Source organism: Pseudorca crassidens, chromosome 1 (assembly GCF_039906515.1).
Source record: "Pseudorca crassidens isolate mPseCra1 chromosome 1, mPseCra1.hap1, whole genome shotgun sequence".
In the NCBI taxonomy this organism is placed as follows: domain Eukaryota; kingdom Metazoa; phylum Chordata; class Mammalia; order Artiodactyla; family Delphinidae; genus Pseudorca; species Pseudorca crassidens.
The window spans coordinates 79,530,497-80,683,929 of NC_090296.1; the positions used below are offsets into that span (position 1 = coordinate 79,530,497).

Here is a 1,153,433-nt window from a genome sequence, read left to right on the forward strand (position 1 = left end):
ACATATACATATATACATAAAACTCTGATGAAAGAAATCAAAGAAGAATGTAATAAATAGATATTCCATGATCTTGGATAGTAGGATTCAATATTGTTAAGATGTCAGTTCTTTCCAACTTGATCTATAGATTCAATGTGGTCCCATTCAAAATCTTAGCAAGTTATTTTGTGGATATCAAAAAACTGACTCTAATGTTTATATGGAAAGGTAAAAGACCTAGAATAGTCACCACAGTATTGAAGGAGAAGAACAAAGTCAGAATCTGACATTATCTGACTTGAAGACATACTATAAAGCTACAGTAATTAAGACTTTGCGGTATTGGCAAGAGAATAGGCAAACAAATCAATGGAACAGAATAGAGAGCTCAAAAATAGGTCCACACAAATACAGACAAAGGAGCAAGGCAATATAATGGAGAAAGTATAGTCTTTTCAACAAATGGTGCTAGAACCATTAAACACGCACACATTAAAAAAATGAATGCAGACTCAAACCTAATACCCCTTCACAAAAATTAAGTCAAAATGGATAACAGACCCAATTGTAAAATGCAAAGCCATAAAAATCCTAGAAGATAAAATAGGAGAAAACCTAGATGACCTTGGGTTTGGTGATGACTTTTAGATACAACACCAAAGGCATGATCCAGGAAAAAAATAATTAATAAGCTGGGCTTCATTAAAATTAAAAACTTCTGCTCTGTGAAAGACACTGGAAAAAGAATGAGTAGACAAGTCATAGACTCGGAGAAAATATTTGCAAAAGACATAGCTGATAAAGAACTATTTCCAAAATATATAGAGAACTGTTAAAAACTCAATAATAAAAAACAGAGAGTTCAAATAAAAAATTGGCAAAAGATCTAAATAGACATCTCACCAAATATGATACAGAGATAGCAAATAAATACATGAAAAGATGTTCCATGTCATACGTCATGAGGAAAATGCAAATTAAAACAGCAATGAGGGGATTTCCCTGGTGGTCCAGTGGTTAAGACTCCACACTCCCAACACAGGGGGCTGGGTCTGATCCCTGGTCAGGGAACTAGATCCCACATGTCACAACTAAGAGCTCACATGCTACAACTCAAGATCCTGAGCACTGCAACTAAAAGATCCCGCAGGCGGCAACAAAGATCCTGAGTGCCAAATAAATAAATAAATATTTAAAAAATAAAATAAAACAGCAATGAGATACCATTACACACCTATTAGAATGATGAAAGTCCAAAACACTGACAGCACCAAAAGCTGGCAAGGATGTGGAGCAAGAGGAACTCTCATTCACTGCTGGTGGGAATGCAAAATAGTACAGCCACTTTGGAAGACAGTTTGGTGGTTTCTTGTAAAATTAAATATACTCTTACCATATAATCCAGCAATCATGCTCCCTGGTATTTACCCAATAGAGTTGAAAACTTATGTCCACACAAAAACTTGCACATGGATGTTTTACAAAAGCTTTATTCACAATTGCCAGAACTTCAAGCAACCAAGATGTCCTTCAGTAGGTGAAAGGATAAATACATTATGGTATGTCCAGACAATGGAATATTATTAAGCATTTAAAAACTTACGAAAAGACATGCAGGAACCTTAAATGCATATTACTAAGTCAAAGAAGCCAATCTAAAAATGGCACATACCATATTATTCTAACTATATGATGTTCTGGAAAAGGCAAAACTATGGAGATAATAAAAAGATCAGTGGTTGCAGGGGTTGGAGGTAGTTAAGTGATGAAAGGTGGAGCACGAAGGATTTTTAGGGCAGTGAAAATATTCTGTATGATACCATAATGATGGATACATGTAATCTATAGAATGTACAAAGCCAAGAGTGAACTGTAATGTAAACTATGAACTTTGAGTGATTACGATGTGCAATGTAGGTTCATTAATCGTAACAAATATACCCCTCTGGGGAGGGATGTTGATAATGAGGAAGACTATGCATATGTGGGTGCAGGGGGTAAATGGGAAATTTCTGTACTTGCCCTCCAATTTTTCTGTGAACCGAAAACTGCTCTAAAAAAATGTCTTAAGAAAAAAAGAAAAAGAAATGAGCTGTTAAACCATGAAAAGACACAATGGAATCCAAATGCATATTAGTAAGTGAAAGAAGCCAATATGAGATGGCAACATACTAAATGATTCCAACTACATGATGTTGTGGAAAAGGCAAAACTATGGCAAGAGTAAACACATCAGAGGTTACCAGGGGTTAGAGGAAAAGTAAGGATGAATAGGCAGAGCTATTCTGTATTATACTATAATGGTAGATACAAGTCATTATGCATTTGTCCAAACCCACAGAACGTACAACAACAAGAGTGACTCATCATGTAACTATGGTCTTTGGGTAATAACTGATGTGTCCATGTAAATTCCTTGATTGTAACAAATGTACTGTTGCGGTGCGGGATGTTGACAGCTGGGGGGCTGTGCATGTGTGGGAACTCTCTGTACATTCCACTCAATTTGGCTGCAAACTCTAAAAGTAGTCTGAAGTCAGCATAGGTAATACCGAAAAACTACATTGTTTAATCAGTTATAAACAACCAGTAAGAGTTAATGGTATTCTTCTTGATTGTCCAATAATGTTGAAACAATGAATATATTCAAAACAAAAATGGTGATGCCCGGTAGAATAAACTTGATTAGCTAAATACAGTGACTACCTTTTCATCCTCATTTTCAATTGCCTTTGCATTAGGATACTATAGGCAGAAATGAAAGCAGGAACAAGAAAGAGGAAAATAAACCAGTGTGATGAAAGCAAAGAAATGTTACAGAAATGAGGATTTCAGATGAAGTAAAAGGGGAAAAAATAAGGTACCAATCACAGAGATCATGGATTGGATGTGTTAACCAATTAATCAATGGTTCTATCAACTTCTGATAAAGATAAATATTTCTAAGAATAAAAAAATGTAATGAAAAAAGTGGGACATAATAATTGAGAAAATGCTATGTGATTTTTAAAATATAAAAATACCAGCTTAGTAACAAAAATGCTTTTCAAGAGTTACGTATATAATTAGATGTTCTGCAGTTGTCAGGTACTGGGGACACCTAAGGAAAAAAAAAAAAGGAAATGCACCATATTTATTCAGTGTCAGTGAGTACTGTACCTTAAAGAAGTAATATTCTTTTCTGCAAGAGGGCAAATGGATAGAGAAGACCAAAGCAATACCAAAACAGTGTGAATACTGAGCTATTTAGGTAGAGGTGAACATACAATGGCTAATGTATTTAAACCAGAATTTGGTGGTTTTGATTTTTTTGTGTGTGCCCATGGCAGCAAAAGTAGCAGAGACCTAGAAGAGGCTCCTTTCAGTGGGTCTGAAAGATGTCTGGATAGTTTAGCTTCATTCTCTTGAGGTTTACCAGTTTTTTGGTAAAAGGTCACCAATAGTCATCTTTCAGCCCAATTCAATCACCTCTTTTCAACCTTGTCTTTTCTAGTTTTTCTAGAGAAATGGCACCAAATATTATTCTCTACTTTTGGAAATTCTTGCTGATTGAGAGATTACTGGGGTTCCCATTTTTCTCCTTCCTTTGCCAATCATTGATTCTCTTGGTTCTTCAGATTCTCTATCATATATATGACTGTGGGTGTGCCTCAAGACACTTGATGACAGAACACGAAAGATGCAGACTTCTTCCAATCATTTATGCCTCAAGGAGCAGAGCTTTTAATCACAGGGTCTAATCTAGACCTTAACTATTCCACAAAACATTTTAAAATTGACTTCTGCTGTGTTTTGACAATCAATGTATTTAAAATAAAACTATCACACTTTTTGCTTCATTTTCCATCTTTCATTTGTACGACTGTCCCCCTGTATATTTTTGGAAAAGGTTTAATTTGTCCTTTTCTTCTCCTCTTAAACTTTGTATAATGAAGATCCAATTTATCCTCAAACCTTTCCCCTAAGGCTGATGCTCAATAACCTAATTCTTAATTTTCTAGATGATTTAATATTTGGTTATACACCGTCCTGTCTTCTCCTTGATTAATGTATATATGATTCCCTTTGCAAATGAACTGCAAACTCTTCAGCAATGTAATATCTTTTACATAATATACAGCTCTTAAAACTATAAACGTCTGCAGAATTCTCAGTTACTGATTGAGGATTTGAAAAAAATCACTTTTTTTACCCTTTCATTTGTTGTTATAGAATTACATCTATAGAGACAATGCACATATCTCAATTTTCTCTTTAAATCACTGTGAATTAGATTTACTTGCCTTGTCCTCCAAGTGCAATTCTAAAAAGCGAAGGTAAGCCACAGGTGCAAATGCATCAGCTGAATGTGTGACTACTTCTGATGAATCCCTGAAATAAAAAAATGTTATAATACATTTATCTAGTATGCAAAATCTGTTTTGTGGCAAGTTGCTCCTACTAGTGACTAGAAAAGACCAAAAATCCTCATTTATTTCCACTAGTATACTATTGTATACATATTTACTACATAATTAATGATTAACATCTACTTTTAATAATCCAATATTTAATTGGGGAAAAGATTGAGAATATTAAACTTTCAAAAATAAGTAAAGACCTTTTCATCTTTATGAGGACACACAGTTCAACTTTCAGGTTCACTCAAAGCTCTCTGAACAGTTTTACAACTTGAAACTTCAATTTCATTTTCACAAATTTGGTTGGTATGGGCTACCATTAAACAGTAGTGCTTTATCTTCATTATTCTTTTCATTTTCAAGAGGTAATTCATCCAGTGTTTCACACAAAATCTCAATTATCCTTCACAAAGGCAGTACTGGTGATGGTTTTAAGCTCTAGATGAACTCTTCACACTGCAATATCATTGTTATTAAAATTGATTGTCTGACATAGCAATTACCACATTCAGGTAAAATAGTATGAACTGCTTGCTGGCACCATATGGATACATGTAAATTAACTCAACTTTTATCAAAGATACCCTGTAAAGCACATATGAATAACTAAGATTATGTGTGAAGTTCTAATAACTAATTATTTTTTATTGTTGTTTATTAAGAAAGCAATAGTGTTTTTGTATTTTAACTCAAATCCTAAAAGCAGAAATTTCTCATATCTCTTTAATGCCTTAGGAACTAGTTCCAATGTTTATATTAGTACATTGTTAGCACTTTAACCATTGTTGTTCAGCAAAATAAATTCTTATTTTGATTCTTTTCCACTAATGTAAAATATTTTTGAATTAACTTCTGTAATGCAAAGTTATTTAGCGACAATAGAAGAAATCTCAAAAGACTAGGATCCAATATATTAAATTTTCATGAGCAAAATATGCTTACTTTTCACTTGAAAGATCAGAGATAGAGAAAAAAGTTGGATGGTAAAAAAAAAAAATCAACTACTATTCATGAACCGTTAGTATCAAATACGTATCTTGTTAGTGCTTTAAAAAATTACATTAAAACAGGCTTCTATGACTTTAAAAGAAAAACATTATAATCGGGATCATGAAAGAAAGTAATAACCTGCCTTCACAGACTACCTAACCGAAAAATGCCTCAATGTATAATGAGCAAGAGGAGAAAGAGAAAGAAAAGAGGAGACCCTCTTGCTTTCTACCACCTGTCTCTCTGCCTTGTTAACTCTAGTCTAGTCGTCTTGTCTATTTACTCCTGAGTTGTGTGTTCTGGTCCTATCTTGGTTCCTCAATAGATTCAAATTCTAGTTCCTGTGTATGACCTCATTCTTACATTAAATTTCAATCCCTATGTTCCCAATCCCAGCTTTGGAAACTGATCCTGAGCCTCAATAATGCCTGATGTAGGCAGCTTGGTCTTGATATCCTTGACAATGGGTACACCAAAACCATGATTAACCTGAACCAGTGATGTGTCAGTGGAAAGGGTTTCGGGCCCTCCTTTCTCTTGACAGTTATTCCCACTAGAAACAGAAGATTGACAGCAAATAGCTCACTTAATTGATACAATTACTGCATTCTGAACCAAGATTGTTATCCAGAGAAAATATATAACATTCTGAACACTAAGTGAAGAGGAATATGGTTTTTATGGATTCTATTAAATCCATAATCTCTAATTGACTAACGTCATTTCTTTCAGTTATACAAAGCCAGAATCAACTGGGAGACAGATAATAGATTCAAATAAATGGCTTTTAGCTTCAAACAGAATAATGCCACTACTGCTCTGCTTTTCTTTCATAAACTCACCTGAAACTCAACTTTTAAGAGTCTCTGGTTTCTGTCTGCTTCATGGATTTCTCTGAAACCTAGAGCAGAATCTGCTGGAATACCCTCAGAGAGACCCAGAAAATTAAGAAAAACTCTACAACAGCAAAAATGGTTTCCAGTTGGCTACCCTCCTCCTCTTTCCCTATTAATACCAGTAATCAGTGCAGCCCCTTCCTCTTACACAACTGAGGTTTCTCAGTAGCCAAGAGCTGGATCCCATGCTCCCTTTCACTGCTGCGTTAGGCTTATCCCTAGTTACGACTTCAAAAGGGCAAGCTAGCTGAGTCAGGTCTGAGTCTCTCTTCCCTGACTATAGGCTCTCTCTCAAGTTGAGAGATCAGGCCCTAACCCTCTCACTTCAAAATACTGAATTTTCTCTTGAGGCTCAGCCACGGTCTTGGTTCCTACTTCCCCTCTGCAAAGACAACTGCACGCAGATATTCCCCGTGGGCTCACACTTATCCTCACAAGACATTTCCAACATCATTTCCGTGAAGTCTTGCCTGACATCTTCAGACAGTGCTAGTTTTCTGTTTTATGTGCTTTGGTAATGCATTTACAGACCTTTCATAACACATCCACTATAATTATGTGTCTGTGTGCTTGTCTTCCTTCTTAGAGAGGGACCAGGTTTTGTTCATCTTTGTCTGCCTGTCTCCCCACACTCCACCTCTGGCTCAGTGCAGAATACACTGCCTTATTTTCAATTATTTGTTGAATAAACAAATAACTGTATAGTTTAACTTTGTTAAGTATCTTTACATTTACACAGTAACTATTGACACTATCAAAAACCCACACTGATTTTTCAATTACCAATCTTCACACGAATACGTACATTTTCATACATGCATACTGTATATATATGGATACATGAACATAAGCATACATGTATACCAATAACAATATATGGTTATCTCTAGCATAATAAAAATAATTATATAAATTTAAATACAAGGAAAATGGTTCATAAATTCTAATAAATTCCCAAGTGATACAGAATAGATATGAGAAGGCAGACAAGGAAAGTACTTGATTCATCCTCACGGCTAAATGCCATATTATGATGCTCTGGGCTGAGTTCTGTCTTGAATAGGTAGAAACGAGGAGTAAGTGGGGAAAATGAGAGCATAGTGTTTTAATCATAGAATTTAGTTCTTCTTTTCATCCCTCCTTCCTTCCCATTGTTTCTTCTATCCATCCATCCATCCCATACACAGCAACTCTGTAGCAGTAGTACATTAATATTGAAAATTCAAATGGAAATATGGGGTTGTATCAAAGATTGACATTAAAATTGTGTTCATTAACAGTGAGAAGAAAATTATCACCTTCATTAATACATTGGGATTTTAGTTCTTACTTTATTTTCAAAATACTGGCTATATTCCCCATGTTTTAGTTCTTACTTTTGATATGAATACACATATATTTCAAAGTAAGAAATAAAAAGAAAGTAGGTTTTTTTAAAAAAAAATATTTCTTTTAGGCTGCGTTGGGTCTTCATTGCTGCGCGCGGGCTTCTCTCTAGTTGCGGCGAGCAGGGGGTGGCACTCTGTTGTGGTGCGCGAGCTTCTCACTGTGGTGACTTGTTGCACAGCATAGGTCCTAGGTGCGCAGGCTCAGTAGTCGTGGCTCGCGGGCTCTAGAGCGCAGGCTCAGCAGTTGTGGCTCACGGGCTTAGTTGCTCCGCGGCATGTGGGATCTTCCTAGACCGGGGCTCGAACCCGTGTACCCTGCATTGGCAGGTGGATTCTTAACCACTGCGCCACCAGGGACACTGAGAAAGTAAGTTTTTTATTTGAGGACCTACAGTTGTCCTCTATTCTTAAAGACTAGGCTGCAATTCTTTTTGTCAAGGCTCCTCAGGAAAAACCCCTCATTTTCTGATCTAAAAATTTGCATCTAGAGGTGAGTAGTCACATCCTAATTGATGTGAAAAGTAAACTGTAAAATGTTCTAGTCAAAAATTTAAAAGATTACTTCCACACAAAGACTGTTATACCAGTGTTTCCTACAAGATTCTAAAAATGTTAGTTGGAATTCGGGGCAAAATGTATCTCATAATAAACTTCTAGAACCACCCAATTTGTCTAAATTATTTCATTATACAAGAAATTCTATCTGTGTCTTTGAAAAAAAAAACCACACCTAATTATAATCAAATCATTTTGCATGCAAAAGTTTATTTTTTCTCCTCATAGTCTCCTTTTCTAACATAAAATTTGAATTAGGCATTGAAAAGGGGATTCCTAATAATCAACTAGTTGTATGCTAACTGTGGAAGATCACTACTATGTCAAATATAACAGGAGAAATTATTAACTTTGTCCCCCCAAACACATTCTAACTGACAGGATCCAGTAAGATTAACTGTCAATTGTTAACAAGTAGTTACCAGGTCTAAACTTATCTTTTAATTGTGTCACATGGAAAACTACCTCTAAATAAAATAACTTTAATTTATATACAGTTTTAGAATGTGCAATGCATATTCATTCACATCATCACATTTAGTGCTTATCAGACAGGTATGATAAGGACATTTTCTATTTTAAAGAGAAGGAAAGATTTTGTATATAATAGGTGACATTCTTTTTCCATTCAACTACTACAAGCTCTAGTTATAACCTAAGAAAGGAATACATAAAAGTGAAATAGGATATTTAAAACTAAACAATAAATGAAAAATTAATTCCATGATATTTAACATTTATCAGTGCCTACTACTGTGTGTTCTGAGAGTTCAGATATGAGGACAAGCACTGGAAGTAGTAACAACCAAAGCCTTTAAAATTGGAAGGATTTAGCAAAGTGGGGATAAATGGGAAGGCAATCTAGCAAAAAGAAATCGAATAAGAAAGTTATGAAGCTGAGGTGAGGCAGAACCTATGAAGAAAAAAATCAAAGAACACGCTTAAGCATCAGAATCAGATTAGTGAGTAGCTGATAACTGAGTAAGAAAGAAATGTCAGTTCTTCCCCTTCTGTTCTCAAGGTACACACGCGTATGTTAGCACTTCCAGTATTGCTGATGTGCCTCTCCATTCTTACAGAAGAACTTTTACAGAGCAGGGTGGCAGCTTGCAGAGTTCCACCCACATAATTATCCTCAACAAATGATTATCCAGTTCAATTGAACAGCTCATTTTGGCACTAGAGGGTTCTAATACACCTTCCCTGACAACCTTCTCTTCAACAGCATGATTAACTCCCATCATGTCATTGCCTCAGTCAGGTTGAGGTTTCTCTATCTACACAATGATGAGGTGAAAGATTCATTTTTCAGGTCTAAAGTACTATGATAAATAAACCTTATGGTTATGTAGTGTAAAGCAGCACACTTCTTATAATTCTATGTTGTCCATAAAGAGTTCTGGGTGCTCCAGGACCTCAAGTTGTGCAATGAACAGGAAGAGTATTATTCTTTGGCCTTCTTTCTCTTATTGTGCTTTTTATTTTTTTCTAATTTGGTTAGCTTAGTAAGTATATTGCAAGTTTCCTATTATACTATAATTTCACCCTAGCATGGAAATGTTTTTCTTAAGTAACCAAACAGTATTATTTCATAGAAGTAATACCTAAGGCACAGTTCATTCAATGAATTGTTCTGTGATCACTGAAGCCACAAGAAATACCTCTCGTTTATGAACTTATTCTTCTGACTCTTATCCTCTACCATTTTGTGTCACAATTTTATGCAGGTGTGTCTTCCTTCCACCCTTCTGGAGACAGGAACTATGTTTCAACATCAGTGGTGCCCAGTAGAATGCTTTAGACATAATAGGTACTTGATATATATTTGCCAAATATATTATTATTATGTTCGATGATTATTAATGGAAAACAAATTAGAAGAAATGAGAGAAGCAAGAGTGGGTGAATATTGCACAGAGTAATGGAAAGGTCTTGGCTATGTTACCCAAGATAAATATAACTTTTAGAAAATTCACCTGGAGTTGTCTTAACTTCTCAGAACATTCTTTCCCTCATTATTAATATGTACAAAGAAGTCACCTTTCAGTGTTGAAAATATTAAAGCTGTCCATTCGATACAAAATTCTAGTCTTTCATCAGATGAGGTTTCTGAAATCAAGCATAATTCTGACAACCTTTTCAAGAAGCTGAAGAGCTTAGGAAAAGCAAATGAAGTGCTCTCTTAGCATATGAGAGGAGTGATAGAAATCAGAGTATGGATAATAATGTTAACAAACTGAAGAAAGTTCCTACTTTTTGCTACACGAATTTTAACAATTTATGGCAAAGAAATCACACTATTCACCAAAAAACAGAATTCATTTAAAAACAAAGTTTATATGTAAAAATAACCCCAAATAATTGAAGAGAAATGTTTAGTATTACCATTCTAAGTTATTAAAGCCAAGAAAAAGGAAAAAGAGAACGGAGTTAATGGAACCCAGAGGCTACTGATGTGGCAGTTTATCAAATGTAGCTGTAATGAAAGATAAATAACACAGGCAATTCACACTTCATGAAAGGATAAAAGTGTCAGTGTGTAGGTACCAGTTTTACTGTAGGCCATAATCAGCAAGTAAATGAAAGTGCAATGTCTAAAAAGTTTATAGGCTTCTATGAAGGCCTCGTCTTGTCATGTATTGATTTAGGTATTCAGACAACTTCACTGGTATTAAACAAATTGAGTGTTTGTGAACTTGGAGGACATGTTCTATTTCTCTTAACAAAAGTTGCCTCCAGCTTAATGTTACGTTGCTTCCATCACTTAAATTTGAGGAAGGGGAAGAAAATGCTGAAATGATATCTTACACAATTATTTTCTTCTTAAATAGAGGGCAGTCCAAAGTGAACGTTTCATACTCTCCACCTTCTCCACAAACATGGACTCCGTACTTCTTAGAAAGCTGAAAATAGGGGAAGAAAAGAAAAAGAAAAAGAAGGAAAGAAACAGGAATCTTAAAATTAGTTAGCAAAAATGTTCACTTAACTTATTTTGTCCTAAAAAATATCCATGCCAGAAACTTTAATTCCAAAATAGATGGTGAGCTACAGGAAAATAACTGTATATTTCTGCTTAATATGTGTTTAAAACCATATGAAAAATGTTATCATAAAGCATAGCATTTTTAATAATCACCAAACCCTTATAAAAAGATGTAAGCAACCAACATTTTTGTGTATAATGAGAAAGCGTAAAGATTACTATAAAGTTTAGGAATGCCACTAGCTTTAGCTTCAAAGGGAGGCTAAGGGGGAAAGATACTAAGTAATTACGCAGTAAATGAGAATATATGCAGCCAAACTGTGCTTTCCCCTGCCCTTTGACGTACATGTAGAAGGGGAAAAAATGTTGTGTTTAGAGCATTTCTCAGAGACACAGAGAATGTAATCTAAGGCCTTTCCTTGGGCCTGTGCACACAAAGAAGCCATAAACATGGTTATTATGCTTAAGGTTATTATTAATAGTAAAGTTCCAAGGGAATCAAGAACTAATGAAGTTCCAATGCTGCAGACAAGCCCTAGGAAAGTATAACTCCCAGAAAGGCTGGGATAGCTTATAATGTTGTCTGATTAAACCTGAAATTAAAACACACAAGTAAATAAGCAAAGAAACAAAAAAATTCCCTGTGCTTTGCACTGAATATAAGCTGTGTTATTTAAATGATACTGAGAGTAAAATCATCTCTTATCTGGTTGGTACATGGCTGGAATCAGTGCTGGGGAGCATTCTCACTGGCTTGCCATAGAATCTTCCTGCTCTCGTGTGGAGGTTTTAGCACTATGATTCCATCTCCTTCATTCTGAATTTCATAGCTTTCCCTGCTTACAGTCTCTTCCAGCCCAAAGGAAGAGCGACTCCATTGATGTTCTCTGTTACTGCCAGTGCTGGGACTGTGGCCTAAGTCTTTGGTTTTACCTGCACAGTTACACATTTATTTATTTGTTTTTTTTTTGTGGTTGTGCTACCATTCCAAATCCATTACATTTCAACTATTGACTACGTGCCCTTCGGGATTTAAAGCACACATCTATGAAAATTCTACTACTCCCTCTAAGGATCAATAGTAATGTGGATGACCTGTAAAGGCAAACAGCAAGAAAAGTGAAGGAAAGAAAATGGGGTGGCATTTTCTATAAGAACTCACATGAGCAAAGTGGATAAATGAAGTAGGGAATCAGCAAGGCAGAATTACGGCAGCTGGTCCTTATGAGAGCAGATAACAGGAATACATTACTGTGGTAAACCAAATTAAATTAATGTCTGCTTTGCAATAAAAAATGTAGGAATAATAATGGAATGTGGATTTCAGGGGTGTTTCCTTGTCCTGTCAGCTAGTGCCTGACCCCTTCTGTGCTGATCTGCCTTCACTGGTCTTCCCATTCTAGCAACTGTCTACCAAGTGAACCTTCTACTCTCACCTTTATGGACAGTCTTCTTATGTGGGAGTATACCTTAACAATCACTGGCTTCCTTTTATTAGAAAATCTTTCACTGAAGCTTTGCAAAACTTCTATAATCTACCACCAAAGAATAACTGGATTTTTTAAAATTAAAGTTGGCATGGCTGTTATCCTACTGATATCCTTTTATTAGTCCCTAGTAAAAGTAATGCGAGCTGCTATGTTAATCCAACATAGTACTAGGAAATCTAAAATATGGATGCATCCAGTGATATTTCCAGTTCATGTAAAATATTTCCATAATATTCATCCAATCAGTTCTTCAACAAATATTTATTTAACAGTGATTATTTGGCAGGCCTTGCTAGATGAAAAAGATCCAAAAGTAAACAAGACAATGTCCCTGGTCTCCGGAAGCTTCCTAAATATACTGCACCTTATATTTTAATACCACAATATGATGAAACAGTGATGTTGCTTCTATAAATGATATGTGCAATCTCTTCTCCCCACTACTACTGGTTCAGCAGCATGGACACAGATCCCAAGTAAAGAAATTTGGGTAAAGAGCCCAGTGGTTTTTATGGCTGAGGAACCAAGAAGTAGTCTGTGAATCCTTAGGATGTCTTTTGCAGCCCCTCTTAACTCTACTAGCTTCAAGCTCTAGTAGATGAAAGTATCTAGAAAATTCGATCTTTATTGGCTGACTTTTAGCCAGTTCCAAGTCCCTTTGATGTCCTGAGAGACCTCAAGAAGCAAAGTTATGCTAGCCACTTTCTTTAAGCCATTTTCTTTATCTAAGACATAGCACCCTGTTAGAAATCAACACCCTGGTAGCACAAAAACATGATGTATGCATGTGATAAAAAAAGGGTCAGTTTAGGTAGTAGAGAATTCAGATGTGTACATTCCAGAGACATATTTGTGGTACACAACATTCAATTTACTTTTCTAAAACATGTAGGATAGTGTTACTCATATCTACACTATTCACAGAAAGTAGCAATTTTATTCTAACATGTTTCAGGTCTGTGTTTGGGTTTCAACTCAAAATTAGCATTACTGTATGCCAGCACTTAATCACTCCAAATACAGTTTTTGCAGTTCACTTTGATAAGTTTCTCTATCAATTTCATTGTAACTGAAAATACTAAATAGGTAACAGTTTTTCTAAGGTTTAGTTTCTCACTGAATTATCATGATTCTTTCCATAATTTAAGTACAAACGATAGCAATCTATATTGAAAAATAAAAAATATTTTTCATATTGCTATTTGACAATTAAGGTCTAATGTCCATTAATTATTAAAACATTGTTAAATAGTTTCAGTTAGTATGTAAAAAGTGGAAGTAGACAGTTGTTATCACCGTAACACCAAAAACATGCCAGATAGGCTACAAAGCAACCATGCCTTTGTGTTTTACCTACAGAGATCCGAGAATGCAAAGAAGTCTGGATGAACTAACTGCAGAAAAGGGTAAGCCTTTCCTAGATGAGTGAAGATCCATGGTCACTTTCCTAATGGGGGAACAGACAGAGTAGAAGCAAATCTACGCTGACGTCTATCAGCGTATACAAAAAGCCAAACTCTTATGGCCATCTGTGGACCTCTGTGACGGACTCTTAAGAGTCCTGAGGAGACCCAGGGAGTGTGTATAGGCTGCCAGTTCTTTTTCACAGTCTTAACTAAGTGTACACAGTAGCTACATGCAGAGAGCTAGGGCCAGGGCAGAAAAGGGGAGAGAGATCCCTTTGAGAACACCTGCCCATCAAGTCTTTTCTACTGAACTTTCACTGTACCAAGGACTGGTGACAGGGCAGGAAGACAGAGAGATTTCAGCCAAGACTTGGAAAGCCAGAGAGGAGGCAGGGAAAGGCCAACAGCAGTAAGCCCTTGAAAAGGCAAAAAAAAAGACCAAAAAAAAAACTGGTAGCAGGACTTTAAAGCAGGGAGACGGGGTAGGGGGGAGAAGGAGAGAGAGATCTCTAGACTCACTGGAGCACAGATCACATGCCCTGATAAAGGGAGAGACCTTATCTTGCTTTCAAAACATTTCAAACACGTAGCAAACTGAAACAACTCAAACCAGACCCAGCTCAACTGGAGATCAGACTAAAGAGAATAAACACCACAAACTAGCTGTCAGACAGAGGAAGGGGTGTGACTTTTCTGGAGTGAATATTTACTTCAGTCTCTACTGTTCTTTTTTATTCAATATCTACCATAATATATATAAAACAAATTAGATGAACAGTGAAAAAGTTAAAAATGTGAACTGTAATCAAGAGAAAAACAAACAAAACAAAAACAGACCCACACAGTAACCAAATATTGAACCCAGTAGATAATGACTTTAAACATAACTACTATAAATACATTAAAGATTTACTGGAAAAGATAGACAAAATTTATGAACAGAGAGTAATTTTAGCACAGTTGGAAAACTAGGGATAGACAGCTGTAGGTTCATATTCTAGCTCCAGCACTTACTGAGTACTGGACCCGGGATGAATTGATTAAGTTCTCTGAATTTCCATTTCCCTAGGTAATACCTGCCCTTCGGAGGATGTTGTATTAGAAGATATAATACATACAAAGCTTTTAACCCAGTGCCTAGTGCACAGGAAGCAGTCGACATATGTTATCTTTTCTCTATTAATTTGCTATTCTCTTGGACCTTCTGCTCTTTATCTATATACTCCCATCTTTGAGGACCATGACCCCTACTATATCTATTACCTCTACTGCAAATGGCTCTCGAAGTGAAAACCCTAGCCATCAACCTCTCTCCCATGTATTCGCTCCCCCCATAACAAACGTTTATTGAGTGTTTTACTTGGGAGCATTGTTGTCTTACTTCAACGTGAATAAAACACAGTTCTTAATTTTTTCCTCAAAACCTTCTCTGCCTGCTCAATTTCTGTTCAATCAAACTTAAAATACTGGAGTAGAACTTAATTCCTTCCTTTCCTTCTGCCACACAGCCTACATTTTAAAATTTTCATGAATTCATTTACTGAATCTACAAATATTCACTCAGTACTTATTACGTGCCAGATGCTCTTCTATACACTAGGCATATGGCAGTGAATGAGAAAATGTATGCACTCCCTTCCATTCTAACATCCTTACTGATCACTTTGCACTTGAACTATTACAATAATCTCTTGTCTTCCTGCTTTATATTCACCCCTCCCAATCTACCCTACATGTTATCAACACACTAACTTTCCTTAACAATATGAGATGGCATTCATTCACTTAAAAACTTTTGGTGTTTGACCATTGCCTATTCAATGGAAATCAAGCTCTGTAAACTGAGAGTCAGACTTCAGTCATTTGGTCCCATCATTCACAAGAATACCAAGACATAAAGCTAATACACTGAATGGGAAAATAAAGTAAAATAAAGATTCAAAAGAATCTTGACTGGCTGGAAAAAAACCCCAAAAGATTAAATCTTAAAAAGTGAAATATAATGTGATAAACATAAACCCCAACAGGCAATTTCCTTCTCTTCAACTTATAGAAATCACTCTTATTATTGCCTGTGGGATTGTCCTATGCTGCCTTGTGACATATTTCTGTATTGCATTACTATGTACCCCTTGAATTTAAATGTTTCTCATGAGACTATAAGTTTCTAAATTTCTTAAACCCTCTCATAATTTTTTCCTAGCAGTGTGTAGCACATAGTACACAATGACCAAATGGCTGTCTTCTCCATGGTTCAGATACCCTGTATACTCCCAGAAAAGGGTCCAATTGGCATGTACTGACAGGTATAGTTTCAGACACAAAGTAAGCCATTCCCAAACAGAATTATGAAGTAAAAGGGAGGAGTGATACCGAGCAGGGCCCTGTGGGCCTTCTGGGCACAAAGCCTTTCTGTGTCTCCCATTTCTGTGATTACAGGAAATAGCCTTCATTCAGCCTCCATGACCTTCCCTGAGTTCCAACATGCAGATTCAAGCAGTTGTTAATTAGGGAAGGGAGGGGATATGAGACAAGGGAGAAACAAAACAGTTAAGAGAAACAATAGTGCAGCCTTGGCACAAGGTCCTGGTTCCCCATCAAAGGATACACACAATAATATCTTTGAGCTGTTTTGCAGATACTGAAATCCCCTCCAGGTGGGAGAAGTTAACGGTTAACGATTGTATGCTGCCCACAAGCATGTAGACCCCAGACCAGTTGGAACCTGAAGGTTGATGAGGCTGATTCCTACTTACCTTACCACCAACCCATCAGAAGAATGTCCACGAGCTGATCACACCCTCTTTGAACCATTACTATAAAACTTCTCACTGTCCTCTCCAAGTTGGGACACATAGCTTTTCGAGGCAGGAGCCCACTGTGTCTCCCTTTGTCTGGCAAAGTAATAAAGCTATTCTTTTCTACTTCACCCAAATCTCTGTCTCCGAGATTTGATTCGGCACCAGTGTATGGAGAAGCTGAGCTTTCGGCATCAGGAGAAAGTTACTAATTTCTTTTTCTATATCGTTAGAAATAGGATAAAATTTTTCTACTTTTGGAACTCTAAAACTGAATAAAATTTACACATGGTTGTCAATGTTTTTCTTATCTGATTACCCACTGAATCAGGGATGTCACTATTTTTCCCCATTTTTAACCATTTGGGGAATGTTATATAGAAAAAGATTCAGATCAGATGGCCACTGGATATGATTAATACAGCTGTTATTCTGTCTGACATCAGTCAAACTGGTCCCATCCTTTGTATAAATACAAAGGTATAAAGCTAACACATCAATAAAATAAAATTTCAAAAGGATCTTGACCAGCTGAAAAGAAATATGTTGCTGTTTTCTAGCCAGTTAAATTATTTTTGATAAAATAATAAGATCATTTTTTACTTATTTCACATTATAATTTCCATTGTATACAAGTATATTCCTTGCTTCACATATATCTAAATTGTGCTATGTTCTCTTTTGGATAAAATTTTTATGGAAGGTGAACATTAATTTTCCAACTAACTATTGATAAGATAAGCTTTCTAAAACACATTTTGAACAGATGTGGCCGACTTGGGTCATTTCATGGCTTATAAGAATGCCTTGGAGTCTGAGCATTTAAAAAGTGAATTCCTAGTAAATGAAAAGGAAATTACTTATATGATTCTATTTTTTCTGGCACATTTATTCATACAGATAAATATTCATATTCATAATAACTCCATTTGAGCTCTACTAATTATTGAACTGAAAAGGTTATGGGCATCATGATTTCCCTGTTTAATTTTTTTATCCTTTTAAAAGACTGTAGGGCTTCCCTGGTGGCGCAGTGGTTGAGAGTCCGCCTGACGATGCAGGGGACACGGGTTTGTGCCCCGGTCTGGGAAGATCCCACATGCCGCGGAGCAGCTGGGCCCATGAGCCGTGGCTGCTGAGCCTGCGGCGTCCGGAGCCTCTGCTCCGCAATGGGAGAGGCCACAACAGTGAGAGACCCGCGTAACGCAAAAAAAAAAAAAAAAAAAAAAAAAAGACTGTAATACCATAATTGTGAGAATTTCTTATTAAATCAAGATATTTTTTCTTTTAAACCTACCTCATTTGCTGTTACTAATCTTAAAACTGACAAAAAAAAGAAAAGGCCAAATGAAATTGCACTTCCCTCATCCCTCCTACCACCTAGAGAAAACCATGAGGTTTAAAAAACTCACCACAATTTCATTTTATAAATGATGTATTTAACATACAAAATAATTTCATGCTGCATATATTCATTCATAGCACTTATTAAAGAAGTATTTATTGAATGTCTACAGTAGGTCTGGCATTGTTTTAAGTGCTGGGGATAACAATAGGAGCAGACATAAATTCTGCATAAAACAGCTTACTGTCTGGAGGTACAGACATAAAGTTAAATAAGCAATTACAATAAAGGGTAGGGATTGCTTTGGTGGATGCATGAGATGCGGTGGGAGTATAAAGCAGGGGACCTAACTGGAAGGAACTCAAAAGGCTTCTCAAAGAATCTGAAGGATGAGTTAACCAGGAAAGTCTGGAGAGAGAGAGAGGGAAAGAGAAAGAGAAAGAGGGAGAGGGAGAGGGGAGAGAGAGAGAAGGCAGGAGAGAAGAAAACTGTTCCAGAAGGAACAGCATGTGTTAAGTCCCAGAGCACACGATGGGTACTAGAAATTGAAGTAAGTTTGGCATAGCTGAAACATAACTAGACGAGTAATAGTGGAGAGGTGAGGCTGAAAAACTAGAAAGAGGACAGATGTTATGGGGCTTCATATGCCATACTAAGTTATTATCCTCAGATCACTGAGAACCCATGAGGATGTTTTAAACAGAAAACTGACCTGATCTCATTTGTCTTTTAGAAACATCATTCTGGCTGCACAGTGGAGAATGGGCTGGAGGGCAATAAGTCAAGAAGCAGAAAGAACTGAGAAGTTGCTGGAGGAATCTAGGCAGGAGGTAAAGCTTTCCTGAACTGGAGAAGTAGCAGTGAGGATGGAGAGGAGAGGGCAGATATTTTGAGAGAGGTTTTCTAGGCTGAAATAAGTGACTGGAGAAGTGAAGAAAGTTTAAAAAAAAGTAAGAAAAATTCCCAGCTTTCTGCATTGGGAAACTGGATGGATGGTGGTCCTGTTGACTGGTTTTTAGTATAAGTAGCAATGTGCTGGGACACTGTCTAATGACCTTATCTTTTTCAAATTTTATGCAGCATGTGGTACAACTGATGTCTCAAATCTTTGTGATTGTTTTCCTTAGGCTTCCATGTTACTGTATTTTCTAAGTTATTGCTAGGCTTCTCCAACTCCTTTCCCTCCTGCTGCTCCTAAATTATAAATAGCCCTCATGATTCTCTCTATAGTCTTCTTTAACAATTTATTCCCTCAGATAGCTTATGCAGTCCACGGGTTCAACCATCACCTTTATGTTATTCTGCTGCTGCAAATACGAACACTGTCACTACTAATTAAAGACAATTTGCTTTATGCCTTAAAGTTAAGAAAATGATGAAATTATCTTATTTAATCTTCAAAATAACTTTTAAGAGTAAAAAAGAGCATCCGCTCTGAAATCAGATAGACTTAAAGCATAAATTCCGGTTCTGCAACTTCCCAGCTCTGTGACTCCGGAAAAGTAACTCACCCTCTAAGTGATTCCTCATCTGTAAAATGTAAACATTAGTAGTAGCAACGTCATAGGCTTGTTAGATGGTTAAATAAAATAATGCATAAAAAGCACTTAGCACAGAGTATGGCACTTAGTAAGCACTTAGTAAATACACAGCTTAACTATAAAAGTAGGCAAAGCACATACTGTAGTGAGGCACAGTGAAAGCAGCATTGCATAACTCATTAAAAGCAGTAGCTTTAGAGACACACTGCCCTTGGTTCAAATCCTAGCTCTGTCACTTTGTAGCTACGTGATCTTAGGTCATGCAAACTCTCGGAGCCTTAGATTACTGATCTGTACAATGGAGATGACAACAGCGTCTACCTCATAGGAGTGCTGTTTTCAGTAATAAAACCATGTGAAAAAATAAGTCTAATACACTACACAGCATATAATATATACTCAATGAAATAGCTACTAATTTTATTTTTTCCCTTTTCCAGAGGTGAAAACTAGGTTGATTTGCAAAGGTTATGTAGCTTAGAACTAAACAAACACAGAATTTAAAGTTGTGTCCTGACTCTGATAAACAACAAACCTTAGTCTTTAGCCTGAACATCTCAATTGTGTGCCAACCTCATAGTTTAAAAACATATGCCTTTGGTTTATATGTTATAATTTAAAACTCAGTATGTTTAAGACCAAGCTTATCATGTTCTTTCTCAACCCTGTTCTCCTCTACAAAAATGTGTGCTTCTAATTTCCCCAATCATTACGTGTGGATTAATCTTTGATTCTTCCTTTCCCAGCTTCTGGCCATTTGGTGCTAGTTTCTTTTTCATTCTTCTGTCAAAATCTTTCTTTTAGTTGTGTTCTCTCTCTCCATCCCTACTGTCAGCGGTTTCATGCTCTAAGCCCTCGCACCTGTTTCCTATAAGAGCACCTTAGACTCTTTTTCATTTCCAATTTCTTCTACTCCCAATCCAAGAATACTACTGCCAGACTAAATTTCCTGAGATATATTTTAATAATATAAATCCCTGTTGATGAGCCTTCTATATCTTGCTATTTCTTATCCCAAATTGCTTGGTCCATCTCTCAGGGCCCTTTATGATTGGGTCCTAAATTCCCACCTCACCTTTTTCTTATTAATCTACCAATACCAGCTCTTAGTTTCATTTAAAACAAGTTCATCATTGTCCCTGCATGTCTTCTTGCCAAGGAATCTTCTTCATATTGATTCACTGTGTTGCCACCACCCATGTAAATTTCATCCATCCTTCAGACCAGTTTAAGTGCTGAGGCTTCCATGACATCACCTTCAGCTACTCTAGGTCATGTGGTCATCTTCCATCTCTTAGGTCCCAATTACATTTATAGCAAATACCAATTTGGCTTTATATGATCCAAGTTATTAGAGTCCTCCCCTCATTTACAAAACTCTAAGTTCCATGAAAAATAACTCTTTGACTTACTTTGTACCCCTTATAGAAGCCAGCATAGAACTGAGCACATAAGAAGTCCTTACAAATACTTACCACTCAGTTCTATTAGTACCACATGACACTGGCAGTTAAGAGTTCTTCTATAAAACACAATCAGAGAAATGTGAGGGACGGGTTCAAGGTCATATATTAGAACAGCCACTAAGTATGGAGGACCTTCACCTCTTCTCTTCAACTACAGCTATTAATGGGCACTATTTACTGCCAGGTCAAATTCCTTAAACTACACCTTTCAGAACTTTAGTCCCTTTCTCTAAATCCTGCAGTTAGTTCTCATTGTTTAGATAATTAAATCCACACTTCAGTATTCAAAATCTCTCACGATATGGCTTTGACTTCTTTTTTCAGCTTCCTCTCCCAGTACCCAAAATATACTCCAAACAGTTCAGCCAGTCAAAAATCCTATCCATTCTTGAAGTCCAGTATGGCTGTCAATTTATCTCTGAATTTACTCAGAATTCTCTCAACAACATATAATTTTCTTTGAAATTCTACGGTACATATTTTTTACTTTTTTTAAGAATACATTTTAATACACCTAGTAATTTATATTTATAATACTCACTGGACTCAACCATAAAATTCCACATATCCTTCCAACTCACTTATGTTCAAAATTCAAAATCTCCCCTCAAGGAAATTCTACCTCCTCTTGACTTTCAAGGTCAGTTAAAGGTGTTCTTTCCCATAAAGTTAGCAGTACAGGGAACAAGGCTTAAAATTCTGTCTCTCTCACCCACACTATCAAATCAACTTTAGTGAAATTCTCTTTATCTTTTGCTTTTAAGTGATAGGTAGCTTGGATTGTAAATTGCTCTTTTGTCAAACCCATAAGGAAGACAAGCTAACTCATATAAAACAGAACTTGAAATACAGCTTTAAGCTTGAAATCAGCATTGCACATATCTGGCTTTAGCTCTTATAGCACCTAGCTGAGTGGTATACTCCTTAGTACATATCTACTTACCTTTGACTCAAGGCTAGAAGTCCAATTTCCCAATTCTATGTGAATAGTTCTGGAAAAAGCAACCAATTCTATATATTCACAATTTTTATATGATATGGTTTCATTCTTCCATTTAGCAGACAACTTTTACTTGGATGATCTTAAGAAATCTCTTGATTTAAGAGTAACTGCTTCTGGTAAAGACAGTGGATTGAATCCATGCATCTACTCCCACCCCCTTCTAAAATCTTCATGGGAGGTATTTCATAAAATGGCATAAACTCAAAAAGATGCAGAAAAGCAGAGAGCAAGTGACAGGATCAACAAATTTAATAGACCCAAGAACACCGGATCCTAGGCCGACCGACAGTGGAGAATGCAGAGGACCAAACCAATTTACTCAGTAAAATAACTCCTTCCTCTAAAACAATAAGGTAATGAGTTGGTGGCACTGGGTACCTCTGGAAGTAAAGGGAAAATGTGAGAAGGACACCAAAATAAGAAAGGTTGATTGGCAGTGTGTTTAACAAGCAGTCAGATCCCCAGATCCTTTCACTCTAGGCTGGCAACTGCCTCTCCTCCACCATGGCAGAACATTGAAGGTTTATTCTCTGCAGAGGGTGAGACAGAGGAACTAGCCTGGGAGAAAAGAAACACAGCTGAGGGCAGAGGTACTATAATAAAAACAGAGGGATTCAGTTAATGTATGCACACAAGATTCGGAGACCTCTAGCATTTTCCTTGTTCAACTCCCAGAAAACAAAACAAACAAAAAAACCTGCAGCATGCGTTCACTTCAAGAGCAGACTGGAGAATCCTTTTCTTTGAAATCTAACTAGCTCAGATTAAATGACCTAGATATACTTCCCTGTAGTGAAACTCAAGGTCACAAAGCTCCATCCACACACTTAGTGCTTACCACAAAAATTTTAGGTCCCTACTCTTAAATATGAGTAGAACACCTAAGATTAGCAGAAACATCTCTAAAATGAAAGTTAGAGACACCAAAGTAAACAATGGAGAAAAAGGACTATGCAGGAGAGAAGAAAAATTATAATAAGGATAAAGTATTATAGATTAAAAAAAGAACATTCAGAGAACAAAAATAAGTTTTTAGAAATTAAAAATAAGATATGGAAAAACTCAATTAAAATTTTTGAAGGTAAAATTGAGAAAGTCTCCCAGAAAGGGGAAAAATGATGTAGGTAAAAATTAAAAGACATCTAAATAATAGGAATTCAAAGAAGCAAAATCAAAGGGGAGGAAAACACCAGTGAAGTAATTCAAGGAAATTTCCCAGAACTGAAATTTTCAAGCTGAAAATTCTACCTGTCTCAGCACAATGGATAAAAATATGCACACCCAAGACACAGCACATAAGACTTTACAATTCTTGGGGCAACAGAAATATCTTACATACTCTTACAGAGAGATGGAGAGAGAAATAAATAAGGTTGCATACAAATAGTCAGGAATTAGAATGACTTTAGGCTTCTCAACAGCATATACAAACTGCAAGGGAATGAAGCAATACTATCAAGATCCAGAGGGAAAATATTCCAAAAATAGAATTTATGACCTGCTGAAGAACCAATCAAATGCAAGGAAATAATGAAGACATTTACAGATATGCAGTGTCTCAAAACACTTACCTCCTGTGGACCATTTATTAAAATCTTATAGAGAATGTGCTTCACAAAAATGAGAATAAAACAAAGAAAAAGGAAGGTGCTGGATCCAGGAAATGAGGGCTTCAACAAAGAAGAAAGGTAAAGGGTTCTCCAGGATTATGAGATGATAGCATGACAGCCTCGTAACATAGAAGGAAACTGGCCCAGATTACATACAGGTCAGAGGGCCCTGGAAACGACTTCAGGAGGAGGAAACTGAGAAACTACTTAACATGTCTGAACATCTGGCTAAGAGACTAGAAAATTGGCAGTGAGTACAGCACTGAATTAGTGATTGGTACATGGAATACTAAATAAGTGAATAAAACAAGACAATTATTAATTCAAATGAAAAAGTAAAAAGTTGTACAGGAAAGGTTTATTACCAGAGTTTATTATCTAACTCAGCTGTGTTTTGAATTTTCATAGTGATCGTAATTTAAACACTTGACTATTCATCCAACTGGAATTGCAATATAACTGTAAGAGAAGATGGAATGAGGGAAACAGTACACATATGTGATGGAGGCAAAGGGAGTAAAGATAGCTAAATCTGTATAATCTAGAGTGAGCAGTCAACAAATAGTTCTAGAATTGGGGGAAATCATGAAGTAATACATAGACATGGAGGTAAAAATCAACTATAAGAGATGAAAGTAAGATGGTGATATGAGTGAGAGGCAGGAAAGACTCAGAGGGTTGCTTCCCATAGCAAAGTTTGAAGGACCATTTGAGAGTATTAACTTTGACAAACATTGTAAAATATCACAAAATAGGAATACTCTTAACAAACATTTAAATAACGGCCCAAAACCTTTAAAATTTGATGTAATTTTCATATTAAAATTCATCTTCTTTTTTTGAACAGTGAGAAAATAATCTTGGGGGAAAAAAGCACAAAAGATAAAATGATTTTTGACTCCATTGTTCAGATGATAATTTTAGGAACCTATAGAAATTTAAGAATCAATGACTAAAATGATTCCACAGTTAATTTAGAGTAATAAATGTATAAGCCTTGAAGTTGTTGTATTTTTTGACCCAGAAATTACATTCCTAGGGATTTATCTAAAGAAAGTAATAATCAGAAATGTACATGAAGATTTATTAGGAAAGATAATAATCACAAAATTATTTATAATAATTTAAAAATAAATAACATTATTTATAATAATTTAGAAAGAAATATTCCCAAGAGATAACTTGTTAAATTCACTATGCTATATTCATATGTAGAATATAAATATAATGGAATCTGCACAGCCATTAATTAATGTATTTTCCAATAGATTTAGTTATGTGGGAAAATAAACACAGCATATTAGGAGAAAAAAAGGAAACAAACTGTATGTATAGTTGTACCAAATTATGTAAATACAATATGTACAAGTATTTAATGACATGAGCTTGTGTGTACAATGAACACTGTGTGTACAATAAAACAACATGGAATCCACCGACATGTTAGCAGTGTGCATCATGGGGCAGAACTATGCTTTTTATTTGCTACCCTATATTTTATCATATCTCAAATTTTCAGCAATAGTCAGGTATTCTTTTATTGTTTTTTTTTAAAATTCCCATTTATTTACCAGTGGGAAGAGGGACAGGGGGAGGGGTAACATAGGGGTGGGGAATTAAGAGCTACAAACTATTACGTATAACTAAGCTATGGGGATATATTGTACAGCATAGGAAATATAGCCAATATTTCATAATAACTATAAATGGAGTATAACCTTTAAAAATTGTGAATAACTATACTGCACACCTGTAACTTACATAATATTGTACATCAACTATACTTCAATAAGAAATAAAGAATAAAAATTCCTGTTTATCTCTATTCTTTATCCCCATTTTTTTCCTTATCACAGGCAAATATTTTAAAGTATTCCATGTGTATCTCTTGTCTATGTCCTTGCAAATGTATTATTTAAATGTATTTAAATGTATACTATATTTTTAATTTATCTCAATGTTGCTTTTATTCATTCAGCACTTTGCTGCCATTCGCACATTGAATATATCTGTTTAACTGTAAATCTGTAGTTTGTAAGGTGTGCCTACCGCGTTTTAACTAAAAGCTCTCCCAGGAATGGACATCCATGTTGCCTCCAACAACCCCAACCCAACACCATCAAAACTAACCCTGCAAAGGACTAGTCTCACTCATGTCCCCTTAGGGACTGATAGGAGAATTGCTTCATCAAGGAGTATAGGGACATTTAATCTAGGTATTACAATATTGCTCTCTAGAATGGAAGTACCTGTCCACATTCTTAGAGGGGTTCTACAAATCCCCACCTGTCAATAACTGGCATTATCCAGCTTTCGCATTTTTGCCAAACTGGTACAAGTAACATCCCACTGTTGCTTTAATTTGTATTTCTCTGATACTAAATCAGTCTGAGCATCTCTTCGGTCTGTATTAGGTTTTAAGACATTTTCTGTATAGTGGTTCTCCATAGCTTCTGCCATTTTTCTGTTAGGACTGCTGCCTCACATGTTGATATATGCCAGTTAAAAATCCCTTGAGAGTTTTAAATATGACCCCAATTATAGTGTCTACCCAGTTCTCTGTGTATTTTGTAAGGCAGAAAAGTTTCCAAATTATTCTTTAGTAATGGCAAATTTTACTCATAATAGTAAACACTGCTAACATTTAATAATAAACATTGTTAACATTCTTTAGTAATGGCAAATTTTACTCATAATAGTAAACCTGCTAACATTTAACATTATAAATTTTACTCATAATAGTAAACATTGTTAACATTTAACATTGCCAGATGCTGAGCTAAGCACTTTATATATCATTTCATTGTTATTACTTCCATTTTATATATGGGAAACTAACTAGATCAACATTTCAGGTAAGCAGAAGAGTCAGGGGTAGGATTCACACCTGGGCTCCTAGGTACAGAGGTAACTTGCTGATTGCTATCCCACACTGCCTCTTACCCTATGGGATCTGAAGGAACTATGAAAGGACTCTTGCCCAAAGGTATCATCTTCTCTCCACAACTCCCGCCACCAACTTCTCTGTAATTCTCACAATATTAATTCCTGCATGGGAAATCATTATAATATGCAAAAATTCCCTAACTTAAAAATATGAACCCTTGAATATAGCAATATATTCAAAGATTAATATATTAGCAAAATTGACATTACAGTTAATAAGTCATGTCACAGTACATGTGACACATTACACAGTACATAAAAAGTGGCTCAGGGGATCTGAGGCAGGTAAACACACTGGGTTCCTCTACCTAACCTCTTTCTCTCCCACCCCTGCAAGTTCAAAGGTTGTCTGCTTTCTCCCCTTCTTTTGGACTCCTTGACTATTCAAGAGAGTTGTGCCAACAAGTCGAAAAATGAACATGTGGTTGATCTTTAAAATCACTTAATGAGGTTAATCACATTATTCATAAAGATAAGGAGATACAGGCATTCCTTAAAATCTGATTTGTCTTAGACAATGATGCAGAAGACCAGAGTCCTAGATAATAGCTTAAAAAAATACTTTCTAAATTCAGAAAGAAGATAGAGTTTGACAAATGACTCATTCACTTTTATATTAGAACCACTGTACTATGTGTACATCAGGCAACTGATTGAGTCTCCTTTATGAGCATATGCAAAAATGAAAGGAAACAAAAAGAGAGCAAAAAACCTGGGCAGTCTGAATTAAAATGTGGATTGTGTCAGATAACTGTTGTGAATAAGCTGAGAAACAAATTTCTAACTGTATAAATATTAAGTACTCACTTTACAGAAAATCCACATACACAGATTAGACTACACAGAAGCCAGAGAAAAAGACACTCAGATTGCTTTGCATAATTATCTATAACTATCAGGGAAAAGAATTCCTGTTCAAAATGTACAACTATCCATTTATATTCACCCCTCCCTTTTAGAGCAATTTTAAACCATCCTGAGAAGCTACTTGTCAAAATCAGCAAAAATAATCACAGCAAAGTCCTAAAATCTCTTCAAACGCTGCTTCTGTTCTTTCCTTTCTCTCTTCCACTCCTGCAACTCGAATTACATGTATGATAAACTTCTCTTCCTTACATCTCATATTCTTGTCTCTATTTCCATTCTATTCTCTCTGTGCTTCAGGTTGGATATTTTACATTGCCCTATCTTCCAGTTCTTTAATTGTCTATACAACTGTATCTAATCTACGGGTAAACTCATGTATTGTGTTCTTAGTTTTAGGTATTGTATTTTTAAGTTCCAGAATTCTATTTGATTATTTGATATAGCTTTCAAATATCCCCTAAAATAGTTCATCTATTCACCCAATGCCATAGTCTTTTTTTTTTTTTTTGCGGTATGCGGGTCTCTCACTGTTGTGGCCTCTCCCGTTGCGGAGCACAGGCTCCGGACGCGCAGGCTCAGCAGCCACGGTTCACGGGCCCAGCCACTACGCGGCATGTGGGATCTTCCCAGACCGGGGCACGAACCCGTGATCGGCAGGTGGACTCTCAACCACTGCGCCATCAGGGAAGCCCTACCATAGTCATTTTAAAGTCTACATCTGATAATCTGATTAAATAGATATCCTCTGGGACTGTTTCTATTTTGTGTTTTTTTCTTAGTTTCAGTTATCTTCTCAGGTCTTCTGATATGCTTGGTAATTTTTGATTGCCTGCTGAAAACTGTATGTGAGATATTTAAAATCTAAGGCTCTGAATCACATTATTTTTCTCCAGAGAGAAATAGGCAATAAGAGTAGGATCAGATCACTTTAATTCACTCTAGGATTGATACGATTCAAAGTTGGATATAAGCATTTGCAAGGGCTGCACTATTTCTGGTTTGCCTTTATTCCTAAGTTAGAGTCCATGTATAAATCCAACTGAAAACTTGGAGGGCTAAGCAGGTCCATTCCACTTTGGTTTGCCCTAAATTCTAATTTTTGTCTCCCTAGCCCTGTGAAGCTGCTGAAAGTCCAAGTCAGCTTCTCAGCTGGAGTTTTCTCCTCAGCTTCTTGACACTTCTGTAGCATTTTTGAATTAGAAGAAGAGGCAACGTTCAGGGCTTCCATCCTCTCTAGAATTCTGGCCCCTCAAATTATTTCAGTTTTTGTAGTCTCTAATGCCTGCCAACATTAATTTGTTTTAATTACATACCACTTTTCTAGTTGTTTGAATTGGGAGAGTTGATCTCATGCAAGTTATTCCACCATAACTGGAAATGGATTTCTTAAGTATCTATTAAAATTAAAAACATATATACTTTTGACCCAGCATGTCCATTCTAGAATTTTATCCTATAGATAAACTCATACATGCCCAAAATTATATGTAGAGTAATGTTCATTCTAGCATTATTTGTAATAGCAAAAGACATGAAAGGGATCAATAAAGAATAAAATCTATCAATAAAGAACAGGTTTTGTGTGTATGTAATAGAACACAATGATGTGGAAACAAATGATCTGAATTTTCATGTGTTAAAATGGAAGATGGACACTAATGTGCATAGTATACTCCAATTTAGGTTAAAGTGGATAAACACATGCATACATTTTTTACATATGCAAAAATGTTTTTGATAAGATACCCTAGAGCAGAAAAGAGTTGTTGCTCTGGGAAAGGACAGAAAAACTGGAGCTTGGAGTCAGTGGAATATTTTTCACGATATTTTATACTATTTGAATTTATGTTTTTACATATTACATGCCTTAACTTTATAATAAACATTAAGAGAAAAATATTATATAGCATGAAAAGTGCTACATACCAGGAGGCAAAGAGGAAAATGGCAGGCTCAAAAAAGGCTTATTTAAGCAAGACAACCTCACAGTACTAAACTCTGAATTTAGACTTTAAGGACAAATTGGATTTAGTACAGTGAAGGAGAGAGAAAACATGCAGAGAAGGCGAGCAGAAGGCGAGTAGAACATGGAGGTATGAGGGGATGCTCACTCTAGGGAAATCATCAACTATTCAGAGTTGATGAAGGATAGGGTAGATGCTGGAGATTGTATACCTTACAAGCTTCACTCTTCCCCACGGACAGACTGTGCTGTGTTAGAAGTTTAAATTTTATTTTAAGACAATGGGGAGCAACTCAAAAGTTTGCTTTTTGAAATGAAAGTGTGATATGATCAGATTTGAATTCATATATATCATGATGGCAATATATGGACAATGGAGGGACAAGGGGCAAGACAGGGAGGAGACAGACTTGAAAAAGAAGATAGGGAAGCACTTTGCTATACAGTAGAAACTAACACAACATTGTAAAGCAACTATACTCCAATGAAAATTAATTTAAAAAAAAAGAAGATAGGGAAGACTCTAATGTGGTGACATGAGGACAAAAAGGAACAGATAATACGATATTAGGAAGGTAGAATGAAAAGGACTTGAGGCCTTATTTATGAATAATGGATTATATGAAATGATTTATTACAATTCATTTTTAATTTTTATTTTTTTGGGGGGCTTGGATACCCGAGGAAACAATGGGGCCTTTCACTGTCAGGAAACATAAATATGGCATAGATGTCAGGAAAGAAATGTTCGGTTCTCCACAGTTGAGGCTGAGGTGCTTGAAGATACCTAAGAGAGAAAGGTGCCCAGTTGGCAGCTGAATACGTCTTTTTTTTTACCTTTTTATTTTGTATTGGAGTATAGTTGATTAACAATGTTGTATTAGTTGCAGGTATACATCATAGTGATTCAGTTATGCATATACATGTATCTATTCCCTGGTGGTCCAGAGGTTAAGACTCCACACTCCCACTGCAGGGGGCACGGGTTTGATCTCTGGTCAGAGAACAAGATCCCCATGCCACATGGCATGGCAAAAAAAAACAAAAGAAAAAACACATGTCTTAGGCATAGAAAGATGATGGAGAAATAGCCTTAACTGTCATAAGAATAAAATTGGTAGTTGAAGGGCTTCCCTGGTGGTGCAGTGGTTGAGAGTCCGCCTGCCGATGCAGGAGACACGGGTTTGTGCCCTGGTCCGGGAAGATCCCACATGCCATGGAGCTACTGGGCCCGTGAGCCATGGCCGCTGAGCCTGCGCGTCTGGAGCCTGTGCTCCACAACGGGAGAGGCCACAACAGTGAGAGGCCCGCGTACCGCAAAAAAAAAAAAAAAAAAAAAAATTGGTACTTGAAGTCACGTAGGTATTTAATATCACCATAAATATGGCTATGGATGGAACCACAATATATAAGGGGTGGAATATAATCGGAAGCCCCAAGAGGAAGCTAAGAAGTATTCAGAAATTCAGGAGTGAGTGGAAGGCATACACTCCAAGAGATTAAGTCCTTCGGGTAAAATGGAGAAAACCTTATGGGAAGACTGGTGAGCATCTGAGACTAATAGTCAAAGGACAGAGAAAGTGGAAAGGAGTAAGGTCCCAGTGGAGTACGAAATATCAGGAGGTCCAAGGGAACAGGAGTAGAAATCAGTCCAAGAGACCAGAGCATAAGATTCCTGGACGTGGGAGGAGTGGGTGGTAAATATCAGCCTAGGGAAGTAGGTTAAAACCAGATAAAAGAGGGCCTTAAAGTATATACTAAGCAGTTTGGACTTTGTTCTATAGCGAATAGGAGTCATCAAAAGCTGTAGAGCAAGGAGTGACAGGTTCATAAGTAAGGCATATGCTAATCTTTCATTTCCATAAATGAATGTTTGATTTGCATAAAATAAATAAAATTCTGCTTTATATCTCTCCCTCCCAACACATAAACAAGGCATATACTGTTTTTTTTTTTTACATCTTTATTGGAGTATAATTACTTTACAATGGTGTGTTAGTTTCTGCTTTATAACAAAGTGAATCACTTATACATATACATATGTTCCCATATCTCTTCCCTCTTGGGTCTCCCTCCCTCCCACCCTCCCTATCCCACCCCTCTAAGTGGTCACAAAGCACGGAGCTGATCTCCCTGTGCTATGCGGCTGCTTCCCACTAGCTATGTATTTTACGTTTGGTAGTGTATATATGTCCATGCCACTCTCTCACTTTGTCACAGCTTCCCCTTCCCCTTCCCCATATCCTCAAATCCATTCTCTAATAGGTCTGTCTTTATTCCTGTCTTACCCCTAGGTTCTTCAAGACATTATTTTTATCTTAAATTCCATATATATGTGTTAGCATATGTTATTTGTCTTTCTCTTTCTGACTTACTTCACTCTGTATGACAGACTCTAGGTCTATCCACCTCATTACAAATAGCTCAATTTCGTTTCTTTTTAAGGCTGAGTAATATTCCATTGTATATATGTGCCACATCTTCTTTATCCATTCATCCGATGATGGACACTTAGGTTGTTTCCATCTCCTGGCTATTGTAAACAGAGCTGCAATGAACATTTGGGTACATGACTCTTTTTGAATTATGGTTTTCTCAGGGTATATGCCCAGTAGTGGGATTGCTGGGTCATATGGTAGTTCTATTTGTAGTTTTTTAAGGAACCTCCATACTGTTCTCCATAGTGGCTGTACCAATTCACATTCCCACCAGCAGTGCAAGAGTGTTCCCTTTTCTCCACACCCTCTCCAGCATTTATTGTTTCTAGATTTTTTGATGATGGCCATTCTGACTGGTGTGAGATGATATTTCATTGTAGTTTTGATTTGCATTTCTCTAATGATTAATGATGTTGAGCATTCTTTCATGTGTTTGTTGGCAGTCTGTATATCTTCTTTGGAGAAATGTCTGTTTAGGTCTTCTGCCCATTTTTGGATTGGGTTGTTTGTGTTTTTGTTATTGAGCTGCATGAGCTGCTTATAAATTTTGGAGATTAATCCTTTGTCAGTTGCTTCATTTGCAAATATTTTCTCCCATTCTGAGGGTTTTCTTTTGGTCTTGTTTATGGTTTCCTTTGCTGTACAAAAGCTTTGAAGTTTCATTAGGTCCCATTTGTTTATTTTTATTTCCATTTCTCTAGGAGGTGGGTCAAAAAGGATCTTGCTGTGATTTATGTCATAGAGTGTTCTGCCTATGTTTTCCTCTAAGATTTTGATAGTTTCTGGCCTTACAGTTAGGTCTTTAATCCATTTTAAGCTTATTTTTGTGTATGGTGTTAGGGAGTGATCTAATCTTATACGTTTACATGTACCTGTCCAGTTTTCCCAGCACCACTTATTGATGAGGCTGTCCTTTCTCCACTGTACATTCCTGCCTCCTTTATCAAAGATAAGGTGACCATATGTGTGTGGGTTTATCTCTGGGCTTTCTATCCTGTTCCATTTATCTATATTTCTGTTTTTGTGCCAGTATCATACTGTCTTGATTACTGCAGCTTTGTAGTATAGTCTAAAGTCAGGTAGCCTGATTCCTCCAGCTCCATTTTTCATTCTCAAGATTGCTTTGGCTATTCGGGGTCTTTTGTGTTTCCATACAAATCGTGAAATTTTTTGTGCTAGTTCTGTGAAAAATACCAGTGGTAGTTTGAGAGGGATTGCATTGAATCTGTAGATTGCTTTGGGTAGTAGAGTCATTTTCACAATGTTGATTCTTCCAATCCAAGAACATGGTATATCTCTCCATCTATTTGTATCACCTTTAATTTCTTTCATCAGTGTCTTATAATTTTCTGCATACAGGTCTTTTGTCTCCTTAGGTAGGTTTACTCCTAGATATTTTATTCTTTTTGTTGCAATGGTAAATGGGAGTGTTTTCTTGATTTCACTTTCAGATTTTTCATCATTAGTGTATAGGAATGCCAGAGATTTCTGTGCATTGATTTTGTATCCTGCTACTTTACCAAATTCATTGATTAGCTCTAGTAGCTTTCTGGTAGCATCTTTGGGATTCTCTAAGTATAGTGTTATGTCATCTGCACACAGTGACAGCTTTACTTCTTCTTTTCCAATTTGGATTCCTTTTATTTCCTTTTCTTCTCTGATGGCTGTGGCTAAAACTTCCAAAACTATGTTGAATAAGAGTGGTGAGAGTGGGCAACCTTGTCTTGTTCCTGATCTTAGTGGAAACAGTTTCAGTTTTTCACCATTGAGGACGATGTTGGCTGTGGGTTTGTCATATACGGCCTTTATTATGTTGAGGAAATTTCCCTCTATGCCTACTTTCTGCAGGGTTTTTATCATAAATTGGTGTTGAATTTTGTCAAAAGCTTTCTCTGCATCTATTGAGATGATCATATGGTTTCTCTCCTTCAATTTGTTAATATGGTGTATCACGATTGATTTGCGTATATTGAAGAATCCTTGCATTCCTGGAATAAACCCCACTTGATCGTGGTGTATGATCCTTTTAATGTGCTGTTGGATTCTGTTTGCTAGCATACACTCTTTCAGAGAAATCTAGAAAGATAGAACTTGAAGTATGTTGTTGGTATTGAGGAACTAGAAGATTATACATTTGATCATTATGTCAAAATTACCTTGTGCTTATTTAAAGGTCAAATTCCTGGTCCTTCAGAACTGAAATTTCTTGGAATGGGAAAAGAGTATAGGCATTTTTAACAAGGTCCCCAGTTTTCCTCTCAGGTCTGAAAACAGCAGTAGCAGATTGTAAACTCCTCAAGAACAAGGATCTTGTTTACTTAATTCATCATGTATATTTAGTGCTCACCACAGCATCTGTCACATAACAGGTCCTCAATAAGTGTTAAATAATTTAAAGATGAGAGCGATGAATGGACAGACAGAACAAACAAATGAATGAAAGAACTAAAGAACTCATGTTTTTGCCAAAATCTTGATAATATTATTGGAGCTTACATTCTAGTGGAGTAAGAGGAGAGGCAACAGAAAATATACATGTAGACAGAGAAACAAATAAAATAATTTGAGGAGACCTACTTTAGCTAGGGTAGTCAGGGAGAGCTTTTGAACTGAGAAAGTAGCATTTGAGCTGTCATATTATGAGAAAGCATTAACCATGCGATGGTCTGAGGAAAAAAAACCCTCAAGCAGAGGAAAGTCTTAAGGAAAAAAAGGGTAAATAAAGTGTGCTTAAGTAATAAAAGAGGCATATGTGGCTATGGGTCAGTGAGTGAGTTAGACTGGGAGAAAACGAGACAAAAGATTGATAAAATGCTCATCATACAGGGTCTCAGTGGTTGTGATCTCACAGGAGTTTGGATGTTATTCTAATTGAAATGAAAAACCACTGAAACTTTAAACAAAATAGTGATATATCTGATTTACACTTTAAAAAAAATCACTCTGGCATCTGTATGAATAATGGATCATAACAGGGCAATGACAGAAGTAAGCAGACCAGTTGGGGGTTGATGGAGTATTCCAGATAAGAGATGATTATGGTCTGGTGGTAGGAGCAGAGGCAGTGAGAAGTGCTTGGATTTGGAATATATTCTGGAGATAGAATAGACAAGATCATGTTAATGGGTTGGATAGAGTAGGTGAGGGAGAGGAGTGTAAAGAATTTGGATTTTAGCCTGTAGGCAATGGGGACTCATGTAAAGTTTTGAAGTGAGTGACACAATTACAGTAGAATATATTCGAACAATGATCTTGAGGCAGTAGCAAAATAAATTCTTTGAGAAATAAAATGGAAAATAGAAGCAAATTTGGAGGTATCAGTAATACTCTAGGCTTGAAGTGACAGGCATCTGAATTAAGGCGATGACAAAGGGAATGGCAAAAAATGATAGATATAAAGCCCACAATCAAGTTTGGAGAGATTTAATTTGCAGTGCCTTTGGGCACTAGAATTAGGCAGAGAAATCTAGGCTAGAAATATTTGGGAGTTATCAGAATAGAGCTAGTAATTAAAGTCATGTGAGTGACTGAGATCACCCAGGAAGTCTGTAGACTGAAAATGGAGATGAGAATAGGAACTAGCAAAAGAGACTAAGAGTGTCCAGAAGCAAAGGAGAAAACCTAGGAAAGTGTGGCATCACGAATGCCGGTATAAGCATTTCAAGAAGAAATGTTTATAACTGTCAAATAAGGAATGAGAAGTGTCTGTTGGGTTTGGTAAAACTGGAGATCATGGGTGATCTTGATTAGAGCTGTACGCATTTAGAGGTGGAAAAATAAGTAAGACGCTAGGTATATGAGATGTCTGAGACGCGAAGAAGTACTATGAATACAGATAACACTTCTGAAATTTTTGGTTTTGAAGCAAAGAATAAAGAGAGGTCGCTAGAGAAATACCTAGAGTAGAGAGAGGGAATCTTTAGGATGGGAGAGATGGTGGAATGTTTCAACAGTGATGTGAAGAAGACCATAAAGAGAGAGAGGAGGAAGATACTGGAGGGGGAGGGTTGATTGCAAGGTCTCTAAGAAGGCAGATGCTAATGGCATCTAGAGCACAGAGAGTGGATTAGCCATAGACTGGATGAAGGACACTTCTCCCCATCACAGCAAGCAAGGATAGGTGTAAGTGCGCATCAGTTAGAAGGAGTGGTGCTAAGAGGTGGAGGGATTCCCAGGATGATGATTTCTATTTTTTCTGTGAAGGAAGAAACAAGTCATCCTCTCGTTGTGAGGAGAAAATATGAAGGGATCTGAAATTTGAGGAGCGGAGAAGGAATAAAATTACCATTATAGAGAATGGGTAGATTATTTTTCTAATGAAATGTAAGATTTCCAGGTCATGTGAGGAACTTGCTGAAGTTGAATAAAATAATTTCTGCATTTTTGTGTTTAAACATATATGATAACATACAGGTTAATTCACAATCAACATCATGGCAATCCTAAAACTTTAACCTTTTCTACAAAGAATCCCTACATTCTTGAAACCAGAACTCACTTCAAATTTTAGAAGCAGCTTACAAAAGCTCTTTTGCCAAAGCTCCAGTCTCCCATTTCCGAAGTTCTCTTTCTTTCACCCTCATAAATTTAATTTCATTATTTATCTACACATTGTTTTTGCAGAAACAAAATTTAGTCTGATGGTAGTGAATAGATGTGAACATAGATATGTTGGCCACAGAACAAACTGCTTTGAGAAGAGTCCTATCAGAAGGGCATGGAAAGCAATCATGTCCATCAGATAGACTTAAATAAATGACACCAAATTATCTAGAAATCAAATATAATTTGTCACAATTATATAAGCATTGCATTTTAATTTTAATCATTACTATTTCCCTGGCACATATTAGATGCTTAATAATGCTTAATAAAAGAAGGAATTAGCATTTTAGGGATTTCTAAGCATTTGGTACATATTGATAAGCCATAAAATAATCAAATACAAATAAGTCTGAAAGAAGATGTGAAATCTATACAGTTAGTGAAGAGTACACCTGCTAACAGTTCATATCACAGCAATGGTATTAACAATGTCCAGAGACAATTTTGATGAAGAACATGGGAGGGAAAAATGATAATAGAGGAGTTCACTTCTGTCACAGAAGTAGGGTGATTTTCTACCATGATTGTAAAATTTAAAAAAATTCTAATAATTACACTATTCTAGCTAATTTAGCATTGTCATACTAATCATAACATTTGACCCCAATTCTAATAAAATATAATACAATTAATAGAAAAGAGTAAAAATAACAAAACCTTTCTTTAATATTTAGAACACATTCAAGATTTAACAATGATAAGGGTTAAATAATTGTAATTTGAAGCCTTGGGATAATTTATTTACTACTCTGCAAATTAATTTCCTAATTGGTAAAAAAGAAGAGGTTAGATTAGATAATCTCTAAAGGAAGTTTCCACTCACATTTCTGATGGAAATGCACCTGATTAGGTACTGATGGAGACTATCAGGTACTGTATAGTACTTAACAATGTCAATTTTAATAAAAGTAAACTTATTTATTTATTTTGGCGGTATGCGGGCCTCTCACTGTTGTGGCCTCTCCCCTTGCGGAGCACAGGCTCTGGATGCGCAGGCTCAGCGGCCACGGCTCACGGGCCCAGCCGCTCCGCGGCATGTGGGATTTTCCCGGACCGGGGCACGAACCCGTGTCCCCTGCATCAGCAGGTGGACTCTCAACCACTGCGCCACCAGGGAAGCCCAAAAGTAAACTTCTTGACAGAACAATTTCCTTTTAGGTATAGTTTACTTACTCTTTCAGTGAGCTCAACGAGCTGACATAACTTTTGTAATTAATTTTAAACATACTTTCATATCCACTAGAGGTTTAATTTTTTCATAAAACTGTATCATCAATGTATCTGAGTTTTTCTAAAAATTGATTGTATAATCATTATATCATGGCATTATTTATTTTCCTGCTTTAGATGCCTATATTTTGAGAAATAGTATAAATTCTTACCTCTAAGAGATAAGGCTCCATTTGGTCCAGGGTTTTTCCAAGATGTTTATCTGGATCTAAACCTGCCAAGAAAGGTTAAATTTTTTTTTAGATAACGATTAAAATGGAGGTTTAAAGACACGTTTCCCTTCCCTTGGCTCCTCCTTGCCTAGGAAACTAGTGTATGTGTATTTTAAGGCAAAATGTACCTTACTAGTATTTACTTTTCTATTGCCCTTGGGTAACTGGTTTTCTTGCTCCTGAAAAATAAGTTTCATTCCAATTCATTTCAATTGCACTTCATCAACTACCAGACACATTGTTTCAATCCCTTTTTCATTTATGAGGAATTGTAATTAGGATGGAAAAAAAAGTATCATTTCAAAGATATGAAATTTAAATCCTTGGTATTTTAATTATTATTATTATTTTTTACTCATGGACAACAGCGAGAATTTTCTGACATTTCTATTTTATCTGTTTCAAACTTATTTGGAGAATAAAAGTAGAAAATAAAAGAGTCATAAACTGTATGCCTATATAATTAATTCACTTAGTAGCATATGGACACAAATAACTATTACCAAATTAAATGACAGCTCATTTCAATGACCACTTGTGTGACAGTGTTTTCCAAGAAAAAACAGAAACACTCTGAAAAATCATCATAGTACCAACAGCATTTGCATAATCTCTGATAAAGATGTTCAAATGATATAATAGCAGAGTTTATGTGGGTGATGGGGTATAGGTAGACTACTGTGGACAACAGGAACTCTTCCCACATTCCAAAACTAACCTGCCAGGAAAAAAATCACATGCCACAAGTCAGCTATGAAAGGAATGAATTCATTTTAGCTATTTACATCCATAATACATGTATTAGGCTTAGGTTCATTTAAATAGGCTATTTTTATTGATTATTGGTTTAAACCAATCAGCTTATTAATTATACAAACTGATTAATAATTTTCTTTTTCTAGTCAAATGCCTTCTTTGTAACATGATATTTCTTATAATCACATGCAGAATAATAAAAGGGAAGTCAGATAAAGATTAAGGATTCTTCTCCTACTGATATTAAATTAAATTTTAATTTTAATCCCAAAGGAAACAACTCAGAGCACTAGCACTAGATGGATTATTTGACTCCTTTCACAGCAATCTTATTCTCAAGATGCATTCATTAAAATCAAAATTTCAATTGGCTGGGTAAACACTTGATGAACTAATTGTTGACTTTGTCCAGTTCCTTTATTCCTGTCAACCCTTGCAACCTTTGCAATTCAATGTTTAAAATGAGTAGGTAAATAAAATATTTGAGACAAGCATCTATGTAATCACCACCCAGATTTAATAAGCATTAACATCTTTCCCTATTTCCTCCATAACTTTTCTTTAAACACCACCAACATAATAGAATCTCACAGTGTATCTACCCTTAATCAATCTATTTTCCCTAGCCTTCAGTCTTTTGAAGTTGGTATGTTATTTCCCAACTATGCTTTTATAATTTTACTACAAATGTACATATCCAAAACAATATTTATTATTGTTCATGTATATCAAATTTTAACACGAATGATAACTTTTTACTTATTTTTTTCAGTTCACATTGTTAATGAGATTTACTTATAGTAATTACTATGGCTCTGGTCCATCCATTTTTGACACTCTTGTAAGTGTCAAAACATGTTTGTTTACTTTCACTACTTTTTGTTGTCTTCTAACTTAATTGCATATGGTCAAGACTGTAGTCTTTATATGATAATTCTTCAAAATTTGGTGAAGCTCGTTTGTGACTTATAAATGATTAAATTTTATAAATGCCCCATTTGTACTTGGAAAGTGGATTTGCTGAAAGCAAAGTAAGATTTTATACCTAAACATAAAAAATTATGATCTTGTTAATTCTGCTGTTCATATTTCTATGACCTTACTAATATTTGGTTTCCATGAACCATCAGTTTCAAATAAAGAGGTGGTTAAAACCTCCCATTATGATTTTGGTTTTAATAATTTCTTATAATTGAAAGTTTTGTTTTATACATTTGAGAGGTGTGTTGTTATGGACACAAATTCATAATTTCTAAAACTCCTTGAGAGGATTATTCCTTTATCAAGAAGTAGTGAGCTTTTGATCTCCACATATGACTTTTATCATATATTCTATTTATCAACATTACAACACCAGCTTTCTTTTGTTAACGTCTTTCTGATATACATATAACTGGGTTTTGAAATTTTTTATCCTATCTTATAAATACAAATTCAAAGAACTGATTTTAAATTTTTTATATTTTACAATTTTTTTTTTGTCTGGACCTGTTTCCATCACCTTATTGTGTACTTTTTGTTACATTAAACTTTATATATATTTTTTTTCCTTTGCCACTTTCTGCCTCATACTGGATCAAAAAGGATATTTTGTCTGTTTTCTCTGCTGATTAGAAAGCTGTAGACTATATACGTCAATCCCAATCTCCCAGTATACATACACTATTGATATTATGTATAAAATAGATAATGAGAACCTACTGTACAGCACAGGGAACTCTACTCAGTGCTCTGTGGTGACCTAAAGGAGAAGGAAATCCAAAAAAGAGGGGATATATGTATACGTATAGCTGATTCACTTTGCTGTACAGCAGAAACTAATACAACATTGTAAAGCAACTATACTCCAATAAAAACTTTTTTAAAAATGTGATCCTCTTCATTGGTCTCATCTTAGTACAGTGCCTGGAACACTTTCAAGTGTAAGCTTTCAAGAAATATTTAGTGAATAAATGCATGTTAATCTGAAAAATAAAAAAAAGAAAGCTGTAGACTGAATTTCTACTCTTCCAGTAATCACTTGTAATTTTTAACATTCATTCAAAACCACAGTATTTAAGTCTAAAGTATTAAATATCTAAGAATTTATGAACCTTAAAATATAAATCTAAGAATTTATTTTTTAATTTTTTTAATCTAAGAATTTATGTTTAGCATCTTTCTTTTTTTTTTAGCCATGCCGTGAGGCTTACAAGATCTTCGTTCCCCACCAGGGATTGAACCCACACCCTCAGCAGTGAAAGCCCAGCAGCCTGACCACTGGACCGCCAGGGAATTCCATTTAGCAACTTTTTGACCAAAACAAGTTAGCATGTTTTTAACTAGACACTAAATAAGTTTTACCATTTAAGTTGTTATCACTGTGTTAAATTTTAGTTCCATCATTTTGGGCAAGAAAATGTAAGCTTATGAACACATTTTACAGTGTCTGTGCTCACCATTGTTTGTCATTCATTTCTCCTGGAATTCAATTTATTTCTGACTTAAGTCTATTCTTTATTTTTTCACTGAAGATCTGTGAGTGGTAAACTCTCCTAGTTTTTACCTGTCTGATAATGTCCTATTTTTCTATCTCCACCACATAACAGTTTAGTTGTAATATATTATTACTTCTTCAGGCTTTAGTTGTTCTTAATGAGATTTACGCTGTCAAACAGTGGTTCCCATATAAGGAATCTTCATTTTCTCTGTGCTAGACAGTACAATTTTCAGTTTACCTATGACATTCTATAATTTTAACACAAGGTATCTATTTTTATTTACACTGCACTGAACCTACTATGCACTTTCAATTCCAAAACTCATCTTTCTTCGAACCTAAGTTTTCAGCCATTATATCTGTAAATACTGTTTTTCTGCCTTCTATTTTTTTTCTGAAACATCTATTACACAAATATTGCTATTTTCCTACCTATCTATCCTATGTATTTTTTTTTTTTTTTGCAGTACGCGGGCCTCTCACTGTTGTGGCCTCTCCCCTTGCGGAGCACAGGCCCCGGACGCGCAGGCTCAGCGGCCATGGCTCACGGGCCCAGCCGCCCCGCGGCATGTGGGATCTTCCCGGACCGGGGCACGAACCCGTGTTCCCTGCATCGGCAGGCGGACTTTCAACCACTGCGCCACCAGGGAAGCCCTATCCTCCATATTTTTAAGTTGAGCTTTCAATGTTGTCTTCTGGGTGAATTATTTTTTTCTGCTTCACTCATTCTGTCTTTGACTTGGTTCATCTAGAGTTTATTCTGCCCACTATTTTGTTTTTTAAATGACTCTGTGTTTCACCCCAAATTTCTAATTGTTTACTTTTCACATCATACTGCTGCTATTTCATTTTGAGTAATTTATTTTTCTAATTGACTGCTTTTTCTTTAATGGATGTTTTATTTTTATCTCTTTGAGGTTCTCCCTCAGAGGGGGCACTTTCAGTCTGTTTCCCCACAGGACTGTGATCTCCCAGTTGCTTTTGCTTATTTCCTGACCCTCTGTATTAGAGCCCCACAGCTTCATTTCTGGATTATTTTGTATGTCTATTCATTCTTAATTCACAGAGATGTTTATAATGCTTTCCAGCACAGCTCTTTCATACTTTTCCTTCATATATTCATCTATTACTGCCATGGTTTGGGATGGAAATTTGGAAAACTCAGAGCAAGAATGTACAAGGCCAGCATGGCAGGAAGTCATTTTTTAGCCACCCTTCCAATTCCTTGATTCTCATATATACTGGTCACATAGCACATAAATATCACCTTAGCACTTAGCATCAGGCTACACATCATTAAAATCATTTAAAAAGTCTCTCATGATTGAACCTAAGAATTTATGTTTTGTGTTCTCTATAAGGGTTTGGGAGTAAATAAATGCCTATCTAAAAGGCATGAAAAGGAATTTAAGAGCATGTGATTTTATACAGGTGGGCAATGAAAGATCAAGCCAACAATCTTCCCATTTTCCTTACAGCCTTTTAATTCATTGCAAAATCATCATGCCCCAGTTCTGAACTGTTAAAGTAGAGAAATAGCTGTAATATCTCATTTCAAAGATGGCTGCATTCCATGATGTAGCAGTAAAGTAATTTGGCTTGCCTTTAGATAAGACAGTCAGTAAAATATGTAAACATAAGTCACATTGGGCACATTTTTTCCACATGAATCTGTATTCATCACAGAAGTACACCCTGGTAAAATTATTTCAAGATTTTTGTGTATTCATAGAAATATTTTCAATTTATTTATTCCTAGGATAAGCACTGAAAATTCTATGGAGCTAAAACAATTAGAATAAATAGAAATTTAAAACTTTAAGGAAGATTTTCAAATATTTTTCTGAAACACATTATAGATCATTTCACTAGGAGATTATTGTAAAACTATAAAATAGTTAAAATAAAAGTCACATTTTTTCTCAGAGTTAATAATGAAATAAGCTGCATGTATGAGTCATTATAGTTTGGTAATACGGTCTGCACCATGTTTGGTGAGGATGAGATGCTGTTACGAGTCATGGTCTGACGATTTAGATCTTTCACACAGGGCAGGCCAATCAGTAAGGATATTTCACATACACACATCAATAGATGATTCCAGTGGACGTGTAAAACCAAGGAAATGTGGGAACTGAGAAATAAACAATTTTGACACATTGTAAATTTATCAGAGGTTATGTCTGGTGATTTTGGTAGGCATCTTCACATAAACAATGATTTAGGAGTTCTTATCTCATGAGATGATACTATTTAAATAGACTATAATTCTTTTCCAAAAAATGTATAAGTTTTAATAATGAAACTGCTTGTCTAGATTCCATACAATAATGTACATATTGTTCTGAATGAATCTTTCTACTTTAAATCAACACTGTAAATAATACCTATTTGGGTCAGGCTAACATGTTCTACTGTAGTTGGTAATGACTTTCTCCTGATGCTGGTTACCCTGTGCAAGTGCAATCTGTCTTTGCTTCCATTTTTCTGTTCATTAAAAAGTGACAAGTCATTGGGGACCTCACGATCACTGCCCATAAGATGTGCATTTCAAATTGTTTTTATAAAATATTTCCTTGGATAAGATCCAGAGACTCCTAGCAATTCAAGCTCCTGTCCTTGAGAAATCAATGGCCTGAAGCCACCCTGATCTCCGAGATCTCTTCGAAATTGGTATACTATTACACGTGGGATGATATTAGTCAGCGATGCGGTAGGAAGATTATTCATCCTACCCTAGAATACACTCAGATATGGAACTTTTCTCAAGAAATTTTTTACTGCCTAAAACACTGATGTTTCCATAAATACTAGACTATATGCAAATGAAAAGTCTTTGTAACTTATTTTTATAAATATAATGGATGATTGAATATTTAATTTTATTAATTACACTTACACATTTTTTCACGTTTCTTCATTTAGAAACATCTTAGCATTGTATGTACAATCTGTATGATATTTAATTTCTCTAAATGGAATAAGACAATTATTAAGATAATTAAAACAAGCATCTGGAGAAACAGATCAGTTTAACATAAAAAAAAAAACCCCAACCTGTTAGCTTATCTATAATTATGAAGCCCAAAGATGTTAATCTTTACCTCATGTATTTTGGTTTTGGTATTTTCTAACTAGATGATATGCACAGAGAATTCTGACACTGCAGATCCTTCATAATTGAGAATGGAAAGTCAGGGTCAGATTACTATCAATAAAATATATTTATCATTGGATTTACGCTTTAAGTGCTTTAGAGAGAAATATTTTACATAATAAAGTCAATGTCTGAGTTAAAATTTAACACAAAGCTTAGACAAAATAAATAACTTCTCAGTTTAATTTACTTGTTTTATCAACAAGTATCCAATTATATATATATATATATATATATATATTTTTTTTTTTTTTTTTTTTTTTTTTCAGTATGCGGGCCTCTCTCACTGTTGTGGCCTCTCCCGTTGCAGAGCACAGGCTCCGGACGTGCAGGCCCTGCGGCCATGGCTCACGGGCCCAGCCGCTCCGCGGCATGTGGGATCTTCCCGGACCGGGGCACGAACCCGTTGTCCCCTGCATCGGCAGGCGGACTCTCCACCACTGTGCCACCAGGGAAGCCCCAATTATATTTTTAAACTCAACTAAAGAAAGATGCTAATATACCAATATATTTGCTCTCAAATGATTCTACTATATGGAACCACTTTAGAGTACATGAATATATAACACACCTCAGTAATTTTAAAAGCCATCTTACATATTCATTTTATTTTCAATTTTTAAACAGTAGCTATTTAACTGGTAAATGCAGCCAGTCCAAAGGCATAATCTTCTCTTTCTTTGAATAAATGCTAGTATCTAGACCCAATACAATTTCAATACAATTTGAAAATCTCTATCCTAATCTCTGTAATGTCTTCATTCCCATTTTATTTTATATAAAACTATATTATGTAAAAACCTTTTGAGGGGCTGTGAAAAGCCTATGAAAAAGCCACAATGGTTCATGGGCTTTTTCCATGCAATTCAACTTTATCTAAAAGCTTCAAATTATCCTAGTCCTTGAAAAAGATGTTTCTTTTTTATATTCATTCAATTTAGGTGTCTCTCCTCTAGTGAAGCCTGGGTCATGAATGGACATAAACTGTGCTTCACCAAAACCCTAACAGTCTGTTCAGTTTACCTCCTGAATCAGTCAGGTGTGGAATATGAGTCTCAATGTGTCTAGCTCCCTTATGAAAACCTTTATAATCATTGAGATGATAACATTTAATAATGTTTATATAAATATAAAGTATATTTAAAGTATATTTAATTCAAATACCTAGATAAGCTACTTTAAGTTACTAACAAAATTTTCTTCAAAGTGCAGAAAAATTTACTATAAATCCTGACACCTAATCATTTAATCATGACTTACAGACATTCCTTGATGGAAGCTGGGTGGATGAATAAACCCACAACAAGACCTAGGCACTGGATAACTCCATGCAGAATTAAGAAATTAATTAGGAGGAAGAACCATAATTTGCAGAGCTGACATCTATTTTACTTTACTTGCATGTATCAATGGGAAGCAATTACAATTCAATTAAAATATTCAATTTTATTACTTTACTGACTGACCTTGAAGTTAATGCCTGTTCTATTTAATTGTATCATCTATGAATAAATGTTAACCCTACAATGTTATGCCCCATTATTTTCAATGCATTTTTCAACTTCTCAACTGAATTATATCAGTCAATTTATTGTCTACTATCATGAAAGCAAGTGGAGGTTTATTTCTTCACGACAGCCCAAAATATGATATGAGAGAAACATCACGAAATGCTTGATAATGCTACTTTTAACAGAGTCAAGTAAAATGAATTGGGTTCTCAACTTTTGTAGCCTAGACTTTTACTGTAAAATCAGTAGGTGATATTCAAAAAGGTATAATCACTCTGAGAAGCAATTTCTAGTCTGCCTATAAATCTTGATAAATTTCAGTGCAGACAGGAATGGAGCATTCTGTGTATCTTTAAAAGTTAAACACAACCCCTCCCCGCCCCCAATAATCTCTTCCTATTTTTACCAGGCTCACTCCCCATCAAAACAAGTGAATTTCATTTAAAAAGCTCTAATGTTTTTGTTGGTAAATATAACCTTTTTGTTTCCAGACTTCAACTGAGCACACCATCATTCTACAATTGAGCACTTTATAAATATAACCACTATATTTGTGTCAAAGAACAAAAAATACTGATTATGTGATCTCTAAGGTAAAAATTAGCTCACATGTTTTGAAAGTTGACTATTGGGGGAAGGATCTTATTTGAATTTCCAGATTTTCCATTTCTACAATTAGATCACTAAAAGCTTAGCTATCTTAGAGGTTGTGTTAGGACTCATCTCAACATGTAACTTCTTTCTGAAATCTATGAACTGGTATTGTACTTCAGTGTATGTAACATGAAGGAGACTCAGACACTTCATGGATTCACTTTTGAGATCCATGGCACCCATGAAGTGAATGACCAATAAATCATATTAAATATAATTATGCAGTTAATCAATACTTGCTGATGATAGCTCAAATGGTCCTTCTTCTACCTTTGAAATACTACACAGTTTTAATATGAAAAAAATGAATAAAAAGTGGAAGATATGAGAGTCAAAGAAATTTTTAAAAGGGGGATTTGAAATATTTATTATAGAAATATCTTCCTAATTTTTCATATTAGTTTTCAACATAATGAGGACTGGAAAGTGAAAGAAGCTTGATATGAGTAGGGAGCGTTTAGAGGGGTGAAAGTTGAGGTTAAAAAAAGTAGACAAGGGGGCTTCCCTGGTGGTGCAGTGGTTAAGAATCCGCCTACCAAGGCAGGGGACACGGGTTCGAGCCCTGGTCCGGGAAGATCCCACATGCCACGAGGCAGCTAAGCTCGTGCGCCACAACTACTGAGCCTGAGCTCTAGAGCCTGCAAGCCACAACTACTGAAGCCCGCGTGCCTACAGCCCGTGCTCCGCAACAAGAGAAGCCACCGCAATGAGAAGACTGCGCACCACAACGAAGGGTAGCCCCCGCTCGCCACAACTAGAGAGAAGCCCATGCACAGCAACAAAGACCCAACACAGCCAAAAATAAGTAGATAAATTAAAAACAAAAAAATTAAAAACAAAAAATTAAAAACAAATGCCAAATCCTATAGGGCCTTGTGTTTCATTTTAAAGAGTTTGTACTTGAATGCAAGGTCACAGAGAAATTCTAAGCAGAGGATGACATGATCCAATTAGGTCTTTAGTGATCCAATTAGATCCAATTAGTGATCTTTCTTTAGAAAGATCACTCAGGCTTCAGTTGAATTCCTTGGCAGGAAACAAGACTGATGGTAAGAAGGCAAATAAAGGGATTGCTGCAATAATTAGTGAGACAGGATATAACAGACAAAAGCAATAGGTATGGAAGCAAGAGAATAGACTTGAGAGCAACATACAGTAGGCAGGATATATAGTACTTGCTGATAAATTGGGTATCGTGAATACAAGAAAAAGAAAAGGCAAGATGATTCGGTCAAATTAAAAGATGGTGGCACCAAACACCATTTACTTCAGATATAGAACAGAACACAAGAAAGTTTGGGAAGGAAATAAAGGGCAAATTCAATTTTAGACATGTGTTTGAGGTTTCAGGGAATCACCCAAGAAGAGATATTTAATTGGCAATTAGGTATATAGGGTTAGAGCCCAGCATGGAAGTCTGAGCTGGGGATACTGATATAGAAATAGAAGCCACAAGATGAACACTCAAGGAGAACCTGTAAAGTGAGAAGATAAAATACAGGCAAGAGCTTTGAGGAATATCAAATTTTAATGGGCACTACAGTCAGAGAGCTGTCCAAAATGGAAATCTGATCTCGTCATCTTCATTTTTAAATCCTTCATATAATCCTTATATATATATATATATAAACCTTTTATACTTCTGGGCAAGATGGTTACATAAGCACTGACATCCAATTCTTTCCTTTTCTTCCTGTGATGGTTAATTTTATGTGTTAACCTGAGTGGGCCATGGAATGCCCAGATGAAACACTGTTTCTGAGTGTGTCTGTAAGAATGTTTGTGGATGACACTGGTATTTCAATCAGTGGTCTCAGTAAAGTAAATTGCCCTCTCCAATGTAGGTGAGCATTACTCAGTCTGTTAAGGGCCTGAACAGAACAAAGGGCAGAGGAAAGAGGAACTCACCCCTTTTTTCTTGCCTCATTGCTTGAACTGTGACATCTCACCTCATCTTCTCCTGCTTTTGGACTGGGATGTACGTCATTGGATCCCCTGGTTCTGAAGCCTTTGAACTTGGACTGAAATACACTACTGGCTTTCCTGGGTCTCCAAGTTACAGACAGCAGATTGTGGGACTTCTTAGCCTCCATAGTCATCTGAGCCAGCTCCTCATAATACACTTCTTTTGTATCATGTTGGTTCTGTTTTTCTGGAGAACCCTGCTTATTAACACATGCATCCTCTCCATTCCAAACTCCACTGAAAAGACCAGTGAATAAAGGAAGAGGAAAATATCAGGACTGAAACTGCCCAAAACTTGAACTAAATTTTGCTTGCTTGAGTGAAGTTGGAATCAAATTCATAAGAAAGTCTATCCTAAGACTTTTCCAGTGAAAGAATAACTTTCTAGAAAAAGAAGTACAGGCGACTTCAGAGAACCCTGATTATTGTCCATACCTTAGGTCTTGCACTGTGAGATGCCTACCTCACCTGGTTTTTATGTAACTTTAAACTGTGACCTATGAATATTTCTACATATTCACCTACATATGTTTGAGACATCAACCAATACAATATTATCTTTCTGAAAGAGATTTTGTCAGAAGACAAGCCCTACAAACTTTATAACATATTCTTGTTCCAAGCAGTTTTAATACATAAATGTTGGGACTTCAGCTAAGACAGGAAAATCCCACTTTCCAACCATGGCAAATATAGAATGATACTGGTATTTTCTACACACAAATATCTGCTTGGGCAATATAGTTATTAAATAGTCTTACTACTAAATGGATAAACAGAAAAAGACTCAGACTTACCTTTCCAGAAGGAATTTTCAGTGAATTGTTACATATTATCATGAAAGTTGTTTTAGTGTAAACTGCCTGACACAGCCATAAAGGTTACTTACTACAGAGGGATAACTTTTGTAACAGCAGGCACTAAAAATAAGATCTTATTTATTTTTGAATATTACATTTTGTATATGTTAAAGAATTGGTAGGGATGAAGGTAGAAAGACAGGTTTTAGAATTATAACATGGTAGATATTTCTTGGAAGGCCATATATATATATATATATATATTTACACACACACACACACACACACACATACATATACATATACATACAAAGTAGCTTGGGATGGACAGAATCTTAATGTATTCAAAAATTCAAGGAACATATCCATACTAGCACCAAATAGTTATATGCCTAACTTATTTTTAGAACAGCCTGCCTTACCTGGCAAAGGAAAAGATGTGTTAGCCATAAAATGAACAAAATCAGCATTTATTTCCTCTGCTGTTATAATCTGTTACTTCACTTTACAGACTGAGCAAAAGGCACTCTATTCAGAGATGGGTAGCTGTGGGACTGGTAGTATTTGTATTTGAACCTTAAGGAAAGATTATATTGCATATACTCAGAATGTGATATTTAAGACTTGATTTTTTTTCCTTCAATTTAAAATGGTAAATATTTACAACACACTTGGGAGATGTTAAAAGTTTCAACTTTTGATGTTTCAACACCTGAGTTTAAAAATTCTGTGCTACAGTACTTTGTATAAAGGTAAATATATATTTCTAGTAGCAATTTACACTTGAATGCACATTAAGTAACCTTTTATAAACAAAATAATTATTTGAACAAAGTTCAGGTGTAAAAAAAAAGTTATGTTAACCATAGACTATGAAAGAATAATGCAAATTGCTGTTAACCTTTACTGTTCAGCAATCTTTTCTAGGAAGGCTATTGCAATGAATGATTTTAATTATGTCCATTATTATCCAAATGAATGACAGAAGAGTGCAAGGTGGGGAAGCAATAATTAATATGCTGTACCTTGGCTTATTTGGGCAGTTATAAAAGAAGAAACAGATTAATATAACATATAGGAATTCCCGCAGGTGAGTATGCGTAGGAGTGGAACTCAGCAATTGGGATGTCGGCACAATTAAAGCTGTTTTCTAATTAGTATGGGCATCTCTTAATGTTAACCCAAAGGGTGAAACTTTAAAAAGTATATGTTAAAAATTTGAAGAAAAAAAATGGTTGGCATCCCTCCGAGAGGCAAGTAAGGGAGTTTAAAAACTATCCAGGCTGCTTAGAAGACAGAAAAGGACAGTGGCAATGAGAGACATATACAGAGGCTCATTATTCGACAAGTCAAAAGAGAAATCTGTGGATAGTTTGGGAAAAAAAAAAAAAAAAACGGAAACAATTCCAGAGTCACTTATGAATACACTGAAAGTATCTAGAATATCTTTTTTAATACGTGCCTTTTTTTTCTGAATTAAATACCAAAAATACACTGTCAGGGAAAAAAAAGAATTTGAAAAGTAACAGGACAAAAGGTACCATGAGGACTAAGCAGACAACAGAGTGGCTGGACTAACTGCTGAGTTTCTCCCCATCAGTGAGGACTTGAAATGAGGACAAATAAAAGGATGAGAAGCAGCAGAGAAGTTTAATTCAGTTTCATTTGGCATTGACCTTTGCTGTACAGGATAGTGGGGAAACGACTATTCCAAGGGCACTTTCTGAGAAAATCAGTGGGGCAGTAGCAGAGAGCAATCTCTTAGGAGGAAATAATAGAGCAACTTGAGAAATTCCACAGTAATAAATTACCATGACCAGATGGTATTCAACTGAGAGTTTCTGAAGGAAATAAAAGTGTGAAATGGCTCAGCTACAGATGAGGATATGCAATGTATTCAGAAAACCAGCAACTGTTTCCAAATATTGCAATTTTTCTAATATGGTAGCTCTTCTGTAAGAAAGAAAAACAATCAAATTAAGATTTATAGAATTACAGACCAGTGGCTCTCTTGGTGATAATGGAGAAACTGATAGAGTCTAATTAAGAATAGCTTCCTTCAACATCAGGATAAGGTTAACCTGCTAAGGTCAAATCACCCACTGAGTCTATAAAGAGAACACTGTTTCTCTCCATCCTATTAAACTTATCTGGAAATGTCAATAAAATACTAGATAGAAGTAAACCAGTAAATGTAATTTATTTGGGAATTACATGAAGCTTGTAACAAGGTCACATGAAACTACCGGAGAAAAATAAGCACAGTCTTTGGGAGGAGAGGCCACAAGAGAAACTTCTGTCATTAACTGTAAAACCTGCTAAGTAATGAAAACAAAGTTTCAGGGACAATTTTCTTCCCTAACACCATGTTACCTTTTCCAGACACACATAGATCACCTTCAATTAAAAAAAAAAAAGAAGAATTTCACTATACACAAGATGCAGAGTAACAGTAGGGAAGGAAGATGTGCTTCCAAATCAAGAAAAAAACGGTAAGAGACCAACATGCAATGGCAAAATAAGCATGTAACAAAATTTTTACCTAGCAAATGGAATCTGAATGCCATAACTGAGTTTAAATTTCTCATCACTGTGCTCTGTGTAAGCATCAGATTTTAATGAAAACTAAGAATAAAGTAATGAGACTGATTTTTACGTAGTCAAATGAGGGCTGTACCTTCAAAGCGGTCACCTTTGCACAAGACGTATGCTTATTCCGGTAGTATATATTTGCCCTTAATCAATCCATTTCCAAAATTCTCTCTATAGAACTGCCCACAGAGCCAGTGGCATATTGTTCTGAAGTTATCCAATGGTGGCAAACCTCCACCCTTCAAGAGTGGAGCCAGAAGCCATTAGAGTAGGATGGAATTTCCTCCCCAAAGCAACCTTAGCTAGCCCCATTCTACCACCTCAGATGACTTCTGTTTCAGCATGAAGGAGCAGTATTATATGGGAAAGGGCAAGGGCATGCAGTAGGAGCTTGAAGAAATCCACACAAGGGCCTGTGGTAACCTCCTATGAAACTATTTGAGAGCTCCAAATGTAGGAAAGTTCTGATACCAAATCAAGACTTGTTTCACTACATAACTTCCACTTCCTCTTAGAATTGTTCTCTGAAGTCACAAAAGTACCAGCAGCCTTTCAAATACTGTGGATTGCTGTAAAAATCCCCATTTTCCTTGACCCAGTAACCTGCTGCCTTCACTTCAGGCTAAATATATAGCTCCATTATATAGTCCTCCTATGGCACCATTCCTCGTCCTTTCAATGTTCTGGTCACTCGCCACTCACTGAATTATAGCTGTTTCTGTGTCCCATCTTCATCCAATCTTGCCCCCTCATTAAAGAAGCAATTTCTGCGACTTCCCTGGTGGTGCAGTGGTTAAGAATCCACCTGCCAATGCAGGGGACACAGGTTCAAGCCCTGGTCCAGGAAGATCCCACATGCTGTGGAGCAACTAAGCCCGTGCACCACAACTACTGAGCCTGCACTCTAGAGCCCGCGAGCCTCGGTGTCATCTCTAGACATTCTGATTTAATTCCTCTGGGGTGAAGCTTGGGCAAAGGGATTTCTAAAACCCCAACAGGTGACTCTGATGTGCAGCCAAGGCTGAAAACAATTGTTCTAGAAATTTGACCTGGGTCCCTGATATATGTGTCTATGGAGAGGAAAAAAGAAGAGGGGTAAAGATGTCTTTATTTGGCTATAACATTCCCAAATGTACTGCACCCGGCTGTCCTGTATAATATATAAATTAACTGTCAGGATACCAGAGTATCTTGCACTGAAAATGCTTCTATTTGTCTTTATTATCAGCTTACAAACTAGCACATATGAGGCCCAATATGTTAAGCACACTTCTGAAAAAATACAGCAAGTCATTTTGAATCAAAGGTCAATCCTTTGTATCACTGGGATATAAGGATCCCAAATAGGACTATGTTTCTTTTCCTTTTTTTTTTTTTTTAACATCTTTATTGGAGTATAATTGCTTTACAATGGTGTGTTAGTTTCTGCTTTATAACAAAGTGAATCAGCTATACATATACATATATCCCCATATCTCCTCCCTCTTGCGTCTCCCTCCCACCCTCCCTATCCCACCCCTCTATGTGGTCACAAAGCACCAAGCTGATCTCCCTGTGCTATGCGGCAGGACTATATTTCTGTCCTGCCTATGGGCTAGCCCCTTAAATTCCTTATATTGATTAGGAAGTATTATAAAGATGATATTGCATTTTTGATATTAATATTTTAAAATTTTTAAGTTGAAAAATATAACTTTGAAAAGATTAAAGCTAACTACTAGTGGAATGAATCCCTCCCAGAGCAACAGAGAACATTAAAATATCACACACAGCAAAAGGCAGGAAATAAAGGAAAACACAATAAATCATGAAAAACAGATAACATCAAATGGATGAAATAAGAAGAAAAATTAAGAAATAACTTATTGATTACACTATATGCTAGGTTATAAAGTATCCCCTTAAATTTTTAAAAAATTGATATAATCCTGAGTATGTTATCTCTGACCAAAATGTGATTGAGTCAGAAATCAATAATATAAAGACAAATAGGAAGCCATCATGTTTGGAAACTAAGCAATACTTGAAACTAAATAACACATTTCTAAATAACCAATGGATTAGCGAAGGAATTTCAGTGAAAACTGGAAAGCAGTTTGAACTAACTGATAATGAAAATACAACTAGAGCTACAATTACAGGAAAAATTATAGCATAAATATATATATATATATTAGAAAACAAGGGTGAAATTTAGTGTATATGTATTTATCAAGAAATTAGAAAACACTTCACAATATATACAAATATATAATCATTATGTCATATACCTGAAACTAATATAATTTTATATGTCAATTATATTAAACAGCAAATTAAACCCAAAGAAAGTATAAGGGAAGGAATAATAAAGACAGCAGCAGAAATTAAGGAACTAAAGAAACCAACATGTAATTTAGAAAATCAAAGCTTGTCAATAATATAATCAATAAACCCCTACAAGACTGATAAAGTAAGGAAAAGAACAAATTACCAATTGGAATGAAAAATATGACATCACTACTAATCTCACAGATGATAAGAAGACAATAAGAAGCATTAAAGGCTTTATATTTATAATTTTCAAAACTTTGGACAAATTCAGAGAAAAACACAACATACCAAACTGAAATAAGAAATAGAAAATCTGAATAGTCTTAACCTAACAAAGCAATGGAATCACTAATTGAAAACTGTCCCCAAAAGAAATCTCCATGTCCAGGTGGCTTAAGCAATAATGCTTCAAAACGCTGAAGAAAGAATTAATACCAATCTTACAGAAAATCGTTCAGAAGATAGAAAAAGAGGAAACACTTCTAAGCTTTATGAGGCCAGGGTAACCTTATCACCCACATCTGTCATTACTAGGAAAGAAAATGATGGGTCAATCCTTCTTATGAACATACATGCAAAATTCCTAAACAGAGTATGAGCAAACTGAATCAAGCAATTAAAAAAAGGGACAATTCACTATTCAATGTTACACAGCAATATATATAAATAAATACTGATCCAGGCTATAATATAGATAAACCTTGAAAACACTATTCCAAATGAAAGAAGCCAGTCATGAATGACCACGTATTATAGTATTCCATTCACAGGAAATATCCAGAACAGCAAATATATAAAGACATAAAGATGCAAAGCAGCTTTGTGGGGCTTAGGACTTGGAGTAGGAGAAGGCTGGGAGGAAATGGGGAATGACTGACTGCTAATGGGTACGGGTTTCTTATGGAGGATCGGGTACAAAAATGTTCTAAAATTTGATTATGATGATTGCTGCACAACTCTGTGAATATACTAATAAACATTGAATTGTATATGTTAAATGGGTGAATTGTATGGCATGTTACTTGTATCTCCATAAAACTGTTAAAAAACAGTGTACAGTATATAATAGTTATATGCTCAGACAAAACAGATGTAGAACTCATAAGAAATGGGAAGTGAAATGCAGGAAACGATGTGTAAAAAATTATTTTTAACTGTTCTCAACAATCACATTAATGGTGGTGGTATTAGCATGGTTATTCTGAGACTGTACCATACATTGTTAAAATTTTAATACCTATATTTATTACTAATGCCGAGTGCCAACATGAGTCTCTTGGAGCAGAACAGATTATTATTACTACTTACATACGGTAAGTAGGTAATACCATTCTGGCTCTTCTGGGTCCCAGGTCTTATCCCAGGAGCAAGGTGATGAGAATGAGATGGAATTTTTCAAGTAATTCCATCTTCTGTAGGTAAGGTATAAATCTGTATATTTACTTAGGAAAAAAGAGACAATTGTTTTCCTTCTCCTTCTGAGAGCTTCTTTGGAAAAGTAAAGGGAAAGACTTGTGTCTTCATTTTGGAACATAAAAAAAATCTCTCTGGGGAGGAATAAACTAGTGTCTGCAGCTTTACAACCCAGGAGATGTCTCTTAAGGTCCTGGTCTCAACCCCCACCCCTGAAATGTAAACACAGACCTCCAGAGAAGTAAATCTCTCTGCAGTCCGCTCTGTCTGCTCCAACATACATTAAATTCTAATGCTTGTCTTTTAGCCGAGGTCCCAAGTTTCTGCAAAATTTGCTCAGAAAGCCCTAATTATGTAGAAACATAAGCCTATTTTCTCTACAACCCTACATATACAATGTGGTACAAAATAAATGAGAAATTGAGTTAGACCAAAAGACTGGACTGTCAAGTCAGACTCAAACAAATCCAAGACCTTATTCAGCATCAATCTTTACTGATAACCTAAAGAACAGTAATAAACAACACAGCAAATCAGGGAGAGGTCCAGGACTATCAGAACATCTTTCCAAGTCCTTCACTGTCACACTGGTTATGCTCTGGCCCAGGTTGGCGTAAAGGGTCAATTAGAATTATAGCACCATTCTCCATTTCTTGCCCAACAAAACCAACTTCTTCTCATGCACATTCACATTCAGTGACCACGGTAGTGATCAGAGATTACTGTTCAATTAAGTTGTGGATTCCATCTGGTTTGAGAATTTAACTATATCCCAGATATCACAGTGTAGGTTTTAACAGTCATTGGCTTCCAGATATCATTGTTCAAAATGCTCTCTTCAGGTCAACACAGTGTTACTCCTTTATCTGGCCAATCTCAATCAATGCACCATGGAAAGATAATCCCCTTTATATCTATCTGTGGTACCTGGGCCATTAGAAAACAAATATAGGGGTCACACTGTCTAGTAATGTCCTACCACAATCTAGGCTAATGGTAGTATTCCTGTATACTGGCATCCTTAGCTTGGCTTCTGATACTCCTTTGATCTTTAAAATTAGCAACTTCCGGGGCTTCCCTAGTGGTGCCGTGGCTAAGAATCCGCCTGCCAATGTAGGGGACACGGGTTTGAGCCCTGGTCCAGGAAGATCCCACATGCCACGGCGGAAGCAAGCCCGTGGGCCACAACTACTGAGGCTGCGCTCTAGAGCCCGCGAGCCACAACTACTGAGCCCACACTACACAACTACTGAAGCCCACGCGCCTAGAGCCCGTGCTCTGCAATAAGAGAAGTCACCCAATGAGAAGCCCACACACCGCAACAAAGAGTAGCCCCCGCTCGCTGCAACTAGAGAAAGCCTGCGCGCAGCAACGAATACCCAACGCAGCCAAAAATAAAATAAAATTAAGTAAATTTAAAAAAAAATAGCAACTTCCATATTGAGTAGAATATTCAATAGTCTTTTCTGGGTAAGTATTCAGGCCCTCTTCCTATACTGTTGACTGACACAATGTTCCATGAAAGTAAATATTCCATTAGTCCAGTCATTTAGAGCTTTGCTCTCCCTTCAGGGCCGTTTCTAGATGTAGTCAGTCTCCTGGAAAAGAGCTCCCTCTAGTGTCTATATTTGGACTAGCAGGTTCTTTTCAACATGAAGAACTTCCAGGAACATTCCATATTTTGGTCTGATGTAGTACCGCAAGACCAGGATCAAAAATCCCTACAGAACATCTTTCACAGCAGAGGCAATAGTAATCAACCCACAACATGTGTTATGACCATGGTACATTAGTGGCATTTGTACAATTTAGGAAAATGGCTTGTACACAAAAATAATGTTAAGCCCCATAAGATTATCAATTGGTGTATTATACCAAATACACCTCTGCCTGGGTGTCACAGGTTTTCCATAAATGTACTTTGCATAACTCCAGAGAGGAGTTATAAGTAATATCAATTCATTATATCTCTACCAAATCCATCTCCTTCAAGGGTCGTGTTCCAATTTCCTTAAATGAAGTCCATTACATTCACATACTCTGTATTTGAAGGACTAGATCAAGCTACGGCAGGCAGTAAAAATCCGCTCTCCATTATATCTAGGTAGATGTCTTAGCAACATATTGTTTTGCTTTATGCCCACAAAGAGTGCAAAAGCTCTACGGTTCAGAATCCTCCACCTACATAATTCATTAGCAATAATCATCAGAAAAATGATCAGAATGGTAGCTACAGACAATAAACCAATAACTGAATGGTAACTGTAGTAAACTACCCCTACTCTGAACCATCAATTGGAACACTGTCATTTTGTTGCTTCAAATTATCTAGGTAAAATCTTCACGTAGAGCTCATATATCAGCAACTTCCCTTCTCTACAGAAAAGAGGTCCAGAGTTTTCTCTCAACATAAGTTAAGTAGTCAGCATCAGATCTGAGAGGGATGCCTAAGAGTGTTATTTTCTAGCTCAGAGGCTCTGGCACGGAGGTCACATGACTGTACTCTGCCACAGAACTGTAATCTACTTGTAAGTGCTTTTCCATCTCCTCTGATTCCCTCCATTTCCATTTACTACCTGTTTTGACCCATACCCTTTCCCCTATGATTGGCCTTTCTGGCTCAGTAGACATATTATAAACCCACAGGGGCAGTAAAAACAGCAGCCTTGTTAGCACTTCTCCTTGGACTGACTCACAGGCTGATATTACAGGATTTGACAGATAAAGAATCACAGGACACATGGCCCTGTGTTTAGAGATAGGCCTTAATTTATCTCTACGGGTGAAGCTATGACATATCCCTAACAGTCTTTAAGAATATGCACTGTCAAATTTAGTAGTATTAATATTGTGTTTTGTGAATTTATAACACTTTATTTTGGTACATGTAACTTTAAACCCAGGCCTGGGACCAGTATAGATCAGGCAAAACAAAAGAAAAAATTTGTGAAATAGGAAAAATATATAGTTCTGTACTTGGCGTCATCTCCCATCACCTCATTCCTACGTCCCAATCCTAGAACCTTTGCCAGTAGAGTCTTCGCATTACTTCCTATCATAGTCAATATTAGCACAAAATAATTTAACTAATTAAGCTAACCATAAATCTTTTCTTTTCCTTACCAGCCATTTTAATTAACTAGTGTGTCAATTCCCCATTCCAATTTTCAATTACATCGCTGCTCTAAGGATGCTAACAAATGTAGTAGGTCCATGAGATATTTCTTGTCCATTTCTGTGTTATTTATAGCAGTGAAATGTATACAGTGGTCAGAATATATTGAAGTGGACCAAAAGATGGGGAACTGGCTGCTCCAAACTTTAACTGTACTTCCCAATATTGCTTGAGTACGGTTTAGTGTTGAATAGGCATCATCTTAGTTAACACTCATTTGCAGTCTCTTGGGGCTTCTGGTAAAGGTCCAATATAATCTACTTGACAGCTAACATGGCAGTCCTTGTCTTTGGGAAATTTTATTCACTGCCCTGTTTATTTTCATTTTTAAAATTTGCTTTAAAATAAAATTCACCAATTTTAAGTTTCAGGAAATATATACAGGCATGTAGCCACCATCATAATGATATGGAATATTTCCACCCCTCTAAAAAGTTCATGAGAGAAGTTGTAGGCTGTTCTTTTCCTGCTTTACAGTTAGTCTTTCCCCCAACTCCCAGCATCTGGCAACCAGTTATTTACCATGTGTCTGTATAAGTTTCTATTTTCAAAATGTCATATAAATGGAATAATTATAATACGAAGCTTTACTTGTATCCCACTATTGTGATGCGTTGCAGTTTTATTTTCATTCAATTCAAATACTTTCTTCTTTGACTAGTGGGTTATTTAGAAGTATACTGGTTAATTTCAAAGTGTGGGGGATTTTCCAGATATATCTGTTAATTTTTGTATATTCAGAGAACATACTTTGTCTGATTTCAGTATGATGACATATACTGAGACTTCTTTTATGATTCACAATATGGTTTATCTTGATGAATGGTCCACGTGTGCTTAAATGTGTATTTTGCTGCTAATGCATGAAGTGTTTTATGAGGGGCAAGTAGGGTGAGTTGGTTGGTAGTGCTGTTCAAACTTTCTATATCCTAATAATTTTCTGTCTACTGTACCTGGTTTAGCTATTACTGAAAAAAAAATGTTGAAAGCTCTGTGTATAACCGTGGATTTGTCCAATTCTCCCTATATCAGTTTCGTGTTGTGTATCTTAAGGCACTGTTATGGGTGCACAGATCTTTTAGACTGCTATGCTCTCTTGATAAATTGACCCCTTTATCACTATGAAATGTCCTTCTTTACCCCTAATAATACTCCTTGTTCTAAAGACTACTTTGTCTGACATTAATGTAACCACCTCAGCTTTCTTTGAATTAGTGTTACCATGGAGTATCTTTTTCCATCAATTCACTTTTAGCCTATTTATGTCTTTACAATTAAGGCAAGTTTCTTATAGAAAGCATATAGTTGAGCCTTCTTTTTCATTTTTTAATTGAATCTGCAAATCCCTCCCTTTTAATTGGAGGTGTCTGAATAATTTACATTTAATGTAATTATTGAAATGATTAAGTTTAAATCTACCATCTTACCTTTTGTTTTCTATTTTTCTCATCTGTTCTGTTTGTTTGTTTTTTCCCTTTCTTGACTGCTTTTGGATTATTTTACAATACTCAATTTACTCTCCTACACACCTATTTTATTTTTTAGTGGTTCTTTATGGTTTACATTTTACATCTGTAAGTTATCAGTCCACAATCAAACAGTATTATATAATTATGTATAATTTAAGAATCTTACACATTGTACCTTCATTTCACTGTCCTTTCCCCCTTATACTATTTGTGCTACTATAATTATATATCTACTTCCCACATAAACCCCACAACTCACTACCATTATTTTTTCTTTAAATAATCTAGCTAATCTTCTTAAAAGTTAGGAGAATAGATTTAAAATTTATCTACTCCATTATTTCATTGCTCTTTATCACCTTGCAAGATTCAAATTTCATCAGTTATTATTTCCTTCTGTCCAAAAAACTTCCCTTAATATTACTTGAAATGCAGATCTAAAGGTGATGAATCCCCCAATTTTTTTTTTTTTTTGTGGTACACGGGCCTCTCACTGTTGTGGCCTCTCCCGTTGCGGAGCACAGGCTCCGGACGTGCAGGCTCAGCGGCCATGGCTCACGGGCCCAGCCGCTCCGCAGCATGTGGGATCTTCCCGGACCGGGGCACGAACCCGTGTCCCCTGCAACAGCAGGCGGACTCTCAACCACTGCGCCACCAGGGAAGCGCAATCCCCCAATTTTTGTACATCTGAGGATGTCTTTATATGGTCTTCGTTTCGAAATTTATTTTTACTGGGTATAAAATTCTTGGTGACTTTTATTGATTTTCAGTACCTTAAGATATAAATTCATTGTATTCCATTTTGGACAGCTTTTGAGACAAAGCCTGTTGATTTTTTTATCTTTGCTTTCTGTATAGAATTAATTTTTTCACATTGACTGCTTTTAAGATTTTCTCTTGACCACTGGTTTTCAGCAATTTGATGATAATGTGCCTTGTGATTCTCCTCATGTTTCTTCTGCTTGGGTTCATTGAAATTTTGGATCTGTAGATGTAGAGTTTTCATCAAACTGGAAAAATCTTTTGCCCATTATTTCTTCAAATATTCTCCCCATCCTATTTCCTAGGACACTACACCTAAGTTAGTCTGCTTGTTATGGTACCACAGCTCACTGATACTGTGTTAATTATTTTCAGTCCTTTTTTTCCTCTATGATTCATTTTTGACAGATACTATTTGTCTTCAGATTCACTCATCTTTTCTGCAATGTCTAATTGCTGTGTATTGTTCATTTCAGATAAGGTATTTTTGAAGTAGTATTTGGGCCTTTTTATATTTTTTATTTCTTATCATAATCATGTTTTCCTCTAGTTTTTCGAGCATTATGATCATATTTATAGGAGCTGTTATAACTTCCCTGCCTGCCAGTTCCAAACCTGGGTGTATTTTGATTGATTTTCTCAGTATTAATCACATGTTCTTCCTTCTTTCCATGCCTGGTAACTAAGACACAAGGCATTATGAATTTTATACTGTGTGTTGGATTTTATTATTTTCCTTTAAATAGTTTTAGATTTTGTTCTGGCATAAGTTAAGTTATTTGAAATCAGTTTGATCCTTTTGAGGCTTGCTTTTAAATTTTGCTACATCAGGTTCATAGCAGCCTTTAGTCTAAGGCTCATGACTACTAAGGTGATACCTGTTTGAGGACTCTACCTGATATCTGATGTATGATGAGGTCTTTCCACTGGTGGAAACATGGATGTTTCCAGTTTTCTGTGAACTCTGGAAATTGTTCAGCCTATTGTTTTTTTGGGGTTTTTTTGTTTTGTTTTGCGGTATGCGGGCCTCTCACTGTCGTGGCTTCTCCCGTTGCGGAGCACAGCCTCCGGACGCGCAGGCTCAGCGGCCATGGCTCACAGGCCCAGCCGCTCTGCGGCATGTGGGATCTTCTCAGACCGGGGCACGAACCCGTGTCCCCTGCATCAGCAGGCGGACTCTCAACCACTGTGCCACCAGGGAAGCCCCAGCCTACTGTTTTTTGATGATTCTTTCTTCAGCTGGAGGTAGCTCCCTTTCACACATATGCAGATCCATACTCTGCCAAAGACTGAGAGAAGCTTTCTATAGGTCTACAGAGGTTTCTCTCCATGAAGATCCCTCTGTCTGGTATTCTGTCCCACAAAATCTCAGCACTTGGTCTCTCTGAATTGTGATCTCTGTCTCCTCAGTTCAGTGAAAACTGCCTGAGCTCTCTTTGGGTTCTTTTCCCTTATGCTGCAGTGTAGAAATTACCTCCAGGCAGTTAGCTAAGACAATTGTAGCACTCACCTCACTCATTTTCTTTCTCTTAGGGACTACAATTTGCTTGTTTTAGCTCAGGTCTCCACTCAAATTCAGATTTCTTTATGGTGGTTCTGTGAATAGTGATGAACAGCATTCCTAAATGATGAATATGTTTTTGCCTAAATCCACAAAGCCCTTCTAGTCTTAGATTCTTGTTTATTACTGAATCCTGTGGGAGATATCAACTTAATTCTCAAATTTTGAGGAACGTACCATGGTTGCTCCAGCCCATATAATTCTCAGGAAACTCAAAGACTGAGCTAGCCCTTGAATTTCAGCTGGATTTGTCAGCCCGCCTCTATTTTTCATATATATAATATAGTTCTTAACTCCTCCTGAGTTTCTTCCTCTGAAGAGGCAATTCTCACGATTTTATCAATGCAATGCACTAACTTGGTTGGTATTAATGTTTTTCAAGTCCAGGTCTTACCTCACTGGATTGTGATGATGAATTTAAACATTACAGTGGCAGCACAGTAAATGTATATTGAGTTCCAGTCCATGAGAATGGAACATATTGTACATGGATGGACTCTGAAACTGGTGTTGTAAAGTAGGTGTTGGTCAGGGCTATAATGGCATACTAGTCCCCCTGGTCCTTTTGCACTTCCTGTTTATAGTCTTTTTATATCAGGTACAGCTATAGCAATAAGAAGCACTACCTTGTATAATCCTTGATTGCATATTGTTAACCTCCAGGAACTAGCCAGACTAGATGATTAAAAATGAGCAGTGATCTCCTACTGACCTCCTGGAATCCTTATTGCTTAATGTTTACTACTAAGAAGGGCCTGGGCAATTCCAAAGGTTTCCATTTAGCATAGCCAGTTAAAACAAAATGAAGCGACAGACTTAGTACACATCCCTGTAAAAAGGGTAAGGGCAACATATACACATAATATCCATACCAATTATGCATTCAGGTAAAGATGAAATGACCACAGGAGAAGCTCAAGAGTTATATTTTCCAATTTTTATAATTTCCAATTTTTAACCTTAGCCCTACTTTGGTTTTCTCCACTACAGCATTCCTATATACCACAAATTTCACCCTCAGCCTTTCAGTGCACAATTCCTATCTTTCACAGGGGCTACATAGGATACTGAGCCCAGTATCTAAAAAGTTTTGCATTCCACCCCAACAGTGTATGTAGCCTAAGATTCCCTACTAGGGACTGGGCAAACAGATCTGACTTCTCAGTGTTTTTCAGATTCTACGGCTTTCTGAGAGAATAAATTCAGTCCCCTTTTTATTTTCCATTGTAAATCATGATCCTCATAATTGGGCTAAATTTCTCCAGAACAGATAGAATGAATTTGCTGAAGCATTTTAAAAGGTGGTGCCAGGGGCTTCCCTGGTGGCGCAGTGGTTGAGAATCTGCCTGCTAATGCAGGGGACATGGGTTCGAGCACTGGTCTGGGAAGATCCCACATGCCGCGGAGCAACTAGGCCCGTGAGCCATGGCCGCTGAGCCTGCTCATCCGGAGCCTGTGCTCCGCAACGGGAGAGGCCGTGACAGTGAAAGGCCCGCACACCGCGATGAAGAGTGGCCCCCGCTCGCCACAACTAGAGAAAGCCCGCGCACAGAAACGAAGACCCAACACAGCCAAAATAAATTAATTAATTAATAAACTCCTACCCCCAACATCAAAAAAAAAAAAAAAAAAGGTGGTGCCAGAATGCCTTTCCCATTTCCTAAAACTAATAGTGCTTTATTAGATCCTTAGTAAAAACTTCATCAATTTCCTACTTTGTCAACCCATTTTTCATAAGTCATCTGAAACAGTAACTGGTTGAGCCAGTTACTGTTCTCCTATCTTTTCATTTCTCTCCTTTTTTTCTTTTTTTTTTTTTTTTTTGTGGTACGTGGGCCTCTCACTGTTGTGGCCTCTCCTGTTGTGGAGCACAGGCTCCGGATGCGCAGGCTCAGCAGCCATGGCTCACGGGCCTAGCCACTCTGCGGCATGTGGGATCCTTCTGGACTGGGGCACGAACCCGTGTCCCCTGAATCAGCAGGCGGACTCTCAACCACTGTGCCACCAGGGAAGCCCATTCACTTCTCTCCTTTTTGCCTCCTTTCTTTTGGATAGCTTGGCAGTTTTTTCACAATGCAGCCCTATGCATGGTAACTAAGCCAGCAGATCAGTTACTGCCCTGAATAGTCTCTTGGCTTCCCAAGAGCAATGTTTTCATGATGACCTACTCGCATGACTTCATCATTTGTGCCAATGGCATCAAATTATGTGTCTCCCTCTGGTCTTAATAAAGCCAGTCTAGGGTTAATTGTAACTTATACCATTTCTATTATTGCTTTGGAAGGAGTATTCCATTTGTAGTTCAAGGAAGGGGTGAGGCACCTACTCTTCTCAGGGTAAGATTGCCAAATCCTAACCATAATGCACTATAGCAAGTTAGTTGTCATACCGTTCAGAAGTATACAGAATGGACAGTCATATCATCCATCTGCTCAACCTAGATACTCCTTTCCATTCAACAATGTCTAGAATAGTGATATGGCTTCCTGATTGTTAATTCCAAAAATCCATGTCAATAATCTTTCCCCAGGCTTCTGCTGCTATTTTCTATAAAGAGCACTAACTCTTAAACAGAATACTCTTAGCATTGAGTAGTCACCTGACCTTGGTCTCCAACTACCTGTACGGTATTTCTACTGATCAACTGAGTTACTTTGTTAGCAAATATATATGGAAGCAGAAGGTTTTCCAGTGATGGGTAAAGATAGTCTCAAGCTTTTTCTCCAACTACTATCTCTTTTTTTTTGTTTGTTTTTAAATTGTCCTGCTTTTACCGGGGCTGCTAACAATAGTTAAGTCCTCATCACCATTTTCTACCCTTTTTTTTCTTGCCAAAAGGTGTCTTATACATCTGTGCGTCTGAAAAACAAAATCCCACTGACTAGGCCAATTTGCAATAACAAAAGACTGTTCTGTGAAATCAGACTCATACAAACCAGAGACCTTACCTAGTAAGGTCAAGCTTTACTAATAATTCCAAGGATACAAGCAATCAAAGGGCCAGGTGAAGCAGGGAGAGGGCCAGAACTATGAGTGAAGCCCTCCAGGTGTTTTCTGGTCACACTGAACCTGACGTGAACCAGGTCAACAGGTAAGGTCTCTAAGCAATGCATGTAGCTTACATCACTTACACAGAAAATAGATACCTCAGGCATAAAACATCTTGATTGATTTCCTATTCAGGTAGTTACATACCTTACATGACATGTTCCAGGAAGCCATGCCCCCAAACCCAAAGATTCCAGGTTTGTTTACCAAAACCAACCACAGCAACCAGATACGTCCTGTTAAAGGCAGTTTAAAGATAAGGACTCCTCCCCACTAGTAAATATCATTAGTGATTTTGTTTTGTTTATTTTTGTCATGACATCTGTAATTAATGTTTATAAGGAGATTTATATGAGTTCTTCCTTTTTTTCCAGGGGACTTACCCCAGTTACTGGAAAGAATGGGTTACAGATCTACTACTTGATCTTTTGTTCCCAGTAATTGTGGGATCTTCTAATCAATAACATCTCCTATGTCCTTGAGAATCAAGAACATTTTTCACTGTGGAAGAAAGCACAGATGGAAGACAGAATAATTCCAGTCCTTATATAGCCCTAAATTTGATTTCAAAATATCATGAACTCCTGAGGTTATACATATACACATACATATATATCATTTCCCATTAAAAAAAAACCCAAGGCCTTCTTAAAGAAATGGATGTTCTAGGTCTGGGGCAGAAAATGTACAAAATGACACTATATGTTCATAGCAGTACTATTTATAATGGTACCAAACTAGAAACTACCCACAGGCTATGCAAGATAGAATGGACAATTCAACTGTGGTTTACTCCTACAATGGAACACTACACTATAAGGAGAAATGAGCAAACTATTACATCATTCAATAATGTGGATGAATCTCATAAGCATAATGTTGAGCCAAAGAAGCCCGACACAATGGAGCCTATACTCTATGATTCGGCCATATAAAATTCAAGAACAGGAAAAACGAATCTACAGTATTAAGTATCAGAAGAGCTATTACCTCTGGGAGGGCAAGGCAAGTATTGACTAGGGAGATATTAGCAATATTCTATATCTAGATTTGGGTGTTGATTATATAGATACGTTCACTTTTTGAAAATTCACCAAGTTGGACACAAGAATTTGTGCAATTTTTTGTATTTATGTTATACTTCAATAAAAGGTTAATTAAAAACAAAACAAAACATGAAGTAAATCTACATTGACATGGAAAAAAAAAACTCCAAAACATATTGTTGAGTGAAAAATAGGCAAGTTGCCCATCAATATACAGAGTAAGATACTCTTCATATAACATTTCTATGTAGAAGTACTGTGATTGTTTTATGGCTTTTTAAATATTACATATACACATACCAAAAAAGTGATTAAAAAGATGATCAGCATCACTCTGGTGGGTATCTCTGGGAAAGGGAATCATTGGCAGCAGAGGAGCAGATAGAAAACACATCAAATCTTTTCTGTAACCATGAAAATTTAACATTACATGGCAAGAATGTTTTCATGTAATACTCATACAATTAAAAATAAATATTTCTAAAAGGCAGGATTGTTCTTAAATCCAATGTGGAAACACTTCTTTAAATAAGTCTAAAAACCAGAAACCTCTTTAAGCACTAAGCCATTAATGTGAAAATTTCACGAGTTCACTCACGCCTGCAAGACACCAAGGTTGTCTAACACAATTATTCGAAATTTGTTTTTTATACGTCCATATAGAATCAACCCTTTTATAAGACCATTCCATAATCTCACGGGCCACAAAACTTTGCTGACCCGCTCTGTGAATGGAAAGGTCCTATTGTCCCATTTTTTGTTTAAAACTTTTTCTGAAAATTTTAAAGTGTGTGTGTGTAAGCTTGGAAACCTATATTGCATCATTTATGTTTGTGTCTTTAGAAGGAATGTGCCACTCAACAAATCTTTCTTTAATAGTGTTCTTGAGAATAACTTTCATCTTTGCACACCGATAGGCAATCAATAGAAACTATGTGCTGTAAATGTTCAAATCGGATCTATACTTTTGTCATTGGGATGTCAAGGACAAATTATCTCAGTTTTATATTTTACCCAAAAGTTTAATACAGTTAATCACCATCTCCAACCTTTACAGAGAGGCGCACACACATCCACACACACAAATGAAAAGACAAGCAATATCAGCCACGTACTATAATAAAGGTGGCAGTAAGGTCATATTCTATTGCTCTGTCTTTCTAACGGGGCAAGATCTCTCAGGGTTCTAATACATTCCATTTTCTAGTAGTAAAAGGGACAGAATATGTACTGTCCAGTGAGGTGTCACATGAACTTCATTACAGAACTATGCAATCTGAGAAAATCCAAAAGAGAGTGAGCGACAAAGAAAGTGAGAGAGCATATTCTGTATACATTCATATAGAAACTCATATGACAAATATATCCGTAGTGAGAACTTCAATCATAAAAGTTATTGAGGAACATTTTCTCAGAAATGAGAACACAACACCACCTCAATGTTTTTCTTTTTAACAGCTAAGGAGATCAACTGCATGCTCTCTAAATAAGGCTTTCCACTAAAGATAACACCTCAACTTCCACAAGAAGAGAGTAGCTTTGTGTTTACCAGGAAGAAATATTATGGAATCTTCCTTTTAATGCTGTTTAAAATGTGAAATTATCTGTGAAACCTTCCACAGCTTTGGACCTTGTTATTTTAGAGATCAGCAAGGTGAACACTCTCAAATGAGGTACATGTTTTAGGCTTTGAGAACCCTGAGGCTCCAGGGCATTTACTGTAATAGGTTCATGAAATAAATGAATTGGGCTCAAATCCCACGGTTTCTTGAAAATGAATGTAATTATAAAAATTCAAAGCAACAAATTAAATGTGTTCGTATGTAATATCCATTTTTGAATCAGATTACCACCTTGCCTGTTGTGTCTATGCTAACTGATCAAACGACATTTTCTCAAACGTGAATTTCTCATCATCCTCAACAAAAACCCACTACGCGGCTTATTTCTGATACCACAAACAAAGACAATCCTTCTATTTCAGCATTATTCAAAGTACGTTAAAAAAAAATACAAGGAAAATATCATGTGTTGTACCAAATACAGATTTTAAAAAGCTTCAAAAAAAAAAATCAAACTACATTTTCTGTTTCCTATGAATATGAATTCCATATCTTATAAAAAGAACTTAAATTGAAGGACCACAATATAATACCAGTTTTAGAGGTAGTTATATATACTAAAAAAAGAAAAGAGTCTCACTATTAATCACTTTGGTTAATAATCAAAAGCCCATTTTAAAACTTCCCCTTACTCAATTTCTTCAGCTTGTGACTCCACATTTTTACATTCTAAGTCATTCTTCCTTTTTACTTGTAATTGCTTATTAGTGAACTCAGATTATCTGTGTGGTAACAGACAGCTCCCTTGGAATTCTGGCTACATACCTAGAGCTGCTACTTTGATGATGATTGCTTGAACGTTAGATGATATCATCTCTCGGAGCAAATCTTCCTGGTTTCTTTGCCAAAGGTAAGCTAAAGGCTGGAGATTAAGCCTTTTACACCTATAACATAATTTTTAAAAAATCAGATGATATCTTAATGTTCTATACTTGGATCCATAGCAATTACTTTGATTTTAAACATACTGTTTCTCTCAAGGATTTTAGCATATAAAATACTTTTAAAAACACGTTTTGCATAATGAAGTTTATATATACAACATAAATATATTTAATTTCCATGGGCTATGCATAAACAGATAAAAATGAAATCTCCAGGCAGAGAAGAAATATTAATTTTAGTAAGACTCTAAGTTTAGAAATCTATGCAAAAAAGCTTCCAAATGCTAATGGATGTTTATTCTTGTTTTAGAACTTTCTTGGGTATCAAAATTGTGAAGCACAGGAAAATACTTTTATCCTAATAAAATAATTATATATTGATTACATTTATAATACCTATGGTTATATGAATTATTCTTATCTAATAACTCTGAAATTTTTTTTAAGAATTTGACTCTGAGAGGGGGAGGGATAAATTAGAAGTATGGGAGTTAACAGATAAAAATTACTATACATAAAATAGATAAACAAGGGTTTACTGTATAGTACAGGGAACTATATTCAATATCTTGTAATAACCTATAATGGAAAAGGATCTGAAAAAAATATATACCTGAATCACTTTGCTGTACACCTGAAACTAACATACTATTGTAAATCAACTATACTTCAATAAAAAAAGAGAAGGTAAAATAAAGATATGTTAATACAAACAAAAAGAATTAAGAAAAAGCATAATCATAATGACAGCAAAAAAAAAAAGAATTCGACTGAGTGAAAAGAAAATAGTAAGAACAAAAAGTACATTCATTGAATACCTACTATGCTGCAGGTATTGTACTACATATTTTACATTATGTTGCTGTAGAAAGAATGCAGATTTTGGATTCCAGACAAATCTGAGTTTGAAACCTCCTTCTACACTCACTAGCTGCATGACTTTGACAAGTCAGAGCTAAGCTCCAGGCTTTTAGTTTCCCAGTTCATACATACGGACAAAAATATTTCCTTCCAAAGTTCTTGAGAAGATTAAAATATTAGAAAGTGAAGTCATTCATTATTCCTCTTTTCTTCACATTCCACATCCAATCTACCACAATGCAGAATATGACCACTCCTCACCAATACCACTGCTAACATGCTGGTCTGAGCCACCAGTATCTCTCCTAACTTCTTCCCATTTCCATTCTTGCTCTTTTAAAATCAGTTTTCAATATAGTAGCCAGTGTGACCCTTTTAAAACATAAACAGATCATGGGATTTCTCTGCTCAGAACTCTCCCCATTACTCCTAGTAAATTAGACCTACATGGATCTCACCCTGGTTGGCTCTCATACCTCATCTCCCACTTCTCTCCTCTCACTCCAACCTGCCACCCCTGGCCTGCTCACGCTTGCCTAACACACTTGCCATGTTCCCTACCTTCCTCACTTGCTTTATGCCTTTGCTTAAATGTCACTTTCTCAGGGAGGACCCATTGATTAAAATTAATGTAGATAAATTGATTAATCGATTAAAAGTAATGTAGATAAAAAATGTAGTACAATACCTGGATAAAATAGGTCTTCAGTAAATGGTAGTCAGAGCCAAGTGCCTTGCTCAAGTCACAGAGTAAGTGGCTGAGATCAGATTTCAAATTAAAAAAACATATCTCTAAACCCCATCATCCCTAGTGTCAGTAAGGTTTCCTGGCTGACTACTCCAGCACACACTGAACTCTTTCTCAGATAATCCCACTACCTATTAAATGTACCACACGTTTAGTCATTTACTCATATATGGTCTTAGAAATATCACTCTTTTTTTCATGCACATATACCCTGACCTTCAAAGAAATCAAAATCTTCCTGAATGTAGAGACTTTTATCAGTATATAATTTACCTTTGTAAAATGTCCTGAGCACCTAAAGCAATGTGGAGGCAGTTAATAAATACAAAAATAATAAAACTGTAACTCTCCATGTAACACAAGCATTAGTTTTTGCTGTCCTATCACCAATCTTTAATGCCTACTAATCAAACTTCTCTCCACCTTTTTCAGCTAAAAGGTTTTTTTTTGTTTGTTTTGAAAAAAAATTTTATTCCTTCCAGGCCTTATTGCAAAATTCTTGATTGTTTCTTCGGTATCCCTGATCTTTTGGTTGTTTTTAGACTTAAGTCATACTTCTTTACCTATTTAAATTCTTTTAACAGTTTAAAATATCATGGCTGGGGCTTCCCTGGTGGCGCAGTGGTTGAGAGTCCACCTGCCGATGCAGGGGACACAGGTTTGTGCCCCGGTCCGGGAAGATCCCACATGCCGTGGAGCGGCTAGGCCCGTGAGCCATGGCCGCTGAGCCTGCGCGTCCGGAGCCTGTGCTCTGCAATGGGAGAGGCCACAACAGTGAGAGGCCTGCGTACCGCAAAAAAAAAAAAAAAAATCATGGCTGAAATAAGCTTCCTCTGTAAATCACTATTGTATTTGAGCTTGTGACATCTATTAAGTGCTTCATACCTTGAAAATATAATGATGCAACACTAACTACAAATTGAAGATCAGCTAATTCAAAACTGAGTTTGTAGACCAACAGACTCCCAATAACACTGCTTTACAATTTTCAAGGATTATTACAGATGTGCTTTATGGTATATAATCTGGGCATCTTAAACCATGTGTTGAAGTGCACCTGAGACTGCATTTTGAGAAATAGCTTGAGTAATCAATGGGCCCTTCTCCCATTTAGATATTGCTATAAGGCAGCTTCACCTCAGGAGCACATTTTCATTCAGCTCCTTAAAGCTTTCATAAATAGATGTCAGCCCTATCTGCAGCTTGGCTACCCAGTGAACCATGTAGGTTTGAACTTATTCAAAAATAAAGATTTTTAAACAAAATAATTCTCAGAGAACATGACTTAAAACTTGATGAGAATAATATTATTTTTAACATATGGCTAAGGGATATGCAATCCATTTCCATCTATAAATCAGCTGTTCTCAAATGTAGGCAGACAGAATGTAAGGAAAACTTTTTCCAAATACACGTTTGACCTCCTCCCCCACTTCCACCTCCACTCTCCATTCTCCAGAGATCCTGATAGTCCCCCAAATATGAGATCATCATACTTCTTTTTGTTTATTTATTCTTTGCCCTGCTTTCCCTTCACTTACTTTTAAAATTCTATATATTTAACTGCCTTAAATTCATTGTGGAATTAGAGAGAAAATAAATAAAATAAAAAATAAAACAAGTTTTCAAGTCTATTAATATGCAAGTTTTTAATGAGATAGTCAATATGAATGTTTGTCAAGAACATGAAACTATTACATAAATACAGCCCTTATCTTATTCTCATTTACCCTTTTAAATGGCAAAATCATTTATTTCTACGTCGAACTGTGCTCAAGATTAATAGTGAAGTCCTTATTTTCTGTTTTGCTAATATAATGACATGTAAAGTCTCTACACAATACTTTATTTATCCTAATAAATTAAAAATGAAAATTAAATTCATTTGTGGGTGTTTTGCCAAGCCAACGTTTAATAATCATTATTATTATTTTTAAAGATGTTGGGGGTAGGAGTTTATTAATTAATTTATTTTTGCTGTGTTGGGTCTTCGTTTCTGTGCGAGGGCTTTCTCTAGCTGTGGCAAGCGGAGGCCACTCTTCATCACGGTGCGCGGGCCTCTCACTATCGCGGCCTCTCTTGTTGCGGAGCACAGGCTCCAGACGCGCAGGCTCAGTAGTTGTGGCTCACGGGCCTAGCTGCTCCGGGGCATGTGGGATCCTCCCAGACGGGGGCTCGAACCCGTGTCCCCTGCATTAGCAGGCAGATTCTCAAACACTGTGCCACCAGGGGAGCCCTTATAATCATTATTTTCATCTGACCTTATGTTTTTTGAGTAGATCAAAGGAGCTGACTATTTCGGTACCTGTACAGACAATGTTTTACTAGTACTACATTGCTTGGGAGATGGGGGAGATGGGAGGAGCAACAATCTAAAAATTCCTTTAAAGTTGAATGGCTTTTTATAGAAGTATTTCAATCTCATGAATATTTTTAGTCAAGAACTGAATTCTAAGGACCAAAGAAGAGATTTCTTAATACGTTTTTTAAAAAATATTACTGCACTTTTATTACAAATGATGATAAGATATTAAAAGGGTGTACTAATTCAAATAAGGAAAAATTGAAAATAATACTTTGACTTCAAAAAAATCTGTTTCAATTTTTTATTATAAATAATTTATTTTTCCTTATGGTAAGTAAGTAAGTTTTCTCATGTGTTGATACAAGGATAGAAAAAAAGTGAAAGTGCAACTTTTGTTACTTAGGGCAATACATTTAGTTTCATGGGGCATGTAGAATACTGTATCTATTTATTATTTGGATACAATTATCTATTTATTTATTATTGGGGTATAGTTGTTTTACAATGTTGTATTAGTTTCTACTGTACAGCAAAATGGAGTTCCCTGGGCTATAAAGCAGGTTCTCATTATTTATCTATTTTATACATATTAGTGTATATATGTCAATCCCATATTGATTTTTTATTTATTCACATTCTTAAAATACATAAACTTTAAAAATATAGGACAAATTAACATTTTCTTACACATTTTCTACTCGAACATGCTGATAGTCAGAGAGTATAGCACCTACTGATATTCCCTCTACTTCTTCTTTTTCCTGAAAATAAAGAAAAAAATATGATTAAAAAATAAATAACATGTGGCTCTGTATCATTTTTTAAAAATTATAAATGAAACGTGTTTCATTTAGAAGACCACCTTGAAACAGAATAACTTACTGGAAATGCAATCCACATTCAGAGATAAAGAAAGTATATTAAAAATATATATATTTAAGTCACCCTCTCAGCTCTGGGGGGAAATAATTATTCTTTTTACCTAAAATCCAAATAACTGGAGACCATTTTCCATGGAGAAGATAAAGGAAGCACTTCCAAAATGTTTTCTCACTTGATATATTTTTAAAGATTCACTGATGTTTGATAGAAATTTCCAAGAAATTTCTATTTAAGGACAATGTATTCCCAGGTTGAGTAACTTTTTATAAAAAAATTAAGCAACGGTATAAGTAGACAAAGGAATACAATGATTTTAATCCATATCTTAAAATGATTGACATAGGAGCATCCAGGAAGCAGAGATGATAGAGGCATTGCCTGTATAACAGTACAGAATAGTGGATAAAGAAATCTAGGATGAGAAGGAAGCAATGAATTATTATCAGTAGAGCTGAGAACATCTAGCAGTATATCCAGCAGAGTCCCCCAGGGATGAGGACTAGTCTATCCAACATAGCCATTAATGACATGGAGGAGAATGAAAATTCAAATATGATCAAGTCTACAGATGATACAAAGCTAGGATGGATTAAAAAGAAAAGAAAATCAATCAAGTACCTGGATGGATATGGACAACCTGGGGATTTGAAAGGACAGGTCTAAGATGAGATTTAATGTAAAGAAGAATAAAACAATACCCTTAAGGAAGAATCACACACAACACAGGTATAAACTAGGGAAATGTTATCTAGAAAACAGATATGAAGAAAGTGACTGGGGGGTGATTACTAATAACAAACTGAATAGAAATTCTCTGAATAGGCATAAAAGAAAAGTCATCCTAGCCTATGGAGTACAGAAGAAAACTACTTCAGAGAGATGACTTCATTATTAACACTGGTCTTTCCAAACTTGGAAACCTACAAAAAAGAACAATAGTGTTTCACATAAAAATAAATGTAATACTTGGAGACATTCTAAAATAACCCCGAAATGTCCTAAAATGATGCCATAATAAATAAACAAAAATGCACAACAGGAATCTCTCATGTCTTTGAAGATAAAGTCAATTTAAAATTTCCCCTCTAAAATGAAGAGAAACATCTTCCCAAACCTCCCCAAAATAAAATGATTCTTTCTATTAGATAAGGATTCCAGGAAAAGAGCTATTTCCTTTGCCTTCCTATTTCAGCAACTTTGTGAGAACATTTGCTTGTAACCTTTCTCTAACCTTCCTAGCCATTTTCTTTTCATAAAAGTCATTGTATTACTAGAAAAAAGCATGGCATAGTGATCCTCATTAAATGCAAATATGGCATAGGATCATAGAGTAGTGAATAATGTTATCAAAAATCAAAATTTTAGTTATATTCTTTTACCATATATTGTTTAACTGCCAAAAGAAAATATAAGGTACTGAATAGTGTGTGTGTGTGTGTGTGTGTGTGTGTGTGTGTGTGTGTGTGTTTCTCTATAGATCATGAAAACAAACACAAGTCATTGGTGTTTTTCTTTCTAAACTAAGTCAAGCCACTGTTAAAATAATAATTGGCATTTACTCTCCACTTAAAATGTGTTAATGTTCTATAATTCTCATTTAATGTCCACTACAACCCTAAAATAATTATTTAATTCTTCTTAGTCTACATGCATTGTGAACATTGAGTAATATAATACAGATAAGTAAGTGACTAGCATCTAGTGAGCACTCAGTAAATATTTTCTTCTGTCATTATCATAATCTTTGTTATCAATAATACTACTTTTATAACTACTTCTGTTACTACTTCTACTATTACTACTACTGACCACCACCACCACTACAACTAGATAAAGGCCTAACTTGACCAACAAAGCCCTTCATTCCTGGGCTTTATCTCTTGCTCATTATCACTTTTTAACTAGCTTACTAACCCATGATAGTTAATTTTATGTATCAACTTGACTAGGCTAAGGGGTACCCATTGCTGGTAAAACATTATTTCTCTGAGGAAGTTTCTGGAAGAGATTACGATTTGAATTCGTAGACTGGGTAAAAAAGATTGCCCTAACCAACGCAGGTGAGCATCATCCAACCTGTTGAGGACCTGAATAGAACAAAAAGATAGAGGAGGGGCACATTTACTCTCTGCTTGAGCTGGGACATCCATTTTCTTCTGTCCTCAGACAACAGTGTTCCTGGTTCTTGGGCCTTTGGACTCAGAGTGGAATTTACAACACTGGCCCCCTTATTCTCAGGCTTTTGGGTTTAGACTGGAACTATATACTACCAGCTTTTTAGGTGTCCAGCCTGCAAATGGAGAGCATGGGACTTCTTAGCTTCCATAATCAGATAAGTTAATCCCTCAAAATAAATCTCTTTCTATATATCTTTATATATCCTATTGGTCCTGTTTCTCTGGAGAACTCTGACTAATACATAACCCTTGACAACCAACTCTACAGTCCAGTCACAAATGTTTCCAACCTAGTGAGCCCTGAATAATCCAAGGATAAGTAAGACTTCTGTTGAATCCTTAATCATTCAGAACATACTACTAATTTTGAAGTGAGACCTATAAAAGATAAAAATCTATCACACAGTCAATCTACTCTGCAGAAAATACAAAGCTAAGCTCAGGTCCCACCTGAGCTACCAGACTACCAGAATAAAAGGTGTTATACCGAGGCAGCATAAAGACATAGCCAAATAAATCACCCTGTGACATAACTGAAATAAAAATAAATGTGCTGCAGGGACTTCCTTGGTGGTCCAGTGGGTAAGACTCCACGCTCCCAAGCAGGGGGCCCAGGTTCAATCCTTAGTTAGGGAACTAGATCCCACAGGCATGCCACAGTGAAGATCCCGTGTGCCACAACTAAGACCCTGTGCAGCCAAAACAAATAAATATTTTAAAACAAACAAACAAATAAATAAATGTGCTGCAGAAAACAGTTAATATAGAATCTGAGACCCAGAAATTTGACCAGATTCGAACCAACTTCCCATGATCAATCCCATGCTCACTAAGCAACCTTAGGTTGCCTTGTTACTGTCAAACCCAGAAAGATTATGCTAATCCATAAAAACAAGCATTCTCATCCACTCAACAAAAATGGTCTACATTATAAATCAACAAACTGGCATTCAAGCCTATACATTAGTCTTAAATGAATTTGGTCTGTATTTGTCTATACTAAAGAGACTGATAACTTCTTGGTACATCGTCAAAATCAAGTCTCTAGTCTGGAGAGCTATACCACAGTACTCACCAAAGTAATATTTCCAAGCTTAACCAGCCATGTAACCTCTTCTAACAATAATGCTAATTGTCATGTCATCATTCTTTAATGGTTCACCTAATATTAAAACATGTAACCAAAAATGTTTTATATGTCCATACTATGTACCAGTTTAATAAGTAAGATTAGCTCTACTGTTGGGAGATTAAGGCACCAAAACTAAGTAATAAAGAAAGTGATATGAAAGCAAAAAGTTGGGGAAGGTTTCACAGAAGTAGACTTCAGGGCCTACTCATCAAGGATATATTTGATTTTGTTGAGAAAGGAAAGAAAGGTAGTAGGGAACAATTCAGACAGAGTGAAGAATATGAACCAAGGCAACAAAATAAAGTGTTTGGCATATTAGGAGGCGGTCAGCAGTGTGGGGTAGCTGGAGCTGAAAGCACACATCAAGAAGTGGAAGGAAAAAGGATGGAAAAGCAAATTGGGATCAGATTGGTCAGAAATGTGGCTTGCATCCTGAAGGTAACAGAGAACCCTTCCCTGTAGAAAATTTTTTCTGACCAACTCCTGCGGTACAATTCACATACAATAAACTGCATCTATTTAAAGTGCACAATTCAGTGAGTTTTGACAAACCCACACCCCAGTGAAACTGCCACCACAATCAAGATTACTGATTACTCCCAAAAGATACCTTGTGCCTCTTTGCAGCCCAGCCCTTCCCCTTTACTCCTGGCTTTATACAATTACTGATCTGTTTTATGTCAGTATACATTAGTTTACATTTTCTGTAATGTTATATAAATAGCGTCCTACAATACGTATTCTTTGTTTCTAGCTTCTTTCACTCAGTGTGATTTTGAGGTTCATCCATGTTGTATGTGTACCCATAGTTCATTCCTTCGATTCCATTTTAATCCATTGTATGGATATGCCATGTTTGTTTATCCATTCACTTTTTGACAGATATTTGAGTTTAAGGTTCTTATGAATAAAGCTATGAATGTTACTTTATGGCTTTGTGTTAATATATGTTTTCACTTTTCTTGAGTCACTAAAGAATTTAACAAGTGAGATATGATATTTATAAATAAAAAGATAAACGTGGCGACAGTGTGAAGGATTGACTAGAGAGTAGAGAAACAGAAGAAGGAGCCTAATCTGAAAGAACTGAAGAATGGAGATAAGAGGACAAACTCCAAAAATGATTTAGAGACAAAATTAGTAGGACTTGTGAACAGTGACAAGAAGCACACATGAAGCATGGGGCCAATGACTGTAATTTAAGTGACTATTAACTGAGAAAGGAAATATAGGTCTTAAAAGAAAATACTGAGTTTATTTAGCAACGTACGTGCTGTGTTCAATTTGTTCGCTAGGTATCCAAAGTAGATAAGACCATTAGGTATATTGAGTACAGTCATCCCTCCATATCCATGGGTTCTGCATACATGGATTCAACCAACAGTGGATCAAAAATATTTTTTAAAAAATTTTCTAGAAAGTTTCAAAAAGCAAAACTTGAATTTGTCACACACTGGCAACTATTTATAGAGCATTTACATTGTATTAGGTATTATAAGTAATCTAGAAAGGATTTAAAGTATGGTAGAATGTGCATAGGTTATACGCAAGTACTGTGCCATTTTATATAAGACACTTGGGCATCCTCAGATTTTGGTATCCACAATGGGGTCCTGGAACCAATCCCCTGTGGATACCGAGGGATGACTATACTCTGGTGCTCAAGAGAGTATAGAGAAAGATGGGGGTGCTGTCAGCATGTAAGAGAACTGGAAGCCACAGGAGCAAACAAGAACCTCAAGAAGCAGGACATAGAGTGAGAAGAGGGTGAAAAGAGGGCTCAATGTATGACCCTGAGGGTGCAGTGACCTGTAAGAAAAGAAGGAGAAGGAAAATTCAGTGAAGACACTGAGAAAGAGTGGCCAGGATAATAAGAGACACCACCGGGATAGAGTAATGGTGTGTGCACAGAATTTTGTTAAAATTTCTTAGCAAGCCTTATAATGTTTATCTACCTTGGAGCAGGGTTGAGGTTAGTAACGAATATAAATGATTAATGACATTATGTGCTGCTGTTTCTGGTACTCAGTGATGCTACTGTTGATTTTAATATTTCCTGAGTTGAACTTACACATCCATCATCAATAGTGATAATGGCCTCAGCTAAACAGTTTCCACTTGTGTCTGGGAGTCCCTGTGGCTTAGTAATGTGCCAGACTATTTAGGGCCCAGGCCCTTGTCTCTAACTTCTCTATTACTGACATTACTAATTTTTATTTTTGCCTTCTTTGTTCTTAACTACTTTATGACAGGAATATAATTTAATACGTGTTCAACTCTCCAAATTCTCTGAATTGTGTTGAATTTAGCAATAGATACTCATTAATTGATTAACCATATTTATTTTACTGAGGGTCTGAAATTTATTCGTTGAAGAATTTGGCAATAATATGTGTCAAGTGTTGTGTTCTTGCTTTCATTAAACATCGACAACTTTCCCCTCAGTGGTCATAACCAATTTCCTAATTGTAAAATATTGTAAAATACAGTGGTTCTGTTGAACTTTCTACAGAATTTGGTACTATGTATACAAGAAAGAACACAAGTATGGTTGGCAGACAGGTCTTAAAGGCTGGTTATTCTACTTACCAGCTATGACAACCTGAATAGGTTAATGTCTGTGTTCTCACATATTAAATAAGGTTAATAATATTTTGGATTGTTATAAGGAATAACTGAGATAATATATACAAAGCCCCTAGCACAAATCTTGGTATATAATAGGAACTTGGTAATATTGTTACTTTATCTTACTTTTTCATCAAAATTCTGTTTCTATGCACACACCATTGTTGTGTCTCATTATCACGGCCACTCTTTCTCAACATCTTTACTGAATTTTCCTTCTCTTCCCCTCTCTTCTTACAAGTCACTGAACCCTCAGGGTCATATACTGAGCCCTCTTCTCACTCTATGTCCTGCTTCTTGAGGTTCTTGTTTGCTCCTGTGGCTTCAAGTTCTCCTACATGCTGACAGCACCCCCATCTTTCTCTATTCTCTCTTGAGCATCGGAGTACAGTTGTCCCTTCGTATCCACTGGGATTGGTTCCAGGATCCCACTGTGGATGCCAGAATCCAAGGATGCTCAAGCCTTTTACATAAAATGGTGTAGTATTTGCACATAACATATGCACATTCTCTCACATACTTTAAATCTTCTCTAGATTACTGAAAATACCTAATACAATGTAAATGCTATGTAATAGTTGTAAATACAATGATCAGATTAGCTAAGCAGACATCACAAGTTTATTTGTTGCTTAGATCACTCTTTTTTCCCAATTCTGTCAATGTGAAACACACCTGCAAGACTGCTGGGGAGCTAGTCCAGGCAGCTACTGACCTACCTCACCAATCATAACAATAGAGAGTTCACTTGCAAAAACAGACACATACTCAGAAACTGGTACAAAACACAACTTCATTATTACTATTTCTACACCTACTTGTGTGCAAAAGGGCAGTTATACCAAGGATTTATTCAGAAAGAGCAAATATATCAATATATCAACACTCTATTTAAGAATCCAAGGTCAACCATGCTTCTCAGAATACATTTTAACTTCTGGAGACCAGAAATAGACCAAATTGTATAATGCTTACTTCTGAATAGTAATTCATTTTTCCTATTTCATTTCCAACTTTATACTTCCTCAAATATTTTTACAACACGTGTACTACTTTTCAATTAGCGTGAAAGTTATTAAAATCCACATATGCATTGCACATACTCATCTCTTATCCTATGTGCTGGTAAGCTAGCAGACAAAATTATTCATGTATTTATTATACAGTAATTTATAAAGGCCTATTGTGACAGGTCCTATACTAGGAAGGATGAAACACATTTGAAAACAGCACAGTTGCTAACCTTAAGAAGTTAAAATCTAGTGGTGAGGGATGTGGCAGAATGGACACATTAAGAAATTAAGTAAAATAAGTGACATTAGTCCATATAGAGCATAATGGACTACAAAGGAAAGAATTCTTGCTGGGGGAATGATATTAGAAAATACTTCTTAAAAAAAAAATTATACTGCAAATACTCAACAGTCAAAAATGTTGATTCTTTGTCCTTGACCATAAGAAAATAGATAACAGCTCCTTCTACTGTCTTCCTCTACCCTCCTTCATATTGCATTTACGTACAAAATCCACCAAGTATTTTTTCTTCAAAGAAATAAATCTGGATCTAAAAAGAAATACATACAATTTATTAGCTAACCAATCTACATAATACTAATCGTTTATCTCCATTTGGTATCCGATTGTGTGGTTCCATCTTCCATAGAAAACAGCAATCAATAATCATCAAAAATATATGACCATGTCTATCTGTCAAGGCCATGGGGAGGGTCCTGTGCCAGCCTGGCACCTTTCTTCTGTGGCTCCTGGGATGCTCACTGCTTTTGGCCTGGGCCTAGATCCTCAGAAAGCCAGAGTCCTCTGCTGGGTGGACAGCTGCCCTGAGGGCTCCACGAAGCTCCTGTGAGCCCAGCCCAGGCCTGGCCCTAGAAGTCCAAGCCTTTGCACCAGGCAGGGAGCTGCATCAGATTATGAGGGCCTGCCCATATAAGTTTATAACCTAGTCCTAAAGCCTTATTAACTACTAAATCTTATTGACTTCTCTTAAAATCAATACCCTAAGGTATCAGGAACACAAGGATAGAAACAGGCTTCCACTCTGAAATGTACTTGATGTGTCCTCACGCAAAACTCTACCATATAACAGTTAAAGGGCACCCAATATAGAGATTGGGATGATGAAGGCATTCAGTCATATGGTAATAGCGATAATTACAAGAAATTTAGACCCAAATTAGATTTATTCACTCAATATTCACTTATTTTCATAATGAAGAGTTGATTCACAAAGCCAACAACATAAACTTTTTAAACAACTTTTAAATTACAGCTTATATAAATGAGGATTATTATTTTTTATGTTTTTTAAACAATTCCAGCTCTATTGAGTATAATTGACAAATAAAATTGTAAGATATTTAAAATGTGCAACGTGATGAAAACAAGCTGTCCCTTTTTACAGATGAAAACTAGGCCTACTTATTCCAAAGATGAGAAGATATGCAGCTTGCATTTATTGGGGATATTATTTTCTTTGAAAAATGCCTCAGTTACCAGTATTATTCTGTTAATGAGTTCCTGCCTGTTGAGAAAAAAATGAACTGCTGAATTCAAAATGTTTTTCATCTGAAAGGCATTCTAACATTTTTAATATGAACCATTCATTAAAGAAGCACACTTGCATTATAGCTCTGAGTGGCGATACTTGGACTTATGGCAGCATGACATTATTAAATAAGAAACATTTGTGAATGTCAATGATATTCTGGGGACTGGATAACTAAACAAGAAATTCATGTGGCCAGTAAAGCACTAGATGATTTTTCCTTAAACTTCTAATTCTTCACTTTAGTAGAATTAGACCAGTCCAGGTTAGTAAAAATAACCACAGAAATGAATATTCTTTTATATGAAATAATTCTGAAAGTAACACTGAGAATTTCCAAGTGATATATTCAGGCGTCTGACTAAAATTTTTGTTTGACTTGTTATTGTTTTTCTTAGCATCATCAATATAAAATATTTCCAAAATGGGAAACGATCACCATCTGGAGTTCTTCCATTAAACAGTGAGCTCATGACAGGTCACTAATTTGTAGCATTACTGTTTCCCTTTGTGAACTTTCTCAGTTAAATAGGGAAAAATTTGTTAAGGCTGGAAATTAAATGACAAAGAAACTGCAGAAAATCATAATCATTCGTCATTTATTTCCATTTTAAAACGAATGTGTATTCTTTTACTTTTGAGTCTCCATCTGAGTTGCAACAGTATGACACTCCTAGTTTGTAATAAATCAGTCGTTTGCTACAGAGAGTGTGGTGTGTTCCAACCTCAATGGACTTAGAGATTGCTGGTCATCCTAGACCAAATTCAACCTGAAATGAAACTGAACAGAAGTCTAGAACTACAATTATTTATTATTTTTCCTTTAGTTTCCCAAGAATATTCATCTTGCTAACAAGAAAAGTAACATTTTGAGGACTTCTGTGAAACTCTAACAACAACATACATAAATAAATAAAGGATTAAATTGTTCATCTTTGTTGGAAGAATAAAGAATCAAGAAGTATTCATTTCTAAACAAACAAGTTTGGTAGAAGGTGTTTAATCTGTTTAAAAGCTGCTTTCTGAACTCATTTTCTATGCTCTTAAGAAAACTTCCTTTGATTAGAGATAACTTTTAAAATGCAACTTATATAAATGGGGATTATTATATTTTACATGTTTTTTAATTATTCCAGCTTTATTGAGGAATAACTGACAGGTAAAATTGTAAGATACTTAAAATGTTCAACATGATGATCCATATTATTGTGAAAGGATTCTGACTTAACACATCTATCACTTCACATATTTAACTTTTTTCTTTCTTTCTTTTCATTTTGGTGAGAATATTTAAATCCTACTCTCAAAGCAAACTTCAACTTTACAATACAGTATTATCAACTATAGCCACCATGTTATATATTAAATTCTCTGACCTTATTCATATTATAACTGAAAGTTTGCACCCTTTTGCCAACCTGTCCCTGTTTCCCACATCACCCACCCTTTGGCAGCCACCTTTCCACTCTCTGTTTCTATGAGTTCATCTTAAAAAAACCTTTGTTTTTTAGATTCCACATATAAGTGATACCATGCAGTACTTGTTGTCTTTATCTGGCTTATTTCATTTAGCATTTAGCACGCCTTCCAAGTTCATCCATGTTGTTGCAAAATGTCAGGATTTCCTTCTTTTTCTAAGGCTGAATAATATTCCATTATGTACATATATCATACTTTCTTTATCCATTCATCTATCAACAATACTTAGGTTGTTTCCATACCTTGGTTATTCTGAATAAAGCTGCAATGAACATGAGAGTACAGATATCTTTCAGAGATAATGATTTCACTTCCTTTGTATATATGCCCAGAAGCGGGATGGCTGGATCATATGGTAGTTATATATTTAATTTCTTGAGATACCTCCATACTGTTTTTCCTAGTGGCTGTCCAACTTACATTCCCATCAACACTGTAAAAGGTTTCCCTATTCTCCACATCCTTGCCAGCATTTGTTATCTTTTGTCTTTTTGATAACAGACATCCTAACAGGTGTGAAGTAATATTTCATAGTGGTTTTGGTTTGTATTTCTCTGATAATTAGTTATTTTGGGTACCTTTTCACATACCTACTCACCATTCGTGTGTCTTCTTTGCAAAAATGTCTATTCAGGTCCTTTGCCCATTTTTTAAATTGAGTTACTTGGGTTTTTTTCTTTTCTTTTTTTTTTTTTTTTTTTGGTTATTGAGTTGTCTGAGTTCCTTGTATATTTTGGATGTTAACCCCTTATCATACATGCAGTTTGCATATATTTTTTCCCATTTCATAGAATGCCTTTTTATTTTCTTGATGGTTTCTGAGGCTGTACAGAGCTTTTTAGTTTTATGTAGTCCCACTTGTTTATTTTTGCTTTTGTTGCCTTTGCTTTTAGTGTCAAGTCCAAAAAATCATTGCCAAGACCAATGTCTAGGAGTTTATCCCCTATGTTTTCATAGTAATTTAGAAGTTTCAGATCTTACATTCAGGCCTTTAACCCATTTTGAGTTGATTTTTATCTATGGTGTGAGACAGGGATCCGGTTTCACTCTTTTGTATGTGGCTAACTGGTTTTCATCACCATTTATTGAAGAGACTATTCTTTGCCCACTGTATATTCTTGGCTCCTTTGTCAAAAATTAATTGACCATATATGCATGGGTTTATTTCTGGGCTCTGTATTCTGTTCCACTGATCCATGTGTCTATTTTTATGTCAATACCATACTGTTTTGATTACTATAGCTTTGTAATATAGTTTGCCTCCATCTTTGTTCTTTCTCAAGATTGCTTTGGATATTGGGGATTTTTTGTGGTTCCATAAAAATTTTAGGAGTTTTTTTTATTACTTCTATAAAAAATTCACTGGAATTTTGATAGGATTGCACTGAATCTATAAATTGCTTTGAGTAGTATGGTCATTTTAACAATATTACCTTTCCAATTGAGCACTGAATGTTAAGTACATTAACACTGTTGTGCAACTGGCTTTGCATTTTTAAATTATTACATAGGAATATTGATCAGAAAAGTGTACAGAAGCAGAATGACTACTTAGGGAACCCAAAAGATATCTAAGTAAGAAACGATGAAGGTCTAAAGTAAGACAGTGGTTATGATGATGACAAGGAAAAGGCAGATTTGTGATACAAGAAAAGATCAACAGATTTTGGTGGCATGTGGCTGAGAAAGAAATCCAGAATGCTCTCAAGTTTTTGGCTTGGTCACTTGATGGAGAGCAATGACGTTAATTTTATAAGAAATACACAAATTTGGGGAGGAATATGATGAGTACTATTTTGGACATTAAGCCTTACGTGTCTTTGGTCATTCAATGAGAGTTGTCCAGTAGACAGTTGAGTATGGAGCTCAAAAAAAAAAGATATAATTGGGTGGTAACTGAAGCCATAAGAAGAGATGGGGTCAAACGGCAAGGAAGTGTAGACTAAAAGAGGGTGAAAAATGAACCACGAGGAACTATAACATTATAAATTGGGTAGAGAAAGAAGGGTCTTGAAAGAAAGCTAAGGACAGAAAAACAGAAGGAAAACTAGGAGGGGAGGATATCACAGAAGACAAGGTCAAAGAAGAAAAGTTTACAAGTTCCCAAAGATTGGGAGTGAAAAAGAATAAAATGTGTCCACTGGATTTAGTTGTTACTGACCTTAAGAAGAGAAGTTGTAATGCATTGCTGTTGATGGGAACTAAGTTGAAGCAGCATAATAGAATGGGCAAGGAGAAAGAAAATAAATATATATAAATATTCCAAAAAGATCTGTTGTAGAGAGATGGTGCAATTACTAGAAGAGAATGTAGGATTAAGGAGGGATACATAATGTTTAGTATTACAAGTTCACAAAACATAGTGGTGGCACCACCATGAAAATCAGAATTTGAAATAACATTTCCGAGTTCAGTCTTACTTCTACTAACATACAGAAATGCTATCCAGGTCAAGAATGACACGACCATAAGAAAATGTATGTAGCTTCATAATCTCTAAAAGTACGAGTATCCTCCAAAAAGTAAAACAAAATGAGAAAACTTACTTTTACCTCAATAATTGTACTCTCAGAAGAAAAACTTTTTTAAAAGTTTCTAATTTTCCTTTAAAAACATGTCCAAAATTAACCTTATTATAATTACTATAGAAGCTGTGATTTATGGTCAAAAGAATATATGATTTTAAATGTGATCAAGGAAGCTAATAAAGTCCATTATTAAAAAAAGAAAACAGGAAAAGAGAAGACCTGAGTTAAAATACTCAGCTTTACAACATACCAAATAACAAAATCTTGTACAAATCTCAACTCTTATACGCATAGTTTCTTCATAAAATAAAGATGGTAATCTAGTTCATAGGGTTGTGTGAGGCAACTAGTATAACATATGGAAAAGTGCTCAAATAATCATAGAGCAATACAAATATTTCCTCATTAACCTCCTTTATGTTCTCATTTCTCTGTATTTGTCACTAACATCACCCAGCTTCAAAATGTACAAGTGACCTTAGACTCTCCACCCTCTGTGGGTGCTCACCTGGAGCCAGACAGACATTGAGACTAGAAAGACTCCCCATATCTAGTCACTAGGTATGGCAAATTAGGCATTTCACTGTGTTAGTACTAGTTCAGATCCTCTCAGCTCTCCCTAGAATAACAGCAATGGAGCCATCACTGCTCTCTCTACCTCTAATTTCTTCTCCCTCCAGTTGATCCAACTAACAGATTTATCTTCCTAAAAGCAATCCCTTCACACTTCCCTATCAGCCAAATACATTTCTCTCTCTAATCTACACTTATTTACATAAATCCTTTATGTATCTTCTATTTAGACTGAATGTACTAATTTCCTATCCTACTCTTCTTTCCATTTGCAATTTTCTACCAATCCTCTAGCCCCAATCTCCACTAAATGAAATCCTACTCATTCTTCACAAACCATGAAGCCTTGCCTGATCCCTCTGATCAGAGGTGATCTCTTCTGCCTTTCACCCCTTTATACCTCTTACTCTGTACACTTCTTGAGGCATTTTACATGTCATTTATATATATATATAAAATAACAACAAACTCTGTTTGATTCTGTTGGCATCCACAGGCACCCAGTATAGTGTCTTACATTCAATCATCAAAAAAGTACATGAGAATTCAGTCATTTCTATAGATCCTACAATGACAAAAGTAAAAGGATGACTAATTTATTTAGCAATATTAAAGTTATACTTTATAAAATTAGCCTTTGATGACTGTATCAGTCAAAGTACAAGTAGAAAAAAAAAAAGCACTCTGAGAATTTAAAGAAAGGTACAGGGAATTAATTACACAGGTTACAGAACTGAGAAGCCAAACAGAGCATTGCGAGAGAACCCAGGAACCAGCAATAGCAGAAAACAGTTACTATCCCTAGGCTGAAGGGACAAGGGAGGACTTTTCCAGAGCCCAGGAACCAAGTACCTGGTGGAAGCTGGAACCTCAGTGGGCCTGTCCAATAAGAGCTAAGCAAGAGGCAAGCCAGCCATAGCACAAAATCCACCTAGGCAGAGAAAAAGGGAAGAACCAGGGTTTCTCACTTCCTTCTGACCTTAATCTCCCCAGTGGCTCCTATCTAAGGGAATGCCAGCTACTGGGAGCTCTGGAATCTAAGCCCACTAAGTCCCCTTGGAATACCAAGCAGGGTCTGGAAGGAGCAAAAAAAACAGATATGAAGGCAGAGGCCCAGGACCTGTACAATGACCTTAACAGTATGTAATCATTTAAGAAAATGTTTTTAAAAAGAAAAAAACTACTTATGAAAGTAAAATGTCTAAAAATCAGCAAGAGACAAATCCCAACACACTATTTTTTTTCACTCAGTAGATTATTCAACAAATAATCGAGTTCCTACATGCTCTGCACTACAGATAAAACATTATACAGACATCATCTTTACCTTAATGACCTTACTGTCTAGCAAAGGCTTGCTAGAATAATCAACCTTAATAAATAAGACATAGTAATATAACATAAACTTTGGTGGTTTCCAGCATCACCATATAAATGGTTAAGAACGGTGGGCTACCAGCTCTATTTGAAATGTTCTTTTCTTTTGATTCTCTTAGATACTAATCCCGAAATTGAGAGAAGCAACTTTAACTGACTATACCCAAAATAGAAATTTAGGAGGAATGGTCTTTAAGATGATCAATTTCAACTACAGAATACTTTGCCAGAAGTCAGGAATAGAAAGAGAATCCATGTTTATATATGCTAATTAATAAACACCATGTAGGTCACTCAGCAAACAGGAGTTGTCTCATTTTTACATAAAGTTTGGTAACAATCCTGGGAAAGAAAACTCACGGTGCCAGCTTTAAAAATGAAGCAAGTGCTTTGATTTACATAAGGTTCACCAAATAAATCATTATCAGGAAAAGGACTCAGGTCTCCCAACATTCCGTTATGTTTTCTTTTCATTAAGGAAATGAAAATAAAGCTTTGATCAGTAATAACATAATCATTATGTTACAAAAAACCCAGTTCCTCCTGTGTTTCTCCTTTACTCTCACACTACTACCACACTCACAACACTTCTGACACCAATGTCAGGGGAGGGTTGTCCCACATCAAGCAATTCTGCAACACCTGCGGAGTGTCCTACAATTTAACTCAACTCTGACACTATCTGCCTGGAAATAGCATTAGATCCCACAGGTTAAGGGCTCAGTCCTACAAGACTGCCCCCACACCTCCTTCAGATGCCAATCGCAAGTAGTAGGTCCCCAGGTTACTCACAATTTCTGTCCCATTTGGCTACAAATCGGAGGTCCCCATGAACATTTTGAACATTCTGAATTTTGAACCAGGTGAATGCATTGCCTATTCAATAAATAAACAAGATTAAGAGCAACTTCAACAGCAAAATCCTCTGAATCTTTTTGCCCTTAGCAAATTTGGCAGGAAACTGATTTCCAAACCAAGTTAATTTTTTCCCCTCTTTAAGAGAGAGAAAAATTCAAGGGAAAAATTCCAATTAGCCTTGGTCTACATATTATTGCCTGAAGTGCTGTTACAACTATAGAGTCACTAGGTTTAAAACTCTAACAGAATGTTGTCACATAAACATATGGAATTACACAAAAGAGAAGCAAATACTGAAGACCAGTTACATTCTTAACTCTTCTTTGCCCTTGATAAACTCAAAAAAAAAAAAAAAAAGCCACCAACAGACATACCATTATAGTTTCAAGGCAGAGACTGTAGTTTTCAGAATTCTTTTAAGGTTAACCCGCCAATGGTCTGCACATGGTTAGGCTAATTAAGTCAAAGCACAGATCTATTTGCCAATTTTTCTTGGTAGATCATCTTTTAGTTATTCATTTTAGCAACCCTGAGGAAAAAGAATGCTGACCACCAGCCAAACAGGGTTTCTCTCAAACCATACTGGAATACTATATAAATGTAGAGTTAAATAATTAAAGATTTTTTTCAATGTTATTAGTCATCAATACACCAGAATTCTCTAATTAATGAATATTAGCTCCATAACTGCATCAGAAAAGAATGCATAAATAAAAAATAAATGCAAAAATAAAATAATAAAGGTCTTCATTCAGAAGATCTTTGATATCAAGAGTTGGGACATCAAGGCCCAGTCCTATGAGGGGAGTAGTTAGAATACTGCCCCTCATGCTACCTGCTCACACTTGGGAGAAAAAACTTAAACAGCTACCACCATTCTTGATTTTCTCTCTCCTTCCAGCTTCATCCCTGCATCTAGATAATGAAGTACTGCAACAACAGACTTAGTAAAGTATATTATCCTGGTTCTAGCTGCCAAACATTAAATATTGCATAGAATAGGGATAGGATGAGAATGAGAGTTAAACAAAACATGGAAACAGTCTTTTATAAGTCTTCTTTCCATACATACATCCAAGAAATTGGTGGTGTGATTTTCTAGTTTCAGGGTCAGTATCAGCTGTAGGGCAGATATGGAAATAAACCTTAAGATCAGCAATGGTTTCAGAATCTATAAACATCAATGTTTATTTAGTTTCCCTGAACTCTCTGCAATCGAAGGCCCTTGGAAATCATAAAACTGGAGAACCTAATCAGAACCAGTATCCCAAACCTGTCAAGGTCTTTCTAGACCGAGTATTGACTAAGATGACACGCAGTTACAATTAAAGAGACTGCAATGCTATTGGGGACATGTTGATTAAGCTGAATTATATATTTCTTAGTTCAAGTCTTTGATATTCTGAGGTCAATTATAGAAAACCAAAATTTTTTGATGCATTTGATGAAAAACGGAATTTTAATGTTGCTTTGAAGCATTTTGTATTTTGCCAGAATTGCAGATGTTAACATTTTAATAGTGTTAATTTCTGCACATAATTCATCAGAGTAACTTGAAATTAACACAGAAAATACTGGATAAAAAAGACAGTCAAGAAGAGGGGTAAGAGTGGCAGAGCAAAAATAGTAATAAATTATAACATGAACCAAAAGAAACCTGGAAAGAATATTAAAAAGCAATGTAAGCCACCATCTCTGCCCTCAACAAGCTTACACGTAGCTGGAGAAAAAGATATATGAATAATACAAAACAGTAAATGAAAAGAACAAAACAAAAAATCTTATAAAAACAAAACAGCAAAACATCGTTGCAAATACCAACCAAGGGTGCATAAGACGTGAAAAGAAAAGATTTGGGACAAGAGAAGGCTTACTAATTTTTAATAAAAAGTATTTTTTAATTTTAAAAATTATTAGATGATTTATAAAAGTAAGAAATATTCCTAACTGTTGAGTTCCTAAGATAGAAATAGTATCTTACCAGGTATATATTTTTGATAATCACTAACTATGGGTCATTAGCCAAGATTCCTAATTTCTCTAGATCTCAGGTCCATCATTGGTAAATAAGAAGTTTAGACTTGGTGTGTCTATTATCCCGATACTGAGCAGCTGAACTAATAAATATGGTTGTGCATAAAGTTAGGATGATGGAATAACAGATGATCTGAGAATATAGAATGTAACTTGGTCCTGCTGTGTTGAATCAAATAAATAAACCAAATAAATCAAATAAATAAATAAATGAAACACGGCTTCATTTTTCCAAAGCACGTTATCAAAGAAATCAGTACAAATAAATGCTAGGAAAGATATTTAATTCTCAAATACCAGAAAGCTACAACACTATCAATGTACACACAATCTAAAAATCTTAGTTTTTTAAAAGTCTACACAGAAGCACAAAGATTGGGCTATTTCTACTTGATGATTTTAGTTTATTGCTACTATTGGGTTGGCCAAAAAGTTCCTTCAGTTTTAAAGTAAAACTAAAAGACACATTTTTCATTTTTGCCAAGAACTTTATTGAACAATGTATTCACCCTTTTGTTTTACTACCTTCTACCTTTTTTTTTTTTTTTTTTTTTGCAGTACACAGGCCTCTCACCATTGTGGCCTCTTCCGTTGCGGAGCACAGGCTCTGGACGCGCAGGCTCAGCGGCCATGGCTCACAGGCCCAGCCGCTCCGTGGCATTTGGGATCTTCTCGGACCGGGGCACGAACCTGTGTCCCCTGCATCGGCAGGCGGACTCTCAACCATTGTGCCACCAGGGAAGCCCCTTCTGCCATTTTTCAGGCAACTTCATAATTCCATCTTCCCAAAACTTTTTATCTTTTTGAGCGAAGAACTGTTCCAGGTGCCTTTTACAGTCTTCCAGGGAACTGAAATTTTTTCCATTAAGAGAATTTTGTAAAGACAGAAATAAACGGAAATCCAAAGTGCAATGTCTGGTAAATACAGCAGATGACTCAGAACTTCCCAGCCAAGCTGTAACAGTTTTTGCCTGGTCATCAAAGAAACATGCAGTCTTGCGTTATCTTGATGGAAGATTATGTGTTTTCTCTTGACTAGTTCTGGACACTTTTCATCGAGTGCTGCTTTCAGCTGGTCTAACTGGGAGCAGTGCTTGTTGGAATTAATCGTTTGGTTTGCCAGAAGGAGCTCATAATAGAGGACTCCCTTCCAATTCCACCATATACACAACATCACCTTCTTTGGATGAAGACCAGCCTTTGGGTGTGGTTGGTGGTGGTTCATTTCGCTTGCCCCACGATCTCTTCTGTTCCACATTATACAGTACCCACTTTTCATCAACCATGTACAATTTGTTTTTAAAATGGAATATTTTCATTACATTTCAGTAGAGAATCACGCATGGAAATATGGTCAACAAGGTTTTTTTCGCTTAACTTACATGGAACCCAAACATCAAAGCGATTAACATGACCAAGCTGGTGCAAATGATTTTCATCACTTGCTTTGGATATTTTGAGTATGTCAGCTATCTCCCACGTGGTATAACGTTGATTGTTCTCAATTAATGTCTCGATTTGATAGCTATCAACTTCAACTTGTCTACTCGACCGTGGAGCATCGTCCAGTGAGAAATCTCCAGCATGAAACTTCACAAAACACTTTTGACATGTTCGATGAGTCACAGCACCTTCTCCGTACACTGCACAAATCTTTGTGTTTCAGTTGCATTTTTACCTCTCTTGAAATAATACAGCATGATATGCTGAAAATGTTGTTTTTCTTCTATCTTCAATATTAAAATGGTTACACAAAGATTCGCCAATTTTGATAAGTTTTTTTTTAAATGCACACTGATATGACAGCTGTCATAATACAATCTAACAAAATTGTTTTGAATGATGTTAAAGACAGCTAAGTAAGCACTACTAGAACCATCTTATGTAAAAAACTTAATGAACCTTTTGGCCAACCCAATATATTATATTCAACGTACAGAAGAAAAACTGAATTAAAGGAAACAATCCCATTTATCATCACTTCAAAAAGAATAAAATACCTAGGAATAAACCTACCTAAGAAGGCAAAAGACCTGTACTCTGAAAACTGTAAGATGCTGATGAAAGAAATCGAAGATTATACAGATGGAAAGATATACCATGTCCTTGGTTTGGAAGAATCAATACTGTCAAAATGACTATACTACCCAAGGCAATCTACAGATTCTATCTACAGGCAATCCCTGTCAAATTATCAATGTCATTTTTCACAGAACTAGAACAAAAAATTGCACAATTTGTATGGAAATACAAAAGACCCCAAATAGCCAAAGCAATCCTGAGAAAGAAAAACAGAGCTGGAGGAATCAGCCTCCTGACTTCAAACTATATTACAAATCTACAGTCATCAAAACAGTATGGCACTGGCACAAAAACAGAAATATAGATAAATGGGACAGGATAGAAAGCTCAGAGATAAACCCATGCACCTATGGTCATCTAATCTATGACAAAGGAGGAAAGAATATACAATGCAGAAAATACAGTCTCTTTAAGAAGTGGTGCTGGGAAAACTGGACAGCTACATGTAAAAGAATGAAATTAGAACATTCTCTAACATCATACACAAAAATAAACTCAAAATGAATTAAAGACCTAAATGTAAGACTGGATACTATAAAACTCTTAGAGGAAAACATAGGCAGAACACTCTTTGACATAAATCACAGCAATATCTTTTTGGATCCACCTCCACGAGAAATGAAAACAAAAATAAACAAATGGGACCTAATGAAAGTTAAAAGCTTTTGCACTGCAAAGGAAATCACAAACAAAATGAAAAGACAACCCTCAGAATGGGAAAAAAAATATTTGCAAATGAAGCAACAGACAAGGGATTAATCTCCAAAATATACAAACAGCTCATGCAGCTCAATATCAAAAAAAAACAAACAATGCAATCAAAAATGCACAGAAGATCTAAACAGACTTTTCTCCAGAGACATACAGATGGCCAACAAACACATGTAAAGATGCTCAACATCGTTAATTATTAGAGAAATGCAAATCAAAACTACAATGAGGTATCACCTCATACCAGTCAGAATGGCCATCATCAAAAAGTCTACAAACATGATAAAGGTGGCAGGAATGTACAGTGGAGAAAGGACAGCCTCTTCAATAAGTGGTGCTGGGAAAACTGGACAGGTACATGTAGAAGTATGAGATTAGATCACTCCCTAACATCATACACAAAAATAAGCTCAAAATGGATTAAAGACCTAAATGTAAGGCCAGAAACTATCAAACTCTTAGAGGAAAACATAGGCAGAACACTCTATGACATAAATCACAGCAAGATCCTTTCTGACCCACCTCCTAGAGTAATGGAAATAAAAACAAAAATAAACAAATGGGACCTAATGAAACTTCAAAGCTTTTGCACAGCAAAGGAAACCATAAACAAGACCAAAAGACAATGCTCAGAATGGGAGAAAATATTTGCAAATGAAGCAACTGACAAAGGATTAATCTCCAAAATTTACAAGCAGCTCATGCATCTCAATAACAAAAAAACAGACAACCCAATCCAAAAATGGGCAGAAGACCTAAATAGACATTTCTCCAAAGAAGATATACAGACTGCCAACAAACACATGAAAGAATGCTCAACATCATTAATCATTAGAGAAATGCAAATCAAAACTACAATGAAATATCATCTCACACCAGTCAGAATGGCCATCATCAAAAAATCTAGAAACAATAAATGCTGGAGAGGGTGTGGAGAAAAGGGAACACTCTTGCACTGCTGGTGGGAACGTGAATTGGTTCAGCCACTATGGAGAACAGTATGGAGGTTCCTTAAAAAACTACAAATAGAACTACCATATGACCCAGCAATCCCACTACTGGGCATATACCCTGAGAAAACCAAAATTCAAAAAGAGTCATGTACCAAAATGTTCATTGCAGCTCTATTTACAATAGCCCAGAGATGGAAACAACCTAAGTGCCCATCAGCGGATGAATGGATAAAGAAGATGTGGCACATATATACAATGGAATATTACTCAGCCTTAAAAAGAAACGAAATTGATCTATTTGTAATGAGGTGGATAGACCTAGAGTCTGTCATACAGAGTGAATTAAGTCAGAAAGAAAAAGACAAATACCGTATGCTAACACATATATATATGGAATTTAAGAAAAAAAAATGTCATGAAGAACCTAGGGGTAAGACAGGAATAAAGACGCAGACGTACTGGAGAACAGACTTGAGGATATGGGGAGGGGGAAGGGTGAGCTGTGACAGGGCGAGAGAGAGTCATGGACATATACTCACTAACAAACGTAGTAAGGTAGATAGCTAGTGGGAAGCAGCCGCATGGCACAGGGATATTGGCTGGGTGCTTTGTGACAGCCTGGAGGGGTGGCATAGGGAGGGTGGGAGGGAGGGAGATGCAAGAGGGAAGACATATGGGAACATATGTATATGTATAACTGATTCACTTTGTTATAAAGCAGAAACTAACACATCATTGTAAAGCAATTATACCCCAATAAAGATGTTAAAAAAATTTAAAAAAAAAAGTCTACAAACAATAAATGCTGCAGAGGGTATAAAGAAAAGGGAACCCTCCTACACTGTTGTTGGGAATATAAATTGGTACAACCACTATGGAGAACAGTATGGAGGTTCCTTAAAATACTAAAACTAGAACTACCATATGATCCAGCAATCCCAATCCTGGGCATATATCTGGAGAAAACCATAATTTGAAAAGATACATGCACCCCCAATGTTCACTGCAGCATTATTTACAATATAGCCAAGACATGGATGCAGCCTAAATGTCCATTGGCAAATGAATGGATAAAGAAGATGTGGTACATATATACAGTGGAATATTAGTCAGCCATTAACAAGAATGAAATAATGCCATTTGCAGCAAGATGGATGGACCTAGAAATTATCATACTAAGTGAAGTCAATCAGAGAAAGACAAATATCATACGATATCACTTACATGTGGAATCTGAAAAGATGAAACAAATGAAGTTATTCACAAATCAGAAATAGACTCACAAACTTTGAAAACAAATTTATGGTTACCAAAGGGGAAAGGTGGGGGAGAGGGATAAATTAGAAGTTTGGGATTAACATATACACACTACTATATATAAAAGAGATAATCAACAAGAACCTACTGTATAGCACAGGGAACTCTATTCAGTATTCTGTAATAACCTATATGGGAAAAGAAACTGAAAAAAATTGATATATGTATATGTATAACTGAATCACTTTGCTGTAACAGAAACCGACACAATATTGTAAATCAACTATACCCCAATATAAAATATAAACTAAATTAAAAATAAAAACTTTGTGATTACAAAGTTTTCAAGATCTATCCTATGGTATCACTTAAAGGTGAACTTTCTTTAAAACACAGTCTGTGATTAATCAGGTACAAGAGAGACTGACTTTAGATTGAGTTCCACTTACTAGTTATATTGTGTATTATAGAGAAATCCCAATGCATTACTTAGCCTTCAGAGCATTCATTATAGAACAGTTATAGAACACTAAGTGTTAAGAAAAATAATCTAGGAAATATAGGTAGCAAAAGACTGCAGATTTCCACTTAACAAAGCTTTTCAGTTTTTATAACATTTTCTTTCCTCAGAAACTACTAAACTTTTCTGTTCTATAAATGAACACAATGTGAGACTTTCAAAAACCAAACCAAACCAAACAAAATAAAAACAAATACATTTGTGAATTGTGAAAAAAGACATTTAGAGGTAGCATAATACTTTATTATAGCTACAAAGATAAGACTTCTTAATTATAGGTTTTATTTTTCATACAAGCTGAAATGATTATGTCATTTTCATTTTTAATATACCCTATGCATAACATTAATGAAAATGGGGAAAAACCCTGGAGGCTTATTGCTAGATTAAAATGTACAATTATACCATAACTATATATCAAAATTTTAAATAAATCTTTTTTTAGCTTTTTTTGTTGTTTTTGTTAAGGGATCTTACATGGGGGGTAGATTTTCTCTTAAATATTAATGTGGAGCTACTGTACTTTGTTATATAGCATGAAATGTTTTTCTAAGTAAAAAATGACTCATATTATTAAGTGTTAAGAGCTATATAACAAACAAAGGCACTGCAAAGGCCCCATAGCATCAGTGTATTCCATCAGTGCAGCATATTCATTCATTAGAGTAGTGCCATCATACACATGGATAGTAGTGATGCACTTGTTCCTGGTAATGTATTACTCTTACAGGTTAGACCAGTGCAATATTTTATAGACTTACAGTACATAGTGATTTCACTCATTTAGAAATTTCATTTCCTTGTCACAGCCTAAAATGAGTTTTCTGAACATTCATGATAATTTCATTGTCTATCTCTAAAATGTTTTAACTGGCCAACTAACCAATTGTTTAAATTGGTGTGACTATATGGGTTTTCTTCAATTTCACATTCTCACTTCTTATCTAGCCATCTTAGGGCTCAGCAAAAAGAAAATTAGTGATAATGCTTTCAATTTAATTAGTATATTACATACACTGTAATTATTAGCAGGAAATGTTATATTAATGAATGTAAAAGTTAGCAGTAAATTACCTTGTAGCTATTATCAATTTCCCAAGCTACTGCTCCTTAAGATAACCCTCTCCCTATGGTCCTTCCGGTAATTTTTCTTTGCCTGATAAACATGATGATTAAATAGCACACAGAGCAAACCTTTGATACTTTTTAAATTAAATCCATGCCCAGCCTAAGGGCTGTGTCTGATTTCAACTAAATGTGTCAGTTAATCAGATAAAAAATTATCAGTAACTCAAAGAAACAGCAGCCTTAGGCTTCATCAGTGCCAGGGAAAGCTGAACAAAATAAGACATTCAGACAATATCACATTATGTGTAAAGGTTACTGATAAGCCTATAAGTAAACAGAACTGCTTACCACTGTAACAATGTCTGTCTGGAAAGAAATGTTATAGTCAACATTCAAATTACTCTAAATGTTTTTAAGGAAAAAAAAAGTAATTTAAAGACTAGGGATATTTTACCCACACATAAAAACAAACGTATGCACACTTATATATAAATGAACCCACAAAAAGATACTAAAAACATGCAGTGGAGTAGGGAAATGGTATTCTTAAAACTAGATTCTCTGAGAGATTTTATTGAAAAAGTGCTTATTATCACCAAGACTACTTCTAGGACACTTGAAAAATTATACTAAGTAAACCAAATATTTAATGGCTAAGGGAAAGTGTACGTAAATTCAAGATCATTCATCCACAGAGTTCTTCCTAGTGCCTGAAATGATACAAATTTCACCAATTTTTAAAAAAATCTGGGGTAGATTAAACTATAGCAAGATCCTAAATTAATTAAGAAAGCAGACAATTTTTACCTGTAACAATGAGCACCAACAGTCATTTGCAGTATTACCAATTAAAATAATATATATCATCAGGGGCCTGGTTATTAATAAGAGGATTTAAAAGATCCTACAATTATTATTATATACAGAGGCTGGCAAACCTTTACATTTACAGAGCATATTATGACTTGCAAAGCATTCTCAGATTCCTAATTAAGATTGCTTTAACTATAGAAAAGGGCTATCTTATAAACTGATATATCAGTAACAAATGCCAGAAAGAAACTAAATCTGAAAAGAATGGAAAATTATCTTTGAAAGACATAATAGGCAGTAGTTATGAAAAATCCATTTGTAACTCAGAGCAGGAGTCCCTAACCCTCTGACAAAGAAAATTTCAAATTAATACTCCATCATCTTTATTCTTCTCTTCTACTGCGATCAGATAATATGTTCAACCTCAACAAGGTTCTCATACTCTTTATCAAATGCAACTTCTTAGTAAGTAGGCCACTGACAGGAGAAGAATTGGGCCAATTCTACACAAATACAAACCACAAAACATCAGAGGCCCATAGTACAAATTAAAGTTATTCAACAGAATTTCAAACTTGTTACCCACATATGGATAGAGGATCACTGTATCTTAAAGTTTTACTTCTCAATACATTCAAAAGCTTAATACAGACTCTCTGAAATCACTGTTTCTGTCAAGAATTACCTGAAGTGCAGAGGAAGTGGTTTTGCTTTCCTAACTGCTACAAGCAGCAATATACACCTTTCAGGAAACACTTGGGACGATGGGAGTCCATCAAGGACTAACACTGCTTAAACCAGGTTAAAGCTTCTCCAAGACGTCCACACATTTCAGAGTTCACCAAAGAGCAGCTGAAAAATTATCTTAGGGTTATAGAATGAAATTCGAACCGGTCACCAAGAGGTGACTCAATTTAGCTGCTTCAAGTAATCCCCAGGGCTTTTTGGTCTCCTCTCATACCACAGGATTTAATTAATTCACACTCCCTCTGACCTCTGCAAGTCTCATATTAATGATCACAACACTGTCCCTCTGAACGCTCCACAACTTCGAATCCATGCAAGAGTATTACTTAACATCTTATTTAAATAAAAAGAGTAATGATTTACAAGAATTAAAAATTCTAACTGTAAAGGAAATTATCCACAGTTTTATTTGAGACTACAATTACAATACTAGGTCCATACTCTAAAAGTAATTGCAAGGAAAATAAGAATAACATCATTTATTAAGATAGTGTATTTATTATGGTTCTAAACACAATTTGCTATATTTTCAAATGTATTTTCCAGAATAGTGAAAATGTTACTCTTTAAAAAATTACTCTAGCACCAGCACCAGTGTCCACATGGTAGAAAGAGCTCCCAAGAATGGCTGCTGCCAGTGATTATATCCCCAGGGTGACCACAGCTGTCCCTGCTGCCTCTCGAGGAGAGTCTCCAAGACCAGCAGATGCACATGTTGCAATTATGCTTCACAGAGGGAACTGCAGTGTAGGACATGTTAAGAGAAATCATTCTAGCAGAGGTAAATTATATAACATGGAAACCTGGATTGACACAAAGAAGAAGAAAACAGCAGAAACAGCATCTACATAGGTTATTACAAGATATTGAGTATACTTCCCTGTGCTACACACCAAGTGGCTGACAAAGTCTTGGTACTCCAGCCGGGTGTCAGGCCTGAGCCTCTGAGGTGGGAGAGCCAAGTTCAGACATTGATCCACCAGAGACCCCCCGGCCCCATGTAATATCAAATGGTGAAAGTTCTCTCAGAGATCTCCATCTCAATGCTAAGACCCAGCTCCACTCAACAGCCAGCAAGGTACAATGATGGACACACTATGCCAAACAACTAGCAAGATAGGAACACAATGCTGCCCATTAGCAGAAAGCTGCCTAAGATCATAAGGTCACAGACACCCCAAAACACACCACCAGATGTGGTCCTGTCAACCAGAAAGACAAGATCCAGCCTCATCCACCAGAAAACAGGCACCAGTCCCCTCCACCAGGAAGCCTACACAACACTCTGAACCAACCTTACCCACTGGGGACACACACCAAAAACAACGGGAACTACGAACCTGCATCCTGCGAAAAAGAGACCCCATCCACAGTAAGTTACACAAAATGAGAAGACAGAGAAACACACACCAGATGAAGAAGCAAGCTAAAAACCCACCAGACCAAACAAATGAAGAGGAAATAGGCAGTCTACCTGAAAAAGAATTCAGAGTAATGAGTGTAAACATGATCCAAAATCATGGAAATAGAATGAGGAAAATACAAGAAATGCTTAACAAGGACCTATAAGAACTAAAGAGCAAACAAACAATGATGAACAACACAATCAATGAAATTAAAATTTCTTTAGAAGGAATCAATAGCAGGATAACTGAGGCAGAAGAACGGATAAGTGACCTGGAAGATAAAACAGTGGAAGTAACTACTGCAGAGCAGAATAAAGAAAAAAGAATGAAAAGATTTGAGGACACTCTCAGAGACCTCTGGGACAACATTAAATGCACCAACATTCGAAATATAGGGGTCCCAGAAGAAGAAGAAAAAAAGGAAGGGACTGAAATGAAGGCAACAACAACTAACATCAATAAGTCTAAAAGCTGTTTGAGAAGATAAACAAAATTGATAAACCACGAGCCAGACTCATCAAGAAAAAAAGGGAGAAGACTCAAGTTAAGAGAATTAGAAATGAAAAAGGAGACGTAACAACTGACACTGCAGATATACAAAGGATAATGAGAGATTACTACAAGCAATTATATGCAATAAAATGGACAACGTGGAAGAAATGGACAAATTCTTAGAAAAGCACAACCTCCCGAGACTGAACCAGGAAGAAACAGAAAATATAAGCAGACCAATCACAAGCACTGAAATTGAAACTATGATTAAAAATCTTCCAACAAACAAAAGACCAGGATGAGATGGATTTACAGGTGAAGTCTATCAAACATTTAGAGAAGAGCTAACAGCTTTCCTTCTCAAACTCTTCCAAAATGCAGCAGAGGGAGGAACACTCCCAAACTCATTCTACGAGGCGACCATCACCCTGATAACAAAACCAGACAAAGACGTCACAGAAAAAGAAAACTACAGACCAGTATTACTGATGAACATAGATGCAAAAATCCTCAACAAAATACTAGCAAACAGGATCCAACAGCACATTAAAAGGATCATACACCATGATCAAGTGGGATTTATCCCAAGAATTCTTCAATATACGCAAATCAATCAATGTGATAAACCATATTAAAAATTGAAGGAGAAAAACCATATGATCATCTCAATAGATGCAGCAAAAGCTTTTGACAAAATTCAACACCAATTTTTGATAAAAACTCTCCAGAAAGTAGGCATAGAGGGAAATGACCTCAACATTATAAAGGCCATATATGACAAACCCACAGCCAACATCATCCTCAATGGTGAAAAACTGAAACCATTTCCACTAAGACCAGGAAGAAGACAAGGTTGCCCACTCTCACCACTATTATTAAACATAATTTTGGAAGTTTTAGCCACAGGAATCAGAGAAGAAAAAGAAATAAAAGGAATCCAAATCAGAAAAGAAGAAGTAAAACTGTCACTGTTTGCAGATGACATGATACTATACATAGAGAATCCTAAAGATGCTACCAGAAAACTACTAGAGCTAATCAATGAATTTGGTAAAGTAGCACGATATAAAAATAATGCACAGAAATCTCTTGTATTGTTATACAATAATGATGAAAATTCTGAAAGAGAAATTAAGGAAACACTCCCATTTACCACTGCAACAAAAAGAATAAAATACCTAGGAATAACCCTACCTAAGGAGAAAAAAGACCTGTATGCAGAAAACTATAGGACATTGCTGAAAGAAATTAAAAATGATACAAACAGATGGAAAGATATACCATGCTCTTGGATTGGAAGAATCAACATTGTGAAAATGACTATATTACCGAAAGCAATCTACAGATTCAATGCAATCCCTATCAAACTACCAATGGCATTTTTCACACAACTAGAAAAACAATTTTCACAATTTGTATGGAAACACAAAAAACCTTGAAACACCAAAGCAATCTTGAGAAAGAAAAACGGAGCTGGAGGAATCAAGTTCCCTGACTTCAGACTATACTACAAAGCTACAGTAATTAAGACAGTATGGTACTGGCACAAAAACAGAAATACAGATCAATGGAACAGGATAGAAACCCCAGTGATAAACCCATGCACACACACACACATATGGTCACCTTATCTTTGATAAAGGAGGCAAGAATATACAATGGAGAAAAGACACCCTCTTCAATAAGTGGTGCTGGGAAAGCTGGACAGCTACATGTAAAAGAATGAAATATAACACTCCCTAACACCATACACAAAATAAACTCAAAATGGATTAAAGACTTAAATGTAAGGCCAGACACTATAAAACTCTTGGAGGAAAACATAGGCAGAACACTCCATGACATAAATCACAGCAAGACCTTTTTTGACCCACCTCCTAGAGAAACGGAAATAAAAAGAAAAATAAACAAATGGGACCTAATGAAACGTAGAAGCCTTGGCACAGCAAAGTAAACCATAAACAAGATGAAAAGACAACCCTCAGAATGGGAGAAAATATTTTCAAACAAAGCAACTGACAAAGGATTATCTCCAAAATATAGAGGCAGGTCCTGCAGCTCAATATCAGAAAAACAAACAACCCAATCCAAAAAATGGGCTGAAGATCTAAATAGACATTTCTCCAAAGAAGATATACAGATTGCCAACCAACACATGAAAGAATGCTCAATATCCCTAATCATTAGAGAAATGCAAATCAAAACTACAATGAGGTATCACCTCACACCAGTCAGAATGGCCATCATCAAAAAATCTACAAACAATAAATGCTGGAAAGGGTGTGGAGAAAAGGGAACACTTTTGCACTGTTGGTGGGAATGTAAATTGATACAGCCACTATGAAGAATAGTATGGAGGTTCCTTAAAAAACTAAAAATAAAACTACCATACGACCCAGCAATCCCACTACTGGGTTCAAAAAGAGTCATGTACCAAAATGTTCATTGCCGCTCTATTTACAATAGCCAGGACATGGAAGCAACCTAAGTGTCCATCGACAGATGAATGGATAAAGAAGATGTGGCACATATATACAATGCAATATTACTCAGCCATAAAAAGAAACGAAATTGAGTTATTTGTAGTGAGGTGGTGGACCTAGAGACTGTCCTACAGAGTGAAGAAAGAAAGAAAAAAACAAATACCATATGCTAACACATATACACGGAATCTAAAAAATAACAAAAAAAAACATGGTTCTGAAGAACCTAGTAGCAGGACAGGAATAAGACACAGACATAGAGAATGGACTTGAGGAGATGGGGAGGGGAAGGGTAAGCTGGGACTAAGTGAGGGAGTGGCATGGACATATACACACTACCAAATGTAAAAGAGATAGCTAGTGGGAAGCAGCCACATAGCACAGGGAGATCAGCTCAGTGCTTTGTGTCCACCTAGAGGGGTGGGATAGGGAGGGTGAGAGGGAGATGTAAGAGGGGGGAGGTATATGGGTATATGTTTATGTATAGCTGATTCACTTTGTTATACAGCAGAAACTAGCACACCATTATAAAGCAATTATACTCCAATGAAGGTATTAAGAAAAAATTATTCTAATGATAAAATTTATTTGGATATGTGATTACTGTATAGACCTGATATAAATATAAATATGTAAGATATAAATATGATGACCTATTAAACTTTGAAGAAAACAAAATAAAAATTAATCTTGAATTAAAAAAGAAATTTATAGTAACAATCCAATTTTGCTCCTGGGATGAGTTCAAGTCAACCAGAAGACTTTATAACAATATTAGCTAAAAAAAAGCTAATATTAGGTAGATACTTATTTGCAGTGAAATATGTATGAATTTTGTGGTTTCTCCCTTTAAAAGCTGAAAAGCTGAAATATTTACACAGCATTTTCCTACAGACAATTCCTTCAGGAAATCCTCCATATAAGAATGACCACCATTAGAAGCCTGATGATGAGTTGTATTTAAAACTGAATTTGACATAAACAAGCTTCCCAAACTTTAATACACTAAAGTTATTCTGCAGTGATGAAGTGCCAGTGAACAACCACAACAATTAAGTCTAAAGGCTACGTAGTTTTCTATCCAATACCAACCACATATATATCAAACACATTTGTGGGATTTTACATAGGATGGCTGTAAAACTTATAGCAGTTTTACGTTTTTATCCTTAAATGAAATGTTTAACATTTAAAGCAAGCACTATAATATTTCACATATGGCATGCTGATATTTAACCTAAAAATTCCATTAAAATAATTTAACAAGAGAAATTAAACTACTTTAATATTTAAGGTTGGGTATTATCTTTAAGAAAATATTATTTTCAAGTAAGTTAAGAATTAAGAATTTGTCCTGTCTTTCTTATATGAACTCTATTACTGGGTAGCTGCTGAGTAACCAAATAATAGGTGAAGGGAAGTCTTTTTTTATAGAATATTCCAACTAATAAATGAAGCAAGAATGGTAGAATCATTAATATCAACATTTTGCAACCTCCTTTTAAATAATAAATCTAAGCAACAATCATCAACAGCTGATGATGTTATTAGCATCATAAAAAAAGAGAGAGAATTAAATGTTATGTTTCCTAATGGAAGAACATAAAACCATTTGTGAGTTATAATTTAAAAAAATTCAAACCTGAATTTAATGAAACTTCTAGATTAGTGCTTTTCAACTGAGCTTTCAGCAATGATGGAAATGTTCTTTCTGTACCATCCAATATGGTAACCACATGTGGCTACTGAGCATTTGAAATGTGGCTAGTGAGACTGAGGAAGTAATTTTTAAATTTTACTTAGATTCAATTAATTAAAAATTTGATGTACTTAATGACACGCAGCTCATAGCTACCATATTGGACAGCAAAGCTTTAGACTGAACTATGAATTTACAGGAAATCAGAGAACAAAGAAACATACTGCACTACACTGTGGGGATTTTGTCAGTCTGTGGGAACCCTAATGGAAAACTATCCTGGTTTTTTCAACAGAGAAGTTAAAAGAGAGAGAAAATATAGATTACAAGAGACTTAAAAGATATACCAACCAATTACAATGCATAAAACTGATTTGGATCCTGATTTAAACAAGACAAAACAATGTAAGGCATTTATGAAACAACTGAAAACTTGAACACTGACTGGATATATAATGAATTAAGAAATTACTATGCATTATTTTAATCTGTGATAATGGTATTACCATTATACTTAAAAGGAAAATCTTATCTCTTAGTGATAGATGCTGAAATATTTGCAAATGATACATGATATCTGTCTGGTGTTTGCTTCAAAATAATAATTGACAGAGGTAAGTAAGCAGGTATATAGATGAAAGAAGATGGGTTGTTGTTGAAGCTCTCTAACAGGTGCCATCATATTTATTACTTTATATTTGTCTTCTTTTTTTTTTTTTTTTTTTTTTTTTTTGCGGTACGCGGGCCTCTCACTGTTGTGGCCTCTCCCGCTGCGGGGTACAGGCTCCGGACGCGCAGGCTCAGTGGCCATGGCTCACGGGCCCAGCCGCTCTGCGGCACGTGGGATCTTCACGGACCAGGGCACGAACCCGTGTCCCCTGCATCGGCAGGCGGACTCCCAACCACTGCGCCACCAGGGAAGCCCTGTCTTTTTTTTTTTTGCTGTTATCTGAAATTTTTTTTTCGTTTCTTTTTTTTCCTTTGATAGGTCTTTATTGTGAAGCATAATTGCTTCACGATACTGTGTTAGTTTCTGTTGTACACCCAAGTGAATCAGCCATATGCCTACATATCTCCCCATATCCCCTCCCTCTTGAGCCTCCTCCCATCCGCCCTATCCCATCCCTCTAGGTCATTGCAAAGCACCAAACTGATCTCCCTGTGCTATGCTGCTGCTTCCCACTAGCTAACTAAACTGCATTCGGGACTGTATATATGTCAATGCTACTCTCACTTCACCAAGCTTCCCCCTCCCACCCCGTGTCCTCAAGTCCATTCTCTATGTTGACATCTTTACTCCTGCCCTGAAACTAGGTTCATCAGTATCACTTTTTTTTTTTTAAGATTACATAGATAGGCATTAGCATACGTTATTTGTTCTTCTCTTTCTGACTTACTTCACTCTGTATGAAGTAAGGTGGATGGACCTACTTCCCTAGGTCCATCCACCTCAGTACAAATAACTCAGTTTCATTTCTTTTCATGGCTGAGTAATATTCAATTGTATATATGTGCCACATCTTCTTTATCCATTCAACTGTTGATGGACATCTAGGTTGGTTCCATGTCCTGGCTATTGTAAATAGTGCTGCAATGAACATTGTGGTACATGTCTCTTTTTGAATTACGCTTTTCTCAGGGTATATGCCCATTAGTGGGATTGCTGGATCATATGGTAGTTGTATTTTTAGTTTTTTAAGGAACCTCCATACTGTTTTCCATAGTGGTTGTATCAATTTACATTCCCACCAACAGTGCAGGAGCATTTCCTTTTCACCACACCTTTTCCAGCATTTGCTGTTTCTAGATTTTTTGATAATGGCCATTCTGACCGGCATGAGGTGATACCTCACTGCAGTTTTGATTTGCATTTCTCTAATAATTAGTGATGTTGAGCATCTTTTCATGTGCCTCTTGGCCATCTGTATGTCTTCCTTGGTGAAATGTCTATTTAGGTCTTCCACCCATTTTTTTAATTGGATTGTTTGTTTCTTTGATATTGAGCTACATGAGCTGTCTGTGTATTTTGGAGATTAATCCTTTGTCGTTTCATTTGCAAATTTTTTCTCCCATTCTGAGGGTTGTCTTTTTGTCTTGTTTATGGTTTCCTTTGCTGTGCAAAAGCTTTTAAGTTTAATTAAGTCCCATTTTTTAATTTTTGTTTTTATTTCCGTTACTCTCAGAGGAGGGTCAAAAAAGATTTTGCTGTGGTTTATGCCAAAGAGTGTTTTTCCTATGTTTTCCTCTAAGAGTTTTATAGTATATGGTCTTACATTTAGGTCTTTAATCCATTTGGAGTTTATTTTTGTGTATGGTGTTAGGCAGTATTCTAATTTCATTCTTTTACATGTAGCTGTCCAGTTTTCCCAGGGCCACGTATTAAAGAGGCTGTCTTTTCTCCATTGCATGTTCTTGTCTCCTTTGTCGTAAAATTAGATGACCATATGTGCGTGGGTTTATCTCTGAGCCTTCTATCCTGTACCACTGATCTACATTTCTGTTTTTTGTGCCAGTACCATACTGTCTTGATTACTGTACTTTGTGGTATAGTTTGAAGTCAGGGAGCCTGATTCCTGCAACTGTTTATCTTTCTCAAGATTGCTTTGGCTATTTGGGATCTTTTGTGTTTCTATACGAATTATAAAATTTTTTGTTCTAATTCTGTGAAGAATGTCATTGGTAGTTTCATAGGGATTGCACTGACTCTGTAGATTGCTTTGGGTAGTATAGTCATTTTCACAATATTGATTCTTCCAACCCAAGAACATGGTATACTTCTCAATCTGTTTATGTCATCTTTGATTTCTTTCATCAGTTTTAGTTTTCTGAGTACAAGTCTTGCCCCTCTTAGGCAGGTTTATTCCTAAGTGTTTTATTCTTCTTGTTGCGATGGTAAATGGGAGTGTTTCCTTAATTTCTCTTTCTGATTTTTTGTTGTTGGGGTATAAGAATGCCAGAGATTTCTGTGCATTAATTTTGTATCCTGCAACCTTACCAAATTCATTGATTAGTTCTCTGGTGGCATCTTTAGGATTTTCTATGTATAGTATCAAGTCATCTGCAAACAGTGACAGTTTTACTTCTTCTTTTCCAATCTGTATTCCTTTTATTTCTTCTTCTTCTCTGACTGCTGTGGCTAGAACTTCCAAAACTATGCTGAATAAGAGTGGTGAGAGTGGACATCCTTGTCTTGTTCCTGATCTTAGTGTAAATGTTCTCAGTTTTTCACCATTGGGTAAGAAGCTTGCTGTGGGTTTGTCATATATGGTCTTTATTATGTTGCGGTAGGTTCCCCTCTATGCCCATTTTCTGGAGAGTTTTTATCATAAATGGGTGTTGAATTTTGTCAAAAACTTTTTCTGCATCTATTGAGATGATCATATGGTTTTTAGTCCTTAATTTGTTAATGTGGTGTATCACACTGTTTGATTTGTGTATATTGAAGAATCTTTGCATCCCTGGGATAAATCCCACTTGATCATGGTGTATGATCCTTTTAATGTGTTGTTGGACTCTGTTTGCTAGTATTTTGTTCAGGATTTTTGCATCTATGTTCATCAGTGACATTGGTCTATAATTTTCTTTTTTTGTGATATCTTTGTCTGGTTTTGGTATCAGGGTGATGGTGGCTTCGTAGAATGAATTTGGGAGTGTTTCTCCCTCTGCAATTTTTTGGAAGAGTTTAAGAAGCATTGGTGTTAGCCCTTCTCTAAATGTTTGACAGAATTCGCCTGTGAAGCCATCTGGTCCTGGACTTTTGTTTGTTGGAAGATTTTTAAATACAGTTTCAATTTCATTACTTGTGATTGGTCTGCTTATATTTTCTAATTCTTCCTGGTTCAGTCATGGAAAACTGTACCTTTCCAAGAATTTGTCCATCTCTTCGTGGTTGTCTATTTTATTGGCATATAGTTGTTTGTAGTAGTCTCTTACAATCCTTTGTATTTCTGCCATGTCAGCTGTGCCTTCCCCTTTTTCATTTCTAATTTTATTGATTTGCATCCTCTCCCTTTTTTCCTTGATGAGTCTAGCTAAGGTTTCTCAATTTTGTTTATCTTCTCAAAGAACTAGATCTTAGTTTTACTGATCTTTGCTATTGTTTTCTTTGTTTCTATTTCATTTATCTCTGCTCTGATTTTTATGATTTCTTTCCTTCTACTGACTTTGGGGTTTTTTGTTCTTCTTTCTCTAGTCGTTTTAAGCATACAGTTAGATTGTTTGAGATGTTTCTTGTTTCTTGAGGTAGGATTGTACTGCTATAAACTTCCCTCTTAGAACTGCTTTTGCTGCATCTCATAGGTTTTGGGTCATCGTATTTTCATTGTCATTTGTTTCTATGTATTATTTAATTTCTTCTTTGATTTCTTCAGTGATCTCTTGGTTATTTAGTAGTGCACTGTTTAGCCTCCATATATTTGTGTGTTTTACAGTTTTTTTCCTGTAATTGATTTCCAATCTCATAGCACTGTGGTCAGAAAAGATGCTTGATACAACTTTCATTTTCTTGAATTTTCTGAGGCTTGATTTGTTACCCACCATGTGATCTATCCTGGAGAACGTTCTGTGTGCACTTGAGAACTGTATTCTGCCACTTTTGGGTGGAATGTCCTATAAATATCAATTAAATCTACCTGGTCTGTTGTGTCATTTAAAGCTTGTGTTTCCTTTTTATTTTCTCTTTGTATGATCTGTCCATTGGTGTAAGTGGGGTGTTAAAGTCTCCATCTATTATTGTGTCACTGTCGATTTCTCCTTTCATGGTTGTTAGCATTTGCCTTATGTATTGAGGGGCTCCTATGCTGGGTGCATAAACATTTATAATTGTTGTATCTTCTTCTTGGATTGATCCTTTGATCATTATGTAGTGTCCCTCCTCATCTCTTGTAACTGTCTTTATTTTAAAGTCTATTTTATCTGATATGAGTATTGCTACTGCAGCTTTCTTCTGATTTCCATTTGCACGGAATATCTTTTCCCATTCCTTCACTTTCAGTTTGTATGTGTCCCTAGGTCTGAAGTGGGTCTCTTGTAGACAGCATATATATGGGTCTTGTTTTTGTACCCATTCAGCCAGTCTGTGTCTTTTGGTTGGGGCATTTAATCCATTTACGTTCAAGGTTATTATGGATATGTATGTTCCTATTACCATTTTCTTAATTGTTTTGGGTTTGTTTTTGTGGGTCTTTTTCTTCTCTCGTGTTTTCCGCCGAGAGAACTTTCTTTAGCATTTGTTGTAAAGCTGGTTTGTTGGTGCTGAATTCTCTTAGCTTTTGCTTGTCTGAATACTTTTGATTTCTCTGTCGAATCTGAATGAGATCCTTGCAGGGTAGAGTAATCTTGATTGTAGGTTTTTCTCTTTCATCACTTTAAGTATATCCTGCCACTCCCTTCTGGCCTGCAGAGTTTCTGCTGAAAAATCAGCTGACAACCTTATGGGGATTCCTTTGTATGTTTTTGTTTGTTTTTCCCTTGCTGCTTTTAATCTTTTTTCTTTGAATTTAATTTTTGTTAGTTTGATTAATATGTGTCTTGGTGGGTTTTTCCTAGGTTTTATCCTGTATGGGGCTCCCTGTGCTTCCTGGATTTAGCTAACTATTTCCTTTCCCATGTTAGGGAAGTTTTGAACTATAATCTCTTCAAATATTTTTGCAGACCCTTTCTTTTTCTCTTCTTCTTCTTCTGGGACCCCTGTAATTCAAATGCTGGTGTGTTTAGTGTTGTCACAGAGGTCTCTGAGATTGTCTTCAATTCTTTTCATTCATTTTTCTTTATTCTGCTCCTCGGAAGTTATTTCCACCATTTTGTCTTCCAGTTCACTTATTCATTCTTCTGCCTCAGTTGTTCTGTTATTGATTCCCCTAGTGTATTTTTCATTTCAGTTATTGTGTTGTTCATCTCTGTTTGCTTGGTCTTTATCTTTGTTAAACATTTCTTGCATTTTCTCAATCTATGCCTCCATTCTATTTCTGAGATTCTGCATCATCTTTATTAACATTACTCTGAATTCTTTTTCAGGAAGATTGCCTCTTTCCTCTTCATTTATTTGGTCTTGTAGGTTTTTACCTTGCTCCTTCATCTGTGACATATTGTTTTGCCGTCTCTTTTTTTTTTATGAGTGGGATTGTGTTCCTGTCTTACTGGTTGTTTGGCCTGAGGCTTCCAACACTGGAGTTTGTAGGCTGTTGGGTTGAGCTGGGTCTTGATGCTGAGATGAGGACTTCCATGAGACCTCACCTCAATGAATATTCCCTGGGGTCTGAGGTTCTCTGTTAGTCTAGTGGTTCCGACACACAGCTCCCACTGCAGGAACTTCAGCCCAACCCCGGCTCATGAGCCAAGATCCCACAAGCCACATGGGGTGGCAAAAAAAAAAGAGAACAATAACAAAGTAAAACATAAAATTAGACTAGGAAACTAACAGATATGTTAGAAAGAATATAAAAATAAAAATATTTATGAATCAACAACCAGAAGGTACAATAGTACCACAACAGTAAAAAAGAGGAGGGAAAAGAGAAAAAAAAGGGGGGCGGGGTAGGCCTTGGCTGTGGAGGGCGGGGCCTAAGCAAGGTTGAGGTTTGGGCAGTGGGTGTGGCCTATGCTTAGGACCCACAGGGCTGGAAAAGGCCCTGGGGGCTGTCGGCAGAAGGGTTTAGGCTCAACAGAACAGAAAGGGGCCCAGGCATGCCCTCCACCCCTGGTCTCAGAGGGTGGGGGACTGCACCTGGCAATGCAGCAGGCTTCCTGGGCTTGAGTGTGCAGAGCAAATGCCGTCCTCTCCTCTCCTGCTCCTCTGGTCCCGCAGGGCCCCTCCCACCTGCCTCTCCTGATTTCCCCTTGGTCTCCTTCCTATACCTCCAAGGACCTACATGGACATATATGGCCTGGAAGGGGCTTTTCAGGGCAGGGGATCTGCCTGGGAGCTCAGCCTGCTCCCTGGGGCCCAAGGGGGTGGGGCAATCACCCTCTTCTCCTCTCCTGCTCCTCCTAGAGGGTCCCTCCCACCTGTCTCTCCTGATCTTCCTCGCCTCAGTGGCACCAATCCTGTCTGGCCTCCAGTTCTCCTCCCCCTTCAGTCCTCCCACATCCTACCGGTTCACTTGGGGGTTCCTTCCATCTCCTTGGGAGTCAGCCAGCAGGCACCCTAGTTGTGGGGAGATGCTAACTCAGTGTCTTCCCCCATCACCATCTTGATTCCGTCCCCCCTTTACCTTCTTTTTAAATGTTTAAATTTTTTTGAAAAAAAAAATAACAAAAAGGTTAAAGAAAATAAGACCTGGTGGATTTACTCTCAGCAAGTCCTATCCCCACAAAAGCAATGATAAACCTGGAGAAACTGTCAGAAACAACTATCTCCGGGATCTGGAAATTGATCAAAGGTATGTACCAAATTAAGAAGTGGTTACACTGAATACGTGAAAAACTACTGAACTTTGGGAGTCTGTGGCATTCTTGCCTGGAGCTGCTCCCATATCAAGGCTGGGGAAGCTGAAAAAATCACCAGTTTTATTGATAGAGGAGGCTGACTAGATTTGGAATGAGCCATGGAAAAATCTCCACATCCAGTGGCATCGTCAGTACCAACTGTGATTTCCCCAGCAAATGAAGTGAGAAGACCAGGGACTCAGGCTGAGGCTGCAATCCCGGTTGGGTGAAGCAATGGACTGTCAGACTAGCCAGACATATAACAGGAGACCCAGAAAATGAAACAGCATAGAACCAATTGATAAATTCTACACATATATATGCAGGAGACACAAGAGAGGGCCCAAGCTAGCTACACATTCCTGACAATGGTAAGCCTATGCACATAGGACACAAAAGGGAATAGTACCTGATTATTAAACATGTTATATTTACTATAAAATCAAATAATCAAGATAATGGTACTGGAGTAAGAATAGGCAAATAGGTCATTTAAACTTAGAATTAAGAGTCTAGAAATAAACCTTCACATTTATTGAATTTTGACAAAGTTTTCAAGGCAATTAAATGGAGGAAAGAATAGTTTTCAACAAATGGTACTGAAATAATTATCTATGTGCAAATGATTAATTCAAATCCTTTCCTCACACCACATACCAAAAAATAACTAAAAATATATTACACCACAGACTTAAAGTAAGAGCCGAAATTATAAAACACTTAAGAGAAAATAAAAAAGAATACCCAAATGGCCTTAGCTTAAAAGCACCACCAAAAGCACAGTTCATAAAAGAAAAAATTGACAAATTGGACTTCTTAAAACTTAAAAAATTCACATTTCAAAAAATACCGTTAAGAAGATTAAAAGATAAGCCATGGACTAAGAGAAAGTATTTGCAAATAATATATCTGCTAAAAGACTGGTATACAGAATATATGAAGAATTCTTGCAACTGAATAATAAGAATTCAAACAACATAACTGAAAAGTGAGTATTACCAAAGAGAACATGAATGGCTAATAAGTACATAAAAGATGCTTAGCATCTTTAGTCATTAGCAAAATGCAAATTAAAACAATGCAATTCCAATACACACTCACTAGGATATCTAAAATCAAAATGTCTACAAGTGAGGTGAGAATGTAGAGAAAGGGAAACCCTCACTCGCTGCAGATGGGGATTTTAAATTGTGTAGTCATATTGAAAACAGTTTGGTAACTTCTTTAAAAGTTAAGGATAAATTTATCATATGACCCAGCAATTTCATTCCTGGTACCTATGCATGAGAAATGAAAACACATGTCCACACAATTTACATGTGAATATTCATAGCAGCATTACATATACTAGCCAAAAACTGAAAACAATTTAATTTTCCATTAATTGGTGAATGGATAAACAAAATGTGAGATACCTATATAATGGAATACTATTCAGCAACGAAAAGGAATAAAACACTGATACATGTACAACGTAGATAAACCTAGAAAACACATTATGCTAAGAGAAAGAAATCACATACAGAAGACTACATATTAGATGATTTCATTTACATTAAATGTTTAGAAGAAGCAAATCCATAGAGACAGAAAGCAGGTTAATGGTTGCCTTGGGTTGGGGTATGGGAACAAGGACAAATAGCACAGGAAAACTGGTGGAGGTAAAAATGTTCTAAAGCTAGATGGTGGTTGATTGTCCAACTCTATAAATTTACTGAAGTCATTGAATTGTACACTTACAATGAGTATTTTATAGCACACTGCCATTTATACCTCAATAAAACTATAAAATACAAATAATTAACAAGGAATTCCTTAGTTGTGGAACCATACTGCATGCCGTGCAGTGCAGCCAAGATACAAAAATAAATAAATATCAATAAACAAATTTTAAAAATTAAAAAAAAAGTCATTAGGTCCAGCCCACATGCAAAGGGAGAAGATTACAAAAGGGCAGGAACACTAGAAAGCAGAGATATTGGGGACCATGTTAGAGGCTGTCAAACGCAATATGTAATGGGTAATTGGGTTAGTTACACTATTCCTTCTACTTTTGTGTATGTTTGAAATTTTTCCTAATAAAAATTTCACGAGAGAGAAAGTATTATTTTCAGAAACTAAATGCAAGTAAACATTTATTTTTAACAAAATTTCAGAAGTTTCTACAAAGTAGCAAAATAATGAAAATGTTGTTAAATGAAAAAATAATAAAATGATTATTTTAACATTTTTTGACCACTTACCACATACCAGATACTGTTCTAAACATTTAACATGTATTAGTGTAATTTAATTTTCACAACAATACTCTGCAGTAGGTATTACTAACATCCTTCAGATGAAAAAACTAAGGTACAAAGAGTTAAATAACTGGGCTTCCCTGGTGGCACAGTGTTTGAGAGTCTGCCTGCCGATGCAGGGGACGCGGGTTCCTGCCCCAGTCCGGGAAGATCCCACATGCCGCGGAGCAGCTAGGCCCGTGAGCCATGGCCGCTGAGCCTGCGCGTCCGGATCCTGTGCTCCGCAACAGGAGAGGCCACTACAGTGAGAGGCCCGCGTACCGCAAAAAAAAAAAAAAAGTTAATAACTTGCCCAAGGTCACATAGCTAGTAAGTAGTAGAGCCAAAAGTTCCATGGGTGGCAGGGAGGGGGATGGGGACTGAATGGCACATGGGGAACACATCAAAAGTTCAGAATTAGGAATTCTTGGAGAAGGGGATTAAGATTTTTTGTGTTGCCATGTGTTGTCTTATTAATGTTTACATCATTACTACATAGTTCGGGTGTCAAGATATGTTATTATGTCAAAATAACTAAATGGTCTTATTCTCTCTTGTCAACCCCATTACAGGATCAGGTCATTACAAAGACAAGTTTATTCTATGGTTCACACTCTGCTCAAAAGATCAGCATGGATTATTTTTAGATGTAAGCAATATTTAATAGCTAATGTAATTTCTTATTTATACATATCATAAATGTGGCCAGCTGTTCTTTTCAACTCTCTTTTGTTCTTCTAACAAATCACATGCCTTCATCAGTCTCTGATCAGTTGGCAGGGCAAGGCTTCCTTTTCTCATGCTTCACTCTCCCTCTGTCCAAGTCAAATGTCTAAAAACTGTTTGGATAGAATATTTCTGAATTTATGAAGTAATTTCACATATATTATCTTATTTGATCCTTCTCACACTAGCCTGTAATTAAATTGACAGTTTATAGTATTGCTCTATTTGGATTATAGAAGTATGGTAAGTAAGTGGGGAATTCAAAACTCACACTGGAACTCCTGCTTCTGAGTCCAGGGCCCTTCCTAGCACCCACTATTCTTCCCTAAATGGTTCTGGAGTTTAGGAGACCAAAAATCACTAGTTAGTTTAAGTAATTAAATATTAGTTTGAAAAGAACAAAAAAAGAATTGTACATTATGTAAAATAAAGTTCTACAGAGCTATGAAAGAGATAGAAATGATGAGGAAAGGAAATTACAATCAGGCAAAGGGAATTTAAAAATCTGGTTGAGGGCCACAGACATTTTAATTCAGGAAAAAATGAGACTCTGAATTTTATTAATATTAAATTCCCTAAAAATACAAGGTTGATACTGCAACTTTGTGCATAGCAAGCTATAAAATCACCTAGCATCTTGTAATTTCAGCCAATGAATACAGTAAATACATACTTAGTTGTCTGTCCAGCATCTCTCTTGTGCAAAACACCCACCTACCATCCATGTGGTAACCACAACTATTTTTTACAAGATGATTTGGTCCCTGTGGAGATAACTAATTGGTTCAAAACTGGGCACTCCAAGCTGGCCAACAGTTGTTTCTCAGAAATTTGAAATTGAAACTAATAGATTTCAATCTCAGGCTAAGACGGACTCTTGAAAAGGGAGTTATAACCTTGAAAACTAGGAGCAGCCATGTTTTCTACCATGTAATCTGGGGATCTGAGAAAACCAGCCTTTTCAGAGAAAATAGAGTGGATTTTTAAAGAGAAGCAGAAATAAGAGAGAAGAGTTTTGAAAGTACTCCAGTCCCTTGCTCTAGAGTTTTATGACATTGGCTTCCCTTCTGTCCTTAAAACACTTTTTTCTAGATTAAAAAAGACCCAACTAATACATCATAAGTAGAATAAGATGCATACTAATAAATATTAACTAGAATTACAACCAAAACTTATTCACCAAACTTTTGCAGGAAAGGGTCCATATCTTTCTCATGTTCATATTACAGTGTACACAGAATAAGATGCTTTTCATTTACATAATGAAATATTAAATATAAAAACCATTTTTTCTGGTGCAATATATAAAAACTATTAAATGTTTTACTTTGGGGGGATGGAAAACAAATTCTATACCTTCATGTGCAGTTCTATTTGTCTAATAATGCACTATTTTTTAGAATGTCAGCAAAGGTTATCTGGGTATGGGATTACAAGATTTTTTAAACATTTTTCTTAATTAACAACCTAATAACGATTACTTTTAAAAAGTAGCAAAAAGCAATAAACTATTTTTGGCAAGCAAACAATTAGACAAAATTACTGAAAATGCATAAGCCCTGAAGCAATGCTCTTCATGCAGGAGGTGCACCTAAACTTAAAACACCCAAGGCTAAAAGAAGACTGAGCATTTATCTTTGTACTTGGACTAAATCTACTCTAGGATCCCTGGCCCTTTTTCAACTGCACCTCAATTCTTGGGTGAATCTGCACTTCACTAAGTAAAGTCTGAGATTTCTGTGGCTCCCATTTAGTCCCTCTTAAAGGAAAATATATCCCCCGAAACCAGAAAAGAAAGCAGTCTGAATTGTCAGTTATAAAGAGAGATTTGTAGTGGATCAAGTGAATGTGGAATATAGTTAATAAATGAACTATGTTCCATCATTGTAAAACAAAATACCTTCAGTCTATTTGACTAGAAAAGGAAAACTATTATAAATTATTATGTGTACGTGACCACATAGAGCCATATAATGAGAGCAATCTGTTGTGCCAACCTTTCACTTTCTTTAGGTCCAGGAATGTACAAAAAGAATATTTTCTTATAATAAATTCTTGTGTGCCTCTTCATTCATGCTATTTTATTTAGAATTTTTCTTTTCTGAGATAGCCTCCTGGGACACGCATCTCATTTTCATGAGGGTTCCTGAGAGACTTGAGCATACAGTATTTACTTCAGTACAATGTCAACAACATATTGCAGAACATTTCATCTAAAATAATAATAGAAAATGTTGAGCCATCTTTCCATTTGGAAAAATATATCTGGAAGAATGTGATGTCTGACGAAATCCACAATGCTTAAACACACTGTGCCATCTCAGCTTGCTTTGGGAATTTAAAGATACATATATATGTATATATATTCTTTTTTAAAGAATAGAAAAATGAAGACAGATAAAAGGCCGCACAACATTAGGGAAGAGAAAATTAATGGATATCGATATACAGTGCCTGGCACAGAGTCAACAAGAATGCCATAAGGTTAGCTGACTACCTTGCTTGGTCAAAAGTGAAATGACTGGATTTGTAGATAAAATTTTTCTACAAAGTAGACTGTTACTGAAATTAATGTCCTAAACCAAGTTCTTTCAAGTTCTTCCTATAATCACTTTCTCAGTGGCATTTTCAATTAATCATCTGAACTTCCATGGTCAAACATCAAACATGCGGCCAATGAAGGAAGACAATTAAATTCACCTATTACGTTATTCAAGTTTTTCACTCAGAAATAAGAATATTTGCCAACTAACAAATGAAAATTGTTTATCATGTGGGTGCTAGAAGGTAATCCACAAATTTCCTCCTTGTCAGTAATAGTAATCTATAGGAATAAGATTTCCTAAGATTCAGAAACATTTTCTCACTAAAGATTATTTCCCATGGCCTTCACTGACTGAGATTTTCAAGTCTGAGAGTATTGCTAACAATCACTGAGGTGTTAAATAAGTGCATGCTCTTTGCTAAGGGTTTCACATGTATTATCTTATTCCATCTTCATTATAACTTCATAAGGTATGTTCCTTTACTTTTGATTTTACTAATAAGAAAACTGAAGCACAGAGGGATTAAGTAACTTATTCAAGAACATACAACTACTAGGGCAGGTTGGCTCCAGAGTCTGGACTTGTAACCACTACACTGAAACATCAGGGCAAAGGTATAGAAAAAAACGAATAATGAAGTCCACTATTTTGGTTTACTAGACACTAGACAGAACTTGACAAACATAGTTCCAAATGTGTGAACTACTTTTATCTGATTTTTAGTGTCATCTTTAACATGGTTCTATCTTCTACCTTAGGAAGGTCACTAACTTTTAAGTTCTTTATTCAAAAGTAGTAGATTCATGCTGATCTACCAACGTTCTCTCATCCATAGTCACAAATAAAACATGTGAAGTGGCTTGAGGTAAGAAGGGGAGTAATTGGGCAGAGAGTTAGACAAACGGCTTAAGAATAACAGAAGGGAGAGGAACCATGTACCTAGTAAATGCACAGGGACAAATAATGAAGTCATAATGTGGAGAACTCTTGTATTTCAGATGAGGGTATTTTAATAACATTTTTATTGCTCCTGCTGTATTTTCTGAATCTGAGATTAAAATGTACTACTACCTATTTTAAGATTCTATTTTAAAATTGAAGATTTCTATCCCAGCCTAATATAGCCTTCTAGAGAAAGCTCTGGAGCCAACTGCCTAGGTTCAAATTATGATTCAATCATTTATTAGCTGTGCGGCCTGGCAAAAGTTACTTATCTTTCTGTGACTCAGTCTCCTTATCTGTAAAAAGGAAAGATAAAACAGTAGTATAGAGTTAATGTAAGGAGTATATTAATACATGTAAATCACTTAGAACAGTGCCTGCTCAAAAGTAGGCAATTTTTATTTGCTCAAAAAATATTACCTTTAGTTATTATTACTATTACTGCCTTTAGTTATTATTACTAACAATTATTATTATTACTATTACCATCATTACTACTACTTGTCATCCATCTATTTCTGAATGACATACTTTTTAATGATTTTCAGATTTCTCTAAAATGATAGCTATTTGTGCAATGCACAGTTTAACTTTTGCACATACTCACTATTTTGGAGCACCAAACTCCAAAATACCAAAGCAAAGAAACCAGAGCAGTTATTTCCATTATTAACTGAAAATAAACTGGATAACAACATTAGTTGGCAAGAACTAAAAAAATAAAAATCATGTTAAAATACTCAACTGTTGATGATTATAAATACCTGTATCTTTAGAAATATTAGATGGCTGAATTCTTAACTTTTGCTGAATTCTTAACTTTTTCAACAAAACTTCATACTTCAAACAAGAAACTTCTTTTCCACCATTCTCCATATCAAAATTATCCATCAATAAATTCTACCAACTTGTCTCCATTACAGCAACAATTAACATTCATACAGTCTAAGAGCTTCAAAGTCAGTTCATGGTTAAAAAACAAACAAACAAACAAGAAACATGAGCAATAGAAAGAAAGCTACCGTAATCTGATAAGTGTCTACAAAAAGCCCATGGCAGGTATCTTCTTAACAGTGAAATAACTAAAGGCTTTCATTCTGAGATCAGAAATAAAACTGCCATTATTCACAGGTGATGTAATTATGCACAAAAATCCAAAACAGTTAACAGAAACACTATTAGATTAATAAGTGAGTTTAGCAAGATCACTATATAATACAAGGTCAATATGCAAAATTAAAATTGTATGTCTATATGTCAGCAACAAATAATTTGATATCACTGTATTATGGGCTGAACTATGTCTCCACAAAATTCGAATGCTGAAGTCTTAAACCTCCAGTACCTCAGAATGTCACTGTATTTGGAGATGAGTCCTTGAAAGAAGTAAATACAGTAAAATGAGGTCATATGCGTGGGCCCTACTCCACTATGACTATGTCTTTATAAGAAGAGTAGGTCTTCTATACCTTATATTAGGTCACAGATATACTCACAGACACAGGAAGACCATATGAAGACATAGGGAGAAGGTCATCTGTAAGCCAATGAAAGAGGCCTCAGAATGACACCAATCCTACTGACACCTTGATCTTGGACTTCTAGCCTCTAAACTGTGAGGAAATAAATTTCTATTGTTTAAGCCACTCACTCTGCGGTACTTTGTTATGGCTGCCCTAACAAACTAATACACATTGGCATTAGCATCAAAAACACTCAGACATAAATCTAAAAAAATATGTGAATGACTTCTACACAAAAAACTTCAAAACATTAAGAGGAATTAAAGAAGACTCAAATAAATGGAGGGATATACTACATTCATGGATTAAAGATTCAATATTGTAATGATGCCGGATCTCTTCTAATTAATTTATAGATTCAGTATAATCCCAATCAAAATGCCAGTGGATTATTTTTGTAGAAACTGGCAACTTGATCTAAAATAGCTGGGAAAAAAGCACAGCACTCTTAAAAAAGAAAAAAGTTGGAGAAATTACACTACCAGATAGTAAACTTATTATAAAGCTGCAGTAATTTAAAAAGTGTTCTAATGGCACAAGAAGGAACAAATGAACCAACAGAAGAAAATAGGGAATTCAGAAACAGATCCACATGTATAAGATCACTTAATTTACGTCAAAGATGACAATGTGGTATAGTGAGGTCTTTTCAATATATAATACTGGGACAAATGGATATCCATTTGGGACAAAAAAAAAAATGAATCTTTACCCCTAGTTCACACTATACTCAAATCAATTTCAAGTGCACATCTAAATGTGTAAGTGAATAATAGCTTCTAAAAGACTGTATAGGAGAATACTTTTCTGACTTTTGGATAGGTAAAGATTCCAAAACCAAGGTATAGAGATGCCTTATCTAATAATAAAGGAAAAAATTGATAATTTAAAATTTTTAAGCAGAGTAGAAGATATTTTTCTACCACAGAATAAAAAATATTTGCAACTCATTTATCTAACAAAGGACTTAACAATATCAGAAATATAAAGAACTCCTAAGTCAATATGAGAGAAAGAGAGGATCAAACAGAAAAACTGTCAATAGATTTGACAGGGCACTACCAAAAAAGAATATCGAAATGGTGCCTTCCCTGGTGGAGCAGTGGTTAAGAATCCACCTGCCAATGCAGGGGACATGGGTTTGAGCCCTGGTCTGGGAAGATCCCACATGCTATGGAGCAACTAAGCCACAACTACTGAGCCTGGGCTCTAGAGCCCATAAGCCACAACTACTGAAGCCCGTGCGCCTAGAGCCCGTGCTCTGCAACAAGAGAAGCCACTGCAATGAGAAGCCCGTGCACCGCAATGAAGAGCGGCCCCCGCTCACAACTAGAGAAAGCCCACGCGCAGCAACGAAGGCCCAATGTAGCCAAAAAGAAAATAAATTTTAAAAAAATCGAAATGGACAAAAGACATATAAAAACTTTTCAATCTCAGCAGAGAAATGCAAATTAAAATCATAATGCATAACATTATATACCACCAGAATGACTAACTTTTTTTTTTTTTTTTAAAGTGGCAATGCCATTTGCTGACAAGGACGCGGAACAACTGGACCTCTCATATATTACTGGTGGGAGTATAAATTGGAACAACCATTTTGGAAAACTATATGGTAATATCTACTAAAGCTGAACATAGGCATACCCTATAACCCAGCAATCTGACTCCTATACACATTTCTAATGGAAATGAGCCTACAAGTACACCAAAAGATATGTACAAAATATTCTGTAACAGCCCCAAACTAGAAAGAGCCCAAATGACCATCCATAGTAGAATGAATAAACAAAATATGGTATATTTATACATTGGGATACTATGCTACAATAAAAGTGCACCAAGTTACTGCTCTGTGCAAACACAGAAGTATCTCATAGACATAAAACGGATCAACAGAAGCCAGATATAAACTCATAAATATTATGATTCCAATTATTTTATGTTTAACAATAGACAAAAATAACCCATGGTGATTGAAGCCAGGATAGTGGCTGCCTTTAGTGAAGGGAGAGTGGTAACCAGGAGTGGATAAAAGAGAATTACTAAGGTGCTCTTTTGTATAAAACTTTGGACCCTTCTAAAATATTCTCTGAAGTGAACCCAAACAAATTTTAAGCAAACTTTTTAATTGAGGTAGAATGCACATATAGAAAAGTGTATCAAAGTGGACACCTTGATGAGTACTTACAAATAAAACCACCTAAGTAAATTCTACCCAAATCTACCTACTTCAGCCTCTTCACATATCACTCTCAACTTTCACTCTCAGCACTGCAGTCACACTAGCTTTCTCTCAGCCTCATACTATGCACCAGGCTGCTCTCCTGCCTGCTAGAGGCCTTTGCTCACAGCCATCGGTGGGATGGAAACACTCTTCCTTCCCAGCACTTAGTCAGATACTGTTCAATTGGACAAATTTCTTACACTCAAACCTCACTTCAAGAAAGCCTTTCATAATCCTTGACCAGTTTAAATTCCTCCTCATGGCCTCATGTACTTCTCCTTTGTAGTACTTGTCGTAGCTGCAATTTTATGTTTTAGATGGTTTATTTGATTAATATCTGTAGACACTAACAACTAATTATGTAATTAATTAGTAATTAACATAGACATTAATTACTAGACTCTAAGCAGATGCTCACCATTATACTCCTAGCAGTAAGCATAGGGCCTGTCACACAGTAAGTACTCAATGAATATTTGTTAAATAAATGAATGAAATTTAATGAAATCTAAAAATAAAATATTATGGAATCAAGAAAGAGGTATTAGTGAGTTCTTCCTTATACAGCAGTTGTTATTTTTGCTGTTGTTCAGGAGTGAATTTACAAATATTTACACATTTTGGAAACCATCAATGACACCAAGATACAAAGTTGTCTAGTAGAGTTGGAATCAACTCTATTCTCTAAACTGTGTTCCTTTTTCACATAGCAAGTTTTCTTGTCCTGGGAAGGGTACTCCTAAATTTTTTGTAACCATATCCATAGTCAGAAGTTGAGAAAGTAGAGCTCAATAATATGGTTAACTACTGACAGTAAAACCAAAACCAAAACCAAAAAACCCTCAAAAAACCTCTTTTTTAATCAATCTCTATATTTTGGGGGTGGGGGTCAGGGGGAGGAGAGAAAAGAAAAAGAATACTAACCCTGCCAATCTATAAAAAATTTAATCAACTCTCAATACAATGGAGGGAAAAAGATAACTCAAAATCATAGTTAAAAGTAACAAAACCAAGACACAAAACTGATCTTCAAACTTATTTAGTTAATATTATCCACTGTCATTCCAAAGCCATTACTCCAAGTATGAGGTATTTAAAAAAACAATTATTATTCTACTAACATTACCCAATGGTGTAAAAATCATATAACAGTTTAGAAACACCAAATACCACACGAATGGAAGACCACAGAACAAAAGATTGCCATCTGTTAAAATGGCCTATTATTGTTGACTGCACAGAGTTGTATTCTTTTTTCAATACTAGAAGGAAGCCTATGCAACATGAGTTCATCACTCTGCAAACCATCCTCTTCACTTGCTATAGGTTGAGCAGATACAAGACTCTTAAGTCCAGCACCACGCAAGGTCATAGTTTAATAGTTAGTACTTTCTCTCTGGATAGTTCAGAAGTTTAAAAGCCCCTGCCCCTAATAACTATCTCAAATGTCTTCCTAACCATGCTCTTGGACGTTTGTAAGTTCACAGGCTTGTCCCAAATAGATCTAGAATGATAAAATGTTTAAAATACAAAACAAGAACAACAACAAAAATCCCCTTTCAGTCTCAGGTCCCTCATTTTTTTTTTTTTTGCGGTACGCGGGCCTCTCACTGTTGTGGCCTCTCCCATTGCGAAGCACAGGCGCCAGACGCGCAGGCTCAGCGGCCATGGCTCACGGGCCCAGCCCCTCCGTGGCATGTGGGATCTTCCCGGACCGGGGCACGAACCCATGTCCCCTGCATTAGCAGGCAGACTCTCAACCACTGCGCCACCAGGGAAGCCCAGGTCCCTCATTTTTAACAGAAAAGTCATGAGCTTATATGAGCACTAGAGTCTCTCTTCCCCATCCCGCATTCACTCCTTTCTCCCAACTCTCACTTTTAAAAATAAAATCACCTCTTGGGAGAAAATTAGAGAATCCTCTTATTCCTTGTCTACCATAAGACACAGATATTTTGCACAGGTTGTCACATGGTTATCAAAGCATAAGGTTAGTTATTTAGAAATTTTCTACTCATTCCCCTCACCTCATCCCACATTTCCCCACTTCCCAGGAAGTACAGTTAAGAAATGGCCACCAGTGGTAAGTACAGGCTTCGCTGTTGCTAGGAATGGGCCTGCCTACTGTGGGAGTCAATACAATTTGATCTTTTGATCTTCCCTTTTAGTCTCAATTCATACAGTTGTTTTTACATAGATGTTGTCAAAGTATACGTGTAATTTTCTATCTCGTTAAATCATATGCATTTTTATGTGTTAATATATAGGCTTTAGCACTGAACTATCCCATTGGGATATTTAATGGGATATCCCATGGGAATAACTTATTTAACCATTCCCACAATGTTGTAGCTCTCAGAGTAGCAAGTTCCAGTAGTTTGCTCTTCCCTGAGAAAGCCACTCTATACTTTTCTATTTTCCTAAATTTGTCTCTTGCCAGTTCTAGAACACTAAATATAGAATGACCTTGTTCTTCCTTCTCATACTCCTTTCCAATTCCCTTTGCTCTTGACAAAATTTCTCTTGAGATACTACAACCAGAACCAAATGAAACAGTCTAAGTGCAGGACTTATAGAACTTACACCAAGGCAGAATCCTCTCTCCCCTCCTCCCTTCCTCCGTCTCTTTCTTTCTCTCCCCATCTCTCCTTCCCTCCCTCCCTTCCCTTCCTTTCCCCCCACAAGTTATTTTTCTGATGATTGTAAGACTTAACTTACCTTTTGATTACAAATGCATTTTAGGCTGATATGTGTACCTCCTCTGTTCCAACCTATCAAATTTTACTAATGACACAGAATACAAGAATATCTCTGGCCCCGAACCTACGTCCATGGAAATCTGGGAAAAGGTTTAGATGTGAAATAGTAATTATTCCACTGTGTGTTTGAGGAGGAAAGGGAAGATAACGAGGGAAGAGTTAAGAGAGATGGTCTGCCGGCTACTGCTATAGGGATAGAGGCCCCAGGGTCCTAATGTGAATAGCATGTTTGTCATAGCCAAAATCATTTTATCAATAACTGAACTTGTTTAAGTATTAAAGAGAATAACTAGTCACAGCAGCAAAGGAAAATCACAAGTTTGTGGGTCTAGCAGATGCTTGTTCCATTACTTTCTGACCACTGTGTATTTGACAGGTGTGCCTGGTGGGCATAGGTGCAGAGGTGTCATGATGGCGAGCTTCCCATTTAACTCAGAAAGTACTTTGCCAACAGCTGCAGCAGTGTCAATAGAAAGAAGCAGGAATAGGTTCCTGCAATAACATACCCATAACAACCAGCTTGCTAAAGCAACCATTCAGTCTTCTGAATGTCAACAAGGTCACAGACTGTAATGTGGCTTGTTTTCCACTGGGCAAAGAGGTTAAGAAGTTGATGAGATAAGAGGTAAAGTTAATAATTTTAAGGAAGTTGTCATATTTTTCTAGGTTCACCCCTATCATGAATATGAGGACAGTTTTTGGTCCTATCCTTTAAGTAAGTCCTCTATTTTCCAGGCTAATGAATGTATCAGTGTATGCCACAACATAATCAGTATCATAACCACTCCATATAATGCTGATGGTTAGGAAGTCAGTGATGGGCTCTCTCTTGATTAGAAGCTTCCTATTCTCAGTCCTGAATCTTATACCTTCTATGAGTCAAATCATATTGCTACAGTCAATGAATAGATCACTGATGGCTATACTCTCCACCTTGCAAATGTTTTCAGCATACTAACAAGAAGCTCAATATGATCCAAGTCAATTTAATTTGATATTCACTACCTTTTCTCAGAACTGCATCTGCTGGCAATGTAATCTAGTGATCAAGGAGAATGAGAGTGCTAGGGCTATTTTTATTAACAAGCATATATTGATTTGGGGGTCCTTGTGATTTAAATAATAACTCAACCTATCATTCTACAAGCAGTGTAGGTTATTTTACTACATACTTGTTCACATGAAGGCTAAACTTCCACTGCTTTGTTCACTGGCATTTACTTATTCATTTAACAAATAACTGGGGTACCCAAATATGAACAAGGCACCATGCCTACTCAAATCTGGTATTGTCCAGCATTTTGTTTCTACTAGGAATAAACTGCAAGCCAGCAGATTTTAACATGTACTCTCTTTTCATGATAATTTTTAACGTTAAATAAAATGGGGCTTAGTTTGATTTACGCATTATACGAATTTCTCCATTCAAACGACTGTCCGTGTATTTCTTCCCTTTTTTCCCTCTCTCATTGCCCGTCCTCTTTCCAAAAGATATTTCCCCTAATTTCATAATGACAATCAACGACAATAATAATAACAACCTAAGATATGGAAAAACATTAGAAGCTTCCTTTCATGGTTATATCACTTTCTGTTGAAAACCATGGCCTCTTAGCTTGTTTTTTCACTTTTCAGCAAAGTGACTCTCATGGATGCCAGAGCAGCCTTCCTGTTAGCATGAGTATTCAGCTTAGTCAAAAACTCAATTAGTCCTCTAAACTGCTAAATGGGTCAATTTCTAACAAGTGTAATTCTTCCTCGAAATATTCATAATGTTTCACATAAAAGATAAAAAACATAGAAAAGTTAGTTGCACATTACAACTTTTCTTCAACTTCCTAGTGAAAAACAAAGGCTCGGTCTCTGTTTTACACAGAGAAAACATTTTAGGAACCATTGAGTTGATTTGTGTACTGGAGAGTCAGTCTAGTTGTTTGTTTCTTTGTTTTTTTAATAAACAGAGTAAATATGTTCCTGAAAAGTTAACCCTAAAATAAAACTCTGATCATACTTTTTTTTTTTTGCAGTATGCGGGCCTCTCACTGTTGTGGCCTCTCCCGCTGTGGAGCACAGGCTCCGGACGCGCAGGCTCAGCAGCCATGGCTCACGGACCTAGGCGCTCCGCGGCATGTGGGATCTTCGACCGGGGCACGAACCCGTGTCCCCTGCATCGGCAGGCGGACTCTCAACCACTGCGGCACCAGGGAAGCCCCCCTGATCGTACTTTTGTTCCTTCATTAAGAAACTTCCGAAACTCAAGTTTTTACATTTATCTTCTAGAGAAAAAGTAGGAAGTCATTCTGATTTTAATTTTGTTCATATTCTTTTAAGGGTGGCTATATTTTAAAATAGTTCTCAGAGAATTCCTAATCAAGGTAAAAAGGACTACACAATGGGTCAAAGACATTCTTAAGCCAGACCTTAACCCATCCAATTTAGGTTTAGCATGGAATATTCTCAAGTTCAGTTCAATCCTTACACCTAGGTAGCAAATATTCTTTTTTTTTTTTTTTTTTTTTTAGAAACTGTTTATTTTCCATCAACCTATTTCCATTTTAAAGTCTGTGGAAGAACAGTTTAAGACCACTCAGTGGTTGTTCCTACCCACTCAGTGGCCTGAGCAGTGGGAGCTGCAGACCAGTCTTCAGTAGCAGGCTGAGCACTCCAGTCTTCAGTGGTGAACTGCTGAATAGACACACAGGGCACCTGCACACCCTCAGACCAGTCCGCCACCTCAGGCTGAGTAGCAGTGAACTCAGGAGCTGGAGCAGTCCATTCACCTTGAAATTCCTCCTTGGCCACAGCCTTCTCAGCTGCCGCCTGCTCTTCCTTTTCAATCTCTTCAGGATCTCTGTAGAAGTAGAGATCAGGCATGACCTCCCATGGGTGTTCACGGGAGACGGTGCCACGCATGCGCAGAACTTCCCAGGCAAGCATCCACCACATCAGACCCACTGAGTGAGCTCCCTTGTTGTTACATGGGATGGCAATGTCCACATACCGCAGAGGAGAGTCTCTGTTACACAGAGCAATGGTAGGCAGGTTAACGTAAGAGGCCTCTGTGAGAGGCTGGTGGTCAGCCCTGGGATCAGTAACCACCAGAAGTCTTGGCTCCCGGAAGGCTGCCTGGATCTGGTTCGTGAAGGTTCCAGGAGTGAAGCGGCCAACAGTAGGAGTGGCTCCAGTGGCAGCAGCAAACTTCAGCACAGCTCGCTAGCCAGTATTCCTGGAGGATATGACACTGACATCAGCTGGGCTTTCAATGGCAACAATGGCACGAGCTGCCAACAGAAGCTTCTCCCAGGTTCTCTTCAGATTTATGATGTAGATGCCATCACTTTTCCTTTTGTAGATGTACTGTTCCATTTGGAAGTCAAGGTTGGTGCCACCTAAGTGGGTTCCTACTACAAGGAATTTGAGGACATCCTCCTCCATTTGCAGGACATCAAGGGCTCCAGACATTGTTAAAGTTTCCCTTTAAGTTGTGATGGGAATCCAGAACAAAGCCGTATTGACCCTTATCTGGTGCGGAAAGCCGTGGCAAATATTCTTGACTTCAATCTCTCATTTGATAAATAATCTAGAACTATGATGCTTTAATTTTCCTAACTGGAAAACAATAAAAACAATGGCTTTAAAATGCTCATTCAGAGGAAAAACTTACTCCTTCAAAGTCTTTTTATGCAAATTGACAATTTTAAATGCTGCTCTGCAGTTTTCTATATTTATAATTAAGATACAGCTAATTATACTGGCACCAAGACATCATATGAATCTGTATACTTTATATGAAGCATTCCATGAGTGGGAAATTATTGAATTTGGGAGACAGCTATATGGGGATTCATAATGCTATTCTCTCTACTTTTATACATGCTTAAAATTTTCCTCATTCTAAAGTTAAAAAAGAAAAAGAAAAATTAAGCATTAAATAGCCACCAGAGTGATAGGAAACAAAATACCACCAGAATCTCTACATTACTATTTCCAACCACTGTTCTCCTATTGACAAATAATTGCCCATTCAGTTTGTTTGTTTTCTATTGGTGAATCCAAACTATAAGCTGTCCATTTCTCAGCAGTTAAAGAACAGTAAGTAGTTGACATTGGGATATTTATTCATCCTTTGTAGTATAAATTAATGTAAACTAAGTGACAATATTTTAAAGGTTATTCTCAATTATTAAAAATGAGACTACTGTTTTATAAATTAAATATAGGATAAACATTTAAAGAGGAATATTTGAAAAATAAAAAAGCTACTTGGAATAACTCTTGAAGCAATTTATACATAATATAGAAAAATTGCAACACTAGACTGTTATGCAGACATTTATTTAACTTATTTGTAGATATCTCTCTTTCATTTTGTTTTGTTTTTTTTTTTGCGGTACGTGGGCCTCTCACTGTTGTGGCCTCTCCCATTGCGGAGCACAGGCTCTGGACGCGCAGGCTCAGCGGCTATGGCTCACGGGCCCAGCCGCTCCACGGCATGTGGGATCTTCCCAGACCGGGGCATGAACCCGTGTCCCCTGCATCAGCAGGCAGACTCTCAACCACTGTGCCACCAGGGAAGCCCCTCATTTTGTTTTTAATTCACTTAAGAAGGCAGTTTAGGCACCTATTTCTATTTAGGATCATTATTAATACTAGAAAGGGAGGACTATATTTGTTTGAATCTATGAACTGTTTTCTGGTATGTGATTCTTTCATCACTGACATAGTTAAGTGACCATCATAAAGTGACTGTATCATCTGTTGTTTGTTACCCAGAAAACAGAATCTTTCAGCAGCTGTATTCATTTAAGTTCATACTAATGCTGTATTCTCCCTTCTGAAGTATGGAAGATTATTCTCATAGAAATTTTACTTAGCAATTGCTATCTGCTATGGTTTCTGGAATGCTTTAGTTATATATTCCATAATAAATTATATTTATTACTTACCTTTGATATAAGTACATAAGTAATCTGCTTCCTTAAAAGTGATCTTACTTACCAAACATCCCTAATTCTTTTCAACTTAAGTGAAAGTTAAATTTTAAAAACTATCTCCTTTTCAAATTTCTGATTTCTAACCACACATGGACTCTGGGCAGTTTGGCAATCAGTCCTCTTCTTTTCTCCAAAGGGATCATTCCAAATGTTTAAAATTCTCCTCAAATCCCTTAATTACTTCCATCATCTCCACCCACTTGAGGTAAATGGTCTTGCCTCCAAGACCACAGAAAAAAAAATAGCAAAGGACACATAGTCCTTTATCATTCCATTTCTCCTTTCTAAACATATCAATATTCTTCTGTCCAGAGCTAACCCACAATCCTGTGCTCTTCACACCATCACCTCCGTATCTTCCTGGATCTCATTCAGTCACTTGTCTTCAATAACTTCCTCTCTATTGACTACTTTTTCTTAACTTATAAACACATCCCAATCTCTCTTATCTTATAAAATGCGTTCCTTCTACTGATTAGCCATTTTTTCCTCCTTATCAAATCACTTCATGGGAAAAAAAAAAAACCCCGACTCTCAATTCTAAATAATAGCATAACATTAATAATAATAATTAACACAACATTAACTTATTCAGTCCTCATCACAACTCTATAAGGTAGGCAGTATTTATTTCCATTTTATGGAAAAGTAAACTGAGGCACAAAGAGGCTAAGTGACTTGCCCAAAGTCACATAGCTAGTAAGCAGTAACTGAGAAACCAGGTACCAGAGCCCAGTTCTTTCCCACTATGCAACACTTCATCCCCTGGGTAAGGATATTTACTCACATGACTTTGATTATTAATTATACACTAATAATCACTACCATCAATCTATCCAGTCTTGATTTTTCCCTATTTAGTTTCATTACTTCCTATTTTGAGATACCTTGATTTCAATATATTCAAAAGACCTAGACTCCATCTCTTTTCTCCCTATGCTTCCTCTACACTGCTACAAAAACAAATCTATCCATTATGGTTTTTAACTTACAAACCTTCAATGACTCTCCATCACCTACAAAACAGGGTCTCCAAACTCTTCAGCAAGGCACACAAGACTCTTCATAACCTGCTCCAAAATTACCTTCTCACTTCTACTCCTGCAATTACTTACACATATCCTCTAATCATCAAACTCTGAGAAGTATGTACCATGCTTTGTCACATCTTCTGCTGCACATAGAATGTTCTCTCAGTTTGGGAAGTCACTTTTCATTCTCTCTTGATGAATCATTACTCATCTGTATTTTCCAAACCACCCATCCTGCACCTTCCCCAGGTAAAGCTAATCTCTCTCTCCTACTTCTACATTCCCAAAATACTTGTAAAAAAAAAACCCAACTCTATCATCACAATATAATATTGTTCCGTCATTAGTAATACAGACTATGAGCTCTTAGAGAACTGGGACATTCTCTTACTGATATTTGTATCCAGTACCCAGAACACAGCAGTCACTCAGAATACATTTGATAAATGAATAGATGTAGCTCGCCTTTACTATTCAAAATCAATGTGCTCTGGACATGGGAAGATAAATGAATATATCATAAGAGACATCATAATCTTAATTAGTAATTATTTGCCTATAAAATGGCTAAAAACCTAGCAATATGCAGAGAATATTTTTGTTTAAATAGTAATACAAGTATAGACTCTTCCTTGAAGTTCCAGTGAACAAAGAACTCTACCATCTACACAAGCAATCTTTAAGTAAACAGTAAAATACATAAAGGCAAGAAGAAGTCAGAAATGTTAGGCCTGTCTCCAAGCCACAAAACTTGATCATGAATAGCCATCACATTATAAATATTACAAGATATCCACATGAACCAAACAAACACTGAAGTTTTAGTCTCAATAGTTTTTCCCGCTACTCTAATTCCTACATGTATAAAATATTTTGGCACTGGTATGACACACCATGGCATTTACTAAATGGTTTACTAAATTACACTTATAAATCACAAAGGCATCAGCTTACATGCCCAACTGCATATAAGTGTGAGGTATATTGAAGCTGTCTCACTCAGCCTTAAGTGGGGGAAATTCATGGTACAGTTTTTGATTTTAAGAGTAGAGGTAAACTGCCTTAAGTAGATCTTTAAAGAAAAATGCAACCGGAAAGCAATGTGGTTTCCACCATGTTTTAAACGGTGGTTTCCTCTGCAGGCGGTTCCTCTTAATTCTATTGAGAAAAAGAAAAATAAAAATGCAAAGGTTACAAAATAAGGTGATGAGAGAAATGCAAAGTAGCACAAACAGAGCAATGATGAAATACTCAGAGCAGTTTAGTTACTTAAGCTACAATGAAGTCAATTAAATGTGTCTTATTTCTTTAAAAACTATTGAGTATCTCACTGAGAGTTTTTTCCTAATTTATATTAAATTCTAACGTCAACATTCTTGGATTGCATTTAATAATATGAGTGGTCTTGAGTGATTCTGATCCTGAAGTTACTGCCTTGTTTATACACTAAGGTTCACACATGGGCTGGTCTAAAGTTCAAAGTTCAAAATAATTCAACTTTTAATACATATAATGAAAAATTACACCTAAGTCACTCACCAGAACACAAAAGCAACATTAATATTGCTGTTGTAGACTAAACAAAAGCAGGAGTCGGCAGTCTTTAAAACTTTTACTGTTTTTCTAGCCTCCAACAGGAAGAGCATTTTGGAAATATAGGGCTCATTAAAGAAGCCCTTTAAACTACTGTTGGAACTTACGATTTTTGCCTTATAGGTGGAACTCTAAGCAGAGATTTAATGATCATTCTTATTTATACTTGTCAGTATTTTAAAATTTGATACTCCGCAAAGAACAGCTGATGTTTGACATTGCAAGTTCATTATTAAAACCACAGTATGTCAAGCCCAAGACACAAAAAGAGAAATAAAACTAATTTGTTAAGGAAAAACCTTATCATGTACAGTTTACTTTCCTTCCTGCATCACCAAGTCTGTATTTTTATCTTACCTGCAATTTATGGCCTAAAAATTAAATGAATTAAAATTAATTAATTAAAAATAATCTAACGCAAATATTAAATCACCAAAATACTAGAACAAAAACATCTCTAGGAATGCTTCAACAAAAATTCTGGAGCTTAAAAAAGAGCTATTTGCAAGCTTTCCTGCGTTAACAAAAGGGCAGGTAATAATGATGGCTTGTATGACAATATTGTCTTTGTTAGTTTAGCCCCAACAGAACTAAAGATTTCCTGATTACGACTTGGTAATCTAAGTCAACTGAAAAGATTTCTGGGGAAGGGAAACAAAGAGGAGTCTGAATGCTAGCATTTAAGTGGAATATATTACCTAAGTTTACTCTTCAGTGTGGGACACTGTAAATAAGAGGGGCTCCTACTTTGACAGCCCATGCTAGGTCACGACCTAAACTCACTGTACCGGTGTAAAAGAGAAAGTTCTGCTGGAGTCTCAGATATGCATGCTTCTCTGCTTCACCTTCAGGATCTTGTAATCATACAGGGCCTTACAATGAAGTGTTCACTCTGTACTGTATCTCATTGTCAAGATTTTTAAACAGTGGCTTTTTTATTGTAATGAGCCAATTATGAGCCAGTCACTCAAGCAGTCATTAACAATAGATTTTTCTAATTGCATTTTTAATGAATTTTATTTTGGATAAAAGCCCTTAAAAGTACCTATGGCAAAGGGTAATCATACATTGAATTAACAGAAAAATCTGTTTAATAATGACTTGTCTTTTATTTACTACAACAAAATAAATTCCAGTGAGAACGCTAAAAAATTGACAGTGTAAGGGAAAAAAGGTTGCAGGGCGGGAGAGGGAGTCGTATTCTTCACAGCTAAAAAATAAAAATGAAAACATGCCTTATTCTTTCCTAACTTTAAGGTACAAATGAAACATTATCTTATCAACACAGACCTTGCTCTATATTTAGAAAATAATTAGTTATTAATATTTTACCCATAAGCTATTAATAATGCCTAATATAATTATAAAACAAGCTAAATGGACAAGGGAAATAAAGGCTCATTTCAAATTTAATGTACTCATTTCTATAGATGAATATACAGATAAGATGTTAAGTTATTTTTAAAACAGTTATTTTAAAAGTTATTTTTAAAACTGTGTTGTGTAAACAAAACACTACAGTGTAAAAATCTTCATTCACCTCAAAATACTTTCTATGCATGTATGAATGGAAATGTCCTTGCTGAAGATAAAAAATGGTCTTAATGAAAATGTGAATGTATCGTTTGTGATCACTCAGATATATGAATGTATTTTTTTTAGGTTGACTCTATTGAAACTTCATAAGTCTTAATAATAATTAAGAGCTCACTACTCACTGTGATTTAATAAGTCATTAATTAGGAAGTTTTAAAGATGCACAGTGACACTAGAAAAATCCTCTCTTTGGAGGCTATACACATCATCCTCTGCATGGATTAAAAAAATTTTAATCCATTTAAATCACTCATTGGTGCAAAGAGACAAAAATTATAAATATGTATATATACATATATATACACACATATATATTTATATATGTATAATAAAACTATTCCCAGAAAAACTGTCACTATACACTCTGATTTTGTTAAGGAAATAAAAACTTTTTTGAATGTTCAAGGTTTTAAAAACCTTGTATTTTCTGCCTCAAGAATGGGCTGACTGAAAGCATGAGGTTCTGCAGCCTCTGGTTAATTAATCTGCGGCTGAATGACAGCGTGCCTAGGGGCATGGCACTGGCATCCCACACAGGGTCCCAACATGCTTTAAGCCTTGGATAGCTACATTCTGCACGCCAAGACTTTACCCAACAAATAGCAGAGAGGCCTTCAGAGCCTTTCTTCTTCTGAGACATTCCATTTAATTAATGTAATCCCTCTTTATCTTAAAGGTTTAATAAATTTAGGTGAGGCAAAACCAACATATCTATGGCACTGAATGTTGTAACTAGTTGCTCTAACACTTTTCTTATGTACCCCAAAGGCTTCTTCACAAGGCATAAAGAAAATGAAAGCAAAAAAATGTTCTAACAGGTTTAGAAATTTTCAAACATGCTTCTTAATCTATTGAAAATATGTATATTTGTACAACCCAACGTTTAAGAATTCAATTAAATGAAGCTGGCGATTTCCATTTCACTAGACTTACTTTATGTTATAAAAATATAAATCATACACCCACCCCAAAACACTTTGAAAATCACTAATACCTAATCTTGAGCAAGGTAAGGCTATTTTTTTAGCAACAGGATACAAAGGACATTCTTCTAATCCCTTTCACTGCCAGAACAAAACATCTTTCAAATCAAGATAAAATCGCTACATCATGAATGTTAATATCATTCTGAGAAAAATAATACCTTACGACTAGAAAAGACCATCCCTTTAGGGAGAAATGTTGTGTTAAAGTGGATTATTCTTTTAGTAGTGTAATAGAATGGCTTCTACCTACTCCCAGATGGAAAATCAAAATCTGCATTTAAATGGAAATATTTTAAAACAGATAGGACAAAAGGCTAAAACCATAAGGAATATCTCCATCCTTACATTTTAAAAATCCAAAATGCTTAATAAGAACTTTTCTGTACGGTATGGCTTTAAGATTTTGTTTGTATGTTTGCTTCATTTTTATGAAGAGCTTGCACTGCAACATAATTTCACAGTTTTGTGATTAACACATACTATTTGTGGCTATTATATCAAATTCACAAATTGGATGAAGAAGTAGGGTTGCAAAATTTTTACTATTACAAGAAACACATTTACTGTTTAGGCTTGTGCAGAGTTAAGAATGAGTCCTGTATTTTCTTCCTATTTTTAACTATGCTATTTTATAGGTAATTCTTAGAAGGCAAGAGCAGTTTGCTGAAATCAAATAAAATCTGAGTTTCTTCAGCATTGACTCAAATCACCACCATGGTTAGAGTAAAAAGAAAGCAAAATGCTAGGCAATATTATAACAACTGCTCTTTGCAACCTGAAAGATTATTTTCAGTTCTTCAATAGTTGGGGCAATTTTCTTAAATTCTGAAGGAGCCTGACAGCACTGCACATTTCTTAATGCTTGCATTTATTTTTACATTATAAAACAATAAAACAGCAGGATAATGTTCACGCAGTTTAGAGACTTGTAACATTACCACAAATAATTCTACTGTATTATGGCAAAACATAAGCTTTTTAAATGTAGGCTGACTAAAGAAAAGGCAATCTATATTCACTGAAAGTACACAGACACGTAAGGTTGAAAATATAACTTAAATGTTGTACCTAGTTCTAAAATAATGTTTGAAAAGGGCTGAAAAAGCAAAATCCATGCTGGATGAAATCTTTTTTGTTATATATTAAAATACAATTAATTTCAAGTGCAGTGCTTATTGGCAAGGGAAAGGCTTCCCACCTTCCTTCCTTGGAGTTTATAATAGAGTACATGGCTTCTGCCACCTCAGAAACCAACCGCATTATGTAATTTGATCATTTTCCTCAACAATGTTGTAAACCAAGATACTCGACAATTACCAGCTTCAAAGATGCAGGTGTTTCGATGGTAGCCACATTTGACTACTGGACTGCAAATAATGGGCCAATCTGAAAAACTTGGCCATATCATCTCCTTTATAAGATCAGCCCATCAGTTCTGAAACATCTTTATTGCTAGAAGCTGCTGGCTTTTGTACAGGAAGCTGTGTGGATCTCTTTAGTTAAAAGACATCTTATTCAAAAGTGTAACGGGAAAAAAACTCTTGCATATGTACTGGGTGGTTTTCTCACTTTTAACAGGTAATTCATTTCAATCCAGTTGTCCGTGATTCTCCTAGTGATAACCATAGGGATGAAAAAGAATAAAAGCATTTCCCTACAGTAACCTAATTCTCATCTACACTAGAGCCTCCATGCCTGATCCCAATTCCCCACCCCTAACCTTCACTCCCAAACCTCCCAGCAGAAAAAATTTCAGATATCAGTGGGAGATGATATACCGTAAATCTAATCATCAAAAATAAACCTTGATACATATCTTCATTAGTCTACACTAGGTAGCAAACTAAACTAGGGAAGCTGTATATGAAACATCACAGAAGATCCAAGATTCATGGATATTTTAAATCACCTGCTTTACAATTGCCTAAATTACAGAACAACTGTAGAAACACGGCAAATTATGATTTAAAAGAAAGTACCTCCCTATCCTTGGAGATATTAGACTTTTATAGCTAATGTGTGAAGAAAGTGACTTTTAAACTCAAATATTCCTGTTCTAAATGAATGGTACTCTCAGCAGAGAACCCATCTAAAACCTCACATTTCTAAGTGTGGCCTCAGACCAGTAGCAATGGCATCACCTGGGCACTTGTTAGAAAAATCTCAGGCTCTACCCAGGCCAACTGAATCAGAACATGAATTTTTAATAAGACTCCCAGATGACTCATCTGCACTGAGAAGCTCTGGTCTAAGTTTTTCTAGTTCCACCATTTATTCTGCATTGAGAGACATAAAACAGTGAAGAACAGAACAGCCTGTACTCATAAAAACACATAATATTACAGATGACCACAATTTAAATAATGAAAAACAGGGAGGAAATGTTAGCAAAACTTAAGTAATTAAATTAGATCTAGATCCTGCAATCTTTGTTTTTAATACTTGAAAATTCACTTATATGTGTGTATGTGCATGCACAGACATGTGAGAGAGGTGAAAGAGGAAGACAGAAAGGAAAGGTAGATTAAGAGTGAGAGAAAAAAATAAAAGGGAGAGAATGGAACCGTAAGAGTGTACATAGGGTATATATGTAGATGTATTTAGGGCCAAAAAGTAGAAGAAACAAAGTGAGAACCCAGCAACTTGGAGAAGAGCAGCAATGCCCCTTCTCAACCACAATACCGCACACTCCCTCTTTTACATGCCCAAGACAGTGTGATGGGAATACTTTTCATCTCAGTAACAAGAAACTACCAAGAAATAAGCATTAAAAGCAAAATTTGTGACAGAAACCAGTATTCCCTAATTGTATTAAACAATACAAGTAAACATGGAAAGATTACTTCTGAGTAAGTAAAGAGACCAACAGCACAAGGTAATTAAAACACTAAAAAGGTGATTTAATATTCTTTTTCCAAAGTCTAAATAATCATTTAGAAATAGTTACCATAAAATAAACATTATTTGTTTTATTCTTACAAATGAACGTACTATTCTTACTGTTGTTATTACTATACTAAGAAACTAAATTCAAAATAGTAGCACTATAGTTTTGATTGTTCTTAATGACATCATAAAATAGCTAACATTAATAACACAAGCTCAAAAAAAAAGAGAAACAGATATTTTCTATTGGACATAAAGTAATGGCTTAAACCTGCAGTAATAATTTGCAGAGTGTGAAGTTTACCTAAAATGTTACATTTGACTTTTAAATATATATATATACACACCTAAAACGATTAATCTACCATGATTAATCCAATATTTTATCATTTATTTAACGAGAGAAAATTAGAAATCATTTATAAATACTGCCAAACTTAATGATACCAATAGAAAATATACCAGTTGATATCCAGGAGAACATAATGGTTAATCAGAAAACAGAACTTACTGGAGAAAAATGAATTATAATTAATGTTATATTATACCTGTTTAAAAAATAATATATATGTGTGTGTATATATATATCTGTATACATATCTGTATCTGTATTCATCCACATGGCACATTAATAGTATACAGTGTAGTAAGATTCAGCTCACTTTGCAGCTGACCATCTATGGAATGTAGCTCCATTAAATCACTGGAGACTCACTTCTCACAATAATAGGGGAAAAAAAAATCACCCTATATCTTGCATTTCATGACTGAGCTTCCCTAATACATATCTCTGGTTTTGCTCGAAGAAAAAAATGCAGTCAAAGATGGGCAGAATGCTACTCCCAGCTTGTATTCACCAAATGCCAGGAACTGTAAAAACAGGATTCCAAGTTGAGGTTTCAGATACTTATTAAATAAAGACTTAAAATTTCCAAATATAAATAATATTTGCATAAACAGGTTTATTATTTATGGAAGTCAACTAGGCAATATATATCAATGGCTTCAGAAATCATCATACACTTTGATCCATTAATTCCTTAGGATAGATTTGTCTGAAAATCTATCCTAAGGAATTAATTTTTTTTAATGTAGACAATAATTGATGTACCCACATCAAAGTGCTATTATTTATAGTAAAAATTAGATTCAACCTAATTTACAAAATTAGGGAATCATTAAGGAAATTATTATACAGCCACATGATGGAATATTAAGTAGCCATTAAATTATATTCATAAAGACGTTTTAGTGACATGAAAAACTGATATTTTAAGCTAAAAAAAATCAGTGTATAAAGTTATACACACAAAGTGTGTGTGTATATCTACGTATGTGTGTTAAATATATGGGTGTGGAAAATATGTCAAAATGCTAACTCTGAATGACTGAATTTTGAGCAAGATCTTTTCTTATACTTTTATATATTTTCTTTAAGAATCAATTGTTTTAAGTATCAAAGAAAATTAAGTAATAATTTAGATAAAGGACAAGGTATGAAGAACAAGGGTGAGGATACTGCAAGGTTACACTGAAGCTATTCCACTGAATAAAGAAATTGTGTGTGTGTCTGCAAGAGGAGTACCAAAAACCTAGTGTCAGAAAAAAAGAAGCTCTTTCTTCTGACTACATGAGAGGTAAAAGACAGATGAAACAGTTAAGCAAAAAAACAAAAAAAATAGAAAAAAAGAATGTAGAAAAGTCAGATCTATTAGAATCTAATAATTGGACAAAGAAAGCAAAGGGGATATATATCATCAATGCCAATGTGATTTTTTACTCTACAAAAGTACCAAATAGTTTAAGTAAATAAGTTAAGAAAATAAATTATAATAACACTTAGTTTTAGAATGTTTATTCCAAGTCTTGGACTGAATACAAGGAAAGAAACTAGTTACTATTAAATAATAACAAAACAAATTTCTAGAACCTCATTTTGTTTTCTATGAAGTTGACAGATACAAAGACTGCTGTTTTCATTTCTTTTACAAAACACAGTTAAAACACAACTTTAAACTGTCCAGGTGATAATAATTATATACTGAAATGTGTACAATCCACAAGCTATGTCTTTTATAAAACAATATTTTAGCTACTATGTTAATTAGTAACAGTAAGCTGTAACTTACTGTGTTTTCCCTTAAACTTTTCTTGACTGTAAATGCTTCATAATCATTTTCATTTCAGATTGCTTGATTGATCTGTTGATTCCAAATCAATAAAAACATGGAGTAAAGAGTAGTCACACTAAATCCATTATATAAAACAGGGAATTCAGTGAACGCACTGATTTTATACACAGTAGGGAATCAGTAATTATCAAATAACCATAAAGTATACAGAAAGCATCAACATAAGTTTGGCATCTTATAACTCTGTGAAATCTTCACAAACTAGATTAGTTTTACCTATTATACATCACTGTTTTGTCTAAAATATACACAAGTGACAGTCTGAGAAGAAACTATATATGCTCAATAGCATGAAGGAGAAATCAAGCTACTCAAAGCTGAAGACAAAATTTCTACCTGAGCATAAAGGTTCGAGAACTCCACCTGAAAACAAGGCCCCTTGATATTAACCTAAAATTAATGTATAAATTACCTAGTCTTTGATAGAAACTAGTCTATGACAACCCTAAAGAATATCTGAAATTAATATGATGATGCTTCCATAAATAAAGCGGAGAGGTGGTTTCTGGCTTTCCAAAGCAACTAATTTAAAACAGTAAGAAGTGTCTAATTAATGACCTCAGGATACACTGAATTGGAAGTCTGACCTAATTTAGAACAAAATCACACTTCACTTTGGCAAAACTAGTACTGTGGTGGAAGCACTGAAAAACTGTTAACATGTAATTATCCACTCTCCATTGTGGAGGACCAGGACAAGGAAGAAGCTTAGAGACTCTAAGACTAAATTGGTTAAAAATAAACTACTAAGTTATTTGAAGGTATTAATCAAAATTATAAGCTAAATCAAGATTCGTAAGTATAATCCACAAACAGGCTTAGATGGAGCAATACTGAGCCTTAAAGACCACAGGACTCTTAGGAGAAACTCAGTGACAATGGCCAGACAAGGAAGGATGAATGCAAACTCATGCAACGAAGGTACACTACAAGAAACATGGAATATTTTTAAAAGAGCAAAGATTTCATCACAAATAATAATTCTGATGAATACATAGCAGTAACTTTTTCCCTTAAAACTCAAAGTGCTAAGTCCTTGAGACAGGCACTATGCCTTAAATCATCTACATCTCTAGCAACTAGAAAAAAAAAAACCTAGAAAAAAAAACAAGAGAAAAAATAAACGTATGTTAATGTTCTACAACTCACAGAGCATGTGTAAACATTATGAATAATGGTTATATAGTATGTGACTTCCTATCTTTGCACCTCTTGCATTTATCACCTTACTGAAGCTCAAAGAAAAAAGCATACAGAATGAAATCATGTGAAGAATTCCTCCTCACATTGTTTTCTCATATAAACTTTTCAAATTCTACTGATGTGACCATTTTCTGTCTACAAAGCTTTTCCAGTTAATAAGATTTTAGTAGGTGGCAACTGCAAGACCCTTTAGAAAAACTGAACCCTGGAAAATATTCAATTCATTCCAGCAATATCAAGCTAAAGCAAAGTCAAAAACACACATAGTGAAATGCATAAGCTTTGACATCATATTCACCAACGTCAAAGAAACTGATATCTGAAGCACAAAGAGGAAAGACAATTAAAGACAAAATAAGGAGTAGCAGAATTTCTACTACACTATGCCTGAAGACACAGAAGAGCATGGTTAACTGCTCTAAGGACCAGATCAACAGATAAACCAGGACAGATAACAATGATCTTAAGTTAGTTAACTATGAGCAATGCTCTACCACTCTAATGCAAAAGAAGCATAATACTTAGTGACTAAAAATAATAATAATGATGATAATAATGTAATAGTTAACATTTATTGAGGCTTCCTTTATGATCTATTTTACTGTCCCATTAATGCTCATGACAATCCTATGATGTAGGTACTATCACTAGCCCTACTTTACAAATGTGAAGGCCCCACTTTATAAATGTGAAAGCTAGAGAAATTAACTAAACCAAGGTCATACAGCTAGCATGTGGTAGAGCCTGGAACACAGACAAGTCTGACTCCAGAGTCCCCACTCAGCCCTTGGAAACAAAGAAATCCCCAACATTTCTTGTTACATAAAACCTTGGTTTTCTGAACTATATGTAATTATGAAGATATCATTGGTCATAATTAAAGTAAAAGGTGAAAATATACAGTGTAACAAGGGCTATCAACCTCTTTTTGGTCTCCAAACACTGACAACATATTATTCCCCATCACAACCCAGTGATGGAGCTGAGGAGGAAATACCACCCAGCTAATCCTGATATACCCACCTTGAGAATTCCACAGTATACATACACACTTCTTTTTTTGTAAGCAGTACTACTTATGGCTCCACCCAAACCTTGCTTGTAGCTCCAAAAGATTTTTAAATAAAATGTATATTCAAAGATTTTTGCCACATTTCTCTCATGCAAGACTCACAATAAAAAAATTTCAGCACATATTTCAATATCAACTTATAATAAAGAAAACTGAATTAGTAAAATAATAATAAAATGCTATTTTTTTCTCAGGTTTCATTCAGCAGTGGTAATGATCTTGTCTCACATTCTACCACCTTGAAGAAATTTAAAGAAGGATTTTCTTTTTAGAGGACTGCTATAAAATTATCACTGACATTTTAATTAAAAAAAGACATGTATGTAGAATAAACAGGACATTTCCTCTAACAGTCTGCAGTGGCTGCTCCATTGCTTCTTTGTACAGTCTGGGTAAATCATGCAGGCTCTAACTAGACAGAGCAGCTGTATTTCACTGTCTTCAGTAATGTAATCTACATTTATCACTATTTTAATTAAGCGAATTCCTAATTTGGTACTTCCATTGCAAAGAAAAAATACCTTATTAGTTTTTTTTGGTAGACAGCATCTTGTCAGTCTTGTAAACCAGAATTTAATTTTAAACACGTTTCCTACTGCAACTGGCCATTATTTTAAAAAGAACTACCATATTTGGTTTATTAAGAGCTTGTTCATTTTCAATGTAAAGGCTTAAACATTGGTTGCTTCTTTAAAATGATTTAAAAAGATGCTTTTGCAGTTCTCAATGTTAACCCAAGTGATATACTAAAAACAATATGTGCTTTATTATAATATTAAATTCAAGGTTATTCCAAATCAATATGAAGCACAGTAAGAACCTTACAAGAAAAACAATGCTTTACAGAATGTTGAGAAAATTCAATTCAGTAGTTCTTAGAGAAAGATTATGTTTATCATCGGGTTATGTGAAATGCCTGAATATTTAGCTAAATCCATCACTGTGGAATAAAGAAGCTTTTACGTTTTGAAGACAAGTTCTGAATTTTTAAAACTTCATTTCCCATTATTATTTGTAGTTAGAACAATTTGACTTTAAAGAATAAGTATATGAATTACTCTGAAGGTGTGCTTGTTTTAAATGGTTCACAGAGAAACAGTTACTGTAATATTACGTCACTGCATTAAATTGTGAATTTTAATACATATGATATCTCGAATCTTACATATCAATAAAAAAGCCCTGATGTTAAAAAAATTTTGTAGTCAGCACACATTAATTGAGCATCTTTTATGTGCCAGGTAAAGAATTAAGTGCTTTGTATTCAAACCAAAGTAGAACAAAGCCTTTGCACAAAAGAGGGTGTGTGTGTGTGTGTGTGTGTGTGTACACACATATACATTTACAGTACAGTACCAAGTGATTTTTAAACTTTGTTCCTTTGAAGGGGAGGGTCTTTAGTGACCCAAGTCCACTTCGACCAGAAAAGTTCCACCTTCATCTATTTTTACACATGTCTTTTTTGCAGCCAGGTGAAGAAAGCAAAAGCCGCTTACCTAGAAAGTAGAATAAGGGCTCTAGACTACCTCTAAGAACACAGGTAAATGAAAAGTATCCTAACTGTTCCCAGATATACTGAGGGAAAAAAATAAAAGACTCCCTTTTTTTTTGAGTTTCATTTATTATCAGTTTCACATGTTGCCAAATATTGGTTTGTGGGTAAATGTCTACCAAAGTAAAGTTAATAAACATGGCCTTTTTAAGAAGTTTGGGGATGAGGTCTGCAGGGAATTGAAAGTTAATGCACCATCTCACTTTGTCAGTCCACATTACCAAGGAATGCCATGCCAGCTTTCATATTCACATAAATCATCAGAAGTTATGAGATCAGAATTTTTAAAGAAATCTATAGTGCATTAAATGTGTTCTAGATTTATATTAAAACTTCCCCATGTAAAACAATACCACTTACCTTCACACTGATTTTTGGACTGAAGTTACCATGTGAGCATCTATAATGACTTGGCCAATTAATACACATTATCTCTCATCCCTTACAAAATCTCAAAAGATAAGCTATTTTCACTCCCGTTTGACAGATGAGAAAGCAGGCTCAGAGGTTAAGAAATGTGTTCAATATTACATAGTGAATACAAGGAGAAGCTAGGATTTGGGCCCATGCTTTTTTTATTAAAATACTTTCAGAAGCAAAATAAACTTAGCACTTGAAATTTTTCTCTTCTAATCACAGCTAAATATGATGCCTTCTATTACTATCATGTAACAGCTGTACATAAAGTTGTTTTACAATGAAAAATTTAGCTATCGACATATATGATCAAATAGGTTACCAAAAATAAGAAAGGAAAATCTAAAATTTAAATCAATGCTAATTAATGACAAATACTTTAGTCATTGTGTAACTCCCTTAGTTTGAATTTAAATAATGTCATGTATAAAGCCTGGGTTACCCAATTCAGGAACAAGTAAAAGTTAAGTTCTAGGCAGCCCACTCAGGCTCTAATTAAATAGAAGAAATGAGTACAAAGGAACTAAATTATTTTTTGAAATACTCCTATTGGAACTCAACTTCAAAAAGATATTTCATGAAGAGACAGTAAAGCTTGTAAGATTCCTTCTATCTCAAATTACTCTGATGAATGTCTGATAAAATTGAGATTTACCACTGGATAACAAGAGGTAGCCAATAATTCTAAATGAAAACTCAGAGTGGTCTTTTGTTCCCTTTGTTTAAAGTAAAGCCGCTAGTGAAAAACAAGAATGTCTGCTTAGGAAAAAGGAGTCTCTTGTCTGAGCAAAACTTAAATTTAAATATCCTGCTTCTTACCTGAATATTCCAAATCATCTACATTTATCTACTGTTCACTAAAAGACTATAGAGGGCACTGTTGCATTAGCTTTGAAGCTTTACAATAGAAGCTGAGAAAAACGTCTAGAATGTGTAATTTCTTTAAAGAGTCAAATGCATGGTAATCTACTAAGCCTAATAAAGGGAAAAAAACCAAAATGTATGTTTTTCTAAAATAGGCTGAACTTCAATGGGGCAAAAAACTTAACAAAAACAACTGTCAAATTGAGAACACCGCATTGCACACATTTTGCATTTCCCTTTGTAGTGCTTTCACGAGAAAGGTAACTAATCATAGCACCTCCTTATCCAATGGAAACAGCACCCCACTGCAAAATCCTCTTCACAATCAATAGGAAAACGAATGTGGCACCTCATGCAATCCTTCCATAATTCTATCAACAGAAAGAATGCAGTCTGTTTGCATACTTTTGTCTAAAAGGCCAATTCCATTTGTCCCCTCTTTGGGAAAAATGACAGCTACAGATCCATCACCCTCACATGAAAGTAAACAAACTGCAAAAAAACAAAACAAAAAAGGATCAAAATTGAAATCCTCACCATTTTTAAACGAAATTCTATTACATGTAAAAACTCAAACTCAAAGCAAAATAGAAAAAACAAGTTTTTCTTCAGAGATGTGAACTTTATGCTATTGTGCAACAGTTAGGGGATATAAAAGAAATAAGTTATATACAACAATATTCACTAATCGTATAATTACATACAGATAGCATTCAAGCTTTCCATGTATTTTCTGTCCTCTCACATCATTCCCTGTTACAATTCTTTGCAACTAAATTCGATTAAGTACAGTGCCAAAGATCTTTTTTAATATATATGTTTGCAATGTATTAAAATGAGGCTAGTATATAAAATACAAAGCTTCTTACTACCCTACCACTTAAGTTTTTTCCACTTGTTTATTCACCAAAAATTAAAATTTTTGACATAAATAATATAAATGGGAAAGGAAAATTAAATTATTTATTTTGGTAATTTAAAAATAATGTCCTGAATTGCTGAAACACTATATAGCTATAAGAATTAAAACATCATGACCAGGGCTTCCCTGGTGGCGCAGTGGTTGAGAGTCCGCCTGCCGATGCAGGGGACACGGGTTCGTGCCCCGGTCCGGGAAGATCCCACATGCCGCGGAGCGGCTGGGCCCGTGAGCCGTGGCCGCTGCGCCTGCGCGTCCGGAGCCTGTTGCCCCGCAACGGGAGGGGCCGCAGCAGTGGGAGGCCCGCGTACCGCAAAAAAAAAAAAAAAAAAAAATCATGACCAGACTACTAGAGATAATATGTAAAATGAGAAATGCATTAATATATATCAAATCATAACACCACATTAGACGTTAGACGAATCAACATTAATAAAGGTACCATCATAAAACTAAGGCCTTGGGAATTCCCTGGCAGTACAGTGGTTAGGACTCTGCGCTTTCTACTGCCGAAGACAAGGGCCTGGGTTCAATCCCTTGTCAGGGAACTAAGATCCCACAAGCTGCACAGAGCGGCTCAAAAAATAAATAAATAAATAAAATAAAACTAAGGCCTCTAATAAAGACTCCCAAATTCCCTAGAAAAACAGTATACAATTCATTTTGTCACTCTCAAACTTCCAGAGAGATTAGCACGTTCTCTGAAATCAAAGTGCAGAACTGTGAAAGTGTTAAAAATTCTTCAATAATATGCCAACCTACTCATAAATCAAAAAGAGGGGAAGGGGTTTCAGCTGGTATGTAGATTTCATTTTATTACAAAAGCCCCAGTTTAACAAGTTATTTTCAGCCAATAAAAGTCAAAAGTAAAGCATTGTTGAAGTGGCCAGCACTGACTCTAAGGCTTTAACTTATTAACTTAACCAAAATGCTACTTGAGTATTGCTCCCTTAAATTATTAATTTATGAGTTTTGCTTAGTCTCCTCCTGAGGCAAGGCAGTTTGTAGGTATATTGAGTGCATGTAAATAAACAGAAAGCTTTTATAATAGTCTAATAATACACTAAACATAATAAAACAACCTTTTTTAATGAACATTGAATGCGCAATCCTATAAACCAAGTTTATATAAATGGGCCATGTAATTTAAAGAAACTGTAAGATCCTCTAGGAAGTAAATGCATAAAACCAGAAAAATTAAACATAAGCCTATTGCTTTTCACTGATCTGATAAAATGCATACAGCAGAAACAAAGTGCTGCTGTAACTATGAAGAGTATGTCACACGCAAGTTCAAAGAAATCTAAGAGAAATGTCGTGAACTATGAGAAAATTTATTTGCAGTATTGTTCTTCATCTACCATAAGGATAATTGAAGAAAGAAAGAAAGAAAGAAAGAAAGAAAGAAAGAAAGAAAGAAAGAAAGAAAGAAAGAAAGAAAAACAGGTTATGTCTTTAATATTCAGGATATTTAAGTAGATATTTTAGTTTCCTATTATAAAAAGAAATGTAGCATACTAAAATCAACTTCGGTTAACTCTAATTTATGCAACGCTTGACTGTGAGCAATAGCTGCTAAAAGGATGCAGCATTGTTGATTCATATACAAGCATTTTACTTAACTACACTGGATAATAGCAGTGCTCCTAAAGGAGTATAAAAAGCAAAGTGATTAGCAGTCATTACTGTTAATTAGGGCTCACATTACATTCCTTGGGATGAATCTCCTTTAAGTTGAATACATGGAAAGTTTATTTTTGAAGGACTGCCAAACCTTGCCTAGGTAAGTAGTGGAATAAGCCGTCAACTACCAGTAAGCAAAATAAAGAACAGGGACAGATCAGCATCCAATTAGTATGTCTAAGTTTTTAAACAGGAAAAGGGTTGAGGAGAATGAGTAAAACTGGAAACTCATACTTCACATTCTGCAATCTCACTGATAAAAGGAGGAAATGGTGTGTTTATCAAACTTGCTGTGAGCGCACAGTTCATTCAGAGTCCTGTAAACAATCGCCTGGCTGCCCACTTCCAAATGCATGTGAAAATCTTTGGGATTCAGAGCGTCATATTCAGCAAGCAAGGTCACTCTACTGATGCCCTGGAAATGGGAAATTAGGAAAACGTGGCAATCAGAGGTTTAGGGCTGACCAGAAAAAGCCCTGAGGCTGGCTCACCATCTTTCACCACCAGTCAGGCTGTCTCTGCCTATTCAATATTAACACAACAGGGCTGCAAGTGAATGAAAAGAACCCCACACACCTAAGTGGGACATTGGCTTTCTTGTTTAGAAAATGATAGGCATTTGTCACAGAAGGAAAAAACAAACAAAAAAACAAACAAACAAACAAACCCCTCAAACACAGCTTTCAAGAACCAGCTCTAAAAAGAAAAGAAAAACAGGCTCCTGATGAAGCTTCAATAAAGGACCTGGGGAATGGCAACATCCTGTTGATTATCAGGTTTCCTTGACTCCTATACCATTCTGTGCATTTTAAGATGGAAGCCAAATCTTCAACAAAGAAGCTTCAAAAGCAATGCATGCTCATTAGAGGAAAGAATCAAAAATTCCAATGTGCAAAAATTACACCAATGCTCTTAATACTTTCCATATACAGACTTAAAAATTTATCCTTCAGATCTTTTTCTATGCATATATTTGTACAAATACTTTTACAAAAATGTAATTATACCATACAGAGTATTTGGTACTCCATTTCCTTCTCCTAATAATATATATATAGATATATTTCTGCAACTTCAGTATCCACTGTATGGATACACCATAATTTAGTTTGCCAGTCATTTCTAAATCTTTCAGTACAACTTTATTTCCTTAGAATATATCCCCCAAAGTGGAAGGGCTGGATAAAGAGACAGTGTATTTTTTGTTGTCTAATGAGTTCTGCCAAATTACCCTCAGAAAGGCTGAACCAATTTCTAGGGCTGTTGGCAGCACATAAAAGTACTCACTTCTCCAAAACCAGTATCATTTCTTAATCCTGCCCAAGTGATAGCTGCATTTTTGAGTTAGTGAGGTTGAACATTTTTTGGCTATTTGAATTTCTTTCTCTGTGAAATGCCTGTTCATATCCTTAGCCCATTTCTCTATTTGCAGACCAGCTTTTAAACATCCCAAGAAAAAGTGATGAAAAGAACTCATCAAATGCTACTTTACGGGATCACCAAAAAGAGATTATTTTAAAGACAAGATGGCAATTGTATGGACACTAAAACACCCTATTAGGATTGGTAACTGAACACGTAGTTATTTTACAACATATTATATTATAGAAGAAGACTTCCCAACCCACCTAAAAAGAAAAAGAAAAATTAAAAACTGAACTGGTTTAACAGATAACTAATAAGAACCTGCTGTATAAAAATAGAATAAAATTCAAAAAAATAAAAACTGAACTGGTTTTGCAAATATTATTTCAATGAAGCTATCTTTGCTTTCCATAAATGCAGAAGCTATCACACCAAGGTGGCAACATCAGCAATGTTCTGTTGCTGTTGTTATCTTTTTGCTTTTCCGTTATTCCAGGAAAAAATTTGAATACAAAAAACTTTGAAGTACCTTATTAGCTACTTTGATAAGTCAAGGAAGGAGGCTGTAACTATAAATGATAGACAAGTTCCTCATGCTATTATCCTGGATCAAGTAATCAATAAAATGTGTCTTTCTTGAGAAAAGTACTAAATATAAGGAAAAAAATGAAAACTGCCCTCCTTCCCTAAAAAGTCCATTCAATTTAGGGCCTTTTCTCATAGAATCAAGAAACTGACAATGCAGCCAAATATACCAATTCCTAATTCATCTTCAGAACCAGGTTTAGATTAGAATGTAATTTCAAGCTACAGATCATGTCTTTTCTTTTTCAAACAATAGCCTAAAAACTTGAAAAGCTGTTACCTAAACCAGCGCTTCTCAAAAAAAGTTAAGGACCACTTTTTTAAAAAAGATTTCCAAACCTACAAAGACCAACACTTTTGTAAAATACAATTAAAATGAATTACAAAAGAAAAAATTAAAAAGATAAAAAACACAAGGCCAAATTTTTATTATTAGATTCAACAAATAGAAAATTACTCTCAAATTACTATAAAAGTTTCTAAATACTTATCTTCAATTTCTATAAATAGCTGACCTTGCGCCAACAGCAAACACTTCTTGGACTAGCACCAGCCCCTAGACCATACTCTGAGTAGCAATAATCTAAAACTATTCTGAGAGCTTTGAAATGAGATGAGATCGCAGATGATAGATCATTTTAATCCAAGACATAGTAACTCCACCTCCCCTTATCAAACCACATACCTGCCCCTCTGTCTCACTGCTAATTCACACATGCCTTATTGGTCTATATATGTATTATATATGTATTGTTATATGGTAATATCTGCATGAATTAACACATATGTAATGCTGGGAGACAGCAGAACACAGTGATTAAAAGTACATGTTCTACTTTCTAGCAAGTTACTTAACAAGTTACTTAACCTCTGTACCTCAATGACATATCTGTAACACAGGGATAATAAACCAGGGTTACTTAACCTCTGTACCTCAATGACATATCTGTAACACAGGGATAATAAACCAGGGTTGAGGTAAGGATAAATTAGAATATAATGTGTAGAGATTAGAACAGTGCCTGGCAGGTAGTGCTACATGAACAATAGCAACTATAATTACAATAAGACAAAAATAATTGAAGAAAAATCACATGGCTCTGGGCTTTCTAACAATCAATATAAAGAGGAAACTAAAATGAGTTGTGTGATTTAGTGTTCATACAATAAAAACCGTCTTAATAGTTATAGTAAGGCAAACCATTATAAAGACTAAGTCCTGAGAGAAATTTCACCCTTGGATCGTTATAAAGTTGAACATGTAATATGGTGAAAATCTTCAACAGCATCCCTAGGGCAAATACACAATGACAAATTCTGCACACCTCTTATGGACAAGGCACCATGATGAACACTGCAGAGTATCCAAAGTTGAAAAACACAAAGTTGTGCCTTCAAGAGGCTATAAACTGACAAGGAAGATATAATACATATGCAAATAATGATGTAAAACAAGGCATAATGTAATAACAACCCAAAAGAGTAACTAAACACAAAAGAAATTCAAAAAGAGAAAGCTACATTTGAGAAAATCAGGAGCACTGCTTTTTTGTATCCCTATCCTTTTCTCTTTGAACATAAAATCCAAAGGCTTATTAAGGACCATCCAGAACACACACAAGGTCCAAGCCTGTTGGCCCTTCTCTGGTCATCATTTCCTACCTGAAATTATAAGATGCTACTTTTCACTCTATTATTTTTGAGATCTTAATATTTTTCTTGAGAAATGCCTGACATCCCCATCTGCTCTCAGATGCTACCTCCATAGTACTTTCCCCTTCACTCTTTGGAAGCCACAGAAGCTCCCTCTGATCTCATAGCAAATAGTTCAGTGGACAATAGATTCCTAACCTGAGTAGTCATGTGTACCCCTAGGCTACAAGGCTTTCTGAAATTGATGGTTAAAATAGTAGTTCTTAAACTTTTGAAAAGAACAGATCACTGTGAGTCTATGATAAAAATTTGGACCTCTCCCCAGAAAAATTTACATTCACAAAAAATTTGCACAAAATTTCAGGGTTCAAAAACACCTCTCCCCTCTAAATTAAGAAATCGTGTCTTAAAGTATCAAGTTATCTTGCACTGAAGTCCACTAGCCTGATTCTTACTAGCTTTCTGTGATCAAGCCCAGGTTATATGACCACTCAAAATCAGTACAACTTGGGTGAGGGTTAAGAAGTCACAAAAATGACTGTGAAACCAATAAAAATCATTAGAGGAGGGAAACTGTGAAAGGCTCAAAAGGGAAGACCATGGGTTATGTACAAAGTGATGATGATTCTTCCTCGTCTCCTCACCACCTTGCAAAATTAGTATGTAGGAAAGAATTCACAAGGGAACTGGTTTTAAAAGAGACCACAGACCATTTCAATGGCTCTAGAACTAATCTTATAGTAGGCAGCAAAGTATTTTGCACAAGGAAGGGAAAATAAATGTCTGATAAATAGTTCTCCCTCTTCTGATTTGTCTCTATTTTTATAGAAATCCATAGGGATCAATATTAGCTAAATTTTGTGAAGGTTAGATAGACTCAGATTAGTAAGTCTAATTTAACAACTGCTCATTCAGCACCTACTCTGTGCACAAAGTACACAAAGTGACCACATGCCTCAGCACCATAGATTCTATGAATAAGGGTAGGAAAATTCTGCTGGCATTGAAAGGTAAATTGCTCTTACATACAGGAGTGCACATAATTGTCCCATTTTACTGCCTCTGGACATTCTAAGAGCCATTTTTTAAATCTGTTAATTCTTTACATACTATTTCAAAAGTCAAAATTCTCTATATTTAGTTCATTAACCCTCAATGAAAGTCCTTGCTTAAGGCTTTTTACAAATGAGTTAATAGCAAATATACTGCTTTGATTTTAAAAATAAGCATAGTTTAATCCTAAAAGAACACGCCAAAATAATTTTTAATGGAAAAAAAAGCATCTATTAATAAGAATCTTTGTCATCTTTGGGTTCACTTCTTTATCTTCTTTTGAAACAATCCATGCCTCAGTTTACTCATATAGGAAACTAGACAGAAAACATTATTTCCACACATCTCTTGGAAGGTTGAACTATCTGGCTGAAAGAGTCTAAAAAAGACTCAGAGGGCCAAAAATTAAGGCAACAAATGTAGTAGAATAAATTCAATCCAATATATAATATAAATTTGCCCCCATTAAAACCTCTTTCACAATTTGAACGATTACCATTCTTTTTCTTCTCTGCATTAATGTACTAATAAAGTCAAGAGGAATTACACTCATCTCCATGCCAACTTGCAGCTACTACTTAATATTAATATACTAATGGAAATTTGTATGCGATGAAAAAATTGACTTTATTTAGCTGTACTGGATTATTTTGGAAGCTAGGGAATAAAGGAGAAAGAAAATCTGAGACTGACATGAAGTTGACAGGCTTTAAAAAAAACTAACTTATACAGCATCTTTTTTTCTAGAAACTTAAAGAGGCTCTCATATATTTTCTCATTTATTCTCAAAACAGATAAAAAGGATAAAAGGAAGATATATCCAAATTTTACAGATGGAAAAACTGAATTCCAGAGGAGAAGAGTTGAACACAATGCCTGTATAGTCCGTAAGAAATAAAAAAGAATGAAATACAATCCTTGCCCCTTGAAGTAATTATAACCTTTAAACAAAAACCCACAACAAAAACAAATTACACAACAAAACAGAGCCAGTAGCTCTGGATATCAAGATAAATTAAGTACCATAAGAGAAATACAATGTTACATGAAAGGTCCAGAGAGGAAGATATTACATTCAGTGGGGGCATATCAAGGATGACATCAAGAAGGAGATGCCATGTTAAAGAAGGAATTGGAGAGGAAATTCCTGAATTTATTCAGGAAACTGAATAAAACATAGCACTCGGCAGGAAAGACAAGGACTATATGGGGAAGAATGAGTTCTGACAATAGTCTAGTGCAGGTGGAACACAGGTTCTATGTGGGGGAATACTGGGAAAATATGAAAGATAAGATGAAGTCATATTGCAGAGCACCTAGGGGGTCAATGGTAAACAGCAAAGGTTTTTGATGAGGAGACAAATGTGACTGGATCTACACTCTAGAAAGACTAACCTGGCAGGAGTTTGCATTATAGATACATTATAGAGTGTGAGAGAGTGGAGAAAGACCATGGTAATTTGAATCCCACCTACATGTATGACTATTATGTTAAAAGCATCAATATCATACATTGTACTTCCCTGTAGGTGCTTTTATTTAGAGTCAAGAAATATGATGGACTATTTTAGCTGATGTGTACTACATACAACCCTATGAAGAAAATGTAAAAGGACCATCAAGACAAACATTTATTAAGAGTTAATCTTGATTAAATGAACCCAGATTGATATGAAGCACCTTCTATACCATCCTATACCAGATTAAAGAGATGACAAAGATAGGGTGCTGCAAAATTGAGGATCACAATATTTGTAATAGATAGCTATTGTAATTCATTTCATTATCAACAGTGCCCAGTGAAAGCTGAGTAGATTAGCCATGGAACTGTCAGTTTACAAGGTACCTTACATAGACTCCTTGTCACTTTTTATTTAAATATTACCATCAAGTCCTATTAACCCACCTCTTCAATGTCCTCTTCAACTTTCCCACTGGTACTCCCCCAGTTCAGGTCCTCAGAACCTTTCAGCTAGCCGAGTATCTCAATTTTCAATTTGAACTCCTCATCTCCAGAATTCCACTTCCCTAATCCATTTCTTACATTATTAGTGGTTCAAGCTAATGGCCTTCAACCATATAATTCTATGTCATTTCTTTTGCAAAATCCTTCAAGGTAGTGGCTTTCAAACTTGTTTGACCGTGACAATTTATTTAACAGTAAGAAACACATATATACATGTAATGTTAACAGCCTAGCATGCACACACATGTGTGTGCATGTTTCCCAAAATAATAATTAACCTTACTACATACACTTCATTTTGATATTTTCTATTTTATTCTAGCCTCTTTCATTTAAAGGAAGAAAATGTGACCACTAAACTGAGTTTGGAAAATACCGCCTTAGGGACTCTTCACTGCCTGAACTTGGTCTAAAATTTAAGACAGTCTTTTTTGTGGCTTCAACCTACCTTTTCAGACTTATTTCCCACTACTCCTTGAACTCTTGAGCTCTAGCCAAGAGCTAGGCTCTAGCCTAATATATCTCATGATTTCCTGCTTCCATGACTGTGGCTAAACTATGCCCTTAATTTGCAACATTCTCTTGGTCATTTTCCATGCCTGCCTTTGTCAAAATTGAAACAACCTTTAAGGATATCAAATGTAACTTCCCCTGTAAAGCCTCTCCTGATTCCCCAACACGGGACTTTTTTCTCCTCTGAATCCCCAAGCCTATTAAATGCACACTCTAATGGCAGCTCTACATTATAGTAGTTTCTTTGTGTATGTGTCTTACCTCATTAGGGTCTGTGAAGGCAGAGACTATATCTTGTACATTTCTTTACTCTACAGTAGTGGTACATTATAAGCATCCAATTAATGTTTGCAAAATGAAAGACATAAAAGTCTCTAAATGGTAGTAGTATAGATTAAAGTTAACAGGAAAAGTCAAGGTCAACTAACACATCCCTTTAATTCACTCAATTTTTTCACATGTCACAGAACAAGCCCCTATTAAATCATTTCTTACCAATAAAAAAGATAAGCTCTAAATATTTATTGATATTATCATTGATTTTATGGCTACTTTATGATTAAGGCACTACAAACTTGCTGAATGAAGACATTCCTTACTTAAAAGGGAAAGTTGACATAAAAAGTTCAGTTCAAGACCTATCATATTATTGTGTGACCACCAATAAAGTCCTATGTAACAAAAAATGTAAAGATAACAATAAAGGAATAAAGTAATTTATACTTATAAATCTTTGTAATGTGTTCTCAGTCATTTAATAGAGAACATAACAAAGACATGGTAAACAACAGGTCTAGAAATGAAATAATAGACTGTAGGACAGAACCATACATGTAGCATCTTAGACAACACAACTCCAGAAGTAGACATCAACAAAAGGTTTCTTAAAAAATAAATAGTAGCATAGTCCAAAAAGTTAATAGGACACAAACATCAGAGGTTGAAAAGCATAAAAGAAAGAAATTTGAAAGACAAGACAAACATACCCAACATACTTTAAAATATATAGAGTAGATGATAAGATAGAAAGAAATCTATAATTTGTAGAAGAAAGGAATACAAGGACATAAAAATTAGTTGGTAAATTTATAGAGAGGCAATGAATCAGGCAAAAGATAAAAAGAAAGAGTATATAAGTGCATGTGTAATATACACACACATTCATTGATACTAAGTGGAGAAAGTTCAAAGTTGAGGAGACAGAACGATAGTTTTGCTAGAATGAAGGAGTCACGTTTTCCAGGCTTTAGGGGAAATCTATAGATGAAGACTCTAGACCTGTGATAAGTTTACAAACTGTAATAATTGATGAGTATGATCCAACATTTTATTTCCAGACAGATCATCCATCATGTACTTTCTCATGCATAGTTGACTTTACCATTAAAAGGGCCAGAGATGGCACAGCCTCAATAAAGCCACACCTGGGAGTCAAAATGACACTGGCCTGTGCTAATTCAGAGTTTTCCTATTTGGAGTCCAGAATCAATACTAGCAAAGCATTTCTTGTGCCAAGGGACTAGGCTTAATGTCCAAAATCTTGGGAACCAACAGGACTTGAGGCAAGCTGTGCAATGTTGAAGAGCCAGAAGCAATCTGTACAGGACTATGGGCCTGTTTAATTAGCTCTATGGGTTCTTCCTGAAAATCTTAAGGCCATCTTATATGTGCCTCCCGCTCTAAACCCTTTGGATTTGCCTCAAGCTACCCATTATCTAGGGTTTTTCCCTGAGATTCAAAGTGAAAAGAGATCCACAAAGTAATTTTCCACCATAATAAGCAGGTTTTCTAAGGTATATATATGAAAAATAACTTGAAAAAGTGTCTGCTTAGCATTTTTATAAAACATTCTGCAGCTGGAAATTATTCTTGGTAGACTTAGTGGTGACACTGCCAAATCTGATAGGACACCCTATTTTGAAAAGTTTCACTATGATGAAAAAAAGTTTCACTTCTATTTAAGCTTCTAAATGAAAAAAGTAAAATGAATTTGCCAATGGTTTTACATCATATTTTTAAACAATGTTGTGGCTCCCCTGCATTAGATAAATTATTATATAAAAATAATTTGTTAAATTTTGGACTAATTTGTTCAACTATCCTTTAAAAGCCATCCATATGCCAGGAAAATAGCTGGACACTAGAGATATAAAAATGAAGAGTACTGAGGTTGTCTTTGAGGGCCTCACAGTCTAGCAAGAGACAATCATAAAAACAATCCTAGTATTGATAAAATCCTAAGCAGCACAGTAGAGGTATGGACAAGCTGCCAAGGAAGAGACAGGAAGGTGAATTAGAGCCTATTCCATAGAAGGGTATGAAGCAACAAGAGATTCTTCAGGAGAACAAACAGATAAAGGCGTAGAAAAGCATAGGCAAAGACTCAGATATGAAAAAGCAATCTCCTGGAAACCTAATTAGTTCATTATAACTCAAACCCAGAAGCTTGTGTGGGAATGGCAGGATCAGGATCAGACAGGTAGGCTTGCAAGGGCCTCTTCCTAAAGAGTCTTTTTTTGCCAGGCTAATGTGTTTGGACTTTATCTTAAGGGTGGGTTATTTAAGTATGTATGCAGATCAGCTGATGACAATGTGGTAGCAAGGCTGGAGGGTGCACAAGGCAATATTGAAGGCAAGTGGGCCAGTTAGAAGACCTGCACAGTATAGATAAAGAAACCATTTATGATGGGAATGAAGTCAAAGGGTCAACTTCCGAAGTCATAGAAGTAATATCAAAAGGTCTTGTAGATCAAATGGTTATGGTTGGGGTGGGAGGCAACTGAGAGAAAGTGGAAGTCTGGTAGTGAGGCCCCAGGTTAGACTTAGGTGATGGGGTAAATGACGATGTTTTCAACTAAGAGGGAAATACAGAAAAGGGAGCAAGTTTGTGCAGAAAGATAATGAATAAGTTTTGAACTTGTTGAGTTTACCATGCCTACAGGATATTGAGGGGAGAAATCATGAGCAACTGAATATATAGGTCCTAGAGTATAAGCTTACTGTTGTAGCTCCAGTGGTCAACTATTTTTGAAAGAAGCCAAGAAGGAAGGAAGACAGGGAGGGAGGAAAGAAAAGAAGGGGGGAGGGGTGGGGAGAAAAGGAGGAAGATCTCGAAAGAACCATTTAGAATGGTTCTCAAGTTTGTAAGCAGTTGGAACCTATTTATTCTCAGGAAACTTGTTACTCTTTACCCTCTACCACAGTTCAGCCTTCTACCGGCCACAGCCTGCTTTATATTTGGAGACCTACCCTTCCAACAGTGGGTTCTGTTCTTCCCACAGATCCACAGTAGATGTGGTTATAGCAATCAAGACTCAGTCTCTTGCTCCACGAATGGCACAGGATCTATGCCTGTCCAATCAAATGAAATCATTTTCTCCCAACAACAACGCGTTCATGGATGATACATGTCAGGCCACTGAGTGACAATGAAACATAAGTGGATTTTCCCTCTAGCTATTTAAGATTAGAGCTTTTCCTACTAGGTAGGCACTAGAAAGAATGTAACTGTGAACCATCTTGTAACTACAAGGGTCCAGACTGAGAATAGAATCAAAAGAAAAGAAAGGCAAGAGATAAAAACAGCCCAGCAGGCGGGTTGGTCACATAGTTTGTATCCTGTTTCTAATCTACTTGAAGCTAAACTTATCTTTAGGTCATCGTCAGTAAATTCTCTTTTTATTTAAACTAGCTTGAACATTACTTTCTGCTCCTTATAATCAAAAGAGTTCTGACCAATACAAAGAGTAAAGTAGCAATTGATGTTTTCTAAAAATTTTAAATTAATATCCAGTTTTAAAAAATAAGTTTTTCACAAGCCTGTCTATCAATAGTAAATATTCTATCTAAAAAAGAAAAAAGATCATTATTCACTTATTGTTGTATTCAAATTACAAGTGTCCACTAGGTAACCTAACATCATCAATACCAAGATAAAATGCCTAATGCAAAAAGGAACATGAAAGAAGAAAAGTACCAAAGATTAGAAGAGGAAGACTGAAATTGAATACTCAACTTAGGGAAGAATATTAAATGAATTCCATTGTAATGAAATTAAGACATATTTCTGGATCAAGAGATTCCATTAAAATGAAAACAAAGTTATAATCTCCAAAAAAACAAAGAAAACAGGGGGGAGACACCAATGGAAAAGGAATTTCATTTAGTTTTCTTGAGTCAGAAAGCAGAAGAATAAGGAACAACTGATAAATCAACAGAGGAAGCTGTAACCTACTGTTTGTATGGAAGAGAAGAAAGCCAAGAAAGGAACCAAACGAGGCCACATTATTCTGAACTCTAGGTATAACAAGGATGAAATGTGAGGCTGGAAAAACTCTAATGTCAAAAGCATTCACAGTCAGCTTTCCTCTTGCCTTATGCTTAGATATGAACAAGTAACCGAGACATTTGAGAAAAGCCTACAACATGAAAGAGAAAGAAACATGAGAAAAAAAACCCAAAGAAAACATGAATATTTTAGGGAATGAAAGATAATGTTTAAATCTCTAATCTGTATTTTAAAATGGATGTAGGGACGTTATATCTATAGAAGAAAAAACAGATTGTTATTAAAAAAGGAACAACCAATAAACAAGTTCTTGGCTACTGAAAATATGATTGCTAAAATAAAAAGAAAATTTCAACAAGAAAGCAGGTCATTTAAAGTGGAAACCTCACAGAATGTACAACAAAAAGATACAGAGATGGAAAGTATGTGAAAAAAGACAAGAGACATGAAAATTCAATCTGGGAGATTTAAAGTCTGACCAGTGAGGGTACCAGCAAAAGGGAATAAAGAAAGTCAAGGGGGGTAAATCATCAAACAAATAATGGAAGAGCATTTTGCAGAGCCATCCTCACACTGCAATTCTACTGACTCTGCCATGTTTTGTGTGTCATATTTGACAGCATATTCTCTTCCCTGCCACCCCCCCAAAAAAGCCACAACAGTTCTAGGTCTCATATCCACACATCCCTCTGCACAGGAGAAATACCTTATCTTCTGCCAACAATCCATCATCTTAGGCTTCATTCTATTTGGTACAATGCAGGTTAACAAAACCATCCCTGACCTAATGGCTACAGCCAGAATGCCATGTTGTGACTGGCTTTCACCTGCATTAATGCCACCCTAAACCATCATTAAGAGAAAGACGACAGAGATATGCTGCTATTCAATAGGAAGTTGCAGAAGGGATACAGGGGAAACAACCTTCAATTTCCAGTGCACCGTTATGACATTTCAGCATGTCAAACATAAAGACACAATCATAAAAGATAACAGAGAAGAAAAACAAGTCAGCTGGGGCTTCCCTGGTGGTGCAGTGTTTAAGAATCCACCTACCAATGCAGGGGACACAGGTTCGAGTTCTGGTCCGGGAAGAACTCACGTGCCGCAGAGCAACTGAGCCCATGTGCCACAACTACTGAGCCCCCGTGCCACAACTACGGAAGCCCGCATCCTAGAGCCTGTGCTCTGCAACAGGAGAAGCCACCACAATGAGAAGCCCGCGTACCACAATGAAGAGTAGCCCTTGCTCGACGCAACTAAAGAAAACCTGTGTGCAGCAACGAAGACACAACGCAGACAAAAATAAATTAATTAATTAATTTTAAAAAACAGTCAGCTAAAAAGGAACAAATATCATATTAGCATCAAACTTCTCACTGGCAAAATGCTAGGGGACAATGGAGCAATGCCTTCAATGATTTGAGGAAAAATAACCTTCATTCTAAAATATTAAATTCAACCAATTTATCAATCAAATATGAGGGCAGAATAAGAACATTTTCAAAACCCAAGGATTTGAAAGTAATTTCTCTAAGGAAGTCTCTTAATGATGGATTCCACTGAAATTAGGGAATAAACCAAGAAAGAGGCCGATATGAGATCCAGTAAGAAGTGGCTCCCAACAGGTGGAGAAAGAAAGAATACATGATCCCTAAACATATCCTCCATAGAGATATGATGTTTAGATGTATCCTTCAGTAACTCTTTCATTGCTTTATGTGAATTAAAAGGAAAACACCCACACAATTTGAAAATTACTATATTTTCAGGAAATAATACAAGTTATCTATATATCAAACTAATCCAGATGAGAACCAAAATGACATTTTAATATTAAAGAAATTCTAAAGAATAAAAGACTAGCTATATGATAACCAGATATTTTGAAAACAGCTTGATATAAATATATACATATATATATACCTGTCATAATCACCTGACAATCTATGAGACATAAAGGCTTATTGTATTTCTATTAGTTTTCATGACTTCTAGAAAATAGTGAGGAAACTTTTAATTCTGTAAATTCTTCTAAGTCTTTCTACTTATTTTCAGCAATTAGTCAATTAAACTCTTTGCAAAAACAAGTACCTCCTACTCAAAAATTAGCTCTAATATTTGGGGGGGAAAAGAGTTTTACAAAAACAAAAGACTGACATACATATGAAAGTCACAAAACTGCAACCTGTTATAAATGAATGCTTAAAATGAAAATGAATCTAAATGCTTTCAATTCTTCATTAATATTCAAAGGATTAAAAAAATGCAATTCCATCTTTTCCTTAGAACAAGTGAAGTCTAACTTGAAGAATTATAGCTCCTCTCAATTCGTTTTTTCCATAATTACTCAATTATTCATTAGAATATGTAAGACCTCTATTGGAATCTTTGCACCGTGTTTTATAAATGGATTTAACTATAAAAGCCTGGTTATACAATCTCTTCCATAAAAGCAATATATTTCCAATATTTATGTCCTTAAAATATCCTATAGTAAAATTAATATTTTTGCACAGGAAAAGAAGGAACTATTTAGTCCCTGACAACCTGATAACATCTCTTTCAGCTATAGTTATAATTATCATGTAGGAAATTCCAAAGCAGAAGTTGTCAAGATTTAACATTAGCATTAATTTATGTCGTAACTGACGGTTACTATAAAGATAATGGCAAAGCATCCATTTCTCCAAAGACAGCATGGATTGAAAGGGAAATTTCTTCTTAATTACTACTAATCAGCCCATTTTTAATTAAATTGATTAGTAATTTATTATCTTTCCCTTTCTCGGAAGCCTGTTATTATCATGTAGTTTCTCCAAAGTTATCAGTTACCAGGGATTTTTAAGCAATCCAATTACCTCTAGTGTTGAGTCCCACCATTCTATAATATTGGTTTATGCTAAAAACTTAATACACAGTTTCTCTGTACCCTGAGAAAGAAATTTTGAAAATGCAGAATTTGCGCTCAGTATTTCACACCTCAAAGTGAATGCTGTCAAGGTTTTAGTTGTGCACATGGGAAGAAGTGAAAACTTCTTTTATGCCTTCCCCTTTGTTTGATAATCAAAATAGTTGTTATTAGCATGTACATCCCCAGAGGGAAGAAATCAGGTCCCTGTGATTTCCTTTGAAAAGTATCTACTTCTTATGCCATCCATAACTAGACAGTAAATTATGTAACAATTCTAAGTGTTTTCCCTACCAGTTTCTTTTTTAAGTAACTGACTATCAATGAGAATGAAAAGATAAAAGATAACTGCTTAATATAAAAGGATCTCTATTAATTAACATTTACTAAGTATAGTACTTACTAGATATATGAGTCCCATACTTTCTCTCCTAAATTTTCTGTCTAGAGAAATTAATAATGAATGCACATTGACTGCCAAACTCTTATATATAAGGACTTAAGTATTTAATTCATACCTCTTACTAACTTAAAGTAAGGCTCAGTCTCTCCCTTTCTTTAGGTCTATTTAAATTTTACCATATCAGAAAGGTCTTGCTTAACCACACCCTGCCATCACTCGTGATCACCTTGACTCTGCTTCATACTTCTTCATAGAACTCTTCACCACCAAGCATATAATTTGTTTGCTTATTGTCTGACTCCTTCTACTGGAAAGTAAGCTCCAACAAAACAGGACTTAGTTTGATCTGTTCATTGCCGTATTCTCAGTGCCTAGAACTATATATAACAAGCACATAGTAGGCATTCAAAAAGTACTTGCTAAAAACATGACTGAAAGGTCATCAGCTCCAAAATCCTAAGGAGAACTTAATTAAATATCATTTGATAGTTATGGGTGCCAGACTACACCAAAAGTTCTATTTTTAAATACTATGTAATATAAAGGCATAGTAATAGTTTTCTAACCAAAAAGACAAAATATCCTTTCAAAGGACAGTTGGGCTACTAGCAGTTGTAAATTATTTATTACTAAATAATTCAGTAAATGTAATTTACTAAATTACACACTAAATTCAGTAAAGGTAATTAGTCACTGCATACCTTAACAAGTTTCAAAAGCTCATAAAGATCTTCAACCTCATCACCTTCACATTTGGTGTACACTCGTCCTGTATCCATGCTCTTTCCTCTTATGGTGCGGCGATAGAGGGGAAGAGCCATTGCTTCTGCATACAAATCAATGGCATGATGACCCACTGTCTGATACATGTAGCTATCCAGTTCATCTGACCCCACTGCAACAATTAAAGTGGAAATAATCAGTCAAACAGAGTGAAAGAGAGTGGATTTGAAAGTCCACTGAAGTTTTACTGCTTGGAGAGCAGTCAACACAGTAAAAGCTTACTATACTATATCTCTCTTCAGTTACTAAATGAAATAAAATATATAAGAGTTGCACATTTGTTCAAGCTGCATCCAGTTCACATCAGCTCTGGTCATTTCTACCGCAATTAGAAATACAAGTATACATAAATTTTTGAAACTATATATACAACGTTTAAAGAGAAGAGTAATGTATGAAGCAAATTTTGAATAGTTTATTCGATTAAAGATTTTATTACATAAATATACTTTCAAATCATTCAAAGCTATTCATGAAGTCACCTAGAGTTGTAGAAGAAACTCTTAATTAAATACGTACTTAGGAGAGGGGGAAGATAGTGGAAGAGTAAGACGCGGAGATCACCTTCCTCCCCACAGATACACCAGAAATACATCTACCCGTGGAACAACTCCTACAGAACACCTACTGAACGCTGGCAGAAGATCTCAGACCTCCCAAAAGGCAAGAAACTGCCCACGTACATGGGTAGGGAAAAAGAAAAAAGGAAAAACAGAGACAAAAGAATAGAGACGGGACCTGCACCAGTGGGAGGGAGCTGTGAAGGAGGAAAGGTTTCCACACACTAGGAAGCCCCTTCGCGGGCGGAGACTGTGGGGGGCGGAGGGGGTTAAGCTTCGGAGCCATGGAGGAGAGCACAGCAACAGGGGTGCGGAGGGCAAAGAGGTGAGCAAAGCGGAGAGATTCCCACACAGCGGATCGGTGCCAACCGGCACAAACCAGCCCGAGAGGCTTGTCTGCTCACCCGCCGGGGCAGGTGGGGCTGGGAGCTGAGGCTCTGGCTTCAGTTGGAGAGCAGGGAGAGCACTGGGGTTCACAGCATGAACACAGCCTGCAGGGGGTTAGTGCACCACGGCTAGCCGGGAGGGAGTCCGGGGAAAAGTCTGGACCTGCCGAAGAGGCAAGAGACTTTTTCTTCCCTCTTTGTTTCCCGGTGCGCGAGGAGAGGGGATTAAGAGCGCTGCTTAAAGGAGCTCCAGAGACGGGCGCGAGCCGCGGCTAACAGCGCGGACCCCAAAGACGGGCATGAGACACTAAGGCTGCTGCTGCCCCCACCAACAAGCCTGTGTGCGAGCACAGGTCACTATCCACACCTCCCTTCCCGGGAGCCTGTGCAGACCGCCACCGCCAGGGTCCCCTGATCAAGGGACAACTTCCCCGGGAGAACGCACAGCGCGCCTCAGGCTGGTGCAACGTCCTGCTGGCCTCTGCCGCCGCAGGCTCGCGCCGCATCTGCACCCCTCCCTCCCCCCCGGCCTGAGTGAACCAGAGCCCCCGAAGCAGCTGCTCCTTTAATCCCGTCATGTCTGAGCGAAGAACAGATGCCCTGCGCCAACCTACACGCAGAGGCAGGGCCAAATCCAAAGCTGAGCCCCGGGAACTGTGCAAACAAAGAAGAGAAAGGGAAATCTCTCCCAGCAGCCTCAGAAGCAGCGGATTAAAGCTCCACAATCAACTTGATGTACCCTGCATCTGTGGAATACCTGAATAGACAACGAATTATCCCAAATTGAGGAGGTGGACTTTGAGAGCAAGATTTATTATTTTTTCCCCTTTTCCTCTTTTTCTGGGTGTGTATGTATATGCTTCTCTGTGAGATTTTGCCTGTATAGCTTTGCTTCCACCATTTGTCCTAGGGTTCTATCCATCCGTTTTTTTTTTTTCTTTAAAAAAATTTTTTTTCTTAATAATTACTTTTTATTTTAATAACTTTATTTTATCTTATTTTATTTTATAAGATCCTCTTTCTTTCTTTCTTATTTTCTTTCTACTTTTTCCCCCTTTTATTCTGAGCCGTGTGGATGAAAGGCTCTTGGTGCTGCAGCCAGGAGTCAGTGTTGTGCCTCTGAGGTGGGAGACACAACTTCAGGACACTGGTCCACAAGAGACCTCCCAGCTCCACATAATATCAAAAGGCGAAAATCTCCCAGAGATCTCAATCTCAACACTAGCACCCAGCTCCACTCAACAACCAGCAAGCTACAGTGCTGGACACCCTACGCCAAACAACTAGCAAGACAGGAACACAACCCCATGCATTAGCAGAGAGGCTGCCTAAAATCATAATAAGTCCACAGACACCCCAAAACACACCACCAGACGTGGACTTCCCCACCAAAAAGACAAGATCCAGCCTCATCCACCAGAACACAGGCACTAGTCCCCTCCACCAGGAAGCGTACATAACCCACTGAACCAACTTCAACCACTGGGGACAGACACCAAAAACAACAGGAACTACGAACCTGCAGCCTGCAAAAAAGAGACCCCAAACACAGTAAGATAAGCAAAATGAGAAGACAGAAAAACACACAGCAGATGAAGGAGCAAGACGAAAACCCACCGGACCTAACAAATGAAGAGGAAATAGGCAGTCTACCTGAAAAAGAATTCAAAATAATGATAGTAAAGATGATCCAAAATCTTGGAAATAGAATAGAGAAAATGCAAGAAACATTTAACAAGGACCTAGAAGAACTAAAGATGAAACAAGCAATGATGAACAACACAATAAATGAAATTAAAAATACTCTAGATGGGATCAATAGCAGAATAACTGAGGCAGAAGAACGGATAAGTGACCTGGAAGATAAAATAGTGGAAATAACTACTGCAGAGCAGAATAAAACAAAAAAGAATGAAAAGAACTGAGGACAGTCTCAGAGACCTCTGGGACAACATTAAATGCACCAACATTCGAATTATAGGGGTTCCAGAAGAAGAAGAGAAAAAGAAAGGGACTGAGAAAATATCTGAAGAGATTATAGTTGAAAACTTCCTTAATATGGGAAAGGAAATAGTTAATCAAGTCCAGGAAGCACAGAGAGTCCCATACAGGATAAATCCAAGGAGAAACACAACAAGACACATATTAATCAAACTGTCAAAAATTAAATACAAAGAAAACATATTAAAAGCAGCAAGGGAAAAACAACAAATAACACACAAGGGAATCCCCATAAGGTTAACAGCTGATCTTTCAGCAGAAACTCTGCAAGCCAGAAGGGACTGGCAGGACATATTTAAAGTGATGAAGGAGAAAAATCTGCAACCAAGATTACTCTACCCAGCAAGGATCTCATTCAGATTTGATGGAGAAATTAAAACCTTTACAGACAAGCAAAAGCTGAGACAGTTCAGCACCACCAAACCAGCTTTACAACAAATGCTAAAGGAACTTCTCTAGGCAAGAAACACAAGAGAAGGAAAAGACCTACAATAACGAACCCCAAACAATTAAGAAAATGGGAAAAGGAACATACATATCGATAATTACCTTAAATGTAAATGGACTAAATGCTCCCACCAAAAGACAGAGACTGGCTGAATGGATACAAAAACAAGACCCATATATTTGCTGTCTACAAGAGACCCACTTCAGACCTAGAGACACATACAGACTGAAAGTACTGGGATGGAACAAGATATTCCATGCAAATGGAAACCAAAAGAAAGCTGGAGTAGCACTTCTCATATCAGACAAAATAGACTTTAAAATAAAGACTATTACAAGAGACAAAGAAGGACACTACATAATGATCAAGGGATCAATCCAAGAAGAAGATATAACAATTGTAAATATTTATGCACCCAACATAGGAGCACCTCAATACATAAGGCAAATACTAACAGCCATAAAAGGGGAAATCCAGTCACACATTCATAGTAGGGGACTTTAACACCCCACTTTCATCAATGCACAGATCACCCAAAATGAAAATAAATAAGGAAACACAAGCTTTAAATGATACATTAAACAAGATTGACTTAATTGATATTTATAGGACATTCCACCCCAAAACAACAGAATACACATTTTTCTCAAGTGCTCATGGAACATTCTCCAGGATAGATCATATCTTGGGTCACACATCAACCCTTGGTAAATTTAAGAAAATTGAAATTGTATCAAGTATCTTTTCCAACCACAACGCTATGAGACTAGATATTACAGGAAAAGATCTGTAAAAAATACAAACACACGGAGGCTAAACAATAAACTACTTAATAACGAAGTGATCATTGAAGAAATGAAAGAGGAAATCAAAAAATACCTAGAAAAAAATGACAATGGAGACACGATGACCCAAAACCTATGGGATGCAGCAAAAGCAGTTCTAAGAGGGAAGTTTATAGCAATACAGTCCTACCTTAAGAAACAGGAAACACCTCGAATAAACAACCTAACCTTGCACCTAAAGCAATTAGAGAAAGTAGAACAAAAAAACCCCAAAGTTAGCAGAAGGAAAGAAATCATAAAGATCAGATGAGAAATAAATGAAAAAGAAATGAAGGAAACAATAGCAAAGATCAATAAAACTAAAAGCTGGTTCTTTGAGAAGATAACCAAAATTGATAAACCATTAGCCAGACTCATCAAGAAAAAAAGGGAGGGGCTTCCCTGGTGGCGCAGTGGTTGAGAGTCCACCTGCTGATGCAGGGGACGCGGGTTTGTGCCCCGGGCCAGGAAGATCCCACATGCCGCGGAGCGGCTGGGCCTGTGAGTCATGCCGCTGAGCCTGTGCGTCCAGAGCCTGTGCTCCGCAATGGGAGAGGCCACAACAGTGAGAGGCCGGCGTACCGCAAAAGAAAAAAAAAAAAAAGGGAGAAGACTCAAATCAATAGAATTAGAAATGAAAAAGGAGAAGTAACAACTGACACTGCACAAATACGAAAGATCATGAGAGATTACTACAAGCAATCTATGCCAATATAATAGACAACCTGAAAGAAATGGACAAATTCTTAGAAATGCACAACCTGCCAAGAGTGAATCAGGAAAAAATAGAAAAAATGAACAGACCAATCACAAGCACTGAAATTGAAACTGCGATTAAAAATCTTCCAAAAAACAAAAGCCCAAGGCCAGATGGCTTCACAGGCGAATTCTATCAAACATTTAGAGAAGAACTAACATCCTTCTCAAACTCTTCGAAAATACAGCAGAGGGAGGAACACTCCCAAACTCATTCTACGAGGCCACCATCATCCTGATACCAAAACCAGACAGGGATGTCACAAAGAAAGAAAACTACAGGCCAATATCACTGATGAACATAGATGCAAAAATCCTCAACAAAATACTAGCAAACAGAATCCAACAGCAAACTAAACGGATCATACACCATGATCAAGTGGGGTTTATTCCAGGAATGCAAGGATTCTTCAATATACACAAACCAATCAACGTGATACACCATATTAACAAATTGAAGGAGAAAAACCATATGGTCATCTCAATAGATGCAGAGACAAAATTCGACAAAATTCAACACCCATTTATGATAAAAACCCTGCAGAAAGTAGGCATAGAGGGAACTTTCCTCAACATAATAAAGGCCATATATGACAAACCCACAGCCAACATCATCCTCAATGCTGAAAAATTGAAAGCATTTCCACTAAGATCAGGAACAAAACAAGGTTGCCCACTCTCACCACTCTTATTCAACATAGTTTTGGAAGTTTTAGCCACAGCAATCAGAGCAGAAAAGGAAATAAAAGGAATCCAAATTGGAAAAGAAGAAGTAAAGCTTTCACTGTTTGCAGGTGACATGATACTATACATAGAGAATCCTAAAGATGCTACCAGAAAACTACTAGAGCTAATCAGTGAATTTGGTAAAGTAGCAGGATACAAAATTAATGCACAGAAATCTCTGGCATTCCTATACACTAATGATGAAAACTCTGAAAGTGAAATCAAGAAAACACTCCCATTTACCATTGCAACAAAAAGAATAAAATATCTAGGAATAAACCTACCTAAGGAGGCAAAAGACCTGTATGCAGAAAATTATAAGACACTGATGAAAGAAATTAAAGATGATACAAATAAATGGAGAGATATATCATGTCCTTGGATTGGAAGAATCAACATTGTGAAAATGACTCTACTACCCAAAGCAATCTACAGATTCAGTGCAATCCCTATCAAACTACCACTGGTATTTTTCACAGAACTGGAACAAAAAATTTCACAATTTGTATGGAAACACAAAAGACCCCGAATAGCCAAAGCAATCTTGAGAACGAAAACGGAGCTGGAGGAATCAGGCTCCCTGACTTCCGACTATACTACAAAGCTGCAGTAATCAAGACAGTATGGTACTGGCACAAAAACAGAAAGATAGATCAATGGAACAAGACAGAAAGCCCAGAGATAAACCCAGGCACATATGGTCACCTTATCTTAGATAAAGGAGGCAGGAATGTACAGTGGAGAAAGGACAGCCTCTTCAATAAGTGGTGCTGGGAAAACTGGACAGGTACATGTAAAAGAATGAGATTAGAACACTCCCTAACACCATACACAAACATAAGCTCAAAATGGATTAAAGAACTAAATGTACGGCCAGAAACTATCAAACTCTTAGAGGAAAACATAGGCAGAACACTCTATGACATAAATCACAGCAAGATTCTTTTTGACTCACCTCCTAGAGAAATGGAAATAAAAACAAAAATAAACAAATGGCACCTAATGAAACTTCAAAGATTTTGCACAGCAAAGAAACCATAAACAAGACCAAAAGACAACCCTCAGAATGGGAGAAAATATTTGCAAATGAAGCAACTGACAGAGGATTAATCTCCAAAATTTATATGCAGCTCAATAACAAAAGAACCAACAACCCAATCCGAAAATGGGCAGAAGACCGAAACAGACATTTCTCCAAAGAAGATATACAGCTTGCCAACAAACACATGAATGAGTGCTCAACATCATTAATCATTAGAGAAATGCAAATTAAAACTACAATGAGATATCATCTCACACCAGTCAGAATGGCCATCATCAAAAAATCTAGAAACAATAAATGCTGGAGAGGGTGTGGATAAAAGGGAACACTCTTGCACTGCTGGTGGGAATGTGAATTGGTACAGCCACTGTGGAGAACAGTATGGAGGTTCCTTGAAAAACTACAAATAGAACTACCATATGACCCAGCAATCCCACTACTGGGTATATACCCTGAGAAAACCGTAATTCAAAAAGAGTCATGTACCAAAATGTTCACTGCAGCTCTATTTACAACAGCCAAGAGATGGAAACAACCTACGTGTCCATCATCGGATGAATGGATAAATAAGATATGGCACATATATACAACGGAATATTACTGAGCCTTAAAAAGAAACAAAATCGAGTTATTTGTAGTGCGGTGGATGGACTTATAGTCTGTCATACAGAGCAAAGTAAGTCAGAAAGAGAAAGACAAGTACCGTATGCTAACACATATATATGGAATCTAAGAAAAAAAATGTCATGAAGAACCTAGGGGTAAGACGGGAATAAAAACATAGACCTACTAGAGAATGGACTTGAGGATATGGGGAGGATATGGGAAGGGTGAGCTGTGACAAAGCGAGAGAGAGGCATGGACATATATCCACTACCAAACGTAAGGTAGATAGCTAGTGGGAAGCAGCCGCATAGCACAGGGAGATCAGCTCGGTGCTTTGTGACCACCTAGAGGAGTAGGATAAGGAGGGTCGGAGGGAGGGAGATGCAAGAGGGAAGAGATATGGGAACATATGTATATGTATAACTGATTCACTTTGTTATAAAGCAGAAACTAACACACCATTGTAAAGCAATTATACTCCAATAAAGATGTAAAAAAAAAAAATACTTAGTTAATAATTGACAAATATTTGTAAGAAAAGATTTAGATGCTCTTGATATATTCTATATTCTTAATTCAATAAAACATATAAACATATATAAATTCAGTATTGTTAGAGCAGTTACAAATGTGTATAGAAACATAACTTAAGCTAATAAGTAACACAATCACTGGTTGTCACAAGATTCCAAAAATATCAATATGAGTAAAATATTCAAAACAGATGAGTCACATCAGACTTTTTGGTGATATAAATAAGCTTAGAAATATATTGGAATATGCTTTCTGATTTCTTAACACTCTTTTTTTTAGAAAAAAGAATCATGAATATACACAAAGATTATTTGCAAAGATGTTCATCACAGCATTGTTTATAACTGATTAAAATGATAGTATATTCACATAATAAAATACTATGCAGCCATTAATATAATTTTGAAGAGGACTATTTTCTAAAGTATGTTCTGCAGAATAGAAATTCCGTGAGATATTAATAGGTATTGGATGAAAAAAAAGGACTCTGTGGTCAAATCAATTTATAAAAAATGAGGATAAACCGTATTAAACAGGTTTTTTAACTGCAGTTCTTCCTAGGCTAATCTGCTTTAAGGTGCTCTAACAAGGGGAGAGTGTATGAATTATCTCTCAAAGTTATCTATCCACAGAACACTTATATTTTCATAGGGTATTTGTGTTCCAAAGACAATATATAGAAAATGCTATGGTAGCATACTACTTAATGACAGGGAAAATGTTCACAATACATTATTACGTTTTCAAAAAGTTACAAAACAATGTTTGACATATGTTTCTACATGCATATATGCCAAGCAGGTCTAGGATTTCCACTGAATGTGAAAGAATTCTATCAAAAGGCATGAAAAATGATATTGTAAGGGCCCTTCAATAATCAAAACTGCCATCATATGCTATCAGATTTTGGCTCACTAGATTTCTGAACCCACAGAACAGACTGGCTTTCATGTACTCACATTATTATTATAAATCTGTCTAGTCCTGGTCCCAGTAGGAAGGAGAGATATAGCCAAAGTTACCTAAAAACCTTTCAGATTACCTTCATCTCAAGTTTAAAGTAGATCTTTAAATGTATTAGTTTTAAAGGCAATTAATACAGTCGAATTAATATATTTAAATAACTTCGAGCTACTTAGCAAGAAACTTCCTGATGTTGGCCTAATAATTAAAAACACTTTACTGACTTCAAAAACCTAGAAGACAATTTTCCTTTAAGGCTCCATTTAGTCCCAACCACAATGTAACTTTTATTAATGGAAGCTACATAGCAACAATGGTATGAGAGCAAATAAAACCAAAAGGCTCCACTGTTGCCTGAAGCACCTCAATTAATACGCCACAAAAGTTCCTACTACAAATTTAAAGAGATGGCTTTGTGAATTTTATGACAAGTTCACATTTATCCCCATTGATGGGGATAAAGTCTTTTCCAGACTACCCACTGAAAACTCAGGGCTGTGAATTTACTTTAACCAACTTTGTACTGGAGTCATCTCTACCAGTTATTCCTCATTAAGATTCCTTTTACATGGTTGGGGGAAAAAGTCAATGATTCATTCAATAATCACCAACTTCCTGCTGACTTTAAATCATGATTAGTTAAACCCTCTCCATCTACCAGCCCACAGCCATCTATTCTCTTCCATTACAATGAGAGTTGCAGCTGATTTTTTCCAGCTTTTACTTTGTAATATTCCAATTCCATTTACTACTAAATTTTTTCTCACTAACAATATTCTAAATAAATAGCTCCATTCCACATGAGGCATAATTTAAAGATATACTTTGCGTGTCATCTTACCACTCTGCTAGTGAACCCCGAGCACATGGAAGGTTATAAAGACAGTCCTTAACTTGGTTAAGGTTAGGATTTTTGGTTAAATGTAGGATTTTTCAACTTTACGATGGTACAAAAGCTATACACATTCAGTAAAAACTGTACTTCGACTTTTGAATTCTCATCTTTTCCCAGGCTAGTGATATGTGGTCGATACCCTGTGTGATGCCCAGCAGACAGCTACAGCCCCCAGTCAGTCACACGATCACAAGGGTTAACAACCAATACACTTAGAACCATTCTGTACCCATACAACCATTCTGTTTTTCACTTCCACACACTACAGAATTCAATAAACTACATAAGATATTCAACACTTTATTATAAAATACGCTTTGTGTTAGATGATTTTGCCCAGTGGTAGTTCTAAGCACAGTTAAGGTAGGCTAGACTAAGCTATGATGATCAGTAGGTTAGGTGTATTAAATGAATTTTTGACAGGATATTTTCAACTTATGTATTTCAACATAACCATACAGTAAGTCAAGGAAGCTCTGTACGTTAATGATTCAGTACAAGGTAACTGTAATAATTCATATAGAAAAGCTGAAGATAGAAACTCCAGGGAATGAAATTATATCATGTACGTATTATATATTATATAATACAATCTGCTTTTTAAATACCAACACCTCTAAAGATAGAAAGCTTAAAAAACTCACTTGCCTGACTGGCCACAAAGGATAAGAAAATTCTTTCCTTTGGTAACAGAACACAACCTGCAAGGAAATTCTGCTTCTTCTTTTATAATATAGAAGTTATAGTGTAGTTCCCACTCACCCTTAGTCAAAGAATTTTCTCTTTATTATTTAAAGTCAGAAATAGGAGGTTATTTTCTAAACATATCACTTTGAAAAAGCTATTATCATTAATCGTCAGAAGCCCAGCACAAAATCCTAAAGTGTATGTTTATCCCTGACCCGCTACAGGACCTCCACAGGACCTGTTCTATTTCTTCCTATAAAATATTTCTAATCTCTATCTTCCTCACTTTACTTCCAGCATTACTTGGGTCTTAATCAGAGAAGGAAAGAAAATGCAAATATCTGACTGAAATAACTGCTCGCTCTTGCAGAGCTAATTCTAGTTAGTTCATTATTCATTTGTCCATCAATAAACCTTGAGTGAATGCTTATCAGAGGCACAGAGCTGTCCCAAGAGCTGAGGAACAATTAAAGGAACACAAAAGATACGACCTCTCCTCTCAAGAAGCTTACAAACAACCTATTTGGGCATAAAGAAAAAAAAAAGACAAAATAAATAGAAAACAACTGTAAAATGATATAAGAACAAAAATTCAATATACTGGCAGCACTGAGGAAGGAAGGAAGGAAGGAAGAAAGGAAGGAAGGAAGAAGGAAGGAAGGGAGGGAGGGAGGGAGGGAGGGAGGAAGGCAGGAAGGAAGGGAGGAAGGAAGGAAATATTTAGTGCTAAATCCAGATTCAACTAAATTTAGTGGATGCCTACTTCATGCCAGGAATTATAATTAGGGTTTTCACTAATAATTCATCCTAAAATAATAGTAGAGCAAAAGCATGGAATCTTGAAAGAAGTTGAGTAAAGGGGAAGATAAAAAGATCTTACTATAAAAGTAGTAATAGAGTTAGACAAGTGTTAATCTCGCCCTATTACATTTTAGCAGTTAATATCTATGGTTGTATGAGTATAATAAAAGAGTATAAAAAGCAAATCAGTGAACATTTTTCTCTTTTTAAAAGTCTGATTGGGAAAAAAATTATAATTACGTGTGGTGATGGATGTTAAGTAAACTTATTGTGGTAATCATTTCTATATATATATATATATATATATATATATATATATATATATATATATATACACACACACCAAATCATTATGTTATACACCTAAAACGAATACAGTGTTATACATCAATTATATCTCAATTTAAAAAAGATATTGTTGCTGTTTGAACTGTGTCACTCCCAAATTCTTGTGTTAAAGTCCTAACATCTAATACCTCAAAATGTGACCTTACTTGGGAATAGGGTCATTGCAGATGTAATTAGTTAAGATGAGGTCATTAGGGTAAGGCCTTTACCCAGTATGATTGGTGTCCTTATTAAAAGAGGAAATCTGGACACTGACATGGACACAGAGAAAAAAACAGTTCTAAATGGGGAAATTTCATTGGAGAAAAAACAAAAAAAGTAGCTAAAATAAGGTCTATGGATTATTTGTAGATGTCCTTATTACCACAGACAAATAAAAAGTAGAAATACATTGCTCTACGGCTCTCTCAAGTCTCACACATTTAGCTTACATCTAAGGTGGCTAAACTAGATGCTTTTAATTACAAAATTCATATATTATCATTTATTAATATATGTCTTACTTCCCAAGCTCCAAGAAGCTGTATCTTATTTAACTGTGCATTGCCAACAACACTTGGAAAAGTGTTGTAGTGGAACAGCAGTGCACTCTGAAGTAAGAGGATTCAAGTCTCAGCTCTGCAAGTTTATCCTAGCTATTTCACCTTGGACAAATTTATAAAACTCTAAGCTTCAGTATCTTTGTCTAATAAAACTTTCTAGGAGTTCTTACGAGGAGTAAAGGATATGTAATTGAAAACACTTAGCATAGAACATAGCAGATAACCAGTGCTAAAGATATATGAGTTCCTTTTATTGTTTGCATACTGCATACAATAGAATGCGATTACGAGGTTGGAGTTTCAGTCATTTAGAGAATTTTCTGATAGTTATACACTTACCTTGGTTTTCAGGTGGTCTTAGATTTGCTAAAGCAACAATCTGATGCCCAGCAGCAATGCACTGCATCATATTATAACAGCTGTCCTTCCCACCACTAAAAAACAAAGAAAGAAATAGATGAGACAAATATCAGGTTACTGACCATTATCTGACATAGACTCATTATAGAAATAGAACACATTTTTTCAGCTTTTCAGAATATTTGAGGGACTATTTTACATTAGAATGCAAAAAACACATGTAATTTCCATAGCATACACAACTGATCAAACGAATTTGATTATCTTAGGCTGCTACTCACAAGGGCTTATGAAATTATATGCCATTATAACAAAGACTATGCTAAACAAAAAATGGCAACTCTTTGGTTTGTGATAGTGGCTTTGCTTAATATAAAGTGTTTTGCAAATGAAATATGATTTAATTTTACATTTCAGTTAAACTATTATATATACTTCTCAGATGAAATTTTCTATGAGAAAGCAGAAAAAAACATGTTCTGTTCCACTTTAAGAACTCTAACAATGGTCACCATCACCAATTAAAGGATCAAATTAAAGATCTGAGATCCAATCAAATGACAAAGTTTGATGTACTTGGTGGGTTCAAATTCTGTAGAGGTTGAAAGCAAAATGCTGAATTACACTGATAAAGTTAAACAGCAGTACTATCAGTACTTCATCTTTCAGCCATCACTACATATGATGGCAGGACAAGGCCTGAGTCATAAATCTAATAAACAGATTGACAGGAAATTCTAAATTCTGGTACCAAATCTACCTACCTAGCAAATAACTTATTCAAGACCAATAGTCATTCATCTATAACAAGGTTGAATGGCAACCTTTATACTATTTCAGTTTAGTACTCTCTTGCATGTTTCTTCCTTTCTTTTATCTTTGTCTCTCTTCGTTTTATTCCTGTTTCCCTTCATTCTAATCGCTGCTAAAATCTGCAAATGTACCCCCAGATAATGTTTAGACCTATTTATAAGCAAAGAAACCAAGAGACTGATTATCCTAGAAGTTGGACCTTTTGCCTTTTATTTTAGTTCCCAGCATTTGTCAGCCTCTACCATATTCTGATCAGTAACAACTGTCATTCCAGAACTTCTCAAGGGGAGAGAGATTGCAAGGGGCAAAGTGAAGTTACACATCATGCTCTCTCCCCTCAGCTTCTGATGTTTCCCCCAAGTACCTTTTTCACAACTTCTCCTATTGAACCTGTTTTATTTCCCCAGGACAAGATGATCGAATTCTTGAGAATATTTAGAATATTAAAGATTAAAGGGTATACATCCACAATCAGAACTTGTCCTTTTATTTTAAAATATGCTAAGATTTCAAATATGATTTTAAAATAGTATTTCCCAAATTGTGTTCTGTGGAACACTAGTGTCCGACAAATACTCTAAGAAAAAAAGTTTTTAAAGGTCAAATTAAGTTTGGAAAATGCTGAGTACCTTACTCACTTCTTAGAACATCACAAAGTACATCAGCATATGTTAGGGAAGACATCCTTCACAAGATCAGAATTTCAGTTCCCAATTCTGGAACTAAGTTACTCAATGTGCTTGGGTTCACATGCTTCATTATAAAATTAGAGAATGGTCTAACTAATCCTCAAGGTGTCATTCAACTGTAAAATTCAATGATGCAATCTTTTGTGTATTAGGAAAATATGCTCTTCATGGTCTAAAGATAATGTAAGAATCTTGGTTTCACTTATTCCCTAGAACACACATACATATTCCATCTCTTAGTGCACACACTAAATATATTTATTGCAAGCAGATTCACTGTATTAAGTTTAAAACCAAATACATTCAAGTGTATATGCATACAAATGTATATATGTATTATGTATGCATTCATATTTGTATGTACATATTATGTTCTGTACTCCTACTTATGTCTTCCAACATTTATACAGATCTTACATTTTAGCAACGATTTTCCAACATTGCCTTTTTTAAAAGTAATTTGCTTTTTTATTATAAAAGTAACATATGCACATTACAGAATATCTAGTGTAATGGATTATACCAATCTTCTTCTCTCCTTCCCTTCAACATTTCTGAGACTTTAGTTAAGTGTCTCACTTTAATGGTTAAACTTTGGTAAACTGCATGTGGATATGAATTACTCATTTCCTGGGCTGCTTTTTGTTCTTACTTATCTAGATCAAATGAAGTCCATAATGTTGGAAGCTTAATCACATTGTTTACAGAAGAAATTCGTTGGAAAAAAAAATTATTTTGGCATTATAGTCCAGTATCCTAACAATGGCATTGAAGTAAAAGATGTTATATCGAGTCCTTAATAGGTCATACTATTGTCAGCCAGTATTAATTTCGTAGGTCACTGAACAAAAACTTTCATGAAATCATCAATGGGCTTCGCATGGTTGCCCTCTATTCATCTCACTCTATACAGATCCAAAACTCATCAAACAAATGTTCAAGTAGTCTGAACTCCCTTTTGCATTTTGTTGTTTTTTCCCTTTTGCTTCAGTTTACAGATTGAGTATGGAGACATTTAAGCTGACCAATCTTTGGTCGTCATAGGACTTAATTTAGACACCTAAATACATGATGGGTTATTAGATTTCAAACTCCTTTTGGACTATGGAGTATGTTACCGTAAGGTCACTTTTCTAAAAGCAATCATGAGTGTTCAAAGCAATGGCAACTGGATCTAAGATAAAACAGGATAATTCCATCTCTATCCTTGAGCACCAAAGTAAAACACATCTGTGCCATAAACAGTCCAGTCACTAATGGGACGGCAGGCGAGGGAGAGGTGGTCTTTGCGGGAGGGGGCGGGGCTGGTAACAACGTAGGGAACCAGGCAGGGCCGGAGGACCGGCAGAAAGACTGAAGGGAACTACAAAAGAGGATGAAAAATGAGAGAAAAGGGTGGGAGAGACTCAGTAAGTGGCGTCAAGCAGTGCCCCTCAAACTTCACAGCCCATTACAGTTTTTGAGAATCCGACCCCGAGTCGGGTCTGAGTAATTTAAACAGCCCTCGGGCGGTGAGACCCAGACATCAGTAGTTTTAAAGTGAAACCAATCTGAACCCAAGTTTGGGGCCCAGAAGACCAGGGAGGAGGCGACGGAGAGAAAGGAGGAGCGCCAGCCCGGGACCGGGGACCAGCCAGGCCGGGTAGTAGCCCGAAGGCTCCGCCTCTTCCTGCTACCGGGAGGAGCCGCCGAGCCCCCGATACACGGCTTCTGCGGGGACACCGTCAGTTCGGCGGCGGCGGCAGCTCCTGCTACTCAGCAGAAAGGGACTGGAGGCAGGAAGGGAGGAGGAAGGCGGCACCGGGGCGGTTACCTGATCAGAGCCGCGACCCTCATGCTGGGCGCAGTGCGCATGCGTGCGGCGGGCGCGGGCCGACGCCTCCGTGACGTGCGCAGGTCCTCGCCCGGGTGTTCGTTCCGCCGCCTGTCAGGCGACCGGTGCTGCGGCCCCTGCGGCCGCCCACGGGGCACCTGGACGCGGAGTACGCGCCACCTTGGCGCCTAGTCCCTGAGGCACGGAGGTCCCGGCTCGGAAAAGAACGCTGTTTAGGCGCGGCCTAACCACCTAAGTGAGGGCACTGAAGCTGCCTGGGGAAGGGCAAGGCCCGCGTCGCCGCGCTCGGGCTCGGAGCCCTGGATTTGTTTGGGTAGGAGAATGTTCAAACTCCTTTATGCCGCCCATTGAAACACTTGTGGACATGCAAAGGGAAAACAAGTTGGTCTTTATTTCCTCAGCCAGCCACCCACCCCTTCCCCAGAAAGAGCTGCACCCTTTAGTTTTTTAGCTTTTGTCTCCTCAGTGCTTCCAACTTACCTCTGGGGCCACTCCTAGGACTGCTAAGCTCCCTGTGGTTTGGGCCCTTTGTGTAATAAAGAAGCTTAGAAGCTGATTAAGGCTCATCACCAAAGAGCAGTGTCCTTGCAGAAAGAAAATCTAATTTCTAAATTTATTCACCAAGTATTTATTGAGTGCCTTTTATTTACCTGGCGCTGTTTTAGGCTCTTGGGATACGTCCGTGAATAAAACAATCACCTCCTGTGGGAGATTGCCGGGTGTGCTTTGCAAGGATAGAGCCGCAAAATCAAACAAAAAAACCCACCAATCACCTCCCTCCTGGAGTTTACATGGGGGTGGGGAAAGCAGACAGTATACTGCCAAAAGTTTCCATAGCATGTTGAAACATGTTAAGTGCTATGAAAAAGAATAGAGCTTGAGAGGAATCAGGAAGGAGGTTGTTGGCCTGTTGGGAACAGGCCCAACTGGTCCGCGGCCTGTTGGGAACTGGGCTGTACAGCGGGAGGTGAGCAGTGGGTGGGAGAGCCAGCCAGCAGAGCAAAGCTCCATCTGCCACTCCCCTGTTGCTCCCATTACCGCCTGAGCCATCCCCCCACCCCCAATCCGTGGAAAAATTGTCTTCCACAAAAACCAGTCCCTGGTGCCAAAAAGGTTGGGGACCGCTGCTCTAGGCAGAAGAAAAAAACCAGAGCCGAGACCCTAGATGCGTTATGTGTTTGTGGAAAAACAAGTTTGGCCAGTGTGGCTGACACCTCAGAGTAGTGGGAGATGAGGTTCCAGTGATGGAGGGAGGGAGATCATATAGGTGTTATTGATACCAACCGTGGTTCTTGACCTTGCCCAATCAATAGAAGGTGACAAGAGGCCAGACAAGAAATTCAGGCAAGCAGGGAGGAGCAAAAACAGGTAATAGTTTCCCTTGATAACAAGTAACAGTTTCCCTTGCTCGCTCCTCGAGGGGGTGGGGGGCAACTGGTTCCTTATATGGGGTGAGGGTAGGGGGGTGTCCAGGGGTTTGGTCGGAGTGGTGGCTTAGGTGGTTTGCCCACCCCTTTGGTGGTGTTGCGTGCAGGAGGCATGCACAGCACCCTGCTTTTGCTCCTGACACCCTGTTTTTGCTCCCAGCTCTTTTTTTGGTCTTTTTGTATCTAGTTTTGTATAATCTGCCCCAACTGAGCATGCACACAGTTATTTTTAGTCCCTTATAGTTTCTTTGTATTTTGTTGCTCAAGGAGCTGTTTGTCCATGTGAAAGTACTGCAGCAAAGTGTACCACATCCCAGGTCCCAGCCTGTCTTATTATTACCAACCCTTTCAAGTTGGGCTCCAGCAAGGGTCCTCCTGCCTGGTTCGTTCAGAAGCAAAGCAAAGCTTTATTCTTTGGTCAAAGAACGGAGAGGTGTGAGTTCTCGCTCTAGAAGACAAGCTCTCCCCAACAGGCCATGGGCAGGGCAGCTTTATGAGGTTCTTGTCAATAGGGTGGGGCACAGTTGTGTTCCTGGGGGCACTTTAGACTTAAGTGTTGGGTGCAGCATTTCTGCACAGGGTATGTTGTCCCCATCTTGAATTGAGGTGTTGTGTGCTAGGGCTTTTGCCCACAGCCCAGGCAATTTGGGCCTGATGAGAGTCTAGTTGGGGAGATAAGACAAGTGCATGAAACAAATATTCACAATACAAGAGGGCATATTTTGAAAGTAACAAGTTATGTAATGCATATGGCAAGAGTTCCATGAGTTGAATCCACAGGAAAAATTCTAGAAAAAAAAACAGGACTTGAATGATGGGCCGAAATGAACAGGAGGAATAGGTAGACCTTACAAACAAAGACAGATAAAGGAATTCAGAGCATGTCACTCCAAAAATGCCACTTTGGCATATTGATTGAGTTAAGGGCACTTGAGAAATAGCAGGTGCAATAAGGGCATTCTGAACTCCTTTTTATTTCTGAAAGCAGGAGATAAAAGCCCATTGTAAAAGGTGCCTTCTCTGTACTTAAGAGAAAAAAAGATATTCTCGTTGCCAGAGATGGGAAATGGGGAATCAAGGCCAAAAGAAATCTGTGCAAACAGAACTTGTCAAAAATATGGATTCTTATCTTCCTTTCGCTTCTCCATATAGTTTAGTTACTTTTCTACAATTACCTCTCTTTGTTCAACCTACTATAAAAGCATGTAGGTTCTGCCATCTTTTGGGGGCTGGTGGGGAGGATCTTCACTCTGTTGTGAAGGCTCCCATGTCCGTGTAAGAAATTTTAGTAAAACTTGTATGTATTTTTTGCCAGTTAATCTGCCATAGGCGAGTTTAATTCTTAGCCAGAGAACCTAAGAGGGTAGAAGAGAATTTTTCCTCCCCTACAGGAATGAGTATGGTGTGTTCAGCAGTAGTGGGCAAACCTGCCTGATAAGTTGTAAGAGTATACAAGAGAGAAGGGAAAATAAGTTGGATGGATAAAATAATGCCAGATTATCCAGTGCCATGGAAAGCCAAAATGAGGAATTTCAACAACAGTATTTTTAAAGAAATGCTTTAATTTACTTTGAAACTAATATACTAATCCTGAACGTAGTAACATACTAATATTGAAACTTCACAAAGGACTTTTAAAAAGACTCACAAGTTAATAAGGAGAACTCATTTTTAAGTAGTCAATCCATTTGTTGATAAGTAATTTGCCCAAACTTCAAGAAAAGTAGGCTTAGCAGGACCCCTATATGCATAGCATTCTACATGGATAGTGTAAAGGTAGCTGCAGCCCAATCAATGTCAACAAGATAACAGATTTTATACCAGCATAGGCTAAAGTAATTCTTTTTATAATATATTGAAATGACTTGCCCAAGATTCGCCTTTCAAAGGCATTGTGAGCTCACTTCCTACAATCTCAAACTGTTATAAATGACTATGTATTCGTTTATAAAGCCAACAAAATAGGTGAATGGAAAATCAGCCTCAAAAAAATCTCAGTTCCTTGCCAGTTTACTTAGGGGAGACTCTTCATAGCCAAATAGTGTTGCTGGTAATAAAAAGTTGCAAGCTGTCACTGAATTCTGCTTCCTTGGCAGCACATCCTAAGGATGTACTGATTGATAAAGATTTAGATAATCAAATCAAAAACCCTATAGGTAGATAGTCCTCAGAGTTCTTGAGAGGATTTATCAATACAACTCAAGCCAGTGCATCTCTCTGAAGTCATGCCATACAGGGAATCATTGGAAGGTTTCCTGGTGAGGATTTAGGAAAAAAGGAATTAAGTGATTATTTGGAAGATTTAAGGGCATCGTTACATGAGTGTCTGATGCATTTATATTAATAATGACAACTCATATGGGCCAGGCACTCTCCTAAGTGTTTTAGGTGCAGTGATGTAACTATCGCAGCAAATATATGAAGTAGGATACATTGTTATTCCCATTTGCAGATGAGAAAACTGAGCACAAAGAAGTTAAATAAGCTGCCTGTTTTAGTCAGTTTGGACTGCTTTAACAAAATACCGTAGTGTAGGTGGCTTAAATAACAGACTTTCTTACAGTTCTGGAGGCTGGGAAGTCTGAGACAGAATGTCAGCATGGTCTGGTTCTGATGAGAGCTCTCTTCCTGGTCTGTGGATGGATGTACCTTCACGTGGTGGAGAGAGCATTTTCTTATAAGAGCACCAATCCCATTCACGAGGGTCCAATGTCATGACTTAATTACCTCCAAAAGACCCCACCTCCAAACAACGTCATATTGGGGATTAGAGCTTTAACATACGAATTTGGGAGTAACTCAAACATTCAGTCTGCAGCACTGCCTTGAATCCTAGACCTAATAAGTGGCAAAATCAAGATTCAAACCCAGGCAGCCTAGCTCTAAAGTCTATGCTCTTAACCACTGTACTATATCTGCAACTGAAAAGGCCAGCTTGTTATTTTGGCAAATATATACTATTTCCAAAATATATTTGGAAGGACATTGCCATCATTCACTTCCTGAATTTCCTTTTTCTATGCTTCCAAGCTGACCAATACTTTTTCTGAAAGACACAATTTTTTTTTTTAATTGGCGTATAGTTGCTTTACAATGTTGTGTTAGTTTCTGCCGTACAGGAAAGTGAATCAGCTTTATGCATACATATATCCCCTCTTTTTTGGATTTCCTTCCCATTTCGGTTACCACAGAGCATTGAGTAGAGTTCCCTGTGCTATACAGTCAGTTCTCATTAGTTATCTATTTTATACATAATGTATATATGTCAATCCCAATCTCCCAATCCATCCCACCTCCTCCCTTCCCTCCTTGGTATTCATACATTTGTTCTCTATGTCTGTGTCTCTATTTCTGCTTTGCAAATAAGTTCATCTATACCACTTTTATAGATTCCATATATATGCATTAATATATGATATTTGTTTTTCTCTTTCTGACTTACTTCACTCTGTATGACAGTCTCTAGGTCCATCCACGTCTCTGCAAATGGCACAATTTTGTTCCTTTCCATTGCATATATGTACTACATCTTCTTCATCCATTCCTCTGTTGATGGACACTTAGGTTGTTTCCATCTCTGGGCTGTTGTAAATAGAGCTGCAATGAATATTTTGGTACATGACTCTTTTTGAATGATAGTTTTCTCAGGGTATATGCCCAATAGTGGGATTGCTGGGTCGTATGGTAGTTCTATTTGTAGTTTTTTAAGGAACCTCCATACTGTTCTCCACAGTGGCTGTGGAGAACACACAATTTACATTCCCACCAACAGTGCAAGAGGGTACCCTTTTTTCCACACCCTCTCCAGCATTTATTGTTTCTAGATTTTTTGATGATGGCCATTCTGACTGGTGTGAGATGATATCTCATTGTAGTTTTGATTTGCATTTCTCTAATGATTAATGATGTTGAGGATTCTTTCATGTGTTTGTTGGCAGTCTGTATATCTTCTTTGGAGAAATGTCTGTTTCGGTCTTCTGCCCATTTTTGGATTGGGTTGTTTGTTCTTTTGTTATCGAGCTGCATGAGCTGCTTGTAAATCTTGGAGATTAATCCTTTGTCAGTTGCTTCATTTGCAAATATTTTCTCCCATTCTGAGCATTGTCTTTTGGTCTTGTTTATGGTTTCCTTTGCTATGCAAAAGCTTTGAAGTTTCATTAGGTCCCATTTGTTTATTTTTGTTTTTATTTCCATTTCTCTAGTAGGTGAGTCAAAAAGAATCTTGCTGTGATTTATGTCATAGAGTGTTCTGCCTATGTTTTCCTCTAAGAGTTTGATAGTTTCTGGCCTTACATTTAGATCTTTAATCCATTTTGAGCTTATTTTTGTCTATGGTGTTAGGGAGTGCTCTAATCTCATTCTTTTACATGTACCTGTCCAGTTTTCCCAGCACCACTTATTGAAGAGGCTGTCCTTTCTCCACTGTACATTCCTGCCTCCTTTATCAAAGATAAGGTGACCATATGTGTGTGGGTTTATCTCTGGGCTTTCTATCCTGTTCCATTGATCTATAGTTCTTTTTTTGTGCCAGTACCATACTTCTTGATTACTGCAGCTTTGTAATATAGTCTGAAGTCAGGGAGCCTGATTCCTCCAGCTCCGTTTTTCGTTCTCAAGATTGCTTTGGCTATTCGGGGACTTTTGTGTTTCCATAAAAATTGTGAAACTTTTTGTTCTAGTTCTGTGAAAAATACCACTGGTAGTTTGATAGGGATTGCATTGAATCTGTAGATTGCTTTGGGTAGTAGAGTCATTTTCACAATGTTGATTCTTCCAATCCAAGGACATGGTATATCTCTCCATCTATTTGTATCATCTTTAATTTTTTCATCAGTGTCTTATAATTTTCTGCGTACAGGTCTTTTGTCTCCTTAGGTAGGTTTATTCCTAGATATTTTATTCTTTTTGTTGCAATGGTAAATGGGAGTGTTTTCTTGATTTCACTTTCAGATTTTTCATCATTAGTGTATAGGAATGCCAGAGATTTCTGTGCATTAATTTTGTATCCTGTTACTTTACCATATTCATTGATTAGCTCTAGTGGTTTTCTGGTAGCATCTTTAGGATTCTCTATGTATAGTATCATGTCATCTGCAAACAGTGAAAGCTTTACTTCTTCTTTTCCAATTTGGATTCCTTTTATTTCCTTTTCTGCTCTGATTGCTGTGGCTAAAACTTCCAAAACTATGTTGAATAAGAGTGGTGAGAGTGGGCAACCTTGTCTTGTTCCTGATCTTAGTGGAAATGCTTTCAGTTTTTCACCATTGAGGACGATGTTGGCTGTGGGTTTGTCATACATGGACTTTATTATGTTGAGGAAATTTCCCTCCATGCCTACTTTCTGCAGCGTTTTTATCATAAATGGGTGTTGAATTTTGTCAAAAGTTTTCTCTGCATGTATTGAGATGATCATATGGTTTTTCTCCTTCAATTTGTTAATATGGTTTATCACATTGATTGATTTGTGTATATTGAAGAATCCTTGCACTCCTGGAATAAACCCCACTTGATCATGGTGTATGATCCTTTTAATGTGCTGTTGGATTCTGTTTGCTAGTATTTTGTTGAGGATTTTTGCATCTATGTTCATCAGTGATATTGGCCTGTAGTTTTTTTTCTTTGGGACATCCTTGTCTGGTTTTGGTATCAAGGTGATGGTGGCCTCGTAGAATGAGTTTGGGAGTGTTCCTCCCTCTGCTATATTTTGGAAGTGTTTGAGAAGAATAGGTGTTAGCTCTTCTCTAAATGTTTGACAGAATTCGCCTGTGAAGCCATCTGGTCCTGGGCTTTTGTTTGTTGGAAGATTTTTAATCACAGTTTCATTTTCAGTGCTTGTGATTGGTCTGTTCATATATTCTATGTGTTCTGATTCTTGACAGGTTGTGCATTTCTAAGAATTTGTCTATTTCTTCCAGGTTGTCCAATTTATTGGTGTAGAGTTGCTTGTAGTAATCTCTCATGATCTTTTGTATTTGTGCAGTGTCAGTTGTTACTTCTCCTTTTTCATTTCTAATTCTATTGATTTGAGTCTTCTCCCTTTTTTTCTTGATGAGTCTGGCTAATGGTTTATCTATTTTGGTTATCTTCTCAAAGAACCAGCTTTTAGTTTTATTGATCTTTGCTATCCTTTCCTTCCGTTCTTTTTCATTTATTTCTGATCTGATTTTTATTATTTCTTTCCTTCTGCTAACTTTGGGGTTTTTTTGTTCTACTTTCTCTAATTGCTTTAGGTGCAAGGTTAGGTTGTTTATTCGAGATGTTTCCTGTTTCTAATGGTAGGATTGTATTGCTATAAACTTCCCTCTTAGAACTGCTTTTGCTGCATCCCATAGATTTTGGGTCATTGTGTCTCGGTTGTCATTTGTTTCTTGGTATTTTTTAATTTCATCTTTGATTTCTTCAGTCATCACTTCGTTATTATGTAGTGTATTGTTTAGCCTCCATGTGTTTGTATTTTTTACAGATCTTTTCCTGTAATTGATATCTAGTCTCATAGCATTGTGGTTGGAAAAGATACTTGATACAATTTCAATTTTCTTAAATTTACCAAGGCTTGATTTGTGACCCAAGATATCTATCCTGGAGAATATTCTATGAGCACTTGAGAAAAATGTGTATTCTGTTGTTTTTGGATGGAATGTCCTATAAATATCAATTAAGTCCATCTTCTTTAAGGTATCACTTAAAGCTTGTGTTTCTTTATTCATTTTCATTTTGGATGATCTGTCCATTGGTGAAAGTGGGGTGTTAAAGTCCCCTACTATGAATGTCTTACTGTCAATTTCCCCTTTTATGGCTGTTAGTATTTGCCTTATGTATTGAGGTGCTCCTATGTTGGGTGCATAAATATTTACAATTATTATATGTTCTTCTTGAGTCAATCCCTTGATCATTATGTAGTGTCCTTCTTTGTCTCTTGTAATAATCTTTATTTTAAAGTCTATTTTGTCTGATATGAGAATTGCTACTCCAGCTTTCTTTTGGTTTCCATTTGCGTGGAATATCTTGTTGCATCCCCTCACGGTGTGTGTATGTGTCTCTAGGTCTGTATGTGTCTCTAGGTCTGAAGTGGGTCTCTTGTAGACAGCAAATATATGGGGCTTGTTTTTTGTATCCATTCAGCCAATCTGTGTCTTTTGGTGGGAGCATTTAGTTCATTTACATTTAAAGTAATTATCGATATGTATGTTCCTTTCCCCATTTTCTTAATTGTTTGGGGTTCGTTATTGTAGGTCTTTTCCTTCTTTTGTGTTTCTTGCCTAGAGAAGTTCCTTTAGCATTTGTTGTAAAGCTGGTTTGGTGGTGCTGAACTGTCTCAGCTTTTGCTTGTCTGTAAAGGTTTTAATTTCTCCATCAAATCTGAATGAGATCCTTGCTGGGTAGAGTAATCTTGGTTGCAGGTTTTTCTCCTTCATCACTTTAAATATGTCCTGCCAGTCCCTTCTGGCTTGCAGAGTTTCTGCTGAAAGATCAGCTGTTAACTTTATGGGGATTCCCTTGTGTGTTATTTGTTGTTTTTCCATTGTTACTTTTAATATGCTTTCTTCGTATTTAATTTTTGACAGTTTGATTAATATGTGTCTTGTTGTGTTTCACCTTGGATTTATCCTGTATGGGACTCTCTGTGCTTCCTGGACTTGATTAACTATTTCCTTTCCCATATTAGGGAAGTTTTCAACTATAATCTCTTCAAATATTTTCTCAGTCCTTTTCTTTTTCTCTTCTTCTTCTGGAACCCCTATAATTCGAATGTTGGTGCATTTAATGTTGTCCCAGAGGTCTCTGAGACTGTCCTCAGTTCTTTTCATTCTTTTTTCTTTATTCTGCTCTGCAGTAATTATTTCCACTATGTTATCTTCCAGGTCACTTATCCGTTCTTCTGCCTCAGTTATTCTGCTATTGATCCCATCTAGAGTATTTTTAATATCATTTATTGTGTTGTTCATCATTGCTGGTTTTGTCTTTAGTTCTTCCAGGTCCTTGTTAAATGTTTCTTGCATTTTCTCTATTCTATTTCCAAGATTTTGGATCATCTTTACTATCATTATTTTGAATTCTTTTTCAGGTAGACTGCCTATTTCCTCTTCATTTGTTAGGTCTGGTGGGTTTTTATCTTGCTCTTTCATCTGCTGTGTGTTTTTCTGTCTTCTCATTTTGCTTATCTTACTGTGTTTGGGGTCTCCTTTTTGCAGGCTGCAGGTTCGTAGTTCCCGTTGTTTTTGGTGTCTGTTCCCAGTGGCTAAGGTTGGTTCAGTGGGTTGTGTAGGCTTTTGGTGGAGGGGACTAGTGCCTGTGTTCTGGTGGATGAGGCTGGATCTTGTCTTTCTAGTGGGCAGGTTCATGTCTGGTGGTGTGTTTTGGGGTGTCTGTGGACTTATTATGATTTTAGGCAGCCTCTCTGCTAATGGGTGGGGTTGTGTTCCTGTCTTGCTAGTTGTTTGGCCTAGAATGTCCAGTACTGTAGCTTGCTGGTTGTTGAGTGAAGCTGGGAGCTGGTGTTGGGATGGAGATCTCTGGGAGAATTTTGCCGTTTGATATTATTTGGATCTGGAGCTCTTGTGGACCAGTGTCCTGAAGTTGTGTCTCCCACCTCAGAGGCACAACACTGACTCCTGGCTGCAGCACCAAGAGCCTGTCATCCACACGGCTCAGAATAAAAGAGAGAAAAAGTAGAAAGAAAAAAATAGAAAGAAAGAGTTAGTAGAAGTAGAAAGCAAGAAAGAAAGAAAGAAAGGAAGGGAGGGAGGGAGGAAGGAGGGAAGGAAGGAAAAAAGAAAGAAAGAAAGAAGATAAAGTAAAATAAAATAACATAAGATAAATATAATAAAGTTATTAAAATAAAAAAATAATTACTAAGGAAAAATGAAAAAAAATGAAAAAAAACCCCAAAAAACGGATGGATAGAACCCTAGGACAAATGGTGGAAGCAAAGCTATACAGACAAAATCTCACACAGAAGCATACACATACACACTCAGAAAAAGAGGAAAGGGGGAAAAATCATAAATCTTGCTCTCAAAGTCCACCTCCTCAATTTGGGATGATTCATTGTCTATTCATGTATTCCACAGATGCAGGGTACATCAAGTTGTTTGCGGATCTTTAATCCGCTGCTTCTGAGGCTGCTGGGAGAGATTTCCCTTTCTCTTCTTTGTTCTCACAGCTCCCAGGAGCTCAGCTTTGGATTTGGCCCCGCCTCTGCATGTAGGTTGCCAAAGGGCGTCTGTTCTTCGCTCAGACAGCACGGGGTTAAATAAAGGAGCTGCTGATTCGGGGGCTCTGGCTCACTCAGGCCGAGGGGAGGGAGGGGCACAGAGTGCGGGGCGAGTGTGCAGCGGCAGAGGCCGGTGTGACAGCGTGACGTTGCACCAGCCTGAGGCGTGCCTTGCGTTCTTCCGGGGGAGTTGTTCCTGTATCCCGGGACCCTGGCAGTGGCGGGCTGCACAGGCTCCCCGGAAGGGGGGTGTGGGTAGTGACCTGTACTCACACACAGGCTTCTTGGTGGTGGCAGCAGCAGCCTTAGCATCTCATGCCCGTCTCTGGGGTCCGCGCTTTTAGCCATGGCTCGCGCCCGTCTCTGGAGCTCCTTTAAGCAGCGCTCTTAATCCCCTCTCCTCGTGCACCAGGAAACAAAGAGGGAAGAAAAAGTCTCTTGCCTCTTTGTAAGGTCCAGACTTTTCCCCGGACTCCCTCCCGGCTAGCCATGGTGCACTAACCCCCTGCAGGCTGTGTTCATGCCGCCAACCCCAGTCCTCTCCCGGCGCGCCTATCGAAGCCCGAGCCTCAACTCCCAGACCTGCCCGCCCCGGCGGGTGAGCAGAGAAGCCTCTCATGCTGATGAGTGCCGGTCAGCCCTGATCCTCTGTGCTGGAATCTCTCTGCTTTGCCCTCTGCACCCCTATTGCTGTGCTCTTCTCCACGGCTCTGAAGCTTTCCCCCTCCACCACCCGCAGTCTCCGTCTGCGAAGGGGCTTCCTAGTGTGTGGAAACCTTTCCTCCTTCACAGCTCCCTCCCACTAGTGCAGGTCCGTCCCTATCCTTTTGTCTCTGTTTATTCTTTTTTCTTTTGCCCTACCCAGGTTCGTGGGGGAGTTTCTTGCCTTTTGGGAGGTCTGAGGTCTTCTGCCAGTGTTCAGTAGTTGTTCCGTACGAGTTGTTCCACATGTAGATGTATTTCTGGTGTATCTGTGGGGAGGAAGGTGATTTCCACATCTTACTCTTCAGCCATTTTCCCGGAAGCCCGGCACGCCGTCCCCATGACTGTCGTGGCTTCGGCTGCGGGGGCCCCTCCAGACCCGGAAGCCTCAGTGAGGCCGACCTCCCCTCGGGCTACGGGGCAGTTCCGTGACGGCGGAGGGAAGAGACCCCAAGCCGGGAGTTCCAGCTCTGCAGAAACCTGTTTGTAGATTGTTTTGATGATGGCCATTCTGACCAGTGTGAGGTGATACCTCATTGTAGTTTTGATTTGCCTTTCTCAAATTAGTGATGTTGAGCATCTTTTCATGTGTTCGTTGGCCATCTGTATGTCTTCTTTGGAGAAATGTCTATTTAGGCCTTCTGCCCATCTTTTGATTGGGTTGTTTGTTTTTTTGATATTGAGCTGCATGAGCTGTTTGTATATTTTGGAGACTAATCCCTTTTCAGTTGCTTCATTTGCAAATATTTTTTTCCCATTCTGAGGGTTGTCTTTTCATCTTGTTTATGGTTTCCTTTGCTGTGCAAAAGTTTTTAAGTTTAATTAGGTCCCATTTGTTTGTTTTTGTTTTTATTTCATTACTCTAGGAGGTGGGTCAGAAAAGATCTTGCTGTGATTTATGTCAAAGAGTGTTCTTCCTATCTTTTCCTCTAAGAGTTTTATAGTGTCTGGTCTTACATTTAGGTCTCTAATCCATTTTGAGTTTACTTTTGTGTATGGTGTTAGGGAGTGTTCTAATTTCATTCTTTCACACATAGCTGTCCAGTTTTTCCACTTATTGAAGAGACTGTCTTTTCTCTGTTGTATATTCTTGCCTCCTTTGTCATAGATTAGGTGACTATAGATGCATGAGTTTTTCTCTGGGCTTCCTATCCTGTTCCATTGATCTATATTTCTGTGTTTGTGCCAGTACCATACTGTTTTGATTACTGTAGCTTTGTAGTATAGTCTGAAGTCAGGGAGCCTGGTTCCCCCATCTCCGTTTTTCTTTCTCAAGATTGCTTTGGCTATTCGGGGTCTTTTGTGTTTCCATACAAATTGTAAAATTTTTTGTTCTGATTCTGTGAAAAATGCCATTGTAATTTGATAAGGATTGTATTGAATCTGTAGATTGCTTTGGGTAGTAGAGTCATTTTCACAATGTTGATTCTTCCAATCGAAGAACGTGGTATATCTCTCCATCTGTTTGTGTCATCTTTGATTACTTTAATCAGTATCTTATAGTTTTCTGAGTACAGGTCTTTTGCTTCTTTAGGTAGGGTAATTCCTAGGTATTTTATTCTTTTTGTTGCAGTGGTAAATGGGATTGTTTCCTTAATTTCTCTTTCTGATCTTTCATTGTTAGTGTATAGGTATGCAAGAAATTTCTGTGATCAATTTTGTATCCTGCAAATTTACCAAATTCATTGATGAGCTCTAGTAGTTTTCTGGTGGCATGTTTAGGATTTTCTATGTATAGTATCATGTCATCTGCAAACAGTGACAGTTTTACTTCTTCTTTTCCAATTTGGATTCCTTTTATTTATTTTTCTTCTCTGATTGCTGTGGTTAGTGCTTCCAAAACTATGTTGAATAATAGTGGCAAGAGTGGACATCATTGTCTCGTTCCTGTTCTTAGAGGAAATGCTTTCAGTTTTTCACCATTGAGAATGATGCTGGCTGTGGGTTTCTCATATATGGCCTTTGTTATGTTGAGGTAGGTTTCCTCTATGTCCACTTTCCGGAGAGTTTTTATATAAATGGGTGTTGAGTTTTGTCAGAAGCTTTTTCTGCATTTATTGAGAAGATCAGATGGTTTTTATTCTTCAGTTTGTTAACATGGTGTATCACATTGATTGATTTGCAGATATGGAAAAATCCTTGCATTCCTGAGATAAACCCCACTTGGTCGTGGTGTATGATCCTGTTAATGTGTTGTTGGATTCTGTTTGCTAGTATTTTGTTGAGGATTTTAGTGTCTATGTTCATCAGTGATATCAGTCTGTAATTTTCTTTTTCTGTGATATCTTTGTCTGGTTTTTTATCAGGGTGATGGTGGCCTCGTAAAATGAGCTTGAGAGTGTTCCTCCCTCTGCAATTTTTTGGAAGAGTTTGAGAAGGATAGGTGTTAGGTTTTCTCTAAATGTTTGATAGAATTCGCCTGTGAGGCCGTCTGGTCCTGGACTTTTCTTTGTTTGAAATTTTTTTTTTTTTTTGCGGTATGCGGTCCTCTCACTGTTGTGGCCTCTCCTGTTTGGGAGCACAGGCTCCGGACACGCAGGCTCAGCGGCCATGTCCCACGGGCCCAGCCGCTCTGCGGCATGTGGGATCCTCCCCGGCTGGGGCACGAACCCGTGTACCCCACACCAGCAGGCGGACTCTCAACCACTGTACCACCAGGGAAGCCCTGTTGGAAAATCTTTAATCACAGTTTCAGTTTCATTACTTGTTATTGATCTGTTCATATGTTTTATTTCTTCCTGGTTCAGTCTTAGAAGGTTGTACCTTTCTAAGAATTTGTCCATTTCTTCCAGGTTGTGCATTTTATTGGCATATAGTTGCTTGTAGTAGTCTCTTATGATCCTTTGTATTTATGTGGTGTCAGTTGTAACTTCTCCTTTTTCATTGCTAATTTTATCGATTTGAGTCCTCTCCCTTTTTTTCTTGATGTGTCTGGCTAAAGATATATCAATTTTGTTTATCTTCTCAAAGAACCAGCTTTCAGTTTCATTGATGTTTGCTATTGTTTGAAAGACACAAATTGTATTACAGGAATTAATATATTGCATGAGGTCATGGGTAAGCATTAAAGGCCTGAGACTCATTCTGTCTCGTTTAGATATCTTTTTTCTTTATTCCATAATGGAGAATGGCAAATTCAGAAGCTATGGAGAATGGCAAATTCAGAAGCTATGGGAGCCAGTCAGATAACATAGATGAGTGCAGTAGGTTGGTATAAGAAAATTTGGAATGGTGAAGACTGTGGCAAACCACTACTCACTCATCACTTTGCTGTAGCTGCCCTGTGCAAATGTGAACCAGTGTTACCAGGTCTTCCAGTTTTCCAAGAGATGATAGAAATCTCCATTTTAGTTAACTCCTTTTTTCAGTGTTGGAAACTAATTTTAAAAGTTTTAATCACTATGCACAGCAAATAAAACTTATCTGCTTATCATTAATTTTTTAATTTAACTTTAGAGAATAATCTTTATTCCTTTACTGAACTAGTATTTATTGATGGCCTATTATATGTTTATTTATCAAAATTTTAAATGTTTACATGGCTACAGAAATATTTTGCCCTTGTATATGTGCAAAAATGTATAAGAATGTCCACTGCGGCAAAATGGAAATCTCATCAGGACAGGGACTTTTAAATTATTATATATTTATATATAATATTATTTATTATATTTATTAATTGATATTATTATTTATTATTCATTTATTGAACAGTCCTTGTATATAGTAGGTACTTACTATATATTTATTCACATACATATATATGTAATTAACCTAAATTTCATCAACAGAACTAGTTAAATAAATTATGGTACCTCCACACAGTGAAATAATATGTAACAGTTAAAGAAAAATGAAAAATTATTTAGGACATATTTTCAAGAGTAAAAAGCAAGTTGCATAAGATATTTTCATTTATATCAAAGGAAAATTAAGCATATATATGCATAAATATATAAGTAAATATTAAAGGCTCTACAAAGTTATATACTAAACTCTTACAATGATACTTCTATGAGAAAAATGGGAGGTGGGACTTCTACTTTCACTTCATATAAGTCTGTATTGTTTGACTATTTTTGATGAATATATATGTATTACTTGTATATTTTAAAAGACTAACAATTTAGCTCCAATAACAAGTAAATGAAATAAAATAACATGTGATTTAATTTCTTAACTTTCAGGTTAATGGAGATTATAAAAAAGCCAAAACTGGTGAGGATAGAGATCAATGCCAGCAGGAATACAGGGAAAGGGAAAATCTCATGCTCAGTTGCCGGAGAAGTAAGTACAACTTTTCTGGAGGGCAATTTGGGACTACATATTAAATCTTTAATGTGCATACACTCTAAGCATTCCCATCAGTAGGAATTATCTTAAGGAGATAATTGGACAATAGTACAGAGAATGTTCTTTGCAATGTTGTTTATAATATTGAAAAACAGAAAACAACTAGATATCGATAATTAGGGTTTGGTTAAATAAATGTACCATGTAAATATAACCATGAGATATAATATGATTGCATTAACAGACAAAGAATATACACACACGTATACATAGGCACATATATGAGAGACAGTACAGAAGCATGGTTAAGTACTTGCAGTCTGCCTTAATTTGAATGTCAGTACTGCCACTTACTAAGCTTTGTAATTTGAGACAAAGTACTGAAACCTTTTTTTCGTTAGTTTTATTATCTGTATGGTGGGGTTAAAATATGATCTACTACACATAGTTGTAAGAATTAAATTAAATAGTTCATTATAACAAAATCTTTTTATTTTACATAAAGAGAGATCTGGAAAAAAATCATTAACATGTTGATAGTGGTAGTCTTTAGGTGGTAAAACTGAATGGATTTTTTTTCTTTCTTATATATACCTTTCTATATAATTTTAATTTTCCAAAACTAACACCTATCTTTGTAAATAGAGGAGATATTCGGAAGAATGATTGGGAGAGTGGAAGGAAGGAAGGAAGAGAGGCAGGATACCCGACTGCTTCAGGCTAGGTCTCACAGGTTAGGCAATACTCTGATGAAATTACAGAAAAGTATAGGAACTAGTTTTCAGCTCCATAGATTTAAAAAGTCTTTACCATTCATCCAGTGTAGATAAGACTGTAGGGAACTGATAGAAGCTACATAGCTTCATGGATGACTCAATAATAAACCAGAATGTACGTAAGTCGGTTGTTTTTTTGCCAATAGGAAAGCACAAATTGGAAATATAGCTCTTTCATTGAAACATTGCCTAACAAATTAAAACCACAATGAGATACTAACACATACCCACTAAAATAGCTAATGTAATAAAGACTGACAGTAATAAGTGTTGACATGGTTATGGAGCAACTAAAATCTAGTGCATTGTTAGTAGGAATGCCAAACTGGTACAGCCTCTTTATAAAACAGTTTGGCAGTGTCTTATAAAATTGAACACATTTTACCTTATGATTCAGCAATTCTACTCCTTGTATTTGCTTCAGAGAAATAAACACATATATCCATGTAAAAATGTGTAGTTGAATATTCATAGCAGCATTATTTATAACAGCTAAAAACATAAAGTAACACCAATTTTCAAATGAATAAATAAATTATGGTATATTCATACCATAGAATACTTCTCAGCAACACACACAGCAACATGGATGAATTTTAAAAGCATGCTAAGATGAAAGAAGTCAAACACAAAAGACTATATTTCATGCAACTCCATTTTTTTTTTTTTTTTTTTGGGTGCAGTACGGGGGCCTCTCACTATTGTGGCCTCTCCCGTTGTGGAGCACAGGCTCCGGACGCACAGGTTCAGCGGCCATGGCTCACGGGCCCAGCTGCTCCGCGGCATGTGGGATCTTCCCGGACCGGGGCACGAACCCATGTCCCCTGCATCGGCAGGCGGACTCTCAACCACTGCGCCACCAGGGAAGCCCCATGCAACTCCATTTTTATGAAATGCTAGAAAAGGCAAAGCTACCAGTAATAGAAAGAGTATCAGCATTGCCTAGAGTCAGGAATGAGGAGAGGTCATCAAGGGCAACAGGCCTGAAAGAGACTTTTTTAGGGTGAAGGAATTGTTCTAATACATCTTGATAGGAGATGTGGTTACACAATTATATGCAATTATCATAATTCATCAAATTGTACACTTAAAATTGGTAATATTTATTGTATGCAATTAATATCTTAATTAACAAAACAGTTATTGGAAAGGATAGAGTCAGTTTTTATTATCTGATAAATGGTATCATTCCATTAAGTCTCTTTCTCTCTCTCTCTCTCTATATATATATATTATATGTATATATGTACCATAAGAATTAAAATTTGCAGGAGACCGGAATATCTACATTCATTGGTGGGGCATCCTTTTCCCTTTTCCTTTCATTCTTTTTCCCAAACAATAGGAGTTCTAGAATCTCTGTATAAAAATTGTTTTAGGAGTGGCTATCCAGTTAAAAATGGAGGCAAGAGATTATAAGGGGGCTAAAGCCTCCAAAACCATCTTTAGTGGCAGTTGCATTTTCAAATACTATAGTGATTTCAATCAGGCACTAGTCAGTTATAAATATATGAAAGGAAATTTGCACTACACATTAATATTATCAGTGACATATTTTAAAACTTTGCCTTAAGGGTAAGGTTTACTTCTGCAGGTAGCTAATTTCTTCATTGTTCTGTTTTACTATAGTTAGCTTCAAAGAGAGAGAGATAACAGTACCATATTCTTGAATTTATTTCCAAATTCTGGCAATCCATTATGTTTAGACCCTATATCTCTTTGCAATCTTCACGTATATATTCAATAATTAAAAATGTAATAACAATTCAGTTTTTAGCCTATGTCTTTTTTATAGACTTCTGATTATATCAAGGTTGAAAGTTATTAAAAAATTTTCCTGATATTACAATGTATGTTTTGGAGTCAGGAAAACCTGGGTTTGAATTCTGGTTCTGAAGCATTCATTTGTAATTTCAGTGATATGTTTTCCCTTCATCTGTGAAATAGAGATATTCACATTTACCTTATGAGGTTAGGATTTTATACATATACATACACACACACAGTGGTCACAGTATCTGTCACATGTAAACCCTGAAGCAAACACTAAAAGATTATGAAGCAAAGATTTATAGCTAAAAAGCCAAGAAGGAATCAAGATGGAATCATATAAAAATACTGTATTAGTCCAAAAGACGGCAAAAAAAGAGAGGAAAGGGGGGAAAAATGAGACAGAAAACAAATATCAAGATGGTAGGTTTAAATCCAGTAATATCAATAATCACATTAAATATCAATGTTTAAATACCTAAAATGCAGGTTGAAAGATTAGACAAGGAAGCAAGACCCAAATATATCATGTTTGCAAGAAACTCACTTTAAATACGAAGACACAGACAGGGTAAAAGTAAAAGGGTGAGAAATAGAAATATGTACTATGCAAACGCTATTCAAAAAAAAGCTGGGGTGACTATATACATATCAGACGATGTAGATTTCAGAGCAAGGAATAAAATTAGTCTGTCTCCTTCTCCAGACCCTCAGTCCTCCAGATCATTCCTGTGAGGCAACACATTACCCACTCTTCTGTATCTTTCCAGAATGAGTTTATGAATATATAAGCATATATCACTTTTATTTTTCACCCAAGGGAGCATACTATATTCACTATTGTGTACTTTGTTTTTCCAAATATATCTAGGGCATTATCTTGTACTGTTATATATAGATCTATCCCATTCTTTTTATCAACTGCATAGTAAAGAATAAAGTTTATTTTTAAACTTTATTGGGGTATAATTGCTTTACAATGTTGTGTTAGTTTCTGCTGAATCACAAAGTGAATCAGTTATGCATATACATATATCCCAATATCCCCTCCCTCTTGCGTCTCCCTCCCACCAAGAATAAAGTATTCTTTTTTTAAGGTCTCCATCAAAAAAAACCAGGGTGTCCAAATTCTAGCTAATGTGGCTAGGTGAAGCCCCCCTAAAATAAGATTGGAATGTAACTAATTTAAAGAATGCTGGACACCTGCATCTCCAGCACGTTCAAAAGTAAGGTCAATATCTTAACATGTCACACTCCTACACCATTACACCAACTCACACTTCTACCGATTTATTGTTTTTTGAAGACATAAGCTTCCACCAACTTAGTCTCCAAGGTAATTCTTAACTTCTCCTTCTCCCTTATCCTTCTCCAAACTGTAATCAAGTCTTATAGATTGCACTCTCAAGATGTCCCAGTAAGTTGAAGATAGATAATGAAATTCTTTTTGAAGTTCATTGCTACTGATTCAATGTACTGCCAATAAGACTAATATGTGCATCCAATTTCAGTCTCCATTGCCAGACGTTTTGTCTGTAAACTTGCATCGTAGAAGAAACTTAGAGTTATTTAGTGACAAATTGATATTTCTAATATTCCATATTCAAAAACTTTCTTTCCAGATTCCTTCTTTATAATTTTATACATTGTTCTTATTTATGAAAATGTTTCTGGTCTGGTGGAATATATAGTGTTGTATAACTATAATGGGGATTTGTGGATCATCTTTCTTTTGACAAGTGCCAAGTACTTTAATAAGTTCTGTTTCATATGTCCTAATAATATCCCCTTGAAATAGGAAGAAAATATTGTCTTTTCACTTTATTAACGAAAGAACAGAAACATAGATATATCAGGTAATTAGTGTTTGCCTACCAAGTGTGCTAGTGACAGAGCTGGGACTAGAACCCAGGTTTCCTCACGTTCAAGCGTTCAGATCATAAGTTTCAGAATCATAAAACTGTCACCTCTGCAGTTTTGCAAAAGTAATAGCATATACTCTCACACATTCTGAATTTCTAGAGCTTAATAATAATCCATTAAAAAAATATCTTCCTTCTAATCTCATTGGAAAAGAACATTTCTCAAGAAATGTAGAGAATACGTATTCAACCACTGATTCTCTTCATCAAGAACTTTGTTGTAAAATGAGCTTAAAATGTGATGACATCAGGCTCAATGTTACACCTATTTTCATTCTTCTAAATTATTGTCCAAACATATAAATGCCCTAGACTCTAAATCAATCATTTGAAACTGGTCGACTACAGCTTTGAAAATATTGGGCGCATCATAAACATCGTGCCCATCTCTCACTTCTCTTTCATCATGGAACATATATAGTCTGTACTCATTCATAGAAATATCTCATGGCTCTGGTAAAAGCTTATGAATAAACTTCTCTGTCCAGCTGTGTATTTCTGAGTAATTAGATGAATTAAATAATCCAGCAAACAAAATTCTAAACAGTGACTCAGTGGCAACAGGAATAGTTGAATAAACGTGTTTGTTTAAATGGGAAACCTATATTTCTCTGAAGTAGAGCAATTTGCAAGAAAAACTGAAAAAAACAGTCTATAAAAAGAGAATTTAAACTTGGAAAATTTTCATTGCAATTATAGTAGTATGTTAGAATTTGATTGAACAACATTTTAATTATGGTCATTTTCTCTTTGAGCTTTCATTTCATAGATTTCTGTACATTGGCTTTGCTTTTTGTAGAACTCAATAGATTGAATTTTTATTGTGTTTAGCAATGTGTATTTTGGATTATGTGTGTACATAATTCTAATATTGTTTTTCATTTCTCATCTCTGTATCTGAGCATGTGCACATCCTTGGAGAATAAGTGATATCTGAGAACTATTTGGCTGTGAGGAAGGAGAGCATATAGTTGACATGATTTAATTTATCTACAGTAAAAAACATGACAGAAATGAAATAGGTAGGATTTTTAAGCAAGCAAAATATACTATGTAAGCATTAATGTAATGAAAATAATGGGAGATTTTGATGATAAATAATAAGCAATGAATACTTTAAATTATTCATCACACAATTGGTATTATAATTCTAGAAATTAAAAAAATTCTGTATCTCCTTACCAATTTTAATTTTCCACATTTAATTTTTGTTTGTACGTATATACAAACATAATTTTAAAATAATTGTTATTTTGAGGGGATGTAATTTTGTGTTCTGACTTGGGAAAATGAATACTTTTTATAGATAAGAAATTCTTTGAAAAAGTGCAGTGGATATTAATTTCATTTGATATTTTAAAATATTGAAAATAAAAATAATGAGGAAGAATCGTTCTCTAAAATATCCTCCAATTTTTTTAAAATAAAAGGTAGGGCTTCCCTGGTGGCGCAGTGGTTGAGAGTCCGCCTGTCGATGCAGGGGCCACGGGTTCATGCCCTGGCCCGGGAAGATCCCACATGCCGCAGAGCGGCTGGGCCCGTGAGCCATGGCCGCTGAGCCTGCGCGTCAGGAGACTGTGCTCCGCAACGGGAGAGGCCACAACAGTGAGAGGCCCGTGTATGGCAAAAAAATATATAAATAAATAAATAAAAGGTAGAGATATAAATCAATAAAGAACAAATAATTAACCTACCTGATTTGTTTACAGGATTTTCTTTGTTTTTCTTCATCACTGACTCCTTTTTCTCTCTCAGGCAAAAGGAAATTTATACACCCTTAATTCTGCTTTCTTTCGAAATGTACAATAATTGTTGTCCAATCAGTTGAAATATTCTAATGCTATTAGTGCAGAACACTGATGTGTGGATGGCTGGGAACATTTTGCCCATATCAGTCCTAGTTAAAAACTCAACATTAACTTTGTATCTTATGGAAAACACTTTTGCTTCCTAAGACTTATGAAGACTTTTCAATCATCAATGGATGATTTCCCATCCATTGGCAAGATCCCATCTGGTAAATGTAGTAGCTTTTATTACTGTTCACCAAATATTCTGTTTTTCTTCCCTTGCTGAGAGACCATTAATCTCTGCCCAAAGATCATGTGGTTTGTTTTGACCAATTAAATGAGCAGAGGTGACAGAAGTCGCTTCTGGCAAGAACTTTTAAGAACCAGTACATGGTTCACTGGTTCTCTTTTTCTTCTGCCAAGGGATTGGTAATCAGACTGCTCATTGCTCTACTAGCTTAAGTCCTAAAACAAAGCCCCTGGCAGTCTTGGGATGGATACTTAGAATGATTAAGAAGTAAACATTTGTTGTTGCAAACCACTGAGATTTTAGAGGTCACTGAAATTCGAAGTCCACCAAGTTATCTCAGGGAGGAGATAATCCTGCCAATTTGCATGAGCAGCAAACTCTAAAGAGGCAAAGGAAGAAAATGGTGTCATTGGATCTTTTTAGATACTGGAGTGATGGAAGAGGGGTCAGTCACTCAATAGGAGCCATAGTGATAGAGGAATCCGGTCATTACCATAATAGTGCACCAAGAAAGAGAAATCACTGATCTCTTTTTGCATCTGCTTTGCCATCTCCTACCAGTGCCTTCCACTGGCTGAATTTCACAGGAAGAGGATAAGGAAGCATGTGGATACAGTTCACAGAGATCAGCCCTTTGGGGTTGGCAGAGAAGGCAGAGTAGGATGAAGGGTTGGTCTTGGAAGGGCAAACAGAAGAACCTATGCACCTCCTTATTGCTATATTCCCAATTCCTGTTTGTTTGCCTAGTGCATAGGGAATACTTAAAGATATTTAATGGATGAAAGAATGAAGAACATAGACATTAAAAGCAAAGTAATTAATATGGATGCTAATATCAGGCTGCATTTCCTGGCTTTTTTAGGAAATTAGTTTACTTCAATAAGTTGTCTTGTCACTGAATATTGTCATGAGAGGGTTTTAGCTATTGATATAAAATACTTTTAAACCAAATTTTGAACTCCTATGAAGAATACTAAAAAGTAAAGTAACTGGGGAAGGAATTGTGAAAGAGATCGTATTGGTATGCAAAATTGAGGTGACTCAATTTGAACAAGTTTATTGAGTAGATAATTAAGTGAAGAAGGTGAGTCAGAAAATGTAATTCATGACATGCAGTTACACACAATTACTCAAATTATCACTGGTATTGATATTTGGTGGAGTGTCAGCTGGGGCAAGGCATTAGGAGATCATGTGGTTGTGGCATTTGATCACTATGGCAACAATGATCATTAAGAGACTGTGGGATGGGCTGATTATCTCTGTGTTGTAAAGTTTATAAAAAAGAAAACAATAAGCTTAGTGCTTGAACTCAAACCAAAGACATGAAGAGAATATCAGAAAGCTTCTATGGAAGCTTTAAGCAAGATTTCCTAACCTAGAATCCACATTAAGAATTCATGTTTCTTATCTAAGGTAGGGACACTTGTTGGGAAGAAGTGAAAACTGTTATTTGAAATAGGGACATTTGGGCAGGCATAGATGAGGCTGAGAACTTAGAAACTCAAATTCCTTTGAAGCTGCCTTGACAATGGAAGATGCTTTCTCCCACTGTCTAATGAAACCAGTCTTTCCTTCCAGAAGAACTTTTCAATAACTTCGCTTGGGGCAGTTGCCTCTCAAGGGGGTACCTGTTCTCCTCAAGACACTCCTGCCCCATTCACCATGCCTTATTGCCTCCAGGACCATAATGAGAACAAAATCCCAACATAACCATGAGACCCAGCATAATCCTGAGAGAAAATTGCAAGGTCTGCTCTGGGAGATCATCTTGCCAATTTATATAAACAAGAATCTGGCAAGCAAGAATTAGATTGAATGCTAAAGAGATTAGGTCAAGGTGAATGAATTGTAAGATTTAATTGGCCAGTGATTCTCAAAATGTGGTCATTGGACCAGCCAGCATCAGCATCACCTGAGAACTTGTAGGAATGCAGATTTCCTAGACTCCATCCTAGACCTAATGAATCAGAAATTCTAGGGCATGGGGCCTGGAAATCTGTTTTAACAAATCATCTAGGTGATCTGGTACATGTTAAAATTTGAGAACCATTGGAATATGCTAAATGTATGTATGTGGCCTCTACTAGAATATGAGATTTTAGGTAGAAAAATTGGGAGTGAGTCAAACAGTTGGCTGGTAAATGAAAGCGTGGACTCAACAGTTTCCTGTAGTTAATGGGTTTAAGATTACAGAATTACCTTGACATAATGTAGAAAAGGAAGCTTGTTGGCTTAGAGAAATAAGAATGTTAGAACAGATTTAAAATGTGCCACACCCTCTTACCTTCCTTACTCCAGAACATCCTGGAGGACACCTCCTTCATTCAAAACGTACTAAAATGCAATGGAAGGAAGAGAGCACCCTTGAAAACCTCTGTGCTGGCATCCCTAACAGCTGAGGATGGACATGAGAATGTTGCCATGAAAATGAACTCCCTGAGTAGCAAGGCCAAGTGGCTGCTCTTAACTGTCAGAATCAAGGTGGGCACAATTATCCCAATATCCTGATTAATAATAATACCTTATTATTAATAATAATATATTTTATTATTATTAATAATATCTTATTAGACACAGTTTACAGAGTGGTAATCAGAGTGTTTTGACCAACATGGACATGTGCCAGTGACTAATTGATCACAAGGTCACTGGCAATTAAATATATGGGCAATCTTATAAGGTGTTTCTTGACTTATATAAAATAAAAACCAATTTAAGCTGTCAGTGAGAATTAGCCTCATACCCAGTTCCCAATTCACAGATCTGAAGTCCTTTAATTAAAGAGCAGGCCAGGTCCCTTTGAGGAAGAATGTAGCCTGAAATATGGCCACAAATGGCATCCATGGCTTTTCCAGATTAACCTATGGTCATTTACCAGGATGATTTTTACTGGGGAAAGGAAATCCCCAGTCCTTCTGGGGGTTTTTAGATAGTGAATTTGAGATAATGCTAGTCCTTAGGAGACAAAACACTATTATGGCCCAGTGGTCAGAGTATGGACTTAACGGAGGTCAAGTGATAAATGAAGTCTTGACTTCATTTAATCTGACAATGGATTCAGTAAGTCCCCAGATCCATCCTGTAGTTATTTCCACAGTTTCTGAATATATTAAAAAATAGACTTTTTTTTATCAGCTGAGGCATCAACTTAGAAACAACAACTGGTGAGTTTAGGTTGCTATGCTATAGAATGTAGTATATGCCTTAAACTAAGATTAGATATATAGTGCCCTTTTAGCCAGAATGCAGAGATGCCAGAATCAAAGAATGGAGGTGGGAGTTACCTGTCTTAGTATCTCATATTTCAATTAAGTATTCAGAAGATTTAGAAATCCTAATTTCCAAGGTAGAACAATTTCTGCCAGGAAACATAGTCATTGTTCCATTAAATTAAGAGCTGAGTCAATCTTTTGGCTATTTTGGGGCTTCTCATGCTGAAGAACCAACAGGAAGATCTTACTCTATTGGCTAAGGTAATTGCTATGTGGAAATTGGGTTACTGTGATACAGTAGAGGCAAGAAAAATACGTGTGGAACTCGGAGGTTTCACTGAGGAACTTCTTACTGTTCCATAAGAATGGTCCGTGGGAAACTGTGAAATCTCAATAAAGTCAGCACCACTAAGAATTTTGAATTGTGGAAATAAAGGTTTAGGCTATCCTTCCAGGTAAATAACCCCAATCAGAAAAATACATGGAAGAAGTGATGGATATAATTTTAGGTCTCATGACCAGCTACAATAGCAGATATTATAGTGGCTGTATCTTATGTTAATTTCATTTCCCCCCCCCCCCGCTTTTTCTGCTACTGAATATAAAAAGTTCCAATGGGAGGTTAATTATAATTTAAGTTTCAGGAAGGGGCATGAATGAACTGAAATCACTCCATATTTATGGAATAGCTGATGTCACTTTTGTGTGAGGGGTAAGAGTTTTTTCATGGGATGGAGAGGCAAAAATTAATGCTATGAGGCAAAAATTGTAAACTAAGCTGTTTATGCGCTGTCCCGCCCCCCTTCCCATCTATTATGGCATAACAAATTACTTTCCAAACCTAGCATCTTTTTGTTGTTGTTGTTGTTGGTTTTTTTGCGGTACGTGGGCCTCTCGCTGTTGTGGCCTCTCCCGTTGCGGAGCACAGGCTCCGGACGCGCAGGCTCAGCAGCCATGGCTCACGGGCCTAGCCGCTCCGCGACATGTGGGATCTTCCCGGACCGGGGCATGAACCTGTGTCTCCTGCATCGGCAGGCGGACTCTCAACCACTGCGCCACCAGAGAAGCCCTCAAACCTAGCATCTTAAAAGAACAATATTTTATTATCCCATAATTTCTGTGGGTCAGAAATCCAGACATAGCTTAGCTAGATACTCTGACTCAGGTTCTCTCGGAGGGCTGAAGCCCATCTAAAGACTTGTCTTGTAAAGAATCTACTTCCGAGCTCACTCACGTGGCTATTGGCAGGATTCTGTTCCTCAGGGTTGTTGGACTGAGGGCCTCAGTTCCTTGTTGGGCTGGAGACTTTTCTCATTTTTTTGCCATGTGGGACTCTCTATAGGGCAGCTCATAAGATGGCAGCTGGCTTCCCATAGAGTAAGGAAGTGAGAAAGCAAGGAATGGTGTCTAATATGGAAGCCCATGATGGAAGCCAGGATGGAGTCATATCATGGAAGTGACTTTTCAACACTTTTATCATATTCTATTCATCAGAAGTATACGACTTTTCCAGCCTCACTTCAGGGGGAGGATACGCAAGGGAATGAATACCAGGAGGCAATGATCATTGGGAGCCACTTGGAGGCTGCTTCTCATACCCTCAATTCATTCTCTGCCCGATTCTGCCCTGATATGGATCTCAGTTGGACTGCATCACTCAGGCTCATACCCTCTGGCTTTCTGTTGGGTTTTACCAATGGCAAGTCCAGGCAGAAGAATAAAAGATGAAAGAGAAATAGAAATATAGTAGAAATATTTCTTTTGCTGCTTTTTTTCTGCTTTCATGCTGTGTTTCTGGCAGTAGCTGTGCTCTTCTGCCTCATAATTCTGCTCGCCTAGCTCCAGACTTCACTAGGTGCTGGTAACACCATTTCCTCCTCTTCCCTCTTCAGGCTTAGGAATGATTTAGGCTTTCCACAATTGCCAGTCCCTGAATACCTCAACATCTCCTGCTGATTCTTTAATTCTTCACACACATCTACAAATGTTTCTTGCATTAAATTCTTTGGTTTCCCTAATAGCACCTTGAATAGTACACATTTCTTAAGGGAAGAGATTATGTATTATTATTTCTTTAGTCCTAATGCCTAACATGGTAAGCATTTAATCAGTGTTGGATGATTAAGTGGATGGGTGGGTGGGTAGATGGGTGAACCTAGTTTGAGTAATACGAAAGAAAGGAAAGATAAAATATTATAAATTATACGAAAATTCTTCACTGACACAGAGACATTAGGCCTCTATGTTTTGTCTGAGACGAAACAGAGAAAAGAATTAAATCTCTAGTGAAAAATGGCAATTTTAAAGAAGTAATTTTCTTTTGATGGAGAAGGGAAAAAAGAAACTTATTTAAATCAAGCCAACAAGTCCACAGTAGTGTAAGAGGAGATTTTTCAGAGGGTTACCCAGTTTATGGAAGCAAAATGCATACTGAATTGGCTTAATATTAAATAGCCATAACCAACGGGTGTGGTTATTTTTATACCATTTCTAAACAATTAACTTTGTTCCAGCTATGTGTGTCATGAAAAAACTTTTGTTAATGATGTTTAAATTTATGTTAATGATCAAGGGAAATTAAGCTGATGTTTGAAAGTATTTGAGTTTTAGGCATAAAATGCTCCACATAAAATAAACCATACTGTGTTCTAAATATTAATGTACAATTAGTAAAGAACTCTGACCCTTTGAAGAAAGACAACTAAAAGTATTTACTGTTAGATAATTTCATTCTGCAAGATGTAATATCGTAGAAATATGACATTTTCACAATTTACTTTGTCAGGGCAAGGTACCATATTCTCTGAGATTTTGGCTTCTATCATTTTGCCACTATAGTAAGAAATGGCCTTAGTGTTCTGGGTTAGAATTGCCCTGTCAGTATAAGGCAAATTCTAAGGACCATCTGTTTTCTCTCTGTAAAGTGTGTTATAGCAGCCTTGCAAATAATTTTCAAAAATTGACTTGTTCATTGTTTTCCCTACCTGCCCTCACCTCAGGAGAAATATATTTGAACAGTAAATTCATAGTCTTTATTACTTCTGAAGCCCCCATGGTTACTTGCAATGGACAAGTGAATAAGGGAATATTTGCAAGACTGGTATAGAGACTGTGAGGAAGAGTAGAGTTTATAGGTAGAATCCATTCGACTCAAAAGCATTTTATTAGTGAGAAATTTATTTTTTAATGTATTTTTATACAGCCCAACTACCTAGCTAATTTATGTTTGAAAAAAATCTCTAGGCGTACCTTTTCTTGTCTTAATTGGCAGTTTTATTGGCATAGCGTTGACAACAGTCCTCATTAATACAACATTCATCGCACTTAAAGAAACCTAAGATGGTGTGCTGCAGGGGGTAAAAATATCTCAAACAACTCTGCACCTTCTTCCCAACATTTGCAATCAGTATAATCAAAGAGTTGAGAGAAATTAATAAAGTGACAGAAACCAATCATGTTCAAAAAGGAACTCTAACACTAAAAGCCTCAACTTCTTAATTATATACTCTCTTCCATTTCAAGCACACACATGCACAGACCTACATATATCTTAATATCAGCATATTCAAAAATATACTCACTTTTTCAGGCTTGAACTACCTTACAGATCCCCAGAGAGGTGCAAGGTCTAGGAAATTGTTCAGTTAATAGAGAACCAAGAATTCTTTTAACTAAAAATATTTGTAATCAGCCTCCCAAGTGGTTAATAAAACATGTGACTGAATGTGAAGCAGGCCAAAGAAAAAAGTGACAAATCCATTTATTTCTTAAAAATCAAAACATTATATTGAGAAATCTGTTACTCACTCACCTGCCAAGTTCTAAGATTAGAAATCTTTGTTTTCACTGCAACAGTTGATGCTACTGCAAACTGCTAAGTCACTTGAGGAACCTGCTCCCTGTTCTATTTCAGATGTTTCTTCTTCAATAACTTTTTAATTAAAAAGCTTTACAGAGAACCCTAAACTTAGAGTCATAAGAGCAATGCTTTTAGATTCCCCCCTCTCTTATGTGTGTATATATGTCTATAATTCTCCAGATTTATTAAAATAAGTGCTGTCCTACAGGCCGAAATAAAGCTACAAATACAACATCTGTCTCATTTCTCTAATTATCTCATGGATATCTACCAATGTATTAATTAACTTCTAAATTTCATGACTCTGTCGACCATACAGTTCCTTCTCTCAGTATCATCTGCTCTCAGTATTGTTCCTAGTTTTAAAAATTAAATCAACCTTTTTCTATAGGTTTCATTTGAGTATGACTTGACCAATCACTATAGAGCTATTTAGTCCACCATTTTATTAAGACACTACGTCTTCATGCATAATAGTATCATGGTATATTTATTCCTTTGTTTGTAATAGAGAGAAATGTAATAAACCACTAATAGTATCATGGGTTAAGAGATACTAAAAGGCCAGAGTCTACTGTAAACCATTCTTCTTACTACATGGTGTGTTGTATGAAACTCTCACCATTAGTGTCACTGTTTTTAGTTAAGTTGAATAGGTCACGACAATTATATAATCTAGTAATGTTACAAGGAAGTACTCTAATATCATAACAATAACAGGCTCGATGTAACTTGAAACCTATCTAAACAAAATAAAACCCATAATCCTTGCCAGTGGGTTTGGGACCAAACTTAACTTTTCACTGAGTCTTCAGATTCTACAACTTTTCCACGATTTAAGATGGATTCTTCAAAACTCCAGAAAAAAATAAAAAAAAAGAATCTTCTTTTTCCCCACACACTATTACATAGCTAAGGTTTAGAGAAAGCTCCAAAAGTTGAGGAATGTGTGTAAAAGATCTTGAACGACAGAGCTGTTTTTGTTCACTCTCCCTCCTTTGCTACAAAGAAAAACAAGAACATGGGTGACCTATAAGGATAAGGGAAACAGATTTCCATCTGTAAGCCTATAAGGGGCCATTGAAAACAAGGGTATGAAAAGAAGTTTTAAAAGTTATAAGGAACACATTCAGAGAAGAGTTTCAAATGAAAACAAGCAATTAATGAGGTGGGTAACAACAGGAATTGAGCATATGCCAAGGCCTGCCCCCTATCTCATGCCTCTTTGGCGAGAGAAATTGCTTTTTTTCCCTTTACTATGTAACCCTATCCTGAACTTTATGACCTTTAGAAGAAAGAAAGATACTCAGGAAATAAAATTAGGATTATCATTGCTGGTAGCAAAATGAGAGACTAGTGGGTTTATTGTTTAGAAACCATTCTAAGAAAGAATACCAAAGCAAGGAAATTAACGTTTGTCTGAAAATGATACAAAGAGCACATTGTGGCTGCAAGTCTATAAACTGCATAGTGTTCTAGAATAACTACATGGGCGATATGAAATTATAGTTTAAGGAGTTTGCTTATATATGCAGATACTTAATCTGGATAATTTAAAGAAGTAGTTGTGACCTTGGGCAAATTTGATAATCTCTTTGTGTGCCTCAGTTTCCCCATCCTTAAAATAGAAATAACAAAGAACCCATCTCATAATTTGTTACTACTAACCTATATAATATATTTAAAACATTTAGAGCTGTGCCTGACACAAAGTAAGCACTCAGTAAATATTACTACTCTGCCATTAAAAGCATAGACTTTTGTTAAAATATCTGAAAAAATACTTCAGTTCTCCAGTATACCTTAAAAAGAGGTTTTGTATGAATGCCTGTAATAGGCTGAATAATATCCCCCAAAGAGATCCAGGTAAATCCTAATCTCTGGAACCTGTGAATGTTACTTTATATGGCAAAAGCATCTTTGCTGATATGATTACATTAAGGATCTTGAGGTAGTGAGACTTTTCTGAATTATCTGGGTGGGCTTTAAATGTAACCACAAGTGTCCTTATAAAAGAGAGGCAGAGGGAGACCTGCATACAGAAGAAGGCCATGTGATGCCTATAGCAAAATGGTTACTTTGCTGGCTTCGAAGATAGAAGAAGGAGCCACAAGCCAAGGAATGTAAGGAATGCATCTTTGAAGCAGGAAAAGGCAAGGAAACAGATTCCCCCCTAGAGTCTCCAGAGGGAGCAAGTCCCTCCTGACATCCTGATTTTAGCCCAGTGAAACTGATTTTAGACATCTGTACTCTAGAACTGTAAAAGAATAAATTTCCATTAAGTCAGTAAGTTTGGAGTAATTTGTTACATCAGCAACAGGAAACTAATGTAATGTCACACATGTTAATTAATTAAATTAGCCATGCGCTATGGCGTGAAATGGTTATGGGAAAGTATTATTATCTGGTTTACATAGTCAAAATAGGGATCTGTTTGCTTAAATTTTACAAACTGATAAGGTTTCTCCACCATCCCAGTGCCCAAAACTGATTTACTGCTCCACTCTCAGGCAGTGAGTGGAGACTTGAATTTAGACAGAGCTATGGGCATTTAGTGGGAGACCCTTTTAGCTTTCTTTCTATGCTTAATTTACCACTTCAGACATGCACACTTTAATTTGCTAATCTGAGGTAAGATGATACTACTTTTTAGGTAGCTGTCTTAAATACAAGCATAGAGACCTGCCACATTTTACAAAGCAAAAAGTGGATGGATCAGGCAGGGAAACTCTTGGTGTTGTGGAAAAGTACTGGCTTTGGAGCCAGGGAAATCCAAGTTTGAATCCTAGATCTACTATAAACTTTGAGACCTTTATCCTCTTTGGATTACAGTTTCCTCCGGCATAAAATAAGAATTTTTTTAAAGGGCCATTTGTGATAAAAATGGTCTCATTTTATTTATAACCACGTGCTCCAAGTCCACATTGTCTTTAGAATCAGGAATTCCAATACTTTTTCCAGAGGCTCCCCTCATCGAATGTTTCTGAGAATTCATCCACTCACTGCCTGAGAATGGAGCAGCAGATCAGATGGTGCCTCTAGCTGGATTTCAACACTGCTGGCCCCTTATAAAATGTTGGTGTCTACTGGTCCCAGAGGCCCTGGTGCTACCTCCACTGCCTGCAGTACTTCTGAGGCAGGCTGCAACATGCTCTGGTGCCCTCTGAGCATATCTACAATGGGTCTTCAAGAAAAAAAAAAATGGCAAGAATGGATTCTTGAGGTGAATGGCCAGGCAGAAGGTGAAAGATGTCCTTCCTTCCATGTTACACTTAGTCAGGGTGTGTTCCATAGCAGATAGCTGGCCACAAAGAGGCATCCTGAAGATTTTATGTTTTTAAGCTCATTTGATTCTCCCACACTATTATTTTCCCCTGGGCATTATCGCCAGTACTGAATTTGATGAATCCAGAAGGATAGTGCCAAGTAAAATTTAGATAAACCCACAGTTGACAAATCCAAGTATTAATTGGGAGATGTCAGCTCTATTTAGAAGAGCTTCTTAATCTCTTGTAGATTATATCAAGAAAGAACTGTGACCTTCTAAGAACTATCCAACAGTGTCACTAAGATACAGCACTTGGCCTAGATCAGAAATGTAATCTCAATGCTCCTCTCAGCATAAAATAGAATTCACCAAATTTGCAGACGTTTTCCTTAGAACCTACCACACTGCAGATTCTTTAGAAATTATGCCATCCTTATGAGCCCAGAAGCTACAAACCAGTAAACGGTCTTAGAAAACATTTGGTTACAAGAAAACAATGGTTTATCTTGACCTCTGACAAAATTTGCACATGACTTATTCACTGAGTCAAGCATCTCACTGTGGACCAGCCAGATCATTCATTTGATGGTAAATGATTGTCCATCTAAACCTGTTAATTAAAATATACAGCATTAGATTTTTTTTTTCCATTAGAGAACATCTCTATTGCCTACTGGTTGGTCAAATAGAAACAATACCCCAGTTCTTAAATTTTGGAGATGACACACTCCTTCCCATGACAGTGAATGTATGCAAAGCCCACAAAATGTGGTGTATAAGAAATATCAAGAGGCTTTTGTGGTGTGTGGACCCCAGGTTAAAAACTAGTGAGACACAAAGAATTTCAAATATGAAGCAAGATTTTCAGACATTTGTGTGACAACACAGAGCTTAGGGCATCAAATAGGATTTTTGTTGATAACATAACACTGAGTTGATAATAATTAGTTGTTTTGTGTGTCTTTAATGCATTTGGGTGGGAGAATTGGACAAAATAAGTATATTTGATTTGGTGTTGCAAATAGATTTTTACTAAAATTTTCTGTTTATATAGGATAGCATATTAGTTGTCTAGGGCTGTCTTCTCACTGTTATGGAGGCTGGAAGTCCAAGATCAAGGTGCCTGCAGGGTTGGTTTCTTCTGATGTCTCTCTTTGGTTTGCAGGTAGCTGCCTTTTTGCAGCCTCTTCTTATGATTGTCCCTCTGTGGGTTTACACTCCTAGTGTCTTTTCATACGTCCAAATTTTTTCTTCTTAGGACACTAGTCAGATTGGATTAGGATCCACCATGTGACCTCATTTAATCTTTATGACTTCTTTAAAGGCCCTGTTTCCCATACAGTCACATTCCTAGGTATGGGGGGTGGGGGGATGGGGGAGGTAGGGCTTCGGCATATGAATTTAGGGGGAGACATAGTTCAGGCTGTAACACATAGTATATGAATTTACTTGCCTTTATTTGCCCCTAAAAGTGTTATTTCAAATTCCAAATTTTCATACTTGAATTATCCTTCAGAAACATTACATTGTATAGAAATTGCACCTCATTTTCTTATGTTAACCTGATGTCAATAAAACTGGCAATGGTTAATTTGTGGCCCAAAGAAAACAACCACAGACAAAAGGCTTTATAAAGAGAAAATAGTAATAACTGTAGTTTGAAGAGCTTTTCTTGGTCTTAAATGTCATCATGGAATAAGTAATGTAAATAATTAATATGTAGTTTTGAAAAGATTTATAATATTTGTTTAATTGTCATGTTTGCTTTTAATGTAGAAGAATTGGTGTACAAGTTATTCTTGGCAACGGAAAGACTATACAAATTATATTTTAATTCTCACCACACTACTGAGTTTGTTATGTTACAAACATATCAATAATATATTTGCAAATCTGCCAGCTGAGGTTGGAAATTGCAAGGGAGAAAGTATTGGTGGGTTTATATTACAATAGGCTAAAAGAGCAAACATTAGACATTTATTTAGAAATAGTACACTTATTGTTAACTTTCACTGTTAAACTAAACTTCCCAAATAAAATATCTTATATTGGTGTGCATGCAGAAATGACAAAAGGTGAATACAAAGAGGTAAAAATTATACAGCTGAAGCATGGACACAAATCCAAAGCAAATGAAATTAATATTGTATATTAAAATGGTAAATATTTAGGCAATAAATCTTACAATATCAAGGTTATCAGTAGGTCAACTTCCACATTTGTGAAAAAGGCATCAAAAAGAGAACAGTCTACTTAGTCCTTCTCCCTTACCAAAAGTCTTTTTTACAAAGAGGAAATCAGTCCTTCTCCCTTACCAAAAATCTTTTTTACAAAGAGGAAATATTTTGTGAGAATTGGATCTTTTTTTTTCATTTTCCAATGAGCAATCAGTTTTAAGTAATATTAAAGGCATTTGAACCCAGAAAATATGCAAAATATAAACAAAATTTTAACCCTATTGCATGGTGCGTCAGATGAAGAACAGAAATAATTGCTGTCAGTTTGTGCTTTTTTGACCAATAATTCTCTGTATTTCCTACAAGTAACTTGAGTGATGCAAATGACCTTATTTTTACAGCATGCTTTTATTAAATAGTTTATTATTTTGGCAGACTAATAAAGATTTTGGTATTTGCTTTTATTTGCAATAATATTACCACCACATAAAAAAGGATTTTATGTTCTTTTTGAGGAACAAGGAGGATAAAAGTGGTGATGGATAGCGCAACTGAGGCATCAGCAATGAGCTGGAAATGAGACACATAAATATGAAAGCAGAGCTAAGAAAATAGAACTGCACCCTTGGCCTTTCTTAAAAGAACATGCACACTTCATGGTTCATTCACACTGTTACAGAAACTCCTTTTGTTTCCAGTGAATCAGGGAATACATGTGAAGTCTGAAACACTATTCTTACTCATAGCTGACTGATTTCTTCTATTTAATTAGACTCATTCCGGGGAAATATTTCCAAGCTTTCTGAGGATGTTTAGATTTGAGGAAAATAAATAATCAATTGACTAAAAAGTTGGTGGCTGGAGGGACGGAAGGGGAATCAAAACAGATTTACTATTTTTATCATTAATTAGCACAGTGCACAGAAATGAAAGCATTCCACACTGTAGCATCTTAGAGTCAATAGAGAAATTGTGTAGTATTTAAGCATATTCGATGTAGGTGGCTAGGCAATTGAATGTGTCATTAAGGACAAATAATATTATATATATATATATATAAACATTGGGTAGCCCACATTAGATGGAGGCTTTGGGAATTATAGCATTATATCTTGCCAGTGATGGTATGCGTTTATTCAAAAATTATAATTGTTTTTGTGTTGCATGTTTTCTGACAATGTCAGTATGTAAATTTTACATGTCACATATTATATATTTATTGTCACCAGAGTATGTTTAGTATTAATTTTATCTTTTTCCGTTAATAACATGTTTCCTTGTAGCAGCATTTAATTGTTACCATGAATGAAAGCAGATTGTGATGAAGAAATGAAGGGAAGGTAAATCTTTTATTCAGGGCTAGAACCTGAATTGGCAGCTCTTAGCTCAGTAATATTCAAACGTGGAACTATTTTTCTTTGCACATGAAAGTGCAGCCAATAGATGAAAGTAGGAAGAAGTAATATGTTGTGAGCTGAGAAATCCACTGCTTTCATTATTGACATAATTCTTCAGATCTTACAGAGGGAGAGAGCTCTACCATTTGGACTCTTGCTGCAAAGACTTACAATAGACATGATTCTGACAAGAGGTTGGTGGTAGCTGAACAGACTTAACAATTAATGGTATGCCAAGGCTGAGTTCAGAGAATTGCTTTACCCAATGCCAATCATTCATTCCTGGCAGTAGCACTTCACATCTTTCCTGGGATGCCGTCCAACCACAGTGGCATCTAAAATATATCGAGCAGTGTTACAGTTGGAGGTGAAATTGAAACTTGCGCCAAACAGAAGTGACAAATTCACATGGCTGAGTGTTGCCTAGCAATCAGGTCCAAGGGGGATGTGGCAATTCTGCGTTTACCCATAGGGGTGTGCAAAGGGGGAAAGAAGTATTTACATTAGAGCTTAGGTGGTCTGATGAGTAGAGCCAGGTGTATGAGAGACTTCATTTCACTTCCAGAGTGTTAGGAGGTAGGAAGTGAAGTGGCATAGGGAAAGGAGGGCAGCAGCTGAAGTTGGTAGGATAAGCAGCTTTCAAGTCGGAGGTTCTCAGCAATTAACCTGGGGGAGGGGGAGAGCAGCAAGATGCCAAGATGCCAGACTTGCTTCAGAAATTCATGGCAATTAGCCATCCTGCTGCCTTTTGACTGCAGGCCTCTGATGCACCTCTGTTCAGCTGACACTTGGCAGCTGGGTGGCCCCAGGGTAAAGCGAGCAAATGGTGGCCTTCTCGTCCCAGAAATCCACCTGGGAGCAAACCTCCCGCTGGGCAGCCAGACTCGAGAGGTTAGTGGAAGGAATGGAACACTGAAACTGCAATTCTAACCTTGTGCCCTCATTTACTGCTTCTTTTGAGGGTTTCCCATTCCACCTATTTTTTATTGGTCTTTTCTTTACCTTGGAGAATGCTACTCAAACTCCCCCTACCCTCTACTCTATAGTACAAAGTGACTGTCAGAATCAACGATCAACCTACGAAACAGCAAGTGGATACATCAAAATACCAACTCTGGGGAAAGAGACACAGGGCTTGCCCTATAAAATTTTCTCAGGTCACAACCTGAGAAATTTTGTGCAAATAATTTTGTCTTGGGTTTTCCACCCCTCCTTATTTGGAAGAAGAATAAAACTGGAAATTTGTAGTGTAGATTTAACTGTTTAGTGGAGGAACTCATGGAGGTATTACAGCCACCACACCGTAGATGGTTTTCTTCTTTGCCTACTTTTTTGTTGTTCTCTTTCTTTTGAACTGTTAGGACCTCATTAACCTGATGAGTCTAGACTTCACGGCCCTGTGTGAGAGAAGAGCCCAATCTAGACTGAGATGGTGGACATTGTCATTCCCCCGTGTGGTGCTCACTAATCCATAGACTTACTCTTAATGAATCTCAGGCCTGAGTGAGTGCCCATTCCCAATGTTGCAAAGCTTCAATACTATGTCTAGGGTGTTTGGCTAAATTTGTAAGTAATCTGTTGTTTTCTCAAGGAGACTACAACTTCTAAGGGCAGGAACTTCTAAGTAGGGTCAGATAAGATAAAAAGGTGAAAATGTAAAGTGCTATGTAATTGTAAGGTATTTTTGTTATTTCTATTATGTGTGGTATGCTGCTCATTTCACAACAGATGTTTAATAAATGCTGGTGGATCAATGGACAGACTAGATTCATGGATGAATTGATAATGACTGACGAATGTATAAAACCACACATACATTTAAGAGATTCAATAGATCATAAAGCTGGCTAATAATAATAACAACAACTAAATTTAGGGACTGCTCATTTTATGTCAGCCTAAATTCTTTACATTAATTAACTCATTTAATTCTCACAACAACAATATGAGGTAGATATTATGATTCTCATTTAAAATGAGAGGGTTGTTGCACAGAAAGGTTAATCAGTTTTCCCAAATTGTTAGTAAGTGAGGAGAACTTCTTTCTAATTGGACTTCAGAAGTAACCTCCATTAATGGTATTAATTACCTATATATATTAAACTTTGGATCTATTCTATTTAATTTCTTTAAGCATGAAAAGCTAAAGCAGAATGCAGTCAGTACACTCTTGTGGTAGGCAGAATAGGACACTTCAAAAATTACCATATCCGGGCTTCCCTGGTGGCGCAGTGGTTGAGAGTCCCCCTGCCAATGCAGGGGACACGGGTTCGTGCCCCGGTCCGGGAAGATCCCACATGCCACGGAGCAGCTGGGCCCGTGAGCCATGGCCGCTGAGCCTGCGCGTCCGGAGCCTGTGCTCCGCAACGGGAGAGGCCACAACAGTGAGAGGCCTGCGTACCACAAAAAAAAAAAAAAAAAAAAATTTACCATATCCAAATCCCTGGGTCCCCTGAATATATTAAGTTACATGTCAAAAGGGAATTAAGGTTGCAGATGGGATTATGGTTGCCTATCAGATGACCTGGATCTAGGGAGAGGCTATCCTCAATTAATCAGGTGGGTCCTATGTAATCACAAGAAAATACAGAAATATGAAGAGAGAGGCAGAAGAGTCAGTGTCAGAGGAATGCACTGAGGGAAAGACTTGACCACCATTATTATCTTTGAAGATGGAAGGGGACCATGATCCAAGGAATGCATACAGTCTCTAGAAGAGGGAAAAGGCAAGAAAATGGACTTTCCTCTGGGCCCTGCCCATACCTTGATTTTAACACAGTGAGACCCATTCTAGACTTCTGACCTCCAAAACTGTAGGGTAATAAATTCATGTTGTTTGAAGTCATTAGGTTCGTGGTAATTTGTTACAGCAGAAACAGGAGACTAATACAGCTTTCAAATTCCAAGATTACAGAATGAATTTTGATTTCTCACTAATCCAATGCTGGAGTTTATTGACGTAACTTCAAGAGTCAAAAATTGGAAGTCTCGGCCTGATTTAGATTCATTATTAGTCTTATTTTCATTAGAACTATGTACGAGGAAAATCTCTCGACATAATCTATAATTTCTGAACACTTTCTCTAAAACAAGCAATGTCTATTTTTATTCCATTTTAAGTATATTATGATCGTTAAAATTATAGACATAGGCACCCAAAATTACCTGGAAAAGAGAGACACCAAGTTCCATGGTCTACGATTTAACCTTTTCTGCCCTGTTACTTCACTTTCCTTGCTCTTTGTCTCTCCTCTTCTTTCCCATCTTCCTTCACCTGTCCTTTGTTTAACTCTCAAAACAATGATCTCCTCAAACCTGATACTTCTCTGGCTAAAGATCCATTAAGAATGCATCCCTTTTTTAAAGCCTCAGTATCCTAACATTTCTATTTCTCTTCTTTTCCCCTTTAGTAATAGTAGTATTAATAATGATAATAGATGGAATCCATTAGGCACTTCCTATGTGCTAATATTGTGATAAATGCTGTACATACATTGTATCATTTAATCCTCATAAAAAATAAGAGGTAAGTACTCATATTATTTCTGTCTTTCAGATAAGAAAACAGAGGCATAAAGAGGGTTAGAAACTTGCCCTAATTCCGTTAGCTCAAAAGTGGAAGAGCTGGGATTCAAATCCAGAGAAGTGTCCACTTCAGGTGAGTGATCTTAACCTCACATTCTGCTGCCTTCTGGTTTAGTTTCTCCCTGGAAGCAGCTACTAAACTGCCTCCTATGCAAAAAGTACCTGAATTATGCATAGTGCTTAAGATAACAAAAGATAAAAGTGTTAAGTGCTCTGTCCTGAGGAGAGCCCTAGGTGGTTAAGAAATAAGCAGAGTAAAAATGGGGTAAGTTAGAAATCCAGGCAGGTGTTGTGCACGCAAAAGCCAGAGTTATCCACAATGGAAAGTAGACCCTGAGAATATCAATGCAGGGCCCTTGGCTTATTTAGTTTCATATTTTGAGCACTTAGCACCAAGCTCAGTGTACAGTGAGTGTTCCACCAGTGATTTTAAACTTGGGTTTGCTGGACCACCAGGGATGTGATGATAATATTGGAGAATCCATGTATTTTACAGTCAGTATTCTAAAATGTCAAAGAAAGTGATCCATTTACAATGATAAGACTGCACAGAGATGTTTAAAGAGATGAGTTTCTCGGCTGTTGGCTAGGATTCTACCAGTTCAGTAAGATTATATCCTGGTTACTTCATGATGACCGGAAGCTTTGATTAACAGATATGTATGTGTAATAAAACAGGAAACCAAATATTGCTTAAAATAAATTTTGTTTGCTAAACAAAATATATCAAAACATAAGGACTGTGGAGTCTAATGAATTAAAAAGCTTTACTTAATGGTGAAAAATTTGAGAACCGTAATGTGTACTCAAATATTAATTAAAAGTTGAGTGAATAGGTTCAAATTTTGTGTCTCCAAATATCCCCAGTTATAATCTAGTGCTTCTATTAACAGATTAATGAACTACTTCTTGTAGTCATCATACTTTAGTGCTAATTGGCTTATCAGCTGAACTTCTGGGACAGGTGACATGTAGCTGAGATCTGGGCACAGAAGGAATGTGAGTTTTAATCAGAGGGAAGACAAATTTTCTGGAAAGGGCTACATAATTTTATCTAGTAGGAAGTATTAAGGGGCTAATTTCTTTTGGGCTGGGGGGTGTAGGTGTAGAAGAGAGTAACACAAAAGAGGAGAAAAAGTATGGAAAGAAGAGATAATACAGCCAGAGACAAACATTATCTATTACACAATTTGCCTACTCCTGGTACTTTCAACCAAAACAGAAGCAATTAATAAATAATTTCTGGGCCTCTACATTAAAGTACTGTGCCATTCAAAATATGATTCAAGAAAACAAACAAACAAAATATGATTCTTTTTTTTTTTTAAAGAGACATTTATTCCTTTTCCAAGGGTTACAGTAAAACCAGGTGGAAGAGAATGGTTTTAGCAGTTAGAAAAAAAAATTACAAATCTGGGGTTTGGCCATTAAAAGTTATTTACAATAATGGGAGGGGAAAAAAACAACAAGAAGTTGTTTCACATTACATACCTCTCCCCCACCCCAAAGCTTAATACTTGCTTACCAACTCAAAAAAGAGACACAGTTGATTCACAAGCTGGAGGTTTGAACTCTAGTAAGACATTTATAAAAACCTAAATGGGGGCAGTGTCCTCCCTAGCCCAGGGGCCACTAGGCACAGCACAAGAGACTAAAAACTCAACAGGGGAAGGCTGGACACTCAGGGTTTGGGAGTGTAGGCACCCCCAGATCTGGCTCAGGGATTTGGGGAGTAAACAAAACCTACTTGGAAAAGAATTGGGGAAGAAAACCAGCAATTGCCTTCTGCACAGGTGGGGACAGGGAAGGAGGAAGGGACAGGGGCAGGAGCATTTCCCATCACTAACCTAACTTGGGAAACTGCAAGGGACCATCTTCAACTGGCCTTAAGAGGAAAACCAGATGGATGAGTGGAGAATCCACAGGAGGAAGAGGATGAGAGGAAACGTGGCTAGGGGGCAACAGCCCCTTCCTTTCTGGGCGCAGGAAGGCAGCCAGGGCACCAGGTCCAGGCAGTGACCTCACAAGGACAGCACAGTTTTTGCAGCTTAAGATCACCCACCTGCCCCCACCCAGCTACTCCTTCTGCCCACCAGCTGGTGTAGGGCCCCTCTCCACCCAGAGCGGTGGATGGCTCTGCGCCTGGGGCCCTGCCTCTTCTGTGTCTCCTCCCTTGGAGGCAGCACCAGCCTCTGCCCCTGTGGCCCGGGGCTCCTGGCTCTCAGGGGTGGCGCATGCCTTCCCTTCCTGGGCAGTGCCTTCCTCACTGCAGGCACCGACCCACCCTGCTCCTGCCCTTCCTGTGGGTGAGGAAGCAGACGGATCCCCCAACCCCCCTTCCGATTTCTCCTGAAGGACAGCCCACTCAATTTGGAAGCCTTCTTGAAAGAGAATTTCTTCTTCTTCTTGGGGGTCTCCTTGGGGGAGACCTCCCCTTTGCCCTCAGCGCCCTGGGTAGGGAGTGCCGGCTCGATGACATCGCCAGTGGCCCCGGCTGCCTCCTCTGTTCCGTTCACGGTGGTGGGGGGGGAGGGCGGCGACTCTCTTCACCTTTGGGGGATAAGTCTGCAATGCTTTTCACGTGGTCGTTCTCCTGTCCGTTGATCTTAGCGGGGAAAGCGCCTGCTGCCTCCTCCGCGTTCACGTCGCCCGGGGAGACTTGGAGCTCTGGCTGCCCATGGCGGGGGTTGTGCTGGGGGGATGCCCGCAGCCGCCCCGGGCTCGCGCCGCAAGGGATAGTTCGGTCGGGGTGGGCCTGGCCGGCGGAGGGGTGGGGCTCGCGCCTGAGTGGGAGGGGTGTGTGTGGGGGGAACCGAGCTCCACCCCCGCTCAGCGCCAGACCCGCTCGCTGCGCGCCAGAATGCCTAAAATGTGATTCTTGTTCTTTGTCCTCAAGGGGAAATGAGATTTCAGCACCGGGCTGGCACTAGGATGAGGAGAGTAGGGCACTTCATTTAAGCATATGAAAATGTATATAGTGACATAAAGTAAATCATTATTTCATTTAACAATACAGAGATATCATCAGGTAGTACCAGAAGAATTAACCAGGAAATGATAAAAATTTGGGGGGAGGGAGCCATCATGGCCTGGAATCAAGAGGTATTGAGCCAATGTACTGGGGTCTGGAGGGGCATCTATCTGACTTGCCCTATATTCCTAGACATGTGCCACACTGGATTACTCTTACTAAAATAGATTTTTTCACTCTCTCTTCTCCTAATAAATAGAAGAGAGCAACTGAAGCTCAAGGCACCCCTTTTTCTTCTCATGACAGCCCTAAGATTCTCAACCTAGCTGGCAAATGCTATAGCACTAATCAGAGTGCTGGGCCTATAGAGCCACTTAATACCTTCTAATTATATGGTAAGGAATAACAGACATTTAACTTGGAGAAGATCTCACCAAATGGCAACCCTACCACTTCCTAGCAGTATGAACTTGGGTTAATTACATATTGATTTTATTTTCCTTATCTATGTAGCGGGATTGCTAACTTCTACCAAAAAGGTTAACCAATCTATAAGTGTAACTGAAATAACATGTAGACATATCTGATGCTTATTAGACAAATGTTGACTATAAATTTGAAAGGTGACCATATTGCTATAGACAGATGGAGGCTAACACCTTTCATTGAGGGAAGTTGTGTGGTATTTAGAAATTGGGCCCTGCTGGTCCTTGATTTTTTTACTTACAAAATGAAGGCCTTAAAACAGGTAGATTTTGGAAGATCACTGAAATTCTAATGGTCTCTGTTTCTGAGAAGCAACCATCTAGTCAAATTCTTTCTAGGCCCTAAAGCACTGATACAATGTTAAATATAAAAAGAATAATGGAAAACTTAGCACTAATTAAAGAGACAGCATATCATCTCTTTCCTCGTTGTGTACATGCTTATATCTTGGATACGTATCAGTTGGGGTTAGTGGGTGATGATATTATTAGGCTGGCAAAAACAAAAGCAAAAATAAAAAGCAGTGAGAATTTTGTTTAGCCAAATTTATTCAATTTAATAAGAAACTACATCTTTTATTTATTTTTGATGTTGGGGGTAGGAGTTTATTAATTAATTAATTAATTTTTGCTGTGTTGCGTCTTCGTTTCTGTGCGAGGGCTTTCTCTAGTTGTGGCAAGCGGGGGCCACTCTTCATCACGGTGCGTGGACCTCTCACTATCGCAGCCTCTTGTGGAGCACAGGCTCCAGACGCGCAGACTCAGTAGTTGTGGCTCATGGGCCTAGTTGCTCCGCGGCATGTGGGATCCTCCCAGACCAGGGCTCGAACCGATGTCCCCTGCATTAGCAGGCAGATTCTCAACCACTGTGCCACTAGGGAAGCCCCAAGAAACTACATCTTATTCAGGGGTTCTTCCTACAATTTTGGTATCAAATTGTCTTTTCTTTATACAACGGTGATAAAAGATAGTACTTATGTATTCAAATTACCTTTCATAGGAAATGAAAAGTTGGCAGCTTTATATCACTTTCCCAGTTTTTTCTATTGTTGATTAATTTTTAGGTTCATAAAATTTGAAAATCTAGAAATCCCTGACCTATAGCACCAACCAATAAATAGTTTTTATTTTTATCATTAACGTTGGCATTGTCATGAATGATGTTAAGAGGAAACTTTCTGAAAGGAATATCTGATTGTTTATTGAAAAGTACCAAGTTTTTAAAGCCTCACTGGCCTTTCTCAGAATCAAAGCCTAACCAGGCCTTCCCCCAGCTTCCCACCCCCACTCTGAGGAGGAAAAGATGTGAGAAGAAAGAAGAAGCAAGAGTCAGATTTTTTTCTGCTCCTGTGGGATCCTACTATCTGAAATATTTACAAGTGTGGAAATGGCACAGAGGAAGCCCACTTACTGCTGGAGAAGAAAGGTCGGAACTGGGCTTGCAGCATCCTCAGTGAGCCAGCTCAGAAGGCTTCTCTGCCCTGACCTAGCTCCAGGCAAGTAGCTATCAGGCCTGTTTGGGGTAAGTGATGCAAGGAAGATAAAACACCAACAGCAATTTTAATGTCATGACTGCTGCTTGAGTTGCCACACTCCCAGCAGAATAATACAGCTACATTTTAGAGGATTTTCATTGGATGAAATTTTAGCAGGTATATTAGAAAAACTGAGGGGAGTAACTCTATAAAAGTTTAAAGTCTATGCATAGTGGACTTGGTGGTAGGTTTTTAAATCCACAGTAAAGACTTGGTTTTGACTACCTTCTGACTAACTTTCAAAGACATTTCTATTGTAAATTAATAATAAACTTTTATTATAACTGGAGATATTTTCTGACTTAAGAACTTAATCGTGAAATTGTTAATCTATAAATGATTTGCAAATGTAAAAAACTGCTATTGTTGCTACTATTTTTTCTATTTACCAGCAATATTTTTCATATTCTTATCATTGTCTCTCTATTGAATTTGACTTGAAAAGTAATATTTATTTGCATATGTCAACTTTGAGTGTTATGGTGAGTTGTATCAGACCTGCTGTTCAGACATATTGACATTAAGTAAAGAGGAACAAAGGAACCTAGGAACTGACTCTGAGAGCTCACCAGATTAATCTGTTATCAGAACCAAGAACATATATTTAGAAGTTTGGTTTGCTCAAACTATATCAAGCCCCGTACATAGTCCCAGATACTTATTTATTCTGAACAGAGATTCACATATAAGGAAGTATGCCAAACAACCTCATGTCAATCAGTGACAGGAATAGTTGCAATAATACAAATAGACTCAACAACAGCAATGATAATGTATATTCCCTAGAGAACGAATATGCTCTCCAACATGGTGGCATTACCTGGTCCTCAGTTAAGATTTGATATTTTCCTGCTTCAGAGAGCATCCCACCCTTTGACCTCTTCTTCTGAGTTGAGGATTATTATTGCTCTTGTTGTGATTCTATTTATCTCTTAGAGAAGATGGGAAGGAGTTTCATCTCTTTCCCATTTTTATGCATCATTTGTGACTGGATAACCTATATTAAAATGATTACAATGTGTACCAGAACGCCATTCATGCATGCACCTGTTTTCTTCAGGTTTATTCTGACACAGTATGTGTGTGTTTGGTAGTGTTGGAAGGGAAGATAATAAGTACAGCCAGGTATATTTTGACAAAACCCTTGAATGTCATAAAGCAAAATTTACTATTTTTCTTTTTTAAGCCAAAAAAAAGACCATTCATCAGTTAATCTATTAAAGCTGAAATGCCTAGAGAAATATGTTTATTTTCTTTGACTGTTTTATTTTGTATATTGATTTTGAAAATAATTCTTAAATTCTCCCCCAATCCTCATATGTCTGTAATTTTTAAAGATAGTCTCACCAGTCAGAGTGGATCTCCAGGTATATGAGTGTGAAATCTGGGGAAAGATGGCACACACAACTTTAATATCTCTTCTGTCTTTAGACTTATGGCAAAATCCTTTAAACATAATGTGTTTTAATCACATCATTGAAAAAAGATCAAAAATAGAAATTTTAAAATAATTTTTGTCAAAACTAGAGCACTATGGTCTAAAGAATATTTATGAACTCAGGCTACCTCAAGATTGCAGGTCAGGCATGGTTATTCAGGTGTGGATCCCTGACCAAGTCATGCAAGGTAGGACTTTTACGTCTAGACTTTCAGACAAGAAGTTTTAGAGAATGAACATGTGGCTTACCTCTAAATTAATTTCCTTTGAAATCAATATGTGTTATTCTGGGAAAGTAAAGGAATATATCGACTACATTAATGTGTAGGATTTGAATGGACCACTCTAAGAACAAGCTATATATTTGTATGTAAGGATGCGTGTGTATGTACACACACGTCTAATAGTCTAGTAAAAAAGAGCCCATAGACCTATATTCAAACGTAAGTACACATATTCATGCTCAAGCACAATTCTGACATCATTGACACTTTGCATTGGAATAGGACAAGCTGGTATCACCAAACAGGAAAATTAATTCACTCAATCCTTAGTATGCTCATGGAAGCTGTACAATCCATTATAAGCATATTGCCAATAGAAATACAAACAAACAGCACGTGTATCCTATTAGATCTAAATCATAGCAGGGAGCCGAGCTGGTGGAAATATAATGCATCCAGCCTTAAGCATTCTGAGTTGTACTCATGAATGACTTACTCTATGCCTGGATTCCACTCCAGTTCCTTATAATTTACACTGGGTTATTATATGTTGTGCCTCTTCCCAAATCAGCTGTCTCCATAAGGGACTCATGCATTATGGAGTCAGGGGAACACTCAGGACCAGTCCAAGAATGCTTTGTCCATTGGGGAAAAGTCAAAGTAAAAACTAGTCCCTATGTAAATGCACAAAAAAATGCTGGTTCCTAAACATCAGATGCTCCTGAAACCCTGCCTAAGTAAAGTCTAATAGCTGGTCTCAAGAAGAGTGTGGCTGGCAGTTTGGAGTAGATAATTTAAGCTGTCATGAAGTTGGGGAGCCTGGCTGGTTAAATCTTTTGCAAGCCTATTGCTTCTCCAAACACTCCCCACAGTATCTAACACACAAACATACTTTATTGAGTATCAGCAAAAGTTGTTTTTCACCCACCCCTACTAAGTCATTCAGACTAATATAAGAATTAAGACCAATGAAAGGAAAAAAGTAAAACCATAAGTATCTAAAAGTCCATTGTTTAGACAAGATTTTTTTTTAATTTGGAAATTGCAGCATTCATTCATGGATACCCTGCTTTTAAATTTCAATATAACATTAGTAATACTTTCCACTTTAAACACTATATTCTTGAACCTATATAGAAGGAATGTTTTAAATTCTATATGTTACCAGGCTAACCAGTTAAAAAGTGAAATATTCAGTTAGTGCTATTCCAATCAATGAGCATGTTTCTTAGAAAACAAGATATTTTTTATGGAAACTAGATATATGCTCTAATAACAGACACACTTTATATATTTTGCTCACTATTGTATTGCTAGTGACTAGACCATAGGAGGCATTCAATACATATTTGTTGAATGGGAGAAATAAATCAATGGTTTGTGACATGTCAGAGAGAGAACACAACTCTGAACAGGTGATGTGTTTATCACAGTGGAGTTTATTTCTCTATGTTTGTATGCTCAGAAATCCAGAGAAGACTTGAAGCAGGTTTTAATAAAGGGTGTACTAATATCTGTTCTGATCTGATATTTGTCTATGGTCAGAAGGGTCAGAGGGGTCTGTTAGAGATGTATTTGGCTACAAATAACAGAAAACTACCACAGTGGCCCTAAGAGACCAGGTTTTGTCTTCTGCAGCAAGAAGTTTGGAAGTAGGTAGTACAGGGTAGGTGTGGCAGCTCAGTAATTCTACTAGGAACCTCAATTCTTTCCATCTTTTTGTTCTGTCAAACATAGTTTGCAGGCTCTTGCTTTCAAGCTTGGCATCTTATGATTGCAAGAAAGATGCTTGCTGCCATATCTTATGCTAATATTTTATCAGACAAAAAGGAAAGATAAAGTGAAGAGGGAGTCAGGCATGGATGGTGACTGCATCAAGAAGCAACAGATTTCCCATCAATCCCAGCAGATGTCTGCTTACGTTTCATAGAGCAGGACTGTGCCACATGATTAGATTGCCATGGAGTATGGGAAAGCAAATGATTTTAGCTAGACAGTTTGTTACGTCTCCAAAAAGCCAAGGTCCTATTAGACAAAGCAGAAGTGAGGAAAGACATTGGGTAGGCATCTAGCCATGTCTGCCCCAGGACTGAAGTGAAGAAATTAGTCTGTCATAACATAAAATCTGAACAGTGCTCCTCTGATTTCACCCTTCTAAAGTAAATTCAGACTAAAGTAGTTCTATGGGGCAACAGTTTTAGTGCACATTTTTTCATGATTGAGTTAATTCATACCTTGTTGTTTTCATAAATAGCTTAATAGGTAATGATTTCTTGATGAATTTTCATCCTGTATTTGTGGTCTAAGGAAAAAAAATTCCTTTCTACTGCCCTGAACTTAAAGTCTTCTATTATCTGGACCAACTTCTTCCTTATTTCTCCTTTCAAAACCACTTTCTCTAAATAGCTCTCTGAGAAGGAGTATTATAAAGAAATTCATACCCAAATGTTAATGTTTGATAGTGTCTTTCTATATTGTCCTGTATGGGGGCTATTTGAGGTTTAATGGGATAATTGCCTAAAAGTCTAGCTCTAATTTCAGAAAAAGTGGCCCAGAGAGATATTTTTGAATTCAGGAAACTTAACCTTAGTTATGTAGTCACCCATCTGGGCAGTTGTCTTTCTTATCTAAGAACTGAACTTTGTTTTTATTTACCAAGAGTGGTATAAAGGTAATAATAATCTTTCTTTCTTTAATACTTGACTATGTGCCAATGGAACAATGATTCCTTTAGCAGATGACCTACGTGAATCATGTAATTCTGTGACTCCTTGCTCATAGAAATATGAGCAATTTAATACTTGTTAGGAGTTGGAGATGCTCAAATCTTTGTTAAGGTTCTGGCCCTTTCCTTGGTTTCATTACTTTTATATTTGGCCAAGCCTTTTATTAATATAATGTAGGGAGGTGTTTGGCAGAAAGGTATAATGTAAGCTGATCCTTTGTAAATTTAAGAAAACTAGAAAGAGGGGAGGGAATAAGTCGTTTATGACTAAAACAGTCTAGGCTGTCATTGCAGGTGTTCATGAATGTTGTATGTGCACCCAGAAAGTCTTTATAGTCTTCAACACAATTTGTCTTCACCTACAAACCACACAGACTTATTATGTATTTACTGCTCACCACCCCGCTTGGTCCTGTAATTTTCCTTTTTTGCCTGCAGGCTTAACATTCTTGGCAAAGAAGAAGCCTTATGGGAAATATTCATTGACTTCTTATTGAAGCAGTGTTGTTTCTGCATGGGAGCCAGTCTCAAGGAGTGTAGCTACAGATCCCAGAACAACTTCCTTGATTTTACAAGAAGGGCTCTGAGGGACCCTTATACTTCAATAATATGAACAGAAACTCTCATTCTAAAGTTTCACAGAAATGCACACCACCCTCTCCTTACTCATATTGCTAGAAGTATTACCCTTAGAGAATGCGAACCTAGGCTCTAGGTGTATCTGGACAAGAGACATCTGAATGGGCATTGTCTCTTCTGTTATTTGCTCTAGGACACCCTCTCTTCTCTGTCCTATTATCTCCCATGCAGCCCTCCTTCTGAGGCTGTGTGGGGTCTTCCTCTCTGTTGGACTATGTAATAGCCCCAAACTTTCTGCCCTAGGGTGGGAGTGGGGGATGAGGATGTGTAGAATAAATGTAAATGGATCTTTTCCAATAATTGTCAAGGAACAAGAAACGTTAGAGAAGAATTTCTTTGCCCCTACATGGAGCACATTGTCCCTGACTGTTCAAAATAAGTCTCTCAGTTTCAGAGAATCCCATCCCTCAGGAATGCCACAAGAATAGCCCCAATTAGCAGAATGTAATTACTTGAGTCGGAATCATATACTTAATGATGAACCTTTCCTCCCAAATGGCATGAAGTCTTGAATAATTTAGAAGGAAAAAACAATTAAATATAAGGGGACCCTCCTTAGAGTTAGGGATGCTTGTGGCCATGCTCATGCATATGCATGCTGTAAGGGAGGGCTAGTACTAGAGAAGTTTAACCAGCTTTAAAGTGGAACAGAGTTGATATTTTCAACCTATAAAAAGCTCATTTAAATACATAGAATGACATCAAGATCCCATATAGATAAATGGACAAAAGTTACTGAGATAATTATTCAGGAGAAAATAAAACCAGGAAATAAAGAAAATGTTCACCTTCAGGAGGAGTACAAAACATGCAGATTAAAACAGCAATAAAGGCTCATTTTATATCTATTAAAGTAAGTAAAACTTTAAAAAGTGATATTATGTAATGCTAGTGAGACTGTGGAGAAGCCAGTATCTGTATTTATTGCTGGCTGCAATGTAAAACTTCTGGAAACAAATTTGATCACTTTATTATATCAAAAGCCTTGAGACAGGTTTATGACCAGTGATCCTAAGAAATAACTAAATAAAATCTTAAAAGCTACATGAACTAAGAATAATTGCTATATTTTCTATAGTAGCAAAACTTAGAAGCAAATATGAAAAAAAAGCACAATAGTTACAAACTATAAAATAATAGTTCAATGGAATGTAATATGTCTTTTACAATGGATGATTAAAATATGCTAGCATGGGCTTCCCTGGTGGCGCAGTGGTTGAGAGTCCGCCTGCCGATGCAGGGGACACGGGTTCGTTACCCGGTCCGGGAAGATCCCACATGCCGCGGAGCGGCAGGGCCCGTGAGCCATGGCCACTGAGCCTGCGCGTCCAGAGCCTGTGCTCTGCAACGGCAGAGGCCACAACAGTGAGAGGCCCGCGTACCGCAAAAAAAAAAAAAAAAAAAAAAAAAAAAAAAAAAAAAAAATTGCTAGCATATGATATAAGAAATAAAAAGATTCAAAATTTAAATTATACTGTGGAAATAGCTATGTAAAATATGTAACTATATGTGTAAACACTAAAAGGATATTTATAAAATAGTATCAATGTATTAATGTAGTATGATTTTCAGGGATTTACTTTTATTCTAAAATTTGTTTTAATATGATAAAATTTTAAATCTGTAATGAGTTTATTGAGGAGCTTCAACTTGTTAGGGATAAACATGAATAAGATTTATTTCTCTGATAACTCTGTACTATGCTGACCTCTCTATTTTTTGCTGAGGTACTACTTCCAATTCTATGACTTAACAGTCTTTTCAGTTATCAGAACAGTCTTTCTAGTTTTTTAAAACTCAGTCCTGTGTGTTTTGCAACTTCAATCTCACATTCAATTCAAAACTTTCCCATTTCCCCCACAGCTCTAGTTAGATTTATGACTTGCTATGGACTGCATGTTTGTGCTTCACCAGAATTCATGTGCTGAAACCCAAACCCACAATGTAATGGTATCTGGAGGTGGAGGCTTTGAGAGGTAATTAGGTTTAAATGAGGTCATGAGGGTGGAGTCTTCACGATGGGATTGGTGCTCTTATAAGAAGAGGCCTGGTCCATGCAAACATATGGTGAGAAGGTGGCTGTCTGTAAATCTGGAAAAGGGGCCTCACCAGAACCCAACCATACTTGCACCTTGAAGTTGGATTCCCCACACTTCAGAACTATGAGGAATAAATTTTTGTTGTTTAAGCCACCCATCTGTAATGTTCTGTTATAGCAGCCTCAAATGACCAAGACAAGACTCATTTCCCTTCCCTCTTTCCTGCACTTCTATTCTGATGGACATGGTTTCTTATATGTTTCTTTTCAACGGGCTAATCTCCATCTAATGCTGATTGGCCATCATTCTCCTTTGGTTTCTTGGAGGGCCCTGGGAATGCCCCCTCTATAATCTCCTGGAATGGGAGATCCAAGTTGGCTTTAATCTTTTCCTCCCAGGTCAACCCTTCTCACAAGCCACCCACTCTATATCTTCTTACTGCTGGGATCCTCTTAGTTAATAGACAGCCTTCTTGGGGTTAATACCAGCAAGTTAGCTCAAGCCAGCCATCCTACTCAGTGTCTACATAGGAAATCATGGATCATAGTCCACATTTAACAGTGGAATGCAGGCTGTTTCACTGACATCTCTTACATGCCATCTTCTTCTTGCCCTTTGTCCACACTCAGTATCAGACATTCTGCCTGCCTAGTAGCCTGGAAATTTTTAAATAAGGAATGTTCAGACAGTCACTGAGAGTAATTCTCCTGGAGCCCTTCTCTGTCTGTTTTGGTAAGAAGTATGCCATCTCTATTCTTCCTTGGGAAAGCAATAGCCTTGATTTTCAAATTTATAACTCTTGCACTCTCCATAAAAGCCATGCCTCATTTCCCAAACCCAGTCTTTCTCTTATATTGGTAGTGATGGTGGTGGAGGTGATCTTTATGGTTATGTTGAAAGAGTGCCTTTCTACAGGCCTTATGTGGAAGATGATGCTGGCTCCAATTACTGGCATTCCTTTGAACTTAGAAGGTGGAGTATTTAGATGCCAGTTCTGGCACTCAGTGTCGAACACCACTTAAAAACAGGGAATTATCATTAAATGATAGTTTGAATGTAATTAATTTATAGAGTCAGGAGAATAAAAAAGACACCCTCTTACCAGTAAACATAGTTAATACCATTGATATTTATTGACTGAATTATTAAATGCTTTTTGGAAAAGATCAGGGCAATAATTCAAAATGTTTCCGAAAGGATTCCTGAAGCATCCTAACACAATCACATAGATGTTTTGTTTTCAGAGTTACTGCCATAGAGTCCTATCTGCTGAAAATCCTTTCTCTCTTCAAAATACTTGTCTTGTATACATCTTCTTCTACAGAAGGTGAGTTAAAATTGTCAGTATTATGGGTAGAGGAAGCAGAGTGGAGTGAAGAGAACTGGAGTGATGGAGCTGATGGGGAGATGGGACTTCTAAAGCAAACTTTACTTGCTTTATGTTTTACCAGGGTTAGCACCAGCACTCACATGATAATCAGCAGGAATTTTGTGTTTCCTTCTCAAATCTATTTATGAATACTTATTAACTCACAGGCAATTAAAGGGCTTGAGGGCACAAATTCTCTGTCTTGTTAGTAAAATGCCCAGGTATTGCCTAACACTAAATAATATGGACACTACTATTTTGAATCTTTCCTTGAATTAGAAGAAAATGGTACAACTTCAGATACATCAATTTTTCAGAGCTAAAAATGGAAATACTAGTTAGAGTTGATGAGAGAGAGAGAGAGAGAGAGAGAGAGAGAGAGAGAAAGGGAGAGTATCTTATATTGTTTCTGTTTATGAACTTTTGAAAGTTAGAAAAATGTCATGGAAACTTAAGTCTTTAGGATGCTTTTGAATTTAAGCCAAAATATTGTCCTAGTGGAGTTATTTATCTAGATTCCAACAAACACTGTCCATTTTTTTCTTACGGATTTTGCTAGAGATGTGCATCATAGATATATTTTTAAATTGATCAATTTGACATAGTAGTTTAAAATACATGTCCCTTAAGACCCAACATCTTTGAAAATGGGAAGCTTGAAGTTGAATAGCTTAAGGCAGAGTTTGAAAAATGGGCTATATTAATATCAGTAAGCTTGTTTTGCTTTTGATCATGCACAGACAGAAAATCACATCTCAGAGGTGAAACTGTTGAGTATTATCAACATGCCTCTCCATTGTTCTTACATTCTGCAGTGAAAGCTGCTAATGATTCTTTATTTAGAGCTATGTGTTCAGTTTTATTAGACTATCTTTAAAATAACAGGTAATTGGTTATAATAGCACAGTAAAATGTAAAAAATTACATGCTAGATGAAACTATAGTAGCTGCTATGGTAAATTGACTTTGGAAAGACAAGAGCTAAAGGGTCTGTTGATTGTAATTTTGGTCTATACATGATGCCTGCCTCCCAAGAAACAATAGCCAAACAGCATATTTAAACGTAAGCTTCAAATGAGCCAAGTAAACAAACATTTGACCTTTCTTGAAAATTATTTAGGCTCAGTCTTATATGTTATTATTTAGCATTTAACTGCAAACTGTTTTGTTTTTCTGTTTAACTTTATATGTATAAAAGTATGTATATGCAAAGCTTTTCTATTATATTTCTTTTCTATTTCTACCCTGTGACCACTTTGCATTTTATCAGAAAGGTAAAGAATATGGAAGATAAATCCCCTAAACTACAAGATCAATCTTTTCTTGTGTTGTTCTGCCTATCTGTGTCATACTTTTAACTTGATACAATATTTGGATGCTTGATTTTTCCTTCCTGCAAACTTGTGATATCTCCTTACAACTTTGCTAAACTTCTGGTACTCAAGCCTGTCTCCTAGTTTCAGCCTCACTTGCATTGTATTGCTCACCCCATACCTTGGAGTAACAAGTAACAATTTAGTAGCTAATTGATCAGGGATAAATACTGGTAGTCTCACTCATGCTTCTTTTACTAGGAGTCAGGATTCTAGAAGTAACAGGCTAGAAGTAGCTCAGTTTTGTCAAATGATTTGAGTTGATTCATGGTAACTGAAATCTGATATTTTCCCACTTCCTACATGGTTAGGAATTTTGGTTCTCAAAAGGTATTGAATTTAAATAGTAAACTAGTGGAAGCCACATCTATGCCTCTGAGAACAATGATTAATTATATAAGTTCTTGAAAATCCAGTTCCAATCTTTGTTACTAAAGAAAGCTGCTAAAATTAGATTTTTTTCTACTTCAAGAAATTAGTCCTGAAATTCCAAACTTTTATAAGTCATGGTCTTCTTTGAACCACATTTCCCACATGTTTTACATTGTCACTGCATGAATTCTCTGTTCCTTTGATGTAGTCAATAATTTATTACTTTTGCATTTTTCTTGTGACACAGATCAAAGAGCTATAAGAAACTGACCATTCATTTCATATGATTTGGCCTTAAAATATGATAAAAAAAGAGTAAAAGTAGTCATTGTATCAAATTACTTTACAAAAGATGTTCTGTATAACAGAGCTTATTCCATTCAATGAGCTTCTCTATAAAAGAATGATCTTGTTATAACAAATTTTATATAATGAATACTTGTTCTACAATAAAATTCTGCTTATCTCTATTACATAATCACTGTCACTAAGCAACAGACTTACTTACTGCTTATAATAATGAGCTATGGTTGAATTCATTTCAATTGCTTCATCCTTCCATCAAACACCAATTACACATCACCTTTCCTGAAGTTTTCACTCCTTTCTTACCAAAGCCAGTTTAGCTAGAGAAAAATACCCCAAATATTTAAAGTTTGATAGCGGCCATCACTAAACCCAAACAATTATGGTAACTAAAGCTCAAAATGGTGGATATAACATAGCATCTCCCACTTTTCCTGACCACAAAACACTTTTTTTAACTCACAAGCTAACTCAGACAAGGAAACCTATCAGATTCTTTTCATCTTTATCACCTGTGCATGACAAATTAAATTTCAAGTAAGATGCCATTATGAAGCAATTGGAAAGCCTCATGCAGTTGTTGTTTTGTGTGTTTTTAAGCGACAGAACCTAGCAACATAGGTAAAAGCCCGTTATAATTCAGTGTGTGTGGTGTGTGTGTGTGTTTGTGTGTGTGTGTGTGTGTGTGTGTGCGTGTGTGTAATTTTGTGGTCCATGGAGAGAAGTGGACAAAGATACTATGTACTTCTCCCCACCAAAAGTCAGAAATATAACACCTGTCTGCAATCTCAAGAATACTCATACTTTCTATGAATCATTAAAATACAATCACTCATTTGGATTGATATAAAACATTTTAAAAGACTAATATTAGAAAACATATCAGACCATATTCTCTTTCAACACTTAAAATAAATAGGATGGAGGGAATATACCAAGGCACACAAAAAATTGTATTTTATCAAAGACAACCACAGCTACCTACTTGGAGATAGGCATGGATCTATCACTCTTGAATGCTTTTCCACTCTGAATATTTTCTAATACTGAAATCCCGAGCAACAGAAGGCAACAATGATAAGGGTCTTAGCATTCTTTAACTACTGTTAGATATTCTCTCCTTTTTGTTATGACATTTAAATTTTTTATTTTTGCCTTTTAAATATAAATTACTAGTTATTGTTACTTTTCTATGGACAAGAGTTACTTTTTGTTACTATAATTTTATTGGTTTTTGTCCTCACATATTTTGTAGCACATATATTCCTGTGGGGTTCACTTTCCTTTTTGCTGAAGTGCATGTCTTATCAACGTTTATGGTGAGGATCAGTGGGTGGAAAACTCTAAGTCTTTGTAGGTCTGATGATGTGTTTACTTTGCCCTCATTCTGAAGTAACACTTTAAGCAGATATAAAATTATAAATTGACGACTTTTTTCCTCAACGTTTTGAAAGTGTTGTTCCATTGTTTCTGATTTCTATTACCTTAGATGAGGTATCATTGTTAATCTATTTTCATTCCTTTGTAGATTTTCAGATGGCTTTTAAATTTTTTGATATTTTACATTTAATATAGGTTTTGGTGTGGGCTTAATCTTCTTGTTATTTTGGATACATTCCCTATTTCATGTCTGTCTTCAATTCTGGAAAATTCCCTTCACATATGTCTTCAAATATTGCTTCTCTTTCATACTGTCTATATTATTCTTCTGTGACTTTTATTAGATGAATATGAGAGTTTCTCAATTTGTCTTACATTCTCAAAATTGCTCTTCCTATTTAAAAAAGCTCATTGTCTCTGGCATACTGGGTGGCTTCCTTGCTCCTTTTTCCTACTGTCACTAATTCTCTCTTCAATTATATATAATTCAGTTTAATCCAACCATTGCATTTTTAATTTTAATGGCTATATTTCCGATGTTTCTAATTGGTCATTTTTGATATAAATAATTCTTCCTTTTACATAATTAATTTCTAAGTAGAAGTTATTAACTCACATCTCTCTATGAGCATTCAAAATATACTTATTCTGAAGTCTGTCAATCTTTTCTAAGAATTTAATTTCCTATGAAGCAACTTCATGTTCTGATTGTTGTTTTATGTTTTTTTCTTATTGGTAAATTTCTTCATATGTTTAGAAACATTGGTCTGCATATGTAGGATAGCCACATTTTCTATCTTATTGATGGGTGTAAAGAGCACTGTATTGGCAGAGATACTAGATGGAATCATCCCAGATTCCCATATCACTGCTGGAGGACAGCTGTCAAGGAGAATCATCTGACCTGCATGGATGATGATGTGAACATGGAATAAATATTTTTCCATGTCATCTAAATCTGGTTATATTTTGGTTTAAATTTTTACTGCAACATAACTTAGCCCTAGCTGATATACACATGCCAACCTACCCTTTTCCCCAACCTCTATTCCAGAACTAGGTTATAAAATGATGGTTCAAAGTTCCTACCCTATTATGATATTTGAGATATTGAAGGTTAATCCACCAAGCCAGCAGGCAGGCTTCAGTTTGTATTAGAAGGCTGGTCTCTATACTCCCAATTCCATAGGCCTGAGGCCTTCTTTAGTCCCAGGCAGCAATCACCATAAGTTCTCCAACCTCTGGCTACAAGTTGTGAAGCTGACTCTTATTCTTCATCTAGAGTACCTTATGCTTCTGAGGCTGAACTACCTTCTGCCCATCTCTTCTGGACCTGACACCCAGCAAGTCAGGAGCTTCAGCCCCACGTACCACTATGAATTCTGGTTCACAGAGATGCTTATCTTTTGAAAAAAAAAAGCCTATTTTTTTTTCCTTTTCAAACTTGCTATATGTTTGTGGTAGAGGGGTGTGTCAAGTCATGAATTTACTAGCTTGACTAAGAAAATGTTCGAATACAGTTCTCCAATCTGGAGTTTAAAGATTGGAATTCATGAAAAACCATAGTGGTTCATGTAGGCCTTGCAGAGCGCTGTGGGGGTAGGAGAATGTGCAGTTGTTTCCAGCCATGGCTTCTGGAGTCATAATGGGCTTTATGAAGTTCTTGGCTTTTGGTATGCATTCACTATCAATTGTCCGTTTCACACTCTGACAATTTTTATGATGCTTTTAAGAGATGTTTTGGAAGTTGTGGTAGAAGCAATGAGCTAGGCTAGTGAGTCTCACATCTGAATGATATATGGCCTTCTTTTGAAGGAGAAAAAATCCAAGGACCTCCTTAGTGTTTATTGACATTATTATTATTATTTGTTTTCTTAAATAACATACAAACATGAAACTAGGTATACACTTCTTATGATTAGAGCTTAGATACAACCATAAACAAAAATAACTTTATAAATTAAATAAAATGAAACTATAAAACCAATCAAATTCAGAGTAATATATTTATTTCAATGTGACAGATGTTGTTTTGCTGAAACCAAATTGATGCCTGTAATACAAACAGAGTACTGATCATTGAGATTCATTGTATCAGATGAATCATGGTGGAAAATGAAAGGCATTTATTTTAGCTGTATTTGAAGAGGACTTAATAAAAGAAATATATATAAAGGTGTAGACAGGCTCAGAAGAAACTAAAGAGTATTGAGTATTTTAGTAGTGAAGAGCCACTAACACTGTGAGACTGTAAAGGCAAATGAAGAAGTGATCATCACTGCTTGGAGAGAGTGGCTGCAGTTATAGGAGAACAATGTAGAGAAGCTATGCTCTTTGTTAGAGGGATACAGTGAATTTGCAGGAATCCAGCAGGGAGGAAGACATCAAAATAAATACCTTGATCTTACCCTTCTCATTCTTCAGCCTCCTGCTACTAACTGCCATTTGCTGAGCCCAGTCAGAAACCAGAGATCAAGGAAACCCCTTGATGAAGGTTATGGGCACAGAATAGAATGGAGAAGGGTAGAGAGAGTTGTCTAGAGAGGTAAAGAAAAATATTTATTCAAATTCTTTGGAGTTCAGTATGTACTATCAGGTACTTTGTGATGACATAGTTCTCTCTAATATTTTTTTAAAAATTCAAATGAATAAAAAATATTTGTCTCTCTCTTGGCATGAATACAAATTTACTTTTGAATTCCTGTTTTTTTTTCTTAGTAGTCCATGACAATTTAAATTGTAATTAGTGCCAACATGATGATAAACAGAAGGAAGACATAAGCACTGAAATTTGTGGCATATTTAATTATGATATGTTCATCTAGCTGAACATAAATTGTATCTTAAAATTATCATCAGCGGAGAAAAGGAAACCCTCCTACACTGTTGGTGGGAATGTAAGTTGGTGCAGCCACTATGGAAAACAGTATGGAGGTTCCTCAGAAAAGTAAAAATAGAATTACCGTATGATCCAGCAATCCCACTCCTGAGTATATACCCGGACAAAACTATAATTCAAAAAGATACATGCACCCCTATGTTCATTTACCCCTATGTTCACTCACACAAATCATAGCTTTTACCCATAGCATTATTCACAATAGCCAAAACATGGAAACAACCTAAATGTCCATTGACAGATGAATGGATAAAGAAGATGTGGTACATATATATATAATGGAATGCTACTTAGCCATAAAAAGTAACAAAATAATGCCATTTGCAGCAACATGGATGCAACTAGAGATTATCATACCAAGTGAAGTAAGTCAGAAAAAGACAAATACCATATGGTGTCACTTATATGTAGAATCTAAAATATGGCACAAATGAACCTATTTACAAAACAGAAACAGACTCACAGACATAGAGATCAGACTTGTGGTTGCCAAGGGGGAGAGTGGGAGAGACTGGGAGTTTGGGGTTGGTAGATGCAAACTGTTACATTTAGAATGGATAAACAACAAGGTCCTACTGTAGAGCACAAGGAACTATATCCAATCTCCTGGAATAAACCATAATGGAAAAGAATATTAAAAAAGAATGTCTCTATGTGTATAACTGAGTCACTTTGCTCTACAGCAGAGATTGCCACAACATTGTAAATCAACTATACTGCAATTAAAAAAAAAAGGCCATTTCATGGCATGCAGTATTACATGAATCAAAAAAATTATAATCGGGCTTCCCTGGTGGCACAGTGGTTGGGAGTCCGCCTACTGATGCAGGGGACACGGGTTCGTGCCCCGGTCCGGGAGGATCCTGCGTGCCGCGTAGCAACTAGGCCCGTGGGCCATGGCCGCTGGACCTGCGCATCCGGAGCCTGTGCTCCACAACGGGAGAGGCCACAGCAGTGAGAGGCCCGCGTACCACAAAAAAAAAAAAAAAAAAAAAATTATAATCAAAATAAATAAATATTCAATATTTTTAAATGGTAAAAAGCAAATAATAACAACAGCAAAATCATCAAAAAGAACTTAAAATTGTGCCTAGACATCCACTGAGTTCATAGACCTCATTTGAGAATCATTGAGCTAAGCCATTTCAAGCTTCAATCTGGAAAATTTTTCCACCTTCCGAAGCAACCTGCACAGATCTGCTGGAAAAATCTACTGAAGCTCTGCTGTAATACTATTATTCTCTTTGTAAAAATCCTTTAATGGCTCCTCATTTTCTACAGAATTAAGTATAAAGTCCTCAGCCTGGAATTCAAAGCCTCCACTTACTTTTCAAGCTTTATATGTTCATGACTGTTCCCTTAGATATAGCATATACTCTAGCTCAACTAGGATGTGTATTGTAGCCTGAATATATCCTATGTTTTTCTACTTTCTTTTCTCAGTGTCTCTGCTTGGAATGCCATTTGCTTCATTTCTGCCTTTTAAAATCATAAACACCTCTCTAAACTCATTTCAAATTCTGCCTCTTCCATGAAGACTGAGTTAACACCAAGGATCAGATTGTCAAACAAAACTCACACAAATCATAGCTCTTACCCAGTATCAAGCTTTTGATACAGTTTCAAGAATACAAGCACTCAAAAGACACAGGCAGGGCAGAGAGAAGGTTGAGACATCCCACAAGATTCCCCACGTCCCTTTTTTGGTAGATGTGCTCTCCAGCCCAGAATAATAGATGAGGTCTCTAATGCGGACTGCGGGTCACCTCACACAGTGGGAAGCATTTAAGTTAGGAAACATCTCCACGTTACGCTCCAGAGAGGTGTTTAGCTTATATTACATTCTGCAGGGAACCAAGCATGATAAATCCATAGATTATAGGCTTTTTCATCCTAACCAGTCCTAAACCAGAAACATCCTACATCATTAGTCTATTTCCCCAGAATTCCAGTAATCATATTTGCAAGAATATTAGACTGAGTCACTGCCTTCTTTCTTTTTCTAGAGGCATCCCTATGGTAATTGAGAAGGAAATGGATCACTGGTCAACTGCTTTTAACTTCCTTTCTCCAAAAATACTTTCCTGATTGCTTCAATCTTATATAATCTTTCCCTTCTATCTCTTTGTGACTCTATCATAGAATTATTTTTCTGCTTTGCATTATACTTATATAAATTATGTCCTCCCCTCTTGCACCTCAGCAGAAGGGACATGATTTATTCATTCTGAGGTCACTAACAGCACTTTACAAAGTGCCTTGCATATAACTGTTTTACATTTCATAAATGTTGGAAGAAATTAAGAGAAAGATAATTTTCTATTCTCATTATTTCCCACAAATACCACTGCTGAGTCCCGGACAGTGGAGAGGAAGAAGACCAAGTTCAACTGAGTCTAAATATCTGCTTGTGTAGATAACTTAATAACAACCGCACAGAATTATGCAAAATTATGCAGTAGGTGAACTTGTTTTCATGGTCTTTCCTTCTTCCTGAGCACTATTTCCCTCTCTACTCAGGTGCCTATATCTGGATCTTGTTTGGGGGATGGACTTTGCCCAGGTGAGATGCTGGCTAGGAGAGTGCTTCAGTATTACCAGGGAAAGTCCTAGGGGATGTTATCTGGAAATTCACCCTTGGAGTATCAGAATAAATGGTAGGAAAAATAAGAGCAACAATGGATCCATGCTTGGAGGTGGAGAAATTGGAAGGTAATCAAACAACACATCAACTGGAAGGATAAGGCAGAGACATTAACCAGGAAAACACAATGAGGAAGAGAGAGGACAGGGAAATGTGCTAGCTGTTGAAGTGAATGATTCAATAACCAGCTCTGAAAACCTGTAGTATCTTTGGCGGTGTTGCTTTTATGCAGGTCTTAGAAAGCTTTGCTAGGTTAAGAGCATAGACTTAAAAGGATAGAGCTGACCTGACTAACAGGTTCTTATGCTCTTCTTGACTCATATAAAATTTCATTCTCAATAAGTGAAAATGTTGACAATAGTTTAAAATATTTTCCTTCTGAGGAAGATATACATATGCCTAGAACCCGAAGTCTTAGGCTAAAATGATGAAGGGTGTATTTCTGTTATTGGGTTGAGGAGAATTAGTGCCATAGGAACTTTCCTAATGCTGCTTAAATTACTTTGTTGGATGTCATGATGTGATACTCTTTCTTATTTGGCTCCCTAACATTGAGAACTTATATACATTTCTAAGCCTCACTTCTCTAATTGATAATAAAATAAGTTTCATGCTATTTCTTTTTCCCTGCAGAGAGAGTAAAAAAGCCCACAGCTATACTTACTTAATTCATGTTTTTGTTGTTTGCATAACCGTGTTTTCCCTTATCTGTTTTAAACAGTGTACTTCTTGGAGGTTTTATTATTTTTCTATTACTGCATAAAAAAGTACCACAAACTTAATGGTTTAAAGTGACACACATTCATTATCTCCCACAGTTTCTGTGGGCTGAGAGTCTGAACATGACTTAACAGGGTCCTTGGTTTAGGTTCTCACGAGGCGGCAATCAACGTGTTGGATAGGGTTGGGTTCTCACCAGAGGCTTGACTGGAGAAGGATCTATTTTCATACTCCTTAGATTGTTGGTGGATTCATTTCCTAGCAGCGGTAGGATTCATGGCAGCTTGTTTCTTCAAAATCTGCAACAGAGAGAGAGAGACTCAAGCAAGTTGGGTGCTATGCTAGTATGTAATCACATACATTCCATTACTTTTTCCATAGTACATGGGGTAGAAGCAAGTCACAGGGCCTATCCATACTCTAGGGGAGGAGATTACACAAAGACGTGAATACCAGGAGGCAAGGATCTTGGAGGGCTGTCTTAGGATCTTTCTGCCCCATAGGTATAATGCTGTTTATATAAATTCAAAGTGCAAATCAGTCTAGACTCATGTAGATTCTCCATGGCTATGTAGTGACAATGACTCTAATAATGATGAAGATCATGGAGATGCAGGGCCAGATAACAGAGATTTGTGTAAGGGCTCTACGGAATAAAGAACAGCTTAAGGTTACAGACCTTCTCCAGCAATGGTGACATGTATCCTGATAAAATGTTTTATAACCAGGAGCTAAATTTCCATCCTATGCATCTCATAAGCTTGCAGTTTTTAAATATTTTATTCCCTCCACAATGTTTTGGTGACTTAAGGTGTCCCCATGTCCTCTGCTGTGATTTAGATATATAAAGTAGATGGTTAAAATATCTTGGCCTTTTTATGTTCTGAAATGATGGAAAGGAAAATAATCACTCTGGTAACTTGTGGCTGTTTGGGGTTTTGTAACTAACAAAGCTACAACAGGAAGGCTGTCACTGCTTGTCAATATCTAAGAATTTTATACCCAGCAAAGGACCACTTGAGAAGACAGACTGTTGTTTCTTCACTGCATCAAGAACTTTTCATGATTAATTGTCTTGTTTATCCTGTCTATTCAAGATAAAAAAGAAATATGGGGAGGAAGGACACAGAAAAAACTTCCAATTTAGACATTTACTATGAGAATCGTTTCAAGGATCTGTGTTTCAGATCTGCTTCAAAGAATGTCCTGTCACAGCTCATTGCCAAGAGGAAATGTGTCCTGTAGGAGTAAAGAGCAGCACCTGATTTTCCAAACTACATGGGCCCCAATGTTTTCTTTTTTTGTGGTACGTGGGCCTCTCACTGTTGTGGCCTCTCCCGTTGCGGAGCACAGGCTCCGGACGCGCAGGCTCAGCGGCCATGGCTCACAGGCCCAGCTGCTCCACGGCATGTGGGATCTTCCCGGACCGGGGCATGAACCCACGTCCCCTGCATTGGCAGGCGGACTCTCAACCACTGAGCCACCGGGGAAGCCCGCAATGTTTTCTTTTACTACTACCTTTTACCTATCATATGATTGCTAAGCAGGGCTGTCAACTGCTATCTGCGCATGACCTACATTTTCCTGCCCTTTCTTGCCCCACTGAAAGTGTTCTCTCTGCTTCTACTGCTATTCTTCCTCTAGTCTGCCCTTAAGGCCTAGATCAAACACCATTATCTTCTTTAGTGTTCTGATTGTTCTCATTCTTACAGTGCTTGGCAACTTTCTTCTGGCTCATCACATTGTATTGCACACACTTTTTTTAGGTAAAATTAACATAACATAAAATTGACCATTTTAACCATTTTAAAGTGTACAATTCAGTGACTTTAGTACATTCACAATGTGTAACTATCACCACTTTCAAATTCCAGAATATTTTCATCAATCCCCCCTGAAAAAAACCCTGTACCCATTAAGCTGTCATTCCCAATTCTCCTATCCCCCAGCTCCTAGCAACCACTAACATGCTTTCTTTTCTATCTCTATGGATTTGCCTATTCTGGTTATTTCATATAAATGGCATCATATAATATGTGGCCTTTTGTCTGAATTCTTTCAGTTAGCATCGTGTTTTCAATGTTCATTCAAGTTGTAGCCTGTATCAATACTTTATATGGCTGAATAATATTCCATTGTATGGATATACCACATTTTGTTTATCTACTTATTAGTTGGTGGACATTTGGGTTGATTCCACTTTTTGGCTGTGATGAATGATGCTACTGCTGTAAGCATTCATGTACAAGTTTTTATTTGAATACCTGTTTTCTGTTCTCTTAGGCATATACTTATAAGTGTAATTGCTAGGTCATATGGTAACTCTATGTTTAACATTTTGAGAAACTGTCAAACTGTTTTCCATAGCAGCTGTACCATTTTACACTCCCACCAGCAGTGTTTGAGGGCTCCAATTTCTCTACATTCTCACCAACATTTGTTGTTTTCTGTGTGTGTATATGTGTGTGTGTGTGTGTGTGTGTGTTTTAATTGTAGCCATTCTAGTGGATGTGAAGTAACATCTCTTGTGGGTTTGATTTGCATTTCCCAAATGACTAATGATGTTGAGCATCTTTTCATGTGCTTGTTGGCCGTTTGTGTATCTTTGGAGTTATTCCGTAGACTTTTATGTTCATTTCTTATCTCTCCTCTGAGACTACAAGTTTCTTCAGGATAGAATTGTTATTAATCTTTTAATCTCTCAGGGGACCTGTTAAATTGATTTGGGCACACTGAGTGCTCAACAGATACTTATTGACCTGAATTTAGGAGTCATAACAAAAGACTGTATTGTCTGAGTCAACCCTGAGATGAAGTCCTCATATCATGTAATTTCAGTGTTAAACCATTCTTACTCAGAACATAAGTAAACTGTTTGTTAATAAATCTATTGGATCTTTCAGTGGCATCTGAACTGTTGACCATGTATTCCTTGAAATATTTTCTCTCCCTCCTTCTAGGACACCACACTTCCCTGGCTTTGCTTCCTGATTCTCCATTAGAAGCAGTCTCCTTTGTGGGTTCCTCTCCTCTGATGAGCCCTTAAAGATGAGTGTTCGCTGGGCATCTGTCCTTGGTGTTCCTTTTCACCAGTATCAGTGTTTCCCAAATGCTGGCCTGTAAATGATATCATTTCATGATAGAGTCATTTTGTGATAAAGGACAATGTAGTGAGCATTTTTTGTGCCTTAATTGGTTAATTAGAAAAATTATCCTTCTTTTTAAGACTATGTTATCCTTATTTTTAAAAGCTGAAATGTCTTCTACTTCTTCTATGAAATAATAGTGATAGTACATGGCTACTTATGTATACTTTTAATGTCCTTAAAAAAGTAAACATTTAACAACCATTTATTGGCTCTCCCTTCCAACCATTTAAAATTATACTGGACATTGATAAACTATTCTACAGTTATTCCTGGTTTATTTCATTTATGGATATAACTTCAGTTATCACTTACATGATGGTGAGCACCAAGTAAAAAATGTCTATATTAAGCTCAAATCTATATATCCAGTTTCCTACTGAATGAATCTCCTTGATGTTCACAAACCTTTTGATTTAGCACATCTAACCTTGAACTCGTTATGCACCAACTCACCTACTTCCCCCTTAACTGTGTTTCTTATCTTATTGAATGGCATTATCTGGTCACGTAAGTCAGAAACCAGGAAATCCCTCTATTCCCCCCTCTTCAACATATTTTCTACATCCAATTACCAACTTAAAAAGTTTTTATCTTTATAATAGTTCTATAGACCATCCACTTTCGTCAGTTCCCGTCTTCTTGCTAACTTATTTAAGACTACCACCATCCATCATCCATTCAGCATACATTTGCAAAGTCCATACTATGTACCAAGCACTGGGAGTGCAACATGAGAGCTTATTTTGAGGGAACAGTTTTTGGCATTATAACCTAGATTAGGTTATTGCTGATTTTCAAATAATGAGTATTTTGAGATTTTTTTCCCCATGCATGGTGGGTGCTCTGTATACATTAGAGATTCATATTGGAAATCTTTTGACTTGGGGAAATTTAAAGTGAATTACTTACATTGAGCAAAGAAGTTATTCCCTGAACCTGAACTGTAGCCTAAGGAAATTCCCTTAACCTCTGTTCCAGTTTCCCATTTGGGAAATGGTAGAGTTGTGTAGGAGGCTAAGATAAGTTGGTTGTTTGCTGTGGTTCAAGAGCTCTATGGATCAAAATTTAAAGTACAGATTTCTTATTTATTCATTAACGAAAGTTTTAGCTGTGAGTTTCATGTTCTGGGCACAATGTGTTATAATCATTAATGCATATTTAAGTGCATTCAAATGTTGCCACTTATTATCTTACCAATGAAAGGAAAATCAAAGCATGATACTAGGAGTTGGTTAAAGGGATTTGGCCCAGGTAGCATATAAGGCTCATAGAAAATTGGGACCAGCATCTCCATCTTCTTTACTGTGATTCAAAGCATGGGCTATTGGAAGATGCTGCTTATCCTATAAGTAGGGCTTGCAAAAAGTGGAGGTTCCAGACACTAAGAGGAAGGGTCAATGTCCCGAAGAAAAAAGGAAAGCATTTGGCTGGTTTCCAAGGAGGCGATCAGAAAAAAAAGCAGAATTGACTATCTGGAATGGATGATGACACCATCTGCCTTCATGCCTGAAACTTGATGTTTCAGGAGAAAAAAAATCCCACTACCTTTTATATTTTTCACTTGGTAAATTATTGAAATCTGTAAGTTATCCTTTCTACTACCATTATTTTGGCATTTTTTTCTCTTTGATACTTGGTTCTTTCAGATTTATTAACTGGACTAGAACTTGAAAAATATTAATGATGATATTTCTCTTGCTAAAAGGCTAGGATGCATTAGTATTATAGTTGCTTTGCCAAATTCAGTGTTGTAGAGAGTGCCTAGTGGGTCTAGGAAGGTTTGCAGGAAGAGCAAGCACTTCACATGCCCTAAGGTCCTGCGATGTACCACTAGGACTTAATGTTTTTAGTTGTTTCTTGATTTTTATTAGCTATTTCAGCTATATTCTGGGTAAAGAAGTGGACAGAAGAAATCACGGAGTGGAATAAAAGAAATGCGTGGAACAGCTTTGTTTATAATCCTTAACTCTTGGAGTGGGCATGAGGGAAATTGCCATTATGATAACTAAGATGTTATAGATTCAGAAATTTACCCTTAGCATTTCTTTAGTGTCCCCAAGCTAATGTTTTGCTTCTGAGTTGACAGTCTGGGACAGCATGCTTTTGAACAACATTCTCCAACCTGGATCAAAAGAGCAGAGTTCATTGTCAATAGTTGTTAGAACATTTTCAGGTACACCTCCTCCATGACTTTTGGGACATTTTATAGAATCATAGAATTTTTGTACTGAAAGAGACTAAGAGATAATAAAATCAAAACTCTTCAATTTTGAGTCCAATCTTTGGCCTCAGAGGTTTCAATTCCATAACTTGTTCATGATTACTAAGTTGCTAATGGCACAACTGTGACTAGAACAAGATACCTCCTCGTTTTCTAGTGTTCTTTCCTTTTACCTGATGCCTAATGTTCTCCTTTCTTTTCTGATAATTTTCTCCAAAACCTCCTCTGAAGAAACTGAACAAAGCCAGTTTAGAATGGCTGCTTGCCAAGTTTTTTCTCATGTGAGCTCCATTCTTATTCTTTCACAAGAGTAAGCTCCTCTGATGAAAAGAATCATAAAATATTAGAATTGAAAGGGGTATTTATGGATTCTAATCTCCTTATTTACAAATATAAAAACCAAGGCCGAGGGAGTCAACTTGCCTGAGGCGACACAGACATTGGTAACACTGGGATCTGAACTCAGCATTTCTCTGAGGTTAGTGACTTGCAGAGATCTTCACTACCTTGGAAGAGCCATCTCTTCTTCTGAGCCACATGCATAGTGGTTGAACACATTATGGCCATTAATTTAAATTAAAGACAAGGAAGGCTTAGGGCTCCGGATTCCATGAGACACAGCTCTTCTAGTATACCATGTGTCTTAGAGAATTAGTGAGGAAAGAAAATAGCAAAAATTTAAACAAAATTATAAATAAAAATCAATATTTAAAATGGAACTTAAAATGAAATTCCATAGATAATAGTGATTTGTGCTTTTAACAATTATGGGTTCATTAATTAGCAGCTTTCCTGATGTTAAAGACTAGTGTCCAATATTTTTTCTTCTGGAAAATACAAAGATACCAGCTTGTTCTAAGGCTCCAAGCCATTCCCTGTGGACTGTTCTTAGCCTCTGCTGTCACAGACTATAACTAGAAAAAGAAAATTGACAGACAGAAAGAAAAAAACCTTAACAGCTGGAGCTTTAATTTACCTACATGGGAAAAAATATTTCATTTTCTGAGATTTCTCCTGGGTTGCTTGATTTGAAGGTAGAAAGAGAAGCCAGAGGAAAAATCACCAAAAAAGCTTTTAAAAGAAACACTATGAAAAGAGCAAATCCTGAGAATTGTGTTTAATAACAGCAAGGATGAATTTCCTGGCAGTCTGTACTGAGCAGTTAAAGACCAACCAGCATGTGAGAGAGGCGGAATTAGGATGGTCTAGAGCAGCCTAATAAAGAGTGCCAGAAGATTTATTCTCTCATATGTGTAATTTTGAGATATGAATGATTCTATATTTAAGAAATGTGTTACAACCATCACATTAATTTTTACTAAGAGCTTCTAGTTTGACTCAAATCAGGGTCTGAAAAATGGAAGAACAGTGCTTTGAGCCACCAAGTTAGTGCCCCACAGAATATTTTAAAATTATTTAACACATCATCTCAGTGTCAACAACTCATCACAGATAAACTATCTAATTAACAGAACCCTTCATAGTATTTGATAACTGAGTCTTGGCTCAGTTTTTATACCAGAAGGGCAATCCTTGATAAGCAGAAATTATAAAAGCAGATTTTAAAAGCATTAATTCAGAAATAAAATCAAATTGGGTCCAAATTAACCCCCTATTGGTATTTAAACTTATTTAAAACCACTTGGCTTAAAGATAACACTTGGAGAGGCTGCCTTTGACCAGAGTCAGGCTTTGTCTAGATTGTCAGCCTCTGTATTTTGATTCCTTTTGTTGTGTACCAGCCTCCTCATGCCCAGGGTAATTGATATGGGTCCTGTGCTAGGGACAGATGAGTTTATCCTGTCATTGAAGCCCTTCACAAGATGCCTTAATTATTAGAGTTAATTCGAGGATTTGTGCTCTTAGGAAGCTCGATTGTTTTCTCTTTCTAATTCCACGTTGGCAACATTTCCAATGACAAATCCAATAAAGAATTAGTAATTTGGCTCCCTATGGTTGTGGAAAAAGGACAGTAAGAATGAGCAACAATAATAATTTCTGTTTGTATAGTATTTTTTTTTTAATATGAGAAAGTCATTACTGCTACTGTTTAGGGACAAAGACTCATGAAAAAGTAGGAAGGAACTTGAATTTCTGTAAGGATGTAAATTTTGATCCTTTGATCTCTGCTGATAATTAATATCCATTTTGCAACTAAGTGGGAAATTGTAGTTTCCAATAGAGAGAATTGGAGATAAATAAAAAGTAAGACATTGCCATTAAAAATGGTATCCCTATGTTTAGAATACAAGGTGACAAGGAGGAAAAGACACAGTTCAATTGTGGTTGTAATCAGATAAATCAGGTTACCAAACTCTCAACATACATATTTGGTGTAAGTGAACTCTTTTTGGCTAGGAATCTACTCTTACATTTCTTTGGGACCACATGTTTAATTAAGCCTTGCTGAATTTCATCCTGCATAATAGCTGGAACAGCAGAGGCATCCATATATCACCAAGAGAATGTACTTCTCAAGATCACAAACAATATGTACTGCCTGCTTCCATTTTGGTGTTATGGATGGGTCAGCACATAGATGGTTGATACCCAAGTATTAATTGTAATTATCTCTGGGTGGTGGAACTATGAAAATTTTTATTTTCTTTTGGTGTGTGTGTGTGTGTGTGTTTAACTCTTTTTTCTAAAATGAACATGCATTACTTTTGTAATAATAAAAGAGTTATTTTCAAAGTGCCTGCTTTGTGATTTTCCTTCAGATGCAATACATCCTGATTTCCAGAATTCAGTTGGGGGAAATCAGGGTATACAATAAAAACAAACCCTCAGCTATTTCATTCTTGCTATCTCACTGATTTCTAGGGTTGATTATTAACTAGATTTTACCCTGGTGCATACTCTTGCTACCTGGAGGGATCTTGTTTCTGACACACATAAATTCAAACAGTTTAACAACTTTTCCTCATCTCCCTTCTTACCCACTACTCTTTGCTTATAAGTAGACTGACAAAGAGGAAACTATCATTTTGTAGTTTTTCAATATTACATTAACATGCCTCTCCACGGCATGTTAACATACCACTCCGTGGCATGTGGAATCTTCCCGGACCGGGGCACGAACCCGTGTCCCCTGCATCGACAGGAGGACTCTCAACCACTGCGCCACCAGGGAGGCCCAGTCATCAATTTTATACACATCAGTGTATACATGTCAATCCCAATCTCCCAATTCATCACACCCCCACCCCCATTGCTTTCCCTCCTTGGTGTCCATATGTTTGTTCTCTACATCTGTGTCTCAATTTCTGCACTGCAAACTGGTTCATCTGTACCATTTTTCTAGGTTCCACATATATGCATTAATATACCATATTTGTTTTTCTCTTTCTTGTTTACTTCACTCTGTATGACAGTCTCTAGATCCATCCACGTCTCTACAAATGACCAAATTTCATTCCTTTTTATGGCTGAGTAATATTCCATTGTATATATGTACCATATCTTCTTTATCCATTCATCTGTCGATGGGCATTTAGGTTGCTTCCATGACCTGGCTATTGTAAACAGTGCTGCAATGAACATTGGGGTGCATGTGTCTTTTTGAATTATGGTTTTCTCTGGGTATATGCCCAGTAGTGGGATTGCTGGATCATATGGTAATTCTATTTTTAGTTTTTTAAGGAACCTCCATACTGTTCTCCATAGTGGCTGTATCAATTTACATTCCCTCCAACAGTGCAAGAGGGTTCCCTTTTCTCCACACCCTCTCCAGCATTTGTTGTTTGTAGATTTTCTGATGATGCCCATTCTAACTGGTGTGAGGTGATGCCACATTGTAGTTTTGATTTGCAGTTCTCTAATAATTAGTGATGTTGAGCAGCTTTCCAAGTGCTTCTTGGCCATCTGTATGTCTTCTTTGGAGAAATGCCTGTTTAGGTCTTCTGCCCATTTTTGTACTGGGTCATTTGTATTTTTAATATTGAGCTGCATGAGCTGTTTATATATTTTGGAGATTAATCCGTTGTCCATTGATTCATTTGCAAATGTTTTCTCCCATTCTGAGGGTTGTCTTTTTGTGTTGTTTATGGTTTCCTTTGCTGTTCAAAAGTTTTGAAGTTTCATTAGGTCCCATTTGTTTATTTTTATTTCCATTACTCTAGGATTTTTTTTACAAAATTTGTCCCTTTTGTATTTCATATTTTAAAGGCTACTTTAAATTGAATTATTTTCTGTGTTTTTATATCTCTTTTAGTTATTTTTTTCCACCCATTTATTGAGGTATAATTGAAGTACAACAAAATGCACATATGTAATGTATGCAATTTTATCAATTTTGACTTATTTATGCACTTACGAAACTATCATCACAATCAAGACAAAAAGCATTACCATCACCTTTCAAAATTTCTTTATGCCCTTTGATCCTTTTCCCCACCCATAGCCCCAGACAACCACTAACCTACCTTCTGTCATTGTAGATTAGTCTGTATGCTCTAGAATTTTATGTAAATTGAATCATCTAATAGTATCACTTTTGGCTGCTTTCACAAAACATAATGATATCAAGATTTATCTATGTTGTTGCAAGTATGAATAATTCATTTCATTTTATTGCTCAGTAGTATTCTATTGTAAGGCTACACCAGGATTTGTTTCTTTCTTCACCCATTGATGGACATTGGGTTGTTTCCAGTTTCCAGTGGTTACAAATAAAGCTGTGAATTACACTGGTGTACAAGTCTCTGTGAGGACATATGCCTTTGTTTCTCTTGGGTAAGTACCTAGAAGTGGAATGGCTTGGTTGTATGGCATGTGAATGTTCAATTTTTAAAGAAACATTTTTGTGATTTCAGATTCTGATTGCTCAATCCTAGTGTATAGAAATGCAGTTGATTTTTTTTTCAATTTGCTAGTATGTAGAAATACAACTAGTATGTAGAAATACTATTTTGCATTGTATCCTATGGCTTTGCTATACTCACTTATTTATTCCATAGCTTTTTTTGGTAGGTTCCTTAGGGTTTTCAATTCAGATGATTGTGCTGTCAGCAAATATAGACAGCTTTACTTCATTTTCAATTTGTAAGCCTTTTATTTCTTTTTCTGGCCTGATTGCCCTGGCTAGGATCTCCACTATATTACTGAATTAAAGTGATAAGAGTGGTCATTCTTATAATTTATTTTTCTGGTTTTTGTATCAAGGTAGGATGGTCTCTTTGTTTGAGTTAGAAAGAATTCTCTCCTCTTTTACTTTTAGGAAGAGTTCGTGCAGAATTGGTTTTATTTCCTTTTTACATATTTTGTAGAATTCACCAGTGAAGTAATCTGGGCCTGGAGTTTTCTTTGTAGGATGTTTTAAAGTAATAATTTAATTTTTCTAATAGATATATAAGAACATTCAGCTTATTTATTTCTACTTTAGTGGGTTTTGGTTGTTCATGTCATTCAAGGAAACTGCCCATTTTATCTTTGTTATCAAATTATTTAGCATATAGTTGTTCATAAAATTACCTTAATAATCTCTTAATGACTATAGAATCAGTAGTGATGTCCTGTTTCTCATTCATGATAATGGTAAATTGTGTCTTCTCTTTTTTTCCTAATTAGCATGACTAAAGGTTTATCAGTCTTGTTCTTTTCAAAGAAGCAGCTCTGATTTTCTCTAGTGTTTTTCCATTTATATTTTATTGTCTTCTGCTCTGATCGTTATGATATCAATTCTTCTCCTTACTTCATTTTAATTTTCTCTTCTTTTTCTAATTACTTAAGGTGGAAGCTTAGATTGTTGATTGGATTCTTCCCAACATAAGTATTTAATGCTATAAACTTTCCTCTAAGCACTGCTTCAGAAATATTGTTATATTGTTTATTAATTTTCATAGTTACAAAAAATTTCTAATTAATGTTGTGATTTCTTCTGTCACTTAGGATTTACTTAGCTGTGTGTCATTTAACTTAAAATATTTTAGGATTGTCCAGATATTATTTTTAAAATTTGATTTCTAATGTAAATCAGTGTGATCAGAGAACATACTGTGTATTTTTTCAATCTTTTAAGTTTTATTGAGTCTTGTTTGAAGACAAAAAATGGTCTATCCTTCCTAAATGATTTATGTGCACTTGAAAAAAATATGCATTTTACTCTTGCTTTAGAGTATTGTATAAACATACACTTGGTTAAGTTGTTTGATAGTGTTGTTCAAGTCTTATATAGCCATGCTGATATTCTCTCTAACTTGTTTATCAATTATTGAGAGTATTAAAATCTCTAACTATAATTATGGATTTGTCTATGTTTTATCAGATTTTGCTCCAGGTACTTTGTATCTCTGCTATTAAGTACAAAAACATAATAATTAATCCCTCTTGAAAAATTGACTCAATCATCATCATGAATTTCCCTCTCTATTCCTGGTAATATTCATTGTTCTGAAGTCCACTCTGTCTAATATTAGTATAGCCACTTCTGCTTTCTTTGACAAGTGTTTTCATGGTATATCTTTTTGGTATGCTTTTACTTTTAACATATTATAACTTTATATATCAAGTGAATTTCCTTAATACAGTATAAAGTTGGCATTGTTTATTTTTCATGTAATTTAATAATGTATGCCTTTTACTTGGAATATTTGGAAATTTATTTCTAAGTAACTTTATATTTTTGAGACTTTTAAAAATTGCACTATTTTCTTTCTTTTTCTATCTTCTCTCATTACCTATTTTACAAATTTATTGAGGTATAATTGAAGCACAATAAACTGTACATATTTCAAGTATACAATTAGATCTCTTTTGACTTATATATGCACCCGTGAAAACATCACAACAGTCAAATAATAAAATTTTCCATCACTGAGCTATTGTATTATATGAGTATAAGCTATTATATGAGTATTGGTACAGTCAGGTTTAAATCTGCCACCTTGCTATTCAGGATTTATTTATCCTATCTTTTCTTTGTTTCTTTTTTTCTATGTTACTTTTTCTAGTCAGATTACTTTTTTTTTCTAATAAATCTATTTTATTCCACTATTATCATGTTAGCTATGTGTCTTTATTTCATTTTCTCTATGGTCAGTGTAGAGTTTACATTATATACTTTTAATTTATCACAGTCTATTTTCAAATAATGCCATATCATTTGGCATATGATGTAAGAAACTTGTAATCATGTATTTTCATTTTGTCCCTCCCAGCCTTTGTGCTATATTTATAACACGTTGTACTTCCAGATCTACCAGCCCCACAATATGTGATCATTACTTTTGCTTTAAGGAGAGAAAAAAAAATCTTTTATACTTCATCACATACTTACCTTTCCTGTGATCTTCATTTCTTTGAGTAGATTTACATTTCCATCTAGATTTATTTTCCTTCTGCCTGAAGAACTTCCTTCAGTATTTTCTGTAGTTCTAGTCTGCTGGGGATAAATTCTTTCAGCTTTGGTAAGCCTTAATAGTTATTTATTTCATCCTCAATTTTAAAATATATTTTGCTGGGTATAGAATTCTAGGTTGACAGGTGGTTTTTTTTTTTTTTTTTTTTTGGTACTTTAAAGATATTCCATTGTCTTCTATGTTGCTTTGCATGGTTTCTTATGAGAAGCGCATTCTTTTCCCTTGGTACACAATGTGTCTTTTTTTCCCTCTGGCTGCCTTTGTGACTGACGCCCCCACACACCTAAAGTTTATATTAATTTTATTATGATATGCCTTTGTATAGTTTTCTTTTTTTCTTCAGCTTGACTTTTTTTTTTTCTTTTTTTTTTTTGCGGTATGTGGGCCTCTCACTGTTGTGGCCTCTCCCGTTGCGGAGCACAGGCTCCGGACACGCAGGCTCAGCGGCCATGGCTCATGGGCCCAGCCGCTCCACGGCATGTGGAATCCTCCCGGACTGGGGCACAAACCTGTGTCCCCTGCATCGGCAGGTGGACTCTCAACCACTGTGCCACCAGGGAAGCCCCCTTCTTCTGCTTGACTTTTGCTGAGCTTCTTGGATTTGTGGATTTATGGTTTTTATCAAATTTGGATTTTTTTCAGCCATTATTACTTCAAAAATTTTTTCTGCCCTCCCAGACCCCATTCTGGGATGTCAATTACCCTTATGTTAAGTTTCTTGTTATTTTCCGACAATCCATTGGTGCTCTTTTTTATTTTAATTTCACTTTTTTTCTTCTCTATGTGTTTCATTTTGTGTAATTTACATTGCTCTGTTTATAAGTTCACTGACTTTTTCTTCTGTAAAGCTTATTCTATTCCTAATCTCATTTGGTGTAGTTTTTTGTTTTGTTTTTTTTTTTTTCCTATACGCGGGCCTCTCACTGTTGTGGCCTCTCCCGTTGCAGAGCACAGGCTCTGGACGCGCAGGCTCAGCGGCCATGGCTCACGGGTCCAGCTGCTCCGTGGCATGTGGGATCTTCCCGGACCGGGGCACAAACCCGGGTCCCCTGCATCCGCAGGCGGACTCTCAACCACTGCGCCACCAGGGAAGCCCTGGTGTAGTTTTTATTTCATGTATTTTATTTCTCATCCCTAGAAATTTAATTTTTTTTTAAATTTTCCATTTCCCTCTCCAAAATATTCATGATTTCCTATAGCTTTTTTAACATATGGAGTATATATATTTTAACTGTTTTAACATTCTATTTTTTAAACTAATTCTATTTGTGTAATTTTTGTTATGTTTCTAATAATTTTCTCTTGGTTTTAGGTCATATTTTCTTGCTTCTTTGCATGTTTGGTAAATTTTGATTGGAAGCTAGCTAGGATTTTAGGTTGTTGTTTTGTGGATTTTTTTGGGGGGGTAATACTTTGAATATTTGGGAGCTTGGTTCTGGGATAAAGTTAAGTTACTTGGATCCAATTTTATCCTTTGGGGTTTCCTTTCAAGATTTGTTAACCTGAGTGCAGACATTCTTTAGTCTAGGTTAATTTGCTATCATTATTTAGGTAGTATACTTCTGAAGACTCTACCCGCTTTATGTATTAGGAAGTTTTTCTACTATGCTGAGAATGGAACCTATTTCTGGGCCAATTTAGCCTTCAAGGATTTGATTTGCTTCTTCTTTTCTGGTGGTTTCTTTCCTGGCCTCACACTCATGTGCAGATCAGTACCCAGCCAATGACTCAAGAGGAATTTTTCTGGAGCTCTCCTGCGTTCTTCCTTTTAGTGGCAACCTCCTCCTTCTTTGGTTCTTTGCTCTGAAAATTATACCCACTTTGGCCTCCCCAAACTCTGAATTATTTCTCTGAAACTCAGCAAGACTGCAGTCTCTTTTTGGTGTCCCCTCCTTGTGCGGTGACCTGGAAAATCTCTTCAAATAGTGAGCTAAGGCATTTATTGGGATCAAATATTTGTTTCTACTCTCTCAGGGATCACTGTCTAGTGCTTCCTGTTGTTCAGTGTGTGTGTGTGTGTGTGTTTTCTGTCTCTTTTGTCTGTTTTTTTTTAAGTTGTTTACTGATATGGGGTAAATCGAGTACCTAATATTTTATCATGGCTGGGCATAATATGTATTAAATGAAAAATAAAAGGGAGGGGGGAATTTATTGTATAGAAGGGCATATAAAAAAAACTCAAGGAAAAGAATACAACCAAGATTTAGGAATAAGGAATTTATAACCTTCAGCATCCCAGGCAATACTTTCTTTCCCTATCTCTTATATCTGCATCTCTCTGTCAGTCTCTGTGGACTGGCTTTCTCTGTTTCTCCATTCTGTATGGTTAAACGTGTCCACTCCACAGTTGCTAGATTTACATATTATTGTTCCATTGACTTGTAGAAACTTCTTTTTTTTGTAGTATTTTCCTTTTCAAAATGAATTTATTTGCAAAACACTTTGAGATTACTAAAAAATATATTATTAAATATTATTGAAACAATATTATTTTACCTATTTTCAGTAATATGCTTAATGCTATTAAATCTTGATGAACTTAGATAGTGCTTGGTAGGTAAGAATACTAATTTGAATTCACTGTTTGATATGGCAATATAGTTAGTATCAAAATATTCTCCACATTATTTTTTTTACCATTGCACAATCTAAAGTCCCACTCACTTTTAAAGACCACTGTTATTATTGTTTTATTGATTGACTTGTAATGATGTCTATTTGCTCTTGAATGATTACAATTGATTTAGAACCCACATGTGTACAGATATAATTAAAAATTTCCTGCCATTGTGTATTACTTTATGTTCACCTGGTCTCAATTTTGTTTCATTCCATTGTCTAATTGACATTATTAAGGCTTTTCTGGAAGCTATCTATCTTCTCAGCTTTGCCTCAACTTAATTGCTTGGTGCTGTCAATAATTTTTACATTTGAACAGTTTATTAAATACATAACATATCAATTGCCTTTGTAGTAAATTATGCCATCACTTGACACCTACTACTGACCTTTTTCCATCACAAAACAGATACTGCTCCTTTACCTCTAACAAATTACGAAATGCTTTAGAACAAAACTGAAAGTTTTTAACTTTACATCTTCTGCGGACTTAATGCAATGTAAAAGAAATACCATTGGGGCTTCCCTGGTGGCCCAGTGGTTGGGAGTCTGCCTGCCGATGCAGGGGACGCGGGTTCGTGCCCCTGTCCGGGAAGATCCCACATGCCGCGGAGCGGCTGGGCCCGTGAGCCATGGCCGCTGAGCCTGCGCGTCCGGAGCCTGCGCTCCGCAACGGGAGAGGCCACAGCAGTGAGAGGCCCGCGTACCGCAACAAAAAAAAAAAAAAAAAAAAAGAAATACCATTGGTTTAAGATAGATGTAAAACTACATCATTAAGGGTTTTGGAATGAAAGTGAGACAGGTTATGCCCAGCAGGTAGTAATTGTTCAAAATATTGGTTGAATGAATAACTGAATAAATATTGAGTGCAATGTGAGCTATCCCCATTCATAAGTTAACCATGAATCTCATTGAATTGGAAAGAAATAGATCATCTGCAAATATTCTGTAATAAAATATGGGATTATATTCACTGTTGTACAAGCTGGCTGTCTTTTATAATTTTTTCACTTTGTAAAGCTTCCTGCTTTTTGATTTAAAAAATAATTTGTATATGCTCCATAAAAACACATACATTGTTGATTTTATACCTTCCAGGACTGTTTGAATTTTATTTTTACCTTGTACATATACTAACTTGTAAAAGGTAAAATAAAATTCTTATTACACATTCAAAAATGAAAAAAAAAGTCATAATGAAAAATGATTTCTCAGACACCAAAAGCACAATCCATTAAAACAAAAATTGATAAATTGGACCTTATCAAAATTTAAAACTTTTGCTCTGCCAAATATTCTGTTAAGAGAATGAAAAGACAAACTCTAGACTAGGAGAAAATATCTGCAAACTACATTTATGACAAAGAACTTGTATCCAGAATCTATAAAGAACTTTCAAAACTCAACTGTAATAATGCAAATAATCCCGTTAGAAAATGGGCAAAATACATAAGCAGACATTTCACTGAGGAGGATAAACAGATGGGCAAATAAGCACATGAAAAGATGTTCACCATTATTAGCTGTTAGGGAAGGGCAAATTAAAACCACAATGAGATATCATGCACCCCTTTCAGAATGGCTACAATAAAAAATAATGATAACACCAAATCTTGGCAATGGTGTAGAGAAACTGGTTCACTCACTCCTGGTGCAGATTTAAAATGGTACAGACACCCTGGTAAAGAGTGTGGCAATTTCTTACAAAGCTAAATGTGTGCTTACCATATGACCAAGTGAATGCACTCTTGGGCATTTGTCCAAGAGATATGAAAATGTACATTCACACAAAAACCTATACATGAATATTCAAAGTAGATTTATCTTAATAACCAAACAAGTAGAAATAAGCCAAATGTTCTTCAGTGGATGAATGGTTAAACAAACTGTGGTACATGCTTCCTTTGGAACACTGCTCAGCAATCAAAGAGAACTATTGCTACGTCCTTTGGATGGATTTCAAGGGAGTTATACTGAGTGAAAAAAGTCACTCTCAGAAGGTTATGTACTGGATGACTTCATTTATATAACAGTCTTGAAATGACAAAATTATAGAAATGGAGAATATATTAGTGGTTTCCAGGGTTTAGGGAGGAGAATTGGAAGAAACACTGCTGTGGTTATAAATGGTAGCACCAGGAAGCCTTGGGATGGAACTGTTCTGTATCTTCACTGTTAGGGTGATCACACCGATCTACATATGTGATAAAATTGTATAGTATTACATACATACACAGACACAAATGAATGCATATAAAACTAATGAAATCTGAACAAGTTCAGTGGATTTTATCAGTCTTAATTTAGTGGTTGTGACATTATACTCTAGTTATGCAAGATGTTACCATTAAGGGAAACTGGCTGAAGGGTATTTGGGACCTCTCTGAATTCCTTCTTAAAAGTGCATGTGAATCTACAATTATCTCAAAATAAAAACTTAGAAAATGATTAATCACTACCATTATGAATCCACTACAGGAGTCTGTATTACCATTTCTGCAGACACTAGCCTGAGAATGATATCAAGTGACTGATTGGATCAGGTCATAAAGTGTTGGGAACTCTGCTGAAAGGAGTGATTTACTGTGAATCCTGAATGGATGCCAAGATTAGAGGCTGGAGTATTCAGTCCAGTTGGAGGACATGATCAAGTGGTAGCATTTGTGTCATAGATCCAGGTTGAGCAGAAGGCCACTGACATGAGCAGAAGCTTGACTGTAGGCTAGGCTTTCTGAAAGCAGATGATGAGATGGAATTTAGGGTGTTTGTTAAGGATTGACACCTATGAAAGAAAAGTGAAGGATTAAGTAGACTCAAGCTCTGGATGGAGTATTGCTTTGCAGAGTCATCCTGAGCTGTACCCAGTGGCCTTACTTAGTCATCAAATGTAGACAACCCTCAGAGGGCATGACCTCAGGTGAAGTGGCTCTCTGTAACTGAGACAGATCCTGAAAAGGTGACAGCTTCAGGCTCTCTGCTGACTGCATTCCCCACAGCTGGGCAGCAAGTCCTGCCTGGAAGGACGATTCAGGCAGTGTATCTCTGTGTTGACACAGTTGGCATACAAAGACCCAGGTCAGTGACTGAGCTAATATTCAACTAAAGTAAGTAGTCAAAAAATGTAATTTGGGGAATGAGACTGAGAACACACATGCAGTTCTTCTTAACAACATGATTGGCTGTAATTTCATCTAAGAACAAGAGTGATGCTGAAAGGCATTGGCTTCTCTCTGCAAGTTGAAAAAGATATGCAGGGAATATGGCATAGACTTTGGTCTTTTAGGTCTTGCCTTTCTAAAAATACCTCCTTCTAGATAGTATTTGCAATTGTTGGATTACTAAGCAATACCAGTTGAAGTGATGCAAGGGCTTTTATTATAATGGATATTTTGGCTTTGCAGAAAAAAAGTTTCAACCCACCCACTTCCAAATTTGAGGCAGCCTGCTACCTATCAGTTAGTAGCATAAAATATTGACAAGGCCTCATTCACTGAGGGTGAACTTATTTCACCCTCCATTTGAGCAACATGATATTTTACAAATATGAGTGTTTATCATCCACTTAGAACACTTCCAATGCGTTCATAAGAAGATGGTTAGAACTGGCATTTAACACAGGACACCTCTTCAAAGGAGCCTCTTAGGATTTCTTTATTCCTGCTGAATGGAACCTGAAAAAAGCTATTGTTACATTTCTTATGGAGTTCCCCAACGCCTCTTATAAATGAGCCATATTTACTTTTAAACAAATTTCCTGAAGTAAACAGTATATTTCCCTGATTTTCATCTCTCTTGGTGAGCTTCCAAAAAACTTGGAAGTGAATTAGTGTGCAATTTGCATCCAAATCTTAGCCAAGGGGATGTGGTTTATTATAATACATGGTCCTCCTAATTATTGAACAGCCCAAGAAAACTCGGCCCAGTGTGCATCTGTTCTTGCTTGACCACACTGCCAAACATAATTTGGCAAGCACAGAAATGTACATTGAGCAGGCCTACAGTCTACTTTGCATTAGAGTTTGTGGTAATTATATGAAAGCTATAACTGAATGAACTTGTCCTCTCTTTTTAGATCACTTCATTTCTGAAAAATAAACAATAAGCAAACCCCCAAAGAATTTCCCGTTTTATGTGTCTTTGAGGTTTCTCAATGTGATTTAATCATTGCCCAAGTGTTAGTTCTACTTATACATGAAAAGAAAACCTCTTTCCCACATATTTCACGCAGACTTTCTTCTATTATCCCTGATATCTCTGGGTTGACTGTGCATGTTTCAATATATATTTGATATCATTACTCAAGAGAGAGAGTTAGGCTACTGATGACCAGATGTCTGCATTACTTGGGAATTTGCATCCAAGAATTAGTAAATAGATTCATCCTCGAATTGTTTAAGGAGTAATAAGGAATTGTAGAAACAGCTGTAAACTCGAAATCACAAACTTCCCCTTGAATTGTTATCTTTGCTGGGCTACCTTAAATAAATCACTAAGTTTCTCTGAGTCTCAGTTTCCTGATCTATAAAATGGGGATATTCATGCCTGCTTTATCTACATCACATAGTTGATGTGGGTGCCATTGGAAGAAAAAAAGATTTGAAAGTGTTTTGGTGTGAAACTTATAAAAGACAAAGTTGTTTAAAATGAGATTATTATTAGGTACATACCAATGCATACATGGAACCTCTAACCAATAATATGGCGTACTTTAAGAACTACTCTCAGAGACCTTTAGGTAATCTGAAGCTCCAGCCAGGGTGGGAGTTCTGGGAGTTGAGAGTGATTATGACCTAAGTGCTCTATAGCTGCATGGTCCAATATGGTAACCACTAGCCACAGGTAGCCATTGAACACTTGAAATGTGTAGCTAGTCCAAAATGATATATATTATAAGTGTAAAAGACGCACAAGATTTCCAACTTAGAATTGAAAAAATGTAAAAAAATCTCATTAATATTTTTATGATGATTGTTTTCAGTGTATTGGGCTACATACAATGCATTACAAAGTTAATTGTCTCTGTTTCTTTTTACTTTTTAAATGTAGTGACTGGAAATTGGAAATTTTGTATGTGGCTCCGTTGTATTTCTCTTAGACAGTGCTATTCTGGGGCATGGAGCTATGGGATATCTGAATTACATCCAGGGCTAAAGCCAGAGTTGGGAACTAAATAAGCAATTGAAACACAAAGCAGGAACAAGGCAACAGGGCAGTGACTAGGGACACCAAGCCAGAGCTAGTGGATTTGGAAGGGTGGGTAGGAAATAGAGCTTAGAAATAGTTTTTGGAACATGTATTGGAATTGTGGTTATAGAAAGCACTTGGCCTTGTTTGTGGGTAGAGAGGGAGCTGTTAAGGGCACCAACCAGTTCAGACATACCAGTATTATTCTTCAAAAACAATTATATTTAATAAAACCACAATAGTCTAGAGCCTTCAGGGAATGCATGATTTTTTTTTCATTTGAGTATTCTGGTTATTTTAGTGTTTATCCTTTAAATATCAAAGCTAAGCCAATATGTGAAGCATTTTGTATGGAAATATTTCTTTAAATATATTAAAAACTTTTTGCCTTCTTTTAAAGAATATACTGAACATAATTTTTGTGACATCCTATTTATACAAGATAATCATCATGGATGTAAATTATAGTTTTCTATAATATATTAATGATCCACATAATACTGTGGGGTTTGAATTTCAAGTAGCTGCTTTCTCCAACATTAAATGGCCCCAGGTGGGAATATGGTTCAAGTTGTTTTTATATTTCTTTACATTCCCTCTTGTTATCAGACCACTAACTAGCACATTCTTGTACTTTCAATGTGTCTGCAGATAGCAACCATCACCCATTAATTTGTTGTATTTAATCAACTGTGGGACTGGAAATGGGGAAAGAAAGCCTCTTTTGAACTGTAGAAAAAGCAAGTGTAAATATGTTCTGAGGATTCTCATCTATGCATAAGTTACGATGATGGATTTTGGGACATTTTGTTTAATCACGGGCATTTTTTTTTTTTTTTTTTTTGGTTTTGGTTTGTTTTTTGGTTTCAGTGTTATAAGCTGTGACCTAAGATTGTTTGCCTGATAACTAAAGTTTCAAATATCTGAGATCTAAATACGATAAATTTCACTGTGATAACAGAGTCAGAAATAATGGACCTGTTGTTCTGGCTTGCCAAACAGGAATTCATCTCTTTGTATTGGGAAGAGGCATAAGGCTTTCAGCTTGTTGAGATTCAACACTAAACTATCTCTTCCAGAGCACCAAGCTCATGAATCAATTTAGAACTCAGGTGTCTTCCATTATTTCACACACTATTTCTTAACATGGCAGTCTGTGCAAAGTAAGGGGATGGGAGTGGAAATAATGACAAAATAACTTTGCCAAGTGCTTAGTAATGTTACTTTATAAACTTATTTAGACTATAGCACTCTGTTAAGCATAACCATGTGGATTACAAAAAATACCCACGTTAAACATGAATTAATAAATTTAAAAGTAGAGAGTCAGATTTCTGGTTAGGTCAGTGGTCTTGGATGGATATTTTTATCTATTTTATCATATTTTATTGTTAATTATATGTTTATTGAGGCATTTCATCTAAACTTTATAACCAAAAATATAGGTTCAACTACTGAAGATTAACTCGCAACATGTACAAAAAAATGTTCCAATGTGCTGCTTTATCTCTCTCTGTAACACTTGAACTTGTTGGAGCTGCACATGCCACAAATTACAGTCACTAATCGTTGAGTCTGAAAGAGCAGTTTGTTATCTCTAGGAGATGCCCATTTATTGTTTAGCCACTGAGGGTTCTGATTCCTGAGTTCAGACATAATCCCAGGAGGCAGTACAACTGGCGTTAAGGGCTTGAGAGATTGGAGCTAATCTTGTTTTGGCTGTGTAACAGCTGTATGATGCTTCCTTTCTATTCTACACTCCTCCCTACTCAACTGTGATGTAGAGATGGTAATAATACCTACTCCCTGGCACTAAGTTAGTGTAACTATTATTATTGTTGTATTTTTGTCCCAGTGACACTTTTTAAACAAAATTGAGAAAATAAAACATGAATCTTTATCTATAGTTTTTCCTTCTGAAAAAAGAGAAACATACAGGTTTATTTGATATTGGGTTTTAAAGTAATTCAACCAAGGATAAGGTGGCCCAGCTTTACAGAAAGGCATCTATGGCTTATGAGGAAAAGCAGTGACAGCATACATAGTGAGAAACCCCACAAAGAGCTGATAATATTTCACACCAGAAAGAAAGACTATTAATTTGGTCAATATGAAGTACTACATATTCATGTACCAGAAAAGATACATGTAGGAGGATGGATACGATGTAAGTACAATGAATCCAGGACTTTTAAAAGGAATACTATTGGATTAGTAGAAATGCTCAGTAAACTTTCTGCCATCATTCTTTATATTTCCCTAACATTACCATCAACATTAAAGAAATAGAGGTTCCAAAATTGAAAAAGAAACAATTCACTACAAATCTAGTGAAACAATTATTGAATTGCTTTAGATATGTTGTTAGAATATTCCTTAAATTAAAACTTATTATCATTGTTAGCATTGTTATTTTAATATATGTCCAGTGCCTTCTACAAGTGTTGTTTGTTTAATCTTTACAGCACCTCCTTTAGTATCCCCATTTTACAGATGAAGAAATTGAGGCACAAAATGGTTTATTATATTGTGTTAGGTTACCTAGCTAAAAAGAGACCGAGGCAATATTTGAACACAGGCAGGTTGCTCTTTGTGTGTGTATGTGTGTTTTATTGAAGCATAGTTGATTTACAATGTTTCAGGTGGACAGCAAAGTGATTCAGTTTTATATATATATATATATATATATATATATATACACATATATATATTCTTTTTCAGATTCTTTTCCATTATAGGTTATTACAAAATATTGAATATAGTTCCCTGTGCTATACAGTAGGTCCTTATTGTTTATCTATTTTATGTACGGTAGTGTGTATCTGTTAATCCCAAATTCCCAATTTATCCCTCCCCACCCCCTTTCCCCTTTGGTAACCATAGGTTTGTTTTCTATGTCTGTGAGTTTGTTACTGTTTTGGAAATAGGTTCATTTGTATCATTTTTTTAGATTCCACATGTAAATGATATCATGTGATATTTGTCTTTCTCTTTCTGACTTACTTCACTTAGTATGATCATCTCTAGGTCCATCCATGTTGCTGCAAATGGCATTATTTCATCCTTTTTTATGGCTGAGTAATATTCTAGTGTACATATATACCACATCTTCTTTATCCATTCATCTGTTGATGGACATTTAGGTTTCTTCCAAGTCTTGGCTATTGTAAATAGTGCTGCTATGAACATTGGGGTGCATATGTCTTTCTGAATTAGAGTTTTCCTCTTTTCCAGATACATGTCCAGGAGTGGAATTGCTGGATCATAACTATTTTTAGTTTTCTAAGGAACATCCATACTGTTCTCCATAGTGGCTGCACCAATTTACATCCTCACCAATAGTGTAGAAGGGTGCACAGGCAGGTTGCTCTTAATTTTCAAGTGAGGGCAGAATGATTTTGATAGCTATTTTAGCTTAAACAATCAGCAGGGATCAGTTTATATGACAAAGACTTGGAAGCATCATTGTACTAATTGTTCTTCCTAACAGAACACATAGACTGACCAAATTGTCCTTAAAATATTTCATAAAGTCATCTAATACCTATAGATAGAAGAATTCAAATCATTTTTTATTGTTATTGATATTCATAGAAAGTATACCCCTGGATCTAAATAAGAACAAATCCTGTCTAAAGCTAGAGAACTTCCTGAAGATCTTCATTTTTTTAATGAGCAATCTGTGGGGTCTACACTAATCATGCCAGATCTTTCTTTTAGTTTGATGTCTTAGTCTATTCAGGCTGCTATAACAAACTACCATAGACAGAGTGTCTTATAAACAACAGATACTCATTTCTCACAGTTCTGGAGTCTGGAAGTCTGAGATCAGGGTGCCAGCATGGTTGGGTTCTGGTGAGGACCCTCTTCCAGGCTGCAGACTGCCAGCTTCCCATTGTATCATCACATGGCAGAGAGCAGAGAGGGGAAGCAAACTCTCTGGTGACTCCGATAATTGCACTAATCCCATTCATGAAGACTCCACCCTCATAACTTCATCTAATTCTAATTATCTCCCAAAGGCACCACATCCTAATATCAACTTGGGGTGGGTAAGGTTTCAACATATGACTTTTGGGGGGTACAAAAATATTTAGTCCATAACAGTTGAGTATAACTATAATGCATCTATCAAATCCTAATTCTAACTGTCCCATCAAATGGCCAAATTCTTTGACATTATCACAGTAAATTACCTATGTGAAAGCATTTTGAAAACAACCACTATACAATTAGTTATATTTTTATTTTGAACCCCTATTTTCCTTAGCCATGTAATCCATAGGTAAGGGTTACCGTTTTAATTTTAGGCTTCCATATCTGTCCACTTAGACTCTCTGAGACTCTAGGTCCATCAAATCCCTATTAGGAAATGTTTATCCCTCTGTTCAGTGAGGCATACAATATGCCACCAGATAGCATAAGCTCTGATGGTGGCGTGAGGGCCTGAGATTTGGAGAAAGTAAGAGTTGTGCTTGCCTAGAACTCTGTAAATTATGTTAAACTTCTTGAGAGTAAAGACTAGGATCTTATTTAACTTGTATTCCCAGCATAAATGTCTGTGGAATTGAACTCCTTGTGGTGACTCCATTGGTCTGGTGGTGGCAGGGAGGGAGAGAAGCTGTGTGTTGAACACCGTGTTCCAGCCTGGCCACTGCCACAGCTTTCATCCTTATATCCTGCACAGGGTGCAGGCTAAGGGATTCCGTTTGGGTTTAGAGTGAGGTGTTTATGCTCCATAAGGGTTCTATAAAAATCCTGTAACCCACTATCTGAATGCAGGTAACTAGGGGGCAGTGGGCTTGGTAAACAATTCCAGTTGTTCTTTACATGTAATTCCTCAGAACCCCCAGTCCTCCTGACCTTCAGCAATATGGGGCAAAGAAGCATCAAGGCCTATCCAGTCCCAAGGAATATCAAGTAAGGATCTCATAGCTGTATGAGATAAATGTGCATAACAAAATTCTAATCTGCGCTGTTATTCCTATCAATAATAATACTTTCCATTTCTCTTTTTGAATTTATATTAAAGATGTATATGCTTAAATTAATAGGAGTTCTGAATTTATTCATGGTGTATTAATATGCTTCCTTTGACACCATTTTGGTATTTAATCTTTGTCTCATATGCACAGTATTTTATGGTACCATAAAATCTATACCAGAGAAACGCAGTGAAATCTAGATTACTTAAGGTCAAATTTTATTTTTAACCCCATAAGTGTTTAGAAAATTGAGATGAAAGAGGCTGAAATTTTGGATTTGATATCACTCAGCAATACCCTGCAATAAAATCAACTTTCCTTTGTGAAGCCCAAAAGTAAACACTACTATCTGAATCTTCTACTGAATCTAATATCAAAATAATACTTAGACTGGGCTTGAGGCTGAAGGGGATGGAGAAAGAGGAACTCTTCTTTGTACACAGACTGTAACACTCTAGCATTTCTCACGTTTTCTAGAAGGACTTATTTAATCCACCTTGTCATGTGCTGACATTTAATAAACACCTCATTCCTCCCCAGGTATTCTTAACAGTGAGCTGCAGAATGCTAAATCCCTGGCCAGTTAACAAATATTGAAATGACCAAACATTCTTTCTTGAAAAATAAAGTTAATGGAAAAAATTTCCATTTTAGTATGATTGTTTTTCATTCTGTCAACTGTATACATGTGCATACCTGCAGTGTACGTTGCTTGCTATGAGGGAACCATACTCTTTTTGTGATGATAATGATGCTTCTGTTATATTATGCATATAGTTCCATTTGAATGACATATAATTCATTACTGTCTTTCACTGGTTAGTATTTTTATGAGAATTTTTTCTCCCTAGACCAGTGTAAAATGTGCCTCCCTAAGCATTGTACACATCTTCAAGGAATGCTAATACTTTATAAATTTGCTGGCTAATGTGTAATCTGCAGATAATATCCGCCTCATCTGACAAACCCCATCTCAGCTCAGGAAGCCACGTTCAATCAGTCTATCAGATCTGACACTGGTGGTATCCACACAGACCTTCCCAGCACACACCCTGCCTTTAAAGGCCTCCCCATCCCTGTTATTGGTCTCACAGATGATAGAGTATGACACTCCATAAACAATGAGCTAGGCCTTTTGTAGGCTGCTCTGCTTTTCTTGGCTTCAAACTGCCACTGAATGTCAAATCAATTTGGCTCTCATTAGAACAGCTTTATATGTGCAAATGTATTTGGGTCTGGTTGCCACTTTTTTTTCCTATTTTTTTCCCTCCTTTCCATTTCTCCTCTTCTCTTCAAAATGATGTAATTTTTCTCTAATCCATGCCAACACCTGTTTCTTTAAAAGAGAGAGGAGAAAAAAATGAGAGAAGAGAAAGAAGAGCGAGAGAAAAAGCTGTGTGCTGCTCTTTATCACAATCAGCATGAACACCAGGCTGGCACATTATGGCTCAAGTTTCCCCAGAACAAAGAGAAAAGGCCTTGTTGCCATGATATTGTACATCACAGGGCCCAGATAAAGTCCAGAGTCTATGTAAACCTTGGTTCCTGATGTCTGGAGAGACGGCTGTCAAGATAGAGCAAGGTGTGTAAACCGGTTTTATTGATAAGTGATGAAGCCAGCAATAAATCTGATGCAGTGCTTAAGGAAGTCTGAGCCTGAGCACCATGTTTGATGGAAGACTGTTTTCCTCTTGAGCTGGGAGAGATAGAGGACTACACCTTAGAAAAGAGCATAGATTTAAAGAGGTAGCGGGAAGCTGAACGATGCGCAGACAGCCGGAGAGAGATGAAAATACAAACTAGGGTCTGACCAGTCTTTTTTTTTTTTTTTTTTTTTTTTTTGCGGTATGCGGGCCTCTCACTGTTGTGGCCTCTCTCGTTGCGGAGCACAGTCTCCTGACGCGCAGGCTCAGCGGCCATGGCTCACGGGCCCAGCCGCTCCACGACATGTGGGATCCTCCCGGATGGGGGCACGAACCCGTGTCCCTTGCATCGGCAGGCGGACTCTCAACCACTGCGCCAGCAGGGAAGCCCTGACCAGTCTTTATATGTTGACCTACATATACTTTTCAGTTTATGTGAGAATATTTCCCTCCCCATAAATGGACTTTAAGGTCTCTGATTCAAATAAGTCATTTTACTACTGAAAAGAAAATGTTCAATGTTACTGAGTGCCTTTTAAAGGAATGTATGCAGCTGGATCTATTTTTTCACTGCTAACATACTCTTGTTGAATTTATTGATTAAAAAGAACTATAAAGTAGGGTGGGTTGAATCTAAACTCATAAATCAGGTAATTATTATAATTCTTAATATTGTGTGATACTCCTGAGAGATTCAGGTGTTTAAGAGTTCACAAATGTATGTGTGTTTACATGCATATTCATTCATTTATTGAGCATCTCTTATATACACTGTTTCTAGGTGCTTGGGATACATCCATGCATGAAATTTAAAATAATCCCTGTCCTTGTGGAGCTTATATTCTAGTGGAGGGATACAGACAATAAATAATGAGCCTAAAAAACAGTTGAAATATAGTTTGTTAGAAAGTGATAAATGTTACCTAAAAATGCTGAGTAGTGTAAAGAAGACTGAGAATTCTTGACTGTTTTGTTATAATTTTTAATAGGGGGATCAGGGTAGATATCATTGAGAAGGTGACTTTTGAACAAAAACTTGAAGAAGGTAAGGGAGTAAACTGTCTGCAAATCTGGGGAAGAAGGCACTAGGCAGAGGAAACAGCCAATGCAAAGGCTCTGATATGGGTGCAAGACTGGAAGGCATGAAGGGCAGTGTGGCCAGAGAACATGAGCCAGGGAGAAAACAGGAGAAGGGACTACCAGCGAGGTAAGGGAGGTGGGCCAGGTAACATAATGCCCTCTAGGTTATTGGAAAGCCAAAAATTTTGTACTTTGAGCAAGATCGAGATTTTTTAGAGAGTTTTGAGCAGAGGAATTATATGATGTGTATGCCATACATTTGTTTCTACAAAAACATGTTTGCTCAGATTGTGACCAGTGTGGAGTTTGTAGAATTTCTCAGGAAGCCTGGCAGATGAAGAAGAATAAGATCAGCACACTTTAGACCTTTTGTGGATTTCTATGAAAGACTGCTATGAGGATGAAAACCAAACCCATATCAGAACTCTGTTAGGATGTCAGAGCCAAAATCTTGCTGAGTAAGTTACTGAACAATTAACTGAGAAATTAGAAGTAATGACCTATTTATGATCCTAGAAGTAGGAGCACAGAATTTGTGTAGATTCAAGAAAATTAAAGTAAAATTAATATTCATTCCTGTGCAATAGACATTGCAACTAGACAGACTTAAGTTTCTACCCCAGCTATGCTACGATCTGTGTGATGTTAGGCTACTTAATTAATATCTTTGAACCTGTGTCTCCTCATTATAAAATAGGAATATCGATAACAGCGCCCTCACACAATTGTTTTGAGTGTTAAATTATATATCCTATGTGCGCTTGGCATAAAGTATTGTGTATGTTCAACACATTGTAGTTTTCTTCCTCTGCATCCTCTATGGAAGTCATACTCAACAAATATTTTCAAATTATTTGAGAGATGTTAGTGACCAATTTAAGCAGTGAGGAGAAAAAGCACAATGAAATAGAATACACCTGATTAAATCAGGCTCCCATAGTTGCCTAGGCAGGTGATGCATAAAGGTTCAATCACCTACACATTTCTTAGGCATCCCAAACCCTAAAAGTCACAATGCAAATCCAATATACTAGAGATACATAAACAAAGGGGGCTTCTTTTGGTGGAAGAAAACTGGCCAGTTCTTTCTTCCACCAAGAACTGGCCAGTTCATGGACTGCTGTAGATTCAACTCAGCAAATATTTGTTAAAAATGGCTATGTGGGCTCTGAGGTAGAATAAAACATTGTCCTTGCCCTTCAGAAGTTTCTGGTCTGGGGGAGAAGTTCCTAGTTGGACGTGATTATCTGATTCTTTCTCCTAAGACATAGAGTTTCAACTCATTAATATTTTGTATTCTGGATAATAATGTTATCATTTACTCCTTCCAGAAATATTCCTTTTTTTTTTTTGAAGGGTCTGTGTATTTATTTATTTTTGGCTGCGTTGGGTCTTCGTTGCTGCATGCGGGCTTTCTCTAGTTGCAGTGAGTGGGGGCTACTTGTTGCGGTGTGCAGGCTTCTCATTGCTGTGGCTTCTCTTGTTGTAGAGCATGGGTTCTAGGCCTGCGGCTTCAGAAGTTGTGGCACGCAGGCTCAGTAATTATGGCTCATGGGCTCTAGAGCGCAGGCGCAGTACTTGTGGCGCACAGTCTTTGTTGCTCCGCAGCAGGTGGGTTCTTCCCAGACCAGGGATCAAACCCATGTGCCCTGCATTGGCAGGTGGATCCTTAACCACTGCAACACCAGGGAAATCCCTCCTTTTATTTTCTTATTTGACAAACAGTTGCTATTATGTAAATGAAGCAGGAATGAAGGGATGGGGAGAAACATTTCTGTTGTTATGTCAATGCACAATTACAGAACTCATCATTCTCCAGAAGATTAATTTTTCAAGGTTAGGGTAGCTGTACTCAAGGGTGGCGTCTGGATGGAAGGGGGCAAGAGTTAAGACACTATTCTGTCACTGATGGTAAAGAACAAAATACTTGAATTCACTATTTTCTCTTAGCTACAAGCCAAAACCCTTCTAGAATTGACTTAATAAACTGAAGAGGAAAAATGAAGTAAAACTTTTAAACCCTGAAGATTCTTAAAAATAGTCTTTAAAGGATAGAGAAAAAAGCCAGAAAAATTCCTTTAAATTCCTGGGTCCCTCAAATGAGATTTTAGTAGTGGCAAGTAAAACATATTGATTGGCACCAAAGTATAAGATCTTTGTCACCATCTGTTTCCTGATTGTGTCAGCAAGTATTTTTTCCCCATGAGAGTGTGAGAATACACCATAGCCTAAAAGTATCAAAGTGTCAATTATGCACCACATTTAAAAGTTGGAAGCCCAGTTCATGAAAGTCAGTGACAAAAGTCCTGATTCCTGTTTCTTCCTAAAGTGAAATCCTTGTACTTCATTATTTTGTGACCTACAATAAGACCAATGTCTCCATGGCTCAGTGGGATGGGGAGCTATGACAAAAGAAGAGTGGGAAAAAGTCATCTTAAATGAATATTTATTGAAAACCTCCCCCATGCAAGTCACTTTGCTAGGGTATGAAGTTATTATGAATGTTATATGCAAATAACATATAACCGTGGGTGACACGGAGGAACAAAGAAATGAAAAGAAAGAGGATCTGGAAAGGGAGAAGAGAAGGATGGATAAACAGGCAAGCATTTGGGAGTTTGGGCTAGAAAATTGAAAATAAGAGGCACTGATGGAGCTAGTTGAAAAATTAGGCCACAGACAATGGAAGTTGGAAAATCTTTCAGAAGGATTCAAAATCCATCATTTTCAGACCGAAATTAAGATTATCTCCACCTGTCTTCTCTTTTATCTAGTAATTTTCCTGTTGTTGTTTAAATTTTCCCTCCTATTATGATCACTGCTATTGCTAATCACCGTAGTGGCTAACTATGCTGATTTTCTTTGAGTTCCTGCACGTGTCTCTCTGTGTTCTGGGTAGGGAGAGGAATTCTCTTCCTTTATCTGCTCCGATTATTTTTTGATGTGCCTATAGCCAATAATCAGTGGGGCTATCAGCTGCTATGCATTCTTTTACCCAAGAGTATTGCAATAATGTGTTGAGGCCATTCCTGCACCAATAGAGGAATGACCTATGCTCAGGTCAGGTGGTCACAGATATCATCTCTCTGCTCAAGAGTTTCTTCCTTTTGTGGTAAATACTGGGGAGTTGTTTCTCTGGGTTGGTGTACATCCTTTTTTAATTTTAGAGATGGGAGACTTGGGTTCCCATAGCACACCCAGTTTTGTTAAAAGATAAACTGAGACATATAAAGATTTTTAAGAGTTTAAGCAAAAATCAATCTAAATCAGGCAGTGCCAAAGCAGAATCAATTAGGACACTTCATTGACAGGAGCTGGGGATTTATACAGAGAAGGTATGGAAGCAAAGAGAAGAAATTATTTAATTGGCTATAGGTGTCTGTTTGTGATTTGTTGTCCTTGGGTTTTGCTTTCGTAACCTTGAGACATTTACAGGCTTAGATTTTGGTTTGCTTAAGCAGGCCACCTCAGTGTAATGGCCTTCTTGTTAGCGCCTAACATCAAAAGTCAACATTAAAACACAGGAATTTGTGTTCTCACCAAGGGGTGTGTAGACTTATAAAGATGGAGGCCTGGATGGAACAATCAAAAGCTTGTGCCAGTCACAACAAAAGCATGCCACTCTGCTTTCTTGTACTCACCTGGGTTAACCTGTGATGTGGTAGGAACACCTTACCTGGTGGAAGGACCAGCTCGGCATTGCAACCAGCCATGCCCTCAAGTCTGGGGCTTCAGATGTAACAGGAGAGTAAACAGTCAAGTTCTCTGTTCAGATTTGATTAAATAGAGTTTTAGAGCCTGCTAGATGGGTCTTTGGTACACTCTCAAATCATATGCAACCATAGTTCAAGTTAAACTTGTTTGTGTGAGTCTGGAAACAATGGGATACATTAGGTGTTGTGGGTTTGATTTGTGTTTGAATACACTGATTCTACGAGAGGAGAAAGTGAAGAGTCTTTTGTCAGAGAAATATCAGATAAAGTGTCAGAGCCATCAAAAAACACGTCATTCATTCATTTATTCAACAAAACTTAAATTGAGTACCTACTATTTGCAGGATGCCATAAAAAACACTGGATACATAATATTAAATGGGTTATCTGACAGCTTACTTTTTACTGAGGGAGAAAAAAATAAGTACAGAAATTAATAAAACCAACATAGTATTATAATAATGTTATAAAGGAAAAAAGCAAAGAACCTAGATAGAGAGGGATAGGGACAGTAGTATAAGGGGGTAAAAGTAGTGTACCTGAACTGATAGCAAACTGAGACATGAAAGATAAGATATCACTATTTTTTTCAAATATTTTCAGTGGCTTACCATTGCTTTCTTTATAAACTACTTAGATTGAGAATCAATTATCTGACAATATCCTTTTTTAAATTTATTTATTTATTTTTTTTTTGGCTGCCTCGTGTCTTGGGTGCGGCATGTGGGATGTTCATTGTGGTGCACAGGCTTCTCTCTAGCTGTGGCCTGCGTGTTTTCTCTCTCTAGTAGTGGCGCGCAGGCTCCAGGGAGCGTGGGCTCTGTAGTTTGCGGCACACAGGCTCTCTTGTTGAGGCGCACGAGCACAGTAGTTGTGGCACGTGGGCTTAGTTGCCCCACGGCATGTGGGATCTTAGTTCCCTGACCAGGGATCGAGCCCATGTCCCCGGCATTGGAAGGCAGATTCTTTACCACTGGACCACCAGGGAAGTCCCATCTGATAATATCCTTTTTTTCCATCTTTATCTTTCTCTACTTGCCCTTATTACATATTGTACTTGAAACAGATGAAACTACCTCTTGTTTCTCATATACACCCTGTACGTTCCTGACTCAGTGTCTTCACTCATCATTCCCTCTGCCCATCAGGCACTTCTTCAGGGCTTTCGGATGCCCAAATCCTGTTGCACTTCAAGATCCAGCTCCAATGTCACCTTCTTCAGTTCTTCTGTCCTGGTCCTCTGAGCTCCCTCTTTTGCCTCTCACATTTGTAACTTTTTTATTACTCCAATTTTATATACTCTAGTACAACTTTTTACTTGCAGCTCTTATTTCTCTTTCTAACCTAAGAATTCCATGGTAATATAAAATTGCTGGTATTCAATGAATATTCTCTGAGTAAAAATAAATCGAATCCAATCGGCAGAAAGCCTGGCAGTTGAAATCACAGAAATTTTGTGTGTGAGTAAAAGACAGGGTCTTAAATTAGGTCTCCTCCCCCCAACCCCAAAGCAAATGTTATGACAATGATTGGGTATAAGGAGTTTTTTTGGAAAGTTACCTTAGGAAGCACTGTGAGTGAGGAAGTGAGAGATGGAAGAAAGGGAAGTCAATAAAGAGTAGTTTTCCCCTGATGTTTGAAAGTAGAGCATTCCTGTGAAACATTTCTAAGCTGAAATGGCATAAGGCAAAGAAGATGCAAGTACCCTAGGACACATCTTGCTAGTGGATGTATAAAATAAATCCAGATAAAGCACAGTTGCTCACAGAAACAGTTCAAAGCTATGGTGGCCTGATGCTGAGATGCTGAGTGTAGTTCCTGGGGAAGGAGCTTGGGGATGCCACTCTCGCTGCTGCTCAAGGAGCCTGATGCCTCTATCAGGGCTCACTGCTAAAAAAGGCTGAATGCTATTTTTACTTTTTGCTTTTTTTGCAAAAGTTAAAATCCTTTTCGTATTTCTTTCAGTTTGAAAAGAAATGTACTAATGTAGGTTTTTTGTAAAAGTGAAGTGGTGTAAAGCGAATTTTTAGAAAGTCGGGGTAGGAGGGTGGGAGTGGGAGGTGGGGAGGCCTGTATATTAATAAGTGAGTTTTCACTGTGGGCAACTAGGCTTAGCCTTGCTGGGGAACTCTGAGAGGTGATGTGAAATATGATTCAGAATTTTCCCTTTGAAGTATGGGGAAGGGCGAGGAACCATCCTTTGTTGGTTAGAGCTTCTTTTTGTGATATTTAGCATTACATTTACCCTAATTTTGTCTATTCAATACCCCTTCTCTTCCATGACTTGTGCTTATTCTCTAACAGCTGGGCCGGGGAGGTGCTATCTGACCACTTAGGAGTCCGTTTTCCTATGGGTGGTGGGGCTCTAAGAATAATCCCAAAGTTGTGCAAGAGCCTGTCCTCTCTGGCTTAGTGTTTTTTCGCTCTATGTTTACAAAAACAATTCTTTAAAAGGGTCATATAGCCTGCCAGTGGTAACAGAACCTGCTAAACTCCCTAAAGGGTGTGCCTGAAGGTAGCTAAGTAAACCTTCCTCACGTGACACAGTGTTCTTTAAGAAAATGGTTTTGAGATAGTACCCATATGAATGTGGCAATAGTGCTTGAAGTAGAGGGGACAGGTAGTGATGATATAGTGGGCCTCTTTGGTGCTCTTTGACATCATGGCGATCCAGCCCAAAGCCCTGGGATGAGGCATTCTATAAGTGTTAGAGCTCTCCCCTATTGAACCCAGTGTCTATAAAGGAGTTTATGCTCAAGTCCTCTTTTCGCTTCTGGAAAGGAAGCATTTGAACCTTGAATAGCATGCTTGGATGGGATGCTTCAGGAGGGGCAAGTATCCATCACTTAATATCTGAAATGTCCCACAGAGAACCTGGGGCCATCGCAGTAGATGTTATATGAACTCTTACGCTTGATCCAGTCTTCCTAAAGGAGCAGTGTTTCAAGGCCTCTGAAGAGATCACTGGGAGCATTGAGAGTACCAAGGCTATTATGGCGCTGATTACATTTCAATAAGAAAGTCTCCAGCTGTGAATGGCAATAAAAGAAATTGCTGTAGATAACCTTAGCAAAAGGAACTGCCTGTAGCTTTAAGATATATAGATCGAGCCTGGAGTCAAGAGTTCTGCTTAACGAAGTGTGTGGAAGTCTTAGCTACCTGCAAAGAAAGCATGGTCCCTCAGATTGTAACTTTTGATTGATGAAGATTATAAGAGACTAGGGAAATCTTTCCAAAGAATGAAGATTGTTGGTAAGGCTCATCCAGAATCAAGAAGTTAGCCATGAACATAGCATCAGAAGGGAGTTACAGATGATATATTCCCCCTTGCTCCCCACTGTATCCCAAATTTCAGAAGGAGAAACATTTATAACTAAGAAACTTGATAATTTTGTCAAAAATACATGCAGGTCAGCTGCATAAATTGTGAAACAGGTCATATTTGTTCTTCGGTTGTGTAAAAATGTAATTGCTTCCATCAAGATAGGAAATGAAAACACAGAGAAACTATGGAATCTGATGAAATTGGACTCTTTACTAGTTATTAATGGCCTAGGGTTAAGGGAGAGAATTATGACCTGGATGCCTTCTAAGTTCTATCAATCACCCTGAGAGTTAATACTTTGTGCCTATGTCTTAGACCTTAGCTTTTTACTGTCATGTTCACTCATAGCTGCAATCCATGAGAAGATATTTTGGGATGCCTAGCCTTTGCTTATTTGCTACATTGGCTGAGTGACAGTGTAAAACCTTAATTTACTTCGTGCTTCCTTTTCATATTTATGGCTAATCCACATGTGTCCATGCTCTCATCATGGAGGCATGCATAACCCAGAAGATTAATCTGATTTTTGAAAACTTTATCCACAGACCAGCTCTACTCTTTTCATAGCTTTTCTATTCTGAAGTTTTCAAAATGAAAAAGAAATGAAAAGTTACTCATATCCCTAAGTCTTTTTTAAGTTTTATTTTTCAAATGATCATACAGTAAAATTGACTTTTTTCGATATGAAGTTCTGTGAATTTTAACATACAGATAGGTTTATGTAACAACCACTACTATTAGGAAACAGAACAGGACCATCACCACCAAAAGCCCTCTGTGCTATCCCTTTATAGTCACATCCTCCCCTTCCTTTAGCAGCCACTGATCTGTTTACTATAACTATAGGTTTGTCTTTTGGGAAATACCATATGAATGGAATCATACAGTATGTTATCTTTTGAGACTGATGATCTAGATAGACTAGATAATAAAAGGCAACAGAAAGTAGATTGTGTGACATAGAAAAGAGGTAGAAAAGTTTCATTAAGGCAGTATTATTACTGAAATAGAATTGGCCTGGATATGTCTCATGGAAGATGTCAAGCGTGGAGATTGGGTCTCAGAATCCAGGCATCTTTGTTACTCTCAAAATGGAGAGCAACATGAACAAAACAATAGGTTTTGAAGATTAATTAGCAGAGATACATGAGAAGTGTTACCTGGCATGTAACATTTGGAAGACAAAAATGATGGTTGAAGCCTCAAGAACTCTGTGGAGAAAGCAGAGGGCAGTTAGTATAGGGTCAAAGACTAAAACTTGAATGACAGCTGGGGGATGGGGAGGGAAGGGAGACCTCTAGAACTATTAAATGAGGAACAGAGAAAGAGCAGTTATAGAGGTTAGATGAGAACCAATGTTTTTAAAGGGAGGTGGGTGATCAAAACATGAAATGTCATACAGAATTTGAAAGAGTATGATGTAGAAGAAACTATTGATAAGCTTGGAGAAATTTTGTTGCAGTGGAATTATGGGGATAAAGGCCAGATTGCAATGGAGTTAAGTGGTTACACTGAAGGTAAAGAAGAAGAAATTAAGGCAGATTGATTATGAATTGGTCCCATATTTAGAAGGAATGGCAGGACCAAGGCAAAGGTTTACAAGTTGAGTGATAAGCATAAGCATTGAAGGCAGAGAGGAGATGTAGTGAGTAAAAACAACAGAGCCAAGAAATTTCCCTCAGAATCCAGAGCTTATGAGGAGCGACTTTAGTCAAACTACCTTTATGTGTATTTTATCTCATCAGGTTCACAGGCCAAATGGACTGCCAATAGCTTTCATCTGCTTCTCTCATCACTACCAAAAGCAGTCCTATTACAATTGCTATGTTACTTAAGCTTTCCAGTTGTTACAGAATTTACTCATCTATCACAAACTCTGATCGATTGAAAAAGAGGACTCTACTAATTCTGAGCAAATGAATTAATATTGAAGTAAACTGATAGCAACTATTTACAAATGTAAGCACTTTAATTTATGAAGACTTTCATAAAGATTTTTATTTCACCTACTAGTAATATTTACAGTGATAATAAAACTACTATTATGGTATAGCAGTATGTGAAGCTTTTCCAAACCTCATTATAAAGACAACACAATTCTCTCCTGGAACTCAACTATGTCAATCACACAGTCGTATCCCAAAGCATTTACCTCCAATTTTCTTGAATCGAAGAATGTCTCATAGTTGTTAGTATCTAGCAAGCTGAAATTTTAAACAAGGCTTCGCTTGCAACCAAAATTGATTTCTGTTATTCTCTCTAGCATGGCTTTTCTGACAAGGCTATTTCTAGATTACCCAGCATTTGGACTTAGTTCATGCTGCTTATGCAACTTTAATTCTTGGCTCTAAGCTGCAACCTGGTCCCTCTGCCAATCACAGCTGGAAGCATCCTCCCAAGTTATGGACCTTTTCATCAACTGGGCTCTACCAATCACTACTATCGATCCTCTGCTCCTCATAAAATAAAAACAGAGATTTCGAGGGCTTTCTGACATTTTGCTGTGGTTCCCTGAAGACCCATCTAGGACACCTCCATGGATCTGCTTTACTCTGTACGGATGATGTATTTCACAAAGACCTTACCATAACTCAAGGTAATCTTTAAAATAAACCTTGCAGGATAGGCTAGGGCATATTGATTACCTCTCCTCTACACTCTTGTCCTGGATGGAAGCCAGCCAGACTCCTGTGAATTCTGGAAACTTATAACTTTCTATTAAAGAAAGATAGTGCTGTGGTAGAGCTAGCACCTGGGGTTCAACCAGAGTTTAAAACTGTTAATTCCTGAGGCTCTTCAGGTGCCATTTTCTCTTAGGCTGAAGAGTAGGTAAATTCGGCTCTTAATATTTGTAAAGGGCAACGGTTTTGCAAAAACCTTATAAATCTTTATTATATTCTACCTGGAATTCACATCCTTTCTACTTTAGTATATCTTTCTAAATTTATTGAACATCAAAATGTGGCAGAGTTAATAATTGGGAACTATGTTAGTCAATTCTCTGTAGTTAATTATTGTCCACATTCCATAGAGTTCAAGGTATACAGTGATTGAAACTGGGCTCTGCTTTTATTTTTGCAGAGGTAATAATGAGCAATGGGAAATGGGCTGCCTTTCCCTGACAGATGTGAACTCCTTAGAAGATGAATGTCTCTTTAGAAACAAAGTGAAACAAGGCCTTTTCCAAATTGGGCTCTGGGTTAAATCTCTATGAAGATGCAAAGATCAGTCACCTGCATGGCACAATTGCCGGTCACCTCTGCTTCCAGTTCTTCTCCTGAAACACATTTAAGGGAGCCTGAATTTCCCAATGAAAGTAATATATTTGAATAAAATATTACCTTCCTTAAGCAAGTTCTCTTACAACAGGTAACACTATAAGTCTCTAACATATTAATACAAGTTAGGTTATCAGATTTATCTTTTGCCATATTAAGAGTGATCTTAGGTACATGGGAATGTTGGGTTTGAGGGAATGGCACACGGGCAAAGGGGAAACAGAGTTCATTCAGAAAGAGGGAAAAAGTGAGAATTAAACAGTTTGATAATATCTGTTTTGGGCTGCTTTTGCTAAACTGGTGGTGATTGATTCTGTGCTGAAATGTCTCTGACACCTTTACAGACATGGCCATTGCAGTACTATGTGGCATGTCCCAGTGAGCAACGGAAAAGGGAGCAATACTCTGCTTTGTGAGGGAAGGGAAGGCAGAACAGACCTTCAAAGTCATCAACATTGTTTGCCTTATGTAAAGGAGAAAATGATAATTCAAAACTTCATCAAATTAGAATAAATTGTCCTACAATTTATTATTATAGTGAGAGAACCCATGTTTATTATACAGTGACTCCCTTGCTTATTACTTTGTAAAAAGTGAAATAACTGCAGGGAAAGTATCTAATATTTCAGGAAATAGAGAGAACCATCTTCACAAAAGGCCTACTTAAGCTAGGTCACCATTTTTGGAAGCAAAGAGGTCAGAAGAGAATAATGTCAAGAGAAAAACTGTTTAGTCTATACCGAAATCTGAAGGGACCGTTATGCAGGGAATAGCTACAGGGCTTTAGCGCTCAAATTGAATTGAAGAATAAAGAATCATGCATGGATGCCAAGGAGAAAAGTCAAGTGAAGCAGGAGAAAATGAAGGATTTACCAAAAGGCCAAGAGCATCTCCGAGAACTAAGAGGCAGTGGACATTTGAAAAATAAATCAGACCAGAGGTCAGTGGAGAATAAAGCAGTACTGCTGTGGTAAGAGATCTGTTCTAGCAACGAGGGTAGGATACAACCAAGGGAAAATAAAATTTTGGGAAAGTTGGATTCAAGGCTGCTTCCCGAAGGACCCTAAAATAGATGCTTAACAGTAAGTGAAACAATCTGCTGGTATGAAATTGTAAATGACAGACAGGAAAAGGGGAGACAGCTAAATAATTTACTGTTACTGCATAGGAGATCTCAAATGAATCCATCCTTCCAACAATCATTAGCCAAAAAAAAATTACATGACTAGGGATCAATATAGAGTTTGGCACAAATCAGTTAGAATGAAATAATATATTCTCTAAAAATTAGAATAGGATCAGGAAACGAAAGGCAGAGGGGTGGAGTCAGGTAGGAATGCTGATGACCAAAGAGTTTGGTTTCAGTTATGTTCAGAACAAGAAAACTAAAAAGGTGTTGATCTTCCACTAGGAACAAATGGAAGAGGGATAACAGATAAAACAGAGGCAATTAATCCCAATTTTGTTTCCTCTCTGTCAAGAAGGGATGAACCTACCACAATTAAGAGAGAAATGTTTCTGTGAAAATGGTTAGAAAATAGTAAGATGCTCTCAAGAACTACCTAGTATACTTAAGAAGAAATGAGTTTTTGTGGATGTGATTTTATGCTATGATCACAATAATGCTACTTTATTTTGACATGACTTTACACATTTTCTTTACGATAACTGCATGTCAGTTATTTTTAAAATTCTTGACCCTGACCTACAGTAAGAAATAACTTTAATTGTACTCCAATATATACACACACATGTAACTAAAAATTTTCATAAATATCTGTCTTTACTACTTGAGTTATATTTGGATCTATTCTATTCTATTCCTTTTCTCAACAGTGCAACCCTGTGGCCCACTAAACTGATGTCATGGCTCACCAATTGGGTGGCATTCCACAGTTTGAAAATCACTGGTCTAGATTATGGACAGTTTATTGGCTAAATGGATTCAGTCCTGTCATTTGTTCCTTTGTTACTCAAATACATTTTGCTTTGTTCTTTTTATTGAAAAGAGTAGTTAGTGTTTCCTTTTTCCTTTGGTAAGATAAGTAGCTCCGTGAGACTCAATATCATGTATAATAGCTTGATTGCAAATATCTGAGCTAAACCCCTTGACTTCCAACAAGGTACTGACTTGCTTTAGGGTTAATTACAGATGAAGCTGAACAATGTTGCCAGAGATAACCTGCAAGGAAGTGCTTTGCAAACTACTTTTAGAGACTTTAAGTGAACGGATTTAAACATAGAACTATATTTAAATATATCAGGAAAAAACATTTAAAGGAAATAGTTGCTAAATGTTTGTAAATTGAACAACCACTCCTATGGTTCAATTTTCTTGTAAATTTGGCTTTTTTTTTTTAACAAGCTTTCTAAAGAGAACCACTAAAACACCTACAAGAGCCCAATTATCTATATTCATTCCCTCTCCAAAAGAAATGTTTTCAATATAATCATAAATAAGTTATAAATATAAATAAATTATTTTTGTAACTAATTAGACAATATATCCTGTTTGGCTAACGCACCCAACCCAACTCTAAGTTCCTTTCATATCATTGAGTTATTTGTCATTCATAGATGCCTAGGGCTCACAAGATTGGCCGAAGTTTGCTATACCAATTTCATGGTCTATACCTTTTAGTCTATATAGTTTGACATTGCCATAATGTTGGGGCACTTATTTTACAGTGGTTTAGTGCAGGAATTTATACTTTGTATTTACCCTCCTGATTTGAGACAGGACTTTCACTCAAGATCTATATGTAGAGTAGGCTTGAGTACAGCATCAGGAGCCAAAATTACCTCTGTGACCTCTAGGTTGCTACTCTTTGTTCAAAACTTTTATCTTGTAGGTTGCAGATAGTCATTTAAGTTTAAATTTCTGAATCTTTTGCTCCAAACTTCTCTCACAGTAACTTTCCTAGATTGATCTTCTTGTCCTACCAGGTTGTTTGAGCTAGTGATTCTCAAACACATTTTGCATTTGTCTATTTGTATATATTTGATCACAAAGGTCTCTATCAGACACGACCTTTTTCACTGTCCAAATCTTAACTGTTTCTTCAATCAAATCCCACCACCTTAAAATAAAATAAAATAAAATGAAACAAAACAACATAATTGCCTATGCCAGTACAAGGTGGTTGCTTCCATCTCTTAAGTATGTGTGACCTGTATAATTTACTTGTCAGTTATGTGCAATATAAAATGGTATAGTGTTTTTTTTTTGTATTTTAAAGTAACTTTTCATTTATGCTTTTTTTATATTTGTGTAAATCATTAGTTCCACTAGCATCGTTTATTCTTTGCTATATTTCTCAAAAATTTATCAAGTGTCTGCTATGTATTAGACTTTGTGCTGGGAATTAGCTTATATGTGGACATTAATATTCTACGTTTCAAAATATGAAGTAATACATTATAGGATAATATCTTTGATGAACATAGATGCAAAATTCCTCAACAAAATATTAGCAAATGAAATACAGCAATACACTAAAAGGATCATACACCATGATCAAGTGGAGTTTACTCCAGTGATTCAAGGATGGTTCAACATTTGCAAATCAATCAATGTGGTATGTAACATTAACAAAATGAAGGAGAAAAATCACATGATCATCTCAATAGATGCAGAAAAATAATTTTATAAAATTCAACGTCCATTTATGATAAAAACTCTCAACAAAATGGGTATAGAAGGAATGTACCTCAACATAATAAAGGCCATATATGACAAACCAACAGCTAACATCACTCTTAACAGTGAAAAGCTGAAAGCTTTTCCTCTAAGATCAGGAACAAGATGAGAATGCCCACTCTTTCCACTTTTATTCAACATAGCACTGGAAGTCCTAGCCACAGCAGTTAGGCAAGAAAAATGATTAAAAGGAATCCAAAATTAGAAAGGAAGTAGTAAAACTGTCACTATTTGCAGATGACATCATACTATATAGATAGAACCCTAAAGACTCCACCAAAAAACTGTTAGAACTAATTAATAAATTCAGTAAAGTCACAGGATACAAAATCAATACACAGAAATCTTTGGTATTTCTATACACTAATAATGAACTATCAGAAAGCAAAAATAAAAAGACAATCCCATTTACAATTGCATTGCAAAGAATAAAATACCTAGGAATAAATTTAACCATGGAGGTGAAACACCTGTACACTGAAAACTATAATACACTGATGAAAGACATTGAAGAAGACACAAATGAATGGAAAGATATTCCATGTTTATGGATTGGAAGAATTAACATTATTAAAATTTCCAAACTACAGAGTCAATACAATCCCTATCAAAATTCTAATGGTATATTTCACAGAACTAAAAGAAATAATTCTAAAATTTGTATGAAACCACAAAAAAGATCCTGAATAACCAACCAAAACAATCTTGAGAAAGAAGAACAAAGCTGGAGTTATCACACTCCTGACTTCAGACTATACTACAAAACTACAGTAATCAAACAGTATGGAACTGGCACAGAATTATACACATAGATAAATGGAATGAATAGACAGCCCAGAAATAAACCCACACATATAGGGTCAATTAATCTATGACCATGTGGCAAGAATATACAATGAGGAAAAGACAACCTCTTCAATAAGTGGTGTTGGGAAAACTGGACAGCTACATGTATGATGATGGATGGTAACTAGACTTGTGGTGGTGATCACTTTAAAAAAAGAAAAAAAATGAAGTAATATGCTCACTCGTATCTCTTAGAAGACTGTCAGGGATTACTTTCTCACAACATATACAAAAATAAACACAAAATGAATTAAAGACTTAACTGTAATATCTGAAACTATAAAACTCATAGAAGAAAGCATACACAGTTTGCTCTTTGATGTTGGTCTTGGCAATATTTTTTTGGATATGTCTTCTCAGTCAAGGGAAACAAAAATGAAAGTGGATATAAACAAATGAGACATCAGACTAGGAAGGAAACTATCAACAAAAAAAGGCAGACTACTAAATGGCAGAAGATATTTGCAAATGATATATTCTATAAGGGATTTATATCTGAAATAGACAAAGAACTCACAACTCAACATCAAAGAAACAAATGGACAAATTGAAAAATGGGCAGAGGATCTGAATAGACATTTTTACAAGAAAACATACAAGTGGCCAACAGGCACATGAAAAGATGTTCAACATCACTAATTATTAGGAAAATGCAAATAAAACCACAATGAGATATCACCTCACACCCATTAAAATGACTATAGTCAAAAAGACAAGAAATAATGAATGTTGGAGAGGAGGTGGAGAAAAGGGAACTCTTATACACTGTTTGTAGGCCTGTAAATTGGTACAGCTACTCTGAAAAATAGTATGGAGCTTCCTCAAAAATGAACTACCATATGATTCAGCTATTATACTTTTGTGTATTTATCCAAAGAATACAAAAACACTTAATTCGAAAAGACATATACACCCCTTTGTTCATTGCAGCATTATTTACAGTAGCCAAGATATGGAAACAACCTAAAGGTCCATTGATGGATGAATGAATAAAGAAATTGTGGTGTATATACACAATGGAATATTACCATAAAAAAATGAATTCTTGCCATTTGTGACAACATGGATGGACCTCAAGGGGATTATGCTAAGTGAAATAAGTCAGACAGAGAAATACAAATACCATATGATTTCACTCATATGTGGAATCTAAAAACACAAAACAAATGAACATAAAAAATAAAGCAAAAACAAACTCATAGATACAGGGATCAGATTAGTGGTTACCAGAGGGGGATTTGTGGGTGGGTGAAATGGGTGAAGGATGTCAAATGTATGATGATGGATGGTAACTAGACTTGTGGTGGTGATCACTTTAAAAAAAGAAAAAAAAAATGAAGTAATATGCTTATTCACATATTTCTTAGAGGACTGTCAGGGAATATTGGTATTTACCAAAACTTCATTTGCTCCTCAGTATTTCCCAGTTCCCATGCATTTGGGTGGGGTGTTTGACAAATTCTCACTAATAGAATATGAGAAGAAGTAATGTCATTCTGGTTGGAGGCAGGAAAGAGTAAGGGATACATTTAATCTCTGGGGCTGGAATTGAAAGACTTTGAGATGGCAGTTTTAAGTTGGAAGCAGCCTAGTGCTCTGAATTTCCACTTGTAGAGACCAGCACAGAATAGGTATGCAACCTGTATCAGATTGTAGCATGAATAAGAAATACATCTCCATTATTCTCCATTATGTTAAGCCACTGAAATTTGGGGGTTTATTTGTTACTAAAGCATAGCCTATTCTATCCTGATTACTAGAGTAATGATTTTATTTATGTGTTTTGATGATCAGATCATTAAAGATGATCAAATATTAACCCTGACTCAATTATACTGTCCTTGAGAGTAGATTAAAGATGTTTGAATGATAATAACCTTGACTCAATTATACGATCCTTGAGAGTAGAGATTTTGTGTTCATGTATACATTTTTAGTGTCCAGACCAGTGCTAGGTATATGGCAGGCTTTCAATAAATATTCATTGGATAGATTAATACACAAACTCAGGGTAGTTATAAGGAGAAAACATCAGGACAGAGCCAGAGGAAATAATTAGTGATAAAATCCAGAAATATCTAATATACATATCTAGAGTTAGAAGCAGAAGTTAGCAAAGAGGAGATTAAAGATTATCAAATGAAAATTTCTATTAAATTTGCAGAATTTGAACTCCCTTAGTAGTGTCCAGTGGTAAACTGTTTTTTGTGATTTATTGGGAGCAGGAAATGGGTATGGGCTAATGAGGAAATTTTGTCAGCTTCTCAGTTATCTCTTGGGGAATATCTATCTAGCTGATACTTCCTGACTCAAAGGACATCTTCTCCATAGAGTTGGTAGGATCATAATAAACAAAGTACAAGGAAGGGACACATTCTCCCTATTGAAAAAGCAGAAATTATTTCTCTAGTCATTATTACCTTCCATTCTCTGTCACGTGACCAGGGCCAATTCTTTCTATTTGCTCTAGGGCAAACCAACATTCCAGATCCTTGATGGAGGATGGGTATTGCAGTTAGTAGATGTTTAGCTAGGACATCAGACTGTGAAATTGTGAACACATTAATTAATTAGTTTTCTTTTAAGGATGTAAAATGACAGGAGTTATTTATCTAAGATTGATATATCTATATAGTTACCTAGATACCTATAGATAGATCTATGTATAGATATCTCCTGTCATATCAGGACTTTTACCTCAATACTGTTAATGAATGTTGAAATTAGTATGCAGAATAAATTAAGAACAGTACACTGAAATTACAGAAAAGGCATCTATGTACCTGGTATATAGATTAAAAAAAAGAAAGAAAGAAAGAAAAAGACAATCCTTGAGTATATATTTACTACAAAAAAGAAACTAGTATTATTGAATAATGTGCCTCTTATATAAGAATACATAAGCCAGACACAAAAATGTAACAGAATTGATAAAGTACATTCAGCCTCAAAACAATTTCACTCTGCATTTTAAATAGTCTGTTTATTTATTATAAAGTGTTATCTCTTTAAATCTTTTTGGCAGTCTCAGAGAGGAAGAGAACTAGGTTTTATCATCTGCAGATTGGAGACAAGGAATTTTCAACCCCAGTCCATGGTCTGCTTGCTCAGGGCTAATCGGCTCCTCTGTGGTCAGGCTGGCTGGTCAGGCTGCTGACTCCTAGTCTAGGGCTGTTTCCACTCTGTCACATTTTAAGATGTAGGAAGATTGTTACTCTAAGGCCAGTCATAGATATGACAGCTAGGTGTGGGGAGGGGGACAAACCAGCAGACTTTGCCACCATGGTTCACTGACAGCCCGAGATGCCCTAATATCTCATTCAGGGCCGTGCACACTTGAGACACAAAGAGGCACAGTTCAGCTCCATCCCTTTGATGTCTTTGGCCTGGCCCTCCCAGACAATCAGGTATAGCACCCTCCCTTGCATAGCTGATGGCCTTTCCTGAAGGTTATCAAACATATCTGCTGAGATGGCATTAAATAAAATGGCTGTCACCAAGCCATCTGGTGCATTTGGGCTTTCCCCCCCTCTAAGATGCAAGTTTTCAGTTCGCACAGCACTTCAAATTCTTAATACACTTGACTAAGTCATTAATATTTCACTTTCATTGCCGTGTATTAATAACACAAGAATTTAGAGTGATCTTGTTCATCTAACTCCTAGAAAACAAATAATAACATTTGTGTATATTGATTGTCAGATAACTAAAGATGTTTAGCCTGGAGCTATGAGAAATCCACCAGCAGGCCCAGTTTTGGTTCTTAGCCATGTTCAAAGTATATCAAGCCGATATCTCTGAAACACTAGAGACAACAGGAGAGGAGTTCTGGGAGTTATAAGGCGACCCCTAATGTCCCCCATATAGGTCCCCACAGTCCTTTATTAGGTGGTTTCTTCAGCAGGGAGTTAGAAATCCTGAAGGATACTCAAAGGATAGGCTAAAAATTTTGTCCTGGGTGGTTTGTTTCGTCTTGTTTTATTATTTGGTGTGCATAGGTGAGGACTCATTATCTTCCCTTTCCTTCTCTTTGTCTTGATGGTAGGTTCTGGTGGTGGGAAAGTGCCTTAGACATTATTCAATGATTCAACATTCACTCAAATAAAGAGTTAGTATATATTTACCAAAAGCGGGGTACTGGGCTAGATCACTGGCAAGTTAACGTGGACAAAACAGTCCTATTTCCTGCTTACTAGTGGGTGAGACAAACAATATGCAAGTGAGCTAACTTTAAAAAATTCCTTATGACTGTTATTTTCCAGCTTTATTGAGATATAATTGACATATAACACTGTATAAGCCTAAGGTGTACAATGCAGTAATTTGATATACATTTATATTTTAAAATGATTACCACATTAAGATTTGTTAATATCCGTTACCCCACATAGTTACCTTGTTTGTGTGTGTGTGTGTGTGTGTGTGTGTGTGGTGAGAACATTTAAGATCTACTCTCTTAGTAACTTTCAGTTATACAATACAGTATTGTTAACTATAGTCATCATGCTGTACATTAGGTCCCCAGAACTTACTCATATTATAATTGGAAGTTTGTATCCTTTGACGTCTATCTCTTATCCCCACCACCTCCAGGAAACTGGCAACCATCAGTCTACTTTCCTTTCTATCAGTTTGGCTTTTTTAGATTCTACATATAAGTGATATCATAAAGCATTTGTCTTTCTCTTTCTGACTTATTTCACTTAGCAGAATTCACCTAAGTTCATCCATGTTGTTGCAAATGACAGAATTTCCTTCTTTCTTATGCCTGACTAATATTCCATTGCTTATATATACCACATCTTTATCCATTCATCCACTGATGGATACCACTTAGATTGTTTCCATGTCTATTGTAAATAATGCTGCAATGAACATAAGGGTGCAGGTATCTCTTCCAAATAGTGATTTCATTTCCTTTGGATATATCCCAGAACTGGGGTTGCTAGATCACCTGGTAGTTTTATTTATAATTTTTTGAGGAGCCTCTGTATTGTTTTCCACAGAGGCTTTATGAGTTTACATTCCCACCAACAGTGTACAGGATTCCCTTTTCTCTACATCCTCTTGTTCACTTATATTTTGTCTTTTTGATCAAAACCATTCTAACTGGTATGAAGTGATATCTCATCATGGTTTTGATTTGCATTTCACTGATGATAGCTGAAGCTGAACATCTTTCTTTGGTCTGTTAGCCATTTGTATGTCTTCTTTGGAAAAATATCTAGCCAGGTCCTTTGCCCATTTTTAAATGAGATTATTTGTTTTTTTGCTATTGAGTTATATATTTTCTGTGTAAATATTGGATATTAACCCCTTATCAGATATATTGCTTGCAAATATTTTCTCCCATTCCATAGGTTGCCTTTTCATTTTGTTGATTGCTTTTTTGCTGTGCAGAAGCTTTTTAGTTTGAGGTAATCACATTTATTGATTTTTGCTTTTGTTGCTTGTGCTTTTGGTGTCATATACCAAAAAAAATCATTGCCAAGACCAACGTCAAAGAGCTTTTTTCCTACATTTTCTTTAAGGGGTTTTGTGGTTTTGTGTCTTACATTTAAGTCTTTAGTCCATTCTGAGTTCATTTTTGTGAATTGTGTAGGGTAAGGGTCCAATTTCATTCTTTTGCATGTAGTCATTCAGTTTTCCAAGGACCGTTTATTGAAGAGACTCTCACTTCCCATGAGTATTTTTGGTTCCTTTGTGAAATATTAGTTGACCGTATATGCATGGGTTTATTTCTGGGCTCTTGATTCTATTCCATTGGTCTATGAGTCTGTTTTTATGTAAGTGAGCTAACTTGATAAACAAGGTAATTCCAGACTATGATAAATACTATAAAGAAAATAAAACAGGCTGCTCTGATGTGTGTGTGTGTGTGTGTATGTGTGTGTGTGTGTGTGTGTGTGTGTGTGTGTGTGTGTGTGTGTAGGGAAAGATACCCTTTTTTAGATGGGGGTCAAGGAAGACCTGTTGTAGAAGAAGATGCTTGGGTTAAGATGAAGGATGATAAGCCAGGCATATGAAGAACTAGGAGAAGTACATAATGGGTACAGGTAACAGCAGTAAAAGGTCACAAGGTAGAAGAGTTCTTAGATGATTCTAGAAACAAAAAAAGACCAGAAGATAGAAAAACAACACAAAATTACATGAGGTGAGGTTCAAGAGATAGGCAAGGGGCAAGGTCATGCAAACCTGTGTAGGCCATGATAAGGAGTATGGATTTTCTTTTAAGTGCAGATTATTAAGAAAGGGAATAGCATCTGAGATGAGAGAAACGTGGGAACAATTTTCTGGCACAGTCACCTGGTAGATGGTGATACTAACCATTAAGTTGGAGAAGGCTATGGGGGAAGAGAGGGAAACAGAGAACCCAGTGAAGAGAGATCAGTTAGGAGGCAGCCTTTTAAATGCTAGTGTCATTTAAGTAGTGTGATTATTTGTTTTTGCTGTTCCCAGGACAGTCTGATTTATGGCTATTGTCCCACAATTACTAATTATGCCATTTTTTACTCAAAAATATACCAGTTTGGGCACTAAAGCATCTGGGCATGTTAACTACCAATACTTCTCCAGTTCCTTTCCTGGCTTCATTATGTCCTCGTAGCAGAGAGGAGAGCTCTTAATCCTAGCAGCTTGCTTTTCCCGCCATTTTCTGGCCACGTCTCTCCTTCCAGAGTGGGGAGTTGGTAGTTTAGTCCAGAGGAGGTATACTTCCTCCTCTTGCCTTCCCATGCTGTTCACCACTGCCTGCTCCCCATTACTAACTCCCAATTAAGTTATGAAGTTTCTTCCATATACCAGTGGGCACTGCTTCACTGGGGGAAAGTTCACTATACCACACTATGAAACTTTCCTCAACCCATTCTCTTCCAGGAAGTATAAAGTAAGGTTGTAGATAGCAGCTGTGGTTTGGGTGGAGAAGACTCCATGAGGCTGATGACAGCTGAGGTTTTTCAGGACTCCTGTGCTACTGGATACACAGCCCATATAAGGAGTTTGTGCCAAGATTACTCTCCTTTTTGAGTCTCCAAATCAAGGCAGCTGCAACAACTTTTCTTGCCCTTTCTTATTGTTTGAAGTGAGATCTTCCTCAAACCAAGGGCATCAAAATTGAACTTCAGGACTTACAAGCCAAATCAGTCTTAAATAACTATGAGGTTTTTCATAGTCTATACTTTTTCTTCCTCCAGTTCTCTTTCATTTGTTTCTTGCTTCTTCTTTATTCATACCCTAAGCTTTAAAAATATCAAGCAATTTATCCTTCTGTAGATCACATGCTCTTAAGCTACCCCTGCATGTGGACTTTTTTTCTCTGCCTGTAACTATCATCTGCCTGATCAATTCCTATGCATTTTTCAGGACTTTAAGTGTATTGTTTTCAGGGAAACCTCCATCTTATTATCATAATATCTATATTGCTGAGATTGGGCAGAGATGCAAAATAAAGTACCTGAATCTATAAGGTTAGGTGGTGGTGAAATAAGGGAGATAGGGCCCTCAAGATTTATCCACTGGCTACATGGGCAGAAAAAGCAGCTTCAGGCCCTCAGGTGTGTGATGCCTCTCTTTCTCTGAATCCACAGGAGCACCTTCCACTCCTTCTACAAAGGCCACTCAAGTCCCAAACTGTCTCATTTAGAACTGGAAACCATAGCCTTTTCTCCTTCCCCTGAATCTGTGGAACTGGCATAGAGGATTCACCACGCAAAAAAGCTGGCTAAGAAGGGAGGAGAACACTCTTTTTAATAAGCAGATGGTCTCTATAGATGAGGGAGTGTTAACATTGAAAACATATGCTTAGTACTAGGGAGGGAGAAACACAAAAGAGGATCATGCGGCACATGGTCTCTGTAAACAAGTAGTCTTTATGGAAGTTTCTTATGTGTGGGAAACAGCTTTACAGGGTGGTATGAAGAAACTTGCCTGAATAATTCTGACTTCATCTGCAAGACTGTTTACCTGACATGAATTATAATAGCACATTACCAAGAAACGACATCTGCAGAGATGATAGCTAGATGAGCTTGTGTTTACTTGTTTGGTTTTGTTTTCCAGCCCATCTGATGAAATAAAAACATTAGGAAATAGTCACAATGATCTTGCACTCAATTTCTGTGTCAGTAGCAGAGAAACATAACTGACATTGTGTCAGCATTTGATATTTGCTGTGTAACTATCTAACATATATAGAAGAAAACAAAAGTAGGCATTGAGACAGTCCATATTTGTTATTACTTTAGTGATGTAATTCTAATTAATGTGCTACTTTAATTTTAGAGAAGATGGAGAGAACTGAGTAGACAATAAAGCACCTTCATGTCAAAGATATTTTATTGCTTATGGATTAAATTTAGCCTGGTTTATCTTATTCTTATTTCACTGAGTTGAAATTGATACAGAGGCATAACTTGTATTATGATCAGGTTAGTGTATTTTTTCCCCTTTTTACATTAAAAGATAACAGAACACATAGAAGTGATGAGAAAGATGATGAGCTAAAATTCTTGTGTAATGAAATGAGCACTGGATCAAGAGTTAAAAGATTTTTGTTCTGCCATTAACTAGCTGGTGACCTTGGTTAAAGTCATGTTATTACTACTGGTTTCATTTCCTAGACTATAAAACAAAGAGGTTAATCTAAGTAAATGGTAACAAATTTAAATTTCTACACGGTCCAGGCTGGTATCATACATGAGTACATCTGCCCAGGTGTAAGCCTGTAGGTGGTGGTGGGGCTTGTGATGAACTGGAGAGAGCATGTTTCCTTTAAAGGGGCAGCTGCTACCAAGCTCCAGGCAAATATTGCTATTTGGGAATGGAAGGACACGTGTTCCCAAAGCTTCTAATTTTTCAGCTTAGAAATCTAGATTTTGTGTAAAATAGCTCAGTTTTTCAAGGAGGGTAATTCATTCAAATTTTTAAAAAAAGAAAAGAAAAAAATGTGTGGATCAAATAATCATGTCAACAGGCTACATAATGCTCCATGAGCTACAAGTGCAGACTCTAGACTAATGGATCTCCAGGGGGTCTTCTGGTTTTAAAATTTGAGGACTCGAGGACAGAAATTGCAGCAAGAAGAAATTTACTTCTGCTGAAAACACAATATGTCATTAATGATCTGAAAAGAGAAAGGCCTGCCAGAGATGCGGCATGTTAATTCAAGGATGGAGCTGCTAAAGGAGAGGCTAGATGGCCATTGCTGCAGATGTGATAGAGGAGATTTTCATATCTGAGATGTGTGCATGTGTGTGTGTGCAGGCATGAAAGTGTGTGGTATGTGTATGTGTGTGTATTTGTGTACTGGTGAAAAGAGTGGGAGCTAATCTAAATTATTCCATCAGTTCTTTCTGGTTCTGTGAGTCTATGATATGATTCTTGCTTTGTACTCATTCTCACTTCTCTATTTGTCCTTTTTCTTACTTATCTATCTGTGATTTTTCAAGTAAGGGGTCTGGGTATTTAAAAGTCTGGGTAGGAATAGAAGAGGGGCAATGAGTTTGAAGGAAGGTGTAAAGGAGGAGGGGAAGGAGGTAAAGGGAGTTGAATTACCTGCAGATATTGTGGTTGGGAAAGTCTGTTATTTCAAGCTTGACTTATCTTTACTGTGGACATAAAATATGATCAGGGAGTGTGATGTCAGTGCATCTACTGTCAATAATTGATATGATGAATAATCTCAACCTTCCAACACCTCCTGTATCTCCCCATATCCCAAGAAACTTCATTCATCAGCCACATTTGAAATGTTTAAGTAATCTCAGTGATGTATGGAACCCTGACACTCCCTTGTTAGAAATTCGTGCTACTAACATTCTATCAAATTAAAAAGCCACTGAGCTCTTGTGCATAAAATTATCATAAATTACCTTCTGAAGGTTCATTGCTGTTTGGAATGTTTAATTGCTCACTCAGCTGAACTTTAACAGCTCAGTATTATTAATCAACTTGTCAAACGTTTTTTCATTATGTAGTCTTTAGATAAAATTGGGCAAGGTACAAACTTGTGCTTAAGTTAGTCTGATTATAGCAAATCGCCAATAAATCTTGATAGAGTATGGCATCTTTTGCTCATTAATTATGATATTTTTACAAAAGATTCTTAGGTAAACTGGGTTCTCCTATAGTCTTCAATAAAGAAAATGATCTCCTTTTTAAAGTAGAGAATTGTATAGGCTACTTAAGATGCAAAGAAGGCAGGTGAATAATTGATGACATCTATGAGTGATCTTATACATTCCCATTGAATTATGACAAGCATGATGGATAAACTTCAAAATGTTATCTACGTTTCTGTGATGGCATGTAATGTGATTTTATAGTAACCTCTTGATTAAAAACAGTGTTTGGAAGAATGGGGTGTTTTAGATCACTGAATTGTGTTCAGTACACCTTTATAATGAGGCCAAGGTTGTCTCATTTCCCAAAGGAATGGAGTTTTTTTCTTCATCTAAGTTAGCAAAGCCACATCACAGATTAAGAATTCTTACTGAGCTCTAGTTCCTTCAACTTTCAACTCCTAAAAAATTATTTATAGCTCAGTGGACATGGTCACTACTGTCATAAGCTCAGGAATATGAAAATACTTCAAGAAAACTAAAATAATTTGGCATTTACACTGTGCATAATTATTCCCTGTTCTTCTCTTTCTTTCTCAATCTGCGTGTGTGTGTGTGTATAATTTTTTAAGACAGTTGTGCACATATCTGAAAAAATTAACGTGGAATCATGTTTTTCCGTTAACCATGTATTTTTCACATCTATAAAGTACGTTTGTTCCTAGAAACCCAAGATATAAATAGCATCCACCAAAGCAATTGGTGGTGTTTATGGACTATGCAGGGGTGACATTCAGAAGGGTAATACTCTGAGCCTACTGATAGTGTTGCTGTATATAAAATTTTTGCAAATGCCTGCTTCCTGTGGCCACAAAAATAAAAACTGGAATCTCATTTTGATGCTGTCACTGGAATTGAAGCTGTAGGACCACCCAGTGGATGGCTAAACCTACTAAAAAGACCTTTGGTATTGAAAATGAATCCTTGGTCGGGAAAGAAACTGTCTTTGCCAGACATTCTTTAAAGAAATAATTTTGAGTGAGGTTTTAGTATACTTGTCTCATTACTTTTCATGTGGCAAAGAATGGAAACAAGACACCCACAGAAAAATAATTCAGATGCAGCTGGATCCTGAGATGACTAAGGATTCTTCTCCCTACCCACATCCCCCTCCACCCACCCACCCAAAGCCAGAATGACATAATTTCATTCAAAATACCCTTGAGCAAAGAGAAGCCTGCTCACCGCAATGAAGACTAGCCCCCGCTCGCCGCAACTAGAGAAAGCCCGTGTGCAGCAACGAAGACCCAATGCGGCCAAAAAGAAATAAATAAATTTATAAAACAAACAAAAAAACAAATGGCATTTATAACTTTGGATTGGGACCTCCCTGTGGAGGGAACAGGAGATGGCAGGTATGTTGCTGCATGTGAATTCTTAAAAAATAAAAAACAAACAAAACAAAACAACCCCCAAAAACCAAAGACTCTGTAATTTACCTTATGCCTTCTCTCTTGCCATCACTGCTTTTGTAATTTTCTGTCCCCTCCTGGGCTGAGAAGAGTGGTGCAGTTAGAGAGGGAAAACAACTTACAAATTTGAGAAATATTTTGCATTAATGAAAATTATATAAATGGATAAGAGGTAGAGTACTGACTGAATATTTCCACTAAGATGGGAAGACTGGTGCTGGATATACCTCATTGGTAGAAGTCCCACAGTAAATACCTCATTATAATGATCATGGTATCAATTATAATTGTGCTGGGCTATAAGTAACAGAACACTTGATGAATGACTAAAACAAGGTTTCATTATTTTCATATAATGAGAAGTCAGGAGACAGGCTATTATAGGTGCTGGTGCTATTGGTCAGTTGCTCAAAAATGCCATTGAGGACTCAAGCTCTTTTTCTATAGTTTTGGTCCACTGTCCCTTGCTGTGTTGATTTTTTGTTCACTTGTTTGCTACTGTATGGTTGGGAATGGAGATTTTCATGAGCTAATCAACTGTTTCAGCCACAAATTAATCAACTTTGTTTAGTGATCATAAGATTAAATCTCACTGTTGACGGCTCTACTAATTTTTTTTTGGTCAAATTTTTACTCTAGCTCCTCTATGTTTAACAGAAAGATTTAAACTTAGAAGCAAGGTTGGAAAACAAGATCTAATGAAAGTTTAAAAGAAGCTTATTAAAGAAAAGTTGAAACAGTCTTTTCTCCAAGTATAGGAAAGATGATTAGAAATTTGTTGGCCAAATGCATTACTTATCCAATACAAAGGAAATGAAAAAAATCTATTATCACATGCAGAAGAATTTATTAACAGTAAGGATTTTGGGATCCTGCAGTGGGTAACTTCTTTGAAAGCTGTAGAATACCTTACAAAATAATGTATTTGAAATAATTCAAGCAAACTTGCTTTGAGTCAGGCAGCATGAAACGATCTCTTGGGGTCCCGTTCACTTTGATGTCTCTCTGATTCTGTGATGCTAAATTTTAGTGTGATTGACTAGAATGCCTTATGACTAAATTTCACTGAATGATCCCAGTATCACATAAGAAAAAAACCTAAAAATTACCTCTTTATGCATCATTGCAGCAGCTGACTTTTTCCCCCAAGCTTTGTAGTGATGCATATTGGAGAGTAGAGTGGAACTCATAGTGTAAATTTTCTTTAGTGCTTGGATTATTGATTTAATAGATCATGTCAATCTATTTTGTCAGACCTGCTACCACATGGGTTCTGATTCAGCAGGAAGACAAGCCCTATAAAATATTTGCTGTAGAAAAGCCACTGCATAAGATGAAATTAAAGCTCAGTTATAGTCAGTTTTCAGATAAGGTGATCATAACCCAAGACCCATATCCATTAGAGGAAAATAAAGTAATAATTTTGCTTTTTTGCTTTTGCTTCTGTCACCTGAATGACAAATTCTGACCCAGAGGAAGAAAAAACAAATTTTGGATCATTTAAGGATGTATAATATAAAGGATGGAATTATATACAGTTGGATTCTTGGTTGTCAAAGACAAGGTTCCCTGGGAAACAGACTGATTTGGCTATTTGGTTGCAGGCAGTTTACTGAGTAGCAAAGGAAAGTGGGACTGGCCAAGAGGGAGGAATCAAACTGTGATGCAGTTGCAACAATAGCTTCAGCCAACTCAGAGGGAGCTCTGAAGCTAGAATATCCTTTCAGAGATGTCTCAAGTGGAGGCAAGGGGATTGAAATTTTGCACCCGTGCAATGATCAGTCATTGGATGTGGTCTGTCTCTAGGTCAAGCAGCTCCCTTTGGCCAAGGGCAATTCTTGGAGAGGGTTACAGTTGAAAAAATAAATGGCTTGGTCCTTGGGGAAATATGAAGGGCACACTACAGAATCCAGTACAGTCCACTACCTCTGCCACTCAAATCTGTTTGCTTCATATAGTAAATTCAACCCATCTGGGAAGACCTACTTCATTCTGGATGGTTTCTTTTCCTGGGGAAACTTTCAAGAGAAAGTTAAGAGGAATTCTAGCCGCAGTCAGGACAGCTGGTCTCAAAGCTGTTCCTGATACTCACCATCTCTGTCCTTAACTATACATTCTAGATTTCCCCTCACCCTTGATTAACAACTCTGCTGGTCCACGTGGCTTACCTGCAAGGGTGACTAGACTCGCATCCATGAGCCTATGGTCACTATGCTCTTCTTAGGCCATGACTGAGGTACTTGTCCATTTGCCATTAAAACTGGCCATTGGATTGCCAAGAGATGCCCCAGTGGATCACCTGGACACAAAACTTATTCTTCCTTGTCCTTTTTGTGTGAAAATAGACCCACATCTTCCTGATAATCAGGGTCAATTGTCTCTGTTAAGTTGGAGACTCCTTTCTCTATCTGCTAACCTCTTGTTCATAGGAACCCAAAGTAACCACGAGTCACCTGAAACTTAATGTTTAATGAGACTCTGGATGTATCCAGAAATGAAAATCCCACTTTAGAATCTGTCCCACTGGACTCTTGTGCTAACCATCACAATTCAGGATCCTGGGGAAATAGACTTGAGACTTGGAGATTTGTGTGCAGGAGATTTACTGAGGTGCCTTCTCAGGAACACCACCTGTGAGAGGGCAAAGATAGCAGGAATGGGCAGCTGAAGAAACTGAACTGTAATGTGGTTGCAATAACAGCCTCAGATGATCCCACTGGGAGTGTTGAAACTGGAGTGATCCTTTGAAGATTTCCCAAATTGAGGCAAAGTGCCCAGGCTTTTTAACCTTGCATTGACCAGTCATTAGATACAGTTGGACTCCAGAAAGAAACATAATCTTGGGCCAAACAGTTTCCATTGGCCAAGGGCAATTTCTATAGGAGGATGCAGTTGTGATCTGCGAGTTGGGAGAAAGAATGCCTCAGCCCTGTAGGGGGACCTGGGTGCTGCACCACAGCATTCTCTACTTTCTGAATTTACTACCTATACATTTAAGGTAAAACTCTGGTCTTAGAGTCAGATGATGTGTATTCCTTCATTATGAATACTCAGTATCACTTTTGAATAAATGAATAATTGAAATGATTGTGTGTTTATGGTATGCCAGAACTCTTCTATATATGTTCTGGTAAAACAAATATGGGAGGCAGTCACAGTCTGCCTTGGAGTTATTGATGAGTGTCATTCCTCTCTGCCCCTTACTGAAAGAAGACGTACGCAGGCAAGTTATTTAAAATGTTGTACCTGTTTTCTTATCTGTAAACTGGAAGAGAATGATATTTGCCCTGTTCACCTCAAGATTATAATAATCAAAGCAGTGTGTGGGAGTTCTTAGAAGAAGTAAAAAGTGTTTCATGACTCTGTATATAGAATCATTATAAAAGTTGTAATATTTAACATATAATTGACAAGTGCTTCACTTTATGTTGGCTGGAGTTGCCCTGAAGTAGACTTTGAATATTATTTGAATACTTTGGGAAGGATGCTGTTAGAGGTACCCATTTGAGAATGAAAGTTGCAGTTTAATGCCCTTTACTTATAGCTTACTGGATTTCATTTCATTGTTACTATTGTATCAAAACAGTGAATCACAATAGGCATTTGGACAATTTAAACACTTGGATAAAATATATAATTGACAAAATTCCACTGTATTACTATTTTGGTCTTTTTACAGTTAAATGTATTCAGTTTCTTACTATTATAATATTAATAATTTTCTTCATTTTCCTCCATTTTTCTTTCTTAATAATTGTTTTTTGATGTTTTTCAAATTTCATGATAGACAAATATATTTTATATCCGTATGATAAATTTAAGTTGAGAATTTCATCTGAAAACTGAAGTCTAAAAACATCAATATACAGAGAGAACTGATAGAGGCACGTGGTAGTGCCATTGCAGACCACACCTGTCTCCATACCACAAGACTGATCAAATATGAAATCAATAACAATTACTGTACACTTAAAACATAGAAAGCTCTGGGCCAGGTGATATGAAGACAAACAAAGATGAATAAGATATGATCCATGGTCTTCAGGGTCTCATGTTGTAGTGAAATATGTTCACATTTGGTCAGGCATAAATAAGAAAAATGCATTTTCCCCATGTCAGTCCAGTTGAAGGAGGATGGAAATAAATAGCTTATTATTCTAACTAGAATAGCTATTTCAAGAAAATGATAAAAATGTGGATGTTAATGACTTATTGTGGTGATCATTCACTATACATACAATTATCAAATCATGTAGTACACCTGAAACTCATGTTATATGTTGCTTATACCTAAATTTAAAAAATCAAACACATTCTTTTTCTCTTACAAATTTTAATCTTCTCAGGAGGAATTGGCTTCTTAGGGCTTCGTTTTCTATCTTTAAACTATTTATTATCTATCTATCTATCTATCAACTCCCAGAGTATTAATTGACACCAATTATAGACTAAGAAGAATAAAATTAGAGCCCATCCTTCATCCTTTGTATCACACAATGGCCAACAACTCAAACACTTTCTTGCCATGAAGATGGAACTGTTTGGGAGGAAGAGGTCAGGCCATAACTTTTTTTTTTTTTGCGGTACGCCGGCCTCTCACTGTTGTGGTCTCTGCCGCTGCGGAGCACAGGCTCCGGACGCGCAGGCTCAGCGGCCATGGCTCACAGGCCCAGCCGCTCCGCGGCATGTGGGATCCTCCTGGACTGGGGCACGAACCCGTGTCCGCTGCATTGGCAGGAGGACTCTCAACCACTGCGCCACCAGGGAAGCCCAGGCCATAACTTTTTGATCTGGGTGCACAAAGCCATCCTGGTCCAGATGATTTGCAAATATCTGCTTTGGAAACAGTATACTTGGCCTAGATTTATTTTTTACCAGCTGAATTTCTCTATAGCTTGGAAGGTTGTTTGGTTTCTACATCACCTTGCCTGCTGAAGATTTGTGCATGTTCTGTTGCTGTTACACATATCCTAAGGCCAAACATGGCAGCAGAAACCAGAACTGCCGAGCCTATCCTCACTGTGTATGGTAAGTAACATGGTGATCCACAGGTTCTTTTCAGTTTCATAGACCTTACTGGGTTTGGGGAAAAAACAAACAACAAAAAAACTGTCTCGGGGTGGTAGAAATGAATTAGTGCACAGGCAAAGGAAATGCCTGTCATGAATGCATGGCCCTCAGAGGACTAAGCAATATTCCATAAGGATTAAGTAAGTCCTTAAGTAAGTCTTGTAAAAGTCAAAAGGCAATAAAGTAAAAATCTAGAAGCAAAGTCTTGGCCACCCATACCATTCATATTTCCCAGTGTTTCTATTAAGTAGTTTAGTTATCTATTAAGCTGACAAGGAACAGGTTTTATTTTACCAGGCAGAAAAAATTTTCTAAGGATATCAACAATGAAACATGCACTGCAGAATTAAATAGCTTAAAATGAGCAGTTGGAAGGCAATGCACAACACCTGGTAGATAGGTAACTGTGCGTAAAGAGGTATAAGGAATCTTAAGCATCTATTCTACCAAGCAAATCCAAAACCTGGACTGGAATGAGAACTTAAGGAAAAAACTCAGATATTTCGTGGGCTGTGGTGACAAGCATATTCAAATTAGAAAGCACAATATTTGTAGAACTAAGTATTGGTTACAGTTTACTGGCAGTACATATTATTTAGCATTTATAAGTGAGAACCTGTCAACTCTGAATTGTCCACATGAATGCAATGGAAGCCTAGGCATTGATTTTAGACAACTGATTTACAAGATCATGCTTAATTTTAACAAATATTTATTCAATTCTTACTTTGTTGAAGGAACTGTGCTTGGCCTGATAGGGTGTTTCTTCAAGGAGGGGGATAAGACAAAGTCAATCCACTAGTATAGCACATTTACCAGGTACAATGTAATGAATGCCACAAAATGGATGCAGAGGAGGGAGAGGGTTTATCTGGAAGGGCAAATTATAAAAGACTCCACGGAGGAGACAGTGGTAGCACTTCGACAATCAACTGGGGGTTGGGGTGGGGTGGTGTATGGTCAGGCCACTCAAGATGACTGTTCTCTTGCTCTCTGTCCATCCCCTGCCAGATCAGTGCCTGCTTCACCTATACCCAATGCGCATGACTGACCTTCCTATGTACTTGCCCCAGGTCCCAGCTAGTGGTTGCTTATCAAAGGGGTGGTGAGGGGCATGACCCTCTGCTGGTTTCTCTGGTAACTAATGAGCCAACCTGAAGTCAACTCCCCCTATAACTGGCAATCTCCCCTCCACCTTGGGAGCAAAGACTGCCACCATGTCCTGCCTGCCGTGTGCTGCACATGGTGGGGTGTTGCTCCAGGACCTTGCTTCAGACGTGTAAGCTCCCCTGCTATCCATTAAACCATTGATGTCTCTGTTGCTGACTCCGGGCTCTTTCTTCGGTCTTGAAGCTGGGCAAGCACAGGACTTAAAGGCCTGTGGGGTGCAGCCCAACAGGTGGTGAGAAAATGTTCCTGGGTGAGAGAATAGTATTAAAAGGAAGATTGGTTAGGTGGAAAGTGAGAGATATATTTGGGAAATCAGGAATAGGTTGTTTTTGCTTGGTCTATAGAAGACTTGCAGGGCTATAGGAATTTAGTCTGGAAAGGAAGTTGGGCAATATTTTGAAGAGCCTTACATTTCAGGGTAAGAGATCCACTTGATGCTGTATAGCACAGTTGCTGAGCCTTACCACTATGGATATTTTGGCACTAAGAATAGAAACCAGATAATTCTTTGTTGTCAGGGCCTGTCCTGTGCCCCAGCCTAGTGGCATTCTTCTCTTTCTCTCCCTTTTTGTGATGACCAACAATGTCTCCAGACTTTACCATATTCTCTGGGGGGGGAAAATTGCCACCCCACCTCTGCCTCCCAGGACAATGTTTAAAGAATAGCATGTGTCAAGTGATAAATGCAAAATATTTTATGTTGAAATGGTTCATAGTAAATTATTACTTTAGTTTCTGGGTACTTAAAATCTCTACTGTAGACAATGGGAATCAGGGCAGGTTTCACCAAGCCTTCATATAATCAAAGAAATGCTTTTCCTTCTTTTCTACATATAAGCCATCACCAAGTAATCTAACTCTTCCTAAATATATCTTGAATATTTTCTTTATATCATTATTGCTACTGACTTAGGAAAGGCCTGCATCATTCCCACAGAGATCTCTGCAATAGCATCTCACCATCTTTCTGCTTCAGGCCTTGCCACCTAAAAACCATTTTTCATAACCTTTCACACCCTTTTTCAAAATACAAATCTGATCTTGTCATCACTCTACATAAAGAGCTTCAAAGACTCTCCACTGCTTTCATGGTAGAATCTAAATTATTAACGTGGCTTCTGTGGCCCATCTTACCTGTATAACCTCATCCCTCCTGTCTTAGAATCACATATTCCAGCCATAATGGACTACTGAAGTTTCTTGAAAGTGTCACATTTTTTATACTGCCATGTGTTTGTATATGGTATTCTTTCTACCTGGAACTCCAGTCTCCCTGATTAATGGCCAACGCTGATCCAATTTAAAACTCAGTTCAGGTGTTATCTCATCCAAGCATCAGAATACCTTCCTACCACCATCACCCATGCCCCTAACATACTTCTGTAACCGCTGTATTTTGTGTTATTCTCTGACCAAGGGCCAATTATATTCTTTTGTGCATATTTTTACCTCCTCCACTGGAATGTACTTTTATTAAGGGCAAATATTAGTCTCACTGCTTTTGTATATCCATGGTAGACTCTCAATAAATGGTTAAAGAGAAAAGGAAGATGAATGTGACCATAATGTAGATGCAGTACAGTGGCAAAATACTAAAAGTGGGGAAATGAATTCAAGGCTAATGCAATAATACAGGAAAGAGATGATGAGGATCTGAGCTAGAGTACAGGAAAAGGGAAATGAAAGGAGGTAGTGGATGGGAAAATATTTAACAGATAGATATACAGGATTTAGTTAACTAATTTTAGGAATGTGAAATAAGGAAAAAAGAAAAGAGAGGACAAATGATGCTTTGCTATTTGGTGGTAGGTTGAGATGTCATTATGGGGTTTAATGAGTCCATTTCTGGCATAAGGCTCAGCTGGCAAATGGAAAAATTAGTCTTGAGTTAGAATAAATAGCAGTGTGGATTGGGGAGTCATTGGTAAAAATACTGATGTGGTAGGGTAAATGAAAATGCAAAGAAAGGTTGAAAGGATAAAGAATAGGCAGGGTTGAGGACCAAAGATCGTCAAATACCCAAATTTAGGGGTAAGTGAAAGAAGAACAAATGAGTTAATGAACCAGAGTCAGACAGTTAAGGGCAAAAACCAAAATGTTGAATATCAGTCTCATCACTTTGTCTTGCCTTAACTGCTAATAGCCCAAGAGTTCACTGAAGTGATATTGTGAAATCTAGTGGTAATTCTCATTACTTATTGTTTAGAAAATATTAGAAACTGCGATCCCACTGTCAGCCAGTGACCTGGCTGTAAAATTTTGGGTACTTATAAGGTTGTCAGCTGAAATACAAGGTACCCAGTTAAATTTAATTTCGGATAAACAATGAATAATTTTTAGTATAAGCGTGTCCCATGCAATGTTTGGGACATACTTGTACTAAAAATTATTTCTCACTTATCTGGAATTCAAATTTAACTGGGTGTCCCTCATTTTGTTTGCTAAATCTGGCAAGCCTACCCATTATCACTCTGAGACTCTGTATTTCCTTAAGGAGAAACAAAGCAGCCTTTTTTTTAAATTGAAGTATAGTTGATTTACAATATTGTGTTAATTACTGCTGAACAGCAAAGTGACTCAGTTATACATATATACATTCTTATCCATATTCTTTTCCATTGTGGTTTATCACAGTGTATTGAATATAGTTCCCTGTGCTATACAGTAGGACCTTGTTGCTTATCCATTCTATATATACCAGTTTGCATCTGCTAATCCCAAACTCCCAATCCATCCCTCTCCCCGCCACCTCCCTCTTGGCAACCACCAGTCTATTCTCTATGTCCCTGATTCTGTTTCTGAAACAATGTAGTTTTGACTGATGGTCATTGGATACCAATATATTCTCTAAGGAGTTGGCCTTCTAAGGAGACTTACACATAAGAGCTTGCTGGCCTTTGGGATAACCTCTGCTTTTCTCTACTTTCCAGAATGAGAAGAATCTACCAACTGCCAACAGCTGCTTAAATTATATGGGCTCATTAATATTTATGTTTTGTGAAGGAATTCTATTCCTATCTACTAGTAAAAACTCAATCTGCCAGCTGTATGATTATTTCTGTCTTCACTTAGACAATGGTCCTTAACCTGAGGCCCTTGGAATTCTAGGTGTTCCACATAGGTTTGTGATCTTGCACAGTTGTTTTCTGAGAAAGAATGCATAGTTTTGACAGATTTTGAAAGGGCTCAGAATTCTAAAAATGTTAAGAATCATCTTATAGAGATCACCCTTTACAGAGAGCACCAGATCTCAAGTAAAATTTGAAATCTTTGCTTCTTGTAGAATCTACTTGCAATTATCAAAAGGTTCTTTGACTACAATCACAAAGGAAATGTCTGAATGTGGTAAAAAAAAAAAAAAATCAGACATGATTAAAGTGCTAGTTTAAAAATAAGGGCAAAATGCCCTGGGTTCTTTTCTCTCTTTAAAAAAAAAAAGAGATAGAGAGAGAAAGAAAGAAAAAAAGATAAGCTGAGATGCTGAATTTTCTGGAAACAATTTCAGCATCTGTAAAAGTCTATACGGTTTTTGAGTGCTGGCTACTCCCAGGTCTGACATGTGCCACCTTAATCAACACTTTGGTGCAGGCGTAATGGAAAACATGTTTTCTCTGCCATAACTCTAGCATAAGTTTCTGACATCAGCCAAATGGGACAGACAGTCTAAGTCCTGCGATAGACAGGCCTTCTGACAGCTAAATAGAGGACACCCTGCTCATGAAAGATAGCCTTTATAGATACCACAGCCTCCAAGTGGAAAACCCTCTCTTGGAACAGAGAAATTTGGCACCACTTTTCCCAGAAACTATGTGAAAGATCTTTAATACTAGAGAAAGTGCTTATAATCACACACTCTATTGGTTGGTCTACCGACACAAGTGCTTGGTGCTTTTCCACCTAATCAGACTTGAGCATGGAAACAGCCCAAGGTTTCCTTGGGTGTTTATATTATTTCAATGGCACTTCCTTTGATTTACCTAAGGGATGTTTTGTTTTAATTAAAGTTTATGACCAAAGACGGGCTGAAAAGTATTGAAGTGGATGTACATTGTTTACGGGTTTTGAATACAATTATATCAACCATAAAAATAGACCAAACAATTTTGCTTGTCTGCCAGCAAATTCCTGATCACGAGATTTCAGGTCTTCATTTTGTTTTCATTTAAAGTAATAAAAGGTGCTTGCTGATCATTAACTAGAGAAAACTGTAAAGTCAGTGAATCTGGAAACTAACATTTATTAAGTTTCAATGGGGGATGCAGTGAGGAGATCTGATGTTGGTTAAATTATGGACTCTTTCCAATGAGTTTGCTCTCCCTCCAAAGCAAATGTACTAAAAATAAAATGACTTCCTTTTTGATGTCAATTATAAAGTGTGTATTTTTTCTTCTCTTTTCGTCTTTTAGGGTTTGATAAGATTTGGCAAGATAGTTGCTTATGAACCTATCTGACACCTGCCTCAGAAATCATGCCAAATGTCGTAAGGTCATGATCCATTTCCTTCACACTCTCTGTGCTTTTATGTACCAGATTCTTAAATTAGAAGCAAGAGAATTGATGCACTAGCTCATCCATTTTTATTGAGGACTTTTATTAAAACCAAACAAGCTCTCCTGAGGCAAAATATTAGATAAAAATGGCTCCAAAATATACCCATCAACTTGTTGGCAGGTCGTAGTACTCCCTTGATACAGAACCTTGATTTTTAGAACAAAATTTCCAACTACTGAGGCTTTCCCCCGTGTTTGGAAAGATGGTGAGGAACACAATAGTCCTGCTTCAAGGTCACCAGATACATGTGGCCTCAGGTCTGCAGCTACTTTGTGTGCTCCTCACATTTAGCCAATAGAGTGGTATGAATCAGGGTTGTGGTCCTCAGTCTCAAGACCCTCCTTGGGCACTAATGTGAGTGTTTCAAAGAAGACATTAGCATAGTGATAATATCAATGTTTTACTTAATATAAAAAAATGCCTTGCTTCAGGCATTTTTGCTCCCCAAGATGAGTTTTGAAGTTGGGATTTAGGAAACAAAGGTATTATTTGTGAATATACGAATCTTATTGGGAAGATTTGATTTAATAAAACATTAAAGTTTTCATTTTAACTGAGAGCAGGGAATTTGAAGTAGAAAATCTGAATTCCATTTCTAGTTTCATTTTTTATTATTGTATGTTCTTAGTCAAGCCATTGACAACTATAAAGCGGGGATACTAATAATTCTTTGCAGGAGAAAGAAGCTGAGGGCTTTTTCCCTGGAGGATTGCTGCTGTGAATTGTTTGGGTTCATTTTGTTGACACAGCACTAAGAGCTGTGCCAGGTTAAAGACTGGCTCACACTTGAACATGACCCTTTTAGGTCCCCTTTCCCTCTCCCACGAGCTTGGATAAGTTATCTGTAGGGGGAACAGGCCATCTCTTGGGTTGTCACATGGATGATGAAATGAGAGTGACTTGGAAAACTGAGATCTAGGGCAGCCACTCTCTTGATTTGAATTTCTACTATGGCCTAATGGCACATGCATTCTAGATTGGTCTTTTCTTCCATTGGAATGGTAAGATCTGATAGTCAGGCTTTGGATTGCGTGGTAAGAAGCAGTATAGGCCTTTAGAATTGCTTTGACATTGCTCTACTTAAGTCTACTTTGCTAGGGCAAAAGAAGTCTTCCATATGGCCCATACCAGAAGGCTAGGGTCCACGTCAGTGTTGGGGTCAAAGCCCCAGATAGTAAGATAATAATAAATTGCTCTTTGTCTCCTTGGGCACTTTTTTTTTTTTTTTTTTTTTTTTTTAATTCAGGGAACTTGTGGAGAGATGACTGGTGTAGGACAGGATTTAGGAATTTAGAATCTTATTTCTCGGCCATTTATCTCTCAATAGATAAGTATCTACTGGCATTACATTTTGACATGATTTGCACTTATCTCACAAGGTGGTTTACAAGATTAGTTGAAATAATATATGTCAAAATACACGCTTCAGGCACTATAAATAATTCTACAGATATTTGTTATTATTTATTGCAGGCATACTGTACAGGTATAGTTCTGCTTATTATTTATTACAGTATATTGTACTAGGGAGTCAACAATTGTTTATTAGTCACAGGTCAGTTCTCTAGCTTCTTCCTTCTCTTTACTGCATTCACATTTTCCATCTTACTTTTTTCTGCTTCTATGCAGTTCATGTGTATATTTTATGGACATTCAGATTCTCTTTACACTTACTCAGTGACTAGTTATTACGTTTCAGGGGCTTTGTGGTCCCAACAACAAAAAGGTCTCTGGACTACATTTTTTGCTGTTTTTCTCTGAAGTATGAAGATATCTTTTCTCACTCTCTCTTTAACCTCTTTGTTCTTTTCACATTGCTGCATAGGGTACAGATGTCTGACTGGTCTTTTCTCTGCCATTAAAGTTAGCCTGCCCTGCCAACACCACATTTTCTGGGGAAGGTAAAAACCAATGGGGAACAATGCCCCATTTACTCAGGAATTTACTCAGCATAGCCCTCCTACTTCATCTCCTTTTGCTGTCTCTACTATCATCTCCATGCCTCATTTTTCATTAGCTACTTCTGATTCCCTCAGTTTGTGATCTCATTCACATTTTTGCAGGATGAGTGTTGCAGAGCCTTTACCTGCTGGGCTAACTCCTACTCTCCCATTTATTCCCCACTTAAGAGTAGAGAATTCACTACATTTTGAACATTATACCTATCCTTAAAGGACCAGTTAAAAGCTCCCCTCCACATCAATGTTAATGTCTTCCTTTGCCTTCCCTTCACATCTTGTTTGTATCTTCTTATGCCACCTAGCACTGTTTTCCATGTATTTATGTATGGCTTTGTCTCTTTCACTGAATTTTTAGTTACTGAAGAGGTGACCTCACCTCACTCATCTTTGTATAGTTCAGAATAATCACATCATCCCTTGTATATGAATAGTGTGTGAATAGGGATGTATGGAGTTTGGTATTGAAATGCTTCTTCTGTCTTCACACACACACCACTACCTCTCCCTGGAAGACTCTTCATCTTCCTTTTATCTACTTAATACTTGCTCATCCTTCCTCTTTCCATCTAAACACTGCTACCTCAGGTATCCCCTGGATTAGGTTAAAGTTCTTTGAGGAATGCTCTGTTAGCATATGTACTTAATAAGATTCAATACACTTAAAATTATCTGTTCAGTATCTGTTTTCCCTGGTACATAGTAAGTTACATGTTGACAGAGGCAAGACATGCCTGCCTTGTTTACCACTTTTTACCTAGCAAGGCACAACTGTCTGTTGATTTGTGGATTGAAATAAACTCATTGTTTTTTTCTTCTTCTATTTTGTTTTTTTCAGAAGCTATCCCTTAATGCATAGAGTACAAGGGCTAAAATCTAGCTATAAGAATTTGTATCACAGCTCTTTCATTTATAGTTGTATACCCTTAACCTCTCTGTTCCTCAGATTCTTTGTGCTTAATATGGGTATTTTAATGGTGTCTATATACTGTGGTCAGGAGGGATGTGGTCAGGAATAAGAGAGAGAATGTGGATTGCTCGGCACAGTGCCTTACACATGGAGGTAGTCAATAAACATTAACTATTATCACCATCCAGCCATCCTTATTGAAGGGAGAACAGAAGCAGATAGTATAGAAAATTATTAAAAACTCTCTCTTTTCCAGCTCTGGCTTCTCATCTATTCAAACCAAGCCAAGGAATCACTCAGAAATGAATGTGTTAATTCATTCATGCCAACCTTCACTCCTGGGAAGGTCAGTATTCCCATGAGCTGCCTTTGTGGGACTGGGGCCTTCTGTGGGTGTGCAGGTGTGAGCAGGGGCCTCCCTAAGACTGAGATCCCATGATAAAAACAATGAGTGTCCCTCCTGCTTTGTGCCTTCCCTCTGAGATCAGGTCTCCCTCAGAAGCACTGAACTAAAATGGGCTAATCAGCGCCTCTTTGTTTCCAGGGATGCGTATTAGAGCTGATGTAGCAGCATCTTTGAGCAAACAACTATAGATGCATAAAATTCTCTCCTATAGTACTTTTCAAGAGCCTTCATCCAAGTTGTGCTGGGTTGTTTTCATAGCTGCAGCCAACACCAATACCCTTCTGTTTCTTCATTTTCTTGACATTTTACCCAATCAATTATGAAGTAAATTGCTCTTTGCTCTCAAAATGGCATGGGTTTCTTTCTTTTGAACAAGCTTAGGAAAATGTCAGAAATTGTTAAAGGAAGTGAAGTAACAAAAAGCCACAGAGGAGAAATGTGGCTTTTATGTTTAATTGACATACAGCCTGTTGTTTAGCCCTAGTGATTCGAAATTGTGTGCGTCAAGGGTAAGGGAAAGTCCATGTTAATTATTCACACACCTTTTCTCATTTGGTCCATGTAATAGCCCTGTGATGTGGAGGGGCAGTTATTTTTAGATCCAAGTTAGAGATGAGGAACCTGTAACTCAAGTGACTTACTCAAGGTCTTAGGCTCTAAATTTTCAAGTTCCCTGATTCCTAACCCCAGCCCCACCACTTACTAGTTCTATGACTTTGGGAAAGATATTTTGTCTTTTAGTGTCTTAGTTCTTCCATCTGTAAAAGTTGGGATAACACTTCCATCTTAGGGTTCTTGTTAGGATTAATTTAATTAGTTTTCTAAAAACTGTGACATGCATGTAGTAAGTGGTCAGTGTCAGCTATTAACACAATAGTGTAAAATAATATCTACCTTTTAGGTTTAAATAAGATAGTTCATGAAAAATGCTTAGACATTTCCTGGCAAAAAAGAAGCAATTAGTGTTTGGAGTCCTTTCAATATTATTTTTATGTTTATTCTATGCCATCATGGTGATGAAATATACACTCAAATGAGTTATTGGTTGGAGACTGAAAGACAGTTTTAGTCCTTCCTTCACGTGAATGCTGGTGACAACTCTCTCAAAGTACTTTTTAATGTCCTTTACTATCATATTTTAAAATAAACTGTTAACTAAACTGTGTGGATTAAAAATGTAAAAACTTATTCGTTAGATAAATTGGTAAAAGGTAATCATTTGGCCATGAATACTATTTACCAATTCAGCAACTGCCATAAAGAAATAGAAGTGTTTATTATTTTCTATCATTGTTGGGTATTATTTTATATGTAGAAGTTTTAGAGAGCACTTGAGGACATATGAGGAGAAAGGCAGCTGGTGATAACAGACTTTGTGCTTGGCAACATTGCTTTCAACGTATAGCCTTCTCCTCCTCCCTGCTACACTTTTCTGAGGTTTAGCTGCATAGGCATATCCTGACACTAGGCTTGTCCAGGAAGTAAAATGTTTTAAACCAAGTCAAATTATTGACAACATTATTAAATAAGCATTTTAACTTTTCCCATTATAAACCACCTAACTCTAAGAAAATGATTTCATAAAAGGATGCAAAAGCTAGTGACATTTTTTTCAAGTTTGGGTTAGGTTTTCAGAGCTTGAGCTCTTTTGTCTTTTTAATATCAAGAAGTTATTCAGATAAGTAAATATACATGAATAAGGTTTTTGACTGTCAGTCTTTTTCTTTCTGGCTGCGTTAGGTCTTCATTGCTGTGAGCAGGCTTTCTCTAGTTGCGGCGAGTGGGGGCTACTCTCCGTTGCCGTGCGCAAGGTTCTCATTGCGGTGGCTTCTCTTGTTGCAGAGCACGGGCTCTAGGCGTGCAGGCTTCAGTAGTTGTGGCTCTCGGGCTCAGTAGTTGCGGCTTGTGGGCTCTAGAGCACAGGTGCGGTAGTTGTGGCGCACGGGCTTAGTTGCTCCGCGGCATGTGGGATCTTCCCAGACCAGGGCTCGAACCTGTGACCCCTGCGTTGGCAGGTGGATTCTTAACCACTGCGCCACCAGGGAAGTCCCTTGACTGTCAGTCTTAAGCTTTCAGTGTTTCAGAAAGAAATTTGAAAAGCCACACTGTCCTTGCCTGAGGTGTGAGGTGTGATTAAGCAGCAATATAACTTACCTCATCAGTCTTACTACCTAGCTCAAAAATAGTGATTTTGAATATCTCTAGTAAGCCTAATCTGCTTGGGTGAGCAAAATGGATTTAGCTGCTAATTTGGATGTGCAACTATAATATCCTCTGCCTCTCTAGGTTTAAATGTCTATGTCTTAAATTCTCAGGTTTGAAGAACATAAAAGGATATCAGGTCTAGTTCTGCAGGATAACTAGAAAAGAGAACTTTCTGGCCTATGATATAATTTTAAATATCTTAGATTTGAGCCTGAAACATCTAGTGCAGTTGTCCATACAGGCCAAATTCTTCAGGTAATTGTCAAAACACAAGCACTATTTGTGGTATGTAGTAACCGTTTCCAGTACAATATCACCATGTTTAGAGGGCATCTTTAGTATCTCAACCATGGCAGCCTATTTCTCTGAGAATCCAGCTGTTGAGTGGAAGTTTACATGGGTCTTCTCCCCAAGGGCTTTCAGAGTAGTCAGTATAAAGTCCGGAAAAAAATGAAGGGTAGATTGTTCTTGGCATGCAGGAAGGAAGTTGTCAGGCGGAAAGAGGATATAGGTCTGTTTGCATGCGAGGGTCAGTATTTGTGGGTTAGATATTTCCGCTGTGTCCACACGACAAGAAAATCCTCAGTTTCCTGTGCTGGACAAATAGCAGGAAAGGGTGTGAGGGTTATTGAATGACATTATCATGTTATAGCCTCATGGGTGAGGAAAGCCTGCTTATCAAACCTGATAGCAGCACAGGGTTTGTTTGGGGAGGAGACCCAAGGTGCTGGAGTCACTTCGGGTGTTTTTCCTCTTGGGTGCTTTGGATCATTTGGCTTTTTCAGACCTGACATTCTTCCTCTCAGATAGAAGAGACTGTTCTTACTCACTGGAAAGTTACTATCAGTTTCATTATTTGCCATCTCTTATTCAGCAAACAGTCCAGGTGCAAAGGAAATAAGAAACAGCCTGATTGGCAAAGTAGAAAATATCAAGACCTGAAACTTGCCCTGTGCCCCACAGCAACCTTCTTGTGTTTAGCCATAGATACTCATGCATACTCAGCCTTATTTAAGTTTAGATTTGTTGTTTAGTACAAAGCTCATTTCCAGTAACTGCTGGTGCAATAGCTTAAATGAGCATGAGAATTAAAAGTACAATTCACTCTGCCACTTTAAAGAGTCCAGGTGTAAAACTTGTTTCTTAATTTCTAACTCTTCCAGTTGGAGAAATACACAGGTAATGTCTACATTCCTGACCTCTAAATCTATTCAGATCATGATTTAGAAGGGTAATTGGGCATTTATTAATTTGCCCTACAATTAATTAGTTTTTATCACTTTTAGTAATTACTGCAACCCCAAATCAAGCAATTTGATATAAAATAAGTAACTGTAGATGCTTCTTATCAGCAATCTATTTTCTACAACAAGCAGTTTTAAAATTAGCATTCTGGAAATCTTCAAAATTGGAACACACCACGAATAAAACAATTTGGTTAGAGTGATAATATTTGTATTTACTGAAGGGTATTCTGTTTTTTAATTCAAATTCAACTGCAAACTCTCTCATTTCCAAGCAGAAATATTTAAGTCCAATAAGAAAGGAAAGGATCAAGCCCTATTTTCAAGGAAAAGTCTTGTTCTAAAAATAAATAATGGGAAAAATTAATCTTCTGAGAAACACATTAAAGAGAATTGAATTAAATCTTTAAAGAAAATAATAAAATGACTAACAGAAAACATTGTGGAATATTATAATGCCAATAGAAGAGACTTTCAAAGATATTCTTCAGAAAATATATCAAGTCTTTAATGACACCCTGGGGATGAGGGTTGTAGTTTATCTTGAAGTCAGGAAATCATTTATTCTTTTATGTGAATTTGGAGGTACCCTTTTCTCATATAGATTTATCAAGTAAAACATTCTACCTGGGCTGTAAGTACTTCCACAAAACTTACAGCCAAGTTACATAGTTTTTTAAAATTTATAATATGAAGAATAATCATGATTATAAATTTTTAAGGTAAAATTACTCATATTAAGTACTCATATTAAGTAAATGGTAAACTTCTCCATTTCACCACTGAAAACAGTGATGTTTTAGATACTAATGGTATGAAAAATACTATGTATGTTTATTTGTATATACTCTAAATTTAGCTGAAGCAGCCAAAAGTCAAATAAATGTCTTTAGATTGCTTGTCTTAATTTTATTGTTCTTCCTATTTGGGGAAAAAGGCTGGTTCAGGTTTTCAGTAAGTCAGTGAGATGTTTTCTCATCACTATATATCTACATGTTACTTTTCTGGGGCTTATGTCTTCTCATCAACATGTGGGGTTACAGATAACTCTATTTACATACTGGAATATAGTGTGTTGTTGATATACTCTGCTCTTTCCTTGGGGATGGATCCTTCCTACTTCTAGGTCTGTGGGAATTCTGGGAAGGTGGTAAAGAAGAGGCATAATATGCTATAGAAGAAAAGGGCCTTCTACTGTTTCAAGTGTGTTTGTGCATTCAGTAACTGGTTCCAGAATGCACCAGAATGCTTAGGGTTTCTTGCTCTTGGAGTCACTGTCATCATTTTTTCTGTTTAGTTTGATTCCCAACCTCCCAGGCTCTTTCCACTTCAAACATTTTCTACACACTTCTCAGAATTATTTCGCTTTCTGAGCACTCTGACCATGTCACTCTGCTTCTCACAGGCCCCCAGAGGCTTCTCTTCACTCTTTAGCTTGGATGTTGACTGCTGCCTTCAAAAACTCTCTCACACTGTTCCCACATTACCTATCTGTCCTTCCCTCCCCAAAGTCACAGCAATATGTTGTGTGAAATGGCTAAAAGGGCTCAGGGAAGAGGCTTTGGCTGTGCACTTCTTTGTAAATCTGGCCACGTCCTCCCTGCTGATTTTCACCTATTCCCCAGGTAGTTGCAAGCTAAACGAGGAGCTCTGAGTCAGACTTGCTTGGGTTACAGGCCTTCATGTGATCCTAACCTTTGTACACAAGTAGAAGGAATATACACGTTCGACAGACATTTTCATAAGCAATTTTTATCTTTTTTAACTTTAATGTCTTCCCATATTGCATTCATCTGCATAACAGTAAACACATGCCCTGACAGAAAGTTGCAGGCAGGAATATTTATTTATAACAGATGGCACAAAGCAGGAGCATGATGAATTGGTGTGTGGCTCCTGAACTAGCAGGCCCATAAATAAAGTATCCTCAAAGCTACTTTGGGGATCTTGCTTTCTCAGAAGGAAGAAAGGAAAGATGATGCTTACAGTTTTGTTGCCTTATATAATATAATCCCAAACATGTGCAATCCCACATGCAACCATAATTTTATAACTTTGAATTTTTTCATTCAAAAATCTGTTCATAGGTACAGTTTTAGACCCATGACATAATTATAGCAGTAACAATTTTCCTTCCTTAGTTCCTCCTATGCTTATTGATCTAATGACTTAATACACTTTAAAAATCATATGATTGCAAACTGATAATGGTCTAAACAAGACATAGACCAATAACATTTATATAACCCTTTGCTTAAAACCCTATGTATTGATAGCTAGAATAATGAGATTATTTCCAAGAATACAGTTATCAAAGACACAAATGTTATTCCTTGAATTTTAAATAATTTTGTTGATTTTTCAATATATAAGATATACTAGGATAGTAAATATATAGGCCAAGTTCAGCAGATCTTGTGAATGCAAATTATTCACTTAAAGGATTCAGAGACTTAGAATTTGAATTTGTGCATCAGCTTTGGGTCATTGATCTTGTCATTATTTGTAAAGTGTCTTGAGGTTGAAATTTACCAGTTTTAACAATTCTGGAACACATGTAGTAAGCCAATATATATAATACACACATGTAGTTTATGTGTGTGTATTATAAAGTAGTCCCCCTTTATCTGTGTGGCATACCTACACCTTCCAAGACCTGTAGTAGATGCCTAAAACTGTGGATAGTACTCAAGCTTATACATACATACCTATGATAAATAGGCACAGTTAAGAGATTAACAACAATAATTAATAATAAAATAGAAAAAACTGTAACAATACACTGTAATAACAGTTACGTGAATGTGGTCTTTCTCTCTCTCAAAATATCTTATTTTAGTGTACTCATCCTTATTCTTATAATGATATGAGATGATAAGATGCCTACCTGATGAGAGAAGTGAGGTGAATGATGTAGACATTGTGACGTAGCGCTGGCTACTACTGACCTTCTGACGTGTGACATATGAGAATTATCTGCAGATGAGTATCATATGCTTCAGGTGATCCTGGATCATAGAGCCATGATGATGTTGATGGTTGGATGTCATGAGTGGACGACGTCAATGGCTGGAGATTTTGGGCTGGGTGGACAGAGTGGGACAGTGTGACGTTTCAACACGCCACTCAGAATGGTGCACAACTTAAAACATGAATGATTTCTGGAATTTTCCATTTAATAAACTTAGATCTTGGTTGACTGAGGGTAACTGAAACTGTAGAAATTGAAACCATGCATAAGGGGGGCTGCTGTACACACACAGGCATGTATACATACATAAATATACATATATGTTTAAATGTATATATACATATGTGTATATATGTACGTGTATGTATACATATATCTATAAATGCTTGTATATTTTAACATTGGAAAAACTACTGCTGTTATTTTGATAATGGAAAAGAAAGAAACAACTGATACAGATAAGTCTTAGCCAATGAGGAAGTATTTTCCACTTTTTAGACATATAATCTGGACTTAAGTTGTGCTTTATGAACAGATAATATTTAACATTGTGTTTGAATTGGCAATTCCTTAAGTGAAACAAGTAATGTGACTCAAGATCAAATTTACTATTTTCATTCTTTTTTTTTCTTCAGTGAAGGGAAGGAACATCAGAGGCTCACCATCTTTATAAATTAAACAAAATATGCTAACATCTTGGAGGTGAACCAGTCCCCACAATCACAAAGTCAAATTGCTGTTAAGCCCTTTTCAGATTTTTACTAGAAAAAATTTTACTAGAGACAGAAATTAAGGACAGTATAACCCAATGAAATAATTGAAGGGGAAGAACAAAGTTATTATAGAAAAAATGTTGAAGACAATTTTTAAAAGGTTTGTTTAATGGACAAAAATTTACTGGATACTTACAACATTATATGAAGTATGCTGGATAACTTTATTACAAAGATGCATAAGAAAATCTTGTTGGGGAAACAGACAGAGAGATAAGTTTAATAGAATGTGGCAAGAGATATGATGGAGATGTTCAAAAGTTGTTCTGGGAGCACAAGAGCAATACCCAATCCAGCTCAGTGGGCAGGGTGGAAGGAAGAATGTCCTGACTTGAAAATACTACATAGAACTGGAATATGGCTAATTGCCTTTTACTGACATTTCTTGGGAAAAACATTTAAAAAATGGCTAAGAATTATTTGCACTTTGAATTTGAATTCGATAAGTATTTTAGAATGATTTGTGGTGTGTTTTTGAAACTAATAGTTTAAAAAACTCTTGGGTGCTTTAAAAAGACTAAGGTTCCTATTAGATAATGCCTTATAAAACACTAAGCATGGGGAGCAGAGACTACCTTGTCCCCAGGGGCTGCATCTCTCGTCTGAGGGCTTCCTGAGGGCGCCAGGCAGGAGCGATCCAGGAGCCGCCAGTTGCCACCAGTACATCCTCGCAGCCATGAGCAGCCAGCCCTGAGCAGCCAGCAGGATAAATTGCCCAGCAAAGAAAAATCCAAGACACCAGTAAGATTTTTACCACAGCTGTCTACACTGTGTGGCTGACAGGGTCTTGGTGCTCTGTCTGGGTGTCAGGCCAGAGGCTCTGAGGTGGGAGAGCCGAGTTCAGGACATTGGACTACCAGAGACCTCCTGGCCCCACAATATACCAGTCGGTGAGAGCTCTCCCAGAGATCTCCGTCTCAATGCTAAGACCCAGCTCCACTCAATGACCAGCAAGCTCCAGAGCTGGACACCCCATACCAAACAACAAGCAAGACAGGAACACAAACCCACCCATTAGAAGAGGGGCTGCCTAAAATCATATTAACCAACCTTAGCCACTGGAGACAGACACCATAAACAATGGGAACTACAAACCTGCAGCCAGTGAAAAGAAGACCCCAAACACAGAAAGTTAAGCAAAATGGGAAGGCAGAGAAATACACAGCACATGAAGGAGCAAGGTAAAAACTCACCAGACCAAACAAATGAGGAGGAAATAGGCAGTCTACCTGAAAAAGAATTCAGAGTAATGATATAAAAGATAACCAAAATCTTGGAAATAGAATGGAGATTATACAAGAAACGTTTAACAAGGACCTAGAAGAACTAAAGAGCAAACAAACAATGATGAACAACACAATAAACAAAATTAAAAGTTCTCTAGAAGGAATCAATAGCAGAATAACTGAGGCAGAAGAACGGATAATTGACCTGGAAGATAAAATATTGGAAATAACTACCGCAGAGCAGGTTAAAGAAAAAAGAATGAAAAGAATTGAGGACAGTCTCAGAGACTTCTGGGACAACATTTAATGTACCAACATTCAAATTATAGGGGTCCCAGAAGAAGAAGAGAAAAAGAAAGGGACTGAGAAAATATTTGAAGAGATTATAGTTGAAAACTTCCCTAATATGGGAAAGGAAATAATCAAGTCCAGGAAGCACAGAGAGTCCCATACAGAATAAATCCAAGGAGAAACACGCCAAGGCACATATTAATCAAACTATCAAAAATTAAGTACAAGGAAAAAATATTAAAAGCAGCAAGGGAAAAGCAACAAATAACACAGAAGGGAATCCCCATAAGGTTAACAGCTGATCTTTCAGCAGAAACTCTGCAAGCCAGAAGGGAATGGCAGGACATATTTAAAGTGATGAAAGGGAAAAAGCTATGATCAAGATTTCTCAACCCAGCAAGGATCTCATTCAGATTTGACGGAGAAGTTAAAACCTTTATAGACAAACAAAAGCTAAGAGAATTCAGCACCACCAAACCAGCTATGCTAAAGGAACTTCTCTAGGCAGGAAACACAAGAGAAGGTAAAGACCTACAATAACAAACCCAAAACAATTATGAAAATGGTAGTAGGAACATACATATCAATAACTACCTTAAATGTAACTGGATTAAATGCTCCAACCAAAAGACATAGGCTGAATGGATACAAAAACAATGCCCATATATATGCTGTCTATAAGAGACCCATTTCAGACCTAAGGACACATACAGACTGAAAGTGAGGGGATGGAAAAAGATATTCCATGCAAGTGGAAATCAAAAGAAAGCTGGAGTAGTAATTCTCATATAAGACAAAATAAACTTTAAAATAAAGACTATTACAAGAGACAAAGAAGGACACTACATAATGATCAAGGGATTAATCCAAGAAGATATAACAATTGTAAATATTTATGCACCCAATATAGGAGTACCTCAATACATAAGGCAAATGCTAACAGCCATAAAAGGGGAAATCAACTGTAACACAATCATAGTAGGGGACTTTAACACCCCACTCCCACCAATGGACAGATCATCCAAAATGAAAATAAATAAGGAAACACAAGCTTTAAATGATATATTAAACAAGAGGACTTAATTGATATTTGTAGGACATTCCATCCAAAAACGACAGAATACACTTTCTTCTAAAGTGTCATTGAACATTCTCCAGGATAGATCATATCCTGGGTCACAAATCAAGCCTGGGTAAATTTAAGAATATTGAAATCATAGTATCTTTTCCGACCACAATGCTATGAGACTAGATATCAATCACAGGAAAATAAATTTTAAAAATACAAACACATGGAGACTAAATAACACAATACTAAATAACCAAGAGATCACTGAAGAAATCAAAGAGGAAATCAAAAAATACCTAGGAACAAATGACACAGAAAACACAATAAACCAAAACCTATAGGATGCAGCAAAAGCAGTTCTAAGAGGGAAGTTTATAGCAATATGATGCTACATCAAGAAACAAGAAACATCTCAAATAGAAAACCTAACCTTACACCTAAAGAAATTAGAGAGAGAAGAACAAACATACCCCAAAGTAAGCAGAAGGAAAGAAATCACAAAGATCAGAACAGAAATAAATGAAAAAGAAAGGAAGGAAACAGGAACAAAGATCAATAAAATAAAAAGCTGGTTCTTTGAGAAGATAAACAAAACTGCCAAACCATTAGCCAGACTCATCAAGAAAAAAAGGGAGAACACTCAAATCAATAGAATTAAAAATGAAACAGGAGAAGTAACAACTGACACTGCAGAATACAAAGGATCATGAGAGATTACTACAAGCAACTCTATGCCAATAAAATGGACAACCTGGAAGAAATGGACAAATTCGTAGAAAAGCACAACCTTCTGAGACTGAACCAGGAAGAAGTAGAAAATAAAAACAGACCAATCACAAGCACTGAAATTGAAATTGTTATTAAAAATCTTCCAACAAACAAAAGCCCAGGACCAGACGGATTCACAGGAGAATTCCATCAAATATTTAGAGAAGAGCTAACACCTATCCTTCTCAAACTCTTCCAAAATATAGCAGAGGAACACTCCCAAACTCATTCTACGAGGCCACCATCACCCTGAAACCAAAACCAGACAAAGATGTCACAAAAAAAGAAAACTACAAGCTAATATCACTGATGATCACAGATGCAAAAATCCTCAGCAAAATACTAGCAAACAGAATCTAACAGCACATTAAAAGGATCATACACCATAATCAAGTGAGGTTTATCATAAGGATGCAAGGATTCTTCAATATATTCAAATCAATCAGTGTGATACACCATATTAACAAATTGAAGGAGAAAAACCACATGATCATCTCAATAGACACAGAAATAGCTTTTGACAAAATTCAACACCTATTTATGATAAAAACTCTCCAGAAAATTGGCATAGAGGGAATCTACCTCAACATAATAGAGGCCATATATGACACCACCACAGCAAACATCATTCTCAATGGTGAAAAACTGAAAGCATTTCCTCTAAGTTCAGGAACAAGACAAGGATGTCCACTTTCACCACTATTATTCAACATAGTTTTGGAAGTCCTAGCCACACCAATCAGAGAAGAAAAAGAAATAAAAGGAATACAAATTGGAAAGGAAGAAGTAAAACTGTCACTGTTTTGCAGATGACATATTACTATACATAGAGATCCTAAAGATGCCACCAGAAAACTACTAGAGCTCATCAATGAATTTGGTAAAGTAGCAGGGTACAAAATTAATGCACAGAAATCTCTTGCATTCCTATACACTAAAGATGAAACATCTACAAGAGAAATTAAGGAAACACTCCCATTTACCAATGCAACAAAAAGAATAAAATACCTAGGAATAAACCTATCCAAGGAGACAAAAGACCTGTATGCAGAAATCTATAAGACACTGATGAAAGAAATTAAAGATGAAACAAACAGATGGAGATATATACCATGTTCTTGGATGAAAAGAATCAACATTGTGAAAATGACTCTACTACCCAAAGCAATCTACAGATTCAATCCAATCACTATCAAATTACCAATGGGATTTTTTATGGAACTTGAGGAAAAAGTCTTAAAATTTGTATGGAGACAAAAAAGACCTCAAAAAGCCAAAGCAGTCTTGAGGGAAAAAAACAGAGCTGGAGGAATCAGACTCCCTGACTTCAGACTATACTACAATGCTACAGTAATCAAGACAATATGGTACTGGCACAAAAACAGAAATATAGATGAATGGGACAAGATAGAAAGCCCAGAGATAAACCCACGCACCTATGGTCAACTAATCTATGACAAAGGAGGCAAGATATACAATGGCGAAAAGACAGTCTCTTCAATAAATGATGCTGGGAATACTGGACAGCTACATGTAAAAGAATGAAATTTGAACACTTCCTAACACCATACACAAAAATAAACTCAAAATGGATTAGAGACCTAAATGTAAGACCAGACACTATAAAACTCTTAGAGGAAACTTAGGAAGAACACTCTTTGACATAAGTCACAGAAAGATCTTTTTTGATCCCCTTCCTAGAGTAATGGAAATTAAAAAATAATAAACCAAGGGAACCTAATGAAACTTAAAAGCTTTTGCACAGCAAAGGAAACCATAAACAACACGAAAAGACAACCCTCAGAATGGGAGAAAATATTTGCAAACCAATCAATGGACAAAGGATTAATCTCCAAAATATATAAACAGCACATGTATCTCAATATTAAAAAAACAAACAACCCAATCCAAAAATGGGCAGGAGACCTAAATAGACATTTCTCCAAAGAAGACATACAGATGGCCAAGAAGCACATGAAAACCTGCTCAGCATCACAAATTATTAGAGAAATGCAAATGAAAACTACAATGAGGTATAACCTCACACCAGTTAGAATGGGCATCATCAGAAAATCTACAAACAACAAATGCTGGAGAGGGTGTGGAGGAAAGGGAACACTTTTGCATTATTGGTGGGAATGTAAATTGATATAGCCACTATGGAGAACAGTATGGAGGTTCCTTAAAAAACTAAAAGTAGAACTACCATAAGACCCAGCAATCCCACTACTGGGCATATACCCAGAGAAAAACGTAATTCAAAAAAACACATGCATCCCAATGTTCATTGCAGCACTATTTACAATACCCAAGTCATGGAAGCAACCTAAATGGCCATCAGCAGACGAATGGATAAAGGAGATGTAGTACATATATACGGTGGAATATTACTCAGCAATAAAAAGGAATGAAATTGGGTCATTTGTAGAGACATGGATGGACCTAGAGACTGTTATACATAGTGAAGTAAGTCAGAAAGAGAAAAACAAATATCGTATATTAACGCATATATGTGGAACCTGGGAAAATGGTACAGGTAAACCGGTTTGCAGGGCAGAAACTGAGGCACAGATGTAGAGAACAAACGTATGGACACCAAGGGGGGAAAGCGGCAGGGAGTTGGGGCTGTGGTGTGATGAATTGGGAGATTGGGATTGACATGTATACACTGATGTGTATAAAATGGATGACTAATAAGAACCTGCTGTATAAAAAAAGAAATAAAATAAAATTTAAAAATTAAAAAAAAAAGAAAGATAATATTGCCCATCTGATGAATTTCTTGTAAGGCAGGAAAATAAATTGGAGCTATTGTATATGCCAAGGGGCATCTAGAAGGATGTTCACCCATGCATGAACAGTGGTTATATCACTGGGTAGCAAAATTTGCAGGTGATTTTTATTTTTTCTTTCTCCTTTTCTGTATTTCGTTAAAATTATTTCAAAGGGTTTGCATCCTTTTATAAATAGAAAAAACAATAAGGCTCTTAGAAAACCAAAACAAAAAAACCCAAAGAACCCAATCCAAAAATGGGCAGAAGACCTAAATAGACATTTCTCCAAAGAAGATATATAGATTGCCAACAAACACATGAAAGAATGCTCAACATCACTAATCATTAGAGAAATGCATATCAAAACTACAATGAGGTATCACCTCACACCAGTCAGAATGGCCATCATCAAAAAATCTACAACAATAAATGCTGGAGAGGGTGTGGAGAAGAGGGAATCTTCTTGCACTGTTGGTGGGAATATAAATCGATACAGCCATTATGGAGAACAGTAGGCAAGTTCCTTAAAAAACTAAAAATAGAATTACCATATGACACAGCAATCCCACTACTGGGCATATACCCTGGGAAAATTGCAATTCAAAGAGTCATGAACCACAGTGTTCATTGCCACTCTGTTTACAATAGCCAGGACATGGAAGCAACCTAAGTGTCCATTGACAGATGAATGGATAAAGAAGATGTGGCACATATATACAATGGAATATGACTCAGCCATAAAAAGAAATGAAACAGAGCTATTTGTAGTGAGGTGCATGGACCTAGGGTCTGTCTTACAGAGTGAAGTAAGTCAGAAAGAGAAAAACAAATACCGTATGGTAACACAAATATATAGAATCTTAAAAAAAAAAATGGTTCTGATGAACCTAGAGGCAGGACAGGAATAAAGATGCAGACGTAGAGAATGGACTTGAGGACACGGGGAGGGGGAAGGGTAAGCCTGGACAAAGTGAGAGGGTGGCATGGACTTATATATACAACCAAATGTGAAATAGATAGCTAGTGGGAAGCAGCCACATAGCACAGGAATATCAGCACAGTGCTTTGTGACCACCTAGAGTGGTGGAATAGGGAAGGTGGGAGGGAGATGCAAGAGGGAGGAGATATGGTGATATATGTATATGTATAGCTGATTCACTTTGTTATAAAGCAGAAACTGACACACCATTGTTAAACAATTATACTCCAATAAAGATGGTAAAAAAATACAAAGGATCATGAGAGATTTCTATAAGCAAACTATATGCCAATAAAACGGACAACCTAGAAGAAATGGACAAATTCGTAGAAAAGCACAACCTTCCGAGACTGAACCAGAAAGAAGTAGAAAATATAAACAGACCAATCACAAGCACTGAAATTGAAATTGTTATTAAAAATCTTCCAACAAACAAATGCCCAGGACCAGATGGATTCACAAGCGAATTCTATCAAACAATCAGAGAAGAGCTAACAGCTATCCTTCTCAAACTCTACCAAAATAGCAGAGGGAGGAACACTCCCAAACTCATTCTACGAGGACACCATCACCCTAATACCAAAACCAGACAAAGATGTCACAAAAAAAGAAAACTACAAGCTAATATCACTGATGATCACAAATGCAAAAATCCTCAACAAAATACTAGCAAGCAGAATCTAACAGCACATTAAAAGGATCATACACCATGATCAAGTGAGGTTTATCGTAGGGATGCAAGGATTCTTCAATATATTCAAATCAATCAATGTGATACACCATATTAACAAATTGAAGGAGAAAAACCATATGGTCATCTCAATAGACACAGAAAAAGCTTTTGACAAAATTCAACACCCATTTATGATAAAAACTCTCCAGGAAGTAGGCATAGAGGGAACTTACCTCACCATAATAAAGGCCATATATGACAAAAACCACAGCCAACATCATTGTCAATGGTGAAAAATTGAAACCATTTCCACTAAGGTTAAGAACAAGACAAGGTTGCCCACTCTCACCACTATTTTTCAACATAGTTTTGGAAGTTTTAGCCACAGGAATCAGAGAAGAAAAAGAAATAAAATGAATCCAAATCAGAAAAGAAGTAAAAGTGTCACTGTTTGCAGATGACATGATACTATACATAGAGAATCCTAAAGATGCTACCAGAAAACTCCTAGAGCTAATCAATGAATTTGGTAAAGTAGCAGAATATAAAATTAATGCACAGAAATCTCTTACATTCCTATACACTAATGATGAAAAATCTTAAAGAGAAATTAGGGAAACCCTCCCATTTACCATTGCAACAAAAAGAATACAATACCTAGGAATAAACCTTCCTAAGGAAACAAAAGACCTCTATGCAGAAAACTGTATGACACTGATGAAAGAAATTAAAGGTGATACCAACAGATGGAGAGATATACCCTGTCCTTGGATGGGAAGAATCAACATTGTGAAAATGACTATCCTACCCAAAGTAATGTACAAATTCAATGCAATCCCTATCAAACTACCAATGGCATTTTTCACAGAGCTAGAAGAAAAAATTTTGCAATTTGCATGGAAACACAAAATACCCCGAATAGCCAAAGCAATCTTGAGAAAGAAAAACAGAGCTGGAGGAATCAGGCTCCCTGACTTCAGGCTATACTACAAAGCTACAGTAATCAAGACAGTATGGTACTGGCACAAAAACAGAAATATAGATCAATAGAACAGGATAGAAAGCCCAGGGATAAACCCACGCACATATGGTCACCTTGTCTTTGATAAAGGAGGAAAGACTATACAATGGAGAAAAGTCACCCTCTTCAATAAGTGGTGCCGGGAAAACTGGACAGCTACATGTAAAAGAATGAAATTAGAACACTCCCGAACACCATACACAAAAATAAACTCAAAATGGATTAAAGACCTAAATGTAAGGCCAGACACTATCAAACTCTTAGAGGAAAACATAGGCAGAACACTCCATGACAAAAATCACAGCAAGATCCTTTTTCACCCACCTCCTAGAGAAATGGAAATAAAAACAAAAATAAACAAATGGGACCTAATAAATCTTAAAACCTTTTGTACAGCAAAGGAAACCATCAACAAGACGAAAAGACAACCCTCAGAATAGGAGAAAATATTTGCAAATGAAGCAACTGACAAAGGATTAATCTTCAAAATATACAAGCAGCTCATGCAGCTCAATATCAAAAAAACAAACAACCCAATCCAAAAATGGACAGAAGACCTAAATAGACATTTCTCCAAAGAAGATATACAGATTGACAAGACATGAAAGGATACTCAACATCACTAATTATTTGAGAAATGCAAATCAAATCTACAATGAGATATCACCTCACACTGGTTAGAACGGCCATCATCAAAAAGATCTACAAACAATAAATGCTGCAGAGGGTGTGGAGAAAAGGGAACCCTCTTACACTCTTGGTGGGAATGTAAATTGATACAACCACTATGGAGAACAGTATGGAGGTTCCTTAAAAAGCTATAAATAGAACTACCATATGACCCAGCAATCCCACTACTGGGCATATATCCAGAGAAAACCATAATTCAAAAAGAAACATGTACCACAATGTTCATTGCAGCACTATTTACAATAGCCAGGACATGGAAGCAACCTGACATGGAAGCAACCTAAGTGTCCATCAATGATGAATGGATAAAGAAGATATGGCTCATACATACAATGGAATATTACTCAGCCATAAAAAGAAACGAAATTGAGTTATTTGTAGTGAAGTGGATGGATCTCAAGTCTGTCATACACAGTGAAGTAAGTCAGAAAGAGAAAAACAAATACCGTATGCTAACTCATATATATGGAATCAAAAAAAAAAAAAAGGTTCTGAAGAACGTAGGGGCAGGACAGGAATAAAGATGCAGATGTAGAGGATAGACTTGAGCACACGGTAAGACGGAAGCGTAAGCTGAGACGAAATGAGAGAGTGACATGGACATATATACACTACCAAATGTAAAAGAGATAGCTAGTGGGAAGCAGCTGCATCGCACAGGGGATCAGCTCTGTGCTTTGTGACCACCTAGAGGGATGGGATAGGAAGGGTGGCAGGGAGACGCAAGAGGGAGGGGATATGGGGATATATGTATAAGTATAGCTGATTCACTTTGTTATACAGCAGCAACTAACACAACAATGTAAAGCAATTTTACTCAAATAAAGATGTTAAAAAACAAAACAAAACAAAACACTAAGCATACTAGTAGCACATGGTAATTTCTATAAATCTAAGCTATCATTATTATCATCATTATTATTGTTACTATAATTGTTAATCTTGTTACTACTTCTACACTAATACTTAGCTTACTTCACGTGTTTGTGGTTAGAAACAATGAGGGGAAAGTGTGTAAAAATGGGAGATATTTTCATTAGTTAGGAGTGTGTTCAGCTTTAAGTACCAGAGTAAACAATAGCTCAAAAAAAAGGGTTGTTTTTTTTTTTTTGGTCTTGCATACAACAAAAGTCACAAAGTGTTGCTTCTGGCAATGATGTAGTAGCTTTGAACTACCAGGGTCCACATCTCTGGGGTTTTCTTCATCTTTATCTTACTGTGTTAATTCATTGGTATAAGGATGACTATTGAACCTCCAGGCATCTGTATTTTCAAGAGGAAAAAGGGGAAAACAGTACTTCGTGATGCTTTGCCCTTTTGTTCTGTAAGGAAAGCCTTTTTCAACAGAATTCTGCCTATCTCCCATGGTAGAGAACTATCACATGGCCACCTTAGTTACAAGAGAGGCTGGGAAATGGAATATTCAGCTTTCCAATATTTAGAGTAGAGGAAGGCAAGGAAGAAAGTTTTGGGGGAAAAAGTTTTGAGTTGACTAATCTACACTGTCTGGCATGATGTTATAATTAATATTGCAGTGTATCTAAAATGCCAGTTTATATTTTCATAGTCATGACTAGAGTCCAACATCTGGAGTAACTTCATTGACTCTGGTCAGGTCTCTATGAATGTTTTCTTTATACTTGTGAACTCTTTGTTAGATAAATTAACTAGGATCTTGGACAAACTGTAATCTCTTTTTTTTTTTTTTTTTTTTTTTTTTTTGCGGTACGCGGGCCTCTCACTGTTGTGGTCTCTCCCGTTGTGGAGCACAGGCTCCGGACGAGCAGGCTCAGCAGCCATGGTTCACGGGCCCAGCCGCTCCGCGGTATGTGGGATCCTCCCGGACCGGGGCACGAACCCGCGTCCCCTGCATCAGCAGGCGGACTCTCAACCACTGCGCCACCAGGGAAACCCTGTAATCTCTTTGATATGCTTTATTTTTAAAGGAAATCTGGTAATAAAATAAACATATTTTTCATAAAAGAAACTTACAGAGTATGTTCATTACATGCATTTATGGCAACCTGTTATAACTTCTTAATCTGCAGATCTAGATGAGGTTGCTGATATTCAGCTTGATAGCCTCAAGTCTTTACAAAATCCGGATTGAAAGATTAATGGAAGCAGTGTTGCCAAGTATTTGAAATGGGAGCTGTCCCAGAAAACCCAATATCCATGGTTACTGTAACTATATTTTACTTCTAGAACAGTAAAGGTCCAAAAGCACATTTTGGAAAGTTTTTAAATGATAAAAGTGTGTGTGTGTGTGTGTGGTACTTTGCCATTCCCCACCCCCAAGCTAAACACATATGACTGAAAAAGTGGAATTAATTTCAGTCCATGCTAATTGCCTAATGGTGCTGGTTAATGGAATTTTCGTGCATATTAGTTTACACTTGCTGATAGTCCATCACACCAGATAAGTCAGTTCGTGTGTGTAGGTATTTTCCTCCCAACTAGATTATAACTCTGTGATTTCTTTCTCCTTTTCCTCCCCCACACCTAGACTGATGATCCCAGCCCTCCTTAAACATTCTGCATGCTTCTTGCTCTTTTTTGTTTTTCATTGTCTCATAGTACTTTAGCTCAAGGTTAGCTTAATATAGAAATAGCAAATAGAAAAGTGCCAAGGGTCCCACGATATGCTTTCCTGGGAAAAGCAAGCTGGTGCTTTTATTTATATATATATTTTGCTCAGTCTTATTTGCATTCCCTCATACCAGAAAATAGCATAGCTTGTATACACAATTGCCATTTATAAATATTTAGCAGAGTCTCATCTTCCTTAGGCAGTAAAAGAGAGTATTGAGGTGATTAGATATTTACGACTAACAAATGGCCTAAAGAACATGATTTACGGCCAAAGATTCAAGTCAGTGCATTGACCCTTGTTCTCTCTTATCCCTTCGGCATATATTTCTCTCTTATCAGGAGCTAAATTTAAATTAAAAAAAACAGTTCTCAAAAGAATAGCGTTATTATAACATCTTTTAATCAGACAGTATGTTATTTTGGCTCTAGCCACAAATGCCTCTGTTACAAAAATCAGTAACTTTCAGGTAATGTAAAAATATCCAATATAGATAAACAGTTTTCTTTCTTTGCCTCATACTTTGGGAATCCATTCAAGAAGAAGAGACCTAGCCTCAAGTGGATCTCCTTATTTGTAAACTTAGCAATCAAACCTGGGTAACTAGAGAAGACTTCTAAGGATGGAATTAAATTTGCAATAGGTAGTCATCAAGACAAAGAGGGTCAGAAGGAACAGATTTATTGTTCTGTTTTTGCTAATAACAGAGGCATTGAATCCTAATGTGTGACCCTGGTTAAGTCATTTTACTCTTTTGAGTTTTTGTTTTCCTGTCTAACATGAGGTATTTGTATTTCCTTTGCTATTCTAAAGTCTATTGAGAAAATAAAAGTGGAAATCCTTTTTAAATACAAAATACTCTGAAAAACACTTTGGTTAAAGTCACAAATTTCACCTCCTAAAACACGTCAAATATTTGCCATCTGTAATCTTTCAGATTATTTCTTCTAGTACCATTATTTGCCCAAACAGATTGTACAGGTTTTTAGAAATTTAATAAAGAAGACAACATTTATTTTTCTTTGTGCTCCACATGTTAGTCTTCTGTACCTCAGTGGGTTAAGTACTTAGGATTTCAATCTAATTTGACATGCTCAGCTGTTTTTTCCTTTTTCTCAGAAACTATTTAGTCAATCCAGTGCTCCGATGGTCTGTAAGTACGTTACTCTGTCATGGACCCCCTAGGCATAACTGCTTAGAGAATTTGCCTGCCTGCTCTGTAATTGTCAGCTAAATTGGGAAGATTAAACCCCAAAGCAGCAAGAAAGTATGATAATAACAAGTTCAGAACAGGTTGAAATGCTTCTGATATTGAAAACTGTTCTGATGGAGGGAAATTCACCATACCCTTTGGAATGCTTGTGTTGAAGGTATTTCTTGGGATATAAGCAAGGGTAGGACAAATGTTATAAGAAGGTGGTTGTGAATGTGTGGTGGCAATAGAAAAAAGATTTTCATCATCTAAAAAGTGATGCACACAGGTGATTTCAGGGAAACAAAACATGTCTCCAACCACCCTCCCCCTCCATTGTTTACGTCTCTTTTTATCTTTGCTAATTTTGCTTTAGATCTTCAGATACCTACTTATTTTTTGCATTTTTAAATCAGTTCTGATTTCTCTTTTCTCCAGAAATCCTATGTATTAGCCACTGACATCCTGACATCTAGTATTAAATATAGAGCACAGAGATCCAACAAGTTCTACTAAACTCTAAGTTTCTTTAGGGAAATTACTATGATCTTAATTCATTGTTATATCCCAGAATCTAGAATAGTGATTGGTACACAGTTTTTGTGTTAAAAAAAGTAAGTTAATCTTTATATAATCAAGTCTTTGTTAGCTCTTTGAAGGCTATTTCAATGTGAGAATAATCCAAACCTGGAGAATAATCCAAACTTACTCCAAAGGGCAAATTGAAACTGTATGTATATAGAACATACACACACCTAGCACTGTCTCTCCAGACTACTAGTTTGAACAACTTGTTTGCTCTTACATGCATATATAATTGACACTTGAACAATGTGGAAGCTAGGGCACTGACCCCACACAGTTGAAAATCCAAATATAACAGTACAGTCTGCCCTCCATATATACAGTTCCACATCAGCAGATTGAACCAGCAGTGGATAGTGTAGTACTGTAACATGTATTTATTGAAAAAAAAAAATACTTATAAGTGGATCTGTGTAGTTCAAACCCGTGTTGTTCAAGGGTCAACTGTATATAGATTTTTGTGCATTTATATTTTGAAGTTTTTGCTCTAGAACTATTTTCCAACATCATTTTCAAATTTACCATCTCCCCTTCCACTCTGAATTAAGTATGCAAGTAATATATGAGTATATTCACAATATAAAAATACTCAAACAGTGAGTACGCGTAGTCCAAAACTTGAACATCCCCTCCTACCCTATGTTCTCCTCACTTCCATTCTTAATACTTAAGAAATAAAATATTTATTTATATAAATCTATACCTAGTCTTAGAATTTGATATTACATAAATGGGTTTATGCATAGGAATTACTAGAAATCTTGCTGTTTTACCTAAAAAATGCCTCTTAAAGATCGTTTCATGGCACTACATACATACATAGTTATATATCACCTAAGTGCATGAGCTGTGGTGTAAGAAGACCTCAGTTTGAATCCTGTCTCTGTTGCTTACTCTGTTACTTTGGGCAAATTAGTGAAGTTCTGAGATCCAATTTCCTCATTTGTAAATTCATGATAGTAGTCAACTCAGTGGGTTGATTGTTCTGAGATTAAATGAAAATATACAGAGCATTAATGTTGAATTAACATTACCTATTATATTTGTCTCATGATTTTTATTGCTAGTTGGTATTCCACAGACCATATAGTTTCTTCTAAGTACTGCTTTAGCTACACCCTTCAATATTAATGTGCAATATATTCATTGTTCTTCAGGTTTAAATTTTGCTAATTACCATTACGACTTCAATTTTGATTCATTTTGTGTGTGTTTTTAAATTTCCAAACTTAAGAGTTTTTTGTTTGTTTCTGTTGTTTGTTTTGGTGGAGGGACTATCTTTTAATACTAGGGAGTAGCTATCTTATTGATATAAATTTCTGATTTTTCTCCTTTTATGCTTTGTGGTCAGAGATATAAAATGGTAGGTATGGTATAATTTCTTCAGTACTCATTGGTACTTTGTTTTGGGCTAATTACATGGTCAGTTTTGTAAATGTTCCAATACAAGCTTAAAAGAAATGTGTATACATCAATGTTCAGATGCAGAACTCTGTATATGTTAATTAGATTAAATGTGATTATATTGCTGTTCACATCTTCTATATCCTTATTAATTTTCAGTCTTTTTGATCAATTTGTGTGGTCCCTTAATACCACTTATTGTAATTATGAACTTGTAAATTTTCTATGTAATTTAGTCAGATATTTTAGAGTTGTTTTTATTAAGTAGATATAGGCTTGACATTTTTATAGCTTTCTATGACATATTCATTTTTCATAAGATATACTGGTTCTGATTATCTTAATTGCTCTTAAACTTAAAATATATTTTCTATTATAGTGTAGTATTATTGGCTTTATTTTTGTTTGTACTTGCTGAGTGTGGTAGTTTGATTATATTGATAATTCCAGTTGATGGCCTCTATAGATGTCCATGCTCTTTGCCATGACTTTGTAGTTCCTCTTGTGAAAAGGTGGAGTCTATTTCACCACCCCAAGTTGGTTTGTGACTTGCTTTGGCCAAAAGAATGAAGTAGAAATAACAGTGCCACTTCTAAGTCTGGGCCTTGAGAGGCCTTTTGCGTTTCTTTTCTTTCTTAGAATCCTGCAACTGTTCAAGCTACCCTACTGGATGATGAGTGATATAGCCCATTTCCTTCCTTGCCTCATCCAAGAGCTAGCATGCAGTGAAGCCATCCTAGGCCAGCAGCCTCTGGCCAACTCCCTAGCTGAATATAGATGCATGGGTGAGCCAAGTCACAGGCAGCTGAGCCTGGTCCATATCAGCACAAGTTCCCAGCTGACTTGGGACTTGTGAGCAAGTATAAATACTTACATTTTTAAGTTACTGGACTTGGGGGTGGTTTGTTACAGAGCAATAGCTAATTGACACAAACAATATGCCTTTAAAATTTTTCCTTTGTCACTTTTAATTTTTAAATTACTGATAATATTCTTTTCTTTTCTTTTCTTTTTTTGTGGTATGCGGGCCTCTCACTGTTGTGGCCTCTCCCATTGCGGAGCACAGGCTCCAGACATGCAGGCTCAGTGGCCATGGCTCACGGGCCCAGCCGCTCCGTGGCATGTGGGATCTTCCCGGACTGGGGCACGAACCCGTGTCCCCTGCATCGGCAGGCGGACTCTCAACCACTGCGCCACCAGGGAAGCCCTATGTTCCTTTTTAAGCAATGCAAGATCATTAGAGTATTTTAACTTCTATAACCATCTCTTTCTAGCATGCTTTTATTACCTAGTATTTTAGTACAACCTTGGCTTTAGTTCCTCCATCTAAATAAGTGATCATTACTTCTTTTATATATCCTGCTCAGGACTTGTGTTTCTTGAATCTGGGTATTCTTGACTTTCTTTGATTTTAGAAAAATCTAAGCTATTGCATCTTTGAATACTATTTTTTATTCCATTTATTTTATGTTATCCATTAGAGATATATTGGTAATTCTTGGTCTATCCCCTAAGCTTTTAACTATTTTTAATATTTTTCATCGATTTTTTTCTTTTACTGTCTGTGCTGTATTCTTAATAGTTTCTCAAGATTTATGCTTTTGTTTACTAATTAACTCATGTTTATGTCTAACCTTCTGGTTAACTCATTTACTAAAGTTTCAATGATGGCAATTTTTATTCTGTAACTTCTATTCATTTCTTTCTAAATATGCCTTTTCTTTTGCCCATAGGTATAGCTCTTGGCTTAACAGTTTCTATCCCTTCTTTCATGTCTTTAACACTGTTAAATGTATTTGCATTATATTCTTGTTCAAATTGTTGTTCTATTATTTTATTAGCTCTGGTTTCTCCAGAAGTCAACCTTGAGAAAATTCAGGTGCAAGTGGTTTATTTGGGAGGTGAAGGAAATGTGTGGGAAACAGCTAGAATACTTCTGAGTTATCACACCTCCCTCCCTTGCCCAGCAGCAAGGGTGCTGGGATATTTACATATTAGTCATTGGTTGAGGGTTGCTCTGAGGGTGTTAACTCCTTGGAACATGTAGCCTGCTATGTGCAAGGATAGAGTGGCTTATGCTGCTGCTTTTTTTTTTTTTTTTTGTATATCTTAATTAGAGGATAATTGCTTTACAATGTTGTGTTAGTTTCTACTGTACAACAAAGTGAATCAGCTGTATGTATACATATATCCCCATATCCCCTCCCTGTTCAGCCCCCCTCCCCCCTCCCTATCCCACCCCTCTAGGTCGTCAACAAAGCATCGAGCTGATCTCCCTGTGCTATGAAGCAGCTTCCCACTAACCATCCATTTTACATTTGGTAGTGTATGTACATCAATGCTACTCTCTCACTTTATCCAGCTTCCCCTTCCCACCCTGTGTCCTCAAGTCCATTCTCTATGTCTGCATCTTTATTGCTGCTGCTTTAGAGACAGCCCTCAGGCAGTCATGCTGGTACCTGCAGTTGGGAGTTGACAACAAACATGAAGTGGTAAAGTCCAAAGCCAAAAGCATACTGGCAGGGCAATCAACATTTGCTACAGGCAGTTAATCCTCCCATTGGTTTGTTGCTGACTTTTGCTTATGTGTGTTTTGTCAGTTTTAACTGCGAGCTCATCTTTAGTGGTGCTGTGTCAGCGGGCGTGTGTGTGTGTCTGTGTGTGTGTGTGTGTGTCTGTGTGTGTGTGTGTGAATTCTCTGCCTTCGGATTTAAGAAGTATCCCTCCAGAGTGGTTTTACTTTTACTTCTGCTTTGTGTCCCTAGAGAAAAATTAATTTTTTAATTAATTTCTCACTTTTAGGGGAATCTTGAACTATGAAGGTGATCTAAGTTCAGTCTCTAAATTTGTGCATGTTGCTTGAGATTTTTATCATTTTCTTTTCCCTAGAGTTCATAGACAAACTTCCTTGTAATCTCCCTTGGGTGGTGGTCTATTTTCTTTCTGTTATCCTTTACTCTGAGGGTGTGGCTTTGAAAGTTCTGACTTTATGCTCAGTTTCAGTTCTAATACCTTGCATCATAAAGGCCCAAGGTTTTGTCTCCTGTGTTTTGTAACCCTAAGCCTCTGGCTGTTACCAAACTAAAGGACCCTTCCTCAGGGCAACTGCAGAGTCAGCTCATGTGCTTACAATTAGAGCTTTTAGTTCCCTGGTTTCTACCACCTGGGACTTTCCTTTTTTTCCTTTCAAACTTAGACATGCATTAAAAATTTTGTTGTGTTTTCCCATTATTTCTAGATGTTGGTAACAGGATGGTTTCAGATTTATCCAAGTTTGCTTTTCTTGCTGAAATTGACTATTTAGATTTTAAATATTTAAAACATGCATGGAGTATTTAAAAATAACATGAATATGTATGCTTTTAGTAAGGTATTGTGCTGTACGAGTAAAAACATTCCTGGGAGTCTGGACACTCTGTCCTAATTGGGAATCTTCTATTAATGTGCTGTAGTAGCCTTAGACAAGCTATTTAAACTTTTTATGACTTCGTTTTATCATATAAAAAAGGCAGTAGATATTTGCTATGGCCCCTTGAAGGAATAAAATTCTACCAGCTAATTTACAATCTAGCACACAATGCTGATGTAGCCAATTTAAGATAGTTAATGTAATTTATAAATTAAGTCTATTTGCTACTCTTTCCACTAGATGGTGAGTATTTTATGGGGCAGGAGAGGATGGGTTTATGTCTCTACATACCCAGTGCCTAGCACCGTGCCTGGCCCTAATTCCATCAAAGGTTGCTGGGAAATTTTTGGATGTGCTCCATACAGGGATTCTAGTGGTACAAAAATGACTGTTTCTTTCTTTCTTTCATTTTTTTTTTTTAATACTTTCTCCCTTCCTGTTGCTTCCTCACTGTAACCGAAACCACCAAGTTTCTCTCTAACAAAACAAACTGTTGAGAGCTGCATCTTTTTTTTTCTGCAACTGCCCTTTCTCCTTTCTTCATGGACAAGCTCCATGAAATCATAATCTTCCTCCTTTTATAAACTCTTCTCCATTTTCTTTTCTAACCCTGATTTCCCGTCCTACTTCCATCTCTCTGATTTTTCTTTCTCAGCCTGTTTCATGGGTTCTCTTTTAATTCTGCACCTAAACTTTTAATATGATTGAGGGTTATGTTTCTTCTAATTCTACATACTCTTTCCAAGTGACATCATTTATTACCAGGGGTTCAATTACAACCCATGCTGACAATTTTAAAAACTGAAATAATATATTACTGTATTTATACGTCTTAGTCTATTTAGGTTGCTATAACAAAACACCATAAACTGGGTGGCTTGTAAGCAACAAGCATTTCTTTTTCATAGTTCTGGAGGCCAGAAAGTCCAAGATCATGGTGCCGGCAGATTTGGTGGCTGGTGTGGGCCTGCTTCCTGGTTTATAGATATCATCTCCTTGCTGTGTCCTCCATGGTGGAAGGGGCAAGGGAGCTCTCTGGGTCCTCTTTTATAAGGGCACTAAGCCCTTATAATCACTTCCCAAAGGCTCTACCTCCTAATACCATAATCTTGGGGATTAAGAATTCAACATATGAATTTTGGGGGACACAAACATTCAGACCATATCAATGTATTAATTATTTATTTTATTTGTTAGCCCGTCTCCCCTCTTGAATTTAAGCCACATGCAAGCAGGGACCTTATCTACCTTGTTCACCACTGCATCTCCAAAGCTTGGAACAGTACCTGGCATGTAGGAGGCACTCAACAAATATTACTTGAATGAATGACCAATTTTAGTATGTGATGCCTTACCAAAGCACAATGTTTGATTCTTGTCAACAGAGAAAGAAAAGTATTCCTGAAAAAAAGGAATCTCAAAAATTCAAAAGAAGGTCAACCACAGATTTTAAGAAGATGGAGATAGCATTGGCAGTGCAGTTTTTGGAATTTCCTTTATAAAATCTGTATAAAAACAGAGAGAAAAAATAGCTAAATAAATACCCCATAATAACCCTTAAGATAAAACTAGGTGATAAGGTATCCTCATGAACCCCAAAAGACAAGTGGATAGGGGCAAACCACGTACAGCCATAAGAGCTGCATGCTATTGATGTCAGTGAGAGAGAAAGTGGAAAGAAGCAATGGGGTGAGAAGAATAGAGCCTCAAAGTAGACAAAAGGTGCTCCCTGCAATGTGGTGGATCAATTTAAGAAGCAGCTCAAACTGGAAGAGGTTTTGCTTACTCTAAGAGCTGAAAAGTTCAAGCAACCCATGGCCCTTGCTTAGCTCCCACACACTCTCAAAATTGATGCCATGGCTCCCTTGCAGGACAGGGTCCCATAATGAGGAGGAACTGCTGGAGGTAGAATTAAAATTTAATGGAAAAAGGAAAGAGAAAGTCAATTAAATGTAGGTGGCAGAAAACAGAGCAAAGAATTCTCAAAAGGCAAGCCACTAGATTATTTTTATTGGGATATAATTGGCATACAATAAATTGCACATATTTAAAGTGTGCAACTGGACAAGCTGTGACATGTGACACCGTCACCACACTCAAGATAGTGAACATATCCATCATCCCTGAGAGTTCCCTAGTGCTCTTTTGTGATCTCACCCTCCTGCCTAACTCAGCTCCCCTCCAGGCAATCACTGATCTGCTTTCTGTCACGGTAGATTAGTTTGCATTTTCTTAGAGTTTTATATAAATTGCATTATAAAGTTTGTTATCTTTTTCTTTTTTTTTTTTACTTAGATTTATCCATGTTGTTGCATGTATATAACATTAATTCATTCTTTTTTAATGCTCAGTAGTATTCTAGTGTGTGGATATGTCACAATTTGTTTATCTGCTCACCTGTTGTTGGATATTTAGGTTGTTTCCAGTGTGAGAGTGTTATAAATAAAACTGCTATGAACTTTTGCATACAAGTCGTTGCATGGACATATGCTTTCATGTCTCTTGTGTAAGCACCAAGGGGTAGAAAGACTAGATCATAGGGTAGGCGTGGGTTTAAGTTTTTCAGAAACTACCAAACTATTTTCCAAAGAAGTTGTAATATTTTACATTCCTATCAGCAGTGTATGAAGAGTTCCAGTTCCTCCACGTCTTCACCAATATTTGGCATGATCAGTGTTTTTAATTTTAGCCCTTCTAATAGGTGTGTAGTAGTATCTCATGGTTTCAGTTTTGTACGTCTCTAGTGACTAATGATATTGAGCATCTTTTTATCTTATCTCTCTATGCATGGAATTTGCCATCTACGTATCTTCTTGGTGAAGTGAAACATCTGTTCAATCTTTTGCCATTTTTCAATTGGATTGCTTGTTTTCATGGTTTTGACTTTTAAGAGTTCTTTATATATTCTGGATGCAAGTCCTTTATCAGATATTATATAGATAGATAGATAGATAGATAGATAGATAGATAGATAGATAGATAAACCATACACAAAAATAACATAAGAGAATTCTCTGTGAAGGTAAAAAAGCTATGTAAGCTAAGCCTCCATCTAAAAGTTCAGGAAAACTAAATGCATAAATATGAGCAATAAAAAAGTATTGAGCTCAAATTTTATACAAAGTTACTATAAGAAAAAGTGGAGTTTCTAGGAGTTTCTAGGACCCTGCCTGATACATAGGACAAATCTCTGTCCTAAACAGTATAGCTAGTTGCATTATAAAATAAAAAAAAATTCAGAAGGCCAGTTGCTGAAGCCTGCATTTCCAGCTTATATTTATTTCTTTGCCTTAATAATACTAAAAAGAATATACTATCAAAGGGATGATGTATTAAGTTACCAACAGTTCAATGAATGTAATTTTATATGATCTTTTGAAATGTGATAGAGAACTGAGAGAAACTTCTCAGACAAATGATCCACCCAACAGAGGGAAAATAGAGAGGGCCATCTATCATGTAAGAAGATTTCAGTGAAGAGTATCTCAGGCTGCGGGGGTTGGACCCTGCCTAGTGGTAGTATTGGGGGCAGCATGAAGTCTAGTTTCCTGTAGAAGAATAGAAGAAAGGTCTTAAATAAAAGGAGGCAGAGTAATAATTGCTCACAATTTCACTTGATGCAATCATGATTCTACCCTCCATGTGGAAAAATAAATAAGATAATACAAATGCTTGGCTCTGAGGAAGGTAAGAAATAGGAAGGCTTCTTATTGATAAAATGTTTATGACTCAGGAAAAAAAATACAAGGAAGAAGGCAGATGGAGAAATGGAAGCCAAAAAGTGGTGTGTATGGGGTGGGGGGAAGGGATGGCTAGAAAGAGAAGAGGGAAGAAAAAATAACACAGAAAATTAAAACAATCTTTTAAAGGTTTGCTCTCTCTTTCTGAAAAATTTAAAAATATTGTCAGCAAACAACATTGCTTCATTCTTGGTTTTGTTTTGTTCGGTCTTCCTTTCTACACTGTTGTCTGTTCTTTGTTTTGCATCCTAGTTTTGCAGGGGGAATTCTGCCTAACCAGACACCAAGGGAACTGCCAGCTATGTCAATCAGCTGTCATAACTAGGGCCAGAGACCAAAAAAGAACAGCATAAGCCAAAGAGGAAGAAAAAAATAAAAAAGAGACAGAGATGGTGTGTGGGAGTATGTGGTGGGGGGCAGGGCGAGCTTGCCGTGCTGGGAAAATACATTTTACCCATTTCTCCCAAGTCACTTCAGCTGTCCTTTTTTTTTTCCCTCAGTTCTGTGGGAAATCAAGAGCAAAGGCTCAGCTTATCAGTGATTTCACTGAGCCAGGATTCAGAAAGCTGAAGGGACATCCTGTACCAAGCTCTGAAACACTGACCTCAATAGAATCCCCACCCTGAAGATCTAATGGGAAAATATTTTGCTTGTTGTTTGTGGTGGCTCTGTAAGATATGTAGGCTGGAGAAGACAGTAGGAAAAATTTACAGTTAAATATTGACTTCAAATAAAATTTGGGCAAAGCAGTGGACCTATTTCTTACACGAAACGTGGTATGCTGAAAACTTTACTAAAACCAGCCATTTGCCTGTGTTTGGATTAGTCTTGGGAGGATCATTAGACCTGCATTTCTGCCAAACACAGTTAGGATTTGCCCATGCTGAAGCCCAAATATAGACGTGGAGTTCAGTGTTGTGTCTACCATGTGCCTTGTCTAATTCAGAATGGGCTTGTTTGTCCTGCTCTTTCCAGACATAACATAAAACACCAGGACAACTGTAATTAACACTGAGAATACTGAATAGCCTTTGGCTAGAGTTATTTTGGCTCAACAGTTGAATAAGACATCTAGGTTCATAACCCTAGCCGAGGTCTGATGCCTTCTGTGACATGTTTTTTTGAAGCCAAATGAGTTCTATGTCCAAGAGTCCTGAGTTGCTTAATAAAAGTGCATTCAGATTTGCTCTTTTTGTGTGTAACTTATTCCAGTTGCTGGCTTCAATTTTCACTCATTAATTATGATAACGTGATGTGATATTAACCTAGATTTAAATATGCCAGGTTTGATGGAGAATAAGAATATGTGAATTCCTATTACATCCTTTTTAACATTTGATATCTGTACCAAAAGATAATCCAACTCAGCTAAATAATAAATTGGACTACAAGATCTTGTTATTAATGCTAGTAGATATTGGAAGTATAATACATATTCTTTGGGTAATCAATATATTAGAACCAATTATGCATAAACACTTATGAGGTTAGTTTGTAAGGTCCACAAAAAGATGAATAATATTTCTGATGCCCAGATTTATCTTTAAGACTTTGACTTAACTGAAATATAGATAGTAAATTAAAATAACCACATGACTATCTGTACATCATTATTGAAGAGCGTGCGTTTTAGCAGAGGTTGGCAGTAACACTCCTAATGTGTCTCCAGAGCCACATCCCTCATATACTTTATCTGAAATATTTTTATCAATTTCTGGCCAAAACTACTTTTGATCCAAATAAAATCCATTTTTTAAATTTGTGGCATCTCTTGGGGGAAATTCACATCTATTTGTGATTATTAGGTTCAGGGCAAGCTTTTTTAAATAGCTACTTCCAGAGCATTCAGAATCAAGCTAGAACAGATCAGAGGCAAGATTTCTCTTAATATGCAGTTCATCTTGAACAAAGTTGCATTCAATATATGCACCATAACAGGAAATTGTGTGCATGCAATAATATTTTTACAGGGAGTAACATCTTGTCATTTGTCAACACGTTTGTCTTTTATATCCCTCTGCAGATAAATTTGGTTAGAAAAAGCCTTTGTAAAAAGACATCTATGTATTTATGTATTTCTAGTGCTCATCTCTGAAAAGTCAAAGCCCTTGACAACCTGGCTATTTTAACACGAAATGATAACAAAAGGAGCAGATACATGGGGACAATATTAGCTTTTTTGTTAAATTCCAGGCTTCTCTGAAACTGAAAATTTTTCACCAGCTCAGGTCAAAGACCAATATGAAAAAAGAGTAGCTTGCAGAGATACAGTGATGGCCAAGATCCATCTTTCTGCTCTAAGTTCTTAGTTGTATTTCTTGAGGTAAATTGATTTTTAAATAAATTATATTCACTTTCTTTGCAAGCAAGTAACAAAACTTATTTGATATTCAGAACCTAATATTGTGACTTGGTGCGCTGAATTCACAAAGTGGACACAGGGAAAGGTATAGGGAGTTGTGGTAAGGAAAGATTATTATTGAAAATGTATAGAAGGAGGAAGGTAGAGAAAATCCTTTTTTCTTTTGTTTTTTTTTTTTTTTTGGTGGATCCTAATTTCTGTAGTAGGATCATACTCAAATAAGAGACAAAGTTAATGATACCCATAATTAATATAGGTGGACATTTTTGGATAAGAAAGGAAAAAGGTGATTGTCCAAGACTTGATTTATTTTTAGCACTTCCCAATTAAATCAGACACACACACACACACACACACACACACACACACACACACACAGAATATTAACTTCCCTAAGCCTAAAGTTGGAAAAGTTTGTGCCTTAACACGTCTGCCATAGTCCTCCATTGGAAGAGTTTTTACCTAAATTCCAAATATTTGACTCCTTTTGTCATTCCATAAAATATTTGGAAAAATTTTCCATAAGCTTTCTCAGAGGCCAGTTAAAAATGCCCTTTCAATGTCCCCTGTCTGTCACCCTCCCATTTCCTGTACACACCTACTTCTTGGACAGCTGCTTTTAATCCTAGGTTTATGTCCTGACTCAAAAACTATGATTTCCAAAGATAGGAAAATTTGAAGTGAGAGACGCTTTTATTTGCATTCTTAGAAAAGAATTTTTTTCCTTGGAATGTTGGGTAAGAAGCTGGTAGATCAGCCTCCAAGTCCAGAATGAGAGAATTTGATTCACTCTTAAATTTCCTTTGCTTGTTTTTGGAGTGAACATTCAATGACCATTCTTTTCAGAAATGCATTTCCTCCATATGAACAGGAACTAGGAAGAAAACTAATGACTTGCCTTAATCCTAGAGATAGCAGCATCTTTGATGAATGTTCAGAACATCCCTAGGCATATTTGACCTTATAATTCCTGGGATTTTCCATAAAGTAATATTGATAGAAGGGGACTCAGTGTTAAAATTTCAGCATTTCCCTATAACACAGCATCATTTTTTTCTGATGAATCTGCTCTCTGGAGATGATAGTTCTTGGAATAATATAAATTCGTTCCAGCAATTGTGCTGCGTGACAGGGTCAGTGTGCAGTCAAACATCTGACCTGATGTGCCTTCTGATGGCTCAGGTGTGTGTGTTGGGGGAAACTCTATTTAGAGTCACTCAAAAATTTCCAGGTTTCCCTAGCTTAACTGTTCTTTTCATTTCTCTTTAGCTATCTCTGGGCTTTGAAGTTTTTTTTGTTTTTTTTTAAATGTTGAGCCTTCTTTTAATTAATTTATTTTTATTTTTGACTCTGTTGGGTCTTTGTTTCTGTGCAAGGACTTTCTCTAGTTGTGGCAAGCGGGGGCCACTCTTCATCGTGGTGCGCAGGCTTCTCACTGTCATGGCCTCTCTTGTTGCAGAGCACAGGCTCCAGACGCGCAGGCTTAGTAGTTGTGGCTCACGGGCCTAGTTGCTCCGCGGCATGTGGGATCTTCCCAGACCAGGGCTCGAACCCGTATCCCCTGCATCAGCAGGCAGATTCTCAACCACTGCGCCACCAGGGAAGCCCTGGGCTTTGAAGTTTTGCATTATATTGTCCCTTGAGTACATCCAGCAGGACCTGAAGTTCATGGTTAATGTTAACAAGGTGAACACTGTTAGCAAGGCACTCTACAGTAAATTCCTAGAGTCCATAGAGATGAATGGCATTCACAGGACAGTTACAAAGACATAAGGTCAATTTCTGCTGAGCTATCTGATCAAGCATAGACAATTGTTCAGGTACTTGCCTTAGTTCTTTGGGCCACACCTTTTAGTAATTTGTGAGGTTTGTCATAATTTTTCCACATTTATTTATGGGAAAAATTCTGAAAGATAAGTAAAAATGATGCGTGTCTCTTTTGCACAACAGTTACAGAAATGTTGTTGCTTATATTGTGATTTTATCATTAGTAAAACAACCTAGATTATAAAATTCCACTTTAGACTGCAGACTTAAAAAAGGCAGAAAATATTAGCCATATTTGTGTCTTCCATAAGAGCTGACACTGCTTTGTGCACCATAGGTGCTCAATATATTTGTTTAAAAAAATTAATAGACCATATTTAATTTTCTCTGACAGTTTTCCTGGGAGACTCCTAAAGTGTTTTTACCAAAACAGAATGTTACCAAAAATTTCTAGGAGTAATAGATCAATAATAACCCCATTTCATTGAAAAGGAAATTGAGACAAAGTATGGCCAAATGACTTCAATGGGGCCATAATATTGAAACAAGCTATTAAATTCTAAATTTACTTTGTGGTTTTTACCTAGAGCCACATATAGTTTGACTAATGTAATCTCTTCTGGCATGAACATATGGTTATGTGGGGAAGGAAGGGGAGATGGAAGGAAAGACATTGGGAAAAACCTAGAATGACTCATCTGGTTTAATTCTTTTTAGGAATTCAATTCAAGTTTATATTTGGCACCTATTACCAGATCTATACCTGTTAGATGTTATAGGATGTGTAGAAAGGGTTAAGACATATTCCTGACCTTCTGGAGTATAAACACTGTCTCTAGAAGACTTCTTAAAATGCAAACCTAGTTAACCGGACAAAGTCATGAATTAATTTATCAACACCACTAAATACTTTATCATTTTATCAGCAAGCAACAGGGCCCTAAGGTAAAAAGACTTAGAAAGATAAATGATGATGGTGGAGGATAGTGAAGCCAAGCACATTGGGCTTTGTCCAGGAGAAATGTGTGGGGGGTGGAAGTGGGGTGAGCCACAGGGAGGATCCCTGGTCAGTAGAGGTGGTGTGAGGATTCTGAGAGCCTATCTTGGGAGAGGATACTAAAACAGAGCTCTGCTTCACAACTTAGCTTGGACTTGGTCCTGAGCACATCTATGGTGATGATGGGGAATTGATGGGGAATTGGTAGGAAATAAGACATAGGAGGGGGAGGTGATGATTCGGTGTCTTTATGACCTTCTTGAAGAAACGTGAAATTAGTGATTATTCAGAAAACATCAGTCTGATTGTAAGGATCAATGTCCCTAAAAGTGTTATTCCTGATGTATTTGCCTGACAATGGGCAATGTACATTGATAGTCCAATGAAAATGTTCAGTCTTCTCATAGATATTTTCTTCTCTTCAGACCTGTACCTGAAATTAGTGAAATCAACTTTAACCATAGTCAGTTGTTTCTTTGCTCAGATTTACTTAGGAATTCTTATTATAAAACCAAATTTCTTTTATAAATATTTTATTTTAAATAATTGTCCCATGTAATTATATAAGCATATTTTTGCTTTAATTATTTTAGAAAAGCAAACTACCATATTAAATTATATAAATATTAGCTTGTAAAAACATGAAGTAACAATATTATTTCAAGTCTTACTTAAAGTGGGACTGCTCTGATAAGTCAATACAGTAGGTGTTAGGCAGCACTGGAGATCCCAGTAGGTACTTCCTTAAATTTAATTATTATTTTAAAAGCTGCTAGGAGGAATCTGATTTTAGCTAACTGGTCTTAAATCCTGTTTGAACTTGACCATGCTATTCCTTTGACAGATCCAGAGGGTGAAAATAGATATGGACAAATTTGGATTCACTCTTAATGCTTGGGGATAGGTTGGTTCTGGAATTAGATAGTCAGGGAAAGGAGACATTTTTTTTTCACATGGAACTACTGGGAAAATATTCAAGTCCAGGACTTAAGTTTAGTTAAGACTCTTTGGTTACAAGCAACAGAAAACAATTCAAACTACTTAGGAATTTATTATAGGAATACAGGGACATCGCTAGGTACCTGAGGGCAAGAGTGCAGCCAGTCTTTGGAAAGGGATTGAAGTAGTGCCTACAAAAGCCAGCTCCAGCTATCTTTCTGCTTCAGGTACAGATGGCCAGTACACAGCTCTCACAGGAATTTGTTATACTTTCAATCGCATGTTGAAACTAACTGAACTCTCTGATAATCTAATTCCAAATTCCTGGAAGAAGTGGATTGACCCAACTTGGATCAGCCATCGAACCTTGATCGAATCACCTCTTTGTGATAGAGATGGGTGGGGTGAGTGGGGAACTGAACTAACGAAGACCAGCCAGATGACCACCTGCTACTTTGAGCAATTTCCAAAGCGGGGTAGGTCAGCTGAGTTGGATAGATGCCCAAGAGTGGTAGTGTAAAATTTGAAACGGGGTTCAAATTTTACAATGGGGTAAGGAAAAGTGAAAGGAAGATGTAAAAGATAAAAGAAATAAAAGGCAGTAGAGGTAAAAGTAACTTTTTATCAACCAGGATTAGAGTCAGCCATTCTTACACTTCTGACTGAGAATATTTCCTCTCCTTTACCAGCATGGAGGTGGAGAGTGCTGTGAGAACTTCACCTCTTACTTAAAGCATTTTCTTACTAGTTATTTCTCACAGATGCCTTTAACCTCTAAAAGTCTATAATTCTTGTTGTACTCTTGCTAATATAATATCTCATTTTAAGCGTTGTGTTATGCAGAGAAATGGTAAGAATATACATTTATACCTTCTTCAGAGTAGGATTCATGTTTTTGTTTCTTTATGACCCACCTTTTCCCAAGAGCACTGAAGGCGGTGATTCACCGGGAGATTGGGCTACTTAAGGGCTGTACCCTTTCTGTACTCCTCAGCATCTATTATTAACTGGAAAAATCAAAAAATTGTACTGGATGATCTCTCAAATGTCTTCTAGCCCTAACATTCTCTGATTCCAGGGTCTAAGATATAAAATCTCCCCAGTGAATGGAAAATTTTGTGACAAATCACAACCATGGGGTGTTTGTGACAATTTTAGCCTGCAGGTGTTGCTGTGGTGTAAAAAGAATTAAGAGATGGGGAGGAACACATCAAACAATAGCGAGAAAAAGATGTTTTGAAGGATTCTGTTTACATCCCACATGCAGGAGTAGGTTTCCCTGCTTCAGCATCTCTCTATGAAAGGACTGGGGTCGGTTTCCCGAACTGGGCAAGAACTAGTGGGTGTGTGTTCTCACCAGCTGGACCTGGATATCTGAAAGGATGTCCTGTTTACATTTGGCACCAGAGCCTAGTGATTGCACTGCCTGAGTGCCCCAGAGATGAGATGAAACTCAAAATGGATTTTTCACACAAGTTTAAAAAATAACACTCAGCTGACCCTGTCATTATGCCACCTGGGATTGGTTTATCAAGGGCTTATATTTTAAAAGAATGCTTACTAAGAAGGGTGAGGCCATGGCATCCATGGAATGCAGTTTTTGGTGGCATGGAGGATTTTCTTTATCCTTTCGCTTCCTTTTTTTTTCTCCCTCAATACTTTTTTTTTTGAACAAAGAGCAAAGGGAGAGGCAGAAGCTTGGCTGACAGCCAGACTCATTTCATGAAATGACCTGCATAGGTAACTGAACACTGTACAGTGTAATATTTTTATAACTAAGCGTTCAGTAAAGAGAAAATGAACAGAGCAAGTATATTTTAAGGCCAGAAAAGTTTTTCTTTCTCTCTTCTTTCCTTCCTTCCTTCCTTCCTTCCTTCCTTTCCTTCTTTCTCTTCCCTTGTTTCCTTCCTTCATTTTTTCTCTCTCTCTCCCTCTCTTTCTAAAAACACAATTTAAGAGAAGGTGTGGGAGGTGATGGTGGGAAGCCAGAAATAAGAAGAAGAAAGGAATGAGAAACAAAAAAAAAAAATGTTACTTGTGAAAAATCATTGTAAAAAACGGAAACTCTTAAATAACTGAGTTTGGAATTCTGTGACTGTGAGAGTTGTTGCGTATTTGTTCATCGCAAATCTTTATTAAGAGAAGACATTTTCTTATGACACCTTCTCAAAAGGCTCCTGTCCTTTCTGACAGCTTGCCTTTCTGACCTTCTGGTTTACAGTTAGTACTAAATACTGTCATCTTTTATTGTTGGCTACCATTCTGCCTTAAATCGTTCTGGCATTAAATAGGTGGGAACATACATATATGGGTATGGTTTCAGGGGTATGAGTTCTGTCTCCTCAATGAGATTGTAAGCGTCCTCAAGGTAGGTCGCCGCAAAGTTCCATTTTTAGACATTATAGTGCCAACACAGAAATGACTCAGGGAAGAACAGTACATCTAGAGGTCTCTAACGTTTGGTCTTCCCCCCAAAATTTGTACCACATTTCATTATTTCTTTGTTTATTCTATATCAAGTATGCCTAACAAGCTTCAAATACCGATTTGTGTGTATTTGATGATGCCAAAGCTGCTCTTGCAATACGTGGAGCCAGAATTAGCAATTGAATAGCCAAGTAAATAAAGACCAGGTACTCATAACCCACCATTTATCATGGGTTTGCCAGACAACTGCATTTATTTCAATCTATGTGTGAGAGAATGTGACTAGCAATCAGGTCAGCACTATGAACGTTGCACTGTATTTATCTTTAGTTCCTAAACATGGTGTGTAATCAAGGAAGTGAGATGGAGTCATAAAAAACCATTATAGAGTTCTGAAAGCCCTCAATTTCATATTTACATCTTGGAGCCAGCTCCTTCTGACTTCATAACTCCTTAATTAGAGGCAAAGTCGTTTTCTTTTCTGTAGGGCATTTTTTTCACCCTCACAATACAAGCATACTTTTGGTAACTAATACCAGCAATTAGCCTCATCTGCTATGTAAATGAGTGTAATTGCAATTAAATACTTTAGTAGGCCCAAAGGGAAAACATGCAATCATTACAAAGTAAGTAGGAGAGCATGGCTAAGGGACATTTAGAAGTGTTAACAGAAGTGCCTTTTCCCTCTGGTGTCAGGAGCCTTTTCTATGGTGAATTATTTCAGTGGGAGCCCTGGAACTCGACTTGCATTTCTTGTTCTATTTTCCTACAGCGATCAGGAGAAAACTGTCCTTTTTTTTTTTTTAGCATTTCTAAGGGTTGATTAGTTTTGGTAAAAATTAATTTAAGAAATAGTTTCTCCTCAGCATGGATTCAGGGCTTAAAAATATCAACTTTCAGCTACTTTTGTTGTACAGGTTGGAAAAACAGCACTATACTCTCCAAAAAGATATCAATATTTACTTATTAGTAGACCTTATGGCTGAGAACTGTTGAAAGAATGTTAGCACACATAGGAGAGAAAGATGGCCTACTAGGGAGTCCAGCAGGACTGGCTTACAGCCCAGGCTCTGGAGCCAGAGTTCGGGTCTCCAGCTCTCACTAGCTGCATGCACTTGGTCAAGTCATGCACCTATTTCCCCCATCTGTAAAACTGGAAGACTTAGTATGTATTTCACAGGGTTGCTGAGGATGAGATTGGTTCATGAACATAAAGCTCCTAGAATACAGCCTGGCAAAGAGTAAGTGCTCAGTCAATAAATCTGTGTTGAAAGATCTTTAGTCCTTCCATTCCTTCATACGAATTTTCTCCCAGATAAAGCCAGACCTCAAGGCTATATACCTACATGGAATCATTTTGGTCTCTAATAGGAGTGAGCTTATTGAATTTTCAGCATTATGCCATAATACTGTTTTGAGGGACATGATCCCCATGGAACTTACTATTGTAGGCATGCATTTACTCTAGGATGATTCACACTGTAATGCAGGGACTTCTTAAAGAGAATCTGGGTAAAAACTGGTGTTTTAAAATCTATGGACGGTGAATATGTAACAGATAATTTTTTTTTGTTTGTTTTCATTGGTTGCTAGGAGTCTCAAAGGCAAATCTGTAACCAACGCATCTCTAGTTATCTACACAGGACTCTTGCATCATAGGCTTTTGTTTCTCCCTCCTTTAGTTTCATAAACTTCCATGTCCTTATTTGTAAAAATTATTTTACTGTATTCATATTGTAAACCACATCAATTATTCTTTTATAACTGTGCACCATTGAGCAAGTCATTTTGCTTCTTTGAGACACAGTTCCTTTTTAAAATGTAAAGCTGAGCTAGGTGATTTTTACATTTTTTTTCCAGCTTCAAAATGCAGATTCATAATTTAAATAAGTTCTTCTTGTTGTTGAAGATGATAGCATGGATAAATGAAGAGAAGACTCTTCAGGAAACAAGTGATGCATAATATTATCAGAGCCAAAGCATATAGGAAAATCTTTCAGATCTTATCACTTCGGATATTTCTTTTCTCTCTCACTACAGATTTACCCAAAGAATTTAAAGGAATGATTATGAATATTTCAGTCAGTTCTTGGTTCCTTTCTAACAGTGAAGGAAAAGCCAGAAGGCTTTGTGTCTGGCTGTGGAGATGGGTAAAACATTTTACTGACTTTCTCTGTGTTTTGCTTATATCCTATTCAAGGGAAAGGGAATAATGAGACCTCAAAGAGTAAAGAAAATAAGAGAAGACTGTAAACCTGTTTTGCCAATTTTGATAGAAGGGAAAGATCTAGAGTTCTTATCTCTTTCTCTTGTTCACCTACCACTTAAGAGTTACAGGGAGAGCTTCAAAGGCTTAGCATTGTCCACCCTATTGAACTACGTTATCAGAGAAAAGACTGCCAGATGTTTAGCAATCAAACTTGGTGCAGAACATAACTTTAATGGAAAACAGAAGGGCGTTTTGTTTCCTTCCCACTGTGCTATCTATCTGAGACTTTCAGGAGCCCACTTTCCTTAACCTCTTTGAAAAGCACACACACTTTCTGACGTGCTACAATTTGACCCAATCTGATATAATAATATGATGAATCTTTGCATATACCTGTGAAATAAGTAACTTTGCATCCTTAGGGAAGGAGTTTATAAAGCCTGCATTTTCTAGTGTTAAGACCCCTTTAGAGAGCAGTTAATCAAACCTAAATAGGAACATTTGGTATTAAAACCACTCCAAAGGGATCAAATCCTATTTTCTCTGCTTATATCTGGTGAGCCCCCATGGGACCTCAGATTCAATACCATATATATATATTATATATAATATATATATTATATATATATTATATATTATATATATATATTATATATAATATATATCCTTTTTTTTTTTTTAAAGATCTGGTAACTTTTTAATGGGCTAATTGGGGTAGAAGTGTAGGAAATGTGTTTCTTAGAAAGAAGGAGAAATTTAATTATTTTCCCTTCATTAAGATGCCTTTAAAAAAGAAAAGGAAATATCCATTACTTTTAGACTGATTAAAAAAGATATGCTTTTAGTAGAAGATCATTTGGATCCTTTTGACAATGAAAGAGACACTGCCCAAAACACTAAGATATTATCTGAACTGACTGAGGTGTAAAATGTCCTTATAGCTGAAGAAAACAGAAGGTGTTCAACTTATTCAAAACATTTATTTGCTTGATGTGAGACTGCTGGTTTTTAAAAGGTTTGTCCCATACCCTAAAGTTTATTCTTTACAAACATCTCACAGTTAAGTGCCCGTCTGTGGGTTGTAAAACAACTCTAAGACATCTAGCTATAGTAGGGCCATGGAGAAGTGTAATGAAAATTTGATTTCCGTGGCTACTTCCTCTAGATGCTATGCATTCTGACCCTCTCTTATACACACAAAAACAACAAAAATATAAAATAAAGTAAATGGAAATTCAACTGTGTAATAAAATAATTTATAGATTTTGTTACTTTTTATTTTGTTAGATTTTAACTTTCAGATATAGTGAATATCTATATAGAAAAAACTATATAGAAAAAAACTATATAGAAAAAACCTTGGTATGATTGCAATTTATAGAACTGATTCATTGAGCAAATGTTACTCCATTATTTATGACACAGTTCCCAGCCTCATCTCAGGTCTCTTGATACTCTCCTTCCTCACCCTGCTTGTCTTATTTTCCATTGAATTTCCAGTGTTTAGTAAGCAGAAGAGACTCAAAAAATAGGCACTGGGTATTGGGTTGGATGCTACTCAAGCCTACATAGGGAAGTTTTCTTTCACAGACCTTTGAGTATGCTCTATATGCCCAACTTGATTGACAAATGGTGTTTGGAAAGGGAAATTGTTCAGAAGGGAATAAAAATATCTTTGTTTATAGTCTGACTGCAAAACAAAGTGAAAAGGTTCTCAGGCCCAATTTCAAGTTCTCTGGTCCAGAGAGATCACCCAGACTCTGTTGGGCCTCACTCTGTTTCCAGTTTGCCCCTTGAGAGGCAAGCTTAGGCTCTTGAGGTTAGGGTCACCAACCAGATGATTCTACCCTCCATTCCTCTGCATTCCTTTTTAATAACAATGCTTTTCCCTTGTTAGACTGCCTGTGAGGGTCCTTAGAGTAACCTCTGTGTAAATGAATCTTTTATTTTCACTCTTAAAAAACTGCCTCAAAGAGAAGTCAAACTTTTGGCCTGATCTCTTTTCCCAAGTTCATGGTCATGATTCCAATTAAACAGAAGTTCCTAGATTGGATTCCAATCACCTATTTTAGGTATCACCTCTTTTAGACAGCCAAAGAAGGACTTGGCTTTTTGGGAAATGTTTAATATCAAATATATGTTATTTTTGAATTATTACTGTTAAATATTACGTATGCTTATTTTTCATGCTCATGTAAAACAAAATCATGAAAATTTCCTGAAATTAGGTATATTTTAAAAGGGGAGCAACTTAAAGGAGGAAAAAAAAGGTTGGAAAGGGGGTTGTTTTTGTTTTTTTCAGTTTAAGGAGTGATTTATTAGATACTTATTTTTACAATCATTATCTTAAGAAAAAATAAATGTGGAATGGCATGAAAATGAGTTGCCAGTAGAGAGCTGATCACTAAAGAAGGGATATTTGTCTGATGAAAGAAAACTGTATTTTAAGTCATCTCAGCTATATACTTTGGTATATGCTAGTTCACAGGTATAATTTTTTTCTTTAGATTAGCAGTTTACATTCCTGAAATGCATTAATCTGTGACTGCTACTGGAATACTTCCTGTTTGTTAGGCATAGAAACCAAGATAAAACAAATTTCTTAAAAAATTGTTTAAAAAAAAAGAAAATTCTAAGTGTACAACCCATGTTTTTAGGATTCTTTAGGATTTTAAACAATAAATCTTGTTTCTTTGTTTGCTTTTTTGGTTATGATAACAAAAATGCTTGATTTATGACCAAGGGGAAACTTGAGGTAAACCAAACTAAAATTTGAGAACTTAGGAATGTAGTCAACCTGAACTACCACTTTACAGTGGATTTCAAAGGTCTCCAAAACGATGAATTGAGAACATAGAACCAATACCAGTATTAGAAAAGAAAATCAAAAGCATCTTCCCCACTGATGGGCAGGTAGCATCATGTTTGTGCTACAAACCACAGAGAAGCAGAGGCTTAGTGTTTAAAAGAAAGGAGATTGGGGTGATGGTACTAGAAGACTGTTGATTCAGGCTGTACGACCTTTTCCTGTAGTACTTAACTAAAAAAGGTGATTCTTAGAGATTATATCTGCCCCAAACTACAATTAAAAGGTTAAAGCAGGGCTTCCCTGGTGGCGCAGTGGTTGAGAGTCTGCCTGCTGATGCAGGGGACATGGGTTCGTGCCCCGATCCGGGAAGATCCCACATGCTGTGGAGCGGCTGGGCCCGTGAGCCATGGCCGCTGAGCCTGCACGTCCAGAGCCTGTGCTCTACAACTGGAGAGGCCACAACAGTGAGAGGCCCGCGTACCGCAAAAAAAAAAAAAAAAAAAAAAGGTTAAAGCAAAGCAATACATATACTAAATATTTTAACAATTCAATAGTTGAGTCTTGAATGCCCATTGTGGCACTGCTTTGTCATAGGGTGTCACAGAGTTGGGCTTAAGCTCTATGAGTCCAGAGACCTTGTCTGATGTTTATGAAAGACCCTTGCTCTTCCTGGAATATGGTAGGTACTTAGTAGATATTTGTTCAACGAATGCAGTGGAAAAATAATGCAAAGATCTGTAAGATGAATTCTCTGCCCACAAGGAGCCTATTGATTCTAAAAGCATTCATGGAGTGCTTGACAGTTCATAAATCTATTGACCTACATTATTATTATTTTTTTAATAAATTTATTTATTTATTTTTGGCTGCATTGGGTCTTTGTTGCTGTGGGCAGGCTTTCTCTAGTTGCAGCTAGCGTGGGCTACTCTTCATTGCAATGCGTGGGCTTCTCATTGCGGTGGCTTCTCTTGTTGCGCAGCGCGTGGGCTTCAGTAGTTGTGGCTCACAGGCTCTAGAGCGCAGGCTCAGTAGTTGTGGCGCACGGGCTTTGTTGCTCCGTGGCATGTGGGATCTTCCAAGACCAGGGCTCGAACCCGTGTCCCCTGCATTGGCAGGCAGATTCTTAACCACTGCACCACCGGGGATGTCCCTGGCCTACATTATTATCTATAGTAGTCAGTGGTTCCAACTCTGGTTTGTATCACCTGGGTAGACTTTTTTTTTTTTTTTTTTAATATGCAGATGTTTGCAACCCAACCTGACTTAGAGAATGGAATCTTTCTGGGAATCGGTATTGATGGTGGGTGTACAGTATCAAAATACATCAGGTTATTCTGGCACACAGCCATAGGCTAACAGAATGTGTCCCTAGTGAAGAGAACAGACTGCTGCCTCTCAACCGAGACTGGGTTTCAAACCTGGCTCTAGCCCTTCTTAGCATTTTAACTTTAAGGTTAACTTCTCTGAGCCTCAGTTTTCTCATCTATAAAATGGGGAGAATAAAAATAACTACCATCATAGGGCCGTTGGGTGGATTCAAGGAGATAATCCATATAAAATCCAGGAACTCTGGTCTGAAGCAAACCATGCAAGGCCTCTGAATGCTGCCCTCTATGGGCAAGTGACACTAGACTCAGCACAAAGGGAAAAGAAAAAAAAAGTCCCTCAAAAAAAAAAAAGTGCACATCCCAGGATGTGGTGCAGAATAGGGCTTCAATAAACTTTGCTATTGCTAACCATCAGGGACTGTGGCTTATTTTATTTTTAGTACTAGACCTAGGCTGAAGAACCGCATTCCCTGGTCTCTTGGATGAGGCTGTCATATCATTTTCTCTCATCTGTTTAACCACAAAATGGTCTGTGAAACTAGTTCCTTCTAAATCTCAGTAAGGACAAACTAGACATTTGGTGAGGTCAGAATAGAAGAGACTGGCATTTCCGATCCCCATCGGACTTTCCTCTAGGATGAACATACTCATGTTGTTTCAGGATTTCCAGCTAGGCCTGTCCTGGAAACCAGAAGCTAAAGTTATCCCAAAGCTGTAAGCTCAGGAACTCCATGAAATGTTGATTTGGATCTAGTTTCAAAGGTTATCAAAGGTTCAGGAGCTGAGAAAGGGATGGAAGTTTAAGGGTTGGTGGGAGGGCATCTAGCATTTTACGCATAGGGGAAAATTATTCTGTAGAGAGGAAAACAATAGTGGCCAAGAAAGCAGGTAACTTTAAATTAATGATAAACTATAATCTGAGTCTCTAAGATAAACAAAATAAGCAGCTGTAATAGAATGAAGTTTATCAGAGTGCGATAGGAAGGTCAGGCGTGACAAATTGGGAGACTGGAATGTTGAGCTGGCTCATGACTATTATGTAACTAACATCTCCGCTAAATTTAAACAGGAGCAGCCTTCTCTGGACTTGTGTGGGTGGAGAGGTGAAGGGGCAGATTGAAAACAATGGTCTTTATTTTCATAATGTACTGTAATTTTAGGCCAGTGCTGGAGGAGAAATTTCAGCTAACAGTATACTTTTTGGCAATTCTGTGTTTTTCTGAACTGAGGCTACCCTTGGCCTCATGGAACACCCCTATTTTTCTGTCAAACTACTATATCCAGTGCATTTTTCTCTGGCCTCCCTGGAAGTGGGATTGTCTCCGTCTTTCCCCTGCAGAGCGCAAAACATAAACACAAGGGCATTAAAATGGAAACAGGATCTTGGTTCTCACTGTTTCACCAGGCTCCTTAGCACTGACCTCTGACCCTCATTAAGATCCCATGGAAAGTCTGGGCATCTGGGGTGTGTAGCTCACTGTGGGAATTTTTTTGTTGTTATGATTGTTGTTTTCCTCCTCCTGGATTATTTTGGCTTAACCTGGGGCTATGATGTAAAATAAGCCACTTTCAAGAGCTTTTCCTGACCTTTGGGGATGGGGTTAGAGGATGGGATTTGACTACAGTTGCTGTCAACTCAAAGAATCCATCTTCAATTCGTCACCTAAAATTCATGTGAGAAAATAAAGCATAGCATTTCTTACATTCTCTTGCATTAATGAGAGGTAAGTCCTTGTTTTTGAACACCATGTAGAATTATTGAAGATACTGTGAATTCATGATTTTTTTTACTCACTTGTTACTTTTTTTAAAGTAGGCCTCTGGATCAGATACCCTCTCCCACATTGTTTTGATTTATACTGTATCACATCATACTGTCATTAAAGAAGGCATCTTTCCTGATCATTTTATGGGGAAGATCTCAGAGAAGTTAGCTTTTTTTTTTAATGGAATTCTTTGTTTTTCCTGACTAGCTTGAGAAGCTAAAGTCCAGAAATATAATTGGAAGGAAATTTTAACTATTCTGGTTGAGTGGCTAATTCATGTATACATTTAGCAGTAATTAGTAGAGGATTTAGAAAATTTTCAATAAAAGCAGAAGAGCAGTCATCCACGATGAGGTAGAATAATCCTTTCTTCTTTGGTTGGATACCTTTTTGCGCATCTCCGGGTCATAGACTTCCATTCAACAAGGGCCAAGTTTCATCTTAAGCTTTTCTTATCTATCGCAGACTTTCTTATGGCTCAGTTCCAGCTGACATAAGAGTTAACTATTATGAAAATGTTGTGCTCAAGAAAGGCTGATAAGTTTTTTTTACAGGTATTTTAGATTTTGTTTTAAGAGAGTATTAACAGAAATAAATAATCTTTATAGTATTTTTTCTTTTATGAAGAATTCAATATACTCTGTTGTAAAAATTCTGGCTAGCACAAAGAATTTTTATTTTGAAATAGAAAAACTGAGATTCAGGCGGATAAGTGACTTGCCCAAGGTCACCAATTCTCATTGTACACAAAACTCACATTTTCGACCTCTAGTGGTGGATTGTATCTATGAGTAAAAAAAAAAAAAAAAAAAAAAAAGCCCAACCCAACCCTGCTTTCCCTTGGAAAAGAAAAGAAAAAGGAAAAACTAGGAACGTATATGTGTGTCCATTGAAGCTCACTGTGTAAAAAAAAAAAAAAAAAAAAAAATCATCTTTTCCAAGAAGCCATCTTTATTGGAAGGGCATATGTGGAATATTTTAAAATCTTCCTAATAGAGTTCATTTTTTGCTTTAATTTTATTTTAGAATTTATGCTTCTAAAAGGCAGATATATATTTAATCTCTACAGCAGTCAAGACAAATGTCAGGAGGAGAAGCAAGGGGAGAATATATGATTGTTAGACGAAACAGGCAACTGCAGGAGGCTATGGACTAGGTCCTTGCTGTCCGTACTATTCTTTCTCCCAGAAGATGCCATTCCCCCTTGTACTCTGCTATTCCAGGACCAGACCTTTTAAAAATGTTGCCTCTTTAATTAAGCCTCCTTTATTGACACAGTTCAGTAATCTATGAATACCTAGATAGCTTCATTTCACCTCATATATTTTTCACATCCCTTCTTTAGCTCTTTGATGTGTCTATTCAGTTTTTTAATTATACTCCTCTTTTTAATCACTTTTTTTTTTAACTCCAAAGGGCCTAACATGTAGCTCCATACAGAGCAGGCAATAGATATAAACTTGACTGATCATAATATGACATGAATCATGGGCACAATAAATTACTTCACAATGTATAGGATTAGTACAACTCTTTGTTCTCTGTGGAGATGGGATAGAACCAGAAGAGGAGTGCGTCTAGTAGCTCATGTATCCTGTTCAGGGAGCGCCAAATGAGAGCATGATCTGACCCGGCCAAGTTGAGTTATCTTTATTAATAACAGTTCTTTGGAAATTCAAGTATTTTTAATATATATTATCTCATTTGATTCTCACAAGAAAACTGGGAGTCAATATATTGATTCCATTTTATGGCCGAGAAAACAGAAGCTCCCAAGGATTTAGTGATTTGTCCATATTCACATCTTACAAGTAGTCGAACCTTGAACCCAGTGTATTGTTTTGTTTTGTTTCTTTTTACCTCTGGGGTTCATGCTCTTTCCAACCCACCAGGCTGCTTCTCATTCCATAAAGCTATCACTGCAATGCTCACAGTTTGTGACTCATCCCGAAGTAACAACCCTGCCTCAAGTGATATTTGCAAATACTATTAACCAAGAGAGCCCCTTGACTACTATATGCTCGGTAGCTTCTAGCATAATAAAATTGTAATACTGAAATAAGAGGCCTTAAAGAACTGAAAGTTGCATGAAAAAGAGCCACATGTAGCTCAAACATTGCACTCTGAGCATATTGAGCTCTCATGCTTCATTTGATCAGCATGATTCTGGCTTTAGCTCAAAAGGAAGTTTAGTGTAAGCTTCTGGGCCAATTGACCCACCAGGGGGAAGATTAGAACATCCTTTACCTTTTTCTCAGATACCTTTTTCTCAGAATGAGCAGGGTACATTTAGTAGCAACTTTCTTAAAGAGCAGAAAGTCCAATATGTACAAAATTGTCAAAGAAAGATGATCTATTAATACAAAATAGTCATTTCCATAATGTGCTTTTAGAACAATGTGAACAATCACAAAGCATTAATAAAACTCCAATTAAGCAACATAGAGATACTGGTGGATTAACTCCTTCCCACCTACCCCCAAACAATAACACCACCTCACCATCTGTGGTACTTCCTGTTTGTTTTGTTTTTAAGCCTTTGTTTGGGCTCAGCTAGTTTAGACTTCCTAGTCTCCAATCTCTTATGAAGCATAGCTGTTCTGGCTCAGATCTTTCCATTGAACCCCAATGCATTGCCCACCCCCAGCTGCACAGATCTAGTCTTCCAGATTTAGTAGAGATCATTACCATCCATAAATTTTATATGCATTAAATGTAGTTTCCCCCTCTTGTAATCATTATTAATATTTGATGGCCAAGGTATTACTCTTTATCGATAATTTTATAGATCATAGTTAATTTAGAAAGAAAAAAATCAGAACTGTAATGCAAAGTAGTGCAACTCCACTTTAAAAAGTGACCTTGTCAAAGAGATGCATTTTTGCTTCAATTAAATTCAAAATCAGTCAGTCCCATATGTAATGTTAGCAATTATAAGAATACTTTGCAAAAGTAGTTAAAAAACACTCAGAGAACTTTTATGTGATGCTAGTTTTTAAAGCAAGAATGACTTTCTTCTAAAACTTCAATTCTTTATGAGATCATTTTGCAGTGTACTGTTACATAAAACATGAGGTCAGTAACTAAGGCTAATTAAATTTTAGTAGGAGCAAAAGTCACCAAAAGGTTTTTGCATTCATCCTACCAGTTCTAAAACAGTGATACAATACACCATTAATAGCCTTAGAATTGCTAATTATTTCAACATGAATAGCGATATCAACGCTGTCAGTTTAATTTAATACACTCAGGAGAATTCCTGCAGAATGCATGATTTCTCTATTATTTCCTGGTTTTCACAACCATTAAAAGCTATAAATTCTCTTTCTTTTCTTCAGAGAGAGAGATTAGTAGTCTAGACCCTCTCACCCTTTTGAGGAATATTGTAGTTTTTATTTTTTTAAAGAAATAGGAAGTAAAAACAAAATAGAAATTCAGGAATTGGAGTAGTCTAGGTTTAATTCTGTGATCTAGTATGAGGCAAAAATGTTCCTAACTCTAAAAGAATTAAAAGACTCATGCCTTCTATTGGCTTAATGTAGTTCCTACTTAAGGAATGACCTTAGACTTGGGGTTGAAGTGTCTTCTTTTGGGAGAGGAGCTAAAATGAGAGTCTGGAGGAGTGTAAGTGAAACGAAATTATATGATTGAAGAAATAAGTAGGTTTTATTCATTAGAAACTTCCAAGTTGAAAGGAAGGAGTAATCTACTCATTTCACAAAATACTTCATTTAGAAGGCAATAGAGAACAATCACAACTTTCTCATGGGGGACGAGTGAGTTAAAATTTATACTACAAAACAATAAGTTGATAGTAACTAATTAAAAAGTACTAGATTAGTCCCTAAAATCATGGAATCTCAGGGTTGGATAAAACCTTAAGGATAATCTATTCTATGTTTTTAATGCATATGATCCCTCTACAATATCCCTTAAAAGTGATTAACCAATCTTGACTTGCATATCTTTAGTGAGAGTAAACTTACTACCTAATTTTCAGAACATTCTAATTGTTTGAAAATTCTTTCAACCAACCATCCTTGGATTTTCACTCATTTGCTGGTTTAGTGTCTTGCAAAATGTGGTATTTGACATGGTTTTAGGTGACATACAGGAAATTGTCTTTTAATTTTAATGGTACTATATATTTCAACATACATTCAAAAAATATACTAGTGTACCAAACACATGATTTCACAGATTATTATTGCATAGGATGAAGTTAAGGAAAGAGAAAGTGAGTCTTTGTAAGGCTGAGTTGATAAACTATTAAGTAAATGTTAAATGTATATAAATATGAATGTGACTGATGTTGTGAAGGTGATTACAAAATGACCAAGTATGAAAAACAATACCCTAGGTCTACACTGTGGGAACCAGAATAGATGCCATACTCCTGTATAATGGCAGACTGTACTGTCATGAGATTAGTCAGGAGGTATATATAGATAAACTGTGGTAGAGAGAAGAGGTAGAAGGCTACTGCAATAATGGAACAGATATAATGATGGCCTGAACCATGGTGGAGGCAGCAGAAATGTTGAGAAAGACGTCTATTAGTGAAGTGACATGGAAAGAACACTGTCTCGCAACTCAAAGGATTCAGATCTTAGTCCTACCTCTCCTCTAGCTAGACCTCCCCTTACTTTTCCAGGCCTCTGTTTTCCTCATCTGTGCAATGAGGATGGTTTCCTATGCGATCACCTAAATTCCTCCTAGCTTTGAAGACTTTAATTACATAAAAATTATTGTGAATGTATGGGCTGGGCAAAAGAATAGAAATACAAGGAAGGGAGAAGAAAGAATCAAACATGGTTTGAAGAATGGGTGACTAGTGTCATTCACAGATAAGAGAGTCAAGCAGAGAGAATAATTTGGAATCAGTGGGCAAAGAGAGGTTTGGATTTGTTGCAATGGAGAGGCCAATGACATCTTTTTCTGATATCTGATAGCTCCTTGGAAACTTGAGAAAGAGCAAGACTCCAGTTTCTCATTTGCAAAATAGAAATGAGGTGATCTATAGGGATTTAGGGTCACTTACATAGAGATAGTAGGTGAAGTCATGAAATGGAAAAGACAAGACTCAATAAAAAAAGACAGGAGAGAAAATTGGAGTTAAGGGAGTTAACATTTATTGAGAGACTACTCTGTGCTAGGCATGTTATTTACATCTCATTTAAACTTCACAAAAATCTTGTGACATATAATTCTCCCCATTTTACAAAATAGAAAAATGATGCATAGCAAGGTCCAAGATCACACAAGAATGAACACACAGCTCAGATTTGAACCTGTCTGTCTGACTTCCAAATCTATATGATGCAGGTCCTAAGAGGACAGAGATGTGTGAAACACAGACAATAAGGGGAAGGGATGAGGACACTGCATGCATGTTCTCCAAGGGATGGAGGGAGAAACCCCTCTATATTGTATGAGGCAAGTACAGCCAAAGCTAGAGAGAAGGAAAGGAGGGAACAATTACATTAAATGTGGCAGAAAAGAGGAGTGAGAACTTAAAAATTTGGGGTGAGTGGCAAGATGCCCCATGATGCCACCTCAGAGAGTTTTCTAATATGTTGATTGGGGTGGACCTCAGATTGTTAAGTATAATAGTAAATATATACTGAACTCTTACCATGTGCCAAACACTTTTCTAAGTGATTTACATGTATTAAGTCATTTAATCCTAACAACTGGCTTATTGAATGGACTGGGCTCAGTAGGGTTCAAGGCAGGAAATAATTTTTCTCTTCCTAACACAGCCTTTCAATCCCATTCCCTTAGTTCTCCATGACTACCCCTGGTCAATATATTGAGCAGATCCCCTAACTTCTCTTGATCACTTTTCAGGTACTGTATTAGAAATTGTAATCCATGCATTAATATAATGGATACCATGTGGTGGCAAAAAGAATGAAGATGTTCCTTTTGTACTGAAACAAAATATTAAGTGGGAAAAAAACAGAAGAGTGAACATAATAACCTACCAATATGTAATAAAGGGAAAACATACATATTTATATTTAATTATATGTGTATTAAATACTGCTTGGAATAACACCAAGGAACTAATAAAAATATGTGCCCATGGGAAGGTGAAGTTGTTGGCTGGGGTAACTGTAGAGGGAAGGAAACTTTTCACTGAATGTCTTTTTATTCTCTTTGACTTTTAATCTACTTGAATGTATTACTATTGAGCTCAGTCAGCTATTTCCACAATAATGATGCATAATAACAATTACTCCCAAACTCAGGGCCATAAGCATTGACTCTCATGCTCATAGACAAGTGGTTCGGCTGAGTGGCTTGCTTCAGGCTGCAATTATGCAGAATGCCTGTGGTGGCTCTACTTCATTTGTCTATTTTGGGGCCCCAGCTGGAGGGGCAGAGACTTTCTGGGACATGTTCTTTTTGTAGTGAGGCCAGAGGTCCCAGAGAGGTGACAAAAAACACTCATGCTTCTAACTAAAGTTCTAGGCTTGGAATGTTCACACAGTCACTTCCAGCCAACATATTTGAATAAGTAGAGATGCGTGCGCCTCCAGGAGGTAGAGAGGGTTGAATCATTGCTGGACAATCATCTATATACTATTAAAAAAAGTTAGCTCCAGTTGAGTTTAATATCACATTTTTAATATCCTATCTAATCCTAAATTTCTCCTTTCCCCACTGTAGTTTAGGCTTGATCCATATTTAGAAGTCTGTAGTGGGGAAAGGGAGGATGGCCAGTTTCTTTTCCTTCCTTCCTCCCTCCCTTCCTTTCTTCCTTCCTTCCCTTTCTTTTTTTTCTTTCTTTCCATTCTTCTCCTTTCTTCACTTTCCTACTTTCTAACTTTACATGCTATTTCTGGCTTCTTCAAAGTTGAATGCCAGAAAGAAGCATGGTTAGAAGAAAAAAGCAAGTTCTAATGTGGCTAGTCTTCTGTAATATAAATTGGGGTCCTATGTATAGCACATGGCAACGTACTGGTCCTTTGTATCATGAAATATTTTGTGGATTCTTTTGAGATCCCTGGCAGGGACCTCTTGCTTAACCATTACTTGGAACAGATAATGTACCTTCTGCATGACCACTCCTGGCTCCTGCTTCTGGTGATATACCACTCACAGAGGTTTTCAGTCTATCAGATCTATTGGGTGGGATTCTTTCAAGTACTCAAGTTCTGCTACTATATGCCACTTAAGAGAAATAAGCACCTTTACCTGCGGTTGATTAAAGTGTTGCATCTATTGTAGTCCTTATTCTCTGTTAATAGAGGCAGCTACTCATCATTAAACTTTTCCAGGTGAAGGACAGTTCTAGTATCCTCAAGGTTTTCTTGAATCAATTTGTCAACTTGGCTTGATCATAAGGAAGCACCCTTTCCCTTCAAATGTATAACTCTAATCAACTCTTTCCAAAGAAATCCTGACCTCTTTTCTCCCCAGTCTATACAAGCTTTCTATTACATAGGTTGGAAGAGGATGGTGCGTTAAGGAAGTGAATGGCATTTAGACTCATGGATTCTAGACGCAGCTCTGCCACTACTGTAGAAGTGACATGAATGAGAATCTAGTTCAACACCATTTTTCTAAAGAAGAGGAAACTGGGGCTCATACACTTTACATAGCTTGTGCTCTTCAATCTGATAGCTAGTGACAAAGCTCTGCCTAAATCTGTGTTTTGGGGATTGTAGTACAGTGTTTTTTCCCCGCTGAATCAAAGCAGGAAGTCTTTCCTTATGATTAAACAACCCTCTTTTTGTGATTTAGATTCTTTCTTCTTGTTCTGTTGTTGGCAAGGACCAGACCAGGAGAACAGCTTGTCACCGTTTTTTGTATGTGAACCTTATAAATAAAAAGCCTTCCAAACCTGCCCCAAGAGTTAGGATTTCTTTTAGAGTCTTAAGCCTCAGGGACTCATTTTAGTCCATTCAAACTACAAAATACTTTGGTTCTGAAGATCTTCTGAAAGGCCCCAGTGAAGATCTCTCCTCAAAGTCCATTCTTCAATTAGTCCCTCTGTAGCAGTAGGGGGAGATGTGCAAAGCCAGCTGAACTTGAAGCTCATTATTCCTAGACTAAGGTATATTTTATACCTAATACTTAGATTCCAAACTCTTTCCTCTGTACAAGTTATTTTGCTTAAGTAAAATAACATTCTTAACTCTGAATATAGGGTTCTTAAATAGGAACATATATCTTCTTTTCCCCCCTTTTTTGGAAATTTAAAGTTCATTATTAACCTTTGAAAGCTTCTATCCTCCCACTTCATTGTCTGTCATCCGAAGATCTCCCCTCCTCCTTGTCACAGCCTCTCTCCCTATAAGGATGCGTTCTCTTCCTTTAGTGCTGCTTTTTTCACACTTCTCAACATTATTGCCCTTTCTCTGCCTATCTTTGAAGCTTTGTGAATATGCATGTGTGTACCCCACATTCACACACACAATGCAGATAAAAAAACAAAATCTCCTGTCTTCGGAGAAAAGTTCTAACTCTCCTCAGGTACTGTAGATGTCTTGTTTCATATTATTGATTTAAAATATAAGAGGAGCCCTGAATTGTAATCTTGCATTATGCCTCAGAGCAGACCTTCTTAAAAGTACAATTCCTTCCCCAAAGGAAATGAGAGAGCTATTTAAAACAAGGCAATCAATCCATTTAGAACTCACCACAATCTGAAGAACATTCCTCACAGTGATGAACTGAAGAAAGAGAGGCAAAGAATTTTTTAAAAATGGATTTAAAAGGAGATTTTGGACCCATCAGCATTCACCAAACATAGAAATTCAATTCAATTTATCATGTAGAGAAAAAGATTACTCACTGCCGAGATCTTAAATCAGTGTGCTGCATTCAAAGTTGTTAAATGAGAATCATTTTTAATTACCACTATCTGCTCAGTATTAAACTTTTCTACATGATTTGATTGTCTTGCTGCAGCATGAGTTGCCTTTAGCTCCCCTCTCTTTCAATCCCCAAATTAGCTGCCCCCTGACATTTTTTTCAGAGAGTTCAGATTCATCCCTTCTTTTGAAAAGTCAGCACCTCCCAGGAAGTGACTACTTCACATGAATGCATACTATTCCAGTAATCGATTACCCCACTATTGGTTTTATCTTCTTTACTTTTTTGTCTGGTACACAAATTAAGGATCATCTACTAGAAGTACATGGCATTTAGGGAATGCCATTTCCATGTGCAGTCTACCTACTATAACTTCTAGTTATTTGTTAAGCCAAATCTAAACTCAGTCTTATGACTGCAGGATTACATTTCTATTGCTGGTTTTGGTGGAACTTTTTTTTACCACACAATACTCATTTCTCCTGGTAACATGACCTCAATTTTGCTCTATTGCTTAAAATCTACAGAAACTGTCAATAAAGGTGCCCTGACCTCCATTGTCCTAGGCAAAAGTCCATGATCCAAACCTTTTCCCTGAAATTTGGCAGAGCAGAATGACAAAAAGCCTGAAAATGATAGGAGCTCATTCACCCCAAGGAGATTGCCCATCTGCCCCTGCTCCCTGCACCCCCAATGTTGCTCTACCTTTTATCCTTGCTGAGTCTGACTGTTCAGCTTTCTTCACGATGATGTGAACTACTCATTATCCTTCCAATAAACTTCTGTTTAGTGTTCGGTTTTTTTAATTTTTTTTTTTTTTTTTTTTTTTGTGTGTGTGGTACACGGGTCTCTCATTTTTGTGGCTCTCCCGTTGCGGAGCACAGGCTCCGCGGCCATGGCTCATGGGCCTAGCCGCTCTGTGGCATGTGGGTTCTTCCTGGACCGGGGCACGAACCCACGTCCCCTGCATCGGCAGGCGGTCTCTCAACCACTATGCCACCAGGGAAGCCCTAGTGTTGGTTTTTGTTGATTAAATTAGAGTTGGTTTTTGTTGATTACAAACCAGAGAATTCCAATTGAGATATAATGGAATTGGCCTCAAATATTCTCCAGTGCAGTTGGTTTTCCCACCTCTGGTCAAGAGCAGGACAGGCTCTTTTGGGACTAGAAATTTACTCTTTGGTTTTCCTAAAATTTCTTCCTTCTTCATGCTACTAAACTTTACCTTTTCATCCTTTATGGTATTTGTTCAAACTTCACTTTTTTTCATGAAAACTAACTTCATTCAGCGTTCCTCCAGAATTTGCTTACCAGTCATTTGCTATTTGCCAAACATCAAAGGTGGCTCTCCCTGCACAGAGAAGATCTCTTAGCATTTGCATCAGAATAAGCCACCAAATGTTAAGCAAATAAAAATTTAAGTCACTACGTATCCACTCCTGTACTTTTTAATGAAGTAAACCGAAATAACTTACTGGTTAGACCAACCCTGAATCGCTATTATACAAAGTAATTACCCATAGGGAAACCATTATCAAAGTTCTGTCTCCCTCAAAGAGCAGGAGATAAAGTACAGCAGAGATATGGTCAAGTCTAGGAGATGGTTTATGCACAAAATTTACTTTTGATCCATAGCAGCAGAATAGGCTAGCAGATGATCCTAAAATTTCAATGACTTAACACAACAAAATTTTATTTCTTACTCATACTTCATATCTAAGATTGGTTACCAGAGATTCCTATATGTTATAGCCTCTCAAGGATCTAGTAGGTAAAAGTATCCTGCTGATGAACATGTTTTCTTTTGCTCATATTTCATTACGAAGCAAATAACCTGGCCACAATATCTTCAGTTGGGCAAGGACATGAAATCCGTCCATGTGCTTGGGAAAGGAATAAATACTTGATAAATAGTACTATTGATTACCCTAGGTGCCTCACTCCTTCTCTATACTCTTCTTTCCCTCACCATGATCAGCATTCATCAGCTTAGAACTACCCACCTCAGTCCAGGCATTTTTCTACATTTTGCACTTGATTTAACTGAGCTATTACTTGATTTTGATCAAGATATTAATTGATAATGATAACATATTGACTTGATAGAGACTTTATAGTTTACATAGCATTTCTCTATAAAATATCTCCTTTGACCCTCACAACCACCCAGGGACATATGTAGGACAAAGAGTATTAACTCCATTTTGTACAGATGACTAAACTGAAGCATAAGGAAGCAAAGTGCCTGATCCTAATTCCCAGTGGTAGAGCTGGGACTCAAAATCATATCTTCCCACACTAAACCCATTGCCATGTTTATTTTTTCCCACACTATACTTAATACAGTGAGCAAATAAAGCATGTAGCCCCTACCAATTTCATTACCATAAAAAAGAGGACCCCAAGAAGATAGAAATTTTTTTCCAGAACCAAAGAAATGAAGCTACAGTGATAGTAAGGGCAGCCCCTCTGGACTGCTGGAATGGAGTTATTCTAGAATTATGACTACTACTGGAAGAAGGTTTTTTCCCCTTTTCTTTTACACAGCACAGAGGTGGCTGCCTGCTTCTCTACCTACTTCTAAAAATAGCTTGAGGTAGGGGACCAGGAGGTATGAGTGTGTCTCATTGTCAGTTGATTAAAAAGATGGGAGATGGTCATGTATGTGAGAATTGCTTCAAAGGAAAGCAAAGAATCTCTCGATGTTGCTAGTGAAAATGAGTGGCTAAACTAACCTGAATGCATAGTAACAGTTTCTACGTTTCTATCAAAATAATAGCATCGTATACATTTTTAATATACACTTTTCAGGTTAGGAAATTGGCCTGATGTAGGTCAGTTTAATCACTGAGTCACTAAGAACTAGTTTGTTGTAAAAAGTTATGGTCATTACATGTCCTGGAATTTCCTGTTTCAGACAGGTGTCAGTACATCTCAGTTTTTGGATTTGAGCATATTTGTCGTCACCAGGGGAAAGGGAAACAGTGTGGCTGTGATCTTGGGTACCTCATGCCATTCACTTCTCTTGTCAACCTCTCAAAGGCCTGAATGTATTACAGGAGCATGTTGTGGATAGTATAGGAACTTCAAGGTGACAGGAAAGGAACAGTTGACATGTAATTGAAAACTCCACTAAAAAAGCCTATAAGACAGATGCAAATCTGAAAATGTCTAGCAACATTTGCCCCTGAATATCAATCACTGCCAATCACTGATAAACTTTTCCAGTAACTCAACCTCATATTCCCCATTTCTCTAGGAGGGGTCATCATCTCCTGTGCATGCAGCACACCTGCAGGCAGGTCTCTTCTGGAGTTTGCCTATAGGAAGGTCATTATAAGGCAGAACAAATTAGGACAGCTTCCCTAGCAGCAGCAATTAACCTTCAGGAACCTGGCAGGCATAGGTATATTTTAGGACTGCAGAAACCATTAACCTTGTTATTTAAAGAAGTGAACAGTTGGAAGAAAATCTAAGATCTTCTTCACCACCTTTCTTTTCACTTCCCCCTTCTTCATCCACCCCGGCCCCTTCCCATCCCACCCCACTCCACCATACTCTTCCCCTCAGTTTCATTTATGCTATAGCTATCTTTGAGATGTGTAGAGTCCCCTACTTACATGTGGATGGTGGCAGTTGTAACTTGGTGCCCATCTGTAAAGTCTCAATGTGGGCAGCCCTCAAGGAGATCACTTACACATGGTTACGTGACGTCTTTTCTGCTCTGGATCGACCCTGAGGACCAGAGGACCTGAGGACCAAGTCTGGGGGGACTTGATGAAGGTCCTAAAGCCTTCTGGCCTGGTGGTGGAAGGTGCTACTGATGCCTGTCACACATACAGCGCCCCTGCAGGTACCTCTTAAATGCCCATCCATCTCCTTCTCATCTTTTTCCCTCTGGCTCTCTAGAAAAAAAGGAAGCTTGCCGTCTCTACAGGGGAGAGCAAACAGCAGGTTGGCTCATTCGTCATTGCCTATGTCAGGTGCAAGCTGTGGATGAATGTTCAGAGACTGACACTGGTTAGAACTTCCATAACAATGCCCCTTTTCCCTGTTAGCTAGGGGTTTCTGACTGGGAAGAAAATAATATCTACATCATTTTAAATGTTAACATTCAAGAAATAGCATCCTATTTTGAATAACTGCTAATCTGATGTCTATTAGAAAGGGCAGCTTACATTTGGATTCTAATGTACAAAAAATAGAATCTTTGGGGTTTAATTTCATTTTCAACTAATGATGCTTTATTCTAGAAAAGCCACAGTGAATATCAAAGGAAAAGCATGGGACAATAGTCTTGAGTCTCTTATATCAAATATCATTTATGCACTTATATTTAAGAGACAGAGAGGAAAAAATTGATTTTATTAAAGAAATAGGTGCTATTATTTCATTTAAAAATAATCCCTAGGTTATTAGGCAACAATGTGAAAATCTAATCTGGCAACATGTTTATGATTGTCACAAGAAGAACCTATGAAGAAATTCTAAGGAAACAACTGATTCAGTATTTGATGTGTCTTCTGGCAAAGTGAAGAGTTGTGAGGACTGCCTCAGCCTCTGAGAAAGCCTCTTTAATTTAAATGTGCATGCTGAGATGCAGCTGTGCTGATGAATGCGTATTTATTGGAACTGGATAGGAGGCAAATGCATAACTAATTAAACTATCCTGGTGTCAGATACTCTGGCCAATATCCACTTAAAAAAAAGCATCACTGTTTAAACTGCATTTTGGAAGCAAAAAGTGACCACTCAGAACTGGTTAACAAATAATATCTAAGAAAGAATGCTAAGGTGATTTTTATTTTAACAACTTTATTGGAGTATAATTGCTTTACAATGGTGTGTTAGTTTCTGCTGTATAACAAAGTGAATCAGCTATACATAAACATATATCCCCATATCTCCTCCCTCTGGTGTCTCCCTTCCACCCTCCCTATCCCACCCCTCTAGGAGGACACAAAGCACCGAGCTGATCTCCCTGTGCTATGTGGCTGCTTCCCACTAGCTATCTATTTTACATTTGGTAGTGTATATATGTCCATGCCACTCTCTCACTTCACCCCAACTTACCCTTATCCTTCCCTGTGTCCTCAAGTCCATTCTCTACGTCTGCAACTTTATTCCTTTCCTGCCCCTAGGTTCTTCAGAACCATTTTTTTTTTAAAGATTCCATATATATGTGTTAGCATATGGTACTTGTTTTTCTCTTTCTGACTTCACTCTGTATGACAGTCTCTAGGTCCATGCACATCACTACAAATAACTCAGTTTTGTTTCTTTTTATGACTAATATTCCATTGTATATATGTGCCACATCTTTATCCATTCATCTGTCAATGGACACTTAGGTTGCTTCCATGTCCTGGCTATTGTAAATACAGCTGCAGTGAACATTGTGGTACATGACTCTTTTTGAATTATGGTTTTCTCAGGGTATATGCCCAGTAGTGGGATTGCTGTGTTGTATGGTAGTTCTATTTTTACTTTTTTAAGGAATCTCCATACTGTTCTCCATAGTGGCTGTATCAATTTACATTCCCACCAGCAGTGCAAGAGGGTTCCGTTTTCTCCACACCCTTTCCAGCATTTATTGTTTGTAGAATTTTTTTTTTTTTTGCGGTACGCGGGCCTCTCACTGTTGTGGCCTCTCCCGTTGCGGAGCACAGGCTCTGGACGCGCAGGCTCAGCGGCCATAGCTCACGGGCCTAGCCACTCCGCAGCATATGAGATCTTCCCAGACCGGGGCACGAACCTGTGTCCCATGCATCGGCAGGCGGACTCTCAACAACTGCGCCACCAGGGAAGCCCTTTGTTGGGGATTTTTGCATCTATGTTCATCCGTGATATTGGTCTGTAGTTTTCTTTTTTGTGACATCTTTGTCTGGTTTTGGTATCAGGGTGATGGTGGCCTCGTAGAATGAGTTTGGGAGTGTTCCTCCCTCTGCTATATTTTGGAAGAGTTTGAGAAGGATAGGTGTTAGCTCTTCTCTAAATATTTGATGGAATTCTCCTGTGAATCCGTCTGGTCTTGGGCTTTGGTTTGTTGGAAGATTTTTAATCTCAGTTTCAATTGCAGTGCTTGTGATTGGTCTGTTTATGTTTTCTATTTCTTTCTGGTTCAGTCTCGGCAGGTTGTGCTTTTCTAAGGATTTGTCCATTTCTTCCAGGTTGTCCATTTTATTGGCATATAGTTGCTTGTAGAAATCTCTCATGATCCTTTGTATTTCTACAGTGTCAGTTGTAACTTCTCCTTTTTCATTTCTAATTCTCTTGATTTGAGTCTTCTCCCTTTTTTTCTTGATGAGTCTGGCTAGTGGTTTATCAATTTTGTTTATCCTATCAAAGAACTAACTTTTAGTTTTATTGATATTTGCTATCGTTTCCTTAATTTCTTTTTCATTTACTTCTGATCTGATCTTTCTGATTTCTTTCCTTCTGCTAACTTTGGGGGTTTTTTTGTTCTTCTTTCTCTAATTGTTTTAGGTGTAAGGTAGGTTGTTTATTTGAGATTTTTCTTGTTTCTTGAGGTAGGATTGTATTGCTATAAACTTCCCTCTTAGAACTGCTTTTGCTGCAACCCGTAGGTTTTGGGCCGTCGTGTTTTCATTGTCATTTGTTTTTAGGTATTTTTTGGTTTCCTCTTTGATTTCTTCAGTGATCTCTTGGTTATTTAGTAGCATATTGTTTAGCCTCTGTTTGTATTTTTTGCCATGTTTTTCCTGTACTTGATATCTAGTGTCATAGCGTTGTGGTCAGAAAAACACTTAATAAGATTTCAATTTTCTTAAGTTTACCAAGGCTTGAGTTGTGACCCAAGATATGATCTATCCTGGAGAATATTCCATGAGCACTTGAGAAGAATGTGTATTCTGTTGTTTTTGGATGGAATGTCCTATAAATATCAATTAAGTCCAACTTGCTTAATGTATCATTTAAAGCTTGTGTTTCCTTATTTATTTTCATTTTTGATGATCTGTCCATTGGTGAAAGTGGGGTGTTAACGTCCCCTACTATGATTGTGTTAATGTTGATTTCCCCTTTTATGGCTGTTAACATTTGCCTTATGTATTGAGGTGCTCCTATGTTGGGTGCATAAATATTTACAATTGTTATATCTTCTTGGATTGATCCCTTGATCATATGTAGTGTCCTTTGTCTCTTGTAATAGTCTTTATTTTAAAGTCTATTTTGTCTGATATGAGAATTGCTACTCCAGCTTTCTTTTGATTTCCATTTGCATGGAATATCTTTTCCCATCCCCTCACTTTCTGTCTGTATGTGTCCCTAGGTCCTAAGTGGGTCTCTTATAGACATCATATATATGGGTCTTGTTTTTGTATCTATTCAGTCAGTCTATGTCTTTTAGTTGGAGCATTTAATCTATTTACATTTAAGGTAGTTATTGATATGGATGTTCCTATTACCATTTTCTTAATTGTTTTGGGATTGTAATTGTAGGTCTTTTCCTTCTCTTGTGTTTCCTGCCTAGAGAAGTTCCTTTAGCATTTGTTGTAAAGCTAGTTTTGTGGTGCTGAATTTTCTTAGCTTTTGCGTGTCTGTAAAGGTTTTAATTTCTCTGTCAAATCTGAATGAGATCCTTGCTGGGTAGAGTAATCCTGGTTGTAGTTTTTTCCCTTTCATCACTTTAAATATGTCCTGCCACTCCCTCTGGCTTGCAGAAATTCTGCTGAAAACTCAGCTGTTAGCCTTATGGGGATTCCCTTGTATGTTATTTGTTGCTTTTCCCTTGCTGCTTTTAATGTTTTTTTCTTTGTATGTAGTTTTTGATAGTTTGATTAATATGTGTCTTGGCATGTTTCTCCTTTGATTTCTCCTGTATGGGACTATCTGCACTTCCTGGACTTGATTGACTATTTCCTTTCCCATATTAGGGAATTTTTTAGCTATAATCTCTTCAAATATTTTCTCAGTCCTTTTTTTTTTTCTCTTCTTCTTCTGGGACCCATATAATTCAAATGTTAGTATGTTAAATATTGTCCCAGAAGTCTCTGAGAGTGTCCTCAATTCTTTTCATTCTTTTTTCTTTATTCTGCTCTGTGGTAGTTATTTCCACTATTTTATCTTCCAGGTCACTTATCCGTTCTTCTGCCTCAGTTATTCTGCTATTGATTCCATCTAGAGAATTTTAAATTTCACTTATTATGTTGTTCATCATTGTTTGTTTGCTCCTTAGTCTTCTAGGTCCTTGTTAAGCATTTCTTGTATTTTCTTCATTCTATTTACAAGATTTTGGATCATCTTTACTATCATTACTCTGAATTCTTTTTCAGATAGTAAAGATCATCTTTACTATCATTACTCTGAATTCTTTTTCAGGTAGACTGCCTATTTCCTCTTCATTTGTTTCATCTGGTGGGTTTTTACCTTCCTCCTTCATCTGCTGTGTCTTTTTCTGTCTTCTCATTTTGCTTACCTTACTGTGTTTGGGGTCTTCTTTTCACTGGCTGCAGGTTTGTAGTTCCTGTTGTTTTTGGTGTCTGTCTCCAGTTTAGTGGTTTAGTGGGTTGTGTAGGCTTCCTGCTGGAGGGGACTGGTGCCTGTGTTCTGGTGGATGAGGCTGGAACTTTTCTTTCTGGTGGGCAGGACCACGTCTGGTGTTGAGTTTTGGGGTGTCTGTGAACTTATTATGATTTTAGGCAGCCTCTCTCCTAATGGGTGGGGTTGTGTTCCTGTCTTGCTAGTTGTTTGGCATAGGGTGTCCAACACTGTAGCTTGCTGGTCATTGAGTGGATCTGGGTCTTCACGTTGAGATGGAGATCTCTGTGAGAGCTTCTGCCATTTGAAATGCGTGGGGCCAGGAGATCTCTGGTGGACCAATGTCCTGACCCTGGCTCTCCCACCTCAGGGACTCAGGCATGATACCTGGCTGGAACACCAAGACCCTGGCAGCCACATGGCTCAGAAGAAAAGAGAGAGAGAGAGAGAGAGAGAGAGAGAAAGGAAGGAAGGAAGGAAGGAAGGAAGGAAGGAAGGAAGGGAGGGAGGGAGGGAGGAAGGAAGAGAAAGGAAGAAAGGAAAGAAAGAGAGAAGTAATAAAATAAAATTAAAAAGTTCTTAAATAAAAAATATATTATTAAAAAGAAAAAAGTAATAAAAAAAAGAAAGAAAGAAAGAAGAGAGCAACCAAACCAAAAAACAGATCCATCAATGATAACAAGCAGTAAAAAACTATACCAAAAAAAAAGAAAAAAGAAAAATGGACAAACAGAACCCTAGGACAAATGGTAAAAGCAAAGCTATACAGACAAAGTCACATAAAGAAGCATACACATACACACTCACAAAACGAGAAAAAGGAAAAACAATATATATATATATATAAAGGAAGAGAGCAACCAAATCAGTAAACAGATCTACCATTGATAATAAGCTCTAAATACTAAACTAAGATAAACATAAAATCAGAAATAAATTAGATGCAGAAAGCAAACCCCAAGTCTACATTTGCTCCCAAAGCCCACTGCCTCAAGTTTGGGATGAGTTGTTGTCTATTCAGTTATTCCACAGATGCAAGGTTCATTAATTTGATTGTGGAGATTTAATCTGCTGCTCCTGAGGCTGCATGGAGATATTTCCCTTTCTCTTCTTTGTTCCAACATCTCCTGAGGTTCAGCTTTGGATTTGGCCCCCTCTCTTCGTGTAGGTTGCCTGACGTGTCTGTGCCCTGCCCAGACAGGACAGGGTTAAAGTTGCAGCTGATTAGGGGGCTCTGGCTCACTCAGGGCAGAGGGAGGGAGGGGTACGGAATGGGGCAATTCTGCGGCAGCAGAGGCCAACATTACGTTGCAACAGCCTGAGGCATGATGTGTGTCCTCCCGGGGAAATTGGCCCTGAATCACAGTGCCCTGGCAGTGGCTGGCTGCACAGGCTCCCAGGAGGGAAGGTGTGGATAGTGACCTGTGCTTACACACAGGTTTCTTGGTGGCTGCAGCAGCAGCCTTAGCATTTCATGCCCATCTCTGGGGTCCTCAGTGATAGCTGTAGCTCACGCTCGTCTCTGGAGCTCACTTAGGCAGTGCTCTGAATCCCCTCTCCTTGTGCACCCCGAAACAATGCTCTCTTGCCTCTTAGGCAGTTCCAGACTTTTTCCCGGACTCCCTCCTGGCTAGCTATAATGCACTAGCCCACTTCAGGCTGTGTTCACGCAGCCAACCCCAGTCCTCTCTCCCTGGGATCTGATCTCCGAAGCCTGAGCCTCAGCTCCAGGCCCCACCCTCCCCGGCGGGTGAGCAGAGAAGCCTCTCAGGCTGGTGAGTGCTGGTCGGCACTGATCCTCTGTGCGGGAATCTCTCCGCTTTGCCCTCTTGCACCCCTGTTGCTGCACAATCCTCCGTGGCTCTGAAGCGCCCCCCCCCCCACTCCCTGTCTCAGCCAGTGAAGGGGTTTCCTAGCGTGTGGAAACTTTTCCTCCTTTGCAGCTCCCTCCCAGAAGTGCAGGTCCCATCCCTATACTTTTGTCTCTGGTTTTTTTTTTTCCTTTTGCCCTCCCCAGGTACATGGGGAGTTTCTTGCCTTTTGGGAGGTCTGAGGTCTTCTGCCAGCGTTCACTAAGTGTTCTGTAGGAGTTGTCCCACATGTAGATGTATTTCTGGTGTATTTGTGGGGAGGAAGGTGATCCCCACATCTTACTCCTCCACCATCTTGAAGCTATATGCTAAGGTGATTTTACTAAGATTAGAAAAATAGAGTTTAAGAATGTCTTTAATTTAAAGGTGACTTTATAAAAGTTTACTTAATGAAGAATGCTGATCAATTATCTTTGCTTTCTAACTGAGACAACTTTCTTCTTATTTTATGAGATAAAAAGGATGAATTGTCTAGAAAAGGTACAGAATGGCATGTTAGTGCACATCTAGTCTACCTGTCCCCTTTATGGCTGGGATATAAACTAAGTTTCTCTGTTTCTCAGCTGAGAGTTCTTCCATTGCATTACTGTAAGCCAGTGAAGAATTTTATAATGCTAATCTTAAAAGAAATGGAAATGGTTAACAAAGAAAGTTCTTGAAATTTGTTTCAACAAATCTGGAGAAGATAAGTGGCCCTGGCACAGATGGAAGCAAAGAGAGGGGACTGGTTAGTGTCAGAATGCTGGAGTTCTGTTATGTCCTACACTCTGCAACATATTAAATGATTCAACCTAGGCATTTATTTCATCCATACCATGCACACTTTGGATTTTCATTATCTCATGACTAAGTATCTATTGATAGATCTAGGTTGAGGAGAATATTCCAATTTGGGGGTTTCTGAAGCAGTGTAATAAATAATGCTTCTCTACCTTGCCCAGATTCTGAACTAATCAAGTAATAAATCAGCAGTAAGCTAATGGAGTACTGAAAGATCACCTTTATTACTGATAAAATTCAAACAATATATCTTAGAGTGCATTCAGATGGGCTAGAGCTGAATCCCAGAATCCAGTGGGCTTCACTCACTAGTCACAGTCAACAGTGACCTATGGCAGGTGGGCAGGGCTGCTCCCAGTGGCCAGGGGAGGGGCGAGGTCATATCACATTTATTAATCTGATAAGTAACTCCATGTGTCTCTTACGTTCTCATCTCTGCTGGTGAAATGAAAGGAGAGCAAAAAGATCAGTGTTACTCTCCTTGAACTCCCTCACAGGAGGACATAGGAGGGGGAAGAAACATTGCCTCCTAACAAGGGTGCTTGAATTTTGGTGGATATTGCCTTTTATGGTTTTTCCTTTCAGTTGGCCATGAAAGACATGGAACCTAAGATTTTTTGGAAGCACCTTCCTTCTTTATGAACTTTGGGGCCACTAAATGTGTGTGTGTGTGTGTGTGTGTGTGTGCGCGCGCGCGCGCACGTGCACGTGCACATGCACGTGCATGCATGTGTGTGTTTAAATGGCCTTCTTTTTGTGGGCTGAGGGAACTATCTCCCTCTGTGAGAGGTGAGAAGAGAGGAAGGAGGAAGGATTTAGGCTCATTAGAGAAGTGATACAAATTTTAAAAAGTTAACATTCAGTTGCTGATATTCAAATAAGGATTTTGACAAATAAACTAGAAACTAGTTGAGAAGAAGAAAGAGAGAGAGAGATTGAGAAAGGATTTTCTTCCTTTAGCGTGGCAAGAGCCAAGCCTAGAAAATTCACTTCTCCCAAATATTTATTGAATGATGACTATGGATTAGAGACCCTTCTAAGCACTGAGAATATAGCAGTGAATAAAATCTATTGATAAATCTCTGCCCTTGCTGAGCTCTTATTCTAGTTGGGGTAGAGTTGGGATCCAGTGGGCCTATGATGGAATGGTATCTGCTCTGGTGAGGTTAATCAAAGCACGGCCTGAATGCTGGATGCCCTTATCAAGTCAACAGTAAGAGTCAGGGGCTTACCATCAGACCCCAATCAAGTTGGAACGGGCCACCCATCAAGTACACCAGCTACTGACTTCAGACCTGAGTGCCAGCAGAGGGAGTAGCAACCAGGCAAAAAAGAAATATGATAGCAGAGTTGCCATCAGCTCTGAGGAATCCTTCAGTCCACTGACACAAAGACCTGGTAAGCCCCTTCCCCAGCATATACCCAGATACCATTTTGAGAAGAGAAGGGAGAAGGTGGCAAAATTTGCCAAGTGCAGATATCCGAACGAGAGTACTTGAGTGGGTCTTAATTAAAAATGAATTATCAGTGAATTAAATGCCTAAACTAAAAGGAAGCTTTACATTGGAATGACTGAGATAATTTATTAAATTTAAATTTACTTCATTTTTCCTGATATCTGCCAGTAGGGAGATTTGCCAGAGTGGTGTGGGTAATTTCATGACCTTGCCATATGATGCTGTGGAAATGATTTCACATAGACACCAAAGGCACTTGGGTGCCTCACTGCTGATGCTTTGTCCCAGACTAATTTTGAGAGAAAAAGAACTTTTTTCCTTCCTCTCTTTGAAGCTAGTGATCTTTGGTAAACTCTATCTACTGGAGGCAAATGATTTGTCAGTGATTTCCACTGTACACTTTACTCTAAAGGTACCAGAATGTTCAGAGGGTAGTACTGAAATGAGTGTGGTCCCAGGACCTAGGACTACACATTTTCTTAGGTATAGACACTTAGGTTCCTTCTGGGTAAGTGAAGCGGTACCTCAGTGGGAGAGAAAGGGAGCTGTTAGGTCACAGCAAGGCTGGACCAAGTACTGCCTAAGGATTTATGCTTGTTTTACTTGATCCAGTGGGTCTCTTTAATCTTTCTGTGAGGTCTTCACTTATTCCCCTTCCTATTCTGAGTTCCACCCCCAGTTTTATCACTCAAACTGCTTTTCCAAATGTCAACAAAGACCTCCAAATTATAAATCCAGTGGTTCTTCCAACAGTTCATCCACATTCCTCCCATTACATTCTTGTTTCTGGGCTTCATTACTGAAATTCTACTTCTTTAAGATTTTGAGAGTGCAATGCTAGTTCTTCCTATCTTTTTGAAAATTCTTTGTCATTCTCTCTTATGGGCAGAACTGTGTTCCCACCAAATTAATATGTTGAAACCCTAACTCCCTGGATCTCAGAATGTGACTATATTTGGAGATAGGGTCTTTAAAGAAGTAAATAAATTAAAATGAAGTTATTAGGTTTGGCCTTACTGGTGTCCTTGTAAGAAGAGGAAATTAAGACACAGACATTTACAGAGGGAAGACCATGTGAAGATACAGGGAGAAGATGGCCATCTATAAGCCAAGCAAATGATAGAGGCCTCCAAAGAAACCTTGATCTCAGACTCCAGATATCAAGGAGTCTGAGAAAATACATTTCTGTTTTAAGCCATCCAGTCCATTTACTTTGTTACAGCAGCCCTAGCAAATGAATATAGATGCTTTCATTTTTTTCTCTCTATCTGCTCATCTCTTAAATGTAGACATTTCCCAAAGTTCAGTCCCTACCTCAGTCTTCATGCTTACCTTTGCTAATATCACATACCTTCACACATTTAAGTATTACCTCTGTGAAAATGATCCTCAAATTTATTAGGTGGAACCATATGACACAGCCATTTTTGTAGGTTGAGAGTTGTTGGCTATTGGCAATTTCATATGGCTCAACCTGGTACGTCTCTACTCTAAACTTTCATGAAACTCCAAACTTGTATGTCCCCCTGCCTTTCATACATATCCACATGATTACACCATAGGAACCTCACAAGTAACACATCCAAAATGGAACTTACCATCTTCTTAGGAAATTTCTAAGCTTAAAGCTTTGACCTTATCTTTGGGTCATTCCTCTTTCAGTGTCCGGTACCATGGTTATCACATGTGTGGTGTTTGCCTTCCACACCTACTTCCTTAGTACAGGCTCTGTTGGGGGAACTATTGAGAAGCCTTCTAACACCTGGCAAGTTAGAATATGGTTCCTGAACTTGAAACATCCCCATTGTCTTGAAGCTTGTTAGAATGAAGAATCTCAATCCTCAGCCAGACTTATGCAATCAGAATCCACGTCCTTAAAAAGATCCCCAAGTGATTCTTAAAGTTAAAAGGAATTTCTTAGAATATGGCTGTAGCCATGGGAATTCTAACACTCCAGGAAGATTGTATCAATTTATTTTTCTACTGGTAGCAGGACAGTATAAGAAAACTCAACTCACCATAATCTCACCGGCACGGAGTATTACCCTTAATTAAAAAAAAAACTGCAGTTTTAATAATTGAAGATTCATATTTTAATACTATTTATCCTGTTTCATTACTGGTGATGTTCCTTATTAATATTTGTCCATGAATTCTCTGTACGTAGCATTTGTAGCTGTTTTTCTCATCTAAATATCTGTATACTTTTCTAAACTCTATTTTTATTCTTACCTTCATAATTGCAATGCAGACGACTCCTAGGACCATTTGTTAACCTGCTGAATTTGAACTAAAGGATTCTCCTGACAGACATGCTTTTTAACTACATAAAATTTGAGGAATAAATTGTTTTCTTCCCAAATGGTTATAGTCAGCTACACAAGTCACCAGTCTTTGCCTAATTAATGAGCACAATTTGAAGAAATTAATGGATAATGATTATTTACAAAAGTGCTACAGCTCTTGACACACAGAGGATGATTCTGAACCGAGTTTCAGAGCAGAAAATATAATAAAGCGTGATCCCATTCAGCAGCCTCTTTTCTAAACCTAATAGTTGTAACACACACACACACACACACACACACACACACACACACACACACACACTCAGATGCAGAGTGCTTCTGGGGAGCCAAGATGGATACTGAGACACTGATCACTAGGAATCATGCCCTTTCTTATCATTCAGAATGATTAGTCTGCTGGTTGTGGCCATCTGGGCAACCTGGGAGGTGGCTTGACAAGGTTACTTAGGTCAGAGCAGGATAACAAGCAGCAGAAGAAAGAGCTATATGCTATTTAAGAAAATAAATAAACAGCCGTGATCATGCTCCTAAAGCCGGCAGCTTCACTTTGCAGTTGAGTAAGCTGGACTTGTCTTCCTTGTTTCTCTTTGTTTATGAGGATTTCTAAGTCCTTGCCTGTTGATGGTGTAATTTGCTTAGCCAGACAAGCAGGTACTGTACACAGTAAGTTATTCTAAGTAAAAGGGGTGATTAATCAAGGAAAATCAAACTGTGAGCCCTAGTACCACTCCTTCCTGGCTGGTCCCAGACTCCCAGCTTGTTTATTTAGTGTCACCCATAGTCTGTCATGGCTGACCTGAAACTATCAGGAACAGCCACAATGGCAGCCAAGCATAAACAAAAATCTGAACTGAAGGTGCAGAGGGACTGCCATTCTACAGATAAGATCTATTGCTGTAATAGCCCTTGATTATGAAGACCAAAGGAGAAAAAACACCAAATACACAGACACTTTTCTGTTTATTTATACATGAAGGAGGAGGGGGAAGCAAATCATTTACAAAGAGGAGGGAAAAAAGGGAATAAGGTTTCATTACATGTCAGTGTTTCTCAGTTTATACAACAAGATTCTGTGATAGCAGAGGTTTGCTTCTGGTCTCCTTTGTTTGTGTATTGACATTTTGCCATGCTTTAAAAAAATTGCACACTGGGGCCAGAGATAGTAGAGAGAAAAAGGAATCGAGGCGGGAAAACCTACTAGACTGTTACCTAGGGAAGGAACGTTTTTCTTTTCTGTGAAACTATTCCAACTGAGCTATTATAGACTTAAGCCAAAAATAAGTAGATTGTTGGATGATCTTTCATGTAAAATGATGTGTTAGGAGATTATGCTTTTCAGGTGAACAGGATCCCTTAATTATTGCACATGTGCATGGTGCATTTTTACCATGAAAGAAGCAGTCTTTGGTGAAATCCTCACTTTTCTGTTTGCCATGGTATTCTTTCTGCAGTGGAACCCTTTCACTCTTTCCATCAGCTTATTTAATTACGTAAAGTTTGGGAATTGCTTGGAAAGAAAGTCAGCTGGAGATGCTTCTTATCAGAATGTGACAGATGCAGGTGCCAGCTTCAGAGCCAATCCGGTCACTACCTCAAGATGGAATGTGAAAAGATTACTTTCATCCTTAAAGAGGCCCACAAGTTCTGGGAAGCAATGGAAATGGATCTCCTCATTGCTGTTTGTAGGTGCTGCGGTGCTGTTGATGATGTTCCAGGAACCAAATTTATCCATTTAATGGAGAAGTGTGCTTGTCCTACTAGCATTCTAATTTATAAAATGTGTAAGAGGAAGGGCAAGAAGCTTCCAATATGATACTAGCATTGAGGAATACTGCTTTATTGTTCTCTATTGGTCAATTACTGGGACAAATGGCTGCAAGAAGTTCTCCCCAATCTATTTTCTTGCAGCCCATGCAGTATTACATTTCACTCCAAAGAGTAAAGCTCTGATGCTTTATCACATTCCAGTGCTCAAAAGGGAAATTGCTGGTAAGGTACTTAACACTAAATGAATCCATTTTGGTATACTGACATTGCCTGGGACTACAAATAAATTTCAACACTTGTACACTAAGGAATTGGGATCTCATTCTCTGAGGCACTGGTGGAAATAGAAGCCTCTGCCTAGGGAGGGAACAAAATGAGGGTTGGTGTTATCAAGATACTGCATCAAAAAGGTGAAATGTTCTATCACTCCTATGAAAAACCCCAACGGTGTTCACTTGCATGACTACTGAAATTTTGTTTTCTTTTCCCTCTTGGATGTTTTGTGGCAAAGAAAAACATCTGGGAAAGCCTGGCATTAGGACTGACACAGGGTACGCAAAGAGTCAGAGAAACGTCATGTGGTTAGCACTAAACTAACATCCAAATTTAGATGGATACTTCAGTCCATTTTCTGCAAGCTGTTGTAAATTCGTATTTCTACTTTAGCTGTCTTCTAATGCAGCGGTCCCCAACCTTCTTGGCACCGGGGATCGGTCTCTTGGAAGACAGTTTTTCCACGGACTGGGTTGGGGGATGGTTTCAGGATGATTCAAGCGCATTACATTTATTGTGCACTTCATTTCTATTATTATTACATTGCAATATATAATAAAATAATTATATAACTCACCATTATGCTCACAGGAGGCGGAGCTCAGGCGGTACTGTGAGCCATGGGGAGCGGCTGTAAATACAGCCCACTCGCCCGCCGCTCACCTCCTGTTGTGTGGCCTGGTTCCTAATAGGACACGGACTGGTACCACTCCATGGCCCAGGGTTTGGGGACCCCTGTTCTAATAATTTAGGATCCAAAGTCCCAAAGATGCTTCTGAAGTGCAACACTATTTTTTTTCTGGGCCTGCTTACAGCTTACACCATTCTCTTTCTCTGGATCCCTCCCAGTCCTTTCCAGTGTGGCTCCCACTCTACCCAGGATGTGTTGTCTGTGCATGGTGATTATTTGTGAGGGAATGCTTCTGTGCACACAGATTAATAACTGCATTGAGTCCATTTTTAGGATGAAATATGATGACCAGAATCAAGTGATTTATTATCACATGCATTGGTTATGTTCTACTTAATTTTCTCATCTGTAAAAAATGTTTTCTCTCATATAATTTTTCAAGTTGAAATATAATTCACATACTATAAAATTACCATTTAAAAGTGTACAATTCAGTGGGTTTTAGTATATTCATAAAGTTATATAACCATCACCACTACCCAACTCTAGAACATATTCATCATCCCCAAAAGAAACACCATACCCATAAGCAGTCAATTCCCTACGCTTCCCTCTTTCCAATTCCTGGTAACTACAAATCTACTTTCTGTATGAATTTGCCTATTCTGGACATTTCATGTAAATGGAATTATACTACATGTGGCCTTTTGTGTCTGCCTTCTTTCATTTATCATAATATATTAAGGTCCATCCATGTTGTAGCATGTATCAGTATTTCATTCTTTTTATTTTTATAAAGACTTCATTTTTAGAACAATTTTAGGTTTACAACAATATTAAGAGGGAGTTACAGATATTTCCCATATTCCTCCTGCCCCACACTGCTGCTTTATCACATTTGTGATATTTTCTCCCAGTTTGTGGCTTCTCTTCCAATTCTCTTGATATTGTCTTTCATAGAAATTTTTTAATTTTAATAAAGTTCAGTTTATCAATGATTTGATGTTGCATTTAAAAAGGGATTGCCATACCCAAGGTCATCTAGTTTTTCTTCTATTTTATCTTCTAGGAACTTTATAGTTTTGCATTTTACATTTAGTCTGTGATCCATGTTGAGTTAATTTTTTTTAAGTGTGTGAGATCTGTGTCTAGATTCATTTTTTTGCATGGTGGATGTCCATTCGTTTCAGCACTGTTTGTTGAAATGACTGTCTTTTCTCTATTGTGTTGCTTTTGCTCCTTTTTCAAAAATCAATTGACTATATTTATGGGGATCTATTTCTGGGCTCTCCATTCTGTTCCATTGATCTATTTCTCTATTCTTTCACCAGTACCACAATGTCTTGTTTACTGTAGCTTTAGAGTAAGTCTTAAAGTTAAACAGTGTCAGTCCTCCAACTTTGTTCTTCTGCTTCAACACTGTGTTGGCTATTTAGGGTCTTTTGCCTCTCGTATAAAATTTGAATCAGTTTGCTGATTATTTCCTTCTTTGTATGGCTGAATAATATTCCATTGTATGAATAAACCACGTTTTGTTTATCCAATTATCAAGTGAAGGACATTTACATTGTTTCCACATTTTGGTTATTTTGAATAATGCTGCTATGAATATTCGTGTACAAGTCTTTGTTTGAACAACTGTTTTCAATTCTCTTGAGAATGTACTTAAAAGTAATTGCTGTTTGACTTTTTGAGGACCTTCCAAACTGTGTTCCAAAGCAGCAAAAATATAAGTATTTATAAGTCGATAATGTATAATTGACATTCAACAACTGTTTTATTTCTATCAATTTACCTATGCTTTCTTTTTACTTTAACTTCTCTGTACAAACTATTCCTTGGTTAGAGTTCCATTTTATGTATTGGATAGTTAAGTTGAATTTACTTTAAACACCCATTCCTTGTTCCTCAAACTTTTCTGACTCAAAATTTTTACTATGCTATTGCAGCCAGTATTAGAGACAAACCAAAAAAATGATTATATTAATAATTGATAATCAATGTTACATACTTGATTATAGATAGATAGATAAATAAACAGATAGCCATTTTTAGGAATTACATTGATAATAGTTATTATTTATAGTTATTATTAATAGTTATTATTTACCCTTTTTTGTTTGTTTATTTATATAATACCCCATTTTCCTGAAAAGATTACCTGGACCCATATCCTAGCTGTGAAATGTTCTATTTTATTTAAACATATTTATAAAAATCAAACACGTTTTAATTTACAGTAAGGAAAGAAGACTTAAAAAAAAGAACACATCACAATTAAAACAAAGAAACTATTAACCTTGACAGTAGAATAGTAAATTAATGGCTTTCCCAACTGTTCTTTAGATATCTGTAAATGATTAGCTAATTGATTGTTTAAAATGTTAGCCTGAACTGTGTTGTTGGGACCAGTAAAAATTTGAAGGTTAGATACCTTCAAACCATCTGATGATAATTGAGAACTTTTTCAAAGGTAAGTACAAATATTGGAAATAAATCCTACTGTTTGTGTATTTAGTAAAGGAGAAATGACTCTTTATTCTGGGTCTTGATTGTATAATCATTCTATTTTTAATAAATTAAGAATGGCCTCGGGGGAGAATAATGGTCTGCATTGTCTGCTAAACTTACAATATTGCCTTTCTTCTACCTTTATACTTAGGATCCGTTTATCCAGCTCTCCCAATTTATAGCAAGTTTAGGTATTCTATTCTTGTATACCATTTTGTGATGAGAATGGGATTAAAGACCCATGAGAAATTGAATAGGAAAAGAGAAAAAATCCTCTGAGAGAGAATATGAGGTGCATTTTAGAAAATATTAATAACTAAACATTTCTAAAGGTAAATAATATTAGACAGGAAACAAACAAGCACCATTATGGTCAGTAGTCAGATTAGAGACACTTTCCCCAGCAAGGACCTTGTGGCACCAGGGAAACCAACACAAACTCTGTTAAGGTGTTGAAATTGCTATTCACTTAGAAGAGTGTCTCATATAAAAGATGTACTACATTGTTTGAGACTGTATATCCCACTCAGGTGGAGAATTACTTGCAGGCTTAAAAGGCTGATGTGCTTTTGTGGAGTAGCAGATCAATTTGAGTGTAGCAAATTAGCAGTTTAGACCTACACAGCATGCTTAGGACAGGTAAGAAAGCCTTCCTGAGAAAAGCTTGAAAATTTTGTATGTAAAAGTAATTAGTAGTTGATTCCAATTTTAAAATGGCATTCATTGTTCTGCTTGTCTGCTATTGAGATTTATAATAATAATGTCATCATTATTCCTGTTTCAAAGGTGAAGTTTCTACACAGAACCATATTAAAAAATTCCTTGTTTTTGTTATGAGTCACAGTAGCAAGTAACATAAAGCAATTCTAGTAAGCTTAAGTTGGCAAGAAGAATACATTATAAAGATACAAGGATGTCTCATGGAATCTAGTAGTGGGAAGGAATTTGGGATTAGGAAACCAAGGACTAGAAAACTTTTTTTTTTTTTCCTTTCTGAAGACTGGTTTCTTCTGCATGACAAATGAAATCTTTTTCTCACATTTCTGAGTATACATCTCACAGGTCCAGACACCCCTAAAAGGACTGCCTTTAAGTTGTAAATTCACTTTCTGAGAGAAGGGAGTCTGTTAGGCTGAGATTGAGGCAGGTGCACATCCTTGGTCCCATCAACCATGGCCAAGGGGGTGGGGTTATAAATAAAGTGACAGCTGATGTGTCTACCTTCATGGATGGAGTGGCAGTGGATGTAGAGTGCCCAGCAGTGTAATATAGCATGTTTGTGTGTGATGTGGGCAGAAACTGATGTATCAGCTAGAACTAATTTCAACTAAGTCACATAGAATGAGAGTGTGAACAGAAACCATTTGTCCCAATCTTCAACAACAGTAGCTATATTGTATTACTGTCCCAGAAAACTCTGCATGTGGTTATTATACAAAGAAAACAAATATTGACTTATTTGTTTTTTTCAAAGTACAAATCAAAGGATGCATTCTTAAGGGAGAACATGGTGGATATTGTTTACCACTCTTTTGAATACATACTCCAACCAGGGGGAAAATCAATTGCTTTTTAGTTGTCTTTATTAAAAGTCTTGTGAGGTCTTCAACAAAGAGCTGTCGGTTCAAGAAATTTCAGAGCCAAGTAACTATTTATTCAAGGGCAATATATAAAAGTGCAATTGAACACAGCAATTGGGAGGTTGCTAGAGTGACTGCTGAAATACTTACAGCGCACAATGTTGTCTTTTCCCCACACCCTTGAGGAATAAAACTCACATAGTCTTTGTTATTAACATAGATGTTTTAGGGGTATCCAATATTCTATAAATACTCAAATAAAAAGCCATAATAGTATGTTAACTGTTTTCCAGGAAAATTTTGCTTTGGAATTTTTATATTTATTAAAAATAAAAGAGAAGTCTAGTTTTCCCTTCCTTTATCCATTTTGCCTTTATTTTTATAGGCACATGTTCAACTATATGCCATTTTAATCACACAATTCTCTATTTGCAAAAACATAGACAAAAAAGAAAACCAAAACCAAAGCCCAGACATATATGACTTTACAACAAAGGTGTATTAAGAGGAGCTTGTTGCTAATTCTAAAGAAGTATTTTTATTGTAGTAGGCAGAAACTTCAGAGGAGGGAGGGAGGTATCCCCTTAATTTGAGGAGCAGGAAATCAGAAAATGTCTTCATGAAGGAAGGTCAATTTAAAATTGTAAGAGGAAGAAATTATAGGGTAAGGAAATATCAATTAAAGTCACTGGGTGGGGAGGGAGTAGTGGAAATAAAATTTCTTAAAGCCAATATCATGTGGCAGAGATATTGCTAGGAGGTATAGGGATATTTTGAATTGGTGTTAATAGTGAATATTTGACTGGGATATGGAGTATACAGGTTAGAGTATAGGCTGTTGTAGTTTTGCATAGTAGTGTGGGATCATAAAAATGGCTATGCAAGCTGAAACCATGCAAAGTGAACTAAATAATCAATGGGAAAATTACAAGTGTTCAGTGACTTAAAAAAAAATTGTCAGAAGAGTAAAAACTGTGTTGTTTTCAATTATAAATATATAGGGAAACTAAAACATTGAAACTATTTAATACACTGTAATCAAAGACATGAGAAACATTGAACATTAAAATACATTATTATTTTTGTAAAAAAACTATCAAAAGTAGTTTTAATGGTATTTGTTATTTTCTTGCCTATAATTTATGATAGGGAGTAAACATTTTTCTATGCACTGGCATATTGTTATACTCCTTTCTAAGTTTTGATTAATTTCCAACATTTTACTCTTCGTGTTTTCAATGTCGCAAAATATTTCTGGGAGCTCCTTTAATGTTGAAGTTGTTTGCCAGCATCGTGTCCTCTGGGACATCTTCATTCTTTTTGTCAAAACCACTTTCCTCATGTATGTTGATAAGTTCACCTTTACTAAGTTCCTTTGGCTGTATATCCTGAGTCTCTCAAATGGTAGCCCTGTCAACAATCCCATGGTCAGCTATTTCTTCCATAACTCTATTTACATTGGATTAGAATTTCACTTTTGAAGTTATCACTTTTCATTTCTTTGCTAGCATTTTTATATTTGTTGGCCAATTCCCTCTTTCACTTATCCATGCTTATAGAATGGCATGTGAGTTTATCACTGGGAAACAACACAATTGTATGCTTCCCTGTTCATGCTGGAACTGAGTATCAGATGTGCAGTCTGCACTGGAAGACTTTGAAAAAGTGATGTGATTGGTCACTGATTATGGTGCTTGGCTGTTATTTACATAGTGATTTGTGGACTGAAGACCTAGGTACGAAGTTTGTACTTCATGCAATTACTCATAGTAAGTATACTGTGGTCACTGAAATTGGAGCCATTTTGTTGGGGGACTGGTATAATTGAACTTAACTGTGGTAACTGAAATTCACACAAGTGCTGCACAAGATGAGGACTGCCTGTATAGAACAGGGATATAGTTTCCAGAGAATATTAAAGTAAGCACGGAAAAGGGCCATTTTTAATATCTTTTAAAAAATTAAGGTGAAATTCACATAGCATACAATTAACCATTTTAAAGTGTACAGTTCAGTGGCATTTAGTGTATTCACAACGTTGTATAACTACCACCTCTCTCAACTTTCAGAATTTTTCATCACACTAAAAACAAAAAATCCTGTACTCATTTAGTAATCACTCCCTATTTTCCCTCCCCCATTCCCTGGTAACTAACAATTTATTTTCTGTCTCTGTGGATTTACCTATCTGGATATATTATATAAAAGGAATCAAACAAAATGTGACCTTTGTATCTGGCATCTTTCACTGAGCATGAAGTATTCAAGTTTCGTCCAAGTTGTAGCATGTGTCAGCACTTCATTACTTTTTATGGTTGATTAAGATACCATTGCATGGATATACCTCCATTTGTTCTTGCATTCATCTGTGGACATTTGGGTTGTTTCTACCTTTTGACTATTTTCAAAATATATATTGCATAATGCTGCTATATACTTTTTCAAACATGTTTCTGTGTGGATGTATGTTTTTGTTTCTCTTGGAGTGGAATTGTTGGGTCATATGTTAATTCTATGTTTAACTTTGAGGAGCTGCCTGTACATACTTGTAGTGCACATATGTATGCATTTCTTTTGAGTGGAATTAGTGGGTCTTAGAGTTAGTATATGCTCAGCTTTAGTAGATGAGGCTGAACAGTTTCCAGATGCAATTGTACAATTTACTGCCCCAGCAGCAGTGTATGAGAGTTCCAGTTGTTCCACAACCTTGTCAACATTTGATATTGTCAGTCTTCCTAATTTTAGGCAGGTATGTTGTGGTATACTGGGGTTTTATTTTGCACTTCCCTGATTACTAATGAGGATGAACACATTTTCTTACAATAATTTTCTATTTGCATAGCCTCTTGTGAAGCCTCAATTCAAATCTTTTCCTGTTTTTCTACTGGGTTATCTGTCTTTTATAAATTGATTTATAGGAGTTGTTTATCATTCCAGAAATGGGTCCTTTGTTGATCATATTTACTCTGAACACTTTCTGCCACTCTGTGGCTTGCCTTTTCTCTCCCTTAATTGTGTTTCTGATGAAAAGATGTTTCTAATTGTAATGTATTTCAAGTCAATCATTTCCTTTATGATTTTTTTGTGTCTTGTTTAAGGGTTTTTTTGTGTCTTGTTTAAGGGTTTTTTTGTGTCTTGTTTAAGAAAATTTTTGCTTTATTTTGCTTTGATTTTTTTGTGTCTTGTTTAAGGGTTTTTTTGTGTCTTGTTTAAGAAAATTTTTGCTTTATTCCAAGCTAATGAAAATATTTCCTATCTTCCTAAAGCTGAATTGATTTTCCTTTCACATGTAGATCTACAGTTTAACTGGAATTAATTTTAGTGTACGATATTAGGTGGGGAGGTCAAGATGAGTTTTTTCTCCGTATAGATCACTGTTTGACTCCGAAGACCACCTTTTTCCTTATCACACTGTCACGCCACCTTTGTCATAAAGCAGGTGTCTCTATATATACATGAATCTGTTTCTGGTCTCTTTTGTTCTATTGATCCTTTTGGTTATCATTGTGCCAGTACCACACATCTTAAATATTATAGTTTTATAATAAATTTACATATCTAGTTGTATAAATCCTTCACTTTAGTTCTTCATCTTCAAGATTGTCTTGGCCATTTTTGACACCTTGCAGGTCTATATATGCATTTTGGAATTTGCCTGTTGATTTCTACACATATGCATGCCATGTATTCCCAAACAACAACAAAACAAAACAAAAATAACCACCTCATTTGGTCAGATTTTGATTCACTCTATAGATCAATTTGAGGAGGATTAAGATCTTTAGAACATTGAGTCTTCCAATCCACAACCATTACATATTCCTCCACTGTTTAGGTCTTAGTTTTCTATTAGAGGACTTGTACAACTTTTTGTTACATTTATTCCTAGGTATTTACTGGTTTTAAAGCTATTGTAAATGATATTTTTTTTAATTTTTAAATTTTGTTTTTAATTGTTTTTGGTGATATGTAATTAATTTTTGAACATTGCACTTGTATCCAGTGACCTTGCTAAATTTGTTAATTCTGAGAGTGTATGTGTAGATTATTCAGCCACAGTCATGTCATCTGTGAATAATGAGCTCTCAAGTCTTATAAGCTCTTTGTTTCTTTGTTTTTGCCTTTTTGTACTCTCCAGGACCTCCAGTATAGTGTTTGATGGAAGTGGAAATTGCAAACATAGTTGTCTTGTTTCTCATCTCAGGGAGGAGGTGTTGGTGATTGTGCCATGCAGGTGATCCATACACTCAGTCTGCACTCACTTTACTCAGATCTCTACCTCTTAGGACTTCAGTGTTGCTCTTTCCTGCACTTAAAGTACACAAACATATAGAATGCCAGTCAGAATGGGGTGACAGTATTTGAAGTAACAAGTGTTTTCTTATGTAATCTGGAGCTCTTTGTACAAAAAAAAAAAGAAAAGAATACTCTCCAAGTCAGGGAGGAAAAAGTGATGGCTTGCATGGTCAGTCCTTAGGCTGGTGGAAGGGAGGGAGAAAAGGAAAGCTGGGCATAATTGCTGTTACCACCATGTCCTCATATGCAAACATCAGGGATCACTAGCCTTGTGTGGGCTTAGCTCAGTGCTTTATTTTTTTCAATTTTTAAATTTTATTTCATTTAATTTTTTATACAACAGGTTCTTATTAGTTATACATTTTATACATATTAGCTCTGTGCTTTTGAGAATGGCTTCCAGTGAGAACTATCTGGCTGAGTGATGTGAGTGAAACAGGTAACATCTACACTCTCTGCAGGTTGGAGGTCCCTTCCTAGCTTTACCATGAATCCCTTCCTACAGTTTGTTGGCCATCACCAACCTTCCTTCCACCAGGGATACTCCTGCACCCCCTCAATCCCTGAGCCTAGAGGAAATTCCCAGAATGCCTTGACACCCTGGCTGTTTCACACTTGCTTACCTTGGAGAGTCTAGAGAATTGCTGACTTCATGGGATTTGCCCAGAAGCCAGACCAGAGAGAGCAGAGGGGAAAGGCAAGGAGAAAAGGACCATTTTGTAAAGGGTCTTAAATGCTAAGCTGAGACCTTTGGACTTAATTGGCTTTATGATAGAGAGCTGCTGAAGGCTTTTGATCAGATGAGTGAAATGATCAAAGCTATATTTTAGAAAAATCAGTCCTACGGTGGTGGGAAAGCTGGTTTGGAAGGGGAGAGATCTATTAGAAAATGATTTTAAGAATCCAGCTGAGAATTAATAAGAGCCTGACCAGTGACTGTGGGCATGGGAGGAAAAAAGGCAAATAGGAGAGACATGGTTCCAGGCCCTAACCCAGTCCTCTGCCCACACTGGGTATTCATTAACTGCTGAGGTATCAGGTAGATCCAGGACCACAGCGCCGTTTATAGCTCTGTTTCTAATAGTAAAAGAATGCTTATTAGATTATCCTATCACTGTTCCCCATCCTACTACGAGGCCATATGTAGCTGGTGCATTCTTGGCAACTTTACAGGACGGAGTTGCTGCCTTGTGTACATCTGTATCCAATATAGACTGCACAGGGTCTTTTTATTTTCATTTCCTGGTATAGGGTTCTTGACACTTTCTCCCCAGCTCCCCCACCCCAGCTCCTCCCATTCATTATTCAGAGTTTGCCTGAAGCGTCAAGACCAGAGGGAGAAATCCTAGGAACGGATAGTGTGAGAGCACCGAATTATAAAACTCTAAGGTGGTTGGTTGTGGCTAAATTTTCTGTTATAAGATGCACTCCATTGCACTTTGGAAAAAAATGCCATGCTGAGCTGCTCGTTTAGAAACACAATGCTTACCTGCTGCTCAGTCCTCTCAGCCAAATTCTAATGACTCCATAAAGAATAAAACAGGTGCAACTAAAAGCACCCAGGGATTCAGTACTTAGACTCCCCTGGAAGTCTTGCTGCCAAAGGAAAATCTTGAAGAAATGGGTCATAAGGCAAGGTAAGGCGAATCTTTGGCCTAGCAAGCAGCTTAGTGCAAGGAGAGTGAAAGGAAACTGTCTAATAAGAACAGGCTCATGTGGAGCCGATGCCAAGCGTTTGGAAGACTCAGAGGGTCTATAGTGTATGAGGTGACATTATCTGGTTGGGAAGTTTCTGTAATGAAAATGTAAATGTTGCTACTGCGGAAACCCCTGAGACTCTACAGAACCAGCAGATGTGAGTCCTTATATGAGCCAGGCCTCCAGACCTCAGGCTGTTACGAGGCATGGAGATCAGTTAAATTGGAGGAGGATAAGAAAAAAAAAACATGTGATTTTTGTTAAATGCCAAATCTTTAGAGTACTTGGTAATATCACAGCATTGGGAAGGCATATCGATGTTCAATAATCATTGTTGATTCTTGCAGTACAAGATAGGCTGTCAAGCCTTGCCTTAGAGCTACTTCTATAGATAAAATTCCTATTGTCACTGTGGGTTATCAAGAGTTAGAATGGACTCTTGGTTAAAATACTTCTATACATTTAGAAGTGTTTTAGAAGTCTGGGTAAGTAACTAATTGCCGTATGCTTTAATTTCCTTTACTTTATAAATTATTTTTCATTTACTCAGTTCCATTTTAAAATGTCTTGAAATCTCTCTACCTAGACACCGTCTTTGAATTTCCTGGGTTCTCTGACAGTACACTATAGATAAGGAAAACTCTTCAAGGTAAACTATTCGAATTTAGACTTGACATCTTAGTCACAAGGCTTTCCTGGTGAGGTTTCCACTTGACTTCACTTTGGATTATAATAACTAACTTATTGCACACAACACACTCTTGTGGTAACGATTGCTAGTATTGTCTTCATTTCACTATGAAGAAAGTGAGGGTCAGTGAATTCGGGAATTTGCCTGAGGCCATTTGGCCACTGAATGATGGAGCCCTGGTTCTCTGACTCCAAATCCCTCCTCTTTCAATTTTACTATCACATTATGAAAATTAACTGTTTACTTTTTTCATTCTTGACTTTATTGCTTTGAAGGGTTTCAAGTCTCTTTTGTCCCCAACAGTATCTGTTTTTCCTCTCAATGGGATTTTATGCTTCTCTAGAATAAGAGGAATGCTTTTTTACTTCTTTAATTCTCTTGAAGCAAATGATATCATGCCTCTAAGCCTTTAGCAAAAGTTTTGAGTGGGCTATACTGTCTCTTCTAGTTCTTTCTTTAGAGGACTGAACAGCAGGTAAGCATTGAGTTTCTCTCTTCTTGGTTGATCAGTCAGTACTCATTTACTTGGTGATTGTCTTATTCTTTTTATCATTGGTCTATTGACTTCTGGTGTATGAGACTCTTATCATGAAAGTGGTCCAAGGACACAAGGTATTGTCTTCATAGGCATGTGTAAATTACCCATATCTTTAATATAAATGCCTATATAGCCTTGCCAATCAGTTCGTACATGTGGCTATAGTCCTTCAACACAGTGTAGCAGAAAATAGTGACAAAGAGGAGAAAAACCACATGTACTTGTCATTGATGGATTTAAAACAAAATCTGAGGTTGCTAGAATCATATTTTGTCTATGTTAGCATTTCCTCTTGAATCCAGAAGGCAATCTTTTGGGCAGCCTGATGGCTTTTGGCTACGTTTTGACCGTGAATCTCATGGCTTGCTGACCCCTAATGTGCAGAGCTGTCAAACACAAAGAGTATGGAATCTCTCCTTACCTACTTTGGCTAGCTGTGTGGCCATTCTTTCCCTCAGTGTCTTATTTGTAATGTAGGAACAGTACTAACGCAGTTCACAGGACTGTTTTACAGGCTGTTACAAAAAAAAAAAAAAATGGAGTATCAGACATTAGCAAAGCTAGATGACACACATTAATGAAATTATGGGAAGCAGAGAAATAGCTCCTGAAACTCTCACTGTACCTGCATACTTCAGGCTACAGCTTCTGATTCTCATTTCCTACTGGATTTTATTCCTCCATTCTATTTACACATGGTACGAATTTATATGCTTACATTTTTCACGTGTAGTTTGGTAAGACTAGAAAGAAAAGATTTATTGAATGTATTATTATCATTTTGGGGGGGCTTGTACTTTTCATCACTACTGTCCGTATTTAGGGTTTATGACTAGCCTATAAAATATTTGCCCAGACTGAAGCTCAGAAGATGAGATCTCAGTCAGTTTTGAAGTGTGAATTAGTACAGATTTTCAAAACCAATAGAGTGCTGTGTTTAATATGAATGGGGGTCTAAATTATGGTAAAGTATAGTTCAAAATAGTCTGCTTTAACCCTAACAGGTTATGGCAATATCTTTACAAATATATTCTAATAGGTAGATGGCATCACTTCTACTAGGGGGATCTGGTGGGCTTTTCAACTATGTTGGCTTTTATTCAGTTATGCAGGTGTATCACCATTTTCAGCTTTATCATATGCCTAAATGGTTTCACTATATATAAATATATATTCACCCGAAGTGGGAGAACAAGAAGCACTTCATTTTATTTTTTGGAAGGATTAAAGTTTTAGAAATTCTGTCTTCTTTCTCAAAGGGACTTAAGGACACTGTGTATTCTAGAATACTCTGCTCTATTTACTAATTTTGCCATATGCAAATTGAGTCATGTTAGTATTGATAAATTTTTTTGGGTTTCGGGTTTTTCATTTTTTTTTGGTTTCAGGTTAAAATAGCACTTTGCTCTAGGCTGGCAAGATACATGTTTGAGGTTCTCTGATGCTTCAAAACATCACTGTCATGTAAGGAGTCATTTTTAGTTCATTTTACAAAAGAGAAAGGAGGTAGGATCTAAAGGTTTAGGAAGTCACTTGATGGGAAGGAATTATTTAAATATGGGTGTTTATAATCAGGTATGAAAACACATTTCCCTCTGTATATTTACTATTTAATGTTTCCTATTTACAAACCACCCTAAAAATGTCCAAGACACCAAGAGGAGTAAAAACATTTCCTCTCTCCTTTATGAAAGGAGGTTGTGTATTGAGGATTTGGCACCTTCTACTTCAAAGAAGGTAAATAAATTACATGTGGCTGAATGCTGAGGTCCTTGCTGACAGTCTCTTTCTGATGGGATGTTAAGTCCTATGGGAAGAAAACAAGTGGGATGAAGGACAAAAGATAGAGGAAGTGCAAATAAAGAAAGGAAGCTCGAAAAATAATGAGAGGGGGGCGGAAGTTATCCACTAAGCAGCCTGTGGTCAAAAGGTGCTGTGGCCAATTGCCTGGGAGAAGAACTGCTATGAAGCTAAATTCTCAAGTACCCAGGAGCTATGTAGAAGAGAAGCAGAACCTGCCCCAAAATAGAGGCCAAAGGAGGATTCATCCTACCAGCATATGGTCCAGTCATTACAGGAGGGAATCAGTACTATTTGGGGGCTGGATGTATGCTTACTTGATGTTTGGACCCTTGAGGAATATGATTATTTGTGCCCCAGGAGACCAGGAGACTTAGAATCCCTAACAGGACCTTGGACCCAGTAGAATGGAGGGAGAGACACTCCTGTGCCTGTAGTTTATGCCCACACTTAAGTACTTCAAGCCATCCACAGCTGGGGTGAGCAGCGGGTAGACATCCCTGGCACAAATTTCTTAATTAACAATATAGGGATGTTGTAAAGGAGATTTCCAGCTTATTTTGTTGACCTTACATTAGTGCATGCTTTTCCTTTATCCATGTTTTATTTGGTTATGTATTAAGGTTACTATTGAAATTCAATTATGTTCATAATAATCATATTACTTTTGGTATTCTCTCTCCTTTTTTTTACATTAAAATTATAATTAGAAATATTAATCATTCAATTCTTATAATCTATGTCAAGTAGAATATTGACTATGGTTCTGTTTTTTTCTTAGAAGTCACATTCAATGGTTATTTTATTTTTTTCTGCAAGGACGTTAAGAACAATTTATATCCAAAGTAATGTCTTTGTTGTCATTTACCTACTTTTGGTTGCATTCTGAATCTTTACCATGCATTTAAAATCTATGTTTACTAGATGTTCACAAATTTGGAATTATATTAGAGCCAAGTACATTCTTGTTTCATAAACAACATTACTAGAAGAATGAAGATGAATATAACAGCTACCTCGGTCATAAAGAAAATATCAGTGAAAGGGATTTTTAATTTCTTAATAATTTCATAACTACTAGAATATCGATCTTCAAATGGACTAGGAGACCTTCTGAAAAGCAACATTTCATTTCATTTTAGAATCAAGAGACACCCAAGGTACTTTCCATTCTCTTGTTATGCTCCTTTATCCAATTTTATTTATGCTTTAACCACTGCTCCTACCACAATCACTGTTACTCTTGGACTCTTACATAGGCTTTCTCCTTCAGCTCTACTGCTATGATTCATATTCTCAGGCCTCCCTCACTAACAATGACTAACACATTGCTAATGGCATCAGACCATCTCTACTTCTTTCTGTCCTGCATCCCCCTGTTGCTACAGATTACATGGAGGGATTTTGAGGTGGAATGGAATAGTAAAAACCTACAGCAGCATCATCTTTCAACTAAGTGCAGTGAAAGCTTACTAATCCATGAGCTCCTCCATATATTATATTTAGGGCTGGAAATTCTTTGCCAAAATTATTTTCGGCCTCTTTGGAAAACCGGTATAAAAAACAAAGAGCTAAATGTTCATTGGCCTTCATGGGCTGTTATTTGCATCTTATGGTGCTTCCATCCAATGAAGGCAGGAAGGCTGCTAAAGAAATATTTGTTTCCGTTAATAGATTGACCTTTCCTTAAATTGCCCCTCTGAGGAGAAATACCAGACCTGAAGCAAACCCAAATGTGTCACCAGAAAATACAATCTGGCTCAGGGTGATTAACTACATCCAATTCAAATTCATTGTCTTACCTCCAGGTCCATCCTCCTTTAACTCCTCCTTTCCTGCCATCTCAGGCCAAATATGTATATATGGTATGTCATATATATATGACATACAATATATAAGTATATGAATAATTCTTAATCTCTTACTTTCCTTCTTCCATCAACAAGTGAAATTATATCACAAATTTACCCATCTCTCCTCTATCTCTAATACTGCCATCCTAGTACAAGCTAAAACCATCTTTCTCTTGGATTTCTGAATTGGCTTCCTAATCCATTTTCTTGCTTCTACTCATGCTTGTCTTCAGTCTATTCTTCATAAAGAATAGCCGGTGTGATTTTTGTCCCCCTGCTTAGAATTTCCCAAAAGTTCCCCATTGAATTTGGAATACAAACCTTAACTCTTTACTGTGGCCAAAAGATCCATGGATGATTTGACCTCTGCATACTTTTTCAACCCTTTCAGTTTGAGTGTCTGCTCTGCTAGGTATTGTTCTAACTGATGGAGACACACCTTCTAAGATAGACAAAATTCTTCTTCAAAAAGCATATGTTCCAGGAGATGAAGATACACGATAAACAGAAAGTTAAAAAGAATAAATATAGTGTGCTAGAATGAGCAGGTCCCATCTTGGATTGAGCTATGCAAGAAGGCCTCGTTTAGAAGGTGGTATTTAAGTGGGAATCTGAGAGACAAGATGGAACACATCATATGGATATCAGAGGGAAGAGCAGAGGAAAGCTGTTGGAGGGTTTTATGAAGGCTAGGTATGTGAAATGTTTTACATTTTTAAAAGATGACTCTGGCTGCAGTGAGGAGAATGGAATTGAAGGAAGCCAGGTAGAAGCAGGCAGCCTAGTTAGGGAGCTATAGCAGTAGTCCAGGCAAGAGATGAGTATAAGTTGGACTGGGATGGGGAATAGAAGAGGAGTGGATAGATTCAGAATAATGTGTTCCAGCTAACAGGGCTAGTTGATTGAGTGAATGTGGGCTGTGAGGGCCAAGAGAAATTGAGTACAACTGCTATCTTTTCATCTTGGACAGTTGGGTGGAGGTGATGTGAATGAGACAGAGAAGATTGGTGGGTGGATGTGAAAACAAAGACCCTTCATTTTGGACCCTTGGACTCACCACACACCTGTTCCTGGTGCATACACACTCAGGTTTCTCCTAAAAATATTTTGTTTGATTTTCCACTACTACAAAAACTCCTTGAGGGCAGAAACAGGGATACCTCCATTTTGCTCATCACTGAATTCATACCACCTAGTAGATAATGGTACACACTAGGCATTTAATAAATACTTTATGAATGATTGCATCACATAGATCATTGTGCCAGTTTATTAGTTCATATGACTACCCGTAAGTCGTCTTATTTCAATTGAATAGACTTAAAAGAAATCAAATTTTATGTGTCTCCCCTTGGTTTATACACTGGTACAAGATTGTAATGGTTTCTTCAGGAAATAGGCTGCCCTTCCCCCTATCTTTGAATACCCAGTGCCTAGCTCATGGTGACATGGAAGAGGTGTTTTACTTTTTCTCTCTAAGCCTCAGTTTCATAATCAAAAACAGATATAAACATCACCCCTACTTTAAAGAGTTATTTTGAAAATTAAATGGGATAATTCACATAAAGTACATAGCACAGTTTTAAGTATATTGTAAACACTAATGTGATTATTGTTATTGCTATTGATATTCAATGCTGAAAAAACAGGAAGTTTGTGACATTTAGGTCCCTTAGAGGTGAACAAGCATGCTGCTATTCATTCTTATTATCCATAAATAGAAATCGTTAGGTTAATATTCAAAATCTGCATTCCAAACAATATTTTACAATTGTATGCTCTTTCAAGGTAATCCTCAGAACTGGTGCTTAAGTGATTTATCTTAATGATTCTTTCTATGATTTGAACAGATTTAATTAAAGGACAGCCCTCTTAAGCTTCATGCTTAAAAAGGGTTTAGTGGTATTAGGCTTTTAGAAATTCTAAAATGTAAAAAGAAAAACCTTTGACTCCTCAGATACATGCAAGCAATAGCAAACAACTATATCTAATAGGTAGATTAAAAGTACCACTGAACATTAGCTTAATATCCTTTTATTTTCAAAATGAAAAATATCTCTGACTTCCACATAGCAGGTTACTTTTTGATGTGCTTGTTTTTCCTCAGTAATCATCTATAGTTTTGACGATATTGTGTCATCATGAGGTAAAGAATCAATATGCTTAAGGACCCAGCATTGTGAAAACACACATTTTTAATATTTAAAAGGTTTGTGCATTTGTAAATAAGACAATGCACCCAATATCAGATCATGCTTCATGAGAAAAAGATGCTAAATTTCCTTGACCTACTTTCATCTTCATGTTTAGGAAACAGTGTCTAAGAAGTAAACAATGTAGTTGTGCATCACGTAGGATATGATTATTGTTTGAATTTATGATTCATGCCTTGAGCAAAATTTTTTTTTGTGGCTTCATTTGCAACCGTAATTTACAACTTTACCAGGGATATGCTGTATATTTGGGAGGTAATATATCAGACTTGCTTTGTACCGGAACAGTTTTCTAGCTCTGGGTATAGTATTTTCTGTGTTTCTGTTAGCTATAAAATTTCTAGGCATAACATTTATTGTAGCAAATATGGAAATTTTTTAAAAATTGTATTCCCCTTAGGAATGTCTTATTGTATTTATATTCTTATTATAACCAAATCCAACTAGCGTTTAAAGACTGGTTGCATAAGAAGAAAGAATTAACCTTTTCAGATTTTGTGAAAATAAGGATTGCCTCATTTTTGTATTTTGTGTACCTCTTGTCTAAGATATTAATAAACAATATGTGACTTGGAAACACTGTATGTGCCCTTCAAATCTAGAAATGTTTTTTTCCTATTGCAAATAATAAGTAGGCTGTACTACTGAAAAATGAGTTTTGCCTATTCTTTTTGATCTATGAGTTAGTGAAGAATTTCCCACAGTACTCACTGGACGTTTTATTGTTTGTTCTAATTTCAACTGTCTTAAGCAATAGATCTAGAAATACTGAGGATTTTTAAAACAAAGCAAACAAATAAAAAATAAAACAACTCCAAGTTGCTGAGATTCTCAACTAAATGTAACCTTCTGCCTAGCGCTGACATTTCTTTGCATCTTCCCATTTTGTCATTTTTATTAGAATGATCTTTTATTAAGAGTAATACTTATTTCCCAAAATAAACATTTAAAAATTAACTTTAAATCCCCATTAGTTTGGAGAATTTAAAGTAGCTTGATTTGAAAGTATTTATTTTCATAAGCACAAATAACAAGTATGATCCCAAGCTGTAATTTTAAATTACTAAAATTATAATTTTGTGTCTGATTATATAAGTTTAAAGCATAATTAAAACTAGGAAGTACTGCCATCTTTTCTGTCTGCTTGATACAATCAGTGAGAAAGGAAGCTAAAAGCCTGAAGGAAGTTTAAAACTTTAGAAAAAAGCTTGGTAAGGAACCTAACATGTGCTTACATCATAAAATACAGACTCCTCCAGGAATTTTCTCCCCTCATCAAGTTCTTAGCAGAGTTTTTCTTGACATACAGGTAAGCAGACTGAATAGTCTGCTGAGGAGGGAAATGGTGACTTTTATTGATAGGCACAGTAGGGTAAGGAGAAGTAGGATAATGCCTTTAGTCACAATGCTGGGTCTTCAAAACAGAATTAAAACTTTGTTTAGTGGTAACACAGGCTCAAGAATTATTTCAGCACTATTACATACTTTTGTTCTTCTCGCAGTAAGTATTCATTCTGCTTTTATAACTAACCACAGTAATTTTCTTAGAACAAAGGAGAGCATGGCAACAATAGCTTTAAAAATGACGAAGTTTAAATGCCCAAGATCAGAGTGTAACATTTTGATTTCCATAAGTATTTCAAATGCTACAGGCTTTATATAATAATTTTAATGTGAAAAATATGCAGGCCACGCTTCAGTGCTCTTTGCATATACTGCAAAGAGGAAAAAAACCTTAAAAATTGCTTAGCTTTAATTGAGCAAAAGGATTCACATGTGATCTGAACTTGTGGCTCATAATTCCTTTAGACAGCCTCGTTTGCCGTGTGATGATCCTAATTAAATTATGTAACGGCACTGAACTAGCTAAGCCAGAGGGCCTGTGCTTTCATATCACCTGGCGATTTAACTCTTTGCGGGATTCTGAGTTTGGGGCTCTGGTCTCCTACCACGATTTGGCATGTTTTTCATTGTAAAGCGTCGGAAAACAACATTGATGGAATCCGCCTGGAAAGTTTTGGCCTGTAGGTGGCAGCATTGTAAGGTTTTGGAAGTCTTGAGCTCTGAGGTCTTCGCCTGTTCGGCCTTTCCTGCACCCCTCAACAACAGCCCGCACCCCCCGCACCCCCCGGCCCCACCTCATCAGGCCGAGCTAACATCATTACACACTCAGGTCAGGTAAAACTAAAAGGGAGAGAAATGTCATAGCCAAAAAATTAGGTTTTGTTCACTTCGGTCTGTGTTTCATTATATCTCTGATAATATGGTACATTTGTAATTCTGACCAGAGATTCAGCTCAAGGAGGCTTCTCTGTAGTCCAACGTTAACCCATTGCAAGCCATACACTTTCAAGATAGGCATTGTACCAAGTACAGGAAGGGAAATTAAATTTGGGGTGAATAATTAATTTAACTTAAGCATACCTATTTTAATCACTTGGGAACAAGTCGGAAGGCTTCGAGAACACATATCAAAACCACCTCGTGAGGTCCCCACAGCAATCTTAGCATCCTGACAAAGTTTGCTCTTCCTTTATTCTTTTTTTTCTCTCTTTTCTCTGTGCTTGGCCACCTGTTTCAATTAAGTTCCAAGATTACTTTTGTGAGTTGACCAGAGAAGGAGCAAAGATTTACCAAATTTGATATATATGATTTAAAAGTCACGATTCATGTGTCTTTTAATAATGTATTACTTTACGCAATACTAATATTGTTTGAGCATATAAATCAAAGTATAATAAATAATAAATGCATATGTAGAGATACCAGCATGGATTTCATTGACTGTGATGTTTTTTTCATAATATCCACAGAGATCTTGCAGTTTCATCTTGTACTCTCCTCCTCCATGAATGTTATACTTGCAAAACTTCCCTAGGTGATAATGGAAATAGTGTAGTGTAAGAACATTGGTATCAGGCCTTGTATGAAATCTTTTGTTAACTGAATCCTTGGGGAAATTGTTTCTGAGGTCAAGATTGACAAAATTGTTTAAGTATTATTGAAAATATAAAACAAAATTGTTTCCTCAATAAATATAATTAGCTGTATATACTGCAGTTTCAAGATCAAGCACTGATATTGGGACCAGCTCTTTAAATAAAATAGGACCTCTGTGGTCTCTGGAGGGAACATGCATAAAGCAAAGTAAATGATTTTCTGTCAACACTAAGTAGACAGGTGCTTACATTGAACAGCATTCTAATATGTCTCTGAATATTTATGTCTTCTTTTTCAAATGCATTGCCCATGAATGTCACAGCTGTCAAACGTCTGTACACAAGAAGATAAAAAATGAAATTAATAAAAGGCAGATCAACATTTCGTTTGTTTGGAACACTTTTCCTCCCTGCTTCTTTCCTTTTCCTTTCTTTTACACCCCCCCCACCTTTTTTTTTTTTAACTCAACTTTTTTTTAGGATTTTGGCACGTCTGCATTTTCTAAAAGGCCAAGGGAAATGTGAGTTGACTAGTTGTATTTTTGGCTGGCACCAGGGCCTGTCTCAGTATTTAAACACCAAAATCATCCATGGAATTAATGACCAAGAGAACCAGGGTCTAAGGATTTTTCTAGCCATTTCCGCTGTCCATGTGCTTGGTTTGCTTGGGTGCCACAAACGAGATTCTGACAGGTTGTCACTGCCCCAACCTGAAACTCAAGTTTGTGAGGTGAGAGGCTCTTAAATCTTTCTGCTTCTGTAGCCCAGAGTTTTAGCTCCACAGAGTTGGTGCCAAAACAAGCTATCGCGTGCCCTCAGAGTTATGGAGAAACTCGGTTTTCAGAGCAGAGATGACTAAATAGAATTGGTGGTGGATCAAAGCAATGGAAAAAGGGCCTTTTAGTTGTCAGATCCCTGCCTCTCTGCTGCTCATGGTTACTGAAAGGACCATGTGTACGAAGAGTGTACATTGGGATGAACTCAGCAGTCACTTGACAAGCATTTATTTATTAGGAAGCAGCAAATTTTGATGTGTCTGGTTATTATTATTACTAACTGGTCCTCAAAATATATCACCCTCCCCCCCAACTACTTCTGTATCCACCCTGAATTGTCTGAACAAACCATTTGGCCACAGGAAAGAATGTAATTTAAATGCTGAACCAGGGAATTTAAGCTTAGAAACTTTCTCCCTGTGTTTTGCCTTTGATGAGAATTATTCTAAACAAAAACTCTCCAAATGGTCAAATAGTTGCTGTAAAAGCCTCAGTTTACTGAGACTTAAAATTTGTTGTTCAAATTTTGGTGACCTAATGGGTGTTTTATTGATAACCACAGATATGAACCAGATGTAATAAATATCAGTTTAGCTCAGATTTGATTTTGAGAACATGCTGGTTGCCCTGATTTTGTTATTTTTATAAAAGTAAAAACAATCAACTGTAATGTAAACTGTGGACTTTGGGTGATTGTGGTGTGTCAATCCATTGTTCATCAATTGTAACAAATGGACCATTCTTGTGGAGGATGTTGATAGTGAGGGTGACTATGCGTGCTTGGGGGCAGGGGGTAGATGAGAAACCTCTGTACCTTCCCCTTAATTTTACTATGAACCTAAAACTGCCCTAAAGAAAGAAAGTCTTAATAAAGACGCCCGCACAGATTCAGTTCTAATTTGAAGAGATTCACTCTACTCTTTTTTTTCTTTGAAGAAAATTTCAGTTCAGTTGGCAGTCTGATTAAACAAATATTTGAGTATATTTATATTTGGGGTTCTACAAACAAAATTTGTACATGGCTTAGTTCAAGTCCCTTTGGTTGGCATTGGGCTATTGATATGGGTCACTTCTTAGACAGAAATATTCTTTGCTCTCCTCTCTTTTTACTTAACACTTAGTATGTAGTTTATTTAAAGTGATTATCACATTTGCTTTGGATAATAAATAGTTGTTTATGTGTTTATTTCTCCCAGTATACCATGAGCTCTTTGAAAGCAGGGGATTTGTCTGTTTTAAAATTGTATTATCACAGTTACAGTATTCTTGTTTGCTGATTACTTATAAATGTCCGGGCTTTCAGCGTTGGTCGAATGTTGTCGCTTGTTTTGTTTATCAGTGTGTATTGGTTGGAATGGGTAATTTGGTAGGAAAAAGGCTTGTAGCTATGAAATATCATCTAAATGCTTGCTATTGAAAACATTCTAGGGCATTTCACAGCATAGACATAGAATATCTCAAAAATATGCAACCATTATGAGCAGTTCACTCTTAAGTTCACGTTTCAAATAGGTTGCATCTGTTTCTAATCAGGTAACAATGATTAGCAGGAGAAAACATATGATTAGAAAGCATGCAACTCTTGCTGATATGTATTATTTTTAAAGCTCTCCCAAGCTAAGGTCAATAAAGAAATAGTACATGTAGTGAGAAGAGCTAGATTAGAGGAAGAGTTTCAGCTGTAAACCCTTTGTGAGCTGTTGTAAAAACAGAACTAATTTAACTGATGGGTTGAGGTATTTGGGACTGACATGCAAACTAAAGAATGTGAAAATAGATGAGAAGAATGGGAACTAGTAAAATTATGAGTGCTGTAGTTGGAGGAAAAAAGAGTTTACTGGATAGAAAGTTACTGAACAGATGATTTCATTCCTTTTTATAGAGCCATACTTTAACTCAAAGAAAGCTTGTAAGAATAATGGGGAAAAGCCCCAAGCATGATAAAACAACATAAACAGGGACTATTATAAACAAGAAATGTTGGAAAGGCCTTTGTTTACTTCCATTATTAATGGGAAAAATGATTTTTTGAGGTATTATATCACTTTAAGATCATACTTATCTCTTAGCTTAATCCATCACACTCCCTTTTTGAACAGTTTTACGCCACAGAGCTTGAAGTTCACAGAAGGAAAGAACAAAAAGCTCTGTTCTCTACTCCTGATTTGAACCAGACACAACTTACTTCAAAACTGCATGCTGTCCTTCAGTTAATTACTCTCCTGAATTCTATCAGATGTCCCCTTCTCTGTAAGCTACAGACAGCCTGCAATGTAGAAAGGAATGATGAAACTTGCTTTTGGTGACTTGCGTTTTGAATTGACTTGGTATATTTTTCCCGGATTTATTACAAAGACTAGCTATACTTTTCTGTAGACCATCCTTACTCAACATAGTGGAGGCTCACTCACTTAACAGCACTTAAGTCTGAGAATACTAGTATACCTACACAGAGATTCAGATAAGAAGAAAATTTTGGTTTGATGTGAAAGTCTGTTTTACACACAATGCCTTATAACACTGGGTTTATTATTATGACTTTTTAAATTGGAATTTGAGACCCAAGTGAGACTCAGAGTTCTAAGTTCAAAGAAAGCCATGGGGCTTTTAGCCTTGGGAAAGAGCCTTGAGCTCTTAGCCTTGAAGCCATGGGGCTCTTAGCCTTGGGAAATTTTCAGAAATCTAGGAGGGCATGGACCTTTCCAGGGACATGGGGCAGGGACCTTGAGCCAATTTTAATTAAATGTAAAGGACAGAATGACCTCACCTGACACTGGGTTTACTTTTTATCATTATTTCTTTTTCTTCTGGATATTTATAAGCCTACAAGTTAACTACATGCTGTAGTTAACATAATTTGAACATATTACAAGTCATAGTAATAGTTTTCCTGAAGCCTATGCTGATCAAATCTGAAGGCTTGAAAACCAAAGTTTATAAGAATTTGTAATGCAGAATTTGAAATATGGGTCTATTTTATATATGGAATGCCACTACGTCGTCTTATAATGCTAGTGTCTAAAAAAAAAAAAAAACCTTTAAGAACAGTTATAGATTCATATTATTTCCATGCCAAATTATTTCTATTGCAACTTTTGCCTATTAAGCTTCATGTCCATATTCAAATAGAATAGCTGATTGTCTGTTTCCTATATGGCTTTCATAGGCTTGAAGATCTTTTATATTAATCCTCCACCTTCCTTCCTCTGGCACCAAACAATTCCATGTTCCTTGATCTTTTCCCAGGGATCTTATTTTCCATAACTAATCACAAATCCTCTGAACCCATAAAATCTTATAATCCAGAATCTGTTATATTTCTTTTCTTTTCCCCCTTTTCTTTTTTTCTTTTTCTCACTGATAGGAATAAAGAGGCTAAGAAATGCTTCTTCAAAAGTCGTGGTGAGACTGAGCATGTAATATTTTAAATTTTACCCTTAATGTTGTGGGTTTTCCACATAGTTTGTCTTACGCTCAAGACATTCAATAAAACCTCTTTTCTAAAATTCAGATTACAAATTTATGTCAATCAATTTACACCCTGCAAAACAGACCAGCTCACCACTCAGATCAATCTCTAAGCACATAGGAATCTAGGAGAGAACTTGTCTTTATAGGACAACTTAGCTTTAGCAATTAACAATCAAGCCCTGTACACATAAACACACTATAATTAACTGTTTAATAGTGGAAGCTTGCTAGTCAAATTTTTCCCTTTGAGTATAGTCAAGGTGAATTACTTGATTTTTCCATCACTAAATGCTACAGCAGCTCAGTCTTTTGCAAGTCTCTAGTCTCCACATATTTTCCTATACCCACTATATTTGACAGTAAAACTGCCAAGCTCCATTATTTCCAACTGGCAGCAATTTAATACGTAGTTGAGTCAGTTATTTAGCTAAATAAATTGCTTAAAGTTAACTCTATTCGTAAGACCACAAGGTGTTTCTAAAATGTGCTGCCCTTTTATATCATAAACCTGGATTAGGTTTACAACCCCATTTCCCCTCAGCAGTTTGTAAATCGAAGAACATAGAACAATGCATAAAAATCCCTGTGAAACCACCCTCAGAGTTTTTGTTAATGACAAAAGCACACTGGGAACTTGATTTACTCTATATGATGAAGAATAAAAGTTTGGTTTAAAGTAACCAGAATTTGTAAGGGTTTATCCAAGCTCCTTTAAGAGTAATCAACTTTAAAACTAGAATTTTGTGAAGCCACAGCTATCTGTTCAATGCTTTATCTACAGAAATGGCAGGCCATGCTAAAAAGCTTTGGGCATGCTCTTCCATCTCCTTTCCTCCTACCCATTAACAAATAACCTGCCAAATGTTCTTAAAAGTATGTGGGAGAATAAATATTGACTTACGCATGTTGTCTCTCCACAGGTGCTCATTAAGTATAAATGAACAAATACACACACACACACAACACACAAAAATGCATAATGCCTACCATGAACACCATGTAATCTGGCCCAGCTGTAACGTTTTCCTTTTCCAGTTAACTGGGTATGTTTCTGAGCCAGATTAAACGAAGCCACTATTTCCACTGAAGACATATTTAAAAGAATAGAAGGAAGCTGAAGATTGGGGCATTTTCTCTAAAAGTCCAGTGACTAACTCTCTTTGAAAAGTGAACATACTTCATTTTTATGAGTTACTTCAAGATCTGTGTTTACACAGAAAAAGAAAAAACGTAATGGTTCAATCTGCAAAGGGTAGAAACCCATAGATTAGAAACCCATGCCATATTTAAATGTATATCATTTTGTTTAGGTTTAGAAATCCAAACATGGTGATGTTTTTAGGGAATGGTTTTATATATTTAAGTGATATCCTTCGTGCTCTGTAGAGCAGAGCCTGGCATTTCTTGGCTAGCTATTTTCTGAAAGGATAAAGACTGCAGGGTAGATAGCCCTAGCTAGCAAGATACTGTCAACTTCTAAGTATCGGCACTGATAGAAGGGAAATAATCCTCAGAGCGTTTGTATTTGTCTCTGGAGGGACATTTTTATATTCATTTACATTTGAATATGAGGGCATTGCCCTACTGAGAGCATGGAATGTGCTCTCATCCTGTCTCTATTCACTAGGGCATAGAGAGTTCACCACTTTCTCAACTTGCCTGCCTCCCTCCTCACTTCCACACCCTGTTCCACTTCTTGCAGGGAGAGACTGATGTCTGGTAGACAGAGCTCCAATTTTGAAAGATCAGCATAATTTATTTCTTAAGTTCAAATTGAGGGGCACAGACTTTTGAGATATGAAGGTTGATTGAGCAAAGATGGTAGTATGGAGGCAGGACAAATTCCTCAACAGAAAGTAGCCTGGAAGACCAGCTTCCAGCTTTATTTCCCAGGCTGTTGTAAACCCCTCTGTTCTGTTGCAGGCCACCATTGACTGTAATCTAGTTCTGAAGTAAGTCAGAAGAGATCATGAAATTTCACTAGAGAGGTTAAGGCCAAAGAGTTGCTTAGGTTGTTTCAATTTCAGCTTTAAGAGCTGAAACATTTGCAGAAGACATCAACAAAGCAGAGAAACATCCACAGCTAATCAAGGGCATACAGATAGGAACAAAAGCAATTATTTACCAAGCCAACTTTTGCTTATAGGAGGAAAGAAAATAAATACAATATTAAATGAAAACACACAAAATACAAAACTTAGATTAATTAATTATCTTAATTTTTCAGTACGCTTCCCAAACTGCCAATAAGCAAGCCAAATAGTGCCCTCTGTGATTTATTATCTTTTTGCCTACCTTGACTTTTCATGAAAAGTTAAAGAAGTGCAAAATTGTCAGAAATCAAGCAAACAGGAAGCAGTAAGCTATCTAAGAATCCATAGAGTTTACTCTATCAAAAAATGCTTGAAAGCAATGCTTAAGACAATAAAACAAAGCAAGACTCAAAAAACAACAACAAAACAGAGTCCTACTGCATAAAAACTTACATAATGTGAGTTTATGAATTACCTCATTGCCTAGAGAGGATGAAGTTAGCAAAGGAAGGGAAATGTCACATAAAGTACACACTAAAGAGACAGGATTTAACTGAAATAACTGGACATGTTATATGAAGAAATACTGATGTACTTTGGACCTCAGAATAGTTGTATCACAGTTCTATTTGTTAAACTTTATTATTACACTGAATTGTATAATATTTACATACAGTAAACCAATCCCCTAAGAAGATAATGTGAAAATCTTAACTAGGGGCTATAAAGAGAGGTGACTACCTTTTGCTTCTGATCTGAGTTCTGCTCCTTCTTGGTCTTCTACTTCTGGATCACTTGTTGATTCTCACTTGTTAAGCTGCTCTTCATCATTCTTGCACATACTGGAACTTCAAGAGGTCTTGAAATCCTCTAGTTTCTGTACATATGCCTACCACCATTGCCGTTAAATGCTTTACCATCTCTCTGTGTTGCTCTAGTGAGAAGGGATTTCTATATACTGCTATATCCTCCACAAAGCTAAAGCTCTGTGGAAGGGACTCCTTAGTTAAAAGCCCTTTGCGTCATATACATTACAAGGTAAGATTTTTTTCTTCCTTCTCTATGTCATTGTTTTGTTAAAATTGCTCACTGTTTATTTAGTGGACTCATGAGTATATTGCAATAATTTAATCTATTTAATAAATTTTATTGAGAACCAACTATTAGTAATCAGGCCAAATCATAAACTCAGGTTTCTGATCCTAAAGCCATCCACTAGCCCACAGGCCTTGCTTGCCATGGATTTACACTATAGAGTATAGGATACACACCATTTGAAATAGAAGACAATCCTTTATGGAACCAGTTTCCAATATTGTTTTAACATATTCTGGGCATTTTAATTTCATAGCCAAGATCCATCAATTTACTAGAGCATATGCTCCAGGGAACTTGTTGCTGAGACAGGGAAATTTGTTTTAAAAGGTGATGTTAGTTTTGAGAATGGGTTGACATTTGTTTTATTGTTTGTTTGTCTTGCTGATCACTTACATGGCATGTTTTGATTTAATTGTAAGAATTTCTTTTTTTAAAAAGTCTGCCTAAGGGCAGTAAGGATGGGTTCATTGAGAGATACAAATTGAAAAATAATAAATTCAGAGCATATTTCAGGGTTTGTTATTGCCCTTTGGAAAAAATAGCTGAAAGTATGTCTTACTTTTCTAATATCATTTATGTATTAGAAATGTCATCGATCTATAGAAATAAATACTCTATACCTGGGAGTTTTAACTGATAGAAGAGATAACTACCAATAGACACAAAGGTTCTATAATACTGAAAACACTGAAGTCTTAAGATCTCAAAGGAATTTGCAAATAAAACTTTTAAAATTCATCATTCAGTTACATATATATAATCCTGAAGTTTGATGCCAATCCAAGGTCACGTCCACCTTATCTGGAATCAGCTTAAATCTTTCTAAACAATTTGCAAATCCTTGCTATGATAAATACCTGTTTCTTGAAATTTTTAATTAATTATTTATTTAATTGAAATATAGTTGATTTACAATATTGTGTTAGTTTCAGTTATACAGCATAGTGATTCATTTTTTTTTGCAGATTATATCCCTTTATAGGTTATTATAAGATATTTCTTGAAATTTTTGCACTTAAGACCTTTTGTGGCATTGATTCAGAGTTTAAATTCTTACCTGGAAATTTTGGTAAATTTGTGTTACTCAATAGGTTGAAGAAAGACTTTCTGGGCATGAGGAGGAATAGACTTAATTGGCATTTACTATATGCCTGTCACTGTGCTAGACAGTTTGCATTTATTATCCCATGTAGTCTTCGTAACACCCCTTTCCTTTTTCAATGAATGGAAACTAAAAGTACATTTGCTATCATGTGGAATTTTTCAAATATTTTTGAAGGTTAAAAAAGATGTCCTTAGACTTAAAAAGTCATAATCTTATTCATGCTCATTTATCATATGAGCTTACAAAATTACTAGACACTTGGCAGTATGTTTTTAAACTAGTCCTGCCCCTTACATGAGATTTATTATATTTTTAACTTCTAACCTTGTTTTTAGTAGTGCCAGGATTTAGTTTACTGAGCCGATGAATTCAAGCCACTTCGCTGTTCAAAATGGATAACTCAAAGGCAAATGATAAAATACTTCTACCCATAACAATTTATAATCTGTGGTTCTCAAAGTGTGGCTCAAGGGACCCCTAGGAGTCCTTCAGATCCTTGCAGGATGTCTTCAAGGACAAAGCTATTTTCATAGTAACACTAAGATGTTTTTGCCTTTTCACTCTCATTCTCTCAGGAGTATAAAGCTTTCCAGATGCCACATAACTTGTGCTACTGTTATTGATTTGACAATAATAGATTTTTTTTTTTTTTTGCTTGTGAATTCTTTTGTTTAATAGAATTTTCTAAGGTAGTGATTTAGGGGTATAAATACATGTGTGGCTTTAGAAATTAACTCTGTTCTCAATTATTTCTCTCTTGCTTTTACTAATTATTTTTGATTATGCCTCCTATAATCTCTGTAACTCGTTATTATTCAATAAATTGTCACTTTTAAATGCTGAAATTTCCCTTGCAACTACATAGAAACACAAGAAGTAAGTGCACCTTGTGTCTTGTTTTGAAATAATATTAAGAAAAATATTTTTGAATATTATATAAATGTTTGTTTTATTTAAGCTGTATTTAGTAATATTTGTTCTAAAATTTTAAAATTAATGTATTTTTGTATTTAAAGTTGGATCATTTGCTTTAAAAAAGGAGAGTAGAAGACTTGCCTTCTCTGTATAGTTGTGTGCTTTGTCTAAAGTTGCCAAAAAGGATGAAATCTCATGGAAGGAAAAATTTACTTCAATGAAATTGGGAAAAACATAAAAAAGAAATGGAAATATGATGCAAGTTATCTTAGCCTTGGTTTTATAGATGTTAGACATTTACCTTAGTGTATCTTATGCATCAGAATATTTTTGAATAGTAGTAAGGTGCCAGCTATGTTGTAGCATTATTTTGAGATATTAAATGTAGACATGCTGAACACTTTAAAAGGCAAAAATTGTTCATTACATTTTTTCAAACTAGAAATGAAAAATGAATCATCTTACAGGGTAAGTTATCGCATTGCCTTGACTGGAGAAATACACACGATAGCTTGTTGCGGTTTACAGTGCTGACTTCCTGCTGGATAAAAAATCAGTAAAAAAGAAAAATCATGGCAGTGCCAATTGACTCATTGAATTAAAGATTTAGCTCTAAACCTGAAGGCAGGGTTAATATCTTTGTGCAGATGATGCTTTTTGCCTTACAAAAGGGTGACTTTACAGCCACGGCTGGACTTATTGTTTTGCTTATGTTTTCCTGGTCTCGGCACCAACAAATCAGCAAAGATCTTTCTTTGTGTGTGTGAATACTTGGCAAACAAACAAGTACTGCTGAAATATTCACAGTACTTTAAAGTATTGAATAGCTGTTTTGGATCTCACAGTTTGTCCTGGACCAACATTTTTTTGTTATTTGCTCTGATGGTACAAAAACATTGCTGGGTAAAATTGCTGGTTCCTTAGCAAGAATCAAGGCAGTGGCACCCAACTGTACTGGCAGTTCCTGAATTCATCACCAACATGCACTCACAGTAAAATAAACACTAGTTTCATTTAAGAATGTCCTTTTTGAAACAATAACAATTATAAATTTTATTAAATCTCATTCTTTTAATGTATATATTTTTTGTAATCTATGGGAAATATGGATAAAGCACTTCTGCTGCATGCCTAAGTATCATGGTTATCTTGAGGAAAAGCACTTGTGTAACTGTTGTGTGATTTTGGAAAACTCGTATTCTTCATAATGAGCTTAATAGCGTTCCAATATTTTTTAAAAACTTTTTCATAATTTTGGTGGTGATATAATTAAATTTTATTTTTGATACTGTACAATAAAATGTGACATTTGAAAGATCTCTATAATTTGGTGAGATAATATTTTCTAAATGACTAGTTTATGATGTTACAAAATCATGTATGAGTAAAAGACACGTAAATGCAATCAGTGGATTTTAATGGAAAGAGAAATGAAAAGCTTATTGACAAATTTCAGATTCTACATTGCCACTAACCTTTAAGTAACTATTAATTGTCAAGTTTTGATGTATTATCAAATAAGAACATCCATAAGTATCTGAAAGGATAATTATATTACTCCTTTTTCTATCTACATGTCTATGTGAAGCTGGATTTTCTTCATGTACTACACCAATACAACATATCACGACAGATTGAATGCAGAAGCAAATATGAGAATCTAGACTCTTTTATTAAGTCAGATATCAAAAAATATGTGAAAATGCCATTCTTCTCACTAAAATGTTTGAGAGTTGCTGCTAAATAGAAGCAAATTGATGAATTTTTGATGGGATATAAAACATATCCTCCTCCTCCTCATATTTCTCAGGGACACTTCAAGAAATAGATGGCACTTATATGGGGTGACAGCAGAGAGTTTACAATAGGACCATTTCAATAGATATGGACAGAATTAAGGGAAACCAACAAGAGATAGTGAAGCATATTAGGACTAGCAGGGACAAGATGCCATTACTATTAAGCTTGAAGGAGCAAGAAGATGAAGTATTTCCCAGAACCTGGAGGGGGATTGGTAGCTGCAGCTGTAGAATGATCAATAAGAGCTGTAAAACTTTGGTGGAGAAATTCAGTCTCTGCCAATCTGCAGTCTAGCTGGGAGAGAGCCTGGGCAATAAATACCCCAATCTCTCTTCTGCCACCTCTGATCAACTGCTTGTGCCTCCCATTGTCTGAGCACAACTGGGAGCTACACTGGTGCAGTCCATAGAGGTCAGGATGTAAAGGAGACTGAGAAGGGTGGAAGGTGGATCTAGCAGAAGGGCGAAGAATATCCAAAATAATTATTGTTAGCAGAAACAGCAGTAGGAAATACTTAGTGTCTATTATGGAATTATGAGTCATAAAAACATATTCTTTGCCCTTGAAGCGCTTACACACTTTTAATATTTGATTTGTATCGATTTCTTATTTTTTTGAAACTAAAGCACACTTTATCCAGGTTTTGCTAATTTTCCCACTAATGTTCAGGTTTTACTTTTGTGGGTACGTAAATGCATGGGGGATGAGAGAGTAGAAGAAAAAAAACCATTGAGAACAGTGAGTATGAAAGACAGGAATGAATATGGACAGTGAGTAATTGTGAAGGCTCTTAATATTTTTTAAACTCTCTCCTCCCATTGTAACTCTATGTCTTTAGTCTTAATTTTTGTTGGTATATAAAAGCTGTAGAAAATTAATGTATACAACTTGATGATTTTAAGAGTTAAGTTGTATTAGTTTCTAATTTGTGTAGATTTGTTAACAGCAGTAAATGCTGGGGAGTCAGTGACTGAGGAGAGATGAGAAGCTGGGATGAGTTTGTGTTGTTAGGAAACATTTCATGTTTAAGTATAGACACAACTAAGAGAAAGGAGAAGAGAAACCTTTCCAGGTGGCAGGGGCTATTCCATGGGGTAGAAATCATGTGAATAATAAATAGACAAAGGGCTGAATGGGCTGAGGGTTGTGAGGGATGGAGAGAGAAGAGACAGATGTTTGTACATTAAGGCAGGTCCAAATTATGAAGTGCTTTGAATGACAGAGGATTGTACATTACTTAACTGGCAAGAAACAGAGCCATCAGCCATGGCCAACCCGCCATAGGCCCAGCTACACAACGTGTCATAGAATCAGAAGAATGTTTATGGCAAGACATTCTTACATGGTTGTAGAGTGGACTATGGCCACTTTTTTGTGGTGTGGACATGGCCCCTTGTCGAAAGCGCAGCGAGTCCCCATCATGCGTTCCTGTCTCCTGGCAGATTTTTCACTGTGTTTGGGCTGAGTTGATCAAATAACTTTAGGAACACGTCTTTGAAGCCAGAGATGCATCAGTAAGCTGTGGTGCATTTGCTTGTCTCCTTACTTTATATATTCTTCACAGAATTTACTTGCGAGTTCAGTAGTGAAACAGAGTAAAAGCAAAGTTAATTTTAGTCTGAATTGTCCTCTTGCTGATCTTCAAGCTCAAAACTGACTTTGGGTCTGCCCTAGATCTGTCAGTCACCCAGGAACTTAGGTAAACACTTGGCTCGAAAAGTGTTTTCAAGTCTGGTCTCTGGAAAAGGAAATTCTTGAAAGTAAAAAACACTGACAATCTCATATAAATTAGAACATAAAAACCTTAGCTAGATTTGGCAAAAACTAGTTCTGAGACATAGGAGCAGTTTGTTTATTCATCTTTGACAAACAATGGGAACATGCGTTATTTATATGAGTTTCAAATAAACGTCCATTGTAAGTGAAGTTGCCTTTTACATGAGGAAAGAACAAGTGAAGATCATGTGAGACCAGAAGGAATACCGGCTGTGACCTTATCTGCAGTAGCAAAACCTTTTTTTTTTATATAATATTCCTGCAACAAAGCATAATCTTTTGTAGACTTCTTTAAAAAAATAACAGCTCGTTGTAAAGGGTTAATGACACTACAATTTCATGAAAGTCATGCTTTTAACCTGATAATGAAAAATATTTATTGATGAAGACTCTGCTCCCCTCGGCTCATGAAAATAAATAAAATGTCCAATATTTGGCAAATATTTTTGTTACTTAACACATTGTAAATAAACAAATTGCATTTTCAGTCACTTCTTTTTTTCACCTTAAAGAAGAAAGATATCATTGAAATGAAAACAATGCCATGGCTTTCGTGTTTGTAACATTGTGATTTTCAGTGTTAGGAGTTAATGATCTTCTAAAAAAAAGATTTTTTTTCTTTTGCTTTGGAGACTATGCATTCTGTGTTCTCTGAGAATTTTGCACTTAAGTAAAAACCTAGCATTAATGTGGAAAGTTATATCTCCTCTGTAGAGTTCTCTCCTATTTTGGGCAACACAGCAGGCCTGTAGGGAGAAGCAGGGCATGTCATTTTGTGATGATGAATAAAAAGAATAGAAATTAATTTCCCAACTCAAAAAAGTGAACATAAGAGGAATGACCAGAAGCTAATTTGTAAACTACAAGAATTAATATCGTCTAAAGGTCTTCCTACATATGAAACCAGTCAGTAAAATAGCATACCAATAAAAGGCACAGACCCTAACTAGAGTGGCCGCCCAAGCTATAAGAAAGACTTTGAGGCTGATAAATGACTATCTTATACAAAGATTTGAAAGAAACCTGATCTGGGCTAGGATGAAAAATAAGACAGGTAAAATTTGTCTCCTGTTACCAGAGAAACTGCATTTGATGATACTTTACAAACCATTTGAGTGTCATAAGAAATTCTTACTGGTGTTTGAACGACACTCAGTGGGAGCTTTCTCAACAGGAATGCAGATGGTATTCCTATGTTATGCAGATTTCATAAGTCTCACAGAAGTTAGACTTTACCCAAGTGTCTAGTTTGTTAGTTCCAAACTTGCATCTCAGACCTTGTAAAGATGCTTCAAATCTTTTTTTTATGGTTGCAAAGACTTTTTAAAAGTCGATAAACTAACAGAACTTGTTTTGAGAGCCCTCCTAGGTAATTTAAAATTTCTATCTCCATGATGCATTTCTAAAGGTGGAAGCAATTGAAGAAATGACTAGGGCAACATTCTAGACTGTAAATATTTCTCTTTCATTTGTGGCTTACTTTTCCCCAATTAGGACAGCTGAAGGTGTATCTGCTGCTAACAGTTAATTATGTAGGACAAAGAATAAGTTATAAGCGTATCACTTTTCTCCTTGCCAAACTTTAAGAATCATGCATTTGATGTGCTAATAAACCCTAAGAAACTATCAATTAGTTAAATAAAACATGGTTAAAAAAAAGTGTCAATGTAGAATTGGTCTGCTGATAAGTTGATGTTGTTGGATATTCAGTTGAATATTCAGTACTAGTTTAAAAGTACTAGTCATAGGAAATATCATACACTTTTAAGACTGTATTTTAAGTAGACATTTTTTACAGAACTTTAGAGCCATTAAATTGAGAAAAAAAAAGGTGGGGGAAACATTAATTAAGGTCATAAAACTATTTTGCCGTGCTTGAAAATATCTTAAGCTAAAAAATGTAGAAACTATTATAATAATAACAAACATTAAATCATAAAAATTGAGTGATTTTTATGCAGCAGGTGCTAAACAGATTAACTCCTTTAATCCTCATAACAACCTTTTGGGATAGGGATTACTATCATAATTCTCACTTATAGAAGTGAAGTCTTCAGAATAGAGTGTGAAGTCTCTTGTCCAAGGATTATCAGCTAGAAGGTGGCAGAGCAGAGATTTGAACTCAGACAGTATAGCCTTGAAACCCATTTTCAGAGTCATTATGCTAAGATTATTAGAAAACATGGAAAAAAAAAAAGGTTTTAATGCATCCCAATTCTGCTGAGTTATAGAAACCCAGACTAAAAGAGGACTTGGAGAGATAAATTCTAGACATTTGAGATGTTTGTTAGAGTGTTATTATTAGTTGTAGACATTCTTATGGCCTGGAAACAATTGAAATGAAGAAGGAAAAAAGGAAAGTCAAGTAAATGATAAGGAGAGATGCCATAGCTAAGAAGATATGCTAAATATGAAAACACACTGCTGTTCAACTCAATTTTTCAATTTAATTACTTGTGAGATTTTTTCCTTGTAGAAAAGTCATGGAGAGTAATGAAAAAATGAAAATTATATAAGTTTACATAAGCGATATTTACTTAATAGCCCTATTTCTTCCATAATATATAAACTAAGGGTTAATTCTACGTACATTAATGTACATATTTGAATAGTAGAATATATGTATAACTGAACAGAGTAATTTGAATATTTCATGTTTAAGAATAAGATAGACAAGATTGCTGCTGAAAAAATTCCATGTTATCAAAGGAAACTCAAATTAAACTTTAAATAATCTTTATCCCCAGTGGTGCAACCCTTTAGTTTCTCACAATGACTATAAATAATTATAATAATTGCATAAATTGTTATTAATTATAATAATAATAGCTACTATTTATGGAATGTCTGTCAGCCTTAAGCACTATGCTAGGTGATGTATATAAATGTTCATGTACAACTTCCAGTAACTCCATGTGTTAGGTATATTCAAATCACTTTACGGATAAGGAAACTGAGACAAAGAGACAAACTAATTTGTCTATTGCTGCATGCATTAAACCTGTATCATTTGCTTTCCATGTATTCTATTTGAGCAACACTGTTGAATTTATTGTCCTCACATATTTCAGAGGCCTATACTAGTCATTATAGTGATATGTATTTTTAAAATTCCAAAGCAGGATTTACTGAGATAAAGTAAGATGAGTTATAATTGTTCTCAAAGAATTACTTAAGATAATCAGTGATGATTTGGTAAAATTACATTCCCTACTAAAGAGCTCCATTAGACCAACTTTACCCTCATAATGGTCCAATTACTGGTGCGTACGTAGTCTGTTCTGTTTTTCCTTTTTCTCTATATTCTAGCTATAGACAGAAAAAGAGGGACTCATCTACTGTTTTGCTCCTTCAGCTCAAAATAAATTCCTGGACAAAAATTTCAGTCCCTTGGAGGAGAAATGAGCAATGATAGGATTTTCAAAAATTAGTTCTCTTTTATTAATAAAAGTTGCCATCCATAAACTAGTGTTCCTTTCAATACCTAGACACAAAGTAAACCATGTTTAATAAGGCAGCACTGAAGCATGAACACACATACTCTTTTTCTTATTTTTTTGACTCTGTCAGCAGGTGATGTGACATGCTGTGTTAAAGGGCTGATGTTTCTCTTGTGGGTGGAGACCCAGCCAGTTTTGATTGGAGTGGTGGGTGGGGAGCATTATGCTTCGCCTTCTGTTATGTTGATAACTTAACACTGACAAATGATCACATTATCATTAATCGGGGTGTTTGGTATGGGAACCTGCATATTCATCATGTAGACACTAGCTTTAAACTAGAAAGATACCTAAATAATCATATATATCAGGTTTAGAGGAGAGGTAGCAATGACATGGATATATGGACAGTAAATTTAAATTACCCAACTTGAAAATCATTTCATTGATTTGGAAAGAAGACCACAAACTCCATCCAGCTATTCATAAGCTGAAGTAAAAATAATGAGAATGGGAATGAAGAAGTACCTCCACCCTCCAATGCCCCATGCTTAGCTCTGTAGTGTCTATCATTAATATTTGTGCTTGTTTTTAAAGAAAATTATCCTTATGTTGATAAGTGCTTGTTATTACTTATTGGACATACAAGAGATATTAGCTAGCTCTTATGTAGTTATGGGCTACATAGAATCCCCAAATCAAATAATTAGATGATGGCTCTTTAGCATTGCCCAAACATAGTTGATGGCTCTGGTGTATTCTCATAGCATATATAAATGGTGCAGGGCGATATTAAAAGCATGAAGCAGACTGTGTGTGTTTGTGTCCTGGAACAACTCCATACTGGGCCTGAGACCTTGGGCAAGTTTCCTAATCTTTTAAATCTTTAAATAATCTTTAAATAATACCTACCTCATAGGGTTTTATGGGGTTTAAACAAGTTAATACATGTAAGCACTTTGCCTAGCATATTGTAATAGATTAATAAAGATAACCTGTTTTATTTTATATACGTCTTTCATAACATCAATTATTCTTCATTGACAAGTCCTTTGGTAGGTAGGCTGATGTCTTACCTAATGCCTAACCACCTACAGTTTGCTATCTATCATCTATCTATCTATCTATCTATCTATCTACCTATCTATTTATCTATCTATCATCTACCTATCTAATCATTACGGGTACTCTACTTGTTGAATATCAAATAGAGAGTCCTGTATACTGTTTTTAAGTTGAAATTTTTTACCAAGGTAATTTAGTAGAATGAAAGGTCCCCAAACTCTTGGTTTGTTATAGGAGCTACTCTCCTCATTTTGGAGCCTGGTGGATGCCTGGAATTTGGGATGGCAAGGTGTGTAATGAATTTCTTTAGTCAGGGCATATTTATTGACACTGGCTATGTGTTAGGCACAGTTCTAGGGGATTGGGGATATGTAGGTAAATAAGACACATGAAGTTTCTGTTCTGCAGACTAGGGGTGGGAAGGGGCAGACAACAATTTAAAAGATGAATAAAGAAGAAAAATGTCATGTAGTGATAATTTTCTGCATTGCAAAAGAAAAAAGTACTGACGTACAGAGTGATTGAATAGCCATTTACATCAGATGGTCAGAAAGAGCATTTCTGAGGAAGTGACACTTGAACTGAGCTTCAAATGACAGGAAAGACTCAGGGAAGTAAAGGTGGGGGGAAGGGACATTCCCAGCAAAGAGACTGGCTTGTGCAAAAATTCTGAATAGGATGGGACTTAGACTGTTTAAAGAGTTTAAAAATGGCTGGGAGCAAGGAGGAGGATGGGGTTAAAGATGAATGCAGAGGCTTTGTAAAAGAGGAGTTTGGATTTTATTCTAAATGCAGTGGAAAACCACTGGAGAATTCTAATAAAGCAGAGATGTTTTAAACATGTCTCCCTGGCTGCTATGTGGAAAATACATCACGGAGTTCAAGAATGTCAGACTCTTTAAGTTAATCCTAAACTATCTTGGGAAAAAGGAAATCTACTGAGTAATGAAAACCCAGGAAGGGTTGGAGAACCAACCCATGGGAAAGCGAGAGATGTAGCTGGGTCCAGGTAGGCACAATGGAAAAGTAGAGTCTGGTAGGCACAATGGAAAAGTAGAGTCTGAGATGCTACCAGGACTCTTTTTCTCTATCTTTTTATCCTATATATCTTGTATAAACTTTATTTTCCCTTAATTTAGATGGAACTATTTCTTTCTTGTGAGGCAACATGGCTACAGACCATTCTTAAGTTTTATATCTTCATGGCTTCTACCATCATAATCAAACCTATCCCCCAGTAACAGAGTGAAATATCTCAGGGGAGGACTTTAATTGGCTACTCCTGAGCTAAACAACTGTATTTGGGAATGAACTTATGAGTCTCACCATACAGATATTGAGGGACAGAGGAGGTAGTTTCACCAGTGCAGATCCAAGGGGAAGTAAGAGGGGAGGGATTGGGCAGGCAATTCCATATTGTCACTACCCAAAGAAAAAGTATTCTTAGGAGAGGGGTAGAGAGAAAAATAGTTTACTGAAGTATCAACTCTTCTAGGTGCTGGTAATGCAGCAGTAAACAAAGCAGGTTAAAATCCCTGTCCTCATGGTGGTTCCATTCTAGATCCAGTGCTATTTATGCCACCACTAAGCAGTGCTTGATGCTCTTCCAGTAGCTGGAAACACACCAAGAAAGCAAAGCAGCCAAAGCCTCTCCACCTTGATGGAGTAAAGTATAAAAGGAGAGGGGACAAGTCTAGGGCACTGTGCTCTGCACAGCTCTCAGGGATAGAAATGAAGAGGAAGGTGATTCCAGAAGTTGATTCAGCCCCCTGCCATCCCGAGGCCCTCATCACCGTTGTAAATAGTGCAGCATGAGGAAGGTTCCCTGGGCAGAAACTGCCATGGTGAGGGCACCCTCCCTGTGCCTTGGTAGCATATACCAAGCTGAGACGTCTCAGCCTTTATGCCAGCTTTGCCTCTGCAAGCTTTACTTTCCAAGTGCAGTGATGTAGGAAGTCCCTGTGCTACAGTCAACCTGTTGTGAATCTCCTCTCTTAGTCTAAGCATTGCATTTGTAAAACCAGACATTCTGGGTTTAATGCACTGGGGTGTTCACTGCCACATCTGTCAATCAGTTTCAATCACTTGCCAATCAGGTAATAGAGCCAGAAGCCGAGAATCTGCCCAGGGCAGGAAAAGATCTAATGGGTTTGTCTGTCAAATGCATCTTAATCCTCTGTTTTAGTGAAATGTTTTGAGCCAGGTAACAAACATATTATGAATTACTCAACTTTTTTCTGTTTTGGAAAAAAAAATACAAGAAAGAAAAAGGAAACTGTTAGAAATACACTCTGATAGAATAAATGGCTGGCTGTTAGATTGACAGAGCGTCATAGTCTATGTACACTTACTAGACTAATTGAAGGTTTAGACAGTTGAGCCTAAGGCTGTATTTGTTCTGGTCAAGAGAATTGTGTATTTGAGCTTCAGTGGTATGCTGACTATGCCTGTGTGGAAAGCAGAATGGCCAACTAATGTTTTTAAATGTTTTCCTCAGAAAAATGTATATAGAGAAGTAAATTTAATGAGGTCAAATTTGTGGATTTGAGTCCTACACGGGCCAATGATTTCACCCTATTCCAGTACTATGGACCTTTGCTACTTGTGGCAGTTATCAATTTGATGCCTCCAGCTCCAAATCCACCCATCATTGACTGATTTGCAAAAACAGAGATGAGCCCTTCAAATATTTTCCTTTTTCCTGCTGTACCATGTTAAGCTATGTCCATGGAAGGCACTGGCAAGACACTGCAGGAGGAAAAGGTTTCTCTTCCTGGTACTTTTGTGCTTCTTTGGGCAGGCTCCTATAGCACAGAGGTCTTCTCTAGTACCTGTTTTCTACACTGAGGGGCCATTTTCATGAACATGCAATCTGTGCAGAAACCCAAAGCCCTATGCTTGGTTTGTGCTTTGCTGTTGCCATCTTGAAATTCTTAATACTTTTTGAACAAGAGGCTCCACATTTTCATTTTGAACTAGGCCCTGCAAATTATGTAGCCAGTCCTGCCTGCATCTCAGGGTAACTTCCAGTGCAAGGCTCCTGCAGCACCCAGTTCCTGCAGGCCACTGTGGTCAGCAGCACCTGGTGTCCGACAACTTCCTGCAGCACCCTCAGATGCAGTTTAATAGCAGATCCCTCCCTGTGAAGAGCTTCCTCAGCACCCTAGATATGAAGTGTTTTCTGGTCCCATTCTGCTATGACCTTCTTTTAGGATGAGGGTATTGAGTTCTCCCTCAGTGCTGGGCTTGACAAACCAGGTGGCAGGCTCCTGGGGTAGAGTTAATCTGACCCAAGGACCCTGAGGACTGCAGTGGACATCAAGCAGTCTTGGAAAGGAGGGGCAAAAGAGCAAATGGAAGAACAAAGGAGAGAAGCAGAAAGAATGCCTTAGGGATCATAAGCAGTTAAGAATTGACAGCAGGAGGACTTCCCTGGTGGCACAGTGGTTGAGAGTACGCCTGCCGATGCAGGGAACACGGGTTCGTGCCCTGGTCCGGGAAGATCCCACATGCCGCGGAGCGGCTGGACCCGTGAGCCATGGTCGCTGAGCCTGCGCATCCGGAGCCTGTGCTCCGCTACGGGAGAGGCCACACAGTGAGAGGCCCACGTACCGCAAAAAAAAAAAAAAAAAGAATTGCTAGCAGGAAAGGCTGGGGGAAGCCATTGGAGCTGCATAAGAGCATGTTGGACACCACTTCTGGTGATGTCAGCTGCTATTGAGGCTTTGATATGCTAACTTTAAAAGATAGAACAGACCAATCACCTGTCTTAACAACACATCCAAATACAGACACTAGAACAGACATTTCTTGCTTGTTGTCTCTCTCTCTGTCCCTCTTCCCTTCCTCCATGCCTGGGGCAACCGGATACTGTTTGTTCCACCTTCTAGGTAACAGCATCAGATAAAACCCCTAGACTCTCAAATGAACTGAAATAAAATGCTGATTACTGAAGAGTGAATCACTTTCGATAATTTATGATTCCTTTTAATTCAAACATGTTGACTTGTATTTTATATTCGTATTAGCTGAGTCTGATGGACCCAGGTTTTCAGAATATATACAAATCTCAATCCCTTGTAGCTAGTTTCCCCCCTATAAAAATGTAGTGAGAAATAGTTTCCAGTGTTTCATGCGCACTGGAAACTTCTTAGGAACTTTAGCAAATGAGGCACCATTATTATGTAGCAGTACAGTGACCAATTTCCTATCTTATTGTAATATGAGGCTGTAAAAATTTGCTTTTTCTTGTATCTTATTATCATAAATGAAAGTGGGATAATAGAGTTTCTGAGATTTAAAGTTTGCAACATTAACGAAGTTTTATGCTAAACACATTTAAAATTGGATAAATATCTAAAGTGGGTTTCTTGTTTTAAATTTTCATGTTCTCTTCAAAATATGGCAGAAGTAAAGATAACAAACAAAAGGTGAGAAGAAATTTTTTAAAATGGGACAAATAAAATTGAGCATACACAGAATATATTAAGAGATGGGCTAGAAGGGTTGTATAAGTGATTGTATATTTATTGTCCATGATTCTTTCTAATTTTGGAATATTTTGAAACTCTTAAAAATAATGTTAAATTTGACAAACACTATATTTTAGTTCATTTTTCCAACTCTATGTTTTACATTTTACACTTAAACCTGTCTTTCTTCAATCCTGGAATATTCCTAAGTGTTATCTTTTTAAAAATTTCACTTTTCTGCCATTTCACCAACGTCTTATGCTGGAATTTATATTAAATGTATGTTGAAGCCTCAAAAGTTAATTTCCTTCTCTTTTAACTGCTATTTCATGTCGTTTATTCCCTTTATCTTTTGGTGCTACAGTCTGGGGCAATTCCTTAATACTTTCTCCTTATTTACCCATTCTCTCTTCAACTATGTTCAGTTTAATTTGTGAGATTTTAAATTTAAATTATTTTATACAGTTTTTCATTTTCTGAATTTTTAATTGGTTCTTTTTCATATTTACCTCACCTTGTTTAATCGTTTTTTATGATATCTTTTCTTTTTTAAAAAGCAGTGGTGAGTTTTTTGTTTGCTTTTTTTTTTTTTTTTTTGCGGTATGCGGGCCTCTCACTGCTGTGGCATCTCCCGTTGCGGAACACAGGCCCCGGACACACAGGCCCAGTGGCCATGGCCCACGGGCCCAGCCGCTCCGCGACATGTAGGACCCTCCCAGACCAGGGCACGAACCTGCGTCCCCTGCATCGGCAGGCGGACTCTCAACCACTGCACCACCAGGGAAGCCCTGGTGGGGTTCCCTGGTTCTTAATTCTTCTTTGGCACTAACCATGCCTATCTTTTTAAAGTAACTTCCAGATTGTGGTGGTATTTTCATTTCATCAATATTGAATTAATCTCCCAAATAGCTTTTGTTGGCTATGGCTTTCCTTTCTTCTTCTTTACTTGTTTCCTCTTTCACTCCCTCCCTCCTTTCCTCCTTCTTCCCCTAAACTCTTCTCTGATATGCTTGCCTCAAGGTTGTCTCCTGAGTTCTCTAGTTCAAATCTAGGTCTTAACCTGATAACTCAGGTCTGATACCCCACAGTACCAATAGATAATTCTTAGATTCAGTCACCAAGCCATTTGATGAATTGGACCAGATCTAGACTGCAACAGTCTTACTCCCTGTGAGATGTAGCCTTTGGCTACAGTCAGTAGCAGTGTTATTCAGATTCTTTTCTTGAGTGGGATTTGATAATATGGGGAGGCAAGAGAAGGAGAGAGTGTTACTAAGCACTTGTTCTTAAGCAGTGAGCTTTCTTTTGGCTTCCTGCCTCCTGAGGGTGCATTTTAGTTCCCGTTTCTCTGCAGAGGTTCAACTAAACTCTGTATTTGGAGGGTGTCTTAAAGCATGAAGTTGAATGACAGTCTTGACCAGTAGTCTCAAGTTCTTGAGTATTATTCTTCTAGCATCAGTGTGTATGTGTATTTTTCATCCAAGGTTGGGGCTAAGTGGTATATTATGTTAATGGATTTGAAATACAATTTCTTCCATAAGTAGTATAATTCAATCAGCCAAGAATCACTTCACCAACACATAGTATGAACTAAGTAGAACACTAGTTCCTGTGGGTACAGAGAACAATTAGGTAGAGGTCCCTCCTTAATGCTCTCTTAGACCAGTAGAGGAGGCAGAATAGATAACCTCCCTTGTCCTTGACTTTTCTGCTGAAGTTTGACCTATGCCATTTCTACTTAATTTTGAGATTTTAGGAATTACTATGGTTCCAGTGGTTCAGTAAATAAATGCACCTGCATTGGACATTCATGAAATGTTCTCGTCAGGTCTGCAATGTCAGTTACTTAAGAACATGAGAGGGTAAGGCCACATGTGCGTGTCAAAGGATTGCGTGGATTTGGTCAGCACAACCGAAGGAGTTCAGCTTTTTCTCATCTGCTCTAAAAAGATCAGCACAGCTTGTGATATGCTTATGAAAATAACTGAAACTTTAAAACTCTATTTTTTTATTTAAAGAAATCAGACCTAACCAGGATTAGTAAGCAGTGCCCAGATTAGCTTTATTAGTATAAATTGTGAGTCAGAAGGGAGAATCATCATCAGGAGGACCAGCAGCTGTGCCCAACATGTGCTGTTTTTACCCATTTTTATCTTTTACTTGTATTGTTTTTGTAAAGTAAAGCGGCAGGCCAGAAGGAAAAGATAGACGAAGTAGAGCAAAAGACTTGAGGAAGGAGAATGCTTGCAGAGGGAGGAATTATTCCATAAAACAAAGAGCAGAGAGTTTATTTAGAAAAAGGAAGAAAATGAGACAGGAGGTCAGGAAGAAAATAAAATCAGACTAGGGACAAATGAATTGTCCTTTCCTTCACACAAATGGAGTGTTCCTTGTACAATATCCTTCTTTCACTTGCTAGTCACCATCATATATATTCAAGAGAAAATATACTACAAAACATCCACCTACTTTTCAATACAAGCAGGAGAATAGCTCCCAAATAAACTCATCTTTCATTCTCCCTGTTCCTGTAAGTCTTAAACAGATTCATCCTCCTAGGAATAGAAATTATGGAATCTAAGAGTAAAACAATAATCTGGAAAAAGAGTAAGGAGAGAAAGGGCAAAATTTTCTTTTGTTTGCAAATCTGGTGCATTAATTGCATTCCTGGGAGACTTTCTGGACAGAGCCTCTGGTAAACAAATTAGATATAAACCGAAGGCGAGGGCACCAGGGTCACTGTGGTGAGGGAACATCAAGTGACAGGCGCTGGGACCCCCGACGCATGGCTTGCAGAGCAGATGTTCGCAAGGATGCAGTGATTATTGAACTGGTAATAAAAAAGCATCAGCTTACAGGCAGCCACGATGGATGCTGGTAATTATAAAGCATCCCCTGGGAGGAAAATGACACAAGTCAGCCACAACTCCGTAATCACCGGGGCATAATTAAAGCTCCAGTAACAGTTGTTAATAGGGTGCAAATAAAACAGGGGGAAAATTTGAACACAACCTTTTCTCCCCATTTTTTTAAGAGATGGCAAAGGGCAATGTAATTACAGGGATAGCAGATTTTATAATTCTGCTTCACATCATAAAACAAAGGGTTGGGGCTATTAGGTGGTCATTGATATTTAAAGTATGGGAACCCAGATACACCTACACATATATATATATACATATACCAAAGGGAAAAAAGTGTGTTTGCTCTTTGAATATGTAGTATGTGGGGGAGAACAGATTTTTAAACAGAATGTTTATATTCTAATTTTCAAAATGGTAGAAATACAAATATGTAAAGAAAACGGAATACATGTAAATATTTGGCCATTTCATCCTTTCCGGAAGATCTGTAGTGGTATAATGTGCCAAGCTATATGATACTGTTGGTTAAAATGGTTTAGATATTGTTAAATAAAGTCAGCAAATCACTTACAGTGTTGAAAGTGTCACTTTTTCACAGAATGCTGCCAGCCACTCCCTAACCTAAAACATCAAGCAAAACAGGGCTCATTTTCCATGGACTAAATCACTGAAGCTATTTGCCAGAAGAGCTCCTAAGAAAAATACATCTACACCCATTGCGACCCAGTTGCCTGGGTGATTGGGCAACTAACTATGCATCTGGATGTGCATTACCAATTAGGCCTATGTGTAGATCTATTTTAAGAGGCAGATGGGTAGTACGATGAGAAGGAAAGGAACTCTCTTAAGTTCCTATTTAGCCAGTTTTCCATTCGTGGATATTTAAAAGATTAGGTTTAAAGGGCTGATAAATGTAAAAAACACACTCTACAGCCTTGCGCTAAGCTTCATGTGAGAAGTACATGAATACCCATATATGTCTCATTTCAATAAACTGTAAGAAATGAGGGGAAAGGGAATAGCAATTTTCAGTAGAACTCTCATTTATGGATTTTAACATGATCACAATTAGCTACTGAAAATCTTTCTCCTTCTTTCTTTTGGTATTTGGAGAGCTGGCCAATTAAAACATAACTAAATACTGATGTATTTGGTATGGAATGCATAAGAATAAGTTATATTTCCAATATGAATATAGATCCCTAGAATTGGAAAGGACCTGACAATTTATGGCCTTAATTACCCTTAAATACCTACTGTTTGCAATGCAATCATAAACATGAAATATATTAAAAGACAGTATCTGCCACAGAGAAGACTCAACATAGACACAGGAAAAGTTAACAGATCATAAAATGTGAAGTCCTTGACTTCTTTTAGACCCTCAGGTCATGGAAAAATAATAAAAACTTCGGGATAAATTTCTGTTATTACTAGAAAGATTCAGTGGCATAGGACATACTATCCCAGGACTAAGATATTAAGAAATGTGAATATTTTGGCTTTTGGGGGACAAGGCTTCCGTTAATTGAGAATTAGTTCCTAAAGGAGTATAAAATGTACAACTGTAGGGCCCATACAGAAAGGAGTAGGACAAAGAAGAATGGGGGAGAGAGAAAAAGGCAAATCCTATCGTCACCCGAGGAGGAGAACAGGGAAGAGTGTTCTTCAGGTGGCTCAGGATTCTGTAAGAAAAAGGGGGGTTATAACAAAATAAATGGGAAATGCTGTTTATCGCATCTCCCTATTGGAGATTCACAATCACATTAACCTACTAAATGCTCTGATAAAATCCTGCAGGGAGACTATATATCAAACTGGTTAAATGTACAGCTTGACTTTGGAACTAAATGGTCTTAGTTTGATCCTCAACCCTGCTAAAAACTAGGCAAGTTACTTAACCTATCGAAATAGTAAGCCATTCCTACCCTTGGTTTCCTCAACTACAAAATAGAGAGGATTATAGCGTCTACCTCTGGGTTTTTGTGAAGATTAAATAACACATTCCATGTAAAGTATTTAGCACAGTTCCAGGTGCCTAGGAAATGCTCAAAATGTCTTAGATATTATTAGAATTAATATATGTTACATAATAAATGAGTCAACCTATTTAATTTTGTTTATTTCAGTATTTTCTACCCTTTGACTATGGAACTCTCTTTTAAAGGACAGCTACAAAAAGCTGAAGATATACTAGTTTTTTGGGGGGGAATAAACAAGTTTGAAGCACCCTAAAGTTACTCAAGTTTGATGTGGGGAATGGGGCTCAGGATGGGAAGGGTAATAGCCCTGGGGCATCAGAAAGATGACCAGAAGAAGGACAGCTGAAGAAGGTTTAATAAAGAGGCAGCAGACCTCTAAACCTATTTCTGTTTTTGTTGTTGTTGGCAATAATTGAACAACAATTATCCTAATGGACTGAGGTTTCACTTATAAAGTTATCACGTCTGTCTATGTCTGTCTCTTAAAACTTAATCACTGCATTATCTAAATACATTTCCTTACTTATCTTTATATTCTTAATAACTTCCCAAAGGCTTCAAATAAAGCTTTCGAACCCATTCCTCAGATGGGGGAAGCAACAGATAATTCTCCCGTTTTCCTTCAATCTGCTCATGTCCTTTAGGAACGTCTACTTCTACTCTTATTTTTTCTGTTTTTTTTAAAATTTAAATCTCTCCTCTCTTTTGCCTAAAGTATAGAAATGTAGAAGGAAGCAGAATGTGAACAAGGAGGTTGATTGGGGTGAAGGCACAAGGGGAGTTGAGAAGGTTTTCCAAGATGGGTAACATATAATCATGGTCTTTCATTTTTCCTGATTCCAAAACAAATGAAAATAAAAAACAATCTAACATAACTAACTCCAAAACTTCCCAGGAGGATGATAGAATCTAGGAACAAATTGGAATAAATGTACTAATGTGTAAAAAAGAATTTCCTTGGAAGAATATTGTATAAATGTAAACTATTTTTAGTATATTTACTATAAATTCAGGGATTTTTGTCCCTTTTTTAAAAAAGTAACTTTTCCATAGACATTATAAAGTGTTTGTTAACAGCAGTTTTCAACTATTATATAAATCAGTACTTAGCAATATATTTTAGATTTTAAATAATCCTAGGATAAAATATATTAATTTTAGGGAAGGCTTTGGATATTTTATAACAGTTATAGTTTATCCTAAATAATAGACAATTCTATAAATTTCTTTTGTTTTGTTTCCACAATAGTTCAACATAGAGCAGACTATTTTGACATCAGAGAAATAAGAGCTAGACATGAAAGAAGAGAAAATATAGATCAGATTATTTTCAATTTTTTAAAGTGTTTCAAGAAGTGGTCTTACAGATTTTTGCTCTCATTGTCTATAATTTCAACTATTCAATATGCTTAGGATTCTTGCCAAAAATTTTAACCAAATTTGTTTTGGATTTCTGATAGGACTTCTTTGTAGCAGATTTATTTTTAATTCTTCCTCTGGGGATTTGTGCTCTATTTTAAAAAATTATATGTACCTCTCTGGAATGTTACTAATTTCCAGGTTCATAATATGAAAAACTCTTTGTTTGTCCTAGAAAAAGCTGAAATAAAAATGATAACCAATTCTACCTTACACTAGTGAATCTTTAAATAGTACTGTATTTTTCTAACTAATGGAGTAGTAAATGTTCATTCCTTCTTTTTGGTCAACCAAGTTAATGACCGTGTTCTATATTTCAGCAACCACCGAAAATATTGAGGATGTAATGATAATTAGTGCAGTCCCAACCTCAGAATCTTCAAGTTTATGGCATGTTAAGGAAACCCAACATTGTGTCATTTGGTGCTATTGCAATGCCATGTATAGGATGCTATGGGAGCAGGCAGAGTAGGGAAACCTTGATAGAAAAACTCCCATTTAAATTGAATCTTAAAGGATTAACTGGAAATACAGAAGGAGTGGGTTGTGTGTGGGACTGATAAGGATTACTCCCTACCTCCTTCCTTGGCCCTTTTCTCTTTTCTAGGTATTCTCACTTTCTAAGTCATGTCTAGTTACGTGACTGTCAATTCCATTTATATTCATGTGATCACTACATTTATTCTTCAGCTCTGACCTTTCTCCTAAATTCTGGATTCACATCTAACTGCCTACCTAATATTGCACCTGAATATTTAACACCACATTTTACATGTTTAAAATAAAACTGCTTTTAACCATCTGCCCACTGATTTGTTCTTCCTCTAGTTTTCCATGTCTCACAAAATGGCACCACACTTTACACAGTTCATAGATGTCTCTTTTGTACCTTTCACACAAACTCTCAGGAAATTCCATTGGTTTTACCTTCAAATTATATCCTGAATCTGACCATTTGCTGCTACTGCTCTGCCCAAGTCATTTCTTCTCTGGATCATTGCAATAGACTCAAAAATAGTCTCCCTGTTTTTCATCTTACCCTACTCCGGCAGCAGGCAGACTGCTTCTTTTGAATAATAAACCAGATTATGCTACTCCCTGGTTAAAAACCTCCAGTGGCTTCTTATTATAGAATAAAATCTAAAGTTCTGAGCATGGCTTCTAAGCCTGCCCATGATCTTGCTGCATATCTCTCTATCTGTCTTCATTTATCTGTTTAAGCTACACTGGTCTTCCTGCTGTTCGTTGAACATGGATGCCACATCTTAAGACCTTTGCAGTTGTTGCTCCCTGCCTGAAATGTCCTTCCTCCTAGAGCTCACAGGGCTGGCTTCTGCCACTCAAGTCTCAGCTTAAAATTCACCTTCTTGGAGAAGTCTTCTCTAGCAAATTTAGCAAATCCTTCTTCCCCCAGCAAGCTCTATTCATTTTTCATCACATTGATTACTATGTGAATTTTATCATATATTTACATAAGTGCCGTAATGACAGCAGCCCAGTTTGGTATATTTATTGCTGTATCCCTGACACACAGAAGAACACATAGTATGCGCTCAATAAATGTTTATTGACAGAGTTCCCAGTTTCTTGTTATCTTGGTAGAAATGTGCAGTTGTATATATGGGTATGAAATTAGAAAGATACGGTTTGCGATAAGAAACACACAACAGAGGGTAAGTTATTGAATTCAGAGAAAGGGTGAATACAGGCCATGTAGGTGATTTCCTAAAATATGAGAAGGGAGGAAGTTCACAGAAGCCCACCTTCCTCATTTAATGGGTGGCCTATCTAAAAGGAAAGGTTGCACTAGTAAAGTTGTAAAATTCTTTCCTGTGTCTGTGACAGATGAGGCTGCTCTTCCCTCCCTCCCTCCTCCCATTCTTCCTTCCTTAAGCATAGCAAGCATACTGCACTACGCAGCTTATGTTCAAGGGTAGAATATAATATATATGTGTGAAAACTTTCCTTAGTCCTTCCTAGGTTCTTTGGATGGCCTAATAATTAAACTGATATAAGACAAATAAATAGGAGAAAAACAAATTTAATTATGTACATATGGGAGCTCTTTAATATACATATGAAGCAATGTCCAGTTGGCTAGGTCACTTCATGATCGCCAACTGTAGGAGTGGAAAATTTTCCCTTCTTCCCTTCTAGGTTATTGCGTGGTCTAATAATCAAACTGATACAAGACAGATTAACAGGAGAAAAACAAACAAAATTACATGCATACAGGGACCCCATAAACATGTGAAGACTCAAGGCAGCCAGGTAATTAAAGCTTATATAATATTCTGAGCTAAGGAAAGGGGTAATTGTATGAGGACATGAAGGGGAGGAAAGCCATTCACAGGAAGAGAAAAGGTATGTTTAGAAAATAAAGGTTGCCCTGTTATGCAGACAAGTTTCTTAGGTAAAAAGTTATATCTGATAATAGATTTCTACCTGGTAAAGATCTTATTTCTAATGTAAATTTAGGTAGCTGAGGGGGAGGTAAAGAGCTTTTCCTGAGTCTACTTGGGTTTTTGATTGCCTTTAGCTCAAAATAATCTTCATGCCAAAGTGACATAGTTTGAGGTGGCAAAACTTGCTCCCTTTCAGTCCTGTCTTTGAAACTTCAAATAAGAAATTTAATAATCTGGAAGCTAAGTTGTTAGATTGCTCTGTATGTCATTGAGCCAGCCTCAGAATAGGTCAATTCAGTTAAACAGTTGTGTCTCATTTCAGGAGGCAGTGATGCAGGTGGGCCTCAACATTGGGCCTTTATTGTATAAGCAAGCAATAATGTATTTAATAAGAGGCATTTCTATGGAAACTAACGAAAAACAAAGGGTATGATTGGAGCAGATGATAAACCCAGTCTGGGTCCAGGAGGCAACCAGTTGAGAGAAGAGATTTTCAGATGTAGGGATCAAAGCACCTTTGGTAGTTTGAATGTCTCTGATGATGTCATTAGGTGTTCATGTAAACTTTCTGAGTGACCCACACAGCAGCAGCACAAAGATAGTCTAACCATAGCTATTACAGTGATTCCTCTGAGGTTGATATGGAGATGTCTATATTCAGTTTTTCAGGGCTACAGGGAAAATGGCAGTTTTTTTCTTAGTGATTCTAGATCAAGAGTGGGAGAAAATTGGAAATGTTAGTTTGGAGATTATTAGAGAGATATTTGAGGAAATTAGAAGAATTCAGTATCCAGCTGAGCTTAGAGGTAGAAAAGAAAACCTCAAAGACAATTAAAAGAAATAAAACCTGATATCCACGAGTGTGTATTCTAGTTGCTACTGAGACATAATTTTTCTCTCTAAAGTCACCCTTATTTCTACCAAAGAAAGCCAAAGTAAGACTAATTTGTTTGCAAAAATAAGCCTAATTTCCATAAACCTGGCCTGATTATTTCCCTAAGTGCAGCAAGAATAGTGATTTGACCGTATAGGCTCTTTTAAATCTGCTTTGCTGGAACTTTTTGTAAGAAATCTCAGATTGAACTTTGAAAAGCCTCTGGAGGCCAAGAAGCCAAGCCGAGAACTTGATATCAGATTTTGCCTGCAATATATACAGATTTGGGTGAATTCCTTCCTTCTTGAGGTCCCCCAAATATCCTGAGTTTCCTGCACCAGCAGGAAGTGAGTGACCTTTCTTACTTGGTTAGGCTGTTTAGAGCCCTGTACGCAAGGTACCAGGATGTTTTACCAAGGGGCTTTATTGGCTCCATAAAGTCAACCTTAGTTCCTTAAAGCTGTCTGCCATATCTGATTTTATGCACATCATTCTCAAATATGACATTCCAGTGAAGGCCTTGATAATATAACCAATGTTTCCAATTGTGTCCTATTATAAGGAGAACAGATTCTTATTGAACGTATGCAAATAAATATATTGCCATGAAAAATAAGAATATTCAGAGTTTTCAAATTCAAGAGGGATTAGGTAGGGAGAAAAAATAATTGTTTTATTTTGTTCACAAAATTACACTTTACCAAATTGCTCTAGGTCATCGTTAACTTAAGAGAGATAAAAAACATTTTCTTGGGCTTCCCTGGTGGCACAGTGGTTGAGAGTCCACCTGCCGATGCAGGGGACATGGGTTTGTGTCCCGGTCTGGGAGGATCCCACATGTCGTGGAGCGGCTGGGCCCGTGAGCCATGGCCGCTGAGCCTGCGCGTCTGGAGCCTGTGCTCCGCAATGGGAGAGGCCACAGCAGTGAGAGGCCCGTGTACCGAATAAAACAACAACAACAACATTTTCTTAAATCTCAAAAAACAAAATATTAAAGAACCATCAGTTTTATCCAAAAAGTTATAAAAATTATAATCATCCTCACCAGTTCATTCAGTCCCATGTTATTATTTCTTATTCTGCTTGAATCCAGTCTTTCCATTTGTTCTAGTTCTTTCCCAGTTTAGTTTTATAATCTTAAAGGTAACAGAAACCTGAGCTTGTCAGAGTCCTTTCCATCTCCTAGAAGATGAAGCACATTTGCAAAAGCATCAAACAATAACTGTAAATGACAAAAGGCTTAAAAATGGCCATGGTTAAAGATCTGATGAGAGTTTGTATTAATGCAATTGACAGGGAAATTTGGTTCTTTCTATGACACACACAACATTTTAAGATAACTAGAATTACAAGTGATTACATTATACCAGGACATCTGATTTCTAGGAATTTCATACAATTTCTGGAATGCCTATAAACCTATATGAATACAACATAAAGAATGCTTAGTATTACTCCTTATTTGACAATGTTTCCCATGTAGTTTAATGTATAAAATAAGCCTAATTAGCTTAGCATTTCTTTTTTCTCTTTCTTTCTTTCTTTCTTCCTTCCTTCCTTCCTTCCTTCCTTCCTTCCTTTCTTTCTTTCTTTCTTTCTTTTCTTTCTTTTCTTTCTTTTTTAATAGGAGAGAAAACACTCTTTTGAGATGTTCCAAGAGCTTTCTGAAAAAATCCCAAAGTTAGTTTGATGTTGAAAATACTTCATTTAGAATTTCATTTTTGGAAGTTTGTCATAAATAGCAAAATATTTAGACACAGGACTAAATAAGGATCACAGATTATTATAAAACAATACTTAGTTATCTATTTAACCAAAGTGACAATAAGAGATTTCAAAGGCAACCACAGAAGGTTGTGAGCAAAACTTAGCTCTTTTAATATGGAGAATATTCAGTTTTTTTAAGTAGTCAAATATCTAATTAAGACAACATGAAGCACAGGAAATTATTTTAAGATGTAAAATTTTTGCTTTCTAGGCAGATTACTTAAAAGGTAAAGAAAAAAACGTTTCACAATATCTTATCAAGAGCAGATCAATAGTCCAATGAAACTTTGTCCTTTTAGCAGATGAAAGGAAATCAATTTTTAGTTTCAGAAAAGTAAACTATTGATATTAAAGGTTATTTTTCAAACCCTTATAATAACAGTTTAATTTTTAGTCAACTTGACTGCACAAGGTAAAATTCTCTCTTTTTCTTGCTTTCTTCTCAACTATCTATACCATTTTGTCCTTTATATTTCTCTTTCCCATTCTGAAATAACCATTTTTTGTTTTGTTTTGTTTTGGTTTTGGTTTTGGGGGGTTTTTTTGTGGTACGCGGGCCTCTCACTGTTGTGGCCTCTCCCGTTGCGGAGCACAGGCTCCGGACGCGCAGGCTTAGCGGCCAAGGCACACGGGCCCAGCTGCTCCGCGACATGTGGGATCTTCCCGGACTGGGGCACAAACCCGTGTCCCCTGCATTGGCAGGTGGACTCTCAACCACTGGGCCACCAGGGAAGCCCAACCATTTTTACTTTAAGAAAAATTACTCTCTTTTCCCTAAACAAAAATGTATCTTCATACCTCATACCTTTCCTTACCCCAAAACACTTTTACTTTCCTTGCATACAGAGTTGTTTTGCTTATTATTTCTAGTAGCTTTAATTACGCATGTTAATTAGAATCCTTTACCCTTAGAAACTTTAATTTCCAGTGAAAACTAACAAGTAGGCAATTATAAACTGCCTGTTACACGTGTATTCTTTAGATTGACAAATTTATGAATACATTTTATAATTTCTAGAAACATATGTCCTTTTAAAAAATAGTACACTGTTTCAATGTGGCACAAGACATGTTTACTAACAAACCCAAATAGCTTTAGTTTCCCTATAATAAGAAACACAAAGTATATAAACCTATGTTGAGTAATTAATGTTTCATTACTTTATCTCATGTGTAATGATCTAGATACTCAATTAATTTCCATCACTTAACCAAACTTAGTAAAACTCTAAGGTTTTAAATTACCAAAAAGATTTGGGCAAACTATTTTAAGTACACAATCCATAAAATATAATTATTGTTGAAAAGTTTACCTAAAAACTCTTATCTCAGATATATCTGTCAAACTTACTTGCTCCCAATAATTATGTTTAGACTATTCACAAAAACTTCATGAGAAATTAGACAGTGTCAGCCATCATTCTAAGTTATTATTTTTTTCTTTTTGACAAATTTTGTAATAGATGTGTCCAGAATTTATTTGACTAATAAACCCAGGTAGAATAAAAATTGTACATCTGCATTATATTCAATGTTGATAACTCTAAAGACATGTCTATTCAAACAAACTTAAACTAGCTTTTATTTACCAAAGATTATCTCAGATCACATGAACTTCAAAAATATGTGGAGTAGTTTCTATATTTCTGAGTTTTAGGAATATTTAATTCATAGGCACTTAATTTTAATCCAATTAAATAAACCTCATTACAATTTAATTTTGGCAGTACCATTTGGAGGTAGAAAAATATCACATCTACAGCATACATATATAGGCAGACACAAACATACAGACAGATACAGAGATCTTATATAGCTTTTGTTCTAAAATTTCATCCATGAGTCACATAAAATAATACAAAATTCACTAGTTTATAAAAGGACAGTTGGATCCAAATTTTGTTTTGGCAGTTGGAATAAATTAATTTCACCTGCTCAGATGGCTAAATCTTTTCACTAATATTTGTAGAGAAGACATTTAAGATTTTTCATTAGCCCAGTTTCTAAATAGTTTGTTTTTTCTTCTGATGAGAAATTTCTTCTTAAAGTTTGCATTTTAAAGAATGGCTCTTAGGTCTTAGAGAAGATAGGGGTGGAAAATCTACATCACAAATACACAGAAAAAGTATTCAAGTTTTGAAGGCATATTTGCCTATTATGAGCGGTCCAGAGTAATTACTATTTAATTTTTTTTAAAAAAGAAAAAAAGCTTTTTAAAAGTACGAGACAATTGTATTTCCAATGTCCTGACTTGTTTTTTTTTAACAATATCTGCATATGTCTGAAGACAAATAGGGAAGGGTCTGAGTGGACTTTCAGTTGCTTTCAGAGTTATACTTTTGTTTCTTTAAAGAGTCAAGTTGCACATTAAGAATTGTGATTTTAACTCATTTTCTTCCCTCCTGCATTCTTGCAAACTATCTTTAAAGAATTGGGTCGCTGCTTATATTATAATGCTTAGAGGTTGACTAGCCCACTGGAACATACTCTTTTGATTTTTTTTTTTTTTTTTTTTTGATCAGGAAGGAAATTTGTTACTAAGATGGAAATTAAAAGATTTCTATGCTCTGGAGCTTCAGGGTTTAGTGTAGTATGCCTTTGAAAAGTCTTTATAATGGGTTCAACAAAAGCCTTTGGATTCTCTCCTGCTTTCTGAGTACACAGTTCAACCTTAGACAAATTCACCTTAGGGGGGAAATCCTGTATTATTGCTCCTCTCAGCCTCTGAATATCAGCCTCCAACTGAGACTTTCCTGGTCATTTATAGGAGGATCTGGGAGGAATTTTAGCACCTGTTTTCTCTTTGAGGATGGTTTTCCTCATGGGGGTGCATGGATTGTCTGATAACTACAGTATAATCATGGGTTAGAAGAACATTCCTTAACAGCCAATCTAGCTCCCTGTGAGTGGGATTGTGAATGGCCACTAATCTTTCTAACTCCTCTGTAAATTTAGTAGGCTTTTCTTAAAGGGGAAGTAAAGGAGTATTATAATTTAGAAAAGCTGCTGTTGTCCAAGGCACATGAATTCTTTGTGGTGGAGGTCCAGGATACATCTACAAAGGACACTGCATAGGAAGGTCTGAATCTGGCAAAGCCTAATTACAGAGCTCTGGAAAGTAGGAGGACTTGTAAGGAATAGCAAAGCAAACCATACCACCTGTCCTGGCTGCTTCTGATAAATTTATTTCCTGGCTTTTAGTATTTACATAAGTAACCAGTATACCCTGAACCTAGAGATCAGGCTGGGGTGCTCTCTGTAAACCTTATAAAGAGTGGGAAGTCAAAACAGGCAGCTGGGTGCTTAAGGGATTTCCTGGGGAAGTTGGAAGAGTTTGGAGCTCTAAAGAAATTTGCTGAGGGAAGTGGGGCTGGATTTTGAGGAGAGGGGGTTAGACCAGGGACCCAGAGATCCAAAATATCTTCAAGAGGGGCAGGTACAGTGATTTGGGAATAAAGGGGTGTATAAGAGGGTGGAGAAGTGGGATTTTCATAAGGTGTAGACCTTAATTGTTGTTCTAGGTCCAATTTCTGTTTTTTCATCTTATCAAGGGAGTCCCCAGGACTAGCTGTTATATTCCTTTGTATCCACTTTTCAGCTTGGTCTTTCCATAGGTACTAATGTCAACTATAAGTTGGCACTTGCCATTGGCACTTGCCATCTATCTCTATAAGGATTAAATCATGTGCTGCTGCAGCTGCTGATTTTCAACACCCCCAAAAGGAGTTCAGGGTAGAGAGCAGAAATGAAGCACTCTGTGCTCTGGGAAAAATTGGCAGAACAGGTCTTCAGATAGTTAGATATTTTCAGGAGTCTATTTTATGACCCAACTCTTGTAACTCCTCATATCTAGAAAAGCACTAAAATCCTTCATGGTGACATCTGCTCCTCATGACTATAAGTAACCTTCAGGAGACTAGCAGAAAACTTCTGCAAAAGTTATGTGCTTGATTGCATGTACTCCCCTTTCACCAAAATCACATATATACTGACCTTCCCCCCTACCTCTTTGGAGTAATTTCTCAGAGCTATCTGAAATGCTGTCTCCCAGGCTGCAGTCCTCATTTTGCCCCCAAAAAACTTAACTTGCAACTCTCACATTGTACATTTTTTTTCTAAGTTTACACTAATAAGACAATTGCTTAGAATGAGAGCTCTCTAAATATTTTTTTAAGTATAGCCAATTCAAAGAATCCATTGTCTGACCATTAATGAGTAGGATTTTATATTAATCTTAATAGTGACTCAAACTAATAAGCCTTTTTATGATTGACCATGGACACAAGAGGCATCCCACAGGAGAGTGCAAAAGATGCAGTCCTCACAAGATCCAGAAAATTTACTCCCAGAGTTAGCCTAAGAAAACAAAGACGTTTGTCGTCACAAGCAGTAAGAATGGTATGGTAAACATGGTGTCTCTGGCTTTCCATGAGAATGTGAGACACCTCAGAGATTGAGATAGCAAAGGCCCTTTATGGACTGGGACCCCTTATGACAAACTCCTCTGAAAGCTGGCAAAGTTGAACAAAGGAAACACTACTTATCAGATCCACAGCCTAGTCAACTGTCCACCAGATGCATCCTCCAGTTGGTGGATACCAGAGAGAATAGTCTCACTGTTACCAAACTGAACTTGGGTCTGCTCACCTGCCATGTAGCAAAGCCAATCTACTGACACTGTGTTGTGGTGAAGGAAAGTAGAGCATTTATTTGCAGGGTGCAAAGTAAGGAGAATGGGCAGCTTGTGCTCAGAAGACCCAAACGCCCCAATGGCTTTCAGAGAAGGGTTTTAAAAGGCAACATTTGGGGTAAGGATTGCAGCTCATGGACTTTCTTCTGACTGGTTGGTGGTGAGGTAACAGGGAGATGTTTCAGAAGTCTTAATCATCAGCCTTCTGGTTCCAACCAGTCTGGTGTCTCCATGCTTGTGGTCAACGTGTAGTCATCATCCTCTACCTAGGTGAGGATCTTAGTGTATGCAGAACAACTCAAATTTATGCATCAGATTGTTATGTATATCCTTTGAGCAGCAACTAGGACTCTGTTTTATGACTGAACTATTGTTTAAACTATCATTAGTCTCCTTGCTTGACTGCTTTTTCCTTTGTTTCTGCATTCCCTCACTTCCCTAATTAGTAACTGCTTGAGTCTGCTCTTTGGAACTCAGGGAAGGCCTAGGAAACTAAAACCTTTTTCTATAAATGAGAATCAGGGAATATGGAGGGGCTTTTGTACCTGGGAGGGCCCCACAATGTCCTGCTTGGTTTCAACTGGTTAAAAGCTCTCAGGACATAGAACGAGATGACAGAGACAAAAGAAAACAATGACCATCTCTGGGAGAAAAGGGGAGAATAGAAAACAAGAGTACTCACTCTTATCAAAATTTTACCGAAGTTGCTATACCCAAGAAACTAGTTCACACAAATATTTTCTTCTGCTAATCTACGTTTAGAAAAGGAAAAGGAGATCTGGGAGACTGACATGGTAAGAATTTTTACCTTCTGTTGGCTTTTATCAGAGGTCCCAGGATATCTCAGCTGCAGAAATCCTGGAGCAAACAGTGTCCAGGTAGTGCAGGTCTCTTCATGGTCACCAACTGTAAGGGTGGAAAATTTTTCCTTCTTCCTTTCTAGGTTCTTTGGCTGGTCTAATAATCAAACTGATATAAGGCAGATTAACAGGAGAAAACAATTTAATTACATATGTAGGGGAGCCCCATAAAGATCTGAAGACTCAAAAGGCAGCCAGATAATTGAAGCTCATATAATATCCTGAACTAAGGAAAGGGTTAGGGGTCTGAGGATACAAAAGAGAGGAAAGCTATTCACAGGAAGGCAAAGAATATGTTTAGAAAACAAAGGTTGCCCTGTTATGAAGATACATATCTTAGGTAAAAAGGTATCTCTGTTAATAGCTCTCTTTCTGATATAGGCCCCCTTTCCAATGTAAATTAGGCAGTTAACAGGGATGTAAAGAGTTTTTCCTGAATCTGCTGGGTTTTTGTTCCTTTAGCTTATAATAATCCTCATGTCAATGTGGCATATTTGGGGGAAGCAAAACCTATTCCGCTTCATATATGTATGTGTGTGTGTGTATATGTATAATGTATATATATATATATAATATTAATATGTTAGAAAGTACTATATATCTTCACAGTAATGATCAACTACTATGAGAATTTGTAGGCTGATTCTAAGCTGGAGAGTCAAAGAGGGAGAAGGTATTCAACTTGGATTCTAAATTGATAGGTGGGATATTGAGGTAGAGAAGGGGACAGCAAAGAAGGGGCAAATGCATGGAGGTAGGAAAGTACAGGATATATCTGGGAAAACTTATTCTCAGCTGGCCAAATCATAATCTAAGAGTTCTTATTTTAACAATTGAGGTTATACTGCATTCTTTTCTCTTATTCACTTTTTCCTTGCATGTCAAAGAAAATAAAATGAGTTAGTTTCATTGTATCTTATAGCATCATTATGGGGCAAAAGGCTGTTGTTTTATTTAACCCATATATGTTTGAAAATCAGCATTGCAAACCAACAAGGTATATGGCTAGGACAAGTATATCTCTTGGTTTTCTGTTCTTCCCTGATTTCAAAGGTCTTTCACAATTTTTATAGGATTTAAACCATCAGTAGTTTATTAATAATGTGGCCAATCAGCCAGACTCAAGGCCACACCCAAGAAACTGACTTCTATGATTTGAAAAGTTATCCTTCAGGAAATGTCTCTCCCAATTGCTCTGTTTGCAATTCTAGAGGCCAGCGTTTTGAGTTATTATTGTTTTCTTTAACAATGATTCCCTAAATCATTTCCATAACAACCAACAGGGGAAGTTGTTTAATATGCAGCACTTCTGATTCAATAATGGACCCAGAAATGTGAATGTTTAGTATGTTAGTATTCTACTGGAGTAGAATGTTAAGTATTGTGGGGGAAGAAAAATAATTTTCTCTCTACCCTTCTAGGTTCTTGGCTGAGACATCCATGTAATAAAAGACAGATTAATAGGAGAAAAACAAGCAGAAGTTTAATAACATATATACTTCTTGTATACATGAGAGATACCCAGTGAAACTGAGTAACTCCCCCAAATGGCTCAAGCCACCGTCTTAAATATCTTGTCCAGCTAAAGACAAAAGATGTTGGAGGAGAAGAGGCAGGTTACGAAGGTTACCAGAAAGCACTGTAAACAAGAATATGATTATTATGCAGATTTTTCGGTGCCTTTTCCATTGATAAGAGTTTCTAGAAATTTGGTCATCCTCTTCTTCCTGGTATAGAGAGGGAGGCACCCTTACAAATGGAGATTTCCCTTATAAATGTAAATGTCTCGTACAAAAGGATAACTTCTACTTGGTTTTCAGATCTCCTGTGTCTGCTTTCTTAAAATAATCATCCTAAAATAATCCTTTTGCCAAAGAGCCATGTTTTGGGTTGACAAATTCTGCTCCCCTTCATTAGCTTGGTGCAGCAATCCAGAAGCGAGACTTTGAGAAACACTGCTTTAAGGGGCAAACACGTTATAAGGGTAGTGATTCATATGTTAGTGTGAATTCATTTAATTAAATTGTTTTCTTTCTAATATAAGTTTAAAATCAACTAGCATTGCATAAATAAGGGAAAGGAGTGAGGAACAGGACTTCATCGTAAGTAGGTGTGCAGTGCTGAAGTGAAAGTCCAAGTGAGAGCACTGGGCACCTATAAAGAAAGCACGTATGGCCTACTTTTGTTAGTAAGTGGGAGAGGGGTGTACAACTGTGAAAGCATTGAAGACGCTGTTATTACTTTGCGGTTTTTTTTTTTTTTTTGGATAATTTATGCCAATATTTCTGTCTGAGCTATTTCATGTGACTTCATGTTCTTTCCACTGGACATGTCTTACATATAGTTTAAACCATTTGGGAATGTTCTGAAGAACATTTGAAAATTGAATGACAGTATTTTGGTATTAGAAAACTATAATGTGGAATTATTTCTGTTCAGTCTAACAAGAGCCAAGTGGATTTGGAAAAGAAGCTATGTTTCCACACAATATTTTTTCTGGTCAATTCTATACAATTGTTGAAAATTTCTTTTAAAACTCATCGTACTCTGTTTTTTTAAATGATATTTCTATTTCTCTCTGCTGTGGCATAATAACTACATGAACACATGCATGCCTCTTAAGACCTAGTTGCTACTCTTTGGCAGCCCTACTTATGAAAAAGACTTATTCACTAGTCTCCATCAGTTTAAGCATTAAGAGTAATGTCTTTGGCTTGACCAGCAAGCTATTTTATTGCCTAGCTAAATGGTTAATCTCAGAGAAGCTCTTCATAACTCTTACTTCATAGCTGCACAAGTGACACTTCTTATTTTAACAGTGTCAAATTATGCCCAATTTATTTTGCTTGATTTCCTTGTTGTGAACTGTTATGTGTTCTCCAAACCTTCTTTCTGGAAGTTAACCCACAGCGGGGAGACACTTGTCACAAGGTGACTTTACTAGCAGTACTTTCTCCTCAGTGATAGAATTGGCTCACCTGCCAGCTTCAGATGGCTTCCCCCAAACACATAATGGCTGCCTCCCACTGAGATCTAAAGCAACATCTTGGAATCTGGCCAAAATGACACTGCTGAGATACACAACCAGGAACTTTGTTATGTTTTCTGATGTGGAAATGGGATAATGGAACCGTGAACAAATCTCCCTAATTTGAGACTCTCCTTCTTGGTGGATACATGTTATAATCTTAAATTTTAAATAGGAAAAAATCTATATTTAACTTAAGGTTTAAAAATAGGTATATAATCTTGTAAAAGGAGATTTGAACAAATGAGCAGCCAATAGATCTGAATAAAAGTCCTAAAAATATATAACACATAGAGTTGCCACCTAGTAGCTTAAAGCTATTTTTGTAACATTGGGATTTTTGTTCAGTTGTATCACAAAATGTTTAGCTATTTCTGTATTACAGTTGAAAAAAATAATTTATTACATTCAGGAAGATAATACACTCTAAAAATATAATAACTGTTAAGTATTATGGGGGAAGAAAAATAATTTTCTCTCTACCCTTCTAGGTTCTTGGCTGAGACACTCCTGTAATAAAAAGACAGATTAATGGGAGAAAAATAAACAAAAGATAATATGTATACCTCCTGTAGACCCAAAAAAGATACCCAGGAAAACTGAGTAGCCTCCCAAAATGGGCCAAGCCATCATTTTAAATATCAACTTCAGATAAAGACAAAAGATTTGGGGGTGGGTTGGGGGAGGCCAGTATGGGAATTTGCTAGGAAAAGCTCAGTGAATAAGGGTAAGGTTGTTAAGCAGACTTAAGTCCCTGCCTTCTAAGTCTAGAGTTTCTAGAGATTTGGGGTCATCCTTCTCTTTCCACTACAGAGACGGAGACACCCTAAAAATGGAGATTTCCCTTACAAATGTAAATATCTCTTTCAAAAGGGCAACTTCTACTTGGTTATCACAGCTTCTCCAGTGTCTGCTGTTTCTTAAAAATAATCAGCCTAAAATAATCCTTATGCCAAAGAGGCATATTTTGGGGCGGCAAATTCTGCTCTCCTTCAGTATTATATTTTGAATTATTGTAGTTTATTGTGTTGAAATCACTATGGATTAATTCTCCTTGACTGGAATTTCTTGTGACAAGAAATTCTAGAATCTGAGTTTTAGGGAGTCAGTTCTTCTCCTTGTTTGGTTTTTTTACTTTCTCATCTCAACAGTGATGATTTTCAGTTTGTTTGAGGCAAATTATAGTGATATGCATGCATACTTCCCATTAGTGTCAATAGGAATTACACACAGTGACGGAAGAATAGACCCCATATGTTTATGAGAAATGAATGATTTGAAGCATCTGTGAAACATTCTTAAAGGCATCTTTATCACTGCATGCAATCACAGCAAGTTTTTTTTGAAAAAGTACGAGTTTATATAGACTTTAAGGAGCTTACCACTATAACTAAAATATGCATTAAAAAATAAAAACTATAGTGAGACACTTCTATAGATGTGAAAGTAACTTAAAAATATGGGCATTCTATTTCAAAAAATAATGTTTCTTTTGTGGTACTTCCTCCGTGTATGTGTGTTTCAATACTGTATTAGCATTATTATTATATGAAACTCTACTCAGAGATTATAGTCATGTTTGGCAGATAGTTTTTAAAAATTTTATTTTGAAAAAAGTTTAGTTTTACAGAAAACTTGCAAAGGTGGTATAGAGAGTTCCTATATACCCTCCCTCCAGTTAGCATTAGGGGAACCTAATGCTAATCTTTTATATAATCATAGTGCATTTGTCAAAATTAAAAATTTACATAGGTTCAATATAATTAATAGACTTCATTCAAAAGTTGCTATGTCCTTTTTCTATTCTAGCATCCAACCCAGGTTACAATGGGGCATTTAACATTCATATCTCTTCATTTAAACCTCATGGGAGTTTCTTAAGTCTATCCTTGTTTTTCATGGCATTGACAGTTTTGGGGAGTACTGATCAGGTGTTTTGTAAAGTGTCCCTCAATTTGGATTTGTCTGATGTTTTCTTATGATTAGACTGGAATTATGGTTCTTTTGGAAGAATAGCATGGGGGTGAAGTGCGCTTTTCATCACATCAGGGAGTACGTGATATCAACATGACTTACCAATGGTGATATTAACCTTGAGCACTTGGTTAAGATGATGTCTGATAGGTTTCTCCAGTGTAGAGCTACTATTTTTTTTCTTTTTCTATACTCAAATCACTCTCAATGAGTCACTAAGTCCAATCTACCCTGAAGAGGAGGGAAATTAAGTTCCACCTTCTGGCAGGAGGAATATTTATGTGTATTATTTAGATTTCTTCTGTAAAGATTTGTGAATTTTTATTTATCTATATATTTATTTATTCATTCAATCATGTATTTATATCAGCATTGACTCAAGGGTATTTATTTTATTCTTTTGGTTATAACTCAATACTATGTTTGTTAATTTTGATGCTCAAACAAAAACAACTTTGACCAATGGGGGCTCTTTTAGGCTGGCTCCTCTGTCCTTTTGACATGCTTCCATTCTTTTTTATTTTTAAATTTTTGAGCACTTCCTTATTTGGTGCTACAAGATGCTTCAGGTTCATCTCGTATTTTCTCTGTTCCACTTCTGAAATAAGCCATTTCTCTGGAGAAATGGATCCTCTTAATGAAGAATGATGCTTAGGAAACAAAATATGAATGATGGGTGTGCTCATTGCTGCTGAGGTGTCACTGCATCTAGACCCTCTAGTAGACAGTGCTAGGAATCATTTCATGTATATTAAAACACATTCACACATCTATATTTCTGTATCTATCTATCTATTAGTATGTTAAAATAAACATGAATTTATACTGACATCTGTGATTCTAATCCAGCACAGAAGGATTCATTTAAATCTGCCACCCCTCACCACTTATTTATTTGTAATCTCTTTCTCTTACAATGAGAGATTATTCTCTCCCATTATCTACAATTTATTTAATTATTTGTTCAAATCTGGAATATATATAAAGTAGTTTCAGAATTGCTAACTCATTGCCCTGTGAGAAAAAACAATACAAATTAAAGTACAATATTTTTGTGCAGCTTTGGTTTGTTGTTGTTGTTGTTTTTGTCTTTAGAGTGTCAAGTACAATAAAATGACCAATTTTCCAAAGATACTGAGGAGAGCTCCTTCTTCCACCTCTTGCTCCCTTCAGTGAGTTTATGTTATAGACATTTGTAATACAGTTAGATTCATTTATTACAGTGTACATTCCATCCTGCATCCCTTATCATCCTAGTTGATTTTCAAAAACATTTTAATAAAGTAGTATGCAATTCTATGTTTTCTCCCCACTTTTGCTTGCTTTAGGTTTAGTTTTCTCCTCTTTCTCTAGTTTCTTAAGTAGGGAGATAAGTTATTTATTTTAGATTTTTGTTCTTTTCTAATACCAGCATTTAATGCTATAAATTTTCCTCGAAGCACTGTTAGCTGCATCCCACAAATTTTACCATGTTGTATTTTCATTTTCCTTTATTTCAAAATATTTAAAATTTTCCTCGAGTCTTCCTTTTTGTCTCACAGATTATTTAGATGTGTTTTGTTTAATTTTCAAATATGTGAGCATTTTCAGATATCTTTCAAATTTTAGTTTAATCCTGTTATCATCTAAGACCATACTTTGTATAGTTTCTATTGATATTCTTTCAAATTTATTAAAAATTTTTTTTTATGGCACAGAAGATATCTTTGTGACTATTCCACGTGCACTTGAGAAGAATGTGTGATATACTTCTGTTGGGTGGGATACTCTATAAATATCTATTAGGTTATGTTAGCTGATCATATTGGTCAAGTCGTTACTGTTTTTTCTTCCTACTTATTCTATCAGTTACTGAAAGAAAAAGCCTCTAACTCTAAATCATGGACTTGATTATTTTTTTTCTTTTCTTTCTTTTTTCTTTTTATTTAACACCTATCAGTATTTGGTTCATGCATTCTGAAGTTCTGTTGTTAATACACATTTAGGATATTTATGTCTTCTTAGAAAATTGACCTTATTATTATTGTCTGAAGTACCTCTTTATCACTACTAATGTCCCTGTTCTGAAGTCTATTTTATCTGAAATTAGTATAGTTATTCCAGCTTTCTTTTGGTTAGTGTTTGCATGCTATAACTTTCTCTATCTTTTTACTTTAATGAACCTATGTCTTATATTTAAAGTGGGTTGCTTTGAAATGACATCTAGCTGGGTCTTGTCTTTTTATCCAATCTGAGAATCTCTGTTGTTTAATGAGTATGTTTAGATAATTCTTACGTAAAGTGATTATTGATTAGGTTGTATTAAGCTATAGAAAGATACTAGCCTTTTACTATTTTGCTTTTATTAGCTTTTTGTTACTTTCCACCTCTTTCTCTGTACTCTGGGATTTAATTGAACATTTTTTATAATTCCATTTTATTTCTATTTATTTAACATTTATACCTCTTTTAAAAACTTTTAGTAGTTTCTATAGGATTTGCAATACAAATTTTTATTTTTCAATTTAAGTATATTCCTTATAAACTGCATAGAACTGGCTTTTCTTTTGTAGACTCAATTTAATCTTTTATGGGAGATTCAGGCTATTTAGTGTAATGACAAATTCATTTATTTTATGCCTCTCATCTTACATTTGTGTATATTTATTTAATCTGTTTCCCCCTTAATTTTCCTTTCCCTTATTTTTGTTGGTGAGATTAAGTTGCCATTTATTCTATTTTTCTCCCATGGTTAATTTGGAAATTCTTTTCTGATTTTCCATTTAACTTATGGTTATATTCCCTTCCCAGCTCTCATATTTAGACAAATATTTTTTTTACTGCTATTTGGAAACAAGATACCATGTCATTCAGCAAGATGCCCTATTTCCTTTTGTTCCTTACTCCTTCATAAAAAGAAAACTATCGGGATGATTTTACTTATCTTTCCATCCCCCTACCCCAACCTAAATTTTAGAACATTATTTCCTCCTGTCCTTACCCCTACCCAGACTTCTAAGTTTCAGTTAGACAGTTTAGTGTTTTTGGTTCTGGACTATAATTAGAACTTTCTTTGCTGTATGTTTTCTCAGCTTCAAAAGACATAAAAAACACTCATATAACATTTTCCTGTTATCCTACAGTATCTATCTATCATCTATCTACCATCTATCTATCTATCTATCCTATTTATCTATCTTTTGGAGTTTATTATTCACCCTGGTTCCTTCTTCTCTTCACCTCTCCTCATTATACAGTCTGATTTTTGACTCATTTGTTATTTGGTTAGAGTCCTTATTTATTTATTGTTGATATGGATTGAGTGATTACTCTCTGATTTATTGCAGTCTAAAATTATCTTCCATCTTGATGTGTGACTAATTTCTCTCCATCAGTAATCTCTAGTTTGGTAGCTTCAAATGTTGCAAATGAGAGGTCTGATAACTGTCTGATTAACTTTTATTTATTGGTAATCTCTTTTCTGTCTTGACGTGTGATTTCTTTATTTATACTTAGATTTCCATCTTTTTTTTTCTGAATGTGCCATATTCCACTTAAAAGGCAAAAAAAATGGTAAGATACTTAGCAATAAATAAAACAATGAGCGTGTAAGATCTGTATAAAGGAAACAGCATAATTCTAATGGAAACTCTAAAATAATGTATCTGGAGAAGAAGTTGTCAGTATTGTATAGAAAGACTCAATATACTATAGGTATCAATTATTTATAAAATAATGTACACATTTAATGGAATCCAAATCATTCTTAGCAACTACATAAACTGATTTAAAAGAATTTTGGAAGAATAAATGTGCATGAATAGTCAGGGAAATTCATAAGTAGAAAAGTCATGAGGAAATTTGTACCCTAAAAGACGTCAGAACATACTATAATTCTACAAGAGTGAAAATTATTAGTCATTGAAAGGAATTTACACATAGATTAATGGAACAGAACAAATATTCAAGAATGTATCAAAACATAACAGATATATATATATGTAATAAAGGTGACACTGAATATCAATGGGGAGAAGGTGGTTTATTCAATAAGAAGTGTTGGGACAATGTGATAAATGTCTTTAAAAAATTACTCACTCCTTACCTCCTTTCTTTCAATAAAATGCATTTCAGATAGATCAAAGACTCAAATGAAAAGTTCAAACTAAGTTATTAGAAGAAAATAAAGATTAAAAAATCTCAGAGGGAGGAAGGCCTTTTTAAATGTGACACATAATTTAGAGACTTAAGTAAGTTAATAAATTTGCATTAAAATGTACATGGGAAAAGCATCATAAACATATACAATGGACAAATAATAAATTGAGAAAAAATAATTTGTAAACGCGTATTATAGAGCAAAGGCTAATGTTCTTAATATGTAAGGAATTCATCAAATTAATGATAAAATTATCAGCAACCCAGTAGAACAATGGGAAAAAACCTGAACAAATGGTTTATGGAAAAGGTAATTCAAATAACTCTTAAAAAGAATTTTTTAAAAGCTTAATATCATTCATAATAATAGAAATACTATTAAAACTACAATGGGAGGGCTTCCCTGGTGGCGTAGTGGTTGAGAGTCCGCCTGCCGTTGCAGGGGACGCGGGTTTGTGCCCCGGTCCGGGAAGATCGCACATGCCACGGAGCGGCTAGGCCGGTGAGCCATGGCCACTGAGTCTGTGCGTCCGGATCCTGTGCTCCGCAACGGGAGGGGCCGCGGCAGTGAGAGGCCCGCGTACCACACACACACAAAAAGAAAACTACAATGGGAAACCACATATAAAGTTTTATACATGCCAATGCCAGTGAGAGTGTAGGAATATATACTCCCATACATTGTTTTTGTATGAGTCTAAATTGATATAATTTCTATGGTGGGCATTTTGATATGAAGTTCTGTACATGATCTATTACTAAGTAAAGAAAGATCCAGAAGAGAGTGTATAGTATTATGTATCCATGCATGTATATTGCATAAAATCTCCTTGGAGCTATACATAAGAAACTGCTAAAGTTGAAGAAGAGAGGTCAAAGAGTGTATTAGTTTGCTAGGGCTGCCACAGCGAAGTACCACAGACAGGGTGGCTTAATAAAAATTTATTCTCTCACAGTTCTGGAAGCTAAAAGTTCAAGATCAAGGTGTTGGCAGGCTTTATTTTTTCTGAGGCCTCTCTCTTTGGCTTATAGATAGCCACCTTCTTGTTGTGTATTCACATGGGCTTTCCTTTGTGAGTACACATCCCTGGTGTCGTTTTTTGTGCCCAAATTTCCTCTTCTTAGAAGGATCAGATTGGATTAAGGCCTACCCAAATGACCTCATTTTAGCTTAATCACCTCTTTAAAGGCCCTGTCATATAGTCACATTCTGAGGTACTGGGGATTAAAGCTTCAACATATGAATTTTTGGAGGAGACCACAATTCAGCCCATAACAAAGGGTAACTTACTTTTCACAATAGTCTCTTCTATCCTTTTGAATTTTGTATAATTTGATGTTATACCTCATTAAAAATAAATAACTTCAAAACAACTGCTAGGGACCAAATGTTTATGTCTCCCAAAGTTCATATGTTGAAACCTTATTTTCCAATGTGATGGTATTTGGAGATAAGGCCCTCGAAAGGTAATTGGGTCATGAGTGGAGCCCTCATCATAGGATTAGTGTCCTTATATGAAGAGACATGAGAGAGCTTGCTTCCCTTCTTTCTTTTGGCCATATGAGGATACAGTGAGAAGGCAGCTATCTATAAATCAGGAAACAGGCTCTCACCAGACACAGGATCTACAATTGTCTTGATCCCGAACTTCCCAACCTCCAGAACCATGAGAAATAAATGCTTGCTGTTTAAGCCACCCAGTCTATGGTATTTTTATTATAGTAGCCTGAATTCAAAAACTGACTCAGATAATGACCTTGTAATAAAAGATATCAAGCCGAAAATTTGACTTCCTATTGGCCCAGTAGAAGAGGGCTCTATACAATTTGGTGTGACAGTTAACTTGAATATTAAACTTGAATACAGGTGAGTGTCAGTTTAGGTGAAAATATGCTTGAATTCATGAAAAAGATTATTTACTTTGTAAAGTATTTATTATATGATTACTTTAAATGGAAAGCTTTCAATATGATTCACCTTGCAGACATTTTCAGAAGTATTTTACTGCGTAAAGAGTATCACACCTGAACATTTTTATTAATTTAACAGTTTAAACTGCCAAAGTAATATAACAAGATTTTCATGTAGAACAATTTTCATTCTTTGACATTCTATTCTCCTTTGAGTTACATAGGTTATGTATCTGTTTAACAGTGAATTCACACTTATATTTGAACAGAATTCAAAATGGAATGAATGGAAATTCTCTTAATGTAGTAGCCATAAAAAGGCAGTTGTATATATTACTCACAGATATTGCATAACTACCATGATAATCTAACGACTATGTGCTTCCTCGGAGGTTTTAAAGAACAGCATGAATAGCCATCTTTCTGGTTTAAATATAGACATGTCTAGAGGCAAGGGGCTATTTGGGTAGTTCTTAAGATCCCATTCTGCCTTGTGATTACTGTAGCAACAGTTGTAAAGAGAACACATAAGCTACACCTTCTGTAAAACTTGATACATAATTTGGAATTTTTATAAAGATGGATACCAAACACAATTTCATCTACTAAATCATTTCTTTTTTAAGGTAAATATAGGACTACACTAAATGTTAATGAAAAGAAGGTGTCATCAGATCACGATCCATTAATTGCTGATTTTTCATGACAGTTCTTTAAATTCTAGACTACACACCACTATCTCAAGAAATTAGAGAGATGTTTATGCTCTTTAGAGCTGGCATTATATCAAAGCATGAACTAACTAGTGTTTTTCACTGAGAATGCATTCGTGCATTCACTGAGAATACAGTTCGTGAAAAAAGTGGTCTGCAAATGCTCTTCTTAGTTCTGTAATAATTAGGGTAGCTACCTGTAGAAATTTTCAGTTGTAACTAAATCAAAGATCATTTCTCTTAGGGATGGGGTAACTGTCTTCAGGGAGGCTATAGTTTTTGAGTAATGACAGTTGCATAGATATCCTTTTCAAACACATAAACACATGGCCCATCTCTCCCTCAACACCATGGCCCTCACTTCACACTTGACAAATACATTTGTATATACCATAGTAGGAAACTGGATTAAGTATTTTGACAGCAGACATATATTTGTACTTAACTCGACAAGCTATAAAAGGCTACATGAATTCTAGACTTAAGAAGAAAATATTAAGTACAAGTAAGATCACAATTACTGATGCTTTTAGTATATGTTTACTCCAACCTGGAGTATCTAGAGACAGATTCCTTCTTTTGGGGAAAATTAGACATACTTCCCCAAAGAACTGAAATCATACTAAATCAAGAACCCAGCTAGAAAGACAAATTCAGGTTTCACTAAATGATACCACCACCATTATTGTATTGTAGCCATTCTACTAGATTATTGCCACACTCAAATCATGCATTAACCACTATTTTGGAATATAGTTTATCATGTTAGAGTAGGTCACATTTCTGGCATTCTACAAGTGAAAATATAAGGGCAAACACTTCAAAATGGTGTGCCTGGCTTTTGGTACAGCATAGATGAGCTCCAAATTAACATGTTCAGGTACAACAAATACTCTTGTTGCTGTACATAATTTCTGATGTGTCCCCTCAGCCACAAGAAATAGAGGAGCAATATTTTTGAGAGTGCCGTAAATTAGGTGGTGACCATTTGTTCCTACAAAAGTAATATTTTTCCATCTGCTGGCAAACAGCTTATGAATACAAACAGCAGATTTCCCAAATGCCTGTTTAAAAGTTTCAGTCCAGTATTTGTGGCATCATTTTACCTCACCTATAGATATTGCTCTCTGAAGCTGCCCATTATAGCAAAAAAGGCAAAACTGGAAAGACCCGTCCTATCAGCTTGTGTGTGATTATGTGCGCGTGTGTGCGTACGCATGTGAGTTTTCTTCTTTTCAGTGTCCCTTTGTTTTTCCTTTGGCTTGGTTTCTTGACTCCCTGGAAACCATGACTGTGCCTGTCTCTTACCTTCCTGCTTTTGGGTCCAGCTTAGGTATCTGGTTTCTAGCCATGAATACATCATCTGCTGGCTATTGGTCTTCTATTAGGAGGGTCTGTCTGTGTCCCCTTCTTTCCTACCAAGATGCAATGTGGACCTCTTTGATTGCCCAAGGGCACTCAGTTTTGGCTTTAAACTAAGTGTATACCCATAGAGGCTACCATAACTCAGTCCTGCCAACAAAAATGTTATTTAACCCTATATAGACTTTTGAGGGCTGAAAACAATTTAAAATTGGAAAATTCATCAGCATAATCTCTGCAAAAGTGGGAAAGAGTTAGTCTTCCCAGGAGTCCCTATGACTGAGGGAATGGTCTTGGGAGGAGATTTAAGGCTTGCTTTCTTGTCAGTTTTGTGATCTTGAGCAAACTTTTTCTTAGGAGAACTGGTATAATGCAAACCTTAAGGAGGTTGGCAGATACATAATTGGCATGGATTGAATGGGTTCCTACTTTTAGAGGAATTATCTTATCTCACCTTATAAGATGCACATTTGACCTTATTTTTACTAAGAAAACTGAGTTTCGTAGAAGTTTATGTGACATATCTAAAGTCACAGCTATGACGTGACACCTCAGGAGTTCCAACCCAAGTCTGGATTTGTATCCACATAGCCTTTCTATTACATTAAAGTTGGCTGTGAGGATGCAAAATAAAAGCATAAACAAAACAAACAGCAAGAACAACAAAACTTATTTAAAGATACTGAAGAGTAACTATGTTATAAATAACTTAGCAGAATTAGGAAGAAATTTACCTTTTGAGTAAGACTCTATCAAGGGTGAAACTGTCCAAAGGATTATTTGATATCACTCTTAATACACTATCTGGGAAAGTTTGTTTTGAGTTTTTCTTAAAACTTATAAAGTTTTAAATAAGATTTTAAGATAAAGGCTATTCTTCAAATAATTCTTTCTTATGTCAAGTTCTTGGCAAGGAGCTACATTCAACTGCTGCAGTACAAAGAACTGGCAGTTGCAGCAGTTTCTGAACATTCTGACTCTTTGCTGTGTTAAACCTGGTCTCCCTCCTTCTATCTGGTAAGGTTAATCTGGCAAACTCTTACAGTAGCAGTATTCTATTAGACACTCGCAGACCTCAGCATGCAAAGAAACACTTGGGGTTGAATTGTCTGATCTGGGTCTACATGAGACTCAATGAAGTTGATTTTCCTGGTCATAATAAGATTGAATTTTCAGAAAAACAAGTGCCTTCAGCTGGTCTAATTTGGTACTCTTATTCCTCAAATATTTTTATTAAGGAAGACAGTAAAGCTTAGATTTTCCCTCTTCCCTTTGTATCATCAGCTGTGTTTGAAGTAGATTTTAATGTTGTTTTTACCAAGGTTCCACCTTCAGACAGCAGCTTTCATCACCAGGTTGGAGTCCTCGTTCAGCATTTTTAGAGCAGTCAGGGGTGAGGCCTTCCTGCTCCCACAGCCCCATTAATAAAGGGAGAGCTGGCTCTGCAGCCACTGGCCACGGCTCCCAGCGCAGCCACCGATCACAGCGCAGTAGTAAATCAGCCCTGCGTGCTTTCCTAATTTTAGGTTTGGTCTGACTTAATCCATCTAATAGGAAAAACATCTGGTCTAGTTTTACTTTTAATCTGTTCTTTACATCAGGAACCTTATTGCCCTGGGACCAAGTAGTAACAAGAGGTCGGTTCTTGTACCTGGGCATGGCTACGCATGGTCCATGCCTAATAAGGGCCTGATTTCCATTTATGCTTTTCAGTCCTTTATAGGCCTTCATTAACAGTAAAGTATTGACAGCACAATCAGTTTGGGGTTGTAAATTCCTGATTAGTGAAAAACCTGTCTTGTGACATATCTTGGGTCAAGGGGAGCTGAATACATAATCTGGGGTAAAGGAGGTGGTTAAAATTATTTTTCAGTGATAAATTTGCAAAGATCTGAGTGTTTAACAGCATTTCCATTAAGGATGAATATTCTAAAATATTGCATCTGAGTTGAATTTCACTTTTAAATGGTTGTATTAGGGCATACAAAATATTATTTTTAAAAAATGTATGGAAATATCTTAGAGGAAGCAATAAAATGCTGTCATATGGAGTCAGTTTAGTTTCTGTTTATATTAGGCATACAAGAAAGCGCAGCCTATTTAACCTTTTTGAAATGACCATAAAATGACTTCATTTTAACATTTTTGACTATAGTAAGAAGCAGTTTGGGGTTTTAGAAATCATTTCAATGAAAAGGGCCAGGGGTCATTTGGTTTCCCAAATAGCATTTTCCACTTACTTTGTTTTCCTCCTGACATTCATCTCTAATTATTTTTCTACTCCTAGGTCTCCTCCTTCCTGATGCCCTAACTTCCAGAACTCTTTCTCTCTCCCTTTAGTTTTTGAGAGAACTTTGATATAGTGTGAAGATGGATTTTCTGATTGAGCAGAGATCAATTGTTGCAAAGATGCCTATCTCTCCACTCGGCTTTCTACTCCTCTGAATTGGTTAGAAAATCACGGACAACATGAGGTAACAGGGGACTCTGTAGGAATTAACTTTAAATAGCCCCAGGCCTAAAAGCTCTTCCCAAATCTACAGTATGTTAGGGGACTTTCACTCCCCAAAGTAATGTAGCTGTTTATGCACTCCTGCCTCTGAGTTCCTTTTAACTGGGGCCAGTGGAGGAGTGCCTAAGCAACATTACTTCGGCAAGCAGGAATTAATTATTGAAATCAATTATTACATCTTTCTGATGACTGCAGTCAGTCCTCAGCGAGTTGACATAAAAAATACTTGTCTCAATGGCTGTCTCTGTGAAAAAAGACTGAAATAAATCAAAGCGAAAGGGAACTGACTTTAGACTTGGTTCCATTCCATCTCTTAGGATTTCTCAAAAACTTTACTATTTGGGAGTTAAAAACAGAAAGATTTTAACTCTTTCCTTCCATGGATGGAGAATTATGTTTCCTACATAGTAAAAGAACATTTTTTTTCTCATAATGTGGAGAGTTGTTTTGAATTTCTGACATGTAACTGTTAAAACTGCTTTGAAAGTGACTCGAGCCTTGCCAGCATTGGTGCTGTCTGAAGGCTAAACTGGTATCTCTTGAATTCACTGACTGTATTCCTTGCTTCCTAATCTTTGCCAGGCATGCCTTCTTCCTTTTAATTTGTTTATCTTGGAAACATTGAGAATTTACTTGGCAGGCACTCTCTAATAGGCGAGGTCATTTACCATTAACAGACTTTTTAGTATATAGTAATAATATGGGTGAACATTCAATGGGAGTATTTCACAAGGTTCTCTGGGAACAGAGGGTCACCTTATGAGTAAAAACAGTTAAATGTAAACACACTTCCATTAATTTCAAGTTGGGTTGTCAACTTTTTTAAATCGTGAAACTAACTCGTCATCTATGAGAAACTGATTGATTTGCAATAGCTTTTGGAGATAGTATGATTCTTAGAAAATAAATGAAGATAGAGCCCAAGACTGGAATATATGCTTGGTCATTCCCCTGTGCAAACTTACTACTCAGCGGCAGGGAAAATTTGAGGACCCAGCAAGCTTGAGGCCCTACTGATACATGAAAATGTAAAAAAAAAAAAAAAAAAAAAAAAGGGAAGTGCTTTTGAGGCAAATTTGAAAAGAAAGGGATAGGTTTTCCCTTAGAATAGAAAGGATTCCTCTGGATTAGGAGGAGGAGGTGAGATACAGAATAGTAATGAGTGTAGAGACGTCAGTAAACTCCTGGGAAATTAGTCCAGTAGACTGGACAGTTGCTTTGACCCCAAAGAGAGGAAGGCTGAAATATGCATGTAGATAGCCTCACAGAGATGCCCAGGCAAGGCCCTGCAGGAAGAGCCACTGCTCAAGGAAGTCTTGTGGACAGGAATCAGGGACAGGTCAACCACAAACAATGTGACTGCCAGCCATCACTCCCTTCCCTATGTCCTTACTCACACTGTATTTTCAAAGTACCCTGGTCCTATGTAAATCTCCTGGGACCTAATCAACCTTGAGGAAGAGAAGTAGGAGCCCCCCAAAATAGTGATACTAAATTTTCTGCTAATTCTGCAGAGTCAAGGGATAGGGCTTGAAAGAGAAAGGAAATTGGCTTATAGAAAAATGAGGTAGGGTGTATTTCTTGCATGCTGAATTTATGAACTGTGATTTCTACCTGTTGTAAATTCCATCCTTCATGCATATCCATTCAAACTGTCCCCAAATCTCTGCAGCTCTGGACTGGCTAATGGCTTATCTCTTTCCCACTGTCCTTCTTTCAGAGCTTACTGTTAGCAGAGACTGTGGCACCTAAAAATTATTGCTATGTAATCCAGATTCTTAATAGAAATTCCAGGAAGCTCAATTCTGGGAAGCATATGTGAATTGAAGGGAAATAAATATTCTTTTTTGGGGGGTCAAGAGGAGTCATGAGTAATTTAATGTTGGCATCCTACCGTGTTTCTGGTCCTCTCTGGAACCAGTGACAATGATTAGGGATGAGTCTCTGTCTCTTGCCTCAGAACCTATGTGGGAATGTGTGGTTTCCCATTCTTTCTCTCTAACTGTACATGGGCATTTCAGTAAATTTTCCTGCTTTCTGTCTTTGACCTTAATAATTGATTTATATAGCCAAATAGACTTAACAAATATTTAATAATTCCCACTGTGTAAGGTACTGCTCAAAGCTTTGTCCTAGAAATGAGAGATATAATAATACAAATATTGAATAGAGTGGGAGAGAGGCTGAGTGAAGAGAAAAGATGAGTGTGATATGTATGGGCTGACTACAGAAATAAACCTCAGGTTTTGTGAAGGGCTCGCTCTGTGCCTGTGGAGCTGCCTGCGCCTCCAGCTGGTCTGGGGCTCCAGAGCAGCAGGTGGTGGGCTGGGCACAAAGGGGAAGGGAGCTCCCGGGTTGAGCAGGCAGTTTCGGGAACAGGATTGATTTGTACTCCCCGTATTTATAACCCATAGTCGTCGGGTCAGAAGCCGAACCTCGCTAGTCCTCTCAGACCGCCGGCCGCCTCGCATTTCTCATCTTCCTGTAGTTTCTTAAAACAGTTCAGGCCACTCAGCCACTTCGATTCCGTCAGATTTCTCTTTGGGATGAAACAGTGCAGCATGTGGTAAAAGCTCAGGGTTTCCGCGGTGTCGGTACTCCAGCATCTTCTGCAGGACCTCTTCTCTGCGCAAACACGAGGTTCTGCGTCCAGCCCGGTGCAGATGCAGGGGAGAAGAGAAGGAGGAGAAGACTCTCTGACGGTTTCAGTGAATGAAAATGGGAAGGATGGACTCCCTCTTGCGAGAGCACCGGAATCACTGCTGAATAATCATCGACAGGAAGACACTGGAACTCACAAAAAAGATACCCACATCCAAAGACGAAGGAGAAGCCATATTGAGATGGTAGGAGGGGTGTAATCACAATAAAATCAAATCCCATAACTGCTCGGTGGGTGACTCACGAATTTGAGAACACTTATACCACAGAAGTCCACCCACTGGAGTGAAGGTTCTGAGCCCCACATCAGGCTTCCCAACCTGGGGGTCCGGCAATGGGAAGAAGAATTCCTAGAGAATCAGACTTTGAAGGCTAATGAGATTTGATTGCAGGACTTCGACAGGACTGGGGGAAACAGAGACTCCACTCTTGGAGGGCACACACAAAGTAGTGTGCACATCGAGACCCAGGGGAAGGAGCAGTGACCACATAGGAGACTGAATCAGACCTACCTGCTAATGTTGGAGGGTCTCCTGCAGAGGCGGGGGGTGGCTGTGTCTCACCATGAGGACAAGGACACTGGCAGCAGAAGTTCTGGGAAGTACCCCTTGGCGTGAGCCCTCCCAGAGTCTGCCATTAGCCCCACCAAAGAGCCCATGTAGCCTCCAGTGTTGGGTTGCCTCAGGCCATACAACCAACAGGGAGAGAACCCAGCCCCACCCATCAACAGTCAAGCGGATTAAAGTTTTACTGAGCTTTGCCCACCAGAGCAACACCAGCCCTACCCACCACCAGTCCCTCCCATCAGGAAACTTCCACAAGCCTCTTAGATAGCTTCATCCACCAGAGGGCAGACAGCAGAAGCAAGAAGAACTACAATCCTTCAGCCTGTGGAACAAAACCACATTCACAGACAGATAGACAAGATGAAAAGGCAGAGGGCTATGTACCAGATGAAGGAACAAAATAAAACCCCAGAAAAAACCTAAATGAAGTGGAGATAGGCAATCTTCCAGAAAAAGAATTCAGAATATGATAGTGAAAATGATCCAAAACCTCAGAAAAAGAATGGAGGCAAAGATCGAGAAGATGCAAGAAATGTTTAACAAAGATCTAGAAGAATTAAAAAACAAACAAACAGAGATGAACAATACAATAACTGAAATGAAAAATACACTAGAAGGAATCAATAGCAGAATAACTGAGGCAGAAAAATGGATAAGTGACCTGGAAGACAGAATGGTAGAATTCACTGCTGCAGAACAGAATAAAGAAAAAAGAATGAAAAGAAATGAAGACAGCCTAAGAGACCTCTGAGACAACACTAAACGCAACAACATTCACATCATAGGGGTCCCAGAAGGAGAAGAGAGAGAGAAAGTACCTGAGAAAATATTTGAAGAGATTATAGTTGAAAACTTCCCTAACATGGGAAAGGAAGTAGCCACCCAAGTCCAGGAAGCGCAGAGAGTCCCATACAAGATAAACCCAAGGAGAAACACACTGAGACACATAGTAATCAAACTGGCAAAAATTAAAGACAAAGAAAAATTATTGAAAGCAGCAAGGGAAAAATGGCAAATAACATACAAGGGAACTCCCATAAGGTTAAAAGCTGATTTCTCAGCAGAAACTTTACAAGCCAGAAGGGAGTGGCATAATATGCTTAAAGTGAGGGAAGGGAAGAACCTACAACCAAGATTCCTCTACCCAGCAAGAATCTCATTCAGATTCAATGGAGAAATCAAAAGCTTTACAGACAAGCAAAAGCTAAGAGAATTCAGCACCACCAAACCAGCTCTACAACAAATGCTAAAGGAACTTCTCTAAGTGGGAAACACAAGAGAAGAAAAGGCCTACAAAAACAAACCCAAAACAATTAAGAAAATGGTAATAGGAACATACATATCAATAAATACCTTAAATGTAAATGGATTAAATGTTCCCACCAAAAGACACAGACTGGCTGAATGGATACAAAAACAAGACCCATATATATGCCATCTACAAGACACCTGCTTTAGACCTAGGGACACATACAGACTGAAAGTGAGGGGAGAGAAAAAGATATTCCATGCAAATGGAAATGAAAAGAAAGCCAGATGAGTAATACTCATATCAGATAAAATAGACTTTAGGGCTTCCCTGGTGGCACAGCAGTTGAGAGTCCGCCTGCTGATGCAGGGGACATGGGTTCGTGCTCCAGTCCGGAAGGATCCCACATGCCATGGAGCAGCTGGGCCCGTGAGCCATGGCTGCTGAGCCTGCGCGTCCAGAGCCTGTGCTCCACAACCGGAGAGGCCACAACAGTGAAAGGTCCGCATACCACACACACAAAAAAAAGAGAGACTTTAAAATAAAGAATGTTACAAGAGACAAGGAAGGACACTACATAATGATCAAGGGATCAGTCCAAGAAGAAGATATAACAATTATAAATATACATGCACCCAACATAGGAGCACCTCAATACATAAGGCAACTGCTAACAGCTATAAAAGAGGAAATTGACAGTAATACAATAATAGTGGGGGACTTTAAAACCTCACTTACACCAATGGACAGATCGTCCAAACAGAAAATAAATAAGGAAACACAAGTTTTAAATGACACAGTAGACCAGATAGATTTAATTGATATTTATAGGACATTTCATCCAAAAACAGCAGATTACCATTTCTTCTCAACTGTGCATGGAACATTCTCCAGAATAGATCACATCTTGGGTCAAAAATCAAGCCTCAGTAAATTTAAGAAAATTGAAATCATATCAAGCATCTTTTCTGACCACAACGCTACGAGATTAGAAATCAATTACAGGGAAAAAAACATAAAAAACACAAACACATGGAGGGTAAACAATATGTTACTAAATAACCAAGAGATCACTGAAGAAATCAAAGAGGAAATCAAAAAATACCTAGAGGCAAATGACAATGAAAACACGACAATGCAAAACCTATGGGATGCAGCAAAAGCAGGAAGAGGGAAGTTGATAGCAGTAGAAGCCTACCTCAAGAAACAAGAAAAAGCTCAAATAAACAATATAACCTTACACCTAAAGCAACTAGAGAAAGAACAACAAACAAAACCCAATGTTAGCCGAAGGAAAGAAATCATAAAGATCAGAGCAAAAATAAATGAAATAGAAACAAAGAAAACAATAGCAAAGATCAATAAAACTAAAAGCTAGTTCTTTGAGAAGATAAACAAAATTGATAAACCATTAGCCAGACTCATCAAGAAAAGGAGGGAGAGGGCTCAAATCAATAAAATTAGAAATGAAAAAGGAGAAGTTACAACAGACACGGCAGAAATACAAAACATCCTAAGAGACTACTACAAGCAACTCTAGGCCAATGAAATGGACAACCTGGAAGAAATGGACAAATTCTTAGAAAGATACAACCTTCAAAGACTGAACCAGGAAGAAATAGAAAATATGAACAGACCAACCACAAGTAATGTAATCAAAACTATGATTAAAAATCTTCCAACAAACAAAGCCCAGGACCTGATGGCTTCACAGGTGAATTCTATTAAACATTTAGAGAAGAGCTAACACCCATCCTTCTCAAACTCTTCCAAAAAATTCAGAGGAAAGAATACTCCCAAACTCATTCTATGAGGCCACCATCACCCTGATACCAAAACCAGACAAAGATACTACAAAAAAGAAAATTACAGACCAATATCACTGATAAATATAGATGCAAAACTCCTCAACAAAATACTAGCACACAGAATCCAACAACACATTAAAAGGATCATATACCATGATCAAGTGGGATTTATCCCAGGGATGCAAGGAATCTTCAATATATGCAAGTCAATCAATGTGATACACTGTATTAACAAATTGAAGAATATGATCATCTCAATAGATGCAGAAAAAGCTTCTGACAAAATTCAACACCAATTTATGATAAAAACTCTCCAGAATGTGGGCATAGAGGGAACCCACCTCAACATAATAAAGGCCATATACGACAAACCCACAGTAAACATCATTCTCAATGGTGAAAAACTGAAAGCATTTCCTCTAAGATCAGGAAAAAGATAAGGAAGTCCACGCTCACCACTATTGTTCAACATAGTTTTGGAAGTCCTAGCCACAGCAATCAAAGAAGAAAGAGAAATAAAAGGAATCCAAATCAGAAAAGAAGAAGTAAAATTGTCACTGTTTGCAGATGACATGATACTATACATAGAGGATCCTAAAGATGCCACCAGAAAACTAATAGAGCTAATGAATGAATTTGGTAAAGTTGCAGGATACAAAATTAATGCACAGAAATCTTTTGCATTCGTATACACTAATGATGAAAAACCTGAAAGAGAAATTAAGGAAACACTCCCATTTACCATTGCAACAAAAAGAATAAAATACCTAGGAATAAACCTTCCTAAGGTGACAAAAGACCTGTATGCAGAAAACTATAAGACACTGATGAAAGAAATTAAAGATGATACCAACAGATGGAGAGATATGCCATGTTCTTGGATTGGAAGAATCAATATTGTGAAAATGACTGTACTACGCAAAGCTATCTACAGATTCAATGCAGTCCCTATCAAATTACCAATGGCATTTTTTTACAGAACTAGAACAAAAAAATCTAAACATTTGTATGGAGACACAAAAGACTCTGAATAGCCAAAGCAGTATTGAGTGGAAAGAAATGGAGCTGCAGGAATCGGACTTCCTGACTTCAGACTATACTATACAGCTAGAGTAATCAAGTCAATATTGTACTGGCACAAAAAGAGAAATATAGATCAATGGAACAGGATAGAAAGCCCAGAGATAAACCCACGAACCTATGGTCAACTAATCTATGACAAGGGAGGCAAGGATATACAATGGAGAAAAGACAGTCTCTTCAATAAGTGGTGCTTGGAAAACTGGACAGCTACATGTAAAAGAATGAAATTAGAACAATCCTTAACACCATACACAAAAATAAACTCAAAATGGATTAGAGACCTAAATATAAGACCAGACACTATAAAATTCTTAGAGGAAAACATAGGAAGAACACTGTTTTACATAAATCACAGCAAGATCTTTTTTGATCCACCTCCTAGAGTAATGGAAATAAAAACAAAAATAAACAAATGGGACCTAATGAAACTTCAAAGCTTTTGCAAAGCAAAGGAAACTACAAACAAGATGAAAAGACAACCCTCAGAAAGGGAGAAAATATTTGCAAACGAATCAATGGACAAAGGATTAATCTGCAAAATATATAAACAGCTCATGCAGCTCAATATTAAAAGAACAAACAACCCAATCCAGAAATGGGTAGAAGACCTAAATAGACATTTCTCCAAAGAAGACATACAGATGGCCAAGAAGCACATGAAAAGCTGCTCAACATCACTAATTATTAGAGAAATGCAAATCAAGACTACAATGAGTTATCACCTCACACCGGTTAGAATGGGCATCATCAGAAAATCTACAAACAACAAATGCTGGAAAGGGTGTGGAGAAAAGGGAACCCTCTTGCACTGTTGGTGGAAATGTAAATTGATACAGCCACTATGGAGAACAGTATAGAGGTTTCTTAAAAACCTAAAAATAGAATAACTATATGACCCAGCAATCCCACTACTGGGCATTTACCCAGAGAAAACTGTAGTTTAAAAAGACACATGCATACCACTGATGAACATAGATGCAAAAATCCTCAACAAAATACTAGCAAACAGAATCCAACAGCACATTAAAAGGATCATACACCATGATCAAGTTGGGTTTATTCCAAGAATGCAGTGATTCTTCAATATACGCAAATCAATCAACATGATACACCATATTAACAAACTGAAGGAGAAAAACCATATGATCATCTCAATAGATGCAGAGAAAGCTTTCGACAAACTTCAACACCCATTTATGAAAAAAAACCCTGCAGAAAGTAGGCATAGAGGGAACTTTCCTCAACATAATAAAGGCCATATATGACAAACCCACAGCCAACACGTCCTCAATGGTGAAAAACTGAAAGCATTTCCACTAAGATCAGGAACAAGACAAGGTTGCCCACTGTCACCACTCTTATTCAACATAGTTTTGGAAGTTTTAGCCACAGAAATCAGAGAAGAAAAGGAAATAAAAGGAATCCAAATTGGAAAAGAAGAAGTAAAGCTGTCACTGTTTGCAGATGACATGATACTATACATAGAGAATCCCAAAGATGCTACCAGAAAACTACTAGAGCTAATCAATGAATTTGGTAAAGTAGCAGGATACAAAATTAATGCACAGAAATCTCTGGCATTCCTATACACTAATGATGAAAAATCTGAAAGTGAAATCAAGAAAACACTCTCATTTATCATTGCACCAAAAAGAATCAAATATCTAGGAATAAACCTACCTAAGGAGACAAAAGACCTGTATGCAGAAAATTATAAGACACTGATGAAAGAAATTAAAGATGATACAAATAGATGGAGAGATATACCATGTTCTTGGATTGGAAGAATCAACATTGTGAAAATGACTCTACTACCCAAAGCAATCTACAGATTCAATGCAATCCCTATCAAACTACCACTGGCATTTTTCACAGAACTAGAACAAAAAATCACACAATTTGTATGTAAACACAAAAGACCCCGATTAGCCAAAGCAATCTTGAGAATGAAAAATGCAGCTGGAGGAGTCAGGCTCTCTGACTTCAGAGTATACTACAAAACTACAGTAATCAAGACAGTATGGTACTGGCACAAAAACAGAGAGATAGATCAATGGAACAGGATAGAAAGCCCAGAGATAAACCCACGCACATATGGTCACCTTATCTTTGATAAAGGAGGCAGGAATGTACAGTGGAGAAAGGATAGCCTCTTCAATAAGTGGTGCTGGGAAAACTGGGCAGGTACATGTAAAAGAATGAGATTAGAGCACTCCCTAACACCATACACAAAAATAAGCTCAAAATGGATTAAAGACCCAAATGTAAGGCCAGAAACTATCAAACTGTTAGAGGAAAACATAGAACACTCTATGATATATATCACAGCAAGATCCTTTTTGACCCACCTCCTAGAGAAATGGAAATAAAAACAAAAATAAACAAATGGGACCTAATGAAACTTCAAAGCTTTTGCACAGCAAAGGAAACCATAAACAAGACCAAAAGACAACCCTCAGAATGGGAGAAAATATTTGCAAATGAAGCAACTGACAAAGGATTAATCTCCAAAATTTACAAGCAGCTCATGCAGCTCAATAACAAAAAAACAAACAACCCAATCCAAAAATGGGCAGAAGACCTAAATAGACATTTCTCCAAAGAAGATATACAGACTGCCAACAAACACATGAAAGAATGCTCAACATCATTAATCATTAGAGAAATGCAAATCAAAACTACAATGAGATATCATCTCACACCAGTCAGAATGGCCATCATCAAAAAATCTAGAAACAATAAATACTGGAGAGGATGTGGAGAAAAGGGAACACTCTTGCACTGCTGGTGGGAATGTGAATTGGTACAGCCACTATAGAGAACAGTATGGAGGTTCCTTAAAAAACTACAAATAGAACTACCATATGACCCAGCAATCCCACTACTGGGCATATACCCTGAGAAATCCATAATTCAACAAGAGTCATGTACCAAAATGTTCATTGCAGCTCTATTTACAATAGCCAGGAGATGGAAACAACCTGAGTGTCCATCATCGGATGAATGGATAAAGAAGATGTGGCACATATATACAATGGAATATTACTCAGCCATAAAAAGAAACGAAATTGAGCTATTTGTAATGAGGTGTATAGACCTAGAGTCTGTCATACAGACTGAAGTAAGTCAGAAAGAGAAAAACAAATACCGTATGCTAACACATATATATGGAATTTTACAAAAAAATAAATGTCATGAAGAACCTAGGGGTAAGATGGGAATAAAGACACAGACCTACTAGAGAATGGACTTGAGGATATGGGGAGGGGGAAGGGCAAGCTGTGACAAAGTGAGAGAGTGGCATACACTACCAAACATAAAATAGATAGCTAGTGGGAAGGAGCCACATAGCACAGGGAGATCAGCTCGGTCCTTTGTGACCACCTAGAGGGGTGGGATAAGGAGGGTCGGAGGGAGGGAGACACTAGGGGGAAGAGATATGGGAACATATGTATATGTATAACTGATTCACTTTGTTATAAAACAGAAACTAACTCACCATTTTAAAGCAATTATACTCCAATAAGGATGTAAAAAAAAAAAAAGACACATACACCCCAATGTTCATTGCAGCACTACTTACAATAGTCAGGTCATGGAAGCAACCTAAATGCCCATCGACAGACGAATTGATAAAGAAGATGTCGTACATATATACAATGGAATATTACTTAGCCATAGAAAGGAACGAAATTGGGTTATTTGTAGAGACGTGGATGAATCTAGAGACTGTCATACAGAGTGAATTAAGTCAGAAAGAGAAAAACAAATATTGTATATTAATGCATATATGCAGTACCTAGAAAAATGGTACAGATGAACCGGTTTGCAGGGTGGAAATTGAGACACAGATGTAGGGAACAAACATGTGGACACCAAGGGAGGAAAGCGGTGGGGGGTCGGGATGGTGGTGTGATGAATTGGGAGATTCGGATTGACATATATAGACTAATATGTATGAAATGGATAACTAATATGAACCTGCTGTATAAAAAATAAATTAAATAAAATTAAAAAGAAATAAACATCAGTAAAGGCAGCACTGAAATATTAGTATTAGGGAATGATAAGAGTCTAGGTATCAAGGTAAGAACTCACAGCAAGTCAAAATTTCTAAAGCTGGAAATTTGAATTCTGATATATGAAATTATTCAATCACTTGTCACAGTTTCATTTTATTACACCAAGATTTTTCTAAAACTGCCTGTTAAAAACAAAACAAAACTGTTGCTAAGATTTTATTAAGCAAGGGCTCAGAAGTATGTGTTTTTCTTTTTTTTGGAAGTCCAGTATTTAATTGATATCTTGCTCAGGTTCTCTAGAAGTAGAGCCTGAGACAAGAATTTGGGTGCATGTTGCTTATTGAGTGGATGCTCTTGAGAGAAAAGAGGGGAGGAAGTAGAATACAGTAAAGAAAAGATCTAAACAAGGATGTGGTTCACAGACTGATCCCCCAGGGAGTTCTGAAGCATAAATTGTACCTTAGATTTGGTCTTTCACAATGAGGTAAAGAGTTGACCTTATATACTTCCATGTGAGTCAGTGATTAGCTGGAGGTTGTTCACACCACCTCGTCCGGTGTGTGTGTGTGTGTGTGTGCCCAGGTGAATTGGCTCTCCTTAGGTCAAAGACTATCCTCCAACACTCACAGCATCTTACACTTACCCAATGAAGGGGATCTGTGAAGGATACCAATGGCATTCACTTTATTTGAAATTCTTCATTCTTAACATTCTTAATATTTTTGAAAAAGTTATAAATCTAAAATGTTTAATTTAACATTAAATTAATATTATTTTTAACATCTTTAGTAATTTTAACAGCTTTCCTATTTAATATACTAAACATGCATTTCATATTCTGATACTTTGTTACAGCAATATTGTTTAGCTGCTCAATGAATTATTTTTGATGAGTGGTTGAATTTTGGAGTGTTCTGAAGCAATATAAATATTAGTAAATCCTAACCTTGAGTTACTTTATAGCAAGGGATACTAGAAATGTTACATGTCTATATTTTATGGATTCCTTACCCATTCCTATTCACCCAGAAAATGTTAATAGGATATGTGCTTTCAACAAAAGAAATTGTTTTATTTTATTTTACCCAAAGCATGAAGTAATAATCTTAATAAACAAAGTGATAGGAAGAATAAGCAAGGAAAAGTATAATTGGCATTCATAAAATACGAGAGCAATGACAGTATTATAAGTACAGTATTTGGAACTGCCTTTATACATTTGGAGGTTAGCACTAAGATTTATAAATGGCTAGGAAGCTTCAAATTTCTTACAAAGGTCATCACTGAGTGTTAATAATAGGTATTGAGAATATGCATCTTGGTGAAATGAATGGCTATTTTAAAATTTTTTATAAGATCACACCAAAAAATGAATTTTAACGTATTAATCAGCATTAAGAAAGGAGGGGAAAAAATTCTTGATTATAAGAGGTCATAAACCACAATGAACTCCTGACTTGGTTCTTCTCTACTTTCACCTTAATGGGCCATTTGGACTTACGCAGGAAAACACAAAGCTCTTCGGGTTAAATTGATCATTTTCTCTTCCAACAATGACCATGTAAGAGTCTTTGTACATCAAATACTGTTACTGAGGATTCGAACCATTTGTAAATTTGCAGAAGGATTCATTCCACATTTTGAGGGTTAATGTTTCCTTACTGGCTAACTAAGAGCTATTTGAAGAGTTTGAAATTTGCTATTTTCACATTGTTACTGTACATATGTCTCCAGAGTGTGGGAGCTTCACAAACAACACATTTTGATCTGAACAGATGTACTGTCTCTCTAGAGGTTAGGAAGTTCATTATTACAGACAGCCCACCTAACATCCATTTGGTTAGACTCCATTAGGTATTAAAATACAATTTGAGATGTCTGAATGAAAAATTTATTCAGTGATCAGCAGAGTATTCACATCTCTTCCAGATGAGGAAATGTTTACTCTCAATAGCAGTGCCCATATTCAAGTGATATATATTTGTAATATTGACTACTATGTGGGTACTACTGATGGCTTTTACTGGTTCCTAAAATAAATGTCTTCTAGCAGCACTTAAAAGACATGATCTTAGCCACTTTCATATTCCAGGGAGGGAATAATGCTATCGTCCTTATAGGGTAGAAAGGAAATATGGAAGCAGACAAGGGGGATACATGATATCCTTATATGTTTTTGATTCATGTTTCACCTATGTGGTCACTCTGCTCTAGCAAAAATTCTTCTGTTCTTTCAGGGGAAAAAAACATCTACTTTAGGATTAGCTAGACAGCAAATGGCATCCCTTAAAGCAAAAGGCTTAAAGAGGAAATTATGAAATGAATTAAATTCCTTTCAAATGAAATATGATTCCTAGGAGCAGTGATCAATTTTTAGCTGAGAGGTAGTGAATGAGGTTAAATCATGAATTCACACTTTCCCTTGTGATCATCAAATCAGCACTCTTAAATTATCTTCTTTAAAGGCTCAAAGTCACTTGTTTTATGCTTCTCCCACATTCCTGGTACTAACATATTAATGGTCTTTGCCATTTGTAGAGTAGCAAGCTGCTAGATCAATAAGCGTGCTTAGCTGCTTGCCATTAAAATTGATCTCTACTATCCTTCCGATTGACGTCACATTCCAGATGTAAATATCATCAAGTAAGCTGTCAACTCATTTTCATTATGAGCGTTTTTCATTTCAAAAGATGGACTTCAGTAGGACAGCATGTTAGGATTTTTCTTCTTTATTTCTGACATTTCCCCAATAGCGTCAAGTGCATCCTTAAAGGAAAATCAGGATTGGCCAAGAACTTTTAAAAAGGAGGGGGAAATAACAACAGCAATAAAAACAACAAACAAACAAAAAAGAAAAACTAGGGGCTTCCCTTGTGGCGCAGTGGTTAGGAATCCGCCTGCCAATGCAGGGGACACGGGTTTGATCCCTGGTCTGGGAAGATCACACATGCCACGGAGCAACTAATCCTGTGTGCCACAACTACTGAAGCGCTCGTGCCTAGAGCCCGTGCTCCTCAACAAGAGAAGCCACTGCAATGAGAAGCCCGTGCACCGCAACAAAGAGTAGCCCCTGCTCGCCACAGCTAGAGGAAGCCCGTACACAGCAATGAAGACCCAATGCAGCCAAAAATAAATAAATAAATAAAAATAAATTTATTTAAAAAAAGACAACAACTAAAGAGAAAGAATGTCAGAAATTTCTATAAAAATTGAAACTAGCAAGATGTGGATGTTCTCTTTCACATGTGAACCAGGCCCAGGAGACCTTTATGAGTGTCTGGGTTTGCATAAAAAAAATTGTAGTGTTATATTCTTGGAAAGATATATTTCCAACAGAGTTTACTATTTGGACTTCAAAGGTATATTTGTTTATATGATAGTTGACCAAAAATTCTTCCTGAGAAAAATTCTGGTATCAACTGTAAACCATCAGAATTAGTGTCATGTGGTGGCAAGAGTACCTACCTGGATGTCCATCAATGTGAAAATCCTGGAACGGTCATAGTTTTTCTAATGGAATGTCAAACTTACTATGTTAGTTTGGTTTCTGAAGAATATTCCTCTGTCCTCATCTAGCAATATGGAACATAGGTCCCTAGGTCTTGGTCTACTATTCAGCTCCCACTGAAAGTCTGAGGAGCAATATTTATTGTAGATGATTTAAAGGTCATTTATTACTTTAAAAATTCTAAATTGGTACAAATGTAGTAGAATATATATGTGTTTATATGTACACATATATAGTTTATAAATAAACAAACAAGCATATAAATATATTGGGGGTGATAAGATGCACACAGAAAATTGGAGAGCATTTTTGGATTATCACATAGTCTAGTTATTACATATTTGGACCATGTTAGTTCAACTCTTCACAGAATTATTATTACTCAATTGTTTTTTACATTAGAACTCAATTGTTAGTTAAAAGGTATTGCAAGAGACATTTCTATAAAATTTATAACTGAATTTGTTACAAAAATAATTAAGATTATAATCTGTATCGCTCCATATATCCTATATGGAGTTTCTACTAAGATATATCTTTTTAGAGTTCAATGCTAAGCAAACTTTATTTTTATAAGAATCTGGAATCTTCTTTGTTGTTAAATAGAATTGTTTAACTGATATTTCAATTTAGTTCCGGCTGCCAGGAAGCTCAGAATTAAATTTGAAATACACAATAAAAAATTAAATAGGTGTCACAGCATAAATATGTTCTGTATATATGCATTCTTGATTTTATATTTTTATCATTATTATCACTTTACATAAACCCTCTCAAATCTTTTGTGAAAAGAGACAGGGTATAAGTAATTATAAGCAAATAAAATATTGTTTATCAGGGTGCCGGTTTATGTTGTCTTAAAAACTTGTCAACTTTCAGTAAAAGTGAAAACCATGAATTATTCACTTCAAGAAAGTCCATATTCTGTTTGACAGAATGGACAGAATTTACAGTGCTAGTATGACCTATGCAGAGAATGCCTACTCAGTAATATATGCTAGAATATTTACCGTATCTTTGCTAATCTTTCCAACCACCTTGCAAATAGAGACAACGTAGCCCCATATTTCTGAGGGTCAGGGAGCTTAACTTATTTATGATCACCTACCTAGTAGGTGATAGAGCCACTGCCCAAGTCCCACACGTGAAATGAAGAAATAAACTCTGTAGAGTATAAGTTGCAGAGTCTAGTGTACTTTAATTATAGGAATGATAAGTTCCATGTCTTGTGTATCTTTGTTTTCTTGGGTGCCAGTAGCTGGCAAAGACTAAATGCTAAAGAATTAATACATAATAGATGTAACAAATGAGTAACTGAGTTGTGAGTAATATTACAAATAGCAGAAGTCATATAATGACTATAATAATATAACAATTATATAATAAAATATTTGGGCTCATTAATATTTGTATTATTTGTATACATGTTATATTTAAAGTTAGAACCTATTACTTCACAAGCATTTCATTGGTGATTCTACACAAATTATTCCACTGAATTTTACAGAAAGTCTGTGAGGTAGGTATCCAGGAAACCAGCTTCACAAAGCAGAAAGCAGCTAGCTGGAGATTGTGAGTTAGAGCTCATAATCATATAAAACTTTGCTGTTAAATGATCCTTATTTAATTGGTCTTTAATTTTAATGAGTGGGTTCCATATTTTATAAATCTACTCCACCTGCCCACAACTGGATATCAACTTAGTTGATCATTCCTTCTTCCTGGAGACACTTTCTTCACTTGGTTTCTAGGACCTCATACTCTTTCAGGTTTCTCCCTACCTCACTGGTCAATCCATTTGTCCTTTTTGTTGATCCCTCTTCTTTTCTTCAAGGAGTAGGATGCTGGTGTGATCCAGTGCTTAGTCCTTGGCCCTTTTCAATTCTCTGTCAACACTCGCTCCCTTGGTGATACCCAGTATCATGGCATAAAATACAATTTTCATCACTATTTCATATGACATTTCTTTTTGGTTATCTACTAGGCATCTCAAACTCAACCTGCCCAAATCATATCTTTTCTCCTAAACTTGCTCTCAGTTTATCCCCTCCCAACTGAAGGCAATGCCATCCTCCCAAGTGCTCAGGTCAAACACCTTGGTGTCATGGTGTAATACTCTCTTTTTCGCTCTCTTTCATATCCCACTTTCACTACATTAGCAAATCCTGTTGGCATTACCATCTAAATATATTTAGAATTGGATTATTGGATCAATTTTTATTGTCTCTATTGATACCACCCTGATTTAAGCCTTCCTCATTTCTCTTATGGATTATCACAATCTCCTCCTAACTGATCTATCTGCTCCTACCCTTGTCCATTACCATCAGGAGAGCAGCCATGGTGATCCTTCTGAAACTTAAGTATCTCATCAGTTCTCTTCCCCCAAATCACATAATGGTTCTCTATTTTACTCAGGTGTAGCTCTACACGTCCTGGCCTTCCAAATTCTCTTTGACATCCTCTTTACTACTTTCATCCACCTTACTGTTCCTTTAATATGCCAGGGAGGTAATCATTTCAGAACTTTTTATTCATTTCAGAACTTTTTTCTGGCTGTCTCTTCTATGAGGAATAAGAACATTCCAAATGTGCCTTTTCTCAATGAGATGAGGTGTATAATTGAAAAGGGCCAAGGACTAATCACCTAATCAAATAGGGTGATTAGGTGTATACCCTAATCACTCTATTTAAAATTGAATTCTTATCCTAATTCCCCATACCCTGATCTACTTTTTCTTTTTTCACCAACTTATTTCTAATATAATACATTAATTATTTCTTATGCTTTTCCTTTGTTTATTATTTTTTATTTATTTATTTTTTGCGGTATGCGGGCCTCTCACTGTTGTGGCCTCTCCCGCTGCGGAGCACAGGCTCCAGACGCACAGGCTCAGCGGCCATGGCTCACGGGCCTAGCTGATCCGTGGCATGTGGGATATTCCCGGACCGCGGCACGAACCCGTGTCCCCTGCATCGGCAGGTGGACTCTCAACCACTGCTCCACCATAGAAGCCCCCTTTACTTTTTATGTCAGTTTGCTGGAATATAAACTTCTTAAGGGCAGAGGTATTTTTAAAAAGATTATCCATATATCCCAATCTCCTGGAACAGTGTATGAATTATAGTATATGCACAACAAACAGTTGTTATTTCTCAATGTTAAATTCACATTGAGAAATTACAGTGCATTTTTGAAGGTACTACAGGGTCAACTATCCTAGGACAAATTGCAACTGACTTTTTGTGATTATAGGCAGTTACTATAGGCAGGTTCATATCATACCCTACTTTTAAGGTTAAATCAGAGATCATTGTGACGTAATGCAGTGTGTTCCTTTGACCAAAGAAGCCCCTAAACCTGTTAAGGGCACATAGAGGCATGCCCTTTTCTTGATATTTGACATTTTGCCACTCTGTTTATTGATTATCTAACAAAGATCTAATAAAATGTAGCACTGCTTATTACAGGTGGTTTCTGCTTATGTTTTAGCAGCGGTAACATCATGTTTGCAGGCAGATACAGCAAGAGCAAATAACATTTCTCTTCCTGGCATTCACTTTCAATGCCTTCCCTCTGGGAAGTCATTGTGTAAAAGTGTAGACTATCTAGAACATGTATTTTTTGGAAATCAGAGAGTCATACACATCTGACTCTAATTTTCACTTTGGACTATTTTATCTCAATCCTAACTAATAAGTTGTAATTGACATATGATCTTTCATTTGTCATTAAGAAACCTCCTGATTATTTTTCTTTGTGTGTGTGTGTGTGCAGGCACAGAAATATTAAACACATTTTTAATAAAAACATCACTCCATAACACAAATATTTTCATTTTAATATATTATCAGCTTTTGTCTACTTATATGTATATTTTTCATAGTTGAATTTGTAAAATTTGTTTAAATTTAATGTGTTTTTTTTCTCCAAACATAACCTTCAATTGTTAGCTAACCCTCTATGCTGCTCAGTGCTGAAGCATTGAGTTTCATAAACATTGGAATCCAGTAACAGTAAGGAAACCCATAAAAAAAGGGCACAACTCTCCCTTTAAAATAGACTTTTTTTCTTCAGTTTGGTGTATTTATTTTCTTTTAAGCATCTGAGTGAATTTCCTCTTTAATCACAAACAGAAAATGAAGTGATTAAATTTGTGATGAGTGTTATTAAGTATACCATACTACAAATCATTTTTCTAGGTCTAAAACATAAAGTGAAAAAAATCTTAGTATTCTCCACAATTTCATTTCCTATTTTTAAGGAAAATGTTTAAATTTAATTTATTGCTTTTATTGCTATTACTTTGCTTTCTCAAAAACAACAGGTACTCTCTTATAATGTGTTGCTTAATTTTCTTATCTTGATTAACAATTTAGATTGTCTTGGGTTTTCAATCCATTTTGTGAGTTTAACCCTCCTCCCCAAGTTCTATATTCATTTTGCTAGGTTGATTTAATTCACTCTAAATTAATTTACAATTAATTAATTAATTCCCCCTTGACAACTGCCTTAGTGGCATCACAACTCATATTTATGGTGGTGTGCCTGTTCTAATTAAAATCAATACATAGTGCCTAATGACATAGTCTTATCTACTAGAAATACTAAAACACTAGATGAAACACATTGTTTTTAGACCAAGATCCATATGACCTAACACCATTCAATAGTACAACTATAATAAAATACTTATTTTGTATATTAAAATATAATATGATTAAGATCATTTATATGCCAGTCACTAATACCCTAGTAATCAACACCTTGTCTGGAAATTAAAATGACATTGACCTTTTAAATCAGATAAATCATTACCCCTCCATACATGTTATCCACTTTAGATTTCAAGGATACGTAATGCATTCATTCAAATGCCATCTAATTTTCTAGACTTATCATGAAATAAATTCCAAATTTGTTGCAAATATTGCTAAATTTGTAGAGTAGGGGGGTTCATCTTAAAAGACTTTTTAGTTCCATTTGTGAATCTGACGCTGACCTAAAATAACATATTAGGAGGAGATCATATTACTTCTGTATCCACCCCTGCTGGAACAGTACTGATAAAATTTTATAGTGGGCTGGTATAAGAATTAAGTTATAGTCTCCTCCCAATTAAAGAACTGCCAGTTTATTATACTCTGTATGGCAGAGAAGGCAGAGAGAGCTCATTTGATACTAGTTGAAATTTGGCATAGAATTTTAAATAGCGTGTGCTTTGTCTAATTAATGGTTATGGCTATAATTTTAAAAAGATGTTTCAGATCATATGCATTAAGCTGAAGAGAAGCTCTGCCTTCCTGAGTTGACCAAAAGGTCTAAAATATGTTCTCTACAACCCAGTTTTCTAAAAACATGTTACTCTATGCTTGTTTCTCAGACCTAATTTCTTAGGTCAGCCTTATGATTTCTCCTTTTTCTCTTTGACTATTTATGTATCATGTAAAAAATTAGAATCTTCAGGTACCATCATAATCTATATAAAGCTAAACAATCAATATTAAAACAGTGCTTAATCTATGCAAGGGTCTGTGTGGAAAGCCATATAAGATCAAAGAAGTTCCTGCTGTCAGAGAGCTAACACATCTGTTTTCTTCTTAATGTCTATTTCTCCCTTCTCAACAGTCAGAAATGATCAATTTTGATCTTTTTAAAAAACTATTCCACTTTTCTTTTTTTAATTCAGATGCTTTCATTTTGGCTTTTTTTTGGATGATTCTTCTTACTTTATCAGGATTAACTCTTGCCACAATATTTTGCTCCCCAACTTAGAAGAGTTTCTTTTAATTTGTCCTTTAGTTTACTCTCTCTAATGAACCATTGAGCAACATAACCCCTGTCTCATATATGTGGAATGGTGAAAGCTTACTTCAGTAGAAACTCGAAACAAACAAACACTAGTTCTGTAATGCATCTGTGAGATGCAATTCAAATTATTTATCCCATGGGAATCACTGGTTATACAATATAAAATAAAGTACCTTTCAAGGGGATAACCTAACGCAAGTGTTTATCCTTATCAATGCCAATATTAATCTTTGTTGAAACCTACATGGAGGGTAATTCTCCTAGTAAATCTGGTGACCAAGGTAGTTTGTGCATTCAATGACATGTACTAAAATAGCAAATCAACATTTTAAGTTTAGAAGACTCTTGGGCTTTCTGTTTTTAATCAGGGTATTGATTCTCTTGCCCAATTGCCTCTACCACCAAATACAGGCACACAACTCTGGCATACACTATTCATTATCAAAACCAGCCACTAACATTTGCTTTTCACTTGTATACATTAAGGCATTCTGGGATCTATCATGAGGTGCAAAGAATGATCATTGAGATCACTGATCTGGTACTATTACTCATTGCAAAAACAATATCCATAAAGCAATGTGACCACTCATCTCTCCTCTGTATTGTTTTAACCTACACCCATAGATGATTATATTTTACATTTTAAATACTTAAAAATATAGAAGGGCAGAGTACATAATTTAAGAATACAAAACTGAATATTGTATTCAGTTGTAAATGAGGTATCTTGCCGCACTGTTCCAGTTTCTCCTGCTAAAGGAAAACATGTTCTTGGTTTATGTGTCCTTCCATATTCATTATATTATCTTTACCTGTTTCTACCTTTATCTGTTGATCTATCTATTGTCCTTTAAAAAATACATATACTGACAGATTATATATATTATTACAAAGTGAATTTTTGTACACTTAAAATTATCTGTTGAACGACTCCAACTAATTTATGTAGGTACTTCTCCTCAAAGAAGTGGAACAAAATTCTCCACTGCTTAAGTGTGAGATGCTCATGGGAATTTTGTTCTAAAAGGTACAGTATGGAAAGGGAGGAAAAGAGTAACTTACAGTGGAGAAAACTGGCAAAAACTACTTTAGCCAGTTAAGAGAAAAGTCATCAGTAATCAGTGGTCATGTGGATAGCATGTACCCTTGATATCATGTGATAAGGAAGATTTACCTCTGTGGTCTTCTTTCCTAAATCCCATAAGCTCGTCTCACCATTAGAAACATTTCAGACAAACCCAAATTAAAGGACATTGTGCAAAACACCTGACTAGTGCTCCTCAACACTGTCAAGATCATCAAATACAAAAGAAGTCTGAGAAACTTTCACAGTCTAGAGGAGCCTAGAGAGATTTTATAACTAAATATAAAGTGATATACTGGATGGGATCCTAGAACCAAAAAAGTACATTAGGTAAAAACTAAGGAAACCTAAATAAAGTATGGACCTTAGTTATTACTAATACACCATTATTGGTATTAGTTGTGACAAATGTATTGTAGTACTTGGGTTTGGGGTATATGGGAACTCTCTGCAACATTTTTCCAATTTTTCTGTAGTTCTAAAATTTTTCTAAAATACAAAGTTTGTTGAATGTTTAAAAAATACCCTTTGTATATGGCTGTATTGATATTTTTGTTTACTATCATAACCTACCTCGTACAAGAATTTACGTATTTCAGGTATGATTTAACTTTTGGAAATAAATTATAATTTTAAATAGAATGTATAGAATATTCAAGATTATTCTGTATTATTCTCTTAATCATATTCAATTTTATATAGTATATGACCAAAGAAATGTGAATGGGATTGCTTCATTTATTAGAAAAGTATTAGAAAATAAAATATGAATAATTTCCACAGCTAAGAGTATTCTACATTCCTATTACTCTTGGACTATATAGTGTTTAGCATTTTCATCAATGATGAAGTAGATTTCATGCAGTTCTCCTATGGTGAATATAACTCACTTTGGATTCTAAGCCTGGATAATAAGTTAAAGTCAAAAAAGAACAAAATAATATACATACTTGGAAAAGGTTGGCTGGATTTAAGCGCAGCTATAGAATTAACTGTATATTACAGGACATGGTAATGTATTACAATAATGTGCAAAGTAGGGATGTGTAACTGTTGGACTAACACCACTTAATAGATGTCCAGGGTAGGGGTAAGGGGGTTTCTGAACAGGAGGGCAGAGCTTAACAGGCTGGTCAGACAGAGACAGTGGTAGCCCTGGAAGCCAGACCTGCTCAGAAAACCAGATGCATAAGTGGGAGAATGTTTAGTGAGGCAAGTGGAAAATGAGATTCAGGGAGAGGAAAAGGACCAGAGCTGGGAAGGTTCAGCAAGAAATAATTTCGAAATTCATTAAATGAGTAGAAGAGGCCATAGGACCAATATGAATGTCAACATCTGGACCATTTGCCAGGAGCACCTATTTTCATATCTTTGTGACTTTATAAATGCTGCTTCTTTTATTGGGAACACTCTTCTTTTCCTTTTTCATTAACTTCAATTCCATCTTTACAATTCAGTTCTGATATTATATTTTGGGTATTGGGGGAAAGGTCCCTAACTCTCCAGGTTGAGTTAGGTGCCCCTTCTTTGTGCCTTCATGTTGTCCTGAACTTTCTATCTAATAGAGACAGATCTGTTGACCTGAACCATTTCTGTTTATCTGTGAGTCTCCTGCAATCATTTGTGAATTCCTTCTCTTTTCTGTTGTTTGAATCTCTGTATGTTCCATTCTTAGTTCAGTGTGCAATCACAGTAAATACTCTCCCTATGCTTGCAGAATATGAAGACTGGCAAAAATGAGGCAGGGTACCCATAGTGAGGCCTCTCAAGTATTTGACAGGGTATCAACAGAGAAGGACCTAGATTCCAATATTGTGTAATTCAGTGCAGACATCATGAGCCATGAGGCAATCCTCAATTAATACCTTGCATTGTTTAGATCACAACACAACCTATACACAATCTGCAAACACACAACCAAAAGCAGATTTTAGGGAATTGAAAGGAACTAGTGACACAAAGATGACAATCTGTAGGGAAATAAGACTTCAGAAGAAAGAATAAAGGAACTGGCACTTTGTTTCTTTAGGGGCCTAAAAGAGAAGACAATTTAATAAAAATCTTCACGGCTAGACAAGGAATTTCCATTTGAACTAACGACAGAAGAGAAAATGAACTCAAACTTGAGTACGAGAAAAAATTACCCATCAGTCACAACTGTTTATCATTAAGATATATTTAAGGAAGTTGTCATACAACTTTATTCTGGATAGATTTTTTTTATCCACTGGAGTTAGTTTATGCCTAAGCTTGTATGAAGTTGAGTCAGGGAGCTAAATGATTGCAAAATGCTTTGTTCAATCCTAAGATTCAATGGTTCCAGTGATGAGAGTTCATTTCTACTTATAACATTCATCCTGGAGATGTGTGATTCTTAAAATAAACTTTAAGATAAGGCATTACAGTTAGTTTGGATCTTCCCAAATGATCTCCTCTAAGTTGCTCTACACACTTGAGCCTCCGATGGTCATGAATCACTGCTAATCTCTTAGAAACATATTTCTCCAGATAACATCAGTTTCTCTCAGAATATGGAGAGGAACGAAGAATTGCATTTCTTTTATGCCTCTGCTGAGAATAAATGTAGACATTTACTTGAGACCGAAGAAGTTAAGATCACTTGGGGTTGGTATCTGGTTTATAAACAGGCAGTTCTTTGTATATAAACCCAGCTGACCCAAAGCAGCATCTGGCTTGTTCCTTGTGGTAATTGTGTGCTCAGACAAAACTCCTCTTATATTTTCCTTTAGTCACATTTGCCAGTTACCACTAAACCAAATGAAATCTACTTTCTTTGTCAGCCTGGTAACTTATTCTTCAGTGATAGTTTAGAGAAATCTCTGAAAATATAATACATAGTAATGTTAATACTATGAGAATATTTATTTCGGGTGTTATTTAACTGGTTATGAAAGCACTTGGAGTTTTACAACAATAGAATAAATTCTGTTATTATGTCATTTCAAGAACTGTGAAGTCTGTTCTAAGCAGCTACAGAAGGGATGGTCCCCTTCTTCCTCCCATTTACTTCTGCATTTAGATCTCTGGAAGAAAAAACACTCCAAAAAACCTAAAAACAAAAGGCAAGATGAGCACATTCAAGTTTTCTTTTGAACTTGTTGCTCTGATATGCAAGTAGCAAATTTTCACTTGAAAAATAAACCCTCACAACCACCCCTCCACCCTGCAAGGGGGAAAAAAAAAGGCCTGAGGCAAACATAATCAACTATTCTAGGAAAAATTTAAAATATGTATGCAGCCATAGGGAATTCCAGTATTTGAGTGGAAATATGCAGTTCCAACTGCAAGATGCTGTTAGGGTTACTGTGCTCTGACCACTTAGGCTGAAAGTGAGAAAGGCATTAATTAAGAAATAACGATCAAGGTATGGGGCATTTCCTGGGGATTAATGACCAGCTGGGGGAGTTGATAACCCACAGTGCAGCCAAGGACCATTAACCCCAGCCGGTCATCAATTCCTGGGCCCTATGTTATAGTCATTATTGCTATCATAAGCCAAAAATGAAAAGCAAATGGGTCTATGGATTACTTTTATGGATGATGCAGTTTCAATTGGTATCTACAGGGCATTCCTGGAGAATGAATGCTCTGCCCATGAGCCAATCATGTGATTCGACATTCCATTCTACTTAGGATGCTGCCTGGGCGGAATGGAGGGCGAATGAGATAGGTAGCCAATGGTTGAAAAGTTTCAGGCCTCTGTTGAAACTTGAGAGCTATTGAAAGCATAAAGACCACATGGAGGAAGATTCAGAGAAAGAAAAGAAAATGTGCTATATAGATAGGTGTGCGTGTTTTCTTGTGGGTGCCCCAGTTTAGTGCCTTTATTGTGAAGTGGAAAAAAAAATCACTGGATGGTAATGAAACTCCTAGAAGACAGAACGTGCCAATTTGCAGAAGGAAAGGATAGAGATGAAAGGACAATGTTCTCTATTGAAAAAAAATACACATACATTAAAAATAAAGAATATGAGAGACTGTCAGCTTACAGTGATCAGATTGGACAGATAGAAATTAATTATATTTGGTTTAAGAAGCTGTTTCTGCAGGCTTGGTCAATTTTAAAAAGCACATTAGAAGATATCTCAGACTGATTTTCCAATTACCATGGATGGCAGCAAAGTGCGTGGAAACAAAACTCATTTAAAGTAGGTAAATGCATTTGATGCTGACTGACAATATTTAAAAACTTCACAAATTTAATCACTGGTCAAGCTATTTTGAAGGTGATTCTGAGGAGAGATGACTGTTGCTAAAGGAGAACAATATTAATGGGAGCCCTTCACCATCAAATTAATAATTTCAGATAAGAAGATGCAGTGGGACAGAGTGTGTCTATGCACATGTATGTGCCTGTTGCAGGATGCCAGGAGTGAAGAAAGGTTGAACTGGAAAATGATTTTGTACCAGAATTTTATTTTTAATTGTAAAATAATTTTACAAAAACCAATACCCAAATTCACCTTTTCCTAGTGCCTTATAATGGTTTGAGAGGTGAATTTTCTAATACAGATATATAAGAAATGAAGAAATTGGCTTTTAGGCCAATGATCAAATCTTTAAAAATTGTACTTTTTCAGTGGAGAGGAATAGCTTACAAAACAAAATATAGTACATTGCGTGTCCTACACACATGCACCCCCCCGCACCCACTCCAACAGAAGCAAGGGTTAAAGCTAGGCTGAAGGAAGATTAACAAAAGCTCAATGAAGAAATAGTAAACAGTGTTTCTATGGCTGAGTCGTAAACAACAAAAGCAGACCTTATTAAATACAAATCAAATACAAATGGCATCACTTTGTTTCTATGTTGTGTTTTTATCAGCATCATTTTTTCTCTATCTGTGACAGTGAAACATTTCAAGGAAAGAGATTCTTTTTTTAATTTTTAACATGGACATGTTTCTAAACTCAGAGCATAGATTATAGCCTGGGTTCAGTTATGTTTCTTTGACTCCCCAGTATGCAGAGAAGAATCAGCCTATTGACAGTAATCCTTGAATATTGAAATTCTCTTCAACTCATCTAATATTCTTCACATATTCCTGGATCATTAAAGATAGATAAGAGAAATTCACAAACTTGTTTGTGTCATCTACCTAACTTGTAATATAATAGAGCCGAGCAAAATAAATCACGTTGTGTTATTTATTTTTAACTTTTCTACTTTGCTCCCCTCCGAAACATTATTTACCCTCAGGGTTTCAGATATCCATCCAAGTGGATGACTTCCAAATCTCCATTTTCAGCATTGATCTCTCACTCAAACTTCAGTACTCAATTTATAACAAGCTTCGAGACCTTTATATCTTATGGTCTTGCAGACTCCTGATATTCAATAGTTCTCAAACCAAAATTGGGCACATTTCCCATACCTTCTCTCTCTTTTCAAAATCTCACTCTCTGTTTCCAGAACTACAATTTTCCCATTCATCCAGGCTAAAGACCTTGAAATTATCCTTGATTTTGCCTCTCCATCATCCCACATAACCAGATTGTTACCAAATTCTAACTTTCTTTCATGTGCAGAACACTTCATACCTTTCCTTAGACTCCTTCTTTCATCTTATCTTCCCTACCTCCATTGGCACTAGATGGGCTGATATAAACATGAAGGGAGATTTCTCTTGGCTGGGCTCTCCTTGTCAACATTTTGACCAATTAACTTGGACAAAATATACAAATCACTATCAAATAGGCAGATGGCAGGACTATGAAAGGAATAGGGAATACTTTGCTTGAAAAGAATCAGAATCCACAAGATATAGACTCATCACTCCCTTTCTTTATAACCTCTTGATGGTTCTCTATTGTCTTCAGCCTGGAGACCATGATTCTCATCCTGGAACATTAGTCTTTATTTCTTGTCATTGTGTTCCCTGCACCTTACAATCCCTTCATGTGTTGTGCCTTTTCACACCTCAGTAACTTTCCTCAAGGGGTTCTGTCATTTGGAAATAATCTCGTACTACAGGTATTCCTTCTTCTAAAAAAAAGCCTACTTACTCTCATCATGCCATCCAGCAATCACATTCCTTGATATTTACCAGAATGAGTTGAAAACTTATGTCCACACAAAACCTGCACACAGGTGTTCATGGCAGCTTTATTCATAGCTGCCAAAACTTGGAAGCAACCAAGATGTCCTTCAGTAGGTGAATGGATAAACTGTGGTACATCCAGACAATGAATATTATTCAATTCTAAAAAGAAATGAGCTGTCAAGCCATGAAAAGACATGAAAGAATCTTTTTTGTTTGTTTGTTTTTGGTTTTTGTTTTTGTTTCTTGCGGTACGCAGGCCTCTCACTGTTGTGGCCTCTCCCGTTGCGGAGCACAGGCTCCGGATGCGCAGGCTCAGCGGCCATGGCTCACGGGCCCAGCCGCTCCGCAGCATGTGGGATCTTCCCGGACCGGGGCACGAACCCGTGTCCCCTGCATCGGCAAGCGGACTCTCAACCACTGCGCCACCAGGGAAGCCCATGAAAGAACCTTAAATGCATATCAGTAAGTGAAAGAAGCCAATCTGAAAAGCTACATACTGTATGATTACAGCTATATGACATTTTGAAAAAGGCAAAACTATGGAGAAAATAAAAAGATTGCCAGGGGTTGGGGTGGGTGGGCAGGGGAGGGATGAATAGACAGAGCACAGAGGATATTTAGGACAATATAAATGCTCTGTATGATGCCAAAATGATGGACAAATGTCATTATATATTTGTCCAAACCCATAAAATATACGACACCAAGAATGAATGGTTAACTGTAGACTTTGGGTGATTAGGATGTGTCAATGTATCAATGCAACGAATCTGCCAGTCTGGTGTGGGGGGGCGTTGATAATTGGGGGAGACTATCCAGGGGGTGTATGGGAAATCTCTGACCTTCCCTTCAATTTTGTTGTGAACCTAAAACTACATTAAAAAAAAAATAAAGTCAATAAAATAAAACAAACAAAAAACTCCTACCTATCCTTCAAGGCCTAGCTGAATATCATATTCTCTCTGTTGTTTTCCTCAATTCCCTCAACCTTCCTAATAAGAATAAATGCTTCTTCAGCTTTTGTTCCCACAGCATTTTTCATAAGCATTCCATCATAGTATTTATCATTTTGTGGTTTCTTTGATTTACTTCTCAGTGTCATAGCAACCTGTGAGCTGTTTGATGGCAAGTAGTTTTACCTTTCTCTCTCTCTCTAAGTTGTTAGCACCCAAAGAAACAAGAGGCACCTAATGGGTACTTGACTGGTTGCTGTATTTTGTTCATTAGAATAAGGGGCCAGCCCTAACTAGGTGAAATTGAATGTGAAAAATATTCTGTTCAAGTATAAGCCACATAGGGTGGGCTATGTGGCTTATCAGCTACATGAATAAAGGTGACCTGGCGGTTTAGTCAACAGTAACCTCACTTGAGAGCAATGTAATTATAGGTAGCATCAATAGGAATAAATAAGTTATGTAGAGCACTGGAAAATATAATCCTATATTCTCCTTCATTGGCGTGAAAAAAACTATAATGCCTAAGATTTCTGTAATACTCTCTCTTATAAAATTTTGGGGACCACATTTTAAAAGTAACCCGGACAGAATGAAACATTTTTTCAAAGGTGAACAGCAAGGATAGTGAAGGAAATAAAAAACATATCCTAAGAAGAAACTCAGAAGGAGACAAGAACACTGATTTCTGATGATCCACTGAATGTCTAAGGTATGAGTGGAATTAGGCTAGCTCTGTATGACCACAAGGATGAAATTAGCAAGTAAGGGGTATGAACTTACAGGAGTCAGATTTTGCTTCTGTGAAAGAATATTTTCTGATTATCAGAGTGGTACCTAGGTAGCCTAGCTCACCTCTAGAGGTGGTGTCACTTGGTACACACTGGGCATCTACTTTTTAGGAGTGATCAGACGGGATCAATTAGATATTCTCATGGATGTATTTTTTGTTTGATTGACCCATTTATTACCATCAAAAATTAAAGAAAGAACTTATATACGTTTAGATGGAACAGAACTCATTAGTTCATTAGTTGCCAGAGTCCACATTATTTTATTCTCATAATTATTTGCTGCGTACATTTGTTTTCAACCTGCCTAGTTCTTGAAGACCTTTGAGTTTTCAATATCTGATTTGAAAGATTTCTTCCAATTGTAAGATTTTAGACTCATCTTCCTCAACATAAATTTTCCTCTCTATCTGCACAGTCCTTCATTGGTCCATCGTCGTTTTCTTCACCTGCCTTGGAGGACCTAGTGTAGTATGAGACCACTGGCCTTGTAACTGAAGCTCTAAATTGGGCAGGCTTATTGACTTTGTTTTGGGCAGTAAGACTTGGGCACGGAGGTGCAGAGATGAACTCGAGGTCTCTTCAGTAAGGATTGCTCACAAGAGGAAGAAGGACAGAGTAGAACTAGGCATGCCCAGTGATCCTTTCCAAATTAAACTGTAAGATAAAGCAGTCTACTTCCCCAAGGTCAGGGTGAAACCCAGATTTACACTTTTTGGGTTCCCTTCATAGGAAGGAAACACAAGGCATGGGAAAAATATATTTTCCATTAACATTAGTGTCTTTTGCTAATTATTTTACATGTGTAGATCTAATCTCCCCAAAAGCTAAGATGTTTGAGAGCAGGCATTTACCATATTATTTCTTTGTTTAACTCAAAGTGCCCAGGACTGTGTAAAGACTTTATAAATACTAAATACCATCACAAGATATAAACAGTAATGAATGAGAAATCTAGAGACTCAAGTTATAGTCCTCACTCTGCTACTATGTGATCTTAATGTTCCAGGCCTCACTTTATTATCTGTGAAATGGGAGGATTAAAAAAATGTATTATCCAGGAGGGAATCGTAGGCCTAAGACCAATAAATATGGTTGAAATAGATTGCATGAATCGGTTATAAGAATCTATTGAGAAGTTAAAATGAAATAAAATGTAGTTATTCACTTATCTTGCAGAACTGACTTGCCATAATTGAATTTAATATAAGTGAAAGAGCTTGAATATTTACATAAGCATCTGATAATGACATAAATGTCTTTTCTGCACAGTTAGTTCCAATTTGCAGATGCCTAGAGCATCTTCTTCCTGGACAGAGTCATATACTCCATACTTATCTTTCTCCATCTTATTTTATCTTTAAAATACTAATGTTCTGATCTTGGCAAAGTGTTCTGGAGGAGAAGGATCTGGTAACCTAATTCACACAAAGGTGAGAGGTTCATATTCTGTATCTGTTCATAGCAGAATTGTAGGAAAGTGTTACACACTAGGTGGGGAGATATTTTTGGACATGGAGCCTTTTTCCAGCATCTTTCATACCATATTACACAGGCATCTGTTCAGTCTATGCACACTTATAAAGCCAACTCAGCCTGTGTTTGAGAGAGATGATGATTGTGCATGTGTGTGGGGTGAGGTTGTGTGTCATGCACCATAAAGGCTGGCTGACAGGGAGGTCCATGGCTGGATGTTCCACATACAAATGGATTATCCTGTGAAATATATAAATCTGCTTGGATTCTCAAGGGATGGACTAGATAACTTAGTAGGGTTTTTTTGTTTTTTGGTTTTTTTTGGTCTGTCTCTATTTCCTGAGATATTTTCTGAAAAAAATTTTGGGTCTCACATGTTGGAACAATTATCCAAGAATATTTCATCCCTGAGAAAAATATAACCCTTGAGTTGCTGCCAAAGTCAATGAGATCTATGGCAGCTTGCCTTCTGCACACAGACCTTGCACATTAACACTTTAAGGACGCGAGCAGAGAGTACGTTTCACTGTCTCCTGCAGCTCACTTGTGAATGAAGGAAGGAGACTGACTAGGACCTCAAGGAAGGTGCTCTATGGCACCTGAGGAAAATTTTATTACAAATTATGTGCTAAATGGGCTCATTCTGTTTTTAGGGTTGCCAATCACATGCTGTAAACATCATTTCTTTTCACATAACTGACAACTTGAATAAAATATTTAAAAGGCATTCTTCAAAGTTAGAGAATACTGTGACACGGATCACCAACCCGTTTCCTCTACTCCCTGGTGGCAAAGCTAACTCCACTTCCCAGGCCTCCTTTGCAGCTACTGGGTTTCAATCAATGAAACAGGGTTTCAATCAATGGAATGTGATCAGAAATGACATACCGGCTTGTGGGCCTGACCCATAAAAGCTTCCCCACTCATGACCCTTCATCTTCTTTTCTTTTTCCAGTTAGCTAGGATAGAGTCACACCCCAGGGTGACATTGGGAGACACTTGTTGAAGATGGTGGAGCCTGAGTCTGACTCATCTCTTAATGAAGATCTACCCAACTAGAGACTCCTACACTGGACCATTATGGGACTAAGAAATTACCTTTTAGTGTGTTAAGTCACTGATATTTGTAGGTTGATCTCTTACAGTGGTTAGCATTGCCTTGATAAATACAGTTATGATTATATTAATTTTCCTGAAGGTCATAATTTATATTGAATGGTTTTTAGGATGGACAACATGCTTTTTGGTATGGTAAAATTATGTCTTATAGGAAATTACACTCTTTGACTTTGAGATTTTTCCCTCTTCTACACCTGGCATGTACTATCTGAACATTTTCTGCTTCTGCTTAATCTTACCTAAGCTTATACCGATGCCCATTTGCCTTCTTGTTTTATTCTTTCCTCCTTTGTTTCTCCTCTTCCCTTTTCAGCTCTTCTGGCTCCCTTTTCTCATTTGGCATGTTCATTCATTCATTCAGCTAGTATAATATTAACCACATACCTATTACATATTAGATGTTTGCTGGGTACTGAGTAGACACTGGTAAAAGAAATAGGCTTGGCTCTTCTCCCATCTCATGGAGTTTTTGGTGGGATATAGGAGATTGAAAATAAATTTAAAAATAAACAGATAAACTTATAATAATAAATTATGGTGTGTATTATGAAGGAAATGAATATGATCCAGGGATGAACAATAATGATGGAACGATGCAGGGAACCCTGATTAGAGAGGTTTATCACAGAAGGTTCTGAGGAAGTGACATTTTAGCTGTGAACTGAGGAAAGTAGAAAATTAAACCATGGGAGAGGTAGGGGAGGAGCATTCCAACATGTGTAGTGGCACTGAGGCAGGAAAGTATTTTGCAGGTTCAAAAAAATTAAGGAGACCACCGTGAGTGCAGCTCTGTGGATGATGGAGAAAACTATATTGAACAGATGAAATTAGAGGGTACATGGAACTGTACAGGACTTCAAATGTTGTGGGAAGGAGTTTGGCTTTTAATGGAAGTGCAATGACAAATGATTGAAACATTTGAAGTAGGAAAGTCATACAATTAATATTTTAAAAATACTCTAACTTTTGTTTGGAAAATAGATGGTAGGGAGCTTATGAAGAATGATAATCATCAAGGAGAATTTCATGGTTGTCCAGGTGAGACATAATGTAATTTGAACTGGAGGAGAGGCAGTGGGGACAGATATCAATGTATTTGCTGCACAATTTTAAATGCCTGTGGGAAAAATAAATAAATAAACAAACAAATAAATAAATAAATGCCTGTGTGACCTCCAAGTTGAGATGTTAAATGGGCGTTTAGATACATGAGTCTGGAGATTGGAGGAGGGTTCCATGCTTTAAATATAAATTTGGGAGCTGTATTAGTGTATAGTATTTTAGTCACAGAGAAGAGTAAAAGATCCAAGACCTCTACTTATGCTCACAGTGTGCTTCTGGGGTCAAAAGTTCCTATAAAGGGAAACAGGATACTAGAGTGTCATTCAAACATGCCTGTAAGATAGGCAATTTACTAATCAACCCACAGCAATTACAAATATATTTCCAGGTGGTGTTCAGAAAAGGTGATGGGCTGCATCAAGCCATCTGCATCCCCCTTTCAATCACCATTGTAAAGATGCAAAATTTACAAAAAAGGAAAAAGTTGACATTGAGGTTTGTAAACTTTTGTGGCCTCTCCCGTTGTGGAGCACAGGCTCCGGACGCGCAGCCTCAGCGGCCATGGTTCACGGGCCCAGCCGCGGGGCATGTGGGATCTTCCCAGACCGGGGCACGAACCCGTGTCCCCTGCATCGGCAGGCGGACTCTCAACCACTGCACCACCAGGGAAGCCCGAGGTTTGTAAACTTTTATGCTAGTAGATTTCCTGAAGGGCAAAGGGATTGAACTTGGAAGGAAATATGTAAGAACCAGGAAGTTGCTTGGTAGACAAATGCTGACCCTCTGCTTGAGCTGAGCTTTGTAGCTTCGTCTATGCTGTGGGTTGAGTCAACTCCACCCTGGTGAGAGTCAAGAATGGTTTCTGGGGTGACAGCCCTGGCTGGGTGGTGTTCTGCTTTAGTGCCAGGTCTCAGGTGTGTAGATCCACAGATGGTGGCCACTTGTGAGACTTATCACGCGACGTGCCCTGAGATAAAGGCCCCAGTGGAAGGAGCATGCTTAGCTAAAATGTGAACCGAACCTTCTTTCCCTTCTCAGGCAATTAAAGAGCTTCGGTGCACACTTGGAGACACTGTTCACGCAGGCGATTCTTCTATTAGGGAAGCAGATTGACTCCATTTTGATCATCCTGCCCTTGTCTGCTTGGCAAGCGCAGTGTGATGTCCATATGCTCTATTGTTCCCGTCAGCAGGGCGCTAGCGTTTCTTTTGCTGCTGCTCTCACTTCTGTGGGGGATGTTTTTTTAGCCCCCTTTTCAATGTTGCCAACACATACATATATATTTTTAAAACATAGCACTTATTCTGGAAATGCAGAAGGTGTGAGCTCTGTGTCCTCTAGCCATGGTACTGCATTTTCATTCAAACTCTGCTTCCTTCCTTCAAATGCAGCGTAGATTAGTTTTCCAAAGAGGTACAGATCACCAGTAAGTGGCAGTAGCCTGGCTTAAAGACAGGCTGCACTTACACTTCAGAGGCGACTGCCTGGAACTGGGAAATGGTTGCAGCCAAACGGAATTTATTAGCGGGATCTATAGAATGTGTTTGAAGAGCTATGGTGGTGTGAGCCGGCAGGCACACAGGTTGGCCCACCATCACACAAAGTCAAACAGGCCAACTGCTCAGGGAATTCAGACTGGCATGCCTTGTCAGCATTTCTTTATTTCTTCCTGCAGAGAGACACAAATGGAACAAATTTTCAGTCCCAGTGACTTATGCTTCTTGTGCAGTTTTCTCTCTTCCTTAGAGTTTCCTTCCATGTTCTCAGCCCCCACTCTAGCTTCTCTTCCCCAGATGGTGTTAAGGAAGCAATTGTTTCTTTAGTGGTTCCAGCTGATTCCCTCCCTGCCAGTACCTGGATTTCCTGTTGGGCTGGATTTTTAGTGGGGCCGAATTTTCTCAGTTCCTCAAGTAAGGATTTTAAACTCTATATTCAAGGAAAGGGCTGTGGAATTTCACTTTTTCACAAGAACTAAACGTAAAGTGTGGGCTACACTGCACCTATTCTGAGAAACCCCCACAGGAGTGGGAAAGATCCTTTATTCTTCTTGGGGATATGGAACATTCAAAACCCATTTCAGAATGTTGATTTAGTTCTTCCAGATGACTTCTTTGCAGAATGCCTTCCCTGCTAGGGGTCATTCAATCTCTACTGGAGATAGCAAGTTATGGAGGGAAGAGGATGGCCTTTGCAGCCAAACTTTGCAGCCAGGTGGACTCAGATGTCAGCTCCATCTTTACCTATTGGGTGACCTTGGAAAAGCCAGCCTCAGTTTCCCTCTCAGCCAGTTGGGTTGAGGATCTAGTGGTGTGACTTACAGTTTTGGGAGTGGGGCAGGAGAACAATCTGATATTGTAGTGATAGGAGTTCCTATGGGATAATATTCCTAGGTTTTCAACATTTTAACTTTTTGTCATGAAGGAAATCTTGTAATTTTGACATTTTAGAAACAAATAGACTTATAACCTTTTTTTTTTTTTCACACAATAGCCAACTTAATGCTAACACATTTCGTGATCTATTCCTTTTTTGATAGAAATCTGAATTCTCTATCCTAGGACCTTGGATTGGGATGCTGGGTGGGGCATGTTCTAATCTGTGTGTATTTAGTTGAGATAGGCAGATTTTCCCTCCAATTCTCCCCTTCCTCCCTACCAGACCTCAGCATCAGGATTAAGTGAGGTAACGTTTGTTACATACCTGGAAATCAATTTGAACTATTTGAGGTTTAAGTGACTAAACTGACTTATTACCTCAATTTCCTTCCACATTCAATTTTATTTTTCAATACCAAACTCTCTAGAAAGCAGCCTAAACCTTCTCATTTCTACAACAGGGTTTTTTGGTTTTTTTTAACATCTTTATTGGAGTATAATTGCTTTACAACGGTGTGTTAGTTTCTGCTTTATAACAAAGTGAATCAGCTATACATATATGTATATCCCCATATCTCTTCCTTCTTGCATCTGCCTCCCACCCTCCCTATCTCACCCCTCTAGGTGGTCACAAAGCACTGAGCTGATCTCCCTGTGCTATGTGGCTGCTTCCCACTAGCTATCTATTTTACATTTGGTAATGTGTATATGTCACAAATTACCTTCGTTCCAGCTTACCCTTCCCTCTCTCACTTCGTTCCAGCTTACCCTTCCCCCTCCCCGTGTCCTCGAGTCCATTCTCTACGTCTACATCTTTATTCCTGTCCTGCCCCTAGGTTCTTCAGAACCACTTTTTTTTTTAGATTCCATATATATGTATTAACATACGGTATCTGTTTTTCTCTTTCTGACTTCACTCAGTATGACAGACTCTAGGTCCATCCACCTCACTACAAATAATTCAATTTCATTTCTTTTTATGGCTGAGTAATATTCCATTGTATATATGTGCCACGTCTTTTTTATCCATTCATCTGTCGATGGACACTTAGGTTGCTTCCACATCCTGGCTATAGTAAATAGTGCTGCAATGAACATTGTGGTACATGACTCTTTTTGATTTATGGTTTTCTCAGGGTATATGCCCAGTAGTGGGATTGCTGGGTCGTATGATAGTTCTATTTTTAGTTTTTTAAGGAACCTCCATACTGTTCTCCATAGTGGCTGTATCAATTTACATTCCCACCAACAGTGCAAGAGGGTTCCCTTTTCTCCACACCCTCTCCAGCATTTATTACAACAGGGATATTGTAATTATCTGTAGTTATTCTGAAACTGCTACTACTGTTGTTGATAGAACATCTCTGTAATTGTGGTGGAAATTTTTTTCCTCTCGTCTTTCATAATTTGGGTGAATTTTATCCGAGTGTGAGGAAGCGCACAGCAATAGTTTAAAAGAGGACCACAATGATGTCTGGTCATTCCCACCAGACTCTCTGACTCATTCCTACCAGATGGATCTCTGCCATATGAATATTCAGAGAGCCCCGAACAGTCCATTAAAAACAAAGTTGAGCTCTACCTGTTTATAGATTACTTCTCTTTGTAATTACACTATGTTTCAGCAACTAATGGGAGTGAAACTTCTTAACAAAAACAACTGACTTTCCATAACATGAATTAAAGGAGAAATTAAGGTCAATTCTGTTTCAAATAACTGTCTCAAAAGGAAAAAAAAAATCTCTTCATTAATCAAAAGCATCCAGATCTACTTCCCCCTATTAATCCAGGTATATAGAACCTCCTAGCACTTGTAACCAACCTCTGTCTGCTCTAATGGATATTTGGAACCTTTATTGATTTGGGTAAATTTGCTTCTTCTAAGGTCAATAATGATAAATGAGTCATGTTCTGCATGAAGTGACTTGGTACTTTGAATTAAATGATTGTAATTATCTGTAGTTATTCTGTAACTGCTACTGTTACCGCTGTTGACAGAACATCCATGTAATTGTGATGGGGATTTTTTTCTCCATTCTTTAATAATTTGAGCGAATGTTATCTGTGTGGGGGGAAGCTCACAGCAGAGGCTTAAAAGGGAAACAGGACAGTGTGGGGCACCTTCTCGTGTACTTTTGTCCTCATCCGCCACCTTCCCACTCTTCTCGCTCTGGGTTGGTGTTGGTCACAGCCTGCCACTCAAAATGATACCTGGGGACTTTGAGGAAGGAGCCAAGCTATGTACTGCCACCCAATGCCTTTCCAGTGGTGAGCTTAATCAGACTCAGAGCCCAGAGACGAAAGGTTAATTGCCCACTGTGTTTCCTAGGCCATCCTAAGAGGGTATCTGTTTGGAAGTGATCATCTACCCTGCGGTGTTAAGTAAATACTCACTGGAGATGAGAAAACCCTGCCTGCCCACAGCCCTTGCTGTGCTTCCACCTGCAGCCGAGGTTTGAAGGGAGTCATCTATGTGTGGTACAAAGCCTGCATTCTGCCTCCACGAAGCAGGACGAAGTACAATAGGTGCTGATGGCACGTGTGCTTTCAGCTGACCTCTGGTTCAAGGGCTTGGCCATCAGCGCCTCAGCCTCCAGGTGAGGACAGCCTAGAGGCAAACTAGAATGGAATTAAAAGGAAGGAAGTTCCACTTCATACCCTCCAGCTAGATGCTTCTCCTCTTAACCAAGGGCCTAGAGATTTGTGTTTTAACATGCATAAAGCAAATTTTAAGTTTTTTAAATGTTCTAAGAGAAAAACACTAAGTTGGACAAAGTATTTCATCTTTCTGTGCCTCAGCTTCAATTCTAGCAAAATGAAGTCGAAAGAAATGACTGCCTTTTGAAGATGTCTGGTTGCCCTAATCTAGGATTCTGTGACAATGGGGCTTTTAGAGAAAGGATGCAGATATTACCTTTGAATGCAAATGGGTGTTAGAAATGTCTTTATTATGGACCCTCCCAGCCAGCACCAAGGAGACAGGTGAGAGTCCCAATTTTAGTCGTATGAGTGCTTCAAAACTCAGAAAGGGAAGAGAGATGGAGTCAAATCTTGCTGGGATGAGGAAGCATTTTGCTAGAAATAAAATGAAGAGAGAGAAAAGAACTCCCTGGGTTAGGTCCCACACATGCCAGCAGACTTGGAGCAAGAAATACCTTTATAAACTACAATCAAAGCAGAATACTCAATAGGAGAGAGCAGGACACAACTTGTGCTTCCAGAAAGTAGAAAGGCATAGATGACAAGAGCTTGCTTGAGTTTAAAATGATAGGCTGAAAAGGAAGAGAGGGATGAAAGCAGATGCAGTTTAGAACCCAGGAAAGAGGCTGTTTAATGTTGAAATTCACTACAAGGAGAGCTTTATAATTTAATACAAGTTGCACAACTAGACAGGAGCAGACCAGGGCAGTGGATACCTCTGTGCTCTCTCCCAGCTGAGCTGATGTTGGGGCTTGTCTCGCCTTTGGAGGAACAGCTGTGAGTGGGGCAGGACGTTTTGGACTGGGAGCCTCCCTGTCGTGAGGGTCCTTCGTGGTGAAGAGGGAACAGTAAGGATTAGTCTTTGATTCCAGGACCTCTCGATCCCTTCCTCATTCTCCCCACCTCTCCTAACCTCTCAGGTCTAGAGGTTCCAAGCTGAGATCCATTCTCATTTGTTTGTGCTCTGTTTTGGGAGTGGCTGGTAAGACGTTTTCATCTGGTTCTCATTTCCCACATAAGTCTGAGACCTCCCCCAAATGTGGGGTTTTTTCCCATGAGAACAGAGGAGTGGGCCATCTTCTCCACCACCCCAGCCTGCACGTGCTGATGAAAAAGGAAAATCTATAAACAACTGAGGTCACCTTCAGGCACTTCTGGCTCTCTCAGCTGAGGAAGGCATTTGTGGCTACCTCCACTGGTCTTATTTCTGCGGGCATCAGTAATGAGGTGGAAGCCCAAGAGAGGACAGCCATGCTCGGTCATAGCATGGCTGCGAAGGCAGCAAAATGAGAAAAGACACTGAGAAAAAATGGCACACCATGACTGATAGGGCCACTGCTCCCTTCTCCATCTTTCACTGAACAAACTATTGAAACAGCCGACACTGCTGTAAAGCCAGCAAAAACTGATGAACTTGTAGCAGGTGTTAGCACTTGTAGCCATCTAATTTCAGCTTAAACTCCCCAGTCCCCCGAGAACGTAGTTATGGAGACGGGGGAAAGTGAGAGCATTCCTGTTTAAAGTCTGGAATCAGAGGTTTTGGCTAAAGGCCAAAACCTTTAACCCGATTAACTCCTCTCTGAAACAGGAGAACATCAAGAAGAGACTGAATCTACTATGTTTTACAGATAAACCAAGTGGAGGGTCTGGTTCAAATAGTGAACCTGTTAAGAAAGAAGAGAATTAGCGCTAATGGACTGTTCTTTTTCTTTCTGCATATGAACTATATCAACTGCAGCCCTAATCCAACATCTGTCTGCCAGATAATGTGCACAGCTGTATGTGGGTCATTATTTGTCGAGGAACAGAATATCACATGGTAGATGCTGCACACTTCAGATGAATTGAAAGGAAATCTCTTACAGGAGGCAGCAAATATAGTTAGCCTTGCCTTTCAGTTTGGCCTTTATAATTATTTTTCTTTGAGTGCCCATTCTGCAGAGAAATTTACCTTAGAAAACAGAACAATGGAGTGGGCATTAGGGCAGCCAGCTCACTCATTTGCCAGGGTCTTTGTTCTTCATCAGCTCTTGTTGCAACAAAATACTACATCCATTGCATCATCTATGCCTTGACTACATCCACTGCATCATGTGTGCCTTGACTATCCTGCAAGTATTCCAGATTGAGGAGTGCAGGCAGAACTGGGTCTGCCATGGCCTTGGTGGACATCAACTTACTGTCAGACAAGGAAGTGATGCTGAACAGAAAACACCAACTGTTCAATGTCATTGTCTCCCTGACATTATTAAAGAGGCACTTAGTAGACAACTGGGACTTGCTGGCTTGTTGGCTATTATTTTAACATTTTTTTCCCTCCTACCAACCCATGGGGGTCTCTTCTGATACTTCTTTTTCCTTCTTTCTTCCTCTCTCCCTGGCCCAGGCCTCATCCTAACATGAACACTTCAAAGGAAAAGAGTATAGTAATTATTAAAATTCATATAAAGTGAAGGAATGGAAAATATGTTATAGATCATATATTTGCAAAGGGTGAGAGGGAAAAATGCATGTTGCTGGATATACCCCAGGAAAAATGAAGCATGTTGTCTGGTATCAACCTGTAATAGCCACACACATCCCAAGAATCATTTCACTGAGCCCATTGGCTGTCCCTGCTCAACAGGATTCTTCTAATGAAATAATGTGTAATAACATATCTTCCTTCTAGAAAGACTTCCCTCTTCACTTGTGCAGGTGAGGGATAAGGGCACAGGGAAGATGGAGATGGGTGAGGTAGGTTCTGTTGCAGCTGCATTGCATACCTGGGCCAAGATGAGGCAGAAGCTGAGAGACGGGGGGAAAAAGGATATTTCACAGTTTAGTGCTCAAATTCTGAGAAGCCCTTTCATTGTTGTTGATAAATGAGAAAGGAAAGGACAAACAAGCTCAGCAAATGGAGAAGCAGCAGTTATAAACACTAGGGGCCCTGAAACATCCCATGGAAATACTTAACTGTTGTACCTTTGTGTTGGCTTGTAACCTTTCATTACAAACAGAAATGCCATGGGATCAGTGCACAGCTATTTATAGGTGTGATCCCACAGCATTTCATATCATCCTAGAGAGTTATAGACTACTCCATGCAGCAGTCATTTTTGTTAAGGTCATCAAAAAACTCTAGTTACACCCATCAAGCAAAAAAATAAAAAATAAACTAATGGATAATCCCTAAAGCAAAGAACTAACTTTGAGCAGTATGGGATCCCACATTTCCCATCTTCCATAAACTGGAATTTCCCTTTAAGGAATTAGATTAAAAATTATAATTATTATTGGCAAAACTGGCAATGGGAATGAAAGAATTCATTTTCTTCAAAAATCAAACACCTCGGGTTTGTTTGAAAAGAAAAAACGCTAGCAACTGCAACCTCTATCACTCTTTTCCTGAGCACTGATGGGAAGAGGACTGTTAAGAAAAGTTATCCTCAGCAAATTATCAGTTGCTGAATTATGAAATTAGAGAAATTGGAAGCAGCTCTGACTCTGGGTCTATTTCCCCTTTCCCACACCAAAATGGAATCTTAAGTGAAAAACTGCAGCATCTCCACCCTGTAATGAAATGTGTAGAAGAAATGAAAAACGCATTACTTTACCCCGTGTGTATGTACTACATCATTACACCACTGAGAATTTCACTAATGATACAGAACATATGGGAGTCTTACATAATGAGCTACAATGAGGTGCATTAAAAATATAGATGACTTTAATTTCATATATTTATTTAATTGCTTACAAAAAAACTTTTATCAGGCAGTTTCATGACTTCTATAGATGTCTGTTATTCCCATTGGTGGAGTCCAGGCTCTGTGTTATTGCCAGACTTACCCCAGCATGAGTAGAGAGTGATTTAGTTAGCCACAATGAAGGATATCCTAAGGTCCAAACTCTTGCTTGTTTTCATGATTTGGGTTGTGAATTCATTCTGTTCATATCTTCTTCTAAGTGTTGGTTCTAACTCTGGGCAAAGTTTTGTGGTTCAGTTTAACATGTTCCCATTTGTGATAATCATTTTATTTCCCCCATAGGTTGTTGCCCTCTCCCTTCTTTCTCTTCAACAACAAAGCTGTTGGGAGTATTTCAAAAGTTGTCATCCTAGTGCCACAGAGATATGAAAATATAATTTGATAGAGGATATGAATGCTTTTTAATACAGGGTATACTTAGATTTTACATCCTTCAGGAAGTAGGTAGTAGTTTGGCTTATAGTTAGTATCGGATGGTAAATGTATTAGATCTAGATTACTCAGTTTTTCATTGGATCTAGTTCAAAATTGTTTGTTCAGCTTTATTTGTGCAGTGTAACCTCAGTCTCTAGTATTTTAAGAGAGTGAAACTTTACCTTAGGGTTTCAAAGAGGAAGAGAAAAACCTTATTTTATTTTGTAGAGTTCTGATTATTGTTTAAGAGTATTTACATTCAGCAACAGGTTGCAATAATTCAGAAACCTCATCCTAGCTTAAAACTCAGACTAAAACTCAATTTTCTGTTACGATAATTTTATATAACCCCTGTTACATCTCAATTTATGGAAATAATTAGAGCAAATTAGATCACAGGAAAGTTTAATTAACCAGGCATAGTTTTGAGTTAAAGTTCATTTTCTGTGAAAATTAGAAAAGCCTGAGTACTTGGTTCTTCATTATAGGATGATTCGGCATCATACATCAATGGCATCCTGGGCTAGTGGGGGGGGGGCAGTGGCCTGGAGGGTGTTGTCCCCACTGACCTGGAACTGGAGATGATGCCATGAAACCTGAACAGTCTAGAAAGAGGAACACTGCAAATATAGACCCAACTATTTCCAGTGCATTAAACTCCAGGCTAAAATTTCCTGCACTCGGTTATGCATTTTTCACATTACTTAAGAAGGTATTGGGCTTCCCTGGTGGCGCAGTGGTTGGGAGTCCGCCTGCCGATGCAGGGGACATGGGTTCGTGCCCCGGTCCGGGAAGATCCCACATGCCGCGGAGCGGCTGGGCCCGTGAGCCATGGCCGCTGAGCCTGCGCGTCCGGAGCCTGTGCTCCGCAACGGGAGAGGCCACTACAGTGAGAGGCCTGCGTACCACACACAAAAAAAGAAGGTATTGTTTGATTTTTTTAAAAAATCAGCCTCCTGGGAATTCCCTAGTGGTCCAGTGGTTAAGACTCGGCACTTTCACTGTGGTGGGCCCAGGTTCCATCCTTGGGTCAGGGAACTAAGATTCCACAAACCACACAATGTGGCACAAAAAAAAATTCAGCCTCTTATTCCTGTATCATATCTGCTGGAAGCCATAGGATAGTGTTTGTATCTGAATATTTAGGCATGGGAATTACATTTTATACATGAAGGAGTAACTTTTCCGATTTTACATTCACTATCATGCTTTAATTTTTCTAACATTCATATTACAGAGTTTGCTACAAAAGCAATATACATAACATGTGGCTTAATATTTACTTTGTATACACATAGAAGATTTGGCAAATCTTTTTCTGATGATTAAGGCCTTGAATTAAAATGTATCTAGTCATGGTAACTTAATTTGGATTCAGGTAGGCAATTAAGGTCTACCTTTAAAGCCTGGCTTAAATCTCCACTCTTTCAAGAAGCCTCCTTGAACACTCAGTCAGTTTGTCTCGCCTGCTCTCTTATAATACTCTCTCATAGTCTGCCTTCATTTAAGGTTACTCATGCATACTCCCTACACTCTTGTAAGCCAGGGACCTTCTATCATCCATCTTTGCATATGCTACAACACTTAGCACAGGGTTTTGCCTATAGTATGTGTTCAATAAATATTTTACTGATTGTTAATGTGAGGAGCTGATTATTGTTCAGACCACACGGTTTTGAAACACATCTATGTGCAGTCAACAGCTTTGAATTTCTTCTTTCAGTGCAGCAGCGTGGAGAGCAAAGACTAACTTGATAACTCATACTGGAAGCAGCTCAGGGTCCACATGTTCCCCACCACCCATTTCCCCTGACATTTCTATCCAGCTCACCCAGACAACAATTCCACTGTGGAAAGCAGGAATCACACTAGCCAAAAATCATGTTAAATCAATATTTTGTATCATAAGTGGAATGTCATCAAACATGGAATTTGGCAGATCATACAGATCAACGATGAAATTAAATTTGACTTCCCCTGAATATAGTGGGTCATCCCAGAAACTTCTTGCACAGGGGAGTTTAAATAAATATAGTAAATCTTTATTCACTACAAAAATAACTAAATGCATTTGTATATAACTCACTCTCAAATTAAGAATATGAATCTTTTACTTTCATTTAAATTTGACCAAGTACATTTTTTTCCTATCTCTTTTCTATAATCAATCACTATAGCATAAATTCTAACCATGGCCACTGTTTCCCATCAAAACATGTAACTTTTTTTTTTTTTTTTTTGTGGTACGCGGGCCTCTCACTGTTGTGGCCTCTCCCGCTGCAGAGCACAGGCTCCGGATGCGCAGGCTCAGCAGCCATGGTTCACGGGGCCTAGCTGCTCTGCGGCATGTGGGATCTTCTCGGACCGGGGAACCAACCCGTGTCCCCTGCATTGGCAGGCAGACTCTCAACCACTGCACCACCAGGGAAGCCCAAAACATGTAACTTTTTAATTTAGTTTTTTAAAATGCTTTTCTTCACCCCTCTCTCCCACCCCCACCCCCTACCCCCTACCCCTAACCTCTGGCAACCACTAATCTGTTCCCTGTATCTATGAGCTTGTTTTTTTTTTTTTCTCTTAGATTCTACATATAGGAGGGATCATACAGTATTTGTCTTTCTTTGTTTGACATATTTCACTTAGCATAATGCCCTTGAGGTCCATCCATGTTGTCACAAATGGAAAGTTTTAATTCTTTTCATGGCTGAATAATATTACATTGTGCATATATACCACAATTTCTTTAACCAGTCATCCAATAATGGACACTTAGTTTGTTTCTATACGCTGGTTATAGTAAATAATGCTGCAATGAATATGGGGTGCACATATATTTTTGAGTTAGTGTTTTGGTTTTCTTTGGATAAAATCCCAGAAGTGGAATTACTGAATCATATGATAGTTCTGTTGCTATTTTTATTTTTTGAGGAAACTTCATACTGTTTTCCATAGTGGCCACAGCAATTTACATTCCCACCAACACTACACAAGGATTCCCTTTTGGCCACATCCTTGCCAACACTTGTTATTTCTTGTCTTTTTGATAATAGCCATTCTAACATGTGTGAGATGACTTCTTATTGTGGTTTTGATTTGCATTTACTTGATGTTTAATGATGTTGAGCATCCTTTCATGTACCTGTTGGTCCTCTATATGTCCTCTTTGGCAAAGATATTCTGCCCCTTTTTAAATCAGATTGCTTGTTTTTGTTTATTGCTGAGTCACACAAAAGTTCTTTATGTATTTTGAATATTAGCCTCTTTCTAGATATATGATTTGTAAATATTTTATTTAATAGGTTGCCTTGTCATTTTGTTGTTTCCTTTGCTGTGCAGAAGCTTTTTATTTTGATGTAATCACACTTTATTTTTGCTTTTGTTGCTTTTCCTTTTAGTGTCACATCCAAAAAATCATCACCAAGACTTATATCAAGGAGCTTCCACCTATGTTTTCTTCGAGGAGTCTTATGGTTTCAAGTCTTATGTTCAGGTCTTTAATTCATTTTTAGTTAATTTTTGTGTATAATATAAGATAGTGGTACAGTTTTATTGTTTTGCATGTGACTGTCCAGTTTTTCCAATATCATTTATTGAAGGGAATATCCTTTCCCAGTTTTATGTTCTTGGTTTTTTGATTATAAATTAATTGACAAAATACACATGGGTTTATTTCTGGGCTCTCTATTCTGTTCCAATGATCTATGTGTCTGGCTTTATGACAATACCATACTGTTTTATTTACTATAGCTTTATAATATAGTTTGAAATCAGGGAGTGTGATGCCTCCACATTTGTTCTTTCTCAAGATTGTTTTGGCTCTTCAGAGTCTTTTCTGATTCTGTACAAATATTAGGATTATTTTTTCTTTTTCTCTGAAAAATGCTATTGGAATTTTGATAGGGATTGTGTTGAATCAGTAAATTGCTTTGGGTAGTTTGGACATCTCAAGATTATTGATTCTTCCAGCCCATGAACATGGTGTCTTTCTCCATTTCTTTGTGTACTCTTCAATTTCTTTCATTAATGTCTTGTTGTTTCAATATACAGGTCTTTTACTTTTTTGGTCAAATTTATTCCTAGGTATTTTATTCTTTTTGATACAATTGTAAATGGCATTATTTTCTTAACTTCTCTTTCTGATAGTTCATTATTAGTGTATAGAAATGCAACAGATTTTTGCTTATTGATTTTGTACCCTGTAACTTTACTGAATGTTTATTAGTCCTAAGAGTTTTTGTTGTGGTTTGGTTTGTTTTTTTGGGTTTTTTTTAGCGGTACGTTGGCTTCTCACTGTTGTGGCCTCTCCCGTTGCAGAGCAACAGGCTCTGGACGTGAAGGCTCAGCGACCATGGCTCACTGGCCCAGCCGCTCCGCGGCATGTGAGATCCTCCCGGACCGGGGCACAAACCTGCGTCCCCTGCATCGGCACGTGGACTCTCAACCACTGTGCCACCAGGGAAGCCCCGTCCTAAGAGTTTTTTGATGGAGTCTTTAGGGTTTTCTATATATACTATCATGCCATCTGTAATTAGTGACAATTTTACTTTTTCTTTCCAATTTGTATTCCTTTCACTTCTTTTTCTTACTTAATTGCTCTGGCTAGGACTTCCAATACCGTAAATAAAAGTGGTGATAGTTGTTATCCTTGTTCATTCCTGATCTTAGAGGGAAATCTTGAAGCTTTTCATTGCTGAGTATGATACTAGCTGAGGACTTGTCATATATGACCTTTATTGTGTTGAGGTTTGTTCCTTCTATACCCACTTTGTTGAGGGTTTTTTCATAAACTGATGTTGAATTTTACCAAATGATTTTTCTGCACTTATTGAGATGATCATATGATTTTTTATCCTTTATTTTGTTTATGCAGTATGTCACATTGACTGATTTGCAGATGCTGAACCATCCTTGCATCCCTGGGGTAAATGCCATTTGATTATGGTGTACAATCCTTTTAATGTATTGTTGAATTTTTTTTCTAATATTTTGTTGAGCATGTTTTCATCTGTGTTGATCAGTGATATTTTCTTTTCTTGTGACATCCTTGTAATTTTCTTTTCTTGTGGCATCCTCATCTGGTTTGGGTATCAGAGTAATGATGGCCTCATAAAATGAATTTAGAAGAATTTCCTCTTCTTCTATATTTTGGAAGAGTTTGAGTAAGATTGGTATTAATTCTTCTTAAATGTTTGGTAGAACTCACTAGTGAAGCCATTTGTTCCTGGATTTTGTTTGTTGGGAGGTTTTTGAAAACTAGAGACCCAGAGAGGTTGTATAATCTGGACAATATCTCACAGAGAGTTAAAGGCAAAGGCAGGTTTTGAACCCATTCTCCTACACAGATGAGAGCAAGACTTGTAACTTCAGGTTCTCATGAGTTTACGGCAATGCCCATTTCATGGGCATTGCCCCATGAAAAACATTGACCATGTTTTTCATGGTCTATACATCTTCTAAAGTTTATGATCTCTCAGTCATACTGTAGTCTTATGCTTAAAACTGTCAGATCACTTGGTATTGGCCCCAGAACCTAAAAGTACCTAAATGAAAAAGGCTGAGTCTAAATAAATATTTCTGTGGGAAAGAAAACAAATGCTTCCTTTTCCTTTTCTTGGTTCTTATTTAATTAACCTTATAATTCATGTCCTTTGTTTTAAGCTATTTCAAGTCATTTTTGGGAATGGGTATAAGCAAATTTGAAATTTCAAAAAAATGAAATTATCAATCATAAACTTGGTGTTACATTGTCTACTCTGTTGATTTTCTCTGAAATCAAAGGTTGCAGATATTTAATAGTATTAAGTCTGCACTGAAGACTGGTAAAAACTGCCTGTATACTAGAAGCCTTTTTTTTTTTTTTACATCTTTATTGGAGTATAATTGCTTTACAATGGTGTGTTAGTTTGTGCTTTATAACAAAGTGAATCAGTTATACATATACATATGTTCCCATATCTCTTCCCTCTTGCGTCTCCCTCCCTTCCACCCACCCTATCCCACCTCTCTAGGTGGTCACAAACCACCAAGCTGATCTCCCTGTGCTATGCGGCTGCTTCCCACTAGCTATCTATTTTACGTTTGGTAGTGTATATATGTCCATGCCACGCTCTCACTTTGTCACAGCTTACCCTTCCCCCTCCCCATATCCTCAAGTCCATTCTCTAGTAGGTCTGTGTCTTTATTCCTGTCTTACCCCTAGGTTCTTCATGACATTTTTTTTTTCTTAAATCCCATATATATGTGTTAGTATACAGTATTTGTCTTTCTCTTTCTGACTTACTTCTCTCTGTATGACAGACTCTAGGTCCATCCACCTCATTACAAATAGCTCAATTTCATTTCTTTTTATGGCTGAGTAATATTCCATTGTATATATGTGCCACATCTTCTTTATCCATTCATTTGATGATGGACACTTAGGTTGTTTCCATCTCCTGGCTATTGTAAATAGAGCTGCAATGAACATTTTGGTACATGACTCTTTTTGAATTTCGGTTTTCTCAGGGTATATGCCCAGTAGTGGGATTGCTGGGTCATATGGTAGTTCTATTTGTAGTTTTTTAAGGAACCAACATACTGTTCTCCATAGTGGCTGTACCAATTCGCATTCCCACCAGCAGTGCAAGAGTGTCCCCTTTTCTCCACACCCTCTCCAGCACTTATTGGTTCTAGATTTTTTGATGATGGCCATTCTGACTGGTGTGAGATGATATCTTATTGTAGTTTTGATTTGTGTTTCTCTAATGATTAATGATGTTGAGCATTTTTTCATGTGTTTGTTGGCAGTCTGTATATCTTCTTTGGAGAAATGTCTAGAAGCCATTTTTGAATTAAAACTTTTTGAACTTTTATCTGTAAACTGAAATAGATCACTATACTTGGAGCAAGTATCCATTTCATTGTACCATATTGTGAATGAATTCACTATAATGGAAACAATCTTTTTTTAACCTTTATTTTTAGCTGTAGGTCTAATTTTGCTTTGAAAAATATGGGCTTCATATTTGCAGCCAAATGAACTTCATGTTTGCAATAAGAAAGATGTGCTTCATTATTTGAAACAATTACCCATGTTTTACTGAGAGACATAAAAGAAGACTGAAATGAATGGAGAGACACACCATGTTTCAATGTAGAAAGAGAATTCTTCAAAACCTAACTTCTTCCTAATTTCCAGGTTTAATTCAATTTTATTCTAGATCCTAGAAAGTCTTTTTCCCCTTAAATTAGATATTTTTAAGTTGGCCTGAAAATATAAAAGAGTGATACTAGACAAGAAAATAAGGCAGGGGGGCAGGTGTCAGAGGAAAAGTGATATGTAATTTTAAAAAACCCATGATAATAGGTATAATAATAAAAAATATGGACTGGCATATGGATCAATGGAAATAAAAATGGAAACCAGGGGAAAAAAGGCCCAGTATTGTATATATATACGAGAAGTTTTGTTTTTTTTTTTGTATCTTATTTCCCCGACCAGGAATTGAACCTGTGCCCTGGGGGGGGGGGGGGCACAGTGGGAGCGTGGAGTCTTAACCACTGGACCGCCAGGGAAGTCCCGATATATACTAAAATTTAAGTGAAATGGAAAGATAAAAAAGAGCCACATCCTCTGGAATTTGCTTTGGATAACAGGAGAATAAATATTGTCTTTCAGACCCTGCCCAATATCTTCTCCCCTTCTGCTTATAGAGCTGTTAGTGGGAAATTAATTCAACCAAAGGATTTAATACACAAAATTTGAAGCCATTTTAAAGACAAACTCTGATTCCAAAGCTCTGCCTGTTCTTTGGTCCCAAGTCTAACCTGGCCCCAAGCTAAAGCCATGGGACCAAGTTAGACTTCCCATTTGGTTATGAATGCTATCTTAAGAAGAGGACCCTGAGCTAAGTATTGGAGTGCAAGTAGTTGATTTGGGAGGTAATCCTAGGCAATACTGGCAAGGGAATAGAGAAATAAGACAGAGAAGGAAGGCAGCCAAGAAAGTTTTTGTTGTTAACCACATTACCATTGTGGGCAAATGGAGCCTGATCTCGCTGGGAAAATCTGGGAGCTGGTGTAAAACATGCACCTAGACTCTTTTGTTCCAACTCATCAAGGGTAAGAGAACTTGGGTATTTACACAACAGTTATTTGTCAAGGGATGCTGGGTTGGGAAAAGGGCAGGCAGTAATCTCTAGGTACTTCCAACCTTCTGCTCCCATGGACCAAACAAACTTTGGTGGCCAAATAATGCCTCAGGCAATAAATCCAGGTGTTGGCAGCTGGAAGTCAGGCCAGTAAGCTCTGAAGTGCTAAGGGCAAGGGGATATAGATGAAGAAGAAATAGCAGGGTCTGATACAAGAGCCAGTACTCTAGGCATTTACTTTGCACAGCAAAGAAATTAGACTTTTTAGTTTTCCTGTGATAACTTGAACTGAAAAAAGGTGGTGAAGGACGGTTGATAATTGCTGAGCTCAGGAAAGACATATGACAGGTGAGAGAACTCAGTAGGGAGAAAGCAACTGACATTTGGGCAATCTAAGGAGAAATCTTTGTGACAGTGATTGGAGGGTGCTGCTGTGAAATTTTAGACACAGTGATGTCTTATGATGAATCTTAGGGTGTTTCCACTTCCATGTTATACTCTACTTCAATTATCTCCAAACTTTCAGTAGAAATCTGTTATGCATAATAGCCCTGTGTTAGCAGTGCCTTGGGAAATAAAGATGAAGGGACTGTGCCCATGCTGAGAATGAAGCTGTGCAGAGTGGTGATGAGATGGTTAGAAGTGGTTGACAATTGAGCAAGATTTTTACGTGAGGTGAGCACCAGAGAATGTAAATCTCCACAGGAATCCCTGGAATATTGGGAAGACTGCTAGTAATCGTGTGACTTTATGTAGATTTTATTTTAAAAAATAACCCCAGAAAGCTACAGGACTTGACTCTGTCTCTACTTAAAATTTTAATATATTGCTTATTACAAATTTTTGCATTAGTTTTGATTTTTAAAAATATTGCATCAAAATATTATTTATCTTGATTATTGAGGTTTTCTTAGTGCCTCCTTAAATTTTGCCCTGCAAGTAAGCGCCTCACTCATTTCATCCAAGTTCTGGTCCCAGCATAGGGCTACTTAGGTCATCTGTGAAAAATAGCATTATAAATTACTGGGGGAAAGAAAGTGGTGGTGGGAGAATTGATTTATCTATTTAAGAAAATATACCCTAAGTTCATTCTTTGTAGCAAATAAATTTTAAAGTGTTAAATAAATAAAATTAAAGTATAAGAGAATAATATTAGATCTCAGGATACAGAAGTAATTCCTACACATATAGCATATATGCTATATAGCACACATATAGCATAATTGAACTACATAACAACTTAAAACTTCAATTTGTTTCAAAATTTTCTGGATTTTAAATCCTAAGTTCTGTGCAAGATTGTTAAGGAGCAGAAATAAAAGGTGACTTAAACTGTATTTCTATGAAACCCTAGGGAGTGAGTTTCTACGTCAAATGTGATTTGACTTAGAAAAATAAATATATATCACATAAGATATATAATCTCTTAGTGATGGGATTATGGGTGATTTTCATTTTCCTGTTTATACTTTCCAGCATTATATTTAAGAATGTATTCTTGGAGCAAAGGATTTTTGTATCTCAGCTTATCACTTTGGCATATTTTCCAGATGTTTAGGAAAAATGTCTTTCAAATAAATGTTGTAATTTTTTGCTGTAGGGAAATAGAGGCCTCAAAAAATGGAATTATTTTTTCCCAGTAATTTTCATATTTTGATAGTAGAAAACCATATAAGTGTAAAAGGGAATGAGAGGGCAGAAGTGTATTCTATGCTACAGCAAACAAATGTCATGACATGCTCTTTGGAATGAACTTAAAGATAGTTGATTAAAGATCATTTTCTGCATTTCTTATATGGTCAGTATTCACTCACTTCTGTATGAAGCCACAGGTTGTAACAGGAGCATGGAACTGGATATCAGGGGACTGAGAATCTAGTACTCCTTCTATCACTCCCATCAAAGAGACCTTGGCCACCGTTCACCACCTTTGTTGATTCTAAAAGGAAGGATTTTCTGTAGGTATTGATTTTTGGTTGGGTCTCTTTGAAATATTTGCAAATGTGAATCTTGATTTACTAAAATCTTAGGTAGAATTCATCTTTGGATCTGCCCATTTGGAGCTTACAAAATACATGCCAACCAATGATTGTATTTTATTAAATCCTTGGTATCTTTGAAGCTGGGAACATAAATGTTCACAAGAGAACCAACCTCAGTATCTAAAAAGAAACATGTTTTTGGTCTGGGCAAATGGGAAGTAATCTCCCATTAGAAGAAGATTTTATATATATATATATATATATATATATATATATATATATATATATATATATATATATATATATATATACACATATATATATGACTAAACTTTTCATGTGAAGACAATTGATGGTATTTTTCTTTTTTTGATTGATGGCATTTTAATGAGCATTTTGATTCTAGGCATGGCATGGCCTCAAAAAGTAACAGCAAATGTACTTTATGAATAACAATGAATCTAGTCAGTATAGTACCATCATGTCATTTGCTCAGTGAGAATATCTAGTGCTGTACCACAAATGTTAAATTGTTCTTCCTGAAGGGAGGTGACATCATGCAAGAACTTCAAATCCAGTATTAAATGATTCTTTTTTTCTTTTAATTACAAACGCAGCATCCCCTCCCTGCTTTTTCCCTCATGAGTTGCTTCTTTTGTGTGTCTTGACTCCCTGACCCAACGAACTTAGTGAATCACTGGGTGCAGTCTGCTATTTGACTCGCAAGATATATTTACTGGCAGACTCATATATTTTCTCCCTATTTACAAACAAAAACCAAAATACAGAAAGAAGAAGAAGGGAAGACAGGAATCTTTAAAAATTTTATTGAAAAATTATCATTTTGTTTGGGCACAAAGATGAATATCCTAGAGCTGTGGGCTAAGGAAAAGGGGAGTGGCCTGGGGGGCACACTTTGGATATGATGCCACCTTTCAGGTGGCTTTCATTTTCATGCCTGGGAGACAAGCATCTTAAAAAAAAAAAGCTGGCTATTGCATATAAAGTTTAGAGAATTGAGTATTGTCTACTAAAGCAACAAGATTTATGAGAGATGTCTGGCTCAATTGCATTAGGGAAAAAAAATGATTTAAAAAAAATCACTTCCCTGCCTTTTAAAATGAAAACCATCTGCAATGAAAAATTTTAACTGATAAATCTTCTCCTTTCACACTGCTACTGATAAATGGTTAGTTTTCTTCCTCTTTTTGGAGGGGGCAGAATAGATATATAGGAGTATGTGATATTTGTGTACACAGACCCTTTATTAAATGTCCGTATACATTTTTTCTGGAATTTTTAATAGGACTGTAAGTTGTTTATTGTTATTATTATTATGTGATATTATGAGAGCTATTGCATGGAAAATCCAGACTGTAACTTTTTGGAGTTGACATTCAATAACATTTGACCTTTCTTACCTCTGAAGAAAATATTATTCAGTCTCAATAAATATAGTGATTCCAGATCCATAGGGTATATTTAAGTCAAGGTCTGTTCAATGTAATATTTTAAATTAGTCAATTTATACAAGCTTATATTTATATTTGATGTTAAACATTCAATCATAGATGCTTTTTATAATGCAGTATACTTTTCATTTTGATAAAAATCTACAAATTCTAGCATTTATTCAAAGTGTAAAAGAAAGAAATAACTCCATAATTATGTGCTCACATACACATGGTTGTGAGCAAACACACACAGGAGGGCAGTGACTGAAGTAATAAAGCTGCATGTTAGCCTCTCTCTTTTTTTTTTTTGGTTCTCTACTGTAAAAACATTTAGGCAAGTGTGTGCATTGTTTCGTTTTACCCAAATCCTGACAAAGGGTGAGAACCTAATAAATGGCAATGACAATTCACATAAAATCATTCTATATATTCTGTGACTCTCAGTTTATTAATCTAGAGTGCACTGAATCTCATCTGGCTTACTGTGAAGCAGTAGGGAGGAGAACTATCTGTAATGGTGGTTTCTCTTCCTTTCCTCAAATATAGGGGCACCCAGGCTCCTTTGGAAACATGCGAGTTTAATTGGAAATTCTGGCGCCTACTTTACTAGTCATAAACTAGGTAATTGTTTCCTAATGCAACCTGGCAGTGCCATTGAGGGCAGATTATACAGAGCTGCCATCCTGAGGTGTTCTAAACAAGTGACAAATCATTAACAGCAAGTCTCTGGATCTCCCTGAGTGAGCTCTGTGGCTGCCACTGGAGGGAAACAAGACCAGAGAGGAGCGAGGGAGATCTGAGTAGGCAGAAGCTGCTGCATTAATGACTGGCATTGCCAGCACTGTGTGCTGCAGATGACTGCGGCATCTTCACTTTCACCTTATTCTCAGAGGTGTTGCTATGGGTACCATCTCAGAGGTGTCACAGGAAAAAAGAGCAGGAGGTAGACTGATGAACAACATAGGGAAGTAAAGGATATGCAACAGTATAGCAATATGAAGACATCCTTCCCATACAAACGAGTGTGTTGCATACTTCGATAGGAACCCATTAAATATAGAGGATGGCAGACAGGAGAGTTGGTTGAATTGTCAACAAATGACAAATAAAAGGTGCTTTGGAACTATTTTATGGCCCCAATTATCCATAAGATAATAGTAGTACTGGACCTTTATCACTCAGGGTACAACCTTTGTCACTAAAGTAATTTATGAGGCCCTGGGAATTGTATCCATGTGTGGTATATGGGTGTCTTTGTGATATGGAAAGACTTGGGAAAGCTGTTCATTATTTTAAAGGCTATGTTTTTCTGCACTCTTTTCAAACTCCTGCTCCCTCCCATGATCAGAGATTCTATGAAGGTGCCAACTCCCTAGCATTTTGACTCTGAAATTAAACGTCGCTGTAACCTTCCCTCCTGCAATATGTTAATCATCATTAGCCTAATTCTTTCTCTTTCTGTCTGTCATATGTTAGTCTTTGAATAAAAGTCAGGACAAAATTATTAGGAGCATTTTATCAAATTGCAGCATTTCAATGATTATGTCACAGTTGTCAGATTCCCTCCTAGCAGAGTTAGAAAAGTGACATTTTCGTAGTCTCCTAAGTTTATTCAACTTATTAAAATAGCATAAACAACGTTGAGGTGGAAAACAGGTTTTCCTACAAACCTTTATTAGTGTGTTATAATCATAGAATCCAACCATGTATATATTTATAGGGGACATTTTAAAAAATACTCTGGTGGAAATGCAGAACAACTTCCCCTCACAGTTTGTTTGGAAACTCAAAGTTCATATTTTATGGGTCATGTGACATTCAGCCTTTCCAAACTGGCTGGAATAGTTTCTGTAGAGATATAGCTAGAATTTTTTTGTTTTGTTTTTGTTTTCTTCCCTTTTCTCTTATTTATTTATTTTTTAACTTTTGCTCTCCCATTTTAAAATCATGGTAGTTGCTCGGAATGTCAACCAAAATAACATTCATAATCTGAAACCATTGCCCATTATTTTCACACATATATCATATAACTGTCATTGGAAACCAAATTCTGGGGTGATTTGACCAAACTCTTGGGAGGCTATTGCAGATACTTTTCTATAAAAAAAAATATGTTTTTACTAAAATCATACAAAAAGCCCCTTGGCCCTGACCCTACTGCATATTTATTTTTTGTAGGCATCAATTTACTCAGGCAAAGAAACAGGAGAAGTTCTTAGAGAAAGATGAGGTCCTAACTTTCATACACTTCTCTTTTTCTGGCTCTAACTTAGGGTATAGATCGTTGTTAGAACTAGAAGCAGGTATTTATGGGAAAATGAAATTGAATTTGACTAAGCAGCAAGAGCTAGGACAGTTTAGAAAAAATAGAGTAGACCTAGTCTTTATTTATTAATTTGTTCATTTATTCAGCACTTAAGGAACAGCTCTCATGCACAAGATACTATACTTGGCAGAGAGAAACAAAGACAAACAAGAGACAGACCTCTCCCAAGGAGCTTGCATCTAAAGGATGCCATCTTTAAATGGCTTATTTTATGATGCTGTGAGTAGTGTGTATGTATACTAGTGTGATCTGAGATGTTTAGAAATGAGTGAAGTAGAGAGGAGTATAATTCACAGAAGGACTTCCAGAGTATCAAATAAAAGAAATTACTTAGTTTTCAAAGGCTTTTCAGGTATAAAAAACAACTTGAAGTATTAAACACAAGATGAGCTCAATGAAGGTAGCATTACAAATTTATTGTTAGACAAGGTATATGGGAGCCAATGTAAGGATTGAGAGAAACTTGGGATAGATCTCCAAATTTGGGACTTTGTTACTTACATATTACTATTTCCACCTTGAGAAGAAAATGTTCTTTGCTAAAAGGCATTAATTATTCCTGTGAATTGTGCCATCATGGAAAGTAAGCTTTAAGAGGTTCTTACAGTCGGTCCTGGGTTTGTACTATATGATCTGGACATTTTCTGTAGCAGATTTTCTTGAAATCAATTATTGTCTTTTATTATAAGTTTCAAAATAATTTTCCTTCCAACTATGATGTTGAGTTGCATCTAGTCCAACAAGAATAGTATTGGGGAGGAACTGTTTGTTTTGAAAAACTCAATCATTAGTCAGTTAACTGAAATTCTATCACTAAATTTGGCTTTTTTGTTTTGAATTTCTCTCATTTCCCAAGATTTAAAAATTGTCTGGAGATAGTAGAAACATTTAGGATAATATAAAGTTACTAGTTCAGCTGAACGATTAATAATGCTGAACGATTAATAATGCCACCTGTCATTATTAGTGACAATAAAAGTAACACATATTAAATCTTGCAAGATAGCTAGAGGCCATCAAGTCATCCTCCTTAATACTACAGATTTTAGTAAATTTTAGAAAATGATCCAGCTGACTTAAAAGTTGAATTTAACATATTTACAACCTCCAAATATATTACAAGTTGATTATAAATTGCTTTGGGATTTTTTTTTTAATAAAAAAGAGGTCAGCTTTTACTACAGTGTAAAATTTAGAGCCTTTATTGAAATATGTCTTCAAGAAAGCTGCTAAAAATTTTTGTGAAACCATTAAATATACAAACACTTGTAAAGGACAGTGTATCTCTGTATACATACATATGTATATAAGTGTGTGTACGTGTATTTATACATATTTATATAAAACATGTGTGAATACACACTCTCATATTTATCTGTACATATGTCTGCCCCTGCATCTGGAAGAATATATTTGTGTTTGTAGAGAGTTGGTCCAGTGTTCATATCCAAATGCAAATTTTGACTCTTCGAAGCAAATTTTCATATTTGCATGTCTTCCTTTCTCAGTAGTTTTGCCAGTTGGTGTATTTCTTTGCTTATTTCCACTTTTTCTTCCTCTGCAACATCCCCCATGAAGTGGCGCTGAAAGATCACATTAGCACAGTTCCATGATGTGAAATACCACAAGTCTGCAATTTTTCAGTCTTGAGAGCATAGCTGGGTTGAGAGGATGGAAATCTTTCAGTAATTATACCAGTTTGTATTCGTCTCACATTTGGGACCAAATACAAATCCGATCCACTCTTTCTCCCTGTGAATATTCATAAAAAACAAAGTGCCAATTCTGGGCTAATCATGTATGGAACCAAACATGTTGGTAAGTCCTAAGTATATACTGTATGTATGTATACATAAGAATATATATATTTATATACACTAATTTTGCTTGTGTCCTCCTCTGTGCAATTTGTTTGTTTAGTATAGGGGTTGCTGTTATAATGTGTTAATAAGCTGCTGAAAGCTTGGCACCTATTACTTGAAATGACAGCTATGTTAGAGAAGCCTATTAACACTCATAGCAGCAGTTCTGCAGCTACTAGAAATGAATTTCAAAGAAAGTAAATGAACAAAAGCAATTTATATCTCTAAGGAAAGCAAATACCATGCCCAGAACCATATATATACTTTGGAAATGTACAGTATATAAAATGAAAAAAAAAAACCCTCTTCCAGTTAAAGAAACAGCGGAAGAGAACTTTGGAGAAAGGAAAACTGCCTAAAAGATTTCCAAACAACCTTGAAGACATAAATGTTAAAGATACCAAGCATAACTTCCTCTCTTTGTTTCTATTGTATTTAAACTAGAACCATGTCAAACTTAGTTATAGGAATAGAACAGTATAGGTAGAGGAAATTCACTTTTCTCTCTGTGAGAAAAATTTAAATCATCTGCATTCAGCTCAAACTTTTTCTTAGTCTCTGAACTTAGAAGGATACCATTCGTTATTGTTCTCCGAGGCAGGGCACTTTATGAGTTAGTTCACCCTGCCTTTGAACTATTTTACTTACTTTTGACTATCACTGAAATTTTACAAGATGGCTAAAAGTCCTGGTTAAACCTTAGCCATGATAATAAAAATGTGGTAAGTTAGATAGGGAGTAGGTTTTTTTCTTATGATATATGTGTGTGTGTGTGTGTGTGTGTGTGTGTGTGTGTGTGTGTGTGTGTGTATGTGTGTGTTGGGAAGGTTATATGCTGATATTGGAGAGAGGATAGTTCCATAATTTTAGGCTAAACTTACATTAAACTGTTAATTTTTAAGGCCCTTGCTTCTGAAACCAAGTGAAAGGAAAAACATCCAAAGACTTTTACATTTCAACTTACACACAGAACTTAGAAATTTTAGACCACTTTCAGGGTTTGTATAAAACTATCAGCCAAAGGTTATAATAGGCAGTTTCATCCCTAGAGTAATTTACATTATCACCCTTATCTCTTTAATATTAGGATTGCAATGTCTTGGACACATAGTAGTACTGTCTTTGAATTCATAGCAACATCTTTGTATTATCTGTGTATTGATCCTCTGCCCTCTAAAAATAAATCTTGAAAAGTCTTTGGGAGTGATAGAAAACAGGTGTATACTCAAAAAATCGCTATAAATGTGAACTCAAAACCATTCCCTGTGTGTGTGCGTGTGTGTATGCATGCACATGCACATGCATGTGTTCATACACTAATAAGACTTAAGTTTGGGACAGATTATTGTAATGTCAGAGGAAAGAGGTGAGCAGAAAGTCAGTTCTGTCACTGAAACTCAAGGCAAAATATGCTTTGAATATTGTCCAAATGGAACTTCAGTTTTCCAGATAGGGAGACATTATAATTGCCCTTTGAGTCACTAACTAGAAATGCTCTTATTTTAAGTTCCATTAACCAAAGCTTACATTTACCTGGCCCTTCTAAGACTCAACAGTACAATGACAATTGATACTCATTATGATTACCCTAAAGGGACTCAAGTAAGATAAACTTTTGCTTTTCAAAATACTAATAGTTTAATTATGCCCAGTCTTGTTAGTATAAAGTGATTTTAAAAAAATGGATTCTAGCATCTTAAAAATATATAATTTGTATATGATATAGATAGTAACTCTACTATTTAGAGTAGTTGAATAACCCAAATACCCTATTCCATGTCTAGTAGAGAACAGGCCTGACTTAAATGAAGCCGCATTTATTAGAATTTTCTAAAGACTTGTATTCAGAAATGCCAGTTACCACTTGTTTGTGAGCTGCCCAATATTATAATGTTCTGAAATTGTCTATGAAGTAGAATCTGGTCATTCAAATGATAACAACAAAAACAAAGACTATGTAACATTAACATTTCCAATGGTAAGAATTAATTTTATAATTTTACTTTTTTAAATGATTATTTAAGACTTTTATTAAAAATATAACATGTATATGGAAAAATTTATGAAGCAAGTGTGTATAGTTTAATGACTTACCATGAAGGAAACACCCAGGTGGCCACCTCTCAGATGAAGAAGTATCAGTTGCAGCATCTTAGAAACTTCTTTCCAGTCACTGCCTTCGCCCACCTCCCATCACAGTAACCAATATCCTTACTTCTTTTCTTTTACTTTTATCACCTAAAGTCGAAGTTTAGTTTTATCTGCTTTTTACACTTACATAGATTCAATCGTGCAATGTGCATTCTTTTGTGTCTGGCTCTTTATAAAGTTCCATGTTGTTACAGGAACTGTATAATATTTTATTGAATGGATGGATATTTTGTTACTTTTCAGTTTGAAATGATTTCAGACAATGCCGCCTTAAACCTTTTACGTGTTTCCTGGTACACATGTGCATTAGCTTTTGTTGGGTAGATGTCTATGAGAAGAATTGCTGAGAGATAGGGTATATGCATGCTCAACTTCAGAAGATAATGTCCATCTGTTTTTCAAAGTGGCTGTACCAATCAATTTACACTTCTCTTAGAAGTATTAGAGTCTTGATTTCTCTACTTCTTTGTCATCATTAGTTACTTTTAATCTTTTAAAATAATAGTCATTCTTGTGGTGTTTTATTGTGGTTTTAATTTCCTCTTCTCTTATTAGTAATGGGGTTGAACACTCCATGTATGTATTGGTTTACTTTTTGTGAGAGGCAGTTTTTTCTTTATTGATTCATCACAGTTTTCATTTTTTAATGTTTTGTAAAGGAGCCTATTATTAGTTATGTGCTCCAGATATTCCACTGTGTGGTTTGTCTTTTTACCTTCAAATTAGTGTATTTTGATGAACAGGTAATCTATTCAAATTTTTTAAAATTTGGTCATTTTTTAAAGTTAATTTTTCTAGATATTCTATTTAATCTAAATTTTCAAATTTATTGGCATAACATTGTTATTATCTGTGGCATCCATAGAGAAGTCACTTTTTAATATTGATATTGATTATTTATGCCTACCATTCTTTTAATTTTATGTTTTATCGGGGTTTATCAATTTTATCAGTCTTAAAAAACAAATTTGATTTTACTGATATTCTCTATTATACGTTTGTTTAATTTGCAATTTCTCCCCTTTTCCTTATGTACTTCCATCTATTCTCTTTGGGTTAAATTTCTGTTCCTTTTGTAATTTAAAAAGATGGATGTGTACTTCATTGAGTTTTAGTTTTCCTTCTTTTCTAATATATGCATTTAAAGCTATAAATTCCATTTACAAATAACTCTAGCAACATTCCATGATTTGAGAGGTCATAGTTCATTATCATTTAGTTCAAAATGTTTTCTAATTTCCATTTTTATTTTACTTTCATCCATGAGTTATTTAAAGTATATTGCTTAATTTTCAAACATATGGGGATTTTCTAAATTGCTTTCACTTATTTCTAGTTTATTTGCATTGATATGAGAGCACATATTCTGTATGGTTTCATTCTTTTGAAATTTGTTAAAATTGCTTTATGACCCAAGAAATGGTCAGTTTGGGGAAATTTTCCTATATGCTTGAAAAGAATGTGTATTCTGAAATGATGGCCATGTTTAAATATGCTTATGATCATATTGTTAAATACTTCTATATAATTTCTAATTTTGCCTGTGTGTTTTATCAAGTTATTGAGAAAAATCTTTCATTATGATCATCCATTTGTCTATTTGTTTAGTTTTGTCAGTCTTTTCTTTATATATCTGAGGCTATGATAAGGGCATAAACATTTAAAATTGCTACAATTTCTGAATTGTATTTCTAATCATTACAGTGTCCCTCTAGGTCCATCCATGTTGCTGCAAATGGCAAGATTTCATTCTTTTTTATGGCTGAGTAATATTCCATTGTGAGTGTGTGTAGATATATGTATATACATGTGTATATATGTATGTGTATATATATATATATATATATATACACATACATACATACATACATACCACATCTTCTTAAGCCAGTAAGAAGATGTTGATGGGCACTTGGGTTGTTTCCATGTCTTGGCTGTTGTAAATAATGCAGCTATGAACATTGGGGTCCATGTATCTTTTCAAATTAGAGTTTTTGCTTTTTTCCAGATATATACCCAGGAGTGGGATTGCTGGATAATATGGCAGCTCTATTTTTAATTTTTTTAAGGAAACCCCATACTGTTTTCCAGAGTGGCTGCACCAATTTACATTCCCACCAACAGTGTACGAAGGTTCCCTTTTCTCCACACCCTCACCAGCATTTATTATTTGTAGACTTTTTGATGATAGCCATTCTGACTGGTGTGAAGTGATGCCTTATTGTGGTTTTGATTTGCATTTCTCTGATAATTAGTGATGTTGAGCATCTTTTCATGTGCCCATTGGCCATCTGTACATCTTCTTTGGAAAAATGTCTGTTTAGGTCTTCTTCCCATTTTTTGATTAGGTTGTTTGTTTTTTCAACATTGAGTTGTATGAGCTGTTTGTATATTTTGGATACTAACCCCTTGTCAGTTGCATTGTTTGCAGATATTTTTCTCCCATTCTGTATGTTGTCTTTTTGTTTTGTTGATGGTTTCCTTTGCATTCTTTTTAATCATCTCACAATCTTTGTCTTTAATTGAAACATTTAGTCCACTTACATTTAACGTATTTATTGATATATTTGGCTTAAATCTACTATTGTTTCAAGTGGTTTCTATTTGTGCCATTGGCTCTGTGTTCCTTTTTCTCCTTACTATTTTCTTTTGGAGTAATTATTTTTCATAATTTTACTTTGATTCTGTTGGCATAGAAGTTATAAATTCATTTATTGTCCTTTTGATGATTACACTAGAAATTACAGCATTCATCCTTGACTTAAAAATTCCTAATATTAATTGATGCTCTTATCCTCTTCTTGAATAATTTAGTTTCATTTACCCTCTCCTTTTATATATATGTAAATGAAAAAATTTAGTTATTTTTGTAGTAAATGTTTATTAATATCTATTCTAATATTTGTGTCTTGTAGGTTTCCAACTTTTGCTTAGTTTCCAGGCTTGCACCTAAGATTATTTCCCTTCATATGAAGAAAGCCCTAGAGTATTATTTATTGTAGGTCTGTTGCTGACAAATTCTCTTAGTTTGTCTGAACTGTATTAAGCTCTTATTCTAGGTGAATAATTTTTATTCTAGAAGAATAATTATAGAAAACTAGGACTCTAAGTGGACAGCAACTTTTTTTCCTATACCTTAAAGATATTTTTGCATTATCTTCTGGCTTTCATTGTTTCTGTTGAGAAATAGGCTATAATCTGCAACTTTTCAGTGGTTTTGCTATTATATCTCTTGGTATAGCTTTCTTTGTATTTATTTTTGTGGGGTTCATAGGGTTTCTTGAATCTATGGCTTGATATTTTTCATCAGTTTTAAAATGTTCTCAGCTATCATGACTTCAAATGTTGCCCTTGCTTCATTCTCTTTCTTTTCTTTCTCAGACTTTGAACTATATATTTCAAACTGTAGATCTTTTAACAGTGTCATCTATGTCTAACCAGATCTACAGGATCTATACTGAGCCCTTGTGAGTGTTTCTAATGTGGTTTTTTACTATTTTTAAAGTTACATTATTTTTGTCTCTCCATGTCCCTGGTTAGTGTTTTTTTTATTGTATGTGAAAAATTGTTTACAGAAATAATACGAAAACTAGGATGATGTCTTCTAGATAATATTTTATTTGCTTCTTCCAGGTGCCTGGAGAATATTCTGTAGATATTTTCATGCAGGGAAGTTAATCCAGTGTCTGACATTGGGATTCTTTAAAGCTGCCATACAGTCATTCTAAGGTCTTATCTAATTCTAGTTTGCCCTTGTTTTTACAGTACAGCTTTTCTAGATCCTAACCCAAAGCAGGGGGAATTCATAGAGCCCCTTTCCTTGGAGACCCATGGACTCTGATACAGGTCCCTTATACTTAACAGGCTTCCCCTTCTTAAAATTAACAGATGCCCTCAGAGGAAAAGGGGCCCTCAAAATACACTCATCTCCCTGGGTCTCTCTTCTTCCCTAGATCTTCAACTGATAAGTCTTTGCTACTTTAGTAGCTCTCCTATGCCTTTAAACATATATTTTTTGATGTGTATTTTGTTCAGCCTCTGGACTTCCTCAGGAGGTGGTTTAATCTGAATTACCTGGTCTGCTATTACTGTAAGTGGAAGTATTCTCCTTACATTTGTCCTAAATCTTTCTCAGTCTTTTATGAGTTTGAATAGTTTATGGTTAAAGTTTAGATTAAATTTTATTTGGGAAATTATTGATTATTTATACAAAGTAAGCTGGATCATATATGTCAATATTTTACGTCTTGTTGATCTGAGTATTAACCATGATGTGTCACTGCTTTGGGTTCAGAAGCAGATACTCTGATGAATATTCTTGTGAATGTTTTTTATTGAGAACTGTTCCTGGGAAAAACTGATAGGGACCTAGAAGAGAAGGATGCAAGATTCAAGAATTGTAACTTTGACATAATCATGCAGAGGGGCTCTGAAGACCATGTTGGTCATACCTCAGAGGAATTCAAGTTGGAGCAAAAGAAGCTAGAATATTTTGACCTCTGTATCTCTCAGTCATTGTTTAAGGGATGTCTCCAAGGTGACATAAATATGTATACTTCCTGCTTTCCAGTTACAGATGCAGAGACTGTGTGCAGTAAAAGCACACTGGAAGCTGGTATGCATCTAATTAGTAAAGGAATCTAAGGAGATATGTGCAGAGTAATGATAGTGGCTGCAATAACTTATAAGGCTCTGTCTTAATGTAGGTCCATGGATGCAATTCAGGGAGTCCACAACTTCAATGGGAAGAAAATATACTCATATTTTTACTGACTTCTAATAAAATTTAGCATTTTCTTTAACTATGTGAGTAGTAATATTATCAGTACCTGCAAAGCAGTACTTGTCCCTAAGTAGCACAGGACCTAGCACATAGTAAGTAAATTGCTCAATATATTTCATGTCTTTAAAGGTATAAAATAAATAATACTGAAATTATGTTAAAACTAGTCTCTGAATTATCCACATTTCTAAAGTGAACCTTCTATAATCTGACTAGACTGCGAACATGTTGCTATAATCTCTGATCATCCAGTATGCTATTAGGAGTATAATAACAATCTAGTTTACTAGTCAAAGATATGATGAGGATTAATTTCAGAAGAGAGCATATGCCCAGAGATTTGGTTAATATTATATAAAAACATCATTACTAGTGTGGGGTATTTTCCTTATAATAATTATATACAAAGAGTCCCTGCATTATTCTTTTATAGTCACATTCTGGGGTCACTATAGAAGAATGGATTAGAGGGTGGATGACAGTGACTTTAAGCACTTATTATCTAAGATTCCTTAGATTTTATAACAAACTCCATGGCTCCATATATTTAAGAAGAGAAAGAAAGGAGAATCATTTTAAAAACTTGCTCTAACATATAATCAAACATTGTTAGTTAACCTTTATGTTGCAGTTTGAAAGAAACAATTTTTTAGCTAATTAACAATGGACATTTTTCTAAAATTAATACCTATACAGGGAAAGGAATGCTGTCCAGAACCAGAAGTTTTTTTAAAAAAATCTAAAACTTCCTTGTGAGCCAAATATCAACCCCAAAGTCAGAGATAAAAAATCCTTTCCAGGGCTTCCCTGGTGGCGCAGTGGTTGAGAGTCCGCCTGCGGATGCAGGGGACACGGGTTCGTGCCCCGGTCTGGGAAGATCCCACATGCCGCGGAGCGGCTGGGCCCGTGAGCCATGGCCACTGAGCCTGCGCGTCTGGAGCCTGTGCTCTGCAATGGGAGAGGCCACAACAGTGAGAGGTCTGCGTACTGCAAAAAAAAAAAAAGAATCCTTTTCTGTGTTATTCCAACATTACTTGCGGAATATAGTTTTATATCAGGAAAGTTATCTTGGATCCCACCTAAGGCAATTTCAATACTGAAGAGCCCAAGCATAATGTTATAGACCAGTCAGGTCGTTGGGATGGTTTGGCACCATAAGAAAGCAGCACAAATAGGCTAGTAAGTATATTTGATTTATTCTACTTCCTTCCTGATATGAAATGTGCCTGTCCATTTTATGGAAAGGCAACTTTTTCTTTAAAGTGGTTACTTCTAACTTGATGATCTTTTTAAAACTATGGAAAGATTCTCAGAAACTTGGAAGTTCTGTGAAGACTCATCCCTACTGATTCATCTGTCACCTCAAGTTCATGTTTACTTGGGGTTAGTATTACCATCTTAGAAAGACTGTTCAACTCCAGTCGTTTCCTGAATTTAGTAACTAAATCTCAGTTACATTCCTAGCAGACTCTCATTTCTTCCTGGGCTTTGTGTATTCTTCTCTGGGCCAGGAGCTTCCTCGTATATCAAAGGCAGCTTTTTGTAGAGAAGGGAGACGTGAAGGGGCAGAGGAGCCTGGAACCTGACCCTGTGTTACTGCTTCTGCTTGAGAAAGCTGAGAAGTTAAAAACACTCACTAAATAATTCCCTTTAAATCAGAAGAAAAATGATTTTTTACAGTTAACAGTTAGATGCAAGATGATTAATGTTTTCAACCTTGAGGGCAAACTCTGACTGTTTAGTATGAATTTTTTATTTCTGTGTTTCAAGTGAAAAATATCCTCGGGTCCTTTTGAATGTCAAACAATTAGTCCGAATTCAAAATGTATTAGGTTAATTGTATATTTTTAATCTAATTTTAATATTTTTTGACCGTGAAATTGATAAGCTAGCATTTATTTGCTTTTGAAACCTTTCAAAGTTTATAACAATTTTTATCTGTTTTAAATGATATTAATGCTTAATGATAAAAAGCCTGGCCTAAGGAAGAGATAACATTGAAGAACTATACCAATGCATGGGGCCAGGGTATAAACTGTCTATCTGGTCTGCTTTCTTCCCATCAGTATACAGTATATGTTCTGGAATTTAGTGTGGGGCTTTCTCCTCTGGGGGACAATTGACTCAGTTATAAGTGAGAGAGTAGGCAGATGTGAATGCCATCATTAGTTGTAACACTAGATTTCATAGAAAGACAAAGGGACTAACTTATATGGTCTTTGTATGAGAGAATAAGAGGTAACTGCCTGTTTTTCCTGATAGGAACATAAAAACAGGCCTGAGTTAGGATCCCTTGTCATCTCTGTTACTCTGAGCAAGAATAAATTTCTTCAACTGTTAAATGTAGAAAATTAAACCTACCCTAACATGTGTACCTTAAAAAACAAATCTGGAAGCTTATACAACAAACGGGTAACAGTAGTTGTCTTAAGGAGGTGATTTTATTTGTCTTTTACCTTAGATAGATTTAAACATTTTTTTAAACAAGAAAAAATGTAACAATCTTGTAGGACTATTTAAGTTTTGATTGTTCTCAAAAAAGTTTTTTATCAATAGACCCCCTTTTTGAAAAGGCATCTTACGTAAAACTTCGTTACATAAATATATGTATGTGGAGCTACTCTGCTGACAAAGCCCCATGCCCTGGCCTTGTCTTCCTTCTTCAGGTAACCCCTCAGGCATCTCCATGAAGATCTGAGCTCCATGGAATAGTGACAGAAACCCACTTTGATGTGGGTTATTGGAGACCATGAAAGTAAAGGACCTTGAACAATGCCAGCCATGTAATATTTACTCAAGTAATGCTAACTATTAATGTTATTATTGTCACCAGTTGTTTTTAGACTTCATTCTTGGAGAAAGTAGTATAATTTACAAAAGGAGAAATGAGATAACACATCCTTTCCTAGAAGAGCATTTACCAGTTCCCAGTCTGTGGTGCTTAACTGATGAGTCCATTTTGCTGGTCCAGACTTTGTGTTGAGCCTACTGGCCGGTCAGCCAGTGTTGTTGGCTCAGGATTACATAGTTGTACTTTTTCCAGTCTAAGCCATGCAGATAAAACAGTATGGGGGCAGCTGAAGTGTAGGCAGCCCAGGGGTGTGGAGCTTGCTCATATCTCTTCTTTCCACTGGGGCTTTCTGATTGCCTCCCTTAAAAGCTTAGCCTTGCCCTGTGTCTCAAGATCATACTCGACCTTTAGCATAAGAAAGAAGAAGGTCTGGTTTACCATTTGGTGATTCAGCATTGATATTCTGACTTATCATTGATGTTCTTGAAACGTCTCCCTCAATTCTGAAAACCAGGACTCCTACTGTGCGCTGGAGTTGACTTGTATTGGCTCATGGAAATCAATTGCTCATTTTTGAGGAATTATGCAAGCTGGCAGATGTTGCATAGTAGCTTGAAATCAGCCATGTTGGGAGTATTTACACTACAGAAATTGGCAAACTCTAAAAAAACAGACTTTTCCCCTGAAGAGTTAGTGGAACATCTACCAGAATATCACTGGTTTAGGCCACCAACTCATGCTCTATTTCTCATAACTGGAGTTTTATTCTTTCCTAGACCAAATTTCTGCCTTCACATCACAAAAAGATTTGGATCCTTTATTCTTGTCAGACTTGACTCCAATGGCAGGAGTTTGATCTTATATCCCAGCTCTAAGCTGGGACCCTGCTCTCCATTATCTGCTCACAGATCTCTCCCAAGGCCTATCTAGCTAAGATTTATGAATATATCACCATTACAGTAGTCCCCCCTTATTTGCAGTTTTACTTTCTGTGGTTTCAGTTACCCACGGTCAACCATAGTCCAAAAATATTAAATAGAAAAATCCAGAAATAAACAATTGATAAATTTTAAATTACACGCCGTTCTGAGTTGCATGATGAAATCTTTCACTGTCCTACTCTGTCCTGTCTGGGAGGTCAATCATCCCTGTTACCCACCATTGGTCACTTAGCCATCTAAGCTATCAGATCTACTATTGCAGTGTCCCAGTGCTTGTGTCCAAGTAACCCCTATTTTTACTTAATAATGGCCCCAAAGTGCAAGAGTAATGATGCTGGCAATTCCACTATCCTCTTACTGTGCCTAATTTATAAATTGAACTTTAGCATAGGTATGTATGTATAGGATAAAACATAGTACATAGAGGATTTGATACTATCTGTGTTGCAGGTATCAATAAGGGGTCTTGGAACGTATCCCCCATGGATAAGGGGGGACTACTGTACCTAGATTTTCTTGTCTCACTGGTATGGGTCTTGAACTACCATTCTGCATTCCCTATTATGTGGTAATAGAGCCCTTAGTGCTTGTCCTAATATCCATTTATTAACTTCCTCTTTAATTGATATGTTTTATTTCATAGTCTTCAATTCCTTCCAGTCTGTGTTTCCAGGTCTGCTTTGTCCTAGTCTGTCTCAATTAACTGAAATAATTCAGTAGTCTTTCTGTAGAATTTTTTTAAAGTTTTAAATATACTCCTCCTAGAAATCTTTTTCCATATTATTAGCCTCTAAATTATTTAAATGTAATTTGTTAGTGGTTTTAATTTTAAAACCTAATTTAACATTTTAATAAATAATAACATTTAATACCCATAATGAGGGTTCAGCATATATAGTACTTAATTTCTTAACACAGCACCTATATCTTCCCATAAACTAACTAACATTAATTGTTGCTGTCCATGTCCCAGACACTGCTCTGAGTGCTTTGCATGTACTAATTCACTTAATCCTACAGAATTCCTGTGAGACATGTACTATTATCATCTTCATTTTACAAATGAGGAAATTGAGATAAAGAGAGGCTGTGTAGCTAATAAATGGCAGGGTGATGGTTTGAACCAGAACCATCTGTCTCCAGAGCCATGCTTTTAACCATTCTACTATCCTGACTCTTCCTAAAATGAAGCGCAAAGCTATTGCTTTTGAGAAACTCCATATTCTTTTATTGTTAAAGTTGTCAGCTCACCCCAGGAAGGGGAGAAATGAGAAAGGTGTAACCCAATAAGAGATTGTCAGACTGAAAATTCCCTCATATCCAAGGAGAGTGGGGAAATGACTTAATAGAGGGACCATTGAACTACATAGACTCACAAGCTAAGAAATATACTACCTCACTCTCTGTTCCTTCATTTTAGTTTTTTCTCCAGTTATAACAATATTCAGTAATGTGGCCCACTATAGCAGATGCAGAAACTTGCTAAAGGAGTGGTATGCTGACTTAGGGAAAACATCTAATAAAATTCAATATAAAATGCATGTACATAAACGTGTTAGTTATTTTTATTTGAGCATAAAATTAAATATATACTATAAAAATCTGTGTTCATTATAATGCTCATACTGTAAAACTGAGATTCTGGAGTATCATTAAAGCTAAGATAATTCTGAAAATTTTTCTGTAATGATATTTTTGCCATTTACCCTCAGAAAAATAACACCAAATTATATCTATCCAGGCCATGACATTTGGCATATTGAGTAGGAAATAATGAAATTGAATTGTAGCAAGACAAGGATGAAGAGGCAATAATTTTTAATCCAAGAGCATTTTCTGGAAAGTTCACAGGAGAAAGTAAAATCTATCAGATTGAAAGGCCTCAGGAATCATCTGCATTAAAAAAAATTCTCCAGATGATCCTTATGAACCTCATAGTTTAAGAACTACTCTTCAGCAGGTCAAGCTAGCAGCCTAGCAAAGAACTGAGTAGTTCACTGAATATTCCTAATTGCAATTCTTAGTCTCACTCGCAGGGTGAGACTCTCAGGGTAGAACCTAGAAAAGCAGAAATGGGCGGATAGGAAAGGAACATTTGTAAATGTCAATCCATGTGTAGGGGTTGTATCCTCCTTTGGGCTCTCATCGCAGCTGCTTATCAATGGAGTTCATGGAGAAACATGTGTGAAAAACATGGAAACACATTAGACAGGCAACTGGAGTCCCTAAAATGTGATTTCCACTTTGGAGTCTAAGCAGGAGACAGACCCAGCAATGAGCCTGGGCTCAGTTTACCATGTTAACCCATTTTCTTACATCTTATTGCCAGAAGAAGAGTGGAAGAGAGTTTGTTGTTTCTTTTCCTGCATATTGTCAGTGGGAGAAATGGTTGATCCTCTTGGGGATATGCTTAGATTTACTCTGTCAAGTCCAACAGATACTATTATCATCAATTTCATCAATTTCTAGATGAAGAAACTGAGACAGTTAACATAAATGCTATGAATATATAGCTAATATATGGCGGATTTGAACTACAGAACAGGTACATGGTTCCTAGTGTTTGAACAGTGCCTTCAGCCCATGTTTGTCAAATTTTCACGAAAATATTTGTCTATGATACTCATGCTTAATTAATATCTGTTGAATTGAACGAGAATGAGGGAAAGACCCTGGCCAGCATTTGTAGCAGAGGCAAATCTTCTGTGCTTTTCCTTTCTTTCTTCAGTTGGTACTTCCTCTCTCTTCATTGCTCTCTGATCTGGTGCCTGAGCCCACTGCTTGTTTCCTACATGCACAATGTCTTCTGCTTTTGGTTTTCTACCTGTTCCACTCAGCACCCACAACAACTACTCCCCCATTTGTGCTTTGACTTTCTCTCCTCTTCACGAGATAATGTACTCTTCTCTGTCCAGGACCCTCAAGACACAAAATTCTGCTGTGTGATGGTCAGATAAACTGTTCCTTGCTGCTTTCTATGAGGAATCAAGTAATATCTAATCCAAGTTAAATTAAGCATTTCCTTAAGGAAGTACTTCCAGAGCTATAGAAATACTTGATAGGAGTTCCATTTTCAGTCAGGGATGCTTTGGTATGTTCAAACCCAATAGGCAGGGGCTTAATTCACTTATATACAAGGCCAGCCCTGAACATTGGAATTTATTTAAATACCCTCCAGAGACACTCAAGTCTTTAATGCTGCACACATAGAGATTCAAACCAAGCACACACACTGACATTTTCCTGCCCCTGCTTCCCTAGATGCTCACAATATTTAAGGCCGAGCTGATGTTGGGAACTCCCATGAGAATGGAGCTGCTCCTCTGTGAGTTTGCCTAATGGGGCAACTGGCATTTCTTAGTCTGCCAGAGGAGTGCTGAATGCAATGACTTTGCAAAGTCTCCAGAGGTTTCAGTTAGCTTGGAGCCCAATAGAGCAGGCTGTTCAGACCAGATCCAAACCACCTAAGAAATCAAGTATGAGGAAGACTGGTCTCTCTTTTTTCTCTCTCATTTATCAGCTGCAAATTGCTATCTGCTTTGCAAGAGGCATTAAACAATGAAGAATAACTGCTGACACTCATATTTTAGTATCAACAAGACATTTTTCATGCATATTCTCCTTTGATCCTCACAAGTATTATTTTTCTTTTTTTAGATCTGGGATTATGATGATGCTGTAGATCTGGGATTATTCTAGGTCTTTTCCAAGGCCACCTAGCTGCAGATGTGACAGAATTATTCATTAAGATTTTAATTTGCAATTTGTTCTCAATTTTCCAACCTCATCTTGAAATGGTAACCTGGCCTTTTTATTCTTGAGCCCTTTGTGATGGGGTCAATATCAATATAACCCAGCTTTGTTTTCTAACCTGAACTCTTTGAGGGGGTTATTCCAGGGAAATGGAGAGCAGTGAGAGCCTTGTAGGGGAGGGGAATGTTTGCTGCAGTGAGCATGAAGGGAAAGGAAGACTTTCCCAAAGGAGAAGCAGCAGCGATTTGAGATACCTTGGAATTGGTGCTTTCACTTCTTCACAGAGCCTTGGAGTGGAAGCAGGACATCAGGAGGAAATGACTGTGATTCACCTAAGGAGGCTGGACCGTAGGTAACAAGGTTCCCAGGTTCCACAAAGATATCCTGCCCAAGAAAGTGGGCACATGTCTGCCTCTTAGGGACCAACATGGGCTTGGACAAAAACCATTCAGGGGTGACCAGAGACCAGAGAGGCCACCATAAATATCTGCTTTACATAATATTCTGAAACACTGATGTCATCCTGGACTGGGGAGAGATACACTATAACAACTGGGATTAGATTTGAAGGGACAGGATTACTGACATTTGATCAGGTTTAAAAGCCTGAGTTTGTTAGGTAAAATTTAAGCCTATTAAGTTGGAGAGTTCAGAATAGCAAATTTCATTGTCTTTCCATAGCACTTACTTCTCACAAAATTTACATTTAGGTGGATCTCAGTGGGGGAAGATCTAGTCATGCCATTGTTATGTATGCTTGTGGCAAAACAGAAATCCAGCCCCTGTCCCTTATCGGATTTTTCCAATATTAATTCTGTGGCCATGAACCACATTATATTACTGGATAACTTGATCTGTCAGCTAGTATCAGGGGTCTAGAATGCCCATTTGGGCAAGACTAGAGGCACAAATTCATCTCATGAAATAAGCTGATCGCTTTCTTTGGTGGGAGTAATGACTTATAAAACACACTGGAGAAGACTGGAGAGATTGCTTAAAAATCAAATAACTTATTAGATTTTCCAGCTCCATGAACAACTTCTAATATTTTCTAGACAGAGCCATCTACATAGACCCTCTGCCTTTGGATGGTAAAACATAACAATTTTATTGTTATGTTGCTTCATAGCAGAAAAATTTTTATGATTCTGTGTTTCATTAAAAATCTTTGATCCCCAACTTAAATTGAGCTGAAGCTAAGAACTAGTTTACATATTTACATATGGTATTTGGTCATTACACTAAAAATCAAAACAAAAACAAAAGCAGGGAGGTTAAACAGAAAATCTCTCTGTCGTGCTAATCTCTCATCTCCTCCTTCTCTTCCTCCTTGTCTTCTCTCTTCAATATACAGACCTCAGAGAAACACTACAGAACCACAAATTACTGTGGGGTGCAACTCCTACTTAATAACGACATCCCGTAAGTTAGCAAAAATCTGCCAACATCTGCAGGCTCCTCTACAGAGTTGTGAGCCAAAGTTAAAAATCATGTGTGACAGTGCTGTGGAAAATACAATTGATTCCAGTCTGATTGTGTCAGTTCCAAACAGAGACAATATTGATGATGCTGAACAGTAATCTTATTGGGCTTGGACCCAATTGAACATTGGTCTTTGTCAACTCATTATTCCCCTATCAGAGGGATCTCCGCGGATTGATCTTGCCAGCACCTCTTGATGTGTCTCACAAATCACCATTCTCTTGTTGGCAGGCAGATTTGAGTATTGCACAGTAATTGCTGGGCTTTTTCCCCTCTTTCCCCACCTCACTCCCTGCTAGGAGACAGCAACTGCACATTACAAGTCATTGTCACATGAAAGACCAAAAAGTACTAACAAGATAGAGTAGGTAGGTGTGCAGTCCTGGTGATGCCAAGAGCTATAATGCCAAGAGCCATACCACGGATATTTTTTGATTGGCAAAATAAAGTATTAAATCCTCTTTTTTTCCCCTTTAGAAAGTTAGTTAGAGAGATCCCTGAACTTTTCGGAAGACTGCAGCATTGCCTGTAGGAAAGTTCAGCTCTGCAGTCCAAGGGTCTAGCTTGGGTGATTAGTGTTGTCGTTGCATTTTTAGCAAGTTTGAAAAGTGTATTGTCTCATAAGTAGTGGTGGGTAGGAAGAATAAGGCAATGAGCATAACATTTTGTACAAGTGACACAATTTGACATTCCCCTCTATACATAAAAGCCTTCAAAAATCAAAGTTATTAATCTAGTTAATCAATAAGATACCAAAATATAAATGGATTTCTGGTGTTTCCAGGCGAACTACTCAGGATAAAGTCAGGCCTTCGTAATGGTGTCACAGTTAGTTTTCTTCTTGGATCAAAGCCTCTGACAATAATGTGTATCCATGTATTTGTTGGATAATCTAGCTAATTGGAGGTGAGCACCACCAAGGATGATCTAGGATCACATAGTTTTAGAATGTGTATTTGACATCACATATGTCCTCAATCATAAGGATTTGTCTGATGTTCTGGGAATTCATAACACTTTGAATCAGTGATAGAAATTTAAATTCTAAACTTTTAAGCAATAATGATTTCTTAAAGGGCCCATAATCCTATATCTTTTGTAGTTTAAACAGTAAGAAAAGCTTATGTGGTGTTTACACATATGAGAGATGAACACTGAGGCTGCTGGCTGAGATTGCTCCTTTTCTTCTGACTCCCTTTAGCTTTTACACTTTTTCCACTCAGACCTGTATCTTATGAAGAGTTACCAAAAGAGAAATCTGTGAGCTTACTGCAAGTTAAAACTGCTTGTAATAAAATTTTTGTATACAGTATTTTGGAGGTTCCTGATAATGATGCCTGTGGAATTAGCAGAATCCTCATTGTGACTTCTTCCTTGCTGTCTGTCATTTCTGGAGTCAATAGTATTCTTTTGGCAGGAGCCATTCCTATACAATAAACTCCATCACAAAGCTGCTTTGTGATGCACTGTCATTGGTTAGAGAAGCTGAAGGTGGTGCTTGCACTCTACTCCTTGCATAGAGTTGTTGTCTGCTTCCTACTCTGTGCCAAAAACTATAGTCAACTGAGAGTTCATATGATGGATCAGCCTAATAAAACTTGATTTTTCTTTACTGACTTCACTCTATTTACTTTTCACACCTCTCCTGGGTTGGAGAAGGTAATTGAGTGTTGGGATCTGAAGTCCTCCTGCTGGGGTGGCAGGCTGCATAGGGAGGTAAAAATAAGCAAAAGATAGTTAATTGGGTCCACGTATCAAGTTTAGTTATTCCAGCAGAACATGAAAGCAAGAATTACACCAGAGGACTGACAGTGCAGATAATGGAGAGTTGACTGTTTAGAATCCATTTGACACCACAATCAGAGGGTCACCAGAGGTGAGAGTGAGGGCAAAGTTGCACTCTTCCTCACCCTCCTTCAACGACATTTTTAACAACACAACTTGATCACCCTGGTCAGCCTTGAAGATATGCCAAGATGAGGGAATATCTCAAGGGTTTCTCTTTATCTTGGTTTTAGGTGAGAATATTGATGTTCCTGAGCTGATTGGATATGTGAAGGAGCACCTAATTGAGAAATTGTGTCTTATATTTTTACTACTGATGTGTCATAAAAGAACAAAATACCTTTTTCTCTCCAACTTCAAAAATTGGCAGACTTCACCACATCAAGAAAGTTTGGTCACTGTAAACAGCAATCACTATAATTATTGGAATATACTGATAGTAGTGTTTAGTGGTTTGAATGATTAAGAAATCATCATGTATCATCACTAAAAGAAAATCAGAAAGCAAATAAAGATTTAACCAAATGACAGCAACAAAAAGTCCATACCTAAAATACTATTTCCTTTTTGACTATTTTTTCATTTTATTTACATATTTGAGGGGTTGAATTTTATTGTTTGTTTCTGGCAATTTCTCATGCCTTCTTTGGCACATCGACCTTAAGTGGATAATAGATATTTATACAGAATTATTGACGATGAGAAAATCCAGGATTAGAGGAAATCAGGGGAGGGGTCTTGGCATGATTCTCTTAAGCATGTATTGATGCTTTCATGACCACCTATGTAGTTGAGGATGTAGAATGACTTAGCGGTTGCTTGTGGCCTTCAAGTTCTAAGATATAAGATAAAATAAAACTTCTAGTGTTTAGAAAATGTAAAGCTGGCTTTCATCTTATTCCAAGATGCCATTTTAAATGGGAAACTAAAGGACAGCACAAAGATTCTATAGTTCTCAAAACGCCCAATCCAGAAAGCCTTGTTAAATACATTTCTTGAACCCCTCTGAGTGAGTCCCTCAGTACCTTCCTTTCAGATCAGAGATGTCCTATTAGCGCCTTGGCCTGAATACCAAAAACACATAAGATTCTTGATTTGAGGCCTACATTTCTTGTATTAGGAAGCAATACTAACTTCATGGGTATGTGACCTGTGCAGTTAGGGCTCCGTGCTTGCTTCATGCTCTGCTGCTGCCATCTTGAGTTTCTTAATAATATTTGAACAAAGAGCCTCACATTTTCCTTTTGCACTGGTCCCTACTCATTATGTAGTCAGTCCTGTCAGGAACCTCTGATTTGCTCTCATACTAAGTTGCTTTCTTTCTTCTTCCATCCCTTATGAGCAGAAGGAATGTAGAGATCTGTAGGCAGAGATACATAAGGGAGTTGTTTGGCCTTTAAGCATGTCTCAGGTACAGCTCTCCAGACTTTAATCCAGGGAGACCCAGCACCATGTTCCAGGTCATACACAGGGCTATCACAAGACTCATCAAAATCCCTTCCCAATGCTCTTGGTAATACTCTTCCAATGGGACCAGTCAACTTTTTATCCTTTAAAGTAACAACAAGTGCATTTTATTTTAAATTAGATTTCCCATAAACATTAAAGTGACTTACAAAATAAAAATAGTACTCCTTCCCGTTTGAAAACTACAAATCAAATAAATCTGAAGTCTCATAATAATATTCCTCAGATAAAGATAAGAAGAACATTGGTAGAGCAAATAGTCACCCTCCACAAAAAATGCCCATTCTAATTTCTAAATCTTGCCTACCATTGTACCATTTGCAGATGTTTAATGAAAATTATTTTAATAATATTTGGCATCATGACTGTCAAAACTTAATGTCGGGGCTTCCCTGGTGGCGCAGTGGTTGAGAGTCCGCCTGCTGATGCAGGGGACACGGGTTTGTGCCCCGGTCTGGGAAGATCCCACATGCCGCGGAGCGGCTGGGCCCGTGAGCCATGGCCGCTGAGCCTGCGCGTCCGTAGCCTGTGCTCCGCAACGGGAGAGGCCACAGCAGTGAGAGGCCCGCGTACAGCAAAAACAAACAAACAAACAAAAAAAACCCTTAATGTCGTAAGAAGTACACCCAGGATTTTTTTTATAGCATTGTCAGTCCATAAGATGGGACTTCAGACCTGGCTTTGTCAAATGAGTTGTCCTTTGGAATTCTCTCTAGCACTTCTATCTGTGGTATTATGCCCAGCTCACTGCAGAGGCTCCCAACAATTACTATTCCCACTTTGTAAATATTTGCATGATTAATTTTTCCTCATGTGTGTATTTCTAACCATGAATACAAACAGCTTTTCATTTCAAATAAACGAGCAGGCACCCTGAGGGGCAAGATCATACATTTTTATGAAGTTGCTGCTGTGGAAATTTATAATTTTTGCAGAAAATTTCACTTTTTTCTGCAGCAAAATGAAAATTTAATCCCTGTGAAAACTAATTTTCATTTTAATAAAGTGACAACAAGAATAAAACAATTAGATCCTTATAATTTTTAGGGGGAGTGGTAGTACTCTGTTCTCTTTGCATTTACACAGCACCTTTCCCAACAGTAGTGGGTACTTATCATTTTGAGGATTGTGTGTGCCTCTATTCCCATAAGAAAGAACTCTTGGGCAGCTTCACAAGTTATGAATATAATAAACCAAGGAAATAAAACCTAGGTTATTAAACACTTTGAGAAAATTTCTCTGATGTGAGGAGTCAGTGCCAGAAATTTCTGTGATAATGGGGAAATCATTAAGACATGGAAAGCACTGAGGACAAGAGAAATTTCCCTTTACAAGGTTCTATTAAAATAAATGTGTCATTTACTTTGATTTTCTATTTTGAGTGATCCAGACAATTTAAGGGTCTGTGACTTTTTAATCCAAGAGTCTTTGACCACTTAATTCATGTTAGGAGTTTTAGGTGACTAGTCTAAATGTTTGTCTGAAGGCAAGGCATTGTTTCCCAAGGTTAGTGCTCACATAATCACCTTTGGGTGGTACATGAGATGACTTTAGGTGTTACAGTAATGAGCACTTTTTGTTTTAACTATGTAGATATTTTAATGAGTAATTGAATATACAAACACACACACACACACACATATAGTGTGTGTGTACAAAGTTTTTAACAAATCTTGTTAGCAGTACCTTAGAAATATCCAGTATGTCATCTCACCATCTTCACACTACATTCATGACCCATCCACTGTGATGTCTCTGCTAAATTAAGACCATAGTCTCCTAACTGACCTCCCTGCTTCTACTCTTCCTACCTGCAGTTGATCTTTCTCATGGGAATCAGAGAGAAGCTTTACAAACATAGGTTAGGTCCTGATTTTGTCAGCTCAAAATCTTGCAGTGGCTTTCCCTGTCACTCAAAATTAAAGCCAGCGTCCTTGCCATGACCCACAAGCCATGCCAGGTCTTTCCTTTGGCTACTTGCCTGATTTTATCTCCTGCCACTCTGCTTCAGCTTCCTTGCTATTTCTCCATCATGCTGAAAGTAAGTTGGTTTCAGGCCTTTGGAATTTCTTTTCTTTCCTCTTTCTAGAATTCTCTTCCAAACTATTCACATGGCTCTCTTCCTCACTGAATTCAAGACTTTGCTCAAATATCACCTGATTTGGCCCCTTCCCTAGTAACTTCACTTTCTATCTCTTCACTCTGCTTTGTGTTTCTCCATAGCTGTTATGCCCAGTGGTAGACTGAAGAAATGGCCTCTATTTGTCATCCCATCCTGTATCTGCCCTCTTTGCCATGTGACTCTAATCTCTCTCACTCTCACTGGGCTTGGCTATATGACTTTCTTTGGCCAATGGTATATTGCAAATAGGATGCAGGCAGAAGCTTGAAAAAGTGTGTGCTTCTTTCTGTTTGACTGTTGCTCTTATGCACTTTCTATGAATACCTGCTGGAGGATAAGTTTCCCGGAGTAAGACTGAATCACCCTCTCATCCCAACCACAGCAGTCTAGAGTAGCCCACAGCTGGCTGACTTTCGGCTTTGTAAGCAAATTCACTGGAGACTAAGAGAGCTGAACAGCCAAGTCCTAAATAAACGACCCACAAACTCATGGAGGAAATAAATGATTGTGTTTAAGATGCTCAATATTGGGGTTCTTTGTTATGCCACATTATTATGGCAAAATATAGCTCATATATCCCCTAATGACATATTGCATTTTAAAAATTTATCTACTCCAGAATATAAATTCCTAAGAATGAATGTTCTGTCAGTTATAGTTACTTTTAGTACATGATGTTTGGCATATAGAAAATATTTATCTAATAAAAGTTTGTTGAACTCAATGTGTTTTATGGATAACAGTGCTTAGGTTAAGTGTAAGGAAGGCAGTGCCATGACAATTCACCTAGGCCACATGAATTGCAATTGTAAGATGCTCTGGAGTCTGGGATTGAGCAATTATGATGTTGGTCTACTAATGATTAAGGTTTGGTAAACACTCTCTTAAGGTACTGGGATGTTACATAATATCATGTTTCAAGCCTTTCTAAATAGTCAAGCAGAGGCAGGGATTTGCAGATGCCTTCTGTGGAACTTCCATAGACATTTCCTCTAATCCTAATATACATCAGATAAGCAACTTGGACAGGGTGCCTAATCAATCCAGGAAGATGCTGTGATGACATTTTCAGAAATGTACAATCACAGAGAACTTTTACCACTGCTGCCTAACATTAAGGGATAGATAGTTTGAAGTAGCTTTTTGGTTAATTCACATTCACTGTTAAATATAACAATTTATTGAACACCTAGTATATACATACATAGCCTTGGTCTGGGCCCTGGGGATACAAAAATCAAAAGACAAAGTTTGTTATTAATACAGCAAAAGAATCACATTTTTTGAAAAAATTGCTCAAAACAATTAATGACATGTACTAGGATAGGGGATGGGGGCTAAAAAAATAAAAATATATAGATCTCTCTAGTCAGGTACTACATACAGCCTAAAGCTGAGTCTCTTTCTGATCTCATTCACTGAGGTGTCAAGTCCCATGACCCACAATCATTTACTATTGAACATTTAACTAATAATTTGTAATTTGTTTAAATGCTTAACCATAGTTGTCGACCACCATGTATCCAGTTTCCAGAAGTCAAAAAGATAATTGAATGTATCCAAGTAGCACACTCAGTCACAACAGCAGAGCTTAAATGCAAGACTTTCCTTGTGTAATTTATAAGGCAGGAGAAGTGACCTTCTTGATGTTTTACTACTGTGATCGGAACTATTCTGTACCTGTTTTGCAGAACATCATTTTTTAAGTTAATATGGTCTTGAGTATGGCCCCACATCCACTTGTGCCACCCGGTGAATTTGATATTTTGTTGTCATTGTCCAAATTAGCCAGCTGTGCCAAGAGGGACTGACTGACTGTTGCATACTTGGTCTCTCCCAAATATGTGTGTAATATACATATACATCTAATACATGAGAGCTCTCCTTTCACATTTTCTTTACTATTTTAAAAATTTTTAATTCATAAATTTAAGTATCAGATAGAATGTTTTGAAGCCAAAAAATGACCAACCTGGACTCCTGAGCTCCATGATTTGTGTGTTCCTTGAATGCCATAGAGTGACCATATTACCCATAAAATATTCACCAATCAAACAATTATATGTAAATCAGATTGATGTTATAGAAATTTCTTCCTTCTATATTTTATTTGTAACAAAGGCAGTATATATATTTTTTAATTTAAGGTGTCTTAGCTGCATGACAACTTTTTCCACTTTGGAACTGGAAAATTACAATTCAAACTCTTTACATTAATATGCATTGAATATCTTGGAGAGAGAAAGTATGACTATGCATGTTTCCGCAATCTATTTCAATTCAGAATCTGTCTCCCTACCCCCAGTGGTACACCTAGCTGAATTAATATTTTATAGAATATGGTTTGGGAAATTGTATGTAATATATACATATTTGAATCATAGCTTTATACCTGACCAATAATAATATTTCAACATTTAGTTAACTAATTAATAAATTCAACATTTATTAAGCACCTACTATGTTTCTGACTCCCTTCTGGGTTTAGGAGGAAGATACAAAGATGGTCTTTATACTCTTTATAATTTATTTTGTTATATATTTTTAGTATATAGACTAGTTCGGGGTAGTACTGACCAGAAGCAATAATAAAACAAAGATACACATTTCAATTTATAAACCAACTAGTAAAGGTAAAAAACTTGTAATTTGGTTGTGAACATTGTAACACACAAAGGCAGGAGCTGGATGTATTTCTCCATTTCGCTTTTATTTTCATGTATTTCTCCTTCTACCATTATCTTTCCCCTTTATTCCTGACTCTTTTTCTGTTTCAATTTATTGTCAAAATGCATACATGTATGTCTTTTCACTATCTGTTAAATCAATATTTTCCTAAATATTGTGCTAAGTTAACCTGGTCATATTTACCTGGCATTTTGCCAATTCAACTTTGCTCTCATTGAGGGCAGGCAACTTTCAGAGTACCTTATCTTGCACAAGTTGTCTTTTAGTTATCTTTAGTTGTCTTTTAGTTATCTATTTGGTAACTTGATTTAATTGAGTCATCACTTCTGTATACCAGTAGTGCTCATGACATCGAGCATTACTAATCCCATCAGTGGCCCCCAGGGAAAAGGGAGGTGAATGTTGCTGTACTAACACTAGCAGGAAAGGGTGGGATACAGTTCCCACTGGGGAGACTTCTAAGTGAATTTTGAAATTGGTGACCTGGCTGGAGAGAAGGTATTTTTTGAGCTTAGGCTGATATGATATATTCAAACATATATGATCCTCTTTATTTCTCAAGCATCTGTATCAAAGATTTTACCATGATTTAAATCTGATTCAGGTGGTGAAACATCTGGAAATCATGATGGCATTTACTGAACGTCATAAAATGTTGACATATAAAGCTAAAATTGTGTAATGTACCATTTTGTGCTAAATCACATGCCATCTTATGCTAGATTCTCCTATAGATGAAGAGTGGCAGGTGCCAAATATACAAGAAAAACTATGATGAAAATACTTTAAAGAAATTTGATTTACAAATTAATGAATTGGGAAAAAGTCTGCATTGTTCAATTTTTGTCATGAAACCTCCAAATACATCTACCAGAACGATTGTTCAAATAGCCTAAATGTGTACCCAACAGAAATGTGATTTTTTAGTTAAGAGCAACTCTACAATATTATATTTCATAGGCTGAAAGATGGAAGTACTAGTCTGGATAAAATTATTCCCCATTTTAAACTAAAAAGAAAAAAGAAAAAAGCAAAATTGGTTACAGCCCTGTTTCTGCAGTTAGAGAATTAGAAGAATTTGGGTTAGTTTGACTCTTTTGTTTTGCACATTTCTAATCCATCTTGGTATTTCGAGAAAAAAAAAGAAGAGTTATAAGGAGAACATCTGTTGCTATTCATGTCATTTTTCATCTACATCAGGTTCCATCGTAGTTTAAGAGGGCCTCTCTCCCTCTCTTTTTAAAATTGTAGTCCTTAACCAAAATTCTAAGGATTTTGCATTGCCTTTTTCACTAAAATTATTAAAGCAAGCTGATATTGTTCCCCTCATCCTTTCCTATCTCTGTCAATAAAACTCTGTTTTCTTCCCTTTCATATTCCTCCCAGGTAAGGGATTGCCCCCTCCTCCTCCCCCAAACCCTTCCATATGTGCTGTGCATGTTTTCCTTTCCAGTTTACTTAGGTTTATATTTTCATATTTACTGCCTCTCTGTATCCTATCCTTCGTTCCCCAAATTTCCTATTTTTTGCCCCTTTGCTTTCAAATTTGGCAACGTTGGAATTAAATAAGTAGTAAAAAGCCTATTTCTCTTTCATTCACAAGCATCTATTGAGCACCTACAGATGCCAGGTGATGTTCTACATACTGAGGATAGGCTGGGGAGGTTTCTGGTTGAATGGAGCATATATTTTAGCATAGGGGGTAGGGGAGGATAGATAATTAAGAAAATCAGGTAAATTTAAGTGTTATATAGGGTTGTCAGATTTAGCAAATAAAAATACCAGCTGTTGAGATAAATTTGAATATCAGATAAATAATAACTTTTTAACATAAGTATGTCCCATACAATATTTGGGGTAAAATTAAAATGTGGAAGAGATTGACTGGGACAGTTCGAGGCAATTTTGCAGCTGTCCTTTTCCCAGGGACATACATGTACAACTTGCACCCATGTGCCCATACTCATATTATTCTCTTGTGTACAATCTCTCACTCCTGCACTCCAGTCTCAGCTGATCTAGATTTTGCTCATTTTCAGGTTCTGCCTTCTTTCAACATTTTAGTGCAATGATGCCAATTCACATCACTCTCTTCTTTAATAAATCACCTTTACAGTTACTATCTACGTTACACCATTAACATGGAAATACATTGTTCTAGTCCAATGTCTATATCCTAGAATCAATCTGCAGTGCTCTGCTGCCATATTCATGAACTCTCCTATATGTGTGTTTCTTTTTTTTTTTTTTGCAGTACGCGGGCCTCTCACTGTTGTGGCCTCTCCCGTTGCGGAGCACAGGCTCCGGACGCGCAGGCTCAGCGGCCATGGCTCACGGGCCGAACCGCTCCGCGACATGTGGGATCCTTCCAGGCCGGGGCACGAACCCGTGTCCCCTAAATCGACAGGCGGACTCTCAACCACGGCGCCACCAGGGAAGCCCATATGTGTGTTTCTTATACCTCCAAATTGTAAGTACAGCAACTGCGAGCAAAGGCTCTGGAGTCAAACAGTTCAGGGTTCAAATCCTGGTTCTGCTACTTACTAGGACCTCACACAGGTTACTGGCCGTGCCTCAGTTTCCTCATTTGTAAAAAGGGGAAAATAAAAGTCTCTCTCTCTCATAAAGTTCTTATTAAATATGACTATGTATGTTGAATACCTGCCTTACCCATATTAGATTTCCTCCTCCTCCTCATTAGTATGATTATTACCACATACATACAATTTCTAGCATAGTGCAGATTTGGGCAAAATTATTAACAAATACAGAGCTTCAGTATTAAGTGATCATTGAAATTAACAATGCCTCTATAGTTTTGCTTATTTCTTATATGTACCTGGCCCTCTTTCTGGTCACAGTGAGCAGTCAGGAACAATTTGCTTTGTATTCTTTTAGCAGAAGAAGAATTTATAGATTACATTAACTGGGGAATGAAAAAAGGGAACATATTTAAAAGCACTACCATCCCCCAAAAAGAAAAAAACCCCAAAACTGTAATATGTGAATTAAATGCTATTCATGCCTACTGTCTCTCATCTCCTTTGAAAAGGAAATTTCCAGAGGGCAGAATCAATTTTTTTTGTAAGAGGCCATTCTCTTAAATGCAGAAGCTTTGGGTCACTGCTAAAAGTATTTAGTGACAATTGTGGTGATGGCCCCCTGATGATCTGTCCGAAAAAATTGGATTCTACAGCAGGTTTCTATAAATGCCATGCAGCAGGAAATTACTCATTTTATATTATGTTTTTGTAATTATTTGTTGTAGTTATGTCTGTAGCCAAGTTTGTAAATTGAATTCTACAACATACCTTCTAATGTTATGAGAAATAAAATCTTTTGGATTGAAATAGTGTATGTATGGTCTTGCCAAAGAAATATGAGGGAAGCCTAGAATAAAATAATATGTCCCATCTGCATGAGAGATTAGTGGAAATGAAAAAATCATTATTACTATAAGTCTACAGTATACTTACTATTAAAAGTCTGTAGTACACTTCTTAAATATGAGAATTGTGAAAGAAATACCTCCAAAATAGCCCACTAAACTGTGGTAGCTGAAGGTGAAAATTCCATTAGAATAAAAAACCAAAAGTTATTCTGAATGTGGTACTCTCTATTTGGAAAAATAAATCTTTGGGATAAATAATAGCATGTTAGAATTAAAATGACTATAAGACTATGGCTAGAAAAGAGGATCATGATAAGCTCTTCTCACCCCACTCTCAAAAACGGGATTTCTCTCTTTTTTTTAGATTATGTGAATACTCTAAATTACATCCAGAAGCAAACTGTCTTCTAGAGAGGCCTATAAATGGTCGCATACAGCACACACACATACACACACACACACACACACACACACACACACACACATAAAGATATTGAGCTTGAATGACCATAAAAAGTTGATTTAACAACAAAAATAGAATAAAATTTGAATTACCATTATTCTCATAATCACTTTATGGATTTAATTACTATATGTGACTGAAGCTAAACTTTTAATTTTTATAAATGGAATTATATTTTTCTATTGCCTTTCATATTCAAGATGTCTTATTACTTATTTTAAACCCAAATCATAATGAGATTTAAGGACAAGGTATATTTGTCACCAACGTTTTACATAGTGTGATATTTGAGCTTATTCCATTTTTAGATAACTTCCCCAATTCTATTTTGAGTGATAGGGATCTATGTTGGGTGATACGAAGAGAAGAAAAAGGCCTAACCTTCTCCAAATATCTCTTCTAAATGCTTGGATGTGGCATCATTTGCTCCTCCTTTCCTAGATGAAATTCTATTAGAATAATTGGAGGAATAGACACAGGCCTCAGGAACCATTACATTTCCTCCAGAAAGCTGATATGCATGACATCAGGGCTGTGTGTGTGTGTGTGTGTGTGTGTGTGTGTGTTAAGGAGGAGGCTTGGGGGAGAAGTTCCCTGAAAATGCCCCTTGATTCCCATAAGATCCCACTACTTTTCTTCAAATCAACTAATAGTTGGCCAGTGAAGTATATCTGATCTAATGGATTTAGGATTTAGGAAACTCTCAAATGAGGGGGACACAGAGGAGTAGCAGAACACTGGATAAGAAAAATAGAGCAGGTGCAAATGAGGAAGGAGGTAAAGGACAAGTTCTAATTTCATACTTCCTATGTGTGAAAAGGAGGAAACTGAGGTTCAGGGAATGTAAATAATTTGGTAAAGGTGCTGCAAACTGTGCAGACTGATATTTGAACCTGGGTTAAATGACACCAGGAAGGTTCTTACTAAAATTCCTAACCAGACCAAAAATAATCTCCATGATATCTGCTACTAGAAAAAGGATACACTTAGGAGTTACTTTACAATTTATTTAAAATTCCTCATCTTCAGCTGCCTTGGGACAGAAAGCTTCATTTCCTTTGCCCCAGAGCCCCCTCAGTGAGTGCCGGCTGGTCTTTTCACTGAGTCTTGAGCAGCCTGCAGTGACCTGCCCTTGAAGTGCGAGTTTAACAACCTTTGCCCAAGCACTCTCTGGCTCTTTGTACATCTTTAATAGTTTCCTTGACGGACTATGAAGAACTGCTAGATGACAGTTCTATTTCATTTTTCGTCACTGCCTGCTGCTCCTTTTTTCTCTCTGGCTTTTTCTCAAGGGCATGATTCTATAAGTCAATGTGGCAATGTTCACGAAGGGTATTGCTCTTTCAACCACTGTATATTGATGCAGTGCGAGCAAGTCATGGACATGTCAAGATTTCAGGCCTTCAAAAAAGTAATCAAGGAGTATTTTATAAACTCTAATGTCCTTTCCATTGAAAGCAAATTGAAACTGGGGATTGGGATCTGATATTAAGGGTTTACTTTAAAACACTGCTGCCAGAGGCATAAAAAAGCCCCTTTGATTAATATACCACAGGATTGTGTTCGCTTGGAAAAAACACAAGTGATGTGCTTTTGTTCGCCAAGTTTTAAATAAAACATTTGTCATCCTTGCACACTGTTTATTACTAATTGCACAATTATTTTATTATATGGCACCAGAAAAATATGATTTAAAGCTCCTTCTACATTTTCTGTTTTAAGTAAATAATCACTTTAGTCAAAAACTATTTATTAAAAATTTTCAAACATAATGGAGATGTCAAGACTTTTTATTAGTGCTGCATAATGAAATAATTGAGGAATTAGTAATAAATTTTTCTTCTTGTAATTTAGAATAAAGAAAAAACAATAACTAAGACTTTCTTTAAGAATGTGAGATTCTTAAAATTATCTCACATAAAATTTTGCTGATGAACGTCATATGTTTCTTTAGCAAAAACAACATGAACTGGCTTCTCCTTGTCATCTCTGCTAGATCAGTATAGCTATCATACACTGCATGGATGTGCAGATTTATTTATATATTATTTCTTTTGATTATCTCAGTATGGAGGGGGCAGATTAGTTTCTTTTTTTAAAAATTTTTTTATTGGAGTATAGTTGCTTTACAATGTTGTGTTCGTTTCTGCTGTACAGCAATGTGAATCAGTTATATGTACACATATAGCCCCTCTTTTTAAGATTTCCTTCCCATTTAGGTCACCACAGAACACTGAGTAGAGTTACCTGTGCTATACAGTAGGTTCTCATTAGTCATCTATTTTATACATAGTAGTGTATATATAGCAATCCCAATCTCCCAGTTCATCCCACACCCCCTTCGCCCCTTGGTGTCCATGAGTTTGTTCTCTACATCTGTGTCTCTATTTGGCAGATTAGTTTCAAATATTAGTACCTTGATATTTTCAAAAACACTTTCATAATGATCATTACCTTTCATATGTTACCAAATTTCAGCTTTTATACGAAGAGTAGGAAATATCTTTAAAAGCTAAATGATACCTTTTTATGACATCATGATCAATAAATGCTTATTAAGACATCTACTGTAAGGCATCCTCTCAGGCATTGTGAGGGACATGAAGGCAGACAGGTATGGACCTGCTTTCAAGGAGCTCACCATCTAGCAAGGGGGATAATGAATGTATACAGATTATTAGTGTGCCAACTAAAGAGTAGACATTGGCAGAGTGATATGGATTTTCAGAAGAAAGAAAGAATCCTTACGGCTTGGGAGAGAGAGATATGGAGGGCATGAAAGAGAAACTATCAAGGGATTGACATGTGGGCTTAAAGGATGGGTATTAATAGAAACAGCTAACATTTACTGAGCTCGTATGTTACCAGGCACCCTTTGACTCTAAAGTCTTTTTTCTTAACCATTAAACCATAGGATGTGGTTCCTATGGAGGGACACATATTCTTAGCAGAGGAAACAGTATGAGCAAAGGCATGAAGGGGACTGAGTTCTCTCTTTTAAATCATTTGTAGCTAGTACCGTAGGTACTGGTGCATATAGGAGATGGAGCCACACCATTCAATTCCCTACAGTAAAGACTAGTTAGTGCACTTTCAGCTTGTAATGTATGCCAACAGCAATGTGAGCCCTAAAAAAATAATGTTTTCACCATGCAATCATATATTTCTTAACAAAATGTTGTTCTCTATTCTTCCAACTGTGAAATTCTAGAATTAAGCACCAAATATACAATAGAATTAGAATCATAAGGAGGACATTCAGGGCCCTTCTGAGTCTGGCCTCGATTTACTTCTCCTCAATCTTATTTTCCTCTTCACACACCTTATGCTCTAGTCAATTAAGTTAGTGTTTCCCTCATGTGCCTAGTCCTGTCACACAACCCACTGCTCTTGCATACCCTTGGGCTTCTATGACTAGTTCAGCCTAGAACATCTTCCCTGTAACAACTAGAGCTCTTGGAGGCACATTACGTTTGGGGGATGTTGAGTGGCCTGCGTCCTGATCTGGAGGATAAATTCTCAGATCTTTTGTGGGTGCTTACATTTCTATTACATTTATGAGATTGCTTATTGTCCCAGAACTGATTTGGAAAGATTGTGGGTCTACAAGTTAACTAAGTCAGCTCTTCCTCTCAGCCCCTTTCAAGGGCCATGCCCCTCTAGTTTATATTAGAGAATAGAACCCTTTATTTTACCTACCTCCAGAGCTGTTCCCTTTTCAGGATTTCTCATCAAGTCTCTCACTGTTCATGGTGCTCCAGGTAACACCATTCACTTTCCTGAACTTCATTGTTAACTCTCCTCTTTTCTAACACTGGGAAATTCTGGGAAAGTATCTTTCTTCCTACTGCTACCCTGTAGTTCATTACTCACTACTTAGAAAGTCCTCTGGATCATTCCACTCCTATAAATTTACCCAAGAGAAATGAAAACATATGTCTATACAAATCTTTGTAGCAAATGTTTATGATGACATTGTTAAGAAACCACTATCTGTTTTCCAACGTAGTTAATCATTTTGCATTTCCACCAGCCATGGATGTGAGTTCGTTGCAAATTTAGCAATGTCAGTATTTGAAATTTTAGCTTTTCTACTAGATGTGTAGTGGTATCTGATTATGGCTTTAATTTGCATTTCCCTAATGACTAATATTATTGAGTATATTTTCATGTGCTTATTTGGCATCCATATCTTTTAGTTGGTTAAATTCTATTCTTTTTTGACTATTTTTAATTAGATTGTTTATTATTGAGTTGGTTACTTCTAGCTTTTGGCAATTATAAACAAAGCTACTACACGTTTTTGTGTGAATGTAATTTTCAATTCACTTGGTAAATACCTAGGAGTGCAATTACTGGGTCATGTGGTAAGTCTATGTTTAACGTTATAAGAAACTGCCAAATTGTCTTTCAATGTGGCTGTACCATTTTGCATTTCTACTAGTCATCTATGAGAGTTGCTACTGGAATTTGAGTTAAACTGCATTGAATATATACCTCAGTTTGGGGAGGACTGACATACTGACAGTATTGAGTCTTATAATCTTTTTTATTTTTTTAAAGTAAGAGTGGTTTTGTTTATTAATTAATTTATTTATTTTTGGCTTTGTTGGGTCTTCATTTTTGCATGCGGGCTTTCTCTAGTTGCATCAAATGGGGGCTACTCTTCGTTGTGGTAGACGGGCTTCTCATTGCAGTGGCTTCTCTTGTTGAGGAGCATGGGCTCTAGGCACGTGGGCTTCAGTAGTTGTGGCACATGGTCTCAGTAGTTGTGGCTGGCGGGCTCTAGAGAGCAGGCTCAGTAGTTGTGGAACACGGGCTTAGTTGCTCCGCAGCATGTGGGATCTTCCCAGACCAGGGCTCGAACCTGTGTCCCCTGCATTGGCAGGCTGATTCTTAACCACTGTGCCACCAGGGAAGTCCGGAGTCTTATAATCTTAAGAATGATATATCTCTACACTTATTAATCATTGTTAATTTTTCTCAGCAATATTTTGTAGATTTCAGTGTACAATTCTTATACACCTTTTATAAAATTTATCCCTAAGTTTTTACATATTCCCTAATATTGTAAATAGTATTTTTAAATTGAAATTTCCAATTGTTCGTTACTACTATGCATAGATAAAATTTATATTTACTAAAATATTCTATATAGATGATCATATTTTCTGCAAAGAAATTTTTATTTCTTTCTAATCTGTCTGCCTTTTCTTTTTTTCTTCTTTCCTTATCAGCAAGTACCTTCAGTATAATGTGAATAGAAGCAGTGAGAGGCGGAATCCTTTCCTTGTTCTTAATCTTACAAGGTCTTTCACCAATAGGTATGATGCTAAATGTGAGTTTTTCAAACATACCTTTTAACAAATTGGAGAAGTCCCTTTCTATGTTTAATTTATTGAGCATTTTTATCAAGAATGGATGTGGATGTTTGACAAAGGGGTCAATACATTGATAAAACACAGCAATCTTAACTGTATCTGCCCCAATCTTTACTCTGAAATCTATTTTGTCTGATATTAATGTAGCTACTCCAACTTTCTTTTTATCAAACTTAGCATCTTTTCCCATTCTTTTACTTTTAACCACTCTGTAGTTTATATTCAAAGTGTGATTCTGATAGACATATACAGTTGGGTCTTGGTTTTTTATTCATCAAGACAATCTGCTCTTTAATTGAAGTATTTAGACTATTTACACGTAATGTAATTATTATTACATTATGGTTGGGTTTAAATGTACTATCTTACTATTTGTTTTCTCTTTGTTCCACCTTTTTTGTTCCCCTTTTGGGGCTTTTTAAGAAAATATTAATTAATTTTTATTTTTCCATTTCCTCTCCATTGCTGGTTTATTAGCTATACTTCTCTTTTCAGTTGGTTGTTCCTCACTGCACAGATTAGACTGAGCTTTACAATGGTTAACCACTTGTCCAACATCACAGAATAGTTAAGCCAAAGCCCTTACAATAGCTTATGAGGCCTTACATTTTCTAGCCTTCAATAGCTCTCAGACATCATCTTTTTGTAGCCTCTCTGTCACTCACTCTGCCCCAGCCACACTGGCCTCTCTGCTACTCCTCAGACATGCAAGACACAGCCCCAACTAAGAGGTCATTGGCACTGACTATTTGCTCTGTCTGGAAGTCTCTTTCCCTAAGTATCTACAACGTCTAACTCACCTCCTGCAAGTCTTTGCTCTAATATCACTTTTTAAGGATGCCTACCCCAGATATAATATTTAAAATTTTATCCTTCTCCTCAATCTTCACTACCAACCCTTCTTACCCCACTTTATTATTTTTAAAAATGGCATATACAATTTTTTAGGTATTATGTTTATTGTTTATATCTTTCTTTCTTCCAAAAGAATGTAAGCTGCATGCAATCAGTAATTTTTTTTTGTTTTGATTAATGATATATTCTAACACCTAGAATGGTGCCTGGCACATAGTACACATTTAACAAATGTTTGTTGAATGAATGAATACATTGGCAAGAATAAAACACAAACAGTAAAGCTGTTTACACTGAAATATAGCTATGTAAAAACACTTGCAAAAACTATGTTCGACATGGGATTATATATGAATTTTATTCTGAAAATGTCATTCAATGTTGTTAAAACTCTATAAAATAAATATAATGTAGATAAAGTCAAGTATTTCATGTAGCAAGAGGCCATGTAAAGAGAGAAATAATTGGGAGACAGAGAATAGGAGGTTGCCTGTCTGCTGTGATTCAAGAGGTTTTGAGCAAAAACCTTTTCTAAGCATTTTTCCTTTTCTCTCTCTCCATCATCTGACAGAGTCTAAAATTCCACTATTAGAGAGGTACACCTTTCAATTTTATGGAATTTTTTTCTTAATCTTTAGGCATTGCTATCAAAATGCAAATACTCCTAAAAAGGGTGTTAATATACTTTAATCTAGTATAAATTTACACTTTGGAGAGGATTTATTGACATCATGTTTAAAGCAAGTGCTTCTAAGAATGGGACCTGTGTGCTGACAAATAGAGCCTTCCCATGACTAACTTGACCAGCTTCATAATTCAGGCTGATGCGGACATTTTATTGGCCAGTGTAGCCACTGAGTGCACACTCTCGTGTGTACATCCTGATGAAAGGGAGATTCAGAGGGACTTGTTGGTAGGCACATTCCTTTTTGGAGTATTAAAAACCAGATCCTTTTATACACTAAGCTTCATCTTTGGTAGATAAATTTAGAATTTACTTAAAAAAATTAAACAGACAGTGGTTTTCATTAATTCATAAAATTTTAAAATAAGATGGACCTTGTCAGGCAATGGCAGAGACAAGGTTGTGTGCCTGCTTTTCTATTTACAATGTAATGAAACCTTTAAATCCAGAGGTCCTCATGACTTTGTTAACTTCTTATTTATCCAAAGAGATACCAGAGGTGATGGAGGCAAACATCAACAATTGTAGCCCATCTAGAAGAGAACACACATGAAGGTAGGATAAGGTTCAGTGAATTCAGAGGTGAGGTTATGTCTATGTGGTTCACCCAGAGTTATAGGAGTTTGAGTGATTCTCTTAAATTTGTAAAGTGAACTAAAAATAAAACTTCGGCATTTTCCCCCCTGCTGCGTGGCCCTGATTGTAAATGAATGGTCAATTGACAATTTCTTCAACAACTAAGAAGTTCTCAAAAGGATCTACTGAAAGATGAGATAAGAAATGAATGCCAAGGCATAGGAGTAAATTTTTTAAAGCGGACAATTCAATTACTCTTCCAATGAAATAGTCTATCATTATTATTCACATACTTTATCCCTTCTCATATTTTTCCAGAGCCTCTCAGCCTTAGTAGTATTGGATGCCTGCTTGTATCTTAAGGGTCTTTAGATCTGTAGGAGTTCACTACTGAAATGTAAATGGCACTAAGAGGACTGTGCACAAGCCTTCAGAAGTGTATTGGATGACATCACCCTGAAAGCAATACAGGGTTTTTAATCAGGAGGCAATACTGTTCACTTTTCCTTTGGATGGTAAGAGGGAAATCACTTAAGGTTTGCTTTTTTCTACCTCATATTTTGACTATTTATTCTATGGTTTACTCATAAGCAAAATGGGAGACAGGTAATCTGGCTAATTCATGGTTCAGCAATTCCTTTTAATTTCCAAATTATTCAGGTTAATTACAGTCAATAGTCTATTCAAATATCTAATAATTATCTGACTACTCTTTGACCACAGAGATCCCTGAAAACGTAGTATTTATTATGTAGATGATAACAGTGGACCTTTATCAAGTTCTTCTCATGAGGAAGGACCCATGTCACGTCCTTTTTTAAAAAATAAACTTCTAGTTTTAGAATAATATTAGGTGTATAGAAAGATGAAGGAGATAGTACAGAGAGTTCACATATACCCTGTACCCAATTCCACCTATTAATAATTAATTATATGTACATGTAATGCTACATCTGGTACATATACATTAATATGGTACATTTATCACATTTAATGAGCCAGTATTTATACATATTAACTAAAATTCATTATTTATTCAGATTTCCTTTAGTTTTATCTAATGTCATTTTTCTATTCCAGGATCCTATCCCGAATAACACATTACATTTAGTTGTCCTATCTCCTCTTGGTGTGACAGTTTCTTAAACTCCTTGTTTTTGTTGATCTTTACGGTTGTAAGCAGTATGGTCAGGTATAGATTGTACAATGTTCTTCTATTTGTATTTTTCTGATGTTTCTCATGGTTAGAGTGAAGTTATGGGTTTGAGGAGGAAGATAACAGACATACTTTAATAAGTTAATAGGAAGATACTTTACAGAATAAAGTATCATTCTCATCATGTCAGATCAAGTGTTCATGCTGTGAAGATGACATCATTATCAATGTTAATCTTGACCACCTAGCTGAGGTAGTGTGTGTCATGTTCTCTCAACTGTAAAGTTACAATTTCCCTCTCTCCCTAACCCCTTCCATACTGTTCTTTGGAAGGAAGTCACTATGTATAGCCCACATTTAACAAGTAAGTAGTTATGTTCTACCTCCTTGAGGGTGGAGTAGATACATAAATTATTTAGAATTTTTCTACATGAGGGATTTGTCTGCTCTCCCCAACTTATTTATTTATCCAAATGATTTGTTATATCAATATGGACTCATGGTATTTGCTTTATATTTTTTATTATAATCTAACATTATTTATTTTCCTGCTTAAATTGTTCCAACTTTGGCAATAGGGAGCTCTGTTGATTGGCTCCCAAGTCCCTTTAACATGCCCTGATTATTGTGGGTTTCTTTTCTTTTTTGAGCACTTGCTTACTTTCTGACACTACAACATGCTTCAGCTTCATCTTGTATATTTCCTGCCTCAGTCCTAAACTCAGCAATTTCTCTAGGATCCCTGGTTCCTTTCAATGGAGAATTAGAAATCAAGATCTGGGTGCTAGATGTGCTCATTGCTACTGGGGTGTTGTTGGTTTTCCCTCTCTTAGCTGACATACCAAGGAAACATATGTGTATACTAACATCTGTATATACACATATTTATAAATACTTCTACATGTAACCATCAATATCTATATTAAACTAAATATTAATTCATACTGATGTTTCTAACTCGAATCCATTACATCATGGATCATTCTAGCCTCAACCTCTTGCTTATAAGTAGTGGTTGCAGAATTGTTAACCCATGCCTCTATGGGAAGCAACTTAATCAACAGTACAGTACTTATGTGCAGTTTCTATTGCCTTTAGTCATGCAGACTCTACTCATTTCCATAGTTACAAAGGTAAAGGCATTTCCACCCTACCTCCTTCAGTGAGGTTGTTATATATATTTGTAATACAGTTAGATTATTTTGTCACATTCTACAATTCATCCTGGAAACCTCCAACATTCTAAATGTTTTTTTTTAATGTTTATATATTAAGGTTTGCTTCTGTGCTGCAAATTTCTATGAGTTTTGACAAATACATCTTGTTGTGTACCCATAATTACAGTGTCATCCAGAACAATTTGACTGCCCTAAAAAAATCACCTGTGTGCCACTTACTAATACCCCTGCTCTGAACCCCTGTGATCACTGATCTTGTTTACCATCTCTATAGTTTTGCATTTTATAGAATATCATGCAATTGAGATCTTAACGTATTTAGCCTTTGCAGAGTGGCTTCCTTCACTTAGTAATATATATTTATGTAATCCATGTCTTTCTGTGGCTTGATAGCTCATTCTTTTTAGTGTATGAATAATATTCCATTATATGGATGTGCCATAGTTTATTTATCTATTTTCCTCTAAAGGACATCACGGTTGCATCCAGTTTTGGGCGATTATGAGTAAAGCTTCTGTAAGTGTTTATATGCGGGTTTATGTGTGGACATAGTTTTCAAATCAGTTGGGTAAATATATACAAGTGTGATTGCTGGATTATATGGTAATTCTATGTTTAGCTTTATAAAAGCTGCCAAGTTGTCTTCCAAAATGTCTGTAACTTTTTCATTCCCACTAGCCTTGTAATTTCTGTTGAAAGCGAAAATGTATTGAGTAATAGGAACTGAGGTAAACAGGATTGAGTGTGAGGAGATATATAAATCCGTCTAGTAGTTGGACTATGTTTAATATTTGCTGTGGCTATAGATAATAGAGGGTTTAAATTCCTCCATTGTGCTAGTTTTTGTTTCCTTTCTTGACTTTAGGCTTCCCTAAATACTCCTTCCCAGAGGGAGTCTGCAGCTTGCAGCTCGTTAGCTATAATATATCACTATTATATATCAATAGGAGTCTTGTTAATGTGATGGTCAGGTATGGGGGAAGGGAAGTGTTCTATAATCTTGTGAATAAATCTTAGTCTCTTAGAGAGCCTGTGTCTCTGGGAAGCAATCTTCACAAGTATTTCTCCATGGTGTAGCTTTCTCCTTCTCCCCCATTCACTTCTTTGGCTTCCGCATTCCTATTTCTTTGAAGCCCTGACCCCTGTAGATTTTTCTTTTTAATCTTAGGTGAGACAGGAAGGCTATTGGGGGAATATGCCCCAGCTGAGATAAGGCTCTGACAAAGTCTTCTCTCTTTGAGGGTAGGCCTTTGTTATGGAGAAGGTCTGGGTTTACTGCAGAGTGACTACTTTTCTCTTAACTCCTGCCAAAGCCAGAGCCATGAACTAGGAGATCTTTTGCTGATTTTCACCATGAGAACTTTGTGAGATTCCTGGAGGTAAAACCCATGAGAGTGTGGGGGCCTTCCTAAGACTGCAGCCCCTGAGAGTTTCTCACTCTCATGTTAGTCCAGACTCAGCCTTCAACAATTCATCAAAATTATCATTTAAGTGTTCTTACTAGTTTATGACTCCAGCTGTTCTGTTCCAGGTAAGCAGATCTTGGCTGTGACCCCCTAGATTTGTTTGTCTTTCCAGATTGTGGGTGCTGGTTTGCCTTGTGACCTCATTTCTCTTATGAATCCAAAAAAGTTGTTGATTTTTTTATTTGTTCAGCTTTTTCTTATTATAGAGACAGGAGTGACAACATCCAAGCTGTTTCCATTTTGGAGCTGAACCTAGAAGTCTTCCATGCCAGGATCTTTCCATGCATTATTATATTTAATTTTCTCAAGAAGCCAGTTGAGTACAGACATACCTGGTTTTATTGTTTCACTTTACTGTGCTTCGCAGATACTGAGTTTTTTACAAATTGGAGGTTTGTGGCAACACTGCAAGTCTGTTGGCACCATTTTTCCAATAACATTTGCTCACTTCATATCTCTCTGTCACATTTTGGTAATTCTCACAATGTTTCAAGCTTTTTCATTGTTATATTTGTTGTGGTGACCTGTGATCAGTGATCTTTGATGTTACAATTGCAAAAAGATTACAACTCACAGCAGGCTCAGTGATGGCTAGCATTTTTTAGCAATAAAGTATATTAAAATTAAGGCATATACTTTTTTTTTTTAACATAGTGCACACTTAAAAGACTACAGTATAATATAAACATAACTTTTACATGCACTGGGAAACCAAAATATTTGTGTGACTCACTTTATTTCGATATTTGCTTTATTGCAGTGGTCTGGAACCAAACCTGCAATGTCTCCAAAGTGTGCCTGTAGTTACTATTATTGCCCCCATTTTATATATGAGAAAAATTAATTGACCCATTGAATCTTAAATTTTGTAAATGAGATTAAAAACTAAAATCAAAATGCTATGAATATTAGAGAGGGAAGAAAAAGATAGTTTCTTAGGAAAATGCAGCTTCTCACAGTGTTGCCTATATCTGGTTTTACCAAAACTTGTTTGATGGTCACATTATAGATAATAGCTTCTTTTAAGAATCAGTGTTGAATGATTTAAAAGCACTTTTTTTTAAAAAACAGAGATAAGTTATAGCACTAGGTTATTTTCTGCCTAGGATAAAACTCACATATGTTCAGTTTGCATTATAGCTTCATTTTCATGCTATAATTTCTACTCATGCCTCAAGGTTGAGTTATTGGAAAAGCTAGCCTGTGATGAGGTTCTTCTAGTCATTCCAAATAATGAAATACCTTGGAATGGATTCCACAACTACCAAAAATGCCAAATTTGGTAGTTTATTATATTTTAATAAGCTTCAGAATCTTTCTTAATGTACAACAATAGCAATTTTTCTGTATTTGAATACATACTTTTCACTTTATCAGAGGCAACACAAAAGTACATATTCACAGAATAAAATCAAGAAAGTTACATTTCTGTTCATTCTTTTTTTTTTTTTTTAACATCTTTATTGGGGTATAATTGCTTTACAATGGTGTGTTAGTTTCTGCTTTATAACAAAGTGAATCAGTTATACATATACATATGTTCCCATATCTCTTCCCTCTTGTGTCTCCCTCCCTCCCACCCTCCCTATCCCACCCCTCCAGGCTGTCACAAAGCACCGAGCCAATATCCCTGTGCCATGCGGCTGCTTCCCACTAGCTATCTACCTTACTACGTTTGTTAGTGTGTATATGTCCATGACTCTCTCTCGCCCCGTCACATCTCACCCTTCCCCCTCCTCATAACCTCAAGTCCGTTCTCTAGGAGGTCTGCGTCTTTATTCCTGCCTTACCCCTAGGTTCTTCATGACATTTTTTTTTTCTTAAATTCCATATATATGTGTTAGCATACGGTATTTGTCTTTTTCTTTCTGACTTACTTCACTCTGTATGACAGACTCTAGGTCTATCCACCTCATTACAAATAGCTCAATTTTGTTTCTTTTTATGGCTGAGTAATATTCCATTGTATATATGTGCCACATCTTCTTTATCCATTCATCCAATGATGGGCATTTAGGTTGTTTCCATCTCCGGGCTATTGTAAATAGAGCTGCAATGAACATTTTGGTACATGACTCTTTTTGAATTTCGGTTTTCTCAGGGTATATGCCCAGTAGTGGGATTGCTGGGTCATATGGTAGTTCTATATGTAGTTTTTTAAGGAACCTCTATACTGTTCTCCATAGTGCTGAACCAATTCACATTCCCACCAGCAGTGCAAGAATGTTCCCTTTTCTCCACACCCTCTCCAGCATTTATTGTTTCTAGATTTTTTGATGATGGCCATTCTGACTGGTGTGAGATGATATCTCATTGTAGTTTTGATTTGCATTTCTCTAATGATTAATGATGTTGAGCATTCTTTCATGTGTTTGTTGGCAGTCTGTATATCTTCTTTGGAGAAATGTCTGTTTAGGTCTTCTGCCCATTTTTGGATTGGGTTGTTTGTTTTTTTGTTATTGAGCTGCATGAGCTGCTTATAAATTTTGGAGATTAATCCTTTGTCAGTTGCTTCATTTGCAAATATTTTCTCCCATTCTGAGGGTTGTCTTTTGGTCTTGTTTATGGTTTCCTTTGCTGTGCAAAAGCTTTGAAGTTTCATTAGGTCCCATTTGTTTATTTTTGTTTTTATTTCCATTACTCTAGGAGGTGGGTCAGAAAGGATCTTGCTGTGATTTATGTCATAGAGTGTTCTGCCTATGTTTTCCTCTAAGAGTTTGATAGTTTCTGGCCTTATATTTAGGTCTTTAATCCACTTTGAGCTTATTTTTGTGTATGGTGTTAGGGAGTGATCTAATCTCATACTTTTACATGTACCTGTCCAGTTTTCCCAGCACCACTTATTGAAGAGGCTGTCCTTTCTCCACTGTACATTCCTGCCACCTTTATCAAAGATAAGGTGTCAATATGTGCATGGGTTTATCTCTGGGCTTTCTATCCTGTTCCATTGATCTATCTTTCTGTTTTTGTGCCAGTACCATACCGTCTTGATAACTGTAGCGTTGTAGTATAGTCTGAAGTCAGGGAGCCTGATTCCTCCAGTTCCTTTTTTTGTTCTCAAGATTGCTTTGGCTATTCGGAGTCTTTTGTGTTTACATACAAATTGTGTGATTTTTTATTCTAGTTCTGTGAAAAATGCCAGTGGTAGTTTGATAGGGATTGCATTGAATCTATAGATTGCTTTGGGTAGTAGAGTCATTTTCACAATGTTGATTCTTCCAATCCAAGAACATGGTATATGTCTCCATCTATTTGTATCATCTTTAATTTCTTTCATCAGTGTCTTATAATTTTCTGCATACAGGTCTTTTGTCTCCTTAGGTAGGTTTATTCCTAGATATTTTATTCTTTTTGTTGCAATGGTAAATGGGAGTGTTTTCTTGATTTCACTTTCAGAGTTTTCATCATTAGTGTATAGGAATGCCAGAGATTTCTGTGCATTAATTTTGTATCCTGCCACTTTACCAAATTCATTGATTAGCTCTAGTAGTTTTCTGGTAGCATCTTTAGGATTCTCTATGTATAGGATCATGTCATCTGCAAACAGTGACAGCTTTACTTCTTCTTTTCCGATTTGGATTCCTTTTATTTCCCTCTCTTCTCTGATTGCTGTGGCTAAAACTTCCAAAACTATGTTGAATAAGAGTGGTGAGAGTGGGCACCCTTGTCTTGTTCCTGATCTTAGTGGAAATGCTTTCAGTTTTTCACCTTTGAGGATGATGTTTGCTGTGGGCTTGTCATATATGGCCTTTATTATGTTGAGGAAAGTTCCCTCTATGCCTACTTTCTGCAGGGTTTTTATCATAAATGGGTGTTGAATTTTGTCAAAAGCTTTCTCTGCATCTATTGAGATGATCATATGGTTTTTCTCCTTCAATTTGTTAATATGGTTTATCACATTGATAGATTTACGTATATTGAAGAATCCTTGCATTCCTGGAATAAACCCCACTTGATCATGGTGTATGATCCTTTTAATGTGCTGTTGGATTCTGTTTGCTAGTATTTTGTTGAGAATTTTTGCATCTATGTTCATCAGTGATATTGGTCTGTAGTTTTCTTTCTTTGTGACATCCTTGTCTGGTTTTGGTATCAAGGTGATGGTGGCCTCGTAGAAGGAGTTTGGGAGTGTTCCTCCCTCTGCTATATTTTGGAAGAGTTTGAGAAGGATAGGTGTTAGCTCTTCTCTAAATGTTTGATAGAATTCGCCTGTGAAGCCATCTGGTCCTGGGCTTTTCTTTGTTGGAAGATTTTTAATCACAGTTTCAATTTCAGTGCTTGTGATTGGTCTGTTCATATTTTCTATTTCTTCCTGATTCAGTCTTGGCAGGTTGTGCATTTCTAAGAATTTGTCCATTTCTTCCAGATTGTCCATTTTATTGGCATAGAGTTGCTTGTAGTAATCTCTCATGATCTCTTTTATTTCTGCAGTGTCAGTTGTTACCTCTCCTTTTTCATTTCTAATTCTATTGATTTGAGTCTTCTCCCTTTTTTTCCTTGATGAGTCTGGCTAGTGGTTTATCTATTTTGTTTATCTTCTCAAAGAACCAGCTTTTAGTTTTATTGATCTTTGCTATTGTTTCCTTCATTTCTTTTTCATTTATTTCTGATCTGATTTTTATGATTTCTTTCCTTCTGCTAGCTTTGGGGTTTTTTTGTTCTTCTTTCTCTAATTGCTTGAGGTGCAAGGTTAGGTTGTTTATTCTAGATGTTTCCTGCTTCTTAAGGTGGGCTTGTATTGCTATAAACTTCCCTCTTAGAACTGCTTTTGCTGCATCCCACAGGTTTTGGGTCGTTGTGTCTCCATTGTCATTTGTTTCTAGGTATTTTTTGATTTCCTCTTTGATTTCTTCAATGATCACTTCATTATTAAGTAGTGTATTGTTTAGCCTCCATGTGTTTGTATTTTTTACAGATCTTTTCCTGTAATTGATATCTAGTCTCATGGCGTTGTGGTCAGAAAAGATACTTGATACAATTTCAATTTTCTTAAATTTACCAAGGCTTGATTTGTGACCCAAGATATGATCTATCCTGGAGAATGTTCCATGAGCACTTGAGAAAAATGTGTATTCTGTTGTTTTTGGATGGAGTGTCCTATAAATATCAATTAAGTCCATCTTGTTTAATGTATCATTTAAAGCTTGTGTTTCCTTATTTATTTTCATTTTGGATGATCTGTCCATGGGTGAAAGTGGGGTGTTTAAGTCCCCTACTATGAATGTGTTACTGTCGATTTCCCCTTTTATGGCTGTTAGTATTTGCCTTATGTATTGAGGTGCTCCTATGTTGGGTGCATAAATATTTACAATTGTTATATCTTCTTCTTGGATCGATCCCTTGATCATTATGTAGTGTCCTTCTTTGTCTCTTTTAATAGTCCTTATTTTAAAGTCTATTTTGTCTGATATGAGAATTGCTACTCCAGCTTTCTTTTGGTTTCCATTTGCATGGAATATCTTTTTCCATCCCCTCACTTTCAGTCTGTATGTGTCTCTAGGTCTGAAGTGGGTCTCTTGTAGACAGCATATATACGGGTCTTGTTTTTGTATCCATTCAGCTAATCTGTGTCTTTTGGTGGAAGTATTTAGTCCATTTACATTTAAGGTAATTATCGATATGTATGTTCCTATTCCCATTTTCTAAATTGTTTTGGGTTCGTTATTATAGGTCTTTTCCTTCTCTTGTGTTTCTTGTCTAGAGAAGATCCTTTAGCATTTGTTGTAAAGCTGGTTTGGTGGTGCTGAACTCTCTCAGCTTTTGCTTGTCTGTAAAGGTTTTAATTTCTCCATCAAATCTGAATGAGATCCTTGCTGGGTAGAGTAGTCTTGGCTGCAGGTTTTTCTCCTTCATCACTTTCAGTATGTCCTGCCACTCCCTTCTGGCTTGTAGGGTTTCTGCTGAGAGATCAGCTGTTAACCTTATGGGGATTCCCTTATGTGTTATTTGTTGTTTTTCCCTTGCTGCTTTTAATATGCTTTCTTTGTATTTAATTTTTGACAGTTTGATTAATATGTGTCTTGGCGTATTTCTCCTTGTATTTATCCTGTATGGGACTCTCTGTGCTTCCTGGACTTGATTAACTATTTCCTTTCCCATATTAGGGAAGTTTTCAACTATAATCTCTTCAAATATTTTCTCAGTCCCTTTCTTTTTCTCTTCTTCTTCTGGAACCCCTATAATTCGAATGTTGGTGTGTTTAATGTTGTCCCAGAGGTCTCTGAGACTGTCCTCATTTCTTTTCATTCTTTTTTCTTTATTCTGCTCTGCAGTAGTTATTTCCACTATTTTATCTTCCAGGTCACTTATCCGTTCTTCTGTCAGTTATTCTGCTATTGATCCCATCTAGAGTATTTTTAATTTCATTTATTGTGTTGTTCATCGTTGCTTGTTTCATCTTTAGTTCTTCTAGGTCCTTGTTAACTGATTCTTGCATTTTGTCCATTCTATTGTCCATTCTATCTCCAAGATTTCGGATCAACCTTACTATCATTATTCTGAATTCTTTTTCCGGTAGACTGCCTATTTCCTCTTCATTTGTTAGGTCTGGTGCATTTTTATCTTGCTCCTTTATCTGCTGTGTGTTTTTCTGTTTTCTTATTTTGCTTATCTTACTGTGTTTGGGGTCTCCTTTTTGCAGGCTGCAGGTTCGTAGTTCCTCCTGTTTTTGATGTCTGTCTCCAGTGGCCAAGGTTGGTTCAGTGGGTTGTGTAGGCTTCCTGGTGGAGGGGACTAGTGCCTGTGTTGTGGTGGATGAGGCTGGATCTTGTCTCTCTAGTGGGCAGGTTCACGTCTGGTGGTGTGTTTTGGGGTGTCTGTGGCCTTATTATGATTTTAGGCAGCCTCTCTGCTAATGGGTGGGGTTGTGTTCCTGTTTTGCTAGTTGTTTGGCACAGGTTTTCCAGCACTGTGGCTTGCTGGTCGTTGAGTGAAGCTGGGTGCTGGTGTTAAGATGGAGGTCTCTGGGAGATTTTCGCCGTTTGATATTATGTGGAGCTGGGAGGTCTCTTGTGGACCAGTGTCCTGAAGTTGGCTCTCCTACCTCAGAGGCAGAGCCCTGACTCCTGGCTGGAGCACCAAGAGCCTTTCATCCACACGGCTCAGAATAAAAGGGAGAAAAAGTAGAGGGAATTAGTAGAAGTATGAGGAAAGAAAGAAGGAAAGGAGGGAAGGAAGGAGGGAAGGAAGGAAGGAAGGAAGGAAGAAAGAAAGAAAGAAGCAAAGAAGGAAAGAAGGCAAGAAGGAAAGAAAGGAGGGAGGGAGAGAGGGAGGAAGGAAGGAAGGAGGGAAAGAAGGAAAAACAGAAAGAAAGAAGATACAGTAAAAATAAAATAAAGTATAATAAAGTTATTGAATTAAAAAATTCTTATTTAGAGAAAAAAAAAAAGGGACGGATAGAACCTTAGGACAAATGTTGGAAGCAAAGCTATACAGACAAAATCTTACACAGAAGCGTACACATACACCCTCGCTAAAAGAGGTAAAGGGGGAAAAATCATAAATCTTGCTGTCAGAGACCACCTCCTCAATTTGGGATGATTCGTTGTCTAAAGGAGGGAAAGAAAGAAAGAAAGAAAGAAAGAAAGAAAGAAAGAAAGAAAGAAAGAAAGAAAGAAAGAAAGAAAGAAAAGTATAATAATGTTCTTAAAATTAAAATTGATTATTAAGAAAAAAATTTTAAGAAAAAACCATGGACGGATAGAACCCTAGGACAAATGGTGGAAGCAAGACTATACAGACAAGATCTCACACAGAAGCATACACATACACATTCACAAAAAGAGGAAAATCATAGATCTTGCTCCCAAAGTCCACCTCCTTAATTTGGGATGATTGGCTGTCTATTCATGTATTCCACAGATGCAGGGTATATCAAGTTGATTGTGGAGCTTTAATCCGCTGCTTCTGAGGCTGCTGGGAGAGATTTCCCTTTCTCTTCTTTGTTCTCACAGCTCCCAGGGGCTCAGCTTTGGATTTGGCCCTGCCTCTGCGTGTAGGTCGCTGGAGGGCGTCTGTTTTTTGCTCAGACAGGACGGGGTTAAAGGAGCCGCTGATTCGGGGGTTCTGGCGTACTGAGGCCGGCGGGGAGTGAGGGGCACGGAATGCGGGGCGGGCCTGCGGCGGCAAAGTCCGGCGTGACCCTGCACCAGCCCGAGGCCCGCCGTGCGCTCTCCCGGGGAAGTCGTCCCCGGGTCCCGGGAACCCGGCAGTGACGGGCTGCACAGGCTCCGCGGAAGAGGGGCGTGGAGAGCGACCTGCGCTCGCACACAGGCCCCTTGGTGGCGGCAGCAGCAGCCCCAACGTCTCCCGCCCGCCTCTGGGGTCCGTGCCTCCAGCCGCGGCTTGCGCCCGTCTCTGGAGACCGCGCCCTCAGCCGCGGCTCGCGCCCGTCTCTGGTGTCCGCGCCCTCAGCCGCGGCTCGCGCCCGTCTCTGAAGTTCCTTTAAGCAGCGTTCTTAAACCCCTCTCCTCACGCACCAGGAAACAAAGAGGGAAGAAAAAGTCTCTTGCCTCTTCGGCAGGTGCAGACTTTTCCCCGGACTCCCTCCCTGCTAGCTGTGGTGCACTAACCCCTTCAGGCTATGTTCAAGCCGCCAACCCCAGTCCTCTCCCTGCGCTCCGTCCGAAACCGAAACCCGAGCCTCAGAGCCTCAGCTCGCAGCCCCTCCCGCCCCGGCGGGTGAGCAGACAAGCCTCTCGGGCTGGTGAGTGCCGGTCGGCACCGATCCTCTGTGCGGGAATCTCCCCGCTTTGCCCTCCGCACCCGTTGCTGTGCACTCCTCCGCGGCTTCGAAGCTCCCCCCTCCGCCTCCCGGAGCCTCCGCCCGCAAAGGGGCTTCCTAGTGTGTGGAAACTTTTCCTCCTTCACAGCTCCCTCCCACTGGTGCAGGTGCCGTCCCTATCCTTTTGTCTCTGTTTATTCTTTTTTTCTTTTGCCCTACCCAGGTACGTGGGGAGTTTCTTGCCTTTTGGGAGGTCTGAGGTCTTCTGCCAGCCTTCAGTAGGTGTTCTGTAGGAGTTGTTCCACGTGTAGATGTATTTCTGGTGTGTCTGTGGGGAGGAAGGTGATCTCCGCGTCTTACTCTTCCGCCATCTTCCTGCTCTCTCTCTGTTCATTCTTATATGTAAGTATACAGTAGTTGAAAGATGGATTGGAGAGGTTAAGTGATGTTCTCACAGATTCACTATGATGTGTCAGATAAAAGAGAACCATTGGGCTTCCCTGGTGGTGCAGTGGTTGAGAGTCTGCCTGCCTATGCAGGGGACACAGGTTCGTGCCCCGGTCCGGGAAAATCCCACATGCCGCGGAGAGGCTGGGCCCGTGAGCCATGGCCGCTGAGCCTGCGCGTCCGGAGCCTGTGCTCCGCAACGGGAGGGGCCACAGCGGTGGGAGCCCCGCGTACCGCAAAAAAAAAAAAAAAAAAGAAAGAAAAGAAAACCATTAATTGTATATCTTATTTATGGGCAAATAGACGTGGGCCCTATGGATTATCAAATATTGTGTGAAATATAACTAGGCCTAGTAATGCATTTTTGCTAATCATTCTATTGTTTTTCTGAACCTCAGCAGTAAAATAGTTTGCTTAGTAGTTGCTCAGCGGTTTATTTGCTTTCATGGCATTTGGGGGACTGTTTTCATAATTAATGTTTAAATTATGCTAATGAGTGGTTTGTGCATTCTTTTTAGAGAAGGCCCTTGGTCACATGACACAGAGCCCTGACAACATGCCAAACCTAGGAAAGTTCATATAATGTCAAAAGCATTGAAGAACCTGGAGGGCAACAGAAAAATACAGGTGTGCTGTTGTGCTGAGGTGATAAAAGTCATGCTTTTTCATGGCCAGTTCTCTGAAGTAACCTGTCAGGCAGCAGTTGACCTCTGAATGGGCAGGGATGTGGTCTTTGGGTTAAAGACCCTATTTTCACAGTGGCTTTGTACTCATTAAGTACAGTTTCTGAGGTATGAATTCAGGGAAAACTATACCTTGTAAGTGCAAAGTATAGTCACCAAGAAGGGGTTTCTGCTGCTAATATCTGAAGATTGACTGCCTGTGTCTAGGGGCATTTTAACCCAAAGAAATAGGAGCACCATTACAGAAAGGGTAAATGGCTTCTGTACCTGAGAAACAAGTAACGTGTTCAGAAGTGCAAACAGAGGAACCAGAGCAAATAGTGTAGATTACAGTCCTAAAGCAGGGAAATCCTTCATGTTCCTTATTGCAGGGATTCTTAATCTGAGATTCATGTGGGCATAGGGAGGAAAGGTGAAGTTTTCACAAATTTCTTGAAGTTATTGACAAAATAAGCCATGTACGTCCATTCTGATAGGAGAGATGCAAGTGCTTTCATCACATTCTCCAAGGTAGGTATTCATTAACCAGAAAGTATAAGAAAGATTAATAAACAGTGAGTTAGTTACATCTTTGAATGGATACTAAAAAAACTATGTTTATATTGCTTAAACTGAAAGATGGCTGAAATATCGCTTTGGGGGTAGGCAGACTTAGATTTGAACTAGAGCTCTGTCACTTCAAATGACTTTGGGTAAATTACCATTCTTATTTGTAAAACAGGGACATACAATGATACCTGCTTCATTGAGTTATTATATAATTTTCTAATTGAAGAATATAAATGCAATTTTAAAACACCTAGCAGACCACCTGGTATGTGGTGGGTACTCAATAAATGTTATTTCAAAGGCAGGATTCAAGAGTTGTTATGATATCTATAATTTACTTTAAAATAATTCTGCAAAAAGAAAAAAAAAACAAGCAACATGTGTGATGTATGTAGGCACTTCTTAGTTTGAGTCACATGCTATGCACTGTCCTAATCAGAAATTCAGTTTTCAGGGGTGACTAGATGATGACCATCTCTCATACAAGGTGTGGCAGGCACACTTAAGACACAGAGAATTTGTTTCTTTGAACTTATGGAGCAAACTGTAGAAAATGTTCTATGCCTGCTTGCTAGTAAATGTTTAATAAATGTCAACACATCTGGGAGCTTTGGTCAGAAACGTGCTCTTATTGAAGAGGCTATGACTGTAATTATATATAGTAACTATAATTATATACCAAAAAGGTCAAAATACATGTGAGCAAATTAGCTTAGGCCATTTTGCAAAAAGAGTTGAAGAGTAACGCCACCAGGCTGAGCAAAGTAGGTTCATGCATAAGGACCCCAAGTCCAGGCAGCAATGAAGAGGGAAGCTAAAACAGGCCCACTGGATAGGTGACAACCAGGAGGGCACAACTAACTAAGATCAAAAGAGGTAAAGGCTTCAAATGAAGGCAAAAGGGTCAGGAGGACTGAGAAATCTGAAAAGGCAGGGGAAAGGCAACAGGTAGATAGGCTACAAAACAACCTTGATAATCTAAGGCAGACCTTTGTCTCATCCAGGGACAATTCCTACTAGGGCAATACCCATTTCTGAGCATCTGCAGGTAGAGGTGAGTGAGGTAGATGAGAGAGAAGGGCAGCTGTTGGGAGGTATCTCCTAATACAGGGAGATCCTGACAAGGGCTTCATATTGTACCAATCCCTTTATCTCCTTCTTTTATTCTTTCTATCCTCCTCTATAAGTTACTTGCCTTGAGGATGAGGAGAAACTAGAACCCTCATACATTGCTGGGGGGAATGTACAATAGTAAACCACTTGGAAAACAGTTTGGCCATTTCCTATAAGATTAAAGATGCATTTACCGTATGATCCAGCAATCTCACTTCTGGTTATTTATCCAAGAGGCATGAAAGCATACCTTCATACAAAGACTTGTATGGGAATTGTTCATAGCAGCTGTTTACATAATAGTCCCAAGTGGAAAAAATTCAAATAGTCATCAACTGGTAAATGGATGAACAGATTGTGGAACATAACACAATGGAATACTATGCAATGACAAAAACTATTGATAATCGAATATATTATTTGCTCCAATATTATAATGTACGTTATCAACTTTGTTGCTTTGTGAGCAGCAGGGAGTAGGAGAATTCTTATAAGGAATGTAGAGGCACAAAGGGAAAATATACCTGGTAGGGATTCTGGGCACAGAGACAAGTCAGTGAAGAAAATAGTTTTAGTTTGGAGGCTACTCTGAAGATTCTCTAAGTAAGTCACAGAGGGTGTCTACTCCATCTATGAGAGGAGTCAATTTTGGACATTCAAATGAGGCATTTTGGAAACCATGCCCTCAAGAATTGGAAACTAAGCAATATTTATTTTTTTCACTATCTTCATTCCGTTTTAAGAATAACACCTACCTTGTTTCCCCTTTGAAAATAACTTATGCTGTTATTAAATAATAAAACAAAATTTTAATTTGCCATTTCAAATTTTAGCATGACAATGGAATTTCCTTTGAGAACTCTAGTTACTCTGCCTGAAACCAGGAAAAAACAAGGAAAATAAATCCTCTTTGGGGATCTGTAATGGAACCTCTAAACTTGCATGAACCTTTTTGTGCATATAGGAGTCTATTGGAAGAAATACTATACGCAAGACCAAGAACATAGTCCCATGGCATTTGGAAACTGAAATTTATAAGCAGGCTAGTAATCAGTGGAAAGGTTTTTAATTTAGGGTTTAATCAGAGGATGTTTGATTGGCAAGACTTTTAAAGAAAGCAATTTGTTTCTGTAGGTATAGGCTTTTATGTCAATAAATGATTATTATGTATCTCAATAATCTCCAGTAGAACTAGCAGAAGAGTTTTCTTTAACAATAGTTACTGATGAAGTTTCTCCACAAGCTTGTGTTCTCCTAGTGAGAGTTAACTGTAAATGCATTGTCTCCCTGAATTCCCACCTTTCTGAAGGGTGGGAAGGGGTGGCACAGGATTGCAAAAGGGAAGTATCCCTAGCAATGGGAATAGAAGCTTTTAATATAGTACAAGAGAGAAAAAATTAGTAAACTGTACCTTCTTATAGGTACAAGTCTCTGCCCCATCCTCTGGAATAGATTGTACAGAGCCTTTGGATAACTACTAGTCAATTTTAAATCAATGTCTTTCATATGATGAATTCAGAGAAACTGGTATAATACTTGATGTTTTGCTTTCCCACCTACCCTCCTAATGTCAGTGCTATGAGGCAAAATGGGTGTAGAGGAACAGAAATCAGGCACTGGAAGCAAAGAGCCAGGCACGCTTGGGCTCTCAGAGGACATTAGGAATACACTAGGTAAAGTTATTGAGGCGACTGTCTCTATGACAACTAGTGCTTTCTTAAGAGAATAAAGACAAGCCACAAACTGGGAGAAAATTATTTGCAAAATACATATCTGATAAAGGACTTATATCCGAAATATATGAAGAACTCTTAGAACTCAACAATAAGAAAACAAACAATCCATTTTTAAAAAATGGGTAAAAGAGGTGAACAGTACAGCACCAAAGAAGATACAGAGATGGAAAAAATAAGCCTATGAAAGATGCTCAACATTATATGTCTTCAGGGAATTTAACTTAAAACAACAATGAGATACACTACTAGATACACTACTAAAATAGCTAAATACAAAACACTGACAATATCGAATGCTGACAAGGATGTGGAGCAACATGAACTCTCATTCATTGCTGGTGGGAATGCAGAATGGTAGAGCCACTTTGGAAGACAGCTTGGCAGTTTATTACAAACATAAGCTTACCATATAATCCAGCAACTGTGCTCCTGTGCATTTACCCAAGTGAGTTGAAAACTTATGTCCACACGAAAACTTGGACATTAATATTTATAGCAACTTGGGCTTCCCTGGTGGCACAGTGGTTGAGAGTCCGCCTGCTGATGCAGGGGACATGGGTTCGTGCCCCGGTCTGGGAAGATCCCACATGCCGCAGAGTGGCTGGGCCTGTGAGCCATGGCTGCTGAGCCTGTGCGTCCGGAGCCTGTGCTCCGCAACGGGAGAGGCTACAACAGTGAGAGGCCCGTGTACCGCAAAAAAAAAAAAAAAAAAAATTATAGCAACTTTATCCATTATTGCAAAAAATTGGAAACTACCAAGATGTCCTTCAGTAGGTGAATGGATAAACTATGAAACATATATACAATGGACCATTATTCATTAAAATAAAATAAACATACATTTTATATTTAAGTATAAATGTTACAGTACAGTACATTACAATAGCAATGAAAGAAATGAACTATGAAGAGTGGAAAATACATGGATGAATCTTTAATGCATATTGCTAAGTGAAAGAAGCCAGTCGAAAAAAGGATACATACTACATGATTCCAACTTCATGACATTCTGGAAAAGGTAAAACCAGAGAGACATCAAAAAGATCAGTGGTTGCCAGGACTTCAGGCGAAGGGTAGGAGGATGAATAGGTGAAGCACAGAGAATTCTTAGGGTGGCAAAACTATTCTGTATGATACAGTAATGGTGCATACATGACTTTATACATTTGTCAAAACCTGTACATTGTGTAACACAAAGAGCAAACCCTAATGTAAACTATGGACTTCAATTAATAATAACGTATCAGTATTGGCTCATCAATTATAACAAATGTACCACATTAATGCAAGGTATGTGTGAAGGGACAAAGGGGTATATGGGAACTCTCTGTGCTTTCTACATGATTTTTCTGTAAAACTAAAACTGCTCTAAAAAGTCTATTAAAACAAAAAACAATAACAAAACTATGCTTTCTTGAAATTATTGGCCTCTAGGGCCATTAATTTCCCTAACCAATTAGGGAAAAACCTCTAAGCTTCCCTCCTTGATTTTTAGAGGTTATAACATGTGCTGACATTTATTATTCATTCAACAACTACTTACTGAGAGCCAATAGTGCCAAGTCTCTACTGTTCTAGATTCTGGAGATACAGCAGTAAACAAAATGGATCAAGTACCTACCCCCATGGAGCTTGCACTTTGTGGTGGATGACAAATACATTAAAAAATCTTTAGAATAATTTCAGATCATGATAATCAATGTGAAGGAAATTTTAAAATAAAGCATGGTAGTGGAATAGAGAGTGATATGGGTAGGAGTTGGGGAATCAACTTTAGTTAGGGTGATCCTGGGTGGCCTCTCTGAGGAGGTGTCTTTTAAACTGAGCCTTGAGTCTTGAGAAAGAGGCTGCATGGGGAAAGGTATACTAGGTAAGAAAAACAATAAGTTTAAACGACTGAGGCTTCAAAAAGACAACTGGTGTCACCAAGTATGGAGAATAAAGTAGTGAGTGGAGGAAGATGAGGTTGGAGCAATGGGCTGGCGATGGGTCCTACTGCTGCCTGTTTCCTTTTATTCAGGGAAGCTTCCAGGAGAGAGGTTGTCCCAAAGTTCTTTCCAATGATTTTTGGAAGTCAATATATGTATACCACTGGACAGACCTTCACTGTCCGTTGTATTTATTCAACTGATACCTACTGCATGGCTGCAGAAGTAATGCAATAAGAAATTTCTATATGAGCCAAGAACGTTTCTTAACCATCACAGACTTATACACAAATCTATCTCTGCCATAAGAAATTTCTGTGTGCACCAAGAAACAGCAACTGCCATCAATACCACCACCCTGTGCTGTGCCTAATATTCTATAACTAAATGTTCTGTTTATAATCATGAAATGTTTCAAACATGATGACAATAACAAAGCAGATAGCAAAATACTCATAGCCCAGATTTAATAGAAGCTAACAATTTGCCATTTTGCTTCAGAACTTTCTTTGTTTTTGCTTGTTTTTAAAGAAGATGTTATAGAATACAGTTAAAGCCCACTCTCCCATCCTTCCGCCCCTTCTCTCTTGGGGTAGTTACTCTGACGTTCATACCATTTCCAGACATGTTTTAAACATTTTCTGTAAATGTATTTTTGTCCACAAACAATACATAGTATTGCTTCATGTATTTTTAAAATCTGTATAAACAGTATCATACTTCATATATATTTTGTAACTTACTATATTCCCCAAAAGTTGTTCAAGATATATCTAGATTGATTTAAGTAAATAAGATTAATTATTTTAAGTCGTGAATGTTGGTGTACGGTGTTCCATAGCGAGAATAAACCACAGTTTATTTATCCATTCCCCTCGTGATAGGCAGTTTAACTACTTGACATCGTGCCACAATGAAAATTTCTGTCCATTTGTCAGTCTTGCCGTGTGATAAAGATTCTCTAAGGCATGCACCCAGATATGGACTTGCTGGATCATTAGGTACGTGCAGGTTCAATTTTATTAGGTGGAGCAAAAACTGCTAATTGCCAACCCTGAAACTCATGCTTCCTTGATTTTCAGTTAGATACATGGTTGTCTGGAAGAAACATTTCATACCCTTCCTTGCTGCTAAGTCTGACAATTTAACTAAATATTGGCTAATGATATGTAAGTGGAAATGTTGTATGACAGTTTTCAGTATATGACCTTAAAACATAGCTGCCATATATCCATTGACATTTCCTTTGCTTTGTTCCCTTCCTTGTTTCTCGTATCAGAATTACAGATATGTTGACTAAAGGTCTAGGAGCCATTTTGGACTAAGAGAATAAGGGCCCTGCTGTAAGGAAGTCAGAACCAGTAGGAACCTGGGTAACTTCCTGGAGCTGCCTTACCAGCAACAGACTTTATTCCCTGAGACTTTATTGGAGAAATGTGAACTTATTTCTTGTATAAGCCTTTGTTATTTTAGACTTTCTGTCACAGCCAGCCAGATATAATTCCAACGAATGCAGTAATACTCCAAGTCAGTTCTCAGTGGTTATATTGTTTAATACCCCCACAAGCAACAAATGAGCATGTAATTATCATATGTTATTTTATAATTGTTCAAAGCATTTTATAACTATGTCTCATTTTTATCCTTACATACCATGTGAGAAAGAAGAACAAGTACCTTAAGATCTCCACTCAGTAGTTCAGAGGGGTGAAACTGAGGGAAGTTCAGGGACTTGACCAATGTCTCATAATTTAGTGTCTGGTGATAGGTAAGGGTATCAAGGATAAATATGGTGTCTTACAGAGAAATGCTGTGCTCCTGTGGGGCTATGGAAAGGGACATTCTCCTGAGTATGATCTAGTTGCCCTGACAAACCTTACCTGTTCTACTCCCAATAATTCATAGAACATTGTGATAAAATCTATCATGAGCTTTCCTACTGCTGAATAGGAACCTATTGAATTGTATGCTATAAGGCCCACTTTGGACATTGGATTGGACTGGAGAGAGTCATGGCAACTCATGTAGCTAACTGGGTTACAGAGAAGGGGAGGGAAAGTGTACATTCCTCAGAGGGCACCAGCCAATTGCCTGGTGTCTTGGCACTGCTTGCCAGACAATTTGCTGACTGATCATTGGCCTTGAATCTGAAAAAGTCACTGATCTCCATGCACAGCTGGAGGGCACTGGGCTAAAGAACATAACTTGAAAGGGATGAAGAAAATGAGACCTAATCCTATTTTAAATATAATTTCCTTCTTTCCTCCCTTCCTTCCTTCCTTCTTTCCTTCCTTCCTTCCTCCCATGCTACTGTGAGTGTGACTTAGAAAGAAAATGGTGTGTGTCAGAACTATTCGGCCTGCTAGGTACAGTGGGAGAGGCTGTGCTGAAGGTGTGCCAGAGGACAGAGATAAGTTTCCTAGGAAATGTCCAGAAGTGGCTGTTGACCAGGACTTGAAATGGCCTGAAGGTGTGCTTCTGGCTACTGTGCCCCTAAAAGGACTTTGTAAGCACATCAGAGGGCACACTTGTGTCAGGGGGCACTTTGGGGTTTGGTTGATGTCTGTCTGAGGGACCATGAGTTTCTATCTCCTGCCAAGAAGATGTTTGCCACCATCACCTTCTTTGTCACTGCTTATGTCAGAGTGAAAAGGGCCTCTGAGTAGAGAAGCATGTTTGGTACAAATATGTGAGAAGAAGAGACTCTGGGGAAAGAAGAGAGACAGACATTATGTACACTTTGGCCGCTTATAAACTGAACTCTAGATCAGGTAACTTTAAATATACTCTCTTCAAAAACTTCCCCTGTACCAAATGAGTTTTCAGCTATTATGGGAATTAAACTGCCCAATTTTAAACCTATTTTCAACACCAGTAAAAATTATAAGTAGAGAAGAATAACCTATAAAACAAGCTCACTGTGCTGCAAGATACAATCCAGTTCATATATGCCCAATAAATGCCAGCAACTTTTCCAAACCAGAATTTAACTATCTGCTTGATGTGGGAGGGAAACATACATGCTTAATAAAAATTTAAAATCCAAGCCTCAGGGCTCAACAAATTTAGTTCCTGCCTACTGAAATTCTCACTGAAAATAACATAGTGTATAAAAATGGAAAGTCTAAGGAAATGGAATTTCTACTGAAATTAGAGAGACAGCTCTAATCCATTTAATCAACCGACATGAGACACTTGGCTCTGGTTGAACCATAAAGCCTCTGTTTTTTATCTCATTCTGCAGCCTTCTACTGATGGGGAAGCCACGTAGAATGCCACGTGGACTGTGTTTTGAGAGATCATTATGCAGTGAGAAGAATATACTGGATAGAGATTCTGGACACCTAATTTCCACTTCTGGTATTTCCTCTGAGTAGTTCTGAAGCCATGGATGATCTTTCAGCCTCAGTCTCCTTTATTATAAAACAGGGGAATGGAAGATACTCCCTAATATCTAGTCCAGCTTTAGTGGTCTACTATTATCTCAGCGTTCACTCCACTGATTGAGATTGCTTCTGATAAGAATATGATACAACAATATGGTGGAAACTTTCAGCATTTAACCATATCTGGTTCTCCTATCCTTCCTGGGTCCATTATAGTTAGGTAGGGACATGTGACTCTTGATGATCAATGGACTCTAGATAGAATGTCCCTCTGGAGTAAAGAATAGAAGAGCAATGTGAGTTCTTCATTGTCTCTAGTCCCCTGACATAGCAGCCTTGCAAGCTAAATGTTGAGATAGCAGAGACACAAGATGGAAATGATCAGATCTCTGATACTTGGAAGAGAGCTGCCCTGGAGAGCCATTGAACTTGCAAAGAACTTGGGAGACTAAGAAATACATTTGAGTAAGAGATTTTGAGGTCTTTAACTGCAATGTTATCTGTTCTGTAGACAAGAACATATCATTGCCTCAGACCCAGGTGGCTCAACCAGGGGACCCATTTATACTCATGCAGCAAATGAATAATTATTCACAGGCAAAGTCACACAATACATGACAAAGAGAGTACATGTCCTTGTCTATACCATTGAAAGAAGGCACAGAAAGAACATACAACAATCGCTTGAAAAAGGCTTGTTTAATGAAAGAATAATGTGAAGTTCCCCCTCCTGTGTGTTTGATGGGAAAAGGGAATGTGTGGGAGGATAAACTCATTGAGAACATCTTTGTATCCTGAGCACTGTAGCACATGGTAGTGCTAAAGAAGTGTTGTTGAATTCAGATGAATTGAGTGAACACTTAGTATGGTGGAGAAATGGCTGACTTTAAAACTGACAATATAGAAACAGATATTGGTCCCATTCCTTACTCATAGCCTACACTTTAAAAATAGAAAATATCTAAAATCTGTACATGTATATGATTGTCATCACACATTCATTTATTCAGGAAATATTTATTGAGTGTGCCTGAATTGCTCACAGCACTATGTTAAATATTGGTGATATAGAAGTGGATGAATGTAAATGGAGTTTACATTCTGGGGGCATTGGGACTGAATGATGTCATGGACAGAGGAGTGATAGACACTAAATATTATTTAAATAAAATTGTTTTAAGTATTACCATGGAGAATCAGAGGATGCCTTGAGAGTATACCACTGGGGGATCCAATCTAGGCTGGTGGTCAGGGAAGGCTTCCAGTTTTAATCCAAGTCATGATTCTTACTCTGATAATTAGGTACCTGAAAGACTTGGCTGAATTTTTCAGCACACATGTGGAATCTTGCGACTGTGGCCTTACTTACAGCCACGAAAGAGAGACTATTTTACAGATGAGGAAGCTGAGCATGGAAGGGTAAGCAACTTGCTCCAAGTCACACAGTTAATAAATGCCAGAGCAAGAACTTGAACTCAATCAATCTGGCTCTAGAATGAAGGCATTTAACCTCTGATTTACACTATATTGCCTCTGTCAGTGCTGGGCTAAATAAGAGCAGAGTCATCTTGCTAGGGGATAAAGTTCTGAGCTTATTATGTAGCTTAAAATCACTGCTAGCAAAATTACCCTGAAGATTCCTAAGAAAGTCTCTTGATAAATCCAATGGGGTATTTTTTTCTGACAGCTTGGGACAGATTGTTGCTTGCTTGGTTGAATACCTGATAAAGTAATTGATGCATGTTTGGGGACCATATTGATAGAAATGTCCACATGTATAGACACTAGAATCACCTGCAGTTGGTGAAATGGTCACTTTGAGAGGTGCAGTGATGCCGAGCCTGGCTGACGACACATGCCCTATTCTAAAGAATCGCTTACACTGTTTATAGTTTTTCTATTTGTTTTGTTTCCTTTTTCTAAGCCTACATAATTGAGTCCTAGCAGGCTAAGTACACTTTGGATACAACACTACTGTATGTTGATTTGTTACATTTCTTAAGTAATAGAGTCCTTTTATAGACAATATTTATTTCTCTCTTCCTCCCAATTTTCCCTATTTCCTAATAGAAATTGTAGGAAACTTGGGAAGGGAGAAAGGAATATTCTTTAAATGAAGTAGGACTCATATCATATCACTTAGGTTAGTATTTCTGAGAGGATGATTGGGATATGGGATTTTAAAAATAATTTTTTATTGGATATAGTTGATTTACAATGTTGTATTAGTTTTGGGTGTACAGCAAAGTGAATCAGTTATACATATACATATATCCACTCTTTTTTAGATTATTTTCCTATATAGGTCATTACAGGGTATTGAGTAGAGCTCCCTGTGCTATATAGTAGGTCCTTATTAGTTATCTATTTTATATAAAGTAGTGGAACACTGCATTTTTTAAGCAAGCTTCCAAAGTGATTCTTATGCAGCCTAAAGTTTGAAAGTCTTCTATGATTCTATCCTATCCTAGTGAAAGAATCACAGTGGGTCATTCCATCCACTGGTTTAACAGTGGAATCTGCCTTTCATTTTAGCATTTCCTGCAGTTCTATGTTCTGGTGTTACATCTGTGACCCTTAGTGCTTGTTTGCTGATTGTCAGATCTAATGGATCTCAGCGGACTAAGTAGGTCACTCGTCTAGTGCCAGAGAGAATTTCATCAAGTTGCGTTCATGCTATACTTACAACAAGGAACTTGAGTACCCAAATATCACTCTAAGCAAGATTCGTGTCTGTTAACTCTACCTGTATGAATCAGTGTTCATAGCTGCAAGCATCAGAAATGGGTGTCTATATTGAGCCGGAAGGGAATTTCCTGATTACCTGGAAATCTCTGGGACTACCAAATCAGTGGGGACCTGGAGGATCAGGTGGAGAAACAGGCAAGAAGAGAGGAATTCTGGAGGACTGGGAACCAAGAACTGAAGCACAGATTCTGAAGCAGGAAGAGGCTGGTGTTTCTCATTGCACCCCGTTACATTCACCTCCCAGAAAAGGGTGTCTAATCTGCTGAGCGTGAGTCAGGTGTGTCTCCTTGATTATGCTGAGGCAGGGAAGGGGATGGTCTGGACACCATAGCTCCTACAGAAGGCAGTGGACACCAACTCCTAACACAAATGCACACAAGCGAAGGGGCTGCTTCCCAAAGGGAGGCTCAAGTGGGGATGGAGGCTGGGTGGGAAAAAAGACAAAAGCATATACTCCCATGCCTACCTGGGAGGCAGCCTCCTCCTTGCAGGTGACCACACATCTTATTCTAATTTTGGCACCACAATCTAAGCTCTTCTTCTCATCTGTGTTTAAAAAATAGCTTATAGGGAATATTGCTATGACAAATATATAGCCTCTTAACACAAAGAAAAATACATCCACAAATGTTCTTTCTCTCTTTTTCTGCATATCAGCCAGGTGCTTTTATACGCTATGGAAAACAATAAAGAAACTAACCAAGGAAGTTGAAACTGTCAGAAGTATGGAATGGCTTAAAGAAAGTGTATTTTGTTTGTTTGTTTTCTCTACTAATTAACTTCTAGATGCCCAAAGTCACTTATCATTCATTCATTCATTTGGTGTGTCTTAAGATCACGTTGTTGTTGAAGATGCCCTGCTGACTTGGACCAGCAGCTATTACATGTGGTCTCTTATTTATCACTCCTTTCCTGGATGGCTATGCCTGAGCTCTAGGTTTTGCTTAAGTTTGACTTATCTACCTCTACCAGCTTGTAAAATCTCACTTAATTGTTCATTTTTAACTTTGGAAAAACTATCTGAATCATTCTACTGGGATTTACTCAGCCAAATAATGTCCTTTGGTAGAGAAGGGTATTTACACTACTGTTGTTAACTTCTTCTAACTGTAGGAACCAACTTGACGTGGCCGAAGGGGCTGGCTGACAGGAGACAGGAAGGAAATATATCCTTATAGATAGGTAAACACTGAGAGAGAAAGCAGTCAGAAATGTGCAAATATTTATGAAGATATGCACTAAAATGTTCCTGTAATTCTGACTCAGATCCATTCTGGAAAAAATAGGGTGTACATTATAAATAAAATACCAACTATTATTTGGGGGTTAAAAATTGATAATCAGGGGCTTCCCTGGTGGCGCAGTGGTTGGGGGGGCCGCCTGCCGATGTGGGGGGCGCGGGTTCGTGCCCCGGTCCGGGGGGGTCCCACGTGCCGCGGAGCGGCTGGGCCCGTGGTCCATGGCCGCTGGGCCTGCGCATCCAGAGCCTGGGCTCCGTGGTGGGAGAGGCCGCAGCGGTGGGAGGCCTGCGTACCGCAAAAAAAAAAAAAAAAAAATTGATAATCAGCTTACAGTGTTTGAAAGAAAAAAATTATACAGTTATGGCAAAGGAAACCGAGGCAGCAGGAAAGTTTTTGATTTGGAGTTGATAGCATAGTAGATAGCAGCTCTACTAAACCAGAGACAGAGTTGGTAAAAGAAATCTATGCAGGATTCTAATGGTAGACCCTTAAGTAAACACTTGCAGCCATCACTGAATATGAGGTACAACATGCCACCTTTTGAACTTCATTACCACTTACTCTCCTAAATTGAAGTCATATTTGAAATGCTAAGCAGTTTACCCTGTATATCAAGGATTACTGTCTTGCTCAAACTACAGGTCCCAAAAATATTGACACATGACCCAATCCATGCAAACAACCTATTACTTACTTTCTGATTGACATGTAACCCTTTTGCTTAGTTAAAAATTTCTGTCCAAATCATTCTAACAGTTATCCTCCTGACTCCTCACGAATGAGAGGAAGGGTAGTCACAATCCCATTTTTACTTTTCCAAGTCAAATTCTTAGCAAATTTATTATAGATTCAAAAAATAATTGCTATTTTCTTTCTATCTCTTCTCAAGGGGGGAAAAGAACCTTCAAGGCCTGCCATGACTTCCTCTCATGGTGTAGCTGGGAAATGTACAACTCAGAGCTGCTAATGCATGGAATAAATGGACAGTCTTGCTAACTCCTATTATCATCATTGTGTCTAGAGTCTATGTCAGTTCGAAACTAAAATGTCCTCCTTTTCATTGACAGTACTTTAAATATCCCAACAGTATCTGCATTTATATAATGCCCATCTGCACAGTATCAAATCATCTTGACAAATGTTCCCTATTTCTATCTTTGTGTGTGTGTGGCTAAGAAAACTGCGAGGTTAAACAAGAACTTTTGGGGGTTATATACACATCTAAAACTTGCAGTCTTCACTGATAGTAAAAGGATCATGTAACTTGGAGAAAACATGGGCAAAAAAGAATTCAAGTAGATCAGAAATAATTAGTCAGACCCATTTTATTTTCTACCACACTATTTTACATCATTTATATTAAATGCAAGAGACTGGAAAAAATTGACTTTTATTTAATGAGATTTGATTTATTCAACCTGTTTTATTACTGAAAATAGGATACCTTGTTAGTTGGAAAATACACTTAAAATAATGCATTGTTTTGAATAAATTATCAGGTTGATGAGTATATAATGATAATATTGATATTACTTTACATTTGCACAGAATGTTGGCACTTTACAAAGTGCATTCATATGCATGCCTTTGCTCGATCCTCATAATTCTCCAGGTATTATTGTTCATATTTTATAGATAGGATCTGAAAACTCAGAGGATGTTAAGTGACAGCTAATAAGTGAAAAGCAAGGCCTCAGTCTCTGGTTTTCTGCCTCCAAACCCTTTTCAGTAGTCACTTTCACCAAAAATAACCAAACAGAAAGATGGACCTTATTATTTTTTGGCCTGCACTGTTTCAATGGTCTCTTATCCACTATCTCTGGCATCATCTTCATACTGCTCTTGATCTTCCCAGAAGCAATTCAAATCAGCATTCTCTCCTAACTGACTCCTCTTGGAGCTCCTTTGCCTAGAACTTAAATTTTGAACTCTTACTTTGTCATCCAGTGTCCTTCACAATCACAGTTACATTTGGCCTCAGCCTCGTTTTTTAGTCCCCTGTCCCCACCACATGGCCTATGTTCCATCCATACCAACCTCAAGATTTCCTCAACGTGGTTTGCTGTTTCACAGCTAGTGTTTTATTTTTGTTTCTTTTGTTTTGTTTTTTGGGGTTTTTTTTAACATCTTTACTGGAGTATAATTGCTTTACAATGGTGTGTTAGTTTCTGCTTTATAACAAAGTGAATCAGTTATACATATACATATGTTCCTATATCTCTTCCCTCTTGCGTCTCCCTCCCTCCCACCCTCCCTATCCCACCCCTCTAGGTGGTCAAAAAACACTGAGTTGATCTCCCTGTGTTATGTGGCTGCTTCCCACTAGCTATCTATTTTATGTTTTGTAGTGTATATATGTCCATGCTACTCTCTCACTTTGTCACAGCTTACCCTTCCCCCTCCCCATATCCTCTAGTCCATTCTCTAGTAGGTCTGGGATCTTTATTCCTATTCTGCCCCTAGGTTCTTCATGACCTTTTTTGTTTGTTTGTTTGTTTTCCTTATATTCCATACATATGTGTTAGCATACAGTATTTGTTTTTCTCTTTCTGGCTAACTTCACTCTGTATGACAGACTCTAGGTCCATCCACCTCACTACAAAAAACTCAATTTCATTTATTTTTAAGGCTGAGTAATATTCCATTGTATATATGTGCCACATCATCTTTATCCATTCATCTGTTGATGGACACTTAGGTTGCTTCCATCTCCTGGCTATTGTAAATAGAGCTGCAATGAACATTTCAGTACATGACTCTTTTTGAATTATGGATTTCTCAGGGTATATGCCCAGTAGTGGGATTACTGGGTCATATGGTAGTTCTATTTGTAGTTTTTTAAGGAACCTCCATACTGTTCTCCATAGTGGCTGTATCAATTTACATTCCCACCAACAGTGCAAGAGTGTTCCCTTTTCTCCACACCCTCTCCAGCATTTATTGTTTCTAGATTTTTTGAAGATGGCCATTCTGACCAGTGTGAGATGATATCTCATTGTAGTTTTGATTTGCATTTCTCTAATGATTAATGATGTTGAGCATCCTTTCATGTGTTTGTTGGCAATCTGTATATCTTCTTTGGAGAAATGCCTATTTAGGTCTTCTGCCCATTTTTGGGTTGGGTTTCCTTTTTTGTTATTGAGCTGCATGAGCTGCTTATAAATTTTGGAGATTAATCCTTTGTCAGTTGCTTCATTTGCAAATATTTTCTCCCATTCTGAGGATTGTCTTTTGGTCTTGTTTATGGTTTCCTTTGCTGTGCAAAAGCTTTGAAGTTTCATTAGGTCCCATTTGTTTATTTTTGTTTTTATTTCCATTTCTCTAGGAGGTAGGTCAAAAAGGATCTTGCTGTGATTTATGTCATAGAGTGTTCTGCCTGTTTTCCTCTAAGAGTTTGATGGTTTTTGGCCTTACATTTAGGTCTTTAATCCATTTTGAGTTTATTTTTGTGTATGGTATTAGGAAATGTTCTAATCTCATACTTTTACATGTAGCTGTCCAGTTTTCCCAGCACCACTTATTGAAGAGGCTGTCTATTCTCCACTGTATATTCTTGCCTCATTTATCAAAGATAAGGTGACCATATGTGCATGGGTTTATCTCTGGGCTTTCTATCCTGTTCCATTGAGGTATATTTCTGTTTTTGTGCCAGTACCATACTGTCTTGATTACTGTAGCTTTGTAATATAGTCTGAAGTCAGGGAGCCTTATTCCTCCAGCTGCATTTTTCGTTCTCAAGATTGCTTTGGCTATTCGGGGTCTTTTGTGTTTCCATACAAATTGTGAAATTTTTTGTTCTAGTTCTGTGAAAAATGCTAGTGGTAGTTTGTTAGGGATTGCATTGAAACTGGAGATTGCTTTGCGTAGTAGAGTCATTTTCACAAAGTTGATTCTTCCAATCCAAGAACATGGTATATCTCTCCATCTATTTGTATCATCTTTCTTTCATCAGTGTCTTATAATTCTTTGCATACAGGTCTTTTGTCTCCTTAGGTAGGTTTATTCCTAGATATTTTATTCTTTTTGTTGCAACGGTAAATGGGAATGTTTTCTTAATTTCACTTTCAGATTTTTCATCATTAGTGTATAGAAATGCCAGAGATTTGTCTGCATTAATTTTGTATCCAAATTCATTGATTAGCTCTAGTAGTTTTCTGGTAGCATCTTTGGGATTCTCTATGTATAGTATCATGTCATCTGCAAACAGTGACATCTTTATTCTTCTTTTCCGATTTGGATTCCTTTTATTTCCTTTTCTCTCTGATTGCTGTGGCTTAAACTTCCAAAACTATTTTGAATAAGAGTGGTGAGAGTGGGCAACCTTGTCTTGTTCCTGATCTTAGTGGAAATGCTTTCAGTTTTTCACCATTGAGGATGATGTTGGCTGTGGGTTTGTCATATATGGCCTTTATTATGTTGAGGAAAGTTCCCTCTATGCCTACTATCTGCAGGGTTTTTATCATAATTGGTGTTGAATTTTGTCGAAAGCTTTCTCTGCATCTATTGAGATGATGATATGGTTTTTCTCCTTCAGTTTGTTAATATGGTGTATCACGTTGATTGATTTGCATATATGGAAGAATCCTTGCATTCCTGGAATAAACCCCACTTGATTATGGTGTATGATCCTTTTAATGTGCTGTTGGATACTGTTTGCTAGTATTTTGTTGAGGATTTTTGCATCTATGTTCATCAGTGATATTGGCCTGTAGTTTTCTTTCTTTGTGACATCTTTGTCTAGTTTAGGTATCAGGGTGATGGTGGCCTTGTAGAATGAGTTTGGGAGTGTTCCTCCCTCTGCTATATTTTGGAAGAGTTTGAGAAGGATAGGTGTTAGTTCTTCTCTAAATGTTTGATAGAATTCGCCTGTGAAGCCATCTGGTCCTGGGCGTTTGTTTGTTGGAAGATTTTTAATCACAGTCTCAATTTCAGTGCTTGTAATTGGTCTGTTCATATTTTCTATTTCTTCCTGGTTCAGTCTTGGCAGGTTGTGCATTTCTAAGAACTTGTCCATTTCTTCCAGTTTGTCCATTTTATTGGCATAGAGTTGGCTTGTAGAATTCTCTCATGATCTTTTGTATTTCAGCATTGTCAGTTGTCTTCTCCTTTTTCATTTCTAATTCTTTGATTTGAGTCTTCGCCCTTTTTTTCTTGATGTGTCTGGCTAATGGTTTACCAATTTTGTTTTATCTTCTCAAAGAACCAGCTTTTAGTTTTATTGATCTTTGCTATCGTTTCCTTCATTTCTTTTTCATTTATTTTTGTTTGAATCTTTATGATTTCTTTCCTTCTGCTAACTTTGGGGGTTTTTTTGTTCTTCTTTCTCTAATTGCTTTAGGTGCAAGGTTAGGTTGTTTATTTGAGATGTTTCCTGTTTATTAAGGTAGGATTGTATTCCTATAAACTTCCGTCTTAGAACTGCTTTTGCTGCATCCCATAGGTTTTGGGTCATTGTGTCTCCATTGTCATTTGCTTCTAGGTATTTTTTGATTTCCCCTTTGATTTCTTCAGTGATCATTTCGTTATTAAGTAGTGTATTGTTTAGCCTCCATGTGTTTGTATTTTTTACTGATCTTTTCCTGTAATTGATATCTAGTCTCATAGCATTGTGGTCGGAAAAGATACTTGATACAATTTCAATTTTCTTAAATTTACCAAGGCTTGATGTGTGACCCAAGATATGATCTATCCTGGAGAATGTTCCATGAGCACTTGAGAAAAATGTGTATTCTGTTGTTGTTGTATGGAATGTCCTATAAATATCAATTAAATCCATCTTGTTTAATGTATCATTGAAAGCTTGTGTTTCTTTATTTATTTTCATTTTGGATGATTTGTCCATTGGTGAAAGTGGAGTGTTAAAGTCCCCTACTATGAATATGTTACTGTCGATTTCCTCTTTTATGACTGTTAGTATTTGCCTTATGTATTGAGGTGCTCCTATGTTGGGTGCATAAATATTTACAATTGTTATATCTTCTTCTTGGATCGATCCCTTGATCATTATGTAGTGTCCTTCTTTGTCTCTTCTAATAGTCTTTATTTTAAAGTCTATTTTGTCTGATATGAGAATTGCTACTCCAGCTTTCTTTTGGTTTCCATTTGCATGGAATATCTTGTTCCATTCCCTCACTTTCAGTCTGTATGTGTCTCTAGGTCTGAAGTGGGTCTCTTGTAGACAGCATATATACAGGTCTTGTTGTTGTATCCATTCAGCCAGTCTGTGTCTTTTGGTGGGAGCATTTAATCCATTTACATTTAAGGTAATTATCGATATGTATGTTCCTGTTCCCATTTTCTTAATTGTTTTGGGTTTTTTATTGTAGGTCTTTTCCTTCTCTTGTGTTTCTTGCCTAGAGAAGTTCCTTTAGCAATAGTTGTAAAGCTTGTTTTGTGGTGCTGAACTCTCTCAGCTTTTGCTTGTCTGTAAAGGTTTTAATTTCTCCATCAAATCTGAATGAGATCCTTCCTGGGTAGAGTAATCTTGGTTGTAGGTTTTTCTCCTTCATCACTCTAAATATGTCCTGCCACTCCCTTCTGGCTTGCAGAGTTTCTGCTGAAAGATCAGCTGTTAACCTTATGGGGATTCCCTTGTGTGTTATTTGTTGTTTTTCCCTTGCTGCTTTTAATATGTTTTCTTTGTATTTAATTTTTGATAGTTTGACTAATATGTGTCTTGGCATGTTTCTACTTGGATTTATCCTGTATGGGACTCTCTGTGCTTCCTGGACTTGATTAACTATTTCCTTTCCCATTAGGGAAGTTTTCGACTATAATCTCTTCAAATATTTTCTCAGTCCCTTTCTTTTTCTCTTCTTCTTCTGGAACCCCTATAATTCGAATGTTGGTGTGCTTAATGTTGTGCCAGTGGTCTCTGAGACTGTCCTCAGTTCTTTTCATTCTTTTTTCTTTATTCTGCTCTGCAGTAGTTATTTCCACTATTTTATCTTCCAGGTCACTTATCCGTTCTTCTGCCTCAGTTATTCTGCTATTGATCCCTTCTAAAGTATTTTTAATTTTATTTATTGTGTTGTTCATCATTGCTTGTTTCCTCTTTAGTTCTTCTAGGTCCCTGTCAAATGTTTCTCACATTTTCTGTATTCAATTTCCAAGAGTTTGGATCATCTTTACTATCATTATTCTGAATTCTTTTTCAGGTAGACTGCCTATTTCCTCTTCATTTGTTATGTCTGGTGGGTTTTTACCTTGCTCCTTCATCTGCTGTGTTTTTCTGTCTTCTCATTTTGCTTATCTTACTGTGTTTGGGGTCTCCTTTTTGCAGGCTGCAGGTTCATAGTTCCCATTGCTTTTGATGTCTGTCCCCAGTAGCTAGCGTTGGTTCAGTGGGTTGTGTAGGCTTCCTGGTGGAGGGGACGAGTGCCTGTGTTCTGGTGGATGAGGCTGGATCTTGTCTTTCTGGTGGGCAGGTCCACGTCTGGTGGTGTGTTTTGGGGTGTCTGTGGCCTTATTATGATTTTAGGCAGTCTCTCTGCTAATGGGTGGGGTTGTGTTCCTGTCTTGCTAGTTGTTTGGCATAGGATGTCCAGCACTGTAGCTTGCTGGTCGTTGAGTGAAGCTGGGTCTTAGTGTTGAGATCGAGATCTCTGGGAGATTTTCACCATTTCATATTACATGGAGCTGGGAGGCCTCTTGTGGACCAGTGTCCTGAAGTTGGGTCTCCCACCTCAGAGGCACAGCACTGACTCTGGCTGGAGCACCAAGATCCTTTCATCCACATGGCTCAGAATAAAAGGGAGAAAAGAAGAAAGAAAGAAAGAAAGAAAGAAAGAAAGAAAGAAAGAAAGAAAGAAAGAAAGAAAGAAAGAAAGAAAGAGAGAAAGAGAGAAAGAAAGAGAGAAGGAAAGAAGGAAAGAAAGAAAGAAAGAAAGACAAAGAAAGAGAGAAGGAAAGAAGGAAAGAAAAAGAAAGTAGGAAAGAAGGAAAGAAAGAAAGAAAGAAGGAAATAAAGAAAGAAAGGAAGGAAGGAAGAAAGAAAGGAGGGAGGAAGGGAGGGAGGAAGGAAGGAAAGAAAGAAAGAAAGAAAGAAAGAAAGAAAGAAAGAAAGAAAGAAAGAAGATAAAGTAAAATGAAGTAAGATAAAATAAAGTTATTAAAATAAAAATTAATTATTAAGAAAAAAATTTTTTAAGTAAAAAAATAAAAAAAGAAACGGGTGTACTGAACCCTAGGACAAATGGTGAAAGCAAAGCTATACAGACAAAATCTCACACAGAAGCATACACACAAAAAGAGGAAAAGGGGAAAAAATAATATATCTTGCTCTCAAAGTCCACCTCCTCAATTTGAGATGATTCGTTGTCTATTCATGTATTCCACAGATGCAGGGTACATCAAGTTGATTGTGGAGCTTTAATTCGCTGCTCCTGAGGCTGCTGGGAGAGATTGTCCTTTCTCTTCTTTGTTCGCACAGCTCCCGGGGTTCAGCTTTCAATCTGGCCCTGCCTCTGCGTGTAAGTCACCTGAGGGCATCTGTTCTTCGCTCAGACAGGATGGGGTTAAAGGAGCCGCTGATTCAGGGGCTCTGGCTCACTCAGGTGGGGAGCAGGAAATGGTACATAATGTGAGGCGAGCCTGCAGCGGCAGAGGCCGGCGTGCATTCTCCCGGGGAAGTTGTCCCTGGAACCTGGGACCCTGGCACTGGTGGGCTGCACAGGCTCCCCGGAAGGGAGGTGTGGAGAGTGACCTGTGCTCACACACAGGTTTCTTGGTGGCGGCAGCAGCAGACTTTGTGTCTCATGCCCGTCTCTGGGGTCCGCGCTTTTAGCCACGGCTCGTGCCCCTCTCTGGAGCTCCTTTAAGCAGCGCTCTTAATCCCCTCTCCTCACGCACCAGGAAACAAAGAGGGAAGAAAAAGTCTCTTGCCTCTTCTGCAGCTGCAGACTTTTCCCGGACTCCCTCCCATCTAACCTTGGCGCACTAACCCCCTGCAGGCTGTGTTCACGCCGCCAACCGCAGTCCTCTCCCAGCGCTCCGACCGAAGCCCGAGCCTCAACTCCCAGCCCCGCCCACCCCGGCGGGTGAGCAGACAAGCCTCTCGGCCCGGTGAGTGCCGGTCGGCCCTTATCCTCTGTGCGGGAATCTCTCTGCTTTGCCCTCCGCACCCCTGTTGCTGCGCTCTCCATGGCTCCGAACCTTCCCCGCTCCGCCATCCGCAGTCTCCACCTGTGAAGGGATTTCCTAGTGTGTGGAAACCTTTCCTCCTTCACAGCTCCCTCCCACTGGCGCACGTTCCGTCCCTATTCTTTTGTCTCTGTTTATCCTTTTTTCTTTTGCCCTATCCAGGTACATGGGGGAGTTTCTTGCCTTTTGTGAGGTCTGAGGTCTTATCCCAGCGTTCAGTAGGTGTTCTGTAGGAGCAGTTCCACGTGTAGATGTATTTCTGATATATCTGTGGGGAGGAAGGTGATCTCCGCGTCTTACTCTTCCGCCATCTTCCCGGCCCCTCCCCACAGCTAGTGTTTTTGTACCTGTTATTTCTTTTCCCTAGAATGCCTTTCCTTTATCCTCTACCTAGTAACTTTCTACTTTTGACCTGAGAATCAGCCCAAAGATTACCTCCTGGATGAAGCCTTTCCTCCCTTCTTAGGACTCACATACATTTTATTATTGTTAATACAACAGGAAGTTGAAATCATGTGAATGAGCTTCCTAAGGTACAGACCATGACTTGTTGATCTTTGCATGCCCCCCTTCCCCCTGGACCTAGTGCAGTATCTGATATTCAATAACTATTTATGGAATTAATAAATAAGGTATCAATCATTTTTTAACTGCGGTAAAAATATCTTCATTTATTAGATATCAAAATTCTTTTACAGCAATCTACTTCCAGGTATATATTCAAAAGAATTGAAAGCTAGATCTTAAAGATATATGCGCATACCCATGTTCTTAGCAGTATTATTCACAATAGCCAAAATGTGGAAGTAAGCAAAAGTGTATCAACAGAAAAAGTGGGTAAACAAAATTTAGTATATACCCACAATGGAATATTATTGAGCCTTAAAAAGGAAAGATTTTCTGACATATGGTACAACATGGATGAACCTTGAGGATGTTATACTAAGTGAAATAACCCAGTCACAAAATACAAATAGTGTATGATCCCACTTATATGAGGTACCTAGAGTAGTCCAACTCAAAGAAACAGAAAATAGAATGGTGATTGCCAAGAACTGGGAGGAGAGAGAAATGGGGAGTTGTTTTGATGGGTATAGAATTTCAGTTTTACAAGGCAAAAAGGATCTGGATATTGGTTGCACAACGGGGTGAATATACTTAATGCTACTGAACTGTACACTTAAAAATGGTTACATTTTAAGTTGCATGTATTTACCAGTTTTAAAAAATTAAGTAAAAAAATCCTTTTTTAAGTAACATTTCCTTCTTCATTAAAGAAATGAATGAACTAAAGAGATTATTTTGAATATTGCTTTATGTATGTGTGGTATAGAGAAGAAGATAAGATGGAGCAAAAAACAAAATAAAAATATAAAATATTTCTGGGCTTCCCTGGTGGCGCAGTGGTTGAGAGTCCGCCTGCCGATGCAGGGGACACGGGTTCGTGCCCCAGTCTGGGAAGATCCCACATGCCGCGGAGTGGCTGGGCCCGTGAGCCATGGCCACTGGGCCTGCGCGTCTGGAGCCTGTGCTCCGCAACGGGAGAGGCCACAACAGTGAGAGGCCCGCGTCCCACACACACACACACACACACACACACACACACACACACACACACAAATATATATATATAAAATATTTCTACTCTCAAGAGCTGGCTTTCTAATTGGAGAGATAGAAATCAGCAGATAAAGTGCTGATATCATTTCAAAACAATAAATTCCCAAAACAATAGTTTAATCACTACTGGATTCCTGAGGTAAGATTGAGTAGAAGAGATTGGAGTTAAACTAGATTGCAGAGCTCTTCATGGAGGAAGTACATGTGTAGCCTGGTTTTGAAGATTCAGTTGAGCAAGTATTGACAAAGCAGCAGGCAATGGGCTCTGGAAAGATGTAGAGAGGGACATGGATGAGCTATTTATGAGAGATATACTTGCTCTACAGGAAGTACTTTACTAAATTCTACAACAGCTATATCAAGTAAGTGCTACTTATAATCTCTTTTATTTGAGTAAACTGAGGCACACATAGGTTAGGTAACTTATCCAAAGAGAACGGATAGTAAATGGTAGAGGAAGATTTTAAACACAGCAACACCTATGCAATTACCCAATAATGTGCTATGTTCTCTAGTCGGTTCCGTTATGAAGTGATCCTCAATGTGTCTGTCTATATCCTCTTCCAAAGGTCCTATGGTTTATTGATGATTTTCAAAACTGGAACCCACTCCTATAGGAGAGCTTGGAATCCAGCTGATTGAATGTTTATAGATAACGTGATGAAATAAAATAATTTAATAATAATATGAGATATTCAGCTTAGAGAGAAAAATATTTTGACTGCGTTTTGTTAGTCCATTTGACTTCAAGATTGAGGTTAGGGAATCTACTTCTCTGGAAAATACTCTCTGTCATCATGCTGTAGCACTCCAACTCTATTACTCCATGGCTGTTCTTCACGTATAGCACTCTTTTGTGGTTTATTATTTCATGAAATTTCCTTTGCATCTTGCATAGTCTTTTCAAATGTATCAGGCTGCAGACTGTCATCAACATGTCTGACTTTCCCAGAATTTACATTTTTTTTTCCATGATTGCAGCAGATGTGTTGCATTATTTTCAAATGAAAATCAAATATGGATAATAGGGATTGGGTGTGTATGACTGTGGTGGTAAGAGTGGTCAGGAAAAGCCAACTCTTCCATATTAAATAATATATATTAATATTAAATATGGGAAAAGACACATCATGGTTTGGGTGCTGCTTACAGAAAAAGAGACTGTATTAATCTACATTAAATTATCTAAAGTAGAGTCAAATAGCAAAAAGAACAAGGTGGTGATTATTTAATCTTCATTCTGACACAAACTGGCAAGCTGCGAAGTACTTTACCGTATTCAGAGTTCTTTTTTTTTTTTCTGTTTTAACATATAAAAAAGAAAAGAAAACATGTAACTGGGGCTTCCCTGATGGCGCAGTGGTTGAGAGTCCGCCTGCCAATGCAGGGGACACGGGTTCGTGCCCCAGTCCGGGAGGATCCCACGTGCCGCGGAGCGACTAGGCCCGTGAGCCATGGCCGCTGAGCCTGCGCGTCCGGAGCCTGTGCTCCGCAGCGGGAAAGGCCACAGCAGTGAGAGGCCCGCGTACCACAAAGAGAAAGAAAAAAAAAAACAACCATATAACTCAGTACGGTTGTGTTAAGTATTTGAAAACTATATTTAAAAGATCAGGTCATGAGAACTTTGATAAAAAGTGAGAAAAAAAGTGCACATTTTACCAGGTTTCAAACTAAAAGGAATCTTTTACTATTTAAGCATCACTAGTTAGAAAATGGAATCAGATCAGTGGAGACATGAAAGACAAGGAGAAGACTGTTCAAGAACCTCCAAAGCCCTTTTGGACAGCAGACCACTGACAAAATGTTTCACTTTATTAAATATAAATGAATCAGAGATACGTGGGTTGTGTTTTCCCCAGAATGAGCAGGGAGGGGCTTAAAATGTAAGGGAAAATAACATTTGGCAAATCCTATTTGGTATTTTGCTGAACCTGAACCATTTTTGCCAAAAGTTTACTTTTGTGGCTTTGTTTGGAATAGAATACAGGAGTACAAAAAGAACTCATTGACTTACATAGATGTATGTGTTTTCAAGCTGAAAATGTTATCAAATCAATGACAATTTAAGATTCTTCTAGGAACAGACGGATTCATGCCAAAAGTAATGAATAACTTCATTGTCTTCTGGCCCCATGTCTGGGTGTGCCAGAAAATTTCAAATTATGCCTTATAAAATGTAAAGACCTGATGTAAGCCTGAGAGGTAAGTACGTTTCAGGAAACGCTCTCTTTAACAAAATCTAAATTTCAGGTCTCTGCCTTCAATTCTGATCTTCCAACCAGTTGTGGCATGTGTGTTGCCTTCACAGGGTCAGCAAAAGCAAATAGGCTGGTGGGCCATATGTGTGTAACCAGTGGGCCCTGCACTGCTGTGTTAAGATTATTGCACTGCCCTGACTCAGATTCCCATGTACTGTAGGTTTATATTAGGACAATATTGTTATTTTGACAATTTTTTTTCATTTACTTTGATTTATTTTAAACAGCAGTAAAACTTCATCTTTTTTTTTTTTGTCTTTATTTAGGCTATTAAATGTGACCTAGAGAGACTTGAATTTTAAACACATCATAGTGACAGACCAATGGGAAATCTTTGATTATCTTGAACTATGTCTACCAATGCCATGGCAACTGGTTAAGTTGGGGTATGAGGAGCAGATAGGGAGGATCAGGTATACTGGTCATTTGACATCAGGTATGGTTCCTTAATCAGCAGGCCCTCTTCTCATATATCACCTGTCCACTCCCTCCTGCACATACACATACATGCATATATCAGGAAAACAAACCCCCAAATATTTCATGTTTTAATAACATGGTCATCATAAAGATAGCACTTCAGGATAAGATATGTTAGAAGAATAAATAAAATTTCCTCATGTCTACAATATTCTATCAATAAATGATTCTATTCATGGTACCTACATCAATGTTATTATTATTCCTCAAGAATGGTAAAGCAATCTTTTAATATTTCCTTGGAATTCCAAGACTGAAAGCTCTAGAGATGTATCTTCCAACTATATCTTTGAAACTTAGGACAAAAACAATAACAAGACAAATAACAATAACAAAACCAAAGGACATTAGTCAAAGTTTAAAGTCTCATTGTCAACTCATAATTTCCAGTCATACCTCAGGATGCATGCAAATTCTGCAAGAGAAAGTCTCATCTGTGGATGAGTGAGTTAGGCTATTTATGCTAGTGAGCTCAGAAAAATATAGAAAGATTCTAGAAGTCCTTTCCTCTTCATCTTTCTTCTCATTTTCCTATGTGCTTTAAGAAGTAACAAAGACATGCCTACCATTTTGGCTGTGTAAATAAATAAATAAGAACTACTCTGTCTGCAAAGCTCAGCCAGTGCTTGCTTCACTTATATCCTACTCACCTAACTGCCCTTCCTGCATGCTTGCCCCAGGCCCCAGCTAATGATTTTTCTAACTTTAACCACTTTATAGCTTATCAAAGCGTCGGTGAGGGATGTGCTCCTCTGCTGGTAACCAATGAGCCAACCTGCCCTCAATTCCCGCTATAACTGGTAGCCTCCCCCTGCCCCCGAAGGGAAGCTTGCTGCCATGTCCTGCCCTGCGATCAGCTGAACACATTGGGTTGTTGCTTCAGGACCTTGCTTCAGACGTGTAAGATCCCCCATCCATTAAACCATTAAAAAACAAAACTACTGGGTCTGAAATCTTGTAATTCTAATATGTTTTAGTAATCCATTTTCATGCTATTTCAGGTGAATTCCTTCCTCTATGTATAAGCAATCTGCACCCCAGTGCCCCAATGTGCAATAGGCTACAGGCATCCACACATTTGTAATCAGCTTTGTTCATCATTTATTTATCTGGTTTCAGCCTATTAGAACAAGATCAGGAAGGATTCAATCTAAAGACAAAATTAATTGTATACACACATACTGGTTCAAAGCCAATGGTACGCACACATGGATAGGCAGCTACCTATAAGATGATATTATAGGATGCTACAAGGCACACTATTTAGGAAAGGAACAGGGATTCTGGCCTTTTGCTACTGCCTTGGTTGAACATTAAAATTAGCTCTGTTCTTTGTAGTACATTTGTGAGTAGATGTCCTAGGTTTTGTCCTAGGTTATGGACATGTACCTTGGAGAAGCTTTGTGTAATGAGGTAACTGATGTCTAGAGCAGGAGAAGGAGCAATTACCAAGTTCTTCATTTATAGGCTAGTGGTAGCCTTGACTTTGCATTGGTAATTATATGTTTCAGGGCAAATGGTTTGGGTCATAGCATTTAGATTTTTGTAATTAAAATAGGTAATTAAGAGGGAAACGACATGTAGATGAGATTTGTAAGTGAACATCAACTATGACATATCACTTTCCTTATATTATCTCATTTCATTACCCAAACAACCTTGTGAGGTAGGAATAACCTCCACTGTTCAGATGAGAAGATAAACTTAGATAAAATATCTTATCAAGTCACACAGCTAGTAAGTGGAAGTATAGAATCTGAACCCAGGTCTCCAAGGTACATGCCACAGCATGTAAGGAGCAATTCCATTTTGACTTTTAGACCCCGCCAGGACATACATCTTCAAACTATTTTGCATCAGAAATGCCTAGAAAAATTGTGAGTTGTTCTTTGGGGGGGATAGTGGGGTCATTATGATGGATCTAAAAGTGTCTTATTCCCTGATGATTGCCAAAAATTGACATTTAAAAATGCAAGGAGGCGATATGAACATGTTCGAACTTTACCATTATGCTTTTATTATAGGTAAACACCACAAACTTTTGTTTTCAAAAGAAAATTATTTACTCTAGAAAGTGGATTTTTCTTTTTCTTTCTTTTTTTTTGTTCTTTCCCTTAAGTAGCATCCTTCTGGTCTGGAGAGGATTTTACCTTGGGTACAAAAATGTAGTGGTGGAAATAGAGATGTTCAAGAAATTGCTAGAATTGCCATATTGTAAAGCAGAGTTTGATTTTGTGTACATATTCCTATGGGAAATTCATAACACATCTTAAGGCCCATTACTCTTATTGTCACTTTTAAAGTTAGGAAATTGGTTTAGTAAACAAACCCAGGATTCCCAATCATACCCTGTCAAGTTCTTGACTCTGTGGCTCTTGCACTCAGCCATCTCCCAGAGCTATCTCCAAAAATTTTAAGGTATCAGATCCTTCCAAACATAAGGGGGAAAAAAGAGGCTAATCACCTCCTTAAAGATTACTTATTTGTCAGCCAATGAAACTAAGTTTTTCTTTATCTAAGGAGTTTCTTCCACCACGATACATGATAGATAGTTAACACTCTGACTTCAGGAAATCCACAGCTTGGAGTAGTTTTGCTAATCCATTTCAAATACTATAGCTAGAGCTAATAGTGTCTGATGAACCCATTTGCTTGTAGAAAGCAATAGCAGACGTAAGAGAATGCTACTCCTACTACATAAAATTGCTTTGCTATGGATTTGAAACAACACAGGTTAAAGCACTATGTACCAGACAGCTTACATATATCTCTTGGCATGTTTCAAAGACAAAACAGTATATGAGGAATTGAAGCAGGGAAATCATTAACTAAAATATCATCTTTACCTGATAAAATTTTCTGTTGAACTGCTGAAATCTCCTCTCTGTGGGTCAGACTGAAGGCTGGCAGCAACTAGCCTTTAAGCTCAGCATATTTTCTCAAAGGGAGTAAAAATAAAAGATGTGGTCCCCCACACAACTCTCCTTTGTTATTGGTTGCCCTTAAGTATTGGAACATTCAGAGGCTTATGTGCGTTAAATGAAAGGCTGCAAAAATTGAAGATGATATGGCAATACTTTGGACTGTATATTGTTATGTGTGAATTTCCTTTTCCAATTTCTACATTTCTCTAACAATGATAACTTTAACACACTGCATACCTTTTCAGAAATTTAAATTTGCCCAACTTTTAGCTCTGCTATTACATAATTCTCTTACCCTGTTGCCTTTCATTTGTCCTACAATAGTTCCCTTTATATGCCTTCTGTTGTGGCTTTTCTTAGGTGGGACATTTCATATTAAAAGTTTTCTCTACTGTTTGTATCTGAAAGTCTCTCGAAGCTCCATCATATACAGTTAAGAAAACGACATTAGAAGTCCATTATAACATGGCTTTTATATAAGTTCTGATACCCTCTTGGTCTGTCACATTTATTCACAGGTTAAATGATACAACTAATTAATCACACACTGATATAAAACTAGGCTGTGTTTCAACCAGGTTGATCTTGTTTGGGGAATACATGAAATCAGGGGCATGTAGGTCTCTTCTGAATACAAGTGAAGATGGTATAATAGTCAATGATTGGAAAAGTAGGATAACTGGTAGAAGTCAAGTTAAATCTAGAATGTTACAAAAAATGTCTATAATTTGCATAGTTCAGAATAAGAGCCAAGGATAACATATCACTCAAGAAAACAGTAACCACTCCAGGCAAGAGAAATTTTAATACAGGGAATGCTGAGAAACCAAAAAGATGACAGTATGGTAACCCAGATAATTAGCAACAGCAAAAAGCCACTATCACCACTAGGCTGGAGGGTTAAAGGGAAAAGACAGTATTAGTTCCCAGTCTCTGGGACCACATTCAGAAGCAGAAACCACGTTAGGTATGCCTGATGATAGTTGAAACCAGTAAGGCAGAAACATCTGGCCTGATTTGGAACAGAGGCCCAGTTGCTATCATAGATGTCACCTAAGGGAAAGGGAGAGGGTGAGACAGAGACAGATACAGATAGAGACAGAAAAATACATTGATTTTTCCTTTTATGCTCCCTCCAAATTCCTTTTGGTGCCTCCTATCAGCTGAACCTAGTTACAAGTCAGTGAGACTGGGAAAAGTAATTCCCTGGAACACAGCTAGAGTAGCAGAGGGTAGGGAATGGATCTGACGGCAAACAGGCAGATGACATCTCAGATACGTAAATTATGAAGGTAACAGGGAATTAGAATGTAAGAACAAGAACTCAATAACACAGATGTGTGATCTGATTATTCAGACGGATAGATCCATCAGGTACGAAACTTTAAATGGTCATATATCTATGGGTTAATTGTACCTTGTTTTTTTTTTTTTTTTTTTTTGCGGTACGCGGGCCTCTCACTGCTGCGGCCTCTCCCGTTGCGGAGCACAGGCTCTGGACGCGCAGGCTCAGCGGCCATGGCTCACGGGCCCAGCTGCTCCGCGGCATGGGGGATCTTCCCAGACCGGGGCACAAACCTGTGTCCCCTGCATGAGCAGGCGGACTCTCAACGACTGCGCCACCAGGGAAGCCCTGTACCTTGGTTTTTTCAAGGCACTGTCTGGATCCTAAATGGGTGATATAGATATTTAACGTGTGCTTTCTTCCTACAAAGTTGAGAATTACTTCTGTGTAATTTTCCTCTGTGATTCTAGGTAGTTTCTCAAGGTGGAACTACTAGATATCAAATTCTCTTCAGTAAAGTATTTAGGGCATTGGGTTAGAGTTGACAGAAATGTAGTAAATGAAGTCATTTTACTCTTTTCAACCAAAATTAACCTTTTATTTTACAGGTTATAAACTAATTTAGAGTATGTATTAAGATGATCTCACTGAAGAGTTAAAACATTCATTTCTATTTTTCCTCTTCTGTTAGCAAATGATATTTGTTTAAACTGAAGACCAATAATCTATTTTTACATATCTTTGAATCTATGTTCAAACTGGTGTTTCTTCAAGTGTTGCCCATAGACATATTTTAATCTACTGAGTCAGAATCTTTGAAACAGGGCATGAGAGAGGCTATCTAAGTAGTTCCTGTTTAACCTGAGAAACTGGCTCAAATTAACTTTTCTTGTTACTGGTACTTCCTAATAGATTAATTACACTTAATCAACTATCACACATATTACAGAACAGACCCATGGTGATGTTTCCCCTTATGCAGTGTTATGTCTCTGTGCAGAATGAGAGTGACCTAGAGGATTATTGCTCTTATGTGGAAAGACCAATGGAATCAAACTAATACCTTTTTCTACTTATCTTTACTGTAATTTTTGTAGATGTTAAAATAAATATCACCACATCTGAGTTAGGGTAAATAGGATACACTTTCCATCCTCTGCCAGTGGTCTTTCATTCTTCCTTATGAGAAAGCCTTGGATATGATTCTCATATTTCTATAAATAAATAAGGAACTTCAATGATGTCATGAATCATCATGATTAGGAGTGATACATCATTTCATTTGATACATTCAACAGTAAGTTGCAGAAAACTCAACTGAAAATGGCTTATACAAAGCTATTATTATCTTTATTATCTAACAATAAGTCCAGTATAATGGTTTTGGGGGTTTGTTGACTCAGGAGCTCAATGAAATCGTCATCTTTTTCTCTGCCATTCTCAGAATGTAGGTGTTCATCCTTAAGCTAGTTTCCTGCATTCCAAAGCAGTTTCAAGCTTTCACGCTCAAACAATAATGGCCTCACGTTTCACTGGACAGAATGGCATCACGTGCCTATTTCTAAAACAACCATGAAAATAGGAATGGGATTTACATGACCAATTTCAACTAAGATCGATGTGCATCTTTGGACTAGGACTCGGCCTCCTTTGAAGGACACAGCCACCAATACTCAAACAAAATCAAGAGTTTGTTAGTAGTGTTTGTGGTATTAGTAGTAGTAGTAGTAGTAGTTTTAGTAATAGTGGCAATAGTAATAGCTAACTGTTACATGGCATTTACAACATGCTAGGCCCTTTTCCATTGATTATAGTATATTAACTTATTTAATCACCACAAGGATATGAGGTAGTTAGCACTATTATCTATGATTTACAGAGACATTAAATAACCTAAAGCCACACAGTTATTTAGTGGTGACACCAGGATTGTAACCCAGGGGGTCTGGCCTCAGAGGTGGTACTTTAAAAATTAATACTAGGCTGCCTCTGTGGAAGGGTGTGTGTGATGGGATGAGGCATATGTCTATTAGGTAGGCAACCAATAACTTCTGTCATAGTGAACAGAGCCTGGCACTGAATAGGCACTCAAAATATTTGTTAAATATGCAACAAAAAAAAAAGAATTGAATGAGTAAACCCTTTGTTAGCCTTCAAATACAATGCCTTGTATCTAATAGTCACTCAATGAATGTTTGGTTGATATTATATAGTTGTATTTTGTACAATTTAAGTAGAAAATTTGGAATATGCCACAAGCTGTTCTGCCATTTTATATGCAAAGGTAAATGAGGGACAGTTTTCAGAGAGGAGGCAATTTTTCATGACTGGAGTGAGATAGATTGATACCAGTTTTACTTGGGAAGCCCCAGAAGTCCAGGATGTGGTTGTTGTCATAGAAAATACAAGTTGGTCCTATTGTTTAAACTTCTCATTATGCAAAAAACTAGCAAGACACATATCCTGTGCTAAGATCCTCTATGAACTCTATCCAGAAGATGTCTGACATTTTACGTTTGCTTTCCAGCCCTTGCTTGGGTTATTCACTGGAGAGAACACATCTCATTCACTACAGCTTCAAGTTCCCATAGCACCTGCATAGAGCACAGGTTTTATGTCTATGCGCTGCTCACATTTATTCTTGAAAGCAGAGAGACTGTGAACTGGCTTGGTCCTCTTTTACATGCTAGTAGGCTCAGCTCTCACGTATAGTTTGGCAGAGATATGCACTATCTCATTTAATATTAAGTACGAATTCACATGTAGCAATCCACAGCCATAGACTTGGGTCTATCCTCTTCCTACTTGAAGACATTCAATGAATGAAAATACGGATTTATAAACCAATATTAAGAAGCAATTATTCTGATTAAAAATAAATTAATAAACTTCTACCCCTGATAGCAGACCAGAGATTATTTACTGGAGTTTAGATTAGAGTGAAAAACATAGAAAAGGAAAAAACAACTTAAAAGTTTTTCCGTTATAGAAGATCACTAGGAAATGCCTTCCTAGGACTACAGAGCCAAAGGAATAATCTAGCAATCAATGCCATTAATAACTTTCTCTACAGTATTTAGTGTCAACTATTGATTCCCAGAAAAGCCAACCCTGTTCCAAATGTGTTCTTTTAATTTATGAGCAGTTCATTCATCATATCATTCCCTTTGATCCACAGCAGGCAAGTGACCATTAAGTTCATAGCTTCCTAATTATTAAGAATGGGAAAGCCTCTCATAGATCATTCAACTCTGAATTGTTGTTAGTAATACAGAGATATTAAGGTCTAGTTACTATCCCAGGGCTACATAGTTAACAAAGTGCAGAGCCAGGAGAATTTTAGTCTAGGGCTCTTTCTTCTCACAATATTACATAATGAATTCCTTTTCAGGCCAAGGTCACCACAACTTACAGTTCACTGCCTACACAACTTTACACAATACCTAAAATACTATCCCCCAACCCAGATTACTCTTGTGTTTGTGGTTTTCTTTTAATTAAGAGTGCAGAAGCCTCTTGGAGGATATAGTAGATTATATTTTCTGAAGATAGTCACATAATATTTCCCATTTCACATACTCTTCTACATTGTGACCCTTCCATTTCTCCATTAAGAGTTTATTTCTCCAACCTCTTTGAATCTGAATGAATTCTATGATTGTTATCTTCAGTAGGGCACAAAGGAAGCGGTGGTGTGCCAGTTCTGAGCATAACACTTAAGTAGCCTGGCAGCTTCTGATTCCTGCTTTTTGGAGCGTCTGCTGTTGAGACATTTCTCTCAGAAGTCAGTCTCTGCACTGTGAGAAGCAGGAGTCACATGACAAAGGCACGTCTAGATGCTCCAGCCCTGCTAAGCTTCCAGCTAACAGCCAGTATTTTTTTTTAACATCTTCATTGGAGTATAATTGCTTTACAATGTTGTGTTAGTTGCTGCTGTATAACAAAGTGAATCAGCTATACATATACATATATCCCCATATCTCCTTCCTCTTGTGTCTCCCTCCCAACCTCCCTATCCCACCCCTCTAGGTGGTCACAAAGCACCGAGCTGATCTCCCTGTGCTATGCGGCTGCTTCCCACTAGCTATCTATTTTACATTTGGTAGTGTATATATGTCTATGCCACTCTCTCACTTCTTCCCAGCTTACCCTTCCCCCTCCCCATATCCTCAAGTCCATTCTCTAGTAGGTCTGTGTCTTTATTCCTATTCTGCCCCTAGGTTCATCAGAACCTTTTTTTTTTTTTTGACATTCCATAGATATGTCTTAGCATATAGTATTTGTTTTTCTCTTTCTGACTTACTTCATTCTGGATGACAGGCTCTAGGTCCATCCACTTCACTACAAATAACTCAATTTCTTTTCTTTTTATGGCTGAGTAATATTCCATTGTATATGTGTGCCACATCTTCCTTATCCATTCATCTGTCGATGGACATTTAGGTAGGTTCCATGTCCTGGCTATTGTAAATAGTGCTGCAATGAACATTGTGGTACATGTCTCTTTTTGAATTATCATTTTCTCAGGGTATATGCCCAGTAGTGGGATTGCTGGATCATATGGTAGTTCTATTTGTAGTTTTTTAAGGAATCTCCCTACTGTTTTCCATAGGGGTTGTATCAATTTACATTCCCACCAACAGTGCAAGAGGATTCCCTTTTCACCACACCCTTTCCAGCATTTACTGTTTCTAGATTTTTTGATAATGACAATTCTAACCCACATGAGGTGATACCTAATTGCAGTTTTGATTTGAATTTCTCTAATAATTAACGATGTTGAGCATCTTTTCATGTGCCTCTTGGCCATCTGTATGTCTTCCTTAGTGAGATGTCTATTTAGGTCTTCTGCCCATTTTTTAACTGGATTTTTTGGGTTTTTTGATATTGAGCTCCATGAGCTGTTTGTGCATTTTGGAGATTAATCCTTTGTCTGTTGTTTTATTTGCAAATATTTTCTCCTATTCTGAGGGTTGTCTTTTTGTTTTGTTTATAGTTTCCTTTCCTGTGCAAAAGTTTTATGTTTAAGTCCCATTTGTTTATTTTTGTTTTTATTTCCATTACTCTAGGAGGTGGGTCAAAAAAAGATCTTGCTGTGGTTTATGTCAAAGAGTGTTTCTCCTGTGTTTTCCTCTAAGAGTTGTATAGTGTCTGGTCTTACATTTAAGTCTTTAATCCATTTGGAGTTTACTTTTGTGTATGGTGTTAGGTAGTGTTCTAATTTCATTCTTTTACATGTAGCTGTCCAGTTTTCCCAGCACCATTTATTGAAGAGACTGTCTTGTCTTCATTGTATATTCTTGCCTCCTTTGTCATAGATTAGGTGACCATAGGCACGTGGGTTTATCTCTGGGCTTTCTATCTTGTACCATTGATCTATATTTCTGTTTTTGTACCAGTAGCATACTGTCTTGATTACTGTAGCTTTGTGGTATAGTTTGAAGTTGGGGAGCATGATTTCTCCAACTCCGTTTTTCTTTCTCATGATTGCTTTGGCTATTCGGGGTCTTTTGTGTTTCCATACAAATTGTAAAATTTTTTGTTCTAATTCTGTGAAGAATGCCATTGGTAGTTTGATAGGGATTACATTGAATTTGTAGATTGCTTTGTGTAGTGTAGTCATTTTCACAATACTGATTCTTCCAATCCAAGAACATGGTATATTTCTCCATGTGTTTATGTCATCGTTGATTTATTTCATCAGTGTTTTATAGTTTTCTGAGTACAAGTCTTTTGCCTCTTTAGGCAGGTTTATTCCTAGTTATTTTATTCTTTTTGTTGCAGTGGTAAATGAGAGAGTTTCCTTAATTTGTCTTTCTGATTTTTTGTTTTTGGTGTATAGGAATGCCAGAGATTTCTGTGCATTAATTTTGTATCCTTCAACCTTCCCATATTCATTGATTGTTCTAGTAGTTTTCTGGTGGCATCTTTAGGATTTTCTATGTATAGTATGATGTCGTCTGCAAACAGTGACAGTTTTACTTCTTCTTTTCTAATTTGTATTCCCTTTATTTCTTTTTCTTCTCTGATTGCTATGGCTAGGAGTTCCAAAACTATGTTGAATAAGAGTGGTGAGAGTGGACGTCCTTGTCTTCTTCCTGATCTTAGTGGAAAAGCTTTCAGTTTTTGACCATTGAGTATGATGCTTGCTGTGGGTTTGTCATATATGGCCTGTATTATGTTGAGGTAGGTTCCCTCTATGCCCATTTTCTGGAGTGTTTTTATCACAAATCATTGTTGAATTTTGTCAGAAGGTTTTTCTGCTACTATTGAGATAATCATCGGTTTTTAATCCTTAATTTGTTAATGTGGTGTATCACATTGATTGATTTGCATATATTGAAGAATCCTTGCATCCCTGGGATAAATCCCACTTGATCATGGTGTATGATCATTTTAATGTTCTTTTGGATTCTGTTTGCTTATATTTTGTTCAGGATATTTGCATCTATGTTCATCAGTGATATTGGTCATAATTTTCTTTTTTTGTGATGTCTTTTTCTGGTTTTGGTATCAGGGTGATGGTGGCTTTGAAGAATGAATTTGGGAGTGTTTCTCTCTCTGCAATTTTTGGAAGAGTTTGAGAAGGATCAGTTTTATCTCTTCTCTAAATATTTGATAGGGTTCACCTGTGAAGCCATCTGGTCATTTGTTTGTTGGAAGATTTTTGATTACTGTTTCAACTTCATTACTTGTGATATGTCTGTTTATATTTTCTGATTCTTCCTTGTTCAGTCTTGGAAAATTGTACCTTTCTATGAATTTGTCCATTTCTTCATGGTTGTCCATTTTGTTGGCATATAGTTGTTTGTAGTAGTCTCTTATAATCCTTTGTCTTTCTGCAGTGTCAGTTGTGATTTCTCCATTTTCATTTCTAATTTTATTGATTTGGGTCCTCTCCCTTTTTTCCTTGATGAGTCTGGCTAAAGGTTTATCAATTTTGTTTATCTTCTCAAAGAACCAGCTTGTAGTTTTATTGATCTTTGCTATTGTTTTCTTCATTCCTATTTCATTTATTTCTGCTCTGATCTTTATCATTTCTTTCCTTCTACTGACTTTGGGTTTTCTTTGTTCTTCTTTCTCTAATTGTTTTAAGCATAAGGTTAGATTGTTTATTTGAGGTTTTTCTTGCTTCATGAGGTGAGATTGTATTGCTATAAACTTCCCTCTTAGAACTGCTTTTGCTGTGTCCCATAGGTTTTGGGTCATCGTGTATTCATTTTCATTTGTTTCTATATATTCTCTAATTTCTTCTTTGATTTCTTCAGTGAATTCTTGGTTATTTAGTAGTGCACTGTTTAGCCTCCATGTTATTGTGTTTTTTACATTTTTTTTCCTCTAATTGATTTCCAATCTCATAGCGTTGTGGTCAGAAAAGTTGCTTGATATGATTTCAATTTTGTTAAATTTTCTGAGGCTTGATTTGTGACACAAGATGTAATCTATCCTCCAGAATGTTCCATGTGCAGTTGAGAAGAAAGTGTAGTTTGCCACTTTTAGGTGGAATGTTCTGTAAATATCAGTTAGATCTATCTGGTCTGTTGTGTCATTTAAAGCTTGTGTTTCCTTACTTATTTTCTGTTTAGATGATCTGTCCATTGGTGTAAGTGGGGTGTTAAAGTCTCCTACTATTATTGTGTTACTGTGGATTTCTCCTTTCATGGTTGTTAGCATTTGTCTTATGTATTGAGGTGCTCCTATTCTGGGTACATAAACATTTATAATTGTTATATCTTCTTCTTGGATTGATCCTTTGATTATTATGTAGTGTCCCTCCTTATCTCTTGTAACAATCTTTATTTTAAAGTATATTTTATCTTATACTAGTATTGCTACTCCAACTTCCTTTTGATTTCCATTTGCATGGAATATCTCCTGCTCCTCTGGTCTGGGAGGGCCCCTCTTCCTGCCTCTCCTGATCTCCCTAGCCTCCCTCCTATGCCCCCAGGGACACACGTGGCCTGAAGGCAGGTTTGTGGGGGGGTATCAGCCTGGGAGATCAGCAGGCTCCTGGTCCTGAGTGGTTGGGGCATTCGCCCTCTACTCCTTTCCCACTCCTCCCGGAGGGCCTCCCTCACCTGCCTCTCCTGATCTCCCTGGCCTCCCTCTTATGCTCCCAGGGACCCATGCAGCCTGGTTGGGGCTTTGGTGGGGGGTACTGGCCTGGGAGCTCAGCAGGCTCCCTGGCCCAAGTAGGCCAGGCAATCGCCCTCCACTCCTCTCCCCCTCTTCCTGGAGAGTCCCTCCCACCTGCCTCTTCTGATCTCCCTGGCCTCAGGGATGCCGATCCTGTGTGGCCTCCACTTCTCCTCCCCCCTCAGTCCCCCTACATCCTAACAGTTCATTTTGTGGTTCCTCCCGTCTCCTTGGGCATCAGAGTTCACCACCAGTGGCCCGCAGTCACCCTACTTGTGCAGAGATGTTAACTCCACGTCTTCCCACACTGCCATCTTGACTCCGCTTCCCCTATTTCCTCTTCATTTGTTTGGTCTGGTGGGTTTTTACCTTGATCCTTCATCTGCTGTGTATTTTGCTGTTTTCTCATTTTGTTTAACTTACTGTATTTGGGGTCTGCTTTTTGCAGGCTAAAGGTTCATAGTTCCTGTTATTTTTGGTGTTTGCCCCCAGTGGCTGAGGTTGATTCAGTGGGTTGTGTAGGTTTCCTGGTGGAGGGGACTGGTGCCTGTGTTCTGGTAGGTGGGGCTGTATCTTGTCCTTCTGGTGGACAGGGCTGTGTCTGGTGGTGTGTTTTGGAGTGTCTGTGAACTTAGGATGACTTTAGGCAGTCTCTCTGCTAGTGGGTGGCATTGTGTTCCTGTCTTGCTAGTTGTTTGGCATGGGGTGTCCAGCACTGGAGCTTGCTCGCTGTTGGTTGGAGCTGGGTCTTAGTGTTGAGATGAAGATCTCAGGGAGCGCTCTCACTGATTGTTATTACATGGGGCCAGGAGGTTTCTGGTGGTCCAGTGTCCTGAACTCAGCTCTCCCACCTCAGAGGCTCAGGCCTGACACCTGGCTGGAACACCAAGAGCCTGCCAGCCACACAGCTCAGAAGGAAAGGAAGAGAGAAAAATAAAACAAAACAAAAACAAAAACAAAAAACAAGCAGACAGAACCTTAGGACAAATGGTAAAATCAAACCTATACAGACAAAATCACACAAAGAAGCATACACATACACACTCACAAAAAGAGAAAAAGAAAAAAAAAAAAATATATATATATATAAAGGAAGAGAGCAACCAAACCAATAAACAAGTCCACCAAAGATAATAATCACTAAATACTAAACTAAGATAAACATAAAACCAGAAACAAATTAGATGCAGAAAGCAAACCCCAAGTCTACAGTTGCTCCCAAAGTCTACCACCTCAATTTTGGGAACATTCGTTGTCTACTCAGGTGTTCTTCAGATGCAGGGTTTATTAAGTTGATTGTGGGGATTTAATCCGCTGTTCCTGAGGCTGCACAGAGAAATTTCCCTTTCTCTTCTTTGTTCACACAGCTCCTAGGGTTCAGCTTTGGTTTTGGCCCCGCCTCTGCATCTAGGCTGCCCTCAGAGTCTTTTCCCCTCCCAGACAGGAGGGGGCTAAAGCAGCGGCTGATTAGGGCTCTCTTGCTTACTCACGCCGGCAGGAAGGAGGGGTAGGGTAGTCATAATTGGAACACGGGGCGAGCCTGAGGTGGCAGAGGCCGGCATGACATTGCAACATCCTGAGGCGTGGTGTGTGTTCCCCCCAGGGAACTTGTCCCTGGATCACGAGACCCTGGCAGTGGTGGGCTTCACAGACTCCTGGGGGGGGCAGGTGTTGTGGATAGTGGCTTGCGCTTGCACATAGGATTCTTGGTGGCAGCAGCAGCAGCGTTAACAGTTCATGCCCGTCTCTGGGGGGTCCAGGCTGATAGCCACGGCTTTTGCCCATCTCTGGAGCTCGTTTAGGCAGTGCTCTGCCTTCTGTGGGCACATGGAGTCAGAATCCCCTCTCCTCACAAAGGTCTCTTGTCTCTCCGTCAGGTCCATGCCTTTTCCCAGACTCCCTCCAGGTTAGCTGTGCTGCACTAGCCCCCTTCAGGCTGTGTTCACGCGACCAACCCCAGTCCTCTCCCTGGGATCTGACCTCTAAAGCCTGAGCCTCAGCTCTCAGCCCCCACCCACCCCAGCTGGTGAGCAGACAAGCCTTTCAGGCTGGTGAGTGCTGGTCGGCACTGATCCTCTGTGTAGAAATCTCTCCACTTTGCCCTCTGTACCCCTGTTGCTGCGCTCTCCTCCATGGCTCCAAAGCTTCCCCCCCCACCCATCCCCCATCTCTGCCAGTGAAGGGACTTCCTAGTGTGTGGAAATTTTTCCTCCTCCACACTTCCCTCCCAGAGGTGCAGATCCTGTTCCTATTCTTTTGTTTCTGTTTTTTCTTTTTTCTTTTGTCCTATGCAGGTACGTGGGGAGTTTCTTGCCTTTTGGGAAGTCTGAGGTCTTCTGCCAGAATTCAGAAGGTGTTGTTGTTCCACATGTAGATGCATTTTTGATGTACTGTGGGGAGGAAGGTGATCTCCACATCTTACTCCTCCATCATCTTGAAGGTCTCTGACAGCCAGTATTAATAGCTACCCATGCAGAGTGCCATTTTCAACGCCCAGCCCAGTTGAGTTTCAGATGACCCCCAGACCAATCTGACAGCTGCCTGTAAGTGCATGAGAGACCCCAAGTGGAAACTGCCCAGATGAGACCCGTTAATTCACAGACCTTAAGATACACTAATTTTTATTTTAATTCTACTAAGCTTTAAAGTGATTTGTTACAGAACAAAAGCAACTGGAATAGTTGGCACAGAAGTCAGCAGTCCTGGCTGCCCACAGATTCATAACATTGAACCTCAGATGCACTCTCACCTCTGCCAGGCAAGCCCCTTGTCAAGCCTCACCGACTCCCGCGAGTACCACTCACCTTGACAGATCCAGCTCTCCCACTCTTCCTGTTAGTGAAATCTGTCAGGTTTGAAGCTGATGGCTGGGTATGTGGATTTTCAATAGAAATTCTAGGAACTTAGAAGTTTCTTAACATAGAAAAAGAATACTCTACTTTACCATATGGGTATCTCCCTTAGGTAACAAGGGTCAACAGAGGTCATAGAGACCATGAGCAAGTTGGATATAACGTTGACCTTTCCAGAAGCCACAGAACTAAATTTAATATTCAACAAAGTAACTATTTTAACCTGGAGGGGCAGTATATTTGCTTTCTTTTTCTACAAGTTTCTGATATTTACATTTTTTACCTTAACATTCTTTTTGCATACATGTCTTAAGTTGCCTTTAAATCCTTCTGATGCAGGATCTAAATTGCAAACAAATAATATTAAGTCCCTTCCCCTGATCCCTGCTGGTCAGGTCCTCCTCCAAAATCTGTGACAGACATTTCACTCTTCATATTTAGAATAGAGTTCCCAAAGCACAGGACTTGTACCAAAGGCAAAACATGAGAAATTTTAAGGTAGACCAGAGATTCCTAAATTTTTAATTTTAACAGTTATGTATTTATTTTAATATATATTAAAAAGATAAAAGATATACCACATATATTATCACACAGAACAAGGCTAGGTAAAAAAGTAACTAGGTTGATTTAAGTAAAAATATTAATTTAAAAATACTTGTGGATATGCCTAGGCCATGAAGGTGGTAAATAGATCATTGGGAAACACTGATTCAGAATATCTGAAAAACTGTCGGGTTCTAGGTTTCCCTTCTCTTACCAATGGTTTGTTGCTGGATAGTTATACCTTTCTGACTTACTGATTTCCTGCCTTCTTTTTGAGTCAGCAAGCTACTACCTGCCACAGTTGGAACTCACACACCAACATTTTCCCTATATCTCATTTCAGCAGCAAGCCTAATTCACAATTTTTTCCATTTAACAGGAGCTTACCAAGGCCAGTTCATCAACAACTTCATGGACTAAAGACCTATTTTCTAGAGATACTCTTGCTTTTCAGAAGTTTCCCAGAGCTAAGTAGCACAGGGTTGGATCTTCACACCATGCTCAGCCCAAGAGAGCCCTATACCTGAGACAGAGGCATCACTCTCTCTCCCGTCCCCTTGCCTCCTCTGCCGCAGCCTCAACCCCAGATTCTTAAGATGACTGAGTGAGCATATGCACTCACCTCCTGCCTCTGTCTCCACCTTTAGTAACCACCACCATTTTCTTTATCTCTGCATCTTCATCTACCCCCTGCCACCTTCACCTTACACATTTTATGTTAGAGTTGGAAATAGTGTATTAACGCTTTCTGCAAAGTTACAATTCATAGTCATTTAAATAAATTACCATTGAAAATGATTCTGGAGACATATTTAAAAGGATAGCTTATTACGTTCTTTTATCAATGGGAAAAGGAACTATTTCCATTTTGGGACTTAAAGCACTGCTTAGGAATGCGTGCCTCTTCAATCTTAACATCAAATCAACTATCCGCTGTAAGCCAGATCAAGATCCACAGGCACATGCCCTGGTCTTAGATGCCTCACAGACGTCCTCATTTAGGACCTTTGAATTTACCGCCTGCTCTGGAGATATAGTTCTCATCAATTCCCATTTATTAGTAGGTGCTTAAAAAGAGGCACTTTCTGACATGCAATAAAAAGCAAACCTAATGAGAAAATGGCAGTGAACTTGAGGGGCACTTTAAGAGAAGGTCTATCAGTATTCATAACTCTGACATTTCAGTGCAACGAAAATGTGTCAGAAAAGATATTGAGTTAACCAAAGGGAGAATTTTCTGGTAAAACCCATAAGGGCACCCATTTCAAGTGATCTGCAGTATTAATATATTTTCACCATTACTGACAACTCATTTACCAAGTGTCAGATGAATGGTACTGGAGACAGCCCTGATATTAACTCCCAAATGAGGTTCTATAACAATGAAAGGTACATAAGTATTCCTCCCTAGCATCTTCTCTATAATTAATACCCTTGGCCTTGCTTAGGCAGCTGATACCACTCAAAAATTAGAAAAATTATCTTTGAGAATAATTCTCATCATGCTATAAATGGCACATTATAGTTTATTTTTCACACAACTCATCTTTCACATGATACAGACAAAAGTTAGGATGTCTTCAGATTCTTAAGGCAACTTAATATTTCAAGGTACCATAGATAATGTCACATTAAGATTTTTTAGTCAATATTGTTTTCCTCAAAACGGTTTTTAAAAGCTAACTCAGCAGAAACAAAGCCCCAAACCTAAATAACAAAGTCAAGGCACAAACTATGCATCTCACATCATGGAGGGAAAAATGTATGATCACATTTGCACTTAATTAATATAGTGGTAAGCATGGTCAATAAATGTAACCATTCCCTAAATCATACTGGTATGCTATTTATATAAAATAATGGGAATTTTTTTTTCTTTTCTATCCTCTTTTTTAATAATGAAATTCCAAATAGCTTTCTGTTTAGCCCTTGATTTATAGTATCTATATTTTTATATTTTCTTTAAAGCTTGCATATATGAATGTTGCACATTATGAAAGTTAATAATAATATTCACAGAAAATGGAATACAGTGCTTGGAAGCAACATGAATAACGAGCCTAATAAGAGCATACTGTGAGTTTTACTGCCCACGTCAGACTCAATTATTAATAGTTTTCTGTAGGATTTCCACAGGTGTTAATGTGGATTATGGAAGGGCAGCATATTTCCAGAACTATTTCCTCTTTTGATCTCTGTGTCATTTAAATGAAAATACAGTTCATAAAGGTAATTTGGTTAAATACTGGACTTTCTCATGTGAAATCTAGAGAACAAAAGGTAAAGGGGAAGAAAGCAAATAATTCTATGGCACTGGCCAGAATTTAAGACCATCTTAAACTCCATTTAATGGTGAGACACAAAAGACTCCAAGTTGGCCTGCATTACATTTCTACATTCATTATAAATTTGCTATGAAAGCCGTGAGGCCACCTTATGCAGAAAATTGCAAAAATAGACATAAGAATTTCACTGGATAATTTCAGGTCAAACTATGTTAGTTTATTTGTTTTCTAGCTAGTGTAGGTAGTAAAGACATATTTTATGTTATTATGAATCTTTTACTTTCATCTGTAAGCTGTATTGCTAAATGCTCCAATAAAAACATGCAAAGCTCTCAGGGTATACAAGAAAATACTAATCCATTGTTGCTAATATTCTTTGTGATCTTACTGCATTCATTTATTCCTTCATCTATTTGCTCACTTATTTGTCATTCTACCATAATTTATTGAGCACATAACATGGGCCTGGTTCTCTGCTAAGGCTTGGGTGATTCAGATGTGGTTATTGCCCTTGCACAGTTTATAGTCTACGGGGAGGTTGAGTGGTGAGAAGATACTCTTGATACAATGTGGTAAATATCATGTTAGTGCTTACCCAGGGTGCTCAGTCATTGTGTGTACAGAGATGTGAGAGTGAGGTGATAGGGTGAAGGAGGAGTTAGCAGGGAAAGATTTCCTGAGGAGAACTCTGGACAGAATTTTCAAGGATGAGCAGGAAATACCATCATTTAATGGACATTCAGAAGACAAGTACCATCCAGCAGAAGGAGACTATCAACAGATATTTAGGGTGGTAGGATGAAAAGCAGAGTAGAGATTGAAGGCAAGGAAGGAACAAATATTGAGTATATTTTGATCTCTACAGGAAAAGATATTGAAGATTCAATGAAATCTTTTAACTGGAAGTGGTAGAACTGAGGTTTCAGCACATGGGTGAAGTGGGGAGCTTAGTTGTGGATTTATGTTTGAGGCAGCAGTGAGCCATATATTGGGATGCCAAATATCTAGTTGAAATTATATGTCTGGGAAACAAGAGATTTCATTCCTATATTTTTTTATTCGTTTACATGTCAGGCAAATGAATTATTCTACAGGTTACAGCTGTAGACATAGGACACAGCTCAAAATCCCTGCCCTCATGGAGTTTATATTCTAGTGGGAATAAGGTGAGGTAGGGGGAGAGATAACAAGTGAAAATATTAAAATATATAGAATGTGAGTAACATTCAGTGTTAATGAGAAAATAAAGAAGGTAACAGGGATGGTGGCATTACAGTTTTGAGTAGGTGTCCAGTAAAGACCTCAATGAGATGACATTTATAAAGGAGTCAGGGGAGTGAGTTATGTGGACATCAAGGGAAGAGTGGATATCAAGGGAAGAAGGAACAGCAAGTGCAAAGGCCCCAAGCCTGGAACACGCCTGGCAAGTTTGAGAGAAAAGAAGATGAGCAGTGAGGCTAGAGCAGAGTGAGGGAGAGATTAGCAAGAGGAAGCGAAGAGCAAGCCAGATTATATAGGATCTTGTAGGACATTGTAAATGCTCTGGCTTTTATGCTGACTGAGAAACCATTATAGAGTTTTGAGTGGCAGCATGATGTGATCCAACTCACATTTTAACAGGATTACTTTGGCTGTTGTGTTGAGAATAGACTAAATGGAACAAGGGCTGGAAGCAAAAAAATCAGTTGGGAGGCCATTGTGATAATCCTGGAGAGAGATGATGGTGGTTAGACAGGGTTGTAGAGGTGGAAAAGGAAAGAAGTAGTGAGCTTCTGGATTTATTCTGAGGAAGAACCAACAGTATTTGCTTATGGATGAGATATGGAGTGTGAGGGCAATAGAAGATGTAACGCTGACTCCAAGGTTTTGGCAAGAGCAAATGGAAAGACAGAGTTGCCATTAACTGAGATGGTGTAGGGAGTGAAAAAGATAGAAAATTTGGTTTTGAAAATGTCAAATTGAAATGAGTATCAGATACCCAAATGGAGATGTTTAATAGTTGGTGTATGAGTCCGGCATTCAGATGAGAGATCCAAACTAGAAATATAAATTGATAGTCACCCATGATATTTATGATGATATTTAAAACCTTGTTATAAGATGAGATCACCAAGGCTAGTGTAGATGTAAAAGAGACAAAGTCCAGCGTGAGCCCTGGGACACTTGACAGTTGAGACATCTGGGAGGTGAGAAGTAACCTGTGAAGAAGAATGGGAAGAAACAACTAAAGAGGCAGGAGGAAACCCAGGGGAGTATAACGTTCCAAAAGCAAAGTGAAAAAAGTATTCCAAGAAAGAGGAAGTGATACCTTTGTCAAATGCTACTGATAGGTCAAGTTGGATGAGGAATGATCATTGACCTGTGGGTTTATCTGTATGAAATCCTTTGGGACTCATTAATATATACATGATACTAGAAGCCAGTTTGAAAATTAACTAGTTTCAAAGATTGATGGGGTCAGAAATCAGATTACAGAGTTAAGGGTGGAAAAGAGGTGAGAAATTAGAGACAGCAAATGATGACTATTCCTTCCAGAAGCTTGATTATAAGAAAAGAAATAGGCAGAAATCCTTGCAATTAGTAGGATACCAATGTGGCAAGCAGAAAATATATTTTTTTGTAAAGACAGGTAGGCCAGAATTTATTCCTCTGGGCTAACAAGAGGAAGGAGCTAAGGAACAAGGAAAAGTTGAAGATTTAGAGGAGAACGAGTGTGACAGACAAAGGTTCCTCTGTGATTTCAGAGCTCCTTCAGCTCCTGGCCCCTACATTCATATTTGCCAGTGAATTGTCACCTTAGCAAATTCTTCAGTAGTCTGATAAAGGCAGCCAATTGTCAGGGTACCACAACCCATGTGATTATCAATAAATATGATAAAAGGATATATGTAATAGGTATATACACATATGGATAAGTAAGTATGCCAACTGGTGTGTATGTGTGTGTATATGTATGTATGTATATATGAGTATATATATAAATGAGTATATTATAAACAGTATATGTTCATATATAAAATATAAAAATATATTTCCTCCCTTCCTTCCTTTCTTCCTTCCTTCTTTTTTACCAGTATTACTCTTGAAGAAAGAGTATAAGAAATTTCACATTAATTGCTTTCACTAGGAAAGGAATCTGCTAAACATATCCATAAAAGAATATTTGGCTGAGCCTGGGACCCAGTAAAATCCTATGCTTCTCTAATGAAAGCTAAACTGAATTGTTTATAATCCAGTTTATAGATCTAGTAAAGTAAAGTACCAACAAGGATAACACAAACACTTCCAAGACGGATGTCTTCAGAGACAGCAAACATATCTCTGATAATATTGCAGTAAACTCAGAGTTTTATGATAAGAAATAGATTACATTTCCTTTATCATATAGAATAAACAATAGCATAAGCTGGGTTTTCTTTATTCAGTGAAAATAATTGAAATATAGAATGCAGTGTGTTTCATCTTTTCCCACATGCAAAGAAAGCCAATCTCAAGGGGCTGGTGTGGGTATAATGGAGGTAATTTGAGTTTGGTTTCTGGATATTTTATATCTTTCCAACACAATTTGTTTACCAAATCTAAAAAGAATAACAGCATAAAAACAAACAAAAAAAAACCTTTCACAATCTTAGATGAAAGCGTTATCTTTCTTTGGACCATACTTTCCAATGCCCCAAAGTGCTAGCATAAATTGAAAATTAAACAAACTACAGAGTTGTCAGAAATAATCACACACCAGGCCAGCCCTCCCACTTCTGTTCCTCTCCTACACAAAGCAGCTACAGTGCTGCACCGAACAGCCCCTTAAATCTTTATTGTATTTTGCCTCTGGGGTTTGCTCATCACTGCAGGTCTAAAAGTGTCTGTTACGGTCAGAAATAACTTAAAAAAAATATTGCACCACTGAGCCAAGGAGGAGTTCAAATGACTTCAAAACTGTAAACTTGTAAAATGTAAGGTAGAGTAAGCACTTCAGTATTTGGAATAAACTGACTACTTCACTATGTCATCCTCAGTGCTCCTGTTTTATGAAGACTAGAAATACTAAGTTGAAGCAAGAGAACCTATAAAGCCCCTGGAAGTACTTGAGAGTGGTCTTTCCTTCCTTGCCACGAAGATGAATAGCAAAGTCTGGATTCTGCAGCTGAAAGCTGTTCTTGAAACCTGCTACTCACTTCACAGAATGCTTTCCACATGCCTGGGTGGAGAATGGCTGGGTGAAAAACATTCTGAACTGAGAATTAGAAACCTGTGTTTCTTAGAAACCTATATTTTTAGACGTAACCACATGCAAGGGGCTTTCTGATATCAGTTAAGACAGTTCATGAGTACCGTTTCTCAGTTTCTTCTTGCCAAGAATTCTTGCCAAGAATTCTTCTTGAGAAGAATTTTCATGATTTTATATTTTATGTTTTCATATTACTGATGTTATTGGGCCATTTGCTTGTTGTTCTGTTTTTAGGCTGATATCTAAAAGATGTAAAGTTTGCTTTAAGAATGAGGTTACAGAGAATGGGAGTAGACGGTTTTTTCTACAGGTGAAATTTTTATTAAAATAATTTATACACATTTCAAAAGCAATACATGGCTTCACGTTGGTTAGTCAGTCTATTTGGAAGTCGTGATCAATCCAAATAAATAAAAATGAATATGATATTGAGAATTTAGCATAATAAAACAAAGGCCACCTTTCTTACTTTCTTAAAATTAATTTTTTATTAATTACAAGAGAAGTTTTAACATATGCTTTGATGATGTCATCCCCTTAATTTGGCTTTGGCTTAGCTGTCACAAATGGGGCTTATATTTGGATAAGACTGAGAAGTATATGTGTATATGTGTGTGTGTATAAATATATATATATACAGATTTTTAGTATATATACACACATATGTAGATATAACTGTATATATATACATACACATATAAACATTTTATATATATGTATGTGTATATTTATGTATATATGTGTGTATAAATACATTCATACAGAGAGCAATAGTGAGCATGGGTCTTGGGCAGCATTTCTTGGAACATTTGGACTTTAGCCCACAAGGCTAAAACTTATTAGAAAGTATAAATTATTTGTCACCAGGGGAAATCTCTGGTAAACCTAGAAGCACATCTCACTTCCAGATTTACATGATTAAAATTAAGCTGCCATATAGTTGGCATTTGTGCAGGAAGATATGATTGCACAACATTGGAGATTGCATACAGGAGTTGGCAGGCAACTGTGTTATTATCCAATTCAGAAACTATGAGATCTGTGTCTTCAGAGTTTAATGACAAGGCCATGACACTCTGTTTACATTACCAGATCTCAAAGTATAGCTCATACTACCTTAGTCCAGTTCAATCTAGCACTAGGACTCTTCACCCTCTTTTCCTTCTTTTAGGCCCAAGGCTGTGGCACTTATGCAAAAGAAGTTCTACGGAAGTTTTAATGCCATCTTTTGGAAACACATACCTTTTTTTAAAATTTAATTTTTACTTTATATTGGAATATAGTTGATTTACAATATTGTGTTAGTTTCAGGTGTACAGATAAGTGATTCAGTTTACATATACATATATCCATTCATCTTCAGAGTCTTTTCCCCTATAGGTTATTATGGAATATTGAGCAGAGTTCCCTATGCTGTGTAGTAGGTCCTAGTTGATTATCTATTTTATCAACCTATATAGTAATGTGTGTATGTTAATCCCAAGCTCCTAATTTATATATACTTTTTTTTTTTTTTTTTCGCAGTACGTGGGCCTCTCACTGTTGTGGCTTCTCCCGTTGCAGAGCACAGGCTCTGGACGCGCAGGCTCAGCGGCCATGGCTCACGGGCCCAGCCGCTCCGCGGCATGTGGGATCTTCCCAGACCAGGGCACAAACCCGCGTCCCCTGCATCGGCAGGCGGACTCTCAACCACTGCGCCACCAGGGAAGACCCAAGCTCCTAATTTATCTCTCCCTTGCCTTTCCCCTTTGGAGACGTAACCATAAGTTTGTCTTCTAAGTCTGTGAGTCTGTTTCTGTTTTGTAAATAAGCTCATTTGTATCATTATTTTTTTTTAGATTCCACATATAAGTGATATCATATGATATTTGTCTTTCTCTGTCTGACTTACTTCACTTAATACGATAATCTCTAGGTCCATCTTTGTTGCTGCAAATGACATTATTTCATTCTTTTTTATGGCTGAGTAATATTCCATTATATATATATGTACCACATCTTCTTTATCCATTCTGTCGATGGACATTTAGGTTGCTTCCATGTCTTGGCTATTGTAAGTAGTGCTGCAATGAACATTGGGGTGCATGTATCTTTTCAAATTATGGTTTTCTCTGGATATGTGTCCAGGAGTAGGACTGCTGTTTTTATATGGTAGTTCTATTTTTAGTTTTTTAAGGAACCTTCATACTGTTCTCCATAGTGGCTGTACCAGTCTACATTCCCACCAACAGTATAGAAGGGTTCCCTTTTCTCCACATACTCTCTAGCATTTATTGTTTGTAGACGTTTTGATGATGGCAATTCTGACCAGTGTGAAGTGATACCTCATTACAGTTTTGATTTGTATTTCTCTAAAAATTAATGATGTTGAGCATCTATCTTTTCATGTGCTTTTTGTCCATCTGTATGTCTTCTTTGAAGAAATGTCTATTTAGGTCTTCTGCTCATTCTTTGATTGTGCTGTTTGTATATATACATATATATATATATAAAATACATCTATATTATATATATAGAGAGAGAGATGCATGAGCTGGAAACACAAACTTTTGATTTTTTGCAATCATGTATATATCCAAGGACTTGGAAGACCCATGTCAGGACATTCAGAAACTTAAAATTGTCAAAAAAAAATAGTAACAGTTTTCTTACATTTTCTTCAACATCAGTAAAACTTCATTAAATATTGCTTATTCAATGCATACTGTGTTTCAGGCACTGTGTTAGAAAGTTTAGGAAGCATTATCTCATTAAAAAGTACTTTAAATACTCTGTCCAAAGTCACACAGTAAATCTTTGTAAAACCAAGATTCAAATCCACATTTGCCTACTTCCAAAGCACATGTTCTTTTAAAGAAACATTTTTTAACTTTGTATTTTGATATAACCTTAGACTTAAAAGTTGCAAAAGAGTATAAAATGTTTTGTATATCCTTTCACCAGCTTCCTCTGAAGTTATCTCACATAAACGTAGATTAACTACTGCAGACAGAAAATTATTCACACAATATTATTTATTAATCTATAGACTTCATTCAGATTTTGCCCATTTCCCCACTAATTTCCTTTTGCTTGTTCACAATCTAATACAGAATCCTACCTTGCATTTGGTGTCACGTCTCCTTAATCTCCTCTAGTACGCAACAATTCCTCTGTTCTTCTTTGTCTTTTCATACCTTGACACTTAAAGAGTATTGATCATTTTTTGGGTAAAATGTTCTACAATTGGGTTTGTCTGATGTTTTCTCATAGTTAAGGTTATGTATTTTTGACAAGAATACACCAGAAGTGGTGTGTTCTCAGTGCATTATATTGGGGGTACTTGAAATCAATATTATGTATTACAAAGTAGAAATTTACTTTCCTACATTATCTTTGCCTTTTAATTGTGTGACAATATTAATGAACTATAATCCAGCATCACAGATCTCACAAGTGAGAAAGTTTAAACAGTTCAAAACATGCCATGTTACATCACTTAATAGAAATCACATTAGCTTCCAAGTCATCATGATTAATTCGAAGATTCTTTAAATCCTTAACCCAATTAGCTCTGATTCTTTGTGCAGAGAAATGCTATTAAATGTTTAATAATCAGCTTTCTGGGAGAGAAAACGCTCTTATTTGTAGCATTTGCTGATTCTGTGGCGTAAATACTCCCACCATGGCCCATTTCAAGCTACTAGTATTATGTCAGTGAACTCAGAGCCGGGAGGAGATACACACAAAATCAATTCTCAGGATCTGGTACAAGCAGGCTCCAACACATCACTGGAATAATATATATTTATAAATGGCATTTTCTTGATTCTAGGCTGCAATTAGTAGAACCAGGGGACAAATACATAAAGATAAGACAAAATTTAAAATATTCAAAGAATAGAATTACCATAAAAGACAAATCTAGTAATTTCTAGAGAGTCATATTTAAGAATTAGGATGAAATAATAATAATCTGTTGTCTTTTTCTCATATCTTTAAATAGTAAAGTTATTTGATTCAAAGTATTAAATATGTCATTTTAATTTGCCCAATTTCTAGGTGTTATTAAAAGTAACTTCAAAAACATAGGATGAGATGGTGATTGCACAAGAGTCACAAAAACTACCCTCTGCCTTTACCTCAATTAATTTTGGTGGCACAAAATTTCCTTAACTCCTCATTCACTAGGACACCATTAGATTGGAAACCAGTTTAATAATACACTCTGGCGTTCCTTACTGCTTATTTTACTAATGATGTCACAGCTAATCTTATAGAAGCTATTGGCAGGAGACCCATGAAAGCCAATTTTAAATGAAAACTATTTTTTAAACATATTCCACAGTACAAGTTTGGCTTAAAACACTTTTTCAAAATTTAAATTTTTGCATGCTACTCTAAAAGAAGAAACACACACTCCCACATTGGAAGACTGCTTTCAGGTATTGGATTTACTAATCAAATATTAAGTGTATTTCAAAACAACTGACAGGTAACATCAACATCCCATACTTTTTCTACACAGATCCCAATATCCATTTAAAGGAATCCATTACACATAAGAGTATTTTTTTCAAATATGTCATTATCTCTATATTGATTTAAAAGTTATAATATTTTATGCACATTGTGAAGGGCAGAATGACCTCCCAAAGATGTCCACATCCTAATCTCCAAAACCTACATGGAAAAAAGGACTTTGTGAATGTAATTAAGTTAAGGTCCTTGAGATGCGGAGCCTATCCTGGATTATCTGCATGGACACATTATAATCACAAGGGTCGTTATAAACGGGAGGCAGGAGGGTTAGAGTCAGAGAAGGAGATGTAACAATGGAAGCAGAGGTCAGAGTAATGTGGCCACAAACCAAGGAATGCAGGCAGTCTCGAGAAGCTAGACAAAGCAAGGAATGAATTCTCTGATAGAGCCTCCAGAGGAACTCAGCTCTTTTGACACCTTGATTTTTAGCCCCATAAGACCCATTTTAGACTTTTGACCTCCTGCATTGTAGGATAATAAATTTATGCTACTTTAAGTCACTACATTGCTGGTAGTTTAATAAGCATCAGTAGGGAACTAACACACACATAAAACACACTTTTATTGAGGTTAGTTTCATTCCTCTATTTTATGATTCATTTTAGCCTCTATCTTCCTCATCTTTCTTACCTTCCTCACTCAATATGTATGACATTCAGGGAAAAAAATGTATATTATATTTATAGGCCTGGTTTTCAAGTGAAACTGATGATTACTGCATATATCTAAAATAAATATTCCATCTGAAAGCATAGTAAAGTGTATTTTCAAAATATTTGCAACCATCATTTTAATGAGAAAGAAGCCCTTACTTAGAAATAGTACACTCACATAATTAAAAGCTTTTTTTGTGTGTCAAAATGTGCAAGCATTTAAAATGTTTCTGCTCTGAAAAACAACAACAGCAACAACTTATTACTTTGTGGTTTATTTGTATCGACACAAATGCCAGATAGGAAAAAAAAAAATGCTTTGGTGTTGGAAATCTCTTAGCTGACATTATCTCTATGAAACAATAGAAATTAATGGAAGAAATTAAAACCCTAAAGTCCTACAAGACTTTGAAGTGCTCTTTGAATTAATGTTAGTTTAAATTCTCTCATGATATTAAATGTATTTTTTCCAGATTTGAATTCTTGGAAATAGAAACCAGAAAACAAAATTAATCAGAATGTTCCTTTCCTTCATCACAAATAGAGTATGACGGAATAAGTTCTTAAAACCTTATTCTGTTTAAAGAATTAAAGCTTAATTTTCACTTTAGGTAGTACATATCTGATCTAATATCTAAGTAACTATGTAAAATAGAAAGAACCATGAGCTAGGAATCAGAAGACCAGGTTCAAGTCCCAGATTAGTACCTGACCTTGGAAAACCATTTAATTGTCCCCAATACCATTCCATTTCTAGTATTACTTGCCCTAGCCACCTTGCGGGAAGTAAGTAAGATACAATGTAGACTGTAAATTACTATTCAGAAGAAATTTATAACTCAAGAAGGGTTCTGAAATATCCCATAGAATTGTAATACCTGGAAGTAAAATATCCCTAAAAGGGATGCTTTCATTTTCTCATTTGGAATCATATAAGTACGTCTGTGTGTGTGTGTGTGTGTGTGTGTGTGTGTGTGTGTGTGTCCCAGGCTGCTCATCACTGGCTAACAAATTTTAGAAGAACACAGATTTTCACAATAACTATAGATATTAAATTTTACATAATTTAAGCCTATTTTTCAAAATTAAGAAGTAATAGAGATTTACTTATGTGACTATTTGATTGTAGATATCTAGAAATAAACAAAACTGTTGTAAGCCTCTAAAGATGTTGTTATGCTTACAGTTAAGGTTCAGGGTGATCTTTTTAATATTGCAACAAGCTCACACACCATTAATCACTTAGAAGTGGCCCCAGGTCACGGTAAATTGATGGCCTAATAATCAGATGAGATGTTTGCTATTTCCAAATTATTGTCAGTGACTAGAATGAGGAGGTGACAATTCAATAACTAATGCTTATTAACTGGACTTTTTATTTTTTTAATGCTGATCAAGAATATAAGAAGTAGGAACGTAAACTGGAAGCATAAAACATACAATTACAGACACATGCACAAAGACAGGAACAATCATGGTAAAAGATGTGTTTATTAAAAACAACTCACAACTATAATTATGTATGAGTTGTTCTGTAGTTGGATATATTGTTTCTGCTTGTCTCAACGGTGTGTATGCAACCCCAAAATGGACTCAAAATCCTTTTTATTCTGATGTGGGCAAGAAAATAGCGGTGATGGGAGTGTATAGAAAGCATGAAGAGGATGCATGGGGATTGAGCAAAATGGAATGCTAGAGGGGCATGCACATGTGGAAATAGAAAGGAAAATAAAACAGTAAAAAAATGAATGTAAAATGGGAGGCAAAAGGCAAGAGTTTGAGAGGAAACACGATGGGAATATAGTCAATGCAAACAATTTTGGTAATAAAAGAGGGCTTGAGGCCAAGGACATAATCAGATATAGAGCGTATCTGGTAGTGCTGTGCTTTGTCTCCAACCAACAAACCATGATATAGAAATGAATTGGAGAAAATTACAGTGTGGTATTCAGCATGATGAATGCTCTGCATTCTTAGGAGCCTGGTCTCTTGGTATTAGAGTGCTATAGGAAAAGCTGGGAAAATATTGGAAAACACAGTCAAATGAAAAACAAACATTAGCATTGGCCCAGAAACCATGTGATAAACAAAATTAAAGGAAGAATTCTCATTACAGAGTCCAAGGGTCCTGGGTAGGCCTGGATAAGCATGGGATAAGGAAGAGGGAGGCAAAAGGAAATTGCAAGACAGAGAAATAGAGACAATAAGCTACATTTTGCTGTTCTTAACTTCTACTAGGATAGTGGGGTAAAATGGAACTTGTGCACTTACAAAAAACAAATGATATAGATTCAAATTCCAATTTTGGTTTTGGAGAGATGGGCATGTCTAGTTGAGAAAAGCACTGACTCTGGAGTAAAAAAAACCTGTGTTCACATCTCAGCCCAATCATGAACTAGAAAAGTCAGATCTTTTATAACACTAGTTGTTATAAGTCTAAGATTTAATTGGTTTCTTGATCTTTAAAATGAGGATATTAACAGTCCCAACCTCTAAATTCTGTGAGAATTAGAAGAGAAAGCCCATGAAAAAGTCATAGTATTTATGTTGATGGTAATGTTAGCTAAACCACTATTAATATTAACTATAGAACCTCAAGAAAAGCCCTGAAACTCTATCCATCTTGGATGCCTAATACGTAAAATGAAAGTGATAACACATCCATGTTCTGGAGGGAGGCCTAAATGAGCTTATTTATGCAAAGTGTCTGACATACTGTAGGCTCAAAGTAAGAAGTAGCTCTTATTATTTTCAAATGCACTGGTTCCAAAATAACCCATTCCAGTTTTTTCAGATAACAAAAATATATTTAGAATGCCTGATTTATTTTTTAGGTTATATGCTTGATGCATTTTATATCAAGAAGATGGGATCCCACACAGATTGATAGTGATATTTATACTTTTCTTAGGAAAAGCTCTGAAAATAAATAGCTTCTGAAAGTCATTAGACCACCGAAATTCTGTTTGTCTGTCAAATTAGCTTTAATCCTGCTTTCAATTTTCAAAATTCCATCCACCTCTTTTTACCATTATCATGTCCTCTGCTAGTGAAAAGACATAAGTAGTTGCCTCTGGGAAATAGTTCTGGATATACCAAGAGTTTTAAGATTTGTTCTCTGAAAGAGTAGATGGAAAAGACAAATCAAATTTATTTTAAAAACACAGCCTGATTTCCATTTACCCTTGTTTCCTTCATCTTGCCATCATTTTTTCATATGCTATACAGCTAGCACCATACTGAGTGCATAGAAGCCATGAAATAAGTAGTTGTTCATTCGGGTGTTTAGAAACATAAGACTGAGTTTTCCTCACAACATTTTCTATTTAATTGTATTCAAACACCCACATCAGCCATGTTTTGCAAAGAGATTTAGAGTAGGTGCTTAACTAGAAGCTACATTATTATAATTGATTTCCAAATTTTAAAAAATGCACACACAAATTTAAATGGTTATAATTAGAACAAAATACAACCCAGTCTTCTTTATTGGGGATCCATATTGCTGTCATTATAAATGTCACTTTTCAGCACCATGTCTCTTACCAAACAGAACTCAATTTGAAGTGCCAGTTTTTGTGAAAAACTTTATCCATTTGTCCAAATGGTATTTGGACAAGAGAAGAAGTTTTTCTCTTTGGGTTCATTTTCAGGTTGTTAGCCTAACCTAAAATAGAGCTTCTTTAAAAGTCTGCCCAAATGTTTACTTAAAACAGAGAAGGGACAGCTGAGTGTTGAGTGGTAGTGTTACATTGAGTGAAGACACGACTGTAAATAACTCCTCAGTTTGGAAATGAATGATGCTTTTGACAGAGACGATTATGTCGTATTGACAACATTGATGTCAAACGGGGAGTGAAAATACGAGATTGACTATCAGCAGTTTCCACCAGTGATCACTTGAAATAGCTTCTCTGAGATAAAGGAACAGTAACAAATGCATTCCTTTTTACTTACACCCTTTTCCTTCCCTCAGAGCTAGCTTAGTCCGGTTCCATTTTGGGGGAAAAGGATCTAGTGTTCACACTTCATCAAAGGAGGATCAAATACTCTTAGCTGTTTCTTTTTAAGTTAATCATTTCCAGGGCATCATTAGTCACTTTCCCCCCTAAACAAGGGAAGCCAAAATACCCAAGAAAAGAAGTCAATCCCTGAACTTCTATAGAAATAATTACAATTTCCAAGTTAGACCTGACATATCTGAAATAAGGTCTTTGTAATGAAAACCGCACATGGGGCTCTTAGCAGCCTTCAAAGTCATTGTTCACATAACTGCTAAATACTGGCTTACATTTCTGGGGTGGAGAATATTCTGTGTGGTAAGTTTTCCAGCTTGAAAAATGTCACATATTGGAGAGTCTTGATGAGGAAATAATTTCTTCCATATCTATCTCTCCATTCCATTCATTTGTTGTATTATTGAGGCTCTCTGACAGGTATTTTTATTGAATGGAAATTTACTCTTTTTAATATGCACTAAAAGTTCTTGCATTCTTTAACATTCATATTTAAACATGTAACATCATTTTAATATTTATTAAATTTAGGATACAGCATAAGAGTTGGCTGACCATAAGATCTGTGAGTCACTATATCTGGATTTGGTCAGAAGAATATGGAGAAGAATTTGTTAGGGCATAGAATGTCTGTATGGAAAATGTTTGGCCTCTCAGAACACTCTCAGAAGTTACAATGGGATATTTATATTGGCATAGAGCAGTGTTTCTTATGCCCTTGAGTTAATCCTGCCATTGTAGCCTTTCACGTTGCCATACGGCAGTGATGCTGGTCGTCTATAGAAATCACATTTCTTACAATATGACCTTTCTATTTGGGGTGGGGAGATAGATTGGTGACTCTTTTGTTTTGGAAAGACAAATGGGGTGAGCTTTCTGTAGAGGATATGTGATTTTTCACATGGCAAAGAAAGTATCTCGTATATGATGCTAGAGCCAAACTGTTTAAAGCAAGTACCCCTCTGTGAAATATGTGTCAGTTTTTGAAGGCTCAAAACTTAGTGAGAGATTTATGAATTCATTGTCAGAATCACTTACATAGAGATATTTTCTTCATAAAATGAAAAGTAAAAGCCATCAAAGGGGAGAAAACTAACCAAGGACACATTTTAATTAAAGAAAATAAAGTAATTAGTTAACTATATGACAATAGTTGATACATTATTTCACTGAATAAATGCTTTGAAATGTAATTTAATAATCTACCTTTCAGCTGGGTTCTACAAATCTGAATGTGTATTTTTTCACCACAACATCTTAATTTCTCCCTCATATGAGACCAATGGGTAGAAGATAGTTCTTAGTATAAAAGATTACTTAAAGGTCATCTTCTTATAGGCCTAGTATATTTATTTTCATTTCTAAAGAAGTACATATTATGTATTATTAAGATTTTGTATCAATCACTATAAAATAAATATTTTTGTAATAGGCCTGTCTCATTATGAAGAAATTTGGGAGACAATTCATTATGGTGGACTTTCTAACTGTATCTCCGGTCCTTGTGTCTCAGCTCCTTTCCTGCAAGATGATAGAACTGGACTAGCTCATGTCCAGGGACTTCTGGCTCTAAGACTTCATCAATCTATGATCCTTAATCAAAGAACTAATTTGGTATGTATTCTCATATGAATGCTTTTTTGTTTTAATCTGAATTTTTCATTAAGTATGGTGTTTTTTTAAATTTATTGTTTTGAGAGAGCTAATAAAATAATAAAGCTCCCCTATTGATCAAGGCATTTTAAACTATTGCCTGTGTGGAACTTGTCTCCATTGTGCTTAAATGATTTTGTTCATTTTCACAAAGTACTAGAAAATTTTATGTGCACCTCATATGTTGGTGTTTTCTTTCAACATCTTCATTGCACTCTAGTAGGTCAGAGTAAGAAGAGGTTTTGTATTTATTCAGATTTAGAAAATGGGTGTATTAAAAGGCCTCGATTGGTATTTCTCTCTACTCTGTTCTCCATTCTTTTAACAATGTTAGAGAACACCCACAGTGGGGTCCAGGGCTGTGCTGGAATATACATTACTAAGTGGAGGATGTGTTTTCTTGCCTTCATGCTCACTATATAATGGGGAAGGTATGTACTAACAAATGAATGTACAAATAAATTTATAATTACATTACACATGAAATTGAGAGGATAAAAAAAGGAAACGTCCTAGTGGAAATATTTATATGATAAAATGGAAAAAAGGCTGTTTTAGAAGGTGGCCTTAAATGGATTCTTGATGAAAGAGTAGGAGTTGCCCAGGTGGAGGCTCCACGAGAGTATACTGTACACAGAGGGAACAGCATGTGCGAGGAACCTGAAGCAGAAAATAGTTGGTGCTTGCAAGTTGGCTAGTGTGTAATAACATGAGATGAGTTTGGAGTAAGTCTAATTACAGGAATTTGTATTTAAGAGTAGGGTGATCATATGATTTATTGTCCAAAATGAGGCCCTTTGGATAATGAAAGTGAACACTGCTAATAGTTAAGCTGGCACAAACCAGGACTTGTCCCAAGAAAACTCATACAAATTGTTATCTACTTAAATATAATATGAAGACAAATCCTTTAGGCAGTGGAATAATAAAATTTGACTTATACCTTTGAAAGATCATTTTGTCTACTCTGTGCAGAGTTGATTGGTGGAAAGCAAAAATGGAAGCAGACTCTTGCAGTAGTCTAGATGAGGAATGAGATAATAAAAATTGGACAAATTTGAGACATAATTTGGCAGTAGGATTAACAGAACTTGGTGATGGATTGGATGCAGGTAGGGAGAAGAAGGGGGGGTGTCAAATGACTTCCAGGTTTGCATTTGTATAACTGAGCAAATGGAAGTGCCACTTATTAAGATGTGGAAAATTAAAGAAGAGGCAGATTTGGGCCAGAAGTGGGGAAAGATCAAGAGAATTCTAAATATGAGATGCGTGATGAACCTCCAGATGGAGATATCATGTAGAAAGCTGTATTTGGAATAGCAATCTACATTGTAGATAAAAATCTAGGGTTTATAAACATTTTTATGCTATTGATAGCATAAGAATGTCTGAGATTACTGGGAAGGGATATTGAAGAGAAGATGGCCCAGGACTGAGTTCTGAGGAACACAAAAATTAAATGATAGGTAAAGAAGGAAGAAACAGCAAAGTCTTTTAGACAATTAAGGGGAAGCATTCTATATACTTCTCAGGAGACCTGAGAGGAATTAATCTCTTTGCCCCTCTTTCCTACCATGTTGCCCTTGATAACACATTTCTATTGTTTTAGCCTCTTTGCCTATCTTACTCTACAAAGTCTAGGATCACCCTTGGATCACCCTTGGATCTATCTTACTCTACAAAGTCTAGGATCACCCTTTAGCCTCTTTGCCCTTGGATCACCTCTCAAATCAACTGCTTACATACAAATCCTCATCTCAGGCTCTGCTTTGGATCCATGAAGGAAGGACCAAAGGAACAGAAACATGACCAGGAGCATGTGCTATTGCAGAAGCAAAGAGACTTTTTCAGAAAGGGAAGAGTGGGAAAGGATTTTGAATGTAACTAAGAGGCTGAGTAATACAAGAACTGGTTTGGTGATATAAATCATTGGTGATCCAAGAAAGAGCTGGAATGGTGGGAATATAAGCAAGATTGCCTTGGGAAGTAATAGCGTTGAGCTGGGGTTAAATTTTTTAAAACGTTACATGAAACACTGAAAAAGAATTTTGAAAGAAGGGTTATTTCCTTCTGTGTAATAACAGGGAAGAAGGAGATGACTAGATGACTGCAGATGCAGATTTAGTCATGAAAAGATTTTATAGTATTTATTATATCGTTTTTATATTCTCAGTGAACCATAAGTTTGGGTTATCTGCCGTGAACAAAGGGGGTGGGAAAATTGAAGGGGCATGGAGAAGGTGTTGAATAGTCACTGTGGTGATGAGTGGGTGATCACTTTTGTCTCTGTTGAATGACCATTTGAGGCTGGTGACCATGAATGAACCATGATCCCAGTCTTCTCTGTTGTAAGATTTTTGTCCAGCTATGCTTAGTTCTGTGGATGCTACTCAGAGAAAATGCATTGTTGGATTCATCACTGGGGTTTGCAAAGTGGATGTGATGGAAGGAGAAAGCTCAGAGAATTGAGGACATTTGCAAAATAGTCATTATAAAGAAGGGCTCTGGAACAAGAGCAACTGAAGGAGGGAAGTGAATTCCTGAGGGGGTTGGTAGATAGAAATGAAGAGTAAGGATAAAGTATTGGAGTTCTCTATGAGGTCAGTGTCACAGTGGGAATGCTCCAGAAGAATACAAGGAATGATAAGAGAAGAGGATCTTTAAAAGAATGATTTCGTTTGTGGTATAGTTGTTGATGATGAGCTCTATTAGGTATTACATTTCTCTAAACTCCTACAAATTCTGTTCTATGCTCTTATAGGGCTATGCAAGGATAATATACATTTTATTTTGTCTTAGAAAAAATTGCCTTTACTTTTTCCTTACTTGTGAAAGGCACTCCTTTGAACTGGGCTTGAATGATCACATTACCTATTTCTGGAAAGCATCATGAATCTGACGGGTTTTTCTAAGATTCTAGGAGCCATACCTGTCTCCTTCTGGGGCTTCAGGGACAAGCCAAGTTGAGGAGATTCTGATACTGAAAACAAATCACATTACTTCCTCCCAGGAATTTATAATGTCCAAATTCAGCAATATGCCAACTGTCACCTTATATTCTTTATATGCCAAACTACTGACAGCTATGTAACACTGTCATGTTGTTATTGTTTTCTTCTGGGCCTTTGTATACGCCTTTGCCTGAAATGGCTTCCTTCTATTATCTCATATTCTTCCTTCAAAAACTGTTCAAACATTATCTTCTGTGTGATATCCAACTTGACCATTCCTGAACTTCCACTTAGTCAGTTAGTTCCTCCATTCTCTGTGCCCAAATGTAATTTTATACATTAATTATTTTTTGTCATACGCTGTTATAATAATTTATTTACATGACTGTCTCTTGACTGGACTATGAGTTTTTGAAGGCAGAGAACATATTTATTCATCTTTGTATTTTAATGCCTAGCCCAATTCCTGGCATATTTTAGGTGTTAAGCAAATATTTGTTTTTAAAAAATTAAGAAATGAACTGATGAATTCCATTTACCTTTTTATAAAGCATGCAGCCATCACTAGCAAACATCACGATATTAAATGGCATACACAATTATAAGTTGTTTACTGAATCTTACATTGTTGACTGTCAGAAGAAAAGTATCACCAAACATTTTCATAATGAAGCAGATCTATAATCTGGCATTTTATAATTCCTGTGCTGTTGTGGACTGAGTGTGGTTTTAGGAGGTGGAGAGAAAGGGGAGATGCTGTAGTACTTCCCTATTTATGAGAGGATTGAGGAGCAGAGATTAAAATGCAGAATGGCAGTCAGATTAAAAGGGCTGATGAGATCCTAAATACAACCCTCAAGCCACAGGAGAGCCCAGGGGCAGCAATCTTGAGAGGACGGCAGGCCACTGAGGGGAAGAAAAAAACTAACCTTCCCACCACTAAAATAACAAGAGATAAAATGAAACCTACTTATCAGATTTTAGAATTTTATCTGGACATAGAAAACCTTCAAATTATTTATTTATACATAGTGATATCAAGCTCTATCTACTTCCACTCCAAAGGGAACTCTTAAATAATCAAATAAAATGTTGAGGTTTCCTGCTGGAGTTATTCAAAGACGAAGAAGAAGAAGAAAAAGACACGCAGGGCTTTGAGATGCCCTTTTTCTAATAACATGTTTAAATGAAATATCAAGAGTTATTAGTTGTTTTATTTTAATAGAGAAAATGTTCACTTTTTACTAAGTGCATTTCTATGTATCAGATCTACATATTTTTAGTTTTACATAAGCGTAAGTACAAATAGTTCCTTTTATCTTTATGTTACAGAAAAGTAGACATTTGCTAAATGAGAAAATCCTTCAAATAGGTCAATTTTTACTCAAAGTTAGGTTTTAAATGTTTCTATATTCTAATTTACAATAAAAACTCATTTTAAATTATTTTAACCACATATGTAGCATACATTATTAAAAGCATGTTGAATAACATGCTTTTAATAATGCCAATTTTACAGTCACACCAGCTTTATTTTGGCTTTAAAAATATAGTACCTTTTTAACATAGTAGCTTAAATTATTAAATCTGTTAACAGTTTCAGGAGAATGATGGAGTAAATGATGGATATTTTTCCACACAGGGGAAACTGAGGGAGAGAACTTTTCAGAGACCATTGCCAAAACTTGGGAAGTAAATAACTAGTTTGCGTTTACAAAACACAAAGGCGAACTAATGACACAAATAGATTTGGATGCCCCGGTGCCCCAACAGATAGATTTTTATTTACATGTCTGTCTTTGTTTCTCCAGCTTTAAGATATTCTAGGTTTGCAGGTGACGGAGAGAGGCCAGCTGGGTAGTTTCAGAATATCTGAGAATAACGTCAGATTTAAACAAGAAGCTGGGAGGAAATAATAAAAAAGCAAGACAAAATGAAGTAGGAAGTTAGGATGATAGGAAGGAAGAAAAAAAGAAGGAAGAATGCAATGGAAAGCGCTATACATGGTTGGCGTTCTAGGGTTCCAATGATCACCTCCAAACCCCAGCAAGCCTCTGCTTAAATGGCCCCATTTCAGACAAAAGGCAAAATCAAAGTCTCCCGATGACAATTAAATAAACAGATTCCTAATCTGCTTTATCTGGAGTGTCAAAGAATAATGAAAATAATGACAATGTCTACCTGACAGAGGCCAGGAGTTAAAAGTCACGTGACATGGGAGTTGACATGAACAATAGCCAGATATTCTAGGCTGAGAAACAGAAAGTAAACCTCAGATTTGGGCCCTTGCATTTGGAAGAGAAGGAAAAGTAAAAACAAAACAAAGTGCCTTGAGTTATTTCTCCCGATTCCCATATTTCTAAGCAGAATAGAAGTCAACTTCCTAAATTTCAAGTTGTTGCTTACAGATCATTGATTTCCCGCATCTATTGGGAAATTGCTGTCTTTTTTTGATTGCCATGCATTAGATCATATTGTTTTCATCTTTCTTCATGGATATTTTCTACCAATCACCAGGGCACTTGCCTGTATTCATCGAATAATTGAGCCCTCCCCTAGATATTTTCTCATATGGCATATATTCATCATCTCGGAAGATTTCCACATTCATGTGGATGACACATTCAGCACCCTTCCTTAACTTCTTCTACTGTGATGATCTTGATCTTTCCTCCCCTTCAGTCACCCAGTTCACGGCTAGCACTGGTATTCAAACAGTATACCCTGGCTGCTGAAATAGTAAAATACGTGTGTACTGGATGTTAAACACTGTCTACCCAGATGCTCCCTCCCCCCTCTGCCATGTCCCTCCACTCCTATGGGACCTCTCTAGAATTCTCCACGGTCCAGCAACTAAAGGGAAGATCCCTGATTCTGAGGAAGAACAAGACGCTGCTCCACCTTCAGGGGCAGCCTGACCTGTCATGAAATGGTTTGAATGTCAGCCCTGTCCATGGCCATACACACAATTTTATCAATATCTGAGACTATTTCACCTCTCAAATGATATGCCCGTAAATTTATACTCTAATCCCTCAATTCTGTCTTTCCATTTTTCTTATTCGTTTGCTCTTCTTGGCCTGTTCTTCCACCTCACTGAGCTCCCCAGTACTCTGAGAGTTCCTTTTGCTCTCAGACTAACAGCTTTTCTCCACCTTCACTTGCTTCTCTATTAAACTTGGACTGGTACTTCAACTCCATTCTCTCCAACACCCTCTTTTTATTGCCTTGTCCTTCTACCACATCTGTTCTGTAAGATGTAAATTAAATTAAGCCCACAATCCATCTACTTTGATCTTAGAACACCCATGCTTTGAAGAGAGCTAGAAAACCAAATAAGCTCACAACCATTATGTGCCCGTGTGCTGCCTGGTGGCTTTTACAGTCCTTGGTCAGCTTCCTTGTCCCTTGTTATTTTTTTAATTGTTTTTTTTTTTTGCGGTACACGGACCTCCCACTGTCGCGCCCCCGCGCCCCCCCCACCCCCAACCAGTGCGGAGCACAGGCTCCGGACGCGCAGGCCCAGCCACGGCCCACGGGCCCAGCCGCTCCGCGGCACGCGGGATCCTCCCGGACCGGGTCACGAAGCCGCACCCCCTGCACTGGCAGGCGAACCCCCAACCACTGCGCCACCAGGGAAGCCCCGTCCCTTGTTATTTATTCCAAATTTTTAGCTCTCTCCTCTAGTTCCTAGTCTGCTTCCCAGTATAGCCCCTTCACTTTCACCAGAGATTTTCCTCCAATTTTAGAGAGAAACTTGATATTCTCTGGTAGTACACTCATCTTTACATACTGCTACCTCACCTTCTAGAATGTTGACCATTCATTTAGGTCCTTCCTTTCAGAGCCAAGGGAAGATGTTTCCCTTTATTGTCCAAGACTAGGACCCACTTTTTTTTTTTCTTTTTTTTCTATTTCATCCTTTTCCATCACCTCTTAGACTCTCCTCCATCAATGATTCTTTCTTCCTCTGCACTGGGTCACTTCTCTAAGCTTGAAAATGTGCTCATGTCCCTTCCATATTAAAAAAGAAAACCCAACCCTTTTCTACCTGATGACTCTCCTTGCTATCCCATTGTTTCTCCATTTACACAATCAATTTACTTATTCCCTCAGCTCCCATTCACTCTTCCACCTCCTAAAAAAGAGACTTGCCCAAGTCATTGAAACCATTCGAGTTAAGGTCACCAGCGTCTTCCCGTTTGTCAAATACAATGGACACTTTTTGACTTTTATTTTACCCAACCTTTCTGAATCATGTGGTACTTTTGACAGCTTTTTCTATCTTAAGCTGCTGTATACCCTTAACCTGTATACCTGTATATCTTCTGCTTTTCTTTCTATATGACTCTCAGCTTTATCGAGTTCATCTATCAACTAAAGTATGTGTAGTTTCCTGGATTCTGTTAGCCCTTATTTCTTCAAGTGTTTCTCTCTCTCTGGAAGATCTTATCTGTAATAAAGTTTTAACAACCATCTGTATGATATTTTCATCTCTCTATGGAATATCTCCAGCTAGCTAATGATGATGACATTCAAATTAATAATTATTAGTATTATTAACATTTATTAATCACTTTCAGGTGCTCTGCTAAGGTCTTTTCTTATATTAACTAACTTAAAAGTCTGAATTTTTTTCCCTACTCTTACATCAGAAGGGTAAAGCAACTTGTCCGTGTCGCATAGAAATTAAGTGGCTCCAAACCCAGCTTATTGGACCCCAAAGCCCACACTTTTAACCATTTTACTAAACCTGATATATCCAAAATTGAATGCATATTCCCTAAATTACTCATCTCCCTGTATAATCCATTTCAGCTAACATAGTCATCTACAGCAGAACACAAAGCAGAAAATTGGAAGTCATGCTAGATTCCTCCCTTCTCCAAGCAGTAAGCCACCAGATCTTGCTAAATTTTTGTACCTCTTTCCTACATTCTTATCTAATGGTACTTAGTTCAGTGGCCTCATTCTTTCCCTGATGCTCCATTGAAAAATCTTCCTGATTGGATTATGCACATCCTTTTAGTCTTGGTGTCCTGCAATTTATCCTCTTCTGGGAACTATTTATCTTCTTATCCCATATATCTGATTATATCACTCCCCTGATAAAATGACTTTTAGTACACACACTGCATGCAGCAGTTTCTCAGAGTGAGTTTTGTGTATCACCTTCCATCAGAATCACCTGGAGAGCTTGTTAGACAGCAGGCTCAGGAATCACCGCAGGATTTCTGAATTAGAATTAATGGTGGAAGGACCTAGACTCTGTATTTTTAACAAGCTCCTTACCCGTGATTCTTTCTCACCCTAGAATTTGAGCCCGCCTTGCCTCCGTATCAGGTGCAAACACTTCAGAATTGCTGATAAGTACCATCCGACGCTGGCCCTTCCCCTTGTTTCCCTCAGTTCTTTCCACTCCTCCACCTACTCTCTGCACTCCAGGTAAGCCAAACATTTTGCAGGCCCCTGCTAACATGAAGCTTTCTCAAGTGTTGGTGACTTCATATGGCTGTGTCTTCTACCCAAAGTCCCTTTTCCCTGTATGTCTGGCAAGTTGCTTTGTGTGTGTTCATGTGAATGTGTGTGTGTGCTGTGTACCTTGAATCCTCATTAGACTCCAAGTTTCTCCCAGGACAGTGTGAGCTATTTAGTCATAGGAACTGTGTGTCCTGAAATCATTAAAAAAATACCATTCCGAGTTCAGGCTGTGTGCAACACTGTGTTATAGCCTGGAAAAATAGAATTAATGTGAATTTTGTATGTGCTCCGTATGTAGGTACTTAAATCTTTCAGCAATTTCTCTGTGGTTCATGACTGATTATTTGACTGACAATTCATTAAAGCTTTTTGGAGGAAAATTTCATATTTGTTGGTATCTCTACCAATGAGCACACTAATGGAAATGGAATTCAAAAAAGCTATTTTGGTCCTCTACAGAAAGCCCTAATCAGAGAAATGTTGGAAGGAGTAATTTAACTGAAATCTCTGTATGGTCTGTTTATATCGATATTTCACACTCCCTGTAACATGAATAATCCAAGGAAGGGAGGGATATGAATAATTGTGTTTATGTGTCAGATGTTGAACTAAGCATTGCTCTTCACAATTTGCCTGTAAATGTGTAATCCTCATTTTAGAGATGAGGAGACTGTGCTCAGAGATGTCAAGCGACATGGAAGAATCACCCAGCTAATAGGAGACAAATTTGGAATTTGCAGGTATCTTTTCTCCTTTCTTCCATTATACCTATGTTGTTTTAATTTGGAGTACATATGGATGAAGCATTTGTCTTAATAAGTAAAAGTTGGTTCAGATATTTTCTGTGAAGAGCGGAAATATTCTATTGGGTTTTTCCAATAAAAGACAATTTTTCTCCAAGTTTTAGAAAACAACATTAAGGATATATATTTTTTTAAATTCCTAGTAGATCTTTAAGCCGTCAACAAGCACAGAGAAGAGTAACACACTGCCCATTACTTAGTGAGGGAGACATTTAATACTAATTGCCAGATTGGTTACCTGACTGGTGGTGACACAGGTGGAAAGTGAAATTTGGGGGCTACAATCAAGGATTTCCCCATACCCTTCCTTTCCCCCTCCTTCCCAGCACCCTCTCTTCCGTGCCCCATCTCCAAGATGCTGGGACAGCTGGTTATCCATCTCATTTCCCTAACAGTTGCTTGCTAACTCTGTCACCAAGCTGTGCATTTGCTAGAACAGTGGATTTTCTTTATAAGACTGATGAGGAAGAGAAAAAGTACTTTGCATTGTTTCTGTTAAGGTTCATCATGCTGCGTGTGTGTGCCTGTGTGTCTCCCGCGAAGTCGGGGGAAACTATTAGGGGAGAGCCAGGTCTCTTTAATGAGCCTAGAGGTAATGCAAAATGCATGTGCTTTCACCTGCAGTCGGGTGAAGCCTGGTGCACAAACAAAGAGGGAGGTGGGAAGAGTCAGTTATTTATGCTTTTGCCGAAGCAGGTACCCTGGCTGCTACTGGGCATCCTGACCCACTTGTTCATTTTTTAGGAAGAAGTGGATACTTTCAATGGGGAAAAACTCAAGCATCAGATTTGCTCCTTGGAGCATTAATAAAAGGGCTCAGTTAGCTTCATCTCATTATTTTACTATGAGTATTGACTTTGGCCTAGAGTCATGTATAGATAAAATGGTGCAAGGGCTTGTCCTAAGTGATTACTCAGAATTACAAATCATTTCACGTGTAACTGAATACTGCAGTCTAGCTGGCACCCTGCCCCTTGCTTCTACCCCCCTTCCCTGTCTTTAATGGGAGCGCAAATCCAGCTTTGTCTGAAGAGGCAATTAATCTTATTCACTGAAAGCTGAATTTTAATTCACCAGCATGTGGAGGACATATTTGCCTATCACACAGAATTAGTTTAACAGAATTCAGGAAAAAAAATATTGGAGGTCCTGGCATTCTTGGGCAGGCAAAGTATCTTGTAGGTACATTCCTTTATTAGCTATCTACATACTACGGATAAACTTCTTTTTGTAACGATAACTCTATTAGGGTAAACTGGGTTTATTTTTTATTTGAAAGTGGCTGATAACATTTTATTTTCTATAAAGAAATCCACAAGATATGTGTGTTTTGGAAGAAAATGAACATAAGGTGAGAAAGATAAATTTTAGTATTCTAGATATTCTAAAAGGCTATTATTTTTTATTTTTCTTTTTTTGCGGTACTCGGACCTCTCACTGTTGTGGCCTCTCCCGTTGTGGAGCACGGGACCTAGCCACTCCGCAGCAGGTGGGATCTTCCCAGACTGGGGCACGAACCCGTGTCCCCTGCATTGGCAGGCGGACTGTCAACCACCGCGCCACCAGGGAAGCCCAAAGGCTATTATTTTTAAGGGCACAGTTTAGAGATGATCATAAAAAAAGGCGACACATAAAAATCGTAGCCTACAGGGCTTCCCTGGCGGCGCAGTGGTTGAGAGTCTGCCTGCCGATGCAGGGGACACGGGTTCGTGCCCCGATCTGGGAAGATCCCACATGCGGTGGAGCGGCTGGGCCCGTGAGCCATGGCCGCTGAGCCTACGCGTCCGGAGCCTGTGCTCCGCAACGGGAGAGGCTACAACAGTGAGAGGCCCGCGTACCGCAAAAAAAAAAAATTAAAAATCTTAGTCTACATACATCCAAATCAAATCACATAGAGGGGTAAGTGGTGAGGTACAAAGTACCTTGGAGACTTGTGCAAAATCTATTAGGCAAATACTGGGTTTCTGTAGTGCTTCTGCTGTGCTACATTTTAACAGTTTTCCCCTGAGCAAGACCCCAGCCTTGTGTCTGAGGTTTGTTTCTCATGTCGACAAAGTGTTAAAAAAAAAAAAAAAAAAAAAAAAAAACTTCCTGAAACAGTTTCTTAATTCAAGAGATTTGGAGATTTGGACAAGAATATGATTTAATGCATGTCCGTGCTTAGTTAGATATCAAATTCCCATAAGGTCAGAAAACACATGGGCTTGGTTTTGTACTTCTGCTTAACATGGCACTCCTCAAAGACTACTTTAAGGTACAGGCAGATATCAAAACATGTAACTGTTTCTCCCCAGTGAATAGAGGGAATTTAATAATTGTAAAAAGCACAGATGATTGTCTATGCCAAATAATAATTACAGCACAAATCTTAAGAGTTTAAAAGGTGCTATTGGCTTTTCTGTGGCTCCTTCCCCACTTATGACTGTCTCATACCCCTGGAATTAACCCCCAAATATGATTGCTCCTATTACCTCTCCCAGGGATGCACTGTTGAATACTTAATAATGAGATGAGGACTCCAGGAACAACAGAACTCTTCAAAAATTATCCTAATGCTCTGAGAGTTTTCTTTTTTTTTTCCAACTCTTGGTGGGTGTGGAGTGGGCTAAGTGCAGGGAAGCCATCAGATTAAGTGTGCCTAATAGTCACCAAATGTCATGGCATGACTAAGCACAGGGCTGTAAAGTCACAAAGCTTTATTGCCTTGTCAAACCATTTGCAGTGCTAAACCAGGCAATTATTCTTAAAGGAAACATTTAAAATCCAGGGTTTTCACATTATTACCAGAAAATGTTGCTTTAAGTAGTGTCAGTGCCATAAAGATAGACTTTTGGAGTCCACATGTAAACATTGCATTATCTACATGTTAAGAATTTAAATTATGCAAAATTGGAATTTGGAGATGGGAAAGCCCAGAAACACCTATTTGCATATAAACACTTGCAAATGTTCCAAGACTTGAATGATGCATTGAAGGTACAGCAGTGTTCATCCATTATTTAATTTTTTGTAAGCTCTGCCACTGTACTAGGTGCTTAAACTTATTTTGAGAGATGGGGAGCTCTTCTGCAATTCTTTGGTCTGTTTTATGGTCAGATCTTCAGTGCTGTGACCATTTGACCTGGGGAAAAAAAATCAAAGGTGAGATGAAATCAAGGAAATGGCAGAGCTTTCAATATTTCTTGTTGCTTCTCAAAGTATATAAAAATTTTCCATTCCTCTTCACAGACATAACATGAAACATACACCCTTTAGGGAAGGTTCTGGGTAATACTCAACTTGGTGCTCTCATCTCAGCTTGGCAGGGCTCATCAGTAGTGTCCTTTCCAGTACAAGGGTGAAGAAGCCCTCCATCAGCACTCTTTTTGGATAGAGGGCTTTTTTCTCCTGTCTCCTTCAAGAGACACAAGATTCTGCTCAGAATTCTTAAGGAAGCCCCAAATAAGTAGTTATAGTTCCATGCCTAATTATTCCTTCTAAGCCTATAATCCTCTATCTGGATTGACCTGAACATTCCCAAAGTCTGTCTATTGGTGGTCTGTCTGTCAAGGTACATTTAATTGAAGTTTTAATGAATATGAAATAAGTTTATTGCAGTCAGGGCTAACTATGTTCCAGGTGTAACCTTATGAGGCAGGTTCTATTCCATCCATTTACAGATGGGAAAGAGAGGCCCTAAGAGTTACAAGTGTCATATAATTTGCTCAAGGTAAAGAAGATCATAACATTTGAACAGGGACCTTTGATTGCAGAGCCTATTGCTTAAAACTACTTTGCTATCTTGCCTTTTTACAAGCTACAGAAGATAAATAACTTCAATGGTTTAAGAAATTAAAGTGACAAAATGAAAAGCAGAGAACTAAAATCAGGAGAGGAATGTCTTTCCATGTCTAAAAATCCAAGATCCCATGTCTGTTACAGCAGTGAGTGAAGATTTTCAGATGATTCCTTAAACCTCTTGCCAAACAGCCCTAGGAGTTTAAGGGCCTCAGATAAGGATCAGCTGCTGTAGCAAATAAGACGATTCCCAGATTCAGAGATACAGAGCAAGGAGTGTTTTTAAAATTCATTTTGAGAAATGTTAGGATGTTTTAGGTTGTAATTCATCAGAAAACTCAAAATATCCCAAACAGTTGGGAAGTTTTAAAAAATGTCCTATAATAAGTCTGAGGGTATGGAATCTCAGGATTCGGTCATATAGCAGCTTAATTGCATCAGTGAGAATCCAGATCCTATTCTGTTTCCCACTCTGTCATCCTCAGTGTAACTATTATCTCTATTGGTCTCAAGATGGGCACATAATTCCAGGTATCACATCTCCAGGTATCACACATCCATACATCAACACCAGAGACAGAAAATGCAACTGCCTGTATTTCGTGTACTTTTGTTCAAGAAAGAAACCTTTCCTAGAAGTGTCTTTAGAATGTTTCCCCTCACACATAACATATATTGTCACCTACAACTTGGTTGCATGTCTACCCCAAAACCAACCTCTGTTAAAGGGAATGAAATGTATATATACACACACATATCTTTTTTTTTAAATATGAGATGAGAAGATGAGGATGGAGTAGAGAAATTATTTTCACTAGGAAAATAGGTAGCTTTATGCCAAAATCCAAATAATGGTGAGTTCCCAGAATCTTAGTGGTTAAAAAATCATTTGGAGAGAGGAAAAGATAGAGAGAATATCAATGTGTACTGGATATTTCATTTGAGAGTCTAATATCCTAAGGTGTATCCCAAGTCCTGTTCCCGTTGCATCTATGGAGAGAGGACGAGTGGGCAACATACTAAAGTTTACCATCTATTCCTTCTTTCATCTTCCTAGGGAATAGAGTGAATGCCTCCATGTGCTATGTGCTGTGTCAGGTGCTAGAGTGAGGAACAGTGGGAGGAAGGATAGAAAAGTAGTAAACAAGTCAGAAAGTCTGTGTGAACTTCTGGGCCTTTCTCCTGGGCAAATCAGACAGGATTTGCTGAGATCAGTGAACTGTAACGCACTAATATATAGTATATTTGGGAGATCCAACTGGAAGCAGATGGAAGGAGCTCATGTTCTCTGTTATATTTCCATGTTGTTATCATTACTATAATTGAGTGCTCCTAGAGAGGAGCTTCCCAGTGGAAAAGATCCCCATAATCTTTATTCCCTATCTTTTCTTAAAGATCTTCAAGTCATAAAAGGATTGCAAAGACAACTACCTTTTTAGGTAAATATGATTGTCATCAGTTGTCTGGTTCCTTAAGGCATATAGGAATTCAGCCCTTCCACCAAAGGAAGGCAAGTCCTGCCAGATTATCTAAGTGGCACCATGTTTCTATTTGAAAGAAAACCTAACTTTAAAAAATTTCTATATAAAAAACTTCTGACTTACGGTGAAGTCTAAAAAGCTGCTGTTTATCCAACTTATTCTCTGAACCATTTTTGAATAAAAAGTGCTCAAATTTATATATCTAAACTATTCAACAAAATGTCATAAAAATAAATAAATAAATGTCATAGGCCCTAAATACAACTTCAGAAGGGAAATGCCAAAATTTTTTTGTTTTTAGTGGTACCTGTTTTGTTGGGATAAGTAAATAGCCTACGAAGGTGACTCTTTTCAATACTCCTCTGTATAATTAGAAAATGATTGACTTACATTGTGCTTTAGGGTAATGCTTCATGTAAAGCAGTTTCCCTTTCCCTCTATGTCAGTGCCTGGTTAATGACCCAGCTGACAGTGGTTGGAATAAAGCTTGTTGGATGACCAGCATTTGCGGAAATGAAATATGGAGAAATGGGATATCTACCATACTATCAATAATGTTTTTTTCAACAAGCAAAAGGAAAGTGGAGGGGGCAATGGGAGAAGAATAAGAGGAAGGGTAAAGGAGATAAAGAAGATGAAGGAGCAGAAGTAGAAAAAATAAGAGGAACATATATCTGAAATCCCAATGGGTTATTATAAGTTACAAGGATAACTACAGAAGTAAAGTCTAGATGTTTTTATAAAGAGATAATACACGAGGCACCTTTGAGAATTAGAATTGCTGACAACAGAATTTAAAACGATGTTATATTTATTGTGAAATTGCATTGCTTCTACTTATTTCATAAAATATATGCCGTTAGGGACTCTGGTTAACATAGTTTGGTTGATTATTGTGTTGTTTTAACATCCTGTGGTGAAAGCAATCTGGCAAACTAACCACATTACAGGACAGATTCTAAGGAAAATTACCAAAAGAAAGAAATCTGTCTGCTTCGACTCTATTTATACTTGGTGGTCCTATTGAGAATTTGATTTGGAAACACTTTTGTAAGAGCTTAGACTCTCTGAAATACATGGAACATTCAACTACGTGATGCTGGATACTTGCTATTATCAACTTGTAAATATCATGCATGAAGCTCTGATTTCTATTTTACACATGCTGGATGCAAATGTTAATAAAATATAAATCCCTCTTCCAAGGAGTTTATACTCTGGCATGCCAAATAAATGTTTAGGCTTCTATAAGAGAAAATAAAAATCAAAAGTTATGCTTCTGTGATTGTTATAGATTCTCTGGGTCTTAGAGATTATTTTTCTATTACCCTAACAACTTGAATATGGCATGTGACTTACTAATATGACTTACTAATTCAACCCTATAGAATTTCTTGTGTTCTTTGGCATTGGTCTGAAATAGCTGACCTGAGATTGGGGTAACAAGTTAGGAGTGAATTATGGGCAGGGGAGTACAAAAGAGGTTTCTCTTTAGCAATTCAATTTGACAAAATTTTTTTCAGCCTTACACATTATGTATTGATACTAGATCAGGTATTGGTTATCCTAGCCCAGAGAGTCATAAAGACATTGGTGAGAGGTATCTTGAGGGACTCTGGATGAAAGTGTGTGGCCCAGATGATCTGAGTTATATCATGGAGATAAAGATCTTCACTGACCAAGAGGTTATTGCCTCTTTACAGCAGGCTCAGGTTCTAATTCATCAGAACTTTGATTCCTAGAAGCAGTGGGAAAAAAAACAACTTTTAAAATTGAGTCGCTAAGGATGACCTGTTTATTGCTCTTTGAGATGGAGAATGCATATTTACAAGTTGCTTGTAAATGTGTTTTTAAACATTTTAGAAAAATCTAGCATAAACAGCAGATCCCTATTAATGAAACTATACCTTGTTTTTCTGAACACTGCATTTTCTTATTTCATTGTTACTTTGGATTTTAAAATAAAAATGATATGAATAAGGGGCATTAATTCTGTACCCAAAAGTCATATAGTTCCAGTGAAGATATAAAGTATTCACTAAATATAGAGGGAGAAATCTAAATAAACAAATTTCTAGCAACACAGGAGAACACACAAGTTCTCAGAAGATTTTTTAGAAAGATAAGCAAGATGTAAAGCACCCCAAATTAATTCCTGTCTATTTTTTTCCTGTATCTTTGTCTTTCTCCTCCTAAGAACAAGGTCCAATGTGATTTCAACCCTGAATACATTTCCTCTTGCTTTTGTAGTGTTGAAGACAAAACACAAGTTAATACAGTAAATATGTTTAGAAAATACAGCTCTCTTAGGTTAATTTTGTAGATCTGTTTTTGCCGGAGTAAGATTGTATTTTGTGGCACTTCTGGTCTTTCAGAATATTGACTGAGGCTAAGTCCCCGTTAAATCAAAGTGTCATTCATAGCTATGGAATTTAAACACCTTGTTGATGGTACATAGTTACTATTGCATAAGTGTATATTGAATTGTCTAAGTTATAATAAAAACAAAATAAAGCTCAATTCAAATGAACAATTTTCTATTTGATAAGACAGAAGCTTTCATGTGAGTTGCTGTTCCTCAGTTACGTAGAAGAGTCCACATTTGTCCTGTAGCACAACCACTAGACAAAATCATGCTTATTTTTTTTATTTGACCATCTGAGTTAATTAGCCCCACCTGGCTGAGTTATAGTTCAATGAAAGGGAATTCTGAAGAGTTTTTCTTTGTTAGTTTCATGTTTGAAGTAAACATCCTGAACCTTTTATAAATGTAATGATTTTCTCTTAAAAACTCACTAGTATCATAACTATACTAATAAAAGCATAATGTATATTATTAGATCTGAACTCTTGGTCATGGGTATCTGCATTTTAGAGGTGGTCTGTGTACAAGTGTCATAAATGACCATTTTACAGATAGATAATGTTCTTAATCCATAATTCTTTATTGCTGATGGTTATTGCATTAGATGATGACCCATAGCTGTTAAGAGTCAGTTTTTAATATCACAACCATTTAGAAAGGTTAATGGACTCGGTTTTGAGACTTAACCTTTGGAGGCTGCAGGTTAAGAGGTTATAGTTTGTGCACTAAAATGCCAGAAAATATCTACTTATTTTCATTTCTCTATGTACTTTTAGTAGTGTGGTTATGTACAGTAACTGTTATTTACTAAGCAAACTGAATGAAAGTGTGTGACATATAAGATAACAAGTTTCTAGAGCAGTGAGATTCTTTCAAAATATACATTTCATATTTGGCTTCTATTATTTTGCATTTAGACACAAGAACTGAAATGTGAACAGATATAACCTAAATCAGTTGAGGAATGTTTATTAAGGTTGTTCAAAATAAAAAAGACCGATATAATAATTCATAGTTTTCTTAGCTAGTCTGAAAAGTTCACATGCATTGTAATGGGAAACTGGTCATTTAGGAAAATCATGAATCCCTTCTGGATGATACCTAATCTACAGCCCAGAATTTTCAGAGGAACAAAATAGTGTCTATCTGGATTCAGTTAATTTCATTTCAGAAATCTAAATAGGGTTCCACTGTGGCCATTTATCATTTATTTTGCCACCCATTACCCATTTTCTTCTTAATATTACCCTAGTCCCTTTTATTTCATTATTTTGTTCATTGTGAATAAGCTTTGTTGGAGGAAAATTGCAGACACTCCCCTTCTATGAAGCCAGAAACTGAATGTATAAATAGAGTAATGGCTCCCGATAAATTACACCTCCTGTACCCATTGGGTCGTGTCTCCCCACCACACTGACTCTGCACTTGACCATGTGACTTGTTTTGGTCAATAGGATATAAGTAAACATGATGCAAGCAGAGGCTTGAAAAGTGCTCGTCCATTAGGTTGCCCTCTCTTGCTTGCTCCTTTTAGAACCCATCCACAATGTGAAAAGGCCTAGGGTATGATGTTGTGAAGAGAGACTCCTGAACCAGTGGCTTCTTTGCAAAATTATTATCAGATGCGGGAGTGAGGTCATCTAGAACCAGACAGTCCTCAGCTGATCTGCCTGTCCCCGTTTTCTGTTACCTAACCTCTCATTGGCTCTCTGAGCTTCTTGAAAGTTTTCCAGGAAATTGCCTTTTACTAATTTAGCCAAAATTAGTCGCTAATGCAACCAAGAACCCAAAAATAACATAGGGACTTTGAAAATGCAAAGGGATTACTTGAGAAGAACACACACACAACCACCATGAACATACTTACACAGATTCACTTAGAAGTTACGAGTGAATCATATGTATGTTAATTAGTTTTGGTTAGCAAATATTCCTTACCAGAGAGTACTTGATAGAACATTTTATGAGACAGACAGTGGTATTAACTTAGCCACCTCTGGGTAGGAATCTGAGTTTCCATTTACTTTTCACGTATGTTGTACGGAGCTCAGTCTAGAAGCTACTCAAAGAATAGTTACAGTATTTGAAGACTTTGTGTCCTAAGCAGCATTCTTTTTCCCAGTTTCATTGAATATAATTGACATAGAATGTTGTATTAGTTTAAGGTGTACACAGCATTCCTTCTTTATTCCTGTATTCTCCTGAACTTTTTGTGTGTCTATTTTTTCCCTTAGCCCCATGTTTCTACATTCTGTTCCCCATGCCATACGGGGACTCTGCTCTTGTAAATTGCGCTACCCCAAGTGCCTCCCAATGTTGCCATGTGCTGTTGCTCTCCTTTCACATCTGCTCTGAGCTCATCACCTGCTTTATGCTATTGGAAACTTGGTGTAAAATTCACATACAACGTGAATTATCCTAAAAGACAATGCATTAATTTTGTTTTCCACCCATAGCTCTTCTCATAGGCTGAACTGCGTATTGATACATGTTTCTGTCCTTACCACTTTAAGGGCAGTAGCTTTTTGTCATTTTATTGCTTCAGTTCTAACCTGGGGTTGATGGGTGGTTAAATTGTGGCATGTGTGGATGTAAGCAATTTATAGTGAGAAGATCCTTGCTTTTAAAGTTGGCTATCATCACAAAGAGGCAAAGAATCATGTTGCTACTACCAGGCACACTGCTTTACAGGTAGATGATGCTCAATAAATGTTCATTGAATTGAAGTTAAGTAATTTTCCAAATTTGGAGAATTGGTCTTCATTCTAGAACAAAGGAACCCATAGTTTGTGATATTATGTAACTACTTTCATGGTAAAAAGAAAGTTATTCCCTTTTGATACACAGATAAATATTCAGTCACAAAAGATAAGGGGCCATGAGAAGACAGAAGAGGAACATGAAATCTAAAATCCAAGAGAAAAAGAGGCCTTGGAGGTTAAGTAACATTTCCCTTTTCTCGCACAGCATCACTCCACCAAAGCTGTCACAATCTATTCAAAGACTGTAAATTTGGTGTTTTGTACATTAGAAGGTACATTCAACTGACAATGCTAGGAAATCCATTTTTACAAATTAACAGTTTCTGTCAATGTTTAAAAAATGTTTTCTCTATCCATTTCTTGGGAGACTCATAAAGCTGGCTTTCCTGAGTGTTCTTGGTTTCTGCTGTTTGTTCATTCTTTAACTTTTTTTCCTTCCATTTTGAGAAAAGCTGTTGGCCATTTTCTCATCTTCTTTGGCTTTGGCTGTGATTCCAATATAATTAGGTGAGATTTTTATAGGCCCTCAAAGGCTAACGAAATAATAAATGTGGCAGTTCAAATAATAGCAATCATAGCAGGTCAAGCAAAAAAAAAAAAAATCCTTTGAGTGACAAACCTTAACATTATCAGAGTTTGGAAATGCAACACTCTTTCCTTATTTTTTGTTTTTTAAAACTTTTTGTATTGCATAGGGATATTTTCATTCTGTCTCAACTGTTACTGATTTCTTTTAAAATTTGCAATGCATAGATTCTGCAAAGAAAGACTCATATTACTGCAAAATGAATCATTTTCCTTGATTATATTTTTTCTAGACTCTTTCAAAGGATACCTATTTGTCTAATTACTCTTAAAAATCAAGATGTTACAAATGTCTGAAATGCTTTTTTATTTGATTTTAAAAGTAATGTGTTTATTGCAGAAAGTTACACTACAGAAAAGCACAAAGAAATTACAATAATTATTTTGCTAGTGATAACTAGCATTACCCTTTTATTTTGTATCTTTCTAGTCTTTATGACTAGATGTACACATGTATATGAAATGTAAATGGATTGATGCTTTTTGAGTAAGCAGTATGAAATATAAATTTCTTGACAATAAACAAAAAGGCTTATAAAACTTCAAGTAATAAAATTTCAAATGGAACCCTTTTATAATTAAAATGTGACAAAAGTCTATCAAATTTCTATTGTTTGGGTGGTAGTACAGTTACTCCTTAGGTATGAATAGCTCTTGCTGTTTTGATGGGAGCATGTCAAAAAAATTAACTATGGCATATATGAAATGAGAGATTTCCGATGGCACTACAAATAACGTCCTGAGATCCATTTTGATACTTATTTTCCAAATGACTTTAAGGCTGCTCACCTCTCAGTCCCCACCTGGCATCTTTTTCTCATGAAATTCAGCTGTTACTTGTAACTGGTTGAAATAAGCAAAAATAAACCTCACAGCATTTTACCTTTTTAAGCACAGCTTTATTCATTTTTTTCCATCAAGGCTTAGAAATGTGGCCTGTGAAAGATAACAAGGCATGGTTTTGGAGCATGCCATAGCTTCTCTCAGTCTCCCCCACTCAGTGCTAACTCTTGTTTGTACAATATCCTTTTATTCTGAGCAATATAACATTTTAGTTCTTGTAATAAATGCCTTCATGTGAAGCAGTTCAGCTAAGAGAATGTTATTAGACTGTGCTCCCAGGCAGTGCACCTCCACACGATCAATACAAAGCTGGGCCTCAGCTCATTCCCTCTTTGCTTAAATTCCCTGCAAATGTGCAAGAGAAGCAGCAGAGGGTGTCATCAATCACAGGCCACTGTGACATATGCTGAAACCTGACCAGGGCCGGGATGTTTTAATAAGGCATCCATTAAAACCCTCAAATAAATTGCAATTTGAAAACAGAACATAATACCAGCCAAGTTTTCCTCATCCATCTTGTGGCATGTCATGTAATGTAATTGCGTTGTTAATTTATCCAAGAACTTTCTCAGTACACTGTTACATTGGCACCGCTTAATTTCCCTGTAGACTGTGTGTGTGTGTGTGTGTGTGTGTGCGCGCGTGTGCGTGCGTGCACACACACACACATGCATGTGAGACAGAGTGAGCAACTGGAGAAGAAAAGACAGAATCTGTGTTTATTTCTGTGTGTTTGTGTGTCTGTTGGTTCCTTGGAGGAAATAGCCATGTTTCTGCTTAGCATGGCATTAGCCAGAGAGCTAGTCAGAAATTTGAAATGTTTGACATTTTGTCAATGGCCCCTGAGCATCCTGTCGCTGCCTCACCAACTCTGGCCTACAGCTGGACCACCTCTCTGCCATGGGTTTATGCCACTCCAGAGTGGGATCACTCAGAGCGCCTGTGGATCCCATCAATAAATATTGACAAAAGTGTTTAGGGGCTACTTAGGATCACCACACAATGACACTCAGGACAGTACTTGTTTTGGTTTCCTAGCTCTTGGGTTATAAGTGAAAAGTTTTGACAAGTGTAAGAAAAGTAAGAATTTATAAATCAATAGGAGAGAATGAAAAAGTATTTCTCTGGAATAATATCAAAGTGATTGCACTGAATATAATATAGATATGTGTGTGTATATATATGTGTTATTTTTAAGAGCTTAGAGGAAAGATGCAAACAGGCAAGGGCTCATAGATTTCTTTGTCTTCTAAGCATAAATCTAAAAGTAAGTAATGCAATTCTTCATGTAGGGCTGCCTCAGCAGATTCTTCACCTTTATTCTTCTAGGTTTTCTTAATCTGTTCTCTTTTTTTTTCTGTAAGAGAAGCCATTGGAAAGCGGAGGGCAAATCCACCTCACACATTCCATCTATATCTAGGATGTCACAGTAACCATATTGCCAATCAAATATTGGTTTAAAACTCTCATCTTTCCTAGGCCTACTGTTTTGAAGCGTTGAACTAATGACAGAGGAGAGAAGACAGTGTGACAAAAGGGAAAAAATGCACCATTAATCTACTTGTGTAGCTGTTGTTTTATGGTTAATAATGAAGAGTAAAATAGTTATTTGAGACCCAGTTAAATTAAAAAAGACAGTTAAAGGTAAAGCATGCCAGTTAATAAATTAACAGCCACCTTCTCTCAATAGATTCTTATGTCTAAAGTTGTGTTATAAGTTGGCCCTAAGAATACGGTGACATTCTAACGTGCAACCTGCATACAAAGCATTCTCCAAGGCTCCACCTTCTCCCTATGCAAACTATTAGACAGTCACTGAGTATGAAAGGTGCCAGGAAAAGCCAAATTAGTTTCTGCTTTCTGCTAATGGATGACCTTTGTGATTTGGATCAGGGGCTGAAATTCACTTAGTCAGAAAGGCAGGAGAGTGGGGAAAACACCTAAAATCATTTTCTCTCCCTATAGAGGAGACGCCTGCCTACCACCTGTCCAATAAATGTCAATTGGGTTATTTTTTTTTAAATAAGCAGCCTGATTCAAAAGCATGGAATGCTTGGTTGAGAGGTACAGGGCAGTAGGAGGGAAATTGCTTAAAAATATAAAATCAGAAAACATAAAGCATTTATAGATAACAAAATAAATGAAACCATTAAAAATTAGACACGAGAATGGTTAGCTCTTTCCTAGGGACTTTGTTAACACCTCAGTGTTCTACGGAGATTCTTAAAGCTTTACTGAAATTTGAGCTGATGTATTATGCTTAGGAGAAATCATGTTTGGTTTCTTATAGTTGAAAATATTTTGAGGTTTAGCTGAAATTTGTTTGGAATTGGGAGTGTAATACCCCGAGCAACATTCAAGGGATCAGAACCAACAGGAACTGGAATATACAAAAACACTTTCTTTAGCTCCACGTGAGCCTGGGTTGCCAACTTTCACATGCTTCTAATGTTAGCTCAAGCTTTCTGGCAGTCCCATTGTAAGCTCCATTTCACAGGCATCCTCTGCTATTTTGGCATTTTAATGTTGGCCTTGCTGCTTTTTATTTCCTTGTCCAGGAATACAGTCATCTTAAAAACAGCATAATTATTATTGGATGTGCATTTTTCTTTAAGTTCCAGCTTGAGATGAATTCTTTCTTGCATTTAGCTACTACCCTTGAAATGCACGGAAGGAATGAAACATTAAAGACACTGAGGACATGGACCTTTAATTCCTCTTGTGTATTGCAAGGGCAAAAATGAAATGTCAGTTCCCAAGGTGATTATATAGTGCATGTTGGCAAGAATGGAATAATTGTGTCCTACCCAGGGTGTGAGAAATGTATACATGGGGAGATAAAATTGTAAGGGGATAGACAGTATAGGGTAAGCACATGCACAGCACAAAAGAATTCAATTGGGTGGATGACACAGGTCTTTGGCCTTTGTGGAAATCAATGAACTGCTGTTTAGGTGTCTTTTTCAAAGCACAGGGATGTTGAAAGGATAAAGCCTTGACTCTCTGATCCATTGAGGCTTGCTCAGTTAACCCTAGGATATTTTTAAGAAAGCTGATTTGTTTTTCTTTTTGATTTTCTTTTTCTCTCCCTTTCTTGAACTGATTTACAATTCCTGCATCTATTGCTGCCTTTAGCTATGAGCGCCATTATTCAGCTACCCTTTTGGTAATTAAATTCTGCTTGAATTGCTTATAGGCCTAACCCTCCTTAACTTCTGTCTGTGACCTCCTGTTTCTAAGTTAGTGACATTGTATTAGACACACCATGAATAACCTTTGCTGGCTGCTAGAATACCCAGGTCTGAATTCAATTTGAGGTTTCTTTGTACAAAATTCCCTGCAAACTTGCATTCAAATTCAAAGCCTGATCCATAAAAATCTTCTAGCAATATCATTCTAATTTCAGAAGCCTAGTGAGATGAAGCCATGTGTTATGTTATAAACACCCCAACAAAAGAACTGTGATCTTACCATGTTATTTTTTTCCCCAACGTAATTTTGTAAATGTTTTTGATTCTGCCTCACCATTTGGAGACTCTTGCATGTGTTACTCTTCCAGATTCCCTGCTTTAAAATCCCCCAGAGCCCCATAAGTGCTGGGTTTCTTAAAGAAATAGGTTACCCTCGCCCCTACCCCCCTACACTCCCCACTCCTCCAAAAACAATCCCCATACAAAAGTGCCAATAAACTAACTCAGCCGCATACAATGATATTGTGAAGAAAACCTCAGGAGAAAACCATTTAAATTTCATGGCATAAATCTGAGCTCTTGGCCAGCCTTCCGTTAGCAAGTAGCAAGCACCAGTCTCGTGCTAATTCTCCACCGAACCTCGAGTTTTATGAAAGCTACATTTTATCTGTTTGGTTATTTGCAGTCACTCCAGAGTTTCAAAAGGATTATTAGCACCACTCACATTTTATTGTGGGAGTCACAGTACTTGGTTGACCCCCTTTTCAGGTCCTATTGAATTTCCTATACAAAGGAAATGAAAACGTCTTATATTTAATACAGCATCACATAACAAGAGACTTAGTTATTACACAGAGAGCTGCAATTTTCTACCTTTGTTTCAGCTATTACTGTGGAGCTGAAATTTCCAAGCAAATTTTTTTATGATTTGCTTATTGCTGGCTTTAGAGATGACAGTGAGGGGAAATGCCACCTTTATGCTACCTCCTCTATAGTAAGGGGCTTTCTGTTTGTACTTTTTTATCCCACAAAAGAGTGGTCCAGCTTTTTACTGATGTCCCAGTTTCTTGCAGACAGGTCAATTTAAAAAGTTAAGGAAAAAAAGTGATCTGACAGAAACCATGGATTGAACAGAGCATTTTCCTGATTTTACTCCCATGTGCTCTGAGATTACGCTGGGGCAAGAACTCCAGTTGGGCTCTTGGCATAGGCCAGACCCTGGTGCTAAGCACTTCACCTTTATTATTCAATTATTACAATGATGACAGTGGAATAACAGGTAGGTATTATTACAATTATTAACCTCTTTCTGTAGATAAGGAAACTGAGGCTTAGGGAGGTTTTCTAACTTGTCCAGTGTTGCCAACTAGGATTGGAACTTGATCTGATTCCAGAGCCTGCTCCTCCCTCTTTTTTTTTTTTTTTCTTGGTAACAATAGTCATTTATTACTTTCTAAAACTTACTTTCTTTGATGCTTCTTTATTTTAACATTTAGAATTATTTTTTTAAAGTAATATACAACAAACACACACATACTTTTTCAGATAGCTAAACCACCTGAAAGTAAGTTAGTCATGATACTTCTGAAAATAAGAACATTCTCCCATTTAACCACAATGTCATTGCCACAGCATAAAAATAAACATTTCAGTAACGTCATCTACTAGCCAGTCTATATGCAAATTTCCCAGATTGCCCCCAAAATGACTTTTTGACCCTTTTTTTTTTTTTTTTTTTTTCAGTACGCGAGCCTCTCACTGTTGTGGCCTCTCCCGTTGCGGAGCACAGGCTCCGGACGCGCAGGCTCAGCGGCCATGGCTCACGGGCCCAGCCGCTCCGCGGCATGTGGGATCTTCCTGGACCGGGGCACGAACCCGTGTCCCCTGCATTGGCAGGCGGACCCTCAACCACTGCGCCACCAGAGAAGCCCTGACCCTATTATTTTTGATTCAGAGTCTGATCAAGGAAGAGCTTGCCCTCTTAACTACTTTATCTACAGTCTCTCCAGAATACTGGATTTGGAGTGAGATCGTTACAGGTTAAAAGAATTAAGTACAAAATCTTGTGCCTAAGTGCAGCTATCATATTGATTTATATATTATCATAGTAGGTCTATACATTCTAAAGTCTCTTTCCACTCTGACATTTTTGGAACCTGTGATGTTGTGACACTGGCTATCCAAAGAGTGGAATAATGGAATACTTTGGTGATTCCCTAAGCTGTTCTACAGTCATTTAGTCTCAGAATTAGTTACAGCTGCCATATTGAGCCTGGTTCTATCTTGTCGTTGCTTAAATGATTCTAAACTGGCCTCAGCAAATCTGTTCCTAAAAGGTAACTCCTGACACTCCGGGATTCAAAAAGTCATTACTGAAGGATAAGAAAAGGGAAAACATGAGTAAGAAATCAGAAATGAGGAAGAACTAGGGAGAGAATGTGAAGAGAAAAGAAAAAAAATCAGAATCAGGTTGATTAAATTTATAATTACAACAACATAGCAATAAATGGCCAAAACATATTAGTGCTTAGCATGCCTGGCAGAATAATGAGGATTTTAAATGTAGTATTTCATTTAATCCTTAAAAAAGTAATGTTCCAAAATAGGTTACTATTACCCCTTCACCATTTTATGGAAGAATTATTGAGTCTCACAAAGGTTAAGTATCTTGTCCAAGGTCACCTAGATAATAAAATGCAGCTGTGCTCAAACCCAAGCTGAAGAAGTGGGGAGGGAGAGGGGCAGCTAAGGAATGGTGACATTGGCAGGGATGAGTGGGCACTTCTGTTCCTACTGTGCCCTCCCTTCCCACAAGTTCTTAGTCAACACATCTTGTCACTGGTCGAGAATCTCATTTTTTCTGTCTCTACTACCACTGCTTTAGTTCAAGCCAATGCCATGTCTTCACCAGATGCTTGCAGTAACTCTTAACAGACTCCCTGCCGCCAGCCTCTCCCTCCTTTACTCTCTGCTATACTGGTCAGACCGTTCTTCCCCGTGATCTTTCTCAACATGTCATTCCTTTGTTTGAAACTCTTTGACTGTTCATCATTTAGACCAATTGTTGTTAACCTTGCCTGCACATAAAAATCCTGGAGAGCTTTAAAAAATGCTGGTGCCTAGGCCCCCACCTCGGAGATTCTGATTTGATTATTCTGAGGGGGTAAGTTTCCCAGAAAAAAATACAGGACACCCAGTTAAAACTGAATTTCAAGCAAACAAATACTTTTATTTTAGGTATGTTCCAAATACTGCACTGGACATATCTACACCTTAAAAAAATGTACTAAAAATAAATTCTGCTTATCTAAAATTCTGATTTAACTGGGTATCTTGTATTTTTATTTGCAAAACCTGGCTATATGTTTGCATGTGTTGTGAGGAAGCTGAACGTAAGTATTTTAAAAATCTCCCTGGGTAAGTCATGTACAGAATGGAAACCACTGGCTTATAGGAAAATGTTTGAAGAAAATAATACCTAAATGTCTTCTTATGGCATAAAAGATCCTTCAGACCTTGGCCTCTGCCTCCTTTCCAAGTCTCACCCCCCCATACCTCACCTTCACCCTCCTAAATGCTGTATAGTCTATCTCCATGTCTTTGCACGTGCTGTCTCCCAAGCCTGGGATTTCCTTTCTGGGCTGTTTGATGAACTCCCAGTCATCCTTTAAGACCCAAATCTGACTTCCTTAGGTGAAGTGAATTGTATGGTCTTCTCTACTCCTGCAGAGTTTTGTGTGTGTGTGTCTACTGTTCTGACTACTCCTGCTACTGACAGTTGTATACATTGTCTGTCTGCTTTTTACTAAGCGCTGTATTAGTTACTTTACATTCATCTCAAACTCACATCAATATTGTGCAAATTAATTTGCCCCCTGCCTCCCTTTTCCCCCCAGCTTTATTGATATAATTGACACATAACATTGTTAAGTTTAATGTATATAATGTATAGATTTGATACACTTACATATCATAAAATGATTACCACTGTTGCATTAGCTAACATATCCATCACTTCCCATAATCACCATTTCTTTTATGTGTGAGAACATTTGAGATCTACTCACATAGCAACTTTCAAATGTATAATAATACAGTACTGCTAACTAAAATCACCATGTTACTCATTAGATTCCCCAGAACTTACTGATATTATAACTGGTATCCTTTGACAAACACCTCTATTTCTGCCACCCCACTAACCTGTGTAACTACATTTCTGTTTCTATGAGTTTGCCTTTTATAGATTCACATGGAAGTGATATCATACAGTATCAGTCTTTCTCTGACTTATTTCACTTAGCATAATGCCTTCAAGGTCCATCCATGTTGTTTCTAATGACAGGATTTTTCTTTCTCATGGCTGAATAGTATCTTATTTTATACATATATACACCACATTTTATTTATTCATTCATCCATCAGTGAACACAGATTGTTTTGATGTCTTGGCTATTGTGAATAATGCTGCAGTGAACATGAAGTGCAAGTATCTCTTTGAGATCATGTTTTCATTTCCTTTAGATATATACCCAGAAGTGGAATTGCTGGATCATATGGTAGTTCTTCTTTAAATTTTTTGAGTAACCTCCAAGCTATTTTCCATAGTAGCTGTACCAATTTACACTCCCACCAACAGTACACAAGCATTCCCTTTTCTCTACTTCCTTGCTATCATTTGTTCTCTCTGGTCTTGTTGATGTGTGAGGTTGTATCTCCTTCTGATTTGCATTTCATTAATTATTAGTGATGTTTAGCATCTATTCATGTACCTATTGGCCATTTGTATGTCTTAATTTTCTGCTGCCTTTAAGTCTCATCTCCTCTGTCCCTCCACTCCGAACACCTATCTTCCTAAATTGCCTACACTTTCTTGTCTTGTCTTGTCTTTCCATGTGTCATCTCCCAAGCCTGAGATTTCCTTAAGCTGTTTAAGTCCCACTGGTCCTTTAAGACCCAAATCTGACTTCCCTAGGCAAAGTCAACGCATAGTCCTTATACTATTCCGGCAGGGTTTTCCATGCACATCTGCTATTCTGACTACTCTTGCTAACCATTGTATGCACTGTCTGTTTGCTTTTTGCTAAGCAATTTATTTGGTTCATTATATTGAATATCTCAATTCTCATGATTAAAATGTAATCATTTGTTGATTTGTTATTTCAAGTTAATGACAACTAGCACTGTTAGTTGCACTTTGTACGTCACATGTCAGCTTTTGAACAAATTAACACACTGAAATCCTGGTTTGTGGTAGCACAATACTTGGCACTGGGATAGAGAAAATGAGTCTTTTTTTTTCTAACATCTTTATTGGAGTATAATTGCTTTACAATGTTGTGTTAGTTGCTGCTGTATAACAAAGTAAATCAGCTATATGTATACATATATCCCCATATCCCCTCCCTCTTGTGTCTCCCTCCTACCCTCTCTATCCCACCCCTCTAGGTGGTCACAAAGCACCAAGCTGATCTCCCTGTGCTATGCGGCTGCTTCCCACTAGCTATCTATTTTACATTTGGTAATGTGTTTATGTCAATGTTACTCTCTCACTTCATTCCAGCTTACCCTTCCCCCTCCCCGTGTCCTCAAGTCCATTCTCTACTTCTGCATCTTTATTCCTGTCCTGCCCCTAGCTTCATCAGAACCACTTTTTTTTTTTAGATTCCATATATATGTGTTAGCATGCGGTATTCGTTTTCCTCTTTCTGACTCACTTCACTCTGTATAAAAGACTCTAGGTTCATCCACCTTACTACAAATAACTCAATTTCATTTCCCTTCATGGCTGAGTAATATTCCATTGTATATATGTGCCATATCTTCTTTATCCATTCATCTGTCAGTGGACACTTAGGTTGCTTCCATGTCCTGGCCATTGTAAATAGTACTGCAATGAACATTGTGGTACATGTCTCTTTTTGAATTATGGTTTTCTCAGGGTATATGCTCAGTAGTGGGATTGCTGGGTCCTACAGTAGTTCTATTTTTAGTTTTTTTAAGGAACCTCCACTGTTCTCCATAGTGGCTGTATTAATTTACATTCCCACCAACAGTGCAAGAGGGTTACCTTTTCTCCACACCCTTTCCAGCATTTATTGTTTCTAGATTTTTTGATGATGGCCATTCTGATCAGTGTGAGGTGATACCTCATTGTGCTATTGATTTGCATTTCTCTAATGATTAGGGATGTTGAGCATCCTTTCATGTGTTCGTTGGCATATCTTCTTGTTGATATATCTTCTTTGGAGAAATGTCTATCTAGGTCTTCTGCCCATTTTTGGATTGGGTTGTTTGTTTTCTTTGATATTGAGCTGCATTAGCTGTTTGTATATTTTGGAGATTATTCCTTTGTCAGTTGCTTTGTTTGCAAATATTTTCTCCCATTCTGAGGGCTGTCTTTTCTTCTTGTTTATGGTTTCATTTGCTGTGGAAAAGCTTTTAAGTTTCATTAGGTCCCATTGGTTTAGTTTTGGTTTTATTTCCATCTCTCTAGGAGGTGAGTCAAAAAGGATCTTGCTGTGATCTATGTCATAGAGAGTTCCGCCTATGTTTTCCTCTAAGAGTTTTATAGTGTCTGGCCTTACATTTAGGTCTTTAATCCATTTTGAGTTTATGTTTGTGTATGGTATTAGGGAGTGTTCTAATTTCATTCTTTTACATGTAGCTGTCCAGTTTTCCCAGCACCACTTATTGAAGAGGCTGTCTTTTCTCCATTGTATATTCTTGCCTCTTTTATCAAAAATGAGGTGACAACATGTGTGTGGGTTTTTCTCTGGGCTTTCTATCCTGTACCATGGATCTATATTTCTGTTTTTGTGCCAGTACCATACTGTCTTGATTACTGTAGCTTTGTAGTGTACTCTGAAGTCAGGGAGCCTGATTCCTCCAGCTCTGTTTTTCTTTCAAGATTGCTTGGCAATTTGGGGTCTTTTGTGTTGCCATACAAATTGTAAAATTTTTTGATCTAGTTCTGTGAAAAATGCCATTGGTAGTTTGATAGGGATTGCATTGAATCTGTAGATTGCTTTGGGTAGTATAGTCATTTTCACAGTGTTGGTTTTTCCAATCCAAGAACATGGTACATCTCTCCATCTGTTTGTATCATCTTTAATTTTTCATTATTGTCTTATAGTTTTCTGCATACAGGGCTTTTGTCTCCTTAGGTAGGTTTTTTTCTTAGGTATTTCATTCTTTTTGTTGCAATGGTAAATGGGAGTGTTTCCTTAATTTCTCTTTCATATTTTTTATCATTAGTGTATAGGAATGCAAGAGATTTCTGTGCATTAATTTTATATCCTGATACTTTACCAAATTCATTGATTAGCTCTGGTAGTTTTCTGGTGGCATCTTTAGGATTCTTTATGTATAGTATCATGTCATCTACAAACAGAATTTTACTTCTTTTCCAATTTGTATTCCTTTTATTTCTTTTTCTTCTCTGGTTGCCATGGCTAAAACTTCCAAATCTATGTTGAATTATAGTGGTGAGAGTGGGCAACCTTGTCTTGTTCCTGACCTTAGAGGAAATGGTTTCAGTTTTTCAACATTGAGAACGATGTTGGCTGTGGGTTTGTCATATATGGCCTTTATTATGTTGAGGTCAGTTCCCTTAATGGCCACTTTCTTGAGATTTTTTTTTTTATCATAAATGGGTTTGAATTTTGTCAAAAGCTTTTTCTGCATCTATTGAGATGATCATATGGTTTTTATCCTTCAATTTGTTAATATGGTATATCACATTGATTGATTTGCATATATTGAAGAATCCTTGCATTCCTGTGATAAACCCCACTTGATTATCGTGTATGATCCTTTAAATGTGCTGTTGGATTCTGTTTGCTAGTATTTTGCTGAGGATTTTTGCATCTATGTTCAGTGATATTCACCTGTAGTGTTCTTTTTTTGTGACATCTTTGTTTGGTTTTGGTATCTGGGTGATGGTGGTCTCGTAGAATGAGCTTGGGAGTGTTCCTCCCTCTGCTATTATTTGGAAGAGTTTAAGAAGGATAGGTGTTAGCTCTTCTCTAAATGTTTGACAGTCTTTCTTTAAGGAAGTCACCACCTAGTGAGGAGCCAGGCATTTAACCAAAACATGAAGTTAGAAAGGCTTAACATCAAGCAGGAGAAGCCTGACACTATGTAAGGGTACATGGAAGAAAGTGGCCATAATCCACTACAAGATGAAAACAGGAAAACATGGGACAAGAGAAAAGCTCAGCGGAGCAGGACATTATTCCCATTACAAGAAGTGAAATATATGATGCCTATACGACCAAAAATTTAGATCACATTGCAAACTCTGGCTTGCTTTGTAAAGTGATGAGAAATGCTACAAGTTCATATAGCAGTTGACAAAAATTTATCAAAAATCAATTTTGTCAGCAGCTTCTCTAATCCCAGAGCTCAAATAGGAAAAGTCACCATCCTGCTCTGAAGGTTCCACCTGCCTTCCAAATGGGAAATGCCAACATGAACAACGTATTTGGGGCAACTGCAACCACCTGACTTCCTCCTTCAGTGGGCTTTTCTCTCATTACTCAACTGGAAATCTGTGTTAGGTTTCAACCTAAGGACTATGAAACAGCTGGCATTTCTACCTTTCTTCCTGTTTCCAACTGCAAAAGAAGTGATCTGGTAAAATGAACATTGAGTATGAGAAGTAACCACCGCACAATCTTTTCCCAAATCATAATCTATTATTAATAGAATTCAAATTAACTGAATTTTACTCTACAACATATGTTAACATTGTTAGGTATGGAAAATACATCAAAATACATAATACCAAATATGGTAACATTTTAATTACATTTAACAAAGACTTACATAAATCAATATATGGTACATCTAAAATGTTATTGAGGAAAACTGTAGTGCCACTACGAAGTTGTAGCTGGGGAGGTGAGAAATATAAACATCTTTTTAAATGTTGAAGTCATGGAGACAAGTGTTTGTCTAGCTGCTTTGTTTTACTCTGTTCTGTTGGCTGGTGGGTAGGAGGGAAAGAAAGGAATCTTGGCAAAAAGTATACAATTCTAGTATATGTTGTTTTTAATATATATTATTACCTTAGAATATACTAAAGTTAAAAGTATAATACAAAGAAAAAATAAGTAATTTATTTTGATCCTCACAACAATTTTGTGAAATTGATAGGAAAGTTACAAGTTGAAAAGTTAAATTACCTTATGATTCGATATAACAAGCAAGAATACTAATAACAAACCATCTCCTGCCTCATTGCCCATTCTTATCTATTTTTTTTCCAGCTTCATTGAGATATAATTGACATGTATAAGTTTAAGGTTCTGTTTTTTCCAGTTTTATTGAGATATAATTGACATACAGTACTATATAAGTTTAAGGTGTACAACGTAATTATTTGACATACATATCAATACATCATGAAATGATTACCACCATAAATTTAGTGAACTCTTATTATCTATTGAACATGGAGCTATAATGCAAACAACAAACAGAACATTTTATTTTCTTAGTAGCTGGTCTCAGAATTCTATGAAGGGAAAAGTCCACATTTGTTGGGACCCTTCCATGATGAGCCCCTTAAGATGAGTCTAAGACTTTTAAAGAGCATGCTAAAAACACAAGAAATAGCTTCTAATTTGTTTACAAAGACTAGTAGGGTCTGATAATTGTCAGGTCTTTGGTTTAAATGAACAAAGATATGCCATTTGGGGATATAATTTTGATCTAGATGAATTTCTCTGTATAATAGAGGGGAGAAGCATTCGAGGTTGGAGATTATCATGTCTGGGGAGGAAAAAACAAGAGGCAACAAGGCTACATCACATGGGAAGAAGAGACTGCGCCATCTCATACCAAAAAGGGTTAAGAACAAGAGCTATGTCTGAGGTTGTGAATGTGATTGGAATCTTCCCTTGTACCTCCCTAAGTCATCTTCGCTTTTATACATTGCTCACTAATAATTATGTGTGGAAGCTAAAAATGAGGATGAAAGGATGCCTGGTATTTGGATGCTATAACATAGCCTTATAGATTAAGGAAATTTATGTACATTGTAAAGACCATGAATTTTGAAACCAGGCAAACATACTACCTGTGTGACTAAAGAGACCTTTTTCCTAAATTGGGATAATGATACTTAAGACAGGGGATCATCTCAAGTTTTAAAGTAGTGATAAAATATGTATGGAAGCTAGACTGAGATAGGTACCCTATATCATGCAGTAAACCATGGCTACAATTACTGATGCAAATAGACTCATCTAAATTGACAGGTCATAGAAACTCACATATTCATGTCAAGAGACCCTTGGAGCTGGAAGCCAGAGAACAAAGTAGTCCTGGACAGAATGAAACAGTCTAGGTTCAGTGAGCCATTGTTATGTCATTATTTCCCTCTACCTCCATTAATCTTTATATGCTCTCCAATTTTACATTTTTTGGACAAGGATTAAAATCTCATTTACACTAAGGTTTTAAGATACAAGTGGCTTACAAGGTTCAATGATATCTTTCTAGGGGTTGAAAGAACATTTTATGGCGATGAAAGTAAAATTAATCTTTGATAATGGAATTTCAGGCATCAAAAGCTGAGGCAGTGGGATTGAGAAACACCTCAAGCACTTGAATTCATACCAAGCTGATAGTCCCTTACTCTCCTTGTGCATGAGGTCTGCACAGTTCCTTTGCTAAGATCACTTTCAGAGGGTCTTGGGGTCCTATAACTGAGCAATATTCATGCAGGGTACATGTACATGGGAGGCATGCCTTTCCAAAGTCTATGTGGCAGCAGTAGTTTTTAAGGAAATAAATTTCCTGGTCCTCAACATCCACATGAACTTTTGTCTGGTAATGGGTCTGTGGCTGATGCATCATCCTGATTCTTTTTTCACATCTCCTCTTTAACAATTATCCTCCTACTTTATAAAAGAAAGTCATACTACTCACCAGTTTGGCCCCAGGTGTAAAAAGGTGCAGGATACCAAAAGAAGGGATAATTTGTAATACTGTTTGTCTGTGAAGCCTCCTGTAACCAAAGTGCTGTGAGAATGAAGAGTGACATTAGAACGGGGTGGTGTGGCACAAGATGACATTTTTTTCTTTTAATTGAAGTATAGTTGATTTACAATATTGTGTTAGTTTCAGGTATACAGCCAAGTAAGTCAGATATATATATATATTTCTTTTTCTTTTCCCTTATAGGTTATTACAAAATATTGAGTATAGTTCCCTGTGCTGTACAGTAGGTCCTTCTTGGTTATCTATTTTATATATAGTAGTGTGTATATGTTAATCCCAAACACCTAATTTATCCCTCCCCCGCTTTTTGCTTTGTAACCATAAGTTTGTTTTCTATGTGTGTGGGTCTATTTATGTTTTGTAAATAAGTTCATTTGTATCTTTTTTTAGATTCCACATATAAGCAATATATGATATTTGACTTTCTCTGACATATTCTAATTCAAGTATATTTGTAAAGTAGGTAGCAGAGGTTATGTTTTCTTCCAAGAATCTTGTCTTTTTTCCTTTGTGAACTATTGTCAAAGAATGAATGATTCTCATTGGAGAGACCCTTAGGAGCAAAGCAAAGAGAGACTATGAGAAATATGGAAGGTCATGAGGTAACAGATTTATGGCAAATTTTCATGCCTAATCTATCTTTATAATTACCTACTTAGCTACCAACCTACTTACTTACCTACCTAGTGTACCTTAGAGCTGGAATTCAGGAGTGATATGTGTAACAGGGTGATGTAATAATGTCAGACTTTTTCTATTAAAGGTAAATTTGATTTGATTGATTGGTTAGACAATGAGAACTGGTTTTGCCAAGTAGGTTAAATGGCCACCATTTTCCAAAGTGGAATGAATTAAATCTTCAGCTCTAAGTTTTGAAAAAAATATATTCAAAGCATGTGATAAGATAAAAGCATTTTATTTAAAAATATATTGGCAAACATGTATTGAAATTAACCATATTTTAATTTTTCCAGCCTTCTTTTGAGTGTATCATGACTCATACAAGATGCTGCAAAGTAAAAGAGTGGCAGGAATAGTTAATAGTTATTTGATAGGTATTGATAAAACCTTCTTGGTATACTTCCCAGAAACTGAGGCAATGAATGACTGGGTGACAGAGCCTTTCTCAAGACAGGTTGTTTATAGTTCTTTGTTTTCAGTGAAATTAAAGGAGCACCTAGTCAAGTTGTTAGCTGATAGAACACTAGAAATATTTTTTGATGATAGATCACTATGCGATATTTTGGCATATAACTCAGGAATACCAAGAATTGAGTGATGATGCTATAATAAAATTCCTTCCATTTCCATCTACCTACTTATGTGCACAAGGTCTTGCAGTGTTTATATCCATAAATGCGAAAAGGAATAGAATTGATGCTCAACTGTGTTTCCTTCTGGCAGTAATATTCATCCATAAACACATGAATCAATTGAAAATGAAACCAGTCCCATCCATCTCATTATGAAATGAGTTTCCAATGAAATTTATCATATATAATTATTATTTATACAGATTTATGTCTTATTTCTACTCTTCATCCTTTGTTTACTAGTACTAATAATATTTGTAATCATAACCAAATTAGAAAATTTTTTTGTAGAGCCTTACACCAAAGGGAAATAAATAATATTTTAATTTACACACATTTTTATTAGAAGTAACATAGAGCAATCAGTAAAAGACCTTCACAATAAAAATGTGTGTATTGGGATTAAAATTTAGTTGGGAAATTGGAATAAATATACAATTTGAGGAGAAGCCTTTAAAATTCTCAACTGTTAAAGCAATCTCATTTATTTTTTATTTTGAAAGTAGATTACAGTAGATTGAAATTCCAGAAGTATTTAGGGATTTTGTTTTTTAAATGTCAATATTCACGGCAAACCAGGAATTTTATACTCCGGCTGTTTAACTTGTTATAAAAAGTTTTAGATGTCAACTTTAAAGAGATTTTAATAATTATTTCAGGAATCAGGAGAGAAAAAAAAAAGGAAATTTAAATACTGTAAAGGGGAAGAGACAGTTGTGAAATTTTAAGTCATCTTCTCCTTTTGCCCATTAAATGAGGTTCTCTAGCTACAGCCAGGTCCTCACCCAACTGCTTGTTAAAAGCATCCCCAATGCCCCTTCTGCTATGAGAATGTGCAATAAAAATGTACCTGGGTAGCCATATACTGGCACATTTTTAAAGGTTCCTAAGAGGGACCCAAAAAAATAATTTCTGATGTCATCATTTTACATTAAGATACAAATATTGCTAATGTAGAAGCTTAGACCCCAAGTGCTCATTGTTTAGAAACAGTACACATTGAGTTTTTATGAAGACACTTCCCTCTCCAGTTCCTTTATCATTCTTTTCCAGTGGAATCCAATGAACATGATTGATATAAAGTTTAATGGGGATTTGGCCACAATCCAAATATACACTAACCATGGGAAACCTGGGACATGACACTGTGCTGATTCCACAGAAAATCCCTTTGCTCCTATTAAGAATAGGTGATCTGGGAGTTAAGGATGAGCAGCTAAATTTTATCCAGATGTACTAAGAAATTGCATTTTCATGAGTACACATGCAACTAGAAGTGGTCCCCTATAAAGATTTTAAAGACTACACAAGGTATATAGCCTTGACTAAAGACAGATTAATGAAGCAAATGACTCATAATTAGTATTCTTAAAAAAATAATAATAGGCTTGGGGGAAGGAAGGATTGGGAGTTTGGGATTAGCAGATGCAAACTACTATGTATAGGTCGGATAAACAACAAGGACCTGTGTATAGCACAGGGAACTATATTTAATATCCTGTGATAAACCATAATGGAAAAGAACATGAAAAAGAATACATATATGTATAACTGAGTCACTTTGCTGTACAGCAGAAATTAACACAACATTATAAATAAACTATACTTCAATAAAATTAAAAATAAATAATAACCAACCATTTGAGGTCTTATACTGTGGTTGTCCTGGTGCTAACCAAGCTGTTTGAATACATTACCTGAGGTAATCCTCACAATAAATCTAATTTAGATGCATATCAATCTTGTATTATAGATGGGGAATCCAGGGTACAGAGAGGTTGAGTAAACTTCCAAAAGTCACGCAGCAAATAAGTGGCAGAACTGGGGCTCTAGAGTCTTGCACTTAACCCCTCTATTACCCATTACTTTATGAAAACTCTGCTGCCATAGACAAAGAAATTTCTACTTCTTGAAGGTGGGTTTTTTAAAAATATGTCAAGGGCAGATGGAGGAGAGGGTTTGGGATAGTTTGGCCCTCTGCCTAGAGTTAAACATTCGTTAATTTTCTTTTGCTCTCTCCTGTTTCTGCGTAAATTGCTATACACACTTATTTTATTATCATTATTTCTATCTGACATGCTGTGCAAGAACATCACGATTTAAAATATCTTAATAACAACCCAAAGAAAGAGACTTAAAAGTAATGTTCAGAGAGAAAACAGACGGCCACCAAGTGCGAATTCTAAATTCTTATGTTTTTGTATGGGGAGTAGATGTGGTTGGTAAAAGGTTATGCTAATAAGCAAAATGTTCTTGTATTGTTATGAGCTTATTTAAAATCATTTCTGAGATCTGTAAAATTGTTTAAATAGTAACCAAAGTAGATTCTGGCAAAATAAACTTCAAATCTTCCTTAAGAAGATGATCTGATTTAAGCAGATTGCTGAGACTCAGTTTAAAAACTCAGAGGTTAAATGTCATCAATAGGATAAAACAGGGGCCATTCATTTAAGGCATGGCTATTAGCTCATATTTGAAAATACTAAGGTACTTGTATAACTGGGCTCTACACTGAAGCTATTTTTAAATCCCTATAAACTTCCTGGGGAAAATCTCAGTAATAGGGCCAGGAAACTTGAATCCAGGATCCAAACTCCTGAGGTCCTTCTTGGTTGCCTTTGAACCCTGTCTTGCTGTATCCACAGTGCAGTCACTCCCTCCCCCTCCCCTTTCAATGGCTGGCTGGAGTCTCAACTTCATGCAGGTTCATGCCCTCGTTCAAGAACCCCACTGTCCTTTTCTTCACCTTTTTCTTGATGACAAATGTTTCCTTCCATTTTAGTGATTTTGGATTAAAAAAAAGATAAGTCATCTTCAAAACCCCCTATACAATTCTACAAAAAGGATTTATTCCTATTCCTGGTCTGGCCTTGGTGTTATCCTCCTAATCCAGCTGTAGTGATGTATTGTACTGGCTGCCTGCCACATGCAAAATTCTACCTCAGGATATCCTGCTGGAGGCAAAGGCCAATCTGGCCTGTTTCTCAGTGGCTGGATTGACAAGCCAATACCCTAAGGATGACAACAGTATATGTGTATATATTTAGAAACACACATACACTCCCTGTGTGCTTGTGTGTGTATATATACAAACATACACATATATACTAACTCTGCCATACATGCTCTGTGTTTGTATACATATGTATACATGTATTCAAAGTCCAGATGTGCTGTACACCTAGTCTAATTTCTAGTCTAATATGAAGTCAATATGCCTCCAACCTTACTTTCTGTCCTTCTTAGTCTAAAAGGTTATTGCTCACCCTTCAACATAGTCTCAGAGCACAGCTCTATCCTATAGTGTGTTGACATGTTTTCACTTTGGGAATCCTTAAAGTACTAACACACCTTCTGACTTGCAAGTGGTAAGTGTAATGTTAAACATTATATTTTGTATTTCCGGGTTACCCATTCACACATCATTTTATTTTTATAAGCAAGGAAACGACATACCAATCCAAATAGATATCAACATAAACCTTGAACTTCCAGACCTGAAGGTTTAACATGGATTTCCCTCTACTCTGTAAATCACTGTCCTAGATTCTACTAAATCTAGCTAAGCAAGGTCTATTAATATTTTGTCTGACAACACAGATGCAGTTTGGAAACAAGTGAAGGAAAAAAAAGGTTACAAGTCCTGGAGATTCTTGGACGTTTCTCTAAATCTCCTATGCAATTAGAGAACACAAATTTGGATGGATTTTAACAGATTAAAAAGAGAATTGTAATGAAGCCAGGGCTTCTTTAGAAGACTCTTTATTCAAAAAGGGTCTGAGATAACTAAGACAGCAATGTGTTTTTTAAATAAAAAGATAGTGGGAAACAAAGGTTAGGGTCAGAAGAATGAAAAACACCTAAAATATATTTTTCTTGATAAAAAGAAATAAGCTTATTTAAATATATAAACATATACTATAAATATTTAAAATATTAAAAGAAGTCAGATAACTCTGAACGTATTAGGTGGTTCCAGAAACACTGTGCAACTTCACACACAGGCTCTCCTCTTAATTATCTGTTTTTATTGCTCTAAATTTAGCAGCCCTTTCTATTTGAGACTATAATCTGATGAGGAATCACTTTGTTCTGGATTTTTTCATCTAGAAATAATTCACCACAGACTTTTGTCTTTACTGAGGCACAACTTTTGAGTCTCATGCTTGTGCCCCTTTTTCACTCTAGTGATGAAATGAAACATAGGTTATTATGAATGGAGTTTCAAATAGCATTTGAGGTATTTGTGCACAGAATAGTTCAGTTTGGGACAGAATCAGAGTGAGAAATTTGAGGGAGAAAAACGTGAAGTACTTTGAGGAATTGAACAATTAAAAACAAATATAGAAATAGTTACCCACGTGTGAGTACAGTAGAAACACAAAATACAGGATGATCAAACGAGTGAGTCAGGGAAACTTGGAGGGTGTGAGGTTTTGATTTGGACATTATACCTAGTGCTATTCATCCTTTCTTATGGCAGTTGTCTGTAAAATGGGAAGTAACTATCTCATTTAATCATACACAGTGAACTAAAATGGATTTGTCCAATGTCAATCAATGTTATGTCTCCTGAAAGGCATTTCTGACCCTCCAGTAGAAGAAATCACTCCCTCCTCAGTGCTATTTTTGTGCTTTATGTGTACATCCACTGTGCATGAATCACCCTCGTTATAATTTTGCTTTTTAATGGTGTTTTCCTGTACTTGACTGTGAACACCTTGAGGGTAGAAACTGTGGATCCTTGTGCTGTGTGTCTTACTCAAAATAAATGTTTTATGAATTGATAGATGGTTGATGAATAGGTAACAATATTAAGCTGAATACTTGTCACTAAAAGTGAAAAGACTCTTCTGAGACACTTCACATCAGCTCTTTCACTAGGGCTTCACTGAATCACCTTTCCTTTCAAGTGCATTCAAGAGTAATGATTCTGAACTACACTTCCTAAAAAGTTTCTTTGTCCCTTTTTGTAAGGTTAGGAGTAAGGATTCTGAATGACATTTCCAAATACCTTTCTGTTTTTGATATTACTACATGAGATGTCATGAAGTAATTTAAAGAATTTTATCCTCCTTCTTAAAATTAATCCCTACAATGAGATGAGGACCCACCAGGGAACATTAATGACTAGGTGAGAACTGCTGAATAGACAAACTGTACAGGTGCTATGAAATCCAAACTCTATGAGTACTATTTAGAATATATCAAGTCTGTTTTTCTTATCCCATACTAATAGTTTATTTATGATATCCATCGTAGCCAAAAATCTTCTAACTTATTTCTAGCCACAACTGAGAAAGAAAAAGTTTCACTGATCTTGGGGGCCGACTTTTGAAGTGACATGTAGAGCAGTATAGCATTAAAGAACCTGATTTTGACCTGAGTTTTTGACCTGTTAAGCAATTAATTTTTTAGAGTTTTGTAATATTCATGTATATAAAATCATGCCTTTATTTGTAATACACTGTTTAGTTATAAAATATTCCTTTCCAGGTCTCTTGCATATTTGCTGCAAATTGAGAAAAAATGGCAATCGTTTTACTGGTAGCATCGTAGACTTTCATTGCTATTGTAATCAGCACTGCTCAGAACAAATATTTCATTATTATTCATTGAAGAAGCGTGTTTCACCCAATGTTACACAGTAGTTGGCTGCAAAATTAGTTAGAACCTAAGTCTTCCTTCCAACAAAATACCCTAATATAAGTCATTTGACCTTCAACTGGTTGGTAACCTTAAAGCTATAAAGAAATCTGTGAGTGTTTTGTGGGATTGTTTCCAAATAGAACAAAAACCCAAGTAATCAAGAATCAGAACTTTATTAAAGTTCTCAACACTGCCTGCCAGCTCAGGTGTCTTACCAGCTACACAATTATTTCAGGTTTCTACTATTTTCCTCAAGCCCATACTCCACAGCCTCTCTTCTCAAAGAATATGCTCAACTTCTAATTCTGCCAAGTTTATGGGCATCTCATTACCTTCAGCTCTCAAATCTTAATCTAAGAAGATTCTATCCTCTAACTTAAGGCAGGAAATGGCTACCTAGACCACAGATCCCCCGCCTAGCCCCACCCCAGTCCCTAATTCCCTCAAAGACTTCAGTCATAGTTCAGATGGGACATTTATCTTTAGCCTCAGCTTTCAGCAGCATATTGATATTTTTCTTCCTTTCTAACTTTAAATGTCCTCTACCTTCTGCATCACCACTCCACTTAGCTTCACAGATAAGGTATTTGAAAGAATGGTGTCTATTACTTCACCTACGTTACCATCTCTTTATTTCTGAGACACATTGCGATATGGTTTCTGATACCATTAGTCCAAAAAAAAAAAAAAAGCCTCACCACTGTGGTAAGTACATTGGATGCTTTTCAGTTATTGCCCTGACTATAATAGAATTGGAAAAAATTAATCATTCAGTTCTTGAAGATCATGCTTACTTTGGGCTCTATGACCAGAGTTGTCAGTCTTTCCTGGTTTTTTTCCTACTTCTGTGTCCTATGGCCTCCTCTACTCATCTTTACATGCTCCTCAGTTTCTGTTTATTTCTTCTCACCATATAAGTCACTCTTAAATGAACTCATCCATTTCTGTGGCTTAATAAACTAACTGATTTCACAAGTATATTTATTGAGCACTCTGTGTCAGTGAGCTACAAACCTGCATCCCTAGTCCTGACCTCTTTTCTGACCTCCAAACCCATATTCATATCACAGTCATTCTAGTTCATAACAACATAAAAAGAGCCAACAGGCCCCTCAAGTTAGTAGGTCCCTGATGAATGTAGGCACAGAATAAAGAATCGCTGACTACTGAAGGAATTGATGAATTTCCCCTGAATCATCCTAGGAATTGCAGAAGACTCAAAAATCAGAAGAAACTCCATACCTGTGAAAGAGAGGGGAAAACTATATAAATACATGTTTAGTTGTGATTAAATAAGCCTTCAAATGAACACTAGGTGCATATTTTAGAGCCTTGCATCTAAACATAGGTCAATTCCTAGTTCCTCCTCCTGCCAGCTAGGTAACCATAGATAAAGTACTTCATTTACTCATTCAACAACAACAAAAAATGTATAATCATACCTACCTTGTAGAGTTTTGTGAATATAAAATGAGAACTAATATGTGGAGTTCACCTAACACACTGTGCTGGTAATAAGCAGGTTCTCAGTAAATGGCATTTATAATTATTATAAGATTTCACCTATGTAATTCTGACGACTTGTTTTTAAATGACAAAATGAATCCTGACTATACTGGGTCCTTGAAAGCTTCAGAATGGAGTGAAAATTATTAAGCTTTTGGGAGAAAATGGTTAACTGGACAAACTAAGGTAAAGTGGAAGGAGAAATACCACTGGCTTTTGTTGGTTATTTGAGAATCTTAAGGCTTCTCTTTATTGTATTATTATAATACCCTATATTATAATAATATCTATTTATTCTGTAGGATTTTATATAATAGTAGTAATAATAATGACGGTAATAATACCTTCTACTTATTGTGCACATCCCATGTGTCTTACCTTTTGTTTAGATTGTCCCTAATGCATGATAGAAACTACAAAGAGGTAGTGCTGTTACTTAATATTTTATGAAAGAGAAAATTGAAGTTCACAGAGTTGGATCAATGAGTTAATACCACATTTAATAAATACAGGGGTAAGATTTTCATCTGGCTATTCTGACTTAGAGCCTGTGCTTTTCCTACAATATATCACATTGCCTTGCTGACTCTTATGATTCTCTCACACATCTTTACTCCAGTTGAAGGACCTGATTCTGATAACTCTGTTGTTGACTATTTTAAGCTGCGTGTGTGCTAGTGGACTGTAGCCAGGAGGCTGAGGTTCATTTGGGTCAAGGTCTAGTGGAGTCTCTGTCCTCTAGTCTAATCTGTTTCCAAACCCTCCTAACAACAGAGGCTGGATTGTTCCACTGGTTTTAATGTTCTCTTGTAGGCTTCTGAATCTTGTGCCCTATTGGCTCTAATTAACTAAGCCATGGAAATTCAAGAAAAGAGGCCCTTCATCTTTTCCCCTATGACCAGTTCCAGCCTTTTCAGTGACAGAAAGCACCACCCTAGAGAGAGTGGTTCAGGATTACAGCATTAGTCTCTGTTCTGGGCCAGGACTGGCACAATAGCCTGGCCCCTAGCTCCAAGAGAGGTTCTTAGACATTGCTTCCTTGAAATTCTCCAGGGCACGTTTCTCCAGGTCCCCAGCTCTCTGAACCCTTCGTTTCCCTGATCTTTGCGTTTACTAGGCTTTGACCTCTCTGAACTATGGTGTCCTGAACTTACTTCTTGGCTAAAGCGTAGCAGCACACACACGGCTTAACCCTTTTGCTCCTAATCCATCACTCATTGACTACATGGGTCACAAATCCGACAGTTGAAACATCTCATTCAGAGTCTGAACTCTTTCATGGTTAAGAAATTTTTGTAATTTCTTTATGAAAATTAGAATTAAAATAATTATAAAACTGTATGGTGACTCAAAAACCTATGTATTAAAAAAGTCAACAAAATTGTAAATAACACATATTTATTTTTATAAGGTGTGTTTGATAGTCATTTTCAACATTTATGATAGCTAAAGTACAATAGAAAAACTGCAATTTTCCTGCGAGATCCTTATAGACATTTTCCATGCTAAGTACATAAGGATGTTTATGAAGTGTTCCATTAGTAGTCCCCTCTTTGTAAAATTAATAAGCAGATTTGAAAAGTTAATTAAAACATTTTATAAACATTTTATAACTAGCACTTATTGCAATATATGATTTTAAAACTTCTTTAGACATTTTAGATAACAAGACTACAAGAAGAAAGAGCTAAATTCTAATATCTATGAATGTGTAGTTCAGCTGACTTCTGAGAAATCCCTGCCTTCTGAAAAATCCCTATGAGTATAGAAATTTGATGACAAATGGCTGAAGATATATATTTTTAAAATCCCAGTTAACAACTACTTGTGTTCAAGAATATTCACTTCTGTTTAGCTTATAACAGTAAAACATAGAAAATAGTCTAAATGTCTAACACATAGGACATTTTATGTTTTCAAAGGAAATTTAGTATCAGTGATTTTTAATATATTATGTTCTTTGCATTTTCCAAGTTTTCTGTGAATAGCATAAAAAACACTGTGGGTAGATATTAAAACACAGTACCTAGCAATGAATTTTTTTTTCCAGTTTTGAGGGAAGGGATAGTAGAAGACCGTATAGCTATGATCTTATGTAGGAAGTCAAAACGAAAACAAAATCTATTTAGATCAAACAAAGACTAGGGTTTGTTAAAAATCATCTCCATTTGTACAACACATGTTTCATATAAAATTTCTCTACATACATATTTCAAACCCACCTAGTTATCTGGAATTTAGCCTGAAGTCAGCCAAGACTTAGAAGAAAGTTCTAAGATAGTCTCCATTGAGTGCCAAAATAGGCAAATTCTGACATGACTTAAAAGAAGCAGAAGAATAAGAGAAGTTCAGAAGTAGTGAAAAGGACGCATTATGGAAAAGTGATGAAAAAAATAACAGATGGTGTGGAGGTTGGTAGAATTCACTTGTTTTAAGTACAATAATACCCTGAATTTTCGATGGCTTTGGTGAGCTCTATACTGGCAGTGCAAGGTTTACTTGAATTTATGAAAAGGGTCCTTTCCTGTTGTTTCCAGGAACGCATATGATTTTAGATACTAGTAATATTGTAAGCATCGAACTACAGGTCAACTGTAAATTTTGTAAGTAACATGATTCACTGGAAGAATGCATATCATTGAGAAGCCTAGATCTTAAAAAATAAAAAATTAACCACAAAGAAAAAATAAAGCAGAACATTTGTTAAAATCATTTATGTTTACTTTTATAGAGGTTTTAAATCATCACCAACCCTGTTTACTTTGAAGCACATGTGACGCGGAACAACGTGCTATGTAGTATCCTGGTTGAATTAAAGCTTAGGATGCAAATATTAGCAACTGTGTGTCTTAAATGCCTCGTACCTATAGTGTAATGTGCATACATCTGTTTTATACACATGTAAAATATTAGCACATTTTTGAGCACATATTTTCATCTGGAAATGTGATAGGCTTCAAGAAGAATCTGGGTGTATAGGACAAAGAATGAGTGGAGGAAAAAGAGAGAGTTGAGAGGTAAGAATGAACATATTTTTTCTGGGAATTTTCACATGGAAGGTATAATATTATTTCCCTGCTGAGCTCTTGTCATCCTTTCTTTTTACTTCATAAACTCTTCAGTCTATTCTAGTTGAGTTTTCCTTTGAAGGCCACCCAGAAGCTCTGACCTGGCGGGCAATGGGGAGAACAGCTGACTTAAAGACTGTCTCAGAGAAATCTAAAACAATGTGACTTATACTGCAGCATTAGGGATTTGGGTCGTTTAAATGGTAAAGATTACCAGACACAGATCTGGAGTGTAAATAAGCTTTCAGATCTTCATTTACCTCTCAGCTCACCTTCTCTCATCATATTAGTATTAATGAAATGCTGTTCCTAACAGAGAAATGTTTTTAATGGCTTGATATAAGTTGATACCTTGCTCTTTGATTTATTTTTCTGAACATGATGATAGACGCAGTATTGAAAAATGCTTCAAAGTGCAGCCTCGGACGCCAGATGACCTGGGTTCAAATCCTGGCTTGACCACTGCTTAGCTGCGTTAAAAAAAAAAAAATTAGCCTCTCCATCTCTCAGTTTACTTATGGAAGTAGAAATTATAAGGATAGTACATATTTCACAGAGGACCTGTGCAAATGAGCTATTAAGTGTAAGGTGTTTGGGATGTAGAGGGTGCTCAATAAATACTGGCTATTATCATCATGTTATTCTGTTTTCCATTCTCTCCTCTGTTCATTTTCATGAACATATCATTCCAAGGATTAGAAATGCAGTCTGTGGCCACAAGTGTTTTACCTGTCTAGAAAGCATCTTGCAATGGTGACTTTCTCTTCATAGTTGATCTGAGCACCAGATAACCTGAGAATGTGTCAATGGTTAACATTCACATGGATAGAAATCTTTGGGGGCAAAAATTGAGTACTTGATTAGGTCAGAATATCCCAAGGAAATAAGACATTTGCCTTGCCTATGACTTCAGAGGAAGCTGACGGCCATTTTGAAGCCAGGCCCAATTTTTCCAGAAGGGGGAAGCCTCTTTGCTGACTCGTACCTGTAAGTTGTAGCTACTACTACTGGGAATCCATAGGTTTGGGTCAAGAAAAGTGGTTTCTAACATTTATCTGGAGTGTCTAATAATACCTTTTAGTTTTTTATGACATTATTGTTTTCATTATCTGTCTCAGAATTTATTTTTAAAATCTTTTCTATTATCATTAAGAATAATCACAAGATAAAATGATCTGTGTCATAATCTCAGAACTATTTCTAGCATGTTTGGACTGTAAAGGAAGGATGAGGAGATAGAAGCTAATATTTATGGGGGGTGTATGTGTGATTATGTGCCATCCAATCCATTTAATCTTCATAACAATTTGATGAGGGAACTCTGAGGGTCAGAGAGATGAACTGACTTGCCTAAGGTCTTCCAACTCATAACTGGTCAAGCACAATCAGGTCTGCAGGACACTGAATTCTCTTTTCATCTCACCTTCTACACCATTAGCCAACCCATTTACAAGTCCTGAGTCCTAGATCTTCAAAAGTCATAAATCCAACTACTTCTCACCACCCCCATTGCTACTCTACTTGTCCAAGCCTCCATCATCTCTTGCTTACATTGTTGTTAGAAGCTCTTGGCTGGTCTCTCTTCTCTTCTTTTGCCCTGTTAAAGTCTATCCAGCACAGAGTGACAGAGGAATCTTGATCAGAACAAAACCCAGAGCCTTTATGCTGGCCTGGAACATCCTACATGATTCAGCTCTGCTAAATCCCTGACTTCATCTCCTGTAACTCTGTATCTCAAATGGTTGGTCTCTTTGTGTTCATTCTAACATATTCACTTTTTATAAACAATACTTTGATTTGCAGCAATGGGAATTGAAATCTAAACCTATGAAAAATGTACAAAGGCTTGATTTCTGATATCAGAAGAAGACGGGATAGGGATGATAAATTCATGTGTGGTGGGGTAGAAGAGAGAAACATATTTCCTGCACCTTAAAAGACGGGCTATGAAGAATGGTGGGAATGGATTCTGCTAGCCTTAAGACAGAAACAGAAAGATATAACATTTTAATCCTTGTATTCTATAACTATTGAGTCTCCTATAAAAATGCATTACTTCTTTCTCACTTAATTCAGGTCTGTAGTCAAATGGCATCATTAGAGAGGACTTCTCTCACCATTCTATCTAAAGAGTATGACTTGCCATTACTCTCAAGCCTCTTACCTGCTTCATTTTTCACCGCAATTTTACTTGATATTGCCTTAACTTGCTTACTTACTTTGTCTCATCCACTAAAACGTCAACTCCTTGAGGACAGGGATTTGTCCATCTTGCTCATAATGGATCCCCAGTACTTCGAAGAGTCCCTAGCACATGGAAGTGATCAATACGTATTTGTTGAATGAATAAATGATCTGGAAGGAATTTGGAGTGGGAAATGGGAGAGACAACTGGGGAATCAAATACTTGATTTTATCTAGATGAGTTAAGGGAGTTGCTCAAGCTCAATATCTTGCTTTTGGGCAGAACTAAGACTAAAACCTACACCTTCTCAGTTCATAGTGCACTGATCTTTATACTTTAACAAGATACCTCTCTTTATAATAATTTAGTATATTAACTTAATAGCATACAAGAGAAAAATTTCAAAAGCCTCTTTTGCAGTAAAAATATCATCCTTATTTTTAATAGTGTTTAAATCTGGGGCTCATACTTCAATACTTAGGGTGACTTCATGGTAGAATATGTCACAGAAAAAGGAAATAGAAAATCCATGGCCCTCCCCAAAAGTATTTTCCCAAGAAACATTAATGTGAATAATGTATAATGTTATGGCCTCTCTATAATGGCAGGAGAATATGCAAGAGGTTATAGGGATGAATGAATTAATTTTTTATTGGTCTGGATTTTCTCTAGAGAGAGATTATAAACTAGTTTGATTATCGTCACCATCATCATTACTACTGTCCATTGAACACTTGTTCAGTACTAAGCGTTGCACTAGATACCTGACAAGTATTTGAATCTTTAATTCTCACAATAATTCCACATGCTCATTTTATAAGTATAGAAACCAAGGCTCAGAGAGGACACATTATACAGCTAGGAGGTGACAGAACTGTATTCAGATTGTTATCTGACTGCAAAGCTTTAATGCATCCCTCTATTTCATAAGATAAAAATAATTTCTTATATGTTCTCCAAAGCACCTCAGTGCTAGCTATACCATGGATGCTTAAAATATTCAGAATAAAATTTAGAGTTGGAAAGAACTTTAGAGATTATTTTTCCTAGGAAGGAATCTGTGACTCACCCTTTGGAATACAACTTTAAGGAATATCTTATTTCTTTAGAAGCAGAATTGGCCAGAGAACCAAGACCCCTTCGTTGTTGGTTGTTCTTTCACCATACCATGGCCCTTTTGTGTTGACTGGTATGAATATGATGCTCATAAGCATATTAAATTATAAATATAGTTTGGTATATGGGATTGTACCTTGAATCTGTAAATCATTTTCATTTAGTAGAATTCCAATTCAAATCCTTCTATCTTCCACACAGATTAACCAAGAAAGCTGAAGCTTAGTCTGAATCAGAAAAAAAATTTACTATAAAACTGTACCCTCATCACAAAAACTCACCCTTTGTATAACGGGTCAAATAACGCCAAGTATACTTACGTGTTGCATACATATCTGCCTACATATTATACATAAGCATACACATATAATCTGGCAATACACACTATGTGATATAAGGATTATGTAAATCAGAGTGGTGAATAAATCCACTTAAATCCTTAGGTAAAATTAACATTACAGGAGAATTGTGTTGACATTCATAAGTTCATGTTTGCTTTCCAAAAATATTCATCCTGTAGATTGTAAGAAAAACTGGCCCCAACCAAAAGATTATATACCAGGTAGGGATACCAAAATGCAGTTCACACAAAGCAATTACAGTAAAAGCTGTGAGTTTTACTACTGCTTGGGGAATACTTTACACATTTACTTTTCCTCTATGAAAGAGACTTGAGCTAAGAAACCACTGCCTTCTCTATGCAAATGGAAAATGTGGGATACCTGAGGAAAGGGTAAAAATACAGTTTAATTTCAATGTGAGCCTGGTCAAGTAATTTTAGAAGTCAAGCTGATGTGGGAGAAAAGTAAAATAAAATCCTTCTCATTTCTGAACGGGCTCTCCTTAATGTTTTCTTCTTAGGGTATAATCTGATTCAGAGCAGGAGCATACAGTACAGTTAACATTCAACTTTAATTGCAATGAGGTGACAACAGACTGGGTAATGAGTTGTTTATGAGTTGTAGATGTGTTTACAATGAGTTGACAATGTGTTGGATAAAGTGTTCTTCTAAAGTTGTAGATCTATTTACAGTGAGCCGTGGGGGGATGTTCATTAGTTGTCGATTTGTTTGTTTACATTGTTTTCGATTTGCAATTGCTATGAAACAAATTGCACGTTGATGAAGGATGATTGTTTGTGTGCCTTAATGATTTACTGTAGTAGCTTGTCTGAAAAAGTACTTAACCCGGCCTCATCTGTCAGTTTCTACTGCAAAAGCTCCAAGTCACAATAGTTTTATTAGCATAGCATGGACCATTTGTAAGTACATTATGCATCTAAGAAATCTCAGGACTTTGTATTCAGCCCATTGTATTCGGGCCAGCAGACCTGAACTGAATTCTTTCTGCTTGGTACACATTTATATCTTTTGACGTTATAACATGATTAATAGTTGGTTCTCAAACTCCCAGCTACAGAAAGAGTTCTACAAATCCTTTGTAACTCAAGGTACTGCTAATTTTTAACCTTATCTTTGATCCACTAATTTCTGTAAAAAAAAAAACTTTTTTAAAAAGATCAGACTGATTTGAGGGTTATAATACAATTTTATAAAATATATTTTAACATATTGAGGGACAAAAGAGTAATATGCACCCTATATTTAAAAACACAATTTGCCAGTTCAATCTGCATCAATATGTATTATTTCTACATCTTGTGTGTTTCAATAGATTTTACTGATGGAAGGGAAGAAAAAAGAAACTGAACAGTACCCTCATCTTTACCATCTCAAAATTCACTTCATGTCCCCTTGTACATGTACTAGACCTATGTGTATTCATATAAGGGAGCTGATATACACTGAGCCTCATTTATATTCCATTCATACGTTATGATAAATAAAGTCATCTTTTAATAATTTGAATGGAAAAAGTTATGAGTCAGAATTCATGGGCCAAGCCTAACTAAAGCTGCAGTCTTCAAAGCATCAGGTATGAAATATTGTGGTTAATTCCTGAGATCTTAAGAAGAAAAAGAACTAAAAAAATTAGAAGAGACAAAAGAAGCTACTAAAGTCAAGAATAATATGAGTTTAATAAGTGGTAAATAATACTAATTTCAAGTTTCCAAAGTATATAACAATATCTTATTCACTCTATATAAAGGACACAAAGTAGTAGATTATTTTTATCCCCATTTTACATATAAAGCAACTGAGACCATAAGTCTATGTTTTTATGCAAAAACTGATTTTTAAATGCTGGCCTTAATTTTTAAAAATATGTAGAGCAAGTTCTTATGGAAAATCCTCATTTTATATATACAGCATATAATAGAAGCCCGATGACTTTTTGAAATCAGATATCTAGAAAGGACAGAACTGGATCGTAAACCCGAATGTTCTGATTCCAGTCTGGTGGTGTTATTGTCATTTCCTGTTCTATTTTGTTTTTATTATGTGAGAAGTAAAATCTCAAACCATGAGCCAACAATTTTTCTTGTTTAAGTCATAGATAGAGATCTAGTGTTTTATTTTTCTTCCTACTAGTATGTTATTATTTGCTATAATATATTTACCTCCGTTTGAGAGTTCTAACTTACGGAAAAATAAGGAAACTCGATGAAATCCCACAAAATTGATGTTCTCCTAAACTCTTGACCCTCACTTTTTAGAAGCACCCCAAATAGAAAGACTCAGTCTGGTTTCTATGCTTGTCCCTGAGAATCATGTTTTGCCTCCATACCTTCAGTCAGCTTTGTAGGCGTGGTTTTCCATGCTTAATAAGGAAAAGGAAGACATTTTAATTGTCTTAAAACTTTAATAGGTGTACCAATCAGTTATTTCTAAAGATATAATCCCAAAGATCTTACATGCTAAATACGGCTTTTTTTTTTTTTTTTTTTTCCCTCGGTACGCGGGCCTCTCACTGTTGTGGCCTCTCCCGTTGCGGAGCACAGGCTCCAGGCGCGCAGGCTCAGCGGCCATGGCTCACGGGCCCAGCGGATCCGCAGCATGTGGAATCCTCGCGGACCAGGGCACGAACTCGCGTTCCGTGCATCAGCAGGCGGACTCTCAACCACTGTGCCACCAGGGAAGCCCCTAAACAGGGCTTTTGATTTCCATATAGGGGCCCTCATTTACTAGCATCAGTGGTGCCAAAGAAAACAGAAGAGATTACGATTTCCTCTCTCAATGTGCCATTTACCACTGTGAGCTTGAAAAAATAAATTCTTGCTGCTTTCCAACATGCTGACCCTAAAACAAATCTGTTATTGGAATCTAAAGAAAAGACACTGGACAAAGTGCTGAGGTGTTGCTTCCAGGGAGTCATGTTAGTCATGTTAGCATATTCATGTTGGAAAAGATTTCATCTTGGAGGCTTCTGTTCATCTATCCAGATACTTTGCAAGTAAAAATGCATGAAATTTAAACCAGCTTTTCACATGGCCATTTTTTATGGCAGGCCATTTTAGCAGTGTAACAGGGGTAGACACCTATAAATGTATAATGTGATGGATTCAATTGTAATGCAGCCTGGATACATATGGAGGTAGTGTTTGCCCTTCAGTGCAAATCCATTTTTATGTCAAAAGGAATCCATTGAAATTAATAGGGCATTATCCAAGCAATAAGTAATACTGTATATACAATGCAAAAAGTTTTAGCAGGAAGACAGATTTTCTCTAAATAATGTGAAAAATAACCATGCAAAGAAATAGTAAATTAATGCATTAAGAATAATGCGTTAAGAAACAGTAAAGCTTTTAATATTTTTAGAACAAAATAGGCAGATAGATGACTGAGATTTCAACCTTTATTGGAATAATATCAACTAGCAAAATGTATTTTCTAAACCCACGTTTATTTTGGACACTGGCATTCAGGTCACTTTTTAAAATGTTAGTGCACCAATGTCACTGTACATGTTTTCACTGTATAATGCAGTTTAACTTTACTGATCAAGAAATTATTTCATTCATTCATTTAAGAAATATTTTGGCATTCCTATCAAGTGTCAAAAAACATGTTAAGAAGAGGACAGAGTACTAAACACAAGAGACATGATCATTATGTTCATTGTATTAAAGGGTGAACTTTTCAGTTTCTGAATCTGATTTCTAAACTTTCCACTGAAGCATTATTTTTTAACATTGAATTATTTTTTAGTCTCTTGACTATTTTCATATTTCACCTTCTTATGCCCAGTGTTTCTTAATAATGATATGCTCTCATATTTTTGTTCTTAAAGTAACTTCTATCACGTTATCTAGGTTTTACTGTTGTGTGTGCTCAGTTTTCTTTTTCCCATCCCCAAGAAGCATTTTCTTACCGTAAGGAAGATCACATGTTCAGCTCTCAGCTGGTACTCCATACATATTAATTTCTCTACCCCACCTCCAAGATGAACTACAATCTCTAAATTCTTCTTGGGCTTTATGGAATTGAGTGAAGAATCATTAAAGGGAGTTGGGAACTGGGGTTATATTTTTATACAGTCAGTAGTTCTTTACTTTCACTGTCAGTACAAAGTCATGACTGGCTATGTAGATCTGGAATGACCAGATCCAGGAGTCACTTGATTAAGAGAACTTGGCAAATGTTATCTACAGAAAGCAGGTGCTCAAGAAAAGGAGGGCGACAGACATGTAAGAATGGGAAAGGCCAGTGGCATGGCTGAGTATTGAGTCTAGCTTTCCATGTCTCAGAAAGGGACAAGCAGGAAGCATAGTCTTTTTCAGGAGATCCAAAGCATATGAGGAAAATCACAAAATATTAATTGGCACAAATAAGCGAGTTTGTGGACCCTGAACCTGAAGAATCAGTCAAAGAAAAGATGAATTCTCCCAATGTAGGTTGATAAGACATCCAGTGTCTCAGAGCTAGTGGAGCGTGGGAAGGAGGGACACTAGGAGTTAGGACCCCAAAGAATACATTCTAGGCAGTAGGACAATAGTTTATAGCTGAAGCTCACTAAATATTCTTCCTTTTAAACAAATTATACAGGCTGATGGGTATGATCTGAGGGTAGAAGGATATGCCTCATTTCCTTTCTCAAAGCTGAATGAGGACTCTTTCATAAGATGTGTGAGTTGACCATTACCTGTGCCTGGAATGTATTGGGGTCTTACTGGCTTTCTGAGCCTTGACCTCCAGGGCAGGTGCATTTAGAAATGAGGAGAATTGATATGAATATGTTCCGGCCTTGTTAACCTCCTGCAATTTGCCTAACCTACAATGTATTTTCAGCTATTTTGTTGTGGGATGATTGCTTTTTGGAACTTTAAACTACAAAATTTGTTGAACTAAATATCAAATACTTATTTGCAATCAATAAAACTTATTATGTAGTGGGTAAAGGATAAAATAGGTACAGCTTTATTTTTTTTGAAAGAGCAGTTATGTCACCTGCACTCTTGTGATTGTGGCCCACTGACTGAATGATGGGACCACTGGCTGATTCAACCAATTCATGCTCAGCAAAGCCCTGATCACACTCTGCTCACACACAGACCTGTATTTGCTGCAGCTGTCAGACATTTCTAACAAGGCTGTAAAAGAAATTTATGTGGCACTTCCTACACTACATAGGACAATTGAAAAGAAAAATTATCCACTCCTAATAAAATGATGTTATACACATCCCCAAAATGTCCACGAGCAGTCCACAATGTGCAAGACAGATCCTTTGCATCAGTCTGGACAAAAAGTCAAGGATGAGTCATTTTGGAAAAAGGCAACTTGTTTTTTCATCTTAAAGTTAGAAATAGAAGTGATTTCCTGCTGGATGAGAATATGAGAAGTTTAATATGTGTGAAGGAAGAGAGGCAGGATTGAGCTCAAAGTCTCGCAATGGTCAGATTACCTGTTTATGGCACAGAGCTGTGGTTTTCAAAGTTATACTTAAGAATTACCTGGAGATCTTGTAAAAATGAGGAATCCTCAGCTCCACTTTCAGTGATTCTGATTCAGTTGATCTGGACTTTGACTCAAGTATCTGCATTTTTGACAAAGCACTTCAGGTGCTGTTTTAAGGTAGATGGCTTGTGGGGTCATATTGTAAGAAACACTAACCTGGAGTCCTGGTGGAGTTGACCCTGGTTTCCACCCTTGAGCAGTGTGATACACACTCCTCACAGTGGTTTGAAGAAGTTTCCTGTAAGTCTCGTGAGTGGGTATTGGTGTAGAAATATTTCTAGTTCTGTCTTAGGAAGGGAGCCACTTGTAACCACACAAATCTTCCCAAGTGAGTCAACTGTTAAATTCTTTGTTGAAAATAGAGTGAGGCTTCAAGTGATAGCAAATCTGGATTAGAGAGAAAAAGATATATCGTCTTCCTCTTACAATAATGGAAACCTCAACAAGTACAAAAAAACAAAAAAGACAAATAGACTGTCAGGGATTTTATTGTGAGAAGAAAGATCTAGAAGTGGAACAGGCTATTTATTTGAATTTTCCTATACCCTTTAAATATAAGCTATTTCAATGTTACTTTTCAGAGACCATGACCTTTTAAGAAGTGAAAAGGTACCAAAATGCTATACGCTATATTGAAGCAGTTTATCAAAATGTCACCCAACAGTTGATGCCAATTGCTAACAAGATATTGTGTTTCCTTATTTAATTGGCCAGCTTACCTAATTATGGTTGTCTTTGGGTATCTATTGATGGGCTCTTTCAGAGAAAAAAGAAAGCATCATTTGAGGCAATTTCATATAAATACATGAGAAAGGGAGAAAAATTAAGGGAACACCCCCAATGAGAATTATTATTAGATAAAAAAATTTACCTGTTTGCATGGATTCCTAATTTACAGAAACATCTCCAGAATGTATCTAACACAAACCTGGACAATTGCCAATTACCCATGCTGCTATACCTTCCAAAAGTTACCTTGGCATACAACTCAGCAGAAAAATAGGAAGTACCCTGGAAATTACTCACAAAATGTGAATACCACATGTCAGAGTCAGTGAGCTTTGGATGAACTATAAAGAGTTTTCATTATTTAGGTCTAGGGTCTATGAAAGCAAAGGAAACGGAAATATATCCAATAATGTGAGGCATCGGAACCAGGACATTTATAAGAAGGCTTAATCTATGCATGTAATTTAAAATATTGGGCCATGTTCAAGGTGTGATGTTAAAAACATTAGTCCTGGCTGTAGTAGTGATCACTCAGAGGTCAGGAAGAATACGATGTCAAACTTCCCGAGGTTTTTAGACAACGGACTTTTAATGAGTCCTTTCCCTTAAGCTTTCCTTTTTTCTTATGTGGACATGAAAGACAAAACCTTAACACACTCCACAATCAATGGAGAGTTTGCCCAGTGCCACTTACCTTAAATACTATATTAATCTTATTTATTACCCATAGGCTGAGGCCTTAGATAATTAAGTGGGCTTAGGTCAATACATCCTCTGTAAAAATGCTAATAAAGAATTCGAAATCACAGAGAATTAGACATAATGATGTCAAAACTCACTTCTCTAGATGCTATCACCAACATGGTTCAGCTTTGGGAGATACAGAGAACATCAGAGGGTAGAAAATGATCTTAGGTTCTGTGTACAATGTACATTAGGTTTGGAGCACTTCCTAGAGAGGAAGTTTGGGTATGTCTATACTGGATGGTCCCATTAATTCTCAGGAGGTTTATACCCGGGCTTGTTTATACCCAACAAGAACAGTATCTGCAGGCAAAATGAATCTTGGAACCTTTAGGACATACCCAAGGAGTTACAAACCTCTTGAGAAGGACCTTCTGAGTACCAGACCCCACTTAATAAAATAGAAGGCTTTGGTGTACACTGCAAGCAACATGTCTTAGAAGTCTCATGTTTCAAATCCTCTGGATCACAAATCACTTGAGCTTTCATGGAGTAAATACTGGGTAAATATTCTGTGTTCCTCTAGCTTGCTGATTAATGCAGACTGGATTGGTCAGCTGGTCAGCTGTTTGATTTGTCTGATTTGTTTTAGAGCAGTCAAAAGCCCAGGTGAGATGAAGGAGTTTCATGTTCCGTGTAGAAACACATGACCAAAAGTCAGAAGACAAACTTGCCAAAACTTCTTGAGAATACTGTAACACTACCATAGAAGGTGTCCATGGATTGATGTCTTAGGTAATTAAGGATAAACTTTAATCAAAGTAACATCTCTTAATCACTGAGTAGTACTTCTGCTTGAAAGTAACGATGAGAAAAATACTTAAGTAACACTTTAAAACCAGTTACCGAAACTCTGATTAGAAGTATAAGGTTGCTCCAAAGTGTCCTAAATATTAATATCTTGTGATAAAATTATTTAAAATGAAAACACAAAGGAAAAAAAAAAAAACCCATGGTGTGCCATGGTCAACTCCAGCGGCTAAGATGCATTTGGGCCACGTGAATGGTGTCCTACTGATTTGAGCAACCACAGTGACCCAGTTTATTTTGTTTCTGAAATATTTGTGGTGCTGAACCCTAAGAGAAAATTAAATGATGTTAACAAAACCAGTTAAAATTGTGTAGGGTGCTAAATTAACGATGTAACAAAACCAGCAACTGCCTGACTACATCCTGAGGGAGGGTAGAGGCATAAAGATTGGGCTTGAGACTATCAAACAGCCTATTACATCTTCCCTCATCTGGAAGGCATGACAGACAAAGAACTCACACTGAGACTTTCATCTAAAACTACCTAAAAATGCCAACTACTACTTTGGAGATCAGCATTTTGCTTGAACCTAAAATTCTTTGTTTCCCCCCATGAGCATAACTACATGTAGGTTGCATTGTAAGAAAGAAATATTTATTCATTCATATATATATATATTCATATATATATATAATGAGATGATCATTTACATAATTGTGGTTCTAAAAATGGTGAATTTATTCAAACTAGTTCTTTGAACGTGGGCTAGGTGCAAAAATGACAGTTCTATCTGGCTTTAGTAGTAAGATTCTGCATGGTGTTGCTTCTTTTCTAAAAATGTTGAAAAGAGCAAGTAGCTTACTTAATCATTTTCAGATATTCAAACTAACCATGAAAGCAGCTTCAGAACGAGCTATTAGAAAGTATAATATGATAAAAAATAACAATACAGTTAACTTGGCTTACCCAGTAGAATTCCAACCTCCTGCAGACCCTGGATGAAGGGGTATGAATAAGATGGTTTTTATAGAATAGGTGTGGAATGGTGTTATAGACTAAATTGTGTCCCCTCAAAATTCCTAAGTTGATATCCTAACCCTCAGTGTGACTATTTGGAGATAAGATCTTTAAGGAGGTAACTAAGGTTAAATGATGTCATAGGGCTTCCCTAGTGGCACAGTGGTTGGGAGTCCGCCTGCCGATGCAGGGAACACGGGTTCGTGCCCCTGTCCGGGAAGATCCCACATGCCACAGAGCGGCTGGGCCCGTGAGCCATGGCCGCTGAGCCTGCACGTCCGGAGCCTGTGCTCCGCAACGGGAGAGGCCAGAGCAGTGAGAGGCCCGCGTACCGCAAAAAAAATAAAATGATGTCATAAGGGTGGGACCCTAATCTGATATGACTGGTGTCCTTATAAGAAGAGAGACATCAGAGATGTGCACACACAGAAAATAGACCATGTGATGACACAGATAAGTTGGCCATCTACAAGCCAAGGAAAGAGGTGTCAGGAGGAATCAAAACTCACTAAAGCTTGATCTTGGACTTCGAGCCTCCAGAATTGTGAAAAAATAAATTTCTGTTTAAGCCACCCAGTCTGTGGAATTTCGCAATGGCAGCCAAAGTCCAGTAGGATGGATTTCATGGGTGACTCCCATGTGTTTGCAAATGACCATGTTTTCCCCTTTTATCCTGTACATGGAGCCTCACTGCCATGCCTTCCATTGTTCCCATGATATGCTTGGTGTGCATTTTTGGGGCCATTTGATAGCAGTTGACCCTTCTGTCTTGTCTCCTGTTGTCCTCACATTGATTGTTTGAATCCCAAATTCCTAAGCAGCTACCATGATGGCCTGGGCTGTTTCCATAGGAGATATCCTGGGGAGATGGAAAAATGCCTTCTAACTTATGGTATACACTTTGACATCAGGACCACAATGAGGCTTCCCGGTGCTCTGTTTGTTTGTTTGAGACACTGAAGTGAGACATGCTTTTTCATTTGCCTTATTCTAGCCCACCTCTCCCCAGAACTCTGCCCCTAAAATCTGAATAAAATTGGAGTTTTATGTTTCCAACTTAAGATCCATCTCAGCATTGTGTTATAACCAAACAAAATACCACTCCAAAGCATTAACAAATATTTCAAGTCTTTTTTTAAAAAGTCAAGATATAATTGGCATATAATATATGTACAATATAATATGATATTTGTATGTATTGCCAACTGATCACCACGATAAGTCTAGTTAACATCTGTCACCACAGATTTACAAAATCTACTTTTCTTGTGATAAGTACTTTTAAGATCTACTTTTTCAGCAACTTTCATATATGTAACAGTCTTATTAATTATAGTCACCATGCTGTACATTATATTCCCATGACTTATCTATTTTATAACTGTAAGTTTGTACCTTTTAACCCTTTTTACCCATTTGCTCACTCCCACTTTTTGTTTTAGATTCCCAATGTAAGTGAAATTATGCAATATTTGTCTTTATCTGACTTACTTCACTAAGCATAATGCCCTCAAGGTCCATCTATGTTGTCCAAATGGGAAGATTTCTTTTTTTTATGGCTGAGTAATATTCCTTTTTGTGTGTGTACTTGTATATACAGCTCCTTTTCTGTATCCATTCATCCATTGATGGACACTGAGGTTATTTTCATAACTTGGCTATGGTAAATAATGCTGTAATAAATATGGGGCTGCCTATATTTTTTCAAATTAGTGTTTTTGTTGTCTTCGGATTAAATAACTAGAAGTAGAACTGTTGGATTACATAGTAGTTCTTTTTTTAATTTTTGAGGACCCTCCATACTGTTTTCCATAGTGGCTGGAGCAATTTACATTCCCACCAATAGTGCATTGGAGTTCCTTTTTATCCACATCCTCGCCAATGCTTGTTATTTCTTGACTTTTTGATAATAACCATTCTGACAGGTGTGAGGTGGTATCTCATTGTGATTTTGATTTACATTTCCCTGATGATTAGTGATGTTGAACATCTTTTCATATACCTGTTGGCCATCTATATAGCTTCTTTGGGAAAATGTCTATTTGTATTCTCTGCCCATTTTTTTTTTTTTGAGTTGGATTGTTTGGGGTTTGTCTATTGAGTTGTATGAGTTCTTTATATCTTGGATATTTACCTCTTATCAGATATAATTTGCAAATAATTATTTTTTCCCATTTGGTAGGTTGCCTTTTCATTTTGTTGATGGTTTTCTTTGCTGTGCAGAAGTCTTCTAGTGTGATATAGTCCCACATATTTATTTTTGCTTTGTTGTCTTTTGGCAACACCTGTTTGCACCTGTTTTGGTGTCAAATCCAAAAAACTATTGCCAAGACCAATATGGTTTCAGGTCTTACCTTCCAGTCTTTAATCCATTTTGAGTTAATTTTGTGTATAGTATGAGAGATTAATTCAGTTTTATTCTTTTGTATGTGGCTGTCCAGTTTTCCCAACACCATTTATTGAGAAGACTGTCCTTTCCCCATTGTATTTCTTGGCTCCTTTGTCATAAATTAATTGACCATATATGTTTAGGTTTATTTCTGGACTCTCTGTTCTATTTGTCGGTGCCTGTTTTTATGCTAATACCATAGTGTTTTGATGACCATAGCTTTGTAATATAGTTTGAAATCTGAGCATGTTATTCCTCCAGCTTTGGTCTTCTTAACATTGCTTTGGCAATTGAGAATCTTTTGTGAATTCATACAAACTTTTGTATTGTCTGTTCTATTTCTGTGAAAGATGGCAATGGAATTTTGATAGGGATTGCATTAAATCTGTAGATTGCTTTGGGTAGTTTGGACATTTTAACACAATATTATTACAACCCATGCACACATAATATCTTTTCATTTATTTGTGACTTCTTCAATTTATTTTCATCAATGTCTTAGAGTTTTCAGTGTACAGGTCTTTCACCTCCAGTTAAGTTTATTCCTAGGTTTTTATTCTTTTGATGCAATTGTAAATGGGATTATATTTTAATTTCTCATCCTGACAGTTTATTAATGTATAGAAATGCAACAGAGTTTTATATATTGATTTTGTATCTTAAAACTTCACTGAACTTGATTAGTTCTAAAAGTCCTTTTGGTGGGGTCTTTAAGGATTTTTTTTTTTTTTTTTTTTTTTTTTTTTTTTTTTTTGCGGTACGCAGGCCTCTCACTGTTGTGGCCTCTCCCGTTGTGGAGCACAGGCTCCAGACGTGCAGGCTCAGCGGCCATGGCTCACGGGCCCAGCCGCTCCATGGCATGTGGGATCTTCCTGGACCGGGACACGAGCCCATGTCCCCTGCATCGGCAGGTGGACTCTCAACCACTGCACCACCAGGGAAGCCCTAAGGTTTTTTTGTATATAATATTAAGTCATTTGCAAATAGTGGCAGTTTCAATTCTTCCTTTCCAATTTGGATGACTTTTATTAATTTTACTTTATTTTTTTGCCTAATTTCTCTGTCTAGGACTTCCAATACTATGTTGAATAAAAGTTTCAAGGCTGGGCATACTTGTTTGTCCCTCATCTTAGAGGAAAAGCTTTCAGTTTTTCACCTTTGAGTAAGATATTAGCTGTGTGATTGTCATATATGGTCTTTATTATGTTGAGTTATGCTTCCCCTATACCCACTTTGGTGAGAGTTTATAATGTAAATGGTTTTGAATTTTATTAATTGCTTTTTCTGCATCCATTGAGATGCTCATATTACTTTTATCCTCAATTTTGTTAATGTGGTGCACAACACTGTTTTGCAGATGTTGAACAATTCTTACATCTCAGGAATAAATCCCACTTGATCATGGTGTGTGATTCTTTTAATGTATTGTTTGATTTTGTTTGCTAATATTTTGTTGAGGATTTTTGCATCTAATTTTTCTATGTTGATAAGGGATGTTGGCCTGTAATTTTGTTTTCTTGTCCAGTTTTGATATCAACCTAATCTTGGCCTCACAAAATGAGTTTGCAAATGTTCATTCTTCTTCTATATTTTGAAAGATTTTGAGAAGGATTGGTATTAATTCTTCTTTTAAATGTTTGGTAGAATTCACCAGTGAAGCTGTCTGGTTCTGGGCTTTTGTATTTGTTTTGTTTTTGATTAATAATCCAATTTCCTTACTAAGAGTATGTTCATATTTCTGTTTTTTCATGATTTATTTTTGGTAGGTTGTTGTTTCTAGGAATTTACCCATATCTTCTAGGGTGTCCAATTTGTTGTATATGAATAGCAGTCTCTCATGATTCTTTGCATTTCTGCAGTATCAGTAATAAATCTCCTAATTCATTTCTTTTTATTTTTAATATCTTTATTGGAGTATAATTGCTTTACAATGTTGTGTTAGTTCCTGTTTTACAACAATGTGAATCAGCTATATGTATACCTATATCCCCATATCCCCTCCCTCTTGAGCCTCCCTCCCAACCTCCCTATCCAACCCTCTAGGTCATCACAAAACATCAAGTTGATCTCCCTGTGCTATGCAGCAGCTTCTCACTAGCCATCCATTTTACATTTGGTAGTGTATATACGTCAATACTATTCTCTCACTTTGTCACATTTTCCCTTTTTCCCCAGTGTCCTCAAATCCATTCTCTACATCTGTGTCTTTATTTCTGCCCTGCCACTAGGTTCATCATACCGTTTTTTTAGATTCCATCTATGTGTGTTAGCATACAGTATTTGTTTTTATCTTTCTGACTTACTTCACTCTGTATGACAGAATCTAGGTCCATCCACCTCATTACAAATACCTCAATTCCATTCCACTTTATGGCTGAGTAATATTCCATTGTATATACGTGCCACATCTTCTTTAACCATTCATCAGTCAAAGGACATTTAGGTTGCTTCCATGTCCCGGCTATTGTAAATAGTGCTGCAGTGAGCATTGTGGTACATGTATCTTTTTGAATTATGGTTTTCTCAGGGTATATGCCCAGTAGTGGGATTGCTGGATCATATGTTAGTTCTATTTTTAGCTTTTAAGGAACCTCCATACTGTTCTCCATAGTGGCTCTACCAATTTACATTCCCACCAACAGTGTGAGAGGGTTCCCTTTTCTCCACACCCTCTCCAGCATTTATTGTTTGTAGATTTTTTTGATCTTTCCCCTTCTGACCAGTGTGAGGTGATACCTCATTGTGGTTTTGATTTGCACTTCTTTAATGATTAGTGGTGTTGAGAATCCTTTCAGAAGTTTGTTGGCCATCTATATATCTTCTTTGGAGAAATGTCCGTTTAGGTCTTCTGCCCATTTTTGGATTGGGTTTTTGTTTTTCTGATGTTGAGCTGCATGAGCTACTTGTATATTTTGGACATTAATCCTTTGTCAGTTGCTTCATTTGCAAATATTTTCTCCCATTCTAAGGGTTGTCTTTTCATCTTCTTTATGGTTTCATTTGCTGTGCAAAGGCTTGTAAGTTTCATTAGGCCCCATTTGTTTACTTTTGGTTTTATTTCCATTTCTCTAGGAGGTGGGTCAAAAAGGATCTTGCTGTGATTTATGTCATAGAGAGTTCCGCCTATGTTTTCCTCTAAGAGTTTTATAGTGTCTGGCCTTACATTTAGGTCTTTAATCCATTTTGAGTTTACGTTTGTGTATGGTATTAGGGAGTGTTCTAATTTCATTCTTTTACATGTAGCTGTCCAGTTTTCCCAGCACCACTTATTGAAGAGGCTGTTTTTTCTCCATTGCATATTCGTGCCTCCTTGTCATAGATTAGGCGACCATAAGTGCATGGGATTATCTCTGGGCTTTCTATCCTGTTCCACTGATCTATATTTCTGTTTTTATGCCAGTACCATACTGTCTTGATTACTGTAGCTCTGTAGTATTGTCTGAAGTCAGGGAGCCTGATTCCTCCAGCTCTGTTTTTCTTTCTCAAGATTGCTTTGGCTATTCAGGGTCTTTTGTGTTTCCATACAAATTGTGAAATTTTTGTTCTAGTTCACTGAAAAATGCCATAGGTAGTTTGATAGGGATTACATTGAATCTGTAGACTGCTTTGGGTAGTATAGTCATTTTCACAATGTTTATTCTTCCACTCCAAGAACGTGGTATATCTTTCCATCTGTTTGTATCGCCTTTGATTTCTTTCATCAGTGTGCTATAGTTTTCTGCATACAGGTCTTTTGCCTCCTTAGGTGGGTTTATTCCTAGGTATTTTATTCTTTTTGTTGCAATGGTAAATGGGAGTGTTTCCTTATTTTCTCCTTCTCATTTTTCATTGGTAGTGTGTAGGAATGCAAGAGATTACTGTGCATTAATTTTGTATCCTGCCACTTTACCAAATCCATTGATTAGTGCTAGTAGTTTTCTGGTGGCATCTTCAGGATTTTCTATGTATAGTGTCATGTCACCTGCAAACGGTGACAGTTTTACTTCTTTTCCGATTTGGATTCCTTTTATTTCTATGATTACCATGGCTAAAACTTCCAGAAGTATGTTGAGTAATAGTCATGGAGTGGGCACCCTTCTCTTTTTCCTGATCTTAGAAGTAATGGTTTCAGTTTTTCACCATTGAGAATGATGTTGGCTGTGGGTTTCTCATATATGGCCTTTATTACGTTGTGGTAGGTTTCCTCTATTCCCACTTTCTGGAAAGTTTTTATCATAAATGGGCTTTGAATTTTGACAAAAGCTTTTCTTGCATCTATTGAGATTATCATATGGTTTTTATCCTTCGACTTTTTAATATGGTATATCACATTGATTTGCATATGTTGAAGAATCCTTGCATTACAGGGATAAACCCCACTTGATCATGGTGTATGATCCTTTTAATGTGCTATTGGATTCTGTTTGCTAAAATTTTGTTGAGGATTTTGCATGTATGTTCCTCAGTGATATTGGTCTGTAAATTTCTTTTTTGTGTGACATCTTTCTCTGGTTTTGGTATCAGGGAGATGGTAGCCTCGTAGAATGAGTTTAGGAGTGTTCCTCCCTCTGCTATATTTTGGAAGAGTTGGAGAAGGATGGGTGTTAGCTCTTCTCTAAATGTTTGATAGAATTCACCTGTGAAGCCGTCAGGTCCTGGGCTTTTGTTTGTTGGAAGATTTTTAATCACAGTTTCAAAATCAGTGCTTGTGATTGGTCTGTTCATATTTTCTATTTCTTCCTGGTGTAGTCTTGGAAGTTTGTACTTTTTAAGAATTTGTCCATTTCTTCCAGGTTGTCCATTTTATTGGCATATAATTGCTTGTAGTGTCTCTCATGATCCTTTGTATTTCTGCAGTGTCAGTTGTAACTTCTTTTCATTTCTAATTCTGTTCGAGTCCTCTCCCTTTTCTTCTTGATGCGTTTGGTTAATGGTTTATCAATTTTGTTTATCTTCTCAACCAGCTTTTAGTTTTATTAATCTCTACCATTGTTTCCTTCATTACTTTTTCATTTATTTCTGATCTGATTTTATGATTTCTTTCCTCCTGCTAACTTTGGGGTATTTTTGTTCTTCTTTCTCTAATTGCTTTAGGTGTAAGGTTAGGTTGTTTATTTGTGACATTTTTTTAAATGTCTGAAACATTTATATTAACATATTTCCATACAAATAACCCAAAGAAAGTTTAGTGTTAGTTGTTTTTTTTTGTTTGTTTTTTTATACTGCAGGTTCTTATTAGTCATCAATTTTATACACATCAGTGTAAACATGTCAACCCCAATCGCCCAATTCAGCACACCACCATCCCCACCCCACCGCGGTTTCCCCCCTTGGTGCCCATACGTTTATTCTCTACATCTGTGTCTCAACTTCTGCCCTGCAAACCGGTTCACCTGTACCATTTTTCTAGGTTGCACATACATGCATTAATATACGATAATTGTTTTTCTCTTTCTGACTTACTCCACTCTGTATGACAGTCTCTAGATCCCTCCAAGTCTCAACAAATGACTCAATTTCGTTCCTTTTCATGGCTGAGTAATATTACGTTGTATATATGTAGCACAACTTCTCTATCCATTTGTCTGTCGATTGGCATTTAGGTTGCTTCCATGACCTGGCTATTGTAAATAGTGCTGCAATGAACACTGGGGTGCATGTGTCTTTTTGAATTATGGTTTTCTCTGGGTATATGCCCAGTAGTGGGATTGCTGGATCATATGGTAATTCTATTTTCAGTTATTTGAGGAACCTCCATACTGTTCTCCATAGTGGCTCTATCAATTTATATTCCCACCAACAGTGCAAGAGGGTTCCCTTTTCTCCACACCCTCTCCAGCATTTGTTGTTTGTAGATTTTCTGATGATACCCATTCTAACTGGTGTGAGGTGATACCTCATTGTAGTTTTGATTTGCATTTCTCTAATAATTAGTGATGTTGAGCAGCTTTTCATGAGTTTCTTGGCCATCTGTATGTCTTCTTTGGAGAAATGTCTATTTAGGTCTTCTGCCCATTTTTGGATTGGGTTGTTTGTTTCTTGAATATTGAGCTGCAGGAGTTGTTTATATATTTTGGAGATTAATCCACTCTCCGTTGATTCATTTGCAAATATTTTCTCCCATTCTGAGGGTTGTCTTTTCGTCTTGTTTATGGTTTCCTTTGCTGTACAAAAGCTTTGAAGTTTCAATAGGTCCCATTTGTTTATTTTTGTTTTTATTTCCATTACTCTAGGAGGTAGATCAAAAAAGATCTTGCTGTGATTTATGTCAAAGAGTGTTCTTCCTATGTTTTCCTCTAAGAGTTTTATAATGCCTGGTATTACATTTAGGTCTCAAATCCATTTTGAGTTTATTTTTGTGTATGGTGTTAGGGAGTGTTCTAATTTCATTCTTTTACATGTTGCTGTCCAGTTTTCCCAGCACCACTTATTGAAGAGACTGTCTTTTCTCCATTGTATATCCTTGCATCCTTTGTCATATATAGTTGACTGTAGGTACGTGGGTGTATGTCTGGACTTTCTACCTTTTCCATTGATCTATGTTTCTGTTTTTGTGCCAGTACCATATTGTCTTGATTACTGTAGCTTTATAGTATAGTCTTAAGTCAGGGAGTCTGATTCCTCCAGCTCCATTTTTTGCCATCAAGACTGCTTTGGCTATTCGGGGTCTTTTGTGTCTCCATACAAATTTTAAGATTTTTTTTTCCTAGTTTTGTAAAAAATTCCATTGGTAATTTGATAGGGATTTCACTGATTCTGTAGATTGCTTTGGGTAGTATAGACATTTTCGCAATATTGATTCTTCCAATCCAAGAACATGGTATAGCTCTCCATCTGTTTGTATCAACTTGAATTTCGTTCATCACTGTCTTATAGTTTTCTGCATACAGGTCTTTTGTCTCCCTAGGTAGGTTTATTCCTAGGTATTTTATTCTTTTTGTTGCAGTGGTAAATGGGAGTGTTTCCATAATTTCTCTTTCAGATTTTTCATCATAAGTGTATAGGAACGCAAGAGATTTGTGTTCATTAATTTTGTTTCGTGCCACTTTATCAAATTCATTGATTAGCTCTAGTAGTTTTCTGGTGGCTTTTTTAGGATTCTCTATAGTATCATGTCATCCACAAACAGTGACAGTTTTACTTCTTCTTTTCCAATTTGTATTCTTTTATTTCTTTCTCTTCTCTGATTGCCGTGGCTAGGACTTCCAAAGCAATGTTGAATAATAGTGGTGAGAGTGGACATCCTTGTATCGTCCTGATCTTAGAGGAAATGCTTTCAGTTTTTCACCATTAAGAATGATGTTTCCTGTGGGTTTGTCGTATATGGCCTTTATTATGTTGAGGTAGGTTCCCTCTATGCCCACTTTCTGGAGAGTTTTTATCATAAGTGGGTGTTGAATTTTGTCAAAAGCTTTTTCTATGTCTATTGAGATGATCATATGGTTTTTATTCTTTAATTTGTTAATACGGTGTATCACATTGATTGATTTGCATATATTGAAGAATCCTTGCCTCCCTGGGATAAAACCCAGTTGATTGTGGTGTATGATCCTTTTAATGTGTTGTTGGATTCTGTTTGCTAGTATTTTGTTAAGGATTTTTGCATCTATATTCATCAGTGATATTGGTCTGTAATTTTCTTTTTTTGTAGTATCTTTGTCTGGTTTTGGTATCAGGGTGATGGTGGCCTCGTAGAATGAGTTTAGGAGTGTTCCCTCCTCTGCAATTTTTTGGAAGAGTTTGAGAAGGATGGGTGTTAGCTCTTCTCTAAATGTTTGATAGAATTCACCTGTGAAGCCATCTGGTCCTGAACTTTTGTTTGTTGGAAGATTTTTAATCACAGTTTCAATTTCTTTACTGTGATTGGTCTGTTCATATTTTCTGTTTCTTCCTGGTTCAGTCTTGGAAGGTTATACCTTTCTAAGAGTTTGTCCATTTCTTCCAGCTTGTCCATTTTATTGGCATAGTGCTGCTTGTAGTAGTCTCTTAGGATGCTTTGTATTTCTGCGGTGTCTGTTGTAACTTCTCCTTTTTCATTTCTAATTCTATTGATTTGAGTCTTCTCCCTCTTTTTCTCGATGAGTCTGGCTAATGGTTTATCAATTTTGTTTATCTTCTCAAAGAACCAGCTTTTAGTTTTCTTGATCTTTGCTATTATTTTCTTTATTTCTATTTCATTTATTTCTGCTCTGATCCTTATGATTTCTTTCCTTCTGCTAACTTTGGGTTTTGTTTGTTCATCTTTCTCTAGTTCCTTTAGGTGTAGGGTTAGATTGTTTACTTGAGATTTTTCTTGTTTCTTGAGGTAGGCTTGTATAGTTATAAACTTCCCTCTTAGAACTTCTTTTGCTCCTAACACTGGAGCCTACCTCGGCTCTTTGGTGGGGCTAATGGAAGACTCTGGGAGGGCTCACACCAAGGAGTACTTCCCAGAACTTCTGCTGCCAGTGTCCTTGTCCCCACTGTGAAACAGAGCCAACCCCTGCTTCTGCAGGAGACCCTCCAATACTAGCAGGTAGGTCTGGTTCAGTCTCCCCCGGGGTCACTGCTTCTTCCCCTGGGTCCCAATGCACACACTACTTTGTGTGTGCCCTCCAAGAGTGGAGTCTCTGTTTCCCCCAGTCTTGTTGAATTCCTGCAATCAGTTCCCACTAGGCTTCAAAGTCTGATTCTCTAGGAATTCCTCCTCCTGTTGCTGGACCCCCAGGTTGGGAAGCCTGACGTGGGGCTCAGAACCTTCACTCCAGTTGGTGGACTTCTGTGGTGTAATTGTTCGCCTGTCTCTGAGTCACCCACCCACCAGTATAGGATTTGATTTTACTGTGATTGCGCCCCTTGTACTGTCTCATTATAGCTTCTCCTTTGTCTTTGCATGTGAGATATCTTTTTTGGTGGGTTCCAGTATCTTCCTGTCAATGATTGTCCAGCAGCTAGTTGTGATTCTGGTGTTTTCACAAGAGGGAGCGAGAGCATGTCCTTCTAGTCCACTATCTTTGTTCCTCCTCCCAGGGACCTACTGCTGCTTCTGAAGGCATCAGTTTGATGCCTTGTTCAGGCCCCTGGACGCCCGTTCCCAAGACCTGTCCCCATGGTGAACTGCTACATCACAGGAGGGACATCCCACTGGCTGCGTATCCACTCTGGCTGGCTCAGCACTGCATCCTTCAGATGCATGGTCACATCAATCCCCTGAAGGGCACCTATTTGTGATTTTTTTGTTTCTTGTTGTATTGTTACAAGCTTCCTTCTTAGAACTGCTTTTGCTGCATCCCATACGTTTTGGGTCATCTTGTTTTCATTGTCATTTGTTTCTAGGTATTTTTTGATTTCCTCTTTGATTTCTTCACTGACCTCTTGGTTGTTTAGTAGCATATTGTTTAGCCTCCATGTGTCTGTTGTTTTTACATTTTTTTTCCTGTAATTGATATCTAATCTCATAGGGTTGTGGTCACAAAAGATACTTGATATACTTTCAATATTTCTTAAATTTACCAAGGCTTGATTTGTGACCCAAGATGTGATCTATCCTGGAGAATATTCCATGTGCACTTGAGAAGAAAGTGTATTCTGTTGTTTATGGATGGAATGTCCTATAAATATCAATTAAGTCTATCTTGTTTAATGTATCATTGAAAGCTTGTGTTTATTTATTTTTATTTTTGATGATCTGTCCATTGGTGAAAGTGGGGTGTTAAAGTCACCTACTATGAATATGTTACTGTTGATTTCCCCTTTTATAGCTGTTAGCATTTGCCTTATGTATTGAGGTGCTCCTATGTTGGGTGCATAAACTTTTATAATTGTTATATCTTCTTGGATTGATCCTTTGATCATTATGTAGTGTCCTTATCTCTTGTAACAGTCTTTATTTTAAAGTTTATTTTATCTGATACTAGTATTGTTATTCCAGCTTTCTTTTGATTTCCATTTGCATGGAATATCTTTATCCATCCTTTCACTTGCAGTCTGTATGTGTCCCTAGGTCTGAAGTGGGTCTCCTGTAGAGAGCATATATACTATTCTTGTTTTTGTATCCATTCATCCAGTCTGTGTCTTTTGTTTGGAAAATTTAATCCATTTACATTTAAGGTAATTATCAATATGTATGTTCCTATTACCATTTTCTTAATTCTTTTGGGTTTTTTTTGGTTTGCTTTTGCGGTACATGGGCCTCTCACTGTTGCAGCCTCTCCCATTGCGGAGCACAGGCTCCGGACGCACAGGCTCAGCAGCCATGGCCCACAGGCCTGGCCGCTCCGCGGCATGTGGGATCTTCCCAGACCGGGGCACAAACCTGTGTCCCCTGCATTGGCAGGCAGACTCCCAACCACTGCACCACCAGGGAAGCCCTTGGGTTTGTTTTTGTACGTTTTTTTCTTCTCTTGTGTTTCCTGCCTAGAGAAGTTCCTTTAGCATTTGTTGTAAAGCTGGTTTGGTGGTGCTGAATTCTCTTAGCTTTGCTTGTCTGTAAAGGTTTTGATTTCTCCATCGAATCTGAATGAGATCCTTGCTGGGTAGAATAATCTTGGTTGTGGGTTTTTCCCTTTCATCACTTTAAATATATCTTGCCACTCCCTTCTGACCTGTAGTGTTTCTGCTGAAAGATCAGCTGTTAACCTTATGGGGATTCCCTACTATTTTATTTGTTGCTTTTCCCTTGCTGCTTTTAATATTTTTTCTTTGAATTTAATTTTTGTTAGCTTGATTAATATGTGTCTTTGTGTGTTTCTTCTTGGGTTTATCCTGTATGGGACTCTCTGCACTTCCTGGACTTGATTTACTATTTCCTTTCCCATGTTGGGGAAGTTTTCAACTATAATCTCTTCAAATATTTTCTCAGACCCTTTCTTTTCTTCTTCTTCTTCTAGGATGCCTGTAATTCGAATACTGGTGTGCTTAATATTGTCCCAGATGTCTTGGCGACTGTCCTCCATTCTTTTCATTCTTTTTTCTTTATTTTGCTCTGTGCCAATTATTTTCACCATTCTATCTTCCAGCTCACTTATGCGTTCTTCTGCCTCAGTTATTCTGCTATTGATTCCTTCTAGAGTATTTTTAATTTCAGTTTTTGTGTTGTTCATTACTGTTTGTTTGCTCTTTCGTTCTTCTAGGTCCTTGTTAAATGTTCCTTGTATTTTCTCTCTTCTGTTTCCAAGATTTTGAATCACTTTTTACTATCATTACTCTGAATTCTTTTTCAGGTAGTTTGCCTATTTCCTCTTTATTTATTTGGTCTGGTGGGTTTTTATCTTGCTCCTTTGCCTGTAAGATAGTTCTCTGTCTTCTCATTTTGTCGAATTTACAGTATTTGAGGTCTCCTTTCCCCAGGCTGCAGGGCATAGGTCCTTTTGCTTCTTTTCTCTGCCCCCAGTGGTGAGGTTGGTCCAGTGGCTTGCATAGGCTTCCTGATGGGAGGGACTGGTTCCTGCATTCTAATGGGTGGAGCTGAATCTTTTCCCTCTGACGAGTAGGGTCATTTCAGGTATGTGTTTTGGGGTGTCTGTAAGCTTTGTATGACTTAAAGGTAGTCTGTGTGCTGATGGGTGGATCTGTGTTCCTCTCTTGTTTTTTGTTTGGTGTGAGGCATCCAGTGCTGGGAGCTCCTGGCAGTTGGGTGAAGCCGGATCTTGGATTTACATAGTGGTCTCCATGAGAGCTCTCAGTGATTAATCTTCTCTGCAGCCAGAAATTCTCTAGTGGTCCATTAGCCTGGATTCAGTGCTCCCACCCCCAAGCCTCAGGCCCAACTACTGGTGGAGGTACCAAGAACCCACAAGTCACTCATCCTGGTAATAAAGGTGATTTAAAAAAAAAAAAAAAGACTAACAAACCCCCAGACAAATGGTAAAAAGTAAAATCAAACAAACAGATACAAGGAAACACACACACACACACACACACACACACACACAAGAAACAGAAACAGAAACAGAACCAAATAAAAAACCAAGAGAACAACCAAACAACAGAACCCAAGAACGAAATCAAACAATTAAAAAGAAAGCTGAGAAAAACGCAAAAACAAAACCGAAGCAGAGAATGGACTTGAGCACATGGGGAGGGGGAAGCGTAAGCTGGGACAAAGTGAAAGAGTAGCATTACATATATACACTGGCAAATGTAAAATAGATAGCTAGTGGGAAGCAGCTACATAGCACAGGGAGATCAGCTCTGTGGTTTGTGACCACCTAGAAGGGTGGTACAGGGAGGGTAGGAGGGAGGCTCAAGAGGGAGGGGATACGGGAATATATGTATACATATAACTGATTCACTTTGTTATACAGCAGAAATTAACACAAGATTGTAAAGCAATTATACTCCAATAAAGATGTTAAAAAAAACCCAAAAAGCAGAGTGCCAACTGAAGAATAAAGCAAAGAAACAAAACAAACCAACAAAAATGATTAGGAAATAAAAAGGAGGGCTTCCCTGGTGGCGCAGTGGTAGAGAGTCCGCCTGCTGATGCAGGGGACACGGGTTCATGCCCCGGTCCGGGAAGATCCCGCATGCCATGGAGCGGCTGGGCCCATGAGTCATGGCTGCTGAGCCTGCACGTCCGGAGCCTGTGCTCCGTAATGGGAAAGGCCACAACAGTGAGAGGCCCATGTACCCCCCCCCAAAAAAAGAAAACCAAAAAAGAGGGGAAAGAAGACAGAATAAAAGAAAAGCAACACAGAAATGGAAAATAGAAAATCAAAATAGAAAATATATTAAAGAAAAAAAAGACAAAACCCCAGAGAAAAGGTTAAAAACAGAATGAAACAAAGAAAAACAGAAACAAAGAAACACATGTAAAAGAAACAAAAACAGCCAAACAAAACAAAAAGCAAGAGATCAAGCAGACAAATAGAACTCAAAAACGAAATCAAACATTTAGGATTAAAACTAACAAAAACACATAACCAAAAAACAAAACCAATGCAGTGTGCCAACTGAAGAATAAAGCAAGGAAACAGAACAAACTAATAAAAATGATTTAAAAAATAATAAAATAAAAAGGGAAAGAGCACAGGAGAACAGAAAAGCAAAGTAGAAATTGAAATATAAAAATAAAAAATATGTTATAAAACACGGAAATCCCAAAAGACTAAATAACAAAAAAACTAAAACAGCAAGCAAACAAAAAGAAACCAAAAAACAAAGCTAGAACCAACAATAGAATGGATCAAAACATAATAAAATTAATAGTAATAATTTTGTTTCCCTGAGGTCTCCGTTTTAAGTGTCCTTGCACACACTGTGAGCCACAGCCCACCTCCGCCTCCGCAAGAAGCTCTCCTCTGCCTCTGGGCTGGTCTCTGGACCTGGTGTGCGCCCTGTGGGGAACACTTAGACTCTGATCTGGCCCAGTTCCTGCATGTGCTTGCCCCCAAAGTCCACAGCTGCCAGAGCTAGAGTGTTTTCATTTGTGGGAACACTCATTGTCTACTCAGATATTCCATAGATGCAGGGTCTACCTAGCCAATTGTGGGGATTTAATCTGCAGCTTGTACAGCTGTTGGAAAGATTTTCAGTCTTCTTCCATAGTCAACCCATCCCTGGGGTTCAGCTTTGGTTTTATCCCCACTTCTGTGTGTGGTCCACCCACAGGAATCTGATCCTAAGGCTACCTTGGAGCTCTTGGGTCTGCCTCTGTGAGGACCAGGCACAGAGGTGGTATGACTCCTTGGATTGCAGGAGCCCCAGCAGCGCCAAATGTGCAGGGAAGCTGGCAGCCACAGGTGCAAGAGATATGGCCCTAGTCCTAATTCATTTTTTATTTTACTTGAGTCTTCTCTCTTTTTCTCTAATTGAGTCTTGCTTGTCAATTTTATCTTTTCAAAAAGCTCTTAGTTTTATTGATTTTTTTTCCTATTGTCCTTTTTGTGTCTTATTTATTTCCTCTCTGATCTCTATTTCCTTCCTTTTACTCACTTTCTCACTTTGGGCTGCATTTGTCCTTTTTCTAGTTCCTTGCAATGTTAAGTTACGTTGTTTGAGATTTTTCTTGTTTCTTGAGGTCAGGATTTACTGCTATTAACTTCCCTCTTAGACCTATTTTTACTGCATCCCATAAGATTTTGTATGTGTATTTCAATTTTAATTTAAAAATTTTTTGATTCTCTTTTGAATTCTTATTTGACCCATTGATCAGAAACATGTTTAATCTCCACATATTTGTAAATTTTCCAGTTTTTCTCTTATAACTGATTTCTCGTTTCATGCCATTGTGTTTGGAAAAGATGTTTGATATGAATTCAGTCCTCTTAAATTTATTAAGACGTGTTTGTGGCCTAACATATGTTCTATGCTGAAGAATGTTATGAGCATTTGAGAAGAATGTGTATTTTGTTGCTTTTGGGTGGAATGTTCTGTATTCATCTTTTAAATCCATCTGGTCTAATGTGTTGTTTAATGCTGAAGTTTTCTTGTTGATTTTCTATCCAGATGATCTATCCATTGATGAAAGTGGGGTATTAAAATCCCCTACTATTTATTGTATTGTGGTCTGTTTCTCCCTTTAGGCCTATTATTATTTGCTTTACACATTAGGTGCTCCTATGTTGGGTGCATAATTACTTACAGATGTTACATCCTCATGTTGAATTAACCCCTTTATCATTATGTAATGTCCTTCATTGTCTCTTTTATCAGTCTTTGTTTTAAAGTCCATTTTGTCTGATATAAGTATAGCTACCTCAGCTATCTTTTGGTTTCCATTTGCATGGAATAACTCTTCCATCCCTTCAGTTTGTGTGTGTCTTTATATCTGTAGTAAATCTCTCTCATAGGCAGCATATAGTTGGGTCTTCCTTTTTAACCATTCAGCCACACTGTCTTGATTGGAAAACTTAGTTCATTTACATTTAAAGTAATTATTGATAGGAACGTAATTATTGATAGCACTTACTGCCCTTTTGTTAATTGTTTTCTGTTTTTCTCTTCCATTGTTCCATTTTTCTTTTGCTCTCTTACTTTGTGATTTGATGATTTTCTGTAGTGGTATGCTTAGAATCCTTTCCCTTTTTCTTTTATGTATCTACTATAGGTTTTTGCTTGTGGTTACCATGAGGCTGAAAGTCTTTATTGGCATCTCCTAATAAAGGAAAGAAGACAAAGGGGGAAAATTTCATCACAAAATATACTACAAAACTTCCTAAGTATCTTTTTCACTCACTTATATACCAGAGTTTAATACCACGTGGCAAATGCCTTGTGTAACAAGGAGTTAACATAGTAGGCCTGAGACTGCTGTCTTGGAAAGACCAGCTGCAAGGTTGGCTGATATCTGTGACCTCGGATTTCAGGAGGGTTCCCATCACCCTCACTGATAAGGATGGCTCACTATCCCTAAACTGTTTCTATAAACAGTGTTGTTTATACCAAACACCTGATTTCTTTGGGGGAGTCTGTAATTTTTTTGAGTCAGGCAGAGAGTGCCTACATGACTAACCCCCAGTAAAAACTCTGGGCACTGAGTTTCTAATGAGCTTGTCACTATTGATTTTGCAATTTGTTGCTGGAGGAATTAAGTGCACTCTATTTGACTCCATTCAAAGAGGACTCTTTAAAGCTTGTGTCTTGTTTCCTCTGGACTTTGCCTCATGTGTCTTTTCTTTCTCCTGGTTTTGTTTTGTGTATTTTCAGTGTAAAAGATCATCATCAGGGGTACAACTACATACCCAGTTATTCTAGAGAATCATCAAACCTGGGAGTAGTCTTGGGGACCCAGAACACATGCTCCAATCTCTCTTCTCCTTTCCCTGTTGACACTTCAGCTGTGCTTTTCAAATTCTACAATCCTTTTAAAATACAAATCAATTGATTGAATGACATCAGCAAAAATGGAGTAGGGAACTCCAAACTCTCCTTCTACAAAAGCAATGGTTAGGTCTCTGGAATCTAATCAAAACATACCACAACCAGGGGAATGCTCAGTGAAGAAAGAAGAGCTACGTTTCGGTAAGAGAGATTTGTAGTGTTTAACTTAGCTGTTATAATTACCTACTCCACAGCAGAATGAATAAAAAACAATGATCCAACTATATGGTGTTTATAACAGACTCACATTAGATCTAAAGACACAAATAGGTTGAAAGTGAGAGGATGGAAAAACACAATAGCCAAAACATAATTCACTTGTTCCACTACCCCACTATTAGTTAATGTTTTTAGACAATGCTGGCATTTGGGTGGAAACAACTCAATGTCCATCAACTGATTAATGGGTAAACAAAATATCACGTGTCTATACAATGGAATATTATTCAGCCATAAAAGGGAATGAAGCCATGAAAAAAGAATACATGCTACAACAGGATCAAACCTTAAAAACATGCTAATTGAAAGAAGCCAGACCCAAAAGGTCATACATATTGTATGATTCCAGTTAAATGAAGTATACAGAATTAGGTATATCTATAGAGACAGAAAGCAAAACCAGTGGTTGCCCCAAGTTGAGGGTTTGGGGAATAATTGGAACTGACTGCTTAATAGGTGTGGTTTTCATTTTGGGGTGATGAAAATCTTCTGGAATTAGATAACTGTGATGGTTGTACAATATTATAGGTATACTAAAAGCCACTAAATTGAACATTTCAAAAATGGTTAAAATGGGGAATTTTATGTTTTATGAATTTTATCCCAACATAAGTAATATAACTCAATTTAGCCTCTCTTAGCTTCTTTCAACTCTTTTCTTCTAATCAGGAGTCAATAATCACCATAAATTTTTAGAAACCAATAATAATAGTAATAGCTAACATTTTGGGTACTTATTCTGAGACGTGCATTCTTCTTGTTTTAATCCAATCACAATAACCCTAAATAAGTAGTGATATCATCCACATTTTATAGATAATAACTTTGAGGCAAGGCCAGACAGTAAGTAAGCAGCAGAACTGGGATGCAAACTAAGGAAAGGCTGCATTCTGAATATTAATTTTTTTATAACACTCTCTTCCTGAGCAAGGAAATAGAGGTGAAACTGTGTGTATGTTTATTTTAATATTTTTTCACACTGTCATGCTACAAATTCCTAAAATTTGGGTCAGAGAATAATCTGAAGGATAAATGCAGGGACTTGGTAATCATTTATCACTCCTTTTTGACACAAAAACATCTTCGGAGCAAGTACAAAAAGCCGTCACCTCTTAGAGTGAGCTCCTTCCCTTGGTATAAATCTTAGAGGTGAGAGTCCTTTGACCAGTGGATTTGGGGGTCTCAGTGGTCTTAGTTTAGGGGACTATGGTGGGAAATATTGCACCCAACTGCTGTCAGGGATCCTACTGTTTTACCTGTGAAGTTCTTGGAGTCACCAGGCAGGAATTCCAGAATTTTTATTAAGTACACAGAAACCTCCACCACATGCCAAACAGACATGTACATCAGAGAGACAGAGACAGAGTGAGGGAGTGTGGGGGGGGGAGGGGGGTTGGGGGGTGTTAGGGAAAAAGTTGGGACATGGGCTGAGCAGAGGGAGAATTTGGGCTTCTGTACTTAAAAGAAAATGTACACTCAGACACACATTCTGTATGAAGAAATAGTGTTTTTTAAAGATAAATGATCAAATAAGAAAAATATAGGAAAAATATCAGGGCACAGTAAAAAGCAAGTAAGATATAGAGGCTGGTGGGGCGGGGATAGAGACCTGGCTCAGACATTTATGAGCTTCATGACCTTGAGTAACTTATTTGAATTCTAAGTTTCCTGATGAAGACCACCCATCTCTTAGGAGGGTGAAGCTTAGAAATAATAAACTCACATTCAAAAACAATGCCTGGCATAAAGAAGATATTGCCCCTGGGACTGCACATTGCAAAAATCAAACTTAAGAGTAGGAGGCATCACTAACCTATGCCCAAGTTAGACACTTTTTCAGAGCGTGAGGGTCTAAGTAGGATGCCCTGTAATGAGTACTTGTCATGGGAGACACAATGATATAGTTTGAGGGACACTTTATACCAAATACACAGAATTAACTTGTGTTAAGAGACATGGGAGATGTCTGCCGCAAAAACTTGTATATTCAGTAAGTGCTTTCAGAGGAGGAAAATGTTATGCCAACAGGAGAATCAGGAAAGGCTTTGTGGAAGAAGTGGAGACCATAGATGGGCCCAAAGTAGTGAATATTGCAGCTGGGGCCACTACTTGCACAAATAATAAGAGGTTGAAAAGCAAGAGGCTTGAGTAGTTGATTTTGGCTAGAGCTGAAAATTTGTAAATGGAAGGTAAAGAGGCAAAGAGGAAATGCATTTTAGGGCAAAATTCTGGAGAGTCCTTCCTGCTTGGCAAGTGTTCAGGATTTATCCAGAAAGCAGGGATGAGAGTTTGAGCCTCAGGTTGTAGGGAGCTGAGAGAAATAATGGTGCAATGGACAAAGACCCATGTACATATAACACTCTTACATAAACACAAGGTTCTCTACATTAGGCCCTGCTCAATTAGGATGCCATGAATCAAATTTCTGCAGGTCACAAGAATTATTTATAAACCTGCAATGCTTCACTAAATGTATACTCAGGTTAGAATTCAATTTATAAATTGGGGGCTGAGTTAGCACTGAACTGTCTGGACATGGAAATAGTCTCCTCCATTCCTGAGATTTTTTTTTTCCTATCAAGCAACTATTTATAATTGATCTTTCCTTATTTTTATTCATGAGCCCCATTTTGCACCCATCTGAAATTCTGGCGATGTCTCTGTCAATTTTAATGATGTAGCTGAAGATAAAACTTTACTAAGTAAAAATCTGTAGTTAATCTCTCCTCACTGCTCTGCTTACTGAAAGTGTGTCCACAGGGCAAGAGTGTTGTTCTAGGAGGCTGAAGGAAAATATCTGATAAAGTAAAGCTTAGAATTAAAGTCCTTGTCTTAACTAATTAAAATGGTCTTATTTTCTGTTTATTTTCTGTCTGTGCATCTTTCCTCATTTGTTCTGGCTGTCCTTATTACTATTTCCAGTTTCTGTAATCCTTCCTCTCCCTTATACACAGTTCATAAAGCTACTCTCCTGTTTTCATGCCAATGGGAGAAAATATGAGTACAAATAATCCAAAGGTCATTTGCTTTTAGTTTTGGAATATGATATTGTTTTGTTAAAAGAAGACTTACTACTTAAATTTATTTTGCTTAGAAACATATAAATATTAATTACATTGCCTGAAAAACATCACCTGAAGAGTGGGACAGCGGAACAATTAGATTAGGTACTCTGCTGTGAGGCAAGGTGGACTAACCATGGATTAATAATCACTATAGAGAAGTCACTAAGTAGACAGATACATAAGAAATTATCAGAAATTTATGCACCAGGAAATAATATTACTTTATTTGGATGACTATTTTTTCTTTTCAAATTACTGGTTAAAATATATTTGGCATTCCCCTCTCTAAATAGAATGTGATAGATCTCCAGTTCTGAACCATCACATATAGGGCAAGACTGAGAATAGACATCCACATGCATCTTCCCAACTTCCTAAGAGATACTTTCACATGAATATTATCACCTCAAAATCATCTTGTCTGAACAGAGCATTGTCTCTCTAAAAGCTACTGGCAATTTCCATCTTTTGGTTATCCAAACTTCAGAATCACTTTGCATTATTTTCCCTTTTCATCAATCTGTGCTGAAGGGGACACTCCTTTTCCCAACTAAACTTTAATAATTCAGAGTCAGCAAATGTCATACTACGAAGTATAGATGAGGACAAGGGTTTCCAGTTCCACATGTAAGGAGTTTAGAGATTGCTAATCTGGCCTAACAAGTAAAATGCTAAACAGATTGAAAACTCAACAACTCTTCTAGCATCTACAAGTGGTGGAGACTAAGGGAAAACAGCTGCCCCGCAAATTGGAGATACCAACAGGTGAATACATAGACTAACAACTTTATCAAAGCAGAGACTCCTAAGTAGAAACCACTGTGGTACCCAGGGCTAGGTAGGAAATTCTGAACTGTAATTGGCAAATTACTAGAAGCTCAGTGTAGACAACTCTGAGTTAAAAACTCCAGGGGGGACCCTCACAATTTTGTGAGATTTACTTCTACGAGCTTGACCAGGTTCCCACAGTAAATACAGGAGAAAAATCCTCTCATGCTTCTGCAGGAGGAGGGGAAAGGGAACCATTTTGAAATATGCCAAAGCACTCTGTTTTTCTTAAGTTCTACACTTAGGAGAAGCTCATTAACTAGAGCCTAAGCTGCTATGTTATGTCAGAGCCTAACTGACCTGGGAAAAGTATATTCCCAGCTCCAGCCCACTCTACCTATACTCTCCCACCTAAGTGGGGAGAAAAAAACCTCAGAGACACTTGTGGAGTTCACAGTCCAGAAACATAAGATCACTAAAAGACTGAGACCTAATCAGGACTATAGAACATTCCTCTCCACCCTCATGCCTCACCGCCATATTACAAAGGCCTATTGACAGCAGTTCTTTTTACACAGTATATAGTGTCCAGTTATCAAAACAAAAGCCCAAACCAGCGAACAAAATAAAATGCATATTGAAAGACAAAAAAAAAAAAAATCAAAACAAAACACAATTTGAAGAGTGGGCAAGCATCAGAAACAGACATCAGAGGGATGTTGAAATGATCAGACTGGGAATTTAAAACAATTATGATTAATATGCTAAGGGACTAATGAATGGACAAAGTAGATAGCATGCAAGAACAGATGGAAAATGTAAGCAGAGACATAAAACCTCTAAGGAAAAAAAAATGCCAGAGATTAAAACAAAAAAAGTACTAACAGAAATGAATAATTCCTTTGATGGCTTCATTAGTAGCCCATTAGTAGTAGATGTGGCTAAGGAAAGAATATCTAAGTTTGATCATCTCAATAGAAACATCCAAAACTGAAAAGTAAAGATAACAAAAACTGAAAAAAAAGAAAGAATATCCAAGAACCATGAGACAACTAAAAAAGTCGTAATATATACACATATAATGGTAATATCAGAAGAAACATTTGAATCAATAATGACTGAGGATTTTCCAAGATTAATGTAAGATACCAAAACACAGATCCAGGAATCTGAGAACACCAAGCAGATAAATGTCCAAAATATCTATGCATAGGCATATCATTTTCAAATTACAGAAAATCAAAGAAAAAAAATATTAAAAGAAGCCAAGAGAACAAAACTTCCATATAAAGGAACAATGATAAGAACCACATCTGAGTTCCCAAACTATGCAAGAAAAAGGGGAGTAAAGTGAAATGCTTTAAAGCATTGAAAGAAAAAAACTTCACCAACCTAGAATTTTGTACCCTGTGAAATTATCCTTCAAAATTAAGGAAAAATACTTTTCAAACAAACAAAAATTGAGGGAAATTTGTTACTAGTAGACCTGCCTTGCAAAAAGTTTTAAAAGAAGTTCTTTAGAAATAAGGAAAATGATATAGATCAGAAACTCAGATCTACATAAAGAAAGCACATAAAAGAAGGAATAGAGGTAAAATTACAGCTTTCTTTTTTATTCTTAATTGCGCTAACAAGTAACAGTTCAAAATAATAGCAACAATGTTTGATTATATGTGTTTATGTATATAACTTATGTATGCTTATGTCAGTGTATATGTAAGTATATATATTTATATGCTCCTAAGCATAGTTATATATGTGCGTGCATGCGTGTGTGTGTGTATATATATATATACACTTATGTATGCTTATATATAAAAATTACAGTATTTATACAAGGGATGGAAGGAAGAATTAGGATGATTTTGTTATAATGTACTCACACTACCTATGAGGTGATAGTATTATTTGAAAGTGGACTTGGATTAGTTGTAATGTATATTGCAAACTCTAGGGCAACCATTTAAAGCAAAAAAATTATAACTAATATCTTAAGAGAGAAAATAGAATCATATAAAATTCTCAATTAAAACAAAAACAGAAGAGTAGAAGTCAAAAATGGAAACAAAGAACAAGCACAGCAATTAGAAAATAGTAACAAATATGGTAGCTATTAATCCAACTATATCAATAATTACTTTGTCAATTGTCCAAATGCATCAATTAAAAGGAAGAGTTTGTCAGAGTGGATCAAAAAACATGACCCAGCTGTAGGATGTCTACAAAAACCTACTTTACCTATAAAGACACATTTAGATTAAAAGTAAAATGGGTAGAAAAAAATACACCATGCTAACACTAATCAAAAGAAATCAGGATGTTAATTTCAGACAAAGAATATTTCAAAGCAAGGAAAGAGATCAGGGTAAAGAAGGGTGTTACATAATGATAAAGGCATCAATTTTCTGAGAAGACACAATAATCCTTAATGTCTATGCACTTAACAAGAGAGCATCAAACTATGTGAGGCAAAAACTGATAGAACTGCAAGGAGAAATACATAAATCTATCACATTGGAGACATTTAACACTATCAGAAATGGACAGATCCAATAGGCAGAAAATCAATAAGTAAATAGTTGAACTCAATAACACCATCACTCAACTGGATATAAGGACCACAATGGAATTAAACTAGAAATTAATAACAGAAAGATAACTGAAAATCCCAAAATGTATGCAGATTAAACAATATACTTCTAAATAACACATGGGTCAAAGAAGAAATCTCACTAGAAATTTAAAATATTTTGAACAAAATGAAATGAAAACAATTTATCAATTTGTGGAATGCAGTGAAATTAGTTTTCAGAGGAAAATTATAAAATCAAACTATGTTATAATTCTATAAGTATAATAAGTATATTAGTATCTATAAGTATAATATTTTCTGTCTACTGGTTCTCAAATGAATCATCTAATGTTCCAGCTTAGGAAACTAAAAAAATAAAAACAAATCCAAAGTAAGCAGATGAAAAGAAATATTATTTCTAAGAAATACTTCTTATTAAGAAGTAATGCAGATTTTTTTCCAGAATAAAATGGACTTTAACAAAAAGAGAGTTGTTGGATCAAAGTACCTACTGTTTTTAATATAAGTATATGTGGTCAAATAAATATGGTCAAATTTTAGAAAATTGTGTTAATTTATCCATTTCCCCACATTTTTACTCACACTAATTTTAAAAATCTGGTCAACTTGTTTGACAAAAAGTAAAATCCCATTTTTAATTTGCTTTTTTCTAATTACTCAATTTCTTAAATTACCCCAAATAACAGGTTTAGGTTCAGGTTTTGGGAGGACATATGGTAAATAAATACTATCTAAGGTAATGGTTAAGTGAATAAGAATGGTAGACCTGAATAAGTAGTATTAAAAAATGAACAATCCAGGGCTTCCCTGGTGGTGCAGTGGTTGAGAGTCCACCTGCCGATGCAGGGGACACGTGTTCGTGCCCCGGTCCGGGAAGATCCCACATGCCGCGGAGCGGCTGGGCCCGTGAGCCATGGCCGCTGAGCCTGCGCGTCCAGATCCTGTGCTCCACAACCGGAGAGGCCACAACAGTGAGAGGCCCGCGTACCGCAAAAAAAAAAAAAAAAAAAAAGAACAATCCATTTATTTACCCTAAGCAATTTCACTTTTGTTTTCAGTAGAAGTGTATGTCATATTCTATTTGAATACATTTGTGTCTTAGTTTCTCTGGATTTAAAAAAAAAGAAGTAATGCAGAAATCAATGAAAAAGAAAATAGTAAATCAATGGAGAAAAATCAGTGAAATCAAAAGCTGAAATTGGTGACTTTCTAGCCAGGTCAACAGAGAGAGAGAGAGAGGATACAAGTTACTAATATCAGAAATGAAAAGAGGTCACATCCCTACAGATTCCATGAAAATGTAAAGTGGTAACAGAATACTATGAACAGCCATAGGCCCATGAATTTGATAACCTAGATGAAATAGACCAATTCCTTGAAAGACACAATCTGCCAAAACTCACACAAGAAGAAATACATAATCTGAACAGGCTTATAGCTATTAAAGAAATCGAATCAACAATTAATAACCTTCCAAAAGAGAAAGTACCAGGCCCATAGGTTCACTAGTGAATTCTACCAAACATTTAAGGTAGAAATCATAACAACTTCCTACAGTATCTCTTAGAGGATAGAAGCAGAAGGAATTCTTCATAACTCATTCTAATTCATTCTGTGAGGCCAGCGTTACCCTAATACCAAAGCCAGACAGAGACATCTTGTTATAAAAGAAAACTACAGGCAAATATCTCTCATGAACATAGATGTGAAAATCCTCAACAGAATGCTAGCAAATCAAATCCAACAATGTATAAAAAGAATTATACACCATCACCAAGTGGGATTAATCCCAGCTATGCAAGGCTTAACATTTGAAAATTAATGTAATTCATCACATCAGCAGGCTAAGGAAGAAAAATCACGTGATCATATCAATAGATAGAGTAAAAGCATTTGACAATATCCAATAGCCATTCATGATAGAAAGTCTCAGTAAGTTAGAAAGAGAGGGAAACTTACTCAACTTGATAGAGATGATCTACCAAAAAACCTACAGCTAACATAATATACTTAATGGTGGGAGACTGGAAGCTTTCCCACTAAGAACAAGTACAAGGTAGGCGTGTGCCCTCTCACCACTCCTTTTCAACATCATACTGGAAGTCTTTGTTGATGCAGTAAGACAAGAAATGGAAATAAAAGGGACAGAGATTGGAAGGAAGGAATAAAATTTTTTGTTCACAGATGACATGACCATCTATATAGAAAATCTGAAAAAATTGACCAAAAAAACCCTTTTGGAACTAATATGTGATTATAGAAAAGTTGCAGGATACATGGTTAATTATACAAAAGTCAATTGCTTTCCTGTATACCACCAGTGAATATGTGGAAATTGAAATTAAAAACATAACACCATTTACATTAACACTGCTCAAAATGAAATACTTAGGGATAAATTTAACAAAATATGAACAAGATGTATGTTAGGAGAACTACAAAACTGAAAAAAATTGAACAAGAATTAACAGATATTCCAAATTCATTGATAGGAAGACTAAATACTGTCAAGATGTCAGTTCATCCCAACTTGATCTATAAATTCAATGCAATCCCAGTCAAAAATCACAGCAAGTTATTTTTGTGGATATAAACAAACTGATGCTAAAGTGTATATGGAGAAGCAGAAGACCCAGAAAAGCCACGACAATTTTGAAGAAGAACGAAGTTGGAGGACTGCACTACCCAACTCAAGACCTACTATAAAGATACAGTAATCAGGACAATGTAGTATTGGTGAAAGAATAGATGAATAGATTAGTGGAACAGAATAGAGAGCCCTGAAATAGACCCCATAAACATAGTCAATGATCTTTCATGAAAGAGCAAAGGCCATACAATGGAGCAAAAATAGTCTCTTTAACAAATGGCACTGAAACAACTGCAAATCTACATGCAAAAAACAACAAAAAAAATCTAGACACAGACTTTACACCTTTTACAAAATTAAAGTGAATCATAGACCTAAATATAAAACACAAAACTATAAAACTCCTAGATGTCAACATAGGATAAAACCTAAATAACCTTGAGTATGGTGATGACTTTTTAGATACAATGTCAGAGATACTTTCTGTGAAAGAAATAATTAATAAACTGGACTTCATTAAAATTAAGAATGTATATTCTGCAATAGACAATGTCAAGAGAACGAAAACACAAGCCACAATCTGGGAGAAAATATTTGCAAAAGACATGTATGATAAAGGACTATTATCCAAAATACACAAAGAACTTTCAAAATTCAGTGATAAGAAAACAATCTGATAAAAAAAAAGGGACCAAAGACCTTAACAGACATTTCATCAAAGAATATACACAGATGTCAGATAAACATATTAAAAGATGTTCCACATCCTATATCATCAGGGAAGTACAAATTAAAACAATCAGATAGCACTAAACACCTTTTAGAATGAACAAAATGCAAAACATTGATAACACCAAATGCTGGCAAGGATGTGGAGCAACACAAAATCTCCTCTGTTGTTGGTGGGAATGCAAAATGGTACATCCCCTTTGGAAGAGAGTTTGGCAGTTTCTTCCAAAACTAAACATACCCTTATGACATGATCTAGCAAAAACATCCCTTGTTATTTACCCAAAGGAGTTGAAAACTTATGTCACACAAAAATCTGCACATGGATGTTTATAGCAGTTTTATTCATAATTGTAAAAACTTGGAAGCAACCAAGATGTCCTTCAGTAGATAAATGGGTAAGAAAACTGTGGTATGTCCAGACAATGTCTGGTAGGAGCACAACGACGCCTGATGGTTCAGTCTTATAGTTGATGACAAAACCCATTAAAACAGAGATGGAAAATCTAGAGACCTATAGTAACAGGATGAGAGTGAGCCTGGTGAGTTCTATAGTAAATTGGAGAAAACATGGCCTGTCTTGAGGATATAACTTTACCTGGCCCAAGATAAATGTTGCTTTCTATATTGAAGACACAGTGTTACCAGATATTTTGAATTTTCAGTAAAAGTTGGCCTTAAGGATTATTGTTTAAAATATCCTAAAGCTTTAAGTGTTGACAGCTAATTTTAAAAATATTTAAATACCCCACAAACCCATAGTATTTCTAACAGTCTGAATTTTGTTGATTGCTCCCATGGTGTCATTTAGCATACTTCACTGTCCTCTGTATTTCCTGATTAGTGGTAGGTAGGTGTAGTGGCTTGATTGAATTCAGGTTTGACTTTTTATTTCTTTTGCAGTAAGAATACTTTTGGTAATACATATCTGTCAGGAGCCACATTGTATCTGATTTTTTTCTTTATCTGATGTTTGCATTAGGGATTGAAAATGGTGATATTCTAAATCTATCATTCCTTCTTCATTTTTTTGTTGAAACATTTCTAGAGAAACTTTCCTTGTCAAGTAATTTTGTAGAGGAAGTGCAGGATAAACACTTGTTTCTTTCCATTTTTTTTTATCAGTTTTTAAAACAAGGAGTTGCTTCCCTGGCATGCTTCAAATATGGCAAATTAGCTGTTGTTTTAATATCATTGTGATCTCATGGATTTAAGTATAGTTTTATGCTTTAGTTGTCTTCACACACTGTCCCTTATTGATGCTCAAATTGTCCTGTGTAGGACAATGGGAGCCTCTTTTAGCTGGTTTCTGAAGTTTTTGTTTTGTTTTGACGTGACCCTAGTAGTGATGAAGAATTTTATTTTCTAAAGTGATGAAATATTTCAGGCTCAGATTGTCAATTTTCTCACTCATCCTTAAGATCTCCTTTATGAGCAAATTTGAGCATCTTTTCATATTGCTAAGCACTATTTGCATGTCATTTCTATGAATTGCCTGTTTATGTCTAAATTTTTTTTTCTCTATGGTTGTTGATTATTGCTTATCTCTTTTTAGAAAATTAAAGAATTGTTTTTATCTTGTCTAGGCAGGCCAACAAAATGCAACATTTTGGTCCCAGGCTGAAAGATAATATTCCCATTACAGATCTAAAAAATGACTCAGTAGTCAAAAAGTACACAGAGATCATGTAACTAAAGAACATATTCCAATATAGGACTGCTCCAGTAATTCTATTCCACAGAAGAAACCAGATTTGGCCCAACTCCATCATACAACTTCCACTATATGATTAAAATCTAAACTAGCTTCTGGCTTCAAAGGCTTCAATTTTGACATTTTCCTAAAAATTCCCAAATTAGGTAAGATCCTTATGCCTGTTTCTCACTCAGCCTAAAGTTCTATAATGCCTAGTGACCCCACATTTCAGGTTTGTCAGTGTACCCAAAGTAGAACATGTTCTCAAAGATTGATTATGGCAAGCCAAACCCTTTAGAGATTTTTAAGTTAGAACAAAAGCTCATTCTTTTATAATGAGGGAGGCGTGTGCACACACAAACATATGCACACATGTACACACATTAAATATATACACACATACATATATGTATAAAATTATTGACCAGAATATGCTTCTTTCTATCCCCTATTTCAGTAACAGAGTTCCAAAGAAGCTAGAAAGCAGTCAATAGGTGATTATGATGTGTATATGTCAGGGTCCCAGGAAGAAGCAGATGACACAGAATGGGTAATTGAAGAGCATATAGTTAAATGTCTCTTTAGATAGGCATGATCAGGGCTTAAGGATAATGATGAGCTTAAGAAGAACCCAAGAAGTCTCAACACAATGGTCAGTATTCCCAATGCTTGACCGGAAAGGTCAAAGGGAGCTAGCTGTGACCAGAACCTGGTGAGAGCTGTAGCCTTTGAATAGAGGCCACCTAACAGAAACTGTGGCTTTAGGTCAAGGGCTGAACCCTGACCTCTCCTCCTGGTTCCCTCCCCATCTTGGTGCACTTCCACCTCTATTCCATTGACTGAGACCAAGTAGAAGTTTGAGTTAAAGAAGTCCTCATGTACAGGCTGAGGAAAGTAACATCCTGGGGCACAGAGCAAAGCAGAGAAGTATGGAAAATGGATCTGGATGGGCAAATAAAGTTTATTCAGTCCATTGAGTCAGAGCCCATGGAAATCCTAAGTGAAATTTTACTGATGACAGGGAAGGGCATAGAGAGTTGTTCCTTCCTCAGAAGGCTCCTATTCTCCCACATTCAATATTCCTCTCCTTCTGACAGTGTTCACGAATGTTCATAGTCTCCAACTCATCTTTATTTTTTAGACTTCTTTCAGACCAACCTGTTTCTGCTCACACATTTCTTTAGACTGGTCTCAACATGACTGATTCTTTTCTGGTTTCCAAGTTCATTACATTTCTGGACTAAAGTTGAGGTTGCACACTCATTACATAAATCGGGCCCAGACGTTCTCAAGGCTTCTCCGCCACATATCAAAAACAGTGTCCTGGGTGATTTTCTGCAGATAGCTATTATAAACATTTGACTTTTTCTCTTATTTTAATCTTGGATTTCTATGTTCTTATAGGGGGACAGAGGGCCCCCTATAGATTCTAATATTCTGATGCTATCCATCACACACTGAAAAACCACCATCTCCCCATTAAAGATAGATATATGTATAAATCTGTATATTTATCCCATGGCATAGTTTAGTCAACAAAAGTATTGACTGAATAGATAGTAGGTGCTGAGCCTGGAAAGCACTGTTCTAACTTTGTGTGAGAGCAGTAGAAGAGTTAGGAGTCTAATTGCAATGGCAGAGTGCTGAATGCAACTGAAATTTATGCAAACCAAGAATAGAAGGGATTTATTTCAAAATAGATTTGGGAAGAAAGAAGAAAACGGTATATTCAAAAGAAACACACAAATTGTATGTATTGAACAAAACTTACCTGAAAGAGAGTGAAACCAATTTAGCAAGTCAGACAGAGTAATCCAGATTTAATGTTACAAGCATAAATAAGTCCAAGGAGCAAGGCAGTTCAAGGAAGCTTTACTAAAGTTAAAATCTGTGTGATTATCCATGTTTGGATAATGGTTAGGGCCTAACTTGTGATGGGTAATATGGAGATGGAAAGAAGATACAGGTCTCTTTGTTATATCTGATGCAAAGGTGCTGATAAGAAAGAGAAAACAGAAAAGGACTGCAGGTGTCAAAGGAAAACAGAAAAATGGTAACAATGTAGAAAATAATGAAAAATTAAGGAGTGGCAGATTGTGGAGGAGGATATGTCAGATTAGTTTCTGACATATCCACCTTTAGGTTTTGATAGTTAATCTAAATGATACTTTTCAGGAGACACCTGAACCTTCAGAGCTGCAAAAGTCTACGTTATCAAACTGAGAGAAGACAAAATTTAGTTAGTAAAGTGTTTCTTCTGAGTATATGAATTCCCTAAAGCAAAAAGGAGAAGGAATTCTGTAACTATGCTTAGGAGTTACTAATTTCACGGCAAAGAGTAATCAGAGACTAGCAGTCAGAGAACTAAGGTCAGGAGAGTAATATATCATGGAAATCAGGAGGGGAATGCAATGTCAAATGCCCAGAAGAAAAAATCATTGGTTTCCAAACAACAGACCATAAATATAATGTAAGCTTCCATTTTTGAAGACTGTTCATTCGTTTCCTGTACTAAATACAGCATTAAGATTTATTAAATATGTTGCATACACATAAAATAATTACTTCTACCCAATAATTACTTGGATGATAAATCAATCATCACTGCATTCAATATGGATTTTTGCACTGCAAAGTCTGTGAAGTATTACATGTAAGCAATCAAATTCTCTTGAATCCTGATCAATTAATACATTTGTTTTTTCTGAATAAATTTAAGGAATTTGATATGTTACAATTTGAAAACTTTTAATGTAATTAATGATCAAATGAGAGCTGTAACTGGGTAGTTTGTTCTGCTGTGGTGATTATATGGAATGCTTCACGTATTTTAGCTTTTGCAAAGACAATTTTGACTACAGTTTGTGTATACGTGAAAGTGTGAGGTGACTGTCTGTGTGTTAGATCATAAAATGGAATATGTTAAAATTTCTCTTGTTGGTAAAAAAAAATCTTGAAGATAAACAGTTGAGATTCCTTTCCTAGTCGTTATTCAAAGAGTGTTTAGCACTTAACTTTTTGATGTATATGTTTCTGTGTGTGTGTTTAAGAGAAGGGGGTTCTTCAGTAAGGTTTTCCAGAACTATGTTGCCTTAAGTAGCAATACGGATGTAAGTGGGATCAAACTTTATTGGAGAACATCAAAGACCATATCAGGAAGCCAAGTGATGTCAGATTATTATTCAGCATACTAAATAAACATCCATTGTAAAGTACAGTGCACTAACTAGAATTGCTGCTTCAGTGAAAGCAGTATGGGAAAGTTAATGAATATCACAGTCTTAAATATGGAAAATAGTCTAAACGCAAAGCTGGAATAAAACTTATTTCCAGTCAGGTTGAATTAAGGATAGATGTTATGTACCCAAATATAAGTAATACAATTATGGGGGTAAGCCCACTTACATGCTTCTGAATTAGTTGGTAAATGTCAATCTCCTACTAGTATTAAAAGTAAGTTTGGAGGGCTTCCCTGGTGGCGCAGTGGTTGAGAGTCCACTTGCCGATGCAGGGGACACGGGTTCGTGCCCCGGTCCAGGAAGATCCCACATGCCGCGGAGGGCTGGGCCCGTGAGCCATGGTGGGCTGAGCCTGCGCGTCCGGAGCCTGTGCTCCACAACGGGAGAGGCCACAGCAGTGAGAGGCCTGCGTACAGCAAAAAAAAAAAAAAAAAAAAGTAAGTTTGGGAAAGTCAGACCATAAGCTACTAAGGAAGGAGAGCTTCACATACAATATTATTGTCTCTAATTTTTTTTTTTTTTACAAATAAAACTATACTTTTAGAAACATGGTTCCAATTCTTCACCTAAATTCAAGTATTCTATTTTACAGATATTTGTATTCTTTATTACACACTAAAACTGAGTTTTTTCTTATAATTTTGTAAATTCAAAGATAAAACACATTTAAAAGGAAACAAATTTGCTATCTGAAAGACTGAGGAAAATTTTTTTTTCATCTTGAAAGGAATGTGTATTTGAAATCTTCAAGAATAAAAGTTGCTTTGTAATGCCTTGTATTACGATTTTATTGCTATTTTCCTTTTTTATTTGTGCTGTCCATAATGAAACTGGTTTTATTTTTAAAGCCTAATTGATAGCTTGCTGCTGGTAACGTACATTGATACATACAGTTTGTAAAGCAATTTGGTAATATATAAAAGATCTTAAAAATGTTAATTCTACTGACCCAGTAATTCTAATTCTGATAAACATTTCTAAGGAAATAATCCCAAACATGCAAAATGCTTTATATGTAGATGTTTATGACAGGTCTACAGTTGTGAAAAACTCCAGAAATAACAAAAATAGCCAACAATAGAATGATTAAGAAAACTGTTATGTATAGATAATGGAATCATATTAGTCATTAATTAATATGGGTTTAAATACCAGGCAGTAGCTTGGAAATTCTTATGATTTAATAAATTTAAATGATAAAGGCAATATAAGCCAGCATCAAAAATAGTGTTTTAATAGATGTTTATTGATGAATGAATGAATTAGTGAATGAAATGATTGCAGATATATCAGGCACACTATTGCTTCTAGGCACTTCTACTAGTAGAGTTAGAAAAATTAAGCACTAATTTACTGCATGCCAGTTGGGAATCACCACCAAAATGAAATTTGCATAAACAGAGAAAAGAATAGTTAAATATATATATTTTTCAGTCTCCAATAAAGTTTTGACACTGTTTCTTATTGCTGACATAGAATTTTAAAAACAACTTAAAAGTTTTATGTACACTCCATAATCAACCAAAGAGAAAACTCATTGATGGCCTTATACTAAAATGATGAATTATTTTTTCATATGTATTTTTCTTTTATTATTGAGGCATAATTGATACATAACACCATATTCATTTCAGATGTACACCATTTGTATATATTGCAAAATGTACAAAAATCATAGTAAGTCTACTTATATCTATCACTGTACATAGTTCGAAAATTTTTTTTTCTTGTGATGAGAACTTTTAAGATTTATTCTCTAAGCTATTTTCAAATATGCAGTTTTTATTAACTGTAGTCACTATGCTGTACATTACATCCCTATAACTGGAAGTTTGGACATTTTAACTGTCTTCACTCATTTCTCCCACTCCCTTACTCCCCATTCCCCACTTTTGGCAACACCAATCTGTTCTCTGTATCTATGAGCTTGTTTTTTTGTGTATTTGTTTTTGTTTTAAGATTCCACATATAAGTGAGATCATACAGTGATGTCTTTTTCTGTCTCGCTAGCATAATGCCCTCAAATTCCATTCATGTTGTTGCAAATGGCAACATTTACTTCTTTTTTAAAGCTGAAAAATATTCCATTATGTATATATAAACCACATTTTCTTTATCTGTTCATCCTTCAATGGGCACTTAAATTATTTCTATATCTTGGCGATTGTAAACAATGTTGCAATGAACATGGCAGTGCATAAATCTTTTTCAGTTAGCATTTTCAAATTCTTCAGATAAATACCCAGAAGTAGAATTGCTGAATCATATGGTAGTTTATTTTCAATTTTTTGAGGGACCTCCATACTGTTTTTCATAGTACACGCAACAATTTATATTCCTACCAGCAGTGCACAAAGGTTCACTATTTTCTACATCCTCTGCAACACTTCTCATTTCTTGGCCTTTTGATAATAGCCATTCTAAGAGGTGTGAGGTGATATCTCATTAGGTTTTGATTTGCATTTCTCTGATAATGGTGATGTTTAGCATCTTTTCATGCACCTGTGGCCATCTGCATGTCTTCATTGGAAAAATGTCTATTCAGATCCTCTGCCTGTTTTTATTCATGTTGTTTGTGTTTTTTTGCTATTGAGTTGTATGATTTATTTATATATTTTAGATATTAACCCCTTATCAGATACATGACTTGCAAATATTTGCTCCCATTCAGTAGGTTGCCTTTTCATTTTATTGATGGTTTTCTTTACTATGTAGAAGCTTTCTAGTTTGTAGTCCCACTTGCTTAGTTTTGCTTTTTTCGCCTTTGCTTTGTCAAGTAAAAAAAACATCAGAAAGATCAATGTCAGAGAGCTTACTGCCAATATTTTTTTCTAGGAATTTTATGGTTTCAGGTCTTACATTCAAGTATTTAATCCATTTTGAGTTAATTTTTGTGTATGGTTTAAGAGAATGGTCTGGTTTTACTCTTTTGCAAGTGGCTGTCCAGTTTTCCCAACACTATTGAAGAGACTTCCCTTTCCCCATTGTATAGTCTTGGCTCCTTGGTCATAAATTAATTGACCATATATGTATGGGTTTATTTCTGGGCTATCTATTCTGTTCTAATGATCTGCATGTCTGTTTTTATGCCAATACCATACAGTTTTGGTACTATAGATTTGTAATAGAGTTTGAAATCAGGGAGCATGAGGCCTCCAACTTTGTTTTTTCTCAAGATTGTTTTGACTGTTCAGAGTCTTTTTTTTTGATTCCTATAAACTTTTGGATTGTTTGTTCTATTTCTATGAAAAATGCCACTGAAATTTTGATAGGGATTGCATTGAATCTGTAGATTGCTTTGGGTAATATGGACATTTTAACAATATAATTCTTCCCATCCATAACCAATGAATAGCTTTCAATTTATTTGTGTCTTCTTCAAATTCTTTCATCAGTGTCTTATAGTTTTCAGTGTAGAGGTCTTTTACCTCCTTGGTTAAATTTATTCCTTGGTTTTTCTTTTTTGGATGCAATTGTAAGTGGGATTGTTTTCTTAATTTCTCTTTCTGTAAGTTCATTATTAGTGTATAGAAATGCAAGAGGTTTTTGTATATTGATATGGTATCCTGCAACTTTACAGAATTTGTTTAATCTAACAGATTTTTGGTTGAGTCTTAAGGGTTTTCTATGTACAATATCATGTCATTCACAAATAGTGACGGTTTTACTTTTTTCTTTTCAATGTAGACTTTTTTTATTTGTTTTCCTTGTTTAATTGCTTAGGTTATAACTTTCAATACTATGTTGAATAAAAGTGGTGAGAGTGTGCATCCTTGTCTTGATCCTGATCTTAGTGGAAAAGTTTGCAGTTTTATATCATTGAGAATAATATTATCTGAGGGCTTTTCACATATGTCCTTTATTATGTTGAGCTATGTTCCCTATATAACTACTTTGTTGATTATATTTTTATCATAAATGGATGTTGAATTTTGTAGAATGCATTTTCTGCCTCTATTGAGATGGTCATATGCTTTTGATCTTTCATTTTGTTAATATGGTGTATTACCTTGATTGATTTCTGGATATTGAAGCATCCTTGCATCCCTCAAATAAATCCCTCTTGATCATGGTGTGGGATCCTCTTAATGTATTGCTGAATTCAGTTTGCTAATATTTTGTTGAGGATTTTTGCCTCTGTGTTTATCAGGGATATTGACCTGTAATTTTTTTCTGTGGTATCCTTATCTGGTTTTGGTATCAGGGTAATGCTGATTTTAAATGAGTTTGAAAATGTTCTTTCCTCTTCTATTTTTGGGGAAGAGTTTGGAAAGGATTGGTATTAATTGTTCTTTAAATGTGTGGTAGAATTTATTTGGTGAAACCATCTGGTCCTGGGCTTTTGTTTGTTGAGAATATTTGATTATTGATTTAATCTCCTTACTAGCAATCCATCTTACCAGATTTTCTATTTCTTCATGATTCAGTCTTGGTAGGTTGTATGTTTCTAGGAATTTATCCGTATCTTCAAGGTTGTCCAGTTTATTGGTGTATATTTTTTTATAGTAGTCTCTCCTGATCCTTTGTATTTTTGTGGTAACGGTTACAATGTCTCCTCTTTCATTTCTGATATTGAGTCTTTTTTGTTCTTGGTGAATCTAGCTGATAGTTTGTCCATTTTGTTTATCTTTTTAAAGAGCCAGCTTAGTTTCATTGATCTTTTCTAATATTTTTTTAGTCTCTATTTTGTGTCCACTCTTATTGTTTTCATTTCTTCTACTAATGTTGGGCTTTGTTTGTTCTTCTTTTTCTAGTTCCTTGATGCATTAAGTTAGGTTGTTCATTTGAGGTTTTTTTTGTTTCTGGAGGTAGGCATTTATCTCCATGAACTTCCCTCTTAGAACTGTTTTTGATGAACCACATAAGTTTTGGTATGTTGTATTTCCATTTTTATCTGTCCAAGGTATTTTTTTATTTCTCTTTTGATTTCTTGACCAACTATTTAGTAGCATGCTGCTATATCTCTACTTGTTTGTGAATTTTCCAGTTCTTTTCTTTTAATGATTTCTAGCTTCCTACCATGGTGGTTGGAAAAGATGCTTGATATAATGTTAATCTTATTAAATTTACTTGTTTTGTGGCCTCACGCAGCAGTCCCCAACCTATTTGGCACCAGGGACTGGTTTCATGGAAGACAACTTTTCCAGAGACTGGGGTGGAGGAAGGAGGTAGGGTTTGTTCAGGCAGTAAGGTAGCAATGGGGAGTGATGGGGACCAGCAGATGAAGCTTCACTCACTCACCTGCCACTCACCTCCTGCTGTGTGGCCCAGTACCTTATAGACCACAGACTGGTACTGGTCTGTGGACTGGAGGCTGGGGACCCCTGGCCTAACATGGAATCTATTGTAGAGAGTGTTCCATGATCACTTTAGAAGAATGTGTATTCTGCTGCCTTTGGATGGAATGTTTTCTGTCTGTTAAGTTGCTCTGGTCTAATTTGTTTAAGGACAGTGTTTCTTGCTTCTCTGTCTGGATGATCTATCCATTTATGCGATGGGGTATTAAAAGTCCTCTACTTATTATATTGCTCTCTACTTCTCCTTTTAACTTTATATTTGCTTTATATATTTAGGTGCACAAATACTTACAAATGTTACATCCTTTTGTTGAACTGACCCGTGTATCATTACGTAATGCCCTTTTTTGTTTCTTATTACAATATTTGTTTTAAACTCTATTTTGTTTGATATAAGTATAGCTATCCCAGCTTTCTTTTGGTTTCCATTCACACAAAATATATTTTTCATTCCTTCACTTTCATTCTTTGTGTGTCTTTACATCTAAAATGAGCTTCCTGTAGGCAGCATAAAGATGGGTCTTGTTTTCTTATCCATTCAGTCACTCTATCTTTGAAGAATTTAGTCCATTTATATTTAAAGTAATTATTGATAGGTAAGTACACATTGCCATTTGTTAATTGTTTTGTGGTTGTTTTGTAGTTCTTGTGTTCCTTCCTTCATGTTCTCTTCCTTTGTAATTTGATGACTTTATCTTTTGTGCATTTGCTATAGGTTTTTGCTTTGTGGTTACCAAGAGGCTTGCGTATTACAACTTAAGTGAAAGCATGCTAAACTGTACATTTTACCCCCCCCCATGAATTATATATTTGATGTCACATCTTTTTGTGTTTCCCTTAGCTAATTATTGTAGTTACAGTTATTTTTACCATTTTTGTCTTTTAACTTTTATACTAGCTTTATAAGTGATTAATTCCACAACTTTACTATGTATTTAACTTTATTAGTGAGATTTACAATTTTATATGGTTTTTTTGTTTGTTAGTAATTAGCATCCTTTCTTTCATCTTAAAGAAGTCTCTTTAACATTTCTTGTAAGACTAGCTTAGACTTGATGAACTCCTTTAGCTTTTGCTCATCTTGAAGCTCTCTCTCTTCTTCAATTCTGAATGTCAGTTTTTCCTGGCAGAATATTCTTAGTTGGAAGTTTTTTCTTTCAGCACTTTGAATATATTGTGCAACTCCTTTATGGCCTGCAAAGTTTCTGCTGAAAAATCTGCTTATTATCTTATGGGGATTCCCTTGTACATAACAAGGTTTTTTCTGTTGCTGCTTTTAGAATTCTCTCTTCGTCTTTAAATTTTGACATTTTAATTGTAATATGTCTTGGTGTGGATGCTTTTGTATTTAGCTCTGTTGCTTCTATTTGGTACTTATATTTTCTGTCTCTTTATTGAAATTTTCACTGTGTTCATCTATTCTTCTCCCAAGTTTAGTGAGCACTTATGACCATTATTTTCAACTCTTTATCCAGTAAATTATTTATTTCCAATTCATTATGAAGTGTTTTTTTCTGATATTTTGATCTTTTTTTTCACTTGCTATGTTGGTTTCTATGCACTAGATAAAACAGCCACCTCTCCCAGTCTTGAAGGATTGGCCTCAAGTAGGAGATGAAACTTATTCTTTAACCCTGCCCTACTTCTTGGTTGTCTCTATAAACCTTGAGATTGTCCAAGAAGCCTATTTTATTTTTAATGGTTCCCAGTATTTGAGGGTATGCCAAGACCTGTCTGGGTCCCAAAGGGGAGGATCTCAGTCAGCACCTAGATTCAGGCTGATTGGAAGTCATACCCTCAGGCAGCAGCTTTTAAAGTATGCATATATATACACAGTTCTGTAGGACCACAAGTATAAGCCCACTGGCATTCCATAGTTGTTTACTGTCAGCAGACAGAAAAATCAGGGCACCAGACAAGGGCATAAGCTCCTTCCTGGTAGATACTGGTGAGCTGAAGTAAGGCAGAGGGAGAGCACAAAGACTGCATCACTGGCCTTTGTTCCTTGAGAATATCTCCATTGATTTCTAGATGTGGGCCAAACCAGAAGCCTGCCTTCAAGCTAAAGCTCTGGGACAAGAAAACAGGCCTCTTTCACTGAAAGACTGGGGCTACATTTCAGTTTGCTGTGTATGCAGTGTCCTGGCGGTGTTAGGAACCATCTCTCTGATGGTTACAGTCCCATGGGACCTTGGAATGTTAGTCCTCCTGGCCACCAGAGCCATGTGATCAAGAGCAATCCCCTGGGTTGCACCCATGAAATCCAGGTTACCAGACATAAAAATCGGGGCTGCAGATGCACGTAAAAGTTTTCTTGCAGGAGATGCTGGCACCCTGGAGCATGACAAAGGAAGAGTGTAAAGATGGTACCTGTCTTCTGAGGTCTTAGGAGACCCCTTGGGCTGTAGCTATGCATATATGCTAATAGGTCTCTTTCACAGAAAAGACTAGGCTCTTCAGAATGTTTCCTCTTGCTGTACCCTGGAGATGGTAGTCATTTAAAAACTCTTTCTCTATTGGCTACAGTCCTGTGGGACCCTCGTGTGTAATCCCTACTGGCCAACAGAGTCAGAGGATCTAGAAGTGTCCTGTGGGTGTCAGCCACAAAAATTGGGGCCCCGGAAGAGGGTATAAGTTTCTTTCTGGAAGAGGTCAGCAAGTTACAGCAAGGCAGAGGGAGAGTGCAATGATGGCACCTGCCAGCTTCTATTCCCAGAGATTACCTCAATTGGCCCTTAGATGTGTGTTCAATTAGATGCCTGCCCCTCAGGCCAGCACTTTAAGATAATCATATCAGCCCCTTTCACATAAAGTCTGGGTGCCTCAATTGGTTTCTTCTGCACTGGGCCGTGGGGCAGTGAGTCTAAGCTTGTTAGCCCATTAAAAGCCATTTCTCAGTTCCCTATAGCCTTTTGTGTCTTGGGGACTTGAGCCTCATTGATTTTCAAAGCTAGATGTTTTGAGTGCTCCTCTTTCATAGGCAGACCTTAAAATTGGGGGTGCCGATGAGGGGTTCAAATCTTTGCTCATCAGAGAGAAGCTCTGGGCTTTGAGTTTCTTCCCAATTGTGGGTGGCTGTGCTGGGGGTTGGCTTTATAGTGAGATTATGTGTCAACCCAGAGGAAATTGTTCCATGTGTAGCTATAGATTCAATGTGTCCATGGGAGGAGATGAGTTCAGGATCTTCCTAAGGCACATCGTAAACTGGAACCCTATGAATAAAGGTAATTCCTTTTAATTTCCAGAGTATTTTCAAAATATGTCTCTCACACACATTTTGCCTGTAACATAGCCAACTAGTAAAATATTTTTTATATATAAATCTAGTAATAAACTGAAATATTTTCATTGAAGTCATTGTAACCTCACAATTAAACTATGAGATCTCTAAATATCAGGTAGATAGGTCCATAGAGATCATTAGTATAAGAGGTACATGTCCCCTTACAAACAGTTCACCATCACTCACTTTTGCACTCTTGATGATATTGTGTTTGTAGTTGTTTATGTTTGTTAAAAGCCCTGATACTGGATATTTTATTGGCCTGTTGCAAAATAACCTCTTGTCCAAGTGATTCTCTCTGTTCTGTGAGAAACATGAACACATTTAGAAAATCACTGTGTAGCTAGAGACCCAAACAATGCCTGAATATTCTAGATTCTATCAGTATTATATCTGAAAAGAAATTAATATAATATATTTTCTGTCAATAGTCATTTTTGCTTTTTGGCATACTCAATATTATAATTTCAAAGCAGTCTCATAAAAACGATTATGCATGTAATCAAGCTAGAGCTCCTCTTTCTTTTGGACTTATAACTAGAATGACCATATAATTTTTCAGCCAGAACAAAATACTTTTAGAGTGAATGGAGAAACTGTTCATAATTATTTGGGGACAACAAATATAAACTGGGAATGTCCCAGGCAAACAAGTATGTATGGTCACCTTAATTGTAATGGTCAATATAAATAAACTTACAAAAACTTGTTAGCTTAGTAATTTTAAACGTCTTTGGTTATGTTAATTAAATTACAGTGAAAATGGAACCCTAAAGACAATAATTTTCTAAGCATATCTCTGATTTAATTACTATTTCTTATGATGATGATGATTCTGTAGGATGGCCTATGACAGTATATCAAATTCTACTTATAAACTAACAAAAGTGTTCAAATCATGAGAATACAAACTCACAGAATCAAAGAGAGTATCTTGGAGCTTATGTAGTCTAATGTTTTCAATTTTCAGATAGGAAAACAAGGATGTAGGAAATCAAAGTAAATTGCCCAATCCTATATAGTTCATTAATTGCAGAGCCAGAGATATATCCCAGGTGTCCTAATTCTCAGTTAACAAATCAGATTTTTGAGTACACTACAGTTGAACTTTGAACAATTCAGGGGTTAATCCACATATATCTTATGGTTGGCCCTCCATATCAGCAATTCCTCTACATTCATGGATTCAACCAACCATGGACCATGTAATACTATAGTATTTACTATTAGAAAATATCCACATATAAGTGGACCCATGCATTTCAAACCTGTGTTCAAGGGCAACTGTATTTCAATTACTTTTACCTACTTCTTTTCTTTTGAAATGATATTTAGGACAACTCTAGAGTAGAATAGAATAGCTTTTAACAGACCAACAATCCCATTGAGAGTCACTAGAAAAGTCATCCATACCACCAAAAAAAAAAAAAAAATCTGTTAAAGACATCGGAGAACTGCTGAAGCAACCAGGACAAGAGACAAAAATGTTTACAGAGAGAGAGAACTGCAAAGATGAGCTTACACGTAGCCATTTTCCTTTGAAGGCATTTGTTGTTGATTCCAGCACATGAAGAAAACTTGAAAATCCAGATTTTGTGTGGATAGAGAGCCACTGATGAGTCACAGAGAAACAAGCAGTCTTATGAGACTGGGAGATAAAATTGGAAATTTGAGTACTTAAGGTCACAGTGAGAAGGAAGGGATAAAGAACTAGGCCTGATACACAGCTGGTTTCCCCCTCAAGGTATCTGCTGAGTTCTGAAGCTACAGAGGACAGGAGAACATGAAACTAAGCAGAACACCTATAAAAAGCAGAGGGGAATTTTTTGCAGTCTTGCCTTACTACAAAAAAGAGTGTTGAGTATAGGAGGAACCCCCACCCAACCCCAAAAAAGGGGGGATCCTGGTGAACATAACAGCTCCTAAAATGAAAAACAATGGATAGCTACACCCTAAGAACAAGAGTGAACTACTCTGAGCTTTACTAAGCTTGCATTCTTGTCTTAGCTCAGCTCAATGATTGATTGCATTAAGGTGATAAACCTCTATCTGCCTAGTAGAGGAAAGGGTGAACCTCTGTAAAAGAAGATAATATCAACTGGTTATTAGTTCCTGTGATATTCATATATGCAATATCAACCATTCTGTCAAAAATAGTCATGCCAAGAGAGAGAACCATACAACTCCACCCAACAAATAAAACTAGGTGTTTTTTTTTGAAAAAAGGGCAAGACAAGCAGGTGATCTAAATATTTATATTAGCAAAGACTGAAATAAACTACTAATAATATATTTGAAAAGATGGATGAAAACAAATAGAAAATGGAGAATTTCACTAGAAAATTAGAACTAGGAAATAGAATCAAATGGAAATTTTGGAAATGAAAACTAAACCTAGTTTTCATGACTTGGTATGTGGATGGATAGAAAATATAGATATAAAATATCCAAACTAAAACACAAAGAGAAACAATAATGGAAAAATTAAAGAACATAAGAGACACATAGGACACATTGAAAAATAAAGAACATATTATAATTTGAGCCCCAGTAGGATAAAAGAGAATGGGGCATTACAGTATTTGAAGAAACAGCACCTGGGACATTTTAAAATAATTTTCTAATAACTATTAACAGCCTATATATATGTGAGGAAAAGTATAGATCACCCAGCAGAAGATTAGTTCTAACCATCCTGGAAAACTAAACAACACTGTAACTTTGTAAGCCAAAGCCTCCTTCCTGAAGTCCCCTGTTTCTCATGTGAGAATTTTTTCATCAGTCTCCCTCATCTTAAGTGACACTCTATGATAAACCATGTTCAACATTACCTATCTCTGCACCCAGATGCATAAAGGATGTATCTGGTGGTAAGATTTTAGAGTCCAAAGTCACTTATGTGAGTTAAAACAGTTTCTGAAGACCCATGTTAAAAAACAAAACAAAACAAAAAGGAACAAGAATAACAAATTAGTATTTTCACATCCAAAATTATCTTAACTAGTTTGCCAGGTATATTCTTTTTTTTAATTTAATTTTTATTTTATATTGGAGTTTAGCTGATTTAAGATGTAGTGTTAGTTTCAAGTATACAGCAAAGTGATTCAGTTATACATATATGTATTCCATTCTTTTTCAGATTCTTTTCCCATATAGGTTATTACAAAATATTGAATAGCGTCCCCTGTGCTATATAATAGGTTCTCATTTGTTATCTACTTTATATATAGGAGTGTATATATGTCAATCCCAATCTCCCAATTCATCCTTTCCACGTTGGTAACCATAAATTTGTTTTCCACATCTGTGACTCTATTTCTGCTTTGCAAATAAGTTCATCTGTACATTTTTCTAGATTCCACATATAAGCAATGTTATTTATTTGTCTTTGTCTTTCTGACTTACTTCACTCTGTATGACAATCTCTAGATCTATCCATATCTTTGCAAATGGCATTACTTCTTTCTTTTTTATGGCTGAGTAATATTCCATTATATATATTACCACATCTTCTTTATCCATTCCTCTGTTGATGGACATTTAGGTTGCTTCCATGTCTTGGCTATTGTAAATAGTGCTGCAATGAATATTGGGGTGCATGTATCTTTTCATATTATGGTTTTCTCTGGATATAGGCCCAGGATTGCTGGATCATATGGTAGTTTTATTTTTAGTTTTTTAAGGAACCCCCATATTGCTCTCCATAGTGGTTGTACCACTTTACATTCCCACCAACAGTGTAGGAGGGTTCCTTTTTCTCCACACCCTCTACAGCATTGATCGTTTGTAGACTTTTTGATAATGGCCATTCTGACCCATGTGAGGTGATACCTCATTGTAGTTTTGATTTGCATTTCTCTAGTAATTAGCAATGCTGAACATCTTTGTATGTGCTTTTTGGACATCTGTATGTCTTCTTTGGAGAAATGTTGGCTTAGATCTTCTGTCCATTTTTTGATTGGGTTGCTTTTTTTTGCTATTGAGCTGCATGAGCTGTTTGTATACTTTGGAGATTAATCCCTTGTCAATCACATAATTTGCAAATATTTTCTCCCATTCTGTGGATTGTCTTTTTGTTTTGTTTATGATCTTCTTTGAGTGCGAAAGCTTTTAAGTTTAATTAGGTTCCCTTTGTTTATTTTTGTTTTTATTTGTATTACTCTAGGAGGTGGATCCAAAAAGTTATTGCTGTGATTTATGAAAAAGACGGTTCTGCCTATGTTTTCCTTGAAGAGTTTTATAATATCTGGTCTTACATTTAGGTCTTTAATCCATTTGGAGTTTATTTTTGTGTATGGTGTTAGAGAATGTTCTAATTTCATTCTTATACATGTAGCTGTACAGTTTACCCAGGACTATTTATTGAAGAGACTATCATTTCTCCATTGTATGTTCTTGCCAACTTTGTTGTAGGTTAATTGACCATAGGTGCCTGGGTTTATTTCTGGGCTTTCTCTCCTGTTCCATTGATCTATCTTTCTATTTTTGTGCCAGTACCATACTGTTTTGATTACTGTAGCTTTGTAGTATAGTTTGGAGTCAGCAAGGCTGATTTCTCCAGTGATGTTTTACTTTTTTTTTTTTTAACATCTTTATTGGACTATAATTGCTTTACAATGGTGTGTTAGTTTCTGCTTTATAACAAAGTGAATCAGTTATACATATACATATGTTCCCATATCTCTTCCCTCGTGCGTCTCCCTCCCTCCCACCCTCCCTATCCCACCCCTCTAGGTGGTCACAAAGCACCGAGCTGATCTCCCTGTGCCATGCGGCTGCTTCCCACTAGCTATCTATTTTACGTTTGGTAGTGTATATATGTCCATGCCACTCTCTCACTTTGTCACAGCTTACCCTTCCCCCTCCCCATACCCTCAAGTCCATCTTTAGTAGGTCTCTGTCTTTATTCCCGTCTTCCCCTAGGTTCTTCATGACCTTTTTTTTTCCTTAGATACCATATATATGTGTTAGCATACAGTATTTGCTTTTCTCTTTCTGACTTACTTCACTCTGTATGACAGACTCTAGGTCCATCCACCTCACTACAAATAACTCAATTTCATTTCTTTTTATGGCTGAGTAATATTCCATTGTATATATGTGCCACATCTTCTTTATCCATTCATCCAATGATGGACACTTAGGTTGCTTCCATCTCCGGGCTATTGTAAATAGAGCTGCAATGAACATTTTGGTACATGACTCTTTTTGAATTATGGTTTTCTCAGGGTATGTGCCCAGTAGGTGAGATTGCTGGGTCATATGGTAGTTCTATTTGTAGTTTTTTAAGGAAACTCCATACTGTTTTCCATAGTGGCTGTATCAATTTACATTCCCACCAGCAGTACAAGAGTGTTGCCGTTTCTCCACACCCTCTCCAGCAAGTATTGTTTCTAGATTTTTTGATTATGGCCATTCTGACTGGTGTGAGATGATATCCCATTGCAGTTTTGATTTGCATTTCTCTAATGATTAATGACGTTGAGCATTCTTTCATGTGTTTGTTGGCAATCTGTATATCTTTTTGGAGAAATGTCTATTTAGGTCCCTTGCCCATTTTTGGATTGGGTTGTTTGTTTTTTTGTTATTGAGCTGCATGAGCTGCTTGTTAATCTTGGAGATTAATCCTTTGTCAGTTGCTTCATTTGCAAATATTTTCTCCCATTCTGAGGGTTGTCTTTTGGTCTTGTTTATGGTTTCCTTTGCTGTGCAAAAGCTTTGAAGTTTCATGAGGTCCCATTTGTTTATTTTTGTTTTTATTTCCATTTCTCTAGGAGGTGGGTCAAAAAAGATCTTGCTGTGATTTATGTCACAGAGTGTTCTGCCTACGTTTTCAACTAAAAGTTTGATAATTTCTGGCCTTATATTTAGGTCATTAATCCATTTTGAGCTTATTTTTGTGTATGGTATTAGGGAGTGATCTAATTTTATGCTTCTACATGTACCTGTCCAGTTTTCCCAGCACCACTTATTGATGAGGCTGTCCCTTCTCCACTGTACATTCCTGCCTCCTTTATCAAAGATAAGGTGACCATATGTGCATGGGTTTATCTCTGGGCTTTCTATCCTGTTCCATTGATCTATATTTCTGTTTTTGTGCCAGGACCATACTGTCTTGATTACTGTAGCTTTGTAGTATAGTCTGAAGTCAGGGAGCCTGATTCCTCCAGCTCCATTTTTTGTTCTCAAGATAGCTTTGGCTATTCGGGGTCTTTTGTGTTTCCATACAAATTGTGAAAATTTTTATTCTAGTTCTGTGAAAAATGCCAGTGGTAGTTTGATAGGGATTGAATTGAATCTGTAAATTGCTTTGGGTAGTAGAGTTATTTCCACAGTGTTGATTCTTCCAATCCAAGAACATGGTATATCTCTCCATCTATTTGTATCATCTTTAATTTCTTGCATCAGTGTCTTATAATTTTCTGCATTCAGGTCTTTTGTCTCCTTAGGTAGGTTTATTCCTAGATATTTTATTCTTTTTGTTGCAATGGTAAATGGGAGTGTTTTCTTGATTTCACTTTCAGATTTTTCATCGTTAGTGTACAGGAATGCCAGAGATTTCTGTGCATTCATTTTGTATCCTGCTACTTTACCAAATTCATTGATTAGCCTTAATTGTTTTCTGGTAGCATCTTTAGGATTCTCTATGTTTAGTATCATGTCATCTGCAAACAGTGACAGCTTTACTTCTTCTTTTCCGATTTGGATTCCTTTTATTTCCTTTTCTTCTCTGATTGCTGTGGCTAAAACTTCCAAAACTATGTTGAATAAGAGTGGTGAGAGTGGGCAACCTTGTCTTCTTCCTGATCTTAATGGAAATGCTTTCAGTTTTTCACCATTGAGGATGATGTTGGCTATGGGTTTGTCATATATGGCCTTTATTATGTTGTGGAAAGTTCCCTCTATGCCTACTTTCTGCAGGGTTTTTATCATAAATGGTGTTGAATTTTGTCAAAAGCTTTCTCTGCATCTATTGAGATGATCATATGGTTTTTCTCCTTCAGTTTGTTAATATGGTATATCACGTTTATTGATTTGCGTATATTGAAGAATCCTTGCATTCGTGGAATAAACCCCACTTGATCATGGTGTATGATCCGTTTAGTGTGCTGTTGGATTCTGTTTGCTAGTATTTTGTTGAGGATTTTTGCATCTATGTTCATCAGTGATATTGGTCTGTAGTTTTCTTTCTTTGTGACATCTTTGTCTGGTTTTGGTATCAAGGTGATGGTGGCCTCGTAGAATGAGTTTGGGAGTGTCCCTCCCTCTGCTACATTTTGGAAGAGTTTGAGAAGGATAGGTGTTAGCTCTTCTCTAAATGTTTGATAGAATTCGCCTGTGAAGCCATCTGGTCCTGGGCTTTTGTTTGTTGGAAGATTTTTAATCACAGTTTCAATTTCATTACTTGTGATTGGTCTGTTCATATTTTCTGTTTCTTCCTGGTTCAGTCTTGGCAGGTTGTGCATTTCTAAGAATTTGTCCATTTCTTCCAGGTTGTCCATTTTATTGGCATAGAATTGCTTGTAGTAATCTCTCATGATCTTTTGTATTTCTGCAGTGTCAGTTGTTACTTCTCCTTTTTCATTTCTAATTCTATTGATTTGAGTCTTCTCCCTTTTTTTCTTGATGAGTCTTGCTAATGGTTTATCAATTTTATCTTCTCAAAGAACCACCTTTTAGTTTTATTGATCTTTGCTATTGTTTCCTTCATTTCTTTTTCATTTATTTCTTATCTGATTTTTACGATTTCTTTCCTTCTGCTAGCTTTGGGGTTTTTTTGTTCTTCTTTCTCTAATTGCTTGAGGTGCAAGGTTAGGTTGTTTATTCTAGATGTTTCCTGTTTCTTAAGGTAAGATTGTATTGCTATAAACTTCCCTCTTAGAACTGCTTTTGCTGCATCCCATAGGTTTTGGGTCGTTGTGTCTCCATTGTAATTTTTTCTAGGTATTTTTTGATTTCCTCTTCGATTTCTTCAGTGATCACTTCGTTATTAAGTAGTGTATTGTTTAGCCTCCATGTGTTTGTATTTTTTACAGATCTTTTCCTGTAATTGATATGTAGTCTCATAGCATTGTGGTCGGAAAAGATACTTGATACAATTTCAATTTTCTTAAATTTACCAAGGCTTGATTTGTGACCCAAGATGTGATCTATCCTGGAGAATGTACCATGAGCACTTGAGAAAAATGTGTATTCTGTTGTTTTAGGATGGAATGTCCTATAAATATTAATTAAGTCCATCTTGTTTAATGTATCATTTAAAGCTTGGGTTTCCTTATTTATTTTCATTTTGGATGATCTGTCCATTGGTGAAAGTGGGGTGTTAAAGTCCACTACTATGAATGTGTTACTGCCGATTTCCCCTTTTATGGCTGTTAGTATTTGCCTTATGTATTGAGGTGCTCCTATGTTGGGTGCATAAATATTTACAATTGTTATATCTTTTTCTCGGATCGATCCCTTGATCATTATGTAGTGTCTTTCTTAGTCTCTTGTAACAGTCTTTATTTTAAAGTCTATTTTGTCTGATATGAGAATTGGTACTCCGGCTTTCTTTTGGTTTCCATTTGCATGAAATATCTTTTTCCATCCCCTCACTTTCAGTCTGTACGTGTCCTTAGGTCTGAAGTGGGTCTCTTGTAGACAGTACATATACGCGTCTTGTTTTTGTATCCATTCAGCCAGTTTTTGCCTTTTTGTGGAAGCATTAAACCATTTACATTTAAGGTAATTATCGATATATATGTTCCTACTCCCATTTTCTTAATTGTTTTGGTTCATTATTGTAGGTCTTTTCCTTCTCTTGTGTCTTGCCTAGAGAAGTTCCTTTAGCATTTGTTGTAAAGCTGGTTTGGTGGTATTGAACTCTCAGCTTTTGCTTGTCTGTAAAGGTTTTAATTTCTCCATCAAATCTGAATGAGATCCTTGCTGGGTAGAGTAATCTTGGTTGCAGGTTTTTCTCCTTCATCACTTTAAATATGTCCTGCCAGTCCCTTCTGGCTTGCAGAGTTTCTGCTGAATGATCAGCTGTTAACCTTATGGGGATTCCCTTGTGTGTTATTTGTTGTTTTTCCCTTGCTGCTTTTAATATGTTTTCTTTGTATTTAATTTTTGATAGTTTGATTAATATGTGTCTTGGTGTGTTTCTCTTGGATTTATCCTGTATGGGACTCCCTGTGCTTCCTAGACTTGATTAACTATTTCCTTTCCCATATTAGGGAAGTTTTCACTATAATCTCTTCAGATTTTTTTCTCAGTCCCTTTCTTTTTCTCTTCCTCTTCTGGAACCCATATAGTTCGAATGTTCATGTGTTTAATGTTGTCCCAGAGATTTCTGAGGCTGTCCTCAGTTCTTTTCATTCTTTTTTCTTTATTCTGCTCTGCAGTAGTTATTTCCACTATTTTTGCTTCCAGGTCACTTATCCGTTCTTTGCCTCAGTTATTCTGCTATTGATCCCTTCTAGAGAATTTTGAGTGTCATTTATTGTGTTGTTTATCGTTGTTTGTTTCATCTTTAGTTCTTCTAGGTCCATGTTAAATGTTTCTTGCATATTGTCTATTCTATTTCCAAGATTTTGGATCATCTTTACTATCATTATTCTGAATTCTTTATCAGGTAGACTGCCTATTTCCTCTTCATGTGTTACGTCTGGTGTGTTTTTATCTTGCTCCTTCATCTGCTGTTTTTTTTTCAGTCTTCTCATTTTGCTTATCTTACTGTGTTTGGGGTCTCCTTTTTGCAGGCTGCAGGTTCCTAGTTCCTGTTGTTTTTGGTGTCTGTCCCCAGTGGCTAAGGTTGGTTCAGTGGGTTGTGTAGGCTTCCTGGTGGAGGGGACTAGTGCCTGTGTTCTGGTGGATGAGGCTGGATCTTGTCTTTCTGGTGGGCAGGTCCACGTCTGGTGGTGTGTTTTGGGGTGTCTGTGGACTTATTATGATTTTAGGCAGCCTCTCTGCTAATGGGTGGAGTTGTGTTCCTTTCTTGCTAGTTGTTTGGCATAGGGTGTCCAGCACTGTTGGTTGCTGGTCGTTGAGTGAATCTGGGTCTTGGCATTGAGATGGAGATCTCTGGGAGATTTTTGCCGTTTGATATTACGTGGAGCTGGGAAGTCTCTTGTGGACCAGTGTATTGAAGTTGGCTCTTCCACCTCAGAGGCAGAGCACTGACTCCTGGCTGGAGCACCAAGAGCTTTTTATCCACACGGATCAGAATAAAAGGGAGAAAAAATAGAAAGAAAGAAAGATGATAAAATAAAATAAAATAGAAAAGTAAAATAAAATAAAGTTATTAAAATAAAAAATAAGTATTAAGAAAAAAGTTTTAAAAAATAAGAAAAACAAAACAAAAAAAACAAAAAAAATGGACGGACAGAATCCTAGGACAAATGGTGAATGCAAAGCTATACAGACAAAATCACACACAGAAGCATACACATACACACTCACAAAAAGAAAAAGGGGAAAAAATAATATATCTTTGCTACCAAAGTCTACTTCCTCAATTTGGGATGATGTGTTGTCTATTCAGGTATTCTGCAGATGCAGGGTACATCAAGTTGATTGTGGAGCTTTAATCCGCTGCTCCTGAGGCTGCTGGGAGAGATTTCCCTTTCTCTTCTTTGTTTGCACAGCCCCTGGGGTTCAGCTATGGATTTGGCCCTGCCTCTGCATGTAGGCCGCCTGAGAGCATCTGTTCTTTGCTCAGCCAGGACGGGGTTAAAGTAGCAGCTGATTCAGGGGCTCTGGCTCACTCAAGCCAGGTGGAGGGAGGGGTACAGATGTACGGCGAGCCTGCAGCGGCAGCAGCCTGAGTGACATTGCATGAGCATGATGTGCGCCGTGCGTTCTCCCCAGGAAGTTGTCCCTGGATCCCGGGACCCTGGCAGTGGCGGGCTGCACAGGCTCCCAGGAGCGGTGGTGTGGATAGTAACCTGTGCTCGCACACAGGCTTCTTGGTGGCGGCAGCAGCAGCCTTAGCGTCTCATGCCCGTCTCTGGGGTCCGCGCTTTTAGCCACCGCTCGCGCCCGTCTCTGAAGCTCCTTTAAGCAGCGCTCTTAATCCCCTCTCCTCACGGATCAGGAAACAGAGAGGGAAGAAAAAGTCTCTTGCCTCTTCAGCAGGTCCAGACCTTTTCCCAGACTCCCTCCCGGCTAGCCGTTGTGCACTAGCCCCTTCAGGCTGTGTTCATGCCGCCAACCCCAGTCCTCTCCCTGCACTCCAAACAAAGCCCGAGCCTCAGCTCCCAGCCCCGCCCGCCCCAGCGGGTGAGCAGACAAGGCTCTCGGGCTGGTGAGTGCCGGTCGGCACCGATCCTCTGTTCGGGAATCTCCCCACTTTGCCCTCCACACCCCTGTTCCTGTGCTCTCCTCCACGGCTCCAAAGCTTCCCCCCCTCCGCCACTCGCAGTCTCCGCCCCCGAAGGGGCTTCCTAATGTGTGGAAACCTTTCCTCCTTCCCAGCTCCCTCCCACTGGTGCAGGTCCCATCCCTATTCTTTGTCTCTGTTTTTTTCTTTTTTCTTTTGCCCTACCCAGGTACGTGGGGAGTTTCTTGCCTTTTGTGAGGTCTGAGGTGTTCTGCAGCGTTCAGTAGGTGTTCTGTAGGAGTTGTTCCACACGTAGGTGTATTTTTGATGTATCTGTGGGGAGGAAGGTGATCTCCACATCTTACTCTTCTGCCATCTTGAAGCTCCTCCTCTGTGTCTCCAGGTATATTCTTTTATGTGGCTAGACTCATTTCTCCACTCTGCTCTGTCCTAGAGCATCCACGGATTGCAACCATAGGCTTCTACACCAAGGTCCTCCACAACATGGCACCAACCGTAAGCAGCCTTATTTCCCACATGTCCCTAGTAAGGGATATGGATATATCCAAGAAACCATCCCAGCTTTTAAGAAGATTTGATATGATATAGGAGGAAAACATGTATATAATTTTCTGGATGAGGCATGTGATAAATACCATGCAAGTGGCTCAGACAGTGTATTTAAGAACTCAAAAACAGGAGGCCTCATCTGTGCCTGGGACAACTGAGAAAATTATAATAAAAGTGGTGGCATTTGAGCTGGGTTTAGAATAAGAGAATAATTGAATTGTGTAGTATTTTAAGAAAATTATTAGATTATTGAGAAGATGAATAGAAGATAGAAAATAATTAGAAAGTTTTTGTGATACTAAAGGGATTTTGAAACTGAGCTTACTTGAATTCCTACAACCAGAACTTAGAATGACTTAAATACCATGTAGAATGTAGGGTGTTAGAAAGGAACATCCTCACTGAGCTATAGGAAAAGAAAGTTAGATTAATGAGCTGATTTTTCTTCTACCTTCTACCCATGCACTACTCCATTCTATATCCTCTTCCCTGCTTGGTGCCTCAGTTGGCCAACCCCTACAGATGCATCAGCGACTGGACTCCCTTGCGCTCTGGCTTCTGGCTGAGTTGAGCCAATGGGAAACATCAGCAGGAGAAGAAAATGTTTGGGGCGTATCTTCTGCTCTCTGCCTGCTTTGTCATCACACCTCTAGGAACAGCTGCCTCCCTCTATGACTCTAGCTCTCTCTGAGCTCCAGTAATACTGTTTTTCCACTTGCTCCTTCAGCAGTAGGAGTGTTAATGGTTTCTTCTGCTGCTGGTTTCTGGGTTCCTCACCATTCTTCATTTGTTCTCTTGGCCCTGCCTACACCTCCAAAAGGTTTCCTTTCATAAGAGCCTCTTCATTTGAATGATCTGGGGGAAATTCTGTTTCGTACTGATAACCAGACTTATCCAATGAAACACTAATGGGTAAACTAGATATTTATAGAAAATTAAATTATTATCTAATAGGTGCTTATTTATTTTTAAACATAGCAAATATTTTTTGAGGACAAAAACCCTTAGTGGTCATCTTCACCAACTCTTATTTTTAAGTGTAAGGTCTATACCTGGGATTGGAGGAGACTTGGTATAAAGGAGAGACATGAACAAGGGTCCAGACATAAGAGGGAACAGGCATCAAAGCAAACTTGTGCCTACTTCGTATTTTTCTTCAGTGCCCACTTTGGCCTTGAGCTTGAGTTGCTGATTTTAGAAGAGACTGAGGGGGAAAATCAGGAAAATCTGGCTAGAGGGCAGGGCTAGTGACTACCTGATATTCTGGGGATGCTGTACTGTGTAATGCACAAAGCAGATGATTCTATCTATTTGATGGAGCAACACACACACTCCCTTACATGTTTGTTTTGTGCAGTTTCTAGGACTCATATTTTTTGTGCTGACCATTGGTCACTTAGCATTAAGTAGGAACTCAGAAGTTCCATAACTTTTCCAAGAGACCTAGTTTAGCTTGTTATATAACCTTGTCATGGCTTTCCTGCTTATGGCAGTTTGAGGACCTGGTGGCAGTTTTTTGCCTCTATTTACATTTATCTACATCCTACATTCTGTGGCAACTTCCTGAACTTGGGAAACCTCTTTAATAATTCAGACTCTGATTAGCAAAGGCCTAGGGTCCTGGCTCCTGTCCTGTCACTGAGAGAGGTCCCTTCAGACCAGAGACCATCTGGGAAGCCTAGATACTCCTGATGGAAGTAGTACAGACCCCCAAGGAACACTGGAATAAAACTATAGCTTCTGGCATCTTCTGGATGTGGGGTAAATTCCTGCTCAAGGCTTCTTTGATACAGACATGCAGCTCTGAGGGCATCTTAGGCTCCCAGAAAACTCTTGTGCTATCTCTGGACTAAAACCACAGCCCTGGGAGCAAAAGTTGTCCTTAAGTGACTGAATGAATAGCACTCATGTATTCTCTCATCCCTGCTCTGCTACAAACCAGGACTGGGCAAGCTCTCCTTGCTTCAGTCTCTCGTGGCTGTAGTGTGTGTGTTTCTTTCTCCGTGATCAGCCCAGATTTGATCAAATCTGAAAACCCTACATAATGTATGCCAAGCACATTCAGATTCATTTGCATGTAAATCATCCCAGATGACGCTTTATAAAGATTTCTAAGATGCCTCTTAATAAGCATTTTCAAGCCTCTTTTATTTTTCTGTAAACACTCTCTTTAATCTCAAGCTCTGGAAGGTTTGAATTTGGTTTGAAATGGCAAGCCCAGGAATTCTGAGCAGATTCTGACAGGCCCGAGTTCTCCCAGTACTACTTTTCATCCTTCAGAGATTGACTCAGAATCCCTTGGCCAGACAGATGAAGAGTCCCAGCTGTCAACTCACGTCTCCCACTGGTACTTTATTCTCATTGGCTTTAAAAGCAAGAGTGTTTTCATGTTTTAAATGCTCATTTACAAACCGTTTCTCATCTCTTGAGTCTTTCCAATGTTCCCACTGAGGCCTCCATGCTCCCAGGGGAATTTTCTCTCGTTTAGGAATAAATAGGAAGAAGGGGGGTGAGAGGAACAGCCCTCTTCTGATAAGCTGTCCCAGCTGACAAGCCCTTCCCCTCAGACCCATCCACTTAGATCAATGAACATTTCACAGGCTTAACCAGTTATCTTCAAGAGAAGACAAGACCGTTACGTAACCACACATACAAAGAGGTACGCAACATAAAAAATGCTTCCCACAGATTTCAAATAGGAAAAAATGTGAGTTTCCTATATTATGCAACCCCATAGGAATACCCTTCTCCTCTCATTCAATTCTTCTTTAAACCAGTCATTCATTTTGTTATTGTTTCCTTATAATTAAAAAATTCCACTAACCCTCTCTTAAGCAGTGTCCTATATATTTTTCTGTATGTGTATTTTCTATATTCATAAACACAGATCAACAAATGTGCAATTTGGAAATTTGCTCTTTAGAGACATTCGTTTTAGAATCTTGTGTGAATATTTATCTGAATTCAAATATATATGAAACTTGAGTTTTTGTAGGATCACTGTTATTGACCTTCTATGGTATATAGTCAGGCTCTTCTGCACATGGTCCACAAATATATACTGAATGAAACATTGCAAAGATTGAAACATACCATTTTCTGATTTTTAAAGTATACTTGAAATAATAGCAGAAATATGTTCTGTTTAGGTCTCTGGATAAAGCACAATAATTATTATTGGTAAAATAATCATTAATAATTATTATGTAACTAACACTTTATGGTCCACAAAATTCTTACATATACAATCTATTTTTGCATACAGTTTCATTTTTCATCTTGAGATACTGGTTCGGTTTATTTGCAAGCTATATTAGTCTCCACGTTAAAGGTATCCAGGCATCTTTTATTACCATTTCCATGATGTAATTGTGGGATTATTTTCCCCCAAACCTAGCCTTCCAAAATATAGAAGAAAGCTGATTGAGTTCACTAATTTACTACACTTTCTGGTATATGATATAATGCATGTGGAATGTCTCCTCTCTTCTCAAACCTAGTAAATTGGTTAGAATACAGGTCAAAATGCTGTAATAAAGATACTCAACAATAGAGTAGAACAAATGAGTTAGAAGCCTATATCCCTCTCTCATTACAGCTCAGAGCTGAGCAGTCCAGGGAGGGAGGCTTCCTTTTGTCCATAGGAAATGTAGTGCTCAGGCTGCTGGATACTCTGCCATCCTCAGTGTGTGCCTTCCATCTCTGGCCCAAGGCAGCTATTCCAGCTGTTGCCATTTCCCAGCCAGGAGAAAGAGGGAAATGTATGTGGGACAGCCTTTAAGGTCCAAACCTCAAAAGGCCACTTCTTGTCAAACCTACTGCAAGAACTTAGTCACTAAGTCATACGTCAGCATAAGGAAGGCTGGGAAATATTGTGTCTAGCTGACTTGCCACGTGCCCTGCTGAGATTCTATAACTAAAATGAAGAAGGAGCAAAAGGACACTAGAAGAAAATTAGCAGGGTCTGCCACAATTTGGCCAAACTATCTGTGTACTTGGGGTATGTTTTCTTGTCTGGGAGTCGGGATGAGCAGAGGAGGCATCTGAAAAAAAAAAATTGTCCGAAGAGGAAGCCAAAGGCAAGAGCTTTGTCCCATAGCATTTCTTCCATTGTTGAAGGAAAGGAACAGCACTGAGGATAACATGAGGTAGGTCACCTGCACATCTTTTTGACTGACCCCTATGCACATGTATCTGAGTCCTCAGGAAAGAGAAAGCTAAACATTTTTAACAAGAAACAACATTTTTCACCCAAAGTCTGTTTGGAAAGAGCAATGCAGAGTTAGTTGGGAGCAACCTGCCAGGGTCTCCAGACAAGGCAATACAGGGAGGCAGTTTCAATGGTAACACCTGCCTCAGTGGTGCTGAGGCAGGACAGGTGGCTTCAGGACTAGATTGCTGGATTGGAGTTGGCATTAGCAGGCATGGGGCGGGGGGCACATGGGCCGCCTGGAGGTCCTACCTCAGTAGAGGAAAGTAGCCGGAAATGACTCCATGGAAGGCACAATTGGCAGTGAAAAGGCACTGTCAGCCCAGCCCCAATTCCCGGAACCACCATATTGGAAGATGATTGATTGGAAGGAGTCCCTGGGAGAGAAAGTTGACTTTCTCTCAGCTACGAATGAGTACAAAGTTAGTGTGATGTCATTGGAAAAGTCTATGTTTATTTTTTTACTATAAAAACAGTAAAACAAATTTACACCTCTGTCTACTTCCCCCCAGAAATGTTGACACATGGTATAGTTTCTGCTTATCTATGCCTAGGTGTTAGTTTCCCAAATCCAACAGTCTACAGTAATTGGGTATACAAAAGTTAAAATAATAGCATTTACTCAAATGACTCTTTGTTATTTAATGGACAAAGTACAAAATAATCCAAAGGGCAAATGCATTCCTCAGATACATTCACCAGCAGTTTTTCTCTAAATTACAAATATAGAACTCAGAATTGTCCCCCTTCTAAAATTATCACAAAAGCCAAACAAGACGAAAGCTATTTCCCCTCTTCATATATTTATAAAAGGTCCATCATTTCTGTCTCTCATTACACAGTAACCCTATCTTCAAAGTGACAAGAGATGCATCTTTATGTAAATGCTTTGAACTACATGTAGTACAGACTTCCACATGAGTCAAGTTAAAATTCATTTCACGTGGTCTGAAAGTATAGTACTCTACCAGATGAGTTTGGGTGGAAGCAAAATGGTTCAGCACATTTGATTTTCCATTGACTTGATATTTATGTTGGGTATTCAGTTGTTTTAAAGCATGACTAAAGAGTGTAAAAATGGTATAGGAATCCATGGGTCCAGCAGAATTCTCTGCTTGGCTGAATTCCCTGAGCTACATCTATATGTATTTTCTAGACCTCTTAGAACACTCAAGCCTTTTGAGTGTTCTGGGATTGCAGTGATTGAGGAAAGTGTCATTGTAAATAACAATTTTCTATTTAAAACCCTTTCAGCAAAGAAGCTTCTTTCCCATACAGGTGTAGGATTCCTCAAAAATTTCAAGAGAAAGAAAATGAAAAAGAAAAGGTGATTTTTCCATAGGGCAATGAAATGGCTCAGGGATATATTAGTTGACTTTTATATTTTTATTTCTCTCCTTAAAGCCAAGGAAGATTTCTAAATTTTGACAGTACACAGGGTGGGGGTCAGCAGGGAAGAAAGTAAGCTTGGCAATGTGGAATAGATTCTTAGAAGTAATTGACTTTACTTAGGATCTAACTCTGAGGGAAAATGCTGCAGGAGGCTCAAGTTTTATTGCCATTTTTAAATTATTTTTGTCTAGTATTGGCTTTACCTTTAAAATATTTAGCCTCTTTCACTTGCTGTGATCCTCCCCAGCAAACACTGAACACTGCTGATCACGTGGTCAGCCTTGGATAAGATTAAGTATTAGATTTTTCACTTTCCTCTCCCCTCCACCTCCTCCTAAGACTCTGAGGTTCTCACATTGTAATTTCAAGATTTCTCCCTTTTTCTCTTTTTTATGCCGGCAAAAGACTGCTTTTCACTTGTATTAAAACTGTCAAAACTGCCCAAAGGGAAAAAATATATGTTTTCCCATTGGTACTGAAAAGAGTGAAGAAGCATATTTTGGCAGTTTCAGTGTAGGTGTGAAATTTTCATACAGCTCTACTAGAGAGGTACACAAGTCTGACCCTGTTGGAGCATCTGATATTTCATGGATGGCAATTTCTTTAAAAGGTATGGCCTAGGGCTAAATTAAAAGATGGGGATTTAGACTAGAAATGATAGCATTCCGTTGAAACAACTGTCAATTATGTGAAAGATGCTTTTGCATATTCAGAAAGCAAATGGTGTCCCTTTAAATTTTCCCTATGGCAAGTTTTATTGTAAAATGAAGATTTGGAGTTATACAACAAAAATGTAGTTTAGCCTACAGAACCCACACCATAACAATGCAATATATATTAGACTGTGAGGTATTGATTTTACATGAAAGCATATCAGTTAGTGAAATGCAGAAACCAATAAAGCATCACCATGGCTGCATAGGAGATCTCTAGACACAATTTAGTTTTACACTTACACCAATTATTGGCTTTGTTGCATTTTTAAAAAGTATGGCATTTATTCTTAGAAGGTTTTTTAAAAATTCAATCAAATCAATTACATTGATTTCGTATCCTATATTAAGCAACAGTCTTACATTAGAGTTGACACTTTTTTTTTTTTCTTTGCGGTACGCGGGCTTCTCACTGTTGTGGGCTCTCCCGTTGCAGAGCACAGGCTCCGGACGCACAGGCTCAGTGGCCATGGCTCAGCGGCATGTGAGATCTTCCCGGACCGGGGCACGAACCCGCGTCCCCTGCATCGGCAGGCAGACTCTCAACCACTGCGCCACCAGGGAAGCCCTAGAGTTGACACATTTTGATGAGTACTGTGAAAGTACCCAAACTGGGCTAAATTCTCCGAATTTTTTCCAAGGATTTGGCTGCCCAACATGAATATAAATATCGATCTTTATTTTACACACAATTTATAGGCTGGTCCATTGCTGATATTACCTCACAATTGAACAATGGAAATTTATTGAAATAAAATGTTTACTGCCCAACATGTTTTCAACACAGTTTTAGAATATTAGATTAATAATTGATCAGCTTCACAGAAGAGTGAGCTGTAATTTTTAAATCAAATAGGTTCATGTAAGCCAATCCTCTATACATATACACAAGGATGTCTCAATACAATTGAATCTTATTATATTTAGTATACCTAAAAATTCATGACATATAAGAACTAGTTATTTCTATTCCTAATAGAAGATATCTAAGAAATACTTTAGGTTCACAGTCTCTTTCCAGTTCTTGCATATTAGATGTTGTTGAATCTTCTCAGATTTTATATATAGCCATAACTTTTATTTTTATTGTAGAATCAATTTTTGAGATATGGGAAATCTCTAATGGGGGAATCTCAATGTATCACTCAGTCTTTGCTTGAATTTTTTTTTCAGGAAAAACAGATGTATTTTGTAATCACTCAAATTTTAGAAGTGGATTCTTATGGTAAAATGAAATCCTTTTTCCTATGATTTTTACTTAAGTTAATTCTGTCTCTGGAGTCATAGAGAATAAATCCAGTTCATATGATTATAATTCAGGTATTTATGGATGTATATATCATTCTTTCCCTTGGCCTTCTTTTCTTTAGGTTTAAAGCCCTTGGTTTCTGTAGTCTATTGGCCTCAAGTTTATAATCTCTTATCTGGGACATTCATTAAACTCTTTTCTCACCATTTTGAGTTCATCTCAATCTTCATGTTTCGACCCTAGTAATTTCTCTCCCTTACTAACTTTTCAGTTGTTAGATGCTGTTTCTGTAAGGAATTTAAAACATTAATTCTGATCAAGAAACCAGAAAAAGTCCAGAATTTTGACATTTCTATGAATCACAATTTGGGTTCTCAGGACACTGTGTAGATCCTGTTGCCATTGTGCATCTCAGCCTTCACCCCATGCAACCATCAAACCAACAGCTTAAGAACCAGGCAGGAAAAAAAAAAAAAAAAAACCAGGCAGGGAATTTCTCAAATGCTCCAAATAGCTGCACATCACTATAGATTATGACTGCTTGGATTTAGGGAGCATTTTTTTTGGCTGGGGAAACATTCCAATGGGATAGATTTATCTATGTAAACCACGTAGCTCAGCTGAAGCTGCTGTTCGGCATTCAAAATTGCCAGCTCCATCTCCTTTCTGCACAGAAATGCACACTTCTTCCTATAATAAAGATATTTTATAATAGCAATAAGGCAACTCCAGAGTGTGTGGTTATCACGAGATAATCATACCCTAGAGGGATTACAGACACTTGGCTGTGCCTCATAACACCCCATGTGTGTGTTTATCTCATGATAACCACACTCACTTATTGTGTCTTATTGCCTAATTATCCTCTTCTAATGCAAAATACTAATTTTTTGTCTGAAACAATATGTGCAAGGATGCATTGCTAACAGTCACATGAAGACATTGACAAACAATGCTGTTGTTACTCTATATTCACTTCCCACCAGAAAATTGATACACAAGAAGAAAATTCTGAGAGTGAGAGAACATTCCAGTCCATTTCTGTATGAGCTGCTTCTTAAAATGACTATATAGAAGCCTCTGTTTTACCCATTAATGCTATAAGATAAATTACCCAGACATTTTTCTTCCTCTTTTAGACTTAAGTTCTCTCAATTATAATTGAATATTAGAGAATAAGCAGGAATTTCAAACCTGAAAAAATAAAAAGACACTAAGTTCATTTACTTCCAGAAAGTTAATGGCAGAGATTGATTTTTATTTATTGAGTTACCTAATTTAATAAGAATATCTGTATGCTGCTTAGTATTCCTTCACATATATTTCAACTGTCAACCTTTCCAGTTGAAAAATATAAAATTTTGTACCTTACAGTAGTGTGATTCATACAATTCTATCAATCTTGAATCCTTTTACTAACTTTTATAAAGTGAAATTATTGCCTAATAATTACATAATTATCTCCATTCTGCATAGTAATATTTATTATTTTTACATTACATCATTATGTAACAGTTAAAGCCAATAGTGGTTACATGTACAGATTTCCTATGAATCTGATCTCAGGAATGAACATTTTCAAGTTTTATTTTCTAAAGTTTTATTTATAGATCTTTGAATATATTTGAGACCCTGCAAAGGCCATTAAGGACTCTACTGTATTTCAGTACTTCAATTAAATTTAAATTATTCTGAGTAAAAAGAAAGCCTAGTTTTAGAGGACGTTTACAAAGAAAGTAATGATATATTCTTAGAAGTTCATTTCATATATGTATGTGTGTGTGTCTGTGTGTGAATTCATGTGTGTATATACATACTACCTGTATTTTTAATAAATATTCTTTCAGTACTTATTTCTGCAGAACATGACAATTGTTCTCAAGGTCACTCCTTATATTTTCTTAACCTTACAAACTCAGTTTCCTCTTCCTGGTTTCTGACATCATAAATAAAACTGGGTCGAATTTGCCTCAGTTTAATAAGCCTGTTCCTTCTGAACTGTCTGGTTACAGGCTGCAAGATGAGCTGTTGCTCTCTCCCTGGAGTCCTGTTCCAAGGGTACATACTTGAACTTTGATTTTAGGGATGGATTACCCACCTGCATTTACTAACAAAGACTGTGCTAAATCTCAATCTATAAAGAACAGGTAAATACAGCAACAATTATTAGTGACTTGAGGGCAGCATTAGATTGTTGTAAGGACTAAAAGGTGAAAAGATACTTTAGAAGTTGCTACTCCATTAACAGAGGGAAAATGCAATGTTTACTTAACTCTCAATTATTTACTGGCACATAATTAATGGGAAATACTGTTTTATTGTTTTTAGACACAGGCATATTTTCTTAGAACTGAAAGGCATCTTAGAGCTTATCTATTCCAATCACCTCTTTATATAGCCAAGAAAATTTGACAACACCATCTATTCTGTTTACTTGTTTTTCACTAAGAGCCAGAAAGGAAGATCTCTTAAATCAATATACATAATTATGTACACCAGAAATGGTGTGAGCCTGAAATTAAGCAAACTTAGTTAAAGCAAACCTTTTTAGACTACTAGTTCTGGACATTATTCTTCTTAGCATGCAGTTGGGGAACCATAAAGAGTTGAGTAGTCTGAATAGGTGAAAATATTGGACAACATTCCAAGCTTTTGAATGCCCTATATTTTCATTTGACTTTGTGAATAAAAATTGCCAACATGTAGTTGGAGAAGATTTCTTAGAGTTTTCTAGGTATTAAGCAGTTGTTATGAAAGGCTTCACTACTAGAAACTAACTACGTTCTGGATACACTAGCACAACTATTCTTTAATGCATTGCTGAAATCATGTGTAAGAGCAAAACTTTCCTAGAACCAAGAAACACATAAGAAAAAGAACAGTGAGCTGAAAGTGGAAAAAGAGTGGCAAGATAAAAGCAAATAGGAAAGTAAATTCTGCCTTTGGGGTAAATGCTAATACTAGTACTGGGATAAGGAAAGGAAACTATACCTTAGGCCCATGATTTTTTTGTGGCAATCCAATTTAGTAAGAAATTAATAACAAAAAGATACATTTTAAAAACATAAGTTAGAAACTAAAAATATAGTTCACAACCACTGACAGTATAAAGAAGATAGAATGGAACTGGAGGAACAAAACAAAACAATGTAATTAAACTATACAAAATTTGTAGAATGCAGCAAAAGTGATAATTTGAAGGATGTTTACAGCCCTAAATCATTACATTAAATTTAAAAATTGCTGAAAAATAACAACCTAAGCATCTAATACAAGAAGTCAGGAAAAGAACAATAAACTTAAATATGATAGACCTAAAGCAATAGAAGACTAGAAATAATACAAATAAAATTTTAAATAAAAAACAAAAATGCAAAAGAGAGTATCTACAAAGAAATCGTTCTTTGAAGAGAACCTAAAGTAAAATTGATTTAAAAAAAAGAAAAATGGAGATGATGCATAAACAATATTAGTAAGAAATGGGAAATAATTGTATACAGGTTAGATTTTTTCTTTAATTAACAGTAACTTTTTAAATTTTATTTTTTTATACAGCAGGTTCTTATTAGTTATCTATTTTATACATATGTGTATATGTCAATCCCAATCTCCCAATTCATCCCACCACCACCCCACCACCCCCGCTTTCCCCCCGTGGTGTCCATACATTTGTTCTCTACATCTCTGTCTCTCTTTCTGCCTTGCAAACTGGTTCATCTGTACCATTTTTCTAGATTCCACAAATATGCATTAATATACGATATTTGTTTTTCTCTTTCTGACTTACTCCACTCTGTATAACAGTCTCAGTCCATTCACATCTCTGAAAATGACCCAATTTCGTTCCTTTTTATGGCTGAGTAATATTCCATTGTATATATGTACCACATCTTCTTTATCCATTCATCTGTCGATGGGCATTTAGGTTGCTTCCATGACCTGGCTATTGAAAATAATGCTGCAATGAATGTTGGGGTGCATGTGTCTTTTCGAATTATGGTTTTCTCTGGGTATATGCCCAGTAGTAGGATTGCTGGGTCATATGGTAACTCTATTTTTAGTTTTTAAGGAACCTCCATACTGTTCTCCATAGTGGCTGTACCAATTTACATTCCTACCACCAGTGCAAGAGGGTTCCCTTTTCTCCACACCCTCTGCAGCATTTATCGTTTGTAGATTTTCTGATGATGCCCATTCTAACTGGCGTGAGGTGATACCTCATTGTAGTTTTGATTTGCATTTCTCTAATAATTAGCGATGTTGAGCAGCTTTTCATGTGCCTCTTGGCCATCTATATGTCCTCTTTGGAGAAATGTCTATTTAGGTCTTCTGCCCATTTTTGGATTGGGTTGTTTTTAAATATTGAGCTGCAAGAGTTTTTTATATATTTTGGCGATTAATCCTTTGTCCATTGATTCATTTGCAAATATATTCTCCCATTCTGAGGGTTGTCTTTTCATCTTGTTTTATAGTTTCTTTTTCTGTGCAAAAGCTTTTAAGTTTCATTAGGTCTCATTTGTTTATTTTTGTTTTTATTTCCATTACTCTAGGAGGTGGGTCAAAAAAGATCTTGCTGTGATTCATGTCAAAGAGTGTTCTTCCTATGTTTTCCTCTCAGAGTTTTATAGTGTCTGGTCTTACATTTAGGTTTTTAATCCATTTTGAGTTTATTTCTGTGTATGGTGTTAGGGAGTGTTCTAATTTCATCTTTTACATGTAGCTGTTCAGTTTTCCCAGCACCACTTATTGAAGAGACTGTCTTTTCTCCATTGTTTATGTTTGCCTCCTTTGTCATGGATTAGTTGACCATAGGTGCGTGGGTTTATCTCTGGGTTTTCTATCTGGATACAGGTTAGATTTAATTGTGACTAAGAACTGTGAATCTCTTAATGACAAGAAATTTGAAAATTAGAAAAATGACACATTTCTAGAAAAATGTAACAGTACAAATGACTTGAAAAGACATTGAAAAACTATATATTCTGTATTCATTAAAGTAATTGAAAGCCAGAACTAGAAGATTTTCCTGAAAAGTTCTACTGATCATTGAAGGAACATACCATTTCAATATTATATAAATTTTTCCAGAGGACATAAAAATAGAGGGCACTGTAAGTCATAATATGACTAGTATAATTCTGAAATCAAAAAAGGGTGTTCAAGGTAGGAAAATCACAAGCCCATTTCATTCATGAATTTATATGAAAAATTCCACAAAAACATATTTTAAAAAACCTGATTACATTTATTATAGGAATTTCAGTGTGATTTAATGCTATTAAATATACAACTATAATTTACTGTACAGGGAGATTAAAAGAGAAAATGATTTTCTTTTAATTCTTTTATTTTATATTGGAGTATATTTGATTTACAATGTTGTGTTAGTTTCAGGTGTACAGAAAAGTGATTTAGTTATACATATATCTTTCTTTTTCAGATTCTTTTCCCATAGACGTTATTACAGAGTATTAAATACAGTTCCCTGTGCTATACAGTAGGTCCTTGTTGATTATCTATTTTACATATAGTACAGTGTATATGCTAATCTCAACCTCCTAATTTATTCCACCCTGCTGCAACATTTCCCCTTTGGTAACCATAAGTTTGTTCCCTAAGTCTGGGTGTCTGTTTTGTAAATAAGTTCACTTGTATCTTTTTTTTTTTTTTTTAGATTCCAGATATAAGTGATATCATATATTTGTCTTTGTCTGACTTCACTTAGTATGATAATCCCTAGATCCATTCATTTTGCTGCAAATGGCATTATTTCATTCTTTTTATAGCTGAGTAACATTCCATTTTATATATGTACCACATCTTCTTTATCCATTCCTCTGTCAATGGACATTTAGGTTGCTTCCATGTCCTGGCTATTGTAAATAGTGTTGCAATGAACATTGGGGTGCATGTATCTTTTCAAATTTTGGTTTTCTCCTGATATGCCCAGGAGTGGGATTGCTGGGTCTAGAGCTAGATTGGTAGCTCTGTTTTTAGTACTGTTCTCCAAAGTGGCTGTACCAATTTACATTCTCACCAACAGTGTAGGAGGGTTCCCTTTTCTCCACACCCTCTCCAGCATTTATTGTTTGTAGACTTTTTGATGATGGCCATTCTGACTAATGTGGGGTGATACCTCATTGTAGTTTTGATTTCCATTTCTCTAATAGTGATGTTGAGCATCTTTTTATGTGCTTTTTGGCTATCTCTACGTCTTCTTTGGAGAAATGTCCATTTAGATTTACCACCCATTTTTCGATTGGGTTGTTTGGTTTTTGCTATTGAGCTGCATGAACTATTTATATATTTTGGAGATTAATCCCTTGTCAGTCACATCGTTTGCAAATATTTTCTCCCATTCTGTGGGCTGTCTTTTCATTTTGTTTATGGTTTCCTTTGATGTGAAGAAGCTTTTAAATTTAACTAGGTCTATTTGTTTATTTTTGTTTTTATTTTCATTATTCTAGGAGGTGAATGCAAAAAGATATTGCTACAATTTATGCGAAAGAGTAAATTTATGTCTACCTATGCTTTCCTCTAAGAGTTTTGTAGTATCCAGTGTTACATTTAGGTCTTTAATCCATTTTGAGGGTTTTTTTGGTATATGGTGTTAGCGAATGTTCTAATTTCATTCTTTTACATGTAGCTGTCCAGTTTTCCCAGCACCAATTATTGAAGAGACTGTCTTTCTCCATGGTATATTCTTGCCTCTTTTGTCATAGATTAATTGACCATAGGTGTATGGGTTTATTTCTGGGCTTTCTATCCTGCTCCATTGATCTATAAGTCTGTTTTTGTGCCAGTATCATACTGTTTTGATTGCTCTGACTTTATACTATAGTCTGAAGTCAGGGAGCCTGATTCCTCCAGTTTTGTTTTTCTTTCTCAAGATTGCTTTGGCTATTCAGGGTCTTTTGTGTTTCCACATAAATTTTAATATTTTTTTCTCTAGATCTGCAAAAAAAAATCCGTTGGTAATTTGATAGGGATTACATTGAAGCTGTGGATTTCCTTGGGTAGTACAGTCATTTTGAATATATTGATTCTTTCAACCCAAGAACATGGTATATCTTTCCATCTGTTTGTGTCATCTTCAATTTCTTTCAACAGTATCTTATAATGTGTTGAGTACAGGTCTTTTGCCTTCTTAGGTAGGTTTATTCCTAGGTATTTTATTCTTTTTGATATGACAGTAAGTGGGACTGTTTCCTTAAATTCTCTTTCTGATCTTTCATTGTTAGTGTATAGGAATGCAAGAGATTTCTGTGTATTAATTTTGTACCCTGCAACTTTACCAAATTCACTGATGAGCTCTCATAGTTTTCTGGTAGCATATTTAGAATGAAAGTTTCACTTCTTTTCCAATTTGGATTCCTTTTATTTCTTTTTCTTCTCTGATTGCCATGGCTAGGACTTCCAAAACTATGTTGAATAAAAGCGGTGAGAGTGGCACCACTTTTTTTTTTTTTTTTAGGAACATACCCTTTTATTGTCTAGCTCTTTTGACAGTTTCATGTCTCTCTAAAGGAGACGGGAAGTTTGGAGTATTATTGGGTCTTTCAGTGGAAAAGAGGAGTGGGCAGGAACACTGGAGGTGAGTGAATATCTTAACACATGGGAATGCGCCACTGGAACATCCAAACCCACACCTGGCATGCTCCCCATCACAGTCTGCTTTATTGTCCCTTTAAAAGAAATATGGAACAATATGTAGCAAAACAAATAAATTACTCTCCATCTCTCAGAAAGCAAGTTCACCTTCTGGACAGGTGCTTCTAAAGAAGTGAGCTTTTCAACTTCCTTGGCTCCAGCCAGTAGGAGATGAGAGGCCCCTGCTTCCCACATCTCAAGATTTCTTGTTAGACTTGGGATCTTGTTGCTTGGGCATCTCTCCTCCATCTTCCAAATCCATCTCTTCAGCAACTGACATACATGGGACCTGGAGATACCACGTGGCAGATGCCACAATCCTGTGGAGGCAGAGAGGTCGTTTGTGTTCTGGCACTCTGATGATGAAGAAGTAAAAAGGCACTTCTTGTCTTATTCTTGTCTTGTTCCTGGTCTCACAGGAAATGCTTTCAGCTTTTCACCATTGAATATGATGTTAGCTGTGGGTTTGTCACATATGACCTTTATTATGTTGAGGTATGTTCCCTCTATGCCCACTGTCTGTAGAGTTTTTATCATAAATTGGTGTTGGATTTTGTCAAAAGCTTTTTCTGCATCTATTGAGATGATCATATGGTTTTTATTCTTCAATTTGTTAATGTGGTGTATCACACTGATTAATTTGCAGATATTGAAAAATCCTTGCATCTCTGGGATAAATCCTACATGATCATGGTGGGATTTTAATGTATTGTTGGATTTGGTTTGCTAGTATTTTGTTGAGGATTTTTGTGTCTATGTTCTTCAGTGATATTGGCTTGTAATTTTCTTTTTTTGTGGTATGGTATCTTAGTCTGGTTTTGGTATCAGGGTGATAGTGGCCTTATACGATGAGTTTGGGAGTGTTCCTTCCTTGGAAATTTTTTGAAATCGTTTCAGAAGGATAGGTGTTAACTCTTCTCTAAATGTTTGATAGACTTCACCTCTGAAGCCATCCTTGTTCAGTTTTGGGAGATTGTATCTTTCTAAGAATTTGTCCATTTCTTCTATGTTGTCCATGTTATTGGCATATGGTTGTTTGTAGTAGTCTCTTATGATCCTTTGTATTTCTGTGGTGTCTGTTGTAACTTCTGCTTTTTCATTTCTATTTTTATTGATTTGGGCCCTCGCCGTTTTTTTCTTGATGAGCCTGGCTAAAGGTTTATCAATTTTGTTTATTTTCTCAAAGAACCAGCTTTTAATTTCATTGTGTTTCCTTATTAATTTTCTGTCTGGATAATCTGTCCATTGGTGTAAGTGTGTTGTTAAATTTCCCCACGATTATTGTGTTAGTGTTGATTTCCCCTTCTATGGCTGTTAGCGTTTCCCTTATATATTGAGTTGCTCCTATGTTGGGTGCATATATATTTACAATTGTTATATCTTCTTCTTGGATTTATCCCTTCATCATTATGTAATGTCCTTCCTTGTCTCTTGTAACAGTCTTTATTTTAAAGTCTATTTTGTCTGATATCAGTATTGCTACTCCAGCTTTCCTTTCATTTCATTTGCATGGAATACATTTTTTCCATTCCCTCACTTTCAGTCTGTATGTGCCCCTAGGTCTGAAGTGGGCCTGTTGTAGACAGCATATATATGAGTCTTATTTTTCTATCCATTCAGCCTGTCTATGTATTTTGGTTGGAGCATTTAATCCATTTGCATTTAAGGTAATTACCAATATGTACATTCTTATTGCCATTTTGTTAACTGTTTTGGGAGTGTTTTCATAGGTCTTTATTCTACTTTTCCTCTTCTGTTCTACTTGTGATTTGATGGCTTCCTTTAGTGTTGTATTTAAATTTTTTCTTTTTTGTGTGTATGTCTGTTGCAGATTTTTGGTTTGCAGTTACCATGAGGTTTCAATATAGCAGTCTATATATGTACAAGATTGTTTTAAGTTGCTGGTCTCTTGATACCTTTATCTCATTTTGGTATCAGGGTGATGGTGGCCTCATAGAATGAGCTTGAGATTGTTCCTTCATCTGCAATTTTTGGAATAGTTTGAGAAGGATAGGTTCTAACTCTTCTCTAAATGTTTGAAAGAATTTGCCTGTGAAGCCATCTGGTCCCGGACTTTTGTTTGTTGGGAGTTTTTAAATCATAGTTTCAATTTCATTACTTGTGATTTGTCTGTTCATTTCTTCTTGGTTCAGTCTTGGAAGGTTGTACCTTTATAAGAATTTGTCCATTTCTTCTAGGTTGTCCATTTTATTGGCCTATAGTTGCTTGTAGTAGTCTCTTATGATCCTTTGTATTTCTGTGGTGTCAGTTGTAACTTCTCCTTTTTCATTTCTAATTCTATTGATTTGAGTCCTCTCCCTTTTTTTCTTGATGACTTTGGCTAAAGGTTTATCAATTTTGTTTATCTTTTAAAAGAACCAGCTTTTAGTTTCATTGATCTTTGCTATTGTTTTCTTTGTCTCTCTTTCATTTATTTCTGCTCTGATATTTATGATTTCTTTCCTTTTACTAACTTTAGCTTTTGTTTGTTCTTCTTTCTCTAGTTGTTTTAGGTGTAAGGTTAGGTTGTTTGAGACTTTTCTTGTTTCCTGAGGTAAGATTGTATTCCTATAATCTCCCCTTTTAGAATTGCTTTTGCTGTGTCCCCTAGGTTTGGGATTGTTGTGTTTTCATTGTCATTTGTCTCTAGGTATTTTTTGATACCCTCTGATTTCTTCAGTGATCCATTGATTGTTTAGTAACATATTGTTTAGGCTTCATGTGTTTGTGTTTTTTACAGTATTTTTCCTGTAATTGATTTCTAATCTCATAGTTGTGGTTGGAAAAGATGCTTGATATGATCTCAATTTTCTTAAATTTACCAAGGCTTGCTTTGTGGCCCAAGATATGATCTATCCTGCAGAATGTTCCATGTTCACTTCAGAAGAAAGTTTATTCTGCTGCTTTCAGATGGAATGTCCTATAGATATCATTTAAATCTATCTGCTCTGTGTCATTTAAGGCTTGTGTTTCCTTATTAATTTTCTGTCTGGGTGGGTAATCTGTCCATTGGTGTAAGTGGGGCATTAAAGTTCCCCACTCTTACTGTGTTACTGTCGATTTCCCCTTTTATGACTGTTAACATTTGCCTTATATATTGAGTTGCTCGTATGTTGAGTGCATATATATTTACAATTGTTATATCTTCTTCTTGATCTCTTGATCAGATCATTATCTAGTGTGCTTTCTTGTCTCTTATAACAGTCTTTATTTTAAAGTCTACTTTGTCTAAGAATTGCTACTCCAGCTTTCTTTTCATTCCATTTTCATGGAATACCTTTTTCCATCCCCTCACTTTCCGTCTGTATGTGTCCCTAGGTCTAAAGTTGGTCTCTGCAGACAGCATATATATGGGTCTTGTTTATCTATCCATTCAGCCTATGCCTTTTGCTTGGAGAATTTAATCCATTTACATTTAAGATAATTATTGATACGTATGTTCCTATTGCTATTTCTTAATTGTTTTCAGTTTGTTTTGGTAGGTCTTTTTCTTCCCTTCCTCTTTTGTTCTCTTCTCTTGTGGTTTGATGACCAATGTAGTGTTGTGTTTGGTTTGCTTTTTCTTTTTTCTGTGTGTATCTATTGTAGTTTTGGGGTTTGCTGTTCCCACGAGGTTTTGATATAGCAGTCTATATATGTACAAGGTTGTTTTAAGTTTCTGGGCTCTTTCCCACCTAGAGAAGTTCCTTTAGCATTTTTTGTAAAGCTGTTTTGGTGATGCTGAATTCTCTCAGCTTTTGCTTGTCTGTAAAGCTTTTGATTTCTCTGTTGAATCTGAATGTGAGCCTTGCTGGATAGAGTATTCCTGGTTGTAGGTTTTTCCCTTTCATCACTTGAAATATATCATCCCACTCCCTTCTGGCCTGCAGAGTTTCTGCTGTAAAATCAGCTGACAACCTTATGGGGATTCCCTTTTATGTTATTTGTTGCTTTTACCTTGTTTCTTTTAATATTTTTTCTTTGTCTTTAATTTTTGTCATTTAGATCACTATGTGTTTTGTCATGTTTCTCCTTTGGTTTATCCTGCCTGGGACTCTCTGTGCTTCCTGGACTGGGCTGACTGCTTCCTTTCCCATGTTAGGGACGTTTTTAGCTATTATCTCTTCAAATATTTTCTCACATCTTTCTCTCTCTTTTCTCCTTCTGGGACCCCTATAATGCAAATGTTGGTGTGTTTAATGTTCTTTTTATCTTTATTCTGGTCCATGGCAGTGGTTTCCACCATTCTGTCTTCTAGCTCACTTATCCATTCTTCTGCCTCAGTTAGCTATTGATTCCTTCTAGAGTATGTTTCATTTCAGTTCTTGTATTATTCATCTCTGTTTGCTTGTTTAAATTTTCTATCTCTTTGTTAAACATTTCTTGTATCTTCTTGGTCTGTGCATCCATTCTGGAATCATCTTTACTATCATTCGTCTGAATTCTTTTTCATGTAGATTGCCTATCTCCACTTAGTTGTTGTTCTGGAGTTTTATTTTGTTCCTTCATCTGTAACGTATTTCCCTGCCATCTCATTTTGTCCAACTTTCTGTGGTTGTGGTCCTATAGGCTGCAGGATTATAGTTCCTCTTGTTTCTGGTGTCTGCCCCCTGGTGAATGAGGCTGGTCCAAGAGGCTTGTATAGGCTTCCTGGTGGGAGGGACTGGTGCCTGCCTACTGGTGGGCAGGGCTGTGTTAAGGGGTGTGTTTAGAGGCAGCTGTGGGCTCAGTCAGACTTTAAGCAGCTTGTCTGATGGCTGATGGGTGGGGCTGTATACCTGCCCTGTTGGTTGTTCGGCCTCAGGTGTCCCAGCACTGGAGCCTTCGGGCTGTTGGGTGGGGCCAGGTCTTGGTGTCCTCCAGGACAGCTCACACCACTAAGTACTACCTAGAATCTCCACCACCATTGCCCTTGTCCCCACAGTGAGCCACAGCTACCCCCACCACCCCAGAAGGCTCTCCAAGGCCATCAGGTTTGTCTGGCCCAGGCTTCTATGAAGTAAATGCTTTGTTCCTGGGTCCTGGTGCACATGAGACCTTGTGTGCACCCTCCAAGACTGACATTTCTGTTTCCCCCATTCCTGTGGAGTTCCTAAGATCAAGCCCTGCTGGCCTTCAGAGCCAAATGCTCTGAGGGCTCCTCCTCACAATGCTGGAGCCCCAGACTGGGAAGCCTGACACGGGGCTCAAAATGCTCACTGCTGTGGAAGAACCTCTGCGATATAATTATTTTCCTATTTGTGGATCACCCACCCAGCAGGTATGGGATTTGATTGTATCATGAATGTGCCCCTCCTACCGTCTCATTCTGCCTTCTTTGTCTTTGGAAGTAGAATATCTTTCTTGGTAGGGTGCAGTCCTTTGTCAATGGTTGTTCAGCAGTTAGTTGTGATTCTGGTGTTTTCATGAGAGGTGGTGAGCTCAGGTCCTTCTACTCTGCCATTTTGTCTGGGGATTGATTCTGAGAAAATGATTTTCTTAATTGATAAAATGCAGTTTATAAAAGTCAATATTAATACATTTTTATAAAATCTTTTAGCAAACTATGCAAATAACATCTTAATGGTGAAACATTATAATCATAACTTACTATGAGGATGAGTGTCCAGTAACACCAATTGTAACCAATATTGTCCTAGAGTTTCCAACCCATACAATAAGAGGAGAACAAAATTTTTAAGGTTTGGAGAGGAAGAAACAAAACATTTGATAAACAATTGGTGTAATATTTCTCAATATAGACAACTATAAAGAATATGCAAAACAATTTTTGGAAGATTATATAGATTAGTAAGTTTGCTATTGGAAGATTATATAGATTAGTAAGTTTGCTAAATATAAGATCATTATACAAAAACCCATTACATTTGTACACAACAGCAAAAAGTAGAATAGTTTCATTATACAAAAACCCATTACATTTGTACACAACAGCAAAAAGTAGAATAGTTACAATGTACAATAACAAAAAAATAGATGGTAAATAGAAATCTAAAAAATTCAAGGCTTTTATGAAAAATATATATAGAAAGACAAAATCTCAATAAATAAAGCATATACCATATTCATGGTTTACAAAAACTCAAAATTACTAAAAAGTATCAGTGTGATTTTGATCATAACCTCAATGGGTATTTTTACAGGAAATTGACAAACAGATCCTAAAATTTATAGGAAAGAACTGAGACTAAAGTGAAACTCTTCCTGAAGAAATGATGGGAGCTTACTCTACCAGACACCAAAATTCATCATAAAGCTGTGGTAATTAGGGCAGTAGGGTACTAGTGCAGGGATGGATAAATAGATAAATGTAAGAGGAAAGAACAACCATAAACAGATACATGCATCTATGGAAATGTGATGTACAACAAAGGAGATGTTACAGATCATGGGAAAATGAGCAACCTGATTAAATGGTTCTGTGGCAATTGTAAATCCATATAGAAATATCAACATATAGCCTTATACAATAAGATACAAGAAAACAAGCTCCAAATAGATTAGAATTAAATGTGTAAGTCTAAACTTTAAGCTTTTAGAATAAATTGTAGGAGACTATCTTTAAAGACTCAGAATTGCAAAGGTTTTCTTCAGCAAGACACACACAAATGCTAACTAAAAAATAAATCGATAAATATAATTACTTTATAATTTTAAATTTACTTATTAAAATATGAACATGAAAAGATAAACCAAAAACTGGGAGAATATGTAATCAACAAGGATTCATATCAGTATATCAAAAAAAAACCTACTACAAATTAATAAAATAACCCAATATAATAATGATGGTAAAATTCACCAAAATGAGGAAATTCAGAAGGGAAATTAGTTTTAAGAGGAAAATGAAGTTTTGGGGCCTGTTGAGTTTCAAGGTTATGGCAGAAGTTGTAGATCAATCTGACCAATAGACCACAAATTGTTGTGGAGATGCAAGGTGTGGGAGGGGACATTTGCTTAGCCTCGTAATCTGGGGAGGGGAGAGTGCCAGGGAGCTGAACAAGTGTTAAACCAGTCATCTTGTTTCAGCCTTGTCCTGTACCCTGGCTTAGTGCTGTTGCCTCCCCCAACCCCCCAAACTCCTACACCTCTACAACCCCAACCCCATTCTGCAGCATGAATTGACTTGCTTCTCACTGGCCTTGCCTTCCCTTATCCCTTGTGGATAAGAAGAGTTCAACTTTATTTTTTTGTTGTGCTTTGTTATATAATGTGCATCATTCTCAAATGCTATCTTTTTGTCTCCCATTAGCTTTGTCCTTGTGAGCTTGCAATGCTTTTTATCCTTTGTTGTTGATTTGGTGAAGGGTAAAGATAAATTCATATGTCCAATAGGCCATAATTTACTTGAAACTCTCTACTTGAAAGTTATCTCTGAATTATCACCATGCCTATCAGCTGAGGTCTGTAGATTCTCTGGGTCTCAATTATGTGCTATTACTGAAAACTATATTCTTTGGGTGTGAATTTTTGGCTCCAGCACTTACTAGTTGTTTCAGGCAAGATAAGCTACTTAATCTCTTAGCTGACATTTTCTTATCTACAAAATGAGGCTTTTTATTGTGTAACCCACAAAAATATTTATTTAATAATGAAAATAAAATTACTGAGCACTGTAGCATATGTGCATTATCTTGTCACTTCTACCTGGTAGAATAATAGTAACACCTACAGTATGAAATCTTGACTTTAATTGACTATATGTTTTTCCTGAATTTTCTGGGCTGCTTTCAACTAGAGAATAAATGTCCTTCCCTAAGAGACATTATAGAGAGGATTTCTGTATTATATGTCTTTATGTAGCTACCTTACCCCTGCTTATTTATAGATAAGATGAGGAGAGGGTTAATAATATGCTTTCTGTATATTCCATATTGTCCATCACAGGCACTCAAATATTTGAACTATTTGTGCCTGCTTAGCTGTTTATAATAGTTTGAATATAGCCAGATCCTCCCCACTTTTAATTAGGTCCAGTTGTGTGGCGTTTGCTCTGACATCAGAAGTCTATTTATATTTTTATATGACAACAGATGTTGTACCTGTTATTTGATCTTTTTTCTACTGGTCAACTTTTATGTTGCTTATTTTCTTGTATCTTATTGTGTAAGGCTATATGTTGATATTTCTATATGGATTAGCAATTGCCACAGCATCATTTAATCAGGTTGCTCATTTTCCCATGATCTGTAACATCTCCTTTGTTGTACATCACATTTCCATAGATGCATGTATCTGTTTATGGTTGTTCTTTCCTCTTACATTTATCTATTTATCTATCCCTGCACTAGTACCCTACTGCCCTAATTACCACAGCTTTATGATGAATTTTGGTGTCTGGTAGAGTAAGCTCCCATCATTTCTTCAGGAAGAGTTTCACTTTCTTTAGTCTCAGTTCTTTCCTATACATTTTAGGATCTGCTTGTCAATTTTGGTTTTTTCTTTACTTTGAGGGTTGTCAATAGCAGCATTTAACCTAACTGAGAAAAGCTTAAATTTAATGAAACTGATCATTCATCTATTCTTCTTGGACCCCTCTTGGGGACCGCCATAGAATATCCTACTGAATTTGGCACTGTGGCCTGGATGCCCAACAGTTTGGTGATCCAATCTCTGTCTCGTCTCGAATATGCTAAATGTTATATTCTTAACCCCAGCACACTGCTTTAGTTTCTTTATAGGAAAAAGAAGGAGAGAGCTTGGCCAAGAAGGTTTGGTCCAGCCGTGAATGAATATGAAATCTTAGGAGGCTGGGCTCATAGTGAGAAAATAATGCTAGCATTAATCCACTTAGAATTGCACAGTGCTCCCACCCCCCCCCCCACCACACACACACAATGTGGATTGGTTTAACACCCTTTGTTGGTGTTATTTGGCGATTCCCTTCAAATGCTAATGACCAGCTAGTTTAACACCCTTTATTGGTGTTATTCGGACAGTCCCTTCAAGTGTGAATGAATAGCTTGCTTTGTTTCCATAGACAGGGGAGCCAAATAACTTCGGGGCCTAGAAGCAAATTATTTCTCTGGTATAGACCCACCCTGAATGATGAATTGGGCTCTATGGTGGCTGTTTCACTGAAGACTGGGATTTCCCTACCCATTGCAAACCAGGCCAAAAAGGAGCTAAACCATTTTCTCCTCATTATCACCTCATTAAGTTCCCCAAGCCAGTGCAGGGTTGGAGTAGAGGCCTGCTACAGGTAGCTTAATGAGTTTCTTATTTATAGGTCCCTGTGCTGTTATGCAAAAGCTTGTTATTCCCAGGCCCAGAGTATGGCATTTTCTAAAGGGAGTTGAGAAATGCAATTATCAAGCATCTTAGTATGGGCCTCACACCGCTTCTTGGCCACTTGATCGACAATAAATAAATACATTTGTTAGATTTGTAGAATTTGATATTGTGTTGTGGTGTTTACCCCACTTTTCTTGTTTTTCTCTTCTAGCAACACAGAACAGATGCTGCCCCAGATGTGGAAGATGCAGATGTTTGCCAGTTTCAGAATAACTCCAAATTCATAACTGTATATGGCATTCTACAGATTCCTCAGTTTGATTTTGAGGAGAAAATTGTCCCCCCTCCCCAAAACATTGTTTAAATATTTTTTCCTGCTTTATATGTGACTTGGTGGTCACACTTAATTGAGAATTGAAAACCAGTTCCATTTTTAGTTACCACAGAAAGATACTAAAAATTATTATAGTTAATATGCAAATACACAAATCAGTGCTCCGTATTTTGAGTTTTCAAAAAATCAATTTACTAAACGTTCAGGCACTGAGCATTTACTAAGCACTATGTGTCTGGTAGTGAGTGAGGTACTGACAGGATGTAAAAAGATAAACACACAAGTCACTGTCATAGATTCAAAGAAATGTATCATCTGAAGATGTCCTAGCAGTTATAACTTAAGATGTATATAGAGACATATATTTATTCAGGTATATGCATATAAATATGTATGTGCATATATTTCTTTACAAAGATATTATACTAAAGGAAGCAGAGAATAATATTAAAGCAAAATAAAAGTTGACCAGTAGAAAAGAGGTCAAATAACAGGTACCACATCTGTTGTCATATAAAAATATAAATAGACTTCTGATGTCAGAGCAAATGCCACACAACTGGACCTAATTAAAAGGGGGGAGAATCTGGCTATATTCAAACTAATATAAACAGTTCAAATATTTGAGTGCCTGTGATGGACAATATGGAATATACAGAAAGCATATTATGAACCCTCTCCTCATCTTGTCTATAAATAAGCAGGGGTAAGGTAGGTACAAAAAGACATATAATACTGTACAGAAAATAGCTCATTGGAGAAGTTAAAGAAAATGCTAAAAGAAGTGCAAGGAGAAATTCTTCCAATTTAAAGAATCAAAGAAAGTGGAATGGATGTATTAGAATTTGAGTTTAGATTTAATAGGATGGGAGGGTTTCAAAAGAGGTTGCTTCAATATTTCCATGTGGGACAGACTTAGTAGCAACATGTGATTGTCAGGAGCTTCAATGATTGATAGAGCCTTGTCTTGAAGTTATATTTTCAGTACGAGTTCCCTATTTTCCACTTGGGTTAGAAAATGTGGGTTATATTTAAGGTGGCTAACTGGCCAGCAGACATGGATAAGGAAGAGGTTAAAACTCACCCAACTCTGTACTACTTCTGCACAAAAAATTAGCAAAGGTGTAAGATTTCATTCAGAAAATATGGATTAATTTTTCCTAGTAAGAACTTGAAATATATGTATAAAAGAATAGTACAAGATACACATTAAAAAATAGAATAGAGAAAGAGAATATGAGGACTAGGGAAAAGTTGGATCAATAAAGCAGATTAGGAATTTCAGGCTTTGCTCTCTAGCCAGTAGAAAGCATTTTTTTCTTCCTCCAGTTGTTTTGTTTTCCAAGTAGTAAGACAGAATGATCAGATGGTTAATATAGAAGTGACTTGATGGATAGACTGGCAAAGAGAAAAACTAAAGTCAGGGAGATCATTTAGGGGCCTATTCAATAGTCTAGGTTAAGGTGAAAAGATGAATTTATAGATAAGGTAGAAAGAAGAAAATGAATTCAAGATGAATTCATCACAGTATAAACAATAAGTAATTTAGTTAGAATACTTTCATGATGAAAGGTTGTATAATTAAAGGACAACTAAAATTTCAAGCTTGGATAACTATGGGAATGTTATCCCTAGTTAACAGTGACAGAACTGTGAAAATCTATGTGTGTTTTGCTTTAAAATTTAACAGTGGGAGAGATGGAAAAAAACTCTTCTTTGGGCTTTTAAGGTTGGAAGTTCAGATATCTTTTACAATAGAATATCCAACAGGCAACAGAAAATTGGAACTATAGTTTTACAAATAATTGCTGCTATAGAATGAATGAGACTTAAGACAATGTAGAAAGAAAATAAAGAATGGGAAGATGAATTAGGTACATTGTATGTGGGGAGGAAAGAAATTGGAGGAGAAAATGAAGAATCAGGATTGTGAGAGTAACAGTAGATTAGTTCATTTTTGCAGTGGTTTATTCAAGAAGAAATGGTAAAAGTGTCAAACATTCTAAAAAAGTCAAGTTCAATAATTAAAAAAAATTCACTGAATTTGTTGAATAAATGGTAAAAAAAAGGGTAAGAAATAAAAAGGGTAAGAAATGGACAGTTGAATATTAAGTTTTTAACTTTTATATATATAAATATATATATTTATATATATCTAGAACATTTCATCCCAAAGCAACAGAATGCACATTCTTTACAAGTGCACATGGAACAGTCTTTAAGATAGATCATATATTAGGCCACAAAATGAGCCTTAATAAATTTAAGAAGATTGAAATTATATCAGGCATCTTTTCTCAACCACAATAGTATGAAACTAGAAATAAATTATAAAAAGAAAACTGGAAAATTCATGAATATGTGGAGATAAAAAACTATGCACTGATAACCACTGGGTCAAAGAATTAAAAGTTAAATTAAAAAAACCTTAAAACAAAAAAAAATGGAAGCACAACATACCAAAAGATATGGGATGCAAAAAAAAAGCAGTTCTAAGAGGGAATAGTGATAAATGCCTACATTAAGAAATAAGAAAAATCTCAAACAACAATTTAACACCTCAAGGAACTAGTGAAAGAAGAACAACTTAAGTGCAAGGTTAATAGAAGGAAGGAAATAAGAAAGATCAGAATGGAAGTAAATAAAATAGAGACTGAAAAGACAAACAGATCAATGAAACTAAGAGCTGGTTCTTTGAAAAGCTCAACAAAACTAAGAAAAAAAAAGAGGACTCAAAATCAGAAATGAAAGAGGAGATATTATACCCCAAACCACAGAAATACAAAGGATGAGAGAGCCTAAACAATTATACGCCAACAAGTTGGACAACCTAGAAGAAATGGCTAAATTCCTAGAAGCATACAACCTGCCAATACTGAGTCATCAAGAAATAAAAAATCTGAACAGACTGATTACTAGCAAGAATATTGAATCAGAAATAAAACTTCCCAACAGAAAAAGCTCAGGACCAGATGGCTTCACTTGTTAAATGTTTGGTAGAATTAAAAGAAAATTAATACAGAGTCTCTTCAAACTCTTCCAAAGAATAGAAGAGGAAAGAACACTTTCAACCTCATTTTACGAGGCCAGCATTAACCTGATACCAAAACCAGACAAGGATGTCACACACACACGAATTACAGGCCAATATCCCTGTAAAGAATAGGGGAAAAAAATTCTCAACAAATATTAGCAAATCAATTCAAGAATACATTAAAAGGATCATACACCATGATCAAGTGGGATTTATCCCAGGGATGAAAGAATGGTTCAACATCCACAAATTAATCAATGAGATATACCCCATTAAAAAAATGAAGGATGAAAATTACATGATCATCTCAATAGATACAGAAAAAGTATTTGACAAAATTCAACATTTATGATAAAACCTCTCAACAAAGTGGGTATAGAGAGAATATACCTCAACATAACAAAGCCCATATATGATAAGCTAACATCATACTCAACAATGAAAAGGTAAAATCAGGATCAAGAAAAGGATGCCCACTCGCACCATTTTCATCCAACTTAATATTGGAAGTACTAGCTTGAGCAATTAGGCTAGAAAAAGAAAAGCATCCAAGTTGGAAAGGAAGAAGTAGAACTGTCAATATTTGCAAATAACATGATATTATTTATTCAAAACCCTGAGACTTCATCAAAATAACTGTTAGAACTAATCAACACATTCAGTAAAGTCACAGGATACAAAATCAATGTATGGTAATCTGTGGTATGTCTGTTCACTAAAAATGAATTATCAGAAAGAGAAATTAAAACTATCCCATCTACACCTGAATCAAAAAGAATAAAACAGGGCTTCCCTGGTGGCACAGTGGTTGAGGGTCCGCCTGCCAATGCAGGGGACACAGGTTCATGCCCCGGTCCGGGAGGATCCCACATGCCACGGAGCAGCTGTGCCCGTGAGCCATGGCCGCTGAGCCTGCGCGTTGGGAGCCTGTTGCTCCACGACAGGAGAGGCCACAGCAGTGAGAGGCCCGCGTACCGCAAACAAAACAAAACAAAAACAAAAAAAGAATAAAACATATAAGAATAAGTTTAACCAAGGAGGCATAAGACCTCTATACTGAAAACTATAAGACACTGATGAAAAAAACTGTAGAAGAAAAAAAAATGTGGAACAATACTCTGAGTTCATGGATTGAAAGAATTAATATTGTTAAAATGTCCATACTACCCAAAGCTATCTATTGATTCGATGCAACCCCTATCAAAATCATTAGAGAAATGCAAATCAAAACTACAATGAGGTATCACCTCACAGTGGTCAGAATGGCCATCATCAAAAAATCCACAAACAATAAATGCTAAAGAGGGTTTGAAGAAAAGGGAACCTTCTTGCACTGGTGGTGGGAATGTAAATTGATACAGCCACTATGGAGAACAGTATGTTGGTTCCTTAAAAAAATAAAAATAGAAATACCATATGATGCAGCAATCCCACTACTGGGCATATACCCTGAGAAAACCATAATTCAAAAAGAGTCATGTACCACAATGTTCATTGCATCTCAATTTACAATAGCCAGGACATGGAAGCAACCTAAGTGTCCATCAACAGACAAATGGATAAAGAAGATGTGGCACATATATACAATGGAATATTACTCAGCCATAAAAATAAATGAAATTGAGCTATTTGTAGTGAGGTGGATGGATCTAGAGTCTGTCATACAGAGTGAAGTGAGTCAGAAAGAGAAAAATACCATATGCTAACACATATATATGGAATCTAAAAAAATTAAAAATGGTTTTGAAGAAGCTAGGGGCAGGACAGGAATAAAGATGCAGACATAGAGAATGGACTTGAGGACACGGGGAGGAGAAGGGTAAGCTGGGATGAAGTGAGAGAGTGGCATGGACATATATACACTATCACATGTAAAATAGATAGCTAGTGGGAAACAGCCACAGAGCACAGGGAGATCAGGTGCTTTGTGACCACCTAGAGGGGTGGGATAGGGAGGGAGGGAGGGAGATGCAAGAGGGAGGAGATATGGGGTTATATGTATATCTATAGCTGATTCACTTTGTTATAAAGCAGAAACTAACACACCATTGTTAAGCAATTATACTCCAATAAAGATGTTAAAAAAATAATTCCAATGACATTTTTTACAGAACAATCCAAAAATTGAATGGGACACAAGACCATGAATAATTAAGGCAATCTTGAGGTAGAAGACCAAAGCAGGAGGTATCACCCTCCCTGATTTCAAACTCTATTACAAAACTATAGTAATTAAAACAGTATAGTATTGGCATAAAAACAGACACACAGATCAATGGAACTGAATAGCACAGAAATAAACCCACTTATGTAGTACATTAATTTACAACAAAGGAGCCAAGAACAATGAGAAAAGGACAGTCTCTTCAGTTAATGCTGTTGGGAAAACTGGACCATTATCTTATACCATACAAAAATATCAATACAAAATACATCAAAGCTTCGAACTTAATGCCTGAAACCATAAAATTCCTAGAAGAAAAATAGGTGGTAAGCTCCTTGACATTGGTCTTGGGGATGATTTTTTGGATTTGACACCAAAAGGCAAAAAATGCAAAAATAAACAAGTGGAACTATATCAAACTAAAAACCTTCTGCACAGCAAAAGAAACTATCAACAAAATGAAAAAGCAAGCTCCTGAATGGGTGAAAATGTTTGCAAATCATATATTTGATAAAATATCCAAAATATGTAAAGAACTGATAGAACTCAATAGTAAAAAAAAAAATCTGATTAAAAAGTGGGCAGAAAATCAAAATTACTATGAGGTAACACCTAACACTGGTCAGAATGGCCATCATTAAAAAGTCTACAACTAACAAATGCTGGAGAGGGTGTGCAGAAAAGGAAACTCTTCAGCACTGTTGGTGGGAATGTAAATTGGTACAGCCACTAAAGAAAACAGTATGGAGGATCCTTAAAAAACTAAAAATACGCATGCCATGGAGCGGCTGGGCCTGTGGGCCGTGGCCGCTGGGCCTGCGCATCCAGAGCCTGTGCTTCACGGCGGGGGGGGTGGGGTGTGGCAGTGGGGGACCCATGTACCGCAAAAAAAAAAAAAAAAAAAAAACTAAAAATAGAGTTGCCATATTATCCAGCAATCCCACTCCTGGGCATATATCCAGAGAAAACTCTAATTTGAAAAGATACATGCACCCCAATGTTCATTGCAGCACTATTTACAACAGCCAAGACATGGAAACAACCTAAATGTCCATCAACAGATGAATGGATGAAGATGTGGTACATATATACAATGGAATACTACTCAGCCATAAAAAAGAATGAAATAATGCCATTTGCAGCAATATGGATGGACCTAGAGATTATCAGAGTAAGTGAAGTAAGTCAGAAAGAGAAAGACAAGTACCGTATGATATCACTTATATGTGGAATCTAAAATATGACACAAATGAACTTATTTACAAAACAGAAACAGACTCACAGACATGGAGAAAAGACTTGTGGTTGCCAAGGGGGAATGGGGTTGGGGAGGGATGGATTGGGAGCTTTGGATTAGCAGATGCAAACTATTATACATAGAATGAATAAACAACAAGGTCCTACTGTATAGCACAGGGAACTATGTTCAATATCCTGTGATAAACCATAATGGAAAAGAATATGAAAAAGAATGTATATATATGTATAACTGAATCACTTTGCTGTATAGTAGAAATTAACACATCAATGTAAATCAACTATTTCAATCAAATAAATTAAAAAATAAAAAATGGACAGAGGGTCTGAAAAGACATTTTTATAAAGAAAACATGCAGATGCCAACAGTTACATGAAAAGATTCTCAACATCACTAATCATCTGGGAAATGCAAATCAAAACCACAATGAGATATGACCTCACACCTATTAGAATGACAATTATGAAAAAGACAAAAAATAACAAGTGTTGGCAAGGATTTGGAGAAAAGAGAACCCTGGGGCACTGTTGGGACTGTAAGTTGGTGCAGCCACAATGGAAAACAGTTGGAAGTTCCTCAGAAAGTTAAAAATAGAACTAAGATATCATCCAGCAATTCCACTCCTGGGTATTTATTCAAAGAAAATGAAAAACACTAACTCAAAGAGATATATACTCACCTATGTTCATTGCAGGATTATTTACAATAGTCAATATATGGAAATAACCTGTCTATCAATGAATGACTGGATAAAGAAAATGTGTATATATATATATATATATATATATATATACACACACACATACACAACAGAATATTATTCAGCCATAAATAGAAGGAAATGTTGCCATTTGTGACAACATGGATGAACCTTTAGAGAGTGTGCTAAGTGAAATAAGTCAGAGAAGGACATATGCCATATAATCTTACTTTTACATCAATCTTAAAAAAAAAAACCTCATAGAAATAGAGATCAGATTGGTGGTTGCTGGGGGCAGTGTGGGGGACAGAGTGCAGGTTTGGTGAAATCGGTATCAAAAGGTACAAACTTCTAGTTATAAAATAAGTCATGGGGATATAATGTACAGCATGGTGATTAAGTTAATACTGTACTGCATATTTACAAGTTTCTATGAGATTAAATTAAAACAGGTAGAAAAATATAGTTAGATAATAGAATTCAATTCACAAATATTACTAATTGCATTTCATGTAAACAGACTAAATATTACACTTGAAAGACAAATTTTGTCAGACTGCAAGTGAACAACAATATGCTAATCACAAGAAACACACCTTAAATATGAACATACAAAAAAGTTAAAAGGATTAAAAAAATTAGCAAACATTTTCTTTTGGAAAGCTAGTATAACTACACACATAAAACATTTACCAAAACAAAGTATTCAAACCATACAGAGTATGTTCTTTGACCATAATTAAAGTTGAAATCAATAACAAAATGTTAATTAAAAAATACCCCAAATATTTTGTAAAAAAAGCAATAGATCAAATGAAGAAATCCAAAAAATTGTTTTTTGGAAAGATGAATAAAAGTAATAATCCTCTAGAAATATGTATTTTAAAACAAAGAGGAAAAAGCACAAGTAGCCTTAATAGGAATGAAAAAATGGGGTATTCCTCTATATGTACAGACATTACAAAGATTATACAAGTATATGATGAACAAATTATCAATAAATTTGAAAAATTAGATGAATAATTCCCTTGAACAGCATATAACCAAAAATGGACGAAAGACAAGAAAACTGAATAGTTGTATATATTTTAAAGAAACTAAGTATTACTCTAGAAGGTGCATCAAAAAAGATCTTGCTGTGAATTACGTCAAATAGTGTTCTACCTATGTTTTCCTCTAAGAGCTTTATACTGTCTGGCCTTATATTTAGATCTTTAATCCACTTTTGAGTTTATTTTTGTGTATGGTGTTAGGGAGTGTTCTAATTTCATTCTTGTACATGTAGCTGTCCAGTTTTCCCAGCACCACTTATTGAAGAGACTGTCTTTTCTCCATTGTATATTCTTGCTTCCTTTGTCAAAGATTAGGTGACCATAGGTGTGTGGGTTTATCTCTGGGCTTTCTTTCCTGTTCCATTGATCTATATTTCTGTTTTTGTGTCAATACCATACTGTCCTGATTACTGTAGCTTTGTAGTATACCCTGAATTCAGTGAGGCTGATTCCTCCAGCTCCGTTTTTCATTCTCAAGATTGCTTTGGCTATTCAGGGTCTTTTGTGTTTCCATATAAATTGTACAATTTTTTTGTTCTAATTCTGTGAAAAATGCCATTGGTAGCTTGATAGGGATTGCATTGAATCTGTAGATTGCTTTGGGTAGTATAGCCATTTTCACAATATTGATTCTTCCAATCCAAGAACATGGTATATCTCTCCATCTGCTTGCATCTTCTTTGATTTCTTTCATCAATATCTTATAGTTTTCTAGTACAGGTCTTTTGCCTCTATACATAGGTTTATTCCTAGGTATTTTTTCCTTTGTTGCAATGGCAAATGAGATTGTTTCCTTAATCTCTCTTTCTGATCTTTTGTTGTTAGTGCATAGGATTGCAATCGATTTCTGTTTATTAATTTTGTATCCTGCAACTTTACCCAATGCATTGATAAGCTCTAGTACTTTTCTGGTGGCATCTACAGGATTTTCTATGTATAGTATCATGTCATCTGCAAAGTAACAGTTTTACTTCTTCTTTTCCAAGTTGGATTCCTTCTATTTCTTTTTCTTCTCTGATTGCCATGGCTAGGACTTCCTAAACTATTTGAATGATAGTGGTAAGAGTGGACATCCTTGTCTGGTTCCTGATCTTCGAGGAAATGCTTTCAGTTTTTCAACACTGAGAATGATGTTTGCTATGGGTTTATTGTATATGGCCTTTATTATGTTGAGGTAGGTTCTCTCTACGCCCACTTTCTGGAGAGTTTTTTTGTCATAAATGGGTGTTGGATTTTGTCAAAAGCTGTTTCTGCATCTATTGAGATGACCATATGGTTTTTATTCTTCAATTTGTTAATGTGGTGTATCACACTGACAGATTTGCATAATGAAAATAAAAACAAAAATAAACAAATTGTACCTAATTAAACTTAAAAGCTTTTGCACAGCAAAGAAAACCATAACCAAGATAAAAAGACAACCCTCAGAATAGGCGAAAATATTTACAAACGAAGCAACTGACAAGGGATTAATCTCCAAAATATACAAACAGTTCATGCAGCTCAATAACCAAAAAAACAAACAACCCAATCAAAATGTGGGCAGATGACCTAAACAGACATTTCTCAAAAGAAGACATACAGATGGCCAAAAAACACATGAAAAGATGCTCAACATCACCAATTATTAGAGAAATTCAATACAATGAGGTATCACCTAACACCAGTCAGAATGGCCATCAAAAAAATCTACAAACAGGGCTTCCTTGGTGGCGCAGTGGTTGAGAGTCCGCCTGCCGATGCAGGGGACATAGGTTCGTGCCCTGGTCTGGGAAGATCCCACATGCCACGGAGCAGCTGGGCCTGTGCGCCATGGCTGCTGAGCCTGCACATCCGGAGCCTGTGCTCTGCAACAGGAGAGGCCACAACAGTGAGAAGCCCGTGTAATGCAAAAAAAAAAAAAAAAAAAAAAAACCTACAACCAATAAATGCTGCGGAGGGTGTGGAGAAAACGGAGCCGAGTGGGAATGTTAATTGACACAGCTACTATGGAGAATAGTATAGGGTTTCCTTAAAAAACTAAAAATAGAACTACCATATGACTCAAAAATCCACTCCTTGGCATAAACACATAGAAAACCAAAATTCAAAAAGACATATGCACCACAATATTCATTACAGGACTATATAGAATAGCCAGGTCATGGAGTCAACCTAAATGTCCATCAACGGAGGAAAGGATAAAGATGTGGTACATATATACAATGGGATATTACTAGGCCATGAAAAGGAACGAAATTGGGTCATTTGTAGAGATGTGGATGGACTTAGAGACTGTCATACAGAGTGAAGTAAGTCAGAAAGAGAAAAACAAATACTATATATTAATGCATATATGTGGAACCTGGAAAGATGGTATAGATGAACTTATTTGCAAAGCAGAAATAGAGACAGATGTAAAGAACAAATGTACGGATAATAAGGGGGGAAAGGGGGCTGGGATGGATTGGGAGATTGGGATTGACATATATACACTACTACGTATAAAATAGGTAACTAATGAGAACAGACTGTATAGCACAGGGAACTCTACTCAATGCTCTGTGGTGACCTAAATGGGAAGGAAATCCATTGAAGAGGGGATATATGTATAAATGTGGCTGATTCACTTTGCTGTACACTAGAAACTAACACAACATTGTTAAGCAACTATACTCCAATAATAATAAAAAAAGAAACTGAATTTAAAATCTTTCCACAAGGAAAACTGGCCCAAATAGCTTCACAGATAAATTCTTTCAAATATCTAAAGAAAAAATAGCACCAATCAAACACAACTCTTCCAAGGATATAAAAAGAATAATTTCCAACTCCCCCTGGCATGAGTGAGCCAGTGCCCCCAAATCAGCGGCTCCTTTAACCCCGTCCTATCTGAGTGAAGAACAGATGCCCTCCAGCGACCTACACGAAGAGGCAGGCCCAAACCCAAAGCTGAGCCCCAGGAGCTGTGAGAACAAAGAAGAGAAAGGGAAATCTCTCCCAGCAGTCTCAGAAACAGCGGATTAAAGCTCCACAATCAACTTGATGTACCCTGCATGTGTGGAATACCTGAATAGACAATGAATCATCCCAAATTGAGGAGGTGGACTTTGAGAGCAAGGTTTATGATTTTTTCCCCTTTTCCTCTTTTTGTGAGTGTGTATGTGTATGCTTCTGTGTGAGATTTTGTCTGTATAGCTTTGCTTCCACCATTTGTCCTAGGGTTCTATCTGTCCGGTTTTTTTCTTAAATTTTTTTTCTTAATAATTATTTATTATTTTAATAACTTTATTTTATTTTACTTTATCATCTTTCTTTCCTTCTTTCTTTCTTTCCTTCCTTCTCTCCTTTAGACAACGAATCATCCCAAATTGAGGAGGTGGACTTTGAAAGCATGATTTATGATTTTTTCCCTTAGCGCTTTTTGTGAGTGTGTATGTGTATTGCTTCTGTGTGAGATTTTGTCTGTATAGCTTTGCTTCCACCATTTGTCCTAGGGTTCTATCCATCTGTTTTTTTTAAAATTTTTTTCCTTAATAATTATTTATTTTAATAACTTTATTATATTTTATCTTACTTTGTTTTATTTTACTTTTCTTTCTATCTTTCTTTTTTCATCCTTCCCTCCTTCCTTCCTTCCTTCCTCTCTTCCTCCCTCCCTCCCTTTTCTTTCTTTCTTTCTACTTCTACTAATTCTTTCTTTCTACTTTTCCTCACTTTTATTCTGAGCCGTGTGGATGAAAGGCTCTTGGTACTGCAGCGAGGAGTCAGTACTGTGCCTCTGAGGTGGGAGAGCCAACTTCAGGACACTGGTCCACAAGAGACCTCCCAGCTCCACATAATATCAAATGGCGAAATTCCCCCAGAGATCTCCATCTCAACACCAGCACCCAGCTTCACTCAATGACCAGCAAGCTACAGTGATGGACACCCTATGCCAAACAATTAGCAGGACAGGAACACAACCCCACCCATTAGCAGAGAGGCTGCCTAAAATCATAATAACTCCACAGACACCCCAAAACACACCACCAGACGTGGACCTGCCCACCAGAAAGACAAGATCCAGCCTCATCCACCAGAACACAGGCACTAGTCCCCTCCACCAGGAAGCCTACACCACCCACTGAACCAACCTTATCCACTGGGGACAGACACCAAAAACAACGGGAACTAGGAACCTGCAGCCTGCAAAAAGGAGACCCCAAACACAGTAAGATAAGCAAAATGAGAAGACTGAAAAAAAAACAGCAGATGAAGTAGCAAGATAAAAACCCACAAGACCTAACACATGAAGAGGAAATAGGCAGTCTACCTGAAAAAGAATTCCGAATAATGAAAATAAAGATGATCCAAAACCTTGGAAATAGAATAGACAATAAGCAAGAAACATTTAACAAGGACCTAGAAGAACTAAAGATGAAACAAACAATGATAAACAACACAATAAATGAAATTAAAAATACTCTAAATGGCATCAATAGCAGAATAACTGAGGCAGAATAACGGATAAGTGACCTGGATGATAAAATAGTGGAAATAACTACTGCAGAGCAGAATAAAGAAAAAAGAATGAAAAGAACTGAGGACAGTCTCAGAGACCTCTGGGATAACATTAAACACACAAACATTCGAATTATAGGGGTTCCAGAGGAAGAAGAGAAAAAGAAAGGGACTGAGAAAACATTTGAAGAGATTATAGTTGAAAACTTCCCTAATATGGGAAAGGAAATAGTTAATCAAGTCCAGGAAGCACAGAGAGTCCCATACAGGATAAATCCAAGGAGAAATACGCCAAGACACATATAAATCAAACTGTCAAAAATTAAATACAAAGAAAATATATTAAAAGCAGCAAGGGAAAAACAACAAATAACACACAAGGGAATCCCCATAAGGTTAAAAGCTGACCTTTCAGCAGAAACTCTGCAAGCCAGAAGGGACTGGCAGGACATATTTAAAGTGATGAAGGAGAAAAACCTGCAACCAAGATTACTCTACCCAGCAAGGATCTCATTCAGATTTGATGGAGAAATTAAAACCTTTACAGACAAGCAAAAGCTGAGAGAGTTCAGCACCACCAAACTAGCTATATAACAAATGCTAAAGGAACTTCTCTAGGCAAGAAACACAAGAGAAGGAAAAGACCTACAATAACCCAAAACAATTAAGAAAAAGGGAACAGGGACATACATATCGATAATTACCTTAAATTTAAATGGACTAAATGCTCCCGCCAAAAGACACAGGTTGGCTGAATGGATACAAAAACAAGACCCATATATATGCTGTCTACAAGAGACCCACTTCAGACCTAGAGACACATACAGACTGAAAGTAAGGGGATGGAAAAAGATATTCCATGCAAATGGAAACCAAAAGAAAACTGGAGTACCAATTCTCATATCAGACAAAATAGACTTTAAAATAAAGACTATTAGAAGAGACAATGAAACTACATAATGATCAAGGGATCGATCCAAGAAGAAGATATAACAATTGTAAATATTTATGCACCCAACATAGGAGCACCTCAATACATAAGGCAAATACTAACAGCCATAAAAGGGGAAATTGACAGTAACACATTCATAGTAGGGGACTTTAATACCCCACTTGCACCAATGGACAGATCATTCAAAATGAAAATAAATAAGGAAACCCAAGCTTTAAATGATACATTAAACAAGATGGACTTAATTGATATTTATAGGACATTCCATCCAAAAACAACAGAATACACATTTTTCTCAAGTGCTCATGGAACGTTCTCCAGGATAGATCATATCTTGAGTCACAAATCAAGCCCTGGTAAATTTAAGAAAATTGAAATTGTATCAAGTATCTTTTCCAACCACAATGCTATGAGACTAGATATCGATTACAGGAAAAGATCAGTAAAAAATACAAACACATGGAGGCTAAACAATACATTACTTAATAACGAAGTGATCACTGAAAAAATCAAAGAGGATATTTAAAAATACCTAGAAACAAATGACAATGGAGACATGACGACCCAAAACTTATGGGATGCAGCAAAAGCAGTTCTAAGAGGGAAGTTTATAGCAATACAATCCTATCTTAAGAAACAGGAAACATCTTGAATAAACAACCTAACCTTGTACCTAAAGCAACTCAAGAAGGAAAAACAAAAAAACCCCAAAGTTAGCAGAAGGAAAGAAATCATAAAAATCAGAACAGAAATAAATGAAAAAGAAATGAAGGAAACAATAGCAAAGATCAATAAAACTAAAAGCTGGTTCTTTGAGAAGATAAAAAAAATTGATAAACCATTAGCCAGACTCATCAAGAAAAAGGGAGAAGACTCAAATCAATAGAATTAGAAATGAAAAAGGAGAAGTAACAAGTGACACTGCAGAAATACAAAAGATCATGAGAGATTACTACAAGCAATTCTATGCAAATAAAATGGACAACCTGGAAGAAACGGACAAATTCTTAGAAATGCACAACCTGCCAAGACTGAATCAGGAAGAAATAGAAAATATGAACAGACCAGTCACAAGCACAGAAATTGAAACTGTGATTAAAAATCTTCCAACAAACAAAAGCCCAGGACCAGATGGCTTCATAGGCGAATTCTATCAAACATTCAGAGAAGAGCTAACACCTATACCTCTCAAACTCTTTCAAAATATAGCTGAGGGAGGAACACTCCCAAACTCATTCTAGGAGGCCACCATCACCTTGATACCAAAACCAGACAAGGATGTCACAAAGAAAGAAAACTACAAGCCAATATCACTGATGAACATAGATGCAAAAATCCTCAACAAAATACTAGCAAACAGAATCCAACAGCACATTAAAAGGATCATACACCATGATCAAGTGGGGTTTATTCCACGAATGCAAGGATTCTTCAATATACGCAAATCAATCGTGATAAACCACACTAACAAATTGAAGGAGAAAAACCATATGATCATTTCAATAGATGCAGAGAAAGCTTTTGACAAAATTCTACACCCATTTATGATAAAAAACCCTGCAGAAAGTAGGCATAGAGGGAACTTTCCTTAACATAATAAAGGCAATGTATGACAAGCCCACAGCCAACATCATCCTCAATGGTGAAAAATTGAAAGCATTTCCACTAAGATCAGGAACAAGACAAGGTTGCCCACTCTCACCACTCTTATTCAACATAGTTTTGGAAGTTGTAGCCACAGCAATCAGAGAAGAAAAGGAAATAAAAGGAATCCAAATCGGAAAAGAAGAAGTAAAGCTGTCACTGTTTGCAGATGACATGATACTAAACATAGAGAATCCTAAAGATGCTACCAGAAAACTACTAGAGCTAATCAGTGAATTTGGTAAAGTAGCAGGATACAAAATTAATGCACAGAAATCTCTGGCATTCCTATACACTAATGATGAAAAATCTGAAAGTGAAATCAAGAAAACACTCCCATTTACCATTGCAACAAAAAGAATAAAATATCTAGGAATAAACCTACCTAAGGAGACAAAAGACCTGAATGCAGAAAATTATAAGTCACTAATGAAAGAAATTAAAGATGATACAAATAGATGGAGAGATATACCATGTTCTTGGATTGGAAGAATCAACATTGTGAAAATGACTCTACTACCCAAAGCAATTTACAGATTCAATGCAATCCCTATCAAACTACCACTGGCATTTTTCACAGAACTGGAACAAAAAATTTCACAAGTTGTATGGAAACACAAAAGACTCCGAACAGCCAAAGCAATCTTGAGAATGAAAAACGGAGCTTGAGGAATCAGCCTCCCCAACTTCAGACCATACTACAAAGCTACAGTAATCAAGACTGTATGTTACTGGCGCAAAAACAGAAAGATAGATCAATGGAACAGGATAGGAAGCCCAGAGATAAACTGACGCACATATGGTCACCTTATCTTTGATAAAGGAGGCAGGAATGTACAGTGGAGAAAGGACAGCCTCTTCAATAAGTGGTGCTGGGAAAACTGGGCAGGTACATGTAAAAGTATGAGATTAGATCACTTCCTAACACCATACACAAAAATAAGCTCAAAATGGATTAAAGACCTAAATGTAAGGCCAGAAACTATCAAGCTCTTTGAGGAAAACATAGGCAGAACACTCTATGACATAAATCACAGCAAGATCCTTTTTGATCCACCTCCTAGAGAAATGGAAATAAAAACAAAAACAAATGGGACCTAATGAAACTTAAAAGCTTTGGCACAGCAAAGGAAACCATAAACAAGACCAAAAGACAACCCTCAGAATGGGAGAAAATATTTGCAAATGAAGCAACTGACAAAGGATTAATCTGCAAAATTTATAAGCAGCTCATGCAGCTCAATAACAAAAAAACCAAACAACCCAATCCAAAAATGGGCAGAAGACCTAAGTAGACATTTCTCCAAAGAAGATATACAGACTGCCAACAAACACATGAAAGAATGCTCAACATCATTAATCATTAGAAAAATGCAAATCAAAACTACATTGAGGTATCATCTCACACCTGTCAGAATGGCCATCATCAAAAAATCAAGAAACAATAAATGCTGGAGAGGGTGTGGAGAAAAGGGAACACTCTTGCACTGCTGGTGGGAATGTGAATTGGTACAGCCACTATGGAGAACAGTATGGAGGTTCCTTGAAAAACTACAAATAGAACTACCATATGACCCAGCAATCCCACTACTGGGCATGTACCCTGAGAAAACCATAATTCAAAAAGAGTCATGTCCAAAATGTTCATTGCAGCTCTATTTACAATAGCCCGGAGATGGAAACAACCTAAGTGTCCATCATCGGATGAATGGATAAAGAAGATGTGGCACATATATACAATGGAATATTACTCAGCCATAAAAAGAAACAAAATTGAGCTATTTGTAATGAGGTGGATAGACCTAGAGTCTGTCATACAGAGTGAAGTAAGTCAGAAAGAGAAAGACAAATACCGTATGCTAACACATATATATGGAATTTAAGAAAGAAAAAATGTCATGAAGAACCTAAGGGTAAGTCAGGAATAAAGACACAGACCTACAAAAACAAAACAAAACAAAACGAAACAAAACAAAAAAAAAACCAGAAACCAAACTGTAAATGTGAATTAAATGCAGACTCCACAAAAAGTAGCTGTTGAAAGAGAAAAAAAAAACATAGATACAAACGTTTATTGACAGACGTAAATAAAAACTAATATGGTGACATTTTTCAAATTAGCCATTGTAAAACACTGTTTGCTTTTTTTTTTCAAACAGCGTAAGCATTTTTCAGTTATGCTGGCCTCAGAAAGTATTTACGAAAAGGATAATAAATAATTAATTCCACTGGGGAAAAAAACAAAAAACATGTGTAACCATGTTAACATACTAAAGGAAAAAATTCCTATGATTTCAATAGATCCAGAAAAGTTTGTGATAAAATCCAACACCCCTTTATGGTTTAAACACACACACACAAACCTAGAGCATTATGCTTATATTAAACACTGTACTATAGGTCCTAGTTAAGAAATAGAAACTAAAGGTATAGGGAGGGGAAAAACTTCCATTTAGAAGTTCTAGATATAATATAACAATAAAGTACACTTGAAGATTGCTAAGGAAGTAGGTCTTAAGTGTTCTCACTACAAAAAAGAAATGGTAATTATATAGGACGATGGAGGTGTTAACTAACCCTACTGCAGTGATCGTACCACAACACATAAAGGTGTCAAATAATGCTGTGCACCTTAAACTTATACAATGTTATATGTCAAGTATATCTCAATAAAGCTGGAAAATAATGATATGGAATGTAAAGGTAGAAATAAAACAGTAATTATTCACAAAAAACATGATTGTTTTCCTGAAAACTCCCAAAGAACCCACAAAATCCAATAGGATTAATAAGTGAATTTAGCAAGATCCCTGGCTACACAGTGAATCAATACATATATATAACTAAATAGTTTTCTGATATACTAGCCAAAGACATTTGGAAAATTGAACTTAACACCATTTACAAGAGCATAAAATAAAATACTAGGAATAAATCTAACAAAAAATATGCAAGTCCTCTGCACAGAAAACTACCAAACGCTACTGAGAGAAATTAAAGAAGACTAAAATAAGTGGGAAATATGATGCATTTATAGATTGGATATCAATTTTCCCAAAATACAATCTCAATCATAATCCCAGAAAATTTCATTTTGCAGATATTCACAAACATTCTAAAATTTTTATGGAAACACAAAGGACCAAGAATAACTAAAATAATCTTAAGAACATATTCAGAAGATTTACACCACAATCTACACTACCAGATATGACTTCTAAATCTACACTAATTAGAATGTATTATTGGTACAAAGATACACAAATAGACCAAGAAACAGAAGAGTCCAGAAATAGACCCGCAATTATATAAGCACTTGATTTATAAAGTTACTGTTGAAAAAAATTTTCTACACCAGTGTCAGCAAAATTGCCATTGTCTTAAATACTAATATACCTAATATTCATATCAGTTTGAGAGATATTGTCACACCATTTTACAGACAAGAAAAATATAAATTGTAACTCATCTTAAGGTGAATTCTCTATTTTCCTAAATATTGACAGGACTTCACAATCTTCTCAGAACAAATCAATTTTGACATCTCTCAATTTTCATTTAATAAATTGACATTTCAATGATCATATTAGTACCTAAATATATGTTAAATGAGATTTACTGGCATATTAAAATAAAATAACTTTAAAGAGATTATACAGACATAACTGAAATGATATTTTAATTTCTAGGCCATTTCAAAAGCTCATTATATAAATTTTTATATTCATGTAAGAACTTCAAAATGTTAAATTTATTTACCCCCAGGAAATGTCTAAGATGTCGGATCTTCCTAAATACACAGTTTTCACATGTAACACCATCTTGAAAACATCTGGACTTCCCAGAGACCACAGGGAAAGGAATAGTCCTTCAACACCTAAAACAACCACATTCCTATCAGCGTAAAATAATTTTCTAAGAAAATGTTTGATTTTTCTGTAACTACAATTAAAATATAAATATATACAGCCCTGTTCTTAGTGTAGCTATCTGATCTTTGTATACTTTTGTGGGAGGGTCAGGCAAACTTGCTCTCTGAAGATTCAAAATGCTGCTTTTACCCAGAGACAAAATCTCAGGGAGAATTCAATAGGCTGACAAGAGAGGTGACCTTTTGGTAGCATGTACATGTAGCTGAGTACCAGTGGCAATTTAGAAAACAGAACAGGTTTCTTTTCAGTTGAGAGTTACAAACAGTATCCTTTTATATATTCCTGGTGCCTCACAGTAAAAGGGAGATAAGTTTGAATGTTTGTCAGTCAATAAAACAGAGAAAGTATACCGTAATATAAGACAGGAACAAGGAAAAAATCTTGTATGATAAAAAAATCAAAGAATCACAAAAACAAAAAATTAATATAATCATGAGAAATAATATTTTAAAACATTTTTTTGTAAGTAAATCTCATAAAAAGTTTGAAATCAAATTCTGTGGGGGCATTTCTTCTGTAAGCAGCCCATCATTTTGTGCTGTTTTGCCCACAAGTCTCAAACTCACCCCATAAGGGAAACGTGTGCTACCTCTCCAGTTTGACCTGAGCTCTAGTACCTCCCAACACGGGTGTATTCTCTGCCTGCCCTGGAGTCAGGAGAGACATGTCAGGGCAAAGGACTGATTCAGCACAGCACGTTTAGAGAAACCGAGCCTATAGGGTTTCCCATCCAAACTGAATCAGAACTCAATGAAAAGAAGTTCACAAGACAACAGTTTGAAGAGCACTGACCCTGAAACAGATGCTGGGCAATAGCTGTAAAAGGGGCACTTCTCATCCCAGGGCTTGCTGCCACTGGGCTGCTGACATACACAATTCCTGCCAACTCGCTAGGATTCAGGGATTCAGGCAGGAATCCTGGCTTAGGCTCTCATTCCACCATTTATTATAGGATCTTGGGTAAGCCATTTTCCTTCCCTCTAGACTTCAGTTTCCTTAAATCCATAATCAGGATTAAAACACCTGTCATAATTACCTTGGGGGATGGTTCTGAAACAAAAATATAATGACAAGTGAGCATTCCTTGGGACTTCTCTATGAATACGATCTTTATCTTTGTACACGTTTAACAGTATCAGATACTATTGGAACGGGTCTTGGGATGGGGAATAAATTGAATCAAAACACCTGGGTTTAAGTTCTTAGTCAATTACTAATACTCTGGGTCAGATGGAGTGATAGGCATTTAGGATACAGAGGTGAAAAATCACTGGGACATCTTCATCTTTAAGGTAAAAAATATGGACTAGATAATATCCATTAATATCCAGAGCCACTCCATGTAAGAGTATTTATACACTTCTACCCTCCTGAGCCAGGTCTGAGCCCATGTGGTTTGCTTTGGACAATAAAATATGAATGGAAATTGTATTTATTTCTTCCACACAGAAAGGTTAAGTTGCAGCATGTAGGTTGCTTCACTCTTTTAGTTTTTCCGTGCTTCTCACATTATGGAAAGATACAGTAACGCCTCCAAAAACAAAAAGAAACAAAAAAAACCAGTATACACATGGCTTGACCGAGGAATGCATTTTGTTTTAAGGGCCCTAAGGTTTTAGGCTTATTTTTTTCTGCAGAATGATCAAACTTATCTTGACTGATATAACAATGAAATGATTTTTCCATAAAGTTAAACCTGTTCAGTTTAAAGGACTGGATTTTATTCTGAGTTTATATTCTTCCAACGTTTTTATGCTGTGATAAAATATCATTTCCTGTATGAAACAATTATCATGCTGTTAGAGGTAGAATTCCAAAATGTTGCAATTATGCAAATGCAAGAAGTTACATGAATACAATACAAATATACCATATGACTGCCAGTTTAGGAGAAATTAATTCCAATAACTGTTAATGTATGCCTTCAAAAGATCTGCTCATTAAGCCTTACATCATAGCCCTTCAGTCTTTCTATGTGAGAATATCAAGTTTTGGCTTTCTCATTGGGAATCATGATAGCTTTGTTTATGACCTTAGAAACACTGTGACCGGTCTCTGAATATCTCACTGATACAATCTCCTATGGATGGATGAAGTTATCAGATGATGTGTACTAGATGGCTGCCTTACTACGTTAAGGCATTTCAAGGCCATATTACAATTGACTGCCTTCAAACATCTGCCCAAGAATTTTAAGTGGTGTAAAAACAGGTCTGTAATTCCTTCACAGACTGGTCTGTAATTCCTGGTGTAAAATCTGGTCTGTAATTCCTGAAAAGGCTTCTGATCAAACATCAAACAGTCCAGGACTCAAGCCTGTTTGAAAGAGCTTTTAGGCTAGAAGACACAATTTTTAGAAAAATAAGGTAAAATTCTAGAAGCACGTCAAAGACTGTTATGAGCAGTTTCACGTAATGAGTAGATTAGATTGGAGGTGAGGAAAGAAGAGAGAGAGTAAGAAGGATGAAAATTGTCAAAGTGTGTACAACTCGGCCTTTGCCAGTTCAGAATTATGAAGGCCTCCCTACAGCCCTGCTGAGTCTTTGCACTGCTAATTTCTTGTGTTTTATTTTTCTTTCAGCCTTTCCAGTGGAGCTAACACAAAACAAAACAAAATAAAACGCTCCCCAAATACTAAACAGCTGTCTCCAAGACCAGAAAGCATCAGAAAAGACCCTAAAGAGCTGTCTAATCCCAGAGGAAGATCTTATTTAAGTGGAGAAGTGCTTACAGCAGAAACCTTGGAAATTTCAGGGAGTGGAATTTTACTGTCAGAACTTTCAATAAAAGTGCAGCCACAGATCCTGGGAGCATTAAATAAAAATTACCAACAAGCTGTCTTACCTGTGTGCACTCTACTGAAAGGAAGGGCATACGTGAACAAGTAGCACTTGTACATCAGTCAAAACTCTGACAGCTACCCTGTGAAGTCTGACGAGCTGCCATGTGCTCGACTACCTAAGATACTCTTAACTGAACCATAAAAAGACAAATACATTAGTAATTGTATCCCTCCTGTCAATGTCCTTTTTCGTGAACTTCTCAAACTGTTGGTTAACATTGTCTGGAATGATTTATCAATATCTTCCTAGCTTTCTTGTATAAGACAGAGGCACTTGATTTTTCTCCAAATTGTTTTTTGAATTGATTTAAGAAAATGATACAGATGTTGCCAGTTTCTGGACCTCTCCTTTCACTCCCTGCTCCTTCTCCTCCTATTAGGAAATCAAACCAATAAGATTAACATAATCTTTCTTGGAATTGACTGATCTTTTTAAATAGATCCCATGATAGACATGTGTAAAAATCAATAGCAGGCTCCTCATTTGTCAAAGCTAATGACTAAACTCATTTTGAAGTTCAATAGTGGTTACTGAAGAGTGGCCACACATTATATATCTAATCCTGTAGGTCCCCCCACTCATTCTGCAGAACAGAGAAAACGGAGGCTTTGTTGCTTGAGGCACAATATAAAAGCTCGTGTTACCATTTTATTTGTATATGTTCATTTTTCCTCCAAAGCATGACTATTTCTTGATTGTTCAAGCTAATATGTTAAAGAAAGAAATGAAGAATCAATGTTACCATTTGTAACACCTTCCCCCTTTTAAAACCAGTTCGATCGTAAGCTCCTTCAATTATAATCTTAACTCCTTGAGGTTATGGGCCATGTCTTACATATTTTTAATATCCCCAGAGAGACGAACATAGCGATTGGGTCACAGGTTAGCACAAAATAAAGATTTGGTTGAATTAAACAGAATTAAATTATCCAATATTTTGGTCCATGGCATAGCAGTTATCTCAGACCAGACATCCATACCCACTATAAAGAGCAAAAGATGCAGTTTTCTAGCAGACCCTTCTTTGACGGATGCCCTGCATCACAGAGTGGTGTTTGCTTCTGAGGTGTTCTTGCTACCTCCCACAAAACCTTTTCCTGGATTTGCAGAAGTGTGAAAACGGACAGTTTTTATACAATGCCCTCCTCCCTTATAAATGTCCTCTGATTATGGGTGTATGCCAGCAACAAAACATCCTGAAATCCAGGAGAGATCTGGATGAAACACATGTAGCCCCTAACAAATTCAGATTAGATTTTTAAATTATTATTAATAGAGGCAATATCTTATCCCTGCCTAGTGCTTTATGCTTTACTTACATTCTTTATATACAGCATCTCATTTCCCAACCCCATATCATAAATATTTCTTTCATTTCCCTCAAAATTCCAAATTGTGGTTTACTGTTCTGTATTCCTTATTTCATCAGTGAGTTGCCTTTTTCTGGGCTTCAGGTTGTATATTGTATTGCATGCCCATTGGACACAGACAGCCCATGGAATCAATAGGTCAGATACAATTTGAAACTCCCTAGGTAATGGATTTTAAAAACTGCTTGAGGGTGGGGGAGAGAGACAGAAGGAAAAGGAATCCACAGAAACAATAACTGAAGTGGAGTGATACATTCACGATGGGAGCTGGAGAACTCCTGTTCTTTATAATAGCTTCTCAGGGGAGAAGCCGCCCTTTTCCAGAAGGAAGTGTCCTGGGAATAGCAGAGCCACTGCCATTCCACTGTTTTGATGAACAGAAACCTTATCAGTGCAATTCCTCTTGAGAGTTGAAGAGAGAAGGAAGGAGTTTAAAGACTTTTGAAAAATGTGGGTTGTGAGGGGATGAAAGCCCAGCACTTGGCTGGTTCCTTTGGAATATCTCTTGTAAAGGGGAGGGTATCCCACCAAACTTAGGTCCCTCTCAGAGCTCACAGATCCTGACAGCTGATCAGGGCTCCCTGCATGAGTTTGTTCTTGCCAGGGGAGAGACAGAGCACTGAAGTGAAAAGGATGTTGAATGAAGTAAATACAAAGTATGAAAACAAAAATGCTTGCCCCCAACATAAATATCACAATGTGATATTTTCAATTGCAGCTGTGCAATGAGAATGTCAAAGCATCAGTCATTAAATAATAAATAGCATAAATTATTTTGACTTAATAAGTCACAGGCACCTTGCAGCTTCTAATTATTTTTAGAAGCTCAAAGTATTGCATGGCTTTATCTCTCATTGCTATGAGACTCGCGGAGGTTGGGAAAATCAAGGAAGCAGGTGAAACTTGTACTGTCTCACATCCTGGGTTTGTGGCATTTATGAGGCAAAATAGGCTTTTTTTCCTATTCATGGAATATGGAATCCTCGAAGCCTTAATTATCTGGTGGCTTACGAGGAGCAGTCTAAAGCCATTCCATATCCAGCAATAGGCTGTTTATGTGGTACCAAAAAATCTGGGTTTTTAATGAAAAGCATCTTGGTGTTATTAATACCTCTCGTTTATATTGTGTGTATTTAAAAAATATATATATTGACATTTCTCCCCAGTGCCTTTATCCCACAAGGGTCTGTTTCCTGCTCACAACCCATGTTCACTTCTGGGCGATGGGCTGCTCTGCTCTTTGTTGTCACACAGAGGCCCAGGCTGATGCAAGCTCTGTTGTAACACTCCTATGACCACTGAGTCAGGGGAAAGAGATAAGGTGACTCATGTGCTGGCTGTCAGTGTTTCACCTGAAAGTGACACATGTTCAATTTACTCATGTTTTGGTTACCAAAGCACAATCACACCTACTTTTTTTTTAAACAGTCTTATTAAGGTATAATTGATGTACCATGAAATTCACCCATTTTAAGTATTCAATGATTTTTAGTAAATTTACAGAGTTGTGCATCCTTTACCTCAATCCAATTTTAGAACATTTATCTCACCCCCTGAGATAAATGCCCATCTGCCATCTACCCCCATTCCCACGCCAGGCCCAGGCAACCAGTGGTCTCCTTTCAGTCTCCATAGATTTGCTTTTCCTAGGCATTTAAGATAAATAGACATAAAATAGATGGCCTTTTTCATCTGGCTTCTTTCACTTTGCGTGATGTTTTTGAGGTTCATTCACAGTGCAGCCTTATCTGTAACTGTTCCTTTATATTGCTGAGTAGTATTCTATTGTACCAATGCTTTACATTTTGTGTACCCTTTCACCCATAGACAGACATTTGGAATGTTTCCACTTTTTAGCTAGCAAGAATAATGCTGCTACATTTGCATACAAATTATTGTGTGGAAATATTTCCCTTTTAAAAAGAAGTATTTAATAATGTAATACGATGGGGGAATTTTTATTCTCCGTTGATTCCTTTTGAGAGACCATAGTTTTTGAGAGACGAGTGAATAAGAGGCTAGAAGTCTCTTCACACTCCCCACTTTAAATCCACTGCTGCCTGATACCAAGACTTCCTAGACAGAAAAAGAAATCAGAGAATCTGGACACTTTCTCTGGGAAGAGTCTGAGGGAAGTAACACCCGATAAGGGACAGTTGAAAAGAAAACGGGGAGAGGAAGGCAACCATAGCTAAGATGGAATTTTCTTATCAGTTATGCACTGTGATATGCATATTACACAACTAACTCTGTGTTGCTCAGAAAATCTTTGGTAGCACCTACATTTTTCATTAAACTTTGTGTGTAGGTAGATTCTTTGGAAACTGACTTGTATGTCTTGGTGTGTACAGTAGACATTTTTGCTTATGTACCAAAAATCAGTAGTCTATTGTTCGCCTTTCTTAACAAAATCCAGATTTCATTCTGGTGTCCATCCTTCAATCACTGTTCTTGTGCTTGAGGAAGGATAACTCCACTCCATACAGTATTTTCCTGGCCATAGCCATCGCTTCAGTGGTAGGCATGTAACCTTAGCTGGTACAATCAGGATGAAGTTTAGGAATTCTGCTGGACTTTTAAGAGGAAACCCCTCTCACGTGGACTTGAATGAAGAAGAATGCAGCTTTGGTTGCATCCTGTGACCATGAGGGAGCCAGGCTTAGATGAAGCTTACACTGTGAACAGCAGAGCACAGAGGTAATGATGTGGGAAAATGGAGTTCACTAATCTTCACTCTTCAATTTAATTTTCCAGATAGGAAATTCAGTAAATCCCCTTTAAGCCCCTTATAGTTTGAGTTGGAATTCTTATTCTTTGCAACATAAAGCTTCCAAACTGACATATATTTGGAGTAAAACTACACACAGTACAGGTTGTAGGTGGCAGTAGCCCTGGGACCTTGAGATGATAAATTCTCGAAATTAGTAGATAACATAGGCTATGGAGTTGTATGGAGTCTGGGTCAATTATACCCTGAAATCCAAAGAGCAGGAAGCCCCCAGCTGATATATAGGTTACATTCATTTCTTTCCCACAGTGTTTTTGTAACTAATATGTAGTGGACAATAAAGGGCTACAAGTACTTTGACCCATCTCTGTGACACCTGGGGAGCTGTACCCTTTGATCCTATACAGCAGTAGGAACCTTTTAAATGGAGAAAATCGGAATGTGCCAGAGTGACAGGATTTGTTTTGCTTTCCTCCCCAACTGTCTGACTAAATGAATCTCCTTGTCCTCTGTTTATGGGAGAATCCTATGCACATGTCTATGACAGCACTTAACACCTGAACTCATCATATGTTTACTTTCTTGTCACCCAACTGGACTGGGAATCCTTGAGGATAAAGATAGTGCTATTACTCTATTTTCAGCACCTAGCACAGCACCAGAACAGTAATGGGATACTCAGTAAATTTGTTTAACAAAATGAGTCTACATATTTATATTTTTTCTTCAAAACCACAGTCTTTCTTGTAAGAGACAGCCTCACTTCATAGTGGAAAGAGAAACAATACAAAAAGCTGTGATTGTTAAAGTTAATGTATTTCTACTTCACTTAATGACTAGAAAATCTGAATAAAGTCTGAAAAACATCTATTTGGAATCATCAGAGACTTTTCAGGTAGTTCATAACTGGAGGGACCAAAATCCTGAATAGAACGAGAGTTCACTGAGGTGATCCCAACAGTCTGCTTACTACTTTTCTCCTTGGGACATATGACAGTTCTTAAGCAGTACAGGATAGAAGGCTGAGAAGCCAGAAAAAAGCAACTGCTAAAAGCAGAAGTATAAGCAAAGTTTCGGTGATCTCATGGCACTAAGGAGACAAAAATTAGAGTTAGGATTTCTAAAGTAAGCAGGATTTGAGATACCAGGATCTTGGAGAAAAGTGAGGTATAGCGAAGCAAGCCTGACACTCCACATTAGTTTCCCTTTTGAATAATTTGCCAACTCTTAAGTTGTGTGGTACAAAAGGCAAACAAAAAACTCAATAAAACTTTCAATCGTTCTCAGCGTTTTGAAGAAAAAAATGTGAGTTCAGGACCCAGCAAATGTGAAATGTCCTGATAAACACCCTAGAATCTCATTTGGGGCTCCTATGGGGACTTCACCTTAGAAGTTGAGATGAAAGAGAGGTAGGATTGATATTAAGAGCTCTGAAACAGTCTGAAATCAAATCATTTTCTCATAGGATTTAGATGTCTACTCTAGTCACTTACCAGAAAAAAAGGGAATCCTCTGTAGTGAGAGAATAACACCCATTGTCTATAATTTCTCACATACAAAGCCTGTCATTCAACAAAGATTACCTAACATACCAGGAAAGAGGACCCAAAGGAAAAATTGACAATACGAACAGACCTGCAACTGACCAAGACACTAGTTTATATAACTGTGACTAATTTGTTCAAGAAAATGGGTAAAATAATGAAGAATTTTACTACATATAAAAAGTCTATAAAAATAAAGTGAAAATTCTGAAACTGAAAAATGCAGTCACTGAAATAAAAATTTTAACATATGGCTTTAATATCAGATTGGACAAAGAAAAAGAGATGAGTATAAACTATTCAAACTCACACATGGAGAGTAAAAAAAAAGGGAAGGTACAGAAAATATCAATAGAGATATATGGAACATTATTAAAGAAAGGTCTAACCTATATGCAGTTATAGGAGTTATAGGAGACAGAAAATGGACAGAATGAATTTTTAAAGAGAATGGCCAAAATTTTTTCAAAACTAGCAGAAGTCATTATGCCAAAGATTCAGAACTCTATAGCCCAATGAAGGATAAAATACATAGAAATTATATATATATATATATATATATATATATATATATATATAAAATAGAAGTAATTAAAATCAAAGGCTTAACTGCAGTTAGAGGAAAAATGCACATTGTCTTCAGGGGAGCAACATTAAGACTTACAGCTGGTTTCTCAACAGACATGATGGAGTCCAGAAGACGGTAGAGTGCTATCTGCAAAGTACTGGGAAAAATTAAAATTAGGGCTTCCCTGGTGGCACAGCGGTTGAGAGTCTGCCTGCCGATACAGGGGACACGAGTTCGTGCCCCGGTCCGGGAAGATCCCACATGCTGCGGAGCGGCTGGGCCCGTGAGCCATAGCCGCTGAGCCTGCGCGTCCGGAGCCTGTGCTCCTCAACGGGAGAGGCCACAGCAGTGAGAGGCCCGCGTACCGCAAAAAAATAATAATAATAAATAAAATAAATAAAATTTAGAATTTTATATCTGATGATAACAATCTTTAATAGGAAGACAAAATATATGTCTCTAGGCAAACATGTACAGAGAGAACTCATCTCCAGTATATCCCAATTGAAGTAAATACTAAAGGGAGTTCTTGAGGTAGAAGGAAAAATGTTCCTATATTAAAACTCCAAGATGCAGGAAGGTATGACGATCAACAGATATGATAAAAATGTAGCATAATGACTGTACAAAACAATAATAATGACTTCTTGTGAGGTTTGAGATGTATGTAGAATAGAAGTTCATGACACAAAAAGGGGATGATAGGAGTATTCTAAGGCTTTAGCATTATCTGAAAAGTGGTTAAAAATTACTAATTTATAAATCAGGTGAGACAAACAGAAAACTAATATAAGATGATAGACAAAATATAACTACATTAAATGTAACTGGACAATAAATGGTAAAGTGGATTTAATAAAAATAAAAATATATGGTACATGTGAGAGGCACATCTTAAACACAAGGATGAAAGTAAGACATTGAAACAGGAATACCACGAAAACACTAACCAGAAGAAAGCTGAAGAAGACAAAGATCTTAGGTAAGATTCAATACCAGAGTTAAAGAGGAACATTTCACAATGATTAACAGTTAAACCCGTAAGAAAAACATAACAATTCTAAATTTTTATGCACCTAATAGCATAGTTTCCAAATATACACTTAGGGAAGATTCAACAGTAAAACAAGAGAGGAATATTTTATAATGATTAAGAGTTTAATCTACAAGGAGAAGATAAAAATTCTAAATTTTTATACATCCTAAAAACGTAGCTTCAAAATATATAGGACAAAAAAATAAAAGGAGAAATAGTAAAATCTGCAATCCTTTTAGGAGACCATCAGTAACTGATAATGTGCAGTAACAAGCAGACAAAGAATCCACATGATAGAAAATAAAATAACAGAAATAACAAAATTAACCTTATTGGCTTCTATCGGGAATTCCTGAACAGTGGCAAAATATTCATTCTTTTCAAGTGCACATGGAATTTTTACCAAAATGGATCATATGCCGGGCTACGAAACAAGCCTTCCAAAATTATAAAGAGCATGTTCTCTGACCATAGGGCAACATATGGGATTGCTTCAGAGGGAATGTGATTGGAGCCTGCTCAACACTGGTCACCAGAGCAGTGGCTGAAAGCAGAAACAGGTGAAGCAGAGAGGATCTGCAGTGGTGCCTAAGGAGGAGGTGTCCAACAGGCTTGGGCTTTTCGGTGCAGAAGTATTTTTAGGTGTTGCGGTGAATATTCATATTTTTACATTGTCAGTTAAAGGAAAAGGTTAGAACAGCTGTACTAATCAAGGAGAACGTGAGGTATATGCAAACACACACACACACACAAACACCTGCTCTTAAAATAGTGGGAGAGCAGGCAGAGTTTGGAATGGCCCACCAAATCACATGTATTCTATCACTCAGGTCAAACCTTTGTTACTCTACCTGTGTCCGCTTGAGTGATTATATAAATGAGACTCTAGTAGCTAATAATGCTGAATATATGTAGAACTGGTGCTGGGTCCTTTTACTCCCTCCTGCCTTTTAAGAAAATAATTAAGTTTGCCCTCTCCCCCTGGAAGCTTGGAAGATATTTTTTGAAAGGTAGAGAAGTCTAAATGTTACTAATTCAGAGTGTGGGCTGTGCAAGTTTTCATTCTAGTTACATTTAATCAAATAACTTAGGGTTAATTTATGGGGACCTGACCCTTCCCACGAAGCCCATTTAACTCTGTTTCCCAAATACCAGCTACAAAATGAATACTTAAAACATAATATGAAAGGGCTGAAATAAAGGAATGGCTAACATGATGGAAAACAGAGAGAGGCTTCTGAGAAATTCCTTGAGGGCATGAGGGTAGCAGGGAAATTTTATTTGAACTGAGTCCTAGAAATTGATTAGGACTTTATAGATGGATCTGGGCATGTAAAGGGAAAGAAGTTGGCCACAAACAAGGGCACAGACATTTGGACATACGTAACACATCCAAGGAATGGTGAGTCAGGGATTTGTCCACTGTAGGTACAGCACAGAGCGAACGACAGGAAGGAAATGAGAAGAAAGAGATGTCGAGTGTAGGTGTGGAAAGTCTCACATAACTTGTTAACATGTTTGCATGTTACCCTGCCTGTAAACAAAGAGTCAATAAAGGTTTTTAAGTGGGGAAGAATCACGATCGAAGCAAAGTTTTCCAACAATAATTTCAAGTCACAGGAAGGAGGATAGAGTGAGGAGAATTAGAATCATGGTTTATGGGCAAATTTCAGAAAAGAGATAAGGGTTTAAATCTGAACGGTGACAGTGGAAATGAGCAGAATGGGAGTTATTTGGGATCAAAGATATTTTGAAGGTAGGATTAAAGAACTTGGTAGCTGAATATGATGATTGAGTGAAGAGTCAAGAGAAGTGTAGCATGGCCCACAGGGTGGATGGAGATACTGTTAGCCCACGTGGAGAATCCAGGAAAAGGGTGAAACCTGAAAAGGAGGTACCAGAAAGAGGTCTTGTGTCCCAAAAGCTACATGGTTACAGCTGAGAATTTTTTAGAAAGTAATGGAATGATCTCTTCTAGGAAATTTTTCTCCCAAGCTTAAGCAACAATCATTATTATGACTTTAATATTATATGACATTTATGTTGGGATATACAAAGAGTTTTTAAAAGGTCTGGAAATGACACTAGAATCAGGATGGTAGAATGGAAAAGTCATTAGATTATAAATCAGAAGTCGTAGTCTTCATCAGCAACCTGGTTGACCTTGGACAAACAACTTGCTCTCTACAAATATCCATTTTGTAACTTGTGAAAAGATAGTAATAACGCTTTCTCTTCCCTTCTCCCACTGTGTGAGGATCAAGTGAGATGATGAATTTTTCATGAAAACTACAAAATGTAGCACAAGTGATTTAGATAGCATTTTATTGTCTTTTGTTAGTTTGATAGTTAAAAATAAAAACTCTTGATTGAAAAGTTCTCAAAATATTTGCAGGGAAAGGGATTTAAATTCTATTGAAGGGTTTAGTCACAGTGGGGGTCCTCTCTCTCTCTCTCTCTCTCAGTAATTCCTGAATACAGCAAATCTTCCCCTTGCTCAAATATTAAATCTTTGAGGCTGCAAATGTAACATTACACATGGTATACATTATAAAAACAAACCCTCAAACATTTGTCTAGGGTAAAATAAAAGAAACTGAAAAATTGAAGATGTCAGGCGTTTTTACTTAATGCAAGATATTCCCATTATTTCTTTTCCTTTTAATAAAGTTCACACTTAGTTGCTCTCTTGAAAACCAATTCCTCCTAAAGCTTCTCTCTTCATCTTTAATATGACTCTTCTCTGAAGCTCTCATTTCTATCCAGGCAGTATTATTACATATCTTACAAAATTGAGCATTAGAGATTAATTACATGTGAAGTACATCTGATGGCTCTCCGGGTAGTGGTGAGGGCTACCCACTGGTGTCATAAAAGCTGCGCAAATTTAATTAAAATGTAGCTATTTCATTGGGTCTACTATGCAAGTAGGGCCTCTGGTCTTCTGTTAAAAAAGAAGTTAAAGGAACAAAATACTCTGTGGCGAGTGATAAGCAGCTAAGAGCAGCTGAGTGCAGGATGGAGAAGGCTGACAAAGAGAGGGAGAAGGTCCCCTATGGAATAGTCACTCCTAACTTCTCCAAGCCTCTTTCCAAGTGTTTCAAGTCAGAGAAAATCCCAAGTGCACTTTTCAGTCCCCTCTTGGCTGTTTATTCAGAAAGCCCCAGGGGTTTGTAAGCAGATACTAGTCTATTCCATGGTGATTCAATTGGCATTTCATTCTCCCAAATAGCTAAATGAACCTTTCCACCCTTACTTCTCCCTGGCACTTCCCCAATATTGAGTAAACTTGAAGAGCTGAAGGGTCAAATTCAACATCAGGAGTCTAACCAGGAGACCCAGCCACAGCGTCTAAGCCTCCCTGTAAACATCTGTGAGGAATGGGTCAGAGGTTTTGATTCTCTGGAGGAATAGCTTTCTCTGAAAGCCCCAGCAAATTTGGTTGTCTCTATTTTGTATATAAGTAGTAAGTAGCCACAATGTGATCTAAAAATGGAAAGCAGACGTTCTATAAATTACTTCTATAAAAGTAGCACAGGACATGTGCTAATCCATTTGGAGGAAATGTGTAATAACAGTAATGATTGCTAGCATTTATTTCATGTTACTACTATGTGCCAGATATGCATGTAGTGTTTCCAGCTCTCACACTATACCACCACACTGTAGCACAAAGAGTGTAAGCTTAGAAGAGAGACAGAAATGGTTTGAATCCTGGCTCATCTCCTTTCTGGCACTCTGAATCTCAGTTTCTTTATCTATAAACTATTAATATTTGGCTGGCAAGTTATAAGTGATGCTTAAAGATTGCACACATATATACACACATCATATATTCCTACACACACACACACACACACACACACACACACACACACACATCCCTAACATTATCTGGCACGCAGTATTAGTTTCCATCTTAGTCTTCAGGAAGACTATTTGGGTCTTAATATTATTTTTTAAAAATTCTCTGAGGATGGGGATTTGGGGGTTTTGTGATTTCTCCACTGGTAGTAGCTTCTACTAGTGTTTGTTTAATTTTATAATATAGTGTTTTGTCCTATCCAATATAAAAACATGCACGATGTGAAAGAAACTGTTGTGCGATGTTAGATGGATGAGTCCTTGTTTCTCTCATCTGGCATGAGCAGAGAACTGTAGGTTAACTTGCATTAGAACATCTCTAGAACATCTCCTCCAGAACATCTCTAGAACATCATCTCTAGAACTGTTCTTGTTCCCTTGGTGTGTGTGAGTAAAAATAGGGAATGGGTAAAGGAAGTGATTTTCAACATTTAACCAGGTCCAGGGGTTCCAGGTCAAGATGTGATGTAGAAAGATCCTGAACCTACCTCCTCCTATAGACACACTGAATCCACAGCTACATATGGAAACATTCCCTCTGGGAAAAACCCCTAAAAACCAGCTAAGCAACTGCTACACACTGGGCAAATGAGAAAAAACCCACATCGAAGTGAGCAGGGGAGGCTTAGACACAGTCTCACCATAAAACCCACCACCAGCACAGTGGCCCATAATCTGGAGTGAACTCTAAACCCAGTGCATCTCTCTGAGGAGCGAAGGATTTGAACCCCACATCGGGCACCCCAACTTTTAAGACCTGCACCTGAGAGATGACATCCCCCAACATGTAGCTTTGAAAACCAACAGAGCTCATATCCACAAGACCCACAGGCTATATAGGGAACTGAAAAACGCCTCTTAAAGGGCCCCATGTGCTCAGATTCTCTCCTCCAGAGTCCGGCACAGAAGCAGCCTATTGAGAGATGCCCAAGCTTCCTGTCAGAGGCTTATTTGCTTATTGTAAAGTGTTGGCCTGGTGGGCAGGCCTCTAATTTAGCACACACCTAGGGGCCTGCTGGGGTACCCTCTGGGGACGGAGGCTAGCAGGCACCATCTTTATGCTCTCCGTCTGCTCACCAGTACCCCCAGAAAGGAGCCTGTACCATCCTCTGGTGCCCCAATTTCTGTGGCTGCCACTGGGGACACCTCTAGACCACCTGGCTCTGATGGCCAGGAAGCTTATGCTCGTGGGTCCCACAGGAGTGTAACCAATGGAGAAAGATTCTTAAACAATGACCACCCCCAGGGCACAGCAAGAGGTAACAGACCCAGAACCCCTGTCTCTCTGTGAAAGAAGCCTACTAGCATATCTTCATAGCAGCAGGCTTCTAATTAAACACACTTCTAAGGGCTGGCTGTAATCCTTTGCAGAAACCTCCAAGGACAGGCCCTGCCTTTGCATCTCCCTCTGCTGTGCTTCAGAGAACCAATATCTCCGATATCTCTGGAGCAGGGGTTTTACACACCTCCAGGTAAGCTTGCATTCCTGGGTCCTGTGGGGCTGTAACAATCAGAGAGAGAGTTCTCAGCCAGCTATCATCCCCAGGGCCCTACACAGACAGCAGATTGAAACACACCCTCGGTATTTTTGTGGAAGAGGCCTGTTTGCTTGTCCTAGAGCTTTGGCCTGAGGGTCAGCCTTCTGGTTTGGCCCACATCTGAGGGCCTGCAGAGGTGCACTCTGGGGCCAGGGGAGCCTGTCTCTGCATGCTCACTCTGCTTCTTTCAGCTCCCTTCCTTCCCCTGAAAAGAATTCATAATCTCATACAGCAATATACACAAATGTTGAATCATTATGTTCTACATCTGAAACTAATATAATGTTATATGTCAATTCGACCTTAATAAAAAATAAATGAAATAAGAAAAAAATTTAACTAGGTCCTAGTGTGAAATTCTCTTTTGATCAGAATTACTTTTGCCCAGGATATTTTTTTCTTTTGTTCTTATAGCCGTCATCCTCAATCCTGGGAAGTCTATGTTGTCTCCTTTATCCTTTATCCATACATGTGAGACACAGCAATCATGAGGAACTCTCGTTCCATGTAAGGTCAGGAGCTGTCCAAACTCTGAAGAGTCTGGAGTGTGGACTGAGGTTGTGGGTAAGACTGGAAAGAGGACCTGAGCTAGATTCTCTCTGTTCGTACTTCAGCTGTTGACATAGTTATGGAAAGTGGTTAAAATTCCTCAGAATTATTATCTGCAATTTTTAATTCTCCATTCTTGGATATTTCATTTCTCAAACTTTTACTAGTCTCATTTACTTATTGGGACCATTTCTAAGTTATCTATACCTTAAAAATTGGGGAAATTATTTTTAGAACATCTAAGTCAACAGCAAATGTCAGGAGCTTTGATTTATTTTTAGGATGACATATTTAGGACACAGAAAAGATTATAGTTATAGCTTTTTCTAAATGAATTTGAAAACTCCAAATTGAGACTCTCTCAGTGCAACTTAGTGTTTGTAGAAGGGTACAAAAAGGTGGATTTTCCCTTCTCCCCCCAAAAAACTCACATATAGAAAAAAATTAATTAAAAAAGGACACATACAAAATAAAGTGTCAAAAGAAAATGGTTTCCATGAGCTTTGCATGACTATAATTTTCTATTAGGCACCATTCCTTTCATGTAAATAAGAATTCAAAAAAAAAATTCAAAAAAAATCTAAATTTTTAAATTCTATGATTTTATCTAAAATAAAAAGTAATAAACATCCAGCTGCCATAGCACAGTAAAATTACACTTTGTAGTATTCCTCTGCCCAAATACACATAAATGATTGGTAAAATATAAATGGAGAGCACTAAAATACACAGCCAGATTAAAAAGGAAAATAAGTAACTTTGCAAAGTGAAAGTTTAAATAATGCAAATCAGTGAAAGGGTCTGAACTTACAATCTTGCTCTCCTCCAGGGTAAGAAGCAGGTGATGAGCAGAATTTAACATTCTGCATAGTAAACAAGACTGCTTAAAGACAAGCCTCTCTAGATAAAATAGGACTGAAAAAAGTTTCAGAACATTCCCTACAGCTAAGGCTTTTTAACAAGCTGCAGGTTGAGGTGAGAATGTAGACACATTCTTGCAACAAGGTAGTGGTCAGAGAAGCCTAGCTAGCAGCCCACTGACTGAAACTACACTACCCTTGCAGCGTGCGGGACAGGTGCCTCAGAAGGTTACCATGTGCTCTTGGACGCATATGGGCTAAGGATGGAAGTTTGGATAAATGCTATGCTAAAACATCTAAAACACAGATAAAGGGAGAGAACAAAATACAAGTGAAATTCCTCTCACAAAACAAATTCCAAAACATGAAACGATCTAATCCTGTAATAGATGCTCTTGGTGCTTTGACTTTATATCCTTGCTCTCACCACTTGAGTGCCCATTGGTCTGACTCCCAACACCTGCATTTAAAAAAAATTTTTTTTGGCCCCACTAGCGTGTGGGATCTTAGTTCACTGACCAGGGATCGAACCCACTCCCTCAGCAGTGAAAGCGTGGAGTCCTAACCACTGGACCACCAGGGAATTCCTGCATTTCTTTGTTTTAGTTTCCTTATGGTAACTGAAGCCTGCTTTGCCCACTGATTTGACAAACTAAAAGTGGTGGAGAACTAATGCCTTCTTGGCACATCCTTACACTGACTAAAGGAAACTTGTGCATAAATATTCTCATGCTCTATGGATGGGATAACCCTGAGACGTATGTTCTACACTGAATCCCAGAATTTTCCTAGTAGAAGTGACCTCTAGTTACACACAGGGGTAACTGACTTGGTGATGCATCATTTTATTACCTGTTTTGCTTCCCTGTCTCCCTTCTCTATTCTTCTATTGGTGTTTTTTCACTTCCCAAATAAACTAGTTGCACTCAAATTTTTTTCTCAAGGTCTGCTCCATGGAGAATCCAAACTAAGGTGGATGCTGAGAAAGATAGCCAAAAATATCAGCAGAAGAAACATACATTGTCTCTAGAAGAAGTTAATATGATGAAACAGTCTGATAAATCTTTAAAATAAATGTTTAGTGCCCAAATATAAGTGAAGTATAATTTCTATTTAAAAAAGCAACAACATGAAACAAAAAAAGGCAGAAATGAAGCAAGATCAACAAGATATGAAACAAATCCAATTGAAACAGTTGGAAAGGAGTTATACAGTCTTCATAACCAAACACTGAAGGATGTAGTAACTTGGCACTGGACAAAATTAAGAAATAAATTAGAGGAATAAATTAGTGAATTAAAAGAGAAATTCACCAGAATGCAGCATGCAAGATAAAACAACAAAAAGATAGGCAGGTGGAGTGGAGGATAGATTGTGAATGTGCAGTCCTAACTTCTATCATATTATAGTTTCAGAAGAAGAGAATAGAGGAAATGGCACAGAAGAAATTTTTAAAGAAATGAGAATTTCACAAGTGTCCTAAGATAAACAGTGGACTCAAAGTAACAAGCAGGGTAAATACAAGTATATGAATAAAAATAAAAAATAAACTTAGACACAGCTAAGCTAAATTAAAGAACAATAAACAAAATTATTTTAGAAGCTACCAGACAGAAAGGACAGATACCCTACAAAGGAAAGGTATTCACACTGACAGGAAACTTCTCATCAAATGTAATAGAGAAAGATAAATATCATATGATATTGCTTGTACATGGAATCTAAAAAACTGATACAAATGAACTTACTTACAGAACAGAAATAGACTCACAGACATAGAAAAACAAATTTATGGTTACCAAAGGCGAAAGGTGCGGAGGGAGAAATTAGGAGTTTGGGATTAAAATATACACAGTATTATATATAAAATAGATAACCAACAAGGACCTACAGTATAGCACCCGGAACTATATTCAATATCTCATAATAACCTATGATGGAAAAGAACCTAATAAAGAATATATATACATATACATATGAATCACTTTGCTGTACACCTGAAACTAACACATTGTAAATCAACTATATTTCAATAAAAATTTAAAAAATAAAATGTAAATGGGGAGGAACCAAGATGGCGGAGTAGAAGGATGTGCTCTCTCTCCCTCTTGCTAGAACACCAGAATCACAACTAGCTGCTGGACAATCATCAACAGGAAGAAATTGGAACTCACCAAAAAAGATACCCCACATCCAAAGACAAAGGAGAAGCCACAATGAGATGGTAGGAGGGGCGCAATCACAGTAAAATCAAATCCCATAACTGCTGGGTGGGTGACTCACAGACTGGAGAACACTTATACCACAGAAGTCCACCCACTGGAGTGAAGGTTCTGAGCCCCACATCAGGCTTCCCAACCTGGGGGTCTGGCAATGGGAGGAGGAATTCCTAGAGAATCAGACGTTGAAGCCTAGAGGGAATTGACTGCAGGACGTTGACAGGACTAGGGGAAACAGAGACTCCACTCTTGGAGGGCACACACAAAGTAGTGTGTGCATCAGGACCCAGGGGAAGGAGCAGTGACCCCAGGGGAGACTGAACCAGACCTACCTGCTAGTGTTGGAGGGTCTCCCGCAGAGGTGGGGGGTGGGCTGTAGATCACCGTGGGGACAAGGACACTGACAGCAGAAGTTCTGGGAAATACTCCTTGGCGTGAACCCTTCCAGAGTCCACCATTAGCCCCACCAAAGAGCCCAGGTAGGCTCCAGTGTTGGGGTGCCTCAGGCCAAACAACCAACAGGGAGGGAACCCAGCCCCACCCATCAACAGTCCAGTGGATTAGAGTTTTACTGAGCTCTGCCCACCGGAGCAACAGTCAGCTCTACCCACCACCAGTCCCTCCCATCAAGCCTCTTAGATAGCCTCATCCACCAGAGGGCAGACAGCAGAAGCAAGAAGAACTACAACCCTGCAGCCTGTGGAACAAAAACCACATTCACAGAAATATAAACAAGATGAAAAGGCAGAGGGCTATGTACCAGATGAAGGAACAAGATACAACCCCAGAAAAACAACAAAATGAAGTGGAGATAGGCAACCTTCCAGAAAAACAATCCAGAATAATGATAGTGAAGATGAATCAGGACCTTGAAAAAGAATGGAGGCAAAAATCGAGAAGATGCAAGAAATGTTTAACAAAGATCTAGAAGAATTAAAGAACAAACAAACAGAGATGAACAATACAATAATTGAAATGAAAACTACACTAGAAGGAATCAATAGCAGAATAACTGAGACAGAAGAACGGATAAGTGACCTGGAAGACAGAATGATGGAATTCACAGCTGCGGAACAGAATAAAGAAAAAACAATGAAAAGAAATGAAGACAGCCTAAGAGACCTCTGGAACAACATTAAATGCAACAACATTCACATTATAGGGGTCCCAGAAGGAGAAGAGAGAGAGAAAGGACCCGAGAAAATATTTGAAGAGATTATAGTCAAAAACTTCCCTAACATGGGAAAGGAAATAGCCACCCAAGCCCAGGAAGTGCAGAGAGTCCCATACAAGATAAACCCAGGAGAAACACACCGAAACACATAGTAATCAAATTGGCAAAACTTAAAGACAAAGAAAAATTATTGAAAGCAACAAGGGAAAAGCGACAAATAACATACAAGGGAACTCCCATAAGGTTAACAGCTATTTCTCAGCAGAAACTCTACAAGCCAGAAAAGAGTGCCATGATATACTTAAAGTGATGAAAGGGAGAACTTAAAAGAAAGATAACTCTACCCAGCAAGGATCTCATTCAGATTCAATGGAGAAATCAAGAGCTTTACAGACAAGCAAAAGCTAAGAGAATTCAGCACCACCAAACCAGGTCTACAACAAATGCTAAAGGAGCTTCTCTAAGTGAAGAGAAGAAAAGTATGTACAAAAACAAACCCAAAACTATCAAGGAAATCGTTGTAGGAACATACATATCAATAGTTACCTTAAACGTGAATGGATTCAATGCTCCAAGCAAAAGACACAGGCTTGCTGAATGGATACAAAAAAAAGGCCCATATATATGCTGTCTACAAGAGGCCTACTTCACACCTAGGGACACCTACAGACTGAAAGTGAGGGGATCGAAAAAGATATTCCATGCAAATGGAAATCAAAAGAAAGCTGGAGTACCTATACCCATATCAGATAAAATAGACTTTAAAATAAAGAATGTTACCAGAGACAAGGAAGGACACTACATAATGATCAAGGGATCAATCCAAGAAGAAGATATAACAATTATAAATATATATGCACCCACCACAGGAGCACCTAAATACATTTGGAAACTGCTAACAGCTATAAAAGAGGAAATCAACAGTAACAGTAAGAGTGGGGGACTTTAACACCTCACTTACACCAATGGACAGATCATCCAAAATGAAAATAAATAAGGAAACAGAAACTTTAAATGACACAATAGACCAGATAGATTTAATTGATAATTACAGGACATTCCATCCAAAAACAGCAGATTGCACTTTCTTCTCAAGTGCACACGGAACATATTCCAGGATAGATCACATCTTGGGTCACAAATCAAGGCTCAGTAAATATAAGAAAATTGAAATCATATCAAGCATCTTTTCTGACCACAACACTATGAGATTATAAATGAACTACAGGGAAAAAAAATGTAAAAGATACAAACACATGGAGGCTAAACAATACGTTACTAAATAACCAAGAGATCACTGAAAAAATCAAAGAATAAATAAAAAAATACCTAGAGACAAATGACAATGAAAACAAGATGATCCAAAACCTACGGGATGCAGCAAAAGCAGTTCTAAGAGGGAAATTTATAGCTATACAAACCTACCTCAGGAAACAAGAAAAATCTCAAGTAAACAATCTAACCTTACACCTAAAGGAACTAGAGAAAGAGGAACAAACAAAACCCAAAGATAGCAGAAGGAAAGAAATCATAAAGATCAGAGCAGAAATAAATGAAATAGAAACAAAGAAAATAATAGCAAAGATCAAGAATACTAAAAGCTGGTTCTTTGAGAACATAAACAAAACTGATAAACCATTAGCCAGACTCATCAAGAAAAAGAAGGAGAGGACTCAAATCAATAAAATTAGAAATGAAAAATGAGACATTACAACAGACACCACAAAAATATAAAGCATCCTAAGAGACTACTACAAGCAAATCTATGCCAATAAAAGGGACAACCTGGAAGAAATGGACAAATTCTTAGAAAGGTTTAACCTTACAGACTGAACCAGGAAGAAACAGAAAATATGAACAGACCAATCACAAGTAATGAAATTGAAACTGTGATTAAAAATCTTCCAACAAACAAAAGTCCAGGACCAGATGGCTTCACAGGTGAATTCTATCAAACATTTAGAGAAGAGCTAATACCCAACCTTCTCAAACTCTTCCAAAAAATTGCAGAGGAAGGAACACTCCCAAACTCATTCTATGAGGTCACTATCACCCTGATACCAAAACCAGACAAAGATACTACAAAAAAAGAAAATTACAGACGAATATCACTGATGAATATAGATGCAAAAATCCTCAACAAAACACTAGCAAACAGAATCCAACAGCACTTTAAAAGGATCATACACCATGATCAAGTGGGATTTATCCCAGATATGCAAGAATTCTTCAATATACACAAATCAATCAATGTGATACACCATATTAAAAAATTGAAGAATAAAAACCATGTGATCATCTCAATAGATGCAGAAAAAGCTTTTGACAAAATTCAACACCTATTTATGATAAAAACTCTCCAGAAAGTGGGCATAGAGGAAACCTGTCTCAACATGATAAAGGCCATGTATGACAAACCCACAGCAAACATCATTCTTAATGGTGAAAAACTGAAAGCATTTCCTCTAAGATCAGGAATGAGACAAGGATGTCCACTCTCACCATTATTATTCAACATAGCTTTGCTAGTCCTAGCCACGGCAATCAGAGAAGAAAAAGAAATAAAAGGAATACAAATCAGAAAAGAAGAAGAAAAACTGTCACTGTTTGCTGATGAAATGATAGTATATATAGAGAATCCTAAAAATGCCACCAGAAAACTACTAGAGCTAAACAATGAATTTGGTAAAGTTGCAGGATACAAAATTAATGCACAGAAATCTCTTGCATTCCTATACACTAATGATGAAAAATCTGAAAGAGAAATTATGGAAACACTCTCATGTACCATTGCAACAAAAAGAATAAAATACCTAGGAATAAACCTAGTTAGGGAGACAAAAGACCTGTATGCAGAAAACTATAAGATACTGATGAAAGAAATTAAAGATGGGGGGAGCTTCAAGATGGTGGAAGAGTAAGAGGCAGTGATCACCTGTCTCCCCACAGATACATCAGAAATACATCTACATGTGGAACTGCTCCTATAGAACACCTACTGAACGCTGGCAGAAGACCTCAGACCTCTCAAAAGGCAAAAAACTCCCTACGTAACTGGGTAGGGTAAAACAAAAAACAGAGACACAGAACAGGGGCAGGACATGCACCAGTGGGAGGGAGCTGTGAAGGAGGAAAGGTTTCCACACATTAGAAGCCCCTTTGCAGGCAGAGACTGCGGGTGGCGGAGGGGGAAGCTTCGGAGCCACGGAGGAGAGCACGGCAACAGGGGTGCAGAGGGCAAAGGGGGAGATTCCCGCACAGAGGATCGGTTCCAATCGGCACTCACCAGCCCAAGAGCCTTGTCTGCTCACCCGCTGGGGTTGGCAGGGGCTGGGAGCTGAGGCTTGGGCTTCGGTCAGATCGCAGGGAGAGGACTGGGGTTAGCGGCGGAACACAGTCTGAAGGGGGCTAGTGCACCACGGCTAGCTGGGAGGGAGTCCAGGAAAAAGTCTGGAGCTGCCGAAGAGGCAAGAGACTTTTTCTTCCCTCTTTGTTTCCTGGTGCGCGAGGAGAGGGGATTAAGAGCGCTGCTTAGCTGAAACTAACATACCATTGTAAAGCAATTATACTCCAATAAAGACGTTTAAAAAAAAAAAAAAGAGCGCTGCTTAAAGGAGCTCCAGAGACGGGCGCGAGCCGCGGTTAAAAGCGCGGACCCCAGAGACGGGCATGAGACGCTAAGGCTGCTGCTGCTGCCACCAAGAAGCCTGTGAGCAAGCACAGGTCACTATCCACACCTCCCTTCCAGGGAGCCTGTGCAGCCCGCCGCTGCCAGGGTCCCAGGTTCCAGGAACAACTTCCCCAGGAGAACGCACAGCGCGCCTCAGGCCGGTGCAACATCCCACTGGCCTCTGCCGCCGGAGGCTCGCCCTGCATCTGCACCCCTCCCTCCCCCCGGCCTGAGTGATCCAGGGCCTCAGAATCAGCTGCTCCTTTAACCCCGCCCTATCTGAGCAAAGAACAGACGCCCTCAGACGACCTACACGCAGAGGCGGGGCCAAATCCAAAGCTGAGCTATGGGAGCTGAGCGAACAAAGAAGAGAAAGGGAAATATCTCCCAGCAGCCTCAGGAGCAGCAGATTAAATCTCCACAATCAACTTGATGTACCCTGCATCTGTGGAATACATGAATAGACAACGAATCCTCCCAAATTGAGAAGGAGGACTTTGGGAGCAAAGATATATTATTTTTTCCCCTTTTTCTCTTTTTGTGAATGTGTATGTGTATGCTTCTGTGTGTGATTTTGTCTGTATAATACAGCTTTGCTTTCACCATTTGTCCTAGGGTTCTGTGCGTCCACTTTGTTTTCTTTGGTTTTGTTTTACTTTTCTTAACAATTATTTTTTATTTTAATAACTTTATTTTATTTATTTTATCCTCTTTCTTTCTTTCTTTCTATTTTTTCTCCATTTTATTCTGAGCCCTGTGGATGAAAGGCTCTTGGTGCTCCAGCCAGGAATAAGTGCTGTGCCTCTGAGGTGGGAAAGACAAGTTCAGCACATTGGTCCACAAGAGACTTCCCAGCTCCACATAATATCAAACGGTGAAAATCTCCCAGAGAGCTTCATCTCAATGCCAAGACCCAGGTCCACTCAATGACCAGCAAGCTGGAGTGCTGGACATCTAATGCCAAACAACTAGCAAGACAGGAACACAGCCCCATCCATTAGCAGAGAGGCTGCCTAAAATCATAATAAGGCCACAGACACCCCAAAACACACCACCAGATGTGGACCTTCCCACCAGAAAGACAAGATCCAGCCTCATCCACCAGAACACAGGCACTAGTCCCCTCCACCAGGAAGCCTACACAACCCACTGAACCAACCTCAGCCACTGGGGACAGACACCAAAAACAACAGGAACTATGAACCTGCAGCCTGTGAAAAGGAGACCCCAAACACAGTAAGATAAGCAAAATGAAAAGACAGAAAAACACACAGCAGATGAAGGAGCAAGGTAAAAACCCACCAGACCTGACACATGAAGAGGAAATGGGCAGTCTACCTGAAAAAGAATTCAGAATAATGATAGTAAAGATGATCCAAAATCCTGGAAATAGAATAGAGAAAATACAAGAAATGTTTAACAAGGACCTAGAAGAACTAAAGAGCAAACAAACAGCAATGAACAACAAAATAAATGAAATTAAAAATTCTCTCGAAGGGATCAATAGCAGAATAACTGAGGCAGAAGAACGGAGAAGTGACCTGGAAGATAAAATAGTGGAAATAACTACTGCAAAGCAGAAAAAAGAAAAAAAGAATGAAAAGAACTAAGGACAGCCTCAAAGACCTCTGGGACAACATTAAATGCACCAACATTCGAATTATAGGGGTTCCAGAAGAAGAAGAGAAAAAGAAAGGGACTGAGAAAATATTCGAAGAGATTATAGTTGAAAACTTCCCTAATATGGGAAAGGAAATAGTTAATCAAGTCCAGGAAGCACAGAGAGTCCCATACAGGATAAATCCAAGGACAAACACGCCAAGACACATATTAATCAAACTGTCAAAAATTAAATACAAAGAAAACATATTAAAAGCAGCAAGGGAAAAACAACAAATAACACACAAGGGAATCCCCATAAGGTTAACAGCTGATCTTTCAGCAGAAACTGTACAAGCCAGAAGAGAGTGGCAGGACATATTTAAAGTGCTAAAGGAAAAACACCTAAAACCAAGATTGCTCTACCCAGCAAGGATCTCATTCAGATTTGATGGAGAAATTAAAACCTTTACAGACAAGCAAAAACAGAGAGAGTTCAGTACCACCAAACCAGCTTTACAACAAATACTAAAGGAACTTCTCTAGGCAGGAAACACAAGAGAAGGTAAAGACCTACAATAACAAACCCAAAACAATTAAGAAAATGGCAATAGGAACATACATATCAATATTACCTTACATGTAAATGGATGAAATGCTCCCACCAAAAGACACAGACTGGCTGAATGGATACAAAAACAAGACCCATATATATGCTCTCTACAAGAGACCCACTTCAGACCTAGGAACACATACAGACTGAGAGGGAGGAGATGGAAAAAGATATTTCATGCAAATGGAAACCAAACGAAAGCTGGAGTACCAATTCTCATATCAGACAAAATAGACTTTAGGGCTTCCCTGCTGGCGCGGTGGTTGAGAGACTGCCTGCCGATGCAGGGGACACAGGTTTGCGCCCCAGTCCGGGAAGATCTCACATGCCGCGGAGTGCCTAGGCCCGTGAGCCATGGCCGCTGAGCCTGTGCTCCACAATGGGAGAGGCCACAACAGTGAGAGGCCTGCGTACGGTAAAAAAAAAAAAAAAAAAAAAAAATTAAAGACTATTACAAGAGACAAAGTAGGACACTATGTAATGGTCAAGCGATCAATCCAAGAAGAAGATATAACAATTGTAAATATTTATGCACCCAACATAGGAGCACCTCAATACATAAGGCAAATACTAACAGCCATAAAAGGGGAAATTGACAGTAACACAATCGTAGTAGGGGACTTTTAACACCCCACTTTCACCAATGGACAGATCATCCAAAATGAAAATAAATAAGGAAACACAAGCTTTAAATGATACATTAAACAAGATGGACTAAATTGATATTTATAGGACACTCCAGCCAAAAAGAACAGAATACACTTTCTTCTCAAGTGCTCATGGAACATTCTCCAGGATAGATCATATCTTGGGTCACAAATCAAGCCCTGGTAAATTTAAGAAAATTGAAATTGTATCAAGTATCTTTTCTGACCACAATGCTATGAGACTAGATATCAATTACAGGAAAAGATCTGTCAAAAATACAAACACATGGAGGCTAAACAATACGCTACTTAATGACCAAGTGATCACTGAAGAAATCAAAGAGGAAATCAAAAAATACCTAGAAACAAATGACAACGGAGACACAATGACCCAAAACCTATGGGATGCAGCAAAAGCAGTTCTAAGAGGGAAGGTTATAGCAATACAATCCTACCTTAAGAAACAGGAAACATCTCAAATAAACAACCTAACCTCGCACCTAAAGCAATTAGAGAAAGAGGAAAAGAAAAACACCCAAAGTTAGCAAAGGAAAGGAACCATAAAGATCAGATCAGAAATAAATGAAAAAGAAATGAAGGAAACTACAGCAAAGATGAATAAAACTAAAAACTGGTTCTTTGAGAAGATAAACTTGATAAACCATTAGCCAGACTCATCAAGAAAAAAAGGGAGAAGAGTCAAATCAATAGAATTAGAAATGAAAAAAGAGAAGTAACAACTGACACTGCTGAAACACAAAGGATCATGAGAGATTACTACAAGCAACTATATGCCAATAAAATGGACAAATTCTTAGAAATGCACAACCTGCTGAGACTGAACCAGGAAGAAATAGAAAATATGAACAGACCAATCACAAGCAGTGAAATTGAAACTTTGATTAAAAATCTTCCAACAAAAAAAGCCCAGGACCAGATGGCTTCACAGGTGAATTCTATCAAACATTTAGGGAAGAGTTAACACCTATCCTTCTCAAACTCTTCCAAAATACAGCAGAGGGAGGAACACTCCCAAACTCATTCTATGAGGCCACCATCATCCTGATACCAAAACCAGACAAAGATGTCACAAAGAAAGAAAACTACAAGCCAATATCACTGATGAACATAGATGCAAAAATCCTCAACAAAATACTAGCAAACAGAATCCAACAGCACATTAAAAGGATCATACACCATGATCAAGTGGGGTTTATTCCAGGAATGCAAGGATTCTTCAATATATGCAAATCAAGCAATGTGATACACCATATTAACAAACTGAAGGAGAAAAACGATATGATCATCTCATTCAATGCAGAGAAAGCTTTCGAGAAAATTCAATACCTATTTATGATAAAAACCCTGCAGAATGTAGGCATAGAGGGAACTTTCCTCAACATAATAAAGGCCATATATGACAAACCCACAGCCAACATCATCCTCAATGGAGAAAAACGGAAACCATTTCCACTAAGATCAGGAACAAGACAAGGTTGCCCACTCTCACCAGTATTATTCAACATAGTTTGGAAGTTTTAGCCACAGCAATCAGAGAAGAAAAAGAAAGAAAAGGAATCCAAATTGGAAAAAAAGAAGCAAAGCTGTCACTGTTTGCAGATGACATGATACTATACATAGAGAATCCCAAAGATGCATCCAGAAAACTACTAGAGCTAATCAATGAATTTGGTAAAGTAGCAGGATACAATATTAATGCACAGAAATCTCTGGCATTCCTATACACTAATGATGAAAAATCTGAAAGTGAAATTAAGAAAACACTCCCATTTACCATTGCAACAAAAAGAATAAAATACCTAGTAATAAACCTACCTAAGGAGACAAAAGACCGGTATGCAGAAAATTATAAGACACTGATGAAAGAAATTAAAGATGATACAAATAGATGGAGAGATATACCATGTTCTTGGATTGGAAGAATCAACATTGTGAAAATGACTCTACTACCCAAAGCAATCTACAGATTCAATGCAATTCCTATCAAACTACCACTGGAATTTTCTGCAGAACTAGAGCAAAAAATTTCACCATTTGTATGGAAACACAAAATACCCCGAATAGCCAAAGTAATCTTGAGAACGGAAACTGCTCTATTTACAATAGCTAGGACATGGAAGCAACCTAAGTGTCCATCAACAGATGAATGGATAAAGATGATGTGGCACATATATACAATGGAATATTACTCAGCCATAAAAAGAAACGAAATTGAGTTATTTGTCATGAGGTGGATGGACCTAGAGTATGTCATACGGAGTGAAGTAACTCAGAAAGAGAAAAACAAATGCCATATGCTAACACATATATATGGAATCTAAGAAAAAAAAAAGGTCATGAAGAACCTAGGGGCAAGATGGGAATAAAGACACAGACCTACTAGAGAATGGACTTGGGGATATGGGGAGGGGGAAGTGTAGGCTGTGATGGAGTGAGAGAGTTGCATGGACATATATACACTACCAAACATGGAATAGATAGCTAGTGGGAAGCAGCTGCATGGAACGGGGAGATCAGCTCGGTGGTGTGTGACCACCTAGAGGGGTGGGATAGGGAGGGTGGGAGGGAGGGAGACTCAAGAGGGAAGACATATGGGAACATATGTATATGTATAACTGAATCACTTTGTTATAAAGCAGAAATTAACACACCATTGTTAAGCAATTATACTCCAATACAGATGTTAAAAAAAAAAGAAATTAGAGATGATACCAACAGATGGAGAGATATACCATGTTCTTGGATTGGAAGAATCAATATTGTGAAAATGACTATACTGCCCAAAGCAATCTACATATTCAATGCAATCCCTATCAAATTACCAATGGCATTTTTTACGGAACTAAAACAAATCATCTTAAAATTTGTATGGAGACACAAAATACCCCAAATAGCCAAAGAAGTCTTGAGGGAAAAAAACGGAGCTCAAGAAATTGGACTCCATGACTTCAGAGTATACTACAAAGCTACAGTAATCAAGACAATATGGTACTGGCACCAAAACAGAAACATAGATCAATAGAATAAGGTAGAAAGTCCAGAGATAAACCCACGCACCTATGGTCAACTAATCTATGACAAAGGAGGCAAAGGTATACAATGGAGAAAAGACAGTCTCTTCAATAAGTGGTGCTGGGAAAACTGGACAGCTACATGTAAAAGAATGAAATTAGAACACTCCCTAACACCATACATGAAAATAAACTCAAAATGGATTCGAGACCTAAATGTAAGACTGGACACTATAAAACTCTGAGAGGAAAACATAGAAAGAACACTTTCACATAAATCACAGCAAGATCTTTTTTGATCCACCTCCTAGAGTAATGGAAATAAAAACAAAAGTAAACAAATGGGACCTAATGAAAGTTAAAAGCTTTTGCACAGCAAAGGAAACTATAAACAAGATGAAAAGACAACCCTCAGAATGGGAGAAAATATTTGCAAATGAATCAACAGACAAAGGATTAATCTCCAAAATATATAAACAGCTCATGCAGCTCAGTATTCAAGAAACAAACAACCCAATCCAAAAATGGGCAGAAGACCTAAATAGACATTTCTCCAAAGAAGGCATACAGATGGCCAAGAAGCACATGAAAAACTGCTCAACGTCACTAATTATTAGAGAAACGTAAATCAAAACTACAATGAGCTATCACCTCACACCAGTTAGAATGGGCATCATCAGAAAATCTACAAACAACAAATGCTGGAGAGGGTGTGGAAAAAAGGGAACCCTCTTGCACTGTTGGTGGGAATGTAAATTGACATAGCCACTATGGAGAATAGTATGGAGGTTCCTTAAAAAACTAAAAATGGAATTACCATATGATCCAGCAATCCCACTACTGGGCATATACCCAGAGAAAACCATAATTCAAAAAGACACATGCATCCCAATGTTCATTGCAGCACTATTTACAATAGCCACATCATGGAAGCAACCTAAATGCCCAACAACAGACGAATGGATAAAGAAGATGTGGTACATATATACAATGGAATATTACTCAGCCATAAAAAGGAACGAAATTGAGTTATTTGTTGAGACGTGGATGGATCTAGAGACTGTCATACAGAATGAAGTAAGTCAGAAAGAGAAAAAAAATATCGTATATTAATGCATGTATGTGGAACCTAGAAAAGTGGTATAGATGAACCAGTTTTCAGGGCAGAAGTTGAGACACAGATGTAGAGAACAAACGTATGGACACCAAGTGGGGAAAACTATGGTGGGGTGGGGATGGTGGTGTGCTGAATTGGTCGATTGGGTTTGACATGTATACACTGATGTATATAAAGTTGATGACTTATAAGAACCTGCAGTATAAAAAAACAACTAATACTAAACTTTCTTTGGGTTATTTGTATGGAAATATGTTAATATAAATGTTTCAGACATTACATGACATTTCTAAAAATCTTATATGTTCTGGTATAATGTTATAAGCTATAATTCTAGTTATTACTTTAAATTGTATATCTCAGAAATAACTAAATTTCCTTGTCAATGGCATTATTATGAACTTTCATCAAATCTTTAACCGTGGTCATTTTTAAGTCTTTTGTCATTTATAGACAGTTCTTGGTGTACTCTGATGCTTTTGCAAAAATGTTCCTATAAAAGGTCTTCATCTTCAAGGAATTCATGGAAAAGACTCTGACAAGTACAGGTTTCTGGTAACTGACTATACTGCTGAACTGAATGAATAAGCATTTTCAGAACTCTAATGGAAAACTGATGAATTCATAAAAGTGCTAACAAAAGATCAAGATAAAAAAAATTAATTACATGGGCCTGAGTGAACTGATGAGGATGATTATAATTTTTGTGACTTTCTGTTTGAATAAAATAAATAAATAAAATGTAATAGAGATCAGATTATAATGAAGGAATATCAAAATTCTGATGGTAATTATTTAATATTATAATTATTTAATATTACAAAGGGAAAATTGCATGTAAAGGCCATGAGTGCACAGCACTAGCGAGATATGAGGTAGAGGCAAAAGTTTAAAGAAAAATTTCACAAGCTTAGAAACGTCAGTAAATGTGTTCTCCCCAAAGCCCATTATTCCATAGAGAGACTTGGTTCAGACACTTCTTGAAGCACCATGGAGAGCGTTCTAGGAGATGGGTAATGCCCCTTTATACTCTTACATATTTATTAGGAAGTTGGAGTTGGGGAGGTGGCAGAGAACCCCCACTCAACTCCATACAAAAGGGCACTTCCTGGCTGGGATGTGACTTTGTTAGAAAGAAGATCTTTGGAAGTTCATCTAGACACTGTTTTGTTCTTCTGCTGAGCTGGCTCACTGAAAAGCAAGCACAAGGGGAAAAACAAGAGCCACCAAGACCATTTATGAAATCCATGTTTGTTTCCTCTAAAACATACACACATTAAGACACACAAAGACTAAGATATTTGCCATTCATAGATCTCAACTGCCGCATGGCAAGCCAAATACCCTGATTTGGCTCTGATAATTTTCACCTAAACATACTGGTAGTTTTGTTATTTTAATGTGTTGATCAGCTGGCAAGAATTCTCAAAGGTGAAAAGTAAGTGGAAATATGAACTCAGAGATGCAGGAGTCCGCATTTACTCCGGGGCTTGCTAACCCTGGGTCATCTTGAGCTTTAGTTTCTAGGTTTTCAAAGGACCTGAAGATGGTAAACACAGCATATTCCAGATGAAGAGTCTTATAGAAGACATGCCACATACATAGATCTAAGACCATGATTGTTATATGCTCCATGTAAAGAATGATAGGAAATAAATTGGCCTCCTTTTACCATCACCATGTAAAGACAAGTTATAAGAGAGTTGGGAATGGATGTTAAGTGCTAACCTTTCAGCTATGCAGAATCCACACAAACTGTTACCCTTAATTACCTTCCAAATAATAGTGAAAACAACATATTCTCATTTTAGGTTATACAGCTAGCCCTTGTATCATAAACAATCATGCTAGTCCTCTCCTTAAAATAAAAAGAGGTCCAAAGTCCAAAATTGCTAGGACCATCCTGGAGAATGTTTTTGCCTTTTCTAATTGGTAACAATTCTATCTTGGTATCCTTTAATTTAAAAATTAAATGATAAATCTAACCATGAAAACACATTTTATATAGATGTTAGGGAAATGAAAGGTTTTCCTCTGAAAATAACCTAAAAACTATATGAGGGGCTCCTATACATCAGGAAAATGAGAAAAAATCCACATCAAAGTGCGTAGGAGAGGTGACGACAAAATCTTGCTATAACCGAACCCCCAGTGTGGTGACCACAACCAAGAGGGAACTCAAAACCCAGAGCTTCTCCCTGAGGAATGAAAGGTTTGAGTCCCACATTGGGTGCCCCATCTTTTAAGACCCGCACTTGAGAGATGAGAACCCAAAACATCTAGCTCTGAAAGCCAATGGGCTTGAATCCACAAGACTTACAAGTTCAAAGTGAATTGAGAAAACATTCTTAAAGGGCTCACACATGGATTCACCTATCCCAGGGCCCAGTGCAGAGTGTTTAAACAGCACCGAGACTGTATGTGAAAGAAATGTATTTGCTTATCTTAAAGCATCAGGCTGAGGACCAGGCATCTAATTTAACAAACAACTAGACTACTGGGGTCCTCTCCAGGGATGAGGGTTGGCAGGTGCCATCTTTGTACTCTCCCTCTGACTTGCTGCAACTCTCTGGTACCTCCCAGAAAGGAGCCTGAATCTCATCTGCCACCCTGATTTTTTTTATTAATTAATTAATTTATTTATTTTTGGCTGTGTTGGGTCTTCGTTTCTGTGCAAGGGCTTTCTCCAGTTGCGGCGAGCGGGGGCCACTCTTCATCGCAGTGCACGGGCCCCTCACTGCCGTGGCCTCTCCTGTTGCGGAGCACAGGCTCCAGACATGCAGGCTCAGTAGTTGTGGCTCACGGGCTTAGTTGCTCCGCCGCATGTGGGGTCTTCCCAGATCAGGGCTCGAACCCGTGTCCCCTGCTATGGCAGGCAGATTCTTAACCAGTGCACCACCACGGAAGCTCTGCCACCCTGATTTTTGTAGCTGCTGCCAAGGATACATCTAATTCATCTATAAGTTGCCTACAAAAGGCTCACTTCAAATGTAAGGACACACAGGACTGAAAGTGACAGGATGGGAAATGATATTCCATGCAAATGGACACTGAAGAAAGCTGGGGTGGCTATACTGACATCAGACAAAAGAGACTTTAAAACAAAGACTAGGGGCTTCCCTGGTGGCGCAGTGGTTGAGAGTCCACCTGCCGATGCATGGGACGTGGGTTCGTGTCCCGGTCTGGGAAGATCCCACATGCCGCGGAGCGGCTAGGCCTGTGAGCCATGGCTGATGAGCCTGCGCGTCTGGAGCCTGTAACTCCACAACAGGAGAGGCCACAACAGTGAGAGGCCCGCGTACTGCAAAAAAAACCAAAAAACAAAAAAACCAAAGACTATTATAAGAGACAAAGAGGTCATTACATAATGATAAAGGAGGCAAACGAACGAGAAGAAATAATATTTTAAAATATTTATGCATCCAACAAATGAGCATCTAAACATATACAGAATACTAACAGACCTAAAGGGAGAAATAGACAGCAGTACAATTATAGTAGGGTAATACTCCACCTTTATCAATAAACAGTTCACCCAGACAGAAATTAGTTAAGAAAACATTGGTCTTAAACATCACATTAGACTAGAGGAACTTAACAGATATATAAAGAACATTCCATCCAAAAGCAACAGCACAGATTATATATTAGGTCACAGAAAAAGTCTTAATAAATTTAAGATGATTGAAATCATATCCAGTATCTTTTCCAACCACAATGGTATGAAACTAGATATCAATTACAAGAAGAAAACTGGAAAGTTCACCAAGCTGTAGAAATTAAAACATGCTACTGAATAACCAATGGGTCAAAGAGGAAATCAAAAGAGAAAAAGAAAAAATATCCAAGACAAACACAATGAAATACAACATACCAAAACATGTGGGATGCAGTAAAAGCAATCCTACGAGAGAAGTTCATAATAAGTTCCTACATCAAGAAACAAGAAAAATCTCAAGTAAACAACTTAACATCTCAAGGAACTAGTGAAAAAGAAAATAAGAAAGCAAAATGCAAAGTTAATAGCACGAAGGAAATAACAAAGATCAGAGAAGAAATTAGAGATTAAAAAGACAAAAGAAAAGATCAAAGACAAAGAGGTGGTTCTTTGAAAAGATAAATAAAATTGACACATCTTTAGGTAGACTCACCAAGAAAAAAAGAATGAAAAATGAAATAAAGAAAATCTAAAATGAAAATGGTAATATTACACCTGATACCACAGAAATACAAAGGATCTTAAGAGACTAGTATGAACAGTTATATACTAATAGGACAACCTAGAAAAAAATAGACAAATTCCTAGAAAAATATAACCTACCAGGACCAAATGATGAAGACATAGAAAATCTAAACAGACTGATTACTTGTAAGGAGATTGAAGTAGTAATCAAAAACCTCCCAATAGGGACTTCCCTGGTGGTGCAGTGGTTAAGAATCTGCCTGCCAATGCAGGGTACATGGGTTTGAGCCCTGGTCCGGGAAGGTCCCACATGCCATGGAGCAACTAAGCTCGTGCACCACAACTACTGAGCCTGCGCTCTAGAGCCCGTGGGCCATAACTACTGAGCCCACATGCCACAACTACTGAAGCCCATGTGCCTAGACCCCATGTTCTGCAACAAAAGAAGCCATCGCAATGAGAAGCCTGTGCACCACAACAAAGAGTAGCCCCAGCTCACTAGAACTAGAGAAAAAATAAACAAAACCTCCCAATAACATTAAAGAGTCCAGGACAAGAAGGCTTCACTGGTAAATTCTACCAAATATTTATAGAAGAATCACATCAATCACTCTCAAACTCTTCCAAAATACAGAAGAAGGAACACTTCAAAATCATTTCACTAGGCCAGCATTTCCTTGATACCAAAATGAGAAAAGGATGCCACAAGAAAAAAAAAAAAAATTACAGGCCAATATCCCCAATGAACATGATGTAAAAATTCTCAAAGTATTAGCAAACTGAATTCAATAGTGTCTTAAAAGAATCATACATCATGATCAAGTGGGATTTATTTCAGGAATGCAAGGAAAGCTCAATATTTGCAAATCAATTAATATTATATAGCCCATTAACAAAATGAAAGATAGAAACCATATGATCATCTTAATAGATGCAGAAGCATTTGACAAAATTTGATATTTGTTTATCATAAAAACTGTTAACAAAGTGGGTATAGAGGGAACATACCTCAACATAATAAAAGCCATGTAAGACATGCCCATAGCTAACATCATACCCAATGATGTAAAGCTGGAAGCTTTTCCGCTAAGATCAGAAACAAGATGATCTTTCATCACTTTTAGTCAACATAGTATTGGAAGTTCTAGCAGGAGTAACAGGCAAGAAAAAGAAATAAAAGCAATACAAATTGGAAAGGAAGAAGTGAAACGGTCAATATTTGCAAATGACATGATGCTATATATTCAAAACCCTAAAGGCTTCACCAAAAATTGTTAGAACTAATCAAAGTTCTAATTCTGTAAATTTTCAGGATACAAAATCAATATACAAAAATCTGTTGCATTTTTGTACACTAATAAACTATCAGAAAGAGAAATTTAGAAAGCAATCCCTTTTACAGTTGCATCAAAAAGAATAATATACATGGGGATAAATTTAACCAAGGAAGTGAAAGACCTGTACACTGAAAAATATAACGTTGATAAAAGAAATTGAAGAAGAAGCAAATAAATGGAAAGATATTCTGTGTTCATGGATTGGCAGAATATTTTTAAAATGTCCATACTACCCAAAACAATCTATTGATTCAATACACTCCCTATCAAAATTCCAATAACACTTTTTTACAGAAATAGAACAAACAATCCTACATTTTTTATGTAACCACAAAAGACCCTGGTTAGCCAAGGCAATCTTGGGGTAGAATAACAAAGCTGGAGGCATCACCCTCCCTGATTTCAAACTCGACTGCAAAGCTATAGAAATCAAATCAGTATGATACTGGCAATAAAACAGACACATAGATCAATGGAATAGAATATACAGCCCAGAAATAAACCCACACATATATGGTCAATTAATTTATGACAAAGGAGCCAAGAATATACAATAGGGAAAGGACAGTCTCTTCCATAATGTTTGTATAAGTAACAATTTGTTGTTATCAATAAACAATGTTTAGAAAACAGAACAGCCACATGAAAAAGAATGAAATTGGTAGACTATCTTTCACCATAGAGAAAAAGTAACTCAAAATGAATTTAAAACTTAAATATAAGATCCGAAACCATAAAACTCTTAGAAGAAAACACAGGTGGTAAACTCTTGACATTGGTCTTGGTGATGATTTTTTGTATCTGACACCAAAAGCAAAGGCAGCAAGAGCAAAAATAAATAAGTGGGACTACATGATTAACTTAAAAGCTTCTGCACAGCAAAGGAAACCATCAACAAAATGATAAGGCAACCTACTGAGTAGGTGAACACATTTGCAAATCATATATTTGAAATTTGATAATTTCAAATCTATATAAAAAGCTCATAGAACTCATTGGTAAGAAATAAACCATCTAATTTTAAAATGGGTAGAAGATTTGAATGACATTTTCAAAAGAAGACATACAGATGGCTAATAGGTACATGAAAAGGTGCTCAGCATCAAAAATCATCAGGGAAATGCAAGTCAAAACCACAATAAGGTATCTCCTTCCACCTGTTAGAATGGCCATAATCAAAAATATAAGAAAAAACAAGTGTTTGCAAGAATCCACAGAAAAGGAAACCCTTCTGCACTGTTGGTAGGAATGTAGCTTTTGGCGCAGCTTTTGTGAAAAATTGTATGGAGGTTCCTCAAAAAATTAAAAATAGAACTATCATATGATCCTGCAATTTTACTTTTCGGTATGTATCTGAAGAGAATGAATACACTAACTCAAAAGTATATATGCACCCCCATATTCATTGTGGCATTATTTAGAATAGCCAAGATATGGAAACAACCTAAGTGTCCATCAATAAATGAATGGATAAAGAAAATATGGTATGTAATACCACAGAATATTTTTCAACCATAAAACAGAAAGAAAGCTTGCTATTTGTAACAACATGGATGGAACTTCAGGGCATTATGCTAAATGAAAAAAAACAGGCAGAAAAAAGACAAATACTGTATGATTTCACTTATATGTAGAATAAAAAAAAATAGGGCTCATGGGTATAGAGAACAGATTGGGGGTTGCCAGAGGCAGAGGATAGGGGGTTGCTGAAATGTGTGAAGGGGTTTAAAAAGTACTGTCTTACAATTATAAAATAAGTAAGTCACGGGGGTTTAATGTACAGCATGGTGACAACAGTTAATAATACTTTATTGCATATTTGAAGGTTGCTAAGAGAGTAGATCTTAAAAGTTCTCATCACAAGAATAAAAAATTTTGTAACTATGTATGGTGATGGACCTATTGTGGTGGTCATTTTACAATAGATACAAATATTGAATTATTATGTTGCATATCAAAAACTCACAATATGTTAATTATATGTCATTAAAAAATACATATGGAGAGAATTAAAGTACAGTTAACAAATAGGACCTCTTAAATAGAGGCAAAATGCTTTAAGGTCCAGAGACCTTAGGGGTACATTCTTATGTCTTATGGCATAAGACTCATGCATTTGACTTTGACTTATGCATTCTAAAACATAGAAAGTTGATTGTATAAATCAACTTACTAAAATTAGAGGATTTAAAAATGGAATGATATAAATGTACTCAACCCACCCAAAAAAAGGCAATGAGGAGAAAAGAAAAGGAAAACAACAGTGGATCAAATAGAATGCACAAAATAAATTTAAAAATCAGTCATATAAAATATGTGACTGGGGCTTCCCTGGTGGTGCAGTGGTGCTGGTGCAGGCGACATGGGTTTGAGCCCTGGTCTGGGAAGATCCCACATGCTGAGGAGTGGCTGGGCCTGTGAGCCACAACTACTGAGCCTGCGCATCTGGAGTTTGTGCTCCACAACAAGAGAGGCCGCGACAGTGAGAGGCCCGCGCACCGTGATGAAGAGTGGCCCCCACTCGCCACAACTAGAGAGAGCCCTCGCGCAGAAACGAAGACCCAACACAGCCAAAAATAAATAAATAAAGAAGCTTTCATTAAAAAAAAAAATGTGACTGCATTCACATTTAAAATATTTAAAGAAAAGAGCTTTATTTTATTATATTAGTATAATAAATATTTATTATAAGAACTATTTTAATATTTAAAGTCTAACAGGACTGAAAAAATAAAAAGCTATATATTTACAGAAGGTCAATCTAAAATGTAAGGATACAAAATGCTTGAATATAAAATTGTTAAAAAAACAAAACAAAACAGAAATAGGGTCACAGATGTAGAAAACAAACTTATGGTTACCAAGGGGGAAAGTTGAGGGTGGGGTGGGATAAAGTTGGAGATTGGGATTAACATATACACACTACTATATATAAAATAGATAACTAATAAGAACCTACTGTATAGCACAGAGAACTCTACTCAATACTCTATATTGAGTAATGAGCTATATGGGAAAAGAATCTAAAAAAGAATGGATACATGTATATGTATGACTGATTCACTTTGCTGTACAGCAGAAACTAATACAACATTGTAAATCAACTATACTTCAATAAAAATTAATTTTTTAAAAAAAGTGTTAAAGAGCACAGAAGATACATAATTATCCAAAGAAACCCCTCATAGACATGCTATATCAGACAAAAGAGTCTTTAAGGCAGAAGCAAATAAAATGATAAAAGTTCACTCAATTAAAAATATATAAGAATTCTAAACTTTATGAAGCAAAGCATATAATGCAAAAATTGACAGAACTACAGTGAGAATCTGATTAATTCACCATTAGAGTCAAATATTTTAACACACATTTCTTAGTAATTTATGGATAAAGTAGGGCCAAAAAATCAGATAGAAACAAAGAGAATCTGAAGAAACAACCTTGATTTAATACACACATAGAGAATTATACACTACACCAGGAGCAAATAAATATTCCTTCTAAGCACATAAAATATTTATGAAAAATGATCACAAACATAGCCATAAAGAAGTCTTCACAAATTTGACAATAGTGCAAGGAAATTAGAACTAATAAGAAAATAATACTAATAAAACAAAACCCATACCATACTTTTGAAAATTAATGAGCTCCTTTCTAAATAACTCATGAGTTAGAGAGATCATAGTAGAAGTTAAACATTCAGAATGGAATGATACTGAAAATACCAAATATTATAATTAATGAAATACAGCCAAATTAGTACTTATTCATAAAAGAAAAGAAGAAAAACTCAATGAGCTAAGAACCTAAATTTAAAAACTTAGGAGAAGAAGGGGGATTAAAAGAAGGAATAATAACAATAAAAAAGAGAACAAACTACTACTGCTTTACAACAATCTGGATGACTCTCATAATGTTGATTGAAAGAAATCAGGTGCAAAATGTTATAAACTGTATGATTTCATTCTATGAAGTTCAAGAGCAGACAAAATGAATCAGTAGTGATAAAAATGATAGAGGTTTCCTCTGAGGAGGTTAACTGGGAAGGGGCACTAGGGAACTGAACTCTCTGGAATGTTCTGTATCTTGATCTGGATGGTGGTTTCACAGATGTATTCATCTGTAAAATTCATTTAGCTGTATATTTAAGATTTGTGGACTTTATGGTATACATGTTATACCTCAACAGAAATGCTTAAGAAGACAACACAAAGTATTTAAAAAATTAATCTGTAATAGAGACAGTAAAGCCACAGGTTATGTTTTTCTAAATAGACTAATGAAATATACAAGCATCATGTAGATTGACCAAGAAAAATGAGAGGACAAATAAAAAAATTTTAAGAAAAAAAAAGAGGACAGAACCTAGATGATGTAAGGATTTAAAAGATAAAATGTGAATATTAAGAATAACTTTTTAACAACACTTGAGAACATAGATGAAATAGATTAATTTCTAGAAAAACAAATGAGGAAATAGAAAACCTGAAGAATTGTATAATTAGAGTTGCACTCAAAGCTCATTTTGGTCATATGCTATTGCCAAATATTAAACATTCAACCAAAGCCAAGGCCAAAGTCAAACAAAATCATCACAGAATGAATTTCTGGGATACAGTATTAAATCTGAAATTTATTTGAAATATTTATTTCTAATAGCAATTATAACATTGAACTTTCATAATTTGCTAAAGAACACTAATTCTTTTCAGGGTCAGTGGCTGTATTTCTCCTGTAGCCATGCTATTGTATAGTTGTGATACCAAATATGCTCTTTTTCAACTGGCATATTTAATAATATAACAAACTTCTTTACGGTTGGCTGATAATAGAGGAAAAAGGTTTTCATAAAATATTTTCTACTAGTAAATTCATATGTGGAATCCAAAAATTGGAAAAATCTTTTTTTAAAAAAAAGAAGTCCTGGGCTTCCCTGGTGGCACGGTGGTTGAGAGTCCGCCTGCCAATGCAGGGGACACGGGTTCGTGCCCTGGTCTGGGAAAATCCCACATGCCGCAGAGCGGCTGGGCCCGTGAGCCACGGCCACTGAGCCTGCGTGTCTGGAGCCTGTGCTTCGCAATGGGAGAGGCCACAACAGTGAGAGGCCCGCGTACCACAAAAAAAGAAAAAAAAAAAAAGTCTCTCTACTTTTAGTTACTAAAATTGGTTATGACTCCATGGCTGTTATTTTTACAAACATTTTTTTTTACATTTTTAGCCTTCAAAAACTAAAAATCCTAAGAATCATCTTAAATTTCCAAGACAACTTTTTTCAAGTTTTATTAGCAAGAAGAAAATTTCTCTAGCACATTATTTTCTTCATATTGCTTATACATTTATGTGTGCACTTAAAATGATTCATGGATTAAATTTTGTGTGATATTTGAGTTTTCTTTTTCATAATATTTATAGCTGATAACATATATATTCTATTTATAATCCATTTGTTGATGGAAATCATGGCAAAATAAATAACTTTCCAAGTTTAGGATTAAAATATAATCCAATATCCACTCTTCTCCTTGATATTAATACTTAAATTTTTAAAAGCATAATTTGGCTCAAAATAGTAAAATAGTGTTATTAAATTAATATAGTATCTTTTTTTCCTCTTAATATAGTTTTTAACTATTTGAATGTTTATACTGATGGTGAATGCTAGGATGAGTATAAAAGTTATTTTAGCATTCATCATGAATATAAATGTTCAAATAAATAGATAAAAACATATATTAAAAGAAAAAACAGCTAATATATAAGGTAGAAATATATACTACCTCTAGAACGCTTATCTACATGAAGATTTGTACTTATTAGTAAATCTGAGTATCCAACTTGTTTATATCGAGACAGTGTTATCCTCATTAGATGTGGTGGAAATTGTGCATGACCACATGATCATTGATCATGCATAAATTCTAGTTTGCAGAATTCTTATCGAAGTGGTATTTGGCTTCTCAGCCTTCCAGAGGTTGAGGAAGAAGCTAAATAGTGGCTTTTAACCAAATATTAAGACTGAGGTCAAATTTAGCATATATCTAAATCATAACTAAAATTGAAATACTAGTAAACAAAAATAAACAAACAAAAACCCTCCCAACAAAGAAAACACTAGGCCCAGATTTTTTTTCAAGAAGTCTATCTAGTAATAAAGGCACAAATAATTCTAAATGTACACAAATAATTACAGAACACAGAAAAAGAAGAAAACTTCTACCATATTTTATGAAACTGGAATAAATAAACTTGATGCAAAAATAAAGAAAAATACATAAAAGATATAAGTATTGGAAAGGGGAAAATGGATATTATTCACAGATAATGTGATTGTCAACATTGTTCCAAAGGAATCAACATACAATTTGTTAGAATTAAAATTTGTATATAACAAATTTCTTGGAGACCAAATCAATTTCATTTCTGTTCATAAGATGCAAAGAATTAAAAGTGCAATTCACAAAATAGCAATTATTTATAAAGAATAAAAATATAAAATACTTAAGGATAAATGTTACAAAGCATGTGCAAACTCGTTATGGGAAAATGTATATATTTTATTGACAGAAGTTCTAAAAATAGAGATATCATATTCTGAAATTACAACACAATATTGGGAAAATGTCAGTTCTCCCCAAATTGACCTATGGATTCAATTTGATCCAATCAAAATGCCAACAGGGTGTGTATGTATGTGAGAGAGAGAGAAAGAGAGAGAGACAGGGAAAGAGAGGGAGAGAGACTTGGAAATACCTGAAAAGTGATCTAAAATTTATGAAGAAGAGTAAAAGGACAAAAATAGCACATTGTTCCTGAAGAACATGACTTAATAGGGGAATTTTGTCTTAGTAGATATCCAAACTTAGAATAATACTGTACTATTTCAGACAATGTGGTACATTTGCAGGGATATACCAATTAAACGGAATAGAAAATCTGGAAATAGAATAGAGATGTAAATATTTGATTTATGGCAGATAAGTGTAAGATATATAAATTTTTCAGTAAATGGCACTGAGATACTTGGTTATGCAAAAAAAAAAAAAAAGAAACTATCCCTATGTCATTCCATAACTAAAAATCAACTCCAGGTAAATTAAAGCTTAAATTACATTCTTAAGGCAAAAATGATGAAAATTTTAGGAAACAGTAAGAGAATATTTTTTCTGTCCTCAGGGTAGGGACATATTTTTTGAGCAAGACACAAGAAGTGCTCGATGCAAGGAAAAAATGATATTTTTAACAATGTGAAAATTGAGAACTTCTAGTTCATCAAATTATGCCACTAAAAAGTGAGTAGACCTGGAGGAAATATTTGTAGCATAAAAACAATCAAATGATTCAAATCCAGAACATTTAAAGAGCTCGAATGAATCATTAAGAAAAAAGGCAATCCAATGAAAAGTGGGCAAAAGACTTGGACAGGCACTTCCCTAAAAAGGAAAGGTAAAAAGCCAACATGCTTTAAAAAGATGAACAGATTCATAAATAACTAGAAGAATATTGGTTTATGTGATTGAGGAGGAATTTCTCTACACTGCTGGTGGCAGTATAAATGGGTGCAAGCATTTTTAAAAGCATTTTGCCATACCTACTGGAATTGACAATGACTCTCACTTGTGACTCAGAAATTCCATCCCTGTGTATGTGTCCTAGAAAAATTTTTGTATATACTCATTATCATGACATATGTGTAAGAAACATTCATATCAGCACTCTTTGTAATAGGAAAAAATCTGAAAATGGCCCAAATATTGCATTATACTTACATAAAAGAATACTATACAGCAGTGAAGCTATGGGCAACAAGACACATAATTCAGCAGGACAACATTAAACTACAGTAAATCACAAAATACGATTGATATAAATACACATGGTACAATGTGCATTTACAGTTATCTGAAGTTCAGAAATATACAATAAATAATATATTGTTTACGTTAGTGATATGTGTGGTAAAAATCATAGAAAATAAATACATTAACACAAAAAAGGGACAGTAATTACTTCGCAGTTGGGAAGGTTTGAATAGGACAGGAACACACAAAGGGACATTCCAAGGGACACACAAAATCCTTAAAAGAGCTTTCCACACTTAACTGCTCAAAACACAGACACAATAAAACAAAAAATGATAAAAGTTAGTTCATAATTTTTTAAAAACCATTTTCATGAAAAAATTACTATAAACAAAACACTAACAAACTGAATAAAAACATTTGTAATATATCAGAGGTAAATGATTGATATCTCTAGTATTTCAGGAAATCTTAAAAAATAGAGGAAAAAAGAATCAAAAACCTTAATAGACAAATTAGCCAAAGATATAAACAAGACAATTTTTTTTAAAAAGGTATTAAAATAGTCCTTCAGTATATGGAAAGATATACAATATATGGAAAGATATACACCACCTCACAAGAGAAAGTAAATTAAAATTACAAGGAGACAATCAGATTAGCAAAAATTAAAAAGTATGAAAATACACTCTTTTAGAAAGGCTGTGGAGAAACAGGTACTCATAAATTTGCTAGTGAAAATGTCAATTTTTCTTATGGAGGGGGATTTGGCAATATCTATCGAAACTATTTATATTTAACCCACCAATGCCACTTCTCGGATTTAGCCTAAAGATATACTTCTACATATATGTAAACTCATATGTACCAAGTTATTTATTGAGCATGATTTGTAATTTCAAGGCATTATAAACAATGTGAATGCCTATACATAGGATAGTTATTGAATAAATATGATCGTACACTCTCTCAATAGCGTATTATGCAGCTATGTAAAAGAATGAGAAATATCTGTATTACTTTATTTTACAATACTAGATAAGAAAAAACATAACAAAGAAAGAAGATATGTAAGGAAAAAAAAGTGGAATAAGAAAATATGTCTGTATCTGCTCATATATGCAAAATGGAGGGCTCAATTAAAAACTAATGATACAGATGACCTACATGAAGTGGATGGAATGGGCAGTATTGACATGGAAGAAATGAAGGGGAGATTATAGACACTTCTCTGAGTATACTTTTTTGTATAGTTCTTATTTTTGGAATAACGTTAAAAATACACTTGTCAAAAATATAACCTAAAAGGATAAGGGAAAAACCTTCAAAATGAAAGATAAAGAACCAAATGGACCAAACTCAATTTCAGTTGAATAGTATAACCACGGTGAAGGGGAGAGGGGTAACGTAAGTATTTTTGCAACAGTATTTGGATTATATGCCCTCAAGCTAAAGACAAAAGAGTTGTAAACAAATGTTGAACCCTGATGGTAATTTTCTCTTCCCCTGCAGAGGTATGAGTAAGCGATTTTGAAATTACTTTCTATGTAATCTAGGATTTAGTAAAGTAAGTTAATATACTGTGGACAATGAAGGACAGATTTCTCATCGTCCAGAAGGAAATTACAAATAGAGAAAGGGGAGAAGCTAGAATGAACCTTGTGGAATTGGGTTGGAATTAGAGTTATCTGAATGAACTCATGATTATACATGTGTACATATACACATAATACATATATATATGAAATATATTTGTGCATATACATTGGATTATATATGTTCATATATATCCATCCATACACATCTATATCTATTTCTCTATCAATCTACATATGTACCTATCCACTATACATGTAGATTGATAGAGAAATAGATATAGATGTGTGTGGATGGATTCACACACACATAAGGAGAGAGAGGGCTGGGCAGGATATGTGCTTGCATATACATTTGTATGTATGTGTGTGTACATACATATATTTCCTAGCTCTATTCACTGAGAGTCCTAGAAGTAACTGGTAGCAAGAAGCATGCCTTTTGCTCAGAGCTTTGTTTCTAAGTATCACCCTCTTCACTAAAGGAAAGAGGCTGTCTTTAAGGGAACGGCTGATTTCAGTGCTGAGGAAGTACAAAATGAACGTAAAATGTCTCATTGTGGCAGAGAAAAAGGAAGTTTTCAAAAATGATGGAGATATATCAGAAAAGCCTATATTCAATACAGGTAAGCACATCGAGTCTTCAGCATTTTAAAAATGGTTTAGTTATATAAATCTCAGATTTTGAAGTATTATAAATCCAGAATATTCCCACTGTATCTCCTCCCACCTCTTACCAATGGAGCCTTGCCATGGATTTGAGATTGACAGAAGCCAGACTGAACTGATGCAATGAATTTGGTGCAAAGAGTTTCACTACAAAAAAATGAAAACCAGAATTATGATTTAATGTTGAGAGCTGGAGATGATATAGGAAATTATCCTTCTCAACTGTTATACAAAATCACCGGTGCCTCAGAATCACCTGGGGAGTTGGTTGGTTAGTTGATTGGTCTTGGTACAGATAGCTATCCTCCCAATTTCCGCTCTCTCCTCTGATTACAATAAAGCCCATTGCCCATTGTACCACCACCTCTATCATTTTATAGGACATGAGATTTAAGTTACTATATTTGTCTAACTTCACATCACTAGCTCATGTCAGAGCCATAATCATAAGAAAAATCTGTAAAAACTGAGATAGAATTGCCTTGCTCACTTGGGGCGATTACCACAAGGCTTCGTAGGACACCACTTCTACCAGCACTACTTCTTCTGCTTTGTCACTTATGTCCCAATAGAGAAAGCCACCAAGGGTGAACAGAGCTGACAGTGAAAGGAATTTGGAGACGATTATGTCTTGGAAACATGAATATTTATTCTTACACATAAACTTGTAATATAACAAGTGGAATCATGAATTTTCAAACCAGGAAACCCTGGGTCCAACATCACTCGTCCATGTACACTTGTGTGACCTTCAGGGAGTTACTTGACTTCCCTTAAGCTCTGCAAAGATCTTTAATGACACCCCACCCTTCACCCCCACAAAGTCATAAAGTGGCTACTCTATATCAGGTGCTTAGAAAAATAGTTAATTTTTCTCTCTTTACCCTTCCTTTACCTCTTAGCAATAGCCTTGTATAAACCTTAGCTTTGGAAGTGGCTTTTTGAAAGGAGTCTAAAACTAAAGCATCAAAAACCTAGCAGAAGATTTAAAACATTGACCCTCTTCCCCTACATTTCAAGAGTTTCTGTTTTGTCTCCATGTCTCTTCCCATTTCCCTAAACCAGAATCTTTTTGCCATTTGGGATTCAATAAATTTGCGAACATATCCAAAATATTTTTCTTAGAAATTGTAATATATAATATGCTCCTTGAATACAGACTAGAAAGGGAGCTATTACATGGTAAAGCACCACTATTTGGGTTTCCCTAAAAATTAAGAAATTCTAATTTATCTGAGATCTCTTTATTCATATAGCTGATTACTATGTGGTAGGGAGCACCAGTTAAAAAAACAAAAACAAACAGAACAGACAAAACAACCACTTAGGGTCAGAACCCCAAATTGTTTATTGCAGAAATTTCAGGAAAGAAACATTTACACAAAGAAAATGCTACCTTAGTTCTCCTTATGATAATAAGATTATTTCCCTCAGTCAAGCTAATAAGTTAATACCATCAATATTTCCCCAGCTCAACATTAGATTAAGTATCTTTATCTTCCAATTAACCTGCAATTATGTGTCTTAATATCTGACATTCTCTTGGATTTTGGTTAATCCATACAATGCCAATATTTAAAGATAAGGTCCCCAGGTCAATCAGCTAGAAACCATTCCCAGAAGTTGATGCTAATCAAATTTGTTCATGCAATTCAGTGACTATATTGCCATGATAAGTTTTAGAACAGATGTTTGACACTCAAGAAAGCTCTTTATAGTAGAATTTAAATCCCTTTTGTTCAGTAATGACAAAGGTTATTAAAATACACTTTTTTTTGGTGACCTAATTAAGGCACTCGATCAAAAACAATCAAAACAGCAGCCTCCTTATTATAGCCGTCCCAAGAATGAGGCTTCTCAGCCTCTCAGTGTAGCCCTGATGAGAGCACAGCATGAGAAATGAATAAAATTATGATCTAGGCTGAGAAATTAGCCTTAAGCACTTGTTAATAAAGGCAAATAGAATTTTACAAACCAACATATAAACTTTGTGAGGTTATTTTATTGCTTTCTGCACCAAGGTAAAGTAGATTGATATAATTATCTCCCTTATATTCTTATTTAATTCATTTTTAAAAATTTCGGTTGATGATGGGAGGTCTAAAAATTAGAACAGATTGAACCTGGCTATTATTTTAGCTCTATGCTGCTTGATCCTTGATTAAACAGGTTTTTCTCATGAAAAACCAAATACTCTGCAGTCCCTACTTCCATGATTTTCTACAATAAAAATTATTATATTGATTTTCCTAGAGTATTCCTGTTTTGAGGTGAGTAGTGGAGAATACACACACACACACACACACACACACACACACACACATACTTTCTCTCTCTCTCTCTCTCTCGCCTCTTCTTCTTTCCTCAGTGTCCAAAATTTATCATTCTATTAAAGTAGCCATTTCATATTTAAAGTAGGCATTGAAATATTAAGCACAAAATAGTTGAATTGAAATGTTTCCCTCACCTAATTAAAAACTGGAAAACTAAGGAACATTGAATAAAATGTCTAAAAGAGTATCTTTTCACAAAGCTAGTCTTTCCCCTAAAATATTTTGAGTATAGGGCTTTGATTGGATTTTTTCTTTGCATCTTAAAATTTTTTCAATCCATCCTCATTTAGAAATTACCAATGCCAGGAAACTCATCTTATACACCATGATGATGAAATTCAAGTGTATGCTCATTTGGTCTCTATAGGCTGACATTTTGAATACATTTATAAAATGACCTCAAGTTTAAATACTGTATTGCTTAATCAGAAAGTTTCCCAGTACTATTAGCATTTTTTTATTGTTGTTTTAATAAGATATAATCATAGAAAGCTAGATTAACGATGATGTTGTCCCTTGTAGACTAACCCTTCAGACCACATGTACGCTAAAGTTTCCCTGCATGATTCATATCCTTTCAACCAGGTCTGAAATGCTATAATAAAAAAAATATTTCAGTGACAATCTTCATCGTGACTCCCCATGGTGAAAATGAAATTCAACTTTTCACTAAACAAGTTCACTAAACAAGTGTCTTTACCCCTCCACTATCCCCTTTATAGATTCTAAACCAGAACTACTTAACCAAAGCTATCAGAATGTATGTGAAAGAGCTGTTCCAATAGCACATCTGTGAAAAGTTAAAATAGGCTGTATCAATTAAAGGCACATGACCACAGGTCACAATATTTTACTTCCAGGTAGAGTTAAAGCCGATCTTTCCTTTTAAGGATGTTAATGATGCAAGTGTTCATCTGTACACCAAGCAAATTCGCTGCTGGCTTATATGTTAAAGGAAAATCTCAGAATAAGGGTGAAATCTATATTATTAGAAAAACAAATTTTATAAAAAAAACAATCTTGTAAATGAGCTGTAGCTTTAAAAACATACCATTGCCTATTCCAAAAAGGGACCTTCCCGAGATCAGATGCCTATTAAAAACCAGAAATGTTAGCCATCTGTTGCTGTGTTGCATGAATGCAGAGACAGAGATATATTAGTACCGTATGTGAAGGGATAGGGTTCCAAAATCCAGCTTTGCTGGTATTTCCCAAAATAAGTTGCCGGGTTTATAGAATAAATAAAATCAAAGATAAATGGCTTAAAAAAGAAAAAAGAAAGAAACCTCATCTTAAAAATTAAGCAATCCATCTATCAAAAAATGATGTATCTTTATATAGGCAACATATTGTAACAGGTGCTTACAACTGGCTCCTTGAAGCAGACCACAATTATAGGTAAAGTACAATATATATTCAAAGAGAAATATGTGAGAAAACCCTTTTAGTAAAACGTGACTCCTGGGTCAGATGCTTGAGGGTGATGGGGGAGGTGGGGACCAGAGCTGAAATTGGATCTCATTTTGTTTGTTATACTAGCAGTTCCTGATTCTTTGTAAGTTCAAGGGTGATCAAAATTTGCCTCACAGGGCCGCAGCTTTACTCTGTGCTTCTCACTTACAGGCCGATAGATGGAGTGTAATTAACCAGCTGTAGTGTTGACTCTGCTTGAAATCTTTCAGCTTGGATTGTGACTTAGGGTTTGGTGACTGGTTTAAAAAAAAAAAAAAAAAAAAAATCCTTCTAATGACCCAAAGAAAGCCGCAAGATCTGAGGAATGGCGTTCATTCTTTTGACAGAATAACTACATCACTAATTCTTTCAGGACATAGCTGGGAAAATATCAACCTTCCCATTCACAAGTTGGGGGATAAGGGTGTCACATTTAGTCATGAGAATTGGATCCTCTTAGCAGAAAAAAAGCCAAACAACAGTTGAATTATCTTGGCAGTGGTCAAAATGAGGAAGTGGCTAAGGCGCTATCTAATTTAGGAGGGCTCACTAACCTTGTAAAGTATTGATTAATCTAACTAATCTTGTGTAATCACATTGTTTCTGAAGTAATAACTAAGCCTATCTTTAAGAAAGGAGAGGGTGGCTTCCTTAATCAGTTTATAGCAATAATTTCCAAACAGGAAAATAGTCTTAAGGGGGAAATATCTCAGGGAGTAGATGCAGTAACTAGATCTAGAGTCAGTAGAAGCAAGAAGTCTATACTCATGAAATTAAAGCCAATATATTACTAAGGGACTCTTTTGGAAATGAGAGACAAAAGGAGGAATTGCTGCCTTCCTGGGGTGTGTGCAATAAGGTCTCTGAAGGAAAAGTGAAGGCCTCATGAGGAAGCTTATGTCTTAAGGACTTCAAAACAATTCCATCTTTTCCCAGGAACATGGAATATTTTCCACCATCACTGGGGAACTTACAGGAGAACATACTTGCAAAGGATCAGCAAAAGGAGCACAGAAGCAATGTTTCATGCCAGTGCCCCAGGATCATATTCATCAGGAGATGGGAAGCATGACAAAATTCCTTTTCATAGAAGTTCATACAGGGAAAGAATGATAAACTCTAATTTGGGCTCGGTGTGACTAAGTATATATGGAAAATAGCAAAGTGAGGAGAGAGAAGAAGTCGACCTGCACTCCTTGATTAATTTCATGTTTTCTTGGTACGTTACATGATGTACGAGTCAACTTTTCTAGGTTGCACGGAGAGAACAAACCTCTCAAATCTCAGAGGCTTATAACAACAAAAGCTTAGCGATTGCTTAGGTTAAATGTTGGCTGGAGACAGCTGACTATCTCTGCTCGGCAGCTCCACTCAGAGCAGTATCTTCTTTCTGGGTCTGTGATGAAAGAGCAGTTTCTTTTGCAGGTATGCCTTCTCGTTCTCAGAGGACTAGCAAAACCATGTGGTGGCTCTTCAAGTTTCTGCTTACATTTCATTGTCCAAGTAAGTCATATAGCTGCATCCCCACAGTGGGCACTAGGGATCACACAGCAATGGACAGGGATGAATAATGTTTTCACAAGGAGGATAGAGAGTAGTTGGGAGCAGTAACACGGTCTGTCACAATGGAAACTTTGGATGTGAACAAGAAAAGATAATCTTGACTTTCTTAACAATTGGCCAAATAAATTTCAAAACATAATCTATTGACATATTTTAATCGGGGATACATAGGGGCTGGGCAAATAAATAACCAAGACATCAGGCACAACTTTAAAAAAAAATATTTTAAAACAAAGAAAATATCTGAGGAATCTACAAGTAAGCTTTTCTTGCTGTTGGAAATTATGTCATTCAAAGGGTACTTCCGGAAGTAAAGAAAGTTCAGGTAGGTTCAGATGAGTTCCAGTCACCAAGCCAGACCACTGACTTAACCTAGCCAAGCTGAAATGGTACAAACTCCACAGTCTGGGCTAGGATAATATTAAGAGATTAAAATATATAGTGTAAACTTAGTTAGCTATAACCTAATGAGTTGGAATATTAAATTGGTATATTTTACTCTGCTCCACTTTCAGAGTAAAATAAAGCAAACAATAGCAAAATATGTTGAAGGATCTGGAATATTGTCTTAGTTTCTTAGAAATTCACCTAAATTTCCTCCATCTCCACTAGACTACATGGTGACCTAGGTGTGCTGCCACACACGCAAGAAAAAAGAACGGAAGAAAGAAAGAAGAAAATTCCCCAGTAACCATATGTTTAATCTATATTATTTAAAAAGAGGAATTTAGGTGTGGATCTGTTTAGAAAATTTGAAACCACTTTTTTTGGAATTACTTTTAAACACTAGTTTTAAGAGTTAATCAGAACATTCAATAAACTACTGTTCCCTGAATTTCTAGTTAGTCTAAGTTTACATTCTTAAGCCCTAATAGGAATAGGTTAGCATATATCCATACAAGTGTGAGAGAATTTGTCACTTATATCAGACATTTGGCCATTCATGATTACAAAGCTCTTTAAGACCTATCAAACACGTTGGTCTCAGTTTCCTTTTTTATAACAGGAAATTAGTTCTTATAAGCACCAAATGAGATAGATAATTATCCAAAGACTTAGACCAGTACCTGACACCAAGAAAATACTTGATAAATGTTGGTTATTTTTAAAATAATTTATCCATCCATTTAACAAACATTACAATTGGGTCTTATAGTCAACTGGGCCAGTTGTTGGCAGGGGCGTGAACATAAATGAGCAGAAAACTTGAGCCGAATATAAGAGAACTTTCTGTTCTCTTTGAAATTAGCTTTTCTAAAACTCCTTTCTCAATGGCATAACACTGCTTAATCTGGACAACTGTTTATTTCTCAACCTTAAGTAAAATGTTTTAAAAAAAAGGATTAGAAAATTTTGCTAAATAGATAAGTAAAAACTAAGCCTTTTGTATAAATACCACTTTAAGATAATTCCCTAGTTCCCCTCCAAGTAGATAACTGCTTCTAAACCCCAGTGTCAAGAGCTGTTTATTTTCATTTAGAAAAAAAATAAACTTAAGCAGTAGAAGGCAAATATATTTAACCAGACTTTTAAGAAGCACATTTTTATGTCTGAAGTAGTAATTCATTCTTCTCTAATATAGATCCAATTGATGGCCTAAGCTGACGACCTACCTACTTTTGTCAGAGGTACAAGAAGATTTCAAGATGAATAAGGAACCATTCCTTTTTTCTGGAGGCTTAGAATCTAATCCAAGGGTTAATTTTCATATGCAACTTGCTAACCAGAGTAGAACATCAAATTACTTGCAATTCTCTGAACCTCACATGTTCTCTTACAACCAGGGGTGTCCTGGTTAACTTGCTTTCTGAAAACAAATCAAAAAGCCCTGGTTTATAATGTTTGCCCATATCCATGGTATAAATACTCCCAGCATGGCGGATGTCAAGTTATCAATGGTTGAACAAGTGGCTCTTAAAGTTCCTGAATATTTAACAGTCATTCTTGTGAGGCAGCACAGCCCAGCACAGCAACCTACTGCTCCCACCTCTATGCCTTCTGCACTAACTTAGCTTAAAACTCCCTTTTCCTTCCAGCCTAATTTCTATACACATTTTAAGCTCCCACTCATACCATTTGCTTCAGGATGTCTTTCCCAAATCATCTAGTCGGAGGGTTTTGTTTTCTTCCTTTATTCTTTAATTCTCCCCCAGGACCCTGGACTTACCACAGTGCTTATCAACACTATATTGAGAGCACTTGTGTGTTTTCCCAGCCTTTCCCAGGGAACTGTGAACAACTTGAGTCAGAATCTTTGACTTACTAATTTCTCATTGTTTGACCCACTTCCTTTCTGGTTAGATTAAATCAACACGTGTCTGAAAATAAACACCATGGGAGAAGTACCACATACCCTCGGAGTTCAGCTAAGAGAGAAACAGTGATGAAGAAAGGGCTCATGGGACAGATGACACTTGAGGATAGGCTTGAATGTGGGTAGAATTTCCATTAGGGAAGATTGGAAAGTGGGAAGAATGTTTTATGCAGAGAAAAGAGAATGAACACAAAGTTCCAGGATAAGACTATGGGGCATGTTCAGTGGGAAAATGAATCATCCAGTAAGAGAGGAGTGTCAGTTATATGATGGAAAGGATAGTAGGAAATCAGTCTGCTTGGATTCTGTGGGTTGGGTAAGGAACCTGCATTTAATTTGGTAAGCAGTGGGGAATTATAAAATTAGATCTAAGCTTTAAAAAGACTATCTGACAGGACAGTGAGGGAGAGACTGTTATAAGGAAAGAGGAGGTATGGGAACATATGAAAAATAAGGAAAATTTAAATTAAGGGGTTTTAACAAGGGTGTGGATTGGGGATGGTGAATTTTAGAGATGTAATATAGCCAGAAATTGTAGCGCAGAGGTATATCAACTTCAATTATTCTCTTCAAAAACATATAAAGAGTAAGCAGACAGATCAAACAACAAAAAGAGTGAAACTGTATATTTCCTTGGGCTTCAAATCATCTTCTCTCTCTTACTCTCCTTCCCTCCACCTCCCGTCCTCTCTCTTTCAATTTTAAAAAGCTTTAGCTCTGTATCAGAAATGAAAAATTCTTTCTCTACCACAGGAGTGGTAGTAATAACTAATATCACTCTCTTTACTTCCAATATTTCTGCCAAAGAAAATGTATATTCTTATTAATATGAGAGTGATTTTTATATTTAAAAAAATGACATACACCACCATCATGCTTTGCACGTCCCAAGTACTATGGAATAAATTTTTCCATCAGCTCTTTAAAAACATTATGTGAAACAATATATTATATATTGGTGAATCTAAAAATAAATTTATAAACAAAAATCAGAATCATGCATCCAACTCAGGGTTATAAAAGCCAGATGACACAAGTAGTAATTCTCCTGTAGCATACCATATAATTACTAACAAACTCTCTCCCTTGACTTAATCATAAGCTTGCTCTTCAAAGCAAATTTATATGCTTTGTTTTAATCTCTAATGAGTAGGTCACCTCTGAATTACAAAAATCCCAAACAGGAGGTGCTCTATCTCAATTTTTATTATACCTTTAGAGATTATCAATGTAGGTAGGCTGCCTTTCACAATGTATTCTCTTGTCAATTATTTTAATTTTTTAAGTTTTGGGTTATGAATAGCTCACAGACAGCTGATGGATGAATTTATGTTATGCCATAGAACTAAGATGTATATCGTATGGATTTTCTTGGTAAAGCTATATATTAAATAAAAAGACTTTAATAAATCATTAAAGCCTAACTCCTTTACACAAATCATAAAACTCTGGATAAACAGAGAACTAAAGCCCGCTGGCACTTGGTGGTAGTATAATTTCTACCAGCTTCTCTATTTCCAGAGTAGAAAGAAAATGAGGATTATCATGGGTCCCCCCCGGCCCAAAACCTCTTCAGCTATCACCTTCTTTATTGAGCCTACTTTGGTTCTATATCATATGTATAAAGATATTTATTATTCTATGTGTCGTATTTCACTGAAATGATCTTTATATGTCTGTTTTCCCTCAAAAATGGAGGGTGATGTCTTGTTTTTGTATATCTCAATGCCCTGAACAATGCAGAACCTAGCACACAGTAGGCCCTCTATCGATGCTTGTCAAAATGAACTAGTGTGTGCTCACACTGAATTTTTGCTGTTTCACATTTATGCATGTATAAAACACAGCCACTGGGCTTCCCTGGTGGCGCAGTGGTTGAGAGTCCGCCTGCCGATGCAGGGGACACGGGTTCGTGCTCCGGTCCGGGAAGATCCCACATGCCGCGAAGCGGCTGGGCCCATGAGCCATGGCTGCTGAGCCTGCGCATCCGGAACCTGTGCTCCGCAACGGCAGAGGCCACAACAGTGAGAGGCCCGCGTACCACAAAACAAACAAACAAACAAGCCACTTTTGTAGCCCATTTGCCCAAACTTCTAGGGAAGAAATACTAGTCACTTCATTATGAAACCATAAGTGCTCATTAGTAGACTGGAGGATACTTAAAATACAGCACAATGTGAAGTGTGGCAATAAACAGACATCATCTTAATGCACAGCCTAGGTATAGAAATTTTGAGGTTAATGTTGGATTTTTTTTTATTATATGGATAAAATGTCAATAGAAAAGAATGTGCCAATACCTTAAAAATTCCATTAAAGATGTAATTGTTTGTGTCAAATTGCTGCATTAAGCTAATGCTAGATAAAAGTAAAAGTTTCAGTTTATATCAGCCTATCAAAAGACAGGTCCTAGTGTGAAGGCAATCTTGAAGGCTATGCTTTTAATCACAAGAGATGGTGGTAGAGGAATGTTTTCCAATTAGCAGGACAAAAGCATAACTCTTTCCAACAGGTATGTTGAATATCAAGCCCAAGAAGAAACCCAAGGAATAAGCTGGACAGTTAATTCAGTAAATGCACATCTGCTGAAAAGATGAGTAGCCATGAGATCAAGTATATAAAGATATTGGGTTTTGAGGTTTCCAATAGGTAATACAGTAGATAATATTTCCCTTAAAATTAAGCCAACAGGGTAACTGCTTATCCTATTCAGAAGACAACCGTGCTAGCCAATGGTTATTATTCAAGAGGAGGCAGAGGAGAGGAAATGATCCCCCTGCTGGGTACCACTTTTATAGGACAATTCATTTGTGTTAGACATACTCATTCACCCAGGGCTGGTATTCAAATCACCATCCTCAATTATAATTGTTGGCTGCAGTGAATAATCTGTGGATGGTTTTGAGTTGCTGCCAAAGATAGTATATCTCCAGGGGCAGGGGAAGGGGGAAGTGAAGAATAAGCTTGATGGGAAGAGAAGCTCTTTTCCCATAAATGATGAATCAATCCATTATATTTGTGATAATCAATGCCCTGGATCTTCTTCATGTCATGGTGGGGGGAGGGAAAACCTTAGTGGCCAATCATTATTAGGTCATTTGTTGCACTAATATTAATCACGAGGAGCGTATGTGATAGTAATGTGACTATAATGCAGGCTTCAATAAGAGTTTCTCTCTAGAATAAAAACACGGTATAGATTTTGTTTTCTAACTTAGTTACCTAACATGTGCTGTTTTTTTTTTTTTTTTTTTGCAGTACGCGGGCCTCTGTTTTGGCCTCTCCCGTTGCGGAACACAGGCTCTGGACGCGCAGGCTCAGCAGCCATGGCCCGGGCCCAACCGCCCTGCGGCATGTGGGATCCTCCTGGACCGGGGCACGAACCCCTGTCTCCTGCATCGGCAGCCGGACTCTCAACCACTGCGCCACAAGGGAAGCCCCTAACATGTGCTTTTTAAAGATTTTAAGGGAAAAAGGAAACATTTGACATGTTCTCTACTTAAGTATGGAGCCAGGGGGAATTAGACTGAGGGCTCACACATACATTTCCTGGTTGGCACAAGGGTTGTCTGAGTCAGTCAGCACTTCTGACATTGAAATATTCTTCCAGGAACTACGTGTTGCTGACTGCTGGGGCAGCAGTGGCGATGGAGGCAGGTTCCTGGGAATAGAATCTAATCTCTAGTGCCTGTCATTTCCTGAAATGAGTTTGAGGAGGATGAACAAGTAAGGCAATAAAGCCTGACTTCCAGTCTTGGATTTGAGAGCTTTACTGGAATGACTTTAGTCCAATCTTTTCAAAAGTGTAATAGGAATGACTTCTTAAGACTTTGAGGCAAAACCAATCTCAATTCAATAGATTCAGTGCTTCAATAGTCCAGGAAAATGTGATCAATGTCCATTCCTGCTGGCTTAGCCCTAGTGCAGGCCACTGTCTTATTGGACTAACTCAACAGCTGGGTGACCTGGCAGACTCTTGGGACTATGGAAGCCAATAAGGTCCAGTACGATCTGGACCTCCTCACCTGCTCATGTTAAAGGAGCAGCTCAGAATTCCTCACATGAACCACATTGTTTCTTGCCTCCTTGCTTTGTTCATGTCAACTTCTCTGCCTAGAACTTCCTTCTTTCCCATCCTCAGACTAGCTTCCTCCTCCTGTTTTAAAGTTCAAGTCAAGCATCCCTTCCTCCAGGAAGCCCTCCCTGTTACTTCCTTCCCTCACTCATTTCTATGCTCGTTGAAATTTCTGGACACCTGTTTATTGGGATACTCATCACATAGTTCAAATGACCATTTTACCATTCTCCCACTAAACCATGAATTGCTCAACACTTAGGTGTATTTCTTATTTATCTTCCTATCCTCAGCACTTAACTGAATACCTGCCACATAGTAGAGAACTCAAAAAATGTTAAATGAATAAATAACATGGATATATGAACTAATATGTTAATAGCATGTCTGAATATAGGGCTTTCATTTTAAGATCTCTTTGGTCATACTAGGCACATCAGTAGGCTCTCACGTCATGTTTTCCAGCATGCTTCTTCAATCTGTTGACTGTTTTACAATTTATTCATCTTTTTTTCTTGGTAATCCCCAATGTCACCCTTTTTCTAATTCAGCCAAGTCTCTGCAGGCCAGTCTAAATTTACACTACCATTAATTTCATCTTTTGCAAAAATGTATTTCTTCTGTTGATTATATTTGGGAGAAAATCTTATGGATGTTTCTTCCTGAACATAATCCACGATTTCTCCACCTATAAAACTGAAAAACTAATAATAATTAGATCCAAGTCTTGTGATTACAAATGATGTGATAGACCAAAGGTGTTGTTATAAAGCCATGCTAATAAATGTCAGGCCTCTTCCTTTTCCATGCCTCTGATAGATCTTGATATACCTTGGAGCAAAGAGAGGGATGAAATACTTTTCTCCTTTGGGTCAGTGTTCTCCTAATTTTCAATTATATAGGCATCTAACTCTGCACAGGCTTATAATTCCACAGATCCTCTTTAGGGTCCTCAAATTTGACACCTCTAAAAAAATTACTGGAGATCTTCAAACACTTTCCTCTTTATTCCCTACGAAAGTCAATCACAGTAACACTGTCTCAGTGACCGAGGGCTAGAAATCTTAGTCATAGCTTCCTTTCAGTCCCCGCGTGTGGCCAGTTACCTAGTGTGGAGTGCTGTCACTTCCACTTTCAAAATCTCTCGAGTATTTTCCTTCTTTCCCACTCCAGGGCCTCTATCTACTTATCTTTCATCCAGTCTATATAGTACCTCCTGAATTAAGCCCTGCCATCCAGGCTCTCCTCCCTCTATCATGTCCTTCCCAATTGAAAACTGTTATTCAATTACATCATGTCCCTGCTTAGGAGCTTTAAGTTACTCCGTATAGGATTAACTCTGAAGTCCTTAGGCTAATATACATGGCCTTTTCCAATCCATCCCCCAAACACAGTTCCAAGTTCATTTCATGCCATTGAAAACTCACTTTCTTTTCCTCACAAGAACTCCAAAAGGAGGCTATTAGTTTCCCCTATTTTTTTAAAAAAAAATTATTTATTTGGGGCTGTGTCGGGTCTTCGTTGCGGCACGCGGGATGTTTTTCGTTGAGGTTGCCCCCCGGCATGTGGGACTTAAGTTTCCCGACCAGGGATCGAACCCGCTTCCCCTGCTTTGGGAGGTAGATTCTTAGCCACTGGGCCACCAGGGAAGTTCAAGTTTCTCCTCTTTTAAAAATGAAACAACAACAGCAACAACAAACCACGGCCCAGAAGAGTTCCATCCCAGATTTCCTAAACAATGGAGGAGGCACTCAGCCTGAGCTCTATCTGCCACTACCATCTTTCCATGGTGCCACGCTGATTGGTGTTCCTCAGAAGTGCTTTTTGTCTGCACCGGCGTGCTCTTTCAAGGGGAGTTTCTTCTTTCTGTAACACTCATGTCCCTTTTTTCCTATTCTACCTGATAATCTGTTTATTTAGCTTTTAGTACCCACATTTCATATAATTTCTTTTATGAAATTTGCTTCATTTTCTTTTCTCTCTTGATGCTTCACACGTAAATCTGTCCTATTGTTTATTCCATCCAATTCCAATTGTGACTACCAAACTGTGCCACCTTCAGTGGCAAGGAGAATGCCTTACACATATTTGTGATCCCACACTTTACATGACATCTGGCACATAATAAGAGTTCTAAACACACTTCAAGGGATTGAGTGAATGAATGTGTTCCTAAAAAGAAGGTATCAGGTTAATATCTTTCTGTGAAAATTCAGGTGTAAAACAAATATAAACTTCATTTATTATCTTTTTAAATCAATTTTTGATCGTATTAAATCTTACTCTAAGTCTCCATCGTACTGAGCTGATGATAAATTTAATCTCATCATTTTGGGAGTCCTCAAATCTAGAAATTTTATGAGGTGCACAGAATAAAATCGCTCGTTTAAACTCCACCATGGCTACCTCAGATTTTTCCACTGTCCAACCTATATGTCCTTGCAGACAGGTGGTCCTGCTACTTGTGTCAAGCCTGAAGAGGGGAACTTTCCTTAGGCTGAAAGACTAGTGCCTGGAGTCCTGCCTTTCTCTATGTACTACCTGGCCATTCCCCTCTGAGTTTCTGCCTTGTCCCCCACAGAAGTCTTGGTCTTGAGTAATATCCACACTCTCTACTACTACTTTCACAGCCCATTTCCTCCCCAATAAGCTAGAACTTGCCTCTGTCCCTCCCCCTAACATAACTTCTTCATAGAGTTAATGAGCTGAAGCTTCCAGAAAAAGAAATCAAGAGTGAAGTTTTGTTCAGTTGACTTTTGCTTTAGGTCCTAGAACACAACAAGTGAGTGAGGTAAGCAAACACAGAGGCCTTAGCTACTTTCTTTGAATGATAGAAAAGCAATAGAACAGGGAATAAAAGTCTGAGAGTACTTATTCTTTCTTATCCCTGTCAACTGTGAAAACACAAGTTCATATCTTAAAAATGTATCTTGCCATAATTGTCTATACACTTGTTTTGGATACCACGTAGTATATCATTTGGGGGGAAACTGGCAGTCCAGTGTAATAGTTTAAGCATGTACTCTGGAGCCAGATTGCTTTAGGTTTAAATCCCACTTCCACTACTTAACTAGCTTATCTCTCTGTGTCTTCATTCACTTATTTGTAAAATACGAATAATAATAGCACCTTCTTCATAAGGCTGTATGACTACTAAATTAGTTAATGTACACAGAGTCCTTAGAATAATGCCTGGCACAGAGTAAGTTCCATATATGGGTTAATTAATACTTCTGGGCACTGTGTTCTTTAGCCACCTCATCCAATATCTTGTCTTCCTCTCTTTATGGGTGACTCACACCAAGACTTTATCTTTGATATGTCTTCTAAACGCTAGTTCAAATTTCCAAATGGATGTTGCACACTATTCCTAGATACTTGCTGACATCGAAACTCACGTGTTAAAACCAAAACTGTCATTCCATCCAAACACCTCTATTCTCATTAACTTTGTTTTTTTCCTTTCCCACGGCCCTCAAAGCAAGTCAGTAAGTCCTACGGAATCTCTCCTCACCTTCCTTTTCACTACCACCACGTTAGTTGAGACCTAATTACAGTAAGCCCTTAGTATCCATGAGTTCCACAACCGAGGACTCAACCAACCACAGACATAAAATATTCAGAAAAAAAAAATTTCCTGAAAGTTCCAAAAAGCAAAACTTGAATTTGCCAGCCTGGCAACTATTTACATAGCATTTACAGTGTATTTATAACTATTTACATAGCATTTATGTTGTATTAGGTATAAGTAATCTAGAGATGATTTAAAGTATACAAGAGGATGTACATAGGTTATATGCAAATACTCTGCTATTTTATTTAAGGGACTTGGAGCATCCACACATTTTGTTATTTGAGGGGTCCTGGAACCAACCCCACATGGATGCAGAGGCATGACTATACACACATATGTCAGACAAACAAAACAGCATATGAATTTCCTCTAATTAGAAAGTATTTTAAACTGAATGAAAATAAAAACACAATATTATCAAAATTTGTAGGATGTCATTTAAACAGTATTGAGGGAAAATGCATAGCACTAAATGACTATATTCAAAACGAAGAATGCTCTCGAATTAACAACTGCATCTTTAACAAATTATAAAAAAAGAAACACAAAAGACCTAGAATACCCCAAACAATCTTGATAAAGAAGAACAGAGCTGGAGGAATCTAAAAAATACAACGAACTAGTGAATAAAACAAAAAAGTAGCAGCCTCACAGATATAGAGAACAAACTAGTGGTTACCAGTGGGGAGAGGGAGGAGGGGCAAAATAGAGATGGGAAAAAAAGGGTTATTATTGGATTATATGAAATCATGTGTGTGAAACTTTTGAAAATTGTAAAGCACTATAGAATTAAAAGAATCTTTTATTCAATTAAAAAACATTAAAATAGGAAGGAAGGAAGGAAGGGAGGAAGGAAGGAAGGAAGGAAGGGAGGGAGGGAGAAAGGGGGAGAAAGGAAGAAAAAAAGAAAGTTAAAACACAGTGGAAAAAAGAGGTAATAAAGATCAGAGCATAAATCAATTAAATAGAAAATGAAAACATCGATGACATGAAATTCTCTTTCTGTGGGATCAATAAAATTGATAAACCTTGAGTCTAAATGAACAGGAATAAAAGAGAAAAGCACATATGACTGATATCAAGAATGAGAGGGGTCCTCACTACAGATCTGACAGATAATAAAAGGATACTAAGGGGACATTGTGAATAATTCTATGCCAATAAATTCAATAATTCAGAGAAAATGAACAAATTCTTTGAAAAGCACAAACTACCAAAGCTCACACAAGAAGAAATAGATAACCTGAATACCTGTATTTCCATTAAGAAATTGATTTATCTATTAAAACAAAAACAAACAAACAAACAAACAACTTCTCTGAAGAAAATTTCAGGCCCAGATGGCTTCACTGGTGACTTCTACCAAATATTTAAGAGAGATAAAAATACCATTTCTACACAAATTCTTCCAGAAAATTGAAGAAGGAATGCTTCCCAACTTATTCTATGAGTCTAGCATTGCCCTTATAACAAAACCAGAAAGAGACATTAGAAGAAAAGAAAACCATCTACCAATATTCCTCATTTACATATAGATATGTTTACAATTACATAGATCTATAATTTACATAGATATAAAAATATTCTAAACACAAATTTAACAATTCAAATCCAAAAATATAAAGGGGATAAATGCATCATACAAGGTAGGGTTTATTTCAGGAATGCAAGAGTGGTTTAACACTCAAAATAAATCAATATAATTTACCATATTAACAGACTAAAAATGAAAAACTACGTGATCTTAATAGGCAGAGAAAAAGCATTTGAAAAAATCCAACACTTATTTAAATGATAAAACTCCCAGAGAAACAGGAATAGAAGGTACCTTCCTCAATCTGATAAAGGATATCTACAAAATAAAACAAAACAAAACACTGCAACCAGCGTAACACTTAATGGTGAGAAGCTACATGCTTTCCCGCTCAGATCAGGAATAAGATAAGGATGTCTTTACCACTTAATTCAACATTGTATTAGTACAATGAGGTAAAAAAAAAAAGAAAAGGCGTCTAGATTGGAAAGGGAGAAGTTAACCCTGGCTTTATTCACAGATGACAAAACCATCTATGTAAAAAATCCACTGGAGGGCTTCCCTGGTGGCGCAGTGGTTGAGAGTCCGCCTGCTGATGCAGGGGATGCAGGTTCGTGCCCCGGTCCGGGAAGATCGCACATGCCGCGGACCGGCTGGGCCCGTGAGCCATGGCCGCTGAGCCTGCGCATCCGGAGCCTGTGCTCCGCAATGGGAGAGGCCACAACAGTGAGAGGCCCGCATACCACAAAAAAAAAAAAAAAAAAAAAAAAAAAATCCACTGGAATCTATAAAAAGACTACTAGAACTAATAAGTGAGTTTAGCAAAGTGACAGCTTACAATATTCAAGAATCAATTTTATTTCTACTCATTAGGAACAAATAATTGGAAATCGAAATTTAAAAAACCCATTTACAATAGCATCAAAAATATAAAATATGTAAAGATAAATTCAACAATGTGCATAATCTGTAGTTTGAAAATTACAAAACACTGCTGACAGAAGTTAAAGGTGACCTAAATAATTAGAGAAATATATACCCTGCTTATGGATAGAAAAATGCAATATAGCTAAGATGTCAAATCTCCCCAAACTGATCCATAGATTATCAGGATAGTGGTGACTATTTTCACCGTTTTTGACCAGGATGCTCATGTCATGAGCAAGTATATATATCAAAATTTACCAAATTTTACACTTTAACTATGTGAGATTTCTTTCAAGTTAATTATACCTTAATAAAGCTGTTAAAAAATTACAGAAACCTCTTCTCCATAGAAGCGGTTTCGCCATAGCTTTCACATGATAAAATTCAAGGTTTTTAGTGGAAAAATATGGGCTTTAAGGTTTTCCTACCAGCTAAATCACTTCAGGAAAATCATTTCACTTCTTTGAGTGCGGGTTTTCCCATCTATAAAGCAGAAATAATATCTGATTGAAACAGTATTGTTAGAAGTAATTATAATATCCTATTTAAAGTGCCTAGGATAGTAACTGACACCTAGTTTTTAAAACACCTTAAACTCAAGATAACAAGTGTAAGCAATCATCAGCTGTTGCCTTGGATATCAGTCACTGTTTAAAAAGAAGAGACTAGAGCATAAAAGAACTACTGTACATTCCTTAGTTCACATTCTGCCTAGGGCTTATCCTGAGTTTACATCACTTACTAATTTATAGAACCTTATGTTGCACAATTTAAAAACTTACAGCTGATCACAATGAATATCGTGATTTGTTAACACCTGAATTTTCATACAGTTTCCTTGGCAAATATGGGTTCATACAATTACAACCTTAATCTACTGAGAGGTAACTCTATTGCCATTGACTTTTTTTTTTTTTTTTTGCGGTTCGCAGGTCCTCTCACTGTTGTGGCCTCTCCCGTTGCGGAGCACCGGCTCCGGATGCGCAGGCTCAGCGGCCATGGCTCACGGGCCCAGCCGCTCGCGGCATGTGTGATCTTCCCAGACAGGAGCACGAACCCGCGTCCCCTGCATCGGCAGGCGGACTCTCAATCACTGCTCCTCCAGGGAAGCCCACCATTGACTTTTTAAAAATGAATATGTATGAATCTCAACCTAAAACAAATTTGATAAACCATATATGCCATTTGAAGTGTACAGTTTTCTTTTGTTTAAAGCTTAACATGTATCTTTGAACTTCAGCAGTGAGTGTAACTAGCTTTATGACCATGGCCAAGTCCATAACATTTCTAGATCTGTTTCTTCATTTTCATAGAGTAAGCCTTGGATTCCATGACTTCCAAGATCTTTACCTGCTTCCAAATTGTATTGCTGGGATAATATATAATGAAGTATTTGAATTCTTGAGTGCTATGAATTAATCTTGGATATTTTAAAGCATACTGTTGAACGTTTAATTTTATAAATATCATTAAAATACATCTGTGTTTTATCATAGGGCATCATTACAAACTTATGGAGGTTTTTTGGGTTTTTTTTTTTTTTTTTTTTTTGGATAATTTGGTTTGGCAGAAAATTCAGAGCTCTCACAAACTGGAAAAAGAATTGACTGGATCCACTAATACCAATGTCATAAAGTCTGAAGGATACCATTGTTTTAAAATAAATGTCAGTGAAAAGGGCTAAAGAGTGGCATGGATTGGATTATATTATTTAAATTATATTGTTAAATTTTCTTTTTCTAGTATGCACAAATATTTAATTTTTCTAGTTTGTCATACTTGGAATATTTACTTCAGAATACTGAGTTTTATTCTGTTTCAGAAGGTGAGGGGATAAAGTGTACTCATATTAAAGCTGGATTTCTCAATAGCTTATATTTTATTTTGGGTTACAAAATTTGGAAACAAAAAAGAGAATATAGGTAAGTAGGATTGATCTGTGTGTGTGTACACATGTGGGTGTTATTGCCAAGATTTTAAAAGAAAAATAATAGTCAATAAATAGGCAATTCTGTTGCTCATTTGTCTCATTTATGAGGTTGTATCCTTAAAAATCATTGTTCTTTGTCTACTTGCCTAATACACGTCTGTGTGTATGTGCTGGTAAACCCATGTAAATATACTTTGCTGAATATAATGCTTTAGAATTCACAACAGAAAATGTAAACATAATGATATCTTTAATACTTTAAGAACAATATCAGGGAAACTGAACTTGCATATTAGTAAAAATACTCTTGTACTTCTTGCATTTGTTTGTGTTTGTATATATATAGAGGCACATAGATATATACGTACAACTGAGAATATTTTAAAAGAAACTTGTCAAGATCACAATAGAAGTTGAAGAGAGCACTCACAAAATCTCCAAATCTCTAGATAATACCCAGAATAATTGTTTTTAGAAATGGAAAAATAATTATAAAATATATTGTGTTAATAAATCAGAAAAGGCGCTTGAAATAATCTCATAAAATGTTATAGCTTAAATAATGCCCTTCAACAGTATTCTTTGTTTAACATTTTATGTTTATTGATAAATGAAGATGCATTTAAATAATTCAAAGAAAACATTAGCTGCAAGCAAGGAATTAATAATTGATAGGACTGGAAGGACTCTTTTCACCTGGGAAATAGATAATATTAGCTTAATGTGGGGCTGTAGGAACAGAGGAAATGTAATGGATATACCTGCTTTAAACTGATGATGGTTATTGTGGTCTAAAAGTTGCTACAAAGGCAAAAGCGGGACAGCTCGGCAAGTGCAATAGATTTCACTCATAGGAGCTGACAGTGCAAATTGTGGTCTGATGTGCCAGATTGATACATGGGAGGAGACCTAATGAACATGACATATACTAAGGAGATGAGAAAAAAAAAAAGCAAGTTAACCATAATTGGAAAATAGGTTTTTTTCTTTAAAAAGCCCTTTGAACATATCGAGATGATAAAAATAAAGAGATTTTACTTTTCTCCATCATTGTGTTTGAGGATGGAGGTCAGTTAGAATGTAGCTACCTTGCTTTTGACCAGAAACACCCATCATAATGTTTGAGTTAGATTCTCAGAGCAGTTCAGGCAGGGGCTCCAGCTGCACATGTGCAATGCCAGCATCTTTGGGGAGTCATGGAAGATGAATGCCCCCAGATAGAAGAGACACATATGCTGGCTATTTTCATCTCACCTGTATTTGTCCTTCTCCAAATATTAGAGAAAATTGAGTCATACACATGTGGGAGTTCCAGAGATCATTAATTTTGTGCTTTCTTCCCCATCTCCTCCTTCACTCCCACTCCCCGGGTGAGAGAGTTATTCTTGTGAGTGCCCAGGGAAAGTTCAGATTACTCCCTGGTAAATTCATCTTTGTCATTGGGAAGGACTCCTTAATTTCTAATCTGGCTTAATTTAAATATGTGTCTTTAATAGTTATGTTTAACCCATCTTGGTCAAAAAGAACCTCTAAATACAAACAGCCGTTTCATAAATCATCCCTCAAATTTGTCACTTTTACCTTAGAACATTAATTTCCAAAAATGCAGATTTGGAACTAGTTTCAGAAAAATTATTTCTCTGCTAAAATTTCAGCCACTTACAAAGTTTACTGATTCTGCAGCCTTCCCTTTTGAACTGATGTGGAATTCCAAGTTTTTGTATATACTCAACTCAACTCAACTCAAGGAGACAATTACATAATTTCTTTTGGTTAAATCTTACAGTTCAACATCCTTCTCTTCTCACCAAGAGACCACATAAAGAAAAGAAAGGTAAAATAAATCTATATTTTTTCCAAAGTTCTGTTTCTTTACTTGAAGGAAAAAGAGCTAGAATTAAGTCACATCCTCAGACACCTCTCTAGGCCCCAGGCAGGCAAAATAAAAGGGCACAGTGAGCTAGATGAAGGGGGGAAAAAAACCTAAATGAAGAATGTGTGACCAACTAATGGTGCTTAAGAGCTCCAGATTGTTGTTGCCATGCACAAGTGTGGATTAAGTATTGCCATATATTCAATTTTCAAGAGAAACCAGAAATGTGATTTTTATTCTGTGTGTGGCATCTTGCAAGCTTGAAATGTCAGACCAAATTCAAACAAACAAATCTTGCTTGAATTGGTCCATGCTGTACCAACCAAACAGATGTGCCTGTGTGACCATAGGCCAGAGGAGTGAGTCTAGCCAGAAACCCTACATGCACCCTGAGCTCCCCACCTGCCTTCCCGCTAAGGCATGAACTCACTTCCACTAGAAGTCTCTCATTTGTGCAGACTAAAATTTACTATCATTTTGATCACCCCTTTACTTTGTAAACCAGTCTTCATGTAGTCAGCAGATACCATACTATTAAGAACTTTATATGACTTTGCATTTTCAAAATTATTCTTAAAATTAACTTTTTAATTGATTGATCATGAAGAATGTGTGCTTCTTGTAGAAACACAAAAATTACCCATAATTCCACCATCTCAGAGCAACCATTGTTCCTAGTTTAAGGTATTGCATTTTATTTTCCTATACATATAAAATTTATAGTATATAGTAACTAAAATAATAATGTATATTTAGTTCTGTTGAGACAACAGAACTAAACATTTTCAATGTTATGAGTTCTCATGTGCAGGCTAAAAGCTCTTTTAGAAAAGGAAATTATTACTTGCATAGTTTTAAAAATTTTTTCTTCTAAGGCCTAGATCTGATACCTTAATAAGTAGAATTGGAATAATTGAAATATGACTCAGCCAAAAAAAAAAAAAAGAATAAAATTTTGCTAATTACCACAACATAAATGGACTTGGAAAGTATTATGCTTAGTGAAATAAGTCAAACAGAGAAAGAAATACTGCATGATATCACTTATATGTGGAATTAAAAAATAAAATTAGGAAATATAACAAAAAAGAAACAGACTCACAGATATAGAGAACAAACTAGTGGTTACCAGTGGGGAGAAGGAAGGAGAAACAGGCAAGATAGGGGTAGGGGATTAAAAAGTACAAACAACTAAAATAAGTAAAATAAATAAGCTACAAGGATATATTATACAGAACAGGGAATATAGACAATATTTTATAATAACTATAAATGGAGTATAACCTTTTAAAATTGTGAGTCGCTATGTTGTACACCTGAATCATAATATTGTATTGATAAGTCAACTATATCTCAATAAGAAAAATTCTCTTAAGACCTATATCTGGTACATTAATAATTGTCTTTGTTGAGGCCAAAAATTTTATGCTAGCTAATAAGGAAGCAAGTTAGAATTGGTATAGGTCATTATGGCATGTTATGGACAACGAACTTATAGATGTACAGAAAAAATTTAAGATCAATTAGGAGATTGCTATTAATCAGCTGCTCACCTCCATTCTGAGTTTTCCAATTCCTTAAGAATATGTGTATTAATTCACCTATTTTTTTCATCCACATATTCCTTCAATTATCTAGCTTTATTTTTAATCTTGCTTTTGGTGTTCTAGGTTTTGCACTATGTTCTAGCAATACAAATGTGACACAAACTCAACCTCCCACCAACTTTTTAGTAGGGGACACAGTTAAGGAAATGTATAACTAAAATCCCATAAAAGTACTAGGAAAGAATACTACAGAGGCTTAAAGATTTCATTCTTTTTTCCTTCTATATATTTTTTCAAGTTGTAAATGCAATTCTATAATTTTTCCTTTCTAGTTACTAGTTTTGAAATTTACGTCTCACCTCTTGATCACACATTCATTATCCTAAGCATTAAAAAGCACTTATAAGTTCCAGTTAATTTATATTATTATACACACCTTGTAGAGTATCCATAGTCTCTGTGCTCATAGAAGTTTCATCTTAGGTAATAGACAGAGATGCTAAATGGTACCGAGTTTAAAGTTGACTCCTTTAGACTTTTAGAATTTCCAAACCAATCTTAAATGTATTTATAAAAGAATCAAATGACATATTTATATTGTTATATAAAATATTTCCTTTCTTGCCTAGTTAAGTGTCTTAGCTTGTACTGATAGGAGAGGAGTGCATTGGTTCCAGCTGGGAGCAGACACAGTGATATTTGGAAAGCCTGTGCCCAAGAGCCTGTAAGTGGGTATCAATATTTGCAGCCGTCTAGGGACTTCTCTGGTGGTGCAGTGGTTAAGAATCTGCCTGCCAGTGCAGGGGACACAGGTTTGAGCCCTGGTCCGGGAAGATCCCACATGCTGTGGAGCAGCTAAGCCCATGCACCACAACTACTGAGCCTGCACTCTACAGCCTGTGAGCCACAACTACTGAGCCTGCGTGCTGCAACTATTGAAGCCCGCGTGCCTAGAGCACGTGCTCCACAAGAGAAGCCACCGTAATGAGAAGACTGCACACTGCGATGAAGAGTAGCCCCCGCTCGCCGCAACCAGAGAAAGCCCGCGTGCAGCAACAAAGACCCAACGCAGCCAAAAATAAATAAATTAAAAAAAAAAAAAAAGATTTGCAGCTATCTAAACTGGGGTTGGCTAGAAGTATAAGCCTGTCTTATCCTGTTCAGGCTGTTATACCCAAATGCCACAGTCTGGGTGGTTTATAAACAACAAGAATTTATTTCTCACAGTTCCGGAAGCTGGAAATCTACATCAGATTTCCAGGGTGGTCATGTTCTGGTGAGGGCCCTTTTGCAGGCTGCATAATACCAACTTCTCAACTTCTCTGTGTCCTCACATGGTGGAAATAGGGAGGGGGAGCGATGGGGTCTCTTTCATAAAAGTGCTAATCCCATTCCTGAGGGATCCACTCTCGTGACCTAAGAACGTTCCAAAGGTCCCACCTACTAATATCATCACATTGGGCGTTAGGAATTCAACATATGAATTTGGGGGAGACAAAAACATTCAGGCCATAGTAGAGCCAGGGCAGACACAGTGAGAAGATCAAATCTAACACAGGAAATCAGATAGCCAAACCTGACCAGAGAGCATGGTGAACTCTGTAGGAGGAGCAAAGGCATGTATACTCCAGGACCCAGATATAATTCTATCTGATTACTGAGTATCACCTCCACCAATTTTTTATTCCAGCTTGCAAGACTTTCTGTCCCGTGCCATAAGAAGCACAATTTGGCTTCTGTTTTTAAAACTGTCCCACTATTGTCTATCCAACAAAATTGATATCAAATATGGTTGCAAATATAAATTTCAAAAGGCCAGACATTCACTGTGCCTACTTATCTATAAAGCAGGCATAGCACTTCCTAAGAACCATAGTTATAATCTGTTGTAAGAACTATCAGTACTTAAGAAGTTAGAAATTTAAGTAGCTTAAGTTAAATATTAAACAAATTTAGCTCTTAAATTTTTTTATATTAATCAAGAATATATTCAGAAATAAACACACACATACATAGTCAATTTATGACAAAGGAGTCAAGAATATAAAGTGGGGAAAGGACAGTTTCTCAAAAAATGGTATTGGGAATACTGGACAGCTACATGAAAAAGAACGAAACTGGACCACTTTCTCATTACCACTATCTCATACCAAACACACACACAAAATGACTCAAAATGGATTAAAGACTTTAATGTAAGACCTGAAACCATAAAATTCCTAGAAGAAAACAAAGGTGATAAGCTCATAGTCACTGGATTTGGCAATGATATTTTGGATTTGACACCAAAAGCAAAGACAACAAAAGCAAAAATACACAAGTGGGACTACTTCAAACTAAAAAGCTCTTCACAGAAAAGGAAACCATCAACAAAATGAAAAAGGTAAATATGGAATGGGAGAGAATATTTGCAAATCATAAATCTGATAAGGGATTAATATCCAAAATATATAAAAAACTCATACAACTCAATAGCAAAAAACAAACAATCCAATTAAAATGGGCAGAGGATCTGAATTGACATTTTCTCAAAGAAGACATACAGATGGCCAACAAGTACATGCAAAGATGCTCAGCATCACTAATCACCAGGGAAATGCAAACTAAAACCACAAGGGATATCACCTTACAACGCAGAATTGCTATTATCAAAAAGACAAGTAATAACACGTGTTGGTGAGGATGCGGAGAAAAGCGAACCCTGGAGCACTGTTGGTGGGAATGCAAATTGGTGTAGTCACTATGGAAAACAGTATGGAGATTCCTCAGAAAACTAAAAATAGAATTACTGTATGATCCACTTCTGGATATTTATCCAAAGAAAATAAAATACTAACTCAAAAATATATGCACCCCATGTTCATTGCAGCATTATTTACAACAGACAAGATATCGAAGCCACCTAAGTGTCTATCAATGGAGGAATGGATAAAGAAAATGTGGGATACATACACACACAATGGAATATTATTCAGCCATAACAAAAAAGGAAGTCTTACCATTTACGACGACGTGGATGAACCTTGAGGGAATTATCCTAAGTGAAATAAGACAGAGAAAGACAACTGTTGTATGATCTCACTTATGGGTGGAATCTAAAAAAACCAAAATCGACAACCATCATCACCACTAGCACAACAATAACCAAGCTCTTTTTTTTTTTTCAAGCTCTTTGATATGGAGAAAAGACTGATGGTTGTCAGGGAGATATAATAAGTCACGGGGGTGTAATGTACAGCATGGTGACTATAGTTAATAATACTGCTGTGTATTTGAAAGTTGCTAAGAGGGTAGATCTTAAAAATTCTCACAAGAAAAATATTTTCTAACTATGCATGGTGCCAGATGTTAACTAGACTAATTGTGGTGATTATTTCATAATATATACAAATATTGAATCATTATGTTGTATACCTGAAACTAATATAATGTTATATTTCAATTATATCTCAATTCATAAAAAGAGTTTATTAAGTCCTCTCAAAGTCCCATGAATGGTGGCTAGTAAATAAACAGCCCCTACCTTCCTCTTACCTCCAAACTTACTGATGAAAAAAGACATACATATGTGAAACAATTGGAAAACAATACAAGGAAAAATTGCATCATTAAGGTCCAATACCTCATGCTACTGCTTGGAACTTCTCTGTTACAGAGAAATTTGGTTCAGGAAGAAATTCATTCTAGTTTATCCACGGTAAACATCTGAATGTGCTAAAGTTGTGAAAATACTCTAACCTCAACCCTTCATTCTTAGAAGCTTTCAAGCTGATTGAAAGTGGCCTGTTCAACAATTAATGAAATTCAAATTGCTGAGATTCTCCAGGTTGAACCTGACTTTGCCTGATGGGTTAAATCAGGACATGTTAGGTTAATTAATTATTTCTGGCAAACAGGAGAGAAAGATGAAGGATAATACACTAAAACTGAAAAAGCAGAATTCAAAGTGATATTAGAAATAACCAATCAGTGGGAACCCACTGAACTGACCCTTGAGTTGAGATTCCTCACACTGCACACATAAAGGATGGGCTAAGGTAGCAGGGATCTCCTGGGTTTGAAATATCATGTCACTCAGATTCTTGCTCACAGTTGCTCACCAGCCCTTCTATGTTCGACCATAGACATGTATATAATGTTGGGCTTTAGAAACTGCAGTGGCAGAAAGCAACCTTGTTTTTCCCAGCCAATATGGCTCTTCTCAGCACAACATTGAGCTAGATGAGCCAGAAATGACAGTAGACACATATGTCTGGGATTTTTCTTTTTAAACTATATGTACTGCTTTTAATAGCATGATTACAGCTGTTCAGTAAGTGATGCCTCTAGACTGAAGAGGACCGCAATGAGAAGCAACCCAGCCAAGAGGGCCGGGAGCAGCACGTTCTTCTCATTATTGCCAGCTAGTGAGGATAGAACATATGGTCACATTACAAAGGTGAGTTACCAACAAACAAGCAGGAATCCCAGCCAGATGGTTCCCAGCCAGATTCCTTCTTTTAAATTCATTTATGCTCTCTTTCTATTTTTCCTTCTCTCTTATTTTGAATTACGTTTTTTCTTATGGGGGCAGGATATATATTAGGAAATTCATTTGCAGCCAGGAAAGTAACTTAGGAAATAAGTGCTCAGAGTGACACCCTACCCATAACCTATGAACAATGAAGAGCTAGTTGCTATAACTAAAGAATGTTGTCCCTGGCACTAGAATGGGCAGACCTGATCTCAATTCTCGTTCTAATGTTTGGTAGTTGGGTTGTCTTACACAATTCATGGAACCTTATTTTACCCAAGAATCTTCAGCTATAAAATGACTAAGCACCACCTTAAAGTCTGCTGTAAGGATTAAGTAAAACAATGGATCTGGCTAGACCAGCACTATGGCAGTTGGTATGTAGTAGATACTCAAGAAGGAGTAACTATTATTGATATTAATCTTAAAATGGCATTTTTTCTTTCCTGATGACAACACAGAGATGAAGAGAATTTTGACTGTAACTAAGAGGCCTGAAAGTGAATGCAGTTCCATTTTCTTATCTCTAAAATGGAAAGAGCTGCTGGAGACCCCCAGCCCAGCCACCCTGCTCCCTTGTGAGAATGGCCCCATGCCCTTCCCTGGACCACACTCACCTTGATGGCAGCCCCACTGATCCAGCCTTTGCCACTGGGGTTGACGTTCATCGGCAGCAGGCCCTCCACCAGGTAACTGGGAGGGTCAGAGGAGAAGCAAGCGCCTTATAAGGTTTCAAGGTGCCTTGTTGACCCAAGTGACTACAGCTGGGAATGTGCCTGGGCTCCACTTCCAGCAGCTCCTGCACTTTTACTCCTCCCCACCTGGAACCTTTCAAACTCTTTGATTTTCTTTAGAATCTATGCCTATATCCCTATTTTCCACGCTTTCAGTATATCTTTGAAGATGTTGCTATTCTAAGACTAAGGATTAAACATCTTCAATTTTAAAAAAGGATTGTACTTTTGTGAGTGCGAGAGAGAGAGAAACACACATTGTTTCTTCTTTGTGGAAAGCTTGAACAAGGTAAAAAATATCCTTAGAGGGCACTGATCCGCCCCCGTCCTGCAGGTTCCTGGTTAACTTCTTCCACCTGTTGGGGCTTTCAGTATCTGCAAAACAGCCCAAGGATATGTCTCAGAATATTATCTACAGCCTTTGATGAGGAACTAAAGGTCCTTGACTTTGTTGAATGGCTAAACTATTATTATTTTGTCTTGCTTGACTGTTTCCCTTTGTTTCTGCATTTTCTCACTCCTCTGATTAAATCTGCTCTTTGGAATTGGGTAAGGCCTAGGAGGATAAAGTTTTTCTGCAAACAAGAGGAAGGCGGAGGACATGGAGGGGTCTGTCCCAGGAAGGCCCCATGGGGGCCTTCTTTGATAGCCCCCCTTTTCTTTGATACTCTTCAATCTTGAGGGGGAACAAGAAAGGGAATAAAGTTTTGGATAGAGAGGTTAGTCATAAAGTCAACAGAGCAACTCAATTTTAGGGGGAGTCAGTTTAAGAAACTTCTCATGTGAATGCGCAATGTAGACATGGGGAAAAGAAGGCTAAAACCATAAGAACTCTGTAATATTTTGAGTAAAATCATGATGTTGAGAATCTTGCTATGAAGAATTTCACAATACCATTGTTCTTCATCTCCCCCAATCATATTGCAATGTATACAGGCAAAAGAATAAAAAAGAGAAAAATACAGTATTTACTTATACAGTCATCCCTCAGGTACCTGCAGGGAACTGGTTCCAGGACCCCTGGGATACCCAAATTTGAGGATGCTCATTTCCCTTACATAAAATGGCACAGTATTTGAATACAACCTATGTATATCTATGTATACTTTAAAGCATCTCTAGATTACTTATAATACCTAAACAATGTAAATGTTATGGAAATAGCTGTAAATACAATGTAAATAGTTGCCAGGCTGGCAAATTCAAGTATTGCTTTTTGAAACTTTCAGGAATATTTTTTCTGAGTATTTCCAATCTACAATTGGTTGAATCTGCAGATGTGGAACTCACAAATACAGAGGTCTGACTGTATTATTCAAGGTTGCTACCAATACACATGCATGCACAGACACACATACACATACACTATAAAGTAAAATTTTTTTTTTCTTTTTGCCGTACGCGGACCTCTCACTGTTGTGGCCTCTCCCGTTGCGGAACACAGGCTCCGGACGCGCAGGCTCAGCGGCCATGGCTCACGGGCCCAGCCGCTCCGCGGCATGTGGGATCTTCCTGGACCGGGGCACGAACCCATGTCCCCTGCATCGGCAGGCAGACTCTCAACCACTGCGCCACCAGGGAAGCCCCAAAGTAAAATATTTAAAATGGTGATGAAATTAGGGTAAACAAAAAATTAGAGTAAAAATATAAAATAAAACCAAAAGTGAAATTAACTTATGGAACGCTCTTCGTAAAGTTTTCTTTCTACGCTGGCTAGAGGGAAACCACAGGTTTTATTCTGAGCTTGCATTACAATGGAGTAAGCCAGCTACATTTTAGCTACCTAGAGTTATTCTTGCCTCTCACATGTTGAGTACCACTAGAGTTTTTTTTTTTTTTAAAGGGAACGCTATTTATTTATTTTGGCTGCGTTGGGTCTTCATTTCTGCGCGAGGGCTCTCTCCAGTTGCGGCGAGCAGGGGCCACTCTTCATCGCGGTGCACAGACCTCTCACTGTCGCCGCCTCTCCTGTTGCGGAGCACAAGCTCCAGATGTGCAGGCTCAGTAGTTGTGGCTCACGGGCCTAGTTGCTCCACAGCATGTGGGATCCTCCCAGACCAGGGCTCGAACCCGTGTCCCCTGCACTGTCAGGCAGACTCTCAACCACTGCGCCACCAGGGAAGCCCCTAGAGTTTGTTTTTATATTGGAAGCTCCAAATCAAATATCACGACCCTCCCAACACAAAATACAGTCTACAGAAATTCTGTTTATTTGGTTGAAATCTTTATGATGCTTCATTAAACATATTCTGCATCCTTTAGGAAAATGATGCTGTTTTAGGCCAGGTGCATTCTCAGGTGCCTATCAAGGCCAGAAGGGGAGATATAGGAGAGAACTGAAGCTGGCTAGCTAGAGAACATACACCCCCATCTGCTGCTCAGCTCCAGACAATCTTGCCCTGTGGAAATGTGGGCCAGTGTGGCCAGCATTTATTTGTCAGTTCTTTCGTTTCCAGGGATTACTTAGTTCAGCTTCTCAGATCTACTTGTTTACTGGGCAATGAGCCTAATTTAAAAAAAAAAAAAGGGCTTCCCCCATGGTGCAGTGGTTGTGAGTCCGCCTGCCAATGCAGTGGACACGGGTTCGTGCCCCGGTCCGGGAAGATCCTACGTGCCGCGGAGCGGCTGGGCCCGTGAACCATGGCCGCTGAGCCTGTGTGAGCCTGTGTTCCGCAACGGGAGAGGCCACAACAGTGAGAGGCCCGCGTACCGAAAAAAAAAAGTAAGTAGATATAGAAGACAATGACAAATTCAACACTCCAAACAGAATAACACACTGGCAGTTCTATGTAAAAGAGTAGAAGTTAGATAAAAAACCAGTTTGAAAGTCTACAAATAATAAGTGTTGGGGAGGACATGGAGTAAAAGGAATCATTATTTGTGTTGCTGGGATTGTAAACTGGTGCAGCCATTATGGAAAACAGCCACTCAAAGAAACTACAAAAAGAACTACCATATGATCTAGAAATTCCACTCCTGGGTATATACCCCCTAAAAATCAAAATGCTAATTCAAAAAGATACATGCACCCCAATGATCATAGCAACACATAGCAACATTATTTGCAATAGCCAAGATATAGAAGCAACCTAAGTGTCCATCAACAGATGAATGGATAAACAAGATGTGATACACACACACACACACACACACACACACACACACAATGCAATATTACATAAAAGAATGAAATTCTGCCATTTGCAACAACATAAATGGACCTAGAGTGTATTATGCTTAGTGAAATAAGTCAGACAGGGAAAAATAAACATTATATGTTATCATTTATATGTGGAATCTAAAAAATAAAACAAATGAATATATATAACAAAACAGAAAAAGATTCACAGAAATAGAGAACAAACTATTGGTTACCAGTGGGGAGAGGGAAGGGCGGAGGGCAAGATAGGGGTAGGGTATTAAGAGATACAAACTACTATGTATAAAATAAATAATCAACAAGGATATATTGTACAGCACAGGGAAATATAGCCATTATCTTATAATAACTTTAAATGGAGTATAATCTATAGGAATATTGAATTACTATGTTGTACATATACCTGAAACTAATATAATATTGTAAGTCATCTATTCTTCAATAAAAAATTTTAAAAGAAAATTAAATAAAAATAAAGATATTTCATGTTATAAAATAAAAAGGTTTTCGAGAATGCTCCCTTCCTTGACAAAATTACTAATGAGACCACAACCAAGAGCATGCATCAGTAGAGAGTTTTAAGTCTTTAAAAATGCTTCACTTTACAGGGTTTATAAAACTTCTTTAGTAAAGAATCACAAAGAGCAGATAAGAATTAACAGTTGACACTGAAGTTCTGGAAGTATAGACCAAAGTAGTTCCCTAAAAGTAAGAAAATTCTTCGAAATCTCATATTTTATCTCAAAAGTTCATGCAAAATTCATGACATAACTGTGTTTAGTTTAATTAAAAGGCCAAATTCAAAACAATTTCAAGCATTATTCTACAAAATCTTATAATAAAATTGATGCTCTAGGAAGATGCAGTTTTTCTCCTGTGGTTTCAAGGACCTGTCACCACTGCTACGTGCTTCCCAGGAGCCCATCTGAGAGGAAGGCAGTTGCATAAATTCCTCCAAGTCTCATAATAGCCTTGAGTCTCATATAGTCTCTTATAGTCTCATAATAGTCCCATAATAGTAGATATAGAAAGTTAGACTTAAGGAAATGAAACGCTTACTTTTAACTTCTAGTTAGTGATAACTCTGGACCTGAAATCCAGGTCCTTTAATTCTAGGATGTTTTCCCATTTGGAACCTCCAAATGCAGCTTCTATGAACCTTCAGTTCATACTTTGTGTGAATGCTATTATAAATTGAGGTAGTCTTCCAAATCTTGGAGATGCAAAATTTGTCTAAAGAATTAGAGGGAATGAGACAGCGGTGTTAATGCTGCTTAATATTCAAAATGTCTTTGTTTCTGATAGAGGATAGTCAACATATTGTATGTCAGGAATTTGATGTGCTGAGAAGTTCTGCTTTGCCATATATTTGCTCTCTGCCGGTTTTGTTCACAAATGTGAAGCAAGGGAATAATCTCTTGTGTAGCAGCGGTGGCCGTGTTATAGACTGTTGACAATGGGGCATGAAAATTGGCCCTATTCTTTTAGATGACTGGTATTAAATGAAACAGTCTTTGAGAGGTACCAGTTCTTTCTAACTGATGGTGGTCTTTTGAAAGAGGCTTTTGCAAAACTGTTTGCCTTCTGAAAGAGTAGTGGATGGGGGCAGTCTATAACCCTTTCCAATAGGGAAGATGGATTAGTTTCGACTGACTCTGTGTAAGAAGCTTGGTTCTGGTCCAGCTGGCAAGGGCATAAAGCAAAGTAATTACTTGAAAGTAAAAAGGAAAGAAAAGAAAAAGATAAATATTGTATCCAGTTACTTGGGATTCTGGCTTTCTTTTGAATTAAAAAAAAAATCATCTTTTTAGGGCCAAAAAATAAAATTCCATAGTATCCCAGTGGAAAATCCCATCCAACAGTGGTTTGGGTGTTAATAGTGGTATTCATTTTGTTTCGTCATTTGAAAATTTTTATTGAAATCATATTAATTAGTTTTGTGCCAGAGTTCCAGAATATACATGGAATCATGTGTAAGACAAGTGAAAGCATTAACTACAATGGACAATGTGAACACAATTCATTTCTTGAGACAACTGTTATCTAATATATAAGCTATATTAACTCTATAACCTCTTCTATAGTGGTGAAATTCTAGAGGAATAGTTGGCAAGTAAATATATGTAAGTATAATAAATGTTAAACTGACAATGTAAAATACAATTTATTTTTTTATAGTTTTTAAGGGAGCAGAACAAAGAAATAGCTTAAGATCTCAAAACATTTTAGTTGCATGATCTAATTTATATGAATACCCTTGAGAATTAAATAAGATCAGGGACTATAATTCCTAATTTATAACTATCAGAAGTGAGGCAGAAAGGTTTCATGACTTGTTCAAATCACCCATCATAGGTTTATCTAGCAATAATGCTACAATTGGCTTATTCACACACTACTATAATAATGCTATAATTGGCTTATTCACACACTAAGAATTTTAGAATTTGGTGGAACTCAAAAATATTAGAAAAATGTAAGGGCACTGAAAGAAGAAAAAAATGCTTTGAATCAATCAGCTTTCTCAATGATTACTCTTCCCCAGTTCTTCAGGATTAAAAATTTAAAAAGCATTTTCATATTCAAATAACTCATCCAAACTATTTAATCTCACAAAAATGCTTCTTAGCAAGCAGGTCTCAAGAAAATATACTTTTCCATTTTCTGGATTAAGGACCTAAATATAAGGCCAGATACTATCAAACGCTTAGAGGAAAACATAGGCAGAACATTCTATGACATAAATCACAGCAAGATCCTTTTTGACACACCTCCTAGAGAAATGGAAATAAAAACAAAAATAAACAAATGGGACCTCATGAAACTTCAAAGCTTTTGCACAGCAAAGGAAACCATAAACAAGACCAAAAGACAACCCTCAGAATGGGAGAAAATATTTGCAAATGAAGCAACTGGCAAAGGATTAATCTCCAAGATTAACAAGCAGCTCATGCAGCTCAATAACAAAAAAACAAACAACCCAATCCAAAAATGGGCAGAAGACCTAAATAGACATTTCTCCAAAGAAGATATACAGATTGCCAACAAACACATGAAAGAATGCTCAACATCATTAACCATTAGAGAAATGCAAATCAAAACTACAATGAGATATCATCTCATACCAGTCAGAATGGCCATCATCAAAAAATCTACAAACAATAAATGCTGGAGAGGGTGTGGAGAAAAGGGAACCCTCCTGCACTGTTGGTGGGAATGTAAATTGATACAGTCACTATGGAGAACAGTATGGAGGTCCCTTAAAAAACTAAAAATAGAACTACCACATGACCCAGCAATCCCACTACTGGGCATATACCCTGAGAAAACCATAATTCAAAAAGAGTCATGTTGGGCTTCCCTGGTGGCGCAGTGGTTGAGAGTCCGCCTGCCGATGCAGGGGACACGGGTTCGTGCCCCGGTCTGGGAGGATCCCACATGCCGCAGAGCGGCTGGACCCGTGAGCCATGGCCGCTGAGCCTGTGCGTCCGGAGCCTGTGCTCCGCAATGGGAGAGGCCACAGCAGTGAGAGGCCCGCGTATGGAAAAAAAAAAAAAAAAAAAAAAAAAGGAGTCATGTACCAAAATGTTCATTGCAGCTCTATTTACAATAGCCAGGACATGGAAGCAACCTAAGTGGCCATCAATAGATGAATAATGGATAAAGAAGATGTGGCACATATATACAATGGAATATTACTCAGCCATAAAAAGAAACGAAATTGAGAGGTTTGTAGTGAGGTGGATGGACCTAGAGTCTGTTATACAGAGTGAAGTAAGTCAGAAAGAGAAAAACAAATACCGTATGCTAACACATATATATGGAATCTAATAAAAAAAAAAAAAGGTCATGAAAAACCTAGGGGTAAGACGGGAATAAAGACACAGACCTACTAGAGAATGGACTTGGGGATATGGGGAGGGGGAAGGGTAGGCTGTGACGGAGTGAGAGAGTGGCATGGACATATATACACTACCAAATGCGGAATAGATAGCTAGTGGGAAGCAGCCGCATGGCTCAGGGAGATCAGCTCGGTGGTTTGTGACCACCTAGAGGGGTGGGATAGGGAGGGTGGGAGGGAGGGAGACGCAAGAGGGAAGAGATATGGGAACATATGTATATGTATAACTGATTCACTTTGTTATAAAGCAGAAACTAACACACCATTGTTAAGCAATTACACTCCAATAAAGATGTTAAAAAAAAAAAAAGAAAAACAAGGACATCTTAAAATTGTTGAACAAGGCTGGGTAACAAGACCTAGTACAGTATTTAATATAGTGTGATATATGTTTAGATAAATAGGGCTCGGGAGTAAACATATAAAGTAAGAGAAAATAGTCCAGAAAGATATCCCACTCATAAACAGTCATTTGAGTTATTACAAACATTTCATTACAGTGCAATGAGGAAAGTATTTTTTTTTCCAATAGCACGTGTTGGATCCACTGGATGCTAATATGATAAAATATTTGAATCTTGATCCCCACCCTCATGAAAAACACAAACATCAATTCTGGATGAACCCTAGAGTTGAATATGAAAGTGAACACAATAAAAGCTATTAGAAAAAAATGGCAGCTTGGATTCATGACTGTATGAAGACAATGATTTATTTTTAAATATGAAAAGAATAATAGCTACAAAGAAAATAATAATTTGGACTGCATTAAAAGAATTTCAGACTCAGTAAAAATATATCCAGACTGAATAAAAAATTGAAAGGGAATGACAGGAAAATTCCTCCAAAAGTACTCTGTAGATTCAATGAAGTCACAATTAATATCTATGGATATATCTTTGTGGAAGAGTTTATTATAAAATATATGAAAGTGAAAAGTAGTAAGAAAAGCCAGAACATTCTTGATTAAGAAAAGCCAGAACATTCTTGATGAAGAAAAGGATGGAAAGACCTTATGTTTAAGCTATCAAGATTTATAATAAAGAGACAAATTGACCAAAACTTTTAAATGACCCATTTTAAAAATGAAAAAAAAGAAAGAAAATATACTTTTCCATTTTTAAATTGTTCTTCATAATTCACTGCAATTCAGGTTATTAAAATCTTTCCAGTGGTGAGCTCTACTTAGCAGGAACAAAGTTGGAGAGGGGTGCCACCCAACCCACAGATGTTAGGCAAAGACTTATTGTTGGGTGAAAGCTACGTGAAGAAGGACTTTAGAGGGCAAACAACCGTATTTGAACACACAACATGGCAGTTAGATATGCTTCCACACAGGACTTAGAATCTGGGTAGAGATGGATAATTTCTATATAGTCCTATGCCCTCACTACCCAGTTTTAAAAGCATGTGACTTTCCAGAAACCACAGTACCACGTGTTATAATAGTACTGTAGGAAAAGCATGCTGGGGATGGCAGGGAAACTATTCAGCAAGCAGTACGGCTTAGGCACTGACCAATTATAATAAATGCCAACTGCAGGAGGGTCCAGGAGGTCCCTTGCTGATCTGGGCTTCAACCCTTAGGATCTGGATTGTGGGAGGTCTGAGAGTCTTAAGGGGAAGTGGTTGTGAGGGGGTAGAGTAAAGCAGTGGCTATTTAGCAAGTATATAAAAGTATTGCAATACTGTAGCTACTTGTATGGCTGTATCAGTTCATACCACTGACAGCAGCCCTGGTGCTATGTAGTAATACTATTGAGAGATTCAGTTTCTTTTTTTTAACTTTTTATTTTATATTGGAGTACAGTTGATCAGGTGTACAGCAAAGTGATTCAGTTATACGTATACATGTATCTATTCTTTTCCAAATTATTTTCCCAATTAGGTTGGTAGAGAATATCAAGCAGAATTCCCTGTACTATACAAGTAGGTCCTTGCTGACCATCCATTTAAAATGTAACAGTGTGTACATGTCAATCCCAAACTCCCTAACTATGGCTTCCCCCGCTGCCCTCCTGGTAAGCGTAAGTTCATTCTCTAAGTCTGTTTCTATTTTGTAAATAAGTTCATTTGCATCTTTTTTTTTTTTTTAGATTCCACATATAAGCAATATCATACAATATTTCTCTAATTTGGTTCACTTGGAACCTAATTTTAAGTTTTCAGTGGGAAAATGCTTTCAGAGTTCTCTTTGCTACCCACAAATTTTTCTTTACTATATGTACATATGAACTTTTGAAACACAAACTGATTTTATATTGGACATTACCTGTAACATTGATATTATATCATATTACCATCTGTGGTCTTCGCAAGAGATACATTTTGGACAATAAAATTAATCTTTCTCAAGCTCTTCCCTAGCCAAATGATAACTGAGTGTCCTCATTGCCTTATTTATTTATTTATGTTTTTGGTTGCTCCAGGTCTTAGTTGCAGCAAGCAGACTACTTAGTTGCGGCTTGTGGGCTCCTTAGTTGCCTTTTCAATATAACTTCTACTTCTTAAGCTTTAAAAATGAGGCCTCTATTCAGTTATTTCAGAGTTTCAAATTCCAGAATTCACTCTAACTTATGGAATCCTCGTTAGATAAATGAGACAAAGTTGTGACTATGTTAGAGGAGGCCCAACCTGATGTAAAAGGAGATCAGCAAAGGGCCTTGTGAGATTGGCGACATCTTCTACTGCACTGAGGATCATATGTCTGATGTTTAACAACTCACATTGTCTGGACCTGCACTATCCAACCTAGGAGCAACATGTGAGTATTTCTTTTTTTTTTTTTTTTGTGGTACGCGGGCCTCTCACCGCCACGGCCCCTCCCGTCGCGAAGCACAGGCTCCAGACGCGCAGGCTCAGCGGCCATGGCTCATGGGCCCAGATGCTCCGCGGCACATGGGATCTTCCCAGACCGGGGCACGAACCCATGTCCCCTGCATCGGCAGGCGGACTCTCAACCACTGTGCCACCAGGGAAGCCCAACATGTGAGTATTTAAATTCAGACTTATATTAGGTAAAATTAAATAAACTTAAAAATTTAAGTTTAGTCACATTAGCCCCATTTCAAGTATTCATTAGCAACATAGGGCTAGTGGCTAACATACTGGACAACACAGATACAGTTCTATTGCATTGCAGAAAGTTCTGTTCAGAAGTTTATTACATCTTACTTTAATTTCTCTCACTTAAAGTAAAAACATTTCATCTTTTTCTGTCTCCAGGGGAGAGAGAAACAGTTTAGCTCATCAGTCAGAATTTATTTTCAGGTTTTGAAAAATGATTATTGTCATGTTTTTCACTTGTGTGCTTTTAACCAAACAATTCTACAAAGGACCACTATGGGTCCTTTTATTCCAACACATGGTGAGAGTCTCAAAATTCAAAGTTTTCTATGACTTTTCTTTTTTTTTTAAGATTATAAATTTGAGAACTGCATATAATTCTCTAATATAAATCTAATATTAGATGTCATAACGTGGCTCTAGGAATTTCCCTTAGATAATTTTCTGTTAAAAGTAATGACACTGGCTTTCTAACTACCCCTCCCACCAAAAAAAAAAGTTTTAATTCTTATTAGCAGTATATCAGTATAATTCAGAATCAGAAAGAATATTCATGTAATTTTCTTATGTTGTCCACATGCAGACTCACCGAGAACAAGGAAAAGACTATTGGATGAAATTCAAGTTTTCCTCTGCTGTACTCATGGGTAGACACCTCCAACATTCTCAATCTGACTGCTGAATATAATTTGTTCATGCTTCAGTGATGTTTTGACTAGACTATAGTACACTATACCAACCAGATAAAAAGTAGGGAGAAAATTCCACCCACTGTTTAATCTACATGATGCCAAGCTCGGGTAAGATCAATCATTTCATTGGATTGACCGATTCTTTTGGCAGCATCTATTTATCTGTGAAGAGACGTAATTTGGAAACTAGCAGTATCTTAGTTTTCCCATTTGTATCACCAGACAACACAAGTGACAACAGATTTCTCCTTTGCACAGATTTTATACGTGCCCTTTGGTCCTATCACCTGCAATTGAAGGAGCTACCCCTCAAGAAAAGTTTCCAATCCTCGTGCCCTTCGACGCTGGCAGACAGGATTGCAGATTAGCATGTGTTTTTATACTTTTGACCTTGGCTCTGATAGGGGTTGTGCTGGCACTGGGCTTGAGAACATTATTGAAAGGATGTTTTTGCCAAGCTGGCTGGCATTTGGTATGCTTGTATGGTATTGATACAGTATTTGCATTGGCATCATGAATGCTATCCTCATTTTTTAAACGTAGCTATTAAGAATGCAATATTTTGTTTATTTTTATACTGTTAGAAGAACAAAATAAAACTGTCTTGATACTTACAATCAACGGATGTGATATGCTGGGGTAAATTCCTTAAGTTAATTTTCCCTTTAAAATATTTGACTTTTAGCTTTAAAAAAAGTTATGGCTCTTTATTGTTTGTATTAGGTTCTGTTTAAAATAAAGATAGGAACACAGAAGAAGAATTACATCAATTCTACCAACTCAATTTCTGGAATGTACCTAGTGTAGATAAACCAGGCTTTTCAATTTTCTTTTGTTTTGCTTAATTTTTGTTTCTGACTTAAAAAAAATTATCATCTCCAAAGCTTTTTTCTGAATTGACAGAAAGTTTTTATTTTAATTCTTCAGGTTTCTTCTCAAGCCAAAGATCAAACTATGTCATACTGCTCTTGAAATACATCCATTGAAGGTCTCATCAAGTCTTTTTGGTATAATTATGTTTATAAACAGTGGTGAAAACGAATCAGATTTTCCCATGTTTTGAAAAGCAAAGAAATTTAGTTTGTGAGACATCAAGGGATAAATCATTGCTAACACATGTATGTCAACAAATCAATTGCTAAATTCTGATCACCTCTCTTGCTGCAATTCTCATTTATAAGTCTGTTTCCATTCTTGCATTATCTTATTCCTGGACCATTATAATAACCTCCTAAAGATTCTCCCTGACTAGGTTCCTGTATTCATCTACCTATGAGATTCATCTGTGTAAACAGTATTTCCAGTCATATCGCACATAGGCACCTATCCAAAATCTTAAAAAGTTATGTATTGTGCAAATCTTTCAGTCTCTGTGTCAGATTAGAAGCTCCCCAAGGTATGGCCTCAATGGCTTCTTCCAGGTCCCGGGGGCAGGTCTGGGTTTTAATCAACGTGCCTGGCACACAGGTAGTGCCCAGGAAAATTTGTTGAAATTTCCCACACTACCCATGGCTGTTGATGGAACAAGACTCCAGCAATTTCCCCATTCCCACTCTCATATCTTTATACAATATCTTTACATGAGAGTATTATAGTGTTTCCCGTACCTAAGATCCCTTCTTTTCCTTCATCTCCTTTTTACATCTTCCAAACCATTGCTTTAAGAACTACATCAGGGCTTCCCTGGTGGCACAGTGGTTGAGAGTCCGCCTGCCGATGCCGGGGACATGGGTTCGTGCCCCGGTCCGGGAAGATCCCACGTGCCGCGGAGCAGCTGGGCCCGTGAGCCGTGGCGGCTGAGCCTGCGCGTCCAGAGCCTGTGCTCCGCAGCGGGAAGGGCCGCAGCGGTGGGAGGCCCGCGTACCGCAAAAAAAAAAAAAAAAAAAAAAAAAGAACTACATCAAATGTTATTTCTCCAGAAATCTTATCTGAAGTCCCTTTTAGAACATTTACAGCATATGTTACATTCTGCATTGTGTTATGCCTATTTGTAAGTTTGTCTTAATTACCCTGCTACATTGTAAGCTCCTTTGGGACTGTAAATTGTGTTATAATCAGTTTTGTTTTACCCACGGTGTGTAATATAACATTATTAATCAGGCAATAGGCAAATTCTGTCCTATTTTGAGACTAATTGTGGAAGAGGCACATTATTTAACAGATAACCTAGAAAAATCCAGCAAAGCGAATCCTATCTTGTACACTTAGTACCTTTCAAATGTTTACATTCCCTTACATTACAATTGTACAATACCTTAAATGAAACTCTTTATAAAGACATTAAATAGAAATAAATTAACTTACATGAACCAAAATAACAAATAATTTTCCATATAAAAATTTATGAAATGCAACTTAAGAAAATACATATACCCAATTAATACTTTGTATTATAGGTAGAGCTCTCATTTTATCATTAATTTTTCCTTTCTAGAGAAAGACATTCCTCTTCTAGTCACTCTTGGACTCTTAGTGTTAGGGTCTAATCCAGTTCCCTGTCCTCCTTTTTTTTTTTTTTTGGTCCTCTTCTTGAGTTACATTCTTGACCTCACTGACTAGTGGTGGGTCTCTCAGGCGCCCTCTGGGTGTACTTACCAGCCAACTGCTGTCGTGCTTTATATTCTTAGGTCTGTAGCATACAAATTTTCAGCTTCTCTTTCATCAAAGTCTCTGCTGTTTCTCTTTACAATTGAACAACTCATGGATTGTCAAACTTACTCCGGAAAAGAGTTAATTTCCAGAGATCCTACTTGGAAGACAAGCCATTTCAGGAAAGAAACTCCCCTTCTTCTATGTTTACCCGTCTTCCACTTAACACCAAATATATAAACCCATAAGTGATTATGTAACACGCTGCATTTATGGTTAAGAACTTGGGTGCTACAGTCAGATGGAATGAGATTCAAATACTGACCCTCCCATATCCCGGCTGTGTGAACTTGGATACGTTACTTAACTTCTCAGAGCTTTACAAGTAGGGCTAAGGGGGACTGCCCTGGTGGCTCAGTGGTTAAGAATCCGCCTACCAGTGCAGAGGACATCGGTTTGATCCCTGATCTGGGAAGATCCCACATGCCATGGAGCAACTAAGCCCACACGCCACAACTACTGAGCCTGCGCACCTAGAGCCCATGTACCACAAGAGAAGCCACCACAGTGAGAAGCCTGCACACCACAACAAAGAGTAGCCCCCGCTTGCCGCAACCAGAGAGAGCCTGTGCGCAGCAACAAAGACCCAATGCAGCCAAAAATAAAATTTAATTTAAAAAAAAAGAAAAAAAGTAGGGCTAAGAGTACCTGATGTAACATATGTAAAACACTTAGCCCTGTACCTGACAGTAGTAGGTTTTCAATAAATAGTAATTATCGTTATTACAAGTATAAAGTTGGGTTTGCAGCAAGGAGGAAAGAAAATAACAGATTAGGAACCATAAACTAGAGAGACTGAGGTGATCAGGATGTGAATAAGGATTAGAGGGATTAGTCTGACCTGAAAACAAAATCAAAAGCAAAACAAACAAAATGTTGAGGTGAAAAAATGAAGTAAACAGAGGAACAATCCAGAATATCGTGCTAGAAAATATGTGTTTGTTTCATTAAGTTAGAGTTACATGATACAGGTTCCTGAAGAGGGCGGCAGACAGTATTAAAAGTTTGAGAACAGCATGCAGGAGAGTCTGAGGTAGGGAGAGACTGATGCTGGGAGCCCTTGGAAGTGTGGCAATGATTCAGCCAGGTGACCACGAGGATGCTAATCCTTGGAAACAGAGAGGTAGAGTGGCAGTGTTTAACTGAAGTGGCACTGACAAGGAAAGACCAGTAGGACTTGGAAACTTCTGGGATATGGAGAAGGATATGGACAGGTCAGATAAGACCTTTAGAGAATCATGGCTCTGTAAGTAGAAACTGGCCAATTGGGAAGAAGAATTATTTTTGCAATGGGATATGTCTTAGTCCATTCAGGATGCTATAACAGAATATCATAGATAAGGTGGCTTATAAATGACAGAAATTTATTTCTCACAGTTTTGGAGGCTGGGAAGTCCAAGATCAAGGTGCCGGCAGATTTGGCGTCTGGTGAGAGGCCACTTCCTCGTTCATAGACGGCCATCTTCTTGCTGTGTCCTACAAATACAGGGGGTGGGGAACCAACATTCAGCATGTATCAGGATACTAAATTCAGTTTTAGACGATATCAGTTTGAGTTACGATGAGATGACAGATAATGAATGTTGCTTAGGTCTGAAATAGAGAAATCCCTAGTCCGAAGTAGGTTTTAGGTCACTCCAAAGAAGAGTATCGTGGGATGAGTACCAGCAACCAGCTTCACTTACTCCATAATTCTGATTCAGATCTGCTTCAATTTTTGAGCCTTCCTAAAACACAACATAGGAAATAGGTTTGCTAAAACTCCTCTTGAAAGTGCTTGTCACCACAATTACTAATTCATTAACATTCACACACCAAGTAGCATAGTAATGGGGAACAAAAGCAACGTTTCCCATATTCCCAGAGTCATAGGATGGCTTTGCTGTTAACAGTAAATTTCTACCCTTAGATACAAATAGCCTGGAATCTTGCAATAATCATACTCACGTGGTAGGTCCAATTAGAGCAGTGGTTCTCAACTGAGGGTGATTTTGCCCCCCAGGAGACTATTGGCAACGTCTGGAGACATTTTTTAGTTGTCACAACTGGGCGAGGGGTGCCACCAGCCTCTAGCTGGTAGAGGCCAGGGATTCTGCTAACCTATGTACAATGCACAGGATGGCCACCCAGAATAAAGTACCGTCTGACCCAGAATGTCAATAGTGCTGATGCTGGGAAAGCCTGAATTTACAGTGACTTTCAAGGAATTTACTCTACTGGAGAAGTAAATATTTGTTCATTGCTTACTGATGTGTTGATTGATACACCAAAATCAGACCCCACGTAGATGGGATCAAGGTTTTCCTATGGCATAGATGCTAAGGCAGCGTTTACTCTGCTTCTGGTTCTGGAAATTGGCAATGCTGTATAAAAGACCAAGGCAATATTCCTTTTCAGCCCTTAAGTGCAAAACCAGTATTCCTGCTCCTAGTTTCTTTATTCGACAGGTTTACACTGTTTAAAAAAGAAAATAAAAATCTTAATCATGTTAAGGCTCTTACAAAGAATGCGGTATCCAGAATTCCATTGAGGAAAAGGAAAGAAAAAAAAAAAAAGAAAGAAATAGATTCAGAATGTCAGTTTGCCCTTAAGTGATGTATTAGCTACAAGAAATCTCATTACAATTTGATGCCTGAATCCCTTGAAGGAAAGATCTTATATTGTGAAGGTAGCATATGTGTCATGTGATGTAAGTACTTACTTTTATTGAATAGGTAAGTATATAATAGCTAAAAGCCCCATAAATCAGCTAAATGTCCTCTCAATTTATAGAGGATATTTGATCTGAGAACATTACTGTCTGGTGAACAATGGGGAGGAAAAGGAGACACGAAATGCAATAGAGATGGATATGGTGGGTAATTCCTTTGGATTCAGAGTATCAGATTTTAAGTTACAAACGGACGAACTGCACTGTTTCTGTACTGTCCATAGACCGCCAAGGCAATTTTAAAAATTTAAGACTTGCGTATTAGACTTGGTGAATGGGGAGTTACATGCATATAACCAAGTCACTCCAGAGGGACATCCAAAAATAACGGGAGAGGATGGATGCAGTATAGGTATATTCGAGGGAGTCATTTTTCACTGGACTTTTTATTTAAGCAAATTGAATGGTGATGAAAGAAAAAAGCAACTATATTTGGTCAATATCTGTCAGAGAACCTTTTAGGCAGGGAAAGGAACTGCTCTGTCTGGCAGCTAGGAATGAAGGACAGATTTCAATAGCCCAGAGGGTTAGCTGGCATTTGCCTAAGGGGTCAGAGGGATGAACTGGGTTATTTTCGCTTTTCCCATAGAAGGTGGGGGGTGTGTGTGATAATTTCTTGCCAATCATGGAAATTCTTCAACCCTTTCTCTGTAACTTTTTACTTTCTAACATGGATAGGTTCTCATATATTAAAAACTTCATTCTTTGTCATTTTATAATTAGCATCTTAGTTCCCTTCTCTTTTCTGTCAAACACTTGAATGAGAGATCTGAAGCTACTTCCTTCATTTCCTCATCAACCTCCTAAACCCTCTGCAATCTGGCTCTCAATTGCAGGACTAATACCACTTTCTAGTCACCAGTAGTCTCTTTTCAGACATTTGAAGCACTGCATGCCATTCAGAGGAGCCTTGGTCCCCAACTAACTCTACCTAAATACAATCATTTTTTGGTTGTTTGTGTGTCAACTTTATATACCACCCTGAAAAAATGAATAGTACTGAAAATTCTCCTGGTTCTCCAAATTCTCTGACCTCTCCTTTCTCCTACTCTACTTTCTTTTGGACTTCCTGGCCCAAAGTATTTTTAGAGCTTAGTCCTTTGTCATCTGCTAACCCATACAGGTTCTGATTTCATTTACAAAGAAGCTTCAGAACCATGCTTGCCCTCAAGCAGTTTATGATCTCGTTAGGGAGACAAGCTTACTACGTGAAGCAAAAACACAAGTCAGCATATAAACCAAAGTAAGATCTCCAGGGAATTCCCACAGCCTTTCACACAATGATATCTAATAAAGATGAATGGATAGGTGGATGAATGGATGGATGGATGAAGGAATTAGTGAATAACTGCATAGAGGGAGCCACATTAGTCCAGAAAACTTAGGGAAGACTGCAGGAAAGTACATGAAAGGTATTTTTAAATGGTCTTGAAGAGAGAACAGAATAAGTAGTGAATTGAGAGAGAGGAAACCTTCCAGGTAAAGGCAACAGAATAAACAAAGCTTTAGAGATAAAAATAAGATAGACAGTTTTTGGTGCTCTCTCAGCTATAGTTTTTTCATCTGTACAATGGGGTTGATAACAGAAATCACTCTATAAGATTGTTAAATGAGTTAACTTTTATAAAATGTTTCTGTAGTGCCAGATGTAGAACAAGCATTCAATATGTTCTATTATAATTATTACATTTGGAGAAAACGAGATTTAAAATACCTATTTACAGTAAAATATACCAAGCAGCTGTCTGCTAATATTAAAGTGTACACAGCTGTATTATTTATTACTCTAAGGAATATTTGAAAAGCACTGAAGCATTTTAGGAAACAAGAGGATACTTAAAAATACCATGTTCTTACCTGTTGCTGCTTACTTTCAATAATTTAAAGTATATATTATTTAAAAAGGCTGCTTATGTAGTAACCTTTACTATGATAAATTTGGGTATTAGCTGCTTCTGAACTTTTGAACCTGTTGTGGGATTGAATCCACAACCAATACAGAAATGTTTCTTGTCATTTTATAATTCATGAAGTTAAATACCTCTGCTTGCTATGGTTACTGAGGGAAAAGGTATTGAACTGGTAGGCCTGAACTCCAAATGGATCTTTCATATACCTAGGAAATGTTGATTTGTGAAAGCTTTGCTGTACATCTTCTTGGGTTTATCACCGAGTAAGATTTATACTGTGGCAAAAAGTGCAGTGTAGCCCAGGCCTGCCCTCTGATTCTGAGGCTTCAGCTGTTTGCTGGGCCTGTTTTAATCCTCTTACTTCTATTTTTTTCCAGATTCCTTCTCCCCACAATGAATGTAACACATTCATATCCAAATCTCAAAACAATAGATTTCTTCAGTTAGGTTTATTTTTGTTCCAAAAGTTCCTGAAATCTCACTTAGCATTAATTTATTCATCAGATATACACTCTATAACAGGCATAGGGCTAGGTGGTAAAAATATAAATACCAATATAACATAGCTCCAAATTTCCAGGACACAGTCTTTTACGTGGCAGAGACAGAGGGGTAAATTAAATGACATAGTTAACTGCTAGAGCACAGACAGTGGAATTACACACACTGGGGGAGTCAGGGAAGACTCCAAGAAAGGGCTGGAATTTGAGAGAATGCTGAAGGATGGCAGGTGTAGAAGGACATGTATGTAAAAGACTAGTATTGAATGGTGACACCTTCAGTGAGGTCTGGAAGAAAGAAATGAGGTTGTAGAGATGGGTAGGGTTGGAGTTGGGATACGCACATTGAAAATGACCTTCTATGCCTAGCCAAGAAATGTGAAATTTTATAAGATTTTTTTTTTCCAAACTGCTTCTTTCCATACATGAAACTTTGATAATTCCATCACTATGTTCAACACACTCATTCTTCGGACACTATTAGTTCTTTATAAGTTGCATTTAATACAAATGTGTACTTTTCAGCCTCAACTCTCCTCTGCTCTGTGAGGCTGTGACTGGGACTCTACAAACGATATTTCTAATTTGTTAAGTTTTGTTAATAAGGGGTGCTAGAGAAGGGTTTGAAGACAGGAGGATGAGGGAAGGGACTCCAATGTTTCTGATTTGCTTGTTATACCTGCCCAAGCTGCATGAGCAATGAACCTTCATTTTGGCAACAGGCTACAGAACTAGCTGTGCAGCCTCCCCTTCAGAGTTACCAGCCCCACTCAGGTAGTAACCCTTCCCTTGCGGCTGAGCCCCAGCTCTGTAGGCCCCTCCCACAAGCACCTAAGCTGGGCAGCACTTCCTCTTTAGAGCAGAAGCTCCTCAGCGTAGTGCCCCTTTCTCCACACTGTCCCTCCTCGAGGTTCTGAAAAGCCCAGCTTTTCTCTGAGCCCTCCCCAGCTCTAGGGTCAGTAGCTGCTTCCTGCAGTCATTATCTCTGAGCTATATCAATGGTCCCTCTTTCCTTTTGCTGCTTTCCAAAATCTGAATAGTTGAGTCCCATGTTAAATCTCTCTGATGAAATATTTAATGTGGTTCCGAATTTTCTGATTAGAAACTGACAGATATGCATCCCTAGTGAGTCTTAAAATTTTTTTCCTCTATCCAAATGCAATGTATTTAAAAAAACTATTTAGAAATTTCATGTTAGATTTGGTCCATCTCAAAGGTAAACATAGCCTTTGGATAACTGGTGTTTATAAATGTATATACATATATATATATATATGCGCAGAGAGAGAGAGAGAGCGCGCACTCTAATGTACTTAAATTAACCAAGTCATCTTTGCCTAGTTTTTTTTTTTTTTTTGGTTGCGGTACGTGGGCCTCTCACTGTAGTGGCCTCTCCCGTTGTGGCGCACAGGCTCCGGACGCACAGGCTCAGCGGCCATGGCTCACGGGCCCAGCAGCTCCGTGGCATGTGGGATCTTCCCAGACCGGAGCATGAACCCGTGTCCCCTGCCTCAGCAGGAGGACTCTCAACCACTGCGCCACCAGGGAAGCCCTGCCTAGTTCTTTACATCTGATAGACAATCTCTTTTTAATATTTGTTGTAGCTGATATATTATAATCAAGCCCTTCCATATTTGTTATAATTATTATTTTACAATTTGGAATAAAAGTTAAAATTCCTAGGAACAAGTTAATTTATTCGTGACAAAGGGGGATTTCTTCTATATTTAGAAATGAAAAATACAACACGTTTCTGGATATTAACTTATGTTTACAAAATACTATATAGATGAATTAAGTGTAAAAAAAGACAAAAATGTATGGACTGTGTTCTCTTTAAATTTCAAATAGGTTGAGAAATAAAAGAAAAAAAGTGCCACTGTCAAATGTGTTTTAGGTTTTGCCAAAATCAAAACATTTGGGGGAAGTAGGGGTGATGGGTTAGTTTCACCAAAGTTGTTATGTGAAAAATCGTAAATGAGCCTAAATTTCTCTAATGACTACTTTAGACCTACTCTTCCTATCATCCTTGAAAAGAATAAACTAAATAAGGAGCAATGTAGATCATCTATCAGATATGGTCTATTGGCAACGATTCAATAGCAGAAGTGGGGAACAGATGTTTATCTTTAATCTACCTCACTAGCAGGGCTAGTTTTCTATTGGCAGCATTTACCATTGGCTCTGTCCTTGGTGTGTCTACGTATTGTGATATGAATTAACATGTCCCAATAGTGTTTGGCAAGGTAGCTAAAGAAAAATACATATTGCCTCCTTGTCACTCAATGAAAAGGTATTTTAATTTATTTTTTAATAAGTAAAGGTGTTTTTTTTAAATATAGATAAATGTTTACCAAGTTCCTAAGAATGACAGAAAAGGTTTTTATTCTAGTACTACAATTTTTAGAAGGAAGTTTTATTAATAAATCCATAGAGAATGATATAAGATTTATATTTTTCAAAATGAACAATGTATTTATTTAACCTTTTTAAAAATCGTTAATCATCTGATTTTTGACATGTTGCTTTTTCAAATGAAATCATAAAGTATTTCCATTAAGATTTGATAGCAATAATATCAATAAATATTAGATTAATGAATACTGCAAAATTTTACTACGGTGCTGAGCTTGGTAATAAGGTCAGAAAAATAAACAATAAAGAAATGGTTATACACCAAAATTAAATTGCAAATATGTTAAAGGAAAATGACCAACAAAAGGAAAAAATGATAAAGCAGTTAATATTCCAAATTGATGTCACCTTTATGTGCCATATTGAATTTTTCCAGTGGAGTTTTTTAAAGCAAATTCTGACATTAAATGATCTAAGAGGAATTATTAGATATTAGATTGACAAGGGATTTCTTAGACTTTGATTTTGAGCTTATATCCCCAAATGGTCCTGGCTGCCCTATACCCAGCCCTATTAGAACTTTGGTCCTAATAGCAAATCTGTGATTTGTATGCTTCTGACAGGAGGTAATATGAGAACTGTAAAAAGAAATATTGTCCTAGAAAATATGTTTTTCTAGACAAGTCTATTTTTCTCATAGCCAAATATGGTCAAGAAGAAGAGTAAAAAAGAGGGTGATGGGATTTTCCAAAACTGTGGTAATAATTAAATTGTTAACACTCAAATATTATCCTTAGTCACTTCACTCCTCAAAGAAATGTGATAGATTGCTTCATATCCCCACCTGTAAAGGGCTAGTAATAAGAGAAAAATGCTTTGAAATAATTAGTACTAAATTTTACTCAACTCTTCTCAAATTTACCTAATGTAATGAAAAAGACATCTAGGTTTAAAGAAGGGTAGGAAAATAAAAGTGAAGAAACTGCATTCATTTATTCACTCTATTCATTTATTCATCTATTTAGTCTACAAAATGTTAGCGAACATCATGCATGAAGGTGAATGGCTCTCTTTCTGCAAGCATTATTTACTAAGCATCTTGCCACAAAACAGTACAGGATGAAAAAGCTAATGTGCCCTGCATACAAGTTCACAGTCTGATGAACTTTTCCTTCTAATGGCTCCTTCATTTTTGGCCTTTGTCATCCCTCCTGCCAAGAAGTACCATTATATTAAGGCAAGTCATGCATCCCATGATTTCATAATGTGCAATGCTCTGAAAGGAAGGCAGTTAGACTCAACAACCATGAATAGAACCCCACTACTGGGGAGAACTGAGAGCCTAACAGATACTCAATGAATACTTGTAGGTTGTTTAAGAATAGGGAGAAATATAGCATTTACAGGAAAATACTCCTTGGCCCAATAGGAAGAGACTACAAAAGAAAAAGAAACAAGGAGGCAAAAGAAAAAAGGAAAAAGACTTTTAAGAGATGAGAAGATAAAGAAAAGAAAGAAAGCAAAAAGAAAAAGTGAAAAAGTATAAGTGGAAGAGTAATGCAGATGAATGTTTTATACTCAGACTGGGAATGATATTAATGTCCCCATGAAAGAACTGGAAGACCATTCTACTGCTCTCCATCATATCTCAAGTTCAGCTTACACACAAGTCTTACTTCATTTCCATTATGAAAAAACCTAGGGTAGCTGCTGCATTATACTATCCTCATCAGTCACTGACATGGCCCTCAAGTAAATAATGATCTCTTGTTCAGTGTGATGCTGCTGCCAGTAATGAGCATATAATAGTGATATATTAGCATGTTAAATAATGACATGCAAAGTTACAGTATATGTGTGGATGTCATGTCACTGCTAACCTGCTACTCGCACTAAATTTGTCATTCTCAGCCTAATGTGTTGTTCCAGATGGAGAATTTAATTTTGTCTTGCTTCCCCCATTCACTTCCAGCTCTGGATAATCACAAACCACTTTGGGCTCTCTCCCGTCTCCCTACTTTTGCCACCTCCTTTAATCACTCTATTACTAAGAAAACCAGACATATAGCAGGCAATGGGCACACAGATGGACAAAGGAAAAGTCTTCTCCTGGAGACCTCACACTTACTTTGAAGTCTGCTCATCTGGGAGAAATCCAGGTCCAGAACCATATTTATATTTGTTATGCAGGCAAGGCAGCAAAAGAACTTAAGAGGGCAGGGATGGAGAAACATATGGGAAGGCTGGCTATTCTGGGTCCCTGGTGGGGTGGTGAGGCATCTCTGATGGAATGAGCTTTCAAAGTCATCAGGAACTACAACACAAACAGTGTGCCACATGACACCATCTGGAAAAGGACCTTCAAAGTTCAAAAGAAAGGAAAACAACTTAGCATTCAATCCACAACTAAAGTTTAGATTATCATGAAAAGTTACATGCTTAAGATTAACTCTTATGTGATCAAAACTGCTATGTGGAGTCTTTCATTGAAAGAAAGAGTTATAGGGTTGTAAACCTCTGAGTACAACACAAGCTGCCTACAGGAGAAGACTTCTGATGCTTATTAGTAAATAATATTATTATTCAGCTTGTCACTTTACTTCATCCTTACAACAATTCATGAGCTGGGCTGAGACTTTAGTGATGAGAAAAATGAAGGCAAGTGATGTGCCCAATGTCACAGCAGTAGTCAGAAAGAAGGAGAACCAAGTGTCTTGTTTCCTGGCTTAGTTGTATTTTTGTGTGTGTATGCTATTTCATCTTGCTGCTTTAGAAATTAAAGGAAGCAAGGACAATTGTAAACAAAGAAAAAGCACTTGCAAGATGGTGTATATTGGAAACTAGGTTTTATGTAAATCCCAGTGCAGTATATAAGGTCCTTCCCTCTATGGGCAAAACAACATGTACTAAACTGTTACTAAGATGAATTAGAGCAACTCTCTTTCTTATGAAAACACCCTGTTTTCAATAAGGCAGCTGTAATGGACCACCAAATGCAAAAATATTTTCTGAGGGCTTCCCTAGTGGCGCAGTGGTTGAGAGTCTGCCTGCCGATGCAGGGGACATGGGTGTTCATGCCCCAGTCCGGGAAGATCCCACATGCCGCGGAGCGGCTAGGCCCGTGAGCTATGGCTGCTGAGCCTGTGCGTCCGGAGCCTGTGCTCCGCAACGGGAGAGGCCACAACAGTGAGAGGCCCGCGTACCGCAAAAAAATAAAAATTAAAAAAATATATATATATTCTTTTTTTCTGGATGTTTTAGACTAAGAAAGCTAGTCATGTGTACAGAGTGTACAGGTTAGTGTTTCTCAATATGTGAGAGGTGTACAATCATGGTAAAAGAGATAGTGGGTATGATTGTTTTAGATAGCATGCAGACTTTGTATTAAATAGTGGTGGTAATCATTGCAATAAGTTTAATTTTTGCTTATTTCTCAATCTTTCAATCATATCAAGTGAAAAAGCTCAGTTCGGTTATAATTTTAAATCTCTCTTCAAGTTCAAGACTCCCTTTAAAATGAAGAGAGATCAGGCTTTAGCCTCAGAACCTTTAGCAGGCAAAATCATCCAGCGAGAATTTATTATATTTTATATTATATTATTTTATATTATATTTACCTCTTATTTTGAGTCAGTAATACTAATGTCTGTCTATAGAAATGATATAAAGTTTCTTTATAAAATATATTCATTTAATTTAAAATGGAACTGGTTAAAAATATTAAGTAATAATTATATTGACATAATATGGTACTGAATGAAGTTTGGGAAACCCTGGTGTTGGTCCATTCTTGTCAGGAGTTAAACTCAAAATAAATGGTTAGGGAGAGGCTTCCCTGGTGGCGCAGTGGTTGAGAGTCCGCCTGCTGATGCAGGGGACGCGGGTTTGTGCCCCGGACCGGGAAGATCCCACATGCGGCGGAGCGGCTAGGCCCGTGAGCCATGGCCGCTGAGCCTGCGCGTCCGGAGCCTGTGCTCTGCAACGGGAGAGGCCACAGCAGTGAGAGGCCCGCGTACCGCAAAAAAAAAAAAAAAGGTTAGGGACGCCTCCTTGACCTGTAAGTGTTATCCTTTGAAAATGAGAAACTTAGAGAGGAAAGCAGCCTCTGATAGCTGGATCACAGGAGCTATCCTGGCACTCTCAGCCAGGCAGTGGTGTAAACTGAAATCGAACATAAACAATTTCACAGAACACCAGCATGGGAAAAGGCCACTCTGTGACTACAGTGGATCAAGACAAAAAGACTACTAACAAAAGACTAAACCACAAAAATGACCAAGAATATCCCCATCCTGGCTGATATGAGTGACTGTTCCTTTAGCCTTACTTTATTCCTTCAATTTCTAGCTAAGATTTATTAAAATACTCAAGCATAAAATTACTCCTGCTTCCTGACAGCATCCAACTGAATGCAAATCTCCACTTCCTTGAACCTGCCCCCAAGTCATCTACCACATACTCAAATCCCAGAAGTTCTTCCTACGGCCATCATTCTTAGAGGTCCATGGTGTGTTCTCCCTCTTTGCAATGAGCCAATAAACCAAGCTTTGTTCAATTAGAGGTGTGCTTCTAGTATCCCTTGGCTAGAGGGCATTACATATTGCAGTAATCGTGTTTAATGGTCCCTCTTAAAAATGAATCAAAACTTGAAATTCTCCCTAACCAGAAAAACAATATTTAAAACATTTGTAATTATTTACAACTGCAATCTCCTTTTAGTCCATCTGGTAAACCAATTACTACTACAGACCACTACTTCAGAGTGGACCTCACACTCTGACAAACCCGTGTTGGTCCCTTCTCTCTCTCAAAGCATTTTGGTTGAGAACAGGAATAATGTGACAGTAGCTAGCAACATAATTAAATAATTATAATGACAATTATAATAACTACCATTTTTGCTTGCCAACACATCAAATTCTGTGATAGATGCATTTTCCCATATCTTATCTCATCAAATCCTAATTACAATCCTCCAAAATAGATATTATTATCCTATTTAACAGACAGGGAAACAGACTGGGGGAGATTAGGCGGTTTACCCCAAATTACTCACCTAATATAATGGCAGAGCAAGATTTGATCCAATAGCTGCATGATCTCAAGGTTTATGCTAGTTCTATTCCTGTTTTCTGTCTAATAATTAGGAAACTCAAGCTCAAACTCAAAAACTGACTAAGAGTAGGAAAAACTATTACACTTTGACCTAAATTTTTAGTCTTGTTTATATGGTATTCTTCTTTTGAATTGTTTAATAAAAAAAGATGAAAAATATTTAAGAGCCATAAGGCTACATCCCTGTAAACAGAAGAGTATATGAACTGGTTTTTCAGAGAAAAATCATTACTTATGTATAGTAGAAACATTAGTGGGGAAATTACACAAGCTAAAAGATAATAACTGATGGCAGAGGATCAGATCCATTGACTAAAGACTTTGCTTCTTTGATCCCCTCATACACTTATTTTGTGATCCTTCCCCAATGGGTCTTATTAGTTTCAAGAAGCTGTCAACCTGAATTGTCAACTATTTCCAGCATATAGTATAATACTACTCCTCCCAAGAAGAGTTGTATCTCAACAGAGAAACCATGAACAACAACAACAGAATACTCTGTTATGACTCAAAATAATCAGTCTTAAAACATAAAATGTTATTTTGTTTCCACAAACACATACAGTAATTCTTATGCTCCAGGTCTTATGAACCAGGTCTGGTTCACTTACATGATTTATTTCATTTTCCCCCAATCCCTGTGATATACATCGTATTATATCCATCACAGAGCTTTGAAACACTAAGTAATCTACTCAAGCTCACACAGATAGCAGATGGAAAAACCAGGATTTGAAACTGAAATTTCAGATCTCATGAGAGAAGCTGGAGGGTGGAAAAGCAGGGAAGGTCCTCAAAGGCAATCCTCTACTGGTCTATACTGTAAGATGGTCTTGATCAAATGACACACAGAAAACACATGAGAGGCGACCCAAACCCGGCCTTAATCCATCTTTTTTACCGTATGACCCCACTGCACTTTAGGTGGTATGGTTGATGTGTAGCAGAGTAAACCTTCAGGGAGCACGCCATGAAAGTACATAGTGCAAAGCTCAGTGAAAGGCTCAACAAGTCCTAGTTCCCTTAACCCTGGCATATGGGAACTATATGTCTTAGTGCTGACTCGCCTGTCTGTCTCAAGGCCAGGAAACCTGAATGTGCATTCCAGAATGTATTTGGATACACTGCAAACAAATGTCAGAGCAGGCATTATACCCCCCACTAATGTACATTTGCAGGTCAAGAGGGTGATGCTGGAAGAGATTAATCCCTAGCTGAGTATTATCCATCAGAATGCTTTTAAATGTTGGCATATAGGCAGCTAAAAGATTATATACCATAAACACAGCTGTTGGAAGAAAAACGGCATTTCACAAGTCATACAATTAAAATCTCTAATCTCCAAAAGTACCAGAATAAGAGCAGGAGGAGGGGCAAGGAAGGACGAAAATAGAGCTTTTCTCGGAAAGGGCTATCTGTCTCCTGGATGGTACACTTCTTTGATTCCTGCTGAGTACAGAGCACTCTTACTGAGCTCTGGGTAAAGGAGCACCAGAAAGGACTGCTTCAAGATGAGCAACATGTGGCAAAAGGAAGATGGATTTGAGAAGAGAAGGAAAAAGAATATTTTATCTCAGACTTGTGTTTTTCCACAATATATGTAGATTGTGTGTGTGAGTGTTTGTTCGTTTGAATATATACACATAGCGCTGCGAACACGGCAAGGGTCTGTCCATACTATATATTCTTAATTGTATTATGTGAAAATTATAAAGAATTAACAAAGAAATATCAGTAAGGTAACTCTATCTTTCAGAAATAAAAACATAACATTTTGTTGTCTTTCAATTTTTCTAAGTATTTATACATATATACATGTTTTCCCACAAACTGCAATCATACAGTATGAACTATTTTATACATTATATTTCATGGCTGCATAGTATTTTGCCACTAGGATACAGCATACTTTATGTAACAAATGTTGTTACTTATTCTGGTGTTTTCCAATTTTCAAAATTAGGAACAAATATCCTTATATGTAAACCCATGTGTGCATCTCTGATTATTTAAGATATATTTCTAAATTAAAAATGCTGGGGAAAATGTAATTATTTTAAACATATATTTATCTTAATTAAATTCATAATAAAAAATCTTTAAATTATTAATGAACACTCATGTTGGAATTTCAAATAATATAGAAAAGTGTGAAAATTAAATTAAATGAAAAGTCACCCTAAATTCCATCACTATTATAATTCTGTTCAATATTTTTCTAGACTTGAGGTGATTAGACTTTTTTTTTTTGGCTTAAAACAATAGAAATTTATTGTCTTACAGTTCTGGAGTTCAACATGAAGGTGTCAGCAGGACTGTGTTCCCTCTGAAGGCAATCATACATGGCCTTTATTATGTTGAGGTAAGTTCCCTCTATGCCTACTTCCTGGAGGGTTTTTATCATAAATGGGTGCTGAACTTTGTTGAAAGCTTTTGCTGCATCTATTGAGATGATCAAATTTCTCCTTCAATTTGTTTATATGGTGTATCACATTGATTCATTTGCATATATTGAAGAACCTTGCATTCCTGGGATAACCCCCACTTGATCATGGTGTATGATCCTTTTAACTGGATTCTGTTTGCCAGTATTTTGTTGAGGATTTTTGCATCTATGTTCATCAGTGATATTGGCCTGTAGTTTTCTTTTTTTGTAACGTCTTTGTCTGATTTTGGTAGGGTGATGGTGGCCTTGCAGAATGAGTTTGGGAGTGTTCCTCCCTCTGCTATATTTTGGAAGAGTTTGAGAAGGATAGGTGTTAGCTCTTCTCTAAATGTTTGATAGCATTCATCTGTGAAGCCATCTAGTCCTGGGTTTTTGGTTTCTTGCAAGATATTTTAATTACAGTCTCAATTTCATTGCTTGTGATTGGTCTATTTATATTTTCTGTTTCTTCCTGGTTCAGTCTTGGAAGGTTGTGTTTTTCTAAGAATTTGTCCATTTCTTCCAGGTTGTCCATTTTATTGCCATATAGTTGCTTGTAGTAATCTCTCATGATCCTTTGTATTTCTGCAGTGTCAGTTGTTACTTCTCCTTTTTCATTTCTAATTCTCTTGATTTGAGTCTTCTCCCTTTTTTTCTTGATGAGTCTGGCTAGTGGTTTATAAATTTTATCTTCTCAAAGAACCAGCTTTTAGTTTCATTGATCTTTGCTATTATTTCCTTCATTTCTTTTTCATTTATTCCTGATCTGATCTATATGATTTCTTTCCTTCTGCTAACTTCAGGGTTTTTTTGTTTTTCTTTTTCTAATTGCTTTAGGTATAAGGCTAAGTTGTTTATTTAAGATGCTTCTTGTTTCTTGAGGTAGGATTGTATTGCTATAAACTTCCCTCTTAGAACTGCTTTTGCTTCATCCCATAGGTTTTGGGTCGTCGTGTTTTCATTGTCATTTGTTTCTAGGTATTTTTTGATTTCCTCTTTGATTTCTTCAGTGATCTCTTGGTTATTTAGTAGTATATTATTTAGTAGCATATTATTTAGTGTATTTTTTACAGTTTTTTTCCTGTAATTGATATCTAGTCTCATAGCATTGTGGTTGGAAAAGATATTTGAAATGATTTCAATTTTCTTAAATTTACCAAAGATTGATTTGTAACCCAAGATATGATCTATCCTGGAGAATGTTCCATGAGCACTTGAGAAGAAAGTGTATTCTGTTGTTTTTGGATGGAATGTCCTACAAATAACAATTAAGTCCATCTTGTCTAATGTGTTATTTAAAGCTTGTGTTTCCTTATTTATTTTCATTTTGGATGATCCGTCCATGGGTGAAAGTGGGGTGTTGAAGTCCCCTACTATGAATGTGTTACTGTCGATTTCCCCTTTTATGGCTGTTAGCATTTGCCTTATGTAATGAGGTGCTCTTATGTTGGGTGCATATTTACAATTGTTATATCTTCTTCTTGGATTGATCCCTTCATCATTATGCAGTGTCCTTCTTTGTCTCTTACAATAGTCTTTATTTTAAAGTCTACTTTGTCTGATATGAGAATTGTTACTCCAGCTTTCTTTTGGTTTCCATTTGCATGGAATATAATTTTCCATCCCCTCACTTTCAGTCTGTATGTGTCCCTGGGTCTGAAGTGGGTCTCTTGTAGACAGCATATATATGGGTCTTGTTTTTGTATCCATTCAGCCAGTCTATGTTTTTTGGTTGGAGCATTTAATCCATTTACATTTCAGGTGATTATCAATGTGTATGTTCCTATTACCATTTTCTTAATTGTCTTGCATTTGTTTTTGTAGGTTTTTTTCTTCTCTTGTGTTTCCTGCCTAGAGAAGTTACCTTAGCATTCGTTGTAAAGCTGGTTTGGTGGTGTTGAATTCTCTTAACTTTTGCTTGTCTGTAAAGGTTTTAATTTCTCCATCAAATCTGAATGAGATCCTGGCTGGGTAGAGTAATCTTGGCTGTAGGTTTTTCCCTTTCATCACTTTGAACATGTCCTGCCACTCCCTTCTGGCTTGCAGAGGTTCTGCTGAAAGATCAGTTGTTAACCTTATGGGGATTCCCTTGCATGTTATTTGTTGCTTTTTCCTTGCTGCTTTTAATACTTTTTCTTTGTATTTAATTTTTGATAGTTTGATTAATATGTGTCTTAGCATGTTTCTCCTTGGGTTTATCCTGTATGGGACTCTCTGCACTTCGTGAACTTCATTGACTATTTCCTTTCCCATGTTAGGGAGGTTTTCAACTATAATCTCTTCAAATATTTTCTCAGACACTTTCTTTTTCTCTTCTTCTTCTGGGACCCCTATCATTTGAATGTTGGTGCATTTAATGTTTTTCCAGAGGTCTCTGAGACTGTTCTCCATTCTTTTCATTCTTTTTTCTCTATTCTGCTCCGTGGTAGTTATTTCCACTATTTTATCTTCCAGTTCACTTATCCATTCTTCTGCCTCAGTTGTTCTGCTATTGATTCCTTCTAGAGAATTTTTAAATTTCATTTATTGTGTTGTTCATCATTGTTTGTTTGCTCTTTAGTTTTCTAGGTCCTTGTTAAACGATTCTTGTATTTTCTCCATTGTACTTCCAAGATTTTGGATCATCTGTACTATCATTTCTCTGAATTCTTTTTCAGGTAGACTGCCAATTTCCTCTTCATTTGTGTGGTCTCTGGGGTTTTTACCTTGCTCCTTCACCTGCTGCATATTTCTCTGTTTTCTCATTTTGTTTAACTTACTGTGTTTGGGGTCTCCATCTTGCAGGCTGCAGGTTCATAGTTCCCGTTGTTTTTGGTGTCTGCCTCCAGTGGGTGAAGTTGGTTCAGGGGCTTGTGTAGGCTTCCTGGTGGAGGAGACTGTTGCCTGTGTTCTGGTGGGTGGGGCTGGATCTTGTCTTTCTGGTGGACAGGGCTGTGCCTGGTGGTGTGTTTTGGGATGTCTGTGAACTCAGTATGATTTTAGGCAGCCTCTCTGCTAATGGGTGGGGTTATATTCCTGTCTTGCTAGTTGTTTGGCATGGGGCATCCAGCACTGGAGCTTGCTGGCCTTTAGGTGGAGCTGGGTCTTAGCTTTGAGATGGAGATCTCTGGGAGAGCTCTCGCCAACTGATATTACGTGGGGCCAGGAGGTCTCTGGTGGTGCAATGTCCTGAACTCGGCTCTCCCACCTTTTAGGCTCAGGCCTGACACCAGGCCAGAGCACCAAGGCCCTGTCACCCACATGGCTCAGAAGAAAAGGGAGAAAAAAAAATAATAAAAAGAATTATTAAAATAAAAAAATAATAATAATAGGAAAAAGAAGAGAGTAACCAAACCAATAAACAAATCCACAAATGATAACAAGTGCTAAAAACTATACTAACATAAACATAAAAATCAGAAACAAATCAGTTGCAGACATCAAACCCCAAGTCTACAGTTGCTCCCAAAGTCCACTGCCTCCATTTTGGGAACACTCATTGTCCATTCAGGTATTCCACACATGCTGGGTTTACCAAGCTGATTGCGGGGATTTAATCCATTGCTCCTGAGGCTGCACAGGGAAATTTCCCTTTCTCTTCTTTTTTCACACAGCTCCTGGTGTTCAGCTTTGGTTTTGGTCCCACCTGTGTGCGTATGTCACCCTCAGGCATCTGTTCCCCGCCCAGACAGGAGGGGGTTAAAGCAGCAGCTGATTAGGGCACTCTTGCTCACTCAGGCTTGGGGGAGGGAGGGGTACGGTAGTCATAATTGGAATGCAGGGCAAGCCTGTGGTGGCAGAGGCTGGCGTGATGTTGCAACAGCCTGAGGCGCGCCATGTGTTCTCCTGGGGAACTTGTCCTGGATCACAGGACCCTGGCAGTGGTGGGCTGCACAGGCTCCCGGGGGCTGGGGGTGTGGACAGTGACCTGCGCTTGCTCACAGGATTCTTGGTGGCAGCAGCAGCAGCGTTAGCATTTCATGCCCGCCTCTGGGGCCTGAGCTGATAGCCATGGCTCGTGACTGTCTCTGGAGCTTGCTCAGGCAGTGCTCTGCCTTCTGTCGGTGCATGGAGCAGGAATCCCCTCTCCTCGCACACCTGGAAACAATGGCCTCTTGCCTCTTAGGCAGCTCCAGACCTTTTCCCGGACTCCCTCCCGGCTACCTGTGGCACACTAGACCCCTTCAGGCTGTCTTCACGCAGCTAACCCCAGTGCTCTCCCTGGAATCTGACCTCCGAAGCCCGAGCGTCAGCTCCCAGGCCCCGCCCGCCCCGGCGAGTGAGCAGACAAGCCTCTCGGGCTGGTGAGTGCTGGTCGGCTCCCATCCTCTGTGCGGGAATCTCACCGCTTTGCCCTCCGCACCCTTGTTGCTGTGCTCTCCTCCACGGATCCGAAGCTCCCCCCTCCGCCACCCGCAGTCTCCGCCCGCGAAGGGGCTTCCTAGCGTGTGGAAACCTTTCCTCCTTCACAGCTCCCTCCCACTGGTGCAGGTCCCATCTCTATTCTTTGTCTCTGTTTTTTTTTTTTTTTTCTTTTGCCCTACCCAGTTACGTGGGGGGAGTTTCTTGCCTTTTGGGAAGTCTGAGGTCTTCTGCCAGCGTTTAGTAGGTGTTCTGTAGGAGTTGTTCCATGTGTAGATGTATTTTTGATGTACTTGTGGGGAGGAAGGTGATCTCCACGTCTTACTCCTCCACCGTCTTGAGGGTTCCACTAATTAGACTTCTTGATGTGCATGTGTGTGTAGGGGGGCGCACACATAAGATCATACTACACATGCCCTTTTTAGCCTGCTTTAGTCAGTCCACAATTTGTCATAGAGATCTTTCCATATTGTTAAATAGAGATGCATTACATGTTTATTGAACGAAGATAATTCCATTTCATGAATGGAGAATAATTTATTTAACCAATCTCTTAGTTTATTTCTAGTTATCCTTTCTTATAAATAATGCTACATGAACAACTAGATATATAACTGTGGATGTTTGACCAATTATGTCTTTGGAATAAATTTTTTATAGTTTTACTGAGCTACAGAATATATATAATTACATAATACATCATATTTATATTACTTATATATTATATATAGAATTTATATTCTGTTATATAGAAAATATCTCCATTGTATTAAAGTACCATTTGCTAAAACGTTGGCCCATGCTTTATATTATCTATATTTTAAAATTTTACTAGGTTGAAAGGTAAAAAATTGATAGTTATTAGTCTTTTACAGTTATTAGATTTTTGTATAATGCTAAAAAAATTTCACTCTAAGACTATAAAGTATATTCACCAATATTTTCTTCCAATACTTTTCCAACATTAAACACTGATAACAGATGTAATTGAATTCAGTATGAGGAATGAGGAAGATACTCAGTTTATTTCTCCAACTGGCTAGTTACTTATCTCAACATCATTTATTGATAGTTCATTCTTTTCCAACTCTATTGGTTTTGTAGGGCTGTCATGACAACGTACCACAAACTGGCTGGCTTAAACAACAGAAATTTATTATCTCACAGTTCTGGAGGCCAGAAATCTATGATCAAGGTGCCAGTTGGGTTGGTTCCTTCTAAGGGCCATGAGGAAGAGTCTGTTCCATACTTCCTCTCCCCCAGCTTCTGGTGGTTTTCTGACAATTTCTGTCATTCCTTGGCTTGTAGAAGCATCACCTCAATCTCTACCTTCATCTTCACATGGGATGTTCTCTGTGTATGTGCCTCTGTCCAAATTTCCCCTTCTTTTAAAGACACTGGTTATATTGGGTTAGGGGCTTACCCTACTGCAGTATGACTTCACCCAAACTTAACTAATTATATATACAGTGACCCCACTTCCAAATAAGGTCACATTCTGAGGTACTAGAGAGCAATAAATATTTCAACATATGAATTCCAGGGGAGACACAATTCATCCCATGACAGCAAACAATTTATAATAACACAAGTCTTGTTCCTTTGACTAGTATGTCTATCTCCCTAGCAAGAATACATTCTTTCAATGACTATAATTTTTTAATCTGTCTTAATATTTGATAGGGTAAGTCATTTTTTAACTCATTCTTCTGGAGAATATTTCTACACAGTCTATATTTATTTTACCATATGAACATCAGGATGATTTAGTCAAGTTTCTAAAACATTATGCCACTGAAACTTTTATTTTAATATTGTAGAATTTATTGGTAAATTTAGGGTGCAGTTGCTTGCTGATAATGTTGATTCTTCTTATATAAGGAAATGGTATTTCTGTCCATTAATTCAAGTTATTATTTGTATTCCTCAGTTGAAGAATATAAACTCTGTAATGTTTTAATTTTATTTCTATTCATTTGTTGTTATGATTGTGAAAAGGGTATTTCTTCATTTTGTTTTCTAGGTGGTTATTGCTGATATATAAGAAAAGCATTGGGTTTTTTGGATATTGACATTGCTATCAGTCTTATATTGAATGCTCTTATAGACTTTCTTTGATTTTCCAGATATGCAACCATATCACCTGCATTAACAAGTATTTCTGGGTTTACTTTTCTCCTTATACTTTCTAGGAAGCCTGTCTATATCTTGGGGTTTTTTGTGCTTTTTTTTTTTTTTTGGTTAATATGCTTACTTTTGTGTAGCAGACCATCCTGAGTAATCGTCTTAGAATTAGTTTGTAGATGGTAAAATTTCTAAGTCCTTGGACATCTAAAAGCATATTTATTCTTCATACACACTTGAATGTTAGTCTAGGTATAGAATTCTAGGTTTACCACTATCTAGCATTTCCAGTATGATTTCTGATGTCAATCTGATTTTCTTTGGGAACTTTTAGAATTATCTCCTTCCCCTTAAAATTTTGAACTGTGGCCAAAATATGTGTGTAAGTGTAGGCCAATTTAATCCATTCTGTTTAACATTTGGTGGGTTTTTTCAAAATAAAGATGTGGGTTTTTTTTCAGCTCTAGAATTTTATCCTGTTTATTCACTGACTATATCTTATATGCATGTTGAATATATATTTTTGCATAAATTTGAATATATACATAATTTTGAATGTATATATGTGTATATATATTTATGAATGTATATATATGAGTGTTGAATATATATAATTTTGTTATACTGAAGTTTATATATGATTAAATACATAAATATTAAGTGTATGCTTTGATGAGTTTTGAAATACACATGCTAGCAAGATATATAATATTTCTGTTATGTACTAAATTGTGTCCCCTCAAAATTCATATATCGAAGCTCTAATCCCCAGTGTAATGGTATATGGAGACGGGTTCTTAAGTAGGTAATTAGGTTTAAATGTGGCCATGAGGGTGGGCCCTCATAATGGGATTAGTACTCTTTTAAGAAGAGATATCAGAGAGCTTTCGTCCTCTCTCTCTCCACCCAAATGCATCAAGCAAATATCATGTGAGGACACAGTGAAAAGAAGACCATCTGCCCAGGAATACAGTTGCCTTAAAACTGTTCTGTATTATTCCCCTGTACACTACAGCTAGGTTATCCTCTCAGCCCTAATTCAAACTGTATGCTTTTCTCAACAATCTCATTCTGACTGTGTTCTCAACCATTCAACAACCAATGAGAACATATTTTACTAAGCCTATAATGCAATGAATTAAATGCTAAAGAGACAAGGAACCAATTGTCTAAAGCAACCAATCATCTGATAGAGGAGATAAACACACACAGGGAAATGTTAGCCAGAATTATCTGATCATTAGAATCACCTGGGATGGTCGTTTATAATACAGTTTTCCAGGTTCTATTCCTAGAGATTCTAATTCAGTACTTTGAGGCTGCAGGGTGGGAGGGAGGCAGGGGCTAAAAATCTTAGTGGTTCTCAATAACAGCTATATTTGCATAGACTCACCAGGAGAACTTTTAAAATATATCAGTGATTGGGCCCTACCCCAGACCAATAAAATCAGGAGGTCAGATGTATGACTTAGGACATTGAAATCATACACATTTGGGCTTGACTCCTGGTTTTACCACTTACAATAGTGTCATTGAACAAGTTACTCAACTTCTGTAAATTACAGTTTTGCTTTGCTTTAATCTTCAAATGGCAATAGCAATGCCTACTTCATTGGGCTGTGAGGTTAAATGAGATAAGGTATGCAATGCCTGATGTATAGTAAATATCTGATAATAGTAACTAACATTAATTAGACATTTACTATGTGCTTGACACTGTGCTAAGCACTTTACGTGAACTGAAACAGCTGTTATATTTTTATCTTCATTTTGTCAATGAAGGAACCAATGCATGGAAGAGTAAAGATACAGTTATACAATTAGTAAACAGCAGAGGTAGGGTCCAGTACTTGTGACTATCACATCACATACCTCAGTAAATAGTAAATATTTTTATTTACTATTATTATAATGCCAAATGAACAGAGTTGATATTAATTGTGAATATGCATTTTGGGTTTTATAAGTTGATTTGGGCCCTTTTCTTCCAGGCTTGTCAAGTGAAATCGTTCAAAATTAAATCCCTGATAAAGAATGTCTATTTTCCCCCTAATACTTTTCTGACAAAGAAACTAAGGCTTAGCAAGATAAGGAAATTGCCCAGAGTTACACAGCTAGGAAGGGAGAGAAGGTGGAATTTGAACCCAAGTTTGTCTGATTGAACGTTTACCTTCAGAGGCAAAACAGTTACCCCAGGATGGTGATGCAAGTCCAGCCCATGTGTTTGTTGTTTTCCGGGAGATGGAGGGGAGCCACTGAAGCATTCTGAATAGGAAAAGTAGCACAAATGAAATTCAAAAGATCATTTCACCATATATACTCTATTTGTAATGGCAGGCACCTGACAATAACCATCAGGGCCTAATAGTGTGGGTGGACTTCTTTTTCACTCACAAGCAAAACCCAGAATTAACATTCAGTTAGGAATTTCTTCTTCTCAAAGTTACATTTCCTTATCTCACAAACAATCTAGACTCCTGCATTTGCATCAACAGAGATAAGACCATTTGAGGAAGAGCTTCTTGATAAGAGTCACTTCAATCAGGGATTGCATCTGATCATCCATCCATTCATTCCACAAACTTAAATAATGGTGCTATAGCACCTCTCAGGTTCAGTGACTGATGGACAGATGTGGCTCCTGCCCTCAAAAGCTCATATTCTCCAGTAACTTAAGTATAATTATGCACATCATGATGGACCCTCTCTGGTAATCTTAGTGACTCTATGAAGTCCAGGCAATTTCTCTTGTCTCAAAACAGATTGCACAACTCTGTGGAATGCTGGTTACCCTCAGTTGACAGCAAAATCAAGGCTGAGCTGCCAGATGGAGCTTGGCACCATTTAAAGGTACCAAATAGGCCAAAGTTTCTCTCTGCCACAGAACCTGGTCTTCGCATTTCCTTTCACATTTTTTTTCAACATCTATTGTATTCTTAAAAATAGAAACACATGCCTCTGCCAGTCTCTCCATGGGATCCCAGATGAGAAACCTCTCAAGGAGAAAAACAATATGCAATTTGAATCAAAGTGTGTGAAGCTTCCCAGACACACCCAGCCAGAGGCACTAGGAAGCAGCTGGGAAGATGCTGACAGCCCACCATGAAGAGACCGCAGGATCTGTTGCTGGGAGGGCTTCCACTGTCATCCTTCACTTACCAGCCCTCTCCCTCTTCTCTGTTTTTCACACAGTTTCCCCACACTAGGGTTTGCCCTAAATGAAAAGGGGCTTTGGAGATGGCTTCAATAGAACAGAGCAGCTGTTCCTTACTCAAAACAACCCCATTTGTCCCCATGGCTTTTGCTCTGGATTCTCTTTCTATTCAATACAGAGCAAGAGTGCGACAAATCCACATGACTGGAAGTAAAGATACAACAAAAGATTATGAAGCTTTCTCTCTTCTGCGATGTTAGGTTTCCCTCTCCCTGTACCTTTATGCTCCCTGCTTCTTTAAAGCTGCTCCCAGGGGAGAAACTAACAATCTCTATTACACTCATTGTTTGCCTCTTTCAGAGATAAGAGTTTAACAGCCAGGCAAAGGGTAAAGCTTACATGGTGGAATTTCAAACATCAGTAAAAGGGTGACGGTTATTTTTCATCACTCCTGATATCATACTATGTGAACAGCCCTGATGGAAGGTCAGTGCAAACTGTTTTCATGGCAATTTGCCTTGACTATATTCACACTTAACAAGAGGTTCTGTGGATGGAACTTGGTCATTAGTTGTGATATTATTTATTGCCGTGTATTAACATAAACTAAAATACTACTCACTTAATGACATTTAAACTCTCAATAACCTGATCCTGTGTTATTTTTCCAACTCTATTTACCACTATTCCCTGTGATTCAGCCAACCTCTCAATTGTTTATTTTCCAGGCTTGTTCCAGGTTGGCAATCTTCATGCCCTTACTCAAAATCAGAGTCATGATTTTGAGCAAAACAAGCCCTGTTGTGGGTGATTGCTACAACTGCTTTTAACTGCTCCTGGAGGTCTCTCTCAGTCTCTTGGGTTTTGTTGGGTTGAATTGATGTGACATAAAGTTCCAATGCAGGCCAATGAGTGTGTAGTTTAACGTACCGTGCTCTACCACCAGGGTCTTCCATTTGGGTGTCATGTTGGGTTAGCCTAATTAACAAGTTGCAGAAATCCGAATTATTTACTAGATGGTCACCCTCAAAAGACAGTCAATAACTTTAAAAAAAGGTGGGGAATCTGGAAATTTGTGGTAGTCTAGAAATTTAAAACTTCACTCTTTCATGAACTGTTTGTGAAGTTTTATATTACACACCTTTAACATTTTTCACTACTAGTTTCAAAGATTCTCCAATAATCTATTCGAAAGTGAATGTGTGTGCTTCTTTTAAAAGAAAGAAAGGAGGGAGGGAGAGAAGGAGAAAAAGGGAGAGAACCAGAAGATAGATTGAACATATGTGCACAATGAATAAGAGCTGGTGGAAAAATTAGTACTAAGTGACTTGTCCTTTATCTTGGGAATCTGAATGATGCCAAAATAGGCAGGCAAAATAACTGCATGATATGCCAATTAATACTTAAACTAGAGACAAAGGGATGAACTGGGTTTCCTACTGACCTGATTGGGAGAAAAAAAAAAATCCTCAAATTGCCTTACAATTAAATTTGAATACAATTTTATTCTCCCTATCCCTTACAAAAATTTTTAAAATTTAATTTCTGGTAGCTCTCAAAATCAAAACGTATTCTAACCCTCCTTCTGCTGTCTTACATCTCCTGTACAATAGAGCAGACAGTTGGAGCCAATTTAGTTTGCAGTTCACAGTATTTCAAATTCTTGGAGAGAAGAGGTTTTTTCTGCCAAGATTCACACCAAAGCAACTTGATAGTCTTGCCCAAGAAGGATCAAATGTGAAACTAGATGACAGTGAAAATTGTGCAATGTACCCTTCTCTGTAGCCAGTCGAGTGCAAAGAAATGTGCATTGTTGCACTTGTGAGGCTTTTCAAATGTGCAGAGAAAACAGTAGAGCACGGGGCTTCTGGCCTGCAGCGTTGCCTCACTAACCATTTGTTTTCTCATCTAAAACTCTAGGGGGAGAAAGAAAAGGCAAGCATAGCCATCCCACCTCTCCTTTTTAAACAGGGTGGCCATGCCAGATATTCTGAGTAACTTATTCAGCCCAAGGCTAATAAGCTGAACAACTTGTTTTGGCTAGACATTCCTCATCTCCATATGGAATTGCTTGTGTGAGTTTTCGGACTATTATGTGGTCAAAGGGAGGATGTTAGATGAAAAATATTCTCAGCACTTTCCTTTTTTCTCTCATATAAATCCACTTTCAAGGCTGAAGTAAACTGCATGAATTGTCCAAATCCTTAGGCGGAAGACATCACAGAATATCACATAAGCACCATCTTTAATAGGTTTGAAGGCATGCCTCTTAAATTGGGCTAAATTTGCTGATAAATCCACCATAGCTAACCTTGCCTATTCTGAACCTGGCCTGGGGCTTTCTTTATAAAGAAGGCATATTTTCACTCAACCAAAGTAAATCTTAATTACATATTTGCTTACCAGAGAGAGCCGTTTAGCTTCTGGATGGGAGATTGTAACTGACAGAAGGTGGAAAGTGGGTTGATGTGGTATATTTTACAGAAATCTATCAGAAAACATATATAAAGAGGAAAAAAAAAAAACACTTCCAAATTCTCAGATAGAGTCAGGTAGTTTTGAATTTAGCAGACTTGATTATTCAATGTTCTTCATGCCTCATATCTCACCAGGGAAAGGTATCAAAATATTCTCTGGTGCTTCTTTAAATACCAAATAGGGATCCTTCCTTAACAGACTGATTCAGGAGTTCTTATATGGGACTCAGTTTTCTCCTGTTTCTTAAAGGTCAATATATAATTCTGAAAGTTACTTCAAAGTCCAAAGAGTTGAAGATTATTATTCCTTAATACTTATTTATAGTTTTCTAAAAAGGGATTAATCTACAGTGAGGTTCTGCAATGAGTCAACAGGCTTCAGAAAGATGCACTGTTCACTCATTCACTCATTCATTTACTTAGTCATCCATTTGGAAAACATGCATTGAGCAGTTTTAAAAAGCCAATCACTGACGTAGGTGCTGGGGATATAAATATGCATAATTGCTACAGTCATGCTACCAGAAAGTCCATTCCCAGTGCGTGGCTGCTTTGAGAATTCAGGCTGAGACTGTCCATGATGGCAACTTCCTAGAGAGATTCCATAGTTAAAGGCCATTGCTATATATTTCATCTTCCAGCTCAAAGCTCAGAAAAAGTACAGTTAAACATGTAGGTCATGAGGGAAGTTCCCAAACATTTCTTTTTTATGTGTTTTGCTTTTCAAATTGTTTGTGTGAAATATAACTCATACAGAGAAAAAGCAAAAAAAAATTGTACAAGTTAAGAAATAATTTTAAAACAAACACCCATAAACTCCTCTAAGGTTGAGATACAAACTCCACAGTGTTCCTTCAGAATCAAAACCCTTTCTTCCTCCAGAGGAGCCAAAACCCTGATTTTTGAACTTTATGTGAATGGAATCATACTGGGTGTTTTTGTTTGTTTGTTTTTGCATTTGCTACTTTTGTTTAATATTATTATTGTTTAATTAATCCAGGATGTTGCATGTAGTCTTAGTATGTTTATTTTCATTGCTGTATAGTATTCCATTGTCTGAATTTACCACAATTTATTTAGCTATTCTACTACTGATGGACATTTGGGGTGTTTCCAATTGTCTGGCTATTATTACACAAATGTCACTACTAACGCTGGAATTGTTGGGTTATAGGATATGCTTACAGTCAACTTTAATATATATTACCAAACTGAATTCCAACTGAATGAATCAAATTTACACTCTGACAAGCAGCTTGTGAGTTTCTGTTGCTTCACATGCTCACCAACATTGGTATTGTTGGACATTAAAATTTTTAATCAATCTGAAGGGTACAATTCTTTCTCTTACATCACCTTTCAAAGGTTGTATAGTGTTCTCATTCATATTTAACTCTCTGATCCATTGGTAATTTTTGTATATAAGATGAGAAAAGGTCCAATTTTATTTTTATATGAATGCTCAATTCCAAATGTTCCATTTATGGAAAGTCCTTTATTTTTTCACTGATCTACTATGTCACATCTGTCATATATCAAATGTTCATATATACAAGAATCTCTTAATCTGGTCTCTCTTTTTCTAGCTCTAGGCCAATTCACACTGTCTTGGTTAGCAGAGTTTTTTCTGAGTCTTCATATCTGGAGTACCAACTTCCCCTACTTGTTTTCTTTCTTCAAAATCTTAACTACTCCTGGCCCTTTATATTCATATATATTTTAGAACCAGCTGTCAAGTACTAAAAAGATCCTCTTGGCATTTAATTGAGATTAATTTGATACGCTTGAGGTGCATTTGATGGGGCTATACAAAAGCCTCAGCCTCTAAGTTCCAGTTCAGGACAAACCTGGAGGCACATTCGAGCTCTGGACGTCCCTGTAGGGACTGGCCGAGGCCTTTGTTGTGGCTGCCTCACAGTTCAGTTCCTCCATTCCAATTCTCATTCCTTCACACTCCCACACATAATGATCCCTAGAGCACTCTTCAATAAACATCCTATCTACAAATCCGTCTCAGAACCTGCTTCCTGAAGAATCCAATCTGTGACACAGATTAGATATTTATTATGGATTTGAATTTCCTTCTCTGCCTGCTATACTATCTCTAACTCTAAAACCTGTGGAGTTTCTGAGCACTTTATACTCTATCAGGAAACGACACAATATTGCTCCTGAACAAGGTAAAACCAGATGCACAATGGGCTACATTCCATGGCTTCACTAACTTTATCATCCACCTCATTGCACAGAAGCTGCTTACATAGAATAGAAATGTATGCTGCAAACCAGAAATAATATATGATGTTGTTACTTTTATAGCCGTATTCCAAGCAATCGGAAACCAAGCAATGGATGTAGAAGTAGTGGCTCCTACTTGTCCTAGTAATGACTCATTAATACTTTTAAACCCTATCCTTCTTGGTTCTACTGATTTAGAGGTTTAGTACCTCTGAGATGTATGCTTCCACCCTGGAGCACTAACAACTTAAGGATAAGCTGATACTGCATCTAAGAATTTTGGAGTCTTTGTGCCGAAAGGCAAATGGCAAAAATAAAAGCTTACAATACTGCCTAGGGGGATAATCCTAACTGTCAAGGGAAACATTTTGTAACTGCCATACAATGGGAAGTATTTACATAGCACCAGCAGGCTTCTGAAATGCCTCTTTATATGAGGACATCTAGTGATAAAAAGTTAGTAAAAGTCAGTACAACTCTAAACAAGCTGGATTATCAAGCTGCGATATCCTTTAAATAAATACCTTTAATGCTCAAATATTCCAGGGTCACTTTCTGTTTCTTAGAATAAGAACCTTGACCAATTCAGAAATGTGTATACCAGCAGGATAACACAATGATTTACTGGGTTCAAAATATGAAAATAAGATAAATTTTTTCTACTTAATTCATAGAATAAAAATATTCAGGTTAAATATACTAGATATGCCAGAAATGCTGAGGTTAAGACCACCATTTTGACTCTGTTTCACATAACTTTCTCACCAGGAAGCTACAGTCCCCAGAGCTTCACCAATCTGTCCAAATTCACTTCTATTCTCACACTGCCTCACACTTCTAAGTGAATTCCAAGACAATATCTTCTCTCTCTCTTTTTAAATTCTTTTATAAATTGACTATCACTTGAACTTTCTAACTTATTCTCATATACTTATATTTGTTAAGTAGAGTGAACATTGGTACATTAGAGTGTATTTAAATGGAAAAGATGTTAGCAAACAAATGTAAGCAACGAAAATCTTTCTTTTTTTTCCTTAGGGGTAAAGTTTTGCTCATTCTTTACTAAAACATGTAGCTAACAGATAACTGTCTCATGCCTGATAACCATCAGCAACAGAGCAGATTATCCCTGTGCTAATCATTCTATTTCCAGCCAAATGGTTTGTTAATTTACCTGATGGCCAGCGTTCTGAATATGATCCCTTGACATATGCTTGTATTTAATGAAATTCCAGTCACTGTTACACATTAGATAGTGAATTTATAAAGCATGCTGTTATAAAATTTCCTACTCGAAAACTCTATTTCAGGTCATAGGTTTAAGGTCTGATATTGGTAGTAGATATTCTAAATTTAAACCAAATTGATAAACTAGATGTTGTCCAAATGACCTCCGTTAAAAACTTTGGGGAAAAACTCACAGAGAAGGCTTCCCTGGTGGCACAGTGGTTGAGAATCTGCCTGCTAATGCAGGGGACACGGGTTCGAGCCCTGGTCTGGGAGGATCCCACATGCCGCGGAGCAACTAGGCCCTTGAGCCACAACTACTGAGCCTGCGCGTCTGGAGCCTGTGCTCTGCAACAAGAGAGGCCGCGATAGTGAGAGGCCCGTGCACTGCGATGAAAACTGGCCCCTGCTTGCCACAACTAGAGAAAGCCCTCGCACAGAAACGAAGACCCAACACAGCAAAAATAAATAAATACATTAATAAACTCCTACCCCCAATAACTAAAAAAAAAAAAAACTCACAGAGAAATTATTGAACTCGTGGCTAAATCTATAACCTGTCATTCTAAAGTCTGGGCCAGAGGTCAGTCAGATTGCTAATGTAACTCACACCTTTCAGTGCATTCAGGAACATTAGAACTAATAAGTGATTTCATTAAGAAGACTATAAAATATATAAAAATCAAGCAGTCCCCTATTGTATCATCAATAACCAATTATTTAATAGGGGGGAAATCATCAACACCAGCAACAACCTAAAAATAAAACAAACAAAAAATAAACCTAATAACCTAGGAATTAATAGGAAAACTGTGGATTTGTAAAAATAAAGTTATAAATGTTTCCTGGGAAATAAATATCATAGTTTAGGAAAGAAAACTTAATATTATCAGATGTCAATTCTGAAATTAATATGTAAATATCCAGTTCCAAACAAAACACAGTGATAATTTTTGATTAACTTTCCAGAATAATTCTTTCCTAATAACAACTTTACTGAAGTATATCTCACATATCGTAAAGTTCACTCATTTCAAGTGCACAATCTAATGAGTTTTAGTAATCTTACTGCATGGTGAAACCATCAACTTAAATAAATTTTAAAACATTTCCAGGACTTCCCTGGTAGTCCAGTGGTTAAGACTCTGCCCTTCCAATTCAGGGGGCAGGAGTTCTATCCCTGGTCGTGGAACTAAGATCCCACATGTCGCGTCGCATGGCCAAAAAGGAAAAAAAAACACAACTCAGTATTTAAAAAAAAGAGAGAGAGAGCAATAAAAGGAGGATGTTTAACTAACATAAGAAAACAATCTTTAAAAAAAAAACATTCCATCACACTGATAAGATCCCTCATGCCTATTTACAGTTCATTCCCACTCCCACTCTTAGCCCCCATGTAACCACTAATCTACTTTCTGTTTCTATAAATTTGCCTTATAGAGACATATATAAATGGAATCATACATTATGAGATCTCTTGTGCCTAGCTCTTTCACTTAGCATAATGTTTTTGAGGTTCATCCTTGACGTAGCATGTGCCAGTAGTTTGTTCCTTTTTATTGCTGAATAGTATTCCACAGTATGAATACTGCTGCCAAAATAACTGTGAGATTACCAATAAAATAAATATGTTAAAAGAACGAAATCATTTTGAAGTTGCAAAAGATAGGCGGCTCTTATCCATAAGACATTATAAATCTACAATAATATAAACAATGTGATATTAATACAGGAAATGACAGACACTTCAACAGAGAAAATTGTCTTATTTAGACCTAAAATGCAGTATTTACAAGAACTTAATATATAGTAAGAATACACCTCAAATCAGTGTGGAAGATAATTGATTATTCAATAAGTGGTGTTTAGACGACTAGCAAACATAAAAATAATCTTAAATTCTACCTGCACATTGGACACCATAATGAAATTAACCTCAAACAGTTTAAAGATTCAAATGTAGAAAGTGAAATTAGAAACATACTAGGTGAATATTTATACAGTCTTTAGCGTCACAGGAAAGGTAGAAACTATAATGAAAAAGGCTTACTACATCACATTTTTGAAACTTATTCGTGACCTAAATCATAAAAAGTAAATTGCAAATGACAAAAAGGGGAAATATTTACAGAATATAAATGCCTAATAAGTGGTTCATATTTCAATATATAACACTTAAAAAGTACTTACAACCCACTTAGAAATTCAACCCCAATGTAAAATATATCAAATAACCATTTAATAAATGAGCAAGGATAACAAAGAGCCAGTAGAAATAAGTTCAACCTTATTATAGTAAAAGTGAAAAGGAGAACCATAATGAAATATATGTATCAAATTAAATTTGATATTGAACAGGATTTTTTAATGCTAATCCCTAGAATTAGCTGGGGTGTGGGCAACAGCTGCTCTCATATTCTCTAGGTGAGAGTGTAAATTGGTGTAACTTCTATGGAGGACAATCAGGAAAAACTTCACAAAAGCCATACAATGATGCATACTCTGACTCAGCAAGTCATTGCTAGTATTTTTTAAAAATAATCATTGCTAGTATTTTAAGGATAGTCATGAGTAGTTGCTTATAATATAAAAATCTAAAAGCACTAAAATATTTAACAATAAGGAATTACTTAATAAATTATAATAAATGCATACAATTTTAATTTTCTTCAATCAATAAAATGATGAGAAAGAATTAAGTGGAATGACATGAAGAGTTGCTAAAAAATATTGTATAACAAAAGCAGATTTTAGAATAGTCTTTGCTATATGATCCATTTTTGTTTTAGAAAAAGGAATAAAACTTTTTAAAACATGGATAAGTGGTAGAGGGAGACATTTAGTAGTGATTATGATCATCACAATTCCTACTGATGGAAGGATAATGAATATATCTAAAATGAATTTAAAACATGTTATTTGGCTCATCTGTATTTTCCATATTTTCTACAAGAAACATGCATTGTTTATCACCAGTGATTCTTTTTAATAAAATATTATTTAAAAGTATGATCACTTTCTTGGATAAGTGATTGGACTCATAATAAATGATAAGCTGGATGAGAAGTAGATTCAAAATCCAAGCAAAGCCTCCCATAGGATATCTCATAGGATGTAAACAGGCATATTTAAAAAGGAGATTACTTCAAAGCTTTTGCACAGCAAAGCAAACCATAAACAAGACGAAAAGACAACCCTCAGAATGGGAGAAAATATTTGCAAATGAAGCAACTGACAAAGGATTAATTCCCAAAATTCACAAGCAGCTCCTGCAGCTCAGTAACAAAAAAAAAACAACCCAATCCAAAAATGGGCAGAAGACCTAAATAGACATTTCTCCAAAGAAGATATACAGACTGCCAACAAACACATGAAAGGATGCTCAACATCACTAGTCATTAGAGAAACGCAAATCAAAACTACAATGAGATATCATCTCACACCCGTCAGAATGGCCATCATCAAAAAATCTAGAAACAATAAATGCTGGAGAGGGTGTGGAGAAAAGGGAACACTCTTGCACTGCTCGTGGGAATGTGAATTGGTACAGCTACTATGAAGAACAGTATGGAGGTTCCTTAAAAAACTACAAATAGAACTACCATATGACCCGGCAATCCCACTACTGGGCATATACCCTGAGAAAACCATAATTCAAAAAGAGTCATGTACCAAAATGTTCACTGCAGCTCTATTTACAATAGCCAGGGCATGGAAGCAACCTAAGTGTCCATCAACAGATGAATAATGGATAAAGAAGATGTGGCACATATATACAATGGAATATTACTCAGACATAAAAAGAAATGAAATTGAGCTATTTGTAATGAGGTGGATAGACCTAGAGTCTGTCATACAGAGTGAAGTAAGTCAGAAAGAGAAAGACAAATACCGTATGCTAACACATATATATGGAATTTAAGGGGAAAAAATGTCATGAAGAACCTAGGGGTAAGACGGGAATAAAGACACAGATCTACTAGAGAACGGACTTGAGGATATGGGGAGGGGAAAGGGTGAGCTGTGACAAAGCGAGAGAGAGGCATGGTCATATATACACTACCAAACGTAAGGTAGATAGCTAGTGGGAAGCAGCTGCATAGCACAGGGAGATCAGCTAGGCGCTTTGTGACTGCCTGGAGGGGTGGGATAGGGAGGGTGGGAGGGAGGGAGACGCAAGAGGGAAGAGATATGGGAACATATGTATAACTGATTCACTTTGTTATAAAGCAGAAACTAACACACCATTGTAAAGCAATTATACCCCAATAAAGATGTTTAAAAAAATAATAATAAAAAAAGGAGATTAAATTTTCAAAAAAATTTAGATAGAATTGTATATCAGTGATCCTGTTCTAATCTTTTTTTGCTTCTCCCTGTTACTGGCTTTTACCCTCCTGGTATTGCTATATTCCTTTCCGCCACTTCTTTGCCCTTGGTTTACCAATAATGGATTCAACTTCCTCACTGAGAAAAATGGTAAGAAGAAAACGGCCTTTTAAACCTGGCTCCCCCCAGATTACTCCCCTCTCTCTTGTTCTTTTCATTAAACTTCTTGGAAGAATGTTCCATACATTCCACTGACTTCTACAGCTTGTATTCATTCTCAGCCCATTGCAATCTGGCTTTAGTCCCAAATATTCTGATGCAACTTTTGACACCAAGTTTACAAATGCTCTTCTAAATGCCAAATATGTTCAAAAAACTCTTTCCAACCCTCCGGGGTAGAGGCCTTCTCTTAAACATTTTGATTCCCCTTAAGCCCCAGGCACAGTCTTTTCTTCGTGGTAAATCCACCTTTGGCATAAGGCACCATTCTAGTTACCAGATACAAATCAGTAACAGAGTAAGAAACAGAATGCATTCTGGCTCCCAAGAAGTTTGTGTTCAGCTATCATGACGTCTCTTTTGTTGTACCGGTAACTGTCTTTACCTGTTTCTCCCGTAATTGAAAGGTTATATGAGATAATGTCTATAAAGCACTTGGCACACAGACTGTAATTCAAACTAAGAGCTCAATTAATGGTAGCAAATGTCCAAATTCTGTGTGTTCAGTAGGTGCTATGACCCAGGGTAAATCTGCTTCTCAGAAACTAAAAGTGCATTTGCATTTCAAAAATATGTTTTACATTGGGAATCACACTTTGTTGCTACCCTCATGATTGAGCCTTCCATGTTTCAGTTTTAGATCTTACTGATTCAAGGCTTTCCTATGTCTTAGCACAGAATTAGGTACTGGAGCTATAGAAATGAATAATGGACACCCCTTGTCCTCAATGGGCTCACTGTCATGTTGATGGTAAAAGTAGAGTTATAATGCAACATAAGAAGCATGATTACAAAGTTATTCATCATACAGATATGAGCTGATACTTAAGCTTTTTAAATTGAATCAAGCTCCAAACACAGAAAAGCCACTGTACCTATGAAATAGGCATAGACATAATATGAGCTAAAGACTGTACTTAGCCCAGCATCTTCAAAGAATATTTGGAAGAATCCAAGGTGTAAACAAAAAATGCACTACTCAAACATTTCAGCATAAATGAATTTACCTCCCAAAAGAGCAAAAGAAATTTTTATCTAAGATATATTGTGTCATCAGTACTGAGAACAGCTAGGCTTTTCATTCAAAATTAGAATCTAGAAGATATACATAGAAAGAATATGAAAAATCACAAATACCAATGTGCGTATTTGTGGGACTTGAGACATGTAGTTGGTTACTTTCGCTTTCTAAGGTTTTAGAGAAGCAGAATTGGGAGAGATTCCATCTGCCATGTCTGTATTCAGAGGTAAATATTATAACCTGTTTAACATCTACAGTAAAAGTGTATTTTGAGACCTGAATAGGTCTAAGAAAGCTAAGTTTCTTTCCAACTCAATAGGTAAAATACTGTTTGTTGTAAAGGGAAAGGGAATTCTTTTTTGAACCCTCATGACGATTTTGTATCTGATCAGAGAAATCTCAGTTACTTTCTGGGCCTAAGGCTGAAAATAAGTTTTTCCTCACACTCTGACCACCAGATTACGAATGGACAAGCAAGGCCATCATTTGGCAGATAAAACACTTTGGCAATATCTATGTGTGTGCAAGTGTGTGTGTGGGCACAGATGTGTGTGAGAACATGCCTGAAATGACAAGGTCCCTGAGAGCAGACGCTGGGTCTTATTTTTCTTTATAGCCTCAGTGATTTTCTCAGAGTAGGCACTTACTAAAAGTGAATCAATGGATCAGAAAATGGATAGATGAAAGAAGAATGTACAAGTGGTGTGTATGGTAAGACATAGTGCTTCATCACTTTGTTATTGAAATAAACATGAAGTGATTAAACCACATGTGGGTTTCTTGGTAAAAGCCAGAGGCCAAAGAGAGAAAGAGAGAGAGAGAGAGAGAGAGAGAGAGAGAAGTTTGAAATATTTGTGTTGACTCCACGAGTTTCTTTAAATTTGGAACACTGATGAAACCAAGCCCTTGCCTTTCATACAGTCGGTTTAATTCTGGATGACTCCACTCTTAATCTAGTTTAAAAAGGGGTACTGTCATTGGTTTCCACAAGTACATTTGAAAAACAAGCATTTTTGTTGAATAGATCTTATCTCTCACCATGGTCTACCTTTTCCACATTTTTGAAACTTTCTCTCTTTTCCATACTTTTAACCTGGCAGAGATGGGTAGAAAAATTTAAAATAGATTTGTAAAAATAAATCAAAAACATTTTTTCTATCATCTATATAAATCAAAAAAATTTTAAACACTAATTTATTGGCATTAACTTACCAATGTCTACTGAGGTTAGTTTCAACTTGATGGTCATCACTGACTTAGAAGAGAACTTTCCAGAAACACTGGCTAGGAGTGAGGCGGAGGGTGGACAAAAAGATATGAAGGACTGTGCACAAGAAAAAGCTGGAAAATGCTTTGAGCATTACTCATTGCCCATCTGTATAGCATGGCTGAATTTTATGCATGAAAACATGTGTGGCTCATAGGATCATCAAGGAGAAAACAGTGGCTCTTTAGATTCCAGCCGTAAACAGTACGGAAGAGCCTCTCTGATATCTTCCAGTGATCATTATCACAAAAAATGATGCTTTTTCAAAACTCAGATATCACTGGGGATTTTTAAGATTTACTTGAAAACTATAAGCAGTGGGATAGTCAGTTTGCAATTACTCCCAAATTCAGTGAATTTAAGTTTACTGAGTTCCATATACTGTATACTATATCTATGAAGGTTGCTTGCGGTGCTGTTTCTGTCCCTGTGAAGGCTACAGCTGTCACAAAGCTCCCGTGACATGTCATTGTCTTCTGTTATCATCCTTGCTCTACAGCCTGTATCCCTGCATCACAAACCACCTCCTTGGCTTGCCAACATGGCCATGAGAGGAGGCGATGTTGCTTTAGTGTCGCTTTTGATCCGAAGGGAAAGAGCAAAACAAGCCCTTATGCATAGATGTTTTGGCTTGGATACAGGACACTAGCTCAAATAAAATGCCCTGCAAATAGCACAGATCCCTGTAAACAAATACTGCCTCCACGCCTGCTATAAAACATCCACAGATAAGGCTAAGACTATCAAATGCTGCTTTGGGACATGCTTTTGTCTCCTTCATCTTTAAGCTCAGAGCTCAATCCAATTATCCACAAATTTAGGTTCTGTTCCTGATTTATGTATACTAGGGTTGGAGAGTTGTTGTTTTAAAAATATTTTTGGTATGACAAGTTGAAAATTTTAGCTCATAAGCTAAGATTACCTCAAAATAAATATGTTAAGTAAATCCACAAGATATGAATGCAAGGACTCTTGGCATACAAGAAAGTTAAAATATAAATTTTTCACAAGGAATTGACATAATTCATAAGATTCTTTACATTCTCACCATTTATTTTGAGAATGTCCAATTTGTGCATTTTTCATCAACTTATACTGTTAAGCATAAAATGTTTTCCCCAAAAAAGGATTCCTGAAAGATTCTTGAAATTGCCTTCTGCAGTTTCCTTCCTCACTGTATCTAACTATAAAATCCTTACACTGTGTTACTAAAATGCTAGATTCTTTCCATAATTCATATTGATTTTTGCATAAAATGCCTATTCTGAGCTCAGAACTACATAATCAAACACAACCATCAGTTTCTGATGCTAAACAAAATTATCCCTTTGGGGGAATTTAGTCACACCTTCTCTGGAGATAAAGGGGAAAATAATCATCTCACTTCCTGAAACATTATAGCTTTACATTAGATAAAATAGACACCTCTATCTGGAGTCAATTTCCATGTCAGGTAAATCAAATAGTCATAGCTTCACAGTAAAGAGCAAAATTTCATCTGTAAGTCAAATTTCTAGACAGTTCCTGAGGCTTTTGAATCTTCAAATACTCAAAGAAGGAGGTGGTCATGAAGGAGCTTATGAAAAGTGATCTTTTTCCCAGGGAATTTTTATCTACTATTAGCCAGATGATGTCTCCTTCATGTTAGTCCCTCCCCAAAACAAATTAAGACTGCCAAATTAATCTTCAGAAGAATTCCTCTGTGTAGAAGGTGTAAATCCTAAAACCCTATCCTATCCTTTCACATCTAGAGTTGCTTTGGGGAGCAATACACAAGCTCATCTCCTCCCACCATCCTCACTCTGACCCCTCCTCACTGGGGACACCCACATTGCCTTTCCTCCCCTTCTTGGTACAGAGCAAACAGCTTTGATACTTGCTGCTGTCCCCTCTTCCTGAAAGTGTTGTCCTTGTGCATTTGAACTGGGGCTTTGTCACACTGCCTAAGTCTCAGCTCAGATGTCCCTGTCCCACAGACACCTTCTCTGACCACTCATCCAAAGTGGCTTCACCAGGAATTTCATGTCTCATCCCTTTGGTTTCATTGACTTCAGAATAGTCATCTTGATCTGAAACTAACTTGCCTACTTGTTTTCTTGTTTATTATCTGGCCTCCCCATTCCCCACTGGAATATAAGCTCTATGAGAACAGGGCTTTTACCTGTTCTCTGTTGTCTTCTCGGTCACCGTCAGTACACAGTATATTTAACAGACCAGAGACAGAAGCAGATTCTGTTGTGTCTGGGAGAAAAATATTACATCCTTAGGCTCCTAAGTCTCCTTCTCCCCAACCTCTTTGCTTTCTCACCCAGATCAGGAATTTCTGTCTTTGAACTGCTCAAACATCCTCAAACCAACTGCCTTTCATTTAGTCACCACAAAATGAATTCTAGGTCCCAAGCGTGCATTCTGTCACTTCTCTACCAAACTGATACTCCATGATTCTCTGAGGAACGTTCCTTCCTTCCAGGCAGCACACAGAGCCTGCAGTGCAGGTTACTAAACGTGAATGCAGGCACCATGGCTGACGACTTCCAAATATGGCATCAAAACAGCCACGGCAACCCGTCTAAATGATATCATATCTCCCAGCGGCTGGATTTCGGTTTGTTAATTTTAAAATGAGAGGCCGGTTTAAAGATTAACAATTTGCTTGGATAAAGGAAAAGGGAAAAATATAATTAATCATTTGCCTGTCCCCCAACACTAGTTTACAAAACCATGGTGCAACTTTATTGAGCTCAAAATTGAAGGGTGGCAAGGTTAATATGTAGCTTTAGACCTCACGGTTTCATTAACAAACACATTACAGGCTGTAAAGCTGAACTGACATTAATGCTAGGCCCAAACAAAGTAAATAATTACTGGCTTGGCAAATGAGGAAGTACTTGCAGAGTTTGTTTACATTGGGTTTTTGGAAAATTCATGTTGGCAACAAGTCAAATACAGTTTGACTAGTAATTGTGACAATTGCTCACAGATGCTGCTGGAAGAACAACAAAAGAATGGATTTATGGCTTTTCTTTCCCCCTACATTTTCCCCCTTTGTTGCCTTTTTTTTTTTTTCTTTACCATTTTGGATCAATAAAGAACTTGCAGCCACAAAGATAAGTGGGTTACGTGGCAGATGGGCCTTGGAATGTTTAAAAATCTCATGTTGCATTTTGTCTCTTGGCCCTAGATTGGAAAAGACACAGCTGTATTCAAGCTGCATTCATAAAATCCATGCTCCTTGAAAATGCCTATGAGTCCTCTCAACAGAACAGAGTTGAGATGAAGCCTGTGTAGAAATTTTCCAATAGAAAGACTGGTTTGTTTTGTGCTGGTGCACTGTTAACAAGCCACTGAGTTCGTAAGACTTAAGGAGAGAATTCTAGCTGAACAGGATCCATTTCATTTTCCCTAGCTGGACTGGAAAAGTATAAACAGGAATCAAGGAATAAAACAACTCACCAAACTGGAAAATAGTTCTGCAGAGCAATTGAGGTCTGTGACATATAATTTGAAACAATTTTGGTTTCCCTCATCAAAGATCAGTATTTTGCCAACTAAAAGCTAATACTTCACACACACACATCCTGGTCCTTCCAAACACTTGAATCTAAATCTCTTTATTCTTGAAAGATAGAATTTCAATGATTTTAAGTATAAATGCAAAGCCTGGATCTTTCTAATTCCATTTCTACTAACTTCAAGTTGTAAGAGCCAGAATATCCTGGGATTTTATAGTGCTTAACTGAATCGTTCAACATGAGAATCTAAAGCCTTCATTATTATTTAAGTGCCTTATCTAGATCCGTAATCTTTGAGATACCAAAGCCATATCCATTGTCTGTTCCAACACATTGTTCTATCATTCTCTAAATCATGTTTCTCTTACTACTCCTTTGGGTGATGACTGCATAAAACTGAATAAAAGTAGATCATTATCTGCTAAATAACTAAAGTAGAAAGGAATATATGCCCCAATAGGCCTTCTTTTAACCATTTAAATACTGTGCTCATCTGTCAATAACAGGCTCAATTCACATCATCCAAGTTTTCACATTTTTATTACCTCTAATCTTGAAACCCTAACTATTCCTTAGAAGGAAAAACTCTTACTGTGATACCAGCTTGTAGCTGAAACACAAATAGTTATAATATTTTAAACTCTAAAATTTCCCATCTCCCAACTTTCCTATTGCCTGGACTTCTCTGACAGTGGAATTTGAATGTCACAGGCAGGACACAGGGAGAGGTTGGCTGGAAGCAAAATTCTTCAGATTTAGAGGCAGAATCTTTGACTCATGTCTGGATCATCATTGGCCATTAGCACAAGGCCAGTGATAAAACTTCTCTGATGCCCCTGCCCTGAATAAACTCAACCTAAGAATTACCAGTGAAACTTTCTGATACACTTTTTAACTCTAGGCTAATTATCAACGGCAATAACACAGGGTAACATTCTACTAAATAATGTGTCATACATGACTGGGATCATTATAACAGCCTCTTAACTAGCTTGGTTGCCTCTAACTTTTTTTAATTTTTTTTGTGTGGTACGCGGGCCTCTCACCGTTGTGGCCTCTCCCGTTGCGGAGCACAGGCTCTGGACGCGCAGGCTCAGCGCCCATGGCTCACGGGCCCAGCCGCTCCGTGGCATGCGGGATCTTCCCGGACCGGGACATGAACCTGTGTCCCCTGTATCAGCAGGCAGACTCTCAACCACTGCGTCACCAGGGAAGCCCGCCTCTAACTTTTCACTTTTCAAATCTCTCTCCCACATTACCGTCAGCCCCAGATTTGATCATGCCATACCATTTCTCAGAATTTACTGAGGGAGTCTTACTGCCTACAGGATAACGTCCAAATGCCCACCTGCCTACACATTTCTTTGAATGTTGACACCATCTAACCTTGACTTAGCTTTAGCTATCTCCAACCTGATTCCATTGTCCTTCTGCTGTTGATGGTTCCTCAACCTCCTGATGGTTCCCTTCAGGTCTGCTTGGCATTTTCTCAAGAATCCTTGCACTTTGTCTAACTGAAGACTCAGGCAAGAGATAAATTGTTCTCATAGGATTTTTTTTTTTTTTTTTTTTGCTGTACATGGGCCTCTCACTGTTGTGGCCTCTCCTGTTGCGGATCACAGGCTCCAGACTCGCAGGCTCAGCAGCCATGGCTCACGGGTCCAGCCGCTCCGCAGCATGTGGGATCTTCCCAGACTGGGGCACGAACCCATGTCCCCTGCATTGACAGGCAGACTCTCAACCACTGCACCACCAGGGAAGCCCTGTAGGCTTATTTTTGAGTTTCTGTTACCACTGACCTTCTTTTGCTACCACAAAAAATTATGTTCTTTTACTCAAGACCTGGTAGGCTACATTAAAGATTTTGAACATTTTTCCAGTAAAATTTCTGGAATTTTAAGTTTGTGCTTATATCACAAAGCCAGATCATAAATTTTTTTAAAAATTGCTGTTTATACAAATTTGGAGAATTCACTGATTCAGTCTTCTCTGCTGTCTGATAAATACTTTAAGCAATAATGGCACTAGAAAGTAGAACTCAATATATAATAGATATAAAAATATATAGATATATATTTCAACCATAAAGTCATAGAATGTTACCTGTCTCTCAGAGTAACATTTGTTGAGTTATAAAACTGACTCACTGACTGCTCTAAAGTTATACTGTTGAATAACATACATGGAAAAAACCCAGAATTATAACCCCAGGCAAAAATGAATATATTAGAGGTGAATTTTGGAAGAAGTAAAAAAGAAATAGAGAGCAGTTATAAGGGGAGCACTTAAAATTAGGTATGAATGGTTTGCACTGTTGATTAAAGCATTTTAAAAATCAAATAAAAGAACACTTTGCACCAAGCAGCTTTCAGGAACCTTAGGAAAGACCATTTGATTCAGTTCAAAGGTTAGAAGCCTTTGACCCAACAAGTGAAGAAGGTGGTTCCATCTCCATTTCAAGAGAAACAAATAACTGTAAGTTCAGAGTCTAAAATCAAGTGTGAATTGTTCGCTCTAAGAAATTTTTTAAAGAAACAAGCTATGTTCAAAAAATGTAATATCTAATATAAAGATTGTATTGTTTCATTATATTATTTTATTACATATCTCATCTCTTCTATCATATGATAAGCTCCTTAAGGCATCTCCGTATTACATAAATCCAAAATTTAATACCATATTCCTTATACAGGTAGGCTAACTGTGTATTTTGAGTTGGATTATATTCACATATATTCATATATTCTTATATATTCACATATATTCATATATTCTTCATTCAAGAAGTCTTTTAGATCTTCTCAGACTTTCTGATTCTCTGTTATCCTACATTTTCCCCTTTTAACTAAAGAATATGTTTCAGAGATGAGCTACACTTGGTTGTATGTATGTTTCCTCTCAATCATGTTACTGGGCCATATGCCTATCACTAATGCAATCATTAGGAACAGGGGACTGGAGGTCTGACTAGCCACCTGGTCCTGTGCCCACCTCTAGGATAATGGTGGTGCTGGTGGCACCATGACCAGCATACCCACCAAGCCAACATGGGGCTGTGGGAACCCATTTGTGAAAACTCCACCGCATGTATTTAACAATAAACAAACCAACCATGTATTTAACAACAAACCAAACAATAAACAAACCAAACAAACAAACCAACTTTCTTTTCAAGTTCCCACAGAGCATGTTTAAAATACACTCTCCTGATCATAGATTTAGCTTATATAGGCCACTACCAGGACTAGCCTTGAAATAAGCAGATGCTGTTGGGTTAATAAAAAGAAGGATCAGGGGAAAATAGTGGCAGAATCTCACTGCCCAAAATCTATTCTGAAAGCTGTTTACATTGTTGTGAAGACTGTTAAAATGGGATCTTGCCTGTTATCTAATTTTAGCTGAAACCCCAGAGTCAAGAAATCTAAGTAGTTCCTTATCTAAAATAACATGCTGGGCCTTTGTAGGCATTCACAGAAGAAGAAAGCTGGTGACCCCTAAGCATCACCCATTCCAGGAAAAGCCTGTACCTCCAGAGTTTGATGAGGCAAGATGATGGTTGATTCCCTTGGTAAGATGTGACCTCAGAGAAGACTTGAGTGGTCCTGGACTCTGGTTGAGAGGAACAGAGTCTGTGTTTCCAGAGAGACAGAGACAGAAGCAGATATAGTATGCAATTTCCCAAACTTCTTTATAAATGCCTTTCTTTTTGAAACACCTAATAATATCTCTGAAACTCTTAAGTTCCTAGGACATTTGGCTAGGAAGTATATATTAGAGAAGACAACCAAGAAATGTTTTGCTTCTTAAAGAGCAACTTAGCATCTTAGGCAAAATCTGAATAACAAATTAATAGGGCCAGGATTAAGGTGAGGCAAGTGAGGTACTCACCTCAGGGGCAAATTTTCAAGAAAACTCAGTAATCAAAATAAAGAATTTTAGGGCTTCCCTGGTGGCGCAGTGGTTGAGAGTCCGCCTGCCGATGCAGGGGACACGGGTTCGTGCCCCGGTCAGGGAAGATCCCACGTGCGGCGGAGCGGCTGGGCCCGTGAGCCATGGCCGCTGAGCCTGCACGTCCGGAGCCTGTGCTCCGCAACGGGAGAGGCCACAACAGTGAGAGGCCCGCGTACCGCAAAAAAATAAAAAATTAAAAAAATTTTAAATAATATTTTTAAGATAAAAATGAATGCACAAACACCCATGGTGAACAAAATATCAAAAGTTTAAATAAAGACAGGTGTTTGTTATTTTGTTTATTTTATGATCCTGCATTACAGTGCAAAGAAAACAGTTACTTCCAGTTAGTCTGGTTCCTGGCCCACACAGTGATCATGTTCCTCTCAAGGCAGGTTTATAAGGGTTAACAGTGTACAAAGAGATTAGGCAACACATGTGGTCTTTTTTTAACTGTAGAGATTGTATTAACTTTTCTACTTGTCTGAAATTGTGGACAGATATTTTGATACATATGTATGGGAGCATATATTTTTTTCCACCTCTGGCTCCAATATGGCTGAGCAGGGCACTGCAGATCAGTAACCTCTCTAGTGAGGGGACATCACATGATATAGGTATCATGTATTCTGCAGGAACTAGAGTTTCCAATTTTCTCCTAAAGTTGGTGCCACAGATGGGCATTTACTTCTGGGGTCATTAGGCAGGATTCGTGACATTATCCAGAGACCCTGAGAAAATGGCATACAGGACAAGTTTTGATGCAAGGGAAATATCCAGGACCACTAAGGAGATCAAGCCTGATCAGCAGAACTGAAGACACTCTGGACCATCCTGGGCAGCATAAATATATAAAATTCCTAGGACGAGGAAGGAGGGTAACACCAGAAATGGAGGGAGGAAGATGAGGGGAAAACAATTCTGCCCAGGCCATAGTTTTGCTTATGGTCTTCCATGTTAATTCCTTCAACTGCAAAGGTAGATTTTCATTTGTCTGTTTGTTAATTCACAAATTGAAAATTTCTACACAGACATTTTAAACATCCTTTCAAATATTTGTCTTTTTCTCTCTTTCCTTTCTTTCTTACATCTCCTTTGTGGAGTCTGGGATGCATTTCACAGAAAGAAATTAAGAGTAAATTGGTTTCTCATTTGTTTTCCAGATTGGGGAAAAAAAAAGTTTATAAGACAAAAGGATCTTTTTAAAACCACCTCCCAGATATAAATTACATCTGCTGGATCCTGTTGCTGTGTAGTTGATAGAACAGAAACTGATTTCGCTACAAATGGGGGTGTCTCTTCAGATGCTAGTTTTCTACCTCCAAAAGCAGTACAGTATGTCTGAATGTTGATTTGACTTTAGACCTGTTTAGTCAGCTCTTAAAACTCTCCTCTTTGGTGAACACTGCATAGTGAAGCATAGGATTTTTTTTCTTTTTTAATAAATTTATTTATTTTATATTATTTAATTTTTGGCTGCGTTGGGTCTTCGTTGCTGTGCACGGGCTTTTCTCTGGTTGCGGTGAGCGGGGGCTACTCTTCATTGCAGTGTGAGGGCTTCTCATTTTGCAGTGGCTTCTCTTGTTGAGGATCACGGGCTCTAGGTGCGCGGGCTTCAGTAGTTGTGGTGCATGGGCTCAGTAGCTGTGGCTCACGGGCTCTAGAGCGCAGGCTCAGTAGTTGTGGTGCAACTACTCAGTAGTTGTGGCTTAGTTGCTCTGCGGCATGTGGGATCTTCCCGGGTCAGGGCTTGAACCCATGTCCCCTGCATTGGCAGGCGGATTCTTAACCACTGGGCCACCAGGGAAGCCCCAAGCATAGGATTCTTTGGCTCACCTTTTCTTTCTTCAAATTGAAGGGAGCCTGAGCATTGTGACAGAAAGAATTTTAATGCAATTCATGTTGCAAATGACAGTACATACACTATTCCAACACACTCTGGCCTCCTCTGCAGCCACTCAGCACTGTGGCATCTAATTTTTCAGCTTTACCATATGGAACTAATCTCTTCTCAAGCAAATGTCAAATCTATAATAATTAGTCAGTGTTGTTCATTTCTCCTTCCAGCCCATACTGACCTCTTGCTGGGTAGATTGAGAACTAGCTCTAATGTCAGGTGTTTGTGAAAGCTTCTCTCAGCTTCTCTTATTCTTCTCTTCGACTTCTCTGACCTGTTTATTATTTATGAAATTCTATGGTAGGAATGCTCCTGTAACTCAGGGATTGACAACATTTTTCTCAAAAGGGTCACATAATAAAATTTAGGCTTTGCGGGTCATATGGCTTCTGCAGTAATACTCAACTCTGCCATTGTAGTGCAAAAGCAGTCATAGATAGTATAAAATGAATGAGTGTGGCTGTGTTCCAGTGAAACTTTATTTGCAAAAACAGGCAGACAAGGTGGATTTGGTCCCTGGGCTGTAGTGTGCTGACCCCTGCTATAGATTATGGCTCTGAACTTGGCTAAAATGAAGAGGCCCATGGAAGAATTCTCCTTATCCATTTTCTTTTCTTTACCAAGAACTGATTTCAACAAGGAGACGGCCATCTAGGAGATACTAGACACTAGAAAAGAGTTTGTTTTTACCTTTTCTTTTAAGAAAAGCTCTATAATTTTCTTGATGTTAATTGACCACAGGAGAATTTTTAGTTGCCATTTTTTAGTGTGATACCTTCTACTTTTCTGGGTAAGAAGACTAAGCCAGAAGTGGAAAAAATTTGTAAAGACTCATTCAATTGAAAACTTGAGAAGAGTACTAAAACATAGGATCTAGAGACTGTTATAGTCCCTCTTGACTAGGTACTTATATATGTTTAGTTTTTAATTCAGTCCTGGGTGTCAAGAGTTTGCATATCATTGACAAACTAAAACAGGTTTGGAAGAGAGTAAAAGAAGTTGGATGACTTGCAATCATGTTGTATAAGGAACAAAGAAAATGGGGTTGTTCAACCAAGAGGAGAAGATTCATGGAGAAAACAATACTTTCCTTCATATATTTGAAGAGCTGAATTTAGAATAGGGAGTACATTTTCTTAGCATGATTTCGGATGATTTAAAAACCAAAAAGGGAAAATTTCAAGAAAAATCTCAGCTAAATTTTTAAAGAGTTTTCTAAGAAAATTGAGGATGGAAATGACTATGTAGAAAGTGGTAGAATTTCTTCTTCTTCTTTTTTTTTTTTGCGGTACGCGGGCCTCTTACTGTTGTGGCCTCTGCCGTTGCGGAGCACAGGCTCCATACGCGTAGGCTCAGCGGCCATGGCTCACGGGACCAGCCACTCCGCGGCATGTGGGATCCTCCCGGACCGGGGCACGAACCCACGTCCCCTGCCTTGGCAGGTGGACTCTCAACCACTGTGTCACCGGGGAAGCCCGAATTTCTTCTTTTTAACCATAATATGGTAGGTATATTGTGGAGGAAGTTCAATAATCAGATGAGCCATTTGATTAGGTCAATTATTCCCAGTCATAAAGTTTACAGACCAGGAATATATACACACAAATATACTTTTAAAAATAAGAAACTGAAAAAAATGCTTACTAACTTTTTATAATGCCAAGTAAGGACCTTCAAACTAAAACTGATGATCAGTATCATTTCAGAAAATAAACTATATTTTAAATAAAAACATAAGACAAAATATTAAAATTAAGGGCAGTCTGCAAAAATAAACCAAAAATTTTTACAGTATAGTTTCTAATTTCATCCGATAAAAATCTAGCTAGTTAAATGAAGAGATGACATGGGTTTTGATTTCCTCACTTTGGTACAGAATGGCAAAACCTGTGTCATGAAGCATGAGTCCCTTGATTATCATTTGGAAAGTACTGAACATTTATAGTTCTCTCCAATTCTAAGATTCTGAACTTTTAAGTGACTATGACAATACCAAAGTATGAACTGGGTCCTTCTTCCAAGCACATAGTAGTGACTTAATAAAGGTAAAAGTTACTTTCAAAATGCTCTGCCATGTGAATTTATTATTCTAAATGATTTCATTTACACACAAGTGGCAATATGCTATACCATGGGCAAAGCATAGCTTCTAAGTGTTTTGCTATCCTTGTAATAGAGCTAAAATACAAAACACCGTAACTTGATGAATAATAGTTACACAGCAACTAGTTATTATGGGTTAAATTATGCCCCTCCTCCACAGGAAAAAAAAAAAAAAAGCCTAGCAAGTTGATACACTAATCTTGATCATTTCAGAGGCAAAAAGAAAAATCCACTGGCGATATGAAATGAACAGGAGACTTATCCTGGAAATTTTCTAATAACACCTAGCATTTCAAGATAACTTAACCAAATTATATTTTCAACTAAAATTCTAACTGAAGAGAAGTTAAAAATAACGTTCAGAAGATCGCGCCCATTGTAAAAACTCTTTCTTAAGCGATTTTGCCCCTTTCCTCCAGTTTTCCTCGGGACATATATTGTAATGCTCTTTGTACAAATGCTTTTGTGAAAAATTTTTGTGAATTCAATGCATTCCTGGATTTTGTCTCCCTAACAAACACACACACACACACACACACACACACACACACACACACACACACACACACACACACACACTAGCCCTGGCAAAAGTAAGGCATAGTGAATATTGAGGGGGGCAAACACTACATGAGCTTCTACTCACTGCTATGTCAATGCACATAAATTCTAATTTGTAACACCCCTGCAGTTCCATTGTATGGCTCCATTAGTCTATGCATGAATTATTCACACATGATACATCATAGTGGCATCAGAACCATTTGTGATATCAATTCACACTCTTATAAAACAGGTAATCTTCAACTGTCCAACACAACATGTGTTAATTAGCTCTCCAAGAAACTTTGCTAGTCAATCACCTTCTTAAAGCCCAGCTCTGGCCTCACCTTCTCCAATAAGCCTTCCAATCACTCTATCCTACATCCATATCTTTCATTTTCAGACTACCCGTGGAATACCTGACAAAATTTAGTAGTTTAAACTACATTTCTTTGCGTTGTTCTTTTTATTGTTTTGCAGATTTAACTCTTCTGTCTCTGAATATATTATTGATTCTTGAGGGATGGAACCACTATATATGGTTCTTTTGTAATTTCCACAGTACTTAGCAATGCTAGACACATAGTAAGTTTTCAGTAAATACTAGTTGACTTGTTTAACTGCCATGCAAATAGATATAATTCACAAATTTTTAGACGCTGGGCTACTTGGCTTAGCAGATTTCAACTTGTTGAATAATCATGAGTTTTGAGGTATGGTTTATTATTTTGTTATGAAATATTTGTCTTTTTATTTCCATTAATTCTCTGAAGAAACAAACTGCTTTTTGTGTAGTATTATTAAAAGCATGATTGCTGTGAGGTTAGGAGAAATATATGTAAATTTTCAAAGCATAGTAAGAGACACAAAATAAACAATCAATGTATAATTATCATTACTATTTTGCCACTCTACAATTTTTCAGGGCATGTAACAATGGCAAATTACTAGCAGAGTACTTATTATAGCAGAAAAGCAGTTTATAAGGGAGATTCACACAGTTTAGTCCTATGCATTCAGTGGGTACTTAATAAGTTATAAGTAAACTTTCTATTGAAAGACAACATACATACCAAAACACACAAGTTCTCCCAATGCACAGCACAAAGGAATGGTCACAAAGTGAACATATCTGTGGAACCAGCAACCAGGTCAGGCAACAGAAGATGATCAGCACCCCAGAAGCTCCTTTAATGCAAAATTCAAGTCCCTACCCATAACATCAAGTAAAACCATTATCCTGACTTCTTATAGCATTGATTAATTTTACCTGTTTTTGAACTTTACATAAATGGAGTCATATTGTATGCACTCTTTCATGGCTGGCTTTTTCCACGCAGTTTAGTGAGATCAATGCATACCATTGCATGTAGCTGCTTGGTTTTTTGGCTTTTTTTGTCATTCTGTTTTTTATCAATAGTACTGTATATTATTCTACCCTATGAATATACCACAATTTATTTATCCATTCCATAATATGTGAGTTTTTATGACTAGTACTATTTTGGACATTATTAAGCAAGTCTTTGGGTGAACTTATATATACATTTCTATGGAGTATAAACATAAGAGGGGAGCTGCTGAATTATTCTATTCATATTCACCAGATAATATATTTTAGTAGGTTTAGTTTTTACAAGAAATTGCCCAACGGGCTTTCAAATTGCTTTTGCCAATTTACACTTTCACCAGCAGTGAATTGGAATTTCTCCACATTGTCTCCCATCTTGAATGTTACCTGTCTTTTTAAAATTTTAGCTATTTTGGAATATGTTTAATAATATCTCAAAATAATTTATATTTCTATGATGAAATTGAGAACTTCTCAGGTCTATTGGTCATTGGGTAATCCTCTTTTGTAACTGCTTACTCAAATAGTTTGTCCATTTTTCTACTGGGTTGTTGTTCCTTTCTTAGAGATTTATAGATATTCTTTGTGTGTAATGTAATCACTGATACATTTAAATTTATATCCACCATCCTGCTTCTATTTTCTGATAAAGTAAGAATTCTGATAAAATTCTGATAAAAGTAAGAATTATTACTGTTATCCTTTCCCTAGTAATGGTAGAACTTTGGAATACTTCATCTCCCTCTTGCCTTTTGCATTTTTATGTTTACTTCTGGGACATTTTTTTTCTGGTTGAAGAACTTCCTTTAGTATTTGTTTCAGGGAAGGTCTGTTGATGACAACAACTTTCAGCTTTTATTTTCCTGAGAAAAAAATTCACTAATAATCAGAAGCCTTTTTAAACTTTATTTTTACGTTTTATTTTCACCGTTGATGGACAGTATATTTTATTAATTTTTTTTGCTATTGATGAATAATTTGACATCTTTTTCTTTCAGCACCTTCCATTCCCTATCAGTTCCATAGTTTGTGTTGAGAAGTCAACTGTAAGCTTATTATTTACATATAATGCCTTTTTTTCTCTGCATACTTTTAAGATTTTTCTCTGTGTTTTTTGGTCTTTAACAGTCCAACTATAATATGCCTAAGTCTTGTTTTCTTTATATTGTTTTGCTTGGAGTTCACTTACCTTCTTGAATTTATGGGTCCTTACCTTTCATCAGTTTTGGAAAATTCTCTACCATTAGCTCTTCATATACATGAGAATACCTCATTCTCCTCTCCCTTTTTTAAGAGACAACTACAGGTATGCTGGAGCTTTGGAAATTGTCCTACATGTCTCTTATGCTCTTTTCTGTATTTTCAATCATTTTTCTCTCCATACTTCAATTTGGATATTTTCTATTAAGCAGTCTTCCAGTTTACAAATTCTGTCTCCTGCTATGTTGAATAATCGAATAATTATAGCTATTGAGTTAATTTCAGGTATTGTGATTGCATCAGATTTAGAATGTTCTCATTTATTTTATTTTATAGATGCTAATTATCTAGTAAAATTTTCCACCTTTTCATCTGTATGTCCTTATCTTTCATCTAGTCCTTAAAACTATTAATCTTTGATAACTTTAAAGTTCATGTCTTCTAATTCCAATATATAGATTACCTTTAAGTCTGTTCCTTATTTTCTTATATTCTGATTATTATCTTGAGTTTTAGTTTCATGGTTCTGTCTTTTGGCAGGCCTAATAATTTTAGATTTAATGCCATAAATTTGCATATAGACATTGTAGAGGCTAAGGATGAGCCTGTCCTCCAGAGTTCCTTAACCCTTTGTTTGGCTAGGCTCTGTAGAAGCGTATCAACTTGATACAATTAGGGAGTGAGCTGAGTTCAATCTAATTTTGGTTCATTTCTTCTTTACATTGCATAGCTCACCAGGGCTCTCAACGAAAGCCTGGTATGTTACCAGAGCCTCTTTCTCTGGAAGCACATGAAATCTTTATCTCTTTACCATAATTTTAAAGAAAACTCTGCTCTGCTTTTCTATTTTTTGCTTAGCTGTTTATCTTCCCACACCCCATATTTCAGAATTCAGCATACGTGTTAAGGGGAAAACTGACCATGAATTTGAGGTTTCATGAGTTTCCAATTTTGTTAATGCAGTCCTGCAAAACTGCCAAACGCTCTGTGGACTTCTCAGTCTGGCAGCAGCTACTCCCTTCCTGGGCAAAGCCCAGGAACTCAGCTTCTTGTTTGTATCCAGACCTCAGAAATTCTATGGTTCGCCCTTCCCCATATTCTTAGCCCCCTATTCCTCATTGCTTTAAAACTCTTTGATGCTATTCAACGTATCATCTTTTAATTAATCTATCCTTTCTAGTTGTTCTCAGTAGGAGATTTAGTATGGCAACAATTATTCCATCTTACTCTCACTGCTATAGTCCATATAGTAATGTTTTTCATTCAATCAAAAGATCTATTTACAATGGGACAGGATAGAAAGGCCAGAGTTAAACCCACACACATATGGTCACCTTATCTTTGATAAAGGAGGGAAGAATATACAATGGAGAAAAGACAGCCTCTTCAATAAGTGGTGTTGGGAAAACTGGACAGCTACATGTAAAAGAATGAAATTAGAATACTCCCTAACACCATACACAAAAATAAACTCAAAATGGATTAAAGACCTAAATGTAAGGCCAGACACTATCAAACTCTTAGAGGAAAACATAGGCAGAACACTCTATGACATAAATCACAGCAAGATCCTTTTTGACCCACCTCCTAGATAAATGGAAATAAAAACAACAAAAAAAAACAAATGGGACCTCATGAAACTTCAAACTTTTGCACAGCAAAGGAAACCATAAACAAGACCAAAAGACAACCCTCAGAATGGGAGAAAATATTTGCAAATGAAGCAACTGACAAAGGATTAATCTCCAAAATTCACAAGCAGCTCATGCAGCTCGATATCAAAAAAACAAACAACCCAATCCAAAAATGGGCAGAAGATCTAAACAGACATTTCTCCAAAGAAGATATACAGATTGCCAACAAACACATGAAAGGATGCTCAACATCACTAATCATTAGAGAAATGCAAATCAAAACCATAATGATGTATTACCTCACACCGGTCAGAATGGCTATCATCAAAAAATCTAGAAACAATAAATGCTGGAGAGGGTGTGGAGAAAAGGGAACACTCTTGCACTATTGGTGGGAATGTAAATTGATACAGCCACTATGGAGAACAGTATGGAGGTTCCTTAAAAAACTAAAAATAGACCATATGACCCAGCAATCCCACTACTGGGCATATACCTTGAGAAAACCATAATTCAAAAAGAGTCTCGTACCACAATGTTCACTGCAGCTCTATTTACAATAGCCAGGACATGGAAGCAACTTAAGTGTCCACTGACAGATGAATGGATAAAGAAGATGTGGCACATATATACAATGGAATATTACTCAGCATAAAAAGAAACAAAATTGAGTTATTTGTAGTTAGGTGGATGGACTTAGAGTCTGTCATACAGTGTGAAGTAAGTCAGAAAGAGAAAAAAAATACCATATGCTAACACATGTATATGGAATCTAAAAAAAAAAAAAGTCATGAAGAACCTAGGGACAGGACGGGATTAGAGACGCAGACCTACTAGAGAATGGACTTGAGGACATGGGGAGGGGTAAGGACTGTAGGACGCAGACCTACAAGAGAATGGACTTGAGGGGGAAGGGTAAGCTGGGACAAAGTGAGAGAGTGCCATGGACATATATATACTACCAAACGTAAGGTAGATAGCTAGTGGAAAGCAGCCGCATAGCACAGGGAGATCAGCTCCGTGCTTTGTGACCACCTAGATGGGTGGGATAGGGAGGATGAGAGGGAGATGCCAGAGGGAGGAGATATGGGGATATAAGTATACATATAGCTGATTTGCTTTGTTATACAGCAGAAACTAACACATCATTGTAAAGCACTTATACTCCAATAAAGATGTATTAAAAAATAAAAAATAAGTCATATTTATTAAAATATATGATTTAATTTGAAAATTCAACAGACAAAACCAGCCTATATGAAAACAAATTGTTGATGAGAAATGTACAGTGATAGCAAAAGTCTTTTTTAATTAAAAAATAATGCTTCAAAATTGAAGGAATTTTACATATAAATTTGATAGAACCAATATCTCAAAAATTTTAATCCTATTTTTGTCACTCACTTATACAAAGCAGAAAAAGCATTTGTAAAAGTAAATAATTATTTTGGGGAAAGACAATCTTATATTCCGAATATGTTAGCAATTTGGCTTATTTCTAGGTGTTAACAAAACTGTAGGATCTGGTGGACTTAGCATCTTAAAGTAATAATTGAATGGCTTTACAGGTATTTTTCAGAATAAGACATTAATCAGAAGTCTAGATGTAAGACTAAATGAATTTATTATTATTTTAAAACACATTCCCATGTTTCAACATAATTGAAGTAGATGTGGAGTTTTGGTTCCTAATTTTTTCCAATATTTTTATAAGGTCTTGCCTAAATTTAACGTTATGATTTTAGTTAAACTAAATTTGAATGGATTACATTCAACCTCAACAGCAAAAACTTTGAGATCCAAATCATGTCGCCGAAAACCTGGTCAATGACATGACAGTGGTATTTGGCCATTGATTACACTTAATTAGAATACCAGGTCAGCCTTGGTAAATATAACAAGTAAACGTTATATGTTTATTTTTTTCTAAAAATCTCAGGCAGACTCTGAAGGCTTCAAGTTTGACATTCAAGATTTGGTAAATAATTCAAATATTACTGTTGAAGTCAATGGATCCTCAACTAGATCTAAAGTTTGTTGAGTAACTTTTTCTTGGATTCTGTGCTCCAATAAACTCTTCTTTTCACACAACCGAATTTGCTTTGACTTTGTGTCACTTATAAAACAAACAACTTTAGAGGTCACACAGGAAAAATCAAGATCAAATAATCAAGGGGGAAAGAAACTGCATATTAGAGCCTAAGGGCTAATCAACAATAATCAGAAAAAAGCTGCTGATAACTTCCAGAATTAGGAAGGATTTGAACAACAGGTAGATAAATGGTGTTTGTTTGTGACTGAAAGAGGGGGTAGATGCTTTGAGGTATGGATTCAGGGACTGCTGTTGACTCTATCCATCCTTTCTTCAAAGGACACTTCCCCTCCCAGAACTGAGAATCCCTCTGACCTTGACAAAAATTTATTCAGAGGGCGTTTTGCCTAGTTATTAATTCACTTTGGCGTAGCAATTGCTGCATCTGGTAATCTTCCTAACCTTAGCCAGCTTGATTGCTAGCAGAGAATTCTAGCAGGGTGGAGGAAAGGAAAGGGGATAAACATGGTGAGAATCAACACTTTGCTGAAAATATTTTGGCACTCTTAAACACTGCCAAATTATTAGCTCTACTGTTTTCATTTTCTCTCTCAAAATATTATTTTGTGACTGTTATGTAACTGCAAGATGCAAAGCAAGAAACATGAAGATATCAAAGAACACTTTCATTGAGTTACTAAGATTATTTTAACTCAAACTTAAAAAAATAAAACAGTAGGAATTTTTTTAAAGTTAATTTCATTTTAATGCCCTTAATTGGGCTTTTTCTGGAATTGGCAGTGAAAATGTAGGCTTGGAAATCTCACTTCAAAGTGGGTCTGTATAAACTATTTTCAAAAAAGAATTGTCACCAAATTCTTAAATTTATTGCATTAGATATTTATTAACCCATCATTTCTTTTTACTACAGCTTCTCCAAGAACACACAGAACAGGCAGAGGAGGAGATATATTATAGTGTAAAGAGCACTGTGTTCTACTTTTGACCTGTCAGGGATTAGACCTGTGACCTTGGACAAGTTATTTAAGCTTTCTGAGTCTTAATATCCTCTTCTAAATATTGCAGACTTTTTTTTTTTGCGGTATGCGGGCCTCTCACTGCTGTGGCCCCTCCAGTTGCAGAGCACAGGCTCCGGATGCGCAGGCTCAGCGGCCATGGCTCACGGGCCTAGCCGCTCCGCGGTATGTGGGATCTTCCCGGACCGGGGCACGAACCTGTGTCCTCTGCATCAGCAGGCGGACTCTCAACCACTGCGCCACCAGGGAAGCCCTATATTGCAGAATTTGATACCTGCTCCAAACGGTTATTTTAAAGGCTATTTGAGTTAACAAGTCTAAAGCGTTAGTATAAGACTACACATAATACATGTTAAAAATGGAGGAAACTGGGGAAAGAATTCACAGGGTATCTCTGTACTACTTTTAATTGCAAATCAATCTATAATTATTTCCAAATAAAATATAGATTCCCGATTAATACATATTGAATACACTTGTCCCCTTCCTCTTTTCCAAAAACACACACAGATATCTCTGTAGCATGATACAGATACAAGAAAGCCCCCATAAACATGTGTTTTATTACTCTTTAGAAACAAAATTCAAACATTTTAAAAGTTTTGCCATATTATCCAGCAATACAACAACTATGAAGGATAGAAGAATAAATTTGGGTAATAAGAAAAGGCAGTTTTTAAAATAATCCAGCCATCAGGAGACCTATAGGTGCTGCATGAATGCCACACCCCAGTTATGTCTATGCCTTTTTAAATTATAACACTAAGAGTTGGATGCTTACCGTGTGCCAAGCATGATGCTATGTGCTTAAGTTACACTAGCTCATCTAATACTTAAAGCAATGCTGTGAAGAACTGTTACTTTTTACATATTACCGATGCAGAAATTGAGGCTCAGAGATGGTAAGTAATTTCCCAAGGTCACATAGGCACTAAGTCGCAGAGCCTGGGTTCAAATCCAGGCAGTCTACTTTCAGGGTCTAGTGCTTTTCATATTATACCACTTCCCCTAGATAGACAATCCTGGGTTTCCCTAACCAAATGCCATCCCCAAGGCACTGCTGATGCCCACACATTTGCTCCCCTTTGTTAGCTGCATGGACCATGTACACGGTGTGCAATAAGTTCTCAGATTCCCTCCTGAGAAAAGGTTTTAGGGGATACTGAGCAGGCAAAGTGAGAGCCCAGGTAGTCTGAGAGGATAAAAAGCAGGTACAAAACAAGAATTAAAAGGACAGAAAATGCAGGGTAAGCTTCCCACAGCATCATGAGATTTTGGAGTAGAAGGAACAAGAATATCGAGACTAAAAGTCACACTGCTCGTGAGTCAGAAGTCACATCTGTGGGTCTTGTACGACCTACTTGGAGGTCTTCAAGTAGACAGATCCAGGCAGGTTAGAGAAGAATATGAATCCTGAGAGGAGCAGAATATACAGCTCTCTAAGAGTGAGGGCCATTTCAGTATAGTAATGAACTGTGTTTACTGGAATGATAGAAAAATACATCACAAGTTCCCAAAACTTTCAGGAAAGATGAAAGTCAGTTGAAGGAAAAGATAAGCAGGTTTTAACCACAAGAAGTAAGACTTAAACACAGTTTCAAACCTGTTAGTTTGGGACCTGAGTGATGGGCAGGCTAGTCCATGGTGCATTTAACAAAGTTCTTAGACTCTCCTTGTGGTGAGCTGGGGAGCTGGTGAGGATTTATGATAGAAACTGGTTAAACGAGCATAATAAGAATATACTGTACCTATAGAATAAATAATATTTCAAACACATGGAGTATAAGTAAACATAGGGAAATCTGAATAAGATCAGTGGACTATACCAATATCAATATCCTGGTGATGATATAAACTAGAATTTTTGCAAGATGTTAAAAATGGGGGAAACTGAATAAAGGGTACACAAGATTATCTCTGCATTATTTCTTAAAATTGCATATGAATCTACAATTAGTTCCAAATAAAATGTCCAATTAAAAAATATAGGTTCCCTGGGCATACAGAGAACCTACCTCAACATAATAAAGGCCATATACAGCAAACCCACAGCAAACATCATTCTCAATGGTGAAAAACTGAAAGCATTTCCTCTAAGATCAAGAACAAGACAAGGATGTCCACTCTCGCCACTATTGTTCAGCATATCATTGGAAGTCCTAGCCCCAGCAATCACAGAAGAAAAAGAAATAAAAGGAATACAAATTTGAAAAGAAGAAATAAAACTGTCAATGTGCAGATGACATGATACTATATAGAGAGAATCCTAAAAATGCCACCAGAAAACTACTAGAGCTAATCAATGAATTTGGTAAAGTAGCAAGATATAAAATTACTGCACAGAAATCTCTTATATTCCTTTACACTAATGATGAAAAATCTGAAAGGGAAATTAAGGAAACACTCCCATTTACCATTGCAACAAAAAGAATAAAATACCTAGGAATAAACCTACCTAGGGACAAAAGACCTGTATGCAGAAAACTATAAGACACTGATGAAAGAAATCAAAGATGATATAAACACATGGAGAAATATAACACATTCTTGGGTTAGAAGAATCAATACTGTGAAAATGACTATACTACCCAAAGCAATCTACAGATTCAATGCAATCCCTATCAAATTACCAATGGAATTTTTTACGGAACTAAAACAAAAAATATTAAAATTTGTATGGAGACACAAAAGACCCCGAATAGCCAAAGAAGTGTTGAGGGAAAAAAACGGAGCTGAAGGAATCAGACTCCCTGACTTCAGACTATACTATAAAACTACAGTAATCAAGACTATATGGTACTGGCACCAAAACAGAAACATAGATCAATGGAACAGGATAGAAAGCCCAGAGGTAAACCCATATATCTATGGTCAACTAATATATGACAAAGGAGGTAAGGATATACAGTGGAGAAAAGACAGTCTCTTCAATAAGTGGTGCTGGGAAAACTGGACAGCTGCATGTAAAAGAATGAAATTAGAACACTCCCTAACACCATACACGAAAATAAACTCAAAATGGATTAGAGACCTAAATGTAAGACCAGACATGATAAAACTCTTAGAGGAAAACATAGGAAGAACACTCTTTGACATAAATCACAGCAAGATCTTTTTTGATCCACCTCTTACAGTAATGGAAATAAAAACAAAAATAAACAAATGGGACCCAATGAAACTTAAAAGCTTTTGCAAAGCAAAGGAAACTACAAACAAGATGAAAAGGCAAACCCTCAGAATGGGAGAATATATTTGCAAACGAATCAACGGACAAAGGATTAATCTCCAAAATATATAAACAGCTCATGCAGCTCAATATTAAAAAAACAACCCAATCCAAAAATGGGCAGAAGACCTAAATAGACATTTCTCCAAAGAAGGCATACAGATGGCCAAGAAACACATGAAAAGCTGCTCAACATCACTAATTATTAGAGAGATGCAAGTCAAAACTACAATGAGGTATCACCTCACACCAGTTAGAATGGGCATCATCAGAAAATCTACAAACAACAAATGCTGGAGAGGGTGTGGAGAAAAGGGAACCCTCTTGCACTGTTGGTGGGTATGTACATTGATACAGCCACTATGGAGAACAGTACAGTGGTTCCTTACAAAACTAAAAATAGAATTACCATATGACCCAGCAACCTCACTACTTGGCATATACCCAGAGAAAACCATAATTCAAAAAGACATATGCACCCCAATGTTCATTGCAGCACTATTTACAATAGCCAGGTCATGGAAGCAACCTAAATGTCCATCGACAGACGAAGGGATAAAGAAGTTGTGGTACATATATACAATGGAATATTACTCAGCCATAAAAAAGAGCGAAATTGGGTCATTTGTAGAGACGTGTATGGATCTAGAGACTGTCATACAGAGTGAAGTAAGTCAGAAAGAGAAAAACAAATATCGTACATTAACGCATATATGTGGAACCTAGAAAAATGGTACAGATGAACTGGTCTGCAGGGCAGAAATAGAGACACAGATGTAGAGAACAAACGTATGGACACCAAGGGGGGAAAGTGGCATGGGGGTGGGGTGGTGTTGTGATGAACTGGGAGATTGGGATTGAGTATATACACTAATATGTATAAAATGGATAACTAATAAGAACCTGCTCTATAAAAAAATAAATTAAATAAAATTCAAAAAAAAAATGTTCAATGAGAGCATTCAAAAATATATATAGGTTCCTGATTGAAGTATAAGATGCCAATCCTTAGCATAGTGATAAATATTAGTGGAATAAGTGAATGAATAAATTATTTACATCATCAGGTCATTTTGCGTTATGCTGTAAGGTCACCCTATAAAAATTGTTTTTTTTCATCTTCCCATTTAGCATCATTCCTGGGCTATTGGAATAGATCTCAAATTGGTCTTATTGTTTGCAATGTCCACTTTGCACATGACTACCAGATATTTTTTTTTTCTAAAACACAATTTTGATGACTCCTCCGTATCTCTTAAAAGCACCAATGATTCCTCATTGTCTATAGAATAAAATTAAATAAATTCAACCTAGCATTCAGAATTCCTATCTTTCTGGATTCCTGCCCCAATATTTCTTATGAATTTTTCACTCCAGACAAGTAAATCAACTTCTTATTGCCAGCAGATGCCTTAAGCTCACTTTCTTCTGTAAGCTTTCTATTCAGACACACCTGGACTCATTCCTCATGTTGGCCTTTATTTTCTAAGTGATCTCAGAGAAGTCTCTTGTTCTCCCAGTCTTAGTTTATTCAACTGAAAAGTGGGTATAATTGCTTCCAGAACTTTATGAGGAATGAGATAATATATTCCAAATTCTGAACATAATGCTTATTACATACCATATTAGTAAAGAGTCATTTTCTTACTACTTTTTATGTTATAATTAAACTTATCAGCCCCTTTTCTGCCCACTGTGGTCCTTCTCTCAGGGTACATTTTACCTAGCAGCCTCCACTAACTTCTCTAAATCACTTTTATCTTTGATAATCATTTATTTAGAAAAAAAATCTGTTATTAGAGAAAGAAATGATTTTCCTTAAAGAATTCCAGCACCATCTTCTTTTGCAGGAAAACTTCGTACAGCTCAACCTCACACCTACACAATGTCAATTCATAAAATAAAAAGTACCAGCACCCCATTGGGTTGGAATATGATGGGAATAGGAACAACATATTGGTGTGTTTTTTCAAGCAGAAAAAGAAAAAAGTGGTTGCTGAATGAATAGCATTGAACAAACATTGAGACAGCCATTCAGCTTTCCAGTATTACCATGTGGCCTGCTTGAGGGCTATTTCAAGAGATACTGAGGAGATATGGCCTGCATAAATCCAAAGAACAGTTCAAACATAAATGGTGTCTGTATGAATGAAGGAACTGAGATCTCCTGATGTAGGAGCTATAAATCTAGATAAGTAAAATAATATTTAATTGTCCTCTTACCAAAACAGGACTAAAAGACAGACAGCCCTCCTCTCTATTCTTTCCAGGCTATCTTGCTCACATACCTTCTCCTCTCCTGAGTGAAAGGAAAGAAGGATGTCATTGTCGTGAACTCTTTCTCAACCTAGACATCCTGCTACTTTTCCGGGAGTTGACAGTCAAGAGGAGTATGAGGTGCACAGAGGAACAAAGAAGTCTTCAGAGAGGTTTATGTTATTTTTTTTTAAAAGCCACTTAAGATGTCCTATAACCCAGGGACAAAGAGATGAACTGTGCATCTGGGAGGAGCATTTTGCAGGAAAAAGGCTTTGACCAGGGTTGAGAGACCTGGGTTCTGCCACTGGCTTTGCCATTACTGACTCCCTGGGTCTCAGTTTCTTCACATGTAGAGTCAGGAATTGGACCAGGTCCCCTCAAGGCCTTTCAATAATGACATAATCAGCCTCACATTTTTGGCCCTTGATTATGCCCACATGTCCCAAAGGGTCAATTATGTTTCATAAGAAAGAAAAATAAGGAATTCCTCATAATCTTAATTACAAATTTATTAGTTGAAAACTGAACTGAAGAGAGAAAGGGTAAGGCTCAAAAGAGATGCATAATACAGAAGGGATACCTGCAGAGCAGAACAAAAAGGAATCAAATCAGTTAGAAGCGTTAGACGTTAGGAACATGGGCTCTGCTCTCAAACAGTTGGAGGACTTTTCTGAAAGCATAAGACAAACAGAGAACCCTGTGTGCTGGCTTGGAGGAAAAGACTGGCTTTCTTCCTAAAACATTAGAATATGACTGCGATGAGAAATAACCCTGAGCCTGGGGAGCCACATGAAGCAAAGTTAAGCAGTGATCAAAGAGGCACTAGGTGATTTTTTTCCCCTCCTGTGATGTCCAGGAAGAAGTTTACTCTATAGATTGCTCATTTACTTGCTCACATTTTGAGAGTGTGCTTTCTCCATCAAGGCATTTGGAAAAAGATAAGTCATGATGTTTGATTCCTTTACGATCTTCAGTGCAGTGCTTGCCCGAAAGTAACAAACTCCCCATCCTTTCAAAGAACTTAATTTTGTTGTCAGGTTTTCTTCGCAAAACATCTTGGCAAGAACTGTGGGAAAAAGATTATCCAAAGGAACAGTGGATGGCAGTATTGGTTTGCAACTCCAAAGCAGAAAGCAAGGAAAACTACTGTTTTTTAAAGAAGAGAAGTAGCATATTCTCAATCTTGTGAAACAGCTTCACATGGGCATGGGTCTAAAACCAAGAAAAGTTCATATTTGCAGTTTCAAAACTTGTTAAAGCAACTACATCAGATGATTTGAGAATCTTGCGTTACAAAATATGGAGAAGGAAAATGATCACCCAGCAAAAATGATGGCCTGTTTTAATTCGAAGTTTTACATAATCATTCACAGTATCTAAATAGTAGTTAACATACAGAACTAGCCAGTAAATAGACTATGACCAAAAAACACAAGCGGTATAATATTTAAAGTACAGTAGCAATCCTATGTCTTTTGTGGGAGTGGAAAAATTTAGATTAAAAGAAAGAGAGGCTAGGATGGAAAGGGGAGTAGAATGGAGTACAAACAGGCGGCTTGTTATGAATTTTATTTTTAGTGATGAATATACATGTTTCAGTATTTAAATAGCACCTGTCCCTTAGGGATGCAGTTTATTATTTTTGCCTAATTCTTCTCCTTTTGAGGATCTCATATCTGCTTTTGTACACTGTTCTGAACACTCATTTGTTCATGCATGTATTCCTTCATTCATTAACAAATACCTTTGAACATGCATGAAATGCGAGGAACTAGGGATATAGGTGACCTAGGAGGGAAAATAGACATGTAAATAGAAATACCATGCAATATGGTATGTGATAGCTAAGTGGTTTATGGAATTGTCGCAGATTGGTGGAGTGAAAACATGATATAGTTTTTATTCGCAAACCATTGTCCTTTTCAGTATGTCAAATTGCCCTATCCTATGGATATGTACTAAATCACATCTTGGGCAGATTTCAAACTCTCTTGAACACTTCCAGTTATTAAAGTTGTAACTTTTCATTTTCAGCTACTATCCTCTTTAAAACTTCTTTTTTTTGACCACATTTAAATACTCATTTACCTACTGCAGCTAAGGTTTATGGCTGCAGGGATCTGAAGAAGGAAAGGGTAGGTTTCCCTTTCTAATTCCTCTTTCTTCACCTTGACCTTATTGCAGGGGCTGAAGGTTTTCATGATCTGCTCTGGGACACATGCTTCATCTGAGACATATCTCCTTCCACTTTCCATTTTCCAGGCCTAATTCTATGGGTATCTTTCCAGGCTGCCTATCTCTGTTTTTCTGGCTGCTGTGGACCTCTGTGTGCAGTTAAGCAGCTCCAGCTCAATTTTTTCCAAATCTTCCAACTCCTGCCCCCAGCAAAAAACACACAGCTTCTTTCTGAGTCCTTTGAGCCAAACTCTAGGGCTGTGTGATGCCCACTGGCCTGTTGAGAACTCACACACCTTTACGGATGACAGAGGATGCTCTGCACAGAGGATGCTCTGCCTCTGTTCCTCTGCTGTGCGCTGTCATCTCTTTCTTTCTAATGGCTTTTGTCCTACCCAGGTAGATGCTTGGCAAATGAACAAGTCAGCTGCCCAGCCAAATGACCAACTGAGAAATGAGATGCCAATCTCCATTCTTGCGGGCATCCTCAATCTTCTGGAACTCCTCTCACATAGCTCTACATTATAAAGACTACATCTTCAGAAGTGATGGTACATGGCATAAAGAAGAATAAGGTGAGGCTGTGGCAATGAGGATGGTGAACTATTGGATGAGGAATAAGAAAAAATGATGCTGAGTATGATGCCAATGTTTCTAGCAGTGGAGACTTCGTGGATAATGACATCATTTTCTAAGAGAGGAAAGAGGGCACAGGAACATTTTGGGATGGGAAGGTAATACGTTCAGTTTTGGACATAAGATGATTGCTATCCAGCCAGAAATGGACTAAATGGAATGTTAATTAGAACTAAAAAATAAATAAAATTTACAACGTAAGTTGGAAGAGTTTCTAAATCCAAAGGGAGAATCTAGGCTTTCATGAATACGCAATAAGAAAACACAAAAAGAACAGGGTGGGCAGAGTACTGAAATTTCTGATTTTTCAGATGTCTGAAAGATCTCAGGATGTCCATGGACTAAATGCAACCTTATGAGAATTGGCAAACAAGATCAAATTCAAAAGTAAATCATTCCAAACAAAGAGATTAGGGAACAGGAGAATTAAAAAAAAAAAAGTATTTTCAATTTAGCAGTCCAAAAATAACAGGAGAAAAAGGTGGGTCAAATAATAAAAGACATGAGAAGAAACTATTCATTCTAAAATAGCTTATATTTAGACTTTTTTCAAAAGTCCATTAAAGAAGGCAACAAACACAAGAACAGGCAATAAAAAAAAACAGTAAAGATATCACAAAAATAGCTTCAAATAACCATGAGCAAGGAAATGCTCGGGAAAATATACAAGTGACAAATCACTGGCTGTTAAAAGAAAAACAAAACAAAACAAAACAAAACTTGGGATTTGAAGGTATTCTACAAATCTCATTCAATGTCTTCATTGGATAGATGAGGAAATCAAACCCCAGGCTGTGTACATGAATTGCATAACTAGTGAGGAAAAGAAGATCAGGAGAATTCAAATCTCTTGAGTCCAGGGCCAGCCAGCTCTTTTCCACCAGCCATCAGCATTACCCTTCACTAACCAATTTAAAGTGTCACTAAAGGCCACCCTCAGAAACCCATGAGGCATCTTTGAGATGAACCAGTGCAATGGCCCCCTTTCTAAAAAGACAATTTTTAAGAGTAGTTTAAGTCTACAACAAAACTGAGCAGAAAGTACAGAGATTTCCCATGAACCTACCTCTTGCTCACACACATACATAGTCTCCCCCATAATCAACATTCACTCATCAGAATAGTACACTTTTTTTTACCAAGAATGAGCCTACATTGGCCCCATAATAATCACCTCAAATCCATAGTTCACCTTAGGGTTCACTCTTGGTGTTGTATATTCTACAGGTTTGGATGAATGTACAGGGACATATATCATTACAATATCATATAGAGTATTTTCACTGCCCTAAAAATCCTCTGTGCTCTGCCTATTCATCACACCCTGCACCCCAACTCTGGCAACCACTCATCTTTTTATTGTCTCCATAGCTTGACTTTTCCAGAATGTCATATTTTTGGAATCACACAGTATGTAGCCTTTTCAGATTGGCTTCTTTCACTTAGTAACATGTATTTAAGGTTCCCAGTGGCTTCCTTTTTGAAGAAAGAGTAAAGAAATCTAGGGAGTCTTCCCAACCATGCCCACCCTGGATACTCCATGACATTAGAAATTCCTAAACAATGTCACCAACCTGCTTACTTGATTATAAAGAAAATATTGTTCAAGTCTGTAGGAAGTACACACAGACATTTTTGAAAGATTGCTTGGTACATTATTATGACTAGTTTCTATTCCTACTGTTTATTAAAAATTATATTTCTGAGCAAAATGGAGGGTTTTAGTAAATCACCAGCAGAAGCAGTCATGATGGTCCTTGTTTATATTTGTATCATTTAATATAGGAAAGAGTCTCTATAATTCTTGATGAGATTGTGACACGGAAAGAAAAATAGTAGCCATGGCCCGGGATTCTTATGATTATCACTGATTCTGTCAATAATTTTCTGTATTTAAATATCAAGTAAAAGAGCAAAATACTTAAGAATGCCACAAGTGGCTGCCTCCCATGATTTTTGTGTGTCTGTTTGGTAATTCAGTTCTACAGTGTAAATAGCTGGCAGCAGCAGTGTTGTGTGCTAAATATCTCTTTACAAAATGCTAGAAAACTGGAGAATTACTAACAATTAAGGGTTGGTACACACAAGTGGCCAAAATTGCAGTTTACAAAAGAATGATAATTGCTCAAGAAGATAGGATTGATGCATATAATTGGATTTGGTCATTTAATTTTTTCATGTGTTTGCATTCCCTTAAATGGATGCACGCAGTTGCTATATGAATTAACAGGCATCATTTTGTATCCCAGCTTTCCTTCCTACACCCTTGCCCCTAACCTTCAGTGTCAACTACACTCAGAGCTTTTACTTTCTATTTGACTTCTTTATCAAAGCTTTCTTTTCTTTTTTGGACTCTGATAACATTGGTGATATAGTTAGACAGCAAATTTCCAAATGCAAGAGAGTTATAAATATTTACATTAATATCCATACAGTGGAACAATACTTGATTATATTCAATTACTGACCAGTGGCAAGACCAGATTTCAAAGTGTGGTGTGAGGACCACAGGTTGTATTAATGTTTGTAGTATTGCAATGTTTATTCCTTTATGAGTATCATCAATTAACCATTGCTGCATTTGTTCCCATCAAGATTGTAACTGTTCTTAACATTCATTCTGGTGAACAGACCCATGGTTTTCAAGAAAAAACATAAATGACTGCCCAGATGGCAACTTTAACAGGTGTCATAGACAGCATACTGTGGAGGTGTAACAAAACAAAAATTGTTGGAGAAGCACAGGTTATCGAGACAAGATAATGACTGATCTTTTAAAAAAGTTGACCACCATAGATTTTTTCTTGCTATTTTTTTCTTCTAAGATGAATAAGTCTCAATGTTAGCACTGTAGGCGAACCAAAGAATATTTCCTCATACTTGCCAATTTGAATAACAGGTTTCATATACCTGATCAGTTCTATCACATTTCTGGCAAATTACAAACTATTTCTCTATTACATCTACATGATTTTGAACATTTGGAAAACAACTGAAATTTGGATGGATTAGGTGAATTGACTCCATCTCCAAGAACCATGGAATTATCTGTGCAAAGAGCATCTTGTTTAAAAGTGTCACCTGCACACCTGAAATCTTGAAGCCTTTTTTTATGCAAAATCTTGTTAAAATCTGAACTTTCCCAGAATGAATAAAATCTTCATCCCTTAAAAGCCAACTCCAAATGGGTGGAAAAGGAGCGCTGATGAGGAGGAAAGAATACTGAAAGATATAGAGAAGGTTGGGGATTACTGATTGGGGTTTAGGATGCTGCAAGCGGACCACAGGGACTCGTCTTCTGCAAGCACTCATTTCAATGTTCTAAGCCCTTGCACTTGAATGAAGCCCTTGCATATCCTCCTCCAAAGTGCTGTTTTAGACACCATCCTCATGGTTTCTCATCACAAAACTTGCCTGTTTCCAATCACTCCACTTACCCCAGCACCACCACCAATCTTCTCGCCTAGAAAGGAAAGAAAATCAATTTGTATGTCAAATACGACTTTGGCCATTTCATCCCAAAGTTCTGTTAATACAAGATAATAATCAAGTCAGTTATTAATTTTACTTTAAGACTATGTACCCAGAGCTGGTGTTAATGATTTCTCTATTATATTTTTGCTGTGCTCACTTTTGTGACTCAAATATAGTTGAAATAGTTATCAAGGTTGTGAAAGGTAGCTCAGAGGAGCAAAGATAAACAATCAATATTTCTCATCCTATTTGGCAAGCCTGGCATAACTGAGACAACTTACACAGGTAGAGGGAATAAAGATCACTTGAGATTTACCCTGAAAAAGTCAAAGTATACGGATATTCAAAAGAAAGAGACGCAACAAGTTAGTACTGAAAAGCTCTCAGTATATGATTTTCTTGGGCATCCTAAGTTGGGCTACATTATTAGAGATTGTGTTTACAAGTTAGAAAAGACTCTTTCTTCTTACCACTTATAAAAGCATAGTTAAAACACTAACTTGCCACAGATTTACCAAAAAAAAAAAACAACCCAAAACAGTTTAAAATGAGAAAAATAAATAACTTTGATTAGAGGAATTGAACCATAATGAAAACATACAGAACTAAATGTAGCTTGAATAGGTGGATACTGAGGGAGGGTATGACTAGTCAACCAATTTTTGAAAGGATCAGAGAAGAAATGGAGCAACTGAGTCAGGGAATACTCAGACTGTGTATTAAGAGGTATTTTCTAACACTGTTTCTAACATTGATGTTTGTTGGACTCTGGGAAAATTACTCTTTCAAAGGAAATGGTGGAAACCCTTTTTCTTACCTCATTTAAATTGGATTGGATCAAGCTTTCCCTCTGGGGATATACGTCTATTTGGACAGACTGTCGGTAGATGATTCTCATAAATTGTTTTTACTCCTGATTTATCTGAACCAAAAATTCTAGGGCGTCTGGTCATTGATTCTAAAAATAATTTCTCCTTCAATATGTTAACTCTTTTATCTCTTCTCCATCCCCATGATCTACTTTTGAAAGAAATATAAAGGAAATATAGTACTATTTCATTATTTTCCAAGAGTAAAATGAACCAAATAAATAAAAGTATTTGAAAGTGGTGCATTTTTGCTTTGGAATACTCTTTGAATGAAAATTTACGTCTATTAAATAAAAACTAGACATTTGACTATTATTACCGTAAATATAATGCTGAAGTGATATAGAATTCAGCTCTAGTTACAAAATCATCTATTAAACTAATCACTCAGAAAGACCTCCATCCAAATGCTGTTATTATTACATAACATTTGTGGTGAAACCTAAAATTTTATTTCACATACTTAATAAAAGTATTTATTATTTATACAATTTTATTTATAGCTAATAGAAGCATAATATATAAAATACACTTACAGTCTCTATGTCTTAAATATTATTTTTATAATAGTGATAATAATTTTGACATTTAATGAGCTAAGATGCTATCAATGTATTAGTTACAACACACTGTGTTATTTCCTTGGGCTTTACATAGCTTTTCTACATAAACAATAGGAAATTTTCAGAGACACAAAAAGGAAATTTTGTTTGTTTTGGAATGGATTACAAATTCTGTGTGTTGAAATAAAAATAGCAAGTAGTATTCCCACATTTGCCCTTCAACCTAAAGTCCCGTGCTATGGTTTGTGAGAAAAGGAGATTTCTCAAATATGAGAAATATGAAAAATTCCCAGGTAAGATGAGTGATTTTGATGGGGACAGCATTACCAAAATAACTTAGGACCCCAAATGAAGGATCATGTCTTATAACCAAACAATAATTGACTGAGGTTTAACATCTATATGTGTTGCTGGTAGAGAAGTTGTCTGGGAAGCCACTGTCCGTGTCTTCTTGTTGACCAGCCTGAACTGAGAACATTTGATCATTCCAGGGAAAGAGCAGGCTTGTTGACATAAAACATTTTCAATAGACCTGAGCACAATGATGCTATTTGCCTCCTTTTTAAAATGAAATGCTCAGTAATCTAGGGGGCTTCTAATCTGTTTACCAGCCGTACTGATGAGCTAGATTTATTTAACTGTTATCACCAACCTGACCTATGTTACAATGACAGATAATGTTTTAATGAACAAAATTATTATCTTTCTCAGGCTTTGCTTTTCTATGAAAAGAGAAATTTATGTTCAAAGATTCCACTTTTCCCTACTCTTTAAATGTAAATATGTCAGAGATATATTAAAATGGCATTCAATATAGACTACTATTTTTAAAACAAAGTTGTCATTTGACTCCTGGTGAATTCCTCGTAAATTCAGGACTGAATAAAGAGATCAGATTACATTAAATGCATTTTGGTATCTATAACTTTCTGCAATGAATTAAAACTGGCTGATCGTGTCTCCGGTGCATTTCATTTTACGTTGATTCATGTACTGTAATATAACCTTCAAAATTCCCTTATGCCAACAAACTCACTCAGATATGCTGAGTGCAAGAGGAGATTAAAGTGGCTATAAGATTGAAAACTGTATGAAGGCATCAGATAATGCAGTAGAGGTATAATGAAAGTGTAAACAAAGCGGGTAAATGTAAAAATTACTGTTCATATAATCCACTGCTGAATTCAATGGAGACTTTAGCTCCCTGCCAAATATATATTAATACCAAACAAATTGGCAAGATCAATACACCAAGCCTGTTTCATTCTTATTAAAGTATTTTTCTCTTTGAAACTAAGCATAAGTAAGGCATGTCATTCTCCTTTGGAAAATGTAATATTTCCCCCAGTAGGAATTTAACATTCAGGTATACTCAGACTCCCAGATCGGAGAAACTCACGTCAGATGATTTTCCTCCAATCTTTAAAATTGAAGTTACTTACAGAAATAAGCTTTTATATTTTCCTGAGCAGGAGCTTTTTGTTTCTGCATTGTGAAAGGCAATCCATCCTTTAAAGGCTCTTTAAGCTGGCAAAAAAAAAAAGAAAGCATTATTACTGAGCTAGGAGCCTCTATTGTTTCAGTAGTAGCTAGAGTCATGGATGAATGCTTTCAACAGTAGTTAAAAGAGATAATGAGTCTTTAACCATACAAAATCAGAGCCTTGTGTGCCTAGTGAAGCCTGACACAGGCTCCAGCTTGCAGCTAGCAAGGAAAGCTCATCCGCTATCTGTTTTATAGGCCAAAAATACCCACAAAGTTCCTCCTTGGAAAACTGTATATCCTTTAAGATAGGATCAGTGGTGTTTGTCTGTTAGATTAAACTGTTCTGAGATGCAAACCAAAATAAGACAATAAGGCTATATTCTATCCTTTTCCATACATCTCTTTAAAAGCTTAAGGTAAATACTCCACCTTAAAAGAAGCATCTTCTAATTTATTCCAGACTTTTTCAAGAGCAATTTCCTTTATTTTTCTTCCTCTCCACCAAAACTACAAACAAGAAACTCCAGAGTCACCCGCTTGGGTACATCCTCTGCTATGCTGACCAGATGGTAGATTACTTGGCTCAATTGAGAGAGATTTTTGTCCACCAAATATTAGGAAACTGGTTTGGATCTCAGCTGTGTAAATGTGTTAAGTCCCAGCTAGAAACTTCTGGGAAGCAGTGGGAAAAAAACCCCTACTCCATGAACACAAGCCAGGCTCCTTGATGTTAAATCAGATTTGCTTCTGAAAGGATTGGCATGTCTGATATGATTAGGAAGCTTCAGTTGTGCTGATTATAAATTAAAATTAAGAAAAACAGATTGATCTGGAAAATAAGAAACATAGGAGCACATTGCTGCACTCTACTCTTTGCAATGATGCTTTAAAAGTGATGGATATGGGAATTATTTATTGTAGGAATCCTAACTAGGTTACTGTATAAAGATTTGCATTCTATCATCATTGTATTAAGGTGCCAAAATCAGTTACAGAAATGAAGAAAGGAAAACACCAACATAAATTGACTTGGTATATATTTAGCATGCATTTTTCTTTCATTTTCAAAAAATGTTCATGGGTGTGAGTGAATCTGGGAGCTGGGGGAAGGTGGGATTAAGAAGGCAAACAGACCATCATTTAGTGAAAGGACCTAAATTATTCCACTGTTTTCTTTTCTGGAAAGAAATTCATTTTAGTATTTGCTCCTTTCTCATTCGTTCCCCCCCCCCCCCACCACCCCGCCACCATTCTCATTTCTAGCCATTCACCTGCTCTCTTCTAGACACATTGGTGCAGGAGAGAAAAGATCATTAAAGTTAAAATAAAGAAAGGAGATGTGGGGCATATTTAAAAGTTAAAATGTATGAAGGAGGGTGGGGGGGAAAAGACAACTGTGGTTTTTTTACTCCAAATTACTATTTCAAGCCATGTTATTATTAAGACACAAAGAAGCAATAATTGTTGACAATGTGGGCATATATTTAACTGGTTAATTTTAACTTTACGATGGTGAGGTTTCTAATCTATTACCTGGCATTAACACCAAATATGACTGTAAAGAGGTAAGTATATTCTTAGAAAATCTATCCTATCATCACCAAATAACTGGAGTTTCTTTCTCACAGAAAAATTAATTGTTAAATAGAAGAAATGTTATAATTATGCCCACCATGACAGCTTATAACCTCTCCACGAATACAGAAAATACCAGGTGACCACGTAGAAACTCAATGTCTAGAAAGAGCCATCACTTATTTTTCCCCACCGCCTCCCTCAGACTCTCTCAAGGACATTAGACAATAGATAAGGTCATGTGAACTGTTTCCTTTTTATCAGTAAGCAGGGTATATTGGATGTGGTTGGTTTTCTTAACTTTGAGTTAAGGAATCAAGGGCCACTGACAGCCTCCCCCCAAAAATGGGTAGTACTGTTTTCTTCTGGAAAAATCTTCTACCTCTATACAGCATAATTTAAAGTATCTAAAACAAATAGAGAATTTCTGAATTCTGAATTCAATACTTTGCAAAAGCACACAAGCCTAAAGATGGGCAAGACTGCAGCACTGCTTTGCAAAGCTAGTATATTGCTATTATCTGAACAACCAAAATCCAGATGCAATCTGTAACTATATTTTTTAATGTCATTTACTACTCTACATTCTGGGACTACAGTCATGAGCAAAGCAGACAAAAATCCATGCCTTACAATCTAGTCTCTAGACGAGATGCTGAGAACACAGCAGTGAGTTAAATAAAAGAGATCCATGCCCTGTACCTGGAAAAGATGAAAACTCTAAGTCAAAAAGATACATGCACCCCAATGTTCATAGCAGCATTATTTACAATAGCCAAGACACGGAAGCAACCTAAATGTATCTCCATTGAAAGATGAATGGATAAAGAAGATGTGGTATATTTATACAATGGAATATTACTCAGCCATAAAAAAGAATGAACTAATGCCATTTGCAGCAACATGGATGGACCTAGAGATTATCATACTAAGTGGAGTAAGTCAGACAGAGAAAGACAAATATCATATGATATCTCTTATATGTGGAATCTTTAAAAAATGATACAAATGAACTTATTTACAAAACACAGACTCACAAACATAGAAAACAAAATTATGCTTACCAAAGAGGAAAGGGGGCGGTATAAATTAGGAATTTGGGATTAACAGATACATACTGCTGTATATAAAATAGATAAATAACAAGGACCTAATATATAGCACAGGGAACTATATTCAGTATCTTCTAATAACCTATAATGGAAAATAATCTGATAAAATATATATGTGTGTGCATGTGTGTATAATTGAATCACTTTGCTGTACACCTGAAAAATTGTAAAAAAACCTATACTTCTATTAAATAAATAAATGAGATCTATGCCCTTATGGCACTTAAAGTCTAATGGAGATGATAGCCAATAAGCAAGTAAATACATACATACACATGTACATACATACATAACATAAAGCAGGTAGAGAGTGTGAATGTGTGAAACAAGGGCGGTGTGACAGAAGCACAGAAGAAGCTGATGTGGAAAATCAAGATTAGATGTAAAGGAGATGGAGATGTTTTGGAGATGGAAAGGTAAGACTTTAGGAATCTTTTTGAGACTCTTCTCTCATACCTCTGACAAACTTTTCAAAAAAAATACCAGTGAAATATAATTCTATCTCATTATTTTTCTAGAGTAAAATGAATCAAATAAGAACATGTGAAAGGGATGGATAGAGCTAAGAATATTTGTAAGGAGCTTTCTTTTTGATAAAACAAACCAAAACAACCACAGTTCAACATAGTAAGATAGTACTTATTCAAACAGAGTGTAGGGTTTAAAATTATTATCTAGATGATTCCAGAAATAAATAGTTTGAAGGGAAAAATATGATTAAAATTGGGGGATTGAAAGATTCAGATTATTGGCCAATATTAATCACATACTTCAGACAGATTTTCAACTACTTATGTCATATTATTGATATAGTATGCATCTTTATATAAAATATTCTTACAAAATTAGGAGCTTTGCCAAAGGTGTTGCTTCCAGTGCTCTGATTATATTTTCAGATATAATATTAAACATTTAATAGTAGCTTAAATGAAAACTAGTTTAAAAAGATATAGCAATCCATTTTAAAAATCCCATAAAATTTAAAGATGGGAAGATAGTTGGGTTGGTCGTTTTGTCATTCTATTCAGACACTTTAATTTTATATAACATCTATTCCTTAAAGGTTTTTTCTAATCTAATTTGCATGACCCAAACAGTTGGGTTTCCAACATATCTCTGGCTGTGTTACCAAATATATTTCACTGCTATAATTTTCTCTTATTACAACTTAAATAATGTAAACATGCAAACAATAGAGGTTTCCTACTATTAATAGCAAATAGAGTTACAATGAAGTAGTACAAATAAATGTATATTACCCTTAATAATAGCAATAAAATTACAAAAGCTAATTAACAAAACTGTGAAATACATAATGGGACTTAATGCTCTTTGTTTACAGTTAGACCATAACCTACAGCTTATACTCAAGAATTCCAAATTTGTTTCAAGACCTGAATGTCTGTGCTACACACAATAAAGAGAAGATAGATTGGTTTTGTTGGATCAAATAGGTGAAGAATAAAGAGATTAGTACCTTTTGTTAAAGCAAATGATTTCAAACTGATTATTTTTGCTTTACTTTCTGATCATTGAATTTGATAATATCCAATCATTTTACTATTTTTGAGCTGAATAGATCCTACAGTACCCCTGTTTTCCTTTCTATTTAAATGACATTGTTAAAAGCTTAAATGTGAACTTTTACTAAGAATCTGATTCTTTCCAGCTCTCAGAATCAACTGCCAAATAAATGAACAAATTTTTTCCTATCATCCAATGCTTTCATTTAACAGTAATAATAAATTTGCTGGTAGATAAAATGAAAGTAAATGTGTGTACTTAATCAGAAGTTTAATTATCAATCAACATCAAAAAATTTAATGAAATGTGAATATAAAACAGAACATAAAAAATATTCTCTTGCACTAATAAAAATACATATAGCTTCCTACTATATGTCCAATATCTTGTTCTGCTCTATAAAAAAGATAAAAATGAACATTCAGCTCTTATCTTTGAAGAGCCTAATACATTGTATCATTAAGGAAGGAAACGGCAGTAGTAGCAGCTGTTACAAAGGCCTTGGAAGCAAGGGCACTCGATTCTGAGTTCCCATTCTGATACCTATTATTTATGTGACTTTTCTTTTGCTGCTAGGTGTGTCAATTTTAGAAACTTTGACCTAGGGATTCAGGCTAGGTGGACTAGCAAATGAAGTCAGAAGAATCATCATGGGTCAGGAGAACTGGGAAGAGCTATGAGATTGGTAGTTCTCCTAACAATAAAGAGCAATTTTAATGAGGAACAGGGATAAATGGAAATTAGCCAAAAAGTAAACACATGTTAGCCTTTATTTTTTACTTTGAAGTCTCCACAAATCAATATTTGCATGTGTCTGAATGGATATTTTTAAAAACTAAAAATATGATATGAATTCATTAAAGTTTTCCTTAAACGATTCTCCTCTTAAATCTTAATATCCATGTCCTTCATCTCTAACTACAATTGATTATCTGCCAAAGAGTATGTGCTTCATACTCTACTGGAGAAACAACACAAGACATAGTAATATTTACCATTCTTAACATTTTGTTGTTTTGAATTATATTTCTTTAGACATCCTAGCACACATTTTATAGCTGATCTCTATGTAACTAAACATTCTATTATAATGAAAATCTCATGTGCAGACTTTCCAAAGAACATCTATACCAAAGTTGGACCAAAGACAAACTTTTGATAGACACTGGTATCCTGAAAACATCTACTATATTAATAAGATAGCCATTTCCAACGAAAACATTTGCCTTACCAGACAGCACTTAATAATACCTAGTAAAGATTATGTAAGGAGAAGTAAGTGCCCTAGCTTTGCATTTCAAGAAAGGATTTTACATGGAACAGATATAATGTTTTAGCTATCCTTGGACACCTTTTCTTCCTTAATATTTAAAATTAGCACACAATCTCTGCACTCACTCTATTTTTATTTTCAAATATATATTAAAAGTTTCAATCTCACCAAGTGTTTTGGGGAATTTATTTTTGTGGTATCATAACCTTAAATAACTTTCTATTTGTTGTTTTCCTCATTCTTTTGGCTTTACTGAACATCTTCCTTGTTCAGCTTCTTTCATATTATAATGATTACTGATTACACCTGACATAAAATAATAATGTGCAAATAAGTACTTATATTATTTTAGGACTCTTTTAGTAGCAAGCAACAGAAACCCAACCAGGGCTAGCTACAGGAGGAATGTCACCAAATCAAGGGGAGGACAGGGAAACACCACTACAGTCTGGCTCCATTTGTTGTCTCTCCTTCCCTCTATGCATCAGTTTCAATCTCTCTTATTGCAGGCGAACTGCTTCCATGTAGCCAAGCACATGCCCACTGACAGTTTCCATAGTCATTCTCACAGTTTGAACATTACCAGTTTGAAAATCCCTGGGGAAAGACTCCCATTGACCTAGTTCGAGTTCCTTGCCACCTCTCAAAGCAGCTGTTCTCAACAGGAGTCATGCATTTCCTAAGAGGCATTTTGGAAATTTGTGAGGGTACTTTTGTCTATCTCAATAATTGGGAGACGCTGTTGGCATTTAGTAGGCAGAAGCCAGAGATACGGATGCGCCACAATACAAAGAACAATCCTACAACACGAAATGTTCCAGTAATGGTTTGCCCTGGGTCACCTCATTAACACTTGGTTTTTCCTGTAACAACAACAATGAAAACTGTGCGTGAGTGGGGGTAGAGGTATGTGTGTATCTGTGTAACAAGTGTGTATAATAATACACATACACATCGTATATATGAATATCAATATATAACACATTTATCAAGATTGTCTACTGTTCTAATTAAACAATATTGCTTTCTTATTTATACTTTGCAGGTTGTAAAATTGGCTGGATGCCCTGAAATGCAATTTAAAGTGTCATATAAGTTATCATGCTCTGTTCTGTCCTTATTTACAAGAAATCCCTCCAAACAAAATTAACAAAATGGGCTCTGCTATTTCTTTGGAAGCTGTCTTCTTGTCAGTAAAGTTTACACATTTAAATGAATACTACTCTGTATAATTTTCAGATCATATTACACACTTGCAGCTGGAACAGACACTAAAAACTGCCATAAAGTATGCTCACTTTATACTTATAACAGTTGCTTTAAGAACCTTGATATTCTACATATTTCCATATTTTTCTTGTTTAAATGCACATTTTTTGAGAATTTTGGTTTTGGGTGTAAGGGATTCTTTCTCTGGATTGAGGGTGGGACAATGATTCTCATAACCTTTGGCACAAAAAGATAGTCTTAAGCTATTTTTGCTGCTCCGTGAGTGTACAGGTTTAATTTTATCAACGTTTTAAGTGATTAAGTGTGAAAGGCAGTACCAAAAATGAAAACAATTCTAAAAATGCCATAATACTTGATAATGACTATAAAGCTGTTCACAAAATGAGACTTACCACCTGAAGGGTGTTAGAAAACTAATGTTCATATCTTCTCTGTGGCACTAAATTAACTATATGATCATGGCTGAGTTACTCAATCATCCTAAACTTTATTTTGTGATTTGTAAAAAATGGAAATAATGAAGCCTACCCAACGGAGTTCTTTCAAAAATTAATTGTGATGATATATAAGAACAAACCCAGTGCACTATAATTACCTGGCTAGTTTGATGGATTTAAATCTCTATCTAATAAACCTTTATGTTATGTGTTGCTAAGAGCACAGTTATGAGCCCACAAGCTCACCCCACAAGTGAGTGAGCTGTGACATTCATCAGAAGCAGTCATTGAAGGCCATTTTCAAACTTGAAGTCCTAAGATGACTTCAGGAGACTCAAGATCACCACAAAACTCACCCAGGGAATCATTTTGTCATCAGTGGTTTTGAGGCATTTTCTCATGTTTCATTCCAATCATTGAGAAACTCGAAGAGAAAAGATTAGTTAGTTGATAATAAAGATAATCATATTTTTACTGTGCTGTAATCTGAGTACCCCTGAATTCTCCAGCATTCTGAGTTCATCCTTTTCTTTGGTATCCAAAGAAATTAAGTTATACCCACATCTGTACAACTGCAAGAACTCAAGTCTCCTTAAAAATACTTCTGCCTTTCCCTAGGGGAGAAATGTTATATCATTACTTGAACTAAATTTCTGCTCTTAGTTTTCTCCTTGAGAAACTCTAGTTGTGTCATTACTACCTCTAGATGCTTCTGTGGTCCCTAACCCCAAATCAAGGATTTGGTTTGCCATACAACAAAGATGGAGGTGGAATTTTCATTCATTCATAACTCATGCATACAAAAAAATGTTTCCCAGGACTCATGCAAAGGATATGACTGTGAATAGGACAGTCAGTTCCTGTCCTCCTAGAGTTTATATTCAAATGGGAAAGATTAAGCAAAGAATTACATGATAAACTAATTTATTACAGTTGTGATACTTCCAAAAAATATACAAGTTTCTGTGAAAGTATGTGCTAGGGAGACTTAATCTAATCTAGGGACTAGGGGAGAGTTCTCTGAAATACTGACAAAGCGAAAGTTTAAATATGAGCTGAAATTACCCAGGGAATGGAGAAGCATTATAGTCATAGATAACTGCATATCTGAAGGTCATGAAGTTGGAAAGAATGTTTTAGGAACTTAAGGAGGACAGTGTGCATGTAGTTATTGAATGAGGGGAACAGTGGCATAAAATGAGGCAATAGCAGGAGGCAGGACCAAACCAGGGAATAACGTTCTGTTCTGTGTCCTAAAAAAATGACAAGCAATTTATAATTGTTTAGGTTGCAGTGTGACAATCTAAAACATTCTCAACAATCAGTATTTATAAGACACCCAGAACTCTAAGTACATAAATTTAATGGTACATATTCATTTGGGAAAAACATCCTTCAAATTTTGCCATCAAACATTTGATAGACAGTCTTCTGTTTGGTTGCACAGAATCAAAGCACTCTTGCTCTTTCAGAGAAATCTCATATATTAGAGGCACAGCTTAGTTTTCTGTTGCTAGAGAAGCCTCCTGAAATGGAGGACTATAAATACTGAGGAAGTGACACAATAGTTTAAGAACTGTTACAAATTATTTCAATGGATCCAAGAGTTCAGTGAGGAACTTGTGATTTCAGTTCTGACATGGGAAAAGCTTGGAAGTCTTCATTCTAGCTTTACAACCAGAAAAAAACTAGACAAATGAAAATCAGTGATATTTCTCAGATCCATCAGACAACTGAAGTCTTGGGGCCAACAGCTACACCAAAATCAAACAATCATAGCTGAGATCTGCTTACCTAGAACTGAAGCTGCTGTGCCATAAACTGGTAGGAACATGTAAATAATCATTTTCACCAATGGCTGGAGGCTGAGTTTGATGCTGGTATGACAGTGAGAAACTTTTCAGAGGTCACAGTTTTAGAGAAGCTCCCACACTTTTGTTGCCTTTACCTCCAGGAATGCTACTAGGATCTCGTGGTAAAGATCTGAGAAAGATTCCCTCCTGACTCTGGCAGGGAGAGAAGAGTAATCACTGCAGAATATACCCCGAGCCTTCTCTATAAGGCTTCTCCATAACAAAGACCTACTTTCCAGAAGAAAAGACTTTGCTGGAGACTTATTTCCTTCCTTGAGGATGAAAATTCCTCCTACTCCAGGCTTCTCTAGCCTTCCTGTTTCAACTAACTGGGAGGAGGAAAGTACAGTCAACAGTCAGGTCTTTAGGAAAATAGATTGGGAATACTACAGTCAGGGAAGAAAGTAGAGGGTAGGGGATAAAACTAAACCACTGGAGGGGGGCAGAGTCAAGATGGTGGACTAGGAGGACGGGGAATTCATGTCTCCGCACAACTAGGGCACTGACCGGGCACCAGTGGGGGACCATGGACACCTAAGGGGATGGGAGGAACCCCCAGTGACCGGGTAGGATGTGGGGCATGGAGGGGAGAGGAGAAGTGGAGGTGGGATGGAACCGGCACCCTTGAGGAGTGGCTGGGGGAGGGGAAGGGATCCCATGCCTGAAGGGGGAAATTGGGGGACCATTGGGAGGGCAGTGGATCGAAAGATAGCGTGGCCAGGTTTCTCCTGCCCACTTGGATCCCCAGGAGCCTGCTGAGATCCTAGACCAGATCATTCACCCACCAAGGCCCCCTCCAGACACATGGGTCCCGAGGGAGTGGGAGGGAGGGAAAGGGGAGCAAAAGTGAAGTCCAGACCTATAGGATTGGCACCCCTGAGGGGTTGCTGGGGGAGGGGAGGAGTTCCTACACCTAGCAGGACCCACCCACGGTTAGGGGCCCAGCAGGGACAGGGGAGACCCTGAGGGAGATAGTGCGGGTAGGGTCGTGATGAAACGGAAGGGAATGCAGCCAGTGCATTCCCGGTCCACTTAGGCACCTAATCCTCTGCCCTCAGAGCCTCCCTCCTTCTGCACAGAGCCCAAGCCCCACCCTACACCCCCACCCAGGGCCCTACCTCTACATTCAGAGACCCTGTCCAACGCTAGGCCTAAACCCCACCCACACACCCTCAATCAGGGCCCTACCTCCAAACTCCAGAACTCCACACTCCGGAGGCCCCCTTTTCCACGTGCTGCCTCCCCTTTTGCACAGGTCCTAAGCAGAGGCCCTGCTCCATGCTTGAACATCCCTCTGCCTAGTCCCTGCCCACAGGGCCTTTTCCAGCTGCATGGGTCCTAAGCCTAGGCCCCACCCCACGCTCAAACATCACCCCCTACCAGCCTAGGTCCTACCCCACCCTAAACCCTGCCCCTGCCTAAGTTCCACCTCTGCTTAAACTCCACCCCCATAAGCCAAGGCTTTTTTTTTTCTTTCTTTCTGTTGTGGTTTTATGTTACCTTGTTGCAGTTGTTTCAATTATATTTTTACTTTTCCTAATATATTTTTTATGTTTCTAATTTTATTTTGTTTTTTATTCTTTGTTATTGTATTGCTCTTTTTTTTTTTTTTTTTTGCCATGCCACACGCCTGGCAGGACCTTGGTTCCCAGGGTGGAGGTCAGGTCCAAGCTGCTGTGGAGGGAGCTCAGAGTCCAAACCGCTGGACTAATAGAGAACCTCAGACCCCAGGGAATATTAATCCGAGTGAGGCCTCACAGAGGTCTGCATCCCAGCACCAAGACCTGGCTCTATCCAACTGCCTGAAAATTCCACTGCTGGACACCTCAGGCCAAACAACCAGTAAGACAGGAATACAGCCTCACCCATCAAAAAAAAAAAAAAAAATGAAATGACAAAATATGCTACAGATGAAGGAGCAAGGTAAAAATCTAGAAGACCAAATAAATGAAGACAAAATAGGCAAAGCTACCTGAAAAAGAATTCAGAGTAATGGTAGTAAAGATGACCCAGAATCTCAGAAACAAAAAAGAGAAAATACAAGAAAGATTCAATAAGGATCTAGAAAAACTAAAGAGCAAACAAACAATGATGAACAATATAATAACTGAAATTAAAAATACTCTAGAAGGAATCAATAGCAGAATAACTAAGGCAAAAGAATGGATAAGTAAGCTGGAAGATAAAATGGTGGTGGGAGGGAGGGAGATGCAAGAGGAAAGAGATACGGGAACACATGTATATGTATAACTGATTCACTTTGTTATAAAGCAGAAACTAACACACCATTGTAAAGCAATTACACTCCAATAAAGATGTTAAAAAAATAAATAAATAAAATGGTGGAAGTAACTGCCAGGGAGCAGAATAAAGTAAAAAGAATGAAAAGAATTGAGGACAGTCTCATAGACCTCTGGGACAACATTAAACACACTAACATTCGAATTATAGGGATCTCAGAAGAAGAAGAGAAAAAGAAAGGGTCTGAGAAAATATTTGAAGAGATTAGAGTCAAAAACTTCCCTAATATGGGAAAGGAAATAGTCAATCAAGTACAGGAAGAGCAGAGAGTCCCATATAGGATAAACCCAAAGAGAAACACACTGAGACACAAATTAATCAAACTATCAAAAATTAAATACAAAGAAAAAATATTAAAAGCAGCAAGGGAAAAGCAACAAATAACATACAAGAGAATCCCCATAAGGTTAAAAGCTGATCTTTCAGCAGAAACTCTGCAAGCCATGGGCTTCCCTGGTGGTGCAGTGGTTGAGAGTCTGCCTGCTAATGCAGGGGGCGTGGGTTTGTGCCCCGGTCCGGGAGGATCCCATATGCCGTGGAGCGGCTGGGCCCGTGAGCCATGGACGCTTGGGCCTGTGCGTCTGGAGCCTGTGCTCCGCAACGGGAGAGGCCACAGCGGTGAGAGGCCTGCGTACCGCAAAAAAAAAAAAAAAAAAAAAAAAAGAAACTCTGCAAGCCAGAAGGGAGTGGCAGGACATAATTAAAGTGATGAAAGGGAAAAACGTACAACCAAGACTACTCTACCCAGCCAGAATCTCATTCAGATTCGAAGGAGAAATCAAAATCTTTACAGATAAGTAAAAGCTAACAGAATTCAGCACCACCAAACCAGCCCTACAACAAATGCTAAAGGAACTTCTCTAAGCAGGAAACACAGAGAAGAAAAAGACCCACAAAAACAAACCCAGATCAATTAGGAAAATGGTCATAGGAACATACATATGGACAATCACCTTGAATGTAAATGGATTAAATGCTCCAACCAAAAGACACAGACTGGCTGAATGGATACAAAAACAAGACCCTTAAATATGCTGTCTAAAAGAGACCCACTTCAGACCTAGGGACACATACAGACTGAAAGTGAAGAGATGGAAAAAGATATTCCATGCAAATGGAAATCACAAGAAAGCTGGAGTAGCAATACTCATATCAGACAAAATAGATTTTAAAATAAAGACTGTTACAAGAGAAAAGGAAGGACACTACATAAGGAACAAGAGATCAATCCAAGAAGAAAACATAACAATTATAAATATTTATGCACCCAACACGTCAATACATATGGCATAAAAGCCATATGCAGCCATAGAAGTAGAAATTGACAGTAACACAATAATAATGGGGGACTTTAACACCCCACTTACACTAATAGACAGATCATCCACACAGAAAATTGATAAGGAAACACAAGCTTCAAATGACACAACAGACCAGATGAACTTAATTGATATTTTTAAGACATGCCACCCGAAAGCTGAGGAACACACTTTCTTCTCAAGTGTACATGGAACGTTCTCCAGAATAGATCATACTTTGGGTCACAATCAAACCTTGAAAAATTTAAGAAAATTGAAATCTTATCAAGCATCTTTTCCAACCACAATGCTATGAGATTAGAAATCAATTACAGGAAAAAAAAAAGTAAAAAACACAAATACATGGAGGCTAAACAGTGCTCTGCTAAATAACCAAGAGATCACTGAAGAAATCAAAGAGGAAATAAAAAAATATCTAGAAACAAATGACAACAAAAACGTGATGATCCAAAACCTACAGGATGCAGCAAAAGCAGTTCTAAGAGGGAAGTTCATAGCAATTCAAGTTCAACTCAAGAAACAAGAAAAATAAAAGATCTAACCTTACACCTAAAGCAACTAGAAGAAGAAGAAGAAAGAAAACCCAAAATTAGTAGGAGGAAAGAAATCATAAGAGCAGAAATAAATGAAACAGAAACAAAGAAAGCAACAGCAAAGATCAATAAAACTAAAAGCTGGTTGTTTGAGAAGATAAACAAAATTGATAAACCTTTAGCCAGACTCATCAAGAAAAAACGGGAGAAGATGCAAATCAATAAAATTAGAAATAAAAAAGGAGAGATTACAACTGACACTGCAGAAATACAAAAGAGCATAAGAGACGACTACAAGGAACTATATGCCAGAAAATGGACAAATTCCTGGAAAATTACAACCTTCCAAGATTGAACCAGGAAGAATTAGAAAATATACACAGACAAATCACAGGTAATGAAACTGAAACTGCAATTAAAAATCTTACAGCAAGAGGGCAGACAGCAGAAGCAAGAAGAACTACAATCCTGCAGCTTGTGGAACAAAAACCACATTCATAGAAAGACAGACAAGATGAAAAGGCAGAGTGCTATGTACCAGATAAAGGAACAGGATAAAACCCCAGAAAAACAACTTAATGAAGTGGAGATAGGCAACATTCCAGAAAAAGAATTCAAAATAATAATAGTGAAGATGATTCAGGACCTCAGAAAAAGAATGGAGGCAAACATCAAGAAGATGCAAGAAATATTTAACAAAGACCTAGAAAAATTAAAGAGCAAACAAACAGAGATGAACAATACAATAATTGAAATGAAAAATACACTAGAAAGAAGCAATAGCAGAATAACGGAGGCAGAAGAACAGATAAGTGACCGGGAAGAGAGAATGGTGGAATTCACTTCTGCAGAACAGAATAAAGAAAAAAGAATGAAAAGAAATGAAGACAGCCTAAGAGACCTCTGGGACAACATTAAACGCAACAACATTCGCATTATAGGGGTCTCAGAAGGAGAAGAGAGAGAGAAAGGACCCGAGAAAATATTTGAAGAAATTATAGTCAAAAACTTCCCTAAAGTGGGAAAGGAAAGAGCCACCCAAGTTCAGGAAGCACAGAGAATCCCATACAGGATAAAGCCAAGGAGAAACACACCAAGATACATAGTCATCAATTTGGCAAAAATAAAGGCAAAGAAAAATTATTGAAAGCAACAAGCAAAAAGTGACAACATACGAGGGAACTCCCATAAGGTTAACAGCTGATTTCTCAGCAGAAACTCTACAAGCCAGAAAGGAGTGGCATGATATACTTAAAGTGATGAAAGGGAAGAACCTACAACCAAGATTACTCTACCCAACAAGGATCTCATTCAGATTCGATGGAGAATTCAAAAGCTTTACAGACAAGCAAAAGCTATGAGAATTCAGCACCACCAAACCAGCCGTACAACAAACGCTAAAGGAACTTCTCTAAGTGGGAAATGCAAGAGAGGAAAAGGACCTACAAAACAAACCCAAAACGATTAAGAAAATTGTCATAGGAACATACATATCGATAATTACCTTAAACGTGAATGGATTAAATGCTCCAACCAAGAGACACAGGCTTGCTGAATGGATACAAAAACAAGACCCATATATATGCGGTCTACAAGAGACCCACTTCAGACCTAGGGACACATACAGACTGAAAGTGAGGGGATGGAAAAAGATATTCCATGCAAATGGAAATCAAAAGAAAGCTGGAGTACAATACTCATATCAGATAAAATAGACCTTAAAATAAAGAATGTTACAAGAGACAAGGAAAGATACTACATAATGATCAAGGGATCAATCCAAGAATATACAACAATTATAAATATATATGCACCCAACGTAGGAGCACATCATTACATAAGGTAACTGCTGACAGCTATAAAAGAGGAAATCGACAGTGACACAATAATAGTGGGGGACTTTAACACCTCATGTACACCAATGGAGAGGTCAACCAAACAGAAAATTAATAAGGAAACACAAGCTTTAGATGACACAATAGACCAGACAGGTTTAATTGATATTTATATGACATTCCATACAAAAACAGCAGATTACACTTTCTTCTCAAGTGTGCATGGAACATACTCCAGGATAGATTACATCTTGGGTCACAAATCAAGCCTTAGTAAATTTAAGAAAATTGAAATCTTTTCAAGCATCTTTTCTGACCACAATGCTATGAGATTAGAAATCAGTTACAGGGAAAAAATACGTAAAAAACACAAACACATGGAGGCTAAACAATACGTTACTAAATAAATAAACGATCACTGAAGAAATCAAAGAGGAAATTAAAAAAACCCTAGAGAAATGACAATGAAAACACGACGATCCAAAACCTATGGGATGCAGCAAAAGCAGTTCTAAAAGGGAAGTTTACAGCTATACAAGCCTACCTCAAGAAACAAGAAATATCTCAAATAAACAATCTAACCTTACACCTAAAGGAACAAGAGAAGGTAATATAAACAAAACCCAAAGTTAGCAGAAGGAAAGAAATCATAAAGATCAGGGCAGAAATAAATGAAATAGAAACAGAGAAAACAATAGCAAAGATCAATAAAACAAAAAGCAGGTTTTTCTGAGAAGATAAAAAAATTGATAAACATTTAGCCAGACTCATCAAGAAAAAGAGGGAGAGGACTCAAATCAATAAAATTAGAAATCAAAAAGGAGACGTTACAACAGACACCGCAGAAATACAAAGCATCCTAAGTCACTACTACAAGCAACTCTATGCCAATAAAATGGACAACCTGGAAGAATTGGACAAATTCCTAGAAAGGTATAATCTCCCAAGATTGAAACAGGAAGAAATAGAAAATATGAATAGACCAATGAGAAATAATGAAATTGAAACTGTGATTAAAAATCTTCCAACAAACAAAAGTCCAGGACCAGATAGCTTCACAGGTGAATTCTGTCAAACATTTAGGGAAGAGCTAACACCCATCCTTCTCAAAATCTTCCAAAAAATTGCAGAGGAAGGAACACTCCCACACTCATTCTATGAGGCCACCATCACCCCGACACCAAAACCAGACAAAGATATTCAAAAAAAGAAAATTACAGACGAATACCACTGATGAATACAGATACAAAAATCGTCAACAAAATAATAGCAAACAGAATCCAACAACACATTGAAAGGACCATACACCATGATCAAGTGGAGTTTATCCCACGGATGCAAGGATTCTTCAATATACACAAATCAATCAATGGGATACACCATATTAACAAACTGAAGAATAAATACCACATGATCATCTCAATAGATGTAGAAGAAGCTTTTGACAAAATTCAACAACGATTTATGATAAAAACTCTCCAGAAAGTGGGCATAGAGGGAACCTACATCAACATAATAAAGGCCATATACAACAAGCCCACAGCAAACATCATTCTCAATGGTGAAAAACTGAAAGCATTTCCTCTAAGATCAGGAACAAGACCAGGATGTCCACTCTTGCCACTATTATTCAACATCATTTTGGAAGTCCTAGCCTTGGCAATTAGAGAAGAAAAAGAAATAAAAGGAATACAAATTGGAAAAGAAGAAGTAAAACTGTCACTGTTTGCAGATGACATGATACTATACATAGAAAACCCTAAAGATGCCACCAGAAAACTACTAGAGCTAATCACTGAATTTGGGAAAGTTACCAGATACAAAATTAATGTACAGAAATTTCTTGCATTCCTATACACTAATGATGAAAAATCTGAATGAGAAATTAAGGAAACACTCCCATTTACCACTGCAACAAAAAGAATAAAATACTTAGGAATAAACCTACGTAGGGAGACAAATGACCTGTATGCAGAAAACTATAAGACACTGATGAAAGAAATTAAAGGTGATACCAACAGATGGAGAGATATACCATGTTCTTGGATTGGAAGAATCAATATTGTGAAAATGACTCTACTACACAAAGCAATCTACAGATTCAATGCAATCCCTATCAAATTACCCATGGCATTTTTTATGGAACTAGAACAAAAAATCTTAAAATTTGTATGGAGACACAAAAGACCCTGAATAGCCAAAGCAGTCTTGAGCGAAAAAAACGGACCTGGAGGAATCAGACTCCCTGAGTTCAGACTATATTACAAATCTACAGGAATCAAGACCATATGGTGCTGGCACAAAAACAGAAACACAGATGAATGGAACAAGATAGAAAGCCCAGAGATAAACCCATGCACCTATGGTCAACTAATCTGTGACAAAGGAGGCAAGAATATACAATGGAGAAAAGACAGTCTCTTCAATTAGTGGTGCTGGGAAAACTGGACATCTACATGTAAAAGAATGAATTTAGAACACTCCCTAACACCATACACAAAAATAAACTCAAAATGGATTAGAGACCTGAATGTAAGACCAGACACTATTAAACTCTTAGAGGAAAACATAGGAAGAACACTCTTTGACATAAATCACAGCAAGATCTTTTTTGATCCACCGCCTAGAGTAATGGAAATAAAAAGAAACATAAACAAATGGGACCTAATGAAACTTAAAAGCTTTTGCACAGCAAAGGAAACTATAAACAAGATGAAAAGACAACCCTCAGAATGGGAGAAAATATTTGCAAATGAATCAATGGACAAAGGATTAATCTCCAAAATATATAAACAGCTCATGCAGCTCAATATTAAAGAAACAAACAACCCAATCCAAAAATGGGCAAAAGACCTAAACAGACATTTCTTCAAAGAAGACATACAGGGCTTCCCTGGTGGTGCAGTGGTTGAGAGTCCGCCTGCCGATGCGGGGGTACGCGGGTTCATGCCCCAGTCCAGGAGGATCCCATGGGCCGTGGGGTGGCTGGGCCCATGAGCCATGGCCGCTGGGCCTGTGCATCTGGAGCCTGTGCTCCGTAGCGGGAGAGGCCACAGCAGTGAGAGGCCCACATACTGCAAAAAAAAAGAAGACATACAGGTGGCCAAGAAGCACATGAAAAGCTGCTCAACATCACTATTTATTAGAGAAATGCAAATCAAAACTACAATGAGGTATCATCTCACACCAGTTAGAATGGGCATCATCAGAAAATCTACAAGCAACAAATGCTGGAGAGTGTGTGGAGAAAAGGGAACCCTTTTGCACTGTTGGTGGGAATGTACATTGATACAGCCACTATGGAGAACAGTATGGCGGTTCCTTAAAAACTAAACATAGAATTACCATATGATCCAGCAATCCCACTACTGGGCATATACCCAGAGAAAACCATAATTCAAAAAGTCACATGCACCACAATGTGCACTGCAGCACTATTTACAATAGTCATTTCCTGTAAACAACCGAAATGCCCACCGACAGACGAATGGATAAAGAAGATGTGGTACATATATACAATGGAATATTACTCAGCCATAAAAAGGAACGAAATTGGGTCATTTGCAGAGACGTGGATGGATCTAGAGACTTTCATACAGAGTGAAGTTAAGTCAGAAAGAGAAAAATAAATATCGTATATTAATGCATATATGTCGAAACTATAAAAATGGTATAGATGAAGTGGTCTGCAGGACAGAAATTGAGACACAGATGTATAGAAAAAACGTATGGACCCTAAGGGTGTAAAGTGGTGGGCGGTGTGGGTGGTGGTGTGATGAATTGGGAGACTGGGATTGACGTGTACACACTGATGTTTATAAAATGCATGGCTAATAAGAACCTGCTTTATAAAAAATAAATTAAATTAAATTCAAAAAAAAAAGATACCTACAAAAAATGAGAAAAAAACCCAAAGCATATGTCTACACTCATGGCCAATGATAATTTAAGTTTTTGTCTGGTCTCTATAAAAAATAAAAATAAGAAAATAATCTTACAATAAAAGAAAGTCCAGGACTGGATGGCTTCACAGGTGAATTCTATGAAACATTTAGAGAAGAGTTAACACTTATCCTTCTCAAACGCTTCCAAAAAATTGCAGAGTGCGGTGCACTCCCAAACTTGTTCTATGAGGTCACCGTCACCCTGATACCAAAACCAGACAAAGTTATCACAAAAAACAAAATTATAGACCAATATCACTGATGAACATAGATGCAAAACTCCTGAATAAAATACTAGCAAACAAAATCCATCAACAAATTAAAAGGATCATACATCATGATCAAGTGGAATTTATCCCAGATATGCAAGGATTCTTCAATATATGGAAACAATCAATGTGATACACCATATTAACAAATTAAAGAATAAAAACCCTATGATCATCCCAACAGATGCAGAAAAAGTTCTTGACAAAATTCAATACCAATTCATGATAAAAACTCCCCAGAAAGTGGGCATTGACGGCACCTATCTCAACATAATAAAAGTCATATATAACAAACCCACAGCAAACATCATTCTCAATGATGAAAAACTGAAAGCATTTCCTCTCAGATCAGGAACAAGACAAGGATGTCCACTCTCTCCACTATTATTCAACATATCATTGGAAGTCCTAGCTGCAGCAATCAGAGAAGAAAAAGAAATAAAAGGAATACAAATTGGCAAAGAAGAAGTAAAACTGTCACTATTTGCCAATGACATGATACTATACATAGAAAATACTAAAGATGTCACCAGAAAAGTAGTAGAACTAATAAATGAATTTGGTAAGGTTGCAGGATACAAAGTTGTTGCACAGAAATCTCTTGCATTTCTCTACACTAACAAGGAAAGATCAGAAAGAGAAATTAAGGAAACAATCCATTCACCATTGCAACAAAAAGAATAAACTACCTGGAATAAACCTACCAAAGAAGGTAAAAGACCTGTACTCAGAAAACTGTAAGACACTGATGAAAGAAATCAAAGATGACACAAACAGATGGAGGGATATACCATGCTCCTCATTTGGAAGAATCAGTATTGTGAAAATGACTATAGTACCCAAAGCAATCTACAAGTTCAACGCAATCCCTATCAAACTACCACTGGCATTTTTCACAGAATTAGAATGAGAAATTTTACAATTTGTATGGAAACACAAAAGACCCCGAATAGCCAAAGTAATCTTGAGAAAGAAAAACGGAGTTGGAGAAATCAGGCTCCCTGACTTCAGACTATACTACAAAGCTACAGTAATCAAGACAGTATGGTACCAGCACAAAAACAGAAATATAGATCAATGGAACAAGATAGAAAGCCCAGAGATAAACCCATGCACATACGGTCATCTTATCTTTGATAAAAGAGGCAAGAATATACAATGGAGAAAAAATAGCCTCTTCAATAAGTTGTGCTGGGTTAACTGGACAGCTACATGTAAAAGAATGAAATTAGAATACTTCCTAACACCATAAACAAAAATGAACTCAAAATGGATTAAAGACCTAAATGTAAGACCAGACACTATAAAACTCTTAGAGGAAAACAGGCAGAACACTCTATGACATAAATCATAGCAAGATCCTTTTTGACCCACCTCCTAGAGAAATGGAAATAAAAACAAAAATAAACAAATGAGACCTAATGAAACTTAAAAAGCTTTTGCACAACAAGAGAAAAAAAGAGAAAAAGACAACCCTCAGAATGGGAGAAAAAATTTGCAAATGAAGCAACTGACAAAGGATTAATCTCCAACATATACAAGCAGCTCATGCAGCTCAATATCACAAAAACAAACAACCCAATCCAAAAACGGGCAGAAGACCTAAATAGACATTTCTTCAAAGAAGACATACAGATGGCCAACAAATGCATGAAAAGATTCTCAATATCACCCATCATTAGAGAAATGCAAATCAAAACTACAATGAAGTATCACCTCACAGTGGTTGAATGGCCATCATGAAAAAAATCTACAAAGCATAAATGCTGGAGAGGGTGTGGAGAAAAGGGAACATTCCTGCACTGTTGGTGGGAATGTAAATCGATTCAGCCACTATGGAGAACAGTATGGAGGTTCCTTAAAAAACTACAAATAGAACTATGATATGACCCAGCAATCTCACTACTGGGCATATACCCAGAGAAAACCATAATTCAAAAAGAGACATGTACCACAATGTTCATTGCAGCACTATTTACAATAGCTAGGACATGGAAGCAACCTAAATGTCCATCAACAGATGACTGGATAAGAAGATGTGGCACATATATACAATGGAATATTACTCAGCCACAAAAAGGAACAAAACGGAGTTTTTTGTAGTGAGGTGGATGGACCTAGAATCTGTCATACAGAGTAAATTAAGTCAGAAAGAGAAAAACAAATACTGTATGCTAACACCTATATATGGAATTTTAAAAAGCAGTACTGATTAACCTAGTGGCAGGGCAGGAATAAATGTGCAGATGTCGAGTACAACCTTGAGGGCATGGGGGGGAAGGGGAAGCTGGGATGAAGTGAGAGAGTGGCATGGACATATATACACTACCAAATGTAAAATGGATGGCTAGTGGGATGCTGTTGCATAGCACAGGGAGATCAGCTTGGTGCTTTGTGATGACCTAGAGGGATGCGATAGGAAGTGTGGGAGGGAGGCTTAAGAGGGAGGGGATATGGGGATATATGTACACATATAGGTAACTCACTTTGTTGTACAGCAGAAACTAACACAACATTGTAAAGCATTTATACTCCAATAAAGATGTGAAAAAAAATAAACAAACAAAAAAACTAAACCACTGGAGAAACCCTTGTGAAGGTCACAGCCTTGGGGCACAGGTTCACTAAAAGATTAAGAGATAATTAGAGGAATATGGAATGCTCCCTCTTCCTAACAATTCCCAACCGCAGCAATAAAACAGCAGATAACAGCTAAAAAAGCTGCAAGACACATTCTCTCTCTGAGGAGAAGCAATTAGGGAAGCCCTAAGTCAAAAGGGAAAACACAAACAAGGACACAAAAGGAATCTGAAATCTTTGGCATCTATGGCAAATATTAACACAACACAAGTTACAGTCAGAAAACACAAATCCTACACTAAAGGCCTAATTACCTCCTAAAAGTTCCTCCTATGTGATTCAACATGTCTGGCTTTGAACGAAAATTTAAAAGGTTTATCAAAAGACAAGAGAAGTCTGAAGAGAAAAAGCAAGTATGAGAATCAGACTCCGACATGACACTACTGTTGGAGTTATCAGACTAGACACTTTAAAATAACTATAATGTTAAGGGCTCTAATGGAAAATGTAGACAACAACAACAAAAAAAACCAAAACAGGTGAGTAATGTAATCAGAGAGACTGAAACTCTAGGAAACAGTGAAAAGAAATTTTTCGAAATAAAAACACTGTAATAGAAATAAAGAAAGCCTTCAACGGGTTCTTCAGGAGACTTGACACAACTGAGGAAAGAATCAGACATGAATACAGATCAGCAGAAATTTCCCAAACTAAAATGCAAAGAGAAAAAAAATGAAAAAAAAAAAAAAAAGAACAGACAGCCAATAATTGTGGGACAACTTCAAAAGATGTAACATTTGCATAATTATAATATAAGATTAAAAAAAGAACGGAGCAGAAGAAATATTTTAAGTAATAGTGACTGAGAACTTTCCAAAATTAATGACAGACACAAAACCACAGATCCAACTCAGAGAACACGAAGCAGGGAATACGCCAAACACATATACATACACACACACACCTACTCATATAAAATTCTAGGGCTTCCCTGGTGGCGCAGTGGTTGAGAGTCCACCTGCCGATGCAGGGGACATGGGTTTTTGCCCCGGTCTGGGAAGATCCCACATGCCGTGGAGCGGCTGGACCCGTGAGCCATGGCCACTGAGCCTGCGCATCCGGAGCCTGTGCTCCACAGCGGGAGAGGCTACACCAGTGGGAGGCCTGCGTACCGCAAAAAAAAAAAAAAATTCTAATTGCCGAAAACCACAGAAAAAAGGAAAATCTTGAAAGAAGTTCAGGGCCAGTGAGAAGAAACACCTAACCAATAGGAATAAGCATAACAATTACATTGGACTTAAACAATATGCAAAGGTTAATTACTTTCCTATATACCAACAATAATTATATTTTAATTAAAATATAATTTCAATAGCACCAAAAATGCAATGTACTCAGGTATAAATCTAAAATATATATGTATATATAGATCTGCATACAGAATACTATAAAACACTGAAGAAAGAAATTAAAAATATCTAAATAAATGAAGAGATATTCCGTGTTTACACTGGAAGATTCTAAATTGTTAAGATATCCATCTTCTCAACTTGGTTTATAAATTTAATGCAAAACTAATCAATATTCCATAAAGCTATTTTGTGGATACCATCAAGCTGATTCTAAAGTTTATATAGAAAGGCAAAAGACCAAGGATAGACAACATTAATACTGAAGAAGAAAAACAAAGTTGGAAGATTGACTTCCAGGACTTCAAGATTTACTATGAGCTATGGTAATCCAGAGAGTGTGGTATTGATGAAAAAATAGACACATAGATAAATGGAACATAATAGAGAGCCCAGGAATAGGCCCACACAAATATAGTCAACTGATCTTTGATAAAGGAGCAAAGACAGTTCAATGCAGAGCTATCTTACAAGAAATGGTGCTAGAAAAATAGGACATCCATATTCAAAACACTAAATTTAGGCTCTGTTATGGACTAAATCTTTGTCCTACCAAAATAAAACCATTCTAAAATAAAATGTTTATCAAAAAAAAAAATGAGTTCAGTACCATGGCCATGGGTGCCCAGTGGCTGCAGTAGCAGCAGTGATGACAGCAAATGTCCAATGATATTGGGACTAGCAGCTGGTCATAGGATCTTGGCTGTATCTTTCTTTTGTTTGTTCATTTCTTTTTGGCTGTATCTTTGCCTTAACTATTTCACCAGCCATTCTGTTGATTCTGATATTTGTAAATTCTTTTCCTGCCTAAGTTAATCAGGGTCAGCTTTTGTTGTTTGAAAATAAAAATCTTGACTTCTAATGAAATTGGTAACAGAGAATGGGATGCAGACAAGAGAATCTTGGGTTTGTTATTAGGCCCAGTTGAACTTAAACATATTTAATGAGAATATTCCTTAGAGACTCTATTGTTTCCTTCCAGAGGCAGTGATCTTTTAAGAGAAAATAAATTCTTCTCATGTCCCACTCTCCCATCCTCCACACAATACACTCCTCCTTTACCATCTCCCAAACTATAAGTTAATTCAGAATCCAGCAATCTTCATAGAGAAATTATGAAATCAAACCCAGAAAAAGAAGGCTTATACTCCAAATGAATTTTGGAGCTGTGCTACTTTATTTGGAGATATTTGGTAGTTGAGAGTATGCATGGGAATAGATTCAGAGTGTGATAGAAGAAGAGAAGAACAGATTTTAAACTGATACTATTTTATGGAATAAATGTGCTTCTTTGAGTGACTGGAAATGGTGTTAACTAATTACTTGATAGTGCAGCTAAATTCTAAAACAAAAAAGATCTAAATTAAGACAAAACGCCATAAGTCTCTTGATTTAAAACAGAAGATCAAATCCAAAGAATTAGGAAGCTGGAAATACTGGAGTAGATTTATCATGTGTCATGCACCTTCCAATAAGTTAATTATTTCCTCCAAGAGGATCTAGAAGACTCTCAAAGAAACCAACAAGGAATACAGATAGAATCCAGGTGATACCTTGAAGTATCTTCAGGTATTTCTATATCTGGGGATAAAAGTAAATGAAAGATACTGTAACTATATAGCTACATTGTTTAATAAGTGCTTACTTAGCATTTAATTAACAATAAATATAATTAAAAACTCAGTTTCTCTGTCTCATTAGTCTTATTTCAATTGTTCAACAGTCACATGTAGTAGCTATGGTACTGAAAAGTGCAGATGTGGAACAGTTCCCTCAATGCAGAAGGTTCTACTGACAGTACTGCCTCGATGCAATGCTGTTTAAGGGCTCTGGATCCTAAGAAAGAAAGATTTGGGACACCTCACTGGATAAGGACTATCAATTAGATGAGGTATTTGATGACAGCAAAGAAAGCATGGAAAGTGAAAGTCATAGACTTTGTGTAAGGCCTCATTATCAACTCTAGAAACAAGATCTATAGCATCTACACAAATTTCTTTTCTTGCTTTTCATATATATAGTTATTTAAGCTGAATATTTCCTTTTTCCTTTCTCTTTTCCTTGATCATTGAAGATAAGGTATGTTGGTTGTTAAACATATTTTAGTCCATAAGGTACAAAATATTAAGATCAGATTGTGAAAAATTTCAAAGAGATATGACCAATACTCTTAAGATTTGAAGCTAGATATAGTCAATTATATGATTTTATTTAATATTCTATTCGGGAAACAGTAAATACATTTTTTAATTGCACAGAAATGATGTCATTGTTACTGAAGATTTTATCTTTAAGGATATTTGGGGGGAAATGGTACATGGGAATGTTTGACAGCAAAAGAGATGGGAAAAGACATTTGTTTCTTGTCTGCTTATAATTTTAAAATCCCTCTTACTTGCAACACATTCCAAAATAGATGCGAGCAAAGGCCCATTATAGAAGTGCAAAGCAATTAGATATTCCTTCTTTCAGCCAATCAGAGGTGTCCTCACTTAGAAATTTGAAATCTTGTGGGGATAAATTAATGACATGAGGATTGTTGTAATTTATTTTGGTTAATTAATTGGGATTTCTTTCTGTTATTTGCCCCAATAACACTGATTAGTTCAGCCTCCTAAATAGTAATTCCCTAAAATAAATTTGTGAAACTCAACAGTTTTTTCCTCAATATAAAAAAAAGTCCCAGTGCTTTCAGTGTTTCCAGAAAATAAATTAATTTTAATTCATGTAATTTTATAGAAGAAGGATATCATATAGCCATTATGGAGAAAATATATAACACAGCAAAACTGAAAGCAAAAAATATATTTTAATTATAAAATATTGGGAATTACTACTCAAACTGAAGCATAAGAACTTGGAAGGAAATCCTTCTTTCCTTACCCTTACCAATCCTGTCCGGACACTAATAGCTGTCTCTGGAGAAAAGAATATGATACGCAGTCATTTAAAAGAGAGAATTTGGCAGATAAATTGTAAACCCAAAAATGAGCACTATAGAGCAAAACCACAGACTCCGGTGGACCCAGAGCTTTACATACTACATAGATAGTTCAATGTTGACTAAATAATATCCAGTCTTTTCCTTTGAATCTATTTGAATCTGAATCTATTTAAATCTAAACCTATTTGAGTCTAAAGCTATTGCTGTATAGGGAAACGTACCTTAAGTAAGCTTAAAAAATAATCATGTATGTGGGTCATGATATTATGGGTTAGAGAACAGGTTAGACTTGGCTAGATGGTTCTTCTGGTCTAGGCTAAGCTCACTAATATGTTTGATGGGACAATGTCGGTGACTGGGTTATGTGTATTTCATCATCTAGAAGGTTAGTCTAGGTATATTCCTCTGGAAAAGGCAGAGGAGTAAGAGAAAGAGAAGATGTGTATATACAAGACCTCAAGAGGCTTAGACTCAGAACTCATACACTATCAGTTCTATTGTATTCTTTTAATCAATAGAAGTCACAGCTTAATAAGGTCAGTCCGGATTCAAAGGATCCCTACCTCTTGATGAGTGAATCTATAGGGACACGTGGACATTGGGGTCATAATCCTAATGTACTTAATTGTATACATACTTATAATTAGATCAAGAATTTACAACAAGAGATGGAGGGAGGTGTAGGCCTATAAAACAAAATTTTGCAAAGCCTTAGGTTGCATTATCACAGCATTGTAAGCTCAGACACACAGATATATGAAGTCCAAAGATAGGAAAACTAGATTAGGGCCACTAAAGATAATTGGTGACAAAGATCACATCTTTTTCATCTGAGTAAAAACATGGAATTGGTGAAATGAGAAGTGCTAACACGTACTGAGAGGGTTTTGTACCTAAACAGTGAAATAATACGGTGAGCAAGTGCAAACTATTTCAGTGTGCTTGATTAACCGGCTAACTCACATTGAAAGTAAATATCACATTAAGACTAGAAAGGTAAATCACACTTCTATTATCCCTCAAACAAAAACCTATGACCTACAATACCAGAGAAAGATGAGGGGAGGGCTATCTGCTTCTCTGTGGGGTATTTTTTTTCTTCTGTTTTATTTGTTTGTACAAGTAGTATTTTAAAGAAGACAATATAACTTACAAATTGTTATATATTTAAGAAAATATTTAGGCATCACAAAAGAATACATAGATATAAAAAAAACCCAACATGCAGAAGTCAAATTTATAACAAGAAAAACGTGGGGATTTATTTTTTCACTATGTGGTTATTACTATGCAACCTTTACAGCAAAATAAAATTCCTCATCTAGAGTCCAGACTGATAGTTAAACCCTAAAAACACAGAAGAAACAAGAAAGAAGGGATGAATTATCATTTGGTCATGCCTTAGATCCTCTAAAGAATGCCTCCATTGTTGGTTGATGGTTATAAGCCTTTAAGTTTCTGGATTTCTTTTTCAAAGAAGTGTAGTATCTGATTTTTAAAGGAAATATATAGCAAAAGATGAAGTTTCACTTGCTGCAAAGGTCATGATAACCACCAAATAAGTAAGTTTTTCATTTTTATAAGGAGTTTAAATAAGTGCATAAGAACTTCAGGAAGAATGTCCAATCCAGGTGTTGGGCCTAAACAGGAGGCAAAATGTTAACCCTCTGGTCCTCTGTTATTAAACAGAAAATGTTCTGAATTAAGAATCCTGATAAATGTCAGTCAAGTTTCCATCTTTTAAATTCTATGGTGTCTTACAATTTGATAGTTTTTAATAAATGATTCAGCATCTATCACCAAAATCTAGAAATTAAGGAATAATAATGTTACATAATGCCTGAAGGGTTACGTTTATGAAAAGATTTATGCTTCATTCTCCTACTTGTAATTTTACTTTCATACTCCAAGGGGCCAGAGTATTCTGAGCTGAAATAAACTTTTTTAGAAATGAGGCACATAACGCTGACCAACAATCTTCAGAAAATACCTTTCATCCTGGACTGATTCAGCACTAGTAGTGTTGATAATAAAAGCCTGGCTCACGCTCATGAGGAAAGCGTCCACCAGTGTCTATTTTCACTTTCAAAAATCACCCACTAGGGTTTATGGATGACGAAGACATAAATGAGGAACTTGTTCTCAGAGGCCTGGTGGGTTTGTCATGAAGCTTTTCTACATAAATAAAAGAGACACCAAGAATGGAAATTACATTATTTTTAGTGCTGTGTTAAAGGGAAAGGTCAAGTTAACCCCTCAAGAATTCAATGAGCAACATGATGTACTATGTGTCCAGCAAAGCAATCCCCGAATGGCCCTTATGGACATCTGGTGTAAATCATCCATCTTTTTGCCCCATTAAAATCAGTGGCACCTCATCAAAACAGTTCAGCAGCTGGGCGCACACATTATATGGTTTTCAAGGAGTTAACGGAAATAGCTGTAGGGATCAGGAAGGTTTTTGTCTTCAAGTGTTCACAGTCACCCAGACAAAGAAGCTGGTTGAAGCATTTCAAGAAGATCTACTTTCCCTGTCAAGGTGAGAAAGGTATAGCCATTTTTGAGATGGGATTTAAAAAAAAAATCATCTCTATTTCCTGCAGCCCATCATATTGCTAGCAATTGCATCTTTTGGGGTCTGATAATTCTCTGGTCAGTAACAGCACTGTCATACGTACCTTAACCCTGACCTGAGAGAATCAGTTAGTTGCTAACAGGATATTTCAAACAAAACAGATGAGTGTTTTGAAGGGTCACACTGTGGTGACCCCAGTCACTCAGCCTTTAAGATAGGGAAGTTTGGTGGCTTGAAAGCAAGGACCCGCACACTTTCCTTGACCAAACAAAGTGACTTAGGGGCACAATTGGGTTATACCATTTAATGCTAGTCTGAAACTACCTTTCTTTACGTTCCCTGTCTTCCTCCATAATTCTCTGTGTTCTCTTGCTAAGAATCTTTAAAAGTGTGTCTACTGTGGCCTTGGAAAGAGAAACATTTCAGGCAACTAGATCAGCTTTTTGAAAATCACCTTTAAAAACACCTTTAGTTGAAGAGTAACAACAGTAGTGGAAAAGAACCCCAGGTGACATACACTATGTTGCCTATGACACAGCACTGCATAAAAGTTTCCACATACCTTATATTTTCACAAGGTAAACCATATGAAATTGTTATAAACAACCAACTGCTATTATGTAGAGTAACTTAAATATTTTCTCATCTCTATTACACTTCTTCAATGAGTTTGAAATATCCTACCTTTAAAAATAGTTCATATAGATAAGCAGTAAATCAGTAAAAATGCATAAAACCATTTGTTCAACTAAAATGGATCACCAATTTAGTTAATTCTGGAGCACCATTTAAACATGTCCATAGTTCAACATTCTTGCAGCTTTAAGAGAAAAAAAATCCTTTATGCACACCAGTATCTGCAAAAGCTCTACCTCATATCTATACATCTACACATGGGATGTACCTTACAGCTAGCAATTGGTATCTATCATATTGACAATGTTATAGTAGTAACAATGATGTTTTTGCCAGTGAAAGAACTTTCGGTCACTAGTAGCAGAAGTATAAATTGGTGTATTATGTTCTAGAGGGCACAGAAATGTTATCAATATCTTAAAAACATGCAAACACATTGATCATCAAATCCACTTTTCAGGATTTTTACTACTGAAACTATTCGAGAATATGCATCAAGCCTTATTACCTACAAGTTTATTCATTACAACATTGCTTAAAATAGTGAAAATATAGTTATAATTTGTCTATTGTAGGAATTTGACTAAATAAATTATGGTATATCCATACAATAGATTATGAAACCATTAAAAATGGGATTGTTGTATACTAATTATATACGAAAACTTATGCCTATAATTTTAGCAAAGAAGCAGATTACGAGAAATGTATTTGTAAATATTTCAATGTATACTTGTGTATATATACACAGAGAAATTAATGACTGGATGTATATATTCCGTAAATATATGATGGTGTATAGGTGTTAGGATTAAAAATAGAATGTATTTTCTTTACTTATTTCCAAATTTTCTACTATTAACAGGTGTGCCATTAGTATCTTTAGAGTTTCAGAAGACCCAACCAAAACTAGTTTATACCAAAAATAAAACCCAAAACAAACATTCGAGTGCTCAGATAACTGAAGAGCCTGGTAAGGTTCTTTCCAGGCAAATTTTCTTATTATTAATGGAGGGGTTTTGTACTTCAACAGTGAAATAATATGCTGAACAAGAGTGAAATTTTTCAGTCTGCTTGATTAACTGGCTAACTCAGAAAGTCATGTTAACTGTTTTACCTTCTCCTTTCTATGCTCTGCTTCTGTGTTGTCGATCCTTTTCTCAGGCATTTTCTACCCTGGCGATCCCAAGATGGCTCTGGCAATTCCCAAGACTTTATGCTTCTTTCTTTAAGTCCAGAGGGGAAAAGAGAATCCATGTCCCAACATTTCAACTTGTTGGAGTCTCCAACAAGACTTACAGGTTTTAAAGTGCTCACTCCAAACCCACTCTCTGTTAAAAGATGTCAGCTAATGTGCTGATGGGATTAAAGTATTCCAGGTCATCTCTAGGAGCTGAGTGTGGCATCAATCTCATGCAAACCACTTAGCTGAGACTAGGAAAGAGGGTAATTTATTTTCTGAAAGATATTAAGGGACTGCTCCCAGAAGACATGGAAAGGGTCCTGGCAGAAGAAACATAAACATCTACTGTAAACACACAGAATATCGGTAATATTAGAAAAATAGAAGTTACAATGTTAAAATGTATATTTTTGTCTCACAACACCATCTGGATCTGAAGGACATAAAGCAATTTCCTACTCTCTCAAGGCAGGCAGCATTCTGGAGCCAGCCATTAATAAAAGAGTGGACTCGTTACAATTAATCTGCTACTTGCACTTTCTGTACCTCCCTACCTTTCAAGGTTTAAGCTTTCCCAAAGCTTCCTGCTGGAGTGTGCTCCTTGGTCATGCCCAACACAAATAGTGCCTCCTATTTTCAACCCCCATTTATGCTACTTGATCAACAATCTCCAGAGCTTTCCAATTATCCCTTAACGGACACACATGGTCAGCTACTCTAATAATAGCACTAACATCTCTGGTTTATCCAGCACATAATTTCTGTCAGGTGAAGATTATCTCTAATTCTAACAATTACCCTACCAGGTAGGTGTTATTATCCCCATTTATAACTGAATTAGGAAAAAGAGGCTCAGAAAGTTTAAATTTTCCAAGGTTAAATTTTTAGCAAATGGCACAGCCAAGATCAATCCCAGTTCATTTGGAATCAGAGCTTTACCATAACCCCATGATGCGCTGCATCCCAGGGCACAAAGTGAGCCTTGCACCCTGACCAAAGGATCCAGAAGTAGAACAGAAGTACTTGATAGGGTAAGGGTTAAGGGGAGCTCTTCCTAATTTGTATCACCATGACACCAAGCTGAAATAATTGACATTTAAATATTTCTTAAAAAGTCTTTTTGTTTCAGGACTACTTAAACCTCTGTCCCTAATACTATCTTCCAAAGTGTGCCTTTGGGTTTGGCTGTCTCAATAATTATAATTTGCAGCAAATTCATAACGAATACCTACATAAACCACATCTGGTTTCTGAGCATTTAGTGCTCCTGAAGAGAATTTCTTTCTTTCTTTCTTTTTTTTTTGAGAGTGAGAGTAAAATTATTCTTCATGTTAGAATATGTAGTCCAGGCCCAGATTTAAGGGGGGGGAAACTAGAATCAGGATTACACTCATAGGATAAATCAAGTCAATGAGATTTCCAGTGAAAATATATATTCAGAAAAAAATATATATTTGTAGAATTATAGAACATTAAAGCCTAAAGTGACATATTACAGATAAGAACATGGGATTTATGGAGGTTCATTGTCTGATCCATGATCAAAGTTTACAGAAATGCCACCACCACAATCCAAGTTCCCCAAAGAGTCAAATGTTTTTTTCTTTTTTTGTTAAATCACAAAGCTTGCTGTTAAGAAAACCTGTTTTCCTAAAATTCAATATTGTCTTAATTGTCCTTTTCAGAAGAAAAATGTATTAAAAATTAAAATGGTACAGAAGGAATTTTCACTAAAACAATTAATAATATGAATTTTACTTCTCAGTCTTCCTATTACCTGTAAAATCATTAAACACTAATTAAAATCCCATAATATTGTGATATTGCCTCATTTCTTTCAGCCAAAATATTTGGCTTTGTGCAAGTCCAGCATATTTTTGAAAACTCAAGTAGTTTCATAAATAGGTTTTTTACAAACTTACTTCAAGATTTAAAAATCTTCCTTCACTTGTTTATCCATCATTTCATTTAGTTGTTGAGGTCTTAGGGTATTATTTCCCTGATTTTTCTTTGAACAAGCAAAAATAGTATTAAGTCTTTCATATTGCATCTTCTATTTATGGGTACAAAGCTCTGTCCAAAACTGGGCAATTGTGAAATTGCCTAGTCTCCTACTTTTCCAAAAAGAGTAAATTCTTAGGCAGGTGAGAGAGATAGTTGACTATTTAGGTGACTTTTCCAGAAAAAAATTTAGAACTACTTTATTTTGCTTATTTATAACCAAAAAAACAAACAAAAAAAATTGAACAAAGATGCATGATCTAAGTATCCAAAAGAGAGAAAACATTCAAAACGGAAGTTTGTAGCTCCCTCTTCCCCAGATCAGAAAACAAGTAAATGTAAATTATGATCTTTGCTGTGCATTTCAGATTAAAGACACATGACACAAGACTTGGCTTTAAATCCAAAGGGTCAGAATGGAAAGTGTAACTTTTAAGTAATTCATCTTCTAGGATTGGTATCAGACTACTGTTATACCAGAGGAGACACATGCAGAAAACCTGTGTTTCTCCCATCAGGGCTTTGATGTGGTTTCTTCTTTTTTCCTTTTCATAAAAATGTAACTTGAAAGAAAAGAATAGCTCTACCTCTGAAAAATGATCCTGCTCTATTAAGAGGCAGACAAGGCAGTACGTTTAAAACAAAATTTAGGTGGGAGGGGGAGAAACAGCTGTAGGAATTAACCTAAAAGTTCAGTAAACCTTGCCAAGACATGTGACAGTGCTTAACTTGCCCAGGGTAGGGACTCTCCTTGGAGACCTCTCCAAACATTATCAAAAGCATTCCCTTTGAAAGAGGCCAACTCCTGATAATAATACAAGGGAATCAAACTCTGGCATCTCCCCATAATGGGATTCAGATTCCTCACAAACTTGGGAGTGTTGAAGGTTTAATTACCCAGTAAAACAAGAAAAATGCATTATACAGTAGAGATAAATGAATGGGAACACCAGGGAAACATGTTCCTCCATAAGTCATTTGGTCACATGATTTCTTCCCCATTTCCTTTCCCTATTATTATAGCCATTTTATTACACTGCCCCTAAAGACAGAGGGCAAAAAAGCAAAATACTCATAGCTTCCTCAAAGTACCTCCTGGACTGAATGTAATAGGGCACAAGTTTCTGAAATGGCTTAAAGCTTTATAAAGTTTCCTTTTTATTGTTTCACAGATAGGAAAAAGCGGGCCACCATCAAGAACCATAAAACCAAGTAGGCAACAAAAATGGCAAGATAAAGAGAAACTGTGGATTGAACCCCCTGCCCCTCCTCTCTCCTCTCTCTCATCCTTTACAGGAGCGTTTTTTCTGTGATTTAATTTTTCCTCTTTCAGGACTATATTAATCTTTGAAAAATATCTAAATTAGTTAAGACTCAGTAACAATGGCCAAGAACTAAATTACTCCTTTTCCATACCTCACCCAGGAGATGATGGATTTTAAATGAATACTCCCTCATCATTTTTCACCATGGACCCAATTCTAGCCTCTTCTCCACATCTTCTGATCCCTTAACACTCCACTTTCCTGTAAAACTTTAAGGTTTAATTTCATTTATGTATGTTAAACCAAGCTTTGAAATAAGGATTCAACATTATGTGATACAGATATAATAATAAGGGAGACTGCAAAATTCTCCTTTCAAACGGTTGCAGAGCATTGGAATATGTTACCAAGGAAAAGAACGGTTACACAGATTTCCAAAAGTTACACAATATGAGACTAATAGTAAGTTGTGGACACAAATGAATAAAAGAAAAGTTGGAAAGAAAAACCTGTTATATTGCTGTATTTATAATTTTCCCCCAAAATATGAAAGTATAAAATAAAATACCAACTATTACTAGGAATAAAATGGCTTTAAAACTGCATGAATGGATAACCATATAAAAACACACTCCCCAAAAAACCGTTTATGATTTCTTTAGAGAGGCAGTATGAGCAATAAAAATTGAGGGCCAAAATGTAAGAAAGAAAACTGCTGGCTGTTTCTGTTACAAAGTAGAAAAAGATTTTAAAAACACCTAAAGGCTGATAAATGCATATAAATCTTTTATTTGAATACTATTTGTAATAGAAATAAAAGAAAACAAAACCTATGAGCACATTTTAAACAGAGTAGATTGTTATTCATTTGTCTACAGTTATGGTCCTATCTAAAGAATAAAATTCTTACAGGACAACTTAGCATCTTTAGTTCTCCAGGACTATATAGCATTCTTATAAGAATTCCCAAGTTACAATCAAAGAAAAAGTCATCATACAAAGGTGAACCTAAGTTAAGGTACACCCATAGTTATTCTCACATTGAAAGTCAATAACTGTTCATTGTTCAATAACTAAAACCTCTGAAAACATTTCCAATCAGATTTGTTTCCCCTTATCTGTCTTTCTAAGGTGGTCTTCCTCAACATCCCAACAGCACAGAATGATCTGGCCAAAATACCCCAACAAAAGAGTTTTTATTCTCTGGTATCTGCCAAATCATAGCCATTTGACTGTAATTTCAGAATGACAGGCCTTAGGACTATCATTACAGTAGTTCAGGAAAGAAAGTCTAAACTGGGATTTTTGCTGTGCATGCATAAGACCAATCTAATTTACAGTTAGTGCAGTTGGGAACCCTGAGACCAAGCTGTCTAATGTGCCCTCTACATTTCTGGTTGACTACGAAGTGCAAAGATGACTACTCGTGCCAGGTCAGCTAGAGTGACACGAGTCTGACCTTTCTCCATAACAGGAGGGAGGCAGTGCTTCCACCGACTCTTCCTATATGAGCTCTTTGCAGGGTGTGTAACATATCATTACCAAAACATCACTGCCAAAGGTTGCCATTTTAGAGAAAACATACAAATGGCCCAATAATGGGTTTCTTCTTGCATCAATGAAAGCTGGTAAAAGGAACTTTGTTTGTGTCCTTGTTGTCTAATGTACTGGAAGTAGAGTGCCTTCTTGACCTTTGTAATGTCGTTCATATCTCTCAAACATGATACAGCCGGGCTAAGAATTCAAGAAAAAATTGTAGAAATCCATGGTAACAGTGCTGTCTCATCTGGCCAGTCTGGGGACAAATGTCTAGTCTACCACCCATTCACATTGATCTAAATGGGAATAAGGATTCAGGACTTACTCATTCCTTGTGCATGTGGAGCTGGCCCAGCTGGCTGAGTCCGCGGCACTAGTCTCAGGGCAGCCACTGCTTTATCAAGCCCTCCTTTGTGAAAGCTCGGGTTTCAGTACAAGTGGGGTTAATAATATCACCTCAGCCTCACGGCTGTTTACAGAACAAGGAGATGATGTTCATGAATATACTTATACATAAATAATTTGAAAGCAGAGTATTCCGACCTAGAGGAGACTGTGGCTTTTGTCATTCTAAACCATGTATATCAAGCTTCCCTGGTGGCGCGGTGGTTGGGAGTCCGCCTGCCGATGCGGGGGAAGCAGGTTCGTGCCCCGGTCCAGCAGGATCCCGCATGCTGCGGAGCGGCTGGGCCAGTGAGCCAGCCATGGCTGCGGAGCCTGTGCTCGGCAACGGCAACGGGAGAGGCCACAACAGTGAGAGGCCCGCGTACCGCAAGAAAAAAAAAAAGTATGTATATCAAAGCAAAGGGAAGTTCTATTTTTAGGTTGTTGTTTTTTTTTTCTTGCGGTACACCGGCCTCTCACCGTTGTGGCCTCTCACGTTGCGGAGCACACGCTCCGGACGCACAGGCCCAGTAGCCATGGCTCACGGGCCCAGCCGTTCCACAGCATGCTGGATCCTCCCGGACCGGGGCACGAACCCACGTCCCCCGCATCGGCAGGCGGACTCCCAACCACCGCACCACCAGGGAAGCCCCTCATTTTAGTTTTTTAAGGAACCTCCATACTGTTCTCCACAGTGGCTGTATTAATTTACATTCCCACCAACAGTGCAAGAGTGTTCCCTTTTCTCCACACCCTCTCCAGCATTTATTGTTTCTAGATTTTTTGATGATGGCCGTTCTGACAGGTGTGAGATGATACCTCATTGTAGTTTTGATTTGAATTTCTCCAATGATTAATGATGTAGAGCATTCTTCCATGTGTTTGTTGGCAATCTGTATGTCTTCTTTGGAGAAATGTCTATTTAGGTCTTCTGCCCATTTTTGGATTGGGTTGTTTGTTTTTTTGTTATTGAGCTGCTTGAGCTGCTTGTAAATCTTAGAGATTAATCCTTTGTCAGTTGCTTCATTTGCAAATATTTTCTCCCATTCTGAGGGTTTTCTTTTGGTCATGTTTATGGTTTCCTTTGCTGTGCAAAATCTTTGAAGTTTCATTAGGTCCCATTTGTTTATTTTTGTGTTTATTTCCATTTCTCTAGGAGGTGGGTCAAAAAGGATCTTGCTGTGATTTATGTCATAGAGTGTTCTGCCTATGTTTGCCTCTAAGAGTTCGATAGTGTCTGCCCTTACATTTAGGTCTTTAACTCATTTCCAGTTTATTTTTGTGTATGGTGTTAGGGAGTGTTCTAATTTCATTCTTTTACATGTAGCTGTCCAGTTTTCCCAGCACCACTTATTGAAGAGGCTGTCTTTTCTCCACTGTATATTCTTGCCTCCTTTATCAAAGATAGGGTGACCATATGTGCATGGGTTTATCTCTGGGCTTTGTATCCTGTGTGACCCAGCAATCCCACTACTGGGCATATACCCTGAGAAAACCATAATTCAAAAGGAGTCATGTACCAAAATGTTCATTGCAGCTCTATTTACAATAGCCAGGACATGGAAGCAACCTAAGTGTCCATCATCAGATGAATGGATAAAGAAGATATGGCACATATATACAATGGAATATTACTCAGCCATAAAAAGAAACGAAATTGAGCTATTTGTAGCGAGGTGGATGGACCTAGAGTCTGTCATACAGAGTGAAGTAAGTCAGAAAGAGAAAAATAAATACCGTATGCTAACACATATATATGGAATCTAAGAAAAAAAAATGTCATGAAGAATCTAGGGGTAAGATGGGAATAAAGACACAGACCTACTAGAGAATGGACTTGAGGATATGGGGAGGGGGAAGGGTAAGCTGTGACAAAGCGAGAGAGTGGCATGGACATATATACACTACCAAATGTAAAATAGATAGCTAGTGGGAAGCAGCTGCATAGCACAGGGAGATCAGCTCGGTGGTTTGTGACCACCTAGCGGGGTGGAATAGGGAGGGTGGGAGAGAGGGAGACGTAAGAGGGAAGAGATATGGGGATATATGTATATGTATAGCTGATTCACTTTGTTATAAAGCAGAAACTAACACACCATTATAAAGCAATTATACTCCAATAAAGATGTTAAAAAATAAAAATAAATAAAAAACAAATAAATTTATAGGAATTTGAAAAAAAAAGCAAAGGGAAGGTTGATTCCTAAAAATGTAGTGAGCATGTTTCTTTGACTCTCTGGTACCTATTTCCTCTTTTTGGCAACAGCCTGGATTTAGTTCGTCTCCCCTGCCCTCCACTAAGGTCAAGTGTTGGGATGGGGCTCTTCCACTGTCTCTGCAATGGAGTTTGTGCTAAAGGCCTGAGCCAATCTGTGGGTGGTACTTCCCTGGTCAAAAGGACTGGAGGAAGGAAAAAAACTTAAATGTATACGTGTTCATACAAGCTTTTACAAATGTAGGGTTTGAACCCAGTTCATTGATTTGGGTAGGCTTTTCATCTGTTATCCTTATCAGAGAGAACAGGATTTATGATTTCAAGGTTCTAGGCACATCTTCTAAAATTAGTAGCTTACTGTTAGAAACCATGTAATACATTTTGTTTGACAGAATATAGGCATATATACTGCTAACAATATTAAATAACAATCTAGATTGGGGCACCTTTATAAAACTCAATTGCTAAATAATAGCTCTGTGCAAGATATTCAGTTTTATTATTCTGGAATAATCCCAAGGAGAAAGAATCCTGAGGAGATGTTTTAAAATCAAATATGAATGTAATTAATAATATTTTTCAGTGATACTGCTATTTCCTTATTTTTATGTAAAAAGTAGTAGATATCCTACTAAAAATTGTTGTTTTTGTGACTGAATATATTATTTCTTTAATTCTAGAAAGCCAATCAAAGCAACTTTTATAGTCATGAGCAGAATGTGACACAATGCCATTAATTATGCTCCAAAAATTAAGAGTCTATCATTTCACTCACACTAGGTTGAAGTTTGGTTTTGTTCTAATTTTTTTAACCTTTTTGTTGTGAAATATAACATACATACATAAAGCCCATGCAAAGATGTAAAGTTCAATGATTTTTCATAAACCGAACATCTGAGAGCTACATCAAGAATTAGTATGTTGCCTGTGCCCCACACATGCCCCCTCATTCCCCTTCCCAATTACCACTCCTTCATTTTCATAGTCATTATCCTGATTTTTATGGTAAGGGTTTTTTTTTTTTTGGTAACTTTATGCCTAAGTATGCATCCCTAAACCCTATAGTTTATTTTTCCCTGTTTTTAAAATTTTATTTAAATGGAATTATACAGTATATCTTCTTTTGTACCTAGATTTTCATTCAATATTGTCTTTGTGAGATTCATCCATGTTGTTGTGTATAACTCTCGTTTGTTTATTTTTGCTGACGTATTTTCAATATTCCTGAATGACATTTTAACAGTTTCTAGTTTTTGTCTACTACTAAAGTATACAGTATTGCGAAAAACATTCCTATAGTTGCTATAAATATTCTTATATATGTTTTTTGAAATACAGACATGTGTTTTTCTTGGTTATATGTCTGGGGTGGAATTGTTGGGTTTTTAGTAGGTGAAAAGGCAAACTAGGATCTCAAGCCCATGTCTCTATAACTCCAAAACCAATACAAGGCACTCAATTTCTAGTATATACCATATTAAAATAATAGAAATAGAGATTAATAGATTGTATTTTGATAAAGTTGTGTTTTGCCCTTGGCATATCAAAACAACTCACTTTAAATAATAATGCTAAATAACGTCAGTAATTTTCTTCAATATTAGAGAGGGCAAAAGACTTAAACACTGAACAAAACCAGGGAGGTGATTTTCTTGGGTACTGATATCAATCATATCAGAGAAATTTCTGAGGTTTTCACCTCTCCTGTTCTTAAGACATACAAATGCAGTGAGTCAATGTGTGTTTAGCGTTTTATATTTTAAGAAATCAGTACAAGCAAAGTCTTGTAGGTTTACATTTTAAGTAGATATGTCCCTTGGTCTCAGGGTCTTGGACATCTGAACTGAACTAGTTACAAGCCAAATAAAGAGAGTTATGATCCCCCTTCAGGAACTATGTCAAGTTTGCTTGGCTCATGAAATAACTAGTCAGTAAAGACAACTGCTACCTGAGCCCTAATCTCATAGAACTGTCATCTGCAAGTCTTTGGATCCACTATTTTGATATGGGATGCTCTGTAATTTTTTAATGGAATTCAAACTGTTATAATTTCATGCATCTTTTGGAGGGTCACCTTATCCATGCAAGAAACCCAGACTTAAAGTTGCCAGATAAAATACAGGACACCAGTTAAATTAGAATTTCAGAGAAACAATGAACAATCTTTTGGTATAAATATGCAATATTTTTATTTGCTCAATCTGGCAACTCTACCCATGCATAAGCTTTTTCATGCTAATCAGTCTCTACTGTATATACTTTTAACTGTCTCATCATAAACAGTAGGAAATATGAATTAAAAGGTCATGTTCTCCTCACTGTTCTTGATCTAATGGCAAAATAACAGAGACGACTTTGAATATTGTCTCCTTTGACAAGTTCAACATTCATGTTGAAAGATCTTCAAAAATGATATCTAGAATTTACTAATATATAAGCCAGATGTCAGATGGAAGCGTCCATGCCTCTAGGAAATTAATGAACTTGACTTAATCACTGCTATCTCTCCACTCTCCCAATGAAATGGAAAATACAAATTCCTTGCCAAGATTTCAGCACATTCCTGAGGACTTGACTTTCATGCTGGCTTCTTCCCCGGGCTCCTGTCTCCTTGTTTATTAACTCAAATGCTCCCCCATAGAGACCCCAAAATAATACTCAACCTCCCTTCAACTTCTAATAAAAATATCCATGAATGCAAATTTTTCACAAGGAGAGTAAAGTTAACTTTACATAAGATTGCTTTTTATAACAACAATGCAAACAACTTAAATAGTAATATTTTTGTTTGTTTTTTAAATAATAATAGTACTCATGTAATATTCCTGTACCACTGAAACTCCCGACTTCCATGGGGTTTTACTACATTCACCTAGTCCAGGAATCTCACCACCTTACACAACTCAGAACGAAATTTTTTTCTCCCCTTGCCTCATTGACTTCTAAGCCCTCAGAGAGCTTATCTTCTACCATGTGTATTTAAAAATATAAAAATAAAACATGTATTAATATTTATACAAAAAGAAAGTATGTGTTAAAGTTGTTTGCAAACAAAAGCAGTTTTATTTTAAAATAAACTTTGATATTAGCTGTCAAAATACCAACATTTCACCTTCTTATTTTATAAAATTAATATACTTACACTCTTGTATATGGATGTAGGAAGAACAATTTGCTATAATCTTTCTGGATAATAATTTGGAGATAAGCATAAAATGAGTAAAAATGTATACTTCCTGTTATCTAGAATTTCCACTTACAAAAATTCATCCCAAGGAGATAATTATGGGTAGGTATAAAATATTCACTATATGGATATAAACTGCATTATTGTTTGTAATAGTGAAAAATCATAAACAATGTAAATATCCAATGATAGGGGACTGACTAAATTAGTAATTTTCATTCACAAAGTGAAATACTATTAACCTATTAAAATGTCAGGTAGAGTAACATTTAATTATAATATGAGAATATATTCTGATATATTATTAAGTGGAAAAAGAAGTAGGGAGATACACCAGAAATACATCTATACGTGGAACAACGCCTACAGAGCATCTACTGAATGCTGGCAGAAGACCTCAGACCTCCCAAAAGGCAAGAAACCCCCCACGTACCTGGTTAGGGCAGAAGAAAAAAATAAAGAGACAAAAGGATAGGGACGGGTCCTGCACCAGCGGGAGGGAGCTGTGAAGGAGGAAAAGTATCCACACACTAGGAAGCCCCTTCGCGGGCGGAGACTGCGGGTGGCGGAGGGGGGAGCTTTGAAGCCGCGGAGGAGAGCACAGCAACAGGGGTACGGAGGACAAAGCAGAGAGAGTCCAGCGCAGAGGATCAGGGCCAACCGGCACTCACCAGCCGAGAGGCTTGTCTGCTCACCTGCCGGGGCGGGCGGGGCTGGGAGCTGAGGCTCCGGCTTCAGTCGGAGCGCCGGGAGAGGACTGGGGTTGGTGGCGTGAACACAGCCTGCAGGGCGTTAGTGCACCGCGGCTACCCTGGAGGGAGTCCGGGGAAAAGTCTGGACCTGCTGAAGAGGCAAGAGACTTTTTCTTCCCTCTTTATTTCCTGGTGCGCGAGGAGAGGGGATTAAGAACGCTTCTTAAAGGAGCTCCAGAGACGGGCGCGAGCCGCGGCTAAAAGTGCGGACCCCAGAGACAGACATGAGACACTAAGGCTGCTGCTGCCGCCGCCAAGAAGCCTGTGTGCGAGCACAGGTCACTATCCACACCCCTCTTCCGGGGAGACTGTGCAGCCCGCCACTGCCAGGGTCCCGGGATCCAGGAACAACTCCCCCGGGAGAACGCACAGCACGCCTCAGGCTGCTGCAACTTCACGCCGGCCTCTGCCGCGCAGGCCCGCCCTGCATTCCGTGACCCTCCCTACCCCCCCCCCCCCCCCCCCCCGCCTGAGTGAGCCAGAGCCTCGGAATCAGCGGCTCCTTTAACCCTGTCCTGTGTGAGCAAAGAACAGACGCCCTCCTGCGACCTACACGCACAGGCGGGGCCAAATCCAAAGCTGAGCCCCTGGGAGCTGTGAGAACAAAGAAGAGAAAGGGAAATCTCTCCCAGCAGCCTCAGAAGCAGCGGATTAAAGCTCCACAATCAACTTCATGTACCCTGCATCTGTGGAATACATGAATAGACAATGAATCATGCCAAATTAAGGAGCCGTGTGGATGAAAGGCTCTTGGTGCTGCAGCCAGGAGTTAGTGCTGTGCCTCTGAGGTGGGAGAGCCAACTTCAGGACACTGGTCCACAAGAGGCCTCCCAGCTGCACATAATATTAAACGGCGAAAATCTCCCAGAGATCTCCATCTCAACGCCAGCACCCAGCTTCACTCAACGCCCAGCAAGCTACAGTGCTGGACATCCTATGCCAAACAACTAGCAAGACAGGAACACAACCCCACCCATTAGCAGAGAGGCTGCCCAAAATCATAATAAGTCTACAGACACCCCAAAACACACCAACAGACGTGGACCTGCCCACCAGAAAGACAAGATCCAGCCTCATCCACCAGAACACAGGCACTAGTACCCTCCACCAGGAAGCCTACACAACCCACTGAACCAACCTTAGCCACTGGGGACAGACACTAAAACAACAGGAACTACAAACCTTCAGGCTGCAAAAAGGAGACCCCAAACACAGTAAGATAAGCAAAATGAAAAGACAGAAAAACACACAGCAGATGAAGGAGCAAGATAAAAACCCACAAGACCTAACAAATAAAGAGGAAATAGGCAGTCTACCTGAAAAAGAACTCAGAATAATGATAGTAAAGATGATCCAAAATCTTGGAAATAGAATAGACAAAACGCAAGAAACACTTAACAAGGACCTAGAAGAACTAAAGATGAAACAAACAATGATGAACAACACAATAAATGAAATGAAAAATACTCTAGATGGGATCAATAGCAGAATAACTGAGGCAGAAGAACGGATAAGTGACCTGGAAGATAAAATAGTGGAAATAACTACTTCAGAGCAGAATAAAGAAAAGAGAATGAAAAGAACTGAGGACAGTCTCAGAGACCTCTGGGACAACATTAAACACACCAACATTCGAATTATAGGGGTTCCAGAAGAAGAAGAGAAAAAGAAAGGGACTGAGAAAATATTTGAAGAGATTATAGTTGAAAACTTCCCTAATATGGGAAAGGAAATAGTTAATCAAGTCCAGGAAGCACAGAGAGTCCCATACAGGATAAATACAAGGAGAAATACGCCAAGACACATATTAATCAAACTGTCAAAAATTAAATACAAAGAAAGCATATTAAAAGCAGCAAGGGTAAAACAACAAATAACACACAAGGGAATCCCCATAAGGTTAACAGCTGATCTTTCAGCAGAAACTCTGCAAGCCAGAAGGGAGTGGCAGGACATATTGAAAGTGCTGAAGGAGAAAAACCTGCAACCAAGATTACTCTACCCAGCAAGGATCTCAATCAGATTTGATGGAGAAATTAAAACCTTTACAGACAAGCAAAAGCTGAGAGAGTTCAGCACCACCAAACCAGCTTTACAACAACTGCTAAAGGAACTTCTCTAGGCAAGAAACACAAAAGAAGGAAAAGACCTACAATAACGAACCCAAAACAATTAAGAAAATGGGAATGGGAACATACATATCGATAATTACCTTAAATGTAAATGGACTAAATGCTCCCACCGAAAGACACAGATTGGCTGAATGGATACAAAAACAAGACCCATATATTTGCTGTCTACAAGAGACCCACTTCAGACCTAGAGACACATACAGACTAAAAGTAAGGGGATGGAAAAAGGTATTTCATGGAAATGGAAACCAAAAGAAAGCTGGAGTAGCAATTCTCATATCAGACAAAATAGACTTTAAAATAAAGACTATTAGAAGAGACAAAGAAGGACACTACATAATGATCAAGGGACCGATCCAAGAAGAAGATATAACAATTGTAAATATTTATGCACCCAACATAGGAGCACCTCAATACATAAGGCAAATACTAACAGCCTTAAAAGGGGAAATCGACAGTAACACAGTCATAGTAGGGGACTTTAACACCCCACTTTCACCAATGGACAGATCATCCAAAATGAAAATAAATAAAGAAACACAAGCTTTAAATGATACATTAAACAAGATGGACTTAATTGATATTTATAGGACATTCCATCCAAAAACAACAGAATACACATTTTTCTCAAGTGCTCATGGAACATTCTCCAGGATAGATCATATCTTGGGTCACAAATCAAGCCTTGGTAAATTTAAGAAAATTGAAATTGTATCAAGTGTCTTTTCTGACCACAACGCTATGAGACTAGATATCAATTACAGGAGAAGATCTGTAAAAAATACAAACACATGGAGGCTAAACAATACACTACTTAATAACGAAGTGATCACTGCAAGGATTCTTCAATATACGCAAATCAATCAACGTGATACACCATATTAACAAATTGAAGGAGAAAAACCATATGATCATCTCAATAGATGCAGAGAAAGCTTTTGACAAAATTCAACACCCATTTATGATAAAAACCCTGCAGAAAGTAGGCATAGAGGGAACTTTCCTCAACATAATAAAGGCCATATATGACAAACCCACAGCCAACATCATCCTCAATGGCGAAAAACTGAAAGCATTTCCACTAAGATCAGGTTGCCCACTCTCACCATTCTTATTCAACATAGTGTTGGAAGTTTTAGCCACAGCAATCAGAGAAGAAAAGGAAATAAAAGGAATCCAAATCAGAAAAGAAGTAAAGCTGTCACTCTTTGCAGATGACATGATACTATACATAGAGAATCCTAAAGATGCTACCAGAAAACTACTAGAGCTAATCAATGAATTTGGTAAAGTAGCAGGATACAAAATTAATGCACAGAAATCTCTGGCATTCCTATACACTAAGGATGAAAAATCTGAAAGTGAAATCAAGAAAACACTCCCATTTATCATTGCAACAAAAAGAATAAAATATCTAGGAATAAACCTACCTAAGGAGACAAAAGACCTGTATGCAGAAAATTATAAGACACTGATGAAAGAAATTAAAGATGATACAAATAGATGGAGAGATATACCATGTTCTCGGATTGGAAGAATCAACATTGTGAAAATGACTCTACTACCCAAAGCAATCTACAGGTTCAATGCAATCCCTATCAAACTACCACTGGCATTTTTCACAGAACTAGAACAAAAAATTTCACCATTTGTATGGAAACACAAAGGACCCTGAATAGCCAAAGCAATCTTGAGAACGAAAAATGGAGCTGGAGGAATCAGGCTTCCTGACTTCAGACTATACTAGAAAGCTACAGTAATCAAGACAGTATGGTATTGGCACAAAAACAGAAAGATAGATCAATGGAACAGGATAGAAAGCCCAGAGATAAACCCACACATATATGGTCACCTTATCTTTGAAAAAGGAGGCAGGAATGTACAGTGGAGAAAGGACGGCCTCTTCAATAAGTGGTGCTGGGAAAACTGGACAGGTACATGTAAAAGTATGAGATTAGATCACTCCCTAACACCATGCACAAAAATAAGCTCAAAATGGATTAAAGACCTAAATGTAAGGCCAGACACTATCAAACTCTTAGAGGAAAACATAGGCAGGACACTCTATGACATACATCTCAGCAAGATCCTTTTTGACCCACCTCCTAGGGAAATGGAAATAAACACAAAAATAAACAAATGGGACCTCATGAAACTTCAAAGCTTTTGCACAGCAAAGGAAACCATAAACAAGACCAAAAAACAACCCTCAGAATGGGAGAAAATATTTGCAAATGAAGCAACTGACAAAGGATTAATCTCCAAAATTTGTAAGCAGCTCATGCAGCTCAATAACAAAAAAACAAACAACCCAATCCAAAAATGGGCAGAAGACCAAAGAAGATATACAGACTGCCAACAAACACATGAAAGAATGCTCAACATCACTAATCATTAGAGAAATGCAAATCAAAACTACAATGAGATATCATCTCACACCAGTCAGAATGGCCATCATCAAAAAATCTAGAAACAATAAATGCTGGAGAGGGTGTTGAGTAAAGGGAACCCTCTTACACTGTTGGTGGGAATGTAAATTGATACAGCCACTGTGGAAAACAGTGGAGGTTCCTTAAAAAACTACAAACAGAACTACCATATGACCCAGCAATCCCACTACTAGGCATATACCCTGAGAAAACCATAATTCAACAAGAGTCATGTACCAAGATGTTCATTGCAGCTCTATTTACAATAGCCCAGAGATGGAAACAACCTAAATGTCCATAATCAGATGAATGGATAAAGAAGATGTGGCACATATATACAATGGAATATTACTCAGCCATAAAAAGAAATGAAATTGAGCTATTTGTAATGAGGTGGATAGACCTAGAGTCTGTCATACAGAGTGAAGTAAGTCAGAAAGAGAGAGACAAATACCATATGCTAACACATATATATGGAATTTAAGAAAAAAAATGTCATGAAAAACCTAGGGGTGAAACAGGAATAAAGACACAGACTTACTAGAGAATGGCCTTGAAGCTATGGGGAGGGCGAAGGGTGAGCTGTGACAAAGCGAGAGAGAGGCATGGACATATATACACTACCAAACGTAAGGTAGATAGCTAGTGGGAAGCAGCCGCATAGCACAGGGAGATCAGCTCGGTGCTTTGTGACTGCCTGGAGGGGTGGGATAGGGAGGGTGGGAGGGAGGGAGATGCAAGCGGGAAGAGATATGGGAATATATGTATATATATAACTGATTCATTTTGTTGTCAAGCTGAAACTAACATACCATTGTAAAGCAATTATACTCCAATAAAGATGTTAAAATGAAAAAAAAAGAAAAAGAAGTAGGTTTCAAAATACTCATAAAATATAATACCAATTCTTTTTAAATCTCACCTAAAACATACAAGTTATATAGCAAATTAACATTAGTCACCTCTGATTATGAAATAATATTCAATTTATAGTTTCTTCTTAGTGTTTTCCAATATTTTCTAAATTTTTTATAATATATATAGTTCTCTTATAAAAATTAATTAATAATAATTACATTCTGATGAAGAGGCATACGACTTTTTAACATTATTCAATTTTCAGAGGTTTCCATTCCCTGTTTATCTTTAAATAATAATATTAATGTTGTGATCCCCTTTTTTTTCAGAAGAAAAATGCCTATTTTTACTAATGCAAAAAAACTTCAAGTTATTATTAGCACATACACTTTATTTTACATGACATGAATTATTACTGTTGAAGGTTGCGTGTTAAAGCATCAACAAAGCATATGAGTAGACAGGGACTTAGCTTATTGTGAATGAATTATAAAATGTACACTTATTTCCTAAACAAAAAGATGTTATTTAAGAACTCTTCATGGCCAGCTGTCCATAATGGCATTCATTCAACAAAATGTTTTGAGCACCTGCCATGCACCAAGCAAAATTTACACACCAAAAAGATAACAACAGCAAAAGTCAAAGTTCTTTTTCTCACAAAACTTATAAGAGATGACAAGCACTACAAATATATATACATATTATTTACAATGTAAGTTCTATATATTGAGACATATATATCTATACTCACATATATATGTGTGTGAATATATATATACACATAGATATACATTTGACAAGTAAGTGCTATATGGAGAAGTAAAGCAGGAAGCAGGGTGTAGGCGCAGAGTAGGAAGGAGTCTTACTACTTCACATTAGGCTGTCAGGAAAGGCCCCCTCATAAGGTGACACCTGAGCTGAGAACAAAATGCAGATATCAGTGTAGAGAATTTGACAAATGCAAAGGCTCAAAGAAGAGCAAGGAATCCCGCTGAAGTGGAATGAGAAAGGAGGAGACAACTGTATGCATTTTTACAATAAACTCACTGTTTATAGGCTCTGAGTAATTTAAAAGCTACTTTTATTTTCCTTTCAATACCTCTTGGTAAGCAATGTCTATTTCCACTACTCTTCATGACTCCTCTCCTAAAAATGGATAATTGTTTTCTCTTTCTACCCCATTCGGCTCTCATTTACCATACTCAAAAGCGTCTTCTCTTAGTAGCAAAAAGCATGCCCTCACAATCATAATATTTACTTTATATATTTGGTTTATATATTTGGCTTTGAACTGCTTCAGAGTGAATTACCAAAATAAAATTGAGGGAGTTCAATAGGTTATAATACATAAAACAGGAACAGTCATTAGTAAGCATAATGATTTAAAAATACCAGTGTAAAATCACATAAACTCATTAAAAGAATACAACCACTGAAGATGGTAGTGTGGGAAGATGCAGAGTTAGCGTCTCCCCACAATTAGGGCGCCTGCTGGCCGCTGCTGGGGGACTCTTCCCCCAAGGAGATGGGAAGAACCCCAAAGTGAACCAGTAGGGCACAAGGGGACCAAGGGAAGAGGAGAAGTGCAGGCTAGACACAAACTGAAAGTGAAGGAATGGAAAAAGATATGCCATGCAAATGGAAATCAAAAGAAAGCTGGAGTAGCAATATTCATATCAGACAAAATAGACTTTAAAATAAAGACTGTTACAAGAGATAAGGAGGGACACTACATAATGATCAAAGGATCAATCCAAGAAGAAAATATAACAATTATAAACGTTTATGCACCCAACATAGGAGAACCCCAAGACATAAGGCAAATGCTAACAACCATGAAAGGAGAAATCAACAATAACACAATAATAGTAGGGGACTTTAACACCCCATTTACACTAATGAACAGATAATCCAAACAGAAAATAAATAAGGAAACACAAGCTTTAAATGACACAATAGACCAGATAAATCTAATTGATATATATAGAACATTCCACCCAAAAGTGGCAGAATACACTTTCTTCTCAAGTGCACATGGAACATTCTCCAGGATAGATCACATCTTGCGTCACAAATCAAGCCTCAGAAAATTTAAGAAAATTGAAATTGCACCAAGCCTCTTTTCTGACCACACCGGTATGGGATTGGAAATCAGTTACAGGAAAAAAACTGTAAAAACCAGAAACACATGGAGGCTAAACAGTGCACTACTAAATAACCAAGAGATCACTGAAGAAATCAAAGAAGAAATTAAAAAATACATAGAAACAAATGACAACGAAAACACAATGACCCAAAACCTACGGCATGCAGCAAAAGCAGTTCTAAGAGGGAAGTTTATAGCAATTCAATCTCACCTCAAGTAACAAGAAAAATCTCAAATAAACAATCTAACCTCACACCCAAAACAACTAGAGAAAGAAGAACAAAGAAAACCCAAAGTCAGTAGAAGGAAAGAAATCATAAAGATCAGAGCAGAAATAAATGAAATAGAAATGAAGAAAACAATAGCAAAGATCAATAAAACTAAAAGCTGGCTCTTTGAGAAGATGAACAAAATTGATAAACCCTTAGCCAGACTCATCAAGAAGAAAAGGGAGAGGACGCAAATCAATCAAATTAGAAATGAAAAAGGAGAAATCACAACTGACACTGCAGAAACACAAAGGATTATAAGAGACTACTACGAACAACTATCTGTCAATAAAATGGACAACCACAAAGAATGGACAAATTCTTGGAAAGGTACAATTTTCCAAGACTGAACCAGGAAGAAATAGAAAATATAAACAGACCTATCACAAGTAATGAAATTGAAACCATAATTTAAAATCTTCCAACAAACAAAAGTCTGGGACCAGCTGGCTTCACAGGAGAAGTCTATCAAACATTTAGAGAAGAGCTAACACTGATCCTTCTCAAACTCTTCCCAAAAATTGCAGAGGGAGAAGCACTTCCAAATTCATTCTACAAAGCCACCATCACCCTGATACCAAAACCAGAAAAAGATATCACACAGACAAAAAAATTATAGAGCAATATCACTGATGAAAACAGATGCAAAAATCCTCAACAAAATATTAGCAAACAGAATCCAACAGCACATTAAAAGGATCATACACCATGATCAAGTGGGATTTATCCCAGGGATGCAAGGATTCTTCAGTATATGCAAATCAATCAATGTGATACACCACATTAACAAATTAAGGAATAAAAACCAAACGATAATCTCAGTAGATGCAGAAAAAGCTTTTGACAAAATTCAACACTGATTTACGATAAAACATTTCCAGAAAATGGGCATAGAGGGTACCTACCTCGACATAATAAAGGCCATCTATGACAAACCCACAACAAGCATCATACTCAATGGTGAAAAACTGAAAGCATTTCCACTAAGATCAGGAACAAGACAAGGATGTCCACTCTCGCCACTATTATTCAACATATCTTTGGAACTCCTAGCCCCAGCAATCACAGAAGAAAAAGAAATAAAAGGAATACAAATTGGAAAAGAAGAAGTAAAACTGTCACTATTTGCCAATGACATGATACTATACATAGAAAATCCTAAAGATGCCACCAGAATACTACTAGAACTAATCAATGAATTTGGTAAGGTTGCAGGATACAAAATTTATGCACAGAAATCTCTTACATTCCTATACACTAACAATGAAAAATCAGAAAGAGAAATTAAGGAAACATTCCCATTTACCACTGCAACAAAAAGAATAAAATACCTAGGAATAAACCTGCCTAAGGAGGCAAAAGACTTGTACTCAGAAAGCTATAAAACACTAATGAAAGAAATCAAAGATGACATAAACAGATGGAGAAATATACCATGTTCTTCGATTGGAAGAATCAGTATTGGGAAAATGACTCTACTACCCTAAGAAATCTACAGATTCAATGCAATCCCTATCAAACTACCAATGGCATTCTTCACAGAATTAGAACAAAAAATCTTACAGTTCGTATGGAAACACAAAAGACCCTGAATAGCCAAAGCAATCTAGAGAAAGAAAAACGCAATTGGAGGAATCAGGCTCCCTGACTTCAAATTATACCACAAAGCTACAGTAATCAAGACAGTATGGTACTGGCACAAAAACAGAAACATAGGCCAATGGTACAGGATAGAATGCCCAGAGATAAACCTGCACACATATGGAAACCTAATTTATGACAAAGGAGGCAAGAACATACAGTGGAGAAAAGACAACCTCTTCAATAAGTGGTGCTGGGAAAACTGGACAGCTACATGTAAAAGAATGAAATTAGAATACTACCTAACACCATACAAAGAAGTAAACTCCAAGTGGATTAAAGACTTAAATGTAAGACCAGATGATATAAAACTTTTAGAGGAAAACATAGGAAAAACACTCTTTGACATAAACCATAGCAAGATCTTTTTTGACCCACTGCCTAGAGTAACAGAAATAAAAACAAAAATAAACAAATGGGACTTAATTAAACTTAAAAGTTTTTGCACAGCAAAGGAAACCATAAACAACACAAAAAGACAACCCTCAGAATGGGAGAAAATATTTGCAAATGCAACAACAAACAAAGGACTAATCTCCAAAATATACAAACAGTTCATGGAGCTCAATATCGTAAAAACAAACAATCCAGTTAAAAAATGTGTGGAAGACCTAAATAGACATTTCACCAAGGAAGACATACAGATGGCCAAGAGGCACATGAAAATATATTCAACATCACTAATTATTAGAGGAATGCAAATCAAAACTACAATGAGGTATCACCTCACACCGGTCAGAATGGCAATTATCAAAAAAGCTAGAAACAATAAATGTTGGAAAGGGTGTGCTGAAAAGGGAACCCTCTTACACTGTTGGTGGGAATGTAAATTGATACAACTACTATGGAAAACAGTATGGAGGTTCCTTAAAAAACTAAAAATAGAACTACCATATGATCCAGCACTCCCACTACTGGGCATATACCCTGAGTAAACCATAATTCAAAAAGAGACATGCACCACAATGTTCATTGCAGCACTATTTACAATAGCCAGGACCTGGAAGCAACCTAAGTGTTCATCAGCAGATGAATGGATAAAGAAGATGTGGCACATATATACAATGGAATATTAGCCATAAAAAGAAGCGAAACTGAGTTATTTGTAGTGAGGTGCATGGACCTAGGGTCTGTCATACAGAGTGAAGTAAGTCAGAAAGAGAAAAACAAATACCGTATGCTAACACATATATATGGAATATAAAAAAAAAATGGCACTGATGAACCTGGTTGCAGGGCAGGAATAAAGAGGTAGACATACAGAATGGAGTTGATGACATGGGGTGGGAGGGCGAAGCTGGGGTGAAGTGCGAGTAGCATTGACATATATACATTACCGAAAGTAAAATAGTTGGCTGGTGGGAAGCAGCAGCATAACACAGGGTGATCAGCTCAATGCTTTGCAATGACCTAGAGGGGTGGGATAGGGAGGATGGGAGGGAGGCTCAAGAGGGAGGGGATATGGGGACATGTATATGCATATGGCTGATTAGCTTTGTTGTGCAACAGAAACTAACATGGTATTGTGAAGTAATTATACTCCAATAAAGATCTATTAAAACAGAAAAAAGGAATACAACCACTAATCTGGAAGCCAAAAGCAGAATTCACTCTTTTTCTAAAGGTTATCTTGCAGAGAAAATTCATTAAGACTGGGAGAAGATAGGGTATTCTTCAGTAGAGGTGCCAAGTCCTTGACAAAAAGATTCTGCTTTCTGTTCTCCTGAAACTCCACAACATGAAAGCAATATACAAGGAACTTGGCTTCTCAGTTACAAATGTTTGGTCAATTGCTGTACATCACAAAGTAGAGCTCTTCTCAATTCCTAGAAATTTCCAGTGAGCCAGACCCCACCTGTTTCCTTGCTCCTTATTTTGAACTCCAAAACTTCTCTCAGGCTGAGTCAACATCCAATTATGACTCTTTGTGACTAAGTATAACTTTGCCCACTGAAATTGAAAAATGACCTGATGATCTATTAGCCATTTATGGTCACTTTTTGAAGTGTGGCATCTGTGCCCAGATAGTTGGTTATCCTCAGAATAGCTTTCCTATAATGAATTATTTTGAATGATATTTCACCATTACATACAGTTTTATGTGCACTCATTATGAGTGGATTGTAAGGGTGTGTTCATCTGTATTTCCCCATCAGGAAAGCAAGAAAATTAAGCTATCATTTGGGTTCACCAGTTCAGTCCTCTTAGCCAAAGGGGTTCTTTAAAGTTTGGATTTTGTAAAAAACAACAAAATGATTCATTTAAAAGGACTGAACCTACACTATGGAATCAACCATAGACAAATTATTAACTATTTATCTGAAGGAAAAAAAGCAAGACATGATTCTGGATATAAGTACAGATGGGGAACTTCGGTGGGTAACTGCTGAGTGAACTCTGCTCTAGGTTTTGGTATAAGCCTTCATGGGTGTGGCAGAGGGTCACATGTCTGTCCTGTGACTGTGTGGACTCTCTTCATTTTCCTAATTCTGTGTTATATCCTTTTGCATCTTGTGCAGATTAGAACTGTGAAAACTTCAATTCTTTCTTTTGGACTTCGCAAAGATGCCCTCTGAAACTTCTGTTAACACTTTCTACACCTGTAGTTGTAGAAGTTTCCTTAGTGTTCAGAGAAAAGAGACATCTTCTGGACTAAACTGCTGTGTGGAATACTCTTCTCCATTTCCCAAGAGACATTTGTTTTATAATTCTTACTGGCCACCTGGCGGTATGCTTAGAATAAAAAGCAAATCCCTTTGGTCAGATTACAACTTTAGTAGAGTCTTGCACTTAGCTATTTCATTCCTTACTAAGTGAGAGCCACAAAAGCATGGCTGAACTGTCTAGAGATGGGTCTACACAAAGATTAATGAAACAATGACTTGTCAATGATTCAAGTTTGGGACTCTGAGCAAGTATGCCTTGCTGACTCCTCATGACCCAAAGCGTACTGCCACATTAATTCACAATCTAGCCGAGATTCCTATGTTACCTTCATTGTGCTTTATTTATTGAGTTAACTAAAATGTGAGTGCCTACAGTTCAGTGAGCCCCCTATTTAGGTTTTGAAAAGGACGGACATGGGTTCTGGCCTCATAAAGCTTATGATCTATCTTATGTGTTCATGACATTTTCTTGTGTTATTTAGACATGTAGACGAAAAACAGAATTTTGAAAGCTACAACAAAATGAGAAGGTAATGAATGCCCTAAGATTTTCTTAGAGATACTACAGTTTTATTGATAAAACAGTTTATATGAGATTCTTTTCAGGTTCTAGGTATGTGTCCAAATGTCTAGGATATTATTTACTTGAAATATACCAGTATTTTACTTGTATCTGCCTGGTGAAATGAAGTCTGTTTTTTATACCTCCAAATAAGTCTTGCAGAATATTTTTCAGTTTAAATAGTTCATGATGTCAGCATGTTGGAAGTTTAAATTTACACAATTAGGAGTCTTTCTAACGGGGCTCAATAGGACATGTATTCAAGCAGAATTTTGCCAACTTTAACCTTGAGCTTTATAGTAAAAGTTAACTATATGTATTTAATGCGAGAGAATGTGAACTGGGAATACATTATTCCATACGTTATATATTTATGAGGTCTGCTTATCCAGAGCTCACAGCCCAATTACGACTCTAGCCAGAGACCTTGTTTTTGGATTCATGTTTTCTCCTGGTGTACAGCTGTAAACCACAAATGAAGTTTCTAATGTTAGACAAGGTGTATCCATTAGTTCCCCTAAAAAGCCCTAACCACCGGAGCTCATTGATTTTTAGTTTCATATATCTTTAATGAGGAGATTAAATACTTGTTTAGGAAGCAGAGCCTAGCTTAAGTGGTGTTTGTTCCCTCAGCATGTACAGTTGAAGACCTCCATAATCTCTCCCATAGGTCATGCCATGACAAGTCTTTTTACCCTAAAACATAAACTTAAAGTACTTCTGTAATTGTGTAAAATGAGCATATCATAATCATTTTAGAAGAATTCAAAATTAATAAACCACAGGAGAGGCAGCAAATATTTCTAAGTGTCTGATATCTGAGCATATCTTCTAGGCTATCTATTATTAATTCTCCATAAATGCCTAGCAAAACACCAAGTCCAGTTCTCAAGTGAGGATAAAATATCTCGGTCATGAATTGGTCAAGACTGATGTTAACTACGGGGTTGGCTGCTGTTGACTTGGGGTAAGAGAAATTCTTAACTCAAGGCCAAAAGTATGTTACCTACTTCTCCTGGGTCAAAAATAATTAAACACTGGTCAGTGCTTAGAATATTCCTTAAGCATATAATAACTATAAAGTAACTGCAGTGAGAGATTATAACAATTCACTACTGGCGAACTAAACAGAAGTGTGAACAGAATAAAGAGTATCAAGCCACATTGCCCAGCTGATTATGCATTGTAACACTAAGTATAATATGCTGCCAGTCCTTTAAAATAGGATCAAGCAGAGCAATATTAGCATTTTCTGCATGCAGAGCCTTTTGTGTGTGGTAAGCAAACCATACTCTAAGAGATGTGCTGCAGGTCCCTAGGTAATCTAACCAGACAGTGGGAAGAGAAGATCAATTGATTGCTCACTCTACTTTAAAGGAAGCAAAGTTTTCTCTTTCAGGGAAGAACAGAGAGAAGGTGGTAATGGGGGAGTGAGGGGCGTATGGAGAAAATGGAAGAATCATGATCATCCAGTGAAGACTAAATTAGTTGAAATGTACCTGGCTCCCTTAGAAAATGTTTTATCACACCTTTAACAATGTTGTGATTGGTTCTGCATAATACTGAAGCAATTACTCATAATTTCTGAGTACAAAATTGTTCTTATTTTAGTAATCTATATAGTTCTAAAATGGGTCACTTAAAAAGTTTATTTAGAGACTATAGTACCAAGATAAGAATGTGATAGGAGGTGCAAAAAGTAATAATTCTCAGTCTGGGAGGGGAGATAATATTCGTAACAAATACAGAGAAAGGTAATATCCCCAATATGAGGAACTTTAAAAAAAATCACTAAGAATAACACAAACATCCCCCAAGAAAAGTAGGCAAATGACAGGATTATGAGCAAAGAACATGAAAAAAGTCTAAAGCTAATAAGCATATTTTAAAACATTAAACCTCTCATACTTTTATAGAGCATTTCTAAAAAAACTACTTGACAATATATATCAGAATTCTTAAAATATTCAGAACTTTTGGCTGAATAATTCCAGCTGTAGCAATTCATCCAAATAATATAATTAGAATTATTTCTACCTATAGAGAAATTATATACCAAGAGGTTGGGGAAATTCTAAATGTCTAACAGAAAAAGGAATACTGAAATAAACTATGGTGTATTCATTTAATGAAATATTCTTCAGCCACTAAAATTACATTGAGTAACAATTTTAATGATATGAGAAGATGCTCATGATATAACCTATGCAAAGAAAGCACTTATTTATAGAATGATTATAATTATGGAAAAATATACATAGAAAAAAAGAGAAGGAAATATCTCAATATTTTAACAGTGGTAATATCAACATTGTGGAAATTTATCTGTAATTTTTTTCTTTATAACATCCTTTTTTTCCCTAAGTTTTCTAAAATAAGCATGTGCTACTTCTAATCTGTTTTTAAGAAAAAAATAACAGCAACCAAAATGTCTAAGAAATACATTAATCCTCTAAGGAGAGCAGAAACACAGTTAAATCTGACAAGTGTCTGACAATATCCCAAGAATGTTTGTGAAATCAAAGTATTACTTTAGCTAAAATAAATCATTGAGCTACTAGGAGAGTCTGGATGTACAAAAATAAAATATTCCTACACCATGAAGATTTTGTTCATGTTCATAAAAATTTTCTACATGTAATAGATTAAATACCCTCCACATTAATTCCTGCTCATCCCAGAAATCATTTTCAGTGGACACAATAACTCAAGAGAACTTTTTTCCTTTGATACACATAGATAGGCTAAATCTGTTATCGTGTATAGTGAATCAATGTGCCACAGTTTGGCATAAAAGAACTACTAGGCATCACCCATTACAAGTCATCTATTTATTTTCAAATACAATGTTTGGGTTATGTTTGAAGGAGATATATGTTCACCATGTTTCCTAAGGGGAAGTCCTCAAAAGGAGATCTGAAACGAACTGGCTGCATAGCTAGTGCAACAACCCAGGTTCAAAATTCTCCACTTCTAACAGGCGTGACTGATCCAGAGGTAGGGACTGTGCAGTGGTTCAACGTTCATGTTTAATCTTTGCACAGGTTTCAAGTAGCCTTAATTTTGTCCTCATTTTCTTCTGTCTCCTCATTGAGCTAATAACACTTTAGAAGATGACTCAGAAAATTATCTTTTGCATGCCCTACAGGCATAACAAAAATGTCCTTTTCTACTGAGACCTGACCCCTAATATTTTTTTAGGCAAGACCTTGAGAGAGGTAGAAAATTGAGAGGGTGAAGAGGAAAATCTTCAAAAGCAGCATGCCTCTAAATTGATACCATGTAAACCTCTCCTAGCATCAGGAAACCACTGCTGGGGGTAAATGAAATGAATTCACTGGGGCATCTAATCCTATTCCTGGAACATTTAAAGGAGTTAAATGCACTGGCGAGCAAACAAACTTCAAAGCAATCATTACACCCCAGACACTGTTGCTTGTGTGGCTGAAATCTTTATGAGATTAGCCCCCCACAGGGAGAGAAGTTAAACACAGCCAGAACCACTTTGAATCTGTCGGGAGGATACCCATTTACCGGCTGAGAATCAGGGCAAATGCACCTAATTCCCAGTGTAGCTCTGCCCCAGACCCAGACGTCACCCACTGAGCCTAATACTTAACTCCACTCTCTGCAGCCTTGGTTTCTCAGCTTGGAAACCATATCAGCACTGACAACACTGGACCAGCATAAAAATGGAAAGTTCTTGTCTTTGCTGGACAAGAATTGAATGCTGGATGGCGTATATTGAACCAATATTATAAAAAAGCCTAAGAGATTTTAGTGGTTTTTTTGTTTTTTTCAAGTATATAAAAAATGATGAGCAAAGACAGAAACCGTATTGTTAAGGTTTTTTTTCTGTCAACTTTTACTCAAGTCAAATATTCCCCCAATTTATCTTCCTTATCCCAAATCTTAAATTTATAATGCAAATATATCTCATTTGTTAACCAATTTATGACTAAAACATCTGTTATTCTTAAACTAGAAAGGTGATTTTTATTTGAGAAGGGCTTGAAAAACAGCAATATTAATTCATTCAACCAACGTTGACTTGCCTACTATAATACACAAGCAAAACTGATATTAATTGCTGTGAAGACCTAAACTGAATGGAATCATTCCATCATGGGGCTCCAGTTCAATGGTGGGTATGATAAGGTAGTCAAATCTGAGGATTCCAGGTGTGTGTTCTAGGTACACAAAAGAAGAACTAGTAGATGGTGATGGAAACTTGACTACATTTTCTTACCCTGATCTTTTCATTCCCCTGGTTCTTAATTTCTGAAATTCCACATCTCCTGGATAAGTTTGTGTATCATTTTTCAGACTCAAATTTCTGAGATTAAAATTATTTCTATTTGACTTGTCTTTGTCAACTCACATTGAAAAATTTATGAGAACATAAATCAGTTTTTATTTATTCCCTGGCCTGATGCTTCCAAATTAATTTGGTTCCCTCTGAACATCATGGCCAAGATGGTTCTCCATATCCTTAAAGAGATTGTTCCTCTTGAGAACAATGCTGGCACATCCTGGGTTCAGCTCTGTGGGGAAGCAGAGTGGCCTATTCAGGTATATGTATTTGTTGCTCCTTAATTTCATGAGAGTATTTAATCCCGTTACCAGGGGCACCACAGTTGAAGCATACGGCTCAGCCAGCTAACCAGCTAACCAGTTACCTGGACCAGGTACTCAAAAATCTCAAGCTTGGGGCTTCCCTGGTGGCGCAGTGGTTGAGAGTCCGCCTGCCGATGCAGGGGACACGGGTTCGTGCCCCGGTCCGGGAAGATCCCACATGCCGCGGAGCAGCTGGGCCCGTGAGCCATGGCCGCTGGGCCTGCGCGTCCGGAGCCTGTGCTCTGCAACGGGAGAGGCCACAACAGTGAGAGGCCCGCGTACCGCAAAAAAAAGAAAAAAAAAATCTCAAGCTTAATGAAAAAGAGAAAAGAAAAACGAGAGAGAGAGAGAGAGAGCGCGCAGCAGAGAGACAGAGAGAAAGAGAAAGAGAGGGAGAGGGAGAGACAGGTCGGAAATAACCTTAAGAGGATGCAGAGCCCATCCAGTCCTTAGTACATTTTAAAATCTATTTTTCATTATGCCATTCCAGCAGGAAGCATCACCCCTCAAGCACATTTTATTAGTTCCCCAAAGATTTATTAGTTTGTTGCTTTGGGGTATAATTCTATCAGGCTATGTAGCAGAAAATTATAAGTAAGCTCACTGTGAAAGTACTGTAAGGATATTGTCTCCCATGTTCCAGGTCTCTCTCTGGGAATCCACAAGAGAAATTTATCCCTGGGCCTAGAATGGGGAAAAAAAATTAGAATATTCATGAGCAATGACCTGGTTTGTTTTTTTTATCTCACTAAACACTGTGAATTATAAAGCTGATTGAGTTTCCTTTAAGTTGGCTGCTCAAAACTTCAGAGCCACATCCATGGCCCAATTCACTCAAGAATAAAAAACTCGGAACATTTGATGCATACACTACTCGCAATTCCAATTTGTTATCTTTCTAATATTCTTCTCCTTTACTCTACTCCTTCAACTATTTTAAATGTTGATTCTCTTTTGTTGGATCGGGTGTATCTTGTTAAATAACATTAAATCTTGTGTTGAGTAGAATATTTATACAAAATAAAACCAATAATTAAATATCACCATTCTCAGAGATGGCCCTTTCCCTCTCATCCTTGGAAGACTCCAGCTTTTGTTTCCTATCTGACAATGATACTAATATTTGCCAATCCAGCAGAAAGTTTTATACAAATGAACTGGTGTAATAGGATGTTAACCTACAATAAGAGTTTGTCACATCACAGTCACAATATAGGAGATCTGCCATTGATTTTTCAGTAAACATGGCAAATAGTGAAAAATATAGTGTGTGTTCCTCAGCACTAAATTTTTCAGTGACCATTTTTCTTTTCTGTTGTTTTCTATTCTGCTGTCTTCAGGTGATATTTAACAAAATGCTCTCTTTTCTCAGTATATGAGTTTGTACTGACGTGGCTAATAGGGCCCATACTGAAGTTGTCATCTGTTTTGCCATGAATGCATTTGTAAAGCTTGCCTTCATTTTTGAGTAAAGCATGAAAAGTAAATCAAATAGAGAAAAATATATATTGTGTCATGGAATTAAAGAGCAAGCATGGACCAAGCCTCCCCCAGTTCATTTAGGTTATTCAAATCTTTATAAGCCAAAGGATAGCTTCTTGACATCTCAAAAAGCAAACCTCAGAATATGGTTAAAATGCATGGCAATTACTGGAGAGTTCTTTCCGTTTAGTCTAAGTTGTTCCTTCTGGAACTCAGGTACCTTTGCTTATTATTCTGTTCTCCTTTAACACACACACACACACACACAAAATCATTATTTCTAATTTGAACCATTTGGAAGGTCAGGTGTGATGAGGTCAGGATGTAATTAGAGAAGGCCTACCCTCTCTCATAGAAGATGACAATTGCTTCGAAAAATTATTATAATCCACTGGTTCTCTGACGTGTAAAAGCTCAGGAACCTGATTTTGTCAGCAAGGGGAGAATTACTGGTCATGGGAAGATGTAATCAACAAAGTTCCCTGAGATTAACACATAAAACTGACTTCTCGGTGGCATGACTAATTTCTCTAACTAACATCATCTCTCTGTTCCTATGTACACAGGGCATCAGAAAATGGGAATACAGGGAATCTATTCTTCGTTTAGTTGTTCCACAGATGTTGAACATCAAGGATGTAAAGAAACATAAGCTACCAAGACAATAAGATGTATTCCCTGACCTTCACAAATGTGTAGTCTACTAGGTAGACATAGGCATATAACCACAAATTTAATAATGATAGGGGCTATATTTGAAAGTCTATACTGTGAATGTTTAAAGACATTACATCAAGTCAGGCTCTGTAATAGGAAAATGCGAGCTCGTGGAAGAGGAATATTTAAAATCTGCTGCCCAAAACTCCCTCTTCTATAGACAGTGATTGATTGGATCTGATCCTTTGTATGATTATTTTACAGTTTACCCATCAGAGAGGAATCTTCTTTCCCTGGCAATTTTTTCACCTTTATCTACATACATACTCCCACCATGTAAAGCAGACAGTTTTAAAGCCACAGTTGTTCATCTCCTCTTGCTTGATATAATTAAAAAATAAAAATCTTTAATGACTCTCTATTGTCTAGAGAATAAAATCCAAATTATCAATGTTGGGATATCACGGGAGGCCTGTGTTTCCCATCTTATGTTCTTTATCTCCTTTCTGCTTACTTTATACTTTTGCTAAGTAAACTGTATACTTTATTCAGTCAATCAGTCTGTAAATATGTATTAAACACCTACTGTGTGGCAAGTACTGTACTTATGATGGTAAACAGGAGAGAAGCCAAGAGACCATGCTTGTTCCCTCAGCCTCCACGGTGATTCCTGTTCCATTTGATTGTTTAAAAGTTACTTAGTATTCAATGTGTAGCTCAAATTTCACTTCCTGCATTATATTGCCTGGAATCTACCCAGTTGAAAAAAATCGTAGCCTGTTACATATTCCAATCCTCAATCCCACTTACTTTCTTGTAACACTTAATTACCTTCTAGTTATTTTTGCCTTCACCTTTCTACTACTATGTAAGTCTCCTGAGAGCAGGATTTGTATAAGATTCATCTTGATTTCCTCCCAGCATTTTAAACCTAGTAGTTGCACATAGAAGAAACGAACAGAACCAATTTCCTTCAGCATTTCTGGAGTTGCAAACCTAAAAATACAATGATTCAAAAAGACCTCATCACTAAGCTTTGGGCCATCTATGGCTAGAGCAGAATGTTTTAATTTGTCCCCCAAAATTAACTTTGCCACTGTTGAAATATGCCATGTCATTTTGGTTTGTATTTGTATATTAAAATAAATGAAAAGGTATTCTTGTTACTTGTTTTACAGCTCCTATTACAGAAAAGAAAATTTCTCTCTTTTTAATACCTGATATACAAATATGTTAGTAGATCATTTCCTCTCAAAAGCCACAGTGATTTTCATGGTCCTTTTCAGTAAATCATGCTAAGTATGCATCTCATAGGAAATGTATCTTTGAACAGATTGGGTGCTCGGTTGGCTATTGGCTTTAAAAGGGTCCCAAGATATTCATTTCTGGATAGCTTTACACCTAAAGAAATTAAAATAGAGTGTCTTAGTTTCAAGCTGACCCAAGAGAAGAAGAAAACATGACCCCTAAGGAATTGTCATTTAGGCATTTATGACCAGATCAGTGTAAATTTTACTTTAGCACCTGCTGTTCTCTTTATGTCAGCATCTTGGAAATGACAAGGCCATGCGGCTCTGTGCCCACCTCGGAAATGTGTGCCTTAAATCCACCAGAAAACCCGTATCAATGAAAGAGCCAGGACAGCACCTCCTCCTGAACACTTTTTCTAATTCCTTTATTTTCCTAGAGGTAAAACCTACTGCTTCAGACTAACTCTGTTTTCTGTGACTTCTTATAGCCTGGTTGCCCTCTTGCTTTCCTAAATTTTATATTTGATACCCTTGCTTACAAAGAATTACTTCTTTTCTTTTGTCAGATAAGCTACAAACTTGTCCTTTTAAATAAAGATTTCCAAGTCTTTCTTGCTCCGGTCCACAGGATCTGATTAATTTCACCCATTTTCTAAGTGTTCTCCCTCAAATTAGTTTGGCAAATATGATATTCATGAGAACATTCTTGGGCTGTATGTCATTTGGGCTTGAACCCCAGTTAAATGGTAAATACTAGAAAATATGGGACATCTATATTTTATATTCTCATTGACTAACTGCAGGCATGTTTTAAAATGTCCAAATGATGATTTTAATCCCACGAAGAATGTAACTTGTCCAGTTTACTTAGGAAAAAAATTGGTTATCTTCCAAAAACCTTAACCAACGATGAAGTTCATAGATGCTGGCATTACCCACCTAGAAAAGAGAAAGAGGTAGCCTTTAAAATGAAAAAGAACTTCTCTTTTTCTCTCTTTTTAAAAACATTTTATTATGAGAGGCATTTCAGGAAGAGTGACTTTAAATATCAACTTAGCCCTTCTTGCTGAATTACGTAATACGGAAAGTAAAGAGAACTGACCTGTCAGGGGGGAAAAAGTTAAATTCAGTGAGAATAGAGTTTTTGGAAAGAGTAACTCTAGTTCTAACAGGACTTTATTCCAAGAATTTGAATACTTAAAAGACTAGACACCTGCATCCACAAAGAGTAGTTGCTAATTATCTGGTGAGTTGAACAGTTAGTTATCTGATGAATTTACCCAATTGGGGGGAAAAAAAAATTCTAGCCTCAAACTCCTACTTTCTCTTCAACTGTAGATTACTTTTACCTGAAATATCTGACTAATTCATTCAGTTTTGCACTTCATTTTGCCTGTGTGGACAGAGGGTGAATGTCGCATTCTGATCCAATTCTCAGAAGTAGGGAGGCATTGGGAGGGCATCGTTTACGTTAGAGTTTTTCAGAATGACATTATAGTTCAGTGAATGAATATAGAATTAGACGAACTTGCACATTCAAACAATTTTTTTTTTTTTTTTGTGGTATGCGGGCCTCTCACTGTTGTGGCCTTTCCCGCTGCGGAGCACAGGCTCTGGACGCACGGGCTCAGCGGCCATGGCTCACAGGCCCAGCTGCTCCGGGGCATGTGGGATCTTCCCGGACCGGGGTACGAACCCGTGTCCCCTGCATCGGCAGGCGGACTCTCAACCACTGCGCCACCAGGGAAGCCCTCAAACAATTTTTGATTACTTAGGAAAACAGAGGTAATACCCTGGCATGGGTTACCCTAAACCACAGACATTTGACAGAGAATCAAATTAGGCACCAACTCAACTGTTATGAAAATTTCCATTTAAAAGGAGAGTTGTGTTGAATATATTTGTGCGCCAGCTCTGACACTTCTGTAAATGATTTTAACATCTCAAAGCCGAGATGAAAGTATTATAATTGCTGAGAAATAGAAATATCACCAGCAAACATAAGAGGATCCTTTTATTACTCTTAGTAGTAGAGAAATAGGTCCAAACATTTCAGTGTTGGTGAGACTGATGCAAGACCATAAATCAACATGTGAAAGCAACGACTACAAATTCCTCTCTTCTTGCTTCCTTTGCTCAACCCAGATGTAAATTCAAATTATAGAACAGTAAAATAGTTAAAGGAGTATTAACGAAGTCAAGCGGCAGAAAACTGAGCCAAGAAATAAACCAGATAATTCATTTCTGAATAAACAGAAAATTTTCAAGAAGTTTTTTAGGAAAAATTCATGATACACAGGAAGAAAAGAAACCCCAAACCTTTAAATAGTCATTGTTTTTAACTCCAAGCTAGTGTGTAATTTCCCCCATGAAATTCAATAAAGCACAGTAAGCCTTTCAAAACCTTTAATAATCCTATAAATACAGGGTTAAAATAATTTATAAAGCAGTGGGAATCCTTTTCAAGGATAGCCATTTATATCAACAACCACCACAAAAAAGATATTGCTGTTGCTTTGCACTTCAGTGGCCTTACTTTGTTTGGACTACAATGTACAGAGAACCAAAAAAATCTTTTATGATGTGGATGTTAAAATGGTGTGTTGACTCACCTGGGGCCAAACCACTGTCTGAAATAACCCAACCAACAGTCAAATTTCTGCCTCAGAAAATTAAAAATTATATATTACTATAGACCTTTGGTATGTAAAGAGCTATAGCATCAGCTAGTAAAGAAAAAGGCAAATACCACTCCACAGCAAAGTTAATCTCACCTCAAACCAGCCAAGCTGCATTAGATAAATGCCTACATATTTAGCTGGGGGCTATGAACATCATGTTATTCTCCAGCAAAAACACCCACAGTATATTCTAACATTCCACCCCATCCACACATTAACCATAAAAAATATCAAAGAGATTATATACAGTCTGTTGTTTGGCAGGACCTAGCAAATTCTCTCTACTTTTAAGTATAAGCAAAGCAAACAATAAACTAGCTAAGGATTATATTTTTAAAAATCTATAACATAAAAGAAAGGAAATACTGATCTAATGAGATGGAGGGAATGAAATCTACAAAAATTATTTTTAAAATAAAATAAATAAGAAAAATTAAGAGTATATTCATTTCAGAATGCATTACTTTGTGTTCTCAATAAAATATCAGAAAATATAAACTTTATCAAACCAGATAAGATGAAAGAGAGTGTTATTAGAAGATAAAGTACACAGGAAACCAGCTGCATTAGGAATGAAGATTGTGCCATCATTTCAGTTTTCCTTCACTTCTATCATTCACATTAAAAAAAAAAAAATAAAAAGATGAAAACAACAATCTCTATCCTTATAAAACCAGGACAGAGTCACAACCCCAGGCCTCAGGTTATAAAAAACAGCTGCCAAATATATTGAATTTAGGATGAAATTAAAGAAGGTTCTTGGGAGCATGCACAAAATTCTACAGTTTTCTTAGGATACAGTGTTTCTTTAAGGTTCTAGATGCCAAATCAATGAAAGGTCCAAGGCCCAACCAGCTATCTTTTAATTAGAATAGATCTGATGGTGTGGGCAAAACAAGTTTGTCCAAACAATGCTTTTTCACACCATAAATTATATAGTGAAAGCAAGGCAAAAGGGAAAGCCTTCAGATAAGCCATCTACCTGCTTCCTCCTAAGATGGCTTATCTGAGCCTAATATTAGGCTCAGTTTTAAAAAATATTTTAATATATATAAAATTTTTTTATTTATATATTTATTTATATATTTTTATATTTTAAAACATTTTTTAAAAATAGTTTATACATCACTCCTATCTTACAGGACAGATTTCTACTCCTCATCAGAGTAGAAGGTTCATGGTGAATTTTCACTTCGTTTCATGATTTAGCCTATATTTCTCTCATTTTCATTAGCTGCTTCCAAGTTGACCTGCTCCTTTTCTTACCATCAAGGTAAAAGATGCCATCAACTTGGAGGTAGCTAATGAAAATGAGAGAAATATAGGCTAAATCATGAAATGAAGTGAATTAAAATTATGAAATTCACCAAAAATCAACATATAAGCCAAAAGTAATTTTAATATAAATAACAACAGGATTATTGGATGGAAAAGGGGTGCTTGGTAGCAGTCAAAAAAATTTGGTGGGGCTCAGGGAGAGCATCTAAGCAGAGTATGCATACAAGATATAGAACATATATTAAAGCTACAGAAATTAAAACAGATACTTATCTAGCCTTACCCCAAGATTTTTTTTTTTTGGTCACATTGCGTGGCTTGTGGGATCTTAGTTCCCCAACTAGGGATCGAACCCGGGCCCTCGGCAGTGAGAGCTCGGAGCCCTAACCACTGGACTGCCAGCGAATGCCCCAAGATTATTTTTTTAAATAATATTCTAGTACTGTTACAGTTCCATGTTTTTACTTGTGTAATTTGATTCCATCTGAACTATGTAGCAGATCTATTGAAATATATAGCAGATCTATTGAAGAGACTAGAGAGTTGAGAAATAGAAATACATTATTCAATATTAGTTTATAATTAATATGATATTTTAAATCAGAGCAGTGGAGGAAGAGTAATTACATAATAAATGATATTGAAAGGTCCAGTTTATCATTACAAAAAACATACAATCTATATCTAACTCTTTACGCTAATATAAATTTCAGATGGAATCAAGTAATACAAGTAAAAAATCAAACTGTAGCATACTAGAACATTATGGTTTTTTATTTTTATTTTTATTTTTTTGCGGTACGCAGGCCTCTCACTGTTGTGGCCTCTCTCGTTGCGGAGCACAGGCTCCGGACGCGCAGGCTCAGGAGCCATGCCTCACAGGCCCAGCCACTCCGCGGCATGTGGGATCCTCCCGGACCGGGGCACGAACCCGTGTCCCCTGCATCGGCAGGTGGACTCTCAACCACTGCACCACCAGGGAAGCCCTAGAACATTATTTTTAAAAAATAGTCTTGGGATAAGACTGCTTTAAGCAAGTCACAAAGCTTAGGAAACATACCAAATATTACCACATTTTATTTGATGAAAAAATTAATATAATAAGCTCTTACACATTAATAAGAAAAATGTGAACATAATGGACATGAACCAAAAAAAATGAATTAGAAATTTATGAAAATTGCTCAAACTCTCTTCCTTAAAATTAAGGAAATAAATAAAACTGGATAGTGTTTTCCAAATTCATTTTAGGAAAAGAAAGTATGTTTAATAATATACAATGCTGGCAAATAACAGGGAAAAAAGGCTCGTTCAAAGGCCATTGCCAGAAATGAAAATTGTCATAAATTCGTAGGAGGGCAACTATCACCATCTATATAAATTTAAACTACATATTAGCTTTTGACGCATCAATTCACTTCTAGAAATCATTTTATAGTTATCATCTGTGGAAAGTGAAAACCCCATGTACAAGGATGTTCATTGCAGCACTGTTTATAACAGCAAAAGACTAGACACAATCCAAATGTTCATTCTTAAGGAATGACTAAATAATTATAAATGATTAAAAATAGTAGTATATAGTATTCAAAAAGAATGTGGCAGATTTATATATGTGAAGGTTACATTATGCTAATATACCATACCCTTAGTACTATATGAAAGTTTTACCACATGCAAGTATTATTTTTAGTTTTTTAAAATATTAATTAAAATGTGCAAATGAAAAAAAAATGTGCAAATGAAAATAGCTGGGTTACATATAAACATATCCAGGGGGAAAAAAAAGAATCCAATGGTAAGATTAGCATTCACATATGAGACAGGAAAGGGAGAGGAATAGGTCAAAGAGAGGAATATGATAAAGGACAGTAGCAGAGATACACTCAATTACATGTTGTCCCTTAAGGCAGTGGCAGGGAGGCAACAGACACAAACATAATATAATGTTAGAAATTATAATTTATTATTTCATCAAATCTCAGATTCCATTTGAGTCTAAATCATACTGTTATTTTCAAGTGTACTGCAAAAGAAAAAATGCTGCCAATTATACTATGATATAATCCTTTCTAATCATTGATTGTAATGTGTATCCCAATTTCTGAGACACTGAAACTATTTTAAAAAGTACATCTTATAATTGATGAAATATTGTATATGAAAAAATAGCCAGTACCTGGAAATATCTTGGCAGCACTTTTGAATTTCAAGGGTAAATACAAAATTCTCTCAGTGAACAGGAAAGAAAAAAATTATAAAGAAATAAAAATTAGACCAACCTTAGCTTTCCTCTTAATATTGTGTGCCAAGAAGATACTGGATTAATCTTGAGAGTTTTGAGTAGGAAAGGATGAGATCCAAGAATTCCATGGTCTGCCAACATATTTCTTCTTGTACAAAAGCAATGAAAAAATATTCTCAAATAGAAGGCTATTACTATGTTCCAGAAAAACTTACTCAATAAACATGCTCCTGACGATCACACAGTGAATCGAAGAAACAGAAGTCAGAGTATAAAGGACTATAGTGATTATTAATTTCACTAAATCAGAACTAGATTTACAAATTCATCAAACAAAAATTAAATGTAAAATAAGTAATTTTGAAAGATTTCATATATAATGCCAGGAATAGTTATATAGTAATTAATAATAATTTCAAAATAATCTGAACCTCTTACATCAGATTATATCAGCAACATAGTATTGGGGAAGCAGGAAAAAACAAGCTACATTCACTACCTTAAGTAAGAAAAATTGTCCAATATCACTTGTTTCACAGTCTTAAAAATTAATTTTCATACTTAAAATTATAAAGTAGGAAACAAGTTGACCCACAATGTCATAAAATATATGTTAACATTTTAAAATAAATAATTAAAATAATAAATGCATAAAGATTTATATTTTCAGACAATACAGACAAGTAGAAGATGGAAAGTAAACCTTATTACCTGCTTGACACACGAACACACACACACACACACCCCTTAAAAAACATTGGGCTTCCCTGGTGGCACAGTGGTTAAGAATTCGCCTGCCAATGCAGGGAACACAGATTCGAGCCCTGGTCTGGGAAGATCCCACATGCCAGGGAGCAACTAAGCCCGTGTGCCACAACTACTTAGCCTGTGCTCTAGAGCCCATGAGCCACAACTTCTGAGCCTGCGTGCTGCAACTAATGAAGCCCACACATCTAGAGCCCATGCTCCACAACAAGAGAAGCCACCATAATGAGAAGCCTGAGCACCACAACAAAGAGTAGCCCCTGCTTGCTGCAACTAGAGAAAGCCCACGTGCAGCAACGAAGACCCAATGGCAGCCAAAATAAATAAATAAATAAAATAGAATAAAATAAATAAAAAATGTTTATACTAAAGGGATATAGAAGGCTAATATATAACATAATATATATTATCTATACGGGTACATCAGATTTTACTGCTCAAAAGTTGTTTCTGCTTACTCAGCACCTTTTGTGCCCCCTTCTGGTAACACATTTGCTTTTCCCAGTGGACAACCAATTCCATGTGGTCTCGGGGGAATGGGAAAGCTAGCCTTGCCTCCTTCCATGTCACAGGAATGAACATAAGACATGAAACTTTCCTCCATGAAACTTAAGACTGCTGAAACAGAAGACTCTCTCCTCACCTGAAATTGTGAGCAATTAAGACCTGAAGAAGCCTGGAGATGTTGGTCATCTTTTCTGCCATTTGTCAAGATCTTTTCTCTATTATTTAGATTTAGCTAACTGCTAACAAACAGGCCCAAAAACCAATAACAGCCCAAACACAATAGAAGTTTATTGGTTGCTCACATAAAAGTTGAAGATGGGGGCTACCCTGGTGGCGCAGTGGTTGAGAGTCCGCCTGCCAATGCAGGGGACACAGGTTTGTGCCCCGGTCTGGGAAGATCCCACATGCCGCGTGCGGAGCGGCTAGGCCCATGAGTCATGGCCGCTGAGCCTGCGCGTCCGGAGCCTGTGCTCCGCAGCGGGAGAGGCCACAACAGTGAGAGGCCCGCGTACCGCAAAAAAAAAAAAAAAAAAAAAGTTGAAGACGGTTCCAGTGTGGAGAGGGATGGTGGGGAGAAGTCTGATACAAACAGCAATTCAGGGACCCAGGTTGTCAAAGGTCTTGCTGCCTTCAGCAACAGGCTTTCAGGGATACCTGGGCATGGAGGATGACGTACAGAAGGTTTGGGGGATGCAGGCCTAGAAGTGGCTTCCATCATTTCTGTTCACATTCTATTGAGTAGAACTCAGTCATATGGCCACACCAAGCTGCAAGGAAGGCTGAGAAACACAGTCCAGCTATATGACCAGGTTTTGGTGAGCACCCAACAGCCTCTGCCACGGTCTTCCTTTCAGCAGATACTGCTTCCTGCTAAAGTCCAGGATTCCTCCATGTCGCACAGACCTTTCTCAAGGTCAGGTAACCCTTAACTCCAGCCCAACATTTAAAGGTAAAGCAAGAATAAGATGACCGTAATGTAAGAATGTAGCTGGAATTGTCTGCATACATGGTTGATGAACCTTGGCTTTGTTTTAAATTCTCCAAATTTGTTAAATGTCCTATGTCTCCTTAGTTAGGATGTATTCTCTCACACCACTCCTAAGAGGTTATCCTTGAGTTTTAAATCATCTCCTCAGTTCAATTCAAAGTCCTGAAGCCAAGAACTCAGTATTTCAAGAATTTTTAAATGAGCAATATTAAATAGTTATATATTTTGGCCCATATACTAGGGACTTACGGTAGGAACTTCCTGGGGCTTCTTAATACAGCTCTCCCTACATTTTCCCTTTTTTTCAGAGATCTTTGTATCATTGATTTTAACTCTTGCCTACCAGTAATGCTGAGCCTCCTTTTGGAGGAGGAGAATGAACTCTGAGATTATGAATTTTTCACATCAGTGTTGCATTTTCTCCTGGTCAAAATAAATCAATATGGGGAAATCCTAAATTTTTCCTTCTTCTGCTATGATCTTTTGCTCCTAAGTAATAGTTTTGCAGGGGAGAAAAAATAATTTTCCCTCTACCCTTCTGAGTTATTGGCTGAGACCCCCTATAATAAAAGAGAGATTAACAAGAGAACAAACAGAAGTTTATTAACATATATACCTCATATTACATGGGAGATACCAGGAAAACTGAGTAAAACTCCCTGAAATAGCCTGAGCCACCATCTTAAATACTATCTTCAGCTAAAGACAAAAAAAGATGTTGGAGTGGGGGACAGGCAATTCACAAAAGGTGTGAAGAGGAAAGGTCTGAGATGCAATGTCATGTAGTTAATTAAAACTATGCTTTCAAAGACTATTTAATAATGTGAAAAAAAGACATAATGCTATTGTGATAGCATGATCCCAGTCATTAAGCCATATGAACGCCTGGAAGAAAATAAAACTAATATTAAACATGGTTGCCTTTTAGTTTTAGAATTATTGATGGTTTTCATTTTTACTTTACTTACATTTCTCAAATTTTCTATACGTTATAACATACCTTAAAAATAAAAATAAATGAATACTGGGCTTCCCTCGTGGTGCAGTGGTTAAGAATCTGCCTGCCAATGCAGGGGACACGGGTTCAAGCCCTGGTCCAGGAAGATCCCACATGCTGCGGAGCAACTAAGCCCATGTGCCACAACTACTGAGCCTACATGTCACAACTACGGAAGCCTGCACATCTAGAGCCTGTGCTTCACAATAAAAGAAGCCACCACAATGAGAAGCCTGCACACTGCAACGAAGAGCAGCCCCTGCTCGCCGCAACTAGAGAAAGCCCACGCACAGAAACAAAGACCCAACGCAGACAAAAATAAATAAATAAAATTTAAAAATAATAATAATAAAATAAATGAATACCAACCATTGCTCAGTTCCCTCAGGTCTAAAAAAGTTATCATTACTTAATTAATTCATTCTGCATAATTCTCAGAAAAGAAATGAAATAAAATTAATCAGTTCATCTGTGGATAGACTGTGTTATTTCTAGTGCCCAGAGGATTTTCCTGAGCTCTGTTTACACTTGTGTTATGGGGAAGCGAAGAGGGAAAGAAAACGCAGCATGAGAACAGTGTGAGGCATGTTCAAATCCATTGCTCACAGCAGGGAAAAACAATTGCTTCCTCTCCTGTTTCCAGTGACCTAGTGTGTGTGCAGGTCACAGTGTCAGAAAAAGTATCCAAAATTGCCTTCAACGTGGCTTCCCTGTTATTTTTATGTTAGTAAATGCCTAGTCCAAAGGACCTTCTGATAAAACTCAAGGCCTTGTACTGCCCTGGTTGTCTTGGGCTAAGACGACTTCAAATAGACATCTGCTTATTTTATGAGAAATGCAGGTTCATAATAAGAGTCTATGGACACCTACAACTACCCTAAGCCCTCAGAATGATTGCGTCATTAATTTCTAAGTGCATTACTAAACTCTTTAAAATAATTCTCTGATTTTCAAACCCTGTAGACTGGGAGAACTCTCTTTTAAATACCTACGGCTTCTTTGCAAGGAAAATAATTTGCATATTCTTCTTCCCAGATTGATTGTTTACTGCTTCTATCAACTCCAATCATCAAAGATTTCAGTGTAGGTGCTGAGAACAAAGATGGAAATAGGTGAATTTAAATGCTTGTTTATAAAGATGTTTGAAGGGCTTAATTTTTATCTGGCCACTCAAATAGGATTAAAGGGATTAACTTGAATAATAAAGGCACATTATAAATACGTATGTTGTCTCTAATAGGTTCAGATATGAATATAAGCTATGTCAAATTATTACAGAATAGCCTATGATTACATTATTTTTAAATAATGAAAAGAAAACCCATGAGTTATTAGTAAAAGAGATGACTTTGGAATAAGGAAAACTCATTCAGCAAATATAATACATTGCAAGACACATTTCCTATTTATATGTACAGTTAATAATATCTATTATGCAGTCGTAGTCCTAGAAGCCTGTGTTTGTTGAGAGAAATACTTTAAAACAGAAGCTTAAGTACATAGTACTCAAGTTTCTCTGGCAACCTCAAAAGGGAGAAACTCATTTGTGCTTTAATGAACATTTTGAAAGGGAAAAGTAAGTTCTCAAGTTCAGAACTCTACAAGTTAGAGAAAGGAGAATACAGAAGGAAGAAAATGTTAGATCACATTTGTTTTTTCAGTATATGAAAAAAGAAGCAGCTGTAACGGGAGAAAACTGATGATAGAGAGATAGATAGACATAGATATAGATAGATACAGAGATACATAGATATAGACTACAAAAGCCTTGGGTTTTTATTCCAGAGTTTTGCCTCTGAGAATTACTCAGGCACATTACAAATGGAAATATTTACTCTCAAGGGAAAGAATCCCCTTCACCTCTCTTTAGCCAGATTACTCCCTAAACACTAGAACTATCACATTTTGAAGAAAATCACTGAAGAAACTTAGTGACCCATTCTAAGGAGCCAGTGGGTAATAACAGCTTTCGCAAAATGGTTTTGATCTGACTCACGATTCTAACCAAAAATTCCACAAATTAGTATTAAAAATGATTATCAATTTGTGGGCTATAGGAGATATAAACCTGGTATTGTCCAATTTAATTTGGAGTTCTTAGAAGTGGACAGATAGGTTTAATCCTCTGGGACAATGCATTTTATAAGGTAAAGAGATGTCAGACACCAAATTCCCTCATTTAAGAAAATAAATGCAAAGATGCTGACAGCTCATAAATGGCAGCCAAGCTCTAACCTCCAGTCTCTGGATCCATTAGTGTTCCACTAACTAGTGTCTTTATCTAACAAAGAAATCAACAAATTTTTGAAGAAGGAGTATTTATCTTAAGGACAATTTGCTAGAACTTACCAGAACTGTGATCAAGGCCAGCTTTAGGCAAATCTGAGAACAAAATCAAAATTGGTCTTTGCTTTTTCCCCCTGTGGGGCCCCCTGCCTGTATGTATTATCCCTTGTCCCAGTGAGAACCCCTTATGTCAACCCACAGCACTCTCATGCCACACCTACACCCACCAGTACCTGTTTTCTCCCTCCTTACCTCTTCATTTTTAATAAATTAACTTGCACAATGCTGTTAGTAATCAATTACATTTTACCTTAGTGAAGAGTATTCTCTTTTTAAACTTGGACTCTTGAAAGCACAGTATCAAATAAATGACTCCTTCCTTTCATCTCCTTTTTCTTCATTCTTTCTTTTTTGTTTTCAACCAGGGATGAAACCAAAAGCGTCTACTCACTTCTGTCACATACCAAACAAGAAAACTAGGTGACTCTTGTTTGCTTCTTATGTTTAACGTAGAATAGTTTTCAGCTACTGACAGTGTCTTTGGTTACTTTGATGAAACTACATTTATGAGAATGGTCTACAGACCAACTGCCAATACCTGCCCCCAAATCTCCGGGATGCTAAAATCATCAGCAACTTTCTGACTATGCCTCAATATCACAATACCTAAAATAAAATGGGAACCATAGGTTCACTTTCTTCCTTTCCCAGCATTTTGCCTAATTCTTCTACCTCCTTAGCACATGCTGATTTATATATTTCTCTTAAAGTGATGACACCTCCTGCCCCTTTCTCCCAGGAAATGGCTCTTGAAGTCACTGATTAAAATGGAATACAAGGTAAGATGGAACATGACTGTTACAGTCATTGTGGTTCTGAATTCCTGGTATGATTTTCATACATGATGCTACACTTGAAGACACCAGGTATACCTCCATTATTGCAGCAGACATCAAAAGGAAAACCAGATCATCGTTTAACACTATGGCATTCGACTTTCAATTTCACATTTTGGGCTCTCATGGTTGCCTTATTTAAAGCCCTTCTCTTTGCCAACACTTCTTTTGAACTCTGAGAGATACATCCATCACGATGTGAGACTGGATCTGCAGCTCGAGGTACTAGAATAATAATCAGAGGTGTATGTATAAACTGAAAGCCTCTGCATTTCTCCAAAACATCCCCTGTTGTAGGAATGCTAAAATAATGCTAATGCAAGAAAAGATATTCCAGTGTCATTTCAGATTTCAGGCATTGCACATTTGTACCCATGATTATGTCAAAATATACACATAAGCATCATTTGAGAGAGAATTTATTATAAAAGAAAATATAAAAAAGCCAAAGCTAGCCTGACCTTGTTTTATTTATTTTTTTAAAATCAGTGCTTGAACCAGAGTTGAATAAATTTGTCCAGCTTAACAAGAAATTGTGCTAGTCTGAGCATAAAAAATAAAACTGGTAAGCCTACTCATGTGGAGTCAAAAGAAGAGAACATAAAAGAAACATAAAACATCTCCCTTCTGGCATAAAAAAATGCATTGATTTTTTTAAAAAAGCAAATCTACTTTTAAATAATATTATGTTTTATGTAAAAAATAAAACATTGAAAGCTTCAGAAGCAAAGAGATTCACATTTAATGCTGGGGATACCTACCTAATGCTGGAGAAAAAAGGGAAAAGTATAAGAACTGATATTCGTAGAGGTTTTTTAGGTCTGGGGGTCAGATACATCCAGACATGAATGTAAGAGACAAGAATTGATGAATGTTTATCCTTTCAGGTTTTTTATAGCCTTGTGAATTTTGCTCACTTCTCTTACGCCTAGACTTGTGTGCCGAGGAAAAAAATCAACTTTTTTCAGTGATTCACCAAATCATTTATTTTAAACCAAGTAGAAGCAATTGATTTCAATTTTGCTTTGTGTACCCAAAGATCAATAGGACTAAGGTAGCATTTCTACTTAGCTTTTTCTCTGCTTTTGAAATGCAGTATTCAATGAATTCAGTATTCCCAGTCTCCTTCTACCAGAACTGAACAACATAGGCATAAATTGATTCTCCTTTGCTATTTTTTGTTTCTTTTTATGTCTGTTTGTCTACTACAGCTAGTAGATGCTCTTTGGCCCATACTTCTAGAGGTATGGCATAAAGCTATATGGGTATAACAGCTCAAAAATGGCTAAGAAATTAGTTACAAAAACTTGCTAATTTCAGGAAAGGACTTCTAGTTAGTTAATTCATAGCCTTTCCTTAGAATGTACTTGGTGAGACATTATGGTAAAGATGAGATACTCATAACCTCCAAGACTTCATTTATTTCTAAACGGTCCTCTAAGGCATACATCTGAGATGTAAAGGCTCAAAATCTGTAAGTGGGAAGTTCATTAAGCAAAAGTGAGGTGAAACTGGAGGGGAAATCCTCAGTCTAATTTTCTCCATCTCTGGCCCTCTTTAAGCTCAGCTGGACGTATTCTTCCTTTTCAGAAGAAAGAAAAAATAGCCAACAGGTAAAAAGATCAGACTGTAGTTTCCAATATTCAGCCTAGTGGGAATTTTTTGCTTTAAGTTATAAATTCCAGAAAATAGGAGTTTTTAAGGGAAACGGTGACAGAAACTTAATTATGCCATTGCAAAGGGCAATGCTGCAATAAAAAGGAACTGCCCCTAAGATGAAATGCTTAATCTCTGAGTGAAATCTGGCCTAATCACTCAAAAGGAAGTGGTGCAATAACTCAGGTCCTCACTGACAACAGAATGTTGTGTGTATTTTATGAAATTCACTGTCATCTTCCATTCCTTCCTTTCTGACGAAGCCTCACTTCACTCTGGACCAAGTGGAAAAGAAAGGTCATAAAGAACCAAGCAATGTCAAGTTACTTTTTGGCAAAATCTGTTTTCCAACATATGTATCAAAGAAACAGTGAAGCTGGAAAGGACGAAGAGGGGTTATCTGGTCCAGTCTTTCTGTGTCTGCAGATAAATCCTAAATCACCTAAGACAGAGTGGGAAGGTAACCCACTGCTCACTTCTCCAGCTGAAGGAGGGAGAATTCATATCCTTCCTTAAAACCTCTGTGCTAGCTTTAAAGTTAAGAAGTTTGTTATGTAAAACTCAATTCTTATTTGCAACAAATTTGACCTCCTTAGCCTCACACCACTGTCTGTAAACATGAAGTGTCCTCTATAAACATACTTCGAACACTTGGAGGAATCTATAAAGCCAATCCTTAGCTTTCTCTATCTGTCGAACAATTCAAAGTCTCCTAGTATTTTTTGGCACAGTGAAGGGTCAATTTCCCAATCTTTTTGTTTTAGTTTGTTTTTATTTTTCCCTGAAATCTTCTTGGTATTTCCACATTTCTCTTACTATGCATATTCATCATTATAACCCAAACAGCTTACACAGTGCCTAGTCCATAGCAGGCATCTAGTAATAGTTTTTGAGTAAATAAATATCAGGGGCTACGTGATAGATGCTCCAGTATGCGTTAAACAACAAACCAATTAAGAACAACAAGAAAAAGGATTTTGGGGGTTTGTTTGCATTCCAAATAGCCACCTCTCCAGCTTCAGTTTCCTTAATTTAATCTGTCTAAAATACAATTAATTCACTGTCTTTCTTGGTTTAAATGTTACACTGATACATGCAAACTATGCACCTGTCTGGCAGCAGGGTTATGACACGAAGTCACATCTTATATCCAACAAAGCAATATTTTCAGAAAGCATGTAAATTAGCAATGGTCATTGTTTTACTCATAGGAGAGCAAAGCTGAACAGACGTAAAGCAATGCATTCATAGATGCATATGGTATGCATCCCATTCTTACTTAAATCTGGGTCCTGCACTCTGAATATCTGCAGCAGTTTGCTAGGACTCCAAAGTCATGGCTGGGATAGTTCTGGCTATTCAGCTCCACACACCTATTGATACCAAAGAGTCACTTAAGAAACTCCTGCAAGACAAGACATAACCCACCATGTTTCAGATTCATACTGGAAAAGAAATAGAGGAAACAGGAAACAGAGAGGAAGTCGGGGACACTGTACTGAACTAAGACTTGCTCCTCATGGCTGTTTTCCCATTTCCTTCCCATAGATAAAAAGAGTCTCCTGGATTTCTATTGTCTTGTAAAGGAAAAGCACTTTCTGAGCCCACAGTGTGCTTTCTAACCAAGCACCAGAACTGACCAAGCTTCTCAGGATTTCTCCAGAAGAAAACCTGCCAGTGCTCTCAACAGAGGTAGTTATCCCTCTGGCTAGCGTTTGGGGAAACAAGAATATATTAGGATCATCTATGGTCTGTCACCTATGGGTGAAACTTACAAATGAAAACAAAATTCTTTTTCTGTATGAATCTGAGACATTGAATAATTCAGGAAGGAAAAACACCAAGAAGGTAAACCTCAGTCAGTTGACTACATGATTACGCACATCAACATGGCATTTTGCCTAATTTTACAGTTAGGAACGTTAGTTTTTATGCTCATGTGACTCGTATAGGATTTTACTTAGATATATTTTTATTTGTTATATTTTGAATTTCCTTTCGCATCCTTCTCTGGAAACAGTGAAAGCGTAGTTTATTTTCAAATCCTAGCCAAGCACTGGCACCAGGAAGGAAAGAATAAAGGAAGGGAGGAAGGGAGGGAAGGAGGGAGGGAGAGAAGGAGGGAGGGAGGGAGGAAGAAAAGATCTTTTTAAACGTTTAAATTTTTTAAATTTTTAGAGAAACTATAAGTAAGTAGTCTTCTGCTTGATTCTTTTATATAGTAAAGTGTTTATGCCTGGAACAAATTAAAGAATGTTTAAAATGTTCAAATGCAGATAAGATTTCTGGAGGAAAAACTAGAGTTTCCATAATTATTATAAGCTAGATCCAGGATAAAATATGCCCAGCTACTACTAAGGTGATCAAATTTCCAAACTAGATACAGAGGTAGAGCTACAGAAACGCATATACGTACATACACATCAATCTGTGTTTATGTATGAAACATTTACAGCAGATGTATATTTTGATTTACACCTTTGTTGGCAAAGCTTACACCCAAAATACTGGATTCATCTCTGGTCATGAAAATTCCAAAATTTGTGCACTTTTTATGCACTTTGTACATAAACTTAAGATTGCATGAGACAGACTTATAGAGATATAATACTGTATTCTGAGATAGAATCTTTCCATTTTGATCTAAAGTCTATCAGCATTATGGCCACAGATAAGAACAGAGGCTTTACAACAGAGAATCTCAATGATTATTATATTTTACATTTTTGTCATGAAAGTTAATGATCATTTGGGGAAAATAGTTACATTTGCAAATAATACGATACTAAAGCAGTTATGTAGTTTAACAGAAAGCATACATACTACTAAAAAGGCTTACTTTAAATAAAAGTGAAGAGTTGACTGCACTACCAGACTTGATTATAGCAACACAAGAATCCTTAGGATCAAACATGAAATGTGAGTTGGCTGTTGATAAGATCATGTTCAGAAGCTTGACATTTTGTAGATCAGCCACCTGCCATTCATGCTTCCCCACACCCTGTTCAAACTTGCTCGAAAGAATCTCATATACTTTAATCCTCACAACCTTGAAAAATGATCAGTGTGCCACAGGCATTAAACCTGTAAACTTTTTTTAACCTCTCCATTAAATACCAGGAATCTTAGTCTGATTCTGGCAAGTGACCTGGGTAAAGGTTTTGATGCCCATGTGAGGCACACACGTTTTTGGGTTCCATTGCTAGTGCTTACTCGCTGTTGATAAATGCCAAATGCATCTGGGGAAAGAGTTTTGAAAACAATTCGACAGTATGAAAAGTTCCAACAATAAAACAGAACTCTTTACATTGCAAAGCCAAACAAATAAGTTGGGCAAGTGTAATTGAATAAACCCTGAGCTTCAATGCAGATGGCTGTTTTTACTGTGTATGCCTGGATCTGCTGAAAGTTCTTTAGTTCCAGTGTGTGTGTGTGTGTGTGTGTGTGTGTGTGTGTGTAAAAGTTCTTTAGTTCCAGTGTGTGTGTGTGTGTGTGTAAAAGTTCTTTAGTTCCAGTGTGTGTGTGTGTGTGTGTGTGTGTGTGTGTGTGTGTGTGTGTGTGTGTGTGTGTGTACAGGGCATTTTTTAATATGAGATTTGGCGTATTGCATGTGGCAGGCTGTTGAAAAATGAATAAAGACAGGAGGAAAAAGGCAATGTACATCCCACTGGTAACGAAGGCAAGCCAGGTTGCTGACTGCCCACGTGCCAGTTCTCTAGGATTGCCCACGGGCTCCCAAGATCATTTCCTTGCCCCCAGATTTTCATGTTGAATTATCACTCACGATCTCTAAATAAACATGCCTCTTATTTTATTTAAGACACGTTGGGCACTTGTATTTGACTTCCTGCTAAGCAATACAATATTTAGTGTATGTACACAAATGGGAAGAAATGAACAATGGACATATAAGCATAATTTCAAAATTTTTTTTCTATTTTTGCCAAGAGATATCTTTGCCCTAAGCTTTCAAGAGTCAGACATCAAGTGTAAAGCATTTGTTCTGCGCTGATTTTGCCTGAGAAACTCTGACCACAGAGGTCTACAAGGATCCATCAGGAGCTTTAGGCTATAGCCTCATGGCTTTGGCCTGAGGCAAGGCTGGGGGCGAAGAACTTTTCATGTGGGGGGTAAAGAATAAAGTAAGAATGCATCATGTCTGGATTCTTACAGTTGCTCTAACTGGTACCCAGAAGCCTCTCCCTCTAAGATATGGCTTGTCTGTGCCTGTGCTGCTGTTCAAATAGACACAACAAGCAGCATCATAACTTACTTGTAACCTACTCAGGAGAAATTCGGATTTGTCTACAATGGCCAAAAGGAATACAGGTTGAGAAGAACAAAAACGTTTTCTCTTAATACAACAGCCAAAAGGAATATAGCTTGAGATGAACAAAAATACTTACTTTCTCCTTAATATGTGGATGCTTTCTTAGTTCAAATGATCACCTCTATTTTTATGGGGTCACTAAATTTTTTTTATTTTAAATGTTTGGCCATGAGACAATGCTTTATAAAAATATAGTAATCATTTTTTAAAATAGAAGATATGCACATTTAGATAATAAAGTCTTGTCTGCTTTTATATCTTTAGCTCCATCAGGAACTGTAAAAAGAATCTGCTAGGCTGCTTATTTGTTAAGTGCTTCTTAACTCATCTCTGACCCAAAGGATGCTCTTGCCAGAATTCAGGCCTATTAATAATTAATAGAGTTTTCAACTTTTGATCTCCAGCCACAACATTTTTTTAGGCTCCAATTATGACTCTAAACACCTGCAAAACAGAGGGATAGGGCATCTGACAAAGTTCCAGAAAATGCTGTGAGTTATAGAAGTGGTGATAGTAGTCTGTTTCCTGTGCTGTCTTCTAGGTTTCTGCCCCTCTGAGTTCCCTTGCCCCATTCCCTAAGGGAATAGTGGCTTTAATAAAAAATGGTGTGAGAGGATGAAAGCATATTTAGTACAATGATCTCTCAAGTATGATCTTTTCAGTAAAATTATGTGCTCCATTTTAAAGCCCACTTTTTTGGAAGGAAAAACAAATTCCTAGAAAGCAATAGCTGAGAAATGTTCTATTATCCCTGCAAACAGCGTCAAGGGTAGGCTAGGGAACCAGCTCTCAGCAAACCTGAATCTGAAGGTTAAAACACATGGGTATCCCATAAAACTTTATTATTGAAAATATTTTTTTTCTAGAAACTTCAGGTGTTCTATGCGATTATATCAAGTGCTACTAGATTCATTATAAATTAAAGGTAGGCTTTAAACAGTCCAGTCGTTGAAAGTATGCCTCCGACAGACAGGGAGATATATACAGCCTAAAAGAGTGACAGTACTGGCCCAATAATGGCCTATTAACTATACCTCTATACCTGAAGAGTTGCTCTGCCTCAATGCTGTTAATCTGGAGGAATTAATGTGGTTAATCTTAGGAGTTTAAGTCCCTAGTTCCAGATCTAAATACAACAGACAGTTCTGACTCCCTTTCAGCCTACCCACATATTCAGCTCAAATACAATTAGGCCACTTTGCCATTACCAATCCCATAGGTTAAAAATAGTACACTGGGCAGGTCAAGCGTGGAACGGGGGAGTCATTTACATGTTTCACTAAAATGATTATTAAATATTCTCATGGGAGGTTGCTTTTCTCCTAATTCCAACTTTGACATATCATTGTAAAGTGGGATAGGAAGTGGGCTTGGAACTGAAGGGAAGAATTCATTTAGGATCTTCCAATGATCCTCTGAAATTTTTCCCAAAATTTAATTATAAAAATTTCCAAACATACAAGAAAGTTGAAAGAATTGTATAGTAATCACCCATATAGCCAATACTGATACTCCACAGTTAACATTTTGCTATTTTGATGTATTACATATCTATCCATCAATCCGTCCTTCTATTTATCTATCAATTCATGTTTTGCTGTAATTCAAAGCTAGTTGCAGACATCAGTATATATCACCTCTAAACATTTCAGCATGCATATTATTAATCAGAGTTTAATACATGATTAACATTTTTTATTTTAGGTAAAATTTACATCCCATGAATTACATAAATCTTAAGTGTGCCATTTTTGAGTTTTGAAAAGTCATATACTTGGATAACTAAAATTCCTATCAAAATACACAAAATGTAACTCTAGAAAATTCCTTCATGTCCCTTCTAAGTCAATCTCCGCTGCAAACAGCTCCAGAGGCAATTACTATAGTGGTTATTTTCACAATATATTTGTTTTGCTTGTTCTTAAAATCATATGAACTAATTACATGATATGTACTCTTTGTATAAAGCTTCCTTTATACAGCATAATGTTTTTAAGAAGAATTTATCCATGTTGGTGGTTTAATCAGTTGTCTGTTCTTTTTATTGCTGAATATCTTCCCATTGCACAAATATACCACGGTTCATTTTTCTATCCTCTTGTCGATGTATACTGGACTGTTTCCAATTTTTTGCTACTATGAATAAAGCTATAATAAGCATTTTTGTACAAGGATTTTGTTGATCTAGGCTTTCATTTATCTAGGGAGAATATCTAGGAATGGAATTTCTGGGTCAAAGAGTAGCCATATATTTCACTTTATATTAAGTTACTAGAGATTTTTCCAAAGTGGTTATACCATTTTTACTCCCACCAAATGTATGAGAGCACTACTTTCTCCTCTTTATTTTCAAACAATCTGGTGGGGATATAATGGGATCTCATTTTGGTTTCATTTGCACTTTCCTGATGACTAACGATATTGAGCACTTTTTCATGTACTTATGGGTCTTTCATATACCTTCCTTGGGGGAGCATCTATCCAAGTCTTTTGCCTGTTTTTATCTGGGTTGGTTGCATTTTTATTCTTGAGTTTTAGGAGCTATTCTATATATATTCCAGATAGAAATTCTTCACCAGTCATATTTTTTTGCAAATACTTTCTCCCAGTCTTTGGCTTGCCTATGTGTTTTCCTAATGATGACTTCTGATGAACGGAAGTTTTAATTTTGAAGAAGTCTAACATTTTTTAAACGATTATTGTTTTTTGTGCTTGCAGAGATTTGCCTATCAGTAAGACACAAGTTTTCATTTAATGTTTTATTTTTTGAGTTTTTATGTTTAAGTCTATGATCCACCTCAAATAATTTACTGTTATGTGTGGTGAGAGATAGAGATTACTCTCTTGCTGTGTCTGTCTCTCTGTCCCCTCGCACTCACTCGATAGAAAGATATGAAAGACAGATAGAGAGATACATACATATATACACACACACATAGACAGATAATCCTGGAACACCTGTATATCATTGTTCAGGGTCATTTGTTGTAAAGGTTATCATTTCCCCACATATAGTCTTAGCCCCTTTGTTAAAAATCAATTGACCAATTAACCATATATATGTGAGGTTTTTTTTCCTGGACTTTCTATTTTGTTCCATTGACCTATATGTGTACCCTTTCACCAACACCATACTGTCTTGATTAATATCACTTTATAGACAGTCTAGAAATAAAATAAATATCCCAACTTTGTTTTTTTAAATTGTTTTCTTATTATAAGTCCTTTAAGTTGAACTTCCATATATTTTAGAAGAGAGAAAGATTGCAGGGTTTACTTTCTTGGCTACTGTATGCTGGGCTGCACTTTGACAGTGATGCTCTCCTCTTCTCAAAGCCATAGTTCCTTTTTCTTCAGCTATTTCTTATAGCTACAGCTACATTCATTCTGGATTATGGGCAGTCCTCCAGCTCTTGCCCCTTCAGGCCAATGTGTGGTAATAGTTCAGCGCTGTTGTTGTATTTCACCTTCTCTTGTTGATTATTCTTAATTCTGTCCATGCTTTTATAAATTGTCCTGTCATTCAATATTCAATATAGTTCTTCAGTCACTATATTTAGGTATGCCAACTCTTCACAAAACTAACTCCTTTCATCTTTCTAGCCTCAACTTAAATATCACTTCCTTAGAGGTGACCAACCACTCCATTGAAGTAGGTCCAACTCCTCTCACACTTAACCACATTCCTACGCTTCTGCATCACAGTATTTTGTCCAATTTCTTCATAACTTATCAGAATTCCTTATTATTTATCTGCTTACTTTATATTGTCAGTTTAATAATCAAGATAGTGAATTCTATGAGGGCATAGATTATATCTATTTCATTCATCACTATATAACCAGTGAATAGCAGAGTGCTTAGCAAATATAAGCCAATCAAATAAATGCTTATTGAATTGGCAGTACCTTAAAAAAGATTTGGCAAGATTTTCTGCTGATAGGTTCCACTGAATTTTTATAATATTAATTAAAGGCATCACTATCAACAATGTAGAAGAAGAAAAAGTACACAACAGTTATCTTACTTCAAGGGACAACAGATTAGTAGGGAAGATGAAATGCATTACGAAGGATACAAAATCCTTTAAGAATTTTCAGATAACAAAAACGCAGCTCCGTAAAATTCAAGAAATATTGGTACCACTAAAAAAAATCTGGCAAATAAATACTTTTAAAAATAAAGTTAGGTTTTAAAAAATGTATAAACACTAGCAAATGATTTTTTCCTACTTTGAGATTTATTTTTCTGTAAGAAGAGTAATTCTTTCCTAAGTGATTCTGCGTGTTTAGAAAAATGCTTAGAATTCCTTAGGGAATTTAGGAGGAGACTAGGATGCCTTTTGAAGCTGCCATTATGCCCTCAAAAAGAAATTGAGACTGTACTTCTCATCTGAGGCCTTTGAAGAAAAGCTGCCCTCCCTAAGACCTCCCCTCTGGACTTTAATCATCTCCTAGTAGGTCTTTTTACCTCCAGTTCTTTTTCAAATTTTATTAATTATGCATTCCACTGCTTAATTAATCTTCTTAAAATACAATATTCTTCATGTTTTCCTGTGAAAGAATCTGAAATTGTTTTTACTGCCTCTTGGATCAAATCTGATTCCAAATTATTTAGCAGATAATTAAGGTCTTCAACCAAGTGGTAAAACCAGCTTCTTCACTTTCCCATCACGACCAAGGTCAAACAAAGCAGTATCATGCACTGTATACACTGTACACATTCTGTCACTGTCCTTTTCATACACCATTCCATCAAACCCTGCCCTACCCATCTCTGCCAAGTGACCTTTTCTTTCCTTTTCTTCTAAATGAATTCTTGGAATTTATTCCAGGTCATAGCTCTCATAATTCAAGAAGAATTTTTTGATTACCCCAATTCACAATGATCTTTTAATTACTTCGATTTCCTGTAATAATTATCAATAAATATGTATTGAGTGTCTATCACATGAAGGACACCTACAGTAGACCCTATACAAAGAGGCAGAAGATCCAATGCTCAAACTCAGGGAGATTTACGTTTATCTAGAAAGTTAAATAAATAATGCAAAGAGACAAAAAGTGTCCTCAGAGGTAACAACCCAAACATGCAGTTCCTTAAAATCTTAGAATTGTTTTCAAGAACTTTTATATTATCTTTCTTCCCAATAGATAAATTCTCAAATGTCAGAAATCACATCTTTTTTGTTTGAGGTTAAAAGAAAATGTATTGAATTAAATAATAGCTAATACTATATGTTTACTATGTGACAGATGCCATTCTAAATCCTCTACATGTATTAACTCATTTAAACTATCAGAAAGGATGCTACTACTATTTGACAGATAAGAAAATGGAAATCCAGTAAGATTAAACAACTTGCCCTGGATCAAACAGCTAATTAGTGGCAAAGTTGCAATTTAGACCTAGGTTTTCCACCTCCAGAGGCTATACTCTTTACATGGTGCTTTACTAGGTAGATTCCATGTCTATATCACATATGCCATGGAACCATGCTGTTAAAATAAAGAAGGCTATACTCTGTAAGCAGGAAATCTGCCTGGGGACAATGGAGAGACTTCTGACACCTAAGAGCAAAACAGAGCTGAAATTGAAGCTCAGAAGTTCTCCAACCTCAGTCAAGCATTCTGTGCTTGGTAATCATGTAGTTTCCACCTTCCTTGCCAATTCTTTCCCCATAACTCTGCATGGAGTCCTGATGTGTCATGCCCATTTTCATAGAACCTTCTGCTCAAGGAGACGCCTAGTAGGGAAACCCATCAGAGGAAACCAATTCCATCAACTATGCTCATCAACAAATAAACTCTGAGTTTGTTTGAAAAAGCAATGTGTCCAGATAAAAAATAATAATAAAGTTTCCCAGGTTTCCTGGAAACAATGAATGGCTATGAGGCATAGGTTCAACCAAAGAGATATAAGCAAAAGTATATTGGAGATATATGTACCTATGTGACTCCCAGAAAAAGCTGCTGCCTTCCTTACAAAAATAAACTGATTCAGATAGCACAGGAATTTTTGCCCTTTGTCCTTCCCCTTCTTCTTGCCTGGAATGAAGGCATAATTCCCACTGGTACAGCAGCCATCCTGCAACCATGAAGCCAAATATCACACTCAGATTCACAAAATGAGAAAAAGAAAAAACTGCTTCCTGAGTTCCTTACCATCTCTATTAGGTGAGAAAAATTAATCCCTTATTTGGTTAAGCCACTGTGTTCAGGTTTCTGTTTACCTGCAGCTTAATGCAATCCTAAATGATAATTTGATTCATAGGAACAAGTTCTCTCAGTTTCTGACAAAAAAGTAATTTTAAAGGTACTGATAAAACCCCTCTACTATATTCATTCACTATGTGTAAACTTTTTTTCTAAAGAAAACTAATAAAACTTCTATTTGATATTTTTTCCCAAAAGGAACAAATGTTTTGTTACCATTACTATCAAAGTAAAATGGAAGACCATTAAATGGAGCTTCCCACCATACCTGAGCCAGTAATTTTGAAGTTCAATACACTTTTACGTTAGGACAGAAAGTTCACATCAGTAATAGGGTGATTCATCTTTTCTTAATCAATGAACCATTAATCTTCATTAGTATACTCAGGTCAGTTTAAATGTGCAGTGAGATGCTGGATATTAGCAACGAAGCCTCAAACACAATGGAAGTCATTAAAATTACATTACATCTGGCATTCTTGATGAGGCAAAGCTGGCACCAATTCCACAGTAATCATAAGTACTGAGGCTCATGGCTGAGTCATCTGGAGAATGTGGACAAATGTGTTAATTCAAGTATCATCATTTGTCCCCAAGGCCAAAGTACAAACTGCCTGCAACTCTGAGGGTCTGAGGATTGTTCCCTTAGTGATCCTTAAATGTGTCACATTTTTGCCTCACTCACCTTTGCTCGTACTTCAAGGTCCACTTGGTTCTGATCTCTGAACTCTGAGGTACAGTCTTCGAATACTCCAGCCTGTACAGGTATTCCTATTAATCTAGTTATCTTCTGCCTCTCACTTGGGGACATTATTATAACATCAGCAGCATTCTCATCACAGCCCATGCTTAGTGTGTATGAGGCTCTCTCCTAGGAAATTGATGTCTATCATTTCAAACATAAGGTTAATCATCTTCTTTCCACTTTACAGATATGAAAACTCAAGTTCTGACTCAATAATTAGCCCAAAGTCACACAGAGGCAAGCTAAGCTTGTCTGCCTCCAGAATGAGTCCATTATACCCCTGCCTTTCAATTAATTATATTCTGTCTTCTTTGTTGTATTTGCCTCTTGCCAGCACACCATTCTGCCAGTTCCCTGAGGAACTGATTTTGCCATATATTTTTAAGTGTCCCTTAAACCCCAACACATGCTGGACACAGTCTGGTAATGTTTTAGTGAATGCAGTGGATTTGACTCTAGTCCAATCCTACTAACTCTTGGTGTCTTGTATCAACTTACTTGATGCAAGAATTATCTGTAGACTCAGAAAATGATTTTTAAGACTGCATGGTTGGATTTGGTAGATAGCAACTCTCATGAGCTGTTTATCCCTCTAATCATAAGCATAAATAGAAGAGGGGCCTGGGTAAGGCCTTGAAAAGACCAAGTTGACTCATCAGATATATGTCTCTATCAGTCTTTTGAAACAGGCAGTCTTTTTTTTTTTTTAAGACTTCAATTTAATTAGAATTCCTTCTCCCATTGAGATAACATCTTCAATTGATTTAATCCCTTCTTGTACATTCCTTGCATCCTGAGAGGTAGTAATGGTTTTCATTTTACATTCTGGTCTTAAAGCATGATAAACAGCTAGTGTCAGTGTTACTTCCCCCGACCACTGGCTGCAGCAGTGGGGGTAGGAGAAGGTCAGGGAGCTGGCCTCCAGTCATCTGTAATTTTCCTCACCCTTACTCTCTACTGCTTCATCCCTTTTTTCCTTTGGTTTGATTCACCCTTTTGCTCTCAGAGATTGGATGACTATAGTTAAAATTTTTTAATCCTTTCATATTTTACAGATTGTATTTATTATAGGCATTTATGAAATAGCAAGCATCTTCTTAAAATGCAATTCAATAACGCTTTTTACATTATAGGTCTTTAAGTACATCTGTTTTGTTTATTATGAAAAATAGCTAGAAGAGAAAGTTGGTTCTATAATTTTCCCTCCTAATTGTTATTGAAGACTACAAGTCTGAAAAAATAAATAACTACAATACAGCCAAGAAAAAAAACTACAGAATTTAAATAAAAATATATCCAACATGGTATTTCACAGAGTAATACAAGTCATATGCATAGATATCAGTAAATGATCCATACAATAATTAGCATGTCATGACTGTCTTGGAAGACTAAATCTCCTGACTGGGGATACACTTGGCCACGAAGTGTTAATGTCTGTAAATGACCTTTTAAATATGACTTTTATTGTATCTGATATGGTTACACAACTCTGACTAGTTCTAAACTTTTCTCTTTTGAGTTTATTTCCAAGGGCAAATGTTTCCATTGGGGTAACTGTAGGATATTTTTCTCTAGGCAGTCATTATGCCAGGAGGAATTTTGTTTTCTCTTCATGTAAAACTAAACTATTTCACTGCTTCCATTTTTCTTATGTATCCAAATTTTAAACTAATTTGCCAGCAAAAAGCTAGATATGGCACAAAAAACTGCATGATTTTATTAATTTATTTACATCAGAAAAAAACAGGCAGGCACAGTGATAACATCTCATACTGGTTACACTGACCTGCATGAAAACAAACCACTGAAATCCAAATTCTTGCCTCTACTTATCTCTTTAATAAATCAAGTTGCTAAATGCAATTTAATACAAAACTATATGTTTTACAGTGCTCTAATTTATAACATTTTAATATTTTCTTATACATAAAATACAAACTAGGCAGACAAATAATATACTGTTGATAAGCTAGTTTACATAAATAATTATTCTGTTTACCTCTATCTAAAAGAGTAGCGGCTTTTGACTCAAACACCCTTAGGTCCAATTTATAAGTTGTATGAACTTAACCCAGTCATTTAGTCTTTTGGGGCCTCAGTTTATCTGTAAAAAGGGAATAATAATATCCACATCAAAAAACAATTATCTTCAGTGGCCAATAAGGTTAGATAACATTCTGAGAGGCAGTCCAAGACAGTAATTAAGAGTATAGAAACTGACCCAGGCAACTTACTTCATGTCTTTGTTTCTCAGTTTCTTTATCTGTGCAATGGAGATAACAGTAGTTATGGGGTGAGGTGTTAATATATGGAAAGTATTTAAAATAATGCTGGATTCCAGTAAGTTGACACAAGAATCAGTATTATTGTTACTAATTCATGTGAAAATACTTAGCATAGACCATGGGACATAGAAGTTTTGCTTTCCTCTTATGCTGTCATTAACATCCTTTTTTGCCATTTACTTATTATTGCCCAACAGTGGCAGCTACAGAATGTCTTTGTAGGAGTTTCTGTAGGTGGGGGAAATGCGGTAGGAAAAACAGCTGTGAGATTTGTCTTGAAGCAATGTTTGCACAGTGGTTTAAATAAGGTCAAGAAATATTTATTTTCCATAGAAAACGATTGGGAAACGCTACAGATGGGGCTAACACCCCTCAGCACTGTGGGTCACACAGGTATTTCCAAGTAGCAGAAGAACCACTGCTGTAATGAATTCTCAGTTAATCAACCCAGCATTTTCAGCATAACCAGATGAGAACATCTGTAGGGTAATGCAATCCACTACTCAGTACAAGACAATAATGGAAACCAAAAGTGAATGAATTGACTGAGGTTTCGTCCATTAACTGATCCAGATAAGTTCATTCTACCTAAGAAGTATATGAAAATGGCAATATCTTCATTTATTATTAATGTCAAGTTTCAAAGTATTTGAATCTATAGAAAAATTCTTATCCCAATCTGAATCATCCTGATTTACCTTTATATGAGCCTACTTAACCCTTTGAACAGAGTGCATCACCCACCCAGTAATACTAATACATATACACATTCACACACATGTGCACGCATACCACACTTCCATTGCCATTCTCCAGAAAGTGTAAACCTCTTTGGGAAACATTACTTTGTAATTATTTGCCTGTTCCCTCATTCAACAAAATTTTACAGCAAATCATAAAATCATACTAGGCACGAGAGAGGAAAAGCCATAAAGTCTGGACTTACACTCTAGTGGGGAGAGCGACAAGTAAACAAATGTTAAGGACAACACGGGATCAGTGAGGTTAGGTTATAAAAAATTGATATCTTGAATTTAAATTGGTATAAAGCAATGATGTTTTTATTTACAGACACACACACACACACACACACACACACACAGTTTCTCCACTACAAAAACTTACACCAACTCAGTAGTAATGAGCACACCTAGTACTCAGTATTGCTCTCCTAATACCATTTCCTAAAAAAGGAAAAAGAAATCCTTTAAGAAATTGCCAATTCCAGATGTGGAAGAGGAAATATACAGGATTATCCTGGCACAAGCAAGAAGGCTTTCAAAGATACTCAGGAATGCACTTGAATAAGCTCTCCTTTGTCAAAGATAGACCAACTGAGCATCAATAAATATTATATCTGCAATATATTGAAAGACATTAAATATGTTTAAAACCAGGCATTCTTGATAATACTTACACAAAAATTGATCATTTCTGGAGCATGCTAGGGTACCGATTCATTATTTTAAAAACCGGTAAGTAAAGGGAAAAAAATAAATAATTGAATTTGTCTTTCCTACATGAGCTGTACTTTAAAGTAACTAAATCTGTGACCGGCAGAAATTTTTTTTTTAGATGTATTAAGATAATAAATTAAGAAGAAATAATCAATTAAGGTTAAGTAGAGAGTATATAGACAAAACAATAGTTGCCATAAATGGATAATTGTTAAAACTGGGAGGTAGCGCATAAGCATTACAGTATTATACTATTCAGTTCCTTTTGTATGTGTTGAAACTTGTAATATGAAGTGAAGTATGTTCTGATTACTGTAACTTTAGAGTAAGTCATCAAGTAATGTAGTGTTAAGTCTTCCAAATGCATTTTTCTGTTTCAGGATTGTATTGGCTATTCTTGTTTGGTTCCATACATAGTTTAAAATCATCTAAGCTATTTCTACAAGACAGGGATTTTTTCATTGCATTGAATCTATTGATCAGTTTGGGGACATCTGGCATTTTAGCACTACTGGGTCTTCCTATCCATTTATTTAGTCTTCTGTGAGTTCTTTCAACAATGTTTTATTCTTTTGGGTGCAGAGTTCTTGCACATTTTCTGTTATATTTATTCATAAATATTTTATCTTATTTTTGCTATTTTAAACTGTATTTTTAAATTTTACTTTGAATTGTTTGCTACAAATATGTAAAACTACTATTGATATTTGTATATTGACCTTGTATCCTGAAACTTTGACTTACCAACTTTGCAGTTACTACTAGTAGTTGCTTTGTAAATTCCTTAGGATTTTATATGTAGATTCTCATATATGCACAATTTTACACAGTGTGCAAATACAGACTGTTTTGCTCTTTTTTTTAAATTTTATTTATTTTATTTTTGGCTGCATTGGGTCTTTGTTGCTGCGCGCAGGCTTTTCTCTAGTTGTGGCGAGCAGGGGCTACTCTTCCTTGCGGTGCGCGGGCTTCTCACTGTGGTGGCTTCTCTTGTTGCAGAGCACGGGCTGTAGGTGCACAGGCTTCTGTAGTTGCGGCACACGAGCTTAGTTGCTCGTGTGGTTGTGGTTCGCGGGCTCTAGAGCACAGGCTTAGTAGTTGTGGCACACGAGCTTAGTTGCTCTGCGGCATGTGGGATCTTCCCGGACCAGGGCTTGAACATGTGTCCCCTGAATTGGCAGGCGGATTCTCAACCACTATGCCACCAGGGAAGCCCTGTTTTGCTTTTTCTTTTCTAATTTTTATTTCTTTAATTGCTTTGGCTCAACTTATTGCAAGTAAAATATTAAATACAAGTGATGGGAGCAGGTATCCTTGCCTTTCTCCAGTCTTAGTGGGAAAATGTTCAGTCATGCAGCGTTAAGAATGGTGTTAGCTATAGGTTTTACATAAATGCTGTTAGAAAATTGAAGCAATTCCCTCCTATAACTATTTTCTTAGGTTTTTGTTTTGTTTTGTTTTCAGGGAAAGAAGGGCAATGTCTTTGTCAGGTTTTGGTCTCTGGGTTATGCTAGCACCATAAAATGAATTGAAAAGTGTTCCCTCCTCTATCTCCTGAAAGTATTATACTCTTTCTTTAATAGTTGTTTTATGTCTTTTAAAAATATTTGATAAATTTCACCATGGAAGTCATCCAAGTCTGGAGTTTTCTTTGTGGAAAAGATTTTTATTATGAACTTTACTTAATACATTTCTTTTGTGTTTATTTAATAAATTTAGTTCTATTCTGATTTTCTATTTTCCTCTCATGCCAGTTTTGGTATATTATATTTTTTAAGGAATTTGTCTATTTCATCTAAATTGTTGATTTTATTGAAATAATGTTATTCATAATATTCTCTTACTTTCCTTTTAATATCTGGTGCATATATAGCGATGTCCCTTCTTTCAGTCATGATATATATTTATCTCTCTTTTTTTTCTTGAACAGTTTTATTAGGAGTCTATTAATCTATTAATTTTATTACTATTTTCACAGAAGTCACATTGGTTTTGTTCATTTCTTTATTGGTCATCTGTTTTCTATTTCACTGATTTCTGCTTTTCTTTGTTAGTCCCTTCTTTCTACTTACTTTGTTTAATATTCTCTTCTTTATCTAGTTTCTTAAGGTGGAATCTTACATTATTTTAAGACTTTTTTATCTTTTCTAATATGAAACTATATATTCCACTCTGAGCATTGTATCACATAAGTTTTGAGATGTTGAATTATTGTCGAGTTCAAAATATTTTCTAATTTCCATTACAACTTCTTCTATAACCCATTGGTTGCCTAGAAAATTCTGTTTAATGTCCAAATACTTGGAGCATTTCTAAATATGTTAATTCTGTTGATTTCTAATTTTATTCCAGAGGGCATCATCTGTAAGAATTCAATCTTTTAAAATGAGTTGAAAATTATTTTTTTAGCCCATGTATATGGCCTATCTCTGCGAACATTCATGTTTACTTGAAAAGAATGTGTAGTCTGTAGTTGTTAAATCTAGCATTCTATAAATGTCTGTTAGGTCAGATTGGTTGCTAGTGTTATTCAAATCTATATTCTCAATAATTTTTTTGTCTACTTTTTCTGTGTATTACTGAAAAAGGATTGTGAGTTTATTTCTCCTTTTGGTTCTGTCAATTTTTTCTTCATATATTTTGAGGATTTATTATTTGATACATACACATTTCTGATTGTTATGTCTTCCTGGTAAATTGCTTCCTTTCTCATTATGAAATGTCCCTCCTTATCTCTGGCAATCCTCATGCTTTAAATATCTGACTCATATTGACATAGCCACACCACCTTCCCTGTACTTACTCTTCACATGATATATTTTCCATACATTTACTTTCAATTTCTAATGCCTCGTATTAAGCTGTATCTCTTTATACACAGTTAAATCCTACTGTTTTTATCCAGTCAGAAAATCTCTCCATTTTCTTAAGATTATTTAGTCCATTTCCACTGATATAGTTATGATACAGTTGAAGTTAAATGTACCATATTACTATGTCTTTCCTACTTGTCTCATCTGAATTTTGTTCCTCTCCTCTTCTTTCCTTCTTTGATTTCAAACTAATTTTTTCCATATCCCATTTCATCTCTTACTTAGACTTCTCTATAAACTTCTGTATATTACTTTCATTAGTAATACTAGCCTATGGATCAAATATACACCCTTAACTCATCACTATCTACTTAGAATTAGTAACGTATCTCTTCACATAAATAAAATATAGGAAACTAACTTTTAACATTATAATTAACCTAATACCCTTCTGTTCATCCCTTATCATTAGTGTTTCTGTTGCTTTATTTTACTTCCAAATGTGCCCTAACTTCACAATAAAGATTATTATTTTTGCATTAAATAGTCCGTAGTCTTTTAAAAATTTAAGAGAAGAAAAAAATTTATCTTTCATATTTACCCACATATTGCCATTTCTAGTTCTCTTCAGTCCTTCCTGTAGATCTGATTTTCCATTTAGTGTCACTTCTGAAGAATTTTCTTTAGCATATCTTATAGTGCCTATCTGCTGACAAAGAATTTCCTCACATTTTTTAATCTGAAATGCCTTTATTTTGCCTTTATTGTTGAAGAATGCTTTCTTGCATATAGAACTCTGGATTGAGTGGGGTTTTGGTGGGGGAGAGTGGGGAGAGGACCTGTCAAAGTCTTTTTCAACTGTCTTCTGACATCCATGGTTTCTGATCAGAGATCAGCCATGATTTGTGTAATTTTCCTGTATGTAATATCCCTTTTTTTTTTTTTTTTTACTGATTTTAAGATCACTTTTTACTTTAATTTTTAGCATTTCAACTAAGATATGCCTAGGTTTTCTTTGTATATATTTTGCTTGGGGCTCACTGAGCTTCTTAAACCTGTAGTTTATTTTCACCAAATTGTGAAATTCTCAGCCATTATTTCTTTGAATATTTTTTGCCCTATTTTCTCTCTCATTCTCTTGTAGGACTCCTATTATAATCACTTAGACCACTTGGTATTGCCTCACAAGTCACTGAGCTTTTGTTCATTTCAATCTATTTTTGCTCTGTACTTCATTTTGATGATTGCAAATGGTTTCTCTTCAGTTTTGCTCATCATTTTTTCTTTAATGTCCAGTCTACTGCTAAGTTTATCCATATAGTGAATTTTTAATCTTAGATATTATCCTTTTGGGTTCTAGAATTTGTGCATGGTTATTTTTTACAGATTACCTTCTTCTGCTCAATAGTCCAGATGTCAGATGTTGAGGACTATGGTAGTAGGGATGAAGAAGAAACAGATTTAAGAAACAATGTAAATATAAAACCCAGTAAGAGATTAAGAAAACAGAAAGGATAGATATGTAAGGTGAAACATGATAAGATCTTAAATTTTATGGGCATAGATCTTCAATCAAAGTGTTTACCAAGGCACTCTATTTTAAGTAACACAAAATACTTTCTTTGGCTTAAATACAGCATATCCAAACCAATAAATGGTTTGCATAATTCAGTCTAGATCAGTTTGCATGTATTCACAGGCAGCTTGTTTTGAGCTGGCATCCTAGAATTCAGGATATCAGTATGACAATCTCAGGTCCTGGGGTTCTGTTTTTCTTTCAAAGAGTTGATTGATGTTTTTATGAGTATATAAAATAATCAGTTATTAGACTGGTATCCTCCTTCAGACTTATTTCAGGGAAATACTACAATGGACTGCCAGTGAAAAGATGGGAGTAGAGATAACAGTAACAGATAACATTCACTGAACACTTCCATGTGCCTGCAACTGTACAAAAACCTTTATTTAAATAATTTTATTTTACCTTAATAATAACATGTGAAATTAGTACTGTAATTATGTCCATTTTAAGGGGGGGTGGGGAGAATGTGGCATAGTAAGTAATTGGTAGATCTGAAATTCAAGGTGTGGTCATTTGACTCCCAAAGTAACTCCACAGCTCCTTGTTTAACCACTGTGTTAGAAAGCAGAGATTTAGTCCAGAGAGAGCATGGGCAGGAGTCCAAAATAAGTTGCTTGAATCAAAAGTCAGGTTAGTTTACTCATTAAAATGGCAAGCAGCAAAAAATCTGAGCTGAGTAAATGCATTGGGCCTCCATGTGCAGGTCTGAGATTAAAGGGATTAGAATTGGCACATAATTACTAGGGCAAGTAGGGCAGACACTTTTGGTGACACAGCCATTTTCTACCTTTTTATCCCTGGCAGAGTCCCAGTTTGTATGTGTATTTTTCCCAGCAGTCATGTGCTTGGGGAACAGCCTAAGTCAATCATGGTGATTCCACTCTCCTTACCAGTGAATTAGCCATGATTATGTGAGCCAATTCTGTCCAATGAAAAGTAAGTTCTGTCCAGTGAAAGTCTGTTTTGGGATGGGGATGGAGGGATACAAGGAAAATCTTCCTCCTTCACGAAAAGTGACATAGAAGGAAGTTATCACATGTATTCTACCTCTAATGAGGTTGCATGAGCATGCGACGCCTAGAAATGTAGCAGCCATCCTAGGAACATGAATATAGCCTACACACCAAGCCAACATGCCGAGATTGGCAGAGCATAAAGGATGGAAGGAACCCAGCTCCTTGATGACTCCTCTGAGCCATATAATTAATAAACATTGCACTATCTTTACGTGCTATAATAGATTTTCTTCATTATTTAAGCCACCAATAAACACTGTTACTTGATGCTGAAAACATCCTAACTGATATTGAGTCCCTTGTTGGCTTATATCAGGGGTTGACAAATTTTCTCTGTAAAATGGCCAGATAATACTTTCTCCTTTGCAGGCCATATGGTTTCTGTCACAAATACTCAACATTATTGTTATAGCATGAAAGCTGCTATAAACATAATGTAAACGAGTGTGTGGCTGTATTCCAATTAAACGTTATTTATGAAAACAGGGGGCTAGTTCGGTCCATGGACCGTAGTTGGCCAACCTGACTTAGATGAATTCATGTGAACTTAGGTCTGTTGAGATACAATCTTTTTGGCCAGCCCTAGGTTGGACAGATTTGGGGGTACACATAACAGTTTCTGTCACACGACTCTTATTCAGCCAACCGACCCATGAATGCTGCAGAGCACTCAGGACCAGCAGTACTCCATGTATTCAGTCTATAAGAATGTTCTGTCTTCTACTTAGTACTTCCCTTTTAACAAGGGTGAAGATGACTACATATTATTTGATATAGTAGTCATAAAACAATTGCCTTTCCTATATGTTTGCCAAGAGATTAGAGAATAATCTGACATAAATAAATACTTGTTCCTTATATAAATAATAGATAAATAGATTAAAAGACATGGATGAATGAACAAAAAAGTGAGCAGAGATTGAATTGATAAAAGTCTTAAGGTAAAGTTGTGTGATTAAGCAAAAGGAAGAAAATTTAAGGGGAAGGAAAAGCAGAACACATTAACAAATTTGGCAGAGTAAGAGTCTCCAAATATGTCTACGTCTTAATCCCCCAAACCTGTGAATTTGTCCCCTTATGTGGCAAAAGGGACTTTGCAGAAGGGACGAAGTTATGGACTTTGAGCTGGGAAGAGTATCATGTTTTATCCAGGTGGGCCCAATCTAATTGCATGAGTCCTTAAGCAGAAAATCCCTCCCAGCTGCACAAAGAGACATGATGATGGAAGAAGTGTCAAAGAGGTGGGATGCTGCTGGCTTTGAAGGTAAAGGAAGGGGGCCATGAGTCAAGGAATGTGGGCAGCCTCTAGAATCTGGGAAAGGCAAGGAAAGGGACTCTCCCCAGAGCCTCCAGAAAAGACCACCACTCTGCCAACACCTCAGTTTTCACCCACTGAGACCTGTGTTGGACCTCTGACCCACAGAACTATAAGAGAAAAATTTATTTTGTTTTAAGCCACCAAGTTTGTAGTAATTTGTTATAGCAACAGTAGAAACTAATACAACTAATTAACTGTATAATATCTCTAATTCGAAGCAGTTTCTTGGAGATATGCTATTTCTATTTCCATTATTCCTTCTGTATTCTTCTACAACTCTATTCCCTACCCATTGGAGGAGGTCACAGAGAGAACGTGACTGCCAGTTGAGCCAGGAACTGGACCCAGGCAATCAGAGGCTCCTCACCCCTCCCCTGTCCTTGGAACGTGCATTCTGCCCACCATTCCCAAAGTGGCAGCTGTTTTCAAGGATGCATCCTTGAGAGAGCAATGTGTTATTGACACCATCTGGGTGGTATATGTGATTGAACCTTGTTAAGGATGCCATATAAATTTTTAAGGTTCTGGTGGGCAGGTGCAAAGATCTGCTCATCTTGTGGTCGCCCAAGACAAGCTTCATATGTAAGTTCCCTTGCTGATTAAACCTGCTACCTACCAATCTGGAGTGACCTGCCTCTTTCTTTGCTCTCTCCTGGCCCTCTGTGTATAGGGGCCAGATTCAGATTTAACTCAGGGAACGCCCAGGTTTGTGAACCAACACTTCCCCCTCTCACATATATATACTTTAGTTCTACATTTAAACAATATTGTCCTCTATTTTAATAATATCAGGACTAAATTTTTTTTTAAATCCAAACAACATGATGGTTTCATAGTGACAGACCTGACAAGCCAGGCATAAGGCCCAAATAGCCACTATAAAGTGACCAAGAGAGAAGGGCTCTCGTACTGATCCACTGTAATTGGCTAGCATGGATCCCACTTGTGCTACCGGGGATAGAATATGTTTCAGTATCAGTGGATCTGATACTCATAGAGGCATTATGGTAGCCTTCATGTGTAGTTTCCTACCTGTGCTTTACTCGTCTGTGTAAAATTACAGGTGAAACATAATTTTCACTCACCTCTTGCCATTTCTCAAAGATATCATATGTTTTAACTAACAAAAGTATTCCACAAAGAGAAACTGCCAGACCAATGTTAACTAATAATAATAATAAACCTATAAAACCATGTAGGACTCATGTTGCTTCTTTCATGCTCTTGTTCTCTCTCTTCAGCTGCCGTAAACAGAGACTGATACATGGTGCCAGCTTAGTCACTCACACCAAGGGCTCACTCTCCACAAGGACTTAGGTCAGAGTGACTAACTCAAGAGCAGTGGGCTCCCCAGCCTTCACTTTCATGTCTCTATACTCTGGGCAGTCAGGCTGGATCAGGATGGGCACTTCTGAAAATACTGAAGGTTTGGCCATGGTGGCATTCCTCTTTCTGGCCATCTGGGCCGTGTCACTGCTCCATGTATCTATGTATCTTTTAAGCACTGTCCCAAGTCACTGTCCATTACTTGAAGTTGGTTTCAGGGAACACTGTGCACAAAAGACAGATCATTAGCCTCAGCAGAAGACACTGCTTCTCCAAAGCAGTGGCATTCCCAAATAACCTGACTTTGTATGTTGCTAGTTCAACTCTCCTATTCTTCCAGCAAGTTATTTTGCTATAAACTGCCTTGCAGCATGAACAAAAGGCAAATCCTTTGTTGTTGTTTATAACACATATCAAGCCAATTTTTTTGATCTGTAAGATGGACTAGTGGCTAACTTTCACTGCTTACACTGAACACCCGCTAAGGTAACTTTTAAACTTCAGTCTCTTCCCAAGAGTTTGCCTAGTAATAGATAAAATGTAAATTCATAATGTTACCAAATATTAATCAATAATACTCCAGCTTCTAGGGCACCCTCAGGCTTCCCTTACCTATTTCAGTGCCAGTTTTCAGACTGCTTCCCAAGATGCAAAAACAGCAATTTGACACTAGTCAAAGATTTCTTTAAAAGTCATATTAAGGAAGAGAACAGGTTCCTGGCTTTCCCAGGAAAGACAGTATGTGGCATTTACTAGTTTTCTAAGATAAGCTTTGCTTTCAGATTAGAGGTCTTAGGAGGCTTAGACAATAGATTCTAGAATCTGGTCTGGTATGATTTCTCCAGTTTGCAGGTTCTACTAAATTGGTCAGGGAAAGCCCCAGAAGCTCTTTTATTGTGGACTAACATCGAGTCACCTAAATGAAAAAGGAGATTTTTTCTCACAGACTGCACAGCTCAATTCCAGAAAGATGAAGGTTCAGACTATATTGGTGTTTATATTGAATTAAAGAAAACAGGATAGTAATAACCTAGATGTTACTTATTTTCTGGACCTGATGAATTATTGTAAAATTCAACTTTTGTGGCTCCAATAGTTTTTTTGATGTACTAAGCAAAAATAATTTTTTCTCTAAATACCAAAAGATTATAGACAAATTGTCATCAAAAAAAGATGCAAGCTATTGTATTAATACAGAAAACTGTCACTCTTACCCTTATATAATGCTTGGTTACCTAAGTCTTAATTTGAAAAAATAAATAAATAAAAATAATGAGCAGTAACATCAGCTACTTGCTACAAAATACATTCCAGTCCCTTCACAATTGTTAACACATGCAAATAAACGGGCAGTGATTTGGATTCACCCACAGGGCAGCTGCAAAAGATCCCGTAGGTTTGTGTCTCAAGGACTGGGTTTGACAGTTCAATGAGCTTTCCTACCTCAGGTCTCCTAGTAGTAAAAATTCAGATTTAAATTGTACAGAATGGCTCATACAACTCTGGAGGCATTTATGATTAAGATGTATTATATTTATGTTGAATTTATAAAACGCTCTCCATATGTTATTGTCCTTTTGCAACTGTTTAACCCTATATCGCCCTCTACAATAAAAGGTGGCTGATTGCAAGCACAATCAAATTTAACACTGTTTTGGAAAAAAAACTACGTTCTCTTATATAAGACCAACCCTGAATATAAGATCAGCCTTTATACTTCTAATGAGAATGTACCAAAATCATTTATGACAAAGTTTTATATATATATATATATATATATATATATATATATATAAAACTTTTAGGGATATAGATGAAATTGTCAAATATTTACTTATTTCATTTATTAATTTAGTTATACTTTCATACTTAAATTGTCTATATTAAATATGTTACTTGGGACTGTTGCTTCATCTATTTATGCAAAATATCACATATTTTACAAAATTTTTTTTTTTTTTTCGGTATGCGGGCCTCTCACTGTTGTGGCCTCTCCCGTCGCGGAGCACAGGCTCCGGACGCGCAAGCTCAGCGGCCATGGCTCACGGGCCCAGCCGCTCCGCGGCATGTGGGATCTTCCCGGACCGGGGCACGAACCCGTGTCCCCTGCATCGGCAGGTGGACCCTCAACCACTGCGCCACCAGGGAAGCCCACAAAATAATTTTATTTAAACTTTTCACATGCGTCTTTAATTAACATCAGTTTATTGGTCATCACCAGGGCCAGGGCCTGAGTCATCTGACCCAGCTCTCCAGTGAGCTCTCTCCATTTGCTTCTGCCTGGGTCTGTGAGATACAGGCCTATTTCAATCCACATAAAATGCTGATACTCGCTGTTTTATCCAAAACACCTATTCACAACACTGAAACCGATTTTTTCCCCTGTGGGTGTATATTCTTGATTTCCATGCTCAATTGCTGTGATTTATGTAATAATATCCAACACTTGCACTTTTAATGTTTCATGAAATTATTACTAAATCTGTGTTAAATTTCTTTGTCCTCTTTTGGAACAACTGATTGAGGGAGTTTCAGGCTAACATGCGTCTTCCACAAATAATCACTTGTGTCCAAAGTAAAATTACTGAGAAAACACCACAAAAGATGAGAGACTTTGCAAGGACTTGATTATAAAGTCTCTTTCTCTCTCTCTCCCTCCCTCCCTCCCTCCCTCCTTTCATGTGTGTAAAACATCTTATCTTTTTTCTATGTATATATAGTAACATCATCAGTTTTTCAAAACTAATTTACAGTCCTTTAGTATATTCAGTTTTTCTTATGTCCCACTTACTGGTAGGGCATAAATGGCAAGCCAGAATTTTTATCAGGGACTTAATACACTGCACATTCAGGTGAATAAAGAAAAAATACTGCATTCAGCTCTGGATTCAGCTTGTTAACAAGTGGAGAGGACTAATGAAAACCACAGATAATCCTCAAACCTCATTTCAGCCATTAGTTTCAATCTTGTCCCCTGCTCCTTCTTTGACCAGAATTGCTGACAAGGAGTAAAGTGGGGCTGACTAGGACTTCTTGTCCTACATACTTCTGGTGGAGGTGCTAATGAACAGCAGAATGGCCACAAGGCAGCTCACCCAAAGGAGAGAAGAGGCAAGAGAGTCAGGGAGTCCTCCAGCTAAATGATAAACCACTGATAATGCCAGCTTAATCTCCACTTCTGTCACCTATCCAGAGGCAGCAATCCTATCATTCTACTCATAAATACTAAATTATTAGAAAGACTTGGCATAAATGATGGAGTTCAACTATTTTGTATTCAATTATGATTGTTTGCATTGAAAGGTTTAGTTTAATATGAGTCTTCTAGCAGAACGTATAGCAAGGTGCGTATGAATTGTTCATTTACATTACCAATTAACAGCACAGTAGAATGATCTGCTAACCAAAGACATTTTGTTCCTGCTGAAACTGTCTGAGCTGGCATAGATTTAATATCCTATCAAGCTTGCCTTACAATTATTTGGAGGATATGCTGTATCCCATCTGTGTTTATTAAATATATACGGTGCCTACATTACCAGGATTTATAGAAGACATCAAGAGATAAGAATTAAAGACTGTAACATATCCATTCATATTACAGTGCTTCAACATATTTCAGCATAATTATGAAATTTATTAAGCAACTGAGAAAATATAGAGGTACAGATAAAGTTTGACTTTTCTTATTTCAAAATAAATCCAAGTTCCACACAATTCCATTCCTATCCCCGTTAAAGTATTCTTAACCCCAAATTTAAATTTCCTCTAACACAGGATTCCAGGCTTCAAAAACCCTCAAATACACTGAAAAGTTTTCTTTCAATGACCAAGAGCTTGTTGAGAATATGGATAATGCCAGGAGTATGTAAACCCCCAAAACAACATCACTCAGTGAGCTCATGGAAAATCAAAAGTGAAACTGATTAGAAACAGGCAAAGTATAAAAGAAACCAACCAATTTAGTTTCATTACTCAAGCTGAGTGAAATGCAAAACATAAACAATGTAAGGAGATGCACGTCCTTTGTATTTTAGCAATTCTTAAATTTTTAATGATTCTGGGTTTTGTGGTAGCTTGGGAGAAATGTTTTCATGTAAGATTCATCTTGACAAGGATGTCTATAGCAATGGTACTGCTTAGAATAGTCCAATTAAAATTTTCACATTTGGTAAGTTTGCATTATATAAAAACTACACAATGGAATACGGATCATTATCACTTTTCTTTCTTGAAATCAAAGTACTGAATGTTGCTTGGCACCAAAATTGCCCCTCTGACCTCTGAAAAAGCCTAAAACTTCTGAATATCAACCAACTTAATTAAGTCCACATGGGGAAACAGGAACCTTGGGTACTTCTTACTTCTTAAAAGAAAATATATTGATTATAATCCACATATGTTAGCTTCTATTATTTTTATCTTTGTCCAACTATTTTTAACTATGTATTTGTTTTTATTGTCACCCCCTCCAGATTGTACATTGCATAAGTTGAAGGACTATGTCTGTTTTTAATTTTTTTCACTATTATAGACCCAAATGCCTAGATTTCATGGTTAAAATATGGCAGAAAACTAAACTAGTGCTAGCCTTGACTTATCTAAATAGTTGTATCCGTTCCTCACATCTCTTGGCCAAATCAGCCTAGCAGCTGATTCACTAATGATATACTTGATCTCCAACAATGCCATCATTGGCACAATTCCCTTTAGAGTCTAACGCCTCCTTCTCTCTATCACGCAGCCCAGGATTCCTGGAAAGGGGGACCCATGTAGGATAGGCCATGTAAAAAAGTCAGTAATTTTGCATATAAGCCATGCACAAGAGTCAAAGGTGGAGGGGGCCTTTGAGGTAGCTGCCCTCCAAAGCAGTTCCTGGGTATCACGTTACCACTGCCACCAGTTCTCTACAAATAACCTCCCCATTACAAAATAAAACGATAATTGGGGGTAAATCAATTTCACCATCTCATTTCACACATGAGTAATTTAAGTCAGGAAGAAATCTGGAGAACTTTCTTCACAACACTAAAGACCACCCATGACACCCATGACCTGTGAGTCTCAGACCACTGTTCAACTCACAGAGGACATTTCTGGAAAATCTTAATCATTTCTGTCCCTCCTGCCTACAGTTATCCTTTAGCTCAAGGAATTCACAAAACTTCATGGAACTGCTAAAGATCCAGCAGTAATAAGTAACAAAAGTATTTTGATCAGTTAGTGAACAGAAAATTCCACTTAACAGGGTGTTTTAATGATAAATGCTGTGTTCAGACAGTGCTTTAACACACTGTGGGCATGGAATAACTCTTCAACTGTGACTTCCACTCCTCTCTGTCCCCCAGAACCTACTGCCAGGCCAGACACAGCACTGATTGGTGATAAACAGGATTGTAAGAAAGAACAAAAGTTGAAATAGAATGTCTTTGGAGACTGCATCTAGATTTTTTCTCCACTTTATGACTAAATTAGCATACTTTTATCAGATAGCTATGAATAATACAACAAATATATAGTAATTATGGTTTCAAAAATATCTTGCATGTCATATTAAAACTCACAAAGTTCAAGGCTTACCATAAAGATGTTGTCTGAAAAAGAAAAATTAGATGACATAGATAAAAACCGTTTAAAACTTTATGTTGTTACCCTTTGAAACCCTCCTATCTCCTCTTAAAATAGTATTTAATGATACTTAAAGCCAGAGATTTTTGCTTTAACTGCTACTTTATAGGCTGCCTTCGTGTTAAATAGCATACTTTAAGGATGATGTAACAATTGGATTTTGACTCCACTTATGGGGTCAGCCTCAGACTAGAAACTGGTTTTCCTCTGGGGAGGGAGGCTCCAACACGCCTCTTACTTTGTACAGACTTCATTGTAATCTACTTCAAGGAGCCACATTGTCTGGCAAAAGTTGAAGGAAATGTCTGTGTCTGGCTTCATTATCACCCTACCTCCGGTAGGGGTGTTTAAAAAGTGGACTCCCGAAATTGGGGTTGTGGTGATACTTGGGTCACAGCCCACTGATAAAATATCATCAGTTTGCTTCCTCCTTCTTTCTAACCTGGGAGGGTGTCATCTAAGAAGGTTCTGGGGGGAAAATAACACATATGGAGGGAAAGTTGTTGCATAAAGTAGGTCCCAGGCTCTGCAGGGAAATATTGAACTGAATATCAAATGACATGGTGTGGGACAGTGTGGATTAGCACTCTTTGAGGTCCCCAGATTTCAGTCAGTTGGGATAAAGGGTGTCAAGTTAGCACCAGTCAGACCAAAGCAGAGTATAAGATAGAGATGGTAGTTTCTTGGGGAAAAGAAACAGAACGTGTAAAAATTCTCAGGTACAATTTTAATCGTAAAAAAAAGAGAGAAGAAAAAAAAAAACCTTAATATTTACCAGAAAAATGATTTAAAATTCAAGCAACACATATTTGCCAGTGTGCACATGTTTCTCACATGTGGCGAAACAGCAACATATCTGTTCAATAAAACATTCACAATATTAAATTGTGGGGTTTTCCTGTTTTTAATTCAAAGGAATTATGTTAAACTTCTAGGGTTACCAAAACAAAAGACCACAGAATGGGTGGCTTAAACAACAGAAATCTGTTTCTCACAGTTCTGGAGGCTGGAAGTCCAAGATCAAGGCACTGGCAGATTTGGTTTCTCCTAAGCCCTCTCTCCTTGGTTAGTAGGTTGCTGCCTTCCCACTATGGCCTTACATGGCCTCTTCTCTGTGCTCAAGCCCCTGGTGTCTCTTCCTCTTCTTATAAGGACACCAGTTATATTGGATTAGGACCCCACCCTAACTGCCTCATTTTAACTTAATCACATCTTTAAAGACCTTATCTCCAAAAAGGGTTACATTCTGAGGTTCTGGAAGTTGAGATTTCAACACACAATTTTTTTGGGGGGGGTGTGGGGGTGTGGGGGACACAGTTCAGTGCATAACAAAAACGTTTAGGACAAAGTATAAATTCCAGCTTTAAACTAAGATCCTCTTTCATAGTTACCCAGGACACTAAAATGGATTAGTTTTTAACATTCATTCAGCAAATGTTTATTAAGCATCTACTATTCAAAAGGCATGCCAACCAGGTTCTATGCTGGATATAAAATGAGTAACAACAAACAGTCCCTTGTTATGTAAATGTTTATAACCTATTATAACTAGGGGACACCTATCCCAAACACATGAAGTTCTGTGATCAGCCTAATGAGCCTGTGTCATATTCATCAAAGGCTTTCTCCAGGTCATAAATGCTGCTCAAATATTAGGAAGAAAGAATAGTTTTCCAATTAAGTATTTTGTAGTTCATAAAAGAAACTCTTTATGAACTATAAAAGTAGCTCACTCTTTTAGGAAACTTTGCCCTATTTCACCATTTTGCCTAGAGTTGAATATTTATTCATACATTTATGTATTCTTTTTGTCCAACATTTATTGCATGACTACTGTGTTCCAGGCACTGGACTTTTTATTGATGCCGATGCTGTAAGTAACAATTAAATAAAATCCAAATACAGAGTAGCGTCACCGCCCTAAAAATCCTCTGTGCTCTGCCTATTCATCCCTCTCTCCCCGCAACCCCTGATCCTTTTACTATCTCCACAGTTTTGTCATTTTCCAGAATGTCATGTAATTGGAATCATACTGTATCTAGCTTTTATAGATTACCCTCTTTAACTTAGTAATATGCATTTAAGTTTCCTCTTTTTTTTTTTTTTTCCATTGCTTAATGGCCCATTTCTTTTTATCACTGAATAATAGTCCATTGTCTGGATGTACCACAGAATCTTTATCTACTAAAGATAGTTAGTACTATCTAACTACTAAAGGACATCTTGGTTGCTTCCAAGTTTGGGCAATTATTAATAAAGCTGCTATAAACATCTCTGTGCAGGTTTTTGTGCAAATATAAGTTCAATTCTCCTGGGTAAATACCAAGGAGTCCGAATGATGGATCATACAGTAAGAGTATATTTAATTTTGTAAGAAATTACCAAATTATCTCCCAAAGTGGCTTACCATTTTGCATTCCCACCAGCAATATATGAGAGTCCCTGTGGTTCCACATCCTCACCAGCATCTGGCGTTATTAGTGTTTTGGATTTGGGCCATTCTAATAGGTGTGTAAAGGTATTTTATTGTTGTTTTAATCTGCAATTCCCTAATGACATATGATGTTGAGCATCTTTTTATATGCTTTTTGTCTATGTGTATATCTTCTTTGGTGAAGTGTCTCTTCAGGTATTTTGCCCATTTTTAAATCAGGTTGTTCATTTTCTTATTGCTGAGTTTTAGTGTTCTTTGTATATTTTTAGATAACAGTTCTTTAACACCTATGTCTTTTGCAAATATTTTCTCCCAGTCTGTGGCTTGTCTTCTTATTCCCTTGACAGCATCTTTTGCAGGACAGAAGTTTTTAATTTTAATGAAGTTCAGCTTATCAATTATTTCTTTCATGAATTGTGTCTATATATATCTAAAAACTTGCACCATGCCCAGTGTCATCTACATTTTCCCCTATTATCTTCTAGGAGTTTTATAGTTTTGCATTTTACTCTTAGATCTATAAACCATTTTGAGTTAATTTTCTGAAGGGTGTAAGATCTGTATTTAGATTATTTTTTTGCATGTGGATATCCAGTTGTTCCAGTGCCATTTGTTGAAAAGACTGTCTTTGCTCCATTGTATTGCCTTTACTCTTTCGTCAGATCAGTTTACTACATTTGTGTGAGTCTGTTTCTGGGCTTTCTTTTCTGCTCCATTGATTTGTCTATTTTTTTCATCAGTACCATACTCTCTTGATTACTGTAGCTTTACAGCAAGTATTGGAGTTGAGCAGTGTCAGTTCTCTGACTTTGTTCATCTTCAATATTTTGTTGGCTATTCTGGGCCTTTTGACTCTCAGTACAAACTTTAGAATCAGTTTGTCAATATCCACAAAATAACTTGCTAGGATTTTTATTGGGATTGCATTGAATCTATACATCAAGTTTGGAAGAACTGATATTTTGACAATACTGAGTCTTCCTGTCCATGAACGTGGAATATCTCTCTATTTACTTAGTTCTTTGGTTGCTTTCATCACAGTTTTATAGTTTTTCTCATATAGATCTTACACATGTTTTGTTAAGTTTATGTTATTTTTTGGATTGACAATGCAAATGGTATTGGGTTTTTATCTTCCAATTCCACTTGTTTATCATTGGTATATAGAAACTCCAGAGATTTCCTGGCGTTTTCTCTCAGTCCCCTAGCCCTGTCCCCTGGCATATGGGCTCACATGTCTGTGTTTTATGAAATGGAGGAGAATCTTATTCTGTTCTGACCCTTATCAACTACATGAAACTTTATACTACAAAAAAGACACAGTACACAGGGAAAGTGTAAAAACCATTATAAACCTTGGTGAGTTTCTAATATATAAAACTTCTGTATTTTAGCAGAGGTTAGAAAGATTGATGCAAGTGTGTTGCTGTCACTTATTCATTTTCAAAATACTGTCTGCTCTCAAAAATAAATAAATCAATGTATACAAGCTTTCAACACAATGTTTCATTGTGTGATTTGTTAAGTCTTGGGAAGGACTTGAATGTGAAATGATGGCAAAAACAACTTATTTCTGTTGCTTATAATTTAAGCTCTCATTCACTATGAAAATATAAATATTTTCAGAAAGAGGAGGACATCAAGGCAGGGACAAGCCAGCTACAAACTGGTCACAGCATTTTTTAAAGATACCTTTAAAAGCTATCAGAGACACTTCTCCTTCCAAAAAGATGGAATAGAGATCATTTCCCCTATTTCTTCTGTTGCTTACAACTAAAACCTTTAGACAACATATTTCTAAAAGAAGAAGGAGACAGACTTGTAAGGGATGTAGGACTCAAGAAACAACATATTAGTTAGTTACCTGAGTTTTTCTTTGGCCTCATATATCTGATTCTAGGAGCTAAAGAAGCTGGAAAGCTGCAAATGTCAACTGGCCCAAACAAACAAACAAAAAATCTCCAACAAAGCCTGCTCTCTCCAGAAAAAGGACCAGGAATGGGGAAGCCTAGCAAGATAGAAAATTTTCACAAATGTTTTACTCCAGCCCAACACCACGGGAAAAAACTGTGGCCTCACCCCTAACCACACTGGCAAAGACTGAGTGGGCAGCCTAGACTTCTACCCTGCCAGGCTGCCACCACCTGCCAGGATGGTATCAGAGAAGATCATGTAAAGAGTCAGACTTTTATCATCACTGAACAGATATGAGGCCCGCCCAATGGATATCATGTGGGCACCCAGAAACTACACCCACCCCCATCCAGCGGTAAAGAACTGCATATCCCCCACCCTTCTGAAGTAGAGCCAGAGGAAGTTTAGTGAAGAATAAGGACTTTTACACCAAACAGCTGTAACAAGACCACTTCCCAGTGGTATCAGTGGAGGACTAATTAGTGAGGAGCTGGAAATCTCACTCCTACCCCGCAATAATGAGGAGCCTCTCCCCAACTTGTGTGTCAACAGAAGCTGAGTGAGGAACATGGACTTCTGTTCCCATTTGCCAGTAGCAGGGCAAAACTTACACTTTCTATGTCATAGTGGAAATTAAAGAAGCAAACTAAAACAGAAGGTGTAAATCAGATTCACAGTGTTATAACATACTATCCAAAATATCCAGGTTTAATAATTTTTTTGTTTGTTTGTTTTTTGTTTTTGTGGTACGCGGGCCTCTCACTGTTGTGGCCTCTCCCGTTGCAGAGCACAGTCTCCAGACACGCAGGCTCAGTGGCCATGGCTCACGGGCCCAGCCACTCTGCGGAATGTGGGATCTTCCTGAACCGAGGCACGAACCTGTGTCCCTTGCATCAGCAGGCGGACTCCCAACCACTGTGCCACCAGGGAAGCCCAATAATTTTTAAAAATCAGTTACTAAGCAGCAGAAAAAATCAACTTCAGTAAAAAAAGACAATCAATAGTTGCAAACACAGAGATGACAGAAATATTAAAATTATCTGAGAAAAATGTTTGTCAGCCATCATAAAAATGCTTCAAAAAGAAATTAAAACACACTTGAAACAAATGAAAAAAAGAGAAAGCCTCAGCAAAGAAATAGAAACTCTCAGCAAAGGATATAAAATATAAACGAGAGCCAAATTAAAATGTTGAAACCAAAAAAAAAAAAAATTAAAATTAAAAACTCAGTGAATGGGCTTAACAGCAGAATAGAAGGGACAGAGGAAAGAATCAGTGAACTTGAAAGTAGAATGATAGATATTACCCAATCTGAACAATAGAGAAAAAAATAGACTGAAGAAAATTAACTGAGCCGAAGCTACCTGTGGGACTATCACAAAAGATCTAACATTTTTGTCATTAGATCATAAAAAAGAGAGAATACAGAGGGCAGGCTGAAAAAGTATTTAAAGAAATAATGGCTGAAAGCTTCCTAAATTTTGCAAAACACATCAACCTGGAGATTCACAAAGCTGAGCAAACCCCAAACAGGAGATAAGCAAAGCAATACATGCCAAGACATATTGTGGTGAAACTCTGAAAACTAAAAACAAAAAAAAGTCTTGAGAGCAGCAAGAGAGAAACAACATTTTACCTATGGGACAAAACCATTTTAATGGGAACAGATTTCTCATCTGAAGCTATGGAAGTCATAAGGAATTGGCATGATGTTTATGAAAGAAAAAGAGTCTCAATCCATAATTCTATATCTGAATAAATTATCTTTCAGGATTAAAGAGGAAAAAAGCCATTCTCAGGCAAAAGAAAACTAAGAGAATTTGTCATCAGTACATTACCTTAAAAGATTGGCTAAAGAAAAGGAAATGATAAAAGAAGGAATCATGAAATATCAAAAAAAGAAGAAAGAACAATAAAAAGAGTAAATATATAGATAAATACATTTTCCTTCTCCTGAAGGAAATTCTAAATTATTCTTGATGGTTGAAGTAAAAAATTATAATCATATATGATATGGTTCTAAATGTATGTAGAAAAATATTTAAGGCAATTATATTATTAACGAAGAAGAGTAAAGAGACATAAAGGGAAGTAAGTTTCTACATGTTACTCAAACTGGTAAAATGTTGATACAAGTAGACTGTGATGAGTTATGTATATACAATATAATACCCAGAGCAACTGCTAAAAGAGCTATACCAAGAGATATTCTTAAAATACTATAGATAAATAAAAAAGAAATTCTAAAAAATGTTTAAGTGACCCACAGAAAGGCAAGAAATAAAAAAGAGAAACAAAATACAGAAATAACAGACCAAAAACAAAAAATAAGATATCTGACTTAAGCTCTAACACATCAAAAATTAAAGTAAATATATATGACCCAAGTTTTAAAAACAGAGATTTTCATAATATATTATTAAAATTACCCAACTATATACTGTGTACAAGAGATGCACTTCAACTACAATGCTGTAGGCAGGTTGAAAGTTTAGGGATGGAAAAAAGATAGGTCATACAAATATTAATCAAAAGAAAGCAAGTGAGGCTATATTAATATCAGATAAAGTAGACTTCAGAGGAAAGAAAATTAGCACAGACATAGAAGGACATTACATAATAATAAGAATCAATTCACCAAGAAGACATAACAATTCTAAAATACAAGCACCAAATAACAGCTACAAAATATGTGAAGCAAAACTTATAGAACTGTAAAGAAAAATAGACAAATCTATAGTTATAGTTAGAAATTTCCCCACTCTTCTCTCAACAATTGATAAAATAACCTTCTGACACACACACACAAATATATACACACTTACATACACACAAACAGATCCAGGCACAGGCATGCAAAGCCTGGTAAAGTCTAAGGTCAGGATAGGAGAAATAAGAGGAACCCTTCTGGCACTTTGACTCTTACAATGAATGCAAGCAGTGATCTCCTATGGCTGGAAGAGAGGTTAAAAAGCTCAAAAAGTTTCCCCATCTGATGTGTAGGTGTGTGAGACCTGCTAAAGAATAAGGGCAATGCAGGAGAACAAAGGAATATCCTTCAGGGACTCAAATCCAAAGCTCTGATAAAAGGAGTATATTGAACTTGCCCTCAAATCATTTGAAGACTGCTAAACTAAATCTAACTAAAAAACAATGTGGCCCAAACTCTACTCAAATAAAAATATATTGGCAGTGCTTGCATGACAGAAGAGGCTAACCCTTCTCTTGGCACAAATATTTATTCCATGCCTACATCTATCTTACACAGATATACAGCATTCAGTCAAAAACTTAACCATGCAAAGAAACAAAAAAATGTGACCCATCATTAAGAAAAGAAACAGTCAAAAGAATCAGACTCAGGGCTTCCCTGGTGGCGCAGTGGTTGAGAGTCCGCCTGCCAACGCAGGGGACGCGGGTTCGTGCCCTGGTCCGGGAAGATCCCACGTGCCACGGAGCGGCTGGGCCCGTGAGCCATGGCCGCTGGGCCTGCACATCCGGAGCCTGTGCTTCGCAATGGGAGAGGCCACAGCAGTGAGAGGCCCGTGTACTGCAAAAAAAAAAAAAAAAAGGATCAGACTCAGATATGGCCCAGATGTTAGAAAAATCAGAAAGAGATTTTTAAATAAATACGATAAATATGTTAAAGGAATTATGAGTGAATGGCACAAGTGAGCAAACAGAAAATTTCATCAGTGAGATGTAAACTATATAAAAGATCCAAGTGAAAATTCTAGAACTAAAAAAGATATTAACAGAGCCTATCAGAATTATTTTCATTCATTCTTATCAACAGACAAGACACAGAGGAGGAAAAAAATAAGTGAACCTAAAGTCATTCTCATAAAAATTATTCAAACTGCAAAGCAAAGAGAAAGAAAATGAAAAAGATACAGCATCTGAAATCTGTGGAACAATATCAAATGAGCTGATGTATGCATAATTGGAATTCCATATAAAGAAGAGAGAGAAAATGAGGCAAAAAAATATGTGAAGAGATAATAATTGAGAATATTGCAAAATTGATAAAAACTATCACCCACAATTGCAAGAAGCACAGTTCCTGTATTTACCCAAAGCAGGATTAATACAAAGAAAACCGTACCTATACACATCATAGTCAAAGTGCTGAAAGCCAAATATAATCTTGAAAGCAGCCTGAGGGGGGAAAAAAATCACACTTTATGCACCAATGAACAACAGTAAGAATGAAGTATGACTATTCGTCAGAAACAATGGAGAACAGGAGCAAATGGAATGACATTTTTAAGTTCAGAAAGAGAAAACTGTCAAGCTAAATTCTATATCCAGTGAAAATATCCTTTATGAAAGAAGAAAAAGAAATTTTCAGACAGACAAAGGCTGAAAGAATTCATCCTTAGCTAACTTGCACTACAGGAAATGCTAAAGGAAATTCTTTAGTCTGAAGGGAAATACTAGAGAAAAACTCACTCTGCATGAAGAAACAAAGAACACTAGAAGAGACACATATATAGATAAATATAAAGGATTTTTCAACTTACTCTGATATATATATATATAAAATATAAAATATTTTACATATAAAAATGTAAAAATATTTTAAATCCTATAAAATTATTCCTATTATATATAAAATATAAAGTGTATTTTTAAATTCTAATATATCTATGCCTTTATCAGAAACAGAGAGAGAGAGAGATAAAACTTAAAAAAAGTCTATTGACTGTTAAAGCCAAAATTATATCAGTGCATTATGGGGTTTATAGCCTATGTCAAAATAAAACATAATGATAACAGGAGCACAATGTGCAGATATGACCAGTAATTGGAAGTATATAAGTTTGAGGTTCTTGCACTGATTATAAAGAAATAGAATTTTTTTTTAATGTAGGCTATGAAAAGTTAAAGAAGAATATTTTAATCTCTACAGCAGTCACTAAAAAATAATACCAAGAGGCATAACCTAAAAGTAGAGAACATCTAATGGAATATTAAATATACTCATTTCATTCAAAAGCAGGCAGGAAAGGAGAAATAGATTATCAAAAAGCAGATAGGACAGAAAGAAAACAAACATCAAGATAGTAAATCTAAATACAAACATATCAATAATTACATTGAAAGTAAATGGTCTAATTACTGCAATTAAAAGGCAAAGATTGTCAGACTGGAAAAAAACAAAAACAAAGCTTAACTACATGCTGTTTACCAGAATATGGTTAAAAGATTAAGACACAGACAGATTGAAAGTGAAAGGGTGAAAAAAGTATATCATATAAACATTAAGCATAAGAAAGTTAACATGGTAGACTTGTGTCAGCCAAAGTAGACTTTGAGAAGAAAAGTACTATGAGATAAAGAAGAAAGTTTAATAATAAAAACACCAATTCAACAAGATGTCATAACAATCTTAAATGTCTGTGAGCCTAATAACTAAGTTCCCAAATATATGAATCAAAAATGAAATAAATAAAGAAATAGACAGATGCACAGTTGGAGATATAATACCCCTCTCTTGACATTTGACAGAATAAGTAGATAAATTAGAAAGGATATAGAAGATTGGAACAACAATATCAACAACTTGGTCTGATATGCTTTTATAGAACACTATAACCCACAATAATGAAACACATTCTTCCCAAGTGCAATGGACCATTCACCAAGAGAGACCGTAGCTGAGCCATTAAGCAAGTCTTACTGAACTGCAAAGGATCAAAATGATAGAGCACGTTCTATGATCAGAACAGTATTCAATTAGAATTCAGTAACAATAAGATATCTAGAAAATCTCCAAATATTTCAAAATTCAACAACAGACTTCTCAATAACACAAGGATCAAAGAAGAAATCTCAAGGGAAATTAGAAGCCCACTAAGCCTCAGCCACCTTTCCATCTTCACGGGAATGAGATTATCAGATCACTTCAGAGAGAAAGTTTTAATTAGTGGAACAAAAAGGAAGACTTGGAGGAGATGCACCTAAGAAGAAAAAGATCACTGAACATAGAATTAGAGGACCTAATACTGTTACCTACTGGATGTGGAACTTTTTGAAACCTCTTAGAGAATGCATTTGTTCATCTGAAAATGGGAATAATAACGCTGCATGTCACATCTTTGTGAAGTTTAAGTGTAATGCTTGCAAACACATCTACCATGTTAAGTGCTTGGTCTATCCTTTGGATGCTCAACAAACACTGGTTGGATGAAAAAGTAGTTTGGAGCAATGAAACACAAACTCCATACATCTGTCTAGAACCCAACCTAGCAAGAAAGAGAAAAAAATATATTAGTTACATATGTGGATTTCAAGTCATATCTAGCCCATATGAGAATTCTTTAAAGATGACTGAAAGGACAAAAGTTTTTTAAAGATATCTCTTTGGAGGGAACTAGGAGTTGAGGAAAGAGTGCGTGTGTTCATATTCTTTCACTCTCTCTCTTAACTGAACCAATGCATTCCAGCTTCTTAAACAAACAGTATTTCCACTTCATTGCTATTTACAGCCATAGCCTAAAGCACAAAGATCAGACTTAGCGTCTGATTAAACTAAGTTTTATAAAGAATGACAAAATAATTGGTAAAAACATTTCAGCTTGGGTATGTAAAACAGAAAAAACAAAGTAGCAAACGTTCAAAGCACAATGGGTTTGGGGGAACAACACTGTCTTTTCTCTTTGGCATTTCCCTAGGATTCCTATCTTGGCTGGGTGACAAAAACCTGTCCATCAGCTGCAAGTCTGAGCCTATCAGCCTTACAAATCAGAGTTAATAAAAGTCAATCAGTGATGGTTTAACTTGCTTGCTTCTGCCTGAAGCAGGATTGAGCCCCAGTGTCTGTCATCCACTTAGAAACACTTTCTATTGCCGCCCATAAATTCTAAAAATTTACTTATCTATATTTCTACAGATAGGAAAAAGTGATTTCTATAAATATGTACCAGGCTAACACAGGTGCATATGAACCCCCTACAGGTAAATGTCCAGATATAAACTTAATCCTCCACAGATACAGATACATAGAAAGACGCAGTTTTCTTGAACCAAAACAAAGAAAAGAACCCCACAGCCTCTTTACTTTAGCGTTTTACCCTGTAATACGTCTTTCAGTATGAAAGGCATATGTCATAATTGCCTTTACATGTATGTTGGCTTGTGACTTTTTCAATAAATCAAATATGTATTGATATAGTCATTGGCCAAATCCTTATGGCAACCACCACCAATATTATGATATTGGGTCTAAAATTCACAAACTAGTAGAGTTGATGTTTGCTCCTGTCAGATCCAAGTCTTTGTCTACACCAACAATAGCAGAATTTTCTGCCTCTACTAGGAGCTATCTATTCTACAGCCAAAGATGTGCATACCCAGGTAACTCTCAGAGGGACCCAGTAAGAGAGAGCCAGGAGAATACAAGGATCTATGAGAGGCTGTTAGGACAAATATTAATCAGAGACAAGTTCTCTTCTAACCATAAATCCCATAGTTTTTGAGACAAATTTAAAATTCAGAGGTCATGTCAAACATAATCAAGGTACAATACGACGTGCTCATTCATTCATTCAACAAATATTTGCTGAATGACAACTGTGTGCCCTTTATGTCTACGCTTTTAACAGAAGTATAATGTGAGCCACATATGTAATTTTAAATTTTCTAATAGTCACATTTTTAAAAGTAAAAAGAAATGAGTAAAATTAATTTTAATATATTTTATTTAATCCAATGTATCCATGTATTATCATGTCAACATGCAATCCATATAAATATTTACTAAAGAGACAGTTTACATCACAGTTCACACCAGCCACATTTCAAGTGCTCATAGTCTCATGTAGCTACTGGCTACCATATTGAACAGAACAGTTCTAAACGCTATGGGTATAGTGGTGAACAAAACAAAATACTTACCCTTGTAGAGATTAGTCCTTGTGGGGAAGACAGTAAGCAAATAAATATAAAATGTCAGGTTGTTAACATGGCCTAAAAGGCCATATGTGACCTGGCCCCAGCCAGCTCTCCAAATTCATCATCATCATCACCATCTCTCACTGCTCCCCTGCACTCACTGGGCTACAGCCTCAGTGCCCACCTACCAGTCTGTGAATAAGCCTGCCAAGCACATACCACCTGAGGGTATTTCCATTCACCTGGAACATTCTTCCCCAAGACATTAAAGTACTTTGAAAACTTTAAAGAATAATGTACATAATAATAAACAGCTATAGAGTGCTTACTCTATACATTACATACATTTTTCTCAATTAATAAACTCCACAACAAAATAATGAGATAGAAACTGTTTTATGTACATTTTATAGATTAAGAAACTGTACTTTACACTTGTTATGCATATATAATTTAACCAATCTCTCTTTGTTCAATTTTTTTTTCATTTTTAAACTTTCATGCTTAGTGAATATTGCCTTAGGATTCATTCTTAGAGGTAGAATTGCTGGGCCAAAAACTAGGGGCACTTTTAGGCTTTTAGGATAGATTGTTAAATTACTTTCCAAAAAATCATACCAATTAAAGTCTCACCAGCATAAGCAACAGCCTATCTCTCATCTCTCTGCTGGTCTTCAATTTAGTGTGTTTTTATTTTTTTCAATCTTTACTCGTTTAATATGAGAAAAATAGCTTCTCAATGATGTTTTAAACTTTTTCATTTATTTGTTTGTGAGGATAAATATTTTTCATGTTTGTCGAAAATTTTTATTTCTCCTTATTTAATTCTCCTTGTGCCTACTGTTATTTTTCTTTCACATGTTTATCTTTTTTTCATTGCTAATAAGCACATGCTAAACAGGGATATTAACTCTTTATTTTTTTTATGATGCAAATGTCTTCTCCTGTTTTCCCCTTTGTCTTTTCATTCTGTTTTACTCCTGTTCATTTTTTTTTTTTCTTCATGATAGTTACTTTTGTTGGCATGCCTTAAAAATTCTTCCCCCCAAATTTTGGAAATGCTTCTCCATCCTCTTCTTTCTAGCTGCCCTAACTGAGCAGCCTATGGAACCATCATCTGAGACACTCTCCACTCCAGTGTATCACAGAAGAATGGTTTATCTGCCTGCGTTCCCATTCTCCCCTTTTTTCAATCCTCCCTTCTTAGCTGCCCAGAGAGTTCATGGAAACTTTGCACTGGAGCAACCCCATGCCCCATGTCCCTTTAGGATCTAGCTTCCGCCATCTTTCAGCAAAGCATTGATCTTATGCACTCACTTTATATCGTATTTTTGACAAATATCTGACAGACTTTTAGGGAAGTAATAGAAATGGAGACAGGCCTTAACTGGAGGAGAGAGAGCACTAAATTAGATCAGATCCCTGCATGCTAATTCTGGTTCTGCTATTAACTACATAGTTCTTACACTTAAGTTCTCTGGATCCACTATTTCTTATAAGATAAAAGGGTTGGCACAATGACTGTCAGCTGCACTGCATTCAAAGGCCAACATTTCTCATTGAACACTATGATATGAGTCCTCCTTTTCATCTGGCTTTGGAAGAAACATATTCCAAAGTACAGAAGAGATAATCTAATTAAATAGCCTGCATAATGAGAGTTCCTGGCATAAATAATTCTGAATGAGGCTCAGTGGTCTAACTTTCTGCTTCTTAAGGCCATTTACTGTATGATAATACAGGGAAAATCAACTTCTCAATAGGCTAAGGAATGTTATTTATCAGTGAAGAGAAATAATCAAGGCTTGAAGATTCTGTACATGGTTATCAATTCAAACAGGAAATTACTTCTAATTCAGAAATATCACAAGTAATAGAGAGTTGACTTTTTACCTGAATTAGAAATAACAAACTTTATTGGGCTTGGAATCATCAGTAAAATATTAAGCTTCTCTTTCATATCCTACCCAATGAATAATGAACTGCTTCACTGGACTTGAACTTGTTTAGGACGTGAATTTATTGGACCATCTTCTGAGGGTAGAATTCCAGACCAGAATTATACGTTAATAACTGAATACAAAAGTTGGCCTTCTTTGTCTAGTGTAGAACTGCCACCTCTTCTAAAACACAGAACAGATTTTTCGGTTCGTTTTGCAGAAATGGCTTTCATGGGATTTGACAACACAAGAGTCATTCATTAATCTAATTGTCCTCTGCCATGAAATTATGCTTAATGTTAGTAATGTGGAGACAGTAATATTATAAAATATGAACTACTAAAGTAGCCTAGAATATGCTGGCAATTTCCAACCACTTGATGGATTAATGCCCAATTCTGGTAAATTTTAGATTCTGATTGATGAAGCCATTTAAAAGCAAATGTAATTAAGTTTAAACTTTATTTACCATTAAATTCCATATCTTTAAACCCTAAATATAATAACAAGTATGGATGAGAAATTCTTATCAGAAATGACCATCTTTAAAATAATCACTCACTGAAATTATTGCAGCATTTATCAGAATCCAATCCTAGTTCATATTTTCTCCTGTACTGTTGTCTACCTAATATTATCTTGGTAGTATCAATTATAAGAGAATTCATCCACATACATCCACATGCATACATACATACATACATTTTCACTTACTCTTTTTTTACCATTTTTAGAAACTGCTATCATCAGAGAGAATCTAAAGTCATATTTTCTCAACATACATTTCCCCTGTGGGGAAAATATACATTTTCCTAATTTACTAAATAAGTTTGATAAAACCTAGGTGTTTTGGCCTTGAACACTTAAAAATTTTGAGCTGTTTAAACATCATTCATCTTAACCTATAAAATTTAAACTTCTGTGTGTTTGAGGTGTCAGACATTTCTGACAAAGGACTCAGCCTAAAGAATTATACCTGTAGGTCTTTTCCCCCGATCTTTAGCTTTTTTAGAAGTGAGCCCACAGAATATCTTGATGCCAGTTATACTAAGACTTAGTCTCAAATCAAATAAAGAGCAACGTTTGTTTCTATGGTGAAAAAATGGGGAGAAAGTATTTGTGCAGTGTTCATTGCTCCTACAGATTTCCCTCAGTGGACAAGTGCTCCCTGTGTTTCACAGGATGATTCCACCAATAGCACTGGCCAGTCCAGCCCCTTAACATTGCCTCCAGTGATAAACGAACCACAAAGTCAAAAAGTATTAGCTGAAAAGATTTCTAGGACAGGATTCTCATCACGCTCTTCCCTCCTCTGAAAGTTATTCTACTTACAAATTGATTTACTGGGAAAATGACACCTAGTTGTTACATGTACAATTCAGAGCATCTGAAATCACTGTGCCTTGGTTTATCTTTCAAATCCTGCCATTACCTCATCTTAAAGGATTACTGCAAAATAATAGGTCTTGGAAAGGTCCTCAAAATCCAGCAAAGCCTAAATAGAATAAAACCCATCTGGTGGAGAGCTATTCCCCAAGGGTGGACAAACACACAAGGGCAGTAATGAACACAGTTGCAGAGTTCCCTTTGTATGCATATTGCTCTCCGGGAAAAGGCAGGCTCACTCAGCAAAAGCCTACCATTTGTTATTTTGTTGTCTTCACTCTCTCCTTGCCACCTAAAGAGCAACTAAACATGATTATAATGACCATAATATATTATTAGAGCTCACATCTATTTAGTGCTGAGTTAAGCAATTTACATCGGTTTCCTGATGATTCCTCACTACAACTCTATGAAGTTACAGATGAGAAAACGAGAGTTTAGTCTAAGGTCATGCTATTAGGAGGAGAAAGAACCAGAAGTCAAGCCAAGATTATTTGGCTCCAGAGGCTCAACTAGGAAATACAAGAGGAAAAAAAAAAAAAGCCTTTCAAAACTATTTTCCTGTCCACAGATGTTTACAAAGAACCTCTCAACCTATCCCGAAAAAAAATTTCCCTATTACTTTTAAAACTGCAAATTATCATTTGATCTCTGAGAAAGTATGGTAAATGGAAGTAGACAGTCAAACATGAAAATGATGATAATAATGTCAACTTCACTGCACACCTATTAGGTACCAGCTACTGTGCTAAATGCTTTCCATTCACTAGTTTAATAAATCTTCTCAGCAGTCCTTAAGCTAGGTACTGATATTATCTCCATTTTACAGATGAAGAAACTGAGGCCTGGATATGTTTCAGAGAAACTCATACATGTTAAAAATATTAATAATTTAGTATCTAAAGATAGAACTTGGCCTTTGTAAAAAAAAATTAAAAGGCACAATTATTTAAGATCTAACTTCTTCTGGTTATGTTTTATTTTATCAATCTGATGTTCCAACTATGAAGTCTGAAAATATTTCAAACAACTTGTTCCCATTGTGAGTGATCTAAGGAAGGAAGGAGGGAAGGAATAAATATCCCTCCCTCTCTCCTACCCTCCAGTCTCTTACAGTGCTCCTCATTAGCAAAACCAACCCAAAGCCACGGGCCAGGGGAGTGTGGTTAATGCAGCCCCAGAGCAGCAAATATAGGTGGAGGATGGATTAGACGGAGGAGGGTTGGGCAAACTGAGAATAACCAGCATAGCCATTCTGTCTCCTAACTGGAAATGGTATTCAATAAGACGCATGTGATTTGGTGCCTAACGTCCACCTAGAGATAGCAGAAGTGATATGGGAAAATTTCCATTGCTTGATCGGCAAAAAAGTAAAGTAATAATAATGCCAATGTATAATTTTTAGAGTGCCCTATAAAGTATGTATACATACATAGAGCTAAATATTAAAAACGTAGAATGAATCCTGATGTTAGATCCCATCCCCTTTGCCTAGAGAATAACCCTTTATCAGCATAGCTGAGGGAATAGTTCTGAACGCTTTTCTGTGTCATCCACGTGGATTTGTGCTGCTGTGTTTGGGAAGACCAGCATTCTAAATTTGGGATTAACCACAGTTGGTGGTATGATTTCTTAAGCACATTTAATTTCTTGTTACTTCTCTTTGTTAATGCTTACTTTATTTTTTCTATAATAAATTCTTAGATGCAGGCTCCATGTCTACCTAAGTACAGGAGTATAGCTGTCATCGTGCTCCATAGTCTCTTCAGTCCCCAATAAATGGTATTTGATTTTAAATCATCAAGAAACATGAAAAAAGGTTTTTTTGAAATGATTTGGTCATCTTTATGAAAATTTGAGATTGAAGGGATTGAGAATGCAGCTTCGTTATAACCATTTGGTCAAAGTGTTGTTTTTGAGTCTGAAGTAGGTGAAAAATTGTCATATATCTCCACTCCAGCTGACTATAAAGAGCTAGCCACTTTTTTAAAAATATATGGTTTGCCAGAGTCTAGCCCTCCATGTTGTCTTGACTACACATATCTTTTGAGACAGGTATCCAAAGTCAAGTTTGAAACAGAGGTAAGAGATAATATTGGGCTGTTCCTACCTTCATTGGGATTATGTTGGTTACACATTTCTACTTTATTTTCAATGGGGAGACTACATAGAAGCCAGAGAACAGTGGCCTCAGTCTGATTTTTAGTAAGAAAATTATTCTTAATCATTCTGGAACAGAACGTTTGGAGCAGCAGAGATTCTGATATACTAGTGGTAGAAATATAAACTGGTAATTTGGCAATAGCTAGTAAAGCTGAAGATGTGCACACTCTGTGACCCAGAAATCCTGATTTTTTGGTATGGGTCCTAGAGAAGATCTCATACTTGTGAACAAAGACATGTGGCTGAGATTTAAATGTATTCATACTATGAAATACTATGCCACAGTTAAAATGAATAACTTAAATCTACATGTATCAACATTGGTAAATGCAAAACAAATAATGTAGATGAAATAAGCAAGTTGCAAAAGGATGCATAAGATATAAAACCATCTTCAAGAGGTTTGAAAACCTAGGGCTTCCCCGGTGGCGCAGTGGTTGAGGGTCCGCCTGCCGATGCAGGGGACGCAGGTTCGTGCCCCGGTCCGGGAAGATCCCACATGCCGCGGAGCGGCTGGGCCCGTGAGCCATGGCCGCTGAGCCTGCGCGTCCAGAGCCTGTGCTCCGCGGGGGGGAAGGGCCACAGCAGTGAGAAGCCCCCGTAGCGCAAAAAAAAAAAAAAAAAGGTTTAAAAACCTGTAAGATACCATATGTGTTGTTCATAGTTGCAAAAATAGCAAAAATAAAGTATTTACATGCATAAATTCATGATAGCCATTCCCTTTGAGGAAAGAGAATGGAAAGGGATACATAGGAGTCCACGTCTGTATTTATAAGATTTACTTCTTTAAAACACACATACACACACACGTACATCTGAAGCACAAGGTTAAGATTTGATAAAGTTGTGTTGTGGGTCCATGGATTTTTATTATATTATTCTCTATACTTGCCTGCATGTTTGAAATATTTCATTATAAAATATACATTTTTAAATCATCCAAGCACAAGAATATTTCTCAGAGGGATCACCAAAGCAAGGAAAAATAAAACATCCCACTCAACTTCTTTCCCCTATAAGAAGCCATGAATTATGGAGCCAAGAATGCCTTGTATTTATGAGAGGGATCTTTCTAAAGGATGCCTCACATTTATAAGTGAGTATCCGTGTAAAGATCACTGCTTTTTCATTCTGAATTCCAGACAAGGATATCCCACATTGAATTTGGTATAAGCTCATGATCCCCAAAGTATTAAGGCTAGCTCTGCTTAACATTTTATTTCTTAGCAGAACACTTCAGGAATTCAGAGAAAGGATCACCCAGCTAGATCAGGGTGTTACCCTGCCCTTGGAGCATAGGGGAGATAAGATAACTGCAGAAATGAATGATGGAATGAACTGAGCCCTCAGTGTGCTATGTTGTTTATCAAACTCGTTAAGACCACAGCCATCAGAACATGTGTGTGCATTTTTCCCTTAAAACATCTTTTGAGTGGTAGTTGTGTGAAACAATGATCTGTTGAATTTAATTCACAGATCAAAGAGGGAGGAAATTAACCAACACAGTAAATTGATTATTTCATGGGTGACATAACCAAGGCAATGATTTATCTTAATAAAGAGCAACTTCCCTCTAGTCCTTAACTGAATTCCAGCCAATGCAATAATACTCGGCTGTTAATGACTTTGATGTTGATGTGGAAAAGTGAATGACTGCATAATCACTGAAATGGGACCTCATCACAGTTGGAAACGTTTAAGCCAAATCATTTTGGACTGTGAAAAGAGCCCTGAGTGGTGGAGATTGGCTGGGTCCCAGCTCTTCAGTCTTAACTAAACAGGGCCTGAAAACTTTATCATGTTGCACTGCTCTGGGCTGGACCATAACTCTGACAGCTCACAGGGACTGGAGTTTAATGTATATGTCTGTGGCCTCACAGAGGAAGAAAGAATTCCAGGGCTTATAGCACCGATAATAAATACATGTCTATCAGCATTCAGCTGAAAGTGTAATTAGTTAAATCCGTCTTTGGGAGAGGGAATAGAAGAAAGGAAACAGAAGTCTGCTTAAAAAAAATTGAACCAAAAGCTTATTTTTATACCCCATGTTACTAAATATGGCTTAAGAGCTTGCAAGACAGCATTAGTCATAGATGGTGGCCTCCACCTCCTCCCCTCCTCCACTCCCCATCTCTAAATAATAAAATGAACTAAAATTAGAGCTGCTTTCACATTTGTTCACTTGTTTATTATTATTGAATTACAGCTGAGAAGTCTATAAGGAAAGGGAGCATCCTTGGGAACATAAGTGACTCCCCGATACCCACATTTTTGACTTCCAAATGGGGAAAAGGAAAACAACTTCCATCTCAGTGCAGTCACCATCAGCCAACCCAATAGATTTCCTCTTGTGCTAATCAGATCCTGGATAACATCAGCTTCCTAGAGTTAAATTATTACATCCATGTATTATAATGCCAGTCTTTAGCAAGTCCCTCCAATACTCCCCCTTTTTCTCCCCATCCCCTTGTCTCCACCCATCCACCCTCCTCACCACCTCCCAATGTCCTCAGATGCTCCTAAGCAGAAGTTCCAGGGAATTGTTCAAGACAGCCAAGACCAAGCTCTGCAGCCAGAGCTTGGTGACCCAGTGTTACAAGAAATACAGCCACAGGTAGCGCTGGAGGAGTGCCAGGCACTTGACTGTTTAAACCCTGCAGAGTCCCCAGGCTCAAGAAACTCAAGATGCCACATTCTGATCATGTAAAAAAAAAAAAAAAAAAATCTTTGTTTAGAGGCAAGAATTGTTAAACTGCTCATCCAGTCCTGCAGCTGAGGTTGACTCAGAGTGCAGAGCTGGAAAATGCCCGGGTGGCAGGATTAGAAACTCATTTGTGCGGTTTGTGTGGCCTTGCCAGGAGCCTCCTCTTTTCCTCTCCTCTCTCTTTTAATCCAAACCTTGATCAGTTTATTACTTTAAAGGCACCCTTTTCCTGCTGGGAAGCTGGCCTGGCTGTGTCCCGGCAGATTTTCTCCAGGGCATTGATGACCCTCGAGGTTTCATTCCTGTTCAGCCATCTACTTATGTGAGATCATCTGGGAAACTTTCAAATAGTCTGTATCTTTTTCTTTGTCTCCCTCTCTCTTTTTTAAAAATTTTGCCCTCCCCAAGCTGTCCTACCTCATGCACACACAATTCTTTTGTTTTATCCCCTCTCTTCAAGTTCAATCTGAAGCCAAGTGCTTTTGATTTTTAGTTGTGTTTTGCAAGCCTGGACTTTCAGGAATATATGTTATGAAAGCAGGGAAAGAAAAGACTTTCTTGTCATCAAAACCATAATAATTATGTGTCAAAGATAATTACTGCTTGGTGTGTAATACATCTAATACCAAATGACAGAGAAAGTAGTCTACCGGCAGACGAGGGTAACTGCCGGCTGGCTGAAATCTGATATAAAATTAACCACCGGGCTCAAGCTCTCTGCCCACTGGAATTTTACCAAAGGCCAACTCTACCCCCAAAAAGAAATTTGTAGCAATGGCTAGTTTATTTGTATTTGCTGCTGAGGTACTTTTTTTAAAGTGCGTATATCTGCATACATATAAAATATTAGTTGGGTCTCTCATAAGGATACCAGACTACATTTCAAGTGCCTGCATTGCTGTTTTAGGAGTAAAATTATTAACAAAATAGCTAAGGAGCACAAGCAAACTCTGGGCAAGAAGACTGAAAGCTGTCAGAGATATGCTAGTAGTTTTGCCCTATAACACCTAGATTTAGAATCTAAATTTTATCTGGAAAACCAAAAATTAAAAGCAAAGCACTAAAGGTGTTTAGAAGATGAACTACACGACCACGGGAACAAAGGGAGGTGAAGAGAAGTCTGGAGATGCTACTCAAGTAAAATGTGATGTTGTTTGAGAAATTTCCCTACATTAGGCTGGGAGTGATGTAGAGTAAGAATATTAAGATTGGCAAGCACGAGAATTCTGCTCAAAAGCTCCTTCTGCACAACTTTATAACTGAGGATGAAGCCCGGCTTCTTGTGGCTCCATGATCCCTCTGCCCCATTTCACCATGAACAAAATCAGCTGTGCCAGGGAAAAGCTGGCTTGAGCCCAGCAAAGGCAAATGCTGGTTGCCAGCAGGCAGGGCGGCATGGTTTACGCATCACTTGGTGTACATCTGAATCTTACCCATTTCATCAGCAGCAAAAACTGTCTCCGTGACAGCAGGAGAGGCCAGAAAGTTAGATAAAGGACTGAGTGCTTGGAAACTCTTCCCTGATTAGCTAAAACCACTCATCAGCTTGCAGACCTCCACCAGTCTGCTCACTCTCATGCAATAAACAGGCTTGGGTCCAGTTTGTACACAGAGGCGCAAGCATGGAAGTCTTCAGAGAACTTCAGTGACCCTCTGACGTTCCAAGGTGACTGGTGGCCACCTATCCTCTCTGTTAGAACTAAGCCTGAATCTAGCACAGCCTCATCTCTGCAGTCTTAAAAATGAACCTTAAGGGGGCTTATTGAGTTCATACTCATCCCCATCAAAATTCCTGCAACTGCTTTATTGGAACATCATTTTGATCTATTGCTAAACTGCTCTTGTACCGTTTTGGCTGTTCTGCATCAACTACACAGGAATCCCTCATTCTTTGTGGGTTAACTTTGGGGGGTAACTTTTCAACATTCCTGAAAAGTACTGAGGTTGGCAAAACTACATTTGGCAAGATCAAGAATCAGAAAATAATTAAAATGGTACTAAGGACATATACCTAATAATAATGTATAAAATTTCTAGAAGGCATCTGATTTCAGAAAACTAGAATAATTAACATTAGAAATCTTCTCTGGTTGGTAATCATTTATTTGTTTAGGAAATATTGTTTCATTATCATGACTGGCTGAGGCAGAATCTCTTGCAAATTTTTTGCAACTCAAACTGCACCAGCTCAAAAAAAATTTTTTTTACCTATTCCTCACTGGATTAAAATTCAATGTCCTTTGCACTTAGGTCCTTCCTTTTGATTTTGCTCCCTCTGTGAAATTCTGAGATAACTGTCTATCCTTTTCCTAAGCATTAGCTTGCTTAAGTGTATATATTCCTCCTCAGTTTGAGGGGATAGAGCATAAAGAATTTCCCTCTACACCATCCTATAGACCCTAACATATGGTCTGCTGCAGGGGTGATGGGACAGAGATGAACTGATTTGAACTGTGCATAAGGAAAAAGATCGATTTTTTAAAAAAATATTTACTATACAAGTACAAAACTGTGCTGATCTCAAATCAAGAGCTAGTGAAGCTCAAATTTACTTTCCCTTCTCATCTCTAAGATTTTGATATAGAAACTAAAGCTGTCTTCCAACTTGGCTGTTCACAAGAGAAACTGGTGACGATGAAAACTGAAGTGCTGAGACATGAAAAGAGTGACACAAAGTGTTCTCAAGAAATAAGGAAAGTATTCATATTGTGGCTTCTATGTTAGTGTTTCAGAATTTTTTTCACAAAATATTAAAAAGTGTATTTCCACTATGGTTTTCTCAATACAAACTACTGTCTTGAGTCCACCTTGCTTTTCTGAAGACTATTGTTTGAAATGGTTTAGATTTTTTTAAACTCCTGACCTAAAGATATTATAATTTCCAGCTAAAGAAAAAGTAAAATAGCCTTTTGAATATACATATGTATACATATAAACATATTTATATTACATGAATATTAAAAAATCAGTCCCAATGACATTCTTAGTAAGCCATAATGTAACAGAATTTGTGGTAAAGCTTAAGATGGAAAGTAAAGGCAAATATAGACTCTATAATCCCGAAACACATACAAATAAAGACAAATAGAAAAGAAGTGAAATGGCATTCACAGAATAAGTTCTTGACATTTTTATCATATGGATTATTTAACATCTTAAATAAAAAGTAGCCATATACATATATATATACATATATATACATATATATGTATGTATATCCGTATATAGTCAGCAAGATAAAGCTTCTCTAAGCTACATCTCTGTGAGCCACTAAGGGTAGATTTCTTTCTGGCACTCAAAATAATATTTAAAAACCTGTCTCAACCATACATTTATTTATAATCTGGTTTCCGATATACCAAGTTACTAGATGTCCGTTCTTAATTTGCCAAGCATAAGGTATTATCTCTATTGGAAAGCCATGGCATACTCTAATGTTCCAGCACACTCCACCTACATTGAATTTTGATCCTGGACAGGCTTTGGTGATTCATCATTCCTGGCATCCACTTCCTTGAGACATCTGATTGGATTGAAATGATGTAAAGAGAAAGGCAACATATACAAACCAGGGAAATTCACCAAAAATTACAACTGGATTTCTCTTATTCTTGCTATTACTGAAGAAAAGTTTTAAAATGAAATGTATTTATCTTCAGCTACACACAAAAAATAAATAACCTTGGAAAATTGTTAAAGAAAAGCTAGCAAACAAGGGACAAATAACAAATGGTTAAGATGCTTGTTTTTACAAATCCAGTATCACAGCATACAACAGACAGGCATATAGATTCTCAAAACATGCTAGCCATGATATTGCAATAGCAATGGCCCCTAGAAGAAAAGCGAGAAAATGACTAAGGCTGCTGTGAATTGCTTTGTCCAGTGCGATGAATGTGTGGGAAATATTTCTGGGTGGCCCTGAAATGTGATCTGGGCCACTCATTACTCAAGTGTGCCTTATTAATCCCTCTTTGATATAAACGTTGTGTATCTGGTTTACCTGCATTTAACTGTCTCATGAGTCACAGCTAACCCTAACAGCTTTCTAAATTTTTTAATTATTTTCTAGGAGTAAGGGCTGCAATGATTCCATCTAGTAGATACTGCTATTAGTTCTACTATCCAGCTGGTGGAATATAAAAATTACCTAAGGGTCAAAAGAAGCTTTAAATGTTAACAAAATCCTCTGGATTTTGTGTAAGGAAGCTAGCACAGAGTACCTACTCATATGCTATATCTTTACTACCACGCTTCCTCTTTGTTTGGAAATGCTTTTGTTTAGAGTGATGTTAAATATCATCTAACCAGACAGTGACAGGAGCATTGATCTGCTTAACCTTGCAATGAACTGAACATTGTTCATCCATTCCCACAGCCAAAACCTGGGCCAAATGGGCGAATGGCCCTGACAGGGAAAAGTGGGAGCTTCCCTGATTAATAGCTAAAATGCAGAGTATTTGCAAAAGAAATTAGAAGAATGCATTATCTGGAGACATTTCCTGCCACCAAATCACCCCCACTTAGGTCGATGACTGAGAAATCCCAGAAGGCGTTCTCCTCTGAATGTGGCCTACGTCAATGGCACATTTCTGAATTGTCAGGCTGAAAGCCCATCAATAGTCATAAAGAGAAGGATGTGTCTTCATTGGGGGGTGTGTTGATGGATCTGATCCAGAACATGAGAGGTGATTCCTGGGTTAGTTGGATGTTGGACATATTTGGGTCTGGTGACGGTGCTTCTGATTTTAAATCAAAACCATTCTCCCCGCTTCATTCAGTACATTACATAATATGAGTAGGGCTGTCTATATGCATAATTATCACCGCTCATGAGAAACAGGCCCAAAAGAATTCTCTGACCTTGTGCTGATAAATTGTTCTGAAGGAACAAGGGGCTCAGAACTGCCAGTCTCAGTTACAGAGTCTGAAAAATTAAGTTGGACTGAAGGGAAATCAAGCTTCTGCATGGCACATTTCTCAGTAGACTGATACTCTAATCTACTGAAGTCTGCTCCTCAGGACCCCAGTTCAAGCCCTACCTCTGCTCGTCGGTCAGCACATCATTCCTGGCACTAAACAACATGCTTTGTAATTTCCAACCTGACTGGAATTAGCTCCTGAGAGGAGCGAGGCAGGGGGCGGGGGGTGTGAGGGGGAAGGAAGTTAGAAAGAAATGGTTCAAAAAGTACTCTTTCTAAATCAGAAACATCTGGTAGAGTTATAAATGGTTTTAAGTACACACCAGCAACAAGGGGGTCCACGTAGCAGAAGTAGAAAGGAACGAAGCAGCCCCTCACTGAAAGTTCCCAGGTAACCGAAACAAAAAATATCACCATATATTAGAGCAAACTTTTGAACCTGCTTGGTGGCTGACACTCTAGGATTTTGAATTTGGTTCCTATTACAAAGAACCACATAATATTAAGGATCTCCAAGTGCCGTTCTGAATGCCTGAAGGGCCAGGGCATGTCTTAGCCGCTTTATACTATTTGTCATCCATTAATCTCATTGAAGACCCTTCTTACTGTAATCCCTAAGGGGGCTTTTCTAGAAAAAGCAAGAAAAAAGAGGGATGCTTCTCACCCTCAGCTCTGATAAAATTCACACTCTGACTTACAGGATCTTTCTAAAGACACGAAAAATATGATGCAGAAAGGAGCTTCTACCTCTCTGGTGTCTATGTGTGTGTCAGTGTGTACTTTAGAAAGATCTTAACATTGGACATTCTAGAAGGAAATTATAAACTACTTGTCTTCTGTGTGAAGCCCTCCCAAACCTGCCTTGAGAAACCAAATTAAAAATCTTTAATTAAAAAGCGGCAGTGTGAGTTTTAAAGCAGTGTTGTCACAAGCACAGAAATTCTTTAGTCATACTTTAATAAAGTCAGTCTCACCACACACAAAAAATAAACCTCTCTTCCTAATTCATGTTTTAATAAAAATTCAGAGATTGCCAGAGTTCAGCTAACACATAACCAACCGTGTTGTAGGTGTTTGCCTAAAAGAGGAGTACGTTCAAAGAAATAACCAGGTACCTCAAAAGCAATTGGAAGTTTAGGGGTAAAAATTAGCCAGGACTTCGTCACAATTTGCATTATTGTAACAAATGTAGAGTTACGAGGGAGTGGAGAATAGGACCTACAGAAAACAGAAAGAAACTTTCTTTTAATCCAACCCTGGAAGTCTGAATAAGGTGAGTATTGCTTCGTTATAAACTATCTGGAGGAAGGAGTGGGGGCGGGTGGTAGGGGAGTAACAGTGAAATAAAGAATTTCTTTAAAAGAAAACATCAAATTGCAACCACATCAATCATTCCCTGATTTTAAAAAAATAAATGAGTGCTTTTCTCCACAGTTGGAAATTTCATTACTTCTGTATGTTCTCCTCTTTGTTTATAAGCTGACTAAGAACTCCTGGAAGTTTTGCTTTCGTTTGGGAAGAGGGGTCAGATTTTTGATGGCCCCAAATGTACCCCAGGGATTCTGCCCCAAGACTAAAGTTTAACTTTATTTTTCCTTCTCTTCTTGGTTTTTTCTTGAGGGGGAACAATAAATATATCTTTCAAATATACCATTATAAAACAGGCTCCCCGCCATGCTACAGTACCAAAGAGTCACTCACATTATGGGATCCTAATGAAACACAGATCTTTCCAACTCACATCTAAAATGTCATTTTGCACATGACTATTTTATGGCATAAAATGCAGTGGTCAAGCAGGCAAATGAGTCATTATACTAAATTAAAAGACAGAAAAAATGAGAATGCTTTTTACTTTGCAAAAAATTATAAATTAATAATTGGCTGTTCCCTTTGAAAATGCAGGGTTTCAGAAGCCATAAAGAAAGTCCAGAGATGAGCGAGAACAAAAATGATTAATGAAAATGGTACTAGCTTTTGTAAAAGAATAGATGAAAATTCTGGAATTAATTATCTCTGAAAAGAATACAGTTAGGAAAGCACAACTTGGAAATGACTTTATAGCAAATAAGTTCTTCCTACAGAGCCCAGAGTGGAGGCAGAGAAAGAAAAATAAATGGGATAATAAATGATGCAGACAAACACTGGCCAAGTATCTTTCCAGTGATATCAAAACACATTTGGTAAAATCTGCAGGCTCTTAAAATCTTACTTTAAGATACAGGTGGAAAATCAAGAGACCTAAAAGTAATTTTCCTTTATATCAGATGACCTGCTGGTACTGTATTTTTCTAAGAATATTTAAGGTTGATGCTGACCTTTAAAGTACTATTCTAGTACCCCATTATGACACTCAATTCAGAAATACATTCAGATAAAGCAAATAGACCCTTTTTAGCTAATGTAAAAGATGTACGTGTCCTAAATCGAATTCTGCTCTCAAGGAAACTCCATGTAATTAAATGTGCTTTACTTGTGTCTTACCAGATTATGTGGTTTGATTGTAGAGGGAACTTGAGAATTAAAACAAAGCAAAACAAAACAGTAACTTCACCACTGAGGGATTTCTTGTTCACTTTTTCATTTCTGGGAATTTCATAGGAGATGCCAGTGTAGTGGAGGCAGAAAGGCAAATAGCTTTAATTCTCCTGAATGATATCACCCTTGAACTCGCGTCCTCTGTTTTATTCTCTAGGACTTTGCTCATCATTTGCTTCCTGGAGTTGTTCTCCTTCCTGCCCCAGTCTATGCAAAGCACGGAGCTCTGCTTCATCACATCTATTGCATGTGATAAAATGTTATTATAGGTTTGCACAGAATGGAGAAGTACAGCACAGATTAATAAGCAATTTAAATTTTTTCTGCCAATCCTCCCAGTGGAATTTCTGACCAGCCAACGTCCTCTTTAACCCCATTGCTGCCTTGTGTCACTAAAGCCCTTTCCTACATCACCCTTCCATGATCCATAATCTCCAATTTCTTGGCAGCTTTGTTACTAGTGCAATGTAATGGGTCAGATATTTTGGAAAGACCTCGCAAACTAAGTTTCCCTGATATTTAGGCCATTCTTTTCCTCTTTTCCATTCCTATCCTTGAATAATACTTAGCAAAAAGGCTGAAGTTCAGAAAAAAGGAGACTAGGATATAGAAGAAGTTTCAGTTACAAAGTAAGAGGGAATATCAATTTACATTCCCACCAACAATGTATGAGGGTTCCCTTTTCTTGATACAGCCACTATGGAGAACAGCATGGAGGTTCCTTAAAAAGCTAGAAATAGAGCTACCATATGACCCAGAAATTCCACTACTGGGCATATACCCAGAGAAAGCCATAATTCAAAAAGACACATGCACCCCAATGTTCATTGCAGCACTATTTACAATAGCCAGGACATGGAAGCAACCTAAATGTCCATTAACAGAGGAATGGATAAGGAAGATGTGGTACATATATACAATAGAATATTACTCAGCCATAAAAAGGAATGAAATTGGGTCATTTGAGAGACATGGATGGACCTAGAGACTGTCATACAGAGTGAAGTAAGTCAGAAACAGAAAAAAAAAATCGTATATTAACACATATATGTGGAATCTAGAAAAAAAATGGTATAGATGATCTTATTAACAAAGCAGAAAGAGACACAGACATAGAGAACAAACGTATGGATACCAAGGGGGAAAGGGGAGTGGGATTAATTGGGAGATTGGGATTGACATATATACACTCTTGATACTATGTATAAAACAGATAACTATTGAGAACCTACTGTATAGCACAGGGAACTCTACTCAGTGCTCTGTGGTGACCTAAATGGGAAGGAAATTCAAAAAAGAGGGGATATATGTATACGTATAGCTGATTCACTTTGCTCTACAGTAGAGACTAACACAATATTGTGAAGCAACTATACTCCAATAAATTTTTTTTTAAAGGCTGGAAACAGACAAACAAAGAAAAACAAAGTAAGAGGAAGTATTTTTTTAAAAATCTTGCCTCATTCAGCCTTGGAGGGTTCTGAGAAGAAAAAGGAGGAGGGAGCACGAGAAGTTAGGGTTGAGAAAAGTGAATTCCCTTCTCTGAATTGAGTCTGGAAAGAGGACATTATATCAGATAAATTGAGGTGAATATCAGCCTGAAGGACTCTAGGAGGAAACTGGTTCACAGGTAACCCCATTCCAGGCACACCAATGAGGTGGCCATAGAAAAGTTAATTTGACAGTGATAGAACAGAAATTAGGCAGAAGAGTTGCCTGAGTGTAGTTTTCCTGAACCATTTTTGTTAATATGCTATGTATGGATGGGACCTAGAAGTCTCTAGAAGAAGGAACTCAGAGAACATCTGAGTTGAGAGCCAGCAAGATTCTCAGTGAGGCTCATCATGGGAGTTGGCTGCTGCAGAGTGAGTCCAGGCAGAGACTCAGAGGGGAACTGTGTGAGGCTGCAATGAGGGCCACAGCAGCCAGGATGCATCACTGGGCCTTTTTTTTTTTTTTTAATATCTTTATTGGAGTATAATTGCTTTACAATGTTGTGTTAGTTTCTGCTGTACAACAAAGTGAATCAGCTATATGTATATACATATATCCCCATATCCCCTCCCTCTTGAGCCTCCCTCCCACCCTCCCTATCCCACCCCTCTAGCTGACATTGACTTTTAACATTGTAATGTTGCAATATCTTCTGTAGAAATCAGTGGCTTTAAGTTTTCATTTAATCTTTCACCTAGACAGAAGTTTGCAAAATAAAAGCTAGGTATGTGACTTGAACTTTTTTTGAATTTCATTTTATTTTTTCATATAACAGGTTCTTATTAGTTATCTATTTTATACATATTAGTATATATATGTCAGTCCCAATCTCCCAACTCATCCCAACACCACCACCACCCCGCTTTCCCCCCTTGGTGTCCATAGGTTTGTTCTCTGCATCTGTGTCTCTATTTCTGTCTTGCAAACAGGTTCAGCTGTACCATTTTTCTAGATTCCACATATATGCATTAATATACGATATTTGTTTTTCTCTTTCTGACTCACTTCACTCTGTATGACAGTCTCTAGGTCCATCCACGTCTCTACAAATGACCCAATTTCGTTCCTTTTTATGGCTGAGAAATATTCCATTGTATATATGTACCACACCTTCTTTACCCATTCGTCTGTCAATGGGCATTTAGGTTGACTCCATCACCTGGCTACTGTAAACAGTGCTTCAATGAACATTGGGGTACAAGACTCTTTTTGAATTATGGTTTTCTCTGGGAATATGCCCAGTAGTGGGATTGCTGGGTCATATGGTAATTCTATTTTGATTTTTTTAAGGAACCTCCATACTGTTCTCCATAGTGGCCATACCAATTCACATTCCCACCAATAGTGCAAGAGGGTTCCCTTTTCTCCACACCCTCTCCAGCATTTATTGTTTGTAGAATTTTTGATGATGGCCATTCTGATTGGTGTGAGGTGATACCTCATTGTAGTTTTGATTTGCATTTCTCTAATAATTAGTGATGTTGAGCAGCTTTTCATGTGCCTCTTGGCCATCTGTATGTCTTCTTTGGAGACATGTCTATTTAGGTCTTCTGCCCATTTTTGGATTGGGTTGTTTGTTTCTTGAATACTGAGCTGCATGAGCTGTTTATATATTTTGGAGATTAATCCTTTGTCCATTTATTCGTTTGCAAATATTTTCTCCCACTCCGAGGGTTTGTCTTTTCATCTTGTTTATGGTTTCCTTTGCTGTGCAAAAGCTCTTAAGTTTCATTAGGTTCCATTTGTTTATTTTTGTTTTTATTTCCATTTCTCTAGGAGGTGGGTCAGAAAAGATCTTGCTGTGATTTATGTCAAAGAGGCATCACTGGGCCTTTAACAACAGAGCCCCAGACCGGCAGACCTGTGGACCATCACTTTATCCAAGACAGCCAGCTGGGCAAGCACAAAGGGACATTTTCACAGAAACCAGAGGAACTGGCGGACTTCATGGGTCCAAGGACCCCTTTCCCTCGAGAATGTGTTAGGCCATCTCATACACTCAGATCCCATCTTGGGAAAGAGGAGGAAAGGGAAGTGAAAGACTGTGCACTTACCCAAATGAGACTGAAATGACCAGATTAGACTAAATTTACCCCCCGGCATCCATTCCCCTAGCCGAGAAGAGCATGGGACCTATATATCTCTCCATAGATCCATCTAGTATAAATAAGTTTTTCCACATTTTTACCATTAATTATATGGAGAATTTTGACCTCCTACTTCGTTGTATTAACAATTCCACCTTAAGAGCTTCTTAAAACTGTGAAAACCCTCTGAGGTAAATGCTGTCCCTCCCCTTCCCAATAATGCTGAAGCAGGGCAGATATTTGTTATTTGTCTTTCTCCTTCCTTCCTCTTTCTCTCCCTCTGTCCTTTCCTTCCTCCCTTCCTTTTTTTCTCTGTCCCTCTTTCTCTGCTTTTTTTTCTTAAGCTATTTCTTTGCTTTTTATACAAGATAGTTTTATCATTAAGGCAGCATTTTGGTATTTTCCAGCCTTGTAAAGAGGATCTGCGGCAAAACTAGCGAATATCTTGAATTCCTTGCTCACCGTGAAGCATACTGCCCTATTCATTATTTAGTAGGTAAAAAATACTTTGTCTTTTCTCAAGGTATTTCATTAGTTATTTTTAATATACAATGGGAATTTCAAAGACAGAAACAAATGAGTAATTAAGGAGGCCCTTCTGTTTGTTTTGTTAAAGCTAGTATATAAGATTTCTCTATTCTACAACATTAATATGCAAACAACCTACTGAATTCTAAGGGGATAAAGGATACAATGACCCATTCCTACGAACACTGATGTCAGAGAACCAAGTCTAAAACCCACAAGTTGATGTTTTTATCTTTATAATTTTAAGATATCACAATAGGATAATCAAACTTAAATATCGTCAGAGTAATCCTGGCTGTCTTTGCCTTCTCTTTCCACATTATTGCTCCTGCACTTTTAGGACTGTAAAGGCCTCAATATTTCCTTTTCACTCTGTCTCATTAGGAAAAAGCTCACCTGTTCTTGCTGCCTCTGGCACAATAAAACTTCTGTTTGCAAAATATTGGCAACTCAGCTAGACAAAGCTAGCATTATGTTCCTTAAATATCAATGCTTTTTGAAGGAAATTAGCTTCTGGTTTTGTGGGGTTTTTTTCACAACTAACCTTGTATTTACATCGCACGTTTCCCTCAATGACTTAAAGTGATTTACAGGTGTTAACTGATTCATGCCAAGAAAGGAGGTGATGGACGATGCGATAGTTTAGTCCCAATGTTAGAAATAAAGGTACAGGGAGATCATCACTCGCATGAAGTCAGAAAAGTGGGAAAATAAAAATCTGACAATTGAAGCACACTTTGGCCTCATTCACTCACTCACCAAAGAGAAGTACAGTATGAAGAACATATCAGGAGTCAAAGGTGTAAGATAAGCCAGCTTTACTGGATCTCATTTTCCTATCTTTAAAAACTATAGTGCTTCATATATACAATGGAATATTACTCAGCCATAAAAAGAAACGAAACTGAGCTATTTGTAATGAGGTGGATAGACCTAGAGTCTGTCATACAGAGTGAAGTCAGTCAGAAAGAGAAAAACAAATACCGTATGCTAACACATATATATATGGAATCTAAAATACAAACAAACAAAAAATGGTCATGAAGAACCTAGGGGCAAGACGGGAATAAAGATGCAGACCTACTAGAGAATGGACTTGAGGATACCGGGAGGGGGAAGGGTAAGCTTTGACAAAGTGAGAGAGAGGCATGGACATATATATACTACCAAATGTAAAACAGATAGCTAGTGGGAAGCAGCCACATAGCACAGGGAGATCAGCTCGGTGATCTGTGACCACCTAGAGGGGTGGGATAGGGAGGGTGGGAGGGAGGGAGATGCAAGAGGGAGGAGATATGGGGATATATGTATAACTGATTCACTTTGTTATAAAGCAGAAACTAACACACCATTGTAAAGCAATCATACTCCAATAAAGATGTTAAAAAAAATATATATATATATATGTATATATATATATAGTGCTTGATTGTTGAGCTTGGAAGCCCATTAAACTCAAAACTGATCATTGCGTTTATTTAGCTATGCACACGTGTGACTGCACATGCACATATATTTGCTTAATTCCATTAAGATGAAATTCTACCCTCAATTTTTGTTTTAAAGAAAAAGTCATTTGGTCACATTAAGAATAGGCAAAACCACATTATTTCATTCATTTCCAGAGAGAAATATATCAAGAAGGCGAATATCTATACTTTGTACAGGCGCAATTTCCTTCACATTTCTTTCTGTTCCACTCCTGCTTCCCCAACACACAAACATTGGCAATATTTATTTCCTGCTAAAGTACTAATGTAATAGGCCTAATATTTCACAATTTTGACCATTAGTTGTGTTCCCATAGTTGAAATTCTGATCACTTGTCATTTTTAAAATGCCCTCTCATATGCCCATTCTTTATCAAGAAAAAAATGTGAAATTTGAGAATTTTAATGGCAGAATTTGTTGTTTTTACTTTTTACTGCTTTTGGTCCTTTATTTGGTTCCTGAATGGATCTGTGTGTATGGTTACGCAACCCGCACTATTTCCTCATCCCTCCTAGTCTTTCTCACTTGGTTCTACACTGAGTGAACTTGTGCCTACCACTGACATCCAGATAACATGATACTCTACTCTGCTATTCAACTTTGACCACTTCCCTTTTCACCTTGCACCATAGCACTACCATTGAGAGATGAAAGAAGCAAGTAATGATAGAAAATAACAAAAGGTTTTTTTCCTTATCACAGGATTGAGAAATCTACTGGACTCATATCCTTCCTGGGGCCATATTAAAAATGATGAAAACGTGTTGCGTTTGGTACAGATGTCAAAATTTTCCAAGGGCACAGAATTAATTCAATTCTGTACTTCCCACACACTTCCACAAACTTTTTTAATTAGAATGAACTTGGTTTTTTTTTTGTATGCCCAAGAACATTTGGGTTATCATTTACAATCAAGGGGAAAATGAATCAGAGTGATAGATCATATGGAGTTGCTTTTAACCACAATATGGTAACTGGAACCAGAAACAGTGGACAAGTTATTTTTTAATTGTTTGGTTTTGGTTTTGGTTTTTAATCTTTTCCATCTCAACAGCCTTACACTATACCAAAATGAGATCACAATCTTGATCAACTTGTGATTTAAGAAGAATACTGAGAGAATCTAAATATAGTGAAAAACAAATGACTGTCACTGATATCCAGGATAAAATATTTCAACCTTGTTTTTTAGAGGATGGGGTTATTTTACATATCCTAAATTAACCTCAACAGGAAAACTGCCTTATTTTGGGTAAATCAGGAAAACAGAATGAAATTTATGAATAGCAAGAATACGTAGTCATTCAAGACAATGGACTTTCTTTTTTGAGGAGTTTTTTTTTTAACATCTATTTGAATCGATTAGTGGGAAACAGAGTAGAACAAAGCCTAGATTTGGGGATTCCTCTTTCCCAAGCAGATATATTCTTCCTGTTAGCAGGGTCAATGTGGAGAAGATAAATAGCAGTGAGAAAATAATTCTTTTTTAAAGGATCATATGCATTATAAAAAGATGATTTGTCAAATAGAAATCCATTAGTAATTTTTCTTTCCAGAATGATATAACTTTGAAAAATGAAGATTATTAAATACGGAAAGTAACCTAACTCACAATAAATTCATTCTCATCATTACTGATAATGATAATCACTCACAAAACATATCCTGAGGTCCTTTGCATATTCATTCATTAACCAAGCTGGCAAATCATCACTTTGACACATGGGTTATCCATGACTATCAGGCACATAGCTCTGTAAGTTATCCAGCCAGGGACCCCTACTTTATCTAAAGAGTAAGACATTGGTCAAAATTTTTTTTTCAAACTTTTATTGAAAAGCCGAGGGTGTGCTGTATCCCTTATCAGAAAAGACGCTTCTCATATGAGTGGAGGCTGTGGACACCACCTTCCACCTGAGCTGAGGATGTTCCCTCCTCAAACTTGAGCTCTCCAGAATACATCATGGCTTGGACTTCGGTTGAACTCTTGGCACCAATGTCCTGGCAGGAGTGCTAGATGCCGGCAATCAGGTAGGGAACAAATCTGTGCATGGATCCTTTATCCTGCACAGCCCCAGACAGCCCCTGGGCCACCTTGATTTTGTCAGCTTCACTGAAGTATCGGTTCTGGCTGCTGAGATGCTTGTCCATGGCATCGAGAGAACCCATACCATGATATTTCTTTAGCTGGATCCCATCAGAGAAGAAAACTCGCCAGGGGCTTCAGTGGTAACAGCCAGGAGGGAGCCCATCATAACTGTGGAGACCCCAAGGGCCAAAGCTTTGGCAATATGGCCCACATTTTGGATCCCTCCATCAGCAATGACAGGGACATCAAAGCACCGTGCATATTCTCACACGTTGTACGCTGCTGTTGATTGGGGCCGCCCACAGGCCAGCACTTCTTGAGTGATGCAGATGGAGCCACTGCCCATTCCCACCCTCAGGCATCTACACCAGCATCAGTGAGGTTCTTGGCCTGAGCAGCTGTGACCACATTGCCTCCAATGACTTGGAGACTGGGGTATTTCTCTTTGATGTATTTGATCATGTTGATCTGGAAGACGGAGTTTCCCTGGGAAGAGTCCAAAACCATCACGTCCACACCAGCCTGGACTAGCAAGTCCAGCTGATACTTGTCATCCTCATGAGTGCCGATGGCTGCTCCACACAGCAGTTGCTTCTTGGCATCTTTCGAGGCCAGTGGGTAATCTCGGTTTTTCTTCAGGTCTGTCTGGGCAATGATGGCAACCAGCTTATCATCTTCATTCACAGTGGGTAACTTTCCCTTCTCGCTGTGCTGCAGAATTTCATTTGCTTCCTTCAATGTGATGCCTGCAGGGGCTACCACCAAGTCTTCCCTCTTCAACAAGATCACTCCCAAAAACCGGTCATGCCCCTCCTCCTTGAGAAAATCAATGTCCCTTAAGGAGATGATGCCCACCAGGTGGCTCCCTATCCGGCCTGTGTCAGTGATGGGGATACCACAGAAGCCATGCCGGGCCTTGGCTTCAAAGACATCCCACACTCGATCCTTGGGACTGAGGACCACAGGGTCCATGATGAATCCCTGCTCGTATTTCTTCACTTCACGAACTTCATTGGCCTGGAATTCTGATGTACAGTTGTAGTGGGTGAAGCCAATACCACCTGTAAGCGCCATTACTATGGCCATCCCAGCCTCTGTGACTGTGTCCATGGGTGAGGAAACCAGTGGGGTCTTCAGAGTGATATTTTTAGTCAGCGCAGAGGTCAGGTCCACTTGGTCTTCAGTGAAGTCGACGTACCCGGGGAGAATGAGAAAGTCGCTGTAGGTGAGACTGTCCGTGCAGTTGAACAGCTGCTGTGCAGTGAGTCTATCGTCTGGCATGTAGGATGTGCCGCCGCTCTCAGGTAGTCGGCCATGGCTGGCACAGGGCAAGGCCGAGCGTCTCCGAGGACCATGCCGCAGAGCCAAAATTTTTATATACTGGTAATTTGGGGGGAAAGCTTAAATCACCATTATAACTTCTAGTCATGTAATTCTAAATGACTTAGACTGAATTTCTTATAATGTGTGTTAAGCTAAAAAGAAAAAGTACTTTTGATTATTTAGAAATTTCAAAATTCTGAAATCTGTGAAACACAGTTCTTACAGCAATGATTCATCAACTAAGAAATCATATAAATGGGGCTGTCTATTATTGCAAGAGTCAACACATTTTTACTGACATGCATGTCTTCTTAAATAGCCTAAAGTTCTTTTCTATTATGTTAAACGACCAGTATCCTCCAGATCTGGACTAGACAAACCAAGGTACACATTATTGAAAGTCTTGCCATGAGTCATTTGGCAATTATCTGAGAATAATTACCCTTGGAATCCTGACTCACAAATAATTTAGCTATTCAGCCCACCTTCTTTGTGCAAAAGCTTAGTGTGAAATGGGAACCAAGGAAATAAAATAAACGTCTGTTTCCAATATTCAGAACATCTGCATGAGTAAAAATTATTCAAAAAGATACCATGAATTTTTTAAATGAAATGCAGCATGTAAAAATTAAGCACTTGATCTTTTCCTTTATATTTCATTAAAAAATTCTAACTAGACTATCACCAGCTGTACATTTTACTACATTTTATATTATGGCAGGCAGTCAAAGCAATACCGCATTCTTTCTCATCTGAATTCCACATAAAAATTAATTTAAAAAAAAAGGAAAAAAACAGAGCATGTCTTTTGTCAGATGCAACAAAGAGTTAAGGATGTCATACAAACCGAGAAGAGACAATGAAAATGATCCAAAAACAAACTTGATTCCAAATAGAAAGTCTGAGATAAAAGAAAAGTGATATTGTTTGATTTCTTGTTAATTCAGACTTCCTAAAAGAAATGGGAATTTGGATAAGAAATTTTGTTTAGCTTTGGAGAAAGGATGCACATAATTTATAAGTAAAACCTGAGGAAATGGAGAAAGTCATCTTACTGGTTATTTTTTGTCCTGTAGCCTGACGATTCATAAACCAAGCAAGAAGAATATGCAAGTTATAAATCAGGAATCAACCAATACCAATCAAGTTTCCATATTTTTAAGAGAAACAAAGAATAATTAGGGAAAACATTCGTAAGACAAGCAAGAATTATTGTCTTGGGCTTCTCTGGTGGCGCAGTGGTTGAGAGCCCGCCTGCTGATGCAGGGGACACGGGTTCGTGCCCCGGTCTGGGAAGATCCCACATGCCGCGGAGCGGCTGGGCCCGTGAGCCATGGCTGCTGAGCCTGCGCGTCTGGAGCCTGTGCTCCACAACAAGAGAGGCCACAACAGTGAGAGGCCCGCGTACCGCAAAAAAAAAAAAAAAAAAAAGAATTATTGTCTTAAATAGGCAGATCAAACAATATCACTTAGGTTTCGGTTGGCATTTCCAATTGCTTTATGTAAATTGATTAGTCCAAGGATTTGAAAAGTTTTCCTCTTTAATTTAAAAATATTCATTCTGTTAACAAGTAAGCAAAACAAACATGGCTCACACCCTTAGCTTCATCTGTAAAATGAAAAATAGCATTGAGATAGCATCTCAATAAATGTTGTTCCCTTCCCCATTACCTCTCTATCTCACATTAATGGAAAGTCACAGGCCATACAGAATGAATACCAGATAGATAAGATCGTTTAGGTTAAGTGACAACATGTGTCTTTTGCTTGGCTTTTGGAAAATGTTGATTGCCTCTAACAACAATATTGCCTGTAATCCTCATCATATAATAAGAAATGAAAATAAGATATTATTATATTTTTCTCTTTTGAAAAAAATGTCATTGAATTTTTAAGATAGATGTATCATATTCTTAGATGATAAAGTTTTTTTTTAGAAATGCTATACATTTCTCTTACATTAGAAACACTAAACATTACTAAGATGTACAAATTCAAGTATACTGTATATGTTCATTTTAAGACTTATATCCATGCTGTAGATCACGAAAATAAATTGAATGTTCTATAATATTTGTCTTTTAAACCAAAACCCAGGGTGGAGAGAGATGGGAAATAATAACACGGATTTACTTTTTTAATACTTAGCCACGGCTGATCTCATATTTGTAAAGGAAAGTAAAATTATGATGTTAATATTGTAGAACTGACAACACACTTAAAAGAATGTAACTCTACACTGTTTTCTATTGCCTATGAAATCCTAAGAAAACAGAATTTTATCAACAGAATTATTGCTAGGAAAATTATAATAATAACTGGCAGTATTTTCATTATTTTTTCTATTTACTAGGAAAAAAGTAGAAAAAGGATGAAGCATGTGATGCCTTTACGTAATATCGCACTACCTCACCTTAGCATATGGCTACATAAGGATTGAAAAAATTGCATGGATTTTGTTTTGAATTTCATTTAAATTAGAATTTTCTCACATGTTCAATCTTATGAAATTTGCTAACATTTGATCTTCTCTTCAGTAATCAATCTTTTGTTTTCCTTTTTTGTTGTTCTTGTTATGACTTTTTTCCCACTTCTACTATAATCTTCCTGAAAAAATGTTATTAATATTTGGGCCTTTAAGAATAAACAGTGTCAATGAAAAAAAATCTAATATCCCTATATAATTTATACTATAACTTCTCATTACTCTCCACAGAAGGGTAAAAACATTTTCATGAAAAAAAAAGCTATTTTAGTGACCTTTTGTCCCTCCCTAAGAGGAAGAAGTCTGACAGGTAGATATATGGAGAGTTTGTTATTGTAAATTCCAGATCTTGTGATTATCTCTGACTCAACTTCTGGGGTTTTATCTGGAATTCCTGTGAAGGGTCAACAAGTGTATTACTGCCTGTCTTCACCTTCTTGTGACCTTAATTTTAAAACTACACCTTATAGGACTCAGAAAGCAGATTATCGTGCTGTATTTCAGCAGATAGACTTTGGAATGGGACGCATCAGAAAATATATCATTATCTCAAGCAACCAGAAATCTACAACTTTTTAATATATTTATGTATATCTACTTTTGTTTATCTTTAATTGTAGAGTTTAAGGAAAAAATTTTAGGAACTTTTTGACTCCAATACCTTTTCAGAGCCAAACATCCCACTGCATTATTTCTTCTGGGGGAAAATTTTTTTATAGTATTTCTATAATTAAATGATATCTAATATAGATAGATGTAGATGTATTTACATAAATACATTTTAATAGATAAACCATGATGAATATTCATATTAAAATTTTGGAAAATAGACAAATGTAGATAAAGCAACACATTTTGATGATATAACTTGTCCACATATACTAGAAAACTGAAATGAGCCATTTCTGAGTAAATTTTAAGTATAAACTTTAAGTTCACTGGTTCCAAGCCTCCAATTATTGCTCCAGAAACCTGGAGCAGTGGTTAAGAATAACAGAACTATTACTATTACGGGATGGTGAAAATAGGTTTACTAAAATGAACACATAACATAGGTAACAAATGGTGGAAACAAATGTACAAGAAGAAAGGAAATTAAAGATGAATATATAGAAAATCTCCTGGAAAGGAGATACTGCAGTGTAATGCTTAAAGACTATGATTTTGACGTTGCCTAATGGGTTTCAGACCACTTGCTAGATGTGAGATGTGTGATCTTAGGCAGGTCATTTAACCTCTCTAAACGCATTTTTCCATCAGTGAAAAGAATATAAAATTGTGCCTATCTTATAGGTCTGACATGAGGATAAAAAGTTACACATTTTGTACAGTACCTGGCATATAAGCCTTTGTTGTTATGAAAATGTACACTGTAAATTTAACAAAATAATTGGATGATAAACAAAACCATCCAAAATTATAGATGATCCAAAATGTTACTATAGTCTAAAATGTAAGGTCCCAATTAATCTCAAATGCAGTTATGGGATAAAATTAAATTCTTATTATTAGAAAAGGAAAAGAATTTCAATAAAGAACCAAGCTATGAATTTGGTTTATTGTCTGAAACAGAATAATACATGGAAATCATGAGCTATGGGTGCAACCGTCTTTTGTGTTATGCTTTATCCCTGTGACATTGTTAAAGACTTTCAACAAATCAAAAGTTGAGAACATTTGAATACTAAAAGCACAAAAAATACCCCTAAGAATAATGATTATGTGAGATTAAGAAATCTAGCACATTCATCTTTTCAACAGCAATTTTTCAGTTTCTTTTAATTTGATAAAAATTTCTGCCATCTTAAACATTTTTCCCTGCAATCATTTAAAGACAAACAAAACTCAGAAGTAAAAATCTATGAGACCATTTCCACTTATTATCACATATAAAATGTGAACCGGAGCTTTTCCTTTTCATCAACTTTGAATGGCAAATTTTGTCAAGCTACGTTTAAATATCCCATCATGATTCCAATTCTTTCTGCACACATACCTTTCCAGTCATTTTGTTTCAAATGATTGTTAATACCCTGAAGTCCTAAAAAAAGTTCAGTCAGTATAGTCAAACTGGATATGTACTTAGAAATAATGACAGAGAGCTCATGGCAATGTGTATTTTACACACTGAACTTGTCTCCTGGTCAGTTATGCCGGGTCTGAAATTAAATATTCTTGACCTATTTCTGTGATCTCTCTTACATTGTTGTCCTAAACTATTTATTATCTAAACATTATAATTTTATATGTTTATTCCATTTCTCACATATTTATAGCCAAATCTTTTTTAGATATCTTGATGAAGTAACCTCACCATCTACCTATATATTTACTAGATAAAATAACAGTAAAAATATTTTTTGAGATCTCTGATTCTCTTGGTACCACTGATAATTTAGCATATTGCCCTATCAACAGACAATAGAATCCTGATTATCTATTAATTAAGGCATATTTTCTATGACAGCTAGGGCCTAACTAAGCCCAATATCTTTGTTTTGCCTTTTCAGTTCCTGCTTGATTGATTAGTTCATTTACGTACCCCAGTGTTCCAATAAGACATTATATATAGGCTTCAAAATATCAAATAGATCATGATTTCTACATTTCTTTTATTTTAATTGAATTTTATTATTAAATATTCATAAAGAGGAGCATATTTAACATATATGGCTAGCTCAAAGAGTAGTAATAAAATGTATACCTGTTTTCCCATTAACCAATTTATGTAGTTGGAGCCTTGTATTTTCTAAAGCTTCATATTTTGTCATCTTTGCTTGCAATTCCCCCCATCAGAGATAACCAATAAATTTTGTATTATTCATTATCTCTTTTCTCTATGGACTTTGCCACATTTATCTATATACTTATACAACATGTTCCTTTTGGCCCAAATTTGAACTAAACATGAAATCATATTGAAGAAACTCTGCTGTGACATGATTTGACACTTGACATTAAGTTTTGAGATATATATCAAATTTTATTTATGCACTGCTGACAAATTTTATTTATGCACTGCTGACAAATGTGTTGAGGGTTATGTTCTAGTCTGAGCCTCCTATCACAATACAAGAGAGACTTGAGGAGACCTATTGCTGGGTCATAGGGTATATTTTAAACTTTACTTGGAAAAGGCAAATTGTTTTCTAGAATACACCAATTTATAACTCCCACAGCAGTGCGTTAGAGTTCCTATTGTTCCTCATGTCTGAAAATATGTGATCTTATCGGCTTTTAAATTTATGTCTGGTAGGTATATCATTGGACCTTTAATATTTTCCTGAGAACTAATAAACTTAAGCATCTTTTCATATATTTATTAAAATTTGTGTTTCCCTTCTAAGAAATAACTGTTCATAACTTTTTCACATCTTTTTCACTGGATTGTTGGTTTATGTATTACCTTTTGATTCATGGGAATATACATGGCATATATATGTTAATGTGTTTTTTACTTTTTCAATGAACATAAGTTCTTAATTTTAATGTAGATGAAAACTATCAACTTTTTGACATTGTTTTGAGCTTTTTTAATATTAAGAAAGTATCCTCTACTTCAAGTGCATAAAGATATTCTCTATCATTGATGCTAAGGTTTGAAGACCTGGTTTTCAGAGTTAAGTTTTTGTCCATCTAGAATTGACTTCTGTGGATGCTGTGAGCTCTAGATCTAATGTTCCTGAATTTAATAAGCCACCCTTTCCCAATGCCAACTTTCACCTGTATCAAATGTTAATATATACACCAGTTTATTTCTGGGTTCTCTGATTCGTCAATATAGTTTTCCATCTCTGCACAAATACCAAATTGTCTTATTACAGGTTTATTTTGTCTTGATATGTCCTAGAGCTTAGGTTTAACAAGCCAGATACATTGCTCAGAGACAGGAGGCAAAATGTTGTTACCCTCTTTATTTCCAGAGATGTTTGTACCTTATAATTTATTTCATCCTCTTTCAGTACAACTATACACACTTTGTTTTGTATAGAATGTGCTTGGTATATCTTTCTTTGTACCTTTTACTTTGAACCTTTCTTTGTTTTTATATTTTACTTGTGTCTCTTATTTAGAACATATAGCCAGATTTTCTTTGTATTTCCATTTTGATAATCTTTTATTTTACTGAAGAATTTAGTCTATTTACATTTATTGTGTTGTCGACATGAAATATTTGGAATTATTTCTATCAACTTTTTTCTATGTTTCTTATTACATTTTCCTCTACTAGTTTCACAGCTCAGTCTTTAATTCCTATTCATTTAGTGGTTACCCCAGATATTTAATTTATGTTACTTAAAAGGTTCTAAGGTTAATAGTATCACTAATTTGAACAATAATAGCATATAAGTTGGAAGGGAGCTAATTAGAATAAAGCAAGCCTAGGTCCTTGTATTATTTGAAGAGAAAGTTACATCTGGAGAACTTTATACCAGAAACACTTTATACTTAATTTTTTGCTTTTTTGTGGGACCACATAGATAATATGGCTTGGGGCCTCAAACCAACAATAGGAAAGAATTCTTAGGAATTCTCATGGGAGACTTCCTCCATTCACCCAGAGCCGAAGTATCCTCACAATGCCACTCTGCAGAGCAGCTTTATATTGACATGGTTTATTTTTCATTATTTGCTTTTTGTTATTGTTACTGTGGTTTATCCACTGAACAGATCACCTTTGCAAGAATATCAGATATGATCTCCTTATTTTTGTAAACCCATCATTTTGTCTCCCACCTCTGAGCAGTGCATCGGCCTGTTAAACCTGAAGTTCTAGGCCAAAGCTTCTCAAATTACCTGAGGTGAAGAAGCATGTTTTATTGTTTTTGTTTTTTTAATTTACAATGCTTTGCAAGCAAGCCCTAGATTCAGCCTCTTTTCAAAGGTTCATTTTATTGAAGAATGGGTTCCAGTGGAACTTAGAAACCAAGATCTGGACACTGGATAGCTTGTTTCTACTGGGGTGTCACTGCTTCTAGACCATCCCAGCAAAGAGAGCTATGAAATATGTGTATATTAACCCATGTACATGAACATATCTGTAATTATTTATGTTCATATATTGATATATTAAGCTGAAGATAAGTTTGTACTGCCTCTGCTTGAATTCTATATGACAGGGCATATATTTAAGCTTTAAAAATGGTATTTTCCTTATCCACAGAATAAAATTAATTTAAAAAATATCACCTGGAAACACTAGCTTTTAGAAGCTTTTTGCAAGACGTATATTGATATTTTAAAATAATAAAACTGAGGTCAAGGCTGGAGGTGCCTTCAAGATGGCAGAGGAGTAAGACGTGAGATCACCTTCCTCCCCACAAATACATCAAAACTACATCTACATGTGGAACAGCTCCTACAGAACACCTACTGAATGCTGGCAGAAGACCTCAGACTTCCCAAAGGACAAGAAAATCCACACATACCTGGGTAGGGCAAAAGAAAAAAGGAAAAACAGAGACAAAAGAATAGGGATGAAACCTGCACCTCTGGGAGGGTGCTGTGAAGGAAGAAAAGCTTCCACACACTAGGAAGCCCCTTCACTGAAGGAGAAGGGGGGTGGGCAGGGGGGGAAGCTTCAGAGCCACAGAGGAGAACACAGCAAGAGGGATGCAGAGGGCAAAGCGGAGAGATTCCTGCATAGAGGATCGGTGCCGACCAGCACTCACCAGCCTGAGAGTGTTGTCTGCTCACCTGCTGGGGTGGGTCGGGGCTGGGAGCTGAGGCTCAGGCTTTGGAGGTCAGATCCCAGGGAGAGGACTGGGGTTGGCTGAGTGAACACAGCCTGAAGGGAGCTAGTGCACCACAACTAGCAGGGAGGGAGTCCGGGGAAAAGTCTGGAACTGCCTAAGAGGCAAGAGACCATTGTTTTGGGGTGCACAAGGAGAGGAGATTCAGAACACCACCTAAATGAGCTCCAGAGACGGGCACGAGCCGCGGCTATCAGCGCAGACACCAGAGACGGGGATGAGACTCTAAGGCTGCTACTGCAGTCACAAAGAATCCTGTGTGCAAGCACAGGTCACTATCCACACCACCCCTCCCAGAAGCCTGTGCACCCTGCCACTACCAGGGTCCCATGATCCAGGGACAACTTCCCCAGGAGAGCACACGGCACATCTCAGGCTGTTGCAACATCACACCGGACTCTGCTGCCACAGGCTCGCCCTGCATTCCATACCCCTCCCTCCCCATGGCCTGAGTGAGCCAGAGCCCCCTAATCAGCTGCTACTTTAACCCCATCCAGTCTGGGCGGGGAACAGATGCCATCAACCTACACACAAGGGCAGGGCCAAATCTAAAGCTGAACCCCAGGAGCTATGCCAACAAAGAAGAGAAAGGGAAATCTCTCCTAGCAGCCTCAGGAACAGCAGATTAAATCTTCACAGTCAACTTGATGTACCCTGCATCTCTGGAATAGACTTTGGGAGCAACTGTAGATTTGGGGTTTGCTTTCTGCAACTAATTTTTCTGGTTTTATGTTTATGTTAGTTTAGTATTTAGAGTTTATTATCATTGGTAGATTTGTTTAATGATTTGGTTACTCTCTTCCTTTTTTTTATATATACAGACATATATTTCTTTTTTTGTGAGTGTGTATGTGTATGCTTCTTTGTGTGATTTTGTCTGTATAGCTTTACTTTTGTCATTTGTCCTAGGGTTCTGTCTGTCCGTTTTTTGTTTGTATTTATAGTATAGTTTCTAGTGCTTCTTATCATTGGTGGATTTGTTTTTTGGTTTCGTTGCTCTCTTTCTTTCTTTTCTTTATTACCTTTTATTTTTTTTTTATTTTAATAACTTTATTTTATTTTTCTTCTTTCAATTTTTCTACCTTTTCTTCTGAGCCATGTGGCTGACAGGGTCTTGGTGCTCTGGCCAGGTGTCAGGCCTGATCCTCTGAGGTGGGAGACCTGAGATCAGGACATTGGTTCACCAGAGACCTCCTAGCTCCACATAATATCAAACAGCGAAAGCTCTCACAGAGATCTCCATCTCAACACTAAGACTCAGCTCCACTCAACGACGAGCAGTCTACAGTGCTGGACACCCCATGTCAAACAACTAGAAAGACAGGAACACAACCTCACCCATTAGCAGATAGGAGCACCTAAAATCATAATAAGGTCACAGACACCCCAAAACACACCACTGGACGTGGTCCTCTCCACCAGAAAGACAAGATCCAGCCTCATCCACCAAAACACAGGTACCAGTCCCCTCCGCCAGGAAGCCAACACAACCCACCAAAACAACCTTACCCACTGGAGGCAGACACCAAAAACAAAGGGAACTACAAACTGGCAGCATGCAAAAGGGAAACACCAAACACAGAAAGGTAAGCAAAATGAGAAGACAGAGAAATACATAACATGAAGGAGCAAGGTAAAAAACCACCAAACAAAAACCAGACCAAACAAATGAAGAGGAAATAGGCAGTCTACCTGAAAAAGAATTCAGAGTAATGATAGTAAAGATGATTCAACTTCTTGGGAACAGAATGGAGAAAATACAAGAAACGTTTAACAAGGACCTAGAAGAACTAAAGAGCAAACAAACAATGATGAAAAACACAATAAATGAAATTAAAAATTCTCTAGAAGGAATCAATAGCAGAATAACTGAGGCAGAAAAACAGATAAATGACCTGGAAGATAGAATAGTGGAAATAACTACCGCAGAGCAGAATAAAGAAAAAAGAATGAAAAGAATTGAGGACACTCTCAGAGACCTCTGGGACAACACTTAACACACCAATATTCGAATTATAGGGCTCCCACGAGAAGAAGAGAAAAAGAAAGGGACTGAGAAAATATTTGAAGAGATTATAGTTGAAAACTTCCCTAATATGGGAAAGGAAATATCAATCAAATCCAGGAAGCACAGAGAGTCCCATACAGGATAAATCCAAGGAGAAACATGCCAAGACACATATTAATCAAGCTATCAAAAATTAAATACAAAGAAAAAATATTAAAAGCAGGAAGGGAAAAGCAAAAAATAACATACAAGGGAATGCCCATAAGGTTAACAGCTGATCTTTCAGCAGAAACTCTGCAAGCCAGAGGGAGTGTCAGGACATATTTACAGTGATGAAAGGGAAAAACCTACAAGCAACATTACTCTACCAGCAAGCATCTCATTCAGACTTGACGGAGAAATTAAAATCTTTACAGACAAGCCAAAGCTGAGAATTCAGCACCACCAAACCAGCTTTACAACAAATGCTAAAGGAACCTGTCTAGGCAGGAAACACAAGAGAAGGAAAAGACCTTCAAAAAAAACCAAAAACAATTAAGAAAATGGTAATAGGAAAATAGATATTGATAACTACCTTCAATGTAAATGGATTAAATGCTCGAACCAAAACATACACCAGCTGAATGGATACAAAAACAAGACCAGTATATATGCTGTCTACAAGAGACCCACTTCAGACCTAAGGAAACATACAGACTGAAAGTGAGGGGATGAAAACAATATTCCATGCAAATGGAAATCAAAAGAAAGCTGGAGTAGCAATTCTCATACCAGATAAAATAGACTTTAAAATAAAGACTATTACAAGAGACGAAGAAGGACACTACATAATGATCAAGGGATCAATGCAAGAAGAAGATACAACCATTGTAAATATTTATGCACCCAACATAGGAGGGCCTCAATACATAAGGCAAATGCTAACAGGGATAAAAGGGGAAATTGACAGTAACAGAATCATAGTAGGGGACTTTAACATCCCACTTTCACCAAAGGACAGATCATCCAAAAGGAAAATAAATAAGGAAACACAAGCTTTAAATGACACATTAGACCAAATGGGATTAATTGATATTTATATGACATTCCATCGAAAAACAACACAATACACTTTCTTCTCAAGTGCTCATGAAACATTCTCCAGGATAAATCATATCTTAGGTCACAAATCAAGCCTCAGTAAATTTAAGAAAATTCAAATGGTATCAAGTATCTTTTCCAACCACAGTGCTATAAGACTAGATATCAATTACAGGAAAAAATCTGTAAAAAATACAAACACATGGAGGGTAAACAATACACTACTAAATAACCAAGAGATCACTGAAGAAATCAAAGAGGAAATGAAAAAAAACCTAGAAACAAATGACAATGAAAACACATCAACCCAAAACCTATGGGAGGCAGCATAAGCAGTTCAAAGAGGGAAGTTTATAGCAATGCAAACTTACCTCAAGAAACAAGAAACATCTCAAATAAACAACCTAATCTTACACCTAAAGCAATTAGAGAAAGAAACACACAAAAAGCCCAAAGTAGGCAGAAGGAAAGAAATCATAAAGATCAGATCAGAAATAAATGAAAAAGAAATGAAGGAAACAATAGCAAAAGATCAATAAAACTAAAGGCTGGTTCTTTGAGAAGATAAAATTAATAAACCATTAGCCAGACTCATTAAGAAAGAAAGGGTGAAAAGTCAAATCAATAGATTTAGAAATGAAAAGGAGAAGTAACAACTGACACAGCAGAAATACAAAGGATCATGAGAGATTACTACAAGCAACTATACGACAATAAAAAGGAAAACCTGGAAGAGATGGATAAATTCTTAGAAAAGCACAACCTTCCAAGACTGACCCAGGAAGAAATAGAAAATATGAACAGACCAATCACAAGCACTGAAATTGAAACTGTGATTAAAAATCTTCCAACAAACAAAAGCCCAGGACCAGATGGCTTCACAGGCGAATTCTATCAAACATTTAGAGAAGAGCTAACACCTATCCTTCTAAAACTCTTCCAAAATATAGCAGAGGGAGGAACACTCCCAAACTCATTCTGCGAGGCCACCATCACCCTGATACCAAAACCAGACAAGGATGTCACAAAGAAAGAAAACTACAGGCCAACATCACTGATGAACATAGATGCAAAAATCCTCAACCAAATACTAGCAAACAGAATCCAACAGCACATTAAAAGGATCATACACCATGATCAAGTGGGGTTTATCCCAGGAATGCAAGGATTCTTCAATATATGCAAATCTATCAATGTGATAAACCATATGAAAAAAGTGAAGGAGAAAAACCATATGATCATCTCAATAGATGCAGAAAAAGCTTTCAACAAAATTCAACACCCATTTATGATAAAAAACCCTCTAGAAAGTAGGCAGAGAAGGAACTTACCTCAACATAATAAAGGCCATATAGGACAAACCCACAGCCAGTATCGTTCTCAATGGTGAAAAACTGAAACCTGGGCTTCCCTGGTGGCGCAGTGGTTGAGGGTCCGCCTGCCGATGCAGGGGACACGGGTTTGTGCCTCGGTCTGGGAGGATCCCACATGCCACGGAGCGGCTGGGCCCGTGAGCCATGGCCACTAAGCCTGCACGTCCGGAGCCTGTGCTCCGCAACGGGAGAGGCCACAACAGTGAGAGGCCCGCATACTGCAAAAAAAACAAAAACAAAAACAAACCCTGAAACCATTTCCTCTAAGATCAGGAACAAGACAAGGTTGTCCACTCTCACCACTATTATTCAACATAGTTTTGGAAGTTTTAGCCACAGCAAACAGAAACGAAAAAGAAATAAAGGGAATCCAAATCGGAAAAGAAGAAGTAAAGCTGTCACTGTTTGCAGATGACATGATACTATACATAGAGAATCATAAAGATGCTACCAGAAAACTACTAGAGCTAATCAATGAATTTGGTAAGTTGCAGGATACAAAATGAATGGACAGAAATCTCTTGCATTCCTATACACTAATGACGAAAAATCTGTAAGAGAAAATAAGGAAACACTCCCATTTACCACTGCAATAAAAACAATAAAATACCTAGGAATAAACCTACCTAAGGAGACAAAAGTCCTGTATGCAGAAAACTATAAGACACTGATGAAAGAAGTTAAAGATGATACAAACAGATGGAGACATATACCATGTTCTTGGATTGGAATAATTAACATTGTAAAAATGACTCTACAACCCAAAGCAATCTACACATTCAGTGCAATCCCTATGAAACTACCAGTGGCTTTTTTCACAGAACTAGAACAAAAAATTTCACAATTTGTATGGCAACACAAAATACCCTGAATAGCCAAAGCAATCTTGAGAAAGAAAAACAGAGCTAGAGGTATAAGGCCTCTGAACTTCAGACTATACTACAAAGCTACAGTAATCAAGACAATATGGTACTGGCACAAAAACAGAAATATACATCAATGGAACAGGATAGAAAGCCCAGAGATAAACCCACATACATATGGTCTCCTTATCTTTGATAAAGGAGACAAGAATATACAATGGATAAAAGACAGCCTCTACAATAAGTGGTGCTGGGAAAACTGGATAGCTACATGTAAAAGAATGGAATTAGAACACTCCCTAACAGCATACACAAAAATAAACTCAAAATGGCTTAAAGATCTAAATGTAAGGCCAGACACTATCAAACTCCTAGAGGAAAATACAGGCAGAACACTCTATGACATAAATTACAGCAATATCCTTTTTGACGCACCTCCTAGAGAAATGGAAATGAAAACAAAAATAAACTAATGGGACCTAATGAAACGTAAAAGCTTTTGCACAGCAAAGGAAACCATAAACAAGACGAAAAGACAACCCTCAGAATGGGAGAAAATATCTGCAAACGAATCAACTGACAAAGGATTAACCTCCAAAATATACAAGCAGCCCTTGCAGCTCAATGTCAGAAAAACCAACAACCCAATCCAAAAATGGGCAGAAGACATAAATACACATTTCTCCAAAGAAGATATACAGATTGCCAACAATCACATGAAAGAATGCTCAGCATTACTAATCATTAGAGAAATGCAAATCAAAACTACAATGAGGTATCACCTCACAGCAGTCAGAATGGCCATCATCAAAACATCTACAAACAGTAAGTGCTGGAGAGGGTGTGGAGAAAAGGGAACCCTCTTGCACTGTTGGTGGGAACATAAATTGATACAGCCACTATGGAGAACAATATGGAGGTTCCTTTAGAAACTAAAAATAGAACTACCATAAGACCCAGCAATCCCACCACCTGGCATATACCCTGAGAAAACCATAATTCAAAAAGAGTCATGTACCAAAATGTTCATTGCAGCACTATTTACAATATCCAGGAAATGGAAGCAACCTAAGTGTCCATCAACAGATGAATGGATAAAGAAGATGTGGCACATATATACGATGGAGTATTACTCAGCCATAAAAATAAATGAAATTGAGTTATTTGTAGTGAGGTGGATGGACCTAGAGACTGTCATACAAAGTGAAGAAAGCCAGAAAGAGAAAAACAAATACCGTATGCTAACACATATATATGGAATCTAAAAAAAAAAAAAGGTTCTGAAGAAACTAGGGGCAGGACAGGAATAAAGACTCAGATGTAGAGAATGGACTTGAGGACACAGGGAGGGGGAAGGGTAAGCTGGGACGAAGTGAGAGAGTAACACTGACATATATACACTACCAAATGTAAAATAGATAGCTAGTGGGAAGCAGCCGCATAGCACAGGGAGATCAGCTCGGTGCTTTGTGTCCACCCAGAGGGGTGGGAGGGAGATGCAAAAGGGAGGAGATATGGGGATATACGTATGCATATAGCTGATTCACTCTGTCATACAGCAGAAACTAACACACCATTGTAAAGCAATTATACTCTAATAAAGATGTTTAAAAAATAAATAAATAAAATAATAAAACTACATAGCCTTCAAAAAAAATTATATATGTTTCTAAACACATAATCTCTTTCAAAGACACCATTCCAAACCACAAGATATTATATACAAATGAAATTTCTAAGCTTCCTGTGCTTCATAATGCCAAAAATGGGAGTCCCATATTTCTTTTTCTATTCTTGAAAAATTATTTTATATGACTCTACTATATTCTTAAGTTAACCTTAGAAACTACTTCTTTTCTGAAAATATTGTGCTGCTGACATCCAAACTTAAACTCATTTCTATATTATTTTCATAATAAAATAACTAGTTACTCTAAAGTTTGCTATTTATAAAGATTAATATTTTCTTCATCAATGCACATGATAGAGGTGAAGCTTTTATCTTCAAGACAATATTTTTCCATATGATAGCTTTATATTCACATATACACATAGAATCAGGTTTATAAATTTAATTGTGTTGAAAAAGTATATTAACTACTTACCTGTACCTAAACTGCCTTAAATTTAACTTATACTATTTTATGTACTATTTGCTGTCAAGATTGTTTTCTACCTAATAATTAAACAGAAGGGGGCAAATATGGCATAGACATACAAGATTTGTGATAAATAAAAATAAAACCAGGCAGGATGAACCCTGCATTCTAACTTATATACACTCAATAACTGTTATATACCAAGTATGATTCCAGTATCATATATGAGAATTTACTATATTGGGCATGGTGCTACGAAACACAAATCCAAACAAGAAATAATTTTTTCTGACATTGCACTTCATTGAAGAAATTAAAGAGTTATTATGTCATGACTGCTGACAAAAGTTCAAAAATTAATAGAAAAATTAACCTGTGAAACATGGTATCTGACAGCTAATACTGAACCTGTACTGTGAAAGGTTAAAGATTTTTAAGATTATTGCTGATAATGGAAGAAAGCAAAACAAGCAGAGACCCTGAGTTACAGCTTTAAATATATAATGCGAAAATAAATCTCTGATTTGAAAGAATGATTTGCTAACCCATTTCCATCCTGTGAAGAATATATAACCTTCTCAAACATTTTTAAACATATTTGTGTTTGTTATGCATTAATATTCTGGATATTTTGAAAATTATGCAATCATTATCTAACACAGGAATGAAAACAATAATAAGACCTTAGCCAAAGGAACTCATGGCTAATGCGGGTAGAGGTAGTGCACATTTTTCCTTCTAAATTTTATATTTAACCTAATGTTTTCAAAATCATTTGTAAGAATGATTGAAAAAAAATTACTTGCTAATGCTGTCCTTCCACTACCACCCCTTCATAAATGTCATAAATTACAATTTTTCATTAGACTAGAACAATAAATACATTTCTACCAAAACATGTTTATTTTCATTATATTCCCATAACCATTATAACAGAATTTTAATGCATTTTAATGAATAAATGGGAATGAAAATTTATCAGTGCCTAAAACCTCAGATTTTTTTAAACTACTAAATGATCATGATATTCTAAATACACAATTCTACATTGTTAATATCTATTGAAATAGAATTTATAGATGAGTAATCAAGCCATAAAGCACCTGTACTTTCATCTAACAGGACATGGAAAACAGCATTGTAATATTTCCAAGAAAAGTGATACTCTGTAAAAATCTTGTAATAATTAGCAAAGATACCTCAGCTCCTTTTGCTTAAATATTTTGATAACTATAGATGTTCCATTCAAAAATTATTCACATAAACTTCTAACAGTATATATTCAGTAACACAGGCTTAGTACAGATACCAATATTTTTCTCATAAAACTTCATTTAACAACTGAATGTACAACTGCCATGTTTTCATTCTACATATACTTATGAAAGAAGCATTCCTCAGTGATACATCATGTTACAAAATATGCAAGAAATAGCAAATCATTCCTTCAAATCAGAGATTTATTTTCACATCATATATCGGTTAAAATTTTTTAATAATTCAAAGACTATAAGTTAAGGTAATAACTGAAAATATTATACTCAAGAATTATTAGGTACAATAGTTAAGAACCCCCTACTCAGTTATTTTATACTAAAATTTTTGTGTGTATTAATCCAGAATAGAACCTGTAGAAAATATCTAATATTAGTCATTTGTATTCTTTATACACAAATGGATTTAAGTTGTTCAGAATGTTGTCTCTGATTGAGCTGTACCTAAATTTTGAAAAAAGAAACTTCTAGAAAGTTGCTTTTAATAAAAATAGATAAATTATTAAAGTTGACTTTATCACTTTCAAATAACCTTGGAGTATGTATTTAAATAAAGCAATTATTATTGGACACTTTCTATGGGTTCAACAATTTAAATTCTATACTTCGTTTAGCACATCTTATTTCACCTCTTCTACTTCTGCAACCAGAATTATGTCTTCTCACTGGAAAAATATCCTGAGTATCATTCCCCAAAAGAGAATTATAGAATATAGTGAAACAGTATCTTTCCCAAATGTGAATTAATTATTTTATATGGCTAACACTACATGAATTTCTCTCTGTATAAAGCCTTTCATTTAGATCATTGTATTCACAATTGTAGCTCAATTTCAAAAAAAAAGTCCTCTGTTTAAAAAGAGAAATAATGACAAACACCTGCTGAAGAGAAAAAATTGTATAAAAATAATTAGGCATGTTTTCATAGCTATTTTGGCTTTGCAGAAGGTAGCAAAATCTTTTTCATGCTACTGAAATCTCTTATTTTCTTACTATCTTCCAGTGTCACTACATATTATAGGATCCAAATTGTGACATCAGAAAAATTAAACTCAGGACATTTGTGCATTCTGCATTCAAGCATACACTAGCAATGTAGCGATTTGACCTTTGAAAGAGGACAATTCATGTGCGCATATCTCATGCCTGTCTGCCTTCCATATACTTAGCAAGATGATGATTGCTCCCAGCTATGTTGATATACTTCTATCCACTTGATTGGCTGTGGATAGGAGGCAAATGATCTATCTGTTAAGAGGTGATCTTCTTTGTAGATGTCTCACCTAATCAGAGTAGAATATTTGTAAACATAAGCAGGTCTGCTACTTCATCTAGTCCCACTACAACCTGCATAGGTTTCACTTGCCTTATATAAAAGGTCACTGCAAATACTACTGTGAAATGGCCCAGGGAATGAGTTCCTTCAACAAGCTACCTGTGGCAATGCACAGTAGGAAACCCTTTCTGAGAAATATATTGCACCTCTTCAAAGAAAATCCAACTATAATGTTGGTTTAATTTTCCTCGGGGAAAGGAATACTTTCCATTACATACTAGATTAAACGATATAAAATTGCCAACATGCAAACATTTTTGATCGATGCGAATGCTGATTTCTTATGTTTCAACCTAATATATCTTATAATGTAATATAAAATTTAGGGGAGATTTGTCATCTCTATTTTTCTTTCAGATTTATGTATTATTAAAAACAGAAATTTCTCTTTGGTGGCCTATACCTCTGCCTTAATTTCCAGAAACGTTAAAAAACGACCAGTGTAGCAGAACTCCTGTAGCATTTTCTGTCAGTACTGGTGGTTTTTCAAGGTATGATACATGACTCACTCAGGTAAGGAGAATTTTGTGGTACACTGATAAACATGAGAGCTACTAGAAAATTCATAGCTAGCATTTTAAACTAGCATGCTTTAATGAGTAGTACTTCTTAAAATCATTTAATTTATTTAAGTCTTAAAAAGTGAGTCATTGAAAAAAATTAAGTAGACAAATGGTACTCATATGGATGACAAAAATGTGAAAAGCATTGACCTACACAACTACAATTTTCCATATATTACCACATAGTATACTGCTGATATCCCAAGCTTCTCCAGAGAAGACAAAAGAACTTATATTTGAATGTACCATATGAATTATCATTTTTGTTGATAAAAAACAGACTAAGGGGCTTCCCTGGTGGCGCAGTGGTTGAGAGTCCGCCTGCCGATGCAGGCGACACGGGTTCGTGCCCTGGTCCGGGAAGATCCCACATACCGCGGAGGGGAAGATCCCACATGTCGCGGAGTGGCTGGGCCCGTGAGCCACGGCCGCTGAGCCTGCGTGTCCGGAGCCTGTGGCTCCACAACGGGAGAGGCCACAACAGTGAGAGGCCCGCGTACCACCAAAAAAAAAAAAAAAAAAAAAAACCAGACTAATATTATCAATTTCATGTGGTTTGACCTAGGTGTAGCTCTTCCACCACACAGCATTCAATGACTAAAAGGTATTAAGTAAAAATTAAATTTTGATTGAATGACTGAATTAACACAAAGACTTTGAGTTTTTCATGTCTCAATATGAATACAAAATATACCAACAAGTTTAAGAAAACTTGCCTGTAAACAAATGTCAGTTGAAACATAAGGATAGAAGTCAACATGTTTAACTCGTGTAAATATTAGAGATGCATGGATTCTTTTTACACAACACTCTTCTCTGATAGCAACACAAAAATAAATGATTATGCCTCCTAAGAGCTCACACCTTTGTTGGTCTACATCCAAATTGGATCAAGATCAAGGATAAATTCATTTCTCCATTTCCTCCAAAGATACGGAGTCTAACAAATTAAGAAAAAAAGACAAACTCAGACAGCCTATATGTCCATCCCACTAGAATAACATATAATTAGAAGCAAACATTCAAAATCCAACAAACAACTTAAGAGGACTAAATCAAGCATATTTACCCCCCAAAATGTTCCTCTCTGGACACTGAGCACATAATAATGCAATGATGTAAAATATTTACTTTGGCAAACTAACTTTAAAAATTAGCTTTGTAGGGCTTCCCTGGTGGCGCAGTGGTTGAGAGTCCGCCTGCCGATGCAGGGGACATGGGTTCATGCCCCGGTCCGGGAGATCCCACATGCCGCGGAGCGGCTGGGCCCGTGAGCCATGGCCGCTGAGCCTGCGCGTCCGGAGCCTGTGCTCCGCAGCGGGAGAGGCCACAACAGTGAGAGGCCCGCGTACCGCAAAAAGAAAATAAATAAAAATTAGCTTTGTAAACATCATCAGAACTCAAATATCCCAACCTGCCTTAGCAGATCTCTCATTAGTTCTTTGAGAAAAGAACAGAAAGACTATGTATTAGTAATCTCCCCCAAAAGCAATTAGAAATCTATAATTCTTTGAACACTACTTGTATTGTTACCAGGTATAGGGATGCAGGCCAGAGGGAATGTCGAAGGATGACCAGAGTCAGCAACAGGTAAATAACCTTTAACACACTTTTCACTATTGTATGGTATCCACCCTTGTTTACTCCACTCAATCATACTCCTCTAGCATAGAATTTCTAGCTATGATAACAGTGACATAAAGAACTTAGGAAAAGGCACCCTTATTTAGAAATGTATGTAGGCCAACAATATAGAAACACGCTCTATAAATAGATGTAAATGTTCTTGTGAATTCTGTATACAAAAAGGGTGGTTTAGTTTAGAAAAACATTACAAGTTTGAATTAAATTGCAAAGGAAGAATACTTGCATTTTTATGCCTTTGAGGATATTTCATTTCAAATCTAATGTGTGAATTTATTAACCAATGCTAGTGCAATAAAATCCAGGAAGCTCAAAATAATTAGGGTTACCAGGTAAAACACAGGATTCCCAGTTAAGTTTGAATTTCACGTAAATAATAAATAATTTTTTAGTATAAGTAGGTCTCAAATATTCCATGGAAGCACTTATATTAAAATATTATTCATAGTTTATCTAAAATTTAAATGTAGCTGGGCACCCGGTACTTTTATTTCCTAAATCTGGCAACCCTAAAAATAATGGATATGGAAAAGAAAAATAAAAGAAAACAAGTCTTTTTATTGAACAATCTAAAGAACAAAAGAGCATTCCTGGGTTGGTGGAGGTGGTCAAAGGGTCAGAAGTTTTGATTGTTCCCAAAACTAATATCTCCAAAGCTTCTTCCAGTAGGTCTCCCCTGACTTCACCATGTCTACAAGTTGTTGGTTCTGTCATCTCTTCCCAGGTATTGTCTTTAGTATTGGCTATAGATTGCATTGGTTCCTTCTCAGATGTAGAAAATCATCAAGAGTTTGCTTTTATCACTTAGATTTAAAATTATGTACAGATTTCTATATTTACATGAAGCCAATGAAGACCATCATTAAAAAGTAATACAGCCAAACAAAGTAATTAATTATAAGGTTAGAAGATAATATACTTTTGCTAATTACTCACACCTTGGTGCCTATTTTTTCACAGCAGCCAACAACTGCATGTTTTTAATCCCCATAATAACAATAATGGCATACATCGTTAACCCTATTTTATTCTTTTAAAAAATTTTTTATAATACCAATAACAAAGATCATTAACCTCTATTCTGTTTAACATCTAATCAGCCATTTTAGTTAAATAAATATCATAGAAAACACTAAATATCACTTTGCTAAGCTACACTGGCTCTCAGGAGGGGAATTCTTCCTAATGCATTATATTAACATCAGTGTACTCCACAAGTGTCAAACCATGAATGGTAACAAGGAAACAGATAAACAATAATTTATGACTTTAATCAAATTAGTTCCAACCTGTCTTTTTCAAAGTAGTTTTAAATCTTTTTTGTATAATTGCATTGTGTTTATGAAGTTATTTTCTGAGGCTATTTATAGAATAGAGCTGTCCCATTACTGAGATACTGTAAGACAACAGCTCATAAGCATGCCAAGAGAGTGAGACCCAATGTGTTTTGGAAGGGAATTTCTGAGAACAACTGCTCTCTGAAGTGTGGAAACCTGTACAGTATTGCTGGCCTTGGTAATAGTTACTCTGAATCAAGCCTCTTATTAAGGGCAATATACCTGCCTGCCATAACATTTCTATGGGTTTATGACCTAAGTAACAATTTCACACAGTCAGTGACATCAAAAGAACCAAAATGGTAAACAAGACTCCTACATAAAATATTTAGCAAAGCCTTGTCCCAGATCCCAAATAAATGGTCATTTCTCTACATATGAGTCCTTATTAGCTCCTTATGAGAATAAGTACTTAGGCAGTCCCGCACTACTCAGTCGGCCTGCCCTATCAGGCTTGGTTTAGGAGACAGGTGAAAGAAAGATGGGTCAGAACTACAGATAAGGTATAATATATATAATTTTAACAGTGTTACCCCAACCCTTTTCTCCTTTATAATACTGAGAGAGAGAGAGAGAGAGAATCTTAGCAGAGGCTTTTAGGGGAAACTAGTACTTACTTGATAAATGGCAGTACTTGTAAAATACCTCTGTGCCTCTCCCTAATTTCTGGGCCCAAGATTACAGATTTGCCTATCTTTTGAAAAGCAAAAAAATGACATTATGCCACACTGATTAACAGCTAGAAATAAAAATGTGCTATTCTTTCCCAACATACATTTTAGCACCCGGTCTAATTTCCTATCATGCACACCCCAGAATACAATTTTGGTGGTTTTCTATCACATACACTACATTATATATTTCTCAAAAATCATTCAGTTCCATCCATGATGCTTTTGTCTAATATATCTCTCAATCAGACAGAGGACAGTAACTAAGAAAAGAAAGGAGCTTCTATTGGAGCAGGAAGAGAACGGTGTTAAGTGGACTCTTCCTAGCTGGCTCTGATATCTCATATGCACCATGGGATGTACATATAAACAGTAATATGGCTTTATCCACCCTCCATTGTTTGACTCAGCATTAGTTAATCCTCTTTCAAATACTGTGTTTGGCTTCTGAATGCCATAGGCACAATATAGAAAACACAGGGGTCAGAAAACAGAAATTCAAAAATGGTTTGGACAAAAACATGGCTTAGGAGAAGTTAGAAGAATTAGGGTTAGTTCTTCCCCAAAATAATAAGCTAAAAGAAAACCTAGCAATTACTTGATTTCTGTTCTTTTCCCTGAGTACATTGAAACCTTTGCTTTATTTTCTGAAGGAAAAGGAACATGACTTAATAATCAGAGAAGAGGCTCACTTCTCTTTGATTGACTTATTCTTTGACAAATTCACAGAGCCCATTCCACAGCCAGCATCAATGTCTCTGTTCCGCTCTTCCCTAGATGTATCAGAGAGGTGGCCTGGTGAATAGGATGCACACTGGATAGGACACTAAGTGGGACACAGGATTTGGGAACACCAGGTTGTAGCAGACTGCCACAGTTCTGCTCTCTCCTTTTTGGACATGTATTGCTTCCTTAATGCCAGTAACTAAATGGTGTTTATTTTTCCTGAACCTAACTTCTCCACTGAAAATTATAATCTGTATTATACTACTTCCATTCCTACTGTCCTATATTTATTTAGGAGTTCCTCTACTTTATGGCCATTCTGGTAGAATACGGTAGAATGCTTTGAGCAATCTTTGATAAGGTACTCAATAAATGCAGGTATCTTAACTAGCCACAGACCTGGATATGTACAAAACTGAGTAGTGAGGGCAGAAACACTTTGAATTTTCTGTACAATGATGTCAGGAAAAAGAGAAAGCCTTTCTGCATTTTCCTATGCCTTATTTTGGCTAAAAATCCTGGTTGCCTAGCTCCCAGTGCAAAACACTTGATTTAAGACACTAAATGAGCTACACTGTCATGTAAGATTTGTTGACATTTCACACTGTCTTTCAAATAATTTATAACTAGTACACAGTTCAAGGAAACAAATAATGATTACAATTTATATTCATCATAAATTAAAAAGTGATTCCTTTAGTTGTAGCACATTAGAATATCAGAACACAGTAACTATTTGTATTTTAAAATATGAAGCATCAATGCCAAGAAATATCTTTACATAACTCTTGAGTTTGATAGGATGGGCTTTGGTCTAAGAAGGAATACATTGTAAGTAAAAAATATCACTACATGGACATATATGATTAAATATTAGATACGTTTATCACAGTAAGTGTTTTGAATGGACAAACTTATAAATATATTCTTGCTTCTTATTCAAAGAAAAGTATTATTACTATACTGTTATTATCATGGTGAGTTCTAATACGACTGATCAGTAATAATAAAAATGAACAAGTTTAAGATTTGTACTAGTCACCCTGCCCCTGACGGCTAGTATTTTGATTTCCAAAAAAATTGAATCAGTTTTCATCTCAAACAAAATGTTATGTACTGGAGTCAAAAACAGAGGTGATAACTGATGAATTCATCATAAATTTCTAGACCGTCTTGAATCTTCCATCATTAGTCAAGACTCATCCCATAAACCATACCTTCAAACTTTTCCAGAAACCTGCTCTAAGATGACTCTGCTTGTTAAAGTATAAGCTAAATTCCGCCTTAGAGAAGGTAAATATTCTCCTTAATATTTTTTAAAAAGAACACAAATAGGCACAGTGGTTAGGGATCCGCCTGCCAATGCAGGGGACACAGGTTCGAGCCCTGGTCCGGGAAGATCCCACATGCCGCGGAGCAACTAAGCCCGTGCACAACTACTGAGCCTGCGCTCTAGAGCCCTTGAGCCACAACTACTGAAGCCCATGGTCCTAGAGCCTGTGCTCCGCAACAAGAGAAGCCACCACAACGAGAAGCCCACACACCGCAACGAAGAGTAGCCCCCGCTCACCGCAACTAGAGAAAGCCTGCGCGCAGCAATGAAGAACCAATGCAGCCAAAAATAAATAAATAAACTTATTATAAAAAAGAACACAAATAGGCTTTACTCTCCTATCCATATCAGTAAAACCCATATGACATTTCTGCTTTTATAGGTTTAAAAAATGGTCAAATATTAACAATTTCATATAGTTCAGCATAATGTTTTCCAGACAGGTTCAATGTTCCTTATAAAAGTCATTTGTGAGACAAGTATTTTGAAGTCAAATTTTCCTGGATTCCTTCATTAGGTTTAAAATAGAAAGTGCTACTGTTAGGCTATTTTCCAACTGTAGAAGTTGTATATTCCAGGCTATAAAATTTTCTGAGACATTATTTGATACCTAAACTCAACATTTCACTGAACATATTCTTCTGGTAGCAGTTGTAAGAATCTAAGGAGATTTGTAAAACTATAAAAGCAATACCACTATTCTAAGTTCTTTTTTTGCTTTTGGAAAACATTATTTATTTTGGAATATATTGTTATTTGCTTTGGAAATGTTTTTATGTTAATTACCATGGGTTTGTTGTTATTTTTAAATGATTTAATGAATAAATATGTTTTAACTTCTCAGTTGTAATATCTAATGTAGTAAATATCAATAGATATAACCTGCAAAAGTCAAAGCTCTGTGGAGTTTTCAATAATTTTTAAGAGTGTAAAATGTCACTGGGACAAAAAGTTTGAGAATCACTGGGTTAATTAAAGAGATAAATCAGAAAAAGAGAAGGGAAACAACAGACATAAGGCATTTTATAAATCACACCATTCATTCAGTGCTAAGGGAACCTAGCCTAGACCTGCTTCCAATAAGAGAGTACCTGACTGACAAAATATCTGGGGGCCTCATCTCATTTCTCACTTGGGGTGGGGTTAGGAGGGGATTCAGGGCTGAGCACAGAGATTTCCATGGGCATATTTCTAAGCCTAATCCCATGAAATTTTTTACTGCTCACAGATGCTACAGAGAAACCTCTGGGCAAGAACAATCCTATCCATTAATACAGCACAGCAACAGGTATTTTCTTGCATGACTCATTGATTTTAGATATAATTTGAAGGGTCATCGGATTCTTTTTCCTTATCATAACAATCTTGAGAGATTAAGAAAAACAGAGGTGTTTTACTCTCACTTTACAGGTGGGGAAACAAAGCCGGGTTTCAGCGTTTTACCCTAAGGCACACAGGCTGTGTTGGAGCATGTTGTGGAATTTAACGCACCTGCTTCTAAGCACAGAACTTTATCCACCTAGGTCCCTGTCTTTAAAACAGATTTTTAGCACCAGAAATTTTTTAAAGTGAAATCGTACTCAGGAGCCCCATAAAAGAGCACAAGAAAAAGAACTGTCGCAGGTGCAGAAGGAGCTGGAGATCTAGATTCCCACCCATTTTGCTTCCCTTCAGCCAGTTTTCTTCCTTTGCTCTCTCCATCTCTTGCCCTCTCTCCTCTTGGGACACCAGTCTGTCCAAGACCTTCTCTTGGTTATTTTTCCCCTTTATACCAAGATCCTGCTTCTGTTACCCTGCCTTTCTAGGCTCCTATTAAGTATGCTTACTGTATTTCTTTAAATACACATATTCTTGTAAAATAGGTCCTGTTTTTTGTGCGTATGTGTTTAAACTACACAAATGGCATTATGCTGTAAATCACATAAATCACGTTCTCCTTCTTATTTTTGTCCTATTAACATTCTTCTACTCAGATTTTTAATCTCTACATCTAGCTTATTTTTTATGCACATATGGTTCTATCACATGTATTAACATGCCATTTTTACTTATCCATTCTCCTACTGATGAATCCAACATTCATTCCATCAAAGAAAAGTGAAGATTTTTTGACATATCACCTTGGGGTCAAGGGGGGAGAGTTTCTCTGGGATAGTCACTGGGTTGTTAGGTGTACCCAGCACAATCTTACCAAATGCTACAAAACTGCCCTGCAGAATGGCCCTCCCACCACAGATCACGAGAGTTGCTCTCTACACGTTAAAACTTGCTGCTTTCCTTTTCTAATATCCCATATGCTGTTGAGTATCAGGTGTCATCTCAGTTTTGTTCTAATTAACATTTCTCTGATAACAATTGATATTGAGCATTTCTTCAAACGTGTTAAATTTCTGAGTTTTCTTGTCTGTGAAATTGTGTACACCTTCTGTTCCTTTTGCTATGAATTTTATGTCTTTTTCTTGGGGATTTCCAGTTTTCTTTTCTATTGTAGGTATGAATTCCTTGCAGGTTTTAGATGTTTCAAACATCTTTGCCCAATATGTGAACTTCGTTTATTGTATCCTTCATTCAGCAGGAATCCTTCATTTTGATATTGTCACATTTCTCTCTCCCTATTTTTTTCTTTTTTAATTTTTGGCTTCTTATTTTTCAGTCTTATATGAAAAATTATTTTTGTTAATCCCTAAGTCACAAAGATATCCTCCAACATTTTATTCTTTGTTTTATGGCTTAACCTTCACATTTAGATCTTTAATTTATTTGGTGTCCACCTATGTATATAGTATTATTAGGAATCCAGCTTTAGTTTTCTGCATTTAATGAACTAATTTCCTGAACACCTGCTGTCTATCCTTTCCTTGTGGTGCCTTATTTATCATATATCATATACTTTAATCCAATCACTGCTTCTATGTTTCATTAGTAAATTTTATCCATTTACTGTTATATTAGAATGTTTTTCTCCATTTCATATTTTTAGTCATTCTATATTTTTTTAATTTTTATTTCTTCTTTCTATTAGCAAGTACAAAATTTCTTCCAGCCTTAAAATCAGATATTCACTTTCTCTTCTTCTGTTCATTGCTCATTCATATTATGTTTATCTGTCTCTAATAATTTCTTAGACACATCTATACTTCACCTCGCTCCCCTAAAATAGACACATTCTTGGTCTCCTCCTTCATTTCCATTCCAAAATAGCATGTCTAGATTTTTAATTCTGTATTGTTCAGATATTATTTTGTCTGCTTCATTTGTCATGCTTTTTCTTAAAAAAAGATAAAACTAGCACTTAGTAAGATATTCACTCACCTTCTTACTTTCCACTTATTGCTACCTCCTGTATTTATTTCTCATTTGTATTAGGAGTACAACCTCTCTACTACATTCACAAAGAATGTCTTTGTGTGATACATTTTCTGATTGCTTGTACACATGAGAATATATTTATTATACATTTACATTTAAATGAGAGCTTAACTAGATATTTTTTAAAATCCAGTTTTCAAATAATTTAACTTCAATATTTTAAAATAAGGGCTCCTTTGCCTTTGTGTCCCTTTATTTAGCTTCTTCTATTTGTTGCCACTGAAGGCCTAACGAACTCATAGAAACACAGGAGGAAATAAAAGATGGGTAGGCTGGGGTGGAGGGGAGAGCACACAGAGTGTAAGGAATACAGACTTCAGAGTCACGGGGACATGGATTTGGTTTCAACATAGAGCATTACCAGGAGAGAACAACAACAACAAAAAATCCATGAACTAGGGCAGCGACCAGGGTTTGTTAACTCAAGAAAAATAAATCCCCCAGTTTTTCAATGTTATCATAATCCATGAACTTCCTCACTATATTCAAGAGTTGTATCCAAGAACCCACCTGAATTTCAGGAGCTGATGGCCAGATGCAGGTGTTTCACATGGCTTATTATACCTAGGGATTTTGTGGCAAGAAGCTGAAAAAATATACATACAAAAATTGAGGAAGGTTTCTCTGTAAGTTCATTATTTAGTAAATATAAATTTTGATGCTTTGCTGCACAGTACATAAATGTTGATACCAGATTTTCACTGAAGAGTATACCTTTATCATTATAAGATACTATGTGTGTGACTCAATGTGGTCTGATATTATTATACCACCTCCTGGTTTGTTTTTGCTTTGCATTCGCCTCTTACATCTTTGCTTGTCCTTTTCCTTTCAACCTGTCTCAGTCATTTTGATATAGGTGTGTCTTTCATACATCTAATTATGTCAGAAAACAAGGAATCCTTGAATACAGTGATGAACACACTAAACAGATGCCCACCCTCATTGAGCCTATGTTCTCCAGGGAGAGCAGACACGAAGGCAAACACCTCCCACCCAGAAACTAGCACAGTGCCTGGCACATAAGAAGGCAGGAATAAATATATATTGCTTGAAAGAACTTATTTTTTAAAAAAATAATTACTAAGGAATTGAAATTTATGTCCACACAAAAACCTGCACATGGATATTTATGGCAACTTTATTCATAATTGCCAAAACTTGGAAGCAACCAAGATGTCCTTCAGAAGGTAAACAGAAAAATAAACTGTGGTACATTCAGACAATAGAATATTATTCAGCACTAAACAGAAATGAGCTATCAAGCCATGAAAAAACACAGAGCAAATTTAAATGCACATTAAGTAAAAGAAGTCAATCTGAAAAATCTACACAGTGTATGATTCCAAATATATGACATCCTGGAAATGACAGAACTATGGAGACAGTAAAAAGATTCGTGACTGCAGGTGGGGAGGGATGAACAGGCAGAGCACAGAGGATTTTTAAAGCAGTGTGAATACTCTGTATGATACTATATTGGTGGATACATGCCATATATACTTTTCTATAGAATGTACAACATGCAGAGTGAACCATAATATAAAGTATGAACTTTGGGGGATAATGATGCGTCACTGTAATTTCCCTGATTGTAACAAATGTACCACCATGGTGCTAGATATTGATAGTGGGGTAGGCTGTGAATGTGTGTGGGCAGGAGTTCGTGAGAACTGTCTGCACCTTCTCCCCAGTTTTGCTGTAAACCTGAGACTGCTCTAAAAAAATAAAGTCTTAAATTAAAAAAAGGAATTACTTAATCAAAACACTGCTAAATTCTTTGAGGGAGAATTATACAGAGCTAAAGGAACATTTAAAATAAAGACTTAATCTAGGGACCAGAAAGCTCCCCGATAAGTGACTCTTTAGCTCAAGGACGCCAGACAATAAAGAAGGGGAAGAGTATTCTAGAAAGAGGGAGCAGAATTTTTTTTCTATTTTCATTCAGCCATATTTTCTAGTTTTGTATAGAGAATAACATTTATAAAGCCAGTAAACATATAAAGTGGAACAAGTGTTACAAATAAAATTTTCTAGCTACTATAAGGGCCTATGATAAACAAAACAAGGAAAGGGTAGGCAATCAGGAAAGGCTCCCCCAAAAGTGCCATTTAATGGATTGTTATATAAATATAAAATGAATAAATAGAGCTTTATGAATAAATTAGAAGATCTTTTCATATCTAAAATGAGATTTCCATTTTCAGAGTTGCTATGAAAATTAAAGAATAGTTAAATTAAGCTGCTTTAAATCTAGTTTCAAACAAGGCAATAAATAATCACATAAAAAAACAAGTAAGGCTCCTAGTACAATGCCTACTACACATTAGGAATTCAGTAACTTGTTGTTGTGGTTATTATTATTTTAAGTAGATAAGTAAAAATATACTTTTCTTTGGTAAAATGCCATAATACCTATCTTATGGGATTCTTTTGAGAATTAAATTAAATTAGAAAATGTGTATAAAGCATATATATTACTGTTTAGAATTTCATAGGTATCAAAATTATCATGTTTCACAGATAAACATATATAAATGGCTGTTAGGTAGGTATATAGATAGTCACAGATGCTGTTAGCATAAAGAAATTAAATATGATGGAGAAATGAGTCGACATGTACTTGGGAAGGCACGGTGTCTCTGGCAAAGTTTCCAGAAGAAACCAGGATCCATAGAAAGGAGAAGAAATAGAATGAATAAGGAAAGAGGATCTATAGTGCTCACAGCAAGGACTCCCCAGGGGACAGGGACACTGCCACTCAAACAGAGCCTCAGAACTTCTTACCACTCAAAAACTGAAAATCAAGAGATTTCATAATTCTGTAATGAAGTCAGGGAAGTAATAGAAATAAAGTAAATTTCAGTTACCTATCATTTTACTCCTGGACTGAGAGAGATCTCAAATTCATAAAGAAGAGCAAAACTGCCCATTTTATACAGCAACTGCAAACGCTGATAGCATCTCCCATCACGGTTTATGAAAGCAACTCTGGGTGTCTTGTATTAGACATTTTACACTGGAAAAATGAGGCAACATATCTATACCTTCTTAGGTTAGCCATTAATAGCAAGAGGAATAGAACTCAAAATACAGCTCAAAAATTATGACTTTGAAGGCTGACAGTTGAAGTATGAGACATCAGACCTACTGAACGCTGGCAGAAGACCTCAGACCTCCCAAAAGGCAAGAAACTCCCCACGTACTTAGGTAGGGCAAAAGAAAAAAGAATAAACAGAGAAAAGGATAGGGACGGGACCTGCACCAGTGGGAGGGAGCTGTGAAGGTGGAAGGTTTCCACACACTAGGAAGCCCTTTCGCGGGTGGAGACTGCGGGTGGTGGAGGGGGAAAGTTTCGGAGCCGCGGAGGAGAGCACAGCAACAGGGATGCGGAGGGCAAAGCGGAGAGATTCCCGCACACAGGGTCAGGGCCGATCGGCACTCACCAGTCCCAGAGGCTTGTCTGCTCACCCACCAGGGTGGGCGGGCCTGGGAGTTGAGGCTCAGGCTTCAGTCGGAGCGCCGGAAGAGGACTGGGGTTGGCGGCGTGAACACAGCCTGCAGGGGGTTAGTCCGCCACTGCTAGCCAGGAGGGAGTCCGGGGAAAAGTCTGGAGCTGCCGAAGAGGCAAGACACTTTTTTTTCCCTCTTTGTTTTCTGGTGCGTGAGGAGAGGGGATTAAGAGCGCTGCTTAAAGGAGTTCCAGAGACAGCCGCGAGCCACAGCTAAAAGCGCGGACACCAGAGACGGGCATGAGATGCTAAGGCTGCTGCTGTCGCCACCAAGAAGCCTGTGTGCGAGCACAGGTCACTATCCACACCCCCCTTCCGGGGAGCCTCTGCAGCCCGCCACTGCCAGGGTCCCGGGATCCAGGGACAACTTCCCCGGGAGAACGCACGGCACGCCTCAGGCTGGTGCAACGTCACGCCAGCCTCTGCGGCCACAGGCTCACCCCGCACTCCGTAAACCTCCCTTCCCCCGGCCTGAGTGAGCCAGAGCCCCCGAATCAGCGGCTCCTTTAACCCCGTCCTGTCTGAGCAAAGAACAGACGCCCTCCAGCGACCTACACGCAGAGGCGGGGCCAAATCCACAGCTGAGCCCCTGGGAGCTGTGAGAAAAAAGAAGAGAAAGGGAAATCTCTCCCAGCAGCCTCAGAAGCAGGGGATTAAAACTCCACAATCAACTTGATGTACCCTGCATCTGTGGAATACATGAATAGACAACGAATCATCCCGAATTAAGGAGGTGGACTTTGAGAGCAAGATTTATGATTTTTTCCCCTTTTCCTCTTTTTGCGAGTGTGTATGTGTATGCTTCTGTGTGAGATTTTGTCTGTATAGCTTTGTTTCCACCATTTGTCCTAGGGTTCTATCTGTCCGTTTTTGTTTGTTTTCAATTTTTTTCATTTTTTTCTCTTAATAATTATTTTTTTATTTAATAACTTTATTATATTTTATCTTACTTTATTTTATTTTACTCTATTTTATTTTCTTTCTTTTTTTCCTTCCTTCCCTCCTTCCTCCCTCCCTCCCTCCTTTCTTCCTGCCTTCCTTTCTTTCTTTCTTCTACTAATTCTTTCATTCTACTTTTTCTCCCTTTTATTCTGAGCCTTGCGGATGAAAGGATCTTGGTGCTCCAGCCAGGAGTCAGTGCTGTGCCTCTGAGGTGGGAGAGCCGAGTTCAGGACACTGGTCCACAAGAGACCACCCAGCTCCACATATCAAATAGCGAAAATCTCCCAGAGAGCTCCATCTCAACACCAGTACCCAGCTTCACTCAACGACCAGCAAGCTACAATGTTGGACATCCTATGCCAAACAACTAGCAAGACAGGAACACACCCCACCCATTAGCAGAGAGGCTGCCTAAAGTCATAAGTCCACAGACACCCGAAAAAACACCACCAGACGTGGACCTGCCCACCAGAAAGACAAGATGCAGCCTCATCCACCAGAACACAGGCACTACTCCCCTCCACCAGGAAGCCTACACAACCCACTGAACCAACCTTAGCCACTGGGGACAGACGCCAAAAACAACGGGAACTATGAACCTGCAGCCTGCAAAAAGGAGACCCCAAACACAGTAAGATAAGCAAACTGAGAAGACAGAAAAACACACAGCAGATGAAGGAGCAAGATAAAAACCACAAGACCTAACAAATGAAGAGCAAATAGGCAGTCTACCTGAAAAAGAATTCAGAATAATGATAGAAAAGATGATCCAAAATCTTGGAAATAGAATAGACAAAATGTAAGAAACATTTACCATGGACCTAGAAGAACTAAAGATGAAACAAACAACGATGAACAACACAATAAATGAAATGAAAAATACTCTAGATGGGATCAATAGCAGAATAACTGAGGCAGAAGAATGGATAAGTGACCTGGAAGATAAAATAGTGGAAATAACTACTACAGAGCAGAATAAAGAAAAAAGAATGAAAAGAACTGAGGACACTCTCAGAGACCTCTCGGACAACATTAAACGCAACAACATTCGAATTACAGGGGTTCCAGAAGAAGAAGAGAAAAAGAAAGGGACTGAGAAAATATTTGAAGAGATTACAGTTGAAAACTTCCCTAATATGGGAAAGGAAATAGTTAATCAAGTCCAGGAAGCACAGAGAGTCCCATACAGGATAAATCCAAGGAGAAATACACCAAGACACATATTAATCAAACTGTCAAAAATTAAATACAAAGAAAACATATTAAAGGCAGCAAGGGAAAAACAACAAATAACACACAAGGGAATCCCCATAAGGTTAACAGCTGATCTTTCAGCAGAAACTCATCAAGCAAGAAGGGACTGGCAGGACATATTTAAAGTGTTGAAGGAGAAAAACCTGCAACCAAGATTACTCTACCCAGCAAGGATCTCATTCAGATTTGATGGAGAAATTAAAACCTTTACAGACAAGCAAAAGCTGAGAGAGTTCAGCACCATAAAACCAGCTTTACAACAACTGCTAAAGGAACTAGGCAAGAAACACAAGAGAAGGAAAAGACCTACAATAACGAACCCAAAACAATTAAGAAAATGGGAATAGGAACATAAATATCGATAATTACCTTAAATGTAAATGGACTAAATGCTCCCACCAAAAGACACAGATTGGCTGAATGGATACAAAAACAAGACCCATATATTTGCTGTCTACAAGAGACCCACTTCAGACCTAGAGACACATACAGACTGAAAGTAAGGGGATGGAAAAAGATATTTCATGCAAATGGAAACCAAAAGAGGGCTGGAGTAGCAATTCTCATATAAGACAAAATAGACTTTAAAATAAAGACTATTAGAAGAGACAAAGAAGGACACTACATAATGATCAAGGGATCGATCCAAGAAGAAGATATAACAATTGCAAATATTTATGCACACAACATAGGAGCACCTCAATACATAAGGCAAATAAACAGCTGTAAAAGGGGAAATCGACAGTAACACATTCATAGTAGGGGACTTTAACACCCCACTTTCACCAATGGACAGAACATCCAAAATGAAAATAAATAAGGAAACACAAGCTTTAAATGATACATTAAACAAGATGGACTTAATATTTATAGGACATTCCATCCAAAAACAACAGAATACAGAATTTTTCTCAAGTGCTCATGGAACATTCTCCAGGATAGATCATACCTTGGGTCACAAATCAAGCCTTGGTAAATTTAAGAAAATTGAAATTGTATCAAGTATCTTTTCTGACCACAACGCTATGAGACTAGATATCAATTACAGGAAAAGATCTGTAAGGCTAAACAATACACTACTTAAAAACGAAGTGATCACTGAAGAAATCAAAGAGGAAATTAAAAAATACCTAGAAACAAATGACAATGGAGACACGACGACCCAAAACCTATGGGATACAGCAAAAGCATTTCTAAGAGGGAAGTTTATAGCAATACAATCCTACCTTAAGAAACAGGAAACATCTCGAATAAACAACCTAACCTTGTACCTAAAGCAATTAGAGAGAGAAGAACAAAAAACCCCCAAACTTAGCAAAAGGAAAGAAATCATAAAAATCAGATCAGAAATAAATAAAAAAGAAATGAAGGAAACGATAGCAAAGATCAATAAAACTAAAAGATGGTTCTTTGAGAAGATAAACAAAATTGATAAACCATTATCCAGACTCATCAAGAAAAAAAGGGAGAAGACTCAAATCAATAGAATTAGAAATGAAAAAGGAGAAGTAAAACTGACACTGCAGAAATACAAAAGATCATGAGAGAGTACTACAAGCAACTCTATGCCAATGAAATGGACAACCTGGAAGAAATGGACAAATTCTTAGAAATGCACAACCTGCCAAGACTGAATCAGGAAGAAAAAGAAAATATGAACAGGCCAATCACAAGCACTGAAATTGAAACTGTGATTAAAACTCTTCCAACAAACAAAAGCCCAGGACCAGATCGCTTCATAGGCGAATTCTATCATTCATTTAGAGAAGAGCTAACACCTATCCTTCTCAAAGTCTTCCAAAATATAGCAGAGGCAGGAACACTCCCAAACTCATTCTATGAGGCCACCATCACCCTGATACCAAAACCAGACAAGGATGTCACAAAGAAAGAAAACTGCAGGCCAATATCACTGATGAACATAGATGCAAAAATCCTCAACAAAATACCAGCAAACAGAATCAAACAGCACATTAAACGGATCATACACCATGATCAAGTTAGCTTTATTTCAGGAATGCAAGGATTCTTTAATACACATAAATCAATCAATGTGATATACCATATTAGCCAATTGAATGAGAAAAACCATACGATCATCTCAGTAGATGCAGAGAAAGCATTCGACAAAATTCAACACCCATTTATGATAAAAACCCTGCAGAAAGTAGGCATAGAGGGAACTTTCCACAACATAATAAAGGCCATATATGACAAAACCACAGCCAACATCATCCTCAATGGTGAAAAACTGAAAGCATTTCCACTAAGATCAGGAACAAGACAAGGTTGCCCACTCTCACCACTCTTATTCAACATAGTTTTGGAAGTTTTAGCCACAGCAATCAGAGAAGAAAAGGAAATAAAAGGAATCCAAATCGGAAAAGAAGTAAAGCTGTCACTGTTTGCAGATGACATGATACTATACATAGAGAATCCTAAACATGCTACCAGGAAACTACTAGAGCTAATCAATGAATTTGGTAAAGTAGCAGGATACAAAATTAATGCACAGAAATCTCTGGCATTCCTATACACTAATGATGAAAACTCTGAAAGTGAAATCAAGAAAACACTCCCATTTACCACTGCAACAAAAAGAATAAAATATCTAGGAATAAACCTACCTAAGGAGACAAGAGACCTATATGCAGAAAATTATAAGACACTGATGAAAGAAATTAAAGATGATACAAATAGATGGAGAGATATACCATGTCCTTGGATTGGAAGAATCAACACTGTGAAAATGACTCTACAACCCAAAGCAATCTACAGATTCAATGCAATCCCTATCAAACTACCACTGGCATTTTTCACAGAACTAGAACAAAAAATTTCACAATTTGTATGGAAACACAAAAGACCCTGAATAGCCAAAGCAATCTTGAGAACGAAAACGGAGCTGGAGGAATCAGTCTCCCTGACTTCAGACTATACTACAAAGCTACAGTAATCAAGACAGTATGGTACTGGCACAAAAACAGAAAGATAGATCAATGGAACAGGATAGAAGGCCCAGAGATAAACCCACGCACATATGGTCACCTTATCTTTAATAAAGGAGGCAGGAATGTACAGTGGAGAAAGGACAGCCTCTTCAATAAGTGGTGCTGGGAAAACTGGACAGGTACATGTAAAAGTATGAGATTAGATCACTCCCTAACAGCATACACAAAAATAAACTCAAAATGGATTAAAGACCTAAATGTAAGGCCAGAAACTATCAAACTCTTAGAGAAAAACATAGGCAGAACACTCTATGACATAAATCACAGCAAGATCCTTTTTGACCCACCTCCTAGAGAAATAAAAATACAAACAAAAATAAACTAATGGGACCTCATAAAACTTCAAAGCTTTTGCACAGCAAAGGAAACCATAAACAAGACCAAAAGACAAACCTCAGAATGGGAGAAAATATTTGCAAATGAAGCAACTGACAAAGGATTAATGTCCAAAATTTATAAGCAGCTCATGTAGCTCAATAACAGAAAAACAAACAACCCAATCCAAAAATGGGCAGAAGACCTAAATAGACATTTCTCCAAAGAAGATATACAGACTGCCAACAAACACATGAAAGAACGCTCAACATCATTAATCATTAGAGAAATGCAAATCAAAACTACAATGAGATATCATCTCACACCAGTCAGAATGGCCATCAACAAAAAATCTAGAAAAAATAAATGCTGGAGAGGGTGTGGAGAAAAGGGAACCCTCTTGCACTGCTGGTCGGAATGTGAATTGGTACAGCCACTATAGAGAACAGTATGGAGGTTCCTTAAAAAACTACAAATAGAACTACCATATGACCCAGCAATCCCACTACTGGGCATATACCCTGAGAAAACCATAATTCAAAAAGAGTCATGTACCAAAATGTTCATTGCAGCTCTATTTACAATAGCCAGGACATGGAAACAACCTAAGTGTCCATCATCAGATGAATGGATAAAGAAGATGTGGCACATATATACAATGGAATATTACTCAGCCATAAAAAGAAACGAAATTGAGCTATTTGTAATGAGGTGGATAGACCCAGAGTCTGTCATACAGAGTGAAGTAAGTCAGAAAGAAAAAGACAAATACCGTATGCTAACACATATATATGGAATTTAAGAAAAAAAATGTCATGAAGAACCTAAGGGTAAAGCAGGAATAAAGACGCAGACCTCCTAGAGAACGGACTTGAGGTTATGGGGAGGGGGAAGGGTGAGCTGTGACAGGGCGAGAGAGAGTCATGGGCATATACACACTAACAAACGTAGTAAGGTAGATAGTTAGTGGGAAGCAGCCGCATGGCACAGGGATATTGGCTCGGTGCTTTGTGACAGCCTGGAGGGGTGGGATAGGGAGGGTGGGAGGGAGGGAGACGCAAGAGGGAAGACATATGGGAACATATGTTTATGTATGACTGATTCACTTTGTTATAAAGCAGAAACTAACACACCATTGTAAAGCAATTATACCCCAATAAAGATGTTAAAAAAAAAAAAGAAGATGTGGCACATGTGTACAATGGAATATTACTCAGCCATAAAAAGAAACGAAATTGAGCTATTTGTAATGAGGTGGATAGACCCAGAGTCTGTCATACAGAGTGAAGTAAGTCAGAAAGAGAAAGGCAAATACCATGTGCTAACACATATATATGGAATTTAAGAAAAAAAGTGTCATGAAGAACCTAGGGTTAAGACAGGAATAAAGACACAGACCTAATAGAGAATGGACTTTAGGATATGGGGAGGGGGAAGGGTAAGCTGTGACAAAGCGAGAGAGAGGCATGGACATTTATACACTACCAAACGTAAGGTAGATAGCTAGTGGGAAGCAGCCGCATAGCACAGGGAGATCAGCTTGGTGCTTTGTGACCGCCTGGAGGGGTGGGATAGGGAGGGTGGGAGGGAGGGAGACGCAAGAGGGAAGAGATATGGGAACATATGTATATGTATAACTGATTCACTTTGTTATAAAGCAGAAACTAACACACCATTGTAAAGCAATTATACTCCAATAAAGATGTAAAAAAAAAAAAAAAAAGTTTGAGACATCAAAGAGGAGAACAATGAAAAAATAATTAAGCTACTGGCCTTAAAGTCTTCTTAGTATTTCTTATGAAGATAAAGAGAATAGAGAAAAAACATAAAGAATAGTCTGTAATGCAAGCCCCTTGATAGATTTACTGGTGGGTTGGGGAAAGGGTGAGCCTAGAAAAAAGAAATAAATGGCATTTCTCAATAGAAGAGGTGGTGAGCATCTAAGCTAAATGTTCCTCTAATCATTTCTTTTTGAAAAGGTAGATCAGATGGGTTTACAGAAGTTAGCAATTAATACACTCAAATGCACAAACATCATGGAATAATGAATAAACTTCTGAGTAGGAGTGTCTATTTTTGTTGCAATGTCTTTATGGGAGAATGCCAGAGATAAAGTGAAACGGGTCAGACACCATAAGCCTCTTAAAATGATCACTTAGGGTTTGCTGCACACATATACTGTGGAAATAAAATGCTTCTTGGATTTTATTGGTTCAATCTATCTAGGATCATAAGTATGTAATCAGGTATGTTTCAGGATATTACATTTTAAAATAGCATTCTTATTTTATTTGCCTAATCTCTTATTGCCCTTCAAATCAGTGATTTGTGCCCTTGACTTGGGCAATACATAATCTCATGTTTTCCTCCTGGATTCTGTAAACAGTATAACAAAGGAAACAGTTTGGTACCATCAACTAAATATTAACTGAACATTTCAAAAGTAAAGAGTTTTCTTCAATGCTATACTGATTACCTGACACAATCCTTCCCTGGATGTAGCATATATTCTAAAAGCAAGAGCACATCCAAATTCAAAATAAGTTCTGTTAGAATAGACTGCTAAGGCAATTATCAAGATGATTCAGGATAAATTCCACTTTCACCCAAGCCTGAACATTATGCTCAGATGTAAAGACATTCTTATCCTAAACCAGGTACAATATTGTCCCAGTTCTCCATTTTACCAAAGCACCAGAAACATGGTAAAAAATGAAACAGAAAAGTGAATAAAAGAATATGCATATATTTCATATGATGTAAAAAGGGTTGCTTGAATGTGATTACAGGATCCAGTTAAAGAGAAAAAATTGTCATAAATCCCCAGTGTTTGCTTATATTGCATTTTATGATAATATTACTTACATTTTCATGATACAAAAAATTTCACACATGGAACAAATATTTGGGAGGTGCCTACATTATGCTAGGGCCCGAAATCGTAACATTATATATACCAAAAAAAAAAGTAAAATTCAGTTTTTATCCTTGACAAATGTATCACTGAGAAGTTGCATCCAGCTCCTAATAACAGAGGTGTACCTAAATTGGGTGATTAGCCCAGGGATTGTATGGTGGCTTCTGAAGTCACCAGGTTCTTGGGCTTCTTGGATCTTTTCCCATCACTATCTTTTTCCCTCAGAGTCACAATCTGGCTGCTAAAGCTCCAGCAATAAGACACTGGCAAAAAGACCACCCCCCTCCCCATTTAAGGAACTTTCCTCTCTGCCCCCTACAACAACTACAGCTTACATCTCATTGGAGAGAACTTAGAAACATGGTCACACGCAGCTTCAAGGAAACCTAAGAATCTTTTTATTAAGAAGAGGAGGAAAGATATTGAGTAGGCAATGAAAAGTCTCTTTCATAATTAACAAAAACATAATTAATAATACAACGTGAGAAATATGTTAGTACTAGCTTTTTAGTATAAATTTTATGAGTGGTTGAATGAGTATAAAGACCCTAGGTAGAATAATTAACATATGTCTGAAGTAATCAAGGAGCCAGTTACATCTGGGGTATGTGAAGAAAATTAGTGTGGGTGAAGAGTAGAACGCTTGGGGAAAGTGATAGGTGAGGCTAAGGCTGGGCATCCTGTTACTGACAGTATAGCACAGAGGTTAAAGCTCAACTCTGGTGTCAAATTGCCTGGATGACCTTCAGAAAGTTAGTTAACCACTTTTTGTCTCATGTATGAAATGAGAATAATAACTGTATCTACCTTATATGAGTATTAAAAGAGATAAAAGTGGAGAAACCCTCAGAAAACATACTAAAATACAGTAATTGTTCAATAAATAGGATCTATTGCTAGTAGAGTGTGAATGGTCTCGCATGTCTTTGCATAAGGAATGACAATCGCACTAACTAGGGATTTTGACCCACCAAGAGACCTGGCATAGGAAGAAAATTTTGTCTGGTATAGTAAGATTTTAACTGTTGTCAAGGAGGTTAAGAGGACATTTCAACTGACATGAGATTCTGAAGTAAGTCAAGGAGATGGGCTATATTTTAGACTCTTGATAATATTGCCTAATTGCTTGTTAGAATACTAGCAATTTCGACTACCACCAAGATATGAGATATACCTCACAGAAAGTTAACAAATGTGTTCATCTTTTCCTTTAAATTTTTACCAATTTATTAAGTGAAATGGCGTGTTTTATTATTTCTTTAATGTGAAATTCTTTTTTAAGGTTGAATATTTTTCATAAGAATATTAGCATTGTATTTCCTATGTATTTATTTATATCCTTTTCTACCTATATATTAAAAGCAATGGCCCTTCTACTGTTTCTGTAACTTCTTTATATATAAATGTTTTTAACCATTTACATACCCTATTAGTTTACAAGATTTTAAAGGGAAGGGTCAAAGGAAGACCTCTCCTGCTTTAATTGATATACCAAAAAAGAGACAGAAGACTGCAGACATCCCAAGGGGTATGGTTTTGTGGAAAAAGTCATCTAAACCCTCCTCCCAAAAATCAATGATATTTTTAGTAAATTCTACCGAGTTCAAAAATATTTTGAAGAGTATATTTCCTATGGAGAGTATATGAACAATCACTGAGTCCTCCTCTGAAGTCAGTGAGGAGTAAAATCAGAATTTTCTCAAGGGGAAAACCAACCATAGGTTACCCTTATTAAGGTTATTCTCGTGTATTTCATATAATTGATGTCATTATGAATTGAAATATTTTTCCATTATGGTTTCTAAGTGGTTGTTTCTGGCATGTAGGAAGGCAGTTTTATATAATTTTAATGGATTCTTAGAAATCCTGAGTTTTTCAGTTGATTGTCTTGAGTACTAATGATTTTAGTGATTATAATTTTTGATTATACTATCAATCAATTTTGATTATACAAACAATCAATATTGTTTAGAATATTGGAATACTGTTTAGATATATAAAGATCAAGGAAAGAATAGTATTTTACCAAGATATTCATAAATTATTATACCAGACATTTAATTCTGTTATTCTCCTTGAAATAATAATGTCATGTCAACTTAGAGTTAAAACGAGGCTTTGGAGAGCTGTAGTTATTACTCTGGTCACATATCTTCATAACATTTACTCACAAATTTTATTAAATATGTTAACTATATAAAATATATGCAGATTATGTAATTTTAAAAAACTCCTGCAAACAAAAGTCCAGGACCAGGTGGCTTCACTGAGGAATTCTACCAATCATACAAAGAAGAACTATACTGATCCTTCTCAAACTATTCCAAAACTTGAAGAGGAGGGAACACAACCACTGTCATTCTATGAAGCCACCATCAACCTGATACCAAAACCAGACAAAGACACTACCAAAAAATAAAATTACAGGCTAATATCTTTGATGAATATAGATGCAAAAATCCTCAACAAAATATTAGCAAACTGAATTCAACAACACACAAAAAGAAACATACACCATGATCAGACTGGATTCACCCCAAGATAATAAGGATGTTTCAACATACACAAATCAATCAACGTGATACACCACATCAACAAAAGAAAAGACAAAAACCTCATAATCATCTCAATAGATGCAGAAAAGGCATTTGATAAAATCCAACATTCATTCATGATTAAAATTCATACCAAAGTGGGTACAGAGGGAACATATCTCAGCATAATAAAAGCTATTTATGACAAACCCATAGCCAACATAATACTCAATGGTGAAAAGCTAAAAGCCTTCCCGCTAAATTCTAGAACAAGACAAGGATGCCCACTTTCAACACTTCTATTCAAAATGTATTGGAAGTCCTAGCCACAGCAATCAGACAAGGAAAAGAAATGAAAGGTATCCAAATTGGGAGGGAAGTGGTAAAATTGTTATTATATGCAGATGGCACAATACTATATATAGAAAACCCTAAAGACTCCACACAATAACCACTAGAACTGATAAATGAATTCAGCAATTTAGCAGGATATGAAAAAACATACAGAAATATGTTGCATTTCTTTACACTAACAATGAACTATCAGAAAGGGAAAGTAAAAAAAAAAAAAAAAAAAAAAAAATATATATATATATATATATATATATATATATATCTCCCCTTCAAAATCACATCTAAAATAAAGTAAGGGCTTCCCTGGTGGCGCAGTGGTTGAGAGTCCGCCTGCCGATGCAGGGGACACGGGTTCGTGCCCCGGTCTGGGAAGATCCCACATGCCGCAGAGCGGCTGGGCTCGTGAGCCATGGCTACTGAGCCTGCGCGTCCGGAGCCTGTGCTCCGCAACGGGAGAGGCCACAACAGTGAGAGGCCCGCGTACGGCAAAAAAAAAAATAAATAAATAAAATAAAATAAAATAAAATAAAGTAAAATACTTAGGAATAAACTTGACCAAGGAAGTGAAAGACTTATATGCTAAGAACTATAAAACATTGATAATGGAAGTTAAAGATAATTCAAAGAAATGGAAAGATATCCCATGCCCTTGGATTTGAAGAATTAATACTGTTAAAATGGCCATACTACCCAAAGCAATTTACAGATTTAATGCAATCCCTATCAAATTACCCATGACATTTTTCACAGAACTAGAACAAATAATCCTAAAATTTATATGGAACCACAAAAGACCAAGAATTGCCAAAGCAATCCTGAGGAAAAAGAACAAAGCAGGGGAGGCATAACCCTTCCAGGCTTCAGACAATACTACAAAGCTACAGTAATCAAAACAGTGTGGTATTGGCACAAAAACAGACATATGGATCAATGGAACAGAATAGAGAGCCCAGAAATAAACCCACACACCTACGGTCAATTAATCTTCGATAAAGGAAGTCAGAATATACAATGGAGAAAAAGTCTCTTCAGCAGGTGGTGTTGGAAAAGCTGGACAGCTGCATGTAAATCAATGAAGTTAGAACACTCTCTCTCTCACACCATACACAAAATTAAACTCAAAATGACCTAAAGACTTAAAGGTAAGACATGACACCATAAAACTCCTAGAAGAGAACATAGTCAAAACATTCTCTGACATAAATCATAGCAATATTTTCTTAGGTCACTCTCCCAAGGCAATAGAAATAAAGAAAAGATAAACAAATAGGACCTAATCAAACTTATATGTTTTTGCACAGCAAAGGAAACCATAGACAAAATGAAAAGACAACATATGGACTGGGAGAAAATGTTTGCAAATGATGCAACCAACAAGGGTTTAATTTCCAAAATATACAAACAGCTCATATAACTCAGTAACAAAAAAACAAACAACTGAATCAAAAATGGACAGAAGACCTAAATAGACATTTCTCCAAATAAGACATACAGATGGCCAACAGGCACATGAAAAATGCTCAACATCACGAATTATTAAAGAAATGCAAGTCAAAACTACAATGAAGTATCACCTCACACCAGTCAGAATGGCCATCACCAAAAAGTCTACACATAATAAATGCTGGAGAGGGTGAGGAGAAAAGGGAACTGTTGGTGGGAATGTAAATTGGTGCAGCCACTATGGAAAACAATACGGAGGTTCCTTAAAAAACTGAAAATAGAGTTACCATATGATTCAGCAATCCCACTCCTGGGCCTATAGCCAGTGAAAACTATAATTCAAAAAGATACATGCTCCCTAATGTTCACAGCAGCACTATTTACAATAGCCAAAATATGGAAGCAATCTAAATGTCCACTGACAGATGAATGGATAAAAAACATGTGGTAGATATACACAACAGAATATTATTCAGCCATAAAAAAGAATGAAATAGTACCATTTGCAGCAACATAGATGGACCTAGAGATTATCATACTAAGTGAAGTAAGTTGATCAAAGACAAATATCATATGATATCACTTACATGTAGAATCTAAAAAAATGGTACCAATGAACTTATTTACAAAACGGAGACAGACTCACAGACAAAGAAACTATGGCTACCAAAGGGGAAACAGGGGAGGGATCAATCAGGAGTTTGGGATTAGCAGATACAAACTACTATATATAAAATAGATAAACAACAAGGACCTACTGTTATGCACAGGAAAATATATTCAATATCTTGAAGTAAACTATAATGGAAAAGAATATGAAAAAGAATATACATAGATACGTATATACAACTGAATCACTTTGCCATACACTTGAAACTAACACAACATTGTAAATCAACTATAGTTCAATTTTTTAAAAAGAGTAAAATGTATGCAGATTTAAAAAGTTGTTTGGTGAGGCTAAGATACCAAACTCAGGAATTAAAGGAAAAACAACTTTCCCTACTCACAACACTTCTGATGTCAAATGTGTAAGGGTTTTTTTCCCTTATATTAAACAATTCTGATACTAACTGCACAGAGTTAGCATAGGCTCAGTTTACAAGACTTTCCCCCACTTCAGATGATAAACACAATCCCAGGTTATCACATGTACTTCTGACTGACCAGCTCTAAACTTGGAGATCTCCTGAGCTCCTCCTTGGGTTTGATAATTTGATAGAATGGCTCAGAGAACTCAGGAAAGCACTTGACTTACTATTACTCACTTATTATAAAGAATATAACACAGGGAGAGTCAAATGGAAGAGATGCATAGGGCAAGGTGTATGGGAAGGGAATGGAGTTTCCATACCTTCTCTGGGCACAGAACCTTCTGGCATCTCTATATGTTCACAAACTCAGAGCTCTCTGAACCTCTTCAGTTATGGTTTTTATGGCATCTTCATTACATAGGCATAATTAATTAAATCTCTGGATACTAGTAATTAACCCAACCTCCAGCCCCTCTCTCTTCTCTGGAGGTGGGGCTGGGGGTTGAAAGTTTCAACCCTCTAATCACATGGTTTGTTCCCCCCTGGCAACCAGCATCATCCTTAGAGGTGTTCCAAAAGTTACCTCATTAACATACACACAGGTGCAGTTGAAAGGGGCTTGATATGAATAACAGAAGCAGCTCCTTTCAGTTTTAGGCTCCAAAGGCAGTTTCAGGAGCCAGGGACAAAAACTAAATATTATAAGGAAAGATGCTCCTATTGCTCTTATCACTTAGGAAATTACAAAGATTTTAAGAGCTCTGGCTGAGAGCCCAGGATCAAGACCAAATATATATTTCTTAACATATCACAATATTACAGGAATGAAATGTAAAGATAAGTTGAGCCTTAAGCAATATGCATTGTTCTGACCCAACAGAATTCCCACCCCTAGAAAGAGGGAAATAAAAACAGGAAAAGAGCAAAATTTATCAGAAATATGATTTGGCCAAAAAGAATAAGAATATGTAGACATTGACACGTTGTGATTAAAAATACTTAAATTATTTGAAAGAACTGTCTCTATTCATTATTTTGTTTGTTTTAAAGGACTTTTCTTAATAAGGAAAAAAGACAGAAAACTAAGCAATATGTGCAATTCTAAGCATGTGTTTATATGTTAACAGAGGTTATCTCTAGATTAGAGATTCACAGGTAATGGGCTTTCTTTTCTTTTGTTCATTTAACTTTTTCAAACTTTTGACAATAAATATCTACAGCTTTTGACATCAGAAAAATAAACTGAAAGTGTTAAAAAGCAAAATTCAACTGAGTAAATTTGAAGACTGTATTAGTTTTATTGGGCAAGAGATTCATGAATTGGGCAGCATCCTATCCAGCAACTACGAGGGTGCTCTGAGGGGTTATACAGACGGAAGGTTCTTAGAGGAAGAAGGGTAGGGCAAGGGAGCGCTTAGCAAAACAGGACATCCTTTAGGGCGGAAGGAAATGCAACAGTTTTATTAAACAGATTGCTGCTTCTTCCTCTAGGGGATTGAGAGGACCCACATGACAGATTACTTTTCTGGTACTTGATCAGAAAATTCCAGACCATTCCACTGTGATTACATTTCTGGGAGAGGTTAAAACTGCAGTTAGGTCAGGTATTAAATCTGGGTTTGGTATCGTGGGCTTTTAGCACAAGTGACACTATTTTCTTTTTAACAAAAGGAAACCAACCATGATGCCCCATTTCACTTTCTATAAATCCATATTACAGAAAGAATTTTGGATAGATTTAATGTATGTTAGACCATCTAGGTGAGAATTTCTTATCAGAGAAGCGCCACACATTTTGATAAAACATGAACATCATTATTACAATTGCATAAATACTTTTAAATGAGTCAAAAAGGCCATCATCAAAAAATCTAGAAACAATAAATGCTGGAGAGGGTGTGGAGAAAAGGGAACCCTCTTGAATTGTTGGTGGGAATGTAAATTGATACAGCCACGGTGGAGAACAGTATGGAGGTTCCTTAAAAAACTACAAATAGAACTACCATATGACCCAGCAATCCCACTACTGGGCATATACCCTGAGAAAACCATAATTCAAAAAGAGTCATGTACCAAAATGTTCATTGCAGCTCTATTTACAATAGCCAGGACATGGAAGCAACCTAAGTGTCCATCATCAGATGAATGGATAAAGAAGATGTGGCACATATATACAATGGAATATTACTCAGCCATAAAAAGAAACGAAATTGAGCTATTTGTAATGAGGTGGATAGACCCAGAGTCTGTCATACAGAGCAAAGTAAGTCAGAAAGAGAAAGGCAAATACCGTATGCTAACACATATATATGGAATTTAAGAAAAAAAAATGTCATGAAGAACCTAGGGGTAAGACAGGAATAAAGACACAGACCTACTAGAGAATGGACTTGAGGATATGGGGAGGGTGAAGGGTAGGCTGTGACAAAGCGAGAGAGAGGCACGGACATATATACACTACCAAACATAAGGTAGATAGCTAGTGGGAAGCAGCCGCATAGCACAGGGAGATCAGCTTGGTGCTTTGTGACCGCCTGGAGGGGTGGGATAGGGAGGATGGGAGGGAGGGAGACGCAAGAGGGAAGAGATATGGGAACATATGTATAACTGATTCACTTTGTTATAAAGCAGAAACTAACACACCATTGTAAAGCAATTATACTCCAACAAAAAAATAAAAAATTTTTAAAAATTAAAAAAATAAATAAATGAGTCAAAAAACTTGAGAAAATGGGATTCCTCATGAGAAAATCTTCGTGTTCTTTATTGCCCTGGCTCAGACAAAATGTTCACCAGAGTTGCTTTTCTTGCAGTTTTCTGGACAATTTGTTGACAGTTCAAGATGGGACCAAGAAGAATGGAGTTAAATGAAGAGAATAACAGACATTATGTGTGTGTGTGTCTGTGTGTCTGTGTGTTCAGGTGTGGGTCATCTTTTGCTTCATTTCAAATCTGTTTCTTATCTAAATTAAATTCCTTCTTGGGATTTTATTTAAGAATATCTCCAATATTCTGGCTCTGTGCCTGTATTTTTGTATACAGCTTAAAGATTTGTTTGAGTGTCTCCATTTTCCTAGCAGGAAAGTGGTACATGACTTCAAAGTAAATAGAAAACTTTACTTATTGATACTCAGTTATCCAAGTATTTTTTTAAAATAACTTTTCTCTCTTTATCCATCATTTCATGAACCTGAGATACAACTTCTAGAACATTCTCATTCTAGTCTCTTTGTTTTAAAATACAGAATTTCAAATTATATGGGTTAATCAAACAAAAGACGAAAAATCAAATAAAGGAGGAAACCTCATTAATTCCATTACTACTTTGTTTATCTGCCCCTAACTTTGGTAACATCCTGGATTCAGACATAGAAAGTCAATGCCTTCTGGCATCTATTTTAGAAGGTTGGTTTGCTTGTGCAGGGGATATTTGTATGTGCAATTGTGGTGGTAAGTTATTTTCATATACAGTCACTGCATTGAACTGAAAGGGACTGAGCATTGAACTCAAATTTTGTGGAAAACAAGACCGTAGTGTAATTTGAAAATAAACATTAGGAGATTGGTTCAAGATGGCGGAGTAGAAGGATGTGTGCTCGCTCCCTCTTACAAGACCACTAGAATCAAAACTGCTGAACAGTCATTGGCAGGAAGACACTGGAACTCACCAAAAAAAGATACCCCACATCCAAAGACAAAGGAGAAGCTGCAATGAGATGGTAGGAGGGGTGCAATCACAATAAAATCAAATACCATAATCGCTGTGTGGGTGACTCACAAACTGAAGAACAATTATACCACAGAACTCCACTCACTGGAGTGAAGGCTCTGAGCCCCATGTCAGGCTTCCCAACCTGGGGGTCCAGCAATGAGAGGAGGACTTCCCAGAAAAATCAGACTTTGAAGGCTAGTGGGATTTGATTGCAGGACTTCAACAGGATTGGGGGAAATAGAGACTCCACTCTTGGAGGGCACACACAAAATAGTGTGCACATCAGGACCCAGGGGGAAGGAGCAGTGACCCCATAGGAGACTGAACCCGACCTACCTGCTAGTGTTGGAGGGTCTCCTGCAGAGGCAGGGTGTGGCTGTGGCTCACTGTGGAGACAGAGACACTGGCTGCAAAAGTTCTGGGAAGTACTCCTTGGCATGAGCCCTCCCAGAGTCCATCCACTATTAGCCCCACAAAAGAGCCTGTAGCTTCCAGTGCTGGGTCACCTCAGGCTAAACCACCAACAGGGAGGGAATTCAGCGCCACCCATTAGCAGGCAAGCAAATTGAACTTTTACTGAGCTCTGCCCACCACAGCAAAACCCAGCTCTATCCACCACCAGTCCCTCCCACCAGAAAGCTTGCACAAGCCCCTTAGATAGCCTCATCCACCAGAGGGCAGACAGCAGAAGCAAGAAGTACAATCCTGCAGGCTTCAGAATGAAAACCACAATCATAGAAAGTCAGACAAAATAAAAAGAAAGAGGATTATGTCCCAGACAAAGGAACAGGGTAAAACCCCAGAAAAACAATTAAATGAAGTGGAGACAGGCAACCTTTCAGAAAAAGAATTCACAATAATGATAGTGAAAATGATCCAGGACCTCAGAAAAAGAAGGGAAGCAAAGATCGACAAGATGCAAGAAATGTTTAACAAAGACCTAGAAGAATTAAAGAACAAACAGAGATGAACAATACAATAACTGAAATGAAAAATACACCAGAAGGAATCAAGAGCAGAATAACTGAGGCAGAAGAATGGATAAGTGATTTGGAAGACAGAATGGTGGAATGCACTGCCATGAAACAGAATAAAGAAAAAAAGAATGAAAAGAAATGAAGACAGTCTAAGAGACCTCTGGGACAATATTAAACGCACCAACATTTGCATTATAGGGGTCCCAGAAGGGGAAGAGAGAGAGAAAGAACCCGAGAAAATATTTGAAGAGATTATAGCTGAAAACTTCCCTAACATGGGAAAGGAAATAGCCACCCAAGTCCAGGAAGCTCAGAGAGTCGCACATAGGGTTAACCTAACGAGAAACACAATGATACACATAGTAATCAAATTGACAAAAATTAAAGACAAAGAAAAATTAAAAGCAACAAGGGAAAAACAACAAAAAATATACAAGGGAACTCCCATAAGGTTAACAGCTGATTTCTCAGCAGAAACTCTACAAGCCAGAAGGGAGTCACATGATATATTTAAAGTGATGAAAGGGAAGAAGCTACAACCCAGATTACTCTACCCAGCAAGGATTTCATTCAGATTTGACGGAGAAATGAAAAGTTTTACAGACAAGCAAAAGCTAAGAGGATTCAGCACCACCAAACCAGCCCTCCAACAAAGGCTAAAGGAACTTCTCTAAGTGGGAAACACAAGAGAAAAAAGGACCCACAAAAACAAACCCAAAACAATTAAGAAAATGGTAATAAGAACATACATATTGATAATTACCTTAAATGTGAATGGATTAAATGCTCCAACCAAAAGACACAAACTCACTGGATGGATACAAAAACAAGATCCATAAATATGCTGTCTACAAGAGACCCACTTCAGACCTAGGGACACATACAGACTGAAAGTGAGGGGATGGAAAGAGATATTCCATGCAAATGGAAATCAAAAGAAATCTGGAGTAGCAATACTCATATGAGATAAAATAGACGTTAAAATAAAGAATGCTACAAGAGACAAGGAAGGACACTACATAATGATCAAGGGATCAACCCAAGAAGAAGATATAACAATTATAAATATATATGCACCCAACACAGGATCACCTCAATACATAAGGCAAATTCTTAAGAGCTAAAAAAGAGGAAATCAACAGTAACAAAAGTTGTGGGGGACTTTAATACCACACTTACACCAGTGGACAGATCAACCAGAGAGAAAATTAATAAGGACACAAAAGCTTTAAATGACAAAATAGACCAGATATATTTATTTAATATTTTTAGGACATTCCATCTGAAAACAGCAGATTACATTTTCTTCTCAAGTGCACACAGAACATTCTCCAGGATAGATCACATCTTGGGTCACAAATCAAGCCTTGGTAAAAATTAAGAAATTTGAAATCGTATCAAGCATCTTTTCCGACCACAATGCTATGAGATTAGAAATAAATTACAGGGAAAAAAACATAGAAAACACAAACAAATGGAGGCTAAACAATACATTACTAAATAACCAAGAGATCACTGAAGAAATCAAAGAGGAAATCAAAAAATACCTAGAGAAAAATGACTATGAAAACACGATGATCCAAAACCTATGGGATGCAGCAAAAGCAGTTCTAAGATGGAAGTTTATAGCAATAGAATCCTACCTCAAAAAACAAGAAAAATCTCAAATAAACAATCTAACCTTACACCTAAAGGAACTAGAAAAAGAAGAACAAACAAAACCCAAAGTTAGTAGAAGGAAAGAAATCATAAAGATCAGAGCAGATATAAATGAAATAGAAACCACAAAAAAAAAATAGTAAAGATCAATAAAACTAAAAGCTGGTTCTTTGAGAAGAAAAACAAAATTGATAAACCTTTAGCCAGACTCATCAAGAAAAAGAGTGAGAGAACTCAAATCAATAAAATTAGAAATGAAAAAGGAGAAGTTACAACAGACAATGCAGAAATACAAAGCATCCTAAGAGACCACTACAAGCAACTCTATGCCAATAAAATGGACAACCTGGAAGAAATGGACAAATCCTTAGAAAGGCACAGTCTCCCAAGACTGAACCAGGAAGAAATAGAAAATATGAACAGACAAATCACAAGTAATGTAATTGAAACTGTGATTTAAAATCTTCCAGAAAACAAAAGTTCAGGACCAGACAGCTTCACAGGTAAATTCTATCAATCATTTAGAGAAGAGCTAACACCCATCCTTCTCAAACTCTTCCAAAAAACTGCAGAGGAAGGAACATTCCCAAACTCATTCTATGAGGCCAACATCACACTGATACCAAAACCAGACAAAGATACTACAAAAAAAGAAAATTTTCTTATGATGAATTTTTATGCTGATGAATATAGATGCAAAAATCCTCAACAAAATACTAGAAAACAGAATCTAACAACACATTGAAAGGGTCATACACCATGATCAAGTGGGATTTATCCCAGGGATGCAAGGATTCTTCAGTATATGCAAATCAATCAATGTGATACACCACATTAACAAATTGAAGAATAAAAACCAAAATGCAATCTCAATAGATGCAGAAAAAGCTTTTGAAAAAATTCAACACCCATTTATGATAAAAACTCTCCAGAACGTGGGTATAGAAGGAACCTACCTCAACATAATAAAGGCCATATTTGACAAACCCACAGCAAACATCATTCTCAATGGTGAAAAACTGAAGCATTTCCTCTAAGATCAGGAACAAGACAAGCACGTCCACTCTCACCACTATTATTCAAAATAGTTTTGGAAGTCATAGCTGCAGCAATCAAAGAAGAAATAGAAATAAAAGGAATACAAATTAGAAAAGAAGTAAAACTGTCACTGTTTGCAGATGACATGATACTATACATAGATAATCCTAAAGCTGCCACCAGAAAACTATTAGAGTAATCAATGAATTTTCTAAAGTTGCAGGATACAAAATTAATGCACAGAAATCTCTTGCATTCCTATACACTAACAACAAAAGATCAGAAAGAAATTAAGGAAACAATCCCATTCACCTTTGCAACAAAAAGAATAAAATACCTAGGAATAAATCTACATAAGGAGGTAAAAGACCTGTACTCGGAAAACAATAAGACACTGATTAAAGAAATCAAAGATGACACAAACAGATGAAGAGATATACAATGTTCCTGGATTGGAAGAATGAATACTGTGAAAATGACTATACTACCCAAAGCAATCTACAGATTCAATGCAATCCCTATCAAATTACCAATGGCATTTTTTACAGAACTAGAACAAAAAAATCTTTAAATTTGTATGGAAACACAAAAGACCCTGAATAGCCAAAGCAATATTGAGAAAGAAAAATGGAGCTGGAGGAATCAGGCTCCCTGACTTCTGACTATACTACAAAGCTACAGTAATCAAGACTGTATGTACTTGCACAAAAACAAATATATAGATCAATGGAACTAGATAGAAACCCCAGAGGTAAACCCCCCTCACCTATGGTCAACTAATCTATGACAAAGGAGTAAAACACATACAATGGAGGAAAGACAGTCTCTTCAATAAGGGGTGCTGGGAAAACTGGACAGCTACATGTAAAAGAATGAAATTAGAACACTCCTTAACACCATACACAAACATAAACTCAAAATAGATTAAAGACTTAAATGTAAGACCAGACACTATAAAACTCTTAGAGGAAAACATAGGAAGAAGACTCTTTGACATAAATCACAGCAAGATCTTTTTTGACCCACCTCCTAGAGTAATGGAAATAAAAACAAAAATAAACAAATGTTACCTAATGAAACGTAAAAGCTTTTGTACAGAAAAGGAAACTATAAACAAGATGAAAAGACAGCCCTCAGAATGGGAGAAAATATTTGCAAATGAATCAGCCGACAAAGGATTAATTTCCAAAATATATAAACAGCTCATGCAGCTCAATATTAAAAGAAGAAACAACCCTATCAAAAAATGGGCAGAAGACCTAAATAGACATTTCTCCAAAGAAGACATACAGATGGCCAAGAAACACATGAAAAGCTGCTCAACATCTCTAACTATTAGAGAAATGCAAATCAAAACTACAGTGAGGTATCACCTCACACTGGTTAGAATGGGCATCATCAGAAAATCTACAAACAACAAATGCTGGAGAGGGTATGGAGAAAAGGGAACCCTCTTGCACTGTTGGTGGGAATGTAAATTGATACAGCCACTATGGAGAACACTATGGCGGTTCCTTAAAAAACTAAAAATAGAATTACCATATGACCCAGCAATCCCACTGCTGGGCATATACCCAGAGAAAACCATAATTCAAATAGACACCTGCACCCCATTGTTCATTGCAGCACTATTTACAATAGCCAGGTCATGGAAGCAACCTAAATGCCCATTGACAGATGAATGGATAAAGAATATGTGGTACATAAATACGAGGAATATTTCTCAGCCATAAAAAGGAACGAAATTGGGTCATTTTTAGAGACATGGATGGATTTAGAGACTGTCATACAGAGTGAAGTGAGTCAGAAAGAGAAAAATAAATATCGTATAGTAACACATATAGTGGAATCCAGAAAAATGGTACAGATGAACTGGTTCGCAAGGCAAAAACAGAGACACAGATGCCAAGAACAAACGTATGGACACCAAGGGGGGAAAGAGGGGGCGTGGGGAGTTGGTGGTGGTGGTGGGATGAATTGGGAGATTGGGATTGACATATATACACTAATATGTATAAAATAGATAACTAATAAGAACATGCTGTATAAAAAAAATTAAAATTAAGAAAAAGAAACATTAGCCTTACACGTGTTAAATTAATTAAACAAGGCAGTCATTAGACTGCGGTGGTTCTAATACCTTAGCAGTCTGCTTAAGCAAACCAAAACCTAAGCCTAAATTCCTCACGGTTAAAAAATCAAAACCTAAGGGTAACCAATCACAAAAGCCAACTCAGCTTTTTCATATAAGGCAAATGATTAAGTCACAGCCATCAAATAATTTCCACACTTTGCTTCCACCTTTTCCAGCAGCGGCACACTCCTAAACACTTGAGTTTGGTGCTGGCACTTGGAATCAATTTTTGCTTAAACTCTTAATTTTTAAAATATGCCTCAGTTCATCATTTAACACAGGTGAAAGTCAACTTTAAACATTCATATTGACTACAACATGAATTAATATGGAATTTTTTGGAAGGATGAACACAATCAAATCTTTATTTTTATAACTGTATAAATGTGATTCAAATGTGTCCACCAATAGTTTTTCAAAAATAAACCACTATAAATAAGCAAACTATATCTGCTCATTGATATGGAGATGGATACCCTAGGTCTCTCATTGGGCTTAATTAAGGGCCACTCACATTTTTAGTATAAAGTGTAGCATGATGTTAAGCCGTTTCATCTTTCACACATACATGTTGTACTTCTGGCTGACAATGCCAAAAAAAGTGAAATGCATCACCAATTTGCATGTCATCTTATCTTAGGGTCATACTAATTTGTGTATCAGTCCAAATTTAGTATATGTGTTGCCAAAGCAAGCTCAATATTGGCACTTTTAATAAAAGTGAACTTTGAAATACTTTAAAATAATGCTACTTTATTATTTTGAGTGACTCAGTGGTTAAAGTTTCCTTTCTCCAGAGCACATTTTGCATATTTCCTCTCTTTTCTCCACATAAACACTCAATTATCTGGAACACTTTGAGTAAATTGCTGGGGAGTCGGTTTTTGCCCCTCCACCCGATAAGCACTGCATATCAAAGGTCTGGAGCTGAAATTTCTGAACCACAGATATGAAATGGCCATATTGACAATTATTCAATCCTTAGAGAGACAAAGACCCAGTGTTCTATCCTTATTGGGCAAAATTACTGTCCATGTTCAGCTGATGGGAATTCATTTGTCCCAAAGCCAAAAGGTCTCTGAACTCATTCAGGACATAAAAACAAATTATAATAGTTTTAAGGCAGTGGAATTTCGAGTTAGGATAAAGTAATGTTTTGAGTTTTTCTGCATCTTAGAATGTACACATCCTGGTTTAAGATTCAGACCAATAATTATGGTTGACCAGTAGGCTTTTTAGCTGACAAATGACTGGCTGACTTGGAAATCTGTTCTGAAAGCCTCCAGAGAGCAACATGCTCATATCCCTGAGCTTCCAGCTCCTGGATTTTTCACATAGTTTTTACAAAAGGTGTATCAAAGCTTTGTGTAATGAAATCTTTCAGAGCAGCCAAAAAAATATAACTTCCCCACCTGGATTCAGTTGTGAGTTAGAGCACATTTAATTTCAAGTCAATAGATTCCCTGCACATCAGCCCTTAAGGGATTAAAAGACAATTCTAGTTTTGTTGCCCTAAATGTACTGTTATTGTTATCAATTCATACAGCCTTGAAATAAGTTTTCAATAAATCTAAGATTAACTATTATTTTCTCACCTATAAATAAAATATAATCATCTTAAAAATCAATGAAGGGAAAACCATCATATCCATTAACCTGGCTCAGAATCCCTCTAGGCCCTTGCTATGAATCACAGTGCTGTGGATTTTTCATTTTATTGAGCTATAGCTCTTTATATGGCAACCAGCAGGCAAAAGAAAAAATATCATATCTAAAAATCAAAGACTACAGTTTTTTGTTCTGGAAACCACTGAGGCAGGGGCTGAATATTCTTTTCTGCCTGCGGTTAATTTTTTTTCCACTTTAATTTGCAATTGGATGCAATAAAAGAAAAAAATAAAATAAAATAAGGACATTGCCTCAAGCAGCTAGTGGCTTTATTACCATCTCTACTGCCAGTCTCCACTTTTTATCACTTCCAAATCCTTTGTTTTTAAAGTCACCTGCACAACCCTGCAATGTTATAAACACCTTTAGTTGTCTTCACCAACTGTCATTTCATACCATCTGCTGTTACAATCTCAAAAGCAGTAATGCATGGGGGTCAAGGCCACTTTCTCTCAGGAAACTAAAAAAAACAGAGCCAAGTCATTTAGTGTTTTTTTTTTTTCTTTCCCCTGTCAGCTTTACTACACCCTGGAGTGGACATTTTCCTTTCCTTTCAGCTGTGAATGTTCCTCAAAATACGTGAACTTCACAATAAGGTAACTATACAAAAACAAGGTTTTATAGACAACCCATTATCAACTAGCAGAAGGGGGTGATTAGTCATCTGCTCCACTTGAAATAGATCCAAAAACTTAAAGCCAGTACTGCAAAGAGAAATGCATTCATCTCAAGAATCTAGAACTAGAGCAATGTGAGGGTCATCTGCAGCAACCTTTTGAAAGGCTGTTAGTAATCTCAAAAGCTGAGCAACGAGGAGTTGACCAGCTCTCCCACTGCCCAAGATACAGTATTTTCCCCACCCCCACAGCACCTCACCTTAGATGATCCACAGTTTTGACCTATCTTTGGAATAGAGTCATAAAGACCACCTTTTGTTTCTGCTTTTGCTGGCTACTAAAAATGATCTATTCAATTAATCTACTTCAACCACTTTGTCCAGTTAGATTCTCTAAAGTCATAACCCTTTCTTAAAATGAAAGGAGTATTTATCAGCATGTTCCCCTCTCTTTACTTCAAGTCATTACAAATTCACGTAAGATTTTTCAACATGTGAGAGGCCTAGTTTGCCCTCAAGACAGTTCACATGCAACTCCAAGTTTTCCCCACGTAAATAAAATATAATCACCTTAAAAATCAATATAAGAAAACAATCAGAACCATTAACCTATCTCAAAATCCCTTCAGCCACTTGTATGAACCACACAGTGCTGACTCTTTCATTTTACTGAACTGTATAATTCTTTGTATGGCAACCAGCAAGGGAAGAAAAATCAAAGACTCGCGTGTTGTGTTCTGGAAATCGAAGAGAAGTGAGAATGTGAAAATAGATTTTGACCTTTTTTGATTGTATAAAAAAAATAAATTTTGGAGACCCGGGAAACAATGGTTTTGAGCTACTGGAAAGACATTAGCTTGGTTTGGACTCTGACTTTGACAATGCTTCATCATGAGCAAGTTATAAACCTGGGCATCAGTTTTGAAAATTGTCAGAAACTTTTCTTTAAGATTTAAAAAAAAAAAAAAAGGAAGAGAAAGAAAAGACTGGTTTTAAAAGTGGAAGTGTGTGTCAAATGCAATGAAAAGACAAGACTGATTCAGGCTCAGACCTGTAAAAGATGAGCTGAAATGTAAATACTCATATGAACTTGGTCACTGTCACTGCTTATTGGTTACCTATTCTCTCCTTTCTCACTGAAATTTCTTTGTAAGGTTCAATAATGAGGAGAAATCAGAAACTGTAACTGGACTTTAAACATTTAATTTTATCGATGTTTGTAGAATCTCATAATACATTATAATATATCTCATTGAGACTTTAAGAAAATATCCCTTCTTCCTTAACAATCCCCCATCCCTTTGAAAAACTGAAATTCCTCTTCAATTAATGCAAGGATAAAGTAAATAATTTTCTAGTAGTGTATCTAACAAGCCATGAACATGTTAAAAATATAAATAAGGACATTATTATGAAAACCACATAATAGGGCTTCCTTGGCGGCGCAGTGGTTGAGAGTCCGCCTGCCGATGCAGGGGACACAGGTTCGTGCCCCAGTCCGGGAAGATCCCACATGCCGTGGAGCGGCTGGGCCCGTGAGCCATGGCCGCTGAGCCTGCGCGTCCAGAGCCTATGCTCCACAACGGGAGAGGCCACAACAGTGAGAGGCCCGCGTACCACCAAAAAAAAAAAAAAAAAAACACATAATAACTCTGTATAGGATGGGAAAAGGTATAACTGGGTAGTCAGTCATTATGAAAACTGACTAAAAAGCCAGTTTTTGGTAGAACTTTGAGAAAACAATCTCGTATTTTTAATGTTTGAGCAAAACAGAATTTAAATTATCGTTTTGCTCAATATCCCTAAACCCAACATAATAGCTAAACATTTATAGAAAGAAAACTATACCTGATTTCCTCAGGAAAAATGCAATAAGAAAATAATAGAATCTAAAATATAAATGCTATTTTCATAACTAAATGCATAAAAATCAAATTAATTTTGAAGTTTTAAATTACATCTTATGCCAGAAAATTAAAAGTATTACACAAAAGAGAGTAGAAGACATAGCATTCTTTACCAGCACCTAACATATGGCCAAGTACCCAGCCCATTTGATTTACTGAGATGGCTGGCTTTATTCCTTTAATCTTATTTTCTTTTCAGTGTTTATCTTAATTTAATATTGTTTCTTCTGTTTCCCTTTCTTACATTTTACTGGCTTGTCCACATTTCTCTTCATTCTCCCTCTCACCCTCCCTCCCAGGTATTTTGGAAATAAAATTCTGTTCATTGATATCTCTAGTGATTATAGTCCCATCACAAATAAAGATAATTTATAATATATATGCTATTAATGTATCAACATTAAATAATATTTGTGCTTCCCACCAATAGGCTTGCTTAATCACTGCTTCCTCTCCTCTTTTCCCTGCCATCGAAAGAGATTATCAGGATCTCTTATTCCCCAATTTTCCACCTTTCCCCCATTCTCAGGGACCATTAGAATGTTTCTCCCTGCCACAGAATTTTACTTAGTCTATAATTTTTAATTTCAAGCTATGATTATTTTATCCTTTTCAGTGTTTCTCTTTTGTTTAACTAATCCTCACTTTATATAATAAATTCTCACTTAATTTTTAATCACCTACTGAGGCTTAATTATTGTAAGATTTCTTATCACTCTATCCTCCCCTCCTTATCTCCCACTGTCTTGAGACAGATGATCTGACCTCTGGCAAAATACTGGAATCCTTCCTCAAGGATTTTCTTCAAATAGGTGCCTGAGTGGTATATTCTCAAATGCTTTAAATTTGTCTTGCCCTGCCAGATAAATGATCTTGGATAGGTAAAGAGTCTCTGGTTAGCAGTTCTTTTTTCTGTTTTCTTTAAAAAAACAAAAACAAAACCAACAAAAACCTGCCTTTTCTTTATAAAGAATGATAAGATGTTTATTTTAGACTGATTCTCATTTTTTTCCTTTATAATTTATTCTTAAAAATTCACCAGGATTAAAAAAAAAATTCACCAGGATATATTTAGTTGTAAATTTGTTTGTTTTCCTTAATTCTCTTTGGGACTGAATGAGCCCTTTCAATCTAAAGATTCAGGTCTTTTTTTAGCTCAAGGACATTTTCTTCAATTATGTGTTGAATTGTGTTGTATTTTTGTCATATTTTTACTGTGATTATGCTGTCTAACCTATAACCCCAAAATTGTACTGAGTTACAACAAGCCTGCTCCCAGGTCCGTAGTTTGGCTACAGGTCAGCTGGTCTTGACTGGGCTCAGCTGGGCTGGTTAGTCCAGACCCTCAACCTTGTGTAGGGCTCAGATCAATTCCACATGTCTTTGCCCAGGACAGTATCTTAAGGAACCAGAGCTCTAGGGCATGTACTTCTCATGGTGGAGAAAAGTAGACACTTCAGAGAGCTGGCAGAAATTTGGCTGACTTCTGCAGGTCTCAGCTCAGAAACTGACATACTGTCCATGTGGCCAAGACCAGAGTCAGTGGGGCAGGAAATACATTCTGCCATGAAGGGGTGAAGTGAAGAGTCTTTTTGAACAATAACCTAATCTTCCACCTATTGCTTTTTCACATATTCTATTTTCTCTTTCTAGAAGTCCTGTTATTCACATTATATTTCCTGAATATTGCCTGGTCCCTGCAGTCATGTTCCCCTGTGTTTTTGCTGTGTTGTATAAGTTATTTCTTTCCCTTGATCTCCCCGAACACTAATTCTATTCTCAGCAAACATTATACTCTTTTTCAGTTCAACTATTAAAATTTTTTCATTTGGAAATCAGTTATGGATTGAATGTTAATGTTCCCCCCAAATTTACATGTTGAAGCCATAACCCCAATGTGGTGGTAGTAGCAAGAGAGGCCTTTGGGAGGTAATTAGGTTTAAATGAAGTCATAAGGGTGGAGCCTCCAGGATGGGATTAGTGCCCTTATAAGAAGAGACACCAGACCTTCTTCTCTCCACCATGTGAGAATACAAGAGAAGGCAGCTGTCTGCAAGACAGGAACAGGGCCCTGAACAAGAACTGAATCTGCTGACACCCTGATCTTAGATTTCCCAGACTCCAGAACTGTGAGAACTAAATGTCTGTTATTTAAGTTACCCATACTCTGGTATTTTGTTATAGCAGCCCAAGCTGATTTAGTCAGTTCTCAAAAATCCTTTTTATACTCTAAATGTATCTCTTTGAGAGTCATTACTTTTTGCTTAATTTCTCTTCCAACTTTTCATTACTTCTGATTTGATAGAACCCTTTCTATCCTAGCTATTCAATTTGGTCTTCTTTCCTCAAGTGACTTAGTCTCCCCAAATTAGTTGTGCTCCTTCTTCGTTTCTACAGGATTGTGTTTTCTCTCAATGTTACTGCAGGTCAGCCTCTTTGTCTCTCTCGGGGAGTGGCAATCAGACTCATGGTAGAAGGCACAGAAGTTTCTGTTTTTATGAGCTAGCATCAGAGCAGCATAAACTGGCAAAATGACATCCTTCTGCTGATACTTGGCAGAAGGCATACTCCCCACCTCTCCCAAGTCCCTCTTGGAGTCATCATATAGCTGCAAGACCTGGAGATGCTTCAACACACTGCTGTTATCCTCCTTCAAGGGTCCCCAGTTAGCAGATCTAGCCGCCCCTTCTGGCCAAACGCAGTGAGCCAATAGGTGTGCCCCTTTCTGAGGAACCTTGAAATGTAGGCTCTTACCCTAGATCCTGAACAAAGGCAAGCCCTCACTTCCTACACTGGTCCCAAGTGTTTTCTCAGTGATGCCAGCAATTCTCACTAACCAATATGGTAGCCACTGACTACATGTGACTATCAAGCACTTGAAATATGGCTAGACTGAATTGAGATGCCCCATAAGTGTAAAACATGAGCAAGTTTTGAAAGATTAGTACAAAAAAGATAAAATATCTTATTAATATTTTTACATTGGTTACATGTTGAAATGATAACATTTTGCATATGAGTTAAATGTGTTATTAAAATTAATTTCTTTTTCCTTTTTTTTTTTAACGTGATTACTAGAAAGTTTTACATTATATATAAGACTCGTAACATGGCTCACTTTATTTTTCAGTTGGACAGTGCTGCCATGGGGATGGAGGCTCTGTTCTGGTCAATCTCCTCTAGGAGGTTTAGGGATAGATATTTTAATTTTCACATTCAGTGACTCAGAGTCACAACTGAATTTTGACATTACCCAACCTATTAACTTAGGTACCACCAGCATAAGGGAATAAAGAGGCAAGGGATGTCAGAGCAGCTTCTTCTCAATGGCCTTGTCTTTTTTTTTTTTTTTAACATCTTTATTGGAGTATAATTGCTTTACAATGGTGTGTTAGTTTCTGCTTTATAACAAACTGAATCAGCTATACATACACATATATCCCCATATCTCCTCCCTCTTGCATCTTCCTCCCACCCTCCCTATCCCACCCCTCTAGGTGGTTACAAAGCACCGAGCTGATCTCCCTGTGCTATGTGGCTGCTTCTCACTAGCTATCTATTTTACTTTTGGTAGTGTATATATGTCCATGCCCCTCTCTTTGTCACAGCTTACCCTTCCCACTCCCCGTGTCCTCAAGTCTATTCTCTACATCTGTGTCTTTATTCCTGTCCTGCCCCGAGGTTCTTCAGAACCATTTTTGTTTTGTTTTGTTTTTAGATTCCATATATATGTATTGGCATATGGTATTTGTTTTTCTCTTTCTGACTGACTTCACTCTGTATGACAGACTCTAGGTCCATCCACCTCACTACAAATATCTCAATTTTGTTTCTTTTTATGGCTGAGTAATATTCCTCAATGGCCTTGTCTTAAAAGAATAAACCTCATTTTTGTCCATGAACTTTATTCTTCAAATTATTTATGATTTTTATTTTCTCAAATGGACATTTCACCTTGAAAAACAAGAGTAATCCCTAGGAAAATGATGTAAATTGAGAAATTCAGCTTTCAAAATATTTCTAATTAAGATATCTGAAAGATTTTCAACATTCAAACACATTTGAAGTGTTAATAACAAATTTCTTTAAACATTCAGAATATCCAGTCTTCATTTGCACAGACTTTTGAAGGCATTTAACATATCTGAGATTTATATTATGAAATCTATATCCAGTTGTGGTTACAAATGTACTCCTAATAACTGGAATGTTTGACTAGTTCATACCAGACCAGAGAATTCCTAAATTTTAGAAGATTGAACAATGGGCATTACATTGTACGGCCTTAAATCATCAATAGAGAAAAATAAAATAACCAGAGTCAGTTGGTTTTAATTTTGTTTCTAATCACTTGAGTCTTCCAAATTTATTGAGCCATTAGTGTTTATATAGTTCAATCATCTGTAAGCTTTTATTCATGGCATAGCATGCAAAACCCACAACCACACTTACAGGTTAAGCACACAGACTTAACAGAGGATGTTTAAGCAAAAGATGTTGGTCATCATATCTCCCTATCACAGCCTTCTTTTGCCAGCACTCAAGCACTTGGTGATGTTTTCAAGCTATGGGAGTCTCTTCCCCTCTCGTCCTGCAAGGTTCTTTCTCAGCCTTACCTCTCCTGAAAGGACGTTGTCCCCTAAAACTTGATCCTTCTTACTATCCCTCAAAAAGTTTGCTACCTCTTTGCCCCAAAACCCACGTCTATTGTCTAGGTTAATACGATGGGGTAATGTCAAAATATAAATGTGACTCTGAGTCACTGGCTGTGAAAATTAAAATATCTATGACTTATATGACACATTCTATAGACAAGAACTGCAATTTGAGGCAACTTCATATATTATTTCATATCATTGTCAAGACTTAGCTTAGTCATCAACTAAAATTTTAAGGACTTTCTGTTTAACAAAAATTTTTAATAAGAACTGTGAGAAAAATAAAAATTATAAGCTACAATCAACTCAAGAAAAATTTACTTGGGCAAATTTAAAATAATAAGAACTTTGAACTTCTAAGCACATTGTTAAACACACTCTTTTACTCAGATATTTAGCAGACTCTAAAATCCTAAACTACAGGTTTACCAGAGATTTCTTAATATTTCTTATCTATTTATTATTTATTTTAGAAATTTATTAGAACTTACTTTAACTTACAACCCAGTAATAGAGAGAAGGCTTAAGCTTTGCCTCATAAGCTAACAAGGTTATGACATCCAGCAACATCTACCATATTTCTCTTTGATCCCCAATTTCCATACTGACCTATTAACTAGCCCTACAGTACTAAAATCCAAGTTCTGGTATTGCTAAGATATTATTTTTCTGTAGGGGGAAATGTGACGAAGCTTTCAGCATCCGTCTCCTACAACTAGACATTCTATTTTACCACATGCTCCAATTATGGGTTCAAATCCTAGCTCTGCAATTTTCCAGCTGTGTGGCATCGGCCAAGTTACTTAAGAACTCTCTGAGCTTCAGTTTTCTCATCTTCATAGCAGAGATAATCCCTGTTATAGATTGCTGTGAGAATTAAATGAGTGTGTGAATCATGTAGAACACTGCCTGCCAACAAAATACGTATGCAATTAAAGTTAGTTAATGAACTGGTTCTCAATGTTGGATGCACATTCAAAGTTACAAGGGAGCTATTTAAAAACACTGATGCCTGCACCCCTACCCAGACCAATGAAATTAGATTTGGGGAGTAGGGCCCAAGGTTTTGTATTTGGTAGGGCTCTAAAGCCAGAACATCCTTTAAAATAATAAGAATGAGAATAGTTATTCTTTGAGTGCTAATTATGTGTCAGGCTCTTCCTTAATCACTTTACTTACACACAGGAAATGGGGTGATGCATGTGATGTAGTTCTATAAGTAGTCATAAATGTGACCTTCTTCATGAATGAGCCCAATCAAGATTAAGCTGGTGAGGTGCACTATTTCACAAGGTGTTCTCAGGAATTTGGTCCATTAAAGCTTGGAGCCAGGAGTTCCAAGAGGAGAAAGTAAAACTCACAATCCACATTTCATACGTGGGCCTGAGAGTCTAGTCTCCTTTGTGGAGCTTTCCTAGCTATCACAGTTCGTGGCTGAAAAGTTTAAACTGGGGGCATGGGAGAAGAGAGGAAGAGACTGTTCACTGAATGAAGAACCAGCCTACTCCTTGACTTTGTTTCCCAAACTGCCCACACTTGCCCCTTTTCCATACTGGATGGATTTGTAACATAAATTATATACATTATATATTAAGGGTACTACAAAGTAGACATAAAAGCCCAACAGTTACCCCCTGCTATTGGTTCTTGCATAGATATTAGTGTGGATACTTTAAGAAGAAATATTAATTTAAAAATTAACTTACAAACACAACTAAAAAATTAATTTCTTGTAAAAAATTAATATATGCTATGATATAGTAGAAAATGTATTCTAATATTTATGATATATTATAAGTGAAAAAAGCAAGATATAAAATAATATGAACATTATGATCCTGTTTCTGCAAAAATTATTATTTTCTATTAATATTGTATACAGATATAGTCATGTATATTCATACCAAAATATTATCAGCCAAGCATACATATTACAACTATACCATTAACATCATTTTTAATAATAATTCAAGAATAATTTTAAGTTCTTTAAATAAAGTATGATACTGAAATGACCTTTCCATGATATAAAATGACCAAAAACAAGTCTATCATAATTTTTCCAAAAGACTTCAGGACAAAAATGTTCATCATATTTTGAAAGCTTCTTTATCTGCATAAAAGCTTGCTATGTCATATTTCGACATTCTATTGAACTTCTATTAAAAATATATGTAATCCAGATGTTCCTTGATTTCAAAAAACAATTTTTCTTAAATCTGAACTTATTTCCATTAAAAGAGGCTCTTCTTTTTAACAAAAAAAAAGAGAAATGCTCTTTTAAAACACGAATTCCTGTGTAAATTTACTTTATTAAAATTATGTTTCAACTCATCAGATGTTCTGATAATATAAATTATATTAGGTGTCCATATTATTTGCTTGTAAAATATAGTGACTAGATTTATGTACAATAATTTGGGAGGAGGTCATTTCCCCAATGCCCTAAGAGTGAAAGTCCACCTGTGCTTTTTCTACTGATGGAGGAAAAGGAATGTTATTCAAGGCAATGCCTCCTCCATCATCCCTCAGATCTCAAAAGTTGTAATATCTTATGCAGAATTTTTAGATGGCAACTTTAACTGTGGATCCAACTTCTAAATATCTCTTTCCTAATGAATTAATGTAGTTTTAATTCTTTCAAACTTTTTTTACTAAATATGAAAAATGTTAAAATGGAAAATTAAAAGAAATAACATTTTTTCTTAATATTTGCAATGAATTTTAGAAAGCTCACTCCAGTAGACTTGATGTTGGTGACATAGGCAATAGGGAGATAATTCAGGAGTCTGTTAAAATAGCTCATGCCAGACATGATAAAATCCTGAACTCCAGCAAGAGCTGAGAAACTGAGGGGAGGTAGGAGAAGATGGAGAATATGACAGACACCCAATAGCTACTTTCTTACATTCCTTCCTTCCTGCCTCAGCCCACTTCTAACTGCAGAGGCCCAGAGGGCCAGATAGACAAAGAGCCTGGGTGCTGTAACCCAATTCTGCCCAAGGGACCTGAGGGAGAGCTAATGGTGGATGTGTGTGTGTACGTATGTATGTATTGGGTGGCGGGTAGAGGGAAACTCCTAGGAAAGATTTTTCCACCCCGATAAAGATATTGAGGATTTCAAGAAATAACTTTATCCTTTTGGCCTCTGGATAATATTATGTGGAAGAGTGATGCTTACTGCTGCCCTACTATATGCAGCCCAGAGAGGAAGGCCAAAGACATTGCAGAAAAGATATCCTAGAGCTCTGATAGCTCTAGACTACCTAGACTGCTGAACTAGAGCTGTAGATAGCTTAACTCCAGTATCTTTGTCATGTGAAATTCCAAAGTCCTTGATGTTTAAACAACTTTTAGTCAGGTTGCTGTTATTATAAACACAACACAGTGTATGGATTAAACACAATATTCAGTAGGTGGGATCTACAGTACTTGATCAATGACAGATTATAGATGATGAGGAAAAGAAAGAAGTTATAGGATGACTCCCAGGAAATCTAGGTTGAAGGGCTTAGGGTAATATGATTTACAAAATAGAGGAATGGAAATACAGAAAAAGTAAAGATGGCAGGAGAGTGGGGACGAATTAATAAAATGTGGGACATGTTGGGACACGTTAACATTTGTGTTTCTCTGGGACATTCAGTTGACTGCATAGTATGTGGTGGGTTATAGTCCTAGAGCTCAAACATTAAACGAATGGAAGAAATAGAGTAGATAATATTTGATATTTGTTGGGCTCTAAGCTATTTATCTAAATTTCTAGCATGCATTTCTTGCTTAATTCTGCCTCATATATCTAAATGCCTAAAGTAAGTCACTTAAGGAATTTCATAGCTACCTTAAATTAAACTCAACATGACCCCACCTGAACATCTAATATCCCCCTCTTCCCCTGCTCTCTTTCCATTCTTGTATGTAATATATAAGATTATGACAAGAACGCATATTCTCTGAAAAGGCCAATGGGTCAAGAAACACAGTGGTTTTAAAAGCAGTCAGAGGAAGAAGTTCTCATGAAGAAACCAAGCAAGAAGAGCAAGAAAGATTGGAATTGACTCAGAAATATTTAGTAGGAGCAAAAGAATACAGTTTTATAGAGGACATGGTCAATAGTGTAAAATGCCACCCACAATGAAATACGGGCTTATAAACCAATGTCCAAAAAGGGTCAGCCACTTGCCCATAACGGAGACATTCAGTCATCAAAAGCCATTAACATAAGGATATTATTCATAGAAAACTACTTTCTAATATTAACACTACAAATACACTGTATAATTGCACATTTAGTGTTTTAGATACATTAACTGGAAAGGTTAGAGATGATTTTTAAGTAAAAGTGTGAAATTAGAACTCAGAATCTCTTTTCCTAAGTATCCAAAAAAGTTACAAATCGTAGTTTAAAGGTGTGTGGGGGCATTGACCAGCAGCAGCAACTAAATATAAAAGGGGTACAGTTATAAAATCACTAAAAGGAGACCTTCAAGATGGCAGAAGAGTAAGACATGGAGATCACCTTACTCCCCCAAAACACATCAGAAACACATCTACACATGGAACAACACCTACTGAACGCTGGCAGAAGACCTCAGACCTCCCCAAAGGCAAGAAACTCCCCCACGTAACTGGGTAGAGCAAAAGAAAAAAGAAAAAAACAGAGACAAAAGAATAGGGACAGGAACTGAACCACTGGGAGGGAGCTGTGAAGGAGGAAAAGTTTCCACACACTAGGAAAGCCCTTCACTGGCGGAGATGGCGGGTGGCTGGGAGGAAGCTTCAGAGCCACAGAGGAGAGTGCAGCAACAGGGGTGCAGAGGGCAAAGACGAAAGATTCCCGCACAGAGGATTGGTACCGACCAGCAATCACTAGCCCAAGAGGCTTCTCTGCTCACCCACAGGGGCGGGTTGCAGCTGGGAACTGAGGCTCCAGGCTTCGAAGGTCAGATCCCAAGGAGAGGACTGGTGTTGGCTGCATGAACACAGCCTGAAGGGGGCTAGTGCACCACAGCTAGCTGGGAGGGAGTTGGGGAAATAGTCTGGAACTGCCTGAGAGGCAAGAGACCATTGTTTCGCGGTGCGCGAGGAGAAGGAATTCAGAGCACCACCTAAATGAGCTCCAGAGACGGGCATGAGCTGCAGCTATCAGTGCAGACACCAGAGACAGGCATGAAACGCTAAGGCTGCTGCTGCAGCCACCAAGAAGCCTGTGTGCAAGCACAGGTCACTATCCACACCTCCCCTCCCGGAAGCCTATGCAGCCCACCT

General features: G+C 36.9%; 2 protein-coding genes and 4 pseudogenes across 3 annotated transcripts; 2 read left to right on the forward strand and 4 right to left on the reverse strand.

Annotated features, from left to right (window-relative positions):
• Nucleotides 1–1,456: 1,456 nt before the first annotated feature.
• Nucleotides 1,457–180,487, reverse strand: DPH6 (diphthamine biosynthesis 6). Its single transcript, XM_067742384.1, has 9 exons — nucleotides 180,427–180,487; nucleotides 177,091–177,185; nucleotides 164,551–164,744; nucleotides 73,923–73,996; nucleotides 69,203–69,321; nucleotides 38,055–38,116; nucleotides 11,020–11,114; nucleotides 4,266–4,353; nucleotides 1,457–3,082 (listed from the first exon to the last, which is right to left on the reverse strand). The coding sequence occupies exons 1-9, from the start codon at nucleotides 180,465–180,467 to the stop codon at nucleotides 3,029–3,031; spliced, it is 822 nt and encodes a 273-aa protein (XP_067598485.1). The 5' UTR covers nucleotides 180,468–180,487; the 3' UTR covers nucleotides 1,457–3,028.
• On the reverse strand, nucleotides 115,227–129,653 carry LOC137226861 (small ribosomal subunit protein uS2-like; annotated as a pseudogene).
• On the forward strand, nucleotides 180,209–785,393 carry LOC137226893 (uncharacterized). 2 transcript variants are annotated; one of them, XM_067742385.1, is made up of 8 exons: nucleotides 180,209–180,760; nucleotides 195,978–196,077; nucleotides 220,064–220,165; nucleotides 543,566–543,781; nucleotides 625,474–625,574; nucleotides 633,879–634,009; nucleotides 634,705–634,785; nucleotides 784,882–785,393. In XM_067742385.1, exons 4-8 carry the CDS (start codon nucleotides 543,667–543,669, stop codon nucleotides 785,186–785,188), a joined length of 735 nt encoding a protein of 244 aa, XP_067598486.1. In that variant the 5' UTR covers nucleotides 180,209–180,760; nucleotides 195,978–196,077; nucleotides 220,064–220,165; nucleotides 543,566–543,666; the 3' UTR covers nucleotides 785,189–785,393. The 2 variants fall into 2 exon arrangements, with proteins under 2 accessions (XP_067598486.1, XP_067598487.1); XM_067742386.1 differs by lacking the exon at nucleotides 784,882–785,393 and adding an exon at nucleotides 762,960–768,056 and having other exon boundaries at nucleotides 180,216–180,760.
• On the reverse strand, nucleotides 222,165–222,771 carry LOC137229987 (MARCKS-related protein-like; annotated as a pseudogene).
• On the forward strand, nucleotides 683,261–683,819 carry LOC137206953 (COP9 signalosome complex subunit 5 pseudogene; annotated as a pseudogene).
• Nucleotides 785,394–1,082,967: 297,574 nt separating the features above from the next.
• On the reverse strand, nucleotides 1,082,968–1,084,559 carry LOC137226967 (inosine-5'-monophosphate dehydrogenase 2 pseudogene; annotated as a pseudogene).
• Nucleotides 1,084,560–1,153,433: the final 68,874 nt, after the last annotated feature.

Bases quoted from the DNA above. Each gene is read 5' to 3' on its own strand.
- LOC137226893 (XM_067742385.1), top strand. From the start codon at position 543,667: ATGTGGGATCCTTCCAGGCCGGGGCACGAACCCGTGTCCCCTAAATCG. The intron at 543,782-625,473 runs GTAAGTACAGCA...CTTGTGTCTCAG, and splicing joins GTTTCTTATACCTCCAAATT to CTCCTTTCCTGCAAGATGAT. The intron at 634,010-634,704 runs GTAAGCCAAACA...TCCTCATTTTAG, and splicing joins ACCTACTCTCTGCACTCCAG to AGATGAGGAGACTGTGCTCA.
- DPH6 (XM_067742384.1), bottom strand. From the start codon at position 180,467: ATGCGCACTGCGCCCAGCATGAGGGTCGCGGCTCTGATCAG. The intron at 38,117-69,202 runs GTATGTAGCCAG...CTTTCTTGGCAG, and splicing joins CATCAAAGTAGCAGCTCTAG to GTTTAGATCCAGATAAACAT. The intron at 11,115-38,054 runs GTAAGAATTTAT...CCCTATTTTCAG, and splicing joins TGGAGCCTTATCTCTTAGAG to CTTTCTAAGAAGTACGGAGT.